The sequence below is a fragment of the Oenanthe melanoleuca genome, chromosome 1, assembly GCF_029582105.1.
Source record: "Oenanthe melanoleuca isolate GR-GAL-2019-014 chromosome 1, OMel1.0, whole genome shotgun sequence".
Taxonomy (NCBI): Eukaryota; Metazoa; Chordata; class Aves; order Passeriformes; family Muscicapidae; genus Oenanthe; species Oenanthe melanoleuca.
In genome coordinates, this window is record NC_079333.1 from 100,349,382 (window position 1) to 101,498,391 (window position 1,149,010).

The 1,149,010-nt window shown below is 37.4% G+C and overlaps 5 protein-coding genes and 1 long non-coding RNA gene across 13 annotated transcripts; 2 read left to right on the top strand and 4 right to left on the bottom strand.

The window, feature by feature from the left end:
• Positions 1-58,033: 58,033 nt before the first annotated feature.
• IL1RAPL1 (interleukin 1 receptor accessory protein like 1) lies at positions 58,034-727,460 on the top strand. The gene is made up of 11 exons (XM_056502208.1): positions 58,034-58,349; positions 139,774-139,879; positions 419,765-420,044; positions 467,659-467,845; positions 468,916-469,069; positions 569,123-569,197; positions 699,638-699,770; positions 701,715-701,860; positions 713,226-713,369; positions 722,727-722,897; positions 724,140-727,460. The coding sequence occupies exons 2-11, from the start codon at positions 139,798-139,800 to the stop codon at positions 724,856-724,858; spliced, it is 2,091 nt and encodes a 696-aa protein (XP_056358183.1). The 5' UTR covers positions 58,034-58,349; positions 139,774-139,797; the 3' UTR covers positions 724,859-727,460.
• Positions 727,461-851,917: 124,457 nt separating this feature from the next.
• NR0B1 (nuclear receptor subfamily 0 group B member 1) lies at positions 851,918-854,560 on the bottom strand. Its single transcript, XM_056495391.1, has 2 exons — positions 853,914-854,560; positions 851,918-852,461 (listed from the first exon to the last, which is right to left on the bottom strand). The coding sequence occupies exons 1-2, from the start codon at positions 854,479-854,481 to the stop codon at positions 852,217-852,219; spliced, it is 813 nt and encodes a 270-aa protein (XP_056351366.1). The 5' UTR covers positions 854,482-854,560; the 3' UTR covers positions 851,918-852,216.
• Positions 854,561-947,149: 92,589 nt separating this feature from the next.
• TASL (TLR adaptor interacting with endolysosomal SLC15A4) lies at positions 947,150-955,428 on the bottom strand. The gene is made up of 2 exons (XM_056495404.1): positions 954,906-955,428; positions 947,150-948,191 (listed from the first exon to the last, which is right to left on the bottom strand). Exon 2 carries the CDS (start codon positions 948,188-948,190, stop codon positions 947,315-947,317), a length of 876 nt encoding a protein of 291 aa, XP_056351379.1. The 5' UTR covers position 948,191; positions 954,906-955,428; the 3' UTR covers positions 947,150-947,314.
• A 4,405-nt stretch (positions 955,429-959,833) lies between these two features.
• Positions 959,834-968,973, bottom strand: LOC130255088 (uncharacterized). The gene is made up of 6 exons (XR_008840866.1): positions 968,723-968,973; positions 967,870-968,367; positions 967,080-967,174; positions 965,073-965,130; positions 964,821-964,920; positions 959,834-962,942 (listed from the first exon to the last, which is right to left on the bottom strand). It is a non-coding gene; the product is annotated as an uncharacterized LOC130255088 (long non-coding RNA).
• A 7,288-nt stretch (positions 968,974-976,261) lies between these two features.
• GK (glycerol kinase) lies at positions 976,262-1,010,051 on the top strand. 6 transcript variants are annotated; one of them, XM_056495458.1, is made up of 20 exons: positions 976,262-976,454; positions 983,234-983,307; positions 983,893-983,999; positions 984,551-984,628; positions 985,620-985,699; positions 986,659-986,796; positions 987,211-987,320; positions 988,011-988,077; positions 990,578-990,613; positions 991,180-991,247; positions 992,524-992,566; positions 993,238-993,318; positions 995,210-995,288; positions 997,128-997,224; positions 998,748-998,832; positions 1,002,044-1,002,164; positions 1,002,356-1,002,499; positions 1,003,101-1,003,181; positions 1,004,628-1,004,714; positions 1,007,624-1,010,051. In XM_056495458.1, the coding sequence occupies exons 1-20, from the start codon at positions 976,389-976,391 to the stop codon at positions 1,007,629-1,007,631; spliced, it is 1,650 nt and encodes a 549-aa protein (XP_056351433.1). In that variant the 5' UTR covers positions 976,262-976,388; the 3' UTR covers positions 1,007,632-1,010,051. The 6 variants fall into 6 exon arrangements, with proteins under 6 accessions (XP_056351433.1, XP_056351460.1, XP_056351441.1 ...); XM_056495466.1 differs by having other exon boundaries at positions 976,300-976,454; positions 997,131-997,224; XM_056495485.1 differs by lacking the exon at positions 1,004,628-1,004,714 and having other exon boundaries at positions 976,288-976,454.
• Positions 1,010,052-1,034,850: 24,799 nt separating this feature from the next.
• On the bottom strand, positions 1,034,851-1,078,743 carry TAB3 (TGF-beta activated kinase 1 (MAP3K7) binding protein 3). 3 transcript variants are annotated; one of them, XM_056495444.1, is made up of 8 exons: positions 1,078,427-1,078,743; positions 1,053,107-1,053,295; positions 1,049,958-1,050,195; positions 1,048,743-1,048,820; positions 1,045,506-1,045,666; positions 1,043,054-1,043,147; positions 1,041,556-1,041,639; positions 1,034,851-1,039,423 (listed from the first exon to the last, which is right to left on the bottom strand). In XM_056495444.1, exons 2-8 carry the CDS (start codon positions 1,053,206-1,053,208, stop codon positions 1,039,275-1,039,277), a joined length of 906 nt encoding a protein of 301 aa, XP_056351419.1. In that variant the 5' UTR covers positions 1,053,209-1,053,295; positions 1,078,427-1,078,743; the 3' UTR covers positions 1,034,851-1,039,274. The 3 variants fall into 3 exon arrangements, with proteins under 3 accessions (XP_056351419.1, XP_056351408.1, XP_056351399.1); XM_056495433.1 differs by having other exon boundaries at positions 1,049,064-1,050,195; positions 1,078,427-1,078,741; XM_056495424.1 differs by having other exon boundaries at positions 1,048,743-1,050,195; positions 1,078,427-1,078,740.
• Between the last annotated feature and the right edge of the window lie 70,267 nt (positions 1,078,744-1,149,010).

Below are 1,149,010 nucleotides of genomic sequence, written 5' to 3' on the forward strand. Positions count from 1 at the left end.
GAAGAAAAATAGGAAGCATATTCTAGGTCATATAGTACTTTATCTTACATGTGGGGGAATCATTCTTTTTGCATTGCTGTTTCATATTCAATGCAGCAATACAATTCTTTTTGAGAGTGAGCACAAAGGAAATGAGACAAAGGGGAGACAGGGAGGAAGGCCATAATTCCTTTACTGGGAGCACATGAGACTGCTGAACTGGCTGACATTTCCTAGGACACCTTAAGTGCCTTCCTACAGCACAAAAATTATTTCTCCCTTACTAAGGGAAAAAGTAGTACACACTCATGAAGGAGTGGTGAAAATATTGAATCTATATTCTTTAATTTTCATGGTATCTGTGTGTTTGGATCTACTGAATTCCCAACCCTGTTGAACTGCCTTTCATATCTCTGTGCCTCAGAACAAGGCATGTCATGACTCTCCTTGGACACCACCTTTCCTTTGTTACCAAAAGTTGTGTGACCTCCATGCCAGTTCTTGGGAATCCATGTGCACCTGTATATTCCTTTTCCATACTTAGCCCTCTAACACTAACTGTGGAACACTGACTGATGTTTGGGAAACCATCTCTACAGACCCATTCTGAGAAAAATGTGTCCTTGGTTAAGTTGAAGGCATTGACTGCTGAAATCAAAACACATCTGGATTAGTAAGATAAATTTCTAGCAACTTCTGATCAAAAGAACAGCTCAAAACATGTTCCCTGCAAGCCAAGTCATCATGATAGAAGTTACTATCTTTAAATGATTTGTACATGAGAAACATGCAATGCACAGAAGGAAAAAAGAAGAAAAAAAATATAGCTACTGTGCTGTGGGAAATATGTACATGGGCCATACAAAAAAACCCAAAAAAAACCCCCAACAACAACAAGAAAAAAAACAAACTAAAAAAATACCCCAAACTATCTCTTGAGCCACTTTTGTCTGAATATCCTGTAAAATTCTGATTGCTCTATACATATCAAATGTCATATCAGCTATTCATTTCTTTTCTGAAAAATGTATGTAAACTATTTTTTCCCCAACTATTTCCAAGGTAAGGCCAAGGCAAGTGGATTAACCTGCATAATCACATTATTACTTGTATCATAACTTTCTTTGGTTCATTTGCTTTCTTTGATAATTCCAACAAAGTAGCTCTTACATTTTGATTAAGTTAATGTGAATATGAGAGAAGCAATGTAAGAGCAGCATGTGCAACATGTATTGTTTTACAAGAGGGCATTAAGGACTAGGCTGTAGACCATCAATTTAGATCTTTAATATTTCTATCCTAGTGTGATAATAAAGTTTGCTTCTTTGCATAAAATAAATTGAATGTGACTGACACAGTTGCACTTTCGTTTACATAGAAAAATAGCATTCATCATGTTTTTTATGGATATTAACTGCAATGAAAATCAAAATGGATGGATGATAAAATATATTTAGAAATTACAATAAGCATAAGATGTATAAGTTGTATGCATATGAGTGTTCTTTTCTTGAACTCAGCTGAATGATCAAATGTTTGCTGCAGCTTTTTAATGCCTTTCATTAATTTTTTTTTTTTTGCTTGTATTCTACCCAAGGGATTTTGTCATTTAAAGAGAACAAGACTTACCTCACTCCATTATGTATCTCTTGTGCTGGGGAGCCCAGCACAGAACACAGATCTCCAGATGTGTCTCGCCAGGGCTGAGTACAGGACAAGGATCACCTCCCTCAGCCTGCTGAGGATGCTCTGCCTCCCTGGCCACGAGGTGAGCTCAACAGCTCAGGCACTTTGCAAGGTCACTTGTGAGGTTACAACCTTACAACCTGCAGTGCTCTAGGCACCAACTTTGTCAGGTTATCTTAAATGAGCAGAGCAGCTAATGGTTGCTAAAAATGTTATTTATTGCAAAGCACGTCAGTCTCAAAAGGCAAGCAGAAAAGTGATGGCAAAGAGCAATGGCAAAAAGCACATGGCAAAAGCCTTGGCAAAAAACTCCAACTCTCCCCAATAGAAACTCTTATATAGAATCTTCCCAACAAGCTAAGACACAAACTCAGACCACCACTCCTTAACCTATTAGAATTCTAATTTCTTAACATGCTGGGTTACATACATATAGACTACACATAAAACCTATCTTGCTCTATTTGAAAAATGTAATCAGTATTCTTACTATAGCTCTATAATGTCCAGGTACTGTCTGCAACCACAGTCCTGGAGCCCCCACTGGAAACACTAGTATGTTTTTCAACCTTCACTAGAACTCGCACTTCTACTTTGGCATCTGAACCTTTTACCTACTAAAAGCATTAGAGCTCATACTAAAACTCACTGACTTACTTACTTATCCTAAAACTTAAATTTACACTAAAACTTACACTTAAACTTTTACTTTATGTGTGAATGGCTTAATATACTTCAATCCATCCACAGGCTTTAATTCAATCCCTGCACTCTGATTTCTCTCTGAAAAATTCGGACACCCCCAACTCACTGACTGCAACACCCACTGACACAGCTCTCAGCTCCAGCCCTGCATTCTGCCTCCACTCTCCCCATTTCTTAGGTTGAGACAAGTGGAGAAATTAAAGCAGAATGTCCAGAGCAGTTTGTGTGCTTGCAGAAGTTACAGAAATACTGTAATGAATGGCAATCTAATGCTAAACAAAGCTTGATGGGGGAAACAGTGTTTTGGAGAATCCAGCCAAGTTCAGTGAAAATCTAGGAACACCCTGATCCCTGCTGAGAATAAAGCTGCTACTACAGATGAAACAGCACAGATTCAACAGTATGTATGGCAATTAGCAAGTGCAGCAAACATCAGTTGGTATTTCAACCAGTCCCCTGTGGCTGCAGATTTGGAAGCAACCAGACAAATCTTATTTGTACATTGGTGTTTTGTTCTTTGGGGCACTAAGTTTGATTTGATATTCTTGTGATGTTTGTACTGTAGAATCATTTTTCCTTTACTCTTGTGAAGAATGGTGACTCTGATATTTTGTCAAATTTTAGTTATTCTCTTATAAACATCAAAATATTATGAGATTTAGGCCTCAGGAAATTAAATATGTTTTGAATCTGGTTACTGTGATGAAAATGAATGAAAAATATGGTTCCAGAGAATAGTTATTTACTAAAAGAAAAACAAAGTAGCTGCGTATCTTTCACTGTAATCAGTGCCTGTTATCTAATTAACATAATCCTTTGTTCTTTAGCTTCTGTAGTTGTAAAAGCAGATTTAGATGTACAATCAAGCTCTGTAAAATGCACACCACTGTTTATGCCCTGCTTTGTCCATGTGTTTCCCCCCTTCCAACCCCAGTCTCCATACTCCAGTACAATGGCAATTAATATACAGAGTAAGACTCAAACCACCTTCTTCCTGAATCTCAGTCAAACTCCCTTCTTTCCTGGAAATATGAGAAAGGGAAAACATCCAAACAGGTGAATGACTGTAGCCTTCAGATCAAACCTTGACAAGCTTGAGGTGTGGGTCCATGAAGGCCAAACTCAAGGTCCTGCTCTGGGTCAGGGCAGTCCCTGATATCAACACAGACTGGGGAAAAAATGGATTTAGAGCAGCCCTGCAGAGAAGGAATTGGGGGATTCTGGTGGGTGAAAAAATATGAACTAGCAGTGTGTGCCCATCCTGGACTGCATAAAAAGAAGTGTGGCCAGTGGTCAAGAGAATTATTTCCCCCCTCTGCTTTCAAAACCCACATCTAGAGTACTGAGTCCAGTCCAGGGGCTCTCCCAGTAAAGAAAATCATTAATCTGTAAGGGGCAGCTCAGGAGGGCCACAAAATTGATCAGAGGGCTGGAACCTCTCCTTTGGAGACAGCAGAGAGAGCTGAGTTGTTCAGTATGGAGAAAGCTTTGGGGAGACCTTATTGTGGCCTTTCAATAGATAAAGAGAGCTCATAGGAAAGGTGGAGAGAAGGGTAACAGGTAGAAACAGTACAAGGATTAGTGGAATTAGACTAAAAAAGGGTGGCTGGAAAGGTATAAGAGGATATAAGGAAGAAGTGTTTTACTGTAGGGGAGGTGAGGTTCTGACACAGGTTAGCCAGAGAAGTTGGCAATTCCCATCCCTGGAAATGTTCAAGGCCAGGTGGGGCTTTGAGAAACCTGGTCTAGTGGAACATGTCCATGCCTATGGCAGGGAGGCTGGAACTAAATGATTTAAGGTCCTTTCTAAACCAAACCATTCTATGATTCAGTGCCACAAGGCTCTAGCTCTTGATTTAGAGGTGGATAGCTGCCCATTAAATGAACAGTGGATTTTCTAGAATGAAACACAAATGACCTTGGGAAAAATGGCCTCTCTGTCAGATCAAATATAAAATGCTATGATACATCTTAACCTGGAATAAGGCAAGCACTGATTCACATGTAGTCCTGATTATAGTTCAATTATGAAAGATTACAGGTAAATGTGTTAGTACTCAAGTCATACCTCCTGCATCACTAAAAACCCAAAGAGGGAAGAGGACTCTCATAATTGGGAATCAATGAGATGGAGCAAATAGAACCAGGATTTAAAGGTAAAATACAGTGTCAAATTTAAGCTAAACATGAAGAAAATAATCTTAAGATTAAGAACTTTAAGACAGTGGAATGTTCTCTTGGGAAAGTGATGGAAAGCCTCTCACTTCAGCAATGCACACAGAAAGGGGTTTTAAATGTTGTTTGATCTGTGATAGAAATAAATTGGTGAGTCATTACAATGTACTTTGAAGTCCAACACAAGAAGATTTTTAAAAAATCTATGCCTTCCAGTCAAGTGTTGTGGCTGCCTCACTGCTCAGTTCTTGATATGGAGATAACCACAAGAATTTTAAGAACTGATTTTTATGTGGTGCCAGTTAGCACTAGGATCAGAAACAAAATGTTATGGACAGATGAACAGACTCATGTGGTTTTCCTACCAGCTACCTAAAGGGCCCACCAGGCAGTATAAATTACTCCATCCCACAGCTGCATTTGGCCTCCTTTCTGCAATGAAATTGCCCTGGATATGTCTGTCCTAAATGCAGGAAAAGAGCAGCAAGTCAGGTGTATATCAACTACCCATATTGGTTATTTAAATAACCTGGCCCAGAAGTGCTTGGGATGGTGGAACCAAAACAGGTTCCACCCACAGCTGAGGCATTCAGACTTCACAGTCTCTGCAGCCCCTTCAGGAGTCTCAGGGGGTGGCCCCCTCTCCCCTCCTTGTGGAACTCATACTGACCACACTGAAACAAGGTATTGCTGCTCTTCCTGAAAGCTCTTGCTCTGGCTTCATGGTAAAATTTTCTTGAGAGCCAGTCAAGAAATTCTTTCCCCCACATTTTCTTGAAAATAATAATAACAAAAAAAAGTATATATTCCTACCTCTTTTGCTAAAATTTAGGGTGACTTGGTAAAAAGATGAGAAATAGGCAGAGATGAAAAAAATTATTTTTCTCCTGAGAAGAAGAGAAGAGATGAAAATCCTGGTTTCAAATGGAATATTTTAACTAATTCACAATTTTAGCTAATTTACTTATTGCCACAAGTGTCCATGCTGGTGACCTCAGCACAGTGTGAAAAGTCACACCCTGTTCCTGTGGTGATCAATGCAGGGGTGCCTGGAAAACCCAGTTTTGGCAAGTTATCTGTTCTGGTGAGAATGTGAGAGTGTAAGTAGTGGGGATGTGTGAGGCCCTGTATCTTTGTGTATGTATTGAATACAGAAACCTGATTTTTAGAATATTCACCCAAAACTGACCATGCTCAAGAAGAAAATTATTGTCAGCTGGATTAAATGGTAAAGGGGGAATTACAAAGAGGATTTGATACAAAGAAGCAGTCACTGAGAATAGTATAAAAGAAGAATGAAAATTCATTACCAGAGGGAAAGACTTTGCAGTGGAAAGGACAGAAATGAAACCTGGTTTGGCAGTGACAGAAGTTGCCCTGGGGCATCCCAGCCCCTGCCCAGCTCAGAGGGATGTCCCTGTCACTGTCCCTGCCCCATCCTGGGGTCCTGACTTGGCAGCAGCTGCTCCTGCAGGGTAGGGACAGAGGGTGGGACCATTGCAGGTGTGTGCAGACACCTCTTGGAGCCCTTTCCCATCAGTGTCAGCTTCCACCTCTCCACAGGAGGGGAATGCAGGCAGGGCAGCCCCATGCCTAGGTGGGTGGGGGTTACTGGTCTTGGGAGGGGGTGTGAACATAATTGCATGTGTGCATTGAAGATTTTGGGAGGAGTTACAGAAGAATGTTTAGGATGTTTGTTTTGTTATCATTATTGGCATTATTGTCAGTATTTTTTGTTATATCTTTTGAAAGTGTGTAATATTTCACATTATCTAGACATGTATTAGACATGACTCCTGGATGTTTGTTGATTGAAAATTGCTTACATGTTGTTTAGAAGTCAATAAACTGCTTTGATTATTTGATTTAAGTTAGACTTGAGAACTGAACACTTTTTCTCTTTGTCTATGCAAAAGCATTCAAAGAATTTCTACTGACCAAAGGAAGACATGCAAAAAAACCTTGCAAAACCTGCCAGAAGGAGGATCTGGAGAACCTACATGCCACTCAGCCTGACCTCAATGCCCAGCAAGGTTATGGATCAGATCATCTTGAATGTGATCACATGGCACATACAGGACAACATAGAGATCAGCATGGATTTAGGAAAGGCAGGTCCTGCCTCAACAGCCTCAGGACAGCTTTCAATAAGTCTAAATTGGCCCTTATTAAATGAAATCTAGTGTCGTTTCACATCATCCTGTGAAATTTTATGCTAAGACTTTGTGTGATAAATTGCAACGATATGAAATCAGACGTCTAAGGAATTCCACTGAGAAATTCACTTTTCCACTTTCTCTAGCTTTTGACTGTATGTAGTGTTTTTAGAAGAGTCTTGTTTGCAAATGATATCGAATAGGAGATATGTTTGGAAGACATTTTCATTTGAAAGAAAAAAAGAAGGAGCCCATATGTCTATAGAAGTCTGTGTGATATCCCTGCACAAACTGGAAGCACTACCACATCTTCAGACAATTGTCTTAGGAGCACCACACTTCTGTTGTGGAAATTAGATATTTACTTGCAAATGACTCAGTAAGGGAGGTTTCCATAAAAATAATAATCTGTTAAAAAAACCAAAAAAAACCCAAAAAACAACCTCCCCCCTAAAAAACCTCAACAAACTCGAAATATCTAAAAACTTGTGAGAAGTAATCATCAAGATATCATTTCAATGCCACCTGTCTAACTTTCCAGTACTGGATGCACTCCACAGTGGAATGAGCTCAATGTTTACCACCCGAAAATGTGAGCATTTTCTACACCCTTTTTTCAATTTGACTTTTTTCTTTTTTGTTTTCCAGCTGTGAAAAAGTGTATGAAATCTAGGAAATAATTTAAAATATTATCAGTTTCTACTGGGCAGCTGAATGCTATCTTTCAAACAAGAAAACAAAAAAAGATTAAAAGAAAAACCACCTCTCTTCATTTAAAGATTCAGTATGCTTATTTTGGAAAGCTGAGACTTGTTCCACTCCACTAAGAATATTTAGTTCTGAGATTTATGAATACAAGTGCTTGCAAAGAAAAAAAAAAAAAAAGATTCATGATTTCATTTTGTATAAATGCATGGATTGCAATACAGCTCTCAAGAAGCCACTTACATTTTTAGGAAAATATGAACATGGTAAACAGCCAGAACATGCAGAGGCACCAAATTATAAGGGTCTGATCCTGTCTCAGGTTATTCATGATCAGCTCAGTGTGTATTAATCTAACTGCAAAACAAGAATCCAATAAGATATTCAGTGGTTTTAGTAAGCACTCAGAAACTAGAACTGAACAAAACCATTTTTTTTCCTCCAGGAATTATTTTATTAAAAACAAACAAACAAAACAATCAAACAAACAAAACAATGCAAAATGTCTTTCCATTTTTTATTATAATATGAAGCTTTATTGAAGTAGAAATTAACTTCTATTTCCTTTATGGAGTGGAGACGTGCACATAAGTATGTTTTAAATTCACTTCTTTCATTTTTTCATTTTTAGTGTGGTCCCTTTTTATTGCATATCTTAAAATTATGGAATAAATCAGATGGGAAGAGGCTTCAAGAGCTTTCTAGTCCTAGGCTGTGTTCACAGCCTTGTTAGGTGTGACATCAGACCAGGCTTCTTGGGCTTTGTCTTGACAGACCTACAAGGATGGTGACTGCCCAAAATCCCTGGACCACATTTCTCTTCTGAACTACTTGGACCAGCCTGGACCTCTGGTGTTGCCTGTTCCTCATCCTGGTGAGAAATGCTGATGTCCTGGGGTAGAGGATAGAGGATAAGATAGGATAGAGGATAGAGGATAGGATAGAGGATAGAGGATAGAGGATAGAGGATAGGATAGGATAGAGGATAGAGGATAGAGGATAGAGGATAGAGGATAGAGGATATAGGACAGAGGATAGAGGATAGAGGATAGAGGATAGAGGATAGAGGATAGAGGATAGAGGATAGGATAGAGGATAGAGGATAGAGGATAGAGGATAGAGGATAGAGGATAGAGGATAGAGGATAGAGGATAGAGGATAGAGGATAGAGGATAGAGGCAGCGGCTGTTGGGATCCTGCAACAAGCCCAGCTTCCCTGGCACCTCCTCACACAGCCACTGCTCCCAGCCTGGCCCTCCTGAGGGTCCCCCTGGGATGATCAAAGCCTGTTTTCCACTGGCAGACCCACCTGGATGCAGGACTCAGGGTGGAGGGATGGTCCCTTCCCTGGGTCTTGTGAGGTTACAACCTCCTAGGCACCAACTTCATTGGGTAATGCTCTAAAAAAGCAAGCAGCTAATAGTTGCTAAAAAGGTTATTTACTGCAGAAGCACATCAGTCTCCAAGGCACAGACATCAAAGTCCTTACTAAGTTTAGTTTAAAGTCCCAAGTTAAAGCAGGAGTTGTCCCCAAAGGTCCTGGTGGGCTGATGTTGGTGCAGCAGCTCCTCTCTTCTTCTCGGTGTTGATGGCTGGAAAAGCAATGGCAGCAAAGCAGAAAGGAAAGAAAGGCACTAACTCTCCCCAGTACTAACTCTTATATGGGATTTTCCCAACAAGCTAAGACACAAGCTCAGACCACCACTCCTCAACCTATTAGAATCCTATTTTCTTAGCATGCTAGGTTATGTATAAACTACCCATACCACCTATCTTGTTCTGTCTAAGAAATTTAAACAATATTCTTACTACAGCTCTATTATGTCTAAGTTCTGTCTACAACTGTGAGCCAGGAGCTTCTACTGAAGATGTCAGTGTGTTTCAGCCTTAACTAGAACTTGAACTACTACTGTGGGATCCAGACCTTTTATTTTTAGTAAGAACTAGAACTCATGCTAAAACTTACTTACTTCTGCTGAGCCTTCCCCACCAAGCAGCTCCCCAGCTTGTAGGTCTTTCATCCCTGGGCTGGACTTGCCATTCCTTGGTAATTGCATTAGGTTTTTGTGTACACAAAACTCCCTCTGACTTGGAGTTTTCTCTGAGCAGAAATCCTGCCCTTGAACACATCCACTCTGCCTCCTGTTTGATGCCATCTGCAAATCTGGCATGGGTCACTTATGCCACCAAGATTGTTGACAGAATTATTAAACTGGACAGATCCATTCTTGTTCTCTGTTTTGTTGCTGCACTTTGAAAAAAGTGTTTCCTTAAATAGTAAATTGAGGAAAAAAAAGATTAGTTTCCACCCTTATAACACATCCGGGTTTTTAGCCTTTTTTGTTGATTGCTTTTTCTTTCCATTTTTTTTTTCATTTGTAGTAATAGGTGAAAAGTGGAATACATGGTAAAAGGAGAAAAAAAAAACCTAAAAAGAAAATCTTGACTTGAAAAATCAAGACTCTTTTCCAAAACAATGTGAAATTTGCAATTTACAATTTACAATTTACAATGTGAAATACAAGTTGATAGGAGAAGATTCTTGCAAAATAAAAGAGATTTTTATTTTTAAAAATATTTTTTTAAATTCTTTTAAATTCTTTTTTCTTCCAAAATAATATATATTTGCCCTCTGAAAATTACATTTAAATTTCACAATTTAAAAAAATGCTAGGTTTATTCTTACTCAGAGTTGATTAAATTGAGCAAGAAACCAGCCATATCCAGAAGAATTGGATGTAATTACTCTGACTCAATGATTGTGATAAAGACAGAAAATCATAATCCAATTAATGAAACATTCTTGATTATTTGTTGGAGGAAAATTGCTTTACATACTGTAGAGTCTGGGGATATGGTCCTGTTGTCATTGCCAAAAAATTAGCACAGAACCTAACAATTAGACAGGCAAGAATGTTACTAAACCTTTTGCAACCAAGGAATGTGCAGGCAATTATTTTATCTCAGTGTGACAAGAGAAAATTGCATTTAAACTGTGCTGCCAATAAACACAGCAACCTTCCCTTTTCCAGGATTGGTGCCTCAAGCAAGACCTGAGTGATTCAGACTGGAAAAGTTTCTGAGCATTTAAAAAATTCATTAATCTTGATTATCTGACATCTCCCCTGATAGATAAAAGCCCTACAAGGATTCTTTAAACCTCTTCTCTGTCAGAGTTTCACTTTGACCTCTGGAAAAGGACAGCAGGGATACCTGAAAAACACCTGGTCTGGATGTTTGGTGAAAGCAGGGTCTTAGTTAGATTATCTGTCACCCTTACAAGACAAGTACTTTTGGTGAAGGAAACCACATGAGTTCTCTGTGTAATTTATTCAAGTGTTTAATTGTTCTCACCATGAAGATTTATTTTGTGTACCTAGACAGAATTTTGTTCCATGCATTCTTGTGCAGGACGTAGCTCCTCCTTCTCTGTTGCAGCTTTTGAGGTATTGAAAGGCTGTGATTAGATCCCCCCTCCTGAGTTTTCTCTTTCCTAGGCTGGAGGCCCCAATTTTTCAAACTTTTCTCATATGTGTGCTTCACCCACCTTGGTGACTCTGGTTTTTATGCCTTTTGAATGGAGGGTGGACCAAAACTAAGCACTTTATTTCATGTCTGTCCTAAATAATCACAGCTTGCCCCCTGCTGCATATATTCTTGCTGATCCATGCAGCAAACACAGAGTTTGCTGCAAGGGTTCACATCTGACCCATGTTCAGCTTGCTCCTCACAGCCCTCTAGGTCTTTTCCAAAATATCTACATCCCAGACATCCATCTCCTAGGTGTTACTGCTGCTTGGGATTATTTCAACCCGGGTTTGCATTGCTTTTTGTTAAACTTCATGCATGGTATGGTTTGCAGATCTTTTTATGATAGTTCTTCCTTCTGAAATATCTGCTTCTAATCCAGTTTGGTACCTACTTACCCAGTCACTGAACAGAAGTCAAGTCACCACTTCCACCTACCCAACATGGTTCAGATTAGAAAATCTAAAGAAAAAAAATACTCAATGCTAAAAAGTTTACAATCAGGAAAATACAAGTAAAAATAATAAAGAACTATACAGTATGTTTGAAGAAACAGCATGAAAGTATATGAAAGGATAAATGTATATGAAGACTATTTGGAAGGATCAGACAGAATTTTAGAGCTATGCAATCCATTCTTCTAAATTATAATAATATATAAATAATACAGAAAATAGAATAAAGAAACAGTTGACACATAAAACTCATATTTATATTCAGTTATAACACTGCTATGGCAACTAGCCTACCTAGAAAAACATACTTACAGAAAACAGGTAACAAATGGCCATTAAATTAAAGGGAAGGACAAATGAAGATGGTTGCTTCCTCCAGGGGGTGAAGAAATGCTGTAAAAATGCCTCTGGCCTTGGGTATGGGTTAAATGTTTGTGAGACTCAGTTGCATTAACTATGCAAGGCTACCACTCATAACTTTGGTGATGGAAGATGAAGGAATTCACACCAAAGAAAAGCTCTGAGTTCCTGCTTCTGAGCTGGAGAAGTTCATGGTGCCAGGATCAATTGGATGCTGGAGCAGTTGATGCTCAACAGATGCTGTAACTTGTTCTGTTTGGAATCAGGAGCTTCAGCATTGCCCTTGGGACACTCCACAGCCAACACAGCCTTTTTTGGTAATTATTTGCACCTTTATCTTTCAATAAATTGGATTCTGTGACCTTTATAAACCAAGAGTATTGTCTCACTGAAATATGGCAGCTAAGAACATAGTCCATCATACTGGAATTAGAAGTCTAAAATATAAATAATCTGTTCATACTCAAAAAATCCTTCATCTTTGAAAGTTTTTTATCTTCTTGCTCAAAAGAATTTAAGAGCTTTTTTCCCCCCTGCCAAAAATAGATAACAAGTTCAGAAATATATTTTTCTGTAAATAAAACTCCACATTTAAACAAAAAATTTTAGTTGTTTTTCATGAAACATTCAGAAATAAAAACCTTTCAATTTCTTAGACACTTGCATCTCTTCACTAAATTTCTGCAGGTGTGTCTGGATTTTTTTGTTTATTTGAGCATTTTCTCAAACACTTTTAGTACTGTTACAGCTATGCTGAGAAATGCATTTAGAATGACACAGCCATATTGTTTATAAATTTTGCTTCTGAAATTCTCTTCATCATACATTTCCATTCACTTACTTGGCATTTAATTTCCAGACAGAGAAAACTTTAATAAGATTCATTCACTTAATTTCTCAGTCTGTCGCTGCCTCACTTTGCCTGGCCTCTCAGACACACTAAAAATGTTTACAAGAAATTGCTGACTACACAATATAAGTATTAGTCAATTAATTTACCAGTAGTACCCATACCACCCAGAGTTCTCAAAATTGTAATTTTTCATCAGGACAGTTACTATTTTCAGGTTCTCTCTACACAGCTAACTGATTACCCAGCAATTTTCTGTGTTAATGTAAATAAATAGATGTACTTCTAAATGTTGTCTTTTTCAGGTAAGTGTATTACCCTTTGGGAATTGTTTTGGTTGGACATGTAGCTGGTCAAACATAATTTCTAGTTTATTAACTGTACACCAAAATTTATCACGGCAGAGTGAGACAATCCAAGAAAAAAAAAAAAAAATATAATGCTTAGAATTACTCACCTTAATATCTTTTTTCTCTTCCCTGGAAGATATTAGGAGAAAAGAGACTCTAGAACCAAGAATACAATTTGGTAACTATCCAGTACTAATTGATTTCAAGACTTCATGTTACTGCTGCTCTTCTTTTTAATCAGTAAAGAAAATAACATTTTATGGATAATTATCTCTGGGGGAAGTTTTATTATATGATCCAATAAAGAAATAAAACTACCCCACTATAGAAAATATTGTTTTCTAGTCATCAATAAACATTCTAAAAAACCGTTTCTATATCTTTAGATTTTCTCATATCTCTTCACTAAATTTTTTATCTTTAGAGCAATATATGAGAGGGTTATGTTACATAGAATGACAGCCATCCTGGGACTTAGGAAACAAAGATTGTGCTCAGCTAAGCCAAAAATATTATCCACATGAAAAAAATCCCAAACCAATGAAGACAAATCCTTGTCTGGAGACGGTGTGTAGAACAAGTGCACACTTTGTGATGAGAAAAGACACAGTGCTGCTCCTCTAAACATTCCTGCTCAGCAGTTGTACAGTCAGAAACTATGCTTAAGCTGTCTTTGCTGAAATGAAATGATGGAGAAACTTAAAGGTTCAAAATGTTCCACAATTTAGTAAGCAAGCCCTTCTGAAAGTATCCACTTGCAGTTAAGCACTGATGACAATTCATCCACAAAAAATTGTGTGATGCCAAGAAAAGGCTGCTCTCAAGGATGTTCCCCTGAGGAGTCACATGCCAGTGGTGTCTGAGTTGCTGGTGTCAGAGAGGGGAAGGGACACTGAACCATGCCCACATTGTTTTGAGTCAACAAAAGAGTTATTTCAACAAAAGTGAAAGAAATTGAAACACAGGTACGGAATTGGAAGTGCAGTGTTTCATTATTTTAACTTTACATTTTATTAGAGAAAATCAGAATGGCCCATCCTGCCAAGATTTATGTGGCATTTGTAGTCAGGCTAAGCACACAGCACAGCCTGTGGAGAAATAATTTTAATAATTTTTGAAACTTTAATGCTTTTGATAACACACCTTTTAGCAACTTAAAGAGAATTACTGGTGTTATAGATAATGCTGCAACTCAGAGGATCTCTGAGGATTTTCAGATTTTGTGTCACAGGTGTGAATAGAAATAAATGAATAATGCAACATTGTTCAGTAGAAAGACTCTGAAGTAATGAGTCAGCTTAATCCAGGAGATGCTGTTCCCCTGGTTTCTCTACAGGGAAAGGAAATGACACTAGAAAATGCACAAGGGCAAAACAAGGAAACAAATGTGCATGACAGGACACAGACCCAAGGGCTTGACAGAGTAAGACAGGAAGCTTTGGGCAATGAAGAAGTCTGCACAAGTTTACAGTGATCAGCTGTGACAGTGCCTTCACCTCTGGGCTTGGATGTGTTTTTGTGTTGTTGGTTCTAGGGGCATGCCCTGTCTGTGTCTGCTCCCATGGCAGGGACAGTGTCTCGCACCTTGACTCCTCTCTTCACACTCTGCTCTGCAAAGGGAACTCCACTCTTCCTCCAGGCACTCAGTGTCCAGAATGTGCTGTCAGGGGGCACTGGGCAGCCCAGGATCCCAGGCTGAGCATATGCCTGATGGAGCCCCCTGCCCCAAAGGTGGTGCAGCACTGAGACAGGTTACAGGCTCAGTGGTTACAGAGAACAAAACCAAGCTGAATGTTGTGGGCTGATCATCCCTACAGCCTAATTTCTAGCATGTCCAAAAGGCACAGTTGTGGCTGAAGCAAACTAGATTTTTGCTGGACAATTCCTGGCCGGGATCCAGACAAGAGCATTTCCCATTAGGGGTCAATGAACTCCACAGGCACAGGGGAAAATGTGCACCAGCTTTGTTTCTCTTTGCTGTATGAGTTCCTCTAATAATATCTGATATCTTAGCACACAACTGCATGCCCTCCTTTTGTTTCAACACTCTGCTAAGCTGTGACATTATGCTCAATTTATTGCAGGTATCTTGGACTGAGCAAACTACTCCCAGAAATTACTTGTATATTAGAGCTACAGAGCAGCATGTGGGGCATTGACTCACAGTTGAATACCATGGACATGTATTACCATGTGCTATCATTCATCTCAGAAAAGAGAAGAATCCCTTTATTTAGGAGTACAACTCCAACCCATGATTCAGATGTAAAGTCTGTTATAGCTCTCAACAGAGTTAATGCTGGGAAAGTAATTATGATTGAAGATTCTTATTAGGATAGAGCCTGTTCTAAATCTAGAACGTCCTTATGTTGGAATCTACATAAGCAGCATTAACTAGAGTGAGCTGAGGAAAGCAAGGCAGCATGCTCCACAAAATCCTGAGGAGTCAGCCCTGCAGTCTCATTGTCATAAAGGGATCAGCAAAATAAAACTCACATCCAGGAATGGAGCCAGAGGGACTGCTTACCGATCTAGGCAAACACACTGAGGTTCAGTGTTTAAGGACCTGATTCACCAGCTTGTTAAAATCCAACAGTTTTTAACAGATTGCAAACTTTCAGTTCAATGCCTGCTGCTGAAAAACTTGGCATAGGCTCTGAGGAGAGTGGGAAATACAAATAAAAAATTAAATAAACCCACTGGGAATCTTATACATGCTGCTTTCATAGAATTCTGCCCTGATTCTGGAATATCAGCTTTAGCCACTACTGTCACATACCAAAAATGTCACAGTATTTTCCAAAAGAAGGGCAGTAAGGCAGCTCCTCAGCTTAAAAGGGCTTTCTACTCAGAAAGGCAGATGTCTAAGGGTTGTACAGCTTTCCCCAGCAGAGCTAGTGGCAGCAGAGAAAAGTGAAAAAACTTTTTCCTCTCACCATCTGATATTCAAATATGATCTTCTTTATTGTTTTACATGGAATGGAGGCTGAGGTATAAGGAAAACTCTAAGAGGCCATTTCCTTTAACACAAAAATTTCTCAAGTTCCTTTTCCTCACTGGCATATCTCTCCTGAAAATATAGCAACTGTGTTTATATTCATGATAAGACGGAAGCCTGGGAAAATAAACTGATTTTTTTACTTTACTCCCTGTCTCTGTCTCTCTCCTCTATCTATCTATCTATCTATCTATCTATCTATCTATCTATCTATCTATCTATCTATCTATCTATCTTTCCACCCAGTATACTGGGTATACTTTCAAAATATAAAAGCCATTGCACAAGCTTGACATTATACCTATGTCAGCACACTCTATCTTTCAAATCCCAATACAGAAAAAAAAACAAACAGCTATTCATGCACTACATTCAGCATTCAGAAGCTAAGAAATTTTTCTTGAAGACAGCCATTATATGGCTTTTCTTTATTCAGTTCTCAAGAGGAAAAGAAAGGCCTGTGAGGACAGCAATAATATGTGTTATGCTGTGTTGGAATTTGGAATTCCTTTATTGTGCCGTATTAAGTGCAACCACGAGGAAAGATGAGGTCAAGGGGAAAAAAATCATGCAAGATTCCACAAGGCCACAGCTTCCACTGCAGTACTGCAGCTCAGATTGTCACTTTGAAAAAGCTGTTAGACAAATACACAAAGGGCATTTTAAAATCATTTTAATAATAAAATATATGTCAGAAACAGACTGAAAACTAGACTTCAGCTCAGTGAACTGTGTTTTCATGCATTATACAATGCCAATTGCCATGCAAATAGCTATGAAATAGAGCTAAATATAATTTAGGAGTTCTGTGTCTCACCAAGTAAGCATCAGCAAGTACTTGGTGCATTACATTCAGAATAACGTCTTATGACAATTAAGGTGAACAGGTACAAAAAGCCTGGGGGACAGAAGAGACCACTGAAAGTCCATGTTGAATTATGGGGCAGAGATTGCCTTCAACTCAAAGATTACCTTCAATCTCAAAAAATTCTCTGGGATTGAAGACACCTGAATCTTTAAGAACTTCTTAGGAATCTAAGGAGTGAAGCACACTAAAGATTTGGAGACTCTTTCCCATAACAACAAAATACTGAAGCTTATGTTTTTAGGTACAAATTACTTTCTTATCTGGTTAAATGCAATAGAGATTGCATCTTTCATGACAAAAAATATCTATAGCCTATTTTTATAGTATGACTTTTCTCCTCAAAACAACTGTATCATGATTGTCCCATCATGCACACTCTGTCTGACACTGTGCTTGGCCTCTGCTTTAACTCACACCAGCAACTTCTTGTGGTAGAGGAGCCTGCACACATGGAGGGACTAATTCATTATCCCTTTGGGTGGCATGAACCTGACTGAGCCAGGCCTGGCACCAGCTTTGCTGTGCCCAAGCTTTTCAAAGATGTTTCAGCAGATCTTTTCCCCTAGAGATGCCTCCATGATCAGTATTCCTGCTCTGCACACTGTCTCTGTCTCACTAAAAAGACAAAATGAGCAGAGGACCTGTGTCCACTAAGAAGTGTGAAGATGCTGGAAAGGAAACTCCTGTCAGATAGTTCCAGTGACATGAACCTGCCTAATGTTTTCTGCTAGCAAGGAAACCAGTTTATCCAGGTGCCAAGACCTCTCTTTCAGTTGAATCAAAGAAGCAGAAATTTTTTGCAAGTATTTTTTATGATAGTAGAACAATGCAATCATTGCAGTGACCACAGAATCACAGAACATGCTCGATTGGAAGGGAACCATCAGGATCATCTAGTCCAACTCTTGGCCCTGCACAGAGCCCCCCAGTCACACCATGTGCCCAAGAGCATTCTCCAAATGCTTCCAGAACTCAGGCAGGCTTGGTGCTGTGACCACTTCTCTAAAGAGCCTGTTCCAGTGCTCAGCCACCCTCTGGATGAAAAACCTTTTCCTAATAACCAACCTAAACATGCCCTGACACAGCTTCAGGCCATTCCCTCAGTCCTGTCATGTCACCCCAGAGCAGAGACCAGTGCCTGCCCCTCCTCTGCCCCTCACAAGGAATTTGTGGCTGCAGTGAGGTCTCCCCTCAGTCTCCTCCAGGCTGAACAAACCCAGTGCCCTCCTCACATGGCTTCCCCTCCAGACCCTTCACCATCCTCATTGCCTCCTTTGGATGTTCTCTAACAGCTGTTGGAGATGTTCTCTAATGTCTTTTTTTATTGTGGTAACCAAAACTGCACACAGGACTTTAGCTGAGCCCCACCAGTGCAGAGTGGGACATGATGTGTTAATAAAAATAACACCTGGGTACATGCACATCTTGCAGTTCTTCTCCTGCCTCAAAAGAGAATTCTACAGCTCTAACTTTATCTCTAAGGACAAGTGCACAGTGTTTGTTGTTTGTTTTGGGGATTTGCTTTCTGTTTGTGCTTTTTTATTATTATATTATCCACAGAGTATATCTAAAAGAAGAGAGGCAGAACTAAAGGTCACAACTGAATAGGAAAAAACGAGAGCAACAATACAACTCCTCTCCTTCCTTAATCTCATGGGCCCTAGCAGTTATTAATGGAAAAACAAAATCTTGTCTTCAGATGCCTTTAGATGCAAATCATTAGTCAGGATTGTAGCAATGTGAGGTGAGTGACCAGGCTCTCCTGGCATTTGGCAGAGGCTGATGTGGCACATATCAGCCCTGCAGGGACTTGCAGCTTTGGGCTGCTATTTGGGGTACAATGGGCACAAAGTGTGTTAGGAAAAGGTGTGCAACAAGTTTCTGCTTGCCTGTAATTCAGGCAAAATTCAGTCTCAGCTGAGTACTGAGTGAAGCCAGAAACATCTGCTAAAGCTGCCATGGGAACTGTGGTTTCAGGGTAATGTGTGCTGAGGCAGGAGAGAAATGGATGTTCCACAGGTGCCTCATGGAGACAAGTGGCTTTTTCAACATCTGTTTAAAAAAAACTTCATAAAGACAAGTTAAGGACAGGAGAGTGTGTGATCCCAGAAGCACTTAGTTCTAATAGAGCAAAAGGCATTACATAAAGAAGAAATTTCATATGTCAGAGGTCTTAGGGGAAATTGATCAAAAATACTTAAAGATCACACAGATTTGTATTTCAAAGGCAAAGTTCAGGTGAAAACAGTCAATTACAGGCTAGAATGACAGAAAGGATGGTGTTAGAAACACCCAACAATTTCGGAATTCAGATGATAAAGGTTATGTTAGAAATACTTTGACATACAGGAAATCTAAGCACCATCAATATGATGGTAAAAGTTATAGAATAGGGTCAGTCCAAATATCTCAATCAGATAACAAGTTATAGAAGAGCCATTGGAGCCCCTTGTACACAAGAAACAAAGAAATTAAAGCCAATAGAACAAGATCTAGTTATATTAGAGGACAGATATATACTGCTGAGTATAGCTTTATTTGTAAGAATAAATAGAATATTGTAAAAATTCAGGGGTTTTTTAAGTTTAAAAGAACTCAACTAAAATAGCTTACCTGGAAATGTAATTAGATTGTTAAATGTGGAGATTGCCACAAGTGAAATGAAGCACTGGGAAAAAAGTGTTGAGAAGTATATTTGCAGAGACTTGATCTCCAGCTTTAATTGAAAATTTTACAGTAAAGAAGTATATATCTTGACCTAAATGCAACCTGGAAATGTACCTGATTTTGTCTTCCAACATCCTTTAATTTCTAATTTTAACTAAGCCATTTACTGGTTTGACAGTTTCTATCAGACAAAATTGTTTGTTATGTCTTCATTGCTACATAGCATCAGTACTACTTAATAAAGAATATTAATGTCACAGGTGAATAACTATGAAATTATTTCAAGATAAGCATCCTTAAATACCAGATATTACTATTGTAAGCAAAGGGCAAGAGGTATCTCACAGAAAAGTGGGTTAGTAAGTTGGGTTGGTAAGTTACAAACCCCATGGTTTCACCCTCTGATAATAAGATAGCTGCACAGCCTGTATTCAAAGAAAGCAAATTCCTTCTCACCTTCTTTTTCTGTGAAGAAAATTAAGCAAAAAAAAAAAACACCTTTGTGCTACTTCTTTCTCCATTCACAGTCAAGTTGAAAATAAGCAGCATTTTAAGAACACCAGGGCAGTGCATGTTTTATTTCTGCTTAGCAGATAAGCCATTTTGTGTGAAAGTTTTCACTCTGGAAATTGTTATTGCATTCTGCATATGTCACTCTACTGTTTCAGAGGAAAAGATAAACTTATCACCTTAGTTTTTATTTATTTATTTTTTACATTAGGAAGTCTATATGTCTCCATCTTGCTTCTTCTCTGTAAACAGTTTCACTGCATTGAAGGAGAAAGGACAGGAGAATAAATAAATTTTTTCTCTGTCCTTGAAATCACACTGCTTTTAACCTAAAGGTGCCTGGGTGTTTCCACTCTGCCCTGAGCAGCTTTAAAAGTGAGAGTGGAAGGTGAGAACATAAACAGTTACAATAATTCTCTTAGGAGCTGCCGTGCTGCAGATGGATTTGATAGCAATGTGCGTGTCAGACTCCTAGTGCTCCTGCAATCCACCAGCTGAGGACAGTCCTGGGTGAGTGTCCTGAGTGCTGATCACAGCAATTGCTCCAGTGAACTCTTTCTAGTCTGACCAAATGGCCCTGAATAGCTTTTATTGCTTAATGAAGAAATTATGTTATTAAATACTCTAACAAATTTTATTTTTCTACTTTTTTTTTTTCTTTTCTGAAACACTGTGTTAATGTGAACTGCAAGTATTCATTTTGTCTGAAAAAAATGAGGTAATTGCAAAAGGCCAAGGCCATATCATAATCACAAATTGAACAATTCTGTTACTACAGATTAGATGCCTGGAAATTATTTGATGGTGAGGAAGAAGCAATATCTTTTTCCTCCTGCCCCCTAGTACAAAATATTGAATAAAAAACATTTAATTAAGGCTATTCTCCAGGCACTGAATTGTTTCCATTAAATGTCCACCTCTCCTGACTTCTGCTCATTTTGGGAAATTAATTGAAAACAATTATGTCTTAGAACTGTTTTGTCTTTTTGGTTTAATCAGTCAACTCCTATGCAGGTCTCCTACCTCTTAATGATGATATTTTATCTTGTAATCAGTGTGTGAGATGTTCTTTATATTGATATGTACTTCAAGCTGTGTCTGTTAGCTTTTTGCAAAGTTAAAGAGCATCCTATTTCAATCTGAACAGACTCTACATAAAGTACAGAAACGTAATGTGAGTATTTTGCAGAAGAACTAGCAGATGTATTGCTTGTCTGTATTTAAAAAGTCCAATTTTAGGGGTTTGTGTGTGTGTGTGTGTGTCTATACATACATATATACACACATATATATATATATAATGTGTGTGCAGGTGGAGAGGGGTTGAGGTGAGTTGAGAACATTGTGGTTAACTCTGTCATCCAGGAAAGGACACAACACACTCGTACTATTTTATGTCTGGAGAGGAGTAATACCTACACTTTAGATCTGCTTGTTGAAAAATGACAGAGATCTTGTTTCTTGTTTCAGATACCAATTTTTTCCCCAAAAAATTGAATAACAACCACATCAGCATTGGATTTTAATACCTTTATATATTAACATATCATATCTCAAAACCAAGACTCCTTTCAGAGAAAGGTCCTTGGAGAAAAGGAATATTTCCCTTGGCAAAGTATTAAGTGTCACATCTGTGAGCACACATAGTCTCCATGACTGCACTGGAAAGTCTGACTTGCACATTTAGACTCAAAAGTCAAAAATGCTCTGAAGGTAAGTAATTTTATTAGGCTAATATTTGAAAGCCCTGGTGCCCTACCAAATCTTATCTTTACTTATATTATAGCATTTTTTTGTTGTAAGAACTGCAAAAATCCCTTTTAAAACATAAAATCGAAATGGGTGTTAAAAAATATCAGGAAGATTCTAAAGTGCAGCGAGACAGGGCAAGAGAGCAGGCAGCTGAGAACTGTGATATTTTAAGTGTAGTGCATAAAAATCACTCAGGTGCATTTCACTAATTTTTATAATGAAAATATATCACTAGTTTGTCAAAAATATCCCATATTTAACACCCTAAAGGATTTAAGGATAGATAGTTAACACATCAGATGAAGGTATACTGGAGGCAAGCTGAATGTCCATCCCAAGTACAAATATATGCATGAACCATTATAAGATTAATATTTCCTTTGTGAGTTGATGCACATCTCAGTTTAACCTTTGCTCAATTTTTGCAGTATATTTAAGTGCATTGCTGAATCAGTGCCTCAAGCAGAATAATTACATTGATGGCATTGTATCAGCTGGAAGCCTGGAGATTTGGTTTTCCCCAATACTACCCTTTGAAGTAATTTTGCAGGCTTATTATTGCTAGAGGACCCAGCCTCAATGGATTTCAGGACACAGGGGATATTTCCCATCTGACTGTTCATGTAAGATTCTCAAAATAGTAGCTGAGAGAAAAAGTCCCTTCTAGCAGTTTTGATGGACATATAGCCTCTAAGAGTAAATTTGGCTGCTGGATCTGGTATCAAATGCCTGCATTTAACTGTTACACTGAAAGAAACTGAAATCTTTGAAGCCTTCTGTTTCACTTTGAATCAAGGATGTCTGATGCACACTCACATGGAGAGCTCTGTGGTCTCTCACCTGCACTACAGCCAGTTGCTGTCCCTAGAGCTGCACAACTGCAGCAGCTGGCCTGGGCCCCACAGCCCCTTGAGCCTCTCTTGTAGACTGGCACTTGCCATAACTTCACACCCCTCAGCCAAGCTGCCTTGCTGTTTTCTGTGGTCGAGCACAAAGATCACTAACACAGAGTGAACATGTATTTAAAACAATTGGAAATGAGATTCAGTGAGAGGATGGGAGAAACTGTGCTTCCAGTAACCTGTTAGGGCATCACTAACTCCTTTTAGTCTCCTTTTCCTTTTATTTTCTCATGTTTGTGCCTTTTGTACCTACTTAGCTCCTTCCCTCAAAGAATCCTTAAAACACACCATAAAAAGTTTTACACGATCCCAAAATGCTCTTCCATCCTGGATCCAAAGCCAGGAGTCTACTTCAGTTTACAGGGTGGTGCAAAGACAGCTTCTTTCACTGATTCATATTTGTAGGTTATAAATCAGGTTCAGCTGTCCTGTCCTTCTCCTTTGATAGTTTTAGGGACAGCTGATTCAGTGTTCTGTAATTTTGACTGATTAGACTTTCACTGATGAGGCTCTGTCACTGTCCTGATTCTTGTGGGGTCTCTCTGGCTGATCTGGACAGTCTTTCCTTGGAAAACCCAGGAGTCATGCTTCTTCCCTTCAGGTTTCTTCACCTTTCCTTCACTTTTGGGCCTGGTGATGGAAGCACTCGTGTACCACAGGCAAACCTTTGCATTTCCTATTTTCACCCATGTGTTACAGTCAGGACTATAATTTCTAAAACATTTTATGGGGTGAGTGATCTCAGAAGATACCTCCATGCTACTTAGAGGTGAAGATACTACTTAGCTGATCTTTTTGCTCTGCCTTTTGTAGCTGGGGCCATGCTTTGCTCTGTCCACTGTATTTATGAGGTGTTTCAGGAACTTGTTAGGCAGCAGAGTTAGCAGTGCACATGTACTTCCAGTCTACACCAATAAACTATCACCATAGAAGAGTTCAGTAAAAGATACAATAATTTGAGAAAGGCAAATAGTTGAATGATAGTAGCACTTTTTGCTCACTGGCCTTGCCTAATATCAGGTATTTTGCCTTCTGTCTGACATCAGTTGCATTTCCTAAATATCCTCAATCTGGGCACCAATATGGTAAGCACCACTTGTGAACTTTGGGAAGGATTTAGGTCAGAGATTAATGTACTTTTGGAAGAAAAGTTATGTTAATCCTCGTGGTATTGTCTATTGATATTATGTTAATCCTCCCAGTATTGTCTGTGGATAGTTTAAAGCAGCCAAGAAAAATGAATAAATTTTGCTCTATGGAGAAGAACATACAACAGCAGCTTCTTTTGTCAGCCACCAACCTACTGGGCTGATGCTGCAACTGTAGAAAACAAATATTATTCTCACTGACCTAGAATGTGAAGAGAATTTTGCTAGTTAATACAAAGAATGATAGGAGGGGAAAAAAAAGTTCAGCAAGATGTGGTTTAGTGATATGCTATTACATGTGCATGCATGTGTTTAATGCTCTCCAGCAGAGGAGAAAAGCATAAATTCCATTTCACTTTTCAGATAGTAGCAGGATCACAGTGCTACCAGTAAAAAAAAAAAAATAAAAATGCTCTGAGTATTTAAGGGGAATATTTGAAGATATCTGTTGTGTGATAGAAATACAAAGGACTTTACACTGGATAGGATACAACAAAGCATTTTTAAAGCTTCCACTTTGAATTCTATAAAGAATTTAAGTTATATTCTTCTAGATTTTTTTTTCCCAAGCAATGGAGAATGTGCTGCATAGTCTTATAAGGGAAAAGCTCTAGGTCTGCACTGTTTTCCACATTTCCATGAGTAAAACCTTAGAAACAGGGAGCTGTTGGACTGCAGGAGAAATCAGTTCTACAAAAGAAAATTGTGGCTTTTAAGCACTTTTTAGATACAACCTGAAAGTCACAGACTACAATGCTAATGATATTCCAATGCAATTCTAATGATAACTAATGCTGTGGTGGCTCTTATTGAGTGCTCTTTCCCCCTGTAGTTACTAATATAACAGGAAGATATTTGAGGAACTAAGGCAACAGAATCACTGCAAGCTTCTGTAATGCAGAGAGCAGCTGAAAGCCACCAAAAAACCATCAGCAATAACACCATCAGATTCTAGAGATGAGGAAGGTTGACAGTGCTTTAAGCTATGTGGTAACTATTCTGTCATGTAATAGTCTTTTGAAGTTGCTAGCATTAGAGCACAAAGTTTATCTTTATAAACTTTAAGTGTTCATCCACTCAAGGACTAGAATTTTAGCTTTGACCTAAGCAGCTTCATAGACAGACTGGGAGAACCTGACTTGGGCTTACTGAGAACTATTTTAAGTTGTGACAATCTATCCTAGAGGGTTTGTTTTTTTTTCTTGGCACCAGTTTTTTAGAAAAAAATAAAAAATGTATGTTTTGAACATTGACCTGAACCAGTAATTTACCCTTTTTTTCAGTAGCTTGTGTGTGCACAACTTTACCCCAAACTGAGGGGTATTTTTATAATTAAAAATTGGTACTAGCACAGTTTTTCCAGATATGTATACCTACATTGCATTGTTTTTTAAAGCTACATTTACCATTAAATAATAATAAATTATACTATTAATAATTATAATAAATAATACTTTTTTTTAAAAAAATTGAGCTTTAAAAAAGTGAATGATTCCTCCACCTCATAAACCTTTTTGTAACCCAGCAAGAAGTAGATCTTAGATATTTGCTTTAAGAATGAATACAAGATATCTGCAGATCAATTTTTTATGGTTGTAATTGACTCTGATTCAATGTGAAGTAGAAATCTTCAAAGATTTCAGTTGCTCTTAGTGTAATAGTTAAATGCAATTATTTTACATTAGATGCAGGCTTCCAAGTTCACTCTTAAGAGTCTATGTATGTCCCAAATAAAAGCTGCTAAAAGGACCCTTTTCTCTCTGCTGCTGCACTGTTCTGGGATTCCTAAATGAAGCAATACATGACAAAATGTTGTTCAGTCAGTGTTAGCACACGTGGCCCAGTGCACCCAAAAGGCAGCAGATAAATTCTTAGAATAATAATGACAAGTCAAAAACAGCTGAAGGTAACTTCAGCTTTGGAACTCATTATGTGTGATCTTTCAAGCAGCTGTCCATAGTGAAGAGGGTTTCCCAGTCTCTGCCACTGCCACAGCTGATGGCAACAAAAGGAACAATAGCTGACCTGAAATGATTCTTTCACACACAGCCTGCAGTGGAGCTGCTGCTCTGCCTTCACTTGTAAACATAACTTTGAGCACCATCAGAAGTGATCAATGGCATGAATACAGAGTAATAGAAAGAAAGAAGAAGCAGTACAAAACCTCATCCATTTTACAACAATATAACATTGCTGACTTCCAGGGATCGATTCCTTGTTGTCACATTAACACAGGACAACATGTATCAGCTCACTCATTTCCAGTTTTCTGCTATTAAAACCCAGTAAGCTTCCTTGGATTCTGTTAGTAAATCTGGGCCAAAGAGGCTCAGCTGAAAAATTTTCCTGGAATTATATTTTTTAAAGTGTGGGGCATAAGGTATTCTCTTCCTCTTGAATTCCCAGTTTAATTACATTATACTAGGCATGCTGACAACAGAAAAAACATCTTTTCAATAAACACTTTTAATCTGTACAAAAAAAGAGTGGCTGTGGAGAGCTCTGTGGGGCCATAGCCTTTTACACAGTCTTTTAAGGTTACTCCTGTTCATTAGGAAAAACCACACATGAATAATTAAGGAAAAATGGAAAGATAATCTACCTTTCTGTATCCTAGCTGAACATACCAATGCTTTTTGTTGGCGTGTAGTAACCACTGCCTACTGCAATGGATATTTTAGAAATCTGAGTATGTACTTCTGTCATTTGTTGAGTCAGACAGCCAGAATAGATTTTTGAGTTTAGTTTTGACAAAAACTAAACTAACTTCATCAGTTTGTCAGGCAACTATACTTATTCAGTCTTATTTAGGCTGATTTTCATCAGGAGAGCTCTCTGTGCTTTGCTAAAATGAGAAAGCAAATCATCAAGTGCAAAAATGAATATGGAAAATGGGATTTTTTTTTTTCCTCTTTAAGCAGGGGCATTAGACATTAAGACTGGAGTAGGGAAAGTATAGATTATAACATCTACCTAATACTCAGAGTTACTCTTGAGTGCAGGGGACAAGGACCCTTCTCTTTAAGTGGCAAATTGACTTAATCAAGGCACCACTGAGGCAGACCAGAGCAACTCAGCTTAGCAAATTTATCACTCAGAAGGTGGAATATATTGCCCCAAACTGTTTCTTTTGCTTGCAAAAGGACTAAATTTGGTAGACTATGCCATCAGAAATCTGTGGTGTAGAAGCTGTTACAGAAGAGTGGAAGCTGCTGATGCAAGTTAGGCTGAATTTACAGATCCTATACAACTGGAGAACAGAAATGTGAATCTGTGACACCAACAGGCATCAGCATGACGTGCAACACTTTGGTGTCACAAGGGAGGAAGTGACTTTTGGCAGCCATCCTGATACATTCAAGTTTCCTTAAAAATTTCTAGACACATCAGTTTCTGCTTCTGCACAAGCCTGGAAATATGATTTGGCCTTTACAGATGATGACATGTTCCAGTCTAGTTAATCCTCAATTCATTTTGGGCTTGCTAAATTATGTTTTTCCTCTGCAGCCCCTTTAGAGGTCAGTTCAGGAAGATTTTTCCACCTGCTTCTCTTAAAAAAGCAGGAAAAGCAGAATGTCTGTGTACCTGGATGTTAAGCTTCATTTGATCACGTCACTGCTACAGAAAGGAAATCCTTTACATTATATATTAATGGCAGAACAGTAGTGATGTGAGACAGATAGGAAATTTTTTCTGTTATTTTCTATTTTTCTTTTTTTGATTTTGAATAAATATTTTAGGCCTCAATCAGAACCTTTTTGTGCTGACAGATGGATGATTTTTCTCCAGTTCACAGCAGGTTAAATCAGGTGAAAAAATTATTATACACTGAGTGAGAAGAGTGCCGATTAGATTGAAAGGAGACTTAATCACATAATTTTTGAAGAGGTAGTTCCCTTGATGTAGCACCTGTGGAGGGGGTCTCCTTTCCTCCTATTTTCTCTTTTTAGTCTTCTTCAGATTTTTTCCTATTGGTTTAATATTAAGGTTTCAAAATTAAGTAATTTGAGATTTTTTTTTCCTCTTTGACTGAGCTCATATTTCATATGAAATGAAAGCTCATATTTACCTGCACAGTAACTAAGATTTTGGATGGATAACCCTTACTGAATGCTATCTTAGACTTTCTTAAAACAGCAGGCACTGCTTAAAGGGGTACATTTAGTTTTGCCCATTTTTTTGACTTAGAGAGATGGATTAAAAATAGGTGCATCTTACTGTGATTCTGAAATAAAAGTCTGCTTTGCTGCAGGATACTAGAATACATATGAGAGAGCCCTTTCTTGTAATAAAAGCTGGCAGCTGAGCTTTCATTACCTAGTCACAAAAAATGACATCTGGACTGAGACAAAGTCAGAGGCATAGATGAAGAGAAGTTAAAAATCACTAGATGAGAGATAAAAATTGAGGTAAAACCGTGACCAAGAGGTGACAAATGCCAAAGACAAGGGGAGCAAATTTCCCTGCCAAGGGATATAACCCTGAATAACAGAGAATTCAGGTCTCTAGGGCCTACAGATAATCTGTTTTCTGTATGAGACTAATCATAAATTTATCTGTGTCAAAATGGATAAAAATATGTGCATCCAAGTCTCAGAGCTCCCACAGTTACACAATGGAGCTCTGCAGTGCCCAGGGGTAACTTTCAGGCCAATATTGCTCGAGGCTAAAATGAAATTAGCAGCATGGGCCTGATAGATCTCCTCCTAAAATAAAGTGGAAGCTCTCCATTCACATTTATGAGAGCTAGATTAGGGCTGATATTTATTTCTGAGATCCAGCACACTGACCATCAATATTGCCCTTTTGGTACAAATCCAAGTCATACCTGAGCTTTTAATTTACAGATGACATGACTCCCAAAGCTACCATGAAAAAAGGGTTTCTACCTTTGCTTTTCTATCCTGCCATATGGGTCCTAGGTACAAATTGTTTAAAGTAATTCAGACATTAATATTCTGTGTCTTTGTCTTTTTCTCTGTCAAAATCATAGAAATTCATTTTGCAAAGAGGTGCATCTTTTAAACTGAATCACAGTAATGTGATTTGAGATAAATAACCAGGGAGGTTGGGGATTAGAGGGAATGATTTTGGATTTGGAAGAAGTGTACCTTTTAGCATGTAACTATAAGAATCAGACCACTCAACAGTTGCATTTATTGCTGGATTTTTAAATCTAATTATGAAGACATATTAATATTAATACTTTATGGAGATAAAAGAGGATCTTATTCTTGCCAAATGTTGCACAAATTATTAGTGTTTGTGAGGGGTGGTATTGTACAAAGACCCTGTGTGTATCACCTCTATTTGCATGAATTGGCATTTTACATACAATAACATACAATACATACAATTTTACATGCAATAACAGCCTCTTAACATCAATCCCAATGAATGCTGGAAAGGGAGCAGATTGCAACTCTCGATTTAATGTTTTATTTTAAGGACTAGTAAAACATTTCTAATGTATTTTTAAAACTCATTGGTATTCTCCTCCTCACAATCAGTGAAACAGTCTGTTGCTAATGTGGAATGAAGTACTGTTTTACCTGCAAAAAAGATGTTATTGCTTTAAACAGACTTGGCCAAATCAGCTTCTTAAATCTTAACTGTGCAAGGCAAAAGGCTGAAAGATAGTTTATCACTGTCTGCAACAGGTGTGCTACCAGCCAATTTCATTTGTGTTGAGCTGGCATTCAAGAATTATCTGCAATAATGGAAAGAGATTCTTACTTAATTTGTAGTCCAACTAATTGTTTCATGGTTTATGAGCTCAGCATTTCAACAAACAGGAGCAAAACCAAATTCTGTTCAGAAACGACCTGCTTGAAAATAGGTATTGTATGGTCTTCAACATTCAGTTTTCTGTTTAATTATTTCTAATATTATTATTTCTAATTATTTCTAATATCCCAATTAAACCTTTTTCTGCCTTAATATCTTTGGGGTGGAAAAAAGTTGCAAAAATAATGTTTTGAAAACATTAGCAGCTAACTGCAACTTGTAGAGCGAAAATGTCTTCTTTCTACAAAAAACTGGAGACAAGATGATGCCTTCCAGGGGATCAGAAAGGAGGAGTTCTTGAAATAAAACTGGGCCAGTTTCATTGACTTATTCACCCAAAGCCTTCAGTGATTGTTTCTAATATCATGTTGCAGTGTCTTTCATCTGCCAGTGAATGCTCTGCTGCATTCAATCACCATAATTCAGGTTGATTCAAATGCAGTTGCCAGGTTCAGAACCCAGAATATCCTCTTTAAAGGTATGGGTTTATTTTTCTTTTATTTTTAAATGCCATCCAAAGAGTGATCAGGGTAGCTATTTCTCTTAAATTCTTGTTCAGAAATGTAAGGGCAAACACAGTAATGAGGGGATCAGGAGGTACAAATGTGATCAGTACAGAAGGATTCACTTTTATCTGCTATAGAAAGGATGAACTTGAAAGAGGTTTACAAATTTCTCTGGAAATGTTGGGATAACAAGGAAGAGGATGTGCAGTTGTGATTGCCACTTGTAAAAGTCTTTAAGCAAAGCTGATGGTACAAGGAAAAGAGAGAACCTACAAAAGTTACTGCACTACTCAGGGTTCACCCCTTGTGGAAAGAGAACATTCCTGATCCAGAACTTCTCCAAAACACAAGTGAATAAGACTATATTAGTGAGGATTACAACACTGGATTGTGTCTCATACTTCCACCAAGTGAAAGCCCTTCAAAAGACAATAAACACAGGTTTATTAAGGGAAGTCCTCTGGGGGGAAAAGTTAATGTGGCTGTTTGACAGCTGAACACAAAAAACATATTTTGATGTTGCAAAGGTGCTTAGGTTAATGACATTTAGAAGAAGGTATAGCTAATATTATTTTTTAGCTTAGGAAAATGAAACACAGATTATTTGCTTATTTGCATATAAATTACTTTAAAAATTGTTTAACCAAGGCTTTTGGCCCCATAGAATCATGAAACTGAATTAAAGGGTTTTTAATTTTTTTGTGGGTTGATGGGTTTTTTAGCCTACAGGAAGAAATCTCTGGGGGTTTTGCTCTTGTGTTTGTTTCTAGATGACAACTTGGACTTCATTAGAAGTCTGAAAACTCAATAGCAGTAAGACACAAAATGAAGTGAATTATTAATTCAGGTCCTCTGTCTCAAGTTATTCACTTTGGATATTTTCAGCCTTCCACAGGCACCCTTTGTGCTCAAGCCACACAAAGGTGGGTGAGAGAAACTGTGAATTAAAGGCAGACTTCCCTATGAGAGGATAAGAACCCCTGACTGTGGAGGTAGTCCTTATTAAATAATCTCAAATTGAGCTCTAAATGACTGAATGCACAAAATTGAATAAATGGGACTCTCAAGTTGCCTTTTTTCTGAGAGTTTGCCAATGGCAGTGGTAAATGCCTACATACATCTGTCTAGGGAGGGTGTGACACCTTTGCTTATCATTGCTGTATGGCTGTGTACCTGTTCAGCAGAGACACAGCAGTCTTGGACTCTATGAAAATATAGTTTCAGAAGATATAACATTTCAATTAGATCATGGTCTTATAATTTAAATTATTTGCTTAAATCAAACTATTTGTAATTTTGGTGTGTGGCTTTCCAAGCATTGATGCATGGTGGGAATAATGCACCCAAACAGACATATTGATAGAAATAGCATCCTGTTACAGCTATTATGGTAGGGATTTTAAAAGCATTTAGCACCTCTCCCAACCATTAGGAAAATTCAGCAATACATTTTCAAGCATAAGACTGGTTTCCCAAAATTGTGCAGTTAGTGCTTTGTAGCCTCTTATACGAATATTTCTCTACAGAACTCTCTTCCACTTGATTTTACATCACTTTCTAATCTATTCCCAGCCACTGTGCTTTCTTACTCAGGTAATAGCCTGCATTATTGCATACCAGTGTGTACTAAAGATGTAGAATAGAGCCACAGAGAATCACTTAAAATTTCCTCCCAATGCAGTCCTACATCCTTTTCTACAGTAGAATTCCACATTTGGTGACAAAGACCTCCCTGGGCAGTGGAACAGTATTGCCCAAATCTGAACTCTTTTAAAAACCAAAAATAAATTTCTAGTAACTTTAATGATCACAAAATTGGGGGGAAAGTAATTTCTCTAAAGGATTCAATAACTTCAATTTTTTATGTTAACTTCTTACTTCTTTGTGTTAGTCTCTGCAGTGGAACTGCAGAGAATTTGAAGTGGCTCTTTGAAATGCATTTGAGACTATTTTTTATGCTGGCCCCTTGCTTCCATATTAGGTTTTAATCTAGGAAATATTTAAGTGTACTCACCTTGATTAACTGTACCTAAGGTCAAGGGAACATATTAAACATTGAAATGTTAGTAATGCTTTTTTATAAGTTTATCTTAGATAATTGTAAAAGAAACCCCAAAATACTGCTCCTGGGCAGAAAGCCCTTTTTTCACATCTACTAAACATGTGTTCAAAGATTTTTCAGCATTTGAATTAGTAATTCTCACTCTTTTTAAATTAGAGTAGCTTTTTCTGTATACAATAATCAAGTCCCTCTCTAACTTAATACTTAAGACTTTTTTGCTTATATCATTAAAACAGGTATTTCAGATTGTTTGGAATATTGAGCAATAACAAGAGAAATTTCTTGATTTGCTCTTCATTTGTGTTCCCAAGGCTTTTTCTGTCTTTTTATTTTTGTTTGTTTGTTTTAATATTGTTTCCCTGCCCTTGACACTTTAACAATATGCTACTTCCAAGGGAAATGCAATAGGTATGGTCTTAATAAGTTAGTTTTTTCATTATAATGTTTTTCAAATATTAACACTGTACACTTTCAATTATGCTAAATAGCCTACACAATAGATTCCTCCAAAACTACATCAAGCACTAGAGGGATTAATTCCATTAAACATACTCAAGTAAAAGAAGTATTAGTTTTCTACTCATCTGTAATAAAAAATAATTGGTTTATGTAGACCTACACGCAAATAAGACAAGTGGGTTTGTGAAGACATTTTGGCAGAAAACCACATTATTATTATTATTTCTAATTGGTTAAAAAAAGACAACACTTCAGCTACTTCTTCCCTTTAGAAAAATTTCAATCACCTTCACATAACATGAAGAATGATACTTTAAAGAAATGTGTTAAGTTTTTATTCTCCTTCACACCCAAGGACTTTTTTTCCCCAAAGATAAAAGGTTCTATATAAAAGTAAGGTTGTTTGGACTCGCTGGAAATAGATTTCCAGTTCCTAATGAAGTCTTGAGACTAAGAAATAGCTAACAAAGGGGGGATTTTTTTTTCATTTCTTTCATTTTTGAGATACCTTGAAAACTTTTAGGAAGAACAATGCCTACTAAAAATCAAGTAAAGCAAAATTATGCAAACTACCCATTCATTCATGTACTGGGGACTTTATTAGAACCAAAGAGAACTAGTTTTTTTCTCATTTTTATATCCGTCCACCATTTACAGAGTGTCCTGAAAATGTGCACATGGCAAAATGTTAACCTTAAGAAGGTGTTGAGATGAGAGTGAAAAAAGCTAATTCTGCAGCAAGTCTAGTACAACACTGATGCACTTTTCGTTCCCCCATATAAAAGACAAAGAGGTTGGGAAGATGCCATGATAACTCTGAATTCAACAAGAAACATTCCCTCTTCTTCTATTTTATCAAAACTCATTGTATTCACTGGTCAGCAAGAAAGAAGGAAGGTAAAAGGAGAGAACAAAACAGGCACATTCCAGCATCAAAGGGAAGCATCTTCCTGATTCTGAGCACTGCTGGGACTTCAGTTTTGCTGCTTAAGATGAGGCTGCAGTGCATTTCCATAGCACTTATTATTCTTGTCTACAATAATTAATTAAATACAGAAATCCTCCTGTGATTTAATAGAGAAGATTTTAATGTTTCAAGAAAGAGATCTCTTTATATTTTGTAATCATAGAGAAGGTATATGAAGAATATTTGGAATACTCTGTGATTCTGAAAAGAAATGGTAAGATTTTAGTTATAAAATATTTATTTTCTTTTCCTTTTATAATCTCAAAAAATGTTTTATGTGACTTATTCACACAAACAGTGAAGGTGTATAAACCTTCAAAAGGTTCCAAACTGAGGTACAATAAGGATACTGAAGGACTATAGGTTTTCAGCTTGCTGCAGATAGTCCAAAAGGTTTTTTAGTGACATTTCAATATTTTGCGATTTGAATTGCAGCCTGCTAAATCTGGCAGTGAGGTAGACTTCTTGGACACATAGAGAAAGGTATTGCACTACTTTTATTAATTTTTTTCATAAATTTTTTTCTTAAATTATGCAATTTATTAGGGCAAATATGGTTACTTTTACACAGTGCTATGTATGATATAAACACCCAATGAGATCCCAGAGATGGCTGATCTTGAATAAAGTTTAATTTATTTAAGTATATATTGGATTGGCTGCTCTATTATTACTATTGTTTTTCTTGTTAATGTTATTCCATTCTATAAGTCTTTATTAATTGATTGCATTCTCCACAAGTTTTTAATAGGTTACATCAAAATCTTCAGCATTCTAGACATTTAGTAATCATCCTGTCACTCTGTGAGGGTGGCTGAGCCCTGGAACAGGTTGCTCAAGAGAGGTTGTGGAGTCTCTACCATTGGAGATATTCAAAATTCTCTCTGCCCTGTCCTGGGGAATCAGCTCTAAGTGCTTGAGCAGGTGGAGGACAAGGTGATCTCCAGGAGCCCATTCTGTACTTAGATTTGCTCAGGAGTTAACAACTAAAGTTTTTTAAACCATTTGGTTTTTTAAAGAGGTAGAGAATAAGTTTATATATTTGACCTGAGGGAATTATGAATGGATAATGCACAGTGAAAGAAGTTAAAGTGAGTTGATAGATTTCTGTAGCAGTGCACTTCTTGCTCCCTTACATGCAGAAACGCTGCTGTGGTGAAAAATGGGGAAAGATGAGCAGAGTGGATGCAGCACAATTTATAAAAGGGAGAAGAAAAATCATGAAAGGAAAATAATTACAGTAAGAGTCTTCACTTGCCACAAAGCAGCAGAGACACTCTATACCCACAATAACGTTTTTGTAATAAATCTGTAATAATTTTGTAATAAATGTAATAATTTTGTAATAAACAAATTTTAGTCATATTTTAGTCATGACATTTTTGCCTTTTTTCCACAACCCCCCACAAAAATCACAGTGCTTCAATAAAAACATACAGAGAAGCAACAGTGAAGTATCCTTGCTAGCATGTCACAATCCACTAAGTGTAAGATTTTCTGCATTTTATCTGACAACAATATGCATTCTCTTTCTTTTATTTTCAGCTTTACTAAGTCAAGAGTCTTTTTAAAATAAAGAACATGGAATGAGAATTATGAACAAAAGCTGATATTAGATTCTGAGCATTGTTGAATGTTTATACATCCATGTGACTTGCAGACCAATACACAACTAATATTTCACAGTGAGATGTAACATAGCAGCTGTTTCATTTTTCTGTTTTATCTCCTGTTATGTTTCCATTATTTCTTTTGTTTTCCAACAGAAATAGTTTCTAGAAACACATTGTTGATGCATTAGATCAGAAATTTTTCTAATGAGATATATCCTCATCAGATAAATATTCACATGACTCAATAAAAGCCAATTTATATTTTCTAATTATACAGGAGAAAATGTGCTTTCTTAGAAAAAAAATTAATTTAAAAACTAACAGTAGACATCTTAACCTAAAGGATTTAGATGTAGTTTTAATATTCTCCTCCATCTGCCACAATGGAATGAAAAAAACCAATACCAAATATCCATCTTTTTTACCATTATCATTTTTGCATTCAAGGATGGCTGAATAAGGAAATATGAAAAGTTTACTCCAAATTTACAATTCTTTGGGCTACCATGTGAAGACTTACAGAATTTTCCATCTGTCCTAACAGCTGGAGACTTAGTCAGATCCCTGGCAGGAACAGTAATCTTTCCTTTCTAATTTTTTTTTTCTTTGGTGGAAGATTGAAGAGATCCATAATTTACCATGATTGCTTTAAGAAATGATGCTGTGCAATGAAACATTCTGGCATATTATTCTTTAAACATGGAAGGAATGGGAAGTATGGAAGGCTAACTTGGCTTAATGAGAAATAGTATATAATGACAGATCTGAAAATTGCTCCAAGAAATCTTCCAGAAAAACAGAATTATCATATTTTTATGCTAAACATAAATGTATATAAGGAAATAACTATATTTCTCTTCTCTCATGCTCATTTATGCTTTGATACAAACAAAAAGCACAGAAATTTAATTAACTCTGAGCTGGAAGCCAAATGCTCTTTTATGGGGCCAGGGGTGGAAGATCAGGCCACAGTCAATATTGCATTTCTGAAAAATGAAAATACATCACAACTATCTTTGATTTTTTGCACTGTAAATGTATGATTAATTAAGCAACACTTTCTATTTTTCCATGGAATTATTTTATGTTTTCTCTCTTTCAAGTTAAACAGAAAGATGGAAAAGGCCATCTTGTGAACACTGTGATATTTTGTACCTAAAGTTGCATACCCCTCTTGCACTTTGAGTTTCCACAGTCTCTATTCCCTGAAATAATGTTGGCCATTGTATAATTGCACCAAATTTTAAAAAATGTTTTATAGAGTAAGTATTCAGTCCCATGAAGGCAGCCAAATCCTGCCTTTTGTAGCTTCCTTTCAGGACGTGTATTTGAGAGACTATTTTGAACATTAGCAATATAAATGTTTTATGGAAATTTTGAGAGAATAGGGGTTTCAACCATTCTCAAGGAAACGATCTGATGAATAAAGAACCAGAGAAGAACTTTTTTCAGACCTAGACCAGCATTGTTTTCAAGTTGATAAAAGCACTGGAATGTCTAAATGATCTATTGCTAGTCAGGATACTTTGTGCTATATACTTCTACTAAATATAATCAAACATACTAATTAAAAATTCAGGTCAGTGAGGGCAAAGTTTAATTACCTTTCTGCTACAGACTATTTATCTTATATTCACTGAATAATATATTTTGTTTCTTCCTAAAAGGTTGAGAATGTTATTTATCGTATTTAAAAATGTATGGCAAATACAGGAAGGATCACACTCCTTTAGCTGGGAGAAAAGATGACATGACAGGCAGGCATTACTTCTCTTCTGTTTTCCCTTTTTTCTTTTCCTTTCTTTGCTTACAAAAGGAGGGGATTATCTTGTGCACATAAACAAACTGAAGGCATATATATACATATACATATAAGCCTAAGAAGAAAAATTTCTGTATCTTTCATGATTATATAATAATACTTTTAGTAAAGATTTTCTCTTTGTAACTTTTTCTGAGAACCTTCCATAATTTAAAAAAAAATTTTCTTCCTAATGTGTACAAGGAAAAGCCTTTCTATGCATGGATTGAACATTAGGGATTTAGTATCTCCAGTCAGATTGCCTAATTTAATTTGGAAAATAATTTTAAGTATCTTTATGAAAAGATGGTGCAGAAATACAAAAATATATTTTACTATGCTCTTAAGAAAAAAAAAAAAAAGTGAAATATTTACCACATATGAACAAACTTAATGGTGTTTCCCCAAGCACAAACATTTTTCCCTCAATACTGTTCGCTTCTCAGTGAAAATAAAATCACTTTTTTTTGTAGAAGATATCAGTAAAACCACTGAATAACCAGAGTCTCATGCTACTGAATTTAAGATTTTTAATCATGCATCAGTTCCCAACATTGCATTGTACAAGGTGTGAATTTATATGTAATGCCAAACAGACATTTTAATTGGGCTAATTCTAATTAATTTAACCAGTCAGAAAAAAGATATTTCTTGCTTACTGTTTCATGTTGCAAAGAGGAAGCACAACTGACACTCATTAATTCAACATATGTCATTTTGAAAACCAGTTCAATGTCTAACAGTAGACAAAGTGAAAAGGCATCTAGTATTTAATTCCATGCATTCTTTTGACTCTTTTCAGAGTTTATTTCAGCCTTTTAACATTAAGTCCATATAATTTCATTTCAAGAAGCATTAGAACCAATGGAGTGTTTTTGCCCTTGGATGTTGAGTGTCCTATAACTTCAAGGATCCAAAGCTTGATTAAAAAAATCCCTAACAAAACAACAAATACATATCCCAACAAAAAAACCCACCAAACCAAACCAAAATCCAAAGCAAGAAATCCTTTAAAAGAACAGCTAACTCTGTATAGGCTTGCTTTTAAAAGTTTTATTTGTCTTATATACTTTTATAAAGCTGGGGGAAGATATGTTGTAGAAGAGCCCTCAGATAATGGGCAGACAATCCAGCATGCCAAATTTCATTGTTGCATAAAAGTTTATTTCTTGTAGCTTAAAAATAGTTAAAACTTATCCATTAAAAACAAAATAAAATCATAAGGCATTACAACAGAGTAATGAATTAAAAACCCAAGCAAAGGTCTTCTCTGAGAATTTAATATAGATTAAAGCAATGTATTCACATTTCTTAACATTTACTTAATACCTTACTCTTGAAGTAAAAATTTCAGTTTTTCAGTCAAACTGTTACTTTTCCTATTTGCAGTCAGATAAATAATAACAAAGTATAAATAATTCAGCAAACAGATATTTTACTGAAGATATACAGCTGCTCAAAGCTATTATTTCTACTTGTATACACCATGGACTACAGGATGTTGTTCTTCTACACCTTTGGTAGCATAAAAACTTTTGTGGGTAGTTCAGACAAAATCAAGCAAAATAATCAAATTAGCTTTTTGCTCTAAAAACTTAGCTGGCTGGTTTCATGTAAATGAGGTTACAAACTGCTCCTGAGATCCTTTTCCCATCACAGCTGAAGATGACAGGCATATGGATGGTGTTAAAGACTTTAACTGAAGCAGCTGTTTACAAAATGAGCACCTGTTGGTGGCAAAAGGGTAGGTTCTCACCTTCATTATTTTGAAATGTAGAGACATAGCTAAACGTTTTCAGTGTGTAATGAAAGCCAGAAATCTTTAAGTTCTACATTTGCTTCAAATTGGCAAACAGTGCCACAGCTTTTTGACTCCTTGCATAGACTCATGGTGGAATAAAAACATTTAAAAGTACACTGAGGCATTAATTCTATCACAGGTTTTATGTTTCTTCATGTATTTGTATCACAAGTACAAAAATATCACCAAACTTGGGATGTCTTTCAGCTTTTTATTCACTCATTCTACAGGGTCCATTCATTTTTGCTGTCCTATCCCATTTTCCTCTGAAGCTGAACTTGCAGCTTTCTGTCTGTGTTGAAAAGAGATGTTCCAGGTACCTTGTTTCAATCAGGTGACAATTCTTAGTCCATAAACTCTCCAGTGTCATTTACAGCCCCACAAAGTTAAAAAGGCCAAAGAGAACCCAAAGAAACACTAAAGTATGATGCTGTGTGCCTTCTAGATGCAAGCAGATTGTGTTGCAGAGCAGGATAAGAGGTGATTATGGAACAGAAACTTTTTGAAAAACTTTCTTCACACAGAAACACAGCACTAGAAGACTCAAGATCTCCTGCCCTTTGCAGTCACAGGTAAAGGTCCAAGATTTAGTAGGGAAAAAAAAAAAAAAAAAAAAAAAAAAGCACTTCTCAGCTTCCACTGAATTTTCAACTTAAGACAGTCGTAAATTTCAGTATTTATAGCAAAAGACAGCAACAAAGCTCTGCTTCCCAGTCTTGGACAAAACTGCTCAGTAGGTACCTAGGGTCTCAAACATAGATTTAAAGTTCAAGTGATATCAAATTCTATTTAAATAATATCTAAGAGAGGGCATTGCAGGCTTTCTTGTCATAAGGAATAACAGATAAGGAAAGAAGTGACCTGAAGACCTGGATCTGCTTCAGTTCCTGGCCTTGCCACAACATATCTGATTGACCGCTGGTAAAATGCTCAAACATTCTACAAAATGGGGATAATCTGTTTTACCTCCTAAGGACTAGGAGAAGATAGGTTCTTGCATTCCTTAGGCTTTAAAATATGCCTTACTGAAAGAAAATTTTGACTCATAGTAACTGATTTTCTCTGTACATATGTGTGTGTAGAGAAAAATGCATTCATGAGCGTGTTAAACTGACCTCTGAAATATATTCAGCTTTTTGGTTTTCAAAATCTTTGTGTTTTTAGAAAGCAACTTTTTTTTTTTTTTTTTTTTTTTTTTTTTTTTTTTTAATGGGAGGCTTATTCTTGCTTTTTATAACAAGAGAAATTGAACATGAATGTCACAGTAGGCATAGGTAACAATTGGCACTTAGGCTTTAAGGCACAGCCATGCTTTTTTGGGCTCCCTATGTTAAGTGTTTGTCTGCTACATGATGACCTGTAGCATCCATGAGAGCTGAGGCCACAATAATATCTCTAAATATAGAGAACCCTTCTAATTGAATGTGGTCAAGTTATTGTGCCCAACAGCATTACTTTTTTTCAAAATTTTTTGCAAATTTTAAATGACTACACATCCCAATAATCTCAGTTTTGTACCTTAGCAGTTTTAAAACAATGGCTGCTCCAAAGCCAGGCTTCATTTTCTGCTCTTCTGGTTTCAGTGCTAAGTCAGAGGGAAGACTGCCACCTAATGATCTGTAGGTAAGTGCAGGTTACAGCTGGTATCTTTTGGGTCCAAGTTCTTGCATCCTCCACTGCTTGTAGGCTTAATAGATATTCAGGGGTGGCCAGTCGCTTTTATGGTTGGTTGTACTTACAAACACAACTGCGGAGCTGCTTGAATTAAAAAACTGAATGGGGAACAGTGATTTGGCTTTCTAACAATAAACAAGCTTGAAAGCATCTCAGCCTGCCTTTGAAAGGTTGTCGAGTGCAGCAGCAAGGCAAAGTCATCATGGGGAAAAAATGAAAATCCTGAAATATCATAGTTTGCTTTGCTAAATTCATGGAGTTAGGCAAGAAAAATACGACAGAAAGGAAGAGCACATGAATGAGAAAAATATTACAATCTAATAGTTGGTTTATAGAGAAAACTTATTCTCCCATCACAAGCCTGAGAATTACTTGGTGGAATGAAAAGATAAGTACTTTGATGGTACATTTGAAGAATTGCATGTAAATTGCAAAGTTGTATTCAGTAGGAGTCTTATTTCAATGTATTGAGACATTGCAAGGGGGTGCCAGTCACATTAATACATGACTTGGGTGGTTGAAAGTTCAGGCATCCCTTGTCTCCCATTGCACCAGAGGAATGTGTTAATGAGCCCATAGAACATAATCCTGTCATATTTTAATGCTATGTTAATTCAAATGGCTGAGGAAAAAATCCTGGGGCTAGGAAGATCCATAGCATGGAGCCAAATGAAGCCATGCATTCTGTCCTCATCCTCTGGTCACACAGACCTAGTTCTCATGAGTGAGAAATTTCTAAAGACACCTTGAGGGAGGGGGAGCTTCACTCTCAGCTCAGTTGTCCTCAGGGATCAGTGATAATAAGACTGCTCTACTGAGGATTATTTGGGGGTGGATTGAGCATGAATTTTTGGCAACCCAGCTGCTTTGCTTCACAGAAAAGTTGAAGGATTTTTTATATCTCCTCTTTGTTGTGTGTTCTTAGCTAACAATTCCAAGGGAAAAATGAAGAAAAAAGTATTAAAAGGCCTCTGCTGCTCAGCAGTTCAAATACAGCCTCTTAACAAACGTTACAACTCCTCTTTTCAAAATGTAGTTTATTTTAAATATTGCAAGAATGAGAAGATCCATTCTGGCTTCAGACTTCCCACAGATCTAGGGCAGGCATGACTGCTTAACTGGGCCAAGAATATCCTGGGTTACCCTGTGCTTGCTGAAAAGTGATGAGGATTTGGCTGGACCCTTTTCTTATAAGCAGAGATTGCCACTCAGGGCTTACTTGACATGGGGAATACTTGGTTCTACATTGGTGACATCAAATTCTTTCATTCTTTTGGGTGTATAAATAAGGATACTGGGGTCATCCCCCAGCCCTCCTTCTATTCAGAAGCTCCCAAGGGAGTTGTAAGCAAATTCAGGGAACCATAAGAAATCTCTGAACAAATTTCACCTCCTTTGAATACAGAGAGCAGAACATGGGAGTTTCTGAATAGCACACAGTAATTATGAAAAAATACCAGAGCAGGATGGATGCAAATCATATTATATGTCCTTAAAGATCTGAAAGGAAAGTTTCAGCATTCTCAGGACTCCCAAAATCCACTGGAAACTTAGATATCATAGGAATTTGAAGCTTCAGCAGTGTGAGAAGGGAATAGGCACAAATATATCTCAAAATACAATTAATGGGGAAGATCAAACTGATAAATTGTTGTCGCTTTGTCTCAGTTATCATCTCACTTCTGCATTCAATAAATTGGAACAAGACCTTACAAACCATTTTCAGAAATAGACCTTCTACTTTTTTTGACATGATTCCTGTTAATTTTCTTTTTGACCAGGTGATCTAAGAAATAATTGGTAGACATTGCAAGCAGATGACCTGTACCCTCACAATACCTGTGTCTCATGGTGTTTCACCTATTATTTTCAGTCAGCTTCTCCCACAAAAAAAAAAAAAAAAAAAAAAAAAAAAAAAAAAAAAAAAAAAAAAAAAAAAAAAGGGGAATTCCTCTTAGGAGTGTCCTTTTTACCACTAATTAATGAAAAATCAGATTGGATTAATATGGTGAAAGAATGTGTGTGTGTGTGTTTGCTTGCTCAGAGTCCCAGCTGTGAGAAGGAAGGCCTAATTTACAAAAATTTCAAATGTGAACTGGGAATTTCCCTATTTTCCTCTTTCTGAAACCCTTCTCCTGATGATAAGCACACCTCTTTTCCAAAAAGTCATTTTTTCTCTGTTTTCTCCTGTTTAACTGAAGAGTGTCTCTCTATCTTAGGCTAAATTGCTCCATTTATAGTTAAATTATAATTAACCAAGCTTTAAAAAATCAATTAATGACCAGATAGTCGTATCCACAAGGAAAAAAAGAAGTGTATTTGTGAAAGAAAAGAACATTGATTACAATTCAAAGATATCTTAAGTACTTTCAACCACTGCTTGACAATACAAATGAGCTACAACCTTAGCTTTGATGTCCTTTTGCTTCAGAGTCCATTAAATTGGAATTTTATTGGCAGACTATAGCTTAGTTAAGAATTTATTCATGCCATGTCATGCTGTCCTTTTGGCAAGGAGAGAAATTTGTGGAAAGATTTTTAATTAAGTTTTTTTTTTCCCCTTTTGACTTTAATGGACAAAGGTGGCATCCCCTTAAAAATTGAGTAATTTTCTCTTATATTTACCTGTAAAAACATCTGAAAATATGGCTGCAGGGAAAAATTACAGGTACAAGTGTCAAAATTTTTAATTTCAAGTAATAAAACTGCTTCAAATGTTGCTGCTTTCTTCACAATTAAACAATAGCCATGGATGCCATCAGATGCCATCTTATGGAAGTATACTCTCCTTGTTTTTATGTGTAGATTCCTGTAAGCCAGTCATATCCTTATTTCCTGATACCATCAAGCAGTATTAATCTTTGAAGATAAATAAATGTTATGGGTGCAAACCAAAATCCAGTCTGGAAAAGAGGGAAAAGAAAAAGTGACTTGATAAACATTCCTTATTGTCGAAACTTTCTCTTGAGCAATTGAAAACTGCAGCACCTTGCCACTTAGAAGAGAAAAAGAAATTTAAGTTGGTTATGAGGGTTTAAAAAATACCTAGCCAAAGTGGCATAACCCTGTGGAAAATTAATAGCTGTTGATTTTTTTATTATGTCCTGGGAAGTAAGCATAAGACATGCATAAGTCTTTCTTCAGTTCTGGTTCTATTTTCTATCCTCTTTGACACAGTTACATAAGTATTTAAAGTCACTCATAAAAGTCAAAACAAATTACAAATTTAGAGGAAATGAGTTGGAGTCCCCAAGGAATAATGCCATGCAAAACCAGAAATATATAATATTTAATACCTGCTTTCTGATGTAAGCCATCCATTATGTGCTTTATCATCCTTAGCCACAGGTAACTAGAACAAACCAGTGGAACTATATCAAACAGCTTGTTCTTGAAAAGAGGGTGACTTCAGTTTTTTCCCCCCATTTGGAGATGCAGTATTCACAGGAAAAAAAAAAAAAAAAAAAGAGACATTGTTTAACTGAGTTTTACTGATGATCACTGACAGAGATGCTGGAGCACATTTCAACAGTGAGTTTCCTTAGAAACTTTATTATAATCTTCACTTTAGTCTCCTTTTTAAAGAAATAAATAGGTTCCTTCTATAAGGCTTTGATCATGGTCTCAGATGTAAGCAGAATATATAAGAAGGGATCTATTTGTGGCTTACAAAAAAGTGCCTTCAGGTTTACTTTTAGAGCTGATGGCTACTAGTCACAATTCCATGATTGCTATTCAGGTGCTTGGAGATTTCAGGATATTAGTACTGAGTTCCTATTTTGAAAGAGTCATTGAGTGTCTGTATCAGTATACTATTATAAAGCATCATAGAAAAACAACAAAAATATGTGTTTCTTTTTCCATGTTCCTAGGTATGTAAAAAACTATTTCTGCAAGTGAGCAGGATTTTTTAGCAGCCCCTTGGAATCCTTGCATTGCATTCATGGCCACAAAGATAGGATAATTTTTTTTTTTATAATTGGTATAAATGTTACTAAAATTTTACTTGCAAACATTATTGTAACCACTGAAAAATCACTCTTGTTCTTTTTTGTGCGATGTTGTAATTTCTAAATTTAGAAATTAATTTCTGCTTATTATTTTATATCCTCTTTACATATTAATGACAGGAATAACCTCATGCAGACTTAGGCATCTGTCACCTACCTTCTATTTCCAAGCTTTTAATCCACTTTCCTGTCTAGTTGAGAGAGTGAAATAGATCCTTCAAAGGTGAGATTCACTTAAGGTGCCTACACTAGAATGAGCTGAATCATTCTAAAACAGCTTCTGCTTCTCCCCCATGCCTATAAAGGTAATCTGGAGCTCAGGATGATGATGACACTCTGATGATGAGAGCCTAAAGTTATGAAAGATTAGTTCTGCCCTAATTACCAGAGTTAGCATCACAAATTGCAGAGGCAGAATTTTTTTTTTAAATTTGTTAGAAAACATTGCAAAGTTGTCTCAGTATTGATTCAGACAAATCTTTGAAACCCAATATAACTATTCAATTTGTGATCCTCTGACAAAGGTTAATGTTTTCACAGTCACAAATGATAGGCTGATCTCTTTAAAACCAAGAATTCTAGCTAAAGAATGTTTTATTTTTTGTCTTAGAGGGCTGCCATATATATATATATATATATATATATATATGTGTGTGTGTGTGTGTGTGTGTGTGTGTGTGTGTGTGTGTGTGTGCCCTTGTGGAAACACCTGAAGCTGTTTCCATTACTGCTGATATCACTAAATCAGATTTTGATTTGTATAGGGGTTGAAGTTTGGTTTGGTTTGGTGTTTGGTTTGACTTTTTTTCCAATCTTTGTCTGGGTATTTTACTACAAGTACTTCCATTTAAAAAAATCATAAATATGCAGTCAGACATAAGCCACAGATCTGGAATAACCTTGCAGTTACATATTGGTCATTTATTTCAGTGGGATTTTTTAAAGTTAATGTCAAGCCACACAAAATAAATATGTGAGCGATAGGCCATTGTGGGGAAGAAATGCAGGGAAATGAAACAGGAGAAAGGAAACAAATTACCTGAAAACACCCTCTCAATCTATAATACTTCAATTAACTTTAAATAATTCACTGTTGTTATCTGTCTGTATCAGCAAGAAGATGCCCCTACTACACAGTGTGAAAATGTGTGTGATACAGTATAAAAGTAGTGACCAGAGATGGTAAAATTATTGGAAATTTACAGAGTGTTCATTGACCCATGAATTCCAAATCCCCATCTCCTAAGGAAATGCATTGCTTATTAACAGCTTGTAATACCAAACCCTAATGATGCATCCAGTTATAAAAGAGATGTACATTTTCCTGTATGTGATGTATGCACCATTTTTTTTTAAATGGAGTATTGCTAGTAAGTATTTTCAGCTTGGTGGGAATTTTAATTTTCCGTAAAATAACTTGATGTAGAAAACAAAACAGTAAATAATTCAAGGACATTCTGCTTTTGAACACTAATATTTGAATTTGTCCTTCTACCTGTCAGATATTCTGTTCAGAACTGAAAATGTGACTTTTCAAAGAAACTTGGTCTTTTTTATGATTTTGCTTGTTTTTTCTCTGTATTTTCCCTATCTTCATAACCTGATTGGCAACAAAGATTAGAATTTCCTAAGTATCCTAAAATATTAGTGTTGAATTAACATCATCAGCTTCTTTTGCAATTTTTGCCTTTTTCTCAGCCTGGGTGTGATCACATTAAGATGTGATAGCAGTGACAGTACTGTGATATGCTGGTCTTTGTGTGGAAGCAGATGAAGGTGAGGTTGGGCAGTTACCATTCCTTCTAGAGCAAAGTTGTGCTCCTCAGTGGAATATTTAATTTTGAATTTTATTCCTCAGAAGATGAGGAGTCCAGATTCAGTTCATTTGCACAAACCCATGTTGCCACAAGGTCACTGTCAGCAGTGAATTTCTGAATTTCAGAGACTCTAAGATAGCAAAGCAGGAAGCAAGTTTACAGCCATTTTATGGTACCCACAAGTCTGGTGTTCCAGGCAACTGCCTACCAGCTAACAATTTTGTTTAAGATGTCCTAGCAATTTTGCATCCTCTGCAGTCATATTTATTTTCTGTAACTGCATGTGGGCAAATTTAAACAACCTTTTTCTTTAGTGGTGAAATAACAGTATACACACAGATATACATCAAGGTAACAAACCTGCTTTGATTCAAGCATCTCAGTAAATCACAGTGGATTCAAGACCTACTGAATTTCAGGGAAACCTTCCAGAAGTGCCTTAAAAAAATTCTAATGAAACTGTTCTGCATACTACTGGCTGTTTAAATATTCAACAATAATAAAATGTATTTTACCTTTATGAAAAGCTATATAAGTATTAAATAACTAAACTTCATGACTCCTATATAAAATTCAGATATATTTATAATTCAATTTTACTCTTCTTAGGCAAATTGGTGACAAAAGTGAACAAGACATACTAAAGAGTGAAAGATTTGAAAAAGGGCCTTGGCTTCCTTGATTTTCTTCACTGATCCCAGTGAAATCACAATTTCCCTACAGCTATACTATAGAGAGGGAAAAACTTTTATGGGAAAAGAGGGAAAAAAATTTATGCACTGGTTTTAAAAAGTCATTATACAGAAGGACAATAAAACCAGTACTACCTTAGATACAACATAAAATTTTGATTTTTTTTTTTTAATCTCAAGGCAAAATTTTGTTGTCTATATATTGCATACTTCAAATTATGACAACACATTTAGGTCCATGTTATACACATACTGGTATCTGCCAGTGTAGCCTGTTCTACACTCTGAAAAAGTATTTTCTGGGAGAATACACACAGTTCTGAGCACTCAGCAAGAGATGATTCTTTGAAAGCAGATTTGAAGACCCTGACTCTTTGAAAGGAGCTGCCATCAAAACCAGTGGTTTGATGGCTGGAGAGTGACACTTTCCCCAGTATATGTGTTGAAGCAAGAACTTTAGCTGACCTCAATGTATGTACTATTGAAAGCTGGTTTTTTAAAGTTTGGCCAAACTTCTGTTTTGAAACGTAATGTGTCTGATTGTTTTTGTTGTTTTGTTTTGAAAAACAGGATTTCCTGTGAGTACTGACATCCAATAGAGAACTATGATACATTATGAATACACATAAATTAGATATAGGTAAAATACCTGAATATTTAACTCTACTGCATGGCCTGGAGAGTGGGTGTGAATTGTGAGCACCTCATGGACCTCCTGTACTCTAAATCAGCCTGAATTACTCAGGAGCATCCTCAAACTGATAAAGTCCAGTTACATGGGTCTCAAAAAAGTGGGGGAGGATGGGTGGCAGGTGCTGAGCCTTTCCCTTAGCAACTGTATTTCACAGGGGCTGTCACCAGCACTAACTGTGAACCCTGTTTGTTCCAGTTTTGGGATATAAAAAGAGCGCAGGAGTGTGTCAACAGGACAGATTTTACACACTGGGAGCGAGAGAGCGAGAGCGCGACAGAGAGAGATCTTTCATCTTGTCAATGCCTCTTCATCAACATGCACATCACATTGCCTGCATTTCAGACCTCGCCACTATCCTCTGCCTTCACTCCTTTTTCTTATTCTGGTTCCTGTCTCTTCACTGCTGAAAACAAAACTTTCTCCTGTGCTTTGACAGTTGTCTCTCTTCTGTCACAAAACGCTGCACCGTCACTGTAGATCTCATAAGGAGCATCTTGTTGTCCCCTTGGAAGAAAGAATCCTGGCTTTTGAAAAAAAACCAGCAAGGCAAAGCTACACATTGAAATGGAAGTTAGGTTTTATGCAGATCCCTTGGACAAAGTTATTCAGGAGTGTTCTTTTAAATCTTAGTAATTGCCAACCCTTTATTTTTCATTTTCTGGAGCTTGCTCTCTGTGCTGCCACAGACCTTCTATAACAATCATGCTAACCTTGTAGCATCTATTTTTGCTGTTTATTTCAAGAGACTATTTAATGTAAAAAATAAAGCCAGAAGATGAAAATGCTGGATGTGGGACATTTGAATTTCACACTACAGATAAAAAAGTTTGACAGAATTGTTTCCAGATCCACATCAGGAATAGCTGGCACTCTTACTGAGCTCTGTGAGGTCTCAAATTTGTTTGTGGTTTAAAGTTTTCCTGCAGCTACATAGCATTTCAGGAGGGTACAATACTCTTCTAGCAATGCTTTCTTGCTCCTGTATAGACTTGAAGAAAGATTCAGAGAGAAACAGAACCCCCACACAGCCATAGGAAATCCTGTTTGCTTTAACCCCTTTTCTGCCAATAATACAAAGGTCCTGCCACGCTGCTATTGTTGTATTTCATATATGTCTCTGCCTGCTATCACCCACAAACATTTTTTTAGTCACTCCAGATCTGATGGGATGTTAGGAAGGTTTCTGTCCTATGAACAGATTTTTTAACCTTCCTCAAATACTAGAAGCTCTGCTAGTAAGGTTACAGGTTGTAGGCCATGAATAAATTGATTAAAAAAAAAAAAAAAAAAAAAACAAAAAACAAACAAACAAAATATGTAAAAGGAAGGGGATTTGTACCATTTTGAAAGGAGTGGTATAATTATTGTGCCTCAAAATCTTTATTAACAATTCCTCACAGGCAGAAGTGAAATTGAGCCTGAATTTCCTGCTTTTTCAGGATCTCTCATCTTTCTTGCTATTGCATTCATAATGCCTGCTTCCATATATCTGTAAGATGAGAGCTGAATGAATTCACTAATTCTTACCTGGTTGCAGTTTTTTATTCCATTTTTACGTAGAAGTAAACACCAATGGAAAATGAATTTTCTGTACAGTAACCCAGGCAATTGACATTCCTTGTCATTTGTTTCCACATTCTGTGTTGCATTAACCCTGCATAGTATGCATTCACTTCTACAATAATGCAAAACTTTCAAGTTCCAGGTAGCATGAAAGTAAAAACAAACAAACAATCAAACAAACAAAATATATCCGTGGAGATTCAGCACAAAGACCCAGCTATCCCAATGTGTCATCTCTAAGAATGACTAATAAAAGAAAACTAGGCAAAGAGTAAAAGAAACAAGTGCAGACTGTCTTTCTCTGGTGTGTCCTTCTACCTTGGCTGCACACAGTTTAGGCATTTTCTGGCTGGGAGTTGTAGTCAGATTATTGCTTAATACAAAAGAGAGGTCTCTCCAACAAGAATGCACTTAATCTTTCATAACTGATTTATACTTTGGCCTTCAACATGTCCTGAGGCAATGAATGAATTATACAATTTACTTATTTGTTATGCATCTGTTTTGAAAATGTCATAGCATAATTTTGCTGGCTGCCTCCTCATTCTTGTGTACTGAAAACATTGATTCTTACACTGTACCTTTACAGATCTCAGATATTTCTCTTTGTATCATCTTTTGCAAACCTAATAGGTCTGCTCTGTTCAGTCATCCTCCATTTCTCTGAGCAAACATGTTCTATTTGACTATTCCCTTGCTAGTTACTTTGCTTAATACTAATTACCAATTAAGACTTTTTTTGAGACAGTGACCCAATCATGTGTCATATTTCAGAAAAAAAGCTCACTATTTATTCTGTGGTATAACGTTTCTTTTCAGTTTTGTTTCAATTTCTTGTCCCAATCATTCTTGATGTTTTGATAGATTGTTGGAAATTGTTTAATATTAATCTGACATTTTTGAGAATCTTTGATAGTAATATTGATAGTTTCCTTTGTGAGTACTACAAGATTTTTGTGAAACCAAAAATACTTTAAATTGTGGAAGCAATAATAATTTTAACACCCTTAAATGCTAAAACATCTCATATGTACTAGAAAAATATCTATAAATTGACTATTCTGTTCTATTGACTGGGGCTTTTTTTCTGCTAATTCTCATCCTACTGAATCATCTTCTTTTACCAATGATGGCAAACTTCACCTTCTAACGAGTTTGAAAATATTTTTTCCCTATGTTGTATGCAGTTAGTGGGTTGATTCTCAACATTTTTGTCAGGGCTGAGTTGCTATAGCTTTAAATTTAATTTACTATGTACAATTTCCAACTATTTGGCTGTGATTTTCATGTTTGAAAATGGGGTTTTGTAGCCTCTAAAAGATTCTTTACTATTTGTCAGGATCAAGCCAGCCCTTTTATAAGTATCTGATGGGTTCTTTCACCAAGCCTGAAACATGAGGTCTTTGAATGGCATTCATTGTAACAACTAATATTTTTCCATTTGGAGTGTATTTTTAACTAACTTCCATTATATTTACATATTGCCCTTCTTTACAGTAAAACAGTATTTCAGTAAGAGAAGGTGAGATTGTTTTGATATCTTTTTGGAGGGATCTGGTGAGATTTGCTTCAGGAATTTGTGTACTTCACAATGATTATGGTACAGTGGTACATAAATTATTGTCTCTTGAACTGGGTCTTGTGGACTGTTAAAAATTAAAGAGCTGCTTCTCTTCTTGTGAGTTAGTTGAAAAACTGTTTATGTCGTAAACTTTATCCACCATAACACCCAAGCTGAGGTTTTGTATCAGTATCATCTTTAATTTTTTTTTTTGCTTGCCTTCGCAATCTTTCTAATCTCCTTTACAGTCATTGTCCCCATCTTAGATAGGGGGTTCATAGTACACTTGTATTGAGAAATTCTTCTCACAAGAGAAGAGTTTGGCAATCAAGATCTGTCATACTTGTAATAAAGATGTTGATTTTCCCCCTCTCCTTTTCCACTGCCTGTGCTGTCCCTGCCTGCCCTCCGTAAATTATTCCCACATGTGCAGCCCAGGTCTGTGTGCAGAGATCTACATCTCCCCATGCCATCAAATAGCAAAATGAAGCTACAAAACACATTGACTGCAGATGACTCTAATCACTTACATTAATAACTGGGACAAACCTTTGCAGCAGCTGAATTGATGCACTGGTAAGCACAGAATGAAGTTCCTTGCTGTGCACATGTGTGTGTGTATAGTGGGGAGGCAGAAAATCAACAACACTGAATAATAAACATTTCTTAGGTTAATTAATTTTGACATGTATAGCTTTATATGTAATTCATTCAGGAGCTCTGTGAAGTAGATAATTTACACATCTAGATTTTAGCAATCTCTTATTCTGCTTCATAACTTTCTAAAGGATATTTTTACTCAGGAACATTAAACCAGTTAAATTTTAGTCTGTTCCTGTCAAAGTGGTTTACATTTACACAGGCAATTTCTGGATTTGATTTTGTTTTTGTCAGTCATGCTCTGTGATGAAAGTTTAGTACTTAATGTACATCAGGATGAAAGTAGCCACAGTTCTTTGGGAACTTGCTCATATGGAGTGAGCACCTTACTGCTCCTGGCAGTCCCATCACTGCCCTGGCCTGCATGACTCCACATTTTGGTTGGTCAACCTACACCAAGGCTGCAGAAGTAATTTCAGTGGTGAGGGAGTGAAAGCTTCAACAGATGACTGCAGTCAAAGGAACAAAATGTGTATTATGCACCCATTAATGACATGGTGATCACATACACCCTGTTCATACAAACAGGACTGATACCACGTGTCAGAGTGAGAATGGGCAGCGCTGACAGACATCCAGGAGTGCACAGAAACTGTATGTATTAAATTGTGTATAATACCCACATGGATGGATCAGAGTGGGCTGGGGAAGGTCTCTGACACCTGGCCCTGTCACTGCCAGCCGTGGCCTTTGCTATCAGCAACAGAAGGGTTCAGTGGCTGGAGTGGGATGGGAAGGAGGTGCTGGACTGTGTGTTGGGCAGGGGAACAGCACAGAAGGGAAGGAGCAGCAGCCCATGGGAGCTGCTCTTCTGGCACATTTGCCACCTTCTGGTAATTTTTAGAATGAAAAAAAGAAAATAAAACTAATAGAAAGAGTAGAAGCTTTTCACAAAGCAGCTTGACAGCTCAACAAAGTTTTGTTTCTGGTCTTGCTTTTTCCTTTAGGGTTTGGGTGTTGGGTTGTTTGGGTTTTTTCAGGTCACTTTGTCCCTTAATTTCTATCACTTTTCACATCCATGACTAGCATTTTCTCATGATGAAAAGTGAAAATCCCTGTACTGGCAGCTGTCAGAAGTTGGGAGGTGCATTACATGAGAATTGCTTTTGGGTGTCTCCAGCCCTTTTTCACCTGCAGCCATCCAGCCCTGGCCACTGCTGGGACACATCACTGCTGAAGGATTCTCTGATAATTTGGGTCACTCGTCTTTATGCAACTTTTTTCCATATAATGCTTGTATTTAAAATCTCCAATTTATGATCTTTGGTTAGACAACAGTAGTGCAAGACTGCTGTAACACCTACTGAAGCCATAGGAGTTTCTATAGACTTTATAGAAATTGGATGAGATTTATATTGCTGAATACTTTAAAACTAAACAGACCCATGAAGGAAAAGGATCCCTTATTGCTGCCTTCTGTTAGTTCCTTGGGGGAAAAATAAAGCAACTCTGAACTGAAACATACAGAATTTTTTAAATGCATGAATGCATCCCATCATTTTAGTTTTCTTATCTTGTGATAGAGTACTGTTTAATTAAATAGATGAGGTATATGTTCTAAGCAGCTTATGGATGGGTATTATCTTCATTTGAGATACTCTAATGAGAGACTAGGGGAACAGCAAGTAACCATTTATTTTACAAAATTAAAAATGGGCAAGAGATGAACATTTAATTACTTTGATATTATCCTTTTCTATATTAGGTTAAAGCAATTAAGTTGAAGGACAACAAAGCTAATATATACATATATATACATATATATATATAAATATACACACATATATACATATATATACACATTTATTTATTTATTTATGTAGATATATATATATATATGTAAATTCTGTTCTCTTTAATCATTAAAAATCAATGAAAGATGTGTAAAAGTAGTAACAAGATATTTAGCTTTTATGCAGGTCCATCCTGGAGCTGGCTGGCCTTGGATGTGCTGGACATGGAGGAAACTTCCAGCAGCTTCTCACCTCAAGCCACCCCTGTAGTTCCTTACCCTGCTACCAAAATCTGGCCACGCAAACCCAGCAGCGGTTCAGGAAAAGAAAAACCTAATTGCAATTAAAACTATAAACAAGAATTTTTGTTATTAAATCTCTTCATTATGAGATGAGTATTATTCCCTGACTAGGTATGTACTTGGTAGAGTCAGGCTCTTCTCTAAAGGAAATTGCTTTTGAAATTTTCATACGACACAGAATTGGGGATTTTGCTTTTTAAAATATTTTCTTTCTTGAACACTCTTGCTTAGACTTATGAAAAGGATGTAATATGTAAGGTAAAATAGACAAAGCACTCAACAAATTAAATGTAATTATATATAACCTAAAATATACAAAATTAAAAAATATAAAATACACACAAGAACTCAAGAACTAGGAAGTTAATCACACAGTAGATTTCAGGTTTTACTTTGTTCTCTCTGAAGCATGGAAGGCAACATAGTCTGCCAGAAGTGGACAAAAAGGGAACTTGTTTATAATAAGATCAATGCAATTGTGTTTTGAAAAGGAGAAAAGAAAAGAAGCTAGACAAAATGCTGACCTTTTTTCTTTACTGAAACTGTTTAGTAATTAGATTGAGAATGCAGTTTACATGATCAAAGGATTCAGATGTAGTTTTTTACATGAGTAGGGGTTCTGTTTGTTTTTTTTTAGTGGGGGAGTGAAGGCATACTTTGGAAATTCATTACTGTTTTAATCTAAAAATCTCTCTGCTTGTTTTCCATGCTGTCAGATTCATATCATGTCATAGTTCTATTGTATATGCACACTCAGCAAGAGAATGTGCAAGTGCTGGTGTTTTGTGTTACTGTCCTTCTCCCACTGCATTTGCTTAAAAAGTGGAAAATAAATACACAGATGGAAACAGTATTTACTACCTAAAATCCACAGGCAGGTAGCAAGAAATCAAGACCTGTCAGTTTTTGGACCCTCTGGACAGATTTGCTGGCCAGGTAAGTGTGGGACCATGAAGTTTTGTGGAACTCCTGGCAGCTAAGGGATGCCATCAGCTCTTGGTCAGTACCCATTCAAGCAGGTTGGATTTACTAACCAAGAGCATTCTGCATGATGTTAACGGTCTCCATACCCATGTACTGTCAGTCCTTTCATTTTAGATATGTATTACTTTTAGAAAAGGAAGCTTACTTTGACTGCACTTCTTCACTTTCCCGAATACACATTAAATGTGATGAGCCTTTTAAAGACACACACTGAGGTATACATGAGGATGTGGCTTGTGCCTCTTCCTTTTCTCAAGGGACACAAGGCATCAAGATCACAAACATGGTTCAGGTCCAAGATACACTACTGATTCATATTAAACATTTCAGCATGCACTGAATGCCATGGAATTAAAACGATGTTTACCAAACAGACAAGACTATGCTTTTCTCTTTGGTGAAATAACACATGATGAGGACAAGGGAGATCCCCTTCTATACTATAAAAACCATATTTATTAAGGGAAGGATGAAGCCAATTAGAGGTTACGTATGCAGCTGAGAAAAAAAAAATAAATAAAATCTCTTATGCTTGTGTCCATACAACTACATTGCTATTCATAGTAATTCAGTAACTGAGAAATGAACCAAATCTAGTTCCTTTAACCCTGGGATAAATTTAACTCAAGAACACAGGTGGTTGGTATTCTGCACATGTGAAGAGTCTACAGCTTTTCTGTGTTATTAGTCTGGTTTCAGCCATTTTAGAAATTCCATTGTATTTTGTTCACAGCTTTTGGCTTCCACCCTTTTTCATTTTCTGTTTCTTCTGCCAGACAATTAATCAGCCTCTCTGGGAACTCCCATGACCACTGTGTAAGAACACCTAACAAACATTAATACCTTTTTATCTTCACTGTACCCTTATGAATAAGGGCAGTGTTAATTCGCATTATATAGAGAAAGAACAAAAGGACAGGGACATTAAATGACTGTGGAAGAGAAATCTGTAAAGCACCAGGAACTGAAGGCAAATGGTTAGGGCTAGCCCCAAGCACCTCCTTCATATTCTCTGCCCTTTGCAGACTACGAGCAGCCTCCAGCATCTGTCACTCTGTCAAGGCACAAGGAAGACTCTTGGAATTCCCGTGATGGAGGTGCCTGTGCTGGGAATCTGTTGTCACGTCTCCATGGTGAGAAAGCAGCTCTCCCAAAGGATAATGGTGAGAACCAAAGTTGGGAACCACTCTGTCTTTCCCTCTCACTCTGTCAAACAGCTAGGATGCCTGGGCTTCTAAAATCAAGCACCCAAACCTCTCTAAAGTATATGGTATGAGTCATTTAGCTAACATAAAATGCCCTATACTGATCCACAAAGAGCATCCCATAAAGTTTTTCATGTCTCTTTTACCTGCCCACGCATATGGATCACTCATCATAGTAGTATCTGAATGCCTGGTTTAACCAGTCGCATTCATTTTTTGTTTTAACTCTGGATTTTGACTGCTGGTTGCTGCACTCATCTCTAGTTACATCTATCTTTTTATCTGACATGAAGAATGCCATCCTGTTATAAGGCGAGGTGGGGTGGAGTGTGAGCAAGTTCTACAAATTCTGCAACAGCTCCCACCCCTCCTGCAACCCACTGCTCTGCACAGCACATTATCTGCCTATCGATAATCCTTTATCGTGTTCTGTAATAACATCATATTCTCCCACAGGCTGCCTTTCCTTTTCTCCCTTCTCTTGTAACATATTGGGGGTTTAATAATTGTAGCAGTTTGGATTCCTCTCTGTGGCCCTACAAGAAGCCAGGATGGATCAAGAGGCAAGTGAATGTTGCCTAGTCTCTTTGTCCCAGTTTTGGAGAGCGTTGTTTACAAATATATAAGCAGATACGTTACTGCACACGTTTATCTCACATTGCTCAGTTATCTCCTTCTCCTCCACACTCTCACCCCATACAATGGGTTGTAAGAGTTCAAAATGCCTCTGATCCAACCCTGTACCTATGCACAGACAAGTCTGTCTCTTCCTTGTGTGTGTGCACCGGGAGGGTAAATGCAATGGAAGAAGGGGTGCCTACTCTCCTGCACCTCTGTATGTGTACAAATATATTGAGGGGAGTGTCAGGATTTGAGCTATGTTTTATAGAACATTTGTTTAGTATAATAAACATCTGCAAATGACTATTTATTTCATGAAGTAATTAACATTCCTAATTAGATGCACCTTGCAGCTGCTGTTAATCTTAATTGGCAATAATGCAGTTACATTTTGATACATATCTTCAGAAGAGTTACAGAAGAGAAGGGAAAAAAAAATAAAGACAAAAATCTGAAGGGAAGGAAATAAAACTGTTCCCACACAGTTCAGAGAGTTCGCACAAAGAAGATCCCATGGCAACAGCGAGGCCCACAGTTTGCCTTATAAAAATCCAAGAATAGATAATGTATCATCTCTCCTAAAACACTTCGCTTGGGAAACCGGAGGGGAAGGGGGGTTGAAAAATAAAGCGCAAGAGGTGAAGCGAAGCAGGCTGACCCCCGCGCGGAGCGGGTCCGGCGTTCCCGGCCGTGCCCCGCCGCTGTCCCGGCGGCGCGGAGCGGAGCCGAGCCGAGCGGAGCCGAGCGGAGCCGAGCGGAGCCGAGCGGATCGGATCGGAGCGGAGCCGAGCGGAGCGGAGCGGAGCCGAGCGGACCGGATCGGATCGGAGCGGAGCCGAGCGGAGCCGAGCGGAGCCGAGCGGAGCGGAGCGGCCCCGGCGCTGCGGACCGGGGCGGCGCCGGCAGGCGGGCGGCGCCGGGCGGAGGGAGGCAGGCGGGAGGGAGGCCCCGCTCGGCAGGAGTTTCTCCAGGATCCCTCGGAAAGGGCCCTGCCGGCGGCTCCCCGCGGAGCGAGGCGAGTGCGGCGCTGTCCATCGGGGGGCAGTGCCGGCCCCGGCTGCCGGCCCGCGGAGGGCGCGTTCCGCCGAGCGAGCGAGCGAGCCCGTCTCGTAGGAACACAGGGATCGTTTATGCACTGCAGTTTCTCTCGCCTCTCTCCCTCCCTCTCTTCCTCTGCTCCCGAGGATATTTTGGGTGGATTGTGGTTATCAATCAAGACCTCCTCTTCTTTGCTGATCACTTGTCATTTTCACCGGGGATTAGTATCGTTCGGGGCAAGCGGACAACTGATTTTTTTTTTTTTCTTCTTTTCCATTTGGAGAATTTTCCCTCAAACCTCCCCCCCCTCATTTTTTTTTTTTTTTTTTTTTTTTTTTTTTTTTTGGCGCTGCGGTGCGGGTGCTAGGACCCGTCAGGCACCCACCCCCGGCTCCCCCCGGAGCGTTTTTTCCACATTCGCCCAGCACCAGGAAAGGAAGCCCCTCCGGACCGCCGCTCGCCGGATACTTGTGCGGGCAGCCGGGATCCGGCGGCGCGCTGGGCGCGGAGCTGCCCGCGGGCGGCGCGGGGGCCCCCAGGCCGGCCGCCCCCTTCCCCCGCCCCCCCTCGCCGCACCTGGATGGTACCTCCCGCCGGCGACGCGGGCACTTTCTGAACTAGGAAGGAAGGGGCGACTGGGGGGGCGGGGGGGCGCCGAAGTCTGTATGGAATTACCTGCGCCCGCGGCGGAGCTGGCGGCGGTGGATGGATGGGCGCCGCGTCCGCGGCACTCGCGGCCAGCTGAGCCCCAGGAGTAAACACGGGGCTTCTCCGGCCGAGTGCGCAGTGTGGTGACCGGCACTCGCCTCGCTGACTGATCGCACCGGAGGAATATTTCGGGAGACTCCTGTGGGTAAGGTCATTTTATCCAGGCAAAAGCCCGGCATTGCTAAACTTGGTGGCGGGTGACTGAAATGGGCACTTTCGGGATTGCTGCATTACCCTGATGCGAGGGGCTCCAGCCGCTATTGGCAGTTGAGTGGAATAACTGCAGTAGGTCTTCTGGTGAGTGCTTTTTGCGATAAATTTAAAAAAATAAATAAATCTCCTTCCTCTGTATTTATTCATTCCCTGGATTTGAGAGAGCAGTGTAAGAGCAAGGAGTCTTTAATTTTCCCTCTTTATATTTTTTATTTCCCTGGCTGTAATATATTTGACTGGAAAGGGTATGTGACAGCAAAGAAGCTCTCTGTGATGGAATCTAATTAATATGAGATCAGATCCCATCCTCTGGTTAAATAGGTGTTTCCAACTCTGTGCAGCGTTCTGCTGCATTTCATAGCTGCAATGGAGGTAGAGAAAAATCTGGTTTTCAAGTTGTTAAACTTTAAGGTGGTGATCTTTATTGATCGTGATACAGTGTGCTGGTGCTAAAGGGGTTAAATGCCATTGGTAATTTGGGATTACAACTGTTCCTGTAAATCCTGCAAGGAAATTATAAACTGAGGGGCGGTAAGGACAAAATCCCCTCAGCTTCATAGTAGAGAAATACCATAAAATGTCACTAGCCTGAAAATATCTCATCCAGCTGCTCTTACAAAATATCTTTTTTACCCAATAACTTACCTACTGAAACCTCGGACCACGTGTATGGGAGTTGGAAGATGTGCAAACAGAGATGCTATCTTCGGTATTTCATACATACATGCATCTGGCTGAGGGACTGTGTGGGAATTCATTCCTGTTACTTGTGGTGTGAAGCGAGACGAGAGAAAAAGGAAAGATCATCTTCTTAAGAACAGAAGCGAGTGAGGGAAGCACTTCAGCCTTTAAAGATTTAAAGGGATCCGAGCAATGCACACTGGTAATCTCTCTCTGCAAAATCAGTTCTGATAAGAGGGAATGGGGGAAGGTTGAGGGAATCGATAGTGATGACGTTGTGCAGTGCAATGCACTGCAATGCTAAAGTTACAGAGTGTGTGCGAAAATATGTACCCTTATGTACTGCTGGTGAGTTCATGCATAATGGATGGAAGAAGATATGCAGATCTGTCTGTAGGAAGATGGATGTATTTGTGCAAAGACGGTGATTATGTAACTTGATTACATCAGTGGCATCAGTCGCCGATAGTGGAATAACGTGCTCCTATAGCGTATCGATCACTTGGCTTAACTTTGTAGCGCTCCCGGCAGCGAGGGATGGAGACCTGGGCAGAGGAGGGGAGATCCGTGCTCACTCCTGACGAGGGGTTTGCCTCTCGCAGGCTGCCAGCATCAGCGTGCTGCTGGCGGAGTTTCCCCGGGACAGGAGTTCACCGAGGAGGAGGAGGAGGAGGAGGAGGAGGGGAGGCTGCCGAGGCGCAGCCACAGCCGGGGAGAGGCTCCGGGAGCCCCCGGGCTGCGCGATGGTCCCGCTGAGCTCCGTGCTCCTTCGCAAGGTCACGGCGCGACCTGGGAGCGGGGAGCATGGCAACAGCTGAGCGGAGGAGGAACAAAACCGAAATGAAAACGATCCTCCTCCTCCTCTGCCCTCGCCCCTCCTGCGGCGCTGACCCGTCCCGCCGGTGCGGCCGCTGAGACCTGCGCCGTGGCTCGGTGCGAGCAGCGCTGCCCGCAGCTTGGGCAGGGCGCTGCCACAGTGTGTTACAGTGCTGCGAGACTGACGTGAGAAAAAAGTATTGTCAGATACAACAGCTTCATACACCTGTTACGTTCACGGGAACCGAAAAGCTCCTTTAGCGCATTTCGAGCATCTTAGAAGTGAGTGGGTGAAGAGCAAAGGTGTAACAGGAGTCCCATTGGTTTAACTCAGACTCTTTTAGCAAATTGTCCTCAAAGACAGCAGTATCAGGATATGCCTTAATGCCCCTTTTAGAATCCTGAATCATTTTTCCTATCTGCTCAGGGGGAGGAGGGGGAAAAGCACTCCTTGAAGATAGATAAGCTCACAAAGGCTCTGCTGTGGGCCCATACCTCTCACACATGCATTTTCTGAAAAATGTAAGCCCGATGAAATCTTAACTCAGCTGAAATGAGTGATCTTATCGTCACTGACCTGTGTCCTTCCCCACTTCACTCTGAATTCATTCTAGCAAAATGTCACTAAAATACTTTTCAGTTAAGAAGAGGTGAGGGCAGAGTGGGTTTTATATCTCTTGATAAACATGATCTTCACATACCTACTAGATTTAATGCACTATCAAACTCACAGTAATTTTACCCTACAGCAGCTTGAAAAATCTTTTTTTTCCTGCTTCCCTGAAAACATCAGTATTTTAAAGTTGGCTCACCATTGGTTCATGACTATATTAATATTTCTGGAGGATAGGTCTGGGCAAGCACTAAAAAATCCCACTAATGCAGTTTAGAGTTTGACATTCATAGAGTATACTGAGTAAATTGGGAAAAAAAGGATGTGAAGTTAACTCTGTTTCCATCCTTCAGGGGTCAGAATAACACTATGGCAACTCCTATGCATTGCTACAGCTCTTATAATTTTCAGAAATGTCCATTGCATACTCTCTGCCACGCAGAATTACAGGCATGCTCTTTCCATTGATTCCTTACAGGACCCCCTGTGACACACAGGCTGCACACCTGAACCACCCAGCTTAGAGGAAAGCACAGTTGTCTCCAGGTGTTATAAAACTGGTGCTGTAGAGGAGTAGGCACTGGCAGTGTAGGAATGTATCACATGATACATGTAAAGTGGCATGCAGCATGCAAGGATTTGCAAATTCAGGACAATAGAGAATGATAAGCAACCAAGTTTTATTTATGGATTAATTTTATTGTTGTAGTTAGCAATGCCCACTTGGTAAAAATAGAGTTTAATAATTGGTTTCAGCTCCAATGCAATATCTCTTCAGTTTTCACCAAATGAAGCTTTTCAAGAGGAAACTTTCCTTGCTGAAGTAAAGCTGTAAATCACTCGGACAAATGAAGAGAAAATGTGAAGAGAAATATTTACATAAAACATTCCCAGGCTCCAAATCTTAGACCACTGAAAGCAGTGAGAGTTTGGCCACCCACTCCTCACTATTGCTGGAGAGCTGGTTTTTAAAGAAAACAGCAGTGCATGAAGAATAATCTCAGTGCCTTCCTCTGAAAGAGCTGGCTTCTCACTGTCATTGTCACAGAAAAGAGTAGATTTGTTTTAGTGCTGATAGGAAAATTTGAAACAGGGCTGATCTTAATGAAACTTTTTTACTATTTGGTGATATTCTTGTAATGTATTGAGAGTACTTTCTATGGCCATTATGTTGAACCCATGTATTAGGAAAAAAAAAAATTAAAAAAAAGGATAATCAACTGAGGTTTTCCTTCAGTGTATTTGCACTTGCAGAGAAGTGTTTGGATATACTTCTGTGTTTCATAACAGCTATGATATTTAGCAGCTGGGAATCTTTTTATTTTTATAGTTCACACTGCATGATAATATATGGCAATTGAAACATGAAGCTCTGATTAATATGATTAAAAACTAGCAACTTATCTAATGGTGCTGAAGTTGCAAAGTTTAATTATAGAAGCACCATTTGCACAGCTGTAGGTAAGGTTGTGTCAGAATTTCTATTATAAAGCTCTGTCCTGTTTCCATCCGTTGTGTCAGGAGTCCATGAAATAAGAATTCACAGTAGAGACCATAATGGCTGTTTTAGGTCACTGTCATGGCCTGTCAGGTCAGTAATCCATGTGTTTCTTTAAGTCTTTATATGAATGTCTACAGTAGCACCAAAGCAGCCATTATGCCCTATCAATTCAAGTATACACTTTTATTTTAAAAATTAATTAAATATGCATTAATGGACCACAGTTACTTAGTGACTCAGGAGGGGTCATTTAACATATCAATTTAACATATCATTTTTTGTCTAGTTTTCATGCTCCTAAAACAAAAACAGATGAAATGCAGCAATTAATGCTTTTTGTGGCAGCTTAAAATTAATTTGCATTTAGGTGAAAACTCTTTTGGGGGAGGTGGGGAGGAAGGAGAGAATAATGAAGATGAAAATTTGTGGGTTTTGAATGTTAGTATTCAAGTTTTGCATATTCCCCTGAGGTAGTCACATATGGAACTCCATCCTGCAGAGGAGGAAAATCCTGTGTCATTTATCAAAGCTCTGTAAGACCAGGGCAAGGAAATCAGGTAGTGCTGGTTCTCTGTTTTAACACTGAGTACTCTCTTTTTCTAGCTCTCACTGTACCTGTGGTACCTCCTAGGTCATTTCATGGTGTTACATAGCACACATATTTGTGCCTCAATAACTGGCTCTGAACAAACAAACCAAGGGTGTCAGTCAGTCCCACTGCTTTATGTGCTTTAAAGCTTCATGTTTATAGGAGCAGCACACAGACATAACCATAACCCTTAAATAGTTGTAGCATCAACTGCAGCATTTGCTCACAAAGATTTTTAAATTGGGAATGAAGTAGGAGAAAGGGAGAACATGAAAACATTTCGATTTTTGCCGATGCAGTAGATATTGTTTCCATTTTATTTTTTATTTCTGGGAATAATTTAGGAAATGCTCAGTGTAGCTTATGAAAAGAAATACAGAAACCTAATTCATGTGTTGAGAAGACCAATACCATCTATACAAATCTATACAATCTGCAGGCAGACAGGGAGTAGTGGTGTCAGAAAATTTTCTGTTCTCTGGTCCTTCACAGCTGTCCACAGTGAATAGAGCACTGTAAAAAAGGATGAAGATGGAGATTACAGAATGGATTAAAAAGTTTGTAAATGGACAGGCAATGCTGAAGTATCTTCTCTATCTTCTGAGATAGAATATATTTTTGTGTTCCTCTTGTCTGTTCTTTACTAGGGATACCCAGATGCTTAAAGTTGCTGCAGTTCTCAACTCCCACTTTTTTTTTTTTTTTGGAAGATACTTAAAAACTTCAGTGCAAGGGCCATCAACCTTTTGTTTTCATGCCTGTTTCTAGTCATGCAATAGGATAGTGATCTCTCAGTTGAGGTAACTTGAGGTCCTTCTCCATGAAATAATAAATTAATTTGTTCTCAGAAACATGAGAGAAAGAATGTTTTCTGTTAGGTGAAAAGACAAAGAAAAAGGCCAATAATTTTAGAAAAAACTGATAATTTGCAAAAATCAGACTTTGCTCTGACACAGTGCAAACCTTTGAATTTCCAACAAGGATCCCACAAAGCTCTTGCAAGACTAACACCTAGGCAGTACAATTGCTGTGTAAAGTCTCAATATCTCAGTTTCCCCTATTAAGTTCACTCAGTAATGTGTGCTTAGAGTGTCAGTAGCAATTTCTTCTCAATCCCAACCAAAAGTTCAGTCTGTTTCAGGGAAAATTAAGTTGTAGCAATGTGCATCCATTGTCATGTGCAGGGAAAGGCTTCTGCTGCTGGTTAGGAGTGAGCTTAACCAGCTCTGCCCTGTCTGAGTTCCCAGACCATTTGCCTCTGACTGGGAATTGCTGAGCCTGAATGGTTTCAGGGACCTGCACGTATATTTTTGCCTGCCTGCATCCATTTGACAGTGCACCTTTACTGGGTTTGGCTCTGAGCTCAGATCATATGCCTCAGGGATAATTCCTACACCAAGAAGATCTGTTGGTATGATGGAAACCTTGGGATAGAGCCACAATGTCTGCACAGGAATATGTTTGGCCAGGATGCTTTTGTGTGGCACTGATCCCTGGCAGCAGTTGTAGCCCTGTGTCTGTCAGGTTGCTGCTCAGTGTACAGAATTTCAGGATGGCAGCAGAGCACAGCTGTTACCATACAGCACCTTGACATTCTGCATCTTTGATTTTCTTTTAATGCTTTCTGTCTCTTTCCACATTAAAACTTTTTTTTCCTCCTCCACTCCCCAAAGTGTTTGTTTTATAGAATAACTGGAATTGCATGGCATTTCCTTTGCAATGCAAGTTGTGAATGTGATGGACATACATATGTTTGTGTACCTCTTTCAATAAGATCTGCATGTTCAGTCTACAAGGAGATTATTTTATTCAACATCTCTTACAGAACAGACAAGGCCTGTGGACTTTTTCCCTGACATTTCTTTGGGGGATCCCATAGCTGAAGGTGGTGTGCCTACAGCAATGTTAAATCAGGCTGGCTGATTGGCAGTGTCTCTCTGCACATACATACATATTTAGTTATCATAGAATCATAGAATATGCTGAGTGAAAGAGACCCATCAGGATCATTGAATCCAACTCCCCAAGAGTCACACCATGTGCCTGAGAACATTATCCAAACACTTTCTGGTCTCAGACAGGCTTGGTGCTGTGATCACTTCCCTGGGGAGCTGTTCCAGTGCCTGACCACCCTCTGGGTGGAGAACATGTTCCTGATATCCAACCTAAACCTCCCTGGACACAACTTTAGGCCATTTTCTTGAGCCCTGTCACTGGTTTTGAGAGTGAAGAGATCCTTATTGTTACCTCCACCTCTCCTCATGGGGAAGCTGTGACTGCAGTGAGGTCTCTCCTCAGTCTCCTCCTGGGTGAACAGACCAGGTGACCTCAGCCCCTCCTCTTAAGGTTTCCCCTCCAGACCCTTGACCATCCTCACAGCCCTACTGTGGATGCTCTCTAATAGTGTAACTTTCAGGGATCATTTCTGTAGCTGGTCCCTAGAGGAGAATTATGTACATGCACAGATATAGGTACATATGTATATGCCTGTGCATAGATATGCCTTTACCTGTGCCCTTACTCATATAGCCAAAGGAAGACTGAGAGCAAGCCAGAAAGAGGAAATTCTCTTAGTATTTCTTATGCAAAATAGAGAGAAACAATAATCATTCAAACAAACCATGAGACAGTAGCTCTTTTTTAGGGTTGATTTAGTATTTATTTTTAAACGATCTGTAAATGCATCATATTTAAACACAACTCAACTGTGTTTTGGAATGTCAAAGTTAAAGCATACTTTGAAAGGACTGTCAAAGGGCTATATATTATCAAATGTCATTTTAGAAATCTATGTGGTAAAACTTTGGAAGATACAATCTGAATGTTTCCTGTATATCTCTCTTAACAGAACAAGATATTATCAAAAATCTTGCCCATTGTTGTGAAAAAGCTCAATCAGGGTATTTTCTCAGTTCACAGTAGAAGAAAGTTTTATATTTATTATAAAAGAAATATAAAACTTTGTGTAGTATTTTTTGTATAACACTTCAAAACACTTCACTCTCATGCTCAGTATGAATAATCCATCTGCCATTGGTAACTTCTTCTCCAGAAACCTATTAAGCAAGAAGAAAAGACCAGAGAACAACAGCCAAAAAAAAAAAAAAAAAAAAAGTCTTCAGTCTTCCATATGAAAAGATTTCCATGTCAAGAAAGAGGTGAAGGTTTTGTTTCATTTAGAAAAAGGAAGATATGATATGGTGATCAGGTGATGCTGAACATGCTGCTATGGAAGAACAGGAGTGTTGAAGGATATGGAAAGAAACTTTGGCTTATATATTGTTTTCCTGATGATCAGTACAATTTAATTGGGGAAAATGTAAAATGAATAAAGGAAAGCACTATTTGAACAGTTCATTCAAATCCTTTGTCTCTTATGAACAAGGATACAGTGAAGAGAAAGCTGTAGTAGAATAGAATGGCTTGGAAAAACCAAAGTTTTGAAATGTTGCATTGTAATAGATACTTGGGTAAGAGGATTATCAGGCTGGGTAACAGGTAGTTAGAAGTCTCTCACCTTGTGTACCCCAGTTGTGGTGTAATCAGTGGATGTATGTGTCTGATTTCTGAAGTGTTGAAGGATGCTTCTCCCACAGGATTTGTTACTGGCTTCCCTTGGAGTTCTGTCTGACTAGATGGACTGTGTGCTCTTGAGACTGTAGCTCTTCACTCTGTTCATTTTACAAACCCAGCAATTGTAGTACTGCTTAATAAAGATGTTATTAATGTTGACTGAACAGCTGACTAATTCTGCTGTTTAACTCTTCATTACTGAAGTCCTGGTCCAAAACACAGTGATGGAAATGGAACGAGGCCTACTTCACTCTGTAGGGATTGGAGCATTCTCCAGCTTTATCACCTAATTTCCTAATTTTTGTTATTTTCTGTGAAAAAAACCCCTCATGCTGCTTATGTTTAATAGGATAACATTGATTAGAAAAAGAAAATCTTGTAAACTTTAACAGAATCCAATAAAGCTTACTATGTTATTGACAGTATAAACAGTCTTATTAATTTCCATCATTAAGGGATATGCAACCCCCATATTTTGTTCATTTATGGAAAGGAATGTCTAGTTTCTTAAAAGGCTGTTATACCATCCTTGGTCTCTGGTACTTTCAGTTGCTGTGATGAAAAACTCAGAAAAATCTTTAAAATCAATCATTAAAAATATATGTAATGTTAGGGTACATCCTGAGCTAGTTCTTTCTAAAAAACTGTCAGGTTAATCAAAATACAGATAGGTTTCAGTCTTTAGTTCATTTAACTTATCTCCCTTCATATTGTTTCTTCAGTACTTTATAAGTGTAACAATGTATAATACATGTATTATAAATATTAATGTATATTCTGTCAAAAGACAGTCACATGGCTCAGTGGACAGATACTCTACTTATGGCTGTTCACTTACAAGGGACCTTCCTTAATTACTGATTTTTCTTGATTTTTGCCCATTTGTAGTATCACTTAATGCCTAAGACTTCCATATTAGCTAATGCAGTGTATGTTTTATATTTCTTTGGTGTCTGAAATCAGGCCTTTTCACTAGTTCCAAATATTGCTTCTCTGTAAAACTTTGCTAAATTTGTCCATACTTCAATTTCTTGTCTCTAAACACTGAAAGAGATAAACACATTCTGCCTTCTTGTATTTTTAAGTGTTTCATCTATTTATAATATAAGCTGTTTGCTTAATATTTCTCTTATTAACTAGGAAGTAGGGTTAGAAAAAAGTTAATGTCAATTTTTCTTCCTAGCTCAGTGGAAATTAAATTTTTGCCTGCCCTTGGAAATCATAGAAAGTATTTCCATTCTTCCAGCCTCCAGAAAAGAAGTAATTTCCATGTTGGTTGGAGGGTGGATTTTTAAATATTTTTTATTTATTTAGCACTTAGATTTTGGGAAGATTGAATCAAAAGGTGCCATTTTAGTAATAAAATTTTAATGAAAACATTTTCTGCTCAGTAGAAAATTAATCAAGGAAGATATTTTCAGAGTACTTAATGCAAGTTCTTAGCAGAACAGGACTCTCAGCTAAGGTCTTTAGATGCTAAATAATACAAATATGAAAATAGTGTTGTGAGTCATACACTGGGGGTGGCTGGGTCAGCTGCCTGTTTCCTAAATACTAATCAGTCTTTTTAATTTGAGATTGCTTCACTATTCATCTTCTCATCTTTCCCTGTTGCCTGAATTAATTATATATAAAATATGGATGGTCACGAATCAAAGGTAGCTTGTGATTTTCCTTTCTGCCAGGGTTCAGGTGTAACCCACCTGGTTAACAGAACAAAAATGTTAATAGTGATGGGGCTTTCTGGTTTTGATGCTGAACTTTGACTCTGTGTTTGCTCTTACTCACCAAGTCTTAGTGCAGTGCCCGGGGTGCTGTGGGAAAGGCTGCTGGGGGACTCAGTGTGAAGTGAGTTAGGTTTGGGAATGTGCAGATCCCAGCAGGAGGCTCTGTGCTGTCCTGCAGTGGTTCGGCCATCACCTGCTCCTGCCCTCAGCAGCATTCCCAGAGGGAAGGCCGGGGCAGGGCAGCTCCTGTCCCTCTGGAGGCAGTCCCAGAGGTGAGGGGGTCTCAGGTTTCGCACATGGGAGCTCTGCTGTTTCTTTCAGGCCTTGTTGCTGGCCGTGCTCAGCGCCGTCCTTCGCGCTGGCTCCAGCTCTGGAGCGCGGTGACCCTGGCGTTCCCCCTGGCAGGAATGCCCAGCCGTGCCCCCTGTGCCTGGACACTTGTGCTTTCCATGGCTTTGCTCAGTAGAAGACATTTTGTCTGAAGATACCCGTGTTCGCTGATTTGGAGTAATATTAAGTGAAGCAAGGGTAAAACCGATTTCACACAGAATCTCCTGTCAGAGCTCTGTTTCCTCAAGAATAATGTTAGAGTAACTCCAGTGGAGCTGCTTCATTCGGCTTGCCAGATTGAGTCCAATGTGAACCTTCGACATAGATGTTATTGCATTAATTTTAATGAATAAAGATCACAGACTTATTTAATTAACACAGCAAAAACCATTGTCAGCAAGCAAAGAAGTTATATTGCACAGCCACTCTAATGAAATCACAAGAGTAGACTTTATGGCTATGAGAATATAATTTTCCTGTTTAAAACCTTTGATGTTTCTTTAAATATATAAAAACACAGGAAATGTGTAAATAAGACTTGCTGGCCATCTCAAATGCCTCGTATTAAAATTAATCTTTTACCTTTAATTTGTGTTCATTTTGTTGGGTTTCAGTCAATACTGATGTATATATACAAGCATATATATAAATATAAGTAGAGGTATGCATGTATATAGATAACTTCAGTTATGAAATCATAGGTGTTAATATTGAAAACACAATCATTATGTCAATTTTCATAGGTTATTTTTACCATGATTTTAATCATTTTATTTGCATGGTTAAGGGCTCTTTTCCCACTAATGTTTTACTTTTCTTGTGCTTTTCTGCTTGGTCCAACTAGACAGAAAATGCTCTTTTAGTTTCTTCTTAGATAATTCAAGAGAACTGTATTGGAGGTCTGCCTACTCCACCAAGACCCACTGCACAGTCTCACCTGCACATCTGGTTTAGACCTACACGTGTTTTTCCATCCAAGCTCCCTCATGCATTGCCACAGGAGCTGGTTCAAAGTTTCTGGAAGCCAAGGAGTCAAGGAGCCACCAGTCACTTGACTGGCAGTATCTTGTTATGGGCAAACAGGCTACTGTCTCTGTGCTAGTCCTGAATTCCTAACTGAGAGGGAGTCTGTGTTTTGTGATAGGGAAGCTCTGGGCAATACATCTCAGAGTCTGGCAGAGCTGCTTGCTGTGTAGATGGTTTAGGTTGCTGTTGGAGTCAAGACGTTCACATAGACTTTGGTGTGCTTAATCCCACACTGATACTGAGCATGAAAACCAATGCTTGAAAGCAATATATATATATATATATATATATATATATATAAATAATATATAAACCAGACTCTGGTTTATCTAATAATGAAACCTGAATGCAGGAATGCAAATGTGTAATGTAGCCCAAAGTGTATCAGGCTGTATCAGTGCCACCTGAAATATGTAAATAAGCGAATTTATTGCTTATTTGGCAGGGACTGTAGTTTTACAGTCCTCCCTTTTATTGTTATTGTTATTGACCTCTCAGAATGCTCTCAAATAAGCTTTCAACCTCATGCTTTGTTTTGATGAATGAGGATGACTGAGTTTTCAACTAGAGACAGTTTACTATAGAATTATCTTGTATTTTTTTCTACCAAGATTGGCACAATATTCTTAGCTTAAGAAGAAAGTTTTTTTTTTAATTTATTCTTTTACTGGAAATTTATACTATAAAGGTTATTGCAGGATAGAGGAAAAATACAGTAAAAATATAATAGAATAAGATTGTGTTCATATAATAGCAATTTCTTGCACCTATAAACTTTATGTTTTGGTTTGAGGATTATCTATTAAGCCTCTAATTAAAAAGAAAAAAAAACCAACCCACACAACTTCCCCCCAGAGAAAAGGGAAAGGGCACACCGGAAAGAAAAATAAATTTTTGTAATTAAATTTAGATACCCATTTATTTAAGTCCATGACTTGTTTTATAGTACAAATTGTCTTTCTGCTTATCTTAGGGGCAGACAGACCCTCTTATTATTTAAAGCTTATTTGTAAAATAGCCTCACTATGCAGGGGCACAATTTTTGCTCATTCCTTATCAAAGAATAAAATTATACAAAATATACTGTCAAGCAACACTCACTTTCTTTTAGATGATCAGAAATAAAGCAGAGAACCATCACTGATCTCAGTATCAAGATAGTATATGCTTCTAGGGATTCCTATAAAATTTAGTTTATGGAACTCAAAAGTTTTATAACAGAGTTATGAGAGTTCTATATATGCAATAACGGATTCTAGCAGGAGGTCATGTTTTGTTGTTGTCAGGAATTCTAGCTCTCTTTTTCTGTTACATGGTGTTTGTGGTGCATAGCTTTCATGGTGAATACATGCATGAAACAGGAACTAATTTATCAATTCCCATAAGCAAATGGCTCTACACACCGTTTTTTTTAGTGAAAAATAAGTTTTGTTTGAGAACAAGGATATAAAGAAGAAAATATCCTTAAGTGGTCCTGCATTTTATGTGCTGTGATACACAAATAAAGCCATGAGTTACCTTCAGCAATGTGGAATTTATTTCTCTCTATCAGATGAGACGTTCTAGCTGTCACCAGTCTCTGACAGTGACTGTGACACCCTGCTGCACACAATGCTTGCATTAGACAAAAATTCTCTGTTTATGTAGCACGTTGTTCCTGAGATTTCATACCACAGGTGAACAATTAGCTGCATACCTGCCAGTTAGGAGAACTGAGCTCTGCAATTAGATTGTGTGACAGGCTTTGATGACATTCTGGAGGCAGACTGTGAGCTGGCAGTGCCTGGCTGGCAGCGTGCCGGGTGCCCCAGTGGGTGGGCACAGGCTGTGCAGGCAGTGCACCAGGAAAGTGCTTGGAAAGCCACAGGGAGGGTCAGCAGAGCTCTGCCTTCCCATCCTGTGCAGCCCTTTTGTTACCACGTCCTGTGCAGCAGCTGACAGCATGGGGAAGGCTGCTTCTAAGATAGATATTAAAGAAAAGCTATGAATAGTGAAGATACAGAGAAATCCTTGGTGTTGGTCAGTGGCCTCTGGCATGACTTTGGTTTGATCACATCTTTTCTGTCACATACACCATCCCTAAGGGGAAATTCCTGCCTCCTTGGCCAATGTCACCTGCCTTGGTGACATCAGCTCCCGAGTGAAGGAGAGCTTGGCAGGGAAGCTGTCCCCCCACCACTGCACTCTGTGGCCAGCTGGCCAGGTGGCAAGGAGAGGGACCAGCTAGTGCTGGTTTGGCTGCAGTACAATTAATTTTCTCCAGATGGTGGAGAGCAGTTCCTAGTTCCTGATGGTTCCATACCTTCTCAAACAGGTTGCCTGGGACCACAGTATTTGGCTTTGGCTTCCTTCTCAGCCACCTGTGGTGGACTCCTAGTCTTAGTTATTACTATTACAGTTGGTTTTTAAATGAGGTATATGGGGTTTATATTTAGTTTTGTTTGTGTGAAGTAGAACCTCCTCTGCACTGTAGTTTTTTCAGACACAAAACTGGTAGATGTTGTGTGTCCTAGGCTACAGGCAGGGATAAGTTTAGGGGTGGGATGATATCAGAGGACTGTTCAATACAGACCCAACCAAGGCTGCCACCCTGGTGTTAGAGGCAATCTACCAGTGCACTGCCTTCCCTCACCTGTTGCCTGCAGACACAGTGAGCCCACACTGTGCAGTGCAGATGATCCCTGTGAGGGAGTTTGCTCAGGCTGTGCTGCTTGGCAGTGCAGACGTGTTGCCTGCCTTGGATTCCCAGGAGCAGAATGGGGTGATAGCATTTCTCACCTCCCTGGCACACTAAGGAAACAGACACATTAGAGACTGTGAGATGTGAAGATATGGTAAGATGTGGTGTTTTGTGCTGTGAGGAGAGTGCAAAAGACAGACTCCTGTCTGAGAAGACGGATGAGTTCCCTTCAGTAAAGCTTTCATACATGCTGTATCCTGCCTCTGAAATGTGAGCTGGTTGTCACAGGCTCTGCAGTTGTTTCTGGGGATTTTGTTATGCAGATGGTACTTTCTGATTATCACATTTTAAGACTCACGCACACATGAAAGGGAATAGTGAAATGAAGAGAGGTAATCTAAGTGAATAAGAAAAGCATATTTGTAAACAGATTTTTTTTTCCCCTTGAGATAAATTATCTCACTCTGAGCCTTGCATATTGAGAGTCAGTCTGGCTCTATCTGAGTTTATGCATCTTTTCTTTTTTATTGCCCTTTGAAAAGCCCCAGAAACATGACTGTCACACTGACAGGTCCATGTAGAGCTGAGTACCATTCCCCCTGCCCCTGTTTCCATTCCCTGAGTATCATTCCCCCTGTTTCTCTCCATCAGGCTGGTCAGGTGTGTGCCTGCTGCTCTCTGAGTCAGGACTGGGAAGGCAAATGATCTCCAATGCAGGTCCCATTTGGGGCATCACTCTGTAACACAGATACTTTTCCTAAATAAACTACAAAGCTTCCTCATCTTGTCCACTCCTTTCCACAATTTGCCCTGCCAAAAAAGGGCTGGTGAAACAAAGGTTTGGTGAAACAATTCCATTTGACACAGCCATACTTTCCATTTGTAGGAGAACTGCACTGCATTCAGCACTCTAGCAGATCATGTTTGTTCAGCAGATTTCAATTAAAGGTGTTAGTGCTTTTAGAGGCCAAGCTGGGCTTCTTCCAGAGCATACTTTTTATTTTCCACTCCATACATAGCTCCATAAAATGTCTTTGTACAGACAAAATGTGCATCTGCCTATACCCTTAGAAAGCTTTTGTGATTAAATTGTGGAAGAAATTCTTTTCCCTTGCCCTGTCTGAATTGGAATAGTGTCTGCTTGTGGGACGAAGCAGACATTGAGGTTTGGGTTTGGATGGGAATAGGGATTTTAATGTTGGTGGAGGAATTACTAAGATTTCTTTCTATTGAAAGATTGCCCATAATCACCCAGTTTCCATTTCTCTCTGTGTTGTGCATGCTCAGAACCCATGCCATAGAGCTTACAAGAGAGAGAAATTGGATTGGGGCAGCTGGGGAGCAGGAGGTAATAACAAAACCATATTGGCAATGCTCTTGACAGTATCCATCAGCTACTGCTTCCTTCTCAGTTTTTTTAGGCATCACAGTGGAGAAGAGATTTGAAGGAACAGAGAATGGAGTTCATTGTCTTTTTAGTCTGCACAAATGATTGAGGAAGGCTATAAAAAGCCACCTCAGGCTTAATTTCTTAGTAGCCAATTCTCACAAATTGTCTGTCTGCAGGAAGAGCACAAAGCTTCAGCAATGCCAGGCCACCTGCAGATGTCACTTAAAGAGAATACAGCCCAGTTTGCATTGGACTATCAAAGCAATTAACTTGCTCAAAATCACAGTGTTTCTGTAAATTGATTTTAGCTACAGAAGAATAAATTTCTGCAAAAAATTCTATGAGTCTTAATGCACCATAAATCACACCCCCATCGGTGAAATCTCAGTTTAGAAAACAGAAAACTAAACTATCACTATCCGTGAAGAGTTAAACATAATTTTATACCACACAGTATTCAGTGTATTTAAAATATTTGGGCTCTTAATTTGATTTTTGACATGTGACCTCATATTAATAAGCAAGTTTTAATTTGAAGGGTTTTTCGATTTTTAATGTAGTTTGTGTCATTTTACCTCGTTAATAATCAGAAGGTCACATGGTACCAAATGAAACACCTTATGACAATCTAAATTGAGTATATCATCATTGTTACCTTTATCAGTCAGAAATAACTAATTGATTTGTGAATATTGCTCATAGATCACGATGTCTGCTTCTGAAAAATGCATTGACCTATAAATTGTCCTCCAGTAGCCATCCCCAGACTAGACAGGAGTTGCCAGAAGAAATTTGTAGAAAGATGTCTTCTGAATGATGTGTATTTGCACAGTAAAGCTGAGTAAGAAGGCAGCTATTCAAAGCCTCTTTTTAAAGGTTTCCTGTTAGATCCATTTTTAAAAAGTACAGTTTTCTATTTCTAGCATTAATTAACATAAATCACATATGAGATATGTTTCTTTATTTCTGTCTTGTTATTTCCATGTAAGACAGAACACTGTTGGAACATAATACTAACCACCACATGAATTTATAGTTACATTTTCTTGGTGCCACATTAAGTTTTACCCAAATACAGTAAAATTGTTCAGCAGATGATTCCTGAAACAAGTATTTATTTTAAAAGGTTTATTTTACAACAATTCATAAACTTTAATTTTCAACTGTTTATCATTTGTTTCTCAGGATATACTCCAGTTTTTAATGTATGCACCCATTCTTAGGAATAGAGGACAAGGTCTTATTGTTATTCAGTCCCTACTCTCTCTTAAAACAGTTTTCTTTTAGGCTTGTCCTTCTAATCTGGTATTTGCCAAAATAGTTGCTGGACAGCTCAGATTCAGTGCCCTTTAATTGACATGACTTTTCCTCTGACTCATGTCTGTTTCCTGATGGTATACAGAAAGAAATCATAACTTCTCTGATATTTATCTCAATAAGCAAGCTAAAATATTCTACTCCAATTAGACTTCTGCTCCCCTTATGTGCTTTAACAGCTGCCTTTGCACTTGTGCTCTGGGGTCTTTTGGAGAATCCAGAAACCTCTCCATGGTGCTAGAGGAGGTCTTGCTGGTGCCGTTTGCAGGAGCTCTCCCACACACCTGCCTTCACATGCAGATGCTAAATTTGCAGCTTTTCAGTAGTATGTCATTCTGATTGTCACTTAAGACATTGTACTTATTCATGCAGGTTTTCTGACAGCTGTGCTTTGCTGTCAGACTGTGGCTGCCCCAACTTGTGATGCTTTACCACTCTAACTTAAATGTGTATTTAGTGCTGACAATCTACCTAGAATCTGAACAGTAGCAAAAAGTACTGCCCTCTGCTCTTGTAAGTGTCTTTAACAGTGGTTTTTCTTCTGGCAATGTGAGGAATGGAATTAACTGCTCATAAGCTGGCTTAAAAACTCATCCTGGTACCAGAAGGATAGAGTATTTCAGTGCTATTTCATAGCATATATTATGCAGGATGTCATGGTAGCTACTATCATATAGGTATGCAAGATTGAACAGGTCATTCCTGCTCGTGGGATCTGAGTACACTCACTGGATCACCAGACATAGTGGTGTGTGTGAAGCTCAGACCTCATCAAATACATCTTATCTTCCCATAACAGGATGCTGTATTTCTCATTGGTTCCTATAGTTATCAGATACTATTTAAAAATCCCCTCCTCTCAGCTCTAAAACCATGCCAGAAAATCTGGCATTTTAATGCAAGTCACAAATGCAGCTAAGAAAAAAAAAATTTAATTTCAGACCTACATAAACTTCACATGGCATATGTTTAGAGATGCAATACTCAGATATTTCATTATTAAAAAGTCAAGAACAGGAAGAGCAATCCACTTGGCATAGGAGGAGTACTAGCCTCCAAAAAAAGGGGATTCTAGGAAAGTCAAGTGATGGTAAAGTGTGATATCAGCATAATTTTAAGCAATAAACCCCCAGGATTTGTCTAGGTTTAGCTGGGAGTTATGTAAATGAGCCTTTGTAGAGCAATTGTGTGTTTAGAGCAATTGTGTGTTTAGAGCAACTATAGAGCAAACCCTGTGTTTAATATCCTAAATACTTTGTTTGTGGTTCCTCAGCCTTATGGCCTCATCATATACCAAATTTTTGTGAAAAAACCACTTCAACTTACATGCAATTAAGCTTTACTGAGGACGTAAAATTACAGTATAGCCAGTGTGAAATAGGATCATCAATGATGGTGACATCTGTCAGACACAAGAATAAAACTACATTATGAACCCCCAGCCCTGATTGTATAGTCTCATTTGCATAACCAGTGTTAAAAAATCCAGTTATGTTAGGCACTTAGCATTTCAGAATGGCCTTAAAGCACAGGAATGAGGCTAGGAGGGGGCACCAGATAACTTTAAATTGTAGGATTAGGATGCTAGAAACCATCTGGATGTGCAGCCTTGCCTGCAGTGGTGAGCACAGCAGATCCATGGACCACTTCAGTGCCCCCAAACCACAGCTGTGCCAGGGAGAGAGCCAGCAGGGCAGCACTGGGGATGGCTGCAGATCCAGCCTTTGAGCTTTCTTCCTGGCTTTACTTCCCTTTGTACTGGTGCAGCCAGGGAGTCTAGCTGACTGCAAAAATGCAATATACAGTTAGTTTAAATAGGACTTCAGAACTCCAACCCCACACCACTTGCACATCAGAAGTTCCAAGCTAATAACTCCCAACATCCTATAATTAATTAGAACAAGAAAAGACCTAGTAATTTATGATGTGCCACAGAAAGAGCCGGAGAAATCAAGGGCATTTAGGGTGTCCTAGTATATATATGGTGCAGTGATGAGAGTACAGACATAAAATTCTTTATTAAAGTAAATTAAGAAGTTTAAAAGAAGAGATTACTATAGCTATAATATAGGAACAAGTCCCATGTTGCATAAAAATAGTATAATTTTTCTTCATTAATGTGTAAGATGGGAGAGGACAGATAGGAAAAACCAGTCCAGAAACAATATGTTATTAGCTGCATCAGACAAAGGAGAGCCAAATGAGACACATCTAGGTGGGAGCACCCTCACAGGCCCTTCTGTCTCACCTCTGGGCATGTAGTGAAAATTGCTTTTCTTACTAATCTCAGGTATATTTAATCAGCCAGGCAAAGGTGTATTCATCCTGGCACAAGATGTAATAATTGCCCAAGGAAGCAGCAGGAGGTGGAAGGATTGCTTTAAGGCAGTTGCAGAAGTCTGGAGGAGCTAGCCAGGGGTGAGACAGTATTTCCAGAAGAGCAAGGCTGCTGATTTTTCAGCCTTATGTCTTCTTCCCATCACCTTAGGTAAAACTGTTTGGCATTTGCCAGTAGTAATACACCCAAGTCAAATGAGTCTCCTCAGGCACCCCCTGAAGAAAAATGACGGGAAAGAAATAGAAGCTTGTTAAATTTTATTTTGCTTGAGTTTACTTTGCACTGTAGAAATTAGTATTGTGCATTTAGTGACGTTAATAAATGTGAGGTTAATGTATTCACAACATTTACACATCGTTTTGAATATTTTCAAGGTAAACAGAATACACATTTCTGTATCACTAGAGGAAACAAACTAGATGTAGAATCCAGGAAATTAGTATGTTTCCCCAAGCAGTAATTTTACAATATTTCTTTTCCAGTTTCTAAAAAAGAAAGGATTCATATTGCTCCATGAAGTAAAGTTTAAACCACCCCTGTATACAAAAAAAAAAAGTGAAATGGTGTATTTTTTATGATGTTCTTTGTCCATGAGATTCCAAAGAGAATTCATACACTTTTCTCTCAAATAATTTCTCCAAAATTAATAAAAACAAAGAACAGAGCACTCTGAAGAACAACTAAAAAAAAAAAAAAAAAAAAACCCATAAAATTTAAGAAAATAACCAGACCAAAACCAAACCAACAACAAAAATCCCCAAACCATCTGGTTTGTGCTGGGTTGGCCCTGGCTTGATGCCAAAGCTGTTCTGTGACTCCCCTCCTGAGCTGGACAGGGAAGAGAAAATAAAACGAAAGGCACATGGCTTGAGAGATAAGGGCAGGGAGAGATCAGTCACCAGTTACTGTCATGGGCAAAACAGACTCAACTTGTGGAAATCAATTGAATTTATTGCCAGGTAAATCAGAGTGGGATGTTGAGGAATAAAACCAAATCTCAGAAAACACCTTCCCCCCACCCCTCTCTTCTTCATTCCTGATTTCTCTGCCTCCTTCCCTCCAGCGGCACAAGGGGACACAGAATGGGAGCTGCAGTCTCTGTTGCTCCTTCCTCCTCAAACTCTTACCCTGTTCCAGTGTGGGGTCCCTCCCACAAGTGGCAGTCCTGGAAAAGCTTCTCCATTGTGAGTCCTGCCCAAGGCTGCAGTTCTTCCCAAACTGCTCCACTGTTGGTCTGTTCCAAGGGGTGCATTCCTTCAGGAACAGACTGCTCTGATGTGGGATTTTCCCTCTGGGTGCCAGGAGCTGCTCCAGCATGGGCTTCCCCAGGGCCACAGTCTCCCTGGGGCATCCACCTGCCCCAGCTGGGTCCCTCTGTGGGCTGCAGGATGTCTGCTCCATCATGGGCTCCATGGGCTGCAGGGGCAGGGCTGCCTCACCGTGTTCTTCCTCAGGCTGCAGGGAAATCACTGCTCCAGCACCTGCAGCACCTCCTCCTCCTCCTCCTTCTTCAGTGACCTTGGTGCCTGCAGGGATGTTACTCTCACATATTCTCATTCCTCTCTTTGGCTGTTGCTGCACAGCATATTTTTTATTTCTTAAATATATTATCCCAGAAATGCTGCTGCTGCTATCATTGATTGGCTTGGCTTGGCCAGCAGTGGGTCTGTCTTGTAGCCAGCTGGCTTTGGCTCCATCAGACAAGGGGGAAGCTTCTGGCAGCTCCTGTATCCCCCCCATGACCAAAACTATGCCACTTAAACCCAGTACATCTGGGTCAGAGTGAAGGTTGCTCTGGGCTGAATGGTGACTGAGCTGAATGTCAGAGAATGTTCTCAATTACATGGGTTGCAGTGCTGCCTTAGCACTTTGGTTTGAAGCAGTAGCACAATCTTGAAGGAAATCCCTTGGTTGTTCCCACTTCCCACATGTCAGTTCAGTTTCCAGGGCAGCTTTTGTGTGATGAGAGGCAGGTGTCCCTGTAGAGCAGAGTGCTGCTGGCACTCCCTTCCCTTTGGATCCCCATCAGCATGTGTGGGTCAGAGCCTGAACTTCCAGCCAGCCTGGAGCTGCTTCCAAGGACAAGATAAAACCTGTTCTGAAGTGCAGTCTACCACAGAGTGCAGAAATCAGGGCTTACATGCCACATGATTTGGTACAATTATTGTTTAAATCTCTTCGCCCAGAATTAGCTGATAGTATGGAAAAGGTTTGGTTTGTTTTTTGGTTTTTGGGTTATTTTTAGTTTTTGCTGTTAAAAAAGGGGGGAAAAAACAATGACATGAAACCAGAATAAGTGAAGAGAAGGTAATTTATGTGAATACTGGTAAATGCATGAAGGATATCATATGTGGATCAGTAAAATAAAGTGAATTGAGTTGAATGAAGCACCTTTACCTTTATGGAAGAAGTTAGGTTCCTAGTAAAACATAAAAATGAGTCAATAAGTAAATTTCAACAAGGTACTGCCACGTGACCTAATGTTTTTTAAGTGCTCAGCCCGAATTTTTTTTCTAGAGCTGCCATTGCTCCTGTTAAAACAGGAACATCAGCTGTGGGCATGCACGTTCCAGCCTCCCCATCCAGCCCTGCTAGGTTAAAGGAGGTTTCTACTTCTTCAGATGGTTTGTAAATCTGACAACTACATTTTCTTAAGCAGAATTTGGTTTAGGAATTTGACCCAGTTTTGAAAATAGTTTAAAAAGAGCTGAAATGACACTTTGGCTCAAGAAGAAAAGAAAGGAAAAAAAAACCCGAAAAATAGGAAGAGGAGATTTACACATTTCATAGCACTATTTAGTCAGATTTTGTAAGAAATGCATTATATAATACAGCCCTTTAATCCATAACAAGATTAAAAGTAATTGTTTTCCCATGTTCTGCTTTCCTCTGAGGCTGGTTCAGTACACATCCCATTGTTTGTGTAGTATTGCATTATTTAGTAAAATCCTCAGATATTGAACATCTGTTTGTTGAATTTGACCTGCAACATTGGAGTAATGGCACTACAAAGACAACAGATTTTGGCAGCTGTAATTTCTGTACAGCTGAACTATGATATTTGCAATAATATGTTGCTTGCAAAATTGCATCTGCTTGTTTTTGTTTCTGACTGTTTTTAAAGTAGCACCATTTATTAGACATAAGAAATTTTGAAGATGTGTACACCATTATTATAATGAGTTTGCATTTATTGCACTATACATTTCATATCCAAATCTAAATTTGGACTTCTAAATTGGTCCATAGAATTTAAGAACTAGTTGATAGTCAATGCTGTCTTAATACCAAATGGTGTCTTAATAATAAATATACAATGCAGCTGCTAAATTTTGCTTTTTCTTCTGTAAACATATATTACCTCTCTTTTTCAAATGGCACTTGTCCCTGTTATTTTAATTGCAGTTATTGCAAAGTAGAGTCCAGAAGCAGTTATTGTAATTTAATGCTTTATTTATTGACATAAATTCTGTTTAACTCTCAAATAACTCTAAACTGTTATTTGTCTTAATATTATTTAGCTGATGGTCATTCCTTTACTGAAGGGAAGAGTGTTAGAGTAGGAGCTGGAAGATGGTGACTTGAGGAGACTTCAGCAGCTGCATAGACAAACAAGGCTTACTTTATGACTGCCTTAATAACAGCTATTGAGCCCTGAGCACAGAGCAGCTCCTTGGCACCTCGCTCCCAGTGGGCAGGGAGCATCCAAGTGGTCTGCTCTGTTCCTCTTCATTCCTCCTCTTTGGCATTGCTTTCCAGCCATCCTCTAGTCTAAACAAGTTCCTAAGCAGCTACTGTAGAACTCTTCCAAATTCTAAAAAACACCCAGGAGGTGGATGCTGCTCCTGCCTGCTGCTGAGCAGCCTGGATTCCCAAGCAGTGCAGCAGGAAAGGGATGTGCCCAGCCTGGAGAGGGAGCTGGCAGCAGCTTGTGTGAGTAGACTGGGATTAACACTCACGGCCTCTTGCTGGAAATGAAATTTGCACCCCCATGGAATTGCTTCATGAGCAAAAAAATCTGCAAAGTTTATTCTCTGTGTATTTGTTTTTGTTTAGTTTCTAAAGAAGATTTTGCATTAGCCAAACTGTGTTTGCATGAGCCAAAAATAAGTAAATTTGCCTGTATCATAAACTCTTGACCTTTTTTATATTGTCTTGATATAATGCTTAGTACTGTCAAGAGTCTTGACACCCCAATATGACGTATATCCAAAGAGGAATTTTAACCATGACAACCATTTTAATGACTTAAATAATGCTAATGCATGGTAATCAAAAAGAAATAGTTTTGTAAAAGAATATTCTATACAAAGATAAGGAAAAAGTTTAACTCTGCAAAAGTCATGTACAATAAGAGTGAAAACATTTGATATTACACAAAATATCTGAAATGGTTCTAATGAATAAGGGTTTTTTTGTCTTTTTCACAATGACAAATGAAAAATATAGAATCTGTGCTTAACTATTTAATAGCCATTCAGAGAAATCTGTATTTAATCAATATTCTTGACCAAGGTTGATTAATATTCATTCTGTTTCACAGTGAGCAATCTGGAAAGAGGTGATGAATCAGTTTGCAGTCCTGGAACAAAAGATAACACTGTAGCACTCTGAACTTAGCCAGCCTGTCTCAGTTATAATTCCTAGTCGACTCTTTTTGATTTTTAGCTGTAATTGAGGTTTATTGTAAACTGTTGAGTACAACACGGGATTTTGTTGTTGTTCTTACATGTGACAGAATGATTCAACAGGTTGCCAAGAGCTCTGGCTTTCATGCAACAAAGCACATGCTCAAGTCCTTGAATGCCTTCACTCAAGCCTTCAGTTGTTCTCGTTGGTTAGAGTTAAGCAGATGAAGAACATTTTTGCTGGAGATATAAATAAATCATCTTATCATGTTTCTCTGTACATTAGTATTCTGGGTTAAGCTTGTTTTATTTACTTGGCTGCCTTAGGGTGAGGCATTTGACAGAATCACTGTAGCTCCTTTGATTTTGATTAATCAAGGATGGGGATATGTTTGGTGGTTCCCTGTTACTATCATAAAACCAAGCAAGTGACTTGGATTATCCGATCCTGAAGAACATTTTTTTTCAGTATTCAGATTGGAAAGAGCTTGTAGAAGACTTTCTCAAGTAGTTCTTACTGAAGTTGCATTTTATGTTTAAGGTGGTCTGTTTATGCTCTCAAAAATGATTCAAATATATTATTTTACCAGTTTTATTTTCATTTATATAGCTAATGGGAGATGCAATACACCTCTCTTAATGATAGATATGAAAATTAGTGGACACTTAAGTTCTGCAAAACTACAACGTTTATTTCAAATTTTGTTTCCAGACTTCAAAAAGATGCAATTTTCCTGTTTTAATCTGCTTTGATTTTTTTTAATCTTTGCATTGAAATAGCCCCCATTATCCTGTTATTAAAAATCTTTAATGATACCTGCAATTAGTTGTTCTTGCTATTTTTATCATCTCCATGCTGCAGTGGTTTGCCATACATTTAAGTCTGACAGATGTAATATGGGTATCTATGATTGCTATTGCTTTTTCAATGTACAGCTATCTATTTCCAGAGATAGTGAGGCAGTGAAACCAGGTAAAGGAAAGCAAAACAGGAGATGAAGAAGAGAGGACCATGCTGTGTGTGCTCCTTCACTCCACTTGACACAGTGTGAGAGAGGAAGGGCTGAGGGCAAACAGTGCTGAGATCTGAGCTGGAAGGAGACCAGGCTCACTCCTCCTCCCACCCTGCAGGAGCATCCCCAGGAGTCCCCAGAGCTCGCTTGGAGCAGGGCAGACGATGTTGGAAAAGACAGTTTTAATTAAAACAAAAGACAGTGTCTGTTCGATGCATCTGTTTATAGATTAGGTAAATATGCTCATCTTTTCATTGATGTCCTAGGAAAACAGTCAGGATCATTACTATTAACATCTGAATATCAGCTTGGCTTTCATGTGTTGGCTTGGAGCCAGTTCTGTGAGTTTTTAGTGGTGCTGCCAAGTTTCTAAGGTTCTCTCATGCAGCTGAGGTTATTCATGTGGATAAGAGGTTATAGGACCAAGGCCTGGGATCTCTGCAAACACCCAAGGCCTTCAAAAGAGGTTTAATGGCAGAACCCACAGACAGAGCCTCCAGTCTGAATGCTTTAGCAGTTACTGGTGTAGCTGATAATATTTGATAATCAATGGCACTTAGTGAGAAATTTCCTTTTTTTCATGCAGAAATAATATAATACTCAGGTTTGTATTCAGTGAACTTCTGTTTACCTGTTATCAATGCTAAAAGAAAAATATAAAGACAAGAAACAAAAAAGAAAGCTGTTCCTTCCTCCCAGTGATTTTAACTGGGTTACAAGCATTAGTGCAACAGTATGGCAACGAGTTTGTTTGTTTGTTTGTTTGTTTGTTTTTATTGTAGGCTAGGTTCACAAAACAGCTTAATTGAAATTCAGTGCAAATTAGGTTTCTTTTGTGTAGGCCTAAATTGGTAATGCTCAGACTCTGAGGTATCTGAGGATGAGGACAAACTGTAAAGAGTTTGTCATAATGGTGCTCTTTATGCACTAACAATGCAAATAGCAATATTTGAAGAAAGAGGATGTTTTCATGTATGTTTTTTTACTAATGTTTTATTATTGGTATTTTGGAAAATAGGAAAATATATTAAAAAATCAAACAATTAAGATGCTCAAGCATTAAATATGTTAATTTAAAATTTTAAACAAGAAGATGAAAGGGGTCTTCAAAATTTTCTACATATTATTTTTATTCTACAGCATATGTTTACAGTTTTTTAATGAAAATTTATAGCAAAAAAAGAGCAGGACAAGTCAAGATATCTATGCTGCAACAGAAAAATTGTAGTAACATGCACTAAAATATTAATGAACTGTGATGCTTCATTGTTTCGAAATTATAAAGCTTCTTAGCAGTTTTTGCTGTCCAGGAATATGCATCCTTATCCTCCCTTATCTACAAGTTCATCTAAAATTTGACCAATATTAAGTGACTGATTTAAAATACATGCAGGGTTTCATGGACAACAAGGGACTTCATCTTTACCTTTCTTTAAAACCTTACAATCATGTAACTTCTATAAGGTACTGTACAGACCATTCTGAAGTATGCTCTCTGATTATATTTTCCTTATTGGTTATTGATGTCTAGATAAACCTCTTTTTTATTCCCATACTTGGGTATTTATGCTTAAGTTTTCAAAGCACCCAGTGTGGAATTTATGAAAGTTTATGAAAGGCAGGTCCTTCATGACTAACAGATCTCCTTTTGTGATATGTTGACACTTGGTGAATGAGGAAGAGGCTATGGGTGTTCCCTAACTAGACTTCAGGAAAGCATTTAAAGGTGCTTCCCACAGCATTCTTCTGGAGAAACTGGTTGTTCATGGCTTGGTTGTGTTCTCTGTCACTGGGTAGGAAAATAGTTGGATGGCAGGTCCCAGAGATTGGTGGGGAATGGAATTACACCCAGCTGGGGTCTGTGCTCAGCACTGGGGCCACTCCTGTTTAACATCTTTATCAATGATCTGACGAGGGGATCAGGACCAGCCTCAGTCACTTTGCAGATCACCCCACACTGGGCAGGAGTGCTGATCTGCTGGAGGGCAGGGAGGCTCTAAAGAGGGATCTGCACAGGCTGGGTTGATGGACCAAGGCCAGTTGTGTGAGGTTCAACACTTGGACCTGCTCTTGGATCACAAATCCATGAAATATTCCAGGCTTGGGGAAGAGTGGCTGAAAAGCTGCCCAGTGGAAAATGACCTGGGGAGGCTGGTCAACACATGAAGGAAGGCTGCCCAGGGGACCAAGAGGGCCAGTGGCATCCTGGCCTGAAACAGTGTGGCCAGCAGCACCAGGACAGGGACTGTCTGTACTCAGCACTCTTGAGGCTGCACATCAATCCTGCGTCCAGCTTTGGGCCTTTCTCCACAAGGAAGGCTTTGAGGGGCTGGAGTGGGTCCAGAGAAGGGCAGTGGAGCTGGGGAAGGGCTTGGAGCACAAGTGTGATGAGGAGCAGCTGAAGGACTTGGAGAGGTGTAGCCTGGAGAAAAGGAGACTCAGGGGGAGCCTTGTCTCTCTACAACTCCCTGAAAGTAAGTAGGGGTTGTCTCTTCTCCCACATAACAAGGGACAGGACAAGAGGAAATGGCCTCAAACTGCACCTGGTGAACTTTGGATTGGATAAGAGGAAATACTTCTACTCTGAAAGGTTGTCAAGCATTGGAACAGGTTGTGCAGAGAAGTGGTCGAGACACTTCCAGAGTGTGTTCAAGGTGTGTCTGGATGTGACACTCAGGGACATTATTTAATGATGGATTTGGCAGTGCTGAATTAACAATTAGGCTCGATAGATCTTAAATCTTTTCCATCCTAAATGATGCTGTGAAATATTACAGGCTAGAGTTTGTTTCACTGTAAATGAATCATATATACCAAGCCAAAGTATCATGAAATTGGTGTTGCAAAGGTTTGGAAGGAGGGAGATGTGTCTCCTGTTAGTGACCTATGCATGCCTAGAGTGGTACTTCAGCTGGAACATATGGCAAGTAGTTTATCAGAATTTAGATATCTTCTGCTGTTCTTTTACCATGATGTACATTTCTGCATAGGCTCTGGGGTCATAGAGGGTTTCCCACATCTCCCTAGAAAGAGCCAGAAAAGGAAGCTGGCACTCCTAGGTACTGATGGATATTATATTTATAGAAACTCTATAAGTAATAGCAGGGAGTTGTTCCCCACAGTAGCAAGACAAGACTTTCCTCCAGGTTTCAGGAATTTTAGAAAAAGTGGATCCTGCAAGTACTGTAGTTACACAGATAACATCAAACTCAAAATAACACAAAACACTCAGATATTTTTCCCAGTACTGAGTATCAACAGTTGCAGCATGACTTTCAAGTGATGCTTAGGTAAGGTGGGAATTAACCTCTCTCAAACACAAACATTTGTAGACTGATTTTTTCAGGAGATAATGTAAGTTTTATTATTTGCTTACACCTTGTGCATATAGAGGTTGATTTTTGCTGTTTGTTTCCATCTCTCACCACTTTTTTAATCAGCTTGCTGTTTATTTTGGACTTTCTAATTATTTCCCTTATGAAAAATATGTGCTTTTCCATGCCAGAACATGACAATTGCAAATATTGAACTATCTTCTACCAGATAAAGCTTCTATTTCAGCACATGTTAACATTTTCCTGCCTGCCATACTATGGCTCATTTTGGTTTCAATGTATTAAAATGCCCTACTTGGTGTTTTATGATTTTTAATGTGGGGATATCAAGCTTTCAGTACAATTTCTATAATTTACTTTAAAGTCTAGGGCTTCATAAAAGTATCAGACCTGACTGTTTGTGGGTGCAGAAGAGCCAGTGGACCACACAATCCTCTAGAGAACAGCAGCCCTCCAAGGACAGGGTCCCCAGAGCTTGGTAAACATCTTAGAGTATCCTCACAGCTGTCATCCTCATAGCCATTAGGGCTTGAACTTGTAAATATAAAAAAAATTATTGCAACTGTAGATAAAAACTGCACTTTGAGAGCTGTCAATTTTTTCCTCTGTTGATCAAAGAGCTTTTATCAGAAAGGCTTATTTTCATGCAGTCATCTAAAAGAGTTATGGCTAGGATCCAAAAAACTTTGTGCTTATCTTTCTTTGCATTCTGAATCAACACTGGCACATATGTGAGGGTAAATGTGGGTATAGATAGATGGTAAAACTAAAATTATGTAAAAATCCATATATACACGTAGTGTTTGCAGAGACAACATTTGAGGGAGAGGTAAAATCCTTATAAACTCCACTTTAGAACAGAATTGCAAAATGGTTTGTGTTGTAAGGGTACTTCTGGGATTGTCTGGGCCAACCTCTTAGGCAGGGACATCTTTAACCTGACGAGGTTGCTCAAAGCCCACCCAACCTCACTTCAAGTCATAGAGCATCCACAATTTCTCTGGGCAAACTGTCACTGTCTCACCACTCTCACTGTAAAAAAAATAAAATAAAATAAAAAAAAATCATCCTTGCAGCCTAAATGTACTCACTTTTAGAATGGCTGGGGTTGGAAGGGAGTTCTGGAGGTCATCTAGTCCAAGCTTTTATAAAGCAGATTCTGCTTCCTTATACACTACAGAAAAGTGAATCTTCTGCAACAGGTCTGACTTTTGTGTTTGTGTGTGTCACCTCTGATGACTTTTCTGAGATAATTTTGGCTACTTGTCACTTCTGCTGGCACAAAAGATTCAGTACAATTCAGGCAAAGACACCTGGTTCCATTCTAGGCCCCTCAAATTAACTTCAGGGTAAGGTACTGTTCCTGCAAAAAGATAGTAAGTAAGGAAAGGAAAAAATATAGATTAAAGAGGTGAGGAGGAGAGGAGCAGGCTGACTTGCTTATTCAGGAATGTATCTGCATAGCTGCCAATTCAAAAAGCCTTATTTCTAGTTTAAATCCAAGAGGTTTTGACCTGAAAATAATTGGTAAGAAAATTATCATCATATCACAATATTTAAATAACTTCTCAGACTAGAGATATCTTTTAAGTTATGAATACAAGCAGCTATTGCCTACTTACACAAAATTAGGGAAAAAGAAAGGTAAACTACATTTCTGCTGATAGGGATGTTCATCTATTCCCATGGCTGCACCTTTCTGTACAGAGTTCCAAGATTTGGGTTAAAGGTGACTCATCTGACTTAGGCCCTTCATTCTTTTACTATTCCATTCATTAATTGGCTTATCTTTAAAACATTTAGAGCTCAACTCCTCTGTTTTCTTTCAATAGGAACAGCAGTGATGATATGAGTTATTCCCACTTCCAAAGTTTTTTAAAACCTGAGTTTTAGACAAACTTGCTAGCCAGGGTTCCAGTATTTTCTCATAACATTTACCTTTTATTGAATAAAATACACATTTTGAGTGGACAAATTGTCATTGCATCCCCAGGTACTTCCCACAGTGATTTCCATTGACTGGAGTACATGAGCTTGTGAAAACAGAGATGATCGACTGCACTGAGTCAACAACACACTCATTATACTACCAGATGCTTTTATTTTCACATAGCAAGAGGAGCATTATGGACCACTGCTTTCTTTTTCTCCCAGAAGGATTTTTCAGTGTACTTATAATTCCAGAAATGAATGCTCTATTGCATATTTAAAGAAATTCCTGTCAAGACCTTCAGAAATCCAGGCTGTGCTACACAGACACGTTCTTTATGAATGTACTGAACTCTCAGCATTTTTTAAGAGGCAATTCTGGGGAAAACCAACAAGAGCAACAATGAACAAACAACAACACCCCCTCCCCACCTTCTTCTCTCATGACAATAATATATTACCTGATTATTGCTTTTTGTAATCCATCATCCCTCATGTCTCACTGTATGAACACAAATAACACTACCTGAACATCACCCCCAAGAGGTTATTTCTGTGCTTTCTCTGTGTTTACAAACAAAGAGCATTGTTTTCCCTCACACATATGTTATTATCTTTCTCTAAGTACTTGTTACAAATCGACTGCAATTTATCAAGTGCCTGTAATGGATGTTGGGTGTTTGGATATAGTTGGATTTCTAAAGGTCATGTTTATTACATCTTTGGGAAGCCTATTGTAAAAGTTTATCAAAGCCTTTCAGACCTGCTGATAGGTGTGGGAATATCACCAGATTATTAATGTGTTCTGCTTCTGCAGGTCTAATCAGCAAATGAGAAATGTAAAAACCTCTAGTATTTTGTACTTGAGGTTGAAGCTGAAGCAAGAAGCACAGAATGAGCATGTCCTAAAAAATAGGCTGTGTTCTGCTGGATGCTAAAAAGCTATTGTTTGAATAAAGATATAATTTTTTTTCCCTATTCAATCAAACATTTTGTGTGGTGTCACACATAAACTTTTAAATATTTACTCATTATTCTTACTGTCTTGGATTAAATTCAGCTTTAGTACAAGAAGTGCCATCACATTAAACTAAGAAAGACGGGGAGAAATATAGATTTCTACATCTGTTAGAGAATTTATAGAAGTCATTAGAGCTGTAATAACGTATAATTATACAGCTCTGACTGCAGTCAGAATCAAGACAAGTAAATGCTGGTATGCTAATGGCATTTAAAAAAAAAAAGAAAATAAAAAAGAAAAAAGAATCCTACTCTTTTATTCTTTCATCCTCATCAAACAGGTCAGGCAGTCACTGATGGATGCAACATGAGATGAATGTGTGAAAAGTCCCTTTTTGCAGACTAGCCAAACAACTTGTCTGTGTCCCTGTTCAGCTGGAAGGGAGTGGGAATGTTTCTAGTATTTGCACGAAATGGAACCAAATTCAAAATATGAGCATGAAAAGTACTTTTTTGAATGATTAACAAGGAAGAGAGAAGTGTCACTGTCTTCTTTACCTGTAGAAGAGTCTCATGTCTATGTACTTATTCCCACCAAACTGAAGGCATTTTGGTCTTACACACACAGCACTGTGTGTAAGTGCTCTTGGAGCAATTCAGAGAGAGCTCTGAGACTGGCTGCTTGTGAGACAGGAGAAACTATTTGCAGTTTTCTGCTTGGATCTGAGCTTAATATTGGAGATACACACATGAAGTAGTGTGAGAACTAAGAGCACTAAGAGCAGGGCAGTGATTGCATAGCACCGCACAGAAGGCAAGTATATTTTCATTTCTTTTTCATGCATCATTTAGTGCTCAAGGCTTTAATTTTGCATATCTCTAAAGTAATCAAGGTGTACATAGAGGAGGGAAATTATAAATAAATGAAAGGAGGTAAAGAAAGAAAGAATGAAAAGCAAGCATGAAAGAAACTGTCAGTAAGTGAGGTACCAATTGGAACATTGTCACTCTCTTGCACTCATATCAGGTATCCTCGAGTTTCAGGCATAATTTGTGTGTCCTGTTATGAGAAGGGAGCAGAAAACAGCAGGCAATTATATTCAATCCTTGGAAATTCCAGCTTCTGCCAGTTAACTGGTATGTGATAGGATTTCTGGGACTGAAAAGCTGACGGGGGAAGGATCACAGTCAGGTCTGCAGCAGCCTCCCATGTCCTGGGGGTGCTGTGCCCTTTTATTGCCTAGGGAATGACCCAAGCAACAGTGCCTTCATTCCTTATAGTAATCTTGCTAAAAAAACTAATTTTAAATTCACATTGTAAGTTTAAGGTAGTGCTTAATACAGAAATACAATATTCTAGTATGACATCATTGTGTCATCAAACACAAATCTCTTCTGGACTGAGCACATCAGACCAGAGAATAGATAAATATTATAGGGACATCATCTCTCTGATCACTGCAATATGTTTGATAGTCATTTGTTTTGTGTTATGTCTCAGAAAGGATCTTTGAAGGCAAAATCCATTTTCCATCACCATCAAGGCCCTTTATATTTTTTTGGTCTGTAGTTCAGTTGTGAAAACTGACTCTGATAAATATTTCTGATTTTTTTGTTGTTCATTTTGGAATAAATACACTAAAAACTATGTATAAAAAACCACCATATTAAACCTCTTATTGCACCATTGCATATTTCTAAGATTTTTTCAAAACATTAACGTATTGGTGAGAAATTGAAAATAACAATTCTTTGGAAGAAACCAATTATCTTGAACCTTATGTTCCTGCCACAGAAACCTGGTGTCAAAATTCACAAGATAGGCACTTCACCTCAGCTGTAGAGAAAGCAAATTTGATGGTAATAAAGCACAGAAGCACAGAACACTGAGTTTGGAAGAGACTGGTGGATGTCAGCTGGACCTTTGCTCCAGATGACTTTTTAGTATCTCCAAGTTTGAAGATGCTGCAGCCTCCCTGGGCAACCCATGCCACAGCTTAGTCATCCTCAGAGTGAAAGTGTTTCCTGATGTTCAGAGAGAACCTGCTGTGTTTCAGTTTGCTCCTTTTGCATGTCCCTTAAGGAGAGCGTGACTCACCCAGATACCAACATTGAGGAGATGTATGTGAGGGGTTTCTTCATGCTGTGCTTCAGGCATTCATATACAACTAACATTTCATGTCCCTTCTGCATAGATAAAAGAGCAGGCACTCTGAAGCAAGTGGCTGAACTTGATCACTCATATGCTGAAGGGTTTCCTGCACTGCAGGGTACTCTGAGTAATAATTCCTCAGTGGTACCTCTTGAATTTAATCTCCACTGGATAAAACACTTATGTATTGCTTGCAGCAAGAACTGAAATAATGGGCTTACAGATGTGCTAAAAATGTTATCCATCCTGCCCAGTGTGTTGTTTATGGTATATTGTAAACAACATGGGAATATTGTATGGAAAAATGGTCGAGATCCACCACAGTTTGGTGATTAAACTAATAATCTAGCAGGACAGGGATGTAAATTCTCAGTTTAAGCAGAGATGGGATCAAAGCCTAGTTCTTGCTGGTTTTTAACTGCAGCTACCATATTTCAACTTTAAAATCTTAGTTGTGGTCCCTAAATCCAGGAGCAGACTAAGAGTAATATCTTCCTGTTACCTTATCGTGCATTCAAGGCTTAAGATTCAGAAAGTATCTTCTTACATTCATGAGGAACCTTTTCAGTTAATTCAGGCATGCAGGCACTGCTGGGCCAGAGGTTGCCACTCTATAAAACTTGGTTTGCAGTGACTATCTTTGTTGGCTGAGCTTTTTATCTTGGTTCTGCCTTTCGGCATAGCACCATCTAAAGATTAGTCCCTTCTCTCCAAATAGACAGTGTTAAAATCCTTTACAGCTCTTAACACCTTCCAGCTCTTATCAGCCAGTCTCCAGCTCCAACCTCCTGAACAAAACATTTGCCAGCAATAATACAGTGTGCACCTTGCTAAGTGCCTCTTAGATGTAGACTGGAACAGTGCTCATGAGCTGATCACATATATGTATATAGAGTCTCTTATAGGGTCTTATTTCTATTTTCTGTTACTTTATGGCCTTTTGTCAGAGTTGACACAGTTATTGATGACATGTTGGTGCAGTTATGTAAAGTACATAGTGGATCTAGCAATTAATGGAAACTCGTTCCTTTATCTACAAATCATCTACAGTATTGAAATGCCAAATTTTAGAGACACCTAATTTTAAATTTAATTTTATGAGATATAATTTTTGAGGTTTAGCAACATATATTGTTATGATAATAAATATTTACTAATAGGATAACTTTCTGAAAAGCTTCAAAATAGTCTAGTGACCTTCATGATGACTGACAGGTTGTCAGTCATAGCCCTTCCCTTTCCTTCCTTCACCACCTCCATTAATATAAAACATGTTTGAAGCCAGCTGAGAAAAGGCAATAGGTATGGGATTCAAGTCCAGACTTAGATTAGATACTACATAGAAAGCTCTTCTCCAATGAATGTCCCAGTAGAAATGCTGCTAGACCTTTACTGATTCTAGAAATTATGTGGAGCATTGTCCTCTCTGGTCTACCATACTTATTCATGCTTACAGTTTTCTTTGGCACACTCTCTACCCTTTTTTTGACACTATTTAACATTTGGAAGAGAACATTTTCCTAATGACAAAAAATGAAAGTTGTCTTACCGTCTTTTCATGAGATGTAAATTCCATAGAAAATGATGGGATCTTTTTTCTGTATAGACATTGCCTCATGCAGCCTATACTTAAGTAAAGACTTAAGTAAAGGATCTATGCAGTCATGAGAAGTGTAAGCACAAGGTGAGACAAAAAAGTAGAACTAGTCTTAGTTATTTCTCAGCTATGAAGCCTACTCTGTGGTCTTCTCATTAATGTCTAGACTGCAAACTAGAGTAATAAAAAAACTATTTAATTTATTATGACTGAAAACAGTTTTTAAAATTATTTAATTTCATCCAGGTTGTTTAAGCACTAGTGGAAACAAAAGACGATAAAAAAGGCTTCATAATGTTTCAATTCAGATTAGACAGTAAGGAAACATTTTCTTCTTCTTTAAACATGGATGTATCAGAGATATAACATGGGGTGGAAACAAGATCCTGCATTACAAATTTTTTCAGATTAATCATGCCTTTTCTGTGAAAATGTTTTAATATAATTAAATGTGAGCCAGATTCAAGTAATTTCGTAGCTATTTGGTTTATGTAAGGTAACAAATAAATGATTGCAATTAATGGAGAACTGAACATTTCAGCACATCCACCTGGAGGCTAACAGACTGAAATAAAAAACTCCCCCAGTTTTGTAGCTCAAGGTACATTCAATCAACCCAGTAACAGCCCGGGATTTTTTTAAAAAACTGACTGTATAATCCTGGGAAATGATGAGTAATCTCTAGGTTGAGAGCATTATCTAGCACTTTACAAGCATATAATGCATTTTGTACTTTCAATTGCCTTTGATAAGCACTATTTATGTAGTGGCAAAGCCTGTCTAGTGCTTCTTTTTCTTCTGATGATCTTGATGTTGTCTTCACTTCTCAGGAGCCATAATGCAATAATTTTTATTGGAACTATGAGGTTTTTTTAAGAATGTAAAATGAAGGATATGCCAAGCCACTATTTAAAAAATGTCCCTGGCCTAATTTTGGAAACCTGGAAAACAAATACAGATTCTAAACGGAATTTTTTGTAAGGTAGTCTATGAAGTTACTGTAGAAGTGCTATGGTTTTGAAAGGGTTTTTTAGCTTCAAATAACTAAGAGTATGTATATTCAGCACATAATGTATCTACATCCTGAAGTAATGTTTTTTTTTAAAGAAGTCATGAAAGAGAAACTGATTGGAAACCAAGGTCACATGTCCAATATTTAAATTTGAGCACCACAGAAGTTTCATTAAGATAAAGAAATCTGTTTTCTTTTTCTGTTGATATTATCTTATTGGATGAATAAGGTTAGCAAAGAAAAGGTGGTGCTTTCCAGTGTTTAAAGGATGGGTAAAGTTCTTGGGGCTGAGAGGAAAAGGAATAGAGAGATTCAGTAGGTGGCACTCTTTCCTTTGAATATTTTCAGCACCAAAAATCTTAAGTTGCTTTTGAAAGCTGGTGCCTTTTAAAACTACCTTACAATAAAGAGGTGCCCTCAAGTGGTTATTTTAGATTGGATGGGAGGCTTTAGAAAAAACCTGCTTGCTCTAACCAATTATTATATCAGAAAATTACACACTATTGACTTCCATTTCTTCAGTTGTGTCAGTTGGTTATCATTCCTTTTTCAAAATCTGGAGAATTGTTGTTCTCCTTGAAACAATGGCATTATCTCTCAACAGTTACTGCAATGAATTTAAGAAAATGCAGGTCCTTGTAACCAATTATTATATCAGAAAATTATACTCTATTGACTTCCATTTCCTCAGTTGTGTCGGTGATCATTCTTTTTCTAAAATTTGGAGAATTGTTGTTCTCTTTGAAACAATAGCATTATCTCTCAACAGTTACTGCAATGAATTTAAGAAAATGCAGGTCCTTGTAACACTATAGTTAAGATACCATGTATTGGTTGTTTTTTAGGATCACAATGAGTGGATTACAAAAGTTCAGTATTTTTTCTTGTCTGGATGGACTTGTACAACATAGATTCACCCCTTCTTGGGAAAAAAAAAACAAACAAACACATTTTCTTAGGAAAACAGTGTGTTTGCCTCAAAGTAATCAAAGTGATCTGACATTTTAAAAGCTGATAGATGCTTCTCAAAACTAACACAAATTCAGGCCTTTTTCACAGACCTGAACACTTGGTAGACAGTTGTATTCTTATTTAACTAGACAAGATGTAAAAGACAGTATGAGTACGAAGAGAAGATGCTTGGGACTGGCCAAAGCAAAGAAACCTTTAGTGCTGATACATGTGTTCTCAGCACTGAATGCACATTTGCACACACACAGCTTTGAAATACTGCCCATCAAGTTTAGTTTTCTCTTGTGTGTTCATCTCAATTGTTTTACTTCTCGTGTATTTACTGGTGCTGTAAGAAGCCAGGCACACACAGCTCTCCTGCCCTGCTGCTCACTGGGGTGAGGTGTGACCCAGTGCAGCCCAGAAAGAGACCTCAAGGTACATGAAGTGTCACTACAAACCATAATCAGCTCTTGTCTATCTCCCAGTCTAGCTCTTCTGGTATCTGGTAGCATTCAAAGACTAAATGTGACTGTTGGGTTTATTCATCCATGACAAATCTTTTGCAGATTTGCCATTTCATTCCCCTTTGGTGTTCTTGTAGTTTAACTGAATTACAACTCCAACACTAATAGTGCTGAAGTGAGAATGAGGTTTATTATAGGGACACTTCTTTTTTACTCCTCTAGGCATTGACATAATTTCCCTCTTGAAGAGCACTTTTTCTTTAAAATTCATATTTGCAAGATGTCTTCTCATTACTATGATTTTCAGCCTTATAGTTTTATTTCAAGGACAAATGCACACTTTTGTTCAGGCTAATTTTCCAGAGACAATGTGCTTCAAAGTGAGATTTATTCCTTCTCTTATACAATTAGTCTTACTTAACTAAGTTTCCATTTTAAGACCTATTTTCTTCCCTTCATATGAACGTTTAAGAGAAGTGAAGGATTATTGAATTGAATAAATGTAGGAGCTGGGCTAGTCTTTTTTTATTCCTAGCAGTTGTTTCACTAGCAGAAAATACCCACTATATGGTCTGTGAGGTTCTGAAGGAAAATAGTTGCTTTCATGCTGTAAGAATTCATTTCAATGTGCTTGTAGTGCCTTTCTCTCTTCTCCATACAAAGTGATTAGATACCATCTTGGCACCATCTGGGAAATAGAAAAAGTCAAGAATACCAGTTTTGTACTTCATACAATGCTGTGGAGCTTTCTCTGATGGATGATTACACTTTGGATAGAGGTTGAGGTGCTGACCTTGGCCTACATATGATTTAGGGCCTGGATTGGTGGTGCAATCACAGCTGAAATTATTTCCCCTTCTTAAGAAAGGCTAAGTTGGTGTCAAGTTATCTTTATTGTTAATCACTATTATTTGAGAGTAAGAAAGAAAACTTAAATTGGGCAAGTTGAAGTGTTGATTATCACTCATCTGTTATGAGTTTTGAAATACAATAAAGATGGGCAAAAATTAAGATATCACATTTATGTTGTTTTGGAAATGAATATTGACTTCTGTGCTATGGGTGTTACTGTCCAGTCACTGAATATTCACACAGATGATTTACTCATGTAGGAATAATTGTTAAATTAAAAAATGGCACAGTAAGAAATAAGAATCCATATAACATTTTGTACCACAGGACACTTCGCTTTCTGTTCTCATAAGATTCCTTTTGCTGGCATTCTCAACCTTCAAACCCATAAGCAGAAAAGCATGAGATACTACGTAAGGCTAAGCAGGTTACAAGTAATAGTAGTCTAGAATTCTAACAGATAGTATCACACTTTCCAAGTTAAAATACATTAAGATAAAATGTTTAGATTTCAATTTTCAATGCATTAAAAATATGATGGTGTTTCCTTTACCCCACGTTTCTTTAATATATGATAGAATTTTTCTTCTATCCAGGAGTTTAATAAATAGGACTTAACCAAGATCAGGCATCAGAACACTGTCTATGTTAGCTCTTAAAGGAGATTCCAATACATTGCCTTCAAAACATTGAGTCTTTTGAGTTTGTCCAAGGGAACAGCTGATTTATTGTTAAATCCTTTCCTTTGTCACAATAAAAAGAAAGCTGTACTTACCTCAGTCTTTCTGTAAACCTTTCTAAGGTTTAGAATTATAGATTGCTTGGGAATGAAGCAGTGTGTGAAGCATTTCACACTTCTTAAAACTGCCCCCAGTGATAATGGAGAAGCTGATTATAGTCAAGTCTGCTTTCCTCACATTCACTGTGCATTCATTTAACACTCAGTATTTTACAATCTACCTGCACAGCACCAGAAGTGCCAAGAATGTTGAATAGTTATGTTATGTTAGATTTGATAGAAACTTAACATTAACTTCTATTACTCCTGATGCCTAAAATGAGCACTTGCTTGGATCTGTTTGATCTGAACAGGTATTCAAGGGTGCATGTGTTTGAACTTGGAGAAAATAGAAAAAGTATTATGAAATGAGGACGTGCATGTGTCAAACATCTGACATATCATGCCACCAGCTGGGGAAAAAAAAAGTCTTGGTCCATGTCTGAGGCATTTTGCTTCACATCAGTCAAACAGATACCAAAGAAAGCAACCTTTCAATTGGAATCAGCAAAGCTCTGTGTCATCACTAAGGTCTCCAGGCTCACCAAGGAGCTGATCAGCAGTGCAGCCAAGCACTGAGAAGCCCTCTTGAATAGCTGGCACCAGACCAGAAGATACACAGAGCTTGGGGAGTTCTGAATTGTTGTTTGGTTTGTTTTTTTTTAACTAGAAAAACAAAAAGACCAAATCTGAAAATCAGAATCCAGACTACTGCTTAAACTGCACTAATCCAGATTTTGTTCATGCTTCAAGTTATCCAGAGATAACAAATCTGCATGAGAGCTAGCTAAGATTTCCCTTTCTGCAGCTATTTATTTCAGGAACTAAATATTGTTTAAAACTTAAGAATATAACTTACTTTAAATTCAAAATTTTCAATATACCTGCATGGAAGAGTAAATTATAGTGGTTTATATGAATTGAGATATTGTACAAGAAGTGTCAAACTATTCCAGATTTGATACTTGATGGGAAAGGGTGCTTAGTATTCTTTTTAATGAATCTTTATAATATCTGAGTATCCTTAGTCAGTCGGTTTTGAAGTTAAATGTAGAAATTAGCACACAGAGGTTTCACTTCAGAAAACACAAATTCAGCTTTTAATTTAGGTCACTTTATCTCTGCTTCCTTCCTGTGTACTCACTTTCAGAAGACTGGAACATAATGTGACTCAGCTTGACTCTCCTGGCAGTACCTCCTCAACAGAGGTTCAGTGTTAAGACATTTGCAGGTCAGAGCTGATGAGCACTGGTGGGGCATGGCAAGCATTAGTGTGTCTATCTGCTGAAAGTCAGACTTATTAGTGCTTTGCTTCCTATGAGCATAAGTTAATTCTTTTTCCTATTTATCTGTTATTCCAATAATTAACTCATAGTGACACTTCTATTTGCTTAATGGCCCTTTTTTTGACCTAATTCTAAGTATTTCTGCAAACATTACACCTTAGCCTGTGTTCCAGATTAGCATGTAAAAGACTTTCTGCAGCTTTCTGCTTTAACACTTCACCAGTCAAATTATTATTTCTGCTTTTAACTGGATTTTTAGCCTCTAAGTGGGTCAGTGTCACCTGCCTACCTAAACTGGTTATATGCAAATATGTATGCACAAATGCAGGTGCATTTCCCTGCCTCTGCTTTGCCTGTGGAGCAGAGCATTTGGACAATAAAATTGATTCAGGTTAACTCTGAGAGCATGCTTTCAGTAGCAGGGATATAAGCAAATATCCAGCATGTCACTTTTCACAGGCCTTCTCTTCTTCACTTTTCTGACATGTGCCTAAAGGGCTGATCAAGAGACAGGTGTCTCTTTGAGGAGAATAGTAGTAAAATGACATAAGTGAGTAGAGAAGAAAGAGACATCAGATAATGCTTCAAATAGAAGGTGAAAAGCTACACAGACTCCAGCAGAACGAAGCAACATTAGTACATGGTCGTCCTACACTGAAAAAAAGAAATCTTCAATAGAACAGTGACAGCATGAAGTAACAAAACAGTTTGCCAACTAAAGATTTTATGATTTCTTTTTGGCTTATCTCAGGGACAGGAGAGAGCACTCTCCAGCTTTTCAAAACTGAGCCTTTGCATCATAAAGAACATACTTTTAATTTTTTTTTTTAGTTAGTTAATTTTCTCATTCTGGAAGATAGTGTCAGCTACATTTGTCTTTTTATCTTTTTTTTTTCCTGTCATCTTTTTATTGTTTTTTTTTAAAAATCTGATTGTAAAGCTGAAACTCATCTTGCCTAAATGCACTGAAACTTTATCAATAAAAGCATGTTCATGCCAGCACATGTAAAACAATTCAAAATTTTTTAAGCAAAGCTCTGAACATTACTTATCTTTCCTTAATTTTAAAATAATCAAGTTATAATACTTAGTTTTTTCCTTGGGATTGATCTACTAGCTGATTTTTTATATTTCCTTTGTTTTTTACATATTATCACAAGATCTACTCAGTTACATATTGCATATTACATGGCTTATCTGCATGTTCCTTTACATCTGGGCAGCAGGGTCAAGGTAAAGAGTAGTTCACGAAATTCACAAAATACAAGACCTAAAACACCCTGCTGTAACAATTCATTGAATTTCTGTAAAGTACCTGCAGAGTTCTAACAGCTGAGAGTCAGCACAGTGAACCTATGCACTGAAAGCTTTTATATATATCCATGGGCTTTTATAGCACTGCCTCTTTTCACTGACAATTTACTTTTCTGGATCTCACTAGGTTCACACTATTACTCATTGTTATCACTAGCATGCCACTCTTACTCTAAAAGCTACCTTTCCTATATTTATAAAGCAAATCATATTTTCTAGAGGTCTTATTCCTGATTTAGGTATTCACCTTATGATTCTACATAATTAGTATCTCTCTGTAGAATGCTGAATAAACTGTTTTCATTAAGCCTCTGGTTTTGAAGCCAAAATGAGCTATGGTTGTCTCAAAATATATTTATTTGAGTGTGCTAATAAAACACTTGAAATATAGAATAATAGAGTAGTTTGGGTTGGAAGATCATCTGTTTCCAGCCCTCCTGCCATGGGCAGGGGCACTTTCATTAGACCAAGCCCCATCCAGTCTGGCCTGGGCTGGAAGGGCACAGTGCTGACTCACGTTGAACTTCTTGTCAAGATCAGAAGAAACACATTACCAAAGAATCCCTGTGTAATATTTTAAGTTCATTTACCAAAAACAATAAATTGAAGATGTATTTTGACAATCTCCCCCCGCAGACTGTGGATATATCCATGTAACCACAGTGCTGCTAAAGGGTACTTCAAAAACTGCAGTACAAAATCAGCATCATGAAAAGCATTTACTTTCAATGAGAAGAAAATTCTAAAACATACATGCAGCCTTACTTCATCTGTTTAAGTTTTATTGTGTACTTTCTTTTATGTTTAATCACTTTTGTTCCAGCAGAGAAACTAAGAAGTGAGAAAAGCACAGGCAGAAACTTCTTCACAATCACTCCTATAGCAATAGTAGCCTGAAATCTGGGTGGAAAAAAAAATATCCCTAATCCTTGAGCTATGAACATAAATTAAAGAGGAGCTAGGAAAGAAAAGAAGTCTTTTTACATGCTTTCTTTCCTTTATATTTAAGAGACTCATTTTTGGAAATCGGTACCCAAAGACTATGTTTGAAAGAACATTAACTTTAGTTTTTAAGGTTATTATAACTTTTTAAATAGGCAAGGTATATCTCATTTCTTTTGAGCTCAAAGTACTGCTTGCAGAGGTCTTTGTGAAAACTTAGTCTCAATTTCTTCATGAACAGTTTGCAGCTGGTAGTTTTCTGAAAGACTTAATTTGGAGAAGGTACTTCCCCATCACTTTCTGCTTGCAAGTGCTTAAACCTTGTTGGTTTCAGAATGTTTAAAATGCTGGCATAGAAACAGCTGAACTTTTAAGTGCTTCACTGAAATTATTCCACACCCCTTATTGCCTGGAGGACGTTGTTCAAGTTCAAATTAATTATACTTTAATGTTAAAATAGCTCCTGCTCCTACTCAACTATTCCCCAAGCTGATTTAAAGATAATTTGCATATGAAGATTTTATAGACAATATAGTATGAGTTTCATCCTGGTAAAAGGTTGTATTTATTGATGGTTGTGCTCAACATGTTTGTTATGTTCTCTTTGGGGTTTTTTTAATATATATGATAGATATATATTGGGGTTTGATTTTTTTAGTGCTTTGTTCTTGAGCAGCTGCAATGGAAGCCCATGATTTTTCACTCTGAATTTTAGCTTTTAAACAAAAGTAAAGATGAAGGGTCTAATTGCTTCAACTCTATAATTAAGTCTTTCTGATAGGCATGGATACCTCTTAATTGTAATTCATTGTAAATACATGGATTTATGTTTGATTATTTGTTTCTTTTTCCTGGTCAGTTAATATACGTAATAAAGAGGAACAGTTTCAGAATATTTAGTTTAGCCAGTCCGAAAGGACAAGCAAATAAAAATCTCATTAAAAGATTGATTGAGGAAAATCTACATTTCTATTTAATCAGCTTTAAGTCTCCACAGCAATTGACTCAGACAATCAAACATTGAATGACAGAAACTAAGGTGTGACTCTTTCAGTCAGCAGCCTTATGCTCATATGTATGTAGCCAAGCAGTCACGTATCTTATGGAATGACCTTAAATGATTAATAGAGATGAAAAGCTGGGCCATGTGTCTCCTCAGGTTTGTTTCCTCTCCTCTACTTTGAGCAAAAAATGTCCACTACTCAATTTCTCAACATTTTGTTCCACTGTGTCGCAGCTCATAAATCTGTCACTGGATCTCTTACTTTGAGGGCTGATCATTTGCCATTTATCTGAAATGTACTGTAGGCATAGGTAGACATTATGTTTGGACAACGTTAATTTTTTATTTCCTTGTGTTTAATAAGCTCAATTGTTCAATACACAATCTAAAGAGTTGATTTTCTTTTTTTTTTTTTTTTTTTTAAATATTTATCTGATAGAAGAAGTTCATTTACCAAATTTACTCAGCCACACTATTTTTCAATTCACACTATTTTGGTACTTCCAGACATATGAATCCTTGTCACAAAGCACAGTACTTACCTCTCCAAACTGGATTGCTGACTAGATCAGATACTAGGGCATCAATGTCAACCATCCAGAGCAATCCAGGAACTTTGTTTTCTCTTCCACTTAATTCCATATCAGTCAGCTCTCTGAAATTTTCCTCATCCCATTGAATATCTATGTCAATTCTAGGCAGCAATACTGATGTTGGTCCTGTCATCCCATGAAGGAGTGATCCCACCAGCCACACCACTACTTATGTTAAAGGAAAAAGTGGATGTGGGGATTGGTTGGTTTGTTTGTGTTCTGTTTTCAATTCAGTTCTCCATACCAAGGTAACCATCCTATTAAATGGAGAAAACATCTCTGACTCACTTTGTTTACTGTTGGCCTTTTTTGATAACCTCATTGATTTTTAGAAATTTAGTCCAGGATGACCTAAAAATCCACATTCCTCACTCAAGTCTGACTACTATTACATAAAATACTATTATTTTATAACACTACTATATTGGCTCATGTTTTATTTCCTTGTTATCGTCATTCATAGCTCTGGTCACTGAGGTGACAGTGTATGCCTGTGCAGCAGCTGACACTACCAGGCACTACTGTGGCTGGTGAAGAATTTCCTAACTGCTTCCCACCTTGAAGATCAGGTGCTTAATTTGCATCATGAAGGAGGTGGGGTTTGCTCACTGTGCAATGTGAGCCTGTTCCTGCATAAGTGCTTCTGTGCTGGCTCCTCAAAGTTGCCTCTTTCCTATTTTACTTTCTCCTCCTCCAGAATTTCTCTGGCTGTAGCAAGCTCAGCCCTACTCCCAGGATGCTTATTGGAGGTCTGACATACAAACAGATTAAAAGACAGAACTGTGTTTAACTTCTGTAGGAAGCAGAACAGAGCATCAGTGTTCAGGTCACCAAACCCCAATTCGTGATTGTAACTGCAGCCAAGTCAATGAAAGATGAGTAGTAGTGTAAAGCAGTTTTGAATCATTGCCATAATTTACTGAGGATCTATAGAAGTAGGAGATGGATGTGGACTCCCTTGCCAGTATCTTTCTGGAAAACAGAGCCTTTAAAACATTGGCAAATTTCCCTTCCTCTAGGTAACTCTCCCCATACTCTCTCAGTGTCCTATTATTTTTAGCCCTTCCATTGACTGCATAATATGACATCTGCTCTCCTCATGTTACCCTATATAAGAATATCTCAGAGCCTGCCAGTAGATTCATGTGTCTATTTTTTATGACAAATTTAAAAGAGATTTTTGTCAACACTTCTTGCAGCATATTTCTTTCTCTTGTCTTTTATTCTTCTGGCTGTTTTCCTTTTCAAACCCTGAGCAACTGCCATTCATCCTGACTCTCCTACATGGTTAGTCACTTTTTTTTCTTCTTGGTGATTGTCATCCTGCCAGCCCCCAGGGAGTGCTCTGAGATCCCTACCTGTATTTGCTCAGCACCTTATTCCCCATCTGGAGTTGTGAATTCCTGTTTATTTTCTGGACTGCTAGCTGGGACAGAAAAGTGTACCTTCACACCCTAAGGAGGCATAGTTTGACAAATATCCATCCCAGTAAAGTTTTGGAAACGTGGATGAGGCAAATATGGGTGGTTATACATCATGTGATTTCACTGTGCTAAGTTCTAATTATTTTTAACAGAAATTGCAATGACAACTTCTAAACTGCCCATGGAAGAACATCTTTCTAGTATCCTGATCAGCTGAATCTCAGTTACTGACTCAGTTACAGTGCTGACCAAGCCAGAGAGATTTGAAAGTCTTGCTCACAAGGTCTTACAGTGTCAAATGAAACTGGTCATACTGATGGTCATGATCTCCAAATTCCTCAAGGCACTGTTGTGTCAGCTGCTTTGACAGGGCTGACCCTGACATTAACCCCAGTGAAATACTGCCACACACCAGCAGTTTGCTTATCCTCATACAATTATCACTACAGAGACTTACATCTGTAATGTCTCCTAAAGAAATAAAAGTAGCATTAGTAGCCATGCTGCAAACATATGGTGCCTGAGAGCAGCTGGGAAAACACGGTGCTCCAGCTTTCTTGATGGAAAGCACTTTTCCTCTGCCAACTGCATTTTGTAAAACAGTTCAAAGCCTTTTACCAGCTTTCAGGGAGCTGCTTGCCACAGGAAAATGCTTGTGAAAGGAGTGGGCAGGCAGGCACCCAAACAGCAAAGTCATAAGCTGTCTTGCTACCTCTCCCCATCTTCCAGTTTCTACACAGAGTGCTGGGATTATCTGCTGAGAGGAAAAATTACTAAAGGTGTTTGGATACAAGTAAGCCTCCTACATCTACAGGATGGCCAATTCAGATAATCAGATTAACTGAGCATTGGCCTTTTAAACATGCATTCTCTAGGAATGGTATTGCTAAATCAGTGTCTTCTTTTGCTGTGCCTCATTGACATTCTGTGTCTTTCTGGCCCACCTTTCTTCTCTGTGGTCAAATCCAATACTGATCCAGTATCCTGACCAGTCTGTTTCCATACTGCTGATTTCAGATATAACACTTGTGCAAATGTAACCCCCATAGTAGGTCCTAAAGATCAGCTGATTGACTTCTAGGAGCTTCCTTTCACCTTCTCCTCCAAGGAGATTTCTCTACTAGGTTCTATCAAATACTGTATCTGATCTTCAGTTAGTGGCACTGTCTGTTCAACTTCTTGTTCAGGTTATTGTACTTCTCCTTCAGACTTAGAAACTCAAACCATAGATCAGCCCAGGTTAGAAAGGCCTCAAAAGTTCATCCTGTCCAACCTTCTGTGGGAAAGAAAGTCTACAAAGAAAGGAAGAGTTAAGAAAGGAAGAATATTATGAATATCAAGTCCATCTGTAGAAGACATCCTACAGTAGATAGGGAAAATTGTAAAAATATTTTCTTAGGTCTACTCAATATAAAATCTCTCTCATGGGACAGCCACATTTTATTTTCCCAGCGCAGAACATCAGCATCATATGACAGCTGTATCCTCAAAGAGTAGAATAACCAGAGGAAATATAGGATTACGCATAGGAATCATATGTTCTTTGTGTCTCCTGAGTTACTATGCTCCCATTCAGGATGAGGATCCATATTACATATTCTGAGTTCTTCCTGAACAGTTTTCCCTCAAGTTAAACGAATATATCTCATGACAATAAAGCATCATTCTAAAGCATTGCAGTGAGATCAGCATATTTAACAAAGAAGTCTCTCTTCTCTCTCAAAATGTTAAAGAAGGAAAAGGAATAAAGGAAAAATAAATAAAGGTAATAAATAATAATAAATAAAAGAAAAGGTACAGATACAGGTTCTAAGAAATTCAAGGAAGGAAAGCCTTCCTTATTGAAGGAACAAAGATTTGTGACATAACCTAATGAGTCGTTTCCAAATAATTACATGAACCATTGGGTCTTCTACATCTCATCTTTCAATATTTTAATAAATGTTTAGCATATATTCCATACATCCATAGGTGCAGTCTTATTATCACAAAGTATACTTACAGTATTTGGTGTATAGAATCTTTATTATATATGCCTTACAGGCTTCTGCAAAACATTCATCTCCCTGGATAGAAATTTTAAAAACTTCTTCAATGTGTTATTCAAGAATAAAAAGTAAAAGTAATTGAAAGCAAACCTGTCTCAGTGTTTCAGAGCAGTAAATGTTAAGAGATGAAGTGCTTAAATAAGTGACAGTGAGGCTCCTGTTAGTACCTGTGGACCAAGGAGCCCATGCTGCAGCAGGTTTGCTGGCAGGGCTTGTGATCTGGCAGGAGACCCACACTGGAGCAGGCTGTTCCTGAAGGACTGTGTCCTGTGTTAGAGCAGTTTTTGAAGAACTGCAGCCTGTGGGATGGATCCACCTTGGGGCAGTGCCAGAAGAGCTGCCTCCCTTAGTGGAGTGTTCCAGCCCCGTGCTGGAACAGGTGAGTCTGAGGAGGAAGGAGCAGCAGAGGTAATTTATAATGGACTGGCCACAGCCCCCATTCTCTTTGTCCTGCTGCTTTGGGAAGGAGATAAAGACATTGGGAGTGAAGCTGAGCCCTAGAAGAAAGGAGGTGTTTTTAGTTGTGGTCTTGCTTCTCATTATCCTACTCTTATTTATCAGCAAGTCATTCTATTGATTTCTCCCAGCTGAGTTTTTCCCATGGTGGCAATCAATAAGTAATACCCCAGTCCCTGTATCAACTCAAGTTGCTGTTGAGTTCTCTCCCTTAGTTTTGTTGGGTGTGGTGTGATATTGTGACTTGGTGGACCTCTGTCAGTCAAGGTTAACTCACCACACCAGTGAAGAGTCACTTCACAGGAAGCAAATGTGGGGGGTTTGGACCTCTTTTGTTGCAGACTTCAAGTAATTCACCTTTCAGAGTCAGTCACTGTAAAGTGTACATAACTTTTTACAAGGTATCAAACTTTTGCATGTCCAGAAGAAGATAGAACATTACTTCAATTCCCATGACTGTAATGCAAGAGATGGAAGGGAAAATATTATTTGAAACTGCAGTTCAAAGTAGTCAGTGCTCAACATACATTTAAGCAAGTATGTTAAGAGAAACATGTTCTTCTGTAATAATTTTGAGCTATTCAAATTCTACAGCTTCTCTTACTGCAATACATCAGTGGGATTCCCAACAGAAATACTATTCAGGGTTAATATAGCATAATGAGGAAAAGGTTACTTGATCCAAGCTAGTAGACATCTCCAGGCAGTTTTCAAAGAAGTTCCTAGTCACACTGTTAATTACATTCAGCCTTGCTAAATTGTCTCCTGGTTTCAAACATTTAGTGTTTTTCTCTTTATAACTTGATGAAGTTAATTTGTTTCCTATTTTCCTTAAAACACATATCAACTAAGTATTATTGATTCAGTTAAATTGCATTGTCACCAAAAATGAGCCTGAAAAATGACCTTCAAAATTCTGGTGAATTTCTGATATTGCACATTGCAAAACCACTAGAAAATTTGAATTCAAGTTTTCAATTTTGAAATTTTCTCTGAATTTTAAGAATTATATCTGGATGCAGCATAAAAAGGAAGAGGAAAAACAAGTGCCTTAGGTAGGTTATTATAAAAATATTACTGCATAATAATCATGTTAGAGTAAGGGTCATGACTATGCAGTGATCTTATGTTAAAATAACTTATTTTTTGCAATAAAACTAGAGTCTTTAAGGAAAAGGAGAATGGACAGCAGATTAATATTTCTCTGAATGTTTTGTCCACCATGGAAAGAATTCTTGCCTATTTGTAGGCTTATGGTTTGTTTTATAGATTAGTTGCTTTGGAATTCTTCTCATGTAAACAAAACAACGACTTATTGGAATAAAAATAGAAAGTTATTTGCTGTGGCATTTGGAAATTCTGGTGATGAATGACATATACTAAAAAGAGGTAATACCTGACTCAAGAAAAGTATGGGGAAATAATTACAGCAATCAGGCTCATGGAAGAAAAATGGTGATCAAGGAATGTCTAATGATTGACAAAGATAGATGAGGCACATTCAGAATGCTAAAAAAAGTTGCAGCAACTGCTTTGGGAGTTACCCATGTATACAGAATGGAACAAAACAGTTTGCAGGGTTACCCTCAAGTGCAGTAGAGTGATGTAGTAACTGTGATGTAGTAGACTGGACAAGCACCAACACCAGTCTCTTATTAAAAACTTTACATTCCTTTTTTTCAGTGGACTTCCTTCAGGCAACTCTGACTCCTTTCCTCACAGGCAGCTCCACAGAGTGCTGACTCCTTCACTCTGCAAGTTTCCTTCTGCAAGACTGGCTAAACCCCAGCCTGTCCCTTGCACAGCCACACATCCCTTCCTCCTCACAGCACAGCCAGCAGACTCCCAACCAGCTAACCCACTCTTTTTAAGCCCCAACCTCATTGAGCAGGCAAGGCTGTCTCCACTTCTCAGCAATCAGTACAGCTGTAATTCATTGGGAAGATTGCCTTCTGCACTATCCTTACAAACTATTCTCTAAACTTACAAACTATTCTCTTACAGAGTGCGAGGAATAAGTATCCAGGGACCACAGTGTTACACCCCTCTCCCAAAGATAGGATATAATTTAGGTGAAGGGGTCCAAATTTAAGGGAGACTGCTGTTTAATAAAGCTTGTTAGTGTGTGTATGTGTGTGTGTGTGAAGTGCTGAGGGAACTGGGGTTGTTTAACCTGGACAAAAGGATGTTCGATGTTCATTGTGGGTCCTTATCACTCTCCTCAACTACACAAAGGGAAGCTGTGGAGAGGTGGGAGGAGGTCTCATCTCCCAGGTAACAATCAATAGGATGGGAGGAAAAGGCCTCAAGTTGAGTCAGGGGAAGTTTGGAGTGGATATTAGGAGAAACCTCTTAATTGGAAGTGTTATCAAGCATTGAAAAAAGGCTTCCCAGGGAAGTGGTTGCATCAGGATCCCTGGAAGTATTTAAAAGATGTGTAGATGGAGCACATAGGGACATGTGTTAGTGGTGGATTTGACAGTGCTGTGTTAGCATTTGCACTCTATGACCTTCTAGATCTTTTCTAACTTAAATGATTCCATTTGTATATTAAAAGGTACCAAAGGCACAGGAGACCACAGACAGAATGATTGTGGACTCTAAAAAAGCACTGATACAAAGCTGCCCAAAAGGTTTGTATGGTACCTTGCCATGTATCATATCAAGGATGTTGCCTAGGATAACTTAGTGGATATATGTTTCATTCATAGTTCTGAATAAAATCTTTATTGCATTGCAAGTGAAAAGAAATACAGAGTGGCTGGTGAAATGTCAGAAGAATGAATATTATGGTTATCATTTACCCTTTATGAGAAAGGCAAGAAAGTTGCATCTTTCAGCAAGAAAACTTTGTGCTGGAAAATGGGCAAAGAAGCATGGTCAGCAACTGAAACACAAGTTAGGCTTGATTATATTCACAGCTAAACTCATACTTGGATATGGAGCTCGTTTCTGGGTTTCAGGCTTCTCCCCAGTGGGATCACAACTAAGGAAAAAAAAAAAGAAAAAAAGAAAGAAAGTCAGTCTTGGTGTTATTCTTTCAAAGGATTAGTATGTTCCAGGATTTGAGTGTAATTTAAGCTTCTTAACCATGCATATGTCTTCAGCAGATTATAAAAACAAAACTAAATTTCTGTTGTCATTATAAGCTACTAATTATATATTGCAATTCTTCTCACACAGCAATGGGTATGAGTGGAGCCATCTCTGGAGCAGATTTGTCATAGACTATTCAAAAAAGCAATGTATGGAGAAGGAGAAGTAGGAGGGAAAGAGATAGGTATGTTACAGGGCAAGGAGGTGGTAAAAGAGGTGTATGAATTTTATATGATCAAGAATAATTAATATAACAAATGAGTCTATTTGGAGAGAGGAAGGGAGTGAACTGTTCTGAACAGCACACATTTCAACAGCAAGATGGATTGCAGCATTTCTAACCATAAGAGTTAGATTCAAATGAAAGCAACAGTGATTGGTTTATGGTTTGTTTTTTTTTTTTTTTTTGTCGTTTTTTTTTTTTTTTTTTTTTTTGTTTTGTTTTGTTTTGTTTTGTTTTGTTTTGTTTTGTTTGCTTGGTTCACTGGGGTTTTGTTTGTTTCATGTGAAAAAAAATTAAAGAAATGCTTGAAGGAATAAGTGAAGATTTATAAGATTGTATAGCTGTAGAGAGAAAAAAAAGCCTAAAGTTCATAGTTCTCCTGTTGTAGAAAGTTTAGACAAAATTGTGGCATAGGAATAAAAAGCCCATTAATAGCTACATGTAACTCAAAATTTTTGTTCTGTGATAAAACCAAAACCAAACATGTCTACTACTACAGCTGTTCATACTTTGGTTTCAGCTGAGGGCACCCTTTCAATTCCATATTTATGATATCAGATACATAATCATTATTAAAAGGTTTTGACTTTCATGTGCAATCATAAACATCACTGACTAATGTGCTGTTTATTGTAGAAACAGGATAATAATGGGTTTGGACTGGCATGATGCTATTTGGAGAGCAGTTTACTTCTCAGCAAAAAAAATTTCCAGTCCTTAAGCTTTTGGAAGGTTCTGAGAATTTGATATTAAGAGTAGTTCTAATGAAGAGACAGAAGAGCTCAGTACCTGGCAGGATTAAGCCTGGTTTTCATTTCCAAATTCAAGGTTGGACAAGGTTGCTTTTGTTTTTCTTTTCTTTTCCCTATAACAATAGGGAATAACAATGTAGCACTTCTGAAAGTATCTCCAAGAAATAGGAATTAGTCTGTTCTGCCTCTGTGAAGACTTTCTCTACATGTGTCATATACTGATAACATTACTCAAACAATTATCACTATCTCTAAGCAAGTGTTTTCAAACATTTGATATCTTTTAATAAGGAAAACACAGTGGATTCTGCATAGAAGAGCTGGCAAGATTTCAGGTGATATAGTTACCCAGGAAGAGAACTAGGGGAATGAGATGTATTGGGGATTTAAAAAAATCCAAAACAAACAAACAAAAACCCAAAAGAAAAAACAAAAACCCAACAAAACAAAACAAACAAACAAAAAACAAAACCAGAAACAACCCAAAAACCCCACCCAGAAATTGAATATATTAAAGAATACTGCTCCTGCAGAGCATTATTGGTTAATAAACATCATCACAGGGTACTGAAGGGATTTAGCAGTGAACTGCAGTTTCCCATTGGATGTGAGTGTAAGACAGTTCACAGAACTGTAAATCACAGTTCACAGAGTGGAACACATCACTGAATTAACAAAATACCCAATTCACTCTATATATGCATAGCACCTTTTTAAACTTGTTTACTTCACAAAAGCACTACAACTGTTTACTTTAATTACTTCATTTTCACTTTTGGCATAATTTAAGTTCAACACTCCAGCTGTAAGAATGATTAATGAACCTGCAATTAATTAATGTAATGGTATAAATTACAATGTATAAAACAGTGTGAAAGTGCCACAGTGCTTTTTACCATATTCCACAGATGTCACATTATCCTGGGAAACGTTTTACATCATTGAGAGTTAAATATGAATTAATTTGTCTTTCTTTGCCTTTTCCAAAGCCAACTAAAAAGTTAGACATGCTGTTACAGAACTGTGATTTAGAATGATATAAAGGAGTGCAGCAGTCTCCTGATCTCTCACTTTTTCTTCAAAACTATTAGCTGAAATGGCTGCAATTTAATTGGAATAAGAGAATAGTTTAGCTTATTTTACCTGTTTATAATCAGCACACAGTAAAAATGTTACTGTCATTATCAGAAAAACAATGATTTTTTTTTTTACCATTATAAGTCATCCTGCCACATCCGTAATCAAAAAACTGATTTTTTTTTTTTCAGTCTCTGGGAAGAAAAATATAATATTGCTTCTATTTCTTCAATTCTTTACATGGTCTGAACTTCAGAGTGAATCAGAAAAGGTTTTCTTCCAGCACTGTGGCTACCTAAATAGCAGTGGGGTGGATGGTACCCCAGCAATGCACACATTCTGTTTACTTAAGCTTTAAAATTTTGGTTGAGCAAGGAGTTAGTTGAAGGATCACTTTCTCCTTTCATTGTAACATAGCAAGTTTGAAAATTATCATGGCAAGGAAAATCCATTCCTTCAGTCTGGGTGTCAGCCTGAAAAGCTGCTGTGAGTTTCTAGTTTCATCAAACGCTGGTGAAATCCCCAAGGATCCTGTGGTCTTTCCATTGCCTCTGAAAAGGTTCTGTGGACTTGCTCCCAGCTGCAAGCAGTACTCTGCTTCCCTCTAAAGTGTCCCAGCTCAGGTAGGCAGCAGCAGGGAAAGGGAAGCAGCAGTGCACACAAGGTTTCACTTTAGATCCTGAAGCACTTTAGTACTGCCTAAATCTCCTGTGCAGTCCAACTGCTCATTGTACCTTCCAAGCAGCTTTCTCCAAAGGGAGGAGGCAAAGCTGCTCTCAGCAAAGCAAACTCTCCTCTGGTGATGGAGCAGAGTAGAAGGAGCAAACCAAGAGCCAGTCCTTGGCTGTGCTGCTGTTTACACCTTTGTGTGTAGAATTAACCATGCAGCAGAGGTACAATGAGCTGTAAGCAAGCTGGTTGTTACAGCAGTCCTGTATCAACTGATCTGGATTAAATGCCCAGCTCACTAATGCTGGTTGATAAATCACTTCTGCATTTAACCTTCCCACTGCATCTTATGAGACTTGAAATGTCCATGACACTGTGCAGGTCTGAATTCACCTTTCTAGGAGAGGGCAGCTCCAGAGGCTGACAGCACTGCAGCATTTACCAGGCTCCATTGTGAGCTGACCAGGATTTCCTGCATAATTTCTTGAAGAATATGTGGAATTTGATTTTTTATATTTCTACTGAGGTGTGTGTCCTAAATTATGAGAAGGTACTTCGAAAAATTAGTGTTTCAATGGGAATTGTGTGCTCTGCTCTTGGTCCAGTATGTTAAATAATATGTTTGGAGACTTTCTGGGCTCCTGCTCTTCTTTCTAAACATCAGAAACAAAGAGCTTTTCAGACAGGTGGGAGTCACTGGGAGAGAAGGTGAAGGTTTAGGAAGTGCAATGACTCAGGCATTTCAGAGGCAGAGGGAGGAAAGAATGCATTTCTTCACCTTTATGAATATTTGCTGGATGAAGAAAATCTGACAGATAATAACAAGCCCTCTCCTTGCTTGTCTTTAGCATATCTCTGTGTAAGATCCCCCTTTCATAACCATTTTCTGTTCAATCCCAGGAATGACTTTGGTAATGAACAAAGGCTGCACCACTCCTGTCACTGTCTACTGATCCTTGTCATCCTCCTGCAGTGTGTGCTGAGCTGCCACAGTTTAAGATAAAGCTCTATTATTCTAAATCACTGAAATGAGAGTGATACTGTACAGCAGGAAAATGGACAAGAAGAAATGGTTTTACACAAGTCTTATCTAAGAATTGAGGTTGAAAATCTACCCAGTTGTGTGTTAATATCAGTGTAAATCAGTGAAGAGTGCAAATGGCCTGACCTGAAGCCTTATGGTTGGCCTTATCCCCTTTTGTTGCCAATGAGGAGCATGGTAGAATGTTACAACCTTCAGGCTTAGTTTAAAAAAAAATAAAAACAAAACATTGAAGTAGCAGTAAAAATAAGGAGACAATATGTTCTCCTTCAGGGAATAAAGCTGTCTAGAAAACCATCAGTGAATTGTGAAATTATGATTTCTGACTGACCTGGACTAAATGCATTGTTTCTAAATTATCTGCTTTAGTCCTTCTTCCTTCTTCTCCTCTCCTGTCCAGCTCTCACACTGCCAACCAAGTATGTGGAACTGGGGAAAAAAAAAAGGTAAAACAGTCTAAATGTAATTTCAGAGTTCACTGATTTAACTTCATTTGCACCTCTGACTCTTAACATATTGTGAGGCTCTGAAAGGAGAAAACAGTATGGAGAGAGCAGACATCATACCCAAAGGGACAGGATTTGTAAAGTCTGAAAGGAAGTCAAATGATGTGTATGAAAATGTGATAATAGCTCTTAAGCTGTAAGGAAAAAAAAACTCATTTTCTTTTCAATAAACTTATCCCTAAAGTGTAACCAATAAGTATGTGGATGGCTTCTTACATAGAAAACAGATTTTATATGCATAAGAAATGTGTTTTGTTTATATGTGAATTTGTTTTCTCCTGTTTCCATTAACCACTGCAGGTCAATGCTTTCAGATTCTATGATTCTATATTTTGAGCTGTAGCATGAAACATGCTAAAGAAAATGCTTAGAGCTCATGCACCTCTATCTCTACAAAAATTGGTTTTGCTTCCAGAAACTGAGTAAAGTCATAAAGCTTTGTATTGCTTTGATCTCTCTGATGCTGCTCATTCTCATATTAAAGGAGAGGAAACTCTCTGTAGATTTACTATGTATTGAAGGACTATGTTTGGAAATGGTGGACAATATAAAACATTAAGGAATTGCTGATACTATTTGTATGTCGCTGCTGAATATGGTTGCTTAGTTAGTTACTGTGAAACTTTTATCTCTAATTTGTCCTAGAGAGTCATATCTGAGAGCCTGCATACAAGTAGTTATAAAATTATTTAGATTATCTTGACAATGAGCACCACCTTTAGTAAGGTTAAGCAACCATCAGTTAAAAAAAGTTTTAAAATGCCTATATTTTTAAATTTTATAGAATCTCCATGCTTTGGAAGATGACTCTGTAGTTCAGTAAGTTTCCTTCTTCTTATATATAGCATATGTTATGTTAAAGTGAAGATTAGGTTTAATCAGCCTGCATATGCTGCAAAGCTGCTCATGTTTATAGAGCATTTTTATTCTGACCTCACCTGGCTTATGGCTGCAGGAATTGAATAGGAATTCCTTGCAGTAGTTCTCCCCAGGAGGTCCTGCATTGCTTGAAGATATAGGCAAAGACATTTACAATTACACAGAAATCCTGTAATTGTGTAGTGCCAGAAGGAAGGAAAGAAATATGAACAGTATGGTGTATGGAGAAAGGAATAAAACCAGCTGTAAGTGGTTTTGGGAAGTAAAAAAAAAGTAAAGAAGACTAAGAAGCAAAGATTACACAGACTAAGCAGGAACTATGGATGTCAGAAAAGGTTAGAGGAGAAGGAAACTATTCTATAAATAATAAACCACTGATGCTTGCAAGTAATGGAAATGTGGAGTTGTGAATAGTTTCATTAAAGAGCTGTCATATGTACTGGTAAAACTCATGTTGCCACTCCAGTAAATCTCTATTAGAGAAGTCAGCAGCTCTGTACTGCCACCACTACTGCCTTTTTGACATAAAGTCCACTGACCTGATTATTCAAGGTTAGGATGTTTCTGTGTTAACAAAGTCAATGTTTCTTCTTCATTTCGCCTAAAATGGAGAAAAAAGAATGTAAGTTTTATGTCCCTGAGTATTTTTAAACAACATTAGGATTTGGTTTTACTGTGAATAACTAAAATCTTACACTGCTCTAGAATATAGTCAAAAGTGCAGTATTCCTTTGTGTCTAGTACCTGTACTCATCATGAAAAAATTATTGTGTTACATGTTTCCAATTAGTTTTTGGATTAGAGCTAGCATTGGTTTTGCAAGTTCCATTTTCACAGATTTGGAGAGCCTCACTGCTGGGGTAATGCCACGTGTTGCCTGGTGTCTGACCTGCCTCCTGCTCGAGAGCTTTGCCTGGAATATTGCAGGGAACTCTGCTGGGAGCTGGAAGGGAGCTGTAGGGAGGCCAGACAGCTGCAAGTGCTGCTGCTGAAGATGCATCTTTAGGACATAGAAAGCATAATTAAGCTTTACTGGATTTCTCAGACAGCCATAGCTCAGCTCTGACAAATGCAGAGAGTATTAAGTTTGAACTAAAGTCCACCCATCACACACACTCACCTGCAAGGTTAAGGGACAAAGGGACATGAGAGTGGAGGAGGCCTTGGAAAATGATGGATTATACAGATATGAAGCATAGAATATGAATTTAAAACTCTTCTAGTTGTCTGGAGATAAAACTTCTCCAGTATTTGTCAGAATTCTTGCAGGAGATTTTTATTTGCTTTTTGTGCCTGTCAGGGAGAACTGGGGTAAGTACTTTTGTCACAGGAAGAACAGCTGCCACGAATAGAAGAATATTTTTCTTCCTTTGCCTCTGTAGAATTGTTTAATGAAAAATATTTACCTCTGAGGAAAGATGCAAATTGTTCATCATGAATCTTAAATAGAAGCAAAGGCAAACTTAATTTCTCAACAGACAAGGGTAAATAAGAATTTTGGGAAAACACTGGAAAATATGAGAGTTCTACTACAACACATGCTACCTTTTAGTTCTTATTCTTCTGTCTGACTGTATTGATTCTTATTCTTTCACCTTTCTGTATACTCACCTTGTATTGCTATTTCAAGGTGAGGGATTTACTTTCTGTTGAATGCTATATAGCTTTCCCAGTGAAGACATTAATTTATTCCACACTGCAGAGACATTGTCTCTTTAATTTTCATTGAAATCTTTTGCTGTGTTATCTACACTAATCTGAAAGCTGAGTAAAATCAATGTACACAGAAAATGAAATGATTTATTCAGTACTTGTTCAATCTTATCAGTCATGTAAAGATTCTAACATACAAAGCAGATCTATATCTATTTCCTTCTCCTGTTTCCTTTCAAAAACTTTATTCCTGTCCCCTTGATACTATCATTTCATGCTTACAGAATGCAGAAAGAACATGTTTTGTGATGGTTTATGTCCTCTGCATTCTCACTGAAATAGGTGGAATTCTGGAGATATTAAATTTGTATTGATATGTTTTGTAACAGTGAAATGTTAGAGAATATTTATAGCATGCTTAAAAATAATTCCTAGTGATACAGTTTTTGATAATGTGGTAATTTCACATAATTTCATGATAATTTCATTTTGTCTTTAGCCCACCTTCAGTGAATGCAAAATAAAAACCTATAGTCTACTTCTGTATGCAAGAGACATGTTCCCAGTTCTATTCTAGAAATGTGTACACTTCAAAGAGTACACATATGGGACTGACTTACCAGTGCTTATCCACTTGTATAATCTTTACTTGCACAAACAGTCCTGTTGAAGTTAAAACTCCCAGATACAACACAATTACTCACATGCTTTATGGTTGCATGGATCTTGACAATTGCATTCTGCCCCCCAGCTAAAGGTTTGCCTTAGCTTCATCTGATAAAACCTTCTAGCTGAGTGCTCCCTGCTGTGAATATATGTTTTGAAAGCTGACAAGAGTATGGCTTAAGAAGTAGAGAGCCAATTATAAACTGCCACACCATTTTTTATGAAAAAACAAATCTATCTAGTTTTTAATATTATAGATCTCTTTTCAATGCTGTTGAGCTTTGCTGTTTACCTCACTTTACAGCATTTGTTCTCAAGGAAATGTCTGATTATAGGTTTCTTGCTGATGGTAAGAGAAAGAAGAAAGAAGATGTGAACATTTTTTTATACCAGTCTTAACAATGACTTTCGTTGTTGGGGCAAGAACTGAGGTCATGTTTGGCACTTAGCCCCAGACTGTTCTGCAACAGTGCTCTGTCCCAGAGTAGACCTCACCAAAGAATTCTGCTCTTAAAACTGGAGGCAACTATTTGCAAAACAGCAGTGCCAAAGCTGAATTTTCTAGTCTCTCAAGGACAATAGTGGGCTGGCTGCATTCTAGGTTATATTGTGTCATGACTGCTGGGTACCCACTGTACATATACAAACAGGCTGTACAGACAGAATGTGTCTTCCCTATGATGCTAATAATGATAAAACTTTGAAAGTGAATGGTGCACTATCTGGTACATTATCTGTCTTGGCTTGGCTATGATAGCTGTCATAAATTGATTTTACATGTCAATAGTGGCCATTAGCTAATTGCATAATTTGGCTTTTGGATGTGCTTCACATGCAGCCTTACATTTAAACAAAGCTGCCAGTTGAAGAAGGAATGAAATTTCTTGTTTTTATTCACCTGCTTTGAATTACTTAACTACATAACCATATCCTTATCTTCCACTGAATGTAATTAAATGACTCTTAGAAAATTATTAAGTCAAGAAGTCTTTGGAAAACAGCTATGCTTGTGAATGAGTGAGTGCATGGATGTGTGAAGCAGAAAGGGAGTGATGCTGGGAGTGGGGGTGTCTTCGTTGTTACTTGAACAAACTGAGTTAATGAGTGTTTTCCTGCAAATACCCAACTCTACAAAGCATTTCCCCTCAGAGCATTATTGTAATGAGCACTGCCCTTCGGGAGCTCCAATTCTCCATGCTGAATTTCTCTCCGTGGTACAGTGGGATTTTTGGCAGGAGCTACAAGGAGCATATGGGATCTCAGTATCAGACAGAGATGTACTGCTGATGGAGAAAACCACTGTGCCCTTACCTTGCAAAGATATGTTGTTGTGCATGGGAATTATGTTGGGGTATCTGAACATCATTCCTCGTTTAGTCAATTCCAAAAGAACAGCACAGAAGTATGGCAGTCAAAATGTTGTGGCAGCAGAATAATTAAGTCGTTTACTATCTATTTATATTCTGTAAAGTCAGCTTATAAAAACACTGTGGTATTTGCATGGCCATTTGAATAAAATGTGTATTTCTTCACTGTGAAATGAGCATGTACCTCTGCTCACACTCTGCCACAGAAATTTTTGCAGCTCCGTGCAAGTGAGCAAAATAGGGCAAATTTATACCAGTAACACTATGACCCAAATACTTGCTAAGCTTGTACATGTCACCTCATTAGATGCAAACTTGCTACTGTGGATTTTTAATATCAGCTGTCTGCAGCATATTTCAACTGTTTAGCCCATGTGTCTGTTTAGCAGGCTGTATAATTACTGCTGTATGTGTCAAGACTATCCTAAGGTGATAAGATCTTGTTCCCCTACTCCATTTCCCAAACAAGAAAAAAAAGAACAACTCAGTGTTGCTTCTCTTACACTGGTGCAACATTTGCAACAACCTTCCTAAGGTGAAATTGCCAATTTTCAAATAAGGGCAACAGTGAAAAAATTGCACTCCTCTGCTCTGTGTCACATGTAACACTGCCACCCTTCTCTTCTCTTTTGCAGTTCTACTACCCACAAAATTAACTTGGCTTTCTTTGTGTGAAAAAGCCCTTCTGAATTATTATAGTTGCAATGTACTTTCCTCTGTAATTTAGAGATGTTTTATTGCTCTAAGCACTTTTTTTGAAAATAAATTGACAAATAAATGGAAATCTAGCTGCTTATTTTCTTTGTGAAGAGTTTATTATAATAGTCAGAAAATTGGCTATAACATGGGAAGAAATACTGGATGAGGATAGTTCAACTACATCAGGTCTCATTCACTTGGATTCATTTATTATTTGTTCAATATGAGTCCTTTTTATGTATTAAAAACAATTTGATACAGCTTTTTCTGTCTCATCTGCATTAGACAACTTGTAAAATGTAATTTGCAGAGCACTGTGGCAAGCAGAATTGCTTGAGTAGTCTTAGCATATTTCTTTTTTAATAAAAGCCTGCCACAATCTTCACCTAAATAGTATTCCTGTCTTTGTAATGATTGTGAGATTGAGCTCTCTTTGCCTTTAAAACTTCAGTAAATACTGTAGGCCTGCAAGAATAAATTGAGAAAGATTATTTACCTTTAAGTCATTATTCTTTTTCTATTTTTTCTTTTTTAAAGAAGATAGGTGTGGCTACTAAATAATCTATCTCAGTGCTTTAAGATGGAATGGATAGAAAAGAAAGTAATGTAACTTTTAAAAGAATGTAATTTTCCATGTTTCTACTAGGAAAAATTAGCATCACATTATAAGTCTCAGAATATCTGCCTATTTGATGAGAAGTAAGTGAAAGAAAATGTTATATTTTGCAGACTGGACTTCTGTATGGACAGGATGTTTACTTGTGAATGTCTAGCATGTTGGATAGAAACACTTGGCACTGGGCAAAGAACTGAAATAGCTTAAGTGCTTGATTCTGTTTCTGATGGAGCTTTTCTCAACGAAATATCAATAGTTAAATACAGTTTATAAGCCTGCTGCCTCTATGACAAGTATTTCCCTTCTGAAGGGATTTCACTCTTTTGGTCCATTTCCATTTCACCAATATTTCATGGAGCAGCATGTTTATTTTGCACTAAGCCTTGGGACACAGTGACAGAGATGTCACTCTGGGAATGGAAAGGTTGGGGAGCTCAGAAACAATTGTATTTCATAGAAAGAAGTTCTAAGTAAGATAGCCAGAAATCAAGAAGACAACTGCTAGCCCAGGAGCTGGGAAGGAGTTCTTAATTTACAAAATTCCACTGGATATGTGCATGGTTTGTTTCTCTAGGTTAGGAACCAACAAAGTTACTGAAGCATCTCATACTCTATTGACCTTCAAAAATACTCAACCCCCATCAAAATGTTTCAGTTTCTTAAAAGTGGGCAGGGAGGTCTAACTATTTCAGCATTATTTTCATGTCTCTGGGGCAATACACAGGGAGAGGAGAAAGCAAGTCTTTCTTGTCAAATATGTACATTTGTCCCATGTAAATGAAAGAAGAAGGAAAACACTCAAGGAATTTGCTCTATGGCATTTTGTAGATGAATATATTTATATTGGTGCCTTACCTGGAAAAAAATATTATCCAGGGGTCATCAAAGAGGAGACATTGGTGAAACATCTCAGCTGCTGTACCACATCAGCCTCAGTATACTAAAGACATTTTTTTTTACTACTTTTAATCTGATGCAGGGGTGTAAAGAAAAAAAAAAAAAAGAGAATTAACAAAATCAGATTGCCTAGAAACTGTTCTTTGAAAGGAGCAGCTATTGTTAGTGCTGCCATAGAGATTATACTTCAAACTAGCATTTCCTCTCTGCATTGCATTTATTTTATTTTATTTTATTTTATAATTGTGTGAAAATAAGCATTTTGAAAAAGTCTGTGGAATGTCATGATTCCAACTGATCTCCTTTGTTTCTGTTATTAGATTAGATTTCTCCAATTTTATCCTTTTGCAATAGCCCTTGAAAGAGTGTGCAGCTGCTAGTATAAAAGTCAGACATTTTCTATGCTAGGAGATAATTCTCTGCTTTTATGAGATGTGTATCTTTTAAACATTTGAAATCTGCTGCCAAGTAAAGTTCGTAGTGTGAAGATAAATAATGTCATTAAACTAAAAAAAGCCTTTTAATGATTGGTGGCTATTCAGTGGGCTTAGCAATTTAACCTAACACTTCCTTAGAAAAATGACCACAGTTACTCAAATTTCTAACCCCAACAATAATTTCAAGACAATGTGGCAGCATTCTTTTATAAAGTGGGTCACTGGTGATTTCCTGAAAGCTTAGCCCAGTAATTTTCATATTCTTTTTATTGCTATGTCGAAGAAGAAATAAAAAATGTGATTTGGGTTGTTAAAATGGCATAACATTATTTCAATTTATCAGGGACTGTCTAGGAATAAGGCATGCTTTGGAGGTCATTCTTAATTCCCTTGAGGACAGTTGCTGTGAGCTGGCAGATTTATACTTTGCCAGCCCATAGTTTTGCCCTTTGTAATGGTGAAGGAAGAGATCAAGCAAATTCTGACTACAGTTTTCCTGTTCACTCCAGTTTTTACTGTTTACTGTGTCTTTTACTCCTGAGTATCAATAAATTAAAGAGACTAGCACTTAGCTTGTGTACTTTTTTTATTTTACACATACATAGCAAATATTTTCTATCTAGAAATACCCGGAATATATGTAATTTGTAATTTTTTAGTTGAAGAGATGGCAATTAATCTTAAAGCACAGGAAAACAGGGAAACACTCAATGCTAAAATGAATAAGTGATGAGTGTATATGAACAATTTAACCAGAAATTAAAACTAAATCTTTCTGTCATCCTAAAGATTAAACAATTCAGCTTTTATTCCATTTTCATTGTAACAATCAGGAATAGGGAATAAAAAGTTAAGATGTTAATAAGTTAATAATTTAGGTTAATAAAAAGAAAAGAAACTTGCTTTTTTATTGTTGTTATTCTAAATGCAAAAATATTTCCTAAATTCAGGTCAAATAGTGTAAATCAAACATGAATCTAGAAGTTCTCTTCCATTTGTAGCAGAGAAGGTGTACCCAGAATAATGCCACATGTGAAAGGTAAGGTCAGAGTTCATTCTTGCTGATTCCATAGCACAGCCTGCAAGGAATGATGCACTTCAGTGGATATTCCCTGCAAGGCTCAGCATATCCCTCCCCTTGGGCCCTTCTTTAATTTGATATCTCTTCTTTCCACACACTCTTACTCACTTCTAGAATCTTAAAACACATTACCATTTATTTATTCTCTTATCCACTCTCCTGTATCACTCAGAATTTATTAGGCTGGTATTAAACATCAAAATTTTGTTTACTCTAGAACTTCCTAGAAATACAGATGCAGTTGTAAACAAAGCATTCACACTTTTGTAACTAATTGATTTGTTTGAAAGGTCAGGGATTGTTCAAAACAGCATTTTAGCAGAATTATTCAAGATTCTCCAGGTTTACTTTCCTAGAAGTCATATGCCCAAACACTGAAGCTTGTGAGAGCTTGAAAAGATTTTATAACTGTGATCTTTTCTGGTTCAGATTCCTATGTGACTCATTGTTCTTTGCTTAAAAATAAGTAATGCTGTTTGACAAATATGTTTTTCTGTGAAAATGGAATCTCTAGACAGGTTCTCAGAGACATCTGTATCTTGTTGATTTTTTCCTAAAGTATAAAAATCTAAAGGCATGGTGTCATATCCCTTGTGAAGGCTAATTATTAAATTTCATCAACTCCTTTCAGCCCCTCACAAGGGCTGTGTTTCAGAATGTATTCGAATAAGCTTTGCTTCTATTTTTCAACCTTTGAAAGACCATGACACAAATATTTTTGTTCAGGGGTTTTTATTAGTGGTTTGGTTTTTTTAAAAATACTTTTCACTCAAGTCTGCCTTTCATGTACTGGATAGAGTCTGCCCTTATAGAAATCAGCAAATTTTTTTAATATATATTAAATAATAAATGTTATGTTATATTTATCTGGCGCAGTGCTCATCAGCTGACCTATGAACTGGTGACTTGAGAGTACATCTTTGGATCTATATGAAGGAAATATTTAGATTTCCAGAAAAACAGTAATGTGTACTGTTGATATATTTAAAGCTTTCTTTATCAGATTCCTGATTTTAGTGAAGGGTAGCAAACCTGGAAAACAAATGCATTTGAGAACAATTAATTCCAAAATGTCATCATGACAAGAAAATATATTATGGATAAGTCCTTGAGTTTTTATGTCTGTGCTCTCAGCCAAAGTGAGAGTTTATTCTGGTGGAGTTTATACAGATGATTGTCTTCAGAGACTTTGGTCAGCACTTCAGCTTCTAGGAACAAAACAGAAATTACCTTCTTGGAAACAACCTTTTAAAAAAGGCAAGGGAAAACAAGAGAGATCTATTAATCCTAAAACTGGTCTCTTGGGTTCTAGTGAGTTCTTCTGAGTAAAATCCTCAGATTTGGTTTTGGAGTGGTGGTGAGATAATAATTTTTTCAGTAATCTGGCTCCTTGTCTTGCCTGTTTTGGTAATCAGACTGTGCTGAGAGTAGGATTACAAACTGAAGCCCTTTTGTTTCAGACAATATCACACAAGCATCATCTGTTGTTAGGGAGATAGTCATCCAGGGAACAGTCATTCAAAGATAGCATCATGTCTCTACCAAATTCAACCCCATAAAGAATGTTCTATTGAAAGCAGAATAGTCCCTTCCCATTTTATTTTAAGCTACACTAACAGCTGCTGTAATACATAAAACAGCTAAATGATTTCAAAACAGCATTAATGAATTTAAATGAGACCTGCAATCTGCTCTTCTTCAGTCAAACTTTCAACTACTTGGGATGAACAGGGACTACAATCTGAAGGATGTCATCCCTGCTATCTGAAAAACTCCCATTGGGAATTATACTCACAAATATGTTCACAAGTAATGGAGAATTAACCTTGTTTAGAAAATTGTAAACCAAATAATTCTAAACCAGCAACAGCCATAGAGAGAAAGAACTTTCTTGGCTGTAATACTGATATTTTCCACAGTGGGGAGACAAAATTATTAACAAATTGGTGTGGATAATGAATAGAAAAGATAACATGGGGACATAATTTCCAAGCTTCCATTTAATGTACAGTTTAGAGGAAGAGATGCATGAAATATTCCAACAAACAAAATCTTGCATATTTAATTTTGACCATATATTTTTAATAATTCAGTAGGATGTATGTCATTAAAGGATTACTAAATTATTACAGTAGTTTTTGTAGCTCATTTTCATTGCAACTATTGACATGTGCTAATACTTATAACAGCATTAACTTTAGGTACATGTCAAAATGAACAATCTCTGTTCCCTGTCTAAATATGTGTTTATATTGAGAGACATGGATTTGATGGATGGACCACTTGGTAAGGACTTGACTGGGTGGCCACACCCAAAGGGTTGTGGTTGGCAGCTTGGTGTCCCAGTGGAAACCAGTGACAAGGGGTGTTCCTCAGGGGTTCACTCCTGGGACCAGAGCTGTTTAACACCTTCATTGGTGACAGGGCAGTGGGACTGAGGGCACCCTCAGCAAGTTTGCCAGTGACACCAGTGGCACCAGTGTGCAGAAGGGCAGGGATGCCGTCCAGAGGACCCTGACAGGCTTGAGGGCTGGCTCTGTGCAAACCTGCTGATGTCCAACAAAGCCAAGTGAAAGTCCTGCACCTGGGTCACAGCAGCACAAATACATCCCAAGCACAAATACAGGCTGGGCAGAGAATGGATGGAAAGCTTCCCTGAGGAGAAGGACTTGGGGTTGTTGCTTGTTGAGAAACTCAACATGAGCCATTACTTGCAGCCCAGAAAGCCAACTGTGCTGGGCTGTATCAAGACAAAGGGTGACCAGCAGGTCAGAGAAAGTCTTTCTATCTCTTTATTTTCACTTTAAAAAAAAAAAAAAAAAAAAAAAAATCCAAATGTGACTTTGACAGCATTCTGGTCTGGTTCATACTGCTACAAAATTTCTTTAGGCCACTTTTATTGAAAAATATTTTGCCTCATCTACTTACAAAACAAAAATACTGTAGACTAATCAAACTAAGATTTAGTTTGTTTAGTAAAAGTACTATTAAGCATGCCCTTAAATTCAACTTTGCTCTCAAATGCAGTCTTTTAAATTTAGAAACTGCTTCACAAACACTGGGAGAGACTTTTTTGTATGTATGGAGTCAGGACTTCTCAGCAAGCTGAAAATGTAATTCTCTTCCAGGGTGACTGCTTTATTTGAAAATAAGTGCTTGTTTGTGAACTATACAGACAGTTCATTGCTGCCTGATATCCCAGGGTATTAATCCAGAATTAACAAATGCATTGCTCAGTCCCTTAACTTGCTTTGCTGACACAAAGCTACACTCAGACATTGCAGTAGGTCAGGTTAGTCAGCAAGAAAAAAAGGATGGCATCATGAACTTTGTAAGGAAGTTAAACCAGAGCTTCAGTGAGTCCTAGCAGACCTCAGTGATGGTGTCTGTAGCTCTGCTACCTACTTTCCTCTCTTCTTCCTCTCCCACATCATCTGATGCTTCCCTGAAGATGCCTTGTTTACAGCAAAAGTGAATAGCACACTCACACAGTCCAGGGAAATAAATACATGCTCAGTGCTGGCCCAAAGTCAGGTAGAGGAAAAAGTGGAAGTAAAATGGCTCAGCGGATGCTTTTCACCTGTAGAATCAAACCCGGAAAAAATTAGGAGTTAAAATCAAGAGAAGATTTATGTTCCTTCAAGGGGTTTGAAAGACAAATACTTTATTAAGTAAACATAAGGATGTATCTACAGTGTAATCTTCATGTTGGATCTGACTTGTTTTACTTTAACAAATCTATCTTTTAATCTACCTGTGACAATTGAAGTTAAATTTCTTTTGGTGGACACTGTAGGATTTCATTATATTGAGTCTCTGTTTAAAACTTGAAGAGTCTGAATAGCTCTTCTACCATACCTTCTGTTTCGTGCAGTGCTAATTAGTGCTCATTTAAATGAGGTATTATAACCTGACTTTCCTTCCTTTCACCCTCTCTTTAGAACTCTCTGCAAAGCTTCTTAATTATCACACCACCACATTTATCCCAGTTGTCCTGCCTTGTCCCTGTGCTGTTAGAGTTTTTCCTCTCAGCCTTTACAAGTCTTATAGCTCTTTGAGAGGAGGGGATGTCTTTTTCTTTAATCAGTTGTTTTTTTTTTTAACTCTGCTTTGGGATCTGCTGTCCTTCAGAGCAGTTCCCTGTACTTCCAGACATAAGGTGGAGAAAATATGTTTTATGTCAAATGTGGTTAATACTTTAACTCTCCTAGCTCCTGAGTAGTGCTTCACATCTCCAGCATAAGAGAATATACTGATGCTTCTGTCAGGCTAGTCCTTCACAAGACCCTTGGCAAGTCTAATCTCAGTTTATGAAGCATGATGGAGGACAGAGTAAAAATAGTGTTAGAAATTAAGACCCTATTGATTCAGTAAAACAAACCTAAATATGGAAGTTTCCTCAGTGCATACACTCATCTACTGGATTTTTATCAGAATTAATGAAAAGTTCATGTTTTTATGTAGTTCAAAAAGGTTAAGCCTATAGAAGAGTGGAGTGGATTGTAAACTCCCATAATATTTTGTTGCTGTTCTGAAGAGCCTTAATTAATTCTCGTGCAGCTGCCCTAAACACAGTGCAGTGCTATGTGTGCAGGTTTTTGGAAGAATTGAGCCATGGGTTCAGACCTAGCTGGCCCTGAGAGTGTCCCCATGGGAGGTGCCAGTGCTGGGCTGGGCTGTCCTGGTGCCCAGAGCTGCTCCTGGCTGGGGTGTGGGCATGGGGAGCCCCCAGCCCATGGGGACCTGCAGCCCTCAGGATGCCCCAGGGGATCTGCTCAGAGCAGAAGACACTGCTTCACACTACTTGTTCAATGTTTTTAAAGAAAAAAAATAAATGCAGTTCAGTTAGAGATTTAAAAATTACTATGGTGTTCCTTAGCCCTGTACAGTCACACATGATCCCCTAGGCTTTGTGTCATAAAACTGAGAAGGAGGCAATGAGGATTTCTGCCATAATGCAAGCTGGGGTGCTCTGTTCATCACTGGAACCATGGCTTTGTCATACATTAGCTACATGATTAACAAGTTCTCCTGAAAAAAAAACAGAAAGTAAAAAAGAGTCCTGTTTTCAAAAACACTGGTGAGGTATTTTGGTGTAGGAGGCAGCATTTTTACTAGTTGCCTGACCTGCAATAAATAAACAATTGAGAACCCTTGATAATTCATATCTAATTAAATTGCTTTCATGAATCTGTGTGGGCATGAGTTAATAGCAGTGCTAAGAATAAGCTGCCAGCTCTCTTGGTAAGTAGGACTCATAAGCTCCTCATCTAGCTCTGCACTCTCTGGACAAAGCAGTTAGCATTGACAAGCCCTCAAATCAGTATTATTGAAAGGAATATATTCTGCCCTGGTAACACTGAACATGCATAGAACTAATAATTGCTTAAAAATAGCCTTACTCTTCGGGGTTTTTTTCAGGGTAGACAGCATCTCCATTTCTCTGAGAATTGTCCTCTGTTTATGCTACTATATGTTTCACCAAATTTTTTTTTATATTCTGTTCTTTAAGTTTGCAAGAAGGACTAAAACTTTTACACAGAGTTAAACTAAGGTAATTACCTTGCCCATCCAAATATACATGCCTTAAAAAGTTATCCTTGTAGCAAATTAATGTTTAGATACTCTAGACTGAAATATCTTGAAATACTGCATATGCTTATAAGATTTCATATAAAGAAAAAAGTTTCTGTGACTGTCTAACAGCAGATACAAAACCAGTATCCAGAGTATACCAGAGAATGCTAAATGATTATCATGACTTCTGCTTTAAAAGCTGGAAATTAGATTGACATGGGACCAAAGCAAATTTTAAAAATATTTATATTACAAATTGAAGTTCATAGAATCATATAAAGGGTTGGAAAGGACCTTAAAGATAATCCAGTCCCACTCCCCATACCTTAGGCAAGGACACCTTGCACTGGACCAGGATGCTCCAAGCCCCATCCAACCTGGCCCACAACAATTCCAGGGATAGGCACTGACATCTTCTCTGGGAAACCTGTTCCAGTGCCTCACCACTCTTACAGTGAGGAAGTTCAAGTTATTCGATTGAGACAAGATAATAGTCAAAACTCTGTCAGTATCTAATGGCTTGTATATAATAGAACTAAAAGCTTCTTGGTGAACAGCTAATACTTGTTCCATTAGAGCTGTGCTAATATCCTCCATTGCTAAACCTCAGGATTTTCTTACTACCCTGTTTTCATTAGCTCTTCATTTGCACATAATTACTGACAATGCATGCACATTAAACTGAAAATAGGCTCCTGTCCTGAATGGAAAAACTGCAGTAAAGAATGTCCTGACTCCTTTAGCAGGGGTCCCACTGCAATGATTGCAGCTATTAGGCATCCCAAAACAGTCCAGTGTGCACAGCTGTGAGCAGGATGTATAAGGCAATGAATAATGGTCAATGGATGGAGCAAGGATGTTATACCTGTATCTTTGTTTAAATGGGATCTAATGCAGATCTGCGATGCATTTCAAGCATGATTGTCTCTGCTTGACACAATGCCAGCAACTAAAAATCTTTAATTCAACAAATCTTTTATTTCTGATTTTTTTCAATCTCCTGAATCACATTTTATTGTAAACCAATGACACACATGTAATAAGTATGTTTTCATCTCCTTTAAACCCTTCCCTTCCCTTCCCTTCCCTTCCCTTCCCTTCCCTTCCCTTCCCTTCCCTTCCCTTCCCTTCCCTTCCCTTCCCTTCCCTTCCCTTCCCTTCCCTTCCCTTCCCTTCCCTTCCCTTCCCTTCCCTTCCCTTCCCTTCCCTTCCCTTCCCTTCCCTTCCCTTCCCTTCCCTTCCCTTCCCTTCCCTTCCCTTCCCTTCCCTTCCCTTCCCTTCCCTTCCCTTCCCTTCCCTTCCCTTCCCTTCCCTTCCCTTCCCTTCCCTTCCCTTCCCTTCCCTTCCCTTCCCTTCCCTTCCCTTCCCTTCCCTTCCCTTCCCTTCCCTTCCCTTCCCTTCCCTTCCCTTCCCTTCCCTTCCCTTCCCTTCCCTTCCCTTCCCTTCCCTTCCCTTCCCTGAAACTTCCCTGAAACTTCCCTTCCCTGAAACTTCCCTTCCCTTCCCTTCCCTGAAACTTCCCTTCCCTTCCCTTCCCTTCCCTTCCCTTCCCTTCCCTTCCCTTCCCTTCCCTTCCCTTCCCTTCCCTTCCCTTCCCTTCCCTTCCCTTCCCTTCCCTTCCCTTCCCTTCCCTTCCCTTCCCTTCCCTTCCCTTCCCTTCCCTTCCCTTCCCTTCCCTTCCCTTCCCTTCCCTTCCCTTCCCTTCCCTTCCCTTCCCTTCCCTTCCCTTCCCTTCCCTTCCCTTCCCTGAAACTTCCCTTCCCTTCCCTTCCCTTCCCTTCCCTTCCCTTCCCTTCCCTTCCCTTCCCTTCCCTTCCCTTCCCTGAAACTTCCCTGAAACTTCCCTTCCCTTCCCTTCCCTTCCCTTCCCTTCCCTTCCCTTCCCTTCCCTTCCCTTCCCTTCCCTTACCCTTCCCTTCCCTTCCCTTCCCTTCCCTTCCCTTCCCTTCCCTTCCCTGAAACTTCCCTGAAACTTCCCTGAAACTTCCCTGAAACTTCCCTGAAACTTCCCTTCCCTGAAACTTCCCTAAACTTCTCTGAAACTTCCCTGAAACTTCCCTTCCCTGAAACTTCCCTTCCCTGAAACTTCCCTGAAACTTCCCTGAAACTTCTTTTCCCTGAAACTTCCCTTCCCTGAAACTTCCCTGAAACTTCCCTGAAACTTCCCTTCCCTGAAACTTCCCTTCCCTGAAACTTCCCTGAAACTTCCCTGACACTTCCCTGAAACTTCCCTTCCCTGAAACTTCCCTTAAACTTCCCTTCCCTTCCCTTCCCTTCCCTGAAACTTCCCTGAAACTTCCCTGAAACTTCCCTGAAACTTCCCTGAAACTTCCCTGAAACTTCCCTGAAACTTCCCTTCCCTGAAACTTCCCTTTCCTCTCCCTTCCCTTCCCTGAAACTTCCCTTCCCTTCCCTTTTTTTTAGACTCTAGGCACCATCATGAACCACAATGCCATAGCAAATGGAGCACGTGTGTCTTTTAGATCCACCTCAGAATTTCGTATCCCAAAATGGTGAGCAAAGGTCAGCAATGGCAGTGTTTATTCTAGAAATGCTTATTGTTTCCAACTAATGTTGGCTAGGTGAGACAAAATCAGTATTTCTCCCTGTCCTGACTGCACTGGCTGCTGAATGAGTCCTCACAGCACCTTTGTACTTACAGTACTTTGTTTCAAAATGCCACATTCTGGGCAGTGGCTGCTGCCAATACTGGTGAACTGACCACTGACTATGCTTTGCACTCTTGCTCTCCCTCTTAAACAACTCTTCTATTCCTTGTTTGTTTGTTTGTTTGTTTGTTTTGAAGAACTGTTTTCCAGAATGCTTGGACTTCATAGACATCCAGCTCCTTTTTCAGAGGAGGTTTCATACAATCAAAAGTATGGAATGAAAGTTCTCCATTGCCCAGTGTCAAGGCCAGCAATTCTCAGTCACTGTGCATAAATGTTAAATGTACTTTTAGATGTAAAAGTACATTACATCTTAATGTAAAAAGAGTTTTAGAGCCTAAAGATAAAGGTTCTACAATTACCCTACTCTGTGCACATCACAGGATGACAACTTTATTTTAGGAAGTGTAGTCTGACTGGTATTCAGTTTCTAATCTGCTATAATTGATATATCCTTTCCTACAGAACCAATACCTAGCCAGCTGTTATTCATCCTCCCTGCATTTGGTTGATTAGATCTTCTTAATTTGACAATTTACATTTGTTCCTCTGGACTGTTCTTTCATATGATTTCTGTAGTCTGTCAGCATAATTTTCAATGCTGTCTCTTGACCTCAAAAAGTTATGCAGTTCATCCCACTTTGTTTAAGATGGAACTGTAGCAATCAAAATATTTTTCCCATCATGTAAACAATTAATAAATAAATAAATAAATAAATAAATAAATAAATAATGCTGAGCCAACAACAGGAAGTGTAGAAGTCCATTTGGTATCTGGCCTTCCAGAGTAGTGGCCTTTGGTCATCCTGATGAAACAATGGGAGACTTTCATTACCAATTGATTTTGGAAGTTCTAGTTCACAATTCTTCGTGACAATAATCTCCTTTAACTAAATGTAAAAAGAAAATGAAAAAATAAATAATAATAATAAGAAAGTGCTGGAACCCCATACACTGTTCTACTTCTAGCTTACTTAATGCCTCTTAGAGCTCTTATTAATCTCCTGGTGTTATAATCAATGAAGAGTTAATAAGATTTGTGTGTGTGGTATGAAATTCACTGCCTGTGAAATAAATTTACCTTGCATCTGCATCCACTTCTAATCCCTCAATCGATGTGTGAGCACAACAGCCTCAAGCAACTGAGACAGGAGCAGACAGATGAGTGTCACTTCTTGTGGCTCAGAAGTAACCCAAAAATACTGTGTTCCCAGTTCATTTACAGAGGCTGGGCTGGCTGCTGTTGGAGAGGGAGTGATCATCTTTCTCAGTGTGCATATGGGGATATGTACTAGAATCCCAAATCCTGTGTAAATAATATAAGCATCAACTCTGTTGCAACTATTTTTAGAATATACCAAAAATCTTTTATTTCAGACATCCTTTTTCAAGGCAGTATAACCTCAGCAGTATTATCCTAATATAGATTTTGTATTTATGATTTATTGGCATAATAGCAGTCAGTCAATAGCACAGATTCATGGGCAAATACACTTATGCTAAGTTTTGAATTCTGTGGAAACTAGATGCATTTCTAGTGAGCTTTTAAAGCTTCCTGGGGGCTTTCACAATAGGAGCTGATAAAATTTTATGGAATGCTCCACTTTTATGTTTAGAGTATGATGGGAATCATTCTACCCAGTACAGCAGGGCAGAAATTAACTGAATAGCTTTGAATGAGCTACCCATAAACATTTGCTGCATTTATTTTACAAGTTAACATTTTGCTCGTCACAAACTGTTCCTTTGAAAGCACACAATGTGTGTATGTGTAAGGGAGTACAGCACATGCCCAGGAAATGGAAGCATTGTTTTGTAAGTCTTCTTGATTTGAAGGAGTTGAACCCACATGTCCCAAATGCCTCATCCAATTATTTTGATGACAGCAATCTCTATAATTTCTGAGGAAAACAAGGTGCTGTGCAGCTGTGCATGCTAAATCCAGAGGCCTAGAAAAAGAAGCAAAAGGAGACAAGTTCTGGCTTAATAGTTTTAACACTTTTATTGGAAAGAAGGAGACCCAGGATTACAGTTTTTCTCCTTTTATTTCTGATATGCATTTAATACATTTTAAGAAAAAAGTTTTGAATTAGTGACTTGGAATTCCAAGACTGATCTACCACAGGTAGGACCAGAGTGATGAGCCATGGCCAAGGACTCTAGCCAGGAGCAGAAGAAGTCACAAGAGAGGGCTGGAGGTGGCACATGTGTGAGGAATCCATGCTGAGATGCTGCCTGGAGTGTTGGCAGCATCCAGGTGGGGCCAGAGGTGGAGCTGGAGCCCAGCACTCCTGCAGTGTCACAGACAGGGACTGACATCCCCAGGATGAGCTGAAAGGGGTCCCAGGCTCAGCACTCAAGTCTCAGGCTAGGCTGGGCAGGGACACTCAGGCACAGTACTGATCTCAGCATCTGACAACAGGTTGTCAAAATCTGCTTTGAACAAGTGTAAAGGGCTTGTCAGCCCTCTGTGAGAGAGAGGGGATAAATGAAACACTTCTTTCTCCCTTTTCACAACTCTAAAGTGCAGAGGGAGCTGATATAGTAATAAGTGTAATGTAAATTACAGACAACTTCCCTAACATCTCAAATGGCAGCATAGGGCAAGCATCAAATTAGAAACAGGTCATATGCAAGGGTCTAAGATTACCTTGTGTTAGTAAAAAGTATCAGCTGTGGAAAACCATTGATGTTGGTGTGATGTAAACTGATAACCTGAGTGATGATAAGGGGGGGTTATTATTTTGCATATGAACATTCTGTCAGAATATCTACAGTGGAACTTCATCCTCCACATCCTTCTGTCCTTCTTCATCTTGGGGGAAAATATTTTTCTCATTAGTGAAAGATATTCTCCAGTGACTCAGATGGAAGATACTATTCAGGGAAATTTTGGAAATAAATCATTCTTGTAATGTTTATTGATAATCAATATTTAAAAACTTCTGTTAGTGTCTGAGAAATAACCTATTTATTTTATCAAGTAACTATTCGAAAACTTTATGAAGACTGGAGTTTTTAAAAATTGCTTTTGTCCTAACATAGATTCAAAATTAGAGTTCATTTACTTTAAGTTACATCTTGCAAATTTATTTTTGCAAGCATATTATGTTGTTATATAACTGCTACTATTCATAAATTAGAAAAATGGAAGAAAAGTACTCATATAGGAAACTAGAGAATCCAGCTGTTCTTGCCATGGTTTTGCTGCAAATGGCTAGTCTTTGGAAACTTGCCATATGCAGAAAAGGAGCTTGAATTCCACAAATCCATAAAGTGAATATACTTAGCAATGACTGGAAAAAGTATAATACAGCCTCAGTTTTTAAAAAGGGAAATAGAGAAGACCTGGAAAACTGCAGGGTGGTCAGTCTCACCTTGGTGTCTGGCAAGATCATGGAGCAGATCCACCTGGAATCTATGCTAAGGCACATGGAAAATGAGGAGAAGATTGCTGACAGCCAACATGGCTTCTCTAAGAGCCAATCATGCCTAACAAATTTGAGGGTCTTCTGTGGCAGGTTTCCAGTGGTGGTGGATGGGGGAAGAGCAGTTGATGTCCTCCAGCTGGACCTGTGCAAAGCATTTGACACTGTCCCACAAGACATCCTTGTCTCTAAAGGGGAGAGACATTCATTTGATGGGTGGGCCAGTCAGTGGATGAAGAATGACCTGCATGGTCTCAGGAAGAGCTGTGGTCAATGGCTCAAAGTCCATGGAGACCAGTGATGGGTGGTGTTCCCTGGGGGATTGGTACCAGGAGCAGCATTTTTAACATCTTCATCAGTGACATGGACATGTCAGCAGCTTTAAGGTCCCTTCCAACTCAAACCATTCTGTGACTTTATGTTTCTGTTATCCTACTGCTGTTGTCAATATTTCAGGATCTCATTTAGTTGCCTTAAAACACAAACATAATTTTACTTGCAGTATTAAAACCTTGTCAGTTTAGGCAGAGGTGGAATTGCATCTTGATAAAAGAACAAGGCTACTAACCCTCAAAAAGCAAAGATGCAGAGTGGTCAAGGAGCAACATGAGTGGATAAATGGTGTTAGATATCTCACATCCCAAAATTGTGCCATAATTTGAATGATGGTCACCAATGCACACAGATTTAGAAGGAATACCTCTTTCTTTATTTGGAATAGCAGCATTTCAAAATCACACTGATATTATGTGAATTTTTCCTCTTTATCTGACTTTCTGTATTTAAGACTATAAAGAGGGAGAAGTGCTTTATTTATTATCTTCTACATCTCCCTTTGGAAGTTAGGTAGCACAGCAATCATCTTCCTTTGTTCAAACATTGTTGTTGAACTAAACTTTTTGATTATTGCCTGTAAGTTTGTGGCCAAGTTGCTGTAAAGGTTTTTGCTTGCTGTCCAGAAAAAGAAGTTATAGTTTCAAATTTTTCATTCCCAATTGGCATCATGAGAACACACTTCTGATGTATCCTACTAGATATGTTGGAAATATCAAGTATGTTAGTCCAGTTTGGTTACATTTTTTGTTGAAAAAAAAACTTTCCTTAGTTTCAGATTCTTATTTCTTTATGACCATGAGTTGTGAACTATTAAGAGGGAGACATCTACTTCTAATAACAATATAAGATTGTTTTAAACTTAGGCTGGTGTAATTTTTATCTCAAGTAAAGTCTCCTAGAAATGAACAGAGGCTTCTGTCCATCCTTTGTTCCCTTACCCCCACAGTAAATAATTCACTGCCTCACTATCCAAGGATTTTCTTTCCTGCTCTATTTGCATCAGCACTTCTGACTGACTGAGCCAGCTTGGTGAATTATCTAGGACTGTCAAGGACACCCTGCTGACCTGGATCCCACAAAGTCCTATGAAACCATTGAAAAGAGACTATCATCTCCCTTTTGTATGTCTTTGCTGAATCTGTACTTCCTCTTCTTAGCCCTGCAGTTCCCCAAAATATGTGTCAGATAGTTTTCAGCTATGTGACTGTTTCAGTCTGTGGTTTAGAAGGACAAGATGTTCAACTGTTTCTTCAAAAGAGGTTCCTCAAACAAATGACATGTTAAATTTCAGGTATCTGCAATCTTTATTTGTCTCATAATAGAAAAAACACAATTCAGAAATCTTATCCATTATATAGTGCAGAAAAAAGCCACTTAATGAAATATTTAGAAACATATTAAGCAATCTAAACAGTGTGCAAAATATGAATGTTTGCTAATCCGTGTTCCATTCAAATACTATTGTTGATATTATTCTTTACATAAGACTAAGAAAATAAATATTCAGCCCATATCACAATTCTTTTTCATTGCAGATAATTTTAAATTCTTTTAGATGCTGAAGGGATGCATGTTTCTTAATTGAAACTTTTGGGAAAAGCAGGTTATATTTTCATGTACATACATACATGGAATAATCTTAAATTTCTCTAGATAGATTACCATGTTTACTATACCTTGTATGATGGATGGAGTCAGTAAAAAGTATCTTTAAAGGAAGATGATAATGAGTACCAGGTTTATTAGGAAAAGTAATAATTCTGTTGGTTGAAAACCTCTCCAAAGGCTCCACTGAATTCCTATTCACAAGGACAGGCAGCATATTGGATTTTGGTTATCTCAGTTTAAAACACTGTAACCACCCTTAAATTCTTACATTGATTCTAATTTTAGTTTTTCCTTGCATTTTAGGAATTTAAAGCTTTTTTTTTTTTGCTTTTTTTTTGCTTTTTTTCTTTTTTTCTTTTTCCCCAGTATGTTTGAATTGTGCTCTAGGCCTACCAAACAGTCCTTTACACCTTGTGAGACCTAATGTCATTCTATTCAGGGATTTGTAAAGAACTGCCACAAGAGACTATTACTGGACAGATATTTTTGTTTTTTTTCTTATCTATTCAGGTGGTTGTTCATTGTAATTTTTGTTACTAATTCATAATTTACCATGACTTTCATGTCATTAACACAGAACAGACATGAAATATCCTGCACATTTCAGAGGATGTTGCAATACTCTTTTACTTTTTTCTTTTTCTTTGAAGGGCATATGATGGAGTAAGATACTGCAGCAGTTTTTAACATGCATAAAGAAAAATTCTTCAAACTTAGAACAGCAGTATGGGAAGAAAAATGATTTTCAAATATTAGTCAACAGGCATCAGCTAGCATTTATAGGCTGAGAATCAACCCCTTAAAGTTATTTTAAGGGACTGAGCCCATGGAAAATTTCTTATTTCAGTTAAGTTTGATTAAAGTATTGGGAAAGGCCCATAATAAACATAAGTACAATAAGGAAATCAAAATTTTCTTTTCTATTTTTCTGCCTTATCAGAAACTGCCTTACTACAGTTAATTTAAAGACTGCTGAGCTATTTTGGGGAGCATGTGTCTATGTGTATGCATTTTCCTCACAGTGATATTTATGACAATTGAAGAGAAAAAGGATTCTTGGCATTTCCCCAAAGAATGTTAGTCTTGATATACAGCTGTATTTCTATTTTTGCCTCAGTTGGAAAATTAGATACTTTCTGATGCAAATGCTATGGTATGGTATTTTTGTGTCAAGCAGTGACACCTTCTACAGACAAGAATTTTTTAAAAAGTTATTAGTATGCCCAGATAGAATTTGTGTGCAATATATTTATGCAGAAATATTTAGCATTTTTTCAGTGCCTTGATTCACACAAACAAACAACCCACTACTGAAAATTTGAAGTTGTGAATATTACTTAAAGGTGAAAAAACATTTCATCTTTGGTATTGTATAAAGAAAAAGCAGCCAAAAATCCTTGGTTCTAACAGACTTTCTTAGTCTACTGTTCACCCTTGGAGTGTAGCAGTCTTATACCCAAAGGGTATGTAAAACATGTTAAAATAGATTCAGCTTAAAAAACAGTAATTAAGTTTATAACTGCCACACATTGTCTTGGCTTTTTAGTGGAAGTAACAGAAATTCAGAAAAAAAGAACAACCATAAAAGTGAATTTTGTAGATGTTTATGTAAGCTGCCTATCTAACTAGATAGGCAGCTAACTATTGCTTAATGAAACGGCAGATTTGTTTGGCTTGTTAAAATAGGAATTTCTTAATGTTATTTTAAAAAGAAGAAATAAATTAAAGTTAAGCGACTAGTAAATTAGTCTCTTTCTTAAAAAATTCATTGCTGATATAAGGCTATTTCCAATTCAGGAGATATCACACTTGAGTTAGTGTGAATTTTACTTCTCAGAATTATACTTTTTATTTTGTTTTCTAGTTTAAAAGCTTCCTTAATATGTTACAATGTCTCAGCCCCGGGCATACTCATTGCAGCAGTGAAGGCATTTTCTGTTGACTTTGTTGACTTGTTGTGAGATTCCCCTTGGGATGTTCCTTTTATACTTTCTTCTGACTTGCTTCTTTTGTTTTCACAACCAATTTCACAAGGGTGGCATTTTCTAGAACAGTCAATTTCCGAGGCATTCACCTGGAACAAGGGACAAGAGATGTTAAATATCTGTTTTGAATCACTCATATGAATAACCAGAGGCAGATTTTCCAACCACCCAGACAACTTCTAGAGCTGTGAAGCACCAGCTCCAATAAACTGATCTTCACTTCTTTGCATTCTCCTTGGTTGAGAGTAGAGAAGACCAGAAATACTTCTCCTCCTTCACAAAAGGGAGTGCAAACAGAAGAGAAGGGTTGGAAGACTCTGGGGAGAGCCTATTTAAAATCTGATTTGTTGCTCGTATTGCTGTAAGGAGGCAGTGGCTGCTGTTGGTAGTCATCCCTTCCTTCTTTTTTCCCTTTAGCAGTAAGTTCTTTCTGGTATTTGCAAGCACAGCAGCAGACTTTACTTTCTAGGGATTTATCACAAGTCATGTAGGCAGCAGCCAGTTTAGCTTATGCCTTTAAGTTAGATGTGAATCTCTGAGGATAAATGCATATGAGAATGTCTTCCACAGTGATATATTTAAAATGCAATTCCTGCTATACTATTATAATAATGGTTCCCCTTGTTGACTTGACAACTTAAATTAGTGATATATGCATGGACCAAAAGATTTTCATTTACTAAACATTTTCTTATTGATATTATTGTGTTTACTGAGGCTTGCTTTGATAGAATCAATGTTTATAGCTATTCCATGGCTTCCCTTCACAAATATCTATAAATACAAATAAATACATGCATCCACATGCATTGCAAATATATGTACATATTTGCCTTTATTCATAGTGATCAACAATATTATCTTTTGATGCATGGTCAAAAAGGATGAGTTTGGAGATGCTCTCACAGTCAGAACCTATTTACGGGGTTTGTAATCACACAGTGAGATCCTGTGGTTCTTTGGGCAATATTTATTAGGCTCACACAGAGCAAGGAGCTGGCTCTTGCTAGTACCCTGGAGGCTGAAGATATCAGCTTCAGCATTTCCTGCGGCATCAGTTAGTGCAGTGACTGGGAAATGAGATTTTGATTTCAGAAAGCTTGACTAAGGTCTGCAGTAAAATGTGCCATAACACATTGTGGTATCTACTCACTGTGCCCCTGGAAAATTAACCTTTATTGCTAGCTTCTAAATTTCTGAAGATCTGTATTATTTATAACTGCCAGTGGTCATGCTACTTTGTTAAATTTTAAACTTAACTAAAAATGTTAGCATTACACACAATTTACCTCCTAGCAATCCCACATTTCATATTTAATTTCTAAGTTGCCTAAATTTTCTCAAGTAGCATGTGAATGTAGGCCAGTGACAGTCTTTCACTATGATGCAAGAATGCTGAAGCTGTTAAAAACCATGAATGAACAAACACTCATGTATTTCTCTCTGAGTACAAATATTGTTATAAAAATAAAATATCACAAAATATTGTCAAAATATATTATGTCACTTCTTAATCTTTATTAAATACATAATAATGAATGTAGTAGATTTGTGGTTAGTTCTGAAATGTCATGAAATGTAAAGCTTTAATACGGATTATATAGGAAGTCATAATTCTTTAAGCAATTCTTCCCATAATGTCCTTTTTTATACCCCTGCTGTTTCTTTTTTCTAACCTGTTCTCTTCAAAGATGAAGATATTTTAAGATACTGTTCTCAAAAAGTGTCTTAGGTACTCAGTAACCTGATTATCAATGAAAGTGCAAAAGATTCATGGTCTCTTTAGAAATCAAAACTTGTACTATGTGGTACTTTTTGAGAATTTCTTCAGTTGCTGTCCAGTGCTGTGATTAAGAGAGGTGAATCTCAAAACCACATTGGTTTAGTCTGGGTCTGAGTCATCATATTAAAGAACCATTGCTCTCAGCCTTTTCTCTTTCCCATTAGAAAAGAATATTTTTGTGCAAGCTACTCTAATAAATATAGATAGCATAGATAGGCTACTGTCTAGCTTGAATAGGCAGATTTGTCCTAATTTCCTCTTTCAACACTCTGAAATATGAGATACTAGCCCTATCAACCTATCCTGAAGAAAGATGATAATCACCATGAGTGGATGACACCCTCATACTTGTATGAGGAATTAACAAAATATTTAGCCCCTGCTTTCACCAGCAGCTCATACCAGCCAGAGTAAGTAAACAGAAATGCAAATCTTGTATTCACATGTTGGAGGTGAAGGCCAAAACACAGTCTGTGCTCTGCTTATCTCCATCCTAATTAACTACTGATTTAGTGCAGTGAATATGTTAGTTTGAGCTTGCATAGGAACTTGCTCACCTAAAGGAAGTTACAAGTGTCTGTGCTGTACTTTGATGTGCTCTTATTTTCCCCCTTTCTCTGTTCCTAAGAAGATGATCAGATGTGTTTAAAATCAAATGTTCATTTTATTGTGAATTTTCTGCTCAATTTGTGGTATTAATAAATGAGAGCAAAACTAATGAAGATGGGCAATATTTTCTTTTTTGTGTTGGTGGATGGAAAAGATTGTATGACAAAAATGAATAGACATGTTTCAGGAGATCTGATCAAGTTTTAGCAGGGATTCAGTGAATTTTCAATGCGTAGACAAAGCTGTAACTTAAGATCCAGGGTTAAATGTCGTGTGTGTATGTGTTTGTTTTATGGTAATTTTAGTTTGCTTTTTTAGTTATGGTAAATTTAGTTTGCTTTAAAAAAAAAAAAACAAAAAACAAAAAACCAAAAAAAAAAAAAAAAACCAAAAAACATTTTTAGTGCTTTAAATTGCTAACAAAAAGTGTATCTAGCTTTTCCACAATGTCAATATTATGATTATTTACTTTAAGGTTGCTTCAGCACCATTCTACAACCAGTGTTTCTTTCTATTATTTTTGGTACTCCAGGAAGCAGCCACGGAAGGACAGAAGATGAAAGCTCCTATTCCCAACTTGATTCTCTTGTATGCTACTCTGACTCAGAGCTTGAAGGTTGTAACCAAAAGGGGATCAGGTAAGTAAATCTTTATCTCTGTGGTTACAATGTGGCTTGGAAAGAAGTGCTTAATGTTTGCAAATATATACAAGGATGCTGTTAAGGTGGTTTGGAATACAGCTAAGAGGATTTCAAATTCTGCAGCAAGAAGAGTTGGAAGCTTCTATATATTTTTTATTGGTTTGTGTGGACTTCATGAAAAAAAATCAGATATGTAATGTGGAATGAATATAACCTTTTGCCTGCTAAAAGAAAGCTATTCCCAGTACTTTTTAACTTACTTAAAAGACTGTGTTGCAGTCAGTGTTGTTGAGTTACTGTTGATTTATCTGTTTTAATATATACTTTGGGAAATTAAGATCATAGTGTTTGGATTTAAGCAACAACAAATAGATGAAGCACATTACATTTAATAACCATGAAAAGTGAATAGCAAAATGTGTTTTTGAAAGGGATACCTAATACCTGGTTGAGGAGTTTAATTCAGCAAAGAAAAATAGTCATCAGACAGTTGGGTAGTTTGGGGTTCACTTTTTCTCCGTCACCCTGAAATTCTAATTTTACTCTTTTTGACTTTTCACTGGATAATGAAAAAAATAGGATACTACTTCTGCAACCTATCTTGCTATATTGTACTAAAGAAAACTAAATCCTTAATGAAAATCTTAGTTCCATGTTGGTGGATTAATGAAAGTCTCATTCCCATGTTGACTGAATTAGTGAATTAGATTTGTTGTTAGTTGTAGTTTTCCTTTTGGCATTGGAGTGTTTTAGGTGGCTTTTGTTGTGCTGTTCCAGAAGTCTGTCTCTGATTTATTTTTGTCTTTTGGTTGGTAGTAGTGGTAACCTGGTGCTTGGGGAGAACACAGCTCTTTATGCATTTTTGGCAACATCTTAAATTATACCTTGCATTTTCAATGGATTATATTTGTAACAACAGAATGAAACAGATTATGTTTCCAATATTTTAGTAGCTGGAAATGTTGATGTAGGGAAGGCAAACAGGGAGTACTACTACAAAGTAAGGTATTCTTTAATGAAAACTTGTGATTAAAATATATTTGGGGTTTTTTAACTCAAGAAAACTGAAATACAGACTGTGCGCAGAGCAAAGGATCTGGTGATAGTCGACCTGTTTATAGGATGCTGTAGCCTAGATGGATAATGGATATCTTTTGAATGTGTCTGGCTAAGATTGTCCTGCTTGATTAAGATTTAATGTTTTTAAGCTTTAAGTCAAGGCCCCTTAAGGCAAATTTAGTAAAAATATTATTGATCATCTTAAAGTAAATTTTACAAAGACATCATTTTTAATGAACTGATAAAATTCAGATATCACCTATTACTTGAAAGTGACAATGATAACTTGGGTTGTCTTTGCATTTTGTTTCATAATTTTTTGCCTGTATCCTCTTCGTCTGATTAACCAATGCAAGGCAAAAATGGTAAATATACAATTTCCTTTATGTTTGTGAAAGTAATATAAGAAAAAGAAAAAACATACACAACTTTTCAAGATATACAGAATTTGTTCTCATCTTGATGCTGTAATAAAAAGGAAAAACTATAATGGAAAATTTTGGATCATACCTGACTACACCATGGGATCTTGATGTTTTTGCATGCTCCTCCTGTGCAAAGCTCCAATTACATATATCATGAAGGGCACAGTTTTTCACACTATGTGTGCAAAGGAAAAAGTCTCTGATTTACTGGCCATGTTGCTTTATCATTTTAGATTTGAAGAACTTCAGTGCCAGATGGAATGTAGTAGTGTGTGATGGTTCTTGATTTGCTTTTGTGGTTTGGTTTGATTTGGTTTGGCTTGGTTTAGGTTTTGTTACCTTCCTTAGGTGCTCAGGAGGGCTTTTTTTGAAAACTTGAAGTGTTTCTACAAAGAAACCTTATTTAACAGAAGTTTTAACAAACTAAGATTGACTTACTTGTACCATGAAAATGTAAATGGTTTCCTAATGTTAGTACAACTCATAATTGGAAGTAGGAAAAAAAATCAACTTGGGAAGTTGAACTTAAGTTTTATGTGAACATGTTAGCCCAAGGCAGAGCGTGGTGATGGCATGGTTTAAATCTCTTCAGTTAGTTCCACTTGTGAGTGCATTTTGTCTTTGAAATGTCACTATGAAAGCAAAGAAAAAAAAGAAAAAAGTAATATTTTTATACTGTTATAAAGTTGTTATAAATATGGTGTTGTAGTATCCACCTTTTCAAGTTGTATTGCTTTTCGTTACTTCCTTCTCTGTTATGAATTACAGGAGTGTAATAAAGTTAAAGATATTTACATTAATATGCTAAATAGTTGTTCTAATTGGGATTTGTTCCTTCTAATTCACTTTTGTTGAGCCTTTCTTATGACCAAACTTAAAAACACAGATCTTGTGTTCCTTTTTTATTTATTTATTCCATTTACATATTTCCATTATATATATAAGTTTGTTTTATATATTCAGTATTTAATATTAAAAAGAGCTCCATCCTTGAAAATATATCTTTTCAATACTGTCAGAATACTTCACCTCTTTTCTATGTTTATTTATCAGGTCTTCTAAAAAGATAATAATTAATAAAAGAATGAGTTTGTCAATCTGGTAGACATACATTTCCAACAACTCTGATTTTTCAAAAGCATGGAAACTTACCTTCAGAAAGTAATTTTCTAAAAATCCATAGCAATTCTGACCATCTCTTGGCTTTCAGGACTGAAGTTATATCAAATAATTAGCTATATGTGAAAACAATTAGATCAATATGGTAATCTTGGTTTTGTTTTTTTTTGAAAAAGTTAAAGACTTTACAATAGATGAAATCTTAGATTGTGCTGCATTGGATTTGATCTCTGATCATGAGAGTGGTCCTTATAGAAAGAACTTAAATTACTTAGAGGTTGTATTTGAATCATTCTACCACTGCGTGCTTTGAATCAAATAAATATAATAATATAAGGAAGAAAGGGAGCAGTGTTAATCAAATATTTATTGCATTAGCCAGAAAACATACTTTTAAGTAGTTTGTTCACAGCTTTTCAACTTACCTGTTTAACACTTTATCTTGTATGATTGTCTCTATCTGATAGAAGATACTTTTTTTTCCCCAGTTGATAATTTAAATAAGTTCTGAACAGTTTCAAGTTACTCTTTAATATATGTTGGATTTCTTTTACATTGAGAGCATGTAATGACTGTACTTCTTACATGAGAAAGGATGGGTGAGCAGTTGCAGCAAAAATTCCATTACTAAATAGAGATGATACAAGAAACTTCTTCCTAATCCATGTATGCAAAAGACTTATAAGCACACCTTAGCTTTTCCTGTCAATTAGAGTTGACCATACAACACCTACAGGTTCTAATGCCTTCTCAAGAAAGAAAGGATTCTTTGCTGTAAGCTTCCCTGTTCCAACCACTAACTCCACAGTGGACATCATGTCTATTAATTGGGTGTTTCAGGTATTCAGTGAAGTCTCCCTGAAGCCCAGAGGCTTCAGAGCCTGAAACAGTAACTGCAAAGAGGAACTTTCTTTTGTCAAATAATAGATCTCAGATAAGATTTAATAAATGGGAAGCTGACTCTTGCACTTCTTCTGAGTTCCTTTAAATATCTTAAAGCATCTTCCTTCATGAAACAGTTCCTATCTGATCACAGTGATCTGCTTGATGCAAAGGAAGAATAAATATTTCAAGCCTACATATTTTGGTTCATTCAGCACATGGTTTTACAGTAATTGAGTTTTACAGGAATTGAATTAAACTTCAGAATGCAGAAGATAATGCCTGTTTCTTAGTATGAAACCAAACTACATATAAATTTGTGATGTGCCTAAAACGTGTGTAGATTTGAGTTTCGTGCAGTTCAGTTAAGTCCTTGATAGTATTTTGAGAACTTTATGGTAAAATATTTCTAAATGTTTTCCTTCCAGTGATTTTTCCTGCAATTATGCAGTTTTATAGTTTGAACTAAATTGTTGATTTTTCAATTTTTTTTTAATCATGTGGTTTTACATTAATAGAAACTTAGATTTCTAAAAGTCTCTTCTTTACTGGTTGAATGGTATTTGATCACTTACTTGTGCTGAACAGAGTTTTGGCTTATGAATTATTTAATATTCATCAAAGAGGAAATAGGTTAAGAAAGAGAGCCTCATGCTGATGTATATAGACTTTTTTCCCTATAATATATATGTTAAATGAAATACTTGAACACTGCATTGCCATCTGGTGGTTTTTTCCAAGGATGCTGAATAGACAAAAGAAAGAAAGAAAGGTTTGGGATTGTTTTTATTATTTTTTTTAAACCCAAAAAATGTAGTGAAAGAGAAAATGCAGAAAAAAGTATGAAAAGAGATTACATAAAACAATTATGAGGTGTATTCAGGCAGTATTATTGTATTTGCTTTTTTTTAATGCTCAGATTGCCTAATAACAATCTGGCTGCCTTGTGTCAGAGAGGTGAGAGATGCTATTACTGCCTCTAGTTTTCTGCTTTTCTACAGATAATTTTGCATTATGAATTAATTAATATTCTGTGTTCAGTTCTGCTATTGTGAATAGAAATTTTCTAGATCAAATTTATTCTATGATTGAATTATTTAACTGGGTTTTTGGGATATCAAATCATTATGATGAGACTAGAGTCTACATATGTATTTTGTCATGTCACAGAAGAGTACTTTTCTTTTTAATGTCTAGTATTTTTTGCCTTAGCTATTATTACTCAATATGGGTAGTTCTTGTCGTCATACTTGGATGAAAAATCAATATTATGAAAATAAGGTAGTAAAGACTTTGACACTGATATGGTATTTTTTAATTTAATTTTATTTTATTTTAGTCTTATATGAGCAAAATATTAATTTTAATGAGATAAAAATTATGCAAGTTGCTTTTTTTTTTTCCCTAAAAGTAGTGGAACTCTGAGAAACAGACTGGAAATGCATAATAAAATCTCAAATAGTTACTCTTTAAGAACTATAAGGTTATATGTTTCTAAATTATGGCCATCCTTGATCTTTTAGGATTTATTGCTCATGAAATAGTAAGTATATTTTAGATAATAATAACAGATGCATAAAAGAATATCTCTAGATAAAACAACAGTTGCTATTTTTGACTTTTTTAAACTGGAAAAGGAACATATCTGTGCAATACTGGCCTTAACATCAACACAGCCAAGATTTTATACATCACAAAGAATGTCATAATGAGAACTCAACAATGTAGTTAAAAAAAAAGAAGTAAGGAATATAAGCAAGTCAAGACAGTATGAGAACACTTTGCACCTAGGAAGAGTTTTTGAATTGAGTTTACTTATCTGTACTTAATAATTGAATTGTCACTATTTTATAGAAGGTATATATATATATAATCCAGTTTACATGACAAAAACACTTTGAGAAATTGCAAATGATAAAGTGCTGATGCTTAGCAGAGATCTATTACCCAGTATTTGAGTATTTGTATTTTTAATTTATTTTTATAACCCTTCCAGGTGAGATTTGGTGTCCTAATTGTGTAGTACTACATAAATAGTCCTATTCTTCTTGATATCTCCCTTTCAGTAATTCCATTCTGTTTTTAATTCTGCTTGTGTTTTGGTTGCCTAAGTATTTTCCTTTTGGCTTCTTGTCAAAAGGCAATTAGTTGATGGATGTCATATCCGATCTGGTATGCACTGAATAGTAATAAGAAGGTTCAAAAATAAATTAATATACCTGTTGTTCTTTTTCTTATACAATTTACAAGCAGAACACTCACATGTGCCATACTCCAGGTACTGTGAGCTTGGAGCAAAGCAATTACAGCCATTAAAGGATATGCTGCTTGTAAACCATAGGAGTTGATGTCAATTGATATTAATGACTCCTCGCTGTTGTTTTCACTCCGTTGCAGAATGTTAGTTTCCCATTATTAATTGATGAGACTTGTGGCTTGTTGTGTGGTTATGCAGAACCTGAAATAATATTTAGAGTCTATATCTATTTGATGTACAAGATTAGCTTCCATGAGCAATGACTTTTTAAACTGGAACAATCAAGACTACTGTTATTACTATGAAAACTTTTTTTCTCTGTTTGGTGACAGGAGAAAAACGTATAGTGAATATCAGTCCTAAGCAAATATGTGTGTACCTTTCTTATTGCACTGGGGAGTGGAATTATTTTTGCATCATGACCTGATTAAGAAGTGAACCTTGCTTCTTATGAGGATTGTTTCAAAAAACTCGTTTTGAATTGGCACATAAATGTACAACCTAGTTTATGGTTGTAGCTGTGGGGCCGAATGGGGAAAACTCTGTGGAATATTTTTCTTTTTGAGGGATAAGAGACAAAAGGATTAGGCTGAATATTTACAGTTAGAAACACAACAGGGATAAACAGAAATCCTTGTTTAATTCTCAGGCAACTTTCTTATATTCTGATCTATTAATTCCATATTTATTTTATTAACATTAATATTCTTCAGGTTTTAATCCTAAGAATAAAAGATATTTTAGTTTTCTTTTGTACCTGTTTTGTTTTATTTAAAGATGGTTATTCCTCCCCATTTAAATGTGCAGTAGAAATCACTGTTTAATTTTTAATGTTACAATTTCCTCTTCATAGTTGGAAAATTAATTAACTGAGTGTATCCACTTTTTGGATTTTTTCTAATTACTCTGCAAGATATAGTTGTATGTCAGTGGAGGAAGGAGCTTCTTGCTCTTGTACTTGCACATTTCTTTTAATGATAGAAAACCTTCAAAAGCAATGCAGTAATGGGGTCAGCTGAGATGAATGCCTGCTGGGAGGGAGGCTTAGATTATCTAGAGATGCAAAGACTGTGTAAATGCTCTGCCTCCTTCTTCAGCACTTGAACTCTTTGTCCTGAACTTCTGCTGGAGAGAATTGTGAGGCCTTCCATGGTTAATACAACCCTCAGAAAAGTTTTACATCTTCCTATTACTGCATGGCACCAGGATGTCAGAAGAGCAATTCAGCACCTTATTTAGACATCAGAAGCATCCATATCCCCATCCTGGAGCAATTCTGACTAAGACACACCAATTTTGGTGTGATCCTCAACTTCTTTCTTAGTTTATCAAGGTAAACCTCAATTTGATTATTGTTAGGTGAAAAGGCATGACTGTCTGTTTGTGAATCAAGAGATACTGGAAGAAAGTAAGAGTGAAGAATAAACTTATTTAGTAAATTTTTGCATATTCAGGAAGTTAGAGGTTCCTACAGAATATGGTTTTGATCCTGGTGTTTGGTTTTTTTTGGGTTTTTTTTCCTATTTTCTTCTTTATGCCAACAGTATATGGGAAGCATTAGATTTTTTTAAAAGAATAATCTTTTACAATACTCCATATTTATTTAGCTACAGAATATTGTATGTGTTGCACTACTATGAAGTAATTTTCAATGTTTTGAAGAATGCCAAATAATTATGTTGCTGGAAAGAACACCAAGTTTTCTAGTTACCTGTGCTTGGCCATGGGGATGGTTTGGCTTCAATGGTCTCTACTCTGCTTTTATAAACTGGGGATGCTATTCAATATGTCAGATGAACAGAAAATGTGAGGATTGTGTACCAAGGGATGGCAGGGAGACTATACTGTGAAGAAAGAAAGAAATATAATTCTATTCCACAAGAGGATTTGGGCAGTAAGGAATGATTGCATCTCAAGCATAAATCCTTAGTGACACATTACTTATTTTGGAGACACTATGAAAGCAGTAACTTTTACTGGTCCTGTGAGCATTTATGAGCAGGATGGCTGGCATTTTAAAAATAGTTATATGACCTTTTGTTGTTTCTAGGATCCATCCTGATACTTTTCAGAGGCCTGGGAGATTATGAATAATACCACAGAAAGGACTGTCTGTGTTTGGCAAAGGGTCAATGTTTTAGAGTGTGCAATATATATTAAGAAATGACTAATGATAGGAAAGGAGACAAAACAAAATCTGAAGCCAAAAGGACAGTAATAGATATTCTTACATAGTTTGGTCACTGAGTTTTAGTAGCTGCTTAGGATGACTCTTTTCTTCCACAGTCTCTGTCTTCCCTGGGGAACCATTAGTGATTATTTAAGTGATTGGCATCTGTTGGCAAATGGCCTAAAAGATTTAAAAGAGCCAGTGACCTTTGATCAGAAATCACTGTTGCAGAAGATTTATTTATTTGAATATTATCCTGTTAATTTTATGTAGAATAATGACTGTGGAAAATAAGAAGGCAAAAACCCCTCAAGGACAAATAATAGCCATCTGATATATTTGTATTTTTTTTTAAGTGTACTCAGTAGTTAAAATTATTAAAATATAAAAATAATAACCATGAGAATAAGTTCTGCCCATTAGAATATAATTTGTTATACTTAAAAGTATTGAAATTAATGAAATCTCTCCTATTAAAATACTTCCTGACTTGCTCTTCCTGAAGGCTTGAGGGAGAAAGTGCTATAAGTGCTATATACACAGATATATGGGAACCAATTTAGCATGAAAGTAAGAGATTGTCCTTTAGATTGCAATACTGAATTCTTCAGACATTCTTGCTCAGACTTGTTTCAGCTGTTATGGCCTTTACTCCAAAAGCGGGATACACAAGGTCTTGTAAAATTTGTATTTTAATTTTTTTTTCCAAGTATTTTTTTGCAATTGTAAGGAGAATTATCAGACTGCTGTAATGGTAAATTGCAAGACAATTATGTTAGTTGAGAGGTGAGTGCTCCTGTAATTTCACCACCTCACTCTGAAGGCATAACTCATTTCAGGAAACTGTTGGCTATACAGATGCAAAGCAGACAATTGTGTTGAAATGATCTGAAAATTCATTTAGTGTAATTAGCCCACTTCCACAAATGACTCTTTTTCATCCTTGACCAAAAGGAACAGTTTTTCCTCTCTTGAAAATAACAGCAACATACATGGCTTGGTCAGACCAAAAGAGAGCATTCAACAGTAAAGCTGTTGTTAATACCATTTTTTTTAAAAGTACAAGGTAGACTTTTCTTAAATTCCAAGTTTTCTGCTGAATGCCATTGGTGGTATAACCCAGAGTGAACTCTGAGGCCAAAACAGAGAGACAGGGAAGAATAATGCAAAATCCCTGTATATGCATGCAGAGATATCTGTGCTATGAGGAAAGGCTCAACTCCTTCCTACATCTCATGGAGCCTGTGGAGATGCTGTTAAGCTTTCTCACAGGTGATTGCTGTTGGGAAGGATGAACCAGGAAGACCTTACAAATATGAATGTTTAGATTCTGAGAATATGGAAACCATGAGAGAGATTGAAATGAAAGCCACTTTTGAGATACCAAACCACAGATACTGAATATAAGACAATAGAATGGCCAGCTGAAAGTAATCCCCTCTTGACAGAACAATGTCTTCTGCTGGAGAGCAGGTCCAAAGGTTAGAGAAGACTTGCTAGGGTCCAAAGAGTTGTTTTTAGAAGTTTAAAGTATAACACACGATGGTAATGTAAGGATTCTTATAGGCTGTATGTAAATGCTATAGAATTTGTATCTTGTGTTAGATTGGTTAGTGGAAATTAGAATATTCATCATAGAAGAAGATTTATTGTATTGTAAATGGGAAATCGCTCTCTTGCTTTTACTCTTGCTCTCTCCCTCTTACTCTTACTGCTACCACCCCTCTCTTACCTCCCTCTTACCTCTCTTACCTCTCTCTTACTTACTGCTCTCTCTTTACTCTCTCTCTTACCCCTCTCTCCCTCCTGCTCTCTCTCTTCCCCCATTTTCTCTCTGTCCTACTCTGGGCTGTGGCTGGCAGCCCTTAGCAGGACTCTGTACACCCACGCCCTTACAATAAACTGCAGCTGGAACTCCAGCTTATACAGAGAGCAGGAGTTTTGTCCCTGACCATCTATCCTGACACAAAGACTCCTGCAATTGCTGTGGAGCAGCACAGCAAAAGAGGAGGGAAAACGTGGGACAGTAGTGGTAAGCTCTTTCTAATCAAGCAATCTGAGCCAGGTACGAGAAGGAGTCAGGCTGCCGTTTCTAGTAGTGGCTAATGCACAGCTCATGGGCTCACAAGGCTCAGCCAGCATGGAGGCCAGTCTGAATCCAAGTGTGATTACACTTTTACAATGCCTAGAGAAGCTGATAACCCTCCTTCTCAATAGGACTCCATGAAAAAGCCTCTGTCCTTATCATCTGACTAAGTGTGGTGCTATCTGTAATTCAGGAAAACTGAAAATTAATGAAATTTTATTGCTTTCCTTCTGATGACTGTGCCAGGCACTTCACACTCTGCAAAAAAAAATAACTTTTTTATATCGTATGTTTATTTTTGCCATTGGCAAAATAAATGCAATTTATATTTTTGTTATTTGAGAGATTTAAAAAAAAAATTAAACTTTGTATTTTCCTAGGAAATTGAATAAGAGTCAGTAACAAGGCATTCTAGTTCAGCAATAAACATTATTTGAAACAATTATTCAGCAGAAATACTAGCTGGTAAAAAATTTACAAATATGCACACTTACATTTTTTTAGTGTACTACTTGCTGTGAATTTTTAGCAAAATGGGACTATTAATGGATTAAGCAGGAAGCATAAAATCAGAGAAAGTCTGAAAAAAACCCGTGGCAAACCATAGTTGTCAGAAAATACATTTTTTTTATTGTGAGAAGTAGCTCTCATGTCAAGGAGAGAAGGAACAAATTGCTTCTGGTGATTAGCAATGGTAAAATAGGGCGGCTTATATTTTTAAAATTATAATATTTTTTCTCTATACATTTGATATATATACATTAGATATATATAAAACCCACTTAAACACACTACATATTTGAAATACATACCTTAAAACCAACTTAAAAGTACTAAGTAAGATTTGAGGTTAAGGAAAACACTTCTTACTCAAATGTTCAAAGTAAACAGATTTATGACAAACATATTAATAAATTAGTACTTTTTATTGGTTCTCTTGAAATAACCACTGTTACTGTTATCTGATATTTTTTTCTTATAATTAATAGTTCAATTATTATAATTCTGTGCAATGAAATAATGAGATGTAACAAAAAAGGACTTTGGACGGGGTGTTATTTAACAACCTAAAAATGTATCACTAAGAGTTTGCTTAACAGTATATCAAAATGCAAGGTCATTGTCCACAAATTGCACAGAAAAAAACAGCAACCACACACACAAAAAACCAAACTACTGGACAATTTTCAGGATGTAAGTGACTGAATCCAAGTGTGATTACACTTTTACAATGCCTAGAGAAGCTGATAACCCTCTTTCTTAACAGGACTCCATGAAAAAGCCTCTGTCCTTATCATCTGACCAAGTGTGGTGCTGTCATTCAGGAAAACTGAAAATAAATGAAATTTTATGCATATTTAAGTAGGTGGACTGCTTTATTCATTCATAACTGTGTTTCAGTTTGTCACTGCTATGTACTGCACGTGTAATAAACCTTTGCATTTCAAATAGCTGATATTCATCCATGTACAAAGCCAGCCTGTTTTGTGTGTGGCTGATATTGAAGAGAGTTATGTTAAAATGCTGCTCTTAGTTCCAGCTTTGCAGTTGTTGCTGCACGTAGCATTGCTCAATATTGCTGTTGAGGATTTTATGCCCAAGTTCTGAATTACTTTTCCTAATAGAGACATTTGCAAATATTAGTAAACTATAGGAACTCTCGGAAGTGAATTTGACAAGCTGTGCCATGTGGGAGAGGACTCTGGATAGTCTGGATTTATGGGTTTAGGACAGTTGTATGAGGTTCAAGAAAGCAAAGTGCCAGGTCTTGCACTTGGGTCCCAACAATCCCCTCAAGTGCTACAGGCTAGGGGAAGAGAGCCTGGAAAGGTGACTGGGGAAAAAGGACCTGGGGGTGCTGGTCAGCAGCAGCTGAACATGAGCCAGGTGTGCCCAGGGGGCCAGGAAGGCCAATGGCACCTGGCCTGGATCAGCAACAGAGTGGCAGCAGGACCAGGGCAGGGATTGTCCCCTGTGCTCAGCACTGGTGAGGTCACACCTCAAATCCTGTGTCCAGTTTTGGGCACCTCACTACAAGAGAGGCATTGAGGGGCTGGAGCGAGTCCAGAGAAGGGCAGTGGAGCTGGGGAAGGGTCTGGAGCACAAGTGTGATGAGGAGCAGCTGAGGGAGCTGGGGGTGCTCAGCCTGGAGAAAAGGAGGCTCAGGGGGACCTTATTGCTCTCTACAGCCACCTTGAAGGAGGAATTGACATGGGGGGATCAAGGTGCACCAAGGTTCATGCTGGACATAGGAGCGATTTCTTTACTTAAGGGATGGTGAAGCATTGGGATGGGCTGCCCAGGGAAGTGGAAGAGTCACCATCTCTGGAGGTGTTCAAGAAATGACTGGATGTGGCACTTAGTGCAGAGGTTAAGTTGACATGGAGATGATCAGTCCAAGGTTGGACTCAATGTTCATATGAGTCTTTTCCAACTTTAATTACTCTATTATTCTATGTAATTTTAAAAGTATCTGATTCTCTAATTATTTTTTTTGCATCAAAGATGCTTTATTATACTCTGAGGAACTCCCAATTCCTTTCTTTTTCTACCTGCAGCTATTAAAAAGAATTGAATTTAATTTATGTTTTATCAGGTTGATTTAATGAATACGCTCAGTGAAATAGCTCTTTATTTTCTCTCCCATTTGCACAATCTTAATTTCTATGCCAAATTTAATATGAAAGCCTTAAATCTTGTATCTTGCTTAGGGGAAAGGTCAATTGTCAAGTTCCATCACACACTAGAGAGAAGAATAATGTGTTATGTTATGCTTTGTTCACAGTTCTTCACTGCTTTAAGCAATTCTGAATGACCAGTCACATATGAGAGTAGTTTTTGTTTTCATCTATTTCTGTCAAAGCAAACCTCTTGCCTTTTCCCCCCTTCTTGAAGACATCTCTCGTTGAGCTTTATTGTGTTTGTGGATTGGTTTTGGATTTTTTATTTTTTACTGTAGTTAGTTAGTTTTGGTATAAGTCTTACAGTGTTGTATATTTTTTTAAATTTTGGGGTGAAATTATAATACCTACTGAACAAGTCTCTATTTGACTTGCAGTAGCATAATGACATAATATAAATATGAATAATTAAGTTCCCTGCATATTTGAAATATGAACAAATATGGATGCAAATTCCATTACCTGGAATCTACCATTCCAGTGACTGGTGTGGGCTTCCTTTGCTACAGTTGTTAGTAGAATAATATTGAAGTGCTTTTTGACCACAGCTGAAGGTGGTTTTTGGATTTATGCGGTTTTGTTGACATAAAGATTTAGTCATGAACTGAAGATGGCTGAGCCAAGTAATAGTTTTGATTTTTTCAGCTTTCTTTTGTAGCATGATTCAAGTTGGAAGTGATCTTTGGGTGTCTCAGGTTTAAAGCAGGGTCAGCTCTGACACCAGGCTGGATTGCCCAGGACTTCATCCGTGTGAGTCTTTTAAAACCTCCTGGGACAAAGCTTGCACAAATTCTCTGGGAAATTGACAGACTCTTGCCTTCTGCAGGGGGTCTCAAAACACTCTTATATAGTTCAGAATGAATTAATGCATGAATTAAAAACAAAGACTGGTAGACCAAATATCCTAAGAAAATTTGAAAAAGAAAAAAAAAAAGACAAAATCAGTTAGTTGATAACAGGCTTGGTTATCTGCATCAAAATAAGAAAAAATAATTAATCTAAATAAAAATAAGCTAATTTTTTCTAAAAAACCTTAGAAAAGGCTTTATAATGAAATCAAAAGAGAAAATTTAATATTCAATTAGTTCAACTTTCTGCATAATTTATTTCCATATGTATGCTTTTCTTTAATCTAAGTTTTTTTTTTCTTTTCCTTAAGGCAATTTACTGCTTCTGTTAAAGGCTAGTGGAGATTAAGTTCCTGATGAGAATAGAAACCTGATAGACCCATCAATTTTTTATTTTGTTTACATATAAAGTTATTTAACTTCATTGCAATAAGTCCAAATGTTTTATATGAAATGAAGCGTTTTTAAATAAATTTCAACTCTGATTTCTCTAATATATTAGTGGTTAGAGTAAGACCTTTGAAACAAACTTTGTGATTGGGAAGAATTCTATGAAGCGTAGCTAACCCTGTCAATAAAACTTCTACTATCAGAAAATTGTTCAATTCATACATACTGAGCATATTAGAATACACCATTGAAACAACAGATTATGCTAATTATTGAGCAAGAAGCTTAGGTTTTCATTAGCTAGCTTGTGGCTTTCTGAAAGAGGGCAATAATACTTGTTGCACTTTGCACATTAAAAAATAAAAAACCAACAAAAAAAAACCCTATCCAAAATAACCACAGAATCAAAACAACTTTTTGTATAGTTTTAATTCATATTACTCCTTTTAATTGGGATATAGGCCCAAGAATTCCAAATCACACAATTTTAAGCATTCAAGAAGCTCCAGCATAGTTAGGGGCGTTGTCTGTTTCAGATAGGATCAATGGATAATTTCTTTTCATGGTAAACACTAAAACATTTGCAGATGAATTTCATTGACCACAACTGACTTTTCAATACCATTTTAGTCTATAGTTTAAGCTTTTGTTTTTAAAGGTGGGAAGAGCACTTTTTTAATCTTCTGAATTGGATATTACAGGATCTAATACTTTCCTCAGGACTCTGCTGGGTATCTATCATGCTCAAGGATGAACCCTTCAAACAGTGGTCAGATTATGTAGGGTTTTCTTTGGGTTTTTTTTCCTTCTGATGTTGGCATCCAAATAGATTAGTGTCTCATCTCAGAAGCTAATGACAGGTAATTAAATTGGTTTGTATGCAGCTGAACTCAGTCTTAAAGAAGGGTTGAACTGCTTCCACTGGAAAAAAAATTAGATAAAGGCCTGGGCAGAGGTAGGAGAGGAGGCAATTTAATAACAAACAAACAAACAAAAAAATTCTGAATTAATTTTGTTTTATGTAACATTCTATTTTCTTCAGTTCCTAACACAATTATATAGCTGTATCTGAAAGGATAATAGAATAAAACACAAATATAATTCTAAAGCAGTGTGGTTCACATTTAACACTGAGATTCAAATTGTTTTTTTACCAGTGTCCAGTTACTGATTTTCTCTTAGTCTTGGCTGCCTGCAGCTAACATGGGATTATAAAGAGGTGAAGCACTCTGAGATGAAGGGAGAGCTAATTTGTTTAAAACAAAATCTGGATGAGGAACTTTAAATTTACCTTGTAATGAATTGCAAGTCCTACGCAAATTATCAGTGGCATGAACCCACTTCATGTTTGTGAATGATCTACTCAATGAACTAGCTGCAACTGGAGAGAGGAAAGTGCAGCATCAGTCTGAAGAGATCTCAAAACACAGTAATTTAGAATCTTCCAGTCAGTTGCATGTAATGGTCAAATCCTCCTTATTTAAAGCCAACTATGTTAGTTTATTTTGAATGTTGGAAGAACTGGGAAACATATTTACCCTGAACAAATAAAAGATACCACTTAAATATTGAATTTAATATAGTTAAGCATAGCAAATATATTCTCACATGAAATATGAGAAAAATATTAACTTTCATGAGAACAGTGTATTTATTAAAAAAAAAGGCAGAAAACATAAAATTCTTAGTCTTTAGTCTACCAAGATAATTTTATAGCTTTTGACTAAATGAAATCTAATATTCTTTACCTTTTCAAGTATATTATTTCCTCCTTTCTGGATACTCTCCCGTGTTTCTACCCAACAATCCATTTTTTTGGAGAGTTTCCCTCACCACTTTTGAGCTGTTATTGAGCTTCTTGCCTTGACAGTCTCTGTCAATCTCTGTGAATAGAAAATACTTCCTCTAGATGCATTTCGAGATAACTGTTCTTGACAATCAAACTCAAAAATCTTTAGAATATGTTCAGAACAGATGTAAATCTTTTCAGCTTAAAGAAACTCAGTGAATTTCTGGTGAATCGTACATCACTTTGATCTTTCATGTCAGAAGAAGAAACAAAATGTCAAATTACTCAATTTTAGTCCTTAGGAATCACAGAATCGTTGTCAGGGTCCACACCACATGTGGAGTCCTGAGAGGTTCTTTTAGGGATCTCAAAGCACTAAAGACACAGCAGGGGACAAAACCAGTTTACTTTTGCAAAAATGCACCTTTATTTAGTGCCAACCAAAATGAGATAGAGGGACAGGAAATAAAAGAGAAAGAGAGAGAGAGAGAGAGAGAGAGAGAGAGAGAGAAAAGGGTTTGGGATTATAGCTAGCAAGACGGGCAGACGATCTCGTGGAACCAGACAATAGATGCCCGTTGCTGTCCGGGGAGATCTCGGGGTCTTTATTTTAAGGATGTCTTTTATAGTCTTTTCCAAAAGCGAGTGGCTTCTGGTCAAAAAGTGGGAAGATTTATTCTTATTTATTCTTATTCTTATTCTTCTTATTTACCACTATTATTTCTTCCTCTTCATCATCTTCATTTTCTTCTTCATTTACTACAATTTCTTCTTCTTCTTCTTCTTCTTCTTCAACTTACTATTTTTACTACTATTTCTTTATCATCTTCTTATTATTATTATTTTTATGGGGGGTTTTTGTGTTTTTCTTTTTTCTACTGCTGGTTCCTAAACACAATTGTAATGGAGGAATGGTTTTTGTTGCAATACTGCTGTGCCTGGAGGGACATATCCAGGCAAAGGCAGCCGGTGTAGCTTGCTCAGGATACTGGGCAGGCTCTGGGCCAGCCACCACCTGTGGGGCCCAGCCTGGTGTGGGCAGCAGGAACTCATTGTCCAGCTGTGCCTCAGGCAGGGGCAGCAGAACAGCCCCTGCAGTGCTCGGTTTTGTGGCTTTCATAGAACCAAAGGTTACCCCTTTGTTACAGAGTGATGCTGTTTGCACACTAAGCAGCAGCTGCAAAAGGTTATGCCAGCAGCCCCACATCTTTTCATGTGATAAATAACCCTGTTAATGTCACCTGTGGGCACTTGGATTTGGTTAGCAATGGGCCAGTCTTTATCCCTCAAGAAAGATCATAGGATCTTTATGTCCAGGAAGTCAAGGTCTACTCACCTGACTTGTGGTAGAATTACCTTCAGACACTTACATAGATATGGTCTCCTATATATTTTAAAATAACTTGCACTTTTTTATAGTTTCTCCCAATAACTAATTCTAGCATTGTATTGCCTTTATCAAGCATAGAAAGTGCAGCAGTTGAACTCCATTATTTCATAAGATGCCCTAGAGCCATCAAAATTCAGACACATTTCTGAGTCACAGTGTCATACTTGCTCTGGGCAAGGAAGTATCAATTTGCTGCTGGCCTAATTTTACTAGCTCAAAGTTTCCAGTTTCTCCCCTAGCTTCTCTTCCTGCCTGTGTAGCTTCACTTCTCTGGCCAGGAAAAGCTCACTGATCCAAGTTTTTGACAGATGGAACAAGGAATGGAGGGAGAGGTTGAGTTGCATTAGTCTTGAGGAAGTGCCTTGTTCAGGAGCAGCTGAGCCCTTCAATTTTCATCTCTTTCTGTAGGAGCTCTGTTGTGTTTTGACATTTATGAGTACATATTAGAAACCAACAAACAACAGAGCAGTGACTTTAAATGAGTTTTCTGGAAGTTCAACTTTCCATGTACACTTTTCACGTGTTTACTTAATGTTTTAAGGACAATTTCTAATCTTGTGGCAGCCAGCTTTCCTTCAATGTCTGCAAAACAAAACAAATCAGTGAAACTATGGACTGCTTTTTAAAAAAAAAAAATTAAATATCAAATGTCAGAAGTTAGAACTTGACTTCCACAATTCTCTTTTTGACCATCAAAGATTTTTCTAATTGTTTGTTTCTCTATGCATGGCTATACATCTTTTAATTTATTTTACTCTGTAGTATTGCACATCCCTGATATGCTGACTGAGTACTTTTTGTAAAGTAATATAATATTTCCTGAAATGTTATGGTTCTAGGAGAGATTCTATTATATGACATCACATTTGTTTCTGTTCTGTGTAGTGTATGCTTGTGCAATCTAGTCTGAAATAGGTTAGTAGATCAAAAATAACACAATGGGATAACCTGTGTGATTGATGATGCAGAGAACTGGCAGGGCAGCAGTCAAGCAGACTGCATGGTATATTTGGCATTTCTACAAAATCATTGTATTGAATTAATAGCCACATCATTTTCAATCCCATAAAATTTGGCTCCACTTTTAAATTTATGTTATGGTCATAGGGAGGACTAATTTTCTTTTCTGATGTTTGACTTTTATAAATGTACCATAATTCAAAGCTGTGACAGTATATTGCTATATTACTAAGGAATGAAGTTAAGCAAAGACCTTTGAGCTGATTTCAGGTTTTACAAAATACTTTGAGACAAAATTTAGATATTAAAAGTTATATGTCACATAGCATTTTGGAATCAGGTATTTGATTTAAATACCACAGACAGAACAAGCTCTTCTGCCATGAGAGCTCATATGGTAGAGATGCTGTCAATTACCAGCTAAAGAGTTGACTTGTAGTAATTTAAAAAAATAGATGGGGCAATCAATTTAGATTTTGTATTCAACAGAGCAGAAGAAGAAAGTTTGAAACATGGATATTAACTGTAATTGTAAAACTATCCTAAACCAAACAGATGTTGTTATACTATTGACTTAATTAATGCATTGAGAAAAAAATCTTGTTCAGCTCCATTTTTAACATAATTCAGAATTTTCTTATTTCTCTGTGTGTTATTTCTAGGATTTGGGGATATGGACTATTTTTATTCTGGATACAAATTTCATCATTTCTTATTTTAAAAAGTTAAGGCAGATAGTGTTGAAGCAGATTTTTCTTTATGAAGATTTCTTAAGCCAGCATAACACAGTTAAGTAAAGAAGTCTTCCTATTTACCTAAACACTTTATATTTTGAGAGTAAAGATCACTTGGCATAAAGGCAGTGGTCCTGTTTTTAGGTCTGAGTGTAATTAACTATTTTTTAATACATGTGGCTATAACTTATGTGAAAATGTTCGGCTTTATTTTGACAGAAAAAGTTAAAAATTGCAGAGAAACATGACTGAGCAATAGTGGTTTTGTGGAAGCTCTTTATTTTTAGTGTCAAGAGCATAGGACCAGTTTATAAGCTAACATTCAGTTCCACAAAACCAAAGAGAAGCTGTTGAAGAGGAACCCTCTTTACAAGGGAACATGAGAGAACATCTCTATGGATCTTTAGCCTTACAGGCTTCTCAACATCCCCTAAGAAATCTAAACCTTACTCATGCCAGTACCAAACAGTTCCATGCATGGTTTGAAGCACTTCCCGCCCTTCCTTTCCTCCAATACCTAGTCAGTTGATAAAGCTGTCTGACAGTCTGTGAAGAGGACATATTTCTTCCATGATGTATGTGCAGAGCAGAAAACAACAATCTTTATTCAAGCTTGTTTTTCATCTTTTCAGGAACAGTAACCCTACTAGAATTTTCTAAAACATCTGATATCTTTCTCATTGCCCTTAAGAACCCAAAGTCATCTAAGGAGGGCAACTTTCTGCTGAGTAGTATGATGTAGTATTTAATATCAGTGTTCCAGTGGAAAAAAATAGTTTTGTTCTCTTCCTCTGAGCTCCTGACTTCATTGCACTTTGCTTCACATTTCTTTTCCCCAGGCAGAAACTGACATTAAATATATTTATGTACCTTTGTCCAGCGACAGTTCTCAGAGTTTGGTTACTATATTATATTATTTAAAAATATTTTCCTTGACTCTAATTATATAAAAACTACATCCATTTATACTTACTTGAATGAAGTATGCAGTGAAGATCAAAATCGCTGAAAATATCTTATTTTTATCTATTAGTTTTTCAAATGCTCAGAAGTTGAATTTAAATTTCTGAAATCCATATTCTTATCTTAAAATTAAACCTTCTTCAAAAGGTAGAGAAATTAAGTTAATATTTTAATTTCTTTGATTACTGAATTTATCTATCTTTGAAGTCTGCAGACCTACAAAACTGTCTTTAAAAGACACATCACAGAATCACAGAATGACTAGGTTGGAAGAGACCTTCAAGATCATCAAGTCCAACCCATGCCCTAACACCTCAATTGAACCATGGCACCGAGTGCCACATCCAATCTTTTTTTAAACACACCCAGGGATGGTGACTCCACCACTTCCACGGCCAGACCATTCCAGTACTTTATCACACTTTCCATAAAAAACCTTTTCCTAATATCCAACCGATATTTCCCTCAGTGTAGCTTAAGACTGTGTCCTCTCATTCTGTCAGTTGCTGCCTGGAGAAAGAGACCAACCCCACCTGGCTACAACCACTTTTCAGGGAGTTGCACAGAGTGGTAAGGTCACTCCTGAGTCTCCTTTTCTCCAGGCTAAACACCCCCAGCTCCCTCAGCTGTTCCTCACACAATTTGTGTTCCAAGCCCCTCACCAGCCTTGTTGCCTCCTCTGGACGTGCTCAACCATCTCAAAGTCCTTCCCAAACTGAGGGGCCAGAACTGGACACAGCACTCAAGGTGTGGCCTCACCAGTGCTGAGTACAGGGGAAGAATGACCTCCCAGCTCCTGCTGGCCACACTATTCCTGATCCAGGCCAGGAGCCATTGGCCTTCTTGGCCACCAGGGACACTGCTGGCTCATGTCCAGTCAGCTGTTGACCAGCACCCCCAGGTCCTGCCTGGGCCCTGTTCGGCCACACCATCCCCAGCCTATAGCACTGCAGGGGGTTATTGTGGCCAAAATGCAGGACTCTGCACTTGGACTTACTAAACTTCATCTTTTGGACTCTGCCCATCCATCCAACCATTCCAGGTCTCTCTGCAGAGCCCTCCTCCCTTCCAACAGATCAACACACGCTCCCAGCTCAGTGTCGTCTGCAAATTTACTGATGAAAGACTCAATGCCCTCATCCATGTCATCAACAAAAATATTGAAGAGGACTGGCCCCAGCACAGACCCCTGAGGGACACCACTGGTGACTGATCCCCAGCTGGATGCAGCACCGTTCCCCAGCACTCTCTGGGCCCAGCATCCAGCCAGTTCTAAACCCAGCAAAGAGTGCTCCTGTCCAAGCCATGGGCTGCAGCTTTTCCAGGGAGTGCTGGCCTACAGTTCCCAGGATCCTCCTTCCCACCCTTTCTGTGAATGGGTGTCACATTGGCCAGCTTCCAGTCATCCAGAACCTCCCCAGTGAGCCAGGACTGCTGGTAAAGATGGCTTACAAGAATGGCTTTGCAAGCTCATCTGCCAGCTCCCTCATCACCCTGAGATAGATCCCATCAGGTGCCATAGATTTATGAACATCCAAGCAGCTCAGCAGTTCTCTGACTGCCTCCTCCTGGATAACAGGAGGAACATTCTGCTCCCTGGCACCATCTACCAGCCCAGGAGGACAGTTGTCCTGAGGACAAGCTGTCTTCCCGTTAAAGACTGAGGCAAAGGTGGTGTTAAGCACTTCTGCCTTCTCCTCATCTGCAGTTACCAAGTTCCCTCCCACATCCAGTAGAGAACAAAGGTTGGTCTTACCCTTCCTTTTGCCATTAATATATTTGTAAAATAATTTTTTATTATATTTTACTAAAGTTGCCAAATTAAGTTTGAACTGAGCTTTGGCCTCACTAATTTTTTTCCTACATGCCCTAGCAACTCCCTTAAATGCTTCCTGAGAGATCTGATCCTCCTTCCAAAGAAGATGCATCCTCTCTCTATTCCTAAATTCTGTCAAAACCTCGTTGCCCATTCAGGCTGGATGTTTGCCTTATCGACTCATTTTTCGGCACTCAGGAGCAATTCCTGTGCCCTCAAGATATCTGTTTTGAAGCATGCCCACCTTTCCTGGGCTCCTTTGTTTTTAAGGGCTGCTTCCAAGGAACTCTCTGAATAATTCTCCTAAAGAGGCCAAAGTCTGCCCTCTGGAAGTCCAGTGTAAGAGTCTTATTGATGTTCCTCTTCATTTCACTAAATATTGAGAACTCTATAATTTCACAATCACTATGCCCCAAGGGGCGTCCAACCACCACATCTCCCACCAGCCCATCTCTATTTGCAGACAACAGGTCTAACATAGTCCCTCCCCTGGTGGGCTCGCTCACCAGCAGTGACAAAAAGTTGTCCTCCACACACTCTAAAAATTTCCTAAAATCCAAAAATCCTTCTGCCCTTAACAGAAAGATGAAGGTGATGCAGTTCTAGCTGGACAAATGCCAAAAACATTGCCCCATGACCAAAGAACTCAAAATTCTGCTGATGATACCAACCCTTGAGCCACTTGTTGATGTGAGCTATCCTATTCCTTTCATCATTTGCCACCAAAGGGACTGAGGAGATCACTACCTTGTGCTCCTGCTCTACCTCTTGATCCAGTAATATAAAGTCCTTTGTATTTGCCCTGATGCTCCTCTTTTCAGTCTCATCACTGCCAGCCTAGAGTATAATCAGAGTAATAATCAGAGACTAAATCAGCCCAGTGAGTCTCTCAGTACATCATTCTATCAATGTCCGTTTTTAAATTCCACATATGAAATAGAAAACAAAACACCTACAAAAAGTATATTTTCTTTTTTTGAAAGACTGGTGCTTATAGTTCTCTTTCTACTTCCAAACACTGTAAGTTTCTTCAATAGGTTTACAGTCCATCCATATTTCTGTCCCTTTTGCATCTTTAGTATCGTATTGCCTGGTGTACTCTGGGAATAACTGCACAGTCTTTTCTCACTGCTTTGTGAAGAACAGGGATGCCTTTAGTTCACTCCTATCCTTTAGAAAGGGAAGCATGTGTTTATTTTCACAACACAAGTCTTAATGGCATCTCAAGGTAATCAAATTCTGGAAAAAAGTTCTAATTTTTATTTAACCATACTAAAGTAGGCACTTACCTTGAAGTTTCCAGAAGAATACACCTGTCTGTGGCTGTATACTTATCCATATATATGAATGAAAGCAACAAGATTCTTTTCGATAGGATGATTCAAAACATGGAGCATAGGCTTGAACATTCACAGGCATTTTGTATCTTGCCCAAAGAATTTGGTAGAAGTTAAATAAAAGACAAAAATCAACATCTGAGCACAGATGTAAATAAAAGAGACAAATCCTTGAAGCCACGTAGGAATTCATCAGAGAACCACTTGAGACATTATTTTAGTTGATTTATGATTTATTCAATTTCAACACACTGTCACATCTTTTACAGAAATCTCCTATTCAGTTGTTGAATGCAGGACACCACCACTCTAGTTTCCATTAATTTATTGTAATCTTATTTAATTCTTTTAAATTCTCTTTAGCCAATTTAGCTTCATCGCAAGAGCAATGTTCATCTGAATCAGTCCTGTGGGGATGATTTTTTACAGTTAATTAGGCATTCATTAGCTACTAGCCCATAGAAAGCAGGATGCTTCTTGGCTTAACTGTTAATCAATAGATTAACTGTGTTCTTCCTGTTTAATTTTGTAGACACTAAAAAATTTAATGGAAATATCCTTTCAGTCTTCTTGGAAAAATACTTAAGTTCTAAAATAAATGCTGAAGAGGATATGATAAACATATTTTTCTTACTGATGTCAAAGTGAATATACAAAAAAATCACAGAATTAAAATTTTTTAGGTTTTTTTTTTTCCTTGACTATGCTGACGTTGTGGAAATTGAGTTTTACTTTATGTGATGTCTGATTCTACAAGCTGTGGCATTTGATTCCATATTCTGGAATGAGTCAGTACTATCATACTCTCTCACACAGTTACATTCCCATAAAATAATCGAATACCTTTTCAGCTACAGAGATTACTTATATTTTTAAATATACTCAAGTTTCAATAATTTCAGCTCCTATTTCTGGCAATTTTTTATTTCCCATGTTTTCTTTTCATTCGACACATGGAGATTTTTCATGTTTATTATGCTATAATGGAAACCAGACTTAGTCTTCTGATTTCTGCTCTCCTTGGAGCTTCAGAGAATTGAAAAGAAAAATAATTGAAGCTTGTTTTAAATGACCAGTCTAGTGTAGATTGATTTTTCTCATTTGCACCAATTTAACAGGGTCTTTCTGACTCTCAAAGAATTATTATCTCCTGATTACTTGTGAGTCAGACCCTCAGACAAAGGTCTGACATGGCAATGATAATCAGAAACTAAATTGTCATATTATGTATTTTAATAAGTGCTAGAGACAAGTCAATGGAAATTACTCTGATACCATGATTCAGTGAAAAAAAATAGTCTCACCAGACTCTGTGGAGTTTTTTAATGAATTAGAATGGCTTGCAATCCAATGGTGGCCAAGAAGCTGTAATTTCAGCATTCCATAAGGCATTTCAAGGGTTTGTCTGAGATTCACACGAGCAAATGATACAAGACTTAGAATATTGAAATGGAATATGCATGTTTTTCATTTAATTTGACAATTTACACCAAATTCAGTACTTCATTTTTCTTTTAAAGGGCTTTTGATATGAGTGTCCAGATGTTCATAAACATTTTAAAAAGCTACATTTCAGTGTCATTTCTGTCTGCACATTAATAATAAAAGTAATCTGTGTATCTGTTAGACTAGTTAGAATAAAAAAGGAAATTCTGTAAAGGATACTTTAATATAAATACTTTCTTAACCAAAGAAGTCTTGTACTGTGATGTTCGTTGTTTCCAAAAGTTTTAAGTAATATAAGCTCCCTGTGCAACTCTAGAAACAAAACAATTCTCAGCTCTTTAGTTGTTCATGTTTCAGTAAAATATGAGATGCTATGGGAAGCAGAAATAACTTTCTTTTTTAATAATAGAACTACTCCTTCTTAGAAAGTCTTTCAAAGCTAATAGGAACTGGAAAGTGGAATACTTAAGCACCTCAACATATTATTCATTAAGGCAAAGACTAAATTTGCAGGAAGAATAAATCACATTTTGGCCCAATCTTGTCTTAATTTATTTTTTTGCTCTGAGGTTGTTATGTGTTAAGATTATTCATCTTATTTCAAAGTTCCTCTCCTAGAAATGCGGTTAGTCACACAACTGGTACTATATAAACTGTTCACTAATGTGTGCATCAGATTTAATTTTTTTTCCTGTGATAATTAATTCTGATTTTGGTCTTCCCAATTGAATATTCATAACAATTGCAACAAATCCAAGTTGCTCTATACCTGTTAACATGAAAGGTGCTGAAGTCATCTGAGAGAAGCAGAAGAGTTTGCAGAATTTAAAGAATCTGAGGACAAATCAAGACTCTCTGGAACTTTTTTAAAAATGTTTTTAGATATTATTAAAGTTGAGCTTGTTACTCTTCTATTTCTCTAAATGGAGGATTGTTTTGCCAGAATGCTTCCTATCAATGATTAAATAAATAAAAAAAAAAAAAAAATTAAGGGAAACAGGACAGTAAAGCAATTCCTAGTTTTTTTCAGCATAATCGTTTTCACATAGAATTCCTAGAAACAAATTAAAGCAATGCTGTACCTGTAACAAAGCATATTGATAATTTTATGTCAAAATAATTATTTTTTTGTTTTTTGTTTTTTTTTTTTTTTTTTTTATAATTAGAATTTCTTATTTCCTTGCTACAAATATAAAGCTTTGCAATAGTAGTAGGGCAATTCAGGACATGGCTGAATATGTTTGACTGGAAGCATATCTTTGGTTTTGTCAGCAAATAGTGTTCATGTTTCAAAGCCAAATTTGTATTTTTGTCCCTGTGAAAATGAAAGTGTTTGAGAAAAGGAAGGAAACTGTAGATTAGAGTAAATACAGTTTAATGTGAGCCTTGTAGCTGACCTGAAGATGCCATTTATTCAGTATAAAACTAGCAGGGCTTACAGTTTTAGGTTTATCTTTTTAATGAGGAAGATGGAAGGGAAGTTTCAGGGAAGGGAAGTTTCAGGGAAGGGAAGGGGAAGGGAAGTTTCAGGGAAGTTTCAGGAAAGGGAAGTTTCAGGGAAGGGAAGTTTCAGGGAAGTTTCAGGGAAGTTTCAGGGAAGGGAAGTTTCAGGGAAGTTTCAGGGAAGTTTCAGGGAAGTTTCAGGGAAGGGAAGTTTCAGGGAAGTTTCAGGGAAGTTTCAGGGAAGTTTCAGGGAAGTTTCAGGGAAGGGAAGTTTCAGGGAAGGGAAGTTTCAGGGAAGTTTCAGGGAAGTTTCAGGGAAGGGAAGTTTCAGGGAAGGGAAGTTTCAGGGAAGGGAAGGGAAGTTTCAGGGAAGGGAAGTTTCAGGGAAGGGAAGTTTCAGGGAAGGGAAGGGAAGTTTCAGGGAAGGGAAGTTTCAGGGAAGGGAAGTTTCAGGGAAGTTTCAGGGAAGTTTCAGGGAAGTTTCAGGGAAGTTTCAGGGAAGGGAAGTTTCAGGGAAGGGAAGTTTCAGGGAAGTTTCAGGGAAGTTTCAGGGAAGTTTCAGGGAAGTTTCAGGGAAGTTTCAGGGAAGTTTCAGGGAAGTTTCAGGGAAGGGAAGGGAAGGGAAGGGAAGGGAAGGGAAGGGAAGGGAAGGGAAGGGAAGGGAAGGGAAGGGAAGGGAAGGGAAGGGAAGGGAAGGGAAGGGAAGGGAAGGGAAGGGAAGGGAAGGGAAGGGAAGGGAAGGGAAGGGAAGGGAAGGGAAGGGAAGGGAAGGGAAGGGAAGGGAAGGGAAGGGAAGGGAAGGGAAGGGAAGGGAAGGGAAGGGAAGGGATGTTAGCAGCTGGAGGTAGAGAAAATTTAGTGGGCCATAAAAACCAAAAAAACAAACCCAAACTCATGAATACTGAGGATAAAAACCCCACAACAGATTGTATGTCTTGTATCAAAGTCACTGAAGGATAGTCACTAAATGAGAAAATATTAGTTATCAATCAGTCTTCTCTTGTCTTTCAGACTGTGAAACAAAACACTAGAATGTAAATACTAGAATTTACATGTGTATCTATCATTGCTGTAAAACAAAATTACATATTTTGGGCTATGAATGCATAGTTAATTATTTGCTTCATTTAACTGATTTATTGTGTTTTTGAGATTAATTTTTCGTGGATGGAGGTGCTCTCAGGTTTAGGGTAAAATTCAGTATCAGAAATAAAAACTGGAATTTGGATTGTTCTGATTTCCAAATTCTATTCTAGCTGTTATAATTAAAAGCATGGTAATCTTAGCTAATTACAAAATTTATAGCAGTTTTCCTTATAAACATAGGAAATAGATGCAGAATGCATTTTTTATAGCTCACGTAATTCCTCCTTTACTGTTCCATTGCTTTGATAAGGGCTCAGTGTGGTCAGAATCTTGGTTCTCCTGATTATATCACAGTAGTGCACCTGCACTTTCCAAGAGCCTGATAAGATAAAACTGTGGAAAATTAACTGGACGATAATTTTTTTTATTTTTGTTTTTCAACATGCTGTATAAATTTTCCTCATGTCACAGTAAAGCACAGTAAAAATGCAATTATGGCAAAGACAGATATTTCACAAAGTATCCTCAAACTCCTAAGAAACTGCTGGAGGTGCTGCAATTAAAATATTTATACTCTGTGTTCTTATTGGACTCTAGTTTTCTGAGATTTATGAGCTCCAGTAATTAGGAAATAATTTCCTGTAAAAAAGCAATACTTGGGTTGTTTTGGGTTTTTTTTCCCAGCTTTAGAACAAGTAGAAAAATAGTATGAAGTCTGGTTACCAGGGAGTCTTTTTGGATCTCAGTACTTCACATGAGAGAGGGAAAAGTACAATACAAACAACTTGTGGCACTACTGTGTTTTGTAGATTTTGGGGGCAGGCAAGGAGTTTCTTTTCTTTAGGACCCCAAGGCACTCTGAAATCATACAGAAGATTTTCAGATGTGTAATATGATACTCTTTAGCTGATTCTCAAGAACAAAGATTATTTTAACTAACAGTGTTGACTTTATGGATGTTATCCATAGTTTTGTTGTGTAAATTACTTTGTATACACTTTTCTGAGAATGGAAATATTTCAGATATTTCTAGTTACACTCAATGCAAATAAATATAAAAAGTTGGTGTTTCATCATGTTTTAAAATATAGACTTTTATGCTTAATGAATAGTACAGGAGTAATTTAAAGTTTTAGGTTACTTGAAGGTAGGGGGAAGTAAGAAAATATATATTGGAAAAATTGAAATTCACATCCTCTTTACAGCATCTCAAGTGATGTGTAGACAGTTTGGTGGTCCTCGTAACCTCCCCTGAGGTTTAGAGAATTTTAGGAGTATTAGAGTATTTTAGGAGTATTGCTCTGCAACCCCTCACTAATGTAAAAGGCTCTTTGTTCTGCCAGGAAACAGACAATGCATTTGAGCTCTGTTGGAAAATTAATAGCTCAGCAAGATTTGCTTTAAGAAGGTCAAGTATTGTCTACAATTATATTATACCTCTTATTCTATGAATACATTTTTCCATGGACTGAAAAGCATTCCCATATATGGCCTGATACCCTGAACTAGTTTATAAATAAAGTTACAGCCAATACTTGAAATCCAGACTTTTAAATACTGTCAGTTCATTCAGGAGATAGACAAATATGTCCAGAAATACTTCTGGACTATATCACAACATCTTTTCATATCAAATATTATTCTAGTATAAGCTGAATCTTATACATGATAATATAATGTAATTTTTAACACTTACCTTTGACTCTTTGTCCTGAACAGTATCAGAATCAGTTTTCAAACTGCTCATTGAGACTGAATTCAGAAATTGGCAGTCTGAGTAGCTGGGATTGTGTGAGATCTGTGCAGTAGTAAATTATCCGTTCCTGTCCTTTCAGACCTTGCCACTACAATATAAAATTGACTACCCACATGCAATTACTAAGTAAAGACTGCTTACTAATATTTTAGGAACTCTGTTTCAGAATTCAATGTGTAATAAGAACAGGCTCAATACAGCACATAGAGAGCTTGTGTATCTTAATTAGATTATTCAATCATTTGTTAAAATCAAAGGATATGAAGATATCTTCATATTTTTTCATCATTTCCCTGAAATCTGGGAAAAAAAATCCCATCACTTTACATTTACTGGCAAGGTCTTTGAAAACATTTAATATTATGCCCTAGTTGTACATGTAGTTAAATAAATCTGCCTGTCAGCAATATTGAAAAGACTTACTTATCAATAAGTGCAGCTAGGATAAAGTTAGAAAAGTGATTACAATGCAGACTCTATCTCTTGCTACAATTATTAAAGCAAGTTAACATTTTAGTATATCTTCTCTCTTCTTTTTTCCTAGTTTAAATAAAAATAGCTTCCTTAATCACTGTTTGTCAGATGCAGTAATTAACATTTCATTAAGTACTAATAAATCCAGTAATGACTATGGAGTGGTTTCTTTATTTTCAAATGCGAAAAAAAAATTCTCGTGGTGTCACCTTTTCCTGTCTTTTCGTTCTAATTAGAATGCTGTCATATTTCATGACAATCAAAATACATTTGCTGATTTCTTTTTTCATCTAGTAGAGCAGAGGCGAAAGATTCAGACAACCTTAGAAGTCCTGAAATGATACTTTTATTTTAATAATAAATTTCTAATTGGAATAGTTGAAAAATAGCCTCCTCTGGATAACTCTGTGAAATCTCATTAATCATTATGAGACCAGACAAAATTTTGTAGTAAAAGTTTGGTTTTATTAAAATCTATTAAATTAAAGCCTGAAGAGGAATATTGCATTATCTGATCTTCTATGGTGCAAACTGTAAAATTCCATGTAGTCACTTTCTGCACTCGGTTATGTACTTGCATAACGAGTATGTGTTTTCCAGAGTTGTATCTACTGCTTTTTCATCTGCTGGTTCTGAAGTTTCAGATTTCAATTCTTTAGCTTAGACAAGTAGATATTCAGGTTGTTTTGTTTGCTTGTTTTTGTGTTTTTTTGGTGTTTTTTGTTTTTTTTTTTTTTTAAGGAAAGATAAAAGACAAAAGTATTATATCTTAAAATTGCTGATCTTTGAGGAAAAGAATGAACTGATGAATCAAGGGATGAAGAAAGTATGGTCTTTATCTTTTAATGCTCCACTAACAAGTTAAAAAGGAATAAAATAATTTAGAAAGTCACAGCACATGAAAACAATAAGGGGTTGAAGTTTGGTTCATTTTCATGAGAGGACACATCTGCAGATCTTGGTGCAATCTCGTATAAATAGTAGCAGAAAGTTAAAGTAAATTATGTTGCTTCTTTATGAATACTTCAGTCAGTAAGCTTTTCTACTAATAAGCTGCTGGTTTTTCACATTTGGAAAACAAAAGCATTGATTTTAAGTGGGAATATGTCTACACAAAGGTCAATATATGAGGATTTGATTTATTGTAGAGCTGTTAATGGGTCTATTTAGGCTTTTTGCCCTATTTTTCTTATAAGAAAAAAAAAACAAAAAACCAACAAACAAAAACAGCCTTCCTGGAAGTTCAAAAGGGTTTTCATACTTATCACTTAACAAATCTAAAAACCCTCCCCTCCTTCTAGTTCTTTACTATCACATTGTAACCAGTGTCCTGTTCAACCCTCTACATCTACAACTCCAAACCACCTCCTTTCATTATGAAATCAAGTAAAGCTATATACTCAGCAGCTTCTCATATCCAAATCTTTTAGCAGCAGCAGTTAATTTTTTCAAGAAAGGGTCAAAATATGTTCTAAACACATGTAGGACTGCCTTTTGGTCTAATTATTTTAACTTAAAGCATGTAGCTGGGACCAAGACACTGCTTTAGTGGTTCAAGTTTTATTACTTAAAGCTAAATTCTGCCTTCCTTTGTGTTTTCTCTTGGCTTGAACATAGCTTTAGTGAACAGTGTATGATGCTGAGATAGACTGAAATAATTATATCAGTAGAGTTTAACCAATTTAATTTAGCTAAGGAGCTGAAAATTACTGGTTTTAAATCCTCCAAATCCACTGGTGGTTTACAAACCTTTACTGCATGAGAGACAAAGAGAATTGTTTAATTTCTTGGAATTACTCAAGGCAATTCTGGAAACATTATAATCCAATTGATTTGAATGTACTGTCAGTGTACCTCTGTGTGTTGGGGTGTGATTTCTGGAGTAAAATCACAAACATGCTTGTACCACCAAAGAAGGAGGAGTTACAGAAAACAAGTTACTTGCAACATTCCCCCAAAACTACTGAGCTTTCTGCAGCAATCACCTTTGCATCACTTCTTCTTCAGCAAGACTAAATGACTTATCTCTCACTCCAATTGGACAACATTGTTTTAGCATGTTTCATGTTTCATTCCAGATTGTGCTTTCCTCCAAGACTTGTATTTTGAGACAACTGCTGAGAATAGATTGTGTATCCTTTATCTGAGTCTTGATTATACTTCTGGCAGTGCTTGGAAACTTTGGGATATCCACCATGCTCCCCTTCTGAGGCTCTCTAAAACTTAAAATCTGCCATGTGATGATATTTTGGGTTGAGTTAAATTAGATAATGTAACTGAGCTTGTTTAATTTATGTACTTTTTTCATGAAACATGCATTACTTCACTCACAAAGGTTGTAATGAATTATTTTTATTCTAGCTTCTTGAAGTAAAAAGCTGTGAGTGTAGCTAAGGTGCCATAAGAGGACAAAGTAAATAAACAGTAGTTTTTGTGAAAGAATACATACTGAATTTTTTTCAGAACTCTCTTCTTCAAATAATTATTATGGTTAAGAACTGATACTTTTACCATCCTTAGCATGTGCTGCAATAGTGGTCTTGGTTAGGTAATAATTACTCTTTTTTCAAATATAGAAAACTCAGATTATGACAGTGTTTCAATTAACCCAGGAAGCATAAAATATGCTGCCAAAGTATATTCTGAGGTATTTTTTGGTGTGTGGGGTTTTTTAAGTTTTTGTTGTTGTTGTTGTTGGTTTTTGTTTTTTTTTTTTTTGTTTGGCTTTGTTTGGTTTGGGTTTTCTGATTGTTTGTTTGCTTTTGTTTGGGATTTTTGTTTTGTTTTATAACAGAAGACAGTATTATAAGCCCTGTGTTCAGCAGAAGTGGTCTTACTCATAAGTTGCACAAGGTGAAAGCTTTTCTGTAATGAAGTGATGTTAAAGATAGTTTGCCTGAGATTTACCTACTGGATAAACTGTACATTTATTGTACTCATAAGAGTATTTGAGGGTTGCCTGGGCCAAATGATGGTGTTGTTATTCAAAAACTTTTGGGTTCTTGTGGGTGGTTTGCAGCCTGTTTTGTGAAAATTTTCATCTAGAAGGCTGCCAGTGCCATAAGGAAGAACAAACTCTGAATGTTTCAAGTAGGTCTTGGAATTTAAGAGCCTAACTCAGTACCAAATGCATACATATTGACATTAATTGTGAATATATTGTTATATTGTTTTAAAAATTATATTTTTTTTTTTTTTCAATTTTTACTTTTTGCTTTAACTTGATTTCTTACTTTTCTTGCCAGGAGGATTAGATGGTCAATGAGACCATCAAAGAGAAGTAGCTCTTTGTGAATACAACACAATGATTGGAGGGATTAATAACAGTAACAATAATTTTGAGAATATTTTAAGTAGTCTGGGTAAAATTATAGAACTGAATTAATCTCTGCCTTCAACAGATTTACCATAGCCAAAAAGAGTTGTTTATCATATATTATAAAGGTTTCTTTTCTAAGCTTCAATATTTTAGCTAAGGAAGGATGTTTTATGTATTTCTTAAAATAGGAATCAAAGATTTATTGTTTCATTTTTATTTCTGGTAGGTTTCAGTCAATAGAATTACACATTTATGAAGATAGTATAGTTTGGTAATCAAATGACCTTGTAAAAATTTCTTACCCTCCTTAAGGTCCTATTAACAAATTCATTGCTTAGTTCACTTACTAACTTACCTCCCTTTCCTAAATGAAGTGCCTATACTTGAAGTGTTGCTGTTTGATTTAAACTGAGGTGTAATTTATTTTTCCTTCATGCTGAAGGAGACTCAATATGGAAGGATTTTCCTAAGTAAAATTTTCTTGTGTACCAGTATAATTCCTGGTCCTACATATAACTACCCATGCTTCCATAAAGCACTATTTAATAAAATGAATTTTTAACTGGCAAAGGCAAAGCAATGAAGCACTTCAGTGTACAAAGCCATAGGAGAGATGGACACACAACTTTATTTCTTTCAACTTTCTCCTTGTGCTAGGCTGATGAAAGAATGCCTTGCTGTGCTGCCTGATTTCCATGCTGCCTGAGTCTCTTCTCTGCTCCCTGATTCACTCTGTTAAATGGCAGAGCCAGACCAGGGGGCACTGGGATGGCAGAGTCCCCAGGCAGGAGCCAGCAGTGTTGCCCCTGGAGCTGGAGGCCCGAACAGAGCAGGGACTCTGTCATCTCAGAGAGGACACAAATGAGAGCTTTTTCTGAAACACACAAACCAAAGCCAAATAGAAGTCACTGGCAAGTAAAATTAAACTAAATAATCAAAACTTTGCAGTCTGAAGCAAACCAATTATTCTGGCAGTTACCTGTGCATACTACCATCTGATTTTATATATATAGCTTTTTCCCCCTTATATTTAACTATTTGATCTTGATTCATGAAGGTGAAACTTGCTGTAGGTTGACATATTTAAAATTCTAACATTAAAATATCTTGTACAAGCGTTTTCTAGAGAAATAAAATGAGCTGCCATGCATATTAAATTCCTAGCAAGAATTTCAGGCATAGGGTTTTTTTTTTGTCTAGGTAGGCAGCATATAAATATAGATATTGTTTTGAGTAACACAGGAAACAGGAACAATCATAAGTTTTAACAAAAGATATGAATATGCTCCATATGGCCTATCTAGAAAAAAATAATCATATTATGGGCAGGTATTTTATCATAAATATTATCTTCACTCAGCAATAATTTTTTCAAAAATTATTTATAACTTAGTGTTTTCATTGCAGTTTTACAGCAAAAAAGCACTCAAATCACAAAAGTGAGTGTTTAAGAAATATTTTCATCTCCTATCAGTAGTCATATCAAATATAACTTGGATAATTTAATAGAAAAGGTTGCTTATGTAGATTCTGCCTTATATAGATTTTTCTTCTTTTCAGTGTATTGTTCCTTAATAGCTCATTGCTGCCATCACCTATTGAGCTCTTTCGTGTCAGAGGAATCCCATGGGATTGGAGCCAGTTCAGGAGAACAATGACAAATGGTGCATTGACTGTGAAAAGCTCCTAGGTAAAATACGAGTTTCATGTCATCCAGTTTAATAACTCTTCAGTTAAACATGTCAGGTATTCTCTTGACCTTTCACAACCTAATTTTGAACATTATATGATGATGTAACATGATAAAAATTGGAACAATACTCTTAGCAGCAGAACTTTCAGATAAGTAATTATTTTAGGAAAACCCTGAAACAAATAGCTTTCTTCTATAAATGCTGTTGTGAAGGTAACAAATACAAGCACAGATGGATTAAATAGAATCCAATAATCTCAATGTAATCCTCATGAGTGTGGTGAAGGCAATTCAAAATGAGTATAGTCATTACTAGAGGCTGCCAGAAAGTATGCCAAAAGAAAGGGATATTTTTAAACTTTATTCTGGCTACCTAGTTTTTTTAGCCTCTTCTCTTGTAGTGGAGATGCTGTATCACTTGTGGATGTTTCCTATCATTCGGTATTTCTATTAATATGTGTGTACATTTGTAATTAATAGTATTAATTGCCATTTAAGTACATAGGCTGAATAATTCACTGCTGCAAACACTGTGTATACAAATGCATATCTGAATTTATTAGCAGGGAATTGAATAATTTAAAAGATACAATATAGAAAAAAAATTACAAACTTCTGAAGCTGTATATGTAACTGAAGAAATACTAAGATAGGGAGAAGCATAAGCTGAAATTTACCTAGTGTGGCATAAAAGTGACTCATACCTCTGCACATACTATTTTTATACCTCCTGATATTAAAAGTGACAAGAATGTTCTCCTGAGGAAATTCTCTTCTTAAACAAAACAAACAACTTCATTGTCAGCCATTTACTAAAAGAGAAGTTGTTAGGGGCAGGTTTCCATTTCTGACTTTCTTGCTGTAAACCTTTGGTCATTGCTAGAGGAGGGACAATATAATTAGAGACAGAGAACCTTTACTTTGAGGAAAGGCTGAGAGAATTGGAATTATTCAGCTTGGAGAAGAGAAAGCTGCAAGGGGACCTAATTGTGACCTTCCAGTACCTGAAGGGAGACTGCAAGAAACATGGAGAGAGGCTTTTTACAAGAATGTAGAGTGACAGGATAAGGGGGAATCACTTCAAACTGAAACAGAGTAGTTTTCTATGAGCTGCTGGGAAGAAATTCTTTACTGTGGGTTTGCTGAGGCACTGGAACAGTTTGCCCAGAGAAGTTGTGGGTGTCTCATCCATGGAAGTGTCCAAGGCCAGGTTGGATGGGACTCTGGGCAGCCTTGTCTAGTGAGAGGTACCCCTGTCTACAGCACAGGGTTTGGAACTAAATGATCTTATGTGTCCCTTCCAACCCAAGCAACTCTCTATTCTATGATTCTGTGAACCAGCACTGCTGAGTTGAGAGTGGCAATTTATTGCAATAATTGTTGGAATGGAATGAGGAAATCAGTATCTGAGAACCAGCCTAGGATATAAGGAGACTTGGAGCTGATTGCCTCCTCCTTTTGCTAGGCTGCTTGTGTGAATGATGGCATATCTGGCAATCTAAATGCCATTTTTCAAAGCTGTTTAAACACCTCAAGCTAGCTGCAATTAGTGGTGGCAAAATATCTTTTAGAAGAACGTGTTGTTAATTTCCATTTTTCCCGTGGGTCTTGTGATGTTAAGGATAATGGTGCTTCATGAAGAAAAGTAAATTTCAGTGTTTAAACTGGTGAACCAAAAGGTGAGACTTTTCTTGTTATATACAGTTAAGAGTTTCTTTTCTTTTGCTGTTAGTGGTGGAACAGTTTTTCAGGGCTGTACTCAAGTGCCTAAATATGAGTGTGTGGCTCTTTTTAAGATGCTGTGAGGAATCCAGCTTGGCCTCTAGCTGCTCATGCAGAGCCTTTCTTCACTCCAGCATCACATCTGCCCACCACATGAAAGTGGGAAATTTTGAGTGTCTAAAAGTGTGAGCCTCTGCCTGACCATCTGGCATGATGTATTGGAGAAAAAAAAAATGCTTGAAACAAGAGGATAAGTTTGATATTTTCTGTATTATATTGTATTAAAATTTTAACCAGTCTCCAAGTATAAAATACAGCTGGTAGGAAAGTTACCATTGTATTTATGTAAAGAGCTGGGAAATGTCCAAAATGAGTTACAGGTGGGAATAGAGAAAAGCAAGATCACAGGTAGATAATATCAGGCTATTTGTAAAACTTTATCTCAAAATACACAGAAACAAAAATGATCTTCTTAGTACCAGTCATATTTTAGTAAAACAGCATTTTTACATGTAACTTCACAGACTATTATGGCTGTATTTTCTGGTATCTGAAAGCTTGCATCTTTGGTTAAATGATAGGTGACACAAGGCTAGAGCAAGGCACATCTCAAAAATGTGCTTCTGCAAATCAGAATGAAGAGTATATACTTTGTTCTAATTATTTCTATATCTTACAAGTGAAACCAGAAATTAATCTAAGTACAGATAGAATGTTTGAAACTCAGGCTGTATTTCCAGTAGGACTTTTTTGTAGTTTTATAGCACAAAAATGAATACTTGGAAGATGTAACAATTCTGATATTTTCCATTTTATAAAAAAATCTTGATGCAACTAATAAAGAAAGGAAAAAAGATTTGGCTTTTCATCTTTCATGCTACTCCTGAGAAAGTCCACAGGAGGACTACCAAGATGACTAGAAAAATGGAGCACCTCTTCTCTGAGGAAAAGCTGAGAATAGTTAGGATTGTTCAGCCTGGAAAAGAGAAGGCTTTGGGGGGACTTTAGAGCACCTTCCAGTACCTGAAGGGAGCCTACAAGAAAGATGGAGAGAGACTTTTTACAAGGGCATGTAGTCACAAGACAAGGGATAATGGCTTGAAATGAAGGATGGGAGGTTTAGATTAAATATTGGGAAGAAATTCTTTCCTGTGAGGGCTGTGAGGCACTGGAAGAGGTTGCCAGAGAAGTTGTGCCTCAGATGCTGTGTCCTGGAAGTATTCAAGGCTGAGCTGGATGGAACTTTGACCAGCCTGATCTTATGAAGGTGCCCCTGTCCCATGGCAGGGTCATTGTATCTATATGGTCTTTAAGGTCCCTTCCAACCCAAACTGTTCTATAATCCTGTGAATCTATGATTCTGTAACTGTGGTGGTTGGCCCTGGCTCGGTGGCAAACCCCCAGCCACTCTGTCCAGCTGGACAGGGGAGAGAAAATGTAACAAAGGGCTTGTGGGTCGACATAAAGACATGGAGATAGAGCAGACAGTTCTCCATTTCTCCAGCAGAAACTCCAACAGAATTCTTCCCACAGGCTGCAGCTCTTCACAAACTGTTCAGTTGTGGATCTTCCATGGGTCACGAGTCCTACCAGGAAACCTGATCCAGTGTGAGCTCCTCACTCCACAGGGACACAGGTCCTGCTGGGAAGTATGGACTTCCCACGAGTCACAGTCTCCTTCAGGCTCCAGTGTGGGGTCATCCAGGGGCTGCAGTTGCATCTCTGCTCCACTGTGGAGCTCCATGGGCTGCAGGGGCACAGCTGCCTCACCCTGCTCCTCACCATGGGCTGCAGGGCAGTCTCTGATGCCTGGAGCACCTCCTGGCTCTCCTGCACTGACCTTGGTGTCTGCAGAGCTGCTGCTCCCACATACTGTCACTCCTCTCTCCAGCTGCTGTTGCAGCTTGGCTTTTCCCCTTCTTTGACACATTATCACAGGCACTGCCACAATGCTGATGGGCTTTGTCATGACCTGTAGCTGGTCCATCTTGGGGCCAGCTTCTCTCTTGGACAGCTTCTGGCAGCTGCTCAGAGAAGCCACCACTGCACCCCCCACTACCAAACCTTACCATGCAAACCCAATGCAGCTGCCTCTGCAGAGCCTGAGACTAAACCATTTTGTGGTTCTTGTGGTTGTACAATACTCTTACATCAGAACATATTTCCTAATGAATTTACTTAATGATAATTTAAGTGTGTTTCTCTTGAATAATTTTCACTAAAAGTCTACAGTCCTGTCATTTATTTTAATACTCATTTTTATCCTTTTCATCATCCATAGATACATCATCAATACACTATCCAACTACATTATTCTAAATTTGTGCATTTTTTTTATTCCCTTAGTTAACTTTTATTATATATGTAACACAGGAAAGAAGACAATATTTTCACCTAAGAGCTATGATCTTTGGAAGAAATTTTTCAGAAAAGTATTTATTACTTTTCTCTGTGGATTTAAAGTTCAAATTCAACGCTTTGAATTTAAAACAGAAATATACAACACAATGACACTCTTAAAACAATGTTATAGGAAAGATTAAAGATATAAAGGTCTTTGAAAAAATGAAGTGCTACAGAAGAGTATTTTTGTGAAGGAGAGAAGGTAGACATTAAAGAATAGGGAATAATCCATTGCCCTCTACTACTAGTGTCCTTTAATCCAGTTTATTAATATTTGGATTTAGATTTTCATAAACAGATTAGAAATAAGTAATTTTTACAAGTCTAGATCAATGTAATTTACTGGGAAAAGAAATGATATAAGGTACATGAGCTTCTGCATCCTCTGGTCTCTATTTGCAAATTCCATTGCAAAAAGCAGTAATTGATTTTATATACACTAACTATGAATTTATGACACAATAATTACTGAATCTTGGATATCTCTGTTTAAAAATTGGTAAACAGATAACCAAATTACATGTAATTGGACATGAATATGAAAAATAACTTTCTCAGAAAATATAATTAATAAAAATTATTTTAAAAACCCTAAAATTAACACCATACTGTTCAGTTACAATACAAAAACAATCTCCAGTGGACATCCTTTACATCCTTTATATATATCTATATATATATATATATATATATATATATATATATATTTATATTTATATTTATATTATTTATATTTATATTTATATTTATATTTATATTTATATTTATATTTATATTTATATTTATATTTATATTTATATATTTATCTAACAAATCCTAAAGCGTTGATATTTATGCGACAGAATATTGATCCTGATTTATTTTTTAATTTGCATGTTCCTAATAAAGCTTGTGAGATCTGAGTTTCTGTGAGCCATGTATCCATACATCTGTGCACACAGACATATTTGGTTTCAAATGTTTCTATCCTAGAATATGACAGTGAAAGCTTAAAAAAATGTCCTTGTTGATGTTTGCCAGTTTATAGGATCTGTGCTTCTATATTCATCATGCACACAGTCCCTGTATTTTGCTCTGAATCCAATCATCTTCTTTTTTCAGAATGTCAAACTGTGCATCTCCAGAATTCATGAAGGGATAAAATGTAAAAAACCTGGGAAGCTCACTGTATAAAACAGAACATAAGAGAGTAACAGCAAACATATGGCTGTCTCAAACCTGAAATAATTAGGAAGGAAAATATCTTGAATATTTCTACCTTAACTAAACACTTTTGCCATTAAAGGAAATCATTAGAAAACTAGTGGAGAAGAGATTAGCCAAGTTTTGGGGTGTTTTTTTTGTTTGTTTGTTTGTTTTTTTTAATCATATGTGTTTAGAAATCCCTATTCAAACCCTATTGACTCACTTTCCAGGGTCAAAGAAGTAGCTGGAGGATTCTGGCTGGATAGGATGCACATTATCTAAAGTAAATGCACCATATTCATTCACTATGAAAGGAAACTACTCTGTAACAAATGGATAAAATTTCAGTTCTAATAGAAATTCACACAAAGGCATTTAAAAATAGAAGGCATAAGTGGAATTTGTTGTTCTTCATTCCAATTAAAAAAGATGAAATTAATTTCCCTGCGATAAAGAAACCCTTCATAAATTATTTATTCATAGCCACCACTTATCCAGCAATAATACTGGCATTATTAAAAGGAATATTGATGAGTTAGATGAAACTCTGCCTACATGTGCAAACAAATGTGATTAATTCCCTTTTTTTTTATTGCATGTTATTTATGCAATTTGTGTCAGAGGCTTGCGTATTTCAGGCATGTTTTCATGTTGCATGTGCTTTCATATTGTTGTACCAAATTATTTTCTCTTTCCATTGTGTTTATTATGTTGCTTGAGACATGTGAGAAAATTGTTAGAAATATTTAGGGAAAGGACAACTTTTCAATAAGATGCAAATTGGTGTTTGGAGTCTTGTCTGAATTCGGATGATTTGAATATTTTTGATGCTTCAAGCTTCTGAGTAGAAGGACCTTTCTTTTTTTCCTTTCTTTTTTTTTTTTTTTTTTTTTTTTACCAGAAAATCTCCTTTTTTCAGCATCTCTTGTATCTGTTGTGTGTGAAGCTAAATATTCCAGTAGACTATGGAGTCAACACATTTACAGTTACTTAAGTTCCCTTGGGCATTTTTTGAAGTTGGAGACGGAGGAAGCTTTATAACCACTATGTTGTACTGTAGGACTTAAGCAGTAAGAATATTTTACCTTGAGAACAAATGCATGCTGCAGTTCCTGGTTGCAGAAGCAAATTCTGACCTTGGCTTCCACCAACCTCAGAGGAAGAGCAAAGCTGCCCAGACCACTGATTAATGGGTAGAGGGAGCTCCAGGCTGGGAGTTTAAGAGGAGAATAAACAAGGATGGAGTAAATGAAGCAAAACAACTGCTTTCTTCTGGATCAGTTAGGCTGGTTATGAGTTGCAGTGAACATTCATCCATACTTTGTCTTACTTCTGAAGGATGTGTATAGTTAAAATCAATTTCTAGCTCCACTTCTGAGTGTGACCCTGTAGTGTTGTAACATGTAATGCTTTCCTTAGTCCAGCACTATCCTCTAGGATCTATCTGCTGCTTCTTTTGCCAAAAATCCTTGGGATTTTTTTATTTCAGTTCTTTACAGTAAGATCTAAAGAAGTACAGGCATCCCATAAATATATATTTACAGAGCAACCTCTGTAAAACCCAGTTAACTTTCTTAGAAGGCAAACTGTAAGTGTCACAGTTGGCTTGTAACAACATTTAATGGGAGCTTGAGGAAATAATGAAAAATTTTATGTGAGCATGAATCATTCCAGAGAATACCAATCTGCAATCAGTAATTTTACTGTCAGAACCTAGAGATTTCGCCAACAGGTAGAGTGTAGGTACTAAAATTAGAAAAAAATATTATGTCCTTTGAAAAGACACATCAGACCCATAGATTACTCATGGCTGTATAATACAAAATTTACTTGCAGTTTTTTTCAGGGTAATAGAACTGCCGAGTCCATATGGGGGTAGTGATTTATTCTTACTCAGACATCCCTAATGTTGACTAAATATTATTTAAATATTATTTAAATTTATTTTTAGATCCACAAACTAAAATAAAGTAGAATGATTGAATTTCAGAGTTCAGGTAAATTATTGCTGCTGTACATATAGATAAGCTGCAGAGCCATAATAATGCAAGGAATGAAATTAGGAGGTCTTGAAAGTCTTCATCGGGAACAGTTTGAATCTTTTGTGTGGTGATTCACTATTCCTGATTCTGAATACTCTTACTTTTCTGGATTTTCAGCCTTTGAAAAAAAGATAAAAAATGAAGTATGCTTTCAATTCTGTCATTTTTACACTTATTTGTTGCCTTTTAACTGATTTAACTGTATTTAATTTTAATATAACGTAGATATTTAATAAACTAATACTTTACATTGACAATATAATGGCATTCATTCTCTCTGGGTGTTTTGTTTGACATATCAATATTGTAACCTCTGTGTGACTTATCTTAACCCACTTTATGTCTAAAAATCTGAAGTGTGTGCACACATGTTCTTACTGTTCAGCTACATGAGTACTCCAGCTAATAAAAATGGCTGGAAAGCTCTACCAGGGAATGGTAGAGAGTCCTTCAGTACAAGAATGCAAACCCTACTTTCTGACACTATATATTCTGAATTAATTTGAGCATATGTTCAAATCTGTGTAAGTGACAAGTACTGAAATAACCTGCTGACAGTTCTATGCTTTGGAAAGATGATGATAATGGTCATGATGATGGTGATAATCATTATTATCATTGTTATCGTGGTTATAATTTTTATCATTATTATCTAGGGCACTACAGTAGACATTGACCCAAGAGGTTAAGATCCTAAAAATAGTGTACAAAAATAACTTCTACTTCAATTATACTCTCCTAGTCATTACCTGAAGTCATTATAATTTTTTTAATATTTCATTGAATAGATGAGTAAAACTTTTCTTTTGACTGTAATGTAAGTTACATAAGATATAATTTGGATGTGAAGGTTTTGTAACTTTTCCAACAGAAGTCTTTTCTTAAGGCAAAAAAGGTAGCAACACCAATTTCCCATGAGAGTAGAGAATAAATTGATGAGCATATGGTGCCTTTTGTTTCCTCAAAGCAGATGTAGTTTTACTTTCAGCTTTACAATTATCTTCACATCATTCTTGATTACTCGATTTACCTTGTGATGTGATCATGTTGGGAATAAAGAAAGCAAAGCCATGCTTATGATGTTGAAAGAGAGAAGAAAATACAGGTTATTCTTCATTTTAAAAAATGAGAACATTGTCAAACTTATGACTTCTCACCAAAATCTTAACTAAGCATACACCAAGATTCTTATTCATTCATTTTAGGGAGATTACATAAAATGTTTGAAATAAAAAGTGTTACGGTTGTTGGCACATATTTTTGTTTCAGTAAAATTATTAACTTTTTTGGTCCTCATTTCACCTGCACCAGAAGGGTAGAATCATTCCCAGAGATAAATATGAATAGTTTTAACTCAGAGAAGTGCTTAAAAAAGCCATTTAACTTGCAGTTTACTAAAATCTAAGCTATTTAAATTGTTATTTTAGAATTCATGAATTGAATAATTTTAGAATATCATTATTTGAAAACAAATCTGTACATATTTGGGTCAAATGAATAGCATTTTTATATTTTTAAAAAAAATTTGTTGGTAATAGGACACTATTAACTTGGCAATGGATTGGTTTTCATGTTAAAGATGGAATTATCAGAGCATTCTGTAAGTGCTCAGGGTAATATCCCTGAAGAACTCTGTAATAAGAGAAGTTCTCAAAAAAAAAAAATATATATAAGGATGATTATCTAATTATTTGCAACAGAGCTGTTGAGTCAGTATTTCCAGTCCTGGAAAAGTTGATGGAGTTGAAATCACGGATTGTTCACAAAGCAAATAAATCTGGGTAAGTTTGAGGGTGTTGATGAACTCTTCCAGAAGCAAGGATTTTCTGCTGAAATCAAAAGTTTAAACAGTATACCTGATAATGTGTTGGCCTATTTTGATGAATAAAAGGTGTGAAAATTAATTTTGTTTATTCTGCAAGTGTGGCAGGTTGTTAAATCTAGTGTGAATGTCTAATTATATTTAAAAAGACAAGAAATTCAGCTTTCCTAACACTAATGAAATACTAAACTAAAGATTAGGAAAATGTATTGAACATAATAGTGTTATTTTAGCACATCTGATAAAGGCAAAACATTGCAAGTGTTGATAGGTCTTTCATGTCCTGTTAAACTCTTAAACTGAAACTTGTACCAAATTAAGCTCACTTTTAATGACTTTCATTAAAATCCTTTATGAGGCAAGGATCCTTTGAACATCCCACTAGCTTTGTTGATCTGTTCTGTGCTGTCTCTCCACTGTTGTTGTAGGTGTTGCTCCTAACAACTTAATGTCAGTTTTGTCTATAAATAAAAAAATAATTGTCTAAATATTTTTGTTTATTTTTTCCTTCCTCTTGATGAAAACTGAGACTTTATAATACTGTTGGGGAGGGGCTGGATATGTGTGGTTTTCCTGTCACCACAAGAATAAGCAGAATCCAACCAGCACAAATTGGGTCTTTCAGTTAGATAAAAATGCAGCATTATGGTATTTGGACTATTGAAGCAAGTGAACTATCTGGGGGAAAGACAGTGTTAAATAGCTTCATATTCTGTTGGATAATTTTGCAGTTTTGCATCATAGCAAAATTCTCAAATTTCAAACATATTGAAGTAAAAAGCGTTCTGGCAAATTTCCATTCCTTCATGTTCTTTTGAGTAAACTGTTTTGGCACTACTTTGATTCCTCTTCTGGCCCATATATCAAATGGTCAAGCTCTGCTGGAAACCTTACTGAAATAACCATCTGCTTTTATACACACTGTGCACTTAAAAAACTTACTTATTGATATCTTTCACTTGTTTCATACTGTTTCTTCAACTTTTTTTAAATATCAAGATTTTTTTCCTCCATTGCCTTGATTTTTACCTCTCATTTATCTTGCCTCTCTTTTCTTTGGGACACTGCTTAGTATGAATCCACTAGAAAACATTCCCTTTCTTATAATACTACAAAATACATGAATCTTCTTGGTTCTTCACCAAAGCAAGTATTTGTGAGCACCTCTCATGTACTCACATGTGTAACTCCATGTAACTGTGACCCTTGATGGAAACATTAATAGAGAAGATGAATTACTTATGCAGTCAATATTAAAAGCTCCTGCATTGAAGTTTCACAGTGTATTCTCAGCAGAAATTAAATGAACATGTCACATTATCAAGAAATGGCTGAGAATCAAGGAATGAGGTACAGTTCTGATATCAATAAAGTATTTCCAGTGAAGAAGCAACACATTACATGTGTGGAATGTACACTTGGTAATTCAGCTGTGGGGTAATGGTTTTGTGAGTAACTAGGGAAGAACTGGGGAATGTGGGCCAGGGGCAAACTTGGTGTGATTCTTTCCTAAGCTCCTAATCAAAGCAGTTAAAAAATCACTTTTGGCCACTAGACTGAATCTGCTACATTCTGTTTTTCTGGATAATTGTTTTGTAGGCAGAGCTGAGATCTTAAAACTTGGTGCACTGAGGATAAATTACTTCAATAAAAATTCTATTAAAACTACAGAAAGTTGTCTCTAAGATTCTGACACATTTGAGTGGATGAGTGAATACATGAAATCTAGTAATCCCTGCTTTAATGAACAGTAGAATTTTAGGAATCTTCTTTTTGGTCCAGATGACTTAAATGCAAAGAATTACATTTAAAATAACAATACAGCTGTTCATAGCTGTTAATAGTTGCTATTTTACTTTAATTTAGGTCACTGTATAAGACTTTTCTTTAGAGCTAGTGGTAGAAAGTATTCTTTTGCTTCACCTTTTGGTTTACCTTTATCCCTAAGCATAAGTAATTTCTGTCTTAAATAGAATCATATAACTATTAAAATATGATCTGATTAATGTAGATTAATTAATTAATATAGATGGATCACTCCCTTATGATCACTCCCATGTGTTATTTCTCTCACTATACCACACAAATTCAGAATAGTTTTCCCCCACAGAGCAAGGTTAGATTTAGTGCATTACTACCTCCCTATCTGTCTTCCTTTCTTGAGAAAGGGGACAGCAGTGCATGGCCCTGTGGTCAGCCCATAAATAACACACTCCAGTTTAGAAGCCTCAAGGTCTCCCCTTTGACCTGAAGTTCTGGCAGCTAAATCTAAATTAGTCAATATGAGAAGGTAGACATGCCAGAGTGGTAACATTTGGCGACTGTTGACATTTTCTATCTGAAGAATGTCATACTTATCCTCACTGTAGATTATAGTAGCAATATTTATATATAGGAGAAGGAAATAAAAACCAACTCAATAATAAAATATCAACAAGTAAATGCAAGATTTGCTAAAACAAGTACCTGAACACTGGTGGTGCATTTTGCCGTGGCAGTATCCTTTGAAGATGGCTGAATACTTAACCTTTTTAGGATACTACCTGTTGGAAACAAGTAAAGAAATGCATTTTTAGGGGTAAGTGATACTTATTAGCTATTGTTATGTAAGATCTATGATGCAAAATACATCAAATAGTCAAATCGTATGTTTTTTCTTTGTGATTCTATTTTACCAGCTCTGAGTACATTTTACAAAAGTTAAGAGACTGATGAAAGCAAGGATATAATTTATATGAAAGTTGGAGGAAAAAAAAAACCTTAATTGTATTTAGCCAACAAAAGATTTGGGGAGGAAAGTCTGAGAAGACTACTGAGAAAAACTTAAGATGACTTAATTAGATGTTAAGAAGCATAATCCCCAAATCCCTGTCATTCATGGTAATTAGTTGATGATTGCTGTTCAGTTTTTGACTACTCTCAGATTGTGATCTTATTTTTTGTTTTTCAGAAGATTATTTAATGTTTATGAGTTTATTTTAATTATAAATTTTAGGTTTTTGTTGTTTTTTTTTTTTTCCTTGCTTGTACCCTATTTGCATACATGCTTTATAGATCAATCATGATAGTCATCAGAAGAAACTGTTCATAAGAGAACATTCAGAGTTGCCAGACTATCTGGCATTCCCTAGAGTGAATGTGGTCACAGTAGAGACTCCCATGAAGCCAGGAATTTAGGGATTTCTTTTACATTGATCATTAAGGAAGCTGCCATAAATTCCATTCTCTAGTGAAATAACTGGTGAAGAAATGATTAGGGAAAATAAAATCAAAATAAAAAATATATAAGAGCATATAATTTATATAATGAAATATCTAATATCAAATTCATAGTACTTTTATGTTTTAACACATAATAGAATATTTTAATAATAGAATATTTCACAAGAAATATAACTTAATCATTTTACACATATTTTCACTGAAATATAGGAGTTTAATACATTTCTTGTTCAAGCCTAATCATTAAGACTTTCCAGTTTTCTAATTTAGATTTTTTCAAATTGAATACTCTGCATGATGATTAAAAAATTTCCTGCTATTTACATGCCTTGAATTATTTAAGACAAACATTAAATCTATCTACTGTAAATATTATTTTCAATATTCTCTGAGGTCAATAAAAAGATGCTCCTGGATTTTATTGAGCTACCTATGGAACTGGATTACATGGTTGAACTCAATTTTTTAAAGTAACAACAAATAACCTGATTTTGGAAAGAATTCAGTCAAGATACTTTAATATAATTTTATATCTATGCCCATGTCATGACATTCTTTCTTGTTTCAAGGACTATTCCTAGAATTTGTCTCCTAAATTAGGATTGAGCTGCCTCTCTACTGCATAGTTTATTTCCCAGAGTTAAGGTGTATTCCAGGAGGCTGTACATTTGTCACCTGCTGCTTGCTGCACATTGGCCACTGGCATCACAGAGCCACAACCTCCTGATTGCATTTGGGCAGCACAATAATGTTGGTGTGAACCTGCATGTTGAGAAGTGCAGCAAGCCCTAATGTGATTTCAACCATGCACTCATTTTTCTGAGTAAAAGTTGACAATTTTGTAAAGGCTAAATTCAAGTCTCTTGGAAGTGTAGTGTATTTCAGTGGGTGCTTTTTCAGAGCCTTCAAAATCTGTAACTGTAAAATGTTACCATCTGTAAAATAGTAACTATAAGCAATAATTTTACTGGTGAAAAGATCTCAATGAAAGTAAATTTTCTTTCTATCTTTATTCTTTTTTATAGATATTTGTGAAGGAAATAGCATTTTTTATTGATTTCAGTCATTGAAAATAACACCATCTGACCCATGCTAGAAAGCATCATTAAAGATCAATAAGGAAAGAAAGGAAAAAATACCAGGCACTCATGGGTCTGCAAACAATTAAAATAGCCAGGCTTTTTGTCACTTCTTCTTCCTTGAAAGTTGTTTTCTGCATCCTGTTTTGATGTGCACTGAAATTGAAACTAATATTGACACAGACTTCTCCGAAATCTGTGTCTGGCATGACTGTTTGATGGTAATTCAAGGTTTTGGATTACCTGCTAAATGAAGTCCTGTGGAGTGTATTCATTAAACAAATAGAGACTTCTTTTCCTACAGATTTGCCTGCATGCTTTTTATTTGGTTTGATTGCAGGTTTTTTGTATTTTTAAAACCCAAGTTCTTAAATTACTATTTTTTTCTTAGTTTGTTTAGTTTTCACCATCTGGATATTGGCAGCTGGCTGTTACTGTTCCAAAAAGCATTTAGTTATGGATCCAAAATATAATAGAGGCCTCTTGGAAGATTTCTAGACTTTAAAGAGCCTCCAAGATTTTGTAATGCTTCTGAGGGCTGTATTTAGGGATGCCTGTCAAAATGTTTACTCTAGTGTCTTTACCAACATTGATGAAAATACACTATTTAACAAAACACTTGGATATTTCATGGAATTTCACCATCACCATTTCCATACTTAAAGGTATCCCTGGTGTATGCAGCTCCTTACTTTGTTATATTGATGAGAAAATACAACATTTTTGTATCCTTTTATTAAGATATAATGTAATTTTACAGCCTGAAATTGGCAAGTATGGTTCCTTGTGCCTAAATGATTTTTAAGAGGAAATGTTTCTTCTACTTTAGAACATTTTGCCATCTCAAGAAGATTGTGTAGATTGGCAATGAGGTGTGTGAAAAGGTTGGAGGAAGAAAAATAACAATACTTCTATTTACCAAAGGGAACTCTGCTGGGAACAATAGTGAATAAACATCTTGTGTTAGTCTCTTCAGCTTGAATTCCAAAGTGAAATTCAATTCTTTTTATCTCTGACAGATCATTCATTTAATATCAAGAACAGCTTTAAGTGTAACTTGTACAGCTTTTCATCACAAGTAAATGCTGAGAGGACACATATAAATGATATCTGTTGTATTTATTTTTTCATATGCTGGACATGATGCAAATGTGCAACATGCTGAGATCAAATATCTGTGTTGCCAAAGAAAGAAAATAAAGCAAACTATTTAGGTTTTCAAAAATACACACTACTTAGGCTGCTTATTTGTGGGATCTAAGTGTTTAAGGGAATTTTTATTCATTTTCTACTAGGAAAGGTGCAAGGACATTGTACATCTATTGAAAAGGTAATGAAATAATAGTGCTTGAAGTGTTTCCTTAATTCACAGCATTTTTTTGAAATCTTATATTTTCTTCTTCATTCATCCATGACTCAATTCTCAAACAATCCTACTGTGGCAGTAATATACATATATTTTTTTCTCACTGTCTTGGCACTAAGAATATGTGGGAGTTAGCCATGAATATTTACTTCCTAATAGGTTTTGCCTGTATCAGTGAAAAGCATGGTATAATGCTCGAAATTTTTTTTTCCTTTCAGGTTGTCTGAAAAATATTTTAAAGTATTGTTGATTAACCTAAATATTATAATCATATCTTACATATTTCACAGAAAAGCTGAACTTCCTACATTGCTGGGTTATTGATGACTCAGAACTGACAGTTGTTTACTGTCATGTACAGATGAGAGCTCACTTCCCAGCAAACAGGGACCCTAAAATAGTGTTTAAAAAGGGCCAGGAATCTTCCACCCAGTGCACTGATGCACCCATCTCCTTCAGATATGGCAGATATGAATGAACTCTAAGGCTTATCAGTAAGGCAGAGAAGCAATTATTAATTATTTTTCTTTTTCAGGAATAGTGAGCTGAGAGTTTTCTCAGAAAGGTTCTTTTGCAGACATCCCAGAGTAGCTTGAAATGGAAATAAAAATGTAAAGAAAGTACTCCAGCTACAGAGGCATCATGTCTAAATGTGTATTTGAAATTGTGTACATTTATTTGAAACCCTGCCTTAAGCAGGATGTCTCATGACTGACTTGTTCTGTCTGTGTAAACAGGTGTTTTGAGTGCTGATACTCAGGATTGTGGCCATTCCAGGAAATGTTCAAAATGTGGTTTTGGCTTGGAGACATGGTTTAGTGGTGAATGCAAATGGTGCTGAGTTAATGGATGTTCTTGATGATCTTGGAGGTCTTTTCCTTCCTTAGTGATTCTATGATTTTGTGATTCTGTATTGATCTCTCCTGATTTTGGTTTAATCTAGTCCTTCCATCTTCCTATTTGAAGTCTGGAGAGAGACAATTCCCTACTCTCAGGATGAAGTGAGTCTTTGTTAGAACCTCTTTCCTCATGCTTCTTGCAGGTCACTTTAGGTACAGATGAATACATGGAAAATACAGACTAGGAAAAAAGGAGTCCCTAAAAAAGTGGAAAGATTCAAATCCTGTTAACACAGCAGTGGATCATTCCTTGTAAGGCTTGCATGTGAACTGTTACTCCCATATAATAAACTGCAAGGATGGATGTCAGGTTGAAGAATACAGCCAGTGGTGATGATTCCTGCAAACTGTTTCTCTGCTCATGTTGTTCTTTTAGCGATCTTCCAGTCCAGATCACAGTGTTTGCTAATATATTATGTATCAGCAATAATATTGATATCTAAGAAGGTCTTAAGGCTTGCAAAGATTGAAGATCTTGACCACTTTTGGCTTCAGCTGATGCATATTGCAGCACATTGATGCTTCATGGGTATGAGCATATTTATCAAGTGAAACATTTGTATAAAAAACTTGATGCAGAATATTATTTGGTGAGAAATTGGAAACCCATTTGAAGAAATCTGTTGCATAGATCAGCCTATTACTTTTATTGCACAGAAGGCCAGTGTGGTGGATTTCCCAGCACAAAGACTTGCTGTTTCTCCCTGTTGGATGACAGTGTCTGCCTATCTCATGGCTGCTGTGGACAAACAAATGTGATGAAATAAAAGTGATTCTGTTTCATGAGAACCTTTGGTTTGTTTTCTGTACAATTTTGATATGGTAGAACTCCTGTGGAAAGAATTACTTTTGGGTTTAGATTACGAAAAAGTCAGCGTTCCATACTTACTATTCAAAAAGTCTTTTACTCAGTAGTGTTTCAGGTTATTTTAATTTGGATATAGGATAGGACTTTTTAAAATAAAGTTACAGAGATGTTTAATAAAAAGGACTATGTGAGTACGAAAATGAAGCAACAATAAGAGAGAACCATTACCAGCTGCAGTATTCATAGACGTTATTGCTTTCCCTAGCTGCTTCTTCTCAATCAATTTTCTGGTTTCCTTCTGTGAGTTTCCAGCTTTCAAACTGAATATCCTGTGACTTGGTACTCTCAAATTTTGACACATTTTCCTTATTGTCCTCAGCTTGACATCAAAACACTCTGCAACTCCTTCATTACAAAGTAGTGATCTTCTTGTGTAAAGTGTAAAGGCATAAACTGATGTTATTTTTCATGGAAAAAAAATTAACATTTAATTTTATTTAACTAAGGAAATAAAAATTGGGATAATACAGGGAACAATTCTATTTTCAGAAGTATAGATCCTTACACTTAATTTCTCACAGCCATTTTCTGGACAGGCTTCTTTTACCAGCATGAACAGCTGTTAACTCTTACCAAATTTTCCAATTCGTTAAGAAAGTTCTTGTCCTACTAATATTAATGTGTGATGGAATAATGAATCACCAATGAGGGGGAAGAGCCCCATCCTTTCCCTTAATTATGGAGGCCAGTAACAACTGTGAAAGGAGGTAATGGCCAGAGGTACATCTGTGGTGGAATTCAACTGCAGAAGGCAATTTTCTTCCTCAGCAAATCCTAGATATCCTGGATCTGGCAGATTAATACAAGGTGTTTGACAATAGATCTTCCCAATCTGCTGTGTCCTGTCAGAATAGGTTCTCATTACAGTAGTTTTCAGTGGCCTCTTGGTTTGCAAAAATTTTGTAGTCTTCTGTGGATCTGTAGGAAAATTTTGCATTCTTGATATACCTTTGAAACTGCTGGGATTGCTGACCTTCACTGTCAGCTGCACTGGCTTTATTGATCCCACAATAATGGTCTTATTCTGAGCTGTGCATTTGCACTCAGAGATTATTTCTGAGTTTACACCATTAGTCTCAAGATGAGAACTGTGTCCTTTTACCCCAGAAGCATCCTCATTTGATCCACAGGGCAGCAGTCAGGATGACCTTTCTGGGTGCCCTGTCTCAAACCTAAAAGTAATGCAAAACCAGTCCTTATATAATGCACGTTGAACAAATAAATAAAGATCCATGTTTCAACTCAATGAGATGTCAGTGAGATAAATTTCCATTCAAGAGTGTTTCACTAGTGCAAAATGCATGGACAAATCATCCATAATGTAGAAATTTTGCATTTTGTGTTTTAGAGTTTGATCTGTGTAACTTAGTTGGCTTTTTTGAAAATCAAAATCGTCAATGCCTGCTGTGGGTTTGACTTTATATAATTTGATGAACTGAAGAAATATTACTGTGGCTTTTCTATCCACCATTCCTTCACTGCTGATCAGAGAGGCAAGATAACTGCTATACATATTTTATTCTCACTATTTTATGCATAAATGCTGTGAACATTTCTCAGTCACTGTAGTTCTGAAGCTGAGAAGGCATCCTAGGATTTCACCATAAATATTACCTAGGGAAGAAAGGGTGATTCTAGTGCTTTCCCTATCTTACTCAATATGTGCAAATGGCTTATAAAATACATTGAGAGATTGGGGGTGAGAAAAGCATTACTTTCCATTTCATTTGGTTCTGGAAAAGCAGAGGAATGCAAGCCAAGTTTTTTTCTACTGCCAAGAAAATCTAGTCTACTAATAATCTTTCTAAGTGTTTAGTGAATTTATCTTGGTGGCAGTACTTATTAACTAAGGCCCAGTGCAGCATGAGCTGAAATAGAATAATTGGTAATTCATTGTAAACATGACTAGTTTTATGTCCATTTTTCATTTCTTCTTGACTGGTGTTTAGTATTTATACTCCAAAGTAATTGGCTCCCTTGCTGTCTTCCAGCTCTGGGGTTTGAGGAATTTCTTTTCCTGAGTGAAGTGTGTGTCCTGTATTTAAAGTGTCCACTTTGGGGTTAAAAACAAAACCCCAAAACCCAACAAGCACCAAAAAAAAAAACAAACAAAAAAAAAAACAACAAAAAAAAAACAAAAAAAAAAAAACAAATCACAAAGGATCTACTTTCAAATACAGCAATCAGGTTTCCAGCTCAGGATACCAGACACAGAATGAGACTTTTCAATGCTTTCTCAGAGATGATAGCTTGCTTGGTGAAAAGTGGACATAAAGGAATGTGTGTTTAAGGTGAAAAGAATCTCATAGAAACAATTAAAATAATTGAACACAGAATAAGAACATGTCAAAGATTAATATGATACTGTGGGGGATTAATCTTGACTGGATGCTTGGTGCCAACCAAGCTGCTCAACCACTCTCCCTCCTCAACTGGACAAGGTGAGAAAATATGACAAAAAGCTCATGAATCAAGATAAAGACTGAATCACTTAACAGTAACTGTCATGGGTAAAACAGACTTGAAGTGAGAAAATTAATGGAATTTATTGATAATCATTAAGAGAGTAGGATAATAAAAACCAACCTAAAAAACACCTTCCTCCCTCCTTTCCTCCTTACCAGACTCAACTTGACTCTTGATTCCTCCACCTCCTGTGCCAGGCAGTGCAGGTGCCCGGGGAAAGGGAGCTGTAGTCAGTTCATCACACATTGCCACACTTTCCTCCTCACTCTTCCTTCATGAACTGCCCCAACAGGATCACTTTCCACAGGGTGAATTCCTTCAGGAAGAGCTGCTTTAGTGTGGATCCCCCATGGGGTCACAAGTCCTGTCAGCAAACCTGTTCCAGTGTGGGTTCCTCTCTACAGGGCCACAGGTACTCCCAGGAAAATTTCTCCAGTGTGTTTCTTCAGGGTCACAGCTTCCTGCAGGGCACATCTGCCTGCTCTGTCCTGGGGTCCTCCATAGGCTGCATGTGGAAAACTCCTCCCCTGTACTTCTGTGGGCTGCAGGACATCCTAGCTCACCATGGTCTGCAGGCTCTCTGCTCCTGAGTGCCTGTAGCACCTCCTGCCCTTCCTTCTTCACTGGTGTCTGCAGACCTGCTTCTCTCACGTGTTTTCACACCTCTTTCCCACCTACATCTATGTATGATTTTTTTCCCTTATTAAATATGTTTTCCCATAGGCACTATGTGTAGCCCATAAATTCAGCCTTGGCCTGTCGCTGCATGATTAGGAACAGCGAATAATGCAGCAACACACACAACTCCTTCCAAGCAGCAGCAGGAAGAAGCAATTTATTGAAAAGCCATGGCATTTCTGAAAGAGATATCGTGCAAAACAAAGAATAAAAGGCTCATTGGTCTGAGAAAGCAGCACCTCTTTGAAACCATGCTTTCTGCAAAACATCACGAGACACTCACACCGCTTGGAGGTCAACACCAGGTGTTCATCTGTGTTGTTCTTTCTTCCTTCTCTTGTTTTGTCTCTGAGAAAAATCTCCAGCCTGGGAGAGGTCTGAGCTGGAGCTGAGAAAGCCAACAGCCTGGGAAAAATCTGGGTTGGATTTTTCCATGAGCCTTCAGCAGTGTCCACATTGGCTAGTGATGGGTCAGTGCTGGAGCTGTGTGGAATGGCTCTGTTGGACATGGGGAAAGCTTCTGGCATCTTCTCTCAGAATCCAGCCCTGTGGCTATCCCACTGCCAAAAACTTACCAAATGCACCCTATACATGTACAGTGAAATAATAGCCTTCAGAGAAAACCCCCACCCAGCTAGGTTGTGCATTCTTCCCTTTCCACCTTCCTATGTGTCACCAAAACTTTCTATAGGGTGAAGCAAAGTCTTTCTAGAGGTCAAAATTTCTGTTTCCTGCTTTTTGTTTTTGTTTTTGGTTTTGGTTTTGGTTTTGGTTTTGGTTTTGGTTTGGTTTGGTTTGGTTTGATTTTTTTGTTTGAAAGTTAAGAAAAGGTCACGCAAGGATAAAAAGCTTGTAAGGTTTAATGGCTGGGTTAAGTATGAACATGATCAGGGTATTTGGTTTGGGTTTTAAGGCTTCTCTATGGTTAGGGTCAAAGAAAACATGCATTATTTAATAATAACACTTGCAATGTACTGTTGTAATGTCATTACAACCTGGCGTTAAAACCTTCTTAATGCAGCAAAATGTTCCCATAATTTAAACATTTAAATGAGGGTTTTTTTTTAATTAAACCAAGGTCTTACAGTATCCACTTTCATATGCATAATATTTTCTTTTTCTCAAGAAATTTATCAGAGTACAACTTTTACAGAAATTTACTTAAGAAGTATCATTTCCCACATGTTAGTAGAGTATGTCTTTGTGAAATGAATGGGTTCAAGTTGATTCTTTTTCTTGAATGGAGTGGAAAATTAACAGGCTTGCAGACAATATCTAAGATACTAGCTCATCTACAAAGTATTTTTGAAGTAAGAAGAGTGCAGGATACTAAAGTAATTGGTGAAAAATATGTTCCTTTGCATCTTCCTGTTTTAAAGGAAACTAAAAACTTAAATTCCCAAAATGGTACCTGGGTTTTACTGTATTATGGTTCAGCTGCTAAAGTGCATCACTAGTTGTATTTGGGTTTTTCTGTTAATTTTCACTACTCTTTTCTCACAGAAGAACCTGGAATATTTTTAAAGCATTAAAAAAAATGTTTACAACTAGCTTACCTTCATTCCTTTGTGCATTACGTTAAAAGTCACCCTTTAAAAAAGATAGAATACATCTTTAGTTGGTATAAATTCACTGTCCTTATTGACTGCAATAAATGTTTACAATTTATATCACTAAATGTCTGGACAGAGAGCTTTTCTTTAGTTGTAAATATAGGATATACACCATAATAATACAAGAGATAGACTGTAAATCCAATCAACACTTCCCTTTACTTGTTCAGAAAGAAATATAATCATGAGTTTAAGAGTACATGGTATAACTTACACTTGAAGAACTTAATGTCCAATGTGTTCTCATAGAAAGCTCAATGATTACAGTTTATTCACTGAAGTAATTGTGAACATGTAATTATTTCTTCCATTACTAATAATTACCTACCCATTTTACTTAGACATAAAAACCAAGACAAAAAAAAATTAAATTAAGGCAGCCTGAAAAAGAGAAAAAATTTATGTTCTTTAGTTGTGAATTCTAAAATAAAATATACAAAGCCAACGGGCCAAAAAATTGCTTTTGCTAAACAGTTACATAACCCTCATTTCTTATTTTGACTTTCTGTAGAACTCCAGTCAAATGGAAATCTGCATCTTTAGCTTTTTTTTTTCCTGGCATTCAGTTTCTTGCCTAGTATCTCATTATGTTTTGCAACATAATGTGTAGAGTGCTGGTTTTTGTATCAGTGATTTTCTCTTGTGAATATTTATACCATTACCCATGCATAGAATTACAGCTGTGAAGATGGAACTTCTAAAGGTATCTATATAAATGAAAGAACAAGTCCTGCTGAAGGCCTTAGTCTTTGATCAGGACTATTATCAGCTTGCAGTGAATGCCATTGCAGGGAAATATAAAACAGTGCTATAAAAAACACTGTTTAGAGGGTAGGTTCTCTGGGACAGGGACTCTTTCTTGGACTATAAAGTTGGGAAAGAAGTTTGAATCCAGAGTCTGTAGTTTATCTAGATGAGAATATTATTAAATCCTCTTACCTTACATTTTTCCTGCCTGAATAGTGTTTGTTTTCAGACTTGATGCTGTAGATTGGATGTCTGGCTCTCTCAGAAATAATGGATAATTGAACACCCCAAAAGAAAACATAAGGCACATTCACTCCATGTTCCCTTCTCTTTGTTTTAAGATAAAGGGTTGAGGAAGAGAGAAGTGTCTTTAGTACACTAAAATGTTTATCCTATAACTCTCTCTGCTTACTGAAAAAGTTGTCCTCCAAATCCTTGTCATAAGAGAACTGGCAAACTCTGGGTATTTATACATCTCAGAGCTGACTACTTTAATGCAAACAGTAGTGGAGCAGAGATCTCTTCTAGCCCTCCAAACTTCACCTCCTGCCATGGCAATGGGGCATTGAACACTGTTATTTGGCTTTCATTAAAGTGAAGTATTTGCCCTGAAAAAATGGACAAGTCATAGACTAACTTTTTTCCCTCTGAAATATACTAAAACCTACTAAGTACAGGACTGGTTCTGTAAATGTGATAGAGGTACAGCTCTTCAGAGTAAGTGAAAAACAGTTATGGGAATATTTTCAAAAGGTTCATGGCAACTTTTCAGCATCATTGCTAGCTTAATGAGTATTTTGCAGTATAATTCATGCTAAACACCATGGGAGGAATCAATTGTGACAAGCAGGAGGACTAGTTATTGAGATGTCATCAGATTGCTCATAATCACATATTTTCCCAGTGGATTTGTGCTTCAGTTCACACTCTTAAAGTCCATTCACATTTTAATGTAATTAAACATTTGCTGTAGCTGTTTGGTAGGTTGTATTTGATTACACCAACTATGAGTATTTTAAAATAAATCTAGTGCAATAAAACCAAAACATATCCAGATCTATTTCTAGCATCCATTATTCTCGTTCTTCAAACTAAATTTCCTTAAGAAAGTCTGGGTACTTTTCCCATGCCCCAAATTTCTCTCATTTGTTCTTCTTACCCATTAAAATCCCCCAACTTCACCAGTTATTTGAGTAGTGCCAGCCAACCTGATGCTTAGGTCATGTCTCCCTCTTTTACTGGATTTCTCCAAAGTTAAGGAGGAAGTTCTAAGTGGAAATACAGCATTCTCCCTCCAACATACTCTTAGCTTGTTTAGCTTTGTGGGGTATTTTTTATTCCTTTTTTTTTAACATCACTGAGGTGGTGAAAAGGCATTTAAAAAAAAAACACCTGTTCAGAGACAGAACACCTTCAGCAGCAGTAAAAATTATAGAAGGAAAAATAGTAAAAAACCATTTTGAGACATCTCATCTCACTGAAGACAGCATTTCTGTGGTTCATTTATCACTACAAGGTAATAGTTCTCTATCACATGTTAACTTCCACTGGAAGAAAAACAGAGAGCAAAGAGGAAATGTGCTCAGATTCCAATTTTTAAACTTTTCCTTCATTTTTTTTTATGGATCATTATAAGGTCTCAATTATGAAGCCAAATCATGAACCCTCTGACAAATGCATCCAAGCTTGACACCTCTTCTGGTCAGATTTCCTTTGTGGATGATGAAATTTCTGCACTTATTCAGGCAAACTGAAAATATCACTATTTTGTAGTGATTTTTAAGCAGAATACTTTCATACTGAAACTGTGTGTATGTGAATTAAATTGAGGCTTTTGTCACCTGTGAAAGATACCCTGGCTTGTAAAAGTTGTATGTGTCATGGAAATAATTCTTATCAGATGAAAAACAAAATAAAAAGATGAAGAAAAATAGAATCTAGATAGATTTGTTGAAATTGTCCTGTATTCAAATAATTATTTGTCACTTTAATAAGTTCTCCTTTCATTAGTCAGTCCTTCATTCCTAAAGAAAACTAGGCAAACATCTTTTTATTCAATATCTCCACTTGTCTTTAACACTAGAATTCCTTTCAAAAAAAGAGAGTGATATCTAAATTTAAGGGGTTTTGGCTTAATTTTCCTTAAGGGAGAATTATGGATGGAATTCAATAGGTTTCTTTACAGAAATGGGAAAAGATTGATCCAAATGAAGAGTTTATGCTATGTTTGTCATGTTACAACAGAAATTATGCTTTTTAGAGCTCAACTGAAAATCTGAACTCCCTGTAAATGTCAGATTGTCTTCCCATAAAATGATATTGTGACCCAACAGCATTTATCTTCATCAAAGGTAATATATTTTGTATTCTGTATGTACTTTTCATAATGACATACAGAGTCCAAATAAATCAAAAACAGAAATACCATCAATTTATTTATAATTTTTTATTGTTTAATGTTTTGCCTATTACTGCTATTAATGGGGTCTGGTTTCAATATTTTGTGCTAAGCCAGTAGTATTTTAATTTGTTATTATTTTTCATTTTACAGAAACTCTGGCATCTGTCCTGTCCAAGTTTTCTTTCCTTGCACATCTTACCAGTTTGGCTTTAGATCTTACTGCTGTGAAGGAGAAAGTTTCTCTTTGTCCAGGTGACTGCTAATGGAAAATAAAAGCCATAAACAAACAAACACCCCCCCACCCCCAAAAAAAAACCAACATATCCAAACAACAACAAAAAAAACCAAAAAACCCAAAACAAACAAACAAACAAAAAACCCGCAATCTCCTCCCCCAAACCATTTTTAAAATATTCACCTCTGAAAATAGGTAATGAACTGAGATTCAAAGTCCTGAGCTCTTGCAATAAGCCTACCACGACTTTTAAAAAATATCTTCCTGAGAGGTGACAGGACTGCTCTGTGATCTCTGGGACACAGAGTATGTCAATATTCAGAACATTTTATTTTATCATTTGTCATGCCTTGGCAGAGAATGGAGTGCCAGGTGTGGGAATTCCCATGCTTTTACCAATAACAGAAACCCTAAACCTTCAGCATGTCTAAGGCAACCAGTCTGATCATTCAGTTCTAGATGTCATCCTTTCAGCAGCTAATGGATTTCTTACAAAACTTCTGACTGGCAGTGCACAGCTAAGACTACAGAATAGTGGACATTTAAAGTTGTGCAATTCAAATTTTAGAGAGTTAAGTTCATTGGTTATTAAAAACTTCAGGCACACAAGCAGCATTAAGTCTAAATTCTGTACTTACACATGGTGTTCCTAAGCACAAATAGATCCTCCTGAGACAGTCAGGTTAGCAAAATCTTTAGTTAATCCTGCATATTTCCATGGATTCCAAGGGGAGAAAGTAAAAATTCCTCAAAGATGCAGATGTTCAGTCAATCAAAAATGGTCACAGAAATCTGGAGTAAAAGAAGTGTTCCTGGAGGCTGTTGGATAAGGCTCTGCTTCCATCCTATTGTAGTAGTGGAAAGGGAGGAAACATGGGAGGTTTTCTCATCTTAGGAAACCTCCCAGGAAAGCAGATCCACAACCTCACCGTTGTAAAAAATCACTTCTCACATTCTGAATGTGAGACTTTTTTGTTTATTGCTCCATCCTTCCCCTACCCCCAAGAACTAAGCTCAATGAATGTTCAGAGGTCTGAGGCACGTTGTGGTTTGTCTGCTGGTCTGGTTGTTGCAGATCAGAACTGATCTGTCCTTTTGTGAAATTAGTGCTACTTCCTGTCAGTCTTAATCATACATAATATTTGTGTCTTTTTGTGTCCTAATGATTACAACTTTGCCTTCTAAATGCTGTCTCCCAGGTTAGACTATTAGACTCTTCAGAGAAACTAATTAACCTGAGCAATCTGGCATGAAATTCTGGTTTACTCTGTTTTTAAAAACCTTTAATCAGTGAATCACCAAAACAGCTGGTAGAGGGCAGTTTTATCCTCATTTATTTTGCAAACTGATTCCTCCTTCACTTACTGTGTGATGGTGAAAGAGTTAGTTAAAACAAGTATGACACTGACATTTAAATAATTCTGAAGAACTGGTAATTATGTATTAAAAAAAAGAACAAAAAACAAACTAACAAACAAAATCTTCTATTCTGCTGGCATTTAATAATTCCTAACTTTTTTTTTTAAATGACAAAGTTTAAAAGATATGTTGAAATACTGAGAGAAATTTCAAGACTGTAAAGTCTCCAAAAATTCATGTCAGAGATCCGTCAGCAATTTTTTGTGATTTAAAAAAAAAAAAACATATAAAACAAGAGCTATAGTTATCCTTACTCCTTAATTTTCGTTAACTTTTTTCATAATCAAATTTTATTTTTAGTTGGCTATCTGATTGTTTTGTTGTTGTTTAAAGAACAAAAGCAACAACAAAAAGGGTTTTTGTGGCAAAGGAGTACTTTTTCCATTATAGTGGATATGATAGTTGTGAGAAGGGATCCTTGGTGTTCATTGCATCCTCAGAGCAAAGGGCAGATGGTGTCCTGTATTTTAGTGTTTCAGAACTGACCAACTGATAATTCTGTATGTACATTTTGTGGTTAGAGATTTGTTATGCAGAAGCTGAACAGTCAGAGATGGATTTTTGAGTGCTGCAGTTTATTTATTTATTACAGGATACTATTCCAAAATTTAATCACCTGATGGTAAGTTTTGGGATGATCTGCACAGCCTCTATGGAATCATTTTTTAATGGATAATCAGGCAATTATTTGCTAAGCTTGTCTACATGTCTATATCACAAGTCTTTAATGAATTGTCTGGTGGCACCTAATTTTAATAGTTAACCAAAGTAGATTAGAACAAAGGTTTTTTGGAAATAGGTATAGCATCTGCATTAATACAAAATGAATTTATTTCAACTACTGTTATTGCAGTGAATAGCAAGCAAAATTATGAAAATGAATGCTTAAAGTTATCATTCCTTCTAATGCACACTGACATTACTGCAAATATCCATGATGTAGGAGGAAAACTCATGAATACTGGAAGTTCCAAGAGGGCTGGCAGTGGGAGCTAGAAAACCAGATCAGCTGTCAGGCAAACATTTTTACAGAGGGATTGTTTAACCTTGGGAAGAATGATTGTGGTGGGTTCTCTTTTGTAACAAAGATATCTGCGTGGGTTTCAGGCAGCCAAGGCCAACCCACCACAAGGAGCTTTTTCCTCCTAAAAAGATTTTCCAGTTTGAATAAAAATCACTTAAAAACTGTCTTATAGATAGTTTTATGTACATGTTGTGATATTAAAGGACCTTTTTTGTTTTGGCATTTTTGAACTGTTGATAAACACAGCATGAAAGTACACTGACAGATTTAGGTTCTTCTTAAAGCTGAAGACAGTACTGCCCAGTATTACAAAACTGCATTTATGCATATCTTCCCATTGAATACTTTTTAACAATGTTAGTTTTTTAAAGATAGAATGAATATGACATTGCTTTGTCTACTCTGACTGAGATGCATAGAAGAGTTTCAGCTGATCTGACAAAATAGTTACTCTATTTCTGAATTTTCAGTATGAATATTTCTAATTGTCAGAGAACATTTTTTTCTCTCAATTCAGTTTTTTAATCTTTTAAAAAAAGTATACTTATATATAAGATACATATTAAATGCTACCCTGATAGTCTCAGTACTTTTTCAAAGCTCTAAGATTATCCTATGGACCTTTGGAAATTAAAGTTTTTATTAGAAATATTAGGCTTAAAATAAATCTACTTTTGGCTATTTATCCTATTGATTTTTTTTTTATCTGGATTCATTTGATCTGCCTCTCCTTTTTTCATAGTAATCCTGCATTCCTCTGTATTTCCAAATGCAAGAGACTAAATGCATTGTTAGACTTGGGCTAAGATTTTATCCTCTTCTCTGCCACTCCCTTCTTTCTCTCTGTCTCAGACAGATTAGAGGTCTATCTTCTTTTTTTTCCTTTTCTTTTTAAATCATTTGACTTCAGGAATTCGGTGCTGAGATTCAGATAAAACCCTGATGCTTCGAGCTTTTGGTCTTTTACATTTTAGCTTTGCTATAGTGTTGCAAAGAACATTGGCATAAAGCTTCAGTGCAGAATATAGGACATGTAATCAATTTCTGGAAAACAAATAGATATTTTGGGAGAGAAAACTATGAGTAAATGTGGTTCAAATCTAGCCCTAAATGTGGGTAACATCTGAAACACAGCCTTCTACTCTTATTTATGATTATTTGCTTGGTGATTGTGCCAATGGATATGTAATCACAAATTGTGTACCTTTTCTCTGAGTGGAGAATTTAAGTGTCTGAAGAATAGGAACTTATCTATATCATATATAAACAGCCATTTTCTATTAAGCCAAAAGAATTTTACAAAGTGCTAATCCCAAAGGTGTTTTTCCTGCTTGCAGGCAACTGTTTGTGCTTTTTATTTGATGGTTGCAAATAGAAGTATGTCCATTCAGTGCTCCTGATTATTCCTTTGTCTTTGAGCAAGGACAAAGAAAAATTTTCACTCTTATCATTCCTTTATGATAGGAAATACAAATTACTTTAAAAACTGAAGTATATTCAATTGAAATATATTCATGGGTTATAATTACATAGGCATACAGTTAAAATATACCTCTAAGATCTTTGTATGAGTGTAAAAACTTTCTGTTAGACATATTTTTGCACACTGAATCCTGCAGTTGTTCTGAACACTAAAAAAAGCCCCTTTAATATCAGATTATAGCAGCATACCAGCAGTGTATGTTAATTGGAAGTTTTCAATCTCAGTCACCTTCTGGTACATACTTGACAAACTATTTTTTTTTATGTATGGGCACTGTTTACATATACTAAACATTCACAGTTTTCTTTTAGTCCTCTGACATTTTGAGTTTATTTATTGGATTGACATTTCTAAAGACGCAGTGGCACTTCCTCAGATATCTAAGAAAATATATACCTTTGTCACTGTATGTTCCCATGTAAAACCTAAAATTTAGACAGAGAAAAACAATAAGTAATATCTTTGGTTGCACAGCACTGTATATAACCTCAGTTTATTTTTTATTGTGAAGTGGCAATATGGCTTATGAAGCACAGCTTGAGCATGGGAGAGAAGTGTGACTGTCTTTGTCTGATGTGCCAGCAGCCTGCTGCCTCTCTCAGGAAAAACCACCAGACTGGTGGGATCTGTTACTATTTGTAGGATTAACACTCCATGTTAATTCCAGCTGTTGCTCATGCCATTGTGCTCCTGGTGGCCAAATGAGTCCTTCCTGTGCCCAGCTAGGGTAACTGTGTGTCAATTTGGCATTTTAAAAGTCCTTCCTGAATTATTCAGAAATATTCTCTCTGTGTACATCAGAAGTGCCTTTCCTATGTATTTATAAGAGTAGAATAGTATGAATAGCTGATATATTGTGGTTTGTGTGTAGATGATATGTTGCTTACTGTGATTTAATTATTCATGTTAAAAGTACTCCTGCTTTTCATTTGCTTGTCCAGGACATTTTCTGGCTTTTCCTGCCTAGCAGCATAGTGTGTGCAGTGAGACATAAGGAGGATTCTAGTGAAAACACTTTTCATTCTTTCCATTTTGCATCAGTCTGGAGGACTGATCTCATCTGGATGGCAAAGAGTCCTGGTATCATCAGCACTGCTGAGCCTTTCTGAGTGCCAGAGGCAGTCTGAGTGACTCAGAGCTGAGACAGTAGGGCTTTTGAGAGCTGCCTCTGGGGCAGAGCCACATGGAGTCTCACAGTCACTGTGCTATCAAACACAACAATAAAGCTTCACAATGCCTGTGTGTGAAAATACCAAACTGAGGGGGTTGCTTTCTCATACTGGTAAGAGCTGTGAATGGTGCAAAAGTTCAAACTCACATAGCTGGGTTTATTTTTCTCATGACTAAAATCATCATAACAGATTTCAAATCTCTGATTTAATTCCCAAACCTGGCTGTTTCAGTGATTTCTTCCAGATCTCCCTGCCTTTATCACAGTTGCCTCCAGCAACTGAGGGGCACCTGCCAACATGAGTCAGAAAAAGTTAGCTAATAAGAAGCACTCTATATTAATCACCATCTTGCTGACAAGCTTCTGTGTGATGTATGTGTGTGGGCTGCTAGCAGATTAGTACCTTGTGTAAGTATATACATAACACACAAGCTGGGATTTCATTGATATCTGTAAAATTTCTTTTACAGTAAGAAGTCTTTTCAGTGCAGCTTATTATACCAGACACAGATGTCCTAAACAAAAAACAAGCTAATGAACAGAAAATGCTCTGTTCATCCTTGTATTCTCTTGGTGTCAAGAGATTCTATGTTTTTTACAAACTCTTTTTGTTTGCTTTCAAAAGCCCTTTTGCAGAACAATTGTTAGTCCTCTAAACAGATAATTCAAAAATTCATGTGGTGTTTAGGCTTTTTGGTTAATTGAAATGTTTAATTCTATGTACTCTGCAAAGTATTTGGGGTAGGGAATACCTTTTCCTTATTTTCCTCCATAACATTATAATTCACTTAAAAGCGAAAATCTAGAAGTTTCTCTTCCACATTTTTCCTGAGTTTCCTTAGGTCCTGCACTTCTCTTTCTTTTTATTCAGCCCTTCCTTTCTTCCTTGCCAGTAGGTCTTTTGGCTTTATCTCTTCTCTAATGACAGACATTTTTTATAACTCTGGCTATTGTCCTTCCCTTAAATTAAACTCTTACTCATTTTGTAGAAGGGTAAATATGAAAAAGAAAATTCCAGGGACATAGGACAGTGCTAAATATCTGCTGAAATTCACTGCATGCAGAACTCCTGCCCTAGTACATCACCATCAGGCCAAATGAAATGCCTTAATCTGGGAAATGAAATATGGGATTTCCAAAACCTGAATACCAGAGTGCTGCATTCTGCTGTATGGCAAAGCACCCCAACATGAAGAATAAGGTCATCAATGTTCATGCAAGCTCCTCTGTGACAAGACTGTGTTTTTCTAATGGTCCTGAATGTTAGTTTAGTTATATTATTTGGGTTACCTCAGTTTCTTAAAATTCCCGTATTTAAGCTGTGATTTTTTTATTTTTTATAATGAAATCCCAGGGCTCACCTTACAGTGTAGCTGAGGAAAACAATGAGACAGATTCTGCTGCTTTTTTAATTTTATTGCATTTAATGTCAAAAGTACAATCAAAAATTCACTTGGTTTTAAGATACTTCTTTTTGTGCATTTGGGACTACAAAGCTACATAGTGGAACCATTCTTATACCTGTATCAAGCATCTACAGTTGCTGATAAGAACCCTAGAAGTATATCAGAGGACAATATTATTAGCATTTTCCCTCAGTAATTAAATATTAGTCTTAATATATTCTTAATTAGAGGAAATAACAAGAGAGAAAAAGTGTGATATTCAAACAGACATGAAAGACTTTTGTAGAAACAAATAGAATGTTTAAATTCTTAATGGATTATACAATTTTGCTTTGATTTTATGGTTTTCTGATGAGATAATATATATAGAGAGAGAAAATTGCACTATTCTAGTCCTCTCAAGTGTATGAACTTCATTGTGCTAAACTCTATATATATATTAAAAGAAAAAATAATAATCCTATGTGCAGCTATGCTAGCAGAAATTATCTACAGGGAAACAAATTCTATTTTAGGTTTATATTGGGGAAAAAAGGCATTGAGAGGACTACATTATGAAGAGAATGGGATGTACAGTAGTCCCTTGATGTGAGGAAATGATTTCTATAGTCAGCTATACCTGTACAGAAGAACTAATGATTTGACTTGTGGTACAAGAATCAGAGCTCTGGGGATCCTTCACTGCTGTTGATATTTCACCTGAAGCGATTTCTATACGGGCAGTTATGGGACACACTGATAGAAGAACAGCTGATGTGAGCTCTATTTTAGGGAGCAGCCTAAACTCCAATTTTCTCTTACCCTGTACTAAATCATAGCAAGAGAATCTTTCATTATGGCCACCTTGGCAATTTAGTGCAAGTGAGATGATGTGTCTGACATTACAGTATATTAATTAACAACATTAAGAAGAAACAAATAGCTTAAGAACATGTTTAGAATTAATTTTATGTTCCTCCAAAATATTGATATATGTTCTTCTGCTCTTCTGTTATCAGCCAGGGAAGCACACAAACAAAATCTCTCTTTTCAGTGATCAGTAAACTTTAGTTGCCACTTGTCATTTTGCTTCTTTTCATTTGTTTCCATGCACAGTCAACAGAAGCCTTTCCAGGAATGTTAGTGAGGATATTCTATTGCAATCTCCTGCAATGGCAGCAGTCGTTCAGCAAAATGTTTAGTGGGCTGCCTCTGCAGAAGATGCTTCAAAGAAGATTTATTACTTATGATAAGCATGTTATTTTATTCCAACCAATTTATAACAACAAAAAATATCTCCTTGAACATTTGTGAAGATAAAATTGGCTTTCAGATCCTTGCTAAGACTAGATTTTTTTTATAGAAGTATATAATTCCAATTATGGTTTGAGATGAAAATGACAAATTGAGAACTTTGGTGTGCTCATATGAGAAACTCATGTCATAATGTTATTCTGTTATTTTTATATTTTAAAGAAAAAACAAACAAACAAACAACCCACCAAAAAATACGGAAAGGAAAGGAAAGGAAAGAGGAAAGGAAAGGAAAGGAAAGGAAAGGAAAGGAAAGGAAAGGAAAGGAAAGGAAAGGAAAGGAAAGGAAAGGAAAGGAAAGGAAAGGAAAGGAAAGGAAAGGAAAGGAAAGGAAAGGAAAGGAAAGGAAAGGAAAGGAAAGGAAAGGAAAGGAAAGGAAAGGAAAGGAAAGGAAAGGAAAGGAAAGGAAAGGAAAGGAAAGGAAAGGAAAGGAAAGGAAAGGAAAGGAAAGGAAAGGAAAGGAAAGGAAAGGAAAGGAAAGGAAAGGAAAGGAAAGGAAAGGAAAGGAAAGGAAAGGAAAGGAAAGGAAAGGAAAGGAAAGGAAAGGAAAGGAAAGGAAAGGAAAGGAAAGGAAAGGGGAAAGGAAAGGAAAGGAAAGGAAAGGAAAGGAAAGGAAAGGAAAGGAAAGGAAAGGAAAGGAAAGGAAAGGAAAGGAAAGGAAAGGAAAGGAAAGGAAAGGAAAGGAAAGGAAAGGAAAGGAAAGGAAAGGAAAGGAAAGGAAAGGAAAGGAAAGGAAAGGAAAGGAAAGGAAAGGAAAGGAAAGGAAAGGAAAGGAAAGGAAAGGAAAGGAAAGGAAAGGAAAGGAAAGGAAAGGAAAGGAAAGGAAAGGAAAGGAAAGGAAAGGATTTTGTCTTTTAAATAAGATAAATGTCCTTTTTAAAAGGAACATGATACATTTCTCTCATTTGTCCATACCTTTCCATTTCAACCATATGTAGCATAGGCACATATTCTTTCTGACTATCAATCTTTTTATCTGCTGTCATTCCATATTTTCACTAAATCTCGCATTTCTGCAATCTCATTTCTCTTTTGTGGTCCCATCCTTTCTCAAACAATCACTTTACTGTGAAAAATTTCTTCTTCCTAGAAATACTGATATTTCAGTATTTCAGAATACGCTTTCAGCATATTCAATGTCCATTGTCCAATACAGAAATTATTACTGAATTTTATAACTGTTCTGAAGATAAATAGATAATAACTTATATGAAAGTGCTTGACTTCTAGATTTACCTTCCAAAGGTTAGGAGTCTATTTGTTACAATAATAATTTTTCTGGACTATTAGTTTGCAATTTATTTATAAATCCTTCTTAAGGTAAGTAGGTGTCCAAAATGATGCCCCATCCAACCTGACCTTGAACACTTCAGGGGATGGAGCATCCAGAACTTACCTGGGCAACTTTAAAATTGCAACATTTTGTCTTCTTTTTTCAAGTAAAGATTTGTATCTTGTCCTAAGAAACTCTGTAATTTAGAAGTTATCATGAGAGAGTAAAGCAATACTGAGAAAAAAAAATCTGTGTTATATTCAATATATGACATACATTTTGTGTAAATGCATTTGTGCTATATATATGTTTTTGGCTTTACATTTATGTAAATATCTTATATAATGCCCTATGAAAGAGGATCCCATCTTGGTAAGTGAAACATCAAAAATGAAAAAAGAAAAGATCAGGTTTCTTAACCAAGTCATTTTTCTTTCCCATTAGATTTCTGTGTAAGCTGCAAAACATTTATCACTTTCTGCACTGTTCTTGATGCTGTCAGCTCAGCTACTCCATGGACATCAGATGTCTTAATCCTGACGTGTAGGCTGGTGTGGTTGTCTTCCATCATGAAAGAATTAATTTGCTTGTCTTCATGATTCCCTTGACTGTATTTTCCTTGAAGTCTGGTGTAGCTCTGTTTCATACTCATGGTGCTGCTCTATAGTCAAAAATTCTTCCTAAAGTTACTGTTTGAATATATAAATTATGTCAACAAAAGAGCAAAATCAATCAGGGTTTTAAGTAATTGCATTCTGAAAGACACATATTATTTAATATAAGGTATTTTAACTCTAAATCACAGTTATTAGTCTTCTATTTATTGCACATAAAATATAATTAGATTGAGCTTTTTTTTACCTCCATGTTTTACTCCAGAATGCCCTTTTAATGGGCTGTGTTTATCTTCACATGTAATATAAAAGGACACAGTTTTCTCTGACTTCAAAGGCCACCCAAAAAACTTTTCCAGGTAAAATAGGTTTTATGGTGTAGTGTAGCTGTGCCTGATATTTCTTGTTATTATTTCATTTCATTAACTGACTTAGAATGTTTTTTAATTGACCAATTTCTTTAGGCAAATTTTGCATTTCCTGATACTTTATAAAGGAATGCACACATTTTGAGCAAATACTTAACAGTGCTTGGAAGCTGAAGGCTGGAGAAAGAAAAGCACAGTCTCAAAGAAAAGAAAGATATAGTCCATTAAGAAGAAAAGTGATTATATATTTCACCTGCAATGGCAGGACTTGAGATGGAAATCCACTTTTCTCTTGCTTTATGCACACCTGAAACTCAGCCTCTGACATCCTGCCCTGAGTTTTTCTTTTCCCCACAGGCCCAGCAGTGTTCTGCTGACCTGAGTGTTTATCTTATTGGTCTGTAGTAGGATGCACATATATTAAAGTTTGAAAGATCTGTGATTTAAGCCGTGTTATGCCAGTGTTAATCTGCTGTTGGAGGTGGGTAGGGATGGGGGCAGCCCTGGAGCTCACAGCTGGCACAGCTGGGACCCAGCTGTGCAGAGCCAGGCAGGCACTCCCCTGGCTGTGCTCTGAGCAGGGCATTCCTTCAGAGGATAAAGTTCCTTCCTTTCTCCTGCCTACTTTTTCTGCTGAAATTACTTTATCTTTTTACCTTGTAGGCTTCCTTTAAAAAAAAAAAAAAAAAAAAAAAAAGCATCCCACAGTTTCTTCCTAGCTCCTGTGGAAGCAATTCAGTGAAGTAAAATACCTCAAAGAAAGCAGAATTTTTCCAATCTCACATGCCCAAGGCTGTTAAGTAAATCTATTATATAACTAGATGTACAAAGTCCTCTAATTCTTTTAGGGGTGCCTTTGAAAACTACCTTTGGCTTTTACTTTCTGTCATTTAACTGCAACTCTCCAGGACCAGAGGAAATCCTTTAATAACTTGCACAGCACTAAAGGCCTCTCTCTGTGTGAAGAGTGCTAACTAGTGTATCAAAGATATTACTTATCTTGCTTGAACTGAAATTGTGTGTCAGAGCATAGTTATTAAGAAAAAGAAAATAAAATTATTTTCTTTCCTGATTATATAAATCCAGCTGGTCATCTCAGTTGGTCCCTGAAAAAAGCAGGGGCAGACAGAAAAACTTATGATTCAGGGCTCTACTTTATGTTCAGTCAAATAAAAAGTACATTATTTAAATGATTACTTGCCCATGCTTTTCCTACTTCCATAATCTCCAAATGCAGGTGATTGTAAATTAGGGAAATCTATTTTTTATATACAATTAAACTTGCCATAAATTAAAAAAGAAAAAACCCTCATTTTGCATTCAAAATTATATTTGGTTCCTGTTATTCTATAAAGGAAGCAGCATTTCTCCTTCCTCCAGTTTTCTTAAAGGAAAATATGTATGAATATACAGTATACAGTACTTATATATATATATATGTATTTCGGGTTTTTTTGTTAGTCTCATTATAATTCTGCAATGTTTCATGTAATAGCATTATCAGAGCTTGAATATGTAGACAGCTCTTACTGACTGATTCTTTGAAGATCCAAAACAAAGTTGTGCTTTTGTGCATTCATACTTTTATCCTCCATTTCCTGGTTTAAACAGACATGTTCCTGACATGGATGCTTTTCATTATTACTGAATACCATCCTACCAGACTTTCACTTTGTGTTTACAACATTCATTGTCATCACATTTTCAAACATGTAAAATTTCAATTTCATTTCTGTTCATAGACCTTGAAAAGAATAATGAAGTAATTAAGGGAACATATGGAGAGAGATTATTTTTTTTCTATATTGTGCTATAATTCCAACACATTTCCTTCCAGTTGAATAGTCTGGTAGTATAGAACAAATCTTAACAGTCTTCTGTATCAAATGAAGAAGAATGCATCTGTAGTTCTGCATTTCTATACCAACCTCACAGAAATATCACAGTGCTTTAAAAAAGTGATTTTCTTTCTACATATGAAAGAAAGATGAGCTGTATTTTAAAGGACTGAGTCCTTACTGGTGCCAGAGTCATCTATTGACACCGAGTAAAATCCTGCTTAATAAGTATTTATATATCTTTTAGAGGATACCTGTGAGAGAAGGAAATAACATTAGTCCTTTTGCTATTTCAGCACACAAAGACATAAAAAATGACAAAATGCAATTCACAGTTGGGTTTCTTCTAGTGGATCTATTTTTGTGTTAATCTAATACACAAAGCTCTGTGTTTGTGGCAAGTATATCACATCTTCATAGGTATCAAGATCACTTAGGATACTTCAAGCAATCTCTTTGTGGAATAGATTCTGGAGCTCAATCAGAGTTCAGGACAAAAGACATCTTTTGAAAATATATTTGATAAAGAGCCATGATATAGCCATTTATTTGACTTATTTGTACATGAAATTGCTGTGAAATTCTGTTAAACTAAAACCTCTGTTCTATTTAGGTGTCAGGGTATCTTGGAACATGTGGTTTCGTTGCTTTTCTTGAGAATTTCTGAGTATAAGAGGAAGTATCTCAAATAAACCCCTTTGTCACTATAAACCTAAAACTTCAGATAACTCAGGGATTTTTTTTTTATAAGCCTATGAGTTTAGCTTCCTTTCCTAACTTGAATAAAACATGATTAAAACTGCAGATCCCTGTTATCAATACTGTTTAGAAAGTCTATAAAGTAATAAATTTTAGAGATTTCTTTCTGTTACAAATTGACATGAAATAGAAACCACTGTAAATTCCAGACTGGTACAGCTTTTAGAAACAAATTTAGCAGCACGTAACACCTTTTAGGTGAATGACAGGTGCTTCTTTTTTAATTTCCCTCTTATGGAAGTTATGTAATAAATTCTACTTCATAACTCACAATGACTGAAAGACTAATTTTAGCTCTGAAGTGTTTTTACATCTAAATTGATCAATAAATTAGATGGATTAATTAATTTTTGCTGTCAGGGCCAAGGACTATCAATGTATGTAACCTTGCTGATGTATAATTTATTTATTTTTCAAACAGTAGCTTTTTTAACTCTCTGAATATCCCTTCCATTTTTAAGTCTTTGAAAAGGCCATTGCAAAGAATAAAAAGTCATCCTGTTAGGAAACTGCTGGTTTTTATATGTTACTGAATATTCTGTCAGTAACACAGACCAGCACTAATCTGCAAAAAGATGAAAAAACTCAGGATAAATGCAATTTGTTTCTGACAGCTGCATAAATTAGAAAGAAGTTTCCTGACAAATTAACATCATTACATGTTTTCTGTATAGCCAAGATTTTACCTGATTTGAATGAAATTATGTAGGTGAAAACAGTAGAATTACTGACACATGAACAAATATGCATGAATTCCCATTCACTGAATAAGAAATCTTTTATGTTTGGTGAAACCTTTTGAAAATATGTAGCTTAAAAGAAGATGACATTCTCCTGTTCAGAATTTTCCTAAGTCATAATTAATTCTGAATTTGAAAAAAAAAACCAAACAAAAAACAAACAAACAAAAAAACCCAAAAAAACCAGTAAACCGAAGGATGACTTGGGCTCTTCCCAGAAACATCAAATCCTGGAATATGCTGAATCATCAGAACTCTTATAAGTCGTGCCAAGGATTGTGCTACAAGTTCCAGCAATTCTGTCTTGCAGGAATAATTCCTTTAAAGAATAAACATATCTCCTAAAATGTCATGTTCTAGTGACAAATATATACAAGAGAAATCAACCATAGATAACTTGGTAAAAAGTTATTGGTAAAAACAATTCTAGAAAAATTCTCCAGAAATGAAGTTCAGTTCTTCCAATTTCCTCTCTGTACTTCATCTTCAGTTATGTTTATTTTAAATTCTTCTGCATTTGAAATTAATTAAATTAAAAAAATGCATGAGAAACCACATAAAAATTACTCACCATATATACATTTCAGACTATATTTTGACAAATAAAATGAATGCTTTAGCAGAAAAACAGAATAGAATGCATTATACAGATTTTTTTTTTCAAAAACAAAAAACATACTCATGTAATTGTAGGGCCCAATGTATGTTTTCTATATAATGTGCCATTTCAGAGTAGTCTTTTTTATAATATTTTTATCTTATTTATTGCTTCTTCATTTTGCATCAATGGTTCCACCATTTACTGCTGAATAAGAAAATAACAATATTTCTGAATAAATTACTTCAATTTGGGATTCTTACAGAAACCATCTCAACTTCATCTGAATCTTCAGTATTTGTTTCTGTTAAGCAAACCCACTTACCTTGGGTTGATAAGCCTTCATTCTGCTGATCTGTAAAACCTTTTGGGTAAGTTGATTTATAATTAATGGTCAGTCTGTTAGATAAAAACCCTGGCTGGTGTGTTTGCATATCTGTGTTTGTACAGCTGATACAGGGCATATATTTCCATTGGGACAGCTTGGAGTATTGAAAGCTGACCAGTTCTTACATCCTCAGTCTTCCCTTCCTCACAAATAGTACATTAAAAAATGTGAGCAATCTTTATTTCTTTCAATTTACATGTATAAAAGCACCAACTTGAAATTGCTGTAAAATTTATGAGATTCTGATTATGATTTGTGTAAAGTGTAATTGGCATCAGTAGAGACAGCTGAAATTTTTTTTTTTATTTTTTTTTATTTTAGGGATGTGCTTTGGTCAGATGATCAAATGGACACATACAGAAGTAAAAAAAAAAAAAAAAATTAGCTGGTCATTAGCAAAATATGATTCTTACCAATTTCCTTTTTTCATTATTCTCTCTTTTATTCCCCCCCCTCACTTATTATGCTTTATGATTATTAATGAACTTTTGGCCTTCAGTCTTGTTAAAAAATCATTTGAAGAATATCAGTATAAAATGAGTACACTAAATATTTGCAAAATACTTCTTTTTTTTTTTTTTTTTTTAAGTTTAAGACTGTAGGAAGTAGAAAATACATGCATGATGACAGATCTTCCTTTGGCCAAATCTTAGTGAGCAGTTATGAACTTCTAAAAATTAGTGAATATCAGTAGACTCCAGTACCCCCCATTCAAACCAAAACCTTGCCACCTGAGATTTTTTCCCACCATACTTTGTGTTTCATTTGTTCTTTAGTTACAACAATAGGGTGTCAAGATCATGAATTTCAATGCAAATATCTATTTGCATCTCAGAGAAACTTTTACTACTTACATGTGGATATGGACAGTTTTGTGGGTAGCTAGGCTGAAAGGATAGTGCAGGAGGGAATCTTTCCCAATTGCAGCTGAACTGATTACCAAGGAGTGGAAACATCTGTACCTGCTCAGTTTGGGGGATATAGAAGAGTGGATTAGTTGGTCACCAACTGGTGGTGCTTGCAGCTGGAGTTTGAGACTCAGAGTCTGCTGGAGTACGAGTAGGAGGGTGCTGGGAGCAGGTCAGGGGCACGTGGTTGTGCCAGGGACAGATATGGTGAGAAGATGCTGTGTGAGGGACAGACAGGGTAAGGCAGCTGGGAAAGGGACAGCTTGAACCAGTCATGCAGAATGAAAGAAGGAATCAGTACTGTGTAGAGCTGCCTACCAGAAAAGGAATCAGAACTGTGTGAAGCTGCCTATGAAACAAGGAGTCAGAGTAGCCTGAAAGAGGTCTGTCAAAGAAGGCATGTAGAGTTTGCTATAAAGGACTTGTGGTGATGCCGGTTAAAGGGCTGGTGGTGACAGCTCTGTCTGTCTCAACATAGTAACTGACACAGTTTCTTTTGCTTTCTGTCAGCATTTGTTTTTATTTTATATCAACTACTTGTAAAAAGTTTGTTTGGGTTAGACCTTCACATTTAGGTAATACCTGGCTCAAGCTCATGATGCCACTAGAAGATATTTGTTTTCTATTTACTTCAAATAAAATAAGAAATGAGAGAGGAGTCCCATGTATCAGTGTGCACTTGGCACTGCATTTCTTTGAGTACAGTGCTGCTGTTTGGAATGCTGTGGAAACAAGTGGTATGATGTCTGCATGTAGGAATCTGACTTGCACACCATCAAAATCTGACTTGCACACCCTCAAAAACCCAGCAAGGGATGAGCTGCATCATGAAATAGCTAAAAGTCTTTAATGGTCTTGGTCTTGCTCCTCCAGAATTTACCTAATGAAAGGAATGGTCGTAGTGAAATGAATCAAGAAAAAAGTCTCTGTAATATGTTCAAAAACTATATAAAGGGGCATACATTCATTGTAGGGGTGCATGATCCCTCTGTTAGTTTAAGGATAAAAACATTATGGGTTGTAAGGTGAGGTTTCCAAACTTCAGAAACACTCCTGCGCTCGTCTGTTAGATGACCTTCATTAGTACATTTAATGAGTACATAACTAACCTTAGAAAATATTACACTTTGACTAATCTAGTTTTCATATTTTGATAAGTTAATGAGTTTCTCTTTTAACTGGCTAAATTAACACCGATACTGCACAAAATATTTCAGTGGCATGATAAAAGCATTAATTTAGCCTTAAGTATTTAAAATATATTTCTCTGAAGTAAGAATAACTATAAAAGTAAATATCATATCAAGATGAACAGAACATTTCAGAAGACTATTGCATGTTCTTGCATTTTGGAGTCTTCATGTATGCTGTAAACATAGCCCCAAACTGTCAAGATTTGCATGCAAAAATCTATAATAGACTTTTTTTGTTCCAGTAGAAAAAAAAAAAAGGAATGAAAACACATCCATTTATTGGTGACCTCTTTTCCCCCTCTCTCTTCTGCTGTTAGTCACAAAGCAGAGAGAATTCAGTTGAGGAAAGAAAAAAATCCTTCTGTAGGTAGCTCTTATTTTTCTCCAAGGAGTTATCTCCATATTACTGCAATATTTAAAGTACAGATGATGTATCTCAGCCCTATAAAGCCCCATGAATTAGGAACACTTCTGTTCCTACTGCCTCCTTGCAATGCCTGCAATGGAAGCTTTCCCAGCACTGCTCAGGGGTGTCTCACTGGATGGAACATGTAAGAAAAGACACCATTTCTGTCTTTGTCTTGCTAGGTCATAGTAAGGAAGGAGCATCTGTCTGTAGCATAGTCCTGTTGACTTTTTAAATGAATGAGGATCTGGCCAAGCTGTCTTTGATTCAAATTATATTGGGGAAAAAGGTAAAAATTCGAAAAAACAAAGGTGCATTTATTTTTTTTTTCTTTCTGGCAACATTATTAATATGCCCTTTCTTTTTCCTTCTATGAACTAGCTGCAAAGTGCACTGTATACCCAATATTCACATTCCTACTTAATGAGAGGGATTCTTTTTGTGTTTGAAAATGTTTGCTTTCACAATAGAGAGCTCTCGACAGAGTTGCAAAATTAACCAAACTGCACCTGCTTTGCCAATTAAGTTTCAAGAAATTGCATGTGGTTCTGCTCTATAAAAAATTTCAACACAGTACTGTTGCAATGGTATAAAGTTTATTCTCCAATTTCAGCTTTCACAATCACCAACCTCTTTAAAAAGAGGAGCTCTTCATGGTTGATTTGTTGATAAGTTTGCAGTACTTGCAGTACTGTACTCTTCATGGTTTTGAGTTGTTCTGTGGAAAATAATCAGATGTTTGAGTTGCATTATGAAATAAAAAACACACCCCACAGGTCCTGAGCTCTGAAAAGAACTACCCTTACTGGTTCAGGAAGAAAAGTTCTCCCTCTGCTAGCCCCCAACCTGACCATTCTGGTTTGGGATGAGCAGTCTTACCTAGACTTGGCTGTTGAATTATCTGAAAATCTCCAATTTAAAGGCATGGGGGGGGGGGGAAAAATCACTGTTTCAAAATCAAATATTTTATTTATCTATAAGCACTGAAATGTTTGTATTGTTACTCAGATTGGGAAAAATCCTTTTTTGAAAGGGGAAATATTGCATCCTTATAGCTTGAAGTGTATTTTCTTGTCAATTAAAGTTTAAATTGAAGAGTTTGGGTTGTTTTTTTAAGGTAAAGTTGATATGCACATTCAAATTAAGAGTTTTAAATTCGAAATTAGAAAGATAAGTAGAGGAGCAAGCCATTGCTCCTCAGAAGAGTACAGAATCAAATCCTAAACAAATAAATACAAATTTTTACAGCACATCAGGTTTCCTGGAATGATCAGTGACTAGATGTAGAATGTCTTAAGTGCTATCTACATTGTTTTCTGTATTTATTACTGTGATATATTTGTTCATTGTAGAGGTGAGTATTACTTGAAATAATCTTTTGAGTCACAGATTATAGAACTGATGTATCTGTTCTCTTCCCTACTGTATGGAAATGCTTAAAAGCAATACATTATACCAGAATGCTTTATCTCCAGTGCTTTCAGTGCTACTTGACCTATGATTTCTTGAAATATTTATTAATTAAGAAAGCATAATGCAAATTATTGAATTTCAGACTAAGACCAAAGTAAATGAATGTACCTTTAAAAAAAGAAAAGTTGCTATTGTTAGAACACTTCTAACTTAGTTTATTTAAATTATTTGCATAGCTGTAATTAAGCTATAGTGCACTTCATTTCTGCATTAAAATTAACTAGAATAAAATTATCATTTTTAATAACATCCAATTAAATGTCATTAATGAGAATTTAATCACCATGTTTCATATTAGATATAATTAGCTAATGATCTGTAAATCTGTGTGAAACACACCTTAACAATATAACACTTTACATAATAAAATAACCTATCTAAGCCTAAGAAGTAATTAAGATTTCATATGTGCCATATTTCACTGTTCATGATAGAAGACAATTGAAGCTTTGATAAAATATACAATATTAAATTTTACTTTCCCTGCCCAAAGCCCTCTCTGCCATGATTTGTGCTTTTATTTGGTACTTTGTATTTAAGTTATCTTAAGGGTCCTGTATTTCTTTGAATTTGTTTTGATAAATTGTGGCAGGTGAGGAAATAGCACCTGTTGCACGTTACTCCATTAAACTATTGCACAGACTATGCTTTAGTTTTCTTGGTTTGCCCTTTACATTAAGAACTTTCACCAGAGAATTTATAAAAGTAAAAGTTTTTGAAGAGAATTCTGTGATTTCTGGGATGAATTTTCTCAGATTCTCTGGGTACAGTTTCTGCTCAAAATCAATGAGGAAAAATAACTCCTATTTAGTTCATTCCATCAGTGCTACCATAGGATTTCAACTTTGATGACACTATGAGCTAAACTACCCTGCAAGTCTGCTGAAGTCTTGTCATACTAACTCTTGTGTTTTTTCAGTCATCAAAGAAAACAAAGCCAGACAAACACTAAGTAACCAAATGCACACATTTTATTACTGTTTCCATTTGAAATAAAAAATATCAGTTAAAAACATACTGTTGATTTTTTTTATTTTTTAACTTGCCCTCTCATGTTCAGAGCTTAGTTTAGTGAATTTTTTCATCTCTATAACTGAGATATTTAAAAGCTGTCTGAACATGGTCCTGGGCAATTGTCAAGGTTTGCCTTGGATTTACCAATTTTAATATATTTAATTTCTTTTAGAGATAGGATTTAGGAGCAAAAACAAGGCAGGCTTAAAACTTAATAGGGTATAAGAAGAAATTTATTAATAACACAAAAAAAAAAGAAATTCAGAATAAGATTTCCAGATTATTCCCTCCTCCCCCTTCCCTCATCTTCCACATTTCTTAACAGCAACATACAGAGAACACTTCAGTCAGTTATTTACTTAAATAATAATTTCAGTTCACTCTAGAGAGAAAAGTTCCGTTTTTCGGTATAGGTTTAGGGGCTGTCTTCACTTTCACAATCTGCATCCGCCCTGGGAAAAAACTGCAGACTATGAACTTCCTCTCATCCCCACAGTCCCCCCAGAGCTGTGCTCTGGGTTATGCTGCATACTTGGGGGTATTACTTTTTCAGGCTGCTGAAAATATTCTCTTTGTTTCTTTTTCTATGAAGTGTCTCTGTCCATATTTCCAGTCCCAAAACAGAGAGCCCCATTTCTTCGAGGCAAAAGATCCTCTTCTCAATCACTTTAAGCTCCTCAAGTATATTTGACGATTTAAAAGAATTTCAGTGTAGCCACAGTCCCCTCATAGCCCTCATAGCTGAAAAGGGTTTTCAGCTACTTATCAGTGGCAATTCTTCAATCTCTTCCCATCTGGAAAACTTAGCTTTCATTTCACTGACTTCAGTAGACTCCATGCTTTATTCCTTTCATTCCGGGGAGCTCAGGAGATCGAGTCTCATCCAGGCATTAAAAGAGTTAAAATTACATCCAGAAAGTGAAGGAGCTGGGCCAGGCCATGCTGGGAAAAACGTGGCCGCAGGGACCACGTGCATAATTCCGGATGAAACTCCAAAGTTCAGCTGCACCTCTCCAGGCCTCAGGGCCAGCTGGGCCTCTCCCCTCAGAGCAGGGGAAGGAGAGCCCCGGTGCCGCTCCCCTGCCAGCCAGGCCGCACAGAGACGGGGGGCCAGGCTGGGCCCAGAGCCAGCTGGGCCTCTCCCCTCAGAGCAGGGGAAGGAGAGCCCCAGTGCCGCTCCCCCTGCCCGCCGGGCCGCACAGAGACGGCAGGCCGGGCCGGGCCCAGGGCCGGGGTCCTGCTGGTTGGTACCACCTTGTGGCCGGAAGACAAGAGCAAATTAGCTTCACCAGTGTGATTTATGAAAGCGAAATAACTTTTTAATTGGTTACTCAGTTTGTCAGCCACTAACTGAGCTCTCTGACTGGTCCCCACAGCTCACAGAGGAAGCTCGCAGAGTGGGGACAGCCCTCCTGTTTCTGGGCCTGTTCTCTTCCCCCTGACACCTCTCAGCCGACCTCCCTCTGTGCAAAACCAGCACAGCAATCAACTCAAAGTGACCCTGCTTGATCTCCTGAGACACCTTCTGACCTCAGGCATTCTCTGATTCTCTAATTGCTTTGGTGCCACCTTGTTACGAATATCTTGTGCACTATCAGAATCTCAATACGAGATGAGTGTGTTCTGTCAACTATCTTTGATTAGATGCTGTGAAGTACCATGTTCAAACTGAGAATCTTGTTTGCTTTTAATAAGATGCACCTGGCCTTGAAGCTGTCCTATCAAAAGATAGAAGAGCCCTTTAGTAAATATATTGCTATTCAGGGCAGACTTTGTATTGTTATTTTGTTTTTAACCTCACCTTTACTTCCTTTTATTCATTGATTTATCTGTCTTTGGAAGCTGAAACAGAAATTCAATTTTTCCTTTGCACATGTTTTAGTGGGTTATAAAGTTATATACTTCATTACTTAATAAAGATTTAGAGAAGTAAAATTCATTCATTGATCCAGACATGTTAGACAGTTTTTAAAATGTGTATTGTGATATCATTCATGTCAAGCCTTGATTCAAAAGTCTTAGTAACCAAAATCATCAACGTTAGTCTTAAAGAAAAAGAGCAATGATTTTTCTGGTACTATAAATGATAGTTAAAAATCCCTGTCATATTTTAAATAATTCAAAAATATTTCTCTATTAAAAAATCACAAGATTGCTTCTAAATACTGACTGGTAGGGCATGAAGCTATATTTAGGCAGAAAAGAATAATCAAATAACTTTTGAAATTTTTATCTCAGAATAAAGCATGGAGTGTCTCCATTAATGCATTGAAAGAAAAATATTTTTGAATTCATGTAATAGTTTCCCTCATTATAAATATTTTCTCTATAACTCCTACATTATGGAAAGTGCAGCTGTATAAAACTGAAAATATACTGCTAAAATTTCACTTGAATTGAATTGGATGTCTGAATCTTCTTTGGAATTCCATTTATTTAATACTGCATTCCTAAACTAACAAATTTAAATGTTATGCTTTTGTGTCATGTTTGGATTCTCATTCAAAAAATATTATATTTGGTTTCTCTAAGATCCTTCATCACCATACTCAGGAATCTCTTTTGTCACAGAACAAAGGTACAGGTAGCAGTTCATTTGAGACTCTTGGTAAGGTGGGTGCAAGATGATTAGCACAAGGAGTGGTCCATTAAGGGATACTGACACCAGAGCTGATAACTGTCCTGGGGAGCCCTTGAGGCACCCATGGCTGGAAGGGCAGGAGATGTGCTGGAATATAACTGTTCCTACAGTGGGAACTCCACCAGCTCAGCCCTGCTGTCAGGACCTTACCCATGGAGAGAAGCCCAGCTCACTGCCCCCTACTCATCCTGTGCCTGGTTGTTGGGACTCTTGATTTCTAACAGCTGAGAGTCTTCACTCTGTGAGGTCAGGGAGCAGCCTGTCCTCAGAACATGGTTATAATCAGCAATCACTCAGTTGAGAGTGATAATAATCATTCACTTTCATCGTGGATTTGCAACACAAGGTCAAAATTTTTTCTCCTCAAGGCTTTTGAAGACTGCAATTGTCTGCATTGATTAGGGTAAAACTAGCTTGTGTACTGTAAAATGTTTGAGAAAATCTATGAGAGGAAGCATTTCTCTGGTCTGGAATACACAGTTAACCTTCTAAAAATTAAAATGGGAAGTACAGACACCATCCTCTATTACAAACTATGTAAATGAGGAAGACTGATTTTATATACCTTTTATTCACATTTTCAGGAAATAAAATTAGAAGGGTTTAGTTCCTAGTAAAGTTTAGCTGGAGGAAAAGAAGTCAGACATTCATAATTATATGTGTGAGGAATTCATGGAATCACTAGGTTGGAAGAGTCCTCCAAGATCATCAAGTCCAACCCATGCACTACCTCAACTAAACCATGGCACCAAGGGCCACATCCAGTCTTTTTTTTAAACACATCCAGGGATGGTGACTCCACCATCTTCACAGGCAGACAATTCCATTCTTTCTGTAAAAATCTTTTTCCTAATATCCAACCTGTATCTCCCCTGGTGCAGCTTGAGACTGTGTCTCAAGGAAAACCAGCATAAGATGCAAACTACGCAACTTTGGTCCTTTCATTTTGCATTTCATTTGCATGGATGTGCTTTTGCCCTTCCATATGCCTTTCTGGGGTATGAACTTCTATTTCCTCATGGAGATGGAGGAGAGGATGTGAAGCATGGTGCTGGGTTTTCCAAGCCAGGGGAGCATCTGGAGGTTTTGGTGTGAAGTGTTTGGTTTCCAGTATGAAGAAGCATGAAATGAAAGGTTAGAATACACCATAGTATGTGAGGTAGGACATAAGCATTGCTGGTTAAGTCAAAAATTGGAAGGATATTTGACAATCTCATATTTTCTGCATAGCAGTGTATGTAAATTTGTTCAGTGAGAGTTGTTTCCAGGACATCCAGAATTATCACCCATATTTTTGGCAGTTCAATGTTCTACATGCTCCAGAGATGCCTGCTATTTGTTGATTTTTAGCTGCACAATTAAACCAGCAGCGTGACTGGGCATTAGGTTTCACTTCCCCAAATAATTTTGAGAAAATCCTAAGAATTAAAAGATGACCAAGGGTTTAAACACCAGACACTTTAGATTAATTCAAAGAGGTGTTTTGGTTGCATATATCATAACATCCCAGTTGCTGATCAGATGAAGCATATCTCTTGACAGAGTGATAAGGAGGATATAAATTCCAAATTTAGTAACTGGTATCTTCTGGTAAACCCTTCCTTTGGAAGTTGGAATGTTTCTGGTTCTAGCTTGAGTCTTGTCATTTCAACAAAATAGTCTTCAATTCTGCCTAAAGCAAAACTTTCCAAAAATTATACATCTCTTCCTTATTCTCATTTTCCTGTTCTGGAAGCTTCAATAGAGGTTAGTCAGAGCTATAAATCACAGGGAGGAATTCATACGAAAATAATTGCACTGTCTAGCTGAAACAGTCTCTCACAGAGGCAGGGTTCCAGAGTCAGGTGGAGAAGCAGACTTGTCTTTTCAGTATTCACAGTTTATAAATATTAAATCTGGATTTTCTTCATTATTCCTCTGAAGGTCACAGCCCCTCAACTTCATTAATAGCCAAGTATCTTCACCAGCCTGGTCATAAAATGTAATATTTACCTGAGTTTATCAGAAATTAGTTTAAGACTGTATATAAGTTATGAGTTAACATAGCAGTCCTAAAAGTACCCAAAAACAAAACCAAAAACCTCATGTTGATTTATGTGGAAACCATAAAGTTCAGGAGTTTCGTTGTCAATTTCATTAGGTCCTGCAATGCATTTCTTACCTGGTAGGTAGTAAATCTTTACTCACTTTGAACTGTAGGCTCAGACTTCTTCCTTTTCTCCATGCCATATTTATTAAACATATTTGTTTATTGCACATTGCCAATTTGGAGTCCTGCAGTGTTCATTAGGAGATAGGAATCTATGTGTAAAAAAAGACTAATTTTAGCATTCTTATGAGTTACTCTCTAGGAAGCAGTTTCTCATGTTGGAAATTAAGTACTGCCATAGCATGCATTTTAAGTAATCAGATCCATCTAAAACTGTCTGGGGGATGTTTCTGAGTCATGAAATGCTGATGGCTTTCATTGAAGGTTTCAACTTAAGTACTCTTAGTCATTTTTGAAACCTCACCTTATATTTAAAAGTATTTAAAAAAATAGGGAACTTTGATTTGAAGACTAAAAACTCTGCTAGTGTTGAGAATCATATGTAAAATGGAGTCTATTAACTGTGTGGCAGCTTTATAATAAAAGATTAAGATCAGAAGTAAAAAAGGACACTAATCTTCAGCACTTTCCACATGTCAGCTAGGCGAGGTTGCTGTGAAGGAGCAGTCTTGTATAACCTCTGCTGCATGCCAGGAACATGGATTTCTTTCATGGATTGCTTAATGCAGATTGAATTCTGCTTACACAAAACAAGTATTTTTATTCAAAAATCATACATTTTCTGAGACGGGTATGAAATGTTATCTTATTTCTCCCTATTCATGTGAATTCCATAGATTTTTAATTTTTTTTTTTTCCCTACGCGCTTCAAGTCAATAACATATTGCCTTTAAGTAATAATCTATCTTATATTTTCCTGTGTGTCTGTTAAATTGATGAAAGGGTTGCAAGTGTCCTGGGCATTCTTTACTATTACTCCTACTTATTTTCTTCAGTGTTCCATCATAACTGGTATTACAGGCAATAAAAGTCAAAGCAAAGAGATTTTATTGTTTCTTTTGTGTTGCAAGTTTCTGAAGCCTAGCTCTCAAAATCTGTGGTTCCAAATAAATATTTGCCTCTAGCTTGGGAGGAAGCTTGCTGCTCTGCTTCCTAGTAAAAGTGCTAAGTGGTTCATAGTCACTTAAACATAACTCCTATTTAGCATAATAGAAAAAGACAGTGTTAGTCTTAGAAGGAAGGCAACATTTGACTTCAGTAGGTGGACTTTTCAATTTGTGAATAATATGAAATCTCCTGGTTTTCTGAGTGATATCTGGAAACATCTCCTCTTATCTCTTGAATTTTGTAATATTTCAAAAAGAAACAATCCTTTTAGTGAAACAAATAATTATGCTATAATGTTGTCTTGGTAACATGTGCTTGCTATGTATTATTGCTAACTCCCAGTGTATTTTTCCTAACTGACACTTCTACAGTGTTTAACCCAGTTACTGTTCACTAGGGGCTTTAGTTTCTTTGGTTTTTTGGGGTGTTGGTTTTGTTTGTTTTGCTTTTTTTTTGTTTGGTTGGGTTTTTTGCTTGGCTTTTTTCTTTCTTGGTATTAATATCACTATATTATTTGCTACATAGATACTTGCTCTGTACAGTAGCAGTGACCTTTTCCATAATGGGTTATGTGTGGTTGGTTTCCACAAAGTTGGTGTCCTTTCCCAAAGCCTTGTCCATTCTCTGTGTGGCAAGATCTTTAATCCACTAACACTTGCCATATTGTACCATGTACTATGTATTTTCAGCAATACATAGTTTGCTGAAGCTTGAAAACTTTTGCAAACCAGTTTAGAGCTGGGGGGCCTTAGAATGCTTTTTGAGATGCCAGCATATTGTTCATGCTGCTTGCCACATCACAGTTGTATCTATGAGTTATACTGTTGTGGAAACCAGCTGAAAACTTGACATATTTTAACTGCAGAAGTCTTTTTCTAAGTTTGAAACCTAACCAGTTGACAAAGATGCCGAAGCTCAAGACACACATCCCATGAACTTTGTGTTAGAAGTGGTGTCTTATTTTTCAGCAAACTTGCATGTAAAACTTTAAAAGATGATCTAAAGTTCATATGTTACCTTTTTTCTGGTATATTTTTCCAGATTCAGCTATGATGCTAATTCTTTTTCAAAAACTCTGTTGAAAACTGAAATTGCCTCTCTAACTTGTATGTGTTGCAGCCTAATCCTTGTCCTACTTTTTTTTTTTTTTTTTTTGTAAATTATCTGTTTCAGAATCCCTTGCTTAATTTGTATGTGCATTAAAGTTTAGTTGATAAATTATGCATTATAATTTCAGTATCAAGCTATTCAGAGTTATTGTCAGAAATACATATGTTTCATTGATATGCTTATCCTTCTGCCTTTTTTTGATTGGTCTTTCTAGGATGTCTTTAAAGTGAACTATTTATACAGGAATGGACAGATGAGTAAGAATATTTCTGACTATAACATTTTCTGCTCTGTGTACACAGATTATTGATTGCACATTAATGTTTTATTATTTCTGAGGTAGAATGATTTTGTAGACTTCATATCCTTGATTTAGTTTATTTTTCAATTACTTTAAGATAAACTAGAAACAAAAGCAGAAGAAATCCCTTGAAGGAGAGTGTATTAACAAGTTAGGCATGAGGTCAAACAGAAAGTAAATGTCCATGGGCACTTCAGAACCCTGCTGAAGAAACAAATATAAGCATGCATGGATGCTTCCACATATTACATAGGCAAAAAGTAATAACAAGAAATCAACCTTGAGCCAACAAGGCTGAAATTAAATGAAAGAGAGGGAAGTACAAAGAAAACATATTTGTTGTATTTGTCTTAGGTTATTAGTGTATTTGTTCATCATTAGGCAAATAGAAGTGTATTTTAACAAAGTTTTTAATAAAGAAACATGCCTTTAAGCCTTTGTTCTCATTTCAAATCCTCTAACAAACCCTTATTTTTCACTTCGTTTATAGGTATACTCATTGCCCAAAGTATATGCAGTGGATGTTAAAATGATATTTGAAATCATTCAGTTTTCCTACCTCTAATAATTTCATGTGTTTAAATTTTGAATTATGTTTAATCAGTATTGTATAGTTGTAAAATTTTTCATGAATTATGAACTTCTGAAAGTTTAATTTTATAAAGGGAGCTGAGTATGAATCATTAAAAAATTCCAAAGTCCTTAAAAAACCTACAAAGTCAACTAACCAATTAAAAAAAATAAAACAACCCAACAAAGCAAAAAAATCTATTTCCCAATGAACATTAAATAACATTAATAACTTTAATAAATTCTTAAATAAGAAATTAGGGATCAAAGTTAGGTATAAGAGCACTCTATTGCATGCACCTTAAACTGAAAAACTGATTGAAACTTAGTTACTTTAGAATCTCAGATCCAGTTTAAATCTCCAATATTTGAACAACCTCACATTTTGGAAAAAAAAAAAAAAACAAAAATAAAACAAAAAAACCCCAACCCAACAAAAATAACAAACTGGTTTAGAGAATACCGAGTTAAGGGTAGTAATTTCTAGTAATTTCCTGTGGAACTGTCAAGTGGGCATGTTTTCCTTCCTCTAGGGATTTGGCTGTAATTTATCTTAAAGTTTTACATAGGTCTTCACTGCCCTGGTGAAACAAAGAAGAATCAGCAAAGTTTAGAATCTTCTATGTCAAGTATACTGTCAGAAGTTGGTTCTGGCAACCTCTGCTCATATATTTCAGAGCCATATTATATGAGTGATTTCTTTATAATGTGCAGATGTCTTGGTGCTAGTAAGGAATAATCAAATGCATAAATATAAAAACAGCCTCCCTGTGAACATCAGTAGTAGAACATGTAGTGACTGCAGCTATTTGTAATCCTAGACTGAAAACAGAGTATGAGCTCTCATAGTGAAAACAGAAAATTAATTTTAAATCATGTTGATGCTTTTTAATTCACTGTTTTTTGTTTTTTGTTTTTTGTTTTTTGTTTTTTGTTTTTTTAATTTTTATTATGTTTTCCAAGGATAAAAGAGTTAGAAAGCAAAGGAAATTCAGAAAGACTAGCAATAGGATGCCCCCCTCACACTGATTCTGCCCTGTGTCTGTTTCTCTTCAAGTTTTACTGTGGTTACCTTGTAGGTGGCTGCAGATTCTTTCAGTCTGGAGGGACCACAGACATGTTCCTGGTTCAGTTATGAATGGCTGTGGCTCATTTGTCTCCGTGTTGGTCTAGCTTGAAAAATGAAAATACCAAATACCAATAACTTTGTAGTTAGTACTTTATTGCTGAAAACACATATTGTAGTAAGTCTCTATCTTTAATTAAAAAGACACAGTCTATTTTTAAAAGGTCTGGAAAAGCTTTACTGAAAATACAACTAGAGCTGTTTTTTGTGTGAGCATTATGTGCACTGTAAAATAAGAGCTATAGAAAATAGATACAGAAATTGATCTCTCATGTTTAAAATCGCAGAGAAATCTAAAAAAAAAAAAAAATTAAAAAGAAGCAAAACTGATTGCTTGTGATCTAGTTTATGTGTGGGTGATTACAAAGTAGACAAGCTGTACATTCCCAAAGCCAAAGAATGAATTGGTGACACAAGTTAGGGTAAGTAATAGAGTCCTTCAAAACTTATTCTTTTAGGATATTTCTTCTCTGGAACACAGAGTAGTGTATTTTTGCAACACTATATAGGTTAAAAGACCTTTTAACATAGGTCTGGGAATTGAACTAGCATAAGTTAAAGCCTGGTTTTAAAAAAGTCAGCATGAAAATAGTAAATTATATATTTTTTTCTTCCTGGGGCTGAGTTTCCATAATGAAATTATGATCAAATATACACTTTAAGTTTTTTTTGTCCTTTTGCATTTCATCTATTGAGGAAAGTATTCAAATACTGTGGTTATAATCACAGAAAATAATTTCACAGTAGGAAATTCACTGTAAATTCAGAAAGCTCAAATACTTGAAATACTGGAATTATGGTAGACAGAATACACAAATTCCTGTAATTATGGAATTATTCTGAAGACTAAGATCAAGGACTAGATTTGCAAGGAATTCAAACCTTAGGATAAATCCCTAGCAATATTTTGTTACCCAGTGAATTTCTCTTTCTTGTTGCTGATGGCGGGCTACTGGGCAAATTATAAGGAAGGAGCAACATATGAAAGGCCATGTTTTACACAGCTAAATGAGCTGCACTGCTGGTGTTACAGAATTAGTATAGCTATCCTTGATGCAATATGTACACTCTGTTCCATAAAAAATGCCTCACAGATTAAAATATTGATATTTAGTAAATGCATCAAAATGCCAGCAAAGAGTATACAAAAACATTTTATGTTTAAATTTATGATAAACAAAAGGTCAGTTGGCATAAATTTTGTGCCAGATTTATTGCTAACATGCTGTGATTCTTACAAAATAAATAGAATGCTCATATCTTTGAGTCCAATTTTGCTTGGAGGCCTTTAAAAAATATTTTATTTCAATTGGCCTTGCAAATCTCAATATAAGAATTTTGATATTTCATATATTTACTCACATGGAATTTAGAGCTCCTTTATGATTCCTACACAAAAAGAAAATTTGAAAGGGAATGATCCATAATAGCTATATAGTTAACAAATTTCTAAACTCAAACCCTCCTTTCTTTCATTCAGACATTTAGACATTGATAATTGGAAAGCTGGTACTGAAAGTTGTGGAGAGCCATGGACTACTCATTGAACTGCATTTTGCTCTGAGAGGTAGAAGGACAGACTGATAAATTGTTTTTTTTTTAATCAGAGTTCCTAATCTTCATTTCTCACATCCTGTTGTCTTTGTAGATTAGGTGAAAACTCATGCAACCCTCTATAGTTGTGTAAAAAAGCATTTACAAATCAGACTTTATATATAAATCACTAAACTGTTAAATTTGTCAGAAAAAAACTGTCAATTTATTTAGCATTTATTTAAACCTCACTAAGTGCTTCTGATAATGCCATTTGAGATTGGAAGCCAAATTGTGAAGAATTAAGAAAGAAATTCAGTCAGGAATTACAAACTTTTACCAAACAACTTGCTTTACATAAATGTGTTTCTGTATATGCTGGGATCATTTCTTGGATCCAAGACGGAATTTTGTAACTTAAGAGTAAAAAACACTGAGGAGTTAATTGAGAGTAAGTCACAATATTCCACAGTGGTGGTTGCAAGATGTGCTTGGGAGATGGTTCACTGCTCCTTTTTTTACCCCATTCTGCTGTGGTTGGGATATTATTATATTTCAAACCCTCATAGCTTTCATATCATGGAGTAATATTCCACTCACCAGGAGTAAGTAAAATGCAAGGACTTTTTTGGGATGTTACTGACTTCAGGGACATGCCTATTCTCTCATAAGAAGATATGATGAGAACATCTACACTGAGCTGTTTTTATGCCATGTCTTGAAATACCCACCTGAAAGTTATTTGTATTGTCAGAGGAATTCTTAAACCTAAACAGTTCACACAGGGAGAAGATTTCTTATGTTTTGTGCTATTTTCAAAATAAATGGAATGTATGAAATTATAGAAAGATATATTAATTTAATCTCAAGCAAAGAGATTTTTTTTTCCTCAATATAGTTGGTGAATATAGTAATTGCAACTTGAACAAGTAATAATTAGCAATTCATTCAAAAAACTGGGAAGAAAAATCTCTTTCCTGAATAGCAAGATTTTGAAGGCATAAAATAAAAAGGCATGCATGCTTGATCTTTTTCTTTTAATTACGCTCTTTTCTTTCTATAAATATATTTCTATTGATACTGGTTTAAACTGTGTGTCATGACACTTATTCAGATCCAATGCTGCACATTTGCTGTATAATTCATCACCTATGAGGCTAATTATAGGATTCATTATTTTAGCCCTTGTCCTCTTGTGAGGAGAATAAATGTTAATACACATTGCTGCTTGGTCTTACTAAGACCAAGATTCAGACAAATCAGATGGATCACCTTCACAGGTAAAATTTAATTAAAATTGTTTTAAATTCTCAAGATATGAAGTAAATATACATAAATTTAAACATATTTAAACATGTGCAGACTATATGATGCAGAATTAAAATTACTTTAGAGGAGTTCCAGTTTATTATTCAACAGAGTGAATTGCAACTGAGCAGTTACTTTAAATAACAAATATCTCATATTTATGAGTAGAGATTGTGGTACTGATGTGGATGCAAAGGGAGTTTAAGGAAGCAGAGCAGAACTCTCAGGATGCTTCACACTTTATTCTCCAGTGTCCTCCCTGTACAGCTCAGTTCTGTGGTGAGGCTGCAAGGAAGAAATTTCTGCCTCTTTACAGGTAACTATCTGCCAGCTTTAAGTTAATCTGAGAATATTTCTTAGCATTGATAAGATTTTCCCTTAAAATTTTTTTTTGTCATTAGTAATCCCTTCAGATGTGGGATATAGTCCAGGTGAAATGGATAGAATAAGACTGCATGTGTGTTGCGAGAGGCATGATTTAATTTAAAACTTTATTTCTTGTAGAAAGTAGTATTGCAGTTCTTTTCTGCTTACTGTATTTCTTAAATGCCTGAAAAGCTCAATATCTTTTCCATAGGTAAAATTCTGTATAAAGTTGAAGAGAAAATAGGAGGAGATAAATCTGCACTGTCAGGGATTTTCAGAATCAGATGTTTTTTTAGAATTGAGATGCTTTTGAGGTGTCACTTTGGGGAAGTTTAATTCCAGAAAGGACAGGTGTGCAAAATTTGAGTTGTTTGGGGGTTTTCTTTCTTCCTCATAACCCTCATAATAGAAATACTAACATCATGATAAGTGAGCATGCAGTCCAGAATAGCACATTTTTTGTATCAGTTTTGTTGAAACATTAGTGTTATAAATATCTAGTGATGAAATGAGAGGAGTACAGGTGTATATTTAAGTGTTTAGTTTTCAAACATCTTTAAAAACTTATTCTTCTAAAATTATTAAATTATGGAGTGGAAATAAGTTTTTCTCAAGACTCCAAAAGTTTCTGCACTTTGTTCAGCCACATCAAAGTGCTTTCAGATGATTTTCTGAGAAGGGTTATGAACTGTCATTACATTCCTGAGAAGTTTTGTTTATTATCACTGGATTTATATGTAAACTACTGTGATGAAATAAGCAGAACACACTCATACATTTCTTACTTTTTACCCTCCTAATTTAAATGTAGATGTGTTAAATCATTTGCCAGTAAAAACAGACTTAAAAAAATTTCCAATATTTTCAGAGTATGTAAATGCTAGCTAGATATATGTTTGTTTAGTGAACTATACATACAGCCAAAAAATTGTACAGCTTAAAAATTACTGGGGGGTTTTGTATCTTTTTGTGCTGACTTAGGTTTTAATGGAAATATAAGAACTATATCAAAATATTTTGCAAATTAGCCAAATGTGTCACTGGATATAAACAAAGTCCCAGAAAATTTCACAAAATGTTGGCATTTTTCTTGAACTTTAGGCAATATTGTGTACAATTTTCCTTTTAATAATTATGAAAGTAACTGTAAGACTCATTTATAATTATGACATAGTTCCATGGATTTTCTTAGATTTTATGTAAGACAATAGTTCTTCTCATAGGCAAACACTGACTGATATAAGCTGGGCCTACTTTGCTGGCCTCACTGGAGATTTTAATGTTTGTGTGAGATTAAAAAATGGCAGTTGAGTTTTTAAACTTATACTGATTATTTTAGTGACCATTTTTTTAGTATTTATAGCTAAAAATATATATATAATTTTGTAAATTTTGCTTGCAATTATTAAGAAGTATTGGATAAAATAATGTGAAGCACTTTTCATATTTGAAAATTTTGCAGCTTTGTTCTTTGGTCGTAAATTTTACCAACTTTCCTGAAATAATGCTCAAATACTGAAAGAAAACTTTTTTGCTTTATTCATCTTAACAGAACAGCAAAAGCCTGAGCCAGACAAGCAGTGGAGTAAAAATTAGTGTAATGCAGAAGAAAAATTCCAAAGTCCACAAGACTTCATCCAGTAAGCTCAAACACACACACACACAGTGGAATATCTGCTTTTTGCTCACTGTAGGCACTAATAGGGTACAAAGACAGTCATTAAAAAAAGTAATAAACTCTGGATCATACTGAGGATTTGATTTTTGACACACAGAAAACACATACTGAAAAAATATATTTTTTAAAGTGCTATTTGATTTTGTCTGTTTTTATTACATGTAAGTGTGTTTTGAATTTCATTTTAAAGCCACAACTATGTTTTCTTTTTGACTAATCTCAACAGATTCCACTTATAGTGGAAATAGTATTAAAGACCTGTAAACTGAGAAAACAAATTGTATGAAGGTCACAAAGTGCCTTTCTTATTCTGACAGATGGGGAAGATAAGTGAAAATACAGAAAGTCTGAAATTAGAAATTTGATCACTTACATTCCAGATAGTGATTTATAAATCATGGCATCCCAATTATGGCTACTTTTTCATTCCTCCTAAGCCTAAAAAAAACTGAGAATAAGGAGTACAGATTTTCCTTCCACTTCTTAATCTGAAATGTATTCCAGGCAGAAAATAGTGCTATATAATTGGAATTGTCGGTGGGATTTGCAGAATATTAATTACTGCTTTTTAAGTTGTTAACTATTAGTGAGTCATAGGACATGTCTTCTTGAAATTATTCAACCTGCAAATATTAAATTAAAATAATAGTGGGGCTAAAGAGAAACCTAATTCCTTTTCTATTGCAACTTAGAATTTACTGACAATAGTGGAAATGTCTGGAAATTTCTAAGTTTTTCCATGAGCATTTAGGCAAAGCAAAATGCCTATGGCAAGATGATTATGAAATGTAGATCAGTTTTTGTGATTAATGTTAATGCTTTGAGAATGAACAGTCTGCTAGACTTGAGGTCAATATGCTTTGTTTCATAATTTTTACTTTAGAGAAGAAAATAAATTCCATGGCATCTCTTACTCTGCTGAGTACTCCAAATTTATAAATAAAGAAGAAAAAACCCTTTATTTCAGGTCTGTGTACCTCCCTGATTCTGAAATGGAGTGATTTAGGTGAAAACAAAGAAATGAAACTTAACATTTTGTCTCTGTGTGAAGCTGATGTGAAGCAAACCTCTTGAGACCATTTAGATCAGCAGTTATTGATCCAGTGTGCAGCCACGACTGTTCAGATGGATGCACAGGTTTGACAGGTGTGCAAGGGTAATGTACAGAGTAAATACCTAAGGAAAATTAAATTTGCTCTGTAATTAAGCAGGATGTTCTCTCCTCACCTTCTTAATTCCCAGTTTCTGGCACAGGGATTAGTGTTTAACTGCTGATTCGTCTCAAGGCAGTTTTCACTCATTTGGGGCTAAACTGGTGTGCAGATTTCAAGACAAATAACAGGGAAAAAGATGCAGATTTACCCCACTTAAAGGTAATCATTCCAGCAGCTGTTGTTGGAAAGGTCTGGCATGTTACAGGCACTTGAGTCTTGGCAGGGATTTTGTACAGGGTGTCACTCTTGCCTTTCCCAGGACTTCACAGCCCAGCTGATAAAGGTGTGAATTTTGGGCACAGCTGGTGCTGGGGCAGTTGGAGCCCTGGAGTGTGACCTTGTGGGGCAGGGAGAGGTTTTCCTTGGGGCTGAATGAGTCTAGATTTAAGCACCTGAACCAAAGGCAAGTGAAAGGAGGGAACAGACTCCTCTGTGCTGTGAATGAGAGCCTCCTACCCTAAGTAAAGGGTAACATTGTGCAACCAATGACAGTCTGATGCATCAGATATCAACACTATTTATAATGAAGTATTATTAATTGCAGTGATCTAGCTCTTGTGCTGTTCTTTCACATGTCTGATTTCAGCAATTCTGTATTTTTGCTGCATTGTCTCCCTGTTTTCTAAAGCAAAAGCCAGATCTTCTCTGTAGGGTTACCATGGAGCTCCTTCCCCACAGGAGGGTAAGGTTGTACCAGAGTCCTGGCTTTTTTCCTGTCTCTTGCATCCACTAATACATCCCTCTGAAGTGTGACTGGGAGGGGAGGTCTGTGGGTCCTAGAAGAGAGGAGCTGGGGTTGTTTAGCCTGGAGAAAAGGAGGCTCAGGGGTGACCTTTTCATTCTCTATGACTTCCTGAAAGGTGGTTGTATTCAGGTGGGGTTGGTCTCTTTCTCCAAGCAGCAACTGACAGTCTCAAGCTACACCAAGGGAAATATAGGTTGGATATTAGGAAAAAGTCTTTCACAGGAAGAGTGATAAAATACTGGAATGGTCTACCTGGGGAAGTGGTGGAGTCACCATCCCTGGGTGTGTTTAAAAAAAGATTGGATGTGGCACTCGGTGCCATGGTTCAATTGAGGTGTTAGGGCATGGGTTGGACTTGATGATCTTGAAGATCTCTTCCAACCTAGTCATTCTGTGAAATACACAGTGTTTAAAGGAGTGAAAAGCTCAGGAAGCTTTTGACTTGCCCTTTCCATGGGAAGTGGATTGGGACAGGTAGATATGGAGACAATCTTCAAATGCCACTGGAAGGCTGAGAAAGAAACTTGAGCAAAAGGAGGAAAAAAGGGTGGAGATGACATTCAGGAGGGTGGGACTAGGGGGGAGACCCAAGCAAACAATGGGCTGAAAGGACTGAGGCTGATGCTGGGGTGGGCATGGAGCAGTGCCTGGGGAGATGTGAGCAGCAGCACAGCTATTGGGAAATCAGATACAGAAATGGGGCATCTGGCTGAGTGAATCTGGATCAAGGAATCCAAGACAAAACCAGGGGAATGACTGAAGAAGAAAAAGGGAGAAACTACAAAACAGTTTATTTAGAAAGGTGGTGTTCGGATGAGGCATGTAAAGCAAAATGCCTGAGTTCTGAGGCAAGGAGTGGAGACTCGAGTGAAAAGTCAGAATAGGTAGGAAAAAATCTCTTTCTATTCGAAGGCAAATCCACATTTAAGAATTCCTCTGATGTTAAAAAAAAAAAGTATTTTTCAAACAATGTCTCACTCTGTAGTTTGGAGGCAGTAAATTGCTACTCTTGTCAGTTTCTCTGTTTCATATATCTGTCAATAATAATTTGTATTTGAGTCATGATTAATTTGACATACTGTCCGACTATTTGCTATTGAAATAATATAAATTAATTGTATAAAATGTACTAAAATAACAGATTAAATGCTGATTTAACTAATATTATAGAAATACAAGAAGTCATTAGAAAGTTCACAGCTTTGGTTCTGCTGCATTTGCATACTTACTATAAATATTTAATGAAAGTACTAAATCTGTGCAGATCTGAGTGGTCAGTATGGTCTAATTTGAGCTCCTGCATGCAGAAGCAAGAAGAAATATGTTAAGAGGAGGCATTTTAAAAGTACCTGATGTCAATGATTGCTGGAGTTAGAAGCATATCAATGAACAATTCCTAAAATAAGAAGCCCTTCTTCATGTAGGGGAAAAAAAAAACAAACCCATAACAAAAAAAAAAAAAAAAAAGAAAACAAAACAAAAACCCAAACAAACAAAAAAATAACCACCGCCCCCACAAAAGAAAAAAAAACAAAAAAAAAACACAAAACAAAACAAAAAAACAAACAAACAAACAAACAAACAAACAAACAAAAAACCCAGAAAAATCAACACAAAAATGTCCCAAGGAAATAGTTACAGGTTTTTTTTATATTGGTGATTGATACTGAAAAAGTAGTACAAAAAAATAAAAATAGAAAAGTTTAAATCAAATATTGCCCTGCAGAGCTAGATTTTGTCTCTCTGCCAGAGTTTCTATGTGAATAGCTTCTCAGAACAACCATTTCTCTGTGTAATAATGAGTTTTTATTTTCAAGTTTTGAACTTCAGATCTTGAAGTCTGATTAGTAACCAGTGGGAACATATCACTGAAAATATCAAGTGCTTGTTGTAAATTTAGACACCTGAAATTAGAAGACACTTCTAATTTTCTTTCTTTGGCTTTCTTCCTCTTCTGTAGAATGGGATAGTGATGAACTTCTCATAATTGTGCAGAAATTAATTTATTGATAGCTATGTATAGTCAAAAAATCTGATGAGATACTGCAATTTGTTTCCAGAAAATGATTTGAAGGGTCTAACAATGAAGATGGAAGAGGATATTGAGTGATTTGTCATTAAACGAGTACCACCCATTATAAGATTGAATGCAGCAGGTTTCTAGGGGAAAAAATGATATATTACCATGTCAATAAAACATGCATGTGCAAAGGGGTAAGAATATTTAGGACTTGGTTAGTTTAGGAATACTCTGGGGTTTTTTTAGTGTAGTTGGTTCATATATAACAAGTGAATCTTTACTCATAGTTTGAATTCAATGGAGAAAAAAAATAATTTCCCCTTTATGCAGGCACAACTAAGGAGACACATGTATAACAGAGGGAACTGCTAATATCTCATTTATGCATCCTGAGTCCAGTGACATTCATGAGAAACTTGAAGCAAGTTAGTAGTAAAAGGATTTCATGCCAAGAGATTTTTATTTATTTTTCTTTATTGATTTTAGACACAAGAATTAAACATTTTATGTTTGACATAAATAAGACTGCACCTTGTATGCTTCTCAGATGAAAAAATCTTTTTTATGTTTTAAGTTTTTCCATTTTTAATAATTTCTAATTCCTGTATGAAAAATTGCTTTCTTTGTATATATATATATATATATATATATATATATGTAAAATATATAAATATGTCTTTAAAATACAGATTGATGGTTATTTTTATCCTTGGTTATATATACTGTTGAAAGTACAGGAAGCTAAAAATCAGTGGAATATCCTGTGAATATTTGGACTCTGTGAATTAAAAAGAAAATCTTGATTCTGGAAATTCTAGTACCTAACATTATTTTTTCTTTTTAATTACAATAATTTCAATTTTAAATTCAGATAGACCTGCCTTTGCTCCATGCTTCCTGCCTCCCTCCTTTCCACTAGCCTCATCTGGCATGACTTTTGGCCAGCTTTGGGGACTGGTTTACCACCTCTAAATTCCATGTTTCACCTGATTTTTCCATTCCTTACCAACTATGTGTGAATGTGGTCATTTAATGAAATATTTCTGTTTAACAAAAGTTAATACACTAATTGATTTGCTTAATTATGTAACAGAGAAATTTGTAAGGGTACAGCACCAAGCCCAACATGGAAAGTAACTGGCTCTGAGATCTAATGATGGAGATCACAGTCTCAAATGTCACCAAAGGGCAAGTGCTTTCATTTTGCCATGATATGTGTGCAGGAACAAAACCAATCAACTAATCAAGCAAAATACAAGATAGTTGCTCTATTGTTCAGCAAAGCACTTAGACACAATTCAAATCCTTCAGCAGAGGAATCAGGTGCTAAAGTAACTGGACAAATTCTTTTCCAATCTTAATCTTGCTGTCTACTGCTCAAAAGATTTCTCTTCCCACTCTGACATAGTCTTTCAGAGGAGGCTGTTGGCTGTATAGACCTTCCTGCTATGGGAAAGTCAACATTGTTCTTTAAAGTTCTGATAATGTCTGCCAAAACTTTCCATTTCATTATTAACTGATCTAACTACTACCTGATTAAAAAAACATCTTTAAATATTGAAGGTTTATATTGTTCTTTTACTTTTTCAAAGGCATTTCAAAATGACATTTCACTGTTTCTTCTTTTTTAAAAAGTACAGAAAATGCTACTGTTTTTTCAGTAAAATGCTTTGAATTTGTTGAAATAGGACAAAACAATTACCTATGCAACTGAAAACACAAAACATTACTTAAAACATAAAATAAATAAATCAAATTAATTTATAGGGAGAGATTTTTCTGTCACTGTTCGTAACACATGAAATTGAGCAGAGCATGTCAGAAACAGTACTGATTTTGGGAATTGTTTGTATTCAGGACTTCAGTGTTCTGGTTTATGATTTAAGAGAGAAAAGAGAAAGAAGAAATGGAGCTAAGAGAATGCTCTTAGCATTTCATTTTCTTCACTGCCTTGAGTGCAGAATAGCAGTAAGTAATCTAACAATTCAAAATTCTCATTGTGAAATATGCAATTAATCTGACTCTTCTTTTTCTTGTCCTTACCTCATCCATTGATTTCCTTTTGCCTAGACACCAAAGACCTGAAATAAATAAGCTCTTTCTTTCATTTACACAGTCTGTCAGCTTTCAGCAATGGGATGACCAGTTTGGGGGATGAGGGGTAGAGGACTCAGTAATTTGTCTTGACTTTAGCAAGACTATTGAGGCTGCCTCTCAGCATCACCATAGGCTGATGAAGTATGGCTTAAGTGAGTGAACAGTGAGGTGGGCTGAAATCCAGCTGAGCATCTGTGCCCTGAGTTTTGTGAAGAGTGGATTGATATTCAAAGAAAAGGAAGTGCCAAGTCCTGCCCATGGGGTGGAACAACCCCAGCCACCAGTGCAGACCAAAGGTGGCTAGAAGGCAGCTCAGCAAATATTTGATGGGAACGAATCCAGAGAGAGACAGACTCTTCTCAGTGGAGCCCTCTGACAAGGCAGATGCCAGCAGGCACCAAATAAAGCTCCTGAGATCCTTTGTGAACACAAAAGGTGGTTTATATTGTGAGGATAAACGGTGGGACAAGTTTCCAAGAGAGGCTGTGTGAAGCCTCCATCCCTGGAGTTATTTAAAACCCAACCCTGGACACAGCCTGGATGCTGCTCTGGGCATGGGGGGCTGAGCTCTCCATGGAGTTGGCTCTTTGTGAGTCTGACATGGGCTTCAGAAAAGGCTGGTGTTATGTCTTTGTGAAAGAGTGATCAGAACTGAGGCAGGATTTTGTCTCTGTTGAAGATGTCTTTCTCTTCTTACCAAGAATGCCTAATTTTCTTTACTTTGGGAAGATTCCACCTGCGTTTTGTTTTTTCTTTTTCTTGTCATGTTCTTGTTGCTTGTCAGAGAAAAAAGTGGTCACAGGTTATCAAATGATGGGAGGCCTGATGAAATGATTGTGTTTGGAGACCAAATGTTGCTTCAGTGCCAGTTAATTCATCTCTCTATTAGGCCCTATTTGGTGAAGACAATGGATTAAGTTTTTATTTGCCTTTGAGTTGGTATATGCACCATGTGTGTAAGATTTTTTGAAAAGTAAAGGAAGGTATGCTGTGAATTTTTGTTACTTTCATTTTCCAATCAGAAACTTCAGGCACAGAAAAAAATACTGGAAGGAGAAAAAGCCAATGTCTCTGTACAGTCACAGTCATGTGTTGAGTGTGCATTTATTTGTATAATGCATTAGGACAGAAACTGAGTGTGCAGGCAAGTGTATCTCTGTACACAGTGTATCATTTCTTCATTTTTAAGCGTTTTCCTGAGAAATTTTCTAAGAATGTTTTGAATTTAAAGAAGGAACAATCAAAAAGTTTTCAGACAAGGTACTAAAGAGTTAATGGATTCTATTCATTATGTCTTATTTCTAGAAAAACAAATTCAAGGAAAATTTTGTCCAATTATCTGTCATGAATAAGTTGAAAAGCAATCATTATTCTAATCTTAAGTTGAAAACTAACTGCACTCATCTCACTTTGCATTCCTAAAAGGGTATGAGAATATTCTAGCTTTAGATTTTTTGAAAGCACTGTTTGTTGTGAACTTTGCTTTTTTTTCCTATTTTCACTTTTTTTTTTTTTTTTTTTTTTTGCCTTACTTGTCAAGAACAGTAAAGAGGAAAGCTATTAAATTTACTCATAAATCTTAGAAGTGCCATTTATATTTGGGCTTCAGGAGTAATACGTCATCCATTCTGGCCTTGATATCACCTGTTTTTGTGGCTGCTATTAAAATGTCAGCATTTGCTATCAATTACCCCAAAATCATAATTGCAGTATTTCTCAATATCTAAAATAAGAAATAGCAGTAGTATTTCAGATAATGTAGGGCTTAAATTCTTAGAAAAATCCACCATAATTGATACTTCCTGGATTCTTGAAAATTAGAAAAGGCTAAGGAGCAATAATCAGAAAAATTCAGATGGAATACATATATGTAGAAAATTTAAGTTATTAACATCATGCTAATTTTCTTGTTTAAAAAATCAGTAATAAGTTTGTGTTGGAAAAATTACAAGATATTAGGAGACTTATCCTTTCTGCTATATCGCCTCACATTTTGAATTATAGGACACTGCCAGTTTTGTAAGATTTTTTTTTCTAATTTGCTAAGTGTAAACATTAATATTTACCTGGAAATTATTCTTAAGAAAGTCATTAAAAAACATCTTTAGTAATATTTTACTGAAACTTAACATTTATTCAAAGGATAAAGAGGAGACAAAAGAGATAAAAAAGGAACCATGTCTTTTTGAAGTCAATCAGCATTATTCTTATAATTTGCTGATGACCACAATTTCTTTGTCATTTATTTTATGCTTAATTTAAACTATTATAACTAGAAGTGAATCTGGAATAGAAATGAGGGAGTCTATTGTGATACACAACTATCCTGAGACACCCAAAACTCTTTTTCTCTGAGGAATTGATATTTTTCCTATTAATGTCAGGTGTAATATAATAATTTGCTTTCAGTGCAAATTGAATGGAGCCCTCATTTTGGAAGATCTCAAAGACCTGCTTTTCCACTCTGTGTATAACCAGGCAGTAATTACTTGAGGTCAGAGAGGAAAAAAAATGTTTCTATATTGGCATTTAATAATTCACTAGGTTTTGTTTGCTTGTTTTTCAAATTAATAACAAGCATTAGTGCTTACTACAGATTTTCCAACATGATAGAATTGTTTCATACCTTCCACCTTTATGTCTGCAAAGATAACATGAACAAACCTTTGCTGTATATTGTGTGAGCACTGCCCATTGACTAACATCAGTTGCTGTCATTCAGTGTAGAAATGCTTGCTCTTCTTGAAATATGTTCTTCAAGGAGTCTGCCTTGTCAGTGACACTTTACTAAAAAACCTGGATGTTCTACAACTGTTCTGCATAACAGATTGGGAGTGTATGTTTTGAAAATAATTATCTTTCTCATTTGGGAATTACCTTCTTTTTGAATGTTTGTCAGAGTTCTATACCTTCTGACCAGATTTCTTTAGATATTCCACATGTGGAGGGATATCTAATTTACCTGTATGAAGACAGTTGATATTCCATGGGATTTCTGATCTAGTGGGACAGTACAAAATATAATGTATAACACAATACAAATATAAGTTACACTTAGTGAAATACAGCAATGTATACAGTCCAGTCACAATTTGTTAAGAAACTCACCATCACCATGCTGAGCAATTCTGCTCAGCAGGAAGGCAAATGGGTTGGTTAAGTTGGCTGAAGCCTGTGGAGCTCTTCAAAATTCCTTTGTTAATTTTTTTGGGTTTTATACTCTTTGCTGGGCTAATCCACAGCTTCTCTTCTTCAGATATTCAATCTCACCTGTGCTAAATTGGCCAGCTCAGGGAGACATTTCCACTCTTCTGATGAACTCAGGGAGAAACTTTTGCAATGCCTGTTGATCCACTCAGCTGTTGATGGCTGTTTACCTAAAGCAAAGGCCACCCTCTGGTCCCCTTGGGCCTGAGTCAGCTTCTACACAGCAGCTTTGGTCAGACAAACCCTGCAGTATTGCCTGGGCTTCATGGAATGTCTCCTTGCCCATCTCCTCTACACCTCCTTCCTTTGTAGGAGTTTGTTGGTCAGTCATGATGTTTTTTAGAAAAGTGTCTTGGTTATGAAGATGACAAGGAAGTCGCATACCATTTTACAGTGGACTTAAATTTCATTTCAGGAACATATTCTTTGGTTTATAAAGTCCAAAACCAGTCATCCTCATTAAATAGATTTGGATTCCTCAGCTTATTTCTATGGTATTCATGTATTTGCCAGATCAACAAGGCATTTGAAGTTGATAGCTAAAGTAAATGAACATGATATAACAAACTCATGTGTATCTTGAAAATGAAGCTATACGTTTTATTGCTTTGTCATGTAAACTTTCTAAATGTCAGTGTATTTCCTTGGTATTTAAAAAAAAAAACAACCTAAAAATCCAGAGAAAAGTAGACTAGCTTCTATTTATGTCAGACTTGTGGACATAATTTGTAGATCCAGAGCAGTTCTTGTATGGCTGTTGCAATTTGGTTGATGATTTCCCACGTCTCCTCAGCTTCTGCTGCAATGTAACTTTTGTCTTTTTCTTTCTCTGTGCACAAAGACATGCACACCCATGCAAGTACATGTATAAAAATAGATGACCCAAAAATCTCTCTAATTTTTGCTTCAGCTGGACTCGTGCTTGTTGTATGCATATTATTTCATTAGAAATATTTGTGAATATTTTTTATTCTTTTCAAGTGACTTTATAAGAAGAGTGACTTGAAGGAAATGCTCATTTCATGGCTTTAAGGCTTCCCTTTTTGGATAAACCGTAAAATATGTGCTGTCTATGAGATGTGTAATAATTATTTGGGAAAATAAATGTTCTGTTAATACAGTTTCTAACTGCAGAACATCACTGTCTGCATCTGTGTGTACATGTGTATGTGGGCTTTTCCCTCCTTAAGGTTTCTTGCTATTCTAAAACAATGCATTTTCTCTTTGCCTGTTTGACAATAAATTTGGTGAAATTGAGCTATATCAGAATGTCAGTGACTGCTTCTCTTCTCATTCATACAACTGGAAGTGGGTTACAACAGATACTCTCAAGCAACAAACTGGATGCACTAAAAAATGCTGTTTTCAGAATTTGTCTCCAGTGGTGGGTATGTAGAATATTTCTGAATTATGAGATTAAATTGCTAACTTATTTCTACTCTGCCATTTTTTCCCCTTCCCTTTTTATTCATTTTCCCATCCTATGCATCTGCCCAAGAGTCAAGCAGAGAAAAGACAATAATTAAATAATCAACCTTCACTTCTACTATATGCTTTCTCTTCCTAGTATTTTGCTATGGATAACCAGAGCTTTTAAGATATGCATTATAGGTTATATATATAACCTATAAAATTGGATAACCAGACAACTGAAGACAAAGATTGACAAATGATGCCACAATCAAACCATTCATCTTTACCAAAAAATCAGAGAGCCAACATAGGGATGTCCCAGGTCAAAGTGTTGGCTGTTAGAATTTGTTTGTTTGTTGTGGTAGGATGATTCCTCTGGAAATAGGAAGAATTCTGCAATATTTCTTTATCAATAGATTCTCTGTGATAAGTGCAAAAGAAATGATGAATTGGGAAATCTGTCATCCATGCAGAAATCTTATTAATTTAATTATTAGAGTAATAAAAACATATTTTGTGATGTCACATCTTAAATCTTTTTATGTATCAGTGTTCTTAATATTTTTGAAAAAAAAATTAATTTTGATGCCTTGTTACCCATTGGGAATTAGAACATCCCATCACAATTGTGAATTATTTATGCTTGAGGTAGCAGAATTTTTTGTTAGCTTCTCTAACTTTTTAATCTTTGAGTAGTCCCAACAATTTCTTGGGGTTTGAAACTACATTTATTCCCCTTGTCAAAGGTGGTCTTAAACTTTTGTCTGTAAATTAGGGATGTAAGCTTGAGTCTCTCAACCTCACCATTACCATGTTAGAGATCTCAGCCCTGGATCATGAAAGCCACAGACTTTACAACATTTTAGTGTTTTTTTCTTTTTAAGGTTCAGGGGAAATTTCAGTACCTTCTTTTCTTTGGGACTTCCCCCTAATCTTGCCACAAGGGAGACTCTAAAAGTCTTTGCTAGAACGTGAAATCGTGGGAGAAACAAGGTTAGAGAATGTGCATGGAAAAAAGTGCAGAACCTGAGCTGTTTTCATGCAGCAATTTGTGTCAACCTAATTGGCCGAGAAAAAATTATTATTAAATTGCTAGAGAGCCTGAGGGCTCATAGGTCAAGTGAACCTCAAGGTACCATTTCTGTGAAACAGTAACAGATGGAGGGTATCTCTCTTGGAAAGCTGCCAAAACCATAATGAGAGTGATGGGCAGGGACCTGCTGAGAACAAATACCTTGATAAGTGCCTAGGTTTCACAAAAAATTGCCATTAACAATGCTCTTTTAGGATAAAAAAAAAAAAAATAAAAAAAAGGAAAGAAAAAAAAAAAGGAAAGAAAAGGAAAGAAAAGGAAAGAAAAGGAAAGAAAAGAAAAGGAAAGGAAAGGAAAGGAAAGGAAAGAAAAGAAAAGAAAAGAAAAGAAAAGAAAAGAAAAGAAAAGAAAAGAAAAGAAAAGAAAAGAAAAGAAAAGAAAAGAAAAGAAAAGAAAAGAAAAGAAAAGAAAAGAAAAGAAAAGAAAAGAAAAGAAAAGAAAGGAAAGGAAAGAAAAGAAAAGAAAAGAAAAGAAAAGAAAAGAAAAGAAAAGAAAAGAAAAGAAAAGAAAAGAAAGAAAAGAAAAGAAAAGAAAAGAAGAAAAGAAAAGAAAGACTATTTTGATGTTGAAATAGAACCGACAAAATTATTTCACAACATCACTTCCAAAAAATGTTTATTTGTAATTGTAGAAAAACTAGTGATGAATCCTTACTGTTGGTAATGATAGCTATAACTCTATCAAATTAAAGCCATGTATAACTTTATTATAAATATTTTTTTCATTAACGTTTCCATGCCAATTATGTTCTTCTAGACATAGACCTAAAATGCTAGTAATTTTCAGGTAATTTTGAAAACACCTCCATAAGGTTAAACAATTATTCTGTATTTGAAAGTTATTTATTCTCTTTTTCACTTGTTACCTTGATCTATCTACCGAATATTATAATGTAATATTGATCTTAATTCTGTAGATTTTTTAAAATTAAAAAATACATAATATTTCTGTGGCAAAAAAAATATATAGAATAAAAAATTGGAATAATGAGTTGTGTTAAGCTCAATAACCCTTATACATCTTGATTAAAAGAAACCCACTAATAGTGGGGTTTATAAATATGGATTGAAATGGGTGAAGCTAGGAACTGACTCAGGAAAGAATTTGCATAACAAAGATACAGCACTCAAAGAGAAATTTCTGTAAACAGCATAGTAAAGTCAGATTTTGGAATATGTTAATTATTTTCTATGCTTCATCAGTCCTTTGAAAAAGAAATACTTCATCCTAAATGAGACACCACCTGGGGGATATGACTGACCCTTGTAAGAGTGACAGTGTGAAAATGCAATGGATAACAGCAGTGACCATGGTGATGACAGTACATTTAAGTGTTCTTTTCCCCTTTTATATGTCAGTAAAACCACAGATAGAAAGTTTAAATACTTCTATTCCAAACAAAAATTTTTGTTATCTTATATTTCTGCAAATTTTCTATATACAGCACATGATTTTGCCATATAAATTCTCTCCATCTTTAGATTAAGTAATCAGTAAAAGGGCTTTGTGTTATTTGGTTTGGGTTTTTTTTAAATGTATTTCTTTTCTGATGTTCATTTTTAAACAATTCTGGTATGCTTATTAAAAGTAAATCCTTTGCTTAGACATACAAGTCTTCCAACTAATAAGAAAATAGTAAGGATTACATAGGAGCTTGTCTTCTTAACTTGATTAATGATAAAAAAGAGTAATTACAAAAGACTGAGGGAAGGGTGTAATCAAGAATATTTTTTTAAAACTCTGTGTTGAATTAATCTGTTTCTTTGTCTTTTGTCTGTAGACCGAGACAAAGTCCCCTAAAACAATTTTTATCCCAGGTACTTCTGTAATTTTGCTACATTCAGTCTAGAATTAACACACCAAAACCTATGAAAATTTGTTTTGCATTGAAATCAAATAATAGCACCACCTTTCCCACCCTTTTGTGTATTCGTTGTACTGGCAGATACTAAATCACAAATTTACTGCCCTTCTTTTTACTGTACATATTCCATTTTTACAAGGTACATTTTCCCTGTTTCTCTTTTCCACACCTTTTCAGTTAGAGGGACCACAGCTCTTTGGTATCTGCAATCCAATATTTAATGTGGTTTGTGGTAATTTATTTATTATTCTTGATTCTGCTGCAAGTCAGTCTTGTACTCTAGGATTTTTTGATCACTGAAGTTCAGTCACTGTATCAGGAATTTTTATCTTTATAGTTAAAAATTTGTTTACTTACTCCCCTGATACTAAACAACTTGAAGCAAATGCAAATTCTGTTAATTTTGTTGGATTTTTTAATATCTTTTCCTGACAAAAAAATTTAAGGTACATTCAAAGAATATAAATGGTTTTGTTTATCTTGTTTGCCTTTTTTGTCTAGTACTATTTCTTTACTCTAGGGATAAGAGGTTGATTGACAGGTTAGAGAAAACAGCAAAACCTGCACTCCTAAGCATAAGGAATGCACAGGAGTGTACTAAGGACATTGCTACTAAGTCAAAATCCACCTCACTATTAAACTTCAAAAAATGAAACTGCCACTCTCACAGAGAACAGAGATAAAGAATATTTGGGTTTGCAATTCATAGTCATGCTTCACAGAAAAGATTGATGATATAGGAATGTGTATGGATATATATATATATATATATATTTAGAGGATATTTAACTTTATAAGCTAGAGAGAGTATCCCAGTATCTCTTCTATGAAAAAGTGAAAAGTCATCAAGGTATCCACTTGCATACATATTTAATGTAACCCTGCAGAGACCATGGAAACTCCTCTTCACTGGGCTGTGATTTTATGGGGAATACTTTAGTGGACCAAAATGCATATCTTTGTGATTTAATCTTCATGAATATGAATACTGAATTACTCTTCAGTACTTCATTATTACAATGCCAAGAAATCTTTTCTAGCCATGTTGAATGCATTTAAAAACTAGACCGTCAATGAAGAGGTGATGACATTGTGTTTTTCACATTTAACTATTTTACAAGAGTTTATTAATTGTCTCTGTCAGTTGTTAAAATAAGTAAGCAAGATGCCCTCTGCGTGTCTATCAGGATGACTGGCCTAATCAGGCTAAGCAAATTCAATGAGTATTTTGCTAAGCTTAATTAAAATTCAGCCCTGCATTTGAGTAAGCCGCAGTGGTTTGGCAGACCTTCAAAGGGCTACACTGCAGCACAACAAAAGTGATAAAGGCGCACAAGAACAATAAATGTGATGCAAATGTTCCCATTATTCACAAATCAGGTATAACGTTGCTCCTTTAACTATTTTCTGTTTTCTGTGGTGATAAAATTAAAATTTTTGCATTTCTCGTTTTCAATCTCTGCAAGTGTTATTCTTATCCACATACCATTTTATGGTTCTAAGTAATTGAAATGAAATAATTCTAATAATTTAAAAACAATATGTAAGTTATTGCCAATACTGAAAGAATCACATGGTTTTGTCTGGTGAAAATTTCAATGAGACTTTTGCTTTGCAGAGGCAAAACTTCAGACCCTTGAGGGGTAACACCTCAGCTTGACCAGTTACTCCTTAAGGTATATTCTTCATTTACATTTCTTGAAGGTATGACCTCAGGTCTAGGTTTCTCCTAGCATTATGTAAATTGCAGTTCTTCAGCATTAGATATGGAATGAAGCCTTCCCTGCAGGTACTTCAGTTTTGATTTATAGATTAGAATTGTATACCACACAAATACTTGCTTTCTATTGTTAAAAAATCTCACATATGTTAAATATCTTTGGAATGCTTATTTGTCACCCTTCATGAAAAAATGTTAGCTAGATTATATAATTTCTTCAGAATTAGAATTTACTTTTGAAGAAAAAAATGTGTTATGGTCCTTTTGAATGGCGAGGGCTCTGCATCACAAATCATTTACAGCATCCTCCAATGTCTTGGCATCATGATGGTTCCCTTACCCTTGTCCCATTAGCTTTGTATCCTGGTATGGTCCACTGATACTTTAATATCTTGTTTACATTCTTAGCAAGTACTACCTTGGCAGTCAATATTGCCTGAAGATTTTTTTCCTTGAAAAAGTCATTCCTTAGAAGTGTTATGTCATTCCCTATATCCTGCAATAAAGTAAACTAACAACTATGGTAACAGATTTTATAACGGCAAACAATTCCATTTTTCAACAACCAGAGAAGCAAAAGAGGAGGAAACAGCAAAAACTGAAGCAAATAGCAATTATTATTGAACAATGTTACTAAAATCTGATTTTGGTCATAGGAAATAAACATTAGGATTATTTAGAATGAAAAATGGAGCTTCAGAGATAAACAATGATGGAAAGATCACCCAGTGAAAAGACATTCCTAACTAATGACATATTGTGTACTTTAATGTTTAGTATTTGCTAAAGTTCATTATCTCTGTAGTGGCTTTTACAATCAGAATCATAATTGTTTTTCAAGATAAATAAAAACCATTTCAATACATACAAACCATAAGAAAATATACCTAACATTAAGAAAAATTCTTTTCTTGTTGCCCGATGCCCCAAAAAGAACACAAACTAACAGAGTTAGTTTATGCGGTGCTTTATTCAGGGCCCGGGGAACCTGCGGACTAGCGTCCAAAGTCAGGATCCCACAGTTCCCTTTTTCCATCAGGTTTTTATACCTTTTTACAAAATGGTCTACTTGCCAAAGTACACATTCTTCAAGACAATACAGATACATAAATCTTGTAGATATCATTCCTAAAAGTTATAAATTCTGTATGCTTGTCTACTCAGAACTATAGGCTACCCCCCTTAATCCCCCTTGCATGTTTTCCCATCACCAGAACCCTTTATTTATTATTATACTTTAGCCTTATCTTGTAAGTTTCTAAATGTTCTATATGCCCTACTGATTCCTTATTGTTTTCACAGTTCTACATGTTCTATACGCCCTACTAATTTCTTTAACTATTGTTTCACAATGTTGGTTTCCAGGGCCTGTCCGAAAACTGCAGTTTTCTAAGCCTTAGCATGACTACTACTATATCTACATTAGTCCTTTTTCTCATTATTTCGGTATCAGTCTGAGATTAAAAATATTCTTTTTAAAAATTATTTAACAAGCTGCTAATAATACTGCTTTCTCAACTGGACAGAGAATAAAGTGGAGTCCTTATTTACATGAATACCATAAACTTTGACAAAGCAGTACAAGTATGCATGAACCTTCTTCCCATGTCCATGGGAGCAGATGACCTATCTGCCATTTTTTCATTTCCTTTTTCTGCAAATCTAATCTTTATTAAATGAAAACCTTTGCTTTCCTTGAAGAGATTTGCAGAGAGCAGATCCTTTTCTAGGTAGCTGTGCATCTGTCAGTCACTGGCCGTTTGTCCTGCCTCCATTCAGCCTTTCTGTTGTAGGGATACAAATGCTTCCAGAACATTTAGGATATTTACAGGTGATGGCAAGAGGAATAAAAAGAAATTGCAGAGCTTATGCTTTTAAAAAATTATTTATTTGAATTTCTTTTAGTATTTTGTTTTGAAGTATATGAAAGTATCTTGTTAAATGAGGAATATTACTAAGCACCCAAGGTGCTGAAAGACTGCCTACAGACGATGACTAAACATTTAATCCATATTAAAAGCCATTCTTTACAATTCAGTATTTTTTCCACACATCGTGACTAAGGATACAAAGTTATATAAATCTTAATAAATGAGGATTCTTTCTAACTGTTTTCCCCAAATTTCCTTGATAGCAGTTAATTAATAGTACAATTAATCACTGTCAGTAAAAGAATCACTTAGAGGCAAGATGATTTTTTTTTTCCATAAAAGACTCAGAGTCAGATTCTTTTGTAAATACTTACCTCAGTTCTCTTTGTGCCTTGAGAGAGAAAGTGTGACTAACACAATAAGTATTAAAATCTGGACATAATAAATTAGAATATTATTACAGATCCAATGAACTATTTTTAAACATTTATTTCAGAAAAGTTTCTTATGGAATTAATATGGGTCTAAAATAACTTATAATTTCCTGTTTCTCTGAGCATCAAAAAAATATTGGGTTGGATGCTCTGCTCGGTCCATAACAAAATGACTTTCCATAAACTTAAATGAAATATGCTATGATATTTTTTTAAAGTAATAGGATTCAAAGAAGTTGGAAGATTGTTTAAACAGCTCAGTAGAGTCAGCTTTCACGTGCCAGAGTATGGAATGTAAAATTCCAGAGTAAAAATTCCTTATTCATGCAAATACCTGTTTTTCTAAGTGTGGAATTCTCAAGGCTGCCTCAAAGTAAGATTTCTATTAAGTAATTTTAACATCAAGACCCTGCCTTTTACAAGCCAAAAAAAGAGAGGTTAGTGGAACTGAGGAACTGAGTCAGATCCAACCTTTAATACAGGTGTAGTAAAATAGTCAGGTATGTACTAACCACAGAAATTACTCTTTTGTTTCCCTTTTCAGCTCACAATTGCTTTCTCCTCTTTCCTTCAGTGCTTGCAACAGTTGTTGCCTTGTAAAAGTTTTGGGCTTTTTTTACCAATCAGATGTTCAAGGTTTCCACAGTAATTATAAAATAAAATATATCCTAAAGCACTTTACCAGTTTATGAAACTTTTTCATTGTCTTTATCTGCTTTCATAAAAGCACTAGTAGTGATCCTCTCACACTGTTTGGGGGGCAATTTTGCCTGAGATTAACACATATAACGTTTTGCAAATTAGGAAGGAAAAACAGTACAGAATTTATGGATGAATTTTGTATTATTCATAGGTATCATTTTAACTTTAATTAATCTGAAGAGACCTTATTAGAAAAACTAAATTGGAAATTAAATAAAAAATTAAACAGAATTGAAGATTTGTTTGATATCATGTCAAGTCTCATCTGACTCAGTGGGCTGTGCAAGTTCCTGTGCCAGCATGAGGGAATAAATGAAATTTTACCTTTGGGTCAGAGCTGTACATGTAGATGAACTTTAAACAGTAGGGCACCCACAATTGCTAAGCTGTCAGATCAGACTTTCTGCAAGCAAAGTGTCATTCACAGCTGAAATTAGTATAAATCAGCAGGACAAAGCACGAGGTTTATAATTACAGATATTACAATACTTGGCGTTATTGCAATTCACAACTGCTAATAGCTAAACATTCCCACCTCCACTGCAGTGCTGGGAGATGCTGAACAGAAAAACTGTTAATGCAGTAGTTTAATAATAGTTTATACTTGTTGAAGGTTTAAGGAAAAGGTGACAACTGACGCACGGAATGTGCTCCTACTTGTTCCACTTGCATTTACTGTTACAACTGTAGTTTTTACTTTGTATTTTGTCTTGTTTCTGAAATTGCAAGATAGTAACAAACTAAACTCAGAGCTAAACAAAAAAAAAAAACAACAAAACAACAACAACAAAAAAAAAACAAAAACAAAAACAAAAAACAAAACAAAACAAAACAAAACAAACAAAAAAACAGCTGTTCCCAGAGCCCTCACACTTGATATAGGAAAAGCAGAAATAATGAAAAATTCTGGCAGTCAGGACCATGGATATCTAATGTTTGTAAAGATACTACTGCTACTACTATTTTCATTTATGTATTTTAAAAATAAAATATGTGGTCATTTTTTTGTGTTTGGTGTGCAGTTTGTTGGCTTGGGTTTGGGTTTTGGAGGTGCTTTGGGTATTTTTGTTTTGTTTTGTTTTTAAGATATGCATTTACATATGGTTAAAGCATAAAAGTATTCATGGCACCTCAAAGCACAGCAATGGAAAAAGCATCAGGCAAAAATCATGAGTAAAGGAGTAAGTTAGTTCTGCAACCACTTTGAGTATTTCAGGTTCTACAGTTTAATAATGTCTGCATATACTCTTGAGAGTATCTTTATGCACTTCAGTGAAATCTACATCCCCTCCTAAAATTCTGCTTTATATGCAGTACTTCATAACTGCAACAAACTCCCAGGTACAAATAAACATGACCCCTGTGTTTGTTTGCATACAGCCCCAGTGCTCTCCCATATTCACCTCTGTGACTCAGCTCAGCAGGATTAGGGGCAATTTCAAATTTTACAGGCTGCCTGAGCTGCACCTGCATGTTTGTTTATCATCCACCACACATATATCTCATGGTGTGCATGTGTGTCATTCATCTGAACAGCATGTTCACTTCTGTCTCATGCATGTTTAATGTGCTTGTGCATCATATTGCATGTCCCTTTTACTGTGCATGTGAGGTTTTAATCTACCTTCAGATACATGACAATTACTTATTTCTTACTTGTTATTAGAAAATATTTATCTGCAAGGTGGAATTTGACTAAAGTGTATCTCAATATTTAAGTGCTCAGCAGCTGTAAGCCTAAAAATCAGTGTCATTTTAGGAAATATAATCTTATTTACCCCGATATCTATAGATTGAATAATTTAATAATGCTGAAATTTATATTAATAATTTTCATTCCAGTTCAGATGATCTCAAAATATTGAGTCAAGAGGATTGAGTAGGGGAAGGTTTTTACATTACTTTCTTATTCTTCATCTTGTGGAAGGAAGCATAACACCACTGTGATTGAAGGGGTTTTAACTGACAAAAATATATATTTTCATACTTTTTCTTTTTTAAAATTAAAACTTTGGCCGTGACCTATGTATAGCCCATTTCACTTCATGTTATTTTGTTCTGTTATTCTGGGAATTACATTTTTCAGAGCACAAAAGGGATGAGAAATGTTTGCAATTAGTTCAGCATGGCTTTAAACTTCACAACTTTACTGAAACACATGGGTATAAGCAGAAACAAATTATTTTAAAATCTTTGAGCTCAAGAATATGTCAGACTGACTACATTAATTTATTTGTTCTTGTGCTTTCTATTTAATGCTATCATCTTATATCTGTACACTTGAAAATAATGGTTGGACTGTTAGGCTTTAATCATATAAATTTCTCTTGGTTCACGTACTTAGGCAAAAAATGAGTTCCTGGGAGTTTCTGAGTGACATCAGGTCTGTGGTTCTGGGAATAAGCAGCTAGAGTCATAGAAAAATGACTTTGTCTTATGTGCTGATCATGAAATTTATGATAAAATATTGTTTTGAAAAATGTGGCTGGTTGGCATAGATTTTGATACACAAGATTAAAATTGTGTTAACAGTGATATTTAAAAACAATATTTGAACGTTTATTCTTCAATAGTTTCAAAAACTGATAAGGTGGAATGTATTCTTATTTTTCTGAAATGATTATTTTCGTTTACAGAAGTAAATAAAAAAATTCTTTCTGAGTTATAAGCATGAGGAAAAATGTGCAAATATTGTTCTCCTGCCCCACCTAGTAAAAAAATGATGTGGCTATAAGCATGTATGATAAGATCCATCAATGGATTTATTTTTCCAGAAGTATTAGTATTACTATAAGGTTCAAATCCTGAATATCTCCTCAGGTGTAATTTCATCACAAGTTCTTATCTGGAATCTGTCAAGGATAAATGTACCATATACACATCAATGTGTAAGGCACTCTGTAAGTGGATCTCAGTGGTTTAGGCCACTAAGTAACCCTTGAACAAAAATGTTTTGAACCAATCCTTCCAGTCAATGTTGATCTGATCCTAGATATGCATCTTGGCTGGGAAATACAAAACTGTCTTGTGAGTGTGTCATAATGACAGAAACTGACTGATAGTGATTTTCACAAGGCTACATAGTAAATGAGACAAGGCAAGAGCTTCTGAATCTTACTATGAAATCATAATACATTTTATTAAATTTTTAATATTTTAAGTGTAATTCTGTTTATATATTTATAAAATAGCTTCTTAAATTTTAAGTCATACAGGTCCTTTAGTTACAGCCTCCTGATATAACTGGCTTGTGTGCAATTAAAAAATGCCAGGCATATAAACGTGTGCTTAACTATATCAAATTAACAACCTTCAAGAAGTGATTACCAGAAATTAATTTAATATTACATCTTAGCTGTAGACTTAAAAATTCACATAAGCAAACCTTGATTTATATATTGAACTTCATATTTTGCTGAGGAAAGTTTTAGGAAAAGGTCTTTCATCCCCTTTTGCCTTCAAATCTTCATTTAGTATTCTATTCCTACTCAATTTTAATTGCCACGTTATAGTTTGCAGAGATGGTATGCAGCTGTAAAATGCTGCACTTTATTGCAGCAAGAGGAATATTTATCTGAACAGATACATTACTGTTACTGTAAAGAATGGGCCTATTTTACTTTATCAGCAGCTGAGGGGAAGGTTAATGGCTGTGATGTATCTTTTACGTTGTCTGTGAAACATGGAATGCTCTGCTCTGTTAAGATTTACAGTGTGGAAGACAAAGCCTGTGCTATTCCAAGCACTCTCTTAACAGCACACTGTAAACCTGGGAATTAACTTCAAAACCCCTAAATATCTTAAAAAAAAAAATAAGACTGGAAAATAAAATAATTTCTTCACATAAATTCATATTTTAAGCCTAAGTGCATAGAAAGTTCTTATAAATTTTCTGAATGTCCTAAGCAAGCAAAGAATGCAGATGACCAGGATGTTTTCAGTATTCACTGTATTTCCATCTGTAGTGCAGCAGGATACAGGAACAAAATCATAGGAAAATTATTTAATTTTTGTTGGAGAAAGAGTCAGCACCTTCAGAGAGATATGATCATCCTTTAGCCTCTATTGGGAGGTCCAGCCTGTTCAGCAAGAAGGGCCAGGTGGCAGCTAGGGTCTACATGAATGCAGTGATCAATACCAAGGGTAAGGAAGATACTCAGCTCTTGGGGTTTCCATCTCTTTTTGTCCTGTAGCTTAAAAACAATAGAATGGTGTCACATTATCCCACTGGGATGAGGTATCCCTATGGCTGCTAGCTGGACTGCTGTAGGATCACTGCAGTTTTGGTAGGGCAGACTCTAATGCCATTCAGTACAAGAATAATTAGGACTAGGTCCATTAAAGGTTATGTATTCTGTACTTGTGATAGCACATATAGAGCCTGATCACTTGGACACAATTCTGAGCTCTCTTTTAGGCAACTGTGTCATGCATTGCCCAGGAATGGTTGAGCATGTTAGAGTAGCATCATAAACCACCAAAACCCAACTGAGGACAGTCCCATATTAGGGTGTTTATTAGAACTATCCAGTAAGACAGAAATATGACATTTACAATTTCTTTTTTTTCTAGAGTCTAGATAACTTCTTAATATGGCTTGAGCTTTCATTTATGTGTCTGATGTGTTTGGGGGGGCTTTCATCCCACACCTGTGCAAAAAGGTGTGCTCTGCACCTCCTCTGTGCAGCTCTTGGGTACTGGGGAAGAAGGGAAGTTTCATTATGTATGGAAAAGAACATAAGACAGTAATTTTCCAAGCAGGCAATTCAAATGCTTGGAGTTGTCAGTTTTAACCCTTACTTCTACAGGCATCAATATATTTGTACAAATTTAGTAATTTAATTTGAAACTGGTCCAAGAGGTCAGATCCCACATCTCCATCCTCCCAGATAAAAAGATATACCACTGAGAAACAATGTCAAGTTCCTCTTTCTCTGCTGTTTGTAAACCTGATATTGGAGTTCCCTTCAGCAAGTTGACCGACCTTTAATTTCAAACAGAGGAGTAATACTGATTTTCTCTATAAGACAATAATAATTAGAGGTTACAAACATTTCCTACAGCTTTGATTTATAATGCAGCCATTTTGGATACTGCAAATTGTCATAGTACCGGACTGTACTCTTAGTATTAAAAATTTAGGCTCCTGAGCCATGTTCTAATTTTCTTCCTGATCTAGGATCATAGTATTTCTGAACAAGTTCCAATGTAGAAAGAGCATCAGAGCAAGAAGCTACATTGAAGTCCCTTAGGTAATAGTAATGATATTAATTACTAAGTATGGAGTTTCCCAGTTGGACAGAAGATAAGTTAAATATCTCAGAATCATACCTTTTAAGATGTGACTTCAAAAAGTCCATCTGTCCATGGAATTTCAGCTGTGTTAGCAGACAGTTTGTGTGCATTGCAGGAAGAGTTGGAACCACCACAACATCTCAGTAAATAATTTGATACATTTTCATGTTTTGAAATGTGACCTTGTTCTGAGAAGTGGAAGGAAGGATATCACCAGGGTCCTATTGATATTACTTATTAGAGTTTGTACATGGAACTCTGACATTCTATTTCATAGCTAAGAGAATTGTGTTAAACAGACTCACATTATTACATTTTTTCTATTTTATTGATCCATCCATAATTTACACTGAAAGACTTGAATTAAAAGCTAGGCTTATCTTGATAAAATCTTCCAATGATGATTAATTTTATTTCCTGAAATATGCTGGGTTTTTATTTTCTTTTAAACCATTTTGCTCTGGTTAGATTTCTGAGATCATTTGAATAGATTTTACTTTTCAAAATGCAATCAATTATTATAGCTGCAGAGCTTCAGTTTGAGTATTTTTGTGGTGGAGTATAGTTCCATGGAAGTAAGTGTTTAGGTAGTAAAAAAAATATGATTATGTTTTTGTTTAGTACTACAGCAACCAGAGAAAATTAATTGTAGTTCTATACAATGTTGTTTTTCCACAAAACAATGAAGGGAAAAATAACATTCTCCTATTAGTGAAGTTTCCTCAGTCCACAGTGAAGATATCATTAATTGACTGCTTCTCTTTCTTCTGATTATTTCAGATAACCTTCTCAGACTTTCCAAAGTTTTCAAGTGAGAACGTCCTTCTTTTCTCTATAGTAAAGTGTTAAGAACATTAACAACCTTCCATCTGCAATATTTCATAGTCTGTCAGACTTAATACAGACCAAAAAAAAAAAATGTTTTGGGATAATTCTGTAATACTTTCCATTTGACATTAAATATCTTTGTGAGGAAGAGCTGTAATAGCCAATGTTGCTATAAATTAATATATGTGCTAAAAGTAAGGATGTAAAAGATAAGGCTTTTTCTTTAATTAAGTAACCAGGCACTAGTTTGTTTGTGAAATATATTTTTTTTTTTTTTTTCTCATACACAGTGCTAAAAGGAGGAGGTCAGTGTGGGAAGCAGATGGGAAATTTGGTTGTAGGTGCAAGCCTGATATCCTAACTTATCTGCTCTTCAGCTTTCGGAAAACTTCACACTTCTTGTGTCTCATTTTTGGTAACCAAGGGGATTTAAAAAAAAAAATAAAAAAGACTATGTGTTGGAAGCCTAAAGCTTGGGAGTTTTAAACTGTTTGAGCACTGCTTTTGACTTGGGACCTTGGAGAAGGTTTCCAATTTTGAGAGAGAATTAGAAACACTGGTGTGTAGCTGGAATAAAAGTGTGTAATTTCACAGGGTGAAGGGTTTTGATTTTGGGGTTTTAGAGTATAATAATAGGCATGGGACAAGATGGACATTCTTGGAGGTTGTCTCTTTCTTCCTTGTTCCTTCTTCTTCATGATTTCAGGTGGGAATTTTTGGATTGGATAGTTGGCGCTGCACTGTGGGTCACAGGTGTTTGGTTATTGGGTCAAAAGTATAAATAATATAGATGTTAGTTTTTAATTGGATAGTTAGGCTTTAAAAGACCTTGTAACTAGCTAGATTCACCTCCATTTTCACTCACTTTTAGCTGGTAGCTAGAAGTGTTGCAGAACTCTCTGTACTTTAGATAAGATTTGATAAATGACCAAGCCCAAACAAGAAATCCATTTCTCAAGTCTTCAATACTGACTCTGAGTGAAGGCACAAAAAAAGAGCTAACCACTTTCACTATGTGCTATGCAATTAATACTGTGTTAATATTGTGGTTTGGAAGGGGCCTTTAAAGATCATCTATTCCAACCTCCCTGCAATAAGCAGGATATCTTCAACTAGATCTGTCTGCTCAGAGCCCCTCCAGCCTGACCTGTTTCCAGAGATGGGGCTTCTACCATCTACCTCTGGGTTATCTGAACAATCTGTTCCATTGTTTCCCTCACTTCCTTTTAAATTATTTCATCCTTATATCTAGTCTGTATCTGCCCTCTTTTAGTTTAAACCATTACCCCTTTTAAAATGGGTCCTGCTAAATTCTACATTTCCGATTTTACTGGCTCTTCCCATTGTTTGTCTTATCTTGTGATAGCTAGAAAATGTCCTTTCTTTTTATCAGAAAGAAAATGCATTATTTAAAGGTTCTGTTGTCCATCTTTGTTACTTCTGGTGACATGAAGGCTTCCCTGTCCCCACGATCAGCTCAGCTGGTCAGAGCATGGTGCTAATAATGCCATATTTGTGGGTTTAGTCCCTGTACAGGCAATTCACTTAAGAGCTGGACTTGAAGATGCTTGTGGGTCCCTTCCAACTCAGAATATTCTGTGATTCTATGACATATTCTAATGTATTTACTTCCTCTCTTTCAGGGATCATGTCATGTGATACTTGCTCAAGAGCAAACTTCCTAAAAACTGTTTGGGGGTTTGTTTGTTTGAATGTTTCATACTATTTGTTTGTTTTATTGCTAAATTCAGTCTCAGTTTGTTGAAATACTCTCTGATTTTGCTAGGTCTAGTATCCATATAGCTCAAATTGATGGCAGGTTTGCCAAACCTTCTTTGCAGAAACTATCTTCCAACATATCCCAAGGAGTGCAGTGTCTGTATTTCTCTCATTCTTGCAGCCAAACTCAGAACATGCCTTTCCATGATGAGTGATAATACCAGTAAATCATTTGTGACCCCTGCAGCAATGCCAAAGCTGAAAAAAATCCTGTTGAAGGCCATTAGCAACCATGACATCCTGGATTCATAAATCATCTGGTTCAGTTTTTAGCTGTTTAGGTTTTTTTTACACCAGCCCTTAAGGACAGAAGCTGCCACAAAGCAGAACTGTATGAGGCTTAGTTGTGAATGCCCTAAATTAATTCCATGGCTCCCTGTTCCTTCATCTGCTCCACCTGGTTAGGCTGCCTTCAAGCCTGCAGGTGAGAAAACAAGATGTAAGTGAAAAGAGGCATTTGTGTACTGCTAGCATAATGAAAAGACCAGGTTGGTTTTTTTTTGTTTTTTTTTTTTTTTTTTTTTTAAGAAAGGAAAAAAAAAGACTTCTAAAAGACAATACAGAATATAATTTAAATAATGAAAGTTTCCTCTAGAAGACCTACAGATTTAAATAGTACATAATTCTCTCGAAACTAAAGTTATCATAAGCAAGTAGATCTGGAATTAAAATATTGAGACCACTTTGGCAACTGAGAACTGCTCACTCTTCAGAAATTTGGTTCCCAACATGGAATTTTGCAATCAAATTAAAGGAATCATCCTACCATTTAAGTTAGATACAAGCTTTGCCTCACACTTCAGTGGTATGAAAACTTAGGAGCAACAAGATGTCCCTCTCTAACACTGAGGGTTTTTCTGCACCTTGGTGTCCTTCTAAAGGCCTTGTTGTATTCAGGTTCTATTTCCATTTTTCTTTTTACAAAACCTCTCTCAGTGTAATGCTATCAGTGAGAAGAAATTTCAACTATAAACCTGGGATAAATATGAGAATTGACTTTCCTAAGTCAGGTTATTTTTTTTGTTTTTGTGGGTTTTTTTTTTTTTTTCTTGAGAACACTTATTCTGCAGAATTCACATCCACTAAGCTCTAGGTGCTGTATGTAAATGAAATATACTAGTGATTATTAATGGTTGAAGATATATGTGCCACTGAGGATTTTCTCAGAGCAAGTATTATAGATCTGAAAGTCCCTAGTTCAAAATATGTAATTATTTATGCTGAAAAATATTCCTAAAATTTCTTACTTTACAAAGTGCACTGATCAAAATCATCAGTCTCATTATTTGAACTGCAATTATGATCACTATGGAAACTCAGATTTGTGACTAAGTTTTTCAGATTCAAAGGGCTTATTTCATCTAATTCATCTAATAAATAAAATGAGATTAACATCTCTCCTGAATAACAAAAGTGGATTTGTAATTTTTGTTTGCTATCACAGAAGTATCTAATATTTTTTGATTTTTCTCTTTCAGCTATTTCAATAACCTAGTATTAAAAAGAAATAACAAAAAACTGCCTAAAACAATGCAGATGGTTCTATTGAATGCCAGAAAAGCAAAGTCACAATATATTGGTATGCAGACCTTTTTAAAAACATTGGATAAAGGTCAAACTATTTTGAGAGAGATTACTGAGGTAAAAAGATATTTTCCATATGTTGAGCTTTGTTTCTTCTCTTTGTCTTGTCTTTCCTTCTTCCCTTTCCTCTTATTAATTCTTACTTTGAGGATAAGAACAAAATAAGACTGTTGCACTGTTGCTATTGTTATCACTATGGCAATCCATATCTCTATTCAATTTTTCTTTATTCACAAGTCTGAGGACTTAGAATATGGTGTAAAAGCATCATACACAGACTTTTCTGGGTTTTTTTAAAAAATGAGTTGAAATATTATTTAGTTCTGTCCTGCTGCAATCCCATAATATTATCCATATAGTCTTGTCAAGTGATTTCCTGAACTTCTTCTTTGAGACATTTTTATTCTAGAAGTTATTCATTATGTAATCCAAAATCACTTCCGAAATTAAACCTTCCTAACTATTGTAAGGGTGAGATACACCCTTTCTACACCACTTGTAGCAAAATGTACTACTTAAAAACAGAACTTTCCTCGCCCTAAAAGCCCACATCAACAGTGCTTCTCTTAAAAATAAGCTGAGATACCTACCATTTAAAACTCAATTTCCATACTTAAGTTTGAATTAAATAAATAAGAATTCAGGCCTATCAATTGTGTGTATTAGGGACATGGGGAGGCTGTTTTAAGGAGAAGTTGACAGGAACATTCACAGTGTGTTGCCAGAAATGGACAAGCAAACCAGGAAAAGAAATGACAAAGAGGATTCAACAGTCACTTTTCTTCATGTGTGCTTTGCTTGTTGGCTTGGGGGAAATGTGAGTGTGCCTGTAGGGTCTCTCTTTCCTCCTTTGACCTTAGAGTGCTGCCCCTTCTTTCCCTGTAATTACATGGCTGTTGAACCATATAGAAAATCCTCCAACCCCAATAAAACAACATTTTGTTAGGTTCAGCTCAGAGAATTGGCAGATTTTAAGGATTTTCTTCTCTGACATCCCTCCGTGTCACCCTGAACCTCTAGTGCACTTTTGCTATAATACTTTTAATTAAACCTTTGAAGGAGAAGTATATGAGGACAAAAATTCTAAAATTGATATCAAACTTCTCCCAAAGGTGTCCTCAATTCAGTTTGCTACAACTGCATGTATCGTCTCCTATCATACTCCATTGAAAATTTAATTTAATTTTTATAGCTCTACTTGGAATATGTATAGTAGGCTACCATTTATCTTGCGTTTTTCCTAGGCTTAAATAATTGTGATTATGTAAGAACAAAGATATAGTGATGATACATCTATTAAATATTGTATTTTTAATCAAGCATTGTCTGATTGTCACAGATTTCAAGAATAGAAAACTAAAAGGAGAAAAATTTAATTGATTGAAGTATCCATGCATTGGTTAGTGTGGATAGTCTCCAAAATTAGAGAATTATTTTAAGTTTCAGTTAGCAGATACAATTACTCAGCTTTGTTACAGAAACAGTCAACTGAAAGAAATGGAGAAGTGACACAAAGTGTTCCCATTGCCAGTCAAGCATCCCTTCCTCAGGTGCACAAAAACTGTTCATATTTTTAAGATGCATTCAATACAGAAATGTGGAAAATAACAGGAAAACATGCCTGAGAAATTTTATTTTACAAGTTTAAAATCCTATAGTGCAGAAAGATGGATATTGCTCTTGTTGCTATAGATTATAAAAAAAAAAAAAACAAAAAAAAAAAAACCAAAAAAACCAAACTTAGGTGAATTTCTTGCTGAGGAAGAGGCTTGCTTAACTTACTCATAGACCTAGAGCTGCACAGTTACCTTTCTTATCCTCAATCTTACATAATATGAGAAAAAATGAAAAGATGTGTTTCATAGTCTGTGTTCTCTGACAGAAAAAAAGGCGTTTTCTTTACTTGCTAAAGTAGTTGATTTATTTATTCTTTCTTTTCATAATGTTTTTAAAGCTATGACTTCTTCAAATGAAGAAATTTAGACTTTTCCTCTACTATCATGTACGGAATTTAGAATATAATTTTTCAAGTTTTAATGTAAAGTACATTAATAACTTACCTAGATTTTCTGATTCCTGGAAAAAAAAATCATCAGAACTGTAAATATATCATCAGTGTTCAAATGAATATACAAAGATTGTTCTCATAGTGAGCACCAAATTTTCCTGTGATCCTCATTTTTTTAGTGATAAGAGATCTGCACCTTATACGGTCTGATTTCTCCATCAGATCCTAGAATTGGATATTTTTTTTTTTTTTTTTTTTTTTTTTTTTTTTTTTATTAGGGAGAAGATTCCAAGACTGTTTTGCGTGCTTGGGGCATAAAGAAAGAAATGTAATTTTAGCAGGGCTTGGGCCTAAGATGCTCACAGCAACTTCCTATAGCAGAAGAGGATTTGTAGTAATGTGAGTTTATAATTGTATGGTCTAAAACACAGGCAGGAGTCAGAAAACTTTGAAGTTCAAGCCAATTCCATGCTCAACATTTCCTGAGCTTTTTATCTTCATGCAACAATGATCTTTTTACTAATATCTGCTTTTGATCCAACCAGTGTCATTGTTTTCAAGTGTCACTGCTGCCTCATGAGCTTTTTTAAACATGCATTCAGGCAAAGTGAAAATTCCAGTGTGCAAAAAAATTAGCTAAAATAGAAAATTTTTCAGAAGTCATAGAATTAAGAATGAATGTGAAAGATTATCTAGTTCCAACCTTCCTGCCATGGGCAGGGACAACTTCCACTAGTCCAGGCTGCTCAAAGTCCTTCCTGTCCAGCCTGGCTTTGAACAGTGACAGGGATGGGGCTTCTCTGGACAACATGTGACAGTGCCTCACCACCCTGACAGTGAAGAATTTCTTCCTAATATTTGATCTGTACCTACCCTCTTTCAGTTTGAAGCCATTTCCCCTTGTCCTATCACTGCATGCCCCTGTAGAAAGCTTCTATGGCTGTCTTGTAGCCTCCTTTAGGCACTGGGAGGTGCTATAAGGTCACCCCAAAGTCCTCAGTGTTCTCAGCTTTTCCTCACAGCAGGTTCTCCATCCCTCTGATCATCTTTGTGACCTCCTCTGGACTCACTCCAGCAGGGCCATGTCCCTCCTGTGCTGATATTCCAAGAACTGAATGCACTGCTCTGGGTGGGGGTCAGTACATAGTGATTCAAACCATTTCGACTGCCAACATTCTTCATGTTCTGAGTTGGAAGAAAAAAACTTTGTTTGGCAGTTCAGCCTGGCATCTAGATAGCTCCAAAAATTAATTGAGATTATTTTCTAGCATTGCAGTGTAGAACTATGAAACGTATTCCCAAGGATTATAGTTGATGTAAACTTGCAGTTACTTTAGCTGAGATCAAGAGACAATTGACAGTACACTATCTGGGTCTTTAATGAATTTCTCAAAATTAATTACTTCCTTTTTAATATAAAAAGGTAAACATGGTCATCAATCTACTATGAAAGAAACAATTCTGTGTTCAGGTGCTCAGCTATGGAATGAAAAGTGTGTTATACCTTTACCTTTTTTGTTTATGATACTTTTATTATGCAAATTTTACATCAATATATTTCTATAAAATATACTCACATTCAAAGCAAGGACTTTACTTTTCTTCCTCAGCTGTTAAAAAATTTGTTAACGTTCCTTTTCTGGTAGGTGCTGTGTTAAGACAGTATGTTATGCTGAGCCAGCAGAGATTAGACTAAATGAGAACACACTTGCTATAAATTTAACAGGGTTCATTTTCTGAAGTGACTGCTTTATGCTTCTGCAAATGGAAAGCAATAGAGCCACAAACTCCTAATTTTTCCTACGCATGTAAAAACTGGAATAGCAAATGTCTTGATTTAAATCTTCAAAGAAATATTGTTTTTATTAGGTATAGAACAGAATACAATGATCAAAAAGGGGGAGGTGATGGAGGATTTTTGTGTTTTGTACCTTTCGTGAAAAATAGCTGTTTGGTTTTTTACCTCTCCAGATTTTTCTAAATGTTGGAGCACAAATCACTGGATTGTAATGTTCTGTAAACTTCTCCATTAGTGATGGTATGAGGCTAAAACATTCTGTGAGTTTCAATAGTGCATGTAAAATCTGTTTCTACAGCATGTTTATGCCAGGTTCGATCCATTTCCAGTTCAAGTCACTAATAATAATTCTAGTGACTGGAATGTAACAGAATATCAGTTGCTGTTAGCCAGTAAAGTGATTCTGTTTAAAGGCAGGAATAGCCTTTCTAGAAATTGACTTTTAAAATTATCCCAGATAGGTATGTGCTTGAAAGATAAGTACAAAAAAATTGTCTTTCTGCACATTTCCTGCTTATAAGTCAGCTTTGGTGGGTATCAGACAGAGTAATGAAAATATAGTGTATGGTCATGAATACTTACTTTTTCAGAATTCTTTTTGTCAGAAAGTATTACACACGAAGAGTTTGGAGCTTTTAAGTTATATTATGCAAACTCAGACAAATTACCCTTTTCACATAGTATGATATAAAAAAATATAGTAAAATCAGGCTGCTCAAAAGTTACGTGTTTAGATAGATCTTGGACAAAATTAAAAGAAGAAAATAGCTGGAGAATAAAGCTATTAATACAGTCAAATAATATGTAAAATAATTGTCTTGCACAAGGAAACTGAGTACTGATGTGCAAAAGAGATGTCAGAGAGTGACACTTCAAAAAGCAATAAAATAATATCTGATTGTAAATATTACAATTAATGCAATTTCAGGACAGATAAAATAATTAATATTTAGTTATTTTTCTAGAAATAATATTCAAATACTAGGGTAGCTAACCTTAAGATAGCACTAGACTTTTTTCATTTATTTATAGAAACTTTCTGCATGGTACGTTCGATTTTTAATATAATTTTTCAACATAAATTCAGAAAATATTTTCATAATTGTGTCTGCATCTTTCAAATCTGTGCAAGGTTCTTCATGATAAAGTTCCATCTGTCTTTTCTCCCTCTTCAAAGTGCAATCTTATGTTGAGGTAGAATATCTTGTATAGAATATAGATAATAAGCAGCAAAAGTAGTGATTCAGCATTGTGTGAAAATAAAATTTCAGGTGGATAATTGATTACATTTTATTCTGCATTAATATATGTTAATTTCACTCTAGCTATAATCTGACTATCACAGAGAGTAATACTTAGTACTTTTTTACCCATAAACTCTGAGTCACATATTGAAGTCTTTTGCCAGTAAAATTGGCTGAATAAAAGAAAACCAATATTATTAAAGGACATATGTGTTTATGAGAATGATGTATTTATGTTCTGGAAGAAATTGGTGTTGCAGATTGTATTAATAGAAACTGGAATGTGTAATTTCTGAGGAAAATGTTGTTTATGTACCTTTTACTGTGTGCACTAACTTTATACTGAATTTGTATATTTATTAGATCTTCTTTGTATAATAGTATTAGTATGTTCACCTGCAAAATAGAGTTGAACAAACCAGGTGCTCAATATTGCAGTCTCAATATGTTGTACTCCAGTATGTATGCAATCTATTTCTTTCACAAAATCTATACTATTTTGTAAGGAAAAAAATCTGGAATATTTTAATTCATTGTGCAAAAATAGTTTCATGCTATCTTTTCTTCTTTGCTTGAATATTTGAACTGAGTGTCATAGCTCTGAAAGGGAAAATTGGTAATGAAAAGACCTGATTGTACTTTTTTGCCAAGAGGACATGCATGTCAGGGTTTTCCAATTTCTAGTTGTGACCACTAGAAATGCTTTCAGATCTTTCAGTTCTGGTTTCAGTGTCAGCCTCTTGGGCTGGGAGGAAGATGCTCCAGCTCAGACCATGGGGTGTGGAAGTCCACACAGCTGCACTACAGGGTGTGTCAAAATAAAATGGCAAATTTGTCTATGTCTAGAATTTTAATTTTAGAGACTTGTCTGAGCATGACTTCATTGCAGAGGCCCTAAATATCCTATGTCAAGGCTTCTAAGTCCCTGAGGCCTCTGTAGCTTCCATCTTGGTGTTTTCATTCCAAAGTCTCTTACCCCTGTGAATTGCACAGTTTTGTGACATTATGGAAGTGATTATAGTCAATCACTTCTTTTCTCTGTATCAGTTGCCCCAAATGATATACTGAGCTGTAATCAATTGGAATGTTCATGGTCAAACAAAAATCTCAGTTTTCTGTCTTTTTAACTGACATTTAACCACACACCATTCCAAGTTTCCTGGACATGGAAAAGAATCAGGATCCTACTATTTCCTGTGGAAAGACTTGTGTCTCCCAGTGCTACCAACAGGTTCTGTGTGTTCAGCACAGTGTTATCAAATAGGAAGTTCTGGTGTTCTCCCCTTACCCAAATAAACTCACACAACCTAAAATTGCTTAAATTATCATATCCTAATGTCTGTAGAAATAATAAAATGAAAGTGTAAACATTTTCCTCAGTCTTTCATATGACTTTTGATGCAGATAATGATGACTCATTTCACTAATGTTAGGACTTTCATTTGCTTCTGTCTTACTAGACCAGATATTTACATGATTTTGCTCAGCCTAAGTAGATCTTTGATTTAAAATAATATTGAGAGTTGGATCCTTATTGGCAATGTAATCAAAGAGGGAACATCAAATTACCCTTTCCAAGTATAAGAGCATGTGCACACCATTTCAGGCCCCATGGCTGAACTGACAGCATGGGTGCACCCTGGGGAGCCTGGCACATCTTGGGAATGTGCTCTAGGAATTGGGGGTATGCTTGACTAGAGGAAGCTATTCCAGAAATTTTAGTGATCTTTTTAGAGAAGATGAACATATTTTTTATGTGTAGATTTGAAAATAGATAAATGGTTTCAGTAAATGTTGCAAGAAATTTAAAACTTTTCTTAACCTGTGAAATCAGAAATAGTCTTCTAATATACTGTCTTCCTTGACTCTCATGTTTAGCTAATTGATGCCTAGATTCTTAATTGCAAATAAAATTCAATATTTTTTTTCAAAATGGTTTCAAAGTTTTTCTTGTCAAATTTGTAGCTCTTCAAACACTGCAGATTTATAACAAGTGGATCATATATTCTTGAAGTTAATGATGCTTTCTTTGGTATTGTGTCTTTGAGCCTTTGCTCTGAAAACATGGCATTCAAAGAGGTGAAAATAACCAAGAGCTGTTTAACCAATGCTGTATACTTTAATTGAATAGAATATTCCCCTTTAGTTAAATGGATACCAAAGCTAAATTAAATAATTCAGTGAGGACATCTCATTTTACAGTAGTGCTAAAGCAGCAATAAATGTTACAGTATTCAGTATTAAGTATACAGTATTAAGACCTTATTTTCCCCACTTTTTGTACTTTGATTTGTGTCTTTGGACATTTTTGGAATGAATAGTTTGACTTCTTTTGTATGAAAAATCCAAAATCCAAATCTCCAGTTGTGATTTTGTGTTTTGTCTATGAAGCTAGAAAAAAAAACAGTCTAAAGTTCTGGAAAAATCTATATCATAGAGATAAGCTGCACAAAAGAAGCTCTTTTGCTGTCCACATCAATTTTGGTGGTACATATGGATGTGTACTAAACACTATATTTATTTATTATAGCATTTAGAAAACAGGAATTTGTGATTTCAAAAGGGCTTACAAAACATTGCATTTTCTGTTTTCTTTAATGAATGAAACTAGCAATTTGCTAAAATCTGTATACTTCTGCTCTAATAATTAAATCTGTTCCAGTCCACACAAGCAGTAAAAGAGTAAATGCAATTATTGCATTAGTTAGATATTATTAGGCAAATCTCTGATGTATTATTGACAGTCTATGAGGTCTTCAGAACTTATGAATTCTTAAATTAGTTTTAGTTATTAGAGAAGGTGATGAAGCAAACATTCCATAATATACTTACAGTCTTTGGGGAGCAGATTCAGCATAAAAGCTTGGATTAGAAACACTGAAATTACTATTTCATTGAATGACTTTTTTGGGTATATTTGAACATAAATATCACATAGATTTTTATATATCTGTAGTCAAATCTTCTTACATATATATATCAAAGTAAATTTACAGTCCAGAGTAATACCTTCCATTTTAAACTACTGCAGACAGTAAATCTCTCCTTCCTATTTTTTATGGCTCTCCTCTTCTGTAAACATGCATATGCACAATTGAACAAGACTGTTGGGTGCCCAGGAACTTTAATGGGCTGTAAGATGTATGAAACTTTAATGAGTCTCTTTGTCATCCTCACGGCTGCTCGAGCAGGTTCCAAAGTGTTGCAGATTCCCACGGTCCAGCTCTTGGTAATGGAACTATAAGTCTAATGTAATTTCAATCTCTTTATAGACAATGAAAAACCAGAATAATTTTCATGATCAAAACAGAAATACTTCCCAATTCAGGCACCTAGTTCAGGATGATAAAGTGTGTCCCCTCCCACCTCCAACGTGGAACATCCTTCTAGAACCCGAGAGAAAGAGTAACAACTTTACAGAAGGTACATGGAGAGACAATAACAATTAGAGAGCTAATAAAGCAGCTTTCATTATCAATTTCACTTACTGTTGCTGTTCACCAGTCATTGCCATTTTAAATTTTAAACAAATCTGTTGCAAAGAAAATAGAGGTGCATGTCAAGGTGAATTCTTGCCTCTAATGGTTTTCACTCTGAAGAAAGAGACAAGGGTATGTAAAGCAGCAGCTGATTTTCTATCCAAGACACAGGTCCCAATGTGCCTAAAGGTTTGATCTCATTTTCATAGCAGCAGAAATTTTTTAAAAAATGAGGGAAAAATCCTCAGCATTAATACCAATAGGAGAATCAATAGCAGAGGATTTTTTGATCTGACAGAACTTTTAATATAACTGAAAACATATTTGTGAAGTTGTAAACATTTCAGAAGATAGCTTTGCTCTGTGCATGTGCATGACAATAGACTAGTACTTTAAAATAAGAGTTTTGTAGCTGAGAATTTAGAATAGAAATATAGAAGTATAGAGTTAGCTTTACCTTCTAGAATTTATTGAATTACCAGAAGGGCAGATAGTTAATGTTCTAACTATGTGTCACAGTTCTTAGTGATTTGATTTTAGAGTGTTCTAAACTGTATTAGCAGTACTACTGTGCTACATTAGAAGTTCACCTGAATGTAAATGCAGTGCCTGGAAAGCCACAGACTTCACATTTTGGACACCCACAAGCACCAGTTCTCCTCCCTTGACTGGTGTGGCTTCTCCCCTGATTTTTTCTAGGTAAATGTGAACCTGTGCACGTGAATCTGCTTCAGCATATAAAGTCTAGACACAACTGTCTTTTTACCAGATCATTTTCCTTCCATTTTACAATAGATAAGGTTGTTCTTACAACCTGTTGATGTTCAATTCCATCTCAGAATTGGTTAAAGAAGTAATTGCTTTGTGGCAATTAATACTTAAGTGGCTTAATACAGTTATATAGTAATTTCTTCTTTTCTCATGAAACCTGAACCAAAAATTTCCTTGCAGAATAGCAGAGCTGGAGAATGGGACAGTGCTGGAACACACCATGCTGGGATGTTGTTTTTCTTATTTAGTCATCTGCTACTGGCCACTCTGGGAAGGAAACTGGGCCAAGATTGGATGAGATTCCAATCTGACAGAAGCCATTTCTGTGTTCTTTTATACTTTCAGAATATGAGCAAATACAGTATAGCAGCTTTTTCTAGAAATAAAAGTCCACAAATATGAAATAAAACCTGCAGCAAAAGTATCAGTAATTTCTTCCCCCTTTCTGTTTGTTCATGAACCTTATGCCTATTCAAAATGTAAAATGCTTAAGCATTCTGGAGCTCAATGATATCTGCAGAACACTGGCTGTTAGTATCAGTTTGTAAATTGTATCTACTCTTTGTTTCAAGGGTCCATTTAGTATTAGTATTACTGAAAAGAGGAAAGAGTTAAACCTCTATAAATTGTATTATAATGTTAATTGAAAATTAATTAAAACAAAAAATAATTTAGCATCTTGAAATGATCCCTGTTACTTCCTCTCGAGAGTCACTGCAAATCTTCACATATTTTCACTGCAGAGATATTAAAAGATATTCAACTGGTCTTTTAAACACAAATATATATTTTAAAGTATAGATTTTAATTCCTGCAGGTCCATAGGTTTTTTGTCCCATCTAAATGCTAGAGAATTCTAATCATTTAAGCAACATGCATTTCATAATACTTCTCTCCTAAGAGAAAATCCTGAGGTTTCTCTGAGGAAAGTATTTGTCTCGATTTGATGGTCTTTACAAATCCCACACAGAGTCCAATAGCAGCCTTGCAATGCCAAGTTGGCAGAGGCTGCAGTATTAGCTACAAGAAGGCTTAAGAAAGAGACTGTCAACATTTCCTCCTACAGACCCTAAATAGCTATGGGGCATGAACGGGGCTTTGTATCAAAATGTGCTCTTGTCCAGCAAGTAAAGAAAATCAGTTCTGAATTCTGTGGCATATCATGGCAGTGCCTCTACTCCACTAGGTTTTTTCTCTGTATAATTGCAGCAGAATGTAGTCTCAGCCTGCCCTTTTTTAATGTTCATATTTTCAGTTGACTTAAGTGATTTCTTGTAGAAAGACAAGGATTAGCTTTTGCAAGAATAATGTCTCTCTTTCTCCTTTCCTCTATCATAAATAAAGAGACAGATAGACTGAAAAAACTGCAGGTAGTTAGAAGCAGTGAAGTACATTAAGCTTAGAAAGCATTGGATCATGATTCCACTTCATCATTTGATTTTAGGAATAAGTCAAATTCAAAGTCTGTGACATGAACAAAAATGCTGCTGCTTCTGGCCCGACGGACATAAATCCACGTATCTGTGCTGCTTTCCTTTTTCTCTTTAAGCAGTCAGATCTCTTTGTGATGGATGCCTTTGTTTTCTTCCACCTGTCCAGTAGACTGGTTGTTATATATTGCCGTGGAACATCATCTCATTTTAAATAGAATTCAAGATTTTCATCTTTGAAAACAAGCCAGTACAATGTCACTCTGCAAGATTAGACGTTCAGTCTTTCCTGTGACAACTCCCAGTGAAACAGACATTCACAAGGCATTATTTTGTTAATTTCCTATATTCTATAAAATAAAACAGCTAGCTGAGAGTAAACAGTTTTTATGAAATGAAATCTCAAATATTACTTTGGTAGTTACTGAACTGTTAAATAAAGCATTGAGAACAATTAAACTAGCACTGATTTTCTTTTTTGGCTGTGTGTAAGAACACATTTTTGAACAATATAAGTCACCTTCTGCCATGGTATTTCAACTACTATATAAGCACAAATATTTAATTTCTAGTAGAAAAAATTTCGTTTTTTTTTCCTTCACTCTAGAGAGGAAGAGCTCTTATGAGTTCTAGCTCAATATGGATGTGCCTGTTTTAGGTGTTGATTTGTTCTCACCAAAATATCTAAATTTTGTGTCAGAAAGACCTTTATCTAAGAATCTATCATTTTGATTTGTAACTAGTTAATTCTATGCATGGTTTATGTGCTTCTAAGCATTAGAATAAAGCACTTTTTTCTTTCTTTCATTTTTGAAGGCTTTTTTGTGAAATGATAGTGGTATATTGCAGTAAGATGTCTTTTCTGAAATCAAGCTTCTCTTATGAACTTCTGATGTGATATTTGAAAATTAAGTTTTTCTTTAGACTTAAAATGGTAAATCAAATCTCTGTCTTCTTCATGAGGAAGAAAAAGGCCCTGGGGAGTCTACTTTTGACCTTTCAAACTCTAAATGCTTACATTCCTTAGGACTTCTGAAGGTAAATAGAAGAAAATAGCATGTCTTGCCCCTCAGAAGAGTACATTTTCCCAGCTCCTCCACAACTCAGCTATGACATTGGTAATTTTCAGCAGGTTTTTTTTTCCATACTCTGGAAATCATTTTCTCTTGGCACTTTTTACTTTCTGTTTATTTCACTTAGTCCTTCATACTTATACTTGATTTTGATGCATATTAAAATCTATATAATTTCACTTTCTTTTTGGCACCTCTTTGTAAAGACATTTCATTAGTCTTTACTGCATTTAAGATCCATTGGCTGGTGCTGGTATTTATTTTGGAGACTCTGTGACACTGAATGTCTGAGGCAGAGATACCATTCTGGAATAAATTATCTGTCTTCAGGTGTCTACATGAATAACCACAACTCTGCCGTGTGTTCAAAATTTCATTATCATAAATGGGCATCTGCTAAATTAAATATTTAAAGAGCAATTGCTGTCCTTCTGAAGTGGTCACATTGAACAGCAAAATTAATCTCTTGCCTCATGCCAATTAATCTCTTGTGTTGGCTAGGGGAAGGATTTTCACTTGGCCACCTCTTGGGGTGCATTTGGGGTATCTGAGACACCCTGAACAGCCTGCAGAGACTTGCACCTCTCTGGGTGATGAGAATGAGGGATACCTTTCATCTGGCAATCTGCATCTGCTGAACCAAGCTACTGTGTAGGGTTTGCTGGCTACCAGTGCCTGACACACTGCTTAATATTGCTGCCTAATATATCTGTTTGAAGGTATTTTACTACTTTGGAGTAGAAGCTTCTCTTGCTAAACAAGTTTATTCTTCTCCAAGTGAAAGAGTTTGTATGAGTATGTATGAGTTGTATGAGTACTTAAGGGAAGTACATGCTGAAGCATCTGTAAATGTGGGTTTCTTGTATTTGAATGGGTTTATATACCCAATTTAGTGCTCAAACTGAGGGACTGACTTTTTGCTTATTTAGTTTTTCTTTTAGCACAAGCATTAAGATACTTGACTAGATCTAGAATACTTTGTACTTTATTCTGCTCTTTATTTATTTCTAATGGTAAGATGATAAATTACTAACAGAGCCAAGTAAATAAAACAGCTGTGAAGTTTTCTAATGGATGCAGAAAGAAATATCTGATTTTATTTCAGTTAGAATGAAGTCAGGCTCTGTTGCTTGAGTTTATGTAAAGATAACAAGAACTTCTGTAAATGTTACTCCAAAAGAAATATAAAATTTGTAATGTTATCAGATAAATTCACTTTTCTTTCTAGGATGTGCATCATCTTGAATTTCTGGATTGCCAATTTGTCTATTGTGTTGACAGAAATTGCAAAAACATAATTTTATCAGCAGAGATTGTTTCAGTTGCATTTGCTTTCAGTTAATAAGACCATATTATGTGTGGGTTTGGCTGTGTGGGTTTGTCCCCATATCAGATTGTAAATGAAGAATGACAGAAGATAAAAGCCATTTAGTTTTATCATTTTAAAACCAAAATAAAGCTGTCTGATGAACGACAATAAAATATCACACACTGCCAATGTTACTAATTAGTAGGATTTACAGGGTTTGATATATTCAGCAGTATGACTTGTGTTTGTGGCTAAAAATGAATGCTAATGATCTGTGTAGTGTTAAAATACAGATACTCTATTGTCAAAAACTGTTATAGAGTATAAAGACTCTTCTGTACAAAATCTTGAAGTACAAATAAATACAGCTGTAATTCCCAAATAAGTTATTATCTTCTCACTTATGTGTGCAGAAAACTTGTTCCAAGTCAAAGTGTGACTATTTTCATATGTTTATTTTTCACATGAGTTTCGTGATCATGTTTAGAAGATTTTGCACTGCTTTTGCTTTCTGTTTCAAGAGAGGATGAGTGTCAAGTGAAGTGAAGTAAATAAAAGAGATGGAAACAGGTGGACATTTGACTTCAATGCTCTTTGAGAATTCTCTATATGATTATATCTTGTATTTACTTGCTTATCAAACTCAGGTCCAGCTCTTCTCCTACTGAAATTTATATCAATTTCTTCATTTATTGTGCTGGTTATGAGTTTCACATCCCATTTTTCCACTATTAACTCCCTTGAAAATTAACCAATACATTTTGTTTTCTACAAGAGGAAATTAACCAGGGAGGAATTACTTTTTTTTTTTTTTTTAACAGTGAACACAAGCATCTTTTTAACTGCACATAATAACCATACATAAAGTATATACATAAAACTATGTATAATAATATTGCAATCTTTCCTTTGAGAGAAACAATGCATTTCAATACTTGGTATAGTTCTTCAGCTTTCTAATTCTCTGTAACACAAGTGAGTCATGGGAGACAAGCAAATGTTGATTCAAAGATACAATTATGTATCTGATATTTAATCACTCAAAAGAAAAACTCCACTTAAGAGGAAAATATAAAGATTTAGGAGAAAGTGATTGAATGGAAGTTGTTCTAATAGAAATATAGAGGAAAAGGAGACCCTCACTTCAAGTTTAAACTTTCCTCAGAATTAACATCTCTCAAGTCAAAGAATAAATGAGAATCAAATGCTATTTTAGTACCAAAATATTCTTGAGCTTTGAGACATTGATAAATGTCCAAGAATTATATTTGTCCTATGGCAGTACTTTAGAAAGGATACCAGCATTCTAAAGTTCTCTGAGTCCAGGTTTTTCTATCTTTAAACTTCATGTAACTTTTGAGGAGAATAATTCAAAGACCACTCAAGAAGGAAAGAGGAAAAGTTGACCAGGTCTTATTGCAATGATGCAATGTTTTGGCACTGTGTTGATTTGTGAGAGTAAATTATATTTGAGAGACAAAGATTGATAAAAATCAAAGAAACTAAAAGTCCAACTGAAGCTTAAAGGGAACTTTACTAAGGAACATGATGAATAACTTTTAGAGAGTAATGATGAAAAAATGGCAAGGCTAAAGAAATTTTGGGGGAAAAAGCTATGCTGCAGAACTGGAAGACCTTGTCTGCAGGAAATCAATCCAATGCAAGCTACAGGAGCCTGCATGAGAAACTGAAAGATAAGAGAAGGAAGAGAAGGAACTGACTTAGGAAAGTATTAGGCTTTAGATAGGGTCACAACTGTAATTTCTACCTGTCAATGAATTTGATAGAGCTCCCTAAAAGCTAATTTGTCTATGACAACTTATTACAGACATATTACTCTGAAAGGAATAAGGACTTTATAAATATAAGGTTAGATGTCTGAGAATTAAACTATTCTTCCTTCCTCTTGCAGAATTCTCTTGATTTATTGAAACCTTTCACTAAATCAGTAATACAGTAGTTTTATTTGCTAGAATGAAGCAAAATAAATTCAAAAAAATATGTATCCTAGAAGATGAAGGAAACAACTTTCTTCAACATAATTAGACAGCAGCAATTGCACCTTGAGTTAAGGGACTTGTAAGAGTGAAAAGATAAGATGTTCAGTTAGTGGAAAGACAACAAAACTGAAAAATGGTGTTTAGTAGCAGCTGTTGCCTCTATGAGAAAGACAGAAAATAATTTCCTTTGGAAAGAAAGATTAAACAAGACTTGGCTACTTTATCAACTGTGAATATTTATCTTTTATGGAAAGAATACCAGTCACCTATTATGCTTGCTGCAAATACCAGTACTCCTTCCAGTGCATTCTTGGTACCTAGTTAATGCACATGCTGCACTTAGTTCTCTAAAATCTGAACTGTATAGTTTTAAAGCTGCCTTTTAAATAGAATTCTGATTAAACAATATTCTTTGATCTCTTTTTCTTGGGTAGCAAAGATGAATCTTTCATTTCAGAGGCAAGTCCACCACCTTTTCATTTATCTGGTGACAAATGCTCATATTGCTGGTCATGCCTAAATACAATCAGAATACAGTGAAGTATTTTGTGATGTGAATGTCCTTTCTTAGAAGATATGTGCCTGTATGGTTATGTTTTCACTGTAAAGTTGATTAATGTTCTTAAGGACAATCAAGATATATCAATCTGTGAGTGTCATAGTGAATCTAATAAGTGTTGAATCTCATAAATACTGGTTGGCTGTCTTTTTTAAGATCAGTATTTTCCTGAGAACAAAAATTTTGTAAAACTCATTTTGCAAAACATTGGAAAAGCATCCATGTACTATGTGTTGAGATGAAATGGACATTTTTGAGTGAAATTAAACTAAATATTTTCATTCCTCCCAGTCTAACTCTTGTGACTCATGTCACTTCTTTCATCCTCTCTATTCATTCTAAAGTTAGTGGTTTATAACTGAGTTTGTTGAAGTCTCTGGTGATCTGCGGAGGACGTTGTGCTTCTGATCTCAGTTTTTGATCTTGGTAAGTACTGTATCCATTCATAGAATCTAGTAATTTCAATTTTCCCCTGAGGTTCTTGTGATATTTGCTGCATTCTTTGTCCTCAGAGTTGCAGGAACTGGAAAACGTAGTACACAAAGAAAGTTTTGAATTATGAGTTTCCCTCATAATTACTAAATTGCAGTATTACGTCCCCTCTGGCAGGCCTATTACCTGGCTTGGGAAGTTATTCTCCATGCATCCCACGAGTCTCCTGGAGTGCCTACAGCTCACTGGGCTGCTTGTCCAGCAGATGTTGATGTGGTTGAAGTCCCCCAGCAGGACAAACTCTGTAGCTGGAGCAAGAAGGTTTTTGCAAAGGCTCCCCTGGGTTGAGCAACCTGCAGCAGACTCCAAACACTGGTTTCCCTTTATTGCCTTGGTCTCTGACTCCTACCCATGAGATTTAAACTTGCCTTGACTGTTCCTCAGAATGTGCTTCTATCTTGATGTAGAGTGAAGCTTCAGTATTTCAAGTGGTCTAACATACATAAAGTCTAAAGCACATCTAGAATTAATGTATGGAAGGCAAACTTTTAACTCACCACTCATCTGTAAGACTCTCTTCACAGTTTTTGAAAGTGAGAAGCTACATGTGGGAGAGAAGATATCTGTGGAGAACTAGCCTTGAGTGCAATAGGGCTTTTATTTTTATATATATAGTATTACTTCAAATATTAGGTACAATTGCCCAGGTCCCACAGCTGTGGGTCAGTTCCAGCAGTTATGTGGGTACTGAATTGCTGTCAGAATATGATGGGATGTAAGCTGGTCTCCCTGCTGTCTGCTCAGGTGAGGATAGTGTGTGACTGTGTGAGCAGAGAGGGCACCAGCAACTGCCTTTACCTAACCAAATGTCATTCTCTTTAGAGCCATGGAGTGGAGGGAAATTGCAACATAAACCTTTTAATAGTCTTGTCCCTAAGTACATGGTTGGACAAGTACAGGATTATTGCCACCATCATGGATATTTTTCATCAAATTTTAAACGTTATCATGACAGGAAAGCTATTGACTTTCCTTTCAAAACATAGTATGTGTTAAATTGTGTATAATTGCTTGGAGTATATAGTGAAGTTATTGCTAGGAAAAATTTGAGCCTTTGGTCATTGCCCAAAAAGCCTTTGCTGCTTTTCATTGCAAAGGAGTCTTGATATCAAACAGATTGCTATGCAATTAAAATATTTCTGAAAGAAAATTCACTTCATCTCTCGTGAAGCCTGCTTATACAAGAAAGGACTTGACTGCAATAATTTTATAATTTTGTAGTCACTGATCCTGGCTGTACTGATGCAGAGAGTTGTTGGCTTTCAATTACTTCAGCGGGAGGTAAATGCACTCGTGATTTTAAGAGCACGACATTTGCCAAATGTCATAAATATAAAAAAAGAGTTCTACTGTATCTGGAAGAACAAGTTTTTATTGCCAGTCACTTTACCACCTGGACTATTCTAACAGAGAACATGTTCATCCAGGTAGAAAACTCTCTGCAGACAGCTGAAAACTCTGATATAGTGACTGGGAAAAATTTTGTGTGAATTGATTATTTATAAGTTAGTTTTGCTTTCCAAGTTATTTCCCTCATATTAGTACCCCAAAGTTTTTTTGTGTATTTTTTTCTTCACATATTATTGTTAGCAGAGCAACAGGTATATTGTCTAGATATCATTATCTAGAGTCTGAGGATGCACAGAACATTGTTATCTTGGATCCAGACCCATCTGTCATCTCAAACACATAGAATACTTCTGTTGCTCTTGAGATTTTATTTAATCATTTACTCAAACTAATACAATTTTCTTTATTGTTAGATTAAGGTCCACCACTTAAAGTTTGTAAGTGTTCTAAATAATATTGGAAACTAAAAAATGTTTTGCCTGAATATGGCTTTCTGAAATATTGTTTTAAGTACCATTCTACCCAGTCAAATGAGCATCTAATAAGAATGATTTAGCAATTTCCTTTCTTATGAGAATTAAAAAAATGATGTAGGGAAAGAAAAGTAACATGAAAGGCAATCAAAACTCTTTTAGAAAACAAGTCTGTGCCATTTTCACCCCCAAAATTACTATTTTCAGTTTACATGTTTGGAAAACAAGGGTACTCTGAGTGTACCAGCTGTGCATGAAAATAGTGAGTTAGAAATAACTTTTCTCAGCTTTTCTCTTAGATTTTCAAGAACTTCAGAAACTGCAGCCACTATTGCTCACACCACTGTCTAGTAACAAAGGTGGAAATAGCATGACTTCTCATACCTGTATATTGTTGATTTGTTAGCAGGAAATTATGTGTTCTGTCTTGAGAATCTTGTGCTTATTGCCCAAAAAGAAAAAGACAGTTCCCTCAATAGCAATGGCAAAGGTCTTGTGACTTTAAAATAGTTATTCTTTGTTGCCAATGTTCATTGCAAGCAAGTTTAACAAAAACTGGCCTTTGACAAGAGATTCATTTGCTATCCCCTACTTTTGTATCCTATTAAAAATAAATTTCTATATCACACCTTTTGCCAATATGTAGCATAACAGTTCCAACTCGCAAAATTAAAAAAAAAAGTGCGAAAATCCGGTATGTCAGGTTACTATTTTACCAGTGATTCATTTTTACTTTTTGTCTTCTATATTTTGTATTAAGGAAAATGATTCATTGCTACTATAAGTCTAAGTGATTTTAACATCTATCCTAGAGGTATTACAGGTGTTTCAGCCTGTTTCATTTATTAGATCATCTTGTATTTATCTCTCAAGTATCTTCCTTCAAAGGGGTATCTATTGCATTTCTGCATCATATCCAGCATCAATCACTTTGATTAGGGTCTCACTCCACAAACCAAACAGCTTTTCTTCCATGGCAGCTCCTTATGTTTGCTGCAGCTGTTACAATTTCCAGGCAGAATGTGACTGTGCTCTGTTCAGAGTTTGTGTCCCTGTCAAAGAGGCAGGAAATTATTCCTCTCTACTTTGATCTGCCTTGAAGTGGAGTGACTCGAAATCTGCCCTACAGCTAGACTGGGGCTGCCTGCAGAAACACACACAAAATTGCATGTGTGCTATTTTCTCACAGCCATGAGTCCAAAGAGTGCCAAGGCTTGTTCCCACAGCTCTGATTGAATATCATGTCAAAGGAGTTTCATTGCTGGAGAGATTCCTCCACAGAGCTTTTAGCCAAGTTCCAATGACAGAAGAATACTGTCATAGCTATAAGCATGAAATGTACTTTAATACTTTATTAATTTCATGGTTTCTAACGCAGGAAAATATTTCTCTTTTGTTGATTATTATTTTTTGTCTTGCACTAAGAGATTATGTAAAGCTATGTAATACACTGTACACTGCAGTACAGTACAGTATTAGTACTATCACAGTACAATGAACACAGTGCAAAAAATGTACCAATTAGGAGATCCAACTCTATTTGAAGAAGTACTACATATTTCTGTGAAGGTCACCTTGCAGATCCCCAGCTTGCTGTGATTTAATTACATCTAAGGTGAAACAGAGAGCTCAGTTTATTAAAACCCATATGTATGAATGTGACTAAAACTCCACACAAGTAAGAGAGATGATTTTTTTTTTTTTTTAAATTCTCATCTCTGGTGAATTCTGACAGTAGTCAGCATTGTAAGAACTTTATTCGTTCTGAAAACATATGCACTTGCTCAGCTCCTAGGCATTGCTGTGTCACTTTTTTTTTGCATTTCATTAGCTGGCTGTAAAAAAAAAATATTCAATGGATCATTAATTTTTGGTGACAAAAAACACAATTTGGCATGCCTTAACTATGCTTTTAATGAAATTTGTAATAGTGCACATGTTCTGATGACAAGTATTTTTAAGAACCCTGTGAGTCCATAAACTCAGTTTGACAATTAAGGTTCGACACAGATGAGTGAATGTAATGTATTCACTTTACTAGAGGTGTGAAAAATTATTTAAATATCAGAATATCTTGCTCTTCACTGATCCTCTATCTCTGTGATTGCACATTACTGCTCTGGTTTTAGCAACTCAGTAGTTGGAAAGTTGTTCCTGATGATACCTAGATGCTGTTTCTCTGTGTGACACCAGGGTGACTGTGAACAGCTGAGCTGTCACAGCACAGAATTTTCCTGTTTCCCACCAAGGAAGAAAAGCAGGAAGCAAATGCAGAATATCAAACACATGCACCATGGTAGCAACTCTTACTGGAGCTAAGGCTGTTTTCAAAAGGTAACTAGCTCAATGAAAAATCCTTCTTACAGTACAAAACAGTATCTAGCATTTTTAATTGATTGATGCAGGTCTTTGTTGGATCCCTTTGTTCCCTCCTTCCCAGGAAAATGTGAATTTTGGCTGAGTATTAAAAAAACCCTGTCTTTAAACACTTTTCTTTCTTCTGATATACAGAAAACAGACATCTAATAGCAAAGAAGCAAGAGTATCTGGGTTTTGGTTTTCAATTTCCTGACAAAATGCTTAGCCTTTTCACTGGAGGCAGAAATATTCTGTTCTATTTCAAAGTCAAAATAACTTTTTTTTTTTTTTTTTTTTTTTTTTTTTTAAATAGTAAAAAGGCTTCCTAAAAAGTTTTTCTTAGTTACTGCAAAAAGAATGTTCTTGAACTACTGGATGGTAAAAGGAAAAGTACATTTATTATCTGTATGAATACCCTTGTTCAACAAAGCACTTAACTTTAAAGTGTGACTAAAGCCAAAGATATCAGAGATACTTAAGTGCTGCTCTGAATAAGGTTATAGAGGGAAAAATTTAGATTTTTAAATTAACAGAAGGACAGATTTAACTCTAGTTTTGTTCTCTGCTCCTCATACACCCCTTTCCCCAGTCATTAAGTGCTAAAGTGAGGGCTCTTGTTGTTTAAGTGTGGAATAGATGAGAGGAATGAAAACGTGCTGAGAACACCAGGGAGGGGGCAAAACCCATCTGGGGGGTCCCAAAGCCCAATGGTGCCCTGGGGTTCCAAGGGGCTCAGTCCTGCAGTTGTAATTGCAGTCTGACAGTGTTATGTGACCAGCTAATACAGTTTCTGGTCCCTCAGGAAGATTAAATGCTTGCAGATTTGTGCTGGCCATAAACCAGTTTGTGTTCTGGATCCAGATGCTGGAATTCTAGCTAAAATTGTCTTCCCTCTGTAACTGTGACACAGGTGACATTAAGAAATCAGTTGTGGTTATTGGCTCAGAACTCAAATGCCAGCACTTCACAGAGCAGGGCCCTGCCCTAATTCAGATTACAAAGCATTTTTAAAGGACATTTTTAATAGACAGTGTATATTACTTGTTAGCAGAGAATCAAAGTAGCTGTATGGTAAATGTTTTCAGAATGTAATTAATGGTTATTTTGTGTAGGAATTATGATCAGTGAGAAACATACTGGACTGTGTATGAATATTTCAGACATCAAAAAATCTAAATGTTTTCTGGTAATTTTTTGCTAGTTAAAAATCAAATGTACCTGTATTTTACTCTATGTGATGTTACTTGTGCTGTATGTTTTTATTGTGGTGAGTCAAAATCTCATCATAGAATCACACTAAAGAGTAAAGATTTTCTACTAGATTTCCTAGAATGTCAGTAGTCAATGGATGTATATTGAACTCCTATATTTGCATTTCCTTAAATAAAAAGCAAAGTTAATTTAAAGGTAAACTCACGTTCATCTTCCCTGTGCACAAAGTCAATCAATTGCTCATATCTATTCAATAAAGTATTTTAGTTGTACTCATTTTAAGAAGTAGGATGTAATTCTGTAGTCAGTAAGGCTCTTTTGAAGCTTTTCAGACCAAAACCAGGGCATTGTTCTGCACCCTCCCACAGCCACTGGCTAAGATGGTTCTTCATTAGGATCAAATATAAAATATTTTAATTTATTGTTTCATTGTGTACTTTAACCTTTGTACAAAGTATTGTACTTTGTGATGTAATATTTGAATGAAAGCAACAAAAATCTAAATTAAGATGGGAAATATGAGGCAGACTGCTCCCAGATTAAACTTCATATATCCTAGATTCAGGGGTGATGGTTACCATGAAAACTCCATAGGTCTCAAGCATTTGGATCCTGTACCACTTAATACTTGGCAATATTTTATTTCATGTGTTCAAATGAAATTTCAGTATCTGTAATGAATCCTTTCCTTTCTAGCAGGGATTTATATGATTCCCTAATATTGACTCAGTTCCCTTGAATATTCAATGCAAAATCATTGGAGATTTCTTAATAGAAGAATTAACATGTACCAGGAAGGAATTGCATCAGGGAGATTATATTTGCTAATAGATTTTTTTTCTGCTATGCTAAATTATATTCTTTCTCTATAAATCTTTATTAAACACTGCCAATTCAGCATCTTTAACCTGATTGTTTCATTTGCATGCCTTGCCTTTGTGATTGGATTACAGTTTGTTGTACTTTACTCTTCATTATCATCTCTCTGGATGTGTAATTATGCATTATTACTTAACATTCAATTTTCTTTGTCCAGTATTTGAATATAAGGTATTGAGGAAGTAATTTGCAAAAATATTTTCTGCTTCTTCAAGCTCTTCTGCAACACTTCACCTCACCCTCTGTAACTATGGAAAAAAATTAACAGGCATGAATTTTTATCTTCAAATTTCAAACATATTTTAATATATTTTCAAGGACAGCAAATTAGCACAGGCAAGAAAATAGTGATAAAATATACAATATTATATCAAATGAAAATAACAATTATTTAAATATGCTATTATAGCAAATAAAAACCCCAACTATAAACTTATAAACAAATATGTGTGTTTTCTAAATTGCCTAGATTTAAATCAATAATTTACTCAATTGCTTCAGTAGAGTGGCTAAAGGTGTACCTCATGGAAATAAAGTGAAGAACTACAAGAAAGATGAAGAACTGGCTGACCAAGGGAATGCAAAATGTTTTTATAAAGAGTTCTCTAAATGGGGATTAGTAATGAAATTTTTCAAGGATAGTCTTTCATATTCATCCTCATTAGTATGTATGACATTACAGGAAGAATGACAAATGTGCCAAAGGGAGCTTTGGTGATATTGAAGAGAACTGGGACAGTTCATAGCTAATAATGGTACAATCCAAAAGCACATCAGTTATAGATGGCAATTCAGGAAACATCTCTCATTGAATCAGTCTCTTATGGGTGACCAAATTAAATATTAGATACCTCTGGAAAAGTCTGCCCTTATTCTGGTGATTGATAAGGCCTCACTTATAGAAATGTTTATATCCTGGTCTCTTCAGTTAGACAAGAACAGTCTCTTCACAAGTAGCCACATGAACAAGGTAAGGGCAATAGGTACAGGTTTCACTGGGACAGACTATCTCAACATAAGAAAGAAATTTTTAGCAGGAACAATCAATCACTGCAACAACTTCCCAAGAGACACTAGAACCATGGAACCCATGATTTGAGTTGGAAGTAGACACTGAAGATCATCTAGTTCTAAACCCTCTGCCATGGGCAGGGGCACCTTCCACCAGACCAGGTTGCTCAGACCCCCATCCAGCCTGGCCTTGAACACCTCTGGGGATGTGTTCCACACATCCACAACTTCTCTGCTGCAATTCATACCTTCCTATATCTAATCTAAACCCAATCTCTGTCAGTTTGAAGCCATTCTGCCAAGTCCTGTCATTATGTGCCCTGGTAAATTGTCTTGCCTCAACTTTCCTTTAAGTTCCCTTTGGGCACTGGAAGGCTGCAGCTAGATCACCCCAAGGGCTTTTTTTTTCTAGGCATGGTAGAGTCTCTACTGCTGCTTTCCACATATGTTGCTAATTGCCTTCTAATTATGTACTCTTATGTCAAGACAAAACCCATGGCAGAAAAAAAATACTCTATTACTAGACAATTCTCTATGTCTTTGTCTTCCAGTTTCAGCTGAAACACATTTTGGTTTAAGAATTGGGCACTGAACAATGTTTCAGACAAACTAGAAGAATGAGTTGATTATCTGCTGAATCTCAAATTTCTGATTCATGTGGCATTAAGATGGATATGTAGCTTTCTTCTTTTTTAAAGGGTCATTAGTATCTGTTTTACTCATGGCTCTGGAAGAAAAAGTATTCATTGCAGGTCAGTCAGTTTTAGCAGAAGTACTTGGAACGCCTTTGAGACTTGGTCTCAAAATTATGCCTGAAGATCAGCTCTGGCTTAAAATAATGAAGCTGTAAAGTCTGTTATCTTCAGATATGACTACAGCAAGCTGGTAGACATTTAACAGTTTGCAATAAAACCTGTGAGATTAAGCAGCATCATTATGTCTAGCCTTCTGTATGGACTCCTAGTGAGTGCACTTTCTGCAAGAAATAAGTAAATACGAATTTGAGTATGGATGCTAACTAGGCAAAGCCATTTTGCAAAATGAGGAACAAAATAATTTAATCTGAGGACACTAACTTTAGAGATAATTTCTGTTCTGAAATATTACAATTTAGGGAAGATGTTAAGGAAGGGTTCATCTTTAACTTTTTCTAGTACAGAGCAATAAGTAGCCTGTCAGAAAAAAAAATTAGATAAACCTCCTCATTTTTTCCAGCCCACCACTAAAACCATGGATTTTTACAATCACTGATTGGAAAAGCCATCTGTGCTATCTATACCTTTGTAGAATTCAATATTGATAGAACTCTATGTGACATACATGTAAGTGTTTCTCTGAGGTTGTTGTGGCTTGATAAAACCCATCACCCTAGTAGTTCAGTTTGGCTTTTACTTTTCTTTCTTTGTAAACCTGCTGGCTTTCCTGCCATAGTCTACAGCATTGCTGTAGATGGAACATCCTGAATTACTTTTCAGAAAACTACTTTAAATCGTGTCCCGAACTAATATTGTTTCTTTCTTTTTCTTTTTTCCCTTCTTCTCTTTAAAAATGAGAATCATACACAGTTCTTCAGAGTATTTATGTGTGTGTGTGTGTGTGTGTGTGTGTGTGTGTGTGTGTGTGTGTGTATGAATGGATGCACTCACAGAAAAACATATGAGCCCCTACATATGTTTCAAGGACCAGGCATTTTTCCTTCCAAGTTACAATTGCTAAGCAACCAGCTCCTCCTGCCTGCTGCTCTAGTAAAAAGTGTTCTTAAGAGAGCTACATGAAATTGTATTTCTCCTGAAAAACCCTTGTGGTCAATGTTGGAGGACTTCAGTCACAGACATTTTAAGAATCATTAATGGAACATTAACACTTTAACAATACTGTGGAGGTATCCCAAATAATAGTTCAAAAGGCTTACTTCAGCTGCCTCTTGGTATTTAACAGTTTTAAAACCACCTTGAGTGGTTCTAACTTTTATTAGCAGAGTAATCTATGGTTTTTGATACTTTGAATAGGATTGTCCTTTATTGTATATAGATATGTCTGAGTTTGTAATACAAACTCAATATCCTATTCAAAGACTCACTACAAAAATATGATTGTTACAGTAACATATTTCCCTATTTGCCTTGCCCTTTAAGGATTTTTCACTTTGTTAACTGTTCCAGCTGTTCATGGTCCTTCTCCAAAAAAAGACTAATCAATCACCACACAATGCCTGGAGATGCCTCAGAGCTTGGAAACTCCAGACTGACAAAACCAGATGTGTTTAGCAGAACCTCCTTGTAAATCTTTCAAATGATACAGGAAGAGGTAAATAAGTAGAAGAGTGACAAGAATATGAAGTCCCCCAGTTATTTTTTAAAATACAGGATCAATACCATCCATCTCAGGAATTTAGACTCAAAATATCAGCTCTTAAACTTTGTCATGTCTCTTGAGTTTTTTAATGAGACCTGCACTTAGACCCTACATCTGAAACAATACTTTTGCAAATTCATATTCCTTCAAGTGGTCCAATTGCAAATCCTCACTTATCCCTGCAGTATGTTCATGGATTCCTCCTGATCTCTCATAAAAGTCCTATTTAGTTGTTCAGTACAGGGTTTGTCAGGTCCTTAGCAGACCTGACCTGCTCAAGTGCTATGATTGATAATCTTTCTGAGCTTCTGCTGATAGAGCAATTTCCACACTACAGGTTTTCAACTGAATAATCTTTACATCCTAAACTTTTCAAATCAGAAGAATTTTTCTGTTAGCAACTCTTTGTGACAGGTAGATGATAACAAGTTACAGGAAAATGAACACTCTTGGTGTATGAACTAATGTGTCCTGTTCTACCACCACCACTGAGCCCTGCTGTGATGGAGAATAAGCCACTCAGTGACTGTGGGTGAAATATTTAATGTCTCCATGCAGCAGTTTCTCTGTATTTAAAAAGAGAATAAAGATTACTTGCACATTTTTGTACATTGTATTCAGAACTCTGGACCAGAATATGCTGTACGAGTAGGAGCGTTACATCCTCATCACTGCATGTGAAATGGATTCACCATCACTGCATTGTAGAGAGGAAAGACATTCCTAGCAGCAATTTCAAAGGAAGGCAGTGCATTTATTATGCTTTTAGGGTTTCCATTTGCCTGCTACCCAACCGATTTCCTAAATGCCACCATACTGTGATGTCCATGTCATCACCTATTATGTTAAAAAAAAAAAAAAAAAAAAAAAAGCTATACTTAACATTATTCATACTTTTAGCTGCAATTCAAAAACTACCTGACTGCTTCTTGAAAAGCTACTCTAGTGGCAGTAAGGAAATGGGAGGAAAGAAAAGAGATTATAGGCAACATGCAAGAGTTTTTTGTAAGTATGAACTCACAACATGATGCCTTTTATAAAAAATAATTTCAAAGTATGTTTTGTATTTGTTTTTGTGGTTAAAACAAAAATATATATGATTTTTTTTTTGTGTGTATTAAGTTTTCTCTCAACTTAGAAACTTATAAAATTACAGATTTTACACTATAGTATAGGACAGTACACTACAATAGTTGCAATAATTGTGTTTCATTGTATGGAGGGGAGGGGAGGGGAGGGACAGGTATCATCCTGAGGCCTCTGAGGATGTGTAGAGTAATTTGCTTTTTAAATAACACTTTCAGTAGATACAGGTAATCTTAACAATTTTGTCCAGTCATTTACCCATTATACTCAGCATATAGCATCATGCTTTCTGTTATCAATGGAAATTATTACCTGCAAGAATAAAAATGTCTTTTGACTCAGAAACAATTGCACCTGCTACTTATTTGTGAGAGGTATAGTGATAGCTAAGGCTTTGTCCTAAGAAAATATCAAAATCTATTGCTACAGTGACAGAGAAATGCAGGCATGAAAGAAAAGTGTTCAATAGCTGAAGAACTTGGTTACTTCTAAGCTAATGGAATTTACAAGAATTTATTAAACATTTCAAGTTTCTTTAATATTTAACCAATTTAAGCATTGATACTTACAGAATTTAAATTTTTACTAAAATGTTAACTAAATTTCCAATTAATTAATATGATTCTAATTGTGACTTTCTTAATGTGACTTCCTTAAGGCATCTTTTCACTCAATTACTGTAAAGCACAGTCTCTATCAAGTCTTCCCATTACTGAAATGCAAATATATGGTGCCCTTCAGATCAGGGAAAACAGCAAAAGCAAACTGTCCATAAACAATTCTACATTTTTTCTTTCTGAGGATTCTGAGGTTGCTAGCTACTGAGGTTATACATGTTGATCCACCACTGATGTGCAAAGTGGCAGCTGCTCAGGAGCACAGAGCAGAATTCCCTTTCTTACACTGCCAAGCAGAGAGTACTGCAGCCAACTTAAATTGCAAGTATGGCTAGAAAAACAGGAGGTGATAAAGACTCAGGGTGTCTTGGGAATAGCACTTTTAATCCTGTGAAAAGTGTTGTGGCATACTTAGTGACCCACATGCTTAAGGTGTCCATCACCTTCTTTCATCTAGAAGCATTACCTCCATCCAGTTGTTTGAACAGGTTTGTTTTTTTTGTGAGCTCAAAAGAAAAGCTGTGCCTTCTGTAAATTTAGAATGCATCTTGGCCTTTCTAGCTGCATAAATCCAGGAAATTCATCCAGAAACTCATGAAATTTATCTTGACTTTGGATGTAGAGTCACAACATATAAATTGGTTAGGGTAATACTGCTTTATGTTTGGAGTTACATTGGGACTTGTCTACATTAATGCAATTGTGAAACTTAACCCAAATTGACTAAAGTCGTGAATTCAGGAGTATCGTTAATTAAAGTAGATTAGTGGATTCACATCCTGAATAAATTAAATTAAACCAAATGCAAGCCCTCTTTGATTCTGAATGAGAGTGTCCAGGCAGGAGTTTAATATAGTTTAACTAATCAATTTTTAAAGTTAATTCTGATTGATCTTAATGGGTATCCATGAAAATGAGGCATGTGAAGGTGGATAACTGTATGTGTGGGTGAACTCATACAGAAACTCAAAGAAACATAATCAAATTAACAAAACACAACTTCGTTCATTTACATTTTCCATTTCAGGAAATATGCTGATTAAAAATTCAAAATTGTAGATGTGGCCAAGATAAAAGAGTTCCATGTTTCCAGCAAGATTAAGTTTGTAAAAATAATGAACTTTTTAGGTCAAACTGCATGCAGGAAAACTTTATTCACTTTTGCATGTGGATGAATTTCATTAAGCCTCCTGATCCCTTTAATAGATATGTCAGTCTACAGAGGCAACACAAATAATTGTCCATACAGAAAACCTTAAACAAAGTAGCATTGCAGACAATAAAATAAACCAAAAAAACTTGAACATCATACACCCACCTTTCCCTTCACAAAGCACAGCCTGTCCTCAGTGCTGCAGCGACACAAGCTGGGGAAAACCAAAGGGGATAAGGACTTGAGGTTTAAGGACAAAATAGATTGCAAGGCTCTTCACAGCTTGTTTACTTTTAATTTTCTATTTAATTTGCAATATGTATTCCCCTTATATCTTCTATTGCTAAAAAATGTTCTTCATTGTGCAAATTGTAAGTCATGTTTGCAGCCCAATTGGAAGGATGCTCACATTTCCTTGATACAAATGGTCCTTCATACTAATGTGGTTACATACACAAAATTTGTTATTGCACTTTCTACTTTATGAATAATATTAATCATTATTCATGATAATAATTACCTATTTGTTCAGAAAACTTCTTCAGTTGAAAAAAATTACTGGGGAGGCAAACTTTATATGCTGCACAGTTAAACTAGTCATAATGTGTGGGGTTTAGAATGGAATGAATGATTTCTATTTTTATAATATTTTCTGCTAATCTTCAATTCATTATTCTTCTCTGAATCAACACCTTGCAGCAATGAAACAATGCACACAAGAAATTTATTCTAAATGCTTGCAAATTTGAGCAAAAAATACGGGCCATTTAATATAAAAATGGAATATCATCATATGCAAATTGATAAACTACTGAAAATAGAGTGTGTGAAAGAAGGAACTCTGATTCTTAGGCAGAATGTTAATAGGCTGAACATCTAGATCACTTAATCATTAAAAAAACCAGTAATATGTGATGTGGAAAATTTAACACTCAGTAGTGTGAACAATGGGAAAGGTCAGATATCTAATTACTGAGTTTATCATTGCCTGGAAAGATTTGTAGGAACTGTAATGGTAAAATCTGTTTTTATATTGATTTTATGACTGGTCCCAGTTTTTCTTTCTGTATTTTCCAAGTTAGATCATACTTAGAATTCTTAAGAAAATTGTAATCTCACATTTTAGGGCTAAGATGTCAGATAAAAGCAAGAAATTTGTTAATACTTTCCTTTTTAACAGAATCTGATAGCATAGAAATCAATTTCTAGCTTTTAGCCTCTTCAGTACATTTGTTTTAGAATTATATTAAATGAACTTTATAAGAGAAATACTAAGCTCAGTTTCACCTGTTAATTTAGAATACTGAAATTTTAACCATATTTCTATAAAATTTCTTGAAAATCCGACTCTAAGGTTATGTTTCAACTCTGTATATTGGAAAAATTGCCATCTTCTATCTCTTGAAATAATGTCTGGGTTGCATCCTGTCCCATGCAGGCAAGACTGGATGATGTGCAATCTATTCCCTCTTTGCCCTGATTTCTGTGGAAAGGACATGGAGACAATGGTCCACATTTCATGGAAGAGCTCAAATTTTGTGACAACAGATCTGTATTTGCTGTATAATTCAAGAAACCCTTTCTGCCCTTAGAAGATGACTTTTAGGATTTTTTTTGGTCAGACTGTTTCCAAAGCACTGGGAGACTGGGATCTTTATCTATGAACTGGTCAGGATCCTTCTTGTACAAGGTCTGGGGAGTATTCTTTAGGGAGAAAGGCATAATAGTTTGCATGCTAATTTTTCAGTCAGTAGGAAATATTGAATACAGAGTACAGAGGCACATTTTAGTGCCTTCTGCTCTTTGAGGGTCTTCAGTATAGAACTTGTGAAGGGGGAAATACTCTGTGTTGTTGAGTTGTCTGTATTTAGACACCTAAGCTATTTATTTTAAAAATGGAATAGACATTGGATCTCCATTCTAAACCTCAGTGGGAATTTAGTTCTGCTTTTCTGTAGACCCCTGTGCCCCTGCTACCATCTGAAAGCTTCTTGGTGCATTGCAGTAACCCAGACTGTGGGACCCCTGTGCTCTTCCCTCTGCACTGCAAGAGGCTGAATGCCATGCCTGCCCCCTCCTTGTTCTGAGCTGGGGGGTCTAACACAGCTGAGATGGGTGATGAGCTTTTCAAAAGGCAAGAATGCAATGTGTGGTGTGCCAAAGCCCAAGAAATGTGACATCCAAGTTTTAGAGTTATCACGTTAGGAGTCAGTTTTGGAGACTGCAAATGGATTTTATCCAAGAGGTTTAATACAATCTGGGCTTAAATACGTTAAAAACTCTAAATGTTCTACGTGTTGAACTTTTTGGCAAGTGCTTCACTTGAAGAAAAAATAAATATTTTTGAAATATCTGCAGTATTCTTAAGAGTCATTTAATGTGATGTCATCTCATATAAAATATGGGTTTGTGTACGGTGTTCTATCTCATTAAAGAACGGTTAAAACAAGGACAGCAGCTATTTATTTTTTGATGCTTTAAGCATATTAGGAAAGGTTAAGCACTAAAATTATATTGGTCAGTGTGACATAGAAGAATTATTTTTCCCCTTTGCCCTATTTCCATTTCTGCAAAGAGAAATGAAATGAAAGTTTGTAAGAGAGATTGTGTCAAATCGGCCAAAATTATATCAAGTCTTGATGGCATATGGAGCCAGAAATTTTCCTAAACATGGAAACAAAGGATTCCTTAGAGGTCACAGAGCACTAGGCTGAAATGAAGGCATTGCAGCTAATATCCTGTGTGCTTTGATAGGTGAGGACAATGTAATGGCCCCTGTGAGACAATCATTAGGCAAAACCATTTGAAGCAGTTTTCTGGTTGCTCTGTCTTACAAAACAAATTAGACTGCAGCTGCCAAAGGGATTTAGACAATACAAATATCATCACATTTTTCCCTGTTTTTCTCTTTTAGTTCTGACAAAAAAGTGTGCAGATGTACTCAGAAATCTGTCCAGTAGTAATTAAATTAGCATGGTAATTGGACTATAACTTCATTTATTCAAGCAAATGAAGACTAATCCATTTTTTTTAACCATTTTGTTTGTTTGTTTTTTCAGCAAATAGAACAACTTATTTTGTATCAGATTTAGGTGACTTTTTTTTTTAGGTGCCAGATTTTTCAATAGGTGAGAAATTTTCTTGAGTCTAAAAGGTTATATCATTGTATATGAACACGAGGTCTTGTCCCTTCAGTGATGTAACATATTTAAGAAATATATAATAAGCAAGCCCAAATATGGGGGTTAATTTCATTGAATATAATTTGGAATGGCCTTGGGGTACTATTTCCTTTTTGCATTTAATATTATTTATCAAGTGAGAAAAAGAAAAAAAGTAGGGAGGATGGTGACATCTTTAAATCTTTAATATCAAAATTAGATGTACATTTTTCTCAATTTTAATGTTGCATATTTGGACTAATCTTACAAGTCATGGGTTTCTGAACTGATTTCCTCCTCAATATTGTTAGTATATAATTAGCTATGAGGATAAATATTGGGGTTTTATTCTCAACTGTCATGTATAATGCATACATGCACATGTACACACACACACACACACACACACACACACACACACACATACAAACACATGTATTTCAACTACAGTTGAATAAAAACAGTTTTTAAATTTTGCATTGTCACCCTCAACACCTGAAGGACAAAAAAGAAATCTGATCTATCTGTGAACATTTTAGGGGTTGCTTGACTGCAGGGTTGTTTTTCACTAAAGTTTGTATTTTGATACATGCATATGCTGTGAAATTCAAACATCTTCAAACTGCAAATACAGAAGTCTTGCACATACAATGCAAACACTTGAACTTGCAAAAATACCAGAAATGACAGGAAGAGCTACAGGGTAAAATTTATTTGACAAAGCTGAAGAGATTCATGTGTTGTGGAAGAGTGTAATTCATGGGAAGCATGTTCTGTGGTTGGAGAAATGAAGACTGATTTCACCTCAACACCATAACACAGTTTGATTGTCAGCTGGAAGGACAGAATAGATAAAACTTGTGGGATATTAATGTTGAAACAGAGGTGGACATTTAGTCTGAGGTCTGTGATTATCTGTAGTGTAAACAAAGATATAGCCTTGCCCTTTTGAAAAGGTCAGGTGCCACATTTCCTAAGATGCTGGGCAAACTTGCAGAGCAAGAAAGGGCAAAGAAGAGGTGTTCAGAGGGAATGTGGGATGCTCAACAAGAAATGGTATGTCAGCGTGGTTAAAATAGGAGAAACAGGCATAAACACAGTCATCTCATGATAAGCACTTTTGGTACTCCGTGTCTCAAGAAGTGGGAGATGGATTTCCTCTATCATCCAAAACAGAAGAACAGAATTCTTTTCAGGATTTTAACTTCATAATGCCCCAATCCCAGAGGTATAGGCCACCTGGCAAAGGATAAACAATTAAGCACACAATGCCTATTCTCACCCCTGGTTTCCTGCTTGTAGGAAGTTCTTTTAGTGCAAATAGGATATGTCACTTTGCCATTTGTCAGAGATTTTTGTAATTTTTAAAGTGAAATAATGACTAGACTAAATCCAGGTTAATGTTCCCCCAACATACACACACACTCACATCAGTAAATCCCTACTGATCACTCCCATTTTATGTGTATTTAAGTTGGTACTAAATGAGTGGGAACTGTGAGATTTAGAAGCCACTAAACTGCTGTTTCTGTGAGCAGGAAATGAGCCAGTGCTGTGGTTTAAACTCAGTCAGAACAAAGCCCCAGTCACTACTTGGGGACTCCCCCCAGTGTTGTGGGGGAGAGAATGAGAAGAGTAAAAGTGAGGAAATGTTGTTTGAGATAAAGACATTTTAATAGGCAAAGCAAAAACCATGTAGGCAAGAAAACAAAAATGAGGAACTCGTTCACTGATTGTGATGTCCAGGCAGGTATTCAGCCATTCCCAGGAAAGTTTGGCTCCATCTCATGGAATGAATGGGACATCCATTGGGAAGACACCATCACTCTGAATGTCCCCCAGTTCCTTTTTCTTCCCCCAACTCTATATGCTGACCATGATGCCAAATGGTTTGGAATATCCTTTTGGTCAGCTTAGTTTAGCCAGTCCATCTGTGTCCCCTCCCAAATTCTTGTGCACCCCCAATTCCTTTGCTGACAGGGTAGGGAGAGAGGCAGAAAAGGTCTTGACATTGTGGAAGAACTGTTCAGCAACAGCTCAGACATCCCTGTGTTATTAACACTATTTTCAGCACAAATCCAAACTGTAGCCCTGCTCTAGCCACTATGAAGAATATTAACTGTATCTCAGCCAAAACTAGCCAACATCAGAGGAAATAATTTTTCTACATGCCTTAAAGAGATAAATACACTTTTATGTATTTTACCAAGCAGAAAGAAATTTAAATCCAGACTTACAATTTTGTTGAACTGAGGTAAGTATGTATGTGTGTGTGTGTGTGTGTGTTTACATAGATACATGTCTTTTATGACCAGTGAAAGCTCTTAATCTCACTTAGAGTCCTATCATATTCCCTTAAGTTCTATCAAGGATTATTGAAAACAAAACAACTGTGGAATTGTAGTATATTTTTCCCTCATTGTAAAGAACTGAGACTGCAAGATGTGAATTTCTACTGTAATTTTTTTCCCTAATTAATTTATTAATGAATCTGGTTTTCTGTTTAATTTGATGAAATTAGAGGAAACCAAATAATTAGTGTTAATAATAATGTAGTTTCTATAGTTTAAAACTGATCAATCTTGTCTAATAAGGACAGGCACCAGGATAATTCAGTCAATGATTCAGAAAGGTTCAGACCATGCTGGCATGCTGGGTAAGAGAGGAACACTCAAGAAGTGTCAGAAGGTGACCAGGTGACAGATTTGTTTTCCAGGTGCTGTTGCTGGCACTGCACCACTGTTTTTACCTTGTTCTTAGGCTGTGGAACCATGTGCACTCTGCAAGGCAAAGGGCAGGAGTGATCAAGAGCTCATATGGATCAAAGTGATTGAAAGAGAAAGGAAGGTTAAGTCTGAGCTTAGAGAATCTGTTTTACTCCATTTCAGTGTTTGCTGAGAACAACAACTGCCTGAAGCCATACTCTGTGAGGTTAGCTGAGCCTTTTCAGCAGTGCCATGCTCCCAGAAATTTTCAGTACTGCCTGGCTAAAAGTTATATGTGACCATTGTATTAAAATGTAGTTTCAGTCTTTTTTTTTCCCCACTGGGGGAAAAAGACAATGAGGATGCTGGGTCTACTTCACTCTGCCATGACCTCTAGAACCACAAGCTTTTGTAATAAAAATACCTTTCCAAGAGCCTTATATCTAAAAACTTTGTATTGCTACTCTAGAAAAACCCAGGGACAACATATGCAATTCAGGATTGCATTTTAAAACATTTTCAATTATTTTAGGTGTATCAGACACATAAAAGTTTTAGCTGTATGCATTTTAAAATATGTTGCACAAGTCAAAATATTTCATCGGATCTTGATTAATAATTGAATGGAGCCCAGCATTTTTCTGTTATCAGTGGGGTTTATTTTTTACTTTTATTCACTATCTTGCAGTCCAGTAGTTTTTTTCTTTTTTCTGTTTTGTAAATGTCCTGATAAGATTTTAAATGCCTTTTTGTTTCTCAATATTTTTTGAAAAGGATAGATGTCTATAGTAGTATTTCCTTATAAGTAGTTCTGAAAAAGTTTCAGAAAGACAAAAATGTTAAACTTCAGTGTTAGGTCCAGGCCTGGGACTTACTTTGGGACCATCCCACATCTCTTATGACCATTAGTAATCACAAAATAAATCACTATTGCCCATCAGAATAAAGAAAAATAATGCATCCAAAGATACAACAGAGCAAAGGAAAAGACTTTAAAAAACAAAACCAAAACCAAAACAAAAAGAAAACAAAATCCTTTTTGACTCACAGAGAAGAACACAAAATGTCAAATGGAAAAGATTATATTATAACCCTCACATGCTGAAATTCCCTATAAGGCCAACTGTGCTATTTACTGAATAAGCTGATCATTATTTCCAATCTGCATTCGACATGAAACACAAGTAGCATGACATTGATTTGCTTTTTAGGATGATTTATATTTTTCCGTCAGGTACCTTAGATTTAAGAATTCACTATTTTGCTGTGACATACTCTGATTTGATGACTTTGAGATACTAACATAACATTCTTAATTTTTCCCATGGTGAGTTGAAACGAGTTATTAAGGAAAAAAATAAAAGAAAAAATCCAGTTAGTCTCTATAGTAAATACCCTTATATGAAGTTACAGGTGGCTTGTAAGTTCATATGCTGTGATTTTTTCATTCTGTATTTCATAAAAGCTTCTACATCTTGCAGTGAAGACTAAAAGTAAATTCACCTAAATACAAGTGAGTGCAGGCCTTTCCTGCTAGTTTAAATATACATTATTTCTTCCTGTATTTTATGCCAAAATCTTCTCAAAGAGTATGCTGTCTAAGGAACAAGCTGAGAGTAAAAATTAGTGCATTCCACTACCAAGAAGAAAAATAGCTGATAAGAAACTAGGTATTTTTGAGTTCTAGAGTGGTCTCTTGGGTCTTGTTGAATTTTGAAAAATACCTCAGATGCACAAAGGTGATTTTTGAAGATAGTGAAGATATTAGACTCCTTGTAAGGATTCTAAAAAAACCCACATTGCCTCAGTGAGAGTTCTTGGGCTGAAAATAAGCTAGAAATTGCCATTTAGAGCAGAATTCTCATTAATAGTGAGACCACAAATATCTTCTGGCTCTTTCAATTGAAATCCAATGAATTTTCAGTGGAAAATACATTCTTCTTTCATAACAGGCTATAGTACATTTGAAATGCCTCTCAGAAGGAACCTCTTGTTAAGACTGATCACATTTATGTCATATGTAAAGTGCATCTGCAAGAAAAAAGAAAAAAGAGAGAAAACAACAGCAATAACTGTTGAAATTAGCAGCTTATACTTTTCTATTTCTTCATATTTCTGTTTTCCATTTACATGAGTTTAAATATGATATTTAAGTGGAACATAGATACATAGCCTGGAAGTAGATTTTTTTTTTTAATATCAAAGTTGCAGTAAAGTCTAGGAATCCATGATGGAAAGTTGGATGCTTCCTCTTTGAACCATGTTTTCTTCTTTCAACTTTCTGAGCATAGATCTGCTCTTTGTCTTCCTCCATAATCTGAAAGCCATTGCCATTTCATAGAAGTTCAAAATAGTGGGGAAAACAGTGTTACAAATTAACAGGGCAGGGAAGAGATCATTGAATGACAGATATATAGAAATTTTTCAAGTGAATTTTTCTTTGGATAAGAGATGTTAGTGATTCAAACAACAATTTTTAATTTAACTTACTCAATTAAAATCACAATTTTTTAAGTCCAAAAGTTATGAAAATTAGAACTTTTTTTTCAGAATGAAAGGTTAATTGTACTCCACATCACCTTTGACTTGGCAGCATAGTTACTGCATGCTTGAAGAAAGAGAAGTAAAAGGATAATTATTCATGTCAAGTAATTTTGAACTCAAGTGTCATACAACTTTAAATTGCTAAATTAATTTTTTTGTTGCAGTTTGCAATAGCTGATCTTAGAAAAGCTAAGAAGAGAAAATAACAGGTCAAATCATTATGAGCAATCTCTGTGGTCAGAACATTAAAAAATAGCTAATATAACATATTTTTTTAATCTGCATAAATTTCTATAAAACTTGATGGTGTTTACCAAAACATTTTGAAAAATCACATTTGTCAGAAAAGTTTGGATTAAATTCTGTATGTTAAGGTTTTTCTTTTGTTCATATAAGAAAAATGCTGTGTTCAAGCAAGTTTGTCACAATGAATCATGCTAAAATTGGGTTCATGTGTTCTGAGAATGTTGTTACTGGTATATTACACCCAAGTAAGCTAAAGAACCCACAAGGTTTTAGCTTATCAAGCAGCCTTTGACTTATCATTGAATGCTTACAATATATTTCTTAGGGAAAAAACCTTCCAGGAGAAAGTAGAAGACACATACAGTGACTCATATTTGGGTAAAATACATTCTCTACCCTGTATATTTGCTTTTGGTGTGTTCTATTCTTGCTTTACCAGACAAGTCTGAAATACCTGTTGACTCTCCTGCAAGACTGCAGTGGTGGTCTCAGAGAAGTGACTCCCCTTAAGTGTTTCTTTGGCAAGGTCATAAAAGGATTCAAAAGTGCTTGCAAGTATGTGGAATATACATTTTTAAGGGAAAAAATAGAACTTTTATCTATATCTGTATGATCTATAACTTCAATATATATCTATCACTCCCTAAAGTTATCCTCCATTGGTTCTTTGACAGTGACATTCTAGGAATTTGAACCATTAGGAGATTACAAAAGGATGGCAGATTAAAAAGGAGAATCACATTTGAACTCTTCAAAATCATACCACAACATGAAAATATCAATGTTCAAGAATCTCATAGAAACAGAAATGCCTTGTTATTATCCCTGATACATCAATTCCCTTCTCTGCTCTCTTTTAAACCCCCTCTAGCTGCTCTTCTGCAGCATAGCTGGTCCTTCATTCAGCTCTGCAGGTGTTTGCCAGTGTTTGAAATCATTCTCATCCACATATATATGACAAGAGCCCTTTTTACTTACAAAACAAAAGCAATTCCTGCTTCTTACCATCATGTTAGAAAGAAAATATTATCAAGGAACTGGGAGCTGGTTTTTTTCCTTTTTTCCTGGATTATGAGCATTTTGAGATACTGTTATTTCCCACTTCTTCTCATTCCATATAACACAATCCAAGATTGCATTTTCTCAGGTGCACCTGAGGACTATGTTTAGTAGTTTACTTGGTTTCAAGGGAGGGTATCACAACTATTCATCTTGATCATGTAATCATGTGCTCTTCAGCACCCTCCAAAAATATGGATCTCTTGCCATATGAAGAAATAGTAATACTAGCTTCACAATGTTCCTCTTTAATCACTTCTGCAACACTTTGTGAATTAAAAACCTTTTAAAGGTCTGTCATTTTAATAATTACTGTAAAATACTCTGTAAAATGCTGTTGACACAATTGAAATTGCTCAGTCATGTCTTGCCCACTTATAGGGCAAGAAGGTATTACATTTAAACTTCTAAAAACCAGAATATGAAATATTAAGTCAAACCACAGGTTTATTCTGTGAGACTTGATATATGATTTGACATCTTCCCTCACTATTAGTATTGCTCAATTACTTATGTTCTTTTCTGCACACTATGGAAATACCTTCATGGTCACACAGCTTCACTATTCTCTCCTTCCCTAGGCACTGTTGGTTCCTCTGAGAGCATGGGGGTTAGAGAAAACACTGTTCCATCCCCTGTGTCCTCTGGAAGTGATACTGGGAACAAGAAGAGGTTCAAAGGCTCACAAGCTTCCAGTTGATGGCAGCTTCTTCATCTCTTTTTGGGAATCCAGGCTGTCAGAAAGTGGTAAATTTAACACATAAAAGCAGTAATAATTCAACAGCCTCTGCTAAGGGATAGCATGAACTAGTTGTGTTTTCTGGCTTGAAAAACTTATGAGGAAATGTGGAAAATATACAAGGAAATACAAGGAAAAGGCAGTTTTGTTTAGTAACATGTATTATAAATGTTATTACTCAGAGGTGCAATCACACTGATTGATGGGCTTGCTAGAGACAGAATTCAAGAGCTTCTGATGCAGTTGGAATAAACATATATTAGGGAACTATATGTGGCCTATTTTGCTTCTTGCTTCTTTAGATATAAGGGTCTTGCCTTGTAGATTGATATTTTTCATGATTTAGTGAGCACTGAAAAAGGTATAAATTCTGTGTGTGTCTGTGTGTGTTCAGAAGACAAAAACCCAGAAGCAAGAGTGTTAACATTAAGTTTGAGTAAGCCAACTGCACTCAGGAACAAGCCTGAATTTTAGAATTTTGTCCTAAAATGGTCATGAAAAATGTACTGGACTTACTCATCAGTGTGTCAGATGAGTGTTCAGATTTAAGTAAGTAGGGGTGTTCTCTGCAGAGTTCTACTCAAGAAATATTAGGCAAATTAAACAGAAATTTCATCTTGCCTTGCTATAAACTTTTCATTTTAGAAAGAGATGGTACAAAAAGAATCAGTGGATAACCTCAAATTCATGGCAGTTTTTTGATGGAGGTGGAGTGTAATAAAAATATTTTCATTTTATTACTATTATTGTTGCATCATTATACAATGTCTTAAAAATAGGTTAAGTGAAATCTGGTCATTTTTCATACTTCAATATCTACTATTTTTGTACTAACTTTTTGAAAACCTTCACCGGATAAAAATTTATATATACGTTTTGGAAAGGAAAATATTTGAAAGGATCAGATCACTGCCAGTGTGTGTTATATTTTAAAACAGTTACTCAATACCTTTTTTGGAGAGTGGACAAATATAGGTACTGACATTTCTTCAGCACAAAGTTATGTTTGCTTGTCATTAACATATATGAACTGCCACAATACTTCATTGCTTACCTGCCAATTTTGGCAGCAGGGATGCAGAGTAATCTTTATCCAAGACCATCTTAGGGTGGAAAATTTCTCATTTGTCAAAATACATCTTCTCTCAGTTCCACTCTATCTGTCAGCTTGCAGCTGTAGACTTATACTTGAGTTCTGCCCTAAGGTTCTGTGCACTTTCCCTCACTTTCTTTCTTTCTTATGAGTAATGTACCAAAAACTATTTTGGTGAAGACTGCTTTTTGCTTGTCACAACACAAACTAGAGTGAGGTCTTTTAGAAGGATACTGATTTTTATAAACACAGTTTACAAAATTCTCCATCTTCGTGACTAAAATCAGGGGCACTGACACTTCTTCATCACTATTCTTAGTATATCTGAGAAAACCTCCCAGATTTTACATAGAACACTATGATTTTATACAAGAAAAAGCACCAGTACTCCTACTGTAAGTGAACTAAGAGAAGTTGTGGAAGAATAGACCAAGAATCTTTTATCTCACAAATCTAAAATTTAAAATATTGGTTTGTAATAGTGACTTTTACACATAGTCTGTGTGTGTCTGTGAGCACATATAAAAATTTCTCCACAAAGTTATCTAAAGAAAAGAAGAAAGGAAACAGTATCAACACCATGCTTTGAAAGAGTAGAATTTAAGTTGCTATCTTTACTCTTAGGGTTGATTTTTTTTTTTTTTTCAGATCAACATAGAGGTCTCCATCTTTCATCCTGTGCTAAAAGAATTCACATTTCTTATATTTTTCTCTAGTGTATTTGCAGGCTTTATCTTATATTTATTTTTCTTTTGTTGTTGTTGTTATTGTTGTTGAAATTCATCAAATCTTAATGGGTCCACGTGAACCCAAGAAATAATGTTTCTCAGATGTGTGATCCTGACCTTACAGAATGCAAAAGACTTCCTTCATCTAAGAAATTCCTTTAATAGGGATTTTATTGAAGTTTCTTTTTGTTTTTCCTTCAGAGTATCTCAGCAAATGACTGTTCCAGCACCTTGTATGAAATACAAGGCTTATGAGTAGGAATGCATAGAAATTGTGATGTCATGAAGAGAATCCTAGATGTTCATTTTCCCATAAGCTTTACAGAAAGGCATCAATGGGATGAATCCCCTTGGTTTTCACAGAGCAACAACTTTTATTGCCCATGGTGTAAGAGAAAGAAGCAATAGCAGCAGTTCCTGTCAAAGGAGTTTTCAGACACTCTTTTGATCATCTGCTGTCATTTCCCTTCCTTGTATCTAGCTCTGTCCCACTAGACCATATCACTTGTCTCTTTTATTTGTCTCCATCTCCTCTCCCAGGTTTTCCACCACAGTGGCAGAAAATGTATGCAGTGCAAGGAACTTCATTCCAACTTTCACCTCCATCTCAACTCTTAATATTCTGTGGCTGGTGTGATCTGTGGGGAGATCTGCTTGGTTTGGGTTCACAGCCCCCTCAGCCTCCAGTCCCCCTATATACTCTCCACAGGCACACAAAAAGAACCTAAAAATCCTCTGCTAAGCCCTCATAAGCTTCTGTTTGATTCTGTGGGAAGCATGTTTTCATTATTCTGTTGTCTTTTCTTCTCTCTCCAAGTTAATTAAAGTTAATTGATTAATTGGTACTCTGCTATAGCAACTACCCAGCTGGAAAAGCACCAATCTGCAGAGTGATCATATGTGTAGAGCATGTCTAATTTGTTATCTTATGTGAAAAGGCCAAAACTCTTTTTAAATTAGCTTTAACAATGTGTGTTTTCCAGGAGAAGCAGTTAAGATAAGAGCACAACATAAGTACTCACATGTTCTACCCAGCTTTCTGCAGCAGAGGCACTTGAAATCAGATGCACAGATGTAGCTTTGTTTCCAGCCAGGCAACTTCAGGAATCCATCTTGTGTTAAAATGTATTTTTTTCTGGCTTCTTTCATTTCATATTGACACCAGTACACCTGGCACTCTCTGATGGATAAAAAATCAGCACATTAGGGGGAAAATACCCCAACTTCCTTTAATAATGTTCTGGCAATGAGAGCTGGGTACTTCCATAAGCCAATGGTGGCAATTGAAATTACATGTTTAGAGCTCTACTTTCAGTCCTGCTTGCCTGCTACAATCAAACCTATTCCTCTTTGAAGAGGAGTTTGGAGAGTGGATTTGTAAAAACTGGGGCATTTGTTTCAGTTCATGGCATTTGCAAGTATCTGTAGAGTCCACTGCTCCAGTGACTCATTCTGGAACATGCACATTATCAGTCATCCTTATGCACTATATAAGAAAATTTTAAATTGGTCCAAAAAAATGTTAAAAAATGATAAATCTACTGAAAGTGTTGGTTTGATTTGAAATGTTTCCTTATAATTTCATTTTGTAATCAGCTTCAAAATTTTCCATTCTTCTTCTGATTCAAAAATTTGAAAATGCAAATTCCAAGTTATATTTTGCCTAGACAAAAAGTAATTTTCTTGCTGATTGCTTTATTTGAGAAATTGAGTTAAGCAAAAAAGATTACAAAATATCTTCTGGTCATTGCAGTTTCTGTAGAAAGGATTTACTCTTGTTCAGAATCTGGTAGCAAGATACACATTCACCTCTGTATAGTTATTCCAGTATCTGTCAGAGGGTTAGGATAAACCTAAGTTCAATGATTTTCTCTGAAACTGCTCACTAATGGATTTGGTTTCTGCAGAATAACTTGGTTTTGTGCCAAAGGTGAGCTAGAAAATTAAGTTTTGAAAGCATGTTTTCCTTATTTTCCCAGAAAATGGAGTAGAGTATATGGGGTGTCTCTGTAACTTACAGGAATGAGAATTTATGAAAATTAAGGTAAAATGTCAATTTATTAATTATTTATTTTAATAGACTATAGATTCACTTGCAATCTCTTTCTAAATTCACAAATTTGTTCCCAAATATGTTTATGTGTATTCCAAGGTGCAGTGTCATACCTAAACTTACCCAATACCTACATAATATCTAATGTATTAGGCAGGCTGAGTTGTGAAGAGATTACTTCTCTATTAAACACAGAAATTTCACTCCACCTTATGCTAATGTAATGGTTTTGTGGTTAAAATTGTTTATTAACACATTTTTCCTTATTTTATTTTAGGATTTTCTCTAAAGCTTAAAAAGAATATTCAGATTCAAAGGCATATGTCACATTTGAGCAAATAATTATTAGTACTTTTATCAGATAAGTCCATCACTGGAAAAAAATTAACCTTATCCTTTTGAACAGTGAACATTAACATTAAGGAGTTTATATTTTTCAAGGCTTTTTAGAGATACTTAGGAACTTACAAAACTTTTCAGGAAAATGAAATTTTTCCAGCCCAGAAAGGTCAAACCTCACTTTTAACATAAATAAGGCTTCTGTCATCATCAAATGATAAGATAGATTTGCATACAGATTAAATTTAAAATGATTGCAGTTTATTTATTTAAAGGAAAGTGACAGCAATTAAAATAAAATACAAAAAGACATCACTGAAAAGAAAAATCAATATTCCTCCTGTTTGCAGAATCTAATGTGAAAATCATCATTTAGAAAAGAGTATGTGCATTTGGTAGGAAAGAAATCACTATCAATTACACATCACCAACAAAATCAGGTAAACCACATAATTAAAATAAATTATATTTCTCTAAAAAATAAATAAAACATTTCTAAACCTCGATAGAAATCATTAAAACTTTGCTCAAGCAATATCTTCTTCGGTTGTTTGGGTTATATAATTTCATATTTGGATGGACAGAGTTACATTATATTTATTAAACCTATACAATTTTGTTCAGGTATATTTTTCACTGGAGACAGAAAAATCTACTTTCCCTAAACAACTTTATAAATTGTTGGTGGTTCCTGGAACAAGAAACAAAAAAGGGACTTTGAAAAATGTCTATTGTCATTAATTGTTTTGCTAGGTTTTATAGAAAACTGTAGCATGTGGAATAATAAGATGTTAAAGATTTGTTATAAATAAGAGCATCAAGATTCATTGATTTGGGAAGATAACAGCTGGAAAAGCACAAATAATAACTTTAGTAGACATTGACTTAACATGATTTATTCTGACATGGATCCATCATTGTCTGTAAACATGAATATCAAAGAAACATGCACAGCTCAATAATGAGTGTGTGAAGGGTGTGGACCCTGCATGCAACTGGCTTTTTAGTTGTGTTAACAGTCATTGTTCATCATCAGCTGAATGAATGGAAAGTGAATAATCTGTATTATTACTACAGTGCTGCCAGCAGTTCAAGGTAGGGAAATAAAGAAACAAAGGGCAGCAGCCTCCCTGGCTGTTTTTCTCCACCTCTTTATAAAGATCAGATTTGGGAGACTTTCTTGCAGGGGAGATGAACCTCACTCAGTGGCCCTGTGTGCTTCATAAGAAGGACATGTAATATTCTGTTATTATATTTTAATATAATTGTATGCATGTAACATTATTTCATGTAATATTCTGTTCTGTGGCTGGATCCACATAATTATGTGACATCAAACTCATATGGGAGGCTGCCATTTAGTTGCTGTTCATATGCTACAAGCCCATAAGGCATGGAAGGAATTATTAACAAAAGAAGACTTAATTTTGCTGCATTTTCCACCTCAGGAAAGATGGAGCTTCATGTGTTATCCCCTGGATGCACCCATGATGGTTGACATTGGTGGTCTAGTTTTTGTGGACAAAATGTTGACTAAAGAACAAAATCTGCTGGTATGACTGACAGAATTAAATAGAACAGATCCTTGGAGCAATTGTGGACTTCAATGTAATTCTGTGTTACTACAGGAATTTTAAAATAAATGTCATCTTTAAGAGACCATGTCTAATCAATTCCTTACAAACTCACCAGGGTAACAAAAGATGCCTATGAGTAAGAATATTGTATGGAATATCTAGCATCAGTTGAAAAGTCACTGAATAACTTCTTCTAGAACATCATTATTTCATATTTAATATGTAAATAATGACATAAACCAATGATAAATATTTTATTAAGGTATAATGCCTGTTTTGTAGTGGATGTCCATAGATGGTATAAAAGGTTAGGGTTTTTAAACTATGTTTTAAATAAAAGAGTTGTGAAGTCACAGACAAAGTCTGCCAACTAACATTCCCCTATTTAGTGAGTTAATCTTGTATAAGGGCTGCAAGGGAGCAATTCTGTAATGTAAATATTTAGCATTGTGTTAGACACTCCACAGTGCTTTTTCTGCTCTCCAGTTGCCTGCCCAGAAGGTGAAATACTCCTTCTGTGATCCATGCCTACCAAATACCTCAGGAAATTGGAACAGCATCAAACATGCCTAATCTGTGTGAGCAGCTGAACCCCTCCATCAGATTCAGCCTTGTGTCTGTGATAACAAGATATTTACTGTGGATGGATTATAGGACCATATTTTGCTTTATTTTGGACAATAAAATGCTGGTAAATAATGACCTTTGGTTGCTTGTGTTTCAGGTAAACCTAATTTAAAAGGTCAAAAGTAAGTAGTACTCATTACTACTGAGTGATCATTTTGATCACACATATTAAAGAGTGGATGAAAGACAGAAGAAAGGCTACATTTTACAGCAGGAGAATAAATATATATATATATTCTGAAAAGGATTTTAGACTGAGTAATGAAAGAAAATTAGTCCTTTAATTCAAAGACTAGTCAATTTAAGGCCAATTTGAAATGCATATACAGTCACTGAAATTAAGATAATTGGATAGCTGCATTTTTCAGATGAAGTGAAATAGGGTGAGCAAATAACTCTCATTAAAGCTTAGCAACTGGGCACTTTGGAAAACAGCCCAGTATCTAACTATGTTGTAGTCATCTAAGTCTATGCAAAAAAATGACCTTCAGATCTCAGGCATCTTTCAACTTATTTTAAATCATTACAAGGAACAGCACACTAAATGGGCACCTAATGCATTTCTCTTGCTTTTTATATTGAAGTGTGCTTTTTAAAAAAATTCTTTAAAAACATGAGTATCAATTTTATGAGTTAGAAAATCATGAGCAAATAACTGTCTGGTCCAGAGAGTGCACATCCTTAAAATCATACTGACTTTACAAATGGAGGAAAGCTTTCTTTCATGCAATCCAAACACAGCAGCTCACCCCTGATGCCAAGCTGAACTATGGACTGATTGCCAAATAATTTTGTAAATCATGGTCTGAACTATTTCCTGCACTGACAAGTCTTAGAATCACTCAGAAGAGAAGAGACCACAGAATTTTCTAACATGACCTTTGCTCAGCCAGAAGTTCCAGATAATACTGAATTCAAATCAAGTCACTTAGGGCTTTGTTGTGTCAGGTCTTGGAAAACCTTCAAGAATGAATATTCCACAGCCCCTCTGGTTGACCTGAATCATTGCTTAATTATCTTCAGAGGGAAATTTTTAAACTTAAATGTGGCTGAAATTTCCCCTGTTTCAGTTTATCACATTTAAATGTGATGTAAAATAATAAGACTTCATTTCCTTGATTGTTTTATGAATATAAATAATATTTGAAAAAGTAGGGGTTTGTTGTTTGTTTGTTTGTTTGTTTTTCTTTGTTTATTTTTCTTTATTTTTTAACTTTCTGTTCATTATCTCTTAAGTAAAATGTGTCTGTTTTCCCATCTTTGAATGACAGGAAAATGAGGTTTAGGAGGAATAAATGTCATTTATTAATATTTTTCATCACTGGATTTTTTCAGCATCCACTTCCTACAAAAAAAATACCCAATGCAAAACTGTAACAGAAACTGAGCTTTCCCTGAAATATCTGGGTATGCAAAAAATTGGTGTGTTTTTGTCATATATTATATTACAACTTTTCCATCAGAAGGACACTTTAATCAATGTATTGTTAAATCTACTGACTTTGTATTGTCTTTCAGAAGGGTAGGCTGGTATGATTTATCCTCCAAAGTACGTGGATAATATTTTGCATACTAAAGCACAGGATGCACTTGCAGGGTTATTATAATTCAAGTAAAAAATTGCTGAAACCCACATGACAACAATTTTGATAGAGGAATGTCATCTGAAAAATCTATATAGTCCATAAGGAAAAAAAGTGTTCCTATCTCAATTAGGAAAGTTGTTAAATTGTAGTTCTATTAAGGAAGTGGTTTTATTCCCTCTGCAAACACAAATTATGCAGAAGGACATTATTTTTGAAATCATGCATAATATAGCAAGGCGTGATATCAGAGGAAAATGTGGCTCTTATGCAAGCAGGACTAAAGTTTAGGAGAATCTCCTGAGTGTAGAGTGACTGGAGAATAATGCCTGATTTGCAGATCTGTTCCTTCCTGTGCTCAGGGGGAGACATTGCCTACATTATTAAACTTGATCCTGACAATATATTGATGTAAAATACAGTGTACATGAAATTCTGTGGCAGAGTTGTTAAACATTGCAATTCCTGGTGTGTAAAGTGGAAAGCAACCATGATTTCACATTTTACTCTACAGTGATATTGACAGTTACTAAAATAATAATTAAAAATAAAAAAAGAGCCCAAGCTGCATACCTTATGTTAGGATATAATAATGATTTCCCTAACACCAAGAGAAAGATGCAATAATCACAATTATCAAAATCCCACAAATTTTTATAGTGCATTATGTTCTAAAAAAACCATCAGATAGACATGGAAATGTACAACTAAACAATTACTTGGCCAAGCACAGGAGAGTTTTGTTCAAAGAAATAGAAGCATCAGCAAGATAATCCCTGATTTAATCTTGACATATAAGCTCAGATTCTCCACTCTTTCAGCTATTATGTGCTGACCAGCATGGAAATGGTTAACCTGGGGCATGATTACACAATTCACAATACAGAAGTCAGTGAGTGCACCATTCAAGCAGCACAGTGAACACAAGGAAAGAGGGAAAGAATACATAAATCAGTGTTGAAAGGTAGGAAATCTGGTGGATAAAAGAAGCATTTATTTTTTGTTTACTTTGCTGGTCAGTCTTTTTTCTTTTTCTTCCTTCACTTCTGAAACTGCTGAGCTCTCACATGAATAACAGTGCCAAAGCAGGAACCCTTCAGAAAATTGGACACTCAATCATGTGTTTGTTAAAAGACAGGAATTTTTCTGGGATATTGATGTAAAAAAAATAAAGATGGGATCTTGAAATAAAAACTAATGCATTTTTAGGTGATTATGATATTAAACAATGCCAGAACTCTTAAGTACAGATATGACTATTTGTATCCATGTTTGACTCCTGCAGAATTGCATCAGGCAGAGATGCTGTGTCTTAGGAGTACTAGTTAACTCTATGGAGTTAACTAAAGAGAAACATGCACCAAGAAAGAAAACATTAATGAGCAAAAACTCAAAAATCTGAAAATCAAGGCAAAAGAAAGGGAATCTTATATCCTCTCTTGCTTTCTTGCCCCAGCAGCAAGTTGAAGTGCCTCACAGGATTGTTACACTTTTGCCTTTACAATTTGACCATATTGGCACCATAAAGTGGTGAAGATGAAGGAAGAAATTTCTGGCACTGTCCTCAGCCCCAAAAGCTCTTGTGCAAAATGGGTAATGCTTTAGTGGGTGCTTGCCATGGATACTTTCTTTGGTTTGTGTCCCATGCAGAGCTTAGATGATATCTCCAGCATCATGGCAGACTTGCTATACAATGTATAAAATTTTTGTTGTATTTCTAGTTTTTATGCCTCTTTTCTACAAATTATATTTATATATTTTGACAGTAAGCAGAATATTTATTGTGGTTTATTTGTTCATGGACTTAAAGATCCTCACAATTAATATTAGAAAATTAAATATTTTCTTCTAAACATAGCCTCTGTTTATCTGGGATGGTGTTTGGTTCCCTGAATAGACTCCTGAACATACCTGAGCCATATACTATTTGTAACAGGATATATATCTCAAAAGTTCTAGAAAGAAGATTTATGATTGTCTGAGGTCAATTAGTTTCCTGTCTCTGCTAGAGTGATAAAAATATGAAGAGCTAATGAAGTAAAAAAGTTTTCTTCAACTTTCAGAACATACAAAGACTTTCTTGCAAAAAGACAGAAAGTAAAATTTAATAGCAAAGAAGTAATGGCTTCCTTTTACAGTAGTAAATTTGTGGAAAATAAATGCCTGGCTATTTTACATCCAAATATTGTGATGCTAATTCTATCAGATTTGTCTATAACTGCTTGAAGTCACTAAAGCTGAATAAAGTACATGTTCATGAAAAAGAATAACATTTCCCAAAACAAATTTTTAAACCCAAGAATAAATTGAAGTATTTTTAATAAAAAGCTCTGAAATACAAAGTGATCTATTAATATGTCCTTTATAAGATAATGAAAAAGTTATCTGCAGGAATGATAGTTTGCCACACTCCCCTATTTCTAAATTGCTAGAGAAATTTTCTGCATTAAAATAAAGAAGTACTTAATATATTTTAGCATCCTTAGAATTTCACCAATCTCTCCTTCAAAGGCTGGATTATTTGTGTTTTCTTCAATATAGTTAATCAACATAAATAGATATGGCAATGCTTACTTCAGTTTAGATTAAAACATCAGTGTTGGGAAAAAAGGTATTTATAGACATGACTGTTATTTTGGGGATGTTTTAACTAATATTTTTTGAATATTTGTTGAAAAGTTGTTTATCTTTCTCTTAAGATAGTTCATAGAATTCTAATGATTTATGTATCCAATGTATCCAAATAAATACAACATTTCTTTTAACATTTCTTGTTAGCCGCCTAGAACCTACTTCTGCTTTCACAGGATCTTTTTAACACAATTCATGATCCTGAAGAGTCTTCCAGAAGGTCAATTAATCCACTTTTCTAATTAGTTATCATCTTATTAGCTTTAATTAAGTGTCAGTATCCTGTAGGATCTGTGCTGTGACTGGGGAGTGGAGCCCACTTTGTCTCCTGTCCAGCAGGGTGAATCATCTGAAGGACAAACCACAGATTGTTTGTTGGGGTTTTTTTGAGTGTGATGAGAAAATAGGAGTTTATGTTTTTATTTGCAGCTTTTTGTTTGTTGAAGGTGGGTTTTAAATTAAGCAAGACCACATAGTCCAGAGTGCAAAAAACAGTGGCCATTTTCCACCATGGAAATCCTATCCTGCTCTTTCAGTGTCTGTTTCAAATGGAAAAACTTGCAGATTGAATTATGATAAAAAAAAGATTATAAATCTTTGACATGAATTGCTCATATTCATTTCCCAGAGGTCATTTACCATAAGTGTATCCTTAAGTGATTTTCTCTTCTTTGTTACATTTTGAAGAGTTTTTGAATAATCTTCCCAGATGTTACTGAAATACACTATCACCTGCAGCTTCTTCTTGGTTCATGCTAAGGTACCAACCTCTGTGCACATAGTCTTTCACCTTCCAATAGTAATAATAATAATAATAATAATAATAATAATAATAATAATAATAATAATAATAGTTTAGTGACTATTGAGGTTTAAAGGCAGAATTACAACAAGTCAGGCTGCCAATTCTTGCATACAGACAGTAGATACAAATGCATTCACCAGGACTTTTCATTCTGAGCCATAAGCTACATTTTAGAAAGGAACATTGTAATCTAAATGCTGAAATTATGTTAGAAGTGAGAAATCAAAGAAATGGTGTCTAATCTTTTCCTTCATGACACGCTAATCAGTGACTTTTATTAGACACTTAACAGCAAATACTTACAAGCATTAAATATCAGAAATTCTTGTGCTGGAAACTGCTGCACTGACAGAACTGAGATGGCTCTAACCTAACCTTCACATTTAATCAGCACATTTCTCTGCTTAATAGTGGTTTTTCTCCTACTGTTAGCTTTGTGGTGATGAAAAACACATTTTGGTTTTGTGTCAGTACTGGAAATAGGACTTGCAATCATAAAATCTTTTGCCACTCTGTGCTGTGCAAGTGATTGAACAAAAAATTCAGTCTGTCAAGCAACAGTCAATAGCCATTGTGGCAGCTGATTTTGTGCTGATCAAGGCTTCTGGAGTGAAAGCTTGTACTGCCCTGGGAATGCTGATGTCCTCAACTGCCCAGCAAAGTTAAAGGCAAGTAGAGTTAAATGTAAAGTAAGTTTTTTTATACAATGGTGTTTATTTTGTTATATGATGGCATCTTTTTATGTAACTTTACATATTTATTTATGTAAATCATGAGAGGTATAGAACATAACAGTTAATATTAAGGTATATATGCTACATTCTGAATGGATAGTGGAAGGGATTCCATTTTCTTAACACTACCTTCTCACTTGACCATCATTAAATTCCTTGCATTGGACTTCTGTACATGATTTTTTGAACTTAATCATTCACTATGTTAGAGTATTCTCAGTTGGTTTCTGGGAGTTACCTTGTGAGACAACAATGCTACAGTATTGGAAATGCTGTTGGTATAAGTCACTGCAGAACTGAATAGCTGCTTTATTAACAGCTTCAAATATAAGCTATTTACTTCTAAGGGATAATTCTGGTTTTCAACTGGAGAAAAAACTTGCAAAATTATGTTAGGGAAGCTGAGTTCTGGTATTATCAAACCTAGCATTGCTGAAATGCTTACCTTTTCTTCTGTATTCCATTGAAATGTAAAGCTCTGAATTGGCAAAGCAACAAAGAACCATTTAAAAAGAAATCTTTAGAGCTAGAAAATAAGCATTTGGGGTTTTTTTGGTCTCTGCTATGTTGCTTTAAGCACTTTCACCTATCCAGCATAAACCAACTCAAAACCCAAGGTAGCTGACCGTAGCATCTAGTCTAGGATGTGCTTTGTGAGACCATGTCCACCAGGCTGTGACTGATATTTCTCAAAGAAAAAGAGCTCAGTTGGTTTGGAAGGAGTTTCTGCAGAACCATTTATGATGTGCAGCTTGAGCAGGCTCAATGCTAAGTTGGAACTGGTAAATAGAACTGGAAGGCTACAGGAAAACTGGCATAGAAACAATGGTCATTTCTTTTGCTGTAGCAGGCACTTAGATGTCATGTTGGGTTGTCAGGGCTGAGGAAAAACATCATTCAATCTTTTCTGAGGTTAAAATGTAATATGAATTTCCTTTGAAAATGATCCTTAGCTGGATCAAAACGAGGAAGAGACAATCCAGGTAGCTAAACAGATGGACTTTTCAATTTTATTTTTGAAAATAATCAAACCAAAACAACAATAAAGAAGCCATTCTATAAATATAACCATGTTGATAAAACAAACTTCTTTAGGTTCTGGGTGTCTTCTTTCCTTGCTATTTATTTTGTACTTTTGTTTGTTGTTTACTTTTGGCTGTGTTTCATGAATATATCTACAGGGAAAAACACTCCTGCTGTGGGCTCTTCATATGTTCTTGCATATTCTCAGTGAGAACAGGGAAATAACTTTATAATTTTATCCCTTGTTATGTTTCCAGTTTCATTAAGATTTGAAAAAAAAACCCAAACAAAGCAAACAATTCTGTTGTGCCACAGAAAATTCTTGCAAGGAAGCAGTACATTCGAGGGCAAAATCAAGGCAAGGAGTGGCAGCAGAACATGTGAGAAGTGTCACAGAAACCTTTATTCTGGGTGTGCTCACCCACACACAGGTGGTGGAGACCTGGGAATGCAGTGTTGGTTTGGGACTGGGCTGGGACTGGGGGGACATTGGGAGGGATGTGGTCACTACTGGTCCACTCCTGCTCTGCTGCTGAATTAAGGATAAGAATTGGAATTAATTGGTATACTCTGCTGATGTAAGTGGAAGAGATAAAAAGAGGAGAATAAGGGAGGAATTCTTACACTGCAGTGTAGAACCTGCTTGGCTCAGTTTTCAGGATCTGCCTGGGTTTGTTCCAAGAGTTAGGTGCTCCTGATAAGGGTGGTGGGATAGAGCTGAGCTCAGACTAGTTGCCAATGCATATAATAAACACATTAAATAATTGAATTATTGGAATGGAATTTTGCTTTTTTTAATGTAGAAATTCTACAATTAAATTTAAAGTACAAATTTTGAAAAACATGGTTATGTTACTTATGTCTCGTTACATTCCAGTATGAACAAGATGGAATTCAAGTAATGATCTTACCTTTTATTCATTTTGTTTATCGTAATTTTTCACATTTGTGTTTGGATCAAAATTAAAGTCTGAGTGGAAAACGTCCTTTTATGTAAAATTTGCCACTTATGGATGAAAAAGTGTGTGTTTCACTCACCTAATCGAAGTTGTGCTTCAGAATGTTTGAGGATGGTGTCTTGAGAATGCCAAGTGGTTTGTTTTCATAAAACTTTAAGTGAATTCAGATTGCCATGATGGTTACCATTTAACAGTGACTAAGACATATATATTTCTATTATTATGTAAATGAAAGAAGCAGCATTACCCTGCATACGTGGGGTTCTCTGGAGGTTCTCTAAAGACCATAATTTCACTGCCTATAAAGAAAAGTTTGCACTGATGGCTTTTTAAATAGGTATTGCTGCTTCTTCAAAGTGTTAAGACAGTAAGGAACAGTATGTCTTGGATTCCCATAAATAGGATAAGAGCACATTGAAGTTGTACCTTCAAACACTACCTCCAGAGAAATGCATCTGACAACATTTATAAGTTCCACAGTCACTTAAATACATAAACCAGAGAAATAGCAAGGAAAATGAGACATTTGTATAATCTGATTAAAACAATATGTTTTTACTATTTAAAAAATGGACAGAACAATGGAAAAATCTGGGGCCTCCTACCTGAAACAGGAAAATTCACAATAAACTTTTTGTTTGTCTTGAAGTCCAGTCATCAGAATAAGCATATTACCTTTCATAGTACTTACTGATTAGATTAAAACAGAGACATAAAATTATGTGTGCATATTTTTAAATATTTGCCTAGAATATCAATCACAGACATGACTATATAATAAAAATCAGTTCTGGTGCACGTCTTGTCAGAATTTAGGACAAAATCTGTTGCAGGAAGCTGGAAGACATTCATAGTTGTTATTTTGGAGCAGTAATATTTTGCCAGAAGGGAAAATGCTTTGCCTCAAATCAGTGTCAAATTTTGAATCCAAAACTTTCTTATGACTAAATCTTTTGTTTTTCTCAGTTTGTTTTCTGAACTTAGAATTCAGTAGAAAATATAATTAGGGTACAAACTCCTCATTAAAGTTCAGAAATTAATTCTAGAACCACAGTACCCACTGTCACAAAATTACCTAATAGTTTCTAAGGACCCATGAGCCAAGCAGAAAAGTACTAAGAATAACTGTATTAAAGTTGTAAAGTTGTGTGTGTATATATCACATATATAAAAATATGTTATATATATGTATGTATGTATGTATGTGTGTGTATATATATATATATATATATACACACACACAGGTGTATATATAAACCCAACATATGTATTATGAAATTTACAGGAACATTTGAAAAGGAGGCATGCCTAAAGATGGAATTAAATCCTTTCCCTTAATAAGAAGCAAATAAAGCAAGGATGATGGCACAATAGTAGATGGCAAGATACAGGAAGCAACTGTGGAGAGATTGGGAAGACATGGTAATAGTTTAAATTTGCTGCTGGGTAGTATGAAATTGGCAATACCAAGTCAGAAAGTATATTTATTTCAGAACCTCAGTTGATCCCAGTCTGTGGCAAATGGAGAAGATGCAAGGGGCAACCATATTATTATATTTTTTAGATGTACTCAAATGCTTTGTTAGTCAACTATTACTCATTCCTTAAAGTTTTTTTCTCCCATGAATTGGGAGAAATCTTTTGAGCCTATGCAAGCTGAGGAATTCATTTACCTGCATGCACAGAGTTCAGCTATGAGCAAAGTGATAGCATATTTCCTGTTTTGAAATTCTAGTGTGATGATTTCAGTCATTTGACTTCATTTTTTGTTTTATGACAAGAACTAAATACTCATTCCTTAGTCACCTTCTTCTGGGCATCCATGATTTCACAGACTTCTGTTGCATGCCTGAGGTTTAAAGGTCATATAGCCTTCAGAAGTTTTTGTATATCTTTGAGAATCCTTTCTGCCCTTCTTTGCTTCTTTTCAGATCTTATTATCCTTGGACCATAAGTATTTTCTCCACTCTTCCTTTCCTTATCATTTCTATATGCTTTAGTTTTATTTTTCACTCTTCAACCTTTTTACTCTTTCCCCTTTAGATAATACTTTCATAGAACTCTTCATTGTAGTTGCAAATCTTTGACTAAGTAATAAGGTTAACAACTGGTATCTATTTACTACCAGTGGTAACTTCTTTTCACTGTTTCCATGAAAAAAAAACATAAATCAGGACTGCTTTCTGCAGTGTGCACAATTTCAATGTGTTCAGTATTGGTTTATCCATTGTACTACCAAGTACTGTCATGATGTTAGTCTTCTTCTTCACCTTTTGACACTTTTCCCAGCACTCTGCTCATTTAACAGAAAAAGTGTTTATTTGAGGTAGGGACATGTGAAAATATTCAGTGTTTTATCTCTGACATTGACACATTTTTACCACAGAACATGGCATATCTTATACCCGTTCCTAGAAAACACTTGTCTACAAAATATTAAAATTCACCATTGGCTACCCTTTTAGGTTTAAATTTTATAGTAAAATAGCTGAAGGATAGTAAGAAGATCTCCTCAATGTAAAGGAAATGGAAAGCAGATATGACCAATCTGGGAGTCCATCTAATCTAGCATGTTCTTTCTGGTGCTGCAGAAGTTGGTATGTTTTGGAGAGTGCTGTAGCAGACATATTTGCAACAACCCATTTGGAAAGTGTATTTCTTTTTGTATTTATCAAACTTTACAGCTTGAAACAAGAAGCTTCAACCCTTCATCCTTCAGGTAATTTCCATCTCTCTTCAGGGCACAGGGTAATCTGTAGCTGACAAGGGCACAAAGCTGCATCTTAAGGAAGCAGGTCCTCCATCATTTTCCACATGAGTACATTGCATCTTTCTCTGATGTATGTGGCCCTGGCCCATGCTAGAGACAGAGTGCTGAGCTAATCACAGCTCTGCTCCAGCACAGCAGATCCTCTAAGATAAGAGATGATTCACAACAAGTACAGAATTTCCTGCCAATAGTACATAATTCCATCTGAAAACACATAGTAATGCATGTCAAAAAAGCCAATTGACTGTACTTGTAGATAATTTTATACCTTATCCCTTTGTAAATATATGTGTTGTTATGAAATTCACTACATACAATACTGGATTTTATAACCTTGATTCAAATTGTGCAATTATTCTTTCGGGGGTTTTTTTGTTTTGTTTGTTTGTTTGTTTGTTTTCTGGAAAAGAAGGTTATAATTTCTTTAATTTAAAAAGAAACCTTTTTTTTTAAATGAGATAAGAAATTTAAATTATTTTAACAAATATTTTTCTTGTCTCTGTGGAATGGAGAAGAAAACTCCAACAGACTGGAATTACAGATTGTTGTTATCTCTTCTTTAATTTTTAAGTGCTGGCCTGATAAGTGAAAATAGTAACTGTTCTCTGTCTACAAAATACTTTCAACAACCAAATAAAAGTTGGGTTATTTTTATTCCCTGCTCCATCATGAGGAAATTTCTGTTCTGTGTTCAGTAAATCATTTGGCACCTTCTTGACAACTGAAAATGGGAAGTGATATCTTTCTAACTCACAGAGGTGGTGTGATAGACTAAAACCACTAATCACATTAAGTGATCATCTGATTAAAGATCTGAGATCGGTGATCATCCTAATCCAGCAATTCTCTCAGTTAAAATCCTCAACTGTTAGTTAAGGTGCTTCACAAAAAGAGACATTGATTCACCAGAAAAATCAAATATATGTTGATAGCTTGCATGTTTTAGGGCTTGTATTTTGAATAAGATGCAGAATTGTTTGAAGTGCTCTTGAGTCATCTGTTCACTTTTAAAATTGTTTTATAATTTTCATTCTCTTACAGAGTTTAAACCGTTAGGTCATTTCATGTAACTGTCTAGAAGCCATATATCAAGATACCCCTTCAGGAAATACCTTAAATTTTGCCTGGCTAGAGGATGACTTGTGGATTGGCTAGCACACATTTTTCAAAAAGACTCTAGTTTTGAATTTAGGCCATATGAAAAGAATATGCAATTTTCCATGGAATATGTGTCAATTACAGGAGTTAAGAGAAGATTTTTTAAATTCTTTTTTTTTTTTTCCTTACATAACATAGAACAACACTTCAAACAGACAAACTAAAAATTTTGCAGAAGGAAAAGGTGGCTCACATTGATACGATCGAATTTCATAAAATTTCCAGCTTGACCAATGATTAAGAGGGAATATCATGCAGAATATAGTCTTAGCCTTAAATGGGAATATGTCTACATTCAAAAGAGCATGAGAAACTTAGGGTTTTTAAGGGTTCTCTTTTTTTTTTTTTTTTTTTTTTAATTGATTCAGTCTATCAGTTCAGTTTCTCTTAGTCTAGAAAAAACTACAACTCATAACTTCCAAACCTGAATACCTTCCATTTGAATTGAAAAAAAATTCAGATAACTCGCACCTGAAGATATTATTTTGTTACATTCAACTATTCAGATGTTTATTTTTCCATATATATATTTCAAAATTTACTATTTCTTAACTCCAAAAAGTATCTTCATGCCTCTTGTAGATTAAATTTTAAGTTCTTATCATTATGAAAGTTGAAAATAATTTAGAAGACATTTAAGGAAGGTTGGAGCAGTCAGTTCAGTTCTGTACTGAACTTCTGAGACTACTGACCACTTTCTTAATGCAGTGTGGATTCACAGAAATTATCAACTTATTTCTACACAGATTTTCCTCTAATTGCCACATGACTGATTTAAAATATTGAAAAATATCCTAAATATTAGATAATAGGGTAATTTGAATCAATTTAATTTCCAGATATCATTGGTATATAGACTTAGGTATTCCTGTGAAGGACAGTACTATTCTCCAGTAAATAAAGTGTGTCTTTTTTGACTGTGCTGTCACTTAACACATCAGTGCTCATATAATTCTGTGATTTTTTTTTCTGTTATAAAACTCTGTACACTCACTATGCTAATTATCATCTTAATTGGACATTCATATAACATCCTAGCTTTATTTCTGTTTGTTGCTTTTCAGAGTTTTCTGTGGTTCCCCTGAAGATGTAGATCACAGGACTTTGTTTTCTTATACTGAGTGCAGAAAAAAAAGCATATTCAACTCGAATAAATGCTCACTGTCTTGCACCAAAAGTCTCCTAACTATCATACTTACTCAAGGTTTTTTACCAGCAGTATGCACAGAATATAAAATACTATATAAACCCCTTTGCAGGTGAAGACATACAACTAAATTTTGCTTCCACCTGCATGTATTTAAGGAGAGAACATGTGTGTGTATATGATATTTCTGTAAAGAAAGGGTCCCTGATGTGATGTTTTTCACTGCATAAAGCAGAATAAGCAGCACAGCTTGAGTAAGAAACAAATGTCAGATAAAGAAGAAAAAAGCTGGTGTTAAGGAAATTAAAATTAGCTTTTGTCATGCTTCTTCAATCTTAATCTTTTTCAGAAGTGCTCACCAGAATGATGGTGGCTCTTAGCAACTATTGCATCAGAGTCTACAGTCAGAAGTGCAGGAATGTTTCTTCATGACAACATGCTATTAAAGATACAAACTGTAATTCATTATGTCCTAAAATTTCTGACCTTCTAGCAAATACAATTCTTCAGTTTCATCCCCAGTGAGACATTTTCAGCATTAGCACATCAAATTCTTGTTTGTTTTGAAGTCAGTGATCCTGTGACATATATTTACTTCTCAGCATCATCTAAATTTCTAAAAACTTCAGCTCATGGGCCTGTGTAGATAAATACTGAAATACTTTCTCTCTCTGTTTGCCATTAGTGTAAGAAATTACTGACTTTTAAATAGCTTTATTGACCTTTTATGCCCTGGATTCATTTCTCACAATATCTTCCACAAACCAATTTGTAGATTTGTTAGTTTTACATTTGTATGATAATTCTGGGAAGCTATGCAGAATGAACTGCTCCTCCTGATTCTTCCTTCTTTTATCAGAGCATAGCAAACTTTTAAACATTGATGCTCTTTTACTCCTTTTATATTTGTTACCAGAACTCTTAATGTGCTTGGAACTTTGAAATTCAAATTTCACATAAGCTGTTTTGAGGCTTCCTATATTTTTGTACATAGTTCTTTTTCAGATTTTCTAGGAGCTAAGAGCTCTTCTCTTATGATTCTTCATGATCAATCATTGTGCTTTCCAGTTTTCCATCTTGAATGAGTATATACTGCAATTATATAAGTTTGTGTGTGGATATACAAATATGGGATTGTATATGCACAGTATATAGGCATATGAACAAATATATATACACACACTCATATGTGAATGCATAACAGGTAAAGAATATGCATATATGGATATTCATAGTGGAATATTCAGGCATATAAGGAGGCACACAGGCCCTGGGTGCCAGGGTGGTACCTTAATAAAACTATCCCAAAACATGATTTCCCTTGGGGCTCTTTCTAAGGACTCCAGCTCTTCATGACACTTTCAGAGGTCTAGTGTAGAGTAATATCTGTGCATCACTGTGAAACAGCCCTTTTTGTCTTCTGCAAATTCAAGTTCATTACATTAGTGCTGATGTTCTCTCAGCAGGTGGTCGATGTCAATTATTTTTTTGCTGCTGTGTAATGAAAGCTGCTACATATTCATTTCAATTCTGTTACAGAGCTCTGAAGTTCTGACAAGCTGTGAGCAGTTCTTCAATCAGGTAAACTTACAAACAGTTTCCTACTAGTTGGAATCATCTTGTCCTGACTAACCTGGATTTCTCACAACTTGTCTCTATGTTTGCCTCATACACAGTTGAGGTTGTCCTTTTCCCTTCTCAATTTTTAGAGCTTGTTGCAGAAGACAGGCATCCAAACCTCACTTATTCACTTGCAACAGCTGTTTCCAAATGTTGGACAAGGTGATTTTATTTTAACAGGTGCATGCACAAGATAATTTACATTGATCTGAGACTTGGACTATGTCCACAAGAGAAACTTACCTTGCCCTTGTCCAAGCCAGCACAAAGTCTCTAGTCAGATCAAGCTGAGTTCTGTTCTCCTGGAAATAACAGTCCTTCACTCAAGATTATGTGCAGTATCTGTCACATGGACACAAAAAAACTTAGTCCTGAGTCTTCTTGAATAAAGTGCTTCTTGATTATACACCATTCAGACAAAAAAAAAAAAAAAAAAAAAAAAAAAAAAATTAAAAAAAAAAATAAAATAACAAATACAAAAAAAACCCAAACCAAACCAGAATGTAGTATTACATTAAAAATCTCTCCCAAGTCTTCAACATGCTGCAGAGCTCAAATTCCCAGTTGCACTTCCCAGATTTTGCCATAACTTTGGTACATTTTACGTATACACACACACAGACACACACACACACACACACACATATAACCCCTAGCTCTGAATCTATGGGAAATTTATTTTAAAATTTTCTAGGTATTAAAAAAAAAATTCTAAACAATGGGCCTTCTTCCAAAGCCTTTGTTTGTCTTATGACTCATTAGAGGGACAGTAACTCATTGGGCACTCGTATTACCCTGGCAACTAAATCTGTTGAGAAACATCCAAGTCATGCTCATATAAATCTCCCTAACAGCCAGCTGGAGCACTCCCTCTACTGTGTGCACACAAACTGCCAGGCATAAAGAAAAGATGGTTGAAAATTTTTACTTTGTGTCCCTCTTGACAATAAGTCATCAGAATTCATTTTTATGACTGAAGATATAAAGAGTTTAGTGGCTGTGGAGCTGCAACCAGAGTTGGTTATCTGGACTTGCACAATGCAGTGTGCATTAGATAGGTAGAAATTTGTTATCAGCAGTATAGAAACATCTGTCATGCTGTCAAGTTTAATGAGAGGGAAACATGGAAGAAAGGATTGCAATCTAGAAATACAATTAGCTCTCTGAAAAAGAAGTTTGAGCAATACAACTTGTTCATTAAAACACAGAATGATCGACTCACACACTGGCTGGGGAAGGAAGGCACCTCTGGAGATCACCTGGTCCAAAAGGCTCTCAGAGGAGGGTCAACAAGAGCAGGGTAGCCAGGAGTGTGTCCAGATGGGTTTTTAATATCTCTAAGTATAGAGACTCCACAGATTTCTAGACCACCTTTCTGGGTGTGACCTTCCTCCTCTCAAAGAAGATTTTACTTATGTTTAAGTCTCATTTTGTGCCCTCTGCCTGAGAAGTTTCTCCTCTTTACTCCCCCATCAGAGAGTATGATCTCTCTGAGCATTCTCTTTTCCAGACTGACAAGTCACTGTTCTTTCAGCCTCTTCTTTTATGCCAGGTGCTCCAGTCCTTGAGCCCCTTCATTGGACTCACTCCAGAGTGTTCATATCTCCTTCATACTGGGGAGCCCAGTACTGGATCCAGCACTTCAGATTTGTCTTGTCAGAGCAGAGAAAAAGAATCACTTCCCTTGACCTGCTATCAACACTTTTGTCCAATGCAGCCCAGGTTACATTCAGCCTTCTTGGCTGCAAAGGCAAACTGCAGACTCATGTCCAGCTTTGTGTCCAGCAGGACACCCAGGACATTCCCTGCAAACTGCTTTCCAGATGGGGCATGCACTGGTACTCCCCAGGGTCAGGACATGACCTTTACTGTTGTTGATCTCCAAAATTTTGGTCCATTTCTCCAGCCTTTTGAGGTCTTCCTGAATAATAGGACACCAATCTGGTGCATCAGCCACTTTCAAGTTCTGTATCATTGGTAAAATCACTGAGGTTTGCTGTATCTGGATAATTAATTATAGTAATGAACAGTATTGGCACTAGTACAATTACCCGAGGGAGAATCTGTGTCATGTCGTAGAACTGACATTCATTGCTCATGAGAAAAGATATATTCAGACATTATATTAGAAACAGCTTTCCTGCCATCTTGACTATCAGATCAAAATGTTTCATTAGTTTTTTGAGTTGTCTTTTTCATTTAATCTGTTTTTGAGAGAACTCTTCTTCTTTATTGATTAAAAAAGTAATGTTTAAAAACCAAAGCCTAATGATTTTTAAACTATCATGACATTCATCTTAAGCTATGAAAATTTTGAATAATATTATTCATGCACTTTGTCTTGGACTTTGTTTTGATAAACCTAATTTCAGTTTTCAGTACTGAAGTTTTCAGTAGAAGTTCATCTAAAAGACACATCATTGTCTAATGATAAAGAGATAAGTTATTAAAGTTTATGTTAGTCTTCCTTTTCAGTCCTTAGTGGTCACTCTAATTTTTAGTTCAGAAGACTTTTGTATTTACTTTGCTCAGTTCTTCAAGAAGTTCAATAATGTTTCAGTAATTAAACTTCATTATGCTCCCTGCTAGAGTTCTTGCACTAAAATTCAGCTGCTGTCTTCTTGAATGGTTTTTATTACTCTTGTTCATGTTGTACCCTTGGAAATGGAACATTAGCAAAGATTTCCCTGTTAGGGGTGACAGTGTGTTAGACCATAAGGTGATTAAAAGGAAAGGGATGGCAGACATAAAAGGCAGTGTTTGTACATCTGTAAATGCTGCTAATAATACATCAGAAAATATTTTGGTACCAAGCTCCAGTTAAGCCCTGCTACTTTGATGTTCACATGAACCTTTTTTTCTCCCACAGAAACTCTTACTTCATGGGCATTTATTATCCAAATGCACAGTATATTGCTGTTTTCTTGTATTCATGACTTATACCCAGATAGGATCCAACCACTGGAGGTAGCAAAACATATTAGAAAATTGTCACTGTAATGCCTCACATACTTGATAAGTAAAGATTTGCAAACATACTTTAATCAGAATGTAGATCATAAAATAATAGAATCAGAATTGTTAAGGCTGGAAAAGATCTCAAAGTCATTGACTTCCACCATTAGCCAGATAGTATTTATGTTTCTGTTGGCATCTAAAAGAAGATACACTCTGATAATCGTGCTTCTTCAGAACAAGAGGGCATTCAGGGTAATCAGGTCTAATACTTTTGAACTCTGGGATATCACACCTTCAGCAATTGGCAAAAGTCCACCTTAGTTTTGTTGTCCACCTGCCCTATAAAATCACCCTTCTGTCTTCCTGGCTACTTGCATCCATTTGTTTTTGTGTCAGTCTGGTCCTTTAGTTTAAAGAGGATTTTTCACTTTCTGTCCTTTCTTCTTCACTTTCTCTGAACCCCTCTCCTTCCCACTCCCTGCCAGAAGGAAATATCACAAGCCATCTTTCCTCATTGGTTGTACAGCCTAATCAAGCCACACATTAATCTTCCAGGCATAGTATTATCATTCTTCCCTTTGATAACTCTTTCTATTTCATTATCGATCTACAAGTTCTCCCCTGGAGTACTCCAGTGGCTCTGCACATAGGAAATGTGCAGACAGAGAAGTACAGACACTATAGTATCATTGCTAATATCAATTTTTGTATATTTAATCCTTAAAAATATCTGTAGGCTTTTATCTTCCTGAACAAGAAGAAAATGAACCAAGGAAAAGAAAGGAAAAGGCTCAAGCTTGTAAATTTCATTGCTATTTTACCCAAGTAACTGCAGTTTTTAAAAATTTGTAATTAAACGAAGTATCAGTTAAAACCAGCAGAGTCTACTGCAGCAATGTAGCTTATTTTCATGGACATTGTACCTACATGTCTTGCTTTTTCCTGTAAATTAAGTGGCAGTCACTCAGCACTTTTCCTGCAAAGTTTGTAAGAAATTTTCAAAAGACAAAATATTCAAAATTCCACTTTTCCTCTAATCCCTAGTTCAGTCCCTTTCCTTCCCTTCTGCCTAAAAATTGGTCTTTGTCATTGTTGTGCAAAGAGAAAAGCCTGCAGGGCCTGCATAATCATTGTGTTTCCAAGTAGTTTGATAAGATTATTTTTGGGTGAAACCTCAGGAATACCATCAGCCCTGTCAACCTGAATGATCAGTTGTGAAGGATGTACATAAATAGTGCAGTGTACTGGCTTCCTATAGGAAAAAATAATGAGCTACTTCCCTGACACTGTGTACAGCAATGTTTATCAGACTCTGATTTCTGGATCAATGGAGGTTCTTAGGTATTCAGAAGGAGTGCAGCAAAATGCCATTTTTTTCTCTATGGAAAAAATACAGCAGCATTGAAAATGTAACCTACATTCAGTACAGCAGTGATTGAATTTTGTTTTGGCATTATTTCATAATATGGATGGATTTTTTTAATTTTTTTGTGTTTGTTTGCATGTGTGTGCTTGTGCATGGATATACTATATTTTTGTGTTTCTATGTTTCTATATTTTGACAAGGTATCCTGCAAACTTGAAAAGTGTGAAAATCAAAGCAGTTGCTCCTAATTATCCCTTCTATCTTTATCACAGCATGCAAGTGCAGTAATGAAGAAAGTCAAGAACTGTGCATGCCACCAGCAATATCAATGCTGAGGAATTCATGCAGCTTGTCTGAGCCCTCATCATTTCTTTCCAGCAGGTCAAGAACTAGCTCAAAAATAATGATTCTCTTGAATGGCAGTGAATATGAGAGGATGCCCTTCCAGGCACTGTGCTCTTTCTTGATTCTTTCTTTTAGAAAGTTAGAATTAAAAATATTCCTGTATTCTCAAATTTTTGTGCCAGACTGAAATCACATTGACAGCCATTATGACCAATAATTTCTTCACTCTACTCATGTATTTATATTGAATTATATAAAGGAAATTTATTCAAGTTCTTAAGGGAAAAGGCCACATAATCATGATATGATTCATTTTTAATTGTAAATATCTTATTTTTTACTTTTAGGTGTAATATATATTTTCTTCTATAGATTGAAGTTGGATCCTTCACAATAACTTTGAAGAGATAAAGGATAAGCCCTTATAATTTATTCCCTACATTTCTTCACTCATATTTTTTGCAGTAGTAGAATAAACATTTAGCTTTTCCCTTAACACTGAATTTCTGTTTTAAAATAGGTAAAATGGAATATTTGAAAATATTGCTGTCAAAAATTAAAGCTAAGACAGTTTCTGGCAAGGATCATCTCTTTCTCAAACAGGGAAGAATGGGAAGAGGAAACATTGCTGCTCCTGAGTTACCCTTTAGATCAGTTCAGCCAAGTCATGCCTCATGCAGTGCTATCAAGATCAATAAGACTTGTTATAGAGTGACTTACTGAAGTCACTTTGGATAAATTATTCACCAAGAACTTCACAGATTTTATGGTATTTTAAGACAATGGTTTAACAAATCTCAAAGGCATGTCAATTTAAAGTATTGATCCAAAGCTTGGAGTTTCAGCTCATTATACCCTAAGATCACAGGTTGATAAAGTTTTCAAAACTAGGCTAAAAAGTTAGCTGGATTAATTCAAGTGATCTATAACATTCCCTCCTTAGGGTCAAGTTTAAAACACTGTGGAAATGTCCTTTACAGCAATGGCAGCACTTTTGCCTCCTGCCAAAAGTGGGAAGTGTATACAGCCTGAAGAGAAAAGATATGCATATTAGGAGAATTCAGCAAATTTCCTGGAACTTCAGTTCCTTCTTATGTGTTCAGAAATTTATTATCATATTTCCCTGAAGATATAATTTAATTTGAAATAATTCTGCTGTAATTTCTGCCTTTTTACATTTTTAACTCTTTTTACTTTGGGAATGTGTCCTTTTGTGAGGGTCAAATACCAAGCATTTAGAAAAATATACATAGGCTGGTTATAGTTAATGAAAGAAGCACATAACTTTGCATTTCAAATGCAAAAATAAAACCTAGTTTTGGCACAATTAAGAGAAGGACAAAATAGCACAGAACATTTAGAAAATGCTGCAAATAAACCCATAACTAGTTTACAACTTTCTTTTTTTTACTTTAATCTCAGAGAAAACAGCTTCATTCAGCTTTATTATTATTTTCAAGAGTCCTATATCCTTTGAAAATATATTTTTAGTGATCAAAGGTAAAATATATTGTATAGCAATACAGCTATACTGAAACACCATTGTTAGAGAGAGCCTTCAATAAATGCTACTTTGAAACTGAGCCTGAAAAATGACAAATCTTAAAGCTACATTTTTTGTCTAAAACAAGAAGGCATCAGCTGTTCCACCTCTGTCCACTCCTGCCTGAAAACCCTTTTGGGGAAAAGTGTGAAAAATTAGTGGAGGATAAAATAGTTTCTAGATAAAATTAGCTTTTTGGTTAAAGACAACAGAAGCAAACAGAAGGAGAATAAACATGATTTATGTTTCTGTTTTGTTCCATATGCACCAATTACAAACAAATTTAGCTGCTGGTGGCCAGAAACCCCAAGTATCTTGTGATGTGTGTTCCTGTTTGTCTCTAATCATATATTAAATATTGTACTGAGGCCTGTTAAACATTGATAAGTTTTTTTGCACTGTAAGATCCTCTAAGATCATTGTTCCTAAATACCATAAAGTCCTGGAGTAGTTTTATGCATTTTTATGGTGGTTTAGGTCCACCTTAGGTCTCAGTCTTACCTTTCCAAGGGAGAAAGTCAGCCTGACTGTATATTAATATTGGTATCATTGTAATGATTAGCTGTTCAAATCTGAAAGAAAAAAAAAAAGTGTAGTTTTCTGATGATCACTCTTTACTATCAAAAGAAATTTTGTCACTCTTTTATGGGAAATTTACAAAAATTTGCAGAATTACATATTCATCATTTTTGTGTACAAACCTTTGCAAAGAACTCTACTTTTTTTTTACTTGTACAATACATTGGCCTGGAAACATTGTTTCTCTATTTCCATCGTATTTTCTCAAGGCAAGAACCTTCTGTTTTGGTTATTTCCTCATTGCCATACCTTTCTAACTTTGTAATGTATGGAACAGAACTTAGTATAGGTCTGGTTTTATATGAATATTTTATTATCCTAAGAGATGCTTTTAAGGGCAGAAAAAATACAAGAATACTATCAAACTACACCCATACTTGAATTTTCAGTACCATTTTTTGAGGTCTTGCATTTTGATTGAAATTGGTCCATACAAGCTTTACATATATATAAATAGTATATGCTTTTATGCCTATGGATATGAATCATCAAAGGATAGACATAGAGACTATTTTCTGGGTGCAAATGGGGGAAGAACAGAATGGCACCACATATTTCTATTTCTGCAGCTCAGAGTATTTCAGTTTCCATCTCCAAAACCGGCAGCTGTTGTTTATCCTTTAGTATCTTTCTGATAAAGCTATACTACTAAATACACAAGTGTGTCCAATATGTCTTCACTCACTCTTCTCTTAGATGGGCTGGTGTGGAGATGATTCCTGGATTTTTGAAAGCTGCTGAGTCCAGGGATATTGTTCTCTCTATCTCAGGATCACAGTTGTTCAAGGCAATTTCCCTAACAAGATAAATATATTTGCTGACATCTGTAAGTGGCTTACTACCAAGTGGGATGTTAGCCTGATTATTCTCTACTGTTTAACAGAATGGCTCTCTTCAGAGCATGAGATTTCCTGACACAAATTTTCTCTTTTAACCCATTAATAGCACAACCCACCCCCCCCCACCAGTCCCCATATTCAGCTACCATGAATATTTAATAATAATTTTCTGATCTTTTGCATAGCCTTAACATATTAGGATCAGAAAAATAAACAATTTTTCTAAAGGACATTCATCTTGATATTTATCTGTTCAATTTTCTAAACAAGGGAATATAGTGTAGTTTTGGAGCTTTAGATTTTGAGCTTTAGAAATACATATAGGGATCTTTTGTGTGTGTGTGCTTGAGATCACAGCAACAACAACAACTTATTTTGTAACATCTAAATCTCTTCTATTGTGAATTTATTAATGTCAGTGCTTTAAAGAATTAGTACTATATAAAAGATCACATATTAGGTTTGAAATTATTTGCTTGAAAACCTACAGGAAGGTATGGCAGGCTAAAAAGCCAAACAAACTTAAACAACAAGAAATCTGAGTTTTGCTTTTCCTTTTTGTTTAGCTATCTCAGAAGAGTAAGAGGACAAATTAATATTACTGAGAATTTTAAAAGCAGTCCACTGACTATTCTGAGTAGTAAATATCCCTTCTCTTTTTAAAAATCCCATTTCAGTTTTCAGTCAAAATAATAAGTTTTCTCCATCACTATATATTTTTTAAGTTCTCTGTATAGTTCAGCAAACATTCCCATCATCCTGGTGAAGTAGGTCACGGGAGAGTAATGCTATTATTTTGGCACAGCATAGTAGAACCCAGAACAAATTAATTGCTTTCAAAATGCAGTGCCAGTAGAGAGCTGTGCAGCTTCCAAATTCTGAGGTTATATACACAGTCATTTGATTAAACATGATAGTGATAGTGAAGCCAGAAACTTAGTTGGAGTCTAATGTCTGGGGTTTTTTTATTCTTTTTTTTTTTTTTTTTTTTTTTTTTTTTTTTTTTTTTAATTCTGATAATTGTGTTTTCCTGTGAGTATCTAGGTACAGCTGGCCACAGATTTTTTCATTTCCTCCAAAATAGGATATATCATACTTATATCTAGATAGGTGCAATAAAAATTAAAATGTAACCACGGAATCCCCAAAGCTGTTACTTAGTGGATGCAATGCCTTGAAAGACCATACCAGCTCTGGCTGATAGAGGGACTCATTGAAATGGGAACTTCTATTCCAAAATATTTAGGTTGTGCCTGTGTGAAAGCATGTCTGAAAACAGAGAAAACAGAGACAAACTAAAGCATCACTGGGTATACAATGGAGTGAACTGTCCTTGGTTTTGCACTGTCTTTCCTAGTGATGCAGGTCAAGGCATTTCCAAGTAAACATTTTCATAATAACATGGCAAGCAAGTTTTGATTGTTCTTCTTACCCCCCTTTCACTGTGACACCCCTTTAAACTATTTTTCTCTCTTTTCTTTTCTTTTCTTTTCTTTTCTTTTCTTTTCTTTTCTTTTCTTTTCTTTTCTTTTCTTTTCTTTTCTTTTCTTTTCTTTTCTTTTCTTTTCTTTTCTTTTCTTTTCTTTTCTTTTCTTTTCTTTTCTTTTCTTTTCTTTTCTTTTCTTTTTTCTTTCTTTTTCTTCTTTCTTTTTGTCATAAGGCCAATAGTTCTGGAATGAGCTGTGTCAGTCAGCTTGACAACTACTCATGGGTTTTTTTTATTTCCATCAAATTTCATGTCAACCAAGGCATGTTGCTGAATAAGAATTTAGCTCCAGAAACTGAGCTGCTGCAATGACTCAGTGCTGCTATTGAAATCCTGTTGCTCCTTCTCTCTTCACTGGTATCAGCCCCAAAGTCCTGCTTCATTTCTACCAATTTGACACTACTGTTAAAATAAATTCCCACTCAGAAAGACAGGAGGTAAAAATAAATTGAGATTGCAACAAAGAGCCAGGCAAAGAGCAGAAAACTGTTCTGCATTCACTTCTGTCATAATCCTATGAAACTGAAGGAAGAGGGCAGCAGCCTGCTTGTTTTCATGTGAAAATGCTGCATTTTTCTACACTGAGAAAACAGAGAGGTCCTTTTCATTCTCATGACCGCCTTAAAAAGAAATTAAAAATATATGTATATTTTTTAATGATGAGCACAAAAAAATTATTAGATACTTAGCATTTATTACACAGGAATAGGATAAGAAAAATGATTCACCTGAATCTCACTACCTTTCCACATTCTCCATCTCAATCTTCTTGCAATATTTACAGTGAATTTGGAGGCCCATGCTTCCATGTCAAAAGGGCATATAAAATAAGAGTAGGTATATTTTTAGAAAGGTAATAAAGCACAAATTGCACTTGAAAACTCTTAAAATATATAGTTCTTCTGTGGGCAACTTCATGGTCAGTGACTGAAATAAATTGCTGTTTTGCCTAGAGCTTGTATAGTCAGCAAAATCATGATGGTGTTTTTTAAAATGCTGAGGTTCAAATGATTTAGGTGGTGATCCATAAAGTATAAAATATTTTCTATATTTATAAAATGAGTATTTGATTGGTTCTTATTAAACTACTTTTTCTGCAATACATTGCAGTGATACCAACAAATAGATATTCTTGTTCTATTGACATTGTGGATTAACTTACAAGAAAATAAAGATATAGATTGCACATTAGACTGTGTCTGTTTCTATCAAATTGCATGTGTGGTTGAACTTTTCAGGTGAAATTTGAAAAATTCAGAGTTTTGGAACATATTTAGGAGAAAGGAAGCAGATCTTAAAAGAAAGGAATATATATGTGGTATTATTTATACACCAGAAATGCAAGTTGCAAAAAAATTCATGTGGATTTAATTGAAAGATCTTTTGAGTTATTTGTGCTATAGTTTTTTTGGTTATCTGAGTTTCTGATGAGTACTTTTTCAATATAAATCTCACACCTGTCTTGGCAATTTTTAGTAATGAGGGTGGTAAAGTGATTTTGTTTCAAATTTGAAATTTTTTAAATTGATGGGATCACTACCTGAATCTAAAATAGAACCTGCATTTATGAAAAGATCATAATTTATTAAAAGGGTTTTAGAAAGGTGTCTCAAAGTATTCTGCTTGTTCTGTAGAATATTTTCTCTTTAACTTCAGGAAATGTTTATAGCTTCTAAGATTTTTTTTTTTCTTTCTCTTATTCATGTTGAATATTTAACATATAATTCTACTGAATCAGGAAGCTTGTTTATCAGATAGGCAAATATGTACTACTCCACAAAGGTGATAGAATCTGTTCCAATTAATTTTTAGCCCTATCAATAAATTCATTTCCTTATATATACATGAAAAATATGAAATTCCAGAGTCCTATTATTTATTGAAGGCAAATAAGAATACAATTTCCATCCCTATTCATAAATAGATCTTTACTTGGATACACACTACCATAACTTCAATTGACATCACTAGCAGCTGTGAATATGTAACTAAGGACAAAGCTTGGCCCTCAATCAAAACCATTTTCTGCAGCAAAATTACTTATTTATGATTATTTGTGTTTTAGATAAGCCATTCAGTTATCTCACTTCCTTCAGTAGTGTGTCATAAATTGTAAACCTCCAGTAACTTTGTTGTGTATTACTCCATTACATTGTCAAATTAATTAATATATATTTATATTATTCTGCAAAAATCCATTATGTGTTCTAGGCAAGTCTTGCTATTCTGAATGTTTATGAAACAATCCAAGCATCCAGCTCTGTAACCCAATAAATGCATTCTTGACCCTGCTAATGACAGATTTCAGGCTGCAAAGTATCTCTGCAAATCCTCAGGAGTGTTTGGCCTCGTCAGGAATTCTCCTGGCCTGCTCACAGCTATGTTTCACAGCTCTGCTGTAAAAGCAATATTCTAATGACCTATTTTCTAATGGCTATTTCTTAATTTGTTTTACTTTTGCTGAGCTTTGTGTAGCCAAGTAGTGTAACCATAATTTTTATATAGATAGTGCTACTAAGCAATTGTTTTGTGTAGAATGAACTGTTTATATCCATACCATAATGATGAAGACTGATGGAATAAACGACTGGGAGTGAAGCAGAGTCCTTAAATATGGGCAAAGATCATGAATTGTAGAGACCACACAGGGATGGGATGATGACAGAGGTGGCACCTGAAGATCCTCAGGTCTTTAAAGAAACTCTTGAATGGTCAATTACCTATTGAGAGAAAAATATTTCCTTCTCACCTGTGTAAAATCAGATTTTGGAAGTAACAGGAGAACAGAGAACAAGTATGTGAGATAGGAAAAATGCTCATTTGACATATGAGAAATTAAGATATATTAGGGACAAATAAACCACAATAAAAACTCAACAAACTAAGATGGAAAGGAAAGGAAAAGGAAAAGGAAAAGGAAAAGGAAAAGGAAAAGGAAAAGGAAAAGGAAAAGGAAAAGGAAAAGGAAAAGGAAAAGGAAAAGGAAAAGGAAAAGGAAAAGGAAAGAACACACCTCCACACCCCCACACACGAACAACAACAACAAAAATGGGGGAAAAACTATGTTAGAAAGGTCATTTGACCTGAAATGGGGAGCAAGAAGCATCAAAATCAACATGATGCACCTGAGGGAAGGACATGGATTGCTGATGACATGCTACAGTGTCCCACTCCTGCTGTGATGCTGCAGTCTCTAGGACCTATAGAAGCAGTGAAGGGGGAAGAACAACCCACAGAAAAAGTACAAAATCCAAGAAGTTTCTGTGTAACAATTATAACAGTATCATTTTTAAGATTTTTCCTCTGAAATAGTTTTCTTTCCTCCTTTTTTCTTGTATTTTTTATCACACAACAAAATAAATTCCTGATACTGTATGAAAGGTGTTTTTTTTCTTTTTGTTGGAATAAGTATTTTGACATAACAAATTCACTGCAATTCAGCAGAGCATGCAGCCCCTGTGTTGCAGTGTAGATTGTGCCATCTGCTCATGCACTTGGGGAATTTCTGAGTCTCAGAGGTACTCCCCATGTAGAACATTCTATTCATATGTGAATTCTCAACTAGCAATTTAAACAGAATGTTTTTTTCAGTGTGTCAAGTAAGAACTTTTTTCTAAGGCATATAAGAAGAGCATGCAGGCTTTAAGTGCCTGCTCCAAAAGAGCAAATATTAGATGACCTCTAGTGAGGAAAGAAAGATGGACATGTGAAAGATTATGTTCTATATTCTTCAAATTTAGTTATATGGAAGGTCATGGAATATTTTTCCCAGACAACATCTCTGATTTGAGTAGAATCTTCCTAGAAGTGTGAAATTTTACAGAGAAACAGAACAAAGAGATGTCTACCTAAAAATATTTTCCTAGGCATTTACTGAAGAAATAATATCTAAACTACTGTCAGCCTTTGTCCACCCTCAGCAATGATTTTATCTTTGCTGTTATGTCCCAAATCCCATTACTCCTCTTATCTAATATGACTCAGAAGGTGATCTGTGTCATTCTCCAGTAGTGCTGGAAATGGCTTTTAATAGGAGACTTGGAACATAAAGCAACAAAACAGTATTTTGATCCTAGTCCTCATTTTTAGAGAAAGATGTAGGTCCTGTGCCTCAGTGCACAATGGGAGTGGAGATAACAGAAATAAAGATATTGGAAGTGTATCCAGCAGGACTGCAAGCTGCTGGCTGCAGCAGTGATTGAAAGGATGTACAGATGTGTGCTTGTGGGAAGCTCCCTTCCCTCTTGGGGAAAGGTGTTTCAGGAGGAATGGGAATGTGTTCAGGGTGCAATCCACAGGGCAAAGCAAGCCTCACTCTGTCTTTTACCCAAAGTCTTTACACAGGAGCAGTGAGCAAAACCATGGTAATACTGCTTGGAAATCACATTCTGTGATTTTTCTTCCTGTATTCATCTTCATTTTTGGAGCCATGTTTTGAGGATTGACAGTTATTTACTGAGTTATGAATGGCAGCATAACATTCATGCTGGAGGCAACATTTTGCTTCTCCAGCAACTTTCATATGTGAAGATCTATGTTTTCTAGATCGAGCTAATACCCATAATCCTGCCTTTACTTTCTCCTTTACTTTAAAAAAAAACCAGCTACTTGAATTTTAGTTGTTACAAAACAAAAGTTTATGAAATCTATTGTGAAAGATATTTGACACTTCCATGCTTCTGTAGAAGTATCTAGATTATTAAATATTTGTATCTTGGTGCCATAGTGTCTTTAAAGGAAAGTCCTCTCAAGTGTCATGCAAATAATTGCTCTACCTCTTCATAATATTTCAATCATTATGAATTAAGAAACTTTATTAACTGTCATTAGAGTTTCTTCCTATAAATAAAAATATTCATGCTAATTAGGGCAACTCTTTTCCATATTTTTTATATATTGATAGATCATTGTTCTGATATAAATCTTTACTACTATTGTTGGTAGAATATGTTGGACTGAGTCCAAGGCAGTGAATATAAATAAGTAGAAATGGAAGTGAAACTCATATAAAATATTAAATATTATCATAATCTATTTCCTATTTGCATTTCTGTCCATCCTCCTTCAGTATTTCTAATGAAAGAAAACACATTGAATATTAAGAGCTGAACAAGAACTGAAACTCGTTTTAAGGATAAAGAAAGTGACATGAAATTAAGTAGAACTTTTACCATCAAAATTATTCATAAGGACCATTTGTTGATTAAACTATCTGTTGTACTCTCAGCATGTCATATCACATCAATCACATATGAATTTAAATTAAAGCCATATTCCAAAAAACAATAATTGCCAAGTTGTCACGTGTGCCATCTGAGTGCTAAATTTAAGCTTTTGCAGTACTTCAGCAGCTGCATGAACCTATGAATAATTTATTAACTGTTTGAAATTGTATATTAGAATTATCCAACTAGTTGCATATTTTAGCTAATGTTTGGAATTGAAGAAATATAACTAGCCAATTCACCAGATACTTCCTAATGAAAAGCAATTATTTTGTGCAACATTTTGAAAGATCCACTTAATCCTTAATATAAGCTTTAGGCAAATGGAGAGGTATTGAGCTAAAATTCAAAATTACAAGAAGAAAAAAGATGTAATAAATGATATGTGGAGGAAGAGAAGGTCTTCAGCTAGATAATGCACAAGTGGCTTGTACATAGCTCCAGGGATTCTTGTTCTTGTATTCTACAGACAACAGGTGATTTTTTAGGATTGCTCTTGATCACAAATTTTGTGGGTTTTTTTGATTGAAGGAATCATGACATACTTTCTGTGCACATCAGAAATTATTTGTCATTTTTTGTAACTGACTAGCATTAAAGTCCATATTCCCACTTGCCAGAGATGTGCTGGTACTGGGCTTGCCTGCTTTATGTGGCTGGTAAGCAACAGCAAATATCTGATGGAAGGAAAGTGAAAATATTCTTTGCAGGCATTAGGCATTCTTGTTCTCAAACAAACTGCCAACACATGAACAGCTCATTTTATACCCATGGGCTCAAAAGTAATGTATTTTAAAGCCAGGAAAAGGGGTGTCATCTCTCTCTAAGGTGTGACTGAAATCACATGATTTTGTAAAATCTTAGAATATCTCAAGTTGGAAGGAGCCCATAAGGATCATCAAGAAGTCATTGCAGGACCCCCTAAAACTAAACCATGTGAGAAAGTGCATTGTCTAGACACTCCTTGAACTGTGCCAGGTTTGGTGCCATGACCACTTCTCTGAGGAGTCTGTTCCAGTGAAAAACCTTTTCCTAATGTTCATTTTGAACTTCCCCTGACACAGCAAAAATCAAACTGACTGGAGAAGGGATTTCCCCTTTCAGGAAATTGCTGGTTTAGGAAGCTGCCAGGATAATTTTTTTCTCATCACAGGGGCAAGTGTGACTCTTGAATATTTTATTGCACTTTATGTTTACCTCAGGCTGCTGGGTTGGTCCCCTATAAACTGAGAGCTTAAATAATTAGGCTGTGGAGCTCATGGACATATGTGATTGCCATTGGTTTGTTTTTTTGGGGTTTTTTTTGTTTTTTTGTTTTTTTTTTTGTTTTTTTTTTTTTTTTTTTTGTTTGTTTGTTTGTTTGTTTGGTTTTTTATTGTTTTCATAATGTTATTCTCTTTTTAATCTGCAAGAGCAGGTACCATAACACGTTATACAAATTTGTGATTAAGACTGTAGCATAACTCTTAGAACAGAAATAAGAATTAGTAACACCATGTCCTGTGTTTGAAAGGAGAATTCCTATCACTGAGCAGCAGTATGAAGCCTCATTCCTAGATGAGCCCTTGCCTACTTGCTTTGATAGTAATCCTGTCAGGTGTAAAGCAGGATAGGAAGGAGTTTGTGATACTGTCTGTAACCTGTGTGGGACCAATGGGTTTTACCTTGCTTTTTTTTTTTAACACAGGTGCTTGTTCATTCTTAGTGAAATGTAATTTTTATCTGATTATACTTTTGGAATTATTTTTAACAGTCATATCCAAGCCTTCACTTTTGGATTGTACTGCTGTCTGCAGCTAGTAGAGGAGGACTTATCCAAACTGCTGTGAAGGGGTCAGGTCATGCCAAGTAGAATTTAGGAATTTGTCTAATTTAGAGTATGACACACAAAAGTTTCCTTGCTTTAAAATTACTGTCCACAGCAGTAATACTAGTAGTAGTAATAGTAGTAGTAATGATGATGATGATGATGATGATGATGATGATGATGATGATGATGATGATGATAATAGTAATAATAATAAAGGGAGGGAAGGAGGGAGAGAGGAAGAGAGGGAGAAACGAGGGACAGAGCCAGAAATGAGCCTTGGGGAATGCTGCCAGTATAGCAGAAGTAAGATAGTAATAATACAAAATGCTATTACTTTTATTTAGAGTAATATCTGGGTCCTTTGGTATAAAATAATTAAGGTGATGCAATACTCTGATAAAGGGAACTATTTAGAAGAGATTAAATTACTCCAGTATTATTTTTATTTGTGTTATAACTCCTTATACATAGCATACTAGGGCTTTGCAATGGCCACTGCTATGAAGATATCTAAATTAGAAAATTCCTAGTCCAGATAAAATTCTCAGAAGAAATAAGTGAAAGTGAAGAGGCAAAATTAAGTAACAGTACAGTGGGTATTTTAATTAAAAGCAGTGGATGGAGGTTGTGGTTGGTCTGATTAAATGGTAGAACAGTTGGCCTGGCAAAATTTAATTCACAAATTACAAGGAGCAACTTTCTACAGAGATCCCCTCCTTTGTTGGCCTCTTATTTTACTTCTGCTTTTTTTCCCACCCAGTCAAGAGGATCATTGAATAAAACATTTAGGATTTCATAATGCAATACTATTTCTAACTTCATTTTTAGTGTGATTTTTTTTATGGTGTTATCAAGCATGTACATAGGGAGAGATTTGTTCTATCACCTAAGCCTGTTTCTATAGTAATTTAAAAAATCTCTCAGTGTGATATATTTCTCAGGATCTCAAATAATTAGGACAATTGGTCAAATGGCACATTTGTGACTCCACAGGGATAAACTGCAATTATGAAAATTCTGCTTTATTAAGGTAATTTGATAGTGACAAAAAGATATATTAATATGTATAATTATAATGATGTTTAGCATTTACAATATTCCTGCTACCTCAGGATCTCAAGAAGTTCTTCAGAAGAGTTTGTTTTGCATTCAGACTGTGGTGCAGTTGCTGCTCCCTCTGTGTTACACATGGGGAAAATAAATTACAAAAAATTAGAATATGTGCAAAAGCATTAAGGCACTGAAAGAGGCTGATTGAAAGAACTAGAGGCAAGGTTTTTTGTCTCTACTTTGGTTCATTCTTTCTGATGCATTCTAAGGGCTGGACTGCAAGTTGGGCTGTGTCCTCAGCCTTGTGCCCTCAGAGGTCTCCTCTAGAGTGCACACACAGAAAATGTTTGACTTTAACCCACTTCATACATGTTCCAAAGAGATAAATCCAAATTTGCACATCATAATTTAAATCTGGGGCAAATGGAAGAATCATGGCCTACAGACTTGTCTAAGAGGTGTAACAGCCCAGAACTCCTCCTGGAGCAGCAGCTTCCTTTATACCTCCTCCTCAGGTCTTGTCTGAGTCACAGTTGTATCCACACCCTTTCCAACATATCTGTAATGCACAGATCCTCCAATGTAAGGACTTGGAATTATGAAATCATTGGCAATGCTGAGGAAAAACATCAATTCTGACAGAAGAAAAGTGTAGAGGAACAAAGACATTACACAATTTTGTATTAGAATTTAAAGATTTCTCTTTTCAAGTTAAAAAAATAGCAACAATCAAACAAAAAAAAAGATTAGATTTCAAATATTTCAGTTAAAACTTTAGTTTCTATCTCCAATACTTATCTGTATATCATCAACATCAAGTTCTATGTAGCTCTAAATCCCTCTGGTGTCTTTCAGATCTGATGCTTCTGTGCAAATCTACTCTCCTCCCTGTAATATCATTTCCTAGTAAACATACACTTAAAATGTTTCTCTTCCATTTTAATAATAATCCATTTTTGAAAATGCATAATCTGTGAACCAAATACAGAAAATTCCCCTGTCATGTAGGGTCTATTTAGATGATAGGGAAAGAAAATCCATGAAGTTAAAATAAATTGATGCTACAGTCATCCCCAAGACACACTACATGAGTGACATAAAACTCATCTGAGGATGTGGAGGTAATGAACAATCAATCAATGTAGTCCTCATAATCCACACTTCAAATGTTTTGCTGTTATTAGATCTTCAAAAATATATAGAAGAATCAGAGAATCAGAATAAAAGTGTTAGGAAGAAAAGATGATATTAAATAAAGTTTGGAAAGGTACTATTTCATTAGAAAGAAGAAAAAATAGAAGGATAAGGAATGAATTTCCCCAATAACAGCAGAAAGTCAAGGATTAGTGGCCATGAACTAAACCACAAGAAGTTCCACCTCAGCAGAGGAAGAACTTCTTTCTTTTGAGGATGGCAGAGCTCTGGAACAGCTGCCCAGGGAGGTTGTGGATTCTCCCTCTCTGGGGCCATTCAAAACCCACCTGGATGTTCCTGTGCCCCTGATCCTGGTGACCCTGCTTGGCTGGGGGTTGGACTGGATGATCTCCAGAGCTCCCTTCCAACCATAATGATTCTGTGATCAGAGCAATTAAAAAAAGAAATACTTTCTAAAGCATTTTCATCACAAAATGTGCAATTCAGGGTCACTATGTCTTATCAGGGATTTAGAAAAAAATAATCATTGATTCATAATGCAAAACTTTTTGGTTTTAAAACACATGATATTGAAGTGGGTAGAAAAAGCTGTAGGGCTTGTATAAGTCAGACTTTCTTTGATTTTGCAGATTTAAGATGAATCTTTCCTCACAGCTACTCTATGAATGTCTAAAACAGAAAACCTTCCTTCAAATCCATCTTGGAGGTGGGATGAGAAACAATATGTTGTATTGAGCCACTGCCAAGGACTGTGTGCTTTCTGCTACAGCTCTGGGATGGAGAGGAGGGGGAGAATGAAAAACCTTGGCTTTGCTATGGGGTCAAAATATTTATTTAGGTCATGCTTTTCCTCTCATTCAAGGACTCACAATGTAATTATTTGTCACTCTGAACTAGACCTTTATCCATAAAATAGATATTTGTGCAAGGTACTTACAGATAAATATGGTGCAGAAAAATACTGCTTAGATTTCTTCTTCTGTTACTGCCATTTCAAACCTGAGTCTCTTAGTTCAAATCTCTTGTTTCTTTCCAGCTGAACTGTAAAAACATGCCAATGTTGTGATGTGAACAAACAAGGACAAGGAAAACCTGTCTAACATAATTTTACTTGACTAAATTATAGTCATGTTGGGTTCAGAAAGTAAAGAATTCAGCCGAAACCAAATGGGTTATTTTTTCTTTAGTGTCAGTACATTCTCTGTTTTAATTTTTTGCACATCAAAAAATATAAAGGTTTTCTTCTGAACTAGTCAAAGCTAACTAAAATTTTAGGTCAAAAATATTTATCTCTAGAATTACTTTGATCTTACAACTACCTTATTAGGTTAAAAAAACAGTCAATTCTAGTTTATCCTACTAATCCTAATGTTACTATGCTAGATTGTCACTAAGTCTGCTTTCATTTATTTTTCATGTTAGCTGGAAAGCTCACACAATTTTTGATTTGTATAAATCATCTTCAAAACTAAGACAAATTAGAACCTTTTAATTTTATATGATTAAAACTTCCATTAAATCCAATGCAAAATCGATTTAATGTTTTATGCAATTTTTTGTCTTTGTTTGTAAGAGAAATACAACTTTGCATAATATTCCATTAATGTAATGATCACTGACATATCAAAGTGACCTATTTATAATTTCAATGCATATAGAACATGGCATAGAATGCATGCATGCATTTGATATAAAAAACATATAAGAAAGCTCTGCATTGCATTCAAACTCTTGTGTATGTCAAATGTCATTTCCAGAGATTTTATTTTTTCTTTTATTCTGAGGAGCTGAACTGTTCCAAATTCTGTTTCAAGAACCTTGTCCTCCTAACCATTGAGACTCATGCTCACCACTAAGGCTCAGGCAGATTAGAGGGAATGCTGCTACTTCCATGAATGAAGAATAAAGCATTTCCCCAAGAACCCTAAGGCACAGAGACAGCCCCCTTTATCTACCTCTTTGTATCTTTGGCTAACATAATCTCTGTGGAATTCTCTAATAAAATCTGACTGACTTACTTTTCTAATTGCTCCAAACTCTCTCCATTTCATCAATTTTCCCTGCCTGAAAAATGCTGATAAAAGCCCTTCATTCTGGCTGACTGGGAAATGAGCAAAAAGATGCCACTTCTACTTTTCTTTCCAATATTAATATTAAAGTTTGAGGCATTTTGAAGAAAATTAAATTTTGAGATGATTAGCTAAACCTGCAGCTTTAATTAATCACAGCCTTAATCCATCAGAATGCTTATGCATACATCAAGATTTTAGGCATGTGGACATGAGTTCACACGAGTGGATTTTTTTAGAAAAGAAAAATGTCTGAGTAAAGTTTAAAGGGAATTTTTTGAATTTTCTCATGCTTGTATAAAATTGTGCAAAGTTGAAACTTCCACAAAATATAGAAAAATGTTCATTTTATTCTGATTTTCAGTTGCTGGAAACCTCCAGATATTATAAAGGTAGATTTAAAAAAAAATAAAAAAAAACAAAAAAAAAAAAAAAACAAAAAAAAACCAAAAAAAAAAAAAAAAACAAACAAAAAAAAAAAAAAACAAAAAAAAAACCAAACAAAAAACAAATAACAAATAACCTTAACAAATCTAACTGACTCTATTTCAAAGAGCTAGAAATATGAAAGGAAACTTGGAAATTCTGCTGTTTATTGCCTTGCAGTGCCTTGATTTAGTGTCTGATACTTATTCTTCAGGCGTGTTGTGGAATTCTCATCAAGGCTAGGGTGATATCACCAGGCTGACTAGAGACATGATGAAATTCCTATTTACAAAAAAAATGGTTGTCCTTTGTCTACTGAGAAAAAAAATATGCTTTGACTGATACATCACTGTCAACATTTTTGGTCATTATTTATTCCTTTCTGTTTTCTGTGGAAGCCCTTCAGACTCTCTCAGTCCATAAATCATTGGTTATTCTACTGCTTGAAGATACTGGCACTGCATGGCACTTCCAAAGCCTTGTTATGCAAGGTCTGTAGAATACTTACTTAGAAACCAGATACATCCACATTAATTAATATCTGTGTTACAGGAAAGATGAGTGGAAAATGCATTTAGTACATTGATACTTATTTCAGAGATTGTTTGTTTTGATTGGTTTGAAAAAAATACAAGCCATGTGAAACTTTGGATGTTGAATTTTTGATAAATTTTGGTGGGTTTTTTTGTTTTTTCGTTTTTTTTTAATATATGAAGACAAGTAGTTGAAAAGCTTTATTATGTTTTGGAAAGCTGTAAATCCAGTCAATCTAGAAGAGTATGAAGAAGTTTGCAAAAGAAGCCATTAAAGGTAGAAAATGTGGCCCACAGGCTCATTGACAGTGCCCCAACAGAGTGGATTAGGAGAGATGTTTAAATCCTTTACAACCATTTGGGCCTATGAAAGAAGAAAAAAAGAAAAATGAAAAGAAGCTTATGTGGTAAATAAAAGTCATGGAAAGGGAAAGGTGATAGAGAGTCCACAGTATTTAACAGTGAATGATTGATTCTACAAGTCAAAGAGTAATGGTATCTTGTTTTCAGATTGTTTAAGTGTCAATCCTTTGTAAGCAGCCCTTTTGAAGAGGGCTTTGCAGGCAGCTGGCAAGGCCCATAGGGCCTCTGTGTCAAGAGTACAAAGGTTTCCATTATCTTAGAGCAATTTGTTACCTCTGAGATGGAAATGCCAAAACATCTTTTTTTTTTTTTGTGTGTGTGTGTGTGTGTTGCAACTATGAAATTCATAGAAGGTATCTGGTTTGAGGTTTTGTCTCAAAACATCTTGCAAACAGAATAGATTGAATATATATCCACAAGTTGAATAGATGCCTATTAGGTTATTAACAAAAGACCTTCCTACCTCACTTTAATACCTTGTGCAATCTTGGAGGAGCATTCTTGTCCTCAGAGCCTTGAACTGGGATCCACTCTTGCACTTTGACAGTGCCACTGGAGATCACTCTCCTTGCTCTTTTAAGAGAGCACTCCAGCAAAGAACAGGACTCTTGACCCTCAAGACAGTGTTCCAATACTTCTGAAATATGTATGGTGGCACAAAAAGTGTTTAAAAGAATCTCATTTGGGGCTTGGTTTTGGGTGGGTTTTTTTTGTTTTTTTTTTTTTTTTTTTTTGTTTATGTATGTTTGTTTGTTTTTTAATGAACACTCCCTATATCAGGGTGCCCTGCATTTCTCAAAAAGTTGGAGGTTCTAAACAGTTTTAGAAAAGAAGTGCAACTTCAGAGCCCTGTACAGAACTCTCTGTTCAAGCTCTCATGTTGCAGAGTCAGCAGAATACCATGCACTTGGGTTTGTCTCTTTCACAGCACAAAATCCCTTCTGTACCCCTTACATCCCTGGACCCTCCAAATGTGCTGGATCCCACAGCACAGTCTGTTTATTCCTCTTCTCAGCAGTTTGTCTGTTGCTGAAGTCACAACAACATTAGAGATATCCCTTATATTTTCTTGTCTTCCCCTTTATTCACCCCAAATATGTCCCCTTTTTCTATATCTACAATAACTTTAGCAACATTGATAGATTATTTTTTTTTTCAAGATTTATTGAAGGATTTTTTGTTTGTTTGCTTGCTTGTTTGAAAACTCGATCAACAAAGAGCAATTTTAAAGTGCTAGGCACTGAAAGGAAGTGCCTGGGCTTCCTGGCCATATCCAGTCAGTGCAATGTTTACTATGTTACTATGGGAAAATTGTTTATATGCATAAAGCAGAACACATCTTACTTTCACATATGCTAAAAGCCAAACTCCCACTGCAAGGTTCATGATAGAAATCAAGCTGTTCAAAAAAAGTTTCTTTGACAAGATTCAGACATTGTTTGCCTGGTGTGGATTGGCTTAGAGAGAGCACAGGTTCCTAAAGCTTTTTTGAGTGAAACCCTCTTTTGTTGGAATTTCTCACCTTTTTTTTTCTTTATGAATTAGAAAAATCTGTTACTTTCTCTGAAGTAAAGTGTTAGTGCCCCTTTCTGGAAGTCTGTAGGTTGTTGTGGGGGGGGCAGACTGTTTTGGGATGGATCCAGGGTCATGCAGATCTCTGCTTGCTTTGTAAAGCCACTGGGTGGGAGTTACTGCTTTTGGAAGAATAGGAGATCACCCTGAGCTGCCCAGGGTACACAAGGAGAATCATTTATCCTTTGGTGTGGTGCAATGTGCCCTGACAGCATGTCTGGCACCTCTGCTAGCCAAGGGAGAGAGGGGACAGCAGAGGAAGATGCTGACTCCTGTTCCACCCTACACATTCACTGCTTGGAAATGGAGCAGTGCAGAGACTTTGGGACAAAGAAACATCATTGTCTCCATGCAGAGAGCAGCTCTGCTCTCACCTGTGTTACCTGTTCCTCAGTTTGGCTCCCTTTGCCTGGAGAATGCCACACCCCATGGCTGCAGGCCACTCTATCCCAGGGGAATTTAATGTTAAAAACCCAGAGTTGACAGACAGGCACTGATGCAGTGTCATTGCATGGTTCTTGAAAGGGCAAAGGCTCAAGTTTTCAAGCCCATTTTTGTGGTTTCAAAATTCAGTGAATATAATAGAGGCTTACCTTTGCTCTACAGGATTACATTTTGGTACTGAAACACAGGTGTGCTCTGGGGTTTCTTTCTTTGCTTTCTGACAAATGACTAGGGTTGTTCACATTAATGGTTAGCTACTGGTCATGTAACACCTGAATAGAATTCCTTCTAGTAATTATAATACTGAGATTAAAAAAACCTCAGGCTTTTAAACTGACTTGTTGAAATGCTGAAGATAAGATATTGTAGCTATCTGAGAAGACTTTAAGTATGTGCTTGCATTTCTATTTGTAGACTGTTATATTTTTAATGATATATTTATGGCTTGAAGTGAGTAATGTTTTATATACAGGAGAAATAGTTAATTTGCTTATATGACTCATACGTTAAACCTAACGTCATTGAATTTTATTCCTGCCTCCATTTCCTGGGAAACGAAACTCTCCTATTAAAAAACCAAAAATGATACTGAAACAACATCTTACTGAAGTGTGCAACACAGCTGACACTTTGTTACTTCCTTCATCCTGTTAGGAGAAGCACATGGGAAATACTAAGATCCAGCAATGTGAACACTTTACATTGACCTCTTTAAAGGAATTAAATCTGTTTACTGCAGGAAAAAAACAGCAAAAATGTATTTCTATTGAGTCGTTTATTAATGCACTGCAAGTGTTAGATTGAAGTTTCATTTGCACAGCTATATACAGAAAATATGGCACATAGTTTTTTTCAGGTAAAAAAGGCCAAATTTGTTGGTCCTACTGCATCATACCTTTAAACTTCGCATTGATTTTCCCATAGAACAACTTCACATGAGAAATAAGGAAACTGAAATGGATAAAGCCTGGGCCCAGACTGAGAGTAATCATGTAAGAACCTCTTTTCTCTTAAGAGCTCCTGAGAGCCACAGTCCCTGGGAGTGTGGCTGTGCAGGAGTCATGATACTCACAAGGCTGTGCTGGGGATTACCAGAGACACATCCCATCAAAACAGGTTTTCTGGGCATTATCTCAGTCATCTGGTTTTGATGAAGTATTATACAACTGTTCTGTCACATTCTGGGGCATTTTGTGGTAGACCATGGCACTTTGGAATGGCTGCTAATATTGTACAGGAATTTACCATCTACAAGGATTGTTTAGATAGCAGGTGCTTTGTCAAGGTATAAATGGGACAGAAAACTTTGGCCTACTGAAACTAAGGACTCTTGGACTCTGTAGCTCAGGCACATATTGTGAGAGTTCAAAAGTGAAGTCTAAATCCTATATTTTTTCACTTATTATGCTCAATACAAATTAGGTAAGCAGTTTAGTCTATTAAAATATGTCGATATTCCAGGCAATAAATTATTTGCCATTTTTTTTTCTGTTGCATGATACTTGCCCCCATTCTTTTCTTAATTATTTGATAAATTCCATATTATTAAGTCTAAATTTTAGAAGTCTCTGTTTTCTAGTCTCAAACTTATGCCCTTGTATACATAGTTTTTGGAGAGGCTGTCCAAAAGCATTACACAAAGGATGCATTATTTAATAGACCAAAGGTCAAAATGTTCATGATTCAATATGCCATAGGTCACTACATTTCAAAATGACTGCATATTTCCTAAGTGATGCCTTGTTCTGAAATATATTTAGGAGCTGACTACACGTCCTCTAGTTTGGAAAAACACAAAGACTTTAGAAATTCTTTGAATGATGAGTTATGGGGTTTAGGGAGTATATATTTCTTTTGTCATCTCCTTGGTGGGAAAGCAGATTTTTAGATTCTCTATCACTGTTTAGCATTATTTTTGCATTTAATGTGGTCCATGAGGAGCTTTCCTGCGACACTTTCAGGCCATATTTTTTATTTGTATTGCAGCTCTTAATGACATTTTGATAGGTCCATAATGAGTCAGATTTTTTTTTATTATGCCCTATGTATTTTCTTCTTTCAAAAGGATAAATGTGGTTGTCTGGCTGCTCTGACATGATATATTTTAGAAATAAACAGTCCTAATATCCCAGTGAGTTACAGTCCCTTCTCTTCCTTCCTTTTGCCAACACAGAATCTCATGTTTTTATTATTGTGTCTCGTTGGTTTCTTGCTTGCTTTCAGCATGGACTACTTGTCATATAAATTTGAGGTTTCAGGACTTGAGAGTAGAAGATATTTAGGTCAGTTTTGGACTAGTGTTTACACAAAGATTATGACTTTTGTTATCATTAAATAACTAATAACCAGTGCTCTTTTTTCTGCCTTTATTTTTTCCTAAGTACAGAACTTTTTGAAACTCTTCATGGACTAAGTCAGGGTCCTGAAGGAAACTGAAAGGAAAAGTTTAATGTGAGATTTTTTTTCGTATGCAAAAGAAAATTATGTCTTTTTAAAGATGTATCAAAAATGTATTTAATCTTTCAGTCTATTTGACTGAAAAGATTTGTTATTAAATTTTTATTAATTTTCAACTGCCTTGTGTATCCTGAAGGATTATTATGAGTTGCATAAAAAAATTACTCAGTTATTAATCTAAAGCTACTTAATGGAATCTAAAATTACAGAAAAAACATCTCTAAACTATGCTGGTTTATATTTTTAAGAATATTGTAAGTACAGTCCTATTACATTGAGGTGAGTACAAAACTACTTTGTTTTCACCATATTGTAATAGAATTTTGGATGAAGCAATTGGTATTTTCCATTAGAAATTATTTGCACAAATATGAAAATTATTAGTTTTCATAATTTCCAGGAGATGTGTTGATTCATGACTACCAAAGCCTGGTGATCCTTAAACTTCCTCTGCCTCTTGGGACTAACAAAGAATACACAGTTTTCCACATGACATGAAAAATCACAATGCTGTGTTATTCCCATTGTAGTTCCATTCCTGCCAGTCCCACCAGGAAGTCTGATTAGCAGAGTGGGTTAGCACTGCTGTTTTTATCCAGTGCCTGAGCAAGAGATTGGTTTAAACACCTGATCTGTAGCTATGAGCAGCCTGAGCTGCTAAATCCACCCAGCACGACTTTCTTATTTCTTATTGCATCTTATTTACCTAGTTGTAAGATGAAAAAATATCTGAGTGCTCTAAAAAGTGCAGCATGAATTGTCTTTAAATTACTTTGACAAAGCTTGAAAATTTTCATTATAGCAGTTTTATCAGTCAGTGTCATCACACAAGAGCATGAAAGTTCTGTCCATCATACTCAAGGCTGATGTTCTTTCATCTTGTCACACTGAAGTAATGGAGGCTGACAGGCCCTTGCATGATGAGGAATCTACACAAAAAACACTGGAAAGGCTGAGTAGTGCACCCAGGCTGTGCCTGCAGATCACAGTGTCAAAGGCTCAGTCCTCTTCTGCAGTGAGGTCAACTCAGCTTGTTGCATGCCACAGAAAGATTGCTGTGGATAAAGCTTCTAGCTGAGTGCCAGAGATGATTAATGAGACAGATAAGAGAACATCCTCCTTTTGACACTAAGGAGCAGATAGAGGAGAATGAAAGAGTGAAGGAAAGCAAAACATTTGTGTCTGAAAAATAACGAGGGTCAGCAAAGCTGTGGTCTCAAATTAGACTTTTGTGTTGGTCCATTTGTCATTGTAACTTGACCCCTTCTAGCTGATGAAGGACTTTTAAGGGGAGCTGGTAACAATGTCCCCTATAGAGAAACTAAAAGGATGAATAGCTTTAATGGAAAGAAATACAGTAAGACAAAAGCAGAATGCAAGCAAAAATCCAGAATTAGGTGTTTCTCAGAATGAGCTATTTTTTTCTTTGGCTCTGAGATGGCTTTGTGGAGACAGGAAAAGATTAAGGCAAGTACCTTCAGCAAGGCTTTATTGAAAAAAAAAACAACAAAAAAACCAACACATAAAAGACTAGTAACAGAAGCAAATATTGCTGAAAATAGTTTATAAAATGCATAGCAAGTTCTAACAGTACAGGGGAGTTCATGACCCACTCCCTCAGCTTCTTGGAGGGGGTGGATCAAAAGAACACAGTCAATAGGAATGTCAGAAGCCATGAAGGAGCTTCCTGTTAATGCAGATACACTGTTCATGCTGCAGAAGGAAAAGATCATTCCTCATTCACTGAACTTATTCAAATGAGTACTTTCGTTATTAGCAGACAATTTGTAGGCAGAAAATTACTTTTTTAGATGCAAGAGTTTGTCATAATCAGAATCATTGAGTAATTTGCCATCTGTGTAAAATGTATCAGACCTCACAAGAAACTTGAATGGCAGAGTAAATTAGATGAATTCTCTTGATTTAGGAGTGTCTGGCAATACATTTATTAAACAGCAAAATTAGTCCTCGAGATGCTGGAATAGTTGTACTACAGTGAAGAGGACACTCATATTTTAAAAATGTAAAGTTTTAGAAGGACTTATGTCTCTAAAATATTATAGTTTTTATTTATGAAAAAGAGCAAGAAATTAATAGAGTGTGAAAAAAATTATTTGAAAACATAAAAATTAAAACTTTACTGTTAGTAACTTATGAGTTGGTTAAAACTTGCACTTATCTATAGTATAGTTCATTTGAGACCTTCAGTGGAGATTGTGCAGTACTGTCAAAACAACTTAAAATGAAGATTTTTCCAGAACAGTTTTAAAATATTGCAAATAACTGTTGATACCATAATTGAATCACATTTGTTTAGCAAGCTGTTTTTCTGAGTGTTTTTTGAGCATGAGTTCTTTCTGTTCATTAAACAGCAATGTTACATAAGATTAGTGCAGCAGATAAGTAACTCATATGAAATAAAAGCAAAAAACTTAGTACATTTTAAAATAACATGGTGAACTTCAAACCTGAGATGTCATTTACAAGACAGAAAATGTGAATGTACTGTTTTCACAGCTATAATGATACAGTCTATCAGTGCAAGCTGGTTTATATAAATATAGTTTTTAAATAGCTTTCATTTTGCTTTGGTTTATCAAATGGATCAGTATGAATTTTTTTTTTTTTTTTTTTTTTACAGACACAGTTAACAGAAAACACTTTCCAGGAGAAAAGAAATTAAGCATTGCTGCTCTTACTTCCATCTAGTTGTTCCAATTAAGCTCAAGAAAATGATAGTTAAAAACTTCTTCAGACTCAGGCCTCATCTCAGACTTTGAGCCCTTCCACCAAACTCTACCTGCAGAGGGAAAAACCGAAGAACATGGAATAGATACTTTTACCTGAAACATAAAAGGCATAAAAATAGACATGCTTTCTCTTTAACATGTTGGGAAAAGGAAGTATCTTGAAGTTCAAATAGATCTATACTTAAACAGAAAGATTTAGTAGATAAAAAGTAAAAGACATTTACATTTTTTTATCTTACATAAGAAACAGTAATATTCTAGTCAGGTTGTGTAAGGTAACCCCAAGGGCTTCATTTGGCACTGTATAGAATTGTTTCAATATGAAAAAGAGAACATAATACAGAATGAATACTCATTCTGCAGTGCTCATTGCATTAATTCAGAATTTTGTTTAAGAAATTGGATCATTAATACTTAAGTAATAAAATTATTATCACTAGTTCTTCCATGTGTCAGAGACAGAAGCCTCACCTCTTTTTAATGTTTTTTTCAACAGATTGCACTGTTCTCCTCCTCTTTATAATAGAATCATTCTCAAACTTTACAACAATGGAAATATCCTCAATTTTGCCTTTTATTTTTAGAAATTTCCCATTTTCTTCATCTTCCCATATATCTTGGTTTAGGAAAGACAATTTTCTTGAAACTTTTATTCTAAGATTCCAATTTAATGAAATGCAAATTCTCTAGACCTAGAAGATAACTTTCAATAAGATAAAGTAAGAAATGAACTTTTATTTTACAATTGTGAGTATAAAGCATCTTACAAATTCTTGAAACCTGGGTGAGAGAATGCCTCTGAGGAGTCAGTTTAAGAGTCCATAGCACAAAACAGACTTTATCTGTCACTTTTACAATAGCCTGATGTTGTATTTTAGTTTCAGAAAGACTTATCAATAGAGAAAACATGAGATAGAAGGGCAATAGGCAGACAGTAATATTAAAATTCTGCATATTAGGATCTTCCTTTCCATAGTGAAGTCAAGGTGTATCACTCTTATTCCCACCAGTCTGAAAGAAATCCAAAGAGGACTCATTGTTAAGAGCTTCTGATGGGGAGAGGTGAGCACCAGAAGCATTTGGAGGCAGTTCAGGCAAGAATGGAGTGACCAACATGACAGGCAAGAGTTTGGCAACTGGAACTGGGTGTGAAATTGTTCTGGCATATTGACACCTTTACAGTGAAGCAGAAGAATCACTAAATACACAATGAGGAGAGAAAACATTGTGTATACACCTATGTTAATGTGGATTATTTTCTGGACCGTTAAAAATTACTTTTTCACTTCCTATTTCTCACAGCATATTTTTATTTAATTGAAAGATAAAAGGGACAAAATATTTAATTAACTAAAAGTTATAGATAATCTGAAGTAGAAAGAAATCCAACTAAGAGGTCAACAAACCTGGTGAAAATGCCATTAAGAAAGAGCACTTCTCATGCAGCTTTTTCTTTTTGTTTTTAAAGGAATAAATGGAAACCTTATTTCACCCATAGCCATTTATGGAGAAAGTTAATATAGAAAAAAATGTAAGTGAGCAAGGTATAGAAAGCTTCAGGGAGAAAGGTGCAGAAAGAGTCAATAGCTAAAACAGGTGCCAAATTCAAAGAGTAAATAAGGCCTATATTTTTTAATACTGAATGTATTTTTCTATCAAGAAACTTCCTACAACTGAGATTTGACCAGATATGCAAAGTTCTCTCTTCACTTAATTTCCATTAATGTATGATGCTGCTTTATAGGGGGAAAAGGACTGGCACACTTTGAAACCTCAACTGGCTGCATTTAAAATGAAAGTTATATTTACAGTTTTTATTTTAGAAAATCACTACAGAGAACAAAGAAAGACTAATTGTACTCTCACACATTTTTAATTCTGGAGAAATTCCACTTACTCACTTCAAGTTACTCTTCATCCATACCAAAGAATATACTTTGAACTCCGTTTATATGATACCAGCTTCCTTATCCAATATTTCCAGATGCCTAATTTTTTTTTATTTAACATTTTTAACTGGATCTGCATGTCCATGCTGAGATTTCTATCCAAGGCACACATTTGCATTTCCTTTCCATCAAAACCATAGTTCAGCTGAGAGGCTGAGTGCATGTATGGGCTTAGTCCAAAACAAAAACAGAACTGCAAACTTCCAAATCCTGTAGCTCAGATGCTATCTCTGTAACCTCTTGTATTCCTGGTAAAATAGGAAAATATTCTTGTGCTTTCATTGCATGAATAATAGATCAAAGGTTTGGGACACAAATGCATCACAAAAATACTGCCATTATCATTACCAATATTTATTTTACTTATTTTTATGGGTACATTAGAATTCAAAAATTTGTCTCATTCTGCTAGAATAACCCATATTAAAATTTCCCATGCTGAGCTTGAAAATACCATAGAGAAACCATAAGACTACTTACCAAGACTACATACCAAGGCTATCTAACCTCTATTTTGGTTCATGTTGAGAGTTTGTTACTGGAATGATGTATTTCACAAGAGAAGGAGAAAAGGGATGTGATTGTGCTCATTTTTCCTTTTTTTTTGCATTCACTTCTTAGAGGAGAGGTCTTGAAGTGGTCTGACCATTTATGGCCTCAAGTAATATGTGTGCATCTTCTAGTACACTGATTATTGCTTAATTATAGTCACTGTTGCTTATTTTGTACTGACACAGCTCTCTGAATCTTCTCAGGCACTGTGAAGAGGTTCTCATTCAAATTAGAAACACAACTTCATTTAAATCTGTAGGTTTCAAGTGGAGAACTGAAATTTGCTTAGGATAATTGTGGTGGGAAATGGGAAGCTATGCATCCAAATATATTCAAGGTCATTTTTAAAAAGTGTGAAAACAAATTGCACTAACAGAGAAGGAAAAGATAGAAAAACTTTAAAATTTAACTGAGTGCCTTCTTTCCCACATTTCAGAAAACATGCCCATGTTCTTGCTTGCACTGTCTTTCCCTATTGATGTGTTTAGTAAAAGCATTTCAAAGCTTTGAAATAAAGACATGGTCTACTGAATTCTGTGATGCTGTGAAGTACTCAGTTTTTCACTTAAATAAAATCCCATATATTCTTAGGCTTCTGGATGCATATAATTGAATCAATGCTTAAAAGCCAATAGGTTCTTGGATGCTTTCAATTAAATTTAGTGCATGAAAATAGCTTTTTTCTGGCCAATACTCACATATGCTCTTAACGCAGCATCAGTAATCTTCTTATATGTGTGTGTATAAATCAGGAATGACTCTAATAGTCTTAAGGGCCATGTACTACAGAAACACCAGAATGAGACTAGAATCAGGATTCAAAATTTTTTCATGACCGTGACCTAATCAATAATGAATTTGCATTACTTTTGGAAGTGTTGAAGTCAGAAAATGGTGTCAGACTTTAATTTATTTTAGCAGATGCCTGAGTTAGTCTCAGGGTCCAGAAATCAAAGTAATGTACACCTGGGAGCACTGCTACCAAATGAGCTCATCTAAGTGTGGGATGCAAATAGAGCAAACCTGGTGAGCAACATGTCAGCATGCAGTCTGCAGCCCTGGAGCTTGTTCTTCACATGGGCCCACATTTCTTCAACCCAGATTTTTATCAAAGCATAATCTGTATGTAATAAGCAGAGTTAGCCTTGGTATTGATTCAAAACTATTTATAAAAGGCAGGTGCTATTCCATTTTAGCCTCTTGAAAATGACTCAAGGTTTTGTCCACAGGAATTGGATTTAATGATCTTTATAGCTACTGACACATCAGTCTCTTCAGAATCCTTTCTGGCTGTATAATTAAATTGAAAGTTGGCACCAGGGAATCTCAGGCTCTGTCAGGTAGTATATGTTTTTCCTGGCCTAGAATGGAAGGACTGTACAGGCAATGAGGTATTATTCTGCTTCAGTGGATTGGAGGAAAAGAAAGAGAGATTGGTAGTAAGCTTTGTGTCCATGGGCTGATTCAGTGTTCCATTCACTGGGCTGTTGTTATTGAGGCTCCTGCTTTCTCTGACATGCATTATTTGCATGTGTTTGTTTTAAACAACATGCTATGTTTTTCTGTAAATTGAGATCAAAGAAGGAAGTCTGCCTTTTTGTTCTGCAGTGAAATTCCCTCCATTTTCCTCTCTTTGTTGCTGTTGGCAGGTCTAATTTGTCACCTGTGTGACCATACACCATTTACAGTCCAGCTGCCGTGCAGATTTATAACAAGGTTGGCACATTAGAAGACACACAGACTTTTGCTCCTAGAATACTATTTCTCCACCCTAATTTGTCTGTTTTCTTTAATCATTATTTCTCCATTCCTTGCATACAAATATATAGGTATATGATGAAGAAATTCTTGTTTAGAAATGCGATAACTGCATGGATAGATGTTAACAAAATAATGCTTCCTTCCAAATATCTTCAAAATAGAGACAAAGAAAACTGAGTGATGGCATTGCAGTTGCTTTTAAAATAATTTTAATGCAAATTTTCACTGAAGAGGAAAAATGAGTTTTACTCTGAAAGAAGAGAATAATTTTTTTCTCATTTATGCAAAGTGAAAAATATTTTCCAAAGAGATAGACTAATAGAGCTGGTGGATAATAATAGAACTGCATTTTTAAGCATTCTTTGCTGTCAAAAAGTTGAAAAGATTGAAGACAAGAAAACTCATCTATATTTTGAGAAAACAAACTTCATAGCTTCCCTCCAGATTTACAGTCAGGTCATTTCAGGATTGCTATGGAAGCATGGAAATCAAGTCACTAAATATTTATAAGATGTTAACAAGCAATAATTGCAAACAAACATCACGTAGATATTTGTGATGGCAAATCTTACATGCCTAGAATTCGATTTATTGGCTGTTTTTTGAGAATTTACGAGGCAATAATTTCCTGTTTTGTACATAAAAAGTGTGCACAGGAAATTCAAAGTCATCAGAGAAAGCAGCAAAACCTGTCTTTATTCTTTACAGCAGAACACTGATTCTAAAATTATGTGTATTATGATGCACACATGTACCATCTGCAGTGCCTGTTCACTTATTAATTCAACTTCTTTCTAATCCTACAGTGGATTTTTAATGTATTTTGACTTCCTTAAGGACCTTGACCGTTGACAACAAAGTTGGACCCATAAGGCAAAGTCAGAGCATTCATTCTGCTCCCTCACAGAGGAGTTAGGGTGACATGATAAAGAAGGTTATAAATAGCAACAGAAGCTCTACCTCCTCATGCAAAAATTGCTCCCTCTACTCATGCATTTGAGTTTTTAGCTAACTGGAGACTGACTGGAATTTACTACCTTTCTCTGCCATATTCCTTCAATTGGAAAGGTCTGGTAGGACCTTCCAAAGAATTTTGAAGGTGACACCACACAGAGTGGTGGTCTAGAAATGTGCATCCTCTTAAGCATTTCTGAGTTAGTATTGCTAGAGGAAAATGCCAGAAATAAGTATTTAGTATTTCTTTTATGGGCAAGGGAGGAAAGGTAAAAATTCTTCTCTGTTAGAATGACTTAAAATGAGATGCATTGGAAATTGTGCCGCATAAAACTGATACAATATTGTGATTGTTCTTATTGTTATTTCTTTTATATTTTATTTCTAGGTTTAAATAGTTATTCAGATAAAAACTTATGTCAGACAAGTAATTGTTTCTGCTTCCCTGGAGTTGGTCTGAACTACTGCTTCTAGTCAGTTGTTCAACAACTGCTGCTGTTTTGGGCTTCACACTGAGAATTGGCTCTGGTGTGATAAAGCAAAAAACCCACACATTCTTTTTCCAATGCTCTCCTAATCTTTCCCTTTAGAGCAGTCTGAATCTCTTCTTGGTTTTCATTAAGCAGGTCCTTCTTAAACTAAGTAAGTAACAATATTTCTTACTTTGTGCTTAAAAGATCATCCCTTTGTGACCATCAAGAACTTACATGTATGGAAAGGTCTGCAAAAAGGCTCAAATTTTATAGAAGCAGGATTATTTGTTTTTTTATAAGGATGTAGAATTTTATTGATCTTAAACATCATCTGAAGACTCTGTAGTACAGTAAAAACGATTACTAGAGTAGCCTTGTTGTAGCAGGACATACTGAAAAAAAGAAAATGTTCAAGACAAGTGGTTCACATTATCTGCTCAAGACAAACACAGTTAAAATATTAAAGGTCTCAAGAGATATGCCAAACAACTGTCTGCTTTAAATTGCTGTGGTATATATAATTTTATTTAAAAGGGATTTGTGATTTGAGATTTGAGTTTGTGATTTACATTATCATAGATGTAATTGATTTAGTAACAGAAGTCCAAAATGAGCTGAATATTCACCAAGTTTCATTATATACTTTGTCCTTTTGAAGGAATTTTCAGTAAAATGAGCATCATTTTTAAACTTGTTTTGTTGCAGAGGAAGGCATTTGTCTTAAATATAAACTTACATTTCATCAGACAGAAGTTCTGTTTATGAATATTTAGATTGTCAGGTTATTTCATTATGAATATCCTCAATCCCATAACTCTTCCCATGATGAAGGGAAGGATAAATACTGGAAAACATCTTAATTCACATGTAAAAGCCATTTGGAAGGCTGAGTAAGGAGGAAAATTAGTTTGTGCAGTTACAAATAATGGACAAGAGATGTCTCCAGAAGAGGAAGAGACTCCTGCTCCTGTCAGTTTTGGTCTAAAAAGACCTTTGGAGGCCTGGAGATAGTGGACAAAATAAAGGCCTTTTTTCAAGGTGCAATGGATGTTTATCTTTTTATCTGTCAACAGTAGAGAGTTGTGTTAAAAGAGAGTCCTGACTCCTTGTTATTTGAAACCTTTGTTCCTATCCCTTGGAAGTTCTCACTCTCTCAAACCATTGCCCTCCTCCCCAGCACAAAGATTTCTAATAGGGGGCTGACTGACCATCTGTAAAGGAGTTAAAATGTTTTATTCCAGCTGTGAGGAATTTCATATTGCTGTGGTTTCATGATCTGAGATTCAATGCCTTGACATTTTGTACGTGGATCTAACAAACTGATGTGAACAAACAGAAGATAAAGAGGCAAAACAAGGTAATTAATAAAATATAACATATGCTGCCTACTTGCTAACCAGAGGTAGAAATGTAAACACTGATGTTATAGATCTAAAGCTGTATATTCAGCCCTTACTAAACTTATTAGTCTTTCTCCCCATATTTTGCCTACAGTCTTATTCTGTATGGGTATATGTGTGTGTGTGTATGTGAATACCTATAAGTATGCATTTATGTGTGTAAATAAATTAAATTTTATTAATCTATATTAGCCTTTTGCAACTACTTGAAGCAGTCTTATAATCCCAGTATTCTTCAAAGTGTTGCCAAGGGATCCAAAAACCTCAAAAATCTCAATTACTTCATCCTATGGCAGCTAAAATGAAAGCTATGTTGTGTCTTGGTTCTTATCTGGAAATAGGAATCTTAAACCCCCTTTAACCTGCCTGAAGATGTTTTAACCATCCCAGAATATGGGATAAGACTTCAAAATGAGACTGTTTTCAGAGCTTTGCTTCTTGGAGCTATTAAAAATAAAATCTGAAGTTTAGGAGAGGAAGCATGTTATAATAAAAGAACTGAGGGCTGACATTTAGTGTGATTTTAGGTCTCTCTCCTCAGATGGTTAGTCATCTTCTTAGTGTAAGGCTTAGTGTACTCACCCAGGTTACATACTGAGTTCAGCTCTATGAAACACAAACATCTTGTTTGACACTTTTTTCATGTAAATTTGGTAGTTAAAATGCCAAGTAAAAGTCACAAGTCTGTACAATCCCTAAGAGTTCCACTAAATTCTTACAGATTTTACAAATAGAACAATACTCATTCCTTGGTCTCATTTTTCAAAGAACGTGATATTAGTATGATAAAGATATATCTCTGTCTGTAATTTCCTATTGCATTAAGAAGATATGGGAGATTTATCTATAAGGAATTTGTCAACATTGTGATGTTACTAATTACTAAAGCAAAACTAATGAAACAGTCTGGATGCTGGTAAAGTCCTGAGGATATTTTTTTCTCTCCCATGATGCTCCTACAAAGTAAAGAGATTATATAAATAAATTAAAAAAATTGTTTTTAGTGGACTTTTCTAATGCAATCTTTCATCTTTCCTTCTATTTCTGCTTCTGGAAAAATATCCTTCTAAAATCATTAATTTCCCTCAGAGCACATGGCATGCAGCTATACAGCATATTCAGTAAGAATTTTTTCACAATTGGAGAAATCTTATAAGTTTGGAACTTGCTGTAACCGTGGGTAGATTTTGTAAGACATTAGCCACACTCAGTGCTGTGTTCTAACTCAAAGTGACATGGAAAATTTATTTAAAGCTCAAGAACCTGTCTAAGTTCTGTGACTTAAAACTGTCACCACTGTAAGTCTTAATTAAAACATGCAGATACTTTACTTGTTCATACTGCAAACCCTCAGACCATAGAATCATAGAATATTCTGGGTTGAAAGGGACCCTCAAGGATCCTGAATCCACCTCCTGCACAGGACAGCCCCAAAAGTGACACCGTGTGCTGAAAGTGTTTTCCAAGAATTTCTTGCAGTCTGTCAAGCTTGGTCATGATCACTCCCCTGGGGAGCCTGTTCCAGTGCCCAGTCACCCTCTGTCTGATATTTTTAGCCTTAGATCAGAAAATTAGTAAAACTTTAGTTTGAGCCTAAATTGTGACCATGAATGGTTAAGGAACCTTGCTGTTGTTTCCTGCAGAGTTCTGTTGAGTGGGATGTTTGCAGGAATGCCTTACAACTTCATGAGCCTGATAAACGTGGCAGGTTGGATGTGGCTGGTCCTTAGTGCTGCAGTTCCAGAGAAACAGTCTATTAGAGACCTGACTGCTGTATTTCTGCAGCAGTGAATGGAGCTGATGCAAGCTGTGGGAGTCACAGAAATTTCTTGATGGGACTAGAATTGTGTGCATCCCTTCACTTGGCTTCCCAGTCCTCTCTCTCCACAGTTGGGTCGAAGGTTCTCAGCAGGTTAAGAAGATAGCAGGAGAGGAAGACAGAGAGAGACAGCAGAATTTATTATTTAATGAGTGTAAGCTTCATAGTCTTCTCCAGGTATTAACAGGTGAGTAACACACAAGGTATACCTGAGGTTTATAAGTGATAAAATTTGAAAGAAAAACATAAACCAGAAAAATCTCAGTTATCACAGGGAAAAATAAAAAGAAGAGTGAAGACATTATCTTCAATAATTTTCTGCATGGGTATTTTGAATTATATCTTTCAGTCCTGTGGTCTCATATTTTATTAGGTCCCCAGAAGAAGCTAATAATTTTCAATAGAAGCTGAACTATTTTTTAGCTCCTAAGACAGCATTTCCTGCTCACAAGTGACTCTCATCCAAAAGTGTTTCCTAATTCAGTATTTTTGGGTTTGCATATTTGCTGCATATCATTGACTTCCAGCTCAAAGCTGTTTGAATGAGCACTTGATATTATGAAGTTTTTAAACTGTTTTCCCTGCAGAGAAACCAAGACAAAGTCCTGCTGTGTTCTGACTTGTTTTGCAATGAAGTTTGTTGTTCTAACCTAAAACAACTGGTATTGTCTTTAATAACTAGCTACAGATGCAGACATATATTTTTTGTTCAAAGTAGCTTGTGCTGCCCTCTAACAGTTTAACTTTTCTTCTGGATTTTCTCTCGGGGAAGGGAAACATCATTCAAAATAAATTGTGGGATTCCTCCTTTTGCATGGAAAACTGCAAAACCTTGTGACAGAAATAGATAAAAAGCCAAATTAGCCATTCTGTTTCAAATTCAGAACATTTTTCCTTAAATTATATTTCCACTTTTCTTGTTGCTGTCAGTAATCCTGCACAGTTTAAACTGAGGTCAGAGTTTTGCTTTACCATTCATAAAACATGAGAGGTTCCAGCTGTCTTTCACATCAGCAAATTGGCTATGCAGGGCCATTAGAAATCAACAGGGAAAAAAAAGAAAAGTAAAACTAGCTTAGTCATTAAACTGAGTGGATAAATGATGATTCTATATTTGTCACATTCAGAGGAACAATGTCAAATGTCAATAGACATTTTAGAAGTTGAATCACTTTACAACTTGTTTAACTTCTAAAGCAAATTGTATACAGTTTTAAGGACTTCAACTGGTTCAAGGGCTTGTCTGAATTAAAGCAGCTTAATTGAGTTTCACCATGTTAAACTGAGCTGATCCGCAGTGCAGGACCTCATTAACAATGTCCTACATAAGAGTATCAGATCTCCTTGTACAGTGTCTATCACATCTCATTTCTTTGGGAAAGAAATAAAATGTTATTATTAGTTGTCACTTAATCAACTCTGTAGATCTAGCTCAGCTCAGGGATGCTCAGAGGAATTTTCTTATAGCTTATGCATCACCCAGCTCCTGTTTGCATTGTTGAAGGTTCTTTATTTGCATGTTGTCCCCATATGGTGCTGCTGAAAAGTTTTTATTAGGTTCCACTGGTGTAGAGGGCCCTATTCAACATTAGCAGGCTGTTTCTTTGGGGGTAAAGATCAGGTTAATATTAGGAAGAGACAGGGTAAATTTATTTTCCTTCTATTTGACACTGATAGAATTGAGGTGCAAGTAACTTGACCTATATTCAAGTCATTTCTGTAACTTATAGTAACTGTTATTTAAAGAGACTCAAATTTGGAATTCCCAAAAGCTGAAAAGTAACAGATAAACTACTTTAAATACTCAGGAACTCATTTAATTTAAATCAAAGCAGATTCCTTAAAACCCTAAAGTGAAACAATGTTAGCTAAAGGACTTTCATAAAAGGATTAATTCAGTGAGAATTAACTAGCTTGAGCCTAGGTGCTAAGCTCCTAAAACTTCCTGAACAGTTAGAGTAGGCTTAAATACCTGAATTCATCAGTAATACCTCAGTTAAATACCAGCTCCATACTGAAGTGCCTTGAAAAGAGAAGTATTTTCTCTTTAATTCTTGTCATAATTAGGTCAGCTTAATTAGAAGAACATTAAATTCTCTGAGAAATTAGAAATTTGCCTGATTTTCATAGGCTGTCAAATTGAAAGTTGCATCTTTTGAAATTTTGGGTTAAAAGCTTTGAAAACATGAAATGCAGAAATGTGGTAAGTAAGAACATGAAAAAAGAAACTGCTAGATAAGACTGCTAGATGTGTAAGATAAGTCAGATACTCAAGGGTGTGTTTGTAAGATATCTTTCAGTGGGTTTCTAGGGTTATGGAGACTGGAAAGAGGAAGAACTTTTAAGCAAAAGTTTGGTACTGCAGACATCTAGTAAGAAGATGAAAAATCCTACAAAATTATTACAGATAAGGAAAACAGAAGAAGAAACAGTGTTTTAGAAGTAGAACAAACATTCCAAATTTAAAATACCAAAAAACTTGTAAAACTCTATTAAATGGTAGAGAAAATAATCCACCAAAACAAACAAACAACAAAGAAAGAAACAAATAAACTTAAAATTTGCCTGAAATTGAATAGAATTAAATTTTTCTCTTTGTTAGGAAAAGGTTTTTCACATAGGGGTGGCTGGGCATGTGATCAGAGTCTGATAGAGTTCAAGAAGCATTTGGATGCTCCCAGGCACCTGGAGTGACTTTTGGGGCTGTCTTGTGCAAAACCAGAATTTGGAGTTGATGATCCTTGTGGGTCCCTTCCAACTCAGGGCATCCTATGATGCTGAGTAGTGCAGTGACTTTAGGAGTTGCCATTATATTTTCTGCAATGCCAAGAGCTGTGAATTCCAAATATCTAGTATGAATTCAGAAGCATTTATGAAAAGTAAATAATTTTGCAATTATTAATTTAATTTAATGAGATCTTGTTGTAATATTCTTACTGAAATCATTACATAAATTCATCAAAATACTCAAACCAGAAAGTTCAGTACTGTCAATCTATTTCTTTCAAAGCTTTGTGTTCACTAACATGTTCAACAAATTATTATCATGCTCCTTTATGCCATCAAGCCTGAAGAAGAAAGATTACATAAATCCTCAGTAGTAGGGTGAAACTTATTTGTATACACATGCAGCATTCTTTTTGCATTTTCTTGCATTCTCTTCTGAAGCTTGTTTTGTCTGCTTGAATGTGTGTTTGTGCATATATTTATTGAAGGTGTTACATGTTTGGTAGTGGAATTATGAAACTCTGCTCCTCTGTTGTAAAATATAAGATGTGATCTTACAAACTGGAGTAAAATGGATGGGCCAATGAAAGATCCATTTGGAAAGATGGAGAGGGGACAACGTGCAGGGTTTTTCTTGTTCTCTGTGTGAATAATTACTGCAAGAAAGGATTGACCAACTTCTAGCCATGATTATCAGACTGCACTGCACCTTTGGTTATGCAAACAAGTGAAATCATAGGACCACCATCTATTTTTGACTCTCACAAAATAACTGAAATAGGGAAAAATTGTCAAAATCAATACATAGAGGCAAGGTAGTGTATATCAAGTCACTCTACTATACCATCTGTGTTTTCTCACACTTATGAGAACTATAGCTGTAGTCAAGCTTGGTGACAGAAATAGTTTTCATGGAAAAATGACTGTAAAGCTATTATCTCTGACTTCATTGAAATAATTTCATAGGAACTTTGGCTTTACTATAAGCCCACCTTCTCGTGTTTAATATTAATTCCGTCCTTATAGGTATGGAATGATCTGAGGTGAAAGGTTGTGCAAGGGACAGGCAAGGTAAGGAGATGTGTGAGTGACAGGCAGGGTTAGTGGCTGGGTAAGGGACAGGTTGTTTAGCCAGTCATGCAGAAGAAAGAAGGAAACTTGCAGAGAGGAGAGAAGGAGTCAGTGCTGTGTGGAGCTGCCTGTAAGGAAAGGAGTCAGAGCTGCCTGAAAGAAATCCATGAAGAGAAGGCATGAAAAGTTTTTAATAAAGGATTGTGATGGTGCCAGTCCAGTCCATCTTGACATAATTACAATAAAAAAGGTATTGTAACTTAAGTGCAGGTGAAAATTAGTCAGTTCTAGCTTATTGAAAAGTTTGGCTTAAGGTTCCTATAAGTACCATTTAAATCAGATGTCACTGAAAAATATGTCTAGAGAAAATGAGCAAAATACTCTCATCTCAAGCTGTGAGACAAAAATATTTCAGTGTTATTGTTTGGCAAGTTAAACGTATATGATTGATTAAAAACTAACTTAAGTTGATTAGAGTTTTACCATTTATGATTACCATCATAATTTGATGTGAAATTTTTACATGTACGAAAATTAAATTGGGTTTTGTATATTTATCCTGTAAACTTCAATTTATGCTACAGTCATGAATCACTAGAAGAAGTAATAGCAAATAAATGTTTAAGTTTAGGGATTCTAATCTGGTAAAATAAATTTTTTTCTGTCACTGTTTGGAATTCTCAACTAACTCAAGTTCCTTTAGGAAAGTTTGCAAAATCCAGATAAATTTTATTGTACCTTGTATGGTGAATATGTTCTAATGTCTTTTGGTGTGTTCTTGGCTATTCCAGTTGGACAGTAAACTAATATTTTTAGCATTATTCCTTAAGTATGATCTCTAAGTTGAATCTTGACCAACTAAATAATAGTCTTGTTTGTTATAATAGTGTTCTGTGATTATTTTGACAGGCAAATAAGGTCTGGGTAACTTCAGGCTGGATCTTACCATTAAAAAGTTTCCAGCAGTATAGCATCTATTAAGGGGTCAGATTAAATCCAGTGGATCAGTTTCTGTGCAGGAAATTTCTTATTCCCAGTTTCTTGCTGGGAGAAATAATATAATCCTACACATTATAAATATGTACTTGATTTTGCAAATAGTCATTCAGAGATAGATTTATCAAGTCTCTCAGCAGCTAAATGCTTCTATTTTGGCATATAAATTAGCAGTCTCATTTTCTGGAATGCTGGCAGCTGCCAATTTTCAATAGAAATCATTGCATAATTGAAAATAAAATTGAATATTTCCTTCATTGTTTATATCCCCAAACTGAAATCATGACCAGTCATTAAATACCTGGTTCTAAAATCCACTCAAACTGAAATAAATTAGGAAATTTACACTGCATTCAGTTGGATGGAAACCTGTTTTTGACAATTTCTGATTTGTACAGGATGTGCAGTAGTCTTTCATTTACATCTCTGCTTTATAGATGTAAATTTGGATCTGGCTTTCACAGTCTAACTGGTCTGAGTAGTTAAAGTGTGTGATATGTCCTACTCCTGTATTAAGGATATTCATCCCCCCACTGAGACTTATAACATCAATAAGAGGGTAGTTAGTAAGCTTTTGTACATCATCAAACCATTTTTTTTATCCATATCAATGAATTGACATAAGAGTAAATTAACAAACATAAACTGAATTCTGTTCACCTCTTTAATAATGAGACTTTATCATGTAACAAAGAAGTTAATCTGCTATCTGCATCTACAGAAATTTGCCATGCCCATCTCCTCTCATAACTTTCATTATGACTGGAAAAAAAAAAAAAAAAAAGCCTTGACCAATACCCTGAGCAATGGAAATCTGTCAGAAAGTTTCAAAGGACATATGAATACACAGAATTCAAATTCAAACTGCAAATTTTTTTTTTTTTTTTTTTTTTTTTTTTTTTTTTGCTAAATGTGCATGTGCAATAATCTCATTCATGTGAAGACATACAGTAGGAAATTCCTTTTTTCGTTTAGCCAACCTCCCATTTGCACTTATTTGTCAAAAATACCAGACATGTATTACCAGACATGTAAGATTTCATTTCATTTCATCCCATATCCTATTTACTTCTTTTGCTCATTCTGAAGAGAACTGTGTTAGGACAAAGTTTATTTTTCATGTTTTTTACAAGGGTATAATTGAATAAACTTGGAGAGAAATGTTGATCTTGGGATTTGTGTGCCAGGCTAGAGATAACAAGATAAGGATTTTCTGGCAGACAACTGAAGGGATAAAGGACAGCTTTGTTCCTAAAATTGTGTAAAGAGGATCTCTCAGATCTTTAAACTGAATTCTGTAGGAGGTAAACCAGTTTTGATGTGATACCTAATAATGGATATTGGTCACTTTATGGCTCATTTATATAAGTTCTGTTCATGTTTGTCCTTAAAACCGTGTTTCTCACAAAAAATGGGGCTCAGAGATTTGCATTTTAAAGGTGGTTATCAAATTAAAGAAATGGTTCTTGTTTCCCTTTTAGAGTTATGAAATAATGGTCCATGCACTGTTTATGACACTTTAAAAACTATTTTTTTTAAATATTAGAAATTATTAAGACTTTGAAAACAGGTGAAACTGTGAATTATATTCAGCTTCATGGCAAGCCTTCTGCCAGGATAGAGCTTTACTCCAGATTTTTCAGCTCAGCAGGTACAAAGATTTATTCAGCTGTTAGTTCATATGGATCATTTGTGTTAGTACAGCTTTTGTAATAAAGGCCCTGAATGTGTAGCACCACTGAAGTGCCCTGAGGTGCTAAGAAGATACAGTCCTTTCATTCTGCATATGAGGAGTGTTTTCTTTGATAAAGCTTTAATTAAGAGGGAAAAAAAAAAACAGCAATGAAACTAATAAAAAAATTAAACTCAAAAAACCCTGTAATACAAGAAGGTTTTAAATTTCAGCTATAATTTCCTTTTGTTACAACTGGTGGAGGAAATTTTTAAAAATTGTTCAGTTCATTGACATCTATGCAATAAAAAAATGTTAATATGGTACGTTGATGGTGAATAAACTAATTCTAAATAAAACAGAAAATTTCATTTCTTTTCATGTTCAAAATCTAAAAAAAGGTGTTTGGTGGTGTTTTACTCAATTTAAAAAATATGAGGATCTGTGGAAAACTACAGAGTGCTTGATGATTATTTGTAACATATAGACATTGCTAAACTTTTTTTAAGGGTTTGCTTATAACTTCATCAAAATATTTTTAATTACTTGGACAGCAGCAGTTGAAGTCATTACATTTTAACACTCGTGGCATGAAATGTGTGAACTGTATCTGCATTTGGGTTTCAGACCTTGACAGAAGCTGAAGTAAATACAAAAGTCTCTGCATGATTTGCCTTGGTGTATTTATTATCATTAGATATTTATAACAAACCTCAGGTATCCACTGATCAATCTGTGTTGAAGACATAATTGTAAACAATTAGTTTTAAGCTAGGAAGTATCAACCAAAATATTTTAATTAACAGAGCCAAATAGTACACTACAGGCTGTGTACTTGGGATTTTATTATTTTTTTAAATTGATTTTTTTTTTCCTTATAATGATTTTTAACAACTTATTCTCACAAAGGAAGGAAAAGCTTTAATTATACAAAAATGGTGTTTGTCAGGAGTTATTCAGTGGAGCCTCAGCTTTAACAGAACTTGGTGGCAGGACACATCAAGTGAAGCATTATTGATTATATTGATTTCTTGAACCCATTCTTGTTCCAATATTTGGTGAATGACATACTGAGGAAAGTGTCTATATTGGATTAATGAGACACCTGTGGCAGGGCAAATTTAAACTAGTAATTTTGAAAGGTGTCTACAGGACTTCTGAATATAATACAATTTTTTTTTTTTTTATTATATGATGGATGAAAAAAATCAGTTTTTTTAAAAAAGTTGCTTTTACCCTCTACTAGAGCTGTGTTTAGAAGCAAGTTTCCAAATGCCAGCTTCTGGATGAATAGGAATATAGATGTAAGAATATGATTTCTATTCTATTCTAGTCTTTATAGATTTAGATATTGTTTTGTTTTAAAGTCTTATTCTTGAAAACTGATAATATCTGTGACATACTAGGGAGTTAGTGCCAGCTACAGTGTCATACCTAGAGATGATTATATAATAAAAAAAAGAAAAAGCCTCTTAAGATGCTAAAGTTTTGGGGAACTTAGACCTAATTTTATGATCAACCAACTCATTAGCAATAATACATTTCACAAGATAGACTTAATTGAGAATATTTATTAGAACACTGAAAATTTTTAATTGTTTGTACTTAAAGATTATATAAATCTTGAATTGTTTCATCAATTTTTAAGATTTTAAATATATTTTTTAATGTAGTATTCCACAATGAACTTCCAGTGTACTTCTGAAATGTTGTGCTCAAACCTACATTTACAGCTGCTTTCTAGATAAATGTCTTCTAAGTATATTTTGGCAGTGACAAAGAGCAATTACAAAGCATTTAGAATTTAGCATTAAATTTATATTCCTAGGTCTTAGCATTTCCTCTGTTATGATGGCAAGGAGGGAAAGAATTTTTTTTTCTGTTTTGGAAGACTATTCCTGGAGATTCCCTCAAATGATATTGAATTAAACAAGCAAAGCCTCCGTCATAAAATCATAGTGAATATGGAATAAAGTGGATCAGAATGGACCCATCAGGGTTGTCAAGCCCAACTCCTGGCCCTGTGCAGGATGTTCTAAGTGCCCACGCCATGTCCTGACCACATTTCTTGAGCTCTGCCAGGCTGGTGCTCCCTGGGAGCCTGTTCCAGTGCCCAGCCACCTCAGGGTGAAAAACCTTTTCAAAGACAGCAGGTGAAGCTATTGGGTAGTCAATATTAGAAAACCTATTGAGAATTCAGTAGAATTAGGCTTTTCATCAGCATCTCCAATCTGTTTAAAAGCAGCAGGATCCAGTGTGTTTATCCTAAAGTTAGGAGAACACTGGTTCCTGCTTTCATGACCCCTGCAAGCTTCTGCTTCAGGTGTCTAAAATGCGCTGATTTGGTCAATATCTAAATAACTTATATTTGCCTTACAGAGGCTTCATTTCAGAGAATTATTAATTGTGCAAGTTCTTTTATCTGTTTTGGTATATAAAATATTACTTTATGAAAACAAGCACCAACAGTACTATAATGTAGAACTGAGTTTAAAGAGCAATTCTTACAAAAATATTGTTTTTGATTCTGGATTTGGGTGTTTGGTGAGGATATTTTTTGTGGGTTTTTTGGGGTTTTTTTTGGTTTTTTTGTTTTGTTTTTTTGTTTGTTTGTTTTGTTAGTTTTTTGGGGTTTTTTTAATTTTTCTGAGTTGTCTTGTTTTATCAATAAAGACATGGTAGAGAAGAAAATGTAAATGGGGGGAGAAAGGGAAAGTGAGAAATAGGAAAAGTTGAGAAAATTGTGAAAGGCATTGCTAGTGTAGTCAAGCTGTTATAAAATATTCATAAAAGAGGAACTTGTCTATTTCATTTGCCATGCCTTATGTTTCATAGTTATTTTCACTCCTGTGTGATCAAATTATTTTCTTTAGATGACACATAGCATCTTATTGAAGAAAAAAATAAGAAAAAAATGTAGATTTTAGTCTGTATTAGAAGAGAACCAGGATGTTATCCACTTCACTAAGATAACTGCCAGCTGACACTACTTGTAATTGCATAGAGGTCTGAATCTTGGAGCATTGGTTAGAATATTACAAGAAGAAAGATCTTGTGCAGGAAGGGGAAGAATATAGCACAAGCAGTTTAATAACATTGTTGTGTTTGTCCTAAAGAGCTATAGGTAACTTTTTTTCTTCTCTATAAGAATAATTTCAAAATACATTTTAACCTTGCACTACAGTGAATCTTTCTCTTTTAGGTAGTGATTCTTGTTTAATGATAATATTACTTTAATAAAATTATATAGAATGTTATGTCTAAGGATGTATTTCATAATTATATTTTAATATAAGACTGATTATGTTACCAATTTTTATATACTCTTTACTAGCATATTTCAATTAAGGGAATTTTATGTGTCCACACACAAAAACATATAAATATGCACAGACATTTAATTTAAAAAGACTTCTACTTTTAGCCAATGAAGTGTGTCTGTGAAGTGAATAAAGTATATGGAGATTATTTGCAACTATTGCTAAGGTTGCAGTTTTAATTGTAATTCTTTATCAGATAGATTTATTGTAAGTTAAATTTGCATTTAAAATATTTTAATCTCCTCATATGGACTCTAGTTAGATTCTATTATAGATTATAGTTCCACAAAGTTTCTGTTACTAAATATAATAGTCTGGGGTTTGGATCGTGATTTTCTTTCTCTTGGCTTTAGAACACTTAACTCCTGCTGTATTTTTGTTTTCCATGTCTAAAACCTGGATTGAATCCCCATATTTCAAACAGTATTTGCAAATATTTCTGTCAGTTTCCAGAGATTTTTTGGTATGTAAAATAAAATCGCTAAAAAAGTGTGTCAACAATAACACTTTTTATATTATAAGTATATTACTTTCAATAGGTAAGAGGATTTGTTATTAAATTGCCATCAGTAACTAAGGTATGTGATGAACTTAGATGTGTGTGCAGGTAGGAGCTGTGCCTGTAGGGTCCTTCTGTTCAGTTTTCCTGAACAATCACTGAGGCAATGAAGTTCTCCAGTCTCCTTGACATTCTTCCTCTTCTTTTTTCATTTGTTAGTCAATGCATGTGCCTTTAAAAGGAAAATTGCAAGAAAATTGAAAATCGAGGCAGTTTAATTTTCTGTTATACTGCTAATATAATAAAATGAATAAATAAATAATAATATAATAAATAATAATAATATAATAAAATGAACAACTTTTCTGAATCTACAGTTTCTGTTTGTTTTTTTTTTGGACACATCAGTAGCATGGTCGGTATATCATCTTTCTGGTATCTCGGGGAGGAAGGCCCTGAACCCTTAAAAAGTAATAAAGTTGTGACTAATGGGTTGCTGGTAAGCAGACAGATTTCATGTAGGCAGCATTGTAGAAGTGAAAAATTACGCTATAATTTTCTGATTTTTTTTTTTCATGTTATAGACTTCTAATACTATTTTGGAAATTATGATCATATGATATCTCTAGCTTTGATTATAAACAAATATTTTAGTTTTTCTTTTCAGTGGCTCTAATAGCTCATTTGAGAAGGAGGCTCAGAAATTAGAAAGCTGAAAAAAAACATAAGTGATTACCTTATTACTCATATTTTATTAAAAAATAAAAAAGAGGCTACAATTTTTTATACACTGATGTTAACCTTCAAAGATAGCTCTTCTCTCTTTTAAAAGGTTAATAATGTTCTTAATTTAACATTAACACATTTGCTACTATTCTTTCCTTAGAATATAATAATGAATTTTGTAATTTCTGTGATTTCAGCTGTATTAAAGGTGGAGTTCTAGCTTTAAAATTAGAACTATTGTAATATACTCTTGTACTTTTATTTGTTTGAAATTTCTCCTAGAGACAAGATACAATATGGGCTTTCATTTTGCATTTCATCTATTCTCTGCCACAAAATTTGTAAAATTTGTAAGGAAATCTTACATACTTCTCACTGCATATAAATACATTTACCAGGACAAATGATGGATCTCATCTACTTCATAAAATGGTATTGCAAATATTGAAAATTTACATTAAAAGAGTCCATTAAAACAAAGACTTTTTTTTTGAAGGATGAAGTACACCTTTTTTCTCCATTTATCGTGATTGCCATTATTTTCAAAATTTAGTACTCAGCCACTTATTCATACTAAAAACATGGTAGGATAGTGTGGTCCTATCAAAGCTCCAGTCTTTGTCACTTCCTTATTAAAGTTTTTTTCAGTGTACTGGACATTCTGAATTTTCAATTGGGCATGGTCTACTCTATCCTTTAACCTTCAGGTTTTATTCCTTTTCCTAGCTGAAAGAATCTCATTCAAGTCTTCTGGTATTCAGAACATATGATTTGCCAAGCTGCCTGTTGAAAATGTTGCCTTCTCTGGTTTGATCAGCAGAGCTCTACATATAACAGAGCCTCCAGCAATAAATCTGTACATGCCTATGGAATTCATGTTTACAGCTTGGGTTTTCTTTCAAGTTTCATAATCCATTGTCACCTTTGCACAATGTGGCAAGGAAAGAAATTAATCCATAATCTTAGGGAGTGTCATGAGGTGCCTCCTGTTATTGACTGGGGCTATGCAGTAGTACAAACCCAGTAGTGACTGTCAATAGCTGGAGTTAAAGCAGAAGGCATGATGACACTTCAAGTGTTGAGTATGTGGGTTTACTTGACAAAGAAGTAATCAGAATACCAGGAGAAAGAAAAGATCAACCCCATAGGAATGTCACTAATGTCACCAAATGTTCTGGCACAAACCTTAATTCATATTCCAGCCTAATTCACCTGACCTTGGGCAGGGAAATGCTCAGCACAAGCCTAACACCTCCCCACAAGACACTTCCACATGAAATACTGAGTTCAGCTCAGGAAGCAAATCTCTTGCCTGTCTCTGCTCCCAGCCTTGCAGGGGCTGAGGGTCCCCAGGCACTCAGGGCTGCAGTCCCAGTGTGACTCCAAAGCTCCAAGCCTCCACTGGGCTGCACATATTTTTCCAGTAAAATGAGCAGAAAGCTGCTAACAAAACCAGTTCAGTGGGGCTTTTACAAAAATTTTGTTTCTGCCTGCAAAGAAGATTCAGTCCTATTTATAAACTACTTTATCATGACACTCTTCTTAGGGTTTTCTTTGATCAATTCATTATGATTTGAGAAAAATGAAACTATCTTTCTGTAATATAGGGGTTTGTATCCACCATCACTTTCTTAGAATTTGATTTTGAGTGTGTGATCAATCTATACACATCCTGGAATAAAATGTTGAAGGTAATTCAGTAGATAATGCAGAAGAAAAATGTTTTTGGTGTTTATTAAAATTTAGTAAGAGCTTTTTTAAATAGCAGTCTTCTGCAAAGTCTTAAACATAAAACTAGTCAATGTCAAGTTTTTGGGGCAGTAATGTTCTGGGTGTGCTTTCCTGTGGTGATGTTTTGATCCATAATTTTTTTTTTTTTTGGCTATAAATTGTAGATAACCTATCTGTCATGTCCTCAGAAATAATTATCTGGGTTTTTTTTAAGAGAAGTTTGTTCTTTCCTTGAAATAGTAGCTATCACTGTACTGAATTCAGATGTTCAGCTCTGTAAGGGAAAATCCTGTATATCAACATCCATGTGCATGACGTGTATTTAAAAGCTTGTATGTCTTTGGCCATAAATTTTGCTGCAATGCTCAAGTTCCTAATTTCTTCTACAGTTTAAAATACAAGTAATACACAAATATATTAAATATCCATCTGAATATCTCTGTTTTTTACTCATCTCCTCAGTTTCCTTTGAAGAATTATCCTGAAAGGAAGTTTCTGAGAAGTTATTCTCACCCACTTGTGGTGTACAATTAGTTCTCTTGTTTGCCTGTACCTTTAAGTGAAACAATTAAAGAAGGAAGAGGTTTGCTGCCATTTTCATTGTTGTTCCTATTTGTGTAACAACAGTTACAGTAGTTTTGCTTTATGGAAATGTTTAATGATGATTTTACAATAACATACATGCCATTTTTTTCTATGTTCAAAACAAACTCAAAATAATTATAATATTAAAAAGTATAACATTTGCATTCTCCTTTTTCTGAAAGCTATTTCAAATTGGGATTTTAAAACAACCCACTGATTTAAAGCCCAAATTTGATCTCACTATGATTTTTCTAATAAAAAGCTAAATGTATAGGAACATTAAAAACACTATGGTTGAGAGCCAAGAAGTACAGCAAGAAATCAAGAATTCTTTCATACAAGACATTTCTAAAACTTTTCTGTTTTCATCATTGTCATATTCCCCAATGCCTCTTTTCTCCAAACTCAGTGATTGATCAATCATGGATTTTTAACTTTGAATTTTAAGAAATGTTTTTCTTTCCAAACTGAACACCACTACTGTGACCATTCCTGACACAACAGAACACAATATGAAATTCTGCCCCAGAAAAAGACAGAAGTGTTATTAAAACTATCCAAAGAACTCTTATGCTGCTGTTAGTGACCACAGGAAGGACTAAACAACAATGCCAAGTTTGAAACTGAGCTCTTCTGAGAAGGTTGCTCAAAGTCTTTTTATTTTTCAACACCAGCATTACAGGGTGTTTAGATATAAAAATGTTGTAGTGAATAAAATGCTGTGGCACAGTAATTTTAGAATGTATATTTGATTTCTTTCCTTTCATACTTGCTAACAACAGTGATTTCAGGTTGAGATTTTAAAGAACATTTTGTTAATACTGTTTTAGTACCAGAAAGTAAAAGCATGTAACCTCAGTTCATGCAACAGTTTTGGACTAGAATGTCACCAACACAGTATGATGTGATCAGAACTTTAAACCATTGCTCTTTAACCTGCAAACTGCCATGTATTTTTTGAAAATCTGTTTCAAGCAAAAATTGTGTGATTTCTACCAGTACTTTAAATAAGATAAGGATTCTTTTTTTTCTCCCTGACATTTTTGAACAATTGTACTGGCATAAGCTCTCAACCTACATTTAGCTGAGGATGTATAAGATGTGGTATTCTTTATGAAAACTTCTGAGAGGCAAGGGAGCTCTAAGCAAGTGGAGGATATACCTAAACCTGTAAAAAGATGCTGAATTAAAATGATATGCACAAAAGAAGCTTCTCCTTTTAAAACTTCCCACAGGACTTAGCAGAACACATAGAGACTGAAATTTTTGTATAATCTTGCAAGTGTCCTGGGCATCATGGCATTATGAAGGATGGGGGCATGGGAGTTGACTGTTTATTTTTTGCTCTGTGTTAGTATGCTTTGAAAATAAAACAAAGAAATTTGGACTCAAGCAAGTTATAACCCATTTATAATTTAAAGATTTTCACAATAAGAAAATGTAGAGGAAATCACTGGCTGCAGAGGCTTAGACTGGAATAGACTATAAAAGAATAGAGCAATGTAAGAGTTCAAAATAAATTAGAGGGAAAATAATGAGACTTTTTTTTTTTTCTGCCATTGAAGTTTTCATAAAAATAAATGTATGGTGGATATAAAACATGTAAGGAGGTGAACTCCATGTTTGTCATATTGCAGGGAATGATGAGCTAGAGACTGGAAAGTGATATCTTTCTTTGCTGAGGAAATGGAGTACTTCTGCTGTGAGTCCTGAATTCAGAGAATATTTTTCTGCTGAATTAGAACAGAAAGCACATGATACTTCATTATGTAATTTCTGGCTGCCTATATCTGTAGAAAGCTACTATTCATATTTCTTGCCCCTTTTTAAAATTCCCTGAAAAGCCATGTACCAATTTTGTGTCCTCCAACAAATATGTGAAGTTCAACGCAGTCCTACAGAACTCCTCTGCAAATCTCCAACGTCACAGCACACACATCCAGGCATCTTTCCCCGACTTTAACATAGAAATTTCAGCTTCTAAAATGCAGGGTATTTACTCATGCCTCTATATATCTGCTCACTTGCAGTCTTCCCAATAGGGATATTTTTGTAGAATATATTAGAAACAAAAAGCAAAAACAACCCTCTCAGAACTTAAATCAATGCATTTGGCTACCAATTGAAGCATGCATGTAAAAATAGTGCATGCTGCAAACTTTGTACTTCTTGGAGAGCTGTTTTTTAATTTTTATCACTAAACATTTGGGTTTTGATTTCCTTGGAGTGCAGATATCTTATGCAGACAACTTTTTGAAGGGCTGATTAGCTGGCAGCCGAAAGAGTTTGGTTTATCCTTTTGTCATAAAAGTACTTTCTGTGATGGTGGGGGAAAGAGACATTTTGTATTGGAGTCTTTAGTGCTAAAGATGTCCACCAAGAAAGCTAATACAAAAACATCTCATTTACTGTCCAAAGAGACTTAACTTTTCAAGACTTTTAAAATTTTGGGCTTTTATGGCAATGATCAGTGTCCCAATGATCATGGGCTCATATTTTTAGCCTGTCAAGGTTCCTCTGGATGGCATCTCTTCCATCTAGAGTATTAGCCACCCTAAAACCATCAGATTTTACAGACACAATTTGCCCTCAGTGAAGCCATGTCGGCTGTCACAGATTCCCTCTCTGTTTTCCATGTCTTAGCATAGTTTCCAGGAGGGTCTTTTGCAGGGCCACAAGGTGAGACAGACTGGTCTGTAGTTCTCTTTTTTGTCTTTTTAATTTTTATAAGATTATAGCAGGTCTCACCAAGGCAGTCTGTGAGGTTAAAAATCTTCTCCACACTAGATATTATTCTTTATTTTGGAAGAAGAAAAGCAAAATCAAGAAAGCTTTAGTTAAATTTATCATTGTGAAATTACACCCAAACAGAAATTTCAAATCTGAATTAAAAATCAAAGCAAGGCAAGAAGTAAATACTTGTCTGAAGTACCTTAAAATGTGTAATGATAACATAGAATAATGGAATTGTTTAAGTTAAAAAAGACCTTTAAGATCATTGAGTCCAACCATTGAAGTAACACTGCCAAGTTCACCACTAAACCACATCCTTAAGTGCCACATCTACATATCTTTCAGGTACCTCCAAGAGTGGTGACACCACCACTTCCCAAGGCATCCTGTTCAAATGCTCACCCTTTCAAAGAAGAATTTAATTAATAATAAACTTTAACCTCCCCTGGTGCAACTTGAGGCCATTCCCTCTCATCCTGTTGCTTGTTACCTGGGAGAAGAGACCAATGCCTTCCTTGCTGCCACCTCCTTTCAGGCACCTGTAGAGAGATAAAGTCTCCCTTGAGTTTACATTTCTCCAGGCTGAACTATCCCAGTTCCCTCAGCTACACCCCATAAAACCTGTGCTCCAGAACTTTCACCTGAATGTAACAGGAAAAGAGAAAGAGATGAGCTGGTAATTGATGCAGAGCAACATTATTTAAAACTAAGCCCCTATGAACGCAGCAACTTAAAAAATGGGAAACTATTGTTGGTAGTCGAGGAATATAAAAAAGAAGTAGCCAGAAATAATGAAATAAAGATTAAAAGCAGTGTAGGAAACCACATTGGCTTTGGCAGTCTAACTGCAGTGTAGAGTTGTCACTTAATATCTAATCCAATAAAACTGATGCCAGTGGGATTTTGCTGTGAAGTTCAATGAATATAAAATAAAGTTCTAAGTAAATCAGTTTCAAATTATAACCTCATTTTCTCTTTGTTTTCTTTAGTGTTCTTTAAATATTTTTTTGTTTTGAAAGCTGAACTATGACTCCTTAGCAAAAGCACCATACTCTTGTATTTCAAGAAGTCACCTTTGCAATTCATTAGTATTCAAAAAAATTGTATGGAACATTGTACTTAATTTATATGGATGGATGCCCAGTATATTCTAAAAACAAAAGGCTTTCTACAAAGAACCATACATTCAGCAGGTTTTCATAGTTTGAGAAAACCTATTCAAACGAGAAAAAAGATACAAATCAAATGCTGCATAAACTATCTTTAAAATATGCATCAATTTAGACCCAAGAACTTGCATTATGTAATAATATTAAGCTTTACAGAACATACTCCAGTCTAACTTATGTGATTAACTGACAGCTTATTCCCATCTCATATTAGCAAAACACAGATTTAAGCATTTATTGATGCTTTACAGTTGCAGCTGTAGCATGCATTAAAAATTATATATGACACTCTCTTTTTAAACATTCTGTCTTGGCAAAAAGCAGCAATCCCCTCCATATTTATATTTTATCCATGATAAAGGTAATCCTTTCTGGGCATGAGAAAGCATATAATTGAGCATGCTTAGGAACCCAAACTAGTGATGTTTAGGAATTAGTTCTTAAGGTTCAGTTCATTATGAAGCCATAAAGAGCAAAGACCAACTGTTACTCCAAATATGTGATAATACAAAACAGATGTTATGGTACCAGGGAGGACTGTACTTCAAATTTGTTTTAATTACTCTTGAGTGCACCTTCTAATGACAAATCTTGTTTTCTGCTCCTCATTCTGAGGAGAAGCCATACCACCTAGCCACTTATAAATGCATCATTAGGCTGAAATCTTGCTGGTTCTAAAATCTGTTAGCCTGAGGCCAAATCAAAGGCCCAGGAGTCTTCAAAAGTAAATGTGTGATGAAACAGCATTTTCATCAGAGAGCCAATGATAAGATTTTCCCATCAAAAGTATGGTTTATTCATCCATCTCAAGTTATATAACCTAGAGAAGAAAGATATTAAAACCAAAAAAATACAGAATACCTGTGTGTCGTGCCTAAACTGAGATACTTCCCTGTGTGTTTTTGACAATTCCTTTCAGACCAATTTATCCCATTTTCCTTGATTGGACTGACCTTGCCTTTCAATGGACTGCTTGCAACTCAGCCTTGAGCAGTGTCAGCTTGAGGTTTATTTCATGCCCCTCATGAAACAGCACAGCAATGTCATCCTTGATTTTTTTTTATTTTTTTTTTTTTAAGAAACAGGCCTTGCCTATTTCTTACCTTCCTCATTTGATTCAATTTTTTATATTGAACCAGGGTGGTAACATGTAAGTAAATACATGTATGCAGCATTCATATCACCATGTGCTCAAAGCTGTCAATCTCTGCTGAAACATTTTAGTCTTTTCCTAGATATTTGAGCTATTTAGATTAAAAATAAAAGGAAACTAGGTCAAGAACATCTAAAATTAAACTGAAATTATATATGCAGCTAATAATGAAAAATGACTGTTGACATCAGTGGAACTGCTATTGGTAGGGATATTTCTTCCCCTGTCAAGATTAAGATTATTCTTTCATGGGAGAAAAAATTTTAAATAGTACATTTTTCTAAAAGCTGTAAATATATTGATTGGAGCTAAGTGAATTTAAATGAATTTAAACTCCATGACAAATGGAGTTCATTTTTTACAAACCAGAAGTGATTTGATGTGATATGCTGGGTTTTTCACACCGAAGTCACTGACATCTCATAAGCATCATAATTAAATCACCAAGTTGTTATGACCCCCTGACATTGGTATTGAAATCAATAGTGTTTAATACCTTCAGCAATGATACAGGCAGTGGGATTGAGGGCACCCTCAGCCCAGCTGCAGCTGACACTGAGGGTGACATGTCTGAGGGACAGGATGCCAACCAGAGGGCAAGCTCGAGAAGTGGCCCTTGGGAACTTTGTGAGGTTCAACAAGACCTGAGCCTGGGTCTGGGCAGCTCCTGGTGCCCATCCAGGCTGGGGATGAACAGAGGGAGGGCAGCCCTGCTGAGAAGGATTTGGGGTGTTGGTAGGTGAGAGGCTGGACATGAGCAATGTCCCCTTGCAGCCCAGAAGAACAAGCGTGTCCTGGGCTGCAGCCAAAGCCCCGTGGGCAGCAGGTGAGGGAGGGGATTCTGCCCCTCTGCTCTGCTCTGCTCTGCTCTGCTCTGCTCTGCTCTGAGACCCACCTGCAGAGCTGCATCCAGCCCTGGGTCCCCAGCCCAGGAAGGACATGGAGCTGTTGGGGTGAATCCAGAGGACACAAAGATGATCAGAGGGTGAAACATCTCTGCTGTGAGACAGCCTGCTACAGCTGGGCTTGTTCAGCCTGGGGAGGGCTGCAGAGCAACCACACTGCAGCCTTTAGTATCTAAAGGAGGCTTAAAAGGGGAGCAACTTTTGTCATTAGGATATTGCTGGGAGCCAGGGAAGCAGTCTTGGATGTTTTTCTCAGGCTGCTCAAGGACAAGGAATTCTAACAATGATTAGGCACCGGCAGAGTGCGTGAGCTGCGTGACAGGGCTGTCACCTCTCTTGCACCAATTAGATTATATCTATGCTTGCTACCACGAACTACCCTATATAAGTGTAGTGTTTCTTTAAATAAAGGCTCTCTTCTTGCTTCTCCTTTGCACAAAGAACCTTGTTGCTATATCCTCTCCTATAGCTTCAGATGCACCAACTTTAGCAAGGGCTAAAAGAGAATGGATAATGGTTTTAAACCAAAAGAGGTTAGAATTAAAGTAGATATAAGGAAGAAGGGGACTTTTTCTATGAGGCTGGTAATACTCTGTAAGAAGTTCTCCAAAAAATTAGTAGATGCTCCAAGGTCAGATTGGACTGTGCTCTGAGGAGCCTGATCTATTTGGGATTTCCCTTATCAATGCAGAGGGGCTGGACTAGAGATGACCTCTAAAGTTCCCTTTCAACACAAAGTATTATATGTTTCTATTATATTTAGAGATACATGGATGAATAAAAAGTCTTAACAAATTATGAAATTACTCTAAAGTATTCTAAAATAGAAGTGATATTTTATTTGATTAATTTAAAGTGATATTTGACAAAGTAGATTCAGAGCTAAACTTTTTTTTTTTTTTTTTTTTTTTTTTTTTTTTTTTTTTTTTTAAGAAAAACATGAGCATAAAAAGAAACCCAAATTATCAATACAAATCCTCATAGTTTCACAATGTCAAATGCAAATTTTGCTGATGGTGGAAAAATAGTATTTATATATACATATATATATAAGCAAATGTAATTAATGTATTTATGCTGATCTTCATGTTGTCTTATACAACTATCTAGTTTTATTCTGAAATTGGAATCCAATGTATCTCCCATAACTGTGTGAATCAAGAGATGTTTGTTCATCTGGGAGACAGCTGTTCACAGCTCTGTGGTTGTTTTTTGAACTTCAACTCCCATGAACCATAGCAATAATATAAAAAACACAGCACTGCTGGTTTTCCCTTCATTCATAGAAATGGAGCAGATAAAAAAGAAGTGGAATTATCCTTTGACAAGCATTAATAATTGACTTATTTCATCACATTTTAAAGAAAGGAGATAGAGATTCCAATCATGAAGGTTGCATTGTGTTTAGTTCCTCTGGCTTTCTCAGATATGGATTGATTTCTAGAGAAGCCATGCTGAATGCATTTGTAACAGAGGACTGAAACATGAGACAGCAGATATTACTTCAAGGAATTCACTGTTGAAACATATATTCTAACAGCTAATATAGCAATAGTGTATTGCAAGAACACAGTTGCCTTGGGTGGGAGGAGAGCAGTCAGTTTTGCTATTTCTAGGTCACAATTGCTCCCATTTATGTAAGTTTGGAACTGCATCCTAAGAGACACCTTGACAGACTGACTTTACAAACTGCTCCATGGTGTGGCCTGTCAAAATCAGCACAGACCCCGTGGGGCATGAGGAGACAAAGCTGAGGATTTCCACATGCCATCCCTCAGCTGCTTCTTGTCCATGTTAGAATTAAGTTCCCTTGCTTAACCTCAGTATTTTCAAAGTAAAGCACTTGACTCCTACTACCTCTTACCAGCATTTCTACATTCCCACACTTGGGAGCTTCCCTAAGGATGACTTAAGGAAGTGTTTTGTCCCTGCAGGGGTACCAGGGGACCCAAAATGTAAGAGGAAAAGTGTGGAATGCAAAGACACCCTTGATGTCCCTCTCTTCTTCAGCTTCTTGAAGAAAAGGTCAGAAATGTGGGGAATTAATCTTTTTTCCAACTTAAATATGCCATTTGCCACTTAGCAAGGGAAGTATTTCAGTGGTAATTGATAGTAAATGACGAAGTCTATGCATAAATCATAAACATTCAAGAATATGATTAAAAACTATTTGGATATATGCCAATTCACTTACATACCAAACCAGGGATGTTCTGTCACTAAATATAAAATTAGATGCTTGTGTGGTTAGTAAAAGTAACACTGCTTTAACCCTATTTTTAATGTGTGAAAAGTTTATATATACCCTCCAGCAAGGAGGATTGCATGAGGATTCAACCCAAGGGAGTACATTAATTCCTAGTTTCAGGTCCAGTGAGGAGGGGAAAGAGGAAAATTATAAGGAAGAGGAGGAAGAGGAGGAGGATGAGGATGATGATGCCCCTAGAGAAGACCTGGCATGACTGGAACAAGGCTCTATTTCCAGGAGAGCTGCACTCTCCAACCCCTGTGGCAGCAGCTTTGCCATGCCCAGGCACAGGCAGTGACTGTGCAGCTGATGAATACCAGCAGATGGAAGCTGCTTTCACCAGTCCTGCCAGAGCCTATCTCAGTGAAGGGAAATTATACTAGAATGAAGGCTTAAAATGAAAGGAGATACATAATTAAAAAGTTGAGACTCCTTATCATCATGTCATTTTAACCTCGTTCCATTTGCAAAAATAAAATAAGTCACTCAAGACCAACTGTATTCGAAAGCATCTATTTTAAATTTGTTCCAAATTGCCTCTGAGTTTATAATAAGCTGTACTGGTTTTACTGACAGTAATTTCTTTTTACTCTGCTTTCTGTGCTGAAAATTGTGATAATCCCTTGTATATTGAGGTAGAGGACTACACTTAGAATGCTCTCCAATTGATGATAATGAAAATATATTGAACAAGTTAATAAATATCCTTTTTTGCCATTCTGGCTGTTAATCTTATATTCAAAATCATCACAGGCATTTAAAGACATTGCTGCCCTGCAGACACACCAGAGGCAACTCAAAGAATTGAATAGTTTCTTGGAGCAGTATGAAGGTTTTTGCTGCTTTCACACATGGCTCTCAGCAAGAAAAGACATACAGCTTATTAGCAAAGAGACAGAGGTACTGCTTTTTGTGGTTGGGACCTGGGAGCTCATTGCAGTTCTATGAAACTGTAAATGTCACATATTGGTTTAATTGCAGCTGTTAGAAATTATTATAAATATTTTCAGGGTGGAAATTCTAGTGGATCTTGTTTATAGGCTATGTTTAAAGGCCCTCAAAATTATGCCATAACAGAGGTAAAACAGTGCTTTATGTCATGACCTGAGCTTTCTCCAGCAGCTCCACTGATGAAAACAACTGCACATTACTTTTCAGAAACAAGCTGAATACACAGAACTTTTAATTTTGACATGGTCCTCAGTACAGATAAAAATGATAATGTACTTTGTTCTGTAAGATGCTTGTACAGTACCTGTATAATTCTACAAATAAAAGGACTATAAGACTGGAGATTTAAAGTCAACAGGAGCTATGCCCTCAGCCTTGGAAAGGAGACAAGGTAGTTTGATGCTGCAGTTCACACAAGTAGGTAATCTTGAAGGACTGTATGACAAGCATTTTATCCAAATTCCTTCTTGAAACACCTACTGTTGCTCATCTTCCCAACAGAGAATTTCACACAGTCCAGTGAAAATACCACAAAAAAATAACAAAAACAAAAACAAAAACAAAAAAAAAAAAAACCAAAAAAAACAAAAAAACAAAAAAAACAAACAAAAAAAAAACCCAACCAAACAGAAAAGCAAACAGCCAAATAAAACCAGAAGGAAAAGAATTTATTCTATATTCTAAGATGACAGAACATCAGCAGATCCATTGCTCTGTCATTAGATTAAAACAGACTGTTGGATTTTTTTCAAACCACTTTCTAATTTCATTAAAGTAAGTTGTATGTTTTATATTGCTGATGCAGTCAGCATTGTTAGAGTTGTGTAATGTAAAATCTCCAACCATTGATGGCATTTTTCTGGTTCCATCTTAAAATTGGTTTGTTTAATCACCTTTTACTTCCATAAGATAAGTGTGGAAGGTGGGCTGTATTTGTGAAATTGAAGGAAGTGAAAGTGACTGAGAAAATTCAGTGAAAGTTATCTTCTAGAATTTTGATGAAAGTTCCCTGAAGTTGTCTGGAGTCTGCTATAAATACATGGAATCTTCTTCCGTGCTTTATTTTTAGAATCTTTCCTCTAGTTTTCCCAAAATTTAAATTCTCAGACTTTGCATGAAAATAAAGTCTTTTTTTAGTAAAGGTCTGATTCATGGAACTTCTAAAAATAGTTTCAGGAAGGCAAAATTTGCTATCAGAAGCAAGTTAACAACAAAACATTATGGAGTTTTCTTAACTGTCAGATAGAAGGATAAGTAATTCTTTCTTACTGCTTGTAAAAGGTACAAAGAATTAGTTATCTTACAGCTGGCTTTGGTGCTTTGGAGGGAACTAAATTTTTAACAACTTTTCTTTCTTAAGATAAAACCATATTCTTGCATAATTCAAATCACATGTAAGCTATACCTCCTGGTGCATTTGATCAAAAATCTTGGGGCTTGTGACAACTATTAAAAAATCTTCATATTAACAACACAATTGCTTGTCTTTGGAGAGGAAATTTTTAACTTGTCAAATATTTTGCTCAAAGAACAAAAAAAGATTGAACAAGAACACATTCATCTTCTTGGCTAGAGAGAAATATTAAAATTGTTTATTATTAATCACAGGAGATAACTATAGTGATAAAATGTGGAGTAGAGGAGTAGTTTAGCAATGATGTCAACATCTCATTGCACTGGCACAGGTTTTCCACCTTGTTTTAGTCAAGGAAAACAGTTTCAGGTATTTATGGTGCCATCATGTGGAGATTTCTGAGCATTGAAGAGCTTGAATTGGAAGAGCTGTGTTACAAGAAAAGGAAACATGGACCCCAAAAGAGTGCTGGTGAGCTTGAGCTATAAACAGGTGCCTGAAATGAAGAAATCCTAGATCATTTATGAGTCAAACTTCTGATCTGCCTGCCCTCCTTAGGTATCTTCTTGTGATAATCACACAGTCTACCAGAACTAAAGTATTTTACTTTAAAGAAAAATATGCCTGTGATTTTTTTTCCCCAAGAGGAAAGAATAGAATTTTGTCTCAGGCTAATGGAGATGAAGAAAAGCAATGACATAATTAAATAAACATAAATATACATAACATATTTTCTTCAAAGTAATCATGCTTTTTCCTGGACAGGACAGGGTAGTCTTAGGTTAAAGTTATGCAGAAACATGCAGGCTGGAAGGTTTTCTGTGAGTATATTAAAAAGACTAGATCAAAGCTGCAAGTATTCAGGCTTATGCAAATGGAGGGAAAACAAGTATGCTTCTTTGCACACAACCTTAAAAAATCAGAAAACTATTTATCTGGTAGTAATTTTAATGTCTTGATTTTTTTCCATTTTTTGAAGGACAAGACTGACCTAGGTCACTTCCTTTTTTTTCCCCTAGATTCAAGATGGAATATTATAATAGCTCCTTTTAATTCTATATAGATTGGCCTGCACAAATGCTGTGATTCATCGTGTGAGCCAATTTATGCTCTTTCATTGTGCTGCATAGGACAAGTTGTTTTTTATCAGTTCTTTTATGAGAATGCCATTGAATACCTCTATGCATGCAGAATGGTACATTGTTTCCTAGACCATTGTTTTTTCTTTCTAAACAGAAAAGGAAAAAAATGAGCCCCCTAAACCTGCAATAGATATTTTGCCACTTTTCTGCTCAAAGCATTTCGTTTTCTTACTCTTTCTTTTGAGAACATAACACTCAGTGCTCTGTTATTTCCAATGAAGAAACCTCTTGGTTGCTACAACTGATGTCTCAAAAGCTGGTTATCAGCTTTTTAAATCTCTGTATGATTTCTTTCTTTTTTTTTTTTTTTTTTTTTTAAGATAAAAAGTTGTCCTCCCATTTGCAGTCTCAGTTTGAGAATAAGAACTTCTCTTTTTTTTAAGTGTGCCTGCAAGAAATTTATACAAGGAATCTAAATGTGGTGGAGGTGCTTTCCTCTAGCACACTTAAACTACTATTAAAAAGTAACCACTTACACAGAACAATCTGCCTAAGAGGCTAATCTGGATAACTTCTAATAATGTATTTTATGATTTCACATGATTGTGGAAAAGAAAGCCCTATTTTTTTATCAAATATTTAATTTACCCATTTTGATTTTTAAAAAGTGATCAGGTATTTAGTTGATGGTTATAGTTTAATAAGTTCAATTATTGGGGTTTAGACCATGTGAAAAATTTTGTAACTAAACTATGTTATCAGGAGATGAAGATTTATGTAAGAGGATGGCAGGCAATAATTTTATCTTTCTGAATTTTTAATACAGTTTTGATGGAATGATAGATGGGCCTTAAGTGGACTCTACAGGTATTTCTGTATGTCATACTGCAAATATGTTTTGCATCAATCTCCAGGCTCTTTTTCTCCAGGGTGTTAATTGTGAAACTTGTAGCCAAAATGCTGAGATAAGAGGGTGTGTAGTACGTGGCATTAGAAAATGAGAAAGTACAGGTGATCAGGGAGAAAAAGGAAAATATGTGAAATGAATAAACCAAACTTTGTTTGGGAAGGACCTTTTGCTAGTAGGCAACAAGTTCTAGTCAGGCCATGTCTCAAAATCCCAAACTTGCCAATTTTTTGCCCTGGTACATATTATTCTTATACAGAAAGAGAAACATTAAGTCTATTGGGTCTCTGAGAAGTTACATAAAAAAATTATTGTAAAATTACTGCTTAGTCTCTGGTAAAAAGGAGAATTGGGAATCTGGGTAACTATAGTACTTCATGAGTTGTAGTACAGACATTTACTGGCCTGTGTGACTTTCTGTTTTGCAGGGTTGGCATTCTGATAAAAATGTGGGATTTATAATGGTTTGTAGTCAGTTGGAGAAGGCATTATAAACATCATGTTTTCTGGCAGTCTGAGACTTGAGGAGGGAAGGCAGTTTCCTTTTGACCTTAATTTATGTGCTAATAAAATTAACTTTGGACAGACAAATGTTTTGCCTTTCAAATTTGATTTGTATACTCAAGTTTGCATCAGCAAACCAGTTACAAATGAAATGATGAGACACTTCCAAACTTCCCTAGGAATATCCAGTCAAATTTCAGCCCAAGTCAGTGTCTCTTTCAAGCTACAGATGAAAGATTTAGTAGGTTTTTGACACTATCTGGAAAGTGAGAAAGTTCTTGAAAAAATTTAGGGAGAAGCAGGGAAGATTCCCCTGTTCAGGAAATTAAAATTAATTTCCTAGAAGGTTGCTAATGCTAAATAAAATTTATTTTATCAGTGCTTTTGATTATGCTTGTGAACAACTGCTTGTGATAAAGCTCATAACCTAAATGGTTTATAAACTATCAGCTTTAATGAATTTGGATAGATAAATAGAAAAAAAAATGGGAGACAAAGGTGTTAAAAGCAGTTTAAATGTTGTTGTTACATTTTGATATTTATATTGTGTTAGTACCTGCACAGTTGCAGATGACAGTGGTATGAACATGTACACATGGTCATACCCACAGGGTTGAAAGTCCAAAATACAAAAGCAGGGCATTAATGGAAAAAAAACAAGATATAAGGACTGCCAAGAAAAGTTAACAAGTCTAGTTAGTATGATATATGACAGTGAAGGTAAATTAATTGTGTTATATATGTAAATAAGGTTGACAGACTTTACAGCTAATGTATTCCAGAATTTCTCTGTTTTGGAGGGGAAAGAAGAAGAAAACAAACCAACCAACCAACCAAACCCCATCAACTTGTTGAGTACATAAGCTAAACAAATACCTTTTTTAAGAAAGATTTATTGTTCAAGTTAAAATTGTGACTGGGCAGTCTGTCAGAGGCTGCCAGAAAGGTTCATCCCAGTCATGCCTAGTGAAAGTAAATTCAGAATTACTGCTGAAGGTTATGGGACTGTTATGGGCTCAGAGCAAAAAGAGGTCAGAGATTATAGAAATGTATACTGTGATAAGCAGAATTTTTTTACAGCACTGATGCTCTTAATAATGGGAAAGTAACAGCAAAATAAAATCACAGTAGAAAACCAAGAACTAATGTGGGTTTTTTCACTACCTTTAAGGCAAATCTAGGGAGAAACTGAAATACTAATAAGTGGGGATGTTTCTAGGATTGTTATTATAATTAATACTGGTTACTTATGAGGCACAGTGTGAGTGCATGAGTCTGTTATGTACACCTTGACTTGCAGAAGTAGATCATCTTTGTGGATAAAAAGAGAGCACCAAGGAGGCCCTTAACCAGCATTATTTTTTAGTTGTAAACCAGTCCTTAATTAAATTTTCCAATCTTATTGCAAGCTGTAGACTGATTTCTTGCATTACTGCAATTAAGAAGTGTGAAAATAAAATTGATTTTAAAAATATTTTCCATGTCACATAGCATTTTCCATTACTATTTTTTTAACCTAGGCTTTCTTTTCACAGAAATATAATTTAAGAGGCATTTCATCCTTGGTTTAGTAATGGTTTTCATCTCTATTCCCTAAATAATTATTTTTAAAATTCTCAGATTTGACAGAGATATAAAAGGAGTGTTCTATTCTTCATAATTCTCCACCTGTGTTCTTATCATAAAACAGCATTTAATTGTGCCTTTTGAGGTTTTAGCTCTTTTTTAAATCTCAAGAGACTGTTACCAAGTTAGAAGTGTCTTCTCACATTTGTCATAATAAAAAAAAATTGTATCAGAAGCAATAATATTTTTAAGTTATTTTGTAAGACTGTTCATGGATGAAAAGAGTGTGATAAGTCATAATCATAGAGTCATGATGGTGTCTGCTACAGGCCAGAGTCTGGCAGTGGTCAGCACTGTGTATTCATGCCCATAAAGGCACTATCTCAGCCCTAAATACCTGGAAAAATCCATGGGGCAAGTTGAAAGAAATCTATGAAATAAAAATTTTCATTATGAAGAACTGATAAAGGGCAGAATTTTCTAAGGGCTGCAATGTAAGTTTATAGCAGTTGGACTTTACTGAGTGATAGCAGTGACATCCTTCTGAAAGTAACAAGATCAAAAGTACCTCTGCTCCTTGTTGTACTTACCATCTAACATAAAATGTGAATTTTTTATTCTCTGCCCAAACCTTGAGCTTCCTGATTTAATTTTGTATTGTCTCACAGCAAGGGACTAATGGTGAATTATTCTTATGTGAATGTAGATAATTACTACAAATCTATCTTCCGATAATCTTGAAATCCTGAATTTTTTTTCACCTTTGAGTTTCTTTCTTTATGTGCCAATAATATCATAATATCAAAATTAGCATATTAGTATACCTAGCATGAAATAAGTCCTCTACTTTGTGTTTACCTCCTGTAGTGAATTGTATTATGAAGCTGTCATTTACTGCCTTCCTGTGACATAAAGAAACCCTTTCTGACTCAGCAGTATCCAAAGATCTTCTGTTTTTTTCAGGCTTAGCACTAAGTAATGCCTGTCCTAGATCTCACAATAATGTAAACTGGGGCAAGGGGGGGGGGATCAACATTTGGAGGAGAAAAAGCCAAACAGTTTTGTAATAGGATGCTTCTGAACATATGCAGAGAGGTTGGTGCTGTTAAAACAATTGAGACATGGGAAGCTATATTAATGGTTATAATGCAGATGAGAAGTTCAAAAGTGCAGAATAAATGTTGCTTGTGCAGATGTTTGTAGCCTATCCATGGGATTCATGCTACATGATTCTAGCAACACAGCCAGACCTTCACTGCCTGATAGCTCAGTCTTAATGTTTAAAGATGTCATTTGTGTGAAGTGGGGATTAACAACTGGATAGATGTTGAGAAACTCTTCATATCTGTAAACATATATAAAAAGGACTATGCTATATAAGACAACTTGTGTTTTTCCCATATATGTGTAGACAATGGAACATAGATTAAATCCTTATGATAACATTTTGTTTTCCTGTCTAATTTTTATTGCTGTGAAGATGCATGTTTGCCTAAAAATACGTGTTTATTCTCATAGATGGGAATTTTTTGTATTAAAAAATATCAATGAACTGGAATCAAGTTCTGTTACACAAGCTGGACTTCAATTTGCATTGTATTTTCATGGAGTCACTTAAAGCAAAACATTGCCAGCTGGAAGTACATTTTGATGTAACTTACTATTCACTCTTGCAGTCATTCTTTTCTTATTCCAGATTGTACCTCATAATGTTATATCAACATTATAATTGAAAAATCTAATGGAAACAATTAGCATCAGAAATGCTTCATGTGTTAGTACAGATTGTGGCATGACTTCTTAAAGGAGAACAGAAATATCTTTAACTCTGCCCAAATGTGGGAATGGAAGTATTCTGGGGAAAAAAAATCAATTTGAGTAATCAATCCTTCCTATTGTCTTATCCTCATTTCCATTTTCTGTTCTACTAAAAACATAATGTGTATTTCTCATTCTTCAATAACTTATTTACATCTGGAAGCTGACAAATTAAGCAAGTAAGCAAAGGCTAAGGTCAGATCAAAAGGTAGATCTAAAGGAACTTTAAAGCTTGACTATGTGCTCCCAGCCTAAGCTAGCATTTCTGGTTTTAACCATGCATCACAGGATCAGAGTCACTTTATGAGCTCATCACTGTGAACTTTAATCCTAGTCACAAGAGTCACTGAATGATAGAATGAAGCATAAAATGGTTTGGCACCAAAGGAACCTTCAAACACTGCCTAGTTCTAACCCCTGCTTGGACAGTGACATCTTCCACTCCAGCAAATTGCTCAGGGCTCCATCCAACCTGCCTTGAACACTTTCAGGAATGATGCATTGACATCTCTGGGCAGTGTTCCCATTCCCCACTACCTCCTGAGTAAAGAGTTTCCTCCTAACATCTAACTCAAATCTCTTCTCTTTCAGTTTAAAGCCATTCTCACTTGCCCTATCACCACATGCCCATGTAAAAAGTCTCTCTCCAGCTCTTTTTTAGGCCCAACTGCAAGGTTGTTATGAGATCTGCCTGAAGCCTTCTCTTCTCCAGACAACAACCCCAACTCCCTGAGCCTGTCTTCCTGGGAGAGGTGCTCCAGTCCCCTGGTCACCCTTGTGGTCTACCTCTGGACTTGCTCCAAAAGGACCATATCCTTCCTAAGATGAGGACCCCAGAGCTGGACACAGTGGTCCAGGCAGGGTCTGACCAGAGCAGGGTGGAGGAGAACATCCCTCCCTCAATCTGCTGCCCAAGTGTTTTTGGATGCAGCCCAGGACACAGTTGTCTTCCTTGGCCACAGTTATTCACTGTTGGCTCATGCCCAGCTTTTTGTCCAAGTCCATCTGCACAGGGTGCTCTCAGTGAGTTGTTCTGCCAGTCTGTACTCATGTCTGCGATTGCCCCGACTCAGGTGCAGCTCTTGGCCTTGTTGAACCTCATGAAGGTGACCTGGGCCCATTTCTGGAGCTTGTTCAGGTCCCTCTGGATGGCATCCTGTCCTGTTGTGTCAGTTGCACTGCTTGTCTTTGTGTCATCTACACACCTGCTGAGGGAGCACTCCATCTCCTTCTCTGAGTCATTGATAAAGACAACAAAGAGCATCCATTCCAAGACAGAGCCCTTAGGGAAAGCACTGGTCACTGGCCTCTACCTGGACACAGAAAGATTGATGACATCTCTCTGGCTGCACCATCCAGCCAATTCCTCATGCACCAAATAGTCCATCCTTCAAATCCATTTCTCTCCAATTTAGAGATATGGATGTCATGTGGGACCATGTCAAAGGCCTTGAAGAGGTCTGGGTGGATGACATCAGCCAGTCTTTCCTCATCAACTGTTTCAGTCATTCCATCATGGAAAGACTGAAATACAATATACTATTATCCATGGATAAATCATCCCTACAAGGACTCCATCACATGTCTTAGCCTGAATTAGTTCTTCCTTTGTTCTTAACTCTACCAAAAGACCTGACCAATAATCAGTTATTCTGCCTGAAGTGGAACACTATTAGTATAGAAAGTAATAAGAAGGAACAATTGCTCTGGGTTTAATCTGGTTGTAACCTCTGTGCTTCTGCTTAGAGTAACTGCAAAGCACTTCAAGTCAGCATGCTATAGCAGTTATCTGGTCCAGAATAGAGGAAACAGAATTCCAGTGATCAGTGCTGAGAAGAACAGGTCCAGAAAACAAGAAACAGGCCTTCAAAACTTCTTGTTAGCAGCCTTTTACAGTGAATTTCATTTTCCAGCAAGAGCATTTTGCAGAAGAGTGCATGGTGTATTGACATTAGTATAAAATAGGTTAGAGAGAAGCTTTATCCATAATTTAAGCTACTCTCTTAGAGAAAATGCAGGTAAACTGATGGATTCAGAGAAAAATATCTCTACAGGGTGGCAAAGAAATATCTACTGTACCTACTTACCTGAAATATCTTTTCCCAGTGGCCCAATTAACTTTATAGTGTGACACTAAGACTCAATTTTTTGCCACCAGAAAAGGTTTTTTTTCTCTGAATTATGCAGTGACCTTGTTTATATCACAAACTCCAAAATAACGTGACAATTCTATCATGTATTTCATGTAAAACATTTTAAAGAAGAAACTTGAAGCTGTAGAATAGAGGCTTTTAGATAATATGCATTGTGTATTCGGTGTCTGAAAAAATGACTAATAATGTGTCATTTTTCTTGAATTAATATATTTTGAGGGAAAGTGAAGAGGCTATAAAATGCAAATGTAAAATTAATTTGTTTTGCAGTTATCTATTTTTAGAAATCATAGCAGCCTCCACAATTACTTCTCTCTAAATGAAATGAAAAAAAAAAAAAAGAAGAAAAGCCTACCATCTCTATGGAGCATTATTATTTCCAGCTGTGTGATTTGATTTTTGGCAGCAGGATTTCCTGAAAACAGCAAAATAAACCAAAAGCTTTTTTTTTTTTTTTTTTTTTTTTTTGTGTGTGTGTGTGTGATGGCTAAGTGTTTTAGTAACTGTGTGTGTCTGCTTCCTGATCATATTTCAGATTGGAGTTTTTTGCTATACTCAAAATCCGTGGCACTTGAATGGGTAAGGAGGAAGACTGGGATAACTAGAAAGTTTCATGAATGACTCATCAGAGAACCCTGCTGTGGAACAGCTGGAGGAAATACACTTTGAGGAAATACACCTTAGAGTACAGTTTGAGTCAAGTGCATCCTTATGTGCCCTGATGTCAGGCTGCTGAACACCAGACTTTGAAGGTGCCTGGGATTAATGCAAAACTTCAGCAGACCTAAAACAGGGTGCAAAATTCAAAAACCCTCGGAAAAAACGGCATGGCAAGATTCCCAATTCAGTTATACTCAGAGAACTTTATCTCAGAGAAAGAGATGATCTGCAGGTCAAAAATCAAATTCAAATTAAAGCAAATTAATAAAATTAACTCTTTCAGCTTATGTCGTTTTGCTTCAGAACAATGAGACCACTGTGAGAAGTTCAAAGCTGAATTTGTGACTTGGCATGCAAACAAAAAGCTGGATCTGACAACAGTCAGGTATTTACCAATTAGCTTTTCAGTCCTGTGATGGGCTTGCCCAGCAGAGCCATCAGACAAGAAATGACTGTCAAATAACTGGAGTTCTTGGAGATTCAGAACCTAAGATTCAGAACCTGCAATCAATCTTTTCAGCCATCTTTCCCACCATTTTTCTCTTTAACCTGCTGCATACTCTGGTCTTGCAAATATTTAGGTTGGGCTTTTTTGTATTCTACTTGTAATTATCACAATATTGTCTAAATGAAATATTTTTTTATTTTATGACAAAAGAACAATATAAAAGTCACAGAGTTTTTATTGGATTTAATGCTTGCATGCAAGGCAATGCACACTGGAAAAAAATATTGCATTCTATGATAAAAATTCATGTTAGATGGTAAGGTGCCATTGTGAAGATTTTGTTTTGCAATCTTGCACAACACCCAGAGAAAAACTAGTTGAAGTTTCAACAAATAATGTAGTCATGGTAAATTGTTAAAAGAATCTAAGGTGTTTAAAATGACAATTTGCACAGCATAACTGCACTTAGGATTTATATTCAAGGAGACATTGGTAATGATTCTGCAAGAATATATTGCTTTAATATAATTTTAAAAATTTTTTGGCAAATGGCATAGGGATTCAACAAAAAGGGCAATAAAAGCCAATACCACATTTGTGTCATTTGAATGATCTTGGTATCCATAAATTGAAACTATAATCACATTAACATGTTCTTCACAGTAAGTTGATAAAACTAATAAGGTCCTTCTGAAGGAAAAAGCCCTTCTGCTATAGGATACAAAAGGATTTTAGAAAATACCTTGTGTTCTTTGTAGCTATTTTACCAGCACTTCAAAGATTTGCTGAAGTTATTCACAAAGATCTATTCAATGCCTCTAATTTATGTGAATGTTGTTAATATAAAAGCTTGGCTTTTATCCAGTGTTCCTTCCTCCTTTACTTGAACACAATACCATCATCTGAAAAACTCTGTAACAAGCTAAAAGATTTAAATATTATCATGAAATACTGCGTTTGTTTGTTTCTTTAAATGTGTCAGAACTGATTTTCAAGATATTGTGATAGCTGTTTCCTGGGAAATATATAACTTGGTGGCTAAGGTGAACTGCAGATGCTCTGGCTTCTTTTGGCTGCCTGCAGCTCCCCCTGGGCTATCACAGCCCTTCTGTGCACACATGTAACCATCTCAGAACATCCCTCACCCAAGGGAGGGAGAGGTGCTTGAGGAAGGCAATATAAAATGCAAGACTATTATTATTTTTAATTGAAAGCAGTTTATTATCAATTATTTTTTCTTTTGATTTATTTAAATCAATTGCATGGATTTTCTGTGTTTTCCAGAAAAAAAAAAATCGTTGGAAACACCTAAGAATTTCTCAGTGTTCACATGAACTTTTTATGATCAATCTGAAGAAAGATTACAGTAGAAATTATAGTCAGACCTATGGAGCTGAGCAGGGACTAGTGCAAAGCAAAGTGTTTACATGGCCTAGGCACTGCTGAAAGGTTCAGCACATGAATAAAACAAGAAGTCTAGTTTGACTTACAAGAAAAAAGAGAAATGAGGCTAATAACAATGTCTAAATGCTTATCTAAAAAGCATTTTGAATTAGAAAGTGTCTAAAAGTAGGGTAAATTTCTGAAACATTTCTCTATTTCTGATATTAAGGTGATGCCAGCACATTAAGGCTCTCAGGGAAAATGTTTAATAAGGCATTATTTTCAAATGTTCATCTGTAATTTGCCTGGTATGTACTTATCTTTTGAAGAGTTGCTGCATCATTTGGAGTCTAATTTTAACCACTGAAGGATGAAATGGGAGAATTTTAATCCTGCTTTAAGTGCTCATCTCAACACAGCCTTAACTGTAGTATTGCTACTGATACTTCTGTAATATATCTGACAAAAGCAGCCTGGACAAGTTGGATCAATCAATTACTTCAAACTCAATGATTTTTTTTTCCCCAACCATGTTTTCTTATACTTCATGAAAATCCAGTGGATTTTTCATGACTTAGGTAAAATGAATAGTACAAAATGGGTCATGATTTAAATATAATAAAAGCATGAAAAAGTAATTAACCAAATTTTTTTTTTTTTTTTTTTTTTTTTTTTTTTTTTTTTTTTTTTTTTGATGGTGGGAGGGGTAGGGTTGGGTTGTTGGTTGGTTGATTCGTTGGTTTTGTGGGAGTTTTTTGTTTGTTTTTATCCTGAGTTTCACATCAGGGTTTTATTTTTTAAACTTTTTTTTTTTGCTCTATGCAGAGATGTGTTGGTTTTTCTGGCAAGTGTTTTTCTTGTTCCTTTTTGAACAAGGGGGAAAGGAGATCTTTGAAATGAGGCAGTAAATAGAAGAAAATGGGAAAACTCTGCTAGCTTTAATGATTGTTGTTGCCAGATTAAAAGCATCCATAACACTCTTTAAACTCAGTCATACATATACTTACAGTTATGCTTATATAGACATAATGAATACATATGCCAGAGAAAAATTATACAAAATTCTAACTTTCACCTGCAAATTTAATGTGTTTGAAAACATAACATGAGTTGGTTTTCTCACACAATTCCTTTTTTTGCCTAATGAGGTCTGTAAGACATGTGATAGGTAAATCTGAAGTCTGCTGCACTGAATTTTTCTGAATATGTAATTACATTAAGCTTAGAGGGAAAAAAATAACTCTATTATGAAAGTATGGAAGACTCATGCTGCTATAAGGGGTTTTATTGCTGCAACAACAAATGGTTCTCAGGTAGGGATTAATTCCTCTGTATGCTTCCTGACTAAATAATTACTGATGTCTAAGGCATTGAAAGATTTTGAGAGACTCTATGCTGCAAGATGCTGGCTCATTTCTACCTGCTCTGACAAAAACTTCAGAAGATGGGACTTCTCACTGGCACTTGGGGAGGCACACTAATCACACTGTGGGTTTCTGTAAGCCAAGGATACAACAGAGGAAGTTGAGCTTCTGCCTAGCACATAAAAACTGCAAATACCAAAAACCTGTTCCTGCCTTTGTGTGCTTTGCCATATAAAATCTGCCTCACAGCTTCTTACCTGCTTGAAATGGCTGAAGGGAAGGTGAAAAAGCAGTCTGTTTGGTCTTAGTTTTGCTGACATTTGACTTCTGAAAAACCCTCAGCATGTGGGAGTTTTTATTAATTTTAGTCATCAAATTCTTTAATATAAACCTGAGTGTATTTTAGAATCAAGGCTGTAATATCCAGAGAAGACCTGCTATGACTACAGCATAAAGTGGCACTTGCTGATGTTGCTGAGAGCTGTGCATCCTTCTCTTCCTGGCCTGGACCAGCAACAGAGTGGCAGCAGGACCAGGGCAGGGATTGTCCCCTGTGCTCAGCACTGGTGAGGCCACACCTCAAATCTGTGTCCAGTTTTGGGCACCTCACTGCAATAGAGGCATTGAGGGGCTGGAGTGAGTCCAGAGAAGGGAAAAGGAGCTGGGAAGGGTCTGGAGCACAAGTGTGATGAGGAGCAGCTGGGGGAGCTGGGGATGCTCAGCCTGGGGAAGGACTCAGGGCAGATCTCATTGCTCTCTGCCTGAAAGGAGATCATAGCAAAGACAGGAATCAGCCTTTTCTCCTGGGAACTAGAACAAAATGGCCTCAAGCTGCACCAGGGGAGGCTCAGGCTGGACATGAGGAAGAATTGCTGCACTGGAATGAACTGCTCAGGAAAGTAATGGAGTCACTGCCAGTGGAGTTGTTCAAGAAATGACTGGACGTGGCATGTACTTCTGTGGCCTAATTTACAAGATTTACAGAATCTAGTTCATTGGTCAAGGTTTGGGCTCCATGATCATGGAGGTTTTTCCAATCTCTAATGATTCTGTGATTTTTCCTTGTGAGGTTCAGCTCTCCCTGGAGGAGGCCTTAGCAAACCTACAGAGTGGCAAAGCAAGACTATAAACATTAATAAAATGTATCTAACTAAGAACAGACCTCAGCAAGGAAAAACACACTTTCAAGTGAATGGAAAGAAATTTGGAAAGAAAAATAAGAGTGAAAACCAAGTATTTTTTATGCCTCCTGACATAAACCCCCAGCATAGTAGAGTGGAAGTGTCAATGAATGTATTGAGGGCAGGAGGCTCAGTGTGGCTGCAGAGCGAGCAGCAGGCTGAGCTCTGGGGACAGGGGCATGAGCAGAGAGGTGAAAGTGTCACTGCTGTGAAGGGGTGATCATCTTTTGAATCAGAAATGGCCCAGCCAGGTGAGGGACACGCAGAGACACAGCAGGAGCCACAAACCCCCAGACCTTCCAGCATTCAGACTGTGAGCGAGCAGAACCTCGGGGTCTCCTTTGTTCAAGGTCCCTCCTTAGAGACACCCAGCTCCAGCTGTCGTCTTGTTCCTGCACCATGATTAAATTACTGTAAAAATCGAGGGGTCTGGGACTCTGATCTGGGAAAACTGGGGTTGAGCTAATGAGGAACCTTGTCTGACAAGGAGTGTGATCTGTGAGAGGTCCTTGGTCCCAGGTCAGGTGGTGGGAGAATGGCTGTCACAGAGGCACCTGGATGGTCAGGAATGGAGTGGAAGGAGACTGTTTTTGGTTTTGTCTTACATGAATATGGTCATGGCACAATGCCTCATCCAATACCTAAAATGTCTTTTTAGCATGTAGGAGGAAAAAGCACGATCAGAAATTTTTCAAGAAAAAGATGTTTCACTGATTTGTTTTACTGGATTTGTAAATCAGTTCTGGAGGTTTTAAATATTAATTGACCTTATCTCTATAGATACTCTCTTACATCCCTTTGAGAATCCTCACATATATATCTGCAGTACTTGATCTGATATGTGAGAGAAGTGGCACTTCTAATGAATTCCTATAGTGCATATACATCATACACTGCTTTGTCTTGCACAACTGCATGCTTTCTGTTTTCTTTTTCTTTTCTTTTTTTCTGGTAAGATATTTTGAATAATTTAGCAGGAGAGTGGTAGTGCTTTCTCAAGACACATCAGGAAGGGGAAAAGAATATTTTTTGACAACTTTTCATCTGAAATTATGAAAATTGAGCTAATCATTCCTTTATAAAAGTGAAACTGAATACTGATAAAAGCTTGTTTACCTGCACTGTTAATGTTTTTATTTAATAGCCAAGTAAGTCTCCCAAGCTATAAGTGGTCACTTATCTTTAAGTAAAAAAGGTGTTGAAACTGAAAAGTGACAAATGCTCACTTATGGGACTACTGAACACTCAGAAGACAAAAGTAATTGTCTGCTAAGTGCAAGTAATAGGGAAAAGTTATGAGGTTTTGAATTTTTCCATCAGCTCACTTAAAACACCATACCTGTAAAATTCAAATTCTATATTAAAGGAGAGAAAATAGGGTTTGGTATTATCACTCTTTTGTGATGCTTGATCTGCCATACATTTAATATATTTTAGTTTTAATATTTAATTATTGATATTGTTATATTGCAATAATCACATACATTGGAGTGCTGTTGCTTTGTAAATGCTAGTACTTTTATTTTTTTTCTTAGTCAACAGTATATCTGATTGTTCCTGAACTGTATGTCAGCAAGTGATCAACAGGAAGAATTAATTTTATACCAAAATATGTATGGATACGACTATTTCTGCTGTGCAAAATAGTAAACATCAATACTTCTTTTCATCAATACAAGCACTGCATCACATTTTAAAAAAACATGAAAAAAGTACTAAATTGGTCTAGCTATCAAAGTGAATATCCAGCTGGAAATTGTAATGGTCTTTAAAAGACTTGACCATAGTGGTGAAATTCCATTTCTGATTTTCACAATGGGTAGCAGGAAACTGCCTATAATGCTTCACTCACTTTAATCAGAATCTAGATTCTGAATCCATTTGACCAAATGACCCCTGGAAAATGGTTAGTGAGAGACATTCAGGTAGTTTCTTTGTCTGTCAAACTGTCATTTGTTTTTTGTTTTTTCCATCCTATAGTTTGCCTTCTAAAAAAAAAAATTATTATTATTATTATTATTATTATTATTATTATTATTATTATTATTATTATTATTATTATTACTACTACACATAGTACTGCTACTACTACTACTACTGTTAACCTCTACTATTACCATTACTATTAACCAAAATTACCAGGTAACATCATCAGTCTCTATTTATATTATATTGATCTACAGTAGGTGGGTGAAATATAAACTCTTCCTGCAAGGGTAAAGGGCAAAGAATTGGAATTATCCTGCAGAAACCTACAAATTTATTAGAAAGCACACATTTGCTCTGTTGCAGTTTTTATCCCATTTAGAGTGTGTTTTGATTTATTTTTTTTTTAAGTTCAAATATTTTCTTAGTTTTTTCCAAAACCAAAAGACCAAATCCATTATCTTTGTAAGCTGCAGACTCTATCATCTGAAAGGTTTGGTGAACTGGAAAACCATACAATTATTTAACATAACCTTTGTTTGAGACACATCTGTTCAGGTATTTCTTGTATAGCAGTGATAACGTGGCTGTTGCCCAGCAATTTAATTAGCACTTGCCTACCTAATCTCTTATAGCAGATAATATTACTGAATTCAGGGACTCTGAAAAATCCCATATCTGACAAAGCAGGCTTAATAATGAAAATCACTATGTTTTTATGTTTTATTTGTCTTGGCAAGAACACCTACTAGAACACATACATTTTTCACTAGCTAGAAAACATGCAGTTCAGAGTTGCAATCCCCGAGTTGTTCACTCTTCAAAAAAACAGAATTGAGCAGGAATTAAAATTGAATGAAAACAGGAGGGGGAGTTTTGGAGAAAGACAAAGTGTACAACAGAGCATCATTTTCTAGACAGATGTTAATTTGTTTCTCACTGGGTGAAACCGATCTGCTGTAATGTGTCTGTGTGTACATTCTGAAATGTTTTTGAGCAGAATATCTCTGAAGCACTGGGGGTTGATTTCAGCCCCTGGGTTTGTTCAGTTGTCTGATTTCTTCACATAGCCTAGCTTGCTTGGCTCCTGCTTTACAGCTGCTAAGAGCTGATTTTTGGTAACTTACACTCTCTGGAGGTGGGAAGGGGGAAGTAATTTTGTGTTTTGCTGAAAGGAGGGGAAATATGCTTAGCCAGTGGTGTTCAGAAGCAATGCCACCTTGGTTTTATCTCTTCCTCTCTAGCCCTGCTCTTGTCAGGGGTGTGGGGAACGGGAGGGTGAAGAATATTCGTAGTGACTACATATGGACTGCAAAGCTAAAAAGCTGAGGTATGGAGAAAGCATTTTCTTTCACTAGCAAACTGGGGATTACTGTGTTCTTTTAGCAAAAAGTCCCTTAGCAAACATGGATATGTGCTCTGCTGTACAACTGCTGACCCTCTGTCTTAGAAATTGCAGGGGTTCTTATCCGTGGCTTCACAGCAAAGCATTCTTTGTGTTTTCCCACCAGTGTTTGGGACCCATCACAGTTCATGATCTCATATCTTTGGATAAACTGGCACCAATCTGGGTTTCAGCTCATCTCTTGTGCTGTAACTTGTCTTTGATCCTTAGCTTCTGCTCAGGGAGATGGCCTGTCCCATCAGCAGAGATGCAGAGGACAGGAGGGGTGGGTGCTGCTGCTGCAAATCCACGGTGAGGTCTCTCCTCCCAGTGCTCCAGGTGTCCCTCTGCAAACATGGGCAATTTGGTCATCACCTAATTACAACTGTTTAACTTTCACATTCCAGGTTGCCACCTTGCTAACCTTTTGCTGTTGAGTAGTCAGGAAACCAAGATTCTGTTGAGCACTTGAATTGGATACCTAAAGTAGACAGTCTGAGTAGTCAGCACCCAAAATCTCAATTTTACAAATTTTTTTTACAATGTACAAATTAAATCATTTTTAATAATCATCTTGTGGTAAAATGAAGAAAATAGAATGCTTATATTTTTGTTTCTTTTTTACAAGAACATCTCTCCAATCTTTGATATTGTTGTATTGAGATTCACTACTTCTGTGTGTGTACTTTAGCAATAGGTGTAAAATGTCAACAATAAATCATAATGATGAAATGGATAATGAAAATTGAATGTAATGGTTCTCTTGGAGGAATCTCAAATTCTGCCTGGTAGCATAGACTTGTTTTAATCAAACTGAAGAAAATCTAAAGGAAATAACTGACTATAGTCTGATGTGATCATATTGAGTATTGATAAAAATATTGATAAAATTTTCTTTTATTAAAATTACTAAATCTGCATTTTTCTTTTGATGGTGCTAGACCCATCTGGGGACAACTTGTAACATCAGTAGCTGAAGCAATTATTTTCAGTGCTGCTGTTTTCTAATTCTGCCTTTGAAGTGCACTGGTTCCAATATTTTTAATGTATCTTCAATAAATAAAGCATTTTTTGTTACTATAATTTGATGCTACAGAGGCTTCTTAGTACTACTAGTAATATTCCACATGTTCAAAGGGTAGTGTTTCTTGTACTACAGTGACCAAGATACACATTGATGAGTCAAATTGTTTTTTCTCTCCTTTTCATTTCAGATGGGCATAAGAGATGATCATAAGGTGGCTGTAGGGCTTTCCCAAGTTGCTAGTCACAAATAAGAGAAAATAAATTAAGTACACTTGCACAAAGAAGAGCAAGTATAAAGTGTCCACAGATAAGTGTAAGGTATGAATTAAATATGGGCTGTGGAATAAAAGATAATTTCTAAACAATCAAAGATGGAGACTATGATGCAATTTCTAGCAGGAGTACCAGGAAAAAAAAAAGTGGTCTTAACATAAGAATTATTATAAGAATCTCTATTTCCTCCTTTGATAGATCTGATAGACAGCAAGAAATATTGACTCAGAAGACTTGGCCCAGTTTTGCCATTAAAAATATTAGATTATTTTATAAAGGAAAAGTGGACATTTTAAAATTCTTTCACAGTCTGTATCTAGTAGGTGCACTGTGCCCCTCCTGTGTGTTTAAAAATAGTTTTATTGTGATAAAACTTGTTGAATTTTGTTTGTGCATAATTCATTGCATTTAATATTCAAGTATATATTATATTTTCCTGTGAAAGGTTATTTTCATTAACCTCCAGTATCTCTGCATGTTCATTTTAGTGAAATGGTTATTATTATTTTTCTAATAAAAGATATAATAATGCATTTATATGCAGATTAAATGAAAAGCTAAGTAGCTGTTGGCAACTCAAGAAAAAGATTGAAGTACTAACTTATGAAATCTTCGATTCCTTATTTACTTTTGGATGATTTTTCATTACCTTATGTTTACTATGTAACTTTTTTGATTCTAACATTTTAGAATTTAATTTCAATGTATTTTATTCACAGTGGTTAATTCTTTTACCATTCCATTATGTAGCCACCATCTCAATAGGGCTTGATTCACAAAGAAGTTAATAATTCTACACCATTGAATGCCTTGATGGGATCTGATATTCTAATAGTCTTTAAAATATGCTTTCCACAACAGGTCTGCAGGATATTTCACACTGGAAACAAAATATCTGTCACATAACACTATGAGTTAGTTCTGAAAACATTTTTTTCTATTTCCCTGTCAAGAGGTTTATTTGTATGATAATAGGAACAATTTTATGTTATACTAAAAGTTTTCCATAGCAGATTGTTTATTAATGCCATGGTGCTATGTTGGATCTAAGTAGCAAAAATAAAAACAAAAAAACCCAAAACAAAACAACAGAAAAAAACCCAACCCACAAAAAAAAAAAAACCACAAAAAACCCAAAACCAAACCAACCAACCAACCAAACAAAAACAAAACAAAAGAAATAAAACAAAGGCAAAATAATACCTTAAATAGAAAGCAGCAAAGTCAAAGATGAATTGAAAACTTTATAAATTAATTCATTTTCTAGTCAGGCTGAAAATTTCCATTATGCCTGGAAATTAAAGAACAGCAAAAAAATACTATATTTCTGAAATCTTTTTGCCAGAGTGAAACACCCACTCTCTCATGAGTGTTTTGGGCACTTACTAATTTGATCCTTTCTGACAGTTTTACTATACTTGGCTGCAGTGGAGTGAGTTCTGTTCTTTTTAATGCCTTTGTCAGTTAGGTGGGCTGTAGTTCATCTGTTGTTCTGGCCCCCTCCAGCAACAACAGAACAGTAAAAAATTAACAAAACTGGGAAGAGATGTATTCCTGACACCTCTGTAATGGACTAGACACAACGTTCGAATGTCCTTTTTCCCTTTTCTAATCAGAAACCACACTGCAATACAGACAGGAAAGTGATGATAGGGAAGGAAAAATGCATTTCTTCAGAGACCAACTGGTCTGTTGCTCATGAAGAGCTTTTTTCAGTGGGACTCATGTTGGAGAAGTCTGTGGAGGATTGTCTCCAGGCTGGAGCAGGGGCAGGACTCCTGTCCCTGAGGAGGAGGCAGCAGGAGATGTGATGAGCTGACCACAGCTCCCACTGCCCATCTCCTGGGCCACTGTGGGGATGGAGGTACAGAACTGGGCAAAAAGTTAAACTTGAGAAGGACAGGGAGGCGGGAGGAAGGTATTTTTAAAATTTTGTTTACATCTCACTATCCTACTCTGATTTTGACTAGCAATAAGTTCATTTTCCCTGGCTGAGTCTGTTTTGTACAGGAGGGGAGCTTTCCAATGGAAAGAAAATAGGGAATTTTCCTAAGTAGACAAGTCTAGAGATTGGTAATACAATTTTGTGGAGGAGTGTTCATTTTAAAATCTGGATTTGCTATGAATAGCAACGTTTGACCATTTTGTTGCAAATAAAGATTAACAAAATCAAGTATAATAAATGTTTTATTTCAAGTACTGATTTTTTGCATTAAGTTCTATGTTGTTGTGCACTAATATGAATATAATTCTTTACAAGGAAAAGCAACTATATTTTTGAGTTTAATGTCATCCCCTTGTCTTCTTTTCCAAATTCCATTCCAAAAATAATTTTTTTATTAAGACTGACCCAATTTTGAAGGCACCCTGATTTCAGTGAATAGAGCAGATAATTTTGCTGGTTTAGTTATCTCTTCTTCCAAAAAAGCCTAAACAACTGAATAAAAGGTAGTGATAGAGATAGGGTGAGATGCTGAATTGCAGAAAAGATAAAAGTTTTAGGTTTCCAATTCAACTTTTATAAGGGGGATATAATATATAAATGGAATGAAATCTGTTTTGAAATGTAACCTGTCTAAAATGTGCTTACAGTTCTATATAATGTAAGTTTGAACTGTGTGATTGTCATGATTTTGAGAAGGAACATAGGAGGCATTTAGAAGATGAAAGAAAATCCAGAAGGAATTGGTTTATTGCTTGGGGTTTTTTTTCTCTGAGAAATAATATTTTTGAGAAAAAGAAAATCAGTTCTGGTATGAAGATACTGTGTTAACTCTAAAAGAGAGATTCAATCAATGAAGTGTGAAATTGAAGATTTTTTATCACTTTCAGCAAAAATCTCAGTGTGTCCTTAACTATAGAGTTGCTAATAATATTTTTATAGTAACAAAAATGTCATATCACTTAGAGTTCATAAACAATCATCTAAAGCAGGCCAAGTTAAATAGGAGACCTGGATTTTAAATTTGATCATTCAATTCCTACAGCTAAAAATAGTCTCTTCCTTTCTCTTCCTTTCTTCCTTTCTTCCTTTCTTCCTTCCTTTCTTTCCTTTCTTTCCTTTCTTTCTTTTCTTTCCTTTCTTTCCTTTCTTTCTTTCCTTTCTTTCCTTTCTTTCCTTTCTTTCTTTTCTTTTTATTTTTCTTTCTTTTTCTTTTTCTTTCTTTTTCTTTTTCTTTTTCTTTTTCTTTTTCTTTTTCTTTTTCTTTTTCTTTTTCTTTTTCTTTTTCTTTTTCTTTCTTTTTCTTTTTCTTTTTCTTTTCTTTTTCTTTTTCTTTTTCTTTTTCTTTTTCTTTTTCTTTTTCTTTTTCTTTTTCTTTTTCTTTTTCTTTTTCTTTTTCTTTTTCTTTTTCTTTTTGTCTCTTCTGAGGAAACAAAAAAACAACCTCCTGAGGATGAAACTGGGAGAATTTTGGTATTAATATTTACATACATTATCCCATTTCTTTCCTTTATTAAAGTGTGAAATAATACAGCATGTGCCATACAGTGAGGCTTAATCACATCCAATTTTACACATGCAGTGGATGTGTTTTAACTGATTTTATTTCCTTACCTGCCCCTCTGGGTTAGTGGCACATTAAAGAAGGGATTTGCAATTGCCATTTAAGGAGGCATATAATCTTACCTTAGATTTTCTTTTTCATGTCTTGCTGCTAGTAGGTCTGTGTATCATGATATGATTTTTTTCTAAATAAAAATAATCCTCTAGAATAGTGTTGGCCTCAATTTCAAAGGTTAGCTGAAAGAAAAAGAGATTCATGTCAAAACCTTACACATCAGGGTCATTTGTATTAATCAGCCTTGTCTTTTAAAGCTTAAATCTTTTTATTCATGTTGGTAGAAGACTTTTTTTGCTATGTTTAAGTTACAAAAAGAATTAACACTTTTCCTTGGGTAGATTAGTTGCCATTAAAGATCAAGCCTTAGAGGAGGGGGTAATTGAGCTGCTGCTGACCAGTGTAAGAACTAAGTTTACTTACACTCTGCAACATAGCAGTGCAGTGAACATTTCTCCACTGGAGACAATTTTACTCTCAAAGACAATTTTCCCTTTATATTGAGAAGACTGTGTTGGGGAGAAGCTTGATAAATACTCCTTCTTATTCTGTTGGCAACCCCAAGTGTGAAATGAGACTCAAGTGTCGAATGAGAGACAGGTATGGCTTCTCCTACTGCTTGGCTAATGTGCTGAGAAATGCCATGTGAAAAGCCACTTTGAGCTGCTGGAGTGGCACTAATTTATTGCTGCAAAATGGGGCAATGAATGGCAGCACTCAGGGAACCCCAGGGAAGGTGGGTGAAAAAATGAATGAGGGGTTGCTGTAGCTGCTCTGACTGCTTTGAGAGGCTGAGCTCATCTTGGAAGGGGAAGCAGAAGTTGTGTGTTACTTGGAGATGCCTCCACTGACAGTTGGGAGCTTTGAAGCTTTCCAGGCTGGAAGCTGTGTGGTCTCATTAGCACAGAGCTGCTCCCAGCCTGCAGTACAAAACTTAACAGCTTGTGCACCACTGTGCTAATATTGGGCTGTTTCATGCCCAGTGAGTGCAGGCCAAGTAAAGTGAGCCAAACTTATCCAGCCTTATAAAAATATGTAAGCTGGCTTTTTCTTACTCCAGATAATAATGAAATAAGTACAGGGAAAAAAAAAAAACAACAAGGCAAACCAAACCAAACCAAAAAAATCTAAACCAAACAAAATCCCCCAAAACAACCAAATAACCTTCTCTCCCCAAAAACAGGCAAAAAAAAAAAAAAAAAAAAAAAGAAAAAAAAAAAATGTATATGTGTATATGTGTATATTTATGTACGTTGTCCTGTTTTTTTTCTCCTGGCTTCTTAGAGAGCCCCACTAGGCTATTCTCCTGCTGTATCCCTATTTCAGGCAGCTAACCTGGTCTCTAAACATGGCTTGAAGACACTAGAATGACCCAAGTACTTTTATCCAGAGGCATAAAAGCTGTAGGAAGTCCAAGCAAAATAAATAACTTGACTATCACAAGGGAACTTATATTCAGGCTAAATTTCCTCCCCACTGTTTCAATTGCTCAGAGATTCAGAAGTCAGTGTTACAATTTTAGGCTCTTCTATATTTCTTCTATCTGTCTACCAGAAATTGCAGTCCTCTCCAGAAAAAGAGACCTTAAGTTTAACACATCCTGAAACAGTCAAACATGTTCATGTGTGAACTGTGTTGGAAATTTTAAAAATTGATATGTATTATTTACCCCAGAAGGGTAAATGGGGGGGATATGGGGGTAAGTATGGGGGAACAATATGGACTATTGCAGGAATACACTTGTTTGGTATTGTATTCACATGAAAAAATCTTGAATGCTGAGGAGGAACATAACAAAACAAGACTAAACAAGGAGTGATATAAGCACTTCTGTTAATGAAAAGCATACAAAACTTTATTAAATATGTTGTTTTTCACATGTTTTCTCAGCTTTTCAGGATCATCCAGTCTTGGTTCTTTCTCATATTTTTGATATACTCTATTTTCCACTTCATTACTCTTAATTTTATTTCTTTGAGTTCAGAAAAGGTGGAAGTAGTTTCTTTCATTTCTAATAGAAAAAGTCCCTGGTGTTTTTTTTTTTTCTCTACTCCATCTGGACATAAACCCACAAAATAATATTTGGCTGTACAGATGATGATATCCATATATATTTGTCTACTTCAGTCACTTCTTCTTTCTTCTGACATAAATCAGATCCTATATTTGTACTTTCCACATGTTGCCTTCCTACAGTGTTAGCAGAGGGCTGTGACACCAGTGACCCTCAAATTGCACAGCTCCAGATTGCACTCTCATTCTCATTCATTCTCATTGGCATTTCTTGTACCATGCAGCAAAATTCATCATTAATAATTAAATTGTACATTTAAGTGTACCTATATGTGCAGAGAAGGACAGGGAAGATACATAGAAGATGAATCAGTTCTAGAATTGAAAAATCCCTGAGGAAGTTTTAAATAATCACAGATCAAAATCTATTTCAGCTCTGTGACATTATCTTGAAATATATACTAGTGTTTTCTTTACCTCCGTGCATTAGAGGTAGCAAAAAGACTGTACAGAGATCAAACAGAGTGAAGCATCACTCAATAAAAGGTAATCTCAGAGGAATATTTGGGTTATAAGGTGCTCTTACATCCATTTCTAATTTCATTGAATTCCTTTATACAAACATTCATTTCTTCAGTGCAGGGAAAGGCACAGTGTGTTTGCAGGCCAGGTTCTTTCAGAAAGGTGTGTGTGCAGAGCAGGATTGTGAGCATGAGTGTGTGTGCAAGCAGGGCACTCCTGTGAGTGTGCAAAGATGCACAGCCCCCCTGAGTGTGAGTGTGCACAGCTCAGTGAGGTGAGCACCAGTGCACTGCTGCAGTGTGGTGGGAAGGGCACAGTGGCAGCAGGGTGTGCAAGGCACTGGTGTGGTCATCTGCAGTGTGAGTGTGCAGGAACTGCTGCAGTGTGAGTGTGCAGGCACTGCTGCAGTGTGAGTGTGCAGGAACTGCCACAGCATGTGAGTGTGCAGGCACTGCTGCAGTGTGAGTGTGCAGGCACTGCTGCAGTGTGAGTGTGCAGGAACTGCCACAGCATGTGAGTGTGCAGGAACTGCTGCAGTGTGAGTGTGCAGGCACTGCTGCAGTGTGAGTGTGCAGGAACTGCCACAGCATGTGAGTGTGCAGGCACTGCTGCAGTGTGTGAGTGTGCAGGCACTGCTGCAGTGTGAGTGTGCAGGAACTGCTGCAGTGTGTGAGTGTGCAGGAACTGCTGCAGTGTGAGTGTGCAGGCACTGCTGCAGTGTGAGTGTGCAGGAACTGCCACAGCATGTGAGTGTGCAGGAACTGCTGCAGTGTGAGTGTGCAGGCACTGCTGCAGTGTGAGTGTGCAGGAACTGCCACAGCATGTGAGTGTGCAGGCACTGCTGCAGTGTGTGTGAGTGTGCAGGAACTGCTGCAGTGTGTGAGTGTGCAGGCACTGCTGCAGTGTGAGTGTGCAGGAACTGCCACAGCATGTGAGTGTGCAGGCACTGCTGCAGGGTGTGAGTGTGCAGGAACTGCTGCAGTGTGTGAGTGTGCAGGCACTGCTGCAGTGTGTGAGTGTGCAGGAACTGCTGCAGTGTGTGAGTGTGCAGGAACTGCTGCAGTGTGTGTGAGTGTGCAGGAACTGCTGCAGTGTGTGAGTGTGCAGGAACTGCTGCAGTGTGAGTGTGCAGGAACTGCTGCAGTGTGTGAGTGTGCAGGCACTGCTGCAGTGTGAGTGTGCAGGAACTGCTGCAGTGTGTGAGTGTGCAGGAACTGCTGCAGTGTGAGAATGTGCAGGAACTGCTGCAGTGAGCGTGCAAGGACTGCTGCAGTGTGTGAGTGTGCAGGCACTGCTGCAGTGTGTGAGTGTGCAGGAACTGTTTCAGTGTGTGAGTGTGCAGGCACTGCTGCAGTGTGAGTGTGCAGGCACTGCTGCAGTGTGTGAGTGTGCAGGAACTGCTGCAGTGTGAGTGTGCAGGAACTGCTGCAGTGTGTGAGCGTGCAGGAACTGTTTCAGTGTGTGAGTGTGCAGGAACTGCTGCAGTGTGAGTGTGCAGGAACTGCTGCAGTGTGAGTGTGCAGGAACTGCTGCAGGGTGAGTGTGCAGGCACTGCTGCAGTGTGTGAGTGTGCAGGCACTGCTGCAGTGTGTGTGAGTGTGCAGGAACTGCTGCAGTGTGAGTGTGCAGGAACTGCTGCAGTGTGTGAGTGTGCAGGAACTGCTGCAGTGTGAGTGTGCAGGGCTCAATTGGGAGTGTGCAGAGCACTGCTGTGAGTGTTGGATGTTATGGAGGGGCTGCAATGTCCAGACCTCTCTGCAAGGACAGGAAAAAACAAACAAAGTGTCTGTCATCCTGGGAGGCTGCTCTTGGCCACCCTGCCAAGATATTGGCATAAAAAATTTATTGTTTGAGGAACCGAGGGATGCCTCCAAATCAACTGTCCTTGTCTTTATGGGGGAATTAAGCTTGTGGGTATTAATTGGGAGCATCATACAGCTGATAGAATCAGGTCCAGGGGATTCCTAGAACAACTGGATGACAACTTTTTTGGTACAGAACTCAGGGGGCTGACTCTGAGAGGTGCCCTCTGTGATTTGTTGGTTGTTCCCAGAGAGGTTCTTGTGGCTGAAATGGTGCATGGTGACCATCTTGGTCACAGCAACCATGCAGCAACTAAATTTGAAATCTGTTTTCTTATCTGTACCCATCTTGCTCTCAAGATGGACTAGGAACAGGCTAGCATGGCTGGAAAATCAGCATGTTTTGTTAATGTGTCCATGGTGAAGCTACTCTCCCAAAACATCTTCTTTCCCATGGAGTGCAAGAAGCCAATCCCCCACAGAGTGGAAGTATTTGATTTATTCAGTTCTGCACAGAAAGGGGTGCTGGATGGAAATCCAGAAAGTCAGCATCAGGACTATCAATACTTTTCATTATTTGCATACATTAACAAACTAATTAAGTAGTTCTCTAATTAATTAGCATTCTATCTTCTATTGTTTATAAAATTTCCCCATGTATTTTATGCAAATTATTCTGTTTGCTCAGTCTTTCTCTTCCCTAGAGTCAGTGGGTTTCTTTGATAGGTGAGCCAGGAGCCAGTGGTTGTAATGTTCCCCTGCCAGAAGTTCCTGTTATCCTGTTGGGGAGCTGAGTTTATGAATTTCTTTCTGCCACTGTTTTCCCTTTCTCACAACCCTTGGTGTCTCTTGTCTTCCCACTGGGACAGCTCCTGGGATCTCATCTTCCCATTGGTACAGCTTTTGGGGACTTTATTCCCCATTGGGACATTGCCCTCTTGCTAGGGCAAATTTGCAATGTAACTGTAGGAAAAAGCAGTTCCACAATCAAATAAATATTCTTTTGTCTGTTCATTTTAACAGAATGAAAAATTTGTTTTATAAAATATCAAAAAATTTGTCCTTCAATTGAAGATGACATATTTTTCTTACTTAAAATATTTTCAGTATTTCAGTCAAAAATATTGCTCTGGTATTCATAGAATCAGGATGCAAAAATGTATTTCCGTATAATAATGCATTTTGTTTGCTTTATCTAAGGAGTTTTAATTTTGAATGTATTCTAGAATATAGCATAAGTAGAGAAAAGGAAATGCTCTGATGTTTTGATTTTGTCTTTGAAATTCAATGCAGCTAAGCACATCAGTGTGCTTACCTGATCCACAAAGGTACCTGAGGAAGCTTTTTATCTGAATCTCGTGGGATTTGGATTCCTAACTCAATTAAATCCTTTCTATTTCTTTAGATTTGCTGCAATCAAAACATTCATACCAAGCTTTAAAGTAAACTTTGGTGAAAGGTGTAAAGTTTTCTTCTCAAACTCAAATAGTAGTGATTTTAATTTCCTTTGCCTAATGAGATTAAAGTACTGAATTACTGTATTACACTGGTGACCTCTTTCTCTTTTGTCAGCTGTCTCAAGTGTGGCAAACATGTGGCATGTGGCATGTAGGAATAGAGGAAATGTCAAAGAGGGGAGCAAAGATTGAAAAATTTAATAACTTTCATAAGCTTTAGCTTCTTGACTTAATATGAACAAAAAAGAGAAGGAAAATGCCAGATGCTGTAATAATAAGAGTTCTTCTAAAACAGAAAAGAGTGTACAAACAGATTTATAATGACTTTTTGTAATCCTGGAGTGCAGATTTACTATAGTTAATATTTTCTCTTTAAAGTTCAGTTAATATTGTTGTTTCTTGCTAAGTCTTTCATGAAATTCCTTTTGGCTCAAAGCACCATGCTTGCACTCAGTAACATCTGCAGGAAAAGAGAATGCATCATAAAAACATCTTATAAATATCTAAATAAAAATTAGTTTCTGTTTTGTAAGAAAAGATATCCTTTCTTTAGGCATTTGATGGTGAATTATTCCAGTGCTGTACATTAATAGAAGGTTTTCTTGTGGTTTTGGGAAATGAATACTTTATTTTTTTTCCCAGAGTCTGTTATATTCTGCCTTTGGTAGACATTAAATAACAGGGTTTGTGGGGTTTTTTTTTTTTTTTTTTTTTTTTGGTGTGAAAGAGGACCTACAAACTGACAATGACTGCATTTCTTGTATTTGGCTAATGCATATTTCCTAATCATTATGGTAGTTGGCACTGTGTTGTGTGCTGGTAGTAAGGTTCAGAATAATGTCAAGAATTTATTTTTCCTTTCATTCACACAGAAAATGTTAAAGGGCTCTTGAAAGAAATGCCAAAGAGAAGGAAAATGCATCTTCTCCAGAAGATGGATGCTTGTCCACATGCACACAAAACAGAGTACCAGTATTTATTATTTTTTGAAACTTTATAAGATATGTAATAACATAACAGAGTAGACTGTTGCAAGGACAGTAATATTTTAAAGTAAATGTGCCACTTTCTGAAGATACAGCCTTATGGAGGGGGCAATTTGTGGGGATTTTCCCCATCTTCAGTCATTATTTGCCCCTGTCTGATGGCAACACCGTGCAGGTCCTGATCTGACCTGTGCTGTGGAAAATCCCTCTGGTCTCCCAGTGCAATGATGGTCCTTTCCAGCCATGATGGTCATTTCCAGCCATGATGGTCCTTTCCAGCCATGATGATCCTTCATTTCCAGCCATGATGGTCATTTCCAACCATGATGGTCATTTCCAGCAGTGGTGGTTCATTTCCAGCAATGATGTTCCTTTCCAGCAGTGAAGGTCCTTTCCAGCAGTAATGGTTATTTACAGCAATGATGTTCCTTTCCAGCAATAAGGGTCCTTTCCAGCAGTGAGGGTCATTTTCAGGCCACACCAGGGTGCCCTGACAGCTGTCACCAGCCCACAACCTCTCTGCCCTTCAGCCCTCTCTGCCCTGTGCTTCTTCCCTCCTCCCAGTCTCAGCTTTCGGTCCAGCTCTGCTCCACTGACCTGCCCCAAAACATCCATGGGAAGAAGACATTATTCTCTCTTCAAGTGTTTAAAGGTTTCTGGACTGTCTCAAATCTGCTCATGATTACTAAAGCCTTGCTTAGCAGATTCCTAATGGCGCCATACATTTCTATTAACATATTGATATAAATATTGACATCATATCCCTGCTCAAGAGCAGTGCAATTGCTAGGTCAATTCTTTTTGCATGCAGATACACACAGTAAACCAAACTGAAGCAGTGATATGCACTAAAGATTATTAAAAAAAATCTTCCCAGCTTTGGGAAAAAGAAATTACTTTGAAATAACGAGTAAGGAAAAACAAAAACTTCCTAGAAGTGCTTTGTGTTCTCTAATGCTATACTGCATTCTAGCTTCTATTTAATTGCAGTTTTAAACACAAATAGCTGTCTCACACATATATGGCTTTAAATAAATCCATATTTTCAGTTTAAGTCTAGCAGGACTACATGTAGGCAAGAAACAACCATCAAAACCACTAGCAGTTGTCTGCAGCTAACATATTCTTTCACAAAGAGCCTTGATATTTTAATTCCTAGATCCCAGTTTCCATATATTAACTTTCTCCCAATATTTTAGGAGTGAAAGTAATGTAGAACAGAATAATAAACATAAATATGTATTTTTTTTTAATATGCATGCTCCAGGTAGCATCATATATAGTTAGAACTTTTAATCTCTGAAATTTTAAAGTAAAAACGATACTTTGATTCAAAGTCTGTTTGAAATAAAGTGCTTCTCTGGGCTTCACATCTTTCTGAAGCTCTCTCTTCAATTCTTTGCATTTCTGAGCAGTACTAATCACACAGTCATGATAATGTTTAAGAAATTTCCACCCGATAAGTGAAAGCAATAAGGTAATTGTCCTCTCCTATGCACGTTGTCATTTGATTAATTTTAATCCTTTTGAGTTATGAACTAATCTGCTCAATTTTCTTATATTTACTGCCAGTGGACAGTTCTCATATACTCAGTTATTGCAGTTCAGCTGATATTCAGCAACTTTGCTGAATTTTGATACTATTTAATATAATATTTAATATAAAATTTTATATTTAGTGGTTGAGTTCTTTGTATAAAAAGTTTAGAGGTATACAGTGCAGCTGTTACTCGAGTGCTACTGAAATTCCAGCATGAAAAAGTCCTTGATCTTCCTCACAATCTCCAAAAAAATCTACTGGTGAACAGAATGTATTTTCAGAAGCAGTTTCAATAATTGAGAGATTATGGAAAAGATTAAATAATTTGCCATCTGCTGTGCAACATGATACTGCAGTATGGCCCAGAGATTCTCTTTTCTGGGAAATCTCCTTTCTGATGGAAAAAAACGTACCCTTACATGTGCTTGTTCAATTTTTAGAAATTAGTTCAACCTCTCCCCATGGTAGTTCTCCTCAGGCTGAGTTACTATTTTGTTTCAGTCACTTTGTTTAATCAGTCTGGAGGGAGGTTTAAGACCAGCATGCACCAGACTTTACTTCCTCACATATTCATGTTGAGATGCTATTTCTAAACGTATATATGTGATTTATATATATAAGATTATATAAAAAGTTATACATTGTATGGAAACTGTGTGATAGTGAGATGGTGGATGTTGTCTTTTAAAATAAATCACAGTATATTTGGGGATTAGGGAGGAAAGAAACTTGAACTCTTAAGGTTCTGTGGTACAGCCACAGAAGGAATACAAAGGATTTGGTGCTAACAACACCAAAGTTGTGGATTTGATCCCAATATGGGCCATTTACTTGAGAGCTGAACTCGGTGACCCTTGTGGGTCCCTTCTAACTCAGATTATTCTCAGATTATTCTCAGATTATTATTTTTCCTCTGTGAAAAAAACTGAGGATGTAGAACTGCCCTCAAACAAAGTTTTATAATAAATATGACAAAGAACCAATTCATTTCATATGGGCACAGAAAATAATGCAGTTTAGTATCAGGCTTTGGAAATTAATTTAGTAAACAAACTCTTGTGTTATGTGGCTGTTGATTAAATTATGCTGCCTTATATCTCTATGCTATACCTGTAAGTGTACAGACAGCCCTGAGCTGAAAATGAATAATTGAAAGAAGGTAGCAGACAGAGGCACACAGAAAAGTGGAGACCTGTGTGCCAGGTCTGGCCAAGATGGAGTTATGTTTATTCACAGATCCTTTATGGTGCTGTGTTTTGGATTGGTGACTAAAGCAGTGTTGGTAACACACCAGTGCTTTGACTATTGCTGAGCAGTGCTTGCACCACAAGACTTCTCTTTTTCCCATTCTGCTCTCCTGGGGTGGGGGACAAAAGATTGAGAGGGGACACTGCTGGGACAACTCACCCAAATTGGCCAAAGGGATATTTCACACCAAATAACATCATGATCAGAAATAAAAGTTGGGAGGTTTTGGCTGTTGAGGTAGCCATTGTTCAGATATTGCTGGCATTGCTGTGCTTGTGGAAGATAATGAGGGAATGCTTGTGCATCATTTGTGTTTCTTTTTCTCCTCACTTATTAAACTAGTGTTATCTTGACCATCAAATTTTCTTTTGCTTTTCCTATTCTTTTCCCCTGTTCTGTTGCATGTGTGGCTTAGTGATTGAGAAGATGTGTGGGTGCTTGTTGCTCTCCTGGAGTCAATCCAGCAGAACCTGATCAGTCAGTCCAGCCAGGATACATTCAAAGTGTGTGTTTACAGAGCTTCCTAATTTATAATCATAAAACAGAACAGGAGGTTTGAAAATACAAAAGGGACTGAATAAGCAACAGGGAAAAACTTGGTTTAGAGTAGGAACTTAAGAACTGTAGTGTTTTTTCCTGTATTACTCTGTCTTGAACAGTATTTTTTTTTCTTTAAATAGCTTTTGTGGTTTAACTTTTTCTGCAAAACACTTGTGGTAATTAAAGAATTAGTAATAATTCAGACAAAAATTCTATTTAATTTGTCTTAGATTAGGTAAAAGAGAGAATGACATAAAAAAACTTCCCAGCAGATTGACATAAAGCTATTTTCATGCTTATTCTGCCTCTAAGTAACCCAATACCTAGGCATATATACTCTTTTTCTCATTTGGGGAGTATTCTGAAACCAAGAAACACAGTGGTTTTAATTAATTTATGGCAAGACATAAATTTCTTTTTTTTGTTATTCCTCTTCCTATACTAGCTATGTGAATTTGCCAAAATCCCTCAACTACCGCATCTACCATTCTTACAGCTTCTCTGGAGTTGGGAAAAGTGCAATGTTTAGGAACTGAGTTATTTAATAGATGATCTTATCCAAAATATTTTTTCTGATTCTCTGAAATGTCATTCAACATCTTTTTCCATTACTGGCACATTTTTATAACAGCCACTACACAGTTTTAGACTGAGAACAAAATATATTTTTTTAGCCTAAACTATAATTTTTGCATGACTTTTCAAGAGAATGAAAAATACCATTTCAAAATTAAAATGCTGTGTCCACCAGAAGTGCAGTATAGCAATATGCAAACCTGTAATAGCAGTCGGTGAAAAAATAAATTTAATTGCATATAAAATACCTGATGTGGTCATTTGATAATATTAGTACTAATATGCATTATTTTTTTTTCATTTTTCCAATTTTGTACTGGTAGTACTTTGAAAGAGCAAAATCTAAGCAGTCTAAGAATAGAACTGACCATGTTCCCTCTCATCTCTGTAATGTGTTGTTTCTATGCTCTGCTTCTTCATTCCTGTCAGAGCTTATTTTTGTATCAAATAAAAGCATATGCAAACCAGAAATAGACAATCTTTGCATGTCTTCATAATGAGAGCCCACACTAGAATACCATGTGTTATGTTGGGTAGAGTTAATTGGCTCAGGCACTGTAATGAGTGTGCTATAAAGGATAAAATCTTAATTTTTATTTTTTTATTTTAATGCTAGCTAGTCTAAGCAAAAAACAGAAAGAAACAAGGATGGTAAAGAGAGGCAACCCCGAACAGACTGTGATTTTGATTATAAAATATTGTGAAAATTGTTTTAAAGAAAGTAATCCGGAGTCTTAAACATCCCTCAATGAAGTTTTGAAATGCTGTTTTATGAGCAGCCAATTAAGGAAAGCCTGTTTTCTTGACCTGTTATGCCTTCTATTTGTCCCTCCACCCAAAGATCTTACAGCACGTGTACAACATCCTTTGTTTGATTTCTCTGCCCATCATATTTACTCTCCCTGAAACTGCCATCTTATTTCTTCATCGCCTCGCGCCCTCCTTGACAATTTTCCAGCTTTAGGAACAAGATCTGGTGCTTTCTCCTTTATACACCCACTCTTCAGAATTTTTGTGATTTATGATATCACTTCTTTGTCAGGTTTGCAAATGCCTCATTAAAAAACTCTGAAGTTGCTGACAAATAAATAGAAGAAACACAGGGGCATTGTATTATCCTCTTTATATAAAATTAAATTAAGAGCGGAATTACAAACATAGGTAAGCAGGAAAAAGTAAATCTGTCATTAATTTTTCTTTTATTAAATATCATTAAATAAAAAAAATAGGATAATTTGCTATTTCTTTTACAAATGTTTTAGGATAACTGTTTTTAACTGTCAGACCTAATTTGTTTAGATGTCTGGAAATCAGATTTGAACTAATGTATTGAAAACATGAAGACTTTTTCTATCCCTGAAACCTATATATTAAATTGAAGTTTTTGAATGAGACCAGGTTGTAGCAGCAGACCCTGCAGTTATAAGCTTTATATTTTTGTCTTTTTAAGCACTGAATTTTACCTTGAAAATGATCCATATGATACCAAAAATTAAGGGGAAGTCCTTCTTAGTAATGTTAAACATTCTGTGTGTTGGGTCCTACCCAGCAGATGCAGCCTGCAAGACACTTATTCATTAAGCAGAACAATCTCATAATTAGGACAGTGATGCAGTGTGGTTTGTTTCATACCCTGAAATCACTCAAGGAAATAAGTGAATGAATAATATTTATCCTGGATTCAGTATTGTGCTATTATGTGTAGCAATAACTGGAAGCATATTAAAATAGAGATCAGGGACTATAACCTTTCTTTTGAAGGCAGTCTTGAAATTTCAAAGCTGTTGAATTATTTGAGTATTTTTCAATTTATAAAAGATGATTGACTGCTTGATGATGTGATGATATAAATATAAACATTGAAAAGTACTGAGTGTATTTTTTCCCCATAGTTGTTTTGAACCACTGTAATTGAAGGTGTGATTTTGTGTCAGTAGCAACCATAATTAAGAGAGGAAACATTAGATAATTTATTTGGTCAAAGTCTTACTTTTGCACAAAAGAAAAAAAATACAGTCAAGGTAGAAATGGACACAGTTACAATATGAAACTGAATAGAAATATTCAATCTATTTTATATAAAAAAATCTGAATTAATATTAATCTTTTGTTGTCTTCTGTCCCTATTTACAAAGCCAGTAACACATGTTTAACATGTAAATATGTAACATTTTTAATGTAGCAATGTCAATACAAAAAATCAAAATAATTTTGTGAATATATGTTTGGGTCTTTTAAAAGGTATCTTTATGTTCTTCAAGGAATTTGGAAATTGGACTTTTAATTAGTTTTTGATACATCCAAGGTTTTGTAGACTGAGAAATTCAGGTGTGCTATACACATCACAGCAAAATGTACATGGAAAGTGCTGGTTATGGTGCATGCATGCTATCATCATCTGTGTGCTCACAGTAATATTTTTAAGGACATGACAGTCTGTTTTTCTTTTCATTATGTGGTTTTAAGTCTCTGTTTATGTTCCTCATTTACTGTGGAAAAGGGAGCATTTTATGCAGAGATCGACAGTTATCTCCTGAAATATCAGCTATCAGAAAATATCACAGAAGGATGTCTGTATCTTATGATGGGAATGATGATCTTCTATTATATCTGACAAAATTGAATTAGCACCTTCACATAGATTAGCACATTGGCTGAGCAGTAGTGTGAGGATTTTCCTGGAAGATTTTTAAGGTATTAAGCCTTCCAGCTGTAATAAGGTTAATACAATTCTAAGTGACTTGAATGTCAGTGTTGGCAGTTTAAGTGGTGTAATATTTCTGAAAGCAGGAAGAGAAATACTCTCATGTTCACTTCATTCAAAGAGCACTTTAAAAAGAGGACATATGTTTCCTTAAGGTTATCACTGAGTGTAACTGTAATCAACACAAAATTACAGAATGGTTGAGGTTGGAAGAGACCTCTATAGGTCATAATGTCCACACAGAAATGGTCTTTTGGCATCATGTCTCTCTGGCTTCTAAATATCTCCAAGAATGGAGAGTCCACAACCTCCTGTGTGAATTTCAGTAACCCTTACAGGGGAAAAAAAAAAAAAAAAAAAAAAAAAAAGTGTTTCCTGGTGTTCAGAAAGAGCTGCTCTTGTTTCAGTATGTGCCCATTGCCTCTTGTCCTGTTACTGGGCACCAGTGGCTCTTTGCACCCTCCCTTCAGGTATTTGTATTCATTACTAAGATCCCCCTAAACCTTCTCCAGGCTGAACAGTCTCAGCTCTCAGCCTGTGCTCATAGCAGAGATGCTCCAGTCCCTTAATCAGCTTTGAGGCCTTTGTTGGACACTGCAGTCTCTACACATCTCCTGTATTCAGGAGCTGGACACACTCCAGGTGTGGGCTCATCAGTTCTGAATCCAAAACACAGCACTGTGCTGACAAGAAATTAGCTCTCTCCCAGCTGAATCCAGGACAATTAGATATTCCCTTAAGATATCTGGTGCAACATTTTAATGTGATTTTTGCGAAAAAATGAACAAATAGTTCAGTGAATACATAGATAAATCAGATAATCCTTAGCAGGCTTTTCTAGAATCATAGAATATGCTGAATTAGAAAGTGCCCATCAGATCTTGGAGTCCAACTCCTGGCCCTTCACAGGACACCCCAAGAGTCACACCCTGTGCCTGAGAGCATTGTCCAAACACTTCTTGAACTCTGTCATGCTTGGTGCTGGGATCACTTTCCTGAGAGCCTGTTCCAGTGCCCAACCACTGGCTGAAAAGCAGTTTCCTGATATCCAGCCTAAACCTCCACTTACACAGCTCCATGGCATTTCCTCAAGTCCTGTCACTGGTCATGAGTGAAGAAATTGGGACTTGCTGTTCTGCTTCTCTTCATGAGGATTTTGAGGACCCCAGTGAGGTCTCCTTGGTCTTCTCTGCAAGCAAGACAAGTGACCTCACACAGCTCCCCCCCAGTCCCATCACCATCCTCATCCTCATGGTCTCCTCTGGGTGCTCTCTAATAGATTAGGGATTTTTTTTTTTTAATCCCATGGGCCCCCACACTGCCCCAGCACTGGAGGTGAGGCTGCCCCAGCCCAGAGCAGAGCAGGACAATCCCTCCCTTGCCCTTCTGGCCATGCTGGGCCTGGTGCCCCCAGGACACGCTTGGCCCTCCTGGCTGCCAGGGCCCTGCTGGCTCAGATTCAGTTTCCATCACCAGGACCCCCAGGGGCCTTGTGAGAAATATCACACTTAAATAAAGTCAGTGGCATCTACCCTGCATAATTAATCCTCCATCCAATACAAAGAGCTTGAAATGTAGTTGGTGTTATTTAGCAATACATTCTCATGGATTCTGCAAGTTAAAGGAATTGGGAACCATTAAAACTGAATATCCTGAGAGAGAAGACATAACTTACAGACTAATAATGTAAACCAAAGTGTACTAGCTAAATTAAGCAGTGAAAAGCAAGATTACAATCTGATAATAAAGTATGATGAAGAAGTTATTACCTGTTAACTTATAAAACGAAATTACTACTGCTTGGAGGTGGCTGTTAATTCCTTTTTGGCATTGGGATTTAGAAGCAGAGAGAAATAAAATCAGGTGAGAGAGAATGCTCTTTCAGAGAGGTAAAAATGAAATGATAAAAGATGTAACTGAATTCTGGAATGAATGAGAGTTAGTTTCTTTGGTCCTAAGGGGAAGCTAATAGTGTAGCTTTGTTTCTTTTCACTTCAATTTATGCATGAGCACAACTAAGTCTTATTAGGGCCTTGTAACAAGTTACTAATTTTTAGGAACTGTTGTGTGGGAAAATTAGAACAGGGACATATTATTTTCCTTTCCTGGTCATAAAAGTAAATGCAGAAGGAGACAGTTCAAAAATATATTAAATATTTGTTTGTGTGAATTCTGTTCACAATGCAAATTCACTCAAAACCTTTTAATTTTTTTTTTTTTTTTGCTCCATCGTTCTATATTGGATCAACTTAGGTTGTTGCTTACACAGGGATGTGCAAAAATGTCTTATTTTGTATTTATATTATATATATATATATATAATGCATATATTTAACATTTCTTATTTTCTTTAACATTCTTGTTATATTTCTTATTTTCTTATTTCTTTTTATATATGTATAATAAGTACTGTGTCATTATCCAAATATAGGACTCAAAAAATCACTACTATGTTTTTCTCCCAAGTAACTGATCAAAACATTTTCTACCTTGCACAGTAGCTGTAATTCTCTGTTAAAGTCAGTATTCAACCATTTCTAGGATGAAAATGGAGCTTTGCAAATATTGATTTTCTAAGATGGCTATCTATCTATCTGAGGTCTTTTAAAGTTAATAAATTGTCAAATTCAAAGACAAAATATTTATATGAGACATGGATACTAATTTTAAGATTAAATAAATTGTCCTCTGGATGTACTGATTGCTTTCTATGGACTGGATTGGGTCCTTGTTAACTAGCTGAGACTGTGCACTAAGTTTTTTAGTGTATGAACCTAGTGGTGAATTTTCATGGTTGAAATTAGTTAAGAAAAAAGAAATAAGCTTTTGTTAAGGAAGGGATTGTAGAAAATAGCTCTTTGCTTTTTCTTGTTTTGGTATTCTTAACTAAAAATACAGGGGAAGAAGGTGTGAGTTTGGTGGTTTTTTCACTCTAGGGTTTAGTTATGTTACTGGGTTCAGAATGTCAAATTAATTTAGTTTTGCTTTCTGACGAGCAGTTATTATGGGACAGTATTGGTAAGGACTGATGTTATTCAACATGAAAACCTTAATAACCATAATTTGTGATGTAGTTCTGGAAAGTCAGGAATTCCAACTAAGATCTGTTTAACATGTTCTTGAATAATCCAATTACATTACTGATAGTAATTTTCCTGGAAGTACTTTTTTTTTGCACCTTGTCTTATTGTAAAGACAGTTTCTTTTCCTCCTTCAAATCTATCCCAAACGTTCACATTTTTTGGTTCAGACCACATTTCCTTGCCCTAATATCTTCTGAGACATTCCCTTACATGGTAACCCTGAAGATATTTGATTGATACAATTTAGATGGTGACATCCTGTGAACCACATGCCCTCTGTGTCTCACTAATTTCACTTCAGTATTTTATAACTGGTCATGCCAGAGTTGCACAAAAGATAAAAGAGCAATTGCTCAGTTATTGCTCAGAGATTATCAACATTTACCTGTATGTCCTAATAGCTCTGTCCACTATAGACAAGTACATGACATAAATATCATGAAAGTTCAGTTAATTTTTCAGGGATAAAAAGCATACTACTGGTCCTTCTATGGACTTTTTTTTTTTTTTTTTCAAATGCAATACTTTCCCACAATAAAGACTGCTGTGTGAATAGTGCTTTCCAAAGCCTTTGACAATCTCTTGTCATTTCTCTTCTCTTGTAGCTGATGGATGCACTGACTGGTCTGTGGATTACAAGAAATATCAAGTTCTAGTGGGAGAACCTGTTCGTATAAAATGTGCACTCTTTTATGGATATATTAGAGCTAATTACTCCCTAGCCCAAAGTGCTGGACTTAGTTTGATGTGGTACAAAAGCTCTGGACCTGGAGATTTTGAGGAACCTATAGCTTTTGATGGAACCAGAATGAGCAAAGAAGAAGACTCCATTTGGTTCAGACCAACAGTGGTACAAGACAGCGGGCTCTATGCATGTGTTATAAGGTACTATATTTTAATATACTGCATTTTCATTGACCAAATATGAAACAAGGCTCTTAGTAATGAGACTTTTGTGCCAAAGAAATTTTTTTCTCACTGTGTTCTTTTTTCTTCTCCTCCTGGCATTCCCTTCCCTGAAGGTTTTTTATGCCTGATTAGAAATTGCTATTGAATGTCTTGAACATATTAAATTTGCTTTTGTATAAATTTAGTAATTCATAACAAAATCTAAAATTTGTAAGGTGGTTGGGACTGGATGAATAAGTCATCAGTCCCTTTCTCTGATTCTGGTTTTGGAATCACTATCCTAGAGTAAAAAAAAAATTTTGCTTTTTTATATTCATATTTAATTTTATGTGGATTTCATGAAGTGGTTTAACTTTTTCTGTAAAAAAAAAAGTTATTTGATGTCAAGTAGTTGCATCAAGGAAAACAGAAGGTGAAATTTCATCATTTTTGCATACATTCTCTAAAATTACATTTGGCTTAACCTGATGGTAGAGGCCAGGTGCCAGATACCTTCCAAAAATATTTAACCTTCTGATTCATCAAGTTCTATCACCAGAAACTGGACTGGATTTTGCTTCTGCTTTCTGCAACAGGTGTTCAGCTTCTTTCTGCATTTTTAATATGGTTTACCCTGAGATATTTTTTCAGCCCTTTACAGTGTTCCTCTCTATTTGAATAACTATAAAAGTGGTCTTGCTACTAGTAGATAATAGAAAGAGTCAAAAGCAAACTGTAAAGCAACTGGGTGGATGGAAAAGGAATGCACAATGCAGCTAGTACAGTGATGCAAGGAAAATGGAGAAATTGTTTTAACAACATGAAAGGTTTACTGTCTGCCACTTAAAAAAAATTATTTGTTTTTTTTTGTTTGTTTACTTTTTGGTTTTGGTTTTTTATCTTGGATAGAGGGAGGGGAAGCACAGATTACAGTCTGGTTTTTTTTTTGCTGGAGATTTTTATTTAATAATGTATTTATAAAAACATTATTCTTTGAGCTCTTTGTATAACCTGTGAGACATTTCATATCACATTGTTTGTCCAATAGCATATTCAACATTGTTTTCCTGATGATGACAGTTCTCTTTAAAAGAAAAACTCAAAAACCTACAAATTAAGCTCCCTAATGAGAATTTTAGTTATATTTGGATTAATATTTTCTGATAAGCTTGTAACAGTAGCCATAAAAATGAAAACAGTTTTGCCAATTATTCCATAATGCTATTTAAAATACCGTAATTAATCTCCTCTGTTTATATAAAGAAAACCTTAATTATCTGATGTTACAATTTCCAGCAAGTATAGATAAATGCTGAATTTAGCTACTCAGACATACTTTATGTTTATCATATCAACTTGTATTCATGTTTTTTTTTATTTAATCCAGGGGTAGGTGGGACCACATTCTAATCTGCTTTGAACTACAGTGGTGGTTTGTTACCAGTCAGAAATTATACCTACAAATAAACCACTCCTATGGCAAGAGAGGGACAAAGGCAGAGACTATGGGTTGAGATAACAGTTTACTGAAAGTGAACAGCAGTGAAATAAGAAATGCACAGTAATAGCAGCAATATCAATAACAAATAAAAGGTCTTTTGCACTCGTAAGGTGCTCACACCTTGACCTGCATGGCCACCAGGACACACAAGATGCTGGTGCTCTCCCTAGGTTGTTCCCTGTGGCTTTGCCCACACAGAGATGATTTAGCAGCTGTTCATGCCCAGCACCATGTGCCTTTTCCCAAAAACAAGCTGGTGGAAGCTTCCCATAGACGGCTTTCCCCGTCCCTAAGTCCAAGACAATGAAAACAATGATGGACAGACCTCTGGAAGCTGAATTGTTCATGTCGTACCATGCTTCCACTCTGTCGTGCTGGTTCAGCTCCTCTCAGCTCAGTTTTGCCTCTGGTTTGTTCCTTGCAGCTGTTCCCACACCAGCACTGCCACTTTTGGTCACTCTGCTCCACTGGGGTGCAGGCTGCTGGTCAGAACCTCATCCCAGAGCCACACCTGAGGAATGGGAAGGGGATGGGTGACGGTGGTAGAGGATGGAGTCAGTCCTAGACACCCTCCCTGCAATGAAGAGAGGGATGTCACATCACAGAGATGCTTGTTATTTCTCATGTGTGGACAGTGAATATAGCTGGACCAGCTGCACTAAGAGTTAGTTCAAGTGCAGCTCCCAGAAATTATGTATATGTTACACACATCTGGGATAACAGTAAATAATGAGTAGTTTCTGACAAAAATTCTCCCTTTAAAATTTCAAAAGTAGCTGAAATATATTGTTCCTATCAAGAGAAAATTTCTTCATGTATTCTTTTCCTTCCCTGCCTGAAAACATCAATTACAGTGTCTCTAGTGGTTGCCCAACATAATATCATCATATGTCAGTGAAACTGGAGTTCTGTAGTTAGGACATAGTGAAGATTTATGTGATTCAGAATAATAGAATCATAGCATTATTTGGGTTGGTAAAATTCTCCAAATCATGGAGTCCAACATCTTAACAAGGAGCACCACATCAACTAAAACATTGCATTAAGTGCCATATCCAGTTTTTTCATGAACGCTTCCAGGGATGGTGACTCCACTTCCCTGGGCACTCCATTCCAGTCCCTAACTGCCCTTTCAGTGAAGAAATTATTCCTGACATCCAATCTGAACTTCCCCTCACACAGTTTGAGGCCATTTCCTCTTGTCCTGTCTCTGATTTCCTGGGAGAAGAGGCCAGCCCCCACCTGGCTATGACCTCCTTTAGGATCATTTTAGAGAGTGGTAAAGTCTCTCCTGAGCCTCCTCTTCTTTAGACTAAGCAATCCCAGTTCACTCTGTGATTCCTCATGTGATCAATTCACTTGACTTTCACCAGCTCCACAACCCTTCCCTGGACATGCTCCAGCTCCTTAATGTGTTTCTTGCAGTGAGGAGCCCAAAACTGGACACAGGATTTGAGGTGTGGCCTCACTTTTGCTGACTACAGGGGGACAATCCCTGTCCTGGTCCTGCTGCCACAATGTTGATGATCCAGGCCAGGTGCCACTGGCCTTCCTGGCAACCTGGGCTGTTGGCCAGAACCCCAAAATCCTTTCCTGGGCTACTTTTGAGCTGCTCTTTCCCCATCCTGTAGCACTGGCCAGGGCTGTTGTGACCAAAGTGCAGGCCCCATAATTTAATCTTTTTTAAATTCATGCAGTTGGCCTCAGCCCATCTATCCAGCCTGTCCCAAACTCTCTGCAGAATCTGCACATCATTCAGACCAACATTCCTGCCCAACTCATTGTCATCTGCAAAATTGCTGAGGGGGCACTCATTGCTCTCTTCTAAACCGCCAATAAAAATAAACAGAACTGGCCCCAGTAGTGAATGAACCATGGGGAATTCCTTCAGTGATGGCCAAAAACTGGATGTAGCACCATTCACCATGACTCTTGGGACCTGGCCATCCAGCCATGTTTATATTTATGAACATACTTAATGTTTGTGAACATTGCTTTGTTAAGCTGCAACATTTAGTGCAGAAACATGCACATGAGCAAGTCTCTTTCAGAAACATAAGTGTCTATAAAGAACAGATACAGGCAAATAGAGATGACAATAGAAGTTTAAATAAAACATTACAGATAATATTATAAATGAAAAAACTTTTCCATGTTTAACATACTTAAATTCATTACGTACAAATTATCCATAAAAATACTGCCTATGATTAATTTAGTGATATTCAGCTTTGAGGATTCAAATTCAGATGACAGCAAAGTTTCAAACAGAATAGCAGCATCTATGGAGATTGTTCAAATCTATTTTCATCCCCAGGTTGTAAAAACCTGAACATCTGCTTCAGTTTCCTTAATTTATTCTGTTAGTAACACAGAGCACAGCATTTTAGACAAAGAGGTAGAGACTGAAATAGTGTGAAGTGTATAGAACATTCTGATGGAAGGAAGGAAGGAAGGAAGGAAGGAAGGAAGGAAGGAAGGAAGGAAGGAAGGAAGGAAGGAAGGAAGGAAGGAAGGAAGGAAGGAAGGAAGGAAATCAGATTATTGTCTACTCTTCTATTTAGCTTCATTACCCTTCCTGTGACCTGGCATGTCTGAAGGTAGAGGCCTCAAATGTAGCAGTATTTCAATTTAATTTTTAAGGTCAGGTTTAATTTTTGCTGTTTAGCTGTGTTTCAAATATCTCTATTCAAATTCACAGCATTTGTATTTTCTGTTTTTATATTTGCACATACAAATACTACATTGTTGAATCACATAACTTCCCTGACATATAGTTCAGTTAGAATATATTATTTATCTGACAGAAATAAAATATAATGCCATAGAGATATTTTAAATAACAGAATATTAATAGTCTCCAAAAAATTGTCAAAACTGCTTCCAAATTATCTTTGAAAAGCATCAGTATTACAGTATTGAATACCTTTTTTTCCCTCCTCCTCATGACTGGAAAAGTGAGATTACTGAATTTATGGAAAAAATAGTTCTTTATCTTCATAATCTAAAAATTAATTTTAGGTTTAGATAACATAAATTTATCTTGTTAGATGGATGTGTTCATCTTCAAATACAAAGTATCAGTTTTCTCTGATTTTAAAGATATAATTCTGTCAAATCACATCAATTATGGCTCAATTAATGTAACTATTTACTGTCAATTTTTGTATAGTTAGTTAAAATAATCGCAGTTATATGAATGATGCATTGTTATCAACACATAATTATTTCTTTAAATCAACCTGAAATAATAAATGGGAAGTTTAAAATAACACGTGAAATTAATTTTTAGTGAAAACTCCCTTAGTCTTTCTTTCTCTTTCTTTCTTTCTTGCTTGCTTTCTTACTTGCTTTCTTGCTTTCTTGTTTTCTTTTTTGCTTTCTCTCTTTCTTGCTTTCTTTGCCAAGAAGGCTAACCATCCACAGTAGGAACTGGTTAAATTACCCATTCAATTTAAGAAAAATATATATATTTTTACATATTTCATGTATGCAAGATTGTTAAATTAATTGTCAGAAACCTTGAACACAGAACATACAAGGAAATATTTACTTTACTGAAGGAAATAGTGAGCAAAGAAAAGAAATAGAATCAACTTTTCATAAACCTGGTGGAAGAATATTTCTTTGTCATCTTCAATAATGTAAAACACATTTACTAATGGGAATTGCTATTTCTGGGTACCAACCATTTTTGAAATCTGTCTTATCCAAGGAGGGCCTTTTATCCTGGCTTTATATGCTTATAAATATTTTTATTTCTTTATGGAGTTTTAAAAATTATTATCTTAAGAAAAGAGTGAGCTTTCATGTAAAAACCAGATATCAAATCTCAATTAAAAAAACCTAACCAAAAACTCCCATAACAACAACAAACAACAAATAACAACCAAACAAACCAACAAACAAACAACCCTCCCCCCCCAAAAAAAAACCCAAAAAGGGAGAAAGTATCTTTAAGTGACATTATAAAATGGTTTGTCTTAAAAGTTTGTAAACTTTAAAAAAAAAAAAAGTTCCCTAGATCTGCATGAGATCTCTGGTTATGTTAATGTGTGTTATTGACAAAGGAATCTGACAATGGATAAGAGAAATAAGCTTCTCAAAGGAATACCAAATGAGACAGGAACACTCAGAAAGAAGGAAGTCCCAGAAGAGCCTGTTATTCTAATAAGTCCTCCAAGACAGAGTCAGGACTCACTGTCCCTTGTATCAGGTGACAGGACACCAGGACAGGGCTGCACAGGGGTGACTGTGGAGGTGCTACATTAACAGCTGGACTCGAGCATCTTGGGGTCTTATCCAACTTTAGAAATCCTATGGTTTTAGAAAACAACAACTCTGACTGCCTCTTGAAATGGTGTCCGAGTCCAGGACAAAAAATGAGCTGAACTTCCCTTGATCCCTGCCTTTGTGGTCATTTGGTTTATAGGGAGTGCAGGGGGTAACTAACTGTGCCTTCCTTGTTCTTACACTCCATTTGGAAGCTTGTCTGAGCTTTTTCCAAGGTCTTTTTGTGAAGATGGCAACTGTCACAAGGAATCTGGCCCTTATTTTCTTATGTTTGCTCCATCTCCTTTTCTAATGCAAGCTTGGTAGGCTAGTCAGATATCCATGTGATTTTTGAATGGGATTCAGGGAGGCTTGGTGAGTTGAAAAAGCCTCAGGCTAACATTAGGAATTTATACACGTTGGGTAGCTGGAGCTTACATTACATGTTCTGTACAGATGGCAAAAGCAGTTGCTTCTAGAAATAAATGGGAGATTTTCTTGAAGTTAATGCTTGTTGAAAGTCAGGAAATTGAAATGTACTCATTCTCCACTCCCCTGTCCTGACGCTGCAGGAGGTCAGCTGTCTGACATTAGCATCTTCATTGTGCAGGATAAACACCTTCCACATGTGTTAGGAGAAAACAAATACCTGACAGTGAGGAGATATGCAGGTGAGTGCAGGGTATATACACATTGTGGAGTTGGTATAACTCATACATAAAGCTAAATTCCAGTGTGTGTTTGCTATTTGCTTGGCTGAGTGAGAACTCAACAATGAAAAACAAGCAAACAAGCATAGTGATGAGTAGAAAAAAGAACAATATGAGTATGGATGGGCTAGAACTGAACAGGTTAGTCCAGGTAATTCTTTTATGTAAGACTTAAAGGATATAATAATTTTTACCAAGGGCAAAATAGCAAATGCCTATACTTACACAGAATAGAGGAAGAATATTGATATTGGAAAAAAAGAAGAAATTAGTGTATTTGACTGAGCAGAAGGCATTGTTAATATTGCATTTTAACAGCTGTGAACTTACAGGAGTAGCATAAATAATACTTAAAGAAAGATTTAAAGAAAAGCCTTTTATGTGATATCCAGTTTCTTTTGCTGATAATTCTTTTCATGTGGAGATATTGCTTAAATACAGCAGAGTAACAAATAACAGTTTGACTATTGTTTCCACTGTTTTACTAGAGGTTTTTTAGTTTCTCCTTAAGAACACTTTCAGCAAACTAAGTTTGCCTTTGATTATCAAGGTTCTTCTGCTCACAACTAAATTAATAATTCTGACCAAAAAAGTAACACTTCAGATCTTATTTCAACAAAATAGTAAAATATGACTGTGGTGTTTGGTTTTGCATATGTAATTTAAGAAAAGAAACTCCTAACAGATAATCAGGTTACATTACTGTGCATTGTTCATAGTAAAAAATTATAGTTTCTATTTTGTTGAAGAGTAGGCAATATTTTATCTGATTTACACTCTGCTTCTAACTTCATCCATCTTAGAAAAAGTACAAAAACCATGCAACAGAAGGGAAGAAGTGGCTTTCCAGCTGCCTCTTTAACAAATGCAGAAGGAGAAAATACAGATAAAGTTAATTCCATATAACAGATATTTAAGTCAAGGATCAATTTTTTTCTTCACAATGCTACCAAAAAAAAAAAAAAAAAAAAAAAAAGACAAAGGCAAAGAACTAAAATTACTTTCACTCATTTTCAAAACAGTGGCTTTAAATTGTTTCAAATTTGTATAGATTTTTTTTGTTTCCTCTCACAGAATTCAAAACAACCAAGTTGTATTGCTAGTAATAACACAGGTCACCAGCTTGGTCATTTAAGATTTAAGTTTGCTCTTAATATCTAATATTGTGTTTTGAATCTGCCCTGCAAGTGCTTACCTCTTTGAATACAAGCTACTGTGGACATCAAATTCAGTTTAAGCATCTAGGTTCTAAAAAGCTGAATGTAGGTTGTTTCCTTTTTAAATTCTCCTTGTTCTCAGGACAGAAAGCAATTTAACTGATGTTAAAATATAGCTAAGATTTGATTCCATTATACAGGGTTAGGTGTCTAATGCTGTTTTAGAGGCTCTAGGAGCATTTCCAGGACACTTCCAAGGGAATGACATATTGACACTAAATCTGGAGGAGGCTGAATGTGAGATACATTTGGGTAAGCCACATGCCACTATTCACCCACTCTAAGGTAAATAAAATGAGCTTTTTGTGGCTTTTAAGCTAAACCATTTTCTAGGCTCCATCAGGCAGACTGACAGCTACAGTAGGAGTTTAGATGTAGCACACAGGTGTATGACTGTAAGTGGATGACAGAACTGAAATGTCTTAAAATTCATTCCAAAATAAATTAATTTCGTTTCTGGGTTTCCACTAAATGCAGTGGTTGGTTTGAAGGTCAAAGGACCTATCTCTGTACATAGTCCTATGACATGAGGCCAACATTTTAAAATATTAAACTTATTTGATGAGTTCATAATGTAAGTAATGGAATTGAATTAATTTATGATCATTGTTTTTCCAAAATGCAAAGCTAAAATAGTGATTGAGGCTCACAAAATTTATCAGACTGACTTAAAATCCATCAGTTCTACAAGTCTTCTAATAATTAGTTTAGCATTTCCAAGGTTTCTGACCAAAAAATATTACAAATCATCCTTTAGATAACTGAAACAAAAACATCAGCTGTGAATCTTTAGTCAGGCTCCCAGAAGTATCAAATATTAGATGATCTCTGGTGAAGTTTTGCATGACTTTTCCAGAAGGGTTCAATCTGAAAAGGGGGTGTGTGCCATGACCCAGAGAGGTTACTAATCCAGTAGAGACTCTGTAGAGAACTTGCCTATGACTGCTCTCTGCTACCACTGTGGAAAGAATAAATGAATTTGGGCAGAAGGTGCTATGCTTTCAGGATGTTTTTGGAACAATTCATTAGCATCTACTTCTCACAGCAATTAGACTATTTCCCCCAAGCCAAGACTGAGCTAAAGCAGTCCTAGCAGCAGTGAGAAGTTTTTTCATGGTCCTTGTTCTGACCCTTGCTTCTCTCTCCTCTTCCTTCACTAAGTAGAGACAGGCACCCAGAATTTCCAATAATGGAGAAGAGATTGTGTGATTGTTGTTCCCAGCATAAAGAAGAGTGGGAAGGTGAAGGTCTCTGTCCCTCTGTCCCTCTGTCCCTCTGTCCCTCTGTCCCTTCACTTCAGTCTTCTTCACCATTAAAAAAAAAAAAAAAAAAAAAAAAAAAAAAAAAAAAAAAAATGCTGAGATATCAGGGATATCATCTTTATCAGATGTAGAAAGAAAGGAGAAACATCTTTATCACAAGTTCTGCGAGCTGAGGCTAAATTATTTGTCTAGGGGTAGTTTGTGAGTGCTAAAAAAAATTGAGTAAATGTAAGAAGATGTCATGGTGAGAAAAATTTTTAAAAGAATGGTTGGAGGAATAGAACATTTATTTTATACCTGTGAGGAGAAGTGTTCAGGAAAATTCAGATGCAAATCAGGTGGACATTTGGAAACTTGTTATAGTAATAACAAAATCAGTGAAGGAGAAAATAATGGTAAGATTAACAGTGAAAAATAAGTAGACTGCAATTAAATAGAATTTAATTCATTGATGAGTTTATTTCATTTCAGTTTTCCAATACATCTAACAGATTCTTTTTATTTTTGGTCATCCAGTAAATAATTTTATAGGAATTAGTCTTCTAGTCAAAAGCACAAGAGAGAATATGGAGAGAACTGGAGGAAAAAATACCAATACTGATGTTAATGAAATATTGCCTTGGAAATGTAGGGCATGAAAGAAGTGAGTTACTTGCTGAGTCTGGCAATGTCAAAATAGCAGGTTTTTCAAAGGATTGCTGATGCACATGATTGAATAGTTCAGTGTAAAGAGAGTAGAGTACTTGGAGAAGTCATGTGAGATCTCAAAGTGACTCCAGATTTGATGTGCTAGAAGTAATAAAATGATATTTTGTAAACCTAAATAATTTGGATTAAAATATTTCACTTCCTTGTTCTATTATCATCAAATCAGTTCACATGTAAGCAGGAGGTAAATAAAGACTCATGCTTTCAAAGATTCCATTTCGTTATGAATTGTTTCTTCAGTTCCAATGGTGCCTATAGAATGATTAAAATTACTATTTTTTAGTAAATATATCCCAAATTGATGGTAGTCTGAAAAATATAATTTTGCCTTAGTTTTTTAATGTCTTCTCTTAAAGCTTACAGGCAGACTTAACAGATAGAACTTATTTGTAACACTTAAAATAAGTTCAGATATTCCCACTATAGAGAGAAACTAAAGAAATTTGCATATTGGGTGCATGTGTAGTGTTATGATCTGTCAAAGTAATATAGCCTGGTAGTGCTAATTTCAAAGGTGATGAGAGTGACCAAAGAAATCTTGTGGTATTTAATTGAAAAAGCTGAGAATATTATCAAAGGTCATGAATGTCTCTGTAATCTTCATTTAGCCTTTTACTGTGGTAAGCATTATGATATAGCATTTGAGTGCTAAATTTGGACTTTATTTAGAAAATTAATCAAAATTAGACAGTTGGGCTTCTATTTTTACTTATTTCAAGAGCTATTTTGTGCATATAGATGTACACCCCAATACACACACACTCATCCATAGGTGCCCAGCTATGCTCACCATACATACAGATTTGAATATGCATATGTGTGCAATATTTGAAGATGCATCTCTTTGTATATAATAATAGAGTCACAGGGGTTGGAAGGAACCTTCAAGATTTTCTGATTCCAGCCCTTTGCCAGGGGCAGGGGCACCTCCCACCACACCAGGTTGTTCAAAGCCCCATCCTGGTCTTGAACACTTCCAGGGATGGGGCATCCACAGCTTCTTTGGGCTACCTGTGCCAGTGGCCCAGGATAAAGAATTTCTTTCTAAGATGTAAATTAGACCTACCCTCTTTTAGCTTTAAACCACTCCTCCTTGTCATATCACTATCTGCCCATGGTAAAAGTAACTCTCTATCTTTTGTGAAGCTCCCTTCTAGGAGACTCCCTTCTAGGAAAGTCCCCTCAGAGTCTTCTCACTTCCAGGCTGAACTAACAAAGCTCTCAGCCTGTCCATAGGTGCCACAGATCACCTTCATGGCCTTTCTCTGGACCCTCTCCTGCCCTCTCTAACCTCTCACATTATTCCTGTGCTGGAGGCCCCAGCCACACATGGATCTGTAGCTGCAGGAAATAATAGGATTAATGACTTTTAGGTCCAGGTGCACAGCTATTCTCAATCTAGATACCTTGAACATCATTGTTAGACATTTCAAATAGCAGCCAGTAACCCCCAGCTGTGGTATGTTATTAAATGAAGAGCACAGATTCAAATACACCCTTGTGGTGGTTGATAATGAGTAATGACACTCACATGTGGTTTCTCTATGTGTGACATTATATCTACTAAAATAGCTATTGTTCATGTTATCATCAGTGCTGTTTAAAGTAGGACTATTAATATGGTACTTTACAGGCAAAAGTTTAATCAAATGCATTCAAATTTGTGTGCTCATTATCAGTGTTCCATACTAAAATTAGCTTTGCTGGTAACATCCTTGCTTTTGGCTACAGTTTGCTTGTACTCTTTCCCCGTTTGTGGATCCTTGGAAAAAGGCAAAGCTTAATAAAAAATAAATTTATTTCAGCATAATCTTTTATATTGAAGCAAAGGAAAAATAGAAGCCCTGATCTCATCTTTTAATGAAAGTATGCTTCCAGAATCCTTTTCCTCTCAATGCTGAGGAAAGAAGGACAAGGTGCATGGACCTTCAGACCTTGCATCTCTTCAGCAGCAGAGCAGAGCAGATTCTCAACATCAGAAATCCCCAGATTTTTCTGCCAGAATACAGGCAAGACATGTGTGTGATACACTGTCCTGCAGGATGATTCTGCATAATGCTAATAACAAAGTGTAAAAACCAAAAGCTGAGGCTTCTAAACCACCATCTTTGCTTAATTTGCTTCAGGACCCCTGGACAGGCAATATTCCAGGACTGACAGGCATTGGATTTGCCACTATTCTCAGCTGGGCTGGAAAAGAGTATCTTGAGAATCAGCACTTAAACTAATACTGCAAAAAACAAGGCTTTACCTGAGCTATCATCCTGGCTTCAAGGCACCTGAATCTCATTTGCTTTAGGAGCAGTTCTTTCCCCAGCAAGCAAGGGCTTACACTGTTGCCAAAGTGCAGAAAATACACGTACTTACAGAAAACTCTTCCCTCTCAAAGTGTTTGAGCTTTCGACTGATGTTCTGATTTAGTCACTGGAAAATGGCTGATAACTTCACTGGGACCTGGATTTGCAGTTATCCATTTTGTATTAAAAGTTTCAGAGCTGTTAAAAACTACAAATACATTCTTTCCTTCTGCCACACTAATGTGTTTTCATTTGAGGTAAAATTTGAGAGTTTCTGGAAATATCCTTCATTACCACTTAGAATCCAAACTTGAATGTGAGAGTCCTCACAGCACTCACTGAGTACTCAGTTAAGCAGCTGGAACTCAGGAATTGAGTCTACATTACTTACCCATGGAATAAGTAATTTTTTCAGCTGCTCATGCAATCATTCCAAGTACATGTCATTTAATGGTCACTTTCATTCAGTCAAGGTTTATTTGAGAGGAGTTAAATCTGAGGATTGAAATTTTCAGTTAACTCTACAGTGAAAAAAACTAGCTCTTTAAGAATTGTTTGGCCTAGGTTTTCAGGTTGGGCAGAAAAAGGAAAAATATTTTTCCTGGGAGATTGCTGCCAAATATTCTAGTTTGAAAGGTGAAAGTTTAATGAAAAACCTGGATAGTGAAGTGATAAAACTATATACGAGTTTATAAGGAAATTAAGTCTTTTGTATTCAGTTCAGGATATGCAGTAAGTAAAACCAGGACCTGCATACTGAGCAGTAAGATAGGAAGAAAGATGAGATCAGAGAACATTTACTGGGGCTTGCACATCCAGAGTACCAAATCTGAAAAGAAAGTGGCTGAGTGGAGGAAAGACTGGGGGAAAAGAAGTGTTCTCGTGCTATTTAAAGATAACATTGTAATATAGGCACACAGGGTGGAGGATTAAGGAACCTTTAATTACTGCATTCCCTTACATCTAGGTTTTTTACTTCACATTTTTTATTCAGGTATTTAAAAAATACAGATTACATGGCAGCAGAGTTATATGATTTTAATTTCAATGAGGTGTGCATACCTGCTAAAATTAATATATTATCTCCCGCTCTTCTGTCCTATGAATTTCACCCCAGGCTCTCTAGCATTATAGGTAGAAAAGTTATTAATAAATCTTATGGCTTTACTGCTATACAAAATTATATTGAATCCTTGTCCTTGTTAAAAACATCTCTAAGATGGCAGTGAGATTTAGAAGGGACACACAGCTTTCACATTTTTTAGGGTGTTTAGACATTCTTAGTCTCCTAGGTAAGGAATGAGAGAGCCAAGAGCCAAGCAGGCAGAGCTGATGCTGCAGGGGGACACTGAGTGAGTGTCCAATCTCCCCTCTGCAGAACACTTGCTGCTAAATGCCAAAATACCCTCTCCCCAGAAGAATTCCTTCACAGTAGCTTTGCTTTTGTGCTTGGAAAGTGACAGTTCCTTTTCCTGAAATAGCAATGTTGTATTCATCCATTCACCACTTGAAGTGAGAAGAATGGCCTCAAACAATGTGAGATCTACTGGACTGCTATGATACACTGACTGTAAACACTCCATTTGTGCTTATTGAAATTGCTAATTTTTCCATTTGGCTCTCAAGTGCTGAAGCCAAAACAGCATGCAGACTCTTTATGGGCCTCAGGAACACCCTCTCAAACTCAAGCCTGTTCATTATTCAAGAGGTGTTATGTTAGAACAGTTATCTGACCTCAAATATTTTCTACTGCTCTTGAAAAAATGTTCAGTTTTTCCATTACAAATAGTTTTCCTTATCATAGCAGATTTGTGTTTATTTTTTTGTGGGACCTTTATTTAGGGAGTCATTCTAAAATCGTACAGGTCCCAGCATTAGACCTGTTGGTTGCAGGAAATGTTCAATAGGGAGTGAATGAAAACAAGGACTCTGTTAACCTCTCATATTGCTCACCAGAGAGAAAATACCTGGTTGTTATTTAGGGCAATAAACTGACAGTGTATGCAATAATGTACAATTTGTTAGAGTGGTACTTTTAAGCTGTGCTTTCCTATTCTGTATGAGAAAATTACCTCTGTATAATTTCAAATCTTGTGGGTGTTTAGCATGTGAGGAAAATCAGGAAAGGCCAAATGAAATTACATCAGATAAAACAGAAGTGTTTGGATTAATGTGTTTATAGTCAAAATAATATGATCAGCAAGATTAATCAGTAAATGCCATTTCTGTGGACATGATATGGTCTGCAGGCATGAATTTTGCCAGCTTTAATGACGGTTATGTTTTGTCAGTGAAAGAGATAAGAAGCAATTGCACATGAGAAAAATGTGTTATGACCCTGATTTTTTTGGAAGGCATTCTTCAAGCACCAAAAATCAGAGTCCCTCAGTCCCATCAGGGCAGAGCAGGCAGGGCTGGCTGACAGATGAGATAAGCTGGGCTGGACAGTGGGTTCTACTGTATCTCATACAAAGCACTTGACATAAAGTGATTTACACAGGACAGTGTGTGTTGTCTTATGGGATGTGGAGGGTGTCCAACAATGTGTGTCTTCCCTCTACAATGATGAGAGGAGGAATAAATCTGTGGATGAGGCTCTGTCACAGACTGCAGTGTAATGTTTGTGTATGGCACAGAACAGCAGAAACCTCATTAAAACCTTAACTCTGGGAATATACAGCAAATCCTGCTGCCAGTCTCTCTTCTCAAAGTCTCATTTATGGTGGCTTTAAATGAGCAATCTGCTTGTGTTCCAGCCCTTTGCTGCCACTGAGAATCTCATTGACATGCAGTACTTACTTTGAGTGTCATGTTTTACTCTTTGGTGTTTATTAAATGCACCAAAGAAATTTAATTCGAGTGACAGAATAACTATTATAGACTCTCAACAGTGAAAAGTGCTAAAGGGGAAGTAATGTTTTTGAGTGAACAGCTACATGATAAATAGAGTTTTGAGCATTTTACATGAACCAGTATCTAATTCTTTCTGACTCTTCAGTAACTCTATTTAGAAGTGTGAGAGTCAAAGTTATGTTTCCTGAAACACTGTATACCAAATTTGCAGATTTTGCATGTTATAATGTAGAAATTATATATCTTTGTATAAATCAGAATTATATAGTCAATGATATTTCTTTAAAATGTACAAATAGTCACTGAGAATTGTATGATGAGTTTGATTTTCTGTCAAAGAAAAGGATAAAATATTTAGTGTAAGGCACTCAATAATTGTTAGATAAAAATTGGCAAGGAAGTAATTTTCATGTGTTTAGAGTAAATTTGGTGTCACAATATAAATAACAATCACAATCAAATGTGGGTGATTCGTTCATTGTGTTCTACACTCACAATTGTTGCAGCTTCTTTTTCTATGCTATTTTAAAGTGCATAAAGGGTGTATTTATTTCAGTCATTTCAGCTTCATTAATTGGCAAATTACCACTTCAGTTAAAAGCTAAAGGTTGACATGTAGAGCTTGTAAAAAAGCTTTATGATCCTAATGAGGTCATGAACTTTATATGAATTAGTGCATTTAGAAAATAAATGGAACTAGAAATTATGCAAAAAATAATCTCATTTTGCTCAAAATGTGTCAAACCTCCAAAGATCACAAATAAATAATGCTACCATGATTCATATTATTTATATTTACTTAAAATTTATGTGTTTACCACTATAACCCTACATAATTTAGTTTTAGGTAGTTCTGTGAGGAACAGAGAGCTGGACTCAACCATTATGTATCCATTCCAATTTGAGATAATCCATGATTCTATGATGACTGTGGAATTTTGATCCTATACCATAGACTTGAAGATACATATTTCTCTACTGAGACAATGAGAATTATGCCTCTCCTAAAAATCTCAATTTTTACAGCTGAGAGATCATGCAGTGTGGACAGGCATTGTTATATTCTGTCAGTCTGACAGGTGAGCTTCTTGATAAGGATAAATGACTTCACCTGGAGAACTGCCCAACATTTTCAAAAAGTAACATAATATGTTTCCAGTTCTCTGTGGTATGTGTAAGAAAGAGGAAGAGGGGGATATATATGTTTAGAATTTTCTCTAGAATGTGTGTGTTCTCAACACACAGTGAAACAGGGGCAATTGAAGGTTTTCTCTTCTAGATGACAGCCTATTAGTACATTTTATTATGTAGTACCCTCAGTGAAGAAAGCTTAAGTGGACTGGTGCAGTTAGGGATCACTTCTTTATCTAATTGTAAAAATTTTGATCTTCAGGAAACCTAAAAACATACTTTAACTAACTTAATCATGCCTTCAAAATAGTTTTAATTTCAGTAAAGAAAGGAAAACAATAGCTGCCTAAATATAGTAAAATATTGTGAAAAACAGTCTGATCACAATGCTGTTTTGAATCCAGGTAAAATGAAGAATGCAATATATTAAGTGTAACGTGTAGTATAAAAACAAGTCTTTAACCAAAACCATACTGTGATCCATGTTTTATATTTTTCTTTATTGTGCAAACACTATCATATCTGCCACTATTTTAAACCCAAAACAGTAGCAGACAAGCATTACCTGAAAATTTTATTTTAGCTTGAAAAGTTTACGTGTAGGCAAGTCTATAAATATATAGCTACTTGATTTTTATTAGATTTTTTTTTTTTAAATGAGGAAATATTAGGAGTTCTGTTGAAATATGTGCACCACTGCATCAATTATGCCATGTCCAGCACAGGTAACTAATGAACTAAATCACATCCAGGATGATATGAGGTAAGGTTGAGAATCTTGATAGACAACAGCCAGCTAACAGTGTTAGCCCTGTACAATCCCTTCTCTGACCATTACAGATTTCCTTTCTCTGGAGAAAATATAGAACTACTCCTGGTAGATCCAAGCAAGTGAAGCATTTGGCAGATGATAAATTAGATAGTTGTAAACACTGATTTTAATTTTCATAATGTAAGCCTATTCCAAAGTATGACCATTTAATCTTCTCATATATGCATTAAAATTTCTAGAACAGAGAATGCTTCACATGCACAGGATGAGGAATTCTGCCCAGGAATGCAGTGACTGAAAAGGTCCATGTAGTCATTTTAAATAATGCTCAGTGTTTTATTTCTGCATCTGTTATCCTAAATATGGGGCAGAGGACAGGAACATCAAGTAGGATGGCTCAGTGAAAGGCAGAATGAGGTTTGTGTGGCAAGCAAGTTGAGCAATGTGCACTCAGGCTAGAAAAAATGAATCATTTATGGCTAGTATAGTCAGAGCCTTTTACTATTGGTTTGAGGGATTGTTCATTTACTGGAACATTTAAACTGAAAAAAATTATCTTTGTAAAATACATGCTACATCTCAAACAGAAGTTACATTCCAGTACTAAAATCATGCATTTCATAGTGGACTTCATACAGGTGGTTAAACTACAGGATTATAGTATGATCTTTTTAGATGTTTAAAAAAAAATTGGTAATGGAACCCCAGTTTTTATTCCTCAGGATGCACCTTAATATTATTATTTGGAAATATATCCTACCCTGAGAAGGAGCCTAAAATAGTTATCCAGAGATCTTAACAGGAGACCTTGATAGACCTGAAGAAAATAATGTGTTTAATGCTCTGAAATAGTTGGGGGTTATAGTCTTGTGCTAAATATGTGTTTGTGTCTGACCCATAGCCTTAGTGCTCATTCATGCCAATTCATTCTTAACTGTTATTTTATTCTTTTTTTTTTAATTTTTTTTACCTGCACTGAAAGAGGAGATGATGTGTGTATGATAGCACCTAAATGTCCAGTCACACAAGATGAAAAAAGAAAAAGAATTTATGAACAGAAAAAAAAAAGTTCCAAAGAATTCCAGGACATAAGATATACTTCTTTACAAACTTTGAAAAACTACAGGGATTCTAAGGCAGATCATTGTAAATGTTTATCAGATTTTGAATTTATAATAATTTGTCTTGTTGTCTGTTAGTCTGATGGTTACATAATTCATGCTAGACATGGAAAGACAAAACTGCATGGGTGACTTTGACAAGATGTTTCACTGAATTTAATGGACATGCAGCCAAGGTGAATTTTTTACATTAAACAAATAATGTAAATAGTATGAATGAGGTTGATAAATTGTGATTTTATCTGAAAATGAACTTTATTTCTTTCTCCTGCATGAAAGAGTATGTGTGAGGGACAAAAGTAATGTGAAACTAATTAATAAATTTTATGTATATAGGTAGATAAGATTGGATTGTGATGAACATTGCAGATTATGAATTGTGTAACCACCACAACACATTTAAATCTTGGAAAATAAGAAAAGGAGCATATGGATAGGGGGAACCTTATTAGATCATGTTATACATAAGTACTTTATTTTTGTTATTATACCACTAGAATTCATGACAGTGAAGTGTTCAGACAACATTCAAGGGTTTTATGCATTGATTAAGTTTATTTGCTTTGGTCTAGTATTTAATGAACTGCCAGAAAAATTTATTGCTTAGCATACACAACAACATGAATATTATCTATTCATCTTACTAATATAGACAAAGCAAATGGCAGATAGCAAACTAAAAAACTGAGGTGTTTTGATATATACTTACAGTGCTTGTGTATTCATGTATGTGCACATAAAAGTCAAGATAACATTGGGCTATCATCATGTATTAATAAAGACAACAGCTCTCCTTAAAAAAAATTGTCTTCTACTATTATATTTCTCATTGTAAAAGCTCAAAAATTGTAGTTGAAAATTTAAATTCAAATGTAAATAATAAATTTTTTAAAAATCACAATATGCACTATGTGCAGATCCTTTTAAGCATTATTTTCATGATTCCCTTGCAAGGTCAGAATGACAAGCTTTCCACACCATTTCCTACTACATTTTTGAAAATTGTGATCAATTGCATCTCCTTGTTGAAACTGGGTTCCTCTGACACAGGAATTAATGACTTAATTTTGATGACAAAAGAAGGGGCACCCATCCAAGTCTTGAGGCATCAGCCACGTGAGTTAAAAGGACAAAAATTAATTAAATAGCATCGTATCTTTTCTCATCCAGAAGAGCTGAACTTCTTCTTTGATACCAACCTACCCCTGAAACGATATAAAGCATGAATCATGGAAATTAGTGCATATTATATTCTAAGAGCAAGCAGTTAAAGTTGGGCTCTTGCAGTTACATTTATAAACTGCTGACACGGAGCTGTTTGCAGGAAAAAGATCCTAATCCACTACAACTAATCCCTGTGGCAGATGTTGTGTTACACCAAGCACTTGTCTCATAATGGAAGCCTTGATCTCAAGAGAATAGGATATAAAAAGGAAATAGATAAAGGTGCTTCCTGACATCTGGACAGATATTCTTTGTTTCTTTTTCTGTGATTATGCATCACTGATAAAAGCCAGGCTCCATCTTGTTCACACCCTCCCTTCAGGTATTTTTATACATCAGGAAGCTCCCTCTGAGACTTTTCTTCTGGCTAGAAAGTCCCAGCTCTCTTTGCCTTTCCTTGCAGGAGGAGGTCTCATGTAAGTCTCTCAATCAATTTAGTGACTCTTCCAGTGTGTCCCTGTCTCTCTTGACCTGGGGAATGCAGAGCTGGACACTACCAGCTGTGCACCACCTCCATCTGTGGCAGTGCTCCATCTGATGCACTCATGGATATCATCAGCCTGTTTTCTGCAAGGGCACATTGCTGTTCATGCTCAAATTGGTGCTCCCCAGGACCCTCAGGTCCTTTGCCCCAAAGCTGCTGGGTGTCTCCCAGAACAATTTCATACTCAGAGTTGTTCCTTCCCAGGTGCAGGAATTACCCTTGTCAAGCTAGATAATATACCTGATATGAATAATACTATTATGATATGAACAAGATAATAGACCTGATATGAATAATAAGGTATTCCTCTAAATTGCCCATTTGTTAAACAAAATAAGTAAAAGCTTATCTGTGGTCTTCTATCATCTTATTTATTTTAGTCTGGAGTTTCCTAACATTTTCTTTAGAGACTTTGCTTCACTGACAGAGGTTCAGTTCTTTCCATTCCTCTTCTTTCTCTCTGTTATGAAATTGGAACTCTGTCCCAAAGAATGTAATGAATAGCACCCTAACCATCAATAAGGCCTTCCTGTGCAAGTGCTTTAAATGTTTTTCCTATGTTTATTTAACAACTAAGTTTCAAGCTCTCCTCTGTCAGTAACTAAAATCACTACAGAATCACAGGAGGTTTTGGAAAATGAAACAGGGCCATACAATATTTGAAAGCTTAATTATCTGTCTTACAATCATAAAGTCCTGGTGAAATAATGATTGCACTAATAAATCTGCTTGTGCATCATCAGTCTCTGATCTCGAGTCTGTAACATCTCTGATCTTCTTGCCTCTCTAATCTTTGATCTGTGTTTCCCAATAAGAACAGTCAGTACCTTGCCATAAAGATTTTTGAAAGGCATTTTAAAAGTAGAAAACATGAGAAAAAGAAATTTTGTGTTCAAAGGAATACTAAGAAATTTAGGATTACCTTAAACAACTTCTATTTCAGTGGTTCAAGAAGAATGATCTCTAAATTTCTAAAACTAATGCTAAGCAAAGGAAATGCAAATTGAGAAAAAAAAATAGTATTTGAAAGTTTTCCTCCACATAGTATACAGTTGTGATATTCTTGGTCTATGTGATATTTCTGACTTCTATGATATTACAGCATCTCTTCCTGTGATAGAAGCATTTTAGGGTTTATTCATTCAAAAGTTTATAATTGCTAAAATTCTAGAAAATGTTTTTAGAAGATAAATGAGGTAAAGACCTATTTCAATAACAATCTTTGACACACATGGTGTTTTTTTGACAATTAGGAAATAGTTGAACTTGGTTTTGTCAGCTGCCGATTCCAAATCCATGCCAAAAAATCATTGTAATAACTCCTAAAGTATCTTCTAATATAAAGTGGAAAAGATAGGAAAATATAATGGTTTCTTAATTGTTTCTCTTTATTATTCATGCTTGCCAGTAGATGCTAAAAATATGATTATGAATATTTCAACTGATAAAGCATTCTTAACCCCAAAATAAAATTAAAGAGAAACATTTATTTTCTTAATGATTTTTTGTGTCAGATTAATAAATTTTAAGCCTTATATTCTCCCTTTGACTTTAATGTTACCAGAATGAATTGCTTTATTTTCTACCTGTCATTTATCTGTCCTCTTGCTAACATTTTTCTTTGCCAAAATATAAATGGTGAACAATGTGTAGTTTTAAACAGAGATTTTCAACACAATTACAACATGGTATTTATCAAATTTCCATATAACAATTAAATATGAAGATGGAATGCCTATTTTAAAGCTGCATTTGGAAATCAGAGGATTGTGTCTCTGGTTCAGAATAACTCCAGAGAAGTAAGTTGGTGAACCAGCCAAAATACGAGTTGTAGGAAGAGACCATCTTTAAAATGGGGAGAGAACAACTTCTAAACTACATTCCCCTCACAACAACAGGACCCAAACCTAAACTAGTGGATTTTTTTTCTTTCAGTCACATACAAAACATCTATTTTTTTTACCTAGTCCTGTATGGTCTATATTTTAATTCCCTGCATCACTTTTGAGATAGTGCTTACAAAGGATTCTAAAGGCAGTTATGCTCTAGTAATTCCTACTGTAACTTGCAGCTTAGTCATGGATACATAAATTCCAAACTAGGATTACAAAATAGTTGGAAATGTGGTTTTGTGAGAGGAACATGATATTCAAAGTAAAAATACACTAGTTTTAATTATTTATGTGTGGCCCTGGAAAGTTACAATTTTTAAATTATCTATTGCTGCAGCTGAGATTGCAGCTGCACTGGGGCCATTTTCATGACACCTTTTCCCAGAATAGTTTCAGCTGAGCTGAATCCATTCATGGTTTGAGAACTCAAGCTATTCTTTGAACAAGTGGATTTTTCACATTGCCTACAATTCTGGATGTGGCTTTCAAACAGAGAAGCAGTTGATGTAATGGGGTTGGTAAAAAACTGTTTTGTCCTGTGGCAAAAGGATGAGGTTTTATTTAAACTTTCCTGCTTGGGTTATTACTCAAGTTTAACTTGTTGGTGTTTTTAAAATAAAACAGTTTGTTAAGATGAGATAAATTCTAAAATATTTTACTCTTCTGTTATTTGCATTTTGATGTTAATGTATTTTTTCCCATTTTACTTAATGGTTATTCTTCAGTAACACAAGTAACCCAAGTAGTCAGCTGCTGTGGCAGCTGACATAATTTCCTACTGAAACTGTTTCATTGATTAGTTTATTTCTGTTCATATTTTTTACCCAATGGGGGAAACAGTGGTTTATAGATGTGCTAGTCCTGAGCTGTAATTCTCAGTGAGCTTACATCTGGGTGATTGCAGACAAACCACTTGACCTCAATATGACTCAATTAACCCAGCAGCAAAATTGGGTAAACATCAAAATCGTGTTGAAAAGCAGCTGCTGCAGCATCTAAATTAAATTGTCTAAAATTGCATTGTGACAGCATTGCCATTGGGTCTCTAAAGATCAAAATTTTAATTGTTTTTCAGTCATAACACTACATGAAAATGGCTCTAAAAGGCATGAAAATAATGATGTCTCCATAGTTTTGCAACGACATTGCCTGTATGGTCAATGGATGCATTTAGATAAATTCTAGAAAGTGCTTTTTGTAGTTTTCAGATTTTTTTCACAACCATTTACATGTATATCTACTTGCAAAAGGTGTGTGTTTTTATGATTTTGGATCAAATAACAGAAATTTCATCTTTAATTCATCATACAACAACCTTTGAATTTATTGATCTTGAGGGAAACCTAGAAAAAAATGAAGATTAAAAGAAGTTTTATGAGGTTTTTGGAAAATAAATGGCTCAATTTTGGGAAATATTCCATGACAGTCTTTTTTTTTTCAGTAATGCTGGAATCCACATTTAGGAAGGCATGCATGGCCTAGGTGCTCTCTCTCCTGGCAGAAGCAGTAGTAATGTTTTGACAAGATTTGAATTAACAACTTAAGGAATTTTTTTTCAACATAGTGAATTTAAATTATGCTTTTTATCTATCTATCTATCTATCTATCTATCTATCTATCTATCTATCTAATCTATCTTATCTTTCTCATGCAGTCCTTTTATAGTGTTATAGTTTAAGATTTTGTTTGCTATTTTACTCATCATAGTGAAGACCTGTGTTATTCTGGGGTCTTTCATGATCAGCCACTTGAAAAATATTGACTATTAATACTAATCACTCCAGTATTCTTCCCTGTCACTAAAAAAAAGACCTTCAGCTTACTTGGTAAACCCTAAAAACAGGTTTAAATCTGAGCTTGTCCTTCAGGACACCTTATTCAAATGCAATGGCTAATAGCAAGCATGCATACTATTTTTTTCTTATGCTGAAATTTTTAGTGTTCAGTGAAGTCAAACTACTGAACATCTGAGATGTAAACCTAGAATCCTGTTTTCTATTATTTTTATACTATTCCTTAGGTGTTGCATCACAATTTTTATCTCCTAATTATCTTTTATTGTGAATTTCTCATCACAATGAATACTCTCATTATTTTTTATCCACGTGCAATGCACACCTCAAGTGCCAAGTGTACAGTAAAGACAATACATCTTTAATACCATAATTGGCTATTTTTAATCTACATGTTATCTTTCTTTTATCCCCAGGAACCCCATGGAAGGGGTGATTTTGTGAGTCACTTGGTAACCTAACAGAAAATTTTTTTTCATATAATCAAAAAGAGCTTCTGAGTTTATCAGTCAATCATTCTAACTCAATACATTTCCTAAAAGCAATCACATGAGGGAAATCTGATGTTTACTTCAGTATGGAAGCAGCTTTATAGAGTAGAATTGCCTCTGTGTGTGAAAAACAAAATTTTATCGTTGTTTATTATCAATGATCTGCTTACATATATAGCAGCAGAGAGATCAAATTCCTCTTAGTGTTTTAATAATTAATTAAAATTTTTCATTTTGAAAATCAAAAGAAACAGCATACATTTGTCAATGTATGTGTTCAATTATTTAATGTTATATTCTGCTCTACTATATTTTCTATCACTAGGGTAGCCATTGCCAGATGATATTAACAAAATTAAAAATATACTTGTGATAGGGATTACTGAGCAGTCTTTATATAAGCTTTTTTTAAAAGTTAAATATTTAGCATTTGGTCTCACGCAAACAAACACCACTGTGCTTTAAAAAAATAAATATCCGTATCTTTAGTATAATGGGTAAGTAGAAATCTCAGTGGGAATCTTGAAGATGAATTTAGTAATATAAAATACCACAAAATGTACTAAATATAGAATCAATTAACACATTTTGTAAATAGGACAAGAGTGCAACATGAATATCAAGAATTTATGTCCTGTGTCTGACAATACAGACAATGCTTTAGGTAGTCTAATTAAATAAGAATATGTGGTTCTGAAATAGTGAAAAAAGAAAAAACAAAAAAATAAAAACAAACAAACAAAATGGTGAAAAAAGAATAAACAAAAAAACAAAAACAAACAAACAAACAAACAAGAAAAGGTTTCTGTTGGCCTGAGTTAGTTTCATATATAAGGCATCTTATGTGGAGGCAAAACCATGCAGCAGCTGCAAAGGGACACACAACATAGAAAACCAGAATCCAATTTCTATGGACACTTCTTATAGCCTTTCACTTTTGATTCTTTTTTTGCTCCTGTGTAAATGAAATTATTGTAAGGAGCTAAGAACTTATCCAGAATGTGACTGTCCTGCATGGAGAAGTGTGTGCAAGGGTGCTTGCAGATGGATGTTTCAGTGGATGGTTACATGAAAGATGGACTAGGAAACAGTTCATTTCCCACCAGTAATAACAGAGCACTTTGTACAGCCTGGTTCCTGTCCCTAACTGGGAAAATCACTAGAAGTTGCAGCCACAGGTGTATGCTCAGAGAAGAATAACAACAGAAGAAACATTTTTCAATGGAGCACAATACACAAGCACACAACTTGATGTAGATAGTAAATTTGATTTATGTACTGATGGCTTCTGCAAAGGTAGACAGCAGCCCAGTCAGCAAAGGCTTTTCTAAGGTAGATGACATTCCATTACCTGGCAGGATATCTCCCAGGGTTTATTTGATCCTAACTCTTACTTTCTCCTGTTCCAGTGAAAAGACCAGTATGTAGTCCTCAGGATTTTGTAATGCTTTTTTATTTGCAAAAAAGAAACAAAGAAAAATAAGTATGCAGTGGATCAAAATTATTCGTATTTTGTTGTTATTCCTTAGGCAGTCTGATAAAATATAATTCCAAAATTTATTAATACAAATATATACTCTCTTCAAATAAGACAACTTTAAGAGCATATATCCCTGTGGATTAGATAGTTGGATCCCTGCTCTGAGGAGGGCAGGAATATCCAAGCAAAATGTAAAATTCAGACTGTGCTAGTGAAGTACATGTGTCATTATCCATGTACCAAGTTTCCCCTGGAAGGAATTCACAAGCCAGTGAGGAACAGTAGTAGTTAGGAAAATAATGTGTTTCAACTATCTTTGAGATTTCCTAATGTACCATTCCTTCTGAAATGTCTCCATCTAATAATAGCTACACTCAAAAAGCTGCTAAAGAGGATATCAGATCCCCAATGTAGACTTTAAAAGACTGAGGATTTTGCTTTATAGGCAGTCTTTTGATTTGGTTTCTTTTTGGGAGTGGAATATGGATTTCATGGTTCAAAATTGTATTCATAGCTCAGCTGCTGTAACACTGAAAAATGCATACTCATGGAAATATTCAGGAAAGGCCAAATAAACCTTACATTGAACTCATCCTGCTTAAACTTATTCAAGTCCCTCACCTCCCAGATGCTTACTCGTTGTTTTACTGAATTTAATATATTCTATATAAATTATCTATGGACATTAATGTCATTTTTATGCTTATAAAATGTCAGTTTCATTCTTTATGTAAAGTATCAAATTAAATTTTGAAAGGTTTCAGAGTGAGTTTTTAATATTGCTCTACTGACAATGTCAGTCTTATCTCTTTAATGAGTTTTAATAGTTTCCTAGCTATGGCATTTCTCCTGACTATTCTCTGACAAGTTAATAATTGCATATTGTAATATGAAAACGTTGATTTTAAAGCCAGAATTAACAGATAACATTGTATCTATAGGTATAAATTGCTGGTCATTAGGTTAAAGAACAGGGAATTTAATATAGAAATGTACAGATCTAGTATCTGATCACTTGAAAACTAATCATGAAGCATAAATAACAGAAACTAAGTTACTGTACAGGAATTTTGAATATTTGATGAAAATTTTATTTGAAAATATATTACCAACACTGAAACTTTGTAAAGTGGAGTAGTAGAAAAAGGCTAAGTTTTCAAAATCCAAGGAATGGATACAGTGAAATAATGTACATTAAATTCCCACGTCCAGATCATCAATAAAGTTGTTAAACAGGACTGGACCCAAAACTCTGCCCTGGGGAGCACCCCTGGTGAACAGCTGGCTGAAGGTGCTGTGCTTCCTGAACCTTGTCTACTGAAGTGTAACTTTTAATTTTTTGTTTCATAGTCTGCATTCATATCTGAGCAGTTCAATAGCTGAGAGTCATGTTCCTGATGTTCCTATAATCCCAGGTTACTGAAATTATCCACCTTCCCTAGAGAGGACACCTTCTGTGACAAATGGGAAAGGTCTTTACACAGGTGGATAAGGTGTACTTGAGTGGACTACTGGCTAATGAGTCTGTTTTGTGCTTTTTGTTTGCCTTTTTTTTTTTTATAATTAATGTAAATATTTAGTTTTCCTCTAAGTAATTGCAGTAATACATGGAAAATATTTTTCTTTTTAATCCTTTAGGAGTGTCTGCTTGCAGTCACTAGAGATTGTTTCTTATAGTACACCCTGTGTGATTTTGTTTCTGTGTACACAACTCTTACTTTTTTGGGTGGGTTGTATATTGGCATATGGGTTTTTACTCTGTTAGCTTTGACTCTGGTAAGTAACTTTAAGTTCTGCTCAGTTTTAGTGTCTGTATTTTTCTGAACAGAATTCAAGAACTAAATATCTGACTGTCAAAATTACACAGTGTACAATACTATATCTGAAGAAACATATTTTTTCTTGGCACCATGTGTAAGAAATTTGAGTAACAGCTGCTGACAAAGGCAATAACTCTTAAAGTGAGAGCTTTTTTCTCTCTGCTCTCAAGGCTATTTTGTTTCATTTCTCTGAAAACAAGAAATTGTACCATCACAGCATTTTCTCCAGTGTGACAGAGGAAGGTGTTTAAAACTGCATTCCACAGAGATGGGCTGGTTTAGCATGGCTTTGCCACATCTTCTCTGTATTGCCTTTCCCATTTTATAAATATATTATCTGGAAGTGTAAATCTTTCTTTAACCTATATCTCATGATATACTGACTTAATTGTAGCTTAAAGACCCAGACAAATACATCTTTTAATGATTGTTTCTGAAGCACAGTGTCTACTCCATATTGCAGCTTATCCTGTTCCTGTCTGCTTAAAATATGTAAGTGATTTATACTCAGCAGCAGCTCTTCATGGATTTATTTTGTAAACCAACATTATTTAAGGGCTTTAGTTTCCTGTCCTCAACTCTTCAGACAAAAAAATGCTGTTGGAAATTAGGATATTATGCACCAGCTTCTCCTGACTGCTTGCAATAGTTTCTTTAAGAATCCAATTCCCTAACCCTGTATCAATTGTAAGATTTTTTTTTCCCCACTTTGGGGTATTGAAGGCCTCAGAAGAGCAGATTGAGAAATGTTCTGGAGCAGCAGAGCTGGGTGCTGCTCCATGCTGGCCCCTCTGGGTGTGTGTGCTGGATAACCCTGCTCGTGCAGCAGCTCCTGCTCCTACACATCAAGCTGTGCCATTCCCAGTGTTGCACAGAGATGACTCGGGAGATTTTATACTCCTGTTTCCAATATCAGCTCTGTGGGGTGAGCAGAGGAGACTGGGGTCCAGTTAATCCCTTGTTAAGGCACATGGTATCAGGCTGATTGATTTCTTAAAGAATTTACTCTACCTTTTCTTCCTCTTCAGACAGAAAAAAAATAAAAAACCCAAAAAACACCTCTGCTACTAACTTATGCAGTTAAGTGTAAAAAATCCTGTTCACTGCAATTGTCTTTAGATTAGAAACTTTTCTGTGCCATCACTCACCTCAGAGCTGGCCTTCCTCTAGGTCTCTCCTCCTGTCTTTCTGCCCTCTCTGCCTACGTTCTGCTTCTCCTTAAGTACAAATACTTTCAAAAACTTCCTTAAAAGTCTGGATTTTTCTTTTTATCAGTGATTTACCTATGACCAGCTACAGTCTAAGCACACTCATCTTACTTTTATTTTCAGTTTTAGGAAAAAAAGGGTACATTTTTTGAAACAAGAAGTGAAACAAACCATATAACTTTTTGTCCTTCCCTTTATGAAAGGTCTATTCTTCTTTCATGTAAGACCTTCAGTCATGTGCTTTCTTCTTGAGTGTTTATACACAACACCTAAAAGAGGAGGCATTCATTTTTACTGGCGAATTTGATGCTACTAGAATACAAATAATACATTACAATTCTAAGACTTGAACTACAGAAAAAACATATGAGATTTCTGTTAATTTTCAGCACAAAGGAGTTTGTAAGAGAGGGTTTAAAAGCGATGTTGAGAGGGAGAGACAGATTTTGCAAAAATCTCTGCTCTGTTGCATTTATATGTCTTTACTGTTGGGTATCTGTGACCCATTAAAGTGATCACAGAGGCCAGCCTGCTTAGTAAATAGCAGCTGCATCCAAGTTGCTTCAGTTGGCTAGGAAATGAAAGCATCCAAACCCTGGGCTCAACCTTTTAGGAACACAGAATGCTGTGTCCCCTCACTGTTCCCTAGGGAGCAGGCCAGATTGTTTGCATGCACTGTAACACCACTGCCTCTTGGGACCCAGAGCAGTAACTGTGCCACTTCTGCTGTGCACTAATGCTGCTTGGCCTCCTTTTCAGGTGCTCCTGTGTGCTAATTACAATAGAAAATTAAGTGAAATAGAAGTTTCACAGAGAGATGCAACGTGTTTGAATAACAACATCAAAGTGTGGCTAAGGAGGATTGTTCCATGACTTCTGGAGTGATTTATTTTGAATGATTCATCAATTAAAATTATTTCTGGGCCTTTTAGTTGTTTATTGTTGTTCTTGTTGTTATCATTATTGATACTATACAAACAGCAATGATGGTTGAAATTAATTTTGAAAAGCACCAAGTATTCTATTAAAAAATGCATTTACTATGTACTGCTGTCTACTGGAGAGGGGGCTCTGTACTGTAGCTGCAGCTACTCCTCTATCTCAAGACACTTCATCTTTGAGCCAATGTTTTGGAAAGCATTTGAGAACTACTACTGAAAACTTGTGTGATTCTGCATTTATTTGTCTGTTCATCGCTTTATATGACAGATTAAGATAACATTCAAGGTGTTTTTGCTATTGCTGTAGTCTGGATTTAAAAAAAAAAAATGAGGACGACAAAGTTAAAATGTCAAAAATAGTTAGATAAAGAGAGAGCAGGAAACATTTTTAAAAATTTATTAATTCAAATTAGAAAAGAGATCTTCAACCAGTTGTACATATAGTCCTGTTACAATCCTTCCTATATGACCCTTAATTTCACTGAAACCATTTCTTTTGCAATGCTGTTTTATTCTGGTCTTTCTAAAGACAGCTTTTCAGTCATGCTACATTTTATGGTCTTTTTCTGCCTTTTATTATTAAAAAAACTTGGTATCGTACATCAAAGTGGTGTTCTTGTCTAGTCTCCAAAAGTGATGCTTAAACAAGTAATGCTCCTGCCTACCATGTCATCTTTGTGTTCATTCTGTAACTCTGCAGAAAATCATGCAACTCATGTCTAATTTTTCAAGATTACAATATATAATAGCCTATCTAAACCAAAGTAATTTTTTAATATATGAGGGTATTGCTGAGGAGGATAGTATAACTAATAAAATATCATGAGAGAATTAAATGGCAATAAAAATTAAACCCAAATTTTTAATCATAGCTTTGGGATTCAAAATTACTTTCAGTGCCATTAGGAAGTTAATGATTTGCCCTTGAGGTGTGTTAAACTTGGCTGGCTGCCATATGCCCACCCCACTGTTCTCACACTCCCCTCTCTCTATAGGATGAGGGAAATAAGATGAAAAAGATAAAAACAGGAAAATAATTTACCAGTTACCTTCATAGGAAAAACAGACTTGACTGGAGGAAAATTAAGTGCAGGTTTGTGAGAAAAAAAAAAGGCAAAGCTAAGAATAGCTCGCTGCAGTCTCCTGTTTCTCCCCAGACCCAACTTTATTCCTCAAGTCCTCTGTTTCATGTCCACCAACCCAGTGTGGCACAGAGGGATGGGGGAATGAGGGCTGCTGTCAGTTCATAGCAGCTCATCTTTGCCACTCCTTCCTCTCACTTTTATCCTGCTCCAGCATGGGTCCCTTCCATGGGATGCATGAGGATACCCAGGGTGGGCTGTTCTGTGGGCTGTGGTTCTTCAAGATCTACTCCACATGAGCCTTTCCACAGGGTACAGATCTCCAGGAACCCAGGGTCCCCCATGAAATGCAGCTCCAGAAAACTTAGTTCTGCACAGGATCCCCCCAGGCTGCAGCTCCTTCATGGGCTGTGCAGCTGCTGCAGCGTGGGGACCTCCATGGGCTGCAGGTGGGCACATCCTGCAGGTCCTGCAGGTGGGCACATCATCCTGCAGCTGGGCACATCCTGCAGGAGGACACATCCTGCAGCTGGACACATCCTGCAGGAGGACACATCCTGCAGGTGGACACATCCTGCAGCTGGGCACATCCTGCAGGTGGACACATCCTGCAGCTGGACACATCCTGCAGCTGGGCACATCCTGCAGGTGGGCACATCCTGCAGCTGGACACATCCTGCAGCTGGGCACATCCTGCAGGAGGACACATCCTGCAGGAGGACACATCCTGGAGCTGGGCACATCCTGCAGGAGGACACATCCTGCAGCTGGGCACATCCTGGAGCTGGGCACATCCTGCAGCTGGGCACATCCTGCAGCTGGACACATCCTGCAGCTGGGCACATCCTGCAGGTGGGCACATCCTGGAGCTGGGCACATCCTGCAGCTGGGCACATCCTCCAGCTGGGCACATCCTGCAGCTGGGCACATCCTGCAGCTGGGCACATCCTGGAGCTGGGCACATCCTGCAGCTGGGCACATCCTGCAGGAGAACACATCCTGCAGCTGGGCACATCCTGGAGGTGGACACATCCTGCAGGAGGACACATCCTGCAGGAGGACACATCCTGCAGCTGGGCACATCCTGCAGCTGGGCACATCCTGCAGGAGAACACATCCTGCAGCTGGGCACATCCTGCAGGTGGGCACATCCTGGAGCTGGGCACATCCTGCAGGTGGGCACATCCTGCAGGTGGACACATCCTGGAGGTGGGCACATCCTCCAGCTGGGCACATCCTGCAGCTGGGCACATCCTGCAGCTGGGCACATCCTGCAGGAGGACACATCCTGCGGCTGGACACATCCTGCAGCTGGGCACATCCTGCAGGTGGATTCCTGATCCAGCATGATCCTCCATGCAGGCACCAACCTGTGTCCCCATTGTCATATGCAGGGGAGTCTGTGCTCCAGCACCTGGAGAACATCTTCCCCTTCCTTCTGCACCATGCTTACAGTCTGCAAGGCTGTTTCTTCCAGTTTTTCTCTAGATCCTCTCCCACAGCAGTTGCCCTGTGGTTTTTCTGAAATGCATCCTTAAATAAGCTTTCCTAGGGACATGGCCTGCTGGGCTGCTGAGCTCAGCTGTGTCCTGAGGCAGAGCTATTGCAGCTGGACCAGGGTCTGTCTGAGCTGCTCTCTTCTCCCACCTCTGCAGAACTCTGCTGCTAGCACCTTACCAAACAAACTCAATACAGCCCTTTATTTTGCCTGGTTCTTCTAATCTTCCTGCTCTTCTCTTCATCTGTTTGCTGTTTGATACAGTCTGCTGTTTAATCTGCATCTTGATTTCACTCCTACTAGTTCTCTGATGTTACCACCCTGTTTTTACACATGGCTATTTGTATAAAGATTGAAAAAGTAGAGGACAAAATGGTACAGGCACAAGGATGCTAGAAATAAAGTAGGAGTAGCTTTATCTTTCATACATTCTTTCTGAGTTTTTCATCCTGTGGTGTGTTAATTTAGAAATAGGGTTTATTTCTGAGAGTAAATGTTTAGATCTGGATTTAAATTACTTTTGTGATATTTTGTCATATTACTATTTGTGAGGAGTGGGGAAGTAGTCTTTCTGTTTCAGTTCCTCCTCTGCAAAATAGCACTTTTACACTTCACAGATGATGAGGCAAATGTATTAGAGAGAGTGAAACACTTGGCTGCCTTTGGCTGAGGCAAATACCTGAGCAGAAGATGGATGGCATTCTGTGTCTGAAAACTTCTAGTGGCAAAGTGTACCCCACTTAGTTTGGATGGATGGTTACTGAATTATTTTGTGTGCTATACTCTCTTTGTGCCTATTGGATTGCTGGATTGGTTTCAGAGACAAAAAGGGATAAATAAATCTGAATTTTCTTGCTTTTTTTCCCCTTGGTGAGGTTTCCCTTTAAAGAGGGAAGATGGTTCTATGAAAACACACCTGGATTAAAGTGGTTATCAGATATTTGTGTGAACACAATGCCACTTTACTGGATGTTTGTATTTGGTGAATAAAAAAGGTGATAATTATATAATGGTCAAATAGAGCAGCTGCTTTGAAATCTAAACTGAATATTTATAGACTCTCTCCATTTAACTGATTTGAGCTTTCAAAGTCTTATGTTTCATGGGAAATTGTGCTAGAATTGTAACCCATAATCTTCTCATGTTCCTAAAACATGCAAACACACATATGATGCATATAGGGGCATTATCTTCATATTAGCTAGATTTTGTTGACAAAAAGAAGATAGATCATTTAACAGATATATAATTTGCTGTCTTCATTGCAGTTTTATAAGAGACACTGTTATAAAAATGGGTATGACATTTGCATTTCTGTTTAATTGCTGTGGAGTGAACATAAAAAGATAAGAGAGCCAAGAGAGCTTATTAAAACTGAAATGAGGGCAAGTGATAAAAGAATGATATTTTAGTGGTGCTGCAGTCAGATCTGACACTTTCCCCACAAAAACAATCTTATTCAGGGATTTTTTGGTGAGGAGAGAGGATATAGGGATTATATAACAACTCTTCTCTTCTGAGCTACACTTGATATACAGGATCTCTCCATGCCTGTATTTTAACTTGAGGGCTCAGTAGCCTTGGGGACACTGAGGAAAATAATGTGACTTTTTCTCTGCCCTGAAGTAGCTTCCTTTTTCCTTTTTTTCCCCCTGCCTTTTTTTTTTTTTTTTTTTTTTTTCTTTTTTTTTTTTTTTTTTTTTTTTTTTCTTTTCCCTTTTCTTCCCTGTGCAACATTACATGTAGGATTGCATGTAGGGTCTCCTGTGCCTCTCCATGGCATGCCTCACAGCAACATCTCTGAATTTCAACCCATCCAGTGAGATTGAATAATTGAGAGTAATGTTTGAAAGTATTGAAGCCGTGTTTCATAATGTGAAATGTTTCATAATGTCAAGCATTGGGAAACACTAGTCTATATTAGGCATGTAAATGAGTTAAGTTCATAATGAAAGGTAAAGTATAATCATATAGCTAATAACTTAGTCATAATTTAAGTACACAGAGAGGTAGAGCTAAAGATATATAGCAATCATTTAAGTCAGGGACTTGCTAGTTTTTATTTTAATGACATAATTAAGGCAATTTTATTATAAAGAAATTTGTAAAAATTCTCCTAGATTTAATACATTAACTATCTACATGTAAATGTGCATGTGCTGGATACTGTTTTAGGGATTTCCCTCTGCTTTTGAATATCAAAAACCATCTTCCTGGCTGAAACCACCATTGATATTTTTACTTGAGACTTGAGTCTAGCAGTGCAGGGAGCTACAGCAGGGAAGTGTCTTGGAAGAATCTGTGTGCTGGAACAGGAGGTCTGTCCCTCCTCTGGCTGGGCATTTCAGCAGATTGTGGCAAAATTCTGCTTTGTCAACAGAATAAGCTCAGCTCTGCCAAGTGCTCAGCACAGCCTTCAGTCACAAAGAAATGATGAGCTGTCACTGAGCTGATACAGGAGCAGAACTCCATTGCACAGCTTTTCTCCACCAAAAAAAAAAAAAAAAAAAAAAAAAAAATTCAATTCTGTTCTCTGCAGGAAGACTCATAACTCCTGACATGAAGCTGTATTAGCTTGCACAAATATTGAGAAATTCTGCTCAAATAAGTAAAATCTTCCCAAACCAGACTTGCTTTTGTGTCCAGTCTTGCTTCTCTGGAAATGACAGCTTACAACTAATCTAAAAAGGATGAACATTCCCCTGAATTTAAGAGCTTTCTGGGACTATCTTATAAATAGTGACATAGCCTGAATTATTTCTAAGCCACTATAACCACTGGATATGGCTTCTCCTTTAAGTACACATCTTGTTTGAATAATTGTGTATGCTGATGTTCTGAAGGAAAGATACACACAAACCCCACAATTTCTGGAACTAAGTCATCCTACTAGTTTGGTTTAGCTCCATTGTGTGAGCATGAATAAGGAGCAACCAAGTATTTTATTTCTACTGAAACTTTATCTTGCTGTCACAGATAAGATTCAAGTGCTAAAAGTACTTTTAGGTGCAAGTTTGGTTTTGGTGTTTTATGTTTTTTTTGCCATTCCTTTGTTTACTGGGAAAGAATAATCAGTAGCATGCATTGTGAAATAACTGAAAAACTAAAACAACCACATATGAATCCAGGAAATCTATCCTGATACAATTTTCCTATGAGTGTCTTTTACTGTGTGAAAGCAACTGGTTTTATAACTATTTTGCTTTCAAATTCATAGACTGGGTTGTTTTCATGCTAAAGGGATCCTGGAGTAACTCTGATGCTTATCAGAGCTATCATACATCAAAATTGATGCTTACCTTATGCTGCAATGTATTTGAACACATTTTTGAGTTCTGGCCTTCTACATAAAACTCACATGTTTAAGGTATTTTGACTTTAGGAGAAATGAGCCAATAAATTTTCTGATTCAAACATACATAAAATGTAGAAAACTTCTATTTCTTGTTCCACTTTTGATAGCATAGCTTTCATTTCTGAGGCAATTTGCACTTCAATGCACATACATGTATGCATTAGATTAACAATTGTACTACAGTCATTTGTATTTTGTGATGTTCAAAAATTATCTATTTAGAAAAGAAATTAACAAAATAACAGAAAATTTGAATTTAATATGAACCCGTAAAGAAGGTGCAAATAAATACTTGAGGGCCAAATATTATATTTTATAATAACAATAACAATATTGTCACTAACACCAATGAGCAGGAAATTGTAACATTAAATTGAAAAATGTACCTCAGTGAATTGAAGACTGTAGGGCTTCTGCTATTGTTTTTAAAAGTATCAAGATTATCTCATAAATTTCAGCCTGAACATGAAGAAAACAGAATATAATATGAGGGCTTCAAAGTCATGTTTCTTGAAACATTTGTGTCTCATGAATATCTTGCAGTTTAAAAAAACACTTTCCTTGGATATTTTCCTTGGTGTACTACAGTTTGTGCTCTTAAAGACCTCAGCATTTCACTGTTGCTCTTTATGTTTCAGAAATTGGAACCTGAAATATTTATGAGTCATTTTTCTCCTCAAAAAAAAATAGAGGAAAGGGAAAAATTATACAGAAAGCATCAGTATTATGGAGTAGCTTTGCTGATGCACAATTACAATGAAAGATTTCCTATAACGAGCTCTGTTAAAAAACAAACAACTCCTAAGTGGCTCAGAAAGAAAAAGGCTTTTCTGATTTTTGTGTGTTTTCAGTCCCTCCTCACAGTATAGTTATTTTGGTGACACTTACAATTACTCTATCCTGAAATTTTATCTGGTCTTTTTGACAGCATTCTATATTTCTTTTGTTTGTAGTAGCTACAGAATGGATTAGCTTAGGAGATAAATATTTCTGTTTCTTTCTTGAACACCAAAACAGGAAAAAAAAATTTTTTGAGAATATTTAGGATTTAAGGAAGTTATATTGGGACATTGTCTATATGTTCATATTTAATTATGTACTGATGTAAACATAATGCTTACATAATGTAGACAAAATCATGGTTGAAATATATTAGAATGGGGGTAAAAATGGTTGGTAGAAGGAAATTAAAACTCCAGAGAAAAATCTGGTAGAAGAAATACTGCTGTAAAACTGAAGTTTAGGAAAATAGAAGTTGTATTTCAAATTTTTTAGGAAGATGCAGAAACTGATTAGACATTTCGTGTGCATTTGCTTTGGATTATAAAAGTTTCAAAAAATCATTAGAAAACAGTGTTACCAAAATATGAAACATTCAAAAGTAGCCATGATTACACTCACAAACTGACTGCTCTTGCCACAACATGCTGTGATTTTAAAGTCTTTAGATTAAATAGCAAAGAAAGGACAGTGAATGCTTCATAAAAAATAGTCTTAGAGAGAAACCTGATGGGATCTTTGCCAGGAGAGTGACTAAGTGAGCAGAAAAGAGCATTTATAGAGAGAGGCAAGGAAAGACCCAGCTAGGAAAACAAGGGACACTGGGAAGAAATCTATAACCTGTCAAGAATGTTACCCTGTATGATCTGAGAACTGGCTGATGGTCTCTGCTTTAAAATGAATATATTGATACCTTGTCTGCTATCCCACATGTAGTGCCAAGTTAGTCACACTCTAGTGCCCAAATGATTGTGGGAAACACAAAGGCTCGATGAGGGGTTAGGGAAGCAGAGATAGGTAACAAATCCCCACAACCTGTAAGCAGAAAACCACACAATCACTTGGAGATGTTCCCTACTGGAAAGGCTTTTGGACTGAAGAGCATGTGGGGTTTCCTATGGGATTCAGGGAGGAAAAGCATTTTTTGTTTATGTATAAAATATTGCTGAATGATCTTTTGAAGTGATTTTGAGCATGAATCTTTTTTAAGTGGAGGACCAGAGGTACAGAGAGTAATGTGCAGGAAGGAAATGGAGTAGAATATAAAAGGTGAGAGGACAGTAGAAGAGGAGTTCAGTGTAAAGATGCTGATGGTAGGTACTCTAGTTTGAGCTATATAATATATCCCATCTCCTCATTAAAGGCAGCCCTCCATGTGGGTGTGTTCCCTGCACTGTGCAGTGTTGGTGCAGGCTAGTGAGCTTTGGGCTGGCCCTGCACTGAGCAGGGTGAATTGTCTGGGGACAGCAGCTGGTGGGGACTGCAAACCTCGTGTGCCAGCAGCTGGGGCAGGCAGTGGTCCTGGGATGAGAGGCTAAAGCCAGGCTGGGAGCACCACACTGAGTGTTTGTGTGAATTCCACTAGCTGATTCAACCTGAGCAGCTGGAGGGGAGGCACTGGCTGGGTCAGCTCTGCAGTGCATTATTCCAGCAAGCACTGGGTGTCTGTGTGAGCAGCCCTGTGAGCTCATGTGTGTGCCCACGTGTTGGCTGCCTGAGCTTAGCCCAGCTGCTGGATGAACCTGGAGATGCAGCCTCTCCTCATCCCTCTGGCTGCTAGATTCACCTGGCTCTAACAGAGACACCAAGAGCACAAGCAGAAGTCATGTTGCTGAACAAATGTCAAGAAAATAGCTATTTAATTCAAGTTGCCCTGAATATTAAAATACTTGCAAATGGATATTAATTCATCCATGAAAAACGTGGCAAAGTGTTTAATCAATACAGGAATTCACAGGTTCTCTTTGTTCTTTCCCCATATGATTAAAAAAAAAAAAAAAAGACTGAAATAGATTGCAGAAACAAAAATAGAAAGAAAATGTGGTACATAAATGACAAACTAGGTTATGTTTTCTACTCATAAATAGTTTATATATTCATTCATTCTCTACCTATTGTAAAAATGGTGGCAGTGTTTTGAGCCAAAGTGTATTTATAAATGGAATTGAAAATTTTTATACAGCTATTCCTATATTTAGATAGTGGGGTATTTGTGGGTGAAGCTAGGTGACAAAGAACAGCAGATGATTAGGCTGGCAGCACCAGCCCAGCTGGAAGCTGTGTCCTGCTACAGGAGGAGGCAGCCAGACAAGCCAAAGTGGAGATCCTGCATTTCTGACAAATGAAGTGGACTATTCTTTGAGTCCACCACCAAGAAAAAATGTCTGAGAAAGAGGTGTCTGCTGCTGTCCCTCCTGCATGTGTGCTTAAAGGTGGTGTATAAAGACTCTGGCATATAAATGTTGCATTGTGGTGCAACTAAAAAGGAAGTGACTTTCAGTTATCTGAAAAAAAAAAATATTGTTCAGTTTATCTTTTATTTTTGAGGTATCAATTAAAATGTGTAAAGCAAACTTCATTTTTGTGAAATGAAAATAGCTTACACAAGCACACTTGATTTAGGTGAAATTATTCAAAGCTTCTGAGTAGAAATGCTCTCATACATTCATATTGCTGCTGTTCATATGACTTTGGATTTTCATGTCTGGATGCTCTGGGTGATTCATGCTTCTGAGGATGACATGTAGCAGCAAGCTTGAAAACTAAATCAAGAAATGAAAATGTATAACTATAGTGTCTGGCACCTGCCTGTGCCTTATCCTCACATGCTGTTTGTTTGGGCAGCCAGTGCTTCTGAAACCTTTTCATTTGTCACATCAGAGTTGTTTGCCTTGGTGGTAGATAATTATATGGGACAAATAACAGTATAATTTCATATACTTGAAACTTGAGTCTCTTCTGAATTCTCAAATGTGTTGTGTTGTACTTTGGATCAGACACTGGAGATAGAAATGTAACATTAGGAGTGATTTAAGGTCCACAGGTATTGGTTTTATGCTGAGGAAAACATGAAATAATTTATTTGGGGATTCTGTAGAAGAAAGGAATTAATAATTCTTTAGCATGGGTCACGACTCATGCTTTGAAAATCTTATAACAAAGAGTGTGTCCCTCTGGCTGTCCCAGCCTCTTCAATGAAATATTTCCAAAAATCATCAAATAATGTTTACCTAAAATGGCTCACTGAGTTTTTTTTTGTTCCCTGTAAAGATTATTGTTTTTCTACAATTTCCCTTGACTGTATGGACATAAAGATGGTGTTTAGCACTCTTAAGGGCAGAAATGCAAACTGGATAGAAGCTCTGGAGGCTGAACTGAGAACACTTTCAACACTGGGCAGAGCTGGTAGCACGGGTGGGTGGAAGACTTTGCTTGCTCATGTTTGTCTTCAGGGATGCCTTTGATAGGAACATAGTGCAAATACTGGTTTATATTGCCTGAACTTCCATATTCCTGATCTTCAGCTACAGCCTGAAGGGTATCAGGATCACATTTTAGAGCTTAAAGTTAGAGTGAAATAAAAATATTTATTACATCGTTACAGATCGCGCTGAGGCAATTTTGGAAAGTATTTTGAGGTAAAGCTGTTCGTATGAACACAGTCAAAAATGGTTAAAAGCCAAGTTTCCTGTGTCCTTCATGGTCCTCAAAGGAAGGACAAATCCAAATTTTGTTATTTCCCTTTCTTTATTGATTTGTTACTTCAAATTCCATCGCCTTTGGAAAATTCAGAACTTGCTTTGAGGTCTTCAGCAGTATAAATTTCATAAAAATTCTTGCACATTTCTAAATTTCTGCTTTAGTAGCAGCAATAAGAGCTTTTCCAAATACTGACTTTTCTGCTGAGATGTCATACTATTATCTTCCTTTTATCTGAATTGTTTCTTCTTAGGAAAGTAGGTGTAAAACAAGTATAAATAAAACTGAAGGGGTTGGGGATTTTTAAGGAGGGTGTTTGGGTTTTTTTGCAAGGGGAGTGGTTTATTTTTTTTTGTTTCTTTGGTTTTTTGGGTTCTTTAAATAAATGTAGAAGTCATAATTCTAGGATTTATTTAGGTTTTTAAATTCAGACTTATCACATCTAGTTGGAGAATTTTCAGCGGTCTGGAGAAGTGTCATCAGTATGCTAGGAAACCTTGAACCTAATAAATGTGATGATTTTTTAATGTATTCCCATTTTTACTGGGCATATATGGGAAAGAGTTATGGAGAGATTTTCAAGGGAATCTTATTAATGTGCAAATGTCTTTCTTCTAATATCTATAATAAATGTTGTAATTGTCAGATATCTCTGTCCATATCTACCATTAATGAGTAACTTTTCAGAAAATAACACACTCATGCAGAGTTAGCAACAGATAAATATCTAATCATTCAGAAACAAGACAGATACCTTCCTGGGATATTCGTTATGCATCTGCTTGACAGCTGAACAGAATTAACTTAGCATTTGAGACTGAATGACAGGGTCTGTCTTTATCTGAGAACTGTGTGAGTTCTTTAAGCCAGGGAGGGAGCAAGGGAGAAGCCATTTAGCAGCACTGCATTTTCAATGTTTTCAGTTTTAGTGCTATAAAAGAAGGCCAGTTGCATTTGCAAAATGGATGATTTGGTCATAAAGACATTCCAGTATTTACTGACCTTCTGAGTCATCAGGATGCAGTAACACTCAATTGTTCCTGAACACAGAAGCACAGCTGCTGGAGCAGGCTCTGGTACACCATACAATAGACATAATTTTAAGGACCTCTACCTACAAAAAGTCTGCATTTTTTCTAGTCATTCTCATGCCAAACCTATTTTTTTTTCTGTCCTTTTTTATATAATACCTGGAAAATTTTTTTTTTTTTTGGTTTTTTTTTTTTTTTTTTTTTTTGGTTTTTTTTTTTTTAATTTCGTTTTGTTTTGTCTTGTCTTTTGTTTTTTTTTTTTGTTTTGTTTTGTTTTGTTTTGTTTGTTTGTTTGTTTGTTTTTGTTTTGTTTTTGTTTTTTGTTTAATGGTTCCCCTCCATCCCCTGTGAGTGAAAAGCCACCTGAGAAAACTGAAGTTCCATGAACAAAAATATATGCAACTTTGAAGAAGAGGATTTGGGGGTTCTGGTGAAAGCCAAGTTGAACATGAATCAGCAATGTGCCCCTGCAGCAAAAGAAAAGGTGAATAATGAGCTGTACTGCATTAGGCAAAGTATTGCCAGCACACCAAGGGAGGTGGCCCTTCCTCTTTACTCAGCAGTGGTGAGACAGGAGCACAGTGTCCAGTCCTGCTGGACACTTGGTGCAAGAGAAACATGGAGAGAGTCCAGTGAAGAAGAGTGAAGGTGATGAAGGAGCTGGAGTATCTCTGCTGTGAGCACAGGCTGAGAGGGCTGGGACTCTTCACCCTGGAGCAGGGACAGGAGAATCTCACTGACAGATACACATTTCTGTAGAGAGGATGCCAACAGGATGGAGCCAGGCTCTTTTCAGTGCTGCCTGGTGACAGGACCAGAGGCAATGGGCACAAACTGGAACACAGAATATTCCATTTGAACATCAGGAAACACTTCCCACCATGAGGGCGACTGAACCCTGGCACAGGTTGCCCAGGAAGGTTGTGGAGTCTCTATCCTTGGCAATATTCAAAAGTGGTCTGAATATGCTCCTGGGCAAACAGATCTAAGTGTCTCTCCTTGGTCATGGGCATTGGACAAGATCATATTCTTGTTTCCTTCTGATCTCTAACATTTTGTGATTCTGTGAATCTATAAATGAAAGAAATGGGTGGGAATAATACAACTCTATTAGCTTGTAATTTTTGAAAGAAGCATTTCTGCTATTCTGACATATGGTGCCAAGTACGTAAGGGTAAGGGTATAAAAATTACTCTTCTTCAGGATCATTGGTTCCCAAGAAAAAGCAAGTGCCATCGTGTCCTGATTATGAGGACATAGTATAGCTAGAGGCATTTCATGCTGTGGCATTATCTCCCTACTGCAGTTTGTTGAAAGCTAAGGGGATTTTCATCTGTAAGGGTACACTTTTGCACAGCTCTTCATACTTCTGTCTCCTCTGGGAATATAGATTGATCTGCTGCAGTGAAAACGTTTAGTATCATTCTGACACATCTCCATTCTAGCACTTTATGACTCACTGGCCCAAAATTTCTTCACTAATGATCCTGGAAAGCCTTACTGAAATGAGTAGCTAATTTAGCATTAATTTGTAACTAGCACTAAAATATCAAATGTGCAATTAAATTCAGACTAGTGGCAACCCATATTTTACTCATCCTATATGCCCTGTCCAGTACAATGCTTTTTTGATATATTACTATCCTTTTTAACTACCTTTTAACATTTTTACCTGCAATCCATAAGTGCTATTCTCTGAATTTCTGATACCAAATATTTTTATAGAAAGTTATTTTTTAAATTGAAAATTTTTCATACTAAATAACATGTAGGTATACTATTATTATGCTTTTAAAATTTTTATATAGTAACTTTCTTGAATCACATACCTCTAGTATAAGTTTTGCAATTATTGGAATCCCCAGCATTAACATATTACTGGTTTATAGACACGTATGTATAGACATATAGACACATATTCTCTGTAAGAAATCTTTAACTTCCAATAAAATTTATTTAGATTGATATTCATATACTGCAAGAGTGCAGACAGAGTTACATTATAGGAATATTTTTGCATATCTGTACAGTCAGATTGTGGAGTTTTTTCTTTTAATGTATCTGAAAGGAAGCTTTAATGTGAAAGAAAATGTTTCATAAGGAAATTAGTTAATTTTATGTAATTTTGTCTTCCATGTAATTTCCAGTACAAGTTCATAATTAAGGTTATTGCCATAATTTTGTTCAAGTATTTTGTACTAAGAAAGTGAAGTTTTATTAAAATGTAGAAATCAATATCAGATTGAAGTTTCACTTTGATTTTCAAAAAGAGAGATGGAATACAGAAAATTCAGTGACATAAAAATTTACACATTTTTTTCCTAGTTTATCCAAAAAATAAACTTTAGGGTATTATAAGGATGATAAAATTAAATTCCCTTTGTAAAGGCTGATTTTTATTTAATTTTTATTGTTCAGGACATCAATAAAAGACCTTTCACATCAGTCGCTATCTCCCTCTTATGAAAGGAAAGTATTATTTTAATGCAGTTAGATTTTGCATTTTGACATTCTCTTTTGACAGGTGGAGTGATGGGGAAACTCAGGATGGCAGTGTGTACCACTTGTGTCAGAAAAAGATAATATGTGAAGGTTTGGCTTCCAAGGATGGAAACAGGCATTAAAACCAAGCAATATTTTCTGGTGTGTCTAATTCAAACCTATTGAAACAAGTGTCTTGTAGAGTATTGATATTCAAATAGTCCTGGGGGCTCGTGTGCACTGGGTTATTCCATAGTATCATGCACATAATTAGGTGACCCTTGAGGGAAGAAATCAGTGCTTATGTAATTCAATTGAGGTCAAAAGCAGTTTCCAAACTGGGTTGGCCCCCCAGGGTATGGAAGCAGGAGATAATTTCTAAGGCACAGAGGAAAATTCCAGCTGGCTTCTGTCCATCTCCCTGCACTTTTCTTCTGTTTTCCCCATACCTGCTGCACTGTCCCAGCACTTGCAGCTCTGTTGGAAGCTTTGTGGAAAAGGCAATCTGTGATTTCAGATATCAGAACCAGCGAGTGTGGGAGTCAGACATTCCAGAGCCTGGGGGGAAAAAAAAAAACAAAAAACAAACAACCACAAAACCAAATAACAAACAAAACCCAAATCTAATAAAAGGGAATCCTGCAAAAAAAGTTTGTGCACTGCTGTCCTGAATGAATGCTCCAGAAGCCACTGGGGGGGCAGTGACCTGCTGGGGCCACCAGACCCCCAAGGGGACCTCAGTGCACAGGAATTGTCCTGGCCTTCCTCCCTCACCCTGTGCCAAGGCCTCAGGAGTGTCCTCAAAAAACCCTGCTGCTATGTAGAGGCTTTAAAAATTTTTGTGTGAAAGTTAAAAGCTCACAAAGAGCCTTTGGAGTCACGGGCCAAGAGCACGAGTAGATTATCAATAACGTGTTTTTGTTTCTGTCTTGAATGAATTCTTTTCTCTCCAGCTTTCAGCCATCCAAATAACTGTAACAGAAGTTACTTGGACTGAGAAAGGACAAAATTGTGTCTGCAAAATCATGAAAAAACTAATTAATGAAGTCAACAAAAGTTTGTCCCAGAAATGTGGTGGACCATTTATAGAAAGTGGATGTGGACGCAGTGGCTCAGTTCGCATCTTAAAATTTAAAATAAAACTGCAAAGAAAAGATTTTTCTCTGTCTTTCTTTTAAATGTCCAGTCTTGAAGGAGTTGGAAATAAAGTTACTTTTCCAACTCAGTAGGAAGTAAAGTTATTTTCCAACTGTGTGTGATGAGGAGAAGCATAAGAGAGATTTCCTGACTTCCTGTTTGCTCTCCAGTTTGTTTACCCTGGTAAACAACAAAATGGCAAAGCACCAGAGTGGACAAGTAACAGGAAGAGTCCCACTTTCCCTTCTGTCATGAATAGGGATGAGGAGGGATGCTGCCTGCACAGTAGAAATCCATCACTGAGCTCTCTCTGGTGAGGCTGGAGACTGACAATTACCAGAGGTCTTTTTCTGTGAAAAAAGCAGAGTTTTGTTGATAAACCCATCTAGCTCATTTTAGAGATGTATTTATAAAGAAACCTTGCTTTAAGTGCTTAATTTTCAAAGCAACTCTTTTAAATGTAGATGGGAATATTGCAAAAGCTAAAGTTTAGAGAAGCTATTCTTGGTCTGTCTGTGTTCTCTTGTCTCCTTTCCTCCTTGTGTCTCCTCTTCTCCTTTCCTCTCTAAAAAGTTACCTGTTCATTTAACTTTAAGATAAATTTGATTTAAATGTTTTTTTTCTCTTAAATAAAAAATACAAAACAGCTTTTATCTTCCTGGTTTTGTATTTTGTTCTTTTAGATCTCATCTTAGCACTTGAAAATCTATTGAATAACAGATGAAATTGAAAACCCTCATTTATATGTATATAAAGGTTCTAGCTAATTTTATACTTGTGAATATTTGTGACTGGTAGATTAGGAAAAAATTAATTTGATAATTTAACACCTCTTCTTATCACCATGTTCAGGAATAAAAAAGGCAAACAAGCAAACAAAAGAAATGCCCCAAAGATCATGTGATAAGTGAGTTAAAGCATAGTTTAGCTGATGCCAGCTTTTAAAATCCCTTAAACTCATGTCATAGGTTGTTTATGTTTTTGGTTTTTTGTTTTTTTTTGGGGGGTTTTTTTTTGCTTGTTTTATTTGTTTCTTATCTGGTCCCTCTAGTAAGAGACATATGGAAAACTTTCTTACTTCTAGCACATGAGCATTTTTACCCTCTGCAGTTTGTGCATACTCCAGACAGCTCTTCTGCCTGCTACATTTTCTGTTGCCTCAGAGGTTTTACATCTAATATACCCTTCATGCTCTAGCCTCACCCCCTCTTTCTCCTTCTTTTTCCTCCTTCCTACCTGGGGACTATTTAATTTTCTTTCTCTCTTTCTGTACTGTGAACCCATTATCTTGATTTTCTTACCTCATACTGTTTGTGTTGCTCTGCCTTCTGTACCTGCCTCCTTTTGTTTCATCCCTACAGCCTTGGTTTCTGACACAGAGCATGAGATGAGTCAGATTGATAGCACAGCTAGTATTTAAAATTGAAATAAGGGAGTCTGTGTCACCAGTGGGCATCTGGAACTGTAGGGTTTGTTGATAATACTTTGAGCTTTTAAAAGAAAATTCTTTTAGGGAACTCAGCAGATAAAAATGCACCCAAAATTTTTCAGTACCTTGTATCTGACAATTTAGAAAGATCCACTTCAAACAATGAATTTAAACATTCTGAAATATTTCCAAAATGCTTCTCTTATGGAGCAGGAAGCCCTAGTTGCATCTGCTAGAGGATCTGCTGTTGCGATGGAAACTTGGATGTGCCTCAGACAAAATTCTGTCTCTGGCAATTGACATTGTCACTGTTGCAGAACAGAGTTCTTTAGCACATCAAAACATTTATTCATAATTTTTGCAAAATTCACTCCAAATACTGAAGGATGCCTATGCAAAAATTTTACTAACCTTGCTTCTTCAAAGACTGGGAAGACAGTAAAATGTCCTCCTTTATTTTTCCCTGCCATGCCCTTCTAGAAATATTTAAATAATGAGATTCAGTAACATGAAGAAAACGTGATGCTTAAGCACACAGGATGGAATGAAAGAGAATATTTAAATGTGAAAATTGTATAGCCAAACAGCTCCCTGTACACTGCTCCCTGACATCCAATAACAGGACACTCATATGGCTAGTTTGCTCTTCAACCTGAGTTTGATGAATTGTTCAGGACCTGTCTCCAAGGATGAGTCTTCCAAGAACAAAGAAAAAGCATTTTACCAATCTGGAAAACAGAATTAAGTGACTTTTTATAATATTTTCAACAATAAACAGATAAATAAAATATTCCAAGTAACTACTTAATGAAGAAATAATTTACACTAGTGAAAATGTATTCTTTAAAAAGTGAGTAATTTTCAATTGCATGTAGAGGTGAGAATGGGAATTGGCTCTTTACCAGCTTAAATGCAGCAAGAGTGATCCATATTCAGTGGGTCTTTTCTTTGGTTTGCATAAAGCTTAAACAACTTTATTTGCATTATACAGCCAGATTCTCAAACATGGTAACAAATTATACTTACTTCTTCATTATAAGGAAATAATATTGTGTTTGTTTTCCTTACGAGTCCATTAATTAGATCAACAGTTAAGGATCATTCTGTTCAAAAATTTACATTTCTAAGACTATTCTCTAATTTAAAAGTTACTTACAGGGTTGCATTTTCTGTAGAAAATTGGACTCTAGAGTTCTTTGAATTAAGTTTTCTTATTCTTTATCCTTAAGTATTTCTATCCCCTCTTACTGAACAGAAAAAGGAAACAGGTGTTAAGAAATTGATCTTTGAGATTCTGCCATGTCTGATACACACAATTCCTTTTTAAATAAGCAATCAGCTCATAGAGGATGAGAGTGGTGATAAGGAGGTGAATGTTTCCTCAGTGCTCTGCAGGATCCTCTGTCAGCAGGCCAGGGGTAAAATGCATTTACAGAACAGTAGGAGAGAAATCTTACCCTGTCACAGTGTGTTCCTGGGGAGTACTCAGCTTTATACTCTCATTTGCTCCCCACCTGGAATCACAAATTAAAAAAAAAAAAATTCCAACAGTTTTGTCTTTTTGCCTGATTGAACCTCATAGTGGAATGTGGGAAGGCAGACAAAGTTCCCTGGTCTGTGGCTGACTCACGTATCAACATCCAGCAGCAGATGTAGTAACAAGTTTCCAGAGAGAGCACAAGCTCCTGAGGTCTGTAGGTGATGCAGAACATTTTGTCCTGGCAGCACAGGCATTGAAGGCTATGGTCACCAGTCTGGCAGTGCCTGAGGTTGAAACGTCCTTCATTCTATAATCAATCACAAGATTCTTTTTAATTAACTTCTGTAAAATGTTCCCACTTCCAGTTTAAGGCATACTCAGCACTGATGAATAGGTGGCTCTTGGTGTGTTGCTCAAGTTCCAATTTATTAGACTTTTCTTTCTATTTTTGTTACATTACAGAAACTCAACTTACTGTATGAAAGTTTCCATTTCGCTGACGGTGGGTGAAAATGACACTGGACTCTGCTACAATTCAAAGATGAAATATTTTGAAAAAGCTGAACTTAGCAAAAGCAAGGAAATCTCATGTCCTGAAATTGAGGATTTTTTATTTCCATTTAGGGAGCCTGAAATTCTGTGGTATAAGGTAAGGAATTCAAGAGATTTATACTTTCAAATATATATTATGCAATGTTCTTACAGTTCTCTTGATCTAAATATTTTATGAAGCTTGGGTAGCTTTTAATTCTGTTTAGAAAAGACAACAGAACCAATGGTAGAAAAAAATGAACTAATTGAGAAAATCAAATGCTTCCTTTAGTAAACTGTATGAAATATTTACATATGCTTTACCTGAATAAACAGCTTAATTTTTCAGGATAAAATTCAGCAAATACTACCAAAACTTCAGTTTCTACATGTATACTCAAGGTTATATTTGCAAATATAATTTCATTGTTTTTATCAATAACCTTATTTTAATATTGGGTAATTATTTCTAGATCATTACTCAAGGGCCAAGTTCTTGCAAGTAGTGTGGCCTATGGGCAGTGCAGTAGAATTATTTATGGTATACAAGACTGTGCTACATAAAAAGTAAAATTTTGTGGCCTGGAAAGATAATGTCCAAATTGACTGATAGCATATTTAACATAGGAGAAATATAGCCAGCTACTTGCTTATTCTCATCTTGGATTTTGTGTCTGTAATAAAATACTTTTATAGATCAAGGATGCACCTTTTTTACATAGAGAGAGATTTGATTCTACGGTGGTTTTAGAAAGAGATATATAGCATCTTATTTCTCCTCATTTTCTTCTGTTTCTCTACATTTTTTATTTTTTTTTTTTAATTGAATTTAAAAAACATATCACCTGAGCCTGAGCTGCTGGTAATATAAAAGTCATAGATTGCAGACATAAGTGTAATGCTAAATAAGTAAATTAAATACGAACCACTGAGCAAATTAATGTCAGAAAAAAATCACCAAAGGAATCAACTCCCTTTTCTAGCCAGAGGCATGAATATCAGATCAGGTGACAAAATTAGTTTTAACCAACATCTCTATAGACTGAATTTTTACATATTTAGTTTTTATACATTTATAACTAACCTGGGCTCTTGCCTAGCCACCTTGACTTTGGGCAGCATTGTCCACAGTGGTCCATTTTAAGTGTAAGAGCAAAATCCCTGAAGTTTTATATTCTCTTTAAACAGGAATGCAAGTCAAAGACGTGGAGATCCAGTATTGTGTTTAAAAAGGACACTCTTGTCATTCGGGAAGTTAGAGAGGATGACATTGGAAATTACACTTGTGAGCTAAAATATGGATTCTTTGTTGTCAGAAGAACCACGGAGTTGACAGTTACAGGTAATTACAGGCTCTTTCTAACTCTTATATTTAGAAAAAAATCTCCACCGAATATTTTGGTTCAAGTTGTGTGTTTTTGAGCCATAAAATTTGAGCACATTGCTATGTGCCTAGGTATGGATGGTATGAACAGTAGATACATTAAAACTGTCCTCAATACTTCACAGTGGTATCTGTGACACCTTGACAAGTCTGAGTTTTGTACAGTTTTGTAAGCTTGTGGGCAGGTTTTTTGTGGGTTTTTTTTGTTTGTTTGTTTGTTGTATTTTTTGAGTGGAAAGTGTGGTGAAGGAACAGGTAAATTCAGAAAGCATGACCTCTTCCAGAAAACAAAAAGTCATTATGTCTATCACACTCTGTCATGTGATTAAATTACTTGGGACATAGAAATAGGTGTAGCAATAACTCCACAATACAAGTCTTTGGACATGAGAACAGCTGTAGCCACAACCCAAGAGCAGGAGCTCTATCCCAGTGAGGCCATTTCAAGCCTGTGACAGGTGCTTGAACAGCACATTATGTGGGACAGGAGCATTTTCCCTCTGTTATTCTCTCCCCACTTTCTCTAGTTTATAGTTCAAGAACTTCCTGATCTGTCATGCACTGTGGTTGCCAATTAATCTATTTTATATTAGTCTGTTTATTTTTTAATCCATTTAGTCTTGGCTTCGAAAGCGTTTTGAAGTGTTAAGTTCCACACAGTAATTATGCAACATGAATAAACTCTATAATTCAGCAAACAGCAATTGCATAAGATGCATTTAATATAAGTTGCTTTTAAAGCTGCCATATCAATATTTAAAATCCATTATCAATGAAAACAAAATATACACTCTAATAGTAACGTGCACAGCAGCAATATAATGTGAAGAATGGTCCATTGACCAGACCTCTAATTTTACAATTATGTGAAACATACAGCTGAACATACATGTAAGGTAAAAAATGAGCTTTTACAATTACAGGATTACACTGGTAGGCAGGAATATGTCATGATCTCTCTATGCTGTGTAGTTTCATGGTATATTTCCTAAAAGAAGGCAGAATGAGGATTTTCCTGGCAAAACAGAGGTGAATTAGATCCCTATGGTTGACAAAGAGGCTTGCAGTGTAAGTTCTTGGACCTTCAAAATATCTAGTAAACCAAGAAACAAATCTTTCAGAATGATTATGTGGGTTGTACTTGATTCTTTTTTTGTATCTAATGTATAAATCTGAGGTACAGCAGCAACTAGTGACAGACTTAGGTTAAGCATTAAGTTGAAACAGTTTCCTTTAATGGTGAAAAGTTTGTTCTCTCTTTCACTATATCACATTTTCCCTCCACATTAACAGAAATTATAGTCAAATAGAGAATGCAATTTTCTGCTGCTGGTTGTGTCTGGAAATCATATTGTTTATGTTGTTTTGGGAGATTCAAGGAATCAATCATATTTATTTAAACTCAATAACCAGGATCTCTTTGTTGTTGTATAGCATTGATTTATTTGGTTAGTACAGATAGGCAATTACTGTCAAGTGATTAACCTCACAACAAACATACTCTCTTTGATTGACTCTGATATAAAGAAAGCAGAGAAAGTTTCAAGTGTTTGATTTATCCTAAAAATAATGTGAATTATCTTTTGCAAAATTTGATACCTAGTTTTCAAAGTGCACATTTAGTGCATCTCTAAGTGATCCCTTCTGTCCCTTTGGTCAGTGCTCCACTGCACAGCAATATTTCAACAGGCTTAGTCTGACAGAAAAGAAAAAAAGCACTGGAACCAGATTCATGTTACTATTTGTAGGAATAGTTTAAAAAAAAATGTAATTCATCACTTATAGTGTAGGTAGGAGTTCAGTATTTAATGTTTAACTAGACAGAGACAGAAAGAAACTTGGCTGATTTTGATGTGTTAAAAATGAATGAATTCATAGGGAGGGAACTATTCAATTTCCACCTCTGCAAACCCCAGCAGATTTAAGGACAGCTCCAAATTAGTAAACTCCTTTAGTAGTACTGTGAGTCTTCATATTATCTTTAAATTGTGTGAATAAACAGAACAAGCAGAGAGATTTACTCACAGTACTGATTTTTGTTACACCTGTTCCTCACCACCTCCCTGTCTGGGCAGTTCTGGACAGTCACCACTGAGGGATTCCCTTCTTTTTCCCACTTAATGCATTTTGTCAGAATTGCTGTCTCCTTTAGGGAAACCTGCTGCTCTTACAGACTATTAACTATGGGTGTAATTATAAACGTTTTTTTCAATATTGGTGTTGTATATTCTTGTTATTATAACTCCTATGCTTTACACCTTACATATCTGAGTGTCTCATAGAGAAACATGGAATGGCTCTTATTCTGATTTATCATTACAGTTGAAAAATAAGAAGGGAATTCATGCATTTTGAAAAAGACCAAACTCACTTAATAGGTAGTATCCATCTCATCTAAGTATAGCAGCTGAAAACCTCTAAGCCATGGAAAAAGATAATTTCCTTTCTTTTTAAAAATGAGAGAAAAAAAATTGCCTGCTCTTAGCTTAAATTATAAGCACTCAATGCCTCCCTGGGTACACCTTTCCAATACACCATTGCAGTATGAACATGGCTCACTTTTTTTTCTTTTTTTTTTTTAGGGGAGGTTTGTTTCTTTCTTTGATCTTAATAGAGACTTAATTTTTTTTTTTAAGATCTGTATCTCACACCGAAAAAATATTATTGTCGAAGGGATTTGAATCAATTACTTTATTGTTCTGAGATGGGACCTAGAAATTCCCTGGTTTTCAAAACAAAAACTATATGCTGATTATTTTAGCTTGTAACTAATCAAAATATTCACATAAAAAGCATAATTGGTAAGCTTTTTGGTTTGTGGTTATGCAATTACACATTCTAAAATGTCCTGCAATGTACAAAGTCATTTGCAGACTTTTATACTTCAGATTAGCAGGTTTTCTTTTATATTGGGAATCTTAATTAAGGCATACCTGCTGTCTCTGGCATAATTAATTAAGAATGTGTTTAGTATTGGGAAAGAATCCTATTAGAAAAATATAGTTTTAATTCAGTCATGGTGAACAACATGGGTCGAAAATACTTTGCTTCAGAGATTAGTTTTATTTAAATAATAGGTTTAATAATCTTTTTTACTTATAATACCAAGGCATTTGTAAACACTTTATGCTTCTGAAGGGTTTCTTTCAGGTCAAATGAAGTCCAGCCTGTGTCTGAGAGAGAATATCCCTGTCCCCACTGCAATAACATGTAGCTCTCCATCATGAACAGTCATAAAGCAAACAGACCCTTACAGTTGGAACATTACTCATTCTGGTTTAGTTCTAAATATTAAAATACTTTTTCCATTCTGTCAAAAATAAGAAAAGCTTATACCTTGTAGATGGAATCAGTAGATTCTTAATCCTGCAGCCTTTCCTCACAGATACCTTTTGTTTTCTATATTCAATGATTAGACCCTGAGAAGTTCCCTTGGAAACGACTCCTGCTGGAATGAGCACAATTTTAGATTTACTGATTCCAGCATGTTTGCAATCAAGCTATAGGAATAATAAATAGACAGGGTAATTTTTTTATTATTTAAATTCAGCCTGCTCAGTTTAACAAATTTCTGCAATAATCTTGAAAGTGGCAGTTTACTCTTCTCCATCTTCAACCCACGACTTTTTTCATCTTTTGGGTTTTTTTAAGCAAAAAAAAAAGATATGCATTTTTCTCATTCAGTTCTGCTGTAGTCAACTCTCAGTGCTGCTTACAGTTTGGGTTATGTTGAATAAGCTTTGTCTCATTTCCTTTCTGATAGATTAAGTCTTCATTAGCATAATGGGAAATCTTAAATGACTACATGTATGTATATATTTTTAGAGCTGGTAAGATCACTGTAAAAAAAAAATAATATGAATAAATACTTGTGATTAAATTATATACCTAGCCTTACAGCTCAAAAATGTGGATCTTTTATATACAGCTACCAACCATATATTGTGAATTAAAAACAAACAAACAAAAACCTGAAAGGGACACACACACACACACACACACACACACACACACACACTTTGAAAGTTCTAGCCTAATCTTTACCATCTTTTTCCCAAAAAAAATTTGTCTTCAATTTCTTCCAGGTGTGCTGCTCTTTCTCATTCAGTATTCATCAGAATGCAGAGCAGTGCTGCCATAAGTATGTTCCTCTTCATTTTTAGCAGGTTCTAGGTGAGAAAATTATTAAAGAACAAAGAGAGTTGTTTTCTAAGAATTTAGAGCTTTATCACAGGCTCTACTTGGTTCCTAAAGTTAATGACAGGTATGAACCATATTTAAAGTACCCAGTGACTCCTTGATTCAGCTGATCCTAATAATTATCAGAGCTGACGTTCATTCCTTTTGTTCGTCATTAATTTAATTCAATTCCAGAACATACTCAGATAGAACTTCTATTTGCCATTATTCTGTGCAAAGACTAATAAAATATAAAGCAAACAATAGACTCATTATGAAAGCAGCATGTTCAAAATACTAACCTAGCATATTAAAATACATAAAATCCTGTAGGTTTAGCAATTTATGGCTAAAGAATGGGTTGACTTTTTTTATAAATTAGAAATGAGTGATTTTCTTTTACAGTGCAGTCATTTTAATATGCCTAAAAACAAGGGTCTAAATTAATTTTCTTTGTGTATTTGAATAATAATAATATATAATCAAAACATTTTGTTGATGTTTGATAAAATATTCTCTATAAATGTTCATTTAACACATTTATTGTAAATGGATTTAGAGGGTTATTAAAAACCAGCCTTAAATGAAGACAGCAGTGAGCAATGCTTTTTGTATTTTACTTCAAAGGAAGTGCAGATGATGTCATGTACTCTATGTTATAAATTGAAATGATGAATTAGAAAACCAGCTTCAGCAATTTAGCCAAAGAAGATATGCAAAAATTAAAGGGAGAAAAAAATTCCAGGTTAATTTTCAACCTTGCTGCTGGTGACCCTTTGACATTTCTTCCTTTGTCATATACTGTGTTGGGGTGCTCACAAAGACCAGTCTTAATTATTAGAGATTACTCCTACCATAGTTAGGCCAGAGAGAAGATCCTCTAAACAGTAATTCAAAGTAGGCAAAGCAGGGTGGTCAAAACTTATTCAACAGAACAGACTCCATGGGCTTTAGAAGGAAAATTTTCTCTCCTTAAAATAAAGCCTGATTAATAACTTGTTCCCTTTGGGTGATGTGTTTATATTTTCATCATTCTGGACAATGCCCTATTTATGTAAAGGATACTGCTCTTTTTCTGTTATTTACCAAAAGTCCTCCAGGTTGTGGACACTTGTTGATGATGTAGTCATGACTTTTGCTGGACAATACAGTGACAGTAAAAGTCTGGGGGAGGATTCAATAATTGGTAAGAAATAGAATAAATCTTCATCCATAATCAAAATGAAGAATTCCACTTAAATAAATTTGATATTATGCAAGAAGTGCAGTGAATTACTGTGCATACTGTTATTAAATTTACAACAATTTTGCTTATTTCTTTTTAAACTTGATTTTTTTTTCCTGAAATTTGTTGGGGTTTTTTTCAATTTTAGCTTTGTAAGTTTAAACACTAAGGTAAAGTAATAAGTCCAAATAAATTTGGTTTTTTTTTACATTAGGTGAAGGAAAAAAAATAGGGAAATGACATTTCCAAAATAGAAGTTTATTTGTGTGAGTCAATTTCCCTTTCTTCATGAGTCATATGAGAATATTGAAATAAAAACAATGTGAGTGGATGTTGTTACCAAGATGATTGCTTCAGTTTAGTGTAGTGAGGTTGTTAAGATGAGCTACATTCTACAGAGAGAAAGAATTTGCAGGCAAAAGTTTATCACAGAAATGTGTTGGTGACTACTAAAGATATAAAAGACATATAAACTTGTAGTTCAATAGCATCTCACAAAATTAAATAAATCTGTTGTTAAGGCACCCAAGATGCTTATTAAACAACCTTTTAAAAAGTAGATAAATTACATTGAATGCTAATGTTTAGTGATATTGCTGCGGAATCAGAAGACTTCATTTTACTTTTACGTTCCCCCAGAGTATGTTAAATCCACCAATACTGTCCTAACTGTGCATTTGTCATTTCCAAAGCTTTTTTTGTACTGCTTCAGATAATTTATATGTACAGTGGAGTCTTCCAGGATGGTACTTTAATAAACCAGAGTATAAAATGTACCAGTACAATAGCATAAAGACCTTGTGTTGCTCCTGTCCTAAAAACAATCTATACACATGCTTAAAAACAGTCTATACACAATTAGACTAACTGGATATTTAGCTATAAAATGGAGACAATTTTTTCCAATGCTTTCAGTGTCTTTCAAATGGCTTTGGCAGATTCTAAACTCAGAGCTACTAAGCAAAGTTATATTGGTAATATATATGTTCAGAGAGAAATTCCAGACAATACATGTGCCTGAAATCATTGCAATTGTTTTAAAAGCAGAAAATTTTTGTTTACAGAAGAAAAGCAAAGACACCTCATTTTAACTGCAGCAATATCACATGGGGACATGTAAATAATAGCCTCAAAGTCATTTAGAAGGTATCTATGTTCCACTATATTAAAAGAGCAACTTCTTTTAGACTATTGACCTCCTCAGAAATATTGTCATTTTCCCTTCAATGACCTGGAAGAAAAAAACAAAAAAAGACTTTTTCATACTGTTGTCTCATAGTATTAATTAACCACCCAAAATATCACAGTTTGCAAACAACAGAAAAATAGTGCATGTCAAATTTAAGAAACAAGTTTTACTTCAAATTCTATTACAAGTGTGAATCAAGACTGAAACGTTAGTTTCTCTGAGATCAATGTCCATTTGACCATTGACTTAAAGAGTCAATATTTCATCTTTTGACTTTCTGGTTTTGAAAGATCAGACCTGATGTTAATTTTAAACATTGAAATCAGTTTTTAAAAATTTTAGCTCTGTAAATCTACTTGATGTTTTATTGGTTATACTGTCATGCAATTTCTTTCAGTTCCCTGAGAATAATTAAAATATTCTTTCTTCATGCTTTAGTAACAGGCAAAATGCATGGTAGCTGCATAGTGACCCTCCAAAATAGGATGAAGAGATGAACAAGGGATGATTTTTTTTTTTTTTTTTTAAATCATAATAATAAGGGATATCCTGGCCATCTATTTCTACATGACCATGAAGTACAGATTTTAATTCTGAATCTGTCTCAAACTGTAATTCCTCCCAGTTTACTCTCTTTGGTAAACAGTTTCTTTCAGTCCTTACTGAAATAAATTTTGGTAAAAACACCTACTGACCTATTGGAAATAATACAGAGCTGCAACTCAGCAGTCAAGACAAATAACTCTGCACTCCAGGGTACTTTATCTGAAAAGTTTAAAAATTAAAGATATGTTAAAGGGAATAGAAATTACTGAATTAAAAATGTATAATAATTTAACTTCTGATGCTTTACTTATCTATGTTAGAGTTTAATATAGGAAAACAATTTCACCAGCTTTTCTTTTTTCGGTATGAATGTGATAACACACAATAATTGTTTGAACATGAAAAAGAAATTGGAACCAGCAATGACATTTTTCCATTTCTTTAATGCAGTTCTTCCTTTTGCTTTGGAGCATTATATTCACATCCAGAATGGGATTCATTTAAAAGTGTTAGATATAACTTCATAGAAAGATGACTGAGGAGTGATACAAATCAGTGAATTTCCTCCACACTCTTTAAAGAAGTGAAGATGGAAGAACTAGGGTAGAAAGATGCCTGTGAGTTTTCTCCCTTTCTAAACCATTGTTTCACCTCACTGCATTCTTCCAATGTTCAACAAGAAAATTATAATTCTCCAGGCACCCAATATGGCAAAAAACATTCCCAGCCCTTAATAAGCCCTTTGTGGAGCCACTACTCCTACAGCTCAACTTGTGGAAGGTTTATTTATGGTGCATACATGACCTGTTGGGGTGTTTTGTTTTGCTCCTTTTCTAGAGGTAAGCTTCCTCTCACCTGGGTTTAATATTTACACCCACTGGTGTATGAGCTGGCTGCTCTTCTTGACAATTCCATGGACTGATATCTTCTTTATGCCACTGGGCTGAACATCAAATGAGCTGAGTTTTACAGAATTCCACTTCCATCTCTTCACTGTCCAATGGCTTACATTGACAAACTCAAATGTAGATTTATAATATAGGCATCTACACCACAAGAATCCTACTTTAAGGTTTCACAGTTGTTATGGCTATAACCTTTGGAAACGGCAAGCTGTCTCTACATAATATTTTCTTGTTATAAAGCAAGCACAAAAAATCATGTCGGCTTTTCAAAGCAGACAAGGAAAAATTTGTAGTAGAAATATTATTTGTTTTTTGAACAAGAGGTACAGCTGGGGGGAAAAATGCAAGCTTTTGGGTGTACAAGGCTGTCTTTAAATCTCAGGGGCTTAATATACCAGTTGGTCTAATAAAATTTATTGGTTTTACCTCTATATATCTAAAGCAACATTACTGTTATTATTTTTCATGGTATTTAAGTTATCTTAGGAGGGAATCACAGCACGCATTTCTTTAAGCTAGCTGCAGGGTACAAAATAAGTATAGGGTATTTTATTAAAATATAGCTATTTTGATTAATTTTTTGCAGTTAGGATAAACTGTGCTTCACATGTAACACTGAGTTTCCCTTTTCCATTCTGTGCTTTCTTTGAAAGTGATGATTGTGACTACAAGACAACTGGAAGCTTTCCTTTTATACTTCACTGTTCTCAGTTCAGCACAAACTAAATATAAAGAAAAATGAGACCTCTTTGAGAACAAAGGTTTCGGTTTGAGAGCTGCAGTAAACAGAATAAATGTTTTATTAGAAAGCAGGTGGGTTACAATGCTTCAGTGTAGAGATGGTAAATTTATTTTAAGCTCCTATTTCTCTTCAATATATCTTCTAACAGGAGTTATGTTGCTATCAGTAGTCTTTAATGTCCAGGTGGGTAAAGAACTGAGAATAGAGGTGATTTTTGTTTTCTTGTCATATAGCTCTGCCAGGAAAGCTTGTCTCTTCCATACACATCCAAGTGGGAAGTGCAACTTGCCGTGAGCATCTGGTTCCTCCTCAGCTTTGAGCCTGGCACCAGAGCCCAAGCACCAGCTGCCTTATGGCATCCCGTGCTGGACCTGTCCTCCATTCCACCCCCTCTGACTCTGCATTTTCACTGAACGGTTCCTATCTTTGTATTTTGGAGTTGCTAAGTGCTGCTCAGTTTGTGATTTCAGTGGCCCAAGCCATTCTCTCTCAAAACCTCTTTGCCCAGTCTGCCCCACGATTGCCCAAACCAGCAACGCATTTTGGGTCTTGGTGTCACATCTGGGATGTTCAGCAGCAGGAGGTACCTTTGAGGGGCCACACTGCCTCCCCACAGACTGCTCTGGTTGTTCCTGCCCTCCAGCAAGCCACCCATCTGCCCATCCCACCCTGGGCAACACCTGTGCAGCAGCAGCGGACGAGCCAAGTCTGGGAAGAAAAGCAGCACAAAAGGATTCCCTGAGACAGGAGCAGCAGGGACCTCTGCTCCTGTGGGCCAAAGTGAGCACCTTCCCACCTGGCCACAGCCTCCAGCCCAGCAGCCACCCCTCCACACAGTGGCAGAGCATTGCTGACATCCTGTTTTGAATTTTCTGGTGTTTTGTTCCTTCAAAACAATTCCATTAGTTTTTCGGAATTTTTGAGCTAGTGTTCAGAATTCAAAAAGTCACTCATGAATAACTAGGCAAAGGGCAAAAAATGCATTGTGATAAGCTCATTTAAATAGAAATAGGCTCATTCCTTTGTGTGGGTTGCATATGCTTTTTTATTTATTTTTTATTTAATATCTTGATTTTTATGAGTAAATTCAGTTTTCTGAGGAGCTACTCTGACACCACCAGGAAAAATGAAAAAAATTAAAGCTAGGTGAACTGTTTGTCATTTTTATTCAGCTAGCACTGTCTAGAATTTTTGCTTGCATTTGAACAGTGACAGTTTATAAGAATGAATGGGGAGGGGCAGGAACAGAAATTTAAAAAGAAAAGACTCTTGCAAAATGTGGATAATATGACATTTAGTGGAGATTATGTGATCACAATGGGAAAAGCATTTATTTTTTCCCTATTCTTGTCCACAAATAAAAAAGCTGTGCACTTATTGGAAATAGTCCTATGCAGCTATTTCTCTTACTAAGAGAAGCTCTAAAGACTAAAGAAAAATGCTTGAAAGATCTAGTCTGGCTTTTGAAAAGTCAAGGACATTTCAAAATGCTTTTACATGTTTTCTGTAATGTCTTATTCTAATATATTATAAATGGTAGTTGGCAGATTACAACTCATATTTTCAAAAGCTAATGTCTGTACTGTTCTGCTCTAGGTGTCTTCTTGTCTATGTGATTCAAAAACATCTTTGTGATCTGTCATGGCAGTTTTGATGTGCACATAAAGCTGAGAGAACAAGGATTTATAAACTCCACTCAGAAAGGCATACAGGTAGAAGTGCCTGTTAAGAGGTGGGCAGAAAGCATGAAGCACTGAAGGTGTCCTACTTCAAACTATAGTATATATAAATTAGAATAAAATATTATAAGTACGAGTTCAGGGTCTTGTTTTTACTTAATAGCTCCTTAAGATACAAGATAACTGTCAGTGTTGGGTTTTTTTATGATCTGTCATTTGAAAGCAGCAGTTCTTAAAAATGCTACTTTATTAAAAAAAAAAAAAACAAACAATATAAATTGTGGAGGAGGAGGGTGGACCTTACAGGCCGAATTATAAGACTTTCATGACTTGAAATTTTTATTTCTTTTTTTGAATATATGGCAAACTCACTCTAAGAAAACATGAGAGCTGATCTGGCTCTCTCATTAAACTGAGTGCTTCACAGTATCAAAGGGCAGAAAACTTGCATTAACTTGATTAAAAATACAGTACAGAGTCAACAGAAAAATGACAAATTTACTTTTGGTACTTTAAAAGGATTTTGTGGGCAGAAAGGTGAGGTATATTTAATAAGTTAATTGTTGAAGAATGAATAACTACATGTGTGGAAGGTTCTTACAGTTCCTGCTCAGGTATATTATGGAAGAGTAAATAAAATGCATAGAGTAAAACATGCAATTCTGGTTCAAAAACTAAGGTGGAGGTGGTTTTAATTCTTGTTTGTTTATGGCAACTGATAACATCTAGTTAAATTAACTGCACTACTGTTAAATTTTCAGGATGTGGATTTCAACTTCAACATGCATGGAAGAAGGGTATTTATTTTTTAAAGGCCTTTCAGCACTGTCAGCAAGTTAGGATGGAAAAAAAAATTGTTTTCTGCAATTTCAGCCATTAAAAGAGAAGTTAAACCAGTGCTAAACCTGTGGTCTGGAAAGGATTTTGAGAACAGAAAAAAATAATTTGCACTGGATTGGTGAATTGTTATGTTAAAAATTTGAAAGATGGTGAAAAGTGTACTCACCTACAACTGAGAGACATTTGGTGATTTTTTTACATATTCCAATAAAAACAACAGTCACATTAGTATTAAAATCAGTTTTACCTCTGTGTAATTTTAATTATAAATATTCAAGTCTTTTAATTAAACATGTACACACACCCATTCATTTGAGTTTGCTGACTGCCAGTCAGCAGAAAGAAATATCTTTTCATTGTCCAAAATCTTTGCCAATGGAGAGGAGAGGAGAGGAGAGGAGAGGAGAGGAGAGGAGAGGAGAGGAGAGGAGAGGAGAGGAGAGGAGAGGAGAGGAGAGGAGAGGAGAGGAGAGGAGAGGAGAGGAGAGGAGAGGAGAGGAGAGGAGAGGAGAGGAGAGGAGAGGAACACAAAGGTTGCTTTTCTGTTTGTTTGTTTGTTTTGTGAGGAGAAAAAAATATCAGTTTTAAAAGAGCTTAGCTGTATTTGACCTTTATCAAATTTTGAGTCACACATCATTGAAGAAATATATGGGATTGTCTGCCCTGGAAGGAAAATACAATTTTAACAAGAGAAAGACAATTTTAAAATTCTGCTATAATTTTAGGAAGTTCTTCTATGAGATAAAAGGCAGACTTTTTATGTCTATAGTAATACACCAACTCTTTTTCCTAAATAAGATGACAGTTTTGCTGGGTGCAGGAGAAGAGTAGCTGTGAATTCAAACCAAGGCAGTAGAAGAGCTGTTGATAGAGAACTTGTTTAACACAAACATATATTTCTTTCTACTGTGCAATGGGAGCCTGGGAAGACTGCAACACCCCCTTAAAGATTAGTGGTGTACAGGAGAAAATGAATATGCAAATATACAAAGAGCAAGAGGCTTCCACCAGTCGAGATGGGGAAAAATGCATGTAGAGAAGACAGTGATTTATTTTTTTTCTATAGGAAGTCCAGTGTAAATGCAGCTATGATTTTCCCTACTCTGGGAATTGACACTAAAGACTGGTGAGGTAGTCAGAAGTTCTGAATATATTTAAATGAATACAGTTGTATCTGTCAGCATGAATGGCTGCTATAATCACAGCTTTTAAAACCCACTGTTGGCTTCAACTCTCCATGGTACAATGGAGCTCTTCAGAACTACAATAGTTGTTGACATTCCATTAAAGAAAACAACAGAAATGGAATGAATATGCTTAGATTTCTTTTTACTCTGTACAACCGATTTATAAAAAGAAATAGCAGAGGGAGAGAAAAACAAGACAAACCACTGTGAAAAGTAATTAAAGATATGAAAAATTGGGAAGGGTAAAATACTGCTACAGCTATAGTTGAGAGTATTTGTCACTCTTTAAACTATTAAGTGGATTTTTAAAAATTGAATATCACTATATCATTAGGATTATCATAGCTATTGCACCAAATTTTGTTTCTAATTTCTGTTAAAAATAAGGTTATATAAGGTTTTTAATTTATCATTTATGTACCAGCAGGTCGTATAACAACTGTTGCACAAGATTTGTTCAGTTTAAACTATAAGAATTTAGATTTTAACTGCTGAGAAGTTCAAAGGTGATGGATGTTCAGTTAAATTTTTGCATTCTATATTTCTGTTTCTATTAGTTGGTGATGAATGATGAACCCTACCTGAATCTCACTGAAATGATGTTTTCATGAAAGTTTGCTGCCCAAGTTTATATAGAATGATCCTGTGCAAACATCAGCCAAAGACACAGCTAGACATCATTTACTTGTTTAAAAAATCATGCTTTCCCTCTCCCCCTCCAAAGGGTAGCTCTCAAAATCATTTTAGAATTTATATGAAATACGTTGAAGAGCTTTGCCTTTACCTGTCAGCTTTGCCTTTACCTGTCATCATGAAATACTTCAACTGCAGCATGCAGCCTTTTCCTGTTTGAAAACCTTTATTACTGTTGTGCTCATTCTAAGGAATATAGAAAGTGAGAGGCTCCAAATTGCCTGTGAAACTATTACTACATAATCCACTGCATGATGTTCCTTTTCTTGCTTAGTGACTTTTTTTCTAGAAATGGCATTGTAGCAAAGTAAACAACACTGTCAAATATATAAACCTTTTTTCTCCCTCCCTCCCTAAGGTTATGTTAGCTACCTATATAGGCATTTGAGAGATATATTTGCATCTTATGCACAAATGGTAAACAATATTGAAATGTAAATGCATAAAGAATATTAGAATAGGTTTTTGAAATATTAATTAATGTTTAATATGGATTTATTATACAAATAATCTGTCACAGCCAGTAAGTCTTCCTTCTCCTTCTGCACTGAGCAAAAGTAGAACACCTTAGCTAGGAAAAATTAGAAGTACTTTTAATTTTGTCTACTAAATTTAAGGTGGGACTTTTGCATCCACATAACAAATTGATTTTAAATAACCTTGATTGTCCTTTGAGACTTGCTCCACATGCCTGGATCCACAAAGCATTGTTAAACAGGTTAGAGTGCAAGCTGTAAATATTGAAATTGTGAGTCTGAGGCATCTTGACAACAAGACAAGCATTTAGAATTCTTCTAATCTTTTTTTCATATGTCATCTGTAAGAAAGTGAATGCTTACATTAGAAATCAAGCCTTTAAAAATTGCTGTCTATTCCTCAGTTTTCTTTCTGGGAGATTTATCTCTGCCTAATACACATGGAAAAAATAACTAAAATTATTTTAAAATGTCTTTTTTTCAGAGTCATGAGCCAAGTCTTAATGGTCTATGAAATAAGAATGCATAAGTAAATGAAAAAAAAATAAAAATTGAGAACTTAGACTGTATGGAAGTGAAGAAATTTGGGAAGAGGAAATGTTAGAGAAGATAGATACTGCAGCAAATGTGGCTCAAAAACTCTTAGTAGAACTAGTGGGAATTAACTATTAGGATGTGCTGCCTGAAAGATCGCAATCTTCACAAAGTCTTTTTATCTGAATGTTATAATTTTGTTACTTGTATAGTAGCTCCATAAAATTATGATTTTTGTGACACTGCTGGAGTCAGTGAAATGTCACCCCTGTCTTGCAGTCATTCTTGGAAAACAGGCTTACCAAGAAAATAAATAAAAACACATTCTAAACAGCTACTGCAATACTGCATTACAAGACCTGTCATAGGCAGGAGCTTTCTTTGTGTGTTCAGACAGTTCCAGGTTTGGAGATATATATTAAAAAAAACCAAAAAAACCACTTTAATTTCACTACTGATGAATTCAGAGACTTAGAACTCAAAATCTCTCTTAATCTCTCAGTCATCTGTACTAGATTCATGAGAAGAGGGACAAAAAGACACTAAATTCCTGTTTATAAATGAACAGGCATATCTCATTGTGATTCCTGTCAGACAATGTCTACATCACAGAAAATGCTGTTACAGTCAGCAATAATTGGCACCTTCTTTGGTCATCTCAGAGAAGGTGGAACTTGCATGGTTTTGGAGGTTGCACTATCAGGCAGAATCCCAAAAGTACATTAGAGTACAGGGAGGATGAAGAAACCTCTCTGCTTTGGTTCATAGATAAAGAATTTGGCTCATGACATCATGATTATTTGCTACTCAGGATAAATGACTTCATGTGAAATTAAATGGTCTCTGATATAGAAATGGAGACAACAACTCTTGAATGACAAATCAAGATGTTTACTGAAGTACTGCCTATATTCAAATTTTGTGGGTTTTTTTGGTGTTTCTTTTTTTTTTTTTTTTTTTTTTTCCCACACAGAAAAGAAGAAAATTGGATTACCTGGATAAGAATTTAATTTAAATGTATTGATCCCTGCATGAGATACCCAGATTACTGCTAGATGGTGGCCTGCCTGGGCTCAGCCAGAGTTAGGCTAACCTGCAGACATTTATGCTGAGGGACCTGATGTATTCTGCTCACCTTGTGCAGTGTCAGCTTTAATATTTCTTAAACAGCGTTTCTAGCAGTTGGACTTGATAAACTTGGGGATCTTTTCCAACCTAAACAATTCTCTGATATTATGATTCTATGAAAATAGCTGTGGTATTCTCTTATGCCACTACAAGATCCCTTCAGCCCAGCCATATTTTGCAGCCACATAGTTCAGCAGCTGACAGTAGGTATCAATATTAGTGTGTGCACTAACTCTTGAAAATGGCCTGAAAAGAAGGTGATTCTTTGCTCTTTCCATTTGAAATTCATCCTTGTTCTATCAGGATCCCAGACTTCACTTGGTACTCTCTGAATATTTTTCTAACTTCAAATAATATTTTAGATGTTTAAAATTGAGTTGGAGACAGTTTTCATGAGACCAGTGTGTATATATATATATATATTAATGGTATTAAACTCATTGAATTGTAAGTATTTTTTTTCCCAAATAACAGCTAATTGTTTTCAAATAGCAATTTACAGGGTAAAAATCAGGATTTGCACTCAGAAAGGCAGTATTAGTTCAAAACAAACAAACAGAATCCCACCAGCCAACAGCAGAAGTCAGTGATAGCCTCCGCTGCTTATCCCAAAATGTGAAAGGAAAGCAGAAAACTTGCACTCTGCAGTCAGTATCCTGCCCAAATTTCGAGCCATTGCCTTGAAGTTCATGGCTGCATTGCACTTCTAGAGCTCCTATCTCATCAAAACTGCTGCAAAATTAAACACTGAACTGTGCTCTGAGAGCCGAGACAGACACTGGAATTTTCCATAATGGTCACGAAATTTTCCTGTGCTGCTCCCTGCTGGATCCCAGCTGCCCACAGCCCTGAAGGTGAGCTGTACAAAATGCTTTCCAGCAGCACCCACTTGGTAATTGTTTTTCTGACTAAACTTTCCAGTGCTTCTAAACCAGGCAGCATTTCAGACTGCAGTGAAAACTGCACAATACATGGTTGCCTGTGACTGTCAAACCTCCTGGAGTGGTGTTGGCAGGTAAGGGCTGCTCATTTCTAGCTAATATGGACTTTTTCTAGTCAGTTGAAGACATGTTGGATGTGGCAGTGCTGGGATCAATCTTTAGCTTCGTACTCAGAAAATGTTCTCAAACACATTTCCCAATTTCTTTTTTACAAATAGAAGCACATAACACTTTGTGTGCTTGCCTTCCCAGTCACAAACTCTTCTGATCACATTCTGAGGGACAGAAAAGTCTTCAGGTATTCACTTCAAATTTTGTAATTCAAGCTTGGTTCATAATTTTATTATGTGCCTAACAGCATTTGGACACCAGAGGAATGCAGCAGTCACCCTGAATGATTTATAGAAAGACTTTTTTTTTTAAAGTTAAAATAGATATTTAAAAAATAAAGTGTTTTGAATTAATGCTGCTCTGAGTTTCATAATTGCAGACATATAAAAAGGCATCTGTGAAACATGTAGAGCTACAGAATAGGTAGTTGCAACTTTATTTACCTAATAAGTATTTTCTGGGTAATAATGCAAGTTAAAGTTCTTTCCTGGATTATCATCCTTCATGGAAAGCTTTCATTATCCCCTCACTGACCCTCAGACCATTTCAAGAATTACATTTCCTTCCCCCCACATGGCAGTGAAAAGCTGGGTCAAATGGGACTGTGCTTCTGCTTCCCAGGAGGTCAAGGCTGAGTGTTGGAAGATGTCCCTCTCTGCCATTAGTGCTGCTTTGGAACAAAAAAATACCTGTGCAACTGGACTAAACTGTCCTGAAACTCTGACTTTTCCCCATGTAAACCTCTCCTCTCTGCCTCTTGCTTATCAAGGAACTAAATACCTTACAAAGTGAAAAATAGGCAGGACATTCATAGAATTCATATACAGAGGTACACACATGATATGAATAAGTAAGAATAATAATAGGTTGTTCAGATCTGAAACATAGTTCCTTTGAACTCAATACTTTCTCTATTTTTGACCAAAACTGAAGACTATGCATTTTCTGGTGCTAGCCACGGCACATCAGGCTCTTGGTTACCATTTTTAATTGTCAACAATTCTCACCTTTAGCATATAAACTATAAATATCCAGTTCATTCCAGTGATTCCCTTCACTAAAGCACTGCTGCCTTGTTTAGACTAACCTCCCAGAAAAATAAGAATTATGGAAATAAAATTGTTTTTCTCGTTTCTCTCATGATTTCACTGAAATAAATTTGCATTAATAAAATTAGAACAGCATTCATTTGAAGGACCAGAATATAATAAAACTGAAGTAAGAGTCCATTGCCTTGAAAAAGGGACTGATCTTTTTTTCATTTGCATCTCAATACCTGCTTAAATAAATAAGCTTTTTAAAACATGGTAGGAGCTGATTAATTAACAGAAAAAAAAAAAAAATAGAATGACAGAAGAAAAAAATATATTAAATTGGGACAAATATACTTTCTTCAACACTTCTGTTCCTTAAAGGATAAATATTTCTATTTCTGATTCCTATTAAAACATTGTAATAAATGTCATTAACTGTAGAAATATGAAGCAGAAGCAACTGCTTGGAGGTAGGAGTGATATTTCCTATCCATTTGGCATTTAAAACAGGTCTGATTGGTAAAACCTTTTTTTGTATGATAGGCTGCAGCTGATATGGAGATATTATCTATTGCTGACATTGTTTCTGAAAATAATCATTATCACAGAAATTTCAAGAAAGTTTGTTGGGATTTTTGTTCTGGGATTTTTTTGTTTGGTTGTGCTTTTTTTGTTTGGTTTGTTCTTTTTTAAAAAAAAATATTTTTGAATTTGAGCTAATACTTTTATTGGAAAACTATGCAGCATATTTTCCAAGCAGCTTTTCTAATTTCTTTCTTTGATATATATATATATACACAACAGTAATAATGACAGAACCCAAGAAAGGGGGAAAAAAGAAACATGAATTCGTGTATAATCTTAGCTGTATTCTCAAAGAATAGAAATGTTTACTGACAAATAGAGGATGGCATTAAAGGCCCCTTTGACAAAATCTTCCTTTGTATTACTGTTTCTCAGGACCTGAGAAATGATGGTTCCTTCTTCATAGTGAGAGATGGAGGTCAGTAGAGAGTTGCCTCTCTGGAAAGAATTGACAGATAGTGCCTCTCAGATGAATGCACATTAGTGCCAGTATCATACTTTATGGAAGAAAAGTCAATTTTAGGCAGTAGGGCTGTGGTTTGGTGAGTCAAACCTCACTGGTATAAATTGGGTCCTTATAAACACTGACATTACTACCCAGTATGTGTCAGAATTATAGTTGAAATCACAGTGAGCCCCAGGCTTAATTGTGATTTTAGATCTGGTTTAGCTCTAAGAAGGGGGAAAAAAGCCCCTCATAAATCTCTTTTTTTGGATTCATATCCATGCTACAATTTCCTGCTTCCTTCATGAGGCAGTTCTGTCCATCAGAAATTCCTCTCTCCAGCAGACTTCCCTTAGAAAAAGATATTATTAATGCAAAAGAGTCTTTAAAGGTTTGTCTTGATGTGAGAATGTTTTAGTTGGCACTGGAACTGCTTTATGTTTGCATCTACCAGGTACTTACAGCACATATTGATCCTCTCTGGGGAAATACAAAATACATCTATGGCCCAGCTGACTCTGTTATCACAGTCTGCTGTCAATGACTGACATCACTTTGGGCTGTTATTGAATTTTAGTTTTTGAGTAACTTTTAATGGTGCATGATATTTCTATACATTATGTGCTTTCTATATTAATCTTTTTTAAATTTCTCATTTTTCCTGTGGTTATCCAATCTCATCTTTTAGCTAAAGCAGCACCAAAGAGTGCATTTAGATTTATTGTAATGAAAATATGGATATGTGTTCTGCTTTAGAAATGGTAGGAGTGCATAAAGTCATGAAAGAAGAAATACAACAAAATTAGCTCAACTTTTGCTTTTAAATAAGTAATTTATTGGATAAAAATGGATATATCTTAATACTGAATAACTTTATTAAATTAGTAGTTTCCAGAAGTGTAGGTGTGACATGACTTACAGACCCAATATACTCTTTTACAAACCCAAATATGTAATTATTACTAAGATCCTAATTTAGTAATGCTAAAAATTTATTGGAAGATTTTGTTTCATCTTTATAAAGTTTTCCTGGCATATTCGTCACTCTAACTTAATAGTGTTTCAAGGAATGCCATTGATTTGTTTACCTTTTATGAGCACATTTATCTGATACATTTATTGATAGACAGATATCCTGATTGCTATGTTTTTTAGCATAGATGAGAGAATTTGAGTGATTCTGAATACTTTGAATTAAAAACAGAAATAAAAGTTTGGTGTTGCAGTATTAACTTACTGAGGAGTGACTTAATCTTAAAACTGATACTGTTGACCAGAGGTACTGCTCTTAGAGCTATAAACAAATAACATATACAAGTAATTTTGGATTAAATGTATGTAAAACAAGATGAATAATCAGCTTTCCTTCATGTTCTGTCTCTCCCTGAACACCCAAATTATTTCAAAAAGCAGAATTCCAACACTAATTTCCCAACAGATAGCAAACCTAGTGAACAAAACAGAGATTTGTAGCCTAAGACATGAATTTTTCATTAAAGTAATAAGAGAGTAGTTACTGTGTGTATTTATGTTTTCTCTTAGACAAATGAAGTAGCTGCTGAGTTCTGCATCGAAGGCAAATGCTGAGAAATTTAAATAGGACACATATTCATACAGAATATGTTTATTATTGGTTGTATATGTCATTTAATATTTAAAAGCCCTTTTATAATGTACTGTAGCTCATAGAAATAATCTTTCTTCTTATTTTTAGTCTTGGGAAATGGTTTTCAGTTTTAGAGGATTCTGGGATTTAATTACAGAACTTTTCAGAAGCTCTTGTTAAAGGCACTAATTCTACCCTGAAAGAATCCATATCTCCACATTTGGTCTACAGTAGTCACATAGGGAGAAATGAAAAAACTGAATGTCATGACCATGACATTTCCCAAGAATACCTTTCAGTCTTCTCTTACTTGGAGTTCAGGGAATTTTTCCACAGTTCTCTGTAATAATAGTCTTTTTTCAAACTCTATTTCACATTTTTTTACAGTTCTGTGGACCTTTAAAGCCTCCACAAAATCTTGCAGGTAGGAGTTCAACTCTTGTAATCAAGCATTGTGTGAAAAATGGTATTTTTTGCTTGGTTTGAATTTTTTTTTCTGTTAGTAGTTAAAGAGTGATTCTGTTCTGAGTTACATTTCAGAAACCAAGAACAAACCTGCTTTAACAGTTTTAGCAGAAAGGGTTCAAAGAGATGCAGTTGTTATGTTGAATATTCTGGTTCTCAAATCTAAAAGTATTTTATTTCAAATCCTCCAACTAAATGGTAATGCAAAGGATGCTCAAACCAATAAAAATACTTCATAATTCTCAGCGTTACAAACCAGGTCTCAAAAAATTATGTACCCTGTGATTTTAAGTTGCTCAAGAAGGATGTAAAGTACAACTTTGTTTGGCTGCTTTGGAGTTCTTCAATCTCTCAGTATTTATTCCCAGCTTTATTTAGAGCATTAATTTATTTTACAGCCCCAGAAGTTTACGCATACGTATAAAATAGTGACCAATTTAAAATACCAGTTGTGTCACCAGTCACCTAGATATACCCCTAAAGCCTGAAGTTATCTTGAAAACCTTCAGAAGAAATAAACTTTACAAAAGCACAGTCAAACACACACAATGTGTGTGGTGATGGTTAGTACATAGATTTATCTCATCTCCTTATACTCATGGGGCTGGAAAACCATCAGTGAATAATGTGAGCTGCTCATCTGGGCTCCTGCCACCATCAGAGATGGGCTGATTCATACAGATGTGTGTGTTTGATGCTCTCTTCCCTAGGGCAGACAGCATTCCCTTCCCATGGCAGTGGCTGGAGGGATTATATCCATGCAGGGGCAGCAGTCTCTGGGACTGGTGGCAGCTGAGCAGCTGCAGATGACACAGAGCAGGCTCATGGCTGATGTGCTCAGGTGCTCTCAGCTTTCTACTTCTCTTTTTCACTCTGACATTTACCTTATGTGTACCTTTGTTTGCCTTTGAAAAGGGGACACAATTGTACTTTCCTTTTCTTGCTTTTCAGACAATATATCTCTTTAGATTGTCCTTTTCTTTTTTTCCTGTGTGTTGAGGTCTCTTGCAAGTTCTGTAATATAAATACCAAGTCACAATGTTCCTTTTCAAAGATCACTTTTTCAATCTAACCCTTTTTCCTTGTTGCTCCCAATCCAGAAATTAGTAGGACAGCAAACTAAATACCAAGTTATTCATAGCAAATTATTTGAGTACCTATATATCCAAATCCACAAAATAAACTTTCAATTGCTCACATGTAAGGATTTCACATTATTCATCATCAAATGAAGAAAAAATAAGCACATTTTCTTTCTAATTCAGTAAAAATTCATAGTTATCATTAAGCAAAGCAAAAAAGGTCCAGCATCTGGTAAAACTGGAACAAGTTTTTCTATATGACCAGATTCTTCACTCTACCCTTACTCTCATCCTTGAATCTATACCAGTGTAAAATAATTACAGTGACACCCTGGAGAGATGTAGGCCATGCACTTCTCATGTAGAGGTGTCACAGCACACAAGAATTAAAACTTGATCACATAATTACAAAGACCTTGTCATGTAAAATGACGACTCAGAAAGAACATGTTAGGATTTGAAACTGATCAACAATTTCCTGTGCTGCAATTGTACAGCACAATTAGGGTGAGGGGAATGCTAATAGGAAGTACTCCCTTCTGGTAATATGTATTTTAACCTCATTAAACACTCAGTGAATAGAGTTAGGAAAATGTCTGAAAATTAAACACTGATGCCTATAAAATATGCTACTTGATGCAACTAATATTGGAGAATTTCCTTAATGGAAAGGTTAAATCTGTTCTAAATAAATTTAGAGGCAATTTACAGCAAGGGTTTCAAGGATTAAAAATCTGACATATTTTACCTTTTGACATTACTAATAGGTTTCTTATATTAGTTTTGCTGCTGAGTTAATATGGCTGGGATGAGAGAATTGATGTTTTCTCACCAGTTTGAATTGATCATATTGTGGGACTGGCACACCATATCTCTCAGTGCTTTCTGGCTACAAAATTGTAAAGAGTATCAAAACATGCAGACTTTTCAGAAGCTCAGATTTTAAAATCAAAGGTAAATTTTAAAATCAAAGGTAATGGTGCTCAAATTCGTGTCTCTCTTCACTATTTTCCTTTGTTGTTCTTATTTGCATGGGATGGAATATTTGATCCATAAAGGTGAGGGAGGAATAGTTTTGAAGACTTGATGGGAGCAGAAAATCAAGTATATATGAAGGTTTCAAAGTATCTTCTTTGTGAGCCTTTACATTTACCTTTATCAGCCTTAAAGATGTTTAGATTTTACCACTATGTGGTATCTTTTATTTAAATGTAGCTCATCCTCTTTTATGGTTGATATGTAAAAACTTTAATTTTTCAGTAGAATAAAAGAATAGAATTTAGTAGATTAAATATAGTTGACAAAGAGGGTGAATTTTAGTCATTACTCCTTGATAGTCTGCTGGTGACAATGGTATGAGCACAAAAAACTTAGTTTTATCAACTTATCAATGGTTTCTTGGTTAACCATAGAAATCCTACTCCATACTTCCATCTTTGGTCTTTTGTAAATCTAACCCCTGAAGCACTGAACAATGGAAATCTTTTAGTGGGTTCAATAAAAGTACAAAAACTGAGGTTGGATACCAAGATGAGTGTTATAGAGTGTCATACTTATAAGGAAATATTACCTTTCAGGTTTTTAGCAGAAGTTAATCATTTGCTGAATTCTCCTGAACTCTTATGTGCTGAGATCAGTTAACCCATTTACATATTTTCCTTTCACCCAATAAAGCTTAAAGCATCATCAGGAAAAAAGATTTTGAGGTGTCTTCTTTGGTGTAATTCTATTTCAAAACAGTGTTAAACATCAGCTGGTCTCCCTGACATAAAATATTGAGTTTAAGTGCTCCTAACTTGTAAAGCAACATCTCACCCCCAGCAGAGCCCCGTGTTACTCTTCACTGGTCCCCACACAAGATTCCTTCTGTGTTTCTGTGCAGCATCTTTTAAAACTCACTGAGCCCATTGACATGCAGCAGCCTTCAGCTCCTTGCAGTCCAACATAAGTAGTCCATATTTCCAAACTCTCCTCTCTGCTTACATAGGTCCTGATGTGAGATTAACAACATTTCTTAAGGGTCTAGCTGCACATTAAAAGCAATAGAAAAGATCTCTTCCCAGTGCTTTTTACTGTTTAAGTGGGTAGGAGGAGCATCTTCTGGCTGAGCTGCAAAGTACTGAGCAAGTTTTCATAATGTAAGAGCCTGTTTAGGGTTTGAATGACGTCAAGATGATCCTCTTTCTCAGATAATTTTATGGAAGTGCAGAGGTAGTTTGGGGTTGAAAGTCATTTCCCAGTATGAAATAAAATAAAATGAGATTTGAGGGATACTATTATTCTGTTCAGTACACAATATATTCAGTATTCTTAAGCTCTTATGCTAGAATTCTTATTGATTATTCAAATGAAATTATGATGTTAAATAGAAGTCAAATGAATTACAAAGTATTTCTATTGTAATAGTACTATCTTAAATATAATTTAAATATTTTTCCTAACAGTGGGTTTATCATTGTGATTACAATTTATGTCCTTTTCAAGCTTTATAAGAAAGCTGAAATTTTCAGGTGACTGAAAATAGGATCAAATTAGTAATGCCAAATGGAACTGTATGCAAATTTCAGAGATATTCGGTGAATCCAATATATTATGTAGCAACAAATTTATATAGATCCATTGAAACACATGCTTAAGAGCATGAGCTGTATTGTCAGCTGGAGACGGTGACTCTTTTTTGATGACACCATCTACAGAAAATTAGTTATTTTTCATAGAGGTCAATATATCTATTCCTGTCTCACTGAGCATGAAGTCTCCAGTTAGGGTCTGTAATCAGTGTGATGGCTTGAGAAATAACAGCAATAAGTCCCAGAAAGCCATAAAACACTCAGCTCTCCTGCTTATTTCTGAACTGTTTCCATGGCCTCCTTAAACATTATATTAAGTCTTCAGTAGTCATGCTTGAATTTTCTAAGTGGAGTAATTTTTACAGCAGTGAAGAAATTTTCCATAAACATTACGGAAATGTTTAGCAGCAATTTTTCTAATGATAGTTTTCAAATGGTTCATCTATTTTTCCCTTGTGTGTTCATTTGTCCTTACTCTTAATTTCTTCTTCACCTTTCTCATTTAACTCCCACACACAGAGAAAGCCCAGTCTGCAGCACCTGAGGCTGATGGTTGTTCCAAATCCTTCACTGGAACTTTCCTTCCTTATGCTTGTTCACACTGATGGTAACACTCAGGAGGATGTGAAATGGGAACTGGACATTGCTGCTCCACTTCTGTGACTGCATCTTCTCATAAATACATTTCCATTGTGGGTCAAAGGGGGTCAGATAGGACAGCACCCTTTCACCTATTGTGTCTTCCAAAATAGTCACTGCTGGATCCGCCCTGAACCAGAAAGAAAACTCCATGTAGTTGATTCAATTAATTTCCTAAATGCATTTGCAGTACTTCTTAATGGCTTTATGGCAATTAAGCCTGGCAATATTTTTTTGGATAAACATGATGAAAGAGACATAACTATCATATTGTTCTTAGATACTTTAGAATACATCAGTACTATTACTTTATAAGAAGAATTTTCATCCCCTTATCATTTATCTTCAAGTCAATTTCATTTTTTCTGGAAATGCTGAAACTTCTGGGATTAAATAGAAACAAACTTTGGACTTAGATGAGGAAATGATATAAGTATTTTCATTACTTTTATGTATTAAATGGTGAATAAAATAATTAAATATAGTAATAAACCCTCAGGTACAATATTATCCATATTTTTTACAGGGAAAAACCCATTCATCATTACAAATATTCTTTTGCCTCAGCAACAAACTGGAGAAAAATACATAAGCTTGTCACAGTTTAATATACCTTGAGACTCAATATCCTTGAAGCCCTCTATTTTAGAAAGTTTTTTTTTGCTTGCAAAAAATGAATTAGATAAATTTGTATAACTTATTACATATATAATAGCACATACAAAAGCAGTGGTTCCAAAAGAGCCTTTTCCATGGAGAAACAAATTGTAGAAGCAAACTGAAAGTAAATTACAAAATTATGGGAGAGTCACAGTAAAATGACTAATTACGGATAACAAAAATAGAAACTTAATTAAATAACTGACTTACATACAAAATATGTTCATGCATTTATTCAGAAAACTCCTTAGTAAATGTTGTGGTTTTTACTAACAGTGATAATAAATTTCAGGAGCAGTATTTTAGGTGTGTTGCTGCTGGTTTTGGACCATAAAATTAAATTGTAGATACTTCTCAAATTCATGTGACAGAGCAGCTGTACTTCTTTTCTTAGAGAATAATTCTGAGAAAATTAACTAAAAAAATGGCCTTACCAGTTAAAAGTGAGACGTGACTTACTGGAGCAAGCCCAGGGAAGGGATTCAAATTAAGGATCCAAAAAAAGGATCCTTATTATTAAATCAGGATCCTTAAATTAAGGATCCAAAGTAAGAATTTTTAGCATCTGACAAATGAGGAGAGGCTGAGAGAGCTGGGACCACTCAGCCTGGAGAAGAGAGGGCTCAGGGGGGAGTTAATAAATACATGATTGAGCCCATAAATATGTGATTGAGCCCAAAAATATGTGATTGAGCAGTAAAGACAGCAGAGAGAGATTCTTCTTGGTGCCCAGAGACAAGTCAGAGGCAGTAGACAGAAATACAGGAAATTCCATTTGAATATTAAAAAAAAAGGAAGTTCACTATGAGGGTGGTCACACACAAGAACAGGTTGCCCAGAGATGTTGTGGCATCTCCATCCTTGGAAACACTCAAAACTCAACTAGAGCAACCTGCTGTCAGGGACCCTGCTCTAAGCAGAGACTTGGACCAGGCAATCCCCAGATATCCTTGCCAGGCTCATCCAGTCTCTGTGTCTTTGAAAATATATCAGTGAACAAATCATGGTAATATGAAGAGATGTGGATAGGAATGAATGCCTCTGTTGAATATTGTTCTGTCCCAAGTTTCCTGCCTCACCCATTTAATTTATTTACTGGGAGGCTGCTGAGGTCATTGCAAGGAAATACAAAAGGAGGTAGAAAAAGCACAAGAGTTCTGAACTTAGGCTATGCCTAAAAGTTTTATATTCCTTTTTCACTTGGTGAATTCTTTACTGGCATTAGTAGCCATATACAGAACAAATAGGATTTCAATGTCATAACAAAAAAATAGGTGTCTGACAGGCACATTCAGAAAATGTCAAGTAAAACTTGACTGTCAATATAATAGCTTCCTGAATTTTGGTGATGCCAGTTGGAAAAAAGATAACGTTATGTCAGTGGTGGCTTTTTGAGGCTTCATTGAAATTATCAATCAGCTGAAATGTCTATTGACTGAAGCACCTTTAATTGTGACAATTATTTAGTCAGCTGATACACAGAAAGGAAGTACTTGCCTGAAAAAAGTACTGAGATGAGGTTTAATTATTGCCTGATGGATGCTGACAATCTCTTTTTGCTGCACCATTCTTGTGACAGCCTCGTTGGCCAGCTCGTGAGCAAGCAGCTGCTTGTGTGAAAGCTGGGCACACTCACCCCGGGCACTTCTCTTTGGAACCAGCCTCCAGACTAACAGAACTGCTGGTCTGGACCTGTGCTCTGGACAGGCTCCAGCAAGGGTTTGCAGTCTGCCAAATGTAATTATCCCCTGCACTTTTAATTGGCTGTGATAATCACTTCCGGTCTTGTGCGGTTCTGTGAGCTGCTAATTGCTTCATTTTATACCAGAGAATGCTGTATTTCAGTAGAAAATTAAATTATTCTTCCCCCTTTTCCTCTCTTTCCCTCCTCCTCTCTCTCTGGATATACATGTTTCCGTATTTATTAGCACAATTGGTTTCTCTTATTAGAAGCTCCTGCTAAATAAAAACTGCAATGTAGCTTATCAGTTATTTATGATGTGTAGTTTAATAATTTTCAGAATCACTGCTTTTCCAAGTATTTCAAAGAGAATGAGAGAACAGAAAGTAGAATAGCTGATATCTCAGCTCTCCAGCAAAGGAGGGCATGGAATGTTTCCCTTGCATTCAATGGTAGAAGTACACCATAGCTGTGCCACAGTTACAGCACTTCTGTAGAAAATGCAAATTTGTGTGTTTTGTCACCTCTCTATCTCACCAGCCACTTCAAAGTTTTTTAAACCTCTGCTGATGCAACTGATATTTAAGGGGCACTACATTAGCAATACTGCAGTAATCTAGGAAACCCATGTATATCTATAGAACAGTTTCAGACAGATTATGTTCTTAATACAAGATATCATTAAATCAAAATTGCAGTGAGGATGTACATATCAACCACCTAATTGAAGGAGTAAGTGTAGGAGAGGCTGGTAGGGAAAAGTAATTTGCTATTTTAAATGAGATTGAAGCTGTATGCCTCCAACACAAATTAATATACAGAAAATTTACTATATAGCTGGAGCCTGCAGGTCTGTTCTGAAATTTGCCTCTAAGATATAATTCACTCACTGAAACCACATGGCTTGGCTTGAGCTTCTGCATAACCACTCACAATGGAGTCCCTAAAGTAAGAATACTGATTTTGCTGGAAAAAAATAAGAGAATATGTCAAAATTCATGGTCTTGGGAGATGTTTTTTTTTTCTATTCCTCTGAAATAACATTGACATCGTGAACCTCATTTAGTTTACTTTTTCATTGTTTACCATGACTCAAATCCCAAATGATATTGAGATGCCTGACTTTCAATTCAATCTATATTTACTGAGACAGTTGCCTAGACTGAGTTTAATATTAGATGCCTATTGCATTTGAGCATGTGAGCATAAATAGTTGTGAAAAAAACCTTATAAATAATTATTTTATTTTAAAAGAAAGGGCATATTTTCCAGTAATCTGATAGGCATTTTTCAATAACTAAAAGTTGGAGCAAATTATTTTTCTGCCTCCTTGGTAACCTAGTCTCATTTATGATTTTGGTTATAGATATACAGCTAAGGACATCAGAACACTTTAATTCTTTATTTTTTTTATTTAATTCTTTAATTTAATGAATTTAGACATTTGCAGATCGTCTGTATTTTGTAAGCATCCTTAATGTGAGTGAAAATATAGAAATAGATGCATAATTTTTCACATTTATGAAGGTTAAATTTAGACTATAAGCATCACCCTATTTCAGCAATAGTTATAAATGTTCCTCACTTTCATATGCAGCATAAGTATGCAAGACAGCTGAATGCTATCTCATTTATGGTGCTAAAAAGAAAATGCCTGGAGCACATTTTGCAATATCAACTAGGCTGAAGGGATTACTTGATTTGAAGAGAGATGTTAAAGTTTGCAATGTCCTAGTCATGTCAATGAGAAATAACTTTTACAGCTGAGCTTCAAAAGTAATAAAAAATGCACAAGTTGCCATGCAGTATTAGATATCACTAAACACTGTCCAAGATAACCACGAAGAAGCTGCTAAAATTTTTTTAACTTTAAATTAATGTCAAGAATTGTGCCCTAAATTTTGACTTCTGAACATGTAAACAGTTGTTGTCATTTTGTTTTCTACTATTGAATACTCACCTGCAAGTCTTCTGAAAGGATGTTTTATTGTTCTGTACCGTTGCCCTTCTTGTGGCATGGAATGAAATTGACACCATCCAATGTTGGACAAGTGCTGAGCATAACATTAATAATCTAATGAACTTTATGTATCTTGCTGATGACATTTGGTGTCAGATTCTTTCCACTTTTCTTGGTTAATGGGTAATTCAGATACAGCATGGAGGAAAATGTCATGCTTTGAATGCAGTTTGAAGGCTCACTGTCTGAATGGGTCTATTCTTCTCTGTCACTGGAATTTATCAAATTTTCAGGTACATGAGTTCTCATGACAGCTATTTTAAAAGCTCATTAACACTAAATATAGTTGATACATATGAGAAACTCCTCATCCAACAGTTCAGCATCTGTTTATGAATTAGCATATGGAGATATGAGTTAATGTTTTAATGAAAATTTCACCTCAGAGCCACTTTCCTCTGAGTTCATTGTGAATATTATTAGGCCTGCTATAGTCTTCTCCCTCTGAGACTGAAGATAAGGCACAGAAAAAAAATATTTCTTTGCTATAATCCTTCTGTTTAAAAATGATAGGGAGGCACTGATGAATTTAGTGCCATTCATGTACTCTGAACTAGAACTCTGTAAATTATAAAATATCATATAATGTCTTTTTTAAGAAAAAAAAATGTTCTTTTGAACAAAGAAGGAATAAATCTTTTAAACAAAGGCATTATAAGGCACTGACTATAAAAATGGAGAAATGCATCCCATATTCTTCAGTCCCATGCAAACAAGGACTTGGTCATGCACTTTATTTAAGCTTTCTGTAGTAATGAGTAAAGGAACATATCTTCCCCTTTCTGAATGACAATTCACATTTGTGGTTTGTAAAATACATTAATGGGACAGTAATCATTGAGAGAATCTTTGTCTTCATGAGAGCAACTGCTGAAAGATTTTAACTTTGGACTTAATTCTGGGATATATTCTACATAAATGAAAGATATAGTCATGGATATATTGCATATATATGAGGCTTTGCTTCTCAAAAACTCTCCCAAGACTTGGGAAGCACTCACAAATTTTTAGCACAGCTTAGTTACTTAATATTAGCAATGTTGAGCTTTGACTGAACTCTGTAAAATATTCAACAATTTATCTTGTAAAGATGCCTTATATGAGATTTTCTCAGTTTTTGCATGCCTATCTCCATATCTTAATGATGTAGACAACATAAATTGAAGTGGAAATTCCATTATTAAAGTACTGGAGACATCACCCAAGATGCAAGAAATTCTGGAAGACAAATATTGTACTAATAGTGAGGTCCTTTGTTAATGTAGGGAATGTTAAACTTTTGTGAAACTTTTCTAATTCTGGAGGAAGTAATAAAACATGGACTAGAAAAAGAAAGTGCAAACCAAGAGGAGAATTTTTTTTTTTTCTTTTGAAATTGTTTGATATGTATTAAATAAGTGTTTGGTTGTGGTAAAGCACAGGTAGAGCAAAGGATACGTAGAGGTTCCACTGCTGACTTTCAGAGCTTTAGTGAAGCTGCAGCATGTATTGAGTATTAATGGGCTTTGAGAGATGGCTGAAAATCACACTTTTATTTTATTTGAGCAGTTTACGTGGAATAATAATTTCATGGGAGAGAGTTTACTGATTTTTCTAATTAAATTCTTGCTGAAAGCAAAGGCCTACCCAAGTATTTCTCATTGAAATTCTGTCAGACACTGCCAATGAAACCTTTGGAATACCCTAGGGTGGCATTTCGTACAGTCGTCACCGAAAAAACACACTTAAAATTTTATGTGACAATTCATTACAAAGACTGCTTATGAGAGCAAATGAAAAAAATGTTTTATAGGAAAATGGTGGTGGGCATCAGGTTTTGTGTTATTATGCACAAAGTCTGCATACAGGAAAAGAAATGGGTCCAACCATTTTGGATAAAGTTGGATCAGGGCTTTTAAGAGGTAAAAAATCATTCATAATCTGTTGGATAAACCAAAACAAAAAGCAAAGCAACGAGAAATTAAATTATATCAAAGTAAAAGCCTGAGATTTCTTAGCTGAAGTTTCTATTAAATATTTATAACAGGACAACCTATGTATTTGAAGGATAGAACACTATTTGTTATCTGTGTTTTCAAGTGATGCTTATGCCCTTAAAATCTATAGAAAAAAATGTTTATCAACAATAGTGATACAGAAACAAATAAATGAGAAAAAATTAGTAAATATTTCTCATTACAAATTGATAGATATAAGTTCTTATGCCTTACATGTTTACAATGTGCATGTTTTCATTCCAGATTTATCTAGAATTGTTATTTGCAGTTTCTATAAATTTTCCTGAAGAATGTTTCAGTGGTTGCTTGTTTAGATAGGAGCTACCTGATCAGAGATGACTGGTCAGCTGGCAATATCAACTTTTCACTCAGAAACCAGACTAAGTCATTTGGAAGTTGAATGCTCTCTTAAAAAGCCAATTTCTGCCCATTTTAGCCAATTAAATAAATTGGATGTAGGAATATAATAACTGGCATTACAGAATGGTTGTTCATGCTGAAGTAAAACAATTCAATGTAATCAAACAGATGACTGGTGAAAAAAAGGAGTGGGGTCAGCAGAACTGCTGTTTTGACTTCTGGAGGGAAGTCTGTTTGACAAAATCCCTTTGGAGGTAGTCCTGAAGGCTAGAGGAGTCCAGGAAGGCTGGACATTCTTCAAAATGGAAAATTTCAAGGGGCAGGAGTGTCTGTGTGATGAAAGGTGAGCAGACAGGGAAGAATGGCTTGACTGAACAAAAAGATTTGGCTGGAAACCAGCTGGAATTCAGGGAACAAAAGGAAGAGAGTTTACCACCTTTGGAAGAAGGGAAACACCATTTAGGAGGATTACAAGCATGTCAGGAAGTTATGAAGGCATAAGATCAGAAAGGCTGAGACCAACTAGAAGTAAATTTGGCTATTGTCATAAAGGGCAATAAAAATATTTCTATAAATACATTAACAACCAAAGGAGGGCTTGACTCACCTGATCTCTTTCTATGACAAGATGATCCACTAAGTAGGTAAAGGAGAGGCTGTGGATATTGCTTCCCTGGCTTTAGAAAACCCTTTGACACAATTTCCAGCAGCATTCTGCGGAGAAATTGGCTGCTCAAAGCTTTCACAGGTGCCCAGTTTCCTAAACAAACACTGACTGGATGGCTGAGCCCAGAAATTGGTGGGAGATGGAGTTACATCCAGCTGGAGACAGACTGCAGTGGTGTCCCCAGGACTCAGCACTGGGGCCAGTCCTGTTGAACCTTTTCTGATGCTCTGGATGGGGAGATCCAGGGCACCCACGGTTGGTTTGCAGGTGACCACAAGCTGGGCAGGAGGGTTGGTATGCTGGAGTGTTGGAAGGCTCTGCAGAGGGGTCTGAACAGGCTGGATTTGCAGACTGAACAAATTACTTTCAATGAGATCAAATGCTGGATCCTGCACTTGGATCTCAACAATCCCAGACAATGTTCCAGGTTTGGAGGAAGAGTGGCTGGAAAGGTGCCTGGAGGAAAAGGACCCGGGGGTGCTGGTCAGCAGCAGCTGAACATGAGCCAGGTGTGCCCAGGGGGCCAGGAAGGCCAATGGCACCTGGCCTGGATCAGCAACAGAGTGGCAGCAGGACCAGGGCAGGGATTGTCCCCTGTGCTCAGCACTGGTGAGGCCACACCTCAAATCCTGTGTCCAGTTTTGGGCACCTGGGCCTGGAGCAAGTCCAGAGCTGGGGAAGGGTCTGAACCACAAATGTTAGGAGGATTGCCTCAAGGAGCTGGGGTTGTTTAGTCTGGAGAAAAGAGGGTTCAGAGGAGACCTTATCACTCTACAACCACGTGAAAGAGGATTGCAGCAAGGCAGGGGTCAGTCTCTTCTCCCAAGCAATAGGTCAAGAAGTAATGGTCTCAAGTTGCACCAGGGGAAGTTTGTATTGGATATTATGAAAAAAAATTCTTCATGGAAAAGGCAGTATGAAGCACTGGAACAGGTTCCCAAGATACTGGTGGAATTACCATCCCTGGAGATATTTAAAAGACTTGTAGGTGTGGCTCATAGGTTCAGTGGTGAAGACAGTGTTGCTGGGTTAACAGCTGGACTCAATAGTCTTAGTAGCCTTTTCCAAACTTAACAATTTTGTGGGTTTTTGAAAAAATAAAACAGAGATTAAAAAAGAGAAGAGCCAGCCCTCTTCCATTAAACTGTTTTCAAGACTAACAGAAGTCTATAAGTAGTCTCAAATGATGGTCCATTGAAATTTCCTTTAAACTGCCTGCATTGTATTAATTTTTTTTTAAATATATTTTCTTTGAGTTTCTAATTTGAATTGGAATTTAGCTGTTGAATGCTTGTCAACTTGGATCCTATTCATAGCTTACAAAGCCACATTTCTAATAATTCTGTGACATGATGGTAATTTATTATTTTCTTAATCTTTTTATTAAGAGTGGCTGAAAATAAATGTATTTTCAGAAAAGTTTTAGCATATATTGTCTGATCCCTTCTTCTGCCATGCAAAGATCACTATGCTTTTATTTATTTCAAAAAAAGTAATTCCAAATGCCAAATTGCTGTCTTCAAGAAGTCACAGGGGGATATATGATTTGTCATGTTCGGGTCATGAGTTTAAATTCACAGAGGTCAATTGCATCTGAAGATCATTATTATCTGTAGCTCACTGAGATAAGAAACTTGTACTACAGTAGTTTTGGTAAATAAATAAAGTTTCCATTACTGTTATTCCACACTTTTCATCTTCTCTGGAGTTATTGCATCCATGTCAGAACCTAAAACTCCTTTAGTTTTGCAGTTCTTATGCAATCTGTCTTCCTGACCCTCGAGTTCCAGACATCTCTGAATAATGTATGGTTTTCCTGGCTAGACCTCAAACTGAGTTAAATGCCCCTACAGTGCTTTTGATCGATTAGGGGCTGGCATGATCAATGTCACAAGGTAAAGCACAGCCCCTTCATGATTAATGAGTTTCAGGTCTCATACTTCCTTTGGAGGAGCAGAGTTCAAAGCTGCAAGAATTATGCTTATCCAGTAGCTACACTTAAAATAACCCCAACAAACCAAAACAAAGAAAAGAACACTAACAACCCAAACAAACGAACAAGCAAAAATCTCACTCAAAATGAAGCAAACATGCAAAACCTCAGTAACCTAAACAAAACTGAAAAATAATTATAAAAGAACATATACTTAAAATCCACTTTTTTTCCCCCTCTTTGTGATACAGTTTTTTAAGTTGTTCAGATGTTGAAACTAAAAGAATGGGCAATTGTTCTTGAAGTCCCAGTTTGTGTTTCAAACAGAATGCAAATTAAAAACTGAATCATTAAAATTAAAGAAGCTGCTTTTGAGCTCATTAAAGAAAAAAACATTGTTTAAATAAGTAAGGATAATATTTGATTCTTCTGGATCTTCTTTCATCATCTGAAAGAAGTTGTCAAGTTACATACTTAACATATTTCATACAGAGCAAGGTAGCATGATGTGTTTTTATTATTGCTCTGGTTTGACAACTGCTGATGGAATGGAAGAACTAACTAATTGAAACAAGACAGAACTGATGTTCATGTATCCTATCAAAATTGATTATTATAAGAGCTCATTAGTGTAAGAATGTGGTTCTTTGTATGTATATATGTATTGGTATATTCTATATAAGTAAAAGTGAGATTTGATAGGGTTCACATACTGTTATTTCTCATAATTCTCTGCTTACCACTAACAAAGAACATGGTATTTTTAAAATATTTTTTTAATTTTTATTTTGAAATCCTAATTTTCTAGTCTATCGTGTTACAATAACACAACAGAATGTTAATTATTAGGGATTAATCTTTGTTTTATGAACTTTGAGTGTGACTGTTGTTGAGCATATATTACAAGGTCTCATTATTCTGCCCATGTTAATTAATCTTGAGAGACATAGACATACTTTACATAAATTATAAATACTTGAAAATAAAGCCTTTTTATTTCTATGTGTTCTTGAATATGAAGTATTACACTTGACAAATGTTTCTGAAAACTGAGGTAGATAAGATTGTGAAAATATTTTTGTGTGCAAATTCAGAACTTATTGAAGGAGGTATGACTGTTCAGGGTTTTCTTGCTGGTCTCCCAAGCACTTAAAAATTGCACAGAAGGCTTTTAATGAACAATTAAAGTGCACTTCTTTATGTTTTCCTGTTCAAAAGTTGTTTTCTGACAGGTGTTAGGAAGGGGATTGAATATTAAATAAAAAACCAGAAGTGTGGATTCTGTTCAGGAGCCAAATTGAGGATTAGAAGTTAAAAGACCAGCTGTGAAAACAAGTTGTCATGGAGATAAAAGTTAATTTATATGTACAGCAAAAAAACATTTTAAAGAAAGTAATAATTTTCTTAATTTCAGCCTTCGATCGATAACAAGTGGAAGTTTTAAGGAATGCCCTCATAATTTTACTGCACTAAGATGTTTCAGCCTGGAAATTGCAAGGAAACATCTGTAATCAAGGAAACATCTGTAATCAGTCATTTATTTTATATTCAGTTTTTCTGAATACTCAGAGAACTTGTAGGTTGGGTTTCACATATCCCCTGCCTCCATGCTCTATCCCCAGAGATGGTTTCATATGTTATGTAAACTACTCAAAAAATCGTGGGGGCAAAATATCAATTGATTCATTAATTATATGTCCCACTTAACCTCAGTTTAGGAATTGATCTGATTTGCACAGCTGGACTCTTCCTTAGCTCTTAGCAGCCGACTAGAATTCAGAAAGTAGAAAGATCCATCAACATGTCCTTCACGAATGATACCTGGGGTTCTCAGTTAAATTATTTTTTACTGCTCTGTTGCTGTAAAACAGGGATATTTCCCCTGTATATGTGCCTCATGTGCCAGCTGTGTGATATCAGCCTCTTGTGAATGGTTCCTCTTTTGTGAATGGTTCACATTTATGGCTGATGATCTTGTGGATGTTTTCTCATAGGCTGCATTAATTGTTTTGGCACTAAATACAGTGAATTTAAAGTTACAAGAAATACAGCTCCTCTCTGAGCAAGGATAATTGACCTGCATTTGACAGCTTTTTGATGCCAATCTCCAACGGGGTGGATTTGGTTACAAGTGAACTAAGTGAACACTCACTTGCCCTTTCTGTGGTTTTGCATGGAAATCTCATGTATTGCATCATACCATAGTAGATAATTCCTGATATTTCAGATAATCTTCCTGTAAACACTCAAATTTTCCATTATTTCAGCCTACTAATATCACACTCTTATGGTATCCTCAGATGACACAAAAACCCAATAGATAATAACAACTTTTATCACTCTGAAGTTGTTTTGTCACTTCTGGACTGTTTCCTTCGATTTCATTAAACCTAATGAAGTAATTATATGGTTTTACTCAGTTCACAATTTGCATTAATGTTCAAAATTATATCACAACTATTAGCGAAAAAATAGATTATTTACATTTCACTTTCTTGTCAGAATATTAGAATTATTTCATTCTTTGTGAATGAGAAGAACCCTAGAAAGTAAAAATGCTGCATTCATCTTAGAAAATAATTGTACTTTTCATTACTATATTAATATCTAATATTTACATCCAAGTAATTGGCATAATATGACAGTAGAGCTCACAGAATACCTATGGACTGTGCTTTGCTAATGTTACTTCAATTAAAGTAATTTTTAGATAGCAATTGAGAATTTAATAATAAAGATTCAGAGATATGAATTTATTGAGCTAATTAATTTAACTGTGGGTCACATAAGATCCACTGAAGCAGAGAACTAATCTCTCCCTGTGTCTTTGCATGACATTTTGGTATGAAACTCTCCTGTTACACAAAGTATGCACCCAAAAATTATGCAAAAAAAAAAAAAAATCTCCTTTTATAATTCTATTTTCACAACAGAAGAAGGTCTTGTCCAGACCCCACTTAACAGGTATATATAAGTTTGTATAATGAAGAAGAAGAAAAGCTCTTCTTTCCATAAATTGCTTGCCATGTAAGTATGAAAATGAACTCATAGTAGTATTATGATTATTTCATAAACAATCACAAAGAAACAATAGTTCATTGTTAATTATAAATAGGCAACTGCCCTTGAGGACATGGAGTAGGAATTACTTTGTGAGCACTTTGTGAGTAGCAAGTGCAAGGTGAATCCTTGATATTGAAGGATAAATGAAAATGCTATTGACATACTGTGAAGCCTTTTTTCTCTACTTTCATTTATGATATGATAAAGAGGGGAATTCAACAGAGAAATAAAAAGAGGGAATTTGTATCATCAAAGTAATAGGAGTGAATTATAAATTTGTCACATGCATCTTGAATAGCTTTTCATTTGAGATGAAAAAAAAAGACTAGGCTAATAAAGGTTAAAATTATAGACATTCATTGTCTCAGTTGTAAAAAATAAAATTTGTCAAGATATAGATAGCCTAGAAGTGATGACTTGACTAAGAAATATGATTAGAAATTGACATCCAAGAAAAAAGTCTGGATGGATGAAGATAGTTAGAGATTATTGGTGATGAGAGCAAGGCAGCAAGGAGGAACAGTGTGACAAAGTCATGGTTTAGGCAACTGAAATTAAATTTACAGATGGACATTCAATAAAAATATTAATCAAAAGTCAAATGGAGATATTAGCTTTCTTATCCTCAATGGGGATATGTGGCTCTAACAGGTAACCACCCAAACTCTTTCATGGCTGAAATAAGACACAATTGGGAAGCCATTTTTTCTAAAATAGTCATTTAAGTCAGATCAGTGCAGACACTGGGTTTGTTTGAGCTTTTTTTCTGCAATTAATATTAGGAGATATGTGGATTTCTACTACAAGTATAAGGTCTGAAGTAACATGTGGTAAATTTTTTGGGCAAGAATACAGTTCTGGGATGTGTTGCCATGTAACAATGAAAAGTAAATTTGTTTTCTGCGGAGAGGTTTCATGAAAGAAATAATTTAAAAGGAAAATGCAAAAGGCCAAGGGGACTATGGTAACCATGGAGAAAATTATGACAGGATTTGAGATCATATTTTTATGTTTAGGATGGACTGAACTACTGATTTGGATGAGGTAAAAAGAAATTTGAAAAAGGATCAAATATCAGAAGAAAGACAAACATGGGAGGAAAATTTGGCTTAAGGAAGCTATTAAATCAAAGAAGGAAAATGGGGTACTTCTTTTTTTTTCATATAATCTGCAGAGAGTACTAAAGACTTTGTTTTAATGGTTTCTGGAAAATACATGGAAACTCAGCTAGGGATAGCTATTGTAATATTCTGTGCCCATAGTAATTGAAGAGAATGGACAAAAAACCAAAATGCTGCTGGAGAGGAACGTTCAATGTTTTTTTTCTTTAGAAAATGGAGGCGACTTGACCATGTTTGTATGAAATGAAAGGAGACAAAGGGTGATCAACTCTGTGGGAGAATTCTTTGCAGAAAGTGGCAAGTCTCTAAATAATATTTCCCATTGATGCTGCTGAGCTAGAAGCAATATTGTCCAACACAGCTGGATATTTATTATGCTCTTAGAGTAAAATGCAATGGAGGAGAGTGAAAACTAAAGGAGAAATGCAGGGAGTAATTTAGATTTGGCATGATAAGCTGCAATAGGAAAATTAAATCCCTTTTCATGTCAGGAAAGGCTTCTGACCATATCTGGAGGATTGGCAGGTGCTGAGGTGAGGAGAGTCTGGAAACAAATTGTCAACCCAGCACAAACTTAAAACTCCTTGAGGCAAGACAGAATCCAGCCATTGTATGTTGAATTACTGAATGAGTATAGATTCATTTCACACATTTTCTTAGCAATGCATTAAATTCTTTCAAGTTTAAATCCATTCTCTTATACCTTTTAACACCTGCCACGTCCAATTCTGTTCATAAGGTGCTACAGTCTTTTGTAGTATTACTATTTTTTCCTATAAACAAGATTACTCTCAGGTAAGCACCTTCTCCTGGCAGCCTCTGCACACCAGCAGGACACCTTGGGCTTGCAGGCTGAGGTGAGCTCAGGAAACTGGGATCCTAAAGGATCTGGTGGTGCTTGCAGTCATCACAACACTACAATACTGATACTCAACATGACTCTGTGCCACTGAGTTTATTAGGGTTATCCTCTGCCAACTGGCATTTCAAAACAGACTGGAATTTAAGGAAAAATAATTGACATAACTTTTATATGTAATAGCTCTGGTTCCATGCTGCTTTCTATGTAAGCTTCATGTATAAACATTTTTTGTTCCTTAAACAGCTATAAACTTTTCTCCCCCAATATCAGAATTAAGAGGTGCTAAAATACAAACAGTGATTGAGGCAAGCATAAACAGATGTCTCAATGAGAAGTAGAGTGGAAGAAAGCAAAAACAGGTAATATCTTGTATTCTTTTTAACTACAAAACAGAGTAATCTTGTTTATAGGAAAAAATAGTAATACTACAAAAGACTGTAGCACCTTATGAGCAGAACTGGACGTGGCAGGTGTTAAAAGGCATAAGAGAATGGATTTAAACTTGAAAGAATTTAATGCATTGCTAGGAAAATGTGTGAATTGAATGTAAAGGAGTCAAACTCTTTAAAGAGGCAAGTTGTGAGAGTAGGAGAAAGGACAGACACAGCTGAGACTGGGGAAAAATCACCTTTGCCATGGAGCAGTGGTGCAAATAAGGAAGTTTTTTTCTCAAGTGAGTCTTAGAAGCTATGGAAAAATTAGTGGTAAAATCAAGTTTCATTAAGGTTCTGGTGGCAGATAGGAGGAAAACTAAAACAGATATTGAGGACAAAAATATGCAGTAAATATGAATCAGAAGCTATGATGAAAAGTGGGAAAGTGAAAGAAGTTCAGAGATTCTGATGGAGTTGACTGGCAAACACAATGACAGGTGATGCAAACATGATGCAGTGTGGAGCTGGATGCACACAGTGGTCCTGAAATGGTTTGGCTGCTCCTTGGCCTGGGTAAACTGCCTTGGTCTGCCTTGGTCTGGATCTCTCAGGAACATGGTAAGCACCAGGTTATCAGCTTGTCTTCACTGCCTTCTGTTTTCATTTAAAATAATAATAATAGTAATAATAATAGCAATAATAATAGCAATAATAATAGCAATAATAATAGCAATAATAATAGCAATAATAATAATAATAATAATAATAATAATAATAATAATAATAATAATAATAATAATAATAATAAATTTAAACATCACTTAAAAATATCCTTATGCAATTAATCATCGAAATTGGAAGGATGAGAGTTCATATTTTACTGGTGACTCTGATTTCTCTGGAAAGCAGTTTGATATAGTTGATGAACCCAGAAATTCTGCCTGACTTTGGCTGTCTTACAGTCTAGTCCATAGCACTCAGTTTCTACACAGATATATTTTTGAAAAGTTTGAGTGGAAACAATGTATTTGAATAATTTATAGGAGGCACATTTAAGTGTACAAAATATGTGACTATCTTCACTGTACAGATATGTTGAAATGAAAATATGCACTTATTTTTCAGTCAAATTTCTAGAAAGGCATGAGATTTTGACTAAGCAAATGCATTTAGTCAAGCTTGATATATTCCCTGTTCTTCCACTCTAATCTAATAATCTTCCAACATAGTCTTAATTCAAGAGAGCACATTTATTCTGGACATCACCTCAGAGAACATATGATTACTGAAATGTTGGGGTTTTTTTTCCTGATAAGAAGGTTAGACAAAAAGATCACTGAATCAGCATGGTAGATGTTTAGAAGAGATGATAGGAAAATGCGTTTTGTATTCCAATTTTCCCTTATAAACAGTATGTAATATCAGCATTTTACCAATCCTGCCATAATGTTTTATTAAAGGCTTTACAACTCCAATAGATAAAAATGGTATGTACAAATTTGTTTAAACTGAGCTATTTTTCAGCCTTTTTCATTGTCATTTTTTATTGGTTTAGCTCTTAGCAATTATTAAAAAAAAAAAAAAAAAAAAAAAAGAAAAAACAAAACAAAAAAGGTAAATCAAAAAGGTAAATCAAAACCAAAGAAGTAAATCTGATATCTTTTGTTTTGTCAGAGTGGAAGAAATATGTGTTAGGGAAACAGATTGAGTCCTTAATCTCCACACAGAGAGAGGAAAGGTTAATGGGAACCAGAAAAACTTACCCAGCAGCACAGGAATATAGTCAGATAATGAAAGTATTACTGTCTATTTACTTTGAGCTCTTTTAAAAGTAGATGGGGAGGAAAAAAGGACAGAGAAATTCTAGAAGTGAGTCTATGTTTCAAGATAAACTGGAAACTTGGAACATATCCAACATATATGGAGAGGATTAGAAACCTACACTTGGAGAATGCTGAAAATGTTCAATTCCTGTTCTGTACCCCCTGGAAAGCAGCTGTGCTAGGGAACCCCAAGGGCAGGACAAGGTTTACTGAAAGAAAATGACTAAAAGATGGATTAGAAATTCAAATCAGGGACTTCAGCTTCCTACATAAACACAAGAGATTTGCTGTTCTGGAATAGGTATGTCTCATTCCTTCTTAAATGCTTATACATACATACATATACATATACATATACATATACATATACATATACATATACATATACATATACATATACATATACATATTCATATACATATATGTGTGTGTGTGTAATATATATATATATATGTGTGTAATATATTTATGAATTATATATATACTATGTACATGTATGTATGCATATTTGACAAAATAAGGCAATCAGTTAATATTTTGTCTTCTCTACTGAGGCATCTTAACCAACAAAACAGAGCTCTCTTCATTGCCCAGTAAACTTATTGATACAAACAGTTCTTAAAAACTAAGAGCACCACCCCATACTCCCCAAAAGCTCATAGAATCATAGAAATCCTGAGTTGGAAGGGACTCCCAGTGATCATGTCCAGCTCCTGGCCCTGCACAGCACAAGCCCAAGAACAGCACCACACCCAAGGCTGTTCTTGAAATGTTTCTTTGACTCTGTCAGGCTGGTGCTGTGACCTTCCCAGGGGAGGCTGTTCTAGTGCCCAGTGAAAAAGTGAAAAACTTTTTTCTAATCAACCAAAACCTCTGCTGACAAGGCTTCAGAGCATTCCCTTGATCACTGACCACAGAGAGAAGATGTCAGTATGTTTTCTGTATCGTGGCCCCCCACACTGCCCCAGCACTGGAGGTGATTCCATCTCCATCTCCAGGACCCCCAGGGGCCTTCCCACATCACCACTCTCCACCATTTCATTTGCATTTACATTCAGAGTTGTCCTGTCCCAGATGCAGGGTGTGGTACCTGGGAGAGGATAACCATGGATGCTCCTCAAAATCCAGCAGTGAACTGTGTAGGGAACAGGAAGGATTTTTGCTCTGGCAGACCCAGGTACAGTAATATAATGCAGGATTTAAAGCCCTTCATGTTTCATCTGTGGTTGTTTGGTGGAGGTTTTCTTACCCTCACCACAGGAAAACCAAACTCAAATCAACTTGTCTTTCCAATATTTTTGTCATTCTATCTCTTCATGACTTTTACCAGAAGCACCAAAATGAAAGGTGAATTCTTCCTGGAAAGCCTCCTGGGATTTGACACATTATTCTTTTGGTGTGAACCTTGGCTGGGATCCCCCAAATTCTCTCCCAGGGGCCCTAAGGCACCCTGCCAGCTCAGGCTTCATCCAGGCTATACATATTGTGGTCTTTTAGAGTATCCTGCTTTGAATAATTCATTATTCAGTCGTGACACACAGTGAATGTTGTTGTCTTTCAAGATCCTTTTAGTTATTTCCAAGTTATTTCCAAGTCCCCTTTAAAAATACATCTCCTAAACTGGGCATGAACCTATAGAAATTCCATTTGTGTTTCACTCTTCAGCACTAAAGCACTGTGTATTCTTTCACTCTCTCAGCAGTTGTATTTAGAGTTTAAGCATCCTGTCAAAGGGAAAACATCTGCTGGTGGATGAACTATTGTAACCCTGAATGGAGGCTTTGAAGTTACATTTTTAATGTTCTTAAGGCATACTTAAGACAAGCATGCTGGTTTCTTTGTAGAACAATTTCTGCACAATGTTTTGGTAACCTACTGCATCAAGAATAAAATTTGCAAGATATGCAGATTTTTTGGTGACTTTTTAATGAGGATGGCTGTATCTCTGGATATCTATTCCTAAATGAACACATAAAAGCAAATTTTCATGAAATCACATTGGAACTCATGCTGCTTAGAAACTTTTCTATCTTATAGAATATTTAATTTCGTCCATCCTTGGGTTTTGAAATTATTGTACAGCTTAATGGCTAAATAACTTATTAAATCATTTGTTAAATAATGAGCCTTGAAAATTCAGAAGGAGTCCTGAGCACTGCAGTCAATGAAAGACTTTATTCTTTAGACTATGAACGAGAAAACCAACTAAATAATGTTACTTCTCAGTTTCCCTGCCCCCCCCCTTTCATTGCAGAATTACACATCTGCTCTTGCCTGAGTGCTTTATTTAACTCAGTCAGGAAACTGCAAAAAAAACCTATCCAGGTTCATAAAGTTTGAAGGATAGTTTCAATCTTAAATATCAATCTTAAAAGGTATATTTGAATTTTCATTCCATTTTTTCAGAGCTAAGTTTATAGTAAAATTGTAATTGTAATTAGTACAATTACAGTTAAATAGCTTGTTAACATTAAGTATAAACATTTATTATTTTTTAAAAATATGTATGTGTAAAAGAGTTATCATTGCCTTTGTGATTTTCCTATGAACTGATGCACAGCACTTGTCAAGACTCCAGGTTAAAATTGTAGCTACAGCAATCTTCAGAAAATGGAGCAAGAAAAGTTGTTTTTTATGCCTCTAACATATTGTGATTCTTGAGATGTCAGAGATGATAATTTGCTGAACAGATTCAATTTGAAACTAGTTGTGAGCAGTCATTTCTGTAATGATACAGCTTGTAATGAGATAATATCCAGACATATTTGCATTTTGGCATAAATTATTTATTTTATATAGTGAATATAACAAAAATCTAGTCCACACTTATTCCCTAAATGACAAACTAAGATGATTTGATTTATTTTAAATAAGCTCTCTAAAACAATAATATTTAATGCTAATAATAGCCAGAGCTAGTGAAAACAAGAATATAGAATGATTAAGCCAGTGCAAATAATTACATTTTAAAACTTGTGGTCTAAAAGTATATTGGGAGACATAACTTTGTGTCAAATACCATCTTTCAGTAGCTTTTGTCACTGTTTCAAAATAAGGCTTTCAAATACCTTTTTCTTATTTAATGTGTTTATTCCTACTCATATTTTCAAAGGAACACTGGAGTGCATAGGATCTAACCTCACACTGTTCAGCTAAAGTATTACAATTAATTTAAAGCAGAATAATTTAAAATGCTGAAATCACTGAGAGTCTGATACAGGCCTGATGGGAGCTGTGGACAGTCACTGCCACTCAGAACAGGAGTGTGGTGAAAACCAAAGACAGGGCTGCTGGGAAAATGGGCTGGAGATGAGAGGAGAAATTCTGCTTGTCAGCAGAATATTGTACTCTGGGGTTATTTCAGATGTTTTCTCTTAAAAGTTAGAGGCTTTTCCCTTTTTTCTCATATATGCTTGTCTTAAACTCATCTGCATCAGTCCAGTAGTTTAATTTATATATTCAGAAAACGATTTGATTTTGGAGCTGATGCTATGTGTGAGTTAGAGCAATCATGCCTTTAGTGCAGTGCTTATTGGACAGGCAATCAGTGCCAACTCAAAATATCACACATGATAAATTTCCTTTTTCTTCCTGTTCAACACAATGAACTTGTCAAGACCTGTAAACCCAGTGCAGAATACAGTATCAGCTTCAAAAGAACTGCTGGATTAACCTCAGGGGTTTAGATGAGATGGAGGGAAGATTTAGACACTACAGTAAAGTAGTCTCTCTGGAAATAAGGGAAAGTGGTTTCAAGTATTATATGCTGGCTTTTAGATCAGTATAACTTATTTTGCTGTATGCCTATATAACCCAGCATGCACAAAAAGCTTTAATGAAAAATTTTCAACATAACATTAAAGCTATTTCCATTTTTTTTTTAATTTACAACAATGTTATGTTTTCAATGAGTGTGGACATTCATTAACATGTTCTGCAGTTCAAATATATTACAATTAAAGGAGTGGGTTCAGGGGAAATTTTCTCTAAAATTATGTTTCACATGTTATTGAGACATATTTCTGCTACATATTTCAGCAATCAATCACCTGTATCTCACATTTATATAGCTGCTATTTATAAACAACTGATTCTGTTTCTCTCTATTCTGTTCTTTCATTGTGTAACAATTTGTGTATATTATTCTCTGCTCTTTTATTTCAAATTAGCTTTTGAATTTGTCATTTACTTAAACAAACTTATATCACTGCAGTACTATTACACAATAAACACTGTGAATTAAAAATATTTAATTTTATTTATATTTTAAATTTATTTATTCATAAAGTTTATTTTGATGAAATATAAAAATATGCAAAATTATATAGTAATAAAATTATTTTCTTGCTTTCTGAATATAAAATAGAAAATCATACATTGATAATTCACTAAGCATGCACTGAATTAAATGTGTCAAGTAAATACAAATCTCACAGTAGATTTCTGTATTTAGACTATAGTACCATAAAGATTTTCATAAATGTTTATGGTTTGTAGATGTGTGAAGAAGAAGAGACAGTGATTTGCTCTACTACAAAATAAATTGCCATTAGTGTTTTAATGCTAAGGTTATTGAACTGTGTCTGATCAAGCAGTAACCTAGAAGTCTGAGACACCATACAGAATTATGCTAAAAACTTCCAAGGAAACTAAACAAACAAACAAAAAAAGACTTCTAAATGTCACCTACCTAGTTCAAATGCTACAGTGATGGGAAAAAGCATAAAATAAACATTGAGGAGCTGTGATCTTAAGTATCCTTCCAACCAATAAACATCAATTTTCACATTACATTGCACATGTTAATGCACATCAGCTGTAAAAGCTGTAAATGGTCACTGATAGATCCATGGGATCAGAATAGGACTAATTGTAGTTACTTACCCTGATATTTTTGTTCAGCTGCATTCATGTATAAACTACACTTTGAATATTTTAGTGATAAGGTAAATTCAACAGGAAAAATGCATGTAAATACAAGTGGCAGGACAGCCATCAAGATAATTAGAAATATGGAGCACCTCTGCCATGAGGAAAAGCTGGGAGAATTTGGATTCTTCTGCCTGGAATAGAGAAGATTTAGGGATGACATGCTTGGCCTTCCAGTACCTGAAGGGAGCCACAGGAAAGACAGAGAAAGACTTTTAGCAAGAGCCTGGAGTGACAGGACAAGAGGAATGGCTTCAGGATGGAGCAGAGTGGGTTTAGATGAGATCTTAGGAATAAGTTCTTTACTGTGAAGGAGGTGAGACCCTGGCACTGGTTGCCCAGAGAGGTTGTGGATGCTCCATCCCTAGAGGTGCTCAAGACCAGGTTGGATGGAGCTCTGAGTAATGTGGTCTAGTGAAAGGTGTCCCTGCCCACAGCAGCAGGCTTGGAAGGAGATGATCTTAAAGGTTCCTTCCAACCCAAACCATTCTGTGATTCTATGAAAATATCTCTAGTCTCTAAGATTTTGTTTGACATTATTATTATAACAATATTTAGACAAACCTACCCAGATTGAAAATGGTTATGGAGTATTTGGTTACATCTCAGATATGTGCAGTCAAGTTGAGAAATCTCATCCAGATTAATGCAGATTTTTCTATTTAAAAAAAATCAAAACAAACAAAATAAAACAAAAAAAACCCAAACAAACAAAAATACCCAAGACCATGATTCACACAAAACTCCATTTATCATATAAATTAATCTACTATAAATGAACCCACTCCAGCACTGATTGTCTGCCAAATGTAATTGCTATATACAACACTTCATTTTACCTATTTTTTTTTTGTTTTTTCTTTTTTTATTTTTTTTTGGTGAAGATACTTTCACAAGAATCACTTGAAAAGGCACTTAAATTATCTCTTGTAGTATCATTTATCCCCCTTACTGAATTCCAGGCACAGCATCAGTCTGGAAGTCCAACACACTTTCTCCCAAGTCATCTCCTGCATACAAAACATTTTTCCTGAGCTAATTTAGATGACTGTGCTTCTATTTAACACGTTTCTTCAAGGCTGCATTAATTGCAAGCAATTCCTTACACATAAAAATTACTTTAGTCTTTGCTGAATCTCTCTCTGGTCTTATCTATTACACTGCAAATTTTTCCCTGAGCCTATATCTCACTTAGAATTCTGCCTAAATTCCTGCTAGGACTCACCTCTCTTTTATTCTTACATCATTATATGCTTGCGAATTTATTGGGTTTTTATACAAAAAATTTGTAGGAATTACATGAAGAATAACAAAATCACAAGGAGTTTTTAATGTATCCTCCAGAAAATTTTGCAAGGACTTGGATATAGTACTAATCAGGGAGTTGACTACTTAGAAATAACACTTTTAGAAGTTTATCCCTCTGAATATATCATGGTTAATTTATTTTTTTCCCTTTCATATTTAAAATGTATAATTTATTAAGGGAACAAGCCACTAGCATCTGATATATTAGTATCAATATTTTCAATGCCATGTGTTGTCAGAATTTGTAATAAAAGAAATAAACACCACCATAAACAGTTTTATCTCTGTATTTTGCCATGTGTCTTTTTGCTTGCCTCTTTCCTCCCAAAATTTTGTATGGAAATTAAAGTTATTAGATGTTTTACTTATCTCAAATGAAACAAGTGACAGTTGATTGCAAAAGAGAATTGAATAACCAACACCCTTGGCTTTACATTAATCTAAACAGTTTGCATCTGCAGTGCTTATAACACGCCATTTGATAGTACTTAAATTGAACCATGCTGTGTGGCTTAATTCCCTAAGGAATTAAATAAGAATATTCTCAGATTTACACTATATTTCTGTGTTTGTGTAAAAATTGCATCCTTAATTATTTGAATATATTTTAGTTTACCATGGATTGTAAATGGGCCAACAACCAGAGCAGCATCCTTTGTTGATATGGGTATGTGGCTATGCAATGCACAGGAAAAACTATAAAACTCAGCATAGAGATAAAATCAATTTTTAATGAGAAGTCAACATTTATTGTGAGTTTTCTATAGTTGTTGCTATTATTAATAAAACTATTTCCTTTTACTTGACATTCTATTGTATATGCAGTGTTGGATGATTTAATGACTCATGAAGCTCTTCAAAATGGAAGCAGGGATATTATAACAAAAAACATCTTCAGTAAATCACTAAAACATGGCTCATTTGTGTTTATGGTTAATGTGTTTGTACAACAAGAACACAGTATCAATATCAATAAAGATACTAAGGTTATAAGGCTTCTATTCTTGAATAAATGTTTCCATAGTTTTAAATCCTCACAATGAAAATCCAGAAAGTTTTATCCACAGAAAAACAGAGAAGATGAAGGATTTGTTCAATTCTCAGCACCATCATATTTTTTAAAAATCAGACTAAAAGACCAATATGAAATGTAAGCTTAGACTTTTATCAGGAAAGTGAGAGTGCATGGATGAGTATCTTCACTTTTGGATAAAAAATCTGGAGGGCTGCTGGTGGCTTTGCTGAGGTCCTTGCTGGGCAGAGGAGGGAGCCAAGCCTCAGCCACCAGCACAGCCTGGGGCTGGGCAAGCAGAGCATCCCCTCACTCAGCTGGTGGAGGAATTTCCCTGGACCCAGGCAGGGATAGACAAGGATTTCTGTATGCAGAAAGGCACAGAAGGATGAGAACTGCCACTGCTATCCCAGTTCTGTCTTCTCTAATCATTTTAAGTTTTTCATTACAAAACCTAAAGCTTTTAGTGTTAATTTAATAAAGCAATTTTTGAGTCTAAAAATGGAGGAGCTGGAGAGGAATAGGTGGATGTAAATGTTTTTTGGAGCTTAATGTACTTAGGTCTAGATATTTACTACAACATTTTGTTTATAATTTAAATGTTTTAGTTAAGACAGACATAATTCTCACCATTATGGTTTTTAATTAAAATGTTTTCAAATTTGCTGGTTGTACCTCATTATAAATGGCTGTATCATTACATTTGGGCTGGCACATATAATTAAAAATTATGTTCTCTGTCTGATAAAGAAGTAAACTTCTGTTGCCACTAATTTAGTATTGTTTCCACATGGTTTCTGAACCACCACTTCAGAATGGATGTAGATTAGAAGTATAACATATATAAAACTGATTTTATTAAATAATCATTTTTAATACTTCTCTTAATTGACAGAGAATATTTTATGTAAGAAGGAATAAATTTATGTCTTGGGGAATAGAGTGAATCTAAGCTGTATTGAAGCATTGAATTATAAGAATATAAGAATTTTTAACTGGAAACAGTACACAAGAATTGTTTGTTTGTTTGTTCATTTGTTTTTTAATACCATTTAAATGGGGCTTTGCTTTTTTTAATATGTGGAGAAGATAATTTTATTTCAAGTGTAAAGAAATTCGATGAAATCTTCTGCCCTGTATTGTGCAAGGAGTCAGATTATATTATACAAAGTTCTGCTGTCTGGATTTATATTAGAAATATCTTTGGCCTATAAAATTAGCTTTATTAGTTCATTGTTTGATCATTCATATCAGGGAAGATGAGGCTGGGTTTTATTTGGTTTTATTGAGGTAAAATTTGTGAAAGGACTGTTGCATTTTGGAAATACCAAAGTTTTCAGTTCTGGAAGTTGTGCTAATTCTCCTTAGGAACAGAAATGTTATTCCCACTCTCTCTGAAATGCAAAGGTTGCATTTCTTCATGGGGCTTAAAGGGGTTGAAGTTGGATTACATGGGAAAATGCAGCAGAATAACCAGGTAATGACCAAGGGAGAGATGATACCTGCCAGGGGAGGGCACTGCTACAGATGGCTTTAGGGATCAGAGCAGAGGGATTGAGATCCCTCAGTTCATCTGGGACAAAACAGGAGGGGTCATGAGTTCCCATGGCTGCTAGACAAATGGCCTTTTGCATTTTGTGCTAATTATGGCTGTTCTAGATGGTGCTTTTGTACCTGAGCTGGGGTAACCAAGCAAGGTACAAATACCTGATCTGCTCAAGACTCCTGTGAGAAGGTGTGAAGCCTTTACCAAGCCTGGGCTGATGGCACCTGAGTAGCCTTAACTAGTGCAGAATCAAGAAAGAAACCCCTCAACTTATCCTTAAGATGTCAGCAGGCAGATGGAGCCATAACCATCCCAGGCCACCACCACAGTCATATAAAAATTTCTTACTCTTTCAAAAACTGTCGACGCAATCACAGCTTGATTGACTTATAACAAGTTTTTGCTGGTCATTAATTTCCTACAGCTTCCTTGGAAGCTGAGAGGAAGACAAAAGTATAATTTTTTGTAAGATACTAAGTCAATAAAAGTCTACAGGATATCATACTCCACATGTCAGCTTGTTTGTCTGACCATCTTTCTGAACTCTGAGTTGAGCTACATATATAAAGGAATACAAGATTCAAACCACCTGCAGGAAGGGTTATTTTGGTTGGGGCATTTAGTATTGTGCCTTCTGCAGTTGTTAAATATTGTAGACAGTGAAACTTTCATTTTTCATGCAGGGCTTTCTTCTTCCACAGCATTTTTTTCTCATCGGCTTCAATATTCCCAGGGCAAGGGCAAGCTAAAAGAGAAGATTACCTTGTTGGGTGTGTAAAATCTGTACATGAACAAACCACTGCCCTCATCATAGGAATAGTGCTTAATACACAGAAAGATATCTTTTGGAGATATACATCAATCAACACTGTTAGTTATTTTATGGGGAGAAGTTTGGGTTTTTTTAATTTATTTCAGATTGATAATGAATAATTTATGCTTTCAGTAATTTGTTTGGGCTCAATCAAACAAGCGACATATTCTTTTGAAATACACATTTTAGAGTAAATTAAAATTATAACAGCCATTTTACTTCCTAATATCAGACAGAAAAAAGAATAGAAAATCACTGTACTTAGTATTTGTACTCTTGCACTCATCTAAACCTTTATAAGCAACTTTGCACCAATTTGTATATTTTTCTATTTGTAAATAAGTCAAAGCTGGAGAAGTGAAACTTCTGTTTTAACGTTGTAACTTTAATGTTTACTAGTTTACTTGGAAGGTAATAGTTCCTTTCCTTGCCTCAACATAAGATAGAGAGAAGCTGTTAGTGTACCTGGGCTTGTCAGCTTTCCTGTCACAACTATTGGTTCTGTTTCAGCAAAATGTTTTCCAGAATTTCCTGCCACATCAGCAAAATTTTAGTCTGCTCTTGCTGAGCAGTTTCTTCTTATGAGGAAGTGAGAACTCTGGAGAAATCTTTATAGTTCTAAGGTCTCTATCAAAACTTGCTTTATTCTTTATCCAGTTCCCTTCCTGTCCCCCCTCCCATTTCATCAATAAGTATCTGTGGTTTGACCAAGAAAATTTGGACCAGGTGATCCTTAAGGGCTTGTTCCAATCTTCTTTTAATATGCTGGAGTAGCCATGGACAATTTTTTGTGATGGCAATCAAACAAAAATCTGGTGGCCAAGTCCTGCAATATTTACAAAAGACAGATAAGAATCTCTACAAGGACTCATCACATCTAATTCTTGTACCAGTGCTAGGATGAAAGGGTGTTAAGATGATAGGAGCTCCAGAAGAAAATCTGCTGGTTACACTAGTTATTTACTTAACTTTTATACCTCTGAAGCTGGAGGGCACAAATACTGCATTAACTTTAGGGTTTTGCTACAGCTTTAGAGTTCTGTATCAATGTTTTGTTTCATGAGTTTAATAACATTTCTATTTCACCTGGAGAATATCTTTATTTCTTTCTTATTTACATATATTGAGAATGGCATTACCTATTAATATATATGTTTAAAAAACTAAACCAGGATAATATCATACTTCTGTTAACAGATTTCCAGCACTAAGGGCAATCTAATTTGTCTCTGAGTATACTGAATATATATATATAGAAAAAAGGGGGTTTTGTTTCTTTATCCAGCCTTGCTATTGTACATATGAAATCACAAATAAATAGAAGATATTAAACCTCCTACCCTGTTAACACAGTTTTGTGTACTGTAACTTTGGTGGTGAGAGGCATCAGGGGAAGGATGACACTAAAAACTTGACCAGTTTTGTTCTGGTTTAGGTTTTCTCTTTCGAAATTCGTTGAGTGATTTTTAATGCCTGTAATTACTTCTCATAGACCAGCGAGATCTTCTCTACAGACCAGCCATTTTCACAGTAATTCTAGATCTACCACTGTAATTCTGTAAACTTTTACAGGAGAAAATGCTCTCCTCATGCAGCTCTACAGGCCCATGGAGCATTGTTGAAACAAGCAAATGTTAAGTGTTAATCTTTATTGGTCTGTGAACTTAATCATGCATAACCAGGAAGAATTCATCTTTTTAATTAAATCACCACCCATTCATTACCTATGTTATCCTCAAAGGAATATCAGTGAGAGGGTCAAAGTCTGCTGGACCTCTTGCTGTTCATTTAAATTAAAATGTTTTTTGATCACAGGTGTACATGTTGTGCTAACTTTGAAGATTTCTACATATTAGAAAAATGGGAATTCTTTGACAGAATGAGATCAGATTTCTGGAAAAACTGTTTTTGTGCAGCCTGTGTTTGTGAGTAATGTGCCCATTATTTTATAGCAGCTGACATCTATGAAAATTCTGGAGCAACAAAATGTCTGTTGCAAATTGCTTTTAAAAAATTACACAAGCTACTTTAATAGCATCTGAAGAAAAATATATCTTCTTTTATTAGATTGTCTATGGCAGAACCAAATAACTGTTTGAAAACAATCTTGGAGAGGGAAATAAAAGGGAGGACTTTACCTCTGTTCCTATACTTATTATATTTATAAAAATCACTCTTTGAGAAACTACAAATTTTTCTTCATTCACATAGCATTTGCTTATCCCAGAGGCTTGCTAAACTATATACCAGAGCAAGGATTATTCACTTGCATATGTTCTTTCCAGAAAGTATAATTGAATTTTGTGTTTACTGTTTCCTTTTTGAAAGACATTTTTCAGTGGCTTGTAACTTCCCAATATGTGGTGACCAGTGTTTTTCAGTTCAGGTAATTTGTTATGGCTTCTTTGTTGAAGCTGAGAAAAGAATACCACCAAAAAAACCCACCAGTTTGTGGGTTTGGTACCATAAAACAGATTACCATAAGGAAAATCCTATCAATTGGTAGTTTGTTTTCAGAGGACAGAGTCAAGGATACACAAAGGTTTTGTCCAGAAGATCTAAAAAATAATTTATTGTCATTTTCTATTATTTCACATTGCATTGACACTGTCAGCTAAATTAATAATTGCAGGCTGTCAGATTTTCCTAAAATCATTGCAACTCTTCAATCCCCAAGCTAAAAATGACAAATTTATATGCCAACTTTTTTGCATCTTTAAAGATACTCTAGAAAAAAGAGTATGTCACGTCTCTGCTGCCTTCAGTGCCGTTGTAGCTATTTTGGATGCATGTAAGTAAAACAAGGATCCATATTCATTATTTTAAGTTTCCATGCAGCAATGGTTTTGCACTGATTATCTACTGTGTTTGATACTTTGTTAGCATTGCAAAATTTCCTTTCTATTGCTACTTCTCATTGCTTCATTGTGGAGAGTCAGAGGGCTGAGCCCCCCAGGTGAAGTGGGCAGCTGTGATGCAGTGGCATCCCAGGCAGGGATGGATCCACAGCCTTTTTCCCTGGAGGTTTCTGGGTGACTGAGGGACACTTGGCATGTGTCCCATGAGGGCTTGTTCTGTGCCAGGCTTGGTGAAGCCTGGGATCTATTTTACAACAAGTTGCCTTTGTGGCCATGTTTTCCTTTCTATTGGCAAAATAATGTTTATTGAGTGCTGCAGAAGAGTTAAGGCAACCCTGCCTGAGCAAGCTAATTCTGTCACTCTTAATTATTAAAAAACTACAATACTTTCCCCCATGAATAATTTGTTATTTCCTTTTTCTGAGAATGCAGTGTGTCTTTACTGACACATCCTCAGATGTATCTTTACTTCCAGGCTGATTGTATCTAGAATGGAGCATATTTTCACTGTGCACCACATGGCTAGAGAGAGGCATCTGTACTTGTCCCATATGTATTTTAACCAATTAATATATACCCAGGGCTGACATCTGCTCTGTTACATTGAACTAATTGAGATTATATAACATTTTCATGCATAGATTTTCTGCTTGCTACATATTCATAAATCCTCATCAAAATGGTATAAAGGGTTATCATCTTCCTTAAAAGTGATGAAAGACAACATTGTCCAGCCAAAATTCACATTGAAATTTTTGGCCATGCTAGTGCATTTGCTGATGGAAAACCAGATAAAGTTCTTCAAAAGTTCCTTTCAGTCAATTCTGGTGTTTGGCAGTCTCAATTATGCCTGCAGCCTGAGGCAGTCAAGAGATAAATCCAACAACTTTAGAGGAGCTTCCAGTTAATAAATTGCAGGTTGCCACAGAGGAGAAGTTACTAATGAATCCTTTCTAACTGGAATGAAAATAAAAATATAATTGAAAGAATTTGTTGCTGACCTCATTTAAAAGCCCTCCTGTCAGGTACATCTTATGGGAACATCTGTTACTTGCCCCAGTAGTTCATTTACACTCCTTTGCTTAAAAGTTGTAATCTTGCCAAATATTTACTTTTGCATTTTACTTGCTAATTAACTGTCATTGCTGTGAATAGTGTATTTAGTATAAAGAGAATTACATATTCTGATCCTTATTAGTGTGCTTTAAAGCCACACCAAAAATACACTGATACTTGGCTGCTGCTTTGTACTCTTTCAGAAGTAAGTTTGTGGTTTGATTGATTAGTTTCCACCAGCAGAGAGAAGCAGCTGCAGCTCTGAATAAAATTGTGCTAATGAAGATTTCAAAGTGGTGATCAAAAGCAGACTTTGCTCTTTCAATTGTACACTTTTCTGAAGATAAATAATTGTGCTGTTTCAGCAAAATGTGCGTATCAAAGCAGCTGAATCATACATTTCAGTGGGAACTTTAGAGCATGTTCAACACATCATGACAGCTAATCTTCGTCACATTTGGTCTGTCAGTTGCAGAAGAGTAGAAAGTGATTAACTATTTTTAGCACTGATTCATGTAGTCAATCAAGAGTCTGAATATGAAGAACTTTCTATATTTGCTCTTAGACAGCTATATTTATATGACTGTGAAGACCCACATGTCTAGATGACTAAGTGTTACCTTCTTCAACAGTTTTGGTAAAATGTACAAGTCTCATAACTTCAAGAAGAATTTTGGTCTGCTGGACAGAGGTAACAAAGCTGTGTCAGGGTTTTGGGCACAATGCCATGATCTACCACAGGATTTCTGACAGATTTAATTTTTAACACATTTAAGCACCTAAAAAAAGGCCACGAACCTTCAGGAATTTCCATTTGTATGTTCAAGCCATTTGTATGTCCTCAGCCAAGTTAAACCTCTTTGTATTTCTCCACTTAATTCAGAAGACAAATTTTCATGGCCATACTCACTTCTGCAAAACCATTTTCAGACTGCTCAGTCATTGAAGCCACTGACCTCACACCAATTCCTCCACTTTTTGAAACACACTTCTGCCTCTTCTGCACTGTGGGAGAGCAAAAAATCCATGGCCATGATTTGTCATGCTAAAATTATCAAAAATATAAATAATTTTTTAAAAAATCAAATAAAATATATAAAAATAATAAACCAACTAATTAAAGTATTTTTAAAAATCCTACATGGAGTGAACAATTGAACTGAATTACTTGCAATGTTATTTTATGTAATTTTTTAACTTCCTTTTTAAGTTTAAAAGGCCAATACACTTTTCAGGACATGCAGCAAAGAACTTCTGGCAGACCTGCTCAGGTCTCTTGACAAAAGATTTTTCTGTTCAGTGGTTGTTAATTGTTTTTAGTTATGGGTTTTGTCCATTTAATCCAAAATATCTGGATTTAGGCTTGAAGTGCATTTTTTCTTGATATTAAAATGTTAGTAATAATTACATATCCATAGTGCAATATCCCTTTCTTGGCCACTTCTTCCCTCAACTTTAAAAGTATGAGTCTCAGTGAAGACACCCTGGGATCCCTTAGGCAAAAATACACTATTCTAAATGATTCAAAATTATTACAAATGTTGACAAAACAACGTGTCAAATAATATTTGTATCAGTAGAGGGTAATTTAGATGGTATATAGAAAAATCCTGACCTTTCTAAATGCTTATCAGGATAGTAAAAGGAATTATTAGTGCAGCAAATCCTTACTTTTTGTATTTATTATAATGTTCTACATGGCCTTCACAAAAAAAAAAAAAAAGGATTAATTTGCTCTTTCATTCTGTCTTCTTTTTGTTTCTCTATGTTATATATCTTTTTTAACTGAGTTACAATTCAGAAAAATTGCATTATTAAGTCCTTGTTGCACAAAAATAATCTTCCTGAACTTCTGTGAATTGTTTTACTCACAAAGATAATACCATGAAGACAGACAAGAAAAAGGTCAAACTAAGACAAAACTTCAAATTCTTTTACTGTCTGTTAAATTTGCTTCATCTATAATATATTCAAAATCACTATCTGTATTTCCATTCCTTATCAAGGCAGAAATTAAGAAACTTTCCTTTCATTAAAATTGTAATAAATGCTTAGCCAACTCTGTTTTCCATTCTCTATTATTCAGTATCAAGCAATACTTTCCAATATTTCATACTATTTTATGAATTACAACAGCAATATAAAAATATTTTTAGATTAAGTATTTCCAGAATATACTGGAGGGATTTTTTTGGCCCACAAGTTTAGGAGATCAGCCTAAATGTTTCCACAATGCCCAGACTTGTGAAATAAATTATTAGTATCTAAATACTCCACAAGTTGAAAAGAGGAGATGGGGAAAGAAACAAACAAAAATAAGTGCTAATTAAAAATAAAATGGTAAAGAAAATTCAATCTGATCTACACCTTCTACAATTTTCACATAAAGCATGTCCAGCTAAACAACTCTTTTGTTCTCTTATTTTCTGTACTCAAATCCCATTATTTCTTGCACTTTTCAAAAATCCTAATATTGACACTTGTTTAGCTCTTTTAAGGATGCAAGCATAGAAGCATAAACTAAAGCATGACATCTCAAATTTAATTATTTGATTAATCAAAATTAATTTTGATTAATTTTTGATTAATTTATTTGAGGAACATGCTTAATATATCAGATTACAATAATATAAGTTGATTTATGATAAGAATAAAATCAGAAAACTAAGATATCAGTGACTGCATGTCAGAATTGAGCTCATAGTTATCTATTAATTATGCATATATATATATATGGTTGTGTTTCAGGTACACATATATATATATATAAATATTTGCTCCTATTTAATGTTTTACATTGCAGCTGTCAATTGAAAACATACATTGCTCTAAAACATAACTCATCATTTAAGGACATAATCATTCATCAGAGCTATTTTAGAGGTTTTTGTCTTATAATATAAATATAATATAAATATATTATATAAATATAAATATTGTAATATATATAAATATAATATATATATAAATTATATAAAGTATTGTCTTATAATTCTTACAAGGTTTTCCTGTATTACCTCATTATTTCACTTGCTCTTTGCACTCTCTTCACTATTGATATTTTCAATAAAGGTTATTAAAAATGGACAAATTATGCTCTATTTTGAGAGCTATTTAAACAGAAACTGTTAAAGTCCAGGTTGCTGACAAGTATATTTACAATATACTTGTATACTTATATTTACACACCAATTAGTTTGGGGAACCTCTGCAGGGAGGAATTAGCAATGCAGGTAACGAGGTAAATGGTTTCCCCAGGGCTGCAGGGAGCTCATGGTTCACTGCTGCCATTTATGGTTTATGCCTCACTTTCTCTTCTGGTGCACTGGAGATTTTTTTTCCTAAGCACAAGCATTTTCTTATTCTTGGAGATGATCCATCAAGAAAGTCTGAGACCCCTGAGGGTGATGTGGGAATCCCATTGCCCAAACTCAAAGCTGTGCAAAAGGTGTGAGCACAAGGGGTTGTTTCCTCCAATAATCTTCAGGAGTTATCTATTTAAGGTAATTTTACTCATTGAGAAGTTGCTTCTAATTGCTGTTTATAAAGATTTTATATGATGAAAGTAAAAATTAAAAAATATATTCAGTGATATGCCTACTTTCAATCCTTATCCTTTCTCCATCCAACCACAGCTTTTCCCAAGAAAAAAATCTTAGTGTTGAATTAAGGGAATATTTTCATTCTACCTTCTTGTTAAGTTAAAAATATAAAACCTATTTATGTCACTGATTTAGAAACCATTTATTTTCTTTTCTGTTGTCTAAAAAGAGGAGTTTATTACTGTTTTCACCTACATGTGCTTTAAAGTTTCTCTTTTATTTTTCTTTCCTGTTAACCTCCAGTTTATTTGCTAAGATAGAATTTTTTAAAATTGATTGCATAAGCATCTTGGTGAGAAATTGTTAACATTTCTGCTGCTGTTCATAGGAAAAATTTATTAATACACAGATGAAGTCACTCTGCGTGTCCAGTGAGAATTAAATTTTATTTATCTTGAATGCCATAATATGTTTGCCTTATTTCTTAGAGTGAGAACCAAAAATGCCATTACAAAATCTTCTATAGCAAATAATTCACTTCAGAAAATAAAAAGTGTTTTAATATAAATGGTATATATCAGATCTGAAAAAAACACCAGCTGCTGTAATTCCTATAAAAGAAATAGAAAAATTACAGTGTACATCAGAAAGATTTTTCTTTTAAAAGTCTCCAGCCCGAGGTCCTATTAGCATCCCTCCATTCCCTGCCACTGAACCACAGGTCTTGTTTCCTTAATTTCACCCTAATCTTGGAAGGATTTCTTGAGTAATCCCAACTCAGGGAATAAAGGAGAGGGCTCAGTAGAATCCTCTTTTCTCATTTATGGCATGTTCAGTACTAGAGGGTCCATGATTTCATGTCTGTTTTCTGTTAATCTTAGTGCTAATGACCTGCACAAAATCTACATGGGAAAAAAGTAATTATGGGGCAGAAAATATTCACTGTATAGCACTGCTATATAAATCTTAGGCCCTTGAGCATCAAAGTGCTTTTGCTTGTTCTGAGATCAGAATAAGAGTGGGAGCTGGAGTGTTACACACCATCAGCAAGACACTTGACATGGTGCTGGGAGCTGCTTTTTTTTCCTCTCAGAAAATGCGTCATTAGTTAATTCCAGGGTACAAGACAACCTTCATTATTATTTATAGTTTCAGATTTCAGACTCTGTAGAGATTTCTTTAATTTCCATACCTTATGATTGCAGTTAGAGAAAAGCACCCCATTATCCTCATTATTCCTGTGCAGACAAAGCTGTAGGAATGCTAATGATCAAAAGCAGAAATCTCACATGTAGCATAGTACTAATTATATTCTCATTGTCTACATTTCTTTATTTCTTTTATCCTCAGACATTTTACATTACTAAGATGTTTTTTGTCCTTTTTTTTAATAAATGACTGTGAATGTGAATCTTGTCTGTGCTGTATTAAACACTTGCTGAAACAGAGCAGCACACAGGCCATAGGAAATAAGAGAAGCTTGCTAGAAAGTTAGTGCCACTAAAATGACTGGAGTTACTTCTTAAAGGAATGTCCATAACTACTGAATTGAACATGAAAGTAGTGCTGCAGTTAGCAGAAGGCAGATGGGGGAACCAGGCTTTCCAGTGAAATTTTTGGCTTACTTCACTCTCATCTCACTTGCTCTTTCCTGCCTTAGCCTGAGATCCACTCTGCCAGCCACTTCTTGAAAGCTGTGTTCAGCCACCCAGCTGTGCCTCATTGCAAGAGTCTCAGGTGCAGTGATGCTCTGCCTGCAAAACCTGTGTTGGTATGGACACTCCCCTGGGGAAAACAGGGCAAAAGGTGATTTTTTTTTTCTTCCTCTTCACAAACTCTAATGAGGTGGGACATCTGGGAGAATGCAATAGTTAAATACTTCTGAGTTGAAGCAAAAAAAAAAAAATAGACATCTTTTCTTTTTTGAGAGTTCCTTAGGTCTTCCTCACAAGTGATTAAAAAGTATATTCCAATATTACTGTTTCTGCTAGTTATTATTTTCCAACCCAGTTCTCTTACCCTGATACAAAGCAGGCACTAATGACTAAACACAGACTCTCCCTTTCCATTCTGTACCCAGGGTCCATGCCAAAAGGGTGTAACATCTCTTGTGCAGATTCCACACTTTAATCCTGATTCGATGTGACAGCAAGATCCTTTTCCTTCTGTCATCTTTTTCTGCCTGCTGATGTGACTGTGTATCCCCAGTCCACCTTTCCTCCACAGCAGTTCCCTGGGCTGTGCAGGTGCAGAGCCCTGCTTGCATCCAGCCCTGCAGCTGGAGGAAGGCACAGCTCTTCTCTGCCCATGTCTGTGAGAGAAGGACATGGCAATGAATTACCAAGACCATCTGAATTTTTCAGTTAGCTTGTAAAGCTGGTTTGATTTTTTTTTTTTTTTTTGGGGGAGGGGGGGGACTTTTTTTTTTTCTTTTTTTTTCCCCAAATCAGCTGCTGACAAGATCTACTGGGCACCAAACTACGTCTGATATCTTTGCTTGGTGCCAAATTTGTGCTTGTTTCTGGCTGTAGAGCTCATTACCAGACATTTCATAGGAAAAGTGTTTTCCAACAAGGGCTTCATTATAAAATATGTTGTCAAAAAATCCTAGTTACTGATTTTTTTTCTGGCATAAAAACAATAAGGTCAGCATAAGTGCAAGCATAGAGTACATTTTTTTTTTCTTTTTCATACCTCAAAATTTTCTCGACAAATTTCCATTCAAGATTTGCATTTGTGCATACTTTACATGGCATTATGAATTAAATCAAGTACAGTGTATATCTCTACTTCATGGGAAGAAAACCTCAAGTAAGTAAGTGAGCACTTAACTGAATTTGTGCTGCACTTGTTCTGAAGGGTTGTTAGGACACTAGCCTAAGCATGTGACATATTTTGCTTTCCAGTAGTAAAGAATCCAAGAATCCTGTGTCACCTTGGCTACATGAATTAAAGTTTCTGCACCTTAGTCTTTATCTACAAAGCAATAATTTCATATTTCATGTGTGAGATAAGGGAATATTGATACTGTGATGTTCAATGGTCACAAGGTAACAATATTTGATTCTGTTTTAAATATGAGCTACTAATCCCTTTTCTGATCCTGGTGGGCTCAAAGTGTTGCAGTGATAGCTCAGCACTGAGATCCAGCATGGACAAAATGCTGGTGACTACCCAGTGCTGTCACCCTGTTTAATCATCTGTAGCTGGGTTCTGCAAACAGGCAGCACTAAACCTGTCTGCAGACCAGAACTGCCATTTTTAAACTTATCTCTGCCTCCTCCTTTTCCATTTCTTAGGTTGCCTGTTCTCTCCCTTCATCCCTGCATCCCCCCTGTGGGTACCCCAGCTCCACCTCTGCCTCCCCAGTCCCTGCAGTCCCAGCTCTGGGTGCTCTGTGCAGTGCCCCACCCATGGTGCTTTATTTCCTGCCTTCCACCCTGCAGACACCTGCTGGTGTGCTGCTGCCTCCTGCCTCCCTGTGTGCTCCCACAGATGTCTTGTGCCCTTCTTGGGGTCCCCTTTGATGGGGGAACATAAACAAATGCAGCCTTCTCACTGCTCTCACTTGGAGAGTGTGACCCTTTCCTGTGCACCAGCACCAAGAGCTGCTTTGGCTTTTTATGACTTGGAGCTGACAGGAAAGTTTGCTTTGCTTTTAGTTCACCTCTTGGTATTCTCATATTGTCAATTATTTAGGAAGGATTATTCCATTAAATTCAACCTAAGTATAGAAATTTCTGATAAAGGGAAACTTCATGAGCTTTGGATGGTTAGACAAGGTCTGCATTCGACTGTGTGTGAATGTACACATAATTTTGAGATTTAGTTTTAATTAGGGTTGTAGGTTTTTTATACTTCAGAGGGGATTGGTCCCTTTGTAGATCCTTCTTTTAATTCTTTTAAATCTGTGTTGTTTGGTTGTTGCTTTTAATTATTGGGAAAAAATGTGAACAGGACTCAGTATATCCCTCTGAGTAGAATTAATCTCCTAAGTATGAATTGCTTAAAATAGAAATATTCTTAAAAAAAAAAAAAAAAAAAAAAAAGTATCTCTGTGGTTTGTTGGGATTTTTTTGTGGGTTTTTTGTTTTTTTTTTTTCTTTTAAGAAATGAAAGACCAGTGAATAATTTTTACAAGGTATCATCAGAGATGTTTGGGTTTTATAAAAATAGTGATTGCTGTTTATCCTTAATAAGTCTTTGACAACCTTTCTCCATTTTAAATGAATAATGTGTAAGAGAAGAGCATTTTAAGATGGAAAAAATGAGCCAGTACTACCACAGCTCTTCCCCCATTGCCCTTCCCTCTTTCAGCAGCCTGCATCATATCTACATGAAATTTCTATCTTTCTCTCATTCCTTTCCCAGTTTACTATAAATATACACAGGGATGAGAATCTGTTCCAGTGTCTTCTTTTGTCTATGTCAGTGAGAAATCATGATAGTCCATCTGGCCAGTGTATCAGATTCTGTAGATCAGCAGTGCTCTGTAGTAAAATATGGTGATACTTTCCTTCTTTGCCTCTATTCTTTGTGTCTTAAATACATGTATGGTCAAGTTTACAGCATGGAAATTATTTTTGTGCATCTTTTACATCCTGTGTGGCCTGCAATTAGTTTGGGGGGATTTTTTTATTGTTTTTTTTGGTTTTACTGGAGTTTTGTTTTGTTTTGTTTACTAGAAAAGGAACTTGCCCAAGGAAAGTAAAAAAAAAAAAAAAATTATAATGAAATTTAGATTGTATAGACAAGAGACCTGGGAAAATAATTTCTGAACTTAGGAACCCATTGTAGCAATTATGTAAATTTTGTATAATATGGTCATGTTTTATTTAAGTACAGTAATAAGGAAATGACTTGAGCAAACCAACATCTATTCTATTAGTGTCTTTCTACTACATAAAATGCTGTTTGTGTCCTTGTAAATTAGTCTGTAACTGCTGCAGTGTCACAACCATTCACATTTAATGCTAATGAATTGATAAGAAATGTGAAGGATAGATGAGCCATTCATTCCACTATGTTTACTAAAAGGAAACTGGAAGGCTGAGGAGCAGAAACACTGGCAGTCTTTTAAACTTTATTTCTGAAAGCACTGAACTGTAAATATAACTTTGTGTATTTTCTTCTGTTTTGTGTTTAAGCTTTACTTCCTAGAAAAACAACATTAGAGAGTTTGCAATTAACACCCTATACAATTACTTTTTTTTGATATTTTGATATTTTGATCTTTTGAATGCACATTCATGTTATTCTCATTTCAATATAAACATTTTCCTAATGAGTTTATTCCTATAAAACATCGAGCTAGGGGTTTAAGGGTAAAATTTTCTCTTCTGAAGACAGTTTTCTAACTTTGAGCTTGATAACTAGATAAACATATGCATTATTGCCATGCTTATCTACAGGCACAACCAAATTTTCACCAAAATCCATAAAATCAAAGTGTCTGAAAGTATTGTGGGATTCCACTGAGGACATAGCAATGTCACTGCTTTATAGGAGAATTTCATGGTTGTTATGCAGCAAGAGCAATGTATAAATTAAACTAGATCTTGAAAAAATCTGATTTTTATGAATTGGAAAAGTTTCACTATTACATAGTGCAAAAAAATCCTTCAGTAATATTTCTATTATCTTAATTATCCAGGAATCTTTGTTTGGAGCATTTTGCATATACCTCATTAAATCCTAATTCCTTTTCATATGTTTCCAAATAAATGAAGATACAGTCATCCTACCATTAATTCAAAAAAGATTCATTTTAGTATTTATGCACAGCAGATACTTGATATATAGAGCATTTGAAGTGGAGAAATTAAATCCATGCAAGATATAGGCCATTCTTCCTGTCTTTCCTGTATTCAATCCTGTCTTTCATTTGACTTGCCTCTACATTAATGACAGACAAATACTTTGGTTTCATTTTCCACAACTTTTGCATTATGTACGAACAATTTTTTTTTTTTCAGAGACTAAAGCACCTAATTGTCAAAAACAATCTGTTTCTATTTATTTTGTTCTGATTAGTTAGGGGTGATCAACTTTAAATTTTCTGTCCTGTGATCACAGACCTAAGGAAAAGAAGCAGACATGTTCCAGATGTTATTGAATGATAATCCTATTTTCATGCCACTTTAGACTTGTCTCAACTGAGACAAGTTGCTTCAAAATATAAAGTACTAAAACATGCTTTAGTGTTTTAGGGTTCTACTCTTGAAAAATTGGTCTGAGAGAATTCACAGAAGAATTCTTATGTCCAGGACATGTCAAATTTGCATTGTTCCATCTGCAAAAAACGAGATAGGTTTAAAAAGTATAAATGCATTAAGATAATTCCAAGAGATGAGTCCAAAATCCAGCTATTAAACAGGAGAAATCACTCTAATTATAAAAGCAGTCTGAGACTGTTTATCAATAGTTATCAAATAAAAGGAAGGAAAAAATCCAAACTAACAAAAAAAAGTAACCAAAACTTTTCTTTAAGGAGAGTTATTTAGACAATATGAACTTACGAGTGCTCTATTTATTCCACTTAAAATGTATGGCTTGGTGGTTTTTTTTTTGTTTTTTTTTTTAATTTATATTTTTAATTTGTATTTTGTTATCAGTTTTCTTTGGTATTACAACTTCCCAAGCTGCACAGCTGCAAAGTAAAAAAGATCAAAAATTCTTTAAAAATGCAAAATTTGCTCTTCCACATGAATTAGCAGAGTCCTGTTACACACACTGACCTTACTACCCTGCTAAGGCAGAAATTTGGTCTTGCTGGACACACTCTGTGGGAGTGTGAGCACCTCATATTATTCATGTGAGGTATTTTTAGTCTCATAATTGTTTGTGAGAATATCAGAGAATATATAAGAATATATAAGCACTATAAATTATATGTAAGTGATGGTATCCATATCATTCTAATTCCAATGACAGTCTAAGGAAATCATAAATCACGTTTGTAATATATCATCAATATACGTGTGATAAAAACATTTCCAGGGGGAAATGTAAAATATTGCACTATTATTCCTATAGGTCCAGGGTGAATTCTTGCTTAAGAAAATGGAATAAACATGCTGCATTCAAATACAATGTACAGAATGTTCTTATTCTGGTAAAAATTTGATTAGTTAAATTTTAGAATTTTCAAATTTCTTTCTTCTTTAGAAAACATATATATTCCATGTCAAAGCATATTTGGTATCAATTTTCATATAAGTGGTATTTGATAATATAAAATTGCTGCCTGCTTGAATCTGGGTCTAAGCATGAAGAAAATATTCTTGATTTTGTTCTTAGTTTTGATTTTCCTGCTATTTTTTTCTTATACAATTTGGGTTGATCCTGGCTATTGTTCTTGCGATTGTCTTTCAACCTGAGAGGGTAGAAGAGGAATTGTTTTATGGTTTTAATTTTATTATAGTTTCACATGTCTGTGTCTCTCCACTACTCTTTACCTCTTCGGTTTGGTTTTGTGTTTTTTCCATGCAGAAACATGCATGGCATTTCTTTTTCATTTTTTTGCAAGCTGTCACAGTATAAATGTGTAAATGCAATCCCCTCTTCCTGTGGAAACTCATGGTTTTTATCCTGATTATCTCAGAGGAACAAGGTGTGTCATTAAAATATAGGAATGTTTACCAGTGCTGAGTTCTGATAGTAATGTTTGTAAGGTGAAAGACATCAACATGGTTTTTGTGCTAAATGTGTTTTCCCAGGTTATGGAATTGTGGTAGAATATCCATGTGTTGTATCCAGAATAGGACAAAACCCAGCAATGTCTGGTAAATACTCAGATCTGTAAAGCACTGAGAGAAACATTCAGGAAAATATAAGTTGGTCCAAATGGCAATGCTTTCTTATTGCTAGTTATTTCTGTGTAGGACAATGCCATTGGGGAATATTTGATTGTAAAAAGCAAATCAGAAATCTATGCAGATGAGGTCTCTAACCTCTTAATCATCATAGAATTGTGACAGTGTAATAGGTACAGTTGAGTATGTGTGTGTGAATTTATAACAGTATAATCTTTTTTGAAGTGCAGAGCAATCTATCCTCTAAGACTAATTTAGGAAAATTTTGTGCAAATGCACGTAATAGCTTCCAAGCACTTCCATCATGACTGGAATGAAACAAGGAACACTTGTATTGTGAATCCAATGAATTAGTCAAGTTTTTTTCAGTAAACCCATATTGAAATTAAAATATTGTTTTAGTAAATGCAAAAATCATTTATATTTTACATGTATTTAATTTTTTTCTTTTAACTTGATTTTTTGTAGCTTTCTCTTTTTGTATGTTCCATTAAATTTACTTTGGTCAGGTCCACAATGATTAAAGCAGAAAATTGTGATTTGGCTTAATTGATTGGGTCAGAATTTTCATAAAGAGTTAAGTATTTTCTGTTCTTTCTAATTTAGTTTTCTCTAGTCTGCATCAATACATTTGTTCATTTACAAATTATGAAGTTGAAAGGACATAATAACTGATAATATGTGATATATCAGCTTCATTCTTCAGCTGTCATATCACACTGGATCACCAGCCTTCCTGTTGAACTTTTCTAAGTACTATAAAGTGAACTACAGCATTTTTGTGAAAAGATAATGTCTTAAACTAGTTGTACCAAACTATGAATTAATTTTGCTCAATTGTTTAGCCATAATCATCTTCAAAACCTTGGTTTGTTTTTTGTTTGGTTTTTTGTTTGTTTGGTTTGGTTTTTGGTTTTGGAGGGGTTTTTTTGCTAACTTAATCCTTTATTTGTTATGTCATTTCCTTGGGACAGAGAATCTGACTGGCAAGTGTTTTTCTCAATTCCTGTAGGGATTGATTTGCTATGAATACTGCAGGAAAAGAGGATTTTGTCAATTTTATTTGTTAAAATTTAGAAATTAAAACACACATGATGAATTTTTTTCATCAATTATTCTGACAAAAGGAAACTTTCCCATTTAATTATATAACTACAAAGATTTTACAGTTTAGCTCTGGCTCTGAAAGTGCAATCATTTTTATTGGCCTTTTTCCAGCCTTCTCAAAACATAAAACTGTATTGTCAAAGAGAAGATGGCAATGTCAGTGCCTTGATCAGAATTTCCATTAGTTCATCCAAACAAATGTAAATCAATGTTATTATTTGCTGCATCTGAGTGTATTCCATACCTGCACATCATACTGAAAGAGAAATATTCTTTTTATCCTGCTGTGTCCTTCAAACTATTACTCCCATCTGTTATGGCTCCCATATCATTCTTAATATTGATTAAGTCTCCTGGAAGGATTTGCTCTTTTCTAAAGCGTCAACATGAAGCTTTTGTTTCTTCTGTTTATCCTGAGATGCATGTCCTGATGTGTCTGTTTCAATGAATATTTTAAGTAGGAAACAGGTGAGAATGGTGAAATGCTACAATGGAAACTGATTATAAACACACTGAAACAGCCCATGTCTCTCATCACTTTCATGCTGCACAACTACAAAAGTACAGTATTCTTCCACATGGGAATTTTCTTCACATTTAGCAGAAAATTCATGGTTACTGAATAATAAACTATAACTCTGTGTTTAGACAAATGATATAAATCCATCAGTTCTGACAGCTAAAAAAAGGTCTTTGAAATAAAGAAATTTTGAATATACATCTGAGTAATTTTAAAATAATTTATTAATGTCCATATGGTTTATAAAAACCCATTAAATGCCTAATGACTTCTGAGGGAAGAGATAATATTTGTTTCCACTTTATATGCATTGCAAATACACTTAGTAGTTTTACATTATATTTAAAGAAAAAGATATATTAAGGCAGAATTTGTTTTAAAATCACATATCGTTTCAGTCTTACTTAAACCAAGCAATTAAAAGAAATCTGTGTGAGAAAACTTCTGCCTGGTAGAATCTTTGCTTAGCTCCTTATTCATATATAAGTATTTATTCTTGGGGGGAAAAAAATAGCAAAAACCAATGGCCACCTAATTGCTTTTAAGCTATTAAGTGTCATTCAGGTTTTCTTAAAATATTATGTTTTACAGTTATCAAACTAGAGCTACAATACACATTAAACTATTTGTCAGTAGCAATTTCCCCAGGATGGAGAGACAAAACTTGTTTCAGTTTAAGCTAAAATTAGTGTCACTGTCTCAGATGCAGAGTTGCTGCTAAAACTGATGTCCAGTTATTAACATGAGAGGTTTGGGATCCTGCTGTGCTCCAGCCCACATCAGATGTTCCAGTCACATTGCCTGGAATCCTTCTCATACTCCCACTTTCCTCATGACTAATAGGAATATTGGGCTGCACAGCATTCCCATCTCCTTCCTTTATGGAGGGAACTGCTCAGGAACTAAAAGGGAAAGCCATGAAGTAGTTATTAGTAGAATTCTACTCGAAAATTGAGAAAATACATGGATTAGATTAAGTGGAGGAAAAATATAAGGTATGAAGAAATGGAGATTATTTAAATTCTGCCCTGCAGTGATACCATCAGAAAGGAAAATTAGGAAATTTTCTGATTGCAAAAAAATAGCAATTCTGGTACATTTATTTATGCACTCATCATAATTGTGGATTTAGTCCATGTTGCCATTACAGAGAGGAGGTGATGCAGTTGTCAGCCTCACATGTTGCATCTTAGGACACACTGTGATTGTATTGCATGTTTTTTTTATGGCATCAGAGCTTCAAACATACATAAAATGAAAATCTAAGTGGAAATAGAGAGTCACTCCTGTTGTCCATAATGTCATGGACTATGCAAAGAGACTTTGCAAATTACAAAAAGTAATTTTTGTTGAGGGCAGAGGTGTTGGCTTTTGTTGTTGTTGTTGTTTGGTTTTGGTTTTTTGGTTTTTCTTTTACAGAAGTACTTGCAAAATGCAGAATTCAGGGTATCCCATGTTCCTTAAAAAAAACCAAAACAACTAACAAATTGTATAAAACTATATGTTATGTTCTTTTTTGATTTCTGAGAAGAAAAGAATAGTGCTTTTTGTTTGCTTTTCCATTTCACTGGAGTTTATATAAATCTTGATACTGTGCTTGATTATTTTAATTTTATCAGACAGTTTGTACCAGTATAACATATTTCTCATCCAAAAATTAATTAGTAGCTTATTGTCATTGCAAAGAGAAGGTACAGCACTGTATTTGGATTAATTTTTCTTCACTGATGATTAACACAGAAGCTGGAATGTGGGTAGTCATTGATACTGCTCTGGGGGTTGCACACTCATTATCTCAGCATATTTCTATCAATACCTTAATGAAGGACCCTGCAGGACACACCACACTGCTGTTTTTGGCACACACTCTGCTTTTCCTAGCTTCAAACCGCAGCACTGAATGTAATCAAAGTGCCACTTCATCTCTAGGTACCAGTGAATAATATGGGCTAACATACTTTGAGTTTTGCCTACTTTTAGGAGCTAATAAATAGTGGAGAGCCACCCATCAGGTGCTGTCAGTCCCATAGTGTATGCCTACATTCTGAAAATAAACCTAGTTTAAGCTGGATTCTTTTGGAAATATACAGATGGAGATTTCCTTGAACTTCCAGCATCTGCAGAAACAGAAACAAGAGTTCTTGTGGTTTCAGTCAGTCCATTGGAATGGAAAGTTCCTACTAAATTTTCTTTTTCCACAGTTTAACAGACTGTGCTGAGGGGCAGATCCACCAGATGAATGCCATAATCTGCTACCAGCAGGTGAATTTTACACTGTGAAATAATTTTGTTTGAAAACAAACCTTTTACATTTTCATATGCTTCCTGTGTTCGGGACAATGTTTCTTTAAAAGAGTTAATACTGGCTAAATAAATATTATACTGATTAGAAATTAGGTACATCTTCTTTACTGTGTAGGATCTCTCTCCACCTGACATTTTTTTCTTTTATGTCCTCAGCTGTGCTCCAATAGGGTTTAGCATGTTCTAAGGACTGAGGAGGAACCTCTCAGCCTTTGATTTTCTCTCTCCACAGTTCCTTTCAGCCTATTCTGATTCTCTCTGTACTGCAGTAGGTTCTCTAAATTTGGAGCAAAATTATTTTGAAAGACCCCAGACAATGATACCCACCAAAGTATACCTGTTGTGCGTGCAACACTTCTTGGTAACAACTTCAGAGAAACACTATTAAACTGTCTTTCCCCATGTATTTCCACTCTGGTCACACTCAGCTCTTGCAGCTCCTTTCACTTAAGTGGAAATCTGTGATGAACTGTGAGCTGCACTTAAGTATCCTGATGGTGTGGCTGACATCAAGGATGAAGCAAAGGAATCAGGCAATACTAGCTTTGTTTAATAGCAGCACATCACAGTAAAGTTGATTACAGTTCAACATGGCTGTGGGATTTTATAAATGAAGTAGTAATACAACTAGAAATGGATGGGAGGTTTTATGCATTCTCCAGAAAAGATTATCCAGAGATTATATCCTGCAATACTTGCTGGAGGTTGTTTTATGGTAGACGAGCTGGGGAGCTTTACAACATAGTTTTAATATAGATAAACTACAATTAAAAAATTTACTATGAAGATAGCTCATTATGTGGTAAACTTTTGCCATACAACCACCATCAATTACTAGCATAAAATTTTATTGTTAGCTGCAGCAAAAGAAGAGAGCTGTGTGATTATGATGTCCTTAGTTTATCACTTCCACTTTTGAAATTAGTCATTCTTTTCCTCTGAATTCCTCAGCAAGACTTCAGCAACAGAGAATTATAGGAGCAAACTACAGATGCATAAAGGCTGGAGAGAACTAATAGCATTTATAAAATTCTATTACATAGTTTCTGTAATAATTTGTTATACTGCAGTGAATTCAGAAATTAAAATTAGAGTTATGTTTTGGTTTGCAAAATGAAATATAAGTCCATGGAGCAAAGTAACATGCATAAATATATAGACATGCACACATAGTGATTACTTCTTGGTGAATTTCCAATGTACCATCATACTTGAGAGATTTTGCTGTTGCTATCATAACAATTGTTCTAGGCAGGCTCATTATTTCTCTCATTGGCATAGAGATGAGGGGAAAAAAAAAAACAACCATAAAATGGTACATCATCATGGTGGGATCATCATGGGCAAAGTTCTAAAAAAATGTCATTGTAGCTGAATAGCTGAATAAAGTCATGACTTGCACCTCCTCTGGTCCTCTCCTGTTCTGCAGATATGCTATAAAGCTGCATAGAGATTGTAACAAAGTCCAGGGATGATAGGGTCACACATAAAGTAAAATAGGATGCCTAAACTCACCCCATATTTGCAAGGTTTATTTGAATTTTTTAAATTACAGCATAAATGAATATCTTATATGTTAGTCTCAGAGAGAACATTCAGCTGTAGGAGCCTTCAAAAAGAAAGACAGTTTCTGTCATCTCACCCTGTTTTCTGCCTGCTTATTGATCATCTTTAATCTTTCTACCACTCACTTTGGAGCCGTGCAGTTTATTCATTCTTAGGTTTTGTGCTGATGGGTTGCTTATATTTCTGACTTACTATTTCTCTTCTCTTGATTGACTCATGGTGAGTAAAATGGTGAAATTAGCAACATAATCTTGCCCAGAACAATATCAATGATACTTTTATTAATAAATTTGTCCCCTGTAAAGTCAATGTATTTTTAATTTTTTTTTTTAGTATTTGTGTTCAATTACTGAAAGGCTGGAATTAACTATACTTGCTAATGGGGTGTAAAAAAACCCGAAATGCAGCACTCAACAAGTTCCTGAATTTAAAAAATGCATATATATATCAGACACAAACGGCAGATAAAAATAATATTGCCATTATATGTGTCTCACAGGTGAATTACCAAAATATGAGTATTGGTCTAATACCAATACTCAACTGTGATGGACAAAAGACTCTCTAACAATTTAAAGTTTAAAGTGTGTGTTTATTCAGTGCTGGCAGCAGCCTGAGGCAATCCTCTAATACACACTGTGAAATCACAGGTGATCACAAAGTCTATTTGTCAGCAAAGGATTCAAACAAATGCATATTCATAATAACAGCCCCTCCCATCCCTCCCTTCCTATGGTAATTAGCAGAATAGCTATTAAGCATGATTGATTGACTTCTTAAATTAAATGTGGGGTCGTTTTTGTGGGGAAGGGTCTTCAAAGGAGGAAGTAAGGTGAGTCTTCCTCACCCTAAACTCTTGACCTTTTCTATCAATGACAATACAAATGATTTCTGGGGATAGTCCAATTTTCAAAGCATGGGTTTCTGGTTGCATTGTCCATGTTCCTTTGGATCTCCTCACTAGTTTCATTTTTTCCTATTGTAAGCACAGCTGAGCAAACATGAAATGACAGACAATCAATTATTTAAGTTTCAGATAACTAGTCCCTTCTAACTTTTAATTGTTTTCAGCAAGGTAACTAAGATCTTAATTTTCTAAGATGAGTGTTTTACAGGCAAACATCATTCCCTCTGTCAGTAAAACTGCTGCACAGAATTTCTTCTGTTACTTTTCTAATGATCTTGCAGAGTTACATTTACTGTCACCGACAAACCAACAGGACACTGGTACTGCTGAAATACCTGCCTTGTGATGAATGTCACAAGTAGCTATCCTGTGTCTCACACTCTATAATTTCACATTTGAAATCAATAGCTTCAGTCTAAGTGGAGCAGGAAAAGCACCAGAGAAATAGAAATACAATTTAGAAATTACTAGGATTTTTTTTGACAAAATTTCCACAAAACGAATACTGCAATTTAAAAATACTTCATCTGATTTATTGAGAATTTGGTATGGGACACAATTGCCTCTATGAGACATAAACTAACAATTTATATAGGCTTTCAGCAAACTCAATACATGGTTCATGACACAAACTCCTATCACTGTGACCAGTAAGAAACAACATATTAATTTGTCATAGCAGTAAATGTGGGTTGATATCCTTTATGAAAATCTAAAAATAGGATTGATATTTCTAACACTAATATTGCTCAGTCAAACTCTGAGGGTGATGTTCATGAGTAGAAATAGTTTCAAAATATAATTAAAATTTAAAAACAATATAGTAAAAATAAGTTTTGGTTTGGCAGGGGCATTTGAGAGATTTATGTAGCTGATCTCTGCACAGAAAGTCCTACAGTGACAGGAAGTTTTTTGGCTACAATTGTTTGGTGTGTGTGATGACAGTGAAAAAAAATATCCTGTTTTGTTTGGGTTGGACAAAATCTTGCATACCAACACCTTTGTACACTCTGTCTAGTCACACACAGTCCTGAGCCTTAAGCTGGCTAGACAACTCTGACAGTAGCATCCCAATAGGTGCAAAACATCTGTTTTTTCAAATCTTCGGTACATGGGTCTTACCTCAGTTCAGATACCACAAATCATGTGGTCAAAGGTGGTTTCACACTTTCAGGAGTGTAATAGCAGTGATATTTTACTAAGAGAAAAGATGCCAGTGAATTGACATTGATTACATCGATAATTATAGCAAAAATAATTAGTAACTCATGTTTTTATGATGAGTGGAGCATGTGTGAAATCTGCAGGGCTGCATTTAGAATCAGGATGTCCTCTTTTGTCTATAATCACTTGTTAGACATGACATGACTTACTGAATGTGTTACTCTTCAAATAGGTCTAACTCTGTATCTTTGCTCATAATTAGTATTAAAATAAAATTCCAAATGTAGTCGTAATTTCAGCCTTTTAGAGCCCATAGTAGAGAAGGATCTCACTCCCCTTCAAATATGTCTGTTACAACAAACTGATTAAGCAAACATCCTGGGAAAATCATTACCAGGTTGAACAGAACGGGGTTCACTGGTTTTCAAAGGGACATCAACTTTCTGTCATTCCTCTCTTGCAAATCAGAAAATAAACCCACTTAGTATTTTTAAACAAAGGAAAACATGTATATGTGTATTTTAAGTGTTCCATAACATAATAATACAATTATGCTGGAAATTGGCTCTTTTATAGCACTTAAAAATACTTCAGAATCATTAGATAATTACTAGAGTACTTACAAAGAGCAATGGTACATGAACACATTGAGAGTGTGTTGAGCCACTCAGGGATATTTTGCTTTTCAGCACAAGTATATATTTATCTTCAGAATGTATTTATTTATTTCACAATGTATGCTCTGATAAATCCTCCCATTATTAAAATTAAGTGTTTAGTACTTTATTGGGGTCCAGCCATTTCTGAAAAGAAATCATCTTCTGTTTGTGTATTTGTAATATCCCCCCAGATTAAAGAAAGCTCTTTGTTTTTGTTAGCCCTCATATTTCATGTGCACCTTTCTGAGTCAGCCTGCATGGATTGTGGACCCATAATTGGAATTACCTGAGAAAGAAGGACTTAGGGGACAGCAGAGGTGTTGAGAAGGAGGCACCTTAATAACTCTGTGCTTTGCACTGGCAGTTCTGTTCAGACTGTAGCTGATTTGAGCAGCTGGCTCAGGTGTTCCTACACCTAAAAATAGGCCCTGAGCACTGACATCATGATTGAGTGCTAAGCACTGACCCTTCTTGTGCAATAAATGCATACAAGACAAATGGATGGGGCAAGTTTAGAAGAAAAAAATGCTCTATATGTCTTGTCCAAAGTGAAAACAGCCCCCGGAAAAACATATTCTGAGGTGGACCAGGTTTTCTTTGGCAATCAGGATTTAGTAGCTGGGAGACTTTTTCTGGAGGGCCTTGGGGCCACTAACTGGTTAATCCTCAATGACTACTGTGGAGAAATCTCTGTGGGTTTCTGACAGAAAATGATAGATGGTCATGTTATCAAAAGCTTCCCATTTCTACTTCCATATATGATAGTTAATGAATACACAAGGAGCCTATTTATATTAGACTCCTGATGTTATGCAGCCATAGTTTTTTATAAGCAAAATACACGAAAATTCTAAATATAATTGCCACATGTGATAGTGTGACTCCAGCCTATTACTCTTTAAATGACTCATAATTTCTTAATACTTCAGCATTTCATTGCTCTTTTTTCCATATCATTCTAGAGCATGAGTGTTCAACTGCTTATCTAAAAAGTCATCAAGCCCACATCAATGAAACAGCTCTTATTTTTAACCTGTATTAAGAACTTAGAGTACAGGAACAGAGCTTTTAAATAATTTTTCCTTTTATCAGCACTTTTAACACTGTTGACTTTGGGGAAAAAAAAAAAGAAAGTAAAGTGTCTGTACTCATCTGCATTCTGTAAGTCATTATGCGTATAGAAGTCACCACTTTTGTGCTTTTCACAGAGTTCAGATATCACTCTATTTCAATAGAAATCTAAAATATTTGTTGGATATTGAAGGTTTATTGGATATTATTCTAAACCACCACTTTTACATCATGGCTGTGGAAATACTTGAAGATTTTCCCCTAACTTTTCTCTATAATGGAACAAGAAGTGCAACAGGCAAAAATTGAAAATATAAATAATTATTTTTAATTCTATTCAAGTATTTGGAACATTGGTTGGTCATTCAAGGGAACTTCCACAAGCTTTTTGATTCTGCTTAAACAACAAGGCATTTAATGGTTGTTTGACAAGATAATCTACAACCACTGCATGACACTGAAATGTGGACTTTAACAAAAATTATTATGCTTAGATGTTAACAGTATAGAAATGGAATATATCAAATCTAAAAATATATACTTGTAATTATAGATAATGTTATATGGGATATAAATACAATGCATACAATGCATTCCAGATACTTTACAGGAGGTGTATTTTTCTAGCTGTATGATAGATAGCAAATGCAGGGTTGGTTTTAGCAAAAAATACTCAGATTTATAAATAATATATGTTCCTTTGCTGATTTTATACAAAGATTACCTTTGGGAATTCCAGAATATATATTAGAACACCATATGGAAGAGAAAAGAATTTTTGAAAATATATTTATGCCTAACACACTGTCTGAAGTTAAGTAGAGGCTGGGAATCAGTCTATTCCTTTATTTATAGTAGCTGAAAATCTGAAATTGCTTCAAGAGAAAATGTTAAATAATGAATTTCACAATTTATAGAGCTAACCAACTTATTGAAAGTTTCTTCTTTGCAACTGGCATCACGTTAAGCAGCAAAGTTATAGGAATCCTAGTGTTTGCAGCAAAGACATATATCTTCATCCTATTTGGTTTGGTACTGAATGCCTAAAAGATTTCTGATTAAAAAAAAAAAAAAACACAAAAAAAAACTCCTGCTGACAAACAGTACAACTATTTAAGTCATTTATAATGTATGGGCTATTAACGACTTGAGACCATTGGTGGGAGATGGCTTTGAGTTAATTAGTTCATTCCTATTGGATGGAGAGAATAAATTTTCAAATTTATTGCAATAAAAAAAATATATTGCAAAATATAGATTTCTTGCAAAGAAGAATTTACCTAGCTACCTACTTTATAATATTAAATATATGATGTAATTAATTTTGCAAGATATTTTAATGTTTTTTTTTCTATATTTATAAATATATATACACATATATAAAATAATTGTTTGCTTAGAGCTGATTGACTTTTTGGAATAGGAAGGAAAGTATAGAGTTGTTATTTTTAAATTCTTACAAGAAAACTCTTATGATATCTCTGAAGCTTTTTGGTTACCATGGCAATGGTTATCAGTTTGTCTTTAATCTAGGTCGTAGTAGTGTTACAAGTACGTAAATTCAGTCTCCATAGTAAACTTAATAAAAACATAATGCTCTTCTTTTAGGTATTCTGAATCACTCCAAAAATCTGTATTCAAAACAGATTTCATTAACAAATGTATTTTTAATCTTTAGCAAAGATCAGAGGTTGCTTGCAGCTAATTAGCCAATTAAATGAATGTCATCTCCATGTAGTATATGGCAGCAAATTTCAAAGCAGCAAATAAATTAAAATCAAGATATTTCCTATTGTTTTTATCCCAACCTTTTGATGAGCTAATGACAGTACAATTTTTCCTGGCTTTTTGATGAGGACATAATGATCTGAAGAACATCTCATCAAGTTAAAAATACTCAATCTAATCTGTGTAACCTTCTTGAGTTTGATACAGTGTGAATGTGAGAACAAATTTATCTTCTGTCTAAGACAGGAACTGACCATTCAGCTTGGTCAACAGGACACTTCAGGATGTGTGGCCAGCACCTTCAGGCAGACCTGCTGGGGGCTGCCAGGGTGGCTGATGCTTTTCCTCACCCATGTGCAGCCCCTGGCCACAAAGGGCAGAGGGACTCAGGCTGGACACCAGAGCACAGCTCCTGCCCCCAGACATCCATTGCATCATGTGCTGGTGTGAATATGGAATCCTACAGAACATGGAACAAGCCCTTAGCCCAGAGCATGTTTAATTCTCATTTTTACAGGGTGACTGGGGTCAGTTTTTGAGCAGTAAACCCTGTAGGAGATTGCTGCTTTAGAGGCTTTACTCTCCTGGCCTTGGGAGGAGCAAGGTGCACCTCAGTATTAGAATTACTAGTTCTCAATTTCAAATAACTCCCCACATTTAAATGTCTAAGGTACTCCTGTCAGGTTAGCAGTTCACAGCAGTTATCTGTAGATCAGGCACTAGAGATCATCAGCTTACCATTATTAAGCTGCAAGTGGACAGATCACAGGCACCTGGCAACGGAGATGCCATTTTAGGATTATAGCAGAGAGCTGCAGTCTGCTTTCAGCTGAGTGAAATAGTGGGTTGTTTCATATTTGAATGGCCTTTTTTCAGATTTCTGGGGAAGATCATTGTGATGAATCAGAACACATAGTACTTTCAGCATTTGTGATTTCAGGCTGGTAGAGGCGTGACTCCATTTGTTGCTCTGTTTATTTCTGATTCATCTCATATATTATTTCAGAATTACAAGACAGAGAAAGTTCTTTCTTTTCTTCTAAAAGAACTCTTACTTTTTAGGACCATATTTATTTCTGGGCTGGTGACTCACAGAGGAAAATTTGTAAAGAAATGTATTGGAGCAGCCTTGAATCCCAACCTTAATTCTGTAATATTTGGCAAGAAAAATTGTATTATAAAAATTTACTTGGTATCTTTCACAAAGTCAGGAGGCCAGCATAGCTCTTGTTTGGGACTAAATCCAGAGCAGTTGCAGAGCTCCAAAATCTCTCTGTTCCTCAGTTCTTCAGAAAATGGGTTAGTTGAGTTGCAGCAAACTATCTTTTCAAATGCGTTTTTGAAAATACATACATACATACATACATACACATATTTCTACATATGCACATGATATTATATATTGTGCAGTGGAAAAAACTTTATAGATTCCTGCTAAGCCTTCTGACAGAGTGTTCCTGTCTACAGTGACTGCATTTCAAGATCTGTGGCTGATGATAGAAAACCATGTAGATATTAGAATTTGCATTTGACCATCTTTCAGAGCCTGCCAGTGACCTATTTGTGGTAACACTTCCTTAAAATGTCTGATTAAAAAGCTGTTTTTGTGTGTGCCTCAACATCTCTTTACTATGATTTCTGGTCTGTGCTCCCCCACCACTCCAGGGAAAATGTGCTACCAGAATAAGTCCTAAAAGTGTTGGTTTGGTTTGGTTTGGTTTGGTTTGGTTTGGTTTGGTCTGAAGTGTCATTCATGCTCAGTTAGAATCTCTTTAAAGCAAAACAGGGCTTACATTCAAGCAGCAGATCTCCTAAAGTACCTAATATATTTTGCTTTTAAAATATATACATCTGGGTTTTAGTTATCTAAAAAAGAACAAAAACAAAAACAAAAACAACCAACCAAACAAAACAAACAAACAAAAAAAACCAACCAAACAAAAAAAAAAAATCCACACCGAAAACACCTGTTCCCAAAACACTCACTGCACACCAGGGAGGAATAGTTGTTGATGCCAATAATTCACAAGTCTTTTCCCTTATATAACCACTTGGTTATCACTCAGCAGATGAAAGCATCTGTGGCTGTGTGCCCCAAGAATTTTTTGTGGGTGTGCTGATGACATTTCCCATTGCTGCCATTGCTATGAATATCAATGTTAATATGGAATTGGGTGTTATGTGGAACAGGAAATTCCTGTTCAGAACATTAAGATTTTGATCTCCTTTGTTTGTTGTCCTGTTGTTTACTTGCTCTGGCTTACTTTTACATTTGCATTTGACATTTCTATCCATAATACCTGTGAAATTAATTTCAAAGTTTTAGTACTGACAAGCAGCACTCTCATAAGCTTTCTCATTTCAGTGAAAGGTACAACATTATACAGGAGTTGAGAAGAAAAGACAGAAGTTGTAAGTGGCAGTTTTGTCTCTCTTCTCTGAGCAACAGAAGGAAACCTCACATTCAAAATTGTAACCTGTCTACTTAGAAGGAGAGGTTAATCTGAAAATGTTCATTGTACCAGAAATTTCTTTGCAGAGGGTTTCTTTGTGCTTATATTAATTGCCACATGAAGTTAGAGAGATCCCATCTTCAATTACTGCTTAACTTGAAATAGTAAACACACATGCAAGGTTAAGGTACATTCTTGTGAATGCTGAGATCAATAAAATATATATGACTAAGGAAAGGTTGCAAGTGTAGACAGACTGCAACTGGTTTTAACTCAAATAAATAAAGTTTTGACTAGTTCCCCTTGCAGCACTCCCAGATGAGAATAGTTCTTTGGATATCACACGAAGAATTTGAATAAATAATTTATTTGATGTATTTTTATTCTGATGTTTTTGTATTGCTTACAAACTTGCTCTTGCTTACACATCCCTATAATATTTGCAACACATGTTTATGAATGATAAGTGCATTGACACCAATCACTCTTTGTCCCAGGTTTCTAAGCAAGATAAATAATTTCAAAATACATATAAGTTTTTGTAAGTCATGCATTAATTGAGTATATTGTTATAGATAAAACAGACATAGATTTTAATGCAGAATAATATATATTGTGAAAAAGGTGATTTTTTTTTTTTGTAGAGGTAATAATGCCTCAAATTGTCATTGACAATTTTTATAAGATTGAACAATTTTCCTAATTATAATTTTATTTGGAGGAAAGAATAGATGGAGGTAGAAGGCTATTATTAGTTGCAATGTGTCTGCCTATGAATCAATAAATAGTTCAATCATAAAGAAAACTAGGCATTTATATTAGTTTAATGGCAACTTGGTCCTGTTTCACAAAACATATCTGTAAACAAAAGCCCCAGATTAATTTTGCTGCTGAAAAAACCTATTCCTTTATGTGAAAATTTTTAGGGGACATATATGGTCAATAGCTGTAAAACTTTAAAATGTGTGGAGTTTAATATGTTTTGCTGTTTGTCTGGTTCATGAGATAAAGAATTTTATGTATTAAATGCTAAATAGATTTAGGTCTCAAGCTAGAGAGATATTTCAGATAGTAATGAATTGTTTTTCCAAAGGAAAATGAAACGTGTGTTTTCATAAAACAAAGGATACAGGATTTCATAGGAAAGCAGGTGGTGTTCAATATATTCATTACATGTCTGAAAAGTGAAGTAGGAGGTGAAACAGCTGAAACAATGACACAGGTCACTGTCTGAGACAGGTTTTTCAAGATAATAGTATTATAATTCAGTAAATTGTGGATTTTCTAATTTGATTTGTAAATTCTCTAATTGTATTCTCTTTCTTCTCTTCTGCTTATTTGTTGGGACACTTTGTCATCCCAAATATCCATACTGTGCTTTGTATAGAGTACCTAGTTTAAAGACAGCACTTTTTTATTGTGTTTCACCTCTACATGTAGTCAACAAGAGAGAAACCATATTTTTTCAATATACACCTACATCACAGCTTTTTTTTTTGCTAGCAGCTTAAAATGGTCTCTTCAAATTATTCTTATTATTTGACCTTTTACTGATAAATCAAAATGAAAGAAAAATAAGAAATGCAACCATCTCCTAAGACATTCATTGTTTACTACTGAGCTAGAAAAATCCATTACAAGAACCCATTCTTTAGTAGGGATGCATTATCAATTCCATAATATTTTTTTTCTTTGTTTTTTTTTCAAGTAAATTTTGCATATTTAATAGGTTTGGTAGGTGTTTTGTAGTTAATTCACTATGTGAACCAAGAACATTTTGCATTTTCATTTTCCACATGCTTTTCAAACAAGACCAAATTTTGACTTTGTTCTCATTCCACTTCCTTCTTGAGACACAGGATGTTCAAAGAGTATTAATTTTCCTGAAAACCTGCTCTAAGCTTTCTCTTCATTTCTATACTATTCCCCTTCTCTCCCCATATACTGCTTGACAAGTTGCTAGCAGCAAAATTTAAAATGAGTAATTACACTGCATTCTCTGCAGCTCTAGTGTTGCAGTGCAGGGGAGGAAAAGTGTTTCTGGGAAAGAGCTGTGGCTCCAGGAACCAGGTCACTAACACAGAGTGGCCAGGCAGAGGAAGAGCACTCATCCTTGCCTGGTGTGATGTGAACTTTTACCAAAAAATCCTCCTCTGCTATCCAGCTGAAGGCAAAGACTTCTTCCATGTTGCCTCCAGCAAAATGCAAGTGAATTAATCAGGAGACAGTGGGAAGGAACTTGAGGATTAATGTAATTTGGAAAGGGTCATTAAAAAAGTTCTCAGTGATTCAAACAGCATTAAGGAATTGTCATGGTCAGAGCGTTGGTGTTTCATAAAACTGGCATACTTAATTCAGCAACATGCCTACAGGTAAATGTATAAACTGCTTGAATAAAAAAAATCAAAAGCAGTTTAAAGGTTTAATCCATAACTTCTGTCAAGATAATATATTTTAAATTTTTCTTATTCAAATATTCAGAAGAACATGGAATTAGCTATAAATTAATTAAATTAATTAAGAAATAATATTAAATATTAATATTAAATTAAATATTAATATTAAATTAAATATTAATATTAAATCAATAAAATGTTACAGATATGTTTTCCTTGTTAGAATTTGTGGAGTGACAAGACTTTCAGGCGAGTGCAAGACATCAGATTGTGACCTTTGAGCAAACAAGCACTTCTTGTAATTGCAATTGCCTTGGGCTAGTGAATGCTACTATTACATTCATTTTCACAAAAATTGTACATGTATTTGAAGAGATGTGTCAAAGTATCCCAACTTACAATAGTTTGGTAAGATTACAGCTAATTAAATCAGATGGGAAAACTCTACTTAATCATGTTAATTACTTGAATGAAAAGATACAGAAATTGGTGGATAAGACCTATATATATTCTCACTTTAAGTCAAATCTGTGAGGTTTTTTGTGTGGTTTTTTTTGGTTTTTTTTTTGTTTTTTTTTTTGTTTGTTTGTTTGTTGTTGTTTCTTTTGGTTGGTTGGTTTTTGGGTTTTTTTGGGTTTTTTTTTTGTTTTTTTCTTTTTTTGTTGGGTTTTTTTTTTTTCAAGTTTTATATCCTGTATTGTTCAAAGTTTGGGGAAATGGGGATCTCTTGATTTTTTTTTTCTTCATTCTAATATGGAATTAAGTATTCATTTTTCATTTATTATTCAAGAATTTTTTTTTTCAAAATACCTACCATATAAATTTTAAATACAAAACCCTTCCATTCCTTGTGAAACAACCAACTTTAGAGGAGCTCCATGATGATGAATTAGTTTGCTCAGTGGACCTGTTAATTACAGATGAAAGGGAAGAACAGACTACTGGTTTTGCAGCAGCTGACACACTGTGGTTCTGGTCTCAGACTGCACCAACTGGCCCAGAGGCAGAGCCTGGTCTCTCTAAACCTGTGGGGAAGTTGAAAGCACTGCTCTGGATTTTATTGCAAGTCATCTACCTGTCTAAAGAGCTGTGGATCCTAAATACAGATACAATTTACAAAAATTATTTCTGCTGAGAAGCTCAATGATTGAATGTAAAATACAGACAAAAGTGCTGAGCATCAGGGAAATCTTTAAAAAAATTAATATATTTGAGACATTAGTGACATAATTAGTTTTAATACGTTATAATAGAATAATTGTAAACAGAGGAAGGACAATGTTTTGCACATTATAAATTTCACTTCTCAAAACCAGCACTTTTTCTGCTTATAGACAGAAGAAATAGACAGTCTATATATCCAATAATGTCCTACTTTCTTAGAGGTCAGTGTAATTTGTCTCCTTATTGTTCCAAATTTAGCCATCCCAGAGTTACAGAAATGTGATGTTATCATTGTTAACCCCATCTGACCACCAACAATTTATTGCTTATTTTGAAATAAGTATACAGCCATCCATATATCTTTTCCATATTCAACTCCTGTCTTTTTTCCATTTGCAAACATCCAAAACACAACAAGAAAATGCACATTAAACCTACTTAAATATCTGGGAAGGATGGGAAATGGAGAAGCTAAAACACATCTGCAGACTATACAGACAACAGCTTATACAGAACAACACAAGAGTACAATGCTCATTAATCATTTTACTAAGTGCACCTTAAGGTGCATTTACAATTATAAAAATGCTAACATGCTTGGAAGTGATCTCAGAATATCTGATTGTTCTTAACTTCAAAGTAACGTTTTCTGAGGGTGATTAATAAAATAAAATCTACATATGAAATAATTCTTGAGATTAAAAACATATTTTAAATGTTCCTAAGTCTGCTGCCAATGCTCAGCTATTAATAACTTGGCTATCACTTGCAGGCAGCTTTTAGTAAGTCTGTTTTTTCAAAAAATGACAACACTTAGCTGAGAAATTGTCCCTTATTTTCTTTGCAGAAGTTTAGCAGTGAAAAACCTGTTTCAGAGATGTTTGGAAAAGTTTCATACTCTTGTGAGTTCCTCTGTCACAACTCCACATGAGGCTGTTCTCTCATGGGCAAAGCAGAAGGGGATGGGAGCTACACAGCCTCCTTTCTTCATCCAAAACATCTTTATCAAAGAAAATGAGCAAGTTAAAAAGGAAAAATAAAATTTATTAATATAACAAAATTTATTTTGAAGATTCCTAGAACAGGAGTGGGTAAATTTGCCCTGTTTTGAGCAGGGGTTTTGGACTAGATGACCTCCAGGCTGCAGTTCTTTGCAGCCACACCTGGCTTTGATTCTGATATTTCACACAATAAGTGCACACTTAGAAACTCTCTTAGAAATATCCACATGTTGATGAGGTATTCTGATTAATATTTAAACCTGGTATTGAAAAATTTACAGTGACTTCAGTGACTCTTTTCAAAAATATTTATTGCATTCAGCTTGCTTTTAATATACTAAAAATATTTGTTTATGAAATATATTTTTTGAAATCTGTCCAACGTTACACTTGAAAATTTTCTATCATGATTTTTTTATATACTCTTAATTTTTTGGCTTTTCCTTGCATTGTTTCTTTTTTTTTTTTTTTTTTTTTTTTTTTTTTTTTTTTTTTTATTGAATATGGTTTGGTTTGATTTGAAGTATGTACCAAGGGTAAATCATCTCCTTTCCTGCCTTTCCCTTTAAAAAAATAAGAAAGTAGGAGCAAAAAATATGTGAATATATCAAGGAACATTCATTCACTCACACTCCTTTTGCCTTCCACATCTGCTTCCTAGTATGAGGTCTTCTCCTAGAAAATTACTATGGCATGGCTCCAGAGTTCATCCACACAAAAAATTATTTCAACTTCTTGCTTGTTGATTTCTGATAGTTTGAATCTACCTGGTATTCTAAAGTCAATTCTACTCTCAGAAAGAAATCTATCTGACTTTGCATAATTTTTTTTTTATTTTAATAACTTATATTTTGATTGCTGTCATAAGTAAAATATATTAATTTCAAATTTATCACAAGTGAGTCTGGCTGAAGAATACCTAACCTGTAGCATGTTGGTAAATATTTTTGAAACATGAATGAAGGATAAATATATATATATATGGAATTGGTTTGGGGTCCCATCAACACTTGATAAATTCATCTCTATCACAATAAGTAGCAAAGCAATAATAGGGGGAAAAGCCCCAAATGCTGCAAGTTGATAATTTCACTAGTAATGTGTGATGTCATGCTTTCCTCCACTCTTCCTTATGCAAAGTGATTTTAGGAGTGATTTCCTTTTCTTTCTCTTAATTTTTAGCTCTGAACACACATGATGCATTGTCCTAACACAGAAGGTGCTCTCGAGTTTCCTTTTTCTTCAGTGCTTTTTCACTCTTTTAAACCTCCTTTGTGGTGGGGTCTACATTAGCAATCTGTGATTAGTTCACTCAATGACTAATTTAAGTCATTTATAATTTTAGTGCCCTAGAGCCTACTCAGCTTGCCTCCATCTAGCTGAGGTACCATTCCCTGTTACACCATCTTCTACTGCATGTTCCCCAGTAATCAGCTCTGAACAGCTATGGTGAGATTTACCTGAATTTGTTAGACAAAAAGGAAAACTGAACAGAAGGGAAGAAAGCAAAGAACACCATAAACATGGCATTTTTCCAACTGCTTAAAAATAAAGGAATAATAGTTACCCTTTTTGTTCTACATTTTGGCTTTTGTTGTTTGTTGTTGTTGTTGTTGTTGTTGTTTTTGTTGTTGTTGTTGTTGTTTTTGTTTTGTTTTGCTTTTATTTCTTTTTAATAGAGTCATTAATTATTTATCTTTCTGCACTGATCTGCTACTTTCAGTGTTTCTTGCCAGGATTATATGTTATGAACTGGGCATGGAAAGGGCCTGTGGTAGCTTCTGAAGTCTTAGTGAAACTCATTTGCAATAGCAAAACCCATTACATCTTACCTGTATTGTGTATGATACAATACCAGACATATTCCATGTGTGCCACTAACAAATGTTATAGCAAAATTAAACCTCTGGCAGAGGCAATAATTTCTGGATCCTCTCTGGAAGAAGTTAAATGGAAGAAAACAACAAATATTGTAATGATACATAGCAGAGATGTAACTCAGTCAGAAAGAAAATGTTAGAACTTTCATTATGGTTTTGACAAGTCTTTTGACTCTAGACATAACACAGGTCTGTCTAGTTTTCCTAAATGCCAGGTATCTGTGGGATACAATCAGAACGGGATATCCAGAGACTTTGAAGATCCATCTAATAATGAAAATCCATCTGCATATCTTAGTAATTAAAATTCAGACCTCGTTATGTTTACTGTGAGGGTGGTAAGACCCTGGAGCAGGCTGCCCAGAGGAGCTTGGATGCCCTAGAAATGCTCCTAGAAGTGTTGGATGCAGCTCTGAGCAACTTGTTCTAGTGGAAGGTGTCCCTGACTGTGTCAAAGGAGGGGTAGAACTATTTGATCTCAGAGATTCCTTCCAGCCCAGCATGTATGAATGTAATCTAGGAGAAAGCATCATCTGCTGTTCATTTGACTCTGGAGATCTTTTTTAATTCCTCTGATGCTGTAGCTTGCTGTCCTGTCTGTGGAGGCCTTGAGTACTAATCTTTATTGCCTAAATAATAATAGGACTGTTTTTATTTCTGAGAATTTAAAAGTATTAAATGGAAATGTTAGACTTTTGGACAGACTATTCCCAGCCAGTGTACTACATAGAAAAGATATGGCTGTTAATGCTGGGTAATAACTTTACTTGCCTTTTTTTCTCTCCTTAAATGACTCAAAGCCATGTAACAATTGCTACTACACAATCTGTTTGTGGAAAGAAAATTTATTCTTTGCTGTCAAAATGGAACATAAGGAAGAAATATTTCTGAGGAAAAATTCTTCAATAAATATAAGAATGAGTATTTTCTCATGAAAACAAAACTTTCCTATTCTCTATGTAATTTTTATTTGTCATCTGTAAAAATTGATACAATTCTGTTTTTATCTTTTTCTTTCTCTATTTCCTTGTAAAAGCAAATTCATTTCTTATAGGAGTGTTACAGATCTACATTTTAAGGTTCCATATAGGTTTGGGGGTTTTTGTTATCTTGTATATATCTCATTTCACTAGCATGGCATGTAATGTACTTTGAACATTCAGAGTTCAGCCATACAAACAGTAGCCAAGAGTATTTGTGTGCAAAATGGGTTGTGGTGCTGCTTTCTACACAGACTCAGCATTTCAGATTCCTTAGCCATTGGGAAAGGGTTTAACTTGCTAGAAAATTGCATTTTCAAAAAAAAAACAACAAAAAAAAACCATTCAAAACTATACAGGCAAGTCACTTGTTTTAAGGGGATTTAGATTCCTGCTCCTAGATTTAGACAAGGATCATGGCACCAAATAGGATTTACAAAAGCAGTGGAATTAAACAAAGGGGATCCATAACAAGTTTCTGAGAATTGACATGACAGTTTGGCTCCTAAGTATCTACACCATTTTTGGAGACTGGGTGAAGGCTCCTGAATCCCTGGTGCTGTGCTGTACTAAGTACTGTGCAGGGGCATGGAGCTCAAACACTGGAAGCAGCAAGGATTTGTAAGCAGTGTCCCTTCCCTTGCTCACCAGCACACATTACTGAATTTTTGAAACAGAGTCTTTTAGCCCAGTGTCCTTATATGTCCTTCTAATGGGGATCCTCTGTATGACACTGAATAGGGCCTTGTGGACAAACTCTGAAATAGGCTAGAAAATTCTAACATATTTAACTAGGCCCTTTGCTGGAAAAGTTTGGAGTTTGCTTTACAGACAGTTAGGATATACACAACTAGGGTGGATAATTTTATGCACCAAGCATTAAATATGGTTGTGAAATCACCAGCTCTGGTAACATTTCTGCAGACCAAATGTTTATGATGTCTAATCTCTGTTTGTTGCCAAGTAACCATATGATATGTGCTAATATAACATCTGCCATACTGGGTTTGTAGACAGAGCTTTATTTAAAGCTTGGCACATTAAATGGACAATATGTGTCAGATATTATTGTTCTCAGGCATGTTCTTCTCCCTCTCCTTATATGGACTGTGTAACTTATTTTTGGTTTTCATGTCCTATGGTAGATCTTGTTTTCCTACCACATTATGAACCAGAAAAGGTATGGAAACAAAAACTGCCCAGCTGAGACTTCAGACAAGATTTGTATAGAGATAATGCAAACCTGAATTCCTCTGTGCCAGGGTGTCTGCTGTTATAATGGAAGGATCTGTACATGCAGTATAGAACCAGGCACAACATCTGTATGATAAGCTTTGGAGCTCCACAGTGCAATTTGCATGGCATGTCCCCCATCCCACCTGCTGCACAGACACTAAATACTCAGGATACCTGGGGAATTCTCCAGGCTTTCTAAACCTGATTTAAAAAATATTTGCTAAAAATTATATAACAAGTGGAGACGTGCTAGAGATCTTTTGGTTCAATCATCTGCTTGGAATAGGATCAGAGAGGGCAGGCTGCTGAGAGTTATATCCAGTTGGGCTTTAAATCTCCAGTGATGGAGTCAATAAGTATCTCTGGGCAACCTGTTCCTGTGACTGACCACCTGTAAAGAGAATAACATTTTTCTTATGTTTAAGTGGAATTTCCTGGTTTGGTTTTTTTTTTTTCCTGTGCCATTACCTCTTATCCTGTCCCTTATCCTGAGAAGAGCATGGTTCTGTTATCATGGCTTCACCCATCATGGTTTTTAGACATGGACAAGATCCCTTTGAGGGATCTCTTCTCCAGGTTGAGCAGTCTCAGCTGTTTGGTTTCCTCTTGTCTGAAATGCTCCAATCCCTTAGTCATCACTGTGGCTCTTCCCTGCCCTAATTCCTGTATGCCAATATCTCTCTTGTGTTGGAGGGTCCAGAGCCAGGCCCAGCACTCCAGATGTGTCTCATGACAGCTGAGAAGAGGGATCACTTCAGCCTGCTGGCCATGCAGGGTGCTGCTGGGGCACAGTGCTGGCTCATGGCTGGCTTGTGTTCCATGAATCCAGGGTCCTTCTGTGCCACTCTGATTTGCAGCTGCTCAGCTCCAGACCTGCACTGAAGTTTGGGATTATTGCTCCCCTGGACAGGACTTGCCAATTCACCTCTTCACAGGGTTCCTGTCAGAGTCAGAACATTTCTCCAGCCTGTCAGGTCCCCCTGAGGGCAGCAGCCCTGTCAGTCATCAACCACTCTTCCCAGTTTTGTGTTCCATTATCCAGGTCACTAAAGAAGTGCTGAACCAGCACTGATCTCTGTGGTACAGGCTGCCCCAAAAGCTTTGAGCTGCTTGCTGCAGCCCTCTTAGTCCAGCAGTTCACTCAGTTTTCAACCCATCTCCCTATCCACATACAAAAGAAATTGGGTTTGTCAGTGAGACAAAAGCCTGTCTTAAGACAAAGAGCATCAGCTGCTGTCTGCAGGTCCACTGAGCCCATCATCCCATCACTGAAGGCTATCAGGTGGGTTAAGCACAATTTTACCTCTGCAAATTCATTCTGACTATTCCCAATCATCAGCTTGTTCTTAATAATCTTGGTAATGGTTTTCAGGACTCTTTGTTCCATCATCTTTTTAGGGGTCAAGGAAAGGCTGTCCAGCCTATGCTGCCAAGATTCTCCTTCTAGCCTTCATTGAAGATTAGGAGTGATATTTGCTTTCTTACAGTCCAAAATCTCCCAACTTAAAAGCAAAACCCTTGTCTCAACGGAGTAGATCAAAAAAAGCTGCCTGGGAAGACAGAAAAAAAACATGTGCACTCAATGAGAAGAACAAAAAGAAAATAAAAAGTCTTCTCATTGTTCATGAAAGTGGATTTTTTTCAGTTTTTAGGTCACAAGAAATGATAGTATGTCCAAATTCTTAACAGAGCAAATCACTAAAATTACTTGGAGAACAAAGTAATTGTTCTAATCTTACAGGTCTAAGACAGAAATTGAACAGAGAGAATGAAAGCAGATTACCTATTAAATCAGATGATTTTTAAATAGAGCAACAGAATTAAAAGGTTGAATATAAATCCTGAAAGAGAAAATTCTATGAAATATGCAAAATCTTTAATTGCAAGGCATTAAATGTCAGTTCACTGGAAGACTTGAAGTGGTCAGGGTGCACAGGGTCCTCTTCTCTTTACAAGGCTCCTCAGAGGCTGAGAAATCTTACTTTGAAATGCCAGCATTATCAGCAGATTTATATTAGATTTAATTATATATTAAAGAGTTTGTCTTTGATAAGTCATGAGCTAGTGTATGTCCAAGAACTATCTGCCCTAACTCCAAAAAAACAAAAGAATAATAAAAGCAAGCAGGAACAAGTTTCCCAATATTACCATACATTTCCCAAAATCACTGTTCTAGTGATGCTACCTTCAATGGGGCACTTTAAATCATGGCTGGAAAATCTTCCTGGCAGATAAAGAACCTGGAGATGCTGAACATGAGCCAGGTGTGCCCAGGGGGTCAGGAAGGCCAATGGCACCTGGCCTGGACCAGCAACAGAGTGGCAGCAGGACCAGGGCAGGGATTGTCCCCTGTGCTCAGCACTGGTGAGGCCACAACTCAAATCCTGTGTCCAGTTTTGGGTTCTCATTACAAAATGGACTTTGAGGTGCTGGAGAAGGTCCACAACACAGGGATTGGAGCAGGAGGTGCTTAAAAGAGCTGTGGATGAGGCACTTGGGGACATGGTTTGTTGGATTGGACAGTGCTGGGTTAACAGTAGATGACTTGATGATCTTGAAGGTTTCTTTTTCCAGGTTTCTTTATGATTCAAATTATTCCAAAACACACTTTATTTTCTTGGGTTTGAAATATAAATCTGAGACAGGGTATACAAATAATAGGGAAAAAAAAAAAGAAAAAAAAAAAAGGAGACTATTGTTGAATTTCAGGCAGAAATTACAATGATTGGGGACAAGAAATAACAGTAAATTCTTCAATGAAAGGTGTGAAGGTGGGGCTGGACAAGAAGATGTAGGTATCACTGAATAATTGGATGGCATAAATGAGAGATTATTGGGATCATCTGGAAAGAATGGTAGACTAATTGTTAAAAAATGTATATTTTTTCTAGTCACAGAAGATATAGCCTTATGATCCTTCCATCCCCATACTTTCTGTGTTTTAACCTAGAGATAAAAGGAAGGAGAACAGGTTAGGGTAACGATAAAAGAAGATAATCTAGAATGATATGTTGAGAAATTTAAATAGTGTGTTGCAGAATGCTAGCTTGATGATAATGTATTAGTCTGGCTTTTCTTATAAGTTTGCCTAAATCATTAGTATTTATATAACACTGTTTTGCTTCATGAATATAACATCTTTTCAGGTAGCCCCATTGTTAAGAATATTGTGTGTGTTTCTATTTGTTTCACAAGCCTTGTACAAGAGTTGGAAACACACCACTTCCCTAAAGACTCTTCTAAGCACAGGCATGAGCTAACTCCTAGATACAGGAGCAGATTCCCTGACAGCTTCTAACTGCAGTGCTGCTGAATGACATGCTGGTGAGCTGCTTCATTAAGCTGAAATATCAGAGGATCTGCTGGTGGAAATGCTCCTTGTTACATCATTCAATTATTTTGTTAACAAGAAATTTTATTTTCAATTTTGAATTTTTTTGTAGCAACAACATTCTTTTTTTTCCTCCCAGATGATCTGATATCTCTAAGACTTAATTACAGTGAAAAATTTAACAGACCCTTCTATCTGAAGGCTTTAGCATGATATCCTTTTCATAAATCTGCATAGGAAATCTCATTATCTTGCTTTAGGAAGCAATTTTGTACAAAAACAGTGATGAAGTGTAGAAAAACTTTAGGCAAGAGAGAAAAAATATTTTGAATATTTTAGATACTTTAATATTTATAGTTGGCTTTTTATATTATGGGTCTCTTGTTTGTTTGTTTGGGGTTTTTTTTGGGAGACAGGGAATCTTGTCACTATAATTAAAAAAATCTTTTAGGATCAAAGCTTTGCTTTATTCCTTCCCTTCTTTATAAGGTCAGTATATAAATCTTAAATCTGCAGAAGGAGACCAAAAGCCTATCAAGATGTTAGGCTGATATTTCATTTAGCAGTTAACTCCATATACTCTTTTGTTCTTTTGTATTTCAAGACTGCATTAACATCTGCCATGGCAGCATTTGATTATTTTACTTTTCCCATGGAGATGATTTCTGGGAAATATCACTGTGTGTTCAAGACAAATAACATCTCCTCTGAAGTCATAGGGATAGCACACGTGTCACATCAGATTCAATTAGAGATGAGCAGATAATGAAAACCCCAACACCTGGCTGCATTTGCTCTTCTCCAGTATTTAGAGTGTTGTTAATCTCAGGAGACTCACAGGCTTAAAACATTTTAAAGGCCTTCTTGGAAATATTCTACCCATCTTTGAGATTTCATTTTAGCAATATCTCTGCTCAACATGCATCATGAAAACTTCTGCAACCTCTTTATTGAATACAGGTTTAGCTGTTTCTGCACTTTCTTTTAGGAAGGGCTGGTATTCTATTCAAAGCACTATGAAGGTTTTTGTTTTTTTTTTTTAAATCTTATTGAAAAAAATTAAAGATTATAGCCAGTGTGGGAAAAATATCAGTAGAAATTATTAGGTGTGAGATATAAAAAACATTTCCATTTTTATGCCCAAAAGAGTAGGGGTGGAGAATTGTTGTTTTGTTGGTATTTTAATATGTGGTAAGGAGAAGACAATGAGAAAGACATAAACTGAAAGGAGACACATTTTTGTCTTGCAATGCAAGATTTATGGGAACATTTCAGAAGATAAAAGCTGATCTTCAGTCAGCCATAGTGGAAACTAAGTCACATTAGACAGCTCATTTACTGTCATATGCCTGTGGCTTCTCACACATCTCTTCAGTATCCTTATATGCATCTGCCCTCAGTCTGAACTGCTTGATTCAGCATTCACACAGTGAGGCAGAATGTTCTTACAGGGCTGCTGTGCAATTCATGGCATATGTGACTTTAAATGATGCCCTTATGAATATGAATGTAACTGAGAGTGGAGATTTAAGGTTGTTAGAAGTCTCAAGCAGGTGTAAAGAATTCCCTTTCTTATGAAAGATCTTGCCATATATTTAGTTTTTAAAAGGCTTTGATCTCCCTATTGATAGATCTGAATACACAGGGTTATACTTATGTAAGGAGAAATAAGGAAAAAAACAGTATCCCTGCATTGCATTATTTTTTTTCTCAGCTCACATTTACTCTGAGGAATCTCAGAGTTATCAGTATCAATATCCATTTGGACTGTGAGTGTGTAGATTAATGTTTCAAGACTGCAGCTTCAAGCTGCACACAATTAATTTTATTGCAATCCACTGTAGACTAGTGCTACTAGTGCATTTTCTTTTGCAGACATTTCTTTGAAACAAAAAAACCAAACATAAAAGTATACATAAGAGTTTTTCAAGGCACTGCAGTTATCAAATGCAACACTGTAGTTTTTTCTTCTATTCCTTTAATCACTTATGATTACAGAATATGGCCATCAATGTCAACTTCTCATAAATGATAGCTTTCCAATTACAGTGTTTTAGTTTCAGTGCCCTCTTATGACACTTTAACATAGCAATCTAAACCCAAATCCATTGTTTTACTCTAGGTTCAAACCTTCTCCATTGATGTTGGCATAGGATAGTCATGCTTGACAGTGCTTGAATAAATGCTCAGATGAGGTAGTTGGAAGGGTGAGTGCACCCTGTGCCCTTCACAGCCAAGCCCAGGACAGCTCTGAGAGTGTGTGGAGCAGGCAGCAGTGCCAGGCACTGCCACAGAATTATAGGATGGTTTGGGCTGGAAGGGACTTCAGACATTGGTTTCCATCCTCCTTCCATGGACAGGGTCACCTTCCACCAGACCAGGCTGCTCAGGACCCCATCCAGCCTGGCTTTGAGCACTTCCAGAGGTGGGGCATCCACAGATTCCGTGGGCAACTTGTTCAGCTGTATAGTCAGTCAGACCTCCCCTGTGTCCTCCTCAGATATCCCTTCCCAGACAGAAGTACCTTGTCTTCACAACTATCTGCCTATGAAAAAAATAGGCATAACAAATATAGGAGAAAAAGAAACACAAGCTCAGAAAATTAGCAAGAAAATAAATGGGAGTGAGGAATTATCTTTAGTTCCTAAACACAAACCAAGAGATGGAGTCTGTTTGAACTGTGGGTTGAATTCAAAGAAACAGCACAGACTTCATGAAAAGAACTCCATGTCTCTGATGTCCTTTGATTTCTAAGTGTAGGAATATTTTCCCTTTGCATAGCAATGAATCTTTCCCCATTTAATCCTGTGCTAAAGTTACAATATCTTCCAGGGACATGCCAGTCATTTCTCCTAAAAATGGTCTAAGTTCATAAACATAAGAGGTTTAATCTCAATGCATTATCTCAAATCTCAGAAAGATCAGAAGTATTTTCATCCTCAAAATGTATTTTTTACTTCAATAAAACATTTGAACCAGAAATGTTCTAAATTATATATAACTCAGACTGGACAAGTAAGGCAGCTATTCCTGTGAATTTTTTATCCAGACAATAAACTGGCTTTCTAATTTGCACAAAATCACTTGCACAAAATCACAAAATTCCACAAAGCCCTATCTTCCTCTAAGAAATTAAAACCTTTTGTAATTATTTTCAGGGGAGAATCCCAGAGCACTTCATAAAACAGTGGCAAACCTAGATCTTTGGAATTTTAATTTTTCTGTCATAAAGCTCATGCATCTTGAGGCAGCTCCATTTTGATGTCCAGACTAGTGCTATTTTGATATACAGGTTGGATTAAGGTTTCCTCATTGTATGTGTTAAAATCTAACAGTTGGCTGGTGTCTCCAAATAACAGTTTTGCACAGAGCAGTGCATGTAGGTATCATGTGGCCATGCTCATCTGAAGCTGAAGCAGCAGCGTAGGAAGAGCAGTATGGAAGTCAGTGATGTAAAAATATTATCTTCTGGCCAGTTTCCAGCAGGGTGACTGATTGTGGTGGCTCTCACTTTCATTACTGCAAGACAAATTGTTCAATATATTTTAAATGTACATCCAATCTGATAGACACGGAATGTGAATTTAGTCACTTTTTCTCTGAGCAGGATCAATATGTCTGCAGCTGACTGGTATCTCTGAAGTTGTATATTAATTTTTAATAAATCTTCAGAATTGGTTAGTTCACCTTCTTTATTTTTTTTTTAACTTTAGTTTACTTTGAGTTTGACACATATTTGTTTTCAAACCATTTATCAATGATGGTTCAGAAGTCAAACGTAAGATGAGCTGTAAACTTGATTTATGATCAAACAACTTTCCTTTAAAAGGCACTGACCTATCAATCCCCATTGTTTTTAAAGAGGAATGTACCAATTCTGATTAACTGTGTCTTGGATAATGTTCTTGACTTTTAAGTGTGTGTGGTAGGGGCGAGGGTGGTAAAAAACAAAAGAAAAAAGAAATTGAGAAGGAAGGGAAGGGAAGGGAAGGGAAGGGAAGGGAAGGGAAGGGAAGGGAAGGGAAGGGAAGGGAAGGGAAGGGAAGGGAAGGGAAGGGAAGGGAAGGGAAGGGAAGGGAAGGGAAGGGAAGGGAAGGGAAGGGAAGGGAAGGGAAGGGAAGGGAAGGGAAGGGAAGGGAAGGGAAGGGAAGGGAAGGGAAGGGAAGGGAAGGGAAGGGAAGGGAAGGGAAGGGAAGGGAAGGGAAGGGAAGGGAAGGGAAGGGAAGGAAAGGAAAGGAAAGGAAAGGAAAGGAAAGGAAAGGAAAGGAAAGGAAAGGAAAGGAAAGGAAAGGAAAGGAAAGGAAAGGAAAGGAAAGGAAAGGAAAGGAAAGGAAAGGAAAGGAAAGGACCAAGAGGAAGGAAGGAAGAAGTGAATCCATGCATCAGTAGGTAATAATATCCAAGAACTAAGATTCTTGCCAGGAGATGAGAATTCCCTCATGCAAGAATAGGAATCTGAGCACTCTGTTCCCCCTGTGTGACAGCCATGTTGATAGGTACTACCTGGTGGGAAGAGGATCTTCTCTTTTTATTTTTAAACATATTCAAAAGAATTTTTATTCTTTGCATACAGTACAGAACAGGAAGTACTTTCAAATCGTAGATATTTTTGTAGGACATGAAAATTATTGCCTTCCTGCATCTATTTATATAAAAAAAAATAGAATAAAAAGTATTTAGCTTATTTAAGAGATCAGATGGAGTTATGAGTTTTATAAATATTGTTGGGTTATTGCTATTCAGGAAAAGTTTGGGAAGAAAGGATTAAATTATGCTTTTGCTGTTCAATTTACTAGATAATTGTGGTTCAATACCTCCATCTGAAAAGAATATTGATTTTGAATATCCTCTCACATGGTCTAGTTAAAGAAGTCATTCCCCATGATTTTAAGGATACGAAAATTCTTCTAAGAGACACATAGGTCTACTCCAGAGTTTTTAAACTTAATGAGGATTGCAGTAACTCTGTGTTGTCCATCAATGTTGCTATCTGTGAAGAGTGTACACTTGAAAGGTGTAGAGGCACCTATAAAAATTCCCACCATCAGTCCACTGAGATTAATATGCCATACAAGGACCTTCAATTTATTTACATATATTTTCATACATTTTCAGGCTAAGAAATGGATCAAATACCAGACACTAAAGGTTCTGATTGACTGGGAAAATTTCAGATCACCTTGGAAAATTGATATTTTAAGCACATATAGTTATTAAAATTCTTTTCTTTGCCTATATAACTCATGTTCACAGTATTTCCCTGCAGTCTAAAGCTCTGAAATGAAAAGTACCCAGAGATACTTTTACTTTTCTGTACAGGAGAAGGAATTGGCCCTGGGAAAGGTGATTACTTGTAGGATGACATACAACAGTGTGAGGTTGGTAGACACCTAAAGGAATGCAATGCTGGGATACTTTCCCCATTTTAGAGTTTTTAGAGTTGCATTGTCTTACTGAATATTAATTCTTACTGGCTATAAACATTGGTAACTATCCCTTTAAGATAAGCATATACACAATTAACTTCTATTGTATCTTTGTTTTACTATTGGTTAGGGGGTTTTGTACTCCTGGGGCATGGGACAGAATGCACTCTCAGCAAAATGGGAGGAATGGGTGACAAAGCAGAGAGCAGAGATGCTGCTTCAAGAAGCCCTGAAAAGTTAGAGAAAATCGTGGAGTCTAACAAAGGCAAAGTCATTGTCTTGGTCTGGAAGTGGAATAATCTCATGCAGCAGAACCTGGGACTGACTGGGCAGGAAAAAGTTTGCATGAATGGTCCTGCCAGCCCAGGTGGACAATAAGCTGAGCATGAGCTGGTGAAGCCCAGCAAGGCACAGCTCTTGGCAAGAGTTTAGGCAGCATGTCCAGGAGGGTCACCCCTCCCAGTCCTGTAGTGACTGAGAAGCCACACCTGGGACACTGAGAAATTTTCAGCTCTTAGCAGCTCAAAAAGAGATGTACTGAACCAAGTCCAGGGCAGGGCCACTGAGAATTGGCAGCTGGAACACCCAAAGTGGTGAAATCTGCATCCACAGAGATGGTCAAAATGTGACTGGATGTGACCTGACAACCTGCTCTCATGGACCTGCTTCCCACAGGAGCTTGGATCCCCTGGTTTCCAAAGGATCCTCCCAGCCTACTTGCTCCCGTGATTCTGATACATCATTATGTGACTAATTTATTATTTTCAGTAGCATTTTATTTGTTAAATTATGTATTAGATCTCATAAATTAAACTGGGCATAAATTTTATAATAACTTCTGTTGAAGGATGATTAATCTCCCCACACCCTGGGCCTATTCATTTATAAGTAGAAAACTTCCTAGAGACCTGAGATACAGGATCATAAAAGAAATGTTGATCTTTGCTTAAACTGATAAAAATGCTAGTTTCTAATCTTCTTATTCATTGCATTCAGATTAACTCCACAAGTTACTATATCTTTACTTACAATGAGGGAACTTTGCTCACAGTTTCAAAACAGATTTAGAACAACAGTGACTCAGAAGACATTATCTGATGAATAGCAATTGAGTTGAGAATGACAGAACTGCAAAATTAAATTTAAATTCATAGTGGATGTTTAAAAAAATGGCAATGTGCTGATGAATTACGAGCCTTTACAAGGAAGTTAAGAAATGGGAATGACTAATTTTACATTTTAAGAAGAAAATATATTTAAAATCCTTTTCCCTTCCACCCACTTTAGCCTTTAAGGGGAAAATAAAATAAAATAAAATTTTAAAAAGCGAGCGAGAGAGACAAAAACAGATAAAAAGAATTAACATTGATGTAAAGAAAAGAAGCAAGCCAGAGATGATGACAAAAATCTTTCAGCTTTTTCCAAAGCCTGTAGTGCAGAAGGATTTCCCACAGAGCTAGGAGCTGTAAGAAGAATGAACTGAGAGAAGGTTTGAGGACCAAGCACACATCTTTTACCAGTCCACTGAATTTTGATTCATTGCTGGGTCTGATGGGTTAACACCTCTGATACCAATGGAGTAGGTTTATGCTTTTATAATATAAAGGATAATCTCTGTAAAGCAGAAATACAAATTGATAATGGTTCCATTCTGTCATTGTTGCAAAGTTGAAATTAATGCTGTACCTTTTAAAGAACGGTGATAATTCACTTAAAGACCAGAGGAAACATAGTGAAGAGAATGTAACTAAAGTTCTCCTGCTATTCCACTGATGGGAGATGAGTGTGTTTAGTAGATTAAGCCTGTACACATATGGGTATGTGTGTGTGTCAGTAAGAAAAGAAACATTGATTTTGACAAGTTGAAGGGAACAAATATTCTAGAGCTATATCAAAATGTCAAATGTATTTTAAATCTGTGACAGCCCATAATCTGTGTTAAAAACTGAAGTATGAATTGATGTTGAAAAGCAGAATATCAAAATGTTGCAGGTGACTAGAAAAGTTGGAAATTTCCCATGAATATTTACTATCAGTATTAAGGGGAAAATTTGTTTTTTTTTTTCACATGGCAAATACTCACCTGTCAGACATAGCAAAGAGTACACACAACAACAAAAGTAGTAATAATCAATGTCACTTCTATGAATTAAGTAGACAGATCTTGTGTTTAGTAAAAGAGCATGGTTTATATACAAGCATGGTTTGAACCACTTCAATAACCTTCAGAAGGTTTCTGACCACTACAAAACGCTTTCTATTCCATTATTGAATAAGTCTACTAATATTATTTCAGGGCAGACCAAAAGGGAAAAGGGAAAACATTATATTAGGAATCTTGACATTATTTCATTGTATCCATTCCTTGGATTTTGAAAACTTAGTCTTTTTCTAGTACTCTACCAAGTTTCAGTGTTGGGAATATATTTTCAAATAAAAATTTTGTAAAATATTCAAAATTGTTTTACAGTAACTTAGTTTATGTTTTTTATCTTTTAATGACTATAATTTATAGAAAAAGTAATTAAATATCACATAAAACTATGACATTGTGGATAATATTTACAAAAAGAGAAAATGCATTTTTGGTTTTTTAGGGGTTTTTTTCAGTTGGTTGGTTTGGGAAGTTCTTGTTTTTATTTTGTTGCTTGGTTGTTTGTTGGGGTTTTTTTGGTGGGAGTTAAAAGTTTATTTTAATACAAGGGCTTTTAATTTTGGAGCTATATTTACTGTCTAGGCAGAAATATTTACAGCTACTGAAGGCATGAACATTATTGAAATAAAAGAAAAACCAAAGCCTTTTTGAAATTGTAACACCAAGTCAGTCTACCCAATAATAATCAGAACACTACATATGTGAATTTCTTTCTTTTCTAGCACCACTAACAGATAAACCACCAAAGCTTTTACACCCCTTGGAGAGTAAGCTAACAATTCAGGAGACTCAGTTAGGTAAGTAGCAAATGCAACCTCTGTTCAAATTATATGAAGGAATTTGATGTGTTAATATATGTATGGTAATGATATGGCATGTTGACATTAATAATTTAACTGAAAAGATATTAAGCATATGTTGATTCCATGCAGAGATGTATGATATATCATCTACAAGATTGTTGTTCACGAAAAAAAACTTAATAATTAATGTGGAATGCTAAGCTTTTGGTTACTGATAATAGATTTTATCTTGCTGAAGGTCAACAGTTACAAGAGTATCTGAGCTTTTCTTTCTAAATGTCCCCTTTTCTGTATTTTTATACATACTTACTGTGGAATGCATTGGGATTTTGTGGTTTAGGTTCTTGGAAGACTGAGCTTTGTTGGTTGCTTACAGAATTGCAAAGATATTCCATAATTACAAAGGTTATGCTGGGCAAATCATCCAGGAAACAGTAGTGTTATCATAATAGCATCTGATAATTCTGAATGCATGGATATTTATGTATAGATGAATGAAGAGAAATTGATGCATGAGGAAAGCATTTTGTTTCACTTTTTCTAGTCCAGTGGATGGTGGGTATGATTGGTCACTTTAGTGTCCTACTGCTGCAGAGGTAATGAAGGCTCCAAAACTGAGTGCATGAGTTACTAGATTTTGCAGGATATAGCAATTTATTGCTTTTGTGGATTGGCAATGAGGGCAACTTGTAAGAAGCAAACAGTAGGTTACACTGGAATGATGCCTTGGTGTCAGAACAGTAACCTATTGATAGATTTTCTGGCATGTTGGCTACAGGAGAAAATGGAAACCAATCTGGTGGAAATGAAGAAAAAAAAATATATAAATTTCACAGAAAAAAATACTGCAAGCAAAGCTCAGTACATTCTGCAACACAACATCAGAAAAAGCAGAAGGCTTGCAAATTAATTCTGACAGTCATTGGCAGAGCATTTTATGGTGATTACCAGCTTATGGCTAATAGTGGCAGGAAAATAACTCATATTTCCTTTGATATTAATAAACTATTACTTTGAATGATTCAGGCTCTCCAGCTAAATTTCTGATATACTAATATAAAGGGTTTTTTGGGAATTATGATGTAGAAAGGAAAAGTGAAGCATGTGTCTTTCTAGAGCTACTTTCTATTGTTTTTAAGGTATTGTTTCTGATACACTGACTCAGAAAATCTTTCCTATATGCCAGTCCTAAATGATTTTATGTTGTTTGAACACAAGGCTAGGGAACAAAGAACAAAGTGACTGCACTTTTTTTTTTTTTTTTTTTTTTAACTGATGTTGCTTACTGAGATATTTTTGATGAAAAAAAAAAGAAAAAACAAAACTAAAAGGCAGAAACATTCTGGGCTTTGATGTTGTCCTGCTAAATATACTGTATGGTGAGACTATTTCAAGAAGAATGTAATTATTAATGACTAGCTAAAGGCTTTTTGTCTATGAGTTGTTGAATTAATCTCAGTTTTGATTTCTCATATATCTAAGAAATGTACTGAATAACTTGAAAAGAGCTGAGTTTGAAAAAGACACTTTTTAGAAAACTAAATAGCTGTTGGTGAATATAAGAATTAACTTGAAAATGTCACTTTCAGACACAAATGGGAAAATCTGACCATAAATTAATGTGAACTTACTGGACTTAGCCTGATATCAAGAAGCTACAAGAATATATTAATTTGTTGTTTAAAAGCCTGGTGAAAAACCTGTGAGAAATGGAACAAGTGAAAAAAATGGATAGTTCCTTAACATGAAAACTGTTTTTCCACTCTTAGATTTAATGCCTTGGTCCTGCTGGAATAACCTTTGAAAGGTCTATGTTTCCCTGAGGAAAGCCAGTGCTCATTTCTGGGGGTCAGCTCATACCATGCAAAAGACGCAGAATATTTTAATGTTGGAATAATGGCAAGGTTCACTTAGCTGTCAAAGCCAGGAGAATCCTACTCAGCTGAGACTTGGGGTGGCCACATTTCGTGACCAGTTTAGACACTGCCAGAAATGTTAGTCCTTCAGAATGTATTTGGGACGGTGTGCTTGTCCCTTACTTGGAAAATAAAAGTGTTGGTGGATGCTGGATAAGTGGAATGGGTGGTATTCCCATTCCCAAAGAGAAGACATTAATTACATTATATTATATATTACACCAGTGTATTTCTCTTGAAAGGGCTACTGGAATTCAGCTCCTAAACAGAACACCTCCAAGCAGTGTTGAAATCCAGGTGTATCTAACTCCCAAGACATTAATTTGTCTCCAGCACTGCTGGGTGACAGCCACATGAGACAGAGTGGCTTCTTCTGTACACAGCAACTAAAACCAATGTCATGGGACCACAAACCTATTGTGTTATTATCTTGCTTATAAAACTACATCAGACCAGGATGTGACTGCAGGAAGGAGTTTCTCTGAGGGGTGACTGATATGGCATAAATCAGGTTTACTGGGACAAAAGGTGAGAAAGCAGAGCTGGAGAATGTGCACACCTCAATCCTGGGAACCCACTCAAGTCACCCACAGCTGCTGGAGGAAAAGGTGTCATGCTGTTCAGCTGGTATTTGGGAGTGTGTTAGGCATGGCTGCAACCAGCTGCTTTAGAGTCACAGCTATCTTGACATCTCATCAGAAATATCTTTTTATTACATTGAATAGTAACCATGCATGAGATAGAAGCACAAGATAAAAATTGAAGGAGAAGCTATATAATGTATTTATTATAGAAAAATATTGCATCCATTATGTGTGAATTTACTTTAAAAATTATTTTCTGGGATTTTTTTATTGGTAAGCTCTTAGTTTTTTCAGTTTCACCTTTCAGGTTACAGTGTTTGTCAAACTAACACTCTCCAATATCTGCCCCCTCAAGGAAACAAAGAATACTACTAGCCTGACTCAAAAAAGTCTGTATTTAGCAACCAGTTGGTTCATGTCATGTCACTAAAGAAGACAAATGTGATTCCACAACAGACAGTAATGGATCTGGATTAAAAATTACAAAACATGAAATAATTATTTTAAACACTGCTCAAGCTACTTAGCCTCTGTCCTCCCCACTTTTTCAATGTGTCTCCTGGATCTGCACAAGGCTGTAATTTGACATCCCAAAATTCACCCAGAAAAATGAAGCTATTGTTGAATTATTTTCAGCTAAATAAGCTTGATGTTAGAGAAGAGAAACAACAAAAACAAACAAAAAACAAAAGGAAAATCAAACAAACAAACAAAAAAACAAAAGGAATTAAGTATTTTCATTACTACACATATGAATGGACCTAAAAGATAAGTTTGTACAGGAACCAAGATACTTTCCCTGTCATCTGAATAAAGTGAATTTTCCTGAATTGTATCCAACCCAAAATGTAACTCATGACCAAATACACAGTGAATACCTCTCCTGTTTTTATGTGGGGCATTATTTTGATAAAATTAAATTAACTATCACATAGTAAACTGGGGATTTCTTCTTTCTCACCCTTCCCTGCACAGATTCAAGAAAATATTTCATTGAACTACTTTTAGTACATTATTTAGTACAAGGTAGTAATAGAAAGAAACTCCCCACCAGGGACAGAGGAATGCTGGTTCATTTATAACACTGTGTTGTCATAAAAATCTGCCACAGAAATTGACCTTGTTAATGATACAAGTCACCCTTAATTAGATTAATCAGTAGATATATAAATAAATTAATTAAAGTGATATGCAATAACTTGCAGTCATTGGCTCCTTTCAGGATGGAAATTTAATTGGTAGAATATTGAGAATTTTAAGTTTTATTTCTACAGATTACATGTAAATGCTCTATTCACTCTGCAACACAAACATATTTTTTCCATTATATGAAGGATTTCAAATTTATTTGATTTCATCAACTGTCAAACAAAATTGAACCTTTTCTTTTTGATCATATACTCTATGGTTCGATTAACATAATATGAGCAACAGTTTCTCATGGGAATAATTAAAGCTGTAAATTCAAAATTTACTTCCTCAATACCTATTTTTTTTCTATTTATTTAAGAGCTTGGATTATCCTTTCAAAAATCTTGGGATGTTTTGAAAAAAAAATGAAAAAATGAAAATTCTTTTTTCTATTTTAACTATTTATTGGAAAAAGTTAGATTTAAACAAACTAATATTTTAAGAGGGTTTTTTTTTCATTGAAATTTATAACCTCATTGTTCTGAAACATCATTTTGATTTATATATTACATCAATTCCTGGGCTATATTCACCTAGTGAAACATTAGGAAAATGCTTTGCTGAAAAACTCACATAGTTAATGACTTAAATACAGACTAGTTCATAAAAAGGGAAATATTTGAAGTCTAGTGTAAATGGATAAAGAATATACATGCTACCAGCATATGGGAAACAAAACAAGCAAAACCACAACAAAACCTCGAGCAAGCAAACAAAAACAAAAAAAGAAACAAAATTGAAAGTGTCTTTGACAATTTTTCCACCAAGACATAAAATAAAATATGAATCAACTATTCAGGAAAATTTTACAAAGGGGAATATTTATGAGATTGGGGCAGAATTTTGCATATTGCTGTTAATTTTGCTGTATTTTTTCAATTATAATAGTTAGATAGCCCAACCAGTTGAAGCCCTGTTGTTTTAGGCTCTGAGGACAATTATGGGAGAGATACATGGAGAAATGGAGAGCCCATGAAGTGTCAGAAGCAGCAATAATAATAACAGCAGTGAGGGGTTTTTAGACAGTTTAAGCAAATTTAGTAAATATAAGTATTATCTTCTGGTTTTTTAGAAATGTGCTCAAGCAGGATCGCTTGTTTGGAAGGGAAGAAATTATTTAACATAGTTATCTTTATTTCTCTGAAGGAAATTCAGAATATCAAAATAGCTGCTTTAGTATGTATATACATTTTTTCAGTCAAACCAGATACAACCTGACCAAAATTACATACAGACTCTTTTACATGTTCTACTTTAAAGAGGGAAAATAACTTTTATTTTTTTTCTTGACATTTTCAGCTCAGCTTTCAAATTCCAAAGGCAGAAGCATAGCATTAAAGTGGGCTTCCAACAAAGGTCCTGCCTTAGGAAAAATAAAAATCTAGTGAAGAGGGTGATAAAGGAGGTTTTAATCTCTAAAATCTGACTATCCCCAAAAAAAAAGTGTTTGCAAATTACCCTACACTTCCTTTTTAAACTTTTAACCTTCAGTTTGCATTAATCCAACTATTCTGTAGCTGAGGCTGTCCATGAAAGGCCTAATATAGTTTACAGAAGAAACACTAAGTGAGTAAGAAACATTCAACTGCACTAACAAAAGGTTTGTGGTTACAGCTCAGTGACCATGTGTCAACTGATTTTCCTTCCACTCTTTTTCATAGTTTAATCAAATCCTAGAAAGTCATGGTTAAGATATTAAAAGTAGAGTATATATTTTAAAGCTTTCTTTTTCCTCTCTTTATGGACTTGTGTGTGTCTGAGAATAAACATATATACATGTATACCTAATCTCTCCCTATAGATAAATTTATTTATTTATTTATTTATTTATTTATTATTTACATATGGACAAAATTTGACAATGCATTTGTTCAAATTTTATCCCACTTTATCAATGCTTTCTCTGGGAGACATCTATCAGATTTAATGATAGATGAGTAAAACTTTTTTATTGATGGTATATTATAATCCACTGGGAAATGTCTGCCCTGGAGTGCAATATACCATATTTATCTGTGTTAAACCAACAGGATTTAATGAAATCAAAAGTGTCTGTTCAGTACCTCTGCAGCTATGTCCATTTGATTCTTCATGTACTGATTAGATATACGAGAATATTTCAGATTGCTTGTGCAATGCAACCAGTTTATTTTGATAATCTGAGAGAAGACTATGAAACCTGAGAAGACTTTGCATGTCAGTTGGGTAATCCTGAAGATTGGGTTCCTATTTAAGACTTAAACAAAAATTATATGTTCCTTACTCGTAGAGTGAAATAGACACAACAAAATCTTTGTAGGAGTACTCTGTGGCAGGCAGCAGGATAGAAAATATTGTAACCCAGATTATATTAAATACACACAGCAAGAAATGCAATTTAGGCACATATAGAACATTATTTAATGGGAAATTATAGTCCTAAAAATACTTTAATCTTATACATTTGAAACATCAGGAATCATATTGTTCTGTGATAATTTTTTCCCAGACTTTTTGCTTCAAGTTATACTTAGTATTTTTGAATTATATGTAGGGAATTCATCATATATGATGCTGAAAAGAAAATAAGTGTTTATTTACATTAAAAAAAAACCCCAAAACCATCATACAATGGTGCTGTGCACAAACATTAAAATGCTAAACATGTCAAACTCAAAGTTTAATTTATGCACCATCATATTTAAATTAGCTAATTCCTCCTCTTGCTATAGGGATCAGATCTCTTGTGAGCAGAAAGTTAATAATATATAAAGTTCTCAAATCTCAAGAATAACATTGGTGAAATGAAAACCAGTAGTTTTTAGTCAGGAATTTACAGTCTTTACAGGAATTAGTCTGTTTTCCAGTTCTAGAATAAATGCTTTCCAGCCTTATTGGTAAAGTAAGCATGGCTCGTGCAGTTCAAAGAAGGATTTATATGAAGCTGCATTGAACACTGTTTTTGTCTTTGACATACTGTGGATTTCTATTAAGTTTAGTGCTGCACACAGGTTTCATTCTGAAAAATCCATCTAAATTTGCAAGCATTCTTAATAGGAAAAATTATCAGGGATTTGAGAGCTTGTCAGGTCGCTAGAAAATAGAAAGGTGTTTGAAGGAACACTAAGGGTCAGGGGGGTTAAATGCTGTTGATAAAGTCTTATAGTTTAGAACATAGTAGAGTGAATATTTTGAAGCAATCAGGTTCAAGGATCTGAGTTTATACTTGTTAACAGGTCTGTTAACATCTGTTAACAGATGTCTGAGACTCCAGACTGTGCATTCTGAAGTGCTATTCCTGTCTGTCCTCATAGGATATTATAGGTGAAAACGCAGGATATAGCATCTCAAGATATAATCAACATATATTTGTCATAAATATCCAATTTTTTACCTATGAAATTTTACATATTTAATATCTGAGGAACTTGAAAATAAAAAAATAATACAATTCAACTTGATCCTACATAGCTTAATTGATGTTAAAAACCAAAAATAATTTCAGCAACAGTTTACATATGGCATGTATTATAGAGCTTTATATAATATTTTTTTAGTAATGAGTGAATGATGAATTATAAGTCAATGCATTCCTTTGTTTTGGGAGAATATTAGGATACACATGGTTATTGTTCTAAATTTCATATTGACAAAAAAATACTGTGTGTTCAGTGTTCACATGCCAACCATAACTGGTGTCCTGTATCTGTCTGAGAATGCTCGAAATAGTTATAAGCAAAAGATAACACAGCAGTATTTTCCACAATCTGTCCTCTTTTAAGTTTTTATTCTTTTGCCAGAGGTAAAATTCTGACAACGGACTTCTTAGGTACTTTTGTTCTTTTCCACACAAGAAAGTGAAATATCACCTGAAACAAGAGGTTGATTGAGCACTTAGTTTTCATGACAATCTGAAAATACACACAAATAAAAGACCAAATGCAAAAACCCCAGCTGTTAAACACTTGTCTCACTGCTCAGAGGCAATTCTTGAGAACCATGGAGCTGGGAAGTTAAAGAGTTCTTTAACCTTTAAGAGAAAGCATCCTGTTCAGTAAACACAAAATTTAAATTTACAGGATATAAATTGTGTTTGTGAGCATTTACCTGGAGCTGTGCAGCAAATGTCACCTTTCAATGAATCAGTAATTTCAGCTGCTTAAAGTGTCCTTCATATAGTTATGTGCTCAATTACCAGCATGTAATTCCAACAGCTAGTTTACAACAACTGAAAATATTGGAAAAGAAATATTAGACAAATGTTACACTTTCATGAAATAAAATGTATCAAGTGACTATTCATGTTCACTACAGAAATAAATGAAGAACATACTCCAGTTAACCACATTAAGTTTCTTTAGAAAAAATTATAACAAGCATTGCAAAATTGCTTCTCTGTGCACTAATGTAATTAATAGATTGGTGATGTGAGGCTGTAAGGTTATAAGTTTGGTTTCTTTCACAGCTTTCAAATCAATTAATTTGAAGCAATAAATGCTTGTAATTTTTAATCATTCATTCACTGTCAGATTTTTATGAGATATCTAAGAGCATGCATGGTACATTTTTCCTCATTAAAAATCAAAGGAGGACTGGTTTCTTGGTGCTGATTTTATAATATGTTTAGAGATTGATACAAAGATACCTATAGGTTTATAGTAGAGAATTTCTGTGGGTTTCTTGTGTGTAGTTTTAATCTCCCATAAATTTCTATTAAATAGAGAATTCATCCCTCCTAAGTTGAAATTAGAGTATTTCTGTTTGGAAGACCTTTTCGACCCTTAATAAAGAAATTCAATACTCATATAAAGCACGACAACTTAAAAATACAGCAAACAATTTTTTTTTTCCTACCTCTTCAAGTGGCAGTTAATTTCACAGCTGATATTTTATCATAGCTACAGAATCCAAAGTGTAATTTTCAGTCTCCCAAAACTTTGGAAATGTCAAGAACTTAAAAAAGCATAAAAATGCAAATATTTTCCATCATGTGATACACAAAACAGTGAAATTATTCTTCTTTGCAAAAAACAAAGAGAAGTTACATTTAGAAGGGCAAAATCAAAGACAAAAAATTTTGAAAGTGATGTTAGGGAATTAATGATCTTTAGGGTTTTCTTTTTTTAGAATGCTCAGAATAATTTACTTACTATAAGGGACACACATGCAAATATGTTAACAACAATAACAGTTCAACCTAGTTTAAATCAAAAATTAAAACAAGGACTGAAATGTTGTAGAAGTTACTGGAGGAACACATACAAGGCATAACTTGGGGCATTTGAAAGATTTTTCTGGGAATGTTTTCACCCATTGCAATTCACTGCCTGCATTTTAGTTTTATAAATAATCATACCTTTTTTCAGAGTTGTTTTATTTGGGGAGCTCCTTATATCAGTCTGCCCCTGAGGTAAGGAGGAAAATGGAGGTAGAAAATGGAGTGTGGTTTCCAGGGCAGCCTGAGCCAGCAGTTCAAGAGGGAAGTGACTATACAAGCTCCTACTTGTACAGCAGAAAGAGCCCTGGGGAGGAGGAAAATTTTGCTACTGTTTCCTGCAGTTTCTGGACATTCAAACCCATTAGTTTTGCTGTTTTCTGTTCAAAATTATTCTGACACAGTCACCTTGAAAGAGAAAATTACCAAAAACACCCCAACATAAAACCCCTTTTAGAGTAAGATGCACAAAACCCATTAAGATGCCTAACTTCTGTTGCTGTCAATACCTTTGTGCTCCTGCCATCTATATATTATGAGGAGTGTTCCCTTTTTTCCACTTGAGACCACAGGCTCCTGAATTAGTAGAGCCTCTGGAGAGGACACAGTTTCACCTGGCTATGCCAGCCATTAATGGTGTGATGCCTCAGGATTGCTTTAAAGAGGTGTAAATGTGTGCTGCTCTGACACCTGCCTCCTGTCACACTCCTTTTTTCATCCAGCTTCAGCACTCCTTTCAGGCCTGAAAAGCTATTTAAAGAAAGAGAAGCAGTTTAAGCTGGATGACTTTCTATGCAGCAAACCCTCGCGCCAATACGTGGTGGGAGTGGGAATTATAGCCAGGGAGAAAAGATGGGAGAAGGTGTTTTGGCTCAAACTGATCAAGAAACATCACTCTCAGTCCATACTTGGTCACAGTAAGTTCCCAAAAAATGTCAATATAGATCAAGAGGCACCTGTATGACATAAATCATATCACACCAGAGTGGAACTGCTTTTCAGCTACCTGCATCTTCCCAGCAAGGTCATTTTGCCTGGACTTTGGCAAATTGGCAACATATTCCATTCCATGTATAGGTTTTTAGACTATTTTTTCAGACATTTGGGATGAAATGACCTGAACTTGGAGTCTGTGAACGTCTTCTTTCATTATACCTCTAAATAACAGGTGAATGAATGCCAAATTCAAAAAAATATATTAAAATATAGCTTTCAATTTTACATTGAGACATTTAACAAGAAGAATTTTATAAGAGGAAATGGAAAAGATGTGGTGTATCATATATCATAGACATCTATAGCCAGGTCTTCTGATGTGTTTGCCTTTTTGACTGCTAAATTCATTGAAATGTAGCTCCATTAATTGAGAAGTGTTAATGATTTACCATGACAAGGACATCATTATTTTGTTATTATTTAAAGCTATACATAAATCACACTGATACTTAATTGACTATCTGGTATACAGTTAAAGAAGCTTGAGTTCAAAGCAGGAATTTAACTGTGATTAAAGGAAAAAGGGTATTACTCATATCAACTCTTTAATCAAATGTTAAGTTTGTTTATCTATTGTTCTTGCTCCATCTTCTTTGTACTCATCAATATGAGTAACAAGCACATGGGATGATGGTTCTTGTTTTCCAGCAGAAGTGCACTTGATAGATTAGTGATACTGAGAACAACATAGCAAATAATTTTTGATGGTCATACTTTTGTTCAGCAAAATTGAAAGATAATTTTAATTTAGGAAGATGATATTTTCTTTGATACATTTCAGTCAATTAGTGATGTCATGTCAGAAGACATTCAGGCATTTTTAAGTTGTTCCTCTTAGTGGCATGAAAAAAATTCTGCTTTTGAAACATTGCTTTGTTTTGAAAAAATGCACTGATTTTAGTACAACCTGCACAGTAAGGTTGTTGACTCAACCTTATCTGTCCAATACATTGAAAAATTGTATGATAAATGTTAAGATTGAGGGATATCTTATTTTTACTTTTTCTGACTTTATATTACAGGGAATTATCAGTGAAAATGGTTCCAAACTAATAATTTTGAGAGTAAATCACTTTTGTTTCGAAATTCTTTTATTTTTCCCTTACACTGGAAACTAGATTTTTGTGTGGGAAAATTGAGCTGCTGTGTCCTCACTGCTCATACCAAACTACCAAAGCCCTACCCTCAGTGCATTCAGTGAGTCTCCTTTTTCTCAACTCCATCATCATGTATTTAGAACACAGAGTTCCATCCTGAAGTAGACCAAAAGAGAAGACTGTACCAAGCCAGCATCTCTCTGAGTTTGAGCATCCCCTCTGATGACCTTTGCTTGTCATTTAGAAGTGTTATCTTCATTTTGGCACAATGCAATCTTCATTATGGTGTCACTGCCTGGTCCAGCCCCACCACTCTGCACTACCCCTACCCTCATCTCTGGTTTTGCTTTGTGGCAATCTGTTAAAAAGTGTGGGTGTGGACCAGCTCCTCTGAGCTGTCATAATATCCCAAGGCATGAAATATAATTCATGAGGTTCTGTGTCCTAAATTCAGTGTGGTTTATTCTGAATTAACCTAATGGATGAGGAGACACAAAGTGTTGAACTGCCAGGAGCAATTTATGAGCAACCCACGGATGAAATTAAGGACTTCAGTAGTTTGAGACGTCTAAGGAGGGAAGCTGGTCCATGTATAATTGCTGGTTACCTCAAAGCCACTTAATTTGGGTCTCGTGGCTGATTGTAGGTGAGCTGAGCCCCAGTAGTGACCCAGCAGCATTTCCTGAGCCATGCATTCAGGAAGGTAAAACACTGCTGAGGTTCAAGGCTGTGGGTTTTCTTTGCTGTCCAGAAGGCTCACAGCACGGGTTCTCTCTTGCTGTGGCACAGATGTTTTGCAATTCCTTGAACCGTGATATCACATTTCTGATTTAAAGAACAACACAGAATCCTCACTAAATCATCTCATATTATGTTTGTCTATTCAATATGTAACAGCTTCTTCACAGTTTGCAAGGATTAGTTTATTTGTTTATGATCAGTAATTTACCAACCCCCAAATGCATTATCTGTCATATAAGCAAACACGTAGTTAAATTTATCTTGTTTATGAAAATACAACATGATATTATATTTGAATTAAAACTCTGGGTTTATTTGAAAATTAATTAGGAAACAACACAGACAATAATCTAAAAAATTATTATCAGCTGTTTCTGCAGTTCATATTTTGCAGTACAGAAATACATACAACTAGGTTAAAAGAAAAAAATATTAAAATCTGAGCAAAAGTAAAGCTTTTTTTATATTTTTTTTTACAGCCTGAACTGGAAAAAATTGTAGAACTAGAGAGTCTAAAGCCAACATGATATGTGCCATCAGTTTTATTCTCCAGTAAATTCTATACATATAATATTTTTATGAAGTATATAGAAGGATAAACTATTTAAAGCCAGCAGTCTACCTTTAAAAATAGCATTTATAATGGGAAAATCTTTGATTATGGCATCCTCATATAGCCTATGTATATTATAGGCATGAATGGGACCAGATTACTGTAGCTGTATGGAATAAAAATAAATTAAAAATCCAAACATTTTCTTATGCAGAGATGAAAACCCACATCCTGCATCATTGTTCTCAAGGTATTTACCTATAAATGTGTTTTAAAAGACAAGGAGAAGCTGAGTTTTACCAATTGAATGTTTTCTAAGAGGTAAGAAGAAATATTTTTTTAAAATTGTTAAATTTTTTGTTTAAACTTAAGCAGGGGAAAAGCAATAATAAGACAGATTTTTCTCAACAGGTTTCCTTCCTCATGCATCTGTGCTACTCAATTCTGTATACTTAAAACATTGATCTAAAGAATATTTATTTTGCTCTAAGCAAAGATTGGAGAAGGAAAAAATAAAAAGAATCAATGATTAATGAAGGTCAAGACTTGTAAAGATCTGTGTTGTCTCCTTAAAACCATAAGATGATAACAGAAATAGGTGGCTTGAGAGAGAATCTCTAATGTGTAGCTAAAGGAAATGTGTTTCATTAATGTTAGGATTTTTTTCCTTTAATGACTAATCCTGGGAAAAAGTGACTCTGTCAGAATCTAATCATTAATTTTGATTTAAGTAGAAAATGTTATTAAGAATGTTTGAATTATAAATGTTCTCCTTTAAATTTCACTTTCAAAAACACACTGCTTGGAGTTGTAAGTTAAAGATATCATGAGTTAGAAGTCTGGCATGTGTAAGCAATGATAAAACATTTCAGAAGCATGGTATTGAAAGGCATTATAAGAATTTCTCCAGACTCAAACTTTTTCTGATTGTCTTAAGTCTGTCATCTTCAGGTGTCTTTGCAATTCAGACCCTTTACAGTACATAAAATGAGATTCAAGATTGTGTATCTCTTTGTGGACATAAAGGTTTCAAAAGCCTGAGGACAATTTAAACAATTCTGTATTGGTAAAACAATATATTGATTTTTTAAAGACTTAAAAAGCACACTCTCAATATTTTATGCTAACTGCATGTAAAATATACCTTCTCTTCTTCCCAGGCTTCACTATCTAGATGGCTGCACACTTTTCCCTTTGGTAATCTTCCTTGCCTGCTGGAGATAAAGACTTTTACACACAGTACTGCTACCATCTATTTCCTTCCCATAAAGGGCATAGCCATCAAATTTTTCATGAATTCCAATTCTGTTTCTTACTTTTCTCTTCAAATATAGCTAGCTTTCTCTATTTATACAGTCTCTACCACCTTATCATAAATATTTGTCTCTTGTTATGAATAATTATGACTTTCTAGTCTGGGGTCTGCCTTCTTTTACTGTTATTATTCTTGAGAGTTATTCTAATGTAACTAAGGCAAAGGATTACCTGGAATTCAAACACTGTGCCTTTTGCAGAGCTATAATACCTGCCAGCAATGGACTATTCTCCACTTTTCTATCTGAGAAGCATTTTAAAGAATTCAGTTTCCAATTAGTCTTTGGTCATACTGCTAGCAGAGGGGACAGACACTCTTGTATCAGTAAAGCAAGAAAGATTTCTGTGAGAGGGCATTATCTGGAACAGCAAAGTCTTCACAAGTGGTAGTTCTTGTAATGAAAGGGACTTTATCTCCTGCTGAAGTTTCACCCAATTCCCTGAGAGTAGAAGAATCTTTCTCCTTCTCCAGTATCCTCCATAAAAGGATTGAACAAAATAGTCATTATCTCAGACACATCTTCCTCCTCCCACATCCTTACCTTATCAGAAACTCAAGAACTCTGAACATCAAGAATGTACTTCTGAACATCAAGAATCCTCTATCACATGTTGGCATTTCATACCAACACTTGTGCATTTCATACATGGCAGATATAGCTAAGACAAATATCATCTTCTTTCAGACCACTTACTAGTTAAATACATTTATTGATGATGGCCAGACAGGGTGAAATGCCACTGAAATTACTAAAACTTGCTTGATTCAGTCTCCACATGAACTTCAATAGGTTTGCTCTGCACATTTCTTGAGGAAATGCTTTTATTCTACTATGTATGGACTCTGCAGAGCCATGCCCAACTAGTCATACCTGGCAGCTGCTGCCACAGCAGCAATAATTATTTTCCTCTTTCCCTTGAAAGAGCTTTAGATTACAGTTATTGCTCCTTAGTTCCTATTTCTTCAGTGCACACCATAAGCCCTATAGAGGTCTAAACCCTGTTGAGAATATTGTCTTCTTCCTCATTCCCTTACCACTATCTTCCCAGACAAGAAGAGAAAGAAGGACAAAGAAGAGCAAATTTAATTCCATACAGTAAAATGTCACTAAAAATTAAACTGGATAAATAAAAAGTTCTACACAATCTAGACAATGCCCTTCTTGTTAGAGGGCATTTTAAAACTGCCAGGCATCTCACAGGACTCTACAAGATGGAAGCTACCAGTGAGCCTTTGTAGTTTTCATTTGATTTGCATCTCTGGATACTGAAAACTCTCTCAGGTTATGGTGTAATCTCAGAATGAGTCCTTGAACTAAGATCCAAATATATGCTGCTTAGCATAGCTTTCATTTGGTATTTCAGCATCTTTTAAAAAAATCAGACCATGAGTTTGGGCGCATCCACCATCTACCACACTGACAATTTTAATGAGAAATAAAATAGAAAAAATCTTTCACATGTAAATGTACAGTAGAATCTGTAATCTCTGTGTAGAGATTACAGATTTCAAAGCAGTATTTATTTGTACTCTGCTCCATACTGATCCCAAATGTTCCCATTATTTGCAGGCTGAAGTCTCCTTATGTTTAGCAGCACAGAGAACACTACCTTACTTCTGGAAGGGATAAGATAATATGTAATCTGTCAGATATGGCTGGTACTAAATTGCTTACTATGGAGTTTAGCCTACCTGATTTTTAATGATAATTGTGATATTTAGAAATTGTCCAATATGTCATGTCTGGTGTTCTGGTCAAATTTCAGTGAACAACCTAAACTTTAGAAATAACTTTAGAGGAATTTGAAGTGTCCTTGAAAGACCTCAAATCAGACAACTGGCTCTGAGAAAGCTGAAAAATATGTGTGGCTGTGGCAATTAGTGCAAGAAATAAGAAGTAGATCAGGTGTAGGTGTAATGGGCATAAACTGAGAGCCTCCAGCAAAATGAAAAATCCAGCCTGTTCAAAACCAGTTCAGGCATCAGGAGCTGGAATGCAGGAGCTCACAAAATCTCTGCAGGGGTTGAGTTAAAACAAGTAAGTGCTGGCAAACAGCAGAGAAGGAGGAGGGAATCACGGGGTGCAACACAGACATTTCAGTCCATTACAGAATATCACTGGGACAACACACAGTGCCTGTGCTGTGGCACAGGAAAGGGAAATCCACAGACTCTCTCTTTGGGGTCATGCCACAAGCAGCAGCTAATTGCAGAAAGGGAGGAGGATGTGTATTGTGTGATTGGGCAGAAAGAACATGTATTGTTCATGAAGCCAGGATTACAATAGATATTGAGATTCCTTAATAACATTCAAATTACCCTGCAAAGCTAATACTGTTTTCTTGCTTTTTAGATGAAAATGGAAAGAAATATAAATAAATTCTGTTGCAGGAAATGTATTAATGTGTGAACTACATTAGACCATGATGGGTATATAGTTATTCACTTGTGTTTCTGTTGAGTACTTATACTTAAAAGCACATTTCAATTAGTAATGATCAGAAAATAGAATGCATGCATAAGAAAATATGATAAAAACAAAGAAAAAATAGAGAAGATAAAGAAAAGGTGGTCAGCAAGTGCTCTGTCTTTTGAGAATGATTGATAGGGCACTCCTCACTTGGCCTTTGAAGCTCTTGCATTTCTATATTCATTTGTCTTAACTACTGTTTTCCAATTTTAAGCTTATTACTGTCACATAAGATTTGTGAGAATGACTGCTCATGACTAAAATCAGCTATGGGGGATGATGTAGATCCTGCCTGGGAGAGCTCTGCACTGGCCTTGACAAAAGTGTGCTTGCCTTCTTGTTTCTCTGTACCTCCCTGAACCATGATGCCCATGGGAAATTGCATTTGTTTCTGTATTGGTCTGTGATAGTCTGTGCCAAATTCTCTCTGTTGCTCACATTTTTTTCTGTGCTTGCTAGCAAAGTCTGTGCAATCATCAATCCAAGCAGAACAGGAATGTCTTTAGAGACCAGAAGTAGTTTTGAAGTTATCATCAGGTAGAGATGACATTTCAGTGTCCACCCCTGCCCCTTTACATATATTTATTCACCCACTGATACACACAAACAGTTCTTACATAAAGAGAGATTTTGTCAGGCAATTTGTCATGTTGACAAAGCTTTGATAACCTGAGTCTTGGAACTCCCAGGAGTTAATTCTTTATTAAAATTTTGGCTCAGTTGATTGGAACAGCTGAGAAATGTGTGTATATATATATATATATATATATATTTTTTTTTTTTTCCCAGGTGTCATTTGTGAGAATCCAGCTCATTAACTCACCAGGCAAGGCTTTTACATGGGGTCTAAATGTAGGCCAAATATTCATTTTGCAGTCTTCACAGAGAGGCAAAAGCTGGGTTTAATTGGAGAAAAGGAATTACTGGTACCTGCCAAGATGTGCCAGGACTTGTGGACCTTTCCACAGTGATCCTGATGGTCTGTGGTAGACAAGTGACTTTCCCTGCCAGACCTCCACTTTCACTGGACACAATCAGGGCTATCTCTTTCAGAAAAGAGCAGAAAGAGCCATTGCAGAGTTACCAATAACTAATCAGTTCTTTGCATAGAGCTCTTTTAAGTTAGTGGAGTCATTAGTTGGGTGGAATTTTTTCAGTGTCCCTGTAACAACTTATTTTGAAAAATGCTGATGAAAAATTGCCCCACAGCTTGAGGTTTGGTTGCAGCAGTGCCCTAATGAGGCACAATGTCAAAGACATGTCAGAATGAGAAACATGGATGCTGCTTATGTCCAAGAGTCTAAATGGAATAGGACAGCCATGAAAAAGTAATATTTTTAAAATCAAAATACATATCTTGAAAGAGGAGGAAACAAGAAAATATTGGTTAAGTAGTCATTTCCTCTTACGCCTGCAAGGTTTGAAAAACGGGAAATATTTTTCCATTAAAAGCTATGGGAGTTAGTGTTGAGAATATTGTATTTACTGGTAACACTCTTCCTGCTTCAAACATAAGTGAACACATAATAACAGGTTCTTAGATTTTCTGACATTTTCACAGTATATAAAACCACTGGAGTTCTTTTTCCATTTTTAATTTCTGGAAAGGTTTAGAAAATAATTTAGTAAGTGCAACATTTCAAAGGATTTTTAGCATATGTGTGGGTCTTACAGATCTCTTTCAAGAGAATACAAGACATGAAAACTGAATATTTAACAACTCACCTCTCTTTCATTAATCACTGAGTTGTCAGGAAAGCACCTTTACTGGGATAAAGGGGTAACATCAGAGTAGTACAGTGCACAAGCACAGTGGGAATCCTCAGTTATTTCAGTGTGCCTTCTTATTGTGGAATGTCCTCCAACAGTAAAAAGTTATGTTAAAAAAACAGTTAGAAAATAAGCTTTAACTAAATATTTATAAATTATTTTAATTTTTAACACGAAGCTTTTATGGTTTCTTGTGCATGTCTATAGGCAGAACATCTATCATACAGTTTGTCCATATTCTATATTTTCTGTGATATTTCACGATTTTCATAGGATGAGGAATGGGTACTTAAAATATGATCTAAGGACAAAAAAAAAAAAGGCAGGGAGGACAACTTTCTATTGACTCACAGTATATGAAAGATGTGTTCTTTAGGCAGAATAAAAATCTGAGTCAAATGAAGATAGAAAGCTCACTTATCATGCTGGTCCTGGGAAAACTTGGGACATGAAGCTCCTCTGGTCATGCAGCATGGAAAGACATTAGAGATCCTGTGGGCATCCTGCCTCCCCATGGAAAAATAAATTACTATTCACTTTTGTCCCCAGCATTTGAAATACTGCTTCCCCAGATGCACTGACAAAATTCCTTCCCTAATATAAGAAAAGCTTAAGGATTTTCTAATTCCTATGTCCCAAAGTGTGGGGATATAAATTCCTTCTTTGCACCTACTTGTGCAGCAAAGGTAGCTCTCTTTCTGAGTGTTCTGGGTTTTAATGTTTAATTAAATCTTAAGGTCTTCTATCTTTTTGCAAATTTTCTCTTCATAACCTAAATAAAACAGTTTTATTTGAAGCACCAATTCCATGTGATATGTGCACAAGTATTTTCTTTGAACCCATACGTACTTTTAGGCTGTATAATGGAAATATTTTCATGAGAACTATACCTAATTAATGATGCGAAAGTAAAAGAAACTAAGTGGCAAACACAGGGAAAGGAATTCCTTGTAGGCTTCCCTTAATCTGCTTGTTTCTCTTGCATATCCCAGGTTGCCATCCCTGTGGATAAACAGGGCTGATCCTGTTCAGTGTCCCCTCATTTCTATCACCACATGAAGGATGTGACACCTCCCTCTGTGCACGAGGGGGTGATGGGGGCATTTTGTTAAAACATTCCAGCTCTACCCAGGAGACTCTACCTGCTGGTACTCCCACTGAACCTCATGCCAAAGCTTCTCTTTTAGTAGCAAATACATCCACCTGCTTTGTAAAGGGCCAGACAATCTGTCTGTAGTGTTATCTCAGAGTGTCCTGGGAAGAGAAGTCCAACATGGCCATTCATAAATAAAGCTACAGGATCTGCCTGTCACTCTAAAAGGGTCAACAAATCACAACTCAGTAGTTAACTCTGTAATACTGTATTTCAGTTTTTATAGAGGAGCTATGCTTTCAAAGTATTCAACAATTTTGTGTTGTAAATTATCAGAATCAACAATAGCACTGTGGTCCATTTTTCCTTCAAAAGTATTTAATGTTTTTGCCCCACCTCCTTTTCATCTCTCAGTATTTGTGTCAGATGAGTGACTACTGCCTTCCATGAAGAGTTTGCTGTGTGTATGAGCTGCTCAGCAGCAGGGAGGGGTGGATGCATTCACAGTATTGTTCACAGTGTGTTTTTTCATCATCCTCAAGAGATTTCTTTTCTCATCCTATTTCCACTCCTATTGCTTTCTTTGCTTATATGGCTGTTTCTGAAGCTGTTCTTTTATTATTTATTCTATAGTTTGTCTCAGGAAAGCTGTTAAACTAGTGACAAGCAATCTATCAACAGGGTGGCAGTGCAGTGATTTTAAATTTGCATTAGCTGAAAGATACCAGACTTGCTTCTTGCTGAAGCAATTTTGTGACCCAACCATTTGCATCCCATGCTCCACCTGCAGGCTGGCCTTGTCCTGTATCTCTTCACTTCCCCAACAGCTGAGCAATAATCCCTTCTTTCCCACCCCACCAGGAGTTGGGATCACAAAATCTAGATTTGTTCTTTCCCTATTGTCAGCAACACAAAGGGTGAAATTCTGTATCCTTAGATGGTTTGGGTAGAGTGCAATAACCTGAACAGAGAGAAGGGATGGAGAGAAACCCTCTGCTGTCATGGGTTATGACAGAATTTTACCTCTGAGAATCTTCTGTTCTTAAGGACATTAAGGATGAGACAGCCATGGCCTTGGTGACCCAATAATTTTCTGACCTACCTTAGTCCTCTTTGCAGCAAGTTTGATTATAAATAATGTTGAATCGTTGGTGTTGGTGGATAGATGTTTGGGCAGGCATGCAAGTCATGAAACATCTCATTGGTAACTACCTGAGCTCACCTAAAACACAGACATGTGTTTGTGCCTTAGTGAGTGTATGTGTGTACCTCAGACTGCCCACAAAAACTAAAAAAGGACATAAAAAAGATCTAGTGGCTGCTGATGCTTTTGTACTTTTTGCACAAGCTGGGCTCTATCATTTGTCCAGCCTGCACTAAAGCCCAGGTTTGGAGGCTCTTGCACATGGCACTGGGCAGCTCTGTCAGAAAGATAAAATTTTCTGACTTACAGTCAACTCACCAAAATTACAAAATGCAGGTCTCACATTTCTAGGTTATACTTTGGCTTTTTTTTACTTTCCCCTAGAGTCCTGAATTACATCTCAAGAAAAGCTGCTTTTAAGGTGCCTCTCTTGGGAAATCTGTCTAAAAGCAAGACATTTTTCAGGACCAGGAGGCAAAATCAAATCTCAGCTAGCCCAGTGGAAAGGCATGGTGCTCAGCCTTATCTTGTGAAAGATTCACACAGGTGCTTCCAGGGACTGTATCCTCAGTAATCCAGAGTATTTGGTCCTGAAAAGACATTGCAGGACTGGCCTGTGCAGGGCACAGTGATACCAGAGTGCTGATGTTAAATGTCAAGTGGGATGAGCATGGGTGGGAACACCTTCATCTGCTTGTTGGCAGTGGCTGTTATGAACTTTCCCTGTTTGGGATAACTCAAAGAAAATCAAAAGCTAAATCAAAAGTATTAGCAAGCTGACAAAAGTGTGTACTTTTGAACATACTAATTCCTGAGTTTAAAAAAATAGATAAACACACACTTGAAAATTTATTTCTGGAAGGGAACTGCCAGGTTTCAGGTTTCTCACTGACATACTGAATATTTGGGTTCTTTTTGATATGTGTTCTGTTATGAAGAGGTAAAATACACCCACTAACACCACCACCTTCAAGTAAAAAAAGAAAATAATTATAATTGTTAATTTCCTGCTTAAAGACTAACTTCCAGTGGCTTCAAATTAAACTCAGATTAAATTCCTTGGAACCAGTACTGAGCTGCATTATAAAACAAGTTCCATTTGTGAATGCGGTTAACTTTCTTCTTTTTACTTGCCTTTTTTTTTGGTTTATCTATATTTTGATATACACTAATGCAATTAATTTTCAGCATTTTTAGGCTACAAGATGCCTGGGTTGTTTTTATTTATTTTTTATTTTATCTAACACATTTCTCAAAAGTAGGTAAATATTTAAATTACATATTTCTATTGCTGATTACTGGCATAGAATATGTTTAGAAGACATGTCATGTTTTTGCAGCTTTTATACAGAAGAGTTGAAAAAAATAACTTGTTTCCAAACAGGTTCTCTGTGTTCCCATTTGCATAACTTTCTTGTGTGTCTCTTGCATATGCTGTAATAGCTTGTCTTTGAACACCAGTACAAGCATGGCCCCTGTGTGTGTTGGCTTACAATTCTCTCAAAATTCACACAGAATTCACACAACTCACACACAATTCTCTCACAATTCACTCACAATTCAGTCACAACTCACACACAATTCACACAATTCACTCACAATTCACACACAATTCACTCTCAATTCTCTCAAAATTCACTCACAATTCACACAATCCACACACAATTCACTCACAATTCACACACAATCCACACACAATTCACACACAATTCACTCACAATTCACACAATTCACTCACAATTCACACACAATTCACTCACAATACAATTCACTCACAATTCACTCACAATTTTCTCAAAATTCACTTGCAGTTGCAGTACTGGCTGATATTTGGCAGGTGCTACCAACCTGTTCTTGTGAACATTCACAGAGGTAAAGTTATTGAATTTATAACTAAGAAACAAAGTGTTGGCTAGAAGAAAAACACATAAAACTTCTTAAGGAATTACAAAATTATTGACTTTAAATTATGAATGACTATGCTCCACATTTTTCCACTGTAGTTACATTTTGGAAATTCAGTATAAACCCAGACCAAGGTTTGAAGATCAATGAATTAGATATCCAATGCCTTGTGACTATACACCATTACTTTATATGAGGGTGATTTCATGTTTCTTTACCTTCTATAAAATATGAATTTTAAAATGTACAAAACAAAACCCCATGATTTAAAAAATATCAAGTACTTTGTACTTCTCAAAATCCATTTGATTTTAAACCTGGTTTAAAAAAAATTGATAAGATTATAACAAGTTTTACTTCAAATAAAAGAAGTCAGGAAATATATTGTTTAAGTGAGTAATAAGAAAATACAGATTCTTCTGAGTAACAGCTTGTTTTCTATTCCTGTGTGTTGAAGAATTTTTTACCACAGCAGAGAAGGCTCCTATGTGCACACAATCCTTATTTTTTGCTAGCAATACCAGTGCAGCTAAGAGTCAAAGGGAAAAACAGAGTATGTCAAAGTTATTCATGGGTCAATGAAATAATAGAACAGATTAAATAAACAACTACAAACCCATTAAAAACAGGATCTACCTAAAGCTGACAGAAACTCACTATTGGCCAAACAGCTTAAATTTTCTACTTTCTTTGTATAATTGCAATTAAAGATTAATTAGGCTTTAACTGCTGCCTAAACAGGTGTAATAACACATATTACAAGCATGGATTCAAAGCTCAGCTCTCAGATACATTTACTAAGTATGTAAGGTTTGTTTTCCTGAGGGGTCTTCTTTCTTTGTAAGCTCTTCCCATGCTCTTAATCTATGGAAAGAACTGAAAAATTAGTATAAAATCTATCAAGTTAGAATGCATTATTAATGAATCTTTCTCTGCTTGAGTCAGTAGATTTGAAAGCTAAGACTACAATACCTAAGTCTATTTTTCAGAATCATTGAAAGTTGTTTCTTTGCACATTTTGAAAGATCACATTTCTTTAATTTATTGGTATTAAACATGTAAGGATGAGACAGGCACAGTTATATTGCCTGAAGAGCATTAATAGAAAGGATAAGTTTCAGTTGTTCAAGGTATAGACAGGCAAAACACTTTTGTGTAACCACACCTTGTGGCAAATTGCATTCATACAGTCTTATTTTCCCCTGTTTTTGAGACTGAAATACTGTGTCTTGGCTAATAGGAACAGGATTTTGAAAGTCCAGATGTGCTCTTATTGAGTGGAAGTTTGTACTGTTATTGCAGTATTAATATATTAATTTTGTGAACGAAACCAGCAAAAAATGTGCTAATTACAAATGCAGTTCAAGTGCAGGCAGGCATGTGGAAACCTGAGCAGATTATGTGAGCTATTAATTAAATTCAAATATTTCAGCACAGTCAGTAATAGGGTAATCCTTGAATCACAGGTGTACATGTGTTCCCATTATAGCTGTGGCCTTTCCAGTATTTGTGACTGTATTCTCACTGACAAAAGCAAGATTTTACCATGTACCCAAACACATATCCCAGGACAATTGATGTGATCCCAGTAACAGAGATGGAGACCAGAGGAGTCACTCAGCAGATGACAATCTCTTTAGCAGCAAAGTCTAAAACAATTTATAGGTACAAATCTGCTGTTCTGCACTCAGTGCTGTGGATTTTAATGCATAGATTCTGGCCTCATATGAATACCCTATTGCTGAGCTTAGAGAGGTGGAAGATCTAAATAAAAGTGTCTGTTAAAATCATCCATGGTTTTATTTTGGTCCAGGGTTGTTGTAGCTGGGCAGCAATGAAACAAAATCAATGTCTGCTTGAAAGTAGAGCAGTACTGTGCTGCCTCTGCATTTCAGAAAACATGAGATCAATGAACAGGTCTACCTGAACATCTGGGAATGCTTAAGATTTTTTTTTCTCTTAAAAGAACAAAAAGGGTTTGGATCAGCCTTTCTCTGGTTCATGCAAGGGGCTTAGAAAGAGCTGATAAACTGTAGTGTTAAAATCTGGCAAGAAGGCCAGCAAAACTGAAATAGATTTTATGAGAGCATATTTTTTATACTATCAAGAAATTGGATGTTAATGCTTACACAGGAAGAATAAGCATGGCTTGTACTCTGGAAACAAATCATGAAACTTGAAGAGACATAAAGATAACAAGTTTTAAATAAAACACAGTTCCTTGGTTTGTTGTTCTTTTCTCAGCTCTAGGCCAGATTCTTTAGAATCATTTAGGATGGAAAAAGCCCCTTCAAGATCACATCCAAATCCACCATTAAAACACATCCCCAAGTGCCACATCCACACATCACCTGTCCTGCAGGCTCCATGTGATGGCATTCCAGATGAGCTCTCCATGATCTTCCTGGCACTGGTGTGTGTCTGCAACAAAAGACAGGATGAGAAAAGAAAAATCTCTGCTTGTTACTCTGATAACATAGTTTAGCTTTCATATTTCATTATGTCAATTAGAATCTGAGATTTTCTTTTAATGGGATTTTGGCTTATAAATTTTAGTAATCAATGGAAGTATTTATTCTTCACTTACAGTGACTAGATAATAACATAGTTTTACCACTGAGAATGTGCAATATCTTGACATCTCATAAATAATGTACTTTGAAGCTTTTTTGTTTTTCAAATTTGAGGTCAAACTCCATTGTTTAGCATTTCAATGATTATTATAAAAATATATTATTATAAAAGCATATAAGCTTTTTTTAATGAGTTTTATGGGACATGCTGTCACTCCAAGGAGGATTGTCTCTTTTTTCTCAGTTCAGAAAAAAACAAACAACCCAGAAACATTAGCACAGCAGAGGAGCCCTGTCTGTCCTGTCTATCTACCTTCTTTTTGTGATGTACAGATCAATGTCACAGATTGGTGTCTGGCCCCCAGGGAAGAGGACAAAGCACTGTTTATTCTTGGTCAGCAGTGCCCTGCATTATTGCAAGAAAAACTCAAAACTCTTTTGCCCAGTTCATTGCTCATGACCTTTTCACCCATCCTTATTACCAATGTGCTGTGGGCTGTTTCTTCAAAACTCAGAAGGGTTTTGAATATCTCTTCATATCTCCTTTGTGCAGCTGATAAGGCACCTCCTCTCCTTTGTGAGTCAAAAACTTTCCAGAGGCAGCAAAGGACGTTTTGAATAATTTCTTACTCTCCATGTGTCTCTGAAAATACCTGTTTCCCACTGCTTATTTAGGTATTTGCCCTTAAATTGCAGACCTATTTATCTATCTCATGTTAATAATCTGAAGGACTATTCCTTTCCAGGATACCTATCCACTCTAAGCCCCATGCAGGATGAAGTGCAACCTGAGTTTATCACTCCTGCACAGAACTCACAGATATGGGCTGCATTTCCCAAAAGGCTGGGCAGACACCACACCTCCTCCTTCAGCTGTCCTCCTGAAGGGACAGTTCAGCAAGGTGCCAATGGGAATGGAAACTTAGGAAACCTTGTACTAGGAAACTGGACTGAAATCTGGCCCTGGATGTCAGAATCTGGAAGTCTGTATTAAAAAATCCAGTGTGGTATCAGGGTAAAGAGACCAGCACACTGTAACAGAGGACTTTAGCTGCAAAAAAAAAAAAAAAAAAAAAAGAAAAAAAAAAAAAAAAAGCCTTAGAACAAGGTTTACCATCCCTTTATAGCAAAAAGGTCTAACTCAAGGTAAATTCATTTCTCTTTGGAGAGCTCACACCAGTCTTATACTGTGAAAGGAAGATAAGGAGCACAGGGTGGAAAATGAGGCATGTGTAAGAATCCAGCAAAGTATCTTTTACCAATGTCAGATTTGAAATGCTAGAGAAAGAAATGAAAGAAGTCCAGTGTATAGGAATAGAGATTAAAACTTAAATTGAGCCACCTTTTATATAAGGAGTCCATTGGAGTGGTTGACAAACTCTCATTTTAGTATCAAAACCCAGCTGTACACATAAATTACACCTTTGAACACATTTGATTTCTGCAGCTTCACCTTCAAGCTTCAATTTATATCTTTCATACATTTTTCCTGTTAGTATTGATGCAAGCTGGTATATGCAATTGGCTGAACCACTCCAAACCTGGAACCTGTTCCCACCATGAAACAGGCACATCCCAAGCTCATTATTACAGCAAGGTAGGTTAGAGCAAGGTAGTGATGGATTCCATCAGGCTCAAATATTTAAATTTGCCACATCAAAGAAGAATTCAGGGATGCCAGGTATAGTGTCCAAACAACAATACAGTAATAAATCATGGGCTTTTCCTTTCAGAAGAGAAATTTTCATAACTAGAACAGCAAAATCTTCAATTTAGTAATAGCTTTCTGACTAAAGTTTCAATTAAGAAAAGAAAAACAGAAAAAGAAAGCATATCTTAGCATCCACGACCCTCTGGAGTACAGTAACTATTCCACAGTTTTAAGATTCCAGTGGAACCAAATGCAAAAAACATGGACAATCTTTATATTCTCTGAATTAGTCAGAGTATCATAGCATGAGTTAATGAGTTATGCTTTTATATTTAATAACATCTAATAGAGTTTCCCTTAAAAGCAATCAAAATTGGAAGTTTTGGTTGGTGAGGCTTTTTAAATATTAGCAGTATCATGAATGCTTTGCTTTATCCATAGATATCCTTTTCTTTATATCAGAAATCACTTAAGTACAATGACAAGTGCCAATGTAAATAAGGATTTCAGTGGCAGTGATGATCATAAATTATGCATTTCTTTAAACTTTGCTTCATGTTTTCCACTGTAAGTCAATCCTATTGATATTTCTACCAAATATGTACTCAGTAATTAAATTAAATTAGATACTCAATATTTGAAAAACTACAAACATAAACTTTGTGCTGCTGATCAGACATCTTTATTCTCACACATATGGATATATCAAATAGACAACCAACAAATATTATGAAAAATCTACACCTTTATGAACTCTGCACCCTCACTTGATGTCTGTGTGTTTCTGTGAGCATATACGTTTAAATCTGAAATTTGTGTGGCTTTATAGAGTTTGCTTGGGTTTTTTATTTTTTTAAAGAACAGAACTGAGTAAACCTTCTAAGCAGTCTAATTACTTGTGAGTCATCTTTATGGGCTCATGTTGTTTCTTGCTTTACTCTTTATTCATCTCACCCTCTCTCCATAAGCCTCTACATGCTCATCTACCCTGGGATTCCCTTGTAGGTGGCTTCACCTCCTCTTGCAGCACATTGCTTAGGACTCGAGGCAAATTCTGCTCTGCTTCCAACACAAGGGTGATCTTTCACTTGGTGATATTCTCAGGTTGCCCAAATGTTCTTCCATTTCCTTTACAGGGAACTCAGAGAGCACCAAATGACATTTTCAATTTGTCAAACTAAATAGCTTGATGAAATCAGTGAAAAAGAATCAGAGAAACAGTTAAAAAGTGCATTTATTAGTGTTGTGAAAAAAAACTAAATTATTTTTCAGCTGTCAAATAGGACATACACCTATGGAAACCCTTAACTACCTTTTGGCAAATAGTTCCTCCTGTATTTATACCAAACTAGTAGGTCCATAGGGAGTCAAGGAAGCTCCTTGCTGCCTTCTAAGTGGAAATGATTCACCTGCAGTGATCCATCTCCAAGTCAAACCTTTCCCCTCTGAAAAGCAGTGAGAATTGCATTTTATTACCTGCCTTTTGAAGGGGGTGTGGGGGGGGAGAAATAATAAACATATTTTTGATGGAGTGCTGATAGTACTAGCCAACATTTTGCAGGCAAAGTCAAATACCAAGCACAATGTAACTTGGACTTTAGATAGCCAAGACTTTTATTGCATGCCTGGAAAGTCTTTTCAGAAGAAGCATAATGCCACTTTCTCCCCCCTCTAAATGGATTCCAGCATTGGATACTTGGATGTCAGATTATGTCAGCCAGAAATGCAGCCACACGTGGCAGTTTGAGTGAGAAGCTCAAACACCTTGCCTTTCAACCCAGAGAAGATTTTTATGTGTCTGGTGAAGGCTGAGAGCTAAGCAAGCCTCCATCTGCCTGGGAATTTAAAACATTTAAAATATGGGAAAGTGGTGAGACTCATCTGAGATGGAATCATAATTTTTAGACTCTGGAGTAGGATGGGATCCACTGGGCACAAGATTCTCTATTTTGTCATTTGGAATATTATTCTTTTGTGCTGCCCTTAAAGTCCTTATTATTATTTGTTTCCTTTTATTTCTTTTGCAGGTCTTATGCACCATGGTCATCTATAGTCCCATCTAGACTTACAGGCTAATCCACATTTGGCCTATTTCAGATCTTTTCTTCTTCTGTCACAAATTCTTCACTTACAGGGTGCAAGTTATCAAGAAAAGTTTTCAGCTTCTTTTGTGGTGTCCTTGCAGCTAGAAAGAATTTCCACAAAGCTGTGCTAACATTCTCCTTCAAAATCCACGCTAATACTCTTCTTTGCTGTGATACTGTGATGAAATTTGGAAAATAGCTAACTATTATGAGAATACTGCTGTTTTTAATGTCATCATCTCATTTTCCCCTGCATTTTTGCATCTGCCTATAACAATCTGTTGCCTCTCATCTTAAGTGTATATTATACATGTAGGAACATCAAGATAAGGTCAACTGTGAGTGTTGTACTCTGCAAGGATAATGGTCTGTAACATGCCTGAAATTCTTAGACATTATAATAATGTAAATTAACATCATTTGTCAGAGCCCAGAGGTTATGATTTCTCTCCCATGAACTTACAGCTAAAAGCTAGAAAATATAAAATTATAATTCTAGTTTATAAAATATTTTTCATCAAATAAAAGAGGAAAGCTGTTAATAAAATTGTTGCAAAGACAGCAATAAGGAAAGCTCATGTCAACTCACAATTCTTTCATTCTGAAAAGTCTTGTGTGGTGGTGGAAGTCCTATTGCTGCTTCTAAAAAAATCCAAAACTACATCTATTTTTATTCATAGATAGTAAAACAGCTTTAAAATAGACATGAGTAAGGAGATTGAATCAAACAGAACCATGAAGCTCCATTCATGCTATTTCTACACACAAACCTAGAGTACCAGAAGTGGTCAAAATTACACCCTCCCAGGTGAAAGGAAAGCACAAAAAAAATTTAAAATTGTGATGAAGAAATATTTAATTTAAAAGTAATGCAGTGGTTCTGACATCTATGGATGCTATATTTTTTATAGTGTCCACTCTGTGACAAAATTTAGAAAGTAATTTACTATTTCTGTTGCAGCTTTGTGAGGCAGCATTAATGCCCCAAAAACACTTTCAGAGACTCAGGCAGAATATACTAAATTCACCTCCACTCATAATACAAATACTTAGCAATTCATTGTTTCGATATCTGGAAAATAATTGAAGTTTTTATTATTTTATTATCATTTTCATGGCTATGTAAATTTATTATAAGTATATATAGTGAATGAATGAATGAATGAATGAATGAATGAATGAATGAATGATGAATGAATTTTGCAAGCCAGTAGTAAGGAAATGCTTCAGTGTATTTTGAAAAGTTCACAGTTTAAAGTGATCTACAGAAGACCCTGCAGCTGCCTGCTTTTACAGGGTGCACAGAAATCTAAGTGATGTATACAAAATCTTTGGAGGTGTGAATTGCATAGAGGAATAGGGTTTGTTTTTGTTTACATTTATTCAAGATTTTCTAAAGCTTGCCAGCAGAGTTTAATAAATATTTAATAAAAAAATAAAAAGGCATGAACTCATGTTAAAACACATTAAATACCTAAACAGTATTTTTCTTGTAATTTGCAAACTTTCCTTTATAGAGTATGCTGTTTTTCTTTCAAGTAATTATTGCATAATAGACACTCTAATGGCTATGCACAGATAACTAATATGAGTGTTTAGAAAATATTTGTAAAATATATTAAATAATCTATATTTTCCTATAAGTTCATGTTTATAAAATTTACAATCAAATCAGTAATTTTGTTTTTTTACTGTTAATTTTTAAGCAGCTAGATGTTACAAACTGCTAAAAGACAATATCTACAAGAGAAATGACGGTTTAGAAAGTCCTGACAGTGTTGGTGATGCTTCCCATGTTCCTGGGAGCCACTTGGCCCTCCAAGGAGCAAAGGCTGGGATCTGTAATTGTGCTGAGGGCACCAGAGAATGGGCTCTCCACAACTTCAGGATGCCTCCTGCACTTGTACTCCACACCAGGTGCTTGACACGTTTCCCACAGTGAAGAAGCCTCCATTCAAGATAAATATAATATCCAGTTTTATCTGCTGCTTAAATCCTTACTTTCATTGAATATCAATATTTGAATATCAGCTGATTATAAACTAGCAGCTCTGATCAGGAAGAGGAATATAAACATGCTGAATCAGATAATCAGGAAGATCTGAAGGAAGTGAAATAAGCAGTAAGAGAATCAGATGTTTGAGAAAACTCACAAAATTAAATGCAGTTTAATAAAAATGTGTGAGGTTAGAATAATGGCCATATCTGCAAAAGGCAATGCTGTACAACTGGAAAGCAATGGGAAATGTTTATGAAATAAAATATCCATAGTTGCTATAGTTAAATGATAATTGGTATTTTAGAGAAGTTGGATTTTAGAAAATGTCTTCCTCTTTGGTCATCAAGCCTCTCTTTCAAATAAAAGATAAAAAATAGATATATGGCATATTATCTCTGATATAACTAACATTTTAGAATTGTCTTTCTGTGAAGCACTTGGAGCAGTTTATTTCTGTGTATTCTGTGTATTTCTGAAATATGTGGAAAATATTAAACACCACATCTCCAAACTTTTATCCTTTTTAAAGATAGGTCAGTCTCATAATAACCACAGTATCTGTGTTTGCATTCCTGTTGGAACCATCATCCAGGAATCTAGGTTTCCTTGTATTGCTGCTCCATAAGAAAAACATTAATGTTATATCACACTATAACATCCTCTGAAGAAAAAGAGTTAGTCTTAGGATTAGACAAGAAAACAAGTTATACCTCCTCTAAGTCATGCAGTCCTCTAATTTCCCTGCTCCTGTTCCCCAGAGGAATAACCCTTTTCACCTTTGTCATGGAGCATCCTCTGAGATATTCCTGATTCTCTAGGATTCAGAATGTATTTATTAGTGTTGATGATTATTCTTAAATTTGAATTCATAGCCTTAAGGAAGTTAAGTCTGAAGCCTATAAAACCTCCACCTCAACATCCCCAGACCAAGTGCTCAGAAGTATAATGTGAATTTTAGGCTTCTTCCTGGAGTAAAATAAGGAATATTTGTATATAGTCTGGTACTTCAGGCACCTAATCTCTCCAGAAGTAATTATTATTGTATGTGAAGGAAAATTTTATTTATTGACTTCTTTCCAGTATTCTTCTCAAATGAAAATAAACCAACTGTGAACACAAGTAGAGAACTACGTGTTACAACACTTTCTCCCTCAGTTTATAAACTCCATGCTACTTCAGAAAACAAAAATACTCCTGTAAAACTAAAAGCCATTACTTAAAGTTTGTCAGGCTGGAAGAAAACATCTTATCAATAATGCAAGACCAAGAGCCAAAAGCACCTCTGTGGTAGCTTTCCTTGCAGCGCTGACAATCCCCTTTCCATTTCCCCTTTGTCACGCAGTCCCTGAGGAGATTCTGCAGCCTGCAGCCCCACAGTGTGTAACAGGGTGCTCTGCAGTAGCACCAAGCATTTTCTGTTCAGCATATGACTGCTGTCAGACACTGATAACATATTTTCCACCAGGTACCCTGGTCCCCAGAGGCAGGATGGAGTCCAGGATTTGCTCTTTACTCAGGTGTCCTGAAAAGAAACCACTAGAAAATTGAGGGAGTCTCAGGAAAGATATTAAATTTAGGAATGTTTTATCTGTGGAAATAACAAGGTGTGGAATAACCAGAGTAGCATCCAAGTTTTATTTGTGGACCCAAAGATCAGAGATTTTTCTTTATTCCATGAAGGATGTGCTCTAGGATGTGCCCTAGATGTGTAATCTCTGGAAACAGAGCTGGTGTCATTGATTGTCTGGTTTGAGCCCAACAAGTCCTGTCACACCATGAACAGAGACTGATTAACCTGTTTACTGCCTGTGTTATAAACTTAATAAAGTTTATGAAGTGGTGGGAAAAGAGATCTCCTTTGGAATTGAATGTAAGGAAATTATGTTTGCAGGTGTATCCCATTCTCTTTTCATTTTTTTTTTCACTGTGGTATAGTTTCCATATTTTTGCATGTGAAAGCCAATTTTATGAGGAAACAGTATGGAGTATTTAATATAGTCCCATTCTTCAAGGAACATTTTAAATAAGGATCTATATAATATTTTCATTTGGATGTTTTTATTATGGAGTTATCTGATTCTGTAATATTTCAATTAAGAGTCATATTCAGTTCATATTCAGTTATTCATAATTCTTTATATTTCTGTAAAAATATATATTTTCATAAATCACATTAAAGTATGATGCAAAATTGCTCACTTATATCAAATTGAAAGACTCTGATGGCAAATTTTATCTATAATATGATTTTTTCCCATCAGGCTTTACATTGCATGTTAGTTTTATGATTATTTTGAAATTGACTACTATTTTATGGTATTAGTCATTTAGAAATGAAAATGGAAGAAAATTAAGCATCTTATTGTTAGAAATAACTCTCTTCTGTAAAAGTCAGCAGGTTCTTTTATCTTCCAGTGTTAACACTTTTTTCACAAATTCCATATACTCACACATAAATATAATGAACACATAAAATAAAAAAGGATGGTATTTTTCCTTTGAGAGCCCCAGAAAGCTGTGATTTGTCACATCACAGATGTATATAATACCAACTCTCTCATCATGCACTGGGTATAATTTAGGCTGCCACAGGAGTTGTGTGTCTGCTTTTACACACTTTCTGAGATTAAGCACTTTGAGAGCCCTAATATCTGTCTGTACATACATGGTTATATTATAGTTGTTTTTCTAGAGATCTAGAGATATTAGTGCACATATATATATATATACACTTTATATAGAAGAACACACATATGCATAATTTTGCATACATGTATATACATATATCTATTTATATATGTTTGTGTGTATATAAAGATACAAATACTTAAAAATATGTATTAATGGTGGTACAAATCAATAATAATAATAATAGTAATGATCCTACTGCTACTACTACCACTGCAGCTGCTGCTGCTGCTATGTTATATGTTATATGTTATATGTTATATGTTATATGTTATATGTTATATGTTATATGATGTATTTCTAAACATAAATACAAAAATAAATATTCTGTTGGGAAGACCTCACATGTTACACCCATTCAAAAGTCTTTAAACTGTGTTATATAAAAGAAAAATCAGTTTAGGAGCAGATTAAGGAAATGTTTTTAAGGCCCATATCTAGGCCTAAAAGAGACATATGGAAAACTCTAATATTGCCAGCCTAAAAATGCTGGTAGAAATCCCCATCTGGTATAAATCTGTGCACCACAGGGACTTCAGTTTACTTTGTCTGCAGCCTGTTTTCTAGTGGGGAGCAAAATTGTTTGGCTTCAGTGTAAAAAACTGATTATTGATATCCTAGTTAGATTTTACTGTGTCCCTATTGGCATTAGGTTTGCAACAGAAAAATCCAAATCTCCTCTCTAAAATTATGTCTCTTTCTGCTGTGCTCATTCCTAAGATTATATATGAGATATTCATAGAGGCAAATTCTTTCAATGTGCTCCTTTTTCACAAGGAATAATATACTATATCTTTCTTTAATGTATATAAAGCATAACTACTCACAAAAGCTGTTTCAGCTGTTGAAATGTCCATAATTTTTATTTATTCCTAAATAAAATCTCATGCACAATGACTTTTGGGAGCACACTGAGATGATATTTCTTGTAGTTCTTACTCTCAATCTATCAGCAGAGAAGATTAACTGCAATGTAACCTGTGTGCTAAAGACTGAAGAGAAGGAAAGCTACTCTCATTACAAAGCAAAAACATTCAGTAAGAAAACACTTAAACAGCATTATTGGCTATCAGTATTGTTTTTCTCTAAGTTTGGGATGAATACCCCATCTGTTGGCTACAGTGCAAGAAGGCTGATTAGGTAATTGTCTTAAACTATCATGATGTCTCAGCTGAAATCAGGATGCAGCTCCTGAAATTGGAGTGAAAAAATACTTTGTGCTTTTGCCAATTAGAACACAAAGCCATCAAGTCCTTCAGCTCTTCTTTGTCAGCTCTTGGGCAAGATACAGTGCATTCCAGCCATAACCCTACTTTTTGGCAGCTATATATATTTTAAGTTTAGAAGTTTTTCTACTTAAGGTCCAAAGATCACTGATGAACATAACATGGTACCATAAAATCAGTGCAAAGCAGCCAATAACTGAGCTTTTGAAATCACTGTTAGAATATTTATTCTTAGTCACACTCTGCAGCAAACTGAAACTCTTCTTTCTTTTGCTGTGAACAGGCTTCACTGGGAAAAGAGCTGATCAAGAAACTTAGGAAACAGAGATATTTTGACATTTTGAGGTTAAACTGAAAAGACACTTCCTGGCAGGGAGCACATTTCATGTTCGACAAAGTGTTGCATAAGTACAGACAATTGTCACCTTTTCCCTTCCTTTACAGAGCCAGAATGAGTAAGGCTGCTATCACACACACTGGAGGAACTGTGCTCTCTATTCTGTTATTCAGCCAGGCTCAGACTTGTTTACTTTTTTACACCTGTTTAGGAATTCATCAATGATACCAAATATTTCAATAAAATACATCAATGACATAAAAACTTTAGGCATTAAATTGTCTAGCATGGTCAACATCTTTCATTCAAAACCACTTGGTGGTCCTACAATTTCTTATATTCTGATACCTAATTTCATGATTTTCTGTTGAAGCACAATTGCTAAAATTGACTGCTAACTTCACTGGTGCAGCAATGGAAGTGCATTCACAGATGCACCCCATACACTTTTCTAAATGCAGCTTTTACAATCATTGTAAAGTAATGGTGCTATACTTGGTATCACATTATGGATAATTATATTTTAGCACATTCGTAAGTTGCTGACGTAAAAAAAAATTACTGTGTAAAAGCACGGAGGAACACAGAGGGTTGGTAAATGTGGTTGATAAAATGGTGATGTCTATTTAGTGTGAGCCCAAGTAACAGGCTTCCATATAGTGTGGTTTTCCTCTAACCCCCCCCATGAAGTCAGCTCTGTGGCAGAGCTTGGCTTCAGGACTTACGCTGAAATCATTTTAAAGGGCAGTGAGGGCAGAGGAAAACTTTTTTCTTGTGCACTGGTACCCAGGTGCAGCTTGCCTGTTCCCAGTGATCTCTCATAGAGCACTTTTACATAAGCAAAATCAGAGAAAAACTTGAGTTAATTTGGCCATGCTATGGTGAGAAATTTTGTACTGCACTCAAAGCAAAATAGGCTGTAACATGGTGAAAAACAAGAGCACTGAATACAAATCATCTTACTGCTAACTTCAACAAGGAAAAAACAGAAGAAGCAGCACAGAACATTTTGTACTTGTCATGATCCCTGATTTGTAAATGTCTCATAGCAGAGTTCTGGCAGATGCTTTGTGTAAGAGTGATTGACTCCAGTGAAGTAGTTAGCGCAGCCCAGCCCTCCCTGGTGATCTGAAGCTGCTTCTCCCTTGCTGCAGGCTGGGTTCAAGCTCTTGTAATAAATCATGCTGATGCCTCTCCCTGAGATATACAGGTTGGACAATGGGGTGTCTCTTCACCTCCTGTTGCAGTTCACCAAAGCTGTTAAAATACTCTAAAGAGCAGCTCATTTGTCACATTGGCCTGGTTAGGAAAAATGCTTTGTACTGCTGTCTTACTACTATGCAAGAAACTCAATATTTTCCCAGCACTGAAGGCTTCTAGGACTCCTGTGAATCAAAAAAGGATTATTATACATATTTCAAAAATATCTGATTTATAGAGAAACTATGCTGACATCCTTCTAATCTAATCAAGTTTCTCCACTTGTTAAGTGGAGTCTCATTTTTGATAACTGGATTGATCTTTCCCAGAAATTCCTCAACTGATTGGAACATTCCACATTTCTATATGGCTAGGTTGTTTTAATACATTTTTGTATGCTAATCTATGACTACTCCTTGAGATGTCTGAGATGTAGAATCACAGAATGGTTTGGGTTGGAAGAGACCTTAACAATCATCTAGTTCCAACTTTTCTGCACTGGGCAGGGACATCTTGAACTATACCAGGTAGTGTTGCTCAAAGACCTGTCCAATCTGGCCTTCAACACTCCCAGAGATAAGGGTAATATTGCTTTATCACAAACTGTGTGAATATCCTTAATTGCTGGTGAATGCTGAGATTTTATATCAATTAGTGTATTTGATAAAAAAAGGAATAACCACCTAGATATAAGTGTAATCCAGAAAATCATGCAAGAAACTTATTTTATAAATTCATATGAAAATCAATATATAAAGTAAAATTAAAAGAAAAATATATACAAACATATAAATAGTAGTGAAATATCCTGAAGTTTTCAGAAATTCCATGCAGATGACAGTATTCTTAGATGAATTTTTAGTGGTTTGTTAATTTGGAATCTTGCAGGTTACATTCTGACTGACTTGGGATAAATGTGTTTGTCCATGTGCTATCCAATTAATATTTCACCTAGACTGACTGATTGAGCTACATTTTCATTGAAAGAGAATTAATAGTCACTGAAATACTAATTGCTGTTCTTTTTTAGGGTTTTAGATGCAGTCTTGTCCATTAAATCTCAGGAGCTAAGGAGTGAGCCCAACAATTTAAAGATGGTCTTTGTTTGAATACAATTTTTTAGTCTATAAACTGAGCAAAAATAAAGAACATCCATAATATCTTTCACAAGTCTGCTGTTGAAAATAGAGTTGATTGCCAAAACTTATCTATTTTGTAAAATATAATTATCAAACAGCCATTAAAATTCTAAATTTCACTCAGGTTTTCCAGGTAGTGAAAAGTGAAGAGCATAAGAAAGATTGGACCCCACATGGGACAGATGACTTATTTAGGAATTGCACTATAGCTGATTCTCAGATGAGAGCTGACATTGGGAATGTGTTGACCCTTGAGGATGGTAGAGACAGCAAAAGCAGTTGGCCATAAATTTCAGGATGGAGAGGATTGATTTTTGTTTTAATGGTTTCTGAACAGCTTCTCTGGGAGTCTGAAGAGCCTTGACAATATTCTCAAACACATAATTTTTAAGTGCTTTATTCACTTTCACACTCATTAGAAAAACATTATTTGTATATTTGTATAGAAGAGGAATGTTAATTTTAAATATAATACTAACCAATTTATGGAAAATTAGAAAGGGGCTGCATTGTGGAAAAGTCATTGGGTTATTATACAAGTTACCCAAAGCAAAAAAAAAAAAAAAAAAAAAAAAAAAAAGAAAAAAAAAAAAGAGATAAGTAAAATGTCACCTTTAAAAAAAAAAAGGAAAAACACAAAACCAAACACACAAAAAAACCCCTCTGCAATGGAATTCTTGCCTTATATAGCTTCTATTTCAGCCTGGGCATTTAAGGATTGATAGTCTCTGAAAGAAGATGTTTGCAATTTACTAGACCATTTATATTTTGTCTGTAACTTTTGCAGGCTCTCACAAACCATGTAACACTTCTGGAACAAGTGTAAGAAATATTACAGAAACAGTAAAAATTGTATTTTTTTTTCTACTTTCTCCATTGTGTCTTACATTAGAGATTGCAGGTTATTTCCCAGAGCTTGTGCTGACAACAGTACATAAAAACAAAACCGAAATTTGTTAATTTTTTTCCATGCATCTTTTACTGAATGCTCTCTGTCTTCCCCTTCCCCCAAAAGGGACAAAAAATTAAAAAAAAAGGTTTGAGGCTATAATTAAAAGAATAATTATATTAATTAGATCTCACTTAAGAAAAAAAAATTTCTCAGTTCTATGCTAGGATGCATTTTTATGTTTTGGAAGCATTAAAGCCTCTCTGTGGTGTCACTATCATCTAGAAAAAAAATCAGCTCTAATTTTTAAAAAGTGTTATCTGATTTTTAATGCAGTTTTATTAGCTATAATTGCAGAGATGAATTATTCATTTTCTTCTACACCAAAAAATTACCAGAAAAGCAATCCAGGTTAATTATCAAGGAGTATTTTAATATAGTTGAAATAAAAACCAGAAGAGAGTTTGCCCATACCCATTTTTTTCTATTGGCACACTCGGTTCAGGTTAGCAAGATACAGATTTGAAGTCAGAGCAGGTCAGGCTAGAAAGGGAGCATGCAGGGATCCCACCCCACAGCTTTAGATTGATTTTCTCCTCTAAGGAAGGTTCTAGAGGCTGATGGCTTTGGTGTAAGGGCCAGAATCCTCTCAGTGCTTATTTCTGTGAGCATTTCCATACTATCCCGACTTAAGAAAGGACTTTGGAGTCATGTTACAGTTGTCCACAGAAAAGCAGTGGTCACTGAAGTAATATTTATAAACTTTTAATAGTTGCTCCTTACTGTCTTTCAGTGCCACCCCATGCTAGATCCTCTAGAATAATTTAAATTATTTTTACAACCATATGATATTTCTATGGTCTTCAATATGGTTTCAAACAAAACAAGGGTTTAATGTAGTGAAAACAAAATATCTGCTAAGCCTTAGGAAAGAGAAGTATGTCCTAGTTTTGAACAGCTCTGTTCACCAGGCATGGGTGAGTATGTGTTACATGGATGAAAATTTCCTAATTTTGTCTCTATTCTTGCTTTTAATTACTAATGACTATAGCATGTATGACTGTCAGAGTGGGTGATTTCATTTACCAGACTTGCTTTTATATAAGTTAATTATTATTCTGACAATAATGCAGCATACTGATTAGTGGTGATAAATGCACTGGAGAGTTTGGAGTGAAGGTATCTGATAAGAACCATCAAAGTGCTTATTTGTCATCTATTTATTTACTCACCCTAAGTAAAATTAGTTAATTAATTTTTAGAAATGTTAACTGAATATTTAAAAATATTCTGTCTTATGTAATAAGCATAAAATAATCCCTCCTCTGGTTTTTATAACAATTCATTTTGTGCAGTTTCTCAATTTAGATTGTTTGAAGTAAATTCACTTTACATGAAAAAATGGTCTCCATTTTGCTAATGTTGGACAACCACTTTCAAGTGACAGAAAATTGTGCCCAAAGTTTATTTTACTGTTTAAAGTGTCCAACAGTCATCTGGTTTTGTAAATATCTTTGTTGATAATGCTTTTAGTTCAATTTTTTTTGGTGGTGTTTTTGTTTTATTTCGTCTTTGGAGAAGAAACATTCCAGTCAGTAACATCAAATAAACCCTAATCAGTGATGAGCCCATAATCAGTCATGGACCTCATGTCTCTGTGAAAGGAGATCATATTGAGATGGGGGCAGATTTCTTGTACCTTGCCTGCAGTGAAGGGAGCAGAGGAAACAGCCTTAAGCTGAGACAGGGCAGATTCATTTTAGATATAAGAAAAAAAAAATCCCTTTTATGGTGGTCAGACATTGGAATGAGCTGCCTAGGGAAGAGTGAAGTCACCATTCCTGGAGGGGTTCAAAAGGTGTCTGGACCTGGTGCTGGGGGATTTAAGGGTACTTGGGTAGAGTTGGGTTAACACTGGGACTGGATGATCTTGAAGGTCCCTTTCAGCCTTGATGACTCATTCTATGGTTCTATGATTCTAAGAGCTGTGACTACATTGGCCAGATTTGCTAAATGTAATATTTTTGAGCTTTGTTACAAGATAGTTCTTCAATTAGTGATATTCAGGTTTTCTTTCTGGTACTGAATTTTGGCATTTAGGCATGTACATCAATGCCTGAAGAGCAGTAAATACCTAAAGTGGATGATTTATCCCTTCCTGACACTGCTGTAAAGTAGTTGGCTGAATTCCCTAAGGAAATATATTATATCCTTCAGTGTCTACTGAGGCATCCTTCACTGGCCAGCTTTGGCACTTAAAAGCCAGGTGCTGTTAGCACTGCATTTCTCATCTGAACAGACTAGTGTAATTCCCAGAAATTACAGGAATTCTGATATAGCTTCTATATGAAGTTAGGCATTTATGTAGCAGGATGTAAGCAAAATCTACTCAACCAGTGCTGTAGTCATCCAAACACCTCCCATGTGGAGAATTTCCTTCAAAAAATGCCCTCCTTTGGGAGCAGTAGGATCTTCAGGGTTTGTCCAAGGAACTCCCAGGACCTGCCAGGGACTAGGCAGGGCTTGGTTTGGTCCTCTTAAAAATCCTGTTGCATTAAAGGACATAAGTAACATGAGAAAGGACATAAGTTGCTTTGCCTAATAGCAAATATTGATGCTAATTTTGCAGAATAAGTGGTTGAGTATCTTCTGTAGAAAGTTGTATTTGCTCTGGCTGGGATGGAGTTAACTTTCCTCATAGCAACCCATATGTTGTTGTGTTTTGGATTTGTGTCTCAAGCAGTGTTGGTTGGTAATGTTTTGGCTTTCACTGAACTGTGCTTGCACAGCACTGAGGTTTTCTCTTCCTACCACTCTGTCTCCCCCCGAGCAAGTGGGCAGGCTGGGGATGGGTGAGGAGGTGAGGAGGGACACAGCCTGAACAGCTGACCCAGACAGGCTAAAGGGATATTCAACACAGTATTAATATCATGCTCAGCAACAAAAACTGAAGTAGAGGAAAACAAAGGGATTTTCATTTTGGTTTCCAAGGTGACTTTTGCTCAGAACTGGTTGGGCAACAATTTGCTTATAGGAGGTGGGGAGGGATCTTCTTTGCATTGTTTATTCTTTTTCTCTTTCTTTTACTTGAAAAATTGTCTTTACTTGACCCACAACGTTTTTTTAGTGTTTTTTCTTCCTATTCTCGCCCCTGTCTCTCTGGAGCAAGGACTGAGTGAGCCCTGGTGTAGATGCTTGGCTGCTGGTATTGTCAACTCAACACAGATCTGTTTGGCTCTAGGGATTCCAGATAATGACAGATCTGATCAAGTGTGCTAGACTGAATTTAAAGTTGTTATATGAGTTTTGCTCTGACTTGGAGGGCTGCTACTTTCTGTTGCTGGTCACAGTGTTGACTTATTTGCTCCTTCACCTGACCTGTTGCTGCTATAATCCAACTTTTTGAAAGATGCCTCTGCCTGAATAAAGGTGCAAATGAAATCATATGTCAAAGTACAGGGTTTTTTAAACAGTAAATGTGAGGTAAAGAGAGAGAAAGAAACAGGAAAGGGGCAGGGAAGGGAGAGAGAGAGAGAGAGGGAGATAGAAAGAGACACAGAGATCAAGCAGAGGATAATCACCACCTTGTGGATCCTGGAGCATTGCTTCCTTTCCTGTAATCTGCCACAGTGGGAATTTTTGTCTGGCTGTATTAACCAGGGTGTGCTCACCTCTGCTCCAGGGCCTTCCTCTCTTCTCTGCCTGTCTCAGGTTGCTGCTGTGGTGGCTTATGGTAAATTTGTTCGGTGACCTTGACAATGTTTAATGCAGTTTTCTTTAAGGCTCTTGCAGTTGCTCGCTCCCTTTCTTACATTCAATTCCATTCTGTACATTCAGTTCCAGGGATTGTTTGTAACTGCTTTCTGGTTTTGCTGTTTACACTGCTTTTAGGTTTTTCTCTTCACTTGTAAAACTTTCCCAACTCACAACTTTTTTTTGTTTTTTTTCTTTTTGCCTTCCCATTGTCTCCCCTCTCCCACCTAGAGAAGGAGTAGAGAGCAGTCATACAGGTGATGATTAGCTGCTGGCTGGCATCAACCCACTGCACAAGCCAGTCCTTTAAATTCAACTGTTATCAAACAAATAGAATTATAAATTGATGTTGTATTCCTTATTTTACACCATATTGATATCAGTGAAAACAGTAGGGCTTCTCAGTTTTATATCAGAATGTTTTCTGAGTTTCTCCAGTACCAGTATCAATGAGTAAAACACAAACATTTGTGGCAGTGAGACCAGGAGCTGGACCTGCAGCTGGACATGGAGCTGGTGGTGTGGCACTGCAGAAGGGCAGCCTGCAATGTACAGAGTCCATTCTCAGCAGTGCTCAGAGGAGAAATATATTTTTTCTACTATTCTTGCTGGTTTATACTTTCTCTGCTTTTACTGCACCCTACACTACAGCATCATAAGCAGTTTAAGCCTACAAGAAAGAGGAAAGTTGGTTGTAACTGGCTCCAGTTTCTTTACTACATTTGTTTTTGAAAACCTAAAAATACACATTTACTGCTGCTTTTGCAGATGTTTTCAAATACAGGCAAATATATTTATCTGTGTATTTATGTTTTGTCTAGAGATATTTTAATTTATTCTGGAATGTTATGAAAAAAATCTTCTTAGTTTTCCCTAAGTATTTAAAATAATTGAAATATCTTAAGTTCCTATTCCAAATAACTGAGATGGAAACTGATGATTTAATAAAAAATAATTGTTCAGAGTGGATTTTATTTTGTTGTTGGTTTTATTGGGTTTTTTCCCTCTGGTTAATTAAAATTAGAGTGTTGTTTAAATTGCCTTGGAACCATACTAAAGCCATTTGCTATATGCTATGTTAGAAAAAGTTAAAGGGTCATGCAAGGCCAGCATGTGAAATCAGAATGATGATATTTGTGCCAAATTTCAGTGGAGGATGACACTAACTGGCTTTTCTATTAAAAAATCTTTGAAGTAAGAGCGAATGTCATAATTTAACCACAGAAAAGGTGCATGAACATGGAATGAACACAGACTGAGCTTTCTCTTCTTCTTCATGTTAGATAATTAAGCACACTGAACTGCAGCACTTTGTCAGTCCTGAACTGGAGAGACTCCTGATTTGACATACGTTTTCCAAATTACAAAGATATTCAGAAATTTGTAAAAAAAAGTTTGGAGGGAAAGAAAACATTCCTTTATTAAGTTTGCATGTGTTGTGTTTTGTTTCTTCTTGAATAGAAGTATCTTTTTCTCAAAGCACATTTTGAAATCATATTTTTAATAATCGTAAATACTATTTTTTAAAATAAATTTAATAAATTAAGCCTTGGAAAATGCCACTAGGGAATAAAGCGACCAGCATCATGTATTCTATGGCATGTGCCTGCAGTACAGATATAGCTGTGATTTTAATTACAAATGGGAATGAATTTAGGAACAGATTGTCTGGGATCTAAATGGATCTGGCAGGGCAGCAGATAATAAATTTCTTGGTTATGGGCAGATCAGGAATGCTATTGGTATTTGTAGGTTTGGGATTAGCAGGTAGAATGAAGTGCCAGAGTCATCAGGAATCCCTGTTCCCTCCTCTTCTCTCCTGTCATATTCCCTCCAATGCATTTCCACCATCCCACATCTGCCTCACTTACACACACCCACATTTCCAGATTTCTGAAATCAAACCTTTATAGGCTTTTCCATCACAGACAGACTGATGAATTATTTTGCACAGCTGTGACGTGTTTCCCATATTTCAGGGATAGGAAAATGAGTGAAAAAATGCCCAGCCTTGTTCCCATAACACAGTAGGAAAGAGCAATACCAGAAGCAGGGAATGGATGCTGTTCTAGAGGTCTGATGCCTGCAGACTTCATGGAACCTCCTGCTAAACAAGGAAACATACAAATGTGAATGAATTATCTTCCCTGGAAATAAACACCTTCTCTGCTCTAAATAGATATGAAATATTGTTTTTAGAAGTAATTAGGACATTATAATCAGGTAAAAAAATTTAATCCACCAAGACATCAGAGTCATCAGGAAAATACCCTTGGGATTTACTTAGACCCCAATTTTGTGTGAGATTCTTGTCCTAAATACTTTTTAAAGAAATTATTCCACTTGAGAGTCCAGAAAAATGCTGAGCTCCTTGAAGTCAGAGTTAGAGAGAAGAGAAACTCTTTACAATGTGTAGGAAACTGAAAGTGAACTTCTGTCATGATAAATACCATGACTGACTTGTATAACCATCAGTAGGTTAGTTCATCTTCCTTTGCCTCGTTTTTCCTATTAAGAAAAAAACAATAATACTGACCTGTTTTTGAAAGTTTAAAGAGTCATTTTTGAAGATTAAAAATATAATAAAAGCAGAATTAAAATATGGGTGATATTCTGAAAAGCACGATGGGCACACTGATAAACTGAGAACATCAAAGGATCTGAAACAACTCCAGCATTATTTTTATGTTTTAGTCATTTCAGTAATTTGTGTATATGCACACATGTGCATACACAAAATAGGCAATTTGCTGTGTAGTTTAAATTCAAAGTAATATTCTATAAAAACAAGAAAAAAAAAGCAGCAAACTGAACAAAAATAAAAATAGCAAAATACTATAAAGGTTTATTTTCTGCAACTGTGTGTATACATCATGAAAACAGCAAATTTTCCATGGCTGTTTGTATTGCAGAAATAATAGTTTATTAAATATGTATTGGAATATATATATTTATGTGATACGAATATATTATGGATTTGGTATGAGCTAGTATTTTGCAAAAGTCAAGTTATTTGTAGAGGACATGATTTCCTGACAGCTCCAGCTTGTCACCACATTTTCAGTAAGCAATGCAGAGAAGAAGTTGGCAGTAGTAAGATCAGCAAGTGTTCTTACAGGATGAGAAGTGGCAGTTGCTCACTCTGATCCCTTGAAACAGAAATGCACTGAAAGGATGCTGTCAGAGCTGGTAGGCTGCAAGTGTGACCTGCCTCTATAGTATTTCCCTAAGGAAAATCTTACTGTAAAGATTGTAAACATTTAAAGCAATGGGCTTTGAGGGAAGTAATACAGGGTTGTAATTCAGGAAATTTTGATTTCTGGTCGCTGTGCCCTGACAGTGTGAGCCCTGACACAGGCAGAGTCACTTGGGGTAAGCTGTACCTCTGTGACATCTCTTTATTTTGGTGGACATCCACTTTACTCAGGGCAAGCATCTGCCAGATTTCCATAGCACGAACCTGCAGCAGAGGGCAGGCAGCACTGTGTTCCAGCAGCTGGTTCTTTTTCAGCTCCATAAGCCACTGAAAGCATCCAGCCAGTTCTTAGCCAGGCTCCATGACAAGTTGGGCTTTACCCCACTTTCCTCAGGAGCCTGGGCTGTACAAGTACACTGCCTAGATTTTATGCCTTCATCTTTCTTACTCTGCAAAATGTGTGCAGTAAAACAGGGCATGCAGAATGTCAGAACTGGTGTAGATCTTTGCACAGTACAACATACATTGACACTTCTGAATTCCCAATTTCTTTGAAAAACTTGATTTTTATAGGCTTAATATGGCTTTTTCACTGGAGAAGAATTTTATCTTTTACTCATCCTTAAATCTGATATTTCTGAGTTTAAATAATTCAAGGTCAAGAATATTCTACTCTCCTCAAATCTGTATAAATTACAGGTATTTTCTGAATAGATAAATGATATTATCCCTACTTAGGCCAAAGTTTCTGTCTAAACTTCTAAGAATCTTAGAATAAAATATGATAACTTTGGGAACAACAGTGTTAATAACTTTAGCTGCTTAGGTAGACATATCTTTTTACCCAGCTCAGAACATCTTTCCTACCATATTATGTGTCTGTAACTTTACAACAAACATAAATCAGAAATATGAGCCATGACACAAGTATTTCTCACCAATTATCATCTCCAAAAATGAGTAGATAAAAAAAGAAAGTGCTATATTTTTGAATGGTGTCTTAAATTATATGTCCACAGATACCCATTTTTACAGTGAAGGTAATTGCACTAATTCTTTTCTCCAGCACACTTCCACATTAATAGTATATATAATTACCAGGGTAGGATAGCCTAAAGTTTTATAACAAAATTTATCAATTAAAATGTATTTTGAAAAATCTCTTTACATAAAAATGTCAGAGCAGTTATTAGGGAGCTGCAGATTTCGGCTTCCCTTGTTGAAATCTTCCTGCTTTAACATTTCTGAATCATTTCAATGATTTAATATGTCTGTAAGATTACAGAGTTCTTATGGGAGGGGGTGTATCCTAGAGAACTGATAATCTTACCCCAGAAACAGTTAATCATGGATAATTTGCACATACTGTTATTATTTATATTTATTGCTGTGATGATGCATGGAAACAAACAAGAATAGCGCTTGATTGTACCAGACAAAAACAAAGCAAAAAGAAAAAAAAAAGCAAATCCCAAGAAGGATATGTGCTTTGCATCCAGCAAATTTCAGTCTGGATGAAATACATGCATAGGAAATGAGTGTTTCACAGAATGTTGTGTAAGCAGAACTAGAAGAAAATTGACGTTAATTCCACGGCTGTGAGTGGGGGAAGGAGGAAAAGGGAGAAGGTAAGAACAGGATGGGAAGGAAAGGAGTCAGAGAGGTGGGAGTGGAGCTGTGGGGAGCACCTGGTACCTGGCTGGCACAGACAAGCAGGTTCTCCCCAGGCTCCCTGGGGATGTGAGAACAATAAGGTGTTTCTTGGAAGGCAGGCATCACCCCAGAAAAGCTGCCTCAAATACCAGGGTGCTGTCAGCACTCCACCCATCTTCCTGTCTTGGAGGTGATGGAAACAGAGCAGCAAAAGATGCAAAAATTAAATATTGTGTGTAACTTTCTCAGCAATCACCTGAAGAAGTGGTGGATTTCTCAAAGTGATCCTCAGCTCAGTCATTGCATGGTGCTCTGTTCCCTCGCCTTGCTTAAGGGATTCAAGTCAAATCCATTTATTCAGTTTTATTTACTGTTTCCTGGCAACCACCCACCTTGGAAAAATAAAGCCTTGTGCAATGAAAAGAATGGAAGGCCATCTTCTTCCCCCTCTACCCACCTCTGGCAAGGCTTTCTGTGCTTAATTCCATGCACAGTCAGACAGTCTGTGTCTGAGTTACTTTCCTCAGACAATGGTTATGCAAGTTAGGGGCACGTCAAGTCAGTTTGTTATTTAAACTCTACAAAGCTTAATCGTATGAATAATTCTGATTTATAAAATTAAAGATGGGAAGTTTTCCTTTCATTTTCTCAGCGTGTTCATGCAGATGGCCGTTTTCAGAAAGGAAAATTAAATTAATTTTTAAAAGATGAATTCATGCAATTAGCTTCCTCATATAACATGAGAAAATATGGCAGAAAAGTAATTGAAGCATAAAATGAGCGATGACAGAATATTAAAGAATAAACTGATTTTTTGAGTTACTTAAATTTACATTTTTTTATTATATTCCAACAAAGTGCATAGGGAAAATATATGTAGACATTCATCCAGGAAGCCATCCTGCAGAGTTCATGGGGAGTTCACTTGCAAGGAAAACCAAATTTTTCACTGCAGTTTGTGTATGTTTGCGCTCAGGTGTGTGAAGAGGTGGATTTTTCAATCTGTTGGTTTTTTTCCTTTTGTTGTAGTCAAGTGTTGTGTCTTTCTCACCCTTTATTATACAGTTAGCTTATTCTTGGGCATAGCTAACAAGCACTTTTGAAGAAAACTTCAAGAAGGTAAACAAAAAGATGCCAGTAGTGAATCACACCAAAACAAAGATCTTTAGTTCTTTGCTCTCGTTTAAAGACAGACTGTAACAAAAGCATAGAGGGAAGCAAATATATATTAGTTCCCCAGTATATTCTAAACTTTAATAACATGCACATCAGGGACTTGTATCCTCAAGTTTACCTTTTTCAGGGAAAAAAAAAGGAGACTAATGCAGCTACACACAACTCGTATAAATTACAGTAATATGTGAAGAGTAAGAATCAGATAACTTCCTGAAATCAGGCAAGGTTCACCAAAAGCTTAATGACCTACCTAGAAGAAGAAAAAAGGTGCATAGAATCCCAGAATCACTTAGGTTGGAGAAGATCTCTATGACCATCAGGTCCAACCATTAACCCAGCATTGCCAAGTTCACACTGAACCATGTTCCCAGGTGCCACATCCACATGTTTTTTTGAGCACTCCCTGGGATGCTGACTCCACCACCTCCCTGGCAGCCTTTTGTGATGCTTGACTACCAGTTCAGTGAAGAAAATTTTCTCAATATCCAGTCTAAACTTCCCCTGTGACTTGAGGCCATTTTCCTTCATCCTATCAGTTGGCCCTTGGTGAAGACACCAATGCCCCCAGCTGTCTAGAATTCCTCTCAGGTAACTCTGGAGAGCAATAAGATCTCCCCTGAGCCTCCCTTTCCCCAGGCTTAACACCCCCAGCTCCCTCAGCCACTTCCTGAACTGGCACCAGCCTCAGTGGTGCATCTTTTGTGCAGGGATGGAACAATTTAGGTTGGAAAAGATCTTTTGAGATCATTTTCCGTAGAGAAAAGGAAGGGAGAAATCCTTCTTCCCAGTTTTTCTAAATATCTTAAATTTTCTTTCCCTTCAAAAGAGGTAGGCTAATAGTAAGAAGACAGTTTAAACTAGCATGCTATTGGTGTAATGAAGTTTATAATCTATGGCAAAAGATGCTAGATTATATTCACCTTGCAAGGAGAGGAACAGCTGAGGTGGCAGTTTTGATAATAGCTGGTCTCAGTGATTTGCAATGGGATTTAGATGTGCAAGTCTATTTCAGCTAATATCACAAATATGTTGAATTCAAAAAATTCAGAAAAATACTGCAAAACTAAGTTTGGAGGCAGGAACAGCAGAAGCTTTTATTTTAAGAGACTATGTAGACTAATCTTATTTACTGTGGGAAGATAAATAAAACTTTGCATCCTGTGATATATAAGATCATGAATCATATAGACTAAAATCTACAGCCCTTTCCAAAACCAGATGGAGAAGAGGTCATTTAAAATGAAAACACAACAGATTCAAAACAAGAGCTCCTGCTTTATATAAGATATAAATAGTCTGTGGAACTCTGTACTATAGACAATAGTGCTCAAGCAAATAAAATTATAGGATTTAAAGTCATATTTGTGTAAGACTACTAATAGTCTGTGACATTAAAATTAAATAAACTGTTAAGCAAACAATTTCAGTGTACTGAGAGAGCAAGAAAACTTCTCCCCAACTTTTTTTTTTCTTTTCATTTATAAAAGGAAGACTCCGGACTTCCATTTAAAATTTACTTTAAAAATCTTTTTATATTCTAGGTAGCTACTGGGTTTTTTGTGGGTGTGCCTGTGTCAAAAAAAACCTCACCAGAACACTGAATTCTCATTTTCTTAGTACAATAGAAGAAAGATGTGTGTTTATGGTGAAATGGAGAACCACATAAAGGGAGGAATCTTAAAGATGAAGATGAGATTTCCTAGTGATTAAAGAAATACATGATTTGTAGTAAGAAGGAACTTGATATACTCAGGCAGCCACCAGAAGGAGAATGCAGCAAAGCACAAAGTGTCTGACACTGCTTGAATTTGTTTTTTGGTTTTGTTGTTGTTCCTTGCAAAAGGGAGGGACAAAAAGACCTTTTCAGTTTGATCACTGAAATGAATTCGTTGATTCTGACTCATGAGGCCCATGATTCTCATGGAAAAAAGGAGAAAGAACATCACAACAGAGTCAAGAAGCCTAAAGAAAGCAAATTTAAAACTCCAAGGATGGTATGTTAGACTGTAAGAGGAAATACTAAATTTTGAAAAAAGGGAGGCTCAGGAGAGTTCTGAATTCCTTAATGACACTATATTGAGGACACATTAATATTTTTCAATGCAGAATGCTGGATCAGAATTTTTTAAAGGAACCATCATGACTGAATGTCTAACTCTTCAACTACATGAAGCTCAAGTTAAAGTAGAAACAAGTTTAGTTTATTAGAGATGAGTACAGCAGGAAGCTCACATATGTGGACAGAAAATCAGAAAAACACAAAACTTTCCACAGCTACCAAGAGACAAAAATGATGTTATGGAAGCATTTTTCAATTCTAGAAGGACCAAAGCTCTGTTTCTATCACAAATGTGTTTTATTGTTGCAATAGACAGCCTTTGTTGCCTGTGAAGTAATACAGCTTTTTTCCCTTAAGCTTTGGATGATTTTGGATTTCCATGTTTGAGCCAGGCTAGGACTAAAACTGATGCATTTTTCTGTTGAAAGAAAATTCAAATTATGCTTCTAGTAGTTGTCTTTTTTTTTCAACCTGAATTGCAAAATATTCCCCTTTTATTTTTACTCCAGGTAATGCATGTGGGAATAATCTGAAAAGCTTGAAATCTCTACCTTATGCTGCATAGGAAAATGTGTTCCTCTAGAAAAAAGATATCAAGGCCTGGATTAAGGAGATCAAATTTTTATGTAGTCAAAATTAATTCTCTTTCCAACACACAGCAGTAGTGTAATTGACAGATGATTATAGATCAGCCTTTGCCAAGGATATTGCTGAGAGCTTTAAGTCTGGCAAACTCTGTGTTACTTTGTGATTGGTAGAAAAATCTGTAATTTTCTCTTGGGGTAAAGCCAATCTTATAGCAACTCAAATGTTACACCATGCTCTTCCCTTCACAAAATTCCAGCTGCACACACTGGATGTGCTCCTAAAAGGATGGATTTTATTTATTTTTAATAGAATTTAAAATCCTTTTATGGAAACAAGCTGAACAAACTTGACTTTTCAACTCTTAACATTTTTGAAGATATTAAGATGCTCTTGGCTTCACCTCTGGATTTCAACTCACAACTGAGTTATTAAATTAATGGTAGCAATTCATTATCAAAGATTATAGCAAGTCATTCAGCCTCTGGAGCCCTTTCCCCTCACTGAGTCTGAATCTGAGTAAGTTTCTGCTTGTGCAGCCCAAATACTTATACTCTGAAAAGCTTTTGGTCATGTGCTCTTGTGATTTATTTTGTTTGGTCTAATGGGATATTTGGGATTATGAAAGCTTTTTAAGAACTGTGAACAACTGTAGACAGCAATTGCTTGAACAGTATCACACATTGCCATATTGTGCTTGTAATGTAGGATTGGCTATACACATATATGCACAAAGGAATCTGCTGAAATCAATCTTATGACAACTTAGTATACTTAAATAGTCAGTTTTACTGTGTGATTCAAATAATAGGTTAGTACCCTCCTTTCCAGAAGAAGGCATTTATCATTTCAGGCCACGAGGCACATAGAGTTCATCAGAGGCTTCCTTCATCAACCAAATAATTCTACAGCAATTTAAGAAAGAATCAATATCAAAATTCATACAAATTTAAATAAGTACTCAAATTTACTGAGTACTCATGTGGGTTTTTTTTCCATTGGTCTTTCACTTTTCCCTCTGTGGTGGTTTTGGTTCGATGAACCAGGAGGAAACACCAATGAGGTGCAGTGGTCTCATTAGCTTGGGCTTGGTTTAAGGGTTTTCTAAGAGGTAAATATTGTTCACCCTCATGTGTACAGGCAGACTGATGAAGTTTTGATATTTTTTATTCAAGCCATAGAAAGATATCATTTAAGTCAAGTAATAATTGTGGTCCTTGACCAATTTGGCACTGAGTGCTTCTAATCTGCTATTGAGCAGCTGGGTGCCATCTCATCCTCTGATATCTGAGCTGAAAATGCACTGCTGGTAGATGGACCAACTGCTTCTACTTGAATAAGAAACTGTATAACTGATGCTAACTACAAGGGTATTTTGGGGTTGTAAAAACAAGAATAGAGAACCATAGGAGGGTACAATTAATTACAAAGACAAATTAATTACCGATTATGGCTTTTATTTCTTGCTAACCTGCCTGAGCTAGTTATTTTTCACTGATCAAAATAATTACATTGCAGTTATGCATATATTCAAACAAGTCATTTGCTGTCTCAATAAAAACAGAGAGCAGGTAAGATGTGTTAATCCTTTCCTTTAAAGTAAATGAAACATTCTCTTTACTGTGAGTTGCCATTCTTTAGGACAAATAATGCATGTGCTCCATGTAGAAAAATAATCAAGAATGCCTGCATAATGAAATATGCTTCTTTGCAAAAGCACTTCTGGAGTACTTGTGCAAAAACTCTTCTGAGAGAAATTGGTAAAGCAGTTCATTTTTAACCAAAGGATCACTTTTCCCAAAGGGCACCCACATTCTGATTATGATCAGAAAGTGTATTGGGCTGCAAGGAGTCCAGATCCACATGTCATTAAAAGAACAAGCATAAGTAACCTTTTCTTTTCTAGAAATACTGCAAATGCTTAATTAGGATTGAGGTTGTCTCTGGAGTGGCAGTACCTTTACATATATCCTAAATGACATTTATTACCAGAATCTTATGCATTAAAATGCAAGAAAAAACTGGGGAGAAACCTTAGCTGTGAGCACTGCAAAGGAAGCTCAGTAATGAATCCTGGCAATGAGGCTCTAATCATTGCTTTCATGGCAATTATGCAGTGTACTGAGCAGGACTTCAACTCATAGAGAAAGATGGACAATGAATACTGAATTTTAACCTGCCTTTTAAGACATTCTAAACTAATTTAATTGGGATCACATAATTACTCAAAAGGCAATCTCAAGTGCATTATCATCCTCCTGTGTCAGCCTTCCATGCCTTGTTATCCTGTTAGAGTGTGTCAAAAAATTGTCACAGGAGACTGAATCTTACAGAGGATAATAACCCTACTGCTGCTTCTTCCAGCCTTAAACCTGAGATTTGAAATAATGAGAGGGCTCTGCTGCTGGGAAGAACCTTTTTTATTTTGGAGGGATTATTTTTTTTTTTTTTTTAAGCTAGACCACCCATTTACATCTGTCATAGGGTTTTAAAAACAATATTTTGAACAGTGGAATCTTCATGGCTTTTGTTCACTGATTTATTATGCATTATTTGCAGAGATATCCAACAGTCCCTTGCTTGCTGTGCTATATATATTCCTAATGATCCCTTTCCATCTCTGTAGAAAGGAAAGAACATGGAAATTATAGTTCTTAGGATGGCATCTCATCTGTTTTCTACAGAAAGTTTACACGTAGAATATATTCTGATTTTCTTTTCCCTTTCATTTGAATCCACAATGAAGTTTGATAGCATACTGCAGCAATATATGCCTTGGTGTTACTGTTTGTACCATTTGTTACCAAAGAGAGAAAAATGCAAATGAGCATTACCAACTAAATTGCTTGTTTACCTGTTATTCATGCCCACTCCCAAAGCTTTGAATTCTACCAAAATGAAGGAATCTGATGGAATAGCTAAGATAAATAGTTTTCAGACAAAGTTTTCTATCAAACTTGGCTTTTATGTGTCAAAAAGCAAGATAATAAAATTCTTCTGCCACTGCCATCAGTATTTGGATTGGGTTCTTAATGATGCACAGGGACATTGTCATTGGCACTCTGTCCTCAAAACTGAATATTAGAATGTCTTTCCTGCATTTCTTTTTACTTTGAAATCATTAATTTCACCAGCCACAACTGTAGCCCTTCCTGAACTACTCCCTCTCTCATTTCCAGGGGCCATAGGTAACCGTGTTTTATCTCCACAGACACTTTAAATTCTAACACTACTCCCCAGATGGAAGTCATTGTGGATTCTTAAATTTTACCAGTGAGTTCATTGCTTTGCATTCTTTTGCCAGACCATACTAGGTTCTGTAGCATGCATGGGGGGTGTGGGATTCAGGAAGGAGAAGCATCCCTTTTCATTTTGCTAATTTTCTGGGTGACGCTTTTAAAATCAGCTGAAAGAGAGACAAGCTATTGCTGACAGCAGGCTTGGCTTGAACCAAAGAGATCAATCTGTAGCCAGATCTGCTGCAAGTGCTCCCAGAAACATTCATATCTTTTTACTTGAAGTGCTTCCATTTGGAATTGCTATGCACAGATTTTCTTCCTCTCCACTTTTATCAGCAATGGTGATTTAAAGTCAGATTTTAAGGCCAAGTAAATCAGCACAGAGCAATTTGAAAATGACTGAATTACTCTGTTTCTAGATTTTTTTTTCAGACAGAGCACCCTAGGTAGTCAGGAACAGTTATAGACCAGGTTTAATGTGGTGGCTGGGCACTGCTTTATGGCCCATAGGTGAGAGTGGATGCACACTAACAAAACCAGTTCAGCAATAACAGGCTCAGAGATGAGTGAAGAGCATTGCTGGCACACAGTGCTCCACGTACAGCCCAGCTGAACCTATCCTTGCTGCTCATCCAGAGAAACACCTCAGTGTATTTTTGTGACTTGATGTGACAGTGAAAATTGGGAGAATTTAGGAGCAGAAGTGTTGGAGTATGAATAACCTGTGAGTCATGATGGTATTTCTGGTGTGGTGAGAAGCAATTAGCACCTCCCTTAGAGCCCTCTGGAAAGGACAATGGCTTCATGCAATTTGACCTCTTAGGGGAGGGGAAGGAGAGGAAAATCAGTAGAAAATGTGTCTTCCATGGACACACTACAGAAATGACCAGAGAAGGTCACTGTAGACAGAACCTGATACCATTGTATGTCTATTTTTTTACACTCCTGAGCAAATAGAGTTAATTCATACTATTTTCTAGAAAAATTTAACATGCCAATTATGTGACCAATAAAAATTAACTTAGATTGCAATTAAAAAATGAAAACAACCAAAACAAAACTGGTTGATATAATTACTGGTATTTGTTTCCTGGCTGGTACATGAAGGAAATAATTATTTCATATTTTATAAATTTGTCGCTATATCACCAACACACATGATGACATTTTAATAAATATAAATTGTATGACAGTGACACAGGCAGTCCCAAAGCTCTAGGTAAACAGCAGTAAAAGTTTGGAGCTCTTTATATATAAGTATGTAAAACTTCCTTCAATTTGTTGGCAACATCCTTCAATTTTCAGAAAACTGAAAACTACTACTTTTGGATCAAATTAACCATAAAATTAGATAGTTGTATGACAATTATACTATTTTAATAATTTCTGTTTACATTTCTTGAAATAAGATTTGAAGAAACTGCAAACCAAACCAAATTATACTAATTTAAAATGTTTTAAAATATTTTTACTTTTTAAGCACATGCACTTTTAAATCTAAGCAGCTTTCCATTGCAAAATGAATTAGGAAATAACTTCATAGTTACAGAAGTCACAGCAATTACCAAATGAAATATGTCAACAGAAAAGCAAAACTCAAATAAAAAGCTGTTATCTCTCATCCTCATCTTTCATCAAACACAGACTAATTAAAATCTATATTGTGGTAAATTATAATTCATTGCATGTAATCAGCCGAAAAAAAGAATATATTTTTCTTTGTTTCATATTGCTTTGTTTTCTATACTGGTTTGTGTTGTGCATTCATTAAACATATAATAAACTGTATTGATATGAGCATGTGAAAAAATATTTTGGGCTTTCTCTTCAAAAGAGCTTTCTGTTCTAACAGGTATAACTCAGTCCTCAATTGTTTCTTAGGTATAATGGTAAAAGCAGTAATTATATACTACTTTATCAACATATTCTTAATTGTCACTCATAGTTATTTCCATGTGAATACAGAAATGGCATTTTACTTACTGCTAGGCAGCTGAGCAGTGTCACTTGTATAATTTATAACAGCACTAATTAAAATGAATGAGTTTTCTATAATGTTCTTTTCAGTGTTTACTGCATGAAGTTTATTAAAATATTCAATGCAATAACAATAAAATCCTTATTCAAAGTAATAATAGGCACATTTATTTAATTCAATGTTAACTCTCTTTCTGTTAAATTGAAAGTAGATTGAAAACTCTTTAATGGCACCATGGTGTTTTTGTTTCTTCTTAATGTTTTCAAATACTTCTCTAGAGGAGAGTCCTCATAGAATCATGGAATGGTTTGGGTTAGAATGAGGCCTTGGAGATCATCCAGCTCCAACCCCCTGGCAGGGGTGACTTCAACTGCACCAGGTTTCCCAGACCCCCATCCAACCTGGTCTTGAATTAACCAATTCTGCTTCACCTTCCTGGTTATTCATCCCTGGAACCAAAGCTTTAAAATTACTTTTGTGTAATCCAACTTACTGTGATTCTTCATTATTTCTTAGTTGCTTGGGGAAAACAAGGATGTTATTGATACAATAACATTGTCTTTAATAATTTTTTTGCTAAATGTCATTTTCAGAAAGTGCTGTTGGTTATTTTCTCCTAACTACATAAATGGCTCTTGGCACCCCTGTCTCTAAGGACAATGCATTGCCCTCCTTTATTATAATCATGAAAGGGCAATAACAACATTCAGTGTTCAAGGTTATCTACTCTTCCACCATAACCAAATGTAGAAGACTATACTTTAATAAAGTACTTGTTACAAATACTCTAAATATACATTCTTGCTGTGGGACCATTCTATTAGCACAAAGCATCAAACTAATTAGCAATAGCACACATGCAAATGAAGTTGTTCATCTTAAAGGACTTTGCATAATGCCCCTATGATTAGCAAAGCAATTAAAAAAGCAATTCCATGTTATTATTAATCTTTTTAATAAATTCTGCACACTAGATTTAGTTCATTTTTTAAATCCTAAGTCAAAATATTTATTTCCATTTTATGACTTTATATATTCTTTTATTCCTTCCTATATATTTCTTTCCATTATATTGTTTCTTGGTTGTATTATTAGTTTGTAAATTTTTAATTAATAACTCCAGCCAATTAATTGAAAAAGTTTTCCATTTCTTCTCATACTTAAAAACAAACATTTGTAAAAATACTGTCCTAATATGAAAAAGTGGCTATAGAATGGCTGTATCTTTCTGACTCATTTATTCTAGCAGGAGAGAGAATTTGCATTATGAATTTCTATCCAGTGTCTTTTTACAAGAGACAGAAATAGACAGTTCTGAGCTTAAACAGGAAGGAATGAAAGTAGTTTTTTTATGCTCATTCTCTCACTGACTCACAGTTTCATGCACAGATAACAGTGCAATGAATTCAAACCCTTGCTTACTACCCACTGACCCCAGGGATAAAAAGTTTGGGTCTATGGCTGAGGAGGCAAGTACAGCTCTGTGCTGTACCTGTAAGGATCTATTTTTCTGGATAAAACATTTTCACAGTCATGTAGAAAGATATAAGGTGAGAAGTACCAGCAGCCAGCCTTACATCTGTTTGCTGGATCCCCTTTCTTTCAGGCTATATGCCTAACACACTGATAGCTTTAATTTATTGGTGTTTAGAAAATAAAAATCGATTCTGTCTTCAGGAAGGGGCTGGTGTAACATTCCTTCCAGCTTTTTCTCATATACTCTCTTCATGTGACCTGTGAGCCCTTCTCAAGGTGAGAAGGAAAAGCTGAAGGTGTTGCACTGAAAGATGCTCTGAGTGGGCAAAGGGTGAATCCTTTTGCTTTGGAATGGCATGAAGAAGCCCAAGGGTAGGGGAGAACTGCTGGGAAACAGCTCTGCAGAAGGGGTCAGGAGAGCCCAGCCTAACATGAGCCAGCAGTGGGTCCTGGGCAAAGGCAGCCCCAGCACTCTGGGCTGTGCTGGCAGAGGCGAAGGCAGCACCTCCGTGGAAATGCTCCTTTCCCTTCATTGGGCACTGGTGAGCTGCATCTGGAGAAGAATCCAACTGCTAAGGAAAAGAGAGAAAGTGCTCTGGGGTGTAGTAATTATGCCAAGACGGACTGGACTGACACCATCATCAGTCTTTTACTAAAAACTTTTTGTGCCTTCTCTCTGTAAACTACTTTCAAGTCAATTTCTCAAAGCACTGACTCCTTTCCTCACAGCCAGTTTCAGAGAGCACTGACTCCTTTCTCCCTTCCCTCTGCAAGTTTCCTTCTTCCTTCTGCATGACTGGCTAAACCCCAACCTGTTCCTTTCCCAGCCACCTAACCCTGTCTGTCCCTCACACAGCACCTTCTTACTTTATCTGTCCCTTCCTCCTTACAGCCAGCAAACTCCACCTCAAATTCCATCAGACTCCAACCACAACTAACTAGTAGCCAGCTGGCCCACTCTTTTATAACCCCATCCTAATTGGGCAGGCAAGGCTGTTTCTACTCTTTGGTAATCAGTACAGCTGTAATTCATTGGGAAAGATTGCCTCCTGCACTATCCCTACAAACCATCTTCCCACACTGGAGTTCCAGGTATGACCTCCCAAAGTGGCCTTTGTTCTGTATGCCATGGAAAGAGAGAGGATGTGTCCCATTCCATTTCATTTCTCCATCACTGTGATGGCAAATTCACACTGGTACAGCTCATCTGGTATGAAAAGGGAATTTCCTCTTGAAAGGGAATTTCCTCATGATCTCCTTGTAGCTGTCCTAGTTCTCACTCCACCGAGTGTCACCCAGGATTTCCTCTAGGGAACTTCTACAACCAGGGCTATTTCATTCTCTTGATTTCTGTCAAGAAGGGATGCAAGACAGCTTTACACAAAATAGCCCAAACCCAAGTGCTGAAAGAGTATCCGTATTTTAACTAAACATTAGTATATACCTTGAATTTCCCCTGAAAAACAGTATTCAAAAAAAAAAAAAAAAAAGAGTACAGGGTAGCCCATATTCTGCCCTGGTCATTGAGAGCCATGTACAAGTTCTTTAGTCTTTTCTCCAATCAGTAAGTTTCTTTCTTTGCCATCCAAATCAATATGACTGACTGCTTTTCCCAAGAGCTTCTTCAAAATGCTTTCTGTCTCAGGGATTAGTGCACTGTATTGCTCTCCTTCATTCCATGCTCTTAAAGCCAAATGGTTTTCATTTAAAAATGGCCCTGTCATCTGAGGGCAGTGGAAAAAGGAGCACTGGAAAATTTAGACTCCAAGATACTTCTTCCTTTGCTGACCAAGTTGAAAATTTTTACCATACTATACTTCCTAGCACAGCACATCTTTATATTGAATCAATGTGGATGTGTTGGATACCGAGGTGAGCTTTGATTTTATTTTCTTTCCCCAGAGAAAACTTACAGAGTATGAAATATATGTAGCTCTTTTCCAGCTTGCTGTTTAGCTTAGATGACATGACATACTGTGATAAGGAATGCTGCTCAAGAAATGTGGGAAGGAAAAAAGAAAAAGAAGATAAAAGGAAGCAGCTAATATGAAGGTGTTGGGGCTTTCAGTCTTGTTGGGTCTTTTCTTTTGAAATTGGTTCTTGGAAGGCAAAAAAAAAAAATCCCTAAACAGTTTTGAATATCAGAATTATGCTGGCTGAGCATTTTGGGTGAGAATGTGAGCAACTTATGCCTATCCTCTGAATTCTTTCCCTCTCTCTCTTCACACACTTCTTATTTTAAAAAGTTCCTCTTTATCTAAACTGGCATATCTCTGGGCAGTTTTTCATATTTGCAAGCACCATTTTGCTATTTACCTAACCCTGCTTTAAAGCAACTTATTCTCCTCTTGTGGATGATCTGCTCTGTACAAGCCTCCCAAGGATCCACTGAAATAACCCATGACAGAATAAATCGTGCAGAAATGTAGATTTTGCAGTGTTCAGGAGGCGTTTTGGGTGTGGTGCAGAGCACAGGGAGGTGAGGGGTGGGAGGACACGAGCACAGTGCCTGTCCCAGCTCTCTGCTGCTCACGTGTGATGGGCCAGGTGAGCTCTGCCTGCTGAGCAGCTTGAGGACAGCACTGCTTTGCCCCAGCAGCAGATGAAAGGAGCTGTGTGCAGCATGGCCCTCTTCCTTTCACAGGAAGATCTGTCATGATAACATTGGCTTGCAAAGAGAAAGTTTTAGGTTTTCACTTCTAGTGGCTGCTCCGAATGTTTTCACCGGGGAATCCGTGCCTAAGGTGTTTCTGAGTTCAGATCAAATAGTTTCATCTAGAAACCTCCACTGTTTTCATCCATATTCAATTTTCCATTACATCTTCCAATTCCTAAATTGCTTAGAGCAGAAAAAAAGAACTTTCCCAATGTCAATTACTTCCAAAGTCAAAGGTCTTGGCATAAAAAGAACTGGAAATTTGCAACAATTTCTCGCATTTTTAAATAAGCAGGAAGGGAGGCACACTGCCATTTATAGAAATTTATTGCCAGCATAGTTTTTGTTTGCTCCAATCTCTCACCAGATGAGCTATATAACTAAAGATAAACTCTTCAGGTTACCTATTCTTTTTCATTGTCTCAGTCTTTACGAGCAGGAAACTGCTGAAAAACATTTACCCTTCTCAGAGATGTCATTACTGCTTTCCAGATTGGTTCCTGTTACAAAATCAACAGAAACCCTTGTGCTACAATTCAAGCTTTTCAGAGGGTGGCAAAATACCACTGGAGAAACAAAACTGTAGAAGATGTCAGCCATCTGTTGTTTAACCCAACCAAAATGTATTTATTGCAATTCTTTCATGAGGACTGTGTCTATAGGAGCCAACACAAGTGCATTTGTTGGCAGCAGAAGGCATCCTTTAATTGTAATAGGAAGAGGAAACATTTCTCTTTCCCTGATGATACAGAATTTGGAGAAATAGTATCAACAAACCCAGAAACATCCTAAATGAAGAATCCAGCTAACAAACACATTGTACTCTCTTGTGTGGCTGACAAGATGTTCTAATATGAATCAGTCAGATGTTAAGTTATAAACAGAAGTCTGCAACACATTCTTTCTTACTGACTCACTTCATTTCATCCAACATGATGTTGTCAGAAATAGAGAAAGATGGCAGCAAAATGAAAATCAAATGCGAAAAAGACCTAAATATGAAAAAGACATTAAAAAAATCATCTATCATTATTAAATTTCAAGACTTCAAAGACCTTTGTGTAATTTTCTGTTTTAGTTCAGAAAAAAAAATAAATCTGATATTAAGTGATTTATTTATTAAGGTATTAACAACACTTCCAAAGCAAGTTAATCACCAAAATGATAGACAGATTTTTCAAGCATGGATTTGACTGATGACAACAATTAGCAGCATAATAACATATTTGTTTCAAGTCCAAATTAAAATTAGAGATTCAAGGAGCTGTTGTTCTTTGGAAACCTATCTAAGTACATCACAAGGATTTTTTGGTACTTCTAAAGTGAGAAAATTCAGCAGTTCTCATTGTACTGAAAATGAAGCCAATATTTTCAAATATGGAAAAGCAGGACACATATAAATATGTCATAGATTAAAACATTCTTTAAAAATAGTCTTACAGAAGAGCATTCTTCTGAAATGGCATTACAAAAAAGTCAGGTGGATTAGTGCATAGAATTTGTAGTACACAGTTATACTTAATTTATTCTTTAAATTATTTTTTCCCCTTCTGTTTGTATCACCATAGGGTAATATTTTTTTCTCTTTTTGTTGTCCCTTTTTTCTTTCCTCTGGAAAGTGTGAAAAATTGTTCATTATTATGTAATTAAAAGCATTAGAAAACAAGACAAATTCTGCCTCTGAAAGCTGCATTTCCTATAGTAATAATTTTAAGATCAATTTAAGCTTGTGTTATGAAATTCTGTCTTCAATGAATGGACAGAAATATTGCTATTGATGTAAATTGAACCAGGATGTCATCCATAATGTAATTTCCTTCTTAACAGAAAAGCTGATTTAAATATGGAAGTTACAACAAGCCCAGTAGAGGAACTAGAGTCAAGAGCTGGGTGAAGAAAAAGCAATCTGAGTTTTGATGTTTTTATCAGCAATAAAAGGAAGCAAAGGAAGCAGGATGCTCTCCAAAGTGGTACCAATAAAAGCTGATTATCCTACACCACAGTGATGTGTGCACTGTATATGCTGTCAAAATATTTTTACAACTTTGATTGCAGTCTTAGTACCTGTGAGTCCCTTGTCATTAGAAAAGTTAGGTGCTGCCATCATTGGAATTCTCTTTAGATTTCTAAAATGGGTCTTTGAACTTGTGATTAATTGAAACAGCACAGATTTTGTCAGAATCTTTCTGGTGAGAGCAAGTTGGACTCTAGTAACTAAGAGATTTTGTTCTTGCCATAAAGCTACACTATAATTACAACTTGTGGCATCAGTTTTCATCCATAGCTTGGTCCTTCCATTGGAGTGTTTTATTGCTGTGAGATTTTCTGGAAGAAGCATTGAGGCAGTGGGGTGACAGCAGCCTTGTGGTTCTGTCAGTGGTGTGAAGTCCTTTCCACCCCAAGAAAGGGAGAAAAGATGAAATCAGAAGATACTGAAGATCACAGAATGAGTCTCAGGAAAGCAGGCTGACAGATAGCTTGTGTGTGAGACAGCAGAATTCCTGGATGCCCACAAGCAGTGGCAACAGGCAGAGGAGCAAAGGCATGGGATACATCTGAATCTGTGCTGAACATGAGGGACATGTGTCCTGTACCTGCCTGGAACTGAAATGCAGTAAGCTGTCATAATGTATTTTGTTGTATTTGAATACACTTAAATTGAGATTGTTCCCAAATTAATTCATATATTTTAAATCAGTTGCATCTAAATGCTGTGTAAAACACCACAAGTGCTTTCATACATAATAAATTGTTTGGTACATTTGTTTAATGTTTCATAAATGTAATTAAGTACCTCTTCCCTTTAATCTTCTTGTTGCTTCATCTTCACATGTGTAATCCTATATATTAATTCATATTTTCAGTTTTATAAAAAAAAGTTAAAGTATGAAGTTTGACAATGAATGACATTTTCTGTTCTACAGCCTACTTTGAAAATTGTTCTTTTCAACAGTTAAAACTTCCTACATTGCACATTGCTTATGTTTATAGGTTAGTAGAATTTAAGCCTTCTGATGTCTCCATTTAATGTCATCTAATAGCATACATTTTAATGTGAAATCCATAACACAAAGTTTTATTAATATTTGAAAGAAAATGCTATTAAAAGCAAGAGTATGGTTCAAAAGCCTATCAAATGAATGAAAGTGTAATCACACAAGCTCTGATACTTATTTGATTCTGCTTTGTTTCCATAGTAACTATAAATAGCTAATTGTAGTACTCTTACAAATATTTTTGCCTCTTTCTTCCCTAGCAATGGATGCTGGTTGTTCTATGGAGGGCAAGAATCTGTGCAGGAAATATTAACAAATTGCTTTATGTTTTGAGAAGTCCAAGCTGATTTATTTATATAATTAACCTTTATTATAGCTTAATTTATCCTAAGTTAATAATTATAATGAATAGCATTTTGTTGGCTAGAAGTATCTAGTGGCTTTCCACAGGACATGACTTTATTATCCATCTTGATTAATACCTTAATTTTTGCTGTGGAAGCTGGAATTATTCTCACATGAATGTCTTTTACTGATGATACATAAAACAGGAGAGAGAATTAATATGTGGTAATATTGCTACAAAGAAATAATAAAATTTATATTGAGATATAGTATTTATGAGATTAAAAATTTAGCAGCTTGAAAAAATAAATTAACAAATACACTTCCAGTGAAATAACACATTTTCAGTTCAAGACATGAAGCAAGGTCTAGCAACATCCTAAAATGTATTCCAGGGACCATAATGATGGACAGCAGGTGAAGTCAATCTTCCATGTAATGCAGGTGCTCAGGAGGCTTGCAAGGCTTTATTCTGAACCTGACAGGAATTACTTATGTCTCGGCATGGAGCAGTGCAGGGCTTGCATTCAGTCTAGGGTACTTCTCTGGGAAGATGGAACAGATGAGCATCCTGTGATGTTTGGACAAGAAATCCTTACAAATAGCAGCAAATATTTGTACTTGGAATTCAAGGTGTGATTCTGTATGTTTCCTAGCAGCAATGCTTTGTTTTCTATGGCTAGACCCAAGATCAAGATACCTAACTACAGCTTTTGATTTATATCATTTACTGCAATCAGTACTTCCATATGGAGCAACCTTAAAACTCTACAGGGCTGCAAATTCACCTTTGTCTGGGAAAATGCTTACCTGTTAGCACCATGCAAAACTTTAAACCCAGTGTAACAGAACAGGGGACCTGGGGGGCTGCACAGTCCCTGGGAATTCACCCAGATCTGACTCTGCTCTAAAAAGCATGTGAGTCCTGTACTGAGATGCTATTTGCAATTCTGTGAGGAGTTCATGGCTTTGCATAGTTTCACATGTAAAGAGTACCAAAATTTGTCAATCTTGTTTGAGGTTTAGAATCTGCCATAATCTGGCTCTCACAGAAGTTCCTCAGCATGCACAAGCAGAAAGCTAATGAGAAAAAGTCAAAGAAACAAGAACTGAATGCACACTTTCCAGCAAGTGAGGATTTCAGTTTCACACTGCTTTACTAATGAGAAAGCAGCTAATCACTTTCTTTTATAAATAATTGCCAAAAGTCATGAGAAAAATAAGGAAAGTACCCCCAGTTTTGTGGCACTGAAGCAATTACTAGTAATTTCTTTAGAAGAAGAATATAAAACATACAGTTCACCTACCAAATGTCACTAGTCCCTGGATGTGCAGCAGCTTCTCTTAGCTGTGTGAAAATTAGTGGTTATTTCAGAATATCAAAAAGGCAGCAGTTATATTGAATAAATCTCAGCTGCTGAACAGCCACTTCTTTCCAAGGACTGGTCTGAACATGTGGAGGATGGATCAGCACAAGCCTGTGGGTTCTCCTTGGATGTCTAATATAAGAAATAGGAAGGTAATAATGTTCACTCCTGGTGGTTCTTTCGTGTGGCTGTGTGTGCATAAGGAATCTGAAGAAAGAGAGATGGCTGTGCTTCCAAGGTCTTGACAATATAAAGTCCCAGAGAAGCAGAATATGTAGATTACAAACCTCTGGCAGGAACTAACTACTGTTCTTTCTCCATTCCACAAAATACATAGTGCAGCAAAGTGAGGAGTTAGGGAGAAGTACAGGACAAAGGAAAACAGGCTCCCTAGATTCCTCATTGACAAGAAGGAAACCTTCATTATGCTGAGGAGAGGATCAGTCTAGCCCTCAGGAAGATGGACAATCATTACAGCAGATGCCAAGAACAATGTTTCTTTATCACTAGACTGTGAATTGTAAATTCATGTTTAAAATTGATCTGGAACAAAACCAGTTCAGCCACTGATTCAAATTTCAATTCACATCTAAGCAGTTGTCTTGTAGCATAATTCATCAAAATACTGTGAAGACAGAAATGCTGCTTTAAAACAAACCCTGCCAGGAGTAAACACTGTAACTAGCATCTCTCTGCTGCTTGGGTACCAAAACATTGGTGGTAAAAATGTTATAAGAAAAAATCTGAAAATATCTATTTTCCTTCTGGCTTGCCTACTTACTTGAAGGAGAAGTAATGCTCTCCTTTCAGTTTGACTGTAAACAGAAAGGTTTTATATACAGAAAATATATTTAATACTTCAAACTGATTTATTGGACTGGTATTTTTAGTTTAAAAACTCTTTTTGTCAGAGCTATTCAGCATAACCTTCAAGTCCAGCCTAGCAAGCATAGAGTTGTTTATTAATTTAATGCCTGATAGTTAAAGGCTAAATTATTGTCTATTCAGCTAATGAATTGTTCTATTCCCAGAATAATACATGCATAGGAGCAGGCAGTATTTTGACTTTTTCCATATATAAAAGAATTTCTTAACATGGTTCTGTTTGAAAGTTATTTAGAAATAATAAGGAATCTCTATATAAAGTAAAAGATTTCAAAAGAGCCTTTACCAGTTTCCACAGAGGAGCTGGAGGTCACAGGGCACACTTGAGGTTAAAAAGTGATTTTGTGGCTCTGAAGCCAAACATGGACTTTGTTTTAATAAAGGTGAAACTAACAAGGATGTGGTTAGTGCTAGTGATATAGTAAGAACTTATCAAAATTCTTTGTACAGTTCTTACTTAAAGAATATAAAAAGGATGTCAGCAGTTTGGAAACTATTTATAAAAGAACTCAAAGAATAGTGTAAGGTTGAAAAACCTGTCTTAACCATAAAAGACTAAAAAAAAATAATATATTTAACTAAACAAAAGAAGGTTAAGAGGTGAATTGTTTGTAGTTTGCAGCTGCCCACATGAGGAAACTGTTCTGGTGGTAGAAGACTCTTTAATCGTGCAGATGAATGGAGAATGAGACCTAGTGGCTGGAATCAGAAGCTTAATAAATTCAAAGTCAAAAATGAGGAAGAATTTTCAACAATAAAATTTAATTAAACTGTGCAAAATATGCTGAAGTTTGTAGTGTATCTTGCACCATTTAAAGCCTTTAAATTAAGATTAGCTATCATTTTAACAGACCTGTTCAAACACCAGCATTGTGGGCAAAGTGAAGAAATCAGTGGTTGAAGTTCTTGAAGCTGTTTTGCAGGAAATCAGATTTGGATAATAGTTCCCCCTGAATAAGATCCTGATATTCTGTTGTCCTTTCTCATAGTAAACATTATCTCCCTTTGCAATTAACCTTTTTTGAAGCCATTGGCACTTCATGTCCAATATGAATAACAGAATCTGGCTCTCAGGAATACTGCTCTGCAACCTCATTCTGTTTTAGTACCGGTAAGAAAAATGCTATTTGAATTTGTAAGACATATAGTCCTTGTGTGTATTATGATTGTGACAGAAATCATTGTACAGTCTTTAGTGTCAGTTCATTATTTGCCCACCTCCATTCCACCCTGGCACATCTTTGTGCACAGCAATGAGTGACCTCTGCTCACTGAGGTGAAAGCCTTTGGAGAATTTTTAGGCCTGACTACCCAGGATTCCTCAATCCATGGAAGCATCCTGAGTTCTACCCAGTGAAGCCACAGGAACCTCCTTTTTCCAGGGTAACCTTTTGGTTAACTCTGGACTTCAGTGCTACAAGAACTGGATAGTTACACGTTTTCTGAGCCATTTACAGGGTACCTGAACATGACTTCCTAGAGTAGGTATTATCTTCTCCAGATAGGAGTGCCAAATTTCTGCCTTGATCATATATATATATATATATAAATAGAATTGTACATATGTAATGAGCTTGTTTTGCTGGGACACAAAAGACCTACTTCTTACATACAAAGCATGTATAAAATAAAGAGGGCTTCATAGTGAAGAGGGCTCTGACATATCTGGGGTGATTTATAGCATACTCAAAGAAAGTGCTTCTAGCATGCTTGTGAAGTTTGCCTTGGTAAACATGTTAGCATAACTGCAACAGAAAAAATATTCACAATAATAGATCAGTGTTAGACAAGTACAGTAGGCCCAACATATCTTAGAGACTTCTTAGAGAAGTAAACACTCAAATGTACATTAACAGAAGGAATGGATAGATGGAGCCCTGCTCCTTCCCCCATCCAGGTAAAATAACTCAAACTAGGTGGAAGATGAATTGGATCAGAGAACAATATTTATCCTTTATGAGAGCCCTTTTTTATGCTCTAGTATGTCCCCTTGTAACTGGCTAAGATAAATCCAGTTGATATTACAGTGTACAAAAATCCTCTTGCAGTACATAACTTTACATGTGCAATAATGGTAATTCCACAGACAGGTCATTTTCATCAACTAAACTGCAGCATATTCTGTAATTAAGTATTTAAAACAGACTCCTGGAAAAAGTTAAATTGAGTCCACGAATTTCACTTAACTGATTAAAATTTTCCATTGAGCAAATGTGGTGTTGCCTATTTGTGATAAACAAGATGGTATTCCAAATGCTTACCTTCCACTAAAATAAGAAAATTACATTGTAATTTAGAGGGCAGCTTGCACTCGTTTAATGGGACTATTTCCAGAAGGCATAACTAGCAAACTGACAACATGCTTTTGAAATAGCTCATATACTTCCTTGTTAAAAAATGTACTGCACAAATGTTATTAACTTGCCTGTTTTATACTTGCATTATAATGCTGCTCTATCTAAAGCAGGCAATGCAAAAACCAGCACACAGCCCAAGTCATATACATAGAATATATTAAGCTATTCAGATTATATATTTTATTCTTAAATAATTATTTTAAATTTTATGTTTACTTTGTATTTCCTTATTTTATTTCCTAAATGAAAAAAAAAAAAACAAAAACATAATAATTGCATAAAAGTCCAATCCTAATAAACATTTATTGTGCAGTTCAACAATAATACCCTCAGATTTGGATATTATTACATAATTATTTGAAATTAGATGAATTCACGTTTGAATGTTCCACACACAAGTGAATGCAGAAATCTACTCATCAAATCTTGCATGCACTCACAGTAGAAATTTCCCTTCATAATGAATGTTCATAATAAATTCTGCCTCTCTAAAGGTGGTTCTGAGATGGGCAATAGTGTTGTGGTTAAACCCCTTTGGGCAGACAAGCACCACACAGCACCTCACTCACTCCTGCTACAGTGGGGTGGAAGGATAGAAGTGAGAAATCTCATGGACTGACATAAAGGAAAAACCTTGATATGAGCAAAGCAAAAGAAGGAATTCATTCACCACTTTCCATGGGCAAGCAGGAGCTCATCCATCTGCAGGAAAGCTGGGCTCCATCAATGCAATGGTGGTTTGGAGAGACAAATACCGTAACTCTGGAAGCTCCTCCTCCTTCTTGACTCCCCAGATTTTATTTCTGGGCACGAGCTCCTCATGGTCTGGGATACCCCTGTGGCTGGTTGGGTTTAGCTGTCTCAGGTGTGTTTCCTCCCAATTTATTGTGCACTGCCAGCCTGCCCAAAGAGGAATGGTGCAAGAGGCAGAGGAGGTCCTGTGTCACGGTGTGACTATTGGGTTTTGCCAATTTTAATATATTTAATTTCTTTTAGAGATAGGATTTGGGGAGTAGAGACAAGGTAGGCTCAAAACTTTAAAAAGGTGCAAGAAATTTATTAATAACAGAAAAAAAAAATAAAATTCAGAATAAGATTCCTAGATTATTCCTTCCTCCCTTCATTCCACATTCCTTCACAAGATCATACAGAAAACACTTCAGTCACTTATCCACCCAAATAATCATTTCAATTCATTTAAGAGAGAAAGTCCTTTTTTTAGTTATGGCTTAGGGGGTGTCTTCACCCTCACAGTCTGCATCTGCCCAGGACCTACAGAACTTGAATTTTCCTCTCATTCCCACAGTCCTTCCAGAGCTGTGTTATGGGTTACGATTCACACATGGGGTACCACTTTTAAAGGCAGGCTGCTGAAAAACAAAATTCTCTTCATCTCCTTCTCTATCAAATGTCTCTGTTCATATTCCAGTCCCAAAACAGAGAGCTCCATTTCCTCGAGGCAAAAAGTCTTCTTCTCAAGTAACCAAACCTCCCCAAGTATATTTCACAGCTTAAAGGAATTTTAGTGACGTCACAATCCCCTTAGCCCCACAAAAACGGTTTTCAGCTACTCATCAGTTGCATCTTTTCAATCTCTTCCCATCAGGAACTTTATCTTCATTCCACTGACTTCTGTGGTCTCCGTGCTTTATTCCTTCTCATACAGGGGGGCTCAGGATATCGAAAATCTTATCCAGGCATTAAGAAGTTAAAGTTGTATCCAGATCATGAAGAAAACCACATGGGCAGCTGGAGGCCTCTTCTGCCACGTGGAGAGGCGAACCCAGCCAGCAGGGAGCCGGAAACAAAAGAGAATTACTTACCTTGATCCAAGGCGATTTGTGAAAGCGAAATAACTTTTCAGTGGTTTCCTGAGCTGTCCATCACCAAAGCAGCTCTCTGATTGGTGCCAGCCGCTCACAGGGGCAGCGCCCAGAGCCGGGCGAGCCCCTCCCACTCCCCAGCCTCATGGAGCTGCCCTGAGGCGAACCCGCCCATTGTGAAACCAGCACATCCTGACGCTGTGAGCCCAGCTCTGAAACTAACCAACTGGAACATCCCTGTGTTATCAACCCTAATTTCAACAAATCCAAACCACAGCAACTTATGGTTGCTAAAAACAAAGTCAACCCAAACAATGAGAAAATATAGTTTTGCCTAAGTTTACTATAATGGAATAATTTAGTTATGCAAATTCTGCAAGTATATGGTCAAATCCAACTTTTGTAGACACTAGCTCTTTGCTGACACAATATTTGGTTTTTTTTTTTAAAGAGTAATTATGCCATCAAGGAATGAAAGCTATATCCTTCAAGTCCATTAATGAAGGCTAGCATGTCTGGCATTTACCATTTTCCCCTACTTGGAAAGCAGTCTAGACCTAATTGAATACCTACTAGGAGTTAGGTTGGTCTACTTTGCATACATATACATTTCCAGTTCATATTCCAGTACACAGCCAGATTCCTGATGTGCTTCTTTGGTGGGGAGGTGGGGAGGTGTGCTGAAAGCTCAGGATTTATTCTGAAACCTCATCTGCATTACTGATGTATGTGTTTTTTTCCATTTTGCCACTTTGTAGGACAAAATGTGGAACACAACCAGATTTTGAAAGTTATTTTTACTTTCAGTCAATAGACTTAACAGTGAAGTGGCTGCCAGGTTTTTCAGGCATGCAGAGCTTCTTCATTTCTTTATCACCTTGATATATCAATGTTTCTCAATATGTTTGTGGGGCTTTTTTAAAAATAGGAATACTATTTATTTCATGCACTGCAAGCTCTATTTACAGGTATGAATATTAATCTTTGATAGTTGAATATATGATACTACAGGAAAAGAACATAAACATTCTTGAGAAACCTCCTCCTCTCTTCCATCCCCTCTTCTGCTTCCCTGCTCCACCCCTTCAATCTTGACAGGATTCAGTTTCCTGGTTTTGTCTGTCTGAAAGTAAAGCATTGTTATATCTTCAGGGGCAAGGGAGGGACATGATCCAATGCAGGTTTACCCCACCTTAGACATGGAAGGTTCCACTTCCCCCAAGAAGCAGGTGTTTACTAATAGAACCAGAAAGAAGATAGAAATTTTTTAACAGTTTTCAAATGCTGTCAGGCACTATGCAGAGCGGATGGAAAGTCCTGTGCTCCTGTACCATCTGTATTTGTCCATAGTTGCCCCAGGGTGAAATAAGCAGGACAGGAAGCTCACCACAACTTCAGTTCTGGAGTTGCATCTGAATGAAATTCCTCCCAGCTAAATAGAACTCTTTTGGAGCTGGGCATATTTCTCACCATGGCTGCCTCAGATTAGACCCTGCTGCTGTGCACATCCATGTGATCTTTTCCCTGACTGTTGCTGGAATGCTGTGCTATTTGTCCCACCCCAGTGTGCACTCCACATCCTGCCCCAGAGCTTTTTTTGAGCTGTTGTGCACTTGTGGTCACTGCTGCTGTCCTTTCTCAGATGGCAGTCCAAGCAGCAGTGATTTATAAGGATATGCAGCAAAATAGCATCTTAGAAAAAAGAATTTCAGTTTGAACTTGGGAAGAAGGCTGTTCTGTTTTAGAAAATTATATGTTACACTGCAATTGAAATTATTAAAGGGAGCACTTTTTCAGCTTAGAGGTTTTCTCATTATCTTAGATTTTAAGTATGATTGTGGGATTTCCAGCAGAGAGAAGCAGTTGTGAACAATATTTTGCTCCAGTTATTTAACTTTTCCCTACATGTGCCATATTCAATGTGTCCATTTTAAAACCAAATGAGGCATCTCTGTCTTCTTTAGAATCCACAGCAAACCCTAGATGTACCAATTTTAGGGTATGCTCATTTGTGTGGGAATATGGTTTCCTAATCTTTATTACATATTAAAATTAAAATAATAAAAAATAGAATTTTGCATAATAGCAGGAAATACACAGGTGGCTGAAGGATTTTTATAGTCTTCTTTTGCTTGGCTCTTAAAGCAAAGAAATATACTTAAGAAATATAGTTTTGAGAAGCGTGTTAAGTAACAAAACCCATGTATGAAGACAATTTGGGATGGTCAACTCATTAACCTCTGAGTATTTTGCCTGCAAGGTATTGACACATTGCCAAACAATTCATGATACCAGGTTGAAAACAAGGTGTCATAAACAAAATAAAACAAAAATAAAAACAGTTTTTAAAAACCTTCATATAAACCAAGTTCTGCCTCCCACAGCAGAGTCTGGTACAAAAAGTTAGGCACTGCAAGGTGTAGGGAATCTTCAGACCTAATAGGAACAATTGTAATATTTGAAATAGCACGTAATTGCTACCTTTAGCAGGAAGCTTTGGCTTTATTTGAGAGCAGTTATTGTTTTCATTACCAGACACATATGTGGCTGCACATCAGTGCCCAGAATTCTCTGTCATACAGTGAAGTCAAGTCCTACAGGACCCAAAGAAAGGCATGAAAGTGATCTTAACAAATTAAGGAGTCTGCAATGTAGGTATTTTCTTCTGATCTCTTGACCTGGATGTTCTTTGGAGAAAACACAGCTGGTGTCCAAAGCATGTCAGATATATTTCATCTTACAACTGCTAATTTAATGCCATTGACCAAGGATCAGTTAGCTTTGAGGAAGGCTGTGCAAATGTAGACTTTGCAGAAGTTAAAGTAACATCCAGTCTTAATTATTCCTTTGCTATGAAAGGAATTTAAATTCCCTGGCTCTTGGCATGTTTTCATTAAGGAATCACAAGCATGATTAACTAACTCAGGAGCACCTCTCTCCTCTCTCATCATGAAGGAGTGGTTTAGGCCACTTAAAGAATCATTGTCAAGTGTACTGGTCAAAGCAGATTTTACTATAAATTTGTGAAAGTGTGACTATAACAGAGTCAATGGCAAGGTTCACTCTATTACTTACTATAAGTGAAAGATGCAAAGGAAAATCAAGTTAGAAGCAATTTAAAATGACTCACACAGAAACCAGAGTTGCAAAAGGGTAAGCGTGCAAAAGAGTTTAACAGCACTTAATCATTGACTAATTTAACATTTACAAATTGATTTGATAGAGTTTACTACAATTGCAACAGTGATTTAATTCTAGATTAGAGCAGCAATATTCATACTCTATTAGCTAGAGGGCATCCTAGCTTTTCTCCACACTCATACAAAACAGTATTCAATAACAAGTATAATGCAATGGAAATTAGCAAACTGGTTGTGGGGTGCAGCATCTGATTTAGAGTTTTTGTCACTGTTGGTGACCACATGAATAGGATGTCCCACCAACACTGATTTAGTTCTTCACTCTTTCTAAGACATAATATATCTTCTCTGTGTCACAATGAACATGGATTAGAGATTTCTGTTTTGTTTCAGGCATGTGTTAGCAGTTGGCACAGGCCATCATGTCTCAGTAGTTTCTTTAGCAATGTAAGATTGATTCCAGGGTGAGGTAGGCAATAAATCTTTATATGATGTGCTGTTAGATTATAACAGTCGGTAATTATGACATGAATTGAAGAACTAAAGTCACTTCCAACAATCCTGGTAAAGTTACAGATACTTGAGTGATTTGTGATATGAGCTGAAGAGCTAAAGTCACTTCCAGTAAAGTTACATATATTTGAGTCATTTCTCATCTCTACAATGGTTTTTTTGGTAAGGATACCAGAGTGCCACATATAGTTCTCATACAGACACATTTATACAGGTACAAGTACAGTTTCAGGAGTTTCTTCATGATCTATTTCAAAATGACATTTTTTCAGTGTCAAAGACAAGTGTCTTAGGCCCTGATGGTACTACTTTCACAAATAAAATAAATCTTTTTTTTTTTCCTGTACAACACATGCATCAACATTGACAATTTAACATTTGTTCCCATTTCTTGGGCTTGTACTCCCCATTCTATTGGTTAGAGTTTAGTTCCCAGTGCAATGATTCTCCACACAACCTTTTCTTCTCCAGGCTGAACAGCCCCAAATTTCTCCACTTGCTTCATAAAGGAGGTGATTCCACCCTCTTATCAAGGTCATGGCCTCCTCTCCAACTGTTCCATGTCTTTCTTGCACTGGGAACACCAGAACTGTGCACTCTGCTCTGATGGGGTCTCACAAGAGCAGAGGGGCAGAATCCCCTCCTTGGTCGTGCTGCCTGTGCTGCTTTTGATGCAGCCCTGGCTTTGGTTGGCTTCCTGAGGTGGAGTGCTCAGACAGCATCACTGCTGGGTATGGTTTATTTTGCTCTAACACCAGCTGACCTCAGGACACCAGCCTGGAAGGCCTCCTGACACTAACATTTTTACAGGACATTTGCTACTGTCATTGCTCCAATTCATCTGCTTTAGAGTCTGATGCTGCTGGGAAACCTGCAGAAAATACTAGTGCTTATTTCTGTTGTTTGAGCTGTTGATCCTTACATATAGTGTAAGTTTTGGCTCTAGGACTTGTACAATATTTCTCCCCATCCTCATATTTTCTCGTTCTTTTGTGGTCACTTCTCCCAGTAGCAATTTTGCTGAGACTGAAAGTAACAGGATATGATGGGAAGCTACTACTAATTTAATAATTTGCTTTTTTAAAAAAAATATTTTATAACATGAAATTTTGACTGTGTCAGTCTCAGTCCATTGGGATTAGAAATGGCCTGTTATTTTCCATTGTCTCTCCTAATAAAAGACTGTCAATTCTTGAGGAAAGAAAGAAAGAAAGAAAGAAAGAAAGAAAGAAAGAAAGAAAGAAAGAAAGAAAGAAAGAAAGAAAGAAAGAAAAGGACATGTGATTTCATAGATTTAGATGGATAAATTTAGAGCTATCATCCCTATTCACTCCATCCATAAGTATTTCTATAAATTATGACCTGGTTGTTCAAAATCATCTATTTATGTGTTCTTTGTCCACACTGAGGGTGCCTTAAGGGAATGGTAGGGCTGCTTATAGAAAGTCTTGATGAGGTCCATTTTAGGAAAAGTGAGAGCAAGTTGAATGTGCAAATGTGTAGGCACTCAAGGTATCTAGTGCTTTTAAATATCAATTTTTCTGATAATAGATCTGTCTCATTCCATATACATTCAGTACTTCCCTTTGTATCAAAGAGCAAAAGCCTAAAAATATCTAGGGAGATAATGCACAGGCTTTCCTAACTAAAAGTGACTTAATTCTTAGTCATTTTTCTGGAAGCAATTGTTATAAACCCACTCACATTCCATGCACTAGACCATCAGAGAGATCTGCAATACAGTCTAATTTATGTCTTCTGGATGCCAAAACTGTTCTTTGCCCATATTTAGCTCATACAAAGTATAAAAAATTGAGATAACTTTTGTCTCTAATACTTTTCCCTAGAACTATGTTTTACTATGTCATCTTAACCACCATGATTCAAAAAAAAAAAAAAGCACCACAAAATCTTTGCAGAAGACACTCATATTAGTATTGCCTATTAATTATTTTATATAGCTGCAAAGTAGCTCTTATATCCTCTCTAGCAATATGTAATTTAAGAATTGTGACATCTTTTTTCTCTGACTTAGCTGAAGAATATCCAACACATTTGAAATATATCATCTTTATGAGATTCATTCATCTAAGTTTTCTTTTTTGTATACTTATAACATAAACTCCATGAGGTCTATCAAGATTTAAGTGTACTACTTGATTGTAACTTCCTTCAGAAAAGAGAAATTTCTCAGTTGAGAACAGTTGCTAGTTCCTGTCTGACCCATTTAGACATCACAGTAGTGTGTCTCAAACTTGTCTGTGCAGAAGTGTGCTGGGATTATCTGCTGAAATTTGGTGTGATGGAAGAATATCTTGGAAGTATATCCTGGAAGTGTACATCCATAAGAATATCCATATTTCTTTAAATCATTCTAAATAAATGCCATGCCATTATAAAACCAAAATAATTTGAAAAAGAAAAAAACAAAACAAAACAAAATAAAAACCAAAACAAAACAAAGAGCAACTAAAGTTATAAAGACAGAAGTGTCAGAAAAGAAAATATTTTGATTATTTCAAAACCAAATCTCTGAAAAACTGGATGGAGATCTCTCTAGAAATTGTGCCCAATTGACACATACTTACCCTGACTTTCAGAAACTTGTATCTCCTGCCACCTGTACATCTTCAGGCTGTGTTCAGAAAAAAGATGTTTTGGAATACTAACTTACATGTTTATGACATTTTTACTTAACTTCAAAAATCTTTTCTTGTCATTGAAAATTATGAGAGACAGCTTTTCATGAAGAAGTTTCTTTCCTGGATCCCCAGTGGCTCTTACTCCTCTTTAAATGATAATGTAGTTTGGACAGGATCAGTGCAGACATCTTCTCTCTCTTCCTCAAACCAGCAAGTCATTTACTCAAACCTCTGAGTAAAATGTTCTTTCTTACCTTGTACAACAAAACAGATATTTCAGTTGGCATTTATTTCCATTTGTGAATCATAATACTTTTCCAAATGATGTAAAAAAAACAGTTTTTGTTGCAAACTTCATTTATACAAATAAAGGAGATTAATAGTTTTTCATTATGAGCTCATAACTGAGGCCAGATGTGATTGTAATTAGTGTCTCTGAAGTGATGGCCACATTTATGACAACTGACTTCAACTTTTGCCTTTGAGGAACCTTATAAGATTCTCTTTTTCCAAATACAGTATAAGACCTGGCCTAAAGCATAAAGCAAAAGGAAGGGTAGAGAAAAAAATAATGAGTTCTTCAGAGAAAAAAACGCCTGAAAAATGATTCTAAGATTTAACATGTTCATGATGTAGATGAACTGGTTTATCACTGGTAACATTCACAATTCAACACAATTAATATCAATTTCAAATTTTTAACAGGACGATGAGCTGCTTCTCCAAAGCACAAACAAAATAAGCAGATAGCTTTGCACTGATACCATTTTAGCCAACTTGAATGATGCCAAGAAAACTGCTGTTCATTTTTTCAGTTTTATTGACTTTGTTACTGGTGGAATTTGAGTCTGAGGGCTGCAACAGCCTGTTTTTCTCTCCTGTTTTAGATTTAAAAGTTATTGTATAACTGCCACTACTTGGCGACCTTTCCCTCCTGGCGTGCAAAGCTTCTCTTGCAATGTCTTTTGCTTTATTGCCCTGTGAAGTAACCCCAGCCAAAACAGAGGGAATGCAAACCTCTTCATGCTATCAGAGACTACCCACAGGATACTGACAGTCTGTTTTAAACTGTTTCTAATTGTTCTAATTGCAGTTCCTCCAGCACCTGCATGGATTCGTTTCACAAGAATACCATGTGTCATTGCCTGAATTAAATTAGTTTAGGTTTAATTTTATAAAAGAGTATATACTATAGCAATTGCCACTCAGCAAGCTGATAACCAATGTATCCATAACTATTTATAACTTCCATTCTCCTTGTAAGAAGGAGAAAAGTTTAAAAAGTAAAGAATAATTACCTCCTATAATCCACCATTCTTGCCAATGTTTTGGGACGTTTTCTAAAGATCTGAAATCTGTTATACTTTTAAATGACTACATTTTAAATACTTTCCCAAGAAGAATATTGCCCATCACAGAAGAAATGCTAATTTATTTTTTTTTTTGTCTAAAAACTCATGTGTTCTTGTGTAGCTTTTTAAACTGATGACTTTCTTGCTTTTCTGAAGTGCCCTCATATCTCCTATGTATCAATTTCACCTTTAACTGGTTTCCATAAGAGATGCTATATCTGTAGTTAATGTTCTGTTCAAGTACAAATTTACCAGCCTCCATACAATTATACTGTGTTTTATGCTCAAATCAAAGCTGAATAATGGAGAGTGAATTCAATAATCAAAAAGAGGATTGGGAAAGACTTCAACTCATAAACACCTTTTGGTTTCCTATTAGCATACAACTTGCTGTCAAGAGTCCCACTTACCTGCTTTGGCTTTTGATCTAAAATGAAAAGCTCTATTTGTGCCCCTGAATGGTTTAATAATACTGACAGTTGAAAGATAGATACAACATACACAATCCTAATGTTTTCCTTCCAGTGTGGGAAATTCTGAGATTTAAGAAGCCGAAAATCACTTTCATACTGGAGTTTATAAACTGAAATCAGAAGCTTGGAGGCAGTGAGTATCTCTACCTTAACAAATAATTTGGTGCAATATCAGCAGTCAAATAGACTGAGCTGGTTTGTGTCAAGGCCTAAATTTTGTGTCTTTTTACATTTTTCATTTTTAATTCAGAATGGATTGAGGCCCATCCCTGAGACTTTGTGCCACCTCCATGTGTGTGGCTCAAAGCTGCTCACAGGGAGCAGATTTGGTGCACACATGGGGTTCCCATAGAAGGAGTTTAATTCAAGCCTTCTCTGTAAACTTTGTCTGTACATGGTAAATGGATCAAACAGCCTGTAGAACTGCACAGCAGCTCTGAACAGCTCAATGAAATCCACAGGAAGAAACTCTTAATGAGCTGTAGATTCATCATTTCTCAATCCAGTCCTGATCACATTTATTCACTCTACAGAAAATAACAGAGGACAAGCAGATTTAAAAGCTGGGGGAAGAGGAGACTTTCACAAGTTTTGGGAGCGTGGTCAAGCAAGAACCTACATGCTCTAATATACACTGCAATATTTTCTTAATTGCAGAACGAGCATGATTTATGCTTCAGTTTTGACCTCTGTAGCCCTCTATTTGTCCATGAAGCCTGGGTGCTGGGCTAGAGGGAACTTTCAACTGACCTGGTATGAGCAGTCTCAGCCCCAGTCAATCATGGTAACCTTTAAAGCAAAAGGTTTTAGATGTGTGTGGAGCATGCCAGTTACCACTGAAAGACTCACTATTATTCCAGTTTTTTGTTTAGTCTGGAACTTACTAGAAGTTCAAAAGTTTGCAAGAGTACATATTTATTTATATTTATATTTATATTTAATTTTATTTATATTTATATTTATATTTATATTTATATTTATATTTATATTTATATTTATATTTGGTCTTCTGAACTCTGTACTGATTGTGTAGCCCTTTACTGTGAAGACAGTGGTACTATTTTCTTAGTGCTTATGCTTTGACTAAAATTCCAGAATTGACTGGTTTCTTTTCCAGCATAGTTCATGTGTCTCAGGAAAAAAACCAACCAACCAACCAACCAACCAACAAACCAACCAACAAACTAAAAAACCTCTCTAGTTAATTGTGCAGAACCTGCTCCACAGAGAGATAAGTGATGTGGGATTTGAAGTCTCACTAAAAAAGGATGTAAGCAACAGTCATATTTTTATAAGGAGGAAAGTATTACTGAAATACAAACTGAAGAATCAGCTTAAAATTCATACTCTTGTGGAAACTAAGAGGAAAATGTGGATTTAGAATGGAACCTGTAAGATAGGCAGGGAAGGATTCACTAACCTTTATGACCATTCTTTCTGCAATTGCAAGGCCACAGGTCTCCCAAACCCATCCCATGAAGCACCTTGGGAAAGTGCAATGGAAATGGCACTTGAAGCATTTGCACTGCTGTCTGAACTGAGCCACAGGCACCATCTCCTGCCATCATGGGGTGGTCAAATGCTGAAAAGAGCAAAGTACAAATTGTTGTGCACAGATACTTTCATCAGTGTGTAATACCAGATCCTTCTCTATTTGATTTAACACTCCTCTGCAGCCAGACAGCAAATGAACTAAGGTCAAGTGCTGATCATGCAGCAGAAATGTGAGTAAGACATGAGTGTGAAAAAGAGCAAAGTGTCACTTAAGTCATCAAAATGGTTTAGCTAGTGATTCAAGAAAGATCATTACATTCAAGCATGCAGAAGGTTATATTTAAGGCTCTCAATGTTTTCTAAGCATAAACCATGTGAACAGAATAACAGAAAAACTATTAAAATACTCCCTTATATGAAGACATATTTTAGCTTAAATGTTTTTATCCTAAAAATTTTGTATGTAGTAGTTAAAGTCTTTGCTGATAATGCCATAGAGAACTGAAAAGGGGAACTGGCTGTTTAAAATCTCAAATGAAAAACAAAAGCCAGTTCAGCTTAGATCTGCAGTGTTTCACTCCAATTCCTTTTAATTTATCCCAATTAGCAGGATTTGCATTTTGTGATTTGTTTGTATAGAAACCTTTGTGACTGATCTTGGATTGAAACAACAGAACCACGGGCCTGAAATCTGAAATGCAACCAATAAAATGGATCATCATAGGACTTAGTAAGATCAGGGAAGATGAATCTGAAGTAAATAGAAGGACTGTACTAAATCCAGGAAAAACATTCTCTTTTGTGATGCAGGGGTACACTAGTAAAGCTGTCCTTGGAGCAGTAGGAGATAAATAGAAGAAAAATCTTAAATAAATGCTCCACAATGTTTCTATCTAGATTGCAACAATAAAATTTTAATAAAAGAGCAAAAAAAGCAAGGCAGTTGGAAGAATTGTTATCATTATGATTTCAGATGTAGTACGAAAAGTTCAAATAACAGCTTGTTTGAGAAAAACTGGTTATTGCATTGGACATTATCATCAACTTCTTAGCATTTTATCTGGATACTGAGGAATAGAGGGGAGAATGGAGTAAAAGAAAAGGAACACTGTTTTTTTTATCCTACCTTGATTTGCAGACACATCTTGCAACTACCTCACTTTAAAATCTGGGAGTTTTTAGGTACCTTCATAAGGAAAATGTCCAAAGGCAACCTCTGAAAAGCAGGCATGTTTTAAAAGTGCACTGGATGCATGCAATTAATAGGCAAAACATGAGTTACTTATTGCTTTTTTTTTTCCCCTTTCATTGCTTAATATGTGATAACATGCAGAGCTTCTCAATAGGTGCTTTAAAATGTTGCACACTATGATTTCTTTCATAAGTTTATTCAGACTACGCTGGTCATGAATCTAGTTTTTCTTCCTGGGAAAATCAAACAATATGTTCCACCTGGAGTTTGTTTAGATGAAATCAGGTAAACAAAGAAGTTGCACAAGTATTATATTTCCCTGATTTTTGTGACAAATACCTGGTATATAAGAGGTTCAGAAATTAATATTCTGCTTAAGTTCTGATGCTGCACCCATTATATTATTTTCTCAACACTTACACAACTTGATAATTTTTGCTCAATATCTCCTCATAAATTGTAAAATCTCACCTTATATTTCCTCAGAAACTGCAATTTTGTTACTGATATTGAATGTACAGATTAAGATATTTACATGTGCATGTCCAGACATGAGCCAGACTTCTTGCTACTATAGTCAATGCAGGTGTAGACAGCACAGAAGACTTCAATACATTATTCATCTCATTGTTAATTAGACACCAGGACAAACTAGTCTTTTCATGACTCAGAAAAAAAAAATAAAATTAGATGATCAGTGTTCCTTTTCCTCTGGATGGAAACTGCCATTTCCACTGCCATTTTGGGGGCTCACTACAAGTTTACCCACAATGGCACATTTCATGTGTAGCATTTTTAACCATTTTTCCATCAATATTTTCTTCTGGGATATTCAGTGGGGCCTTTGGTATTTATACTCAGATGTAAAGAAAACTAAAGGATTGTGTTTCATGGCTGAATGGTTTGAGAAAATCTTTAAAAATTCACTTAGATATAGGATCACTCCTTTTAGTCATGCGAACAAGTCTAAAGTTCACATGAGACTCTCAATATACATATGGGTCAATATTCCCTTTCAGATACTCAAAATACACATAAGGGCTTGCTGGGCAGACCATCTGAGTCATTATGACCTGTATGGCTTCTTTACACTCCAAAACATGTATTTTACCCACCTAAAAGCATCTTTGGAAAAAGCACTTACAGACTGAAGTGAATTCCTTGTTAGCAGCAAAATTGTACCCAGGGAGGAGAGGCTGTGCACTCTCTCCTCTTTCTCAAGGACAGAATAAGATGTAACTTTCCTGCTCTTCTGTGTATTGATCTTTATGAAAGAAGGCATAGATACAAGGGATACATTCCAATTATTTGAGCGTGTTCGTGCTGGTTTAGCTGTTCTTCATCTAAGGCTTACTTATTTAAGAGAGAGACATTAACAAGGAAAAGATACTCTGAGCATCACAAGACAGTCTATTGGTAAAAAAAAAATGTATTTCACTAGTGCTTATCATGACATCAATAATGTTCTGAGGTAATGGCATGCAAAAATCAATCAGTCAACAGGAATCTAATCCATAGAAATGTAACTTAACAGCCCTGACAAAGTATGCCTAATATGAAACATAAAAGACAACCTTTTCTTTTCTTCTTCAATGGTGGAACTGTGACAGTAACTCATGCAGAGAATTTTAAAGTAATTGTGTTTCTTGGAGAAAACTAGTTTCAATGATTGAAGAAGATTGTTCTAATTAAGTTATTCCCCTCTTAATTGAAAAGGACAACATATGCAGAAAAATTACTGTAAACTACTAGATTTTCTTTTCTCTTGTATCATACCATTTCTCATGGATTTAAATATGGGGGGATGGGTCCCTTTTCATCACTAATACTTCACATGTAGTATGCTTTTAATAGTGATATTTTTGGTTTTTATCTGCTAATGAAAGCACTTTAGTTGCAATATTGAAATGTGTTGTTTACATAGAGATCTGAAAATATATATCTGAATAAGTATATTAACTTAAAATTCAGCTTCATGAAGCAGTGAGCTACTGATTCAGTGTCTGCAGCTAGCTCTCCTTTACAGGTAGCATAAACATCTCATTTGCCTTTAATACACAGTCCTTTGTTGTGGAAATAAGTCACAAATGTTCCCAAATTGTACTCATGATAATATATTTTGCTCATTTGACCCTCCATTTTTTGCAAAGTACCATCTATGGGAAAAAAAGTTAATGAATCTTTAATTGACCTCTTTCTTATTTCATGTAAGCAAGTACATACATTTTATACTCTCATATAAAGGATATTTTGAGATTTCTGTGTGCTTTCTGCTTAAATTGATTAAAAATTTATTTTTGATTGGGTACCTCAGTGGCAAGCATTGGATTTAAATCCACTGTGCATGGAAGACATGAACTTAATTTTTTCCCTCTGTAACTCCATCCATACCAGAAAAATGATGCAATGCAAAAGTGTGGCCATTTTTTCAGACCAATTTCTTTTCATGGAATCATGGAGCCACAGAATACTCTGGGTTTGAGGGGACCTTTAAAGGCCATCTAGTCAAACCCTCTGCAATGAGCAAGGGCATCCCCAGCCAGATCAGAGCTCTGCCCAACCTGGCTTTTAGTGTTCCCAGGGCTGGATCATCTTTCACCTCTCTGAGCAATCTGTCCCAGTGTTTCACCACCCTTGTAAAAAATTGTAAAAAATTCCTTCCCTGTATTTTGGGAGCTTGTTCTCTGCTGTCCTAGCAGCTGGTTTGATCGAGCTATTGATTTTCTCTTTGTGAGGGAACACTGACTTGCTACAGAATCACCACAGTTATTCCTCTACACTGTGTTCAGCTACTGACAGAGAAGCACAGGCAGAACAACAAATTGTATTTTCCTGTCCTTTTTTGAACAGGTATTTTTTGTTCTGTTCTATTTAGCAAACTGGGAAGAAGGGTACAGAGGCACTACAGCCCTGAACTTTGACCAAATGCATTATAACAGCTCTTCAGCTCTGATTTGGTTACAATGAAATGTATAGAAATATGCACCTAATGGGCAAATAAATAACCCAAATGGACCCCTTTTTGCATTCAGATACATTTATGTAAATTAAAATGGATTTAACAGAAGTAAACAGTGTATATCCATGTGAAAACCCTTGTAAATGGGAGCAGAAACAGCCCCAATTTTCTACTGTTAAATGTCAGCAGTTCTCCATAATTTGTTGCAACACTTAGGAGATTTTCAAGACACACAAGTTCAAACTTAAATATCCCCAGATACATAACCTTCTTTTTTTACAAAATCTGTCCAAAGAGATCTTTCAACTCCATTTTTACATGGAGAACTTCTTTCTTGACTGAATCTGTACTTCAGCAAAATAGAAATTGTAGCAAAATATTTATTTAAGGAATGGTGAACACCACTAAAGTATCAAATAGGTTCAACAAAATTTTTCATTTTATTATTTCTTTTTTTTTTAATAAATGAGATATTGTCCATACTCCTTGTTTAAAACTCACTAATAGAAAATGCCTTTTTCTTATGATTATTCACAAAATTATGTGGAGTCCTAACACTAAATAGAGATGCTCAATCTTTTTTTATCTTTGCACCCTGAGGAAATGAACTAAAATGAAGCTTCATTATGAAAAATGTCTGAGTGAACAATTAAATGATATTTGAACATCCATTTATAAAGTGTTCCAGGTTCTGACACAGCTTAGTTATCACCCAGTATTTTGGATATTCTTCTTTGTTATTGTTCACTACAGAGGTGCTCAAATTGATTTCATTACTTGGGCAATTAATTGCACTGACTAAATTACTCAACAAACACTGATAAAATGGAAAAATTTTGAGTCAGTGTGCACTGCAGCTAATGTGCAGAGCTAAAAATCAGTAACAGGACTTTAAATTCCCTTCTTCATATTCCATTCTGTCACCTTCATTATCTTGAGGTGATAAAGAATGAGGTCTTGAGAATAATGTAAGTCATTTTATATGCAGACTGAAGTGAAATTTTCAGTTCTCTTAGGACACTCTTTCATTGCATAATACACTGATATGAGAAAAGAAAAAAAATGCCAACAAATTGATTGAATTCAATTTTTCTCCAACATCTTTCTTTTATCCTTCAACAAAAAAGAAAAAAAAGGCTCACAAAGATCCATCTCATGTTGCATTACAAGGATGTCAGAAGTACTGTTTGAACTGCTCAGCTTATTGCAGAGGTTAAAGTCTAACTTTCAACTTGCTCATCATTAACATTTTGACATTCACTTAGCCTGTCGGTTCAGAGAAAGATGAATTCATTAGAGATAGGTAAATAATAAAAAGTTATTTTCTCTCTGAATTAATATAATGATACACTTTCATGATGAATTTTCTAAATCATTTTCAGCTTATACTTTCCTCTCTATAGGTTCAATTATCTCTGTCATAAAAAAGAGCTTTTTCATAGACAACCTTTAGCCATTTTTCATGGCCTAATTTAACTATAAAGCTGTTAACATTACATTTCAAAGATGATGATAGATTGCCTTTTAACCTATTCGAAATTTTCAGATTAGATATTCTAATATTCATAGATATAACCTCAAAAATTAGGAAGCAAAAGTCTGAAAATATAAATATGACTTTAACCTTGAAACCTGACTGGGTTTCAGATATGAAGATGTCATGTCCTACCAGTGCTTTGTCACTGCAAGTTCTGTCATGTCTCAAATTGGCTGAGACATGTGAAGGTCAGATTCTTCTGAGACTTTGAGGTTGATGCTTTTGTTGTAGCTGGTTTTATGGGCAGTTCCCTCAGGTCTTTCAGATTTTTTTTATTTCCTCGTTATTTACTTTTCCATTAAAATTTCATTTGTTTTGAAATGGAGATGGAATTTGGTTGCATTGTCACCATGCTGGTTTTGCTTTGCCAATTTTGCTCTCAGAAGTTAGAAAAAATGTTTTAACAAAATAAATAATGACATACTTACACTATTCACTGAATTTGTTTTTGAGTGCTTGAATAATAACATTTATTGTGGGGAACTGAGATGCTTCTGTGGTAGAAAAGATTCTCCAAATTAAAAAAAAATTGCTAATTTATGTGTTAGAATTTCATGGAGATGTTTTGTACAGACAGCCTAAGAGAAATCTGCACACCAGCACTCACAGCCAAGTCTTTTTCCAGGTGACTCAGCTCGTGAGTCAATGGCAATCTTACTTTCATCTGTGGACCATTTTCTCAGAGAGCAGGAAAGAATCTTTTATAAAGTGATAAAAAGGAAAGAAGCAACTTTTTATCTATGCCTGTGAAGTCTTCTATTGAGTTAAGACTTTTCTTAGTTTAAAATATATGTTACAATTTATCAAGGAAAGCAAATTAATTTTACCCGCCTGACATGGTCACTGTGCCATAGTCCATCCTACTTGCCTGGTTAGATTGGCTTTCATTATGGCACTTGCTTCAGTGTATTGGGGGCAGAATTTTTTGCCTAATTAACCTCTTTCTTTGATGCCTTTCCCTTTGTGAAAGTCTCACTGTGGTGTCAACACAAGGCTGCAGGTATCTGGGGTGCAAAGACCAGCAGCAGTTACCTGGAACTCACTCAGCTGGCAAAGAGAGCACAAGGCTCAGATCAGCAGCACTGCCTCCTGCACACAAGAACTGCAACTCCTGCAGACCTTCCCTAATTCTGTAGTGAACAGATGGAAAAATGAGGTACCAGGCCACCAAACAGGGTGTAGCTTCCTTGTGCTCATCCTTGCTGAATATCAGGACTTGTGGCAGGTGCCCTGTCCCTGGACCTCATGGCAAAGAAACTCAGCAGCAGCCAGAGCAGCCTCTCGTGGCCAGTGGTTCTGTGAGCAGGCTGCTGTCTTCCTTCTATGACTGAGGAATTGCAGCAGTGAACAGTATGATATGTGATTAAGAGTTTAAGTTAAATCCATTAAGGTAATGAGGGCTAGAGTTCAAGATGACAAACTGATTTTCTTGATTCAGGATTCTTGGAAGAAATTTAATTTTACGCTATAAATGCATCTTCCAGTGAGGCACAGACATACTTACGGTATGTTTTTTAATGTGTTTTTAAAACAAAAATATACTGAAAAACTGTTTCCAAAGCACTACATTGTTGAAATTCCCACATGCTTATGAGCTGAGATAGATAGATTTAATTTCCTGAAATTCTGTACCACCGCTGCCTGCTACTCTTTTCCATTTTAATTTGAGTGCCCTTACCAAAGAAAACTTCCTCTCCTATCTCTTGGTCTGATCATGTAGCTCATTCTCAATCCCTTTATTGGCTGTTTTTCTCCTTTCCATCATGGTAAAACTATTAATTATTGATGACAAAGCCCTTTGCTATCACACTGATATCTCTATTTCTAGCTTATTTTTATCTGCAAGTACTTTGCTTCTTCTTTTCTGCCTATTTCTTCTTCACTTGACTTACCTTCCTATCATACTCTCATTCCCCAGCTAAATCAGTCCTTTTTCTGCTGTTCTTTTCCAGCATACACAGACCACTCCCAGGCTTCCATCAGCCAGTCGTTTCTTGTTGTCATGAATAACCATCCCATCCAGTACTGCCTAGTGTCTGGAGTTGGCTGTCACTGAAAACTCTTTAATAAAATGCCTTGGAATAGATTTGTACAACATTGTGTAACCAACCAAGCACAGTATAAAGCTATTTCAACTTAGAACAAGTGCATATAAACAGCTTGGTCTACTGAGTATCAAGTCAAGGTTCAAGATCATAAGGTAAACAAGAGAAAGAAATTGCAGTCGTTCTCCATTATGCTTCTATCACATGTTTTCATCTTGATTAGACTCCCAGGATTCACATGTGAATTTTTTTAACAGGGCTTTTTAGCAGATCACACCATCTGACACCTTGAAATCTGTAAAGCCAGTGTTTGGCCTACAAGTCCCTGTAGAACATTTTAGGGAAGTCTGTTTAACACCTTTACATGTAGCATGAATACCCAAAGCACCCATATTTAAGAGCACCTAAAGCTGGACACTCAGACACCACTGCCCTGTCCTGAACTGCAGAGTGCTCAGCACTTCAGAAAATCAGTGCTCAAGTGGTTCACAGTTAGAATTTAGGAATCATCTTTAAGGTACATTTTTATGTTCTTAACTGCTTAAAGCAGACCTTTAATGGAAAGTTGCACCTATTTTTCTCAGCTCAACAGTCTGAAAGCTGACAAGGTGAGACATGCCTGTATCCTTGAATAAATTGCAGCATGTTTGCTTTTGGGAAGATTTAGTTGTCAATATCATTCTCTCCTGAAGTGTTGTGCCATTTATCAGAAGTTCAATATGAGGGTGAAAAGCAAGGGGGAGTTTATGTCTTGCTTAGATACAGATTTAAAAAACATTAAAAAAAATTAGATCTAAATATTTAACAATGTTCTTTTGTGTCTGCTTCAGCAATTACTGAAATAGAACCAAAGTGTGTTTACAGATTCCTGCACGGAGCTCTCACACCACCACTGTCACAAATCACATTGCTTTTCAGCAATGGGTCATTTCTAGCACTCAAGAATGGAAAGCTGTTTGAAATGAAATGTTGCTGTGAATTCACAACAATTTATTTGTTGCCTTTAATATGCTCTTAGGTGACATCTCTCTTCTTTGGCATTTTATGCCTTGCTTATTTTTCTTTGCAGTATTACAGTAAAATGGAAGCAGAGCTTTTTCCCAAAGATTTATTTTAAAATTATAGAGAGTTTGCACTAAAAATTCAGCTGACATGCAAGTTTTTTGGAGTACCTATGCATTATAAATTTGGAATCTGCATTATTTATTTATTTATTTATTTTATGCAAAATGTGTGGTGAGATTGTTACTGTTTCTAGAGGAAACTAAAAAAGATAGAGAAAGGGAAGAAAAAGCTCAAGAGCTTAGCTCTTGATGTAGAACATTTTTTGTCCTCAGATTCAGTCAGCCTATCTGATTTGACTGTTATATACTTAAATATACACAATATATTGCTAAAAGGAAGAAGAACTTATTAAAAAAAACAGGAAGTTTTTTCTTCTTTTCTTATTTTTTTTCTTTTCTTATGGTTATAGTAGCTGTAAGTCTGCTTTTCAAATTACATCAAATAATTTCAGCTGGCTAAGAATTATTTTATTTATTCTCTCTTAAAATATAGGTCCAGCTGAGGTAAATATCACTGAAGTAAATATCCCTGTCCCACTTAAACTTTACAAACATGCAACACTTTCTCCTTTTCCTGTTGCCAGATTTTAATCTAAGATTTTCTTCTTTAATTGCAATGTTGGTTTATACCCCATGGGATATGAAGAAAACACCTTGAGCATGATGAAGGAAATATCATAAACCTTCATTGTACCTTGAAACAGTTCCTGAATGAGTCCAGAAAAAGAAATTCTCAACCAGAGAATTCAGATATAAAGATGTGGGTTTGTTGCCCATGCTGGGAATTGAAAGAATCCTCTTGAATCTAAGAATAAAAGTTACAGACAATGTATAAAAAGTTCTGACTGATCAAGGACTGATGGCCTTTCCCAGTGTTACTTGCTTACTAGGAAGGAAATAATAAGGACTGAAAAATAATAACTATTTTGAAGTTTGTCAACTCCTTTACCAAAAACAAAATTCTTTAAAAAAGTTATTTAAAAATATCCACTTGGAGAATGTGGCAAAAGCCCAAATCCTAATTTTCTCAGAATTTAGGTTTTTTCAACTCCAGGATCTTTGTTCAGAATTATTTCTATTATAAAGTTTTACTACAAAAGATGTGTCATGGACTTAAAATCCTATACATTGCAGGACCAGATGTCTTGTCAAGCAAATTCCAGTTTGAGACATGCTCACAGAAATAATTCATCTCTTTCTACTTAAACATAATGCTGCTGTGAAGTATTAAAAGGCTGGACTTCACCTGCTAGTGGGGAGTAAAGAACAAATCTTCTGGTTTTCTTTGCTTCCACATATGTCTTTGCTTTTGCTTTTTTTAGCTGCTTTGGCACAAAAGCTTTTACCATCTTATCTTCTTCCTCTACTGTCTGGCTGATAGGGACAGTAAGGGATTGGTGGGCACCTGATATTTAACCAAGGTCAGCCCACTACAGTTCTTTTTGGTGCCTGACATGGGGCATGAGGAATTTGATATAAGGATAGTAATTGGAAGAGGTAACAGGCTAAACATGCACTGAACAATGCTAGAGAGCAGAATGAGGAGTGAGGAATCCTACCCTGGTGGGGGGAAGAGGGGCAGAAATGTGTGATGAACTGACCATAGCCCCCATTTGCATTCCCCCTGCACTGCTGAAGGAGGAGACAGAGAAATCTGGAGTGAAGTTGGGCCTGGGATGGAGGAGGGAATGTGTTATACAGTGTGACTTTATTTCTACTTACTCTATTCTGATTTTATGGTTGATAAGTTGTTTTCTATAAGCTAAGCTGCTTTTTGCCCTTGATGGTAACTGATGAGTGATCTCCCCACCCTTATCTCAACCTTCTGTTGTATTCTGTTATATTTTCCCTTTCCTGTCCAGCTGAGGTGGGGAGTGGCAGACAGACTTTGGTGGGCACCTGGAGCCCAGCCAGGGTCAGCCTAGCACAATCAAAGGTTCAGACACATCACTTGTGGTATTGTCACTTCTCACTCGGGCAAACAGCCTTGGCTGGAAGGAAGGGCATTGCTCAGAGCAATGTGTTAGAGCATGAACAGACCTGGCTAGCCCAAGAACTGGCACCAGCATTAGTGACTGCATTCAGGGTTGAAAAGCACAAATGCAACCTTTTAACATGCCTATGACATGTTTAGGACAAGAGCTGCCATCCCCACAGGGCTGTGTCACCTCCTCCTGTTGGGAAGTGACACTAAATTCCTGATCTCATGGTGCAGGCACACCTGCTGCTTTAGGGGCAGGGGAAGACTTCCAGTCAGCCTGCTCTCCTCAGTTAATGCAACAGAATGGTGTAAAATGCATTAGTTTGGATTCTATTAAGGATCTTTTATTAGGTCTCACTGGTAAATATATTGAAAAATGGAAATACATTCAGTTTCTATAACAGATCAAAACAAATAATGAATTAATAGATAAATACTTTGCAGGAAAAAAAAAATATATTCCAAGTAACAGAAATCTCACATGGACACAGAAAGAAGAAAGAAATAATTTCATATCAGAGTGGCCTCAACACAACCATATTTTTATCAGGGAACAAGCTGAAAGAGACCAAATATCTCAAAGGGGAAAACCAGGTTTGTTTGAAGCACAAACAGGATTTCTGACCCTCTATAAGTTAATTAAAGTTCAAGGAAAACGAGCTATAAATGAAATAAATTACTTGTTTTGTTCTTAAATGATAGGCATATCTGCTCTCAGAAATGGTGTGATGAGACTGGGACAATTTTGTCAGGGCTTTTGATCACCAAAAGGAGGTCGTGCCCTCGCCTGTGTGCTGCTTGCAGTGCCAGTTCTGCAGCAGAGAGAAGCTGATGGTCATTTCATGAAAGTAAATTTCCATTTCTCCAATAAGTAAAATTTTAACAGAAGCTGGGAGCAAGCATTTCATAAATAAGAACGCATGAATTAATTCACTTACTCACTTATCTGTCTGCTGCCCTTCTAAAATATTTATTGCCTGAATGAGGTGTCTGGGTGAGCTGCATATCAAAGTTATGGGGCATTACAGGTCTCATAACATCTTCCTGCCTTTGATGGCTCAATAGCTGCCTCTGCAGGGCAGGATCTGAGCTGTAAAAAGCACAGGAAAGCTGCTGACTCACTCTCATGGTTTAACCTCAGGCAGCAGCCAAGCCCTAGGAGCTGCTGCTTCCTCACTCCACCAGAGAGATTGGGGAAAGAATCAGAAGTGTAAAAGCTGGAAAATTCATGGTTTGAGATAAAGACAGTTTAATATGGAAAGCAAAAGCTGAATGTGCAAGGAAAGCAGAACAAGAAGTTAATTCACTGCTTCCCATGGCTGGGCAGGTGTTCAGCCACCCCAGGAGAGCAGGGCTCCATCACAGGTTATGGTGACTTGGGAGGACAAACCCACCACTCCAAACATCCTCCTCTTGCTCTTTATTCCCTCAGCTTTATTTGCTGAGCATGGCACCCTGTGCTGTGGGATATTCCTGTGTTCAGCTGGGATTCCCTGTCCCAGCTGTGTCTCCTCCCAACCTCTCCCAGCCCCCCCAGCACTGTGGCAGCACGAGAAGCAGAAAAGACCTTGGCTCTGTGTAAGCCCTGCTCAGCAATGAAATAAACATCTCTGTATTATCAGTCCTGTGCTCAGCACAAATCCAAAACACAGCCCCTTACCTGCCACTGGGATGAAAATTAACTCTACCCAAGTCAAAACCTGCACACTCACTCCACCCCATGTATAATTAATGACAATGGCATTATTATGACACCAAGAACACATTCAAATGAAGTAGGTTGTGTAGGTAGAAATTGGAGCAGGTGAGAATTTTCCTTCCTTAAAACAGGAGGCAAAGGAAAGCTTCTTAGGTCTAAGCTTTGCCAAAGAGTCTCTTACCTCAGACTTGAAATTCTGGAGGTATGGGAAGCTGCTGGATCTGATTCCCACTTAGTGACTTGTGACTTTTGACGTTGAAGGGTAGGGAATATGCTATCCCAGTGCTTATGCACTGCCAACAGAAATGTGGCAGCCATCCTGCCTAGCTAACACAGTAAAAATAATAATGGAAAAATTGGTGCTACTCTGTTTTCCCTTGTTACGTTGGGAAAACAAGAAAAAACATATTTTATACTTTTAAACATATAAATGGCTGAATTCCTGTATGGCATTTTTTATGACTAAAAAAACTAACAGAGGGTTTAAAAAAAAAACAAACTGGAAAATGCCTGGGGCAGAACAAAATCCTCACAATGTGTTTAATGTGAACTATCTAATTCTAGCTTGCCTAACTGTTGACATTGTTGCATCTTAATACAAAAATGGATGACAAAATTCCCAGCTTTATGTGTCTGCAATTAGTACTTATTCATTGTAGGGGTAGCAGAAGTGGGTAAAGGGGAGAAATTGATTTGGAAATTTTCTTTTCTAAATGTCATGTAGAAATCTTGCCTCATGAAGGAGGAATATGCCATTTTGCAAGGATCTGTAGTGATCTATTGAGACAAACCAGGTTTTTTAGCATGACTGGAAACACATAACAAACACATTTCCAGTTCTTTCATTTCCATCTCTTAGTTAAAAGTTACTGTGAATTCTTGAGTCTCTGTTGTTTAGTGAAAGTTTTAGTCTCAACCTGAAGGTGTTGCACATCCTAAGGAAAGGGTGCTGCATTATGGCTGTTGCCTCTATTTGCTGACAACATGAGAGAATTAAATTTGATGACCTAAGACATTTGTTATGTTCATGAATTACTCTTGATCAAAATCTTAAGCAGTTTTCACTCCAGTGCTTTCACTCCTAAAGTGCTCACTGTTTTGTCTTAAATCTGTGAAGATCTTGAAGGATGGATACATAACCCATTCTTTGTGCAAAATATTTTATAAGATGTACTATATGATGTGACCTCATGCTTCAGAGGATTCTGTTTAATTCAATACATTCACATGTAATGTGCTTCTTCTTGTGCCCTTAAATTTTGAATCCCTGTATTTTTAAGATTTCATTCTGCTTCTTGATGACTAGGATAATGTTGTCTCTTTTGTCTTCTAAAAATAATATTATATAAATTCTAATGAAAAAGTTACTTTTTGCCTTCAAAAATATTAACAGTCAGGACTTATAAAACTTCAGAAATTTGAAAACATAAGGTAATAAAGACTAAAAGGGTGACCAAAGAGGCAGGAAGGGATGATAAACAAAACTACCCAGAACATCCCAGATTCATCATGAGAAATTACTTATTCTGAACATTTTCTGATTTGAAACACCTGTACCCAGTCTCAAATCTAGAAAATCAAATAAATAACTACAAGAATCCAAATTTTATGTGTGAAAAACTTTCAGAAATGTCTTGTGTAAAAACAACCTCAAAGCCAAACCAAACAAAATTGAAATAAACCCCTGGTAATCTCAAACCATCAAAATAAGAGGAATAAACATCCCAGTAGCATAGAGAGAGAGGCTGTGTGTGTATGTGTGTGCGTGTATGGGTTTGTTACTGTTCCTTTCTACAGTTGATTTCAGCAAGTTTTTTTGTCCTTTTTTTTAGATTGTCATTTTGTGGGTTTTCTTCCTATAGGCCCAAAACCAACAAAACTAAAACCCAACAGATAACTGAGACAAATTTTGTTTGTGTGTGTTTTTGTGGCCACATATATTAACCAGAGGTAGAAAATAATAAATATGCAGCAATTTATAGACAGTACATGGAGAGACATTTTAGTCTTGACAGAGAATACTAAATCAATCAAAGCCCAGAAAATTTTCTTGTTGGAGATAAGAGTGAAGTGATATGTAGTCACTTACACTTAAGCAAATGACTGAGCATCAGATTTTTTTTATTACAATAATTTGAAAAGAGTGTTGGTTGTAGTTAGATGGACAGCAACAGTTCTTTGGTTTTAAATTATGCATGCATTTGTTAGAACTCAGTAAACTGTGCATAATGAAATGGTTTGACCTGATACTTGTCTGGTCTAACATCTTCTCTCTGTCACTCTAGGCAACACAAAATACAAATGGAAATGTAACCTGATTTCAAGTCATAGTATTTGTCTCACTGATTCACATCTGCAATTAATAAGAATAAATTGTATCCATGCTGAAAAAGAAAATATTGATCATCTTTAAAGATGTGAATTTTTTAGCTTTATGGCACCTCAATCCCATTAACAGCTTGCTTAGCTGCAGTAATTGTAATTCATAACTGTAAAAAATAAAATTGCTCATAAAGTCTCCTGAAGTATGTTTAGATACATATCAGAATTAATGATTTATAAGATATAGACCATAGAAATAAACATTTTCCAACTTGGAATAAACCAAATATTGCATTTTGAGCTGGACTTGTGATGCAGTCAATTCCTAAATTTGATTTTCACTTTTTTATCTACGCTGAATTCATCTCTCCCATATCCTAGGACAAAGAATAATGGTGCAAAGGTCATACTAGTGAATATGAGAGTGGCAACACAGAGGATGGAGGTCAAATATGAAGAATGATTAATTCAACTAATTAATCAGATGCAACTCCATTTAATTATCCAGAATAAGGAATGTAAAAAATAAAATATCTGTAAAAAACTGGGCAAGCCAGTGAGGAAAAAAAAAAGCTATTCTTTTTCAGGAACAGTATCTGATTTTATAAACCCAGAGATGATTAAAATACTACTTCTTGACATTTTAGTCTTTTTGAGGCTGACAGTGTTGATATGTGTTTTGTTATAAGTGGCCCTACCTTGAAGATACTCACACTGGAGCAGAGCTCAGGTCCTTGAGGGTATGGTCTCTCCACTGGGAATCTGGCTTCCAGTTTTGCTTTCAGCAGTCATGGTAGTGTATCACTGACATTAATAATATATATCAGTTTATATCCATTGTCTCACTTGCACTATATTTTATAAACTTAGTTTTTGTTTGAAAATATCTGAAAGTTTTAATGTCAGTGGGTTTTTTTAGGCTATTTCCTTTTTTCATTTCTACACCAGTGATGAGAAAATAAGCAAGCACCTGTGAGAGATTAAACTGTGCTCTTTAGTGCACTCTGAAGCCACACTTTAGTAATTTTACAATCATCTTATATTCTTTTTGGCTTGAAAGCAATAGTAAGATGTTAACAATGTGAAAGGCAGCAGATATAGCTACATGTTATATCATAAGTAGAGACAATTAGAAAAAGGGTATGAGATGAAGTACCTGTTTGGAAAGCTGTAATTTTGACTGGTAATTAAACTCAAGTGTTTCATTTTCCCAGTCAGCTCATCAGTGACTCTAGAAAATAAATGATCTGAAATTGAAATCTGTTAGGTGAAACAATAGTAATTAATTACATTTCTCAAGGGACAATATATTCCCAAAGCATGCTTCTGGATAACTTCTTGAGCAATGGATACTGCAGTATACAGGTGGCACACTGGGGAGAATAAGAAAAACAGAGAGCTTAATCTCAATGTTCATGAAGCTTCCAGCCTGGCTTACAGTCTACCATCTTTTCCTTAGAAAACACAGAACTAGGAAATTTTTCCTATGGTATGACACCACCTTTGCCCATGTGAATGTAAGACAATATTCTTAGGATTTGCTGCAGTGTTTTTGCTGTTAATTACATATACAGAGAAATCGGTGATAAAAAGGACCTCGTAGGTCAGAAAGCAATAATTCTTTGCAATGAGGGAATGCTCCCAAGAGAACACCCTATTATGTTTTTCCTCTATATTGGATTTAAGGCTTGAAGTGTTGGGAATTCCCCTTTTGTTCTGGGAAATTAATCGATTCTCCTTTTCCTTTTTTTCTAACTAATTTTTCTTCTGATTAATTTCCTTCAGTTGCCTCAAGTTATTGTGTTTACTCCCTTTATGGCTATCAATCCTTTCTCAGTTTTTGTTTAGCTACTCTACACATATTAAAATTTTAATCTATTCTTGTATGTCAATCCCTTCAGACCTCTTACATGTTTCAGTATTTTTCTCCATAATCCTTCTGTTCTGCATGCTCATTCCAGTTATCAATCATCCACAGTGAGTGTTGAATTTAAAGCCTCTATTATCAATCCAGAGACTTTACAGAGTGAAGTAAAGATATCTTCTAAAAGAGAACTAGCAGTTTTGAATTGTTGAGGTAAAATACAAACCTGTTCTTTCCTCCCTGCAGAAAAGGTGCAAAACTGCCCCTTTAATGGCTACATCAAGTTGTGTATTATGATAATGGCCTTAAAAGTTGAGCTCAAATAAAGTTTTTATGATGGGAGAGTTGAAAAGCAGACAAGAGATGTTTCACAGCCATGGAAGATAAACAAGCATGCTGCCAACAAGCACCTCCCAGGACAGGCAGCAGAAACAGCCACGAAAAGAATTACAGATTTTTACCTTCAACTCTCCACGATTATTTGGATTAATTTTTTCTGGGATATGGATGAGCTTCTTGCCTGCAGCAGTGCTAGCTTTACCTAGCTGGATATGTCCAGTTGGTTACCACAGCTCCCCAGATGTCCAGGAAAAGCCAGGCAGAAGTTTTCTGTTTAGGCAAGAAGAGTTCAGTATCATCCATCTTCACTAGCCCACCACTCAGGCTCCAAAGCAGATTTTTTGCTATTTTCAGTAAGCCAGCATGCAAATCCTCCAGAATACAGGACCCCATGTGGGAATGTTCATAATGCCCTGATCAAGCACTAGACAAGGTTGGCCGTGAGAAACAATATCTCTAATTAAATTACCAGAACTAGCAATGAAACAAACAAACAAACAAACAAATAAACAAAAAAACATAATAAAATATAGACAATCTTAGTAATTATTCATGGAACATCAGCATTTTTTACATCATCAACATAATTTTTTCTGCCCTTGCCATTTGAGATTGCTCAGTCTTGTCCCATCTTCACCATATTGCTCCTCCCATAAAGATCAGACAAGCACACACTACTCGAGAATCCATCAACAATAATCAACATTTATCAAAAAATGTCCTAATTACCAGCCCATACCTCCTTAAAAACTTCTTGGCTTGTTATGGACAAAAGCCCACCCATCATTTCCATATCAAGAATAGTATAGTTTCAAATTTTCAATTACCTGAAATTAAAAATTTTAGCAGCATAAAAGAATAATGGAATCATTTAGGTAGGAAAATGAAGGAAATCAAGATGATATAAAGGCTCTTCCTGAGCATCTGAGAATATCCTTTTACCTTTAATTACCTCCTAAAAGTTTGCATATTAAAAGAAAAAAATCATATTAGTCTGTTAATTAGGCTACTTTTATAGCTAAAAACCAGTGCTAGAACATCATTCATACCTAAGGTAGCCAAAGTTATGAAGTATCTTGTAAGGAAAAGTCCCTGGTGTTTCATGCAGATAAGTGTCATAAAAAGATAAGAGATGAAAAAGCTTAGAGTTTGTCTGAAACCTGTTTTAAATCAGCAGCCTCTGGCTAGAATTCAGTGGTTATGAGACAGATTTTTCAACACAGGACTCCTAAAGGTTTGGTGAGTCCAGTACACCAAGATGACACAATTTGTGTGGCACTCAGTGACTGGAAATAATCATTCCAGCACATGCAGAAGCAGTGTTCCCATCCTCATAAGCTGTCTGAAGAGCAAAGACAGGATGGCATAAGCAACAAGACTCAAAGAATAATAAATCATGTTTATAAATAATTCAGACAAGAATATTTCTCTGAATTTCTAAGCCAAAACTTTAGTAACAGATTATTAATCCAATTTTCCTACAGGATTTCAAGAAATGAGGTGTATCAAAACATCTGAACAGACTTGCAGTGTTGGATTTGCTGTTTGTTTATTTATTTATGTATTTTTTTCTATTCTGTTAGTGCCCTGGAATAATTGCAAGTATATTATAGAGATATTGCCCTCTGCCAGGAAATCTTGGATTGTAGTATGAGACAAGAGGCAGGCACAGGGACCTTTGTCACTGAGCTGCCTCTTTCCAGCTGTAGTTCTCAGGATGTCACAGATCTGTGAGTAAAAACAGAAAAGAAAAAGGCACAAAAGTAGCACAGAAGGTACAAGGTTGTGTGATTGAAAAAGTATATGAAGAGCTCTAATGAAGGTAACACTTAAACATATTCTTAGCCACTGGTTTAAGGCATTAATATTGTTTTATGAAAATTGGATGCAAACACTACAAAAGTATAAGAATCTAAAGTAAAAAAAAATTAACAAAATTCTCTAAAGCAGTATATAATCTAGTAAGGTCATTGAACTTTTAGTTTAGTCAATTATTGCTTAATCTGTATCTATATTTACATGAAAATAATCCTTAAAATATTCTAATGATCTGAAATGTTACTGAACAAATTCAGTAGTTCATTCCTCCTTCATCCTTGGAGGTTCAAAACTGTCTAAAGAGAAAATATTTTCCAATATTCTTTAGCTATCCTTTCACATATGTTAATGCAGTGTTACTACAGCCACAGGAATTTCAGATGCCATTTAGCAGAGCATCTCAATTTAGAATGCACATAACTTACAGCATTCTTCTTTCACACCTCACAAAATACAAAATGTTGTATCCCTCATAAGCAAGGCACTTCTTATTCACAGGAACTTCCCTTGGCAAAGAAGAAGAAATGAATTACATTAGGTATATAATTATTTTGAAAAATTATGGAATAATATCACTCAAATGACAGAAAAGGAGCAAACTATGAATGTGACTATGCAGCTACACAGCCACAACTATCTATTGAAATTTCCTCTAAATCAAATATTAATAATTTGGACATCAGAACTGACAGCTTCACTCAAAATCTTAATTCAAAATCATGTGTAACTTTGCTATGGGAAGTTAATTGGTAAAGTCATATAAATTCCTGTTTTTAAATTGCCATATGATTAAAATCCAAACCCATATAAAACTGCCATAAATACATATTAGTATTGAATCCCAAAGATTTACTATAATCATTTGAAAGTTTTTAACTGTATGTTATTCACAGACTTTGTTAGCCTGCAGTGACATATAGAAGAAAAATCTGACTTTGATGTTTTAGGTGAATAATTTATTTTTTGCTTTCAGTGTCTTCAAACTATTACCTAGGAAAATCGGATTAAAAAAATCAAATGGGATTAGAGAACAGTGTTTGGCAAATGTTGAAGTTGAGGGAGTTCATGTTGTGATGAGAGGAAAGAAGATAATTTTTCTTTTTCCACTTGATGAAGAGAAGATACTTAGTTTCTCCTATGATTTTTTTAGGCATCTAGGTAGTGCATTAGAACAAATTCACTTGGAAACTGGAACAGGATTAAAGCTTTTTTTAAACTGGGAAACTGAAGTACAGCATTTTTTGTTTGGATTTTCTGAGCCTAACAGGTATCACTGAAAAGAAAAAAAAAAAAAATAGCTGCAAACTAAATTTTCACCTTTATTTTTGTAGTTCTGGGTGTTTTTAAAAAGTATTGTTCTTGTGTTTGTTGAAGAGGAAAAATCCTTAAATTAGAAATCTAGCTGCTCAGAAGGGTTGAGTGGAAGGAATTTTCTTGAACCCTACTTTCTTATAGACAGAGATTACTGAGGAATAAAATCCTGCCAAAATGGAACAGATTCCTTATGGTCATTTTGCACAGACATTAATGGCCTCAGATAACAAAGGAAGACCAGAGTAAGATCACGTGTATGCAACCAATTTTGTTTGCTAAAATAGGTATTTGTTCATGTATGTAACAGATACTGTGAGAGAAAATAAATCCCATTTCTGGTATTGGGTAAGGAATCAGATAGAAATTTATCAGACCAGATAAAATCATAAAATCATCCAAAATTTTCTGCAATTCATTTTGAGATGCCTGTCCATTTCCAAAGTCAATATCAGGAAACAAAAACGTGGTTCACTTTGAATACTTGTTTAGCCTAAACTGACATGCAAAATTTGCAAGTCTTTTTTGTGGTTTTGCACAATTATAAGACTGGATGAGAAAAATGAAAATCAATCATAATGAAAAATTACAAACCACAAAACCAAATGGCAGATTTACTCCTTTAAATGAGAGAAATTGTTTTTAAGGGAAATTTATATTAATTGATTAAAATTTTTCTGAGGAGATTTTGGTGCTCATATAAAATAGAACAGAAAATCTTGTACAGTTCATCTTAAAACTCACTACAATTTTAATAAATAATTTTTTCTCTGTTAATTTTGTCTTAATTTTTCCTATTAGAATACTTTAAATTTGATTATGGTTCAATATCCAGCTTTGTTTCTAAGAAAGTTCTATTTTTTTTTAGTTTTGGTTATAAAAGTAGCTTTTTGAAACCTTCCCTGTTGAGCAAGTATTTCTCAACATACTACACATTTTTATTTTAAAGGATTTGTTTTTCCTAAAGGTTACACCTTATGATCTATTCTCTCTTCAACAATTTAGTGGCCTGTGTTGCAGTGGTGTAATCACATCCTCCAGCTCTTGCAGTTTCTTTTGGAATGTTCTCGAGTATTTTGTGTTCACAGCTCAAGAGCTGCCTAGGACTCTGACCACTGTTTGTCATTTATTGTGATGATCCATCTTTGGGAATTACTCACAACCAGCTCCACATGCCATAGAATATAAATAAGGCATAAGTCTTGCCCAAAAAAATTAAAGACAAATTAGATGGGGATTGACTGAACAGACATGTTAGAGACAACAGTTATAATAAATTTTATTTTCTGATGCTCTTAAAAAGGTTCATATCCAGATGACTATGCTAGTCTAGTATTTGTAAAGTTTCTGTCAGTTCCTTTGTAATATCATTAACCCATCTGGTTAGAGTTTGTGGATGTTCTCTAAGGAAGGGTGTTGAGGAGGAATAGGAAAGGAAAGGAAAGGAAAGGAAAGGAAAGGAAAGGAAAGGAAAGGAAAGGAAAGGAAAGGAAAGGAAAGGAAAGGAAAGGAAAGGAAAGGAAAGGGAAAGGAAAGGAAAGGAAAGGAAAGGAAAGGAAAGGAAAGGAAAGGAAAGGAAAGGAAAGGAAAGGAAAGGAAAGGAAAGGAAAGGAAAGGAAAGGAAAGGAAAGGAAAGGAAAGGAAAGGAAAGGAAAGGAAAGGAAAGGAAAGGAAAGGAAAGGAAAGGAAAGGAAAGGAAAGGAAAGGAAAGGAAAGGAAAAAGGTGGGGCACATGTTACATTAGCATCTGTGTGGGAAAAAAATTAATTGAAAGTTGTACAGGCAAAGTGAAAGATTAAATTTGAGTCTCTAATTGGAAAACCACCAAACCTAAATCCTCAATGGAATAGTAGGGTGGTACAAAGAATTGTGAATTTCTCCTTTTCCTGCAGTATGTTTTTGGAAAACTTTCTGGATGTTTCATAGAGTGTCTAGAGAAAGCCAGCCACTCTTGGGAGCAGATATTACTCTGCTAGAAAGAACAAGGACTCTTGATTTAGCACCTGAATAAAGCAGAGAGTGGCAGCAGCATGTAAGGAGAATCTCAATCCTTTGTGGCTGCCATGACTTTTCATACCAGGAAGAACAGAGAAGGCCTTGTCACAATTGCTGCTCCTCAAAGGCTGTTGACTCAGTCAAAATCTCAAACTAGCTATTATGATTAAATTGGCAGGAAAATGCATTGATACAGTGGTGATATATTGCTGGAGTTTGTATCTTTTCTTTCTTAATTTTGAACTTTACACATGCTGAAAATTCTAATAAACCTTTGAAGGCAGTGGTGTTTGCAAATGGCATACTATCAACACCTTGTTTGAATTATTTTCTCCCTTGCTTTACAATAAAGATTGAAAAAGCTATTCTAGTAATTTTCTCTTTTTATTTTTTTCACTATTACCACACAGTAAATTAGATGCTTGTTCTGACACTTTATTTGTTGATTTATAGCATTTCTTTACTCACACAAATATTGTCTTTTAATACATCAGAACACAAAACCTAACATGACATAAAACATAATTGATAAATTGCAAAAATGAAATGGCTGAAAAGTGACAATACTATGGGTTGAACCTTTGAGGGACTGAGAAATGTTAGATTCTGCACTCAAAGAATATTTCCAGACTGCTTTCCAAGTTCATATTGTTTAAATATTGTTTAACATAGAAATTCTGATAGCCCAGCTTACATACTGAAGGCATGTTGTGAAATCAATAGAATTTAACCTCAGCAGCAGCTGTAAGATTTGGCCTCTGGACAGTGTAAAATTATAAGAAAAATATATTCAAGAAAGGCATATATTTTATGAGTAGAAACAGCAATGCTAATTGAATTCTACAAAGAGACTATCATTGAAATGTGAAGAGCCTTTGAGCAAATTTATGGCCACATTATGCCTTCTTTTTGCATCCCATTGTGCTCATCTGGCTCATAACTTGGCTTCAAGAGCCAGACCCTCAGCTGCTATAAATTGGTGTCACTCCACTGAAGACAGAGAAGCTGCACTGATTTATACCAGCTGGGGACCAGGCATGATCATTCCTGCTGTTCTTTCCCACTATTTGAATGAAGCTGTAGCCAGAAAAGCTACTATGGTCTAAACAGCAGATGAATAAACATAGCTGGAAGCATATCCAGCATGGCTGTAACATTTCTATTGTTTGAATAAAAAAAGAAGACCCAAACTACAACTGAAGTCAGTTAACTGGACATTCAGAGACCTCCCTCATTAATCACCTACCATACATACAGGCATATTCAGCTCAGAATCATTTGAAACTTCATTTTATTTGTAGAAAACCAAATAGAAATGTGAATTTGTTCTAAGCACATTTAGCTCCTGTGTGTTTGGTTTTTCATTTTTGGTTTAGTTTTTTGTTTTGTTGTTTGTTTTTTTTCCTAAATCAGTGAGTCATCATATAGCTCTCTGAATTTCTGTGTTGATTTTTGAAACTCAAGGTCTTTTCATAGAATTAAATTGTATTAGTCATATTAAAATGTGAATGGCATGCATTTATGAACACAGTCTAACCTTGGGTAATACACATTGGCTTCTGAAATCTGAGTTCCCTGTTTTATTGCATCCACTCTACTTTTGTTTGTATCCTGTTTCATATGAATTTAGTGAACAGGAGCATCTTAAACTAAAAAATGGAAATTAATCTTGCTATTATTTTTCCTTGACAAAAACTTAGCATTATTTTTCCTCAGCAAAGTCTTCATGTTTAAGACTCCAGGACTTAATGAATGTATTTTACAGCCTGAATGTTCAGCATGACTCACACAAAGTTAAGGTTTGTGTATTTTGCCCAGAGAAAATAAGACAGCATTTCCTGATATACTCTCTGCACTCTGACATATTCCTTCAAAGCTGTAGATGTACTTAGAACAGCAGCTCTGTTCTTCACTTCTTCACAAATTGATCTGTGAGATCTGTCATGTGTCAGACTGCCTCTGCCTGGACAGACCCTCAGCATGGTGTAAAGGGGTCCTCATTTCTGGGTGGCACATCCCATTCTTTAATACTCAAAATTAAGAAAGCTAAAAGTATATGTCAGAACACTGAAAAAAAGAAAGGGCTTTGATTGAAGGCAACTTGAAATTTCCTGAAGTGACTCTCAGTTCTTTGGAATAGTCAAAAGCTCTATTCAAACACAGAAGTGCCAATTCAGTGACTGGCTTTTTTCTTTTTTTACCTTTAATTTTTGTTTCTTATGGATGCATCTTTTTCCATTGGAACAAGTTAATTAGCCAGAAAAAATTAAGGATAAGGGACTAATTTGTGCCAGGCTAATACTGGCCCAAATGAAAGGTAACAAGGACATATCACTGGAAGCAGGGGTTCTCTCTTTGAAAGTATGAGGAAAAAATAAATGTGGAAGAAGTTTTGAAAAAAATGTGCTGTTTATTGCTTTTAGGTAATTAATAATAATTGATTATAAACTATTAGTTGATTAAAAATGATCAGTTAATGAATAATACTTAGGTTGATGTGATTAGTTACTAAATAATTATTAACTCACTAATGATTAATGGTGATTACTACTATTGATTATAATTACAAATTCCACTCCTAGTGTCTCTCTAGTAAAATTATTTATCCCTTTCCCTGAGCATCATCCCCACAGCACCTAAAGTGCAGATCAATCAAATGACAGGGAAATGAGCTCCTTGTTCTCTTTAAGAATGTATCTAAGTGACTTCACAACTGTTGGGTAAGTGGATGGAACCTTTGGTTTGTCTGTAATATCCATTTGGATACAGTCTCTGTAGTTCCTGTCAGATTTTTTCACCTACTCTATGCCAGCAGGACGTGATTCTGCTGTTGAGGTAATGTGCATGTAATAATCTAAAATGCTTCTTTATAACAGATGTGTGGAAGTGTCCATTGTGTTATGCATTTCACTTGCCATTCCAGGAAAAAAAAGGCAATTCAACACAGTATGAAATGACAGCTATTAAGAGGGTAACAGATGAGACAGTAAAATGAAGCTTGTAGAATTTTTTTCAGGAAAATTCTACAGACTGAGCTTTTCTTTGTAAAACTCAGAGTTGGAGTAATAAGGTGTAACATCAGAATTTTGAACACAGTTGTTATGCAAAGACATGATGAAATTTGAGAAGGGAAAAAAGTCCATTTCAGGAATTTGGATTAGATCCTTTTAGAGTCAATATGGCTGGATCCCTAGAACATTTGTATATGGCAAAAGAACCTTCAACAGCAAGTGGTAAAACTAAGTTATATCTGTGACTACTACATAGTGACATCAAATTTGGACCTGGTTAAACACTGGCTTCACTGAAACTTTTGATTTCTTTACTCTTTACCACTCCATCAGCCTCCAGAAATCCAGAGCCATTGAACCTCTCACATCCTCTGTGACCATGATCTGTTCAGTACCCCAAGGGAATAAAGAGGTGCCAGGCTGGAGCACAGATCTGAATTTTACCCCTTTCACTATTTGGTGACTTTGGTATTACCTCCTGAAGGGACTTAAATGCCAAAACCAGACTTTTTTCTACCTCCAGCTACACACACTTTACATCTAGGGAGAGGCTTTGGCTCATATTTGAGTTCTGCCTAGGGAATCAGAAGGATAAACGTGGCTAAATCTTGGCCTCACATGCAAACCAGGTCCAGGAGTGTTTGCTCAGTGCTCCATGGCCATCAGTGTCTCTGGCACTGCAGGGGGAATTTCCACCTTATTTTATGTGTGGAGTCAATGAGGGACAGAAATGTTGATGTCACTGTAAGCAGCATGATGGCAGCAAGCACTAGAGCTCTGAACCCATCCTGTGGGCAAGGCTCTGCCCTGGATCTCCATCCCCCAGGTGAGGTCAAAGGCTGTGGCTGGAACTCATGGGGCTGCTACAAACCCTGCACCAAGCTGCACACACAGAACCATTCAGTGTCTAGAGAGTGTGCTCACCCATTGCCATTCTGCAGGTGTGCCAGTTCTTTGGTGTATGAAATGGAAAGTGACAGAAGGTTATAAAATTGTGATGGATGATTTAGGTGACTGTGTGTTCAGCTGTAAGCAATAAATGCTGAGCTCGGCAGAAACTACTAAAGGCAAAACTGCAAGTGATTTACTAGCAATTTAAAGCACATGAGATTTGTAATGCATAAGGCCCTCAGGCCCATCACTTCTCTTCAATAATGGGAAACAATATTTTGGTGAAAAATGGCGTGTTTAGTTTCAATTTTTTGCTGCAAAATATAAGGGTAGCCTAGTTTTCTCCATTTCTAAAGGTGGTAGCTATTTACATCTTATTCAAACTGCAAGTTTATGTCCAAAAAAGTTGGCAATATTAATATTCCTTGAATGAGTTTTGATATGAAGGAAAATCAATACTTCAGGATAACTAAAACAGGGCAGTTTTAAAACTTCTGGTCTAAGTGATTCACATTTCATCTTGTGTTCAATAAACCTGTGTGAGATTAACTCCATAGTGAGCCAATACAGCTATCCTTTGAAGGAACAAATGAAAATGTCATCTATTTCTGCACACATGCCACTACAGTTAAGTAGTTCAAATACTAATTTTCATTTAAGAGGGCAGTGGTGGGTGAAGGGCTGCTGGCATGAAGCTGGATAGTGAGATATCACATATTTGGTGTGACAGAGATAAACACCATCCAGCTGGGGGCTTATGCTGAAGTTTTCCTAACATACCAATTTTTAAGTTCTTGAGACAGCCTTCAAAATACTGTTCCGTTTTGAACATAAATAATCATGTGAAAACAGTGCAGTGAATGTCATTGTGGTTTTGGAGGACCAGAAATTCAGGAAAAATCCATGTCTTTGTTTTCCAAGTGTGTGTGACCTCAGCTGTGGAAGGCACAATAAGCTTGCCATCTTACAACAACACAGTCTGAGACAAAAGGCACTTCCACTCATCAGAGCTAATCAGGTTATGCCACTTTTCCTTGGGTTATTTTCAACATGGTCACCTTAACTCATGAGTCACAACCTTTTCTCTGTCAAAGGCTAAGATGGTGAGCTCTGCAAACAAGAAGATGGTGACATAATGACAAGGATCTGGAGCCTGGCTCCTCCTGTTGTATCAGAGCAACAGTCTGCTGATAATCCAAGGTGGAGATGGATGATTTGTCTTGGTTGGCTCTGAGTGCTGCCCTGAATCTCTGCCCTAAATATCCCACCTTGTGTTTGTTCCCATGTCAGCTCTGCCTGCACACATTCCTTGTGTGCTCCTCTGCAGGACAGACTGTGTTAGTTATAGGATAGCTGCTAAAACATCACAGATTCAAAGGTAGTACAGATGTCCTGAAATATTTCTTCTGGATAGGTAAATGAATAGCTGAAAGCTGTATCCATCCATCCATTTGCTAATGAAGATTAAAGCCCAGTAGTAGCCAGTGAAATCAGGCTTCTATTTTTTTTCCCAAATCTCTAGTTAAGAATTTCCTTTACTGAAAACTTGAAACTTTTTAAACTTTATTTATCACAGTGAAACTCTAAAACATTTTCTATCCAGAAATACAAGTTATTGACACTACAAATCCTTAGATTGGCAGCATGAGGCAGGAGGGGGGAAGTTAAAGCAATGAACAAGATATTTATGCTTTTATCCTGAAACTATTGAAACCATGCTAATACATCTATCATTTCTGTTCTGCCAGTGAAACCCCTCCTAACTTGGTCAATAGAAAGGATTAAGATGAAAGGAAAGCAGTAAAAGCACTTTCTGTCTAGTGGCAGTGTACATACCCACTTAAAATCAAGTTTTCATGTCCTACAATGACTTTCTCTCCATATTATCCAATTGAAATTAAAAAAACATCAGAATCACAAAGCTTTCAAGAACTAAAACCTCAAGGTAAATCAGATCAGTCAAAACTTTTCTCTGTAGTTTCTGAGGGGATCTTTTTAAAGTTTTGTTTCCACTTTTAAACAAAACTTTCATTTATTTTTTTCCAGCAAAAGGTTCACCTTTTAAAAGGCTGTGTTAAACATTTTTATTTGGAGTAATTTAGGAGTGGAAAAATGTTTAGATAATTAAACAAACAAAAAAAATATAGAATAGTGAGAGAATAAAATTATTTTGGATAGCCTTTTATGTAGGTACATGAAGAATTTTTGATAGTCAGATTCTGCTTTTAAAATAGCAGATCTTAATAATCAAGTTTTATGGCAATGGGTGAGAAAATTTTACAGGACTTCTAGAGAGAAGGCTGATGTAGAAATTACATGAGATGTGGATCTTCAGAGATTAGGGATGTCCAGAAAGGGCAGATATCACAAATGCTATAGCAGAAAATAACAAGACTTGGGCACACTGATGGCATGAGGGAGAGCAAGATCTGGATATGTTCACAATTGCTTTCCTGCTTTCATACACAAGCAATTGCCATCATTCAAAGTGTTTTTTTCCCATGTGTGGGAGCAGAAAGCAAGTGGTATTTTCATCCATTTCTTCTGCTTCTGATTTTCTCATTTTTAGAAGCGTCTAAACAGCCAAATCTTTGAAGAAGTAAAGCCATTTTCCTTTAACTTCTTTGATGTGGTTTCCCCTTTTACTCTCCCCCTCATTTAATCTCTTTGGAGCCTTTTCTTTATTATTTTTTTTTTCTTTTCCATTTTTTATAAGCATGAGTTTTTGCAACATTTTAATCAAAGAGATTGGATCCTGGAATACTAGATATCACTATTCTTCAGAATTCATACTTCAAAGTTCAGAAATAGGAAAGGATTTGCAATTTATGTCAATAATTGGAGTGGAGCACCTGCTAAAGCAGAATATTAGATTGTTTCATATAGTGACAAATGATGAGACACTGATGTCCAATGGCTTTAAATATAAATTGATTTCAGATTACTGTGGAGACTCTCTTTAGTTGACAGTGATTGTGATGACATCCATGAAAAGTTAGTGTGCTCTAATCCATGGGTTTTTCACTCTCTGTGTTTAAGGATTTCAGTAGCATGCTTTTAATGAAGACTTTTGAAGCTGTGACCATATAGAATTTACTTTGAATAAAAATCTTTTCCTTACCAGGATATTTCTTTTTTTGTTCTCCCCATGAGCAGTATGGCCCCAGTAGTTAGTTACTGTCATTTCACACTCTGGAGCCTGCTGAGAGGTAACAGCCACATTTTTCTTGCCTCTTTCTGTGGACTTCTGCCTGAAGTCTTTCTTGCATGGAACACTCTATTACAAGTTGCTCAGAAAAAGCAGGGAAGCAGCCAAAAAATGCAGTGCCCAAGGAGGAGGGACCTGTGAGTGTGTGCCTGCTTGAAATGTACCTGGTGTTCAGGTGAAACTGGCATGTACAGGATCATTTCTGCAGGTGTTGAGACCCAGAGAGATGGTGGCAGTTATTTATCATGTCATGTCAATCTATTTCAAACTTCCTGTTATACTAATATAAAACCAAAAGAAGATCTAGATTGTGATTATAAAGAATTTCTTTTTAAAGAGGACAACAATGAAGGTGATAACTTTCAAGGAACAAAAAATTTTTAGATCTACTTCCCTCAAATCCCCTTTTTGTAGGATAGATATCACCTTCAGCTTTGAATTTTATTAATGACAGTGGGTCTCAAGATTAATGGTGCCTGTTTTCAGGAATGTTGTCATGTGTGAATAGAATTTGAATAGAATTATCTTTCAGGGTGGGATGGGAAGATAGGGGAGGATTGAATAGGTTTTTCTAACATTTTTGTCAGTTATTTAAACTGTTTCACACTTTATTAAAGAGCACATTAAATGCAGACAAATTTATAATCTGAAAATTTATCCTGTAGTCCCTGAAAGCCAGAACTGTACAAATTAAATATTTCAGAGTAAACTGCATGTAAGCAGATTGTGTCTTTCTCTTTGAATGTACAATTTCCATTTGTGTGCACATCTATGCCTAATATTTATAAGTTTTTGCCTTTGGAATCTTTAAAATAGAAGACTTGCTGTATTATTTAATTTGTTCTTTTGCTGTTCATTACTCTGCAGTCAAGAAAAAATAATATTAATAACTTATAGATTTGGAGGGACTTTGTGATTGGCAAGGAGAGTCCCCTTTTATTATGAAAATCTGTATTAAGCTCGTGCTTAAAATATGAAACTGTGTATCTCACTATTTTCTTGACTTGTACAACTAAAATATGGCTAATAAAAGAACTGTGTGGTCTCCTTTAGATTACATATTTAATATTATATATTTTGATTACTTGAAATTTTTTTAAATTAATCTTTTCATAGCAATGATCTTTTGCCAAATATTTATAATTTATCCTTTTTGGAAAGACTGTGCTGCTCAAAAATAAGGATTTTTGAGTTGGATTTAAAAATAGTGGTTTTTTCCTCATAGTGCTGGAATTAGCCTGTAAATTTTTTGTCAAGTATAATTAACTTTTTTGGGTTTGTGTCTAAAGTTAATTTATTCTTAATCAGGCAATGGTAATGGTCATGAGTGAGACTGAAACAATTCTTGGAAAAATTTTAGAAACAAATGAAAGAATTCTTCCAGAAGTTAAAAATTATTGAATTTGAAAAGTCTGATGAAATCTTAATTATAGGGAATCTCTACTTGGTAAATTCAAAACTGTGAGATACTTGTTCAATAAAACAGAAAAAAAAAACCAAAACACCAAACCAAACAAAAAAAAATCTTCCTTCAACTTAAAGAATCTGAATAAGGCAGTAAGAGCAGCTTAAATTTAAGCAAACACATACACCAGTGTACATCTTAAATCTATCTCTATAATTTCTGTCTAACCTTTTGATGAATGAGTTGAATGTCTGTAATAAGGACCATTACAAGGAAGGATAAAAATGTGATGTGGGTTTTCAGTAATTCTATGGTATTTTTACAATGTTTGTTGCACCATCACTGAGATGTGGATGGAAATTAACTTTTCCCCCAGACAGTTTGATACTAGTTCAATTGAGCTCTTAATTATTCACTTTATATTGTAACCTGTGATTTTTAGTTAATTTATTTTATTTGTGTGAGAGCAGCAGAGGAGTGAAATCTTTAAAGGAAATCCATGTTCTTCACCACAGTGCTGAATCAGAGCTACAAAGAGATATAAAACAAGAGTTCATCTCCAGAGTATTTAGACCTGGTCAATGTGAGAGGGGTGTCCTGCCTCTGTGGCTGGTTGTGGCTTTTTGAGGGTTTCACAGACAGACCCATGGCTCTGCAGCTCACAGCACACTGAATGGGGAAATATCAGCTGCACCTTTGCTTCAGTAAATTGCCTCTGTTTATGTGAGATTATGGAAAGTTCTGGTATGTCCTTGGTTATTCTATGGTTACACTGAACTTTGTAAACTTGCTTTGTGGTTAAGACCTTTCTGATGAATCCCAGGGCAGAATTCCCAGCATGGTCACCCAAGTGCCTGGGATATTTTTCAATCCAGCTTCTGTAATATGAACCCAAAGTGCTCTGTACATAAAAAAAAAAAAAAAAAAAAAAAAAAAAAAAAAAAAAAAAAAAAAAAAAAAGACAAACCACAATAGAAAAAACAAACAAACCCCAAAAACAACCAAACAAAAAACCCCCAACACACACACACACACACACACATACACACACAAAAATCAAACACAGAAACCAAACAAAAAAGCCCCAAACAAACAAAAAACCACAAAACAAAACACAAAACCCCAAAATACCAAAACCAGCAAAGCAAACCTTTCTGTAAACTAAAATTCTGTTTAGCTCATATAATGTGTCTCAATGGTTCAGGAGATTTCAACTCCTTTTGTCTATTCTTGTGACACTTTCAAGCAATTCTCCTGGCTTTATATAGAACAGAAGTACTAAAACAAAGGTCAAAATTACCTCAACTCAAGGTGCTGAAAGCACAGTCACCTGGACTGAAAATATTCTTGGATGGCATATTATATTCCAGGCCTAAGGAGTCATATTGCATTTTAGTTTTGATGCACCACCAAAAATTTTTTATCAAGTATTTTGTGTTATAGATGGAAACAGTTAAAATTTTTACAGTAAACTTCTATTTATTGGAAAAATTCTTTCATCTTGGGAGATAATTTGCCCAGAAAAAAATCAGGAAAGATGTATAGAAAATTTCTTGACATACGGTCTTTACAAGTTGTTTTTAGAATATTGAGAAGTCAAGTACAATCTGTGCAGGCTCCTCCATGATTTTAGGCTGTGTGTAATTCACTGCTTTCCATTCACACAAGATGACAGTGACCCTACAAACATGGAAACTGTCATAGGTCACAGTTCAAAGGAAATTTGAACTCACAAGAAATAGCTTAACCTGAATCTAAAGGGCTCAAAGGAATATAAAGTGCTGGGTTTTGTTTACATGTCTCACCCCTTGACATGAGTCAAGTATCTGGAGGTGCAATAGCTCTCCCTTACTCCTTGCTGTAAAAATGCCATTTGCATGAGGGCAGGAAAGGACAATTTAGTCAAGGGAACTTAAAACATTAGAGGAGTTTGTTCTCACAATAATTAGCACAGTTCAACCCTTGTGGTTTGAATCTGCCAGGGATCAATACTTGGCTAAGAAATGTGTGCACTTTTTAGGGTTGAAATTGAATAACCTTTTTAGGAATATTTGGTGTAACAATGATGTAATGCAGTGTCTCATTTTGGAGAAGCCAACTATGTCTTTCAGCACAAAATAATAAGTTGCATTTCCTTTCCAATTTTCTAATCCCCCTTGAAAATCCTTCCTTTGTCAGGGTGGGTCATTGCTTAAAATAAAATAAATTAGAGTAAGAAATGTTGAATGACTTTTTTTTTTAAATGTAAGGAAGACCTCTCTTGATATTTTCTACCCTTCTTTAGCCAAGATTTGTCTGAATTCACTAATTTGCATCTTTCTTCCTTTCTATAACTACACAATCACCAAAAAAATATCTCTGTCAAGGCAAGGTGAATTATGCAAAAGCTTTGTGCACATCTGAGGAAGCAGTCATCATCATGGTTTATATAGTATTTTACTGGGAATTCTGTTCCTTGCCATCTCCTGAGTAACTGGGGCTATCACAATGCTAAGTGAGAGCCAATGAACCCTGTTTAGGCTGTCTCTGTTTGCAAACGGGTCTATAGTGGGTATTTCTGCCTGTTATCCACTCCAGACTCTTCCATTTGTAAAATTCCCTTCTCTACCAACAGGATTACAAATTTTACTTTATTTTTAGCATCATCCTTGAATAGCTCCAAGCAATTTATATGCATGAACCTTTTAATTGACTTAACATGCCTTTCTTAGGAGGATAAGAATTAGTTATGAAGCATTACTAAATAGGTCAATTCCCACAATGTTATAGTCTCTGGATATTCCTCCATTTCATGCATAAAAAAGCAAAGGAATTTCTCACAATATCTTTAGTGTGTAGAAACCTCATGTTTTCCGTGAAATCAGAAGAGGAAGACAGAATTATTATTTAAACTGAGTTATTACCCATACCCCCACAAGAAGATATAGATTGTATCCAAGCAAGGCACAGAGATTACTGGCAAAGCTGGCAAAAGATCCATTGCCCCAATATTTTTATCAGGCAGCTGGGAAAAGAATGGGAATACATATTTACTTCATGAGGGCAAATATTCCTACTAAAACCCTCCCAAAGGGAGTGTATTTCAATCTACCAATAAAGGGGATGAATTCTAGAGAATTTTATAGTGAATTAAAACTAATTATATAGTATTTAATTGAAAAGCATTTGTCTTGGCTTCTTTCCAAATTATACAACTTTCTAGCTGGTCTTTTGGCTGGGCTCCAGTAAAACATACTGATTATGTTAGAAGTATGAAAACTATATCCTGCAGGAAGGATGTGGACCTGGTGGTCTGAAAGGCCTTTGCTGCAGCCACAGTGTTTCCATGATTACCTTTTGAATCAGCAGGAAGTGTTCATCCCCTAACACCAGGAATAAAACCCCCTCTTGCAAGGTATGAGTTGATTTTGTTTCTCTGTGTTCACAATTTGCCACTTCCTCCAGCTAAGACTTAATCATCTATCTTGGCTCTCAAAGGACCTATTGCCATATTTCTTTCCCCAGTTCATCACTGTTTTTTTTTTTTGGTTTTTTTTTTGGTTTTTTTTTTTTTTGTTTTGTTTTTTTTTTTTTTTTTTTTTGTTTTTTTTTTTTTTTTTTTTTTTTTTTTTGTTTGGTTTGGTTTGGTTTTGTTTTGTTTTGTTTTGTTTTTGGTCTGTGGTCATCACAAAAGGGATTTGGTGGGGAAGAAAAGCAGCACTGGAGAGGAGTCTACTTGGTGACATAAGCCAGAAATACAAAAACCACATCAGCAATTGCTGTGAGCAGTGAAAATGATTCAGAGACCCATGGAGGAGTGATTGACAAAACCCTTGTTCACAGTCCACATAAACACTCAGATTCCATTTCCCTACTCTTCACCTGTTGTAAGACTCCAAAGTGATGCTCCTTTGCTTAGGAGGAGTTATGTGGATCCAACTCATGCCTTTATCTCACAGCAATAGGAGCTTTAAATGGTTTTATATTTCATTACACTGTTACAGTGCTGAGCTGGGCAGTGGGAATGATGAGGGTCACTTTGCCAGCCATAAACAGATGGAGAATTACTGTACAAAATGCTGTGGTGCTGTGAGGACAGTAGACAGTAGGTAAAATCCCAGGCTAGGATGGGAGCTCTGCTGGCAGCCCAGGTAGTTCTTTAGCAGTTGGTTTCTCACAATAGGAGTCACCATAAAAGTGTATTAATTGTGTCCAACTGAACAGAAAACATAGACCCAGCCATTTGTATCAGAAAGGTTGTTGTACTGTTTAAGAAAACTGCAGAATACCTTAGGTGGTCTATACAAAGACAGAAATTTCTATAGAAATGCAAAATTTTTAAACCAGGAAAAAAAATAGGAACCTCCTTCATGATTGTAGGGAGGCTGGACTTGATGGTTTTGGGAGAGCCCTTCCAACACAAAATATTCTGTGAGTCTATGAACTAATAAAATATGGGAGATACATCATATCGTATAGCAGGCAATTCAGAATGATTTTAATGAGAGGTGAACAGGACAAGTGTTTGTCTTAACTTAACTTTCAGATGAATGTTTCCAGTTCTTCATATCTTCATCTTCTAGCAAATATTGTCTCTAATGAATAAAATCCCATCAGATTATAGTATTAAGGTCCAAATTTATCACTATTACAATACCACTCACAAGAGTAAGTATGATTACAGGTTGTGTTTTAGAAGATGTATTTAAATAGTACCTGAGCCATTAAGCAACACATGAACATCCATGTAAGAACATATACCTATTTATCTACCATATTTTTCATCTAAAATGTAGGTTAATGACAGCCAATATCAATATAAAACAGAGCAGTAACCAGCAGCCGTTTTAATTCCAAATACATTTCCACCTCTAATACAATGAATTACCTTACAAAATGTTTTCCCTGATTTGCATCTTTACTACTTTGCCTTTGTTCATGTTACGTCTGCCTTTCTGGTACAAAAGCATCCCAAAAGCACTCTGTTTACTACAGCTCATTAGTGAAAAGAACAAGAAGTAAAAAGATATCTGGCATGTTATAACTTGAACTGCAAAGATATTCCTACTAGAACCAGGAAGACTTCTAGAAAAAGAATTAAATTTTTGGTGTGTAATGAGCATGGGAGAGATTATTCTCTTCCCCCATGGAGGTTATGATGCAGTGCCCCCAGCCTATAAACTGTTATGTAAATGCTTAATGTGAAGCATATGAGTCATCTCAGAGCTTACAGGGTGTTAAGCATTTTCCTCATTGCAGAAGTGCAGCCTAGACAAGAGTGATAACAAGGGTGCTTTGCTAAGGTTTCACTTCCAATTTCTTCAGAGCACTTTCCAGTGCCTAGCCATTCTGATTTTATTTATTCTTTTCCTAATAAGTCAAAAGTAATATTGCCTTAGAGATTATACTGAATTAAACTTGACACCCTTTGTATAAATGTATTAATAAATATTCTTCTTTCTTCACACTTCTTCAAGTAGCCTGCCAAAAACAAATGACCTCTTTGAGGAACAGATGAAGAAATAGTGAACAAAGAAATGAGCAATCACAAATGGAACTAGCAGTGCTTGTTTTCACAGTGACATTTACTGGCCTCCACCAGAAGGAGGTTCCATTGCAATTTAAATCCAATTTGCACAGAAGAAACAGTATTTGTAGACCCACAGTAAGCAATGCAGGATACACTTATAGCACCAATGGGGTCCAGAATAAATAAGCTCTGGTAGAAGCAGTGCAGATGATCCAATACAGAAATTTACAACTGTATTGTTTTCAGGATTTTAGCTATTATTTTCTGAATATTGGTTTACTGTGGGACATAGGCCTGCCATTCATTCAGCTAATCTTGGAGTGTCTCTGTTGTGGAATCTCATTGACTTGCTGCCCTTGTAGTTGAATTGAACTAAACAGAGGATTAAAGGACAAATTTCTCTGATCCCTGGTGACAGGTAAATTGGAAGAGCAAGTGACAGTAAGTATCCCAAAGTCCTACAGAACACATGCAATAGAGCTGGAACTACACCTAAATGTCAAGGTGAAGAGATGGTCTCAGCCAGAACAAATGGGCTTCACAACATTTTGGTAAATCAAACATATGGGATTCATGGCAAGTCAGTAAAGATCACCAAGGTTACAAAGCCCTGGTCTTGAATATTGATAGTCATGCAGGATGTTTCCTACCTGACCAATAGTGCTGGAAGTCTCAGTTTCCTGTGGGCTACAATTGTCATTTTGGGGGATGCCCTCCTGTCCAACGTGGCCAGTGTGCCACTGGTCTTGGTGCATCCTGGTCTTGAGGTGGCCAACGAGCTGCAGCTTTGAGAAGCTCAAGCTGGACTTTCAAGGACTGTGTTTCCAGGCAGAAAGACATATAAGACTTTCCAAGATCATTGATATAAAACTTGCTAGCAGGAAAACCTTGGGATCCCCAGCCCCAAGTGATTTACTCTCCTTAACAGAATTTTAAAACTCTGGGAAAATAGGTGCTCAAGGTCCAACTGGGTTGCCAAACTTCTTCCTGCATCATTTGAATTCAGATTCTGCAAGTCCTGGGAGAGATCCCAAAATCTTGTTTCACAGGCCAGCCTAGCTTTTGTGACTATGCTGGTCTAACAGCTCTAAGGTGCTGATCTATTAAAATTAAATAAACTGACAGATGGGAAAAAAAAATCAATAAAATAAAATGGCAAATATTTTTGATCAGAAATCCTGTCTCCTAAAAATCTCTGCTTTTCATACCCCTGTCTAAGCCACAGAAAATTAATTCGGTTGAAGCCAGTATGTCCAGTGTATGAATTATTCATTTATGAGCAGTTGATAAATAAAACCATAAAAATCCTATCAAAGATGATTTTATTCCTGTCTAACTTATTTAATAATTTGCCTTTGAAATTTTAAATAATCTATTGGAGCTTTTCATGTTCCCACTTAGCAAAAGAGTGAGCTAGTAGCTCTGCATTTTTTGTCTTTCTTAGTGAAAATCTGTGGGTTTGCAGTTCTTTACACAAATAAGAGCTCATCTGCAATATCTCCTTTGGCACCAAGATAAGTTTTTATTCATAAACCTGACACATGAGTAACTAATAGCTTTTTAATAGAAATACCTCTACAATGGATGTAGAAAGCAGAGGGCTTTTTCCTTCTAAGTCTTCATTTATGCAGAAAATGTCATGTCAACCTTTTTCTTCTGCCTTCTCGACAAATGCTCTTTTCAAACTTAAATTTCATACTTATTCTAATATGTAACATGTGCTAATCATATTAGGAATGATTCATTTTATTCAGAATGGCAAACTGCTACTCTTAGCTAGTTCCAATGAGTGATGCCACTCCTCAACTTACAGCAGAAGAATCTTTCTCAAGGATGTAGAATAGTAGCTGTTCTCAGCAGTTCTCCCACACGTCTTCTGCAGTGTTTTATTTTGTTGACTTTGTTATTTTCCATGATCACACCTCAGAGTAATTTCATAATATTTAATGATCTCTTGTGTTAGAGACTTGGCAGGTTTCAACCTCCCTAATTTTATGTGTGAAGACAGAGGTGTAAGGTGAATTTACATGTTAACAGGGTTCTGATGCCTTGAGAGACTACCTAGAACAGAGGCTAGACAGTGTTGAAGGAATAAAGCAGGCATTTATTAAAAGGCCTTCAAAGGACACACCTTGGGCAGTGCAAGAGCCCAGCCAAGGCTACACCCAAGATGGAGCACTGGTCACAAGTTTTCACACTTTTATAAGTTTTAGTACATTTACATATTGGGGGTTTGTTGTCCAATTACAGATTCAGGTTATGAAGTCCCATCCTCCAAGATGCTTTTCTCAACTTGCTGTTTATAGTTTTTGAGCCTGAAGCTGCAATGGTGTCATTGGTTATCTGGCTGGGAAAGGATTGTTTTGTCTAACTAAACTGTGAGGAGAAATTGGTAACACTTCATGTGAAGTTCTGAGTTATATACTAATGCAGTACAAAATCTGAAAAATATGAAAGCTAAAACTTAAGGCATCAGTTCAGGCTGCCTCTTGCCTTCCTGAGTGCTGGAGATCAAGCCTGGAGCTGTCTCCAGGGGATTGCAGGACACCTTTAGGATGGGGAGGAGGGATGAGGTCAGACAGGGTGGATGTGGGAATAGGACAACAGGCATGTTGAGGGCTTTTGCTTTGAGGACAAACAGCAATATCCTCCTCTTTCAGCTCAGCCTGTTGGAACCTGTTTCTAGGCTGTTGCATTGTCACTGGGGAGGTGCCAGCAGCCCATCCCTGAGAGGTGCCTCGTTGCCACCATCCAGCTTTCCATGCACACACCCTCAAGGAGGTCAGGTCCTAACCTCAAAAGCAATCTTTTTCTGCTTCTCAGCTACTCCTTCCACACCATGCTGACCTAAACATTAAAGATTGAAATAACTTTTAGAATTCCTTATTGCAGTATTGGGGGGGGGGGGAGGGAGAGAGGGGGGGGGGGAGGGAGGGGGGGGGAAATGAGCAGGACATTGAAAAGTTATTACTGTTCCTATTGAATTAGCTTTTTCCTCACACAGTAATTAGGACAGGTATTCATTTTAGAGACTAGCTGAAATGAAATAGAAAAGATACAGGACCAAACACCCTTTGTCATCCTATTACCTGCCTTTGACACCAAGGAAGTGCTGCCTGCCATCTCAGTCTTGAAAAAAACTTCTCACTTCATCTATAAAAGACCTCCTAGAACAAGAGTGATTTTGCCTCTTTTCCCTCTGCCTTTTATTGTTTTCCTCTGTTTTTTCATGCTTCTTAAATGAGCTCATTATTTAGCAATTGAACTTTAGCATCTCACACTAAAAAGTGTTTTAGGACAACAATTTATGTAAAGTATAGTTTAACATACTTGCTATCCAAAATCTAATGCATTTAAAAAAAATATACTAAACAGCTCTCTCCAAACTTGAGTTTTAGCTATCTTTGATTATACTGAGAGATGGAGAAAATAAATGAGAACTAGTTGGAAGGAAAGCACTCAATTGGAAAGATCACTTAGCTTCTTCTTCTACCAATAAATTTACATCTTTTAAATTGTCATATAAATCCTTTCTTGAAAAAACACATTGCTGAACTTCCATCAGAAGGCCTATTTTTTTCCTTTTCTTTTTGTATCCCAGTGCTAATGGAGCTTATTCTTGATCCTACTTTATATGCACATCCTGTTAGTACAGACAAACTGCTAACAAAGGACAGATACATGATCTTGATTTTCATTATTTGCATTGCTGTAGTCAGTCTGTCAAAGTTTTCATTGTAAAATTAAGGTTATTTTCTGGGTTTGTGACACTCATACCTAGATATTTGCCTCTCATGTTATTGAATGGTGCAGGTACAGCATGCTGGGATAGTAGATCTTTGCTCTGATTCAGTATGGATGACTGTTTGCTTTCCTACTTTTTGTGTTTGTGGATCAATGATGCTAAATTACCATTACAGTGTTTTAAAATGGGGGTTTTTTTTTGCCTCTCTATTCTCACCTCAGATGATCCAGATGATTTCTTTAAGTATGGATTTAAACTCCATTGAGAGTGTACAATATACATACACAGGAAACTTGCTGGATATGTGATCATGCAATATTTAATGTTAAGGCCATCCATTTCAGACTGTTTTATAAATAATACTCATTTTCATGTCTGCATTTACAACACATCTTTAAAGGGATGGATGCTATTTAGATGGCAAAGGACTGAAAGTAAACACTGTACTAAGCACTTCCTAAAAATCCATCAGTTTTACTATCCAGCTGTTTGTAACAGCATTTGCAAATAATTGCATTGATAAAATGAAAGCCTGTGGCTGCAATGATATTCTTTAGAGCTGATGATGGGCTATGCAGTGCAAGGGTTAACACATCCTCTTCTTCTTCTCCAGATATGGACTAAATTTCTAGCTCCAAGCCACAAGTGCAAATGTGTTTTGCAAAGTTCCCTGGGTCCCTTGTGGGCAGGTGTCCCCATTAAAAGCCCTTGTGCAGCTTGGGGTGACCAGCACCCTCAGCTCTGGGGGGACAGGGGCTGGGTGAGAGGTGGCATCACACCTCTGCAGAGACCTGTGCTGCTACAGAGCCTGCCACCTCTCTCCTTGGCCAGTTTGTATCATAAATATTGCACAATGAATATTTGTCTCTGTTCCTGTAACCAGCAGCTGTCGTACCTGATATTTCTATTGTCACTCAAACACTCCTTTTAGTCCTTGCTTTGAGACCTCCAGAAACTGTTAAAAGCACAAACAACATTGTGGGAAGTGTTCTGTATTCCCATTTGAATGGAACAAGGTGAAATTTTCCTTCATTTTCTTCTACTTTTTAGAAACGCCTAAACTCTAATGCCTCTCAAAACACTTACAAAATATAAAAAAGAAAAACAAAACAGGAAAAGCGCAAACAAACAAAAAACCACCCAAACATCAACAACAAAACCAAACACAAAACAAACAGAACACAGAACCCCAAACAAGCAAACAAATAAAAAAGGACAGAAATCAAAACAACAATCACTGAACAAAAAATACAAGGAGAAATTACAGCCTTGGTGGGCATGCAGTAGGAGGAGGGTGGGTTGTGTAGATTGTTCAGGAAATTCACAATTCTATAAGTAAAGAAGAATAATATCCTGCTTGCTGACCTCATGCATTTGGCTTCAGACACAGGAGCCCTAAATCTCTCAGAAGTTTTGCTGGCAGGACCCTGTGCTGTGCAACCATGGAAATTACAGCTAAAGGAGAATGAAGATGGACTAGAGAAACAAGGATCACATGGCTGCTGCAAGAAGATAAATCATTTCAGCCTTGCTGCTTTCAGACTTTCCAGCGTTGAAGAGCATCTCCTCCTGACAAAAATATGCAAGAAACCAAAATAATTTGATGACTGGTTGTTCTTGAGAAGGATGTTGTTTTGGGAGAATCACATTTTATGATGCACAGGGCTGCACCTACTTCAAACACAGATGGAATGTGAGGCTCTGTTTCTTCCTAGGGTACCTCAGTCTGGCCAGGTCATTTTCCCTTTAAAGAGCAACAGCCAGGCTGGAGCCAGCCTTTGCTCAGGTGTTATTTAGGAGTACAGAAAACTCTCCCCCTCTGGCCTGTGAGGTACAGGAATACAGGGAGCAGTGGGAGCCATAGCAGAGGAGCTTTCATACAGAGTGAGGACCTGGAGGGTGCAGCTGTGTGGCCCAGGAATGCGTGGCAGGAATCCTGCCTTTGGCCAGACACATATTTCTCCCTGTGGGAATTCTTGTGACTCAGGTCCTCTGCTCTGCAGGAAGGAGGGTACAGCATCAACAATTCACATTTGCTCCCGTTTATAAACTTTTTTCCTTTAAGTCAGGTAGCACGTATGCAGTGCTAGCTGGATTTTTAAATTTCATTGGTAGTATTTGTGCAGCTCCCTTCACCAAGAATTGTCTATCAATCTGCAGTTTATTGAGGTATAATCTAAAAAATGCCTGCCTGCCTTTCATGTGGAAAGGAAGCCAATCAATAGCAGTGGATTATTCCAGCATGTGTATGGTCCAAGAGTATAGGACATTTGTCACTGAGAAGCAAATGGGTTTCTCCATTTGCAAAACCAGAGGGATTTGTTCTAAGGGATTTTGTTTCAGTGTTCTCTTAGGAAAGCACTTATTAACTAAGAGTTAATTTCTTAACACATGTAAGAGAAATAGAAAGAATACATAATGTAATGACTACTGTGTAAAAGCAGAAATCCAGAACAGCAGGCATTTCCATTTTTATGCAATAGAAACATTTGCTGTGCTAGGATTTTAAAGTTATATAAACAGGTACTAGTCCATATGATACTTAATTAAATGGCAAATTGTTTCTAAGGTATTCTGAGAATTAGTGTTTTCTCTGTCCATTGCATTGAACCTTTTTGATTTAAAGTAGAAGCACATTTAAACTATATATATATATATATATATATATACATATCAGTCTTTTTCATTCTTTTGTTCAAGAAAAACAATATGAATAAACATAAAATCCCTTTCTACGCTCAGAGGCTTTACTGCAGTAAACTGAAACTTGGTGCTGATTTTATTTATCTCTTTTATTAGTGATCAGGAGGTTCATTTCATCAAGGCTCCAAGTTCCACTGGTTCTTAATGGCTTTCCTGGTGAAAATTTGAACAGACTAATGGTGTCACATATTTTAGAACCAAATTGAAGTATTTTGATATACATAATAGATGTGGCTTATTCAATTGAATTTATCCTGTTGTGCCACCTTGCTTCATGGGAGCAGTGGTTTTCCCCATTCCAGTGTTTGCCAAACTAGTCTTGGTCTTTTTCAAATGACATTTTTCATCATCTGATCTGATCTGATAGAACAGATTAATTCATGAAAATCTTAGAACTGGTGATGTTTGCAGTGTGTGCTGAAGAGAAAGATCACCAGAGGAAGATAGAATGTTTAATTATTTGTTGTTTCCAAGCTGGAGTCCCAGTTTCCTTTATAAGAACCCAGGTGTAGGTGACACTGTGCATGCTACTTTCAAAGACTATTTTTTTTTTTTAATCTTCCATATGCAGCCCATCTCTACAGCATTTTTCAGAATACCTCCTTACCCAAATAATTCCCTGCAGTCTACTCAGTCTGTGCGGGACTTGTTTAAGAAGAAAGAGCAAAAAGAGGAAAAGAATAGTTAGGCTGACCAATGGAAAACAAACCCACAATGTATTATTTAGGATATAGGTGTGACTCCAAAGTTGAGAATTTGGTGTATGACTCAAATTACCTAATGATGGTACAAACACTGCAGTCCCTCTCTCCAAAGCAGCTAACGAGCAGCTATTATAAGACATTCCAGTAAAACACATTTTCTGATGTTGTTCTTTAAACTCTAGGTCCTAAGGTAAAACTGCATGAACAGTTAGGAGCTGAAAGAGCCACAAGAAGTTGAATTTGTATTTAACCTGAATTGATAAGGGTGTTCCTTATGATTGTTGATAATTACATTTAAGTGTGATCTGATGTATTGTTTGCAAATTTTGGGAAAATAAGTATGTTATTTATCATGATGTAGAATCCAGAACATCATCTGCTGTTCTCTGTACAGAACATATTGTGCAGTGCACCTGAAAGGGAGGTTGGGAGAAGGCACTGGTTGTCATGATTTATGAGCAGAGTTTTCTGACATGGACTAGCACCCACAAGAGGCCAAAGCAAACCCACTATAGTCTGTTCACAAAGAAGAGAAAAACAGGATTTATAAAAAAAATAAAACTCCACAGCAAGACATTTGAATGCTTTTATCTTCTGGAACAACACTCTTCAGGTTAAAAAAAAAAAAAAAAAAAAAAAAAAAGCAGGCAACTGTATCTACAGTTTTCACAAGCAGAATAAAGTGGAAAGGAAGCTGTGCTGTTGTGTGCTATTCAAGCAGTTCCTCAGCAAAACAAGTCAGGCAGCAGCTGTGCTCTGGCCAAGAGAGCCACTGAGGTCCCTCTTTGAGCTGCCACTGCTTTACCTCTGGATTCTGTTTGGGATGGAGAAATAAGCAGAGAGAACTGTAATGGCTTGAAACTGTCTTTCTTTAACCAGTAAAGAAATTATTGTAGTTTTGTAGTTACTTGAAGCTCCAGGAGCTTATAGGTCCTCCTGCATTTCTTACCAATAAGTATTCTTTAGCAGAGGGACAGACATTGAATTTTATTTCTTTTTTCCCTAATATAAATTCTCTGAAATGTGAAAGCCTTAAGCATGAAACCTCATTGTTTTTCTAGGAATTTTCCAAAATATGGCTGAGAGCAGGACACTGCAAAGCTAAAGACCCAAACCCTTTCTGGAGGTCAGTGACTGCTGAGGGGCAGTGGCAGCCCCAGGTGTGGCACCTGGGGACTCTTTTTAGGCACAGAACAAGAAAATTCCCTCCCTTATGGGAGCCCTTTTGGACTTCTTTGTGCAATGGGAACTTTGGGCAGTCAGCTAAAATTGTTCTTCTTACCATATATCATTAAAATATATATATAATCAAAGGCAGTGTGGTTTAAAGAGAATCAAAACACTTAACAATATTAAGCTGTGCATGGTATGAACAGATTTAAAGCTCCCAAGACAAAAATATATAAGAAGTAACAAACGGGAATTTTGACATTTAGAGCCATTTCTTTCTCTTTTATTTTTTTTCAATTAGAGATATTTTGTTACCTAGGATATTTTCTTGTGACTTATATCTAAAACCAGCTGAGCTTCTAAAAAACAAATTATCTTTTGATCTCACAGAGAGGGCACAGTAAAACCAGTGTTTATAAATGCAATTGTTAAAAAAAAATAATAGAAAATATGAGCTGCTAGAAAAGTCAAGCTTGTAAAACAATTGCAGTGGCTTTCCTTTTCATTAGCAATACTTGCTTTATGCTTGTGATAGTTGTGTCCCACTCCAGCCTCTACTTTTGAAGAGGAAGGGTTGAAAGATACTTGCTGAAGAGCTAATTTATCAGCCTGACATTACCATCTATCAAGAGGAGAGGCCTGCTGTTAGGAAAATCAAGATTATTGGTTCAGGGGTTTTGTTACCTCTTGTGAAATGAGGGCATGTTTGACAACCTACACACCTGAGAGATGCTCTGGACATTTTGGTCCAGGTCCCATACATCACTTGTTTTTCTGCAGCCTGCTCTGGTTCTGTCTCCATTGACTCTCTCTCTCCCACTCAAAGAAGAAAGGATTTGGCTTTCTTTTCCTTCATAAGCTATGAAGAAACCCACTACAGAATTTGTATGCATTGGTCAATTTTAGATCTCACCATGTGTGTTTGAATTCAGCACCTTACAGAGCATTGCAGAGTCCAGAATCTTAGGGCATGTCTTAGGAACATGCAGACACCTCCTTCAGCTGTAAATCAGCAGATGAAAACCTGGAAGGCAAAGGGATTTTCATATGGCAATGAAAACCCTGAACAGGTGAATGGGTTCAGCTCTGTGGTGAAGGAGGGCTTAGATAAAAAAAAAACCAAGAAAAATCTAATTATCAAGAATTAGGCTTTAGGTTTGTTTTTTTGTTTTTTTGGTTTTTTTTTTTCCAATTAAAAAAAAAAAATAAGAAATTGAAGGTAGGGCTTAGTTTAACCTCTCCCCTAAATAGTGATATTTACAAATTCTGTAAAAGTTCAAAAACCACAATCTCTTTTTGGTCTTGTTGAGAACCTCCTGCTGATGTTTTGTTGTTTTTTTTAATTGTGGAGGAATGGTAGTGTGTACTCTAAGTTTACATCATTGTGGCCTAAATGACATATTCAAAATGTGATTTAGATTCCAATGCAATCAAAATTCCACTCTGCAGTGCAGCAAAATATGGACAGGCCTATTAATGAATAAATATAGCTGTGTAATCACATTCAGCACCTTGTATGATACTTGCATGATAACACTTAGTGGAATGATCATGTCCAATCCTCTAAAAGTTACATCTCCTGAATTCAAAATAGACAGCATTTGCACCTTGTGTCTTTACAATTATATGGATGCAAGACCTGATGACTTGACAAAAACTTGAATAATATTTTCCAGTGATGAGATTAGAATTTTACAATTCCCAGGTTGCAGTTATAGTTCAGAAAGCAATATTTAGTTTTGCTTGGTTTTGTTTTGGGTTTCTGTTTGTTTAATTTTCCTTAACTCTCTATATGAAGCATGCAGAAGAACATTTAAATTATGTTAGAGGAATACAAGATATCAAGATGCAAGAATATGTATGGGGCTGGAGGGCAGATAGCAGGTGGTGCTTTGTGCATGCAAGGAAGGAATCTCTGCAGTGCACCCTCTTCTAAGGGGATGCTTGCAGATCAAGGGTAGATGATCATATGATCAAGTCACACAGCAGAAAACAATTTTTTCCTTTGTTTTTTTATTATATTTTTTTTTAATCACATTTACATCAAGCCTTTCAAATACTGTTGAATTGTTTCAGGACAAGACTTTTCTGAAAATGAGAGCAGCTTCTAGTGACCTGCCTGCTGGCTTTGTCAGATGACATTGGCAAAACAAGTGGGTTATTGACTGGTTTCTGTCAATGCTGATCTGTCACACCTGGGAACTCACCAGCTTTCACAGCCCTCCACTTGGAAGACTGATGTTTTGGCAGTATTTTTTCTCAAATCTGAATGGAAAGAATAGTATTTAATTTCCATCTGAGAGATTTTGATTGCATCTGTCTTGACCTTTCATAATTTCAAGAAGCTAGCATTATAAATAAATAACATAATTGTGTGTAGGTATTGTCTAGGTATTTCCTGTACATAAGTTTACATTGCACAGTGAAAGAAGTCCCACATTTCAGTGCACTTCACACTTTCAGTCTTTAACCCTCAATATTACTAGATGTTGAGCACAGCTCTCAAACTCTTCCCTAACATGTCTTTGAGAGATCTTCTAAAAAGAGGTTGCAGAGAATTTTTGATTATTGTAGCTGCTGCTGTAGATCTGTCAGATCACAGGTGAGGAAGGTGCTCTGGTGCTGCAGGGTGACTTGTTCAACTCATGGTGCAAGTGGAATCTCAGCTGACCACAGAGGGTGCATTTCAGCAATCACAAAACATTCACTAATTACAGCTAGCTCGTTCTTAGCAGGCTGATGTTTTTAATGAAAAGTTATTCACTAGGATATTCTTTTTTTTTTTTTTTTTTTTTTTTTTTTTTTTTTTAATGTTTGGAAGTTAGACAGTGCCCTCTGCTGGGAACAGGCTCCCCTAGCATAGTTTGCAAAGACAATTTGCAACAATTTGTTGACAATTTGTGAAAATGAACACAAAATCTGTGCTCTGCCCAGGATATTTGCTGGTTTCAAGGACCCACACCTTGTTGTGGTCCCTTCTTGCATTCTGCTCTACTCAGAAGCATACTGTGCAACAAAAACGGGTCTCAGTTTGGATGGCAAAGAGCTTTTGAGTAATTAAATTTGTACCAGTTGGCTTGAGCTGACTGTAACTTTACCACAGTAAGCAGCAGGAATGTGCAGCGCTATACATTCCAATTTTTACAAGAATAAACTTAAGGCTATAAGAACTTATTCATCAGAAAAAAAAGGTGATGAAGAACAATGCAATTGAATTTACTTCTTATGTGTTCTCTTTCATGTCTTTATTGCATTATTGCATATTTCATAGTTTAAAAGTTTATAAATATAATGAGAAGTCAAAAGTGTTTTTTTTTTACTTTTTATCTTTTCTTTAACTTGTTTTGATTTTTCTCTTGTTGTTTTGAGAGGATGCCAATAAAAATAACAACACTGTAATTTTCACTTAATAGTTCTATTCTGATGCCTTTGGACTTTTCCAGAGTCCATTAAAAGATACAAACCAAAACAAAAAGACTTCAACAAACAAATCCAAAACAAAAGAAAGCAGTTTACCTCGTATGTAACTCGAATTTACATCTTACAGCAAAGGGGACAGAAATAGATTAATTTCCCTAGTAATTCAATTGAAAACATTTAGTAAATTTAAAACGTGATATTAAAATCTTTCAAAAATGGACTATAAAACTGTAGTAATCCAGCATTTATAGAAAAATTTGAACTGATGGCAGAGAAAGCATTAGATATCCATTCATGAAGCTTTTATGACTTTCAGATCTCTTCTCCAGTTTTTCTCATTATAGAAAATACGTGGAGAGAAACAGTTGCCTAAGGTTAACTGTGAGGGATTTCTATTAATTGATTGACAAGCTGTTTATACCCTAGCTTGAAGATGAAGCAAAGCAGCTCTTGTATTTACTATATGTTTCATGTTTTCGACAAATCTGCAGACTTTTAAAAGCAGATTGTCCACGCAGAGCAGCTGCTCTGTGCCAAAGCAGAGATTGTCTGTCTGCTCACTCCAAAGGTAAAAACTCAGAACCTCCTGCAGCACACACTCACTCTCATAAGGGCAGCTCTGGAGCAGAGATCAAGATGTGTTCCCAAATTCTCCCTCCATCCATAGCACTGCCTTGCAGCCTTTATTTACATGTGCTGCAGCTGGAAACCTCTTTGCTCCGCCCAGGGAGCTCCACACCTCTGCGAGGAGCTGTGAGTGCTGGACTAACAGAGCCCTTATTAATGGCCACAGCTGGTCATTAGCTGAGCCCTGAATCTTCCTTGATGGCCAGCTAATGAACACCCCACTGGCTCACTGTGAAGATTGGTCAAGATAGACAGTACAGGTAATTTACAGCTGAAGCCCCAGCATGCTAATGGCCTTCCCTGAGTAACTGCAATCAACACAGTCCTAATAAGTGGCATTACATTCCTCCTCATTTATTTCTCAGTTGCAACTATTTCATGTTGAATGGAAACTTCAGGTTCTATGCTTAAAGAGATATTTGCATGTTTTATTTGTGTGAAAACTTCTTTAAGAATTTAATATGGAAAACAACTTTAATCTTAAAAATTCTTATTTTTGAAAATTTTTGCCCTTATCAGAAGATTTTTTTTATTTTTAAAAACAAAATCTATGCTCATAATATTCATCTATAAAAGGCTCAGAAGCCCACTCAGAGCAAAAATCATCTCTCAGGGGTAAATGTTAGCTGCAGGAGCCTGGAGAGCTTTGATAGTTCAGCACCTGTGGTGTCTAATCTCTGTGAATCATGGATAAATTGGCCAGAAGTTATAGTCTAGCTGTGATCCTGCCAGCTCTTAAAAGCTGTAAAGTTTCAACCAAGCCTTGGCTTAATAGGAAAGCTCTGGAAAAAGCCCAAGAAGTGGCAGTGATGCATTAGGTAGCACTCTTCTCTCCAAGCCTGGTAGATAATACCACAGGGGCTGTCCAATTATCACAGAAGCCTGCTTTGGCTTTAGATATGCAGGCACCTTCTCTCATTTCAAGAGTGCACAGATTCCACTGTGGCCAAGACATTCATAATCCTTCATACTTTTTATATTTTTCATATTTTCATTTTCCCAAGTTCAAGTGTCGTAATTATGATGCAAAACCAAAACAAAAGCAAACCCCAAAACCAAAACCCAACAACCCCACCCAGCCCCACCCTTCATTTGGTTATATCTGCAATGCTACTGCTACAAGAAACCAGGTGGGCAAGGAGCCAAGAAATTTATCATGTTCCATTACAGGTTTCATGCACTTGACTCACCTTAAATGGTGTCCCCATGCTCATCTCATTCCCAGCAAGCAGCTTCAAGATTGCAAAACTCTTTCCCCCCAGTGATTCCAAATTGCAATTCTTGAGCTGTGAAGAGATTTGGAAATTGAGTTTCCAGGGAGGTGCCCTGACCATGGCTCACTGGGGTGTGGAAACAGGAGCTGTACTTGTCTTTAGAAAGAGAGTATTTGCCCTCTCACTGAAGATACTCATCTTACATTTGGCAGCTTTGCTCCAGAATATGTGAGATTGTTAAAATTTCTCATTATTCAGAGATTCCATTTCGTACTTTTTGATTATGAATGTGTCCCTTCTCTCCATCCTGATTTCAAGACAGGAACACTCCTGTCTACTTAGCAGGCATTGCTTGCAAAAGGTATGGTGAAATGACTAGAAGGAAATGAGTTCCTAAAGCTACAAAACAGATTGTGAAAGTAGCAGAGATGGTACTTGCCTTGATGTTGCACACTTGGAACACAAATGTTTGATTCTGTACCTTTCATAGCATGGATGTGAGAGTTCAAGCCAGACAGGGGAGTTATTTATAAGACATTTATTGAATAATTAATTATCTTCTCGTTACACAGAATCCTGCATTTGTTTTCATGCTAAAAAATAAATATGATATTCAAATATTAATGTTGTATGTTTGAGAAGGACCAGGTCCTGTCCCAAAACAAAATTTTTGAGGAAGTTAATTGAACCCAGATGGATTTATGGCATCTTGGTACAGATGAAGTAGTACTAAGAATGTTTTTTCTACTTATTTTTGTCCAGGAGCTGTGGTCAGTCAGCTTTAAAGTCCAAAAATCAAAAAACTGAAAGTTTCAATAAAACATGAATTTGATCTCAGAAGTAATATAAGCTCCATGGAAATACTCTCTCCAGGGGGCAAAAGACCACTTCTTAAATCCCAACTCTTCCTTAAGCTGCTGTGTAATTATCCCCTAAAGGATGCACGTGGCAGTTTAGAAGGGTTGGTGCATGTTGAGATGAATCTCTTCACAGCACTGAATGGGAGATCTTCAGCTGTGTCTGTCCCCTTGCTTTGCCCAGTCTTACCAACACTCAAAAAGTGTGCAAGCTGCCATTTCAACCCCTGTATGTGCTTGAGATGAAGCCCAAAGTCAAGCAATACAAACACAATGTAAGATTCTGTAATGAAAATAAACAAAGCAAAGACATATTAGTTTTTTTTAATTCTCATTATAATGATTCAATAAGTAATCCTGTACATTTATATGAACTTTCTGTTCCTTGCTGCATGTTCTGCCAATGGTTCTTCCCATTTTAATGGCTTATAATGTTCAGAATTTGTTCACATGTGCTTTTTTCAAGTGTCAGTGCTTAAAACTTTCCTGCTAAAGGAGTTTAGCAATGAGCACACGTTTTTCTACCAGACATCCCTTGGGAATGGAACTCTACAGGAATAGACCAGCTTCTTTGCAGAAACCATTGCAAGGCTGAACTAACACAGATGTAATTGCACTTCTGTTTTACCTCTTATCTTTTTCACAGAAAACAAGAATATTTTCATAAGTTAGCTCCTTTTGAAAAGACACAGTCTCTGATATACCTACGAAACAGAAAAATTATTGAAAAAAAAACCACCTGTTGTTACATATAATTTAATTTCATGTTATTGTATTTATTTTCAGAAAATATATTGAACCTAGTGTCAAGAAAAGCAGATACTCTTGGAAACAGCTTGAAAACTGGGACGCTCTCTGAATATTTTGCTCTTTAAAAGCAACAGATTTTAAATTTTGAAACAAACATATTTTCTTACATTCTTTGCAACAGGCGGTTCTGCTAATCTAACCTGCAGAGCTTTCTTTGGATACAGTGGAGATGTCAGTCCTTTAATCTACTGGATGAAAGGGGAGAAGTTTATTGAAGATTTGGATGACAGTCGAGTCTGGGAAAGTGATATTAGGTAAAATAAAAAGTTTTTTTCTTATTTTTTCTCTATATTTTTTGATAATTAATGTACTTTTTATCACAGACTAACTAAGAAGCATCTTGTGTTTGACCTTTGTTTTTACAACATCCATCCTTTTCCTTTGTGACTCCACCAGTAGAGAACAGAAAAATGCCCTCCTCAGCCAAATATGATGTTAGAGACTTGTATAAACAGAATAGCTACCAAAAAGAGCTGTAGCGTTGATTAGCTGGAATTTACCTAGTGACTTTTTCAAGATGTGGCAATTTACAAAAACAACCATGAGGACATTAAGTAGGATGAAATAAAGAAAAATAAATATCTTGAGAAAATCAACTCAAAAAAGTATTTTCAAACATGAAGCCTTAAATAAATGGTGAAGTTTGACTTCCCTTTTGGAATGTTTTGATTTCTTCATGCAAAGAACCCGAGTTTCCTGGGATGTTATCTGGCTTGTGAGAGCCAAGCATCCTGTTATGTGGGCTGCTTATATCTTCTGAAATACTTGTTTTGGAGAGGATCTGGCAATTCATGCCATGTACTTCTACTGCTCCTAAAAGTGCTGCCTCATTTAGAAATTAGGGACAAAAGTGGATTTGTATTGAGAATTACATGCTTGACATAGCATACTAAATCCTATCCAATATGAGGTATCTGCTTGGATCTGAAGAGATTCCTTTTTCATTTATAGCTCTGTATGTGTGAATATCACAGTTTCTATGTATCATAGAAATTAAAACTCAGAAATTCAGGCATATCTTAGTGTGCATGCTGAGGTTTAACCTCAGCCAGCAAGTAAGTTCCACATAGCCACATACCAGAATACAACTTGTGGGTTGAGATAACAATTTAATAACTGAGACAAAGGGAGAGATTATAATAATAGCAATAATGCTAATTGTAATAGTAAACATACATTATTAATAATAATTGTAATGAAAATGAGACCTAGAGGAATAAAGCCCAAGAAAAAGAAATTATGCACAATAGTCACAATTAGAAACATCAAGAGTACTGTGGAGACTTTCAAGGTCATCATTCCAAAATATAGGCTAAAAGGAAGTAGTATATGTCACTCCAGTGTACTTCAAGTTTATTCTGTAAAAGTCAAGACCAGTACACTAAATGGCCCGTGACAAATAAGATATTTTGTGTTTAAACCTTTCCCAAGTCCTTCAGCTAGTGCCTTGGGTATCTGACGACTGACAAAAAAAGTGAAGAGAAACCTGTTACAAATTTCTTGTTTTGTGGAGGGCGGAGCAGAAAAGCTTGTTCCCACTTCATTTGTCAGGCCTGGAATAATTTGTAATTTGCTTTCCTGAGTTCCTGAAACCACTGATGGTCTTGTAAAGAGGGAAACAAAGTAATGGGGAGACAGGTGGAGTCTTAGACAGAAAGCCTTTCATTTATAACCTGTCTGAACTAGAAGCACCTGATATACCAGTTCTTCCTACTGTTTAATAAAACATTATCAAATTTTATAATGAATTCTAGAAATTCTCTCTCAGACCATGGCATGAACACGTTGTTTCTGAGTGGCATGTTGGAGAGCCTCAGAAAAACGACAAATACTGGGTTTGGCCCAGACTCTTGGTGTGACTCTAAACTCCCAGAATAACTGTGTTCAGTTTTGTCTCTTCTACCATTCCAAGACTTCAAGAATCAGGGTCTCCATCAAAGTGTGCAATGATATATTACCCATGTGCATATCATTCTGCTTAAAAAAGACAATGAACTGAAGCTCTCATTAACATTTACAAAGCCAAACCTCCTCATTAGAAGTGAGGGCATGATATAATTAAATTAAGATTGCATCAAACCATAACCAAATTTGAAGCCAGAGAGTTGTGAGTTGTAAGTATCATTATTATGTCATGATTATCTAAAGCTTCACTGTGGTACAAGCAGAACAGCAATGATGGCTGTTTTTTTCCTCAGGGTTCTCAAGGAGCATCTCGGGGAGCAGGAGGTTTCCATCTCATTGATCCTTGACTCAGTGGAAGAGGCAGACCTAGGAAATTATTCCTGCTACGTGGAGAATGGGAACGGCCGCCGGCACGCCAGTATCCTCCTGCACAAAAGGGGTAAATGTGCAGCTTTGCTCCATGGAAGGGTAAAATGCAGGGGTGGGCAGCTTGAGAGACTCCCTCTGATGCAAGCAGGAATTTCAGCTTCCTAAGAATTAATGGTCGATGATTGTTTCTCCCCAGGAATTTGTACGACGTGCAAAATAAAAGAGAAAGGATGTTAATTATGGTTGTCACTGGAAAAAATACAGCAAGGCCTTTTAATTAGATCTCTGTAAAAGATGCATTTAATAATTCATTAACTTAAAAATTAATAAAGGCTCAATAGAGAAAAAATAGTAGGAAAACACAGGTGATGCAACTGTAATAATTTTCTGTAAGGAAAAAAAAAGTCAAATTTTAGGAAAACTTGAAAAGAAAAAACTTTTAATTCTATCAGAAATGCCACCTAAACCCCATGCCAGGGGGGTTCCTGCACAGCCTTCCAACACTTTTGTTTAACATCAACATTTCTGAAGTGAAACACCATGACAGAGGTTCCAAGAGCTCTCCTGTTTCTCCTCACTGCTCCCATCCCAGGATTCCAGCCTGCCTTTGGCCACAGCCACCTCCCACTGAGGTGATTGCAGGGAGATGGAGAATCCCCTGCAAATCAAACTCCCAGACCCACTTTGTCCACTCTGCCTCCCAGAGGATGCTCCACATGCCTGGGATTGCCACTCCCCACCCTCCTGCAGCCTCCTGTGCACTTCAGGAAGCAAAGAATAATCAGGAGCAGTGCCTGCATTTTGCTGACATTCCTGTGCTTTTTTTAGACTGCTTGTAAAAGTGAGCAAACCAGGATCTTACTGGTGCTAAAGTACTTGTGGCATCTCAATTTATATCAAAGCAGTGATATCTTCCTTAAATTTGGTTTTGTAGCATGCAAATTCTGTCTAAGCTTAGAAGGAAACCATAAATCAAGATAGTGTGACCAATTTATTCAAATATATTGTTGGGTATCTCCAATTACTTGAATAGAACTTCATTGATAGCCATTCTTCTGAACTCTTGTCATTGCTTCTTAAAAGATGCAGACATGAATTACCAGATGTTCTGCTTAGCCTGGCATTTTCCATATTTTCTTGAATTTACTGAGATGAAAAATTAACTTATTAAGTAATTGAACCTCAACAATATGCCAACTAGTATTCATATACTCTGGTTCAGAGAAATTTATACCCAGAGCAAGAGCTTAGCCAAAAAAACCCACTGAAATCCAACAGCTTATTCTTAATAATCAAACTGCTTGATGGAATAATGAAAACAAAGAATTTTTAAAGCCCAAATTACTTTAAAAGCAAAAGTTATTTAACTGACTTCTATGAAGTCACATGCTGATGGTAAGTCCTTATTTTCTCTTCCATACAAGCAGTAGCCCCAAGACTGAAAACATGTAATTTTTCTCTGTTCTGTGACCACCAGATTTATAATTTAACTTTGTGCATGCATGAATTTTGCATGAATCTTAACTTTCTTAGAGAGCTCAGTAAGTCAAACATACCACAGTATGTGGCCTCATGATGACATGCTTAAGAGGGAGTAATTTCAATATTTAATTGCCCTTATAAATAGTAAAAGGACAAAGATAGCAGGAAAAAGTCCCTTTTTTTCCCCCTTTTAGTAAAGCTGAATCTGAAATAAATGTGGAAGCAAAATCTGTTGTGCCCTAGAAAGACAAAAGGTACCAGATACAAGCCTTCTACACATTTTGCATGTTGACAACTGTTTCAGTGAAATGATAAATTAAGCATGACAGATAAAAATTTGAGCTAGTCTCTCAGGTCTCCTAGGAAGAGCAGTTTTGCACTGCTTGCTTAGTCTGCTGTAATCACCATGACAACCTTTTGGTTTAGGTTTCCTCGTTTAGATCCATAGTCTCTGCTAGGAATGAGTTAGCTGTTTATTAATTTCTGATTATTTGGCTGACTTAGTACAATTGAGATCTAACAATTAGGTAAATTTGCTTCCTCAACACCAAGACATTTGCAGATGTGTTAGTTTTGGTTGGTTTTCTAGTTAGTGATCTTTTCTTTTCTAGCAGTATAAAAGTACAAAAATGATGAATCCAGAATGTTCACTGCATACCTGAAAAAGAAATTATAATCCTTCTTAAACTTCCTTCATGGAACATTATCACCAGGATCAGAAGGGACAGCAAAGCAGAAAACTCTGCTGCTGAACAAAGAGAGTTCCTGGAAAAAGAGGTATTTAGGGCTAAACACTGCAGTGGGCATTCAGGTACAAAGCTTAAGCCTTTCCAACACCCTTGCAACTGCTGCTTCACCCAGGTCAGTAGAGTCACTGTTCCCTTACAACTCCAAGAGGAGATTTTAGACATTCCTGCACTTACACAGGACCTGAAAGCATACAAGTCAACAGTCTAAATCACCTGAAAAACCTGGATGCATCTTCCTTATACTCCCTCTGGTCAGCCCAGCAGGGAAACTCACCTGGCAGAAACCCTGGGCAGGATCCATCAGGGATGTCTCAGCCCAGCAGGGACACACTCCCACCTGGCAGAAACCCTGGGCAGGGTCCATCAGGGATGTCCCAGCCCAGCAGGGACACACTCTCACCTGGCAGAAACCCTGGGCAGGATCCATCAGGGATGTCCCAGCCCAGCAGAAACACTCTCACCTGACAGAAACCCTGGGCAGGATCCATCAGGGATGTCCCAGCCCAGCAGGGACACACTCCCACCTGGCAGAAACCCTGGGCAGGGTCCAGCAGGGATGTCCCAGCCCAGCAGAAACACTCTCACCTGACAGAAACCCTGGGCAGGGTCCAGCAGGGATGTCCCAGCCCAGCAGAAACACTCTCACCTGACAGAAACCCTGGGCAGGGTCCATCAGGGATGTCCCAGCCCAGCAGGGACACACTCCCACCTGACAGAAACCCTGGGCAGGATCCATCAGGGATGTCCCAGCCCAGCAGGGACACACTCCCACCTGACAGAAACCCTGGGCAGGGTCTATCAGGGATGTTCCAGCCCAGCAGGGACACAGTCTCATTTGGCAGAAACCCTGGGCAGGGTCCAGCAGGGACTCCCATCTCAATCCAGAGCCTGGCACAGGGAGGGAGAAGGGGGTTTCTGCTCTTCCCCTGGAGCTGGAATGGAGAGCCAGAGCCTCTCCTCTCCAGATGTGAACTGATTTCAGGAGGGGAGCAGAGCACAGTGCCCCTGGACTCCAACACCACCTGGGCAGGAAAAGTGAACCCATTTTCAGCATCCAGCCCTGGGAAAAGCTGGTGGTCCTGGTATGTCCCTCTAGTGCAAATATCAGTACTCTCTATGTCAGGGAGCCAGCCTTATTTTTCTCCTGAATTTCTTTTACTTCTTGACACCAGTGGAGAAAAGCTATGATCTATGTTTTCTGCTGCCAGCTAACCATTTTTAGAGTCCTAAATTTCCTCAGATGCTGTGCATAGGGAGCATTTAACTCGAAGCTAAAGGCAGTAGAGTATTTTAAGCAGGACAATGCCAATGCTGTTTCCTTTTCTCATTCATTCTGACAAAATTTGCAAAAAAAAAAAATAGGAAGAGGAGAACAATCAGAACCCTAAAGATTTAACTTTCATTCCTTTCCTCCACCTTCTGACCAAATTCCTGTCACCCTCTACAACAACCAAGTTATTTTCTCTTTTTTGTGGGGGGAAAAAAATCTACTTGTTATAATCTAAGGTTGATTTTGTTACTTACTGGTGAGAGGTGCAATTGATCATCCAAAGCAGTTACAGGTTAATCTTCAGCCAGGTAGAGGAACCTTCTGGAAATTAATTCTGGGAGTGGTGCTGACAGCAGCTAAGCAGAAACTGATTAATTACAGACCACAGATTGGAGATGATATAGCAGGTGGATCACAGACTACAATTCTATTTTTTTCAGAAGTTTTTTAATTAAAGGAGACAAGTTTATAGTCTATCAATGTAGCAGATAAAACTGCAATGCATAAGGAAAAGAATTCTCTTCCACAATGTTATCTATTGACAACTATGACTTTCATGCAGGATAAAAGTCTTCATAATCTTATTTTATCATAGACTGTATTGTAAATATGGGTTATTATCTAATTATGTGATTATTTTTTGAAAGTCCTTTCTGATGTCTGCAAGATGAACTCTACATCAAAAATAATCTCCAAATCTATCTTTGCATTATTCTTTAAGCTGTATAGATATCATTTTAAAAGCTTAATATATACTGGTATTTTTCCTGGGACAGACATTAGAACTAAGGTAACATGTTTTCATGCATTTTTCAAAGTATCTACTTCTTTTCTTCCCATTGTCATCTACACAGTATTATCATCTGATTTCCTGCCCTTAGCCTCTTTTATGGTTTCAGGTTTTTTTTCTCAGTCATAGGTGCTCTCAGTGGGCATATATGAATCTTTTTGACTGTAAGTTAATGAGGGTTAGTTAAAACAAGTTTGGGGGGTTTTTCTGTCAAGAAAAAAGATATTTTCACTGAAATAAGTTGTTTAGGGAAAGAGTTTAAAATTGCCCATGGAAATACATATTTGAAAAATATGCAGGATAATATTTCCTAGATGGAATGCATCTTGAAGAAAACCACCTTGTTTTAAACTCATTATTTCTTAATGCATAAACATCATATTAATACTTCCTGTACAATGTAATAGCAAATTCTGAATAGAAAGTAGTTCCAAATTATCTTCATGTGGTTGTTAATGATAATAGAATTGCTGACAAACACATTAAATTGCAGTGCCATTCACATAATAGTGTAAATCTGGTTTATTACTTACAGACTTGAATGTGTTATATGTATTTTCAGGCAGTTGAACACAATTTCACACAGTGGTAGTGATGAGTGACAATTAAGACTTAAAAGAGAAAAGAAACTAGTTCATTTCTAACCTCTGCAAAGAAACCCCAGGTGTTATACCTCCTTTTACCAAAAAGCTTCACAATGCTTCTGAAATTTCTGAAAGGAAACTCATCATATGAAATATAGAACAATGAGTTATATTTCAACTTCTGCTAGTTGGACCTGAGTGCTTGTTCAATGCAGTGAATCTCTGAGTCTCAGTGGAAGAACTCCAACCCACTTGGTCAGTTCTGACCTTGCATGAGTCTATCTTCCAGTGTATAAATCATTCAGTTTTTATTCTGCACTGCAGGAAAAGCTTTTCCAAGACCCTCATCAGGTTTTAGAATTGAAATTGGATTGGATTTGATGGAAACTGATTTTTCATTCACCTATGGCCATCGAAGAAGGCTTCAAGTGATCACTGAGCTCAGCAGTGCCAAAGTTCATTCTCCCAGGAGGTTCATGACACAGGGCCAAAGGTCAAATATCAGCTCCTTTCTTGTCCCAAACCTAACAAAAAGTGACTGACCTTTTACACTCATCCTCATCTAAAATCAGTTGAGGAACAGAATACTAAAGACCTCTGCCTGAAAGAAACTCTTCATAAGATCACACTTTTAATCAGTCAAGTTTTTCTCACCCTTTAGAAAATTGGATTAAGATAACTCCAGTAAAAAATTTTGTAAGATTACTCAGCATGTGCCTAAATCTAACTTTCCTCTGACAAGTCTTAGTTCTGGCAATATGTCAAGTTGGTTTGTTTAAGAGATTACTTTTTAAAACAACTTTTGTACGACTTTTATCATAGCCCTTCCTTGTATGTGATGTCTAAGTGCAAGTCTAATCTTGATTGACAAGGATGAAAATATTTTAAAATAGAATGTCACAAACTGTTCTCATAATCCATGAATAATTAAATTATTCATTAATGCTACTCTCAGAAAAAAATGCAAACAGTATGTTTAATGATCTTACATCCTTGGAACTCTGTACTCAATTTTTTCCCCACATTTTTTGCACCCCTTGGTGCCTCTTACATTCATTTCTTTCAGAAGATCTAAACAAAATATTAGTGTGGGCATGTCTGATTTCTGTAGTGCAATTGACAAATAGAAGCTCTCCCATTAAGGAAGATTCAGGTCATATACAATTAATTAATTTGGGGAAAACAACAAAAGATTACTGCAGTTCCACATCATGACAGTTTTTTCCCTCAGTCTATATTATAAATTGCCTTTGAAATGTGTTGCTATGTATTTAAATGTAGAATTTTTCAGTAACATTGCAGCATTTATATTTTCCCGACCTTATCCTCTTGTGAGCTAACATACTGTTGGAGATAATGTAATTACTCTCCTACTGGGAACAGGTGTCCTGCACTTCTCAGCAGAAATAAAAATGCCATTGGTAAGAATATACTTCTATTATAATAATTTACTATTTCTCTTCTAATAACACTGGAAATCCAACAGCACCAAGGCTCAGATATGTTTCCTGCCATACTAATGAATAGATTAACAAGATCCCTGCATTGCATTTGCACACATGTATGCTTATGTATGTATAATCCCACACCTGACTAGCTCTTTTTCATAAGGGAATCAGGAATGCATATCATTTATTTTTGTAAAAAAATAAAGACAAACAAGGTCCCAATAGTTCTAATAAATGAAATTAAACTTCTGCATTGAAAATAATTTTGAAAATCATGACTAAATTTAGCTGGCTTCACTCAACTCTGCAGACATTCACAGGCATGCATGACCTGTGCTGGCAGAAAGCATGTACTCTGTGCTAAAAAATAATTTCATAATCAAGCTAATGAGTAGCCCAAATCCACTTCTACTGCTATCAGAAGTACTATTGTCCTACAGTATCAATCAGGAATTATTCACAACAGTATCCATATAGGATATCCATATAGGATATTCACACATATCCATCTGGGTACCTTTCGTACAACCAGATTTTTTGGAAATTTGAAACAAAAAAAGTCTTAAAAAATAGAGAATAGATTTTATACATATGTGTATTGGATATGTGAATACTGTATAAAGCTGTGGTTCCATATGCTATATTTTGGGGAGACAATTTGCTTTACAGCTATGCCATAACAAATACTAAGCAGGGGGAAGAAAGAAAGGAAAAAAAAAAAAAAAAAAAAAAGGAAAAAACCCATACTTTTTCATTTTAAAACTGTGAGTATGGGTTTCTTTGTTGCTGACTTAAACTCTGCCTATTCTTTATGGCTAATCTCTGAAATGAGACTCAGAGAAGTGTTCCTGTGTTATCCAGCTTCCTTCTTCTTTTAGAAAAAACACACCAATTCCTAACCAAACCTGCATGTTACAACACAGCAGTCCCTGTCCCCCTTCCAAATTATATTCATTATCTTTATCATTCCTGTAGTAATTGAAGTTTATGAAAGTGCACCTAAACAAACTAACTGCCTCTAACCAAACCCTATCTCTTTGTGAGTTAAATCATCCAAGACAAGCAGAGAATGGAAATCAGTTTAGGCCACAAAGTTGCAAAGATTTATTTCTGTGCTAACCTGAAGCTCTGTGGATGGTCCTGTTGACTTCAGAGGGATTACTTATAGTCCATGAAGTTGAGCAATCTGCGTAAGTGATTGCAAAATTGAAACCTTAGATAGACTGTAATTGGATTTTGAAAAAGGCTCAGAAGCTGAATACACAGCTATAAATCACATGTGCTCAGAGAGTTATAAATCACAAAAAAAAAAAAAAAAAAGAACGAAATAGAATTCTTTTTCATAGTAGTTCAGCTGTATGAGGGCTAATTAATGAATAAAATTAATTCTAAATTTTTACAGATCATTAAATGTAAAGCCCCTGAAACATGTCATATAAGTCAAAAGATATGAATCTTTGACAGAACTCTTTTATTTATTTTCTTCTTACAACTTCAGTTATGATAAGTGAATTACCTGTATGACACAGTGAAAGGAAGTTTATCAAATATTAGAGCCAGGTGAAGATCAAAGATATAACCTATAAATGTGTCCAATAGTTAGGAAAGAAAAGGTATAAAATTTATATTTGCATTTATTGCAAGCCATATATGCTAGATATTTGGAGAGGACACATGCTTTGTTTTAATTAGCTGCCTCTTTCACTGAGTTGCTTGGCCAAAGCCTCCTGATAAGGAAAAAAATTGTAGCCATTGGTCAAAACGCTTGTAACAAATCTAGTTTTAAATTGAAGCTATTTATTCAGAAACCAATCTAGTACTGCTGCAGCAATCAATGTGTTTTCCTTGGAGTAGAACTGCTCCTGTGCTACTGGAAGACTCTTGTTAATTGCCTGTAACTAAATGATTGCTGTGCTTCTGGATGTAAGTCTCTGGCACTGCTCGTTTGTTGTGTTTAACAGAATGCCTGTCGCCCCAAGGGTTAGCCGAGTAATTTTCCTCCACTATTTTCTACATTCAGTCTCAGCTCCTTAAGGAGGGCCAGGTCTGTGATCTGAGCAGCACAGCACAGGGGCTAAATAGATTTTAAAAGGTTTGCATTTCTCATATCTTGCTTCTGATGTGGAATTGTGGCAAAATTGAATCTTTTTAGTATGTAGCCACTACAGGAAACTTGAATTTCAGCAGGAAAAACAGATCACACTTCAAAGGGAATGTAATGCCTGCTGCAGCAACTGTGCCCAAATCACACTGTAAAAGGCAGAATAAAGCAGCAGAAAAATATGTTATTGTAAAGGTAACCATGGGCTGCAACCTTGCTGCTGCTCTTTAACTTGCCTTTGACAGTCACTACATCGTTGTTGAGCTGTTGACACACATCACCAATACCCTTGGCACTCGCAGAGCATTTGTCAGGAGTAAGCTCTGGTAGGGAGGAGCCAGAGCACCTTCCCAATTCACATTGGGAAAACAGAAATGTGAAATGGCTTCAGTCACTGAGGGGCCAACAGCAGAGGCAGGACTGAGCTTTCTGCTTCTTGCACCTTCAGCTCAGCTCAACACCATTCCTAAAATCCCCAAGGCATCTCAGAGCCAGCCAGTGGCCTTTTAGGGCACGGTTTGGCATCCTACAGAAACTCAAGGCCAGAAAACAGCCAACCACCGTGCCCAGGCTGATCCCCCTGCCTTCCATAGTGCTGCACAGATGTGTCTGTCCCACTTCTGTCCCTCTTCCAGCACTCTGGGGGGAGCTCAGGCATCCCGTGGGCTGGGTGCAAGGATGCAGCAACCTGCTGGGCTGATCACTGCCCCTCTCTGCCTCTGAGCCCTGACAAGCTGCACAAAACAGAGTGAACGTGTGCTGATGGATGCTGTCCAGCACAGAGGAAAGCACAAGCTGGCTCAGTGAGATCAACAGACCATGAAACTTCCCTTGCAAACAAATCTGTTTAAGAAACAGCCACTTTTTCTGTGTATGATCACGATGGCTCAGCAGCAACACATGAAAAGGTAATTGCTAATATGTTTCAGGCTGACTAGAGAATTTTGTTGTTTGCTTTGATGGCCTAATTAAGAACAGTTTCATGTGCTTTCAGATAGATTTTACTGAAGCAAACATAAAGGCATAATCTTACTTTATGGGAAACATATAACTAAGGGGGACTCTGATGGCAAAAGTGATGCAGTGTATTAGTCTGATTTCATGCACAATGACAGAAGACAGATGAATACCTGCAGTTATTTCTTTCCATTTAATATAAAAATCATTAGTTTAGAGAAAACTTCTGTTTTCCAGTTGTAAAGATTTTCTTTGCCTTTAGTGATTCATAACAGCAGGCACATAAATAGAGTACTTTGTACCTAGCAACCCAAAATATTAAAACCTTTCTTCTAGTTACCATTGAACAGCTTCATCACCTGTATTACAAAATGATAAACAGGGTATAGTATGCCAGTGCAGAGTAATTTCCATTTCCATTTCCATTTATATTCTAGAATATTGCACTTCTTGCCTATGCAAACCATATTTTGTCGAATGTTTTTCATAATATTTCCCTTGCTGGACTAGAAAAGTATTGGGAGCTGGAAATAACCATGTCAGTCTTAAAAATATCTGACACAAAGGAGTTTCCAGCACAGTTTTGGAAAGAATGACATGGAATATAAATGCCTTTTTATTTTATTTTATTACACTTTTAGTGTCTTCTAGAGAGCAATGAAATCTTCTTACAATTGCCTCATAATAATGAAAAAAAAAAAAAAGATGTGTGATTCTCAGTAGATGCTGTCAAATAAATACGATTGTCAATTTTTCCTCTAACCTTTTATTCCTTTAATTGAATTGTATTGTTCTGGATTATCAAATCTGCACAACCACATGCATATACAAGTAAGGTTACTCCAGGTCCACACTGCTTCATTCAGACAGAAGAAGGACACTGTGAAGATAACCCTTGTTCCAGCACAGGTTTTTTGTAAAGCAGAATCTGTGGTTTAGATTTCCAAGATCTGGTGGTTTTTTTTTTTCATTCTTCAAAACAGTGATTTGAAAGAGCAGGGAAGGTCTTCAGACTTTCCATCTAGTGATTTCAAATTTCAAAATTGTTAGCAGCTCTCCTCCTACCCCCTTTTTTTGACACTACCAGTTTTCAGTCAATGAGCAAATGAAAAGTAACAAAACTCTGTGACTTCCTTCAAACTGGAGGCAGCAAAAGTCCATGGTGGCATATTCCCTTTGGCCTGGAAAGTGGCTCCACTGCTGGTGCTGGACATTCTTGGTGGCCACAAGTGACCCCTCCCTGTCCTCAGGAACAGAGCTCCATGGTGATGATCCCAATCCATCCTGTGGGCAGGTGGCAGTGGGGACACCATGGGGTCAGTCTGAATGGGAATGTCACAACAGGCAAACCAGGACTATTTGCTGTGTCTACACAGCAGCTAAGCCCACTGTGGGGAAGGTGAGAATAAACTGCAGACCTCTGGGAAACTGCTAAAAATATTAACATAAATATAACTGAGATGTCAGGTTGTAGTGTTTCTTGGAAAATATGTCTTCTCTCAAGTGTTTTGTGAGGATTTTTGATTATTATTTTTATTTTCATTTTGGAAAAAAGAATCAAATCCTTATCTTATGTTTGCCTACATCCTGTTCATATATGGAATAAGGGAAGAGCTGGTTTTGCATTGTAGTCCTCAAAAAGGAAATATTCACCTCTGCTTACACTCTAAGTCAAATGGCAACATTTATCTAGGTAAAGCAAAGTATTATCTATCTACAGAAAAAAAGAAAGAAGAGTTATAAAATATATAATATATATGCACATACTCATAGACAAACACACAAGCACACTCCCAGCAAAATTTATTTTTCAAATTATCAATTCATATAGTGTATCAGAGGGAAAAAGTAGCTTATTGAAGTTATGGAAGCTGTAAAAAGCTATAAAAATCCCATCAATTAGGTATTCATTCAAGGGCTTTATAATGAAATAAATACATAAATAACCCATCATTCATTATCTTATTTTAATGTTTAACAGAAGTGCAAGGTCTGCTGCTAATCTTCCTGTGGTTGGGAATGTGGTTGTTACTGAGTTTTGTAATTCTTTGCAGAGCTGATGTACACAGTTGAGCTTGCTGGTGGCCTTGGTGCTATTCTGCTGCTGCTTGTTTGTCTAGTGACCATCTACAAGTGTTACAAGATAGAGATCATGCTCTTCTACAGAAATCATTTTGGAGCTGAAGAACTAGATGGAGGTAAGGCAGCTTCTTAGCACATTTCCTACTTTCTAAGAATATCTGTCTTTTGTGTCTCTTCACCAAGGCCCAAATTTCATTTCAGCTCAAGGTGTGTTAACAGCTGCAATTTTAGGTGCTGACTTGGATAGACATTCCTCATACAGCACATGAGCACAGTCACTGCTGAGCTGATGTTCGTGCTGCTCTCTGGAGCTCCAGAGGACATCCGTGTCTTTTAGATTTTTATTCTCAACACTGAATGTAAATTGCCAACATCTATGCATTAAAGATTTTCACTTCCTGTCAGTACTAAAAGCCAGCTTTACTTCTCTGTGAGCAAGGTGGTGTTGTCCCTAATTGAATTTAACAAATAGGTAGAGGTTGAAGTGAATCTCAATTTACTGCTTGTTCAAACTGACCAGTTTCAATAAACTGTACTGAGTGTTTGGGAATGCACCCAGTAGTTCACTTGCTTGAGCTCATTTGCTTAATCACTGATCAGGCTGCAAATGGTCATTAAAATTGCTCTGTGATTCAAGAACATCCAGCCTAAAAAAAACTAATCCACAATATATGCACCAGTTCTGTCAAACATTACATGCATTTTCATCTTTATCTTTATAAGGACTGAAGGAAAAGGTCCCCTTTGCCTCTAGCCTTACTAATCAAAACTGTTGTTGAACAGAAAACTGAGCTGCAGTCTCTGATTAATTAGATTGGTTTCTTGGGTTGGAGTTCCTAATTTTTTGGGCTACCACTATGTCTTTGGTGACAGGACCTTTTATCCTACAGAAATACTAATAAAAGGTTTTTTTACAGGTCAAGGTAATAGCTTGCAGGCAGAAGCTGCTGTGATATATTAAAATAAATATGTATTGATAAACAAGTGATGGCTAAATCTGTCACTGATAAGCAAAAGAGCAGTTGCAAAGTTACAAGTCCTTATATAAGACTTCCATAATAAAATCACTAGGGAATGACCCATTTCTGCCTGACATCTAAAAATGCACAAGGATTCAAAATAGAAAATTCTCAAAACAACAAGCCCAAGAACATCAGAACATTTTGTAACCTTCTACAGGCTTTACAAAAAGATGCATTAATGTAGCAGCTTAGTGAGGAAAAAGTCAGGATATTCTATTTATTTTACTGAGGAGGAAACTGAGGCCCAGAGGGACTGTGAGTCATGGAGCATTTTGACAGACACCTTCTTTTTTTTCAGAAGTTCAGATTCTCTCCTATTCACAAAACAGCTGCCAGTTTAAATGGACATGTTTACTTCCATAAATTATGTGAATTTAATAATAGCCGTATTAGAATATGTGGAAATAGACACTTTAAATAATAGTTGTTTAGATAGATGTAATTTTACTTTTTTCTCTCTTAGTACCAGTAATTCTTGCTTTTATAGTTGTCATTTATAATTTTCTCAAATAATTCCAACTAATTTGTGGACTCACTCTGCCAGGTGTCACACTCTTTTCTCTCTCTCTTGTCTCATCCCAAACATTGGTCACTTGGGAACAGCAGTACTTGAATCATGGATTTTAAACATCAAAAACATTACCTCTAAAGGATACTGTTCTGTGATTCAAAAGGAGGAAAAACAATATCCATTCAGTTTATCCTTCTCAGCAAAGGTCATTGTTAAAGAAGGTCAAGCATGGATTCTCCTTAGATCAGTGCAAACACTGAGAGCTTGCATGCTTAACCACAGTAATAAAAAAGAAAAATTCTATTTACAAATTCCTAATGAAAGCCTGTAGCTTCTACCATGTTCAATATACTGGAAAAAAACCCCATTGTGCTAATGAAGTGACTGCAGCTGCACATTTCACTCTGTCCTTTCACTTACACTCTTGCAAAGGAAGGAAGATGGAGAGGAAAAGTTCCACAGAAACCCAAGACATGGCTTGTACAGAAATAAATTGCAGACATACACCGAGATCCCTTCCTTTGGCTTAGTTTGTTATTGACAGACACAAAATGCTGAACTCTAAAATCCTACTCTAACCTCATCTCCTGCAGAGCAGCAGCAGAGCGCCCACGTTCTATTCATAATTTACACCATGTTCTGTCATACTTCAGGACAGCATGGAGATAAGCAAACATCAAAATATCACAGTCTTTTTTTTTATGTGCACTCTATTGTACCCAGAGAGGATTTGAAACACTTTAAAGGTGAGGTCCAATTAAAGTTTTCAGTTGAAAATCTATTTTTAAAATTCAATGCTTCATTTCTTCCCTGATCAGAGAACAAGCCCTTCAGGATGTCAAATCTCATCACAATTCCTTTTTCCTTTCCAAGCCTGAGACACATCAGTTTTTCTCAGGCTAACTAGCACGCATTTCTGTGGGAGGCATGGCTAAATTGTGAGAAGTACTTGAAAACAAAGTATTTAACCCTTACAGCAAATGCAACTCAATTTATTACTTGCTGTAGGGATGCTGCAGTTGGAACAAATGATCACAGCTGTCAATTCCTCATTTCTCTAACTTAGAGTGTTGAATTTTCCAATGTTTTTTCTCAGCCTAAGGACAAGACTCTCCTGTTTTTTCTCTCTCCTGCAGACACTGCAGCTCAGTCCTGGCAATGTGAATTGAAGCCCCCATTTTATGTTTTCATGGTTGATTCCCACGAAATTGCCTTTCCTACTAATTTGGAGTATAGCAATATTACTGCTTCTCCTCTCACTCCATGCCTGTGCTTTCCAGCCATGTGGGAGCTGTGTCCAGCTGGGGATTGTGTGATGGACACCACAGTGTGTCCTTCAGTGCAGAGGAGCACAGGGAGCCCCTGTCCAGCCAGGGGACCTGGTGTGAATGTCTGACAGCTGCTCAGTCCTGGAGCACAGGGCAGAGAAACACTCTGACCCTTGGCAAAGCAGTGGCTTTCCTGCCTGCAGGTGTTTGGCATGACCTTGCATCTCTGAGACATAACTCACCACTACCAGTTTGGTGGCCAGAAACTCCCAAATCTTTCTAAGAGGAAAAATCCAGTTCAAGATCTCTCCTCATACGCAGTCAAGATGATAGCTTGGAGTGCTGTGCAAACAAAGAAATGTGCTGTACTGTTCTGAAAACAACATTTTCACAAATAGATACTTCACTGGGAACTTCTGAGGGCTAATCTTTGTCAAATGTCAGGCAACCTTTTTAGTTTTGCAGCTTTAAACTTAAAAGCTTATTTTAAAAAGCCTTGTCCATAAAGCACACTTTAGGGACTCAAATGATATTACTGAAAGGCACTTTTAGAAGTGATGATTTCTTCTATTTTATTGTTCATTGAACTCCAACAAAAGAGATTTTATACCATACCATTCTCTGTGGAGCATTTTAACAGCTGCTTTTCATGTATTTTTATTTTCCAAGGACCTTCTCTTGCTGTTGTTCCCAGTTTTTAAATGACTTTATGAAAAGAAGTATTGTACTTTAAATGACAGAATGAAAATGCAAATAACCATTTACAAGTACCTGTGACCAACACGTCCTGACTTCTTTCTAGCTTGCACTCTGTGACCTTTGTATCAGAAGAGATATTACTACTGTATAGAAATCTGCTCTTTATATAAGCTGATTTCCAGGCACTCTAAAATCAGTGGAAATTTTCCCATTATTTTACCTGGAACAACTTTCTCCTTTGCACAACTTTGCACAACTTTTCTCCTTTGTTCCTGCTCATCAAATCGTGCAAGGGTCAGTCCCCAGGCATGGCAGCCACATCAGCCACAGTGAGGGGGCAGAGTCACTTCTCTCAGTAGTGCCAGTTGTGGTCCTGCCTCAGAGTGGACAGGAGGCTCAAAGTGACCAGAACAGCTCTTCTCAACTTTTCCTTTTTCAAGATCTGAGAGGTTCCAGTGCATATGTAAGTGACTGCATGCCAGTTTTAATTCACATTATGGATAAATCCAGAAGTCTGTGAATGACAGGCTAAAAACCACTGGACATGGTCAGATAAGCAAAAAGTACTCAGAAACTTCTACATGTGTTAGTATTTTAGATTCTTGTTTCAGAGGCAAGACTATATGGTACAGCTATTAGTAGAAACAGTTTGCAGGTATCTGCTACTACCATTACCTGGGTAGATTTTTAACCTTTTAAATTGATGGAAGTTTTTTATCAAAAAATTAATAAGCAAAGGTGAAGACAATCTTAAAATAATTTTTTTAAAAAATAAAAGGGAGAAAAGAAGAATTCACCAACCTTGGTGAATTGAAGGAGCAGCTCCCTTACAGGGAAGGCAACTGGCTCCAAGTCTGGGGAGTTTCAGCTCTGAAAGAGGGAAAGTGGCTGCTTTTGTTTTATTTGTTTTTTTTTGTTTTACACCACATTGCTGAAATAAAACAAAGTGCTCCTAATAAGAGCAAAATGTGCCACTGCTGAGCTCCCTCAGTTCCAGAAGTCTTGTTTGGATTTGGTACATGACATCTACACTGTTTCTTGGTTGGGCTGTTTGCCTTTTCATGAGAGATTAATTTCTGTTCTTGCTGAGGGAAAGCAAATCAATGCTCAAATTAGGAGACTGATGAGACTGGCTCTTCCTTGTAGTTCTGCTGCACTTGGGAGTCCTTATGTAATCATGATTTTGTCCTTGTTGTTATTTAGCTGCAAAGGACTATCAGGGTTCATGGATGAACCTGTGGGAATGCCCAGTTAATATCTTAATAACTGTCCAGGACAAGAGCAGGTAAGAAATACTTGTTAGTGGTTTCCTGGGTTTCATCCCAGGGAAACCCTTAAGCAGCAAGGAATGGCATTGCTTTGAGATTCCTCAGGTTTCTGTGTGACTAAGTTATTAACTTTCAAATATAACTTTCACCACTGGTTTAAGCACCACCAAAGCACTTGTGTTAATGATTATGCTATGCAGGTATAGCTAGACTGAAATTACTGCTGAAGTTAGTGACTTTGCAATTACTGAATCTTCCCTGGGGATGCACAAAATAGGTTTGCAATAGCAGTCTCACCACTCATTTATATATTCTTATTGGCTATTGGCAAATTGTGACGATAAGAAATCCTGCTCTATGAATATCAATTTCAAATTCTATTAAAATCACCTTAGAAAAATGCAGCTCTCTTCTTTCTAAACATTACGGGTTATGAAAAGGGATTTTTCTCTTATTTAATTACAATTTTATTGCTGGAAAACTGTTTCTTTTAACTCTTCTTGTTTATGCTATTTATTTACATCTGAAATGCAATTCAAACAATAAAAACTCAATTTATGTCTCCACTGAATATGGGAGTTTCAAGATTCTGTGAATGAAATGTACTAATTCAAAGGAAAATTCCTGCTTTTTTCTCTCTTCCTATTTCATAACATCTAAAGTGCCTGTGTAACTTATATTATATATATTTATATCTTTAAAAAAATTATATTACCAAGATCATCTTTATATTCCAAACTAAGACATGGTTATAGGTTAGAAAGTTCAAATGTAAAGTAGAAAAAAATAAACTACCATACAATTCAACATCATTCTCTTGCACAAGGATATGAACTTGAATATATTAAGGGGAATGCTACATTTTAAAAATGCTATGGAAATAATTGTGTGGGTAATTCTTAATTTTTATTAACGTAAAAGGGCTTGACATTTAAAAATAATAGAAAATGTTACATCAGCAATAGTAAATAGTGTGAGGAAAAGTATAAGTATTTTGAATGACCTAGGATTTGAGCATTTTATTCAACTTAGCATTAAATGACATTTTTCCATTATATTAAGGATAACCTCTATCCCAATGTATATATTAAATCTGGCCCCCAAAATAGTGAAGCAAATACAGATTAAGAAATGCCATCATTTTGAAGGAAATACAGTCTCTGATAAATTTTGAAAGGCTCTTTGTAACCTTTCCTGAACATAGCACGTTTTTTTAAGACAAAATTTCCTGTATCAGTTTGACTCCAGCTCCCTGCAGCGTTTGGAAGGATCCAATCTCCTGTTTCCAAAGCTCCCCTTGAAATCCTGAAACACTGAATGAGATGAGTGCATTGCTCCTAACTCCTGAAGGAGTATCCAAGTGTTTAAGAGGGGAGCACATGCTCTGCTGAAGGAGAACAATCAGTTCCCTGTTGATGTGGAAATGGAAGATCTGCCCAGCCTTGCTGGGGATGCTCAGCTGCCTCCAGGGCACTGAATCTGAGGATTTCAGGATGCACAGACACATGAGCTGGCTCCATCATCTAGGTCTTAGGGCTCCATTGAAATTATACACTATGAAATACACCATTGTGGGGTTTCTGCTTGTTTTGATCTCTTAATCTGTGCTGTGCTAAAATGTATCCTGCCAGATAAAAGTCAGAATTTGTCACTGGCTTGAACATGGCTGATAAGAAGTAAAATTACTCTAGAAAGTTGTTGTTTGGTTGGGTTTTTTAAAGTTTTTTCATTCATATATATTATTTTTCTGTCCACCATTAGCAGAAATATCTTCAATGTTTAAGTCTGATAAACCCTCAAAGGCCCAAACTGCAGAACTTCTTGCAGTGCAACATGGAAATCATTAGAAAACAGATACATCTATAATGCAAATTTGATGTCAAATGTGTTTGGTGGTCCCTGTAGAAGAGGAAGTTTTATCTTTCTTTCTGTAGGCACCAGCTTATCATTTCTTCATGTGTAGCTGTTAAGAGAGCATGCATACAGATGAGTTCTTAGATGTCTGATAGCAATTTACTTACCCAAAGATCCCATTTGCATGTGAAAAAGTAGATGCATATAGAGTCTGGGTTTCGTTTTATGCTTACACTGAGCCTGTAAGTGACTGCTGCTGAGCACATCCTTGGAATAACAAGAAGCATTTACAACTTCATCCCCTAAAAATTTATATCACTTCTGTTGGATTAGCATTGTAGAAAGTCACAGGCAGTACTCTGTGGTGTACTCTGCATTTAGATGAGTACCAGAAGGAATGGGCAGTATTAAAGAATCCATGTTCCAATGATGCAGAAGGTGCCTTGGCTAGAATCCTGGGGCACTAAGTGAAGTAATCTTTCCATGTGTAATTAATGAAGATGAGATTTGACCCTGTGTTTACCCCTAAGGTCTGTCTAAACCTGTAGCTGAGAGTGACCATGACCATTGCTCACTTACAAACTTCTCACTTTCAACTCCACAGAATTGTTGAAATGATAGGAGAGTTTGTAACTCAGAGTGTTTTGCCTGGAGTCTTGCAGTACCAGTGTTTTGGGGCTGACTGAAACATTTGTGGGCTGAATGCATCACACCTTGAGCAGTAGCTGCATTTGGTCTCATTGTGATGAACTAGTCCAGAGCTTCCCCATGCCTGATGCCTGCACACATCTCTGCAGATATACCCTAGCCCCATTCTTTGCCCTACAAATATTAATAAAACTAGGAGGGAATTATATTTTCCCTGTAATACAGGATGATGAAGCCGTAGTTATTGAAGATGCTGGAGTCTCCATGATATGAAAAATGTGTGTTTTGAATAAATGCATAAGTGATATATTTGCATATGCAATAAAATAAAGTCAGCACAAATAATTTCTCCTCCAAGTAAGAATGTGCAAACCGTTTAACAGACAATACCCAGCCTTTAAAACAGTTTGAATTCTTCATTATTTTTTATTATTTATTCCTTTGAGAAATGATACATTCTCATATTTTTTCAAAGACTTTGAACAGAGCAACACTAGTCTCAAGCATGTACCATGGTTATGACCATTAATGAGGTGACAATAGAAAATGTCATTGCAGCACCAGCATTTTGTCAGTTGTAATAATTTCCCTATGTATTTATTGACCTCACTGTGTGCTAGCTCTTTTGCTGGGTTAACAGTGTATTCCTGCAGAAACAAAAACCTGCTGTGTATGTCCCTCTATATCATACTTGATCCAATCAGTCTTCTTTTAAGGCATTGCCAAAGGCAGGAGGTGCTGGTCTTCTACTAAAGGACATTTTTAATAAATTCTCCAAAAAAATAATGGAAAATGTGAACCATAAAGACAGGGTTTCCCTTTTTCTTAGTTTCTTTTTTTTGGCTTTTGTTTTGGTTGTTGTTTTTTTATTTGTTTGGGGCTCTTTTTCTGTGGCTATCACAATCCAATAGATACTATCCCACAAAAGAGGTGCAGGGCACAGAAAGAATACATGGCCATTTCATGGGTTTAGAAAGGTTAAAAGTAGTAACAGTACAACAAAATTTGTTCTGTCATCTGCAAATGTTAATAAGTATAGTGTACATGGTTCTCCAGAAGGGAGAGAACTGCTCAAGATTAGCACTGCTCCCTTAGTTTCATTTACACTGTGCATCTGCCCCACAGCTGCCAGGCTTTTCAAAATAATGCTACCAGACTACAAAAAGGTGTAAAATGATGAAAGGAGTGGCTCAATAAATAAATGAAGTCAGCACTGACTGTATATAACATTACTTATGACACACAGTATTTAGAGTATTCAATCAGATCTCTTTTGCAAGCAATTGATATTCTGGGTAGTCTGTTCATAATGTTGTCAAGAGAGTTAGAAGGATGTTAACATTTCATTACTCTTGTCATTGATTTTCCTCTGCTTTCTTCACAACAAAAGTCAAAACGTGACCTCTTATTCCACTGAATTAGTTCCAGAGCACTTGGCATTATTGACCTCCTAATGAAAATTAATGGTGGCTCTTTTGATTCAGTCTTTTAAGTAGGCACACCAGGCACATTTAAAAGGCAGGCATGGTTATTTCTCATATTGAAGTGAAGTAACACACTGTTAAGTAAGGAAATGTACATTAATGCAACATTAAACTTGCAAATTTAAATGCATAGAATTCAAGAAACTTAAACTGTATTATCAGGAGCTGGTGCTGGAAAGGTTTAAGCTTGGCAATAATTTCAGACCTGAAGAGCTAAAGTGTTTTACAAGGAATGCTATATGTACACTTAGAGCATTTTAGCCCCAGGTCCTAAATTTATAGTAAAATTCTGAAAAGACTGAAATGCTTTTACTATGCAGTAGAGACATTTGTGCATTATATTAGGTATTTCCATGCTCTTCTTACTCATTTTATGCTGGAGAAGAATGCAAATTCTTCTCAGTGACTTTTGATTTTTGTGCTCATGAGCTGTCACCCTGCAGTTGGGTGGATTTCCTTCATCTGGATTCTTACATAAACTGACTTCTGTCTGTGGATATGGAACCTCCTTCCTTGCATCTGTGTAACTAAGGATTATCTCTACCAGGTGAAACAGGAAAGCTGAATGGAGGCATATCTGAAGACTGGGTGAAAGCTTGCCATTTTATCTAAACCATTTCCTATTCCTGGAAAATTCTCCCAGAAATACTACCTGGGGAAATATCTGGGAAAACTGCTAGAATAAGGAATAAACTAACTTATTCTCCCTCTTTCCTTAGACAACAAAGACTATGATGCATATCTATCTTATACCAAAGTGGATCCTGACCAGTGGAATCAAGAAACTGGAGAGGAAGAAAGATTTGCTCTTGAGATTCTACCAGATATGCTGGAAAAGCATTATGGATACAAGTTGTTCATACCAGACAGAGATTTGATTCCCACAGGAAGTAAGTCATGTCTTTATTCTCATATTGAGGATATTGATATTGAGGAAGAAAATGAGTGGTTACAGTGATTATTTTAGTCTTGTTTCTTTACCTACTCTTTCAGAATGTCATCTTTCCTCCCATGTCTTAGAGAATAATGAGAATAAGCCACCAAACATTAATGTGCATTTTCCAGATAAGAGGATTATTATTTAATAATTGTATTATTTTAATTGAAGGTGTTAATTGAAATCTCTAGGAATGAATACCAAGTTCTTTCTTTTCAGCTCCTTATATTTTGTTTGGAAAGATATCCATGATTCTAAGTATTACAGAAATTCACACAGGAAAGAAAAAGTTGTGTTTGGACAAAGGCAATGTTTGAGTAGTGACTTCTACACCAGAAAAAAGTGGTGAACTCTGTCACTGTCCACTGTAGACAAATGTATGGTGGATGTACTTGATCTTTCTCAGAGACTGAATACTAGAATTGATTCCAGCTAGTACAGTAGATCTTTTTCATGTTTTCTGTCATATATTCCAACATAAGTACAGTAATGTTTTGTTAGTAGTAATATTCTTCATGTCTTCAGTGTAACCATATGGACTAAGTTCAATACCTTTAATGAAAGATAAAAGAAAGGATGTTTGGTATAGATAAAGCACAGCACAGAACATCAAACAATCTCATGGATATTTTTTAAATCTACAGCAAAACACCAATTTACAGGAGACAACACTTTTTATGAATGTGTGTGGCAGGGGCATGAAAGAAAAATAGAATCTAAGCCTACAAAAAAAAAACTTAGAGTATCCTTTGGGTTTGAGGCTGAGGTCCTGAAGCACATGGCTGCTGCTCTGTTGTCCAACTGGGGGACTTGCCTTTTTAAAGGTAAAAATTGTGCTGGACATATTTGTTCCAATAGCAAAACAGGTGATATAAAGCCACAGCCCATGAACAAAATCTCAAATTCCATAGCATGTGTGGGAATAGATGTTTTGCAGGATCACAGTAGGGTTGAGGATGGAAGGGGCCTGTGGAAGTCGTATTTTCCAACCTCCCTGCTCAAGGAGGCCCACATAGAGCACGTTGCTCAGGATCATGTTCTTCCAGGCCAGCCTGACACATTTGCAATTGATGTTTTTTGTATATTTCAATGAGATCCTCTGGGAGCAGAGATTTGTCTCTGCTGTTTCTCACCAGCGTATGAGAGCAGACTGTTTTCTTAGATTGTTTTTCTGAGCAATTGTTTTGTTTTGTAGCCTATATTGAAGATGTGGCAAGATGTGTAGACCAAAGCAAGCGACTGATCATCGTCATGACTCCAAGTTACGTGGTAAGAAGAGGTTGGAGCATCTTTGAACTGGAGACAAGGCTTCGAAATATGTTAGTCACTGGAGAAATCAAAGTGATACTGATTGAATGCAGTGAACTACGAGGAGTTATGAACTACCAGGAGGTTGAGGCCCTCAAACATACCATCAAGCTCCTCACTGTCATTAAATGGCACGGACCAAAATGCAACAAGTTGAATTCCAAGTTCTGGAAACGTTTACAGTACGAAATGCCTTTTAAGAGGATTGAACCCATGACAAACGAGCAGGTTTTAGATGTCAGTGAGCAGGGGCCCTTTGGGGAACTGCAGACAGTCTCTGCGATTTCCATGGCTGCTGCCACCTCCACTGCTCTTGCCACTGCCCATCCAGACCTGCGCTCCACCTTCCATAACACATACCACTCGCAGATGCGCCAGAAACACTATTACCGAAGCTACGAATACGATGTACCTCCTGCTGGCACCCTGCCACTTACCTCAATCGGTAACCAGCACACCTACTGCAACATCCCCATGACACTTATAAACGGGCAGCGGCCGCAGACAAAAACTAACAGGGAGCAGGCCCCCGAAGAGGCTCACACAAACAGTGCCATCCTGCCCCTCTTGCCACGGGAGACCAGTATATCCAGTGTCATTTGGTGACCCACACACAAGGGGCTGCCACCCCCCTGAGTAGGAGTAGAGCCTGCAGTCTGGTGCCTGGAACTACATCCTCGACTGCTGCTGTTAAACATGCATTACAATCGATAACAAACGAGGAAAAACAGGGTCTTGTACATATGTTTTTGCAATTTCTTTGTAGCATCAGTCTTCCTGTTTTACCCATGTCTCTTCCCATTCACATTTTTGACTTTGTTTTATATGTCATTGGAATTTGTATATTTACATTTTTTTTAAATGAAGAGACTGCTGTATAGATAGGAAACTTTTTTGCTTCATTAGTATAGTTTTAGACTTTTTGTTTGTTTGTTTATAACCTCTCTTGGGAATGCTTGGACAAAGCTATGTTGATATCAGAAGCACCATCCATTTTGTTGGCCTGCCTAGCCATGCCTGCTGCAGCTCACCTTTTTGGAGAGTTTTTGTTCTTAGAAGGACCCCATTGCTCCCTGAGAGCTCCAGTTTCATTTCTACTCCCGTAATGTGCACTGCTCCTTCCCTGCCCTGACAAAAACCCCCATTTGGGGTAACACTACAGTCTGATCATCTAACATGTAACTTGGTAGATACCTGTCAAACAAGAGGAAATACCCAATCTGTATTGGTTGCTTCACAGTAGTCACTAGAGTGTGTAGAAACTATAGCTGGTTTGGTTTTTTGGGTTTTTGCTTTTTTGGGTTTAGTTCTTCTCTTAATTCTTATTTTAAGAATGAGTTGGTTGTATCCCTTTTATAAATATGAAAGCAACCCTATTTTTAACACGTCCTGGAAAAGTATTTATGTGGCTGTGGATTTTATTTTTTAAGCACACAATTTTTTTTCTTTCTCAAGTTTCAAAATCCTGCAAATAACATTTGCAAATGTCAGGCAAGTAAGACAAGTGAGGCAATAGACACTGAAGTGCAGAGTCCTGCTGGTATGTACAGTGATGACTTCCAAACCAAAGGGGAATAAAAAAGACAGTATTGTAGATGGTTTGTCACTTTGTATTATAGAAAGTGTTATTTTCAAAACAAAGTAAGAGCAAAACATTATTTTCCTGTGGATTTCAGAGTCCCTTGTATTTTAATGTTCCAAAAACTGTATTTGCTTTAAAATTATATATTCAAGATTAAGAAATCTTCTTTCATTTGATTTTAGCTTGTAATGATAAATAAAATTTTATTAATTTCAACATGATTTCAGTAACAACTCAGGCAGAAAAAAATGACGTGAAATATACCAGAAATATAATTGTTTTCAGAATAAACTTTATTTATACAAAATTAATATTTAAATCAGACCTGGAAGTATTAAAAACAATTTATTCACTTTAATGAATAAATAAATTAGTTTTATTTTTATGTATGATTCTATCTTTGAGGAGTTGCAAATAATGCATGTACCATGGCTGACAGGGAAGAATGAAAGCCCACCACTGTGTTTACATCCAGACATCTTTGAGACAAATTAAAGAAACACCTTGCTCATGCTTTAAGTACCAGAAAGTCCCTTCTGGTTTTAGAAAGAGAGAGGAGTGGTGCAGCTCTGCAGTATATTCAAGCCAAGCTCTCTGCTAGTCCCTGCTGGCAGAAGCAGAGGAGCTGGAGCAGCACACTGTCATAGAGCCTTGGGTTTGATTTACCCTGGCAGAATCATAACTGGTGTCTTGGCAAAGAGTCCTTCGAGCCTATTTATGTAGTTAATTAGCTCTAGGCATTTTTATGGCAGCTGAGTGACATTGGCCAATATAATGGATGTTGTGGGGTTTGCCCGTCATGGTTGTCACAACGAGAAAAGTACAAGTTATAATATTTTGGTCTTCCTAATGAGAAGTGAGTGGAGAAGCTGCAGTTTGGGGGATGTTTGTGGGAGCAATCCAAAACTGACAGTGTGGGAGGAAATGACTGTTCTCCTGTGCTTCTGTTGTGAAAATCAAGAAATCTCAATATCTGCATAAGAAGCTAATAGACCTTTGAGGTGTGCACTGATTTTGAGTTACTTAAAATGTTTATTTCTCTGAGATTAAGCTCAAGTCCTTTTCTACAATCTGTTCTTTATTATAGTGTCTCTGGACATGTGCCAAACATCCACAAAATGGAAATTAGGCTGCCAGGTCACATAAAATTTTAAGAGAGTTTGCACTTCTGCTTTAAGAAAGCTGTTATTTATTTGCTCTTACAGACACCTGTCAGGCACTGATGGCATTTTCCTTCATTCATCTGGATGCCTGTCCTGGTTTTCACTGGGCTGATGTGGGGAGAAGGGGAGGGATTGAGTGAATTGCAGTGTGGTGCTTAATTTCCATCTGGGCTTAAACCACAACAGTCCCAATACCCCAGGATCCTTTGAAAGCAATGTTTTTTCCCCCTTTACATGCCCTGGTGTAAAGAGTGGGATGTGGAATAAATGTAGGATGCAATTATCTGACCACAATCACATTTAAACAATTGGCTTTTCTTGGCCACATGGGAAGTACTTTTCTTCTTCTATTTTTAGTGTAGATTTAAGCACTTTGAATAGCATGATTCAGGGATTGACAAATACTGTTTGATATTCTCACTACTTAAAGAAAACTTTTCCTATAATGTTTTGTCATAACATTAAATATAAGAAAAACGAACAAAATAAAAAAAAATATAAACAAACCACAAAACCTGAAATAAGTGGACAAGTCATCTGTGGCTTTAGAAATATTCCTCCTTAGTATTCCTCTTCTGTGAACAGCTCTGTGTGGGGAACAGTGAAAGAAAGTGTTGTGTGTTCAAATGCTCTATGTCTGACAAAAATTCTGTTGGAATGCAAAACAAAATGGAAACAAAATACAAACCAAAACTAACAAAAACTGTCATTGCCCTAGTGCTTGGGCCCCATCATTTTTGGTGAAGGTGTTTTTGTTTTTGACACTGCAGCCTGAACTGTGCATGCAATAGCCACACATAAGGTTTAGCCATAAGCAAATAGCACTTTATTTTTAAAAAGATACAGAGTGATGATCAGAAAAACTTCCTCTGCTGGTCAATACTTTGGGTCTGTATGTGGATTCTATGCACGTGAATTATCCAAGTGTGGTGCTCTGTCTTTATAAGGCTCTCTGTAATCATGGTAGTCTGTGTTATAAAAGGACTCTTGTTACACAGCTTGTGTAATTTCAGTATATCTAGGTTATCCAGACAGCATATATAGCCGGACAGAGATGGGAGACTGTATGGAATGCAGCTAATTAATTTGAAGGCAAAATGCATTGCTGGGTCTGATTCTGTTCTCAGTTACAGCATTATGATTTGAGAGTAAATCCAATAAATCTGAATGAGTGCAAGTTTGGTACATGTGGGAGAAAAAAATCAGAAAAGCAAAGAGAAAAGGAATTCATATTTGCAGTCTGTGACAAGCTGAAATCTTGGCCGCAGGGAAAGGAACAGTAAAATACTTTCTGGATTTTAGTGAGGACCCAGTTCTTACCTGGCAGCCAACATCAAACACCTTCAATATGATCTGGTTCAGAGTTCAATACTGTTAGGCTTAGATGCAAACTAAGATCTTTCTATTACTGTACAGCTGTGAAAACAATATGTATTTTAAATAATGGGTGATAATCAGTTTCAAAATAGTCAGAAAGCTTGTTATACCTTCCTGATCAAAATGCACAGTTTTATTCGAATATTGTGCATTAATGACCCATTTAAATTATAAATAGAATAGTGAAAAAAAAAAAAAAAAAAAAAAAAAAAAAAAGAAGGAAATATCAAGATAGTAAGCCTAAGAAGAGTGTAATTAAAATCCAAAGGAAGAGACAGCACAGTAGTAAAGTAATCTCAAAAATAGGACAATGGCCAATGGAGAATAAAGGGCGAAATGCCCACTTGCTTTTTGACTGTATTGTGGTTTCTTTTGTCATGCAAAGCTCTGTACTCTGGCTGACCTACATCAAACAACTGGCTTTTTTGGAGGCCATCCAGACAGATCAGCAACACAAATTCGTCCCCATATTTCTAATTCTGAATGATTTTGTACTTGTTGATAGTCTAGCACAGAGAGATTTTTGTTTGTCTTCTACTGTTGTTATAAAGAGGACAGCAAAAATCTGTCAGCACTAAAAAAATCTCTCTAACAGACTTAGTTTATTAACTAGAGTAACTATATTCCTTTACTCCCACTCCCTATCTGGTTTGCTGTTATTAGAACACTTTTTCTAACCCAGTTGAGAAATAGGCTAAAGTGACTGGCAATAGAAAAAATGTAAGAAACCTCATAACAATGAATTTCCTTGTACTGTGAGGGCTGTAAATTCCCTTGCTTTTTTTTTTTTTTTTTTTTTTTTTTTTTTTTTTTTTTTTTTTTTTTTTAAATATAAACACATCTCTTCACCTCCTAAATAGCCCACTGAGTGGAGGTTGAAGAGCACCATTGTGTCTTTGATTTCAGATTAACTGAATTTAGCATGGATACTGAGCTGTTGTTTGTGATGTAATTCTGCTGGGCCATTTGCCATTGACTCTGTCTCTATTCTCCAAGAGGATTTTGGCAGCATCACACTTCACCAAACAGCCTTGACTTGATATTCCAAAACTCAAAGTTGTTGCCCTAGGGAGCAAAAATGATAAAAATGTTTCAGCTGTTAAGTTTTCCTATGCCTTTTTTTTCTTTTTCTTTTTTATTGTTTTTTGTCTAAATTCTGCTTATAGCAAAGTTTGACTTTTGCTCTGGGTGTACCTTTAGAGTCCACAGGGTCATGAACTAGTTAGAGAAGAAATTACAAAGGCAGTTCTGATACCTTATATGGAAAAAATGTCAATATTGAAGCTATTCAGATTATTGAAAAATGAGTATATTTTTATTGAGGGTTTTTAAAGGGAAATATTCAAGTTGTAATTACAACCAGCCTCATCCCAAAACCTTATCAGTGTTCTTAACATTAAATAGATAATACCTTAAATAACATAATTTCAGAAACATTTAGTAGTGAATTCATTTTTTTAATTTGGGGAGACTAAGAGTTACATGATTCTCTAAGATCTAAGTGTTAAATAAAATAAATTTTCTAGTACTGAGCTTATAGAGAGTACAAACTTTTTTTTTTCTTTATCATTAGTATTAGGAAAGCAAAGTGTGAGAGCTAAGAATTTAAGGGAGGTATTATTGATATATTTTATAAAGACATTTCTTAACCATCAGAACACATCAAAAGGAGCACACAAATTATGAAAAAAAAAAAAAAGATGTGTTTTTTAACCTTCTCTTTCTCTGTTAATCAAACATTAGCTCCTTCTCTGCCCTCCTCAAAAATACAAAGTCATCCAGGAACAATTAATACCTACTGAGCCTGTACTCTCAAACACATTTTGTGACAGATAAAGTACAAGCCAGAACAGGCATGTCTCTGACTGAGAAGCTCCACAGAGGGGAAAGTGGTTCCTGTGCAGGGAGAGGAGGGCACAGCCCCTTTGGCTGTGTTGAGTCACTCCTGTGTCAGGAGGCTCAAGGTGCCACCAGTGCCCTGCCTGCTGCAGGCAGCACAAGGGAAGGGGCAGCAGGCTGGTGCTGATGCTAATGAAGAGAAACGTGAGGACTATCAGATGTCAAGAGACAGATACCCTTGGGCAAAGCAGCTGGAAGAGCAGGAACAGCTGACAGTATTTCCCATGTGCTCCATGTTCAAAGTAAACACCAGCACAGAGCATAGAGAGAGGTCAGTGCCTCTTTGATTAACTAATTGCTTGGTTAGTGTGCAGACCACTAAATGACAGCTACAGGAAATTGCCACCTCAATCAGGTAACACCACCTGAGCATCCTTGCAGAAATTCCCATCCCATCCTAACCCATCCCATCCTATCCTAACCCAGCCCATCCCATCCTATTCTGTCCCAGCCCATCCCATCCTAACCCAGCCCATCCCATCCTATTCTGTCCCAGCCCATCCTACCCTGTCCCAGCCCATCCCATCCTATCCTATCCCAGCCCATCCTCTCATATCTGTTTACCTTGCAGACTGAATTGGAAGTACAAGCACTCAAAACTTGCTGTAAGTTTGGGGTCCACACAAAAACTCTTCCCAGAGATGTTTAGGGTGAGTAAATGTCTTTTTTTCCTGAGAATTACAGAAGTAAATCTTTGAGCTGAAAAAAGGCTGTATTTCTTGTTCTCAGTACACCATTTTTTTACATCCACATAGACTGCTCATATGAAATAACATCCTGATACTATTCTGATCTTCTCTGAGGTAAAAAAAAGTCTTGAAAATGTCAGCTGTGGGCTCAAGATACTCCATTAAGCTGCAGTCTGCACATACACACTTGAAAACCAAACATGAAGAAAGAAAAGCAAATTAGCAATGCAATTGCTTAATCTTTTTAAACCTGGGTTTAGACAATTCTTTTTCAAGAGAAGGTTGGTTTTTTTCTGATGTTTTGTAGTAAGAGATTTTTCAAAATTTTCTCTCAATTCTTTGCATGACAGGTAAATCATACATTTTTTATTCATTTTAAATTTAAAACACAAGTGACAATGAATTTACAGACAAGAAGTTGTTTGCCAGAGTTAATATTCTCTGGTGAGCAGCCCTAATTGAGTTCTTAGGAACGTTTCAGTAGAAAATTTAAACAATTAGTATTGTATGTTTACCTTCAGCATCACGTTAGAACACTGTACATTTGTCATCTTAAGACCCAGGCAACTTCAAATGGAACAATTATGAAAATACAAAGCAGTGAGGAGAACAGCAACACGACTGTCTCTCCATCTATCTCAGCAAAATGGTTCAGTGACACCTGGCTCCTTCTTTGAGACCACTAACCTATGCCTACCTCAGCAAAACAGTGAATCTGCAAACTGTGCAGATATCTGGGACAAAACTCTTGCAATAAGCACTCTCAAATCTTAGTTAGATGACAAAAAGCACTTTATGCAATTTTATTCCTGTACATAGGTATTTTAACTTGCAACTGTTTAATCACAGAACTGCACAATAAAATAAGTAGCACTCAAGAAAATTCAAGGAAGTCCTAAAAGTCTGGGTTTTCTCATAGCAAGACATTTGCCATGTGCTGCAAGATGACAGATGTGTAACCAAGCCATTGCTAGGGAAACTGTGACACAGACACATTGCTGGGTGACACGGGGTGGGAGAGGTACAGGGAAGATCTTTACTGGTCACGTCATGACCAGGTAGGTTAACACAACAAACATTCTTCTGGTCCTGCTCACACGAAATTACAGATGTCTTTTGCCTGGAAACCCAAATTTGGCAGATACTTCCTTCATCATTTGCTATCTGAAGCCATTTATATAACTTCTTTAGAGGTAGGAAATGTGGGGTTTTTCTAGTTACTAGGACCTACCTGAATATCTGCCAAATTTCCTATTGTAAATAATGGTTTCAGTACAGTTCATCTCTCATTTTCTCTGATTACCTCTTCATTCTTCTCAACAAAAGAGCTTGTGAATAGCTCTCTGTACCACATAGCAAATACTGTTCCTATATTTTTTTAATGTTGTTAGTTATTTGAAGAGTGAGAAGCAACAGCAAAGATGGTATCTGCTTGAAAGGACACTTGCCAAGTTGTTCTTTAGGGAATGTTGAAGAAAAATTCTCTTTTAGTCATCTTGGGCACCTTGCCAGATACAAAACTTTCAAGATCCCCTCAGAGAGGAAACCAGAGCATAAGGAGTTGGACACAGACTGAGATGAACATACATATAATTTTCGAGAATGTTTTCTTTCCTTGTAGCTCCTTGAATTGTGCTTTTTTTTGCTTTGTTTTGTTCTGATTTGTTTGCATAAGGAGACATCAGGATTGAGATACCATTGCACTACATGAGTTTATTAGAAAGAATGGAGTGGAAGTCCAGAGAACTGGAGTAGAATAGTCATAAACGAGGCTGAAAGTCTCCTAACAGTGCACCTGGCAGCTGCTCAAAGAGCTGCTGGATTTCCTTAGCTCCCACTTCAGTCAGTTCTCCACTTCAATCCAAAAAATAGGTATTTTAAGGGAAAATTGTACTTTCAGGAGCCATTGTACCTGGAGTCTCAGGCACAGTGAGTCTGATTCCCCCTGCTCATTGGGAAATGAGTTTTGAAAAGCTGAGGTTTCCTCCTCCAGCCTTCTGATTGCTATCTGTTGGTTTTCTAAGGCTCTCCAAAGTCTTGAAAAATAACATAAAATATTTCAGAGTCAAGGTGAATCTAAGGGTCAGTCTACAGACCCAATCTATGGGTCTGTAAAAAAATCATCATTGGTTATTTCAAATACTTTACTAGAACACAGGCATCTGTCCCTTCTTCCTGTAACTCTTACAGTTCTTCTGCCCTAAATAGTAATTTGCTATAATTTATTTTACACGTCCTGTAAAAATATGATCTAAGATATTTTTATATTATTTGGAAGACTCATAAATAGTTTATAACATCTTCATCATAAAGGTTTGCAGATTTGTAAATGATCCATGTTCAGCATGCTAATAAAGTTAAAGAATTCAGCTGCCCAGTGCTGGGCAGTTGTGAAGCAGCACCAATTAGTGAGTGGAGGATGCTAAAAGACAAAATACTAATCTTAGCTTTTACAGTAAAAGGGAGTTAAATTATCTCCCAGCAATGCATTGCTGTCACTCACAGCAGATTTGAACCACCTGTGAATTTTGCAAGAAAAGCACATTATTAATTTCTGTGCAGTTACTAGCTCTGTGCACCATTTCATAAGTAAATCTTTTTATTAGCATGTTGTATGTTCTTCCCCTTCTTCAGATGACAAGAAAGCAAAATGACTAAAAAAAGATCTTTAAAAGAAAGAGCATATGTCTAGTTGAAATACTAGAAGAAAAATTTCATCACCTTCTCTTTCATAAAAAAAGCTGAAAAAGTAATACAAATAAAGCAATTTGTCTAGGAGATTTAAATTCTTTAATTTTATTTAGTTACTTTAATCATCTCGCAAGGAGCTGACTGTCCATAAGCAGAATGCACAACACAACTCAAGCAGTAACAGTCCCTTCTTGGGAGCTCTCTGTTCAAAGTTAACACCTGGATAAGCATCTTGATGAAGCACTTTGTTAATAAAGCTCTCAGATGGTCTTCCATAATCTGAGGAACCAGCAGAGTAGAACTGCTCTGTAGCTGCTTTAGAATACATGTACATTCGTTGAAGATGTAAATGTCTGCTTACCATCTTTAATTTTACATTGATGGAATGAAACAAGGAGGTGCCACACTAGGCTTTGGCATGTTTTATCTTAATTTTCTTAAGTAGTTGATTAAAGTAAAAAAATATTTCTACTGAACTCAGCAGAATAAATTGCAGCTGTGTATAACTGGTGCAAAATAAAGAGCAGAATCAGGCCCAGAATTTGTGAACATGAATTCTTATCTATTCTACAATTTAATTGAAGTTTCAGCATAATTTCCTTTTCCAAATGTCCATAACTGTTGCCATACAAACCATAAATTAACATACACATTCTTGTCAAGGTTTGCATTAAGGCTACAGGGATGGCTAACAACTGGAAAATATGTCTCTTTCTTTATACACTTTGTTCAAAATCATTAAAGTTAAAATAGAAGCACTAAAGTTAAATAGAAATACACCAACCTATATTTATGCCTATTGTATATTAAAGATTTTATCTAAAGAGATTAACTCATATTTATTTTTAAAAAAATTAGATGGGTCATAGCTAAAAGGAACAGCATTTTTGTATAACACTATACTTATTGCTGAGAAGCAAGAGAGTAATGATCAAAATGTTACCTAGTTTCAGTGAATTTTACTTTAAGAAGAACATGGTTTATGTTATCCTAACTTTTGGAAAATTCACCAAGCCTGGTATTAAAAAAAAAAAAAAAATGAAGAGCTTATTGTAATAGCTATAACATATTAAACATTTTTGTATTTTCATCAATTTTATTCTTACAGGAGAAAAGACATCACTCACTAAATATGAATGCTGCACATGTTAGCAATAGAAACATTGATTTTTGTAACTTTGCACTTGCCTTAATTTTCAACACATATACAAACATAAATAACACTTGGGGTAGGGAGGGGGAAGAGCATTAGGAGAAATAAAACCACAAAAGTAGGCAAGTTTTACATTATTAAATTAATAGCAACACATGAGCTTTTTCAACACAATCCTTGTAAAGAGCACATGATGCCATAAGTTTGTTAAAGCACAAGGTGTACTTTGTCTAGATTTAAAAGAAACAACAAAACAACACAAAACCAAACAAAAAAAAAAAAAAACCTTTTGGTGTGACTTTGATTTAGGTTTAAAAAAGTTGGGTGTTTAAAAAAATCTTTATTACTTACATATGAATATTTTTGTATGATAATATACGAGAAGGTTTTAAAACAAAACAAAAATCCACTTGCTTTATAGTGTGCAAATTTTAGAGAAAAGTAAACAGGGTATGTGTCCAGTTTGTAAAACAATGTTCTCCTTTCAAGATTACTCTTTCACTGACTAAATGCAAGGTTATGACAACTTGAAATACCTTTTTTTTTGTGAACTGACAAAGAAAAAATAAAGCAATGTGAATAATTTGCGTATGCAAATTTTTTTTTTTTTTTTTTTTAAATGAATTGTTGCTGGTAGCAGTGCAAATTTAACAGCATGGTAGGAAAGGTACCAGTTCAGTGATTTGACTAGAAGGGTATAGTGGGCCAGAGCATACACATTGGATAAACTGGAGGCTGGAGCTGCTCCTCCTTGCACCAGCTGAGAATCTGGCCTCTTGCATTTTCTTTCTTGTTGTTTCCTCTTCTTTTGCTGATTTATTTCTTAAAGATATTTTCTTTAGGATATATAATACTTTTTCTCTGTACTCTTTTTTTCCTTAAAAACTTTAAAGGTTGTGATTTTAAGCATTATAAAGCAAGAAGTGCAGACTCACAACTCTCTGGGGCTAACAGTTTGAGAGTGGGTGGCTCCTGTGTGTTTGATTTGTTACAGCAGTGCTCAAGTTTTGTGGCAGTTTAGCTCCACTGGAACCACAGGGTGGCAGGGGAATAGAATAACATGGTGGGGAATAGAGTAACATGGTAGGGAATAATTTTTAGCAGTCCATGTGTGCGTGTGGTTGTTTGTGTGACCATCATGGAAGACCCTGACTGATACAGAAACTGGAGTGGAAGAGAAGGAGCTCAAATCACAGCAGTGGTTGGTACATTTCATTGTACCAATCAAAACTAATAAGAAAATGTCAAAAAGGGCATTATTGAAAAACTGATTGGATGCTTTTATTTTTTTAAGTTTGTTGAATATGACATCATGCCTGGGTCAGGACAAATTCCATCCTTTGGTTTCTGGACAGACTGTAAGCTTTATGGCTCTCTTCTGAACTGCAGTGGCATAAACCATTATCCAAGGCAATGGGTTTATACCCATGTTACACCACTCAAGTGAATTGCAATCAGCTTCTTTTTGTCCTTCCTATCGAGACCCTCTCCCTCTGAAGTCCTGAAAGATGCAACAAACACTGAATTTGTTTCCACTCTTTTATTATTTTCTAAAGCCGTGGTTCTCCTCAGATGCTGGGGCACTTGCTCCAAATTTGAGCCTCTGTAACACAAGAATTTGGGGCTTGCAATAAGAGACAGGCACCAGTGCACAGCAGCTCTCACAAAGGTCTGTTGTTTGCCATAGCTGGAGCATAGGTTGTCCAAAGGGCTGGTGATCTTCAGGCTCCAGGAGCCCAGGCCATAGACCTGTGCCAGGCCTGTGTCTCTGCAGCTCATGAGTATCACAAGACTTTTAAGATGTGACAACTGAATTGGTTTACCTGCAGCAACCCATGTTTAAATGCATTTTTAATATCACTGTATTTTGCACCTACAGTCTGAAGTCAAGGTTAAATATTAAAGAATATTGTTTCTACAGACAGTCACCCTTTTGGACTTTGCTTCATCTACTTCTCATGAGATTTTTATCTTTGCTATACAAAATATTAGTAAGATCATTTGAATAAATGATCATGGTATCACCAGTATCAACACAATTCCTTGGCCTGGTATGGTGGCAGGAAATGCATTTAGCATTTGAGTAGACATCATAAGAGCTGTGATTACTCAACTACCAGCATGTGACGTGCACAGAAATATGGTATCCACTGTAAATTCAAAAAAAATTTATGTATATTTAGTTACATTTTTTTAAATATTGCTATTTAACAGAAATTAATAAAAAAAAACCTGAAGAACATAATTCTCTATTCTTTACTGCATTACTCTGCATTCCCTGCAATTCTTAGACACGTGACCGAGACAGATACAAGTGCAAAAATTTTATTAATGCTGATATTCTCTGCCAAAATCATGCATGTGTGAAAAGGCTGGGAAGCCACATAGGGCTTCCTGCTTGAAGAGGGACAATCACAGGAAAAAATAAGTAAGCAAGACTATTGCTTGAAGAGTGCTCGAGTCTTGGTTTCAAAAAAAATACAATAAAATAAAGAGAAAGACAGAGACAAAGAAACAGAAATAATAAAAGCACTAACAAGCTCTAATATTAATCAAAACATTTAGAGTACCTCTGGACATCTTTCTTGGATTCCTCTGACATGTACCACTTAGAGTTATTCTTATAATCAATTGCATTGATTGATTAAAATTAAATTTTCCCTCTCTTTATTTTTACTTTTCCCACTGTCCTGGGGTGACTTTATGATGTTTTATCCCTGTATCCCCATCTTTCCCTTCCAAAATTGTCCCAAATCAGGACACCCAACCTATGTTTTTTTATTTGGAAGTGGGTTTCTTCATAATTGTTTTATTTTTCATAGATAATTTAATTTTGTATTTAATGAAAAAATAAGTATCATTTAAGTAATAAGCTTATGTTGTTAGAAATTTGGTGTTGTATCTATAATTGAAACATAGGTTTGTGAACATACCTGTGAAATGCAACTATTCACATGCTGTGAGCCTACATGTCAACTACTGGATCAGAGAGATCAAAATGTCATTAAAAGTAATACATACATAACTTCATACTAAATGCTCAGGGATTTACAGCACCCACTGAAGTGCAAAAAAACCTGTTGTTTGCAAGGAAAAAGCTGGTTTATTTCAACTGGAGAAATTTAAGAGAAGGTCTTCTGTTAAACAAGGAACATAAAAGGCATCCTGATAGTCACGTATTATAAATGGTGATGCTGAGAAAAAGAGGCATTATGATGCAAGATAGATCTGTAATTGTAGTTTAAGTTTTCAAAATTGCTCCAAAATGTCTGGGAAATACACCCTCACCTCAAATAGACTCATGGATTGTACACAGGTTAGTTTCAAAGGTCGGTGAAAACAAATGCCAAAAATATGAATGAACAATTAAACATATTTTTCCACAGAAGGGGAACTGCAGTATTGAGAATAATGCAAACAGAGGAGATAAAAGAGATGTCCAAATGCATTGTCTAGAGACTGAAAAATGGGCTCCAGAAATTTAGTCAGAGATCTTTAAAGTGTTTTACTTTCCAGTTGAATGAAGAATGGGTTCATTCCTTTAAATCAATATGCAAACCACAAAATCAAATTGCTATTCTCTGAATGCTGATGAACCTTACCCAGGTCAGCATGTTCTCCCTACTTATACTGCAGGGAAATAAGCACTGAGCAAGGTAAAGCTAGGACAAAGCCTGGGCCCCTTATGATTACTTTATATAGCACTCTCATTTCTGTCTTGAGAAATTAGGTGTTGACTGTCTTCAGATTTAGTATTGGCTGTGGTGGAGACAGCTGTCAGAAGCAACACAGCCCAAATATTTGATGTGGGAACATACTGTGGCTTTTCTGTCAGCAGCACTGGATACACTGCCAACAACAAGCACGAGATTTTTGTTCTCCAGTGAGCATCATCTTGCATCTTGATAGTAGCACCACATCTACTGGAAAGGATACAAAAGCATTAAAGGAAGAATATGCCATGAAAGAGGGTACAAGATAAAGAACTATTGCTCCTATGCTGGTTGACTTCTCATCCCACGTGACAGATAAATTCCTTGTTGCCTCCTCCAGGCCTTTCTTAGTCCTGGTTTCTGGCCCCAAATAAGTGAGATCCATAGGCAATGCTGAGCATTTGAGCACCTCCAGGCAGTACCAGCTCAGCCACCCACTGTAAGAGGTGACTTCCTCCAAGTTAACTTCCAAAACTCCCCTAGCTGTAACTATTTCTTGTATATACTGAATTTTGTGTGCTATCAATGCACTACATTTGTGTCTTTGGTTTTTTATTTTGATATCCTGCATTTTTAATACATCTAAGAGGACATTTTTGTTATGAAGGATTGGCTGCAAAGCTAAAGAGTATACATTTTTTTAAATGTACAAAAGAGAAGACCTTGTTATGTGGTTGTTTGATCTTGACTGGACAACAGGTGCCCTCCCCAGCCACTGTCACTGCCCTCCTCATCTGGATAGAGGAGGGTAAATATAACAAAAGGCTCATGTATTGAGATAAGGACAGGGAGAGATCACTCATAATTCCTCCTCCCTGCAGGGCCACAGGGAAGGAGGCTACAGTCATTTTGTCACACATTGTCTCTGCAGCTCCTTCCTCCTCAGGGGGAGGACTCTGCACACTCATGCTGTTCCAGTGTGGGTTGATTCCCACAGGACACGGTCCTCCATGAACTTCTTCAGCCCTTCACAAACCTCGGGGTGCATCCCTTCAGGAGCAGATTCTCCAGCATGGGTTCCCCATGCCAGGGACTTGCTCCAGCATGGGCTTGCTGTGCTGTTACACCTCCTTAGAGCATGACCTGCTCTGGAACAGGCTCCTCCGTGTATTTAAGTGTTTTCCTGCTCCATGGTGGAGTTCCTGGAGCAGGGGCACAGCTGCCACACCATGGCCTTCATTATGGGCTGCAGGGGAGTCTCTGCTCCAGCACCTGCAGCTCCTCTTTGCACCCTGGGTGCCTGTACTTCTGTTGCTCAAATATTCTCCCTCATCTCCTCCCTGGCTGCTGTCACTTGTTGCATGTTTTGGATCTTCCCTTCTCTGTTTGCTGCCCCATCCCTGGTGGGCTCAGCCCTGGCTGGTGGCACATCTCTCTGTCTCTGTGATGTGCAGCTGGCTGTGCCTCTGTCAGACATGGCACAAGCTTCTGGCAGCTTCTCAGAGAAGTCACCCCTGTCATTCCCAAAAGTTACCCCTGTGGCTCCCCTGCTGCCAAAACCTTGTCATGCAAACCAATACGAGTGTGTGAGAGTGAGTTTGAAGCTGTAGTAACACAAGATGTCACATTTCTAAGGCTGAAACCAGGACAGAAGTGCAGCATTTATTAATGATTGAAATGACAGAACACACTCTTCCAAGCAAATAGTTAATTAGCAATTAATGTGATCAGTGGATTCCTGGGCAAAAAAATCTTCTTTGGTTATTGGCAAGTGAAATACAAAAAAAAGACAGCAACCTAAACAATCATTTGCCTAAAAGATTTGAGCATCTTCTAAAGGAACTCTTTCAAGTTATGAAGTTTTAAAAAGATCCTCAAAACTGTTTTCATCCATAACTTTGTAGAAGTTGCCTCAGTCTCTCTGGTAAATAATTATAATTTTTAAACTGATTAAATAAATATTTATATTAGAGATTAGAAGGGGTTTCAAGGATTTATTATAGACTCTCTTTGTCGTAAATAGGATGAAATGGCTCTGATCTAATCTCCTGGGTAAATAACGGATTTTATAACTTTTAATTAAAAGTGGGAGAAGTGAGATCATTTTAAACAAATACTAAATACCATCAAGGATTCGACTGAAAAGTGACAAAAGACATCAGATGTAAAAAAAATCTAGAAGAATATTCTATGCTTGATTTCTGCTTTCTTAATAAAATGTCATTTGCTGACAGTTCCCTCCAGAGCTTGTAGTGTGGGACTGAGAAATGAGGTCTGGTCTTTAAACTTGTATGGACCACTTTGCTAAAACTATGGTTTGAAACTGACTTAACTTTAAACAGACAATTTTTAAGATTTTATGTCTAATATGTCTATATGTCTAATTTTGTACATCAGCAGAATCTGGACAACAAAGGATAGAGTTACAAAGAGTTTATTTCAGTGTGGAAAGAGATAGCTTTGTTCCTGAAGAGATTACTTTCACAGGTCAGGAGTTTCTATAACTGTTTATCTCCCTATAAGTCTTGATTAAAAAAAAAATCTATTCAGAAACAACAGAAGAGCAGTTGATTTTCTGACTACTCCTTGTAGGTCGCTTAATCACATGAAGGAGATGCTTTCACCCTCTTTGCAGAAATATGAGTGAATTTACAGGGGTTGTGAAGTAATTTACCCACTCATTCCTCAATTGTGAAATTATTTCTGGGGAAATTTTTCTCCCTTGAGAATATTGTTGCCTTGAAATACTTTGTAGGATGGGACCACTGTGGAAAATTACATTGGGAAGATGTGAAGCAGAATCTTAAATCTCTTCCATTAGTTATAAAAAAGACATGACACAAAAGAAATCTAAAAAAGGTTTGGTACCTGCTTCAGATAGTTTTGAAGAGCAGAAGTAAAGGACAGTCCTACAAATATTGCATTAGGAGAAATGCTACTGGCTGTCATGTCCAGTAAAAATACCCCAAGTACCCAATGTGGTACATTTCTTAAACTTAAATCAAGTAGTTTTTTTTATTATAACTCTCTTAAATTTATTGTTCCAGGCCATCAGTTTCTACTGTTCAGAAGTCATTGTACATTTACCCTGAAAATACTGTTTCTGTGCCAATTTTGTTTCTATGCACAATTACTTCTCTCATTCTTTACATTTACTCAGAAAATATTGGATATTTTGTATCATCCATGCATCTTAGCCTTATTTAATTAAGATAAACAAGACAAGATATTCTGGTCTTCCCATCATTCTCTTTCCCCTCAGCATCTATATGGTTTTTCCATGATGGTTTTGGTGTGGTATGTTGTAGATCTACAAGAAATCTTCCATCAAGGTTTTGGGAAATGTCATTGATATGCCTATCTCTATTTCACATGTAGTTTTCTTGTTCAATAATTGCTGTTTATTTCCTATTTAGTAATTTCCTTATTAAAATATTTTTATAAATGTTTAGAATGACTCAGAATTGCCTAATGATGAACTACATGCTCCATACATAATACTTATACAAGAGGTTTTTGGTTTAGTTATTATTTTTAGTGGTTGTTTTTTGGATGTAGTTGTTACAGTCCCTCATCAGCTTCCAGGCTTTAGTTAAGTCTTAAAGTCCTTTGTTGTTTGTGTGGGGTATTCTTAGATTTACTCATTGGTAGTGCATCTTAAAGCTGTAAATCAGAACTTTCCCAGCTTAAAGCAGGGGCAGGATTCAAAGACTGTCCTCAATACTCATCTAAGAGCTTCATTACCATCCTCTCCTGACTATGAGATTTGCTTTCAATATAGTCCAACATAATCCTCTTTTTCTATTATTTTATCAGTTTATCTGTATTGTCTAATAATTTCCCATGTATATTTCACTGAAATCTGGATTGATAAATGTCACGACCCAATGGTGGTGTTGGTAAATTCTCATTAGGCTGAAGAAAGACACCAGACCTCATTTTCAGGGAACTCTTGGGCTTTATTGTACAGTCACCATAACCCTGACAACCAGCCCACTGTTTAGACTGGAAAAACACTGGTTAACAAGCCATTAAATCCGTACAATGTATTTCCCCAGGAGTGGAGGCAAACAAGCCCTTAATTTTATACAGCACACTTCAGAATTCACCTGTTCTGGCTTACAAGTCACAACACACCTCCATAATCCCCCAGCTCCCAGAAGAGGCTCAGTATGCAGTAAGGGGTAAAATATTATACACATGTTTTCCTCAGAAGGCAAAGAATGTCAGCAGCTCTTAGATCCCATGCTGGTCCTGTGTTCAGCTTTGCTCTTTCTCTGTTTATTAAATGTAGGTGCTACAATTCCAATTGTTTAGCCAAGAGGTGCAGTTATCAGCCTTATAAATGTATGAACAATTCTTGGTAATTGACTTAGACTTCATGTGCAAGATTTTTTAGACCTTTGGAATGGATATCTCCAAATTGAGCTATCTCCAAACTGAGTTTTAGATTTAAGTAATTCTGCTTGCCTACTATGTCTCCTATTATTTTAAGGGATAGCTGGCTAATCTCTTTCTCCAATCATATTAGAAAAAAGACAAAGCTTTAATTTATGTTTGGGTTCGTACCAACACTGCCTTTAATGTGTGCTCTGTCCTTAATGTATAGCAGGAGTGGAGTAGAGATTGGACACTTTTTTTGGTCTTCCCATTTATAAGACTATTTTTATGGTATAAGTTAATTTGCAAGTCCTAAATCAGCTTGACTTTTGCTTTTGTTGATACTACCTGACCATAGATTTTTAAGCTTGCTATTCAAATATGCGTCTCATTTTTTATATTTGTTAGTTGGAATTTTGTTTATTTTTTATGAGGTGTGGATTCTCCCAGTGACTCTTCTGCTTTTCCTTACACATTTTCCAAATGTATTTTCACAAGGCTTCCTCACTTCAGTCACCTTGAAAGTAGCAAAGGAAATGGTGACTGGCCCATTCCTTGGCCCTGGGGCCAACCTGTGCATCGATACAATTAAAACTCTTTTGGCATCCAAAAGAGGGGCCTTATCCAAATTGTCTATTAGGAACAATCATGCAGACTTGCTTAGGCACTGACTAGGAGAGCCCTTGGTGGCCCAGAGTAAAATCATGCCAGAGACCCTTTTAACAGCCTGAGAGTGAGATAATAGAGCACCACAGGCAATGTTTAATTAACTCATGTAGATGAGTCACTGTGTTCCCCAACTCTTCTTGCACATTTCCTGCAAACGAGGACAGAAACTTGTTAATTCTCACGATCTTATCATGAGTTTCACATATTTTGGAGTATATTTTAAAGTGCAAATACTCTAAAAGAAATATTTTGGGATAGTTTTACTATCTGTTCTAGAAAAAAATGCTCAATTTTCTTTTTTTTTTTGTTTTTTTTTTTTTTTTTGTTTGTTTGTTTGGTTTGGGGTTTTATTTGGTTTTGGTGGTTTTGTGTTTTTTATTTAAGTTCATTTGTTTGTTTTAATTTACCAGTGGAGAAAGAAAAAATATCATTTACTACTTAAACACAACAAGACTACTTGCAGACTTTCAAGAAAAGGTGTTCTGAACTCTGATTGCTATTTTCTCCTTATCTCTATACCAAAAATAAGAAAGGTGTTTTGAGCAATTTATTCTGCATTTCCAACCAACTATTGACCTAACTTAAAAATAATCTTGAGTGTTTTTCTGGAGAAAACAGAGCTGGAACATGAATCAGCTTCTCAAAGGCTGCAGCAACTTTTGATGTGAAGTATCAAACCGTGACAAGTCATGGATCTAAGGAAAGAAAATAACAGCACAAGTAATATTTGAAACGTGCCTTTCATGGGTTTGAGGGAATGTCTAACGAAAAGAAAAGAAAAGAAAAAAAAGAAAAGAAAAGAAAAGAAAAGAAAAGAAAAGAAAAGAAAAGAAAAGAAAAGAAAAGAAAAGAAAAGAAAAGAAAAGAAAAGAAAAGAGAAGAGAAGAGAAGAGAAGAGAAAAGAAAAGAAAAGAAAAGAAAAGAAAAGAAAAGAAAAGAAAAGAAAAGAAAAGAAAAGAAAAGAAAAGAAAAGAAAAGAAAAGAAAAGAAAAGAAAAGAAAAGAAAAGAAAGAAAAGAAAAGAAAATTTAGAAAGCAAAACATGAGATTTATTGTGTGCCATTTAAAAAGGAGACTCAGATAATTCACAAGTTGAACCAGAAAAAACATATTTAGTAATGCAATATGAGAAAAAGAAAGAGAGGGAAAGAGCTGCACATATTAGTAAATCTTTCACTTTGCATTTTAAACACCAGTCATTAGCTTTTTTGGGGGTTTTGTTGTTTTGTTGGGGGTTTTTTGTTCTATTGAACAAGCTTTTCCAGGACATGACCCTTGCTTTTATGGTAGCTCTATTTGAATCTGTTGAAAAGAATTTTGAGTATCCTAAGTTCCTGATCTGGATTAACAGACTAATGATAAAGTTTTAAAAAAAAATTAAATTTTATAAATTTTTTAAATTTATTTTTTATTCTTTTCCCATGAAACATTTCTCTGTAGTGAAACCATTGAAATGCCATTTTGTGCAACTGTTACTAGTAGTAGCAGATTTCTAGATAAGTTTTGAAGATTGACCACTAAAGATATTTTCCTTTGATTTCAACTTAATTTTCTGGATTGCCTAATAATTATTTTATTTCACATATCTGAATCCATGCTGCTATGGTGATTTTATTTGGTTTGTTAATTAGTTTGTTTATTGTGAAACTATTCCTGTAGAATCTTGGATATTCTATCTATTTTCATTTGGTGAACTGACCTTGGCTGACTGCTGGGTACCCCCAAGCTGATCTTTCTCTCCCTCTCCTGAATACAAGGAGAGAAAATTTAATGGAATGCTACTGTGTTGAGATAAGGACAGGGAGAGATCAAACCCCAGTTACTGCCATGAACAAAAGTGATTCAGGTTGGGGGAATCAATTTAATTTATTAATTATCAAATCAGAGCAGAATAATGAGAAATACAAACCAATCTATAAACATGTCTTTGTTCCTAACAGGCTTGGCTTCTTTCCCAGCTTCTCTCCCTCCTCTCTCTGAGTAGCCCAGGGCCATTTCTTTCTCCTTGTGCCTTTCCTCTGCCCCAGGATGGAGCTGTTCCCACGGGAGACAGTTCTGCACAGCCTCTCCAGTGAGCCTGCAGGTGTGTGACCTGTCCCAGCGTGGGCTCTCCTGGGTCACAGCTCCTGCCACCAGAGCCCTGCAGCAGCACCCACTGCATTCTATTGCTGTCATCTGCAGGGACTTCAGCTCATCATTTTCTGGAGAGCTTTCCTGTTTCTCTTCTAAGTTGTCATTGCCTGGATTTGCCAAGAAAATAGTGCCAGTTTACAGAGGTGCAGGGCTTATGTAAGACAGCATTATGCTGTTCTCTAGAAAGCACTGATTATTTAGGTTTAATATCAACCAAATAATCACAGCCAAAGAAATACCAATTAAGGTACTTTTAACTGGATTTTGACTCTTCAATACTTCCCCTGTAAGATCTGTGCACAGATGATTCAACATTGTTTTGGTTTGTTCACCCAGGGGAAGCATTTTTCATTTATCTGTTCTTACATAGCTTAACCCCGTACCACTGTTTAGAATTCCTTTTTTGATTCTTTGTGCCTGTGTGTAATGTCTTTCCACACAGGAGGAAGATCTTTCTAGTTATGGAATATACCAATGAAATGCAAATTACCCCAGTGGTCCAAGAGTATCCAGAAATCTAAGGTGAAGGTACTTGACATGTCCTTGCCACCTGCCACTCTATTGAACTAAACTGGAAGAGGGCAAGAAGATAGCACCAAAATAAGGATTATTTATGATGTGTCAGGCATTATTTTAAATCTTTTTATCTTCTGTCAGCTTAAATCAGATTCTTGAAACAGGACTGCAAAAATACCTAAATTAAAAATTTTTCATTTTTACTTATGAAACAGGATAATTTCTGTTACTTATTCAGAGTATTATCTGTTACATGTAATTAAAAATGTAAGATTTTGTTTCTTCTGCTGTTACAGGCAGCTATGGCTGTGTTTAAATGAAGGTTTCTCCCCAGAAATAAACAAAATAACACCAAGTGCAATCTGAGGCAATGATCCAATTTACTGATGCCCTCAGGTTGCCTCGGTGCCACAACTGACTCTAAATGAAGGTAATGTGACTATACAGCTGTCACCAAGGGAATGGGGAAATAAGTGGGGTTCCAAAAATATACATGGGGTACGATTTGAACAGGAGAACAAAGAATGAAGGAGGAGGTGGGAAAAGTCTGATTTTGGTACCTCGAGTTGGATGGAGAAGGGAAAGCAAAAGTGTCATTTTGTTAGCACACTCTGCCCATCTCTGGGAGTTTCAGTGTCAGGCTCACTGCCACCTGCCAAAGCACAGGTGTGTGCTGGGTCCTTGTGGAGGCATTTGAGACAGCTCAGGAGAAGTTAATCTCCAAATGCAGACTGACAGTTCAATGCCAACTCCACGGTGCAGTTACCTGGCAACATTCACAGCCCTTCCTAAGGGTTTGTGTTCTTTGCACAGCACAGGAATAAAACCTCCTCTTTAGGAAGGAAAATCACAGAAAACAGCACACAGAGTAATGAGCATTTATGCCAGAGGATACAAAACTGGGAGTACAAGCATATACAATAAAATGTGCCTGTCTCTCAGAGCTAACTTCCCTCAAGTCAATACAGATTGTCTGCCCCAGCAGAAATTTAGCCCCTGAGCTCAGTGTCTAGGAAAACTCAAACTCAGACTGGTGCAAGGGCTGTGGTGGCTTTGCTCTTTTCCTGCTCTGCTCCTGCCAAGGGCAATGGGACTGATTTAAGCATTATCAGATTAAGGGTTTTTGAGGCTGGATAGATTCCTTCCATTGAAGCTGTTTTACTTTGTGTACAGTAATTAAATATTCAGTAGTCCAAAGGAAGCATAGGAAAAATGACTTTGTAGCCTGTGGATAAGCAGTTTGTTTATGAAGAAGATGTCCAAATTCATATACCTCCTCCCTTCATTCCTTTCAGATGTTGCCTAAAGTTTGCAGCTTCAACCTCTCCAACAAATTAACTATTAGATTTTCCCAACCAACATGAGACAGCCAAAGACACTGGGTCTCACAATGTACTGGGTATTTTTCAGTGGATGTAGCCTTCCTCTTGTTTTGTGGATGGATTTATTTTTTTTTTTTCTTTTCTGCAGTGCTCTTTGTTTTGGTCACATATTGCTTCATACACTTTTCCAAAGCAATTAAATAAAGTAGTAACATCAAATTTTATTTTTATAAGTCAAAATAAAAATACTGCTGGGGACTTTTTCACAGGTTGTTTTTTTTTGTTTTTTGGTTTTTTTGTTGGTTTTTGTTTTTGTTTTTGTTTTGTTTTGTTTTGTTTTTACTTGGAAATTGAGAAAAAAACCTGAACACAATTTCTTTAAGGACTTGACACCAGATAATTGCTGAGTTTTCAGAAGTCCCTCATGGCTTCATTGTAAATCCATGCAACGTATGCATGGATGGGACAGAATAAGATATTAATACCTGGGAAGAGATGCTTAAACATGCAAAGATTTCAGTGGGAGGTGTGCATCCAGAAAATCCCTTAGGTAGGATTTTTGTCTATCAAGAAGCATGTCTGAGAACATGTCTCAAAGAGAAGGGATTTCTTACAGCCTTGTTTAAAGGTTAGAAAGTCCCTAGAGTCCTCCTCTTTTCCTTATACTACATTATTGTGCTTTCTTCAATTTACTTTATTTGTTGTTGTGAAGTTTGAAGGTTTTCATAAAAACCTGTAAAACATATTTATTCATTAATTTACTGGCCCTAATGCTGAGAAATATTCTGTAGTTGTTTAGGCATGAAAAGGAAACTGTATTGAGACTATCTACCTTTAAGGGTGATTCATATTTATTAATAAAAAAATTTCTGTTCTCTCCTTGTCTGCCTTTAATGGCTCAGAATCTCTTGCTAGCCCTTTGCTTTGGATGAAATTAAACAGGTTAGTTTTAATGTTGTTTTTTCCCCTTTCTGTTCCCTTTCCCCAACAGGAACAAATAATTTATAAATCTATGACAGGAGTAGTTATGCAAACAAACAAAATAACTGATACGTTAAAGTGGGTGAAGTGACTTCATAATAATTTGCAATGTGTTGTAAGTCAGATACATATTTTAATGGGCTTTCAGTGTTATTGGGTTCAGATACATGGAGAAAATACAGCAATTTAAATTTATTGAAGATTACCATGATACAGATGGCAGGTGCACTAAAGAAGACAGTGGTACAAATTGTGAAAACAGGGCAAAAGGTCTTGCTTCTGACTTAACATCTTCAGAAAAACCTTTATTTTTACTATCCTTATCTTCTTGTTTTCTTGGTAGTGCTGTACTGATGCTCATGGCAACTACTGCACAAGTCCCACAGAGTCCTGAAAACTGAGTAAAGTCAGTATTTAGGCTCAACTTTCTCATGCTAGGCTTTGCATATCTTTTGTACACAGCCTTGTAAACACACTCTGACAAGGCTCTATGCTCTCAAGCAAGCTCAGGTCTGACAGATACCTTGCTTGAGAAAGGCACAGTGTTTTCAGCAATGTTTTTTGCACAGGCATAGCATCTTTCAGCTGGAACTCTGCTGGGTGCAGGATACATGACATACCTCTCCAACACAGTTTATTGTAGCACCACCATCATTTACCCCAGCAGGCAACTAAACCTCCTGCAGCCACTCATTTACCTGCTCCTGGTCAAAAGAGGGAGAGTAAAAAAGTAAAAGTGAGAAAAACTTGTGGGTTGAGATGAAGACAATTTAATGAATAAACAAAAGCCAATGAGAGAAGCAAGGAATTAATTCAGTGCTCCCTGTGGTCAGGCAGGTGCTCAGCCATCCCAGGAAAGCTGGGCTGCATCGTGCAGTGGCAAACACCATCACTCTGGACATCCTCCCTTTCCCTCCCACATGTCCCAGCTGCTCTGGGATGTCCCTGTGGTCCCTTGGGCTCAGCTGTCCCTGCTGTGACAATTTGTGCACCCCCAGCCTCCTCACAGGCAGGGTGGGTGAGAGACAGAGGAGGCCTTGACACTGCAAACACTGCTCAGCAATAACCAAAACATCCCTGTGAAATCAGCACTGTCTCCAGCATAAAAACAAAACAGTCCTATACCAGCTACTATGGAGAAAATTAGCTCCACCAAAGCCAAAATTAGCTCTACCCACACCAAAATCAGCACAAGCAGACATATGAACAGTTCACAAAAAAATAACCCCCAAGGGAATAAAATAATAAACCCTGATTTGAGCAATTGCAAAACTAACCTAAAGCATTTTAGGAATGAAATTATAATTTTGTAACAGTCTGAATGTTATAAAGATCTCTAAATCAGTTCTAAGTAACATTATGTATGGGTGCATAATTTCTTGTTAGTTTAAATCATCAGCAAAACTAAATCAAAAATGTATGCATATATATATTTAACTTTTTTTCTAATCTTCATAGTGCACATGCAGTCTCAGGATCCCCATTTCCTCTTCTGTATGAGGTTCTTGCTTCAGCAATAAGGAATATCAATGCACCTTTTGGGGGTGGGCTTGTCACTGGAGTCTGCCATCTAAGACAGACAGAGAGAAATTTCACAACAGACAAAATGCTTTGAAGGTAATTCATAGGAGGCTGTTGTCAAGAATTGTGTTCATCCTTTTTACAGATAGATGATTTTTCATGTAACACTGATCTATCCCTTGTTTCCCCCTCCCTATTCTTTATCTTCCAATATCATCTTGCTGGTAAGAAAAAATCCATTTTGATAAGAGAGGGAGAATGATTCTCCAGCTACCTTAAAGCATAACCTAAATCATCACCTTCCTAAGCAATATAAACAAAGACATAAGTCCCTTCTGTGTTCATTCTTGTGATCACATGAATGTGCAGTACATGGTGCTGCTGCAGCATCTTTAATAGAGTGTCTCAAACTAATTTTCCAGCAATTATCAAATTATAGCACATACATGACCTAAGATTTTCAATAATCCCACTTGTTTCAACATCAAACTTCATGTTCTTAGAGTTTAGAAGATTAATTTTAAAATAAACTTGAATTACTTTTTATCAAATTAAAAAAGTTAATTGCTTTTAGAATTGGAAACTCTTAATATTAGTAGAATTTTAAATGTACCATTATACAATTTTAGGAAGTAGTTATGATTATTTAAAATTCTCAAATGTAAAGTTACCCTAGACAAAAAGCTTAAAAATTTTCTATCAGAAAATCTCTGTCAAGAATCAGATGCACCTGTTGTTCCATATATACAACAATAAAAGTTATGCTAAGTATAAAACACAGTGAGTCTCATTCTTAACTACATTACTGCTTATGCAGCCATCCAGGGTCCAACCCAGAGGGCAGGTAGCAGGAAATGTGGCTCAGGTTAAATGTGTACATAATATCACAGACTAAATTTTTATTGTGTCTGCTTATGTTTTTCAGGAGACATTGCCACTGGATTAGTTGGAATATCATGGTCTCTAAAGCAGAGCACTCTCTGGTGTGTGTAGGATGGAGTTGATTGTTATTATTGCTTTCATGGTTATATTTTGGAAAAGCTGTGAATTTTCTTGCAGACAGGATAGCTACCAGGTTTACTGTATTTCTATACTCTTTAAATGTGTTTTGGGGCCACGTTCTGGAATAATCCATACTAGCTGCTCCTTAAGAAAATGCCAGCATATTGTGTCACTTGAGGTGTTTTCCAGCACATGATTATCAAATGGATTTTCCTGGCACTCCGTGAAAATTCCAGATGCCCTTGCAGAGATGGCACCTGATACAGAAGACTGTCACAGCCTTTCCTGCCTTTCCTAGAAACTGCCAGCAGCTGGAACTCTGCTGAACTGGGGCTGTGTGCCAGGAACAATGATCAAATGTGACAGGGCTTTTTGGGAACATGCCCAACAGTGGGCACACATCAGTACTTTCTTTAATATCTTTGCATATCAGTCTATATATATATCTGGTTAATATACATGAGATGCAATGATACATTTTATCATTTATATAATTGGATTAAATGTAATTTTTAAAATAAAATATAATTTATCTTCAATGACAGTAGCCTTTCATTTATATGGTATGGGGACCTCAGAGAGAATTATCCCTCAAGAACACCAAGTGATAATGATGAAGCTGAGACAATGGTAACATTTCTGGGTTTACTGAGAGTTATAGGAACATTTACATTTGCAATAGAAGTGGTTAAAAATAAGCTGAGGCACAAACACATAATGCATGGACTGGAAAACCCAGCTCCACACCAATGTTTTCTTCCCCTTCAGTTTGCCTCCTCTGGATTTTTGTTTCCAGGACTTTTGCAGAAATTTGGACATGAATAAAGGATAAACCTTTCTAACTCCAAATCTTTGGCTAAAGATTTGCTTTCACTTTAGAGAACTTGCAGTGAGGTTGTGTTTAACCCATTGCCTTCTTCCATAAGAATTAGAGAGGAAGCATCCAAGTGTGAAAGCTCCAAACCTTCACAGATTGCTGTGGTCCTTGGAGAAGGCCTCTCTCTACTGCCAAGGCAGTGCACACCTGCTCAGGGTTTTGGAGAGGCAGAGACCTGTTTCTGCCACTCCCTGATGTGGGCAGGAGCTGGGAAGAGCAGCAGCAACAGTGCAGCTTTCCCCTCCCCTCCTCTCTTTTCCACAGTCCTCTTCACTTAGATTTGCATTCACCGTGGTATAGATAATCTCTAAAACCTGGTCATCATGAAAATATGAATAACTTGGTCATCATGAAAATGTGCAATCATGTGATACTCATTTTCACAACTTTGTTCTTCCTTCTAAAGCTAAAACAGATGGGAATAATTATACAGCTTTTACATGTGAGTGCATAGAGTTTACATATAACACTTTGAAAAAAATACAATCTCATTTCTACATTTTGCATAACCAGCTCTTTGGGGGATATATGGGAAGTTCAAAAGTTATCTGCTTTAGTTTCTAGGAACACAGTGAATTTCAGAGGCCCTTTTTTTCTAGCCCTTGGGTATTGTGTAAGAGCTGAGGACCCTGAAGAAAGCCTTAAGTGCATCTCAGCAAGACTGGCACTCCTGGCCTGGGCTGTCCCACTCTAGAGCCTGCCCCACCTGGGAGGCAACTTCCAGTGGAACTTGTTATTTGTGACCATTCACATTTCAAAGGACACCCACAGCATCCAGATGAAGCACTGGACACTGAGAACATACCCTGGTACCGTGGCACTGGTCAGCACTTTCTGAGTGCTTGAACTTGAGTCTCAAGTGCTGGACTTGAGACATTCCAATAGAGCACTTGTAAAGGAAAATTAACATCTCTGTTGAAGAGAAAGTGAATCAGGATCCTCTTCATTTCAGTGTTTGATAAGGTTTCCTCAGATTTTATTCTTCTAAAGTTTAAATCTAAAATAGCACAAAGGTTCACAGCTATTAGTTCCTGAAAAGCACAGGTCTAGTGTCTATATAAGATCCCTAAACACAGTGGCACCTTACATTTTTCTTCTACATTAGAGACAAAAACCCATTTTTCTGGACACTCTGTAGATATAAAGTTTGATTTTTTTGACTTACATTTTTAAAACTAAAAACAACACTTCTAACTTATATTTACAATAGCAATCCAGTACCAACACATTAACACATATGATTTATTTTGATAGTTAACCAAGCTGACAGCAAATTACAAGTGAATGCAGCAGGTTGTGGAAGAGAAAATGGAAGTTTGAATTGAAGAAATAGCAAGTATGATTCAGTAGTTGAAAAACAGTAATACTACTTGTTATTTTATTTGAGGTTATGGTCTGTTCAGCATGTCTTACCACAGAGGGGGATACAAAAAAGGAACACAAAACCCTGTGTCTTCATGATATAAACCCCATGATTCTGTCTCCAGTTTTAACTGGTAAATATGCTAATACTTCACATTTCATGATGGACTATGTCTGGCTACATGACTTGTAAGTCATGTGAAATCCTTTAAAATTAATGCTCTTGAGAGTTATAAATTTTATGAACCAAAACTGGGCTTTTTAAACAACCTTCTAGTGGTTTTTATGTGACTTTTCTATACCTCATTAAAAATCTTGTTTGTGCTTTGACTAACACAAATTTTCTTTCCATCTTTTTTTTCCACCCTATTGCAGTACTTAAAAAAATCCCTTCCAAGCTGAAATTATGTACTTGCAGTGATTGCAGTGGTATATTCTTGTCTTTCACTCTTTTAACAGTTTGCAATTCTATGAAACTGAAACTTGCCTTACACACAAATTAGAATATGGCTTTTACTCTTCATTTTATCCAAGTCATTAATTCTCAGAATTAAACAACGTTAACTATCACAAACAGTAAACAATTACTTCTGTGTATTGATTAAACCATAATATGTTGCTGTGACCTAAATGAGAGCATTTAAACTCATATCCCCAGTGTAATTTTGGGCTAAACTGCTGAATACCAGCATTTCAAAATCTATTTGAGTGTTAAGGCCCAAGTGATATATCACAGATGTCTTACCTATTAAGAAAGTGCAACGACACTATATTAAAACAAGTCTCTTGCTAAATACACTTGCAGTTTTTGCAATTTTTTTCTTTTTTTCTTTGCAATATTTCTTTTTTCTTTTCATATAGAACTGTCTCTTGTGACAAAATGATAACATGCTTGTCATCAATCAGTTCTAGGACATACAGGAAATTATGAATACACAACAGAGCTTCCTCAGCATTTGACTGAAGTGGAATATTTTGAAATTCAATTAAATTTTAAATCAGTAAAAGGCCTTTGCACATTGACATTTTCTATGGTCTGTATTTATTCTGTTTAAGTCATTTCTAATTCATTTTCTCATATTTTAATTTTTTTTCAGGACATATATTATATATCAAACTCAAAGGACAATCTGCTTCTTATATCATCCATTTCTTTAGTTGCTACCAGTTTGGTGATTTCAACAAAGATTTGTGAGAGCAGATAGAATAGATAGCATTAGTTTTTCATCAGTTCACAAAAGAAAAGTGTTTGCTTGCTTGAGTGCCTGGCAATTTTGTCCCAGAGTGCCCTTAACCCTTCTGCTGCTAATGAAAGAAGAGGACAACCTGACTCTCTGAATCAGCAATTTGTTCAATGTGAAAGGGATTATTTCCACAGCTGTTCATTTAATAAGGATTTTATTTCCACACCTGGATATGTTTTGGTATCATGTCTGCAATTAGCAGTGTTAGTATAAGTCTCAAAATTTCCTAATATAGTCCCAGCAAGCAGAATTTACAATAATTCAATTTTTGTAAGCAAACAGGAAAGGAATAACTGCTTCATCTCAGCTGGTGATGGTGAGAGGCAAATTGACTCTTGTGTCTTCAAAACTCAAAGCAGGTGAGAACAACATTTGTTTTATTTTCATTAATGCTTTCTGAGGTCTATTCTCATTGAGCATTGCATTATTGCTTTACTTGGATCAGGAATACTATTTCAAAACGTTTCTCCAATGCCCCCTGCTTATGATGCTTTGGTGCACCCTGCAGATTTGGCTCAGTGTGCTTGAGCTGAATTCCCTTTGGATGGAACTGAACTTCAGCAAACTCCCCAGGTGCTCACTGAATGGGAGCTCAGGCCAGAGAACCAGACAAGGCTTTTCCTCCTTTTCCTCCCCATATTTTAAATGTGTGTACCATGGACAGTGCTCAGCACTGCCTGGTTTGTTCACCAGGGCTGTTCACATTGCTAAACTTGACTGGGGAACAGAAACATAACCCTCTTTTTCCTTCTTTGTGCTTACAAAATAAAGTTGTCATGAAATGTAAATGCTTGAGAAGATGAGCCCTGGAAAACTTGGTGTTGATCACTCAATGCTAATATACATGTAATGAAATGCAATGTCTGGTTACAAAATTAGTTTCACAAGGAATTTCTTAATGCCTGTTGGTCTGATATTTTTCAGGGATCAAGATTAAAGCAGATATATGCATGTTACTTTTCACTTAAGTGAACAAGATTACACAAAGTTGGTTGGAGAACAGCCATCGTTACCATAGGCTGCATTACTGCAGTTAAGATTGTTTTACAATTGACATTTTTCAGAAAATCATTTCATATTCAGAAAGATGAGTAGGTTTACTAGATAGGAACAGGAACATACTGACCTCATCTAAATGGGTAGAGGCTCATGGGAACACTTTTGATGAAGGTTTTATAAAAATGTCAGACAGAATGATTTTACAGACAGCAGACCCCATGAACCCTCATATGGTATTTTCAAAAGAACTTGCATGCACTTGTAAGATGATGAATGCACTAATAATGTGAGAGAGGAATAAAGCAGGCTGCAGAAGATCTTGCTGGGTCTCTAAGTTAAAGACCAAAATAATATGTCCTGTTGCTCAGATTTTTTTTTTATTTTAAAACTATCTAAATGTCAGAGATAGGATTATGACCTTTTTGAACTCTCTACCATTCTAATATTGGAGTGCTTGCAACTGAAATATTATGGTTCAATTTCAACAGACAAACAGGTAATTCCAGATAAAATCACACACTTTTTTCTATACTCTGTTATTACTTTAAACAAACTTGGGAGGCTAGAGTGTCTCCAGAGAGTAATTCATCCAAAGAGTATTCAAGAGCTAAAACAGGAGGGATTATTCCCATTCTGAGGATGCCTATCTCTCAAGATGAAAAGGGAACATAGTATAGTGTAGTATATCTGGTTAGGTAACCATAGTTCAGTATGACAATTCCCATTCTCAGTGTCAATTTGAAATTTTTGTAGTGGATGAGAAAATTCCCTTAAAATTTTTTCTATCAGTTCTAGCTTCTGTTATCAAGTTCTAATTCTTTCCTCTGCTTACCTTATTAGGATTGCATGTATAATATCACTCCACTGACACAAATGGGTGTTTGAGCAGATTTCTGAGCTCAGGTCAGTGCTGCTCACCATTAACCATCAGCTTTTCTTCCTTCTCAGCATTGTCCTTGTCTAGAGTGAGCCCAGACTTCATTAATTAAATGTCATTGTCAGTGCTGTTTCATGCTCAGATCAGCTGCCCAGATGTGATGCTCAGATGGACCAGAGTCAATGAAGAACAGGGTTTTGTGGGACATTGGGTAGCAGTGCTTGTACAATATTGTAACCTCAGGACATTTCCTGACCTTCATTGCTCTGCCAACCCCTTTGCAGCACTGTGGGTGCCAGTGAGAAAGTGGAAAGGTAAAACCAGTATAACTGCCACTGCCTGGAGCACTGTACTAAATCCTGCTGCCCCACCTGGAATGTTAAACCTGTGATTATCCACGTTTCCATGGGTAGGAGTGAAGGACTCTGTGCTGCTTCAGTACAACTGGACATTCTCACTCATCACAAAACCAAAGGCAAAGAAACTCTCATGGTTAGCCAGTTGAATTTTCCTGGTTTTGAAATAGGGCTTCACTTAGTCAGTGTATGTAAAACATACATCCTTTTCAAAATTACATCATGTTATTTCTGAATATACAGTAATTCCTTTATTTTTTTCCTGGAGAAAATTATTAAGTAGTTAATTTTAATTCAGTCTACCCATCTTTAAAGCAAGTGGTCAAAACCATTTTGCAAGGCTTTTATATGACTTCACACATTAATTCAGATGCTTTCAACTGGTCTATGGCTACATACTGAATATTTATGTCATAATATAAATTAAATTTCTGAGATTTTAGAAGAACTTGCTTTGTTTTCTTAAACTGAAAGTTTCATTTGAAGCAAAAGTAGATAGTTATATTTTATTAATATTTCCAGTGGAATTATCAGTATAATTTCTTCTAGTTGTTGTTCATTTAAAAAAAAAATAGGAAATAAAAATCTGTGTATGTAGAAAACTCTGAACTCACATTTCATTTACAATAGTCACACCGTGGTTGCAAAGGAGAATTCTTAACTTTATTTCCAGATCACAGAATATTCTAAGTTGGAAGGGAAATACAAGGATCACCAATTCCAAATTTTCTTGCAATTATGTTCCCAACTTTTGTAAAATGAGATTTGTGTTTTGGTTGGACTTCTTTAATTTTTTGAGGAGGATGTTTGATTTGTGCTGTTTTGTTTTTCCTTGAGATCTGCTTAAAAAACAGTGAAGTGTTTCTGAGCAATCTCAGCTGTATCTGAAATAATAAGTCCTGATATGCCTCAGGTGCAGAATGTGTCTGTGCCCAGCCAGAGCTGTCCAGTGCTCTAAATTTCAGCATTCTTATTAGCTAGAATCCACTGCTGTATCTGAGCAGGATAAATCTGTTCTTGGTACATTTATTTGACCTATGCAACATTTCCAGCTTCAGAGTGAGAGGGATTCATGGTAGCCTGAGCTTTATAAATTGTAATAAGTTTCCAGGCATGGGTATTATGAGAATTTTCATCACCTGGACTATTCCAGCCCCCTTAATTTTTTTCTTTTAAATGGAACTCATCTACATAGTTATCTTATCAGGTATCTCACAGCCCAGAGATAATTACATCCAAAACAAACAACCAGCCTACCTTCTCTGTTTGACTCCTCTCCAGCCTGCTGGCCTCAGCTCTTTAGTTCTTGACACAGCAAATTCTAATCACAAACTTACTCAGAAGAGCAGCAATTCTTGTTAGTCCCTGCACTTAGTATGACCTATTTAAGATCTCATCCTGGCCCTGCTAATCTTGGAAATTCGATCAATAAACCTGGCTCTGCTCTTTCAGGTGCCTGACCTAACACAACCATCAAATGCAGGTGCAGTGACCTTCCCCAGTCCTGATATCAATCAAATGCCAAATGCCTCTGCTAGCATTGACCTTCATCTTATCTCTGCAAGCTTTGTAGGATCTCTCAGTGAAACACAGTGAGTGGTCAGACTTGATTCTAATTCTAAACCAGATTCTGACATTGCTATAAGAACAAGAGACTGTAATGACCTTGATTAACTCAAACAATAACCACAAACCTGTAGTTCACGTGATTTGTTATTTTCTGGTCATACCTTCCTTCCAGTGGCAGTATCTGGATCTAAGGAAAAGACATGATTTTTACCTTATGCTAGTTTATTCTCATATAGCCAAGCAATTTAGCTAACCCCAGATAAATTCAGCCAGTTATCCCAAAGACTAAGTCTGACTCAAATGTAACACTACCTTTAACAAAACCAATCAGTAACCCTCTGTTGGCATTCACTCCTACATAGTACAATAAAATACAATCCTTCTTCTTCCTAAAGCCTAGCACTGAATCTATATTTAACATAGTAGTTTATTAGCTCCATCTAACCACGACCAGAAAAAAATGTATCTAAAAGTCCAGCTCTGTGTGCCAGGCAGGATTCATACTTGACCTTAATTCTCATGCTCCAGCTGTCCCAAACCCCACTACAGGCTAAACACAGCAAAGCACTCACTCCTCACAGTCTCAGAATAAACTGGATGCTGAATCTGGCAGAATTAATCCAGGAGTTAGTCCTTCAACCTCTGCTATCCTGAGATCTAACTCTGGGCTAAAATAATCCCTTCCCTGCATCTTGCAGGATCAGACAAATCTTTTTTTCTCCCCCAGGAATGATGTGGAAGTCCTCAAACACCCCATGATTCACCTTCCCTGTTCCAGGCTTGCTCATCACCATTAGACATGGAGCATTTTCAGTCAGAAGTATGGGATTGTTCCACACCTAACTACAGCCATAAGGAAAACCACTCTAATTCATTCTCCTCCTGAATTCTGTGTAAGATATTTGGCCATGTCAGCAACAACCTTTATTGATCTTAGCAGTACCAAGATATACAGCTGTCTCCACTGCTCTAAATTTTACTGCAGCTCTGGCAGTGGTAGCAGGGATCTCCTGACAGCTCCTGGTCTGACAAAGTGTCCCAGCTTGGCTTTCTCAGAGAAGTCAGTCACAGTACTAACATGCAGCTTAATGTTAATTCTGGAGCCAGTGGCACATTCTGCTGTATACTGTCAAGAGGAGATTAAGACTAGAGTTAGAGGACTGGAGAGCAAGAAGGCACTGGGAGATTTATTGCTCACTCCTGTGAGGCTGGGGCAGGAGTTTTTCACAAGTCAATGTTTTAAGACACTGTTAGGAATTGATGAGTGGTGGCACTGTAATTTCATTAGGGTTAAGACTAGAAGTTACAGGATTTAAAGAACAGAAGGTATCTATATCATGACAGATCCACAGAGTTAGGATGTAACTTTTATGTGCTTACTATATCAGTCTTTTCCCCCTGCTCTGACAGGTTCCAGGGGAAAGCCAAGTTCCACCCTCCTAGGGGCAGCAGTCAAGAGCACCTGTCTCAATCATAAATTCTAATAAAAATTCTGCTGGATAAAATCCTAATGTTATCATCAATATCTCCAGTCCTCTATCAGTCCTCAGACTTCATGTTGGTCACAGGCCACAGGTCTGGAGGCAGCCATACTGACACTATAGAATCAAGCAGATCCTTAGATCAGAAACCTGTGCTTTCAGATTTTCAGTTTCAGAAGAGACCCAGGTAACATTCATAAAGGCTGCAACCAGGCATATTTAATAGAAATAATAGTCAGCTTTATTTAATGACTCAACAGTAATGTTCAGATTGTCAAATTACAGTCTAACAAATAATCAATGAACCATTCCTTCCATCAAATACTTAGCTTCTCCTTGGTTTCTGCAGAAGTGAAAGAGATGTTGGACTCTATCATTTTATATGTAGTAGAATTATTCTTATTCTTTAGCAAGCACAGGTATTTCTAGTTAAACTTTTCCCAATCGGTTTTCCACTTAGAAGCATTATCTGGATATTAAAAACAAACAAAACCCCAAAAAACAAACAATAAAAAACCCTCCAATTTTTCTTTTTGACATATAATCAAGAACAAGTATCTACACAATTTTCCAATTTACATGTAATTATATTTTTATACATGTTCATCTTGTGAGCCATCACAAGTTAAGATAGCCTCTAACGCTGGTTAACTTGAAGATTAGGGACTTCATATACTAAAGTTAATTTCCCCCAACACTTCCTGTCTTAAACAGCAAAGCAAAATCAAGTTCTAACTCAAATCTTGCCAGTCCCAACTATAACACCTTGTTTGTTCTTTTCCCGTGTTCATCTGCTTGCCAAAGCAGGAGGGAAGAGGGGTCATAGATGAGAAAGACAATTACTGGTCTAAGATTGCAATTGTTGTTGGGAAGACTAGCCTAGGTTATATTTCAGGAGGATTAAGATCACAGGACTGCTTTAAATTTTCCAGTAAAGTTTGTGTCTTGAATACAATTCAGACAAAAGAAGAATAATGAATAAACTGAGTCACACAAGGCTGGTGAGAATGCTCTGGTGGAAAGAAATAAGTATCATACTTTAGTCTGGACCAGGATGGGATCACTTGTCAGCAAAATATATTAAAGTTTAAATCAGTGATGTCTAAATAAATAGATATATTTATTTATAGAACAAACTTACTGTTTAAATTATCTTATATCCTTGTGGCTAAGATGATGGAAATTTACAGAAAATCTTAATGCTTTTTAATAAATTCTGGATGAAGAAGATGTGGCTCAGCTTCAGTTCAAGGGTCAGGGCAGGAAAGACTGAATAGCCAAGATTATTGCTATGGAGAGAAAAGTTTTACATTTAGTAATGAGGAATATGATCATCTCTGGTCTAAGGGCAGAGTTTTTGCTTTTTGAGGGAAGCAAGATGCAAGACTTGCAGGGTTAGGCTGAGCTGCAATGGTGTGGTTTAAACTTGAGGGGTAATCCTGAGCAAGAAACAGAGCACTCTTACAGCTCAGAAAAGCAAAGGAAGATCCCTGGTGCTCAGAGAGAGATTACAGTTTGGGAGTTGAGTTTGTGTCTTCCAAATGGATAGAGGTAAGATCCTGGGTGTCAGCAGGAGCTGAGATTATGATTTATGCTCCTAACTTGCATTGGTGTAACTAGGCCATGGTTTTGGTTAGCATGGATCAGTTCCCAAGCCGAAAGCAGCAGCTGATCAGGCACATCAACTTCTACATCCTCTCAAGCAGTTAATACTGGGATCAGAGACATCAGAAACAAATGGTTCAAAAACTGATTTTCAGGGATCTGATTGTAACCCATGGACTTCAGTAGATTAATTATGTTTGGAGTTGCGTTATGGGTTTGGCTGAGGTCAATCTCCTGCTGGGAAGTGCAAGGAAGGACTCACACAAGGCCTGTTTGAAGGTGCAAAATGTTGTGGCACCATTCTGACAGCAGGTAGGATTTACTGCAGCTCTGCAAGTTTCTCCTTGATGCTGGTGTTAGATTTGGAGTTAGGACTCAGCAGAACCTGAAATGCCAAGTTTGTTTCTCAAATACCACAGGACAAAAGTAAGGGCTTGTAATGATACATTGCCATCAGCTGAGGGGATAATGAGGTACTCTGCTGTAGTGGGAATTTGGCTCCAGTGTAGATTGCACTCACAAGTGCCTACATAGGAAATATCCCAAATTCTAATGCTAAAATGGGGATAAGTGACAATAGGAATTTTTAAGGGAGACACATTGGAGTTCAAGGTTAGACAGTTAATTCAGAGTTAGGAACTCATTTTAGGGGTGCAGGGACTAATGATTGATCTGAATTCATTGCTGGTCCAGGCTGGGCAAAGGCAATTGTCAATAAAGTGGATACTATTTGTCATTCCAGGGTAACAGCAATCTCTGTGGTGCATGAGTGGGCATGATTCCACATGTGCATGTGTAAAGAGCCCTATATGTATAGAATATATTTGTATAAAATATATGTATCTATACATGTTTGTAGGTATTCAAGGAGTTAAATGTTGACTTAGGACTGTTAGTTTTCAGAAACAGTTCTGAACTGAATTGCCTGAATAATTGATTACTGTATCTTAATTCCTTAAATTCCTGGGCAAAGAAGTCATTTTGAGGCAGTTATTGAGCACAGAAATAGAATTCAAGCCACCAGACTTCCCAGAACACTGACCTGCTGCTGAACTGGGAAAGCCCTGCCATGTCCCTGGGACACAAACACATTATATACTCTTCAGAAATCAAACAGGGCTCACCTGGCTCTGATATGAGCATGCAGGTGCATCTGTGAAGGCAATAAAATTCAGCACTGCAAGAGCATTGCCTTTAGACCCTGACTAAAGCTGTGTTAGTAAAGGCATCAAATTGTTTCCTTTCAGCCTAGGATAGATCATCCAAGCAGGAAAGAGTAGAAAGATTTCAATTTCTACAATTGACTTGTTTGTTGTTTCCTCTCTTCAACACCCATTACATGAATAAATGCAGAAAAGAGGAGCATTTAGCTTAATTATTCCACTGAAAACATCAGTTTGGGATGCAGAAAAAATTGAGGCCGGGTAAAAGGAGAATTTTAAAATAATTAGTACAGGATTTAACTTTGTTTCTTACAAAAATAGGGATCAGATAGAAGCAAGTAATTACTTCATTGGTTACATTGTTCTCTCTTGTTAACATATAAAACCAATTATGAAAAATGTTGATATTTTAATATAATTACTACATTGATTCATTTTTTCTTGTTCTTTTTATTTCAAAAGAGCATGGCAGATAAGTTCTTACTATAATCAGTTTGAAGTGAATTCTGTGCTGGTAAATGAGGTCAGACTAATGGTCTTCATAAATGAAGTTTTCAGAAGTAGTGTTAGTTAAAAAAATTTTTTATTGCTTCCTCTACAGAAAATTTTACTTTTTTAAAATATAAATTGAAATCCTTCATTTAGTTGCATTTATTTAGAAATGTGAGGATGGTTCCTTATAAGAGTGAGAATATAAATGCCATTTTGCTACATTTTTCTATCAGTTGGGCCTAGCACCCAACTGTGGCTATATATTTAAATATATACTCTGCTTATTTTCTCATTATTTTCACAGTTGTTAAAGAAAATGTTGCATCATTTAATCTGGTGAAATATGTGATATTTAATAAGGCAGATTTTGTCCAAATAGAACACCTAACACCTGTAATTTCTTAGTCTCTGATTGAAAAGGAAACCAAAAAATTCATAGGATGACAGAAGCTGAATGAAAAAAAGCTTTTGAAGTGAATTTCTATTATTGCATTTGACACTTCCTATGGTAAACCCCATTCCAATCCAATAAATGTATTTGTGAAAAAAGTTCCCTGGTTCTGACTGGAAACCCATTTCCACTAAAATCAGCACTTAAGCTGTTGTTGGCTGTGAAGGGTCCAAGACTTCAGTTATTCTTATACATATTTTTGTACCAAGTCAGGCACAGGCACACAGGCACAGGGTCCCTGCCTGGGTAAGTGAACCATGGTGGTCAGAGTTCCTGAAATCCTCATTCCTCTGTCCCTCCCCACTTATATCTCTCCTAGAAAATCTACACGTGTGTCTGTGTAAGAGAGGATCAACATGAGCTCACAATCTCAAACCAGGCCCAAGAGAAAGAACCACAGCCAGAATGAGGTACCTACTTTTCTCTTTTTATCTGCCTTGGGCAGCTCTTCTCAGCCCTTTGCCTCTGTGGCAAGGGACTCTCGGGATGAGACACTTTGCCCATGGCTTTAGCTCCTAAAAGATTGGAAACCTCATTTCTCACACCCCTTATCATCTGAACTTAAGAAATTACTTTTTTAGTATTTTAGGCAAAGCATTTAATTTTTTTAGGGGAAAAGAAAGATTTAAAGCACTGTAAATCTTATTTTATGTCATAATTTTGGAGCTGTTAAATAAAATTCATTATTTCTGATTCGTTTTGTGGGAAGTGTTAATCAGAAAAGGAGTGCAACTATAGAAGCCTTTTCATCACATATAAGCACTTTCATCAATAAATGTGGACTCCAATCCTATTTAAGTAAAAGACATTTTGGCAGCTGTGCCCATGTGTTGTTTAAAAAGTGTCCATCCTCCCCTACAGTTCTTTATGGCATAAGGAAGTATTTCACAAATAAAATTGATCAGCTGAAACTCACTGTTCTGCAGTGGAAAAGTTCAGGCTTATAACAAAACATTGGCAGTCTCAGAGCTAGTTACTGTTTTTACATTTCTCAGTAGGAGCACAGTTTTTGTCTAAAAATTACAAATTCTTTTGTGGCTACATGATGCCACCTGAGTACATAGACACAGTTGAATAAATGCTGTCAAGAAATGGACAGAAGTTGCCATTAGTTGGATAAAGACAGCCACAGTCCCATTCCAAACCCTTACAAGCATTTGCCATATGGCAAACTCTAAGCTTTAGTAACTTCTAGACAAAACCATATATCAATTACACTTGCCTGAAGAGTAAAATGTTTTCTGAAGTCGTCTATTTTTCCAGTGCTGAGGAAAAGTGACAGAAAAATCTGTCATAAACATCAAAAAAGAGAGGAAAAAATCAGAGCTAACACAGTCTAACATATTAACAAATTTCAGATTGGGAAAACAAAAGCCCTGGATTCCTCCTAGAGTTCCTGCAAACATTTGTCCAGCATGGGGTCTTCACAAAGCTTTTGAAGTGCTGGTCTCAGAAAACTGACTCTGCACTTGTGTCAGTGGGAATTTCACAGTGAATCCTGAAGAGCTAGACAGTTACTTTATAAACTATGATATCATGGTAGATATTTACATTAAAAAATTTTATGGGAAAAAAATAATCACCAGTTTGAGGTAGTTCTTGATTTCATGCAGTGCATATGAATATATGTGTACACACAAATTTCAGTTAAAGCTATGTAAGATCATGGCAATGTGCAAGTGGGGAGACTGTGAAATTAGAGTTAATAATAATGAATATGCCTGTCCCATTTGAAAAGATTTGAAAAAAATGATAATTCAAAACCACAACGTGGGCACAACTTTGTTCAACAGACACTTCTGGTATTTGAATGAATGAATGAAACAAATTGAAATATTTCATTAAAGAGAAAAGAGGAAAAAACAAGAAAAAATATCACCCATGCATATATTATTTGCAGATGCAAGGTCTATTTTCTGTGTCTCAGGTCTCTAAGGTTCTGAAAACATGAAGAAAAAAAGAAAATAAAGGTATGCTTAGATTATATCAGTTATTGTTGTTTTCCTAGCACCAGTCATGTTTTCAGTTCTGCCATTCTGTCTTAAGGAAGGAATTAAGAGAGAAGAAATGAAAAAAATTTAAAACTTAAGTATTTATGATGGGCTTCAATGGGCAAGCCTTTTTAATGTGCTTACAAGACAAAGGCTATATGACAGAAATACATAAAAAGCATTTATAGTGAAAGGGATATATGAGACGTTATCATCACGTTTCATAAAGCAAAATAAGTGGAGAGACATTAAGTAAAAATTGGATACAATGCAAAGAGTTTCTTTCTTCCTGGAGGAAAATGCAATCATTGAGACCCAAGGCACACAAGAAAGTTTATGTGGATAATAATACCATCCATGCTGTCAGCCAGGAAAAACTTCCATCCTTAATATCTTAAACCAAAGAGGAAAATGATCCATGGTAATTTCTATTGCTGAGGAGGAATGTATTGAAGCAGATCCTAGAAGAGAAAATAGTTGATGTTTTGCACTGACAAATACTGTCCCATGAGAGGAGAGCTGGCTGGTGCTGAGGGCACCCATCTGGGAGCAAGAAGAGGGAGAATCCCATCTGATTTTTCCTGAAGTATAGGAAAATCCTTGAGAGTGGAATTTTTTTTTTTCTTACTGTCATTTTTATTGCTTACTTCTTCTGAACTTATGCCTGACCAGATTGCAGCTGTAGGATGTGCATGGTGAGATTCAGAGAGGACTCACCATCAGGGCCACGACTGCCAGTGAGTGCCTGATGCTTTACTTCATTAGGCAAGAGCAGAAGCAATTCATTCTGCCATTTATTGCCCTCAAAAACATTATTATTGACCACACTGAAGCATATATGAGCTTTCTTGAAAGGAAGCATTGGGGTTTCCCACTATGAGTAAAGAACCTGCTCTGATGCTTTTAGAGGAATTAATGAAACCCCTAAATCTCAGAGCAGTTTCCTGATAGAATTAATGAATAGCTGTCAGCACAGCTGGCACTAATTGGCATGCTTCTGGGTACCCTGAAGGAGAAGGAGCCAAGTGGATAATAATCTCATACTTCTTTGATTTATAAATGTTCAGAGTCAGACTGACACTTCATTTCTGGGGCAGTACATTTGTATTTTTGTTTATGTGCTGATCCTTGTTCTGTGCACATGCAGGGATGATAATGTCTCCAAAATGTCAGTTTTGTGTTTTTCCAGAAAGCTGTGTGGAAGAATTTTAACAAAAATTATTGTGTGGGCAGGAAGGAAAAGGAGAAACATTCGAGTTGTAAAACAAAAAAATATCTAACTTGCATTGTGATGCTTACAACCTCAATTTCATCAATTATCTAGCTATTGTGCTAATTTAAATAAAAATATCTAACTTGCATGTGATACTTACAACCTTACAACAATTTCATCAGTTATCTAACTACAGTGCTAATTTAAGTAAATATAGACATCACTGATTCTGCCCAGACTAACTTGCATGAGGTCTCTGGCTTCTAAAGTTTTGCCACAGTCAGAAATTTCTCACAAGTGAGTGAGATTTAAGTGCAGGTTGAATGCTTGACAGGTTATAACTGTCTCAAAGAGAGAAAAGGATCTTTACACAGGAGTTATCAGGGGTGAGTGAAAGAGCTTTAAATGGATTTGAAAGGGAAAAAGAGTAAAACCAAACTCACTCAAGATAAGGCTGGGGCACCCCACCAATATTTGAGGGATGGTTTCTGGTGAGGTCATTTGGTCTGCTGTCTCAGTGGGGCTGGAGCTCTGTGAAACAAGGAAACAAAGACAGAAGGATTATTTATGTTAGGAATTGTGGGAGTGCCTGAGAAAAATCACACAGGAATTAGGCATTCAAAAGGGTGTTGGGATCAACAGCCCAGTTGAAATTCCCCTACATAATTCTCATTATGTCCTAATGCACATAACAAAGAGGAGGAACTGGAAACTACTGTGCAACTGGAAAAGGAGCATAGTTGTCATCACAAGATGTGATGGGATGACTCACAGCTGGAGGAAAAGGAAGATGAAATATTCTGTAACCTGCTGTGACAAGTTCCATAATCATTATCCCTTGTTCTCATGCAGGACTTCAGCTTACCAGATGTCTCTGGAAATACAATTCAGCAGAGAGGAAGTAGTGTAGAAGTTTTCTGGAGTGTGTGTAAGATAACTTCCTGATCCAGCTGGACCCAGCCAAGGAGGATGCTCTGCTGGACTTGCTGTTTGTGATTAGAGAGGGAGTGGTGGGTGACATGATGTTTAGTGGCCACCTTGTGATCAGAAATTCTCAATTCTCAGAGAAATAAGAATGGTCAGCACAACTGCCACCTTGGATTTCTATAGCACAGACCTTGGCCTGTTTTGGAGACTGTGAGAGTCCTCCCAGGGAGCTACTGCAGCAGTGCTGGGGTTGCATTCAATGATCTTAGAGTTATTTTCCAACCTAAATTATTCTGTGATTGCAGGAGAGGTTATTCATGTTTAAAATTTTCCCAAAATATCTCGTGTTTGCATATGCCTTTTGAAGCACCACTCTTGCCAGAGAGTGGTAGCCATGGTTAGAAGACATCAGCTGAAGATGAGACATCATTCTCAGCAACTTTTTCTCTTTGCTTACATTAAAATGTTAATGGTTATGTTATTTTATTTAACAGAAATTGACCCAAATTATTATTTCTATCTGCTGTGTTCACAGAAGTTACAGTGAAGGTTGCCATACCCTCACACAGGATCTCTCAGAAAGCTCAGTATCTGTGGCCATGTAGCAGAAAGTGATTCATTTTTAAAATTTATTCAGCACTACATTTCCACTTGAGGATTTTGGCTGAAGTCCAGAATTAGAGAAAAAAGTTGGTAGTAATATCAGTAACAGCAGCTTCTTCTGTATAGAGATGTGTGTTTTCTCTTGTCTAATTTTTGAGACCAATAACAATTTTTAAAAACATTCAAAATTGCAAAGAAATGAAACTTTGCTGCAAGAATGTAATTTCTTAAAAAATGGAAATTTGAAATGTAGGGGTAATATACTAACATAATTGAATCAAAAGAAAAGGAGATGCAATTAGCTTCTTGAAATAAGGGCTTTTAATTATAATGGTGGCTGCATTAATCAGATGTCATATTATTAATACCTGTAATAATATGTGTTATGGAGCTTCCTCAGCCTACAGAAAATGTACAGAAAAGAAGAGTGATGAAACCAAATTTAAAAAAAATAAAATTATATTGAAGTCTGGATGGATTAAAAAGTATAGATAGAGTCACGTGAATTCAGGGGGATATATAATTTTTTTAATTCTTAGAAGTTAAGCAGTGAAAAGAGAAAAAATATGTATTTTAAAGCAATGTTTAAATCAAACTGTGTCCTTAGACTTCTAAAAGGAATTGTAAGAATTGGTCAGTCATATCCAGTGCTGTTAGTCTACAAAAGAATCCTATAAATTGCACCTTATCAGTGGCATGCCAAATGACACACCAACTGCCTGCAGCTGGAAATTCTGCCCAGCTGACTAGATGCAGTAACATTTCCAGGCTGTCTGGATAATGAGAGTGAGAGCTGCTGACTTTTGTTCCCTTGTGGATGTAAAAATGATTATATTGCAGGCATGGCTCTCCATTTACTGCCACAGAGTCGGTGGCTGTGTGTGAATCCCTGGTGCAGCCTCTCCAGTGCAGCCCCAGGGGATGGGCACTGATGCCCCAGCCCAGCCCCTGCCTCTCTCACCAGCAGCACAAAAAACACACTTTTTCAAAAACTTCAGGGGATTTAAGTTGGTGGAATTCAGGCATGTTCTGTAGCCTAATTTTCCCTGGGTCTTGTTTCATTTTCGCTCCTGCATAATGCATGAATGGCACATAGGAAAGCAAGATATAATGAAAGCAGCAGCTATAAATAAACATGAAAACTTAGCCACATGTTTTCTTAAAGGAAATCAGATAATGGAATCAGACTCTCTTATGGAAGATGGATTCTTGTCTTTTCAAGTAGTAGTCTTATGAATATTTTCATGACAATACTTTGAATGTTTTAGTACCTACAGCTACCATGTTTGGAGTACTGAAGAGATATTCTTCAGCCCAGAGATATTTTCAGAAGAAATCTGATGCCCTTAACTCTACCTCTAACTGCAGCATTACCTGCTGAAAGACAAAGAAAGAGCTTAACGATTTCAATTCACTTTCATTTTCAATTCTATTTAATTCTGTTCTGCTGGATCAAGCCCTATCATTTCATTAGACCATTCCTTGCTTTCTGCTTGAACAAAGCAATGAACTCAGTTAGGCTTCCTTGCAATTTTTGCATATTGGCAACAGATAATTATATCTCAATTTAAAATGTTTCTGAAAATGTTCTTGACTGACCCACTAAATTTAATACCTATATATAACAAAAAAAAAAAAATAAAAAAAAAAAAAAAAATCGAGTTCCATGGTATTAGAAAAGTTTGGTCTGACAGTGTTTGCTTAATTACAGCAGCTGTAAAATTCTAAGATGCTCAGGCTTATTTTAGATGAGCAGATCCTGTGCTATAGTGAATAATGGTTCATTAAAGAAGAGCCTCCTAGGAGAGAAGTTGTCTAAAGCATAATGATTCAGATTAGCTTTTCAAAGGAATTTGGGATAGTCAGAGCCATCTTTGATCTTGTTTAGTACACCAAAATGAGGATTCTGTATATCAAGTCTGCAAGCTAAATCCATGGCAAAGGAAATTGAATAGAATGGATTATTTCCTGTGTGAGGTCATTTGATAGATTTTGTTCTAAATGCTCTCTCTCTGGAATTGCATGAGATCCTGAAAGCTGGAGAACACACAAGCAGAAAGATGTGAATAAGGCTGCCTGGTGAAATACATCAGCAGCTGACAGACTGAGACATAGTTGAGTGGATTTTCAAAGTGGAATAATAAGGCAAGTAAGGAAGTTGTTAATACTTTTTAAAGGGTATGTTTTGATCCAGCTTCAGTTAAACAGATAATACTTTAAGCACTAATGCTAACCCAACCCCCTGCAGTGCTCTCCCCAGGCTGTTGAAGACTAAAGGAAGGGATCTGAGTTTCTACCAAACCTTTCTTATGTTGTCAAAGCCCAGATAAATCCATGAAGTTCTTGACCATTTAGGCATAGAGATATATGATGTCAGGTTGCTCTTCAATCTCCTTGTTGTTTTCTTTCTCAGGTCACATTCTCACCCACACTAGAAGCATTTTCTGAATTTCTTTTATAGGACATATCTTTCTTCTGCCAAGTAGTTCTGTACTTGTATTTCATTTGTCTTGTTTCTTTGGCAAAACCACAGAACGATTTTTCATTCTTTCATTATGCCTCAAATTTGGCATTTGACCATAAAATCTGGTGATTGGATATCAAATCTGATGATAGAACATCTCTGAAAAATTGAAGATTAGCTGGGGATTTTCCATGATGCAGCATTATTTTAAAAGTTCATGTGCATAAATTCTCTAATATGCACTAACTCCTTGGGAGAAAAGGGGAAATATGTTATAGAAATACTCTTTTAATAATGTTTTTGCTTAATGATATTTAGTCTGAAAGTGCTATACTGAAAATGTTAGTACATTCAAGAATACAAGATTGATCTTAAACTTTATACAATCACTATGATTTCTTGAAACCCTGGATATATAAATTCAGATTCCATATATTTGACAACCTACAAAAAGGTAATATAATTTTGGCAATTTCTGAAAAGTTAACACAGGCCTTTAGTAAGATAATGTAAATCACTATCATGGAAAGCTAATTTTTTTTTTTTTCTTTAAACCCAAAACAGTTTGAGGTAAATATACAACCTCTCTAGCCACAAAACATAGGTTTATTGTTTTATTCAAAATTTAATATAGCTTTCCTATAAGAGTCATAGATATTAAACCACCACAAAACAGTGTTTCCTGATTCTCAGAGCAGCCCATATCTAGTGCCTTTCTTTTGATTCAATAGTTTTCTTCTGATTACCATAGTCCTGTGTTTACTCACCATATCATCAACTTTACAGATTTGTTTGCAAGTTATTTCAAGCGACCTCCACATTTTCATTCCAATATCCTTTTTCTCATCACCATGGGAACCACTGTCTTTTTTATCCTTCAAGAATATTATGTTTTAGAAAAGCTCTCATCCTTGTAATGGAAATTTGCAGGTGAGAACAGCTTCATTCTGTATTCTTAACTTACAGACAATTTTGCTGCTTGCAGTGATTTATCATCTCTGTCGGTTTTGTCTCCTCTGTAGCCACAGGTACCATTGCACCTCCTGGAAATGCAGTCACAGAGCCCAACTGAATCCTCACTGCAGCTTTAGCACTGGGCAAGGGCGAGCCTGCAGTGGCAGCAAAGGGCTCTGCAGCTGTCATAAAAGCTGCTCCATCAGTCTTAGCTGCATCCAAACGTGCACATTTTAGAGCTACTTTGGGTATGCCCGTGTAATCTGCTGCTACTTCAAGTTCTCCGCTGCAGATGTTATTTTGAGAGCCATCTCTGTGTTTTTCTCATTTACTAGTTTGCATTGATAAATACTAAGGAAACCAGGGGAAAAATCTGGGAGGAGAATTGGAGTATTAAAAGATCTCATTACAGAATTAGCATTTAAAAAAAGAAACAGTGGAAGAGAGATTAATATAATTTTCAAGGCTTAGAATAAATTTGAAATTGCCCTGAAGAATAAATAGAAGAAAGAAGAGTGTATTCCCAGAACAAATTGTTCCTTGTTGGGTTTCTCTCTCCTTCCCACACTCTGGTTGTAGGATCTTGGGGGCAGCAATGTCTGAGGCCATCACAATAAGGAAACTATGGTATATTTGGGAAAGATAGCTTAATATTTGCATCCTTTAGGGTCACCTAGACTTTCACATCCATGAACTATAACTGTCAGATGGCATGGTGCTTCATCTCATGGTAATGTTAATTCCTCGTGGAATTGTTAAATTCTCGGGGTTTTAGCCACAGTTTTTCTGACATGTGAGACAAGGGGATGAAGAAAGAAGGTAACTGTTTCCTAATCAGCTCAATTTGTCACCCAGGTTTCTGGTGACACTCAGCTTCCATCTGAACCCAGGAAAGAAAATTGCTCCCCATTCTGTGCCAGGGAAGAAGGCAATGATTGGTTTGGTTCCAAATCTAAGGTGGCTGAAACATTCCTCAGGACACCTCTTTGCTATGTGCAGGCACACATACAACTTGGTTTCTAACTGGATCCCCCAAGCAGTACCATAATGTAAATATCAGCAGTTTATCAGGTACAGCCTGCCCATAGCAGTAATCATATTTCCTATTCTGTTTCTACAAATCTCCTGTCAAAGCCTTTCAGTCATGAGTATCTGTGGACATAAGTCTTAGACAATATGAGAACTGTGCTGCATCTCCATTCTTTAGTGTCCATGCTGCTTTCATCCCTTTCCCATCACCATTCATCAGGCACACAGACCTAGGTCTGTAACCTTAAAACCACAGAACCAGCTTAATCATCTAGGGGGGATATTTTTCAATTTTTAACTTTTTTTCTAAGAGATAAGCAATTTAGTACATTAGTGCTCATGTCCAAATAAAATCCCAGACTCTATGTCATGTGTCAGAGTCCTAATGTTTCCTACAGAAGGCAAAGTATTTCAGGTAAACAATATAGTCAGTTTATGATTTACTGGTGTAACTCAAAGCTGTTTTTTTCTACTAATTCCCTTTTTGTTTCCTGCATTCAGAGAGCAGTTTGAATCTGTGATTCATCAGATTTTCAAAAACTTCTGAGAAAGTACTTTATAGGAAGCTAGTGCAGAACATGAGTTGTTGTGATATGAAAGATATAGTGCTGTTGGGGAGTAAGAAAAGCTAAAGACAGAAAACTAAGTAGGGAAAAAAAGAGTCAGTTTTCAGCAAGGAGAAAGGGTAATGGTGGAGTGTGATCACAGACTTGTAGCACTGCTCTGGTTATCCAGACTAAACATAAAGTTACATAAGTTGGGACTGTTTCATGAAAAGTAATAAAAATCATTATAAAAGCAAAAAAAGAGTTGCATAGAGATTAATTAAGAAGATTAACACTGTTTTTGAGTAAATGTTCTGAAGAAAATAAAAAGTTTTGTATTTGGTAAATAAAGCAAATAATTTAAAAATTCTTCTTTATTGTCACTTACACTAATACAAAGTGTCAGACTCTAAAGTGATGAAAGGAAATGTTTATTTTAGACAATTTACAGCTAATCTGTAAAATTCATGTAGTGATTCAAACTAAGCAGTATAGACTTCAGTAGAATAAGACCCGTTTATAGTTTTCACATTAATGATCACTTTGCTGAAAAGTAACGCTTCAAACATATTAAAAATGTTCCTATTTGTAGTGATTTTCCCTTTAAGTAGAAAGATTTTATGTGTGTTTTCTAAGAGAAATCAAGCAAACTGAAAAGAATGCTTCTGGACTGTTTAATTCAAACTTTTTCTACTCATTCTTATCTGATTTTTATTTTCCTATTTTCTTATTTATTTCTGCATAACTTTATTTCATTTATTTTCCTTTCATTTCAAAATTGAAGAATTGAAAGAATTGACACATGAAGATATATGACAGAGAAAAAAAGTAGATATTTTTGGCTAAGTGTTTTGATCCAAAATGTATCACTATATAAGCTTCATAGAATCATAAAATCATAAAATATGCCAGGTTGGAAGGGACTTATCAGGACTATCATGTCCAGTTCTTGGCCCTGCACAGGACACACCTAGAATTCCCTCATGTGCCTGAGAGTCCAAACCATTCTTTTAAGACTTAACACGCTTTCAGTTATTCTGGAGAATTTCAAAGTTAAATGATCCCACTATGTGAGGATACAAGATGTATCCTTACAGTAAAATTTATATGATAATTATTTTATACTATGAAAAAAGATGTCCTGTGAGTGGGTCATGTGGGTTTTTCAAGCTTTGTGCCACTTCATCAGGAAGCAGGCACACTCACTGCAAGGTTTGGAGGTGCTTACAGAGCTGGAACTTCTTGTTCCCTCTCCAGGGACTGTCACACACTGCTCCATGACTGACTGTGCCAATCCCTCCTGTCCCTCCTCTCCATCTTGTTGCACTGGACTCTGGGACCAAAGCCTGAAAATGCAGACTGATTTCCTTCACAGCTGAATGTTTCCAAAAGCATCACAGGATGTCTCATTGTGACACTGAGCAGACTAAGGCAGATGTATCTGCAGCCTGTCCCTCTCAGTGAGAGCAGAGCATTCCCCACCCTGTACCTGTGTGTCTGTCTGTCTGTGTGTCTGTCTGTCCCTGTGGGTTGTTATAAAACACCCAAGAACACCCACCCACCACGTTATGTGCAGCACAGAGCTCTGATGCAGGCCAGCAGGTGAAGAGGGGGCTGCCCAGATGGTGACACTGTCACAGAATGTGCAAGGATTTTGGGAGGAGGGCAGGGTGGGCTGTGAGTGGTGATCTGGCACTGGGATAGTCCAGCTGAGCTCAGGCCATTCTGGTGGGGAGCAGCTGCTGGTCTGGAGTGCTTTGGGGAGAATTAAGGATTAAGGGTTTATGAGGCAGCAGCAGGGGAGAGGCTGGAGGCAGGAACAGAGTCCAAGTGGGGCAAGAATACAATGGGAAAAAGACAGAAGCTTGACATACATACAAGAGCATACACATATATAAAGTATTAGATATATAAATGAATATACATGCACAAATGCATCCATGAGTAAGGGGCAGGGTCATGCTGGGCTGTGCTTTGAACCTTCTCTTTGCACTCCTGAGACCTGGAGCACCCACACTGTGGCACAGGCTCCTGGCACCAAGAAAATGCCTTTCCCTCATCCTGTTTACATCCCACACTGCTGTACAGGAGAGCCATCATTAAAGTATTTTCAGCCCCACTGGCATGTCAGGGACTGATCTTTTTTCCAGATTTGTCACAGAGAAGTTGAGAGGCAAACATTTCTCCTGTGCCCTCTGAGCACATTTTAGGAGCATGAAAATGTCACATATCCTGTTGATCAAGGTGCCAGGGGAATTCCATTCAGTGAGACCCATTTGAGGTTCATTTTCTTGGGGATAGGGGGAGGAAAGAAGAGACAAAAGGCCAGACTTTTACAAGAGCCAGAACTCCAAGGTGTGATTCTTTGATTTCAGTGATTCTACAGACACCCTTTTCTATAACAAAAATAAAAAGCAGTGTAAGTTGTTAAGAGAATGATAAATTCTCTTTTCCACTTTCTTGAGTTTTACAGTTCCCAATAATAATTTACACAATGTTTAGAGTACATTCCATCTTCAAAATGTTGAAGTAATTCTTGTTATTTTTCTCTAGGAACATTTTCTTGTCATTCCTTCATCTTTGAGAAAGCTTTCCATTTCTCTGCTTTTCATTAAGAGTCTTATCCTGAATTCATAGAAACTGATATGATATGCAAACATAAGTATAAAATATTAAAACTTTACATAGTCTTCAGAATTACTAAAAATATGGGATAAAAATCTTCCTTTAGATTAAAAAGTCATTAGATGAAACAAAGGCACGTTCCACCAATCAAAGATAAAATATGACATTCTTTTTTCTTTTCCCCATGACATCCTTCAGAATGATAATTCTTGTCCAATGGAAGACTTTCATTTCTTACATTGAGTTTTCATCCATATACCAAAAATATTAGACAGTGCTAAAGGAACCTATTGTAAATTTTTCCTGCGCTCATTTTGTTTTAAATTGCTTTTTGTTCTAAATCCATCATGTGATCTCCAGGGGATTTTTGACAGTATCTCATCAGATTTGTCAAAGACTATTCATTTTACCAGTCTGTTCCTGTCCTATGCAGACCTGCTCCCTATCCTACAACTTTTCCAGTATTATGCTGGTAGTACCTGGCATGGGAAAAGCCCTGGGTATTCCACAAATCCTCCTGGGAGTCAAGGCCTTCACACTTAATGAGGTTGTTTGTAAAGTCTACTGAATCTTCTGGACAGGAGGATTTCTTTTGGATTTATCATTCAAATTCCTGTGCCACTAAAAAATATTTGCTGGCACATACCAGGGTCTTATATTTGCAGATTCTATTAACAAATCTGGCAGCTTTATGGAGCATGAATTGAGCTGCAGTCTCTTTCATGAAACAAGACACAAATCACACCTCACATCAAGTAGTATAATTTTCATAAATGTTTAATCCACAAGCACAACTGAAAGGATAAAAAGAAGTTTTTATTTCCTACTATGTGGTGATGCACATATACACAGCTGGTGTTTATTCCAGTTAAAGTTTCCCTTAGGCAAGAAAAGGTCAGGAAAACCTCAAACATTACCAAAGAACTTTCCCAGACCAAGACATTTAACTTCTTAGATTCAATTTTAAAAACTGATTTTCTGCACAGTAGAAGTGCTTTCTCTCTGTAAAGTCTCTTTTCACAGTTATGGGAGGTGTCATTTGAACAGGAATTACAGTTCCCCTGTAGAAGATCCTGTTGACTGACATCCTCTCCTTCATTCCATCCTGTAAATGCTTTTAAATCCCATCTCTGTAGTGTTTTTCTGCCTTCTATATCATTATTTAAATGAACTCTGACATTTCCAAGTACAAATCGATGGGAGACTTAGCTGCATTATGGAAGAGATGGTGGAACAAAATGCCTATCTAATACATTAAGTGCAGTGAGATGTTCTCAAATTGGCAAATTTACCTTTTTTCCTTCTTCCACTTCATCAGATTATGCCTCTGTTCATCTTATCTATGGTTAAAGTGTCTCTGTGGTCATAAAGTTGGTTTACTTGTACCAGCACAGCTGACAGGGAGGATGTGAGGATGCATGAGGATGTAGATGTGTGAATGTGTCAGCAAATACATATGTATGTACATATAAGGGTACATAGAGATGTGTGTAAATTCATACACATTTTATATATATATATATAAATATATTGTATATAAATATACAAATATATAAATATGTAAATATATATATAATTGCAATAATCAGGATTATGATAACTTAGGAAATTTGCATAACAAAGATCACACTGGCAATTCCCTTCAGGGGCAGCCTTTTTGGGCCTCAAGCAGAGACAGTATTTGGTGTCAGAGGAGGAGAATACCCATGAGATAAAAATCCCTGTCCCAGTGAGCGTGGCTTCCTCACCCCACTGCAGAACCATCTTGACACAGCTGGGCATTTCCACCCCCAGTTGTGCAAAGGGCTCTGCACCAGGGATGAGAGCAAACCCAGGAATTAGTCTAAGGCAGCCCCACAGCCCTGTGTGTTTCCTTTACCATCCCAGAGCTTTTTGTGTCATTCAGGCTCCAAATACAGAGAGTGAAAGCAGATGTAGGAAAGGAGATGAAGAGACAGATCATTTGTCTTCAGGTTTATGTGAAATAATTGGCTAGAGAGAGAGAAAGAAGGCAGAGAGAAGGCTGTTCTATCCACTTTTTCCTCCCAGCAGAGAGGAGCAATGGGGAATGTTTTGGAATGAGAAATCTTTTGTGATACAGAGCAAAGGCACATCTCCATGAATTCAAACAAGCCTTTAGATTGATTATGTGCTGAGAGTAACAAATTATGTTGCAAAGAGAGAAAAAACAATGTTTATTCCAGTGTCCAAAGTAATTTATATCTCCTCAAACAATTTGAGGAGTATCTGATGCTGTCAGAAATATTTTTCAGGACTATATGTCTTGAACTGAACCTTTCTGTGATTTCAGGCAGCTTTTTGAACACAGCACATGTTGCACACAGCTTCATGGTATGCCTAGGTCTTTTTTAATCACTTAATTAATAGAGTAATTTGTAATTGTTTTGGGAAGATAAAAACAACTACACCTGAGCTAAATAGTACTGAATGCAATTATAATTGTTGTTACCAGCCTGCATTTGTCACTGATTACATCAGGGTCTTTGTGCTGGCAGAATCAAAGTGCTCCCAGATGGAATTCCTTGGGAACAGTTCAAGTCCAAGATCTTGCCACCCTCCTTCCCTGCCCCTAAGATGGCTTCTGTGAGTCTGGCTGAGGGAGAGAAGATTCCCTGTTTGCTAAAACTTTCCTCCAGAAAACCTGGGGATCCTGGGTCCAAGTGTGTCTTAGGGAGAGAATGAACTTGCCACTGTGACCATCAGATTATATCAGCAATGCAGAGCAAGGACTGATGAGAGAGGACTTCAGTAGTTTCCCCACCTTCAATTTATCTCACAAAATATCTGCATTGCTCTGGGACAACATATAAATGCTATCAGCATTTAGGAGAAAAGGCCAATGGGAGGTGAAAGGCTCTCACAGTTGCACTCTCATAGCACTGAGATCTGTATGCTGAGAGAAATGCTTTCCAATCCCAGGAGGAAAACTGCTATGGACAGACAAAAGATGTGTGGGAAAGGAAATAGGGATATGATCTCCTGGAGATGTTGGAACTGAAGAAAATAAAACTGTCTTGGATGTAGAACTGAAACAGGTTATCACAGCTGGAGTGACAAAATGGGGACCTGACAACAGGGCTGCAGCAGAAACAGGCTGAGGACAGGCTGGTGACTGGAGACAGGACAAGCACTAGTGTCAGGTTTTGGTTTCCTGACTTCTCTGGAACACACCTACACATCTGGGAGAAAATTGGTTGAGGTGAGGTACAATCTCAGTCACAAACATATTGTAGCACTGCTTTGCTCTTTACTCTGTTACCTCAAAGCCATATCTGCTCATTTGCACCTGCAGCTATTAATAACTTGGTGTTTAGTGAAAGCAAAGTCTTTCCTTACAGCCCCTGTGCTCTGCAAGGAGCTGCACATGCAGGCACCACCACAGCCCACTGCATGCACCAGCTGTGCCTCAGTGGTCAGCAGGACTTCTCAAACAACCAGTCAAAATAAATCATGATTCATGTATGCAAGACTTGGATGAGCCAGCTCATCAAGGGCACCAGAAGTGTTCTTGTTTGAGGTGTTCACCATGGCTATTTTCCAGCTATTGCCAGCAGGGCTAAATGGATAGGATTGTTGATCTGGGGAACCCAGAGCTTTCAGCCACAGCAGTTGCATTAAAAAAACCTTGCTGAGATGCAGCATTATGTCACTTTTGTGGCTCTTCTTCTTTGGCAGCAAGTGGTTGGGATTCTTCCTTCTTTATTTGCTGTCTGGGGTTTTTTCCCCCAGGAAAAATCATTAATGAGGTCTGAAATCAGAAAACGATACTCCAAAATCATTGTAACAATTACTACTAATTGTTTAATCTTATGATGTGTGTCTACCCCATTTTTAATGATTTTGCCCTAAAATCTGTTTTTTGTCAGAGAATCTTTTCTTTGTTGTTAATTACCACACAATTTATCTGGAAGAGCATACTTTCAAATATCTTCCAAAATTAACCTATTTGGTGTCTTAAACAAAAAACATGTGAAGGTAGGAAATGTCCTGCTTGTCTTAGTTTTGAACTGTAATTGCACACATTTAATTTTTAGGATAGTAATTAACACAAATTATCTTTATAACAATCTCCTAATATGATTGCCCCTAAGTCCCAACTACCTAGCAATCACACAATATTGTATAAATCTTTAAACAGAAAATGCTGATATGTCTAAAACAACCTAGCTGGTTTCAAAATATTTCTAATTTAGTGTTTGATCTCCTGGAATTCCCCCCCACCCAACCACCCACCAGCAGACACTTCCATAGCAGTCAGTAAGTTAATGGTAAGAAAGGAAACCTACAGTTTGATATTCTGAAGTAATTCTGTCATTCAAGCCAAGGCCTTGAATCCTGGTGTCCCCCATCCATGCCTGTTTAACCCAGCTAAGTCCAAAAGCAGCCTTTAGTTCTTGAATTTATATGATGAAGTGTCTCATGTCCCCAGTGTTGTTAGGGACAAGGCACATAACAGAATCACAGGATGGCTGATGTTGAAAGGAACTTTTGGAGGCCATCTGGTCCAACCTCTGTGCTCAGGACCATGTCTAGATGGTTTTTGAATGGATTACAAAACAGAAAGTCTTGCATAACTAACATATCATTGATTTTTAGTCCATCAAAAAATGCCCATTTTAAATCCATTTGTACCTGTCATAAAATCTACTGTGTATTGCTAAAGAATATTTGCAATAATATTTTTTGCATATCAGAAGATCAGTCCAAAGATAAATACTATTCAAACTAATCTGTGCTATTGAGGCTGAATTTTTACTCTTAAAACTAAGAAAGTAAACAGATTTGAGACAAAAAAAGAAGTTATGATTGTGTAGTGAATTTACCATTTAAAGCTATGAATATTGGATGCTTATAAGTGAGAAAATACCAAATCTGAGCAGAAAGATAATCCATGATACTTGGCATCCAGCTTTAGGAACGGCAAAATGAGAACTTTGCATTGGCTCAGAAAAGAATGGAACTGGGAAAAAGTGGAGCAAAGGATTGAAGGTGATGGATTTAAATGGAGAATTGTCATTTGTGATGTGATCTTTGAAAACACTGCAGATATTCATGCAAGCTGTGTGGAGTATTGTCACATGCCAGCTAGATTCACTTAGGATTGACCAGGATTTAGAATGTAAAGACAATTTAAAGTTATATATATGTGTGTGTGTGTGTGTGTGTGTGTGTGTGTGTGTGTGTATAAAGTTCTTGGGTTTTGTTGGATTTTCTGGGGGAGGGTAGGGGTTTTTTTTTTTGTTTGTTTTTTTGGGGTATTTGTTGGTTTTGTTTGTTTGTTTTGTTTTGTTTTTTTTTTCTTTTGGCAAATTTATTTTTAAACTTTCTGAAGAGCAAGACTCACCTCTACAGATGTGTTTGTTTTGGCTGGGGTATAATTAATTTTCTTCACAGTGACTAATACAGGGCTAATGTATTTGTATTGTATTTGTGCTGAACACAGTGATGATAATAATATATTTTTGTTATTGTTGAGCAGGGTTTACACAGAGCCAAGGTCTTTTCTGCTTTTCCTGCTGCCAGAGTGGTGAGGAGGTTGGTGTTCATGGGAGGGTGGGAGGAGACACAGCTGGGAGAGGGGACCCAAACTGACCACAGGGACATTCCAGGCTGTGTGAGAACATGCTCAGTGTACAAAGTGGGATGAAGAAGGAGGAAGGTGGAGGTGTTTGGGGTAATGGGCTTTGTCCTCCCAAGTCACCATTATGCATGATGGATCCTGGTTTTCCTGGAGATGGCTGAACATCTGCCTGCCCACGGGAAGCAGTGAATTAATTATTTTTTTTCTTTGCTTGTGTGCATGGCTTTTGCTTTTCCAGTTAAACTGTCTTTATCTCAACCTATGAGTCTTCCAATTTTTACCATTCCAGTTCTCTCACTGATCCTGCTGGTTGGGGGTGTGAAAAGAAGTGCAGAGCAAAAGATTTTGAGCTCTACAAAAAGGGAAAAGGAAGGAGTGAAATATGACATTGAAACAGAAGATGTAAATGATTGGAAATGGAAAGTTATTTCAATTGTTGTTGTTCCTCCACTGGACCATACCTCTGCAGTTGACCTGGAGATGACTGGTGGGAGGGCAGACAATATTCTTCTTTGCTGAAATTGCTATCATTTAGCACACACAATCTATACAAAGCTGGAATGAAGCTTTTAATTAAACTAGAGAGATCAGCTTCAGGGCAGGCTGTGTCCCTTACCATTTTAGTTAGAAAAGATGTCAAAAACACAAGGTGAGAGGGAGCACAGACCTGAAAAAGTGACAAAGTGCACTCATTCCTTTTAAGGCTTTGAACAATTCATGGTCTCTTTCCCATTCAATCTGCCTGTGGGAAGATTAAGAGAATGTCTTCTGGCCTGATTGCCAAAGGTGCTGCGTGCTTGCCACTGCCATTGACTCTTTGCTCTGTTTGGCTGGCTTCTTGTAGCAAAGCATCTCAGACTCCTCACAGGATCAACCCCTTCCCTTATCTGTGGGATGCTGGAGATCAGCTCCTAGGGCAGGAAAGTGAGAACTCCCCCCCTGCAGTTCTTCAGTGTGGCTGTAAATGCTCACACCTCTTCCCTGTGGGAACCACACCAGGAGCAGCACCCCAAGGCACTTCACTGTGCCCTTGACACATCTTTATATAATAAATATTGGTAGGCAGCATTGGCAGCGATTTCTCCTCTTCTTGGTATAGTAGGTGCTAGGAAAATGTGAAAGTACTGCTTTTTTTAAAATTTTGCAGCTCTTTGCATTTTTGTGTTGTACCCAAAAACATTATCATTCTGCATTTGAGAACATTTTGCTAGACTGGCAAAACAAGAGAGCTGAAATCAGGACTGTGTCTACCACCAAATTGCTGGTACTTGTAGTATGCAAAGTGAAACTGTTTCCCTTTTGAATGACCTGAAAGGAACCAGTTCATTAGTCCCCCTTCAAATAATAAATAAAATTATTTAATTGCTTTTGTTTGCTTTTCAGTGAGAAAAAAAATGACTGGCTTATTAGCTGTTTGCTCATTTAATGTCATAGAGTGTGCATCAATTTTTAGGAAATTAGTCTGTGTTTAATCTAAAAAAAAAAAAAATTGGTACATGCAAAACACAAGCAGTTGATTCTATCAAGGTGACAAGGTGCAAATTAACTTAAATCCATTTTTATTCTAGTAATCATGGGGCCACTCAAAAGCCAAGTGGCAGTGGTTTTGCCTGAAGAGGTGATCTGTTCTGCACAGTGCTCTATCATTTTAAGCAGAGGAGTGGCAGTTCTGTTGTGCATTAGCATATATATTAGATCCAATCTATGCACAATTTTTACATTAGCTGGCATTGATTGCAACATGAAAGGGACTAGTAATGTAATGCTGCATCCCAGGAGTTATACCAGTGCTTCCTGCTGGTGCAGCTTCCCCACAGCAGCACACAAACCTTCCTGTGTAATCGACTTGTGCTGCTGAGAGAGATGAAATGTGGAGATTGATTTGTAGTCAGGCTTTAGTGTGTGAATTGGTGAACAGCTACAAAGCTAGAGAGTGAATTTACAGAGCCAGGTCATTTGCACAACTGTTCATTGGAAAATGCAAATTCATGTTAAGTTCCTTGCCTTTGAGCAAAAACAACATTTGCTACCCCACAGTACATGGTGTGAGAGGAGTCTGCCCAGGGCAGTTAGCAAGGATTAATTGCTTGTCTGTAACTTCAGAGACTGCAGCACGTTTGTCACACACCCATATCACTGCATTACAATTTCTTATATTAATGTAAATAAATTTAAAATGGAGAAGAGAATCATTGCCTAGCTGTTATAGGTGAATTTACCAGTATCTGAATTGCCTTTTATCATATTGAGTCCATATTTGTCAGTCATGGTACCCTGAAAAAATTGTTAAGAGGTCTGTGATCTAAATTCTGTCCCAAAAGAAAACATAATGCCAAAACAAGGTTAGTGGATATTCTATTTTCCCAGAGGAATAGGCAAATGGAGTTGGCATGCAGACACATGAGAGAGTCTGCTCTTGCTAATTTTGCTCTTTAAAAAGCTGAATGAAACACAATTTATTTGCTAAGGAAGTCAGCACTTTATATTATCAAACGTTCACCAGTTTTCCTCGTACGACTTCTCATATGAAAGAATTTGTTACCCCACAACAGCCATAACTAGGCAGTAATTAACATCTTTTTTTTCTATTCCTGTGTTGAGCTGGATGGATCTGGGATAATAGATATAATGAGAGTGATCACAGTGCTGTATTTCAGTCTTGGGAGGTCTGCTGCCAGCAGAAACTGCAGGATGGCAGCACTGCCAAGGTGCCAAGAGCTGCCACCAAGCCCAGGGCACAAACAAGGTCTGGGCAGCTCCTCCCTGGGGACAGTGCTGCTCCCAGAGATTTTCTTCAAGCCAGACACTTTCCAGAGCAGCAGGGGTGAGCTCTGGTGTGAGAAAAATGTAACTATACCTTCTCTTTTTGCTGCTCTTTAACTTCCCTGAGGAACAGCAGAGAAAGAGTATTTCCAAAACCAAGACAACCAATAATGTAAATGCCATATCTTGAAAACCAAATCATTTACTTAGAATTGGATATACAATAGTAACACCAAAAAAACCCAAAAAAATTAAAGCTATGTAGAAAATAAACTAACAAACAAGTAAACAATAGTTGCTTTTTAAAAACATGGTTTTCCTTTACATTTCCCTATTTTCCCTCCTATCCTTGAGCCAGAGAAGACAGTTTTGAAAATGTTTGTCTCAGGTCACAGTGAGTATCATAACAGAGCATAATAAAATTATACCTATATCTGTGCATGCAGGCCTAAATCAGAATTTTTATTTAGATTTGGTATGATTGCATTTTTGTGTTAGATATATCCTCTAATTATTTTCTTTCTACAACTGTACTAGTGCATAGGAAAAAAACACAAACTCCAGTTACAGATTTTCTAAGTTTTCAGCAGAAAATTGCTGCCTTGAAAGACCACCTTCAGGCATTTCCATTTTCTGGAGCTTTTTTTTGCATTATATAAAGTGTGACTATTTACAGAACAGGGCGTTCCCATTTTTCTCTGAAATAACAGTGCTCAGACTTGAACACATTTCAGAACACCTCAGAACTAAGTTTGAAATATGGATACATATGTCTTCTTTTTTTATTCTTCTTCTATACAATTATTGGGATAATGATTTCCATGAGGGAGGTTTTGGTTATTTTCAGAAAGCTGACGACTTGTTTTCAACTACGACAGTCTTTATTTCTACAAAAAAATTATATGAAGATAATAGATATTTCTTAGTTCTGAACTAGCAATTTCAAAGCAGTCCTGGACTGGAAATACCTGCTCTGTGTTTAATTTAATTATGTTAGTCAATTAGACAATCTGAAAGAAAAGTGTGGATGTCACCAGTCAGGGAAAAGGGGATGCTAGAAAAAGAAGAGATGATAAGGTCATCAGCTCCTGAGAGACACAAAGAGAAATTGGTAATTATCAACTATGGAACACTGAATTATCAGGAAACAGCTTGGGAAAAACTGCAGTGTGCCATAACACTAATATCTCAATTGAGTCAATGGCTTTTAGTATCTTTGGAGGTCATATGACTTTTAAAGGTATATTTTGTGAATTTCTGCTGCTCCAGTGGCATCAACAGTTCCACACAAAGTTTTATATAAAGTTCCAGTCAGCAAGGTTAAATCTAGATGAGTTGATCTTATATCTAGCATCCATTTAAATCAATGAGGAGATTCTCAGTCACCAAAACCAGAGTTAATCATTACTATAAAGACATTATTTATTGCTACTATTATTTCTGTCACCACTACTATCACCCTTTTTATTCTGTAGTTTGTAAGCCAACACTTAGAGAAAAAGGGTCTTTCACTTAGATGGAGTCAAATATTTGGTCTGGAACATGCATTAATGTGCTTGAAACCAGCAAAAGTATTACAAATGCTCTCAATGTGAATTTATTAAACAAAAGGTGCCTTACAATTATGAATTCAAGCCCATGGTTGCAATTGTTCACAAGTGCTGTCATTTTAGCTAAATAACACAGTTTAAAAATTATAAAGGAGAACAATTGGCACACTTTAAGTAGGTTGCCTCCCACAGTATCTCTAAAATGCAGGTAAATTAACATTCTTTTTTTTTTTAATGGCAAACTGAGGCAGAAGTCATTAAACTTCCTGTTTCACAGAGCTGCTGACTGCTTCCACAATTTCTGCTCTAGAAGACTCTTCCCCAGGAAAGATTGCAATATTTCACACTGCTTTCATACCTCCCCTGTGCTGCAAACTGTGGAAGGAACCAGAGCCCAAAGCACCAGCACATCCATTGTCTTTTCATTGCATGAGATCCAGTTACTCAAACCTAGCACAGATTCCCTGTCATGCATGCATCTTGAAGCAAATGCCCTGCTGAGACATTCCCTATAACTGCACTCACAAGACAGAGGTTCATTCAGGAGCAATGGCAGCTGGAAGCCAGAAAGGAGCACTTGAAACACAGGTGGACTGGGTCACTAAGGAGCTATGACTGTTAGTCAACTTCTACATCAGATTAAAATTCACTGAAAACAGTGAGGGTTATTTTAAAGTGATTGCTTTCAGTACCAGGCCAAGCTTTCTCAAGCTCAAGCTTATGTGATGTTGTTTTCCTTTCATCAATTTACTCAGCTCCCAGGAACTCACTCAGATAAAACAAAAACAACTCAAGTTTTAGTTCTGTTGGTTACTCAGAGAATAATGCAAAACTTGGGTCTTGAGAGTCTCCAAAATATTTTGAAACTGAGGACTTCAAGTTAGTTACCACAACATTTAGAAGATACCCTGCAAGATGAATCATCCAATACAGATCTTTACCAGATTTTGCTGGTACTTCAAATTTTCCTGGAAGCTAACTTACACATATTTCTCATAAATCCTCTGCTTTGTTTGTCACCACTGGCAATGGTCTCATCTCCTGTAACCATCAATGTCACAAAGTTGGTGCTTTTTTTTTAAACTTTTCCCTTCATTTCTTTCCCCCTCAGTATTGTCATTAAATCCTGCTGCTCTTTCTAATGTATCTGAGAAATCCTGTCATTCCTCTCTGTCCCTACCAGCAAAACATGTGTTCCCACTACATTTTGCTTCTTTGCTGCAGCAGAAACATTTCACTTAATAGTGCTGTCATTAAACCCAGCTCATATTCATTCCTCTCAGCAAAAGAGTGTGATCCAAACTCATCTTTGTTTTCTATGCCTCGTTCTGCAGCTCAGGCTCTGCTGCCTTCTGTGCATTTGACTTTTCGCATTATGTCCGTTGCTTTCCTCCCCTCCCAAGAGGATCCTGCAGGACTTGTTAAATTGTTGTTTTCATATTTCCCCTGATATGGTTAATTCTCTGTCTTCCACTATTTTGGTGGTTCCTCACCCTTAATGAAAGATATAAAGTAGTTCCAAGAGAAAAAAAAGGAGGAAACTGTGCTTATGGAGAGGCAAAGTCAATGGGAAGAGGAAGACAAAAGTTTGATAAACATAAATGACCATACACATATATAAAAATATAAGACATATAAATGAATATACATGCACAAATGCATCCATGAGTAACGGGCAGGGTCATGCTGGGCTGTGCTTTGAACCTTCTCTTTGCACTCCTGAGACCTGGAGCACCCACACTGTGGCACAGGCTCCTGGCACCAAGAAAATGCCTTTCCCTCATCCTGTTTACATCCCACACTGCTGTACAGGAGAGCCATCATTAAAGTATTTTCAGCCCCACTGGCATGTCAGGGACTGATCTTTTTTCCAGATTTGTCACAGAGAAGTTGAGAGGCAAACATTTCTCCTGTGCCCTCTGAGCACATTTTAGGAGCATGAAAATGTCACATATCCTGTTGATCAAGGTGCCAGGGGAATTCCATTCAGTGAGACCCATTTGAGGTTCATTTTCTTGGGGATGGGGGGAGGAAAGAAGAGACAAAAGGCCAGACTTTTACAAGAGCCAGAACTCCAAGATGTGATTCTTTGATTTCAGTGATTCTACAGACACCCTTTTCTATAACAAAAATAAAAAGCAGTGTAAGTTGTTAAGAGAATGATAAATTCTCTTTTCCACTTTCTTGAGTTTTACAGTTCCCCAATAATAATTTACACAATGTTTAGAGTACATTCCATCTTCAAAATGTTGAAGTAATTCTTGTTATTTTTCTCTAGGAACATTTTCTTGTCATTCCTTCATCTTTGAGAAAGTTTTCCATTTCTCTGCTTTTCATTAAGAGTCTTATCTGATTCTCATCCAAGTAAATGGAAAAATAGTGCTTGTGTTACAAATAAAGGAAGATGTGCTTGGATTTCTCCTTCTCCTCTGGGATATTTTTTACTTAGTTCTTTCCTTTTTCTTGTTATTTTTTGTCATCTGTGTTCCCTTAGAAGATTTTTAACTCCTTTGTTTAGCTTGTGTCAGTACATAACTTGTTCTGCTCTGTACACTGCTCATCTCATTCTCCTTTATTTACTTTAGGTATTTTTTTAGTGTTACTTGTCTGAATGTGTCCTGTTTCCCTTCTCCTTTCTCATTCATTTTCCTCTCTCTTTTTATATTTCTTCCACTATAGCAGATACTATGGAATGTTGGTCATTATGTTTTTGAGTTGAGTCAATAGGGTTGGAAATAACTAGAATATGCAGGCATATGAATAAATCTCTTATGCCTCCAAACTATTTTTATGAGTAATTTTAAAACTATTTTTCTGAAAACATGTACCTCTACCAAAGTCAGTGGTGCCACAAATGGACAATGAGATTAAAATAATCTAGTCAGCATCTCTGAAAAAGGTTGGGGACAAAGTCAGTGCAAGTGGTTTTTAGGGATAATGTTTTGTGTGGGCAATGTTTGTTTGGATAGTTGGTTTTCTTTACAAAGCCTGTTCTTACATTTGAGCTGTGGTTGGCATTGCTAGGTGTTGGCAGTGTAAATTAAAACCCAACACTGGATTTCTTACATGACAGAATAAGGTAAAGTCACTTGCAGCAATTCCTGAATAAAAAACAATCACCTTTTGTGCTGATATGCTCAGCCAAAGGAGATTTTCCTGTTGTGCCTCCCACGATTCAAGGCCAAATGCAATCAGAAGCTAATTTTAAACAACTCAAAGTAATGCTCTACTGCTGTACCAAAGGGCAGGACCAAGCCCTCGGTATTTGTCTCCCATTAAAATATTGCTATTCTGAATCAGGTCATTAAATAGGATAACTCTGCCCCATGGTTTCAAAGACAAATTCCTTTCATTTCACCAGTTTTAGAGAGAGAGAGAGGACTTTCAGATGTTGACGTACCAAATTTATGTTATTTTCTTTTTCTTCTGAATGTCTAAAAGCATCTGGGATTTTTCTTTTTTCTAGAATAGCAGTTATGCTTCTTTCTCTTTCAGTTTGGGTTTTGCTTTGTTTTGTTTTGTTTTTTTTAAGGTAAATGAGATATTGCCTTAAAGCCTGAGGCAGGTGAGAGGTGAGCAAGTCACCTTTCTACAGGTTCCTTCTACCTTGTTATCTGTGAGAATATTTTACTGAAAGAAAAAAAGAATAAGCCAAGAATATGTGTAAGAGCCACTGAGATATAATGAGCTTCTTCCCCAAAGAACTGTGTAGACAGTTTCAAGCTGGTTCTGCATAGGCACCAAATGAGGATGGAAGTTAACCCCATTCAGATGTGCAGGTATGGGGCTGTGTCTGGGGTCTGAAAATGGGGCTGGCTCACTGCCCACACTTTGGGCTGCAGCAAACCTGGTCCTTGCTGTTGGAGCTGAACTCCATAAATAAATTTATATGTTCATCAGATTCTATACCTGTAGGAATTTTGGAAATTATTTATAATACTCTAAACAAGAAAGGCTAGTGATTTTGACTGCATGTGGGAAACTGGAGGGTAATAGGATAATGGTCTGGTCATTAGATGTAAAAACAACAGAAACTCTCAACCATGGCTCATCATCTCTTAAACACTGTGGAAAGCAAAAGCTGTGGCACAGCTAAAGAAAACCAGGAATTCATTCACTGCTTCCCATGGCTGGGAAGGTGTGCAGCCATCCCAGGAGAGCAGGGCTCCATTGCATGTCAGGGTGACTTGGGAAGACAAACTCCATCACTTCAAACATCCCCCCCTTCCTTCTTCTTCCCCCACTTTATATAACAGTAATGACAGCCTATGGTCTGGAATATCCCTTTGGTCAGTTGGGGTCACCTGTCCTGGCTGACCACATGTTCATAAGAAATTACCTAGCTCACCTGTAGCTTACTGTCAAGAAATTGTCTCTCTGGAAGATGAGAGGTATCAGAGGGATGGGGTCAAATATGCTGAAATGTAGGAGATGGCCCTAACAAATCAGTTTCTGAATTAAACATATTTTCAGCATGTATTTATTGATTTTAAAGTGCACATCCAAAATATGGCAAGTTCTGTGTTTCCTTTGTGATTTAGCCAGTAAAGGCTCCAACAGGCATGGCTGACCATTGTACCATCCACCTTGAAGTGTTGCACCAGGGCTGTATCACCAGGGCAGGAGAATTGTAATTTTCCCCCCTTCTTTCCCTCTCCTTTGACTGAGAGTTTACTTCTTCCCTTTAGATAATTCATACATTGTTTCAGCTGCTCTGATTGCTAATGAAGACAGCAGAGAGTACTGTAAATGCCATTTAAGGATCCAAGGCATGCCAACTACTCAGTAGCACAGCTTGCATCAAGGGGCACAGAGAAGGTTGCTGCAGCACACTTCCACTCCACTAGCACTGAGGAGAGACCAAGTTCAAAGGCAGCTCTTTGTGTTCCCTACACTATTCTGTGAATGTTTTTGCAAAAGCTGCTGAGCTTGTTTGGTTTCTAAAGCCTATTTGCCTTTTGGTCTGTTTTGGCAGCTCAAGGGAATATAAAGAAGCTCAAAGCGTACACGTACCAAAATATCTAGCAGGTCATTTCTGTGAGAAAAGAGCTGAAAGTAAAATTTATGCTGATGGTGAGTTGCAGCCACACCACTTACAGTACCTAAAGTGTTCATCTCATTTCTTTTGCTGCAGAATTGCAGATCAGAGAGGCTGAGGTAGATACAGTGTGAAATTAATGCCATTTATCTTTAAATGTCATGATAATGTTATATTTTCAAAATGCCTACATTTTGACATATTGTGCTATACCACCTAAATTTTTAACATTTCTTTAACCTGCAGTATTAGATTGTTGTAAGAGCTGAAAATGAATATGGATATGGAAAGAGAAGTTCTCTTCAGGAAGGCAGATGCACACAAAATGATGGAGGCAGTTCTATAATCTCCCCACTCACTCCTATGGACACTTCCATTACAGCAGATTATGTCCAAAATTTTTTATTCTGCTGCTTCTTTCTTTTTCCCTTTTGCTTAGAATGGCACACTAGCAGCAAACCTGTACCACGAGCAACTTCTTCCTTCCCTGCTTTCTTTTTTATTACCATTTGATTTGATAATTCCATATTGGGTTCCTTTAGTGCTTTACACTCTTCTATAATGAGCTAATTAAAGATATACGAGATCTCTTTATTGAGGCATATGCAGGCTGTTCTTTTTGCATTACTTTTTTGTTTCTGCTGTGAGTCAGACCTTTCTTTCCTCCCACAGTCTCCTCTTACTGGGTGGGAGGGTGGATATTTTTTTGAGATGGAGGTCAGAGAAGGTTATTCTGAAGCTCGTTCCCCCACTTGTCTTCTGGCACTGTACTAAAAGGTTCCCCATGTTCCCTGGGATTTTTTTGCCTTGTCAAATAAAGTACACACAGCACTTCATTGCTTAATTCAGCTGCCTTGCTTACCAAAAAAGATAAACCCTCAGCTGCTCTACTGAGCATGAGTCTGCTGTATTTGCTTTCTGGAGGAGCAGAAATGGGATTTCAGCCTCCTTTGCCACAATTGACATCAGAACCAGTTATTTGTTCTTCCTGTAAAGATGTACCATGGGTGTTGGAACTTTCTGCAGGTGTTATTTCCCGTTCATATAAAAAATCTCACTGGTCAGCTCTGTAGGTAGAGAGTGGCAGATGCTTGTGGCCAGACTTTTAACTTGAAAGCAGAGGTTTTGTACTGTACAGCTGCATGAACTCAGTTTTCCCCCTGTGCTGACTAGTATATTCTCTTAAGGAGAACTGAAGACCTTAGGAATCCAGGTTTTTTGAAGCTTCCTGGTGAGATGCAAGGAAAGCTCAGATCTTTTCTGGGATATGAACAGTATGCTGGTGGGTGTCCTTATCAAGTTTCAGGCTGAAGTGAAGATCCAAAATTTGTGAAGTGCAACATTTCAAACCACAGTCAGCTGGAGACCAAGCCATGGTCTCCATTTGGGTTTTTAATTTTAATGTGTCTTTTCTGGGTCTGGAGATATTAGAGTGGACCATGCAGCTCAGTTGTGCTAGAGTAGTTTGAAAATTATGTTGAACTCCACCTAAGCAAAGGAAATTGGTCAGTGTGCTCTTGAGATCAAGCTGTAAGCTGTCAATTCCTGGTGGCACAGTAACTGTTATGGTAAGTAGAAGGACAGATAAGCTGGCTAGCACCTTCTCCATCAAAATGGAGATGCAGTGTCTTCCAGAGTTGTCTCCTTTTAGGACATGCTACATCTTTTTTGCACACACACTGTCACGATGACAGGACAAGACAGTAAATTTGTAGGTATCCATTCCCTTCTTGAACAACTGATTCTGTGAGGAGTAAGGGAACATTTAGATTTGGCCATTTCCCTTCCCTCCACCTTCACTTAAGGCAAGAGGTCCCTCAAGCAAACTTCAAGTTCTTTCTTTCATCAAAGCAGACTTATTCAGTAAAGAAAATCTGTATTTGAACAAATATTCTGGTCATCTCTTTAACTCATGCACCACAGAATCTTGCCTTTATCATCAACAGGAAGATATTGTCACCCATGCACTAGTGTGTGATGAGCAACCTAATCAGCCTATACCTATTTTCTTCCAGTAAAACAAAATAAAACCATTCTCTGTTCCCTACTTCCAGCATTTTATTTGTAGCTGGAACTGTCAATGATTGCAGCTATCCTAAAAACATCTTCCTGAGGCAGCCATATAGATGTGTGCTCAGAATCCCCAATGCACCTTATATCTTCTCTGCACACCTGCAGAAGGACCTTTTTGCCCCAGTAGCCTGAGTGCTATAATGTCTCTACATATGCTGGTAGAATAGCAAGAATTTTATAATGCACCATATCAACGGTTCTGTGATAAGAGAAGAAATGGGAAAATATGAAAAATAGTAGACCTTTACATCTGTTAATACTGGTTTCCTAGGTTACCTTAATCCCCTGTTATTACACATGGACAGCCAGAATGGTAGCCAGAGGAGAATTGTGTAAAACCAATAATTTCACTGTGGAAAGAAATTTTTGGATTTTATCTGTCACACATCAAAACCATGGAATATTTAAACCTCAGTGTCTGTAAAAATGACATTTCAAGATGCTACATTTACTATCCTACCATGATTTCCACACTTCATTTTCTTATTTCACAAGCCAAAACAATTAAACACAGTATTTACTTATACAAGGCAGTACCGGAAACTCCATGAAAATTTCATAAGTATGTTTGCTACATTTGAGTGGTAAATGAATTCAAGAGGACATATATAAAAATGATAGAAGCTTTTAACTAGTGCAAAATAATTAAATCTGACATTTTGTGCATGAGATTTTGCTGAGAGGTAATGTAGTAATTTGTGATCAAGTGACTTGTACATTTCTAGTGTTGATTTTTATGCTGTTACTCAATTTAATCCCCATTTACTTCTCAGACTGCAACAAAACACAGTACTCTCCTAGTTATGTTTATACACATTATTATGCCTCTGGCATTACACATTATTTTGACTCTGACATTATGTATAAATCATGCACAGGATTACCTACCTGCTAAAATTTTCCTGCTTAAAAAAATGGGGCTGAATTATTAATAAATTTGAGAAACCTCCAATTCAGTTTTGCAGCAACTTCAAGGATGCTGTTACAGTGCTGTGACAATTGGGACAGGCTACCCATTAGTTTTTCTTTTCCTAAGGTTAACACATTAAACCAAGCATATAAAAGGATATAAAAGGATGGAACTGCCTATGCCTTCCCTCACCTAGAGACAGCTGAGCTAGCTATAAACACAAGTGTATGGCTGTAAAAATAGGATATCTTCAGCAACACACACCTTAAGGAAATCCCAAATTGTGGCAATGAGGTTGTTTCTGGTGCTTGAGCTAAGCTAATACAAAGCTGATGACACTGAAGAATAGGCATAAGCTTTTAGGGCTTCTTGCTGTAATCATGTTTTCAGGGCTTCACAGGTGGGTTCTGAATGTTCTTCTGTTATGCTGGAGATCATTTATTAGCCTTTTTTTTTGTCCCTAAAATAAATGAAACATTGGAATTGAGGTTTGTATAAAATATCTAACTATAGGCAAATATATATATTTATATATAAATGCTGATATATTTAATTGCTGATAGATATTGACATATCTATTTATATATATATATATATATGTATATAAATATATATATATATATATATATATATATATATATATATATATATATATATATATATATATATATATATATATATATCACCCTCTGTTTAGGTCAGATCTTTTGGAGACAATGCATCCTTTCCCTGTCCCTTTTTTGTAGAATAAAGTATTCCCAGTGTACTTACTGAAATGTTTGCTTCTGACATACAGTGATAACATAGCTGTTCTGAGAAATGGGAGTTTACAGTTCTGATCTGAAATGCATAAAATAATATAGCTCCAGATAACTATGCTCTTGCTGACTGTAAGAAGTTGTTCCAAGGAGTGACAGCTCTTTAAATTCTGGCCCATCTCTGAAGTTCTCCAGAGAACTGGCTGTTACTGAGAACATCATATAATATCTCCAGTAAGCAAAAAAACCCTGGGCTTTGCTGACCAGCAGGCTGAGTTACAGAGCATGTGACCAATATGCACACAACCTAAAAGTAACTTCCAGTTAATCCCCAGATTTACCTTTCAAAAAGAAAAAAATAAGATGATTTTGAATGTTTCCCTGAGGGAAAAGTATTGGAATAACCCATCAACTAGAAGCCCTAAGTTTTACCTTAAAGACTCAGCTTTTTACTCTGAAGTTATAAAGAAAGACATCAAGTTTGATTCATCTTCACATTAAGTTATAGTAGCATAATTGCATCCCTTCCAGTGGATCTGCATAAATGCAAATCAGGGCCCCTCTATCTTACATGAAAATAATGAGATTTTTCAAGTTAAGGCATTATCTCTACCCCTTTAATGAGTTAATTCTCCTCTCTTTACCATTTTAGCCATAAGTTGTAGGAATAAAGCAAGGTGAAATGTGATATGTTATCATTTAGTCTCATGTTTCATTTTCCCACCTATATTTACAACTCCTGAGAGTCATCTTAAGGATCAGAGAATACCAGAAAAAGCTCAGGCGAGTTTAACAGTCTCTCACATGAGAATGGCAGATTAGCATTTTTTTCAATGCTTTTGCTGTAAATACCAATTTTTCTATTCTTGACAAAGACCCATTTTCACTCAAAAACTTTTTGTGAATCTCAACGAAACTACATAAAATATTTCACTTGCAATGAATAGTAAGAAAGAAGCATATTTCACATAATTGTAAGTACAAACAGGGACATTTTGTTCACTTCTACTGCAGCCAAGCAAGTAATTATCAACAGAAGGACTTGACTGTAGCATTCAGGAGATGGTGTTGGCACCAGAATCCTTTCAGAGATGGGTTTTCCTGGACCCTTCATTTTGTTTTATTTCACCTTTGATAGTAATGTGATTCCAGAACCCACTCTAGTAAAATCCAGTGATGTGATTTCAACAGACACAAACACAACTGTCCAAGGAATATTTGAGATAATTCTCATCCTACTTATTATCTACAAGTTCAGAAACCCTGCTGTGTAGAGCTGACATTTCTCTTTTTCCCAGGAAGTTGGGTCCCTGAGCCTAGAGCTTGCTTCAGCTGCTGCCATGTGCTGGCAGCAATATCACCTTCTTTCATATTGTGTCCTGAAATAAAAACTCAAAATCTCTTACTCAGTTTCTCTTGCAATCATGTAAGCCATGCTATGTATTTAATAACAATTAAATGTTATTTATGTGTATTTAAAGTTATTTATGTGTATTTATGTGTATTTATATGTATTTATGTGTATTTATATGTATTTATGTGTTATTTTATGTGTATTTAAAGTGGATATAAGTTAGGATTTTTAGGTAGAATTTCCACAATCCACTGCTAGAGAAGCTCAAGCCTTCATGTGCTACAGCTGAGTTTAAGGAGAGGAAAATCTTATGAGCAATGTTTGCAGCTACACATAAGCTGGATAATCAAAATTCATGTGACAGAGGATAAAGTAAATCACATTGGGTTCAAACAAGAATTTATAAGCCATAGAACATATTGCAAAACATGACCAGGTACATTATGTTATTTTGCATATTGCCTTTTGCTTAAATATCAGTCAGTGATCATTGGCAAAGCATGAAACAGCGTTCAACTGACCAAGCTCAGGATTCTGCTCTGAGAACTGACTCTCAGCCAGCTTTAATGACACCCTGCTTTGGATAAAATCCAGTGACAGGGTGTAAGAGCAACAATAAAAGTATTTAGGAAAAGACCCATAAGAGCAAATTGCTGCAAGGCACCTGACTCCTCTAATTCATAGGCATTGTTAGTGTGGGCAGCATCATTAAATAGCTTATCACAGTCAAAAATATTCTCTGAAGGCAGATGGTCCTCAATTGCATGATTTTATTTAGGTTTTGATTTACATACTGATCTGAAAGGATTTTATTTCATTTTACATGAAAATGAAAAAGTTAGTTGCATTCTTGTACAGATAATTTCATATGCTTAATTATCTCAGTAGGATATGTTTTATTAATGCACATGTTTTGCTTTGAAGATATTTTTATTTGCATTTGTGGCAAGAAATTTCAGTCTTTCTTCTGCACGGTTCCCTGCCCCACCAGCATCATCTACATTGAGAGGCTGTTTTTGTATCAGGATGGAGAGTAACTCAATGACAGCTCCTCCCAAACTCAAGAAATACTTGTCTTTAGGCAGAAAGGGGCCTAAGGGAGCCTACAGCCTCCCTGTGAAGGTGGATCTTCCATCTGTCCTTCAGTGACAAGGAATCTGGATGAGCACAAAATCCCAGAACTGGTCCAACCCTAGAATCAGAACCAGAGCAATGTCTTAGCAGCATTGTCTGGTAGTGCCAAGGAATGTCCCTCTGGCCAGGAGAATGTTAGAGATTTCATCTCAGCTTGGGATGGTGACTTCCAAGCCAGAGGAGATGCCCTCATTTTGAGACCTTACACTTGGTCTTTCTTGTAGAATCACACACCCTCTTCCTCCACATAGCCACAAGCTCACTATGTCCTGAAACAGTGCCTAGAGGTAATATCAAGAAATATTTCTTCTCTAAAATCTGGACAAAACCATCCCATTACCAAAGCAGGTGAAGGCATTCCTGGCCTCTACAGGATAATACTGAAGATGGGAAGCATATCTGCAATTCAAATGTTAGAGGAAGATGGCCAGCTGTCCTGTTTGATAAGATGACTCCCTTCTTTATAGTCAGGTGTCCTGTGTTTTGATGAGTTTTATAGAGGCTGCCATTTGTCTTGCATTGTGGCTATAGGACAAATATTTCAAATTGTCCATTTCATAATGCAGATGTGAGGAGTTCCTGATTACCATAAAGAAGCTTACTGAGCAATTTTATTTTAATGTTGGAAAAAATGAGCTGGAAATTATCTTGGCATCATACCAAATCTATAGAATTAAAAAGCAGGTTGATTGGGTTTTATGCCTGTACTCAGTCTGGGAGTGCTGTAATGAAGGTTTTGCTTTGTTTCATCTGCTCTTTCCTCTGCAGTTCTTTGCAAGTGGTTTTGAAGAAATGGGCTTTATTTGGCCTACTTAGTTGTGTGTTTGTCAGTTTATTATCACTTTCCAATACAATACAGATAAACCCTAATATGATAATTTAATGAAATTTTAATTACTTAACTTTTGTTTTCATAGACTTAAATAGAGTAGCAATATTTTTGGGAAGTCACTTGGATGTCATGAAACATAAATAAACTCAGCAGTCACTATATAATTAATTTTATTTGAAAAAAGGTGTTTGGGATGAACAGAGATGGGGATGAACAAAAAAGATTGTTTCTTCTTGCTTCCCTTAAAGAAAAAAAAAAAAAAAACAGCAGCTGGTATACCCTGGAGGGTAAGTGAACTAGCTCAGGAAACAAATGGTTCTAGATGCTGCCAAGTGTGGCAGGAGAATAAAATTCTCAGCAAGGAGTAAATCAAGCAGGTCTCAAGGTCAAATTCTTCTGGTATAAGGGCAAGCTTGTGTGCAGAGAGCCTTTTAACAATCAGCAAGACAGAACTGACACAGAAGTAGAATCATGTTTAGGATACTTCTCACTGCTTTTCCAGTTACCTTACCAGTTAGTATTAGTTTTCTCTGTTAAGAAACTTCAACATTCTAGTTTGAGCATAAAATAAATATCTTGCTGGAACTTAAAGCAGCTCTTTGTATGGGAAAGATTTGCAAGGACTGATCTCAAAATGCTAGGTTCTGGCACAAAACAAAGATTTCCCTGCATCAGAAGAGTGATGAAAGATTTCAGTCTTTAAAAAAGTGCAGACATAAGCATATTAATTCTGCATGCTATGCAAGAAGTTTGGGGTGATTTGGTTTATGAAACTCACTTCTCCCCTAAATGTTGCATCAACTGAAGTTTAGCTATCTTTGCATCAGCTATACCCCTCAGAGAGAAGTAGGTTCAGAGTTTTTGACTTCTCAGATTCAAACTGTGAGAACACAAGAGATATGCCACAGAAATCTGGGAAAAAGAAAAAATCAAAATTATCTAACATATATTTTTGCTGCCTTTTAAGATGACAATCTGAACCCACTTTTCCATAGATCAGGAACAACAAACACAACAGGAATATGGAGAAAGCTAAATAAAATAAAATCTTGAACAGTAGCATTCTGGTATGGATCATTTTGTCAGAACTGCTGGGAGAACTAGGATAACTTCTCTGTTCAGTCCAACAGCTTTGGACTTGGACTTTTCAGCTCTGGACTTGGTCAATATATTGCTGAAGATGCTGTTCCTCCTTGACTAGAAGATGCAATAGTCAGCTTTTCCTGCTGCACACCCAGCTAACCATCCACAGCCTGAATTGCTGTGCACCCAGCAATACTTGAACCAGCAACATGGATTTATGTGGCTTGTCTCACAAAAACTCTGACTCTCAGTCCAGAGGTAGTTATAAGATTAACTTTTTAAAGAGGTTTCTGAGAGCCCACTGACCTTCTGAGGGACTCCACAGATGGGTTAACTTATTTTTGCTTTGACACTGGGACAACAAAGTTCCCTGACAAGATCAGCAAGTCTGTGACTCCTGGTGTCAAAGCTCCTTCATTCTGTTTCATGAATAGTTCCTCTTGTGCAGCTCTAACTGGGAAATATAAACTACTTAAGCAAGTAAAATTCTGTTGTGCTCTGTGTTTTAGGTCTATTTAATTTTTTTCCTAGATTTACAAATAGGATAATTTGTTAGGCCTTTATTTTTTTTCTTCTGCAAGTATCCCAGTGTACACAGAGGCACACAGAGATTTGAGCTGGTTCTCTGGGTCACGCCCATCAGGTGCAAGGAAATGCAACCAAGGCTCTTCTTCCAAACCCCACAGCTCTGATAATCACTACAAACCAGGTCATCCTGCAGCTTGGAAAATATTAGAAGGGTTGGTTACCTCTGCAACTTCATTCTAATCTAAATCAATAAACAGGTTGACATAAATTATATTTTCCACCTCCCAGGAGGAAATTTGAGTTGTTCAACAATCCTGCTGTGGCTGTATTTCATATTTATGAGATGGCTAGAAAGTGCTTTTCACAATAAATACAAAATAGAAGATAATAATATCTTGGCTTGTGAAATGGGAGAAGTTTGATTTTTCTAATTATGAGATTGAAAAACAAGGATAAAGAAAAATTTTAGACAACAATGATCAACTTTTTGCAAACAAAGCTTGAATTTTCTGCAACACCGCTCAAAGAAAAACAATTTCTCTTCCATGAATGCTTCTGAATTCATTAAAAAATTAACTTCTTGGCAAAAATCTAAAAATTTTATGACTTGCATTAATGAAGTTAACTACAATACATATAGAAGAAGCTAAAGATTTTAATCAGTTCCCCTATGTTTAAAACAAAAAAAAATGAAGTGCCAAGTGAAGGTTGAAAATAAATATCAAGATAATATTGATGCAGATAAAGGATATATAGATATATTCAAATATTTGGATACACTGCATGTACCTTGCAAAAAAATGAAACCACAAACTAAATTTTCATTGGCAGGAGTAAGAACTACTGCATAATTTAAAATGTTGCTTTCACCTATGAATTCTTTATGAAGAGATGAAAAGTTCTGTTTTAGCATTGGAATTATTAATATTGTTATCATAAACCAATATTTTTCAATATTTTTCCTACTAAATATTTTATTCTGCTTTTTCAAAATCTTAGACTTTAAGAAGAGATACACTGTTCAAAGGAACACGAGAACTGAGAAGGCCTGGTCCTACAGCTGCAGAGTATTTATGGAATTGTAACATCCAGTTAGCAATGTGACAATGCTCAGTAATGTTACCTAAAAACGCTGAGGAAAGTCTTTTCCAAGACAAAACATTTGGCCTCATTACTCCTATTGTTTCCAGTAGTTACAGCTTTAAACAGATAGACAGATAGATAAATAGATATAAATAGATATAACTACCTATATTAATAGATATTTATAAATATTAATAGAGATAGATGATATAGATAGTTATAGATAGATATAGATGAGATAGATAGATATAGATATAGATATAGATATAGATATAGATATAGATATAGATATAGATATAGATAGATATAGATATAGATATAGATATAGATATAGATATAGATAGATATAGATGATATAGATATAGATAGATATAAATATAGATAGATATAGATATAGATGATATAGATATAGATAGATATAGATGATATAGATATAGATATAGATATAGATATAGATATAGATATAGATTATATAGATATAGATATATATTATATAGATATATATAGATAGATATAGATAGATGATATAGATAGATTAGATATAGATAGATATAGATATATATATAGATATAGATATAGATATAGATATAGATATAGATATAGATAGATATAGATATAGATATAGATATAGATATAGATAGATATAGATTATATAGATAGGTATGGATTGGATATAGATATAGGTAAATTTAGATATATAGATATATAATATAAATGTAGATATAGATAGACACATATCTTGACTTTAATGAAGCAAAGGTAATTAGTTCATTTAGCCTAAAATATTTTGTATATTAAACCTATGTATTCCCTATACTTCATCAAGTGCAAAAATATGGAAGTCTGAGAATTTAGGAAGTCATGGTATGAAACAGCTGCAAGCAGCAGTTAAGTTCTACAGAGGACAATGTGATCTAATGCAGAATGTTTAAAATTATTAGAGATGTAATGTTTTTTGGCTCATAAAGAATTTGGAATAATCACAAGGCAAGCACAATTCATTTTTTAATTGGCATGGCTCCTTGTGTCTTTTTTCTGATCCAAGAATAATTTTCACTCCAAGACTTTCTATTTTATTCCTTTTTTCCTCAAAGTGACACAGTCTCAGAACCTCATCAGCTCTAGCTATAAGAACACTTTTTTAAAATTTGTTTTGCTGTATGTGTTAAAATTATTTGTCTCATTAATTTATCTTTTTTAAAAATGGGAAGAAAAACCTCTATAAAATGTTAAACATATCTGTTGCAAGCTAAAAACCATGCTGATAGTGCAAACACACAGACACCTCAACAAGGTACAGCTTTTACTGTATTAACATTGAATTTAACTTTATTAATGTCAAATAAAACCTATATTAACAAGTAAAGATCCACGCTTAGCCAATCAATGAAAGCCAAGTAACCATCACTGCACTATAAAAGTGAAACACCATGAATTGATGGGAACCTAACAGTTATTTTTAGAGAAAAAAAGTGTGTGGGAAATAGTTAAATAATTAGAAACAGCTTAAAGAAGATAAGCATTTTAGGGTGCAATTTCTTTTAAGCCAGGGGATTCAACATTAAGTATTTACTGAACCCCTCACAAACTGAGGAAATGCTGAAACTGGGCTGCATATTTGGGAGCTGGCATGTGGGGACCTAAAGAGGAGGCAGTTTAGGGGATGCTAGAGGTAAGAGCTGCTCAGTTTTCATATGGAAAAGCTCCTGTGGAGACCCCTGTACACAGGGATACCATAACACTTCCAGAGCTTCCATGCAAAGTCCATTCATCACAGTATTGATTCCTGCCTATGTCTGAAGTGTACCAGAGCAGAGACAAACCAAAAAGGAGCTGCACCAGCAGAGAAACCCACATGAACTGCTGCAAGACCCCCTCTGCCTGGGAACTGCAGGGAAGACCCAGAATAATTGTTTTGGCAATGACAGAGGCAGCTCCTTCCTAGATTTTATCCTTCCCAAGGTCATTTATTCCTTACTCATTTATGCCTTCCTGTCTGGGCATGTTGTACAATCAAGAGTAATCACAAGGCCCCCAGGAAAAATTAAAAACAGAATGAGATGCCACTGCCAGTAGAGCAGTTTGTCAAGTCTGCAGATGGGTTTTGAGGAGCTCTTGGGAAAGATACTCAAGTAGGGAAAGAAGGTTATTAGCTGGATTAACTAAGTAGCTAAATCCACTCTACAATGCCATTCTTTTGCCATTACTATCCACCAGAATCCATGCCCTCAATGCTTTTCTCTTTTTTACTGTGTGGTGTTTATGATCTCCAGCCTGCAGAGATCATCCTTTCACCATGAGAAGCAATTCTGAAAGGGAGAGTAAAATGAGCAAGTCTTTGTGACTGTCCCACAGAATATTCTTCACTGTGAGCAGAGCTTGAGGACCACAGAGCTGCCTATGTCCGTTTTGGATTTCTGGCTGCAATCCATGAGTCTCCTGACAGGGTGCAGCATGGCCAGGGCAGGTAACAAAGGGTCCCATGGGCAGATTGGGGCAGGGACCTTTCCCAGCAGCCTTGACCTCTGAGAGGAGCAGAGCTGAGCCAGGGTGGTGATGGGCACACCAAGAACCTCCCACATATCCGTGCCTACAAGAGATCAACCCAGAATTTCTCAAAACCACTTTGGGAGCCAACACAAATGACCACATGCTACCCAGAGAGTAGAAATGCATTTGGAGGGGGGAAATGAAGCAGGAAGACACTGTCAATAACTCTGAGTGTCCTGCTTGCTGTCCTGCCCCTGAGTGCAGAGGACAGGGGGTCAGAAGCTGGCAGGGAGGAGGCTCTCACACCAAACTGCCCTGCAGCAGCTGAGCCAAGTGAGCCCCAGAGAGCAGGACTGCCCAGAAGCACTGCTGGGTGCTGGGAGCAGAGACCTGACACAGCTTGTACAGGGTGATTTATGGGAGAGAGGAAACCTGTGACAAAGAGCCTGTTGCACAGGGAGAAACACACGAAGATGCTGCTGTCAGTATTAAGGTAGAAGAGTGATTCACCTGGCAGTCTTGTAGATATACTGCTGCTACTTTCATCTCTGGAGAAAGTTTTCTGTATTTCCTATTAGAACTGAGAGCTTATGAATAGAAATGTGTTGTCTATTAATATATGGCACACAGCAAGCATAGTTTAGTGAATTTAGAAATACCATGTAGAAGGATCAAGCAAGTTATACAGTTATGTTTATATTTTTAATAAATATCTTAGCAATTTAACCCCACCTCATATAGCTGTCTACCATATCTCACAGCAGTCCTCTAGTAACTTGCTGAAAAAATTGGTTTTGCAGAAGTCTTCCACAATGCCTAGAGAAGCAGTGATGCCATGGCCCAGTGAGCTGTGCACCCTCTATGTGTGGAAGGTAGAAGGCTGTAACTGACTGGACTTTGTCAACACAGGGATCAGAGAGTGCAGTCAGACCACATATACCACTAGCACATGGCTTCAGAATACAGAAAAGTTCAGTAATTGCCACTGGCCAAATCTCTCTGACTCTCATCCCTCCTGCCTAAAATACTGAATGGATGCAGAAGTTACAGCCACTGAATTAAGGGCAGAGATTTAATTTTGGAACAGAATAGGCTCATTAAGTATATTTCACCCATGTTTCTAACATTGTTAATCTTTTTTAAAGTGCTGTGAAATTTGAATGCACACATAAAAAAATTCTGCTGAAAACATATCCATTAACACAGACCACAATGGCATCTCTAAAGCTTTTGCATCATTTCAGCAGTGCTGTTTATCACATGTATATACTAGGCAATTTATTTCTCAACCATAGATAGTTAAGGGATAATAAAACAGGAGTCATCTTTACAAGGTAACAATCCACTTGCAGATCCCAATTGCAGCACCCACAAGGACATGGCTTGATTTCTATCAATCTCGTGTTAGATAACTGTGAAATGGCATTAATTTCACCTTTCCTTGCTTCTCCCATTGTGCATGGCACTTCCTCATGCTGAGTTCAGATGCAGAGCTGAGAAACTCAGAAAATACCCAAGGGGTCAAGGAGTTCTGTGTCAGCTTGAGAACAGAAGGGGTGATATTGTTAATGCTTAACGTTTTCTAAATTGTCAACACTGAACAATGAAAAGGGGGATAAAAGAACTGATTATATTTTGGCAGGATAGCAATAAACTTTAAAATTAAGGAAACTCAGGAAATTATTTTGAGGATCAGAACACAGCTGGTGACCAGAATATGTGTCAAAGAAAGACTGTGAAGAAAGTCACACTGCCAACCTGTGCACAGAAGGACTGGGAATGCTTTCTCAGGTTCTTTTTCCATTGCTCTGACAGAGTACATTTGATAGGCTAGATTAAGTAATAGCAACCCAGGAGTCAGAATTAGCATCTGTTGATGGTGCTCCCTGGAGACAGAAACCATTTAAGAATTTAAACAAGGAGTAGAGGCTTGTAAGGTGCTTCAGAATATCTGTAGGGAACAAGAGAAATGCTGCATCAGCAGCCTCTGTGGTTGCCTGATCTTCCTCACTGCTCTGCTTCCCACATGTCCAGCTGATGTTCCCAGGGATGTTTTCCTTTCCAGACCTGAGCCTTTCAAGTAGAAAAGCATGCTACACAATAATGGGGATCTCAGGACTATGTGGATCACAGAACTTTCCGGCAGGATGGACTCAGAAAATTTTATTAATCCCATTTAGTACTGCCATTTAATAATGGGAGTATTTATGATGGTAAATGTTGCAGATATCCATAACCTTTGAAATGAAAACCCAGATTCAGGGGCAGCTATTCCAAGGCAATTGCAGAAAATTTACATGCTTGTCTGCTGTACTCAGCTTTACCTCTGTAGGTTGCAAAAGCTGTCACCTTAGAATACAGAAGATACCAGTGTTAGGAGAGTAGGAGGGCAGAGTTTTTGTTACTGTTATGAATGAAGTTCATCAGTCCTTTAGCTGAACTGAAGATGAAGGGATGATTTAGAAAATTCCCCCCAGAATGATTACTGTGTGTCATCAGTTAGAGCAACACACATTGCTCAGAGCCAAAGGCAGAAGACAAAAGCTTGCCAGCTCCAGGAGATGAGGAGAAAAGAGGCCATGGACTGATGATGCAACAATTCAGCATTCAGCCAAGACAACTCAACAAGATGGCTACTGATACCTTGAGTGCATCAGTGCAAATTCTGAAATCTCAGAGGCAGTATCTCAAAATCTCACTTTGTCACTTCACTATTTTTATGTTACATTTATGTTATTTATTCTTCCCACAGCTTTACTCATTGATTTTCTTTTGGTAGTGAAATTACTACAGCTTTGCATCTGATTTTCTCTTTGCTCTCTACAGTGGGTTTCTGTTTTAGAAAATAATGCATCTGTTGCCCCAGTAAAAGTTATGTAATTCTCCATTTACCCATACAGTTTTGTTCACTCTTTTATGTTTTCCTGCTCATCAGTATGCACACCATCTGTGCCCCTACTACAATGTTCTGACATGGCCTCCAGACTTAATGGTTTTAAAGTTTTATTACTTTGCCCTTCAGTCTCATGTTAATAATTTTGTTCACTGTTTTGAAAATTTGCCCTTTCAAACCTTCTTCTTAGCAGGTCACCCACAGAGAAATTCAGCCCCCTCTCCCCTACATGATATCAAGCCTCATTTTATGGTATGGCTGGCAATCAGTGGAAATACTGCAATAACAAGAACTAATCATAGCAGTTACATTCTAGAGGACACGAATTTATTAATTACAGAAGAAAAGGATAGCATGCAAAGCACACAAGGGAAGAGCTATTACCAATGATTGTAAATGAAGACGTGCTTTTAAAATAAACTTGGTCACTTTTTTTAATGTAGTGATTGAGAGATCTCAGATAGCACCTACAGCTAATGCATGTGAAGCCAGCTGGAAATACATTGCCACAGTTGTGCTAAATCCTCTCAGGCTCTAATAATGTGTATTGTGAATCCTGCTAATCAACCCTCAAATTTAAACTCTGCCCAGTTTAGCTAGGGAGATTTTGGAGTCTGGGAACTCTTGCAGACAGATTTCATGGAACACTTGGACTCAGAAGGGCTGGACAATATTATTTCCTCAGACCCAGGAATGTTTTGCAGCAAAGCTGGTCACTTTCAGGCTGCAAGAGGAATAAAGGTTTTCTGATTAAGGCACTGAGCAGCAAGATGAAAGTGTAAATCCCAGCTCTACCAGAGGTTGCATGTATATCCCTGGGCAAGTCACATCACCTTTCTGTGATTTATGTCTGCAGCTACAAAAAGAGAATCATTATTTTTCCATCCTCAAGCATTTCTGAGTGAGAGCTCCTTTGGAGTTGGACTTTTTCCAGCAGTATGTTTGTAAGGACCTAACACAAGAGCATTTTATCTAACTGAGACTTCCAGATGTTCTGTGGAATAGACCATTAAGGCTTCCCCTTAATGCATAGTATGAAAAACTGCAAATGATCTTTCAATTTTTCTTTTGTAATGTAAGCTAGGAATAACATGCACTGGGATATTTGGATTTATATATGTTGTTATAAAGGCACCAATGAGAGCACAATCATGACTTAATCATTCTGAAAGACTTTACTATCTAAATCTGATTTTGTTTATTGGTGTTTTCAAGTTTGTGGAACGTGAAAAAGAAAACAAGAGATGCTTCATTTTGAAACTGATAAACACATTAACATTTATTGTGGAAATATCAACAAACTTTGCAAGAATACAGACTGCTTCTTTTATACCTTATCAGTATTCTTGAGGGAAAGCACAGTGGAGAACAGAACTTCCATGCAAAGTTATTCTCAATGACAACTGAGTTACTTTGCAATGCTTTATTTTATATTAAATATGATTATATTTTATTATCTTCTACAAAATCCTCCTCATTGTTTTCATTTAAACAACTAAACCATTTCCATGTTTTAAAAAAATATATAATTTTAAAAATTTATGTCATTTTCATCCAATTCCATCTGTTCAATTTTTATTATCACAGTTCCAGTATTAGTATTTCTTAGAAATAATGAAAATCTAAATTGAACAGTTGTTATTTGTAAGAAAAGCATCTGCCAACTCAAGGACTTCAGCAAAAAATTATTTTAAATTCAAATTTAGTTACTTGTCAGAGCTACACCAGTTGGCTACAAGGTAAATAAATATATGCATAAAAATTTGGAAGAAACCAATTCCAGTACAGCTTTATGGCACTGAAAAGACAGCACAATCCTAAATTTTCAAATATCTAAATTAAAATTGAGGTTGTGTTTCACCACAGGATGAATGTAGGGGAAATTGTGACACAAGCAACAGTAAAGTGATTTTAAAATCATTTCTAATTGCAACAATTTGGAAATATACATTCTGTGTTTGAAATACACATGGGCCAATGCTCAGAAATGAAACAATGAAATACTGTTAAAAATGTATCCAGATCACAATGACAGAAGAAATTCACAGTAACAACTAAAAAATTTTATCCAGTTTTATCCAGCAAAACCTCTTTCTCTTCTTCTTCGTAATCCAGAAATTATTGTCTGTTCTCTCATGTAAAATTATTTAGCTAAATTATGAATCTAGAGGAAACTTTATAAAAATTTACCCATTTAATGAGTTTATAAAGCAGTATTTCAGATTAGTTCTTTTTAAACTAGGGGAAGCCAAGTATTTTCATCATTTACTGGTGAAACACACAACAAGTTCTGTTCCTTTCCAGTATAGATTTTTCCTTCAGGCTCTTCCATGAGCTTTGCCACCTTAGACTGACATATAGAGGCACATGTGGAGATTTTTATTCAAAACAGTGTGATGATATATTGATTTTTTTAGCCATACCCCCCCAATTCAACAGCCCAACTGAAACTTAACTGTAGCTTTCCTTAAAATTCTGCTTTTGCTGAACAATGGAAATCTTGCTCATCTCTTTAAGCTTTTCTCTTACAAGTGAGCTGAGAATGCTCACTCTGACTGCCAGTGAAACAGAATGCTCTTAGGGCACTTTTGGGACCTAAATATCAGAGACAATCAGGTGGTTTTCCAATGGGTGTGATGAAAAACATTATTTTGTTTATGGTGTATGTGCAAGCAAGAACCAGCCAGATGGCAATAGACAGAATTATCTGTTCTTGAAAGTGAATCTGGATCTGGTCAGGTGAGAAACACATCAGCTATTGTGGAATAACACCTGTATAGCTCAGCCCTACCTCAATAACAACAGTCCATTTGCTGAGCTCTGCCTGAATTAGAGTTGCTTTCAAAAGGACAATAATATTTGTTGATTTTTCATTTCTCTCAGCTGTGTTTTCCAAAATGACTGCAAGCTGCCAGCATGGTACTCTGCCACTAAATTAAATGAAATGCTCTCCCTGGTTTTTTTAAGGACCTGAATCTTGGAAAATATCAGTCTGGTGTCCCACCCACATGCTCTCATCCTGTTTCCCTCATCCACACAGCATATGCCTCAGGTCAGGCTGGCTGCAGGAGCAGCCAAACAGGAATGTGTCTCTGGAATGAATGTCTTCACCAGCAGAGGAATGGTCAGCACATCACAACACTGCTCAGCAGTCACAGATACCACAGTCCAGATTTCAGTGAAGAAATCACACATTGTCACATACAGCTGGGCCTTTCTAAGGGTTGGGCAGTGTAAACAAAGGAGTATTAAATGGTCCTGAGATTAAAGTTACAATTCATCCCCTAATGAGGATATACAAATTATTTGAGCTGTAGGACTGACCATACATTTGCATCTTTTTGTAATAGGGCCATTTAAGTAATGTTCAGAGCATGACTCCTGTGAAAGATAGACAATGGAAGTCCCCATGATCATTAGTTCTCAAAAATAATTTTTAAAAATCAAAACCAACTAAAAAAAAAAAAAAAAAAAAAAAAAACCTAACTCAAAAATGAAAGCACCTAAAATATGTAAGAAGGCAAAGATTTTTATGGAAACACACTTTATTTTTATGAAAATGCAAATTCTTGAAGCTTAGCCAGACTTTAGTATGTCTTGCTGGATTTGTTTCTTTAAAATAAAAAACACAGTCACTCTTCTGATCACAGGCATGCCATGAAGCCTCCTGGAGCCTTTCACTAGAATCAACAGTTTTGGAGGTAAAGCTGTGATTCATCCTTCTCACCATCCTTGCTCTGGGAATACAAGAAAAAGCAATCCCTGAAGTCTCTTTTACAAACTTTGCTGCACAGCCCAGGTCCTGTGCACTGGCACAGTGACACTTCTGGACTGTCCCAGGTGCCAGGTCAGATCTCCTGCCCTGGAGACTGTAAATATACCATGGCTCCCCTCTGGAAGTACAAACCAAGGTTACAAATGGAAGAGATGTGCACCCACCTGTCCTTCTTATCCTACAGAGACATTATTGTTAGCTGTAACCAGCAGTTTGTCCAGATGTCCTCTTATGTTTAGGTAACAAAGTTTTTGATGATGGGCATGTCCTGATGTTGGTGTCCAACAATAACACCAAGCTTCTAATTACTACAACTTTCCTCACCAGCTCTTCCCAAGCTCTTGTGGATTATAGAAAACTGCTCAAGAAGCATTAGAAACAATTCCCTGGTCTTCAGATCATTTTTGCTGTGGGCCCTGTAAGTGCTGATGGGCAGACCCCTTGTTAATTCTTGGTGTGGTTATAAAACACATCTACTAGGCTTGAAATACATTGCAGCTTTCTGAAAATGCCTGCCCAAGGACAAAATAAGGTCATACTGAATCAAATTATCAAAGCTTTACTTTTATATAGCTTTTACTTTTCCATAAGAACCTCCCTGACACGTTTCTGTTTCTCTGATTGAAGCACCTTGAAAGATACTTCCAACATAAATGAGAGCTGCTTCCTCACTGCCAGAGGTGCAGCTCTCTCTGCTGGCATCAACTGGCTTTTGTTACCTATAAATTTCCTCTCTTCCCCTTGAATGTCATCTGCAGCCTTCTTAATACAGAAATTTCTTTTCTTTCCAAGACTATTTATGTAATTCAGAATAATTACGAATCCAGCAGTATTCATGGGATCAAATTAGTTTTTGAATGATTCTGCCAGGACACCAAACAATTTTTTTTTTTTCTGAAATTATATATTTACTTTTAAGAAGTTGGATTCTTCAGACTACTTATTAGAGCCATTAACATAACTTAATTATGCTGACACAGAACACAGTGTTTCAGTACTTGTAAAGGTGATTAATTAGGTATGTAATACCTTGATAAACCTTCAAAACACTCTTAAAATGGCTATTAAAAATGAGGCTCCATGTTCATTTTTTCTTTACTTCAAGGGATGGGCATGGTGGGCTTCCTGATTAAATAAAAACCAAGAATAAATTAGAGAAAATGGTTAAAAAAACAAATAGTTTAGCAAGCATAATCTAAAAAGTGACAGGAAAGGAGTGCAACCTGTATAGCTATGAGAAAAATGGCAAAGAGCAGATATGATAAATGTGTCTAAATACCTCAGGAGAAGTAGTATAAAATACAAGGAGGAAGTATTTCAAGTTATAAGAGCAATATAATAAGAGGCAGTGGCTGAAACTTGAAGAAAGAAAATTAATTTAGGTTATGCACAAGGAATAAAAATGCTAAAAACAAGGACAATTAGACAATGGAATATTCTACCAAGAGGGGTAACTGGGGGACTACCATTAGGAATACTCCAGAGTAGACTAGATAAAACATGCACAGATTTTATACTGAGAGTAAATCCTGTTCTAGTACAGAGTGATGGTAACCTTTCCTAAGCTATTATCTTACTGATTGTCACAAAAGAAAAAAAAACCAAAAAAGTTGAGGTACAGATGAAGGCATTTGAGTTGAGCTCTGATTTAGCAAGTTTCAGAGAATGATTTCCCAAGCTGAATTCCTCCCAGAGATCCCAAAGAGGGAAATGAAGACTGACAAAGCTACGCACGGAGACCTGACAGAGGCTGTCAGACAGAAATGAGAAGAAACAAAATCCAGAAGCAGCAGATATATCTTCCCTGGCCATGCTGCAGCCACAGTGGGTGTCCCACTCGTGCAGACACAGCCTCGGCTGCTCGGAGCGCACACGGACACACCAGAGCACAGCCCTCAGCAGCACTCCCAAATGTGCATTAATTACTGCATGTGTACTTAGCTAAGGCAAGCTCTAATTCCATTTCATTTCTATTTTTTTAGCCAAAACCGCCCTGGCACTAAGCAGAGGGTGTGAAGTATACAGTAGCTCTATTATGAGCCCATGATAATTCGTGAGCAGTTTTACTCCTCATCTTAATCTGTGATCTAATTTGGGATCTAATTTTCTTCCATCCTCATCCCATCTCCCCCTACATTATCCTCCAAATAATATACGCTCTCAGCATACCAGAATAGAAATAGAAGTCCATAAATCTTTCAGAAGCATTTATAGAGCTGCTCTGCACCGTGGCATGCATTCAACTGACAGCTGCTGCATGCCTTTGTGTTCTCATTCATTAGACATTGCTGTCTGGATTACATCGGCAGAGTGGAATTCTTTATATCCTAATTATCCTTCTGCTATTTCACTTGCTTCACAAGGTAGGTGCTTTGTAGGTGTATTAGGAAGAATGTCTGAAGTATTGCTCTGGTTAACCAGTAAAACATCAAATGTTCTGCTGAATCTTCTCACGATTTAAAAAAATCTGAGCAGTAGGTTGGGGTGGGTTAGTTTGTTTAGGGAAGGAATTAATCATAGACATTCAGAGGCACAATTAAAGTAAGTGAAATAATGGCCATCCTTTGACCTCATTATTTAAAGAATTTTCTAAAAAAGAAAAAAAAAAAATGGAGCAAGGTCAACTGGGCAGCATAAAAGGGCTGTGGTCCTAAGCTCAGAGAGCAAACAGCTTTGTTAGTTTTAACAGTGCTGATCTGTCAAATGTGCCACAAGTTTCAAAAGTATTGATGAAATGCAGCTTTGAGAAGACCACCTCCATATAAATGTAAGTGCTTTGCCTTTAAATACCAAAGATATCACTATATCATATCTGGTAGCAAATGAGAGACAGAAAGGATCAGAGATGTGTTGGACAGGAATAGCTGATGCACTGCATTTTTAGTTTCTCCAATTTACTAATTAAAAATCCTCCTTGGACAAAATGTCTGTTAATGATATTAAAATAACACAGAATTTCTCAAGTGATGGTTTATTAAAACATACACATGTAATGCCATTTGATTTTTATAGTTCCATGTCTGCCTAGGATCTTATAAACAATATATGTTGTGTTTATTAGCAAAAAATACAATAATTATGTTTTCAGCCTTAAAGAGTTGTGACTTCTGCATCAAAGAAAGAGCTGTTTCTCTTTGCTGCATGCTAATGGGCACCATTTCCTGCACTGTGCATCTTCAGGGCCTGCTGGCCTCTAGACTGTGATTGTGTCCAGGGGATGAAAAAACAAAGATGATACAGGGTGTATAACTCTGGAAGTGGGCTCTCAAATGGAAGAAAGACACTGATATACTCTCCCAGTACAATGAGCAAAGATTAAAGCTGGTACTTGTTACAGTTTTTAAATAAAAATGCCACCTGACCCTCTTCTCTCTGTCTGCCTTTTGCCTCATTAAGGCTTCATTTAGGTTCTTGGATTAGCTTGTAAAAAAAAAAAAAAAAAGGTTTATAAGTTGTGGCAGGGAAGCATGAGGCTGAGCTGCACTTTGCAAGTCAGCCATTCCTAGGAAATGAGTTTAACTCTGTTGAAATTTGTGTATGTCACACATTTATGTTCATGCTTTCCTGGACCATCTTTATACAGGAGGAGGTGCTGGAGTTCTAAGAGTGGCCACTGCTTTCTCACAGCTCAAATCTAAGCTAGAAGCACTTGTGTCTCACCTGTCACAAGTGGCACCATTTCCCCACCTTTAAGTGCTTAAAGTTTAGGATATCTCTCCATTACACCACGCAGGCTGGTAGGCAGAGGCCAGTAGGAATAAAAACCAAGACTCTTATTAAATACAGTGGGTGAGCAATGCAGATTCACAGCAGCTCAGGGCACTTCTTACTCACAACTGTGATTTAGCAGAGAATTGCCAGAAAGGATATGAGACTTATATTGGGTGGAGAAGGATTTAGTCATACATGTGGTTAACTGCTGAGTGACAGAGTAGAGAAGGCACTCACCACAGCAAACAGCTGAGTCTGTACCAGCCCTCTTTGGATACCTTTAGGGGCTTTTTCAGCCACTGAAACAGTGGGGTTCAGGGGGGATGTGCAGACCAGAGAATGACCAAAGCCAGACCAACGTGGTATGTGCATGGCCAATGACATGGTGATAGCTGGACTGCATGCTCAGCAAATTACTCTGTAAAAATAATGTACTAAGAAATGCATGACAGGTACAAAAAAGGCTAGGTGTTACTTCTTTACTAGAAACAGAGAATATATTATTAAAAACTAAGGCACCAGTCCCTCTATCTTGTACCAGAATACAGAATCCACCCAGGTTTATAACACCAGAAATGGCTTCTCTTAAGACCTGTGGTTTCTGCAGTCAAAATAAACCATCTTCAGAATGTTAATTCATTAGTTGTAGATTATTTTAGCATTCCCCCTCATGCAGTTGCCAAGCCCTCTGGCCAAAAGCACTGAGACATCAAAGGTCATTTGGGCCAATGATTACTTTTTTCAGCTGGGTAGGTTATTTCACTTGGTTAATTAATCATGCTCTGCATACTTCTCAGGCTCAGCCTGTCTCAGGGAAACAGTATGTGTCATTATTGGTACTGAGTTTATTAAAGGCACAGCAAAGAAACTAATTAGCAGATAATACAAAATTACAACTACAAAGGATAATATCACAATATTGGCATTTTATAATTGACTGATGGAAATATTTTGCCTTTCTTGCAACACAAATATTGCCTAGTGGGACATAGAGGAGGACAAATAAATAAATCTGTGAGTCAGATGGCTTAAATCTTCCAACCTTGTCAGATTTTAATGTGATTTACAATAGTTTTGCAAAATTGTCCTCTTACTATGGTGTACAGTTGACTTTCTTACCATAACTTAAGACAGGAAAAAAAGATATTTTGAAACATGAAAGAGTAAAAATCCTGAGGTATTGAGGACTACAGGCAGAATTATGAAAACTATAACAGAATTTTTGGGATAATCTCACAGATTCTTGTGAGAAAATGCACATTTTGGGGCAGATTTTATGTAACATACTTCAAAATTTGCAATTGCAGTCACAGCTGTCTATTGTTTATTTTATATTAGGATTCAGTCTAAGCTTAGCTTAGTATTTCTCTACTACTATGAATGCAAAAAACTGCGGAAAATAAAACCAAATAAATAAACACAAATAAATACAGAAAGTAACTCCTGTCAAAACTTGCAAGTTAGAATTACAAATTGAAAAAGGACATAAAGGAATGAGATATCTAAAATCTAACCATGGAAGGTAAGCTCAGTTTTTAATGACTTGTTTTTCTTTCCTTTAACAATGGGGGTCATTATTTTAGAAGACTGACATAAACTGTATAGAGGATAATTTTTGTATTTTGGCAAAGATTGGAAAGATTAAGGGATATCCTTAAATTTATATTTGAGGGAGTGCTAAAAATGTAGATTCCTATTTTCTTTTCTAGTCCTTTACTTACAAAGCTGCATTCTCCTTTCCATGGGACAGCACCAGTAGCTTTAGAGTTGTGTTTAGAAATGCATCTTCCAAAACTAAAGAAAAAATTAAAAGATGTGTAGGTTAAATTAATCAATATTTGAGAATTTAATTAATGGACATAGGGGAGGTGGAAACTTGAACCATTAAACCTGTTGAGTGTTTCCCATATTAAACCAATTTTCAGGTGCTTGCAGGATTTTTTAAATTTGATCTATTCTGCATAAGGCAAAAATCTTATTTAGCAAATGTTAAAAAATATGCAGATATTTTATTTGAAATGCTGTGGATGTGCTGTGGTTTCATACTTGGCAATATTAGGAGTGGTTTTCTCATGAAAATACTCTGAACTCTGGAGCTCTTGAAAACTAGAATTACTTAGGTTGTTCAGCCAGAAATACCTTCTCCTCTCAACCCGTATGGTTGAGAAGGCAGTGAGTGCACAATCCCTGCAGGAAGAGAAGTAGCTTGCAACAAAGGGCTGTGAGGACTTGAGAACACCTTTCCTGCAGGGACTGCTCCCAGGGATGCTGGAGGTGCCATGGATAATGAAATTGAATGTGGAAAGTTTATCCTCTTGCCTCTCTCTCAGCCTTTGTGAGAGTGATTTTAAAACCTGCACTTTCTTGCCCTAAAACATTTCTTTCCTGGTGAGTCCTGTGCCAAAGTCAAATGCAGAATGGTTTCATGCAGGAAGGAGGGAGAAGTGCAAGAGGCCCAAGGAAGGATCCCCTGTGATGTGAGACTGGGGAGCCCTGCTTGGAGAAGGATGAGCCATCCCAGGAGACAGGACTGGGGAGGGAAGATTTGAAGGCAGGGGAGAGGTGATGATACCAGAGAGAAGCAAGCAGAAGAAGACATACCCAGCAGAACATATGCCCAGAGCTTGGAACAGAAAACATTACTCCGGTTTTAGGTTTCTCTGCTATCAGCTGATAACTGTGAAACTCTCTCCAGAGCATCTTGCCCCTAGCTGAGTGCTGCTCTGCTGAGGAGGGAATAACTCTTCTATCCAAAATTCTGTCAGCTCAGAGGGCCGAGGTCTCTGGAACACATGCACAGACTGCAGTAGCTGGATGATTGTTTTTCTCTTTTGCTTCTTTCTATAAACTGACAATTTCAACCCAAGAAACTTAAAAATGCAGAAGTTAATGTTTGTTAATCATTTGTTAATGATTGGGTGAGAATTAGATATCATTTTTGTTTTATTTTTCTACTGCTAGCTGTAGATGTTGCAGATATGGTTATCTTTACTCACATGTTGCACACAAGTCTACATTTCAATTTTTTCCAAAGGAACCCAGCTGCACTAACACCAATAGATAATTTTTTAACTGAATCAGCTATTTATAGATACATTTTTGTATTTATTTATGTGTGTTCTGGGTGTGTTTTTATGTATTTATATATTATATATTTATATTTTCTGTTTAACAGTGGCCTTGTGTCTTTTTTTACTGCACATTATTAATTCCCTGCTATGAAAAGAAAGCATTATTAATTTCCTCACAGGGTTTACTACAGATATCTGCATTAATGCATCTCAGAGTTTGACAGTTATTTTGGTCACATCATCACAGTGGTGGCTGAAATGAGAAGGAACCAAATCTCATTCCACAGAAAGCTCTGAAATGATTTTTGTCCAAAATTGCCAATAATTTTCATTATGTCTTTCACTTTGACTTGAACATTTTGACAATCTATTTTATATAGTGTGTAATGCATTCACAGCAGTTGCAAAGATATATATCCACAGTCACACTGAACTGGTGGTTTGCTTCTGCAGACACAGCCAAGATGGGTCTACTTGCCACAGGGACAGAAGTAACCAGAGGCAGAGGCAAAACTGTGGGGGTGGCATCCAAGGAGGGCTGAGAGAAAAACATTTTTGATCCTGAAAGTGTCAGAATCAAGAGGATACTGGAGAACCAGGTTTGCTCCTCTTTCTGCAACCAGAGGCAGGGCAAGAAATACAGAAATAACTGATACTTCTAAGTGGAGTTTTACTTCTTCACAGCCACATTTACTGCCCTACATCCACAAAGTTTCTCACAGTCACAGCAAAATTCAGCTTGTCTTTGCAGGACCTTGACCAGGGCAGAGCAGTAAGTGGGGCATGGTCACACTGCAATTTTCCTTTTCCCTACTTTTACTCTGCTGATGTGCTCTACTGCCTTTTTTCCTCATGCTTGAAGCCAATCCTAGATACATCACTTACCAAACAATGTTCTCTGTGTGTCATAGTTTGTCAAGTCCTCTGACAACTTTCTTTTACTCAGTATTAAAACCTATTCATTTTAAAAAGGAGTTAGCACATACCTTTGTTAGTGAATCAACAATTCAAGCTTTTCTCTTGTAATATTAGCTCATGCAACAGGTGTTCCAAATACCTCAGTCCAATTGTTTCATTTAAAAGACAGCAATAATTGTCAATCAGCTTTTATTACCTGAAGTGCTTATTTTTAAGCCCTGATAAATATTTTTCGTTCTCTTTCTTGCCTAAAAAGCTCTGTTCGTAACATCATATAAATTGATTTGTTGTTTTTCTGTTTTTAAATAATCCAGTTAAAAGCCTTTTTGTCCAGAGATAAATGCTGTTCAAACCCACAGGGGTGGCAGTAAAGAAAAAGCTGTCAGAGGCACAAAGAAAACTGCTCATCTACCTTGTATAAAGGCATGAAATGGAAAAGTCAGGAGAGAGTAGTAAGGAAAGGTCAAGGAAACTTCAGAGGAGTCAGATTAGAATGAACCAGAGGGAAACAAGGTGGGGTGAGTGAGACTAGGACAGCTTTTCAAGGGAGAATTCATAGAGTGTCTTCATATGTCTAACAGACATAGTTTTATTCAGATAAGTATCTCTTCCTTATGTGTATAGGCCACTGGCTTTTTCCAAGAATGCCTTAAGCACAGGATATTAATTTTTTTTTCTTCTCAAAGTAACACATTTGGAACAGTGAATTCTGTAGAGACAATAGAACAAAGAATCCTCATCTAAAACTCATTTTAGCATATTTGAGTTTAAATCAGCAAGACTCACAGTTGGCGTAGATAGCAAAATAACACTTCTATCATTCTGGTGAATTTACAGAGATAATTCAAATAGGAGCATTAAAGAAAATGGTGAGCTTGTTTGTTCATGGAGAGGGGAAATGGCAGTCATCATTAAGCAAACACAAAGAAGAAAGGAGTCAAGCAGTGAGCAGAGAAAGCGTAGCAGGAGTGAGAGGAGAAAAGGCAAAGGATGGAATTATTCAGCAGTTCCTCAGGAATATGTTAGATTCAATCTGCTTTGAGCTTTAGTCTGCTCATTGACTTCAGTGATGGTTGTATCTGGGTAAGCTCTAATTAACCCTCAGAGTTTCTTTAATAGGTTAATGCCTCCCAGTTAGCTAACAGCTTATAATTTACTGGACTTGAAAAATATGTGGCAAGTCAAAAAATTGGGCTTTCCCTTCTTCTGTGTACCTGAAGGAGCAGAAACAAAGATGGATTTGCCGTGGCAAATGTTGCATGGTATGCAACAAGGAAAAGTGTCTACAACCTCAGTACTTCATACTCCTGTGTGGGGAGCAAGAAGAGTTATCATCTTTCCAGTTATTTCCTCTCTATCAAATAGGTTGTCTGTCCCTGCCTTGCTAGGAGCACAAATGCAATAGGAGCATAAATAAATAAAATTAACCCCTGGAGATGTGCTGGGGTGTAGAAATGCCTTGCTGCCATCCTGTCTCATGCATGTTCACTGAGGGCAGGCTCTGCAGCTCAGTCTGGGCAGTGTTAGGAGCTGTACCTGCAGCAGCAGCAAGCTTCAGCCCTATTTTTTAAGCTTTGCTCAAGACAGGTACCTGCAGAGCCTTCTGTACATTTGAGTGTATGCCTAGCACAAATTGAGCACTGCAAGATTTTTACAGCCAGTCTCTAAAGAGTTCTGCTAAGCATGTAAGAACATGGTTTTTGAAAGGCTTTATAAGCTGGGCAAATCAGTGTAAACAATCAAGCAGGAGCAACAGCCACCTTCATGTCCTCCAGATTAGTCCCCTGTGAAAACTGAAATCCATTGCCTAAAAAAACAAAGACAATAGTGCTCTTCAAAGAACAACTGGAGATGCTGTAACTTAGGCAAACCATTTCTTTTTCTAACTTTAGTCTGGAAAACACTATGAAATGTTAACTGCAAGCATTACTGCTCTTTCTGCAGATAGATTAAAGGAGAGCCTGCAGTCACCAAATTACTACAGCATGCTGCTTCCCTTGCTACAGTCTGGTGTTAAATTCTACCCAGCATTGTTTACTGAGTGCCACACTGCAGAGAACAGAGAGGAAAACTCTTCCTTGTCCAATTTACTTGCTAGCTTTGCACCTCCTGTGAAAGCCTGATCAAACATAAGCTGTTGCCCAAAGTAGGACACGTTTGCTTATTTTCTTTGTGTGTGTGTGTGTGTGTGTGTGTGTGTGTGTGTTTTTAAATGTATTCCTTTAATCAATTCACCTGTTTGCTTATCAATTGACAGATATTTTTGTTTTTCTTAAAGAAGCATCCAGGTTTTCATGCTACTGCAAGTCTGTAAGTTTTTTAGTGGTTGCTTTTTTTTTTTCTAGAAACAAAGGAATTCCATACTAAATTGGACAGAAAGCAAGGGCTTTAGTCCACTGAACCAAGAAGAGCAATTTTATTTAACTGTGTGAGCAGCCTGGTGCAAAAGGTAAGTGAAACATGGCCCATCCCGATCTTTGAAGGTTTAACAGGATTTTCATTGCTAATATTGCATTAAAGAAGGGCTCATTTTTCTGTTTGTGGCTCAGGATGCAGAAAGTAAACATGTCCCTAGGAGAAAGAATAATTTCTCCAGTAGAAGCAGTGAGTCACGGCTGGCTTGAGAAGAGCTCCAGTGAGGGAGCAGTGCCACCTGCGGGCTGCATCCACTCACAGGGCTGGCTGGCATGTCCTTCCCTCCAAGCACTGACAGGAATGGGAGAGCAGGGTGTCTCAGTAATCTGCCATATGCATGACTACCTGTTGGGGATGCACAGAATAAATTTTGTTCTCCATTATTTCCTCTTCTTATGATCTCTTCCTAGCATGCTGAAAAACCTGGCAGGTTTTCTGAAGAAGGGAGAGTACTTTGTTTTGGAATTGAAATCTGCAGGGCTGCAGTGTGCTCTGGGAGCAAGAGGTCTCAATGTTGAAAGGAAAGTACTTCTTTCCATAATACAGATTTATACAAAAAATCTTCAGGGTTGAGGAGACTCCAAATGAGCAATGTGTATCCATGATGTCCTACCAGAAGATTAAATGTCCCTGGTAGGTACCAAAGCAATGACTATGAAGAACGTTAAATAAACAAAAAGCACAGTGATTTGTTTAATTTACTGCCAGATGTTACCAGGGAGCCAGGATTTATATGTGTTCAGAAAGGAGTTAGACCCCTGCACAGATGGGAACAGCTGGTCCTTATATGCCAGGAAAAGGAGTAGTCTGGGGGCCATTTTTTCAGGCAAGCCTCTAAATTTCTGAGCTCCTTTGAGTGAGTTCTTTTGCACTGTTTCTTGTATTTGTCCTCTGTATTTGAACTGTATTTGCTGCCAAAGAAGACAACCAAGGACAGTGTAATTTCACCTCACCAGTGCATCCATTACAGTTCTATTTAAAGAAATACCTGAGTGTGCTTGCAGGAGCTAATCCTAATACAACACTAAAATCTCAAACACAAAGGAATTAAAAAAAGGCTAATAAAGGTCTAAACCATAATTAATGTTAAGCAACATAATGGGCAATGAAAGGAAATTTTTTCACTGTAACATATCAGAAAAAAAATCTTGTTATCTTGCTAGATTGTTTCCAAAAACAAACACCCCAAAATCTAGACATGCAGGCTGGGAGAAAAGCCTGCTGCAACTGAAGATATGAGAGAATGAGTAAATGAACCTTGTCACTCTGAACTTATATTACACAATGATAAAAGGAAGCAATAGAAGTGATTACATAAAAAGGCCTATTATCCCCTTTTGGGAGAACCCAAATAAGCATTTTCCTACATTTGCCCCAGCTCTTTAAACTCATGAAGAGTCTGTAATTGGCACAAATGTAGACCTCATCAAAAGATGTTGGCTAAGAAATATGTGTTTTCTTTCATTCATCTTGTGCCTAAAAGCAAATTCTCGTTGTTAGTCATTAAACGGATCAGTACAACTCATGTTAAAAAAAAAAAAAAAAAAAAAAAAAACTTAAAACTTTCTTTTGCTTCTTACTATCACTTTTTCCTTTGGCCTTTGGAATGGCAGCAGTCCAGAAGTGGTTAGTGAATATCAGATAAGCTGCATGATATTCACATGGTACCATTTTGAAGCAATTCTTTTTTCTGCCTTCAAAGGAGTGAGAGACCTGATACCCTCCATTTAAATTATGTTCATTTAAAGGCTATCATATTCCCCCTGGAGTTCTCATACAACTTCCCATCTTCTCAGATATAATCAGAGAAGACTTGCAATGTTAATCTCAGTTCTTTAATCAAAAGAATGCAAATTTTACTGCCCTATCTCAGTTTGACATCAGTAGGACTACTGATTGCTACTAAGGGACAATGGTTATGCTAAGCTTGCTCTTCAGGGTAGAAATATTTTATGGCTTTATGCTGCTGGTAAGACACCACCCTATTTCCTTTCCTCATCATCATCACTGGTAATCATAGAATAGAATTATAGAATCATTTTGATTGGAAAAGGTATTGAAGTCCATTGAGTCTAACCATTATCCCAGAATTGCCAAGTCCATCAATAAAAGAGGTCCCCAAGTGTCACATCTACGGATCTCTTGAATATCTCCTGCAATGGTGATTCAAACACTTTCCTGGGCTGCTTGTTCCAGCAGTAGACAACCCTTTCCTTGAAGAAAATTTTCCTAATATCTAAAACAAATCTTGCCTGGTACAACTTGAGGCCATTTCCTCTGAACCTGTCATTTTTACTTGGGAGAAGAGACTGAGCCCCACCACACCACAACTCCCTGTCATGGAGCTGTAGAGAGTGATAAGGTCTCCTCCAAACCTCCTTTTCTCCAGGCTGAGCACCCCCAGCTCCCTCAGCTGCTCCTCATCACACTTGTGCTCCAGACCCTTCCCAGCTCCACTGCCCTTCTCTGGACTCGCTCCAGCCCCTCAATGCCCCTCTTGTAGTGAGGTGCCCAAAACTGGACACAGGATTTGAGGTGTGGCCTCACCAGTGCTGAGCACAGGGAACAATCCCTGCCCTGGTCCTGCTGCCACTCTGTTGCTGATCCAGGCCAGGTGCCATTGGCCTTCCTGGCCCCCTGGGCACACCTGGCTCATGTTCAGCTGCTGCTGACCAGCACCCCCAGGTCATTTCTCCCCCAGGCACCTTTCCAGCCACTCTTTCCCAAGCCTGAAGTGTTGCCTGGGGCTGTGACTCAAGTGCAGAATGTAACACTGGTCTTGTTGAGCCTCATACAATTGGCTTTGGACCATCAACCCAGCCTGTCCAGATCCCTCTTTAGAGCCTCCCTACCCTCCAGCAGATCAACACTCTTGCCCAATGTCATTTTCTGCAAACAGTGCAGCTCTCCAAGCCATGTAGAGATAGTTTGTCCAGGAGAATTCTGTGGAAAATGGTATTAAAAGCTTTATTACTGAAGTCCAGCTAGACAAGAGCCACTTTCTCATCCACTAAGTGAGTCACCTTGTCATAGAAGCAGATCAGGTTTGTCAGGTAGGACCTGCCATTCCTAGACTGCTGATCCCCTGGCACATGGTGGCACTCAGGATGATCTGCTCCATGTCCTGCCCTGGCACTGAGGTCAGGCTGACAGGACTGTAGTTCCCTGGATCCTCCTTACAGTCCTTGCTGTGGATGGACATTAGGTCCCTTCCAGTCAGCTGGGATCTCCCAGTTAGCCAGGACTGCTGGTAAATCATGGGAAGTGTCTTGGTGATCACTTCCACAGGTCCCTCAGTGCCCTTGGTGGATCCCATCTGGCCTCATAGACCTGTGTGTCTCTAAGGGGTGCAGCAGGCCTCTGAACATTTACTCTTAGATTATGGGGGCTTCATTCTACTCCTCTTCCAGTTCAGGGAGCTCAGCATCCAGAGAAGAACAGGTCATACTACCAGAGACCAAGGCAAACAGGCATGAAGCACCTCAGTCTTTCCCTGTGTTCCTCCCCCTCCATGTATCCAATAAAAGATGGGCACTCTCCTTAGCCCTCCTTTTCTGATGTATTAATATATTCCTTCTTCTGATGTATTAATAGACCAGGTTTTATTGCCTTTTACAGCAGCAGACAGACAATTTCTGATCAAGGTTTGGCTCTTTTCATTTTCTCCCTGCATAACCTCAAAACATCCTTAGTCCTTTTGCGCAGCCTGCTCCTTCTTCAAAAAGTCATAAATTCTTCTTTTAGTCCTGAGTTTCAGCCAAATGTCTCTGTTTAGCCAGGCCAATTTTGTTCCTCTGCTCATGTTTGACTCAACATTATCATTAGATCACACAGTAGGGGTACAGAATGACCATTTTTATTGCAAAGACTGTATATGCCCTTTTCCCTAAGTTTTTTTATCCCTGCTAGGAATTTAGAAAAATTGAAATTTAATGCAGGGTATGTTTTCTATTGTGAACTACATATATCTGCTCTGGAAGTGGTAATCAATAACAATGGTGTGCCATATTGCTTGCTGCATATGGACTTGTTAAATTTTTAATGCATGTTTCTGGTTGCTTAAAAAGTAATTCTGCTTTTTCTGCCTATATGCTGCTTAGGATCATTTCTGCATTTCCTGCTGCTGTTTTCACTACTGTTCACATATTCCCTGCATGCTATGAATGGGAGCATAGCAACCATTCTGGATGGGATTGCCAGCTGAAAGCAGCTAAAACATGGAAATATGAAAGAGATTCAACTATTCAGAAATAAAAGTGGGGGCAGAAATAGATGAATAGTAGCCCTATGGCATTTGACTTTGCTTTACTTTGGCCCTTTCAAGATCATAGTAGCACTTGTACCACTATAAGAATTTAGTTTTATGCAAAGGTAGATCTCTAATACTAGAACTGACAGTAAATAAGTGAAGTGTAAGCTCAATTTTTCATTTATGAATTGTGGATGTGTTCCAGTGTAGCTCAGGAATAAAAATCTGACATATAAGCAGCAGCTGTAAATGGATCTTCCATTATCTTCAAGTTGATAAATATGCAGCCAATTTCAGATATGATAAAACCTGCTCTGTGGAAGAGGTTTTTACTTATCTAGTCATCTCATCCATGCTGGGACACACTGACTCTTACCAAAGTATTCCTTAGATTTACACAACCCACGGGCTCAAGTTTTAAAGGTTAATGAAAGTGAAGTGCCCTACCACCTAGTCCACTTCAAAATATGAGTGTATTGAAAAGTCTGATTTCAGAACAAAGGATGAGGGAACAACAGAGCAATGGAGCTGAACAAATTATAGTCTTTTTTTCCATTTTATATTTGGCTTAAACCAGAACAAAAAGCAAATCCTATTTCAAATTTAGGAGAGGTTTCTACTGGAACTGAAACTAAATCAGTTGCAGTCACAACTGCATTCAAACTGGCCTAGAGCAAATGTATTCATTATGTAGGACCCAAAGGCCAGATGCTGAAGAACAAGAATGTGGTCCCAATACAAGTTTAAAAACTCAGTGATGTTCTGGTGATTTTGCTCTGGTCATTCTCATCTGTCAATACATTTCCTTTGGCCCACTTTTCTATCACTTTAATGTAATTTCCTTTTGGTTTATGTAAAATTTCCATATGTGAACTATATTATAAATATTTTAAAATAATTGAAAATTTACAGAAAATACTTTCCTCCTGCTGCACTTTCCAGAGAAACTCACACTTGCCAAAATTACCCTACCCATAAAGATTTTATTTTATTTTCTCTTTCAGACTAGAGATAACATTATGGAATCTGACTCAGAAAACAAGAACATCTAGAAGTTGATTCTGTCCCTTTTGAGCCTTTGCAGCACAAAGTGTCATTCAGGAAAGCTTGGATTGAGAGAAAACCAATGTATGGCAGCAGCCTACAGTCAGCTGAAAAAGCCCTGCACAGACTTCCCTTGAACCTCCCTGGGAAGGAGTGGAAAAGTGGGGGACGAGTGAGAAGAATCACACCGAGTGTTCCAGGACAATTTCAGCTGGTTTGAGGCCTGATTTCTATCCTGAAATACTTGTTTCATGCTGTAATTTAGCCAAATACTTTGTCAGAACAAGGAGCAGAACCTGAAATCCAAAAATCTTATATAATCTCTTATGCTGACATATCCTATATTGCATTCTCCCAATAAAATATATGGAAAAATGCAATTTTGTGTTGTCAAAAAGCTTTATTTTTAGTCTGTCTTTCTGTTAGTCTTCTTAATATGGGCTTATTTATCAGCATCATTCCTCCTGGACTACCTCTATAGGGATATAATGTATTCTGATTGCATAGTGCCTATTCATCTATAATGCTGTTGAGTCAGTTGCAGACACATTTGAACATTTGGTAGTTCAACCTTGAAATAAATGATAGAGGGATGTCTTTTCACCACACCCAAATGTGCTCCTGACTAATCATCTTTTTTTTTTTTTTTTTACTTCCAATCCCCTGTCATTATTACAATTCCATTTATACAGCAGAAAAATAATCTTCTTTAAAATATTTTCCATTATCCATAAGTAAATGATCCCAACATCATGTTTAATATGCACTCATATTTTGGGGGTGTTTGTTTGTAGGGTTTGTGTGTGTGGATGTGGGTGTGAATGTATATTCATTCTGAAATTTCATCTCAATGTTAAGGTGAAAATCTGTGCTTTGGTTCCAGACAGGAATGCAGCTGCCAGTTTCCTAAGGGAAATAGGGAGCCTAACAGGAGCTCCCTGCTGGAGCAAAAGCAAAACAGATATTTGGCTCCAACAGCATCAGGATTTTGCCCTCCTTGTGCTGGAGACTTAAAAGTTATGAAGGACCAAATAAACAGCATTTCACAAGGCATGCTGTGTTACACAAGTCTGTGATACCCATCAGTAATTACCAAACCTGCCAGGAACTCAGTGACATCTCTAGAAACAGCACCCAGTATGACCCCAGGAACTACAACCAGCACAAACATTTTTAAAACATTCAGAAACACAAAATAATTATCCTTAACATCCCTTCTTCTGACATGGATGCAGTGGTACCTCAGGAAAAAAGGTTCTTCAAAAAGTCGTTGTTATGTGCCACCAGAGGAATGGTCAATCATTCCCTTTGTAACCCTTGAAAGCTGAAATATTTAGGGGCTAAAGGATGCAGCTGCACAAAGCCATTATGGCCAACAGGCTGGGCCACTCTCAACCACAAAGAGTGAACCTTGACAGCCACCAAGAGGGTTGAAATGCCCTAAGATGTGCATGAGGAAATGACTGAACATGAAATTAAATAGGTACAGGGTCAGCAAGGCAGCACTTCTTATTATAACACATCCTTATTGCTACATATCTTTATTGTTAATTTACATATTCCAATACAAAAATCTTTCTGGACTTAGCTTAGCAGGCTATAACTTATAACTTTTTCTGCCTACAATAAACATGCATAGCTGATATCTTTCCCTGCCTTCCCTTTCTCTTTGTTTTTTGATTTTTTTTCTGTAATTTACTGTATGAAAGATTTACCAAGGAATTTGTGAGAAGCCTGCATATCAGGTCAACTGGCAAAGAGAAGTCTGGTTGTGATATTGATATTTACTGTGCAGACTGTTTACATTTTTCTCTGGCAGGTTAGGTATTTGGCAGTAATTCATTTAAGTATAGTGGACCCATAAAACTGAAAAGTTAGATGGTTGCTAAAAATGGAAACTCATTAAATTTACATAATAATGGTAATAAAAGTTTTTATGCGTTATAGTTCATAAAAACAGTACAGTCATAATTAACCAATGAGATATTCAGGAAAAAAAGAGTTCAATCAAATGATAGAAGAAATGTTAGTTTTCTTTACAATTCTCTTCTTGCCAAAAAAGAATTGAGCTTGTTCTGACAAGATTGGTTTAATTTACATTCCTTGTTTACCATAATGTTTCTTCAAATGTGCTCCAAAATTTTTAATCTTATTAGTGTTTGATCTCCAGGATCATGACTTAAATTGATTAAATTAGGTTTTTAAGTCACTTAACTTTAGTAATTTTTTTTACATATGGTTTTTATTTATAAAAAGGTAATTAATTAGAAAAGAATAAATTATCTTGCAAAGAGACACAATTACTTCAAATGTTTAAATTTCTCAAATTTAGGTTGTCTCTACCCCACTCTGATCTCTTTTACTAGTGTTCCCTGCAGGTGTTACTGAATGTTTCAGTATGGCTTTGTATTCTGACACTGATTTTCCCAAAGTGCTTTTCTCATTTGTGTCTCATAAATTTAGCAGCCAGCAAGGTGATTGACTTCTAGGCTGGGCTGACTGCTTTCCTTCTAAATGATAAACTGCTTTTAGGTTTCTGATAGTTTTTGACATTTCACACTATTCTGGAATGATTGCTTGCTGAGTCCTTGAAATTTACCAGCTATGTGCAAATTCTGATTTTTTTCTTTTTAATAAAAGTTTTAGACTTAAAAAGTTGATGTGGAACAACCCCACCTCAGAGGAAGGAGAGTTTACTAGTATAAGCAGAGTGGTTTTGAGGTAAAGTAATAAAATTATGCTGTACCCTAAGTAATTTATAAGGAAGACAATATAAGGCAATATAATAACCTGTTATAATTTGCAATACCTCTTTCTTAGAAAGTCTGTAAAAATTGAGATTAATCAAATGGGAAAAAAATTGAGTATTTAGGAAGCTAATATAAAGCAAAAATTGTCCTGCCTACCTTACAAAATAGATTAAAGCCAATAATTAATATAAAATCTGGACAATTTCCTGTGAGGAGTCAAATATTTTAATGATGCTTGACAAACAATAGGACCTGAATACTACTGTATTTAATAAAAAATATTCTTAAAATTGGGAAGACAAAGAGGTTTTTTTTATCCTTCTGAGTATACAGAAACCTTATTTATTGCTGCAGTAAACTACCTAAAAACATCAAGGAAGATGAACAGGAGATGAGAGGATGGGTAAACAAATTTTTTTTAAAATATCATATACTACTTCTGGTTTTATTCCAATGTATCTGTGAAATTCTTATTAGCATATGCTAATGAACCTTTCTTGTCAGTCCTCTGTAAAATTCATGGTTTAACATATATTAGTTTATATTTTCTTTGCCTCAAAAGTGATCTCACAGGACCTTCAAATACAGTCAAAAGTTGACACTCCAAATCCTCCTGCTTCTTGCTCCCTGTTCAGTATTTCAGCAAGGTTCTAGTGACTCTTTCACCTGCTCAGTTTTCAAAGCACTGCCTAGGGTACAAAACCTGTTTTTCATCAGTTCCACATTTCACATCTGCCACAGAAGACTGTTTAATTGTGCCTCCCAAAAGCAGTGATCCTTTCTCTCCTCTGCCACCTTCTTAATGCATTTTTACTTTCTTTGTTACAAGTGCAGCAAGGATCCCTGTACTTTCTCAGTAGGCTACAGACAGCTTACAAGAAAATTAGTGTTTTAAGGATGATGTCTTAGTGTCAGAAGACTGGCAAGAGGGCAAGACAGTGGAAGTTAGATCTGGGACATGAGAGCACAATATGTCATGTGCAGAGAGGCTTTGATATGGGTAATAAATGGATGATCAAAAGGAATCCTCAGATGAATCCTCAGAAAATTCAGGCAGAGATTTCAAAGGCATCCCTCAACCTCCTCCTCTAACCCTTGAACACAAACTAAAGCATCTTCCTGTTCCTCAGCAGCTCTTCTGCACACAGGTGCCATTTGACAGAACCTTACCAGAATTATAACAGTATTGTCTTATAAAGCCACGTTATTCTCCCCTTCAGATAAACTTAAACAGCAAACATGTGTACAGGCAGCTCATTTCTACATTTTTGGGGGGCCCAGCTGGCTGTGTAAGGGAGCTCCTTTATTTAGGGCAAGATATTAATTAAAATTTCAGATGTAGGTGTAAAAAGTGCATGTCTTCAGGTTCCCAAAGCAGGAGGTAAGTTCTGTCCTAGTTTTGCTTAGAGTGATCATCCTGCATCCCTGTTACACAGATATTAAATATATATGGTGCTCCAATAGGAAAACAAAGCCAAATTTACTCTGCTGCCAAAACAGAGCTCTCAGACCTTAAGGAGAGTGAAGAGGACAAGACCTGGCAGATCCTCAGCATTTCAAAAGGTGCAGGGGATGTGCTGCAGCTCTGTTCCTGCTAGGGGCCAGACCTCATCACTGCAGCAGCACATGGTCTGGGCTGAAAAGGCCAAAATAAGAAGCTCAGCTAATTTCATTATTCCTGCAACTTACTATTTATACATTGTATAAATGTATATTTAATTTGGATGGTATTACATTCTATAAATCCAGAATAAAAATTTACTGCAAAAACATCACATTAATGTAAAGCTATATAAAAATATAACTTTATATAAATTTGATAGTTATATCTACATAAATATTTGTACTTTTAAAAAGTAAATATAAGTATAAAAAATATATACGTTCATCTTGAAATGACTGAAATTTCAGAACTTTATTTTCTACCTAATTTAAAAACAATACTCCATAGTATTACTCCACACACTCAATGAACTCTATTTTAGGTATTTTTCTGTATTAGCAGTAGGCATGACAGAATTATGTCAGGTTTGTTCATTTGAGGATATAGAATTAAAACTAAAATACTCTTAATTCAGGTATGCAGTTTGATTTGTCTTCCATGTCTTTTTTGCTTACCATTGACATTAACATTACTGGAGTAAAAAGGAATATTTCAAGATTTTTTTTTTTTCACAACAAAAAATTCAGACTATTTCTTTGTAACTTAAACATAAAATTATATTTCAAAACTGGTAATTACTATGTTTAAAAAGAAATATGCTTTTTTAAAAAAGATTAGGTCTTTGCTTATTTTTCTGAAACACTATTCAGTCTGTTTCCTAATATTTCAAGTGGAAGAGAAAGGCAGACTTCCATGAAATTTAGTGTTCCACTGTAGTACAGGAAACAGCTGTCACAAAATACTACCTGGAAAAAAAAAATAAATTCCCTTGTGACAAATTGCACTGCTTGAGGAGAAACCCTGTATTGGTTTAAAACCTGACAGAAAAATACCACAAATTTCCTCCAAGGAGAGTGACTGTATTTAACAAGTTACCCTTCACATTTTTTGTATCTCTGATGGCAGCTGCATCTTCTTTCACTTACTGGAATATACCAAATATTATAGAAGTATATGCAATACAGGGAAGTGCTGGCTTTATGCATAATTAACAAAAAAGAAGTTTTCAAAATGGTTTTTGGTTTTTTTGTGGGCTTTGGGTTTTTTTTGGGTTTTTGTTTTTTTTCCTTCTCCTAGGATCTTTAGCATCAACGTGTCAAAAAAAAAAGTCACTTCCCATTTATCTGGGAGCCTGTGTGACCTTCAGTGGAATTCCTAGGGAGGAAACCACTGTGGTCACTGTGACCTGGCCACTGACACAGGGTGACCTGTAGGTGACCATTGATCAGATCCACATCTGCACCTGCCCTGTAACCCCCAGAAGTGGTGGTGCTCAACTACAGAAAGCTGCATCCCTTCAGTCTTCTCCTCAAGTTCTCAGATTTCCAGATTACATTTATGTAATATTACATTATTTATGCATTTTCTGTAGATAATAACCCTCTCTTCTAACTTCTTATGGAAATCATGGAAATGTAGATGTAGACATTGCAGTTATATTTCCCCTGGACGTGCAAGTCTTTCAGTTGGAAGCATCAGCTTCCATCCATCGTGCTAAGGGGATAACAAGTCATGCCCATAATAAAGGAGAAGAGTCACAAGTGTTTTTGGCCCAGCCTGGGCACTAAGCCAGATGGACCACAGTGTTATAGGGATTATAGAAGATATCAACTGCAAGGAGTGTTCTGTGCATGCACTCTGAGAAGGCAATAGCAAAAGAGAGGGGCTGTAGTAGGTTGACCCTGGCTGGATTTCAGTCATCCACCAAAGTTTCTCAATCATTTCCTTCCCCAGCTGGACAGGAGAGAGAAAATATAAAGAGTTCATGGGTTGAGATAAGGACCAGAAGAAATCACTCATCAAATGCCATCGTGGGTAAAAACAGGCCAGAATTAGGGATATTAATTGAATTTATTACTAACAAAATCAGAGCAGGATAATGAGAAGCAAAATAAGACCTTATAAACCAGCACTCCTCCCATCTTCCCAGCTCTAACTCCTTCCCCAGCAGTGCAAGGAGACAAGGAATGGAGGTTATGATCACTTCATCACAGGTTGCTCCTGCTGCTGCTCAAGGAGAGGAGTCCTTCTCCTGATCAGCCAGAAATCTCTTCCACAGGAGACACTTCTCCATGAACTTCTCCAACATGAGTCCAGCTCACAGGCAATAGTTCTCCACAGACTGCTGCAGTGTGGGTCACTCTTCCATGGGGTCAGTCCTCCAAAGACAAGCTGCTCCTCTGTGGGTCCCCCACAAGTCACAAATCCTACTAGGAATCCCACCAGAAGCTCCAGCACAGGACTCCAGTGGGTTCACAGCCTCCCCTCAGGCATCCACCTGCTCGTGCATCTCTGCATCCCTGTGCCCTCCATGGGCTGCAGGGGAATCTCAGTTCTTGTAGTAATTGTGTCAAGACTGACTGGACTGACACCATCATCAGTCCTTTATTAAAAACTTTTCATGGCTTCTCTCCATGGATGTCTTTCAGGCAACTCTGACTCTTTTCCTCACAGGCAGCTCCACACAGCACTGGCTCCTTCACTCTGCAAGTTCCCTTCTTTCTTCTGCATGACTGGCTAAACCACAACCTGTCCCTTACCCAGCCACCTAACTCTGCCTGTCCCTGGCACAGCCACATCTCCCTTACCTGCTCACAGCACAGCCAGCAGACCCCACCCCAAACACAGCAGGTCCTGAGTGTCTAATTCCATCTACAGCTGTAACTGACTCTCACCTAGCCAGCCCACTCTTTCATAACCCCATCCCCATGGGCAGGCAAGGCTGTCCCCACTTCTCAGCAATCAGTGCACCTGTAATTCATGGAGGAAAATTGCCTTCTGCACTATCCCTACAAACATCTTCCCACAAGTTCTGGCACTTCTCCACTGACCTTGGTGTTTGCACAGTTGTTCCTCTCACCACAATTATATCTGCAAAATAACATTTTTTCTTTTTCTTAAACATGTTACCCCAGAGGTGTTCTCAGCATTCCTGATGGGCTCAGCCTTGGTCAGCAGCTGGTCCATCCTGCAGCTGGCTGGTCCAGGCTCTGCTGGACCTGCAGGAAGCTTCCAGCAGTTTCTCACAGAAGCCACCCCTGTAGCTCCCCCATTACCAAACCTGGCCATGCAAACACAAAACAGGGGCAAAGGCTGCCTTCCCTTTCTCATCAAACCAGCATACCAAATATCAAAGGAACTGTAATTTTCCTTTTCCTTGGTATAGCCTCACAATCAGAGCTAAGAGAGGGAAATAGTCTCTATCACCAACGAGTACCTGACATGTTGGCTTTTCCAAAACAGATGTAGTAAAATATTAATCTAACCAAAAAACATCAGATTTGGTTCTCTTTTGTTTTCCTCACCAGTGTCAGGAGAATCCAGGCTCCAGAACTGTAAGGTAAGACACAGCAGGGTCAAAGATTAAACCTACATAGGAGTAAACCAACAGAGAAATGTACTGAATACCTGTTATCCAAGATATTTCACTGTGAACTAGCTCTTGCCTAGTCCCATGAAGTGCATGCCCACAGGCAGCTGAGCTCACCCCCTGCTTGGTTTCCCCTGAAGAGAACCCACACCTGCTCTTCAAGACCTTTCCATGTGTGAGCCAAGGCATGGTCAGTGGGAGTGACAGAAAACCCAAAGGCAAACTCTCAGTCCAAGTGATGCTGCTAAGGATGGCTGCTCATGCTGTGTAAAGGCACAGAAGCACTCAGCTAAGGCCTTTTTTTGAAAACAGCTGCACATCCAGTACCATATTGAGAGAAGTAAGGGATTTTTAGGTGCAAAGCAAAATTACTTGTTTCTTGAAATATCACTTCAAAAACTGCAGATATTTTAAACTAGTCTGAGGATGGATTGAGGGTGGATTTTATTTGGGTAGGGTGTATATATATATATATGTGTGTATATATATATATATATATATATGAATTCCACATATCTAATTTAATTCTCCTTCAGCCCTAAAAAACACAGGAGATCCGAGTGAAATAATTATGTCTATGTATTCCCTGACTCAGGTCAATTCTGTCGGTTTCCAATTTTACCATTACCACACGTTTTGAAAAAATAATATTCAGAACAAAACCTAAAAAAGAGGTCCTGAATTTTTTCATTTTTTATTTTTAAATTAAATACTTTGAAGAAAAGAAAACAATATATCTACATAATCACAAAAGTTACAACACTATAGTAATTGTCTTCTTGTATTTAACTTTGAAGGAAATAAATATTACACAAGTTACAATGCTGAAGGGAAAAGAATATGAGCTTGTAAGAACTTTAATTTTGGTTGTGAATTAGTATACCTTAAACATCAGTAAACATTTTAATGAAATAGCAGCTGAAGCAGTAGTGCATAAAGTTAATATGCATCAAATGACATACAGGAGATGATCTGTTGATAGGCTGATCTATTAAGTTTGTATGCATAATTCAAATTATGTTTAGCAATTCATGTATCTCAGTCATAGCCCCTTTTTATTGCCAAGTCACATACTGTATTTGTTCAAGTATTAATATCACTTTTTTTCATGGCAAAGTTTAATCAATTCAGATGTCAAGTATTTGATCTGCCCATGAGTGCTTTAGACATGGGGGAACTACAGCAAAGATTTTACCAAATACAAAGACAACAGAGCAACTTGTCAGTTTTTTTGTTTTTTTTTTTTTTTTGGCAGTATGACATCAGAATAACTTCAGCTCCTGGAGAGAGGCTTGTACTAAAACTGAGAAGTATTTCAGTTTTCAAGTTGATTACTTGAACATTACTGAGACATAAATGCCTGCAATTTAAGCTATGAATAATGAGACTACTGCCTGTAGAAGAAGACTTTGAAAGGCCTGAGATACAGAATGTCCGTATGTGGCATAGAAAGAATTTATATTTAGTAATTGAGAAGGAGTCTGACATATTCTGCTGACATATTTGCATTTGATACCCAGATAGGGGCAAATTGTTTCTCTTAATGCAAAAAATCTTGAGCTTTAGTCCTTTCAGCCCAAGATTTATAACGTGGGCACAAAGTGACTCTGGTCTTTGAGTCTTCAAGAACAGTCAGCAGCAGAAATGGCACAGCAGTGCAACAGTGACAGATATCACAGAATGATGTGTTCCCATTATATATCTGAGAACATGGATGGATTCATAAACAAGGGGGGTGAAATTAGAAAGGGAAGAGGCATACATTAGATCATTACACAATCATGAAGTTCTCTGCTGGTTGGTGTAAGAAGTGCACAAAAGTTGGCTATGTATAGAATTTAGATTTCACTAACAATTATTTTGTTGTTTTTAGAAATAAACTGAGTAGCTAAATAGAAAAGAGTACAGTCATATGGACTTTGAAGACTCAGTATAAGGGTAGGTATTATTGTTTATGTTAATGTGCCATGGGCAACCTTATCACCACAGATTTTAAACTAAACAATTTCTCTTACTCTGCTACTTTGTGCCTGGGAGAGGCCAAATTAAGGTAATATATTGGCTAACTGAGAGTAATATATTGGAGAGAATAACCAAGGGAAATACTTTCCAAATGTGTCCAAATATTTCATCTGCCATTAGTGAAAGAAAAGTCCAATGGTAAAGCTGTATAAAATCCAGAAATTCTGTTCCACAGAGAATTTCAAATTTTTCTTTGCTTTGATTGTAAATCAAACACCAATTTTTTTTTTTTTTCTTACACAATCTGCAGAGGAGCTCAGTTAGGGGAGGTGGAGAAGCATTCTGTCTGTCAACCAAACCTACATCTTGCTACTTTATACTGATGCTCATCAAAGCCAAATGCAAAATTAAAAACAAAGTGAGACAAGCAATTTGAAAAAAATGCATCTTATTTCAGTGCCTTTAAGAAGGATATTTGACTATAAAAAAAAAATAGATTTCCTTTCAAATAAAATTGTTATCAAATGCAGACAATTCCTGAAGCTTTAATATTGATAGAATCACACACTCTCCAAGGATTTAGCTCTTCTGACTGAGAAGCTGCATCTAAGAAAGGTAGCCACTAGGGACCCACATATTAGGAAAAAACCTCAGTTGAGCCACAAGCCTGTGCTGCCTATAGAAACAGAAGGCTTCATGCAGCTGGATTGCTGAATGGACCCTGTGGAGACATTGGACTGTGTAGCTCTGAAATATACAGCTGATATACATCATATTTTTGAATATATTCACCCTCTATACAGGCCGGGTATGATTTACATACTGCTCCAAATTAGGAGTTTAAAAATAAAAGAAATAAAGTATTATGCTTATCTGGAATTCTTTTTGGACACTTTTAGTTACTTGGAATAAAATCCTAGTTATGCTAATTTTGCAGGGAGGCTCGATGAGGATTTTTAAGTACTCATGATTTCTTTCACCATTGCAAACTTGCATTTAGCCTTCTTAGTGATTCAGATTCTCCCCTATGACAAGAAGAGAATGATTTAATATTGTCAGGATAAGAGTGGAGATCCCAGAGCGTTATATCTTTTTTCCTTTGATTACTCACTCTCATTTTCTTGTGATTTTATCCCTTTGTCCTCTTCTATTTGATTTTCTTGCTGAGCATCCATTGTAATAAAGTGCCATGTTCAATGAAGTTGCAGTGAGCAATTTCAATAATAGCAGGTGTAGATGTGTAGGAATTTTGATTGCAATGCACTGCTGTGAAGAGCTCATGCATTTATAGTGCAGTACATTTCTGAAAGCATTATGGCAATAAGCCAATCAACTCGAATGTGCCAAGGGCAGTGCTGCAAATGTATAGAGCTGATGGAATTCATTTCAGTCACTTATTCCTGAGGCAGGATTAGAGGAAATTTTGATCAGTTCACGCATCTCCAATTTGGCCTGCAGCTTTGAGCTCTGGCTGCAGCAGAGCTCTCAAGCTGAGCACAGATGGGGCTGGATAGTATCTGGGTGAGAAGCTTTCAAAAAAATCAAAATGCTGCAGTGTGTAGGTGTTGGTAACTCACTAGGCAGCATGCTTCCCTCAGGTCTGCTCCTTAAATTCCTGCCTTTCACCGTGTTGGAAAATACCAGCTTGTTACAGGTATTTCCTTTGAAGATAAGAGTTAAGGTTGAGTTCCTTATCAACAATCATTGAAAATCTGAATTTTCAATTGGAATAGTTCCTTTCAACAATAATTGAAAATCCTATTGTACGTTCTCCACTACTAGCCTTGATATTATGTCTGTCTTCCAGCTCTAGGATTCCATTACATTCTGTCTGCTTTTTCCCATTTCATTTTCAAAAGGAGCAAGGTTAGGACTGCTGTCAATATAAAATACCTATGGGTACACTTTGCAGAGAAATAGTTGAGGTTATCTGTGTTAGAAGAAAAGGGAGGGTTGTTCTGGGTGCTAGTCACAACCTACTGCAAAAGTTCACTTTCATACATACCTGTTGAGAAAATGTAGGACATTTAATTTAAGACAAGTCATTTAGCTACTTTGATAGAATAATCTCTATAATCTCTTCAAGTTATCCCTTATCTTGCAGTTTAACTCAAGCCTTAGTTTTCAAACTGCACCTTCAATTGTGTTGGAGGAATTCAGTTAAAAGTTCAAGCACTGCAGCTGGGAACACTTTTCAGAATAACATAACATGACTTACAACTTATGCACCCTATGAAGCATTTGCTCACCCACTGGACATAATGTTGAACAAGAATTTATATGGCACAGTCTGGAGCAAAGTAGAAAAGGCCATTTTTTTCAGGTGCTTAACAGCATTTCTTACCCATTGGTTTTAACACTACTTTGCAGTCCAGGGTAGGAGTCTCAAACCCACTTCTAACACATTTTCCACTTAGGAAACTGTTGAGCTCTTCAAACATGAAGGATATTTTACTGAGTTCTGTCACACACAGCTGTGCAAGGAAGCTGGGAGTGAGTTTGGTGCTCAGAAGCTCTGCTGAAATACCCTGGGGACAGGGGTGGGTGAGGTGGCACCAGGGCTGTGGGAAATGTCAGTCATGCCAGGGGCCAGCTTCTGCTTCTCCAGCCTGTAGAAAGATCAGTGAATTTGCATGAATGTATGGCAATCAAGAGCCTGTCTTAGCCTGAATTTGCTGAGCTAATGAAATGGCTTTGTAATTGCACGATGGATTGTTAACAGGTTAAATGTGCTGGTCGAGGTATAGGGAAGGAAGTATAGGTGACACTGAAAAGTTACATGCAGGAGCATTACTTTTATAAAGTACTTAGGAATCAAATTGCACCCATTGACACACCATCATCACATCTCAGTAACCCGCCCCCAAAACTAACAAATGTAGACAAGATGATAACTGGTGTAATTTTGGTGAAAATATCTGTGATCTAACAAAATTTAATCAAGAGATGTTATCATCCTGAACTTCTTCAAAAAAATACAGGAAAAAAAAAAATCTGTAGTGATGGAAGTGCATTTTGAAAGATGGGAGATAAAGCAGCCTAATGTGCAAATAATATCTGTAGTAAAATGTTCCTAGCTATCATTTATTATTTAAAAAAAAAACACATGGGATATCTCAGAAGGAGAAGCTTAAGATCTCTTTTATTCTCTTACAGTTGAGATATTTTCTCAGTCTTACTGAATTTTTGGTCCCTGTAGTTACAAGACAAAATGAATGTGTTAGGTTATCTGATAAAAACTCACCTGCACACACAAAAGGGCCCGGAGAGACAATGGAGCAGGGACACCCCAAATAACACCCTGTGCAGCCAGTTCCAAACCCACCTCTGCAGCCATAAACCCAGAGGAGCACAGGACACCAGGCAGGGGGGAAATCCCAATTCAAGACTCAGAGGGAAGGGAATCCTGTCTGGGACTTGCCCAGCAGACCCTCAGCCCCAGTGTCCAGGGGTGAAAACTGTCACCATGAGTCACTGGGCAACTCTGAGCCATCCTTTGGACAAGGATGGCTCCTGTCTAGGGTGGGACACATCAAGGGATGCAGGGGAAAACGTTTTAGGATTGCACAGGATTTCTATGGGATCCTTAAGTGAGGATTCAGAGATGAGAAAAAGGAAAGGATTTGGGGTGTTTGAGGGGGAAGAAGGTATTTGGAATTGGAAATTCTGTCCTAAATTTTGCCAACAGGTATGCATGAAAGTGAGCTTTTGCAGTAGGCTGTGACTAGTACCCAGTATTTGAAACTGGAAATTCCAAATATATAGTGATGAAGTGTGTCATGCTGGCAGCTTGAGGAAGCCACTCTGTGTCCCCAGATCCAGCTGATAAGGAGGCTGAAAATACCAGTTTTAACAAGTCTGAGCAGGTCTGCTGCTTAGCTTCCTGAGCTCAGCTCTTTCCTTTGACAGGACAGATTTATTCCTTTTGTCAGAAGAAATGTCTGCTCTGAGAGTTCACTGGTCACCATGATAGCCATGAGATTCTCACTTGGTGCTGGCAGCTACAGTGTGCAGATTTAAAATTCCCTGTTAAACTATCCAGATACATGAACACATCTTAATGTACCCTGCCACTTAAGTGTTAGGTCATGAAATGTGATTCAGCTGAGCTACAAATGGAAAAAGGTTTTTCAAGTTACAAAGTACAATTTTCAAAACTCCATGTCTAAGAAGTGATTGTTCTTCTAAATTAATAACTAGGCTCATTAATGAGGACTTGCTTAGGTACACAAAATTTATGTGAATGCATGAGCCTGTTAACTAGCATTCATATGCAAAATATTTTGAGGGAGAAAACTATTAAAACTAAGAAAAAAATCAATATGGATTAAAAAACTTCAGATTTTAAAGAAAACTATGTCACAAAAATAGAACAAAACAGATAAAAATACTGACTTTCATGAAGCAGACCTGTAAGTTACTGTAAGTTGATTTATATTCATTCTGCAGATTACTTTAAAAAAAAAACCTATTGATGTTTAAAAACCTTAATTGGCTATTCCAGTCTCAAGAGAGAGAAAAAATAAGCCTGTTATTGAAAAGTCCATGAGCAAGAAAGAAAGGTTTTGATAATGTCAGCATGGATCACAATCATTCTTTCACGGGCTTAAGGTGAATATTGAGTAGTGTAATTTCTTTGCCTTTTAGACTGTGCTTTTTTTCACATTTCTCTAAGGAATTTTCAAAACAGTCTTCAGTTGGGGTTTTTTCTTCTCATTTCCTGGTATGCATATGAACAGCATCTGCTTTCTTCCCCAGCAATAGCAATGATATGTTTCTACTGCCTCAGTTCTAACCAGTTTAATGTGCTGAAAAGCACAGTGTTGCACAATAACAGCAATTCTGCAGAGCAAAATGTTGATGGAAATGGCAGGCTGCTGTTAGAGGCAATGATGGGGTAATGGGAGCCCAGATTCTCTGTGAAAGGAGTCGGTGAGGGTCTCTGGGAAAGTATGGAGCAGCAACATCTGTGTTTCACTAAGCTTTCATGAGAGAAAATGTTCTGGATGTATTTTATTGCAGGTTTTTGATGAAACTGAGATGACACCATTGAATGCATCCAAGATTAGAAATGTTAACATTTCCTTCACCACACTTGGGAGCTGCTTTTGACAGAGTATGGCACAGCAGACACAGGGAGACCTGCTGTGAAGCAGGCTTTGCCAGGCTCCATAGCAGCCATCATATGCTCCTTTAATCTTTCTGCCTTCTTTTTATTTTATCTCGTTTTTCCTCTTCTCCAGCAAAATTCCTGATGTAGAAAAGCCTGTGTTGTTTGTGAAGTAAAAGGTCTGCAGAAATCAGAGTTTTTCACTTTAGATGTAAAGCATTCTTCTTGTTGCAAACAAGATTAGCTGTTTTCCTTTCATATTCTCTGCATGCTAATTCCAGAGGAACTGCTATGTTAGACAGGCACTCGGTTCCTTTTCCTTTCTTTGTGAAAGCCAGTTTAAATAAGTAAATTAAAATCCACCATAAAGTGAAACCTCTTTTTCTCAAGAAAACAAAATAATGGTCATTGAGACAATGGCATATGTTGATGATGCAATGAACTGCATTTCATAGGTTCAGGACAATTAGACACTGAAAGCTACCCATCCACCAAGCTCATCCACCCACACTGACAGTCCCACTAGGGAATTTCTAAGTGTTTTGAACAGTCTTATTTTTAAATTTCACAAGTGTCAAGACCACCTTAAAAAAAGAAAATACCAGAGATACTTCAAATATAATTGCATATAACATCAAATATTACAACCACCAGGTTAGAAAAGTATAAATACAATCTATGCAGAATGTTTAGAACAGAAGCTGGAAAATATGTTTTAACTGTGATTTTTTACTATCAGAAAGTGCCAGAGTGATATAAAAGAAGTATTTATAAAAATTTCTATAAAAGGTTTGCTGTGCTATTTTAAAATTGATGACAAGATAGTGTAAATGGATCATAGAGGACAATAATTCATAATCTGTATTTTTTTCTGTTCCAGTAGAAAATCTATGAGTAGCAGTTCAGGAGACATGTTGTCCAAATGGGTGTGTAGAGGAGGTTAAGGAGAACATGGGTGGCTGAAAGAATCTTGGCAAGAAGCTTTCCACAAAATGTAAGATTAACAGCCTTCAAATATGCAAGGGTCTTCTGCCACAAAAATTTGTCCAAGTGGCTGGTGAATAAGTTGAGAAAAAGGGAAATTATGCTACGATATAGACAGGCCTGCTCAGATGCCTGGAAAACTTTAGAATTTTAAGGGCAGTGACTTAAAAATAGACTGAATGGAGGTGTCATAGACTCCTCATCACTAAAATGTTTAAAGAAAAATTAGACAAGCTCACACCATGTATGACATAGTGTTCAGTTCATCCTGTCAGGACAGGAGGATGGATTAAATGATCCCATGAAATCCCTTCCAGCCATATGACTATGTAGAAGAACAGAAAATACACCCATTGTAATTTATAGCCTGTTTCAGCTTTACTGCTTCTCTTCATGTTTTTTTCTTGTCACCTTTACTGTTCTGTAATAAAATAACTGATGGGGAAAGGGGCTCTTTGCTGAATTACTTCTATGGTTTGTATTAAGGAAATATTGAGACCATAGCAACTCCAAGAATACTGGACTCTTCATGAGCCAGGCAAAACTAAACAAGCAGTGCCTCCTTCATGCTATCAGTAATGGCTTTACACTTATAAGGGCTCTATGTTTGTCCCATAAATAAGGTAGAAAATCTTTTAAAATATTTGTCCCAACATTCAAGACAGTGGCAAGGAGGGAAAGACATGGATAACAGAAACATGAATTGTTCAGTACTGAGAAAAGGAGTGGTCTATTACCTCCCCAGTGTATTTGGAGTAAGCAGAGCAAGTGTGTGGCTGTCCAGAACAACAACCTAACTGGAAGGAGCAGCAGCTTCCTTTCAGCCCACATACCTGATGTGCTTCCTATAAAAACCAAAGCACTGTGAGGGAGGGAGAGAGGAAGAGAGCTGAGAGAGGAAATTGCAGGCCTGACACTGTGGTTTGACCCCAGAGCAGAGCTGGGCTGTAGCTTGGGTGTGCCTCTGGTTGCAGGAGGACACACTTCTAACTGAGCTGGACTCTTAGTCTAAGCCCTTTCTGAGCACGATTTCCAGACAAAATAACTTGCTCCAGCTGATGGACATTAAGTGTCTTAGAGTTCAGCTGAATGATGCACCTGCCTTAATTCAAAGTGTTAAGTAGGCTGTGATAATTTGATCACAGCAAATGTCAGTGAAAGTTTTCTGTTCACAACTCAAAATTTCAGAAGTTATAGAAAGGACCTGTTGGAAATCAGTTTAAAGGTGGTAACTTCTTGAGTTTTGGGACTTCTTGTTATCAGAAGCCACTCAAGTATCATTCTTACATCCCTGGATTTCTGCATAGATTAGTCTGGAAATCAGCTAGAAATAATTTATAATTTATAGGTCATAAATGCTGTCTCAGCCATTTCATCTTGTTTGGGAACAGCTGAAATTCCCAGCTCAGATGAGCCCAGATCCCACCCACAACAGGATTTTGTTCTCTTTACCTTGTTTGAGAGTCAGTTGATGGAGAAGCAGAATTTCCTAATTATTCTAGAATTAGAAAAGCACCACAGCTCCTCAGCTTTCTGGAAGTTCTTCTTAAGGATCTCCTCCAGCTCTAGTTTTTCAGGACAGCAAAGTGTACTTGGCATGAAGCAGTATACTGAATGGCTGCTGCCTGCTAAGCTGCAACATTTTGAAGACAGAGCCACATCTATTCCTATATCTCCCTGATATGGTAAAGATAGCATGAGAAAAGGAAAAAAAAAAAATTAAATTCCCTGTAATAACAATGATAAAACCCCCTTGTACCAGTACTAATTTTTTTGGTCATTTGATCAGTCAACCTATCTGCTCATTCCAGTTTCAAAGAGACAAAATAAACTGGATTGTCTCTTTCTTTGAAAAACAGATTCATTTTCTTCAGCTAGTTCTTACTTAGAGATGGCAGATATTAGTTGTACACTTAAAACTTGGATCTGCAGGCCTGGTCCTAGGCTGAATGTAGTTACATGTACAAAAGGTCTTTTTCTACATATTTTTTTCTCTACTTTTGGAGGATTTACTGAATTTTCTGTTTTTTTCTATTAACCCAGCCCCACTAGAAGAATATAATGTGATTTCTCCTGCATTTTTCTATTTAGTGTGTGTATGGGTATGTGCATATGTGAGAAGCTTCATTATGGTCTCAGCTGGGATAGGATGGCTGATAGTTTGCCAGAAGTGAGGGTGGCTCCAAAATTTCACTTTACCAAACTGTAGTCACTGCCAGTTCAGTGCATAACTTGAATCAAGGCTTATTCTGCAAAGTGCAAATCCATGATGCCACCCTACAGAAGGGATGCTGGGATCAAAAGGAACCTGGAGGTCTTTGTGTCTCTCCATCCTCTCCAGACACAGCCCAGATGCCCCAACTAGACTGGATGTTAAATTTACAGACAACTCAGTTTCAGCAAGGTGAAATTCATCCCATGTGACAAAACAGTGAGTGCCTCATACAATTAAAGAACAGGTTGTTTTTTCTGAACCTGAAATGAATGTAATTTCCCCTATATAAAATAAGTAAATAACATAACTACAGACAGAAGAATAAAGGTCTGTGTATCACATGTGCTTCATAACACTGTTGTGGTTATTTACCTACATCTAGGCAAGTTGTGAATATGTAAATGAAGCTGGGCAATGTCATTACTGACACAAGCATTGAAATCACTATTAACAATGATTTATACCAACAACATGAATGATTTGTGGCTTTGCATTGAGCTAATCAGTTATAGCCCTGTGACATCACAGAGCTTGTAGATTTAGGAATATTTTTGTCAAAGTTCTTCTGACAGTCTCTGTTTGTCTCGGTATTGAATTTTAGTCATGTACATTTTTGATTTAAAATATTACAGCTCCATAATTTAAAATAATTACTAGGAGTCCTAAGACAATATGTGTGTTCAAATCTCAAGCTGCATCTCAAAATTTCAATTTTTTTTTTATACATTTGCTTACACTGTTCGGGGATTTTTTTCAGTGAATTAAAAACTGATAAATTGCAATGCCCAGAAGGTCCACTAGAGGATTAAGTTCTGTCTAAAAAGAGATGAAAGTGACTGACTACTATAATTTCAAGCCAGTATATGAGGCCAATTCAAAACAATAAAATTTAAGTTGCAGAATCCCACCTTTGGTAGGAAAGTTACTACTCATTAGGCATTAACAACATTCACAGTCTATCCACAACAGCAAAATGCTGCAAAGTTTAAAGCAAACTATTAGAAAAGTTACCAAAACAAAGGTTATATACAAAACTTGGAAAAGTAAGATTATAAATAAATGCTTTTCCTTATCTAAAAGAAGCACTCGTACAACTGAAAACACAACTTGGTTTTTAAATTATCCACTCTCAGATCTCTTCAGAGGAAAGGACATGGCAAGGCTGCTCTGCCACATGGTGCTTTGTGATTAGGAGCTGCTGTCTGGGCTGCTGGAGGGGCAGCCCTGCCCAGGAGCAATGGGAATCTCTGCTGAGCTGGGTGGGAATGGCTCTTTGTACAGCACTGCTGCTGCCTGGGACACTCACTGTGGGGATTGCAGGGCTAGATTGCTAGGGAGCTGCTCTCTGTTAAAATGCCTCCAACACCCTGAGGGCTCAAAAAAAACTGGTGCTGCTTAGGAGACTCATGCTTGGAATGACAGGAATGAGAGCAAACAGAGAAAATGCTAAAATATCCTCAGAAGCCATGGCAATATCTGATCTGAAAAGTAGTCTTTAGGGTACATTTAGGAACATGAGGAGAAATTCTGTGGTGCATGCAAGAGTGCAGAGCTCCCAGCACAGGGCACAGCTCCCAGCACAGGACACAGCTCCCAGCACAGGACACAGCTCCCAGCACAGGACACAGCTCCCAGCACAGAGCACAGCTCCCAGCACAGGACAGAGCTCTCAGCACAGAGCACAGCTCCCAGCACAGGGCACAGCTCCCAGCACAGGGCACAGCTCCCAGCACAGGACAGAGCTCCCAGCACAGAGCTCCCAGCACAGGGCACAGCTCCCAGCACAGAGCACAGCTCCCAGCACAGGACAGAGCTCTCAGCACAGAGCACAGCTCCCAGCACAGGACACAGCTCCCAGCACAGGACACAGCTCCCAGCACAGAGCACAGCTCCCAGCACAGGGCACAGCTCCCAGCACAGGGCACAGCTCCCAGCACAGAGCACAGCTCCCAGCACAGGACACAGCTCCCAACACAGAGCACAGCTCCCAGCACAGGGCACAGCTCCCAGCACAGGACACAGCTCCCAGCACAGAGCTCCCAGCACAGAGCACAGCTCCCAGCACAGGGCACAGCTCCCAGCACAGGACACAGCTCCCAGCACAGAGCTCCCAGCACAGGGCACAGCTCCCAGCACAGGACACAGCTCCCAGCACCGGGCACAGCTCCCAGCACAGGGCACAGCTCCCAGCACAGGGCACAGCTCCCAGCACAGGACACAGCTCCCAGCACAGAGCTCCCAGCACAGGGCACAGCTCCCAGCACAGGGCACAGCTCCCAGCACAGGACAGAGCTCCCAGCACAGAGCACAGCTCCCAGCACAGGACACAGCTCCCAGCACAGAGCTCCCAGCACAGGGCACAGCTCCCAGCACAGGGCACAGCTCCCAGCACAGAGCTCCCAGCACAGGACACAGCTCCCAGCACAGGGCACAGCTCCCAGCACAGGGCACAGCTCCCAGCACAGCTCCCAGCTCCCAGCACAGCTCCCAGCTCCCAGCACAGGACAGGACAGAGCTCCCAGCACAGAGCACAGCTCCCAGCACAGGACACAGCTCCCAGCACAGGGCACAGCTCCCAGCACAGGACAGAGCTCCCAGCACAGGACAGAGCTCCCAGCACAGGACACAGCTCCCAGCACAGGACACAGCTCCCAGCACAGAGCACAGCTCCCAGCACAGGACAGGACAGAGCTCCCAGCACAGAGCACAGCTCCCAGCACAGGACACAGCTCCCAGCACAGGGCACAGCTCCCAGCACAGGACAGAGCTCCCAGCACAGAGCACAGCTCCCAGCACAGGACAGAGCTCCCAGCACAGGACACAGCTCCCAGCACAGAGCACAGCTCCCAGCACAGGACAGAGCTCCCAGCACAGAGCACAGCTCCCAGCACAGGACAGAGCTCCCAGCACAGGACACAGCTCCCAGCACAGGACAGAGCTCCCAGCACAGGACACAGCTCCCAGCACAGGACAGAGCTCCCAGCACAGGACACAGCTCCCAGCACAGGACAGAGCTCCCAGCACAGGACAGAGCTCCCAGCACAGGGCACAGCTCCCAGCACAGGGCACAGCTCCCAGCACAGGACAGAGCTCCCAGCACAGGACAGAGCTCCCAGCACAGGGCACAGCTCCCAGCACAGAGCTCCCAGCACAGGGCACAGCTCCCAGCACAGGACACAGCTCCCAGCACAGGGCACAGCTCCCAGCACAGGACACAGCTCCCAGCACAGGACAGAGCTCCCAGCACAGAGCACAGCTCCCAGCACAGGGCACAGCTCCCAGCACAGGACACAGCTCCCAGCACAGGACACAGCTCCCAGCACAGGGCACAGCTCCCAGCACAGGACAGAGCTCCCAGCACAGAGCACAGCTCCCAGCACAGGACAGAGCTCCCAGCACAGGACAGAGCTCCCAGCACAGGACACAGCTCCCAGCACAGAGCTCCCAGCACAGGGCACAGCTCCCAGCACAGGACAGAGCTCCCAGCACAGAGCACAGCTCCCAGCACAGGACAGAGCTCCCAGCACAGGGCACAGCTCCCAGCACAGGGCACAGCTCTCAGCACAGGACAGAGATCCCAGCACAGGGCACAGCTCCCAGCACAGGGCACAGCTCTCAGCACAGAGCACAGCTCCCAGCACAGGGCACAGCTCCCAGCACAGGGCACAGCTCCCAGCACAGAGCTCCCAGCACAGGACAGAGCTCCCAGCACAGAGCTCCCAGCACAGGACAGAGCTCCCAGCACAGAGCACAGCTCCCAGCACAGGGCACAGCTCCCAGCACAGGGCACAGCTCCCAGCACAGAGCTCCCAGCACAGGACAGAGCTCCCAGCACAGGACAGAGCTCCCAGCACAGGACACAGCTCCCAGCACAGGACACAGCTCCCAGCACAGAGCACAGCTCCCAGCACAGGGCACAGCTCCCAGCACAGGGCACAGCTCCCAGCACAGGACACAGCTCCCAGCACAGGGCACAGCTCCCAGCACTGGGCACAGCTCTCAGCACAGGACACAGCTCCCAGCACAGGACACAGCTCCCAGCACAGAGCACAGCTCCCAGCACAGGGCACAGCTCCCAGCACAGGACAGAGCTCCCAGCACAGGACACAGCTCCCAGCACTGGGCACAGCTCTCAGCACAGGGCACAGCTCCCAGCACAGGACACAGCTCCCAGCACAGAGCTCCCAGCACAGGGCACAGCTCTCAGCACAGGACACAGCTCCCAGCACAGGACAGAGCTCCCAGCACAGGGCACAGCTCCCAGCACAGAGCTCCCAGCACAGGGCACAGCTCCCAGCACAGGACACAGCTCCCAGCACAGGACACAGCTCCCAGCACAGAGCACAGCTCCCAGCACAGGACACAGCTCCCAGCACAGGACAGAGCTCCCAGCACAGAGCACAGCTCCCAGCACAGGGCACAGCTCCCAGCACAGAGCACAGCTCCCAGCACAGGACAGAGCTCCCAGCACAGAGCTCCCAGCACAGGGCAGAGCTCCCAGCACAGAGCTCCTAGCACAGGACACAGCTCCCAGCACAGGACAGAGCTCCCAGCACAGGACACAGCTCCCAGCACAGGGCACAGCTCCCAGCACAGGGCACAGCTCCCAGCACAGGACACAGCTCCCAGCACAGAGCACAGCTCCCAGCACAGGACACAGCTCTCAGCACAGGACAGAGCTCCCAGCACAGAGCTCCTAGCACAGGACACAGCTCCCAGCACAGGACACAGCTCCCAGCACAGGGCACAGCTCCCAGCACAGGACACAGCTCTCAGCACAGGACAGAGCTCCCAGCACAGAGCACAGCTCCCAGCACAGGACACAGCTCCCAGCACAGGACACAGCTCCCAGCACAGGACAGAGCTCCCAGCACAGGACACAGCTCCCAGCACAGGACAGAGCTCCCAGCACAGAGCACAGCTCCCAGCACAGGACAGAGCTCCCAGCACAGGACAGAGCTCCCAGCACAGAGCACAGCTCCCAGCACAGGGCACAGCTCTCAGCACAGGACAGAGCTCCCAGCACAGAGCACAGCTCCCAGCACAGGGCACAGCTCCCAGCACAGAGCACCCAGCACAGGACACAGCTCCCAGCACAGAGCACAGCTCCCAGCACAGAGCTCCCAGCACAGGGCACAGCTCCCAGCACAGGGCACAGCTCCCAGCACAGGACAGAGCTCCCAGCACAGGACACAGCTCCCAGCACAGAGCTCCCAGCACAGGGCACAGCTCCCAGCACAGAGCACAGCTCCCAGCACAGCTCCCAGCTCCCAGCACAGCTCCCAGCTCCCAGCACAGGACAGGACAGAGCTCCCAGCACAGAGCACAGCTCCCAGCACAGGACACAGCTCCCAGCACAGGGCACAGCTCCCAGCACCGGGCACAGCTCCCAGCACAGGACAGAGCTCCCAGCACAGGACAGAGCTCCCAGCACAGGACAGAGCTCACAGGACAGGACAGAGCTCCCAACACAGAGCACAGCTCCCAGCACAGGACAGAGCTCCCAGCACAGGGCACAGCTCCCAGCACCGGGCACAGCTCCCAGCACAGGGCACAGCTCCCAGCACAGAGCACAGCTCCCAGCACAGGACACAGCTCCCAGCACAGGGCACAGGGCACAGCTCCCAGCACAGGGCACAGCTCCCAGCACAGGGCACAGGGCACAGCTCCCAGCACAGGGCACAGCTCCCAGCACAGGGCACAGCTCTCAGCACAGAGCAGAGCTCACAGGACAGGACTCCCAACACAGGACAGAGCTCTCAGCACTGCTCAGCAGCAAGCAGGGCTGGAGGCTTTTATCTCTGCAGGAGTCCCAGCCATCTGACAAACAGAGCTCTCAACACTATCTGAGGCTGTGGGAGGGTCTTGACCTACCCCCCTCTTCTAGTAAAGGCTACATTACCACGAATCATCCCTTCATGGCCTCTTTCCTTTCCACCCTGCCACCCTGAGGCTCCAGGGCTTTGTGCTGTCCCTGCTGCCCAGGATATCCAGAAGATCACCCCTTGTGTCACAGCAGTGGCCTTGGCCATCTGAGGCTATCTTTGCCAGAGTTCACCCACCCCTCACAGGACAGAAAAGGATCTAGCTCAGTACTTCTACCCAGCAGAACAATGTGCTCTGGAGCAGCCAGGGCCAAAGTCTGAGTAGTTTTGGTTAATTCTGTGAGCACCATGCACTGTCAAAGGCTGAGGAGCTCACTCCTCACACCTGCCCAGCTCTGCCCTTTGCAGCAGCACCTGGGAGAGCAGGCTACACGTCCCAGCAGGCCAGGGAGGATCCCTGTGTCCTCTTCAGTGCCAGCTTCTGGGGTTCCTTCTTCCCTGCTCTGCAGCTTTTCTGGACTCAACACACAAATCCTCCTGCAGTGACCTTTTTGCTCAGTCCCTGGCTTGTTTTGTGAGTCACAATCTCTCTCCAACTCCTTCTACTCAGCTCCTGGCACATTGTCCCCACGCTAAAATCAGACCTTTCCCCACTGCCACATCCAACTCTTCTCTCCCATTCTTGCATTGTTTACCCATGTCTTCAGTTTGGTTCCTCCTACAAATCTCTTTTTAATGTCTTGCTTTGTCATTCTTTTTCCTCTGACCTATGAAGAGACACTTTTTTTTTGCTAGTTCCTCCCAAAAACCTTGATAAATTTGTTTTCCCTTTCAGATTTCTGACTTAACGTTCCCAAGTGCTTCCATTAGGATAGACAACAGCTGAATGTAACAGTACTGCTGGTGCAAGAGAAATATGATAGAGTACAGTTCAAGGTGGTGTATGCAGTGCACATTTTTCATGACAACTTCAGAAAATTGAGCAGAATAGAGAATTTGTTGAGACATCAAACCTGGGATGTAAGCAGGTACCTCTGAGTCATGAAAACTGCAGTGTTTAGTGGCACAATAGACCCAAGATGTCTCAAGGTGACTGTTCAGCTGAAAATACTGGCCTGTGACCAAGGCTCAGCTACTACAATTAATTGGTAGGAGTACTGCCAACAGTTTCTTCTGCCACTTAGCAGAGAAGTCTGAACACTAGTGTGAGTATTAATGAATTCTGTGTGGCAATGAAGTTGTTTCAATCTGAGGCTGCTGGAGTTCTTCTTAGTCCTTACCCCAGATTCATCATCTGCCACTAACCACTATTTAAATATTTTTGCATCATGCTTTATGCTTTTGTGGAAAGAGGTTTCTTTGTCAGGCATCCTTGAAAGCTAACTATAGTGAGCTCATATGCTACCTACAAGAGGGAAACATAAATATATTTATATGATACAGAGACATCAGGTAAGTCCAAAAGCTTTTGTAAACTCACAGAACATTTATACTTGCACTATAAAAATTATTCACATGTAGATGTTTTTCATAGGTGTGCATATAAATGTGTGTACATATAAAAGGATCAACCTAATATAAAAACTAAGCCTGCTCTATTGTGGTTTGCACTGATCTGAGGTCTGGACTGATAGAAAACATCACTTTACTTACATTTTTTTTTCTTCCTTTGAATTTTTGGGAAGTTCCTCATGGTACACAAGTCTACACAAAGTTATGTGAGCACCAGAACACTGTTCATTTATGGACCACCACTGTATTTTGGGGATGGGGGTTGTGTTTCTTGCTCAGTCATTTTTCCTCGATGACAGTGTCCAAGCCCATGAGGAGATCCTTAGTGCCATGGCAATACAAATCTCAGTGATATTTATGAATGAACTTGTACACTAGGAAGGTTTGGCTACTTCTCAAACAATTTCTGCTTCCCATAAGTTTTATCTGGGTAGGTACAACCAACCAAAGTGCCCCTGCTCCCTACCTTAGTGTAGGAGCTGTGATTATCCTCTGCGCAAGGTGGCAGCAAAAGAAAGCTCTTCAAACTCCTTCCTCTCTCCCCTGCACACCTCCTGCTAAGGAGAGCAACTCCTTCAACTTTACTGATTGTGTTTTAAAAACCACCTGTTGCTAGGTTAATATATGTCTAACTTGGGATTACTGACACCTTTTACTCTGAGAATACTGATACACTTCATTCTCCACTTCTTTACCAGTATTCCCCTGGGGAAAAGCTAGAAAATTGAATGCAAATAAAGGAAAACCATGAGACAAAGCCCCCTTAACTCACTGATTTTCCCTTTCTCTTTTTTTTTTTTTTTTACAACAAGTTAATTTTCCAAAGAAAACACGATGACTTTGGGAGAACAGATCAAGTCCAAGAAAAAATAAAAGAAATTAAACCAAAACTAAATAAAACAAAACAAAATAAAATGTTAAGCTCAATGCTTAATTAAGACATTGTCACATGAACTGACAAATTGTGATGGATGTACCACTGGTACATCATATTTCAGCATAATAATTTTGTTTTTCAATAGGAATAAGTAATCTGGAGAATCTAACTACTGAAGCCCCAGTTAGCAGTTATCTAGATGAAATAAAAGTGTGGAGTCCACCCTGCTAGTTCTCTTGACCCAAATCAGCATTTGCTGTTTGCTTATTTTTGGAGGTGGCTTTCATTTACTTGTTGTTTTGGGGAACAGATTTATTTTATTTTCCCAGAGCCCAAAATGTGTTGAATGGAATGTTTTACTGCAAATATTAGAGTTGATGAAGCTACTTTAAGGTTAATTAAGCCTCAAAATACTCCTAACACATCTTCCCCATATGGAAGAAAACCTTGGGCAAATATATAATAACCTTCACAGATTTGACTCTGTTAAAGTCAATAGAAGTAGTAAGAATAGCAGTGACACTGTGCTTATTTTGAAAAAGCAGGGATTACTCACCTTGAAAGTACAATATAGTAAATACATTCTTTATTTAGAGGCATGGTAAAAGAATAGCCAGTCGACTTTGGACATGAACATTCTCTACAACCTTAAAGCTTGTTTTGATGACCATAACCTTACTCTAAAACCACAGTGTTTAATAAAAATTACTTTCAGAACTTGAAGAATATTTTATTATGGAATACAAAAATACTATCTATGTAAAAACAATAAGTTAGTTTATTTACAATACTTTACACTATCCTGTTCTGGGACTTCGTTGCACTGGACTTCTGTTCATTATTTTACACACCTTTATAATTTTACTTATAATTTTGCACAAAGCATTTCCAAAAGCATGTCATCCATGTTCACTGCTCCAATGATGGGCCTGAAGAATAATTCAGCAACCACATTAGCATTAATAGATCTTAACAAGGAGAGAACAACATTCAGCTTGGCAAATCTGGCTTCATCACCTCTGTGAATGAGTCTGACATGTTCATTTAGAGCTTGTTGTGCTTCCCTCTGTAATCCTTCAATGTACTGTGTACACTGCAGTCCAGGTAGATCTGAAAAGAAAAAGAAATTATTTTGTTTACATATTTTTTGTTTATGGAACAACTTTATTCTTATAGAACAACTTCTAACAGCTCACAGACTGTAATTATCACTCAAGGAAAGAAGCAAATTAAATTGCTAGAGGATTTCTTGTGTGCAAAGTCAACATGCCAAATTTTACTGGGCAGGTCAAATTCTTATTATATTGGTGTTCTGGATATTCAATACTCTTCTTCACAAACCTGAAACATGATGTTTGTTTGTCGACACTCACTTAAGTGTTAAACAAATTAGTTGATAAAAACTTTGAAGAATGCTCTCCAAAACACCATTACATTGGGGAAGAAAACAAAAATAACTTCTTCAGTTTTTCACTCCTACAAAGCAGCATTGTTTACATTTAAGGCTTCTTTTGACAACTGTTTCTACTCCAGTTTATAACTGGAAAGCAGTACTGACTCCAACGTGCAACAGGAAGTTTCCCAATGAACTACAGTAAGGATACTGAGAGACAGAAGGTGCAGAATTAAGGCTGTATGTGACCACAGAATCATTTTGTGTGGAAAAGACCCCCAAGATCAGCGAGTCCAGCCATTAACCTAGCACTGCCAGATCCACCATTAAGCCACATTCCTGAGCAACATATCTACACATTTTTTAACATTTTATGGGATGGTGATTCAACCACTTCCTCGGGCAGCCTGTTCCAATGCTTGACAACCCTCTCAGAGAAGAAATTTTTCCTACCAGAACAGTGCCTCTATCTTCTTGTATTAGACCAGCTTCCAAATTTGGCTTGTGCAACATAAGCTTTACCTGAAGTATTGTAACTTTTTCTCTCTTATCTGTGCAGAAAGCGAAGCTACCCAAGCAGGATGATAAATGTAAAGCACCAGTGTAGGAACCCGACCATCAATAACTATCAGTTTGGCAGTGGGAGCGCCAGCAGAGCCCCGTCCCACTCTCACAGGGACTCGGGAAGTGCCACATCCAGCCTGCTCCTTTCAGGTGAGTCACAGCCGTGACAGGAACTCCCTTGGTAGAGCTGTAGCTGTGGGAGTCTCCACGAAGAGAGAATCCTGACCCTTCCCTCGCCCTGCGGGGCGCGGAGCCCCGGGCACGGCACGGGCAGAGCCGCTGCCCTCGGCCGGGCAGCAGAGTCCGGCGCTCCCGCCGAGGAAAACGAGCAGGGAGCCGCTGCTGACCCCCAGCTCTCCCGAACCCACCGCCTGGAATTGGCCTTGCTCGTGGGAAGCGTCTGTGGAAAGCGCCAGCCAGCGGACCCCAGAGCGAGCCCCCGGACCCGCGGCCGGGCCCTTGGGAAGGGGCAGAAGGCGGAGCAGTGCTCCGCTCCCTCTCCAGCACCTTTTCCACCCTGAGGAGAGCCCGTGCGCGCCCCGCAGATATCACAGATAGCGGCGGGCTCAGGGCAGAGGGACCCGCTGCCCCGCCCGGCCACTCACCCGGGTTGAAGAGCACGGTCCCCTTGAGGTAAGCGTACTCCTTGGTGCTGATGTCCAGGCTCCAGCACTTGGCCAGGAAGCCCTTGATAGCCTGGATGTGGCCTGCCGGGGGCAAGTGCGGGCCGTGCTGCGGCCGGCCCGGTGCCGGTGCCGGTGCCGGTGCCGGGGCCCGCTCGCCCTGCTGCCGGGCCGTGAGGATGCGCTGCAGCATGCTGGGCTCCGCGCTCTCCACCGTCTCCAGGTGCACCCGGTCCTGCGCCAGCCCCAGCAGCAGCAGCGGCGCCCAGCAGCTGCGGACCAGCAGCAGCTGCTCCTCCAGCGGCAGCTCCTGGAAGCAGGGCACGTTCTGCACGAAGCGCAGCGTCTTCACCAGCACGGCCGAGGCCGCCTTGCAAGCCACCTGCGGGCTCCGCAGGGCCACCCTCCGCCGCGACCCGCAGGGGCAGCCCCGGGGAGCCGCGCCGGGCGGCGGCAGCGCCCGCTCCTCGCTGCGCAGGATGCTGTAGAGGATGCTGCCGTGCCGCCGGCCCTGGGCGCAGCAGCGGCAGCCGCGCTCGGCGCACGCCATGGCACCGGGAGCCGGGCCGGGCTGAGCCGGGCTGGGCTGAGCCGGGCTGGGCTGGGCTGAGCGCCGGGGAGGCTCGGCGGGGCGTGCCTGCCTCCCGGTCCTGCCGGCGGAGCGCACCGCTCGCCCTCTGCCCGGCTCCGTAACTTATTTATAGCCGGCGGGTGTGTGTGTGTGTGTGTGTGTGTGTGTCCAGCCGCAGGCGCTGTACCGGCGGTTCAGAGGGACAGACACTTTACTGGCTGGAAAAGAGGCGGGGGGAGGAGGGAAGATGAAAAAAAAAAAAAAAAAAAAAAAACAGAAAAACCTAAGCCCTCCTCCTCCTTCCCTGAGACAGCGATGCCCGGGGGGAGCGGGAGAGCCGGCCGCCTCTGCCCGCAGGCTGCGCCCTCCTGGCCGCGGGATGCCCCTTCCCAGCCCCTCTTCCCCAGCCCCAGCCTGGCTGATGTTAAGCCGGGACGCTTCGAACAGGGCAGGGCAGGGCAGGGCAGCTCAGCTCCCTCCGCTCTCCAGTTTTGCCACCGTAGGGAGCAGCGATCCCCGCGGGACCCCCGCGGGACCCCACCGAGAAATGACAACCAGCTCCTTCACAAGACACGAGAGGTCTGGGGGAGGAAAGAGGAAGGTGTGTTGGTGAAGAAAGGAGCGCTGAATTGGTCCAAATAATTAAATTCCCGTCGGAAGTGAAAAAGATGGCACCACTAATGTCATCGAGGATTTTGTGTATGCCTGCCCTGGGGAGCGGTGCCCTGTGTGCTGAGTGAACCCCCCAGTGCTGCCATGCGGGAGGGAGAATCGGACATTCCCTGCCCAAATGGGGGCTCTGTGAGGGCTGCAAACAGGGCTCTGTCAGGGTGCCCTGGGCTGCTGCAGCACACACTGGGATCCCCCATGGAACCAGTCCCATTAATAATTCCTTTCCTCTGCCTTTCAACACATGGCCCATCTTTCTGATGTCATGGTGTTCCACCCATTTGCATTTTCTCTTCAGGCTCTGCTTCTCCATGAATCTCTCCTCTCAGATACCTTTCTGTGACCCATGTCCTCCAAGTGGTATGTGGGCTCCAAAGCAAGGAAGCCTTCCATCCTTCCAGGCCTTGATGTTTACACAGGAGGGACAGGGCAATAGTGATTGTCCAAGTGTGGACTCTTGAATGAAAAATAAGCATCTTCTCAGCTGGGCTAAATAAAAGTGGCAGCAGCAGAGCAGAGTAAATAAACACAGAAAATAAAATAAATAAATAAATACAGAAAATAAAGTTACTTCTGTTCACTGAATACAGGCTAAAACAGAAGCATTTTCTGATTCACGTGATCTGGAAGAACCTTGACAGAGAGTCAGAGAAAGTAGCCAGCTTTAAGCAAAGTTCTGTACCTTCTCCACCAGTATCTGCTACCAGGAGAAGACTAAATCACCCTTGGAAAGCTGCATTTTCTTTCCATGCAGTTGTGGGGTTTTTGTTTGGTTGGTTGTTGGTTTTGGGTTTTTTTTTAAAGCAAATACCACTTGGATTTTGTAGAAATAAAATAATTTTGGGGTGGATCTTGCCAATTTCTTTTCCCTGTGAAGTCAGTCTTACCCTATCAGCTTACACAGGTATAAAATCACATAGTCTTTTACCTCTAAGTGTTTCTTCACAATTGGACCCAGAGGAGATATTCTTTACAAATGGCTGTTACAAATGGCTTTTTCCATAGAAAAAAGTCTCTTTAAAGTTATCTAAAGCACTGATGGGCTACCTGCCTCAAGTAAACCTTGTTTTCCAAATGCAAGCTATCCAAAATCTAGATTATCATACTTTTGGTTTTCCCAATGAAGTGCATTATCTTTTCCACAGACCCATGCATGATAAAGCCCTGTATTGGCTTTGTAGTAAAAAAAAAACTGCTACAGTTCACCAATTAAGTGTTGTCTAAAGTTTGCTGACAGGTCAGTAGTTTCACCAAGCATCCTTGAAGAAATAAAGGTGCTAGATTTACACACCAAATGCACCAATGCTAAATATTACCAAATATTTCATTTGGGTAGTATCACTGGTAATGTGAAAGCAGTAGAATATTTCTTTGCCATTCTAGATTGTTTCCTGTTATCAGTGTTTCCTCAGCATTACTATTTTAGATGGTTTCTTTCAGCCTTTTTAGTCTTTTTCCTTCTTAGCTTTCTTGGGGAGGGGTTGTTGACTAACTTCAGAGGTAAGCCTTTCCAAATTTTAAAAAATAATGTCTTTGCACTTTTAGTTGTCTTCAGTAGCATTTCTCCTATGAGATAAAGACTAGTAGTCTGAATGTGGAATCTAGATGTGTTTTTTATGAGTTTGTAACTTGAAAAACATCTATGGGAAAGCACGGTGCAGCTGAGACTGGAATCATTGCCTTTGCAGCTTTGACCTTGGACTACAACTGTGGGAATGTTCTGCTTATTATGGGAGGATGCTGCTTACACAGAGCTATAGACAAAGGAAATATTTGTAAATATACCTCTTATACCAAGCCTACAATAGATTTTTTCCCCTGATGTAGCAATATTGGTTGGAGGTGTTTAATTTTCCAAGGTATTTCTCTTCCAAACAAGTCTCAAATGTAGATGCAATTCTTCTGTTATATAATGATTTTGCTGATCCTTCATTTTCCAAGCAAGCTTATACAAAAAGTCTTTTTCTTTGATAATTATAACAAAATGTGTACACCAACCCTGGAAATGAAACTTGATTAACTATTCAGTGCCAGAAATCACATTGCTGTAGTTATAAGCTGTACTTCCTTCTCTGACAATTCCATGTAAACACTCATTTCTCTCATTCTAACTCTTTACATTCTGATATACATGGAAGTTTATTTTATTCAGGGCAGATCATCTCCTTCCCTGCCAAAATATTATAAATATCCTATAAATATTTATTTGTATTTTTAATGTTGGCATTTAGCAATTTGTACAGTCTTTATTTAAAAATCTGGGTTATGCCTGTCCATAACATTCAAGCTAAATTAACAAAAAAGCATTACACTCACAACCAAAACCAAAATCCCTCACAGAAACCTAACTGTTTGATGGAAAAGGCATGAAAATCCATTTAGAATAAAGTGGAAGTGCCTGGTTTCTGCTGGAAGATCTGATGTTACATGGGTACTACAAGCTCCTTTGTAGGAGAATAGGTTTACAAGCTGCCAGACAAAGGATTACTTGTTTGTATTGTTTGGGGCTTTTTGGGTTGTTTTTGTTTTGGGTTGGTTTTGTGTGGTTACAGGGGATTTTTAGCTCAGACAAAGCCTTGGATATGGAGGTGATACAGTGCAGTCTTGGCAGCCTCACTCTCTCATGTTGCTGCTCAGTGTCTCTGTATCACTCATCTGAAAGCACATTTGGTTCTTGGCCAAAGGGCAAGACTTCAGTTTCAGAGCAAGACCAAACAAGCATTTGTTTTTATGCCATCAGTGCTTCAGTGCACTATTAGCTTGAGAAAGGCCTTTTTTCCAGTGTAGAATTTGATCCCAATGTCCTATAAATGCACACTATTCCTTTTAGCATAAGAGCTGAAAAATAAAATTTTATTTTAAGATCAGATGTAAAGCAAACTCAATTTGGTGATTAGCACAAGAGAAATTAACTTTTCTCTACAGAAAAATGAAGTTTAATGTGGAATATTGTTATAAGGATATGATAAGCAATATGTCTTTTGTAAAAATAAATGCTTTATTAAAACAAGGTTTTGGAATTGAGGTATATTGCTGCTTTTCATTCTATTTTCATTGTGATTATCCATTTGTTAGACTGACCACCATCCATTTTTCCCCTATTTTTCCTGGGGTGTTTTTTGAAATAAGTGGGGATTAAGGGAAAATTAGTTCTACCTGTGTGCTGTACCACATTCTGCTGATGACACTATTGTCCCCTAGAATGGGCAAGGGATTCCTTGGGAGGAGCATACTCAGAGCCTGAGCCAAAGATTGTTGAGGTGGACCCAGCTGAGAGATGTTGACCAGAATTTCCAGAGCTTTCTCAGCCTCTCTAAGGCTGTGAGTTGACAGTGTTTCTGTATCCCATCACCACCTCACCTAAAAATATGTGCTTGTCTGGAGCTGGATGAGCACATGGTGACATCTTTATGGAGTCAGCCAGAGTATATAAAAAGGTTTAGACCTTCCTGACACCTGCTTGAAAGCAGATGACATCTAATGTAGTATAAACTGTAATGGTGCAAAATCAGCCTTTTAACATATCTTAAAGGAACCAGAACATGTGAAAGGGAATATGTTCTTGTTGTTGTCAGACCAGTTCTTTATAAAATGTGGCCATGACAATTTGGATACAGAAATAGAAATTCTGAATTTCAATGTATCCTTTTTGGACCATGCATTTCACTGTCATATTTCCACTGGCAGATAGCAAAGTTAAGGTGGCCTCACACACCCCAGGCCTGGCCTTTTTTTCTTATACCTATATGCTAATTTACCTCAGCTAATGCTAGGTTATTCTGTTAGAGCTAACTAGGTTTTGGGGTAAGCATAGTTAGCAAAAGAAGCAAACTTCTAAACTTTTTCACTGAAAGGCACTCAGTTGTTTCCCACTTAAAAAAAAAAAAAAAAAAAAAAATTAATTGGTCTTTGGGGTCTGTAAAGAGTTTTGGGCCCCAGCAATCCAAAACAGTATATTTACATATACTATTGTTATTTCAGAGTTTAAGTAAAAACTTAAGTATTAACTTAATTATTATTACTTAATTAACTTAAGTAGTAAGTTCAGTATAAATAATAACTTATATTTTGGTCCAGAGTGGGTTCATGGGGCTCCCAAACATCTGCCGGTGTGGAATGCTTCAGGGTGCAGTCCCACAGTCCCTCCTGGAGCTGAGAGAGGTGGCTCCCACAGAAATGCTGCTGCTGCTTTCCTTTCCCCAGCTCTGGCATTCTTTGACCCCATTCTTTGGTGAACCAAGTCTTCTTTCCAACCTGGTAGCATTTTTGTGACAGCCATTACAAGAAAAGCAAGGGAGAAATGAGATACCTTGAAATGTGCTTTCCATGCTTTATTTTACCCAGTGTTACTTTTGAAGTTTCTGCCCCACCTGAGAAGTTGGAACACTCATGATACAGCAGAATTGTGCCTGGTGAGTCAATAAAAAACTAACACATCAAGAAAAAAGCAAAACAAAACAAACAAAACAAACAAAAAACACATGTAGTTTTCTGCTAATTGAACTGGACTGAATTCAGCTAGGGCTAAAAGGAGTGCCAGAGCAGGTGGAAAGGTTAGTTCTTACCACCCTTCCAGGAGAATGGGGAAAGAGCAGGAAATACTGCTGCAAACCAGAATTCCACTCAGCCACCAAGTGGAACGGCCCCCTCAGGAAGGTAAAGCCCTAAATCTTGAGAGCAGAAAGTTATAGGTGTTAGGAGAGGGCTTGTAGCAAGCTTTGGTTTTAAATTATTCTTTTAAATATCATGCAAAATTGATCTGTACTCTTGCTAATGGCACTTGAATGAAGGAATTGTGTTATAAAATGTTGGTGTAGTTTCTTACCTTGAAGAACACACTGCAGATACAGAATAACAGATGGGTAACAGGCAAAAGCTCAATTAAGTTAGATACTGTTCAAGGTTGTGGCTGGAAGAATAAACACATTCTAGCTCTGCAGTGGCAGGAGGATACCATGTATCTATTGAACCAATTTTTAAGTTTAAAGTTCTGTATGTTACTACAGCTAATTGTCTGAGACCAGTGAGTTCACAGACACACTTTCATTTGTGACTAATATAATGGGAGAGTCTGCTAATAAAAATGTACATTCAAATAGGTCTATAATTTGGCATGCATTTTATCTGAATATCAATGTGCAGGTTTTCAAAATCCATACATCTTTCTATAGGTTTTAATTCAGACACTTTTCATCCAAGTTGGATATTTAAAAATACTGTACTGTGGTGAATCAGTGATATAATCTCTCATTAGATAAAGTTTGTTTTATGGTATTAAAACTGTATTTCTTTCCTTTTACTATTCTTCAAACATGAGTTTGAAAGGTACATTTTTAATTTAAAGCTTCACCTGTAATCTCCATTGCAAATATTTATGATCTAATAACTTCAGCAGTTCCTTGCATTCTTTCCTTCAATCACCATTCACCAGGTTTCTGAATTTTCTACCCATCCTGTAGCTAACAGGGAAATCATTTAGCATTCTGCTGGCAGGCAAGACAGACTGCATCTTCAGTTTTGTCAAAATAATCACGTTAGCTGGCCCTCTTTAAAGAAAGGATTTTCCTGGCCTTGATCTCTTCAACAGGGGTGGATTAGGGAGTGACCCAGGAGTTTTGTGGGTGCATTCAGCGTTCCTGCAGTCACTGATAGCCCAAAGTGGGAAGTGCTGGCATCCTAATCTCCCGAGCTGCAGCCAGGCTGCATCCTTGGCTGGGCTGCAGTCAGACTCTGGGGCTGAGGGGATTCATCACCTCCCCTCTCTGGCTTCCTGAGGGCCCTGCTGCTTCTGAAGGGCAACTTCTGCCCAGCTCTCTGCCTTGGCAGGACACCATTCATCTCAGCCTGCAAACCCAGCCCAAGGCACTACAGCCCACCAGTCCACTGGTTGTTTATCCAGGTTTTTGCCACTCTTATTGTATAAAATTAGCACTGTGTTGCTACTTTCTAGGCTCCTGATACATATTTCCCTATTTAAAATCACAGGAATAATCCTTGTGAATACTCAGCCCTTTTTTAATGAGTAAAACATATTTTATCTTATAAACAGCTTTCAAGCTAAAACTTTGGAGGTCTTTTTTCTCTTTAGACCTGTTTCTTAGATATCCTTTGTGCCCATTGCAACACTTCTGCCAGTTTCTAAAATCCTTTGAAGTGTGGGCATCAGAACTTCACAGAGGGTTCCACCTGTGCTATCCTCACCAGTGCCAGAGACAGAAACAGAAACTCCCCAACTCACACTCATCACTCTGTGCTCCTGCATTAAAGAATCATTAGTTTTTTGGGATCATAGTTGCACATTGCACTGGGAACTCAGACTGCTCCTCTTCTGTGACATCCTACATAGTTTTCTGTTCTTCTTTAAAAAACAGAGCTGTCAATTAGCAGAGATAGGATGTCTTACTTGTACCAATTCAGTGCTTGGCTGCATTATAATGTGTAGCACGAGAACAGGTCCAGAAATTCAAGGGGAGAGCTTTTCTAATTTTCAACTTCTCCTCATCACCATTGATCCCCATCTTCATCCATGAATCCCTACATATCTCTTGAGTTGGAGATGGAAATCTTTTTCTCAGTAAGTGTGGTTTGTTCATTGTAATTTTGTAAATTTTTAAGACACTTTTTGCCATTGTGTAATGCTGATGTTTTACATGGTATGTCTGTCAGCCAGAAAAATGTCTTGCCAGAATTCTAAAGAATATTTTATCCAAGTAGTTACTTTTGGCTTGACCTAGACAGAGTTAAATATTAAAGCACATTACTATAAAAATTTATGTAGGCTCCTCATAACTGAAATTTTTCATGTAACATGTTATGTTAGAAAGATACACACAGTATTTAATGATAAAAAAGGAAAATAAAAATAAAGAAAGAAAGAGAAAAAAATTGCAAGTTTGAATCTTCTGGTGCTCCTCATGCCTAAAGGCTTGAGTGGTAAGAGTTGCATTTTTTTAGGTCCACTTCTTGAAACTTTCTGAAACCTCCAAATACTGTGGTAGCAACACTGAAATCAATAGCATAAATGTCATTGAAAAACTCAGACAAATCAAGAATCATATAATATTTTTGAGTTGTTTGTTCAATAAGGATGTAATAGGCAACCAATTTAATAACATTTGGGTTGTTCTGCCTTGAATATTAATCAAGTAATAAAGGAAGAACATTGTATGGTGACAGAGTAGCCATAAGATGTGACATAGAAATAAGCATGTAGAGGAAAGCTTTAGCTTAGAAAACTGGAAAAAGAAATTTTGAAGTGATGAGAAATAAAGAAAGAAAAATGAAAAAGAACTGAAAATACAGAAAAGCCTTCAGGGGATGGAGACATTTTTAAGAATAGAAAGAATTAAGATAGTTAGTCCCATAGAAATAGGAAAGATTGATAAATACTTTCCCTTTTATTCACATGCAAATCATACTTCACACAGATCTCTCTTTTCAGTGAAATTTCACCAGAATGTGATTATTTTGCTATTTCTTTACTTCTTCTATCATATCAAAGCATATCTTTCTAGGTTTTGTCTGAAAATTTGGGTTCCTTAGAAGACACAGATTGGGAATTCCTTCTTTCACACTTTTGTTGCTCATTTTGCTTGTATGCACCATTCAGAGGGTCAGAAAAAAACCCACAATGTCATCATTGACACTTCTTTAATCTCTTTCTTACATCCAGGAACATATTTAGTTTAAATCTTCCACTTTTTTCACAGTCAAGTTTTCTCTGTACACTTGTAGCACAGTAAATCACATTATTACCTTGTCCTTTTAATGTCAGAACTGCAGTTACTCTGGAAATTGAAGCTGTTGCTGATTGTAGATATTAATATTGAAAAGGTTCACCAATTACATGAGTGTTAGTTTGAGTAAAACCATCATGTTTGCTTTTGATTTGAAATATGACTTTCTATTTTTTATTAACTGTTTTATCCATACAATAAAAGTTTCTACATAAAGCATAAAAAATTTAATCTGATATCTGATATTTTGTAGCTTCTTTTTACACCTCCTGAAGCAAAACTGTGTGTTTTCCTTCATCAGACTTGGCAAGGGTTAGTGCTTTACACACACAAATTCCAGGAGTTCCCTGGAGACCTTTTTCTCCCATCAGCCTCCTCCCCCTCCACCTCTAAAACCTTTCTCAGTTCAGGTCTTTTAAAAGTTTCTATCATTGCCACCCTGAATCTTTGACATTCTTTTGGAAGCAGGTCAGGCTACAATTAAAAATGTGTAAAGGAGAGAGAAAAAAATTACCTTACTGTAACAGAAACTGCCTGATTTTTTTTTTTTCCCAAGGTTTTTTTTACCAAAGGATATAAAGAGTCTGCCACAGTAGATATTGAACTCCACCCTGAATCCTGGCATTCTTCTCTGATCACTGGAATCACATCAGTGTAGGACCTATGTAAAATTGTGGTGCCTTGGGCTGTTCAAAGAAAGTCCTCTAAGGTTTTTTCCATCCCACAAAATTAAACAAGAGTAGTTTTATTAAGTCTAGGAGGAGTGGCAATGACAAGGTGGAAATGACAGTCAGTGTCCAAGTCCTCTAGGCTGTCAGCTGCATCACCTTCATTCTAATGGTTAAATTAAACCTGCAGCAGCAGCACATCTTCATTTTTATGAGCAGGAGCATTCTTAATAACTTTGATTTGTTCCCAGTGATAACTACAGCTCCTGATGTTATGAAGTAACAGAAAAGGGAAATCCTATGTGTTCCCAGCCTGTGCTGTTCTCTGAGACTGTAATTTGGGAAGGATGATACACTATTAAAAGAAAATTAACAGTGTTTTCTCAAAGCATTTAAAAGCTGAGGTGGTGTTGCTGAAGCACCATCATTTCATGTCTCTGTTGCTGACACAGCTTGTGTAGAAACAATTTTAATAAAGTCATTACAGGGTCAATGGAAAATCTCTGTACATATCTGAAGTATTTTGAGTGATTTATGTAAGTCCATGGATATTCATTATGATGATATTCTTTCATGTTTCCATTGACAGGCAGAGCAATGTCACCAGTAATGTCCAAAATAAATTATGTCATCATAAAGTTGGACCTTAAATGCAACAGAATTAAATTTAAGGTAACTGTTAAAGTCTGACAATTAAGGAAAGTTAAAGGGCATATTTCAAATAGTAAATTGCCCTGCTCTGGGTAAGTGCTGTCATTCAGCAGGCTTTGTGACACAGAAACAGACATATCATCCATAATCTGTGCTACAGGAGCAAGGAAGGGAATGCAGTGAGAGAGCCTGTTCTAAATTCCCTCACCTTGCCTGGTTTATAGGTGCTTTGTATCAATACACTGCTTTCAATGCCCTGTGTCTCAGTTTTCTGCATTAGGTGTTCACTGCTGTCTGTGACCATCAAAAGATTCCTCAGTGAGGATTCATGTGTAAATACTCATGACTGTCCCCAGCAATTGTGCAACTGGACCCAGGGAAAATAAGGAGTGCTTGTGGATTTTTAACAGTCTGTTTTATATTGCCGTGTATGTGGAATGGTGATAACTAAAGGCTGAGGTGTGTGCCATTGTGCCTAGGGTCTCTCACCAGCAACAAGAGACTGTCAGCAGTTTGGCACAGGGATTATCACAATTGGCTGGAGAGGATTGAAACCCCAAGGACAAGAAACAAAGATCTGAAATTATTTGCTGAGATTATTTATAATCAAAAACAGAATTGTGAAGAAAATCAGCCAGTTTGTTTAAGACAGCAATAAATTTTCCCCTGGGTTCAATGAGGCCAAGGTTAATCCCACATGTTATGGATTCCCCAGTTTATCCTCCCTTTCACACACCTTTCATACACTTTAATTTTAAAATACTGCAAGCCATATTCAATACAGTGTGTTCATTTTGCTGAAGATACTAAACCAAGCTGGAAACTTGGTTCTCTAATCAGCTGAAACAGATTTTGGCCAATTTCCTCACCAGTGAAGCACTGAGAAATGTGAGCAGTATTCACAAAATTCTGAGTCATGCTGGCTATTAAATATTCTGGGTCAAAGTACCACTTTCAGAGAGAGTGGAAACTAACATAAAAGGGAGCAGTCAGCATTTCTGGCTACTGTACCAACACTGGGAACATTTACCTTTTTATCCATCTCTGGTGATGTGCCAGAGCTCTTTCCACTCAGTAAAAACTCCAGGGCAGAATCAATTCTGCAAAATTTCCCATTTCACTTGCATTAATCTTGGTTCCTAACGTGGTGGTTTTTTATTCAGGTGTTCAATCTCTAAAGCTTGGGTTTTTCTCTGAAAATGCTTTTGTAGGCATTACAGGGCTCCTAAGTTCAGGATCCAGTCGTATCTGCAGTAGTTTTCTCCAAAATATGGAAGACTCTGATACACATCTGTGTCACATTTCTTAAAAGCATTCACTGCTCCTGGAGAATGGGGCCTAGGGAGAAGGAAAAATGCTTAGAAAAGCTGGATAGGAGGGCCTGTTCTTTCATAACCCTCTAAAGCCATCAGAGTGGTGTTTTAGTTCTTTGTAATAAATGAGAACAAGCAGGAAGAAGATCAAGTGAAAGAGAATATAATTTTCCTATGTTGAAACCTACCATTATGATGAAATTAAGAATATAATTAATATTCTCAAGGACACTATCTGGAAAAAAAAAAGGCCACATTTTGAGACTCCAACTGAATACACTCAATTTACATGCTGTTATCATAGATTTGAGTGCTAAAAGGGAGTGAAAGCTTCAGTGTTTTAATCCAGTGATGAATAGTGGGTTAATGAAAAGGGAGAGGTTTATTTTCCCCATTTAAATTTGTACCTGCATTAAAGCCTTGCTGTACATCCCATATTTACTACCAGGGCATGTAACTGCTCAGCCCAGAGATTTTGGTCAGTGAAACATTCCAGCTTACCAGTCCTATGGTGAACTGATGAAAAAATGTATAAAAATAATGAATCTTGGAGTTATGTATAGAGAAAACATTGCTCTTTGCTTTAGCACCTTTACAGTTGTCCAGCTGCTTCATGGCAGACCAAGAGCCATACAGAAAGAAATGGAAACAAGGTGGTTAGAAACAGGCAGAGTAAAAATTTTTATAGTCAAAAACATGTCTGCAGTTTCCCACAAGGTAAAGCTGTTTACTAATATCGAAAGTGTTATTTGATATAAGAAGTCTGTGATTTTTAATTTCCTTTAAATTCACCTTTGAATGAGTGATTTTTACTGAGTGCTTTTGCTGACTTTTTAAAGTCAAGTGGTTCAGTTGTGATCTAATTTAAATAGTTTTATGGTCATATGATCTTACACTCCTAGACCTTTATTCTGGTGCTGAGAATTCTGTGTTTAACTCAGGGCAATGAAGAAAATCCTGTTTAAGGAACAAACCAGCCTTTCTACTTTTCTTTGTTTGTGTCAAGAGAAAAGAAGCTATTTCCTTAAATTTATATACCAATAAATGTATAGCAATTTTTATACCAAGGTTGATAAATTTTCTTCAGAAATTCATACATTTTACTATATAGATGTACTTTATTCATTCTGAAACAATGCAGCTGCTTCTGAAGAAGACCATGACTGGATTAATGAACTAAAAGTTTCAAGATTTGATGACTACTGAAAAGTTGATTTCTTCCTTAAGACATTCTAATCAGATAGAGAGACCATCACAGAGCAATACAGATTCATTTGATTCACAATCAGATTCACGTATTTTAATGTAGCCTTCTCTGTCAGCTTTAGTTTTCATTTTCATTTAGATCATACAATTGTATAATAGAAATAAAATCAATTTTCCAGTATTTTTTGGAAATGAACAAGTAAAATGCTTGAACCTTGTAGCTCAATGTTCAATTTACCAGTCTGAGGATGCCCTAAATCATTTGGTTAAAAATTTGAGATGACTTAAGTAAGATCACTGTTTTGAAGCTTAACTAGATAAAGGGAAAATAAGACAAAACAAAACAACAACCAATAAACAAAAAGCAAATGCCCAAGAAAATACATTATCCTAAGAGATGGGAAAAGCATCAGGATACTGTGAGTGACTGAAAAACAATTCATGACCCACGGTGTGATTCAGACAAATAGTTCATCAGAAAGTTGATAAAGTTGATAAACTTTCTGAGAGGTTGTGAACCCCTTGATTTGCCCTCTAGCTCATTTTATTTTGACTCTGAAAGCCATTCATCATCATCCATCCATCCATCCATTCCTCCATCCATCCATCCTTCCATCCATCCATCCATCCATCCATCCATCCATCCATCCATCCATCCATCCATCCATCCTTTTTTCTCTATAGCTATTAGTTTCTTCTATGACTAATACATTTTATGTTTTTGAGCTAGTTTCTCCTAAATCCTCTAGTTATGGTGATATTTTATTCTCTTACTCAGATTCTGTACAGTGTGAGGAGGTCACAGGGGAGCTGAGTCTTTGTAATGCTCAGCCAGTAATGAGGGGGAGCAGAAGCTTGAGCAGTGCTCACATAAATTGCATTCTACCTTTCCAGGGTCAAGTCAGGCCCTAGTTTTCCATTTCACATCCTGTGTTTTGCCATGGCTGTTAACAGCCTCATACAAGGACTTAAACACATGGAGAGTTCTCTCAGTGCTTAAACTCAGTGTTTTCACTTTAAAAAATCTGATTATTTATACAAATTCAAGACATCTGCCCTGAGTATAATATTTGAAATCTTTGAAATTTGGAGAATGTGCCTTTTTGACTCCTAATTAAAATTAATTAAACCTCTCCCTGTCTGTTCACCTCTTTATCAGAACCATTTTAGTCCTGTAATACCTAAATTCAAACCAAATTACTCAAATAGATTTGGATACTTAGCTTGGTTTATTCCTGCCTTCTTGGCTGCACTTCTGCCATCAGTAATTTTCAGTGAAATAAAGAAAATCTGGTTTGTTTGTGTCTTTCTGTCCTAGCTTCATGTAATGAGAAATGGATGGGAATGGCATAAAGAGGCTCAGAGCAAAAGGAGCTCCAGCAGAAGAATGCAGAAGAAGCATTCTGCAATAATTTACATAATCATTGCAATATTGGACCACTCTGTGACTTAGAATTCAGACCATAGAAACACTACAGATGTTCTATATAAAAAAAAAAAATCCAAGTGCACTAATAAACCAGAGATCTAATCAATTTTGGTTTCTTTGCCCCTCCCTGTACTTGTGTGACACTAGACTGTGTCCAGTGCCTAACTCAAACTACCTCAAAGCAATTTGTCTTGCCACAATATGGGGAAGGTTATTTTTGTTTTTGTTTTGGTTTGGTGGTTTTTTGTTGCTGTTTTCGTTGTTTTCTTTGGTTGTGGGTCTGGTTTTTTTTTCCTTAAATAAAATTTCATCATCAAACAAAAATGTCTGGGCCATTTTTCAGGTAGGAGGCAGTAATATGTTCCTGTCACTACTGGATAAACAGAAATACAGACTGTATCATGCATCACTGGTGATGCAGGACTACAGTGTTTGTTTCATCTACTGTCTCAAACATCTCAAGTGTTGTCATGAGTAGATAGACTGTGAACAACCACAGGTTATTTCAGCAAAGCTTCTACTGCCCATTTCCCACTATTTTTTTTTTACTTTTATTATTATCCCCATACTAAATAACAAGCAGGAGAAGCCTTTTGTCCAGAAAATGTGTGATAAGGCAGTGCAGATGTGGTTCAACTGTGTCATTTTAAAATAAACAGGAGGCAATTTTTCCTGATGTACAACAGCTGTCTGATATCAGTTCTATTTGTTATCATTGCTATTAGAAGAATGATCTATTAGGACTTCTCTTTCCCCTAGAGAAGCTTAAGTTAAAACTCCAAGGACATCCCCAAATAGACTGTAATAGCTCAGACATTCTTATCAGCAGCACATGATGAAACTGTGCTGGCTTTCTCTTGCTTTTCCTACAAGCCTATGAGACTTTTCTCAAAACATCAGCAAAAAAAAGGCAAATTCTACGCACATAAGTGCAAAAACAACATTACCAACCTGCATGGTGCTGGCATACAGACAGCTGTAGATGACTTTGCACCTTTTCTGAGTACCCAGTCTTCCACACCTATTGTCTGCAAGGTATCTGTTGAAATTCCATTTGTAAAGAATTAGTCCATATCCCTAAGAAAGCTGCAGCAGATTCACAGGAGGATGATATGCTTTGCAAAATGCAATGAGCAGCTTGTGGTCTTAATGATGAGGTTAGCACTATTCAGAAAAAATATTCAGCATGGCCCTCCACTTACTCACAAATACTATTTCAGAGTAGATCATTAAAGTCTTAGACATGCCAAATCCTGCATTACTAAGACTATGGCCTCTTTTTTACTTTGGAAAATAATATCTGATATTTAGAAGTGTATCTGCCTTATAGAGACTTTAAAACCAAATTTATCCACCAGATCAGAATTTAAGCAACAGAGTAGGCAAGTCAATTCTTATTACATGTTAAAGTCACTTCTTCTATTTTTCTGTTCATTGACACTGCATGAACTGTGCATAAAATCACTAATCTTTTTCTTATTACCTTGCACAACATCCTTGTTGACTCATGTCCACTACACCACGTTCATTGTTTTTATGAAACAGCTCTTTGAGAGAATTTTTCAATTCTGCTTTCTTGAAATTCACCTTTCCCTATACCCTCTTTTGTGACTGTCATTGGGCCATGGAAGTGCAGTGCTTGAGAACTGCATCACAGAGCATAGACACAGGTAAGGTGAAGGGAAACGTGGTATAGCTCTGAATTATCTCAACAAGACAAGGTTTCAGCACATCATCCATGCTGCTTTCAGGCTGCAGTTTATGGCACATAGCTGTCAGTCTAATGGTTTCAAGCACACCACAGACACACTCTGCCACATGCACTCACACTGTGCTGTGCTGTGAAGAGAAAAGATCCAGGGATTTAAAGTACACAATAGGCTGATACATTTTCTTTAATGGAAAACAATCATTCAGAGCAGAGGCATTTTCTATTTGACTATATACATTGATAATTTCTAATATGTTATGAATTTGCACAGTCATTCACAGAATTGTGGAGGTGCAGGTGGTGTCCAGAGGAGTTTATTGCATGTGTTGAAAGTGTCCAGAGGGGTTTATTGCATCTGTTGAAGGTGGCCTGGGTTACCCTGAGCTCCATCAGCAGGATTGGAGCTTTGCTTGGGTATTGTGCACAGCAGTTCTTAGGTTCCTCTGACTGTCTTTAGCCACATCACCATAACATGTAGTGACAGCAGAGACCAGAACTTGGTTTGTAATACTGGGATTTGCCTTTTCCCCCATAACTCAGTAGTGAAAAAAGGTATCCTGTATTTGCTTATTTATTGTTAAATTTCCTTGCTTTCCTTGACTTAGGGATTGTATAGAAATTTCTTTAAGTTTATTTTTCTGAGCTTTAAAGGGGTTATGGGCAGTGCAAAATTGTAAGCAGAACAGCCCTGCTTCTTTCTCAGTATTTATACTTTGGCTGTCAGGCAAACAAAAATGAAAACCAAAATACATATGACTTGGTACATCTAAGTAAGGGGAAAAATAAAAGCTTGTTTACTAAAAGTTCCATCTATGACCTTTAAAAACATGATTACATTATTCAGAAAGCAAAGAACAGTGACAAGCCAACTGTTCTTTTCACTGCTGAAACACTCTTCTGAAATTATTTCATAATTACAAAATTTGATGAGATACCAAGGACAATAGAAATATAATGTTCCTCAGAGAGGAAGAAAAAAGGCATTGTTTAACAAAAATGCTGGCAGTGCAATGAAGCAATTCAAGAAACTCACAATAATATGTTAATTTAATTTGCCTCTTGTGCTCCCTTAACAGAACCCTTTATGTATTTTTGTTTACCACCTGTTTCATCCTTCTGCTTACCATTAGATGCTAAATCATTTCTTCCACATGTTAATGGTTCTCCAGCTAATCACTATCCTAAAGCATGACATAAGAGGTTTGGGCTATTTTTGTTTCTGATGGTTTTTTCATACAAAGAAAATGAAAATTATGGATATACAAACTGAAAGTGTTGTAACTGTTACCTTGATTTTAAATATCTACATAAATGACTTGATAATATAAATATGGCACTATTCATTTCAAATTTTAGATCTAACATATTTTTCCATGCTATAAGAAAAAAGGCCCCTGTGATAATATGGGCTTTAACAACAGTGGAAGGTGTGATCTTACAGAGCTCATGTTAGCATTGTGAAGAATTGAAAAGAAATTCTATTTCCATATTAGCACTATATTTAAAAATATCGTCTGCAACATAACAAAATAGGATTATTCTCCTGGTGAATTAAATATTAACTTTGATTAACTTTGTGTTGCTGTATACCATTTAATCCTTGATATTGACCCACTTTTCTCATTAATCATTTGAAAAAGTTATTGCATTGAGACTTATGTCCTTGTTGTTTGGAGAAAAAACATCATACTGTTGTAGGCTGTAATTAAAATAAATCGTATTTACTGAAAGTTTTAGCCTCACTGTGTTAACTCCTTACAAGCTTGCAAGGAGGCCTGCAGGCAGCAGCTTATTTTAAGGTGATAGCAAGTCTAAATTAAGGTCATATTCAACGCAGACATAATGATAGAATTAGATGGAATGCTGGCAGAGCAGCGGTGCAGGGCGGTGCCGGTCTCTGCTCATTTCCCAGCTCAGACAGCAGATACTGTGCCTGACCTTGGATAAAACTGTCTCAGACTCCAATTTCCCTCCTGTGAAAGGGGACTAAATACCTTCCTGCTGCAGAGGTCTGTTTTGAAAGGGGTGTTTATTCATGACAGAAACATTTACTCAGGGAGGCTCAATAGACACTTGATAGTTCCAGCAGCTGCAACTCAGGGAGGTGGTGCAGGCTATGAACAGTGCCTGGGAGGGAGGGAGGGGCTCTGCCTGCCAGAGCTGCTTGCTCCTGTACAGCATCTCAGAGCATGGCTGAAATCCAGCTTTATCATCTTTATGTTCATACTATTCTTTTCTTTTCTTTTCTTTTCTTTCTTTTCTTTTCTTTTCTTTTCTTTTCTTTTCTTTTCTTTTCTTTTCTTTTCTTTTCTTTTCTTTTCTTTTCTTTTCTTTTCTTTTCTTTTCTTTTCTTTTCTTTTCTTTTCTTTTCTTTTCTTTTCTTTTCTTTTCTTTCTTTTCTTTTCTTTTCTTTTCTTTTCTCTTTTTTTTCTTTTCTTTTCTTTTCTTTTCTTTTCTTTTCTTTTCTTTTCTTTTCTTTTCTTTTCTTTTCTTTTCTTTTCTTTTCTTTTCTTTTCTTTTCTTTTCTTTTCTTTTCTTTTCTCTTTTTTTTCTTTTCTTTTCTTTTCTTTTCTTTTCTTTTCTTTTCTTTTCTTTTCTTTTCTTTTCTTTTCTTTTCTTTTCTTTTCTTTTCTTTTCTTTTCTTTTCTTTTCTTTTCTTTTCTTTTCTTTTCTTTTCTTTTCTTTTCTTTTCTTTTCTTTTCTTTTCTTTTCTTTTCTCTTCTTTTCTCTTCTTTTCTCTTCTTTTCTCTTCTTTTCTTTCTTTTCTTTTCTTTTCTTTTCTTTTCTTTTCTTTTCTTTTCTTTTCTTTTCTTTTCTTTTCTTTTCTTTTCTTTTCTTTCTTTTCTTTTCTTTTCTTTTCTTTTCTTTTCTTTTTTCTTTTCTTTTCTTTTCTTTTCTTTTCTTTTCTTTTCTTTTCTTTTCTTTTCTTTTCTTTTCTTTTCTTTTCTTTTCTTTTCTTTTCTTTTCTTTTCTTTTCTTTTCTTTTCTTTTCTTTTCTTTTCTTTTCTTTTCTTTTCTTTTCTTTTCTTTTCTTTTCTTTTCTTTTCTTTTCTTTTCTTATGTATGGACTTCAAAATATAGAAGTATGTCTTTGTGGAGTACACTCCAAACAGGAACTACAGGGTTTATACTTTGTTCTTGATTAAGAATTCTCAAATACTGTTGAAGAATCATCTCTTACTACCAGCACTAAGTACATGCTGCTCTGTCAGTATGGGTCAGAAATTACCCCCAGTAGAAAGAAGGCAGTAGGGAATGACAGAAATGCAACTTTTGCAAGTTGTTTCCATTTCACTGGCATTAGATAGGGACAGTCTTATTTGTCAAACGTTTCAGACTAATTTAGTTTGTTTGCAGCTGGGACTTTGTCTGGAGGGTGAAGTTCTTCATCTTCATAGTGGGTTTCTAACTGGAACTCTGATCCCAAACTATGCAATAATGGATAAAGACAACACTTTAATTATGGAATATTTAGTTGCTGATCTTTACAAACTTTTGGTTTTCATTAACCTTTAAAGCATCACAAGCAAATCTAGGTGGAGTTCATATTTTGACATAGATACACATAAAAGATAATGTGCCCAGATGCTTAAGATAGCCCTAAAGGTAGCTGACAATGGAGAGCCTCACCAGATCCCTTTCTTTATTGCATTCTTTACTATTGTAAATTTTCCTTAGGCAAAAGATGCCAAGGGTCACTGTGATATCCATGGCTTGCATTGGCCCTGAGCTGTCAGTGGGACTGGGAAGAGGTTGGACTGAAGTATTTTAAGTGGCTAAGAATTTGTAGTGTTTAATATTGGCATGCCATGACTGGATGGAACTTAGGGGTGTTTTCCCCTTAGGCTGTGTGCTTAGAGTGTAAACACTGTTCAGTAGAGTTTCTGCAGGGACCATTGTTCAAATTCCAAGTCTGCTCTGAGGAGAGACTACACTGAAAATTAATGGTCTCACCAGTTCAGTGCTGTGTGCATTTGGGCTGAGCACTAAACTTAATCTCACACTGCCTATCTCACAATAGTGATTTCAGATTTTTATATCTATACATAACCCTTCATTCTCCTATGCTCTAGAATTTCTGAGCACTACAACCACTTTTTTCTTCATATATCGACATATGGTTTAAGGTCTGCACTAAAGAAAATGTGTACAAACTGCAGAAGGAAATTCTTTTTTATTATTATTTTATAACTTTTTAGTTGATTGAATTAGTGAACACCCCATCTTTTGTAGACTAGGGGTATGTTCTCTAAATTTTTTCCTGGATGTGGTTAGTCTAATTTGCTCCATTTCAAAGTAATTATGATTAGACACTAGGAATAAGAAATCTTAATTTCTTTGGGGGTTTTACAGTGCAAATTCTTATAAGAACTTGGTATTATTGGGGCTAAATGGAGATGTAGAATTTTTTGGCTTTAACTGTGAAATTGTATGCAGATGAAAAAATATTTCTTGGAAGATGTAGGTCTTGAAATTACATGGGCAATTTCCTAGCATTCAGTATTTTTTTTCTTCAGGGGTTAGTCTATTTTTGCTATGTTTTCTTCACAAAGATACTATAACAGCATGCCTGACCAACCTTAAGTTGGCTGCAGATGAGTGAAAACTCCAAGTTAATTGCTTCTTTCTGTCAAGGTCAGGAAAATCTTAATTTGGATCCACTGAGGGAGAAAGTTTTTCAACCAACAAGTCCAACCTATTAGAGTGTCCTCAGCTTTATATGACTGAGAGCTTTCAGCAGCACACAAGGGCAAGCTGACCTCATCTTTCTTGTGAAAACTTATTGCCAATTTATAGTTTTTATCATTTGAGAAGTGCATGTGCACTGCTGCATTGTGAATCTGATTTTGTCTTTTTCCAGAGCCTGTGTTTTGAATCCCTTTCCTTCTCCAGCCCAGCCTGTCATGGATGTGCTGATCTCAGCCTGTTTATGCAAACAAGAAAAGTGCAAACACACATGTAAGGTTTTAATGAGGCTTTTGAAACTTTGAAGTATGAATTGTGTTCTGCATGTTTAAACCATGATACTGTGTAATTTTTTATATTCTAAAGTTTTGCTTGGAAACCACGAATTTTAAATTAGAAAGGGTAAGGGAGGGCAGAAAAATCATGAAGGAAGTAGCAAATCTCCTGAATTCTTAAGAGATACTGCTTCATGCAGGTTTATCCTGCATGCTCTCAATAATGGGTCTCTGCTGACACCTTCCATATGATGCAAAGGAGGCTTTGCACTGAGGGACTGAGGCAAATTTGATACCCAGAGCAAAGCAGTTTACTGCAGTACAGCCTCATGATGTGTTATTTTTCCTTACTGCTTCAACTTAGATTTTTTTTTTCTACAAAGCTGTTTACAAATAAGTTGCATTACCAGTAAGAAAAAAATGGTGACATTTTAATAAAGCCAGTGGCATTTATGAGGGAATAAAATAATCACATTCATCTTTGATTGGCATGTTCACAATTTCTTGCAGTAACTTGAGATGAAAATGGATGCCTTAGTTCTAGTGTTTTCTGGGGTTTTCTTTTGTTACTCTCCCTGCTGGGTTCATCAGTGTTTGAATGCAGGTGAAGTGAAAAACACAGCAGCAGTTTCAGTGAGAAGAGCAAACCCATTCAGGAGACAGCTTCAAGGCCCCTCTCTGAAGCTACAGATCAGTCTTTTTTAAAGGGAATATGTCTTCCTACATGTCCTCAGACTGTTACTTTAAAAATCACCTTTGTCTGAATATTAATTGATGTAGTTATTTTCTGGAACTTCTAAGTGACAATTTTCAACTTGCACTCTCACTTTTCTATTTTCTCCATACCATGTACATCAGCTAAAATGCAAATTTTGATTAATTTGGCTTGTTTAGGATCCTGTAAATAAATATTTACTCTCTTTGGCTTGCTTATCTTCTCTAAAAATCTTGTTTCATTTAATAGTTGATGCTATTTCTTCCCTTCCCATCTTATTTTGTTGACAGTTATGCATTCACTAGTCTTCTTTCTTTTTAACTTAGGCAGCTCTGCCAGTTCAATTTATTGATCACATTTCTTAAGAAGCAGCTTGCTCTCTGATATCAATGAGAAAGTCACCCCTAATAGCTCAGAAACATCCAAAAAAGTATATAGGCATAATAAATGTCAAATTTAAAGATTGTATTTGAAATATATTTTGCTTTCCTGTGTACATTCTTTCACAATGATTTAGCTGTTTTCTTCTAGTCTTTTGATGGGTGTCTTTGCAAGACACTTTTTTGAAAAATATTCAAGGCAGTACTTTACTATCTGCTTCTGCAAATATTAAGCAGAAAATCAAGAGAAGGAAAGTGTAGTAAAGCTGAAAATATAACCTCAGCTGTGGCTTCCACCATCACAGGTGCTACTGCTAGTGGAAATATTCTATTTATTTATCTCAGAGAGCTCACTTCTCATCTGATACAGATGAATGAAGAAAGATGGGGAAGAGAGAAACCTAATGCTAGTCAGTATTTTAGTTCAGCTCAATATCCCTGCAGACTGTTTGCTTTGCAGAGTGGTTCTGGATTGTGCAAACCAGATTCTGGGAGAAGCTAGACTGAGATATTATCCCCAGAAATGCACCTGGTGCCAGTGGGATGGGCTCACCTGCCCAGACTGGAGTGAACCCAAAGGAATTCCAGAGCCCCTGGAATACAGAGAGCACCACTGCTGGATCCTCAGTGTTCAATTCTGGTTTATTCTGCACACTGGCTCCCACTGTGCTGCTCTGCTTGCTTGCTAGGGCGGCTGCAATGTGATTCTGTTCCCACTTTATACAAACCTGTCCATCTACCCCTCACAAAATCGTTGTAGCAAATCCCAGCAAGAGGCAGATGAGACAAAATTCTTCCAAGGGAAAGAAGGGTAAGGTTGCATTTCAACAATGAGAATTGCTCCTTGTGGAGGATGCTCCTGGAGCTCCATTACATAGAGAACCCTTAGAGAAAAGGAGAATAAACTGGATTCCTGCAAGAGATGAAACAGCAGCAGGAGATGACTTTTCAGAAAAGGAGCATTTTATATGTGACCAGGCCAGGGTTCAGAAAAAGAATGAACAGAAAAAGAATAGATGCAGGTAGAAACCAGGGAAATCTTTTCTTTCTCTGAATATTTTGGTTTTAGAAAGAATAAAGTGTTCATAGGAAAGAGACAGCCACAGAAGGGCATTGCTTCTTCCCCTGCACGCAGTATTTCCTCAGCAGCATCAATCATCATGTGTAGCTTCTTACAAATTTCCTCAATGCATGTTAAAAATAACTTGCTGTCAAGCAAGATTTTTTAATTAAAGGCTGGGACAAAAGTATGACTTTTCTGACACAAAGTCAGCCTGTGTGGTGACCTCCCAAGTCACAGATATCACATATTCTTGTACAAGTGTCAGTCCCGGAGTACCTGTGTGTTCTCAAGACCCTCATGACAAAACTAAACATGGAAAAGTTCTCCAGGAAAGCCAAGCTGCACCTTAGCAGAGGGAAAAAGACCTCAGTGTTTAATGATAATAAATCCTGCAAACTTGTAAAATCCTCCCTCTTTCCTGAAAGGACATGATGTGGACTGTCTTTGGTATCCCTTTTATGAGAGGACCTTTCTAAAATAAGTTTACACCTAAAGAATTTTCTTTATTTATACCTAATAACTTATTTTATCAGGTCATCAACTTATGTCTCAGATCCTTTGTCCTGTAATATTGAGGATATATGTTATATAAAAAATACTTTTGAATGTTATTCACTGCTGCTAGACTCAACTAAACACAGTAGGTAGATAATAGTAAATGCACTCTAAATTGATGCTAGTGAAAAAAATAATGACAGTCTAGTTTGGATAATCATAAACACATCTTCTGCAAGTAAAATTCTTTTCCCTAACATGAGTATTCATCTTTTTCAAGTGTCATTTACTTATATAATGTATTGTAGTCCATCTTAAAACTTGATTTATTTTTCTTAAATTTCATCTTCATCCTTCTTTTCTCTTATATTTTGGTAGCTTAGGTTCAGCTCTGCAGAGGAAAGCAGCTGCAGCTGCAGCTGTGTTCAAAATTCAAAATAGCCTTAAAAGTCTGAGGCACACATTTTAATGTCAGTATTTTCTCTAAATGGATTATTGCCCTAAATTATGTTATTCCTCTAATGATTGATCAACAGACACTATCAGCTTATTTTTATAAAGACTTCTTCCATGAAACAAATCACAAAAGAGTAAACTGGTATTACAGCACTTTAAAATAATTTAGATAAACTTGAATCATTAAAAACTTTTCCATTATTCACCTTATCAGGGTTTAATTTTAAAAGTTAATAGGAAGGTCAGCTCTCAAAGTCACCCTTACACTACCCACACTGTTACTTCTCTGAAGCTTCTGATCTCCAAGGCTGTACATGTTCTTGTGCATTCCCAGCTGTCTATTCATCTTTTCTATTTCCTATTGGTGATGCAGGAATATCTTTGAGATGCAACACCAACTTCTGGTTTCTATTTAAATACAAATTTTTCTCTTAGCTGTTATTCTTTATTGCATTATGAACAGATGCATGATGTTCCAAAAACTCTTCATGGTGTGGAAAATGGAAAAGCACTTTCTTGAATTATCCAGGACCTTGTCATTGAACAGGTAGTGAAAGGAAGTGAAGAAATACAAGTATTGGATTCACAATAAATTTTGTAATTTGTTATAATTATGCTTAGAATTTACTGTTTGTAAGAACTGTGCCTTTGTGATAGTACTTAATAATTGAGTTTTAATTAAAGCTGATGGGCTTCGACTGATTTTTTTTAACTTTTTATGTAACCAAACCTAATGCTGCTCCCTTTCAAAAGTCTTTAAAAAGAGAAAAGTGAAATCTTATCACAAATATTCATCTTTCTACTGAAGACAAGAAATATTTTAATTGTGGTCAAGGATTCAAACAATAATTCTATAGGGAAGACAGCTCTGAAATCCATGCACAACATCTGTATATATTGCTGTACAGTGCAAATGTGCTCCAGGGATCTGTGAAGATATTCACAAAGTCCTACTCCAGTAATCTTATACTTCCAGGGATGAAATTAGTGTCATCTCTTAGCTTTGCTAATACTGTGGATATAGTCTTGAAACTTTTGTTATTGGAAGTGGTTTAAAAATGTGTTCAGCATCATACTAAGTCTGTCTTTCAAAATGAAATTCTGGGTGACTTCTTCCAAGGCTGCCTGAAAACTTTCTTGGACAATATCCAGTTACTGCAAAAGCATTTCCAGGATTATCAGAGTGAGGAATTTCTCAAATGTTCAGAAAGGCAAAAGCCCAGGAATGTTTCAATGCTTCCTGTTTGTGGCACTCACACACTTCCCACACACTTCTCAGTGCCAACTAAAAATAAAACAAGGTCTGCCTTGGGTCTCAGGAGTAGGTACCAGTACAGACTTTTTAGATGTCTAAAAAGACAGAAACATGTAAATTAGCCTTTTTTTGAAGTAGAACCATTAATAGAGTTCCTTTCCACTGCATCAAGTTATTTCACATATTATAGAACATAGTGCTTTCATGACTTAAAAGTTACTGAGATGGAGAACAGCTCTGCAGATTGGTGAGCAAATTTAGGGTGTTTTCCTATTATTATTCCTTCCCTTAGAGATGCAAGTTCAAGTGCAGGTGGAGTAACAGTTCATAAATAACTAGCAAATATTTCATACATTTCTCTCATGATCACATCTCCATATGGATTATAGTCAAAATTTATCTGCTTTAAAGTATTTTTCTGCATCAGCTCACAGAGCTGTCTCATGGTGCCCAAGTCCTACATAACTTATTGAATGTATGTGCTGCAAGCAGGTTTGGATCTTCCACTGTAGAAACTCTAATGTGGAAATGCAGATTATTTCAGCATGCATCCAGTAAAAATGGCCTCATCTGCTGCTTTCTGTACTACACACTAGTGATACAAACAGTAATATTCCTGTGCTTTGGTTACAGCTTGGAGTGCTTTTGAAGGGCAGCAGAGGTGAATCAGAATTCTTTTCATTCTCATGAAATAATTGAAATAAATAGTTGTTAACCTGGTGGGTGTTTGGCATAAGATTGTGACAGTGTAAATGGTAAAACCAAAATGACTAGTTTGTATTTTTCAATGTCTGAGTGCTTATTTATTTTAGTGCTGTGAGTGTTTGTGTTGTTGATAGGCCATGCATTCATGCAGCTTTTGTCAATAGGATTATGTAGCAGCAATTGATTTTCTTCCAATGAGTAAATAACAAAATAATCCTGCTTTGCCTAGGTCTTAATCAAATATAGGTCTCATATTTTTATGTGGGAGGCTGCATGCTCTTATCTTTCAATAGGTTATGTGTGCACTGATGAACTATTTCTGCAAGTAGTACACTCCTTCCAAAGTCACCTGCTACCACTCATGTTTCCCCCATACACAATATCAACAAACTCTATTTTTCCAGGGAGGTACTGTCTTCATGGTACTACTTTCATGTTGATTATCTTGTGTTATATCAGGTACTGCTGGTCATTAAAGACCTTAAAAATAGGTCTTTCTCTGCTGTGGCAGGTTAAAAAAGTAGATTACTTTCCATTTTAAGGATAGGCAATGCTATTTATTTGAAAGAAATAGCACCTAATTATTTCTTTCCAATGTGTATGTTCAACAAAAAAATCTTTGCAATCTACCTAAAGCTAATATAATTTCATTATTTCAGTGGAAGTACATCAGTTTACAAACAAGTTAGGATCTTTTCTTTATACTGCCATATCACAGCACTAAAGTGCTTATATTCTCAACATTGTATATATTTTGTTGTCAGGGTCAGACCTAGTAACATTGTAGTGATTTTTGAAGGGGTTTTTTGTTTGGGTGGTTTTTTTGGGTTTTTTTTTTTTTAGAGATTCTAGAAACAGGATGAAAAAAAATCATAAAAAGATTGAGAATAACCTGTTTGGTCTTTGCAAATGAATGATGAACACTGTTTTAGTAATCAGTATGAAACAAAAATAGTGTTTAACTAAAAAGAGCTTGTCTTAAATTTCTTTGTGTAACTTCCTTTGAGAAGGCAACTGAACCTCTGCTGGACCAAAATTCTGCAGAGGGTGGATAAAAGAAGTGATAATGTGTGTCATCCTATTTAAAATAAAGGGATTGAGTGGGTGTCCTTCAATATGCTGAGGAGGATGTGTGGCAAAGCTATGGAGATATCAAAAGGTTCTGTGGTTCTACAGCTAAAGTTGCATTTCAGAATAGACTTTCTGTGAAATACAAATCTAGTTCTTGAAAACTCTTATTGTTAATTTCCATACAGAATTATGGTATTGGATAAAATTATCAGAACAGCATTTTATGTACTTCACAGAGACTTTGTATATAATTTTCTTGTATCTTCAGATCACTATTTTTTTCCAAGCTGCTCACAAAATCTTTATCCATCCTCATTAGTAAAACTGCATGTTTTCACCAAGCATTAAAAATTTCTCTCTCTCTCTCTCTATGTATATATATATATGAAAAGCTGTACTTTGAAGCTTTCAAAATTACTTACAGTACCTACCTGCAAAGAGCAGTAATGCCAGTGTCTCATAACATGTTTTCTTCACACACACTGAAAGTCTCAGTAAGACCACTAAATTTTGATTTCCTCTCCTGCTCAGTCTTCTCAGACCAACATGTTCTGTGCCAGATTCCTCAGCAGCTGAGAAGAACAGCTTGGCCAGGATATAACAAGGAGAAGGGTGAGTAAGGAGAAATAAAACTACATGTATTTACTATTTTCTAACATGTTGTGGTAAGAAGAATGGATATGTTTTAACCAGGTGGTTTAACTTCATTGTTTTGCCTTTGCAAGACTGATTAAATTGTATCAGCTATGAATCTGCAAGTTAATAATATTCTTTTATGTAAAAACCTCTCTCATGATTTTTAATACTAGCCTTGCCATAAGGAAAGATCACTGACCTAGTGCTTTTCCAAAGGGAAAGCAGAAGCAGAGCTTCAGCAAATCTGCATTTTGCAATTCCCTTAAAGAAGTGAAGAGCAACATCAGCTTTGCTTGTCTCCTCCTGCAGCTGAGATCCTGGGAGCAGCAAGAAAGTTTTTATCAGACATTTTCAAAGGTGAGTGAAATCAGAGTTTGAGCAAGCAGCAGGGCAGCTGCAGGAAGAGCTGGAATCCTATGGAGGGATGTTATTGAGCAGCCCTCTCTTCTGGAGGGTAGCAAGAGAAAACTGAGGCTAGACCAATGAATATGTGGATTTTGGGGCAGTGAACACATTTGAGAAGTTGCAGTGCACAAGACAGAAAAATCATCAGTTGCAAAAAAACTTTATACTTGCTACCTGCACCTTTTGTCCATTATTTGTTCTATGAATTAAAGATTATATTCTAAGTGGAGCTGACAGCTGTTGTGAGATGTTTTTACCTGAAGAACATAGACTGACAAAATGAAACATTCATTTGCCCATAATAATCACACAGTAAGTGCATGGAAAGTTCATTAAATCAATCTGTTTCCTGTCAAACCTACTATGGAAAATCCCTGAGTGAGGTGAACTAAATAAATTTGTTTGCATAAGTCAAACCAAGGTTTTCTGTGATTTTCCTGTGATGTTTATTCAGCAAACAAGCCCAGTATCTTTTCTGCATTATCAGTGGCTGAGATGAATCCACTCTTGAAGTTCACTTTTAAATCTTTCATCACTTTGCAGTGCTCCAGGTTTCTCTGACAGATGAAAGGTGACTTTGGATATATTTTTATGTCTACTTTTTATTCTATTGTTTGTATGACAGCTTCTTTTGATATTTGTTGACACTGCTGATTTACTTTTTGGGTTTTCAGCCTTTTTCACATTATTTAATCCATAAGGTTATTGGATAGACACAATAATAAAAGGAATTGAATAAAAGGAATTGAATTATAGGTTGCCTAATTGGGTGGGAGTAAAAAAGAATGTGAACAGAATTACAATAGTCAGGAAACTGGAATAACTTCTGGTCTGGAGGTCTCCTCCTGAACTCTCCTGAGGTGTTTCCCTCTTTAGGTGAGGGATATCCAGTACAGCTGTGAAAGTCTAGGGCACAGTCAGTACCTAAGTGGGAGAAAAAAAAATATTTAAAATTTCATTTCGTGATGTCTTATTTGAGTTTCTTTTTTTTCCATTGAAAACATTCATATTTTCAGCTTTATGATTAAAACCAGAGAATATAAGTAGCAAAGAATTATCTCCTTTCCTCTATCAAAAAGTGACATATCTTGAGAATGAGGATATGCATATTTTAATGATCCATGCTAACAATAGCATGACTTATTGTATAGATGGTGTCCTCTTCTTTCTATCTGTAATAACAATCAAACAACTGAGCCCCAACAACATTTGTCTCTGGTTCATGTCAACTCTTCATTTTCTTAATGTAGTTCTAATGCAATATCAGTCCAAGAAATATGAAAAATAAAGCTAGAAACTTAATTTTGACAATCAATTATGTCTATTTTCTTTTAAGGAAAGATTAAATGGATTTGTGCAGGGTGTAAAAAAAAATTTGGATGGAAGGCCTCCTATTTACATTATCATATATATTATCCCATTTTCAGAAAAGTTTGTGCTACATTTTCACTCTGAAAACAGGCACGAAAAACTTCTGTTACTTGAAAAAAAATCATGTAAAAACAATATCAATTCCTTTTATTTGCTAATGACACAGTCAATTATGATTTTGGAAAAAAGTCTCAGGATTTTGATCAGAAACTATTTTTTGTGGTAGAATGAAACATGACAGAAAACTCCTGAACAGCCAGCTCTTCAAGTGATTTTCTGCATAGCTCACAAGGAAATGGCATTACTCACAAGCATTACAAATAAATTGTGCTCACTTTCTGGCACCTCCTTCTGCACTTCCACATAGGAGTTCTTGTGATTGCAGAGAAAATAAGAGGAGAGCAATCTGCCAAAGGAACACTAGAAGTAAGAAATCCATGTTCAAGCCTGGCAGAGCTCCAGAAGTGTTTGGAAAACACTCTCAGGTACATGGTGTGACTCTTGGGGTGCCCCATGCAGTTCCAGGAGCTGAACTTGGTGATTTTTGTGGGTCCCTTCCAACACAGGGAATGATTCTCTTCCTACATTTAGAAATAGAGATACAAAGAGTATAAAATACAAAAGGTAAAGTCTAAAGAATTGGAAAAAAAAAAAAAAAAAAAAGTTTAAGCCTGTTTCTGTTTGCAATTAACTTGTTAAAAACCCTAAGAAAAACTGTCAAAAGATGCTGGAGGTATTTGATTAAAAACTATAAAGATACTGAAATGGAAAATTATTCCTTTTTTATTCCTTTTTATTCTTTATATATACAATTTATCATTCTTTCCAGTCAAATACATGGGGGAAAAATAATTCCCTTTGATTAAAGCAAACTTTCCAGTGAGATTTTTAGTCTCCTCTGAAACTCCCTGAGTGATTTAACTGTGGGATCCAAGCTGGGTCGAATTATTTCCATAGTTGTGAGATTTTCTGGACCTTTCCAAGATATTTCAAACCCATGTCAAGAAAAGGATAAGGGATGTTGTTATTAAAAGCATCTTTCTGGGTTTATATCACAAATATAGTTTTGAAGGCCTTCATTATCTATTTTGCTAGCACAGTGTTTGAATGAACTATGGCTGAACGTGCTATCTATAAAGAATTTCTGCTCTCAAAGCAAAGATGACACAACAGAAAAGGATCCAATTTATTCTCCAAGGGTTGTAAGAACTCAGAACTCCATTTTGTAAAGATCTGACCATCAGATTGCAGCTTCCTATTATATTAGTGCTCATCACCTGTGCCAGTGCTGCTGTGTGGTGCCCTTCCTTTATTCAGGGCAAGCCTTTGATCAGGCTGAACAGTACAACAGGGATGAGCTCACACCTCATGGGGTGAAATCCATCTCAAACCAAAGCCAGACTTAATCAAAGTAATTTAGGCTCCCTTCAGAGAGTCAATGAGGGGACAGAGGCTCCCTTTGCCACCATTCATCCCATCCTAGACTGCTGCCCCAGGTGAGAATGATGAACTCTGGCTGGAAAGTTTCCTGGTGGCTGCTGAAAGCCACTCATGGGCATGAGCCCTGGAGCAGTTCTTCAAACTAGTCTGCACCTGCAGGATGGATAAATTCCCCCAGAGGAGCTGTCAAACAGCTGCTCTAATGCTCTGTTCACCACCTGTCCCTTCAGTATTGTATTAAAGTGGACAAAGGTGACTTAATACATTATTTCTGGCATTAAATTATTTCCTTATGACTTCTACCCTGTTGTGTGCCCAAAATGCCTTCATTTCTGTCATATGGCAGATGAAGCCAAACATTTGGGAGGGGCTGTTCATCTGCTCAATAAACATGTACTGTCTCATCATGTATTGAAGTTCTGTCTCTGGACTCATCTGTTTTCTTTTGTCTTTGTCCAGTTACAATAAGGAAAACAATGTTTTGCCTTTCACCTTATGGCCAAAGTATTCAATCTTTGCCTGTGGCCAATCTTTTTTCCTAATATGTTAGCAGGAACATTGTGTAAATGTCACAGGACAAGTTCTGATATTTATCAACTTCCCTTTTAAAGATAAGGTTCACACAAGAAGAAGAGCTGACTTATTAGAAAAGCTAACTAGAGAAAAAACTCTTCACTCTATAACACGTCAGTACAGTGAGAGATTTAAAGCTTGATAAAGATGCTGCAATAAGTAGAAAATATTTTATACTGTGCAGCAGGTCAAACCACGGGATCATGTTCCCCTCAGGTCTCAAAATCCATGTCTTTAGTCTGTTTACTCTTCTCTATTGGAATTGTATTTCTCTAGAAGTGATTAAGATGCCAGAATAATTGAAGTTAAGGATAATCAAGGAGTTTTAGTTGTTATGGAAATAGAAGTAGTCCATATTAGGTAAAAGTGGTTGTAGCAGCTTGAAGGAATTTACTCTCAGAAGGAAAGAGAAGTGAAAAACAGTGAGCCACCAGGAATGAGAGAGAGCAGACAATTGCTATAGACCTTTCTGTGTCAATCCACAATCATGGCTGCACAAGCCTAGAGGAAATTAATATTGTGAGTCTTTGATTAATTATTTTCTTTGTAATTGCTATTTATTATTTCTGCAATTATTATAGTCCTGATATTTATGGAAGGAAGATAGACTTTTTAAAGCACGGAAATATTTGAGACTTCTAGCTTCATATATTTTGTTTAAGTTTCTGAAGATCCAGGAGGCAACTGGTAAGAAAAGCAATTAATCTAATCTCTGAATTGAGCTCAGGTTCCCTGTGAAGAAGGTCAGAAATATCTGATAATCTTTGCTAAGGCTCTAGTGTATGTTTAATTTCTTTCTTCCAAGAGATAACTTAGCCTCAAGAAGCAGATTTGTGCATCTTTAAGTCAGTAATTGGCTAATGATTATCTAGACACTGATACTGAGTGCACAGGGGTGCCAAGAACTGGTTTTGTATCGTCCATTTTCAAAGGGAACACATCCCTACACTTCTGCAAGGACAGGGCAACCATCTGCTCATGGGCCAGCCCTCTACCTGGGGAGGTTCTAAGCAATTTCCAGCCTCAGCTTCAGAATGAGACACATAGAAACTCTCCTTCCTTCTCTTCAACTCAAGCTTTTTATGCCCTTGCCCATGTGTCTCTGAAGTATATTCTCCCTCTTTGTCTTTCCTCCCTTTAGTTCATCCTAATAAACCTGTAGAAAATAAGTTTCTGCTGTGCACTGAGCTAACAAAAATAGAAGACCTACCCAGACCTATTCTAATAATTTTTTCCTAGCTGGGATCCCAGAGCACCACAGAATTTATGAATGTATCTGAAAGATGGACCTTAGCTTATACCATCTTTTCTAACCAAAGAACTGAAATATTGATTAAGAGTATAAACCATTTAAGGTTAAAATATTTACTGTAAATCAGACACCAACAGATGAACCCAAACTGGATATATAGCTGAATTAATTTTGGTTTCATGTGACGTCAGTGTGGCCCACTGAGTGAGTTACAGCCTTGCATTCAGTCTGGGACTATCTATTATCTAATAATAATTGATTTTAAGTTTCAGGGAGGCAAATTGACTACGTGTACTTGCTTGTGTCAGTAGCTAATTTTAGGTAGCTAGTTTAATTGAAGATGTTATGCTCCTTTAGCTTGTCAAATAGAAATTCACATTTCCTGATTAATGTGATTCATTTATATCAGATTTGGCTTGACAGGATTGACAATGTGTAATACAGAACACAAGGATGACAGAGTTCTCCATCTCCTCTGTCACATTTCATCATGAATTTTCTAGTCAAGGCTGTGGCTTCAGTTTCTTACCTGAGATTTGACAAGATTTGAGAAGTACTGCAGCCACATATGGCCAGCACACAATCTGTTCTCACAGCTGGGGATGTGCTTTCAGAAGGGTGACAAGCTAAACTGCTTTCTCATATTTGTAACAATTATACATAAATGGCTTTGTGACAACTGAGCATGGTTGAAAAATTACTGAGAAAAACTTGAAGAAAAAGAAAATCCTTGAAATAAAACTTAAAAACTTTTAAATTATGCAAAATAGCAAAAAATATTTTGGACGGGGAAGTATATAAGGAAATTTGTTAACTAACACATCAGCTGGTAGAAGGGAGAATGTGTTAGATGGTGAATGTGGAGCAATATCTAGAACTTGAAAAATATGTTAAGAAATGAAAAGAATACCAGTAGTTCCAGCACAGAGGAAAAAGATGAAAAAGAGGTAGATAATAGAAAAGTGGTCCACAGCTGTGTCCATGGAGAAGGAATACACACAAGCCCATCCATGGCAGGGGCTGTGAGTCAGAGATGCAGAGGGTGCTCTGCCAGAAGGACAGAATCCCACCACGACTACAGATGATATAAAACACGTGGGATTAAGTGGGAAATTGTGTATCCTGTTGTCTCTATAGGTTAAATGCCTTGCATGCATACAGGGCATCTTGAGTACTCAATCCCTGTGCAGAACAGTGTCCTTTCTAACAGTGCTGCTAATCTCACTGCCTTCCTGATAATTGTGGTAAGGACAGGATTTCACCTGCTGGAACAGATCAGTCTGTTGATTATCTGATCACCTTTCTCTCCTGGCCCTTGGAGCTGCCAGACTCCCAGCAGAGCTGCACATGTGCAGCCCACAGCCCCACTCAGCTTGGATGAGCCCTTCAAACACAGCTGGTCCAATCTCCTGCTCAAATTAGTTCAACACCCAGTTTGGGGTTTTAGGGGCTTTGCACAACTGGGTCTTTGAAGGAAGAGCTGCACCAAGGGCAGGGATCTGAAACTTGTAAAATGTCCAGGCTAAAACCCCTGTCTCCTTCTGTTTTAGGAATTCACTTCAAGCCCTTCCCTACTCCCTGCAAAACTGGATGTGCTTCCCCATGATTACTCAGCCCTCCTACAGTACAATAGGGGAGTGAGAACAGAGAAACCAGGAATTAAATGGATCTCAGTCAAGGTAAAGGCTATATTCAAAAAGTAGTAGCACTGCTACAGCCATGATGGATAAAAGCAAGGGATAGTGCTGAAGACAAATCTTTTACTAAAATCAACGACATCAGAGAAAATAAATAAACATTGGTATTTCCTGCCAACCAGTAGATCATAAATATAAAATATGTCCTTCAAAAATCAGATATTTGTTTGAGATTCTTTGTTCTTTATGCATATTCTTGTACTTCCATCTTTGCAATTCTGCAGTTGCAATGTTGTTTTAGCTTAATGATCTAAGGACATTTTCTGCAGGTATATTACATTAAATAACTATTTTTGAAACACAGGAGAGAATCCTGGTGTTTTCTGGCCAGGGTAAATATAAATAATAACTGGAAAAAAACCTTTGAAATACACATAAAACAGATAATTTCTTGAAAGTAAGGGACAGCTACAACACATGCTCCATGTAATGTGGAGATTGCAGAAGATGTAAGATGTAGCTGGTGGGCATCTATTTTTTTTTAAATGAACGAAAGATTTTTTTTAAATCTCTTTTTCCAAATAGTAAAATTTACCACTCATTCTCCCCATCCTTAATTTTTAAAGAGAAGTTAAAGAAAAGGTGGAAAATATATAGACATGTTTGAAAATAATTATTTTCCATTGTATGGAAGTAATTTTTCAATGAAAAAAATGTTCATATTCCACACAGATATTTCACAGTTAGCATATTAATGCTAATATTTTCAAATGATGACTTAAATGAAATTGGCAACAAACTTGAGCTGTGCTTCTATTTCTTCATAAATACAGCAAAATGTTGCCTCTGGTTGTTTTTTTTTTTGTGAGAGATATATATGATAGTACACATAGAACTATAAATATAAATACAAGAATAATGTAAGTTGTGTGGAAAAACTCAGAGCTGTGTTTTGATGGGTCAAGTATAAGTGGAATCCACTGTTCAGGAATCCACAGAGGAGACCAGGGTGGGTTTGACATTGTGTTCCACTGTTGCCAAACAAAAGATGCTCCCCTTTTATAAATCCTTGTTAAAAGGGATTTTTCCAAAGAGCTATGTATGATTCAGCCTGATCTTCAGAGCACTTCTCCTGTCACCTGCTCTCAGCTTGTCTAATCAGGGTCCTTGCAGCTTGAGTGGCAAGGCCAGTCCAATTTTATTCCTCCATAAAAATATGGCTCAGGTAGAATTATCCCAATGTCATAATTGATATTACCCTTTCATCAGTTTCTGGTTCTTGTTTCTTTTTTGAACATTAAATAAAGTGTCTCAGTATATATTGTAACTTTTGCACAGATTGCATTTATTTCAGAATTCCTGAGACAACCATGTGTGCAATGATCATATTCCTTCCACGGACACCCCTATGGTAGCTGATACAGGTTTGGAGGGAAGATAATGGGACCAGGAAGTTTATGGTAATAATAGATCTCTTTCTCCTCATCACATGGGGCATTCTAATTCATGTAATGTTCCTTCTCCAGTGGAGGACTGCAGCAGATTGCCTATTTTTGAGCTCAGTATTAATTATGCTTACTAGTGATTCTGTAGTTGAAGGTCCCATGATAAACTCCTATTTTATTTTTAGGGGTTCATAATTCATCTTTAAAAGCCCACTTTGGACTGAAATATGTCACCACCATCTAACACCAACTCATCTGACCCAGCAGTAATATATGATATATATGGAAGGAAGAAGCTGCACTTTGAATAATTCAAGGTGATTATCTCATGTGCAAAATCATTCTTTTCATGTGCATGTCATCAGAATGGCCATATAACTTTGCAGCCAGCATTGACAGGCTGTATCTCATCACAGCACTATGTCAATAAACACAGGCTGGGTCCTCTCACCTACTTTTTCTTTCTGATACAATTTGCATAACAAGAACTGAATTAAATATTTTTTAAAAGTCAACAGAAAATGTGGGAAAAGTGCTAGGATACATGGTAGGAAGATTTTTAATAGGAACCTTAAATTGTATGTCACCAAAGGAAAAATCATCTCCTTCGACTTGTGTAGGGTTTTTTTTTTGTGAATTATGCAGTTATTTGATTTCAGAGAGAGTTGCAGCTTTAGAGGACAGGTATGTGCATCACAAGGCCTGGCACTAATGAATGTTGATCTCAATAAAATCATTGGATTTAGTATTCTTCTTCCCATCTATAGACTCATTTCAAAACTGAGTATCAATTTCTTTCTGCCAAAGAATACAAGTAAATTATAAATCAATGGAGTCTGTGGCTGTCAAAAAAAGTCATCAAAATAATGATTAAGCTGCCCTTTGTAAAAAGGAAATTAAGCTTCTACTTAATCCATCTCCATACCAATGGCTTATGAATTAAAGTCCTCTGCAGTTTCTCCCCCAGTCCCAAAAGTGATGGGAAGCAGACCAGGTGCTCACTGAGAGCTGGGAGCCATTAACCCAACATGAGATTTACCAGACTATGAGATATAACACTCTCCTCATTTTGTTTGTATGCTTATCTGATAGCCTTCCCAAAAATTTATATTGTACACCAGGAAAAGCCCTCCAAAAAATGAAGGATGGAAATATGGAAGCAGTTATAGCAGTGGAAATAACCATACTACAGACAAGTAGAGATCTTTTCTCCTCTAGAAACTATTGTAACATAGTTTTGGTTCTCCATTTGCTAGCTTTCACTTCACTGAAAATGAGGTAATGTTTTCAAATAATTTAAATTCAGAATTAAAGTAGTTGCAACACTGCTCTTATACCTATCTTTTCCCCAGTTTTCCTATCATAATCTTCACTTCCATAATTTTTTTATGCTACTGGACAGAAATACTTCAGTGGAAAATGGCAGTTTATAAATTTGAGGACCATTTGACATTGATTTTCCCTTTTAAAGTGCACAGTGTACTTTGCTCATTCCAGAGCACATTCCAGAGCTTCTCTTAATCTGTACATACTGCATATCCTTCCTGGGAAATTTGTTTTTCAAACGTTCTTTGTTCTGATGAACTAGACCATCAATAATTCTGGATTTTTCTTTTGGGCATAGGCTTACAGCATAGCTCCATAACTGAGATATGGCACAGTACACTTCACTTCCAAAGCTCTCTGTACCACAGCTATTGAGACTAGAGCACTAACATTTTAAATGTATTCCTGTAGTATCAGCCTTCAAGTAGGTGTATTATGAGGAGGACTTCCCCAAGAAAAAATAATGGTTTAAATTCAGCTAACTATTAAGAAACACCAGGGAAGGCAGTAAATATCTCAGCCAAGCACTGTATTTTTAAAATATGAAGTCAAAAATATCTTAAAAGAAGATTCTTCAGGATTCTGCAGTGTGTTGCAGTCATATGCAATGCTTATTATTTCATGGCTTTTACTTGAGCCAGTATGATCCTCATAAAATTTTGTTTAGAATTTAACTTGAAATGGTTCAAGAGCATTGAGGAACATTTAAAAAAATAATTTTTGCCTGTGTGGAACTGAGGATGAGATATTCTTCTTTATGATGAGATAATCATGTATTGTCAGTAAAGTGTGTTTGATTTTTCATAAATGTTTTCATTTAATAAAAAAATTCCTAACTGCTGTTCAAAATGTAAGTTTTAAAGCATATTGATAAGTACACTCTAATAGCATCTCCCTGAAATTATTCCATTATCTCTTTTTGTAAAGTTCAGATTTGAAAACCTTGCTTATTCCCTACTGCTATTGGATGATAGGATGATGTGTAGAATGCAGTTTCAAAAGCTGACAAGATGTACTTTATAGTTTGAAATGGTTCATTTTTCCCATTAATAAAAATAGTAGATATTTCTCTTTAAAAATTGTTGAAATAATTGCTATCATATTCAAAATGATCAGTAAAAAATATATTCAAAACATATCTTAAATATTTTAAATTATTCCAGAATCCTGAGTAAACTTAAGAATCACAAAATAATTATTTTCCCTTTACCCCCCAAACCTGAAAGCTTGTTTACTCATTCTCAAATGAGTAAACATTCTCATACTCATTCTGAAAAAAACTGTCCTAAACACTGAACAGGATGGAAAAAATTTCCTTTAAGAGAGTTCACCATCTCTCCTAGAGACAGCACTGCAAACACGTGTGTATTTTGAAGTCAATTTGTGCTTTTCAAAGACAGACTAAATATATGAAAAATCACTGCTAAAATACAGCTAGTGGTAAAATGAACAGATGTACTGTGACTTTTGTAAGGAAGGAACAGCTGATAGTGTCACTATTGCTATAATAATGCAGTTTTTGCTTTCTCTTCTATTAGGTGAATACTATTGCTATAATAATGCAGTTTTTGCTTTCTCTTCTATTAGGTGAATACTATGTGAGAAAACAGCAATAATAAGGAAACCCACCATTGCTGCCATAAGACAGCTCTTGTTCCCTCAGCAATTCTGTACACAGGATGAAAAATCCCTGCTTGGGTGCAGTGGATATTCTGGCTTAATGAAGCTGATAAGGGGAGAGCAAGAATCTTCCTTCAGCAGTGCATGTGTTCTGGCTGGCTGTGTCTATTACATGTTTTGCTTTTAGGGAAATTGTCCTCATCTAATGTTGTTCAATGTCACTTTATCAAAGCCCTTATTTGAGGAACTTGTTGAGAAAATTAGAAGTGATGAAGTAGCCCAAGGAGGTGATGCCAGAGTGCACAGGAGATTCTGATGTGAAGCCCTGGCTTCCTAATTGTTATTATGTTTACAAGGACACCCTTAAAAGAAAAATGAATGCCTTGTTTCACACCTGCTGTAAAAGGTGCTGCAGGTCTGGAGCTTGCTTAAATCATTCTTCCTGCAGCAAACTACAGGATGAAACTCAGGCCATTTAATTTCCAAATACCAGTAATTAAAATGAGTCACATCATCAGAGTTTGGCAGGGCTACAGCTTTCTTTTATTTTTTCATTTCCACATAAATTTCAGCGAAGGTCAGATTTGTTGGGGGAGGAGAAGAACCTGCCTGCTTTTGTGCTCACAGGAGGTTAAAATATGACTTGTTCAGAGTGTCCCTCATAGTTCAGGACTTAATGGTCCTTGACGGGGATAACCTAGAAGTTAATTTTACTTTGTGTCCCAAAAGCAGTCATTGTCACTGTAATCCTTCTTGCAGGCTGAAGGGTATCTTGCCACCTGATCAGACTTTCAATAGCAATTGATGAGCAATATCATCAGCCAAGAAGCACTTTCCTGGTGTTTTCTGGCAAAAGACAAAAAGAAAAAGAAAGAATTGGGCTAGTACACCTTTTCATAATTGTGCTCCTTACTTTAAATGTGAGATTTTGCTATTTGTAAAAATCAAAGTCAAGCACTGCAAAATGAGAAACTGCTTCCTCTTTGTTTTCCTTCATCTTGTTTGAGGTCTGCCAGGGGGAAAGATGAGTACATAATGGAATTATACACCCTCTTTCCAGATTCTTTATCCAGAGTAAAGGAATACTTGAAAACAAAACCAGCACTATCAGGAAGACCTCCTCTCTAACCCCCTGACAGCAAAGTGTCCCATTGAACAAGAAACCTCAAAATAAATTGATTTCCTGACTGATAATCTCTAACTAAGCCAGTTTGGATAACACATCTTTGAAATACGTACACATGTGATTTTTTATTTGTTTAAACTTTTCCAGAGTCAGGAATTCTATACATGGTAGGCAGGGCTTGGCAGAAGAGCTGCCCTCCAGCCCTGTTTAAAGTCACTCTTCTATGACCCAAGCAATAAATCTTCTCAAGTCAACAGCTGAAAAAGTATTTTAACACAGGCATAACAGAATGGTTTTTTCTTCCCAGACTTCTGCACTAAAACTGAAAAATCTAATGTTTAATTCTGTACTCATAATTCTATGCTATAAAGGATTTCCTCAACTGGAATCAACTACAAAAGCGCTGGCTTTGGGACAGCTCTGACATTGCACAGCAGGGCACTTGTCCTTACAATACTGCACTAAATGATGTCAACTTATGGCAACAGAAAACTTTGCTGTGTGATGGTTTTTCTATGTCATTCCATTAAATTCTGTGGAGATTAGAGAGAATAACTTGAATTGTTTGAGTTATAGAAAAGAACCCCACCTTCAAATTTCTCTAATTGTCAAAGTATTGCTTCAATAGCAACCATGATTCTAATCTTATTTTTCAAAGGAAATGCCTTTAATCATTTTTTTTTTTCCCAGTGAAGATGTTAAGGTGATAATTATATTCATTCCTATGAATGCTACCTTCTTTTGGAAAGATTTGCAGTGTATTTTGATGAGTTTAGTTGTTCTAATGGTTCTTCAAGAACATGAGGCTCCAGAAGGATCTCTGTGAGCAAGGTAAGATATTTATTGGAATTGTCAAAATAAAAAATCATTATAAAAATCATGACAAAATTCTGTTGCTAGAGAAGTCAGTCTGACTTATTTTTCCTAGAAGGACCAGTCTTGCCTTAAAGAGGCTGGTAAGACTGACTTTGGGAATTCAGCAGAGCCCCTGAAAGCAGCAGATCATCTGCAAGAAAGGTAAATTGGTGCTGTGGCTGACAGCTCCACCCTTTGTAGGGGCTGCCAGACCAATCCTCAGCATCCTTTGGCATTTGAGGAGGGGCCCACCTGGCAAATTTTGCACTATAGGAATTGAATAACATGAGAATTAAGTGTTTTTTTTAAAGATGTTTAATGTTAAATAAAAATCAATTATATCAACAAACGGGTGGAATATTTTAATACACTGCATGCTAGAAGTTTTTATGACAGCTGATGTCATTAGAATTAAAGCTGTCTTGTTTTGTATAACTAATAGTAAACATTCCAAACACGGTTCAGATTGTTTTCTGTTACAGCAGAAAGTTTAGGTTGATGTAACATTGTCTCCTAACTATGATTAAACTTTCTGGCCTTGAAAGATAAGAAAATACATCTCTTGATCCATGTTACCCTTGGTAACTGATAGCATCACTTTATGAGTATTAGTGACTGGAAAGGTGAAAGCAGTGTGTGTTCAAGGGGAAATAGGCAACATTTTTTTCCAATTATATGAAAATGGATTCTTCTTTATTCTGATCAGCTGGTGTGGTGGGGATCAGCCTCTCTCAATAAGCATCAAGTTACTAATCAACCAGCATATGCAGTTAGAACTGGTTTTAAGTATGGAGAAGAGTAAGCAAACAAAATAATTTCATTTTATACAAACAAAATAGCACTTGAATAGTCAGCAAGCAGGAAAATTCCCTTCCCACACTGCTCACATGAGAGAGGATTATTCAGTTTCACAGGCCCTGTCCTTGAATTATTTTTCACTGGAGTCATCTCTTGTAGGAGATTAATACAAAGAAGCATTCAGCAGTACTAGGAATGATTGAGCATATTCCCTAAGCTGAAATTTCATAGTAGTGATGATAACAGACTAAAGGTGGAAAGAAAAAAAATGCAAAATATTCCCTAAGGATGCATATAAGCAACACAGAGACCATTATCATCCTCTTTGACCTCCCCTAATACTTCCAGTTTGGCTGCAGTTAAACAATATAAATTTCCAATTCAAACACTATTTGTCCTTCTGAACACAGAGAACAGAATTAATATCATTATTAGAGGATTAACAGAGCAGAATATAATGAGTGTGAGAATGAAATGTGACCTGGTTTGATCTAAAATAAACATCTCCCAGCTCAGTGCCCCTGCTCACTGACACAGCCCCTGCAGCTGTGGGTTTTTATGGCTGTGAGCAGTTCATGTGTCCAGCACTAGCACTGAGCACAGCAGCAGGAGCAGCAGCAAGGGTGACTGCAGGGCTGGGAATTCCTCACAGCCCACCATTCCTGTGCCAGGCTCAGAGCCCCCAGGGTCCCCAGAGCTGCTCTGGGCTCCCTTTCTGCTGCTCTCAGTGTCTCATCCTGTAAGATGGAAGGAACCCACGAGGAGCAGGGTAGTAGGTGGGTTTAGCCCCTTACTGCACAATATTTCAGAAGCTATTTAAAGTGAAAAAGAGGGAAAATGCAAGTATTTTTCCAGTACATGCTGGAAGCTCCTCAATTTATCTTCTTTTCTCCATCAAGCTCCTTGTTAAAACACTTCTGTGATGTCCTGGTAGCTGTCTGCCAGTGGGCAACAGAGCTCCTCTGAAGGACACTGCTAAAGTCAGCTCACATGGCTCTCTTCTCTTAACACTCCTTCAAAAGTTATTTATAGGAAACTAATTGTCTTTGAGATGTCTGTCACCTGACAAATTTAGATAAAATTGGTCAATGAACTGAACATCATTATAAATTGACATATGAGGGTATATAGGCATCTACAAAGAAGGTGAGTTCATGTGCAAGCCCTAGGAAACCAAGCTAAAAAAAAAATATTAAAAGTGAGACTATGGAATGATGAACAGAAATGAAAGGGACATATTTTTCCTTTTAAAACTGACTTAAAAGATTTATTTTTTTTTTTTTTAGAAAGGTATAAGCCAGTTATACAACAGGATGAGGAAAACAGAGGGGGCCAACTAAGCCTTACTGTTTTGAAGGACAAGAGGGCCCTTTATGAAACACAAGGTAATAAACCCAAACCAGAATGTGCTTGAAGTAAATTAGATTTTTAAAAGGCACCAACATACAAAGGACAGCATTTGCAATTGCTGTAGCTGAGATGGCAATTGCAGTAATTCTTCATCTTAATAATTTGGAAAATAAAATAAATGCCATGATCCAAAAAGTCAGTCTTTTCACCATGATGTATTCTGAGCTCATATTATGGTGCTGCAGAACAAAGCCCTGAGCTTCACCTGAAGCTGGCTGTGGGCTGAGCCAGCACACAGGTGAGGATGGGGAGAGCTGTGCCCTGCCCTGCTCTGCAGTTCCTCACCCTCAGCTGCCACCCTAAGAGAGCAAAACTCAATGGGAAATTTTAGGAAACAACATCTCCTTTCTTATTTCCCTTGTTTGTAACAGCAGGAACACCCTGCTACTCTATCAGCTGCATTGCTGAGTGAGGAATTCAAAGGGTTTGGAATAAACAGCACTTCTCCTTTGCAAGCAAGAACAGACAGATTTGACTGAAACAACAAACATTGGTTATTCTTGGAACTACAACTTCTTCATTTTATTATGGACAATTTTGGGGGTTTATTATGGATGACACACACTCCTGAAGACAGAAGAGAAATACCATTCAAACCTCCTCTAGGAGAGGTGTATTTTGGAAAAGTCTCATAGTATTTTGACTGGCCTCTACAGTGTTCTCATATTTACACTAGGATTGGTATTATCTTATTTCATGCTTCATTTTGACCTTGCTCACCTAGATACCATGAAAACAAGCTTATTATTTTCCCCCTGACAAATATGCTGAGGCCATTACTGAATCAATCACAAGTACTAACAGAACTTCTTCAAATGAAATTGTCCCTAAAACAAATTGTGATTCTTCAGTATATTGTGGCATCTGCTTTATGCTTCTGCACTGAGCTCTCAGTTTTGTGCAATCTAGTATTTGTTAGTCTCCTGTGATCTTCTAAACTTTGCTGTTTAAGGCCTGAAAGAACAAATAAACTGACCTTTGTATTCCAATCTTCAAATTCATCCAACCCAGGGTGTACTTAGACACAAGTCTAAATATATTTTAAATTACTTGTGGTATTACAGAAAAACTTGCTTGAGAAATATAAAATTGTATTAAGCACCTCAAAAATCTCAATAATTATTTTTACATTGCAATAAAGACCTCTTTCACATTTTATATGAGCAGGGGGGGAAAAAAGGTTATTTTTCTGCAGGTTTGAAAACTTATAATTGTTGTCTTTTTATGTAATTTTTGTTTCCAATTTCTTTACAAGAACTTTAAACTGTAGAACTGAGGGTTCCTGAAGTAATGCCCTCAATGCTTTTAAAAGAGTTAATTTACTCCTTAGAAACATAAATAAATTCACCTGCTGGTTTATTTTTATCACCCATCTAATCTCTACCCATTTGAATCATCTCAAAATATTTATGTTTTAATTCTCACAACATTCTGTGAGATACAGAGTGCTATTATTTTTATTTTACAAGAGCCTCAGGTCATAGAAGTATGTTTCAAAATAAATGACTGAAAGAGCCTCCAAATCACAGCCTAGCTCAGTTCCTTAAATATTTGCATCTCTATAAATTTTTGTCCTTTCTTAAGATGAATAAAAATTGTGAAGCAGGGCAACAAAAAAATCAGTGGATTAACACTGTTATCCATTCAGCTATTAATATTTCCATTAATTCTTTTCTGATTAACCTTGTAAGAAGCAGGAGATAGTGAATACAAAATCTAGTGCATAAGCAGTAGAATGGGCTAATAGTGCATTAAACTTTTATATTTTGCTCACAGTTTAAATAAATGCAAATGTTATTTTGAAGGAATTTGGAAGCCAATAAATAAATAATTTAAAAAATGGAAAGGAAAGACTATCTAACTAATGTAATTTCTTTTTCAGTAGTAAGACACTCAGAAGCTGCCATTAACCCACCATAAAATGTGTAACTATTGACACAAAGAGCAGCAATAGACTGTGTGTGCTTATTCCAGGATGGACTTGTAAGATTAGGATTTCTCTGCACCTCACAAAATCAGCATTGGACTTCACTTTAATAAAATAAGAAACTTGTGGTGTAGATAGTCAAGTAATATCTTACTGATTAATACTTTTACTCATGGAAAATGTATGATAAATGCAAGCAACCAAACGTGAATCTGGATTTCAAGTCACAAATCTGATGGATTTCAGCATGGGATGAAGGTCCATAAGGCACCTTTTCTCACCCCAGCTCCAACATTTCCAATACCAGTATTGTGTAAAGCTCCAGCTTAAGAATTTTTTTTTCCTGTAAAACTTTATTTATTTTATTATTTGGTCAATTTGAATCGTTTTCACTCTTAGATATAGCTTTGATTTTAAATATGCACAAAATTCAGGAGCTTTGGACCTTGGAGAACAGGAAGCAGTTTCAGTTCTGCCTTTGATTATACCTCTCAAAAAGACATAGCTAGACAAATAAAAGGGAAAAAAAAAAAGACAAAAAGAACCCAACAAACCAAACACAACCAAACCAAAATCTTTAATTCATTACCACATTTTTATCACCAATAGGAAAAATTAGCAAATAGACTTTGTTGCTCTGTGGCCGCACACCTACCCTCCCACCTGCCTGGCTGGCCAGTGGCAATCAGGCAGGAAAGGAGGAGCCAGGACACACAGAGTGTCCCTCAGAGGGGACAGCTCACAGCTGGGAGGGGGTGGCAGAGCAGCAGGACCCACAGGGTGCTCTCTCAGAAAAGCCATCCCACTCACACAGTGCCACCATGGGCTTGTCCAGCTCCCCCTGGAATGGGCAAGGATCCCCCAGCCCTCACCCTGGTTGCTGCAAGGGAGGACACAGATATAAAATGTGCCTCTTGCTGGGTGCTGGGCTCTTGCTTGCTTGCTGTTTCTGCTGTGTATACCTTGAAATCAGGGAGTCACCTCACAGACTATTCCAGAAGGCTGCAGGAAAGACCTTCAAATCCAGAACTACACTGCAGCATGTTGCAGATTTCCATGGGAGGAAAAAGGGATGAAGTGAAACAATTTTAACTTGCTTCACCTTGTCAAATTCCAGTGAAAAAGGTCCAATGTTAGATGGTGTACATGGCTGCTACATCTAGCTCATCATAACTGCCAGATTTCTTAATACCTTACACAAATTTAGAGAGCATGTATAATGTCTTAAGCACTTGAGAGAATGAAAGAACACAGATTTTTCATTGTATAACTTGTCTTGGTAGCTCTCCTGCATATTGCACTTCCAAGCTCTGGTCCCACAAAACTGAGATGACATGAAATCATACTGCCCTGTTCCTTTATATCCCTGATGAGAAAAAAGAAATCATTCCTAAAGCCCAGCAGCCAAGCCTGCTGCCAAATCCCCTCAAGAAATCTTTCCCAGGCAAATGACTCACAAGAAAACCAGAAAAAAGTAATAATGAAATGCCAAAAATGTTTCAAATCAGCATCAGTTTCTGGGACAGGATGACCCAACAACCAACCTTATTTATAACTGCATAAATTAGGCTACATTATGATTATTTGTACTGCCTATTGCTAGGCTCTGCAAACACTGGACTCCAAGAGAGTTCTCATCCTAAAGATTTTGCAGGCTAAGAGCAATTTATTTCTAAAAAACAACAACAAAATAAAAACCACTACTTGATAATTGAGTCAAACCTATGACATTGTGATAATTAAATTCCCAATTCTCACATAAGGCACACCACTTTCATTGGTAATTACTTAAGGAGTTTAAAAATGTTCCTTCAAACACTTTGATTTCTAAGGAATAATACTCATTAAATTATTTTCTCCTTCATTTTCTTCTTTTATACATTTTTTATAATTTGTAACAGCATGAAGCAAAACAATCTGTACTACCTAGATTTATTTTGTTTTCCTGAGGACTTGACTTGTAATAAGATTGGAGAGTGATGGGTGGAATGCAAACTTTTTTTTCTCTGAAGTTTAAATTAAGATTTCTGTTTTGTTCATTTTACAAAAGTCTAGTTATGTTCAGCAGAGCTAACATGTTACTCAAGAGAGTCAAGAACACACAAGACAGAGCTGTGAGTCTACCACCCTAACAGAGCATTAATCCCACACATATAAGGGATTTGTGTTTTTTCCCACAAATAGTCTGAAAAAAATATTATTACTGGAGTTTTTTTCATTATTATTCTCATGCCCAGGGGACAAAGCTGGAAGGGTTTTACAAAAATGTATTTTGAGAAAGTTCCTTTCTTGTAGAGATTACAATTTAAGTAGAAAAGAGAGAAATTAGAAGGGGAGATCTGACAATAGAGACATTACCCGGAGTTTTGCAAAATTTTTTATAGTGTTTAATTACTATATTTATTTGTATCTAATCCCAACAGCAGCTCTATTCTAAAACCAGGAACAATAATGACTAAATTTATATTTGAGATTTCACTGGACACTGAGAAACAGCTAAAATTTTTGTTCATGTGTATGTGCATGAAACATATTTTAAAAGGTTGGGTCTTACAGAATAGCATGTGGGACTTGCTGGGGGTGTTTTCTAAATGTCATGTCTCATGGAATTTCTGCTCTTGCAATTCTTGGCCCAGGGAGCACATCCTGCATGAGCCCAATCAGAAATAATAGCTTGGAATTATAACATATGTGGGCCATAGACATAAACACAACATCTCTGAGGCCATGACATGTCTATCACTGTCACTGGGATTTTAAAAATGCTTAAAGAGACATAACAGACAGATGGCAAACTCACAAAAGCTGTGTTTGTCTAGGAAACTATGCTGGCAAGTTTAAAAAAATGTACCAAACTCTAGTGTCTTGAAGGATGGTTGTTTTTCCTTTGGTTTGAGTTTTGAATTGAGACATTGTCAGGAGCTGAGATCTCACCTGAATCTGTTAGATGAGTCCTAATCAGTTTATAAATCCTGCATGTGTTGAGCCCTAAAGGTTTGAGTATTCCAGCTGAGATGCTGGATTCTACAGTGAGTACATGAAGATGTTACCTCCACTGATCAGGTTCTGGAATGATGTCTGTCCAGCCACAAGGGACTTAGTTGTTATCCTTCAAAAACCTTTTTTAAAAAAGAGATTCTTTTAAAATCCTTTTTACATTCAGAGCCTTTTGCCTTCTGGCTGATATGTATGAACTTCAAATAAAGCACCAGCTCATCTTAACAATATGGCATCACATGGAACTGTCCATTGAAATTTTAGCAATAGATTTGAAATGCCTAAAAGGTATTCTATAGATAATTTCAACAGGGCAGTAGCACTGTGGAGCTTGGACTGGAAAGTGATTGCAGATGCCCTTACCATTCTACACACTGCTGATAAATCAGGCACAAAAGAATTGGTGATTCAAATTAAAACTTCTTTCAAGTGCAAAATACACTTCATCACTGGTGAATCCTGAAGCTGTGGCTGATCTGCCAGATATTTTTGTGAAACACATGTAACAGTATTAAATAAATTATAGACTCATACATTCCTGGAAGGAAAGCAGGGCAGAGATTCAGCAGGCTTATACTGCCTCCTGCAAAACAGGATGCAGACCAACACACCCCCAGGATAGAAAGGCTAAGACATTCCTAATCAAACATTAAAGGAGAACATCTACTGTCAAAGAGATCTTTTCTCTCTGCTCACACCTCCCAGGTGAGCAGCTAGGGAACAGCTAGGCAGTGAGATTGATGTGACCAGGATTTACTGCAGATTCCCTGCTCACTTGCACTACAAAACCACAGTCTGGAAAACATCTCAATCCCCAACAGCCCCCACTTAGTTTTCATTTAAGTTTCAGTTTTCATTCAAATAGAAGAATTACATAGCTGTAACTGCCCTTTACTCATCCTGATCTACAAAACAACCCACTGTATTCAGCACATGGTCTAAGGGAGCTCCAGTCCAGTGTTTTGCACAGGGCCATGGATGGGAGGGACCATTTGGGGCTATCTGGCCCAACCTGCTGCTTGGAGGAGATCTGCTTACAGCAGGTGGCTCTGGGCTGTGTCCTGTTGCACCTTTTAAATCTCTCCTGGTTGGACTTGTACTGCTGATCATCCCAGTTTTAGATCAACAGTCCAGACAATTTGCAACTCACCATCCAGTCTGTAACTCACCATCCCATCTATAACTCACCAGTTAAAGGATATTATAGGAGACCCTGACAAAGGCCTTGCTAAAGGCAGGGTAAACATCCACTACACATCCACACTGTCAGCCCCTCAGAGAAATCAGGTTAGTCAGGAATAATCTGCCTTCAGCAAATCCACCTTCATGTTTCATGTGACTGGAAGTACCCCAGAAATTGAGGACAGGTTGAGCAGCCTGTGGGTCCCCAGATTTTCCTTCTTTACCATCATCTTTCCAACAAATTCTTTTCTTTAAAGGATGCAGGGAAACTAAAATTCTGCTAAGTAACAGCATAAACTTCAAAATTCCTGCTTGCTTTCAACTCATCTCTGAGAACATCTGAACCGACTTTTATGAATAGTTATTCACAGGAACATAGAAGCTACACTAGAGCATGCTCAAAAAACCCCCTGTGTTGGACAGTGTCCAGCTGAAAACTGAAAAGTCACTTCAGTGAAGTCCCAGCTACTTCCCTTTCCAGACTCAGCTAGACATGTGAAGCAGACTGCACAAATCATTACTTGTTCCCTTTCACTTGGAAGTTTCTTGAGTAAAACTCATATGCACAATGGGAATTACACATATTTCCTCTGAGGAAACCAAAGCTGTGTATGTAATTTCTACCCAAGCTGTGTCTATCTTGCTCTTAAAGCACTACATGGATAGAATTCCCCTGACTTCCCAAAACAATTTGCTTTATTGGTACACAGCTCTCCATCCTTTATTTTCTTTTTTTTTTTTGGTTTTTTTTTTGTTTGTTTTTTTGGGGTTTTTTTGTTTTTTGTTTTTTTGTTTTTTTGGGGGTTTTTTTGGGTTTTTTTTTTGTTTGTTTGTTTGTTTGTTTGTTTTTTTTTTGTTTTTTTTTTTTTGTTTTTTTTTTTTTTTATGAAAATGTAAGACAGTGACTTGTTGTTTCCAGAGTGCAGAATATTACACACACTTGTTGTGGATTTCCAAACCAGGAATGTAATAATCACTTTGATCATCCTGTTACCCTTCTATTCTTCAACCACAGTATCCAGAGTTGGATACAGCCAAGCCTCCTCTGTGCTGAGCAAAGATGGAACAGTCTTTGTCAAGCCTTAAAAACAAGAGCCTCTTTTATGCTTCCTAATTTGTAGCATGCCTTTTTCACAGCATGGCATTCCTGACTCACACTGAATTTGTCCTCCACTGCTGTCCCCAGAACATTTTTGATGGTCTGGTGCTAGCCAGGAGTTTCCCTTGTGAAACATTTATTCTCCCTCTCTTTCTCTCTGTTTTGTAGAGTTCAGGTTTGGGTTTTTTTGTCCTTTGGCATTTGGAATTGACTTTTTGGGATTTTTTGGGGGGAGGTGGGGAGGGACGAGGAGGGACATGTCTCAGGGGTTGTAGGGGATGTCACAGTGTTTGATTTTAAGGTTATAAATGCAGTTCTTCAAGAGGAATTCAGCCTGTGCAACCCAGAAGACTGAGATGTCTCTGTACAGCACAGTGGTGAATTATTCACCTGTGTCTCTGTTACTGAAATGTTTCTCCCATAGCAGCATTTTGAAAATAAAATTCCCAAAGTATCTGGAGACTCAAAGGCTCTGCTGAGGCATCTGGTGTCCTTTGTAGATCAGTGTTTCCTGAACCACAAAGACTGGACCTGGTTACCCACTCCTCTAGGGATGAGACATTTTAGTGAAGTCCCCCTGTGAGTTGTTTTCAGCTCTATTCACAGAAACTTAACTAGCACAAAGAAAACTTCCAAGAGTGAAGATCTGATGAAAACCAGCATTTAGAAGAAAAATACAGACAAAAGCCCTTCTGGATCCTCTGACATTTCCCTTTGAAAGAGTCACATTTGACTCTCCATGAATTCTAGTAACATATGCTTTGTGGCAATGAACAATGCCTGCCCTGTTTGTATTTAACCTGAAAGTTAAACTTGAATTTGAAGTACTAGGAAGCAAGCAACATCCAATATTCAGTTAAATACCTTACTGCAGTGGCCTGAAATGAATGTGACCCAGCAAGGCTTTGTCTGGAGCCAAGGATTTATTTTGAAATCATAAACCTGTTCTTGTCCATGTTACACACACACTATTTTTGCTACTCAAAAAAAGCAGTCTGGAAGGTCTCATTAGCATTTCAAAGTAGGCTTCTTTTTTTTTTTTTTTTTTAATGCAAACTGAAGAAGCTTTTGTCCTAACAAGGGGTACACCTGGATGGGGACATGAAGTGTTTCAGAGCAGCTGCCTCTTTCTCAGGTGAGGGGAGAGAGGAGGATAGGCAGGAATTCACCATCCTGTCTCTGGGCTTCTTTCCACCTTTGGCCTCCAACATTGGCTCCACACAACAGAGGAGCATAAGGGGTGCTGAATAACTCAGTCTGCCCTAGATTTGAAGGTAATTGTGAGTTTTATTTTGGTAAGTCTCTGGTAGTTGTGGGTTTGGATGCTGTGGCAGCAGCTCTGAGGTGCCCTGGCACACAGAGAGCTGCAGGAAGCAATGCTGTTCCACACTCCCTGTCCCTCCCAGGCTACATCCTTCTGAAGGCACTCCACTGAAATAAAACATCAGGCTGTTTTTGTTGGGTTGGTTTGGAATTTTTGCCTAAGTGAAGCCAGGAGCTACAGTGACCTGAGAGACTGTGTGATCTGATGGAATGAAAAGGGTTAGGAACACATGGTGCACACAAAGACGCAAGCTGAAACTGAGGCAGCATTCCCTGGAAAAAGCACTTGCAAAAGGCATAAAAAAGATCATTTAGAAAATGAGGACAGTGAAGAAACATGCTGGTAACCTATGGGCAGTCAGCATGAGTGTAAGCAAGTGGTAAGAGGAGCTGAGGAGCACATAGGGCTGGGCAGACCCTGCAAGGGAGAGGCAGCCACAGGAGAAGGGGAAATAGGGGGTGCAGTGGAGGGCACGGTGCTGGAGGCACACACCTTTATGGGAGGAGATGCTGGGGCCTGGCACTGAGCTCACACCTGCTAAAACCCTGCTGGAGGGTTTCACTGCTTCTCACACAGTTTGAGTTATGGTGCTGCTGGCCCTGGCCAGCAGGATGTTTTCACAGGCAGCAGTAATTTGGGTATGTTATAGCTAAAATCATGTCTGAATGAAATTTTTGAACCATCTTGTTCAGAAGCAGGATGCTGGCCACAACTTAATTGTCAGTGGAGAGCTAAGCAGAGTGTTTTCTAATCATTCAGCCATTAAAAGATCAAAGAAACACCTCAGATTTTATTCCTTACTGGTGTTGAATAAAACCTCTAAAATTTTTCAAGGGATCCACTGATGTCTTCAGCCAATCACAGGAGTATAAACAGTAAGGTTGAAAGCTGCTGGGAGCAGGAAGGAGTAGGGAAAACAGTATTAGTGTTCCATTATGCCTTTCACATATTCCATTCCAGAAAAAAAATGGAATACTGAACTATGAACATGAAGCACTCCTGTTACTTCCATTTCACCCACTGATACTGTAGAAGGAGCTGATATTTTTTCTGCTTCTCAAAGTATCCTGACAGTACAAAAGTGATTGGAACTGCCAGCCAACTGGCACGATGCTAATGTGAGTTCTCCAACTGTGCAGCTGCTGCCCTGGCACCCTCTGTTCTTTAGATAGCAACAGTTGCATATATTAATTATGCCAGCAGGGAGACAGCAAATTTATGACAGTGCTTAGGGGAAAGCTGAATGCACCTGGCATTTACACAGAAGAGCAGAGAAGGGAGCAAGCAATGATCTTGCCTTTTTAAACAGTTCCTCTTATAATTTAGGCACTCTGGCATAGGTTGAGGTGAGTGGAAATGTATTTTTAAGCTCAGGCATAGATTTAATCCCTTAAAATGCTTTAATTACCTCTGTCCCAAGGTCCTTAGCACGTGTCACTTGGATAACTGGTCCCTGCTGGCTTGCATCCCTGTGAGGTGTGAGGATGCTCTGCTGATCCAGGAGGTGAATCCTGGGCTGTCAGGGACCCTCAGGGACTGCCCAGAGCCCCGGGGGCAGAGGCTGATGGACCCTGGCCACAGGTGGAGCTCCCACTGCTGCAGAGCCCCTGGCAGCTCCCTGAGCCCACTCCCTCCATCCTGCCTCTTGAACAAAACATCACTCCTGCATTGTTTGCTGCAGCAGCTCAGCCAGGGAAGACACAAGACAATAGACATACAACCTGATAACCTTGTTAACTTGGTTGAATCAGAGCTCTTAAGAAGTAGAAGAGTTTAGTAAAGTGGAATAAAAATATTACAAATATTTCTTGTCAATGTCTTTTCAGCTATGCCTTTGAAAACATAGCGTTTCTTGTGCTTTTATTTAAGATTAAAGCTAAGCTCAAGGACACAAAACAACATTAACAAGGTCAGAAATTACTTTTAAAAACCCCTACTGCAAATGCTAAGTAGAGTAGGCAGGCAGACTTCTTCATTGTGTTCAAATACCAGCAAGTAAAATGACATAAAAAGATATGGATGTGCCATTCCAAAAATCTCTGTGCAGTAACAATCTACAACGTGCAGTTTCCTATTCCATTAGGACCAGGCTGTGGCAGTGCCAGAAATCCTAAATGAAGGACAATGTGTATTAACACTGCCACATTAGCAAGTGAAGAGCAAACTGGTGATGCCAAGCACATCAATCACCATTGCACCTCTCAGAAAAGTGTGAGCTTCCCTTCCCACAGCAGGTACCCTGATGTGACTGGTGCCCCACTGCAGGATAGGAGGCAGCACATCCCACACCACTGCTCCTCCTGGGCTCTGATCCCTGAGACAGTGTGCACACGTGTGTGTTCTACTTAATTAACCACCAGAAATCCATAAATCTCACTTTTCTTCTCCTTTGGTTGTTAGTTTTTTTCTCCATTACCTAGCCATAGTAATCACATCTTTCATTTCAAAGCATTCTGCCTTAAAGTTCATTGAAGACATTTATAAATACTTGAACAAAAAGTTGTATGCAGTGCCAAATAAGGTCTACAAAAACTAGAAAGAGAGAATGTGTTATCTGTGGTCCTAACTTTCTTCCCTTGGAAGAATATATGGAATATATATGGAATATATGGAACCATATATCACATAGAATAGGAATGTAATTTCACTTGTACCATTTTCCAGAGGCTAGTGAAGAGTCTTAATGTGAGATGCTGATTAAGCAAGGGATTTTTTTTAAATTCAGGGAATTAAAATTAATTAAATTGGTAGCATTTCTTCTACTTTTATGCAAGCTAAACAGAAAAAAAATTCTACAATAGTTGGAAGAAACCCTTCAATCCAGATTTGTCTGTCTTTTGGTGTTTCTAAAAGTGGCATTAGTTACTAAAAAATAATCTGTTTTCTGGGAATTTGCCTGGTGCTGAGCACTCATGAAAATCAGATCACTTGTCTACATGCCAGAAAAGAGATTGAGAGATCAAACTTCAGGCAGCCAGACTTGAAAGAGAAGAATCAATCCTGAAGAATCTTACTGCATCCATGTAATTTTTGGTGTTGGCATTATTTTTGTAAAAGAAAATGTCTTGTTTATCTTAAAGAAGCCATTTTAGGGTAGAAGGTAGAAAGTAGTTGCAGTTATATTGGTAGGTCTGTGGCTTGTTTTTGTTGGAAAAGCAGGCACAGTAAAGCCATGAGTTTTGAGGAAAAGTAGCTATATTTTTAAAATGAATTTTTGGTAGTAGAAGTGTAACTCCCTGGAATGTCCTGCTGACACAACTGCCTTGAGGATTGCAATTTTTACCTCTTCAAACTGAGCTGGCAGGGATGTGTCTGTGTGTGCTGGCAGGACAGGGTCCTCATGTATTGGATGGGAAGAGGAGAAGCTCCAAATCTGTTTCCCATGACCAGAGAGGCAGGGGACACATCCTACATGGAGCTGCTGGGAGAGAATTGGACTCAGATTTGTCTGATGCTTTGGGATATAAAATTTCTGAGTCTTCAGACACAACCTGGGGCTGTGGTTAGGAGAGGGCAAGAGGTCCTTCCCTTCCCTTCCCTTCCCTTCCCTTCCCTTCCCTTCCCTTCCCTTCCCTTCCCTTCCCTTCCCTTCCCTTCCCTTCCCTTCCCTTCCCTTCCCTTCCCTTCCCTTCCCTTCCCTTCCCTTCCCTTCCCTTCCCTTCCCTTCCCTTCCCTTCCCTTCCCTTCCCTTCCCTTCCCTTCCCTTCCCTTCCCTTCCCTTCCCTTCCCTTCCCTTCCCTTCCTTCCCTTCCCTTCCCTTCCCTTCCCTTCCCTGAAACTTCCCTGAAACTTCCCTGAAACTTCCCTTCCCTGAAACTTCCCTGAAACTTCCCTGAAACTTCCCTGAAACTTCCCTGAAACTTCCCTTCCCTGAAACTTCCCTTCCCTGAAACTTCCCTTCCCTGAAACTTCCCTTCCCTTCCCTGAAACTTCCCTTCCCTTCCCTTCCCTTCCCTTCCCTTCCCTTCCCTTCCCTTCCCTTCCCTTCCCTTCCCTTCCCTTCCCTTCCCTTCCCTTCCCTTCCCTTCCCTTCCCTTCCCTTCCCTTCCCTGAAACTTCCCTGAAACTTCCCTGAAACTTCCCTGAAACTTCCCTGAAACTTCCCTGAAACTTCCCTGAAACTTCCCTGAAACTTCCCTGAAACTTCCCTGAAACTTCCCTGAAACTTCCCTGAAACTTCCCTTCCCTTCCCTTCCCTTCCCTTCCCTTCCCTGGACAGGGGGTGGGCAGCCTGGTCTGACACCAAATCTGCTTTAACAGGAGCCTGGACCACATGGTCCTCTGGGCCACTGGATTTTGGTTTATTTTAGGATTGTGCAGTGAGACAGTTCAGGAGAAAGGAAGGAATTAGCTTGTTCCTTCTCCTTCCTCTCTCCTCTGTCATGAGCAGGGTGATGTGCAAGAAATTATTTAAGAGTCAGGAGATTATTCCAGCTATAAAAACACAGTTATATAGTAAGTGTTTTCCTCAGTCTCATAAAGTGGGCCTGATGCTCTTTGTGTCATTAAAATCTCATTGTTTAGAGGAGATCTTTTAGTTCTTTTATTAATATCCAGTGGAATACTCTGAATTTTCTGTGCTGATACATTATTGAGGCCCTCCTTCAAATCACAGAACTTGGGGCTACTGAGAAAAAGGCTTTTGGTGGAAATATATTGATTTTATTTTTCAAAGATCACAAAATAATTTAGCAGCTTTTTAAAAAAAAAAAAAAAATAAGGCTGCTATGAAGTGAATACTATTTCACTAAATCTCTGTGTGCCTCTGAAAAATAATCTTTTACTGAAAATCAAGAACCCCAGTGACAGTCTTGATCTGCAGTGGGTTTAAAGTGAGTGTTGTGCACCAGAAAGGATAAAATTTCTGTTCCAGCAAGCAACCTTTTGAATAATAGAGATGGGATCTATCTGAAACCATGCAACCAGCTGCTTAATTTCTGCTACTGTGCTCCAAAACCTGGTAGAATATGAGATTTTTTAGTTCTGCTAATGATGCATCATATGAAAGATTAATGTTTGGATAGCTTTAAATCCCCTGAAACTTCTATTAAGAAAGAATAACTCTTCACTGAGCTGTATTAAATACTTCCACTTTTTAGAAAAAATCCCATAGAATTAAAAGGAGTTTGTATTTCCAAATAATTTTTTATTAGAGCTACAGCATGTGATAGCATTATAGTGGATGTTATTAAGAATACAGAGAGTATTATTTCTTATCCATTTCAATATTATTTGTCATCTGTATTTGTTTACCACTAGACAAAGAAAAAAGACTTAATTTCTACCTTCCTTTTTTTTTTTAATTAGGGGTACATGTGGTGAAATAATATACATCTGCATGATTTTTGCTAATTCTGTCTTATTATATTTCCCAATACTTGCAAGTCCTGTGTGATTTGAGGAGACTGTTTCTTTTCTCCAAGGTGAAACTTTGAATAAAATAACATTTACTACATCCTAGTTTAATGTTTAGTGTTTGTCTTATTATTTATTGTCTTAATGAACTTCAGGTTTAAAAAAACAAAGTTCTTTTCAGCCTCGAATATTAAGCCTGTAAAAGAAGATTTTAGAAAGAATTTTAGAGTTGTTTTACAAATTTTTAAGGTAGAAAGAAGTCTTTTGCACACTGATATATGCCCTCTGGATTTCAGAAAGGTGCTGAGCACTCACATCTTGTGGGTCTGAAGAGGAACTGGACTTACCTTGTGCAATCTATTCCTTGATGGCTCAGGTCATGCAGACTTTGTGACCACCTTCTCAGGATGCATGTAAATAAAATCCTTGCAGAGAGCAGCCATTTGCTTCATTAAACATACTCAAAGGAAGATGATATTTTATAGTTTCTGCTGTAAATTTCTTTACATTATTTTGACTGAAAATAAAATAAAAAGAAAAATTAGAATTAAAAAAGGCATCCCAGAATTAGCTCAGATTTCACAGAATAGACTTAAAAGGTTATGAAGAAAGCAGAAGCTGCTCTTGGCACTACCAGTGAGCTGTTTGTTGGTGCCTATGTGCAGTCTTTGGACACAGCTAGAAAACAGCACAGGTCCTTCTGTCCCACTGCAATGCTGCTGGTTCCCAACCTGGAAAGCAAAGCAAATTTGCTTTCCCCATGCAGGAATCTTGACTTATCCCTTTGTTTTGACATTTTCTTTGTCTTACTAAGGTCTGCCTTTGATAGAAGCAGCTCCACCCTGAGGATATATGTAAACTATACACATAAACATATATAATATGTACATAAGCAGACCTAAGCAGCAGGACAGCTCTCTCTCAGCATCAGCAAGAGCTGCTTGCTCTGGCTGAGCTTTGAACAATTCCCAGTTGCTGTGCCTGTCTACAGCCATACAGCAGGTCAAACAGGGCAGCAGAAACCAGTCCCTAGAGTGAAGCCATTCCAGCTGGAGACTTGGCACTCACCCTCTGAGTGCAGAGTTTCAGGAGTTTACTCCAGATCCAAATTAGAATGTTAATTTAAATACATCCAATAGACTGGCTGAAACGTGACATCCTTTTACTCTTTCCCAGAAATAAGAGCTACTAAATTAAAATGTAGACTCCATCACTGGAGGACATGCATTTTCTGCACTGTGAACTCAGTACTTTCCCACCTCTGAAAGTATTTGTCTTGCCACTCGCTCATCCTGGCTAGCAATCCATCAAAGCAGCAGGAAAAGGATGAAAGCAAGCAGATTAAAGCTTAGAAAGCTATTTGTAAATCTTCTAGTTAATTGAAGGGCTGCTAAGGAGGTTGTAAGGAGCTCAGTTTGGGCACATGCAGTGGTGCTGCAGCCCATGCTAAGAGGGAAGGAGCAGTGTCTGTCAGCCACTGGAGCTTCTCTCTAGTGGCTGGGGACTGTGCTTTAAGCCAAGATGCAACTGAATGATTTAGCAGCAAATAAATTGTGCACATCCACCACTCTTTTCCTCAGGATCCCCTCATTTGGAGCTGCAGGACACAGCAGAGCAAACAAATGCAGGTAAAGGAACAGCCTGTGCCTGGTGACCCAAGGGGAATCAATTGTTGTCCCACACCACAGCCCACTTCTACAGAGGTTTGGCCAAGATCCCATTCCTGCTTGTTGTGTGAAAATAAGGCCACAGCAAGTAGTAACTACTGAAAAAGCAAAAACTAGATAATTTAATTTTCTTTCATTGGCCACAGTTGCAGAGATCAGTCTGTGTTTGCTGGTATCCCACTCAGTATTTGTGTCTCTCACTAGGATGCAAGTAAAGCTGGTCACATCTTCACTTCTGTAAACTTCCACACACTTCTCCATAAGGGAGGTTTCTCCAACTAATTTCCCTAAAACCTTACAAGCAGGTTCTGAAATCTGAGTGGAATTATGCTTGAGGTGAACACTGAGCAAAGGGTGAAAACAACTGCAAGACCAATTGGAAAAAAAAATTGCCTTTAATGTCTATATCAGGTAAAATCCTATTATCTTTTTATTAATGTGATGCTTGACTGGTAAGGATTATCAACTCCATATCATATTGCTTGATACCTTCTCTTTTCTGAAAAAGTCCAGGACCTTTTCTTTGCCGTAGAATATAGATTTGCAAATCCATATGGTTTGCAAAGCCAAAGAATAAATTATTGCCACATCTGAAACATCAACTGCATTTTGGGGCTCCTTTGCCTCTACCCAGCTACAGTTATTTAATTAAATTCCAAATAAAATACACAAAGGTAGGGAAGGTGTCTTTGAATATATAGAGATTCAAGTAATTCCTGAAATATCCCCAAATCTATTGTTTTTATAGCAAAATTGACAAAATAAAATAAAATAAAACAAAATAAAATAATAAAAAAAAGTATTAAGTCTAATGAGATTAAACCCAGTGAATCAACATGGTTTTATAACATGGCAAAAATATCCCATTTTATCCTTTTGTATACAGACAGAATTGTTGTTGTTATTATTATTGAGCAAGTATGTCAAGGGCATGAAAGCAACATTCATATCAAAGGGGAACATTCATATTAAGCATTCAAATTAAAAAGAACTCTTATTAAAAAGGTGAGTGAAGTTGTTTTTCATGCAGAAGTCACTGAGGTTTATCTGGTGCTGTGATGTTGCTGTGCTCAACAGCATGTATTAAGCAATAAAATGTGACAGAGAGTGCAATGCTGAAGGTTAAAATATGACTAAAGGTGCATTATGAGTCACAAGGCTGAGAGAATAGAGATTTCAGTCTGGAGAGCAAGGCAGTCACCTTCTGAAAATGGACTGCCCAAAGTGACTTATGATTATTGCATAAATGTAGAATGCCTGTAATGCTATGGTTAGCCATGGATTCCCAGGTCCAGGTCATTCTATCACCTGGCTGGAGGTGGGCACTGACAAGGGAGGCAGCAAAGAACTATGGCCAAGTCCAGGTAAATACATTGACCAGGAAGAGTAGATTGGAGTTGTTAATTTCTTAAAAATTTCTAAATGCTTGAAGTCTAACTTGCTGAACTACTTAACTCAGCTGATAAGCAGGAACCTCATGCTTTGCTCCAAATTTTCAGGTATTACAAAAATCATATTATTTTGGAAGGAAAGATAGTTTTAATGTTTAAACAGTAGCTTGGATATATTAATTTCAAGATAAGTCATTTAAAAAATACAATTTCTGACCTAAGATATTGAACAAAGCCAAAGATAAAACCATATTTATTTCAGCATCATGTAGGGCTTATTATAGAACCTCATTTAAAATAGGAAAAAAACCTGTTGCCAAATTACAATCTAGAAGATGGCAGTAAAATTAAACTGTCAGCTGTTACTTAGAAAATTAGAGGTATTGTTGGCTTTTTTTAATCAAGTCTTTTGATGTTTTTCTAAGCTCTAAATTGATACAGAAATCTAATTAAGACAGTTGTCCCCTATATTTCAATATTCTGAAGTCCATTTCTAATTTCTCAGTGATCAGTATACATTTCAGAGTATATGAATAATTGTCCTCTCTTTGTTTATAGACTTCTCTTTATTCATAGCATTGTCAGTGCTTTGTGCTTGCCTACAAGAACTTTAGGCTAATTTAAACCTGAACCAGACTCCTTGAGATATACCACTTCAAAAGATAAGAAAGTGACACCTGCCCCATCCATGAATAGTTCTTCAAAAACAACAGAAGCTTCCAATGAGAAGTTTCTACTTGTGATCTAGCAGCTTAAAGAATCATTCTAAAACTAAAATATAAAGCAAAGGTGCATAAGCCTGTGAAGGTCAGTTCATGTAAAAAACCCCAAAACATCATTTCTAGCAGGTTTCATTGTTTTGAAGAGTGAAATACATCACTTGCTACCGAATTAATGGTGGTGTAGTACAGTCAGAAGCAATGACACATCCTACCACCATGACAACAGCACTGAGGAAATGATCCCCAGCCTTTGTTCCAGCAGCCTAAGGGTGGAAAACTGTCAGAGGATCAGCAGTGAATTCCCCAAGAGATATTTGTTCTTGCATTACAAAGCCTCTTGCTTTAACCTTTCCCTAAAACTGTGAATCTCACACAATAATTTAGAACTCTAATTGACAAAAAAACCTGTTGATATTTGTCCTTCCCTTGCTGTGATCAATTGACTTTCCCTTTAATTGCACTATCTCAGCTGAGCTCTGCAATGCACCATTTCTTAGGCTGCTTTGATAAAAATACCTCAGGCTCCTCTTACTCATCTCTCAGGTTAGGAGCTTATTTTGCCTTCCAAAACATGCTATAAGGCATTTACAGTTTTATAGATTAAGCAGTCTTAACTAAACATTAATCTAAATTGTTTAACAATAAAAAGAAATAAGGAGACAGAAATATAAGCATGAAAAGTCAGTGAAGTATTTTCTGTCTCTGCCAGCATTCACTCTTGAAATTAGGTGTAATTGATAAAATTATAAAATAAATAAAGTTTATGGTTCAGATTCAATAATATGCTCCCAGGCCTGTGTGCAGGTTTCCAGGATTTTTTCTGCCTTTCTTTCAGTGTCTTTATTCTTCTATCCATCTTGCTTCTCTTCTCATTGCTCTTGTCATTATCAGACATTTTGTGCTTAGAGCTCTCATTACCAGCACAATTTGCCACAGCAAAGTTCAATTTTATAAAGAAAAAAATAGAAAAGGAAAAAATAACCTGTGTGTAGTTATATAGCAGAGTCTCCTATTCAACTATACATAATAGTATTCCCAAGATAAATAAAGCACTTTATTTCCTATATTTTACTTAGCTTTACAATCAAACTTTTTTGAGCTTCTGATGTATCCAGGTATAGGTATGAATGTATGTTGAGTATGTGTGCACATAGAAATGGAAGTAAAGATGAAAAAGAGCTTACCAAATCAGCATGACAAACACTTTCTAGCTATACCTGAGGACAGTGACCCCTAAAGAAATGAAGAATAAATCTCCCATTAAAAGTGAGAAAGAGAAGTTTATTCTGTGCTGGACTGTGAGACCAGCCATGCCATGGCAATGCCTGAAAACAGCAGAAGGAAGCTTGAAACATCAGGAGTTCCTGCCTTGGCAGGGCATAATCACGGGACTGAAGAGCATCATCACACTAGAACTAAATTGGATCAATAGAAACATTGGAAAAGGGCTTGGGAAGAGACCACACTGGTGATCTGAGGTCCATAAATATGTCCATTACAGAAAAGAGGATGGCATGATACTAAATGTGTGATGAAGAAACCTCTGGATGTCTGCTTGCTGCTTTTATGAAATTTACAGAATGGAACCATTTCAGAAATTCTTTAACTGTCTTTACCTTCTACATGAAACTCTTAAAATTCTATGTGTGTGCACTGGAAAATAGTTCTGTTTTCACAAATGAAGTAAGTCTGAGTGGTGTGTTTCTAGATTTTACAATGCTCATGGAAAAGAAAGGAACAGTCCTTTCTGCTGCAGAAATGTGTTGTGGCATGACAGAAAGATTCAATTGCCACAATAATTCATTCTTCCCACTCTCCAATTTGTTAGCCATCAAAGTAGTCTCCCGAGTTGTTGTCATACTGGGTCATTCAGCATTTGTGGAATGTAGTTAATTTTCATGTGCTTCCCAAATTCAAACATTCACATTTTACACACATCACTTCCTGTCTTTACAAACTATGCCCACATATTCTGATGAAGAATGGATTCTGGATATGTACACTGTCTTCCAGTGTTTCCACAACAATTATAAGTATCTTTTTCTATCCCTTTAGAATGCCCCACTTTTTCCATTCAAATACAATGCCAGTCTTTTTAGCATTATTCTAAGTAAACTCTTTTATATATTACCACTTTCCTTATGAACCTTGTCCTATACTCTTTTCCTCTATGCTTTAGCATAAAGACATTCCTTTTTTGGTCACCAACAGCTTGAGCAATCCAGAATACATGATCTGCACTCTTTCATTTTTTTTGACATTGCCAAAAATAGCAGCAAAGGTTTATCTTTTCTTCCTAATACAAACTCCAAATTAACAACCAATATCAACAAGAGGTTTATATTTTCTTGTCTATAAAAGCACCAAATATTGCAGTGGCAAGCAGCCATTCTAGTGGGAACACTTCAGGCAGACTTCTATTCAGTCATCATTTCCCATGGACAGAGCAGCTGGAGAGCCAGGCATGGGTTTGTCCACTCCATGGACCTACACCAGAGACATGTGACATGATCTCAAATACTGTCCTCCACTTTGTAAAGATAATTGTTTTCATTCCCCTTCAGAAAACAAGAAGCCTATTAAGCCCTACCTAAGATTAGGTAGCTTGAGATAGAACATAAAATGGAAAAGTAATGTAAGACAAAAGCAGTATCCTTAAGGTCACATTGCTGTGTGTCATCTATCTATATTGCAGTCTTGTAACCTTCCTGTCCAAATATTATGAAATAAAATGCCTCTTATTGTACTTCTATGAAGTCAGGAATCCTCCATTAAGAAGGGTCATCTTAAGGCCACAGCCCTTTGTTATGTTACTTCCATATTGTTCTCCTGCTACCCTGTCCAAAGGGAGGAATAATGTTGACAATGCCAATGATTGTAGTTACAAAGTTATCCAATCAAAACTTGATTGGAGTATTAAATGTATGATACTTGTGTGAAGGACAGTCTGTACCTCAGGATTTTTTTAAGAACTGGTAATAGTCAGGCTGTTAAAAAAAAAAAAAAAGGATTAAAATTAAATGTGTATTTTTCTCCATTGTGCTGCATCTGTTTTCTGTCAGAATGAATCCTGCTGATCTTGGTTTCAAGGTTTCCATTCTGTGTGCTTTTAAACCAAGGTCAAGCAGTAGGCAGCAGAGGGACCTTGAAGGTGTCATTGGCTAGAAATACATAAGCTTTATAGCTACACCACTAATTATTTATCATTCATAGAAAGAAATATAGATGGGCAAAATGATATAGATACTGGTACTTCTATAGCTGTGCACAAATCAGAATGGCAAAAGACAGAAGCTTTTGATTATTTGTCTGTGCATGTGAGCATACATGTACATTTATTAGTGAGTGCAAATGTCTGTATGGTGACGTGTCCAACCTCTGTTCCCAGAATGAAATTGTTTCCTGCATGTGCTATATTGCTCACACATATGGTCTGAGTTGCCTGAGGAATCTATGAAGGGAAAAATCATTTAACAAAGCTGTCTGCCTAGTATGGTTATATACTACTGTGCGTTTCTTCAAGGTGGTTTCTTTTCATTAAAAATAAAGCCCTTGGAATGAGGCCTTACACCTGAGAAAGCAGATTTTTTTTTTAGTGGAAAACATAGAAAAGATTACTTCAATAAATTGGGGCCTTCTCTCTATTCCTTGTTGTGTTTTTCCTAATTTTGTGTTTGCCTTGAAGAAGGTACAACATCCTTGTACACGTTACCAGTAACTTATGGCTCCTCACACATTATCTCTTTAACTTGAATTTAAAGCAGATTTTATAGGAATGGTTAATGTATATTCAGGGAAGACATCCTGTTTTTCTAAGGCAGATGTGACTTCTGAAGAGCAGCAGGAGCAGGGCTTTATATTTGTAAGACAGACACCATGCAGACTGACACATTGGCTCTCTGGAGATATAAAAACCAAACCCCAAATAACTCATGCTCTGAGTGTCCAAGCTCAGGGGCAGTTTTTCCTCTCCAGCTGTGCCCACACCCCTGGACAGGCAGTCTCTGTTGGGATAATGCCCCAGCTGTCCTGATCTCCAGGGCCAGGGAGCTGTGGGGCTGCCCTTAGCTCAGCCCCTGCTGTGGGTGCAAACAGGACCAGGCTGAGCATCAGAGCCAGGACTGGCAAATGTCCTTTGCCCCCGTGGGCTGGGTGCTGCCTCAAGCACTTTTAAGCTGTTTCCATCACCAGGGCTGCTCCCCACATCTGCTGGTTGCAGCAGGGATGTCAGCATTCCATGCACACCACAGGAATCTGGGGGGCTATGCCAGAGCAGCTCTGCTCTGCCTCCTGCATTAATTGCTCATTAGCAGCTGCAGTGCCTCCCAGAGCCACCAGGACAGTGCTGCCAGTTCACTTTCAACAAGGAATCTGGTTTGCCTCCTCCAAGACAAATCTCTGATGTGAGGTGCAGTAAGCTGAGACAGAAATGCAGTCCTGGTTCAAACTAAAATACCACACTGTCATTCATGAATGATACACTGCACCTGTAGGACCTTCTGCATTTTCTGTAGGCAAAGTATGCAAAAATATTCAGGCTTCACAAATATAAATATTTTTCATAAGAAAAACCCCCAGTGTTTGAAAGAGGGCATGTGTTAGATTCACACCGTATATGGCTTTTTTATTCAAACTGCCAAAAAACACTGAATTTATGTTGACCTAATAAAAAAGTTGGAAGAAAAATTCCTTTAATAAACTTCCTTCTCTTTAATGTATGACTGAAAATGTTTCAGTCTCTCTATCAAAATCATCACTGATGTGAACAAACTCATATTTCACAGATTTGCCAGGGAACCATCACATTCCCTTACTAAGAAATAAAAATTCAAAAGTACCCTGTCTTAATTTAAGGGAAAAAATAGACATATTCAATTTAGGCCACAGCACAGCACACTGCTTTTCCTTCCTCTATTGCCTTGTCATCTCTAAACATTTCTGTGAGATAAAGATCAGCTTCCAAAATTTCTCCTTTTATAGAAGAAGCACTAACACCTACATTTGCTGACCATTAGTGTTGTGTCATGCTTTAACATCTTTCTCAATTTCTTCAAGTTCTTCCTCTCAGATGAGGATGGCATTTTCTCTCTCCCCTTCACCCCCTCTATTTCCATGATTACTCACAATTTTGTCTGCCTTGTTTGCTGCTTCCTTCCCACTCCTCCAGAGTGGTGGGACACTGATAAGAACAAAAAAACATTATTTTTTAAGGCTGATGATTGCTGCCTGCATGACGGTGACAAAGGCTGACCTGAAGCTCAGCATGAGCAGCAATGTGCACTCAGAAAGGCAAAGGTGTCCTGGGCTGTGGCACAGGGCAGGGGGCAGGGGCCAAGGAGGGGGTTCAGCCCCTCTGCTCCTGGAGCAGCAATCCATCCAGCTCTGCATCCCAGCACCTCTTGGAGGGAGTCCTGAGAAAGGCCATGAGGGGACCAGAGGAATGAGAACCTCTCCCATGAAGATGGGCTGGGAGAGTTGAGGTTGCTCACCCTGGAGAAGGCTCCAGGGAGAGCTTAGAGCAACTCCCAGTGCCTAAAGGGAGAGAGAGGGACTTCTTACAAGGGCATGGGGGAGTGGTTTTTAACAGAAGGAGAGCAGGTTTAGGTTAGATATTAGACTACATTGACTGTGAGGGTGGTGGGGCACTGGCACAGGTTGCCCAGAGAAGCTGTGGATGCCCCATCCCTAAAATGTTCCAGGCAGGCTGGGTGGAACCTTGGGTCTGCTCTGGTAGGTGTCCCTGCCCATGGCAGCAGGGCTGGAAGCAGATGATCTTCAGGGTCACCTCCAACCCAAAATTCTGTGACTCTACAATCACTTGACATAGAAACCAGGAAGTTTTGTTTAGATTCTGTCATGAGAACAGGAACTAACGAATTTGGGCTTCCACAGGATTAATTGCTTATAGTTTTGTTGAGTTTCTGATGACTAAGGTGATGAGGCATTAACTCTCCCTGAAATGTTCCCTCTGGGACAGGCATCCACTTTTCTCTGTGTATGGAGCCTCAGATACTTCACATGAACTGGATAATTATTTCAGCCTTTTTTCAAAGTGGGCCTGGAAAACATTTTCCTTATCTACCCAGCTCCCTAATATGTGAAAATATAACAACTGAGATTTCCACAGGGTGGTCAATCTGAAATCTGCAAGCAGATACAGGTTTATGGTGGAAGAACTAGGTAAAACCAGGCCTAAAAATATTTTCCTTTTTACTTAGAGGGGGAGGGAAGGAGTGGAAGGCTGAACTGCTTATGAAACAGCATATATTGACAAATTATTTTGATTTCTCTGTAGTCACATTTCAAGAGAGCAATGTATTAATTTGGAAAATTCCACATAGCTGTATTTGATTTTCAGTGCCCTGACTGGACCTTTACCCAGCACTGCTGCAGCTCCAATTCAAACACCAAGCCTTGGGCACCCCAGACTTTGCACACCAAGCCCCAACTGCAGCAGTTTTGCATGAGATCCTTTACAAGTGAAAAATAGCTCAAATAGCATGTTTTATCAGAAATGGGTTTTGATAAAAAATGCACTCCACAGGGAGCACATCTAAACAGAGCTTTCTCCACAGGCACTCTCCTTTTATGCACATGCAGCATCTGTAATGGAAATGAGCCTCCCAAACTGCAGCTTTTAGGTGGAGAAGATGGGAGGGGAAAATGAACCCACAAGGCAGTTTCGTTATTCAGAAGGCAAATTGATGTGTACAGGATTTATAAAACTTTTTTAAACTGATCACTGAGCTTGCTAATGTCTTGTACTGCTAACTGGGAGTAGACATATGACATCTGTGTTGCTTTAAATGTGTTGGGAGTTTCTGAACATCAGTTCTTCCATTGTTAACACTGTCAGCAAATTGTTGCTCATGCAAGGTCACCATAATCCTGGATATAAACACCAATATTTCAGATTAATTTGATTTGTTGGGAATAGCACCACCTGGACAACTCTTAAAGTGAGCCTGCAGCCTAACAAGATTTAGTTCACAACAATATCTTTACTTCTTCATTATTTTTTCCCCTGCCAATTAGAGTGAACATATTCCTTTCTTTTACTGTCTTTCACATCATCCCACGGAGTAGCAGTGTGTCAAGGTTGCTGCATCCTGCAGAGAGAGTGAGAAGTTGATCTACTTCTTGTCAGAAGTGTGGTAGATGGGAGGGAGCACTGGCATGCTCTCCCAGCTAGGATTCCTTTTCCACCCTGGTGAGTCCTCTCCTCATGAGGTCCCTTCCTCCCCACATGGTAAGCACCTCCCTGTTTGCTCTCTTTCTCTACCATTCAATTAAATTATGCCTGTTGATCAAGTGTAAAATTAAATACAATCTGTACTAAATAATTCCTGTGTCATAAACCCATTTGTGTGCAGTTTTTTTCCCAGAAATATTAAAATAAGTAGCAGTCTGGTCACTGAAACTGGTGAAATTAATGGAATGAATGTTTTCATTTCTATTGTGGGAATTGTAATTCCTGAAAAATTTCACTTTATAAAACTACTTTCTGGATTTTTCCCATACAAGAACACCAAAAAATGATTGAACTGTGAAGCACAAACTCATCCAGGCTGATGTCTGACTGCTACAGATGTGTGCTGGAAAATTATTGCATCTGAGTTGAACCAGGCAAAGACTCATATATTTTAATCCATGTTGATTAAATGAATATTTTTCCAGTGACATTTTACATTGCACAGGCAATCTGGTCTCTCCAAAGTTCCAAGAAGCACTAATCATAAAGGAGCTCTAAGAGTCTTTATTAACAATTTAATTTCTCTAGGGTATTTTAATTCAGAGCCCTTTAATACTCTGTTTGACCTTTCCTTTCCTACAAACTTATTTAGTACTGCTCCTAAAAGTGATTTTTGGGACACTGAATTTTAATTTTTTTTTTTTAATACTGTGAAATGCAGCTTATTCTCATTATTTATTTCTGAAAGCCACCTTGGAGTCCACAGACAAGGGCTTAGAATCTTCAGAAGTAATTTTCCTCAGTTTCCTAATGTACATTCATAAGCTTCAGTCTTCCTAGAGAAATACAGTTCTAAAGAGCTAAAACACAAATTCAATTACCTACCATTTGGTATTACCTGTGCCTGGTGTTTAAATGAGGTCATGTGAAATTTTAGCTGTATCCATTTATATATCAAATAGACAAAAAATTACACCTCTTTAATTTGTTTCAAATTAATGTTTTTTCAATATGTTGCAAAAATTGTAGTTAAGCAAACAACCATGTTATACCACTCTGAGCTGGTCTTAAAAAAAAAATAATTTTGCTTAGCAAATGAGCCTCTGTTTCCTCCTATATTCTAATATAGTGTGTGGATTAAAAACATAGACAGTGAAATGCTAAAAAGGTATTTCAGTTTTCCTGTATTAAGCTGTGCTGTGACTGTTTTATCCCAGCTGGATTTTAGCTCAAGTTCTGCCCCTGGTTCACTCTCCAGGTAAGCAGCAAGCTGGACAGGACCCCAAGCCCAGGACAGGTCCCAAACCAGAGCCAGGTCAGGACCTAAATCCATCAACACCCCCAAGATTTTTGTCACCCCCTCCTTGCCCCTGCTCCTTCCTCTGCCTCCCCACATCCCAGTTAAAGTCAGATCCCCTTGTTTTCATTTGAAGTGAGTTCTCCAGGGAGCCCCAGCTGCCCCTAGGGCAATTCCCAGCTCCCAGTTTATATTTGCTCTCAGCTGCACTGCAGGGCCTGGGTCCTTGAGATACAATTATTACTTCTTAACTCTTCAAGCAGAAAATTTGTGGAATTATCATTTATTCCAAATGCAGATGAGCATCTCTACTTATCTCCTTCCTTTCACACAGTGAAATGTATCCCTTTTATTACAAATAAATGCAAATATTTATTAGCAATGTGTGCAGCCATTATTATTGTTGTCCTGGTTAATGCTGTCTCTGAGGCAATGGCATATGAAATACTGCTTATGGCATCCCCAAGTGGAAGCAAAACTGTTCTTAAAATGTTCTTTGCAGAGTTAAATACAACGAGTGAAAATAAATAATGTCAGGTCCTTGCCATGATCTGCCCATTTTAAACTTTTCAATGGCACAAATCATCATTAATGAAGCACTTAACATTACACTCCCGACAGCACAGCATAAAAATTACTGCAGTCACCCAAAGGATAAGAAGAAACATGACAGATAACTTCTGGAGGGGAAAGATTTACACTCTTTTGATGAAACTTTATGGGTTGCAGTTTACATTAGAATAAAGTAGGGGAAAAATGCTTATCTCTTGAAAGCTTTAGGGGGGAGATATTTGGAAGGTAATTGTGGACTCTTTCCCCAAATGAATGAAGAAATGTCAGAGAGCAAGGTCTCAGCAGTAGTGAAATCTGCTTTGCATCATCAGCTATTTTGGTATAAAATACTGTAGCTGGAGTAATAGGACATAGAGATTTGCATTATAATGAAGAATAAGTAAATTCTATTATGCAAGTCCCCTTGTTACATGGATTTAGTCACAGTTTGCTCAAAAATAGCTGACAGTAAGTTCAACAGCTGGCATCTAATGCTTAATTTCCTTCCTGTTTATTTGTAAAAGCAGAATATCTTGCTCTTTGTATGAAATTATTCATAGAAAACAATCTCAAATTCATATGTGAAAGACATGGATCAGCACAAAGGCTCCTGTTTGTGATAAAGGATATGGCAGTCCAGGTGAGGGTCTGTGAGAAGCAAGAGGTTTCACTCACCTGCACTCAGAGCCATGGCAGGGATTGTGTGAGTTGGGATGGGGCTGAGCAGGTCCTGGAGATGGAGGGGGAATTCCTTGGGGCACAGGTTGATCAGTGCCATGAGAGATCACCCAGTCCAGACTGCTCCATGGTGGGAAATAGGTTATTAGGCAGGACCTGGCCTAAGGGGAAGAGAAATAACTCTGAAGAGAGTAATTAGCGTTTGTGATCAGAGGACAGAAAAGTATAAGGATGGAGATGCCATTTAGCAAAATCAAAATGAACAAATTAAAAATTTCAATGCCACACTTCATCAAGCAGTGATTTTGAACAGAATCAGCCAAAGAAAGAGGTAACCTTTAGGTTCCACAATGCATGTAACTAGAAAGAGAAGACTTGCATGCTATGATGTCTTCCAGGTGAAAAAGAAAAAAAAAAAAAAAAAGGCAAAAAACCCCAACCAACCAACCAAAATCCCTACCATTCATCAACATTTCACACTATTCAGTTCAGTGAACACAGAACTCTGTTCTCCCATAGAAAGTGTTTTGAGGAAAACTAAGCAATATATTATATTCAGAGAAGTGTTTTGCTCTCCTGAGCTCATAAAGATGGCATCTAGGTTCTGAAATTCAATTTTTCTGCTTATCAGGAGGAACTTTTGCTCTCCTCATTGCAATCAATTCCTACTCAAAATAATGTAAAGATGTTAAATGCATATATTTTCTCAAACTTGATCCACTTGATTAAAAATTGGGGATTTTCTCTCTATTTATTAACCAAAGCATTTCTAAATTTAATCCTGCTTTATGTTCTATGCAAGCACAAGATTTATTTAAACCTGTTTGTATTGCTTCACACTTTCTCAGAGATTCACCTCACTCACTAACCTATTTAGCTTATCTTTTGAGAAGAACAGATTGTCTTTGTGGAAGGATCATAACCATCTTAAAGTCTTCTGGGCTCTCTGTGCTCTATGCAGTAATTCTCTAGAGTATCACAGACTCTCCTAAATACTTCTGGGATGAAATAACAAATAACAGCACAAAAAGCAGTAAAAAATTGCAATGTATTCACACGTTACTAACCTAGGAAACTTTAAAAGAAAGGTAGCCTCAATTAAATTCTTGTTGCTCCTAGATCAATATTTTCCTGTTATATGCACTATAGATTGTTGTAGCTGTCAAATTTATGATCAATATAACAATATCCCAAACAGGAAACACAGAATTAACTCTGTTCATAAGTTTCTAGGCATTTAAGTATCACTAAAATGCCACACAAAGGTGAAAATATTGCTTTACTTTGACCCATTAATTTTACTCTCTATCTAAAATGGGTCAAACACTTCTACAGTATAATCTTTTTTTTTTTTAAATAAGAATAATTTAGAGGAATTGGTGTGTAATGCACATCCCATCTTAACAATTGTGCAACCAGCTTTAAGAAATAACACTATAACTCTGCCTCTGATTTTGTCATAGAATAATATTTTCATTTGACCTATTTTCTTCCAGTATTCCTGATGGTTGCTCTGGGAAACCAAGACAATCCTGAGCTTCTGCTAAGTTGAAATGTGTCCCTATGGTTATTAATTTTTTTTGAAATATAGGGCTAATGCTTTTCAGCACAGAAGCTGGAGAAGATAGGGATTACTGGGGATGTGATAAAGGCTGAATATGACAGACTGCTAGAAATGTGCTCAGTACCATGAGGGGAGAATTTCAAAGGCAAAAACAGGAGTTAAGTGCCTTTGAACATTAATGAGACATTGGTAGATGAGCACCCATATCCTGATTAACAAAATGACAGTGGGAAAGAAGAGAAAATAATTTGGCCATTAGAAACATGTTTCTTATGCAGTCTTCAGTATCACTTTATAGTGAGAAGAGATATTTTAAGGGATCAAATAATTTTCTCTTTATTTTTCCACAGAGGAAAATCATGCACTTGAATCACCTGTCCAGTTAATCACTACAGTCTGGTTTGGAGCTGGAAATGCAGGTTAAGGCTGATGAGTGACTATGAGGAAAGTCCCCTCTAATCTCACTGATTTTCTCTTTCCCACATTGAAGACAATTTTGATCTTACCTGCTGCTGAATTCAGCATCCACACAGCTCTGTTCTAATGCCTGGCACGCTGTGACAAAGGGAGTACCAGAACTGGGCAGTGTGACTGACACTTCTGTCACCATGTCACCGTGACTCATGTGAGCCTTTGATTTGGTCAGTGGTTTTTCTACATGAATACATACTTCAGGAGCAATATCTGACCAAGCATTGAGTGTTTTCACTGGGGGTTGTGCAGTGGGGGCCCAGCCTGTTTTGCCTGGGAGGACTCTCTGAAAAGACAAATACTTTGATTTTTGTCTTTTTCTTCGATTCATGGCAGCTTGGGTGTTCTCAGCACATACCCTGTGCATCAAGCAGGACACACACACAGGGTACATGGTATCCCCCTGCCTGGAAGGTGTTCAAGGACCAAGCTGTGCCTTCACAGGCAGCTCCTGGAAATCTGGCAAATGCCAAAAGCTTTCATGAAATGAGTATTGTCAAGCCCTGAGAAGAGTCAGGGCATTTCTTAGCTTTGCTGCTCTGGAGGCCAGAGACGTTTCCAGTGAGGCTGAAGCAGCACTGGGGCACTGGAGCTGTTCCTCCCAGGGCAGCAGAGGAAGAAGGGCCATGCTGAGACCTTTGGCCAGCAGCAGACTGAGGTCCAGCTCCAGAAATGCCCAAATGCCATCACAGGCACAGCTGCAAGCAGTGACCAGAGCCCCCACTGCTGCATCTGCACTGGCACACAAGGAGGCAAAGGAGAAGGCTGAAGCCTCACCTCTTCCTAGGATCAGCAAATAAAGCACACTGTAAAAGCTCCTGGTTTGATGGGGATTTGTTATGATAGAGGAAACATTATTTTTGTGCCTGTTATGTGACATTTTGAGCCCTCCTGTGGAAAGCATTTTCCATCAGAAATGTTGTTACTATTTAGTATTTTCCATTTGGTTTGAGGTGCAGTTTATACACAAGTTATCTCTCTCAAGAGACGTAGACATCCATGGCTTACAGTGTGAGCTGGAAAGAGATCATTAACATTGTGACATTTGTGGAATCATTAGCAAAGGTGATAGATACCCTTGGCAGCCTGGGGAAAGATTTTATACAGTGCAAAAGGTCCTAAAGGCATTCCTCATGCAGATCATAAAAACCTCTGTCCCAGTGACACAAGTCATGCTCTGACTGACAGAACAAGACTTAACACTGGTTCTGTGAAGACTGATTTTCAGTTTAGGTACTTAAAAGCATACATATGTTGGCTAGGGAAGCCTAATGAAAGCAGAAATGAAAGCAGGATGAAGCAGCTAAACACAGAGAAACCTGCCAGAGATGTGCAGCAGCGTGAGCTGGAACAGGGCAAGGTGAGACACCAGCACATAGTGGGTACCACAGGGATCACCTCTGCTGCCAGCACCTGCAGGAGCTTCTGCTGAGAGATATTGCTCCAAAAGTGTGACTTGCTTTGTGTATTAAAGCAGAGACAAAAATATATGTTTGGTACATTCATTGGTAAGCAAAGAAAAGCAGAAGGCCCAGAGAGAATAATCTGTGTGGATTTTTACTACTGATTTTTTAGTATCAGTACTGACTGACACTTTTTTTGAGCAGCCAGAGAGCTATCTCTGGCTAACCAGTGATAAAATTCAGAAGAAAAGTTGATGCAACAGAGGCATAATTTCATCTCTCTACAGCAAACTGACTGAGACAATTACATATGATGTCTTTCTGAAATCCAGCAAACTCCTGTGGATAAATCCCCTCTTTTCCACACTTCAACACTCTTCAGAATGTCACTCTTGGTGCACAGAAAAGGTAAGGAGCTAGACAGCAATTTCCAGCAAACTTTTCACGTGCCATTCTGTCAGTAACCTTCATCCCAGGATGAAGAAACTTTTCCAATGGTTTTGAAATTTTGGAAGGTCCAAGGATTTCCAAGACCAATTACAAAATGAAAGGTCTACTCACTACTTTAAACATCCATTTTCAACTGAGAGGGATATGATTTAATGCCTAGGATATCTGGATATATTTTATTTTATTTCATTTTAGTTTTTAATTTATTTTTTTTTTTGCAATACTAGTTGCTAGATTTATAATTTATGGATACACACAGGATGGCTATATTTGGACTTCTTAACTCAAAGTCTTTGTCTCAACACTGAATGACTGTATAATACACCAACAAGTTGCTATTGACACATCAACATTTCCAATTAAATCTTCCCATGGTGGGAACCTCAAATATCCTCCCCAAGGTCTTAGGTACCTGGGCAAAAAATTCAATGAGTGAATGAGTGAATGAGGACCCACTGCATTCACAACATTCCTTTACAGCTCTCCTGTTTCCCAGCACTCCTTCCATTCTTGCAACTGGATGTCAGATCTCCTGCTGCATTTGTGAGCCAGCTCATCTCACTCCCTCCTTTTCCCTCGCTCACCACCTCTCTTCTCTCAGGTTTTTCATCGTGGTCTCTTTGGAGATAGTGCTGGTGGCTGCCCTGAGCCCAGAGCAAACAGCTCAGTGAGCAGCTCCCTACGTGGTTCCCATTCAGGAATCCTGCCTGAGCAGCCAGCTCCCAGCCCTGCACCAGGCAAGCCCTGTAAAAGTGATGGATACCTGCTCTCCCCCAGGCTTTCCCTGAGAAATTCAGCCACGTTTGGCAACTAGGTATCTATCTGGAAAATCTCCTGAATGCATAAATATTCCTGGGGTTTACTAGTGCTAATGCTCAAGTCCATTATCTTCCTGTGTGTGGTTAATAGTAGAATTCCTTCTTTGCAGTGTCCCACTGTGGTAACAGAGTCACACAGAGCTCTGCTTTGTGATCCCAGCACAGAGCTGGGCTGTGCAGCCTGGAGAAGACAAGGCTCCTGAGAGACTTGGAGCCCCTCTCAGTACCTTAATGGAGCTACAAGAGACACAAAGAAGGGCTTTTTACCAGGACTGCAGTGACAGGACAAGGCTTTAAATGGAAAGAGGTTCAGACTGGATGTTAGGAATAAATTTTTTAAGATAAGGGTAATGAGGCACTGGAAAAGGCTGCTCCAAAAAGCAATAGCAGCTCCATCCCTGGGAACATTCAAGGCTTGTTTGGGTGGGGTTCTGAGCACCCCAGTAAAAGGTGTCCCTGCCCATGGCATGGTTGGACTAGAGGACCTTTAAAGGTCCCTTCCAACCCAAATCCTTCCATGATCAAGCAAGCAGTGAGGCAGCCTTGCCAGGGCAAGCACCAGGCAGGGGCTGCAGCAGGAGGGACCTGGACTTCACCTGAGGGGCACAGCAAGATGGGACTGCCCAAATGGAACCTGTCATCCTCTCAGCCTTCGAAATAGAGCCAAAACTCCTTATCTTCTGTCGAGGTAAGGGGATCAAATAGCTGCACAACATCTCTCTACATTGGGAAGGGAAAAACCAACAAGCCTGAAGACCTTGAAGGGCTGCTGGTACATTAGTAGGTGTCAAAGAGATCTTTCTGATTTAGTCTTTGACAGGTTGCTATTTTCTGATTTTTTTAAGCAACTAAACCTAGATAATTATCTGTGTCTGTTTCCAAGTTCTTAAAATGCCAGACGAAAGATTTTTTTTTTTGCAGATTTTCCTACAGTGTGGATTTTAAAAGCTGATAATGGTAAAACAATGACACCTTGTGGCACAGAAGAGCAATCAAACCCACACAGCCACAGGTTTAGATAAAGCATTGCCAAGAAATAGATTACATTTCCCAGAACTACTTTGAATTATTGATGAGCTAAGTTTTCAGCTACAAGTTTTTGCTTAGATCTTTAATGTAAAATTGTTCTTGATGTTTACAACGTTTGAAAGCATCCTTCTAATGATGGGAATAATTTAGATGCTTGTTATTCAGGAATATAGGAAACTTCCAAGATAGTTCTCTAACTATTATTGCAGTTTAAGTATTCTTTCATTTATCTAATATATTCATGCTGTTAAAAAACACTCAGAGTAATTGTTCATCTTTTCAATGTCCCTGACCTCACTTCAGACAACCAGGTGATTTAAATTGCACTGGCTGGCAGGAGAAACGTTGTGCTGAATTGCTAACAAGAAAGATATGATGCCTGTTAGCTTCATGTAGGTTAAAGGGAAGACTCCAGCTGTCCAGAGTTTTCTCAGCAATGAGTATTTTCTATTGTAATTATTTTATAGGGGCATAACTGAATAGAACAGTTATAGAACAGTAGTGCAATGTCATTTTAGAGTTCTTATCAGATTTTAGAAGGTTTGATAATGGAGATTTTATATCAACCCTATTAACTCCTCGAGACTGGAGAGTTAATGATTTGAAGGCAGCTCTTCCTTTAATTTGTGGATCTGTTCAAATCAGAAAGCAAAAATGACTGAAAGTGGATGAGAATTCCTACGAACTGAAGAAGACCCCAAGAGATTGTTGCAGCCTTGCAAGTAAAACATTTCAAACTTTATACATTTCACAATTATTTTCCTATCCATTCCAAGTACCAGTTTTCAGTACCAGCACTGATTACTGACCTTACCAGTATCTTCTCTGACCTCCATCTAGACAAGGTATACTGCAAATTATCGAGATTTTGAGTGAATTATGACCTGATTAAGATGACTGGTGAGCTATTCCTGGTATTACATTATGCAACTAAAACATTATGCCTGCATTCATATATTTTATAACTGTCTAAAAATTAAAATCTTTTTGTCAGCATAATAACATTGCTGGGACAGCACTACTCAGCTCCAAGGGTATTCTGGGGACAGGAATGAAACCCACAATGTTATATAAAAAGCATATCATCATCAAAGAAGTGATATACAGGCACAAGGTATATTTGGTGCCTCTGTCATTTCTCACTGGGGAGTTTCAAATCTTGACACCCTTTTTGCATCAAGAGGTAGTTTTGGTTTTTTTTCCAACCTGATGGCAACAAAATATATGTTTTACACTGGCATAGTGGAAATTACAAAATAAATCTTAAATAGTATTCACCTCAAACATTAGACAACAAATAAGTCAAATATATCAGCAGTGGCACATGACTAATAATGCACTTACATAAAATGTGGAAATCACTTCTGCTCTTGCAAAGGAGCCTGTACTCACCAATTATTACAAGATCTAATGGTGCATTAAGCCATTGCTGCTGCAGGCAGTGCACTCCCAAAAAATCTCAGAGCTTCTCTCGCACATGAAACCCAAAATCCCACCCTCCTGCTGCCTCAGGGCTGCAGGGCTGGGCTGCATCTCCCACCTTTCCAAGGGGCTGACAAAGGCATCCTGCTCCTCATCATCAACGTGGGGCCACAGCTGAAGTGATGCTGAGACATCTCTTGTCTGATGGGAGGGCACTGGTGGTCAGTGGGGCAAAGAGGTGACAATTTACACCTCCCATTTCAGTCCCTGTAAACTGTCTCTGCAGACAGAGCCTAAGCCAGCCCTCAGTTACACCTGAGCTTCTCCTGTAGCTGCAGAAGAGCCAAGGGCAAGATCCTGGCAGCCAATCCTCCTCTCACCCATTTATTTATGCCCCACCTGAATCCCAGCTCGCCCAGCTGATGGAATATTTCTTGCATCCAGCAGTGATACAAAGCTCACAGCTGGGAGAGTTTCCCCTGATCATTGTGTATGTGTTTTACTGCCATCATGTGTGTTCTGCATCCTCTCAGTTTACATCAGTCACTGACCCCAGGGACTGTCTCTTGGTTTGCACTTCCACTAGAGATGAGGCAGCTCAACTGCCTGTTTTTAAGAGAACATGAAAATGCTGGAAAATTATAGAAAATAACAGTTATTATGCTTATGCACAGTTAAATATCCAGACAATCCCAAAAAAAAGGATGTGATCTTTTACTCTTTGTTGCTGTGTGATGGAGATAGAATATCTATGTCCTGATGTGCAGAGAAAATGAGATGCTTTTACTTGCTTGCTCACTGAGTCATTAAAGTGAGTTGATGAACGTTAATTTTTACATCAGAAAAAAACCCAACAAATGAGTCTTTATTTCTTCATTTGTTCTCACCTTCTGTTTGTAAAGTTCAATAAATTAATAAAGACTGTCACTTTCACAGATCACAAATGAGAATTAACCATCCCTGTTGTGAGTTTGGATATTGATTTAACCTCCTTTGGCCCTGTTGTGAACAACACCCATGACATTTTTAATGTTTTACCACCTTAAACAGAAAAGTAGATAATGAAATTCTGAATCTGCTAAAATCCCTTAAATATATTTTTATTTCCTGTTTATGAAAAGTACCCAAACACCTCTTTTTATTCTGACCTTTTGCTTCCTCAGGTTACCAATCAATCCTCAACATTGCCCCACCACATAAACCAGGGGTTCAGGGAGGTCTGATTTTGGGAATACCTGGGGGCTGAAAGCTTCAGGCACCAGTGAGACTGTGTTTGTCCCCTCAGAAAGCCTCCAAAATCTGTCTGCCTAGTAAAACCCCTTTGAGAAGCAATGGCATTTTAACATGAGCAGCGTGTGAACTGCATGTCAGGATGATGATGCACCTTCCACCAGCCTCTTACAATTCATTTCCTACAGCCCCTGCCACATGTGGAATCCTGACCAAAAAAAAAAAAAAAAAAAAAAAAAGACATTTTTCCTCACCATGGGCTGCCTGGCAGTAATATCTAAACTAGAAATAAGAGTTGCTAGAGTTCAGAATTCCTCCCCTCAAAATACAGCCACAAGAAAAGCTCCAGAAAATTATCTGCCAGGAAATCACATGGCACAGGCTCAGATTTCCCATCTTGAAAGGGAGCAGACATAATGTCCAAAATGTAATGAGCATTTTTTTTTTGCCTCCATTTCCCCACCCTTGAATTCAACCAGTCATTCCTGTTCTCAGCTTGCCTGCTACTCCAGCCCAGCCCCTGAGCTTGTGCTGCTCCAACACTCCTCTGCTGGTGGGGAAATACAAAACACAGTGACTCACTGGGCCCCTGCTGGGTGAAACCAGGAGGAAATGAAAGTGGGTACAAGGATGGAGATACTTGAATGTGGGCTGAAGGAGGTGCCATCAGAGCTGTCCTGAAGCAGGGCTGCTTTCCCTGGGTTTGGAACAGCAGCAGAGGAATTTTGCTGGACGTTTTCTTCCTCTCCTTTTCTGCTCTTCACATCAAAAACTTTTGAAAATGGCTTGTACTTGGCTTCTTTTCTCAGAGCAGTTGTTTCAGACTCTCAACAGACTCAGAGAGATAAGAAAATTCTGAGTATGATCGCATCAATTTCAAACTCTCCTTTATAATTTTTTTCCTACAAAAACCAAAAAATTACTTTTTTCAATTATCATGCTGTAATTCTTGAATGACCACACCAGAGGCCAAGACTGCTCCCATGGCTCTAGCTCTATGTTCATTTGAACCTTCCACTGCTCATTTTCAAACTTTTTTTAGCCTTAGTCAAACTTGCACTTCAGTTTATAAATAAATCATATCAGCTTGCCCACTACTTTACTTTATGATCTTGTGCAGAAGAAAAAGGGATGTTAAATTCAGGCAGCTTTTGGGGAGGACAAGAGACTTGTTTTAAAATTCTGATCTAAGATTAAAGTTCCAGGAGGAAATTGCTCTGAGCTGGATCTTACAATCAGGATATGTCTAAGCCAAAAAATATTTCTTCTTTAAAACCCTGTTGTGCAATGTATTTCAATTACAGCTTTGGATTAACATTACCACTGCACAGGTCAATTTAGCTAATATGTTCCTAAATGGTCTAAACTTTATCAAAAGAATTTAAAACCAAATTGCTTGAATCATGCACTCATACATTTTTAGCTATGCATCAAGATATAATTTCACTACCCTAAATATAACCACAATATTAAATCAGACTGTTTATGTGAGGAAGATTATTTACATATTTCCTCAGAATTAGTCATTTGGTTCTTAAATTCAATTGTGGCTGTTGCATGTATTAATGCTAAAATCCTTTAAATATATTTTTCCATTTCTGAGAAGCAGACAAAAAATTCTCCTTCATAATATTAATACCCTTTGTCCAATGTGTCCACCAGACCCAAAAGTGAAAAGATCAAGTAAAGAAATCCCCCAAAACTGAATAAAACCAAACTGTTCTAAATACTCTGACAAAAAATCTTCTCATTTTGCTTTGCTCAACCTTGAATCTTCAATCTCACTAGTTCTTCAGTCCCCCATAAAAAGGAAAAGATAAATAACTTTGTCTGGTTGGCTTTTGCATGTTTTTTAGTGATTGTTATTTAGATTTAGCTCAGTCAGAACTCAGTCACTTTGTCTTGTGTGCAGTGATACATCTACCATTGCAGCAGTGTGCATACTGAATTCATACTTGACTCAAAGCTGGATTTTTGATGCAAATTTAGGAATTTTTTTACTCACAAGTGGAGAAAGTGTATAGCAGGTGAAGATTTGCTCTGCAGTGATACCAAGTGCAGTGGAAAGGAGGCAGAAGAGGTTGAACAGATTAAATCCTGAAACTGCTCACCAGAGAGAAGAGATCAGAGCTCAGCACAGATTTGTAACCCTCAGACCCCAGATAATTTAAGCACTTTCATCCACCCCAGCCTTGCATGCCTGTATCTCTGACAGTGATGAGTGGGCTGACAGTTTAAGGGGCTGGGGAGCCCCAAGGGGAAGCACCTGGAACAGCCCAGACACTGCCAGGGGAATTCCTTTACTTTGCATGGAATGATCAGGGGGAAATTTAAACCCAAACTCTGCATCCAACCTATAAATTTTGACTCCATTTTGTTTCTTTCTAGGGAAGATGCTGCACAAAAGGCTTGTGTGGCCAGAAGAGGTTTTCAGAGCTTCTAAACTTTCCTAATCCAATCCAGAATCTTTCTGAGTGATTTGGTGTCCTGGTAACTCATGGAAAGGCTCCAGTTAGGATGAGAAGTCAATGCTCCCTGACTCCATTGATGTGGTCAATCAACAGGCACAGCTTGAGATTCAGCTGACAATTCACACTGAGCTGGTCAGAATCCACTCACAATGGAATAAAATGCCAATAGGAAATCATTAAGATATTATTTAAATGGAATAAATGCAAGAAAATCATTCTCACTGCATCTTCTGCAAGCACAAACAGAAGCAGGAATTGTCCAGCTAATTATTTACGGTGATTATTGAATACTTTTTATTGTTCAGATACTGAATATTGTTACAGAAAATGTCTGCTCTTCTCTAAAGAACTTTTTACTCAAATAATTTATTATAAATGTTTAATATTCAGATTTTATTTTATTCCTTTTTTGTATAGTTTCAGTAGATATAAAATTCAGATCCAGTCTCTCATTTAACTTACAAAATTTGTTTCAAAATTCACCTGGGTCTGAATCAAAAGCTAAGTAAAAGTATGCACACTTTATTTTACACTGTCCCCAATGAACAAAAATTCATAAATAAAATACCTGTCATGTTTTCAAGCATTGTTTGCATATCAGCTTCACAATTAGTCCAGATAAATTGTAAATTCTAAATATTGTTGTAAATAATGGCAGAGCCAGTATTTTCTCTCCTAAAAGTGAAAGAAAAATTTAATGTGTAAGACTGAAAAGTTCAAGAAGAGATTTTTTTACTTAATCTGCATGTGGAGGGGTTCTGATGGCAACTTTTTAAGGTTTTTTCCCCAACTCTGTTTCCTTGGCACTTAAATATCACTCACTTTTACTCCATTTTGAGAGTTTATGTTTTAATTCCTGTGGTTGGACACAAAAAAATGCTCAGTTGTTATTGTTCACCTACAATCTTCACTTTACAATGATTTTTAAATTTAGATTGCAGTCCCTTCTTATTTCTTATAGAACAAAACTGCACTCACAATTAAATTCGATGAAAGTAAAAAAAAAAATATGGAGGTCAGACAGTTTAAATTATGTCCTTCTCCATACTGCAATACACTTCTGAAGAATTGTTTAGCAGAATGGAAAGCTGTCAAAGTCCTTTTCCATTCCCATGCCATTTTTTATTTTACTTGTATGAAAAAACTAATTAATATGCCTGAAACAATTATTTTTAATAAGGAGTTATCTATTCTTTTTTTCATAGAGAGTTCTGGAACAGGAGTATACAATTAAGAGATAACACTACAGTGATCCAAAGTCTTTTTATTTCCCAAGGTGCTATGGATCAGTCCAAGTTCCTGCTTCTTTCTATAGACACTCTAATAGGTTTTCCATTTCTGGAGAGTATTTTTGAACAGCTAATTCCACTTTGAAGAAATAAGAAGCTTTCCAGATGACATTTTGCATTCATCTAAATATGTCATGCTAGATGTATTAGGCCTTTCTTCTGCTAATTTACAGATAAACTGAAAAAGGATAAAAAAACTGGTTCAAATTAGTTCTAATGATGTGCATCAGGAAGACTTCAATATTCAGCCTTAGTCAAGACATGGAAAAGGAACACTACTAAATATGGCTTCAAAATATTGTTCATAATATACAGCTTATATAAAATGCATCCAGCTACAAATTCAGATCCAGTAGACAAAAGTAAGAACAGTAATTTCTGTATGTTTTCTGACTACAGTGCTGCATACCTGTTCTTTTCCCTTAGAGCTCACAGGTGAAAGCCAATAAACTCTCTTGTTTTCTTTCTTCTGTATCAATAAGGTATTTGCCAAGGTAGGCAGCAAACATGGCTCCTGGTTTTATTAAAATTCAGAATTACACAACAGAATATCTGTTACCCTTACAAGGCTTGCCACCCAAGGAACACCAAATTTATGACTCTCCTTCCAGTCAAAGATACTGATCCTCATTTATCAAGTGCTGTGAAGTCTCAAAATTCAGTTAGGTCATCCCTCAGTCTCACAATGAAAGAACAGTGTCAGGAGAGTCTACAGCTCTCTCTGCCTTAAAAGCAAATTCATGTCTTCCTTTGGCAAATGGATCTGGACACAGTGCCTTTCATTCATTGCCTCCAGACTGCATTGCTACAGCTGTCACTAATGTAGAAATGAAGACAAATACAAAATCCATGCTTTGAATAAATCTGTTCCTTCAAAGCCTGCAAAGCAGCACAGAGCCACAGCAGGCTGTAAGGACCATGGGCTTGCTGGATTGAGTTCCACAAAATTGAAAGCAGGGTCTCTGTGGTAGTGTGCCTTTCATCAGGACAAGCTGCTCTGAAGCATTTTCATTTGTTTGTTTGTTTGTTTGCTTCTCCATGCCCCACTCCCCCAGTCAGCTGAAATCTAGAGGCCTGATTTTTCAGATGCATTTGTTTTTCTGGCTCCCACTGCAGCAGATGCCAACAGTGCTACAGCTGTGCTCATGTGGGACACACCAGGTCACCCAGGCAGAGGGAGGTCACTGAGAAGCAGAGAAGTGAGGTATGTAAGTACCTGTAAAAGAAACTTAAATAATTCCAAGTGGTTAAAAACAATCTCCAGGGCACTCAGCCTAGGAAAAGCTTTCCCATAGAATCACTGCTCTCCTTTAAGTGTGTGTAAGGAATAAGAAATTACTGGCTATTTCTCTTCTCCATCTTCTTCCTCAAGAGGAAGAGGAATTCAGTGGGAAAGCTGCCATCTGTTAAGGGTGAGCTGGGAGCCCACTCTTGGGGCTAGGCACATTAATATACTTAAACCATTGCTCTCATCCAAAAATCCATTTAAACCTTACAAAAAATAACTATCACAGAGTATAAGGTTTTCTCTACATAATACTAGTATGTTTCTCAACTGCATTTCTTTCTTCTTATTATTAATTCACTCTGTAAAATGAAATTGGAACACTAATACAGAATTGAAAGTATCTCTTCTTGTCCTAGATAGCTCAGTAGACTCTTGGCACACTATCATGATGTCTTTACTTGCTGTAAGTCTCTCTGATATTTGGAATTCACTGTTGGAAAATCTCTAGAGGAAATGCTGAAAGGTAGCAATCTGCATTTTAGCCAGAAAGTGGAATCTGCATATGTAGAATAGCAAGTCACATCAGAACAATTACATTTCTGCATTTCTATTTCCCTCTGTTCTCTTACCACCTCTGGAGTAACCACTCCATTTATAAAAGCTGGGATGCATCTGGAGCCTCTAGACATTTCCTTCAGCTCTTAGTTTTCTTAAGGAAATATGTCTTTAACATTGGTACTCAAGTAACTGCCTTTCCTTGCAAATTGACACTGTGCATCCTGGATCAAAGCAGCCCCTGGGAGTCTCAGGTCTCTCTCTTATTCAACACTTCTATTCTCTCTCTTTGCTCTCTTTCTTCTTATCTAAATGCAATTTTTTAAGGTGTTCTCTCCTCATGGCTCCTAATTCCTGTGATCTGAACCCATGAGTTTTTCCCCCAGTTTCATTCCATTTTTAGGTTTTTTCTCTCTGGTCTCTGCCTCCAGTTCCTGTGGTAGGTGTTGACACAACCCCTGTGCTGAACATTTCAGCACACACTGGGCAGCCCCAGCCAGCTCTCCAGGGCTGCTTTCAGCAGACACTGGCCTCTTCTGATCCCTTACTGTTTGTTTTTAACCAAATTTCTGTGCTTCTTTCCCACTTGTCCCTAGGCAACAGTACCACAAACTTTCATATGGTCACCCAGTTCTTCCAGTACAATTACATTTTTTCATCTTAAGATATCTCCTTTCTATTCTCTTTCCTTTCTTCTGTGAGCATAATTGTTTATTTTCTGTGTTTCAGCCATGACTTCTACATCTTCCTAGATAAATGACTCTGCTTTTGCAACTCTGGACCACAGCTCTAGATCCTTTCACATCTTTCACCCAACATCACACTTTTTCCTATTTCCCCCTTCATTATTTTTCTTGAAAAAGAACTGTTGAGCATACCAAATTAAAATTATATTTTAACCTTTTGATTCCATTACACTTTACCTTTTCATGTCCTCATTTTTCTTGTACAATTTTGCCCTCCTTTTTAAATTTAATCTTCTCTGTTTGTCTCCATGGTGTCATGTCCCCAGTATAATTTCTTTTGTATTTCTTCTGAATTCTTTTTTATCTTTATCTTTACAGTACAAAGATTTTTTTATTCTATTCTGTCCAAACAACAATTTAAAAAAACCCTTTAATTCTACTTGATTTCACAATAACTACACCTCCAGTTGTCCTTTTGCCTTCAGTTTATTCCACATTCCAGTCACAAATGGTGTCCATCAACAGACACAGATGGCTCTTGCCCAAGTGCTCAGCTTCTGCATTTTCAAGCACTACAACATCCTTGACTAATTCAGTCCTGCCTTCCCCACCCTTCTACAAAAATTGTTTTACTGTTTCCTTGTTTTGAGCACATCATTCTTCTCTCTTAATTCCTCCACTGCTATCCTGCCTTCATATCATCAAACATGAATAAAAATGAAGTGTTACATCTCCTCACAGCCTCACCCTATTCCATCCATCAAAAGCAAGATAAATAAATAAACAATAATAGCAATAACAAATTGTGCATGGAAACACACTTCCTCCAAGATTATGAGAACTGAATACCTCATTGTGAAAACATCAATCTAACTTGCAGATCTAAATCTAACAGAAAGCTTCTCTCCCAGTGATAGTCACATCACTGCAGTTACTGTTCACATCTTTGGGATGATTTTCCTTTCTTTGTATTAAAGGTTTGCATCTGGTATCTTAAACTGAGTAATACTTTGTGTCATGACTTAGTCCACTTGCAAAGAAAAGTGCTATTTAACTGGAGCCAAGATGATGAAACTTGCCTATAACAAAACTTGGCTTTTAAATATTATTTTTAAGTTTGTATTTGAAAGATCATATTTTTTTTTCTCTACTGTTTTTTAAAATATGTCAATCACATCTTACAGTCAAGGATCAGAGGCTGTGTGACTTCATTAGGTAAAAGAACAGGATTCATGGATTTTTCCCATATGCTGCTGTTCATGTGAGCAGAATAAGGAAACATCACTAATGAACTTCATTTCATGTAAATGACAATTGGCATGCAAACAGAATGCAATCTCAAACTGGTTTATCCTCTTACAACTGCCTTTGATCTTCAATTGCACATTTGTATACATCAGTGGTTCAATAACCTTTATAGTGTATGTAATGACACCTGACATCAGATTAATTTATTTTTGCACAAGTACTTTAGAAATATGATGAAATAATTAGTAAATAATCATATTATTGACTCTATATAATATATATTATTATTTTATAATATATTGTAAAATTATATTTTACCTGAAAGTTAATATTTTATTTTACAATGGTATTAATCTATAATTTTAATAATTTTGAATTGATTTAATGAATGTGATCCTATCAGGCACCATTCTGCTTTACTCCAATCTTCAAAAGTTCACTTTTTAATAGGCCTTCTGTTTTCCACAGGAGTGCTCTGAAGTTGATGTTCAGTCTGGAATTTTTTTTTTTGCAATAGGTCATAGGCTAACATAAATAACAAACTTCATTATACTTGTTTTAAGAAGCTTATGTTGTTCTAATCAATTCATTTTAGTAGTTTTTCCAATGACTAAACCTCTAGCTTCTTATCTAAGTTCATCTGGTCAAGGCATGTAGGGTGAGGGAGAAAAATGCTACTTTAGAGCTGCTCTGTATATCACCATTGATTCAGTTGTGTAAGGTACCTCTGACATCCTTATGCTAAAGGAGAGCACATTACAAGTTGCCTGGACTGAAGGGATGCATCCAAAGAAGAAGAAGAATATAGCAAGATCAGAGGAAAAGAAATTAAATTAAGTGCTCACAGATCAAAGTTGCTAAGAGAAGATGATAAAGCAAATTGCATACAAAGAGCTGGTAACCTCATTGGAGTTAAAGCTGTAAACTTGATGCTGTGGGCTTGAAGAACATTGTTCAAAGCAAAAATTAGTTCTGTGAATTAAAAAGAATTAACTAGTTGTTTCTTCTACTAATAAATTTATTTCTACCATTGCACCCAATCCAAGTCAATATCTGTCTATAATGAACTGTGAAGCTTTATATAACATTGAATGCCTTAATAGCAATTTGAGTTGCATACTTTCATGGCCTCAATATATTTTAGTCAAGCACTGAAGTGACACTTTGGCCAACTTTTGCTAAATAGGTCAACTAAACCTTGAGTTTAATTGGTTTAAAAGTGCTGGAACCGAAAACCTCTAACCTCTCTTTCTTAAAACTGGTGAGCCTACCTTTGTTAAGCTCTTTCTTTTTTTATTTTGGTATGATTCTATGTAGAAATGCACTGGAATGCATCACCTGTGTTAAAATGGTACTGACCAGTTATTACTGGTTTTTTTTTATCCTGTTCTATCCCTACCCTCCAAACAGGATCCATTTTCAGGCAAGGGAGATTGTGTGTAAAGATGAACACTGGACAACTGAATCAATGAAAATAGCAAAATCAGCACTGCCAACAATGATTTTATTCTTATAGTCTAGCTCTGACTAGAGAAAAATTAATTTGCCAAAAAGCCACTGCATGGCCTGACTGTAATTCCAGTCTTTCCCATTCCTATTTCTTGTTCTTAAGAAAGGTCTCCTATCCCACTTCATGTTTAGCAAGCAAAGTTCAGAGAGGAGGAAAAACCTGGTGGTCAGAGCTGAGTAAGCCAGGTCTGGAGGAAGGCTGAGGAGTGTCTGGGTGGTCCCTGCTCCAGCAGCAGCATCAGCAGCTCCTCCAGCCCCAGGAGCAGGAGTGAGGCTGGAACACATCTGTCCAGCACAGCTGATGGGCCCTGCTGTACCCAGAGAACCTTTGTGAGACCCAGATGTGGCTGCAGAGGGAAGGAAGGAAACCCCAGCTGGGATTCTACAACTCTTTATGCTTGAAAAATGCCATGGGTGGAGCTGGGGAGATTGCTGTCTTTTAAGTACAGAGACACTCCTTCCATCCAGGGAGTGGCTGGAAATGCTGCCATTGGGCTTGTCTTTACTGGGAAAATTGTGAAACTTCTTTTCATCTCCCCACCATCTCCCAGTATGTTTCACAAACTCAGCTCTGCAACGGCTTCCTCCACATTCACAGGAGTCCCTTGCTTCTCCCACAGGAGCTCAGGACATCACCAGCCTTTAAGTCTCCCCATCTCTCTTTGCCAGTGGTTCTCTCCAGATGTTCAGTATCTGATCTGCCATCATACTGGTTGTTCAGGTTGTTAGGGGAGCCAGGATCATCATCTTTGAGAGGGGATTATAGGGGCAAGGGGAGGTTAGAGAGCACAGGAGCACAGCTTGCAAAACCACCAAATGCAGGGTTGCATGGCAGGAGGATGGAGGGCAATGCTGGGGCAGTCCTGGAGGCTTTGACATGGCAGAAATGCAGGAGCCCTCAGTGACCAGCTCTGTGGAAAGCTAAAGCAGGAGTGTCACATTGTGGAGGACAGCAGTATGGAGTTCAGAAATAACCAGATGGTAACAAAATGAGGCACTTCTAATAGTTTTAGAGGGGATTTCCACGTCAAGCAAGGTAGTTCATTCAACATTTGCCCTGAAAGAGATGTAAGAAGGTCTGAGAATGGGCCTTGGGAACTTGTTCCCTTCAGCCCTTAGAGAGCCTGCCTAATGTTCCAAAAAGCCACCCTAATCCTGTCAGCAGAAATGCCAGAGAGACAGTAAGCCAGCTCTTCCCAGCACAGCAGAAGCAGAAGGAACGCTGCAGTGCACAGAATAACTCTGGTTTGACCTAAACTTCTGTTCCTTTGCATGTTAGTCATATTCTGCTGCATATTTCTAAACTGCAAATGCTCTTCAAAGACAGTGATGATTTTACACAGCAGCACACAGACTGGGGACCAGGTCTCAGTCCATGTTAGCTGACATAGCTCCACCAGCTAGAGACCAGCCCTGTCAATATGGAGCCAATACATTAATTTAAGCTTCTGTCTCTATGTAATTAATGCAAATGGAGAAATTCATGTCCCTTCTGAGCACTGTCCATAGCCATTGTATGAGTCTGTTGGAGAGGGGGTGACTCTGAACAGAGAGATGCCAAGCAGACACACACCAGCTGTCCTAGACAGACAGGTTGCATTTAATGAGGTGTGTGGCAAGTTAGTATCCTTTCATATGTCGATATTGGATTAAAATCTGCAATGGTGACTGATCTCTCTAAATTTATAATTATCCCTTCTGAATCTGGGAAAAGAAGGGATTCATCCCAGCCTATACTGTCCATACCAGCAAGATGTGTTACAGCAGTTCTGACAATCAAGGTAAAATAACCTGCAGTCCCTTTTACCCCCTCCTGCCAAAGCCATTTATACTGGCAGCTGGTTACATCCCAGCAGGTCCTGTCTCAGAGAGAAAGCTGTGGTAGGAAGAAGCTCAGGGAAGGGATAGTTCTAAATAAATCCCCACTGCTTCGACCTTTGAAAGGACAATAGAAGGGGAATGGCATGAACCTTGGGGTGCTGGCAGATCCCAGCTTCCCCAAGGTGAAATATCAGGAATATGCCTGGCTGGAGTCAGCACACTAAAACTTCATTTATTTCAGTTTTTAGATGCTTGGCTTTTTTGGCTTCATCTGAGCCCAGCAACCAGAGAATGAAATGCTTTCTATCACATTCAGGAGGAAGCCCAGTCTGCACTTTATATCCATTCTTCTTCCCTCCAGTATTTCCTGGTACAGACAAGAAATCAGAGCCAGCAAAGGGGTTAAAACCAAAGACAGCACCTCCAGGTCCCAACCAATTTGACAAACTCCTTTTCCCTCTCTTTTCTCCCTCTGCCAAGGGTTTTTCTTGTCACACTACACTTCCAGCCTTCCTAGAGTCCACAGGTAATGTTCATCTGCCACAGTGATGGGTTCAGACTCTTGGAGGCACAGTCACACCATCTATAAACAATAAAACTCCCAGCTGCTATAATCATGCTGTCAGCAATGACTAATGTGTTCTGCAAAAAAGGCCTAAGGAAGCTGCTAGAGTATGCTGAAGGTGGCTATAAACTATCCTTCTGAGAACAGTTTCTTGATAGTTGGTCAAAATATCAACCAAAGAGTTACTGAAATATTCATCACAATTTTCTTTGCCTTCTTAAATGGTTAGTCATATTAAAATAGCCATACTGATACGAGGTATTGTGTGGGCAGAATTCAAACTCTCCTCTCCAACACACATTCCCCAGACACCAGGGCTCCTATCAACATTTTGGCAAGTTCATGTCAAGAAATTATGTGCCCCTGACTAAAAGTTAGTTATTTAAGAGAGCTACAAAAAAATTGAGATCTCTCTCTCTTTAAATGCTTGACCCTGAGATGGAAGAGGAGGAGGGGAGAGAGAGAAGGAGATTATGATAATTGCTTTACTGCATTGATAATATGATAGGTTGCTAACAACCTGAGTCATGGTAATAGCAGCCTAATTGCTATCCAAGTGCTTTCAGCAGGAAGCAGGCACACCTAGAGAGGCACCTGTGCACAGCAAGATTAGGAGTAAATGGAAAAAATGACAGAGATATAAATGCACTTTCATCTGAGTATAGTGGAAAGTAAGGAATAGCTGTTTATGTAGAAACTGCCTGAAATCCAAGAGCTGCTTCAGATAATGGGATGTGGCTGGTATGTAATTCATGTGAGAAACAGGCACACTACAGGACTCAAAGTGAAATGGGCATTTATATTTAGGCAGAGAAAAGAAAATAGCATATGTGGGGAAGAAGTGGCTGATGCTGTCTTTCCATAATAAATCAGCTTCTGCAATGATCTTGACCTTTTTATAAAATGAAATTAGTAATGTCAGTCTGACAATACAAAATAAGATCTTTCTTTGAAAGTCAATATGACTGCAGTAAGTGATTTGCCTGGAAGAAAGCTGCCTGAGAATGGAATGGTTTGTAGTTGACTGACAAATATTAAACATACCCTTCATTTGCATGAGCCTGCTTTTGCACATTTCAGATTTGTTGTTCTCTGAGCACTGCCCTGGCTCTGGCTGCAGCTCCTGGCACAGCAGCTGTGAGGTTTCCACTCGTGTTTGGGCAGAGCTCTTGGTTCTCCAGCTGCCCTCCCTCTTTCCTGCTTCAGTTCTGAGAAACAGGACACGGTGACCAGGTGCTGCCCACACATCTGGGGGGAAATGGAGACTGGGATTTCTGAGTAAGAGGTGATAAAATGCTGTTTTGTTTGCACAGGACGAGGTCCGTGGAGTGGGGAGAGCTGAGTGCAAGGATCGATTGTGCCCTCTGAGGAAGGAGTCAGATCTTTCAGCTGAGTATTGATTTACACATTCAACTCTGCAAGTTGCTTTCCACTACATCTTTTGCAACTGAAACTCAGTGATGTGAATGTCAATAGGTGTGAACAAAAGCCTTGTATTTTGAAAAGCTTGAATCTGTATCTGTAGAATATAAAAACTGTTACATTTCCATGTTTTTCTCTCCTCTGGAAGTCATTTTCCAGGTTGGTAATGGATGTTGCATGCAGAATTTATGTGTGAGCCTATGAATTACCATGATTATTATTTTCCCCTAAATATAGCCTTTTTTTGGTTTTTGGTTGTTTGTTTTTTGTTGTTGGTTTTTTTGTTTTTTTTTTTTTGTAAATAGCACTTGATCACAGTCTAGAAATATTGTATGCCAGAAATTATCTGACTTGAATTGCTGAATACTAGTATTTGGGTAGGCTGTTATGGCAACAGAGGTGCATCCTCTGGATTTAAGGTTCTCATGGCAACTTTTTTTTGTATACATGCACACTTATGAAAATTTGCTGAGCTATTCCAGTAATCTCTGGAAAAACAGCAGCAACAGAATAAACTGACATGTTTATCACCTTACATTTGTTTTAGAAATATACATAATAACCTGTCTTAAATAAAATATGTAAATAACTGAATCAGGGGGGAAAAGCACACAAAGGCCAAAACAACACTGTGGAAACAATAATATGAAATCATTTTATGACTATATATTATAAATTAGTACTTATGTTATACTGACACTCAGAACTTCAACCAATGATGGGTTGGCATTGTCAATATATTATACATTATGAACAATCAGAGTAGGTACCAACCCTTGCCATGAGGCAGCTTTGGTTATTGTTTTTTTTCCTTCTTTTTTAAGACTTGGTGAAATTTTACAAGATAGGAGCTTCTATCAGACATACATCAATTTCAAATGACTTGGACCTATGATACAACAATTCCTACAAAAGAAGTGTTCAGCCATGGTGTCAGATGCTCCATTTCAGCTTTTCTTCTGCATTCCAGGACACTGTTCACATTAATCCAATTGACCTTAGAGCAGCCCTTTTTCTTCAACATGCAATTCTCATAACAAAGGTGAATTCTCCTTGCTCTTCTCCCTTTTTTACTATGCTCTCTCCCCATGACCCCTCTGCAGTGTCAGGTGGGTAAGCACCTGGCAAAGGTGGGGTCTGTTTGTGATCACAGGTCCCCAGTGCTCACTGTGAGGATTCAAGTCAGTGCAAAGCACACAGGTTCACACACACACTCCAGAGGATGCTGTCTGTTTGGAAACAGAGCTTGTGCTTCACAAAAAGGGATGGTAACTCTTGAACAGGAAGACTCCAGTTAAATAATTAGGGTTAGTATAGAAAGAGCTGTAAACTGCCTATCCCTGAATGTCTTTAAGAACAAATTATAAAACCTTCTGTGAGGGATATCCTAAATAAAGCCCTTAAGGGCAGGGAGGTGAACTGAATGGCATCCTAAATTCTGTATTTCTGTGGCTGTGCCATCACTGTGCTTGCCTGCACAAGCACAGACCCAGAGGGGTAGGATGGCAGATGTCAGAGAGAGGAAATTTGAAATGATACATCATGAATGCTGGGAAGAAAGCAAACACCTGAGCACGTGGCAGAGTTTCATATGCTCCTAGTCATTTTTCTGTCAAAATTTTTAATGTCTGAGTTTCACTAAAAACACTTAAAAGAAAAAAAAAAAAAAAACAACTTACTGGTCCGCAATAGGAGCTGCACAGCATGGTAGTACAGGTAGCTTTACTTATTTAATGTGTGCTGAAAGGTTTTATGTAAGTAGTGGATGGTGAATGCATTTTTATTAAGCAGGAGGTATCTTTAAAAAAAAAAAAAAAACAAACTTAAAAACTGACTTTGAAGAACATAAAAACTTTCTAACATTGAAACACTAAGCATTAATGTGACTATATTGGGAAATATGCAGAGTAGGTGTGCTCATTTCTGAGGAAATCTTGCCACTGGCTATTTGCAAGAAGCGGGTAATGACAATGTCTTTGGCCTTGCCAGTCTCCATGTTCCTCTCCCGGGATATCTGCATGGTGATTTGATCCACGTTAGTCATGATCAGCTCCGAGGCCAGGATCTGGGTGGGGGATGCCGTGTTTGCAGTGCTGTCCATGATGTACTGCTTGTACAGCTCCAGCAGCTTCTGCTCCAGGTACTCGTTGAGGGCAGAGTCGGAGAGGGGCTGCGGGTGGGGCCCCAGGCTGGCCAGGCGCCAGCACGACGAGTGGCCCTGGGCCGGCCTGCCCAGGGTGCGGGGGGCCGCGGGCGCCTGCACCGACTCCAGGGCCGGAGGGATCTCCGACGACTCCAAGAAGGGGCCAATGCCACTGTCACAAGCAAAATCTGTGCTGACTGAGCTGATGGGCACCACGTAGTCCCCAGCTATGTGCAGATCGTTGTAGTTCTTGCAGATGCTCTTGCAGGAAGGTGGAACCAGGTAGGTGACCTTTTGTGTCAGCTCCTCACAGGGGTGTGTAGCTGGAGGTGGCTGCCCCGTGGGCGCTGGGCGCTGCACAGGCTGTGGGAGATTATCCTTCTGCCTTCTGCTGTGCTTGCTTCCTCTAGAGCAGACTGAGGAAAGGCACTTGCCAGCAGATCTGCATCTCTGAAGGAGGCTTCTTCCTTGTGCTTCACCTGCGGCAGAATATTTAATGGGCCTCATTTCATACACCCCTTCATCAGGCAGACTCTTGTAGAGCGCAGGGTTCAGGTCTTCACAAAGGTAGGTGATCCTGTGAAGGTAACCTTCCGACAGCATCCTTCTCCAAGGGAAAGGAGCCGCCAGCAGACACAAAAATGATAAGAAGTTAATTACAAAAAGTTCATTTGAAACTCACTGAGCTGTGATTACACTCACCAGTGTGTTACTGGCTGCAAAGAGATGTCTGCAACTGGGACGTGAACAAGAGTGTCTCTGCCTTACTAGGGGACTTGAGCCAGTGAGTGATCAGCCAGTCTCCCTGTTGTGCTGAATCTCACCAAAGCATATCCTGTATAACATGTCCAATGCATCCCATGACATGTGAGTTGTGGAGAGAGGGACAAGAAGTCTTTTGTTGTGGAATAGCTGCTGCAATAACTTATACTTAATCACATCTAATTTTTGCCTTGGAGTTCATTAAGAAGCCTGGGGTTTCCCCCTTTTTTTCATATGCTTTTAAGAAGCCAGGGGTTTCCCCCTTTTTCTCATATGATTTGAAGCAACTTTTGTTGTGTGTGGTTTTTCAGCTTCCTCTGAACAATGATAATTTGAGATTCATAATGAGAGTATCACCCCTTCTGTTTCAGACTAATCACCAACTGTAGGTGTGGATCCCTTTCCATTAAATAATCTCAGACCACAAAATTTGCACTTTACACTTCTGCATTGCAATCAGGATAGAATTAATTGTCTCTATACATGAAAATGTCAGTGGAAAAAGCAAAAATTTTTGGAGGCATGATTCATCTGACCTGGTTTAGACACCTAAATCAAAATGAAATTAATTGTGCCCTAGATTTGCTTATCATTCTTCAGTTGCTATAAGATGATCTTAAGCTAGATCCTAGATATAGATATCTGCAGGGTACTTTGGAAGAGACAGATTTCAGTGCAATGCATGGGAAAGTGCACTTTTCAGAAGCACTTCAGCTCCCTCTTTCACTGTGAGATTAATAGTACCACAGCTCTGGAATTAGTTTTCACTGCATTTCTGCAAAGACACAGTTGGGTTCCAGCATTCACTAACTCTCTCCACTCTCTATCAGGCGGCTCAGACCCAAAAGCTGCACAGAAATGTTAGTAATTAAAGACAGGATTTGCCAGTAAGGACACACATACTGCACATCAGAAAGCTTTAGCAAGCTCCACTATCAAAAAAATTATTTTAAACTCACCTCTGTCTTTTTTTTTCAACAGTTATCAAGGAAATAATCAGTGGGAAAGATGTTCTAAAGAAATTGTTTGGTCCAGCAAAGAGAAAGTAGATTTAAAGTAAAAATAAATTAAAATTAAAATATTAAAATAATTTCTTTCTTTATATGCTACAAATTATCTTTTCCAAGAGTGAAGAGACTCTCATTTCTTGGTAAAGTTTTCATGTGACACAGTTGCTAGTGCAAAATGCTGCTTTAATAATTGTTGGCTAAATCCTGTCTAAGCATGAAGATAGACTTTGCACAGATGTTAGGGAGGAGACTGTGAGAAAAGACTTTCATTGGGGGGAGAGAATCACTTCCACACCATGAAGAGGTTGAAGAGAATGTTAAAAAGAAAATAACTTTCCTCCAGGAAGAAATATTAATGGGAATTAGATGTGTCCAAACATTTGCTTTAGTGACGCTGGGTTCTGTTTGTTGCTGCCAGTTGTGTGAGATTTCCCACAGGCGATAACATTTAATTAAAAGTGACCTATTTACACAGAAGGGGGAAAAATCATGTTTGGAGCTTGGCAGTCCTTTCAGTATGCTGCTGTTGTCTTGCTTTGGCTTTTAGCTGTAATTATGGTGCCCCAACAGAAATCTTAGCCAAATGCTAGAGCTGCTCAGGTTATCAACTCTCTCTTCTGCTTCTGTCCTCCCCTTTTGCAAAGGCTGTTACCACCCCCCCACCATCCATGGCCCAGATGTCTTTATTGCAAAGTCACCTCTAACCGTGGCTGGTTTGAATCTGGAACTGTTATACATTTATTTATATGTTATTTTTAATGTGGATTCTGAGAAATGAGTGGAAATGTAACATATGGCCTGTCCACTGCTCAGCAGCAGGCAAAGGCAGTTGTGTTCAGATAGCATGTGACAATTTGGTCTTTCCTGCTCCCCAGATGTGAGTTGCTTCTGCCATAAGGTGCTAACGAGGGAAATGAAACCATTGGTTTCATTTCTTTGCACTACACACTGCTATGCTTATTTTAAGACTGTTGGAGCACACTGAGACAACAGGGGAAACAAAAGAATTGACAAATTCAAAAATATTAGGGTGTCATTGTGCTCAAAGATGCTCTGCTGAACGAGTCACAAGTTTACCCTCTGAAGCTGGCAAAGGCCGCCACACTGATCTGGCTCTTCCCAGCTCTGCAAGGAAATCTTGCTAGGAAGTTCTGATAGGCAGCCTGAGAGCATGAATGCAAAGGGAGATGCATGTATCTGTGGTGTTTCTTGTCCTAGCACTTAATGTAATATATATCTCTGTCAAGTTATTATCCCATTACTCCAACAGTCATGCCACCTTTAATTTTTGCATTTTAAATCTGATAAGGATTGCAGTTTTCATTAATTCTGCTTTCTCATGCCTTTTCTCTTAATCCCCTCTTCGTGCCACAGACACAAATACATCAGGATTCCAAGGACACAGACATTATATCTAATGTCTTTCAATATTTGGGTTTCATGCTCCTTTAATCCAGAGTTCACTTACATCTTCCTGAAAATAATTGTGCAATTTTTTGTTGCACAAGGAAAACCAGTCCTTTTTACAATTCTGATCTGACACAATTTGCATGTAAGGTGAACAAAAAGAATTTTCCTTGTGTTGCTACTGGCCTGACAATGGGCATATCTAAGCTTAGTGGAGATAGAGGGAGAAGACTGTCTGGGTTACACTGTCTTTTCTGTCTCACATAGTCCTTATTACAATCAGATGATCTTAAAAACTCCTATGTCTTGGCTGAGGTTTTTGTTCAGTTCTTCAGCAGAAGAAAAGCCCAAAGGCAGGATGAATGCTTAAAGTCACATGGAGAATCCAGGGATATTACCAGTGTGTGGCAGCAAATTCACCAGGTTGTAATGCTTGTAGGCACTGCCAATGTTTGCATAAACACCTCAGATTACAGTCTGAGAGCAGGAAAACAGAATGGGAGTTCTTGGCTCAGGATAAGCAAAACATTTACGGAAAGACTGAGAAGGGTGCACAAAGAAATTTGATAAATTTTGTCCTGTTCAAAAACCTAAGCAAGATGAAAAGCAGCTAGAGAGAATGGAAAGAACATGGTGCCAGCTGGGATCAGAGTTCAGTGGGGAAAGGGATATTCTTCTGCATTGCAAAAGGAGAGAATGGAAACTGACAGAAGAGACAAGCTTATGTTGGATATGTCTGGCTTTCAGATCCCTGAGCAGAGCTCTGAATGGCATTAAAGTTGTGCTGCTGGGGATTGGAGCTTGACTCCCATCACAGGGTATACCTTGAATTCTAGCTGATTTACTAGATGGGATCTCAGACAACAGCCTCCCTGTGAGGGAACTCAAATCCTATGGATCTATCTGTAGTATTTTTTCCCTATTTTAAGAGACATTCTTCCAGTTTGTGGAGATACAGACAGTGAGAGACTGCCAGACACACACACATGAATCTTGGCAAGCAGGACAGTCTGTAGAGCAAGCTTACATGTATTGCAGGACCCATATCTCACCTGCCCCTGGGGCTAGTGTGGAACAGCTCACAGGAAAAAGTGCAGCCACCGTGGGGAAACCAGGACAGTGAAGAAGGTAGTAAGTAAGAAAGGTAGTATCATGAGCTGTGCACATGGGTAAGTAGAGCCTCTCCTTAATGCCTGAAACCTACAGCTCCTTGGTATCTGAACCTCCTTTGGCTTGGTAAAGGTAATGCTGATGACACCAAATTGTGTGCTGAGATGGACACATTTCACAGGGAGACCAGCACAGGCTGGAAAGTGGGCCAGCAGTAACAGCTCCAGGTTTAACTAAGGCAAGTGGCAGCTCTGCACTGGGTGGCACAAGCAGAGCCCAGCACAGGCCCTGTGTGCCTGGGGAGCCTTGCTGTGACCCCTGGGGCTCAAGGTGACCCTGAGCCAGCAGAGCAGGGCTGCAGCAAGGAGGGAAACCAGATCCTGGGCTGCACCCACCAGGGCTGAGATAGAGACAGGATCTTCCCACTCAGCATCTGCCAGGTGCCCCTGGAGCATCCAAGTACTGGTCTCAAAAAATTCAAACAAGATGTGGACAGACTGGAGAGGGTCTAGTGGAGGGCCAAGAAGATGATCAAAGGGCTGGAAAAGCTGCCTTGTGAGGAAAGTTTGGAGGAGTTAGGACTCTTCCCCAGAGAAAAGAAGACCTGGGGTGGGGACAGCTCATCATAGTATTCCTGTTATCTGCAGCTGCAAAAAAGACAAAGGCTGGCTTCACAAGCAGTCACATGGAGAACACAAGTGGCAATGAGCACAGGTTGCATTGGAATAGAGTCACAAAATCACGTAGGTTGGAAAAGGCCTCTAAGATCATTAAGTCCAACCCTTAACCCAGCACCACCATGTTCACTGCTAAACCATGATCCCAAGTTCCACATCCACATGTTTTTTGAGTGCTCCCAGGGAGAAGAGGGAAGAGGTTTCATATCAATGTGAGAAGGAAATTTTTCACAGTAAGAACAACCAATGACTGGAACCTCCCAGGAGACATGGTGGAGTCCCCTTTGCTGGATGTTTTCCAGATGGGATTGGACAAGGTCCTACATAATCTCATCTAGGCTTCCTTTCCCATGAAACTTTGGGCCAGATGATATTTTGAGGTCCTTTCCAACTCATGCTGCTCTCTGGTTACAATTGGCTGCTGTGTGATGTAGGAGTGGCTCACTTTGCCAGAGGGTGGTTTTGCACAAACACCCAAACGCTGCCCACTACATTTGTAACTTCCTCTCCCTGCTGCTGCTGCTGCTCTGGAAGATCTGGGGCTCACAGAACTGCACAATGAGGCTCTCTAAGCAGTCACCGTGAGCCAAACCACTCTTGCCCCCTCCCCACAGCTCTCTTCACTCTGATCTTTTGGTCTTCCCACAGGAGAAAACATAAGCCCTGTTCATGTTCTTTATCCGCATGTCAACAGTTGAAGAGATGCAGAAAAGCTGGAGTACCTCACCCATGGGGGAATGTGGGCTGGCTCGAGGGGAACAAGTAGGTTTGAGAGAATAATAATCCTGTACATCAAGAGTATGAGGGTATCTGCTGGAAGAACAGGCTAAAGCAAGCAAAGAGGAGACATCTTCCCCAGGAAGTCTACTGTTAAATGCTCTTGTTAGACAAATGCCTACCAATTTTTGATCATGCTAAATGGATGACAACGAGTTTCAGAAGCATTCAGCTTCTTTCATTTAGAAACAAATCCATTCTCAGTTGTATCTTTAAATTGGGTTGGAGGGAGGACATGCTTCCACAAAGATAAAATGAAAATTGTGTGTTGGTAAATATAGCTTCTTGAATCTCAAAGTTTTCCACCCATTTTAACTGTTTTATCAGTTCAAGTTCCTTGAAACTCCATACAGACCAACCCTGGCTCATCCATATTTTTCTTCATCATCTATGCCCAAACAAAGTTGGTTTAAGACCCCATCAAAATGGTTGGATAGCATTTTACATCTCATATTTACATCTTATATCCACAGCTGTAAACAACAGCCTGAAATCTGAGGCAGGAAAGAATCAGGTTCCACATTCACAAGGAAGACTTGGCTACATAATATTTCTACCCTGTGTTTTTATCATTTTCTTCCTGGGATGGAAATCATTTCATGTCTTTGGATGTCTGTGTTAATTTTAACCAGTTGTTAGCTCTTATTACTGAACTACGTGTACTGCAACATTTTGAATCTTAGCATTTGAAGAAAAGAGGCAACAAATCCAAGTGAACTCTTAATGAAGAGAATACACTTTCTAGAAATGAAAAGAATAAATGGTAAAGAAAGAAAGACAGAAAAGGCTGAAGGTGTTTTCCAGAAGGAGTGAAGGAAATAGTCCACAAAAAGGCATTGAAATGTTAGTCACATTTGCTGTGGAGCATAAAAAGAGGGGAGAGGAGACATTGTGCATGTATACCCTTCTCGAGCTGTGAATTTGCAGCAAACCAGGAAATTCACTGAGAACTGGGAAAATGCAATCATAAAGTTTCTTTGTTTATAATTTTTAACATCAGCGTGTTTTCAGAGAAGTCTTATCTTTCTTTTTATGAACTTTTTTTTTAAATATGATGCCCATATTCATCTAATTTGGTGCCTATTTTTATTTAGAAAGTAAAATGCTGTAGTTGGAGTACTCCAGTTGGACGATATTAATTAGACAGTACAGTAACATGCACAGAAATTTCAATAACAATATCTTAATTATGATAAAAGCAACACAGCTAGTAAGACACTTTAAAAATATTCTGAAAATCCTATTTAGTCTGATTTTATGGAAGTCTTTAGAAGTATCAGAGGAAATTTTTTTTTTTTTTTTTTTTTGCTTTGTAAGTCTTATTGCAACCACAGTTGGTTATGAGTGCAAAGATGGCACCTTCTAAATATTCTCATCCCTTCTTAAGGCAGCAGAAACTGCCTGTGGATGGATGCTGAGACACTGCAAAGACATGTGCATTCAAAACAGAAAAAGTGCATCCTCATTTTACCAGCTATCAGCTGTGGTGCCACACAAACAGAACCAAGCCACTTTGATAAGCAAAGGCAACATTTTCATACATTTATATAATGCACAGTATATTTTAGTTCTTACCTCCAAAGATACAGGAGTTGACCAGGTACAGAAAAATTGATGTCTTCTAACTAGTTGGAAGCTTCCTGTGAGTCTGTCCTACCCCAAAATGCAATGTTCTGTTTTTATTTCCTTTTTAATGACACTTCTAAGATAACATCTGTTTTACTTCTAATCCTCTAGAGCAAAGAAGTATAGAAAGGAAGTCCCTTAGGAGATGAGGGGGTTTTATAACTGACTGAACTGCAACACGCTGAACTTGCTTCCTCTTTTATGTCCAAATTAAACTTCATTGTGAAACTGTGTACTGTTAAAATAGCTGATTGCAACACACTCAGTCCAGGCAGATGGACTGTTGTAAGAAAAAAAGCCCTGGTGAGTCAAACACTCAGAACAATCTCAGAGAAACTGTTCATCTGTTGGCAGCTTACAGTGCACCCCATTTCAGCCATACTCTCCTTTTAGCTGACACCACAAGACATCTTGATATGTCAATACTGCCATGCCAAATAGGTTGGAAGAGTGAGGTGCCAAAGCAGAATGCATTTGTTGTCTGCAGAACCTTGTACATATAATTTTCTACCAAGCAGCCCAGCACAGCTGCTTTCTCAGGTTTTGCTTTGGCAAACTTGACAGCACTTTTCAGGACAAAAGTTAGACCTGAAAGTTAGGCCTTGTCTGTTTTAGCACTCAGTACCATATCCAGGAAATTTGTCTTAGGAGGGGCAGTGGATGAAAATACCTGGGGCAAGCAGGAATTCATCCTTCAAGCATGAGGTGTGTGAACAGTGAATATGGCTTTGAGACTGGGAGTATTCCTTAGGAGCAGAAGACAAGCACAGTTTGAAACATATAACTGGACTGTTCAAACTGATCCCAATAGGACATACAGAATTTGCTTTAAAAGGCATCATTATGCATCTATACATTGCAATAATAAAAGAAATATGTTAGAAATAGATTTTAATTCTCAGCGAACTTTTACTTCCTCATTTAGTACCGTGTGTTTTTCTCAGAAGCCTCCAACTCTGCCAATCAGAAACAACACTTCTATTAATATCATTTTCCTAAATATTCACAGTGATGCAACATATAATTGGAGCTAATATCAAAGACTTCTTCCAAAGTCTTCTTAGACATAGACGGGAAAAAAGTGTCAGTCTGTTGTCGCTACTCGCGATGTATTTCGCAAAATAACGACACGGACTCCTCTAGCTAGGTGGCTAAAGAAGCGGTTTATTGAACGGCCGGACCACATTCTTATAGTGTGGTCCGCAAACTACAAACAGAACAGCAGTCTATTGGATAATTGAAGAAAACAAAACTTTCTCACAAACCGTGAGAACTGTTTATCATTGAAGCCCAGGTGTTAATCTTGTTATTAATTCCTTTTTATTTTTCCCCAGTGTTATCATCCTGGGAAAGGCTCAGGCTGGAACTGAGAAACTCAGCCTGGGAAAGCTCCCTCCACATGAGAGAGAAACTGTCTCAGCCTGGGAGCTTCCCCTGCATGAGAAAAGTTTCAAGCCCTCTCCATTTTCAGCCTGAGGCTTCAATGGCGTCCACAGTCTATCCCTACCTAAACATTTGTAGCTAATTCATACAGGAGTTTAAAAAGTAATATTGTACCCAGTCATATGCTGCTCTAAGATCAACAGCATCTAAACAGCACAAAAACTGGACAACACTGGCAGTTTAATGCAAGTCTCATCAGATATCTTTGATGTAAAAGTTCTGCCTGTGGAAACAAAGATAGTCTCGTAAGAGACTGACTCTTTTATGCTTAACATTAATACTAATATTATTGTAATTTTTTCTCTGATTTCTCATTTGTACTATGGACCAGTCTCAGGCCTTGTCATATCTATACTGGCCCAACACTTTTTTTTCCATGTTTCCTTACCTGGATGAAATGTGTTGAGGGAAGCAAGAAATAAATCTCTGTGAGGTTTTATCTCTTCTGTAGACCCAGAGAGCTCTATATTCACAGAAGCTCAATATTTCTAGTCATACTGTTGGGAAAAAAATTTTGGTAGTATAAAAAAGCATTTCTGTAAAGGTCTTCAGAGAGTTTCCAAAATATTTTTATAATAATCTAATCTATTCAAAACCAGGAAGATACAAACGGACAAATATTTTAAAGTAAAAGTGCTTTTACTGCCAGAATAGCACAGCTATCCAGAACCACTGTAAAATCAATCTAGCATCATAGATTTACCTGAGTATGGATTTAAGACTCATCTTCATGCACCTAGATTTGGATAAAATAAGTGACCTTTTCTTGTGCATGTGGAATTTTTTCAGCTCTCTAGAGGAACTCAAACATTGCCTGCATTTCTGCACAGTAGCTTTGTGTACCTATGGAAGGGAGATATAATTTCTTGTCACTGAAATTGCACTTTAACATCCTGACAGTCTAGGCTTTCAGGACACCCACTTATTCTAGTGACCTTTACCACATTCACAGCTGATCTTGGAAGAGTTATCCTCAGCTAACACGTCTTATATGAATTTTTGCCATGTGGTTTATAAACTGCTCTGAGTGCAGCACTCTGAGGGCCAGATCCAGACCTGAACAAGCTGGGTACAACACAGCAGCACCCAACCCCTTTTGCAAAGACCCCCACGTGTGCTGTGCCTCCCATGCCCAGTGAAACAGATGTGAGAGAGATCAAAGCTTCAGCACCTTGGGGAATCTTTCAGTCAGTCCCTTCATCTGTAAATGCAGCTCAGATTGTCAGAGGCCATGCCAAATTATTTTAGTCAGTGTAATTCACTACAGCAAACCCAATTGCATCAAGATTGGATATCTCTATCCACTCCCACTCCTTCCCCCAAAAACGAAAACATTTCAAGTAAATTACCATTCTTCCTTCTCTACCACATTATTCTACTCACAAAGTATTTCCTTGAGGAGATTATTAATTTTGATCCTAAGTAGTTCTGATGCTTAGTTTTTTATTTCAGTTTTAGAGTTTATCTTCAAGACAAGTTTGTCTTCTTGCCCTCACTCTGCTTAACCTGGGCCTATTTGGTCAGAGACTGCAAAGGCAGCTGCCTGTCTTTTGCAGGTGAAATATTTATATTCTAGAAATGATAAATTGGGATCTTTTGGTGAGACAATATTCCATAGATTTTTGTTAAATTTAATAGTAGGAGTAAGTGCATAAAATAAATCAATTTCCCTGTACATATACTCAAGCAGGTATGTACACAATAAGCTCTTCCTGGTTATCAAACTATTTTAGCTCTATTCTTATTTGGTATATCTATTCCTTTAACCACAAATTTTGAAATTGAAAAGATTAAAGACACCACCTTAAGATTATGAACTAGTTTATAAGTATTTTGTGCAATAGGACAAAGGAGATATTTTTAAACCTTTTGATCTTTGGAAGGAAAGATTTTATGGGAAGGAGATAAGCATGTTATCCAGTACTCCATCATAAAAAGCAATCATGAATGATTTATATTCCTTACAGCAGCAAAATCAGATACATTTCTGCTTTCCGGTATATGTGGAAGTTTAACTTGATTTGAGCTGAAAACCCAGTTTTCAATGCATTAATTTCACCAGTATATTCAACTATTTAAGTAAATCAGCAGTCTTTTAACCGAGAAGAACATCCATCATACACAGTTATCTTTCCTCTTCCTTCATTGCTGTTAATAGAAAATAGATCAGTAGAATTTTTCTAGGTAAAATGTGAGGATTCCCATCTCCCAAATGAGTGCCAGGCAAGTCTGTTTATGAGATATCTCAGGCCAAAGGGAGTCTCCTGGATTAATTACTCCAGCCCTTTACCTGTTGTGTGGAAAAAACATGGTTGTGACATTGTTCTCTTAGCCACACATTTCCAAGGAGGAAAAAAATAAAGACCATGGATGCACAGAGAGCCCTGCCATTCTAGAAAAGGTGAAGGAATTTTGATGCCCACCCACATTTGCTGTTTCCAGCTGTCCATGGCCAGTGATTGCCCATGCAGCAACAAGAAGCCTGGCTGTCCTTGGGGCCCAAAGCCTTAACTCCAGGAACTCAAGGAGCACAGCACCTTCCATGAAGTTATATCCATCAAGTTCTGCACCCACAGTATGATACTTCAAAATGAAGCCATTGTTTCATCACACAAAAGTGACCACTAAATCTTTTAGTTAACTACAGAGGCAGTTGTACTTCAAGTACAAACAGGGTAATAATAGCGAACATTTGCTGCTTTTTGTGCTCCTTCTAGTCCATTAAATATACAATTTATTCCTTTGTGGATCACATAAATAGTCATATGCAGACATCTCTACAGGTTCAATCTATGTATAAATCAAGGAAACAAAAGCAAGGCCTTTGACAGGAGAAAATTATAAGCAAGAACATTGCACCCTCTGATAAAATCTCCAAGGCCAAAGGGAGTTTGCTTTAGGAAGAGATAACACTATTGGATACAGCATATTGAAGCTGATCTACATTACATTCCCAGCACTAGCCTTTTGTAGTACCAAGTAGCCAATTAGTGAAGTCTTTTCAGTTCATGTTCTTTTCTTCTCTCACTAATTTACATGAACTAAGAGACTGATCTTGTCACAGTCCAGAAATCTCTCCCTTCAGTCTCAACCTCTCTTCATTCATAACTGCTTGTTTACCTTTAGTGGTCAAACTGTTCTGCCCATATCCTTTTTTTTTTAATGGTCACAAATAATGCACTGATGTATCCTGAACAAAGCACACTATTGTACAAGTGATCCCACTGATGGCAGACACTGTCCTGAGGTTTCCATGCATAACCACATGTATAACCACACATGGGCACATAAGCCTTTAAGCACTGCAGAGCATGAATCAGGAACAGCCTGCAAAGCATCAGAAGGCAGCAGGCTGGGCAAGCTGCCCTCTTTCCATTGTCTGTATCTGGCCAGAAGCCAAAAACTTCTCTCTTTTTTTTTTTTATTCTCTTACCTTTTCTTTTTTTTTTTTTTTGTCTCCTAACTTGTACCGTGATAACTTAGAAATGGATGGTTTTAAACCAACAACAAGAATATCTAAATCTAAATGCCACCTACTTTTTAGCACCCTCAAATAACAACATGCAGAAAAGGTGGTCTACAGTGTGCAGATGCATAGAAATAGATTTACTGAAATCCTGATGCACACCACGGATACTGTGCATGTCCTGCTCTGTGCTGCTGACTGAAACACTCCAGGGTCTGATGCATTTCAGTCAGCAGCAGAGAGGCTGCTCAGCAGCTGAGGCTGCCTGGCTCTCAGCACACTGGGAAGAGTGCAAACCACAACTGCTCCTCAAGCACTGAACCATATTATTCCCCAGCTCACCACCCAGCTCAGCAAAAGGCGTTATCAGCACCTAAAACTCTCATGTTTGCACCTTCCAGATCTTGTTAGACAGTCTTTTGGGGTCATTTCTCAAGCTTCCCAGGATGCACACAATAGTTCAAATCCTTTCACAGAATTTGTGCTCTGGTAGGTCTCATCATTCCTTTAAAAGCTGATTTTTAGAGAAGTTTAGCAATTACCTTTTTTGGGGAGGGAGAGGGTGATTTTTGCTCAAGATATATCATTCCTCTCTACGCATTTAAATTTTCAAAATATGTCCATATACACTGAAGGTTTGGTGATTTATCTCAGTTTTAGATTTATTTAATGATTTTCATACATTAAAAACTTCTTTAAATGATTGAAATTCACATAAATAATTTCAGCAACGTAAAAAAAAAAAATTATAAACCTGAGTGTGCATAGCAAATAGAAGTGATCAAAATTAGTAACTCAGGTCTCACACAAATAAAGCAGCTACCCCAAATCCCTGAATCTAAGGCATCTCTTGCAGAATGAAAATGAGCTTGAGTTCCTGACTATGTCAGATCACTTGCTACCATAGGAAACCCCTGGGATGTTACACTGCATTCCTGGCTTCATTAGTCTGAAATGATTATTCACACATGCTCACTTAATTAAGTAGAAGCTAATTTCATCCTACCTATCAGATAAAAAGGCATACCATTGCATTACTGATAAAACTAACCAGTAGGTTGGGAAGGAAATATTTTTGCTGCCTCCACCTTTTATTGAAGGAGTCTTTTTACAGATGCAGTGCCTAAAGCAGAGATTCCAGCAGCCCACACCATCCTAGGGAGAGGGCAGCAGAACTGAAGTGTTTTTACCAATTTTGACAGAGCTTGACTTTCTTTTCACAAGAATCTTTTCCTGCTTTCTTGCCTCTGGGTGAGCTCATGACTCCCTTCTTAGCAGGTCTCCAGATCTAATAAACTCTAAGCCTCAGCAAATCCCAGCTGATAAGAGGAGGAGCTTGTTCCTTCACCTGGCTGCACCTTGAGGATAAGGAAGACTATTCATCTCTGCAGGACAAGTGCACTTACAGTATTTGCAGTTTCCTTCCTGGCTTTCTGCCATATTCCCACTGTGGCTAGACACACCCTCTAGGATAAAACAGGATCTTCCTAAGGAAGAACTTGTTAATCATATTATAAAAGTTTCAAGTGTCATTTCCAAGAAGAACAAAGCTCATCTGAAAGACTGCCTACCTGTACAAAATCCTGTCATATGATACATACCCTAATTCCAGTGCTTGCATTGGGTCTTTGTTAAAAATAAATCACATGCCCAGCTGCTAATGCACTTTTTGGTTCTTTGACAACTACTCAGTAGTGGTCAGGCTTTACCATCAGGCAAAGAGCTTTTATCTGTAAAACAGGACTGAGCAATAGATGAGGGCTTTGGTTTTTAGGGGTCTCTATGCATCTGTGTAACAATAAAATTGAAAGGTCAAGCTACTAAGAAAGGAATTCTTTTTGTTAGTATATCAAAATACCACAAAAAATTGCAGAAATCTAAAAAGTGTTACCACAGTCTGGTTTCTTTAGCTGTATTGGCACATGTCTGTAATTTCTAGGTAGAGCCATCCTGTGATTTTCATGGGGTTTTTTCCTCAAGTACTGGCTCTTCATTTGATTCTGATTTCTACATTCCTCACTTTCTTTCTCTTTCATCTTTCCAGTGGTCAACTTTTACAGCTATTTTAAAGTCTATGTCACTAATATTAATTTGAAAATTTTGTCTGGAATTAGTAACAGAATAAGCAATTGATCTGCTGAGTACTTTTAACAAAACAATGGGAGAAAACCCTCCTGAAGTTTGGTCCGTGCAAACCAGAAGCTGTCACTGCCCACGGGGGGTTTTTTGAATTATGTAATCCTGGACAACCATGCCATAAGTAAAGAAAAACAGGAAAAGCAGAGAATGTGAGGGTCTGGAAAAAGTGTGGACAAATCACTGCTTCCATCTGCTAAGAAATGATGCTGAGCATAGCTTGCTGCTGCTGAGCATTATCCAGGGACATAAGACCTGCCAAAGGAAGTGAGAGGGAGGAATGTTTTAATGGAAAACTTTCTGAAAAGCAGATTGAAAGCAAAGGACCACTGAGTTGATTTTTTTGAAAGAGGTGATTGCTGGAAAAGGGCAGAAAAACATGAAATTGAGCAATTAGGCATGGAGAACCAGGGAAGCTTTTTTAGATGGAGGCTACAACCAAGATTTTGCTTGGAAGACTGGAAGGAGAAGGTTATTTAGTTACACGAATAAGAAGAAAACAATTTCAGAAAAATTGATCCAGTGTGGTTTCTGAAGAAAACAAACATATTTACTTTAGGATGGAACTCTGTGAGTTAATGAGAAGTGTACATGTGGAGTGGTACTTAGGGGATTAATGGAAGATGTATATACCTACTGAGGAGGACTGGGACAGAAACAATACAACAATTTAGAAATAAGAGGGAGCATTTTAGATTTAAAAATTTAAATTACAAGTGTGTCACTGTAGAAAGAAGGCAAATATTATCTTGTCCTGCATTAGGAAGAGCATTGTCTGCAGTTTGAGAGAGCTGATCCTTCCACTCTGCTCCAGCCTTGAAGACACTCAAAATCAAATGGACACTGTCCTGAACAACTTGCTTTCACAGACTTGTCTTTGAGCAGATATTTGGACCAGAAGAACTTCACAGGTGCCTTCCTGCCTCAGCTGGTCTGTGATCCTAAATAGGAAGGAGGCAGAAAATACATCATTTGTTACAACAGTCAACAAATATTTCTCTGCAGCATAAATATTTTCTACTGCAGCATAAAAGAGCATTGATGTGTGAATGCAATACAATGAAATACACAAATGTGTGACTGTAAGCACAATAACACAATAGACAAAAGCTGGATATAAAACCAGAAAAAGAGGTAGCAGAATAACCACAAAGGAGGAAAATGGAAACTAAAGGTAAAGAAAGGTTTCTTCCTCAAAGCAGCATTTGATATTTGAGAATTGGGGCTATATTGGCAACACTGCCAAAATCATGTTTCTGAAGGAGATCTGTAAATATTACATGACTAACTTTCTCAACTGGTAAAATTACTTAATATCAAGCATGGGTTTACATAACACTTTCAGGAAAACAAGACAATCTCTTTGATTTGATTACACAAAAGGGAAAAAATTCAAGTGATTTCAGTAACCACTAAGCAAAACACCAAAGACAGTGGCCACAGGTCAAATAATTACATTTCCATAGTGAAAGGTATGAATGCTGGCATCAATAATTCCAAAAGAGCAGAGAAATTTCTGAAAACTAGTAAGAGGCAGAAAAGTTATAGTTCAGGACAATGTGGATGACTCTTAAGTCAGTATTAAGGAATGTTTGCATCTTTCTGGACATTACAGAAATTTTGAAAAAATGTAAGGCTGTAATATCAAGAAAAACTGGTTATTTTTTTTTTTCATTAAATTGTTTATATTTCATTTTGTGTTAGGTAGTTGGCATCTTTTATGACTTGTAAAAGCTTTTGGTAAAGAGAAGAATGAGATAAATCATTTAGTATTTGTGCCATTTTTTTTTTTTACCTCACATCACATCAAGCTGCACAAACATCATTATTTCCAACACAGAAATTGTAACACTAAGAATTATAGTGACTATCAGATGTCTGTACCATCATTAAGCACAAGAACCATTCATGCTAAGTCACAGAGGGCAAAATAAAATCATAGAAGAGGTCTGTAAAATAATTATACATACCATATACAATGATAAGGAACACTTACAAAGCATAATTCCTATTTTGATACGGATTTGCAATTACCAGTAAATGGGAAATATTTCACAATATCCTTGACTCACCCATGTGTGATACATGATGCAATCAATTTCCATGGAAATTTGTATCTAGCCTTTTACTAGAACAGTACTTTGAACCCTACATTATTATATCTTGGCAAAATTCAGGATTAAGGCTGCTTCAAAGCAGGTTGTCTAGCACCCACAGACTGCAGAGAAAAGTGGGCATATTATTGACAATGTTCTCTGGTAGCCCTGAGGAACTCTAAAGTTCTGATAAGGTCAACAGTGCTGGTCTGTGATGACTACCCTGAAGGGTTGGGCTTTTCTTTACTGAAGCATTTGAATCCCTTAAGTCATTCCAAAGAAAAAGCTGGACTCTGGAGACCATAACTCCACATATGCCCAGTTACATCCCACAGCTTCTCTGCAGACCCAGCTGTGCCTTCAGTGTGAAGCACCAGCTCTCCTAAAGAGCAGAGGCTGCTTGGTCACTGCCTTGCTGCCTTTCAGCTGTGACTAAGGAGAGGGCAGAGAGGAGACAACTTCAGCCACTCTGTTGTTGGCTTTGCTGCCAAGCAATGTGACCTCTGGGATGAACTGAGCAGGGGTGACCAGCTCTGCACAGCACTGGATGGGCACTTCCCACTAACTCTGCGGGTTCTTAGAGCAGCCCAGGGAAAAGGACAAACTACAGTAGCTTGACTCACAGCCCTGGCAGCTGTGGAGGGCAGGGGAGGGGAGGAGAAGCATAGTTACCCCTTTTGCTGTTTTAAGTGTTAAATTGAATTACTTATGATTTGGACATACCTCTTACACAGTGGAATGTTTCTAGTGCAATAAATATCAACCTGACATGAGGAACAGTGGGTATCTTTGTAGAGCAGGAGGGAAGGAGCTTTGTCCTGTCCTGTAAAAAATGTATTTATATGAAACCACTTGAGAATTGGGAACTTGTTTTACCTGAAGACTGGAAAGAATCATTATTTGACTTTTTTTCTTTTTTTTTTCCTTAGTTCTCCAGCCCTCAGGCCCACGATCACAGAATATTATTAGGCTGACCTGTTCCAGGTGACATCATGCATGTTTAAGGCACAAAGGTGAGAAGGAACATTTGGGCCTGTTAAGATTTGAATTAAAGAGATAAGACTTAATTTATAACATTTGCTAAGAAAGGGACACTCCACCTTTGAACTGTTTCTGTAGCAGAACACAACTCAGCTCCTCATTCTTTGCCTTCTGAGGTAAATGAACTGAACATTGCTTGTAAAAGTGCAGAATGAACTTTCCACAGCCGGTGAAATTCCCTATAATCAAAACAGCCTGGGAACTTGAACCAACAAATGAGGGGCAGAGCAACTATGCAATAAATAGAGAATCCACTCTTCTCACCTTTCTTCCACAACAGCCTCTTCCTCAGTGAGTGATTACATATCAGATTTCCTTAGGAGGCTGACTGTTTAAAGTTTACCTGATGAGGGCTTTTCACATAGCCAAAAGCTAGTGTGCCATTCTTGAATTCTCCCTCTCCTGCCCACAAAGCTCCCAGGAGAAATGTACTTTGCTGGAGGGGACATCCTGTTTTACATACACTGTCTCAGCTGTCAAAATTTTTAAAAGGTTAAACCTTCTGCTGATGTGTATAAGGAAAACAGCATTTCAGCCACAGAAGAGCTCTGTGTTTTATATCAGGCTTCTAATTATTAAAAAAATTTAAAGAGGAAGAGGCAAAAAGAAAATAGGAATCAGTCTTTGCAGAGAAGATATAGAAAAAATTCTTTTATTTAGATGTTGTTTCCTCTGATAACTTAAGACATAGCATAATTGAATGTATAGGCAAAAACAGGTGTTTTCAACCTTAGAAGAGGATGATAGGGGGACTGTCAAAGTTCCCTCCCAACCTAAATTATTTTATGAAACTAATGGCATTGAACTTTAAGAAAGCCATTTACTACTTTATGCTATTGGATATATATTGTGATGTTATTTTAATGTAATATCTGGAATTATTATATTATACAAAACTTTATCTCTGTTTTTAATGACATATATATATATATAAAGACATTTACTCAATCATATGTATTATATCTATGTGTATTAATTACAATTATTTAGTGTACATACCGTTTATCTTCAAAGTTTACATCATGTATTTATTGTGAATTGATAGAACTGTATTTCTCTATATTTTATATGCCTCCAAGATTTCTAATACCCTCAGTTCTCTTCTATTTTAGCAGACTCACATGCTCTACCATCTGAGAAGTCTGTACAAAATACACCATGGATCCAGGTCTTTTCTGTTCACTCACTGTTTTCATGTAGTTTACAAAAGTACAGCAAACAAAACAGTAAGCAAAGATTACAGAAAGAAACTCATTTTTATGTTAAATTTTTTATCTTGTTTCTTTCATAAGTAAGCACGGACAAAGCAAAGCAAACACACACATCAGACCCGTTTTAGGTGTCTACAGGAGACAGGCACATCTCCTTGCCTTCTTAAATTCACTGCAAAAGTTTTCTTTGACTGTAGGGGGAGCAAGAATTTTCCTAAAGTATTTTTGAAGCATTTTGCTGTGGTGCACTCACTGTGCAGTGTCTTGCTCATTAGCTAGATAATTATTTCTCCATAGAACAGAAAAAATAAACTATATACATAGCATATGAAACACTGAGCAGTGTATTGCCTCAGGCTGACTCTCTGTAGAAACCAATGTGTAATAGAGGCTAAAGTTAGTAATTTAATTTATTTGAATTGTTATACCAAAGATATAATTTCATACAGAATGAACAGACAGATATAAATTTATCTTGGAATAACAGGAAACTTACATTGCTAGAAAGACAATTTTTCTACTTCTCCAATAAACAGATTAATTTTACCAGTGCTACACTGATGTTGTGTATATGAATATGCAGCCTTATGATTTTATCTATGCCCCTATTATCTTTTGTCCAAAGATCCTCAAAAAGGAGTATATATGGACAAATTATCTTTTTAGTCATTAGAATCTTATTAAACTGCATAGAAGAATCAATGCAGCTTCTAGAAGTTAATGGACTCACAGGGATGACTCAGAAATAAGGCAGCTGGAGCAGTTTCCACCCCAGCTTAACTCTGCCCCTAAGGAGCTTCTGTTCCTGCAGAAGAGCAGTGTAACCTGGAAAGAACCAAATGCTATGAGTAAGGTCTTCTGAAAATGGAGCAAGAGCATTATTGCAATTAGAAGTTGATAACAAGGAGCTGCAATATGAAGATTGACATACATTCTGTTTACAAATCACTGATAGGTAGACTGAAATGTCAGAGGCCGTGAAATATGAGGGGATAACATGAGTGCAGTGTGCCACAGTTGTCAGGAACTCACCTTAGGAAACCTGAGCAGGAAACTATGTTTTGAGGTATATTAAAGAAAAACAGGAACCTGCTGTTGGGAAACAGTTCAGACAGTGTATAAATTAAACATAATGTGACAATGTATAGAACTCCACAATAACCTACTGAAACAGCCATAAGTGATAGCAGAGGTGGAGCAATCTTCAAGTCACAAATATAAGCCTGTAACAGATACCTCCTGCTGCAAAAGTGTCTGTGCTTTAGAATCCAGAATGCAAACCTGACCACTCAGCTTTGCCTGCAATGCTCCCATCTAAGTGTTACCTTATGGTCACCCCAGGGAAAGACACCCCTTATCTTCACCTCTGCTCCAGCATCCTGCCCAGCAGGTTTGGCTGTAAACCATCTGGGTCTGACAGAGGCAGGTGTTAACCCCAGCATTGCCCTGGGTCTCCAGGACTGACACAGGCTTGGTGTCTGTGTTGGATCAGGACAGTATGGTCAGCAGCTCATCCTCACCTTCCAGGACTGCAGCAGGAGGAGCTGAACTGGTCACTGCTTCATACAAGCCTCTTCTTTTTGTGTGTCATGCTCCTCCACCAGTGCATCAGGAAAGTGCAATCTTTAGATTAGCTTTCCTAAGTATTGCTTAAAATATGTGGTCTCAGCAGATGCTCAGAAAGCAAACAAAAAATCATCAAAATGTCAAATTCAGTCTTTGAAGATTAGTCCATATATTCACTTTCTATTTGGGTAATTGGGCTTTTCACCTTATTGATATCTATTAGATATGTCATGGCTTTCTCATACTTTCCTCAGGATGTTTTTTGAGTTTCTCACAAACTCAGTTATCATTCACTACTGAAGAGCCTTCTTCTCTTGGGCAGTTTCATTAATGGCTTAGTTATCTTCCTCTCTGTGTTTTGCTGGTAGTTTATTTCAGGATTACATCTGAGAGTTTCTTCTTTCTAGAGCAGTGTTGTTACTTTCTTTCACCATGAGCACAGCTTTGAGGTTCTACTTTGGCAAACACAGAAAGAAATATATGCAATATCTCCCAGATTAATTTCAAATCCAATTCAATTCTGAGTACAAACACAGCAAGGCATCTTTTATGAAGCTCAGCAAGACTGGTGTTCATTTCAGTGTCCCTGGTGAGGTATTTTCCAGCCATCATAGGTTAGGAATATCATTCCTCAATTTAGTATTCCCACTGTAAAGAAAACCACAAGACACTCCCCTCCTCCACTCCAGCAAGAGACACAAGAGGCAGAGACTACAGGTTGAGATTTACTGGACACAGCAATGAGATAAGAAAATGAGCAGTAAAACAGCATTAATAACAAAAGCATACAAAAAATTGATGATTTACCCACAAAAAGATGCTCACTGACATTCCAAGAGCTCCATCTCCTCTACACTAAGTAAACTTATAGGCAGCAGTGAGATATCCACTAGGTTTTCTCTTCCTAGGCCCAAGCAAACACGTCTCTCTCAGCAGCTGTCTTTACATAATCTGTGAGTTCCCCAGGACTTCACCTGCAGATAACTAACACCATTTTGCCTTCCAGTATAAGTGGAGCTTAAAGAATCTCCAAAAGACCTCAGTGTAGCTGAGCTCTCCCATCAATTTTACAAGAGGTACCCTTGTTTTGTGATGTAAAATTGGAAACATCGATGTATTAAAGTTGTTCTCAAAAGCAGACAGTTTAGTACAGTTTAGTCTTCATGATAATAATACAGCCATTAACTTCTCCAGGATTTCCTAATAGATGGCTAACATTTTATTTGATGATATAGAGGCTGAAGGTCTGTCAGCAGCTGAGGCAATCGAAGAGGTTGCAGCTGCTGAATATTTCATGCTGTCCCCAGTATCCTCCACATCATCTCCTACTTGTTCTTAACCTTTCCCATGCTCCTTGCTGTGGTAAGCTCTGTTTTTCCACCAGCTCTGGCACTCATTACAGCAAGTAAGTCAATTCAGCTTCTTGGCAGAGAACAATCCACTTTTATTTTGTCTGGGTATGTTTTCTGCCATATTAATGAGCTCAGAGGACTCAAGAGAGGATCCAATAAAAACCAGACCCCTTGCAAAACTGCAAGAAACTGCATGGCCAGGATCAGGATGGTAGTGGTAAAAACATCATCCTTTAGAATCTGTGTGAGGCTAGATCTACTTACCCTGTGGAATCCTGCCTCTGCCAGTTTATTACCAGTTTATTCAGTCCTGTCCTCTCTTAGGGCAACAGGAATGCAGTTACTGATTCCTGAGAAAGGCAGCAGCCAAGGAAAGCAATGCCTTTGGACCTCAGAGAAAGCTGTGCTTTACCTCTGCTCTGCTAAGCACTTGCTATGTGACCATTGGCCTGTAATTTAGCTGCTCTAGGCCCACCTCCATATCTGTAAAAAATGCCATAGCCATTACATTTTCACAAGAGGTTTCACAAAGATAATACATAAACATCCTTTGATGTTCATAGACAAATGTACAGTTCCTGGCAGCATCTAATTACCTAGGGTTAATGACTAGATCACTTTATGATAATCAGTACTGAACTCTCAGTTCACACAGAATCACAGAATGACTAGGTTGGAAGAGGTTTTCAAGATCATCAAGTCCAACCCATGCCCTAACACCTCAATTGAACCATGGCACCGAGTGCCACATCCAATCTTTTTTTAAACACACCCAGGGATGGTGACTCTACCACCTCCACAGAAGACCATTCCAGTACTTTATCACACTTTCCATAAAAAACCTTTTCCTAATATCCAACTGATATTTCCCTCAGTGTAGCTTAAGACTGTGTCCTCTCATTCTGTCAGTTGCTGCCTGGAGAAAGAGACCAACCCCACCTGGCTACAACCACTTTTCAGGGAGTTGCACAGAGTGGTAAGGTCACTCCTGAGTCTCCTTTTCTCCAGGCTAAACACCCCCAGCTCCCTCAGCTGTTCCTCACACAATTTGTGTTCCAAGCCCCTCACCAGCCTTGTTGCCTCCTCTGGACGTGCTCAACCATCTCAAAGTCCTTCCTAAACTGAGGGGCCAGAACTGGACACGGCACTCAAGGTGTGGCCTCACCAGTGCTGAGTACAGGGGAAGAATGACCTCCCAGCTCCTGCTGGCCACACTATTCCTGATCCAGGCCAGGAGCCATTGGCCTTCTTGGCCACCAGGGACACTGCTGGCTCATTCCAGCCAGCTGTTGACCAGCACCCCCAGGTCCTGCCTGGGCCCTGTTCGGCCACACCATCCCCAGCCTATAGCACTGCAGGGGGTTATTGTGACCAAAATGCAGGACTCTGCACTTGGACTTACTAAACTTCATCTTTTGGACTCTGCCCATCCATCCAACCATTCCAGGTCTCTCTGCAGAGCCCTCCTCCCTTCCAACAGATCAACACACGCTCCCAGCTCAGTGTTGTCTGCAAATTTACTGATGAAAGACTCAATGCCCTCATCCATGTCATCAACAAAAATATTGAACAGGACTGGCCCCAGCACAGACCCCTGAGGGACACCACTGGTGACTGATCCCCAGCTGGATGCAGCACCGTTCCCCAGCACTCTCTGGGCCCAGCATCCAGCCAGTTCTAAACCCAGCAAAGAGTGCTCCTGTCCAAGCCATGGGCTGCAGCTTTTCCAGGGAATGCTGTGGGAGACAGTGCCAAAGGCCTTGCTGAAGTCCAGGTACTCAACACCCACAGCCTTTCCCTCATCCAGCAGGTGGGTCACCTGCTCTTAAAAGGAGGAGAGGTTGGTCAAACACAACCTACCCCTCCTAAACCCATGCTGGCTGGGTCTGATGCCCTGGCCATCCTGTAAGTGCTGCTTGATGACAGTCAGTATAAACTGTTCCATGACCTTACTGGGTACTGAGGTCAGGCTAACTGGCCTACAGTTCCCAGGATCCTCCTTCCCACCCTTTCTGTGAATGGGTGTCACATTGGCCAGCTTCCAGTCATCCAGAACCTCCCCAGTGAGCCTGGACTGCTGGTAAAGATGGCTTACAAGAATGGCTTTGCAAGCTCATCTGCCAGCTCCCTCATCACCCTGAGATGGATCCCATCAGGTCCCATAGATTTATGAACATCCAAGCAGCTCAGCAGTTCTCTGACTGCCTCCTCCTGGATAACAGGAGGAACATTCTGCTCCCTGGCACCATCTACCAGCCCAGGAGGACAGTTGTCCTGAGGACAAGCTGTCTTCCCGTTAAAGACTGAGGCAAAGGTGGTGTTAAGCACTTCTGCCTTCTCCTCATCTGCAGCTACCAAGTTCCCTCCCACATCCAGTAGAGAACAAACAATTCCTATCTGAGGGTGCTGCACAGTAATTCAGCACATCATCACCAAACTAAAACAGAAAAACAAAAAGATGGGATATATTTTCTTTACTAAGTATGTATTTTTCTTAGTAGACTATATATTTGACAGTATGCTTTAATAAAAACTGTCCTTCTGTATTTCATATAGACATACGGATCCTCCCACTTGAAACTTTATATTACTTCCATTGCTTTAGTTCTTCTGCGTGATGTAAGAGCTCAGGTTTGTGCAGAATTAATAGACTTTAAAAAGTCTCAGGGTCTTCACATAGTTCCTCTGATGCTTCTTGGTTTTAATATCTTCACTATATATGAAAACCAGAGCCTGAAGCGTACATCACTACATTTTCAACACCCAACTAGGATGTTGAGGATGTAGAGGCAGAATTATCACATATCAGTATTTAGAGCTATTTACCTTTTTGCTAATCCTATTATAGTATGCAGCAATTTCACATAAGCCTATTTTTGGAAATATCCACTGAAGTACAGAATGAGCCAATGAGAATTGGCCCTATCATCATCTTATGGAGCATTAATTAGATTAGCTCATTTGATTTTAAAAAAGTAGCTAGCAAAATACAGTAGTTGTGAAAACAGTAGAAAGCTAACTCATTTTTAATGTGTCCCTTCAATGCTTCAGTGCAGTGTTTAGTTTAAAGAGTAAATTTTGCAGTAAGTTGCCATAATTTCTTATGGAAGCTAGAAGACCAAGTATCTCAGTTAAAGATTTTGAAGCATGGAGTAGCTACCATACCACTAATAAATATTTATATTCTCTGAATTATTCATTTTAATTTTTTTTTAATTCCCAAGAACATTTAATTTATCTATACAAAATTCTTGTGGGTTCTTTGTTTTTTTTTCTTATTTCCCCATTTTGATTTGAATAATAGGGCTTTGAGTAACCTGGTCTAGTGCAAGGTGTCCCTGGTCATTGGTAGGGGAATTATCACTAGATGATCTTTGACAGCCCTTCCAACCTAAGCCATTGTGTGCTTCTATAACTCTTGCAAAGACTTATTGGCTTAATAACTGCTTTAAAACGTGAATTTATCTTTTTTTTTTTTTTTTTTTTTTTTTTGTTCACCAGAAGGACAGCAACTGCAACAATGATTACTCAGAGCTTGAACACTGTGAGAGTGATTCTAAATATAAAATGTCATTCAGGGAAAACTATTGTCTAATACCAGGTCAGAAGTAAAACATATCCTGTGAAACATTCATTGCATCACATCAGTCATGGCTTCACAATAAAACTGCTCTTGCCAAACGGTGACAGGGTACTGCATGTGCCAAAACAAACGTAGGAGAGGGAACACAGAATGGCCATTGCAATCGGCCCGCTCTCCTCGGGATCTGTGGAAAGGTTCCCTGCACACGGTGCTGCAGATGATCTCCAGAACCGTGAGAGCCCCGGCAGCCGAGGTCACGACCTGTGTGTGCCGGCTCCCTGCGTCGCCGCTCGGCGTTTATGCACTTGTGCATGCACAGGCACCCTCCGCATACCACTCATTCATCTTCCCAGTCGGCCAAAGGCTGCATGCGGCAGCGTGACTCATTACCCGGTGCCCTGCACACTCCACAGCTACACCTGTTCCAGCCTGGCTACAAACGCGTGCCTTCCGTCCCTCTCGGGGAGCCCAGGAACCTGACAACTGTAAGGAAGTGCAGGATTTGAGAGCCGAGCCCTCTCTGTCACCCTTTCCCTCCTGTCTCCCTCTCTGAGGCAGAGGGGAAAGACACGGCCCTCTGGCATCCGCTCTGTAATTCACACTGTATCACATGCTTGGAGTAGCCTGACACAGTCACATTTTGTCCTTAGCTGGAGTTCAATAAAGAAGAATCAGCCAGGAAGAGCAGCATGTAATTGCCAATTTCCCTTCACTCTGCTGAGACTAAAGACAAAAATCAAACTGAAACTAAAAGAACCCAAACCAAAAGCAAGCAACTAGGTTTATGTGCTATTGAAACTAGTTCTTTAGGAACTAAATTATGTTGGCTCTTAAAAATGCACCACAAATATTTATGTGCTTAATGAATGTCTTCCAATGTGTCCACTACCTTAAAAATATATTTTAAAAAAAAGCAGTGGGGCTGTATTCAAAGATGGACAAACCTTCCCTTTGAGTTCAGTTTACAGAACAAGAGGTCAAAAAGCTGCACGTAGAACAAGAGCATCATTTACAGGAATCTGCACTGCGTGGGCAGTTGAAAATAATCAGCAACTTTATAAATGTTATATTTTGAGGAACTGAATTCAACTTTCTTATAATTAAGTCTTCCAAAACCAATGAGAACCTTCATTATTGTTATAGAAAGTACACATAAATTCAAAAATCTCTCCTTCTGTCAAGAATAATATATACAAGGCTCCCAACTAGCACTTGAGCTTTATTTTCTTTTTTTTTCTCCCATTTTGCAAGTTCTTCAGTAGGAGAACAGAACAGCAAACAACTTCAGCTGCATTGTGTAGATTTGCCTCGGTGAGATCTGAGCCAGAAGCAGAAGAAATTAGTCCACACAGATATCCACACTCCTTCCTTTGAAGGAAGCTAATTCCTTTAAAAATGTCTCAGCTGAGTGTGGCCTCACACCATCTTACTGTGAAGGTACAGTCAGAGCTCCGCCCTTCCTTCCCTTGCAGGCTTCCCTGGGACAGAACCCTCTATTCCTACTCTGCAAATAGTATTGCATAATAAATACTACAAGAAAAAAATGCTCTATCCAAACAGTGAACAAGAAAGTGAAGGAAGTTGAATGAGCTAGGAAAAATAAACCATTCTCCCTGACTCAATATTTTCTAGTTTTGGACTAAATTATTTCCCCTTTCTGCCTGTCTTGTATGTCTGTTGAGGGTTAAGGAAATATCACAGGTTATTGCTGTACCCTCCTGTACCTGGTCTACAGACATTCACAGGCATTGCTAAAGAACAGCTAAGGAAAAGACACCTCCTGGAGAATTTCTGTAACTCAGTAATCCTTAACACTACAGCAGTATTTCATGTTTTGCATAAATGTCTGTCACGATATTGCTTCCTTCCTTCTTGGATCTAGAGAGACCTCAACCCTTGCTGAAAATTGTCACATCCTATCTTGAGTTAAAATCCACTCAGAACACAATACTGCAGCTTTTAAAAGAGACAAAAGAAATAACACAAACTGCACACTTTTCCTATGAATTATACCAATCAATTAAGATTTAAATAAGATCCCATGAGATTAATTCCTTTCATTCCTAATCTACATGGAGATGCTGTAGCCTTGCATAAGTTCCCAATGAGCTGCAGTTCTTGGCCGTGGTTTTAGAATAGAAGCTCCCTGTGACAAGTGAGGGAAGTAGAGGGGGGATCTCTGGCAAAGCCAGGAGGGATCATTATGACCTAGTACAAACTCTGTGGATCCTTCTCCAAGGGTTGCAGCACATTCTTGAGCAAGATGATCTCTAAACTATAGCTAGGTTCCAAGAAGAAAAAATACCAGTCCTGGCGAAAAGATTTGAAAAAAATAGAAAATCTTTGACAATATTTGGCAACTGATTGAAGTGCTGCTTCACTGTCAGTCTTGAAAATGTGGATGTGGATCTTACTACAAGACTGAATTTGTCTCATTTCAGTTGTAGCTAAGGGCTGCAATGAAATCCCCTGCTATTACACGAGTAGTAAGTGCTGTTCACACCCCATCCAAGATTCCAGCTGAAGCACTAACAAACAACAAAATTAAAGAGCTGGGTAAGGTATCTCGCAAAGCATTCCCAAGTGGCAGCAATCAGATTTTGCTTATCACGGAGCAATTGAGGCAAAACACCCCAGGTTTGAAGAACTACCAGAATGTGGTGTAATGGCAAAGGTAAATCTATTTTAATGGGGTCTGTGAATTCTGGTTTACAGGCACTGTCTGTCACTGGTAATTTTTCAGGCCCTTCATTCAGCATTGTTGGCTTTTGCAATTTCATTCCGGCTCTTGCAACACCAGCGGTTTTTCTTGAACCACAAGTTACCTTAACATGCAGTAAGGAAGGAAGACCGAGATTCTATTTTTTTAAAGCCAATGAATATCTTTGCATGACGCAGAGTAAAGCTTTAAAAGATAAAAGAAGCCGCTTCAGAGATGTATCATAAATAGCGTAACATGTCTCAGTCATCCACGATGACACAGCCTTGCACAGTTCCTCGGCAGTATTGGCTCCGAACAGATTTCCAGCGGATACCCCGGCTTGGCATCTCCCCAGCGGGGTCCCGCCTCAGAGAGCGTGGCGTTTCTTTGCGCTCTCCCCGACAACGAGCGAGACACGTTTCGCTCCGCGGAACGCCGCCTGAAGGCACAAGTGACCCGAAAGGGGCTCCCGGAGCCCGGTCCCGCTGCTGTCCGGGAGTGACCGGGGCTGCCCTCAGGAGCCCGCCGGGCTCTCCCGCCGCCCGCGCGCCGCCGCCTCAGGGCGCCGGGGCGGGGCGAGGAGCGGGGGCGTGCCGGGCGCGCGCGTCACGTGACACGCCCTCCTCGCGCCCCCCGCGAGCCGGGCCCCGCCCCCGGCGCTCCGCCCCCGCCGCGCCCCGGGCGCCGATTGGCTGCGGGCTGACACCGCGCGAGGCAGCGCCCCCCGCCCCGCCCCTCCCGCCGGCTTCACCCCGGCCGCCACGCGCCGCCGGCCGCGAGCTGCCCGCGCGGCGCCGGCGCGGCAGTTACGGAGCGGAGCGGGCGCTGAGGGGCCCCATGGCCGCGTCGCTGGGGCCGCTGGTGGGAGCCATCGACCAGGGCACCAGCTCCACCCGCTTCCTGGTGAGCACAGCGCGGCGATCGGGGCGTCGCCGGGGGCAGGCGGCGCCCCCGCGGCCTGAGGGGCGCCGCGGCTTCCGAGCCTTTACTCCCCTCCGTCCCGGCGGGGGCCTCCGCCGTGCCCTTGGGGAAGGGCAGGGGAGCGGGCCCACAGGGCCGGGCTGCGCTGTCCCGGCTGCAGCCTCCTGTCTCCCGGAGAAGCGGCGGCGCTCGGCCCGGCGGTGCCGGGTCCGCCGTTGTCCGCCCGTGCCGCGGGGAGCGGTCCCGGCACCGGCTGCTCTCGCTGCCGCTCCAGGGCACCGCGCGGTCCCGCCGCTCCCGCTGCCTGCGCTCGCAATCTGACAGGTTTTCAATCTGCCGGGTGTCTCGCCCCGAATGGAATCTAATGGACAAGGTCCGCAGGCGCTGGGGAAATAGATCTGTGCGAGTTCGGCGGCTGTGATTAGCTGGTGTTCAAACAATGCGTTAACTCCCCGCTAAAACCTGCCCGGGGCCTGCTGGAGTGACTGCTGCAGTTCCAGCCCTGATGTCAGTGCATCTTGTGCACTGTAGGCATTCAGGTGGCTGAACCTGCACACCATGTGAAACACCGATTTCTTTAAATACTAGAGGCAGAGAAGTTTAAGGATAGGAGAATTAATATATTCATCGTATTTTTGACCCTTCAGTTAAAGGATCTAGTTATTCCTATATTATGCAATAGACTGTAACTAATAGACTAATGTAACTAATTTATGTCTATGAAACTTACTATAGATACTTCTGGCTTGCAAATCTCTACAAATATCCTGTCCCCTAGTCAGTTAAGTCTTGGTAGTTTGACTTAATTGAAGCCCTATGACAATTTCCTCCATGAAAGTGGAATAGAGATAATTATTAGATATAAAAGTTGTCAAATGTGCAAAGTATTAATTGGGAAGCTGAATGTTTTGGTTTGCCCTTGCTTTTTTTTACTTTTATTTTTACTTTTTTTTTAATTTTTTTTTTTTAATGATTTCAAAGTGAAGTCTTCCTTCATGAAGCAGGGGACTAGAATATCTTTTTGACCTATGTTACCATTATTACTCAATATCACGACCTTCATGCAATTGTCAAATGACAGAACACAGCTCTGGGGGTGGAGAGAAACTCCAAACTGACAAATGACACCAGTGGGCTGTCTCAGATGCCAATCAGGAATCCTTTTTGGGAATGTACTTGAAGAAGGTCCCTGTAACACATGAAGATAAATTCTATCTGCTTTTATGTATATGCCAAATTAACTTTTTTCTTATCCTAAAAGGATAACACTAGTAGAAGTTAAACTCTTTTTACAAGTAAATTTTCAAGTTCCTTTTAGGAGTAATTTCTTACACTATACACATTCATCAATGGCTTTTATGCAGTTGGGGAGATTTTGCCTGTCTACAAGTGGATTCAGATGCTTTCTAATTTTTTCAATATGTATATTGTGTCTGTCACTTTTAAATTCTTGTATCCATCTCAGTGTCTCTCAATTAATGTCAAAATACAGCATTGTCTTAAACTTTGCAGTGTGATCATGTCATTATGATAATAAAGCTACATGTGCTTGATCAGCTAAAATACATGATCACTGAGTTAAATCAGAACACAGAGGAGAGAGAAAGAAGAGGGCAAAATCTGTGCAGAGATCTGCCACAACTCACCTCAGTCATTCAGACAACAATACATATATCTGGAGGATTCTGTACTGGCAGGGGATTGCTGCAGTTGGAAAAGAGATTTTACTTTGAAATATTTCAAGCCAGAATGTAACATACTGTTGTCTGTGCCCAAATTATTTCCTTAGTTCTGTTGGTCTTTTGCTTTTAACTGTTTTGATTACATTTCTCACTGATCTCTCTGCACTTTTTAAACACAGTGTTCCCAAAAGTTTTTGTCTCCACCAAGTCACAAGTCAAAATCAACTTGCTGCTTACTTTGCACTTGCATATTCTGTAGTTCAATGCAATTGTTACCTAATTTTTTAAGTGGAAGACATATGATTTTGACCAGGTCAAAGGGTTCTTCTGGAGGAAAAGCTGTCTGGCCCAATGGGACCAAAGAGCAGCAGTTCAGAGTGTAAATTTACAATTACAGGTGGCAGATTTACCAGAGATGTCCACAGCACTCAGTACCGAGGAGTGATACCTCATTAGTATTTTCATCAACAGCCATGGGATGGGCTGGGATGGTCTCTCAGATGGGAGTCAGAGAAGCGGCCTGCCAGAATATTCATAAAACTTAACATAGTCTAACAAAGCTTTAACAACGTTTAGTTGAGACAGAATGCTAAGAAGCTGCTTAGTGAAAAAAGACATTCCTGCTGGACATGAAGCTGGATATATGAGCACTGCACATTATGAAAAGTTCAGAAAGTAATTGTTGCCATCTGTGGAGCACTAAGGAGACAGCATCTGTAACACTGTGTCTGATGTTGGGCCCTGCAGAGGGCTAGAGTTTGAAGAACTGGACGTCCTCCAACCAAAATAATCCCAGTTCTGCATGACAAGGCCATGGGAGAAGGGTTTGGGATGGCGGGGGTTCTTTCTTCACAAGAGGGACTAAGGGGTGTCCTCTGCCATCCAACCACAGTTTGTGGAGAACACAGAACCAGCCTTTTCTCAGATGTGCACAGGAAAAGCCAGTGAACACAAGCTGCATGCAGCAAGTGAAAAATCCAATAGATGTAAAGAAACTGTGAGGGCTCCAGATCTGGGGCTGAGAAGGTGTGCAGAATTTCCATCTTAGCAGATGCTCAGGGCTGACTAACAAAGGCCCTGAACAGCCTGGTTTTAAATGTAGGCTTACCTGAGCAGCAAGTTAGGCTAGGTGACCTCCTGAGATTCAGAGTAAATGATCCTGTGCACAGACACAAGTTTTGTTTCTCCTGCTTGTGTGAATGAGGACACTGTATGAGCACAGAGGTTAAAGAAGCACCAGAACTCAGGTGCATTTCTATTACTTATTTAGCTGCTTATTTAGCCTTGCCTCTCACACAGCTCACATACAGTGGAAGTTCTATGCTGTGGCTTTATCCTCCACATTCTCATCAGTGGGAAATCTATTTTACCCCTCTACTGAAGTAACATGACCTCTTGAGAAAGAGAAAAACTTGATTGTATAACTAGCAAGAAGGGTTAAAAATATTGTAAATACAGTTTTTCCCCTAGCTCTTATCACTTAAAATGCAGTGTAGTGTAGTCCCATAATTGTAAGCATTTCCTAGATGGTGATGGAGATCTGTTCATCACAAGCCTTCCAAGAAAGGTAATGTCTAGGAGACTTGTTGAACTGTACTTATTCATAAATTCTGATGGTGCTGCTCCTAGTCAAATACTAGAGAGGGAATTATTGTTTGTCTCTTATTCTTGCTCCAGCTGGGTTGATTTCAATGCAATTTCAGACCTCCAGCCCTAAGCTTGTTTGCCTGCAAAGCCATGGCTGTTCCAGCTTGACAGAAACTCATGAAGATACAGCATAGAATAACAGAAATAGCTTTTCTGCAGTCAGAGTTACATGACAAAGCTCGAAAGATATGAAAAGTTACTTCTAAAATGTGTTTTTATTATTGTCTTTTCAGCTGTGCTGCTTCTTGCATCATTTCCACGAACCTTATATTTCTGTTCATTCCTTCAAAATTGTTACAACTGATTGATATGGATTCTTTTCCACTAAGAAAACAAAACTTGAACATAATACACAACTCTATTCCTTCATGGGATGTGATGCATTATATTAAAGACCCTATATAAAGCTTGAATTAAGTGATCAGCCCCTGTGCCTCTCTGCATGTTCACATACAGGACGCCTATATAGGCCTTTCTTCTCTGCAGTCCTGAGGCTCAAGGCTCAAGCTCTAATTCTCTGTTGGGAGTAGAGGGAGGATATTGTTTATTCCTTTTCTTTAATCTCTCACTAGAGAATTCAGTACATAGCTAGTGGCTTTAACTTTCATCTCTGTTTAAGACAGCTGTTCAAGTCCAAATAACTTAGACAATTCTTCGTGACTACTGCTGATAAAATTAGGGCAAAACTGACTTTGGCTTTCCCCCCACACACACAACTCAGAGACCAATAGCATAAACTGGAATCAGTTCTTAGCAAATATGAATGGATTGAAAGCCTCTAGTCCCAACAAATTACAGAAATACACTTCAAACCTGTTTCAACAGGGATGTATTGACCTTATCTGAATTATTCATACTTACTGTCACTTATTTTTCTATCTCTCCACTGTCAAACAGGGACTATGTAGGGGATTTTTTTTGACAACAGTAGTGGTTTTTTGGAGGAAGTGGGAAAGGAAGGCTTTGAGGTCCCATTTGTTCTATTTATTCCCTATGTTATTTATAATTTTGTAGGTTTCTAATGCAGGTTTCTATCAGGTAGAATTCTATTTACCAATGTAGAAGTCATAGAGGCATTAGAATTGGAATTATTTTGGTCAGAAGTGACATTAAAGATTACCTAGTTCCAGCCCCCACCATGGGCAGGGACAGCTACCAGAGCAGGGTGCACAGGGACCCATCCAAACTGGCCTCAAGCAGGGATTGCTCCTAGTGAAACTTTTTAATCCCTTGCCCTGAATAACAGGGAGTGTCTGCTGCTTTTGTTGAGAATGTCAGAAGCTTCTGGGTTTGTTTGTGATGGATTAGCAAAGTGTGTTTGCTAGTTCTTCTCGATGGATATGAAAAAATCTCCGCATTTATAGTGTTATTGCTTCAGTTGAAAACCTATTCCTGTCACAGTTCATTGATGTGTCTGCAAGTCACACACTCCACATTCACTTGATGACTTTGTCTAATTGAATCTGTACTTCCTGGTACCAATAGGAATCCTTTGCATTATATCTTCTGTTTCAAGAAATACTGAATAATTAGTGATGAATGATTACCACATGATATTTAACACTGTTAGTATGTCAGATATATACATACAGGTTAAATAAAAAGTCTTCTATCTTTCTGTTTTTACTCTAAAAACCTAGTAAATGTGAATATGCTTTTGGCGGAAAGGCAATTTCAAGTAAAGAAATCTTACTGCATACATGCAAAACAAGCTCTGCTATTAACTATGTTGTGTAGCATTTTGAGATCCATATCCCATTATGCAAGTTGCTCCCAAATGTGTAGTACTGATAGAACTTTCTCTTTCATTATAATAGATCCATGTCAAGCCTAAGCTGGTAGATGAAACACAGATAAGTACATGAAGTGAAAATAACTCAGTGTGCTCTTTCTATGTAATCTTTCCAGCTGATAGAAGAAAAGAGTGATCATGTACCTTTTTAAGACTTCTTTTCTGGGCAGTGGAGCTTTCAGTATTTTCTAGAGTTTGTGTTGTTTTTATCCTTTGAGGTTTTCAAGACTTGCTTAGAAAAGTTCTTGAGCAACCTGGTCTAATTTCATTGCTGATCCTGCTTTGAGCAGCAGGTTGTACTAGAGATCTCTCAAGGACCCTTTCAGCCTGAATTATTCTGCAATTCTAAAATATAAGTAGAATGTTTCTAAACTTCCAAGTTTCACTCTAAGGATACTCCTTAAGGTTCCAAAGTAACTGGAGAATCAGAACTTTATCTCCTTTCTGTCAGAGTTGTTCTAATAGTTTCAGAGTAAAGTATACTGTGTAGATGATACGATGGGTTTATGGATTAAAAGCTTCAAGAGGAATTCCTAAAATTTGCGGAATGAGAAGAAAGCACTAACAAGTATAGAAAACATTCAGTTGTATCCTAGAGGGTGGATGGGTATAACTGAATTTTGTTTCTTTAACATGCAAGTGAGAACCATAAAAAGGTAGGATGGTGTCCTACTGACATGTTCTGCAGTTTACCTGAAGCTGCTGCTAGGTTTTACTTTCTAGGTCTCAAAACATTCTTCACACAAAAGATTCTGCATGGCTCTCAGGAGAAAGAGTCGTTCCCACAGGATTGCCTCCACTGCCCAGCCAGGCACTGTGGCTCACTCACCACACACTTCAGTTGAATGTTCCACCAGTGTCCCTCAGCTTGGCCTCGGCAGAGATTCCTTTTGGGAGCAGGCCACTGCTGGTTAATGAGGGCTGTGCATTCTCAATGAGCTGCTACTGCAAGGCAGAACCTCAGCTTGTGATTCCTTAAGAGCACCCGTTGTTAGAGTCCGCGTGATTCTCTATTCTGGGTTTTATTGTAGTGTATACAAATTTAAGTTACTTTGCATGTTCTCTTTTTTGATGTGTTGTGTTGCTGCAGTTGCAGGCTCAGTTTGTTCATGAGCTCTGTAATTGTAGTTTGTTTTGAAACAAAATGGGTTTTGCCTAGGTACTTTCTTGTTGTTCAGTTTGGTCCCTTCTATGTTTTGTCACACATTTTCACCCTTCCTAACAGTGAGCTAACCCAAGAAAACACACAGATAACACCAGCAATAGAATGGCACAGCAGCAAGAGCTAAAGAAATGTTATTATCAACAACAGTGGGTATTTTACTGAGAGATATTCTAAGATGCATCAGGAGTTTAACTTCTATAACCACCACAAGAAAAAATCTGTTTCTTTTCCAATGCATCAAGGAAAAAAAAAAACATTTAAAATTGACAGAGTGACAGCAAAGTTTGCCAAAATAATCTTTACCTACCTTAATTTTAAAAGTGCATGTATCTCAATCCTTGTTATATAGATATTGGGATTGATAAAATTACTATCCGTTGTCACAGAACTGCATTTGTTCAAAAGAAAAAATGTTAATTATTGTCATTTAAACATCCTTGTTCATAGAAAATTTCATTATGTAATTTATTTGCAGGTTTTCAATGCAGAAACAGCAGAGCTCTTGAGTCACCATCAAGTGGAAATAAAGCAAGAATTCCCTAGAGAAGGGTATAGGGTTTTTTTTATTTTTTCATTTGTGTACACTTTGGTAGAGCTTATGTATTTTTATCTATGAGTCATCAAAACTGAAGCTGATTAATAATTCTTAGTAACACAGTAACTGCTATTAAAGACTGGGCAGAAAAGAATGGCATGAAATAGCTCCCACTGGGAGTCCGGAATGTGCCTGAGTTATGGAAACTAAAAGTACTTGGTGTTTGGCTCTGAGCACTCATTTACATATTCAATGTCCAAACGATGAAGTTTAAAACTAAAGTTTAAATGAGACTTAACATCTCATTTGAGGTGATAAAGCTTGTAATTTTTACCTCTGAATCCTGGTCTTCAGCTTGGTCCATAGAAATATCTTTGTTCTCTGAGGTTTTGTTTGTTTGTTTGTTCCTAACTGACCTACCATTTGCTGCCAATGCCCTCTGTATAGAATAAAACATAACAAAACTCTTTGTTTGTAGATACATACAGCATGTCTTGTAGCTATAATTGTAGTAAAATTCTCAGCTTGTTTTTCAGACTAGTATTCTTTTTTCTTTTTATGTAATTTTTTTATTAACTGGTGTTTACTGTTTCTTAAAGATGGGTGGAACAAGATCCAATGGAAATATTAAACTCTGTCTACGAATGTGTGGAAAAGACCTGTGAGAAAATGAAAGAACTGAACATAGACATCTCTAACATAAGAGGTACTTATGGGTAGAGGGCTTTAGCATGCTCATGCTTGAGCAAGTCAGATACCATAGTTTTAAAGTTAATAAATAGAAAGGTGGCAGCATGTGCCAGCTTTAAACAAAACATTAAATTGTTCTTGAAAGGAGTTTTTTTGGGAGGAATAATGAGAAAATAAGTCCCTTGTGTATATTAGCAATGCAGAATCTACAAAGTAGACTTAACCTAAGCTTGTAAAATCACAGAGACAAATGATGAGGAAATTCTGACATTTAGTTTAGGACTTTAATTTAGGAAGGCTGTTTTACCTGTTAGTATTCTTGCTGTCTCAGTTTGTGACCAAAAGAGAGAGAAGTTTAAAGCATATAGGTTAATCAGAAAAGATGAATTCTTAGCAGTAATAGTTCTAGATTATACCTTGAAAACGTTGGAAGCTTTTTATTTCCCATTTACTTTCCTCTTCTCCTTACCTGTTCCTCCCTCCTCTCCACCTCTCCGTTCCCTCCCTTATCCCCCAAAAGGGGAAAACAAATCTTCTGAAAAGGATACTTTCTATTTTGTCCTGAAGCCATTGGAGTCACCAATCAGAGAGAAACAACAGTGGTTTGGGACAAGACAACTGGAGAACCTCTTTATAATGCTATTGGTAACTATGATACTTTCTAAATATGCAATGTCATAATATGAACATGTTATGGAAAAAATGCTTTTGTAGTTTCCTGTGCAGATCTGGTTGTGGCCTAACCTAGTAATTTCTTGGATTTTTTGATATCTGTGTTGTAAAATGTGTGTTTGTATACACACCTGCATAATTTTAAAAAGGCTATTCCATAAAAATTATTACTTAATTTTAATAAATCACTTTATTGGTTTTTCCAAAGAAACCCCCAATATTCCTGAGCGGTTCCTGGCACAAAATCCTCTGACTTCCACCAATCTCTTCCTTTGAAATTTTCAGGATGCCGTTGATTTAACTTTAAAGGAAAATCATGTTAAGTGGGTTTAATGAATACTTATTGATGACTTAATAAATACTTATTAATACTCAGAGTTTTATTTTTAACATACCTTAGTTTTTCAGATGCTGTCAGCTGAAAAATGGTAATTGTCTAGAATTGCTAAAATTTAGGTCATGTCAAGTGCCCAATATAGTTTGGCATGGTATGACTGTAAAACCAGGACTCTTCTACAGTCAAATGTATGTAGGTAACAGCTTTATCTAAAACCCAGTAGTACCCTGATAACTCCAACACAGTCTTTTAGTTGAAAGTTTACATAGAAATGGTAAATAATCAACCTATTTGTTTTAACCTCTTAATTTAGTCACAATTATCTGCTGCAAAATAGCATTAGTCACTTGTTTATATTCGGATAAAGTATATATTCTATTTGTGGAAAATTCTGTTTGTTTCTCAAATTATTTGTTCTTCTAAATCAAATGAGTTTATCTAACCATTTTAATTTTTACAACAGTGTCTTCAAAATATAATGACAATACAATATTCTTCCAACTGCTTGAAAAGATAAAAAATAGACAGGAATTTACTGAAAAGAGCTTTGGTTTCTTAGAAGCAGGCTGAATATGTCACTTTTGTGTATTAAATCACTTGATCAGTTAATTTTATTCGTGTTTTTAGTGTGGCTTGACCTGAGAACCCAGTCAACAGTTGAACATCTTCTTGATAAAATTCCAGGGAGAAACAAATCTTTTTCTAAGGTAGGAGATATTCCAGAACACTTTAATGGTAGCTGCTACAATATTTTGGATATATGTGTTTAAAATTCCCCAAAACAAAGTAAGTTGTGGCTTCTAGTCCCTTCTTTGTTTGTCAAGTAATAAAAAATGTGCATAAGACACCAATCTGAGACTGGAAAATTTTTAATTTCCTTAAAATAAATGTTTAACACTCCTTTAATTTCTCACTAGAGAAGTTAAATGAGTAATAGTGAAACCTCATTCTGTGCTATCTAGCCAATATTAAATAAACATTGCACAAAAATTAAGGTCAAGTCGGACTAAAACTGGCAAATAATTTATTGGTATGAAATGTATTATCCATTCTTATGCCTTAATATTGAAATTAATAGCATCCAATCTGAGAACTAGGGAGATCATTCATAAAGAGCAAATTCATTCTTTTTTTTATGAGCATATATATAACTATTTGAAAACTAAATACTTGTAAAAAGGTGTCACAATTGTTTGATTCATGTTGTCCTTTACTGATTGTATAAGTAGTATGTATTTTTAATATTATATGTTTTCCTACAGGCAGGAAATGTATGTCAAAAATTTATAAACTTACTTGATTTTCAAGTTCTAGTAGAATACAAATTTCATCTTTCCTGTGTTGTCCTGCTCATTTTTGTTGTTGTTACTTATTGTCTAGTTATACAGAGATATCCTAGATAAGACAGGCCTTCTGCAAACAACTTTTTCCACGTAGATGATCTTTGAACTGCATTTTGATCAGCTTTGATCTTTGTTCATTACTGCACTGGTTATGTTTTCAAACTTGTGTGTTGTATGCTTAGTACTTATTTAAATAACAATTTCATGTAATTTCTCTGAGTTTTGTATCTTTTTTTTTTCCTTTCACCATTTTCACATATAACTACAGTATTTATGGTAAAGATACTTGCATAGTGTTTAAATAATTTGTTTATATTTTACAGTTTAAGACTGGTCTTCCACTTAGCACTTATTTTAGTGCAGTGAAACTTCGGTGGCTTTTGGATAATGTGGAAGAGATCAAGCAAGCGGTTGAGGAACAAAGAGCTATGTTTGGGACTATTGATTCATGGCTTATATGGGTATGTATTTGTGAGTTTATTATCACTCCTCTTACAATGAATTTCCATGTCATGTAAATCTCCATGCATGTGATACATGATGCCCACTGATGACACAATGATGTCAATAAAAGCTACTACAGAAATTCCAATAAAGTTCCTTGCAAGATTAACTTTTATTGTCCCTGTACCACTATATTTTTTTCTAGATGCTTATGTGTAGTTTACCATTATAGTTTGCTGAAAAACTTTGCTCACACTTTCAGAAAAATCTTGGACTTTAGAAAGTATTAGGTTTGCCTCTTTAGCTGTTGCAGAAATACCAGAGTTCCTAATCCAAAAGTGAAAACTTTGTGAATTTGAAATTTTTTTTTTGTAATTTGTTGAAGTAAGCCTATATCTCTCCCTGACAAATGATGGGATATTTTTGTTAAGAGTTTGACAGGTGGAAAGGATGGAGGCATTCACTGTACAGACGTCACCAATGCCAGTAGAACGATGTTGTTCAACATTCATTCCTTGGAATGGGATCCTGAGCTCTGCCAGTAAGCTCAGTTTTTCAGTAATATTATTATTTAAATAGTTTCTACTCATTTGAAGGTAAGAATCTCTTATCTAAACTAAGATCAGCAGGTACTGTTCTATTCACTGTTGACATTAATAACTTAGATTCATTGTTCTCCAGGCGTTCAATTTACAACGGTCTGGAATTAACTAAAAGTAGCAAAATCTTTCTGTAGGTGGAGGCCTGGATCATGGAAACAATTTAGCTCAGTTGATTAAAGCATGATGTTTATAATGCCCAGATTGTGGGTTCAATCCCTGTATAGGCCATTCACTTAAGCTCCTTGTGGATCTTCCAATTCAGAAAATTGTGATTCAGTATTTTCTTTATTACTTAATCCAATTTGTACAGCAGCCGGAATGACAGTATCTTTATTTGAAATGTGAATTTACTAGCACATGTATTATTAAGATATTGTTGGAAGGAGCATGAATTTCTATGTAAAAGAGTTGCATATGTCCTCGAAGATTGAGATATATGCTGTTTTACTCCAAAATTTAATGTCCACTGTAACAAGAGAAAAAACACATAGCTATAGATTAAAACCTAGAAATAGAAGTTCCTTTTATAGTTATTTTCTTATAGCTTAAACTTATTTAAGAAAATAAATGTAAAATGCTTTCTGATTTAGCACTGACTATAAAATATGCTTTTTTGTTGTTGTGTTCAGGTTCTTTGATATTCCTATGGAAATACTTCCAACTGTACGAAGCTCCTCTGAGATTTATGGTGTGATGGTATGTTTTCCAGTATTTGTGTGAAACTCATCTTCTAAAATATAACTGTAGCCATCTGGATTTGACAGATTCCTTAGATTAGGTCTAATGGCTTTTTCTAGACCAGTATTGTGTGGTTTGTGATTAGTATGCTGTTATCTACTGCTATATAATATTATAGGAAGTTGAGTATTTGATTACTTTAATGCAGCATCAATTCTTCTGACAGAATGACATCTAATTAGTGAACTTCAAGATTGGATAAACTGGATGTTGTTATTTTGCATTCTTTTTCCTGGTAATTTGAGCTATTGTTAAATAAGAATACCTATATTTTGTAGTGAAGACAAGTTACAAGATAGATTTTTCTTTTTTTAAGTAGAACTCTATCTTCCCTGAAATGTAAATATTTTTGCTAATGTGTTAATGGAAATGCCACTAGAAGTCATTGCTGACGTTTATTAATGTGAAGGATGGATAAGAGTGAGTTGTATTAAGCTAAATGAGCAAGATAAATGGAAAAAGATACTGCCTGACCACCAGAATAGAATTGCTCATCACTTTAAATGTGAACTTCTGCTTCTCTTCCCCTTTCTTTCCATTTTTTTTTTACTTTTTCTTCCTTTTGCTGGCTGTAGAAAATCTGTCCTAGCTGGGTGAGTAGAGACTTCCATTAGGCTGACCACATATATCTTACCCATTCTGCTCAGATGTTGCACATTTTCATTGGTGTAAGGATTAGAAAAAGTGCACTTTCTAGAACAATAAATTTGCTGTGTGTTTCCAAATCTGAGATAATACAACTAGAGTTCTTGCCAAAATTATTTCTAAAAAGTGATCTCAATGTATGTGTTTGTCTTAGTTTCCACGCTTTTGAATATTTATTATCATAGTGAGCTAAAAAATACAGTTACTGGCTAATAAATGTTACCTATAGCATTTTATAAATGAGAAAAACTGTCTCTTCTGTCTAAATATATTAATTCTATGGTAGCTAAACCTCAGATTCATGTAGAGCTTTTTAGTGCATTTATAAACACAGTTATCTTAAATTCATTTAATTAAAATGAGAACTAAAGAAAAGGAAATTCAGATTGGAAATACACTTGCATGACTTTACTGAAAATGCATTTTCACAATTGCACAAAAAAAAAACAATTTAAAGAAATAAGTAGAAATTGTCAGGGAATACTTAAATAATTAAATCAAATTTTCAAGATACCCTCACTAAGTTTGCACATGACACTGAGCTGGGCAGAAATGTTGATCTGCTGGAGGGCAGGAAGGGTCTGTGAACTGATCTGGACAGGCTGGAGCGATGGGCAGAGACCAGTTCTGTGAGGTTCAACAAGGCCAAATGCCAGGTCCTGCCCTTGGGTCACAACAACCCCAGGCAGAGCTACTGGGTGGGGGAAGAGTGGCTGGAAAGGTGACTGGGGAAAAAGGACCTGGGGGTGCTGGTCAACAGCAGCTGAACATGAGCCAGGTGTGCCCAGGGGGCCAGGAAGGCCAATGGCACCTGGCCTGGATCAGCAACAGAGTGGCAGCAGGACCAGGGCAGGGATTGTCCCCTGTGCTCAGCACTGGTGAGGTCACACCTCAAATCCTGTGTCCAGTTTTGGGCACCTCACTACAAGAGAGGCATTGAGGGGCTGGAGCGAGTCCAGAGAAGGGCAGTGGAGCTGGGAAGGGTCTGGAGCACAAGTGTGATGAGGAGCAGCTGGGGGAGCTGCTATAAATCTTATACACTCTTGTACACTCCATAACTGCCTGAAAGGAGGTTGTAGCCAGGTGGGGGTTGGCCTCTTCTCCTAGGTAAAAAGTGATAAAACAAGAGCCTTCACAGCTTGTCAGATATTGGATGGAACAGGCTGCCCATAGAAATGATGGAGTCATCATCCCTGGAGGTACTTGAAAGATGTATAAATGAGGCACATAGGGACATGGGCTAGTGGTGGACTTGGCAGTGCTTGGTTAACAGATGGACATGATAATCTAAGAGGCCTTTTCCAATTTAAATTATTTTAGGATTCTGTAAGAAGAATGTAACTGAAAAACTCTGGTAGTTTTCTTTGGAAGAAAGCCTATAGGAGACTTAAAACGCTGTATCTTGAAATCAGGCGCCTGCCTTTGCTTAGGGTGTCACCACAGCCGTGTTATTTTCCCTAACCACTTCACCATTTTGCACTTTTGCATTTTACACTTGGCATTTACTGCACAGATTACACTGAACTGCATTTTCTGTATAGTATTTTTTCAAAAAATTTATGATAAGAACTTTTGAAGTCACATAAAGTATATTTGTAAAACTTCCTGCTCTCCATTTCTGAGTGGTTTAGACATGAGCTGCATTAAGCTGAAACAAAGTGTGCACCTGAACTGTACCATGTTGCTTACGTGACCCTTCTTTATCTTCCTTTGAGCATTAGAAGTTTAGCTTCTTTTTCATTGCTTTCAATTCTATTGCTTTCAATTTCAATGGAAAACTAACGCAGTTTTTCTTTCTCTTTTTGTAAAACAGGAATCTGGAGCTTTGACAGGTGTACCAATTTCTGGGGTAAGTCCTACTTCAGCTTCTGGCATGACAACCTGGAACTGCCTAACATAGCTTCACAGGGAAAAGCTTTAAAGATGAGTGAATCCAGCTATGAATTAAGTTTTTGGTTTTTTACTTTTGAAGATGAATCACTATTTGACTTTTTTTTATTATTATTATGGTCCGGCTGTAGAAATACAAATGAGAGCTTTAATGTGTAGTGCTGTTGGAAACTTGGTATCTCTAAGTAAATGAGTAATATTACAAAATGGAAACAATCTCTGCTTCATAAATATAAAAGAAGTATATACATAATCCAGAAATGCTGGGCAAATTCTTTGCTTTTTCCAGTAACATTTATAAAGATAGTAATTTTTAGTTTTTATTTCTTTAAATTGCTCACCATAAGTAGCACAGCACATTTCATTTTCAGTTCTTATAGATGGAAAAGTAATAAAAACATAGCTTTTCTCTCTAGGCTTTTCCTTGCTTTCAATTACCCATGTGCTACTAATAGATCAGAGATATTGTCCAGTATGTAATTCATGTGAGGACATTTGCTAAAGGAAAAAATCTCTCACTTTCAGTGCTTGGGTGACCAGTCTGCTGCTCTTGTTGGACAAATGTGTTTTAAAGATGGGCAAGCAAAAAACACGTAAGTTATTAGGAAAGTAATAAGATAAACACACTGCTCTGTTTTGAATTTAGTATTATGTTCCCTTTCAAGCAATTGCCAAATTCTTTTGTAGTTAACGTGTAATTACACATAATCTTTTTTACCTTTTGAGTGTGTTGACCCACAAAGTAAACCGTGTGTTGACCCTTTCATAAAGTAATGAAGATATTAAAGTTACAGTTGCAGTTTCATTTAAATGGTGACCTAAAGTTAAGCAAATACAGGACAGTGAGTTAGATTGCATAGACTTGAGTGACACAGCTCTGCTAGATGGGAAATTGCATTTCAATTGCAGTGCTTAATTTTGTTTCTATGTCTAACTCAGAGTGGAGAATTTTATGTTTGCTTTTTCCTGTTTCTCAGCCTCTTAGTGTCCTTTGTTTAAAATAGCTTGTCAATTAAGTCAGGCAGCTGGTACAATCAAACAATCATTGAAGGAAAAGCTGTGTGCTGAAATGACTTACTGTTCCATTTACAGCCAGGTGTTTAACTAAACATATAGGGACGTACACAATATGGGAGTTTCACAGGTATAATTACATATTAGTCTATCTTGTTTTAATTCGTTTCTGTTATTGCTTTACTTTTTTCTATTTTTACTATTTCTTTTTCCAAATATAACTGAAGCCTATCTCAGTACTAGTTTAAGCTATTCATTTTGAGGGTTTTAAAAAGGTAAGGAATATTTTTCTCAAGAATAACTTCTTAGAGTAAGTTGGAGTGGTTTGTAGTGTTTTGTACTCCTTATATTAAATTATGTTCTTGTATGCATTTGTATGCACACACGTATATGATTTGGTCTGCAAATGGGAAACATGCCATTTTTTCGAAATTTTTGAAATGGATATGTCTAAAGAAAACCCTCTTGGTGACAGGAACAAAGTTTCTTAAAATTTCCCCTTTAATATTATGAAATAAAGTCGCTCTCATAATCAACTTAAATTGAAGTAGGTAAACACTGCCACCAAAGAGGAATTTACACTTAGTTTTCAGCTGTATCTCTCCTTGATCAAGTGTTAGACAAAAAATAGCAAGAGAGAGAGAGAGAGAGAGAGAGGGACATGTGACTAGGTTTTTCAGTTTCAGGCTGCATTGAAATCAACTTTTTGATGATACTTTTGTCATCAGTTAATGGTAGCAAAACCTTCAAGGGTCAAAAAGTGATGTCTTGATTCTTCACAGGGGACTCATGGATTGCAGTAACAGGTTATTCATTAAATATTCTGGTTTTAACTCTGCTTTGCTTTCATGCTAGGTATGGAACAGGTTGTTTCTTGCTGTGCAACACAGGTCAGAAGGTCAGTTGCATTTTTGAGTTGTTTGCCTTTTTGTTTTTCACAATCTATTTAAATTCTGAAACACAACTGTATGTTAGCCATTCTTGGACTTACGAACAACAATTATATTGCCAGACCTGAGGAAAAGCACATACTGAAATCTGAAAGAATAAAAGTAGCAATTTTTCAAGATGTTTCTCTGAGACTCCATTTCCTACCTCCTTAAGTTTCCAAACAGAACTTTTCTTAACAAGTTTCTTGCTCCGCCCTTGTGTATGTTTCTTGTTGTCACTCAGACAGGATTAAGTGTTGTGTTGTGTTATTTAACCGTGTGCTTTTTTCTTGTCTTGGCTGGCTTATTTCTTCCCTTCATTTTCTCTCATTATTTCTTTGTAGTTGGAGGTGAGTAAATAGCACAAAACTGTGGCTTCCTTCTCATTTACATCTCCTTCTGAAGACTCCCAATTCTTTTCTCTAAGGAAGATGGGAAGATCTGCAGCAGCTTGTGGAAAGAGCAATCTGAATGTTGTCTTAGGTGTTTATTTTAGAGTGACTGATAATTTGCTTTGTTTAAACTTTGCATATTTCATTTGAAGGTTTGGTTCCTTGTTTATTATAATTTGAATGTTTTTATTTAAGCATTTTTATCTTCTATTCATGCTTTACTTTTTCTTTCTCCTTTCCCCATTTAGTCTGTGTTTTCTGAGCATGGTCTTCTAACCACAATAGCTTACAAAATGGGCAGAAACAACCCTCCTTTTTATGCACTAGAGGTAAGTTCAGTAGTTTCTTCATTTTTGTAATGATACATGTTCTTATTTACTTCTGTTATCTGGTATTTTTATGGTATCTTCAGCTGTGCAGAAATGAAAGTAACTCTGTTCTGCTTATGTGCCCAAAGGCTTCTGTGTGGTTTTGGTTATCCCTGTCTCCAATCTATATCATGTAATCTAATAAAAAATATTTCTTCATTGCATCATTTATATTTTCAGAACTAGATGGCTAAAACATTTTTTCTGTTCCTTAGTCTCTCAAATCTTTAATACATACTATAAATAAAAAAAACCATAAATTTTTTAATACTAAATTAGGTATTAAAAAAGGGAGGAAAGTACTAATGTTTCAGTTATTACCTCATAACAAAAGGCATAGCTAAATGTTTTTATTTTGTTCTAATGGATTTTACTTCTAACTTTTAAGAATGTGAATCAAATTTCTAGGAGGAAAAAATCCTCAAACAATATAGCTTTTTTGCCTCTTTTATTCAGATGCCTACTGACAGAATTCAGTTTCTCAGTTCTCCAAACAAATCTGATGGCATCCAAATTCTGTAAAAAATTGTATTTATGCTTAAACTTCAGGATTCATTGTTCTGAAGCACAGATCAACTGAGCACCTATTTGGCACCAAAGCTTTGTTTAGAACAACAAAATTATTATTCTTCCATCTGTGCTGCTTAATGTGCTAAGTATTGTAATATAATAATTATTCTGAAAACACATATACTGAATGCTGATATTCAGCTTTTTTAGACAGACTGTGTTTTCATGTGAGAAAGGCGACACAGGATTTTCTTCACTGTGACAATAGTTTGTGGCTTATGGTACTTTATTAGGATGTGGGAGGCTGCATTTATTTCCTTTTCCTTCTCTGAGGAAAGTGAATCTTGCATTTGCCATGACCTAGCAAACTCTGGGATTTTTATTTTGTGTGGATGTGTGACAGGTTTGTTTCATTTTTAACCGGTGTCCTTAAAGCAAGAACTGAAACTGGCTTGAAAGTGATTGGAATTGTTTCTTGCTGAAACACCTGCACTTTGCTTCTTCTTCACCTCCAAGTCTTTAATGATATTGTCTGAAAGCATGGCTTCAACAGAAACTGTAAAGTGTGCTTTGTCCTATATCCATGTCAGAATCATCTACATTCTGCTGGTTGAGACACTGCAAGAGGCAGAAAATGTGGATTCAGCCTTTTCTTTTAATCAAACTGGTATCTTGCAATTGTAATAGCCAGCTGCTTAGAAAACACTCCTGCCCCTTCTAGCAGTGGCTTTGAAAGAAAATATAGTGCTGCTACTGTTTTACTTGAAGCTTAGTCTACTGAACTTGGTCTTGGGGTTAAATGGGAGCCATGCCATCCACCTGTGATATGATGAAGCTATTCAGGGCCATTTGCTGAGGCAACAGAGTAATTTTGATGGCAAATACACAAGTGTCTAAATTTTCTGTCTTTCTGGATGTTTGTATTTAGACTAGACATAATTAGTCTTATTTTTTTTAATCAAAACATAAAAATATTAAATGTGTCAGGAAGTCTGAGGCTACTGAACCTCATAACTGTATATTCAGAAGATATAAATTAGAAAATTTATATCTTCTTAGGAAGATATATGTATCTACTTAGGAAATGTCATTGTAACTTCCCCTCATGGAAAAAAGCATACAATGTGCACCTTTCTAACTGGAGTATGTATAGCAGGCTGCCCTTTTACATGGCAGTCTCCAAATGCCAAGAAACTGGTTTCGTTGTAAACATGTTTGGGAGTGCTTCAGGCCATGACTATAAGCCTGCAGGTGGAGGCCACAGCAACCTCTCCTCCCCAGTCTTTTTAAAAGCAGTACAAAGCTACCAGTTGTCTCCTAATGGAGTGACTGTTTCCTTCAGGGATCTGTTGCAATAGCTGGAGCTGTTGTTCGTTGGCTGAGGGACAATCTGGGTATTGCTCAGTCTTCACAGGAAGTTGGTGAGTATAGATTGTTCAGTTTTTTAAATTTTCCAGTGTCATGATGTCTCTATTGGTGAATGAAAGCTCAAAATATTTAAGTAAAGAAGAGCTGGAAGGTGCATATATTTTGCTGTGTTTAAACACATGAAAAATTAACTTGGCATCCATGAGCTTACTATTGTTGATATATATATTTCATAGAGCCTATCAACACAGTCTTGGAAAGGCTTTGTCAGCTTTGCCCTGTTGCAATCTGTACTTTATAGTAGTTTCCTTGGTAAGCAGATATTCAGGAAGATATATACCTACAGAGTATCTCCTGGTTTTATACAGTGTTGAACTTTCCAGAGCCAAGAGTATTTAAGTCAGTATTGCAAAAACCAGCATATGTTTGATATTCTTGTCATAAACATGAGAAGCTGAGACCCTGTAAGTCCAAATATTTATGTAGAAGTTTTCATGTCCATTGAGTTCATGATCTCAGTTTGCAAAGTTGCACCTTTAAGGAGATGTGGAGGAGGGTAATCTGATTGGGCTGAGAATGCAGTAATAAGCATTTGTGTAGCTGATGTTTTCTAATTCAGATGAACTGAAACAATCTGGTTTGTAACATAAAAGCTAGGAACATATCAAAATTTAGAAAATAAAAAATGTCAGAATCATGCAAAGACAAAAGTTTGAAAGTGACTGATTTAATGAGATTTAGGATTGAAAATAAATTCATTACATATTTTTAATAAATTGATCTTATTCAAAGGTGTGAAAATTTAGAATTAAAATTTTATGTAGAACTTCTAAGATTTAGCATAAACTTAGATCATCAGTTTGTTTTTCTGAAAGAAAGCTTAGAAGATCATACAGAAGAATACAAACTGCTATCATATAAATTAGCCATTTGTTGAGACTACAGTACCTCTTCACAAGTTTATCAAGACCTTTGGAAGGTTTGAGTTTCGGGACCTTTAACCTTGTCAATGTTATTAAAGTCACGTAGGGATTCATCATCTCTTCCTGTTTCACTGAACTTGTCCTTCCTTCTCCCTTCACTCCTTTTTTTAAGCAGAGTCTATATGAAAGAATCATTTTAGAAAGACTTTTTGAAGATTTTTCTCTACTTCTTTCTGACTGCTGTGTTTCTCTGATCAAGGCAAACAAACGAAATTTGCAAAAGCAGGATGAAAATGCTCCTTTCTTATAGGAAAGAGCTGTTCATTAGCATTATCTCTTTTGTCATTCTAAACGTCTTAATATAATTTTTTAAATTACAAATATTTTGGTATTGAGGAGTTCATATAGCCACAGTTATTCTCATATCAAGAAACTTCAAATTTCCTTCTAGCTGGTCTTGTGATTAAATACATAAGCTGACAATTTGGAGTTCTAAATCCATTTGAAATTAATGGGAATTTTGTTCTTAATTCCCTTTGGTCTTGATCCAGTTTCACTTGCTTGCCTTGACTTAAATGCAAGTAAAGTGTGACCTTTTACACTGCTTTGAAGGTTGCATTCTTTACCCACATGATAGACAACATTTGAAAATCTTTCAAAATCTAGGTCAGAATACTGAGTACACAGTTTTGGGTTTTGGTTTTGATTTTTCATTTTGTGTTTTAAATTCGCCTCAACTCCCTATGCTCCATCATCTGTTCATATTGTTGCAAAAGGAAAACTAGTTAACAAGGAGCAGAGTTCCAGCATTAGTTGTATTTTCTATTTGTATACTTGGCTGGATTATGTTTGTAGATACCTAAGATATCCTAAATATTTTTCTTATTTAAATAATAACACTTTTAAGTGCTGTGTTTAAGTGTTGGTACAGTTGTGAAAAGCTGAGTAAGTGTTTTGTGTGTGCATTAGAAGAACTGGCTGCAGAGGTGGGAACTTCTTATGGCTGCTACTTTGTGCCAGCATTTTCAGGACTGTATGCACCATACTGGGAACCCAGTGCAAGGGGGTAAGGATCTGACTGAATGCTGCATTTGCAGGGGGATTTAATGATTTTACAAATACCATTCCTTCCAGGTATGTGAAATTGTCCTTTTTGTTGCCTTAAGGTGTCTGAATACATCATTCTCTGTGGAATTTTCATGGGCTACTGTGTTTCTGTTTTATATTTAACCTATTCAAAACAGCAGCTGCCCCTGGGAGGAGAGGAAGGATTAGCTAGCCCAGCTATTCATCCTCCTCTCCTCTCCTTTTCCCCCTCCTCAAAAAAAAAAAAAAAAAAAATCAGCAGGGCAGGGCAGGGAAAACAATTTCTCGTTTTGAAAGGGTTTTTATCTCACTAAAGTAAAAGAAGAGGTCTGCATTCCTGTGAACTGTCATGCAACAAAGTAGTAAAGGATGAATTTTGTTCTGATTAGTATTTTTGAGTTCAGTTTCAGCTATGTAATTCCTTCCCACTTTGCCTCCTTCCACTTGTATACAGCTTTCTTTCCAGTCTATTGAAAATTCTTTTCTGCTCCTTTCTTCCTGTCCCTTTCCGATAGTTCAGGCTCAATCACCTGGTAATAACTCAAGCAATAGGTTTTCATTTGTCTTTTCTGCTGTTGTGAGCTTGCCTACTCTTGTTGGAATCACAACATGCCATGGCAGTCATGGAAGCATAACAAATGCAATTATAAAATAACTTGCCTAGAGTGGGAAAAGTAGTCTTAAAATCTAACTTGTTCCCAAGGTTTCAAGTACTTGCATCTTTAGAATTCAGATGCTTCTTGTATGTACCTTTTTCTTTAAGTTAAAAGAAAAATCTCTGAGTTAGATGTTTTTACAGTCTTTCATATCACAGTGCTTAGCTTTTAAATGGCTAAAAACAGATCTTTGAAATATGATAATGATATATTTGAAATAATAATGAAAAATATCCTTTAATATCTTTGAACTTGCATGTATCCAGCAGTATTTCTGTGTAGTACCACAGTGTTCCTCAGTGGATGAAATAGAATAAAAAATTGTTATTTGCTCTGCCGTTCAGAGTACATTGGCAGAATTCAGCTTACTGATGGTTAGATGTAGCATAATTCTCATAATCAAAAATCTCTTTGAAGATACAGAAGCAACTAATGATCAGACTAGTTCTGAAAATAATTTCAAATATGTAGAGAACAGCACTGACCCTTACAGCCTTTCCTTAAGAACTGAAATCATTAGAGAGTTTTTTAATATTTTAGTGATAATTTATATAATTTTTAAGGAAAAATCAACCTCAATCATACTTACTTTTTTTTTTTTTTTTCCTTAAGGACAGGCTAGAATTTGTGGGTGTGTTTGTGTGTGTGTATGGATGATTTATGGCAAAAGCACCTTCTCAGGGAAATGAGAGAGTTTAGATTTAAAAAAACCAAGCTTTTTAACATTAAAAATAGTCTTCATACAATGGAACTGAATGAAATTTGAATGAAAACCTAGGTGTGAAGTATACATTTATGTCTGATAAAGAGGAGTGTCCTAATTATTTTTTTTTTCTCTCTTCAACAGTATCATTTGTGGCCTTACTCAGTTTACAAATAAGAATCACATTGCCTTTGCTGCACTAGAAGCAGTCTGCTTTCAAACACGAGAGGTAAAGGCAAATTGGGTCCTAAATTCATTGTAAATTAGTGTGATTACAGGAACTGCAGCTCTTCAGGAAAAGAGGAGATTTAAAAGATTTAATGAAGACAGTCATATGCTTTATATTGCACTTGGATGCTATTCTTGTCTTTTCTTGTTGCTAATGTTGAAAAATTGCTCCTGTGGACTTAGCTAAAATTGAGTGGTACATTTTTCTTATCAGCATGTAAAATAAAGTAAACTTATTTTGGGACTATTTTGAGGAGCAGAGCATAGAATGTTTAGAATGGCAGGGCCAGTAACATAGCTACAAAGTTTCATTAGTGTAGGAAACGACACTTTATGGTCTGCTGTGATATGATGAGAGATGGCTTGTGTTGCTTTTGGTACACAAGAACCAAAAGGAGTTAAAGCAAGACAGCAGCAAACATACCAAGGGAAGTCTGGTTTTACTTCCTGCCTGTTCCATCCTTCACTGCCTCAGCTGTCATTCAGTAACAGCCAACCAGAATTCTCACAAAGGAAATTAATCCCCCAGCCAAATTAAAGGAGTTGATATAAGTATGGACATTGGATCTTCATATCACTATCTACTCCTCCCTCTGTTTGCAGTCCCTGGGTTCTGTGCAAATACAGAAGGAAATTAAATCCCTAGACCTTGCAGGATAACAATCAAGCCTTAATTTGATTACATGAATTAAAGTGCTGTTATTTAAACATAGTGATTTTTAAATTAGCATCCTGCTCAAGACTTGTAAGATGAGGGAAGTATTGTTCTGTTTCTGTAGTGACATAGAATAAAGTACTCATTGAAAAAGATTGACAGAAATTTCACCCAGGCTTCTGCTTTTCAAGCTGTGCTGACAGTCTCTGAGTCCTCAGAAAGTTGTGAAGGAAATTGGAAGTGGCATTCTAATTTTCTAATTCTTGTACTAAAAGTCAGGGTAAAGTTACAGGCAACTGAACTGATTTGTTATCTGCTCCTCTTTCCTTGTCCATCCTCCCATCCATTCCCTCTCATGTGACAGCTCAGTGAACTTTCCAGCAGAAAATTATCCCTTTTTTTGCTGGGCTATTTTTCTGCTGGATTAGTGACCTCAGCTGCCTCACAGAGGCATTCAGCAAATGTCAGAATGCAAGGCAGGGCATGTGGCTGGGAGAAGGAGAGAGGGGAATAAAGCTGTCAGACTGAGTAAGGGTGAAGTTCACTGTTTGAACAGATTTAACACTTCCCCATACTTCAGTCACTCTGATTTTATCACAATGACAGGAGTGCCTGATCAGGCACTGGACACTCTTAAATTAACAGATTAAGTCCTAGCAACACAGGTAAAATATATTAATGTTTTCTAAAGATACAATCATTAGTCTTCCTTGTAAAAAACAAAGTTCTTTCAATTACAATGAAAATAAAACTCTTCAGGAAAACCCTCAAATGTCACCTTCATTGGAGTTCTTGCCTGTTTGTGACATTCATGCCCTCTGAGTACCTTGTTATCCAAAAAGCTTCTTCCTTATGCAGACCGTTTCTACAATTTTTCTTCCAAAAGGCATTTTGGAAAAAACAAGCAATTTTTCAGTTCTAAGTCCAATGCTGTCATTAGGAAAAATCTACATGCTTGGATCCTTGCTCTTCATCCAACCTCAGTACAATAGAGATAGCAGCATCATGACTATGATTTGTTTTGTTCCTTCATCCCTTCCTGGCATCCAGTATTCTTTTCATTAATTTAATCTCCGCTGAGTGCATGCAGATCCAACATGCTCTTACACAGTGATAAACAAACCTAGAGCCCTCAATGGTGCCAAGGTTCTGAATGACAAAAAAAGCAGATAATATATCAGAGAAGTGTAAAAATATGTATGTGATGTATGTAATATAGTACTGCCAGCAAACTTTGTGCAAGAATCCTGGTTTTCAATTTATTTCTAGTGCATTGAAAAGTGCAGGCCCATAGGCAGATGCTGCCACCATGAAAACTGGCCTTACTTTTCTTACCTTGTAATTTTTAACCTGTATTTACCCTGGGCAGGTCCTTTAGTTCCTTTAAAGATTTTTCCTGGTAAGGGACCCTGCGTGCTTGCCTCCTGGAAACTGTGAGAATCTCTTGGATAGTTCATCTCCGCGTAATTTTCACTACCTTGCAAACCTACAGGTTTTTTTGTTCTTATTTAAATAGCATGTTGACTTTTCCTGGTAAATATTGTATTACTGGGTACTTTGTGAGCTATAGAACAGGGCAGAATGCACTGTAGTTTTGGTCTCTTCGTCATTTAAAGCTGAGAAAAACACTCCTGTTTTTAATTACATACATGGAAAAATTGCAGAAAGTCATTCTGCACTTGTTAATGCCTAACTTGTCAACAAAAATTAGGCACTAGCCTTACAAAATGTAAATGAGACATTTAACTGACTTCTTTTAGAAAACCTTAAAAAAATCCACTGTTTTGTATTTAATGGTTCTTGTGGGGTAATCTCGTGGTGTTGTCATCAGCTAAGGTTTGAGGCAAGTCTTATGTTTTTAAGAAACCCTCTAAAGTATATTGAGAGATATCAGTGAATTAAATACTCCATCTTAGTTAATTATCCCTTGCAAACACTTCAACACTTTTCAGCTAAAGAATGTTCCCAAAAAATGAAAACATAATTTTACAAAAAATTACACTAGCAGTTTATTTCTTCTATCTGTTTTGTTTGATATAAAATTCTCAGTTTTCAACAACTAATTGAAAATATTTGAAGAGTCTGTTCTCTCAAAACATTTCAACATTCCTTAGTTCTTATTGAAGAGTCTTCCAGATTGCCAAATGTTTTAATTCTTCAATTCTTTAATCCATCAAATTAGAGAAAGTATCTAGACAAAGGATGATCAACTGAAGGACTACCTTTATTATTGTTGCTTCCTTTGTTAGCTTTGATAAATGTTCTCATCAGCTTTTCTTAAAATTCTTCTCAGGCCACATAAGCAGCAAATAGGCTACATCTAGAGGACCTAAGGAGAAAGGTGTCCTACACTAAGATTTCTGTAATGAAGAGAATGCATGTGCTGTGTATTAAACAAAACTGTGCTGTCATTAAGTCTGTTTTGCCTTTTTGTATATAGAGGAGAGGAATGATCTACTTAACCCTCTTCAGCAAATGCTGTAGTATCAGTGTTTTACACTAGGAGGGTATCAGAGCATTTCTGTGCAATTAAATTGTAACATGTATTACTCTTAAGATTCTAGATGCCATGAACAAGGACTGTGGGATGCCACTAAATCAGTTACAAGTAGATGGAGGAATGACCAATAACAAAATCCTCATGCAACTCCAAGCAGACATTCTCTGTATTCCAGTAGGTAAGATTAATTTACAGCTGCTGCTTTCTTTTTAATGCTGAAAACAGCATTTGTTTGTAATGGCTGTTGAGAGCAAATTGGGTAGCTTGCTTTCTTGTTGTACCTTGGTAGATATATCAATCTTTAGTTCTGAAGTCATCAAGGTGACTTCCATTAAAAATCATTGTGGTCTTCTCTGTGTTTTGCTTCAGTAAAGCCATCAATGCCTGAAACAACAGCTTTAGGAGCTGCTATGGCAGCAGGAGCTGCAGAAGGTGTTGAAGTTTGGAGTCTGAATCCTGGAGATTTGACAACAGTGACATGTGAACGATTTGAACCACAGATCAACCCAGAGGGTAAAACCTTTTCATGTTATCTGAGTTGCAAACTTATTTTTTCCACAGATGTTGACAGGACTGATTTTGGGTACTCTTCTTTTGGTTTTAAAAAGCCTACATTAATTATTGCTCTTTAGCTAGCTATCTTTCTCATTAGTTCTTAAGTGCTTGTAGAGATGGAAAGTATGTACTTGACATAATTAATCCCTGTGCAAGATAAATGCTTTTTTTGTATTTTCAATTATTTCTTAATTTTTGGTACATAATTTTATCTTAACATTTTGATTATTTTGATTGCTTCTAAAATCCTGACTTCAAGACAGCATTTGAAGGGTTTCTACATAAATATCAATTGCATAATTTTGTCCTACTTGTAAATCTTTTCATTGGTGGACATGAAGAAAATTTGTTTTATTTCTTCTTATTGTGCATAACTATGGGGTTTGAGGTGGAGTTTTTTTGTGTTCAAAAATGGAATTTATACTTCTTTCTCTGTGCAAAGAAGTGATACTGTGCAAAAGACTGAAAATCTCATATTGCTGTATCTGGTTCGTAAATACTTGTGGTTGTATTTCTATGTATTGAGAGGCTTTTCTGTTTTCTGATTTCTTAATTTCAGAAAGTGAATATCGCTATGCCAGATGGAAGAAAGCTGTGATGAAGTCTATGGGATGGGAGAAATCTGAAACTCATTCAAAAGGTAATCCAGAAATTAATGCAGGTCTGGTAGTAAGTAGCCAGTTAGCCTAGGTAGCTCATCTTGCTTTTGTTGACCTTTTCTGTTCATACCATATCTGGATTATGTATTATAGTGATTTAAAGGTCATTACTTAAATCCTCTATGGAGACAAAGCAGGAAAATATATAGCTGGGTCTTCCTCCTGAAAGGAGGGCACAAGCAATATCTTGTAGAACAGCTGCATGTTTTGCAGAATGGCACTGATTTACAAAGGAAAAAATCTCACCTATAAGATGAGATACAGCAAAATTCTAAGAGCACAGGGACTTTGTAAATTCTTATACCATAACTTCATGCTGCAAAGAAGAAAAGTTCCATCCTGTGGTTTTGCTTGCTGTATCTAGCCTTCATTCTGTGTTGGAAGGAGAGATTGATATCCACATCAAAATCTATTTGACCCATAGGGGATAAGAGCAAGGAGTTATTGTAAAGTCAAGAGTTACACAGACCTGTTGTTCACATACAGAAAATATGAGAACACATTTGAGGGACTGAATAAGATCTTTCTTCTGAAGTAGAGGGCTTTCTCATTTTGTCACGTTTGAATTAAATTAAACCTGCAGTCTTCTGTGATCTATAATTTGAATTTTTATTTTTGTACTATTATGAGATTAGTTTTTAGTCCTGAGTAATAATATAACACATAATTTATAGGCTATATCTTCATTTAATTTCCCTTTTATTGGAAAAACTATTAAAATGAAAAGTATTAAGTAAAGAATCCTCAAAATTTAAACTCCACCCACAATCCAAAATCCACAGTTGGCGCCCTCAAGTTGCATGGTGGTCACTTTCTCCTTGAAAGCTAGAATTTTCCTTTTGCCATCCTATATGTTGGTTTAAATATTTTATTTAACACTGTGGTTTACAAACAATTCTGTAAGGGCTGTTGGGAAGGGAAACAGATAACCTAACACGAGCAATATGATTCCTTTCAGTATAGACCTTTAGATTTAGTGCTCTTGCATCTAACTTGATGCTTATCTTATTAGGATAAAAAATTCTGCATTGCAGTAAACAAATCTAGGGGTTTTTTTCTTCAATTTATGTGAAGAGATATGTTTATCAAAACTTACTTTAGTGATTTTCTGGTTTAACACCTAGGGGGAAAATGTTATTTTCCTTAGTTCTTTGATATTTTAGGGGTAGGTTAAGATTGGAGAATACTAGAAATGGGCTCAACCTAGATATTGCTGACAGTGGAATTTGGACTTGAACTCTTAAAGAGAGAACCTGATTTGAATTATTATGGGGTTTATGCATAATATTTTTTTAGTTCTTCTGCAAATGTCACTACATTTATTACTTTTTGCTTTTCGTATATATTTAACACATATACTGCAATTTAAATATATATTTCTCTTTTGATTTGCCTGACTGGAAACACCGTCCCCTGGATGCCATCAGGTGACATTAGTGTCTTCTATAGTCTGCCTATGATTTTTTTTGTTATGACTAGCATGGTAATGTTAATCGCATCAAAGTACGTCTCAGGTTAGTTATTATTTGAATTAGATCACTTTAAAAACTATCTGCACTATTTTAAGTTTTGGGGTTTTTTGTATTCCATCTGTCTGTTTCTAGCAAAAATGACTGATGCTTTTTGTTGTTCATGCACAAAAACGTTCAAGGGTGTGAATCAGGCATAATGTACCTAAGGGAACCAAGGGAATGCCATCTCAACCCCATCCTCATGTGCCATTTAATTTGTAGTCATTGGATGCACATGAAACCTTGGAGTTTCCTCTCCCTTAGTCTGTCTATGCAGACTGCACACAGGTTATAAAAGGGATACAGGTTGGAGCAGTCTAGCAGACATATGCATTGCCTGCTTTACAGTGTGCATGGCAGATAAACTAAGGGTCTGTCCTTTATTCTGTATTTCTTCTTGCACTGTTTTTAATTATTTTGAGGATATTGTTTAAGTTAAGTGAAAACTTCTTCTTCTGTCCCTGAAAGGCTTCATGCACCTGTTTTGATTTTTCTGGAGCCCTTGAAACGATTGTATTTTTAAAAGTCTTTGTCTACTAAATCTATAAAATATTCTTGTACTTTGCTCTTGATGGAAAAGTGAATTAATTTAGTCTAAAAAGAAGACACCGTAGAAGACTTAGCTGCAAAACTGGGAAGGGACTGTGTGCATATGCAATGAAGATGCATCTTCAATCTGTTAATATACAATTTATTTTAAGATAAAAATCTTAATACAGATGAAATTGTTAGTTAACTTATTCCAGAAGTAAGACATTTCATAAAGATATTCTCATGGTAAGAAGAGGAAGCTTATTTGATTATGTCATTTATTCCTTGTCACAGAATTCCATTCCAGAGAAAGTATTTTACAGTATAAGCATTGTTGCAGCTTAGTAAGCTGATTGGGGGTTGTTTAGTTTTCTTTTTTTGTTTTGGTTTTGGAGGGATAGGCAGGGAGTGTTAATTAAATGGGCAATTGAGGACTCTAGCATGCTCCTGCGGTGATGTGTTTGTATTTTGTTTCTACTCATTCAGCCTGAATTAACTATTCAAATGTAATTTTCATTGCATGGAAGAGATGCTTGCAGCTTGTAGGAGGACTAAAATCAAACTAAAGAAGTGCTTGGCAAAAATCAAAATGAACAAATGGATTGATAGTGATTTACTAACTCTGGAATGTATCTGTGAGTGAGAAATATCTATATTATGGAGAATAAAATAAAACCAGCTGTGAATAAGTGGGTAAATTTTTAACAAGCTGAACAAAGTAGCATGGCTATAAATTCCAGGTCAGGTGCTTCACCACATTGAGAATACCTGAAATAATATGGAAAATCAATGATAAATGAGCAAATAAGCAACTTAAATTCTGGGATTGCTTTTTAATAACAACTGATCAGTAACTTGCATATTAAACTTGCACTGCTGGAACTCATAAGCAAATATTTCTTTTTCTCCTGTCTTTAAGCTTGCCAGTACCTTTCTGACCCGCAATTGGGGAACATATTAATCTCAACTCACTGTGGCCTTTAGAATCCATTTTTTACCTTGTTTTCAGATAACAGTAACGATCAATATGGTTACTATTACTATGTGTATAGAGTTGTTATATATATCAGTATAATTATTTTATATATGAATATATTGCATTACTATTTACATGGTAAGCTTGGGAAGAGGAGAAGTTGTAAGAAATTTCCTGCTCTTTGTTTTAAAATTATGAGGTCTCAAAAGGAACAGCAAGAGTGATGTTACCTACAGGCTGTAGTTTTGCCCAATTGTGCATTAGTGTAGAACATGAGATGCAGAATTTGCATTGTCAGCTGGAGCATGGCTGCCTCTCCCTTAGACACTTGCTCTGGTAAATATCCTTTTGTTTTTAAAAGCTATAACTTGCTGACCAGGCTTTCCTTCTAATTCAGTACAGAAACTCCATTTAATTAATTTGGTACATTTTATCTTTTAGTGAAACACTGCAGTCATCAGAGTAGTAGGTTTGAGGACTGAATTTAGGGAGGATTGAATTCATCCTTCATATGCTGAAACAGCAGTAAGTCTCACATAGCAGCAGTGCTGATGTTGAACACGTCTCTCTACGGCAGAGCCGTGATTTTGCAGCTACTGAAATGCGAAGGAAAAATCTGCTGTGCCAGAGTAGAGAACACTAGCATAGCAAAAGCCTATTTACAGAACTGCTAAGCTGCCTTTTCATGTGGCACCTGATGACTGAACAATACTCTATTTAATTATATTATTTCATAATTTCATCAAAATCAGGCCAATTACTTGTACTTTATTTTATGATCTTTATTCCTCTCTCCTGGAGAGAAATGGATAGTATTATTTCACTATTGAAGCAAGCTGTAAATAACATTTGGAGTTCTTATGGTAAGATTTTTTTTCACTCATTTTGGAAATGGACATCAGAGAGATTTCAATATATTCCATAGCTGTATGAATGAGACATCAGTGCTGATAGCAAAACTATATTCTCCCTGAATAAATACCCTCTGGGGTTTTTTTAAGATTCTGTTTTTCCTTTTTTAGCTTCTTGTGTTGTGATTTGTACTGCCAAATTGCATACTAATTTATATATTCTGCCAGATAGTTGCAATAATATTTTCCAAAATTTCTGAAAGTTGAGGTCTTATTTAGAACAAAATAAGCTTAAATTACCTTCTTTCAATTCTTCTACTTGTTAAAAATTTACCCATCTTAATAGTGTGGTCTCTGCTCCCCTACTGTGCACATCCCACATACTTAAGAGCTGGCTTATCTGGTGTCACAAGACTTATCTAATTTATAATTGCAATAGTTGAAAACAGAAGTTGGTTTTACTGAATTCCTCTTATAGCTCAGCTGTATTATAGAGTGTTACTAATGTTTTAGAATAAGTTCTGTGTTCCTAATGCACATGTTTTTTATTTAAGGTAAATGAGGCTACTTAGTGGACTCACTGGATGCAGCTGATTTTTATGTTTCACTTTGTTTTGTTGTCTGAAGAGATTCCAGCACCATCGTGATTCTGCTACCTTTGTGGCTCAATCTATTCATGAATCCATCTGTCACCTGCATAACTTCCCAGTGGTGCACTGAAAATTCAGTCTTCAGCCCTTCATTACTCTGTCCCTTTACCCAAATCAGCTGCAAATGCACTGGAAGCCTTTGCATGGACTATCTCACATCATCCTATAAAATTTCAAAAGCTCTAACGTTGTCTGAGAAAGTTGTATGAAAAAAACCTGTAATCTCTGAGGTAATGATGGCAGATGTTTTAGCTGTCCTTTTCAGGAGTTTGGTACTTCATGCACACACTTGAGAAAGTTAACGATGCACTACGGAACTGTGTAAACACCTTACAATTCTTCCAGCTGTTGTGAATTACTTTTCATATGCCAATGGTTGCCAAAGATGTTTTATTGTAGTTGCCACTGGTTTGAAACACCTTCAATGGTACAAACCTTTCAAACACTAGCCCAAGATGGATTAGCATAGCACACATTGCCACTGGTTTGGCAATGAGGAGTTTGCTGCTATGGTCTGCTGAGCATTGCTGAAGCATTCAGTTTTAAGGTTAAAAAGTTTGGTTTGGCTCTGGCACATGTAGTCGCTTGGCCCGTCAGAAGTATATATGACACCAAGTCCTGTAGTTGTACCTTTAAAGAGATGAGAGAAAATAGTGTTTTGATTAAGGCCACGTTTCATTTTGTGGTTTTGTACTAGCTTGGGAGGACAAGTTTGATGCAGCATGCTATTGACAGGACAGCTGCTTGGTCCTCAGCAACTGATAACTCTTCAAACTACTCTGTACAGTGCCCTTTTCTTGACCAACACTGCATATATCCTGTCATCCTGCTTAAGTGACCATTTGTTAAACTTTAGAAAGTTGAAGCTAACTTAGTTTTCATTAGAGGGTCCATTCCAAACTAAGTATCAGTGCTTTAGTTCTTGATTTCATTTAGTATATCTCAGGGACCAAAATCTCCCTTTCAATTTCCATGTCCATAGTTTTAACTGCAAGTTGTTGCAATATATGCTGGGACAATCCAAAACTCTGTCTTGGTAGAGTAACTACTGGCACCTGACATGGGCCACTGGAATTTACAGACAATGGTGACGACTGAATCCCATCCACTTTGAAATCTTTTGTTTTCCCCATGAAAGGAGTGAAGCAATAACCTTATCTTCAGCTTTCCTGTGTGTACCAACAGCATCTCAAATGCCAGCCTTATTGGCTAGGTCAAGGAAAAGGTGTTCTTGTGTAGTGAGGTTGGATCAGTATGGAATGGCAGCAAGGTTAAATGTGGGAATAACACAGAGAATTTCAAAGTTGTGTTTAAATGCACTAGGAGTTAAAGGGAGAGGTTTTTTGTGTGCATTTGCTTTTAAAGATTTTTGTCTTTAACAAAGTTTTTCTTTGATTAGAGGCTTAGTTTTTAAAAGGATGTTATATATGTCTGAAGCAATGAATTGCACAGAAGTTCAGGTCTGTACAATATATTTAATATCAAATGCATATTAATTGCCTTTTTATTGTCAAGTGCAATGACTTTTGAAAATGTGACTTTTAACTTAGAAGACAGAGAAAGAACATTTTTCGTCCTGTGGTTGCATGTATAACTTCAGCAGAGAGAAGGGATTTTGTACATAAGTGAAAATGTAACATCATCATTCAAATGCTGTCTCTCCTGTAAATACTCACACGTGAAGTGTGACAGCCAAAACTTCTGGTGTTTCCAGTTTGTATTGGAGAGATAAAGAGTGAAAAAAGAATATGATCCCATAGAAAAGTTTTCATACTCCTTACCTTTACTCTGAGCTGTTTCTGATCCCACTGTACCTTGAAGAAGAGGAGTGGAGCAGCCTGTGGAGCACAGGGAGTAGGGGCAGAACACACCTCAAACTCTGGACTTTTTAATATGACCTTTGACTCTTGCCAAAACCACTGAAGTGCTGAACCTGGGAACGAATAATGCTGAAGTGTTGCCTTTGCCCATGATAAATGTGGCAGGGGGAAAGCTTGTACCTAACAAGTAGGAGAGGGAATTTTTGCTGCTTTTCTGACTTATCTTTTACTGGGAAACACAATTCTTATTAATTTTTCACTGAGTAAGGATCAATATTTTATTTTCAATTGCTGTTGCAAATGTTTTTTAAGAGTTTCACATCACTGTTAACTTTCTACCAACATAGTTGAAATATATTGTAAACTGCTTGTTGGCGGGGAGGGGACAAACTGTTTAAGTTAGCTTTTTGTGAAGCTGTGATTATTTTTTTTTTTTTTTATGAATTACCAGTTTATAAATTCTTAATTGAGAAATACATTAACCTGGTATTAAAGTACCATAAATGAATTGATCTAAGGTGTTGGTTTATTCTTGCACATCATCTTTCAGACACATTGCCACTAATATTTTTGCATGAGGCACGAGTATACTGTGATGTATATAAAGAAGTAAAGCATCACCTCGGAGACATGCTTTAAGTTTCTCAGATGTACAGGTGAAATACATGCAGTTCTGCATTCTGCTTCAGTGATGCAAGGACTCAAGCACTGGATTAGAAATCACGTTTCCTCAAGTCCCTCCATGTTTAGGAAAATGCAGGAAAATACAAGAAAAAGGACAGGAAGGAAGATGGTCATAGTACAGGTTTGATGCAAAGGTAGGTGAGGCTAATACACCAAAGAGGTTTTAGTCTTGTACCATAATCTGGCAATTGCTACAGATTCTAAAGCCTTTGTGTGCTGTGGGGAGAAATGTTCATGAAATAGCAAACATTGCTGTGGGTGGTAACTGGGAGCAGAAGGTGCTTCTGTTATTTTAAGAAAGGAGCATGGGGTGTACCTGATGGTTATATTTAAGGAGGACACCTGATGGATTCTTATTCTGTCACTGTGGCTTCCAGCTGCCTTCTGCACATCCAGTGCTCCATGATTATCCAAGGATATGGCCTTCATCCACAGCCTTTACTAACCCTTAATCTCCTATATGGAAATCAGTTGTGTGTGCCAGAAACAGACACACTGACACACACCCTCTAAAAAATACATTTAAATTTCACATCTGCACACAAACCTGAGGTAACACCTTATCACTCAACATCAGGCTTCTCTCTCTGCTCATGAGACTCCAGTGTCTTCCTTTCACATAGCAGAATTGCAACCTTGCCCATAGCTGCCCTGCACAAGGGCATACTCAAATTTCATAACTCATCAAGCTGGAATATTAAGAGATTAGTATTTTATTAATTCAATCAGTTTCAGAAGCTTATAAATATTTTTTTTTTTTTTTTTCAGTAAAAGCTAATATAATGTCTGATCCTGGAACTCTGTGCCGTATAAGCAAGCTTCTTAATATCCAAATCACCATCCAAGTTCTAATCTTTCCATCTAAATAGCCCTAGATCTGTATCAGCTATTGGAATGCTGCCCCATTATGAGCTGTAGCTGGGCCCAGTATGATTGCTGTATGCACATATGTGTTTTTGTAATTACTATATATATTATATATGAGTTACTGGGATTTATGGAGGTAGTACTCATCAATCATGGAGATAAAGATGGGCCAGTGAGTAACAGCCCTTTAAAGCTGGGAAGTGGCACAGGAGCATTGCTGGAATGATTTGTCAGGGCCCAGTGCTGCCCTGAGGAATCTCTACAGCCTGGAGAAATGGGCTGAGAGGGACCTGAGGGAACTCTGCAAGGGGAAGGGCCAAGTCCCACCCCAGGAGGGGCAAACCCCTGCACTGGGACAGGCCAGGGACCAGCCCACCGGGCAGCAGCTCTGCAGGACAGGTCCAGGGGACTGGTGGACACAAGCTGAACCCTTGTTTCCAGCAGTTGAACAAAGGCAGCAAACAGCACCTGGGGCTGGGTCAGGCAGTGTCAGGTGATCCTTCACTCAGCCCTGCTCAGACACACCTGTTGTCCACAGAAGCTGTGGATGCCCCACCCCCAGAAATGTTCAATACCAGGTAGGATGGGGCTTTGAGTATGTGGTCTAGTGGAAAATGTCCCTCCCCAAGGCACAGCAGTTGGAACTACATCATCTTTAAGATCCCTACCAGCCCAAAGCATTCCATGATTCTGTGGTACCTGGAGTGCTGCATCTTGCTCTGGGATTGCCAGGATGAGAGGGATACAGACAACAGAGGCAGACCTGTGACAGGCCACAAAGAGGGATGAAATATTAGAGCATTTGTCATGGGTGAGAAGTTGAGACACCTGGGCATAATCAACTTGGAGAGGGCTCAGATATAAATTCCTGACACAAGGACTAAAAGCCAGACCCTTCTCAGAGGTGCCCAGAAACAGAACAAAAGACAAAGGACACAAGTGAGCACAGGAAACCTCATTCAAACAAAATAAAATATTTTACTCTGAGGGTGGTCACTCAAGGAAGCAGGCTGCTCAGAAAGGTGGGATCTCCATCCAAGATACTGAAAACCTGATGAGACACTGCCCTGATCCCACTGACCCTGCCCTGAGCAGAGGTGCCCTCCTGCCCTGGTCCATCTGTGGGGCTGGTTAGATCAGCCCCAGCTCAACCCCAGCACAGGCTGAAGGCTTGAGCCAGCTCAGAACAAAGGCATGGGGAAAGTCCATGCTGGTTTATTTGGACAAAACCAGTTCAGTTTGTATGAACCAGCTGTCACCCACTGTTGTATTTCAACATTCTTCAGCTGGCAGTCTTACTGTGTTACTCTGTGTACGTATTTGCTTTGGAAGAGTCAGCCTGACTGCGTGGGCTGGCTGTCTTGCTTGGTTTAGTCCTGTGAGACATTCTCTTAAGCAGTTGTAGTGGGAGTTTAAGTAAAATTATTATTTTTCAGATTTCTGATTGCTTTAATCTAACACCCTATTTTTCATAGGGAATTACACCACCAAGTGGTTCAAAGCAGCCTAGAAGGCAAGCTTGTGTTTCCAAAGACAGCACAGTTCAATTGCAGTTAGCAAAACCTAAAAGTATGGGTTCCTTAAGTTTTTGTCATGGGAAGACATCAGTTTGGGAGTAATTAATTTTTTTCTGTAGTGTTTTTTTCCTTCACTTCTATGGGCTGCTGGTCTAGGTGTTCCTTCTCTGACTATCCTTCAAAGTACACCCATGACAGCAGGAAGGATCTCACACACTGTTCCTTTTCTGTTCTGCAAGGATGGGGTGCTTCCAGAACTGAGGATCCAGCAGCTCCAGCTTCCTGATCGCCTGACACACTTCCTAGGCGTTGTGCAACTAGAGAACAGACAGGATGGCACTGGCCATCAGTTGTCTCTGTCTAGAACACGCATTTTCACTCCCACCACCAAAGCCAGTTGCAGTTGTATTCTGTTTGTTTTGGCAAGAGGATGAGCTAGCCTGCTCAACAGCACCCACATTTCCTTTGCTACTTCATAAACAGCTTCAGGAGTTGGGGTTTTATCACTTCAGCTACTTATTTTTACTAAGTTTTCAGTCCTATCCCTCCTTCTTTCCTAGGTTATCTTGCAGGTGGAGCCATTGCTAAAAATTTGCCAGAGTTTTTTATTTGATACAGATTCATGAACTTTTTGCCTTTAGCTTTTATGAACACAGAAATCCCTTCATTATTGCTACTCAATCTTCAACACCAGGAGTCACTTGAGAGGATACATGACATAAATATTAATGCCTTTTCCTGCATGATGTTTCAGTATTAAAATCACTTTCTTCCACAAAACTAAAGCCGTGTGCTGGCCCAGTATGAAGGAAGGTGACTTGAAAAACAATGTAAACTGCTTTAAAGTCTATCAGCTTATAATGAGAATCCAACTCCAAGTCTTCTGTGGACAGCATTTTCAGGAAATGAATGTACCAGTGCAGCTATAGTTACCTCTATTTCTCAAGGGCAATTGTTCTTCAGCTGTACAATTTGAAGAACTGACTCTTCAGCAGAAGAAAGTGCTTTAACTAAATAAAATGCTTTCTGAAATCTCACAGTAGAAATACTGGAGGCATCAGATATTCTCCATTTTTGTGATTTTTTTTTTAAGGAAAAAGAGGAAAAGGGAATCTGGAACGTGCAAGAATCATGTTGTCACTGTGAAGCAAAATACAAGGTGATAACTATAACATTGTTCTCAGCTAAACTTCAAATCATGTATTTGTAGATCTCTCCACTAAGAAATAGATGTGCATCACCAACACAAGCTATTTGTATGTGGACTCTAGCCCTCTAAAAAGTGCAGAGCAACATTATGCCTCCATCCTGTGATTCTAGTACACAAACCTTAAAGAAAACACATTGCACCTTGTCTTGCTTTGGATTTCAGCTCACAGATGAACTTCCAGCTCAAGTCAGGGGCTGCCATACCCAGTGACACATTTTGGACCATGCCATCAGTACTTCAACTCTTTCCAGACTTTTTGTTTGGCTTCTGGTGTCACATCAACAAACAAGTGCAGGGTTTGTCAAACTTCAAAATGTTGAGCAATGCTAAGCACAATTCATGTTAATATAATTAATGATTAAATTAGATGAAACATAATTGTGCTGAAAGATTTTCTTTGCTAATCTTGAAATAGGTTATTTGCCTATTCATGAGGATGTGAAATACTGAGTCACAACTGATGTGCAGATGAGGTACAGTGTATATTGGAATATGCAGATAGGGTTTTATTATTCAGTCTGTGAGGTAAGCACAGGAAAGGCAGAAAAAACCATACCTGAATTTTAGTAGTTCAGAACACAGTGTAACACAATAGTAGATCAATATAACAAGCTACAGGATAGTTGAAGGTCATAACCATAGGATGACTCTGGTTTACAAAATATCCTTGATATATCTGAAATTGTTGGAAGAGTTCATTATACCTTCATTAAAGAAAGCCAATCAGTTATTCCCACTTGCTTTTCAAAATCTGTTGAAACTATCACAGCAGTATTTGGCACAGTATTGTCAAAATGAAAATGTTGAAACTATAATTTAAATATTTATGCAGAAATATGAGTCACAGCTGTACTACCTTACAATAGAAACAAAGATAACATCAGCTTGCAGGCAGCTCACTTACACACTATAGACCAAACTGCCAAACTAGTTTGCACTAAAAGTATGGTACTAAACACTTGTGGTGAAAGACTGTGAGGTCTTTCATAATAATATTTAGAAAGAAAAGTGGTGTGCTGATTCTTGTTTACAGATATTCCCTTATGATTGTTTGTATTATGACTTTCCAGCTAAAAGTCAGGAGGTTTCAGCCCCAAGGTTACACACAGACCTAGTAGTCCATATCAATTAAAGTATAATTAGTAATTGCTTTCTCTCAGTGGGCATTTAATTTTGGACTCTGCCTATTGAAATGACTGATGTTCTATAATGAAGAAAACGGATGTCAGACCCTGGATTTCTTGTTTCTCTTTTATTTTGAAGTTAAGGTTTTGTAGAGCATAAGACACGGGACTGAAATTACACTGAGCAGACACACCTCCAAGGCTCCTCTCTTGTTCCCTTCTGGCAGTGTAAACAACACAGACATGTTCAGAAGGCTGCCAGCAGTTGTTGGTTTATTATTCTGGGTTTGCTTATCTGCTCCATCACTCTGTCTGGACATGGTGTCAGTAAAAGCATTCCTGTTTCAGAGCAGGAACAAGGAGCTGGGGTTTCTCCATCTGTCCCCTCACCCTGCTGCTGTACTGACATGATGTGTGGCAGTCTTAGGGCATATGGAACCACACACAGGTAGCATCCTGCTTCCAAAGCACATTTTCAGACCATGTACACCTTTTCCCACCTTTATCATGTATCCCTTCTCTTGCTGGACAGCCCTGCAGCTCCAGCCCAATAAGAACACCCTAGAGAGGGCTGAGCTGAACAAGAGCTCTGCCAAAGTGCACACACTGATTGTTTGTTGGGGTTCAGGGCAGCATCTTATGGTTTTTTGACAGGTCTGGCTTACATCATGTCAAGAACAGAGTACTGCTTCTGGAAAACAGCACCTGGGAGTGAAAAAAAAATGAGTGTTTGATGCACTGCATTTGTGTAAGTTCAGGCACTCCCTCTCTTTCCCAGGCTCAGTGTGAAGCCAGGCTCACACAGGAGCCCCTGGCCAGCAGGGCTGTGCTGCCCATGGCCAGCAGGATGCTCTGCTGGGCTGCTCTGATGTCCTGCTCACCCCACATGTATGGCACTGCTGTGCCCTCACTGGCTCTGTGGGCATTGGGTGAATCTAAAACCTCTGTTCAGCACCACAGAACGTTCTGCTGCTATCTTGTTTCTCTGCATTTAGGAAGGCTTTGGCAGAGCTCCCCTTGGCATCTTGGGCCTAACTAAACCAGGCTGTTATCAGAGTAATTGCAACAGCTCATTTTTCAGGGCAAGTCACATAATGCTTCTAATTTAAACAAATAGGAACAAACAGAGTCTATTAAAAACTAATCTTTCCTCAGTGAAGACAAACTTCCATATCCTGCAAGAAAATAATTAATGGTGAGGGTTTACAAAAGGCCCCAGTGACAGAATCCCTTCATTTTGGGTGTGCACAGGTAAGAACAATCGATCCTCAGTCCCCTTTGCCCTTACATTGAGCTTGAGTAGTGTTCCACATGGTGGAAGTTTTCCAAGGAACAAAAAATAGATTTGTCACCACTGTCATTTTCTTACCAGAGCAGATGTTTAGGAAATGTGGTCCTGACTGTCAATATGAAAATACTGGTTGATCAGTCAAGTAACTACATTCCTGGCCCCACGTGTGGGGCTTATCATGTAGCAATGCATATTTCATACACAGAAGTCATTTGCATAGATATTTATTATGTTATTGGGCTCATTTTCAACAAGCCTAGCTTCTTTGACATTTTCATCATTTGCTAGGGCCACCTGGGTTAACATTCTGTTAATGCCACAAGTGACTTGAAATAGTAAATAATTGTGCAATTTATAAACTGCAATATAAACAAAACAAAATAAAACAAAGCATGTCCACATGGTTATGGTAAGTTCTGCTTTGAATCTGAAGCTTTTGATTGATTAAAAGTTTAAAGCACAAATTTTATTTTCTGAACAGAGGAGCTTTCTTAATCACATTTTGCCTTTGCTGAAAAGTACCATCTGTTTATAATTTAAGAAAAGACACTTGTTGACTGTGTTAATTTCTCAAAAAGCTCAATTCACTCATAATTGAAGGCGCTCACTTGGCAGTTTGAGGAACAGAAGTCCTTTGTTTATTCACAAAGCCAGCCATGTGCAGGCAGCACACTCAGACTTGCTCTCTCACCCTTGTGCACCACATATCCAAGCAGATTCTTGCTGCCAATTAAATCTGGGCCATCTTTTTGGGCAGAGGATGTGTGGTGAGATTACACTTTGTCCCTGTGCAGGCCTTGGATGGACAGGGAGCAGTGTTAACACAATAGGTGGGCAAACACCACTGGGCTTGTGCCAGTGCCCTGGGGCTGGATCTGTCAGGCTACAACCTGATCATCCTGGATCCTCTCCTCTCCCTCTCCCTACACCCTGTTCAAATGACTCAAAATAAGATTAACAGCAGTGGGACCAGCAGCTGGCCCTGAACTTGTGCCCAAATTTGCACCACAGGCTGGTACTTTGGGGGGACTTCAGGATCTTTGAGGAATGATTTTGGACCTTCAAAGGCTTTATATTGAATAATTCTATTGAATATACTGAATAATTCACCTGGGGCCACACCAGGATCCTTGTGCTCAGGGCTGTCATTCTCAAACAGACAGGTGTAGTCTGACCAAAGCCCAAGTCCTTAGCCAGGAGGGCAGCCACAGGCAGCCCCCACTCAGACATTCACCTCATGTCAGCTTTGCCCAGGTGATGTTTAGAAACCTGCCATGGTCTTAGACAAAAATAAATCCAATTTAAAACCCTCAGGTTTATCAAATTTATCAAATAAATTGTGTAAAGGAAGTGGACTTAAAGACCTACTAAAGTTTTAATTAAAATTTATTTCAGTATGTAAAAGGAAACCACCAACTTTTATAATTAAATTTTAGCAAAAGGATTTTAATGAAAATGCCAGTGAGTAAATTGCATTAATTGTGTAAAGCTATTCAATATGGCTTTCTCTGCTGCTCTGCTGACAGAGTAGGAAGAAGGATGAAAACAACATGCCAAAACCTCTCTGCACAAGAGTGGATATTAGTCACTTCAAATTCCCTCCTGTTATATAGAATGCATTAACTTAACTTTCAGAGGGAAGAAAGTAATATTCTCAGTGGTGAAAACAGCTGGGTATCATTATAATGGCTTGAAAGTGGAGGTGGTGCTTTCATCACTCCCATTTCATTTCCTCCTCCCTTCTGCCTCCTTTTCAGAGCCATGGCTTTATTTTCCCTGTTCTCACTTAACTGACTCCCAGTTACAGCTTTCTGGGGAAATGAAGCTGGATTTTTGGAGGTTTCCTTCTATATCTTGTCAAGCAAGGAACTGGTGCATAGTGTTCAACAGATTTGCTTTTCCTCTGGGTGATGTTTCTTTTGTTGTCTGAACCACCCCGCAAAAAATGTGAGAGAAGCTCTTCTGCATTATGTGTGCTCAAACCCCCTCACTCCTGACTCCCCCACAAGTGGAGCTGTAACTTTGATATTAGGACAGGCTTTTATTTTGTTCCCTCTTTGTCCATCAGTGCCCCTGTCTCCACAGTGGTGGTTGCAGCCCCCTGTGTTCTGCTCTGGAGAGCCTTGCCCTGCCCCAAAGCCACAGCTGGGGCAGCAGGCAGGCTGTGTCTGCACATCCAAGGGAACATTTTCCTCCTCTCATCCCAAACCTCTTCATCTTCCTCTCTGTAACCCATCATCAGGGGGAGGGACAAATTGAAATGGGTTTTATGTGGCCAAGTCTTTCTCTCCACTACTTCTTTGTGCTTATCTTCGCAGATAAAGAAATTTTGATGGTTTCTGAGAAATAAGAAAGGGAAAGGCCTTTTGGAAGCTGCTGCTTGTTTGCTCTTCCCAGGAAAGGAGTTGTTGTCAAGCAGAGAGGAATTTCTTTGGGGCAGCCCAATAGCTGAAGACCAGATTTTGCAGGATTAGCTCCAGTCAGAGACAAAATGCCATCGTTAAGGATACGTCTGGAAAAGATCACAAAACAGAAAAATTGTCAGCCTGTGTCTATTTGTTCCCTCCTATGGCCAGGATCCAGTGTTATCTGGATATCACAGTGCTATATTAAAGATGAACTTCCCTGTTCTCCCACACTCCTTCACCTGATACATGCTTTTCTCCTGGCAATAGAGACCCTGCTGCTCTTTGTTTTATGCATTAGAAAAGCCCTGGTGGCACTCCTGGATGATCAATAAATGAGTCACAGCCTGTGGCATTTAATTATTTACAGCTGTGCCCCAAACAGTTTCAGTGATGCAGCTGTGGTTCTGTGGTGGAAGGTAAAGCTCTTAATTAATAAATTGCTGATCCCAGAGGGAGGGGGGTGGATGTTTTTCACTGACACCAGCTCCTCTGTCACTGCCAGCCTTTAATGGGTGAGGAAAGCCACGAGGTCTCACCCCTGCCCCAGGGATGGGGCATTTACCAAATGAGGGAGGAGCACAGACAGGATAAAGGGCTCATTCTCTTCCTCCAGGGGACTGCAGCTTTCTCAGCCACTAGTATTTTGCTGTTCCACTTTCTCCCTCCCTAGGAATCACTTTTCCACTTAAGGGGATTACAGTTGTTATTTTTAATTATTTTAATACCAGTTTCTTAGTGCTTAGCATTCAGGATTAAAAATAACTTACAGCTATAGTTATGTATACAGGTATGTATTTTATCACTTCCAGTTTTCACCTTAAGCTTCAAGGAGAAGATAAATATCATTCTGGTTTTCAAATCACGTAGTGTTTGTGTTGTTGGACTTGGCAGCATGTCTGTATCCTCTAATTGGAATTTGGAAGACAGTTCCCAGATAGAAGGTCTGCTGGGTTTCAAGGGATTATCCTCTCTTTATATATCTTTTCTTTTTCTCTGTGATGTAGTGTGAGTAAGTTAGGATTTTTCTACTTGAAGTTTATTATTTTTCCATTCCCTACCTTTGTGGAGTGCTGAAAGAGAATATTAAGAGTTATAGTGCTTCATACAGCTGTAATATGTTAAATAGCTGATTTTTATCTTTGACTCCCTTTTTAAAATTAAATTGTATTTTTTGCTTTTTAGGATTTGATCTGTAACATGATGAATCATTGAAAAACTGTAGTTTGATTTTTTTTCCTGGTGGAGGCACAGAAAAGTGAATACAGCAATTCATTATTAGAATGCAAGAAGTTCACAAATTATTCTAAAATCCAAATGGGAGTAGGTGGATGAATACATAAACTCCTGGCAATTATTGTGCTTTCCAGACTGCATGGTGGGACTTGTATTATTTATTTTCTGTCACAGATCTATCACCTATTAACTGTGATGAGCCATCAGCTCCAGATTAAGTTTTGAGACAGTGTTTTCATTGCGTGATCATTTTGGTTTAAAAATAACCTTCATTCTCTTCCTGCTGCTCCTGATGGTGCTAATGAGCAAAGCTTGTCTAAAATACCCCAAAGGCAGTTAAAACCCTAGAATTTAATTGCTGGTTAGAAGAAACTTTTGCTGAGAACACCTCTATTCCAAGCCCTGAATAGTCATTTAAAATCACCCAGGTGATGTTTACACAGCTCCTTCAGGATAAATATTTTGTAGTGGGCTGTTCATTGGGTCTCTAAATATCTTTGGGGTTTGCTCAGGTCTTTTTTCTCATGAATAACCAAATTTATGTCTGAATAACTTCTTTGTTCCTTTTCAAACACTGAAACTTCATTGGAGAAAGTGGGAACAGGTGAGGAAGTTTTGGGGATGTGGGTGCATGCCTCAGTTTTTACAGGGCCATGAGTAGATGTAATAAAATGTTCACCCCAGTAGTTACCAACAGTATGAACTGGGATCAAGACAGGATGCTTTCTCCTTGTTTTCCTAGTAGTAGGAGCAGTTTGGCAGTGTCCAAGGACATCTTTGTTTTTCCTTCCCATAAGAAAATGTTCTGGTTTGAAAGTAAGCCAGCAGGAGAAATGGACCCCACACCTTGAGAGAGATTTCAGGTCAGTGTCACAATATAATAGAATTACAAAAAATGCAATGATGCAGAAAAGCTGACTTAAACCCACAGAGCACAGCCTGGCCCACTGTTGATCAGGGTGAGGGGGGTGGTCACAGTCTGACTAAGCACTGGTTGCAGTCCTGGTCAGTGATGGTGGCAGCCCTGTGGAAGTTCCTCTGGATCTGTCCATGGTTGTGGCTGTCCCACATCCCCAAAGCAGGGTCAGAGTCAGGCAGGAAGGTTCAGTACCTCCCCCAGGGCAGGGAATTTCCCAATGGAGTGATGTGATCCTGTGAGTCCCAGGATGTTCTGGGGACTCTTGGTGGCCTCGGTGGCTGCAGAGCCCCCTGGCAGGGATGAGCCCCTTGGGCTGGGTGTAGCTCCCACAGCTGAATCCATTTGTGGAGACGCTGCCCTGCCCAGGTTTGCCTTTTCCCTTGTCTGACCCCTGTGTGCCCCTGGAGTCAGCTGTGCCCTGGGCACTGCTGAGAAACACCCACCCACCCCCGGGAGCTCATCAGGAATAATGCCCTGGGGGCAGAATCCATGCTTTGCTTACACCCACCTTGTACCAGCACACACAACAAAATTATCAAGTGCAGAGAGTGCAAATATAGGTGACAGGACTACCCACTGGAGGTTTCAGTAGCTGTGTTGGCAGAAAATCCTGAGCAGAGGCCACAGGCACAAGACTTGCTGTGTGGCCTTTGTGCAGCCCCGGGGTCGCTCCTGGGCAGGGCTGAGCCTGGTGGCATTTCCCAGTGCCTGCACCAGTGCCCAGCCATCCCACAGGCTCCTCAGCCCGGGCTGGCACTGCTGAGGGCAGCTGCTGGGAGGATGATGATGGTCTGGTGTGAAATGAAGCAGAAGCTGTCAACCCCTCACTCCAGTCACCCTTTCTGCCTGCCATGGACCTCCCACAACAGTGGGATTTACCCTGATCCTGCCCAAGCACGAGCCTCAAATAATGCCACAAATTCTGCATTTACTGCACAAGAGCTCTACTCTTACATTAACTTGGGGAAACTTTTAAGTCAGGGAAAATTTTTTCTTGTTTTGTTCTTAGTAAATGCAACTCAGAAAGAGTTTTACTTTGATTATAGGAGGAATAAAGTTATTGGCTTTTCAGCCTGGAGAAGAAAAGGATCAGGGAGATTTCAGAGTGGCATTCCAGTAACTGGGCTAATGGAAAGGAGAGGGAGGAACTTTTTATATTGGGACAGAGCAACAGGACAAAGAGCAATGGTTTTAAAGTGAAAAAAGGCAGGTTTAGAGCAGGTGTTCTAAATTCTTCAGTGTGAGGGGGGTGAGGCCCTGGCACAGCTTGCCCAGAGAAGCTGGTGCCACATCCCTGGAAGTGCCCAAGGCTGGATGGGGCCCTGAGCAGCCTGGGACAGTGAGTGACATCCCTGCCCAGGGCAGGGGGTTGGAAGTGGATGACCTTTAACCATTAACATTCCAACATAAACCATTCTGTGATTCCATGACTTCAAATTCTACAAGATACATCAAAGATTTCCTGACGATTTATAAGCTTGTTTCCCCCAGCACTGAAATATTGATGCATCTTTTCTATGGAATGAAGCTGGAATTTAAAGCAAAGGCATCTGTTTGTTGGTATCTGCTACTGCATCTCTATTTGAAATTTGATGCCATTTGACAGCTTAAGAACATCATAAAAAAACCTATAAAGGAACAGTTGATCATTATTCTATTTATCATTTAATCATGGTTTAACAGAAATATCTGTGAATCCAAAGATGTCTAGTATTACTTTTGCTGTATTTTATCTTGTGTTTTTCCCATGTTTTAGCTGAAGGACAGGAAAGGATTTTAGTTTTCCCTGATAATGCATTTTTTCTCTAAGGGCAAGCAAGTGTCCTGGGTATTATATGTTTTTTTTTTCAATGTGCTGGATGTAATAGCTCTGATCCAGGGAAATGTCTTCATTCAGAAAAGGATTTTTACTGTATTTTAACATTATCATCAGCTTCAGTGAGAAAGAAGTAGGTGTGTGCTTCCAGAATAAAAAATCAGCTTTGAACAATTTGCATGCTTTGTCCTTCTGCAGGAGGTCTGAGTTCCTTGATGAATGAGAGCAATAAATATGCAGATCCAGTACAGCAGCCTCTTAAGTCCTTTCAGGAGCCCTGGTAAAAATAGACAGGTCAAACAGAAGTAAAGGAAATCTCAGTGTGTATCTCAGATCTCTGTCTCTCTGAAATACAGAGTGCCTGATATAAAGTAAAACCAGTAAATGTATGGAGAGGATGGCAAACTGGAACAAGAATTTTTCAGGGGGAAAAAAGAAGTTTGAAAAAGTTAATAAACGTTCCATTGCCTTAAATTCTGGAAGGAGTTTGATCAATAATGGGAAAGGTACCAAAAATTTCTGTATCTCAGCATTGATTTTTGTGCTATATTTATCCTTTAAAAGGCACAAGCAGGTCATTACTGAATCAAATAGAAGAGCCCTGAAGAGCTGAGGACTTTTATCACCCTCAGAAGCTACATATTTGTCACTCAAGATCACAGTGAACATTTATTTTTGGAAAACCATTAGTTCCCCATGTAAGGGAGAACAGTCACAGCTGTCAGACAACAAGCCTGATGTTTCTGTTGCTGTCTGCTGTCATCATCCTCTGTGCTTGAAAAGAAGATTATTTTTCTAGCCCAACAAATAATATATTAATTTACTTTGGCTTTTCAGTTAATCATTACCCAGCACTGCACCATTAGCAAATTTACTACAATAACAAACTTTATTATAATTTTATGCAAAACCCGTGGCATTTACATGTTGGACTTTGTATAAACGAACATTAGGTTAACCAGAGGCTCTGTAAAAGAAAACAAATACTGTCCCAAAGGCTAAAAATTTCCCCCTCCCTGGAGGAAATTTGGCAAGCTCTGCATTTGGGTGAGTTTTCAGGACTTGGGCTGCTCACTCCAGGGTTTCCCACACGGATCCTCCTGCCAAAGGACAATGTGCAGCCCTGTTGTAGCAGCAGCAGCCAAAATGCCCCTGTTGTGCAATGTTTATTTTACAACTTCTCTATATTGGCTTGCCAGCCATCTGTTTAATTACAGTTTGAACTTAAATTCTTTTAAAAGCACCCAAACTACTCTATCCCTTTTTCAGTACCTCGTTTCAGTGCCCTCTCTGCTTTATGAGTACTTTTTCTTAGCCCTTTTTTTCTTCCTTTGCCTCATGAGGAAGACAATATTTTCTTTGACTATTAAACACACAGCAGGACTTAAATAACAAGAAAATCTCCAAGTTAAGCCCTCTATCTCGTTATGCTTTACAGTTTTATTTCAGTTTTTTCCTCTAATAGCCTACCAAGATCATGATAATCTTCTCCAGATAACCCTTTTCCCTCAACAGAGATCAAATGATTATGTTGGGGTGAAAACCAGGAATTGTTTAGGGAATGATGAATGAACCTCTTGACAGTTCAGAATAAATTTTCTAGGAAAGCTGACTGTGAATGAGGTTAAGGGGAATGTGGGATGAAGGGCTGAGCAGAACTTCAGGGGGTCAGACCCCAGCTCAGCTTGGCTGGACCTGGAGAGGCACCAGCAAAAAGCAAGGCTCAACTGGCTAATTAATTCTGTGCTGTCTGGGGGACTTGTGAAGATCAGGAAAAAAAACAAAAAAAAAAAAAAACAAAAAAAAAAAAAACCCCAAAATCCTGCCCCCATTGGTGTTTTTTTTGGGGTTTTTTTTTTTTGTTTTTTTGTTTTTTTTTGTTGTTTTGTTTTGGTTTTGGTTTTTTTTTTTTTGTTGTTGTTGTTTTGTTTTGGTTTTTTTTTTTTTTTTTTTTTTTTTTTTTTTTTTTTTTCCCCCAGGTAAAAGATGTTCAGGATGTTAAAAATAGCATGGTGTCTATAATTTATTCAGTTGTTTTTATTTCAGGTTTTGGTGCCCCAGTTAATAGATATGGTATTCAGGCTTTCTCTGAAAAAAAAAATAGTAATTTCAAACCTTCCCTGCAGATAGGGATTTTTTGACACAGGCTTTGTGCTGAGTGTCTGCTTTAATAATTCTGTGAGCTGCAGTAAAAGAGTTACAGTGAACCTGAAACTCAACCCCAACATCTTTTATATTCTTTCAGTGTCTAATGTCTGTAATTTACATAGAATCTCCTCTGAAGATCTTTTGCTCTTTGTGAAAAAAATGCTTCTTTTGCTCCTTTAATCAGACAACTGCTGCATCTTGCATTATCCACAGGCTTTGCCAGACAAAGTGGGGAAAATTTAAGCTGTCCAGTTCCACTTCTTCTCAATTTTGAAAGCTGTGATTATTCCTGTTGATTTTTCTTAAAGATTATAGGTCTTCAGGTAGAGAGCTTTCAACAGTAATTATTCCTGTCACGATGAAAGGGGGAATAAATGGACTTGTAGGTATTTGCTATTTACATTGATGATATTCAGCCTTGCTCTAAATGTCTTGTCATTATTTACAAGATAAAGTAACCAAATTTTGCTGTCTTTCTTAATGTACACAGTCCAAGCTGTCAAAACAAGTAACAAATAGAATGAAAAGGAAGCACTGAAATCTGTAGGTGTGGACACAAAACTCTTTTTCCTATTGAAAAGAGAACTGAGCATGTGAACTAAAGAGACTTTTTCCATTAATACTCTTTCCTGAATTTCCATTATTGCAAAGGTGCTTTAGTGCTGAAAATCAGAAATTGCATTAATATTAGAGCTGATTTATTCCATATTTTCCTGTTAAATAAAATTGGCTTCTGTAAATAAATAGACCTGCATGTTCCAGGTCTAAAAGGCTAATACCTTTTTACTCTGTGTTGTAATCTCTGTAAGTGCTGCAGTTCAGGTATTCCAGGAATGCACACAGAGCATTGACTGCTGGACACTGTGCCTATTGCATCCTCATAAATATTCCTGTGAAGCATGCTAGGAGTTGTCACACATCCAAATCAGCACTAGGTAGCTCTCAGTAAATGTTTTGCTTGTGCTCCAAGTTGTTGCAGGCAGAACTACATGAATATTCTAAATTCATATATCTTCAGATAACATGAAACAAAATACTAATAAAACCTCTGAGATTGTTGTTCTGTTTACTCCAAGGCTCTAATTTGGGGCAGTAATACAGAGGGCATGCCTGTGATTCTTGCAGAAGTTTTGGAGGCAGGCAGATTTTTAATTTCCCTTTGCAGCTTGCTTTGAAACCTTCTCCTTGTACCCTACCCTAAGAATTTTAATGAAATCAATTTTGTGCAGGGGAATCTGTTTCAGTGTAAAAAATGCCATTGCAGGCTTGATACTGAAGACATGATTTCTTGTGAGCACAAATTCATGCACTAATAAAGTGAGAGTTGAGTTGGGGCTGCTCTACACAGGCTCAGCAAGTTCACAGCTGTTTTTGGTTGAGTAGATGCATGTTCAATGTGGGGGATAACTCAGTTTGAATGGACTGAAGGCAAACATCTTTTACCTTGGTCTTCTGTATTTATTAAGACCTTCCATTTACCTATTTTAATTTCATGAAAAATGGTAATGACCAGCTAGGCATATTTTATGTGTCCACAAAGGTGGTCGTTGTTTCCTTTTACCTCAGTATATTAATAATAGTGGTTTTTTGTTTCTAGTTTTGATGTAGCAAAGGATGTGTTCCTTTATTTTCAAAGCTTGAACTATGTATACTGGCCTTTTTCTTTAAAAAGTTAACATAGGTAAATCATAAGGAACTGGACTTTGATGACCCTTGTGGGTCCCTTCCAACTCAGGATATTCTATGACTCTGTAATTCTATAGAGCAGTTAATTCACATTACTATTGGTGTTCGGTAAAATGGATTTTTCACCTAGAAGTTGATGTGGGTGTTTTTAACCATGAACTATGACTTGTTCACAATGATTTCCTTCAGCAGCTGCCCAACAGCCTGTACAGAGGAGATTGCACAGGATGGATTTTGCTGTGCAGGACTGATCAGTGATGGTGTTTCCTGGCCAGGTGCTCGCTGTGTGACAGGTCTGGGTTCAGCTCCTGGTGTGTGACACTGGGCCAGGGCAGTGTTTGTCCCTGTGGTCCAACCCTTCAGCATCCTGCTGCTGGCAGAGGATGTTGTGGGAATGCATTGGCTTCAAAGCTGTCCTCTTGAAGGTCAGCTCAGAAACAGCTTCCTTCCCTTGTTTTGTTAGGAGAGTAATTATTTCATTATCCCAGCTCAGAATTAAATGGAACTGTTTGATGAGTCTGGTTGGGAGAGAGGGAAAGAAAAGCCTTCCAGGCATTCCTTTGGTTTATGGCTTATCTCAGCTTTATCAGGTGGCACAGCAGCACAGCACTGACCTCCAGAGAAGGGCACTGAGCACGTTTGTACTTGGTAATTTTACTGCATCTAGCAAAGGACTGATGATATCAGCAGGTTTGCTCAGCACAGGGGCTGTGGTGTGCGGATCTTCATGAAATTCAGTAAAGCTGCCCACTGAGCCCCTAGAAAGACCAGACATCACCCTGAGACCCTCATACCTACAGACAATGCCTGTCTCTGAATGTGAATCCATTCCATACATTTACATGATCAGGTACATTTTGTCATGTCCTAGAAATTTACCCTTGTAATGTGTGGCTTTGCCAGGATTTGGAATGGAGAGCTGTGGCTGAGTGGCAGCCTTGGTGTTACAAACAAATATTGGTGATTGTTTTTGGCAGTGGTTGGGTGTGGCTCACAAATTAATGCCCACAGCAGCCTCAGGTGCTGAGAACACAATTTACACACTATAAGGACCAGAAGTCAATTCCCAGAAGGCAAAATGTTGGTGTCTCTGCAGTTAGAACTGAACAAAAGGTTAAGAGGCACAATTGGTGTATCCTCCTTCACCTGACTTTTAGGCTGTTACACAAACATTACAATTATCAGGTTTCTCTAGGCACTCACACCATTCCTTTACCAAATTTTCCAAGCCATTCTGGTTTATTTGGATGTAGGATCATGTGTTTGGGCACAAGTAGAAGTGGTCATTGGTTTTAGACACTTTCAGAAGCTGGGGGACAGATGCTGCAGAGCAGATTGTATCAGTTCATCTCTGGGGCTTCAATTCCTTTAAATTGCTTTGTCCAGGTAAATCTCTGGACTCTTGCAAGGCCTTTCCAATTCAAGAAATCTTTTACTCATGGTTACTTAGGTCCTGCAGCTCGCTGTGGACAGTGACATGTTGGTGGAAATGGTTCAAAACTGCACTAGGGGAGATTTAGACTGGGAATTAGGAAGCATTTCTTTACTGAAAGGGTGGCCAAAACCTGGACCAGGGCTCCTGGAGAGGTGGTGGATGGCCCAGGGCTGTCACTGTTTCACAGGTGTTTGGAGAATGCCCAAAAGGTGCTTTAACCTGGTCAGCTCTGAGATGGTCAGTTCAGTGTATACAAGTGATCAGGCTCTCTGGGGCAAGCTCCAAGCTACCAGTTAGCTGGATTATTTTATATACACACACATCTACACTCCCAAACATCCTGCTAGCAGGGCAGGTAAAGATCAGGTAAAACTACCAGTATCTTTTTATCAGATGAAACAAAAACCAAAGCAGATATAAGTACTCATCTTATGGTTCATGTCATGGATACTCCCTTTATAAGGAACTTTGTTAAATTCAGTGATTGAGCTGCAGTGGAACACCACAGCAATTGCAAAACTTCATATATTGGAAAGTGAGAAACAAAAGAAAAAATTACCATGGTGAGGCCTGTGCATCACACCAATGTAAATCGAGACTAATTCATATTGGTTTTGTTTTCAAAATCTGTCAGGGAAGATAAAACTGCTGGATGCAGATTTTAGCTGCTCCCATGCCCACAGAGCTGGAGGTCTTGCCTCCTACTCCTCCCTTTTCTCCTCCTGTGAGGAACAGGGCACTGTTTCAGCTCTCAAGTAAAGCTGTTGCTCTTTGTAGGGAATGTCTGAAATCTTAGAAAAGGGCATTGGGATTAACCTGTCAGAAATCCTGAACTACTGCAGTGTGGGAATAAATGTGACCTGAAAACTAAGAAGTTTGTCTTCAAGGAATATTAGATTTTACCAGCATCTTCCCCTGTCAAAGCTGATGAGCAAAACCAAGTAATACAGATTTTGTGTTACTAGTGCGCCTTTCAGAATTAGTGCAGCACATCTGGCAGCCTTATCTTAAAAAAAATAAAAAAATAAGGAAAAAAGGAAAAAAGCAATAAGGTTTTCAGTGAAAGTGTAACATTTAGAGCCTTAATCTAGATTACCTCTCTCCCTACAGCACATGAAGGGGTTTAATCTGCTGCAGATTTTTCATTCCTGATATTTGAAATGGCAAACTGAACATGCTACATGGTAGAATGTTTATGTTGGTGCATTCCTGAGAATCATCCCTGAGCTAACGAACTGCATTGTGCTGTGCACCCCCTTGAGTAGGATAGAGGAAACCAGAGAGAAAATTAGGCTGTTTAATCGCTATTTATTTATTACAGAATAATATTGAAAGTATCATCTATATTTTATCTGACCCTTTTTTATGGCTTTTTGGAAGAGGGCAGTAAGGGCACTGCTGCCACAGTGACAGTGATGGCAAACTTGGTGATCGAGTGCCCCCCCAGCACGTTTGCAGATGACACCAAGCTGAGTGATGCAGGTGACACACCTGAAGGACAGGAGGACATCCAGAGGAACCTGGACAAACTTGTGGGGTCATGGGAATGTCATGCAGTTTAACACACCAAGTGCTGGTGCTGCATCTGGCCTGGGCAATGCCAGGCAGCAGCAGAAACTGGGAGAGCTCAGTGAGAGCAGCGCTGCAGAGAATGACTTGGGATGCTGCTGGATGGGAGGCTGGCATTTGTAGCTCAGGAAACAAATGGTGTCCTGGGCTGTGTCAAAGAGGAGTGGCCAGCAGGTCCAGGGAACTGACTGTCTCCTTCTCCTCCATTTTCATAAGACCCACCTGGAAAGATAACCACTACCAGCAGAAGTTAATCCCGATGTCTTGAACACAGTATTCGATGTGAGTAACTACACCAACACATCTTTCTCTTGATGTTCCTCACTATCACCTTACTCTTCTCTTACCTGAATACTGAATATTATAAATAAAAATAGCACCTGGCTGTAGTTCTTCACAAATTCTGTCACTAAACTCTTAAATGTGTGCAGTTTTGAAAGGAGCAGTTCAGATTGGCTGCCCCAAAATCAGAGACAGAGAAGCAGATGCTCTGAGAAGTGACCAAGACCATGAGAGGAGCCCATGTTTGAGTGTTGGGAGTTCTGAATACTAATGGCCCAGCACAAGTGTTGACTCTTCCTGTAAGAGTGACAGGAGTGTCTCACACACCTCTAGGTCACACACACGTGTGTCTGTCACAGGGCAGTGGCCTGCAGGAGCCTGGAGATGCCTTTGCCTGCAACTGGCAAAGGCAGATGGAAAAATGTGACAGCTGAAAAAGAGCATGACCTTCTTATGATCTGAACAGCTGCAGAAGCTACAACAACCCAGACAAGACAAAATTAATATCTGGGAGACAGTAAGTTATTCCTCTGGATATGGAAGAGCTCCCTCATTTGTCAGGGCAGAGAATTCCTTTCAAAACAGTTTCTTTTCTAGAACAAATTTGATGCCAGTAGAGTTTGTGAGCAGCTGGAAAACAAGCAAAGTGGTTATCTTTCACTTCCAGTTTTAAGGAACAGTTTTGAAAACTACTGGGAAACGTTTATATTGCTGCAATAAACTTGCTTTCATTTTTAAAGCAAAGCATCAGCATATGGGAATTCCACACACGTGGTGGTTTTTATAGCTCATGAAAACATCTGTATTTCCCTCCGTGGTGCAGAGATGATTTGACTCACCCAGAATACTTAAATAGTGTAGCCATATTTAGTGTAACTCCCTGCTACTGCTGTGCTGCCATCAGTGTGATCCTCCCAGCAGATCCCACAAACACACCCAGGGAGGGTGCCCTGGCAGCAGGGCTGGCACAGAGCCCCTCAGGGAGCAGCCCAGCCTCTCCCTTTCCCCAGCTGCTGGCACCTTGCTTGGGTGCACTTGTACTCTCTCTCCTTCAAGGCTTTCTGGCCTCCAGGACTGTGGTGTGTATCCACCCACCCTGATCTAGGAGCACAGCCTGGATCCCCAGGATCTCCTCTTCCACAGCCCCAGCAGTGGGGACACCCTGTCAATGCAGTGACAATCCCAGTTCATTCTCAGAGAGGGGGAGTTTTTCTGGAGAGGGCACCAGGCTGTGCAGTGCTCAAAGATGGATGACCCAGGTGCCTGGAGTGAGTCTCAGCATAAGCATTGATCTGGGCAGATCAGAAAGAAATAAAAGGCAGAATGACCATGGTTTCTCAGCCCCACACATCAAGAACACAGCTGAATTTCAAACAGTCAATCTATCATGACAGAGAGCTGAATTCCTGCTAGGAATTTATTTAAAAAAACAAAACCAGACATCGTAACAAATGAGAAATGCTAGGGCTTTGTACCTCAGCCTCATTGAAGGGAAAAAAAATCCAAAATTAGGAATTAACTAGCAACCTAGGAAAGAGCCAAGCAATAAAGCACTTTGATACAGTTAACTCATTCTTTTCTAATAATAAATTCAGAGAGAACATGAAGTTCTACATGAACAGTGGGTCTTGCACTGGGATATAAACTGCATCAGCTGCCATTCCAGATGACCATCTCAGAATGTTTAAGTAATGGTTATTTTTCATGACATGTCCTACCTCTACACAGCTGTTCAGCACTCAAGAGTTGACTTTAAATGTTCACAGTTCATCTACTTGGATTTTTTTTCAGTTCCAAGAGACTATTCCATTTATGGAAGCGCTGCTGGAGAGAAGGTGATGCTCACCAGGTGAACATTTGCACCAAGAACTGTTGTTAATTTGGAAAAATTTTTCTATCTATCAGATAACCTTGGTTATCTATCAGATAACCTTGGTTAAGGAGCCACCAAATACATGGGGAGTCTCCTTGGCCAAAGTAGGATATATTTCATCTTGGATAAGCAGTGAAAGGCAAGCAACTGGGAAAATACGACAGAACATTTTAAGGGCATGTGGTATCTTGTTTGCTAAGTTTAATAGTGCTGTAGTGGAAATCAAAAAGGATTTTCCTATCACTGTTGAATCATGGACCTCGTTTTAACATTGTGATACACAAACTGCTAGATCAATGTTGCCCATGCAAATCACTAATCACATGATTGATTAAATAAAAAGCTAAGTCAAACTTATATATATTTTAAACCCAAAACCTATTTCCAATATCTCACATCAGTGTGCAACACAAGATATGCAAATTTTGCTGGCAGTTGAAGTTTCACTGGAGGTAAAAACTTTTACCACCAGCATTGGCTTGGCTTTCTTAAAAGGGGACTAGGATCAAGACAGTCAGTATGTTTCATTGAAAAGAACAGTAGTAAATTTCAAAATGACATGTATTTTTTTTAAGATTTGCTTTATTATTTCAGAATATTTACCCAGTTCTTTTTGTGTGATACAACACTGACCTGAGGTACCACTGTTGCGAGGAAGAGTGTGAACAAACACATAGCTCATTACCTACTCACTGCAGCTCTGAAATTTTCAGAGGCTGAAGGATAATCATCAGGGACACAGCTTCATGGTCATACATCAGTCAAAAAAAAAGTAACAAGATAAAAGGATGTCTGTCTGGCTTATGAACAATTGGTTTGAGACAAATGGAGGTTGAGGGAAATGTAAAATCAGTTACCTGCAACAGCAACCAAGGCATGAGGCTTCAGATCTGTGGTGATGAAAGTCCCCAAGGCTCTCCACCACCACAGCTCCCACCACAAAGCAAGGCATTTAGAGAAACTTAATTAGAGGGAAGGATTCACAAGCTCTCATAAAGCACAAGCCCTTCTCTGCAGTTTTCTCAGACTCTGCTTACTCCTGTCATCCACCTGGAATGTGTTTGACTGTCACTCTCCCTGTCCTTGGGGTCAGGGGGCTCCTCCATGTGGATCTGACTGTGGGCAGGCACACCAGGCACTCTCCAACACACAGGGTACTCCCAAAAAGCAACTTCTACTTTGCAAAATCATTAGATTTAACTGAATGGCTCAAAAGTAGAGAGTAATAATTTCAGGTGACATGAAATATAATCCTCCAAGCCTGCAATGTGCAAGACTGGTTCAGGATACTTTATAACAATCTAGCAGAGAGCCATGAGAGTTTGGGATGAATATTTGAGCTGTGACTATTCTATCACTGCAACCAATGCCAGAATTTGGTTCAGAATATCACATTCCAACCTATGAAAATCTTTCTCACCTAGCAGCTTTTTTCCTGAAGTATTCCATATTTTCCCTAAACTTATTTTCCTAAAAAGCTTCCAAAAAAATAAGCCTTTAGTTAAAAGCAAAGCAGCACCTGAATTGCACATCTTTCATTCCCAGGCTTTGTGGTTTAGTTCCTAAAGCAGTAAAGGAACCATACTGACTTCATTTTTAAGGAAAACTGGCAAGAGAGATTTTGTTAACTTCAAGAAGGAATAAGGAACAATGAATTTGTATCTTCAAAATAGAGCTTGCAAAAGCAGCAAATACATGCAAGGTTATATGTCTTACCTATCTGGAAAATCACCTGCAGAGGATATTTTTTGTTGTTGTTTCTTTGGGGGTTTTTGGTTGCTTTTTTTGTTTGTGGGTTTTTTTGGTTTTGGGTGGTTTTTGTTTTGTTTTTTGTTTAACTCAATACATTACTGTTTTCTAAGTATTTTCTGAAGCACAGTATTTTCTGAAGCACAGTGGCACCCCTGAAAGAGGCTTTTACAGGTCTGGCCTGGCTTTACTGTCATACTATAACATGTCACAATCACAGACCCTTTAGCCAAAAGTTAACAAAGTCCTTTCTTTAACAACTTCACAAGGGTTCCACAAAGAAATCAGGCGACCCATGAACTACATTTGAATCCAGCAGTTCAGACAAAATCAGGTATCAACCACCTCCTTTGAAAACGTGTTTACAACCAGAGATGGTGCAATAAAGAACACACAGCACCTACCCATCACAGCATGGACTATCCTGACTAGAAGCAGCAGCACTGAATTCCTGGAGTACTTACCAGACCACTGGACAGACCATCTCTCAAAGAGCCACAGGTTTTAGACATGGTTCACTGCTGCCAAAACCAAGTAATTCTGAGGAATTTATCAATTAGTTTTATGCAATTCAGGCAGACCTGCCTCCTTGTGACTTCAAGGAAACAGTAAAAAATAGTGACCACTTGTTGTTAGACTGGTGTCTTTTGGCTCTGTATGGTTTCCACTAGCACAATATACTTGACAGGTAGCATAACTTTTGTATTTTTTTAAAATCAGTTTCAACTGCCATCATTTCTAAAGTGACAAACATCAAATGCTTAATTAAAATACATCTCCTGCAGCTGTGATTTCAGCTTAGCAAAAGGAATGCAAAATGAAACGCTTACCTACATTTCCTGACTGAAGTGGAGCAGGTTTGTCAGCAGGAAGGCACTGAAGAACCCTCAGTGTGTGTGAACAGAACCTGGCAGGGGCACAGCTCTGGAGCTGTGGGGATCTGCTGCCATCGAGGCGATGCAGAACACAGCCCTAGAAAGTGCCTGCACTCAGATTTGGGCACGTGCACCTCTCCACCCTCTCCCAGAGCAGTGCCTTTCCAAGAGGTTAAAGCAGCAGAGGGACTCCGTGATGCAGGCACTCAGTACTGTTGATAAGCAGGGATCCAGCCCATCATCCAGGCTACAGCCCAGAGGTGCTACAGCAGGTAAAGCAACTCCTCCAGTAACAACCTTCTGTTCAAAGGTAAGGGAGAAGGGCTAAGGTCAACCTCACACTCTGAACATGCTACATCCTGTTTCCAAACCAGAAGCTGCACAGAATATCCATAATCTAAATGGGATTCCTGCTCGTTCACATCTGCAGGAACAGGATTTAGATGCCAGTTCAATGTTCAGCAAGTGCCTAATGATCACCAGAACAAAAACCCCAAAAGCCCTGAAACAAACTTGCTATAGCTACAGGTCCAAGTGGGAGACCAGAAACAATCAGGCTATGAAGGCCAAAAAAGGCTGTACTTTAAAAATGTTTCCTACTACATACAAGAACAAATGCAGGATGTGATACTTGCTTAGTTTTATTAATTTATTTTTGCAGGAATCTGCAACTTGGAGTATGCACTTTCTGGAGGTACCATGCATGCATAGCCTCTGAATGCTTTTATACAATTTCATCTCTTAGTAATAAGTTCATTCACAGCATACACAAATCTAGAATGTAGACACCATATATACAGGATTAAACAAGATCGTGTCTTCTTCTTTTAATGAAAAAATTTAACAGGGTTTCACACAGCAGGAAGTATGGATTAGATACACTGGTGCCACCATAAATAAATAAGTTTCAAGAACACAGTTTTTAAAAATTTGTTTCAAAGATACTGGAAATCCAGGATTATAATATTGCATTAACTCCATTGATTTCTGATTATTCCAAGGAAAATATTTGCATTTATGGACATAAACAGCAATGAAAGCCCCAACTGAAGAAATGTGGCAAAACTCAGTCATGTCTGGGTTCATGTAAGATTTGACATTTTGAAATGAAAACAAATGCAGCTGCACACAGAGACAGTACTGACTGTGAGATGTGATATCTGTGCATGTCTTCCTTCCTTGTGAGATTTGGAGTCACCGCAGTACAGAGCACATCAATTCTGTGGTACCAAACTGGCTGTTGAATTGTTTATGTCCAACCATCCACTTCTCATCAGGATAGTCATGTTCACATTCTAGGGTACACCACTGGATTTTAAAAGAACTATCATCCTGATGACAAGCTTGTTTTCAACATATTTAATATTCTCACATTCTTTTTAAAAACATTCTTTATTTGTTTTATTTTGTCCCCGTTTCAACTCAAGTATTTCTATTTCAGTTTCAAGGGATTTTACAATCAATATTAAAAGTATTTAGAAATTGAAAAAGTATTTAGAAATTGAAGTGAGAGATGTATAGCTGGGAGAGATAAAGTAACTGAGAGAAAAGTTGGCTTTCTTTAAAAAAAAACCAAAAACCATGATTCAGTAGCATATCATAATCAGAAAGTACTGAGACCAGCTCTTTTAAGAATTATTACACCTTTTCACCACACCTCCCATTTTTCAAGGGAAACACACACATACCACAGACACACAGATACACAATTGAATCTGATCTAAGACTACATTTTACAAAATACTTCCTTTTGTTTGACTTCCCACCCCTTTCCTCTTTGCCCAAACAAGACTAATAATTACATCAAATTAAAAGTAGATCCAAAGTTCAGGATTTCTTTTGGTTTACTATATTCTGAATAATTTTCCACAAGCTCCACTCTAAATAAACTTTTAAAGAACTACAGTAGTATGCTATAATTAAAGGGAATTCATCTTAATAGCACAGTAAATATAAAATAAGCTTTATAAAATTTCAATGAACAGTGAGATCATTTTGAATAACTGAATCTCCAAGTCAGTTACAAACTCTACCAATCTAGTAGCATGGTTGAGGGAAAGCTCAGTCATTAAGGAAAAAAGAAAACACAAGTAGTGCATTAACTGAACAGCATCAGCATCTCAACATTCTCTCTCTCATACACACACGCATACATACACACACATTTTATACAATACAGTGCATTTTATATGCCAGCTGACATTAGGGTTTTATGTGCATTCAATAAATATTCCATTAACCAATCTTTTTGGTATAATCTACAATTCAGTTGGGGTTTGAATGGCATCACCTGTTTTCAGAAGGAAAATGGATCTTCCAATATTCAAAATACAATTACATTTTAACAACCTAGAAATATTCGAGCACCATGTCAAGTCTTTACTATTAACGTTTGAGTATGGGCATTTACAAGTAAAAGAATACAACAGAAGGGTGTGGTGGTTTCCTTTCTTTGTACAAGCAACAAATGAGAGTAATTGAAAAAACCGAGTAAAATCATTGGTACAAAGGACTTATTTCCAAATTTAATGGCGGTCACTCACTCTTCCAGTAAGCATCTTGCTGTGGTGGCAACCTTCATTCTCTTTCTCTGGTGAAGCTGGGACAAAGATTTGCAAGTCTCCATGTATGGTTATTGCAGTTCAGGGCATTTTTGGACTGAATGCATATTTGCACCTCCTCCCTCAAAAATAGCATCTATTCTATCCGAAAATGGCACAACTGTATTTTTGCATGACCTCTACTCTCATTTGCTGACTGTCACTTCAGTTGCTTTCTTTTTGCAATTCCAGCAAAAACAAATGCTTCTAGAACTTCACCAGAAGTACAACGGAACAGAAAACTGAAATAATACAATGGCAAAGGCATCAGGATAGAAAAGTCATGAAGTTACTGGTATTGTTTGGAGTCATTCATTATACAGCTGATAATAGCAATGCTTCTGCTCATCTGTTTTCTAGTTCTCAGTTTCGTCAACTGTCCACTGACATGCACAAAATTAATATCTGCCTTTTAATTTCAGCTGACAGTAATTTTCTTACTCCCTTCCATGTGTGATGAGCTCCCTCCACAGCAGAGTAAATCACTAGGAAGGAAGGAAAACTATCTCTGATGCCTTTGACTTTGTTTTGCTCATCATTGGTGCACACTGATTGCTGGAGATCTCTTAGCTTATTTAAAATTATCCTGAAGATTTAGTTAGTGCAAGAACATACTGAAAAATGACAGATAAAATATTGGTTCCTCATTTAAGATCAACAGTTCAGTTCTTACTGTTGTCTTTATAAACTGTGGGGAGAAAAGACTCCAGATTGAGCAATGCAGTCAAGATGAGTTTTTTCCACCCACCTCTTGCAAATGCTGCTTTATTTTAAATAAGGATTCAGACATATGATTGTTCTACCACAGCTTAGCATGTTATCACACATCAAGAGAACTGTGGTAATTGACAGTATGGATGTGGCTGCCATGAGCTAAGAACAGCTTAAAATGAAGTGTAGTTTAAAACTCTCATGGTAAAGTTAATAGCAAATTTTGCTTTACCAAGTCAATTACCATAATTCAGCTGAAGTGCTTGCCTGCATCTCTGAATTGTGATGAAGTTATACCATAAAAACTCAAATGCACTGTATCAGCCTCTGACCAGTACACAGAACACCCTACACAGTCACACAGTTGTGTCACAGAATCATTCAGCGGCCCAAACCCAAGTTCAATCTCAAAGTATTGAGTGCTTTATTCCAGCAGCCTGAAGCATTCAGACAGATTGAACATCACCTTTAGAATACAGTGTATCATAGGCAGATAAGTACCAGTAGGATTTTCAGTTGCAAGTCTTGTGTTCTTTAACCTATGACAAATACTTCCTGACCAAAATAGAAAGAATGCAGTGTGTAATTCTTCAGGATCTGGCATCTGCTATTTTGTACAGGCTGGTTTATTAATAATGTGCAAATAAACCTTTACTGAAGAGCTGATTAATTATTTTTCAGCTAACTCTGATCTGGGGCACAAAGTACCTTCTGTGCTGTAAACACCGTGAATTCTTCACAAATTGGAGGCTGAAAAGGTCTAAGGAACTGGGTACAAACTCTTCTCAAATACAACCATGGCTGAGCCCAAGTCTTCCAAAAGGCATTTGGAGTAGCCTGTGTTTGGCCTGTCACTGTGCTGCTGCACAGCACAGGCTCAGAGGGTTGTATAGAAAAGCATCCTTTGAGTTTGGAAACACAAGGGCCCAATGAAAGCATGCAGCAGGATTTTCATCCACAACGTGGTAGAATTCATTCTCGGTTTATTACCAGTGTTGACACAGCCAGGTGAGCACTGTACAAGCAAATGGGATTGTAAAAAATTACCTCTGATTACACTCTCCTGTAACACTCACACAGTTCCTCATTTAGTCACCTCAGGTCACTATTTCAAACAGCAATTTTTTGTAGACATAAGTTACCCTGAAAAAAAGCAGCAATTACAAATACCCTTCTCCTTGTTTTTTTATACATTGCAAAATTTATCATTGCATTTACCTGTCTTCTTTTTCAGTAGCTTACAATCTAGAAGCACAGGGAGCCTTTGTTTTCCAGCTAGCTGTGGCCAGGTGAAGTCAGCTCTGGCTCTTCAGTTTTTTCTGGTTAAGTGTAACACTTCACACCATTACTAAGAGTCCTATAATTTTCTTTTTAAAAACAGTAGTTTTGGGTTGGGTTTTTTTAGAGCCACTAAGCAGTAACTATAACCACAGGAATAAACACCAGTAGTTATTTGCTTTCCTGCATACATTCTTCTCAAAATGAATCCTTTTACATTTTCAGATTTTGTTTTCTGCTTTGCTCACTGCAATGGGAAGGAATTTCACCCTTAATTTATTTATTTTCTAGTGCAGCAGAAGCAGAAACATCCTAACGCATTACTCCCACCCCTTGCAGTATGAAGATTGTTGACTGGCAAAGGCTGGGCAGATGGACTGAAAGGTTCCCCATGTTTCCTTCTCTTACAGCTGTTGGCTTGAGAGCCTGTGTTCAACCCAGTGCAGCCCCTTCCTGAATTTCAGGTGTATCGTGGCATTTCACACTGCTCACAGCGATTTAGTGCTGGGTGATTTAGAAAGGTGCAGCTCCCACAATTCCATGGGGCCCCTTCAAAGTCTTCATCTCTTGGCTGAGTCCGTGGAGTCTGTTTGGAGCTGTTTTGATGCTCTAAAGAAAAGCCAAAATAAAACATTTTATTTCAGAAGAAAAGGATTAATAGTCAAAACCACACTACTTGAAGGTCACCTAATTAAACAATTTATCTTAAAATGAACATGGAAACCTTTTCCTAAAGCACTTGTAATTCAGTTTGTGAAATCTGAATATTTAAAGTATTTCACTTCTGTAAAGAGTCACTTAACTGTAACACCTTAAAACCAAGACGAGCACTCACCAATGTTAGGTCACTGATACTGCTAAAAGTTTAATAGCTTAAAACATACGAGTTTGTTACTGGCACTGCAGCACTATCCTGTTAAGGCTTACACACAGCAGTCAATTTCCAAATCTTAAACTGCAATAATCCTGCTTTACCTGAAGGGGAAAACTACTGCTAACTTAATTGCTTCAAACAGCCTGACAAGGCATCTTTTTCTAGCATTTATTCAGGCTGAAAAAGAATACAATCTAAAAACAAAATGACAGGCCTATTTCAAAACAAGACAATTCTTCCCCATGCATTTGAAGCAGGGATATAGGTATGTGAAGCAGCATTTAAGTCTGTTTTCACTCATAAAATCAGTATCACATTAGGCCTTAACCCACAGAAACACTCAGTTTTCCATGTTTCCTGACACTGCCTCAACACCTCAGGTTATCTACTGTAAGAAATACTCCCAGGATGTGGAAACAAAAGACTAGAAAATGTTGATATATATTAACACATACCTAGAAGGTACTGGCTAGGATACCCAGCTGCTAAACATCTGTGAACTTATGTCTAACAAAGGCCTGCAATTTGCAACTGCACACAAATTTGCAGTTGCTGCCCCACCTGCTAAGAAATGCAGCAGAACACTGATGACAACCTTAGTGCAAACAGTACTTAAGTCTTCAGAGACAAACAAAGGAAATAAAAGTAATCTCTTTGCTTAGATGCAAACAGATTCCAGCCCAGAAGCTGCACAGTCACACCAGCAGAGCTTGACCTCAACAAATTCCTCCTAAGCCAGGCAGTGTGGGCACTGGACTGCGTTCCACTGACTGGCCAGATGGCAGCACAGAGCACACCCTTGTCTGCCCACACCCGTCTGTCTGCCCACGCTTTCAACAGCTCAATATTAAACAACTTTTATTATTTAAGGAAAAAAAATAGGTCTTCATGTAAAAATCCAAGCTCTGAATACAGTACAGCAGCCCTACAACTAATCTCTAATAAGCTGACAGACAAAACCGGGAAGGTGGCGGTATAAATCCTTACAAGGCACTATTTTCTTATCTGCCAAATAAAATAACTTACTTCATGTGAATTTTGCACAATATTTGGCTTTGAAATAATACATCAAATATGGTGGTGTAATTAAGAGAACGTCCTCAAGCATCACAAAGTTAACAATTCCCTAATCAACGGCAAGATCACTGCAATCTAACGTGATCCCAGGCAGCTCAGCTCACCTGATGCTTTTCTGTACACTGCCACCTAATGCAGGGAACTCCTCCCAGTATTAGCTTTTCTTTGAGACACACTCAGCAGTTCTAGGCCTTTTCTTTTAAACTTCCACATAGTAATAATTTTATTTCATTGAGGGGTAAAACACTTCAAAGGAGGGGGGAAATTTCCTAATAGGTATTCAAAATTCACCTACAGAAACCTTTGTGGAGTGTTAACAGCAACCAGAACTCATTTACAAACTTTGGAGTGTCAGGAAGACTGTAGGACTACTGACTCAGAGGAACTATTTATTTTCTACTAACAAGTGCAGTACATGCTAGTTACAGTAAGAGGAGACATAATATTATAAATCTTATCACACATAACATTTTCAGGAGAAAGATCACTGTTTCTTCTGTATCAGAGCATAGGACCCCACACTGGCTGCTCCAGCTCTTTATTCTAATAGGGAATAACTATTTATATAATCAAGGTGGTATTAACAGAACATTCATTTGCACCAATTTGCTTGAGGAAAACAAGTTGCAGCCAGGATTACTGCACTTAAAGAAAAATGCTCTGGTTTGAAATATAGAAAAACAAAAATAAGTAGAGCTGCATCCTATCACCATATTGTTTAAAATATTGTTTAAAAAAGAAAAAAAAAATGCAGATTGGTGAGGATGCCTATTTGGGATGCCAGACCTACCTTTTTTATATGGCTTTGGTGGCACAACAGGACCAGGCTCTATATTATCATAGAAGTTACATGTGGCCTTCGGATCAAAGTTTCCTGTCAGAAAAGAAAAGAAAGGCAATCCCATAATGAAAAATCAACTCCAGCTCAACATTTTGTATTGCTCTGAATACATGTGAAATGTATGTCTTCCTACAGGATACTTCCTTGATAAAGAAGGACTGTGCATGTCCTAATCTGTTTGATTCTGTTTAAGACAAGCTTCTGTTGCAAAAAAAACTTTTAAAAACCCTGGTAAATTTCTGTTTGTCAGTCTCTTGGTTGCAACCTGTTGTTCAGCTCTGTATTACCTGGCCACAGCGTTTGTCAGCAAAAAGTTAAAATTTTAAGTAAAGGATCTTCATAAAGGAGTCATTTTTTAAAATATGCTCTTGACAAAGTCATTTTATATCACCGCTTTCTCACTAATGGAATTTAACTTGGCCAACAGAAGCATTAGCGAGTCAAGTTTATTAGGTTGCAACTGAAAAAACACTTACCTTCTAGAGATAAGTAATCATTGTTAATATAAACTGAACTCTAAAAACTCCAAATATTCACATTCAAGCACATGCCATATAAGAACCACAGCATCATTTAGGTTGGAAAAGACTTCAAAGATCATTGAGTCCAACCACTACCCCAGCACTGCCAAGTCAATCACTAACCCATGTCCCCACGTGCCATGTCTACAGGCTTTTTAAATATCTCCAGTGATGGCAACTCCACCACTTCTCTAGGCAGCCTGTTCCAATGCTTGGTAACTCTTGCCCTGAAGACATTTTCCCTAGTATGCACTCTAAATCTGCTCTGATGCAACTTGATGCTGTTTCCTCTCATCTGTCTCTTGCTACCTGGGAGAAGAGACTCCACCCCACCACAGCCTTTCACATTATTGTAAAGAGCAATAAGGTTCCCCCTGACAATCCTTTTCTCCAGGCTGAGCACCCCCAGCTCCCCCAGATGCTCCTCATCACACCTGTGCTCCAGACCCTTCCCAGCTCCACTGCCCATCTCTGGACTTGCTCCAGCCCCTCAATGCCTCTCTTGTAGTGAGGTGCCCAAAACTGGACACAGATTTGAGTTGTGGCTTCACCAGTGCTGAGCACAGGGGACAATCCCTGCCCTGGTCCTGCTGCCACTCTGTTGCTGATCCAGGCCAGGTGCCATTGGCCTTCCTGGCCCCCTGGGCACACCTGGCTCATGTTCAGCTGCTGTTGACCAGCACCCCCAGGTCCTTTTCCTCCAGGCACCTTTCCAGCCACTCTTCCCCCACCCAGTAGCTCTGCCTGGGGTTGTTGTGACACAAGAGCAGGACCCAGCACTTGGTCTTGCTGAACCTCATAAAGTTGACCTCATCCCATTGATCCAACCTATCCAGAGCCCTCTGCAGAGCCTTCCTAACCTCCAGCAGATTAACATTCGTGACCATATCCAAATTATTTTTTTTAAAAAAGTATCAATTCAATACCTCTAGATTGAAGGAGATCAACTTCTTTCAGTGTACAGTCAACATTTATCTGGAGTTGTCTGTTGAGGCTTCTCAATCTGGTCATTTCCTCAGGCTAGAAAGAAGCATCCCAAAATAGTAATTGTGGGAAAGTCACCATTGTATTTGAAATAGAAGTAATATTGATCTTTGTTAACAGCTTTATTAAAAACTGAGTATTGATAAGGCACTGAAAGAAGCCCAACTGTCTAGCCCACTACCTCTAACTCATCTGCTCTCAAAAAACATTCTTCTTCTGGCATGTGAGAAGGAAAACAGACAAGTTACTCACTATTAAAATTTGTTACTAAGATGACATAGCTAAGCTCAAGTTTACAAAACCACACCACACACATTACTAAATTCTGTATAAATGGATGACTTGCTACCTGAGTTTGCATCACAATAATCAAAAACAGAATACAAACTGCAGCCCACATTAATATTACTTGATTATAACTGAATAAGGTCAATAGTTTATTCATTTGCATCAACCCAAGAAGCTCCAAGAAGCCAAACCTTCTAGCCCAGTATATTTAAATCATTCAATGATGAAAGATTGTAATTATTCTTAACAGCATAATCAGTTATTTAAGAGCATATATTTGCATATCATTAAGAAACCCTATGTTACTGGAATGCAAAGATTCCTTAATGCTAGCAGCATCAATCACTAACACATTTTGTCCCAGGATGCATTCTAGCATCACAGTCACAAAATCACAGAACATTTGAGGTTGCAAGGAACCTCTGGAGGTCCATCTGGTCCAACTCCTCTGCCAAGCATCCAACCAGACTTTGTGCCACTGATGGCCACACTCTTGGCCTGGCTGTTCATAGTTTTCAATGAACTAAGTGCTCATCCAGCCTATACTTCATCAGCTTCTCTATGAACATCTTACAGGAAACAACGCTGAAAGTCTTGCCAAAATCTAGACAGACAATAGCCATTGTCTAGGTTACCAGGACACACTTTGCATCCTAGAAGTTTACCAAATTGGTCAAGCTTGGCTTCCCCTTGGTGAATCTATGTGACTACTGCTGACCACTTTCTTGTCCTTCATGTGCCTGGAAATGGTCAACAGCATTAGCTGCTCAATCACTTTTCCAAGGATCAAGGTGAGGCTGACCAGCCAGCAGTTCCCTGCATCTTCCCCTTCTTGAAGACAGTAGTGATACTTGCTCTCCTCTAGTCTTTGGGAACTTTCCCAAACACCATTAATCAACCAAAGATTATCTGGAGTGGCCTTGCAATGACACCTGCCAGCTCCCTCAGCACTCATAGGTGCATCTCATCCAGGATTATGACCTCGTGTATGCCTGCTTTGCCTAAGCATTCCCTGACCTGATTCTCCTCCACTGAGGGTGTACCTTCCCTGCTTCACACTTTTCCCAGAAACTTTTCCCAGAGACTTTTCCCAAGGTCTCTGGGACCTGGGATTCCTGAAGGACTGTAAAGACTGAATCAAGAAGCTCATTCAGTATTTTAAACATTTTCCATGTTCTACATAATCATGTCCCCCCATTTCCTGAGCCCATGTTTTCACTGGTCTTCCTGCTGTCACATAGGTAGTAACAGAAACCTTTCTTTTGGTCTTTGAAATCCTGTGCCAGGTTCACCTCCAGTTGGTCTCTGGCTTTTGTAACCTCATCCTAGAACACTCAGTGCCTCTGTACTTCTCCTAGGTACATCTTTGCCAAATGCTGCCCTGAAACAGGCGAGACATAGAACAGCCACAATAGCTAAGCAGCCAAAGGCCTTTTCTGTGCCTTCCAGCCTACACCTGGTGTGCATTGTTTGTCAATACAGCCAGTAAGTCTGAGCTGATTTGCTTAACAACTGCATACAGTGGAAGATATTTTTCAGCCAGATGAATTCCCTTATCAGAGCCACACACATGTTTGAGCTAGAGTCACTTGCAGGTGGAAGTCATACAGATAAGAAGAATCAACAAGGGAAATAGGAGACTTCCAACTACTTCAGGCAACATTGCCACTAAAAGTTATTTGGCATATCTTGCACATACCAAATGAGAAATACTGTCTATGAGAAGCAAGTACTCAAACAATAAAACAGCTTTTTGAAAATAAAAATTAAACCTTTTTGCATGAACACAAGCTCTATATGGCTGAGGCTTATTGAATTGACTTGGACATACTTTTATTGATTGTTAGATAACCAAGTATGTTCAGTTCTGTGGTGCACAAAAGCACATGCATACAACCTTCTCAAGTTTTGTTTGGAACACTAAAAAAACTGAACATATCCATTTCATTAACTACAAGAATTAACTTATGACAAGACAAGTACTTAAAGTGTCTCCAAAGACTGAAGATTTTATAATCAGAAGTATTTTTGGAACAGTACTTTAGATTCATCAAAACACAAAAGATAAATGTGTATGTTGAATTAAAATACTAACAAATTGCTTACTGTTGGAATTGCAGTGGTACAGCTGACTCTTCGAAGCCGCCTCTGCATCAGATCATGCTCCATACCATTGACTTCAGTCTTCAGGCGTTCAAGCTCTTCTTTCTCAAGCTTCAGTTCCTTTGCTAATCTCTCCATCCTTGCTCGTTGATGTAACAGCAAGGCTAATGTTTTACATAGAAGAAATAGTTACTAGTACATAAAAATCAGGAACACCGAGTTCTTAACTTATGCATAAGATTCATGAGTGACCTTTCTGGAAAAAAAAGGTGATCGTAGACATGCAGCCAAATATCAGTGTGGAGATGCTTTCATGCCAAATGAACTACAATTTAGAACAAAGTTCTTCCAGAATAAAAACATATTTTATACAGTAATTTGAAGTTGTTATTACCATTTTGGTCATAGCTTCTTTTTTTGCATTTGGTCTTTCTTGTCTCAAAAATGCAAAGGCACCTGTACAAGGAGACAGCTTCTCAGGATGAAACAGCAACCTAGTTATACTAATACTCTACTGACAAAAAAAAACCCAAACAAAAATCACCAGAGGTAAGATCAGAAGGTAACACACACTTAATACCTGCTGTTCAACAGCAGCCTTGAGACTTTAGCCAAATGTCAGTCCCAAATTGTTTTTTTTCACTGCTATTACAAATGTGGTATAACTTTTAAGTAGTCTTAGCTTTTCAGGGAATATTGTAATCCTCAATACTGAAAGTTCCCCAGGGTTCAGAGGTAAAACTATAGAGCTTCAACAAAATAAACTAGAGAATCAAAAAAAAAAAGTCGAGTCAGCTCAGGTGCTTCGGACTCTTAATTTTTATAACAGATTGATTTCTCCAACCTCTCTCTGCTGTTAAGTCACTCCCTCATTTTCATCATGGTGCTGAAATTTATGACTCTCAGTCACAAGCTGACGTTGGGCTCCCAGAGAAACAAAGAATTTTGACTAGCTAGAAGACAATATTCAGTTTCCTAAAGAAGAGCACTTCTCAGTATTTCATCATGATGCAAAGCTGGCATGTCAGTGTGATGCTTAATCCTTTCTGATCAGGCTGGTTTTACCTTATTGAAGTCTGCTAGGACAGAGAAAAATAAGACATTTGATGTGGGTATTCACACAAACATGCTGCTCATATAACAATGTTCCAGCAAACTGTTCAAAGTAAGGATGCTGTAGAACCTGCAAAATGCTACTTCATGAAAAGCCCCAGCCAGAACTTGCCTTTTCTTCACTGCATCCAACAAAGGCAAAGCACATAAAATCCAAGAATATTAACATATGAGCTAAAAAGAATTAGAAAAATAAGTAACATGACAACTTACTGCAAAAGCAGAACACCCCAACCTGTCAGAAGCAGATACCAGCATTCCGCACAAAAATATAACACTGTAATTTCAGTTTTGTATGGATTCAGCAGTTCATGGCCAAAGAATAAACACCAAAAAGCCTAGCCAAGAATAACATCAGGTGTTTTTACACTACAGGCACTAAAATTATTGAACAGAACTGTTCTCTACTTTTTCAAGTAGCGCAAGTCATGCAAGCAGAATTAAGGAAAAAAGTACAGATACCAGACTGAATGATTTTCCACTATTGTTACCAAACCCTGTCTCCGTGTGATTCCTTCTACTTAACACGTGTGACTACATTTCAGAGCTTCACCTTACACTCTAGTACAACTCATCAAATATGACTTATATTACAAAGAAGCAGTCAAAGTACAGACACCAGACTGAGTTTCTGGTAACACTTTTTACAATGGCTTACATTCCAGCAAAAATTAAATAAACTTGTTTCCTAAATTAAGCTGTTAAATACACTCTTTTTTACAACTCCTTTGTGGTAGTAAAGATTATAAAATGGTGATTCTTCTACAATTTATTTCTATCAAGAGTTCAGAGTGCAGCAATTAAAAAAACAGTTCTGGTAGGTATTGCCAGAAATGCAAACACCCCAAAAAGCATATACTAATTGGTTTTATTTGGTTTGCTTTTCAGAGACACAAATCTAGTGGAAGGCACAAAGGCAAAACCATGTTTTACATTTCAGAACATGTTTTTCACAGCTATGTGAAGCTACTTGTATTTTTCTCACATAAATGACAACCTTTACTGAAGCTGTAATAGTAACACTACAGAACAAAGCACAAGACCTCAGTTACAGACCTACTGGCATTCATTCTTACTTAATTGGGTCTACAGAATTCCCAATTGGGTCTATGAGGTGCAAAACAGCTTTTGTTGATGAGTTAGAAGAGCTCAAAAGACAGCAAATGAAATAAGAAATCAAGAACTACAGAGCAGCATTATAAGCTCTCACTTTAGCTGCCTGAAGTAAAAAAAAAAAAAAAAAAAAAAAAAAGGCTAGAAGGAACAACAGATGAATAGAATCTTCTTTCCAAACACAAATCCAGAAAATACGTGTTGTAGGTTATCACTCTGTCATTGCCCAAATGACTGGTTTGAATGCTTGCAGATTGATTCACTTGCTCAATTTTAAATGTTTCAAATCTATACAGGAGATGACTCCAAGAAAAGTAGTTTTCAGCTTAGGCTTTAATTTCACATTTCTTTTCTTTACCGAATTACCAAATTCTTAATTTGTATATGGCATTAAAACTATGTTTTATCCATATGCAGCAGAACGCATCCTAAAATTTGTCTTCCTATTTCTTCTTCCTCTTTGAAAACTCTAGGTGGAAGAAGTGAACTTTTGATTTAAGTTGTCAAAACAATTATTTTATTACCTTTAAAAAATATTTGTATTGACAGTTTTTTTAGCTGCATTCTTATCCCTCTCTTTCACTTAATATTCTTCAATCTAAATCAAATGCAGAAACCAGTGTTTCAGGTGTTATAAAACACTTGAATACAGACCAAATACAAAACATTATAAAAATCCACATGTAAATTTATGACTCAGTTCTTCACTGCAGAATTGACAAAACTGACACACAGTATATGAACAAAGTACTTATTGTTAACTGCAGTGTTTTAAGAAAGTACCCTAACATCGAAAGCACAGCAACATTACGACCCTTAGAAACTCTTTAAGACTGAAATTTTGCAGTATTACAAAAAAAAAAAAAAAAAAAAAAAAACAAACCAGAAAAAACGGTCTGATTTTTGACACAGTTTCTATTTTTCTCTGTACAGGTTCAAAAATTCTCACCAAGTAGCAAAATCAAGCTGAAAATGCATTTTACAACACCACAATTGGCAGGGTGAAACATTTACCTTGAGTGTAAGCATAGTCGTCTGATCCAGAACTAGAACTTCTCTGATACTTATGGCTTCCTTTTTCTCCTCCAGATCCTGGGATTACAGAAATAGGCTGAATAGGTTCTGGTGCTGCAGAACGCTCTTCTTGGTCCACTAAATTTAAAAGATTCTCAGTCGGTGCTCGACCTACTGTGATTTTAAAAATGGTTGGGTTTGGCTGAGAAGATACCATTACCCGAGGAGACTGTGTTGGTGCACCTGCAGGTCCAGTTGGCTGAGTGTAGGTAATATATACTGGACTAACACTAAATGGAGGTTTGGGCTGTCCCGACATACCTCTGGATGGAGAGCTCGAAGGAGGAGTAGTGGGTGCATACAGCGGGTGCTGGTTTCGTTGAGATGGTTGATTACTTATTGGTGAAGGGCTTCTGTTCATTGCAGTCCCAGGTCTTTGTGGTGGCTCAACTGTAATTTCTATTTTATTCATGGAACCTTTGGATAAACTAGGTCCAGCAAAAGGTGGAAGGTAGGATACAGAGTGACCACCTTGCTTTTGAAAAGTCTGGGATGCTTGCTGATATGGATGGGGTGGGACAGTGGAAGGACTAGGAGGCATGAAAACATGTGAACTCTGGTGACTCAACTGAGGAGGTTGAACTTGGTGTTGAGGAGAGCCGAAGGGAGAGGGACACTGGGATGCCGGTGGTGATCGAAAAGCCGACTGAGGGATCTGGGGTTGTTTTGGAGAATACTGAGAAGGTTGGTAGTTCTGTTGATGTGGATATACAGGTAGAGGACGAGGAGTATAATGTGGAACTGGGCCCTGTGGCGATGAATGCCACTGTGTATTCTGAGGAGTCTGTCGTCCTGAAGAACTTTGAGATGTTTGTCTAATATAAATAGAGCCAGGAGTCCCATAAAGATTGCTTGGAATCTGTGGAAGAATTTGTAGAGCTCTGGGTACACTCTGTCCAGAGGGGAGGTTTTGTGATACTGTAACAGTAATGGGATTTGTACTGTACCGAGGTATGTGCATATACGTGGGAGGGCCTTGCATAGCAGACGTGTTCATTCCTGGTTGTATGGAAGATGGCTGTGGAGGTGGCTGTGGAGGAGGAGTAGCTGCATTTCTATTCTGGTCATTCATGAAAAATGGATTGTAACTAGGAGAAGCTGCCACCACGGCAGGAGCAGAATGTGGTTCTTGAACTAAGCAAATCAGCTGTTTACCTGCCGTGCGCTGCGGGTCAATGTGTCCATCGCTCGAGCTGTGTACCAGTGTACGACCACCATTCAGCTGAGCTCCATCCCCTGCATGATAGCTGCTGTGAGGATGAATACCCAGATTAATGTGCAAAAGGCTATTTCTATTCATTCTGCTGTCATCAGGGCTGTGGTACTCCATATACAAATACTTGCTGCTCTCCTGTGCCAGGGCTCGACAACAGGCATCGAGGTTGTTGTTGTTCTAGGAGCAAGAACAGACACCTGTTAATGCCACAGAGCGCAGGAAAGAGCCACACTCTGTGTTCAACATTCAGCTGAGGCCACAACCAGGCCTGGCCCGAACACAACTAGGGGTAACGTTCTATACAAAGGTATTGTGAAATAAAGATGATACTTGCTACAAGGTATGCAAGTAACACATAGCTCATTTTGCATCTGGCAAAATGCTCTGGTAACACTAGTTACACTACGACATATTTAAAAAAACAAACAAGTCCTAAAACAGTTTTAGGAAAGCAATGGTTACGACTCTATGTTCTCCAACGAACAAGTCCGTATAAATAACTGCTTCTAGTAACAACACAAATCAAAATTGCAAACTCTGGAAAAGCAGAACAAAAACGCAGATAACATTTCAATGTTCATCTGAGTGTTCACTTTTTCACTTTCAGTTTACTGTTTACCTATTTCTCTTCACCCAGGAGTTTAAAAACCCAACTTTTCATATACCTTAACAATTAAGTCAAAATATTGCTTGAAGAAGAACTGGGGATTCCATAAGGAATATTACAATTCCAACCAAATTTAAACTGCCTTTAAGAATTTCGGACTTAAGACTAAAAAACAATTTATTCATACATCAGTGAGAAACCAAATAACCTTTTCAATGTTTGATTTGTTCTGTGGTGATGGCAGTTGAAATTATACAGACAAATTATGAATCAAATGAGAAATATAAATGGGGAATTCCTTTTCCATTCTTGCCCTCTCCACTAATTTTAGCTTAATGTACTCTGTTAAAAGAATAACAAGAATGATAACTTTTTCAAAGAAGCAGAATCACTAGAAAGTGTTTCAGATGGTGGATTTCTTTTTCTCCCCATTTTATCATATAACAGCCTCCATCAGCTGTGGTTCAGATTTTAAATTAAAGAGTAGCTAAAGAAAACAAATTTAAGTTCAACTAAACCTGGCCCTTAGCACCCTAACTTTGTTACCCATGACCAAAGACTGGTACCTTCTGTGACAGAGAGCACCTCCTTCCACGGCAAGTGTGTACATATTTATACATGCACATACAGGCCTGCCTTCCTCAGTGTGCTAAAATTAGCACTCTAAGGAATATTTGGAACATTAATAATGGCTGCACTTTTATTTTAAACACTATCAATATGTAAATTTGTATGCATATATTACAAATATACACATACTGCATTGCAATACAATTTTCAACAGCCACTGGCTGAAAAGGCATGTTACATTTCTTTTCTCATGGACTAAAACCTAGTCAGTTTTAATACCAGAATGAGGATAATTTTCCCAAGATTCTGTATGATTTCACTATCAGACGAACTCACATATTCTACATCTTCTCACATGAAGAGTTACTACTAAACATGACAGAAAAGTGCAGCACTTAAACAGGAACAGTTCTCACTCTATGGACACTTCTCCCTGACAACCTCCCTTCATGCTGAGCTCTTCTTCTAGACATCAGTGGTCAAGGTAGGAATATCCAGACATATCACCAAAAATTTAAGACCAGAATATGTGGGAACCAGACCTTGTATGCAATAACAACCAGCACCACAATGCCAGGACAGCAGTCTCAAAAAAGTGAGCCACTACTATCACCCTGTAAACCCTATCACACTATAACCAGAACTTCACCAACAGAGACTTCAGCTTCCTTAGGTCACTTGCTCAGGGTGCAGGTAAAGAGAACATATATAGGACAGGCTCTGATCTGATTTTATCAGGGTATGGAATATATTTGTCGTTTCAAAGGACCCTCAATTTTTGACACGTATTAAACTCCAAAATGATTTAAATCTAGAGCATTTATTGCAAACGGTTATTGGAAACTAGCTCACACATCTTTAAATATAAAGTGGGTTTGGAAACAAGATCTATACTTAAAAGCATAACAAGTATTTGCTGTGCAAAGTTAATTAGTTATCCAGAATGCCATATTATAGATACAGAACACCATACGCTTCTGCAGCATTAGGGGTTCTTTACTTGTTTTTAGTTTAAAAATGTCTATGACAAACACAGTACATCAAAAGGATTGTGTACTTAGCAGTAATGAAGATATGACTGTCAGGATAAGTAAAGCTTTAAATTGAAGGACCTCCCCTACTTTATATTTGTCTGAAAGCAATTAATTTTTATTTGTATAGTTTAAAAGACAAAATGCAAAAATTACAACCCCTATTCTAAGTAAACCTTCTCACGTGCCAGAGACAGGCAGGATGCAAGTACAGGATTCCAACCTCAGCCACGGCCACACAAGGCCAAACCACATCTTGCATGTTTCTATTCCATTCCTGAATCTTCCCATTAGCTGAAGGTATTCCCAGATGACCACTACTTATTATATGTGGTAACTTATTATCACTTCCAATTTCTTATTTTAGATGAAGGCAGAAGGATGAAATGGAAAGGAAAAGGAGTGTGGGGAGAAGAATCACCACCTGACCTAGAAAGACAGAAGTACAACTAAACCTCTGGAGAGCCATAGGAAAAAGATACCATGAAGAGGGAAAACTGTCAGATTGATAATGAAGTCCAGCTCCTTATCTTGGAAGGATGAGTGACTGCTTACTAAAACCTCCTCCAGCATGTGTATGTTATTTATGCAGCCATCATCAATTAACATCCCATTAGCCACTTTCTTTATTATCCATAAGCATACAGTCACAGGTCATACAGACAATGAAAAAACATCAGTGCCAAACAACCTCCACAAATCTAAGTAAAGAATGACAAAATTTTTGTACTGAAAAGGCAAGACAGAAATGCAAGTAGTGGAGTCTTCAACTTTTAAAATAAAACCAGGAGAATGAAAATCTATGTCCCACATGTACTACTAGTTTTCACACTAAACTAATTTTCTTGCCAAAATAAAATACACAGACTCCTCACCATACCTGAAGCATGCACTGAGATACCACCCCTTCAGGTATCTCAGGGAAACGCTGCCGGAGATCATGGAGTACCTGCACGTCAAGCTGTTGGCTGCCCTGCGCCATGCCAGATGGATGATGTTCCAAATTACCAGAAAACGGAAGTCAACAGGCCTTCCAATGATTGTGGTCTTCTGAGGCTTCTGGCATTTTCTGTAAGAAAACACAGTCCTTTAAGCCATCACAACTTTCCATCCTTCCCAAACGCTTGTGTAGAAAAACTACTGTAATGCATTTTAACTACCAAGAGAGACAACAGCTTAAACATAAGGGTCGGAATAATTATGTCTCAAATAGAAACATTAAAACACTTAACACAGCATAGGTATGTCTATAATATGGCATTGCGCTGGAATGTGCTAGTTCAGGTCTTTACTCAATCCCATTGTGGAACCATGTGTAACTTTAATTAGTGTGACCTGCCTAAAATGGAACTGTTATATATTTACTCCCAGTGAAATTCTGAACAGTCTGCAGAAAAATCTGAAGTTATCACCAAGTACAGATGTCTTATTCACAACATGCTAGAAATAATAGGCTGGAAAATTAAGTAAAATGATTGTCCAAAAAATACTCCTGTATTAATAAGGTTCAAACTCTTTTGTCTTTACATCACTACAAATCCAAGAAGTCAGAAGCAATTTTTGTGAAACTGAACAAGAATCGAACAGAATTTAAAGAGCTCTTCCCAGGATTAGAAATGCATCTATGTAAGATTTTCGTAAAATACCTGTTACATTCATACCAACATAACGCGTGACAAAAACCAAACCAAACCCCTTAAACATCTTTCCATTTCAAAATTTTGTATTCAACAACAAAAAGATTCTTTCTGAACTTCATTACTCAAGGACTACTGAAAGGCAAATACAGTCTGAGTCAACAAATGCTTTTTGCACTCGTGGCTCATGAGCACAGCAGTAACCAAAAGGCAGTTGATGTCTAAGGAAAGATTCACAAAAACTTTGCATGAGGTGGTGCCTGACACAGCCCCTGCTACACATCTATCAGTGCTAAGCTTCAAAAGCCTTTCCAACAATACTGCTCAGTGGAATTCTTAACTGCAGAGAATGCACTGCTGTGTTCAAAAAGGAAACAAAAATCAGATACCAGCAGAGCTGGTGTTTATTAGCTACCCAAAGTCCCAAGTTAAAATCATTCTTATCTTGACCTCAGTGCAACTGTGGGTGGCACATGGTACAGGTATTCCAGTCAGCTTTTCATCTGTTAGTTCAACTTCCAGCAGCAGCCTCCAGCAGCACAACAGACCAGCAAATGCACACATACCTCTAGGCACTAAAATTCCAACAGCTTCCTCTGAAAGTTTCTCCATTTTCATAGGCAAGAAAACTTTCTTTCAAAGAAAAGGAGAGTGTCAGGCTTAGGGTAAAAGAAACAACTTTGGTTAAAATTTTAGGGGTAAAAAAAACTCAGGAGTCGAGTCCAGTCTACAATGTGTGGCTGTGCATGTGGACAGCTCTCAGCTTCCATCAGCATTCACTGAACACCACATGTGCTCACAAACGTCCCTCTCTGCCCCATCTTACATATTCCAGTACACAGTATGACACCTGCCACATCACACACTTATCCAAGATAAATGAGACAAGTCTAAAGAACAGTGAGATATGTTAATTATGTTCCTCTGACTTAAGAAATAGAGCAATAAACTTATATTGTACACCACAATTCATTTCTGTTCACTGAAGTAATGCTTTTTTTTTTTAAAGGAAATGGAGCTTCCACCAGAAAATTCCTATCTACACTCACAATAGGGGATCTTTTATGAAACTAATTCTCTTTTGTAAATGATGAACAATCATCATACTCTGAAAGGCAGAGCATCACAAGAATACTCAAAGAAAACCTGACAGCAACCAAGCTCTGTTTCTAGACAATTCTCCTTATCCCAGGAAGCAAAATGCAGTAATGAAGTACCCTATCAGAATAAATTGCAGTTAAAACCTTTGTGGAATAACAAATGATGGCATCCAAAACATTAGTTAATAATTATAAGAATTTCATTTGCACTGGCAAGAGCCTTTGCATCACTTCTCTCTTCAAATATAAGTTTAAATATAACATTGGTGACTGTGTGAATGTAACATGTGGACTGAAGAGCCATCATCAATACATTCAATGTTTTTCTAGTACAATTTAAAAATAATAGATATTATTTTTTTTGTTTTCTAACATTTTCCAAACGTGTGGTGAGTAGAGGTATAACACAAAGTAACTGGCAGTTACTGGCCAACTATGGATTTTATCAGACTTCTAAACACAATGGGTAACAAAGTTCCATTTTTATTTTGAGGAGTTGAAGCTTCCAGCCTTTCCAGTTAAACAGATAGCCTTAAAAAGTCTAAAAGAAATCCAAAATAACTGTTGGGAAGCATGAATAAACACACAATCATTCTGAAGTCCTTGGATTACATAGCTAAACTACTGTGGAAATTTGTTGGTTTTTTTCCCCCCAGCCAATACCACAGAATTTACTAATGTCATTATGTACAAGCCCAGACTTTTGTCCTACCTATTGTCCAGTGTTTTGTTCAGCTTATTGTACTTGACCTGACTACAACTGACTGCACATTTTCCACTCTAAGCAGGCACAAACTGGCTGGAATACAATACCCACTTCCCATGTTGCTCCACAGCACACGGCAGGCAGAGAAGCAAGTTATTCAGAGAGCCAAGGGCTGACAGCAAAGGCTACACAGCTGAGATGGCTAGACAAGAACTCCTGCTGAGCCACAACAGGCAAGGAAAGCAATCCTTCAAAGACTTCCTTCAACAGCATTTACAGGCTAAGGGACACACTGAGGTGCCTGACATCACCAGCCTTTTAATTACTGAAAGTTCAATGCATCAAGCACCAACTCAAATCAAAACGAAAGCAAGGTGCTTCATCTGTAACTGTCAGGAAGGAGTTGAGGGTACCCAAAGTCTAGATGCAAACTATCTCATGAAGATGGAATAAACTAGCAGTGCTAAATACATGGCAGTTCTAACAGCAAAGCCACAGCATATTGCCACAGAATTGGTCCTGCTCTGTTAACACACTGAGCTGACCTCGGGAACCACTCAGTGAATCCCAGGGACTGTGTAAAACCATGGCTCAAGTCCTAAAGAAATACAATTATTTGTTTTTTCACACCTTTTGCATGCCCAAATGATATGTACATGAAAACAGCATTTTTACATTTAATCTTTTCCTTAAGTCATTTGTGTATATTACAAGTTAAGAAAATAGCCAACAGTTTTATCAATCAACTGATGCCTCTTTTCTGAATGAATTGATAAAAAAAGCAGAACTACTACAGTCTTGATCCTCCCCAAGATCTGTTCAAATACATAGAGAAGGAAATCTATTCTGCTGCCATCATTTTTGAAGCACTAAATCACCAGGAAAAAGATCCAATTGAAACGAAATTATGTCAATAAATAAAAATTATCTGAAAATGTATAAATTTTGTACTGATATGCACTGATACAATTACTATGTATGGAGCAAATAAGTAATTCCTGAGCGAGTTTCCAGAAAATAGGCTACCTGGAAGACAATTTCTTAGGCCTTAATAATTTAATTGTTAAGTGTTTTATAACAATAGTTGGGCACTGAAATGTAAGAGGAAAAAAAAATCAAGGGGCAGAACACAGTAATAAAAAATTAGCTTACAGAATCATAAATACACTGGAGTCAGAAGCAATCCATAAGGAATATCAAAGTCCAGCTCCTTGTCCTGCACAGGACAGCCCCAAGAATCATACCATGCTGAGAGGGTTGTCCAAACACTTCTTGAATAGATACTAGGTCAGAACTGAAACTGCACTTCGAACTCCCCATCTTGCTCACCTTCCAAACAACACTAACACTACCCTCTATATAAAACTCTTCCTGAAAACTATGACAGACCAACTGATTACAGGCAGCAGCTCTTTATCACCAGAATGATCACACGCCCTACATCTCTGCTGACGCACTGGTTAAATGTTTCCAAAGGCCAGGATACTGTCCATATATTGCTTGCCAGCAGTAACACATGAGAAGACAAGAGACTAATTAGCTCAGACAACATATTTAGAAAGCACTTTATTAAACTGAATATTAGTATCTTTGGGGTTTTAGCCACTGCTGTCATTTCAACAAATAAATATGATTTCAGCCATTATTGCATCATCACATCCCAATTCCACTTCTGTATTTCAGTACTCAAGTAGATGTTAAGGTGTATAACTACTGTGGTACTTTCTACAGTGACTGCAAACATACAGCAGAAAAGCTGTTGAAGAGCATCATTTTTGTCCATCAATTTATATAGAGCCATGATATTTGAAGATAAAAATTCAAACGGAATTGCTTCACACAAAGGATTAACTATGCAAAAATACATTTTTTAACATCCCATACCGCACATACCTATTATTTAATAGGCATCCATTATAGCCTTGTGAACATGTCCAGCATATGACCTGGATGCAGATGCAACCATGTAATCCCATTTCTAATCCTTGAACAGTCTCTAGAACCACTGTTACCTTAAATTCAAAGGTGCCTGCCCACAGTAGAAAATTACACTGGCTGTAATTGTTAAAAATCATCACAATCTATTAATTCTAATACTGAAAAGAAAGACAACAGATTTGTACACTAAGTCTGCATTTATGTAACCATTCAAATAAGCAAAAACAATTAACTCATCCCGCAAATATCAGAATACTCGCATCAATGCGGCTAAAACATTGGATTGCTCTTGCAGCAAAGGCAGGCAAATGGTTTTATGGTAATGTGACACCTTCACAAAGACTTGCTAGCTGCAAGACCTTAAAATCTCAGTAATACGAGAAACTAAAGCATTGTAACAGTGCCAAGAGAAATTTTTCCTCACAACCATATTCAGTCACACACTCACTGAATAAACACAATATATGAGAAAACCAAGGATTATTTTTCCCTGCAACTATCCAGGTAAAATAATTTTTAGGATTATATATAGCTAGGCACAACTTTCCCACCTCAGAAATCAGAATGTCTATTTGTTAAGAGAAGTGTTCTTTATTTACAGGGTGGTATACTGCACAGCTTTGGGACTTGCTTCACACAATAGGAAAGACACAACAGAACTTAGAGATATTCTGTCAGTTCATACAGACTTATAAAGTTCAAAAAAGCAAAATAAAAGCAGTCAACGTTTAAAGTTGAGCTCAGCGTGCTGCTGCCACTACTCTGAATGTCTGGCTACGTCAGTAAAACCACAGCTTCATAGTTTGGCAAGATGTCTTCTGATGAAGAGTCATTCACTTGTGAAAAAGATCAACAGATTCATAAATCCCCTGGACGGTAGGAAAGCAAGATGAAGCACAAAAAAGAGGGATACAGCAGAATGAAACTAAAAATAAAGCCGACAAGCTATCACTGTTGACCAATTGATCTCTTATGGTAAAGTTATACAAGCTCTCCTGACAATCCCATATCCCTGTCCATTTATCTATACAACAGTTACCCAGATGTGTCATGTGATGGCCTGGAACAGCTCACAGTACTGAAATGGAACGTAAATCATTAAAGTCAGCATGATTAGAATACTATCATCTCAGATGAAAAAGGAGTGTAGAACAACAAAATCATTCCTTCACTTGCTTGTTTTTTCCCAGTAGCTTAAACTTAAGCAGTGATCAGTTTTATCCATGTTTGAGACTTTTCCACAGACTCTATAAATGAGCAATATTGCAATACAGTGTGGTGTGTGTTTATCACACAAAAGCAATATATAACTCTGAGGTAACAGAAACCTAGACAGAGGAAACCCATTTTTGGCAGAACAGTGACATTGTCTAGAAACATGACTCATGTATAAAAGTGTTTCATCTGTAACATGTGCACAAGCCTGTTGATTACACAGGTTGTTACAAAAATTCAAAAAATCATTATCAAACACTATTCCCTCTTAGGCATGTGTTCTGTGTGTGCTTTAGTATTGGCTTTGCTTTTCTCCCTTTGATTACACTCTGCCATCCTTATGGGCCATCAACATTGAAATGAACTAGTGCTTAGTGTTACTCATTTACTGCTTTCTCTCTTCCATCTACATTACAGAATCATTGAGGTCGGAAAAGACTTCCAAGACCAAGCCAAGACCAAGTGTAACCTCTGACTGAATACCACCATGCCCACTATGCCATACCACCAAGTGCCACGTCCACTCATTTTCTGAACACTTCCAGGGACGGTGACTCCACCCTTCCCTGGGCAGCCTGTTCCCATATTTAATCACTCTTTCAGTGAAGAAATTTTTCCAGAACCTCTCCTGGAACAACTTGAGGCCCAGTTCCCTTTTCTTCCAGATAAGTAGAAGTGGAACAGAGACAGACTCCCACCTGGCTACAACCTCCTTACAGGCAGGCGAAGTGAGCAGTGAGGTCACCCACCCCCTGAGGTCTTCTTCTCTCCAGGCTAAACCTGGCTGCCAAGGCTGCCACAGCTGCTCCTAAGGAGAATTGTGTTCCAGGCCCTTCACCATCTCCCACTGTCCTTCTCTGGACATGTTCCAGCACCTCCTTGCAATGAGAGATCTAAAACCTGTCTTTTCAAACTAAACATTTATATAGATAGATATATAGATTATTTATTCCATTGCTTTGGAAGTAAAAGGGGTGAAACTCATCCCTATCCCAAAGACAAGTCAAATCTCCACAAAGTAGAATTTACTTTTAATACCTACATTACTCTGGGAAATAGTAAAAACTGAATGATAACGAGAAGATCACTTAACTGGAACAATGATACTCCTTTTAGCAAGTAGCTAAGAGGTTCTTGGCCAGTAATTCCTCTACTAAGTCACAGCACAGTCTGGCTGGGACAAGACCTTCAAAGGTCACCCCACTTCCAAAACCCTGCTGAGGGAACACTAGACCAGGCTGCACAAAGCCCTGCGCAGCATGGCCTGGAACACTGCTAACGATGGGGCATCACTTGTCTGAGCAGACTGCTCCAGTGTCTCACCACTCTCATCAGAAATTTCTTCCTTATGTCCAATCTAAACCTACTGTCTTTCCATTTAAAATCACTGCTTCTCATGCTGTCATGACAGACCTCGGTAAGAAGTCTCTTGTGCACTGAGAGGCCATAGCAGTAAATAGTTTGAAGGAACTGATGGTTCTCTCACTCCAGTGAGCAAGTAGAAGCAGCTCTCACTATAGAGCAAAGTTACAAAGAAGGAAGTTTCCAAGGCAGGGGGATAGGTCAGGAATGATGCTACTATGCCACAAATACTGGCTTCCAGGAGGGCTCTGCAAAACACGAGGCACAACTATAAGTTGCAAATGCCCCAAGTGAGTTTGTACAGCTCACAGATAATCCTGAGGTTACCATAAGCATCACAATTGCACCCAAAGTTATGAGAAAAATCAACTGCCTTTCTTATAAGGACATATGATTTATAATTTCTGACTGAACATTCATGAAAGGAGGCTACGGTTGGGAAAAATCCTGCAGGGAACAGTACACTGTCAGATTTCCTATTTCATCAACTTCTGTGTTGGCCCTGATAAAAGCAGTTTTATGATGATGCAAAAAGTTTTTGGTAGTGATATCCTATTCTGGGAATGAGCCAGAAAGGATATAAGAAAATGTGAAACTGAGAATATACGATAAAGCATTGGAGAAGGTCTACTGCAAATCCACTGATCATAAATTTCAGCTTTCTCTTCATTTTTAAGTACAGTCTGCTATTCATATTTCCAAGTTTAGCAATTACTAGAAGCTGAGGTCTATACAAGAGAGAAACTGAGCTAAAAAATGCAAAAGTACTGGACTATTGTTTCATATACAATCTGTTTGACAAAGTGAGCTTACTTCTCAGAAGTTTGACATTAACACTTCTCAAAGAAGCAATGTCTCCAAATATTGCTACACACAGTTAGTTATCCGCAGAGCACAGTCTGAATCTTGACCAGCACAAAAGGAATTCAATATTGTTCCAGCCTGAGATGTTTGATAGCTCCTACACAAGGTGATTCTTAGCATTAACTCCTACTCCCACATGACAAATTCATTGCTACGTACTGAATTGACCTGTAAAACCTTCGGAACAGGCTTTGTTCTCAAGATATATTCACAACAGTTAAAACACGAATCTTTCCACAAGGCACTTCTACAAAATGTAACACTGCAAGTACTTTGCAGGATTTCAGCTCAGTAAGAATTCACTAAAGCCAGAAGTTGCAAAAAGTGTCAAGCCAGAAGTCATAATTTAAAAAAAAACCAAACAACCAACTCACCACATTTGGATTACTCACACTGAACTTGTAAAATTTTTGAGTGTAGGTGTTACCCACACTCATAAATCAGCTGTTACACATTTCAATAGTTAGTCACAAAACTAGTCTAAATGTATTCCTCACTTTTCTTTATCTTTTCACTTGGACTTGGGCTTCTTCCTGTGAAGAAACGACTGCTCCAAACAAACAAATTGCTATCAATAAATCTGAAAGATGCTCCATTTGCAGAGTAAAATCAACAAACATGCTGATTTCCTGAGCCTGCAGATACTTCTATAAAAGGCACACCACTGCACTTCATCCATTCAGGGCTACACTATTAGAATTATTAACCAGTTTTTTACTTGGGTGGCTCAGAAAACAATTAAGTCTCTGATGAGTTTGTCTATGACAAATCTCGAAAATACTCAATACATTGAATCAAAACTTTCTACTTTGTTGATAACTGCATATATGGAAAAGCTTTACAGGGTAGCCTGGGTCTGAAAGACAGGTGTCTGCTAGGGAAGGCAGGAGCCTCCCTTGGAATGGTGAATGTAAACCCCCTCCCTCCGACTTATAATTTTGAAATTAAGGAGCTCTCAGGCAAGAATATGAGTATAGGAATAAGAGTTCTTTACTAGTGTGTATAATAAAGCAAATAAACAAACAACAACCACAGCATTAACCACAACCAGAGCAGGAACCCAGTGACCTTTCTGGGGTCACAAACCCTGGGGCAGCGGATCCCAGTGCCCCTGCAGGACTCTGAGGAGCTCCACGCTAGGATGACAGGAATGAGCAAAGATTCCGGGCTAATGGACGAGATGTATCAAACTTTGGAGCTGTGGCTGGAACCGCCAGACATCTCGACAGGCAGGGCATGCAGGGCTACAGTGCAGCCAAAGCTCGGAGCAGTGCTGAAGAAGCAGCGGGGGCGGGCAGCAGCACCTGGCTCCCAGCAGGGCAGGGAGAGGCCAGCCCAAGATCCCGGGCACCCAAGCAGATGGGAACAGGTCCCTTTTTTAGTGAGGTGGGTGCTAGTAAGATCCTAGTCCAGTGTTGCCTCAGCCCCTATCCTGTGGTATTTCTGTCCTTTGGAGAGAAACCTCCCAGCATGAGAGAAATTATGCAACCAGATGCGCTCCTTCCCCCTGGGCTTGGCCACTTCGTTTTCTTAAGTACCCATAAGTACCCAGTAGTCAGTGTTTCTTTAGTAACTTATGGGAAAAATTCTATAGGCAAGGAGGAACAAAAGAAACCTAACCCCCAACAAGGATGCAGGCAATTACTGTAACACACCTTGTCTTTAACATTCACATTTTCCTGCATCATTGAGAAAATGATCACAAAGTATATTTACACCATAAAGTAGAAGCATTCCTTTTCCTGCAGAGACAGAAGAGGCTGTAATTAGCAGTGGTTTCAAGTCAAGTGACCTGTGTAATTATTAGCAGCCCATGTAAGTGACAACTCTGCAAAGAGCAACATCAATTGCAGACTGCCTGCACACATTATTCCCTACATTTCTAGCCCCAAAATAGCCAGTTGAGAAAGGAGAAAATGACACGGGGAAACACAACATTTCAACACTCTCTGGCCTGATGACCACCAGCCTCTCCTCACTCTGGCCATCTGAAACTAGAAGGAAAACCCTAGACTGGAAGAAAGTGGAGTCAGGGGATGACAGAACCACCTTTCAGGATCCCCAGCAAACAAACTGATGAAGGATATGACTCTTCACACATGAAACTGAGGAGGTAAGCAGACAAGCACATATAAACAGAACAAAAAGTAAGAAACAATAAAGGAGAAAGCTGACAGAGAAAAAAAACAAGGAACAGACAGGAATCAATACAGAACAACAAGAAAAAAATGAACTGTACTCACTATAGCAGAAAACATCAACTTCCATTTTTAAAGTTTTGAATTCAACTTTGGTGGCCTGACAGTGTAAATTTCTTTGACATGAATAATTGCTATAAAATACAATGAACAAGTTACACAGCGTGCCTGTCTTTTCTATCATTCTAGAAGAATTTGTTAACGTAAGGAAATCTAACATGGACCTTGCTGATTCTGTGGTATCTTCTGACAAGTCTTTGCATGAACACCTGTCACGGAGTGTTGCAAGACAGTCACACAGAGAGGTTACACACCACGTTATATTAATGTTATTTATGTTTATTGCAATATAGCATATTGACACATTGAGGTTATCCAAGGTCACACCTGTACACGTATAGGTGTTCGACCATGTGCCATAGTCAGGGGACTGCTGTGCCCAAAATCTTTGGGCAAAGCAGGAAGCACCTTAAAATAAAAAAATTATCTCCCAATAACATAAATACATAAATACATGAATGAGCTATATATGCATATATATATGTTATATACACCCTAGATCATGCTTTTTGCATCTTCTTTTTTTCTTTTGCTTTTGGGGGCAGAGAGGGAAGAATGCCTTAAAATTAGATTGTTCTTTCTGTAACATGAGACCACAATCATCTTCTATTAACATTATTTTATCTCAACTTAGCCCCAGATGGATATTGTGGGGGGATGTGCCTTAGATACTACAGAATGCAGACAGAAATGTAGACAGAATGTACACAGAAACATCTTCTGTCTACAGTGACATCAGAATTCTCCATTAAAAAACAGTAATTGGATAAAAAAAAAAAAAAGTATGGTGAAAGGAAAGCTCTTTTATTTCCATAAGCTTTTCATGTGTTACATCTATTGCAGAAAGAAGCATTGGTATGTAAGGTAATGTTTAAACAATCAACACTCAGATAAAGATGTAGCTGTCCTGACTATGGAACTGCTTGAATAGCAAATCTCTATAAGGAAATCTCGATATTATTCCAGATTCACTTGTTTCATCATCCTGGGCCAGAAATGGGATAAGCCAAAAGAGATAATGGAAGACTAGAATATGAATACAATCGTTCATCCTAAAATGTACTGATGCATTCCAGCCAAAATTCTTGTACAGCTCCAAAGGCCTTGAAGAGTATCCAGTATCTTCACTTGATGAAAGCTTTAGAGTATCCTCTTCCTACAGAGAGCTCCAAATCAGGTGGGTTTAACACCTGAGACACTACAGATAGCAGCAGGAAAATTGCAGCCACCTACACCAAACTTTTTCATGAACAAAATTAATTTCTGCTTAGAGTCAAAAAATGGGTTGGGTTGGAAGGGATTTTAAAGATTACCTAAATCCAAACCCACTGCCATGGGTAGTGACACCTTTTCATTAGATTTATATGTATATATGTGTTTGCATATGTTTGTCAATATATCTTTATTATTTATATTTCTTGTATTTATTGCTTCTACCAAATTAAAAATCTGACAGCTACTCAGTAACTTCTTCGGTTCCCAACTCAATACAGTATCCAAAGTCTGTATACATTTAAAAAAATAATAGTTATAGCTAGAATGTTCTATTCTTATAATGCAGCAGTCTTCACACTGTCAAATAATTTTCATGCTCTTCTGTGCACTCTGGGCACAATTTTAAACTGGTTTTTTTCCTAACATTTATTCTAGTTTTCTTATTTTCCAAAATTAAATTGGAAGATTAATGAATTATAATCACTCATAGGTCAGCTATAGTTACATAAAAGCACAAATTCCTAAAACCCACACAAGTTCTCCAAGACTTTAAGTCATGACTTGGGTAGGTTAACCAAAGCTGTGTTTGCAGTCTGGACACCTTAGTTATTCAACTCGATGACACTGCCTGCAAAGGCAGGTTGGCAGTATTTGGGTCATCAGTCACAACACTTGTTTATTTATTACACTGGGCCAGAAGATTTCAAATCCAAGTGATGAGACTAATGCAATTCCTGGCTGGAGCATGTGTAATTTTTTACATAAAGCTGAGCATAAAAAGACCGATTTTGTGATGATGGAGCTGGATGCTCTTTCACAGAGCCTGTGACTGCAAGCTATAGCAAGAACATGTTGAACCCTGTGGCTTTAGAGAATCAGCCTTGTGGGATACAAAGGAGTATACAAAGGAGAGGGAAAAGAGTTCCTTTACTACTAGGCAGTCTTTCCACAGCTGACACTGCATGGCTGGCTGGTGGTGAAGTTAAAAGTAAATCTCGTTTTCATTGGGTAGAGATACTGAAAAAAATTGTATAAATCTGAATATGAGACAAAATGAATGAGGCACACTTTCTGGAACTTTCAGGAATAAGCAGTATTTGACTTTTCAAAATGTTTCCTATTCACAGTTTCAAGGGTATCATTTCAAGGTATTTTTACAATACGTTATTTTTATTCTACATAACAAATACCCTTCCAAATGTAAGTTACACATGCAAGTTAAACACTTTAAGCAATCGGCATCTCTTCATTTCCACACTGATCTGCCTTACTGTACTCCATTAAGGTTGGGAGGATAAACTGCACCGATTTCATTTCCCTTTTAGGAAGCTATCCTCATAATCCTGCTTTAGAAGAAAAAAAACACTAGGGCTCAAAGGCAGCTTCAACTTAAAATAGTTACTAACTCATTCTCCTCTTAAAGAGGTTTGGATTATTTCATTTCTCAAAAACAAAAAGACGCTGTCCAGCAGCTCAAGGCAGGTGCAGCCTGCAAAATCCATGTCCTTCCTTCTATGTTTCAATAGACTTCTCTCTTGCTTTAGGATTCATGGAGCTTTGTGGGTAACTCAGTAAAGTAATAGCTAAAGAACTGTTGAAAGATTCTCTAAACCATACTGAGTTTGCTCTGGCATTCATGCTGTGCTCAGGGCTCTTCACCTCCATCAGAACAAAAGATTGGAACTGACACCCACCCAACAATTTGAGTGTCTCAGATGCACTATAAGAACGCAAGAGCCTTTCTTTCACCTGATATGTCACAGTGGTTTCCTTTGCTTAGATACTGCAGCAGAGATGTGGTATTTAGTTCTTTAACCAATCTCCCAGTTTCTTTACTGTTAAGAAATGGGAGCGTCCATACGGTTCGTAGAAAGCAACAAAATGTGGAGCATGCCCAGATCTTCAATTAATAACTAAGAATTTCAACCTTTTCAAACCAGTCTTCTTGTTTAACTCCCTTGAGTCTTAGAGGGGCATCATGCACAGAAGAGGGAAAAAATAAGGAAAAAAAAAAAAAAAAAAAAATCAAGGTCATATCTTACCACAAATCCAAAGCAGTCTTATATACAACAAGAGGTTAGACAGTAGAAAAATCTAAAGTTTAAAATAACCTGCTGTCTTCCCCTGGCCAGTAAAGATCAACTGCCACCAGAGTAAACCCCTAAGGCCAGTAAGTGACACACAATGCCTGCCCTGGACAAAGGAGCACAAAGTGAGAGATTTGTACATTTCTGAATAAAAAAAATAAAAACCCTAGACAGTTGAAACAAAAAAGATATTAAAATAACATTTTAATCTGATGCCTTGATTCCAAAATCATGCCTGAAGTAGTCACACCCTCTGCTTCACCAAACAGCCCAATGACTCCTTCAGAATTCTCACAACATTACTGCAAACAAACTCAGCTCTAAGGATTTACGCAACCCAGACTCAAGTGTAAGCTTTGGGCTCTCTCTGCTTTTAAAGCAGAGAGGAGAAGAAAGGAGATGAAAACCTTTGACATTTCTAGGGCTGTTTAAGCACAAGCCTTATTCTATTTTGTTCTGTGTCATTCCTCCCCCACAGGAGGAAAAGCAATGCTACACGTTGAGTATGTGATTGGCCAGATGAGCAATACCTTAACAGACTTGTTAAGTTTGACTATAAATCACATGCAGATTCTCTGTTCCTTCCAACTGATGGAGAAATATGCAAATTGAGTAATTAGATACCTCTGAGAAGCATGTTCTTTGATTCAACATCAGCTTTAAAAAACAAGGGTAATTCACGTTTTAAAAAACTCCAGACAATATAAAAATAATTGATGCTTATTTTCACGACTATTTCACCAGTTTTCCATCATGGTGAACCAAACTCAGAACTACTAAAAGTTTGGAGGTTTTATTGGCTGAAAAATAATGAAATCTCTTTTAAAAAACTATTTACCTAAGAACCACCCAAAAGAACCTCCAGTTATCAGATTTGCCTTATAATACCATCTTACCAATCTTACTGATTCTGTTTTAGCCATCTTCTGCCAAGAAGGGTTACTGGGCTCCAGGCAGGGAATGGACAAGACTTTGGATACCCAACATTCACTAATTCTCCATTACTGTCTGCACAGCTTAACCTACGGAGTTACTTTTAATTCAAATACCTTATTACATATTTTGTCTAATTTTCAAATGCATTAAAAGTAAATTCCACACAAATTTAAACATTTGCAGAAGACAATGCACGCTGAACTCAGTACATACTACCTCAAATACACAATCTCAATTACTTTGATTATTTGTCAGATTTCCACACCCAACCATTCACTTTGATAAGAAAAGCAACTTTACATATTTGAAAAGTTAATGAACTGCACACAGGCCATGGACAAAACAGGCTAATGAGAAACTGCCTTCACAATAACACATTTCCAAGTATGCGTAAGGGTAAAGACATTCCTTCTGTAGTTACACGTGTTCAATTCAACTGAATCAAGTCCAGAATAAATAGAAACTACACAAAAAAACCCCAAACAGGCACACAATTAAGCCACTGGTTCAAACAATGTAGTATTGACTTTCTACTTATTATTCACTATGCAAACTATCAATGACATCATGAAATAATCATATAAGCATGATAAAATTCTATTTAAAATTCTCAATCTGCAATTTATTTATTACAAAAGGCAACTTTTAAAATTCAAGTTATTATTTTCAAATAAGAATCAAATATTTAAAGGAAATCTCATTACTAGAAATCAAAAGTATGTAATCCTAATTTACAAAGTTTTTCATACAACTGCTTTTACCTAAATAAAACAGAACTACTAAACGTATTTTACATTTTAAAAGCAGTGTTTAAATTAATAGCATAAAACAAACATATCTTTAACAAAGACTATGCAATAAACATATTCTAGACTTGTCTGGGAGACAGTAGAAAGACAACTTAGCAGCAAATTCTGGAATATTAGAACTGCTGAATAAGATGCTATTGATCATTACCTCCAGAAACAGGGAAAAAACCTGAAAAATTCTAAAACATCAAAAGTGCAAAATAATTAACAGAAGGAAAAAAACACACCAAAAATTACAAACATACTACACTCAAATACCAAGCTTCTTACAAAGTTTAACTGGGAACATACGGCTGCAATCTAATTCCTTTCTACACAGAGACACAGAAATACATTTACAAGGGAAAAGCAACACTGAACATCCAAACTCATCATTTTTTTTTGTTCAGCATACAGTGTCACAACCCAAAACACCAAGGAAACAGCAATCCCAGCAAAAGAGAGGTGGTTTTGATACTGCTGTTGAACTCTGAAAAAACATTTAAAAATTTGAACAAGTGAGTATTCGGCACAAAAACCCTTTCACTTCAGGAAATAAGTTGGGGTGGTGGGGAGGAAACTTTGTTTAGGGAAGTATTTATCATCATAAAATGCTCTCCAATAGCACACACTCCGGGTGCTTCCACAAGAGAAATTGTCGCAAAGGAAGTCTCATCTGTTTCATAATCACTTTAAACTAGTAAAACCACAATAATTCTGCAAAAAGAATTTGCTTCTCCTTTCCTTTCAATGCTTCCTCCTCCCAACACACCACCACAAATCTAGACACCAAATGGCAACATGAACATCACTAAAGCTAAACTTTCATTTACAAACACTAAATCAGCACCCAAACTGGACCAGCCCTCTGATTCCCCTCAAAACCCCACAATATCCTGTGTCCTAGACTGACACAAAACTTCGAGACAGAAGCAGGCAGCCAAGATGAGGCAGAAAGAAGTGTTAGAACAAAATGTCACGATGAGATGTGACCACAAAGACCTCAGAGCAGACTCTCCCTTTAGGTAAGGCACAAAAACTTGGTAGAAATTACTGTCTCATTAAGAAAGCAGCGCAAGTCACAGTCTGAGGCTCAACTCTTTGATTCCATCTAGCAGTTTTCCTGTTACTCCCAGGACCCTCACAGTTGCAATAAACTATGCAACCAACAGTTCTGGCTGCAGTCAATTTATCTGCTTGGTCACACTTCACCCAGTGATTTAGACACTGAAGTAAATCACGTAACATTTCTAAAAGTCTTATTTTCCATGTTAAATGATAGAAAAATCAGCATCTTCTTGAAATCCAGATGATCTATATTCAAGCAAACCAGAAACCTAAACCCTGGAGAAGCAATTGTTCTCAACTTCCTGAAAAACCTGCCTTCCTGAGATTTTTTTTTTTCTGGATTTGGAAGAACTGGGAAAAGTTCTTAGCCTTGACCACAGGAAAAACAAAGCCATCAGACCAGATTAGTTATGAATTAGTTAAGAATTGCAAATACAAATCACAGAACAGAAAAAATAATCCAAAAAACCATGGCAAATCATACAAAATACTAATATTGTGATTAAAAATGTTAGTATTTTGATATATGTAGAACTGATATGAGTTTAATTCAATATCATGTAAGAATTAAAACACCTATCTAAAGACAAGTTTGCAATTCTCACAGATCCCTCCTGCAGAAAGACTTAAAATCACAGTAATATACTAATCTTTGAGTATTTAATAAAACTAACACAAATTTGATGTACTTGAATATATGTGTAATAAAAAACTATTATAATTCAACCTTGAGGCTTGCACCTTAGTAAACTCATTTAATGTTTAAGCAGTATTTTTTCATAGCTAGTAAAATCACTAACCATTAAAGGAACTCACATTAAATACTGCTTACTACAAAAGCAATACAGATACTTAAGTGCTTTTTAAGAATACATTATTCAAATCATCACCAAAATACTTTCTGAATATTAAAAAAAATTCAAATTTTTGGTAGAGCATTTGTCTACTGGATAGTCTTCTAGTGGCTTTCTGTCACACTGTACATGCTATCAGGTAACCAAACAACTAAGATGCTCACAGTACAGAGTATGGGATCATCAGTAGTACTGAACAAATGACCACAAACATCAAATTTTTCTCCTTGCTTGACTTCTAGTATAGTTTAATAAAAATTAAGATTATTTATGATTATGTAACATACTTACATAATTCACAGATTCTACTACACACAGAAACTTGCCCTGCACGTCTAAGTATACCATACACTTGCTGGGAGAACAAAACAAACAGCACCCTCATCCCCCCTAAAACCAACTACAGTGAAAATAACAAAACAAACTCAGAAAAGCAGACAAAAGAAAGCCCTAAGCAAGTTTAAATGGATTCCTCTTAAGTGCCTAGAGTGTTCATTTTCTGAACAAACTAAACAGCCTGTGCCATAAACAGTTTCACTTAAAAAATGAGTGCAGCTTACATAAGCACGTGGCAGTCAACCATTTTTACTGATGGTACTACAACCAACAGTGGCAAAAAAGTTCAGAAAGCAGCACTTAGGAACTAATTCAAAGTATCTACAGTCCTTACTCCAAGGCTGACTAGGCAAGGCTACTGGCAAAGCTTAAACTCAAATATTCCATGAATGTCAAGTGGATAGAGTAATCCAAGGATTATGCTCAACAGAAGTTATTCAGAGGAGCCCTAAAGTAGAAATTTCCTACTGTCACAAGGACGTAACTTCTCCCATAAGACACATCTGTTTGTTCTGGAATCCGTGTTCTAGCACATAGCCAAAACATAAGAACAAAACACATCAAAATGTCAATGCCATAACTACTTTCATCTCACTTGAATAATAGAAATTCTAACACTTAAACCTATTTTGCTTTTTTTCCTCCTCTTCTAGAGCCCACAAAAGCCTTACCTTTCTAAACTTTCAACAAACAGATATTTTAGACACTTTAGAATTTCGTTCTTTAAACTTCTTTACAGGAAGCTGGACAAAACAATGATCTATGGTATAGATTTTACCAGGATTCAGTGGTGGGGGAGAAGCACATAAGGACTGCTTGGTTCTGTGGAATCTGTCTAAAGCTCAATTCACAGAAGAGAGTCAAATTTCCTTTGATCCTTTCCTGTCAGCTCCCCAACATCACTCCCCCTTCAGCTAGCTCTCTGAGCCATCAAGCCCATGAACTGCAGCCCCACATGGACCACAGCTCCACTGAGCCCAGGAGTGGCAATAAGAAGCTTCTCCACCTCATCCAACCACCAGGAGAGTAAGCAGGACCTCTCTTTCAGAAGATATGGATTTCTTAAAAGGTAAGAGAAGTAGGAGCTCTTCTTTCATCTCCTCTGTGTTTCCAGGACAGGAATCCTCCATCAGACGGAAGACACCAGTCCACTACCAGTGTTTCAACTCCTCAATAACAGATGGACATGAGAACAAACTGCACTGGGATTTCTGAAATCAAAACCCAAGAACTGAACAGTACAGCTAAGAGCCAAACAGCACAAGCCTCCATGCCCTTATCACATCTTGGGTAACATATGCTCTTAGGGGAAGTGTCATAAACTTTTGCTACAACTTTTACAGAAAAATGTCTCAGTTAAGGAAAAGCAGCTTTCAAGTGACTGAGTGTTCCTCCAGAAATAGAAGTACTGTTTATCACAGTACCAGAAACAGCTGTGTTGTTGGTACTAGTGCCTCCATGAGTAACAACAACAGATCGCTGAAGATGCCTCAGTGTCCATATTACTACAGAAAGATGTCACTCACCTGATGGAACTAAGACCATCAAGACCTGCTGGATAGAGTTGCTGAGAAGATTCTTTCTTCTCTTTGGAGAACTGCAAGTTGTCCTCTACAGAAGCCATCTCGCTCTTACAGACCCCTTACTCCTAGATGAAGGAACTTTATTTCAACACTTAGGTGATTTTTTTTTTTTTTTTACTCTTTTTCTCTCCCCTTTTTTTTTTTTTAATACAGTAGATCATAATTTCTAAAGGCAGACCAAAATAGCTGATCTTACTCAGGTCTCTCTAAGGCCTAAGGCTACCTTCAGCCTCATTTACCTCAATTCCCAAATCTTGAAAAGGATTGGCAGGTAGAACATTTACTTGACTTGCAACTTTCTTTAAAGCAAAAGAAATATTTAGAGGCTGGGTCAAAAGCAAAGAGGCAGATTTCATTTAAGAAAACCTACATTCTGCCATTAATTCAGCTGCAACAGATGTGGTACAAACTCTCTCTTCCTTTAAACCGGTTATTCCAAGAAAACAATAATTAAAAAACATTTGTTGTAGAAAGTGCCAATAAACTCAAACTAACACAGAAGGAAGCTGGATGTGCACAGGGATAATTCTCACTGTCACAGCCTACTACTGAAACAGTATACAAATTGAAGAGTAACAGCTTCAGTGTAAGAGCAGGTGAAAGTACAAACATATTCCTGACCAATAATTCAAAAACTTCTTACACACAATGCATAAAGCATTCAGTCCAACAAAAAAATTTTTTGTGAAACACCTGTAAAAAACATTGATGCTCATGAAGTTGGAACAGCATGCAAACTTTTATAACCACATTTTCACAATACTGCCCAAACAGCAGGAAATAAAGCATAGATTAAAAAACTATAATAGCTCTTCCCCTGTGCTATCCATTTGAAACTTACTAGTGAGTTGAAAAAAATCCATGCTAATGTACAGAAGCACTGACAAAAGTGTTAAAATGCAATTTTGTGTAAGTGTTCCAAATTCAGCTACAACACTTATTCGGCAACTACTGAAGTCACATTTGCAAATGTCCAGCTCACCCAGCAGCTAAAACTTGATTTTTACCAGGAAGGAACATAAAGTGACTTTTCAGCAGAATATCCAGAAAATAACTTAAAAGTTTTTAGCATAATCAAATCAGCAGTGAGAACATGATATTATTTAATCTATTTGTATTTTTTGAGCCAATATGAAGCAACAGAGAAACTGTACCAAATTAACACTTTGCCTTTTCTAGACACATCATTTCTGATCCAACATTCGCAGGATTACAGTGAGCATTACTATTCCTTCAAGATAAACATAAGAATTTCAAGAAAAAAAGGCAGATACACTTTAATGCAATGCTCTGCAACAGCCTAGTACCTGGCTTACTATTTCTACAAACTGATCTTCAGGAATATCCACCCAAAAGTCAAGTTCTAGATTTCTTTCATAAGTTACACAACATCTAGGTTAAGAAAAACAAACAAGCACACAATCAAAAAAAAACCAACAAAAAACAACCATCTCCTATTCATCAACTATTATTGATCCTATGCCCAATGTGAAAGAACAAATCTGTAACTCTTTCAAGTGCTAGGAAAAATGCCCACATCTTGAGTCAAGCCAAAGTATACAAACTCCCCACTGAAGACAAAGAATTACACTTGAGGATTTATATCAATGTGACAAATAACATACATAGAACAAACCAAGGCTTTTGCCAGCCATTTCCTAATGCAGCTGAAACACTGTAAACCAGGAAGACTTGTTCAAATAGATGAGACTTGGGGGCAAATCACCTCAGAATATAAACAAGGAATGGAAAAATGTTTAAGCTTAAAGCTGCAACAAGATTAAAAATATCAGCACTGCTGTGGTTCTTTTTACCAAATCTGGTAAGAAACAGCCAATACTGATTGCAGTTTATTAAATCATAAAAGTTTTTTTCTTGCCACAACATCCAAGACAAATACTGATAGAAGAGGTTTGGTTTTGGTTTTTTTTTGTTTTATTTTTTCGTTTTTTTTTTTTTCTTAAAAGCTCTCAATTTGTCCCTAGGTCAACCATGATTTCACAGAAATTGACCCACTTTTCAAATTAATGTACACTTTAGTGGATATGCAATTTAATTTGAAAGAAAGTGTGGAATGACTGATTGAACAGAATCTGCAAAAAGGTATTTTCCAGAAAATACTCAATGATCCACCAGCAAGCCCAGATGCAGGTAGGAAAACATCTGTATTTGAGCTGTGACAGCCAGGCTGCTCAACACTACCATAGCAGGATGACCTCTCTCTCTCTCTCTCTGCGACTTGCTATTTGCTCACAAAGCCCCCTGCTTTAAACAACTCTCTGAAAAGAGCACTAATTTTCCTTACAACAGAGCCAGATTAGGACAAAACCATAATTCAATGCTTTTAAAATACCACTACTTCGAATTCAGGCCCTTAATAAAATAAAGCGCACCAGGAACTGAAGAGCTTCTTAAAAACATAAAGCTTTATATAACCTCATCAGAAATGGCATTTTTCATTTTTACACTGTGGTGCTACGCTAGTTATTTTGAAAAAGGAGAAACAGTCAACATAGTAATCAACGTAAGTAAGAACATTGAAATGCTACTTCCACTCTGCCATTAACCTGAGATAGACATTGTGATCTATCTGGTATTAATAATCTTCAAAAAAAGAAAAAGAACAAGAAAAATGCCAAACAACAAGAACTCACTGCACAACTTGAAATGTGTCACCAATATTGTGGCATTGCCTCACCTTATTACATACTGAATTTTGTGTAATGTATTTCAGCTTCTCAAGTCAATGAAAATGGACCAGTGATGTTTTTTCTGGAAGTTTGTCCATAAGTTTCCTGAACACCAATATCACAGTGCCACCTCTTAAACACTGACTGACACAGCACAGAAGTTGCTGACCATCCAGCCTCCTCACACATAACAGGAGACAGCCAGCATGGATATTCAGTACCACAGAGCCACCTACACTACCACTGTTTGTCTGGAGCTGAAGAGAATGTTTTGCTGAAGTATTATGAGCAGATGCCCAGTTTGAAAGCCTTTCAAAGGACAACTTTGACTGACTCTTGAAGGTCTGGCAGACTACAAGAACCTATTCTAGCAGCATTTTCACCCAACATCTTCAACTTGCAAGTCTAAACAAGTATTTCAAAACTCAGCTTTCCATTTACAGTGAGAGCTTCACACATGAGAACTGCCACCAGGACATCACCACACATTCTGCAAAACGGTTCTCAATCTCTCACAAAAACAAGACAGTCAATTATGCCCTTCAGACAGTATTTTAGTCTACTATGCCCATACAGAAATAAGCCTTGAGAAAATTTGTGTTATATAGAAAACCAAGAGTTACAGCTTGGGAAAAAAAAAAAAAATACAATAGTAGAAAACTTGGCCAGGGATTTGAAAGTAAATCCCTAATACCAGTTGACTGCACTAGGTAACACCAAAATTTTTCAGTTCGGCTTTAGTTTTCTGTTTGAGTAAAGCCAGTAACAGCAACAGGAAAAAATAGTGCAAAACCACAAGTCACAGATATTTCTATCATGTACCCTGCAGTCCAAAGCAGTCCAAAAGGTGCTCATGATAATGTTTCAGGCTTTGTATGAACTCTCTCAGTTTCACACTCCATTTGTCACCTGTCTTTTGACTATACCATGTAACAAAAATAACTTCCACTGCAAACACCTTTAGTTACACTGTACTTGCACTTGCATTTGCATGCGCACACAGGCACTGCACCTACTTCAGCTCACAGCAGTGGGAACAGCAGCATCACAGATGCTCCCAGAGCAGAATGTGTCATAGCATACTGGAGTTGGATGACTAAGCACACACAATAGACATGATGTTACCCAAAATTTACTAGATTTGATAATTTACTCAATGACTCGATCATCATTAAAATACCTTTGGTGTCAAAAAAGGAAATCAAAGGCTTTTGCTTGTGTTGGTGATTTTGCTGAAACACTGAAGCTATGAAAGTAGGGATTTGAAAATCATCCCAGCTGAAGAAAAAGCGCTTTGAAAAATAATTCAATAAAACATCTTAGGTTTCCTATTTATTATGTACTGCAGTACATACCCATGAAACTCTTGCCCTAACCAAGAATACTTTTGCAGGAAATTCTTTGAGGCTACTTACACTGTTTATAAATACACAGAAAATTAATCAACACAGGTTTCAAGTCAGGAGAAAACTTCTACAGACCAGTGCAACCAAAAAAACTTCATTTAAGCCACACATAATTCTTGAGAGGTGACAGAGGAGTCCTCCTGCCAGATAACCCAAAGAATCACATCAATGTATTCTCCAGGATAACTTCAAAGGAGTCTTTTTCCATAAGGACTACCTTTTACTCCGCAACTCAGAGATACCAGCACAGACATCACCAAAGCTGGCTGAAAGTCAGAGATGTCTTCACAATACCTATTCAACTTATCTAGCCTTCCTCAAGATGAAAAGTCATGGAAAGAAAAGGGAGCCTCAAAGAGATTCAGGAACCAAGAACACAGATCTCACAAAACTCTCGTTACATTTACCTACCATCATTACATGTAAAGGTCGCCTAAGGTGAAAAAAAAAAGTATCATAAAAGTATAATTTCATAATAAGAATACATCATACTTATCCAGCGGCCTGTGTTTAAACCAAAATATTTAAGATTAAAGGCAGGCTTAAATGCTGAGCTTATTATTCTTTACTAGTGTGTGCAAAATTTGGTGTGTTGGTAATTTTATGGACAAACTGAGACAGTGTGTATATATATATATACATTAATACAGGTTGTTACAGCACTCTTCAGATTGCTGCTGTCAACAGACACCGTTCACAAGGCAGGACAAAATAAAAACTTTAACAAATATTGTGAAATACTTTATTTTTAAGAATCCTGTTCCTCTCTCTCTACAAAGAGGAAATGAACTTAACATTTCTTCTTTTTACATGAAATATGTTAACTGCAAATATACTTAAGGAGGGGCAGAAGAAAGTATTGCTTTTCTTTCAGATCTAGGAAATAAAATTAAAGTTACCAGAACAGTGACTAGCCTTTGACCATGCAAGCTTTACCTGTAAGTTATAAGAGCTGTGTTATACTAAGTCCCCTGGAAACATTAGTGATCAGGTGGACCTGCTACAGAACATAAGCCCACAAAGAAATACTACTCAATTTTGCCACCAGCACTAAAAATAACAAACACATATTGACACAACAGCTGGATAGGTTGACCTGACCACTCTCAATATTTATTTAGAATTGAAGAATAGCATCTTCCAACATGTTAGCATTGAGACCTTCCATAACAGTTTTATGCATGTTTACCTGAAGGCAGTGCCTTACTTTCCCCATTACTTTCCAAGTGTGGCATACTTGAGCTATTCCATTTTTCTGGATACAGGGAATTTCTACCAAACCCTGAAGTACAGATACTCCTAAGCCATCTAAACAATTGTCTTTCCTCTCCTTGTTTTCTCCTTGCCAAAGCCAGGGAAACAACGGCCAATATCATGTTACAAGTTATGTTTGAACAAGGAGAAAAGCACAGTGACTGCATAGTCCTACACTAACACTGAACAGTATAAATGAGAGCTGCATCCATCCACCATATCCACTTACATTAGAAAAAACAACTAAAATGAAACTCGAGTTAATTTTCCTCAGAGCCAACACAAGCAGTCGATAAGATCTCAAAGCCGACCTGAAGCCAAGACTCTGGACAGAGCATAGCGAAGGCCTTGCTACCTTTGGGGGCCTTCTATTTCCAGAGCCAAGGCACAGCAGCAGCAGCATCGCTCTGCAGTCACGTCCAAGGGGCAGCGGCAGCGTTTACCTGTGAAGCCATCTGCTTTTTATTAATTAATTTATTTTTACGCAGCAAGAGCAGCACCAGTGGCCCAGCAGACACCACAGCCCCCGCCGAGGGGACACCCGCACGGGATCCCCGGGCAGTCCGCCCGCCTCGCTCCGCAAAGGGCTGCAAAAACAAAGACCAAAGTTTTCCCTGCTCGGTGCGTGGGAGTGCGGCAGCAAAACAGGAGCCAGGATCAACACGAGCCGCCTCCCGTCACCACACCCGGGCCCACGCAGGGCAGGACACCTCCTGCTCCCGTCTGTGCCCCCGGGACGGCGGCAGCCCGCTCCCACACGGGGAGGGGGGTCACCCACAGCCCGGCGGGATGGGGGGAGCGGGGGTGTCACCCGAGCCTCCCTCACCGACCCCCGGCAGCGGGGCGGCCCTGCCCGCCCCCACATTCACCCCCCACCTCTCCCTCGCCGCCGCCCCCCCTCACCGTGCTGCGCTGGGGACTCGGCTCCGGCTGCGGCTGCGGCTCCGGCGGCTGCATTCCCGCCCCCCGGCTCTGCCCCGGGCCCCGCTGCGGGGGCCCCCCCGCTCGTCCTGAGGAAGGGGAGAGGGAGAGGCGCGTGCCCGGCGGGCGCGGGCGCGGGGAGCGGAGGCTGGGGCACGGACAGGGGTCCCGGGCAGAGCGCGGCCGGGAAGCGCTTCCGGGCTCAGTGTGGGGCGCTGGGGCCGCCGGGCGGGGCGGGGCCCCGGCTGCGCCCAACGGCATCCGACATGGCGCGGCCCGCGCGCGCCGGACCGCACGGCTCTCGCGAGACTGGCGGAGCCAGCGGCGGGGGGGGAGCGGGAGCGCGAAGGCGCGCGGCAAGGAGCGGGGAAGGCGGGGCGGGGGCGGGGCCGGGCGGGGCGGGGCGGGGCCAGGGCGCTCTGAGGGGGCGGCTCCGAGCTGGGGCTCCCTCCGGTCCCTCCTCCGCTCCGTCAGCGCGGGGGATGCTCACCGCCTTTAAACCGAGCTTCCCCGGAGCCGGGACACAGCCCTGTGTGCTAGAGGTGACTGGGGGCTGTTGGACCCTCGGCCCGGGCTTTCCCCCCTAGAGAAGCGGGAGCGCGGTTGGGCAGTGACTGGAGCTATGGTGTTGTTTTCCGAGTATTGGCAGAGGTGTGTGCTGACACAGTGGTTACGGCACAGGTCACAGAATCACAGGATGTGTCAGGCTGGGCCACAGTGGGTCTCTGGCCCAGTCTCCCCGCTCATGCAGGGCCATCCCAGAGCACATGGCACGGGCCTGTGTCCAGACGGTGCTGGAATGTCTCCAGTGAGGGGACTCCATCCCTCCCTGGACGATCTGTTCCAGTTCTTTATAGCACCGGAGACTATGAGCAAAGGAACGCCACGGTGCTATGCCCCTACCCAAATGTCTCGTGATCCTGTGCCAGCCCATGTAGTATTTTTGTGTCCCTCTGCTTGCAGGACAGACTTGGGGCTGTTATGATTAATACGGATTGATCCAATATGAACTTTTAATTGACATCTATGGGGGCTGAAATCTTCCTGTTGAGGCAGAGCCTTGCAGATGGTTTAGTGGGTGTACACTGATTTTTCATCCACAGACTGGGCCTTGAGATTACATTCAGTTTATGTGCCAAGGTAAACTGGTCTAAAGCATCTTTTCCCAAAATATAAAGACCATGATTTGTGTTTTTCAGATTTCTATGTGTGTGTTTAGATATTTTTCTTTATTTAGACAGCACCTGCACTTTTTTCTTTTTTACTTCTCACAGTTTCAGAGCCACAGAAACACCGTTGCATTGATACTGATGAGAGCAGATGCAGAGCTCTGTAACCTCTTTCTGTCTCTCTCTGGTAGAGAATTAGAAGTGCAGGGGGGATGTGTCTTGTATTGCCATTACTGACTCTCCACATCATCTGTGTGCAGAGGCCTCAGCTCCTGGGTCAGAGGTTGTGTGAAGTTAATTAAGGAATTCCTGTATTCTGATCCTTACATCGGAAACACGCCAAGCCTGACTAACATTTCTGGAGAGGCAAGATGCAAAACTGGAAGTAAACAGGATCTCAGTGCAACAATACTTTTTAGATAGAAGAGATTGATTCTTATGCACTGATTGAAACTATTATCAAGATGCTAAAGCGCATATTCCTCAGCAATAATCCATAATTTCCAAATGTATGTGCTGTTAATGCAAATGAATAGCTCCCATATCTATATCTAGTCTCACTAAAAATGTAAGAAACAGCTCTTAGTACAGCTGTTGATGATGTGCACATGACAGTCTCGGTGCCCTGGCTTATACATGCTGGCCCTGGCTTCTTCAGCATTTTTTATGTTTTCCAGTTACTGTCTTAATTTATCCTGTCATTGTTGGTTCCAGATTTTTCAAATCAACATCTGAGTCACTTTGTCACTGCCTCTCTGTAAATTCCTTGTACTATAGCTCTAGTGTGTCCTGGTGACACTATAGCTTCATACAACTGGTCTCCATGGCTCCATTTCACTTCAGAAGCAACCAGTGCTTAGTTTTTGTTTGGAAATGATGCTTTTCCTCTGCAATTCTCTGCAATGGACTAATGGAGAACTGTAATCCAGGAATTGCCTGACTTTTATCCTGCTTTCAAAGCAGGAGTGTTCCAACAGAAATTGCAGGCACTCAGAGTTTTTCATCTACCCTTAGCTAGTTGTAGGCTTGAGAGCAGGATTGTGAGACTGGGAAATTAATCAGTCTTGAAACTTCACAATTAATCATAGCACAGCCAGGGCTGTACTCAAGAGTTTAAGAAAAAGATCCTTATGGGTATTAGGTGCCTGATTACCCCAGAAATCAAAGATTGTGTATGTTCTAACTTTGCTGAACGCATCTCTCAAAGCATTAATTTTATGCTGATCCAGCTTTTCTGTCTCTCTGCCATATGACAACTACAAAAATTGATTATACAGAAAAGTAATGTTAGGAAAGAGCTTAATGCATTTTTAGCTGCTTCTAATGGGATTTAGCAGCTGGAAACAAGGAGAGCGGGCACTGAGTAATCAGGGCTGTTCTTAGAGATCTATGTGGAGCCAGAGCATCAGGACTCTGAAATAAATCACCATTTTTTTCTGTATTTTAAGAAAAGCAATATATGCAATGAATAATTTGAAAGCTAGACCTCAATACTTGCAGCTCAGATGGTTAACTCGAAGTCAAATGGAATTCATTGTTAAATCCAGTCCTGTAATAACTTCCAGATGAAAATGCCCCTGGGTGATTTAATGCTTATGGCAGTTACTACTACCCATCTTTGAAAGGCCTCAGGTTTGGATTTAAATTCCATGCTACATTAATTTTTAAGCAGAACAAAAATGTAGTTATTTCTGCTCCCCTTTTCTCTTTATGAGCAACAATCCAAGAGACCTATTTTCTTATTTTGGAAGAAAGCAATTTTATGCATGTTTGTGCCTAGAAATTGCAGTCAGAAAAAAGTCTTAGTAAAATGGACCTTCCATAGGTTTTCTATCTGAATAGTTCCTGTACTCACTTAGTTCCATTTACAAATCAAAAGCATAATTTTCCAACATAAGCACTGTAAACTGAGTCTTGAATCTAAAAAGCCAGACTGAGTTCTTTCCCCCTTTTATACCATGGTTGGTGTTTTGTCACTGAAATACACTGAACAAGTTTATTTGGTGATGCCTAAAGGGGAATACAGTTCCACTGTGTGGGCATGGAATGCATCTTTTTGTCAGAGTTTTAGTAAAAAAACATAAGTTATATTCTTTGGTCCTAAAGTACTTCAAGTATTTAACTATCATGCAAAAAAAGCCAACAAAAAACCAGGAATATCTGCCTAGAGTAAGAAGGTACATTTTTTTCATATTATTTACCTTATGGAAGTAAATTTCCTTGCCATGAAATCTAAGCAGTCATCTGTAGGTCTTTGGTAGTAACTTTGTGTTAGAGTCAGGTTCTGCTGACCCCAGTGGTAGTTTGAGTTCAAGAAATTGCAGAATTCAGCCTCTGAGCAGGAATATTTAGGTGGAAACTTATGGAACTGGAGCTCACAGTCAAGGATATCCTTTCTATGATAAATTTTAATTCTACCTGCATATTCTTTAACAAGTGCTATGCTTGGTTTGTGAGTCTGCCTCACTTCTCTGTTTCATTATGTTTAAGGAATATATGCTTGGCCTTTCCTCACCTTAAGGTGACTTCTGTGGTTTAGAAACAATTTCTAGAACACAATTCATCTGCTAGGTTCCAGATTGAATCAAAAATTGTTTGAATTATGCATCATCCTTTGTACTTTTCCTTCTGCTAAAGCTGTTTGCAAAGCTGTTGTAAAGCTGTTCTGACTCTGCTAGATACCCTGGTTATTTTTCCATTTCAAATTGGTGTTAGCCATGTCACTGAAAATGTTTGTTTTAACAGGGATCGTGGATCAAGAAGTTGAGCTCAAAATGAAGGTATCTTGGAACTTCCACTAGACACAGCAATAGTAAAGCTGAGAGGTCAAAATATACCTCTGAGAAAATGGAAAATATTCCCAAGATGTTATTGCTTTATCTTAAGGTTGAATCTTTTGCTGCCTTATGAAGTGTAGATCTAAATAACTGCATACTATTATTACTGTGACCCCCTCAGAAGGGTCACCTGACACAGTTTGGGGAACCTGTTGGTGTATGTTCAAATGTGCATGTGTCCAGAAAAAGGATAAGGCACTATTCCCCACTATTCCCTTTTCCCTTATTCTCCACTTCAGACATTCAACACTGTGCTCACATCTCTTATTGTACCAGAACATTTTCAAGGTGTGCCTTTGTACTTTGAAGTTCTGTGAGTGACTCCAGCAGGCAGGGGCAGAACTCAGAACTCAGCTGCTCTTTGGGAATGGTCTTCTGACCTGGAGAACAAGACAGACACACTGGGAAGAGCCCTAGAGCTGCCCTCTGGGGTGCCAGCCCCCATCTCTTAGTTGGCTTGCAGTCATCATTTTTATTTTGCAATTTCCATAATTAAATTTGCTGCTTTATAGATTAGTCTGTGACTTGGAAGAACTAGACTTTTTGAAGAACAGATTCTTCAAAAGCGTGCTTAAAACCTTATGAAAATTTTAAGTGTTCCTTTGCAGAAGCTCCTTGACAGCTGCAGTCCAGGCATAGCTGTTATCACTAGATCTGTTAAGTTGGTGCTGAACAACTGATGAATGAAATTAGTCATAACATATAAGGGATTGGGGCATAAGTGTTTTCCCAGTGTTGAATGGAACACATAGTGTGAGGAAAGTGAAAAGACATCCTTGTGTGTACGCCTTTTATGAGCATTCATTTATGATGTTAGGGTTCAAAGTCTTTAGAAATAATTCAAACAGAATTTGTAATTGTTTTTTCCTGAAGTGACGTGAAGACTGTGTTTCTCCTTTGGATGATATATATAAATATAATTTATTCCCTTGGGGGTGTTTTTCATCACTGTTAATTTTGGTGCAGATATAGTTTCTGAATACCTAGAGTTCCCTGTGGTAGCAGAAATTTAAATGAGTGACGTAATTTGCTCCTTCTGTGCCAGTGCTATTGTGTGGGACAACTGTATTCTATAAAATGAGCTTCCGTTTTTATCTTAGGTGTGGCTGTCCTTCCGCAGTGCACACAATGCCCCTGGTTCGAGTCCATTGTGCCATTTGTGTGTTACATAGATGCACTTACACTGGGGAGTCTGATTTATAAAATTGCTTTTAAGGATTTTTAAATTCTTGAGAATAAAAGAAGCACATTTGTAAATTATCATAATAGAAGATTCTGTGCGTGTTCCTTATGGTGATCTGGTGGTTTACAATTCCCTCAGGAAGAGAGTAACATTTTTGCCTCAATTCTTGTAATCAGATCTAATAGTATCAGGGTGTTTTTTCCAGTTCCCAGATTTTTCACTGAAGTCTGACATTTGAAAAGGAGATAGTACTTTTGAGTTGTACTGACTGCTTGTCCAAACTCATTATCAATCACTGTCAGTGGCCCAGCCATTGCTCAGTGCCACTGATCCTGTGAACAGGAGCAGGGGCAGATAGCAGATCACCACATCACATCAGAATGACTGGGGCAGAAAAACCCTCTCTGTAGAAATGAAATACTCGTCTTTATGGGAATGCAAGAGAATTTTGTGCAACATATAGAAGACATTTCTGCCTAAGGATCAAATGCTCTTTATACTCTTTCTTGCTTTCCTACTCATTTGTTGGGCAAGAGAGATACAAGGGGTGTTACAACCCTGTGAGTTTTTCCAGACGGAAGGAACAGTGTGTTTTCACTGTGAAGCAAATACTTCCTTTTAGTCTCTGTTGTTATTCCTAGAAAGATGCACAAGTGTAATATAAAATTATTTTCAAACCACATTCTGTAATACCACTCAAAGGTGCAATCCTGCTGAGAGATATGAGTGAAAACCAGCTGCTTACATGAGGTTTGGGCAAGGCTCCTATTTATTATATAAAATAGAACAGATTTCATTCTGTAATTGTTTTGAATGTGTTTTATAGCCTGCTATGGAAAGTTTAGTTTCAGCCATGCTGAAATATTTTGGGCCAGCAGTTAGAGCGTAAGTTGTGTGGAAAGCACTTTCAGCATCAGTGTATTGAGTCAGCACTTGCAGTATCTTTACTCAGTAAATGATAGGGCATAACCACACCAAGTTTAATCCAGCTAGCATGCAGTTTGCAGTTTGACAATCATATAAATATGTAAATATGTAAAAAATAAATATGTATATGAAGGGTTTTCTGCAGGCTTGTAGAGTCAGTGATGAAGTGTGTGCTGCTGAGTATACGTTACTCTTGTTTCTGGCTAGGTGGAAGTCAATGTAGTGTGCCCACTACAGCAGAACCAGCTCTTGTGGCAGAGGCATCTGCAGAGAGGCTGCAGTGGTGTCATAGTACAGGCTGCGTTAGTAGCCAGACATGAATGTAATTTATGACCTACATGTGTTCCTAAATACTAATGGAGAATTTTCTCTCAGATCACTGGGCAAAGCATGTAACTTCTTGAACCTTGAAAAGGAAGCTTTAAGGTAGAGCCCTATAATTAAATATTTAAAAGTGTCTTTACTGTTGGTTTGCAGTTTTTGACATCTTGCAGTACTGCAGAACAGCCTACAGCCAGAGCAGTTCTATAATTCAGCAGCACCACTTTTGGAAGAAGACTGGGGTGGTTGAAGAACACTGGTACTTCAGAGAAAGTTGAGGCCAAGAAGTTTTTTAAAACACAGTTCATGCTACAACACTTTATTGAAACACTTCCCCTCAATTCTTGAGAAATCAACACTTCATTCTGAAGGTATCTGTGACTCCCTCTTCCAAATCTCATCCCAGGACAATAATCAGTAAAGTGCTGAACTCTCAGCAGCCCAGGCCATATGCGAGTATTTTACAAGGGTAAGGATAATTAAAGGCCAGGGCAGAGCAGAAAACAGTGTTGATGGTGCACGAGGACTGTGCCCAACATGACCTCAGTGATTTGCAGCTGGGATACTGTGGACTGGTGTGTGCAGCAAGGAGATTTTGCAGAGTCACTCACAGACATTTCTCACAGGAGAGCTGGGGACAAACAGCTTCTATTTCCAAAGTGACACTGGGTCATATTTGGGGTTTGAGCTGTTAGTTAACTTGCTTGCTGAGGGCACTGGTTTATAAGCAAGAGACTGCTCTTGTCTCCAGCCAGCTGAAAACACTGGCCCTTCTTTCTGTGTGATGCTGGGGTCAATAGTAACACATGCTTCCAAGGCTTCTGGTGTGGTGTACCCTAATTGAAGTGGAATAGGAAGACAACTGATGAAAAAAAGAAATCTTCTTACATGTATCTTTTTGCTGAGGTCCTTTTGCTAGCTGCCTTAGATTCCTTGGTGTTGACTTTAAATCCATTAAAATGTTAAGCCACACAGTATCAAATACTATGATTCTCTTTTGATCCACAGACCACTGGCTTTTCCAGTTACAGGACCTAATATAAAGCATATGAAAACAGAAGACAAATCCTGCTGTCATCAGGTAGAATTAGATTAATGTTTCCTTTTTAGGAAATTCCAGATGGTCTACGGGAAGATTTTCCCAGAGACACTAATAATAAAGATTCAACACCTTCTGCTCTCTTTGAAAATATGCACTCCTGAAATTCCTTCCACCATTTTTCTCTTTAATGAATAAAAGTAAATTTTCTGAAGACAAGGAAGAACTTCCCACTGCTGGTTTTGTATGGAATATTTTAATTTTATAAAATTAAACTATTCTAACAAGCATAGCTTAAGATACATTTATTCTGTATTAATCAGGGCTCTCATAGTCTAGCCTTCCGTATTTTTTTTCTACACAAGTTATCAGAGCATGAAAACTAGTTCTGATTAACCTTCTGTCAGGTACTGCAGGAATAAGAGCAAGCAAAAAAAGGACAGAAAATTCCAGCAATTCTCCTGAGTTATATGACCAGACAAAATCTGAGCGGGTCATTTTCTTCAAGCCAGTAGTTTGAAAAGGTAGGCAAAGTTCCCAGGGAGCAGAGGAAAAAAAAACAACCAGGAAAAAAAAAAAAAAGAAAAAAGACAATATGAAAGCTTTCAGAGAGATGTACCTCAGGGAACTAACACCTTTTAAATAAGCCTTTAATCGGACATGCAGCTTTCCACCCAGAAGTTGAACATCTTTTCCAAACAATATCTTTTCCTTTGTATCAAATCTGTGCCGATGCAATAGTAAACACAGTGAATTAAAGTTAAAAAGAATGAAAATCTTCATTATTACAGTGAAATTAATGGAGAAGAGAAAGTAGGTACTCCATATTTCAGTCTAATAATATCAGGGAACTAAGTGAAGCAGTAAACAAATCAGAGGGAGTATTTCACTTCTCACTAATGATTGTGTGACTTTAAAAAGTCATTTTTCAACATCTGCGAGAATTGTTTTCTTAACAAACACTTCCAATTATATGTGAAACAAGGTAGCTGCTCATTTCCAGACAGATAACTATGTCTTTTTAATTTATATTGCCACACAGTCCTCTATTGCAGTAAAACACAAAGCGTGTTCTTGACTTTTTTCACATCATACAACAGCTGACAGCCATTACTGCTGTAGGTTTAAAAACTTACTTTTTTGTCTGTCTTGTCCCCAAGGAAATGTTTTTTTCAGAGTCTGCATATGCCTTTGAAAATGTACCTTCAGCAATATAATAGCTGGAATGGTGTTATTTATGCTTGGCTTCAAGGATTCCACTCCAAAACCGTTACCCAAAGTTACCAGGCTGTATTGCATGTGGTTTCAAGTGAAAGCCATTCAGTTTTCCAGTAATTGGAAAGTACAGTGAAGTTTAAAGAAACAGCTGCTTTTAAAAATTACCTTTCAAACCTCACTCATGCAGAGTCTGCTACTTGTTAACAATCAAGTCAAGGCAAAATTATCTGTGCTTCCTTTGGCACAGAAGCTAATCCTCATGCACCGTTTGCATGGGAAGGCAGCCAGGCCCGAAGTGTGGACAAAACTCTGCGAGTATCCCCGGAGTGAGGGTTTGCAGGACGCCTGGCCCCGCGCCTTTCCCAGCAACGCCATAAATCTTCTGGAAGCCATCAGCACACGGGAGGCTGAGCTTTACTGCTTCTGCTTCCTATCTCGTTGCAGTCTTTCAGCCAGAAGATGTGTCTGCCAAGGTGTACATAGAGGGAGCTGGTGTAGTTCCAGCAGTGAGTTTGTGCTATTGAATTCTGTCAGCACTGCAGCTTCACTCAGATAAAAATGTTACTGAAGTCGATAAGCTTGCAAGGACTTGCAAAAGCTGTGTGATTTGCTGTTTGGTTTGGTTTTGTGTAAGGGTGAGGCAGGTTTTAGGACAATATTCAAATGGGACCAGCAGTGATTATTTTTCAATAAATAGAAAAATTACATTGTGTACAGAAATTAACTCTTAAACCAATCAGCTCTGGGGTTTTTTTTTAAGATTTTTAAGGAGCACATTTAAACTTAATGCAGCTGGAAGATTTTCCACTGATTTGATGTGCACAGACTCAGATCCTTAATATCTGAGAAGAGAATCAAGAGAAAGACATATTCAGTTGAAAGAGAATTCAGCATGCAATATCTTTCTTCCTAGAGGTAATTTTTTTCTGGGCTTTCTTCTCTGTGAGTTATGACCATGTGCAGATTTTCCTTGCTTCATGAGTTTTGGTTGTTAATGACAGGAGCCACAGACATCAGAGAAACTTGTGCTGTCAATTTGTATTTCAGCCCTCTCAGTTGTCATTGTAAATTGAGTCTTAGCTAGATTTTATTATGGCAGGCTAACACCCCTGAAACCGACTGAAGAGGGAAGAACAGGGTCAAAGCATGTATGGGGTTGCAATAGAAAAATTTCATAGCAATTTAATGCTGTCAAAAAAGAATACACAGGATGGTTTTTCCTTAAATAGGGTGAAAAGTACCTGCATCTGTTCCACCAGAGCATTTGTAATATATGTCACCAAATCCTGAAATCGGCTTAGAAATTGTGAGGAAGTTTAATTTTTTTCTTGCTTGTTTTGATTTTACCAGTACAGTTAAATACAGTTAAATAGTTTTGTTGAGACATTTGCTTTCCAAAATATAAAACACCTTTTTTTTTGTTCTCCGAGTGCTCATTTAAAGCAGACAGTTTAGCTCATATACAGCGATTGCTTCCTAAACAATAAAAAGCAAAAATGTACTTCCTAACAGATCTCCTATTCATCCTTGCCAAAGTATTTTAAGTAGATAATTAACACTGGCTAATTAAAAGTATCTTCAGTCTTTGTAAATGTACAGCCTATAATTTTTCATAGTAATGTGATTCATTTTATCTGAAGTTGTTCAACACATAGCTTTATAACAATTTAATTTGCATGCCTGGTTGGCACCGCCTTCCCTTGGTTTCCTTCATTTTGTGAGATACTCAATTAGTCACATATCTGAACAGATAGATTCAGGCAGACTTGTGGCTTGGAGTACCCCTTGCTCGCTGAAATCCTTTATAGGACTTAGACAGCACAGCATCCTTAGGGCTAAACCTCCAGTGCAGCAGAACAGCCTCAATTTATAGATAGCACACCAAAAGGGAGAAATTCCATGGTCATAACTTCCTAGCAATAGAAGGCAAGCAGCTGTGAAGATGGAGGGATTTGTTAGCCATGTGTATCTTTTTCCACAGCTTTACAGAAGGCTCAGGATATTGACATCCCTGTTCTCGCCCTCATGGGCTTCTGTGTGTTCTCTGAATAAGCCCAGCCTCTCACTGCACCTGGTAAGCCATGGTAATTTTATGGCCAGGGTGCTGCATCAATCTGAAACCGTGCAAGTTTTGCTCAGCAGAATTTACTAAGTAACAGCTGTATTCTAATGTGTTACATGAAAAATGCAGTCTGATCATTTTCATTTAATAAAATGTTTTATAAGTAAGCTGTTTAGAAGTTAGCACCCTTTTTCTGATAAAATTGCTGGGTGAATGCAGATGAGAAGTATTTCATGTGTTAACCTATCTAAATGTTCTAACCAAAATACTCTTAATAAGAATGTATTTCCTAAGTGATTGTCAGTTTGGTAGCAATTCTAATTCAAATCATATAGAACAATGTTCTGTATTTAGCCTGGCACGAGGCTCCAGCAGAGAATAAGGTGGACAGAAGTATTTTCATGTTGTTACTGTGCTGTCTGAATTCTAGGCTAGATTGGGTCTGCTTGCTCTAGGCCACAAAGCTCAAGGGTCTAAAGTCATAACTGTATCAAATTCAGAATCCATGTAAGAAAAATAAAACTTAGCAGAGCTTGGCACTAATGTACAATGCTTTTGTCATGGGGTTGAAAGTCACTTTTGATTACATTTTTGATAATTCTTTGTGATGAACTATGTTGCCCAAAGAGAAGAAAAGTCTATGTATGCATGGCCAAACAAATTGTTTCAGCCATGACTCTCCAGAAATGTCTTATATTTTATGCCAGTTCCTGCATTCCCTAGGCCTTTGATACTCATAAATCATTTCAGTAAACCTTATTCCTTCTGGCTTTATTTGATTTTTCTGTATTGGGATGTATTATAGTAGATAAATGTTGTGGCATTTCTTTGTCCAGTGGTCATTTTCTCTCTGCTTTAAAGAATCTGTGAATTTGGTTTTCCTCTTCCATTAGATCACATAGTGAAACATTTGGATCCTTCTTAAGCATCATAATTACATTATTTCGAAGTTCCTTTGTAACATTAGTTGCTACACACACGTTTCTTTCTATGTTATTTCTAATCCATCCAAAGCTCGAAGTATCAATGAAGGAGATGCTGAGGAGGATTGAGAGGTACAGTAGCCAAGAAACTAGCCAAGCTTCCAGTGAAGAGACTGAAATACCAACTTTCAGTATAGAGAGGCACTTCTCTTGGACATTTCTAATGGTTTCAGAGAGCTAAGATTGGGGTATTTTATTTGTTGTCTCCAAATGTCTGTTGGCAACTAGATTCCCTTCTTTTAATCTATAACAGTTCGTGACCATTCTGATGAAGACTGAAGACATAATAAAGAAAAAAATATAAGGTTCTTTTTTACAGTGCATTTTGTTCACCAGATTATAAACCTTAGGGCACCCTATAACGTGTTATATGAGAAGTCTGTGAGGTGGACAAGAAGCAGATTGAATACATTGTTTCTGTGGCTTTCTCTTCCTTTTGGCAAGGGATGTGTGAAATTCTCATCTGGTAGAGATCCAAAAGGTGAGCATTGTTAGCAAAATGGTAAATATAAATAGCCAAAGCTTTCGTTTCCCAATCCAAGTTGCACAACTTTGCTAAGTCAGAGGCCTGAGTTTGTGTGAGGTCTATGATGTAGAGTGTTATAGGAACTTTTTTGACTTTCAAGTGCTGATAATACTTCTGATAGAGTCCAAGACCAAATTCAGAACATGTTCTGATACATCACCACCACCAAAATAACCCAAACTTTCAAGAGAATGCATCTGAGTGGGACTGTGACTTGCACACGAATGGATGTCAGCAGATTTGAGTTAAATTTCTTTCTCAGTTACCGGCTGAATTTAGGGATCCATCACCACTTTGACCCACACCCTTCTCATCTGGCTCATGCTGGCAGTCCCTCCTAGTTCCAGAAGTACACAGTGGGATTGGCCTAGGGAGACTCAGACTGTGGATGTGGGGTGGTTTTCAGGGACTGAATCTGTAGTGATCAGCTGACTGCTTTCTGATCCTTTCATTGATACTGCAGTCCACTGCACATGGCATCACATCCACATGACAAATCTGGAACAGAGCTGGCTTCCCTGCTATCATTAACTTTGGTTCATCACGATGCTTCAGCGACCTGCCAAGCTCTCCAGTAGTAATGGGATAAATATAACCGACTGAAGCAACAACACCAGTGTAAGCAGCAACTTTATCTTGCCATTTCAACTTTACACTTTGGAAAAGGAATGACTGTTCTGAACAACTATCACAGCAGTTGCTGATATTAGCCCTAGCTGTTGATGGTGACAGAGTTCCCAAAGGAGACTTACGGCATCCCAGTGGATTCACATTTTATATACGTCAGCTTGTAAATGGTTGGAACTTCCTTTTGGCATTACAAGGGATCAGCAGTGAAGAAGCTACATAAGCCAATTTATCTCTTGTAGTTGATGCAGTTGACTTTTCAGACAACCAGGCCCAAAGAACACATTTAATGCTTTAAGTGCTAGGTTTTAAAATTCATTTTAGTGGAACAGCTTTCTTGGGTTTGCCCATGATTTATATTGGTATGCCCAGGATTTATATTGGTATAAATAAAGGATATCAAATCAGGTTCCTAAAAGTGACCATCAAAGAACTTAATGCTGCGGGAGAAGGGCTAAATACTTATCGCCATTGCTGTAAACCCAAACTAATTCCAACAATTCTCTTTAAGAGAACAGCAGCCTTAGAACAGCAATTTAGCCTCAGTCTGCAGTCTGTATGTTAAATGAATGACATTTTATGGTACTTCCTCTAAGAGTGCAGATAGTATGGGTAGATACAGGGTGTATCTGTGCTTCTCATCAGTCGCTTAAGAATAACACTTTCTATGTTATGCTTGCTACCACTGTACATTAATCTACTTTACAGTTTTATGTCAAATACTTTTTTGAAATCCAAGTAGATTATGTCCATTAATCACTTTGCTCAGTCTGTGTTCCTTATGATCTCATCTCTTATTAATATCTTTAGGATCTTGGCTACCACCAAGGTCAAACTGGTCTATAATTTCCTAGCTCCACCCCAGGCCTTTTAAAAGAGGGTTATGTTTGTGTTACGGTGTCCTTCAGTAGCTGCTTCATTTTCAGAAGGCTATTAAGAGTCTTTCACCTGGTTTGTATCATTTTGATTTCTAAAGTTTTCTAGATGTGCTGAAAATGTTTTTAGTTGCTTTAGTTGGCCCTTTTCATGTTATACCTAGGCTCTTCGCTGCTAGAATCTTTCCACATCTGGCACCATCTCATCTTCTTTCTACATAGAAAGTAGCTCACTTCAGTTTTCATTTACCTCTTTATAGTGTAAGGTTTCTAACTGCAGATCAAAAAGCCTTCATCCCGTTTTTTTTTCCCCCCACTTCTGTGAACATGGTGATTCTTTTTGTGGTCAAAATGTGGGCAACACACAGGATTGCTTGGGCTATACAAATATTCTTGATTAGATTCTGTTTTTCAGGGGTGGAAATAAAAAAACAAACCAACTTTTATTAATAACTCCCTGGTTCTCATTATATATATTATATATCCTGTCTTCTCTTTATATATCCATCAAGTTTGAAAGACGTTCATTAGAGGCCAGATCATTTTACTTTGAAGCCTTCAACACATCCCAAGCATAGCAATGGAATTTAAAAAGTAAAGAGAAAGCAAAATTGCAGCACAGTAATCAACTATATACAGATTACAGGCAAAAGCTGATTGAAATGAGGAAAAGTTATCAGACAGAAATAATATTTTAGTACATTCTGTAGGTAAAGTCTTTGTCCAGATTGGAGCAACTAAAGTTGATTTGTTGAAAGTATTGTCCAGAAAGTTAATTAAATAAATAGCATCCTTGGCAGTGGCTTTAACAGAAATCCAAATAGGCTAAAAGAGCTATCAGCAGCAGGTACTGTACCTGTCATAATTAGAACTAAGGCCTGTATACTGTAATGAGTCACAGAGAGAAGTTTTGACATTATTTTGTCAAGTGTATATGTGACATGAGAGTAAACAGAAGATTTCACTGGAAATCCGTATTAGAAGTCCTTCAAGAGAATGAAAATATGTTAAATACAAACCATGGAAATTTGCTTTATCTATTTTGAAGGAAAACATCTTGCTGTTCTAGACTTTCTTACTCTGATAATTTCCATCAGTGATATGAATAAATACATATATTTGACTTTGTTTTGATTTGGGTTCTCTCAGTTCTGAGCGAGATTGCCTGTTCACATTGAATACAGAGCAGTGCAGATGAGGGCATAGAACATGCCACATATATGGTGTCAGCATTCTCAGCATGTAGCATAGCTTCAAAGGCATGTCACAAATTAAGATCATGTTTAACATACTGTTATCTTTGCTGATGGTTATGAAATTTGCCACTAGTGTTACAGCTGGTTTTTTTTTTTTTTTGTTTTGTTTTGTTTTTTTTCTGTTTTGGTACCCAGTCTCTTCATGAAGGAGTTTACATAAATGACTTGGTCAAGGATGCATCATAATGGCTGTACCTTTTGAGAAAAAAATGTGGATTTTTTCTAGCAGTAGCTACCAATATGGTGCAGGAGGGGGCATGAGTGGAGTTCTCAGCCCTTTGAGGGAGAGAGAAATGTTTGGGCAGGAGCTGGTGCCTTCAGTGGATCAACACTTGGTGCAAGGCTCGTGTTGCAGACAGGAGTTTGGCTCCTACCACACATGCAATTAGGAGAAGCAAGGACTTTAAAGCAGGAGCAAGATCCATCTGACAAGGTGTGACAAAAAGAGTATCTTTGGGGGACTTCAAATCTAATGAGGACAGCTTGAAACTGGTAAGTTACTCTCTGATGGAAAGAAAGCATACAGTGTTTAATCTCATGGTGCACCATTTCAGAGAGGCCACACAGTTAAGCTGAAGTATGAGTAAGAACCATGCTGGAACCTAAAATCCCCCTTTTTTTTTTTTTTTTTCTGAAAGAAAGTAGCTGTATTTTCTTTTCCTTTCCTTTACACAAATATAAATGGCCACCTGAGAAAGAGAGGGCATAATCAGCGACTCGTATTCACTTGTATTTGCTCAGTATTCATTTGAGGAGCAGAAAGAGGGGTTAAAATCCCTCTTTAACAAGAGAGGTTTGAACAAGCTCAACACAGTAAAATCAGTGAGTTCCCAAAGCTGCTCTATCACTGCATCCATCAGAGGGCAGCAGAAACTGCAGAACGGGCCACAGATGCTGTTCTGTTGCTTTTAATTTCACACTCGGGAGGAACCAGAAGAAAAAAGAAACAATTTGGAAAAGAAAAAGAAGCACTTCAGAAGCACTTCTGGTAAATGCTAGATTGATACCTCATTTTAATAGCTTTGAAGTGATCTAGTGCAATTCTGACCACAACAATTTCCAACAAAGCAGTGTAACTACCTGTTGGTGAGAGCAGCTATTCTGCATATGGTAGTTGGAGCATTAGCAGTGAGGATATGATGCCACGCTATAATGGTAATTAGGGCAAGGATATGTATAGCCATTGCAATGACTGAACAAAACAGTGGGTTAGAAGAAAACCAGACTGGTTTTTTAACAAATTAATGTTTGGTAGCATGGAATTTTGGATGATGCCTTCAAATAACAAGGAGAAAAATATGTTGCAGATTGCAACAGGGATATAGAGGTTTTTAGTGACATTTCATTTCATTGTTGGAAAATAAAAGAATTATTCCCTAATTTACAACAATTTAGGGATTTCCAACAATAAAGCATTTTCAGAAATTGTATTGACAGTAATAAATTAATTCCGAAACAATAAAAAGCTAGAATTAACATGGCATACAGAGACTCTCAGCCTAATGACCTCTCCAAATGTCTACTATTTCATACAGAAGGTATGAAATTAGTGGCAAGAGTTTTTATATGTAGATGACACCTTGAATTAAGTTGGAAGCAGCAAGTGAATATAAATAAATGATGCATTTTTATTCCTACTTATCTGAGTTATTAGCAGTATTTTGAAGTACCTGAAGTAATTGTCAGAAAGTAAGTTAATCCAGCGAGGTTACTCTGGAATAAACATTGAAAGTATTTCTGTGAGTAAAATTTTATTACTGTGCCAAAGAAGCACCCATGAGCAGAGGGGTTTTAAAGGGATGGAAACAGGAACAGAGCCCACTGTCTGTAATAATCTCTGATTGCACACTAATCTGGACAGCTAGTTCATCTGCTTTAGGAACTTCATGCAAATTCTCACCCAAAACTGATCTGCTTTCCCATCTGAAGAATTTTTGGTGTATAGTACGTACAGGCAGAGTCCTGGAAATGGCACAGAAGCCTCTTCTGGCAGCTCTAAAGGCATGGAAACCAGGCAGTTGAAATTATTCAAGCAGCCTGCTCTTCATTTCTTCCCTGGAGCAAAACCACAAATCAGAGCTCAAGGAGAAAAAAGCAAGAGATCCTTCCTCAGAGACAAGAAAGGTCTGTTTTGCAGAGGGTTTCCAATCCATACTGCTTCAGGAGTGTACAACTCACTCGTGGCTTAGCTGACCTTGTTTCTTTTAAAAATCACATCCATCATCATAGACCCTTCATTTTCTTTGTGTTGGATCAGGCAGGTGAATTCACTTTTCCATCCAAGGCAACACAGCAGTGATCTCCCAAACTAAGAAAAATGTAGAATATTGTGACAGGGGGCAAGGATTTGGGAAAAAAAAAAACCAACACTAAGGCATGCCAATTGTAGGTTTTAAAAATTCTTTGAATTTTAAAAAATATATTGAGAATGTATAATGCCTGGGGTTGAGGCAGAAGTGCATCTAAACACAATTTAGCAGAAACTGTGTTTCTACAAGAAATGTTCATTCTTACAGATTCTGTCCAGATCCTGTGACTTTAGGAGGAAGACTGCTCTATGCTTCTGGTGAAAGGCAGGAGCTGGCAGTTCACTCTTCCATCTGATTGCTGACATCACTGAGAACTAGATGGCAAGTGACATTATTTCTCATAAAAGCCAATGCAGTTCAAAGATGCTGCCAATAAACAGTTAATTCCATTTGCTGATGTGTTTTTTTTCCTCACACAGTGGTACATAACAGTGCTTTGAATATTCATTCCCTTCATTTTCAGCTCTGAGTAAATGAATACACCACTTTTCACTGTCTGTAATTTGTGTAATTACCTTTGTCATTTGGATAAGATTTAAGCAGATGAAAGGATTGAAGAGAGGATGAGGGGGTTTTTTTTCTTAAAGTTTTAACAATAAAAGTAAACCTGTGATTTTAGTGAAAGAAAATAACAAACATTCTTTGTCACGCTCGAGGGTAGCCCTTGGAGGCTGCAAGCAGAACTAGCAAGGGTGATGTTTTCAGTGCTGTCATCAGTGGCAGAAGCAGAATCATGTAGAATTATTATTCCCACCGAAGACTCAGAACACAAAATAGTTTAAAGCTGATTATGCTTTAGTTTTTTCTGAAAAGGGCCTGAAAGACAAATAGAAGGCAGGCCTTAGGTGGCAGCATTTGCTCCATAAATGACACTCATCATAGACATTGGTAAAGCATCTTACAAATGTCTTCTACTGGACTAGCACCTTTTGCATCCAATGCTGATTTTGCACACTTCTAGGTACGTCTAAAATCAGGTTCGTGTCATTTTAGTTATTTTTTTAATCAAAACTGAAATAGCCATGCTAGGTAGCCCGTGGTGTAAATATTGCTGTAAATGAATAACAGTGATTAGATTAGCATAAACAATTCTTTCATGGAAGGATATTGTTAACTGAGCACAGATAAACTAGTAGGAATTTTCTGTATTGGAAAAACCTTTGAGAAATAAGAGGAGGCAAATGTATCTTCACTCCTTTTACAATCCCTATCAAGGACTAGTATTTTTCTGCCAATCCTCACTCAGTGTTTTGTCAGCATTTCCTCATTACTGTTAAACCTGTTGACTTCACTGACCCAGGAACTCTTGGCAAAGAATCCAGCGAGCAATTTGCTTTATCCAGGTCTTAGTCTTAATGAAGCTGTTTGTGAAATGGCCATCATTTGTGCTGCCCTTCTCAGCATCTTTCATTAGACTCATCAGTCTGTAACTGAACATGTGCACATGTGAACCTTAGGTTTAGCATCGGTGATGCTGACACAGGCAACATAATGGAAAGAAGAGTGGGGAAAGGCATGAAACAGAGAACTACAGGAAAGAATTGAGAATTAAGAGAGCATTTTGTGAATTTGTAAGCTTTCCTGCCTTGACCTTAAAACTTAAAATTGAATGTATTTTAAATCCAATACTTAACAAATGTATTTCTATCACTGCCTCATCATATTTCCTTAATTCCTCGTAGGTCACAAAGTTGTGTTCCTGCCACTTTCAAATAAATGTGTACATCACTAAGTACTTCATAGACTGGAAGTCAGTAGAGGTTAGGAATATGTATATCAGGGCCTTTAATTTCTTCATGGTTAAACAAACAGTAATTCATTCAGAGGCTAAAAAGGGAAAATAAAAGGAATTATCACTTGAGGTGGAAGAGTTTTTAGTCATGCAATAGATACACAGGTACAAAGACTATGACAATCTTTTCTCTTAGCCTCTCAGAAAAAGCATTTTAAAAGTGAATACTGTTTATGACAGAAAAATGGACAGGCTAGTTATTTTTCTTCCATAGTATCTATTGTCTTCTTCCAATAAGGGCAAATATTGCTGTTGATCCTGTAGTTCTGAGTCCACTAGCCAAGGTAATACAATGAATTAACCCATGAGACCCACAGGCATGTATTTTCTGTTTTTATTAATTTTCCAACTGAAAAGTTTTCTGGAGTTGTTGTTCTATGAAATTGCACTGTCTCCCTCTAGTGACTGCTTCTGTGTGTCATCTCAGATTTAACATGGAATTCTCAGAGACGAGGCATTTTTTACAGCTTGTGCTGCAGTCTGGTACAACTCCATCAATGCCTCAGCATTCAGCTGCTTTTTTTGTGGCTGTTAAATTTTCAGTGTTGGTACTGCAACTGTCAGTGGGGCCAAAGCAGGTTTAGGAATTCTATCTTGCACCACAACAAAATCCAGCACTGTGATACACCAGCAATCCTTCAACCAGGGAATACAGGCACCCATGGAGCAAGTGCACTGCAGCCTCAGGATTTCTTTTAGTGTCAGGGTTAACATCAAACCAAGGGACCACATGCTGCTGTCCAGCAGAGGCCAGGTTCCATAGTTCAGAACATTGAAACCCAAAGTGTTTTCAATGTGATCTTAAATTGCAAAGTGGGTGCCTGACATCTGCTCTCACCCAGGAGCCCTAAGTTTGCAGCTGAGCCGGTAACACTTGCTCCATTTGCTCTGGTGATTTTAACTCTTTGCCATCTGGGTCATACACCCAACTTACTCCATTGAGTGTTGTTCTCATATATCTATTAGAAATTTTATTATTGACAGGAACCAACTGGAATCTGAATGTGTGGGCTGTCATTATGTCTGCATTGATAGGATTCCGTTTGCTGGATTTCAGTCCTGCCTGATTTAGGGCTCTTGCAAATCAACCACCTGAGTTGGGTCAAATTGGGTAATTTTCTGGGTGTGGTGTCCCCATCCACGGTTTTGTAGTGGATCTGTCTTTACACACATAACAGGGGAGATTTGAAAGAGATAAAGGATCATTTTCCCCTAGTTCCTTATCACAGACATCACTCCCTGAATTTCCATTTCCATTTTCTTCAGGAGATGTAATTAGTTTTCTAATCCAGACAGTGCTGGGAGATTAGCAGCTGCTCCAGCATCATCTCTACGTTTTCTTCCAATTTTCATTTTTTCTCCTTTTCTTCCTGTAACTGTTTCTGCACCTGCCTCAATAACAGTAATAATTTAGCTGCTTTGCTTCCTTTCCTTGCCCCAGAGAAAAATGCTGCTCTATCTCTGCATGCCTCCTCTCTCCAGCCACATTTTGTTCTAATTTGACCATTTGTTATTGGTCATTGAGACTCTGCAAACAATTAACTCCTTGTTGACAAAGTAGAAGTCAAAGATTGTCTAACCTAAACCACCTTCTCAACTAGACCATGGCACTAAGTGCCTGTCTTTTCTTAAACACCCCCAGGGATGGTGACTCCACCACTTCCTTGGGCAGCCCTCCCCAATGCCCAATGGCTTTTTCTGCAAAGAACTTTTTCCTGATGCCTAAACCTCCCCTGGTGCACCTTAGGAGTATGTCCTCTTGTCCTGTGGCTGGTTGCCTGGGAGAAGAGACTGACCCCCACTGGTACACCTTCCTTTCAGCGAGTTGTAGAGTGTGATAAGGTCACCCCTGAGCCTCATTTTCTCCAGGCTGAACACCCCCAGCTCCCTCAGCCACTCCTCATAGAACTTGTGTTCTTCACCAGCCTTGTTTCCTTTCTCTGGATATGCTCCAGCAGGTGCTGCAGCTCCATCATGAGGATCTCCTGCTTCCCTTCAGGCTGTTCCTTTTAGGAGGGTGGTTCCATAAACTGGAGCACCCAGAGGCCTGCAGAAGCCATTGCATCACCTATTTCTGACCATCAGATCTTGACCCACAGCTGGAGGCTCAGCCACCTCTGAGCCCTGGGGAACACTGCTGGTCTGTCCCCAGCTGGATGTGACTCCGTTCCCCAGCACTCTCTGGGCTCAGCCCCACAGCCAGTGTTTTACCCAGCAAAGAGCACACCATGGGCAGTCAGTTTCTTCAGGAGAAAGACTTGTTCTAGTCTTAAAGACCTGACTAAACTCCGGGGAATTGACACTCTCAGCCTTTCTCTCATCTGCTGAGTGGGTCCTTGTCTTGGGAGGAGATCGGGGAACTGTAGCAGGTCTTATAATGTAAGTACCTCAAGTACCTCACTGCCTTCCTCCTCCTGCTTTGTCACTGTCAATTTTCCCCCATCCAGCAAAGGCTGAAGGTTCTCCTCAGCCCTCCTTTTGTTGATAATGCAGTTATGGAAATAGATTTTATTTTCTTTTTAGGGCACTGGCCAAATTAACTTCCAGTCAAACACTGGCCTTCCTGATTTCCTCTCTGCCCAACACCACAAAGGCTGTGTAGCCTTCCCAATTGGCTGTCCTTTCTTCCAAAGGTGATAAACTCTCCGGTTCTATGTGAGTTCCAGCTGAGTTCCATGCAGAGCCCCAGCTGACTGTATGGCTGTTGCTGGGGAGCTCTGGTGGCATCAGAGGGGACGAGTGCCCAGCTGCCCCATGCAGCAGTACTGTCACAGCTGCCATGCAGCTCACATTCACCCATTTTCAGCCTGTGCTCAGTGCTCCAAACCTGCCTAGCTCTGAAGGGCAAAAGGAGTGTGCAGTGTTCATGAGCTGACCTTTTTGAGATCAGGTGTGTGCAAAAACAAATTAGAAAATGAAGAAGGCAGCAGGGAGTGCTGGGTTATCCAGTCGTGTATTGTTGTGATCTCCACTGAGAGATTACTTCAGTGAATTGGAAGAGGAGAAAAGTAAATGTCAGATCTTGAAAAAGAATATCCTCACCCTGTCTTCAGAAAGTTCATTTTAGTGAAAGGAGTCATGGGCTGAAAAGCATTAGAATCGATGGATAGTTCAGTAGTTTGAGGTCTCATTAACCAAATCCACCTCTCAGTGGCACTGGCTGTAAGCCTGCAGTGACCTTCAGCACTAGCTGTGTGCTGCAGACATGAAAACAGAGTTTGGATGACTGCTTTAGCTGCTTTTATAGATTTTATACTGTTTTTTAAAAAGCACATGGGTCTTGAATTACTAAACGAAAAGACATGAAGTAAAAAAATAATTTTGCCTGTTACCTGTCATCACTTTACCTTTTTCTGATTTTTTTTTCTATTTAGCTGTCTTATACATGGTCTCACCTGAAAACTGTATTAGAAGATAGCTTTACCATCCTTTGTTAAATTGATCTTTGTGCTACATAGTTTGCAATCTGTGTCAGTACAGTGCAGCATCATGTAAATCATCCATCCTCTGCTACCTGGGTGCTTCTGACAGAAATGGTGGCATGCAATGACATTTTTCAGACACTTTCAATGGAGGTGTGTAAAATCACTCATGTTCTTTCAGAAGAAGGTTAAGGAAAAAGCCTAACATGGGAAAACATTTTTACTTTGAACTTCTGATTTGTGTACATTAGCAGTGGAAAGTAAATGCAGCTTGCATTTCTAGCACATATCCAATTCTGCAATTTTGGAGATGGACTGGTACTCTTGGAGAAGTTTCACTCATTTATAGAAATTCAGTTCTGAAAAATGTCTCACTTAGTTATCAGGGATTAAGTCTGAGGCCAGTTGCTACACAGATTCTTCTGAAACTGTAGGATGAGTGTATTTGGCCAGATCTTCCAAGCCCCATATCATGAGTGGTCCAAACAGGGGGCAGTTTGGCTTCCTTCTTGGCCACACATCCATGTGTTTATTTCTCAGGTTTCCCAATTTAGGTATATCAACTGTCAGTAGCAATAAATAATAATCACTTGCTCTTTCACAGCAATTTCATGTGGAAAGCACCCTGCCAAAAGGCAATATTGCCTCAGATTCACAGGTGAGAAGCCACTGAGGGCAGAGTAGTCAGTGAGAGTACAGTCTGGATTTCCTGAGCCAGACAAGAGGATCATTCTCCAGTTCCAATGTGCTGTCTGTGTTTTTCTGTGAAAAGGTGCTGGCAATGCTTTTTGAGGTGCACAGAGATGTGCACCTATGAAGAGCTTCATGTGTGTTCACCCTTAATTTAAGAAATCTCTTGACAGAAACCAGAGTGCCAAACTCTGAAAAGCTTTGTAAGCTGCTTCATCCTGCTGGACCACATCAGTATGCTGGATCAGCTTCTGGAGCAAGAATTCTTCCTTTTATGAGGAATCATACATGTAGTTGCAGAGTTTGTTCCTTCTTCCCTGGCACCTTGAGGCTGTAGCACAGTTTCCCATGAATTAAAGTGGAATACTATGCAAGACATAAAGCATTTATGCAGTCTGTATGTTCCCCAACTCTCTTCTCTGTTTTATTTTCTTTTCAGGTTTACTTGATGTTTCTGACTCCTTTCTGACTCCTGCACAAAATAGTTTCTCTTCAATAAAAGAAAATCTGATAGTAGACTGAGACTCAGGACTTCTCAGCTGTGTGGTTGTAAGTGAAGTTTGGCATACCAGGTCATCATGGATGTGCTATTTGTGAGAGACAGAAAACCTGAAAGAGTTAATGTAAACTTGAAGGAATTAATGTATCAAACACTTCCTAGAAGAGAAAGAGAATGTTACCATACCAATGAGACGAAGTGGGGTTAGAAAAGAGGGTCTTGTGGAAGCAGGATAGCATTTTTTGGGGACCAACTTCCTTATCTTGGTAACTATCCCTAAAAACAAGTTTGGGACAGCATTGCATTTGTGTCTCCAAGAGGGAGGAGGGGAATTTAAACAGCTCCCAACCCTCTTCCAGGTTCAAGAATAACAAAATGTGCCTATGCTACAAATAGCACAGCTGAGGGGGCTGTGTGTGTACCCACCATCCAGAGGAACTGGACCAGAGACAGCACTGGAAACGTGGTGGTGACCCAGATCTTTCTTCTCTACCTCTGTTTTTCTATATTTCCTTCTTCCCTTCTTCTACCTCTTAAAAGTTTAATTAGTTGCCGCCATGGACTGTTCAGAAATGTTTAAATCATGTTGGAAAATTCACTGTCAACCCCCTAATGAGTCTTTATCAATTATAAACAAACTCTGCTTTTTTTAATGCTCACCACTTACAACACTTGAGTGGGTAGATTTTCCTGACAGTGATCAGGACACACTGCTGACACCAGCATGACCGTCTCTGTCATACCTCTTTTTTTTTTACAACCAACACTTTCCCTGAAACAGCTGGATCACAATGACTTAAGCTTCAAATCAACAATAAGGGCAACTCAAAGCAAGCTTCAAGTCTCAAAATTCTTGGTGCAAATGCTGAAACTTACTAAATGAATCTGAAAAATACATTTCAGTCTGGCAACATTAGCTGGAGGAAGGACTGCTGGGCACAATGATGACCTTGGGTTCCAGTGACCAATTCATACTTAAAAACAGCAGTTGCAAGGAACTTGTACTAAAACCAAAATCAATTGGCCTATTCATTACACCACTAGGGAAAACAGCTGGGGGAGAATGAAATGTGAAAGACCAAAGGAGGTGTTAAGCTGGCAGCTCAGTAGTATTTGTCATTGTTTTGGATCCCTGCTGGGTGATCTTTTCACAGAGACAAGTTTCCTTTGAAAAATTGTATTAAAATTGGAGGAGAAATGGGGTTGGCCATTTTGTATCAGGGACTGTATTCCTGGATAAGTTAAACCAAATGCAGATAACTGATTAGAAAGTCCTTTGGCCAAAACTGTTGTTATTCTGTGAGCAGAGGGAGAATAAATTAAGCTTCCTCAGACAGCTACAGTAAATATGAAGTTATTGCATAGATTAATGTGCTAATGATTTATGCACCTGCCCTTTACCTGTGACTCCTTTTCTCTGGGATTAACTTTAATTTTCAAGGACTCAGCACATTGAAACAGCCTCTTTTCATTACTGATTTTACATTTTTTCTCTTTCTTTCATATCACTTTAAAACCATATTCAGTCTGACACCATTGAAAAAAGTTTAAAAATGCACAAGGTTTCAAGTACAACTACCAGAGATATTTTCAGTTTCTCTATGTAATATATAGCATTTATTTCTAATTCTGAAAACATCTGTGTAGCTGTTAAAGTCAGTACGGTCTCATGCTCCTGTTTCCATTCCTTTAAGGCTGGTAAAGGGTTTTTAGGATTATACCCTGAATATCCAGTGTCAGAGGGGCACTGCTGCCTGTGGCCTCCCCAGACTCCTTGCTCCTGGTCAGGCATCTCTGAACAGCAGCAGGGCACAACTGATGCCATGGGTTTGCAGGTGGGCTGGGGCAAGGCTGCACCTCAGTGTCAGTCTGTCCTAGTGCCGTTCACAATAATGTAGTAAAGCACCATTGCATGTTTTGCTTTCCACCACTGAGATTTCCTTCACTGGAGAACCTCTTTCATGTTTTGCACTATTGGGACAACATGGCCTGGGACAAATAAAAATATTTGGTTTTCAAGCAGAGACATAAAAAATTGCTTCAAGATAACCTCAAAATATTCATAGCTCCATGCATTTTGATTTGGTACATCTTTTTTTGTGGCTTCCAGGGAAGTAGTACCCAAAACATCTGGAACAGAGACAGAATCATGGCAGTGTGATGTAGGCACTTGATGCTACATGACTCTCCACTAGCACTGAGGTGAGAGCATCATATAAGCCTCAGAGAAAGTACATAAAAGTTTTATTGTCACTAATTTGAGATGGATGACCTGAGTGCTCTATTTCTCTTGGCATGGCATACCATGTGAGCTCAAATCAAAACTTTATGCCCTACTATCCCCTCAAGCCTCAGATACATATTTGCAGTTAGAGGTGAGGAGCTAAGTGTCCACAGAATAAACAGAGCAAGGGTCACATTATCGAGTATTCCTAAGGTGCTGATTTATTCTGTCTTTCTGTTCATATTCCATCTCTGCTTTTGACCCAGACAATATTTACCCTACTGAGATTTCCTCTGTAATAAGTATCAATGAAGCTGGGCTTCACATCTCTGACCTGCAATTCCTCTGCTGCACTATGGGTTAGATTATGTTTGTTCTTGTTTTGAGCATCAATAGTGCTCAAAATAGTAAAAAGTGTATGTTTGAATAAGCATAGCTCTGCACAGGATGTGCCAAAAGGCAAGATCATGAAGTTTAGCTTCTGAAAGGAAATATTTTGAGGAATGCAGATTCAGAAGGGAGCACCATGACCCTTGCAAACTATTCCAGGGGCTGCTCACTGTGTAATGTGATTGGGGTTTGCATTGTACTGCAAACACCTAAACATTGCAGGGCACAGATTATTTGCCAGTGCTTCCTATACTGAAGCAAAATATAATCAAAGCAGGGGTAATGTGGCTCAGACAAAGAGGAGGTTATCACACTAGGTCTCTGACATAGCAGGGGATGTGTTAGATGACACAGAAAACCTGCAGGGGTGGGCAACTCCCCATGCAACAAAGAAAGAAAAAAATTTCATCAAATAAAAGCTTTTTCAGTTTCGTTGTTGTTGTTGTTTAATTAAAATTTCTTCTGTTTTACCTACTCTAAACTGATCCTGTTTCTGCATTTTGAGGCATTTGATCTGATCTCTCAGGAAAGATGTGGCCAGTTAGTGGCTGGTCCTGCTACTGTTATAACCACCAGGGGACACCTCAGAGCTGGCATAAACCAGCAGGGCTGCAGAGCAGCGCTGCCTCCAGGCTTCCTAAATTCCAGCCAGTGTTTTAAAGTGTCCTGCTTTTTATTTATGGTAACTTTGATAACTAGGGATTCAACAGGAATTGCTTCTAATGCCCTAAATTGATTAACATGAAGTTTATGCAATGCTTTTATAATGCAAAATAATTATTTGGCTCATAATTAATGTTATGACAAAGAGTGATCAGGTCAGTCAGGAGGGGTTATAACACAACAACTGTAAGGGAATCAAGATTTCCCCTATTATTTGTTTACTTAGTCTGTGAGTTCAGTGCTCAAGGTTGTATTTTCATGCCTTCAGAATCATCAAATATTGGGGATTTTCGTATTTTCACTGTGTATACATGTATAAAGAATTTGTGTTCTGTTCTGAGCCAATAATACAGTTGTTGGAGTAATTTATCTGCAGAGAAAGTGATTTCAACATTAATATATTTATATAGTATAAATAACAAATCGTCATAAGTTTTATTAAAGACTGGTCTTTTGATTTACCCATGGCTTCTCAATGAAAGAAAAAAAATAAAAAAAAGCAGAAACTAAAAAAAAAAATAAAAAAATAAGGGAACATAGGTTAACTCAAATTACAAAGAGGACATTATAATTCACAACATGTTTGTCTTTTCTACCTTAGGGTTTTGAACAAGAGTTTATCACAAACCAGTTAATCTCTCTAAGAGGCTTCCAGTTCCTTTAAGTATGGCTGGACTTTGCTGTGAGAAAAGTTTTTTGGTCTTTTTCTCACATTAAGTGTATATCCTCAGATAAATAAACATCAGTATGGCCTCATGTCATCCTATTTCCAAAAAACACAGAGGTTGTAACTGAATTTGTTATTTGTTATTCAGATGTATTGATAGCACCTAATTGGCATGACATGTGCCTTGGGGATTTTTCAATGTCCTTAAGTCACAATGTGCTAAATGACACAAGTAACAGTATTTGGAATGTTTTTCCAATCTGAAACTTGATTTCAGGACAAGTTGAGTAAACAGGGCCTAAATTCACAAAATTAGTAATTAGTATTTTTATTCAGAGGTTCCCCCATCAATGTCAGTGCTTGGACTGAACCAAGTTCAGGTGCTTGGACAGCTGTGTGTGTGAGTTCAGGTGCACCTCCTTGTGCTGCTGTCAGTCCTGCCGTGCCCTGGGGGGCTGCCAGGGGGTTCTCATGGTTTTGGAACTGGTGAGGCATGCACTTACATAGAGAAAGAAATTCCAGCCTTTCAATTCAGAGTCAAATCAACTTCTTACCACACAGTGAAGAGCCTGGCTGAAGAAGAAAAAAATGTGAAACTGAGGCAACTTCTCTGAATTTAAGAAAAAAAAAGAGCAAAGTCTATTATCTTAACATTCTAGTCTTACATTCCTAAAGTCAGATTAAAACGAACTGACTGCAGTTCCCTTCTGACTTCTCCTTCCACAAGTTCTTCTAAATCTCAAAGCATGTGGGTAGACCAACTGCAGAGCTGCTGTGTGGAAAAGGATGGAAGCTCTGCCATGCACTTATCTCCTCCAATACTGCAGTGGTTCAGCAGGACTTTGGTGTCTCTGCTTGAAAAGGAGACCATTATTTTGGTGCTTTAAGCATCCAGATTTGAAGTGCAGCTCACATATTTGATGTTGTACCTCTCCCAGTTCGTGTGTCACCACACTGCTGCAGAAGGGGAGCCAGCAAAGTAATGCTCAGTTCAGTGAGTGTGTCAGGTGGATGGCAACACCTGAATGCCAGGTGCTGAGCCACTCATTCTGCTCACAGTGGTCACATACAGGACCCTTTTCAGAAAACCAGTGTCAGTTGAAATTGTACTGAACCTTATCAAAACTGCTCTCCTTTTAAACCAGCAAGACCTTTGGCTAATTTCTGCTTGTGCCCTCTCATGAAGGGGATCACTTGTCTGGATGAAGAACAAATCTAATAGTACTAAAAATCCTTGAAAATTATAAATCTTTACCGAAGGGCACTTATCATCATTTGGAAGTGGGACTTATGTGACATGGTTGCTTTTCAGATTAAAATGTTTTTTTTCCTAAAGGTTTGCTCCCTGCATTAAGTTCATATAACTGGATTGTGTTTGTAAAAAGACCTATAATGAGTGGGTTTTTTCCTAGCAAACTGCTGCTGTAGCTCCTGTTGTCAGTTTGATTAGCCTGCCTGCTTTTTTGAAGTATTGTCAAGGAATTTTACTTTTAAACATAAGTATAAATAGCTTAAGAAATGTTGCCATTGATGTGGACATAAAAATGTAGACTAGTATTTTCTCTATATCTTTTCCACATTCTTTGCCTGCTTTCTAATAAGATTTTTTTTTTTAACTTAAATAGGTGCTGAGCATCCAATATTTCACTTCTATTCTTCTTTCAGCATACATTATTCAGCACCCCATCATCTATCCTTGGGTTGTTCAGCTGCTGGCTGCAGCTGAAAATTCTCTGTGTTTTCCTTGTGTTCAGAGTCTGGCCAATCAAACTGCCCACAAACACAGTCATCTTCAGAGCAACGTTAGGAAAGGTTTGATTTCTCTGGGGCAGAAAAATTCTCTCCCTGTTTGTTTTACTAGGGTACAGAATAGGCCAAAATTAAGGGCATATGTAGGCACTTTGTTGAATCTAGCCCATTGAAATCAGTGGAGGTTTTGTGGAAAACTGGGTATCATGCACAGCTTTTTCAGTGCTGGCTCTGTAGAAAAACATTTCTGCATAAGCATTGTCACAATTCCCACAATTCCCATAGCCAGAGGCTGGTGAGGGAGGATGCAGACCTAATGCTTTGGGAAAGATTCTGTTCTCTCTGTGCTTTCTTTTTCAGCTGGTCAGTGCCATGAGTGTTCCTGCTGCAGGGAGAGCCATAGATAATGATGAAATTTAGGAAGCATATTCCAGACCAGCCCTGCTCAGGGCCCTCCTCCTGTCCCCTCCTCTGCTGCAGCCTCTGGTGGAAGGAGACTGTTGATGCTCACAAGTCTCATCCATGACTTATTGATTTGGGCTCATCTGGGAATTAACTACCTCCATCAGGTATTTGCTGTTAGCACAGGGATTACTGTGATGCTTCAGACAAAGCCCTTTTTTGAGATTTACTGATTGACTTCTGCTCATCTGAGCTCTCTTTGAAGCAGAGAGAAAAAACAGCAGCTTTTCAAACTTCTTAATGAAAACAGTGTCAGCTGGAGGCTGGTATTCTTGTGACAGTGTATGCACAGATATGTAGTGTCTGCAGAACTGGTTCAGCAGCAGGTCAGTTTAGAAGGGCTAAAACATGTCTCTATGATTTTCATTAAAAAACAATGCATTTGAAAGTGTTGTAGATTTTTTTTCCTAAATGCTAGTTTTGAGGGTATGCACCACCTCAGAAAGCAGAGAAGCTGTCTTTTGATTGAAGAATCACAGGAGGCAGGAAAATAAAATAAAATATATTCAATTAAATTAATTAAAGTCTGAGACAACTTGTGTTGAATGAGCTAGTGATGGGCCCTCTATGGAGAGAGCAAACCCTTAATCAAGATGAGTGCAAGGTGCTGCAGAGCACCTGAAGGCTTCCATTGCTGCAAATAGCAGCAGAGGAGAAAAGGGTGCATGTGATGCTGTGTTTGTTGTAAGCAACTAGAAAGTGAACTGAAAAATAAATGGCTTCTTGCTGCTAGAAATCATGATGGTGCATGTACCCATTGTTATTCCTTTCCTTCAGAATTTTACAATTTTTTCTGCCCATTGCCCACCAGCAGCAGAGGAATGGCTGGTGCAGGCTCTGGATTTTCCTCCTGCCAGCTCTGTGGTGATGGCTCCGTGCACACAAGGGTACAAGGGAACAGAAGGACAATTGTACTAGACAGGATGAAGTTTTACAAGAAGTGGGAGTGTGCATGTGCTAATGAACGTGCTGGAGGTGAGGCAGCCACATGTCCATGGCATTACCAGTCACAAGCACAGAAGGGGTGCTGGCAGAGCCATGTGCTCTTTAATCATTTTGCCATGGTTTTGATGCCCTTCTGTTATATCCTGGCTTGGTTTTAGATCTTTGGAAAAGTATCAGTACCCTTTTCTATGTAAGTGTTTAAGAAATGTTCTATTCCTTACCTGGGAATTTGTTCACCTCAGGATTTAGTGAATATTACATCCAAACGTGGTGCATGGTGAGTTACTTCGACTGCTAAACATTGTCTGCACCATGTGTGAAAGAAAAGAGCCCATTCAGCAAGCAGCCAAGGCAGAGAGAATAGTTATAGAGCCACTTTTTAAATACAGAAGTGCTCTCTTTAGGGCAATTCCAAGTGTGATAATTTAGAGCAGTAAAATGCCATGTGCTTCAGGGTGAATACTGTAAAACCTGCTATGACTGAATGGCATTACAGACCTGTGGACTGCCTCATCCAGCCTTGGCAATTCGTGGAAACTGGGATAGCAAAATATGTAAACATGTCTTCCCTAGATAAAAGAATCTCATTTGTAAGTACACTAAAAATAAAGTCAAATTAAGGAAACATAAAACCTAAGAAATTAATTAGGTTTATTTTTATCTAAATCCTCTTACTTTTTTCTCAGGATGAGGTTTAAACAAAGCAAAAGCTAAATGTAATAATTCCTATCACCAGTTGATTTTGAGAAGTGATTACTCTGAGGCAGGCTGCTGCATATCTGCAGGAAAATAGGTTCTTAAACATCTTGTTATATTTTCCTGCTTAACCACAAAATTCATTCATGCTGATGTCCCAAATCAATGCCTTCAGAGCCTGTATTGTCGGAAGTTGCAGGCATCTGTGCAGATATTGGTGTTGTCTGATCTCACCATCAGCCCCTGGCAGCCCTCAAAAGAATGCCTAGACATACCAATCCAGCTGATTAGAGCTTCTGTCTTTTACTGCTCTGTTAGGCAACTGTGATTGGGAACTGAGTCTGCCCTGGTACTTGTGATCAGGTGCTGATTCCCATTGGTGCTTCCCACCCCCAGCTGCCAAGAGGCTCAGGGCAGTTGCAGTCAGAGAATATCTTTCAGCTGTCAAAACATATTTGAGTATAGAAAGAAGCTAGAATGGCATGTATATCAGAATTTTTTTGTGGTTGTTCTGTAGGATTTGCTGCAGGTGCCATAAATATACTGGAATTCATTTTATCCTCCCTTTAGCTGGGTCAGGACAACAAAACAAGTTAGGGAACCACGACCTCAGAAGTTGGTTTCTCTGAATAAGGTTTTTAAAGAAGTTTTGAAGGAAGTGGCTTGAAGAAAGTCCATGTTCAGTTATAGTAAAAGGACATTCTGGCCATTTTGCCTTCTAAATGAATTTCTGCATGGGAAGAGAGCAGAAAGTCAAGAAAAGAGGATCCCTTTATAAACAGGAGGGTTAGTGAAGACCCACCCTGATCAGATGATCAGATGCCTTGTGAGTTTGTCTGCTGATGCACACAAAAGCTTATCAGCTCAGAAATCAGAAATGTTAGAATTTATTCCTGCTGCTTCTGTGTACACTGTCGGGTTAAAACTACTTTTAAACATTATAATAATATAATATAATATAATATAATATAATATAATATAATATAATATAATATAATATAATATAATATAATATAATATAATATAATATAATATAATATAATATAATATAATATAATATAATATAATATAATATAATATAATCATGTAAATTTATATAATATATTAATATATTTAATATAATATAGATATACTATATTATATCTAATATTATATCTGAAATATTGTATCTAATATTATATACATATATATATATTCTTTTTGCATTCATCAAATTTTACCACCTCACAGTCCAATATATTCTCCTGCTGTTCAGGAAAAGCAGAGATTTTCTCTGGATGTCCCAGTGCAAGTCCAGTGCTAAGGAAGAAGCTGCTCAGCAAGGATGGTCGACACTTCAAAATCATCAAAATAATACCCCTGTTGGCTGGCTATCAGAAGCAAAATCTAGTAACTGATTGATTGCAAAGCATGAAAATAATGTTACTTGGCTGCTACACTGACTTCTGTCAGGGCATTGTACCTAAAAGTCTGAGGTGATAAAACCCAAGCAGCTCCTGAGGAGCACAGAGCTCCTCAGTCAAAAGCCAGGGAATGAGAAAATATTTGGAGGTCTTGAGTCAGCACTCACTCACTTTTAAAAGCAGGCCCTGAGCAGGTTACCAGACCCATTCAGGTCTCATTTTCAATTAAAACAGTGCTGTACAGAATGTGAAAAGGGGGCAATGGTGGGGCTGCCTTTGGTGCAGCTGCAGCTCTTTGTTCCTCCTTCACTCAGACACATTCACGGCTTGGCACTGCTTGGAAGGGCTGTCTGACCCACTAACACAGAAACAGGGAGAACAGTAAACAAGTGGGAGAGGGAGAGAAAAGAAAACTAGAGAATTACAGAATCATCAGATGGTTTGAAGGGACCTGAAAGATCATCCAGTTCCAAACTGCCTGCCATGGGCAGGGGCACCTTCCACTGACCAGATTGCTCAGAGCCCCATCCAGCCTGGCCTTAGGCACTCCAGAGATGGGACATCCACAGCTTTTCTGGGCAACCTTAAAAGTTCCAGTCTTTCACTACCTTATGATTAAAGAATTTCTTCCTAACATCTAATCTAAATCTCTCCTCCTTTACTTTAAAACCATTCCTCCTTTGTCCCATCACTATCTCCCTGTGTAAAAAGTCACTCTCCATCTATTTTATAAGCCCTTCAAGTACTGGAAGGCTGCTATGAGGTCTCTCTGGAACCTTCTCTTGTCCAGGGCCAAGCCATCTCCTAAAAGCTCTCACTGTACTGCTTGGGGTGCAGCTAGCCCCACACTGCTCCACACAGGGACCCTCTTGTGAGAGGATCTTGCATTGCAGCTTCAGGCACACTGGAATGGAACCCCCCAAATCACTTTAGATGTATAAATGCACCAGGGTTCCACAATCAGGAGCATTATTAACAAATAAAAAACCCTATTCGTGATCCTTAGGAAACACACAATCAGCAGTTTGTTTTTAACATTTTCCTTGGCCTCTGCTACCTAAGCCAGCCTCTTTTCACACTGTGTGTCTGATGTGGGGATCTTAGTCCCTAAAATCTGGAATGCAAGTGAGTATGTGCAAGCTGCACCAAGTTTCAGGGTCTTTAGAAGGACCATGAAAGTGTCCTTTTGGGGTGCAAATAAAGGTTCATTTGCCAAATCCATTAGCAGGAATGGATTAGCTCATAGAGGAGGCAGGATGCCTCTTTGGGGAGAGACAGCTTTTAAATATCTGTCTACCAAGATATGCTTCCCAGCTATTAATTTGGGTATTAAAGATCGTCATAGACGTGACAAGGATTCCATCAGCCATTTTAATTTCTGCTCAGGGACTGCTATGCACTATTGTTATACATAGCACTACTCAAGTAGCTGGAAAAGACTGGAAAAAGCACAGTTCTTCTGATTTCAATTCTTTCCTTCCTCGGTTCCTTGCAGCTTTTTGCAACTGCTGAATCTGTTTTGCAGTCAGTGCATGCTGTTGGGGACAATAGCAATCTGTCCCTCTAGCTCCTGTGTCCTGTGTTAGATCCATTGAGAGTTTGGAGTTGTGCTGCTGCTCAAGAAGCAGAGATCCCTGTGTCTCACACGTGTCTCTCCCAGCACAGCAGCTGTCCCATAGGTCCTGGAGAGGCTGTGTAACAGTTTCTCACCCTCTGTGGATAAAGGAAGGGAGCAGAGGATGGGTGCTTATTGCAGCAGGGACTGGGGATTTTATATATGTAAATATCTTTTAAGAAAAAAAAAAAAAAAAAGATAACTCAATGACTTTGTTACTCCAATGTAGCAGGTGCTTCCTGGGGCTGCACAAAAGGTCTCTGGAAGTCAGAAGAGCACTGAAACAAAAAGAACAGCATTTTATGTCTAGAGGAGAGTGGAAATTGCACCTAGCATGTTTGGACTTTTTTTTTCAGTCTTCTCTGCTTAAAATATTTTTTGCTAAAATCAGCTGCAGAGTCTTTTTTTTAAATAACATTTTAATGAAGCTGCTGCTAATGAGAGCTCTGTCAAAAACTTCCAATTATTACCACAATATCCCTTGATGTTTGTGGGGAAATGGAGCATTGGAGTATTAATTGACCTCCTGATAGTAAAGAAGACCCCTCTAGCAGAACAAGAATTAAAACTGACAAGCTTTTGGAGTCCAGTGCTGCAATGTAGGAAAAAAGAGCTTTGAAGGTGTTGGGAAGGTCATCATAATGATCCAAAAAAAATTTCTCTGTGGGGCAGTGAAAGGAGCTGGATTAGCAAAATACCTGCACATATAATGCAGAATTTATCCAGAAGTCAAAAGAAGTTGTCCTCCACACATAAAAATATGAAACCTGGGAGAAGAAGGAAAGACTGGTTCTTGCTTGCCATTAATTCCTGTGGGTCTCATCAATACAGCTGTAGACTGGAGGCTACTGTATACCATAGTGCCAAGAAAAGATTTTTGAGAGTTGTTTTCAGTCAGTTTCACTTTTGTTAAAAAAACAACCAAGCAATCAGACCAAACCAGACAGCACTGGCATCAGTAGTCAGTGGCTGCTGCCCTCATACCCTTCAGGCTTCCCTGGGAGGAGTAAATCATCTGAGAAAAAGGAAAAAAATCACATAGGAAAAGAGGAGAAACACTCATCTGAAAAAAAAAATAAAAGCCCGAGAGAGTAATATTTTCCTTACAGATTTAGATTAAATACCAATGCCTAGAAAAAAAGTGTGTGATGGAGAGTTCATGAAACAGTGCAACCAAGTAGCTGTTGATGTGCTTTATCTACAAATGCCAAGTTTAATTGATCTATTTCACACAGTTAAGGACTTAGATACACTGTGGTCATTGGATATCAAGCTTGCCATGTAGCAAAGAGCTGTGAAAATACACTAAGTGCCTTAGGAAATGAAGGAAAGCTCCCAGCATGGTGTAAATTAGACTTCCCTCTTGTCTGGGAAGGGGTTAAGCTTTTAGCAGAATCCCAGGAAAACATGATGAAATGAACTTTCACCACTGGCTTGCTTTCTCCCAAGGCAAGGGCAGTCCCAGTGTCCCCCTTACCCCACCAGACAGGCTCTGGGTGTAGGGGCTGTGTTTGACTGTCACTCCAGAGGTAGGAATGAGCTGCATCACTCTGTTTGCAGCATTTGGGTGAAGGGTGTAATCCAATTCAGACAGCCCTCTCCAACCTTTTGGAAGCTTATGTGATCTGTGTGAGTTTCATGAATAGAACTCTTGAATTGGGAGTCTCATAGGAAAACAGATTGGTTTTCCTCCTTGCTTTACTTGTCCATAGCTTTCTGCTTACAGAAACTGATTCATCTCTCACTGAAGCTGTTGGGAATGGTCTTTCCACATTCTGGCTGGAAAACAGGCTGTCTCTGAGCTTCTGCAGAAAACATAAAAGATGGGCAAAAACGACCATCATTTCAACAGGACTAGCTGGCCACATCTCTGTGAGTACATTTAGTGTGCTGAGAACAAAGTCCTTTCATGGAAGAGTCTATATGCACACTCTTGGACTTTCTCAGCCTCCCAGTCAGGGCAGTCACATGCAAGTTGTGTTGTGAGGATATGGAGTATGGAGAATACAAGTTACACAAGGCCAAAATTGTCCCAGAGGCTGTTGTCATATTTTAAAAGCAATGCCCAGGAATGTCTTAAGGTGTCATATAGTAAAGATACAATCTCTGCTTGAGACCAAATCATAAGTATTGAATACAAGCTTAATTAGTTACTTTTTTTTTGCTTTATACCAGTGGAAATTCTTACTAGATATTTCTTCAGTCTTTTGAAGTAAGGTCTTATCTTGAAAGAAAGCTCAGCCCACATGTTAATCAGAAGCTCCTCATTTACTGTGGTTCACTGTAAACCAGCTTCCTTAGTAGTTTTTTAGTTGTGGGGTTTTTTTTGTTTGGTTGGTTTTTGGTTTTTGAATTTTTTTTTAAAGGAAGGTGCATGTGCTCTTTTCTGTCTGTTAATCCTTTTTAACCTGGAACATGGCACAGAAAACTGCAAATTTGTCCACGATTAATAAAAAAAAGAGATAGTGTAGCTGACAAATTCAGTCTGTTAAGTCATGCAGGGTGTTGCTGGAAAGGATTTGGTGATGATAAGTGTGTTTGCAGCTCTGCTGAGGATGTAGGAGACACAAAGACATCTGAAACAAATACTAAAAAAACCACAACAGACTGTAAGTAAGCCCCAAAATTTGCCAAGAGTAATTTCTAAAAATATCCTGACAGTTACTCTATCATTATTCATGTAAATAGCAAAGCTGAAGTAATTCAGACTTTCCAGATAGGATAAAACTTTGACACAGCCAATGACTGTAACCAGTTGTGATATATTGCTCTATGTCACCACTGGTTCAGTGATATATAGGGGCATTGTTGAAACAGCAAATTATTAGGGAAGTTAGAAGCAATATAAAAGACAGTAGGATAATGCCAGATTTGTGTTTCCAAGTTACATGACAGAATGAGTACAATTTTGAAAGCTTTGACATCAACCAGAATAGAAACACGGCTTTTAGTATTTTAGTAATAGTGTTATTAACAAACTATCTCTAACCCATGTCAAAGTACTTAATGTGCTATAATAACATCAATTAAAATACAATAATGGACTTAATAATGTGGCCCATAATGGGAAAAAATATTCATGTGGATTATCTCTTGATACTCAAGAGAGAAATTCTAATGAAAGACACTATAATGAAGGTAACACTAAACAGATTTAATATAATATGAGTTAGAAATATGCCAGGATAGAAAATAGTGTAGGCAAAGTCAAAACCGTGTCCAGAATGTTCATTGGCTGCTTTGCTTGTTGTTTTGAATTCATAAATCTTCAAGGGACCACTAGTAAAAGCTGGTCGTTGGCCCACTGTTTGATCTGCACTTTTGAGCCAAAATTCCATTAAATTCCATTATTCCAAGGGCAGGTCATCTTGGTGTCCTCTTCCAGGACTTGCTTCTCCCAAAGGCTGCACTCACATCAATGGGTGCTGGTGCAGCAGTGACAGCAGTAACCATTCAAGGGACCCTGACCCAGTAGTGGCTCTGCAGGATGAGGCTGCTCACTGCTGGCTTCACCAACAGCTCTGGTTTGTCTCATCCCAGCACTTTACAGCCCAAGTCTATTCTGTGTAGCCTTGGGCACAGAGCTTGGCTTTCTCTCTTCAGAAGCAGGATGTAGGAGGTGGTGGTGAATGGCACATTTGGGATCCAGCAGTCTGGTGTCCTGTTGGACCAGCTGAGGCTTTCTGTGCATGTCAGCCCTGTGCAGGCTGTGCTGTTGGCTGGGGACAGCTGCTCTGCCTGCAGATCCCCATTTGGGAAGTCCCAGGCTGGGTCTGCCCCACACTACACCAGAGTGACAGCTCCTGTTTGTCAACCCTCTCATGGGCTTCAGATACCTGATTCATTAGTCCCCAGTATTAAAACGTGCAAACAGCTCGTTTATTTGTTAGGCATCATCCAGTTAGTTAGACTTTTATTTTGTTTACTGGCCTTTCCTGAGCATATTTAAAAATCCAGTTGCATGCAAATGGATGCAGAGGATGCATCCATGGTTGCAGAGGATGGCTCAGTTCACTTTTACCAGGATTCATTTCACCCAGCAGGACCATGCTCCTGGCATGGGAAGCAGTGACAGTGCCTGTCACCTGTCCTGTCACCTGCCACCTGAGTGGGGATCAGGCCAGAGACAGCAAGAGGAGATTCAGGCTTTCCTTTGGAAGGCAGGAGAGCCCACTGCTGTTTGAGATCTGGTGAGGTCCATCCTTCACAGTCTGCCTCCAGGGCACTTAAATCAGGCCCCATGCAGCATCTTAAGGCTTTCACATGCAGTTCCTGGTTTCTACTGAGGGATTGATTACAGGGCTGAAGTATAAATTACATCCAGAGGCTTCTTGAAATTGAGTCTGGAAAAGGAGAATGCTCTTAAAATCATGCTTACAGTTAGGTCTAATGAGACTTCAATCTGCAGTTTTTATGAGTTAAATCTAATTTTATATTCAAGAACTCATTTATACATTGTAGTAAAATGCATCAAAAGGTTGCTTTTTTTTTCCTTAACCTGCTTATTCCAGCAGTGTAAATTCTTCTTGTATTTTACTGATTCCAAGACATCAGAATTCATGAACAATAACAGACAGCTAAGTAATTATTCCAGAAAGCAAATCTACTGAAGAAGTGTTTTGAAGAGGCACTCAAATAATTAAAAAACAGTGGTGCAGAATGAACCATGCAATGACCTAAACAAGAAAATATATAGCACAGAAAGTAAAGAAAATGGAATATAATTGGAGTTCATTAATTTCCTAGCCACATGCTACCTCTCTTAAAATATGCTGCTACACTCTTCTTGCTCCTCTCTTTTTGTATCTGTCTGTGTGCCTTTCCAGCAATGTGATTTAACTGTTTATACCCACTGTACACCCTTGTTATGTTTATTATCCATAATGTGGTTTGTATAAACAAATAAGCAGATAGGCTTTATTTGGCTTGCAATCAAAAAGCTCTAGTGAGAGATGCATTTAACTAATTCTCCAGTACCAAGGCACAAACTAAAAAGAACTCAGAATAATACAATAAAAATTGCACAATAAATACACTGAACAGGACATTCCAGATGTGTTTTTGTGCCATTCCAGAAGCAGCACAATCCCTGATTACTCTGGTTCAGCCCAGAACCTTCTATATTTGTCTCTCATTAGGATCTGCTTGATTTAAATAGTCTTAGCATAAGCATGTTTTCTAAATGTAAAGTAAAAATAGCCCCACCTCCCAGTCAATCAGCTAAGAATATTGTAGGTTAATATGAACAACTGCCTTTGGTTTAATTAGCATTAATTGCCAGGAGTCCCAGCTTTGGTAAAATAACAAAGTAGGTAAGATCTAAGTCTTACCAAGCAGGCACTGTGATTGGTGAGTTACTGACTTTAAAATCAAATGGCCAGACATAAAACATGCTGGGGAAATGACAGGAAGGCAAGTGATGGAAAGACATAGGACTGTTTACTGGGTGAAGGCACAAAAAAAATGGGTTGGAAAGGAACAGTTTGAAACTGTCACCCTTTGGGTCACATCTCTGTGAGGTGTGGAGTACCCTCTACATGGGGAACCTTGTTTCTCTCTTTGCTGAGCACCATGCCAGAGCCACTCAGCACCTTGCCAGGTACAAATCCCATCAGAGGACTTCCTGGTGTCAGAGAGCCATCAGGATTTAAGGTTAAAGTGAAGTAATGAATGATCCAAGGAGATGAGACAGAGAAGCTTGTCTGATCAGGTCATGATCTCAAAGACAAGGTGCTGGGGAGGAGGGAATAGATCAAATGAGAGCTAACTGGTTATTGAAGTACCCATGGCCACATGTGTACTGCAGGCTGAGGCATAACTAACTCAGACAAGATAATTGCCAAAGCTCTCTGCTCCCTCCTCTCCTCTCCCCTGGCTGCTTTCCTGTTAGATGATTTGGGAAATCAAAAATCTCAGCAGCTAATCTATACTACCAGATTTCTGTCACCCCAGCAGTTTCTTTTTCTAATGAATAATGAATGTATGCTGACCCTGAGATGATAATGGTGCAGAATATTTTCAGGTTCTTGAAGGTCACAATAAATTTTGGGAAGCATTGTCAGCATTAAAATGCTTTGGTGTTCTTTTACCTAAAGCTAGATATAGATGAGCTGTGACCTTTATTTGACTCGTATCAATGTTTGTGAACAATGTACAGCTCCAGTGATGAAGAGACCAGCACCAGCATCTTTTGCTCAGTTTGCTGCTGTGTTACAGTTGGTTGGCTGATACCTGTACAGCTGCTACTGGGCAGAAAGCCTCTATAAACAGGCTGTCAAGTTTAATTGGACTACCTGGTAAATATATTGATAATAAATAAGATGTGCTTTTACTGAACTATTCTCCTTGGATTTACTGAGGGCTGCAGCAGCTCAGTACTTCCCAGGATGAGACTCAAGGTGCCTGCTGTTGCTCGAATCAAATACAATTGCAATTTCATCACTGATGTTATTACCAGCAGGACTAAGCCTCCAAACTTGTGGAAGGCTTTTGAACTTCTTTTGATCTGTGCCCGCCACAGCGGCGAGGCTCTCCACGCTACGAAGTGCGTCTTGTCGGAGGCTGGAACAGCCGACACAAGTTGTGACAATGCAGCCAAATGAGCCGCGTTCCTGAGTGTTTGCGTTCTCAGAGCCCTGGAGACGGGCAGTTACGGGAAAATCTTGAGTTCATTAAAATCAAAGGAGCTCCTGGTGTGCGTGGCTGCTGAGAAAGGTGACAGGGATGTTCCCCGGACAGAGAACAATGTGCGTGCGTAAGTGCGTGTGCCTATGTGATAATATGCCCATTGTGCTTTTTGAGTCAATTTAATGAATTCTAATAGCCCGCCTTAATGCCTTCTGAATGCTGCACAGCAGTGGGATGTGGTTGTTTGTTAGTAGGTAAAATATTTTGCTGATGGTTGAAGTGGGAATTTTTAGAAGACTTATTTATTTAATGATAAAAAATGTTATTGAGTCAAATGTGCTGATTCTACTTCTGTAAGCTAGCCTGCCTGTTCGGTCTGATAGCCCGACTGCACACACATGAATGATGCCAGCCTTAAGAAAAAGGAGTGTCAGCATCCCTTCCTGGTAATGACAAATGCTATTTGCTCCAGAGAGGCAGTTCTTTAGCGAGCAGAAGGAGTAATTCCAGGTTTATACAAGGCAGCGGGGGAGAGGGAGTCCCTCTCTGCTGGAATCAGTCACACAGTGCCATTCCTGCTCCCGAGCCCTCTCGGTCAAACGTGCCCGAGGCTGTTCATTTCACAGTCCTCTGCCTCAGATAAGTTAAGCAATCAGAAAAGCGTCTGATTTCTACCCTTAAAATTGCATTTCGTGTTGCTTTTTCTTCAAATGTTAGTTTGAAAAGCTGCCTGAAAAAAAAAAATAAAATAGCTGAATTTGTGGTCTGCTTATCATTACACCTCTTTGGGACTGAACAGAGCCCAAAACCAAGTCGAAATAAGCAAAGCACTGGAGTTTGTCTGTTTCTGCGCCCGGGTACCCAGGGCTCGCAGGTGCCCCTGGGGCGCTGTGGGGAAATGTTCGCACGCCAGGACCGGAAAATGTCCAGCAAATGTTACTGCAAAACGCCAGGGAAGGACGGAGCGTGGAAAATGTTCCCTGTAGCAGACAAGCAGGCGATTATCGCCCTCCTGCCAAGGACGAGGGACACGCCAGGGCTCCAGGCAAAGCCCGTCCCACACCGGGGTTTGGGGGCGTCAATGCTGCTCTTGTGCCGCAGCTTCCCGGTAAGGGAGAGCTGTCCTTGCTCCCAGCACCTTGCCTGAAGGGAAACACGGATCCGTAATAATAAAACAAACAAACCAACCCAGCCTGGTTTTACCTTTCAAACATACCTAGAAATCTCTGCTTTAATCGACATAATGTGGATGACCCATCCCTGGGAGTGTTCAGGGCCAGGTTGGATGGGGCTTTGAGCAACCAGGTTGGAATTAGATGATCTTTAAGGTCCCTTCCAACCCAAGCCATTCTATGACTCTGTGTTAATACTTGAAGAGAAAAATGTTTTACTGTTTTACCTAATGCAAGACACTCCATGGCACATTTGACGTGATCTCCCAGCTAAGGGAAGTAAAAACAGCAGTGTCTTTTCTAGAAATGTATCTTTGCTAGTATGAAGTAGCTACTTCAGCTAGAAGAGCTGAGATTCAGGCATCATCAGTTTGCAGTGCTGCATGTAATCCTTCAAACCCTCCCTCCTGGACAGGTGACTTCTTGCTGACCACAGCCAGAGCAGTGAGGAAAATACCTTGACAACTTTATGCCTTCTTCTGTCACTCTGAATGCTGGAGCCACTTGTCCCTGCATTACAAAACATCAAACATCTCCTCTCCATCATCTGACACTGAGATGAATCTTACCTGCTGACGTGATTGCTGTTTTCTGGCCAAGAATATACTAATTTTCCAAATACATCATGTTCAAAACTGACTGAGTCCTGAAATAAATCTCTCACCTCTTTAGATCTCCCATGTTGGAGTTTGGGAAGAAGAGACAGAATTGCATGCTGGTGAAAAAAAACCACAATCAAATTACCACATAGCAACCAAGAAGAAACTAAAATAGCAACATGGTGCTGTTTCATTCTGGTGCTGGAGCACAGCCAGTTTGCAGTCTCCTTTTCTCTGCTGTACCTTTCTGTGATAAAAAATCCATCATCCAAGGGTACCTTGGAAAACCACCTGTAACAGACTCCCAAGTAGTATAAAAGAGGAATTAGTTACATAAAGAGGCTGATTTTACAGACATGCTACAGTCCAAATGTTTTAAAGAAAGCTTTGCCACCAGTGAAGATTTATTTAATTGATCATTCTTAAAAGCCAGCCATATTTTCAAGCTGAGCTTATTTTACGATTCTTATAAATACAAGTAATAATAATTGTTACTGGTGGAAAAACAAAAGTATTTTATTTATTGTATAAAACATTAAAGGAGATACCATCTCTTCCAGTTCAAGAGCACTCAGATCTGCTAAACTCTTGAAAATTTTGGACACAGAGATAGCACATAGAGTGGTTGCCAAGATATCTCAGTGGGATCACTCTTCCTAGAAATCCCTTTTTCCTGGAGTGTAGATCTTAGTGTAGAGGAAAGATTCCCCTCTTTCTCCTTGGGGATCTGTTTTGCTCAGGTGCTGGTTGACAAAAGCTGGACAAGAATACAGGCACTTCTCAACCCTAATGAACTTTATGACCTGAACTGACAGAATGAAAAAAAGAGAAAAGCAAGTGAAAAGCAACCCTGCCCAAACCCCTAATTCTAGTTCAAATAAGTATTAATAGAACTAATTAGTTGGTTTTGATTTGCTGAATCCAATCCAATAAATATGTTTTAGGATCAGACAAGCATCCATCATCCAGACCAGCTGCTCTTAGACAGGTCATTATATGTGAACAATGACTATTGATTAACAAAACCCTTGGCCCAGAGTTTGCAAAGCTCTCAGATTTATCACCTGGCTTTCAGAGGCACCAGATATTCAGTGCTCTTCACCTCAGGGGGATCTGGCTCATCTATCTCATGGGGCAGAAGACCTCGCTGACAGAGGTGTATGGACCTGCTGGTGATGGCTCCACTCCCTTGTGAATTTATGTTGGGAAGGGCTGTGGGTCTTGCTGAGGCTCTCCCTCCCTCCCTCCCTCCCTCCCTCCCAGCAGGGCTGGCTGGGTGCAGCATGTCCCTGCAGACCTCCTCCCCAGCCCAGGGCACTCTGCACCACAGCTGGGTGCCATGGTCAAGCCGTGGCCTGATCCCTCCCATAAATTGATAAACACTTCCTCTCCCACAAAGGGAAGGATGCAAACCATGCACTTTCTTCACTGAAGAATAGAAAAGGAGGCTGTATCAGAATCACTAATTATTTTTGCTCATAAAATTGGACAAAGAGTGAGACTGTCTCTCTTGAGCAAATGTTATCTCCCACTGACAGAGGAAGATAAATTGTGCTAACTCTAATGGCACCAGCTCTCCTTTGGAGCACCCTGTCAGCAGCAGCTCTGCAGCAGTGTTGCTGGCCATGCTTTCATCTTCTGCTTGCAAATCACTCTGCTTTCAGAAAATGCTGCCAGCACTGGGGCTGTCAAAACCAACTCTGTGTTACAGGGCTTTTCCCCTTTTCTGTGACCTTGGTGGTAATTAAGTGTCTCTTTCTCACAGGGAAAAATATGTGAAGCATGAATTGGACCTGTTGGCCTGGCTGCTGATTTATGGGTCAAGTCTCTAGCTGTTACAGACAAAATTTTTAAGTCTCTGATTAAGAAACCCTGCTGATTTAAGGTTCTCACAAGAAATGTGTGCATAATGAATTATCTACAGATGATAATTCAAATTATTCTTTGATGATTCATATCAACTTCTATTAAATTACCATTTTAGTAGTTTAACAAGGGCAATGCAAATGGACAGGTGGTGACATTACAACATACATAACAGGTCAGCAGAGCAGCATTCTGCAAATTTGGATATGTGGCATTTGGTCCCAATCAGAGATGCTGACAGAAAGCAAAGGCTGAAGGATATACAAAAGCCAAACAGGTATCATTATGGGGTAAATGTTTTCCTCTTGTGTGTCTGAACCTGTGATAATATTTTTCTCTCCTGAGCAAAAGTTTCCAGGGAGCAGTCTGCAGTAAAGTCCTGCTCCAGTATTACATGCCATATTAGCATTAGGTCTTAATTGCAGTATTATTTGCCAGTAGAAAAATGGCACTGTCTGTTCTTGCTTAGGAAACACTGAGAGCTACCAGGCATCACCAAAATATATATGTGCATGGGTAACAGGTTACAAAGACATGTAGAAATGTGTGGCAGAATGAACATTATTTTTCCTTTTTGAGCTTGTTGGGACTTAAACCAACATGCCTGGGAAGCTGGGCACACCAGCTGTGCCCCTGTCCTCTGGAAAGGGTGTGCAGCAAATCAGTGCTGCAGATACCACGTGTCTCATGTTCTGATGGTGAAAGGAAACTGTGAGTCTGAGTAGTGGAAACTGGGAAGTGCAAATGCACTGATTCTAATAGTGCTTTAGTACCTTGTGTTATTTTTCTCCAAGCAAATGCATGATGCCAATCTCTGTCTCTATGTCTGACATACATCAAGAAAGTACTAGAAAATGCAATCAGCCACTGTTAGTCTTTACCATCACATCTCCCAGTAAGAAGACTCCACTTATTTCTGTCTGTGTTTCATAAGATGATGTGGGCAAGGTCTGAAAAGGAGCTCTGTACCTCCAATCTTCTCAACAGTGCCATTTTCTGATGGCTGGGTGTTAACCAGAGAGTGCAGAGCAGATGGCAGGGGTGGCCTGAACCACAGCACTTGTGTCATTGCAGCTCTGGCAGGGGCTGAGGATCTGCTCCCAGTCACCACGTGGGCACCATCCCAGGTGGGGATCAGCTAAGCACACAAGGGAAATCAGAAAAATGGTGTCTGTGTTCTGAAGGTACTAAATAAGTGGCAAAGGCAAACGACACAGTTTCATATCTGCAGTACTTTCACAATGAGATTGTGCTATTCCTGAGAAACATTAACTCTGCAATCCCTTAAACCCTGGGGTTTGGTATTATCTAGCCAATACATACATTAAAAATGAACAAAACCATATTCTGGACTCCAATAATTTTTACATTCCATTGCCTGTAACAAGCATCTTCCTGGCAATAACTTAGTAAGCCCAGTGAAACAAGGCTTCAGCAAATGCACTTAAAATGTAATTAATATACAGAAAACCAGACCTGAACAGCTTATGCAGGAAAAATAACATTCAGCGGGAGGATTTCCATATTTTCCACAGGAAAGAATCTTTCCACTGGAAAACTTCTGTGTATATACTTATGCAGTGCATGCACAGTAAAATCCAGTGTATTCTGGACACCCAGGACTTTGCTGAGCTTCCTGAAATGCTACTCAGCACACAGAGCCCAGGCTGATGCTTGGCACACAGGAGTCACTGCACAGCATCTGAGCTCTGACTCGGGGACTGTGGGGTCTCAGGGCAGAGCCACTGCCCCAGGGGAGTCCTCAGATGCCCTGAAATCCTCAGTGACTGCCCCAAACTTTTTTTGGATGGGAAAAAAAGGTGCTGTTGGAGCAGTAGAGGTGCTGGCTGCTCAGGATGCTCGAGGACATAGAGTTCAAAACAGCCAAATCAAGCCCCAGTGACATCTGTCTTCAGAGGATATTGAAAGGTGTTTGTGAATTGCATTTTCTTCATTTGTGATTTTTCTTAATTTATGGACCAATTGCTTTACAGCCCATACAAGAACACTGTTGAACCACAAAATCATATTAGCACATCTCTGTGCTGGGGAGGGGGGTCACAATTTATCTATGAGACTGGTTTTTCCATAGCCAAAAGCCTCCTGTGACACTAACTCCTTCAGTCAGAGCAATGAAATGGCACTTCTCACCATCCAATCTCATTATGCTCCCCTTCACTTGATCCTAATTATTCTGCTCTATGCTCACCTCAGAAATCTTCTCCAGTAAGGCCTAACCTCTCCTCAAGCACCATTTTTGTTTCAAAAGCCTCTCCAATTTAATTCTAAACCTCACTTCTTCTATAAGCTGTTTTATCCCTGCAGACCTCTTAAACCCGTCCAGTGTCACCCCATCTGCTTCTCTTATTTTTGCTTTATTACCATGGTCATTTCTGTGTCTGCATGTGTGGAACCATGAAGGTAGTGACCATGAACCTTCTCAAAATCTTCCATTAATTTTCAAGAGCTCTGGACTTTGGGGATATTACTGAGGCAAAACACGTAGGTGATTTCTAGAGCTCCCAGAAGCACCCAGAGGAGTCAGTTGTGTCAGACCATTGAGTGGCAATTGCCAAAGACAAAAAGACAAAGTTTGTTTCACACTACAGATAAACTGATGGGCTGATGCTAGATGCTAACAACAGGTTTTATGACAAAGGCAGTTAAAGAAAAAGACCTAAAGCCACTGGAAGATCTCCAAAGGTGCCAGAAAAAGCACGTGAGTGTATGGATTACAGAAACAGTGAGCACAGCTCCAGCTGGGGCCAGTTGTGGAGGAGTCGTGGTGCCAAGACCAGGCACAGGCAGAGCTGTGTTCATACAGTGCAGAGAGGCTTCAAATCATGTTAGTGAGGTTGGGGCTCCAAACAGCTCACTGGGAGAAATGCAGTGTGGGAATTTAAACCATTACCACAGCATTTCCTAAAGTGCTTTTAAGGATGAATTGCAATGCAGTTGTTTGCTTAAAAAAAAAAATATTAAAAAAAATCCTTCCATTAGCCTTCAGAGTAATCTTGGTGGCTTCAGACAGTTTTACCTAGTCACAGACACTTTTTGCAGCCTATGAACACTACCATCTAATTTTTATTTTTTCTCCACTTCCAGAGGTGAAATTAACACAAATCAGTCTTGTAATTAATGCTATCTCTGTCTATGAATGTAAGCTCTTTTGCACTCCTCTAAATTTCTAATGCAGATCCTTTAGCATCTCCTTCTCTTCTTAATGTCTACCCTAAAAATTTAGTATTCTTGCAACAAAACTGTTAGAATTTCTCTAATAGGTCTCTTAAATTCTCTCTCAGCAGGAGTATCATCTCCTAGTCTATCATGCTTTTCTTTTTACCTCTCAAAGTCTGTTTGTTATGAAAATTACTTAGTTGTAAGTTGAGCTTCTCTCCTTTTTCAGTGAGATCTGAAGGATGAGAGAGAATTATTTTTAAGAGTGCAGCTGGAAGAAAGAAAATAAAAGCAAAGAGCTGAAAAATTCATGTTACTGATTGAAGAACCTAAATGCTGTAACCCAAGCTATGAAGTGCAGCTATTTACCAGCTCTTCACTTTAATAGCTGTCAGATAGTGAAGTTTCAGAGCACAAAGAGCAATGCTCCATCCCTGGGAGTGTTTGAAGCCAGGTTGGATGGGGCTTTGAGCAGCCTTGAAGATATCCCTGCCCATGGCAGAAGCTAGCTGGTGTTTGAAGGTCCTTTCTGACCCAAACATCCTGTGACTCCACAATTGCAGGATTCTCGTGCAAGTATTTCATGCTGGCAATTAAAATGGTCTCAGTGCTCAGTGATGGTGCTGTGGCAGAGAGGCAGGCAGGGCACAGGCTAGCCCAGGGGCTCCCAGCCACCTGCCTCCCTTCCTGCACCACTCACTGCTTTGGAAGAGGAGCAGAGCCAGGGCAGGGTAACTTGCCCTGCTGCTTGGTGGCAGAGCTCCTGGCTGCATGGCCTCGAGCATTTCTGCAGCTATTTCTACCAAATCCTGAAATGTGGACATAATATTGTACCTCTTGCAGAAAATTCTCCACCACCACAACTGTTGTGGTTTAGGAATGGTACTCCCCAATTTATTGTTTCCACTGAGACTCTCCAGGCTGTGTGCTGCTGCCTCAATTCCTCCCCTCCTTTTGTCGAGGGCTGGAGAGAGTTGGAGGCACAAATGGTGAAAATCACAGGCTGGGCTAAGAACAATTTAATGAAAACAGCAATGGGTTAAGCAAAAAGAACAGTAACAGAAGTTATATTAATAACAAAATGCACAAGATAAAGAAATGATTCACATGTGATTGCTCAGAAATGGCATTACCTGAGAGCAGAAGAGATTGCCTTCCCTTGCTCCCTACAATTACATGAGGTGGTAGAGAATAACCTTTGAGTCCCAGCCATGTCCCTCCTGCCTACTGCAAATATTACCCTGTCTTGGCTGGAACCAAGGCAATGACTTACAAAAAAAAAACGTTACTTTTCACTTCACACTCAGCAAAGCAGAGTCACACTGAGGTTTTCATAAGTTATGCGTCTTAAGGTACAGTTCTAGTTGTCTCTGAAATCCTGGAAAATTTACTTTGGTGTAATCAGATTATTTGACATGGGTCCTCTCAGTTCTGCACTGGCTCATTTTCACATCTGAATGCACCAGCTCATTTAAAATGTATTTCTTTTTCCATTTTCTTATTTTCCACATTCTCCTTCACTGCGTGTATCCATGTATTTGCAGATGAAAAATTAGCCTTGCAGACCACGTTGTTCTCCTTGTCAGAAGATTTGTTCTGCTCCTGCAGTGTTTCACCATCCTTTCCCTGCCCTGTCCTCCTCCCCTGCCTCCCTTCTGCAAGCAGCAGATCGAGGCCAGCCTGGCTCCCAGCTTGTCTCTGCTTTATATTCTATCTCCTCACACCCCTTTCATTCCTTCTCTTTTGCTTCAGAGATCTGTACTTGCCCTCATCCCATCGTGTGTGTGTGCCTGCCTGCAGGACAGGCTGGTGGCAGGTGATGGCAGCTGCTGGAGGTGATGGCACTTCACCTCAGCATATCACCCCCCTTCCATTTATGTTCATTGCTTGTGACATTTCCAAAATCTCACATCAACTTCAGGGCAGCTGGGCCTGTTGAGTTATGCAGAATGCAGGGCAGCAGTGTGGTGGTGCTGGAAGGACTGGTGTTCTCCTGCATGGGAGGGGAGCAGGGGCACAAGGCTGGGAGAGGGGGACATGACCCTGCTCCTGCCCCTCCCAGGACTGGCACTGGAGTGCCCAGCCCCATGCCACAGGCTCTTTATTTGTCATGGGGTCAGAAAAAGGCACTTGGACACCTTTGGTTTGCCCCCATCATGGTCTGCATGGGGATGGGGCTTTATGGGGTGCAGGATGGAGCATCCTGGGACTGTGTGTGAGTTACAGGATGTTTCAGGATGGGGAAGAACCCAGTATGGGAAAGGTAAGGGATCAAGACATTTTGGGGAGGAACAAGCATGGAAAACATGAGGAGTAAAGGTTGTGTACATAAGTTGCTGGTCACTGTGCTTATCTGGCCCTGCTCTGCACCTGGCCAGCACTGTCTACCCTTGTTTTCTCATTCTTTCTGACCCTTTTCCTCTGTGTGTGTGTGTGGCAGTGGCAGCAGCTGGAGTGGGACCCAGAGGGACATGTGTAGGTGTGTGTGTCAGCCTGTGCCACAGTGAGCACCAGGCTGGAGCTGCCCAGAGGGTGAATCAGTGGCCTGGGGATCTCCCCATGGTGGGACCCTGAGGCTCCAGCCAAGGATGGGGCAGAGTGCAGGGCCTGGAGGCTCTCTGAGGTGCTGTGTGTGTCTGTACATGCATGAACATGTCCAGCTGGATCCAGGGCACTCAGCAGCCCCTCAGGGGTCTGGGCTGCACAGCCCTGAGCAGTGCCATGAGTCTGTCCCCTCTGGACATCTGCTGCTGTGATGGGAGCAGAGCTGGGCTGGTGCTGACAGCCTTCAAAGCTCTGCTCAAGCTGTCTAAACTGGAGGAAGACTTTGATACAGACTGTCAAACCTCAAATCTCTCCTGCTTCAGCTCACCTGGAAAACACAGTTCTGCACCATAAAGGTGTTGTCCCTAGGGAAACCTCTAAAGAAAGGAACAAAAAGAGAAGAAGCCATAACATAAGCCAGGCTACTGTTTCTCAGTGTTTTGTATTGACTTTGTAGATAAAAGTGTTTGCAATCAATAGCTTTGAATTCTATTTCCGCCTAGGTCCTTTTAAGTGACAAATACCTAAGATGACAATTTTGGACCAAAACCTTGAGAAAGAGTCACAACTAGTTCATAATGCTCAGTGTGTGTGCCCTTGGATGACAAGCATGTGTGGTTGCTGGCTGTAATAGCTCACATGTCATCAGCCATTCCACACGTGGCAGAACAGGGAGGTATTTCCCCTCAAGAGTTGAAAGAAAATAGATATCCTGGAGCTCTGGAGATTGGTCACTCAAAAAGGCCACCAGAGTGTTCACCTTCAATAAAGTGAGGAGAAAATAAAACTAAATGCACTTGGAATAATCCCTCTGAAGTAAAAGGCATGTTGGAAGTGGTTGGGATAGCACCTATTAGGCTTCCTCCAGAGGGGAAGGGAATGGGTTATCCCCATAAAGAAGAGTGGGAAGGCTAAAACTGAACAGTGGGCTGGAGGAAAAGCAGAAACTGTATCAAATTTAACTCAGGCCCTTACAGATTAGAGGGGAAAAGATGAATTTGGACTGTGGAGCTTCATTTTCAGTCACTCCTGGCACCACGGGCGCTGGGTCAGGCAGTGAGTCACTCCTGCCTGTCACAGCTGTGCCACAAGGTGTCAGGACACCTTCTCTCCCTCCCTCTGTGCTATTCTTGCTCTTTTCTTCCTGTACCTTTTCTTTGCCTTGGAGCTTCTATTCTTTCCCCCACCTTACTGTTTTTCATCCCTCCCTTGCTTCATCACTTGTCTCCCCATTGTCTCTCTGCCCTCAGCTGTTCCCTTGGTCCCTGGTCCCTCTCCTGCCATTCCCTGGCTGACCTTGTCGTCTTTCTCCTCCCTACCTCCTTTTTTGGTAAAGGCTGAGGTGTAGCAGCCCAGTTTTCTGGCTGGAAGCAGTGTCTCCCCAAGCAGGTTTCTCTCCCTGGGCCCCTCTGTGTTCCTTTGTGCAGGGAGATGAATGTCACATCAAAAACAGGACTTTGCACACACAATCTCTCCCTTTCTTTCTCTCTTCTCCTCTTCCCTTCTCCTTCTTTCTCCTGTATCCTTCATATTTTGTGTGCACTTGAACAGTGTCACAGCCTCAATCTGATTACAAATTAGTGCATGTCTGTCAAAGCCAGCAGACAGGGTTGAATTAAAGGCTCATATCACTGCAAAGTGAAAAAGGAAGCATCTTCTTTTCAGTAGGAGACAGTCCTGATACAGAATGATGAAAAAGTAGAGTGGATTAATAATGAGAACAAGGAAATGGTAACAGGAGCGCTCTTCATAAGCCTACCATTCTTCCGTGGCTTTTATGAATTTCTGCAGTATTTTCCAGAATAATAGAGAGAAGCAGCTGCAGACAAAGACACAGACAAATTACAACCCACTGGTAATATCTGTATTCAGGACAGGTCTGAAATATACTCAGATGATGTCCTGTGAGATATTAAATGATAGTGTTATTGCATTAACCTGTGGTTAGTTACTGCTCTGTCACAAACACACTGCACTGTCTCAGGCAATGCTTTGCACAAGGCTTTTAGGGACAGCAGGGGTCTGCACAGCTTCAGGCAGGTCTATATGGCTGGATATAGACAGACCTGTGCTCCAGCCATGCTCAGAGTTGTTTGGGCAGAGAAAGAGAAAGCCCAGGGCCATGTATTCTCATTAGTGTGACACTATAGCAGAGGGAATGTGCAGCTGGACAGTGTAAGGGCACGGATACCTGACTATGTGCATCACAGACATGTGCTTAAACACTTTAAAAAATACATCTTGGAAGAAGTAATCTCCCTCACCCCTGTGAGGGCATCAGTATATTTATGTATATATATATATGAGTGTATGCATGTATATATAAATACTTGTAGGTAAAGATATATAAATTTTGACATACACAAATCTTCAGGACAGACCTTCTAAAGGTTCAGTGTGTTCTGTTTTTTTGTTATGAGAAAACAAGCACTGAGTAAGTTATCCCTTTCACACCTCAGAGCATTGCATTATTCCTATTATGCAAATATGATTTTCCTTTTGGATTTTGAGTGATGTTTGCAGTTTACTTTTTCTCTCCTCCCCTGACTGTGTTCTGTGCACAAGCCCTTTGGCTGATGGAGGCCAAGCAGGTCTTGCCTCCTTGTCCCTGTCTGAGCAGCAGTTCCACCCTGGATGTGACAAAACACCAGATCCAGCTCTCACATTGAAAAAATCCCCAGAAGATCATCCTGGGAATTTGATTTTCAATCACCTTAACGACAAATGCCTACCTATCTACTTTTAAGCTGTCGTGGTGACTCTGGCACTGAGTATTCCTGAACATGTTACCTTCAGGTTGCTTTATGTCCCTGTCTCCTTTCTTTCACATGAGACATTTTTGGGATTGAGGATCCCATGAGGTGAGATACATCCTGTGCAAACAACAGCTGCTCACAAGCTTCACTGCTCTGAATGGAAAAAGAATCCTGGACTGAGCAAGGAGATTAATAGAAGCAAGGTTTAGCTGTCTGTAAAAGCCCAGGAGCAAGAGGCACATGTCTGTGCATTGCACATTGCAGTGGCAGTAGGAGCAGCTCTGGTTATTGGGAGAGGTGTGCAGGAGGACGTGGGAGTTTGTCCCTCTGCCCAGCCCCAAAACCTTGAGATGAAGGTGGCAGCAGCCAAAGGCAGCCTGACCTTGGTTGTATTAGGTATAAACCCCATTGTCATCAATCAGAAATAGGATGTAGCATTCCAGAGCTGTCTTCCTTTGGGAGCTTTGAAATAAATCAAAATTACTTTACATGGCAAAGCTTGCTGCAAGTTACATATGCTTGAAGCTTCTCTTTTTTTAAAATTAGAAGAGCTCTGTCTTCTTTTATTTATTTTTCTTCTGCCATGCAGCCCTCATCTTCTCTCACTCTCCTTTCTTCTTCACATCCATTTTTCCTTCCTTCTTTCCCGTGGCTCCCCTCCAAGTGTGAAATCCAGAGGATGCACATGCAGCTCTCAGAGAGGGAGCTCCTTTCAGCCTGGCTCACTCTGCTGGCCGTGGGCAGCAGGTGGAGCACATCCACTGCTTTCAGTACCGGTGGCTTTCATTGTTTTTTTTTCCCCTCCTTTCTCTTCCTCCTGTAAAACAATCTATCATTTCTACTGCAGTGAATCAGTAGCTGCAAGGTAGTGCAGCACTGTTCAGAGCAGCCAGTCTTGGCTGGTCCTCAGCAAAGAGCATCATGACTCTGGTCGGACTGCACGGGGCCAAACACCTCTGATCCAGAAGGGACATGAAAATCTGGGCAAAAGCCAGTCTCTGTGCAGCTTCCAGTTCTGAGCACAGCTATTCCTTATTTTTCTATATATTTTTTGTTTGTTTTTGTTTGGCTGGTTTTCTTTTGTTTTGTTTAATGTTGTGGTGTTTTGCTTTGTTTTAATTTTTTTCCCTGAAGAAAGATCTGTTCTGTGAGTTAGCACAGGCTGTGCTCCATCCCCTTCACTATCTTTCCTGTCATTCTGCATCTTCATGATGGTTTTGCACCACGGCATCAGCTGGGGATGGAGTGGCTGAAGCAGCATCTGAGGGCTCAGCATCACACTCCCCATAAACACATGGGACCTCCCTTCCACATGAGCACTGGGCTAATAGGAAATGTTTCCCTTTTTGCTCCTGTGTATTTTGCATGGGTTTCAAAAAAAAAAAAAATGAACAGTGACAACAGGCATAAGACTAGCTTTTAGGCAAACAAGTATAAAAGACCTGTGTGCCTGAATTATTCTCTGTTTTTTTCCAACTAGATCAGTTGCTGTAATGAGAGAGATGCAAATCTTGATCCACTCACATGCTCCAATCACCTTGGCTACATCACTCCTGTCACACCAGAGGTTGTCTCACCTCTGCAGGCTTCTGCATTTCCCTGTGAGCCCTGGGCCCTCCCTTGCTCCATGCAACCTGCTGGGACACAGCTCTTGCAGAAAAGCAGCCCCAGCCTTTCCAGCTGCAGAGATTCATGCTGGGAGCCCCAGCCAGCCTTCCTGGCACTGTCACTGGCCTGCCAAACCAGCACCTCCTCCCCAGCAATATCCCATCCCTCTGCTCTCCACTGAGCCTTGGGGAGTGCTGGGATTTGAAGCAGATGGTCAACTTTCATTTTCAGAGTGTTTTCCTAGTAGTGGTGAGAGATGAGATGGTGACCTCTCCAATCTGGCTACCTCAAGTTTAGCACCTCCAGTGCACTCTCTGCTGTGGGCATCATACAGATGTTCACTGGTGGCTCAGAAAGGGTGGAAAGCACAAAGTAGGACAGGGAGCCCTGGGTTGAACTCACTGGACTGAGCTAAACCTGCTCATTCCTGCTGGGTTCAGTGGAGACCAGCAGATTTACACAAGGCACCATCTGCCTGGTTGGTCTCCTCCTTTGAACAGACCGATTTTGTCTCTGCCTCTCTTTGTTCCAGAGCCATTTTCTTGGCCCCCAGAATTCCAGCAAGGGCAAGGACAGTTTCACCAGCCACCCCTCTGCTGCATCTTGGCTGCACTTGCAGCACATTCCCTCCTCTGGGGCTCTCTGTAGGCTGGCATGTGCCCCAGAGATGGGATTTAAGGGCCCTCCCTTCAGCAGTCCTATAGTAGTGCAGTGTCCCCTCCCTGCTGCTGGTGGCAGTGTCAGTGCCCCCCTGCAGTGTCCCCTCCCTGCTGCTGGTGGCAGTGCCAGTGCCCCTCTGCAGTGTCCCCTCCCTGCTGCTGGTGGCAGTGCCAGTGCCCCCTCTGCAGTGTCCTCTCTGTGCTGCTGGTGGCAGTGCCAGTGCCCTCCTGCAGTGTCCTCTCTGTGCTGCTGGTGGCAGTGCCATTGCCCCTCTGCAGTGTCCCCTCCCTGCTGCTGGTGGCAGTGTCAGTGCCCCTCTGCAGTGTCCTCTCTGTGCTGCTGGTGGCAGTGCCAGTGCCCCCCTGCAGTGTCCCCTCCCTGCTGCTGGTGGCAGTGCCAGTGCCCCCCTGCAGTGTCCTCTCTGTGCTGCTGGTGGCAGTGCCAGTGCCCCTCTGCAGTGTCCCCTCCCTGCTGCTGGTGGCAGTGCCAGTGCCCCTCTGCAGTGTCCTCTCTGTGCTGCTGGTGGCAGTGCCAGTGCCCTCCTGCAGTGTCCCCTCCCTGCTGCTGGTGGCAGTGTCAGTGCCCCCCTGCAGTGTCCTCTCTGTGCTGCTGGTGGCAGTGTCAGTGCCCCTCTGCAGTGTCCCCTCCCTGCTGCTGGTGGCAGTGCCAGTGCCCCTCTGCAGTGTCCTCTCCCTGCTGCTGGTGGCAGTGCCAGTGCCCCTCTGCAGTGTTCCCTCCCTTCCAGCTGTGCCAGAGCAGGGGAGGGGAGGCAGGGCTGGTCCTGTGCCTGGCTGGCACCCCTGGGAGCAGCCTGCCCCCCCTCTCTCCTGGTGGGTGCAGTGGGGCTCATCCCACTCCCCACATGCCAAACCTCTGTTTTTCCTCTGCCCTGCCCACAGCAGCCAGCAGGGAAAAGCCACAGCCTGCCTGAAGGTAATGGATTACAACCAGCGGTCATTGCTCTGTGTGTTTTCCAGGCTCGCTCTATTCCCTGCTGCAGTCCCTCAAATTAACAGTGGTCTAGTTATTTACATTTGAAAATTGGATGATATGCTGGACTGCTATTTCTCTATTGACTCTGTGCTGCTAATACATTTGGAAATTGCCTGCTTGCTGCAGATAGGCACTGCCTGCTTGGAAACATTTGGAGTCCCTCTATCAGCATCGCAGAGGGAGACACAGAAAATAGGAAAGGACATCTGATTGTTTGTGCTTACCTTCCCCCAGTGGTAATAGAACAACGTTTGTGTTTGATACATCCCCCTGCTGTGCACCAGCAACCTGTGCTCTGCCTGTCTGGAGGAGACAAATGCTGGCTGGCATTTCTGCCCCTTCCTTTGTTGAGCAGCAGAGGCTGTACCCAGCTCATCCAACCCTGTGTGTGTCCAGGGGGACACTTTCTGGGAAATTTGGGTGGTGCACGAGCTGCACCAGGGCTGTGAGCCAGTGGGACCCTGTGCTGCTCTCAAAGGCCATGGCCAGTGCCAGCCAGCAGCCCAGAGAGCCTGTGTCCCACTGTCCCACTGTCCCACTGTCCCTTCCTGCTGTGCCAGCCCTGCCTCACCACCTCCCACGGGGGCATCAGGGCAGGGCTCACCGTGCTCAGTTTCTGGGGTGGGAAGCAGAACAGCAGCTGCTTCCCCATGGGCTGGACAGCTGTAGGTGATGGGGACAGAGTGTCTGAGAGCTGGCAGGGCTGGCTGGGTGCATTCCTGCTCTCCAGGTACCCTGTGAGCCAGCCAAAGGCACGTGGGGATGGGGGACAGAGCCCCCAGAACCTGGACAAAGACAAAGAGAAGAGCTGGTGACAGATTGGAGGGGGAACAAGGCACCCAGAGAGGGAGGGAGAGGGGGTAAAAGCCTTCTGGAAAAGGCAGGCAACCAGGAGGAGCATGGCACAAAGGCAGCAAGCAGCAGTCTGCGACTGCCAGGCTGTAGCTGAAAACTGCAGCAGAAAGGTTTTTGCTCCTCTGTGAGCCACCACTTTTGAGGGAATAGTGTACCACAAGCTGCCACAAGCTCACCTCTATGCAGGACTTGAATTAAGCTTTCATTTTCTCTCTCACTCCTTCATGCCACTTTTGCTGCCTCACAGATGGAGACTCTTGGTGTTTCTCTGAGCAGGATGGCTGAGAAAGTCTTCCTGCTCCAGGTGCTTGGCCCTTCCCTCCACTTCTGCCCCACTGGAATAAACCTTCCTGTGGTCCTTTTGGTGCTCAGCTCCCTCATCCCCTCCTGCCACGGCTATGGGGGCTCTTGTCTGCCCCTGTCCCTGCTGTCCCAGGGAAGGCACAGCTCCTCTGGCAGCAGAGCTGCTGTGCCATGGCTCTCAGGAGAGGCTCCTGCCCTCCCTGTGCACCCAAAGGCACCTTGTGGAGCAGAGGGGGAAGAAAGTCTGGAGTGAGAACACCCCCAGAGCTCCCAGGACAGAGAGGAGGAGCTGGGGGGTGAGTAAGAAGCAGCCCCTGGAGCAGGTGGGAGTGGGCTGGGATGGGGTGAATGAGGGATAATTTGCAAACAAGTTGGAGCTGTTGGGGCAGCTTTGGGGCATCCTATAGGAGCTACTAAAGAATGAAGAACAGAAACTTTTTGGAAATCTGAGAGTCTCAAGATTTTTGCACAGTTTGCTAATATTTGGTGCAAAGAGTTCCTTGTTACTTGCTTGTTTAAGAAAGAAAAGTCTTCTCTGTGTTTTTCCCACTGGAATGTTGGATCCAGCACTCCAGGCTGGCAGCAGGAGCAACAAGCCCTGAGAGGGTGTCAGGGGTGCCCTCCCCAAGGCTGGGCACCTCACTGAGCTGAAATGGAACAAAAAGCCACACAGACAACCCAAAACAAGGGCTCCCCAGCTGGAACATCCTTGTGTCCCCTTTCTGTGAGAGACACTCCCCTGTCCTGCTGCAGGGGTCCAGCTGTGGGTGCTGAAGGTGCTGCTCAGCCCTGGACACCCAGTGCCAGCCCCAGGGCATCCCCTGAGCTCAGCAATCCATGAGCAGCCCCCAGAGCTGCCCAAGGGCCCCTGGAAAATGCTGGCACATAATGAAACCCTGCACAGAAAATCAGTAGTTTGCAAATGATTTTCCACTCAGTGAGGAGGCTGAAGCTGTTGCAAATCATGGCTGCTTTGGCCATGCCTTTTTTGAGCTGGAAGGCCACGGGTTAATAAAAGTTTGATTAGATATATATGTATTTCTATATAACCCCTGCTGCTTGCAGACACATCTGTGCCCCCAGCTGCTTTGCAGACTGCAGTGCAATCACCAAAGGGTAGCAAAGGCACTGGGGCTGGCTGCAGGAGAGAGAAAGATTTGTTGTTTGCTTAGCTGTGACTGAAGAGAATATTCCCAGTGTGCAGGCAGGTTTGATTGTCGTGTATGGCTGCATTTACTCATGTACAGTTGCATTTAGTGTGCTCAGTCAGGGGCTCCCACTTCAGACTGGTACAGCATCCTACCTACACTTCATATTAAATATTAACTGGGGGGGAGCAGAAATATTTTATGGCTGTTTTGTTAGCTCCTACAGTTTTAGAGCTTCTCTCCTTCTCTTTCCTTCTCTCCCTGCCCCCTTTCTCTCTTTCTTTCTGTTAGATTACAGAAGAAATGTCAAGCTCCAAGCAATTTGCTCCTTGTGTTGCTATTTGCTGCCTTTACTGGAGTGCAGCATAAACCTGGGGTCTTGCTGCATGTAAGAACAACTGAAGTGAAACCCATGACACTGTCAAGTGCTTAAAATTAAAATGCTGGTTTGTGCTTACAGAAATGATGTGCACCAGAGCTTAGCAGAGGGCTGCAGAGTTCAGGGAGGGATGGGGAAATCGCCTGTTAATGGATGACTGCCTTGGAAAACATCAGTTGCCTTGTGCTCCTGCCCCAGCCAGGAAAGCTCCACGTGAGCCTTTCATAAATTAAACTATTTCTGCCTTAAAGAGGCCTCTGCTGCAAGTACACTGCTGAACAAGATGTCCCACAGCCTGAGCCACCTCAAAATTACCTTCTGAAACACCTGGAGCCATGTGTGAGCCAAAGCACCTCAAACAATGAGTTGCCCTCTTGCCACTTTGCTTCCCCTGTGCGTCCTCCTTATCCCCCACTCCCACCATCAGGAAGGATGGATTTAGATTCCCCTGTGCAAATTCCTGATCAGGCTCCAGGGATTCCCAAATCCTCATCCCTCTCAAGGAGTGGCCCCAGCCATTCTGTGCCATCTCCCTGAGGCTGTCTGGTAATTTGGAGGCACCTCTGCAGGGATTTCCCAAAGTTAACTGTGTGCACTCAGGCACACCCCTCCAGCACCACTGGAACACGATGTGTTCACCTGTTTCCTCTCTCCTATGCTTCCATTCACACTCTGTGGGTGGACAGAGAGCAAACATCCTGAGGGAAAGGCCCAGCCTGGGGGAATGTGGGGTGGCTTTGCTGAGAGGATGCTGTCTGCCTTGCGCTTCTGCAAACTGTGATTTGATACAACCCCTTCCTCAGAGCTGTCACGGGGGCTGTAACTGCATCAATATTCCTGATAGCATCACACACGTGCTCAGCCTAGGTAGGTTATCCTTCACACTGAGCAGCTGCCAACCTGCTCCCTGCAATTTATCACTGGGGAAGGATATTTTGGGAATGATCCCGTTCTCTTCTCCATGTCACAGGATGATGTGCTGCACATAATGGATCCAGCCCCCAGGATTTCTCAGTTCTTGTGCAGTAATGGCACAAAAAATGCATGCAGCTCTCTGTCTCTAGATCGTATGGCTTTTTAAGTGACCATCCAGTTCACAGCACTGAGCACTTCCCTCAGTGTTTCTTATACCACACAGTCCATTAAAGTGCTCAGCAGAGCCACAAGGAATCACAGAGGGGACACCAGGGAAGATGCACAGACAGCTCTGCTCTGCCCTGCCCTGCTCTGCTCTGCCCTGCTCTGCTCTGCCCTGCTCTGCTCTGCACTGCCCTGCTCTGCTCTGCTCTGCTCTGCTCTGCCCTGCACTGCTCTGCTCTGCTCTGCTCTGCACTGCTCTGTTCTGCCCTGCTCTGCCCTGCTCTGCCCTGCTCTGCCCTGCACTGCCCTGCTCTGCTCTGCTCTGCCCTGCTCTGCTCTGCTCTGCACTGCTCTGCACTGCACTGCTCTGCTCTGCTCTGCTCTGCTGCACTGCTCTGCACTGCTCTGCCCTGCTCTGCCCTGCTCTGCTCTGCTCTGCCCTGCACTGCTCTGCTCTGCACTGCTCTGCACTGCTCTGTTCTGCCCTGCTCTGCCCTGCTCTGCCCTGCTCTGCCCTGCACTGCCCTGCTCTGCTCTGCTCTGCCCTGCTCTGCTCTGCTCTGCACTGCTCTGCACTGCACTGCTCTGCTCTGCTCTGCTCTGCACTGCACTGCTCTGCACTGCTCTGCCCTGCTCTGCTCTGCCCTGCTCTGCCCTGCTCTGCTCTGCTCTGTCCTGCACTGCTCTGCACTGCTCTGCTCTGCTCTGCTCTGCTCTGCCCTGCTCTGCCCTGCTCTGCTCTGCTCTGTCCTGCACTGCTCTGCTCTGCTCTGCTCTGCTCTGCTCTGCTCTGCTCTGCCCTGCACTGCTCTGCCCTGCCCTGCTCTGCTCTGCACTGCTCTGCTCTGCCCTGCTCTGCTCTGCTCTGCCCTGCACTGCTCTGCCCTGCCCTGCTCTGCTCTGCACTGCCCTGCACTGCTCTGCACTGCTCTCATCTGCTCTGCCCTGCTCTGCTCTGCACTGCACTGATCTGCACTGCTCTGCACTGCTCTGCTCTGCTCTGCTCTGCTCTGCCCTGCTCTGCTCTGCTCTGCTCTGCCCTGCTCTGCTCTGCTCTGCTCTGCACTGCTCTGCTCTGCTCTGCTCTGTCTGCCCTGCACTGCTCTGCTCTGCTCTGCTGTGCCCTGCTCTGCTCTGCTCTGCTCTGCCCTGCCCTGCCCTGCCCTGCACTGCTCTGCTCTGCTCTGCCCTGCTCTGCTCTTCTCTGCCCTGCACTGCTCTGCTCTGCTACTCTCTGCTCTGCCCTGCTCTGCCCTGCCCTGCACTGCTCTGCCCTGCACTGCTCTGCTCTGCTCTGCTCTGCTCTGCTCTGCACTGCCCTGCTCTGCCCTGCCCTGCACTGCTCTGCCCTGCACTGCTCTGCCCTGCACTGCTCTGCCCTGCACTGCTCTGCCCTGCCCTGCACTGCTCTGCCCTGCACTGCTCTGCCCTGCCCTGCACTGCTCCGCCCTGCTCTGCTCTGCACTGCTCTGCACTGCCCTGCTCTGCACTGCACTGCTCTGCACTGCTCTGCTCTCCTCTGCACTGCTCTGCTCTGCTCTGCACTGCTCTGCTCTGCCCTGCTCTGCCCTGCACTGATCTGCTCTGCACTGCTCTGCACTGCCCTGCTCTGCCCTGCTCTGCTCTGCTCTGCACTGCTCTGCTCTCCTCTGCACTGCTCTGCTCTGCACTGCTGCCTGTGTGCTCTTGGGCCGTGCTTTGTCACCTGGCAGTGGCACAGCTTGGTCACTTTGTGCCTCACAGGTGAAATTTCATGGAGCTGAACTGGTTCAGTGTCATGCAACACATGCTGTGACAGCCCCAAGAAAGCCAGTGTGGGCTCAGGGTGTGGGTGATGCTGCTGCCAGCTCAGCACCACTGTTCCCACAGCTCCAGAGTGAAGGTGAGAAGGCAACAGAGAGGGGGAAGGAAAAAGGGAAAGGAGTAAGACCAGGTGCACTAACTTCAATATCTTTCCTTTCATAGGTGAGGCTATGTGGTGCTCACACTTTGGAAATGCCAAATTTAGGTGGCATCAATAACTTAGGTTAAAACTCCTGCCCCAGAAGGAAGGGGCAAGGTTTCTCAATGCCAGGAGGCTCACAATGCACAGAGGCTAGAGGTGCCCCCATCATTCCACACAGATTATCCTCCAAAGTGTTACAGGGAAGGGCAGCAGAGCCTGAGGCACATGGAAAGGACTTTTGGGATGACTCACTTCTGTGCTGTTCTTAAATAACTCAAATCAGTGCGAGCAGGGTGAGGAAGGAGAAGGTGGCTCTTGGCCAGCCCTGACCCCACCAAAAGGCAATTCTGGTGTTAATGTTCCTGCTTGTGCATGGCCCTCCCTGGGAGTGGCAGCTCCAGGTCTCAGAGGTGACTTCCTGGCAGGAAAGGAGCTAAAGGGGAGATCCCAACCAGCAATGTATCTCCTGGCCTGGGCAGCCTGGAAGCTGTGGGGCAATGACTCCTTTGTTACTGCAAACCCTGCCTCAGCAGGCATCCCAAAGCTCTGCTCCTTCTGTGGGGTGCTGGAAGGCTGGGCCACACTCAGCTGGCTCTCCTGGGCTCTCAGTGCTTTGTGACTGAAGGCAAAAGGAAAAAGGTCAAATAATCTGTGTAAATTGGATGGAAGTCAGAAAAGTTATTCTGCAGGTGCTGGGCTCATACACAGGGCCTAGCTGGAGAAAAACTCTGTGCATGGGATTTGAGAAAATGTCACCTTTTCCATGGAAATGGAATCCTTCCATTGGGGCTGGGGGAAATGGGTGGGAAGGCCACCTGAGCACAGCAGCCAACAGTCTGGAAAATACAATACCCAGTAGTGCATGCAATAATGAAGCAGCTGCCTTAGCAATAACTGATGTGAGCTACTTCTTTTCTCATACAAAAGCAAAAAAATGCCCTTTTATGGCAGGAGAAATCAGAAGTGTCTCTTGCAGCCTGCTATTAAAGGAGTTTTCTTCTAAACTATGAAACCATCACTATTACTTTTTCACAGGTAATTACTTACTGCAGTTAATTTGGAGCCATATTCAGAGTGAAATGGAGAGATCCTGTGTTGCCCTTTCCCCCTCAGCCTGCCTTGGCATTATCACCATTCCCTGCTCTGGTGCCTGTAGCAGCAGCCACTGCCATCCCCATGCCCTGAGCAGTGAGAGCTGCTGATGCCTGACATTTATCCAGCTGGGCTTTTCCTGCAGGGATCTCACCTCCCTAACCCCCCAGTGCTGAGGGGTGGGCGTAGGGAAGCAGCAGAATGAGTTCAGTGTCTGATTTCCTCTATAACATGCCTCAGGTTTGGCTGCTAGACCTGCAGCAAGCTGCTCTGCGAGGTGCAGGTATCCACAAGCACTGTGGATAATGACTTTGTGTGTTTATCTCTTTAAAAATAAACATCAAATAGGCCACTTGAGTGAAGTGCCTTCACAGGACAGAGCTGTGCAGTGTGCAGCCCCTGTGGAAGCAGAGTGCTTTGGGCTGCCTCTGGCAGTCACAGTTCACAGGGAGGTTTGCAGCCTCACTGGTCATGTGGGCCAACACAAACCCCAGAAACAAGCAAGGTGACAACCCCTGTCCTTAAAAACAACCAACCAGACAAAAGAAAAATACCCCAAACGCCTCAAAGGCACAAAACAAGAAAAAAACCCACATATATAATCAAAAGAGAACCAGCATACCTTCATACAGAGACTGTAACCACCTGCATCAGTGCATCAAAAAAAGAATTTCTCACTGAGAATCTTCAGGGTTAGAGAAATTGAGAATAAGATAAGACAGAAAATCAAACCCAAGGCTATGAGGGAGGAATGGGACCCAGGTCTACATGTCCCTGAGTACAGGAGCAAGCAGAGAGCCCAGCAGCAATGGGAGAGGGGGCCAGAGGGGCAGAGCCTGCTCTGTAAGTAAAGCTGTGAATTGGAAGTGGCACAAAGGAAAATGTTAATGAAGCACGAAAAAACGAGACTCAGTAGGGAAATTAGTGGAGGGGAATAAAATCCTCAGCAGGAGGAAAGGCAGCACGGAGTGTTAAGCAAATGAATTGCACTGGAAGGGATCCCTGGATCAGGTTTGTGGTGGGATGATGTTCATGGGGTTTGTTAAAAACATGAGGGCACAGGGGGTAATGAGGCTGTGGTGAGCACAGCCCTGCAGTGTGATGGGGAGCTCAGGGTGGCTTCAGTCCTGGGGAATTTTGGCAGGAGCCTGTGCCAGAGTGGGGTGGAATGGCACACCCTTGTCACCTCCTTGGGGAGGCTGCTGGGGTTGGTGCTGTGGGCTAAGGGGACACCATCCCACTCTGCTGTACAGTGGGATGGGGGTGGAAGTGAGGTTGGGGACAGGGATGGGCAGCTGGGGGGAGAGGGAAGTGCTGATGGTGATGGTAAAGCCAAGGCTGCCTTCAGCTGTTCAGCACTGCAGGACTGTGCAGCCAGCCCAGGGCGTCAGAGGCAAAAACATGGGTGACTGCAAGTAAAAGTTGACATATTTTTGTTGTGAGATAGAGTATCCTAAGGATTAGACAACTTTTAAAGGAATCCTTATATACTGAAAAAAGCGTGTGTGGGGTACAGACCCCCATGTACCATGTTCACAGCATCTGATAAAAGCCTGGGGCACTGCAGCTTTGCAGTATGAAAATAGGAAACTCTGGGGCACCATGTGAGTACCTGCAGCTAAAAGAGATGCAAATGGTCTTTTCCCTTCATCTACTGTTTTGACTTATGATTTTTCTTAATGTAGAAGAGGAAGCCAACAAAAACAGGTAGAAAAAAACCACATGCATGGTGAGTCATTGAAAGGAGTTTGTCTGCCTGCAAGGTCTTGCTGAAGAAAGGCTTTGAGCTTATCAGTGAGGTTAAAAAAATGGGGGGAGGAAGAAAAGATGAAAGAAGCTAAGTTATAGGCTTGATGCCTTTTATTATCTTCTGCCAAGGCTGGAAGGCCATGCCAGCTCTGCCAGGTGTTTCAGAGGAATAACAAAAGCAGACCTTAGATTGAGCCAATGTGCTTACAGCTACTTCCTTAGGAATCAAAATTCCTGAAGGAACTTCAGCTTCATAAAATACTGATCTGCTGCTGCAAAACACAGGCTGTTGCAATTTAACATAAAGCTGAATTAGTGCATATTGTCAAGCTTTATCTATTTTGACACAATTGATTCCAGTTCATTTTTTTAATGGAATGGTTTACAGGCCCAGCAGAGCCAAGGGCTTGTGTGAGCACGTCTGGGATGTTCATGAATGTACACACACAGGGAAGTCTTGTGTTCATGCCTCTGTCTGTGCATATACTGCTATGTATTCATGTATCTAGCATTTATTCTAGCATATCTAATATTTTCTAATTTCTAATCACATATTTGTGGTTGGTAGGAAAAACCCCAGTAGTTTCATGTCTGATCATCTGCAGCTGGTTGCAGCTTTTATCTAAACATTCACTGTGGGATGCAGCAGGGAATTATATTGGCAACTGCCATTAATCTTCTGTGAGAAAAGAAGCATCTCCTACATCAGTGTTAGAATAAACCCATTTGTCTGGTGAATGAGGCACAACTGAAAATTACCCTGATGTAGAAGCAAAAATCCTCTCATGATGATACTTTTGATGATGTACTAACCCACCTGAGGCCATCAGGAAGGGCATCTTTAGTGCAAACTGAACGGTTTTAATGAACAATTTATTCTTATTTTGGGGCATGATGCTGGTCAGAAATATCTCTCACCTCACACTGTGTTGCACCACCAGTGTATAAAAACACCCTTGTGTAAATCTCCCTGTTTACATGACACCTGACATCTGTTCCTTCACTTTGGGGTTCCTCTCTGCCTCTCCTGTCCCTTGAATGGCCATGCAGGGCCAGGTGTGGTCCCTGGCTGCTCTGCTCCCCAGCTGGACCACGCTGCCTCCCAGGCCAGCTGCTCCAAGTTTGCTGGCTGCCTCCAAGTGTGAAGAGAAGGAGCTTTTGCCTTGCTGAGGTGAGAGCACAGCTCTGGGGGTGAGCAGGGACGTGGCTCTGTCCCTCCCACACTGCAGAGCAGTGGCAGTGAGCTGCAGCAGCTGGGAGATGTGGAGATGCTGGCAGCAGCTTCATGGCACACAGGCATGAAGAAGGGAGATCATAGTGCCAGGGACCAAGCCATCTTCTACAGCCTCATGGGGGTCTAACTGATGGATTCACTAAACCTGTACTTGACTTTCTATAATAATGTGTTCTTAAAGACTCCCATCTTATTTAGTATCATTGTGAATGTTCTGAAAGAGATTGTACCTCCAAAATGCCACTCTGTGTTGTTGGTTTGGGTCATCAAATGGAGCATGTGTGAAGGAAACAAATAAAGGAATGCTGGGTGAATTAACATAATCTATTGGTTTCCTGTTATAGAAATATGTGTATATAATTATCTTTTTTTTTTCCCTAATGCTGCAAATTTAGACATACCAATAGGTTGGTGTGAGGATGCTGTTATTCCTGGAGATTATTTTTTTGAGGAAAAACCTCTTCCATTCAGCAAGAAAGACAATAAAATACTGTACTATTGTTTTTTCATTCCCTGTATCTGTGCATGTGAGCACAGAGGGGTGTGAGAGAGAGTGAGAAAGAGGAAAGCCTTACAAGCAGTGGGCTGCTTATGTAGCAAATAGGGAGAACTTGCTTGGACTCAGCTTTATACAAGCATGTGCCAGCTACTAAATAAAAGGCATATCCACTGTAATGCTCAGATAATAACAACAAAAAGAAGTTTTTACATCTGGTAAACAATTGCCAAGCTGACTAATGTGAGACTTGGGTTGGCAAGCAGTGGGGGTTTAGGCAATAGGCTGACAGAGCACCTTGTGTTTGTGAAGTCCCACAGTTCACTTCTATAGCTCCAAGATTTCCTTAACTCTCATCCCTCCCTTAACCACAGGCAATTTTATACCAAGTTTTTGGCACTATGAGCTGCTACTTATTTGCTGCAGTCATATTCCTCAGCTGGTGAGCAGCATTATCAGCTTATGGGGTTCATGTATGGAAATGTTACACCTTGGTTGGTCTCAGCAGGCCCATTTTTCTTGCACAGATTTATGGCACTTTCTAGCAAGTTGATATGCTTGCTCAGAGCCGAAACAAATTCCCAGTGAGCCTGAGTCAAGAAGAGGAAGATTTATTGTTTTTCAGCCTGACTGCACACATGTGCCCAGAGGCAGCCAAAATGGGCCACAGGCAGTGATGTGCCCGTGCTGCCTGGCCCCAGGCGGGTCCTGCTGCTCCTGCACCTCTGCAGGGGAGAAAATCCTGTCCATGCAGGGGCCAGAACCCCAGCCCCACCCTGCACAAAGCTCATAGCTGTCCTTCACTGCAGGGCACCCTGCTGCAGAAGTGACTGTCATAGTCATCATAGCATCACAGCAGCTTGGAAGCTGCCACTGGGCAAGGAGTGCAGCAGCTATTCTGGTTGATGTGGGTGGGTTTGGGAGCATTTGTGCCTCATGCAGCAGCCCAGGCACTGTGCCTGCTGCTGTACCCAGCCCAGCAAGGCTGGGGATGCTCTGCTGCAGGCACCACCATGGAGTCAGTCACACACACTGCCAGCTGCAGACCTTTTATGCCTCCTGCACACCATTGCTTTCCCTCCTTTTCCCCATCCCAGCTGAAAAGACACAGGTGTTTTTTCCCTCAGCTTAGCTGTCCCCCTCCCTGGTCTCTCCTGCCCCATCCCTGCAGCAGAGCAGAGCTGCCCACAGCCCCATGGGGCTGGCAGGGTGTGCTGGGATCCCAAAGTGCAGCAGGGCTGGGCTGGGCAGCACTCACTGGCTCAGGGGCTGGGCAGCAGCTGACTGTGCTGCCCTGAGCTGTGTCTGATACCGTGCTGGGCACTGGGCAGCAGAGGAGATGTGTGGCCTTGTGAGAAGGAACCTCCAACCCCCCAGTGTCACTGACCCGGCTAGCAGAGCCTCAGGATTTCTATCTATCTATCTATCTATCTATCTATCTATCTATCTATCTATCTATCTATCTATCATCCATCCATCCATCCATCCATCCATCCATCCATCCATCCATCCATCTATTGAAAAGGTAGAGCAAAGACTGAAGTTAAGGAGTAAATGGCAGCACGTTAACAAGGCAGACAAAATCAAAGAGAATTAATTTTCCCCTTTGCCCAGAGAGCAAAGGAAACACACTGACCATTCCTTAAAATAAGGAGGATATTTTGCTGAACATAAGGAAAGCATTCCTAAGAGCCACTCAGAACACCAGGTTTTATTGATGGGATGTAGGAGCTGTAAATCATGGGGTCACAGGTGTGGGGGAAATGAGTGGAGCTATCCTCCCTCTTGCTTAATTGAATTCAACAGACTCATCATGGGGGGCTGCTGTGCTTTGTGGATTGTAGCCTTCAGAGAAGACTTCAGCACAGCAGAGCTGATTGACTTATGTAGGAGTGAACCCACAGTAACTCGAGTCTGGGAGAGTAGATGTGGGATGTGTATTTATTTCCTCAAGTGAACGAAATCAGGAAATTCCCACCTTCTCCTTCACTGCATTATTGAAATAGGCAAACATATGCTGGTTTTGCCTTTGTGTTTTATTATTTTTCATCACATTATTTCTACCACCACAAGGTAGCTCAAAGGCAGCATCGTGACACAGCTGAGTGCAGTCTGTGTATCAAAGCCTGCACATTTCCTAGATAAGGGAGATGTGTGATCAGCCTCTCTGATGGGAACATACACTTCCCAAAGCCCCACAGAGGTTTTCCTAACATTATGCCTGGTGGCAAGGACACTATCAAGTGCTGGACTGAGTCAATCTGCTCTGAAGGTCCTGTTGGGATGAGGCAGGAAGCGTGGGGCTGCCAAACCCCCAAAAGCTTGGGGAGCACAGGAGGTTCACAACTTCAGCACGGGAGAAAACCCCAAACAGGGAGAGCTGAGGCACTGAGGAGATGCCAGCAGGGGGTTTGGCCAGGGCAGTTTGGCAAGGATTGCTGGGTGAGTGCCCACCCTCCACAAAAACTCCTGCAGCTTTTATATAACATAATTGCGTGCTTTATTGATATACACAGTAAAGCAGTATATAATACAATAGTAAGGCATATATTTGGTGAAATTTGGTATGTTGTGAAAAAATGCAGTAAAACAGAAGTTTATAAAAATAATTAGTAAATGTTACAGTGTCGGTGTTAAAACACAATATATTATGATATCCAAGTAATAAACCAGTACTGAGTAACGATGAAATAACATGCCATATGGTATTTATGTATTCAACTACACTGATTATGTTTTACAGTTTAATACTTTGTCATTATAAGGAATATGAAATAATTCCCAAATTATGCTTAAAAAAGCAGCAATAAAGCTTTCAACTTTTTAAATACTTTTTGACAGACTCACTCCAAAACTAAGATCTAGAAAGTAAAACAAACAAAACAAAACCCTGATGAAAACAATCGTGCAATCTGTTTTTCCTCCACAATTTTTCTGAAGAGAAGGTTTAATGTATAAGGGGGGGAAAGAAGAAACCCATCTCTTTCTCAAATCACAATTTAAACCTTCTGGTAAAAAAGGCCATGAGAAATAGTGAGGGTTCCTATTGTAATCAAGTGTTAAAAAGCTCTTTTTTAGGAAAGCAGAGGTTTGGGGGGGATTGTACTTTTTTTTGTAAATGATTAATGTTGTTGTTATTACTTAAACAATGAGACCTGGTCACACAATGGACACGTGGTGATGATGTAACATTGTCATACGTAATTGTCAGGAACACCACAAAACCAAAGTGAGGTAGAAATAGCATGACTAGCCATGTTCAATGTTAACTAGCATTCAAAATAAAATCTTTCCCAAGTGTAATTACACTTCATACAAGAAGAGGTAACAGATTTTTTTACTCTTGCAATATAAAGTCAGATGGTTGTGATTCTATGTACTTTATGGTAAAATTAAAAGCTGGTTAAGATAATGAAGTGGGTAAAGCTTTTGCTGACAGCACCTCATACCCAAACCTCTCTCTCACAGAGCTGCAGTCAAGCTGGCTAATCTGTTTCTCTATCAGCTCCTCTCTTTCTCATTTTATAGTTAATTGTGCAGGGCTTACTTGTACAGAGAAACCGGGAAGGACAAAGCACCAGGGCCTTTGTTTTGGTGATAAATATTCATGGAGCAGTGTGACTACCTTCACCTGATCACCATTCCAGGCAAGAACAGCAGTAACTCTTCAACAGCCTTTCCCAAAGGTGGCTTGCAGCACCACAGCTCCTTGGGACCGGCTGCTGCAGCAGGAT

Bases quoted from the DNA above. Each gene is read 5' to 3' on its own strand.
- TAB3 (XM_056495424.1), bottom strand. From the start codon at position 1,053,208: ATGGCGCAGGGCAGCCAACAGCTTGACGTGCAGGTACTCCATGATCTC. The intron at 1,050,196-1,053,106 runs GTATGGTGAGGA...TCTTGCTCCTAG, and splicing joins TATCTCAGTGCATGCTTCAG to AACAACAACAACCTCGATGC. The intron at 1,045,667-1,048,742 runs GTAAATGTTTCA...GTAAAACATTAG, and splicing joins CGACTATGCTTACACTCAAG to CCTTGCTGTTACATCAACGA.
- GK (XM_056495458.1), top strand. From the start codon at position 976,389: ATGGCCGCGTCGCTGGGGCCGCTGGTGGGAGCCATCGACCAGGGCACC. The intron at 976,455-983,233 runs GTGAGCACAGCG...ATTTATTTGCAG, and splicing joins CCAGCTCCACCCGCTTCCTG to GTTTTCAATGCAGAAACAGC. The intron at 990,614-991,179 runs GTAAGTCCTACT...TCTCACTTTCAG, and splicing joins CAGGTGTACCAATTTCTGGG to TGCTTGGGTGACCAGTCTGC.
- NR0B1 (XM_056495391.1), bottom strand. From the start codon at position 854,481: ATGGCGTGCGCCGAGCGCGGCTGCCGCTGCTGCGCCCAGGGCCGGCGG. The intron at 852,462-853,913 runs GTGAGTGGCCGG...TTTTCTTTTCAG, and splicing joins GACCGTGCTCTTCAACCCGG to ATCTACCTGGACTGCAGTGT.
- IL1RAPL1 (XM_056502208.1), top strand. From the start codon at position 139,798: ATGAAAGCTCCTATTCCCAACTTGATTCTCTTGTATGCTACTCTGACT. The intron at 420,045-467,658 runs GTACTATATTTT...GTTACATTACAG, and splicing joins CTCTATGCATGTGTTATAAG to AAACTCAACTTACTGTATGA. The intron at 722,898-724,139 runs GTAAGTCATGTC...TTTGTTTTGTAG, and splicing joins AGATTTGATTCCCACAGGAA to CCTATATTGAAGATGTGGCA.
- TASL (XM_056495404.1), bottom strand. From the start codon at position 948,190: ATGCTGTCGGAAGGTTACCTTCACAGGATCACCTACCTTTGTGAAGAC.